At 40.3% G+C, this 1,153,433-nt stretch overlaps 1 protein-coding gene and 2 long non-coding RNA genes across 6 annotated transcripts; 1 reads left to right on the top strand and 2 right to left on the bottom strand.

The window, feature by feature from the left end:
- The first annotated feature begins 160,643 nt into the window (after positions 1–160,643).
- Positions 160,644–710,422, top strand: FSTL5 (follistatin like 5). Of its 2 annotated transcripts, XM_006121877.5 has the most exons (16): positions 160,644–161,063; positions 206,571–206,709; positions 248,595–248,628; positions 333,640–333,888; positions 449,328–449,524; positions 461,413–461,533; positions 532,262–532,428; positions 578,398–578,518; positions 589,928–590,089; positions 596,137–596,271; positions 622,450–622,476; positions 626,238–626,356; positions 644,291–644,440; positions 656,478–656,585; positions 664,556–664,680; positions 709,274–710,422. In XM_006121877.5, exons 1-16 carry the CDS (start codon positions 160,999–161,001, stop codon positions 709,974–709,976), a joined length of 2,622 nt encoding a protein of 873 aa, XP_006121939.4. In that variant the 5' UTR covers positions 160,644–160,998; the 3' UTR covers positions 709,977–710,422. The 2 variants fall into 2 exon arrangements, with proteins under 2 accessions (XP_006121939.4, XP_006121940.4); XM_006121878.5 differs by lacking the exon at positions 622,450–622,476 and having other exon boundaries at positions 160,645–161,063.
- Positions 540,487–615,247, bottom strand: LOC142829617 (uncharacterized). Of its 2 annotated transcripts, none has more exons than XR_016349444.1 (4): positions 614,183–615,247; positions 561,660–561,777; positions 560,912–560,979; positions 540,487–544,355 (listed from the first exon to the last, which is right to left on the bottom strand). It is a non-coding gene; the product is annotated as an uncharacterized LOC142829617 (long non-coding RNA). The 2 variants fall into 2 exon arrangements; XR_016349443.1 differs by lacking the exon at positions 540,487–544,355 and adding an exon at positions 549,228–554,606 and having other exon boundaries at positions 614,183–615,246.
- A 96,205-nt stretch (positions 710,423–806,627) lies between the features above and the next one.
- LOC142829615 (uncharacterized) lies at positions 806,628–935,757 on the bottom strand. Of its 2 annotated transcripts, XR_016349445.1 has the most exons (4): positions 933,254–935,757; positions 930,049–930,127; positions 809,945–810,068; positions 806,628–806,724 (listed from the first exon to the last, which is right to left on the bottom strand). It is a non-coding gene; the product is annotated as an uncharacterized LOC142829615 (long non-coding RNA). The 2 variants fall into 2 exon arrangements; XR_012904199.2 differs by lacking the exons at positions 806,628–806,724; positions 809,945–810,068 and adding an exon at positions 894,876–897,831.
- Between the last annotated feature and the right edge of the window lie 217,676 nt (positions 935,758–1,153,433).

The following is a 1,153,433-nucleotide window of genomic DNA, read 5'->3' on the forward strand; positions in this document are numbered from 1 at the left end:
TAGTGTGGAGATCATGGATGTTGGGGACATCCCTCCCGAACCTGAATAAGGTCCATGATCTCCACCCTGGACCGGGAAAGCGTCTGCCTTCTCCGGGCCCTGTCAGGCTCCTGGGAGCTGGCAGACTGCTCCTGAGGAGTGATGGAGTGCTGGCTGCCAGTGGCTTGCTGGTTCATGTTTTGGGGCCACTGGGTCAGGGGCAGTGACTGCTGGCTCTGGGCTGGCAGGCTTGGAGCTGGTACAGGCACTGTGGCTAGAGTCTACCCCTTTAAGGGCTCTGGGGGGGGGGGAGGAAGAGGAGTGTTCTTGGTTGAGGCTAGAGTGGCCACCAAGACACCCTGGGAAGGCTGGAGGCCCCCTATTTCGAAATAAGTGTCTACACAGCACTTATTTTGAAATAGCTATTCTGAATTTGGCATTATTCCTCATAGAATGAGGTTTACCAAATTTGAAATAAGTGCTCCGCTATTTTGAATTTATTTCAAAATAGTGGTTTGGCTGTGTAGATGCTTGGAAAGTTATTTCTAAATAAGGGCTGTTATTTTGAAATAACTTTGCAGTATAGACATACCCATAGAATGCAAGGACAGAAGGGACTATTATGATCATTTAATCTTACTTTCTGTGTAGGTCTCTAACATAATTCCTAGGAGGAGATCTCTCAGAAAAACAACTAATGTTGATTTGAAAATGGTTAATTATAGAGACTCCACAACAACACATAGTAAATTCTTCTAGTCATCAGTTAATCACTATTAAAAATGCACACCTTATTTTCAGTTTGAAATTGTCTAGCTTCAGTTTCCAGCCATTGGCTTTTGTTATCCTGTTACTGCTAGACTGAAGACCACATTATTAAAGATTTGTTCTATATCCAAGTATTCATAGACTGTAACAAAGAAGGTTAAGCTAAATAGTGTGAGCTTGTTGATTCTCAATATAAAACATGTTTTCTAATCCTTTAATCTGTTTTGTGGCTCTTCTCTGGACAGAGTCTAATTTGTCCACGCCCTTTTTGAATTGTGGACATTAGAACTTGACACAGTATTCCAAATGGTAACACCAATACCAAATAGAGAGGTAAATTAACCTCTCTGTGCCTCCCTGGGTCGCATTATGTCTTTTGGACACCATGTTGCACTTGGACTTCATGCACAGCTGATTATCCACCACAGCCTCCAATCTTTTTACTGGGTGTGTGTGTATTAAAAAAATAAAATATGGGTTGAAACTCTCTAGCCTGGCATTCTCAGGACCTGACTGATATGGGACCAGAGAATTTGCTGTACATCAGGACATCAATGTTGTCTAGCAGCATTACCAACACTTGGCTCTTAGAAGACATTTAGGTGTAAATTAGAGCTAAACAGCACAGAACACTGAGAACCAGGACTGATGGTTGTAAGAAAACTTTATGGGACCATAGGGAACTTTGCCATGCCCATTATAAGTACACATCCAGCTAACTAAAATCATGCCAGACTATGGTTACTGCTGGACAAGAGTGCCAGAGATCCAACCTGTATCTACATGTAACTGACATAGTAAATGCACAGTGCTTTCTTCCAGATTTCTAAGAATTCCCAGACACTTAGTCAGTGACCTATCCTCTTCATTATTTACCATTCCCCAATTCTTATATGTAAAGTTTTAGTGATTTTTCTCAGGTTATTAATAAAAATGGTAAATTAAGTAGGACCCAGAGCTGATCCCACAAGAATAGAAACACATCACACTTTCAAGTTATATTTTGAAACCTATCAGTTTGCCAGCTTTTAATCCAAATAGCATGTATGATGTACATTTGATATTCTAATTTTTGTTAGTTAAAATGATGTAGCCCATCAAACAGCTTTTAGAAATCTAAATATATTATGTCAATAATCTTACCTTTACCAATGAAATTTGTAATTTCAGTTAAAAAAATGAGAGAGGTAGTCCAGGATTTATTTTCCATGAATCCATGATGAATGGCATTGTATTGCCCTCTTTCAGGGTATGTCTCACTGGGGAGTTATTTTGAAATAACTCCCCTAATTTCAAAATAACAAGCGAAGTATCCATACCATTCCTGCTTGTGAAAAGGAATAAGTTAATTTGAAATAGTTATTTCAGGAGTTATTATTTAGAAATAACATATTTCAAAATAATCTGGCAGTGTAGACATAACCATAATGTTTTAATAAATCCCTGGCTCTATTAACTTACTAGTGTTTCATTTCAGACTGGCAGGCCTATAACTACCCAGATAATAACCAAAAGAGAACTTTGGCCACTGTAGCTGATACCAGTATAACAAGCAAAATAACTTCTACCAGAAAAACATTTTTTTCTCCTTCTCTGGCTTCTGTTGCAACTGTATCCACAGGAGGCCTTTGTCTGGTAGTGAACTGTCATAAGAAAAATCAGATCTCTAACTGATACTGCTATATTGGCAAAAGACCTGATTTAAGGCACTGTTTACTTCTGAATTATTTTTGAAGACTCGATGGTTAATCATCTACACATCAGAGGTTCATAATTAATGCAGGCAGATGCTGTCTTCAAATAGATGGATGTATCCAGTGCAAAGAGTGATTGTGTTGTTAATAGGTATCATTACACTATTTATGCATTAGAAATATGTTTGGTTATTCAAAATGGGAATAATGGGAAATCTCTACGAACATAATTTTGAATATGGTAGGCCAAACTCACCACTGAATAAACTGCATTTTCTTTCTCCCAGGAAATGTTTCACATATATATATATATATATATATATATATATATATATATATATATATGCTTCTGACTTATGTTCACACCTATTAGGTCATATACACACACACACACACACACACACACACACACACACATACACACACACACACAGACTCCTTACCCATCTCTGAGTGTGGACTATTGAGTCTTGAGCATAAGGGAATCTTAGCTGATGTAACAAGCATTACAGCTAGAAGAGAGAGATTAGTGAAGAATGCAACTCACGGGAGGGTATATGTTGATATGTTAAAATTGCCTGCACAGATTTAAGTTAAAATTTCTTTGGGCCATTCAATTTGTAACTTACTCCAACTTCAATTTCCTTGCATTCATTCAGGGGAGTCTAAAATCCATGCATTGAACCACGAGAGTGAGTGCTTCTGTTTTAATGGTTGACTTTATTATCCTATATTTGTTGTGGAGTATGCTTTTTGTCATTTTTGCTGGGCTTACATATCTATGTATGTATGTGTGTATATGAATATAAAACAATTTATAAGTCTTTTTATCTTTTGCTGCCTCCCTGTGGCTTGTTGTGATAATATCATCCACTCTTTATTACTGCTAAGAAAACCCTGTGTCAGTGAATGGTTTCAGAGAGGTAGTAGTGTGAGTCTGTTTCAGCAAAAACACTACAGAGTCTGGTGGTACTTTAAAGACTGATAAATTATTATGGAATTTGGGCATAAGCTTTTGTGAACTATAGCTCACTTCCTCAGATACTAAAGAGAAAAAGAAAGGGGGGGAAAAAAGGATACAGAGATTGGAGTGTGAGATCAGTGCTAATTAAATCAGAATGGATGTGGATAACCTCCAACAGTGGTGAGAAGTTGAGACTACCTGAATGAGAAATTAGCTCTTGTAATATGGGAACCATTCCATGTGTTTTATGTATACCTTAATTCAGGGTGTCAAACTTGCATATGAATTCCAACTCACTACTTTCTCTCTGCAATTTGCTTTTGAAGTTTTTCTGTCTGAGAATGGCAACATGCAAGTCCAAAACTGTGTGTCCAGGGAGGTTAGAATGCTCCCCCACTGACTTTTGAATATTGTCATTTTTAATGTCTGATCTGTGTCCATTTATTCTTTTGTGTAGAGAGAGTCTGGTTTATTCAGTGTACATGGCAGAGGGTCACTGATGGCACATGAAGGCATTTATCCCATTCAGTGTTCCGTCTAAGCTGCATGTCAGTACTGCTTCACAGATGCTTAATCAGCCCTGTCCAGTCAGTCAGCTCCCTGCACTGAGCCCTGAGCCTCTGCTTAGAGGGAACACTAATCATATTGGTAGATGTACACATGAATGAGCCTTTGATGGTACAGTTGACGTGGTTATGTCCTGTGATGTTATCACTAGGGCTATAACTACACTGTGGGGCTTTATTGGAAAAAGATATGCAAATTGTGCTTTGCAATTTGCTTACCTTTTTTCCAATAGTTTTTTCAGAAGAGGGTTTTCCAAAATTTGTCCCATCTACACTGGGCCAAATTTCAGAACCCCCCCCTCTTTTGGATGAGCCCTTCTTCCTCATGGGAGGAGGAAGACAGGGCTTCCGAAAGAGCACATCTGTTCTTCTGCAAAAAACAAACAAACAAACAAACAAAAACAGAAGAGCAAAAGCATTCCCTGGACACGACAGAGGTTTTCCAGGTATCCCAGAAACCCCCCGTAGTCTAGACATAGTCTAGGATATGTGAGTGAACTGAGTTGGTAATGGGGTTGGTTGTGGGGATAGGTTCCTTGATTAACGTTTGTTGTAGGGCTAGGTTCCTTGATTAGACCCCACACTTTCAATTAATGTTTCTGTTGTGGCGTGTGAAGTTGGTGGTGAGTATTTGCCTCAGCTTGTGGGGCTGTCTGTGAGGACTGGCTTGCCTCCCAAGGTCTATGAGAGTGAGGGATAATCATCTAGGATAAGTTGTTGATCCTTGATGATGCGCAGGAGAGGTTTTAGCTAGGGGCTGTAGGTAAAGGCTAGTGACATTCTGTTGCTTTCTTTGTTGGGCCTGTCTACATTAGGTGAGTTCTGGTTACCCACCTGAATTCATCAATCTGTTTCTTCACTTCACCAGCGGTGTACTGTAGTTTTAAGAATTCTTGATAAAGATCCTGTAGGAGTTTGCCTCAGTATGAGGGACTGGAGCAAATGCAGCAGTATCTTAGTGTTCAGTTGCAGACAATAGATTGTGTGATGTGCTTGGATGAAAACTGCAGGCATGTAGTGAATGTTTTTAAACAGTGATTATCATAAAGGGATGGCAATTCCTCTGTCGTACAGTCAGGGTCAGAGTTTGTCCCGATGGGTCCTCTACTCTGTCTGATGAAGACAAACTTTTGGCTGTGTGCATGCATGCGTTTGCTCCCCTGTCTTGTGCATTAACCATGTGCAATTAGTTAACATGACAGACTCCCGAGAGAGCCCCCAGAGAACACAAATCAGATAAGGATTGAAATCACCAGAGCAGGTTTATTGCCAAATGACATAGACTAATAGCTGTCTGCGAACAGACTTGCTCTGCACCACTATGCCTGATGTAAGCTGCAACAATGTGCTAATACCCATTAAGTGCCATATAGTTCCCCCCATGGTCAGCAGGTGATCACCCTTAGGAGGTGCACTTTTATATGTAGATACAAACAAGCCACACATCACTGACGTATCAGGTTGCCACCCTCTGTTACTTGGGGGGCTTACTTACTATTCTTCATGCTGTCAACTTCGACCTGGTCCTGAACCTAGATCAGTGTGTGCATTATTTATGTAGAGGTGGTTGGTACCAAGACATTCCTTATTGAGATGTCTTGTTACCGCTCCTCTGGAATGTGCTTACCACCTGTCCTTTGTAATTTTTTCTGTTCTTTATGCTTGAGCTGGCTTATACTATTTCTCTTTAGCCAAGCCTCTTTCCTGCCTGCAGCTTCACTGAGCCAAAGTCTTGCTCACTAGATTTAAGGCCTGCTGTTTTTATGTTACTGATTCTAAACTTACTACATCCCCAATGTAGAAGGGGCCCCAAGAAGACTCTATGCTGCACTTCAGTTTTTTTTAGTTCTTGACACCGTTGAGTAGGTAGAACATAGTATCTTGTATATGCCTTCATAAAGGTTGTATTCAGTGTAGTAATAGCCATGTTACTCACTGGATATTGGAGAGACAAAGTGGGTGAAGTAATATTGCCTATAAAATTCCAATTTCTCTGACACATGAAAGAACGGAAACAATGCTTGTCCATGTGTAGACCCCCACAGTTAAGATTTAGTTCTGATATGGCCGGTAGCATGGCAAGATATCAACTTGAAAATGAGAAGACAAATTTACAGAAGAGCAAACTAGGGTGCATCTATACGACTTTTTTTTTTTTAAACGGCCATTTTTTCTGAAAAAAAAACTTCACCTGTGTCCACATTGCAATCGTGTTCTTTCAAAATAAAATCAAAAGAACACAGGAGTTTTTCCGACATTGATAAACCTCATTCTACGAGGAAGAAGTCTTTTCTGAAAGAGCTCTTTTGGAAAAAGGCATGTGTGGACATGGAAGAGGGAGTTTTTTTGAAAAGAGGGAAGAAGAAAAAGCACGGGTGCCCTGGTGGTCATTCTGTCCATAGCAATCACGGCATACATGCGAGATAGCATCCAGAGAGGCTAGATGCTATCTTTCAAAAAAGTGCATCACTTTTTCAATGCACTTTTGCAGTATGGACGCTGTCTTTTGAAAGAAGATCTCTTCCAAACTTCTTTCAAAAGAAGCTTGCAGTCTAGGCGTTCCCTGAGTCTGAAGTGGAAATGGACATAAAGCTTATGTAGAAATCCAGAGGGTCTATAAGTGTGTGGAGTTGCTGAAAGAATCTGTTTATCTAAGTCCTCTATTTGCACTTTACTGGAGCTGGTGTGAAACTTAAAAAAAATTTTTTTTTACCAAGCAGCCAACTGTCACAGTTCAGGGTAACTGCACCTGCATTCTATTTCCACTCTTTGGTCCAGCAAGGGCACCCATCTGAAGCTTCAGACTCCCTGGCCATCACATCACTTGAGCAGAGACTTGCATCTCTTTCTTCCGACCAGGCTATTGCTGTGTGGCTTCCTGACTATACAGTGATAAAACCAGCAAGAATCTCTGCCTGAGCAGGACTACTTAAGTTCTCTTCGGTGAATAGTTGCCAGGTATTATAATATACCAAAGCACTTCAATGCTCAGGATATTATTAGTCTGTCTCACCAGCACCAATTGGGTGTCATCCAATTCTTGCATCATGTGGCTCTTCAGTCAAGATTGTGGTGGATGTTAGGATAATTAATTTAGGACCAGATGCTGCTACTTCTACACTAGCTGAGGAGTATTGTTCTCCCCGAGCAGTAAGCATCAGGACCTTGACTAAAAATTTATCAAACCAATGTAATGATGTTAGTGTAGGCAGCATTCACCATGTCAGTGTCTGTAACTGTTCCTTTCTCTGTAGCCTTTTTATAGCAGTTTTTTTAACATCAGTGTAGCATTGAAAACCACAGTGTGCATGGCTCTGTCAGCCATTTTCAATACCAAGAATATTAGTCTTATTCTGAGAGCTTTAACTGAACAGTACTGAATACAACTTCTGGGGCCAGAGAGCTATCTGTTGTAGGACTTCTGAGTGCATCTGAAACTTAGCAAAAATAACAAAATTGCTTCAATGGGTCAAGTGGGATTTGATAACAGCATGCAGGTTGTGTGGCAACTTTAAATGTCTTAAAGATGAAGTCTTTATTATACATTCTAGGTCTATTTCTGTGTTTTCCTTATTTTTTCACCAGAAAATTAAAAACCTAGAAACTTTTTCTCTGAAATATTTCTGACTATTGACCAAAAGGCTAATTTCCACACAAATATATAACTTGCCAATCAGCTGTAGTATACACAAGTTTTGTGTATCAGATTACAGCAGCCTCAGGACAACAGATTTATACTAGCTTTACCTAGGCGTACAGTCAGAAATAGTGCAATGTAATCCTTTATCAACTAGGTTCCTTTTTGGCTCCAAGAACTTCCCATTTGGATAAGGACTGAACAGAACAACTAATCTATGATTGCTATCATCAAATGTCCTCAGAAGCACAGAGAATATTATAGTCCACCAGTGATAAATTGCATATCTATCCTACTCCAACTTTATACGGGTACAACTGCCCATAAGAAGAGAAACCACAGAACACAGGAACAAAAAGAGAAACAGGAAAAAGGTCGCTCCTAGATGAGTCATGTATCTCTGAAATTTTTAATGATATAGAGCAGTGATCCAGATGTTAAATTTAGTCAAACAGTTATTGTAATAAGGTTATTCTTGTGTAAAATTAACTTGATTTTTTACTAAAAGGTTAATGTATGCAGTATGTCAAAAATGTACATAGTTCTGTTACGAGTGCTGAATAAATGGGATATTGGTTTTGTGCTTCAACAACTGGATAGTTAGTTTAAAAATACAAACTTGTGCATGATTGTGGTGCTCTTTAATAGCCCTGATAACTGTCAAGGTCCATGCTCAGGGGAGCTGACAGCCTTGCTGGGCCCTGGGGAAGGTGTGGGGGTGCTGGTCCCACACTTCAGGAAAAGGTGGGGCCTTGGGCAGAAAGGACAAAGCTGAAGCAGCCTGTCCTCTTTGCCGCTTGGGCTGTGAATCACCCCCTGCAACTTTCAGCACTGCCAGTTGCCCCCTTTGCTCCCCCTCTATTGGTAGGCCTATCTATTCTCAGCCATCTGTGAGCTTAACTCTGTTAGCAATAAATCCCACTTACGTATTTGAACGAATAAAGGCTGAAGTAATTACAGCCCATTGTACATCTTTAATAAAGCCATTGCATTACATTAATTCTATTACCTCTTGACTAATAAGGTACTTAGGGTACATCTATGCTGCCTGCTTTCAATGGCATGCAGAGTACCTACCCGTGTATTCCCCTCCAAGAAGTATAAATAATGGTGTTGGCAGCAAGGCACAGCTTCAGCAGGTGGATGTTGCAAGACTGGATGTGTACACAAGCTCGTACCCTCACTTGGCCACGCCAGGCCTAGCCATCTCAAGCCCTAAAGTGTCTTGCTGAAGGAGCCTTTTCCCTCCAGAAAGGAAGGGCTCCGGCAGTGAGAAGGGAGCTGCTGAAGCTTTTCCTTGTCGCCCCTCTACCAGACCCTTTCACAGATGTGTAGCTGTACACTGCAGAGTAGGGTTGCAGGGCCTGGTCAAAAAGCAGCTCTGGTGGCTCTGGTCAGCAGTGCTGACCTGGTTATTAAAAGTCTGTTTGATGGTGTAGTGGGCCAAAGGAATGCTCCCTGCCTGCCCTGACTCTGCACAACTCCCACAAGTCATGCGCTGACCCTACCCTGAGTGCTGGCTCTACAGCTTCCATTGGCTGGGAAGTGAAGGGGTGGCATATGTAGGCATGTGCAGTGTGCAGAGTTCTCTCACTGCTCCTGTGCCTAGGGACTGGAGGAAGGACATGTTGCAGCTTCCAGGAGCCATGCAATGCCAGTGCCTTAGCCCTGCTGTGCTCTAGAACAGGAGTCACCTAAGGTAAGGTAAACCTGCACCTCAAGCCCCCTCCCACACTCTAAACTCCTGCCCCAGGTTGGAACACCCTCTGACTCCAAACTCCTTCCCAGACCCTGCATCCCAAACCCCTGGCCCAGCCCTGAGCCCCCTCCTGCTCTCTGAAACCCCTGACTCCAGCCCAAAGACCCCTCCTGCATCCCTGTCCTCTCATTCCCAGGCCCACTCCTGAAGCTTAGCCCCATTCCAGAGAACGTACCCCCTGCTGCACTCCTAGACCCTACCCACCCAAGAGCTTTCTTCTGTAACCCAAAGCCCTCATTTCTGGCCCTGCCTCAGAGCTTGTACCCACCCCGGGAGCCCACACTCCCCCCTGTACTGCAACCCCCTGTCCCAGCCTAGTGAATGTGAGTGAGGTTGGGGGAGAGTGAGTGACAGAGGGAGGGGGAATGGAGTGAGCAAGGGGTAGGGAATATAGCCTCGGAGAAGGGGACGAGGTAAGGGTTTTCAGTTTTGTGAAATTACAAAATTGGCAACCCTACTTCAGTATGGAATCAGTCTTGTTTTCATTGTGGCATTTAGTAATGCATTCCAACTATGCTACCAAAAGTGGTATAGTGTTAGACTCCTACAGTTGCTGGAGAAATGGTGATGAATAAGCCTCTTTCTTGGCACAGGATCCGAGGTTATGCTGTATGGATTGCAAAAAGAGGCACCAGCCTCAATGGTGTGGGCCAAGTCTCCCAAGAGGCATAGAGGCTACTTGGATACAACACAGTCCTTTCTCAGCTCTAGAGTTTTTGTGAAGATAGTGTATATTCTGCCTAATTTGAATGGTGGATGTTTTGATACTTGGGCTCAGATGTATGTACACCAACTGGAAACCAGATATACAAGGATCAGGACATTCTGACACAACTGCCTCTATGTGCTACCTGCCCTTGGAATCAGCCAAGGAATAAGCCCAGACAGAGTGAACTAGAGTAGCACTAAAGATTCTTTAATAGTACGGCAGTACTCACAAACACTTCACATTCATGCTGGCAGTTTGGAGGCAGGCTGCAAGTGCAGCAAGAGTTAGTTTTAATTTCACAAGTGGATGAGGCTGGCCAGGCTACAGCTTCCGAGAGATAAGCCACGAGGCGATGAGAGTCCTCAGAGTTCCTTCAGATCTGTGGGAGTGCTCTACTGCTTCTGGTCCAGTCCCGAGTTTGGTGTGCTGTTAAATCTTTTCTGAGGAGAACCCCCACCTGGCCGCCCATCACATCAATGTATGCACTTTGCAGGATCCTTCCTCATAGCAATAAAAAGTATAAATAAAATGTAAGAACGGCCATACTGGGTCAGACCAAAGGTCCATCTAGCCAAGTATCCTGTCTGCTGAGAGTGGCCAATGTAAGATGCCCCAGAGGGAGTGAACACAACAGAGAATCATCACATGATCGCTCTCCTGTCATTAATTTCCAGACAAACAGAGGCTAGGAACACCATTCCTACCATCTTGGCTAATAGCCATTGATGGACCTAACCTCTGAGAATATATCTAGCTCTTTTTTTAACCCTGTTAAAGTCCTAATCTTCACAGTATCCTCTGGTAAGGAGTTCCACATGTTGACTGTGTGCCGTGTGAAGAAAAACTTCCTTTTGCTTGTTTTAAATCTGCTACCTATTAATTTCATTTGGTGACCCCTAGTTCTTCTGTTATGGGAACAAGTAAATAACTTTTCCTTATTCATTTTTTCAATACCAGTTATGATTATAGATTTGTAGACCTCTTACATATCCTCCCACCCCCTAGTCTCCTCTTTTCTAAGCTGAAAAGTCCAAGAGGTTTTAATCTCTTTTCATATGGGACCGGTTCCAAACCTATAATAATTTTTTTGCCTTTTTCTAAACCTTTTCCAATGCTATTATATCTTTCCTGAGATGAGGTGAATACATCTATACACAGTATTCAAGATGTGAGAGTACCATGGTTTTATATAGAGGCAATAAGATATTCTCTGTCTTATTCTCTATCCCTTTACTAATTGTAGCTAAATTAGTCCCCATCATATTGTATGTATAGTTGGAGATTGTTTTCCAATGTACATTACTTTACATTTATCAACATTAAATTTCATTTGCCATTTTCTTGCCCAATCACTTAATTCGGTGAGATCTTTTTGAAGCTCTTCATAGTCTGCTTTGGTCTTAACTATCTTGAGCAGTTTAGTATCATCTGCAAATTTTGCTATCTGGTTTACTCCTTTCTCCAGATGATTTATAAATAAATTGTATAGGATTGGTCCCAGGACAGACCCTTTGGAGATACCACTAGTTACCTCCCTCCATTCTGAAAACTTGCCATTTATTCCTACCCTTTGTTTCCTGTCTTTTAGCCTGTCTTTATCAGTCCATGAGGGGACTTTCCCTCTTATCCCATAACTTACTTTCTTTAAAAGTCTTTGGTGAGGGACCTTGTCAAAGGCTTTCTGAAAGTCTAAGTAAACTATATTCACTGGATCCCCCTTGTCCACATGTTTGTTGACCCCCCTCAAAGAATTCTAGTAAGGAATGATTTTCCTTTACAGAAACCATGTTAACTTTCCCCAACAAATTATATTCATCTATGTGTTTGAGAATTGTATTATTTACTATAGTTTCAACTATTTTGCCTGATACTGACATTAGACCTACCAGTCTGTAATTGCAGGGCCAGCTTTAGGAAGTGCGGGGCCCAATTCGAACCAAATTTTGGTTGAGCAAAAAAACCAAAACAAAAACCAAAAAACCCAGCACACAAACAAACTACTCACAGCCCCTTTAACTCCCCAGCTACAGGGCAGATTCCTGCCTTCTAGGTTTAGGGCGCAGGGACCTCTGGCTTTAAAGCACGAGGCCCTTTTAGGTGCGGGGCCCGATTCCGGGGAATCAGACGAATCGGCCTAAAGCCGGCCCTGTGTAATTGCTAGTATTATGTCTAGAGCCCTTATTAAATATTGGTGTTATGTTAGCTACCTTCCAGTCATTAGGTATAGAAGCTGATTAAAGGATAGGTTACAAACCACAGTTAATAGTTTATATGTTGTACTGTCTTATGATTAGCGGTTTCTCATTCACACTTCCTCTTGCACTTCATACATTGATAAGCTACATATTCATAAGCATGAATATAATTGATTCTATTAAAGCAATGTGGTTTTAACAGGCATCTAACATGGGGCTTTTCTGTTACTCAGCATAATAAGAAACTGTTTAGACCACAGCTACCGAGCATAACATAGCAAATAAAACTGCAGCAGAAAGGGCAAATGCGGGATTGCAGGGGGTGGTGTCCGACTACACTATGGACATACTGGCCTTAAATGGAGTAAGATGTAGGCAGAAAGAAGAGTCTGATCAATAGTCTCATAGCCTCTGACATTGACTCGGAGGAGTTTTGCATCATGTCCTTAGTGCATTAACTGTACATTAAGAGAAATGTTGTGTAAAACCCATAAGTAGCCTGCATTAAAAAAACAAAAGCAAAAACTAGCCAACAGTGTGCAAGATGATCTCATTAGGATGTTTTCAGATAGTATATAGTGAAATCCACGTTTTTGTCTGGTGAGTTTTTTTGTATGGGAATGTGCATCAGTTTGTGTGTGTGTTTCTTTTTTTAAACACCCCCTCAAAACAATAAATCAAGACTCAAAGCTGATTGAGAGAGTCTATGACAGAAGTATACTAAACAAGGTTTCACTGGAGGACAGATGTTATAGGAGCTGAACATCAGATTATATGCATAAATATTGTCAAATTTATAAATGAAGTTGTCAAATGACTGAAGGATGGCTGTGAACTCCTTACAAACTGGAAATCGAGCTATGAAACTGTCAGTAAGCCATTTATCCATAAAAATTATCAAGTGGAAGCAGAGATTTTATGTAGAGATTTAAAACTAATTGTTACTATGAGGGTTTTTTATAATAATTGTTTATCTACATTTAAAAATAAGCTATGATTCTACAACTAATTGCTTCAGAAAGCCATTACTATGACCACTACTGCTAGCACAATTTTTCTTGGGTTTCAAGAGTCTAATACACTATGAAAATTGAAATGAATTATCTTTTGTGTTTGAAAAATACTACCTCTGCCATTAGAGTTATTCTGAATAGTGAACTTATCAGACTGTATAGCCTAAACAGACTGCAGAAGCTCTTAGATATAAAGGTATCTGACCTCTAAATAAAAGGACCTGGGGGTTACAGTGGAGAAGCTGGATATGAGTCAACAGTGTGCCCTTGTAGCCAAGAAGGCTAATGGCATATTAAGGTGCATTAGGAGGAGCATTGTCAGCAGATCCAGAGAAGTGATTATTCCCTTTTATTCAGCTCTGGTGAGGCCACATCTGGAGTATTGTGTCCCGTTCTGGGCCCACCCGCTACAAAAAGGATGTGGATGCATTGGAGAGGGTCCAGCAGAGGGCAAACAAAATGATTAGGGGCCTGGAGCATATGACCTATGAGGAGAGGCTAAGGGAGTTGGGTCTGTTTAATCTACAGAAGCAAAGAGTGAGGGGGAATTTGATAGAAGCCTTCAACTTCCTGAAGGGAGGTTCCAAAGAGGATGGAGAAAGGCTGTTCTCAGTAGTGACAGATGGCAGAACAAGGAGCAATGGTCTCAAGTTGTGGTGGGAGAGGTCCAGGTTGGATATTAGGAAAAACAATTTCACTAGGAGAGTGGTGAAGCACTGGAATGGGTTACCTAGCGAAGTAGTGGAGTCTCCATCCCTAGAAGTGTTTAAGTCTCGGCTTGACAAATCCCTGATTGGGTTGATTTAGTTGGGATTGGTCCTGCCTAGAGCAGGGGGCTGGACTTGATGACCTTCCAAGGTCTTTTCCAGCTCTATGGTTCTATGATTCTATGATTCTCTCCTTATCCCTATAGATCCTTTAGGGAAGGTCCTTTCTTGGATTGAAAACTTGTTAAAAGAAAGAAACAAAGGATAGGAATAAATGGTAAATATTCAAAATGGAGAGGGCTAACTAGTGGTGTCCCCCAAGGGTCAGTCCTAGGAACAATTCTGTTCAACTTATTCATAAATGATCTGGAGAAAGGGGTAAGCAGTGAGGTAGTAAAGTTTGCAGATGATATTAACTGTTTAAGATAGTCAAGACAGAAGTAGACTGTGAAGATTTTCAAAAAGATCTCACCAAACTGAGTGAGTGAGCAACAAAATGGCAAATGAAATTTAATGTGGATAAGTGTAAAGTAAAGCACGTTGGAAAAAATAACCCCAACAACATGTACAGAATGATGGGGGCTAATTTGGCTACGACAAATCAGGAAAGAGATCTTGGAGTTATCATGGATAGTTCTCTGAAAACTTCCACACAGTGTGCAGCGGTGGTCAAAAAGGCAAATAGGATGTTAGGAATTATTAGGAAAGGGATAGAAAATAAGACCCAGAATATCTTACTGCCCCTGTATAAAACTATGGCATGCCCACATCTTGAATATTGTGTACAGATGTGGTCTCCTCACCTCAAAAAAGATATTTTGGCCTTAAAAAGGGTTCAGAAAAGGGCAATTAAAATGATTAGGGGTTTGGAACAGGTCCCATATGAAGAGAGGTTAAAGTGACTGGGACTTTTCAGTTTAGAAAAGAGGAGACCAAGGGCAGATATGATAGAGGTATATACATTCATGAGTGGTGTGGAGACGGTTAATAAAGAAAAGTTATTTATTAGTTCCCATAATAGAAGTACTAGAGGACACCAAATGAAGTTAATGGATAGCAGGTTTAAAACTAATAAAAGAAAGTTCTTCACACAGCGTGTAGTCAACCTGTGGAACTCCTTGCCAGAGGAGGCTGTGAAGGCTAAGAGTTTAAAGAGAAGCTAGATAATTTCATGGAGGTTAGGTCCATAAAAGGCTATTAGCCAGGGGATAGAAATGGTGTCCCTGGCCTCTGTTTGTCAGAGGCTGGAGAAGGATGGCAGGAGAGAAATCACTTGATCATTGTCTTCGGTCCACCCCCTCTGGGGCACCTGGTGCTGGCCACTGTCGGCAGACAGGCTACTGGGCTAGATGGACCTTTGGTCTGACCCAGGATGGCCGTTCTTATGATCAGTCAGTCAAGGGTATGCTACAAATAGAGTCTAGACACCTATTTTATCTGCATTTGGGCATTAAGCCATATTCTTGATAGTGGGACAAGGAGCATAAGTGGTAATGGGACAACAACTACTCTAAAAAGAACCTCTAGTTTCTATCAATCCACTCTTCTTTTTTATGCTGTTTAACCCATTTTCTCTCAATGTACATAAGATAAAATTCTTATTATTACAAAGTAAGGCTTGGGAGGGTATCTGTCTGTTCTGACAAATATAAGTCATTATCTGGCTAATATTCTACAATATCATGGTCTGAATGATTTTAGGCATGTTCCTTCTCCCATGCAGTATTTGACAATCTATGGACTATACCTTAAACATCTTAAGACCAACTCAAGACCTACCATTTTTCAACCACTGATAGTTTATGATTTTTTCCCCTGAAATTGTGATCTTATTTAAACTCATATAGCTAAAGGAGCTATTTTCCTTTTCCATTGACTGACGTAGCCTCTGTGGTTTTTTTCAGTTTGGATTCTTTCCTTTTTAAAGTATTTTCTTGCTTGATTTACCTCTTGGTCCTTTCATCCAAGAAGCTCCACACTAGCACAGATCATTCACTAGAACAGCTTCATCTTAGTGCATATTAGATTCTTGGTTTCTCATTTCAAATACTGTTACACGTTGAGTAGTCTGTGTTAAGATGTATTAATTGCTGCACAGTACAGAAATCGGTTTGCAATAAATAAGACTCTTCTCCATTTCATAAGGGATGCTATAAAGATATGGACAACAAAGCAGTTGCTGGACATTTCCAAGGCCCTCAGACAAAATTTCTTTATATATATCAGCAGTGTTCTTAATGGCAAAAATACTGAGACTAGGTAGTCTATTTATAACCACTTTCCCTTATGAATATTGTTCACATTAGCAAGTCACGTTTTACTTCTATGATGTTTTGTATTGTCTCCCTGATTTACCAAGCACAGTAGGATTTAATATGCTTTTCAAAGGATTATTGGGTTAGTTGGCCTAGAAGAAGGAAACTATTTTATATTGGGAGAATGCAAATAATTCAACTTTCTATGTCATGGCACATCGTGTAATTGTTATTAGTTTCATCATTGTGTTAAAGTTGAAATCTGTAGGGCTGAATAATTTCCAGGAATGTTTGTACATGGAAACTTTAAGAAACTGAACTATTACTTCTGATATTCAAAAAAGTTTTGTTTTAACTATGCAACTGTGAACATAGTTAAGCAATACTTGATGTAGGAAGTCAGCATTGAAAATGAACGATTCCTGACCATTTCAGTTACGGGAACTAACACCTGCCAAAGAGTATAGGCAAGCATCAATCCAAGCAATTTTCTTCATAGTCTAGTGTCATAAAATAAACAGTCCATCAAACTACCCAGAAACATTTACTTAACCCAACTAGAATAATTTATAAATATCAACAAGGCACCTATAGATGATTTGCAGATTTAGTATCTGCAAGTGTAGAAAAAGCCATCAAGAGAAGCAACCTATCAATTACATCCCCTAAGATTCAGCCGCCAATAATTCCTTTTTGATGACTTTTTGTTTGAATTCTCACCTCACAGTATGATGTTTGTAACAGATATATTTAAAATCAACCTATCATCATCAATGCAGCCTGCCTGTATTTCAAGTAAGGAAGGGAAATCCATTAACTGTGATATCTTTGAAAACAAACAAACCAGCATTTGAAAACAAGTGATTAGGAAACCCTGCAGGCTTATCTTATAAGAAAACCAATCCCCCTTGTAAAAGAGTGCCTTCCTGTCATCTTCTCTGTAGGGGGTAGGAGATTAGATTTTTGTACTGCAGATGCAAGAGCAACCCTGCTTAGTGACTATCCAAAGTAAAGCAACATGTTAGAACTAGACTGAGCCAATGAGCCCTGCAAAGACCCTAAAATTTTGTGCAATTCTCCCCCCCTTGTTAATTTGCTGTTTCTAATGGGCTGGCATGTTGAGAAGAGATAAGCATCTCAGCACTCCCACCATGCTCGGTGAGCACCCAAGCACTGCATCCTCCACTGCATAGTGTACCACCAATCCTCCTCCCCTTCCTTGCCATCACATCCCCAGCTAACATGCCATGTGGGCAATGTGCAGCTATAGTACTTTTGCCAATATGTTTTTTTCCCAATTCCCCTGATACCTGACATACAATTGCTTCTGCTCTCCCAACCACCTAGATCATTGTCCTAAATGGTGCCCTGAAATCATTGTGTTGTCTGCCTGAACCTACTTATTGATACAGTCTGGTCAGCAGTGTTTACAGTATGCCTCAGTCTGTGACTAGGCCAAATTGAAAAGCATGTGTTACAATGGCTACAGTATTACATGCGGGTAGGATACTTTTGTCACTAATTTGCCACCAATGTTTCAGGACCTGTAGGTGAAGGAGACTTACCAAGAGTTTCATGCAAAATACCTACCACTTTGATGTAACTCTTAGTATAATGACATACAACATTTTATTTATCATGTTTAAATTAACGTTGTCTAAGGAAAGAAAAATAAAGGGGCCTTCCGCAGTTATGAAACAAACACAAGAAAAAATATCACCAGATAAATCTTTTCAGAATAACTATGTAAAGCCTTTAGTTTGAGAGAAAAAGGGACATTAAAACACAAATTTTGCAAGGAAGGACAGAACAAACCATAAACACAGTGATAATATTAGCCCAGAACACTGCCCCCCTGCAGAAATTCCTGTGGATGGAAAACTACATACTGAAGAGTCCCTCAAGGAGTTCTAGAAAATCATTATGAGGACAGTCATTCCTTGCAATTTCTGACCTCAAAACCCTCCTTAAAGGCTCAGAGATGTTCAGGAGAAAAGCATACAGCAGAGCAGAATTTCTTTTTCCAGGTATACCTGAAAGTGCTGGGAAGAAACTATCTTTATTACAGTGATCATGCTGTTAGGCCCATTGCATGGTATCTGTATCCTGTCAATAATAACTAATTATGCCATCTGGTCAAATCACCTTTTACTTACTCTTGCTGATAGTGGGATGTCATGTTGTGCATGTATTTTTGGCAGCATACTTGGGACTGTGTGAATGTAATGTATTGCATCCTTACTGAATCTGTCCACTGAGCACCTCATTATATCTTTTAGGAATATAGGCTGTGACCTTTTCAGTAGACAAGTTATATACTTGTTAGATGTCTGCCTCTGAATGTGATCAGTTTAATCCAAGCACAGATAGATACCTGTTCTTATGCAGATTTTGAGCATGTATTTCCTGTGGCAGCTACTTTCTTGAAAAGAAAAAAAGTGATTGATTTTCCCCACTTGGCAGTTTTATGTGGATCAAATTGTTGAATTACTTTGTCTAGCAATGTGCAGCCTACTTTATGCCCCAGTGGAATATATTGTGGTTGTCAAATGCCTCAAGGCCTACTTTGTGAAACAGTGTGGAGATTTCACCTTTCTGTTTTTTCCTGTGTGATTGAATGCTGGTCAAAAGCAGCTGTACCAGCACTCTGATCACTGGATTACCAATTAAAGTGCCTTGGAATAAATCTGAGAGGCTAAATTGATTGGGGTGGGAGAGCTCCAAGTCCTATTGACCCATTAGTCTAAAAGCAGAAAAGTCACAAGAAGGAAGCTCCAGGGTGGGGGCTGAGAGTGATTGTCTGGCTTTTGAGAGCCAGAGCCAATATTAGGGGGAAGTTACCATCTATCTCCCCTTTCTTTGGTGAGTGAGTTGTGTAGCTCAGTAATTATAAGCATACTTAAGTCAGTAAAGGTGGTGGGAAATACATATTTTGTAAATAAATTGCAAAAGGTGTTTGACCAGAAAGAAGATCTCCACCTGGTTTGTGGCTAGAAAAGAATCAGGAGCATGATGGTGCTTGGTCATGTTCTGCTCCTGTCAAAGAATATTTAGCAATGGTAGAGCCTGCCCATCCAACTCTTCCCTTACAGATTGAGAGATCTGCCCCATTTTTGAAACAAGGTGGGTTTTTTTTTAACAATGTACAGAAGGTGCGAGACTCAGAAGTGCATTCTTTAGTAGCTATTCTTATATTCACTGCTTTTTGAGTCACTGCATGTCTGAAAACTGAGAGGATATTCTATGCTTATGGAACTCAGACCATGATCTGAACTTTTAGTTAGTTATGCATTGTCAGAAGGATGAATGGAGACTGGCAGAGAAAATGAAAGGTCTCTACCACAGCAGTTAATCTAAAAAAGACAATGCCAAGTCACACAGGACACTAGGTGCTAATTATTACAAAGGAAAACTAGTGTCAAATGTTTTAATTTGATTATAAAATTTCCCAACTATTTTTAATGAACATTTGTAGTTATGTTGCAAATTTTAAGTTATTGACAATCAAATATATATTGTGTCTGTGTGCACACATGAACAAACTTGCACACTAGACCAAGGAGGGTTTAATGATCTGGCCTGTAGACGAGGGCTGCAGTGAACTCTTCTTGTGGCTCTTTACAGAAATGTAATGTATGGAGGCAGGTCTTTCAAGCTAGATGGAATAAACAGCTTAAAGGGAAGAAAGTGGGTTCAAGGAGTTTCTTTCTTCTTCCAGAGTTAAAGAGCTCTTCCATGGAAGAAAATGTAGCCCAGGGCATGAGAAACATAAAATACCTGCTCATCCCTTATTTTAAGAGACCATCTCTTATTTCATTGATTTGCCCCTTGCGGTAATCACCCATCCCTTATTTTCAGATATACTGAAATGTATTAAAAGTAGTAATAAGTACCACTTTAAGCATTACATTGAAGTAGGACAATTTCTGTAACAGTCTATTGCTTGTTTTGAGGGGTGATGAAAGCTGGGCACCTCAATAAGAGAAATATACATGACTCTCAAATCTGGCCATTCAAAAAGCCATATTTTAATACATCTCTGATTACTATAGCCTCTTGCTGAGCTGTCCTTATTGCCCTGGGGTATGGCTGTTCATAATTTGTGGCTAGGGACTTTGCCTCAACTTCCCACCCTGAAACAAACTTCCCCCTTGCTCTCAGAAATGTTATAGAGCACATAGCAGGTTGATACTTCAATGGGAATGTTGCTTTCACTAAGCTTTAACCTAGTCAGTAGATTGCGGAAACTTTTCTTTAAACATCCACAAACCCATTTTACTGCCATTTTACACTTGCTCAGCCTATAGTTGAACTACGCCTTGCTGTGGTCCAGGATGCCAGTGTGTACGGCTTCATGAGCCATGGGAACAAGGGATAGGATGGGTCTCCCATGATCATTGTTGGTATTTCAATGCCCCTGATGTTAATTTTCTGGTCTGGGGATACAGTTCCAGCTTGCAGGCGAACACATAAGAGTTCCTAAAGATGCCCACATGTTGTGCCCTTTTTCCGACCATTCCATGTTGATCCCTGTAATCCATCAGGGCCTGCAGCACTGTTGAAGAATGCTTTGTGGTTTACGTACTCCTTGGTAAGGTAGTTGGGGGCCAATATATAGATGGGCATTCTCTATCACTCCACCATAGTTGGGGAAGCCCAATTTGGCAAAGCCCTGCACTATGTCCTTCATGTTTCTAAGAGTAACTACCCTTCACAGCAGGAGGGTATTGATTGCCATGGCCACTTGGATCTCAACAGTCTCCATTGTAGATTTCCCCACTCCAAATTGATTCCCAAGTGACCAGTAGCTGTCTGGTGTTGCAAGCTTCCAGAGGGCAACTGCCACATGCTTCTCCACTGTCAGAGCTGGTCTCATTCTGGTTTTCTTGTGCTTCAGTGTGGGGGAAAGGTATTTGCAAAGTCCCATCATAGTGGACATTGTGTGTGAAGAAATTTTGTGGACATTGCTGATTACAATGCACGTATGGGACAATATGGTCCCACCAGTCTGTGCTTGTCTTCTGGAACTGGAACCGGCATTCAACTATGTCCATAGGATTGAACACCAGTGGCACTTGCGAGTTGCTCAACTCATGTGCTTTACATAGGAGCATGTTCTTGGCCTCCCATGATTCATCCTCATTCCAGCGGGCCCTTCATGCTCGCTAGATAAACTACAGCATAAGGCGCACGATGCTTTGCTGATCAGTACACTCCACCAGAGATCTATGCATGCATTTCTAAGGTATCTGCATGGAGAGGCAGGTAAAGAAAGGGTATGAGAAGAATGTTTGCCATTATAATAAAGCACACATGTAGTGAAAGGATGAGTTCATTATGGGATGCTGACAACATGCACCTAGAACTAACAACTGCATGGTTTTGGTCCCAGCAACCACTGGGAGCTTAATCCAGACTGCAAAGAGGCATAGGCACTGTGGGATAGCTTTCCACAATGCATTGCTCTTATAGTCCATGGTAGCCTCCCAACCGGTGATGCACTGCTTTGAATAGTATTGAATTCTCTTGCAAAGTGGGAACACAGAACTTTGACTTAATAAATTTAGATGGCAAGACGTCAACCTTAATAAATGTGATCTACTATCGTAGATGTGGCCTTAGTAAATGGGGGTATGTCTACACTACAAAGTTAATTCGAACTAACAGGCGTTAGTTCATACACACGTGTACAGTCAGTATAAAGTATAATCCAAAAGCAGGACATCTGAGAGTCCTAGAAGTGTAATTAGAAGGAATTTTTATTTGTTTCTAAGGTGCTACAGAACTATTTTTTGTTTTTCAAAGTTTTTAAAAGGAACTTTGTTTTTCAACTACCCCTAGATGGCAGTACTGACTTTGAAACAGGATAGACATAAGCAATATCACAGTCCATTTTCCTATTATTGTAGAGCAACACAAAAAAGCAGCATTTCAGATTGTTTGATTGCAAATTAAATGCATGTTCTCTATCCAACCACTATGTAAAATATTGTAGGAAAAGAGTAGGCAAAGAGTGAGTATTTTTAATATTCAAAATCAAATTACTCATGTTTTAGAATCATTTGAGCAAAATAATTAAGAATGCATTTCCTACTCCATTCCTAGCTTATACTGACACATCTTTAGAATGCCTCCTGCCTGAAGCATGTGCATTAGTAAAGATGAAAATAGTGCATATCTCCCATTTCATAGTCCAGAGGTATAAAGGATGACACTCATCTTCCATGGATCATCTTAGCAGGCTGCAAAACAATTTTCAGGAAAATAATGTATGCAATAGTTCTCTTCAAGAGCATGTTATTGCCTATTTCTTGGAATATCTGTGATACTATGTAATGGATCCTGTGCCGCAGATTAAAATCTGGGCATTTAGCATCTGAGAGGGGATGCATCTTCATAGTGATCCATTATTTATTTCAGGTAGATTGTGTGTGTGTGTGTGTGTGTGTGTGTGTGTGTGTGTGTGTGTGTGTGTGTGCTCCAATTCAGCAAAGAATTTGAATGTGCCCTTAACTCTAAGTTTTCGGTTAAGTGCTTTGCTGAATTGGAGACCCCAAAAGCTAAGTGCATGCTCAAGTGCTTATGCTAAATCAGATCCTAATTAAGGGTATGTCTAGACTACATTGGGTTTTTTTCGAAAAAAACTGCCCCTTTTTCAAAAAACTTCACCTGCATCCACACTGCGATCGCGTTCTTTCAAAATGTAATCGAAAGAATGCAGGTTTTTTTTGACATTGGTAAACCACAAATTATGAGGAAGAATGCCTTTCTCGAAAGAGCTCTTTCGAACAGGGACATTTTTGAACAGGGATATTTTTCAAAAGAAGAGGCAATCGAAAAAAGCTCAGGTGCCCTGGTGGCCATTCCATGAATAGCAATCAGGGCTTTCTTTCGAGAGAGTGTCCATGCAGTCTGGATGCTCTCTTTTGAAAAAGCAAAAGATCACTTTTTCGATCCGGTTTTGAGGTATGGATGCTCTTTCTCAAAAGAAGCTTTTTCAAAAGAGCTTCTTTCGAAAGAAGCTTGCAGTCTAGACGTACCCTTCTTCCAAGTACTGTTGGATCTCTCTGATCCAGCACCCTCAGGACCTGACCAGTACTGAATGAAGGAGTTTGCTAGACTAGGGTAGGTTCATGCTCCTCCTGACTGCTGGCCCCTGCTCCTAGGCTCCCTTCCTGGCCACCGATTCTGCTGCCGGTCTCAGCCACTAAGCTATGCTGCCATCCCCCACCAGGGTACCTGCTGACAGCTCAACAGTCTGGCTTTGCTTACGGCCCAGGTGTGCTCCCAGCCCCAGCCAGTCTCCTGGAAGCTGGCCTCTCTGCTGCCAGACTCCCAGCCATCACCCTCTTCCAGCCACTGGGATTCTCTGCTAGGACCACAGATGTTGCCAGACCAAAGAGTCCCAGACCGGAGCTGTTCAAGTTGCATCTTTCAATGAGTTCTCCCATTTACATTTTCCTACATTCATGAAGTGAAATCCTAGTCCTATTGCAATTAATGACAAATCTCCTATTGACTTCAACAGAGCCAGGATTTCACCCATGGATTTTAACCTTCTCTCTGTTCTGGAAAAATGTCCAGTGCCACAGGGTAAGTAACATTAATTTACTGTTTAAAAAAATCACTTCTCTTCCACAGGACAGATGGAATTGTGTATGTATTCACAATGAATTTTTATAAGACTAGTATACTTATACTAATATTTAGCAAGTGGAATTATTTATGCTAATAATAGGCTCAATCCTAAACTGATAGACTGCACTGATGTCTCTTTTTCCAGACAGCATATTAGATAAGATATACAGATCTGCCTTTGACAGAAGATTCTCCAAAGAGGCATAGTTTACTGTAAATCCGAGACTTTTAGCAATGTGCATAAGTTATTTATATTCCACCTTCTAAACAGAAGTAACTGAGATGGCATATCCATCTGTGATGGATATCATTTTGCTTAGTTGAAGAAAACTGTTCCATTTTTTTTCAGTTTAGCAGATTGCTCTGCTGCCATTTCCAGACCCAGTGAAATTCAAAGTGAAATTGTGTTCAAAGCCATTGAGGGAAAACCATAAGTCAGCTCAAGTTTGCTCAAACATCAGTTTCCATTTACCTACAAGTTAAGAAATTATGCAAAAATGATCTAAGTTTCCACCTTGTACCCAAAGTTTCACACTCAGCACTATCCTGCACCAATAATTTCTTTGTGACAGCTTTGCAGGTAATAAATTTCAAACCAGAGTGCCTAAAGTTAACTTAGTGAGAGTTATGTGTATCCACATTACCCAAATTAGATGAACACCAGCATGCCAATTCAGGGGCAAATCTTGTGACCATTGATTGCAATATGTAACTTTGTTGGCCAAGATGTCGTATGCTCAGCTGGCACCTCAGGAAAAGGAAATCCCCTGCCACCTGTCTGGAGTGAACACACACACATCCTGGAAGAGTATAATAAATATAGGAAAGGAGCATGTTTATTCACAGAGGGTTGAATGCGGAAAAACAGGACGACTTTCAACACAGACCCAGTGGTACCGTGGTCTGAAGAGGGACATGCTGAGCAATGCATCTGCACTCAGAGTTCAAGATTCCTGGGCAAAATTCCAGTCCATCAGTGAGTCTTGCATGCCCCAGTAAACACTTTGAAGCCAGTAAACATTCCCCAACAAACCCCTCCAGCACTGCCTTCTGCTGCCATCTGCAAAATCCAGATAAACAACAATCTCACCACTGGTCTACATTATGAATTTACTAAAACAAAAAAAAAGGAGGAGCTTTCATGGGCTCATCACCTAATAAACCATCTTGTTAGTCTTTAAGTGCTACATGACTGCTTTTTTTGTTTTACCAAGATCAGACTAGCACGGCTACCTCTCTGTTACTATGAATTTAGGTTGAACTTAAGTGCATTAGGTCATTTTTCTAATGTAAACAATGAGTCCACACCACCAAGCCAGTTCCAGAGACTTTAAAGTCTATTTCAATACTCCTGCATTTCACAAGGAGTAGCGATAAATTTTATCAAGCACGCTCAACTTTAGGGGAGAACAAACATGATGCTGTGAAAGTCGATGTTCTTGGCTTTCGGGAGGTGTCCCATGGTGCCCCTCTGTGAGTGCTCTGTCCAGGACTTTCAGCTTTGCTGCTCTCCAGGTGCACAGGAAAAGCCACAGGAAAATTTTAATTTCATTTCCTGTATGTCCAGTATGGCAAGCAGACCTCAGACCAAGCTGGCAAAACACCTCAGTAGTACACATGACCATGAATGCCCAGGATTGCAAATGAGCACCACCATAGAGTATGTGGGAGATCATGGATCTAATTATAATGTAGGGAAAGGAATCAGTTCAGGAAGAACTATGAAGCAGCAAAAGAAATGCTGATATCTATGCCAAGATTGCACAGAGGATGGTGGAGAAAGGACATGCCAGGGTTGCTCAGCAATGCTGCATGAAAATAAAGGAGCTCAGGCAGGAATACCAGAGGAAGAAAAGGAGGTAAACGGATGGTCTGGGTTAGCACCACATACATGTGGCTGCTATTAGCAGCTGCATGAGATTCTAGGGATGGACCTGACCAGTTTCCCACGCCAGTCCATGGATTCCTCTCACGATGCTCCTCTGGCAGCCTCAGGCAGCAGAATAGACAGTGTGGATGAGGAAGAAGAAAAGAATAGTCAGCAGGTAAGCGGAACATTCAACCTCACCAGCACCTAGTAAGTCTCGTTGCTGGGCTTTGATGGCAGGCAGGGCACTTCTGGTGAGTTCACATTTGTAATCAAGCTACAAGGGGGTTAAGGTAGTTGAATGTGATTGGTGGCGGCCATTCTGCCTACACAGTGGGGGCTCCATAGGAACAACTTGTTTACATGACTGGAGATAGAGCAGGAATCCTGCCTACACATCTCCATAAAGCTCTTATAGAGGAATTCTTTCATCCTTCTTACAAGATTTCTGGGGAGGCTTGCCTTATTTCGTCCTCCATGGCAGAATAACTTTCCATGCCAAGCCAGCAGTAAGTGGTCTAGCATCATTGCAGCACAACTCATTGTAGCATAAGGTCCAGGTCTGTAGCCATGTTCAGTCAGCAACTGCTCCTTATCGCTCTGTGGCTACGTCTACATTGGCCCCTTTTCTGGAAGGGGCATGCTAATTTTTCAGATCGTAATAGGGAAATCCGCGGGGGATTTAAATATCCCCCGCGGCATTTAAATAAAAATGTCCGCCACTTTTTTCCGGCTTTTAGAAAAGCCGGAAAAGAGCGTCTACACTGGCCCCGATCCGGCCCGATCCTCCGGAAAAAAGCCCTTTTCCGGAGGATCTCTTATTCCTACTTCAAAAGCTTTTTTCCGGAGGACCGGGCCGGATCGGGGCCAGTATAGACGCTCTTTTCCGGCTTTTCTAAAAGCCGGAAAAAAGCGGTGGACATTTTTATTTAAATGCCGCGGGGGATATTTAAATCCCCCGCGGATTTCCCTATTACGATCTGAAAAATTAGCATGCCCCTTCCGGAAAAGGGGCCAATGTAGATGTAGCCTGTGTGATTCAGAGAAGACTGATATCAAGTGTGGCAACCTAGATGAAGCAGGAGAAGTTTCTGTAACCGATAGTACAGCAGTGTTTATAGGGTTTACAGGCAAGCACAATTAATGCCAGAATCACCTCATTAAGAGCAACATGCATGACCGTCATATCACTGTCTGGGCATTCACAAAGTGTTTATTCAAAGTCTCTTTGATTTACAGTGCCCCTCTCTAGTGTCTGACTGCTCATAATTAGTGGCTAGGTCTTATACCTCTCCTCCTTCCCCAGCATAAAACTTTTCTCCTTACTTTCTCAGATATTATGGAATACACAGCAGGCTCCTATAACATTGGGAATGTTGCTTTCACTTAGATCTAACCTAGTCAATGAACTGCAAAACCTTCCCTTTAAATGTCCAAAGACACATTCTACCACAATTCTGCACTTGCTCATCCTTTTGTTGAACTGCTATTTGCTGCAGTCCAGGCTGCCTGTGTATGGCTTCATGAGTCATGGAAGGAAGCAGTAGGCTGGATCTCCAAGAATCACTATTGGCATTTCAATGCCTTCGATGTTAAGTTTATGGTCTGGGAAGTAAGTTCCAGCTTCCAGTTTTCTGAAGAGATGGGAGTCCCTAAAGATGCATCTATCATGCACCTTTCCTGACCATCCCATATTTATATCAGTGAAACAGCCCTTGTGATCCACCAGCATCTGCAATACTATTGTAAAATACCCCTTGTGGTTTATGTACTCTATCACCCTACCACAGTTAGAGAACCCCATCACAGTAAGGCCCTCCACTATGTCCCACACATTTGCCAGAGTAACTATCCTTGTCTTGGTTTGGTATTCCTTGTCTTGGTTACTTGGATCATGACAGCCCTCACTGGAGATTTATCCCCTCTGAACTGATTCCTAGCTGACTAGTAGCTGTCTGGCACTGCAAGCTTCCACAGGGCTATTGCCACTCATTTTTCATATTTGTATTGCTGAACTTCAGGATTCAGGGGAGGAAGCAATTTGCAAACTTCTGTGATGTTATTGGATTTTAATATGAACTTGCAGAGGTCTAGGTTGAGTATTAGGAAAAACGGTTTCACTAGGAGAATGATGAAATACTGGAATGGTTTACCTAGGGAGGTGGTAGAATCTCCATCCCTAGTGGTGTTTAAGTCCTGGCTTGACAAAGCCCTGGCTGAGATGATTTAGTTAGGGTTAGTCCTGCTTCAGGCTTGATGGCCTCCTGAAGTCTCTTCCAGCCCTAGGATTCTATGATTCTATGATCTGACTCCTGCAGCTGTTTTGATTGGGCTGCTCTTACCCAGGAAGAAAGGGAGTGAGAAGGTAGCTACTGAGAGGAAGTTTTCCCCTTGGAAAATCGTGTGAAGACTAGATATTTTCCTGTCATTGCAAACTGGCTCTATATGAGGGTATTACTGAGTTTCTGACTTTTGAATTGCAAGTAGTAGAAATGCTGATAAGTAAAGAACAATACCTGAAAAGAAGGTTGCACAGCTTATTCACCATGAGATGTACTTTTAACCTAATTAGTTATCAGGGAGGCTGCCTGAGCACAAAAATGTTTCATTTCTGATCACGACAGAACTGTCAGTGCTGATCCAACTAAATGATGAAGTACAGTATTAACACATCTTAGTAGCCAATATGCTTTTGAACTTCAGGAATAAAAGTATCTGTAATGAGGATTATGAAAGACACTGTTCTCACAACCCCCCTTGATATATCCAAAGTCTATACAAGTCAAACAAAGTCACATGATCTGTTAGGGGGGAAGGAGGGCTTGGGAAAGGAGAAAATGCCCCAGAACTTTTTATTAAAAACAGTGCAAAATGGTCAGGAGTATCAGTCCATTTTCACTTTGACTAAAGGCACAACTTCAAATCATTCAACCTTTGAAATTAATGTGCCTAACTCCAGGAGAAGGTTCCTGGATGTAAATCCAAAACATCTGGAGAGGTGGAGCTTGAGACGTTCTTCTTTCCTTTGTATTTCATGTTGTCTGATTTAGGTGCTGAGTCTGTCTCTTTTGTGGATCTAGCTGTAATAGTGTTGCCTAAGCCTTAGTTTACATGTTCACCTCTTAAGTACAATTTTACTTTGTCATTTTTCAGAACTAAACGACACATTAATGTAAAAAGCAATAGTTTGCATGCTTATTTTTCACATCAGAATTTCGCTGTAAATGTTTACAGATGCTTGGCCTACTCAGAATTCAGATTCAGACCTGTTTAACCTCTTTTTATCCTAATATTAATTCCTTACTGCATTCTAAATCTCAGGTGAAAGTTGTATCCCCGAAACAATTTCTGTTGCAAATTGGAACAGCCTTTGACTGCTGAAGCTTGCAGAAGAAAAGCCTGGGCTTCTTACGAGAGGTCAAAAAGTCCTTAATGGCTCAAAACATATTTTGTCCCCTAATAAATCTTATAATAAACCTATAGTGAATGTTTTTGAAAGGTTAGGAGCCTTAGTCACTTCTATAAAACTATAAATGTCTTTAAAGAGGAGAAGGTGTCCTACAATGCTGACATTTCTCCCTGTCCCAGGTGTGTGTTCTCTAATAAGTAATTATTCTGAGCTCAGAGTAATGAAATCAGTTTGGAAGAGCCCAGATTTTCAATCAACATCCAGAAACTTATATTTTTTGTAAGTGCCATTTCTTACAATTGGCTGGGCAAAGAATTATTATTTTTTGTTACTGCTTTGTGAGGAAACCACAAGTCTGAAACAAGTTTGTCAGGATTGCTGACCTGCTGGAAAATAGCACTTGGAGTAAAAAATAATCTAATATTGTGCATTAGTAAATTGTTCACAAACTGTGAGACTCCACATTATTTGTACCAAAATAGGCTTATTTTCACTTTAATTATATTTCATGCCTGGCATTGCTGCAACTGGAGAGAGATCCCAAGTCAATTATTCATTTTACCTGCTGAAGGAATAGATGAGTTTTCACCCTCTAATTGGCATTTTCGCTTTTGACATAATATTCAGTAGTACTTGAGTGAGCCAAGCAAATGTGATGATTATATTCCTTGGTCCCTGGAAGATATCTCCTAAAAGATGGAAAGAAGTTATAAGAATCCACTGCCAAATGCATGCTTTATTTGTAATGGTTTGTGGCATCCATTTTTACTCTATTCTATAGTGTTCACTTTGGAGGGGTTAACATACATGCAAGAATTCTTCATGTGACTATCTGAAGTGCTCTCAAAGTTGTTCTGAAAGGGTGAAATTACCCTAGGTACAAAGAGATAGTACAAGGCTCAGTGCATGTTGCTATTGCGTGGCAGAGCAGTTAAATAGTGGTGCCTCTCTACCCTATGTACCATGAGGGAGGTCAATGTGCTGGCCTGACACAGGACAGTATGAAGAGTAGCTTGAGGAAGGGTGGGAGGGTCAGGAAATGAGTTTAGGGATTGTATCCCTGACACACTGCAAGTGAGGCACAAGAGTAGCAGCTATTATGTAGACTTAATGCTGGGGAAATTCACCATATGGACCATGTAATTGGTACTTTCTGCAGTCCTTCTGGATCAATGAATGTCAACCAAGAACAGTAAAATATATTGTTAACTTTACTGATTAGAAAGATTGAGAACTGGGATTATTTGCTTTTGTTGTAAGGGAAGAACATAAAGACTTTGGTAATAGAGAAAATAGGTAAGTCATTAATAGGAAAAGACAAGTTTCCCATAATGTTTTAAAAATGCTTTTCTGTGAACGTTGTAAAACATTCTAAGTAGAGTTCACTTTTCTTCTTGCTTCTATTATTTATTTAGAAGATATCAGCAAAAGAGAGAGAGAGTTCTTGTCAGACGAGATTGGAAAGAGATGGAGAGTTGTCATGGGAGAGGGGAATTGGAGGCCTATTACCAGATGGCAGGAAATTTTAGAGAAGAATGTTTCAGACTGGTGCTGAATAAATGAGAAATAGTGTTGTTATAGGCTTTGCTGGTAGTATTGCCAAGTATTCAAAACATCATGAGATTTTACAATAATAAATTTTGGATCTTTATTTATTCACCTTCTGGTTTATGAGCCATCAGGGCTCGTGGTTTGAAGGTTTTCTGCACTCATGAGGGATAGAAACTTCATTATTTTAAATGGTAAGTTGAGATCACCTGGTTTAGGGGGCTGGGGATTTAAGAAATTCCAAATATCACCATAGTCATAGTGGTTCCCACTCTTCTGAATTTATTGTCTTTGTATCATTTTTTCCCTTCTACACATATAAATATTAATTGCTTTTCAAAGCATCTATTTACATGTTCACCTTTTCAGTACAATTTTACTTTTTTTTAAACCAAACCACAGCTTAATGTAAAAAACATTTTGCATACTTACTTTTCAAACAAATATGGCATGCTGCATTAATACACAGATTGCAAAGAAAAATAAAAGTAAGCAAGTGATGTATGTTGCAAATTAGGATGCCATGATGCTCAACATGTTAAAACTTGCTTTATGCCCTACATTTGCATAGTAATAGAGAAGTGACTGATGGCTACTGTTATATACAGACTGCTTGTGACACTTTGACCCAGATATTGGGTGAGAATTAGAGCAATGTAACTTATGTACAATCACATCCTGTTTTGGTTCAGACATGCCTACTTTGCAGCTGAATAAAGTGATGATAACTAGGTCACTGTGGTCTTGTCTACACTGCAATAAATGCCCATGTCAGCTGATGTTGGCTTAAGCTGCTGTGATACAAAGGGTTTTGAGCTGTTCTATTTTCATTCTTAAAGCACAGTGAGAATGTTTCTTTGCCACCATTAACTGAAAATGGGGAGCGGGATGGAATGAACTGAATAAAATTAACCAGATAGATAAGAAATGCGGTTGCAATGATGGACCATAATATTAAGATACACAAGATAACAGTTAAGCCTATAGCAAAGAAATAAGACAATGGTTTATAGTTTCAAACACTGGCAATTCAAGTGTACATTGTGACTAGGTGAGGCTAGAGGGTTAGATTAGAAGGGGGAGAAAAGCAGAAAAACCCTCTCCACAGGGTAGCAGCAACAGCAGTAATAATGCTGTTGAGACAGTGTAGAGGGAGAGAAACCTGTGGAGAATAAGAATGCCCGCTATAGTATATAGAATGGAAATAGGGTTAATGAATGTGTGTGGCTGGGATAATAAAGATGAGTGCCTGTGGTGTATTTTTGTTGCTAGGTATAATTTGTTGGGTTTATTAAGATTTCTATCAGTGTCCTGCATGTGACTGATCACCATGTGCAAAACATAATTACTTATGCCATTTCTAACTGTATGACATTATGGTCTTGGATACTTTACTTTATAAAGATTTATGTTTTAATTTAGGTTTAGATTATAGATTAATTGTATTAAGAAAAGTTGGTTATACTAAACCGAAAATACTTTGTTTTGTAAAGTTCTGCCTGGTTGTCAGTCCTTTGAGGGAGGGGTTGTATCACTGTCTTTCTGGGGTAAACCAATCTAGTCTGTTCTAGGGAGTTTCTGAAGGAGACACAAGGAGATCTTTGGTAAACCCTGGCAATTCTATTAGGGTTTAGGAGCAGATTAATAGGTCAACATCTTGGGAATCTGTAAGAAAGCAATAGGAGAGCTAATCTTGCATCTCTTGGTTTGTTCTTGGGGTAACAGTGGACTATAAAATTTCAGTGTAGACTTTTGGGCTCTGGGCTGAGGCTGAATGTCTACACTGCAGTGTTATAATCCACCAGTCCAAGATCCGTGAGCCCATGTCTGCTAACACAGGTGAGCTGTGGGTATTCTCTTGCACTTTGGACATACACTGTATCTCCGTGTGCACAAACTTTAGACAAGTGAATATGCCCTACCTGATGTATCTTGGACCTTAACTCAGATTCTGATTAGTGGTGTCAGGCTCACTTTGCATCTGTGTAAAAGGCCTGTGCAAGGCACTAATGAATCGGACCCACAGGATTTCCTTGTTCCAACACAATTTCACTAAGTGCGTGCTCATAAAACCTGCTGGAAGGGAGCTGGATCCTGCAGATCTTGGATCTCATCAGTAGAATGAGGAGAGAGAATCTATAGCCAGACCTAAAAGATCACGTGGCCTTCTTTATGAGCCTTAGGATGTTCATCAGGGAACTCCTCGTACTTTCTATGCCAATCATTCTTGGAAGTCTGACTATTCATGATCATGTTAGTGTTCATCTGGGGGTGGTCTGAACCAGAGGAGGACTGTGGGAGCTGAAAGCCCTAGTGCTCAAGGAATATGGAAGCCATGAGCTTCTAAGGGGCAAGAAGAGGTAGAGACTAGAGGCTATCAGTCATCTTAAAATTCCTGACAAGTGATGGGATCAGGGATAATCCACAAAGGAACACTGGGTAGAACCCAGAGATCGGTAGGCCACAGGGGAAGCAGGGAGGGGTTTCATAATCCATGTGTTTCCTTTTGTGTAGGATGGGAGCAACAAGAAAAGTAAGGATAGTTTCCTTGCCCCTTCCTCCCACCCTCAGTCCATGCACAGCCCCAAATTCTCTGGTTCCCAAGCTTGCTGGCAGCCACATTTCCTTGAGGCCCTTTCTATGGACCTCAAGACGTACCTTCAACTTTAGGAAATCAAGAAGAAGAGACACTATCATACAAGAAGTATCCCATAAGATAGTGTTCTTTTAAGTATAGGGAATTATTCCCAACCTAGTAGTATCTTTCAAAACGGAAAAATAATCATAATTATTGTAAGCTTTTTCTAGGCTCTTCAGAAAGCACTTTTGAAGATCTCTGTCTCCCTTCCTAGGGTTACGGCTGTGATTGGCAGGAGACTTAGGGCTTGTCAATATACCTTTAACTATGCTGGCATAGTTAAGGCAGCATTCTTCAATATAGTGTGCAGTTATGTTGGTATAAAATGCTTAGATAATAATATTTTATTCCTGTATGAGAAGGGAAATACACCCAGAGCGTGGCACACTACAGAGGATTCCTGACTGTCACAACTGCACCAGTGAAGACGTCATCTTGATACCTATAACATCTAACTTCTTCCCCTTACTCATGTGTCTGTTTTCATCACCCACTATCTTTCTACTGTCTCCCCTCTTTCTTGACTCTCTACCTGATCCTGAGATCAACTAGAATCATAGAATCCTAGGGCTGGAAGAGACCTCTGGCACTCCACTTGAAACCAACCACCAGCCAGACTTCGAGCCATTGATCACAACCCATTGGGCCCAACAATCGAGCCAGATTTCTATTCATCTTCCAGTCCATTTATCCATTCCATACTTCCTTAATTTGCTGGTAAGAATATTGTCGGAGACTGTATAAAAAGGTTTACTAAAGTCAAGGTATATATCATCCACTGACTTCCCCATGTCCACAGAGCCAGTTACCTCATCATAGAAGCTAATCAGATTGGTTAGGCATGACTTATCCTTTGTGAAAATTGTTTAATATTGTGTTTAATAATAGTATAATATATTATATATTAGTACATAATATTATAATAAGATTGTGTTTGTTTATTGTGTTTAATAAAAATTAACCTTGCTTAAAATGGTTTAATATTGTGATGTCAAGCATATTAACACCTAGAATTCTCTGTGCCCATTTATTTTATTGAAAATAACTATACCACAGGATAGCAAAATGAGATAGCCCATTCAGCTCTGTCCAGCCTGAGAAGGATCACTAAGGTATAGGTATAGAAAACCACTCAGGTGACATGTTTGAAGAGGAGCTTCAATCTGCTGCCCAAAGGATCCATCCTTGACTGCCTAGCTGACCCATGGCCTGAGATCATCAGTAAAAAGCCATATTTTCCCCATCTGTTACCATTCTATCCTCTTTGAGTCTATTTTGCCAAAAGCAGGAAGTGCTTATTATTTATGACTCAGAATTGAAAGTCACCAATCCTTTCCTCCCCACTGAGAAGGACTGTTTGACAGACTAAGAAGCTAACAATATCCTTGTTGTCTGAAAAGAGGACTTAGATAATTGATTGCTTCTACTCTAAGTTCAGTTTCAGTGCTTTTTGCATTCTTTTTCTTTTGTGTATGCTAAATAATACATTTCTGAACTTTTGTATGAATTTTTGACATGTTTGAGATGATAGAAAGCATGCTGTGGTTTCTGTACTCAGAACCCTGAACCTTGCTTAAAATTGTTTAATATTGTGATGTCAGGCGTATTAACACCTATAATTTTCTGTGCCCATTTATTCAATTGAAAATAACACAGCAGAGCTTTGTTTGAGATGCTCATTTGCCAGGTTACTAACATTTCATCTGTAATAGTTTTGAGTGGCAATGTGCACTCATCAGCATGCAACCTTAACTTTAGAACAATAAAGACTTTTGTGTGGGAAACATTAAATACATATTATTTTCCTTAGAATATTATCTTGCCTTCTATGTGCTTTTTTCATAAACTCTCGGTATTTATTTTTATTTCTGCATGATGTATGACCCATTTATACCATATTTTTTACACTGAATTTTTTCCCCTCCTTTCCCCCAGAGTTTCTCTTAAATAGAGCAGGAACCTAATGATATTTGGGTTGAACGTTTAATCATATGATATGTGAATATATAAAAAATTAGACAAAAATAAATTTGCTCATCTCCTAATTGTATTAAAGGTTTATATGATTAATACTGTCATGCAGTCTTCTCACATAAAAACTATGGCATGTAACTATGATCTTATTAACATACCTTATTATGTCTGTTGTTTTCCTTTTGAAGACTTGGTAAACAGAAATGTTTCTGGTAATATCAAAATGCATTATCTGTGGCCCTAAAACATTCAGGTCTGATTTGTTGCACCCTGTGTAATTATTTACATGTGGGTGTAAAACACTTGAAAACTGAATGCAAATTTGCCCAAATGTAAGTTATTACACTCTGGCTATGTCTATATTGGCAAGATTTTGCTTTGCTTTTGCGCAAAATCTTGCCACCTGTCTACACTGGCCGTGAGTACTTACGCAAGAACACTGATGTTCTAATGTATAAAATCAGTGCTTCTTGTGCAAATACTCTGATGCTCCCACTCAGGGATAAGCCCTCTTGCGTAACTGTTCTTGCGCAAGAGGCCAGTGTAGACAGGCAACACCAATTTCTTGCACAAGAAAGCCTGATGTTTAAAATGGCCATCGGAGCTTTCTTGCGCAAAAGAGCATCTACACTGGCACGGATGCTCTTGCGCAAAAGTACATCTTTTGCGCAAAGGCACATGCCAGTGTAGACGCTCTCTTACTCAAATACTCTAATGCAAAAACTCTTGCGTTAAAGAGGATTTGTGCAAAATCTTGCCAATATAGATGTAGCCTGAGTGCATAGCAGTAGAGAATCAGGTCTGGCATTTCTTTTTAGGTATAACTGTTTTGTTAGTTCTCGCTATTAATAACTCTGATTTCTGATTACAGCTGTTTCTAAAGCAAAGGTTAAAAATAAAATGGTCTTTATAGTCACTAGCCACTTCTATATTCTCTTGAATAGCTTCAGAACAGTAGGTCTCTGATTTGTAGTTGTTTATCTTAAACACAAAGGGTCCACCGCTCTCCAGAGTCTAGCCTTCTAAACTGGTCTAGAGGATCATTGGAAAACATGAACTGCTTGAATCAAACTATAAAAATGCTATTAAAAGTGAAAAATCTAGTAAGCATTCTGGCCCCCTTCAAATCACCTTTCTCAATTTGGCATCACAGATTTCTTGTTACACAAGTCTATTCCTACTTATCTGATTTGTCTCTATTCAGGCTATGCTGAGGTTCATGGTGCTTACTCTGTGACTAGAAAACTTATTAGGGAAAAAGAAATCTAAGACCAAGTACTAAATGCTATAAGACACAATTACTACAATTTCTGTTACTTCCTTTTTCTTATTTATAGACAAAAGCCAGAATTATTTCTCATTGCAGCTGTTGTGAGTTCTTCCTCTGGCTAATTTGGTTTAATCCCATCTTTCTTGTATGCAAGTAGATTTAGATAGTCATTGTTCCATCTGCATTTAAAATTGCATTAATTTAGTTTGTTAGTTTCCACGGGTCCTCTTGTTATTGTCAAATGTTGGCATTTTCTTTGTTATACTACAAGAGACAAAGCTTTGGACATACCCTGGATATGTAGGGAGGGCAAGGAGAAGTTACAGTGGGGTCTATATACTGTGTTCTACTAACCAGTAAAATGGTTACTCATTGGCTGTGTCTAGACTGGCCAGTTTTTCCGGAAAATCAGCTGCTTTTCCGGAAGAACTTGCCAGCTGTCTACACTGGCCGCTTGAATTTCCGCAAAAGCACCGACTTCCTACTGTAAGAAATGAGTGCTTTTTGCGGAAATACTATGCTGCTCCCGTTCGGGCAAAAGTCTCTTTTGCGCAAAACTTTTGCGCAAAACGGCCAGTGTAGACAGCTGAGATTTGTTTTGCGTAAAAAAGCCCCGATCACGAAAATGGTGATCGGGGCTTTTTGCGCAAAAGCGCGTCTAGATTGGCCACAGACGCTTCTCCGCAAAAAGTGCTTTTGCGGAAAAGTGTCTGTGCCAATCTAGACGCTCTTTTCCTAAAATGCTTTTAACGGAAAACTTTTCCTTTAAAAGCATTTCCAGAAAATCATGCCAGTCTAGACATAGCCATTGTGTTATCTGAACCCCACACTGGGAAAAGGAAAAGCATTGTAGGAGTGTGGTCAGTCAGATAGGAAGAGCATCACCCCATTACCATTACAAAAGCTTTTATGTGGTTCAGAATTCAGATAGTGAAAAATATGATAGTGGATAAAGTTGAAGATTAATGAAGTATTCGCAACATTGCAACATCTTTGTCTGTTAGCATGTCTACAACTAACAGTCTGTCACTTGTAAAGATTGTTATAACTATCGGTGCTGAAACATAATCATGCCTAATTAAAAAACACAGAGCAGACAAATAGGCTTAAGCAGTGCTCATTAGTAAATTAGTGTGCTCACACACACACACACACACACACACACAAAAATCAAGCTAGCTATAAAAATTTCTGCAATTTTCTGCTGTGGTAAAATACCAGGTTTTGGGTCTTTCTTCTGTGCATAGATCCATGGAGATCTTAAATTCCCTGAGATGCTATTTCTCTTGTTTCAAACTTCACAATATACAATGAGTTATCTGAATCTTGCCCACGCAGTAATTATTCAGGGAAGCTAAAAAGGAACATTTGGGGTAACTCATTATTGATGTATAATAAACAAAGAAAGCTCACTGCTCATTAACTTTCTTCTCCATCATCTACAGAAAGCATGTGCAACTAAATCTCAGAGAAAATAGCATTGTTGTCTAACAGCTTCTTAAAGCTACTTGAGACAAAACCAGGAGTGATTTTTCTTCATCAGAATTGAGAATAGGATGTATGGTCAGTGACAGTGGAGCTTTTCTGGAGAAGTTCATGAGGAATGTTTCACACAGTCTTTGTAGTCATTTTCTCAAAGTTGTGAATATTCTATTTAATATACAAGCCAGAACAAAGTAAACTGGTAAGATAAGGATGCAAAATCCCACTATCAGTTGAATTTTACTATGTATATGTTACAGTATTTTCATGAACAGAAAATAGCTGTTCATGAATACTGTATGGACTAAGGATTAATGTAATATCTGCATTTGGCATGAAGTAGCCTCTTTTTCTGTGTTGATCTTCAGGGAACACCGTATAAGGTGCATCTATTTACATACACTGCTGCAAAAGGGTGCAATTTGATGCAGATTAGATATGAAAGGGGGGGATGATATTTTGTGTTTTTATAAGGTCAAAGTCAGTTGACTGTCTGAGAAGAGTGTTTCAATTTTCCAGTGTTCTTATATCAAGAATCACTTGATATTACTTGATGGCTAGAGCTTTGGAGAGGGAACAATTTTTACTTACTTACTTACTGCCCGTTACGCCAATGGTGCATAGGGCAGCAACAAAGTCCTTCCACTTCTGTCGGTCACAGGTCAAAGCGCCTATTGTTCCCCAAGTGTTATGATGGTCTTTTAATTCTTGTTCTACCGTTCGGCGCCAGGTTGTTTTTGGTCTTCCTCTCTTTCTCTTCCCATCTGGTTTCCAGTGGAGTGCAATTTTCGTAATAGATCCGTCCTCTCTTCGTAACACATGACCTATCCATCGCCAGCGTCTTTTCATAATTATAGTGGCCATGTCTTCTTGTTTACACTGAGACAGTAGATCTTCATTGGAAATTTTATTTGGCCAAAATATCCTGATTATTCTTCTAAGATTCTTGGTATGGAATGTAGACAATTTAGTAAGGTCTCGTTGTATCATGCGCCAACATTCTGCTCCATAGAGAAGCACTGGAAGAACACAGCTGTTGTATAGTTTCAGCTTAGTGCGCACGCTGTACTTTGAGGATTTCCAGATGTTATTCATACTGATAAAGGCATTTCGTGCTTTACTCAGTCTATTCTGAATGTCTTGCTTACTTCCACCATCTGGGGTGATGATACTACCCAAATATACAAATCTATCAGTAAAGGGAAGATCGTTGTTATTGATCTTGATGGGGGTTTGTGTTATAGTGTTCAGAGTCATGACTTCTGACTTCTTCTGGTTTATCTTAAGGGCAACTTGTGAGCTATATTTATTTAATTTAACTGTTTTATCTTGCATATATAATTTCTTCTTTGGTAGGTAGATCGATGTTAATATCTAAATCTGTCTCCCTTCCACATATATTAACACCTTCTTCCGGTGATTCTCTGTTAAGTATTTCTTTGAAATGTTCAGCCCAGCATGCGACTTGTTCCGCTTGTGTTGTGAGCAACTTTCCTTGCTTATCCTTAATGGGTGGGCTGACTATGGAATGGTACTTTCCACACACTTGCTTAGTAATTCTATACAGTTGTCCTTGTTCTCCTCGAGCCGCAGCACTTTCTGCCTCTTTTGCGAGGTCGTCGACAAAAGCACGGCGATCAGCACGTACCATTCTCTTAACTATCTTATTGGCCTCACTGTACTGTTGTTTATAACGTTCTTGTAATCTTGCTGATCGAGTGCTAATCATCTGACTCTTCAATTTACGTCTCTCCTCTATAACTTTCCAAGTGTCTGGTTGGATCCATTGCTTAGATTTTCTCTTCTCCTTATAGCCCAAGCATTCTTCAGCACTCTGATGGTATGCAGTCTTTATATTATTATAGACTGTATTGATGTTACCAACATTACTTTCTGTAACTAAATCCTGCAGCACTTGAAATTTATTTTTTACTTGTGTGACAAAACTGTATTTTATGCATGGATCCTGTAATTTTTGGATATCAAATCTTGGTTGTATATGAGATTTGTTCTGTGCCTTCCGGAGTTTGTCGCACCATTGCAATTACCAATTGATGGTCACTTCCAGCATCAGCCCCACGTTTCACTCTCACATCCAGCAATGATCTCCTCCACATTCCATTAATGAGCAGATGATCTATCTGGTTTTTGTCTCTATCATTGGGCGAATACCATGTCAATTTATGGATATCACGGTGCGGGAACAAAGTACCTCCAACAACCAAGTTGTTGGTGTCACAGAACTCAACCAGCCTTTCTCCATTCTCATTCTTTATCCCGCATCCATGTATTCCCATTGCACGCTTGTTGTTGGTGTTGTCGCTCCCAACTTTTGCATTTAAATCACCCATGATAATCATCACGTCATGTCGAGGTGATGACTTGACTTCTACCTCTAGCTGCTCATAAGAGAGGTCTTTCACTTCATCATCGCTGTCGTTGGTTGGCCTATAGCATTGGATGATGGTCATATTTACATACTTTCCCTTCATTCTCACTTCAATCAATCTGCTGTTGACAGGTTTCCATTCTATCAGACACTTTTCAATTCCTTTTCTCAAAATGATGGCTACTCCTTCTTCATGCTGATTGTCCTCTCTTCCTGAATATAGAACTGTCTCCCCGGTTAATGTTGTCATTCTGCCAGATCCAGTCCATCTGCTCTCACTAATGCCCAAAATATGCAGGCTGTAACGACGCATCTCTGCTGTTACTTGCGCCAGCTTGCTTATCTGGTACATCGTACGAACATTCCAAAATCCTAACTTTGTCTTTGTTTTGGTGTTCAAAACCTCTATCATCCTGTCAGTGGCTTCCACAAAGTGGCTTCACCACTGACATTCACCCCTTGAGGAGACCCTAAAGGTCCATCACACCTGTTCGTGAAAGTTTTCTTTGTTGCTGTTTCCGTAACCCCAAATGTTTCCTAGGACAGGGTGGTTAGCCCTGTGCCAAACCCCCAACCTGGAGGACCAGGGACCACACTTCGTCTGGTCTCTACCCTTCGACCTGTCTGGCATGGGAAACCCTACCAGGAGCACAAAGCTCCAGCCAGCATAGTTCTAGGGGTCCTTGAGACACGCAAGCCCTCCAACCACGACAAGGTGGCGGTCCATCCTAGAGGGGAACAATTTTTAAGTGCACATAAATATAGCTTTTTTCAATGGATAGTTTCAATGGAGTTCTGTTTGAGTCCATTTTACATAGTTTGCTCCACATACTAGTGCCTTTATCTGCTTAGATGCTAAAGTGTGGAGTTGAGTAACAGAAATCCACTGAATGCCAATGGTGAGTCATAAGAATTACTAGTATTGGCTTATGCCTGCACTTATCTTACTCAAGGCTATAAGCAGCAGTGCCTGGCTTACATCTGCATGAAAGGGTTGTAAAGAATCATACTTATATGGTCTTGGAATGAAGTTGTTGCTTCTTGATTTAAAGAGGAAAATAAGTTTTGGATGGAGAGGTTAGATTGCATGTATGCTGCCACCAGTGCTATTCATCATTATCTCTGCTCTACATGAAGAATTCCTTTTATAACTTTAAATTCTTAGGGTATGTATACACAGCAAAGTTATTTTGGAATAAAGGGCGGCTTATTCTGAAATTTGTAAACCTCATTCTGTGAGAAATAACATGTCTTCTGAAACAGTTATTTTGTAATAAGGGCTATGGAGACCAGCTGCAATTATTTTGAAATAAGTAGCCTCCTGCCCTTCCCAAGGTGCCCTGCTGCCGGCTCTGTCTGCACTCAGCCAAACTCTATATTCCCCCCCCTTTCCACTGGAGCCCTTAAAGTTGCAGCCTCAGCAAAAAGGGCTTATGGCTATCAGGAGCCCTTGATAGTCCTGAGCCACCCTGCAGCTGCCACTGACTAATTTTTTTCAAAAAATGAGGGACTCCTTTGCTCCCAGCCAGCCCTCCGCTATTCCTAGGGAGCAGCAAGACAGCTTCCAGGAGCCTGCCAGAGGCCGAAAGAGGTGTGCACCTTCCTGGTCTGGTGCGGAGTTCCTGGACCTTATTGAGGTTTGGAGTGATGAGACCAACCTCCATGATCTCTCACCAGATACAGGAATGCGGTCATCTATAGCTACACGGCTGAGAGCCTGGCCAACAAAGGGCACGTCCACACTCAGGAGCAGGTGTGGATGAAGGTTAAAGAGCTCCTCCAGGCATATGCCAGGGATAGGGAGGGCAGATCTTGCTCTGGGGGCAGAACCCCAAACCTGCCCTTACTTCAAAGACCTGGACCGCATCCTGAGGGGCAGGGCAGTCTCTTTACCCAGCACCAGTTGTGGACTGTGGGCTCGAGACACCTGTTGTCATCCTCGCAGGGGAGAGACAAGAAGGAGGAGGGGGAGGAAGAAGGGGAGCAGAACGCGGACAGCACCATCACCCTGTTGACCCTGGAGCTTGTACCACTCCCCATGGACATGTCACAGGTGTCATCTGAGACCGGGGAAGTAACATAATGTAAGTGCCATCATGTTCCCTTCATATAGCAGGTAAAGGGCAGCAAGGGGTAGCTGGGAGCTCCTCACTCAGCCTTTGCAGCCTGGGGATCGTGCAGCAACCTATGCATGTGGGAGCACATGCCATGCCGTTCTTGGCTACACAACACCAAGGTGCCGGCACAGAGGCCCCTGTACTATTGGCCATAGGGTGTCTGGAGAGGCCTGCCATGCTCCTAACCCCAGGATGGGATACCCTCCCTCCACAAGCCTCCTTTCACAAGCCACTTCTAGAAGGAGGCTGGGGACACACAAACACACTCTCAGCAGCCCCCCACATGGCACACCAGTATGCCCACACTCTTGGGGGCAGCACCCACTCCTGGGGACATCTGGGCCCCTATAGGAATGGGCCTATTGGCCAGAGCACACATGGTCTTGCTCCAAGCATGTCGCTTTTGACTGTGATGAGAACTGTCGCTCTAAGCTCACAGATAAGGGCTAGGCTTCAAGTACAGTGTCCACTGGGATGACTGATCATCTCTCTTTATTCTTCACAGCTAGACCATCTGCAAGAGGTGGGAGGTCAACACCACCTGGAACAGCCTCCCAAACCTGAGGGACCTGTACGCACTGGAGACACATGGATGAATACCAAAGGGAGCACCTCATGACACTCTGATCCCTGGAGCAGAAAATTGACCGCAGGCTGCTGGAAGATATCCAGCTGTATTGAGACACCTGGAGGGAGCTGCTGGAACAGGGCCTCACCATGTGTGTGTCCATGCAGTCCCTAATGGCCAGCCTGATGCCTGCTTCTGCTCCCACTCCTGCTCTCACTGTAGCCCCTATTCCTTCTCCTGCTCTTGCTCTGCCTTCCACTCCTTGTGTTCCCCCACTTCTCCTCCAACACTCCCCACCTCCTCCACACCCAGGGTGGTGGGATCACCATAGCAAAGCACTACTCCCAGCCCCAGTTCTGAGCCTCTCCTTACCCCTGCTCCCTCTTCCAGCTCCCTCCTCCTTCCCCTCTCCCCTCCAAAGTTCTTATCCTTCTGCTTCCCCGTTCTCTCCTCCCTTCTCCCAGATTCTTTCCCCAGTCTCTCCCCAGTTTCTTTAACCCCAAATAAAAAGAAACAGAGATTTTATTTTTCCAAAACAAAATTTGTTTTTATTGTCACAACAGGGAAATGGGGAAGGGAGAGATGGAGGAGGAAAGGTTAAGAGGGAGATGCACAGGCCTCTGGTGGGAAAAACTGGGCCTCCAGGGAAAAACTCTCACTTAGGGACTCCTATATGCTCACAACCCCCTGATGAGCCTGCAGGATGGCATCTGTCCATGGCTGTTTAAAGGCCCTGATGATGCAGCCAGCCCCCCCCCCCCTCCACCTGGCAGGAATGCTTCCTCCTTCTTTTCACAAATATTGTGGAGCACTCAACATACAGCCACCACGTGAGGGATGTTGCACTCCCCAAGGTCCCACCAGGTGAAAAGGAATCTGAACTGTGCCTTTAAATGTCTGAAAGCATCCTCCATGACCATGCATGCCCTGCTGAGCCTAGCATTATAGCTTTCCCAAGAGGGGTCAAGGTAGCCGGTGTATCGCTTCATGAACTAAGGCAAGAGAGGGTAGGCCACACTCCACATGCCCCACTATGCAGATGGGCATGTCCATCTCCCCGCCCCTGGTGGGATGGCATAACGTCACCTATTTTCCCAGACCACAGAAAAGGAATGGGATTTTTTTTGCTCAACAAATTTGCCCCAGAGTACCAGCACCTTTTTTCTTTTAAAAAAAAAAAAAAAAAAAAAAGCACTGGGAAGGCCCATGAGACAGCTTTATAATAGTTTGAATTTGATAGTCCTCTGGTGTGTGTGCCTGTATGTTGCTGCTGTTCTTCAGGAGCATCTCAAAGCTAACTACAATATTTGTCTTTTCAAGTAAGCATCTGCATGAATCACAAATGTGACCCCTATTGGAGTATGTTTTCATCTCAATGTCAGAGGACTTAGTTCAGAATACTTGTAATTCTGCTGTGCACTGTCTTCTGTTTGTTTGCTCTGTTCTCTCACTTATGATGCCAAGCAAACCGCACTCTAGCTTCATTGTCTCTTTTGTAGCATCTGCTTTGTTGTCTTGGCATGTAAGTGTGTTTCTGCTTCATAAGCCTTGATTGTTGTGTTGAAATCTTTCTACTTAAACAGAAGTGAGCTTTCTTGCTCTCTGGTTCATCATGCTAAAGATTTGCAAACTACCTCAATTTGGAATAATTTATGGTTGTAGTTACATAATTTGTAATTTGGGATTAATTAGCCCTGAAAGATAAATAAATTCTGGTTCCTTCCTTTCCATAGTGATGTTGTCTTATGTTTCACTGGTGCATGTGATAGTCTGTTCTGGACACAGTAACCATCTGGGTGGATAGCTTCCTGCCTATATTGGGTTCTCTTATATTGGGCAACAATCCTCCAGGACCAGAAGGGATTAAGAAAACTGGGCTTTTGTTAATTCCTACACTATGTCTAGACTACAGGATTGTTGTTTTTTCAAAAAAAGTGGCCTTTTTTCAAAAAAACTTCACCTGTGTCTAAACTGCCGCCACGTTCTTTCAAAATTAAATCAAAAGAACATGGCGTTTTTTTCAACAGCAGTAAACCTCATTTTACGAGGAAGAATGCCTTTTTTTCAAAGGAGTTCTTTCAAAAAAAGGCCTTATTGACCACAAACAGAGCTTTTTTGAAAGAGAGCGTCCACTATAGAGGCTGCTGATTTCTTTGAGCTTTCTGTCCAGGACAATCCAAGCAAAAAGATAAAATGCTAGATTATATCTGCAGTTGGTCACAGCCTTATTAAAATTGCTAACCATCACATGATCCATATGACGGTTTGATTTAATTTTCCCATGCTGTAAAATTGTCTTTTCCTTATATATGTAATCCCTCTCAAGTGCACTTGGTAAAATGACAGTGAGGGCCCTCAGCTGCCTAATAAACCAGAGGTGGAAAGAAAACTTCAGAGAGCTATTGCTGCCTAGAACCTCTTTCCCCCTGATTTTAAATATATTTGCCCTTTCCTGGTTAGTCTGGAAGTTACACAAGATCAGTCATACTGAGTCATACTGGGTAGCCCAACATACTGTCCTCCAACAGTGGCCAATGCCAGGTGCTTCTGAGGAAATGAACAGAAGAGATAATCCACCCCTATAACACATTTCCAGCTTCTGACAAAAGGAAGCTAAGGACACCATTCCTACCCATCCTAGCTGATAGCCACTGAAGGATCTAACTTCCATGAATTTATCTAGTTTCTTGAACCTTGTTAAAGTCATGGTCTTCACAACATCCTCTGGCAGACTGACTGTGCATTACATGAAGAAAAACTTCCTTTTGTTTGTTTTAAACCTGCTACCTATTAATTTCATTTGGTGGCCCCCTAGTTCTTGTATTATGGGAACAAGTAAATAACTTTTCCTCATTTATTTTCTCCACACAAGTCATAATTTTATAGACCTCCATCTTATCTCTCCTTAGTCGCCTCTTTTCTAAGCTCAAAAGTCCCAGTTTTATTAATCTATGCTCACATGGCAGCCTTTCCAAACTCCTAAACATTTCTGTTACCCTTTTCTGAAATGAACTAATGGGAAGATATCTTTTTTTTTTTAAGATGAGGTGACCACATCTTCAAATAGTATTCAAGCTGTGGGCATACCATGGATTTATATAGAGGCAATAAGATACTATCTTATTCTCTATCCCTTTAAAAATCACTCCTAACATTCTGTGCTTTTTTTTACTGCTTCTGAATATTGAGTGAAAGCTAGTATCCTGTTCACTATTTGTGGTTAGGAACAGTAATGCAGACTTTCTTTTCATGCAGTTTGTTGTCAAGATTGCCTCATTTTCCTTCTCAGATGGATGCATAATGAGGGTGAAGCAGTCATCTGTGGCACTCTGAAGTCCAGCAGTAAGTAAATCAGAGGTACATTTCAGTTTTCTCAGTGTACTGATTTTTAATAGCATGCAACTTTACATCCCACATGCACAAGTTTTAAGAACTTGGTGTAACGAATTCAAGGTCTATATAATTACATTTTTATTAGGCATGAATGATCTCTGCATGTCCCCTATATTAGATCCTGTAATATTGATGCTTTTCACTATCCATGTATAATACTTTTGCCAGTATGGGTAATAAATTAATTCTTGTAAAGAGCCTTGAGATCCTCAAATTGAAGATATAATAGAAATGAAAAGACCCATTTAATTATTTTCGCTAGGTTCTTGCTTTGTCACACTTCAATGCTGGAAGTCCTACTACTTCTGTAGTACGTTTCTACTCTTATAATACCGACCTCGCTGTCGCTCTCTGTCTCTTTCTCTCTCTCTCTCCCTCTCCCTGCCATCTGACCCTGCTGGTTGTAACACAATACAACATAATCCTACATCCCAAAGAGGCGAAAAGGAAATAAGGGGGAGAAAATAGAGAAGACTTTCAGTGATACAAAGTCTAATCTGTAGGTAAGTCAGCTCCCAAGTCATTTGGGCTTCAACAGGATATTGAAACTGAACTTAAACAGGAAAATAAATTTGAAAATTTATAGTCTCTTTAAGTGAATGGGAGTGTAAAAATGTCAGGAACAATTCCAGGTTTAAAATTAGTAGTCACTGGATTAAAATGGTCATCACTCACATTCACTTTCATCTCCCCACAGCAGACATACCTAGAAATTGAATGCAGATGATTGACAGTTCTAATTTGCATATTTGATACATATGCATTGTGTCATTTGCATAAATGACAGGAAGTGTCCAAATTATCCAGAGCCAAGATGCACATTTTTCTAGCATCAAATTTAGAGGTTAAGATTTTCCTCAAAGAGATATGTCATTATGAATGTGTCATTAACATTAGTATGCACACACATGTATATATTGCCAGCAATGTGCACGGTAACTTGAAGATAAATAATTTTTACAATAATTAATTTCTTTTTGCTTATTGGCAAACTTCCTTTCAACTCCTAAGGGCATTTCTTTAACACATAAGGGGGCTAGAACAACAACAGGAAACCTAGACTAGTGAGTGGGCTGAATGAGAGGCCCGCCTTCATCTCAGTGGGCCGCAAGATTTCATTAACAAATCTAGCTTTCCTGGGATAGGGTAGTTTTGCTAACTGCGCTTGTGTATCTAGAATTTTGGGGGTTTGCCTGTTGAGCCAATCATCTAATTTTGCTGTATCATTTGTCCTCTAAATTGCTTGTTTGTCTTGTGTGAGTTTCTCATGACATAGTTCATGATGAGTGCAAAGAACAGTGGGGACATAAATACATTCTTGCCTCTCTCTAGCTGTCACTTCAGATCACTAACTGATGTCACAATCTCTGACTGCACATTAGGGATTATTACACAAATCCCTATTCTGTAGCATGCCATCATTTTCCAAAGACCATCTCCGTATATATTATCAAAATTCTTCAGGAAAGCTATACAGCGTATTATGAAGTCTTTGCCAGCTCATATGTTGTTCTGTGTCTGAGAACAACAATATGGTCTATATACTCTCTCAGTAGTAAAATGTCTGTTTGTTCTTCCCTAGTTAAAAGTATATTTCTTTTGTGTTCCAGGATGATGTTGCATATGATTACTTTCAGTGCTTCAAAAAATGTGATTTCTCTCCAGTTACTGTAGCTGGTAATGCCGTTCCTTCTTGGTAACTTTACTAGAAGGCCTTCTGCTATAGCTATTGAGAAATGACCAGGCGTTTTCCTCACCATTATGCTGAGACACCAACTTCCACTTTACTCCAATATATTTAAAAGCTAGAGCAGAGTGACCAGGGAGCGAAAGCAGAGAGGGGGCTGCAGACAGGGGAGTTTGAGAGGGAGTTTGATAGAGGAAGGTCTACCATGGTCAGGAAGACCAGCAACACCTGTGCCAGCACTGCTTCTGTCTCCTCCACCAGCGCCTGTAGCAAGACAGAGCACCTGAGCATGGATGCCTCTACCCGGTGTGGTTTTGCAGGTACTGTGGCTTGCAATTCCCACTTACTGATATCCAGGCTGGGGAGATCATCGAATGCGAAAGATGCCTGCTGCTGGAATCTCTCAGGCAGCAGGTGGGAGAGCTACAGGAGGAGGTGGCTAGGTTGAGGAACACCCGAATCCGTGAGCAATTCCTGGACCGTGTTCATGAGGAGACAGCTTAGGTAGCTGTCCCAGTACACAGGACTGCGGACACACCACTGATGGACGAGGAGACGGCTCAGGGTGGACACTGGCAGCTGGTTACTTCTGGTAGCAGGCACTACTCCACCCCTGCTCTGAACCCACCCGCCATGGTACTAGGAAACCGTTATGCTCTTCTTTATACAGGAGATAAGGAATCACTCTCTACAACAGAGGAGGAGAAGCCTCATACCCCCAAAGCTGGGAGGTCTGCTGCCACTACTGCGAATAGGAAATGTAGGGTAGTGGTGGTCAGAGACTCTCTTCTGAGGGGGACGGAGGAGCCCATCTGTCGCCCTGACATTTCATCTTGGGAGGTATGCTGTCTGCCGGAGGCCCATATCCGAGAAGTTGCTGAGGATTATCTGGCCCTCTGACTATGACCCCATGTAACTGATCCATGTGGGCACAAATGATACTGCGAGGTGTGACACTGAGCTGATCAAGAGTGACTACAGGGCTCTGGGAGTACGGGTGAAGGAGTTTGGAGAGCAGGTGGTATTCTCTTCAATCCTTCCTGTAGAAGGTAGGAGCCCGGGCAGAGACAGGTGCATCCTGGAGGTGAATGCCTGGCTGCGAAGATGGTGTCATCAGGAGGGTTTTGGCTTCCTCGACCATGGGATGCTATTCCAGGAAGGAGTGCTAGGCAGAGATGGCGTTCACCTTTCGAGGAAGGGGAAGACCCTATTTGGACACAGACTGGCTAACCTAGTCAGGAGGGCTTAAAGGCTGTGTCCAGACTACATGCCTCTGTCGGCAGAGGCATGTAGATTAGACAGATCAGCAAAGGCAAATGAAGCCGCGATTTAAATGATCGCGGCTTCATTTACATTTACATGGCTGCCGCGCTGAGCCGCTAGTCTGGACGTTCCCCCTGTCGACATCAAAGCCCTTTGTCGGCAACCCCGTTATTCCTCGTGGAATGAGGTTTACCGGGGCTGCCGACAAAGGGCTTTGATGTCAACAGGAGGAACGTCCAGACTAGCGGCGAGCCGACAAACAGCTAATCAGCTGTTTGTCGGCTCAGCGCGGCAGCCATGTAAATGTAAATGAAGCCACGATCATTTAAATCGCGGCTTCATTTACCTTTGCTGAACAAACAAATCTACATGCCTCTGCCGACAGAGGTCAAATCAGTATCTTGATGGGAAGCGACTGTCTAGGAAGGAGTACAGCAGAAAGGGATCTAGGGGTTATAGTGGACAAGAAGCTGAATATGAGTCAGCAGTGTGATGCTGTTGCAAAAAAAGCAAACATGATTCTGGGATGCATTAACAGGTGTGTTGTGATCAAGACACGAGAAGTCATTCTTCTGCTCTACTGCACTGGTTGAGCCTCAGTTGGAGTATTGTGTGCAGTTCTGGGCACCGCAATTCAAGAAGGATGTGGAGAAATTGGAGAGGGTCCAGAGAAGAACAACAAGAATGATTAAAGGTCTAGAGCCGTGGTCCCCAACACGGTGCCCGCGGGCGCCATGGTGCCTGCGGGGGCATTTCCATGCGCCCGCCAGGTGCTCAGGGCTGGCCTGGCACTGGGCGCATGGCGGGGGGAGCGCCGGCCCCGGGCGTGCGGCGCTGGGCGGGGAGAGCGCCGGCCCCGGGCGCGCGGCGCTGGGCAGGGAGAGCGCCGGCCCCGGACGCGCGGCGCTGTGTGGGGAGAGCGCCGGCCCTGGGTGCGCGGCGCTTGGCAGGGAGACACGGAGCGGCTTTTCTCATCGCGGAGGACGCAGGTCTGCTGGGGGGAACAAGACACCAGCCAAAAGGGGGCACCCCAGAGCGGAAAAATTAATTTCCTAGGGAACAGCAGGAGCAGCAGGCAGTGAGACCCATTGTGTTACAGTCCCCACCTTGGGAGCAACAGCTCTTTCCCTCTTCAGCACTAGAGCTGCAAGTATCTTGTTAGTGTCACATGAAATTAACAAGTCCCTTCCAGCCTGGCAGAGGTGAAGCTGAAAAATTACCCAGTGGTGTGGGTGGGCAAAAATGGGGAGGAGCAGAACAGAAGGGAAGAGGGGATAAGCCCCAACCCACACCCTGGCTGGAGCGGAGCAGGGTAAGCCCCAAGGGGATGGGTCTGGTTGCAAAGTGGGTGAGTGGACAATGAGGACCCACCTGTGGCTAAACTCCTGTTCCCAAAACACAGAATTTTTCTTTAAAATTAATCCTGTGGATAAATTCACTCACACACTTCACAGGAAGGAATTTCCATTTTCTGCTCAGCAGAATACAACAACAGCTTTGATTGTATCAATATTTCACTGTGCTCTCCAATGACTATTGATTACACTTAATACCCATTTCACTCAACCATCTGTAGCAAATTCTATTTGGAACAGTAATATGCATTGAATAAACTTTTTTTAGTTATAAAAAACAATGATTCTGACTATTAAATGAATAACTGGGATCTTTCAGGTACCCCAAAAGGAAGATTTGGATATAGCATGAAACACTGAAACTTATGATCAATTTTTAATTAAAATATCAACCAAAAAAACCTTTATATCAAAACAGTATGTGTTTTTCTTAGAATAAGGAAGTTGTATGAGAATCAGGGTCTTTTCACCTAACTCTAGCTCCCCGTCCCCCCCCCCCCAAAATATGTACCAGTTCCGACTTACATACAAATTCAACTTAAGAACAAACCTACAGTCCCTATCTTGTACGTAACCCGGGGACTGCCTGTATTTAAGAGTAGGTTAGATAAATGTCTATCAGGGATGTTCTAGATCAGTGGTCCCCAACCTTTTGAGGTTGTCGGGTGCCAGGGGGCGTGGCCGTTTGCCCGCCGGGCGCCGGGGGTGTGGCCGTTCGCCCGCCGGGCGCCAGGGGGTGGGGACACTTGCGCGCCCTGGTGCGGCCCCCCCCATAGCCGCGCGTCCGGGGGCGGCCCCCCCCATAGCCGCGCGCCCGGGGCCGTCGCTCCCCCTCCCCGCAAGCGCCGCGCGCCTGGGGCCAGGGCCAGGGCCAGCGCTTCACCCCCTCCCCCCACAAGTGCCGCGCGTCCGGGGCTGGCGCTTCCCCCCCCTCCCCGCAAGCGCCGTGCACCAGGGGCCGGCGCTTCCACCCCCCCGCGGGCACCGTGTTGGGGACCACGGTTCTAGACAGTATTTGGTCCTGCCATGAGAGCAGGGGACTGGACTCGATGACCTTTCGAGGTCCCTTCCAGTCCTAGTATTCTATGATTCTGTTGCAGGATGGCCTACACAATACACAGTGTGGAAACAAGATCAAGTTAGAATTCATAATGTCTGAACAGTTCAAACCTCTTTGTTTAACAGTTCTAGATTGGTCTCTTCAGCTCCTGGGTCCCAAACAGATGATGAATGAAAGAAACCTGATGGACTTGGCTCCATTTGTTGTATTTTTTCAAGACTATAGACACCATCCAACTCATTGGCCTTAGAGGGTTGGGAATATTCATCTGCTATTTCTGAAGATGATAGCTCTGAATAATTTTGCTAATGATAAATTAAATATTACAGAAAACACAGGCCATGCTTAGATAGTTAATAGACAGAGATCGCTTCTGGTGAGATGAAGAGTTGAAACATCCCAGTTCCCATCTGTCATTTCATTTTCTAGAGGATGATGTAGACCTGCTCTGTCAAGTACAGAATTGAGTGAAAGAGTCCAATTTCAATCTGAATGGAGCTGTTTTTTGTTATTCTTGTTCTCTTTATTGTTATTATTGTTAGTAAGAGAGTGGAGATTTAGACAGACAGGTTAACAGAACCATTTTGAATCTCATGTTGACTGTCAGTTAAAAAAAAGCAAAGGGCTATGATCCTGGAGTTTTCTGTCCTGCCTATCAAAAGCATGTGACTTGAAGATCATTCTAGAGGCAATAGCAGGGTGGTCCAAAATGCTGCATCAGATAAAAAGCATTGAAGTGTTACTCTGTAACCAGATAATTCTGAAAACAAAGATCATTTTTAATTGTTGTTGTACAGTATGTTAAGTATACTTGAAACCAAGAAGCCTCCTGTATCATGCCTTTTATGACTTAGTGCATGTTGCTATGATACAACAGGAATAGATTTAAAGTCAATGAGCTCAGAGCTAGAGGATGTAAAATGCTGCTTCAGCTTTGGGGGCTGTCTTTGTACAGTAACTTTTATTGGTGTTGCTTATTAAAGTAGGGACTAAGTAAGTGCTGCAGCAATGATGCAGGGTATTAACGACTGAATACAATTACATTAAATCTTTACTAAATACAAAATTCAGGGAATGGGCCCAGTGAATGTTTGGAAATTTAAAAAAAGGATAGAGTCTAAGGCCAGAGGGGATCATTATGACCACCTAGCCTGTCCTTTTATTTAAAACAAGGCATCAAGCTTCCCTGAAATAATTCCTTTTCTTCCTAGAGCATATCTCTAGGGGAAAAAATACCTCGATTTAAATATTTCCAGCGATTGAGAATCTACCACTCTTAGTTAATTGCACCAGAGTTAACTAAGTGCAATGTCTCCTCTAGAAAATATAATGTCTTACTGGCAGTCTGACTTTGGCTAGCTCTTACTCTGAGTGACATTTACATTTTGTTGGCTAAATCGAAGAGCCTGGGTTGGAAGGTGGGAGGTTACACATTCACCTACCCAGTTCCCCCTCCTCCCTGTCATGAGAGAATCCTTGAAAGAGGGATGAAGAGGCATGCAGGAAAGACTATGGCCTATTGTATATATGACCAGTCAGGGCCTCCTCCAGGACACCCAGATTGAAATGAACTCTGAAGCCTTTTCCTAAGCACTAGGTCAGCTGGCTATTGAATTGACCTACTACTCCCATATAGGTATAGAGCCATATAGATTCTGCTCAAGCCTCAGCTGAACTCTTTAGTAACTTGACCAACTATTTTAAGAAGAGAATCCTTTGGAGCTGGGTTTAGTAATCCATCGTCAGGATGGTGACCTCAAAAGGTGAAGGTGAAAAAGGTTCATCTGTTGCTTGTAGCATATCCCTTCTTTTTTGCACAGCTGTAAGGTACCACACAGTACTGTTTAATCAATAAAGCCCTTGTAAAACTGTAACACTTGCACTCCTGCTTTTTAACAGCTAATCCACTGCATCTGAGTCCTAATCACTAAGCCTGGCAGTTGTAATCACTCCACCTCTTCAGTTCTTTCAGTCCCATTAAACAGAACAGTTCTCCCTAGGATTCAAGATTCTTACCTGCTTTTAAATGTGAAGCACGATGTTGTAAAAAATAGTACCTCTGCTCTGAATCAAACCACTCTGCCAATATCTTAATACTCATCTGTGTGAGTACCATGATTGAATTCTGAGTTATTACCAGTAAAGTTTTCTGTCTATTGGTAAGTATATTCTGTTGTCTGCAAGGTCTAGAGCAGTTTTTTATCAGAGAGGAGGAAGAATGGAGAGTAAGCAAAAGTGTGTTAAAGAAATTCTGTTGTTCTATAAAGCAAATTAAATTACCCAGATTCTACCCTGACTTCCATATTGCACCTTCCTACTCACTTTCTCTACAAGCTGATTCATGTCTCCCCTGACTTCCATATTGCACCTTCCTACTCATTTTCTCTACAAGCTGATTCATATCCTTACCCAAGGTCTTTTGTCAGTCATGAATCTGAAAGCATATACAAGGTATTTGTCACCTTAGTGACCTGCATACCGCTGTGTAAACATAGAGGATTCAGCTTAGTGGTTCTGCTTTATTCAACATCTTCCCTTTATCATTTGAGTAAGAGTTGCTGTCCTCTGTTCCCCATATTGGTGTGTTTGCTTTCCCTCCTTCCTTTTTCCTAGCAGGGGAGTCTTTTCATATCCTTAGTCCTGGACAAAGGTTCTAAGGATGAGTATGTATGTTTTCCTTGCACAACTTCTCTCCCTTTCAATAAAGGCTGACTTTACCAATCAATATCTACTCAAATATTACTTGTTTCCAGAAGTTCTCTCTAGAGTCCACTAGGACATTTCCCTGAACTACAAGCATTTCAGAGAGACTATAGGTTTTAATTACAGGCAGTCCCCGAGTTACGCGGTGCACTAGCTGTGCCCCCCCAGCAGACCCGGTTTTTCTCGCGGATGCCTGTGGTAGAGCAGCTGGGGCGTTGCCGGGTTGGTCCCACAGCGCCACTCCTTGGCGCTACTGCACCAACCCGGCAGCACCCCAGCTGCTCTGCCCCAGGCGTCCTCAAGTCAGCCGCTGCTGGTCAGTTTCAGCAGTGGCTGAATCAGGACGCCTGGGGCAGAGCAGCTGGGGTGCTGCTGGATTGGTCCAGGAGCAGCACTACTGGACCAACCCAGCAGCACCCCAGCTGCTCTGCCCCAGGCATCCCCAAGTCAGCCGTTGCTGAAACTGACCAGCGGCTGACTACAGAAAGCCGGAGGCAGAGTTGCTCTGCCTCGGGCTTCGTGTAGTCAGCCGCTGGTCAGTTTCAGCAGCGGCTGACTTGGGGATGCCAGTTCCGACTTACGTACAAATTCAACTTAAGAACAAACCTACAGTCCCTATCTTGTACGTAACCCGGGGACTGCCTGTCTAGAAGCCAAGATTTCTAATTACCTTCTTAGAAGATGCAACATAGGAAAGTTCTCCCATGATGGTATTTAGAGGCAGATAGAATCAGTATTTGTAATAAGAGTGACAGGTTTTTCTGTAAGTCCAGGAAAATGTGGGCAAACTAGAGAAGAAGTCACAGATGGTGACTGTTAATGACTCTCACCTTGTAGTTAAACAGAGGGTCTAAATTCTTTCTTTCTCTATAGAATTATCCATTCCTTTCCAATTAGATGTTAGTTATGCTACTAGAGTAGAGTGGTGCATGTCAATATGTGCGCACAATAGTCATGCAGGTATTCAAACATTCACACAGAAAACACACTATGATTTTCAGATAGCTTGTTTGAAATGGCATTTGTAAAGTTTTCCTCTACTCCTGTATCCTGCTAATGGTCTGATCCATGAACAACTGCTTGCATTACTTTAAAAGCATTTCAGTATATCTGTGAACACCTGTCTCTGACAGTTGCATTTTGACAGAAAACCCATGAATTTAGCAAAATCTTCTGTCCCTAATATTGTGTGGCTTATGGAAGTAGTAGTACCTAATGCTCATGAAAACAATTGAATCCAATGAATTCATACCATAGAGAATACACTAGTTTAAGAGCCAATCCCAGGGCTTAATGAGTTTCTTTCTGTACCTTTATTGAGCTAAAGGTACATGAGTTCTGGCAGCCATATTTCCAGTGAGATGACGTTTTGAAGTTCATATCCCTTCTGTGAGAAAGTGGCCATTTTGGCATTCTACTGTCTTGATTTTTTTTTTTCATTTCTTTTAAGAAACACAAACATATTTTTCCAGGAACTATGTTGTGTCACGAAATGAATTCTCTGTTCTCCTCTCTGCTTGTAATCCTTTCACTGAGGTAATCTCATAGTGGTGTTATTCTGTCTGTTGAGTTCCACTGCATCTGTTGCAAGGTGATACTTCCTCCCATATTGCTGTGATTTTTTTAGCTGACTTCTGGACACTCTATGCCAAAGTTCCTGTCTGCTAGATAGTGTTTCCATTCTGGACTCCTCAGCTTTATCAATTAAGCCTTTTCCCCCATGCTGTGGATCCATATTTTTGTGAGGATGGACATCTTTGAACATGATTGGAAGGCTAGAAGTGGTGTGTGTGAATGTTTTATGTGGGTTTGTTGTTGTTGTTGTTGTTTTCCCCTTATAAGTGTTTGATAGGAGGATGGGGCTCAGAGAACTTTCTAACTTTAATATGACACATTCTCTCGTTCTATATTTTGTTGCCAGCAATGTGCTGCTGGTTAGGAAGTTTAATCTCCTGGTGTTAAAAGGATAATGATTTGGGTATCTTTTTGTAAAGGCCCTTGGATTTAGTTTTATGACATTTTTATTTTTACAAAAGCTTTTATTTTTTTTACTGTTTTTACCTGAATTTTGGACTGCTCAAATATATGAAAGTACTGATTATGTTCAGAAACTTCCAGTACATTACGCAGATGTCTATTATAAATCATAGAAGTGTAAATGTGAGGCATCTGTTGAAGTAAGGTAATGTAGTTGAAGATTAACACAGACACATGCATACACACACCATATTGATAATGTACAGTACATTAAACAAACCACAGCATTAATAGTCTTACTTTCTCTTCCTTTTCTTTTGTTTCCTTTTTTTCTTCCTTTCCTCTTATCTTTATTCCTGAGAATGTAAGTAAAACTTTGAATGCATTGATCATTGTGTTTAGAAACTGGTTCCAGCGATACACAAATCTTCTTCACTGTCAAGTGTCCCTTTCCTTTTATGTGCATGATATAAACTTGGACAGGTCACACAGGAGAATGTTATAAATTTCATAATGTTATAAATTGTAGACTGACAATTCAGTACCTTTTGTACTTTTTGTTATAAAAGTCTCCCTATTTCCACCTCTGTGGCACTTAGATGAGATACTTAGAAACATATACTGACCCAGGTATCAAATATGACACATCTAAGCCAACTGCTACTTTTTCTGGACACAGATAGCATTTGTGAAAACTGCTACTTTTTCTGCCTTCTTGGGGTTAATTTATTTAACATGCATGTACCATTTCAGTATCACAATATAGATCTATAGAACTCAAGAGATTTATACAATATACAAGCTTTACACTTTAGGTTTTCTGTTAAATTCTTGCCCATCTCATTACTAAAAGACCTTTTCTGCTGATTGAATGCCTTTTTGTGGCCCATAGGAAGTGAGTTGTTTATTATATTTCATTTCCTACTGGTCTCATATCCAGATCAGATGTTAGCATTAATCTCATCTGAGAGACCAAAGTATGAATGGTCATAAAGACTGAACTACTCTTTATGCTCTAAAGTTAGTCCCTCTAGTTGAGGACTAAAACCTATTTTGTGGGTGGTTTGGGGAAGCTTTCACTGCCATTTACCATCCTACTCTTGCTCTCTAAAGACCCAGTTCTGCAGCTGTTATTGTTGATACTGTTTATTTACCTGAATAATTCTTTGAAGCCATGAGGAAGTATTTCTCACTATGAGACGGAGCTGCAAAATCTGACCTTGAACAAACAGAAGACTTTGTATATCAGTACCGTCAATGTGGCACTTTTAGCTGGCACAAGATACACTTGAAATAGAAGAGAAGAAAACTCTTTGACTCAAGATGAATACTGTGGGAATACAGGATTCTACATATATATATATATATATATTGAAAATATATAAATGAGTTCTGAGGAACCCATGTGCCATGAGCTTTGACTCAATAAGAAATAAAAATGACTGGTGTTCTGTGGGTGATTCAGTCACTGACCTTGTAACTTCTGAGTTACAAAAAATCTGAACTACACTTGCAGATAAATAGGGCTTAACTAATTAAAAGGAATTAATGCATCATATTAAAATCTCCTTGAACTATTGTTTAAATAAACAACAGTGTAGCAGTCATGAAGGAGGAGGAGTGCTTAGAATGAGCAACAGATCAAACATTTCTGAATAAATTCATCATCAAAGTTAATGGGAAGGTTAAATGAATCTTTTATCTAGTGGCAGTGATTGACTCAATAATTAAAATTACGGTAACCCTCCGATCTTTATATTTCCTGGCCATAGTCACATCACCTGGGTCAGATTCAGGAGATTGCTAGAATCTGTCCCTGGTTCTAGTGGCTATTGTTACAAAGTTCATAAAATACCATAGAGTAGATGGGTTAATTTTGGAGTTAGAATGATGAAATTAACTATTGGATGGAAAGGCTGGCCACAACCCGTAGAAAAAGAAACAGATACTTCTCTCCAGTTTGTCGGTGAGACATCTTTGCTCTATTGCCATACACAGTCAGCTCTGCCATATTGGGCTACAGAAGCTACTAAGTGTACTGGAGTGATGAGATTTAATACTTTGGCCAGAATTTCTTGTAAAATCACACATTAAATCTTAATTGATCTAAACCTAAAGTGACAAGGTGAGATGCCTTTTAGCTTTAATCTTTTCTGGAAGAATGGCTTTTAGTTTAACTTAACTGAAAATAAATAGAATTTTTAACAAATAATGCCTTTAACAGAAGCTCTAAAAGAGGAGACATATCTGAGAGGTAAAAGAACACCGCAGAGCTGAATCAGTGTACTTTTGATTTGTAGTTTTGGGTTAGCTAATTTACAAGGCTTAAGATTTGAGCTTTAAAACTTTCAATATGTATTACACTCTTCAATAAAAATACTCCACACTTACCCATTTTTCAATGGCAAGATTGTAGAGCAGACAAAAGCTTAATTGTGCCAATAGCTCTCTTATTTACAATATTATATGTATAAACTTATTACAGTAATTTATGAACCATTCATGTGAGGAAACTAGTACATCTATTTTCTCTTTATACTTTGTCAAAAAAGGGGAAAACCCTTATCTCTACACAAGATAGATGGTAAAATAATTGCACATTGAAATTATTATGATTAACTACAGAGTTACAAAATCAGCAGTTGTAAAAACTGAACTCATGGCCAGCCTGATCTTTGTTGTAAATCCTGTACACTGCGTTGAAAAGGTCTATTTTTCTATCATTGCTTATATTGTAGTCATAGAGCTATTTCTCACTTCTTTGACTTACATTCTTTTTATAATTAATAGAAAATTGAGTTAGACAATATGGGGCTTCTTAATATAATGATTTGCCATAAAGGCTTGCCCAGTGGTACTGTAATTAGCCCTATGAAATCTGACATTTGGTTCTTTTGTTGTTCCTTTTTAACCTTTCCAATTCTATAGTCAGCCTGAGGAGTGTACTGTCCTGGCACTTCTATATAACCACAAAACCTCACCTAGCATTGCACCTAAATACAACAAACCTATATTAAGGTGCAGTGGTTCTGCATGGATTTCTTTTAAATGTGGATCCTGCATTTTTTCTGGTTTGTATTTGGACTTCTGAAAATATTGATACTGGATATTTAATCTCCTATAAAATGTAATAGACATAATTGATTCCACCCTTTCAAAATGATTTAGGGTTTGCTTATAGCATGAGAAGCAAAATGCACTGTTTGTCACATGTCTAATTATGCCGTGATGCTGCAGTCAATAAATCTACTCCTAATGCAGTGCCTTCAAGAATTTTGCCCATCCTGTTGGCTTGGTGAAGAGTCACTCAAGGCCAGATTTTTGAAGTATTTAGGCACCTTAAGATGAACATAGATATTTTGAAAATTCCTGCAGAGGACTAATTTCCACTCAAATGGGAGTTAGGCCCTTAGGTGATTTTGAATATACATCTTTAGGTACCTAAATATTTTTTTTAAAATAAAGCTTTCAAATAATTGAGAATTATTAATGTGTGTGCTTTGAGGGAGATATTAATTATTTAAGGTATAACTGTGCTATAACAACTGATTCCTTCTGAGCCTCAAAAATTTGAAAAGCTACCCACCTATATTTGTCTCCAAATATAATCCAATAGAAATAAAGACAATTATACAATGGCTCAGAACATGTGAGACATTTTGTCCAAGGACCCACAGGTCAGCTAAACTTGGGAGTTGCTCTCTCCAAGAATAGAAACTACAACGGCTAAATGTGAGTATTGTGAATAACATGTCATAACCCTTTTCCTCATCCCAGGTAAGCTAAACATAAATTCAAGTTTTCTAGTAAAGGCGACACCATGATTTCTTATGAAAAGTGATCCATTGCAGGGGAATGTCGGCTTAAGGGACACAATTCCAGCTATGTAAAATGTATAGCTGGAGTCGGCTTACTTTAAACCGACCCTTGGTGGCATCCACACTGCAGGAGGCTGACGGGAGCCAGAGGTACAGCTGTGGACTTGGACCGTAGCAGGTGTGGTTTGAGTCTGCCCTGGTGCTTGTGCCTGCTCCTGTTCTATAACAATCCTGGGCTTGCTCCTCTCTTGTCTGTGGAATCTGCTGTCCTTGAGTTAAATGTGCTTTGGGTCAGGTTCACAGATACCCTCACTCTCTAGTCCATTTCATATGCATTTCAGTGAGTGATGGGCATTTTTGATGGTTTGAATTTTATCAGTAATAGGGATGTATTACTGAGAACTGGCCTTGAGAGAATTGATGTTCTCATTGGTCACTGCCAGCTGGAACTCATATCACCTGCAACAGAGATAAAGTCCCTTCACACTGAACCCTGAAGATTGGATTTAAGGTCAGGAGGAGACGGTGCCCAGCCATTGACAAGTGGCAGCCTTGTGGTCATCCATGATAAATTTAGCTGTACCAGATCAGTAATAACTTTGTGGCACTTTTAAATGCCTGGAACAAAGCCATACAGTGTGGCCAAGGACATTCAGCGCTATGGACCCATGCTGCCAAGCATGATGTTGTTGGTATGAAAGAGCCCCAAGGTACACTTAAATCTTCATAGAACATTTAAGCAAGCCTGAGTCGTTTTAAGGTTTTTCATGAGAACCCAGCAAAATCCCCCATTTCCAGGCAGTTTCAAAATGTCATCTGTTTTGGTTTGATATTGTGGAATCATTCTAATGTGAAATGTAAGGAAATATGTGTGTGTGTGTGTGTGTGTGTGTATGAGTGTGCATGCGTACTTCTTTCCATACTGAGCAAGTATTGGCTGTAGTTTTGGCCTGTTTTGAAGGCTCTTATACAATGAGATCAAAGAGCACTATGGCAGTTTCTATGTGTGCTTATCCAACCTTTAACCTTTTTTATATAGGCTGAAAAATCTCTCCTTAAATGCATGCTGTGATGCTGGCAGACTCATCACCAGCTCATGCCAAGGTCTCTGTGTCCCAGCAGGACACTAACAGATGAATAACTGGAATCTGTCTGACTCATTTATGGTTTAATACATTATTGATAGAACAGCATGGGCTCTGGGTATTGCAGGCAGGGGGAGGCTGTGCATCCCCAAACAGCCTATTGTGGCTAGTGTACTTTCCATGGGGAGTTGGGTTTGGATGTGATGCTTGTCCAGTGCTCTGGGGTCTAGAGCCCAGGGGCTGTGAGTGCTGTGGGCGCTGAATCTGCAGGACATCGGGGTGGGCCCTTGCCTTCCTGCCCACAGATGAGCAGTGTTGGTGTCATCAGCTGCGATGGGTGTGCTTTGGGGTCCTGTGAGAGTGTGAAGAGCACAGGGGAAGGGACCGGGGCTAGCCTCCCTGGGCAGCCAGGGGACTGGCCACCCATGATACCTCCAGATTAAGACTTTTGGCACCATGCAAAGTGAAGCATCAGACACCACTGACACCTGCTTCTGCATGATAGCAATCTACAGCAATCTGCATGATAGCAATCTATTCGTCAAAAAGGCAAATAGGATGCTAGGAATTATTAAGAAAGGGATAGAAAATAAGACCCAGAATATCTTACTGCCCCTGTATAAAACTATGGTACGCCCACATCTTGAATACTGCGTACAGATGTGGTCTCCTCACCTCAAAAAAGATATTTTGGCCTTAAAAAGGGTTCAGAAAAGGGCAACTAAAATGATTAGGGGTTTGGAACGGGTCCCATATGAGGAGAGGTTAAAGAGACTGGGACTTTTCAGTTTAGAAAAGAGGAGACTGAGGGGGGATATGATAGAGGTCTATAAAATCATGAGTGGTGTGGAGAGGGCCGATAAAGAAAAGTTATTTATTAGTTCCCTAAATAGAAGAACTAGAGGACACCTAATGAAATTAATGGGTAACAGGTTTAAAACTAATAAAAGAAAGTTCTTCTTCACACAGCGTGTAGTCAACCTGTGGAACTCCTTGCCAGAGGAGGCTGTGAAGGCTAGGACTATAATAGAGTTTAAAGAGAAGTTGGATAATTTCATGGAGGCTAGGTCCATAAAAGGCTATTAGCAAGGGAATAAAATGGTGTCCTTGGCCTTTGTTTGTCAGAGGCTGGAGAGGGATGGCAGGAGACAAATCGCTTGATCATTGTCTTCGGTCCACCCTCTCTGAGGCACCTGGTGCTGGCCACTGTCGGCAGACAGGATACTGGGCTAGATGGGCCTTTGGTCTGACCCAGTACGGCCGTTCTTATGTACAGATTTGTTTACTTTAATCACCAAGCACATTGGTAACAGTCTTCCACTCAATTCTGCAAGAATTCAAATACTCAGACTTCTTAGTGTCAGATGAATCAGAATCTCTACTGCTCATGAATATTAAATGATTTTTTTACATGGTGACCCCATCACTCTCCAGCACTACTGGACTTTCACTCTTTTCTGCTGATGACCTCCCATGCCCCTCTTGCCATTGGACAGATATAAGACAGAAGGGACATCTCTTTCACTGCAGGGTTTTTCTACCCATCCACAAGGAAACCACTCTTTGACACGTATATAGAAGACCTTTGTGCTGAATAGTTGGTGGTGAGGGGGACCAAACCTGGATCCCCCCAATGGCCCTACTGGGATCCCTGGTTGCTTTGTACTAACAGCAATTTGCTAGACCATCAGCTCTGACACATGGGGGTTAGAGATATTCAACCGTTTCCTCTCCAAATGGGCCCATGACAGGAGGAGACATTTGATGAACAGGGGGTTAGAGCAGATAAAAAAGTCTCCCTTCAAACTTCTATTTTTTTAAATTTCCACATGAGTCAGTCAGTTCACCACCATCCATGGCTGATTTCTGGCAATGTCGAGACCTTTTAAAAACAGATAACTGACACTACTGAAATACCACTTGAAGAGATCAAGGATTGACAATACAGATTGCCTGACATTTTGCAATCCTCAACTCCCACTAGATTATCACTATCCATTAACAAGACACTCCTGGGCCTAGCAAAGACAGTTCAGCAAATGCTTACTACTATTCCACAAATTCACAAATGGCAGATAGAAAGTATTTTATTTTCCCACTTAAGGACTTAGAGGTTTTATTTTCCCACTTAATTCTCTAGTGGTAGATGTGGTGAACAAGCAAGATAAGCAACACTAATCCAAGTGTACCCTGTATGACAATAACCAAAAGTGTTTAGAAGTTTTTGTACGGGAGACCTATTCTTCCACGATCCTGCAAATTAGATTTACAACTTATCAGGTGATGATGGCCAAATATTTCAGAAACTATAAATAATTTATGGCCTTTATTGACCATCTTCAACCGGAACAGGGAACTATTTCAGGCCAATATCACAAGGGTAAATCAGCAAGCACATCTCTTCAAGCATGGACGCTACAGATAATGCAGACAGGTCCATTATTCCAGTGGTAGTTATGCATAGGTGTCATTGCTCCAACTGTTAGGCCTCATGAGATAGTTTCAGAACACAGCAAGAGACTTTCCTTTTGTTATCAAAAGCTGTTCTCAGAAATCACAAATAAATGTCCCCACACTGAAAGTTTCCTGGTGTATGTCAAGATCACTGGGTATAAATATAGAACTATAAATAAAAAGATCAAGTAGATCACAAACTGCCCAGAGATCTCATATGGCTCTTTCTGGTTTCACAGATTCTACTGTCCAATACTTCCTTCTGCCTGAAGAGAGATAAATGCCAGAGGAAGAGTACCTAGTGATAATTGGAACAATTCTTTTGCCAGGCCAGTCAGGGGTATGAATTCTCCCACATCTTTAGTTCAATAGTTCCCTTTGCTCCCTTTCTCTCTTTTGGAGACTGCTTTTACCTTTTCTAACATGCATGGGGGCAGATCACTACAGATGGGTACGTCCTCGAGGTCATAACACTGGGCTCCACCACTTTGTCCCATCCTCCCTTCCAGACCCCTTCCCCATCCATCTTAGAGGAATCTGCTGAGTTTTTAATGAGACAAGGAATAGACTCACTCCTTTGATCAGGAGCTATCTAGCTGGTTCCAGCTTCTCACAAAGGGGATTCTATTCAAGGTATTTCTTTGTGCTAAAGAAGATGGTGAAGACTGATTTTGGATCAAAGACTTCTAAACACATTTGCGAAGTCTCAGAAGTTCAGGATGTTGACTCTGGCAGCTATAATCTATCAATAGAAGAAGGAGATTGGTTTTCAGTCCTCAATTTTCAAGACTCCTATTTCCACATAATAATACACCCATCATGTAGAAAATAGCTATGATTTACTATAGGCCAGGAATATTTTCAAGAGATTATTTCTCTTTGGTCTTTCCTTAGCCAAAGGGTCTTCCTAAAAATCCTAGTGCTGTATTTATATATACTGACAGACAGAGCATAGTTTCCAGAGACAGATCGTTAACTTTATCAGATCTAGTTAGGATCATTCAAGGGAGTCCTCAAACCACAATAAGTAATACTTTACAATTCTTGGGCCATATGGCAGATTGTACCTTTGTGACGAGCCAGGCAAGATTATGCCTCTGATTCTTCCAGGACTGGCTCAAAATGATCCGTTCACTGATCAAAGAGTTTGGACAAACATCTCATAGTCCCTTTTCATGTAAAAAACTCCATATAATGGTAAAAAAGATCAACTCATTATCAACACAGGCATTCCTTTCATCCTCCTAACTCCAACCAATAACCATGCAAGAGATGCATCCTGAAAACCTTATGACTCAGGACAATCCCACCATCTTGGAGTTGATTCCAACAGTTTATGTCTGAGTCCTCATCACTCTCTGCTATTCTAAATTACCTGTTGGACCCAAAGATATTGGTTAACAGCTTAATGAAGGTTCACTTGACTGCAGTATCAGCTTTTCATTCTCCAGTAGCAGGATTTTCTAAATTTGTTCACCGTAAACTCTTGGGATTTATTAAGGGGTTTGGCAGCCTCTTACAAGTGAGGGACCCCACTCCAACTTATATTTCTCTTAAAACCTGCATTCAAACCAATGAGAGTCTGTGCTTCGCTTAGCTTCTATAAAGGTCACCTTCATTGATATCACATTAGCCCAAAGAGTAGGAGAAACTGGGATCTTGTTAACAGAGTACCCCCTCGAGGTGTTCTTTAAAGACAAAGTTTCTTTTCATCCACTGCCCTACATCTTTCTTATGGTACTATTGGATTTTCATCTGAACATATCAGAACATCTGTTGGTGTGTTTTTTTATACCGTTAGATGTTAGATGGGCACTAGACTTCCATCTATATAAGACCAAGCAGTTTTGGAAGTCACCTGGACTATTAACTTTCCATCACAGATAGATCCAGGAGATCCACAGCTTCTGCTCACAGATAATTGAAGAGGATTGTTGGATGCATTTTTGCTTGTTTTGATGCACCTGGTACTCAGCCACTCAATGCCTACAAAGTATGACAACACATTGTGTCTGATCACAAGCAACAAAATGTTTGTGTCTGAAACACAAAAGGCCACAACCTAGGCTTCAATACATACATTTTTGAAATACTATGCATTGATCCATGCTGCCATTTCAGATGTGGCACTTGCTAATTCAGTCTCCTCTTTACACTTATCTTTTTCCAGTTACCCTTTGTCCACTGTTTTCTCTTTCCCTCCTATAATTTCTTGGTCTCATTGCATGTCACTTCACTTTAGATTGTAAGCTCTTTGAGACTGGGATATTTGCTGCATGTATGAAATATTGCTTGTCATGAAGAGTATAGCCCAATGATACAATGATTCTGATTTGAGACTTTGGGGTACGTCTGAAATAAGCCACCCAGCCCCACTGGAGATTCCCAGCCAAAGTGCCCCTGTTGCCACCTAGCCCTGCTGAAGCTAGGGGTTCTCTGGCTGGGGCTGCCTGGCCACCCCAACCCCACTGCCACTGAGGATTCCCCGTTCCTGACTGGGGCTCCCTGCTCACTTGGCCCTAATAATTCTGAGGAGTTCAGAGGTCAGGATTGTCCAGAGCAATACTGTCAGCGGTTTCCTGGGGCTCCCTTGGTGGAGTCACAGCTACAGCCAGTCCTGCCTCTGCTGGGAGTTCCTGACCCTGGGCCCTGCTGCTACAGGGGATTCCCCAACCAATGCAGGGGCTCCTCACCCCCACCTGGCCCTGCTGATACCTGGGGTTCCCCAGCTGCCACCTGGCCCAGCTACTCCTGGCCCAACCAGGGTTCCAAGCCCTGCGTTCTCCCAGCTGGATCCCACTGTCCTTCTCTGGGCTCTTTGGTCCAGCAACATCCGCGGCTCTGCCTGACCATAGATGTTGCTCAACCAGTGAGTCCTGGATTTGGGAGGTTCATCTTATAGTTGAGAATCTCAGCTGATGTAAATTGGTGTCGCTCTTTTTAAGTCTATGGAACTATGCTATTTATACCAGCTGAGCATCAGGCTCAACATTATTGAATTATCTGAAATATACCTGATGTGAAACTGAGAGGATTGAAAGTGCAAGGGCCCAGCCAACGGATAACTTAGAGCTTATGAACAGTAGCTAAGGAGCAAATAGGTGAAAATCATTCATTTAGCTAGAAGCTGAGACGTGTGTAAGAGGGAGAAATGTACCTGTTTACTGTGCCAATTTAAATCCTTGGCAGCAGCAGTTCTTTCATCATCCAGCATTGCAGTAATTTGCAGAGAATGACTGCACTTGCAGTAAATTCTCCTGTAAGTATTATAATCCAAGCTCTCATTTCTTTAAAATTATTTTCTTCCATGATCAATGAACAGTGCACTCGGACATGAGAAAGTGATGTCAGCTTGTTTTTACTGCAAGTCTTCTTTTTCTCCCTCGGGCTTTAAAAAAGCCAGTCAAACCCCCACAAATTCTCATTCAACACAAATACTTGAAGCACAGTTTTGCCTCACTAACTTTTTTTACTGATTTTATTGCTTATGAAAGTGAGAGCACTAGAAATTGGAAGTGTTGTGTTTAACTATAGAATAGGTAAAACAGATGGTAGCAGCCACACTTTCCCATTCCTATTTATTTGGGATTTTTTTACTCTGACATGGAAGGCAACCTCTTAATATCTTGTAGGATTTAGCTGTGAAAAAAATGCTCCTTTTTCAATATATAAATTATGCTCTGCATTTTTTAATCTGTGTAGAAAAAGATGCAGGACAAGGCATAGGACATATAATGTTACGAGGAAAGACTAATCCCTATGACAGCTGATTTTCTGTCAGGATATTCTTATTCTTAGGTAAAGGAAATGAAGGTGAAATAGAAACAATAGTCTTTTTGAAAGAGAGAAAAAACCATACTACTGCTATTCAAATATAACTGATATCATAGACCGAGATTTGAAAATGGGAACAATGTAAGCAACTTAGCATCCACTGAAATAACTATGGCAACCATCTTCAGTGCTATAAACAGAATTTTGCTAAATTGATTTTTGAAGTTATTCAAGATGCATAGCCGAGTGTCTGGAATTCAACAACGTGGAACTGTACTGGATTTGTGGTCTAACTGGAAAACATAGTAGTAGTCAGAGCAATGCATATGTATGTAACTGCGCCGCTCCCATTAATGTTAAGGAGAGTTGCATGGCTATGCATGTGGCTACTTTTAGAACATGATGTCTCATGAACAAAATCTTTAGAAGTGACTTGGTAATTTTGGTTTCTTCACTCTTTTTTGGGTACTTAACTTCAGATGCCTTAAATTTCCACCTTCAAAAAAATCTGTCTCCTTCAAGTCATCTTAGCTTGGGTAAACAAAATCACTAATCACTTTTGAAATATCTTGACCCACCTCTTTATTTAATCTTCCCATTAACTATAACAGTTTGGAATCCCATATATTTATTTCCTGAGTGGAATGCCTCCGCTGCCAAACCAAACAGAGAAGATGACTTGATCACTGTAGTGAGAAAGAATATATGATCTCTACTTTGGAGAAAATGTACACTCTTGAAGTCAGCTAAGTAGGTAGCACCTAGTTACCACTGTCATAGCTGAATTCTCAGTGTCTGCACACCAAAACAGGTACTAAAACATAGAAGGAAAATCTTAGAATGCCATGGTCTGGCTATGTGGTGTTTTCATTAACATCAATATCTTAGAAAAAGGAAAGATGTATTAACAAAGGAACAAAACCAGTCAGTCTAATCTTTGTCAAATGATGAATGAAAAATTTAGCAGAAAATGGAGGGATAGGTTATCAAACAGCTCATGGAATCTTATGCAGGGAAAATATGCTGATTAAGAGTTTGTGATCTAAATTTATGCCATGTGCTTCTTTACTTGTCATAGTAAAGTAATAGATAGTGCAAGGTCCTGGATAAACCTTTTCGAAATAAGTTTCTATATCTTAGGTGTTCATTGTATTAAAATGCAAACCTGCATGTATTAGGGATGTAAAATCCTATTTAATTGGCTAACCAGTTAAACATGCTTCAGCCTCCAACTGGTTAACAGATTAAACATTCACATCCCTACTTTATATTATTGTGGAATTATATCCCTATGGGGAGAGCTGGCTAATATAAGTCAAGCAAGTGTTATGAGCTAAAATTGGCTCTTTCAAACAGTAAGCTAGACAATCAAATTTAAGTGTGATTTCCAGGAAATATTTAGGAGGACGGAAAAGCTACTTTTCACTTCCAGAGCCAATCTGTTGCAGCCCCCCCCGCCCGCCGAAGAGAATTCCACAACAGCATGATTTTTTCACCAAACTGGATAAAACTCACCAGTTCCTGAGTATGCTTGTTCTGAACTAACAGCAGCTATGAACTTGTGTCCACATAAAAGCTTCATAGTGGGGGTTGAAGGACTGTCTGCCTTCCAGAGCCCTTGTTGGAATTGGGGTGATCTCCATTACATTTATTAACTTGGATAGGCTAGCTTATTGTTTGTCATGTTTTCTTTGTAATGCTTTTACCTTCAGTATAAATGTGCTTGCTTTGAAAGAGCTGGGTGGTAACTTAACTGTGGCTATTTAGCTTGTTTATACCTTCTGAGGAAGGAAATGCAGGTACAGTTGCTCTGAATTGTAAGACGGACACTTTTGTTGCTGTATTTACTAGCATAGGTACTCTATTACTTTCAAAATATCTGATATTCATGCAATTATATTTATATGTGAGGACTGTCAAATACTTGCTTATTTGCTATGATTAGTCTCCTAAACAGATTCATATTCTGTACCATGTGCAGTTTCATTTCATGAAATTTATGTTTCTAGTACTTAGCTTCACAACAGTAACCTTCTGAATATGAAATGCTATATAACTATATTTGATAACTCTGAGCAGTGTAAGCTGTTCCCCGTCATTCTAGTGGGATGTTAACTCTAAAAACTGATATCGGTAGTTTGATGGACAGATTTTCAAATTAGGCTCTAACCCTACAAACACTTATGAAGTACTGATAATCTCAAGCATACAAGAATCATGAGTCAGTTCCAAAATATCAAGAAATTGACATGTCATGCAATTTTTTAAAATAATAAATGTTGAGTGCTTCATAATTGCCTCCTATTTTAGAGCTTTTATGGTATGCTTGAGTCACCTTTTCAAGCTTTGTCCCACAACAAAGGGATAGATTATTACAATCATGTGAATCAATGAGCTTAGGCTTTAAGAAAAATGCCAAATAGGGGAGATTCATGATAAAACCATGAGAGTTGACAGGCCTTCTGATGCATAAGTTTAACTTCACTCATGTGAGTTTAGATGTGTCCTAAATGGCCTGATTTGGCCCTGCTGGGGATAAGCATTGTTGATAGACCAGGCTCCAGTACCCAGTGCAAATGTGAGAGAATTTCAGGATTCAGTCCCACAAGAGGTAAAGGATCAAGGCATCAAACCTTAAGGAATGTACTGAGACCAGAGATGAGGTCTGAGGTCAGCTGGCTCCAAAACCATGGCAGGTGCCACTTTTAAATTGTATATTAATCTAGCTATGTAAATATTAATGTAAAGTTTTAAAGGAGGAGCTATTTGAAAATAGCAATTCTCCAGCTCTTAAGTGTACACATTTCACTCTGCTTCTTGCATAATCTATTTTAAACTTTTAATTTTTTTCCCCACAGCCTCTCTTGCAATACTGATTTTTATATGTTTGGATTCACTTATATGTCTGAGAGAATTTCAAATTCCTTCAGAAATGGAAATAGTTTTCAGAATGGTAAAGCTGCTCTGCTTTGGATGTGGTTCTTTAATGGCACATCTCAGCTGCAGGAGTTGAACAGCTGGAAACTACCAAATTAGAAGAGTCAGAAAAAATTGGATGTTTGAGATGAATAATAATCCCATCCATCACTCTTGCATTTTCTTCTTGCTTATTTAGTACGCACCTGTAGCTTATTGTCAGTATATCTGCTTGCAAAATGAAAGACTCAGAGCTGGCTCATCTCCCCTTCTGTGATCTTTAAATAACTTATGCATGTTCTTTTAATTACTGTATATTGGTAGAAACTATTTACTTTACCTGGCAAGTTAAAACTCATTCTGTGCCAACAGTTAGATAACACTTTTAATTATGATTTCTGGGAATGAGTAATATTTATTTGCTACCTTGTTCTACTGCAGACCTTTCACAGATGATAATGGGCAGGGAGGTGGAAAAGCATGTTGTAAGAAGACTATGGTAGAATATGGTCCTTTAATAGTAAATAAGGTTTTATGTAGATGAACAGTTAGTGTGTAGCAGGCTGGACAAAATCTACAATTTGATTGTGCGCTGTAGACTAGTTGCCTGTAGACTAGTGGTGTGAACCCCGCTACTGCACACTAAACACTTTCTCAGGAACTTTGATCTACACAACTTTGTAACAGGAGTACATCAAAAATAACACTAGGGAGCTTTCAATGTATGGTAGTGAGATCCACAGGGACATTTAGGGCATGTTTACACTAACAAATTATTTTGAAATAACTCCCAAAATAATAATTTCAAAATAGCATGTCCACGCTACAGGAAAGCTTCAAAATTAATCTGAGGCAGGCTCCATTAATGTGACTACGCTACTTTGACTTAGAGACCCAGGAAACACTGGGGAGTAATTAATTTGAATTACTCTGGGAAGTAGTTATTACAAAATAGTGGCACTGGAGTGTCCACACTATTACTATTTTGAAGTAACTATTTCAAAATAAGTATTATTCCTTATGGAAAGCAGGAGTTATTATTTTAAAATAACCAGCCTATTATTTGGAAATAACAAGCTTGGTAGTGTGGATACTCCACTTGTTGTTTTGAAATAAGGGGATTTATTTAAAAATAATTCCCTAGTGTAGACCAGCTCTAAGTATCCCCAAACTTGCCATTTTGCCTTTGTCATCACGATTCATAGCTGGCCATGCCTCATTAGGCAATAGCTTGAGATAAGAAAACTGTGGATTGTGTCTTGTCATATACATCTGCTGTACACTGGTGTAATACCAGTGTTCTCAATGCAGTTAGTCCTAATTGACAACTTTGTAACTTTTTGGAGAATCAGGATAAATAAATAAAAATTTCAAATTTGAAAGGTGGATTCAGATGATATTCTAACCAGCACTTGGGTAAATCCACAACAGTTGTTAATTTATACTATGGATCTATGATTGGAGCATGACTCTTTGGATCACATTTTGAGGGGAAGTTTTATATTTGCATCACTATTGAACATATTGAAAATCCTGGGCTTCAAGGTTCAAATGATAGTGAAGCTAAAACGTAAGTTGCTGCTTCTACAGATTGTTCCACTGGGGCAGACTCAGGGGCACCATTTCAGATTTTTTTTGGGGGGGGAAGGGTGCGGGGCAGCTTTAAGCATAATTCCAGAGGCTGCAGAGGCTGCTTAGGCACCTGAAAACTCCTGGGTTTTTTGCAGGTGATAACTTAAAAATTAACTGATAAGGACAGTATTCCTAATTCTTCTTTAAAGAAAAAAAATAAATTCCAATTAAAGCTATATTTTAAGTTTATTTGCAACTTTAGAACAATCAACAGAAAGATATTTCCAATCCCAAATCTTGAGGTGTCAGTTTTGGAACCTTAACACAAGTTTGATATTCTATATACCACCTTTAATAGAGATAAAAAAACATCTGCTTAAAATCTGCTTAGACTTGCAAATATTGTTATTTTTAAATGTCTTGTGGTCTGAACTGTGAAGACAAGAATGAGATAGATAGTTAATTTCATCCAGGAATATTTAGAATAGAGTACTGAAAAACAAACACTCCAGATATGATCTAAAGCAATGGGTAACACTGTGGCCTCATCTGGACTGGAAAAAAATCAGCAATTGACATCCTGCTGAGAAATCAAAATTTGTGTGTAATAGTCTTTTGGCCCTACTTGGTGTAGCCAGACAGGAACCCCCCTTGTAACATCCATTTTTGCTTGCCTGGAGCATGCAGGGCACACAGAGCAGAAGGCCCAGGCTGTGTGACCGCAAATGGCTGTAAACAGAGATACACCAATTGCTGACCAAGAGGCTGCCAAGGAGCGTCCTTGACTTAACCCATATTGATACGAACACACATCTGTCCGCGGGGGGGAGGAATCTCTCACCCAGTAAAAAAAAGTCTAGTACTCACAATTTAGTTCTCTCTTGCAAGTGTAAATTAACTTGAAACTTGCTTGTAAGAACTGGCGCCACAAAATGGACCAGTACAATTCGGCATCTTAGATAAGAAAGAGGATACGGGCCCCCAGGGGTATATAGATGGGTCCAGCAGCGCATTTTCTCTGAGTGTCAATCTATCTATCTATCTGCTGGTCGGGTTAGGTGTTTGATCTCCCGAGGTTCCAGAGGGGACGCCCACCTCGTATTTGTCTTTCCTAGAAATTGAGAGACCGGCCCTGGCCTGACACGCTGTAGTCGAGAGGCACAGAAAGGGGTAAAAATTGTACCTGGATGTGGTCCTTTGTTTAAGTATATATATATATACATAGTGTTAGAGCTCTTTAAAGATTAAGCTGTCACTTGGTACCATTATTTCTATTTTCTATCTTTACCTTTTTCCTGTGATCATTTTTAAGATCTATATATATATTTGATAGCATTTAAGAAATAGAGCAATAGCCATTGTAACCATATGCTTTTATAAGTCTTTTAATAAACCTGTAACTGTTTAAGCTTTAACCTGACTCCTTCAGTTGCTGTAACAGAACCAAGCACAATTTAAAAGAACTTCAGCCAGTCATAAAGGGATAAACATAGGGAGAGCTTGGGCGTTTGGATCTGTGTCACTCCCAGGTGACAAGATCCGTTGGGGCACTTTTCAGCCTTCCCTAGGCTGCCCGCTGTGAAGGAAACCCTGTGTTCTAGCAGCTAAAATCTAAGGTGTAATAAGCTCTTCCTATATAACGGGGCATCTGTTGGCCTGCTGGCCACCTTCTGCGACGGGACCCCGGTCCTAGCAGTAAAGACACGGACGTTAAACCTTTTCTCGGAAGCATACACACACACACTGCCCTGACCATCGGCTGACACTTGGTAACCTTGCCCACGCTCATTGTAGTCAAAGGAAAGACTTTCAGAGTCAAGAGTAAATGGCCACCCTGGGGTATTGCCATTCCCCTCCTCCCGCCCAAGATTGGAGAGCTGGAAAAAAAATGGGAAATTTTTAAGCAGTGTTTGTGGTATGACACCATGTTTGTTCCTTGTCAGCAGGAAAGATCACAGCTTTAGCTCAGCTACTCTTTCAGTGAAGCACTGAAACATCCAAAGCTGGGCTTATTTGAATGTGCATGCAATAGCAGCCCTCTCCTCTGCCTGAGCTGCTCTATATCTAGTGCAGTCAGAAGGGGCTTGTTCCTCCAAGCCTTTGTAACACAGCAACCTGTGAGAAAGAGGGCAAATCATGATGAAATAGGCAACAATCATCTTCTGAGCTTCTTTCCCCAACTACTACTCCCTGAGCCTGCTTGTCTCAATGAATTTGAAAAAAAAAAGATGCAGAAACTCCCAGCCCCGACATTGGATATTCCAGAAACACTTCTGTATTCCTGTTGGTAGAACAAAGAGTAGCTAGTCTGGAAAGGGGGGAGGGAGAGTGAACTTCCTTTTTAATCAGTGTGGCTGAGCCTGGTTGCAGGGAGAAGCCTGAAGAGGAATAGCAGCATAGATAGTTTTTGGCTGGCTGGTGAGGGGAGAAGAGTAAGCCAAGGAAAGTGACTGCTCACCTTTGTGTTTTACATTTGCTGCTGCAGTTCTGTTCTTGCCATATTGGAACCAGTATCTCAGGAGCTCTGATTCTAACCCATCTGCTCCAGATTTCAGCCAAGCAGCAGTTTGCATTGATGTGGTCTTTTGTTCTGGTTAAGTCTACAGGTGAAGGGGAGGGGGGAGGAATAAATAGAGAGCTCACTCCTGAGGTATGGGAGGCAGGAGATAGTGGAAGGAATCTTAGGGGGGACTGTAGTCCCCTTGGGAAGACCATGTAACATGGAACAGTTTGTAGGATTGGGGTTGACGGAGCAGACTTGTAGTCCCTTTTAAAAGCTTGGTCCTATTCCCTAACATCTTTCTGGCTGGTCTCTCTGGCATTCATTGCAGGGTGCAAAAATAATGCAGCCTGGCACACAATAGGTAGTGATAAGCACCATTCAATAAACCTGTTTTCCCCTTGAGAAGTCCCATTAGCACCCAAGAGTGGGGTAATGGAACCCTCAGGATGAAGGAAATGTCTCCAGAAAAGTGGATAAGCCAGAATCCTATTGGCCAAGGGTACTTACACTACTGAATCATACTCATTTAGAAAAGGTACAGTTGTGTATGCAATAAGGTGGGTGCTTCCTTCAACTCAGAGCAGGTATATTCCAATAGTTTTGCCATTGGATTTTTATAGTCCCTGCTGAGACAGAAGGCAGCTGACTTATGGCAACTTCTTTCTTTGTTTACATTAAAGGTCTGTTCTTGATGGTTGCTTGTTCAGGGTGGGAAGGTGGCTGGGGAGACCCAGACATTCAGTAGTGACTCAGATGTCCAAGCAGCACTTTGATGAGGATGACTTGCATGTCTCACTTCCAGGAAGGCCCGAGAAAAGAAAGGAAGGTTAAAAAAGCTCCCTTTCAACTTCTTCTGTTCTGCTCTAATCTAATTATTGCTTGTAGGAATTTTCACACTGTTATCTGGACTTGAACTGAAAGACCATTAACTTGGAAAATAACAGCCATAACCGCTCAAGAACTACATCAACTGTAGATATTGCAGTTATCAGTGAAATGAAACTTTTGGAAACTGGATCACTAGTTGAAGTAAACTACCACTTCTGCTGATCTGGGAAACCTAAAAATGAACCCAAGATATATCGTGTTGGATTTGTTGTCAAGAAGTCTATCTTCAATGCATATATACCTCTCTGGTCTTTATTAATGAGAGGATCATGAGGATGGATGTGAATATGAACTTGGGAACTTTGACTCTTCTGTCCATCTTGGACCAACACTTGACTACTCCAAACAGAAAAAAAAAAGTTCTAGTCTCAATTGGAACAAATAATCAAGAATATGCGTGGAAGAAACAGACTCAATGCCTGTGTCAATAAGGACCAGAAGCATTGTAGGGGGGAGGGGGGAGAGCACATCATTGCCACCTGGCACAGGTAGCTTCTGCAAAAAATGCCATCATGTCTTTGTGGAAGGAAGGTCATACTGAGATATCCCTACTCAGAACCTTGGCATTTGCTAGACCTCATTCTGATCTATCACTGAAACATTTGTGTTATATGGCATGATTGATCAATGCATAATGCTAATTCTCACATTGACCAATACCATACCCTTGTCTGGGCAATGCTCCAAACACACCCTAAAAGATCCATTCTGAGAAGTCAAAGGGAAACCTCACATCAATATCACTAACCTGAAGAGTGCTGACACTTTTGTACAAAGTTTCAATGTATGTTTGAGCTTGTTTCTGATAAGTTATTCTCCTGATTCCAACACGTGGGAAAAATTCAAAAATAATACCTGGCTACTGCCAAGAATGTCTTTGGAACAAAAAAGAAAAAAAAAACAGTCTGACTGGTTTGCAGCTGCTGAATGTCTTCTGCTCCCACTCATAAAAAAGAAATTCAAGCTCACCCAACTTCACTTCAACAACTGAATCCCGAGCTCTTAATTTCAGAGACTAAAGCTGCACTCCAGAAATCCAGCAGAGAATGTGCCCAGAAATATTGGTAAAACCTAAACTAAAAGAGTTAGGTCTGTTTTGAAAGAGTGGACGTGTCATGGAATCAAAGATGCAGTTGGTCTAATTTATAAAGAACAACTTGACCTACCAACTGAACATTACAGTACATAGAATTCTGCTCAAAAGATGACATTACCTATGATGCTGCACTTCCCCAGCTTCCAATGGTTTAGGACCAAACAAACAAGTCTGGAAGATGTAGAGAACACTATTTTTTTAGGATTTGTTTCAGTTGGTTCTTGTTTGATTTGCTGTTTTTATTTTGTCCAAGGTAACCAGTTGCAGCTGAGCCTAATTAGTTTCAGAGTCTTGAAAGAGGACTGGATTCTTGTTTTCATGGTGAGGAAGGTTGTTGGTGAGATACTAGGATAAGTTATATAGCGTAATGGAGTTTGTTGATTGAGGGACTGTGCTAAATATTCTGTTGGGTGGTTATTTTGGCTTCAGCAGAAATAAATGACCTTTTATAAGAAACTATTCATCCTCTTCACCCAAGGCCTCCTCCCGACCCCCTCTCCCCACTACATTTAAAGGCTCTGAATTTGGGGAGGGAGAGTGATAGCGTCTATGAAGAAATGTCATATAATAAATGTTACAGCTCTGTCTCTGCTTGTCAGATACATGTCGCTCACAGATTTCTATACCCTATTGCCCTAAATGTGTGTGTGTGAGAGAGAGACAGGGTTGTACACATAGAAACAGGGAGAAAACTGGGTAGAGTGAAAGATGATTAGCTACACTTTATTAACTCCCGAAATACTCAGCTAAGTTTTCTGAGGATTCTCAGAACAATTAGTAAACACTACTCATTCCCTGATTCATAACTCAGGTGAAACCATAATGCTACCAGACTTGAAACCTGATATCTAGCCTTATAGGCTCTCTTGCTCTTCCTCAGGGGAAATCAGTTTCACTCCCTACACACACCACTGTATCTCATACCTCAGCACATGCCTAAAGAATCAACATTTCCCTCCCCAAAGATGTTTTTCTTCAAAGCTTTTTAGGGCTGCATTATTTTCTCTCAGTGAATCACAATTGTGCTCTTCCTGCATAGATGCAGCTATTTGCTTTCTATATCCTCGCTGTTTTAAAAATAGTTGATAAACATGTTTTTAAAAAAAGGTTTTTCAGGTAACATTGAAGACTCCTCTATTACATAGGTCAGTAAACTAATTCAAATGATAAGATATCTAGCTGTTTTCTGCAATCAGATGAAAAAGGTATTACAGACAGCATTTTTAAAAGAAAGTCTGCTGGAGAAAAGTTTAAAGCTTTACAGTCAAAGAACAGAAAAATGTATCTTTACTTAAAATTATCAAATAAACAGCATGTCCAAAGGAGATGCAAGGAAAAAGATTAAAGTGGTTGCTTTTGCCTAGAATATGTTTTTATATTTTGGAATGTTTTAATATCAAATGCTGTTAGCTTTAACATTGTTTTTATCTTAATTAACAGTAGTAGTTTTGTTAGTTTATCATATATTATCAAATGTTATCATTAATAATGAAAGTGAGATAGTATTTGTTTACCTTACTGTTTTGTAATTGATTTTTTAAAACATTTTATTCTATTTACTAACTTTATGAACTTGCTATTTTCAAATCTTATTTCTTCAGGTAAATGACTTTGATACAAAATGAAGTATATTAACTATGAAAAGAGCATATCTCATATATAAATATAGTACAACTCTGCTTGATGAAGAAAATGAAAATAAATAAAACCTCCCACCTCTCCCGCAGAAGATATGAATGAGTACAAAAAGGATGGGGGAAATATTCTTTTGAAATCAGTTCCTATTTTTTTCAACATTTGAAATTTGATGAAACATTTTGACTTGATCTATGACTGGTTTAAAATATTGAGTGGGGTGAAGAGGGGCACTGTAAATATTCAAAATATTCCTGTTTATTTCTGAATTTTTTTGACATTCAAAAGTTTTCAATGAGCTGTAAGAATGACAGTGAAACAACAAACCTACCGGAGAAAGCTCCACTAAATGTATTAACATGGATAGGCTAACTTATTGTTTGTAATGTTTTCTTTGTAATTCTTTTACCGTCAGGATAAATGTGCTTTCTATGAAAGAGCAGTGTGGTAACTTAACTATGGCTAATTCTATTGTTTTTATGTTCTGAGGAAGGAAATGCAGATACAGTTGCCTTGAATTGTAAGACCTGTAACTTTTGTTGTTGTACTTACTAGAATGTGCTCTAGTGCTTTCAGAATAACTGATATTTGTGCAATTATATCTACAACATATGCTAAAAGTAGAGCAAGGCATCTTATATTAAAAAGTTGCAAAATATAGATAGCTCCAACCTCTCTCACCCTTAGAATCCCAGAATTTCTCTGACACAGGGTTTTTGTTTGTGTCTAATTCATTTTTTTTAAATCCTTACCCTGCCTATCTTGATGCAGCCAACCTCTGTCTCCAGTGGTTTGGGCTACATGAGCAATTACATTCCTTGTTATCAGTGTCTGAAGGCTATGCCATTCAGTATATTAATATATACATAGAGGACATGGCCCAACCTGTGGGGATTGCTATCTCTATTAAATTAGTAGTTTTCATGGACTCTAATGGGGTTCAAAATACAGTATATAGGAGGAGTTTAAAAAGATGACGAAGAAAGAAACAGAAGAAGCATCAATTCCTTAACAAACCAGTAGCAAGTGAATTTCATTCCCTGATCAGTGCCATCCAGGATGCTAGAGTTCAGTCTCAAGCATCATGACATCAGAAGTTAGATTTATCAAGAATAAGAATGTGCACTACTTAAAATACAGAGATTTAAGCATAGATAATGAAATGGGCATGAAAAAGAGAAATGAAAAATGAGGAGAAATGAATGCTAGTGCAGGTCAAGAAGTTTTAATTAAGCCATATAGACTAAAGTCTATGCTGATTTCACTTCATCTAGTTATAACTATTTTTAGCTCAAAGCCTTTGCCCTGAGCAGAATAAGGGAACAAAACTATGAAAATGAAGAAGCTCTGAAGTTTAGAAAGCATTATTAGAGTGCCTGTATAAAGACATGCTTGCTAGGCTATTTCATTTAATTGTTTTTTATGTTTTCTGTAATAGTCATTGATCTATCTGGCACTGAGTTATTAGCCAGAAAACTAATGATTTTAAACTAAGCTGGCCTTCAGGCCCGTCCCCAAACCCACATCTACTGTTGGGAGTTATTAGGACTTCCCCAAGGACTAGGACGGACAGATAAAGGTGAAATAACAACGGATTTATTAAACAGTAAACAAGGTAAGTATAAACAGGGACCCCACACAGGAAACAGAAATAAACAAGCTTGACTGTGACTTAAGGTGACTATTAGGGTGTGTCTAGACTAAATGCCTCCGTCGACGGAGGCATGTAGATTAGACAGATCGGCAGAGGGAAATGAAGCCGCGATTTAAATAATCGCGGCTTCATTTAAATTTAAATGGCTGCCCCACTCTGCCGATCAGCTGTTTGTCCACTCCTCTTCAGCCTCTTGGTCAGCGATTAGTTCGACCACCTTCTTATCTCTGCTTACTGTTGTCCAGGGTCACTGGGTGAGCTGGCATATCTGGGCCTCCTGTCAAGGCTTCAGAGACTATGCTGATTTTACTACTCTGTGTGCCCTGTATGCTTCCAGGCAAGCAAAGATGGATGTTACAGGGAGGGTTCATGTCTGGCTATACCCTAGCAGCCAGGGATACAAGTTCTCTTCCCTTGGAATGCTCCCACTGCCAGACCCGGCGTATGCATTGCAACAAGGTCAGCCCAAAGCCCCCTTCCCACCCATAGGATCCCAGTGTGGCTGGCAAATTCCCATGTTTGCTTGTCCTCGGGATGTGTGTGTAAGAGGGAGCAAGGGGAGGGACCAAGCTCCTCTGGGGACATCTGAGCCTCTGAAAGAAAGGGCCTGCTGTCCAGGCCACACGTGGCCTTGCTCTCATGACATCACCTTCATCTGACCTAAGAACTGTTGGTCTCGGCTCACAGATGAGTACAAGGCTTCAGGGACAGTGTCTTCAGGGATGACTGACTGTATTTCTTTATTCTCCCCAGCCAGACAAGTTGTGAGAGGGAAGCAGGCAACAACACCTGAGGCAGCCACCTGGCACTGGGGGAGCCACAGGTGCCGGAGAACACAGGAAGAACTGATGCAGGAGCACATCTCTGCACTCCAAGTCTTGAACAAGACACTGGACCAGAGGCTCCGGGAGGACACAGTGGTGGAGACAGACCTGGACGAATGCAGGCTCTCCTTGCCCACACAGAGCTAGCTCCTGCTCTTGCTGCCACTCCTGCCCCAGTTCCTAGTCCTGCCCCTCTTTGCATGCCAGCCCCTCCTCCCATGCAAGACCCTGGTCCATCCCCCTCCATTGCTTCTCCCTCCTAACCCTCCCCATGATCACAGAGGTCCCTGGATATGAGGCGGAGGAAGCATCCGAGCCACATGCCACTCCCAGCCCCAGCCCTGACCCTTTCCCCTTTCAGCTCCCTCCTCCTTCCAAAGTTCTCATCCCATCTCCTCCTCCTCCCATCTTCCAGGTTCTTTCCCTCCCCCATTACTTCTACTCCAAATAAATAACCAGGTTTTTTTTCAAAACCGAAATGTTTGTTTTGTTGTCTTTGCAAGGGAGATGAGTGAAGGGGGGAAAGCAGAGAGGGGCAAGGCACAGACCCCTAGTGGGGAGACTCTGTCATTGGGGTCCTTGTGAGAAACTCTCGCTCAGGGCCTCCCAGATGTGCATCCCCACCTGTTGGGCCTGCTGGATGGCAGCTGTGCATGGCTGTTCAAAAACCCTGCCCCCTGTCTGGCCTCTACCCCTCACCCAGGGGGGAACACCTCCACCTTCCTCTCACAGAGGTTGTGGAGCACACAACACACAGACACCACCTGGAGGATGTTCTGCTCCCTTACATCGAGGAAGGTCAGAAGGCATTGGAAACAGGCCTGGAGACAGCTGAAGGTGCAGTCCGCCTGCATGTGGGCCCTGCCCAGCCATGCATTAAAGCAGTCCTTGCTGGGGTCAAGGTGTTTGGTGTATGGCTTCATGAACCACGGCATGAGAGGGTGGGCCACATCCCCCATGATACACAGTGGCATGTTCATGTCAAAGTCAGACAGGACTCACAGATTTGTCAGACCGCTCAGTTTATTTCAGCAAAGCTCTGCTAAAATGCATCCAGAAAATGTGAGTGTGACGGGGTTTTCTGGGTGCGAGCACCTCGCCCCTTCTCCCCCAGCCGATCCTGGCCCTAGTCTGGGGAGGGGGCGGGGCCCAGCGTACCCACCGTCTGAATTAGACTCGTTGGTCGTCCCACCCGGGGTCTTGGTAGTAGTCTCTAGTTGCGGGGGCGATCACCCCTCAGCCCCCAAGGGACTGGGGGGGCTCTGCGACCCCTTCGCCGGTCTTTCCTGCTCCTCGACTTGGCGGAGTAGGAGAGGGTTGTGGCGTGGAAGGGGAAGGGGAGTGGGGGACCCGGGCCCTCCCTCACCTCCGGGTCCCAGCCCGAGGCCCTAAGCGGAGGTCAGCGACCGGTTGTCGCCCTCCGCGGCAGACGGGGCTGCGGCCCTCAACTCGTCTGCCCACGGGCGCCAAAAGGGTCCCGCCTCGGGCTCCTTCCACTCCCCGCTGACTTGTCCCGCTGGCGGAACAAGTTCAGGGTCACTCACCACGTCGGAGTCATCGGGCCCGTCCCAGGGCGAGCTGCCAGCTGCCGAGTCCTTCCCTCCGGGTTGCCCCGAGGGATGGGGGTTTGGTGCTCCTGGACGCCAGGGCGCCCGCCGCTGCACTCTCCCCCCTCTTGCCGGGCCGCTCCCGGCTGTTATGGTCGCCAGGGGATGACGTCGGGGTGGTAAGCTCCGCCCCTCCGGCGCTGCCCCTTTCACGGGCATCCCGGCGTGCTCCCAGGTGTTCTGCTGGAGTGTCAGTCGGGGCGGCAGGGGCGGGCGCTTCCTGGCCGCTCGTGCTCGGCCCCGCCTCCCGCTACCTGCTCCTGTCGGGTCCGTCACAGTGAGCCCTGTACAAGGTTCAAACCCCTTGATTTATACAGTCAAAAGGCCAAGTTAACAAGATCAAAGGGTGTGGCAAAACTTCACATTATTAGTGTGGTTAAGTATCTTCATTTCAATATCAAGCACACAGTAATATCCTGGCTATATCTCCCTGATTATCTGGAATTGCTTTCTGTCTAACACCTAATGTTCCTTTTCCTGTTAAACTCAGGCCCAAATTGGCTAGCACCTTGATCTGCATACCTACAATCAACATTAACATACTTTTCTTCTTCCTCTTAAAAAGACAAACAGAATTCCTTCAACTTATTCAATTATTACAGCACAATTCATCTTTTTCTTACAGTATAATTCTTTCTGCTTTCACATTCACATCCCCAACCCTAATGGTGCTCTTGAGGACGAAAGTGCCAGCCTCCAGCTTCTGAAATAGGATGGAGTTTCTGAAGATGTGGACATTGTGTGCCTTCTCTAACCACCCAGTGTAGATGTCAGTAAACTGCCGGTAGTGGTCAACCATGGCCTGAAAGACCATGGAAAATTATACCTTCCTGTTTATGTAGAGAGATGCCCGGTGGTCAGGGAACCAGATGGAGACTTAAGTACCATCAATAGCCCCCCACACACATACACACAGTTAGAGGCACCCATGACAGCAAAGCTGGCAACAGTTGGGTCCATGTCACTGAGGTGGATGACCCTGCACAGCAGCAGTATGGTGTTGATGGCCCTCAAAACCTGCAGAGGGAGACAAATAAACAAACCATAGAATCACAGGGGTGCCAGAGCCCTTGGGAGGACCACTGAGTCCTCCTTCCTTCCCCCACACAACCATACCAAGAGACACTCCCTATGTAGCATGCTCCTCCGGCAGGGTTGTGTGAATGCAGTACTGGAGAGCTGCTCAAGGAAGGGGGCGTCCCTCTATCCCCATCCCCACTTTCCCTTTACCTAGGATTCCCCTTTCCAGTACTTCACCCTGTGACAAACTGGGCCGGGTCTGGGCACAGCTGAGGGTGTCCGCTCAGGGCGAATTGCTCAAATTCGGGGCTCTTTGGAGACCTTCCCAAACAGGCCATAAACCAGTCCCACAGAGTGCTTCAGCTGCCTGCCTGAAGCCTCACGAGCAAAACCCCTCCAGCACCCCAGCAATATCTGTGCCCCAGATGGCCCCGGGCCTCATATACAGGTGGGGGGGTCTTAGAACCCAATCCCACCTACCCCGAACAAGTTCTGTCCGGTACCAGCCACAGATCCCCGGTCAATTTACCCTCTGGATCTTACCCACAAATCACGCTGAGCCACTCCTTTAGCATCGAACATCTAAAGGTTTATTACTACAATAAAGAAAAGCATGGGAGTAAGGTTGCTAAAGAATCATACATTACATGCATTGAATCTCCCAGTTCTCGATGCAGGCTCTAGCAGAGGTGTTACAGCTGCTGGCTTAAAAGTCCTTGTTGTGCATCCTAGATCAGAATGGGTCTACAGTTCTTTCCAGCCCTTCGATCCCTGCACTGCTGCCTCTGGGAAGAAGTGCTGAGCTGAGTACCAAGATGGAGTCAGCCACATGGCCTATTTATCCCTCTTTCTTGGTCTCTTCTTGGCTACAGCAGGTCACCTGGCCCGTGGCCTATCCCTGTGTTCCCTGCTGGTAGCCCCTAGGTATGAGTCACCACTCTTGAGGTGTGTCCTTGGCCTATAGAGGGCTATTGTTCCAGAGCTTTGCTCGTTAGCATGTCCATAGGCTGAGCTGCTTTGTCCATAGTTCAACCACATATAGAGAAACATTTGGTATTCACACAAAATACATGTTTATAACTTCACATACCAACATTATATAATCACATGAATAGCATATATGGAATCAGAAGAACGTAGGCTTCTATTTGACACCCCCATGGTGTGCCTCCTGGGATGAGGTTTACCTGGGTGATCGACAAATACTTTTGATGTCGCCACCCGCGTGTCCAGACTATCGTGCTGAGCCGACAAACAGCTGATCAGCTGTTTGTCTGCTCAGTGCGGCAGCCATGTAAATTTAAATGAAGCAGTGATTATTTAAATCGCCGCTTCATTTTCCTATGTCTGGTAGCCTAATCTACTAGATGTACCCTGAGTCACAGGAGTTGTACAGAGGCAATAAAAGGAGAGAGCACGTGGCAGTAGCACTCTTTCTAAGAAGCTCCTCTTTCTGCAGCCAGTTTTTCCTGACCACTCCCCAGCCATGATTAGCAGACAGACTCTCTAGAATCTACATGCCTTGGTTCCTTCTTCAACCCATATGCCTGGGTAAGTGTGTGAGTGTCTGAGGACAGGAATGAATGTGTGCAAATGAATGAAGGTGCGTGTGTGTGAGAGAGAAAGAGAGAGAGATAGCTGGTTCCTCTTTAGTTTAAATCTTTAGTGGGCTGCTCTCTATCCTCCTTAGTTTAACCATATAGTGGAGTGTTAATTCCTCCATCAATAAATCCATACTAGTGTAACCCTGGGTGGTCTCCTGTGGGAAATGTTTGGGTAACAATTCTGATTTTGATTTTTTGCTATCTAAGAGGTCACACTTGCAATTAAGAAACTGGGGTAGGATTCCTGGCCCCATGAGACTAAATGGGAATTTTGTCATGAACTTCAGTGGAACTAAGACTCACCCAAAGGTGTTTCCAGTTCTTTTCATTGGTTCAACATGTATTTTTGGCAGGTCACTTAGCCATTCTTTGCCCTCATACTCTTGATCTGTAAAATAGAGATGTTTCTCTCCCACTTTGAAAGGGTTTGAGGAAAAATACTATGTACTCCAAGTTTTATTCTTTTAGGATTTGGTATTTACTTGTGTGTGACCTTGTGGTCTTCTTATTGGTGGATTATCTTAAGCAGGCACCATCTCGGTAATGATGACATGGGTTTGTAAAAGGAACTTTAATGTTATCATTGGAAGATGTGACAGAGGAGTCTTTTCTCTGCTAATGCAAAACAGATTTTTGCCTTCCTCTCAGGCAGAAGGCAAACTCCCACCCTAGAATTCCTCTCGGTTATTTTCAGATTTCAGGGGTCCTTCCCTTTTGGCCTCCCATGCTCCTTAGAAACTGGCTATAGATATGGCATACAGAAACCTAGCCAGTAGAATAACAGTCCTAGTATTTGAAGGCTTGATTTTCAAAGGTGATAAGCATCCACATTTCTCACTGACTACAGTTGGATCTCCCCACCTCTGAAGATTATGGGTGAAAGAGGTAGCTCCCTTCCTTCCTAGAGCATTAATCAATTTTTAGAATTAATATGGAAAAAATTGTTCTATCCTCTGCATTATAGTTCTTTGAAATGTGTTGCCCATATGCATATTTTACTCTGTGTGCATGTGTCCCACGTGTTGGAGATCAGAATTTGTTAGGGCTACATTTGTGGCCTCCTGAATAACCTTTTACCTCTCCACTTAAGAGCTAAAAGGTTGAGGTGAGCTAACCATCTATCATTTCCTTCATCAACACAGGAAATAGTGTTTTATAAATGTACCAATTCCTAAGTTGCTGGGGGAATATTTTGAAAGTGGGAACACTTCTGAAAGATGCTGCTTGAACTCTGGTCAGATAAACTCTGACCTGATCCTGTTAGATCACTGAGAATCATGACTCTTAGACCTGGGAAATTGTAGCATGAATGAGAATTTAGAAACTATGGTCACTGATGACAACATCATCAGTTCAGAGAGAGTTGATAACAGGATTGCCAGCCCTGAAGTTGAAACTGTAGTCAGAGCCAGATACTGCATGAAAATCTTTTTTTAGATGGTTCCATATCATAGAAACTGGAAGATTTTTGTGTGGAGAGGAGGAGAGGAGCCAAGGTTAACCATTTCAGATCTCAGATTTTGTGTTTCCACGAGGAGTACAGCTAGTTTGGATTAGAAGCCTAATCCGAACTAGCTACTCCATGCCGCGTGTAGCCGCGCGGCACGGGGTTCAAACTGCCGGCATTTAAAAATGGCGCCGGCCGGCTTTATGCAAATGAAGCCCGGGAAATTCAAATCCCGGGCTTCATTTGCAATTGCGGTATGCCTACATTACCCTCCTATTTCGAATTAGGAGGGTAGTGTAGACATACCCTGAGATGAGAAAGTGAGTCAATCTATGCCTCTCTTTCTTACTAGATACCTCAGAGAGTGAGCTGTACTTATTTTTTATACTTTTTAGAAAGCAATGCTATGTTCTACTCCTCTCAGTCAATGATGAGAAGTTGAGTACAGGAACAGCATTTAGGGGGCGGGTATGGCCCAGCAGATGCTATTGGTCAAAAGATTCTGAACTCAAGATCCTGGGGTACATATGCGCCAAGTGTGATACACATAGACAATCATACAAAGAAGAGCTAAATCTTCTATGACACATTGAAATATTCTGATATTTGGCTGGTTCTAGATCTGGTTATATATATATATATATATATATATATATATATATATATATATATATATATATATATATATATATATATAAAATAAAAACCAAAGAGAAGTTGTTCTGAATACATTTTGGGGATAGAAATAAACCTTTTATTAAACTTGCAGCCCATTTTTATTACACAACAGCGCCTTGATTAGTTTGAATAAGCAACACAATTTTTGAAATTGGACTCTGAATATTTGTTCTTACACCAATTTCCAGGTATTTGCAAGCTTCAGCTTTGCTTAGGAGGTAGTTGGAATAATTAGTGGGAGCAGAAAGGTTGTATCTGAAGGTGAAGAAACTTGCAGTGAATACAAAAAAGCAATGTTGACAATTAATTAAATGTGAGTGTTTTTTATTATATTTGTTATGCCTGCTGTTTTTTATGGAAGATAAGAGGCACTTACTATTTTAGTGGGGAATATATGTATCAAACTAAACTACTAGCAAGTATATCACATATTCTGTTTTAGAAAGATATTCTGAGAAAATGTGTTCCCATATAGAACCTCAACAAACAGTTATAAACTGGATAAGCAAAACTGAAAGCAAATGAAATAGATTTAAATAATTTGCTATACCATGTTTCATATAGAAATTAATTTCATAAATACATACGCATCACTATGCCTCAGTGGGTCACAAATGAGAATACCATATTCAGGACAAACTTTTGAGAAATAGGATAGAGTAAACTCAAGTTTCGGATCTATCATTAAATTATACCAAACCAGTAACAAAAGAGAACTTCTATTTCACCACATTAACAAAAAGTAAAAAAATGCAATTTCCTTATATATTCCAGACTTGTATGGCCATCCAGACCTTGTACTATGATGGGTGCTTACACCAATTTAAGCCTTTTTTTAACAACTACACTCACATTTCCTTAGTCCAGGCGTCTGCAATCCAGGAAAACCCATGGTTTGGACCCCCACATGGTTAAAGCACCATAATATGGTAATAAAAAGAAGTAAGTTTAAATACAGCGCAACAAAACAAAAAGTATGTTTTATGATATATTGTACTGTCTAGCACACATTTAACTTCTAACATGAGAAATGGGAGAGCACTAAAGTGTACAATTAGTGATTTTCTCTTAATTACCTACCTATGATAAAACCAAAATACAGTGTACTAAGGATTTATTTTATGACATGTTATAAATGGACAGTATTCTATAATGTCTTGTACTCTATTTATCCCAAGAGATCAACTGCAGAGCCAGGTCAATATATAACCCTGATCCTACCCAATAACCACGCTGGTGCCAATCCTTTAGTAACTATAAAGTTTAATCATAAAAGAAGCAATAAGAGGGCTGATAACGGTTAATAGATCATACACATATAAATAATTGCAAAATCCCCATGTCATGTGTTTAACAGTGAGGGTATAGATTGCCAGATTGTAAAATTTTTCTGGTAACTTTAAAATTGGCTGTGCTGCTGGCTGAGGCTGTGCTTTCCAGTGCCAGTCTCAGACAGACTGCAGTATGGATGTTGCTAGATCAATGAATCCTGGATTTTAGAGGTTCAACCTGCATGTTTTTATAGTAAAATAAATATTTTGTTCCCTAGATACAGAAAATATTTGATATTTTTAATTACTCATACAACAATTTATGAAATAGTTCTTTCCAAATAGATATATATTTTGCTTAGTAAATCTGAAATTTTTATTCTAGTCAGTGTTGGAATACAGGTAGTCCCCGAGTTACGCGGATCCGACTTATGTCGGATCCGCAGTTACGAACAGGGATTTTCTCGCCCCGGAGGACTCGAGCGGCGGGACGCCTGGTCCCGCTGCCCACCTCCTCCGGGGCAAGAAGAGCTGCTCCCCGTCTCCCTGGTCTGTTGCGGAAGCCAGCAGACCAGGGAGACGCTGAGCAAAGCCGCGCAGGACCCGGCCTGACCCGCGGCGCTTCCAGCTGATCTGGAAGCACCGCGGGTCCGGCCCCGGGTCCTCCACCACTTTGCTCAGCATCTCCCTGGTCTGCAGACCAGGGAGACGCTGAGCAAAGCCGTGGAGGACCCGGGCCGGACCGCGGTGCTGATCTGGAAGCGCCGCGGTCCGGCCCGGATCCTCTGCCGCTTTGCTCTGCATCTCCCTGGTATGCTGGGGGGGGACACAGCTAGTGCCCCCCCCAGCAGACCAGAGAGATGTGGAGCAAAGCCCGGGGCCTGTGGTAGAGCAGGTGGGGCGGTGCCGGTTGGTCCCGCAGCACCGCCCCTTGGCGCTACTGGACCAACCCAGAAGCACCCCAGCTGCTCAGCCCCAGGAGTCCTGATTCAGCCACTGCTGATCAGTTTCAGCAGTGGCTGAATCAGGACGCCTGGGGCAGAACAGCTGGGGTGCTGCTGGGTTGGTCCAGTAGCGCCGAGGAGCGGCCGCGCTACTGGACCAACCCAGCAGCACCCGAGCTGCTCTACCCCGGGCATCCCCAAGTTAGCCGCTGCTGAAACTGACCAGAGGCTGACTACAGGAAGCCCGAGGCAGAGTTGCTCTGCCCCAGGCTTCCTGGAATCAGCTGCTGATCAGTTTCAGCAGCAGCTGACTTGGGGACGCCTGGGGTTCTTAAGTTGAATCTGTATGTAAGTCAGAACTGGTGTCCAGATTCAGTGGCTGAATCTGGATGCCAGTTCCGACTTACATACAGATTCAACTTAAGAACAAACCTACAGTCCCTATCTTGTACGTAACCCGGGGACTGCCTGTACTTTAAATGCTCCAATGATCAATTTTCTTGCTTTTTATGTGCCTTTTAGACTGCAGGTATTTCCTAGACTCATTTTTGTCCTGTTTCTAAATAAGTGTATTAGCACTTTCTGATATCTGACCAGTTCTACAGTGAGGTGTTCATAAATTGTTCATTTTACCATTTTCCAGGAGCATTCTTAAAATTCATAAACTAATTCATTAAGGACTGTGACTGTTAAATAGGATATTTTATATACATAAAGGTACATGAACCTTTAAAAAGTAACTAGGAATTTTCATTAATGGTGAAGAATAAGTTCATGAATGTAACGCTATGATAAATGTACTTGAACTTTTCTGCAGAGTTCCTGACCATTTCATTGATCATGAATAATTTAATAGTTTTTAATTAAATTTTCATGTACTGTTGGCGAACAAGTTAGTCTTAGCCCTAACATGTACCTAGAATTTTATAAAATGTTGTGAGATTTATTGCAGTCTTCAAGCATTAATTCCAATCCAAGAAATATCATTAAAATTAAAATAGGAAAAATAATGTATTTGAAGTATCTTTATCGGTTTAAATGACAACATACTAGAAAGTCTGAATACCAACTATAATAAACTTATCTAGGACCTTTATAAGTCATCTGTGCCCTAAGGTCTTTTATTATGTGATATTATGAATAATTCTTTCATAACAACTAAGGTTTTACAAGAACAAATAGTTTTTTTCTACTTGTTCTAGGTGCTAAAACAGAGGAAGTGTTACATCTTGCAAATGACTTTCACTACACTATTTTTAATATTACTAATTTAACATTGAGATGAGGAAGTTTTTTATGTATATAGTTTGCTTGCTTGAATAAATATATAAACCTTTTTATTCACACAAACTATATTCCCATCTCCAGTCCATCTTCAACATTATGATGCAGACTGATAATAATTTGGTATTCCCATATAAATGGGATAATTTCCATTTTGTCTGATTTCATGTGGATTTTAAGTTTATTAAAAGGGGAAAATACAGATTACTCCTTTCATCATTCAAACTTTCTTAAAGGAGCTCTTAAGTTTTTGCAGGGTCCATAAAGCATCTCTTATTAAACAAGTTGCTTTTTTTTCTTTCAAACTGTGCTCCATCACTGCAAGCTCATACAGGTCAGAAGGATCATGCTGTTTCTTTATACCTTTGCACACCACTGTCACTTCTGATCTCATCTGTGTTATCGGTAGTTGTGAAGAGTCTCAATGTCAGATTTTTTTCTAATAGTTCTATAAACTAATGGCTGGAGGTGAATGAATTTCTATATCAAAGTACAAAATGCCATTTCTTTCATCTTGTTCTCTCACAGGAGAACTTATGGGAGTTGGGTACGCTGTAGGGATTCATTTGTTTATTTCAATATTATGTGTTAACAGAGATTTCTGACTCCATAGAAGTATTTTTTCAGATAGCCAAAGGTAGCTACAAATATTTAAAATATGCATGCTGCTTTCCTAAAAAAAACAATCGTTTACAAAATTCATCATTAATTTTCCTTAGCCAGTACAGTATTCAGCAAAACAACTTAAACATGCCTGAAGATCACCACTATCTAGCCTATGTAGGATAGTGCCTTTAATATTAGTTTAATGGAGCTCTTTGCAGAAGGCAACTCAATATCTACAATAAATTAATATTCATTATGCTGTTAATTGTACCCATCTATTGTAGCTTGCTATAGTGGCTAGTCCCATCACATGATTATCAAGTGGAGTGGGCACACCATTTATTATTGTTAGTCATATCTGTGTCACCCCTGGATCTTTCAACATTTGCTGCATTCAGAATATACCGTGAGTGCTACTTTACCTTTGCCAGCCTAATACAGGGAATTCTCATTTTCCAAATGAGGATGCAGTGACTAATATGATTTATTAGTGACTTTTGCAGCAGAGTTGGAAACTGAACTAAATTCTAGACCAATGTATTAATCCCAGGATCATCTTTCCTCTCCCCACATAACTAGCTGACAGGATTGTTGACAGGATAGTCAACTAGTCTCTCCCTCACTCCTTGCTGCCTCTATCAAAGAGAGGCAGCAAGGGGGAAACATGGGGGTACTTCAAAGCAACAGTGCCACAAGGAACCTGAGCTCTGTGCTGTGCTGTCACTTTGAAATGCCGCAGCAGCATTTCAAAGGGGCAATGCCGCACAACTGATTCTGGGCTCAGTGCAGCGCTGCCCCTTTGAAACGCTGCTGCAGCATTTCAAAGGGGCAGCGCAGCAGGGAGCCTGGGGTCAGCTGGAGTCCCCAGCTGACCCTGGACTCCAAGTGGCACTAAGCCCAGGATCAGCTGTGCAGCGTTTCCCCTTTGAAACACCGTGGCAGTGTTTCAAAGGGGCAGCATCGGACTATTGACTAAAATGCATTGACTATTTGATTAGTGCAATAACCTATACTTAACATCCTTAATTCGTAGCAGAGCTAAATATTAGTGGGTGAGAGTCTGTCCTCACTTGTGTTGGTGTGAATCAGAATATTATGAAGTTACATTAGTGTAAAATTGATATAAAATCAGTACCAATGTATTTACTATAGCAACTAACTTTTCAAACAATTCTAATTGTACAGCATCCTGGAGGAAAGGTTCTGAAGGCTAACAGCATATATAAAACCTGTTATGTAACAATAATAGATTTTAAGAGCATAAATCTTTAGCTGTGATCTTATTCCAAGTACACAGAGTATATACTTAGAAGCGCAAATAACAGCTCAGGAAGGCTTGACTGAATATACCATGTGAAGGCTCTGACAAAGTGTTAATTAAACTGCAAATGATGCAGTTAGTCAAATCTTCAGCTTTTCTTTAAGGAGCTTGGAATATTACTTTCATAAAAAATAATGTTTGCTAAAATAAACCAGATATAGGTGCTTCCTAAAATGCAGGATTGAACTTGATGTTTAAAGAGTTTAAAAATGATGTATGCAGCTAGACAGTGTAATCAGACTACCAGTGAAATGAAACACTGGACAGTCATCGCAGTACAGATCTTATTTGGAAGATCCAGGATATGTGTGAGAGATAAGGTAGCTGGATGATACACAGGAGATTGCAATTTCAACAGCAATTTACCAGAAACCTAAAAATAAAGAGACCTTCCTTTCCCAGAAGAATGTGATTCTGCAGGAGAAAAATCATAGTTTTATTTATCTAAAAAAATTAAAGAATTTGCTTCTAATTTACAACGAAAATGTAGGGACTGGAATGTAAGTTGTCTCCTAGGGTATTTCAAAAAATATCTGCAGAAATTTGATACAACCCTTACATATTTTTTAAAGTGTAACATAATTGTTGTCAAGTTTAAGTCATGTATTTTTTTTCATTAAAATCTTCCTGTCAAGAGAAAAGTTGTTTTATCCTAGTAATCAGTACACAAGTCATGTCCATCATGCTGAGTGGCAAAAATGTGGGCTAGGTATAAGGACAAAGATTGAGTGAGAAAAGCATTATGAAAAAAATCAAACAAGTAAAATACGTGTGAAATTAGTGGAAAGTTTGCATTCTTCTGATAGTGTCAGTGTCTTAATTCCTATTTTAAAACATTCAGTAACCATTTAGATCAGTAAAATATTTATTTTCATAAAGGGATATAACTGGAAATGATCCTTTTGGGTTTTGAGAACAGATAGTATGTTGTCAATTTTCTGCCAAGTTCAGCTTGCTGCAACAACAGGGCACTTTCCAATGAATTTCATTATCATACCTATAACAAGTTGCAGAGTTAATATTGAACATCATTTAATACAAAGAAAGAAGGAAATGTCATTTGGCCAGCAAGCTCTACAGATGCCTTTCATAACCCAGTAATACCACACTGGCAGCTAAGAGTGGAATGAAATCCAAACAGGAATTAAAGACACCGTGAAAGGAGTTCACACCAAATTCAAATGTTACTGCTTAAATGATATTTCATGGAGCCTGATGCTTACCATTAAATGTTTATTTGAAAGCTTAGTGAAGTACTGAAAGAAGATGGAAGAACACAGCATGAAGTGCCATCACTATTCAGGAAAGTAGCAATTGAGGGAATTTTCATTTCTATAGTGTTTCCAGTGTGTACATACATCTTTTCAATTTCTTATATACTAACATTAAATCTATCTTTATTCAAAGCTGTTAACAAGGACTATAGGTTATGTAAAAAAACAATAAATCTTGTATAGTGTTGAATGATAAAACATGTTTAGTGGTTAGCATAATATTTTCAGTAGTTTACACATCTTAGAATTAATACTGGATTCTTTATTACATTTATTACTCCATGGTTACTTATGGAATAAAATATAATTGACACAGGGAAGAGAACTCACAGATATGTCCGTAACAGCCACTGCAATATATGTTGGGTGAGCTAATGCGGAGTATAGATTTGCTTCAACTTTGATGGACTAACAACACTTGAGTTCTACAGTTTGAGGGGAATGTCTGAGTTCAGGGCACCCCCTTTAAGTTTTGAAAAGGGTTAAGGAAAAAGTTTAACCCAGATTTAAAAAACATTTTTGCTCCAAAACTAGGTTATGATTACTTCAAAATAAACATCAAATATAAGGGAAAAATAAATTGCTCTGATCACAGGATGACTGTGCTAGCAGATTTTGACAGCAATGACTATATACTAAGGTATGTGCTCAGTCAGCTTACCTTGTACATTAAATATTTGCACACGAGTGGTTAGATAGGTACAAAACAAATTATTTCCTCATTTAAAAGTTTCCAGTAGCAACTGTGATTTGATTGCATACACAACATTCAACTTTACATTCATCACCAAGAACTGGCTGTGTGACTGTTAAGTGAGCTGTGCTGACGCTGACCCAGCAATTTTTTAATTTATGTGCAGGGTCTCTAGGTGCCATGATAAGAAATAGATGAGAAATGCATCAATCCCAAAGTTTGGTAGATTGGATAGATTGGTGGATTTGCTTGGTTAGAAATATATAAATTCTTTTCATTCCCTCACTAAAATACTCAAAACTAAATTCCTTTAGAGCAGAGGTGTGGAACCTAAGGTCTCGGGGCTGGATGCAGCCCCCACGTTGCCTGGATCCAGCCCCTGAAGCTCAGGGCTCCCCTCCAGCATTGGGGAGTCCCTCTGCCATCCTCCTGAGGAGCTAGAGGACAAAACATCTACTAGCCCAGACCTCCCCACCCCCAGGCTCTGGTATGTGTGGGAATGTTGGGAGTGTCTGTCTGCTTCTCATGTCAGTGAGGGTTAGTTATTTTTCTTCTTGCTTCTCATGTGTGTGCAGTCCATGACCGATTTTTCTGTGGGTCAGTGACCCCCACCCAAGAAACGTTCCCCATCCCTGCTTTAGAGAATGCCAGTGGACATGTTGAATAGAAGATAATAATTGGAAATAATTGGGGGGTTGCATTCAGTTGTCTCTTGTGAGATTAAATAGTTTTTCTGTTTTTCTCTACTGGATTCAGAAGATACTGGGGATATTTATTAATTCAGTGGTCTCTGGAAATTGTTCAATGAATTCTTATGAGCACTGAGAAATTAAGTAATTTTTTAAAAAGGCAATAAAGATAACATGAATCACTGAATGTTATAAGAAACTTTATTATTCCTAAGTATGGATAGGTCTAAAGGAGAAAAGATTTTTGTTCTCTGGGTGAAGTCTTTGAAAACTCATTAAAACACATACACGTTCCACTACTTAGACACATTTCAGACAGCTGATCTACACAACTGGTGATTTTCATATTCTGTCTCTAAAATAAACCATTTTATTTAATGAGATAATTCTCTCATTTGATAGCCAATGTGGATGTTATTTAGGCCTATGTGGCACCTGAAGTATTGAGTTCACAAACAGAACCTCATGTTTCGTTTGCTTGGGTCAGCAGAGATGTGTCATCATCCAGGTCGGCTAACAGAGTTGTGAAGAAGATGAATGAGTCCTACCTCAGTGCAGAGGGCTTGACTAGATGACCTACTGAGATCTCTTCCAGTCCCTCATTTCTTTGAATCTATTACTACTTCCCCATGGGGGCTCAGTTTTGTTGAGCTGAAACCTCTAACTGCAGGTACACGCCATTCTGTCAGCTTTAGCTTTTTTGTGTTTGGATGGTGGAAGTATAGATGGCGAGCTGTATGGGCCCAACTCCACCAGTGTCAGGATGGTCTGTCCCTTTGCCCTTCGTGTCAGTCCCCATGCATCTCCCCCAAACATCCCTGCTAGCTGCCTGCCCTCAGAGACCTCACCTGCAGCCTGCAACAAACACCTACTCTCTGAGTGCTTTCTTTTACTGCCTGCTGCTGAAGCCTGGCTGTAGGGAGAAGCCCATAGTAGCTGGCTGTCTGCTGCCTCTGCTGAGAGAAGAGGGGATAAGGCGCTTGGCATCCCCCCCAGGCAACTCCTGGTGGAGTCCTTCCTGCTTAGGACTTGGGTGAGTGTTAAGTGCTGAGAATGGGGAGGGGGGGGAGAGGTAGGAGAAAAGAGGAAGAAAAGGAGAGGAGGGGGCCCTAGCTCCAGAGCCTCCCACCCACCCCAAAACTTTTTCCTTCTTTCCAGGGGACTCCAATAAGGAACACTGCCTTCTGCAGTGCTTAGATTTCCAATAACTGAATACTTGTCCCTTTCTCCCATACCCAGTGTATGTTCTTTGGAATAGAGAAAATACAGATATGCCATCTTTTTTTTCAACTATGTCCTACAGTGGTGGCACTTGGAAATCTTCATTTTCAGATACACAGGCTTCTATCACTTTAGCTAAACGAAGAACTGCATTACACAGTAATTGATTAACAGAGAAGATATGCTCTAGTAAACCTCCAGTAAGCCAGCAAATGCATGAGCAGATTTAATGTTCTATCTAATATAGCACAGTACATTATATCCCAGTTAGGCAAAGCAGACCTTTCAGTGTCTGATATGGTTGAAGGAAGATACCAGATAAATTTGAGTGACTTGCTTTAGCATTCACTGTTAAAGTCCATTAGAATTGTGCCTGAGATCTGCTGAACTGGACTCTTACTATTCTAATGTGAGTACATGTTTATGTAGTCCATCTTTGCATCACAGACTCTGATTCCAATTCCCATATTTTGTCCATCTTCCAGATGAGTGGAATGAGAGCACTTCTGAATTCTAGTCTCCAGTGGCATAGCATACCAACCCTCCTGATGCCACAAGCCTCTTCTTCCTAATTTATCTAATTCTAAAGGAATGAAGGCCATATTTAAAGTGATTGAGTGTTCACAGAACAAATCACATAGCATAAGTATAAATAAAGGAATGCTCCATACTTTCTTTAATCAGATTTAATAAACCCTACATTGCACTTACACATTTATTGTGTTTCCTCATTGCCAATAAATAAACCCTTAGGCTATGTCTACACTGTAGGCTTTTTGCGCAAGAACGTTTTTGCGCAAGAGCATGTCCACACTGCCATGTGCTTTTGCGCAGGGGATGAGCTTTCGCACAAGAGCATCCATTGCAATGTGGATGCTCTCTTATGCAAGAAAGTTCTGATGGCCATTTTACCCATACGGGTTTCTTGCACAAGAAACCTCTGTTGCCTGTCCACACTGCCTTCTTGAGCAAAAAGGCTTATTCCTCATGGGGAAAGGAATAACTCTTGCACAAGAAGCACTCAGTTCTGACGCTTTACTGTAAATTTACTTGTGCAAGAACGCACGTGCAGCGTAGGCTTGCACAAAAAACCTGCAGTGTAAACGTAGCCTAAGGTTCTTAATACTGATGAGTATTGCAAATTTTTAAAGGCTGTGAGGTGTAATATGTCCAGGCAATAAACCCCCTTATAATTATTGAGTGTAACTGAGCCTTCTGTTAGAATGACACCTGGTGTAGTCAGCAGGATACACTCAGTGACACCCTGGGTGTGTGGGGGTTATAGATAAATGTGGGGCATGTGGGGATGTGGGGTTGTGGCCACCGACAAAATAGTGGGCTGGAGTGGTACGTCATGTTGGGTACCGGGGGCCAAGTTCTTGGGCCGGTTAGCTCCCCCGGTTGGATGGGACAGGAACAAAGTTCCCTTCACCCCAGCCGCTTTGGCTGAGCAGATGGAGAAAGCAGTGGAGCTATATGCTTGCAATAAGCTTTATAAAAATTGGAGGTGGGGATGGTGGTTCCTGTCTGTAATAAAAAAGTTAACAGCAGATGTTGAGCAGTTAAAACAGTGTGGGTATGTCTACACTACAAAGTTAATTCGAACTAACAGACGTAAGTTCGAATTAACTTTGATAGGCACTACACTAGCAAACCGCTAGTTCAAACTTAATTCAAATTAGCGGAGTGCTTAATTCGAAATAGGTAAACCTCATTCCACAAGGACTAATGCCTAGTTCGAATTAAGTAGTTCGAATTAAGGGCTGTGTAGCCACTTAATTCAAACTAGTGGGAGGCTAGCCCTCCACAGCTTTCCCTGGTGGCCACTCTGGGCACCACCAGGGAAACTCTTCTGCCCCCCTCCCGGCCCTGGAGCCCTTAAAGGGGCATGGTCTGGCTACGGTGCCCGTGCCAGGGGCAAGCCTGCCAGCACCCAGCCAGGAGACCCTGCACCTGGCACAGCATGAGCCAGCCACCCGCTGCCACCCAGCCCTCTGCCTCTTCCCGGGACCAGGCTGGCGGCTCCCGGGAGCCTGCCCGGGGCCACAAGAGGCGGGCGCCCGCTTGGTCTAGTGCAGACATCGTGGACCTCATCCATGACATCTGCACTAGGCACAGGAAAGTGGCCGTCTAGGGCAAGATAGCTGCCAGCCTGACCACCCAGGAGCAGATTTGCATGAAAATCAAGGGGGTCCAGTGAGAGCCCCGGCCCTGAGCTTAGAATGGCCGAACTGGGTCAGACCAAAGGTCCATCTAGCCCAGTAGCCTGTCTGTCAACAGCGGCCAACACTAGGTACACTGGAGGGGATGGACTGAAGGCAATGACCAAGCCATTTGTCTCGTGCCATCCATCTCCAGCCTTCCATGAACAGAGGCCAGGACACCATTTCTACCCCCTGGCTAATAGCACTCCATGGACCCAACCTCCATGACTTTATCTCACTTCTCTTTAAACTCTGTTCTAGTTCTAGCCTTCACAGCCTCCTGCAGCAAGGAGTTCCACAAGTTGACTAATTGCTTTGTGAAGAAGAACTTTCTGTTATTAGTTTGAAGCCTGCTACCCATTCATTTCATTTGGTGTCCTCTAGTCCTTCTATTATGGGAACTAATGAAGAACTTTTCTTTATGCACCCTCTCCACACCACTCATGTTTTTATAGACCTCTATCATATCCCCCCTCAGTCTCCTCTTTTCTAAGGTGAGAAGTCCCAGTCTCTTTAGCCTCTCTTCATATGGGACCTGTTCCAAACCCCTGATCATTTTAGTTGCCCTCCCCTCTCCCACCCTCTCTCTTCCCCTCTCCCACCTCCTTTTCCCAGTCTCCCCAAGTTTTGTTCAATAAAGAGAGTTTCTGTTTTTGAACACACATGTCCTTTATTTTGTACATCAGGAAGGGGGGCTAGGGAGGGCTAAGTGGAAGGAGGTGAGGGAGGAATGGCATACGAGTCCCTGATGGGGAGGACTGGGGTGGCTCTGCGGGCTCCTCGGGGTGGAAGCTCTCCTGCAGCCCCCTGATTGACCCCCCCCCGGATGGCAGCCTGCAGCAAGTGCAGCCGGGCTGATGGCCGAATGCTGTGATGTGCCGAGTGTGGGCACTCAGGGCACTCCAAGCCAGGACTGCTTTGCTGTCTCTCATCGAGTTAGACAAACGAGCAGGGAACCCCTGAGAACTGTCTGTCCGGGGTGGGGGTCGGGTCCCTTTAAGCACAGCCCTCGGCTAGCCTGAGACAGCAGCTCCACACTCTAAGTCCTAACCTGATGCCCTGCCGGCACTGCTTCTGGCCATCCTTAACCTCGGTTCAGGGTCCACTCAATGTGGACATGCTAGTTCGAATTAGCAAAATGCTAATTCGAACTAGTTTTTAGGTCTAGATGCACTAGTTCGAATTAGCTTAGTTTGAATTAACTAATTCGAATTAAGTTAGTTCGAATTAGTGCTGTAGTGTAGACATACCCTGTGGGAACATCCTGAGGGATGGCAATCGGGATCTCATGGATAAGAGCAAAATTTTGACTGAGGCTCTTGAAGCAGCTCAGCAGAGGGCCCACAAGCAGCAGGAAGTGGCTCAGGCTTTGGTGATCTGCTACACCCGAGGTTGCCACTGCCGCCTCTTGCAAAACCCCTACCCCACATGTCCCAGTCTAAAGTCTGGGCCCTTATGGCATCTGACTGGAACCCTGAAACTTGGGATGGGGACATAAGAGACTCCAGCAAGGAGGAGAAGGGGTAGGAGGTAAAGCATAAGACTAAGGCAAGTAAGGCTAACACCGAGGAAGTCTGATCTCTGGTCACAAACCAGGCTAAGGGACCTCCAGGGGTGCCACCTAGCAGACCCGAGTTGTTCAGAATTATACCCAGACGAAGCTCCAGGGGATTCATGCCCAGTATAAGCAGCAGTCAAATAAAAGCGTAAAATCCTCGCTGCTCCATTGCTGAATTCAGGGTGCGCTATCCCAGGCGATGCCTCCAGTCAGGGAGAATCATCACCCAAGGGTCTCAAAATACATATTGGGTCAGCATTAACGGGGGTAAGAATCTTGTCTGTCTTAATAGAGGCAAACTACTCCAAAAATGAAGTGCTTGTGTATCCTTTGGGGACTTTGGGCCTCTGTGTTCAGTGAACAAATGTGACCTTTGTTGCACCACGGATATTTCCACTAGAATGCCTTCCTCAAAAACTGAACCATTGGCAACTTCACCTGCCCTGCATATCAGAGCTGCCTCGTTATGTCGGTTGTGGTCAGCTGCATTGGTATGTGCACTCTTCAACTTCCAGGCCACCGACCAGCCACCCTCTTGGTATATGCTGATCCTTTGGTCAATGTGACCCTTCGCCTGCTGAATGCTGACTCCTACTGTGGTCAAGTAACACCGTAAATCCCGTTCTCCAATAAGACTGCCTTGAGGGAACTACTTGACTGTACTAGAAATGGTACCCATTTTTCTGTAACCCACGAAACTACGTGGAACTTTACCAATAAAACTCGCATAATGGGGCAAGGCCCCTTTTTGGTATTATTATATGTGTTTCCAACTTCTGCCCCAATAAATCGGAACAAACCCCACCTGATAATTTTACCCAATTCATGTAGCCCTGTGGTTTTGGGGCCACAAATTGATGCGATTAATGTAAATATTAATATTAGTACAGTCTGTGTTGGTTGTATAATGCAAGCTGCTGGCCCTGAACAAATGGTTTGTGGGAGCAATGGTGGGCCTCACTTATCCCCCTTGTGAAGAGGGGAGGCAAGAACCAAGGCCTCATGAAAACGGTATTGGAGGAAGTAAAAACTGATACCAGAATATTAAATTCCTTTAACATAAAAATGCTGCAAAACAAACTTGCTACTTTGGGTGCCTTTAATTCAGAAGTGATTAAGTTGCTGGCCAACTGGCTCCTGCTATTATTAAAAGTGTCATTCCAAAGTTGGAAAGGGCAGTGGTAAATGTGGAAGGTTTTAAACCATACCAATTGGAAGACAGCTCGCATTGCTGCCAATATTGCATGAAATAGTAGTTTAATGATGTCATGTGAGATAAAACAAGTTGCAGCTTTAATGCAGGTAAAAATGTTATGGCTAACCTTTTACAGGAAAAACTGGATGGATTGGAATGGGTACTTCCCCCATCTTTTGGCGGGCGTTGCAGGGCTGGGTTTGTGTCAGTGCCGGCCCATCCTTTGTTGGAAAGCACCTGCGTGTCCAATTCAAGGCTGTCCAATTCCAGGCCAGAGCCCCTCAATGTGGTCCAACTACATGGCATTGCCATGAATTATTGGCACCAGATTGTGGGCCCCCGAGTTCCATGAAAACAAAGTAATACTTGGCAGCAATAACACTGACACAAATCCATCCCTGCAACGCCTGTGAAAAGATGGGGGAAGTACCCATTGAGTGCCAATGCTGGAAGACTGCTTGGGTGTGCCCCCAGAGTTCCCCCACTTGGGTGTGCTCCCAGATTCCCCCTGCTCCAGAGCCCTGCAGCCTCCAGCATGTTGCGGCCACATATGTATGGCAGCCGCTTGCTGCCAGTGACACGCAGGTCTACAACAGTGGCCAGGGTTGTCTATGTGTGCTGTCACTCCACAATGTCATCTGGAAGGACAGGAAATATAGTAAGCCCCCCGTGGAGCATTGCTGTTGCAACATCACCCATATAGTTGATCGCATGGTGGGCATGGTGTATTGGGCCACCACAAAATATACCTTTGAGCAGTGGCTTAACTTCAGGCCTTCAAACGTTTCCCTGAAGCTTGCGATAACCTTTAATGAATTGGAATATTTTTTGCAGCAGCACTCTATGGTCACTCGGGTGCTGATGGAGCAGGGCTCGGCACTCACGCAAACCCAGGTAAAAATGTTGTATGATCACAACTCCTTTCTCCAAATGGCCAGGGCTGAGTCAAAGCTGATTGTTCATCATTGGTGGAATATATGTTATGGGTGGTCTCCAAAGGCCACAACTGTTTTAAAATTAATGCTGCATCCAATTGTTGTTGTTTTTTGTAGTAATGGGGGGCTGCTTTGTTTTGTGCTGTTGCACCAAGCAAATGGCCCAGCATGTGCAAATACTTACTCTCATGGGCCCTCCACAGGCATAATTCTACCAGAAAACCAGGGGTGGAGTGTCAGGGCTGACCACCAGTTACCCCTGCACCTTATCGTAAACAGCCTGGGTAGAGCCAGCGGTGAGCCGGTTTTAAGGCCTCCTTAGTTGCATCACCAAGTTGAGAGATAATTAGGCCCAAGGACATGAGGTATGAGAATTAGATAGCGGTGGTGTTTCCTGACAGAATCTGCTTGTGGGTGTTTATGCCCCTAAAAAAGGAATAACTATAAGATGGCTGAAAGGCATCGATCGGGTGAACTAGGCCGTGTGGGTGCCCAGGAACTCCCCACGCTGAAGCAGCACCTGCTATTAGTCCTTGAGAGCACAGACAGAGGGTTCAGGACTGTTGGTATCAGAAGGGGCATAAGCATTGGATTCTTGCTTGCCTGCTGGCCTGTTTGCTTCTCTGCAGTGAGAAGCACACATTTAGTAATGCACGAAGGGTGTGAGGCATAATATGCCCTGGCAATAAAACCCCTTATATTTATGCACCTGGTGTGGCTTCATTAAGTGTATCCGAGCCTTCTGCAAGAGCGACAGTATGCACATCCTTACCTTATTTATTACAGTAACCAAAACATTCCATTATCTTAGATCAAATATTTGTGCATGCCCCTACCTACTTTAGTAGATCAAAAGTGAAACCTTTTATTTGGGTAAGGTGAAAGAACCACTGAGTGAAGCTGAATGTTGTAGCTGTGTAACTATAAGGATGTGGGAGGGGACAATCAATCTTCAATCAATATGAAAAAGTGTCTACACATTTCATAAGTCTTTAGGATAGTAAAATTTTGGATACACTTCATTACATTTTTTGTATTTTTTTCAGGGCATATCATAGAAACAATGATTAGTCTATTTAGAATGATTCACAAGCAGTTTAAGGTTTATTAAATGTCTCTCATTTTCACAAAGACATTCTAAATGCTAACTAAAAATATAGTGTAATGGACTTTTTTTTTCTAATAAAATGTTGCTGGTAATATTTAAAGGTGTCATAACCAAGTATTATTTACACTGTAGTATAAAATTCCCATTAAGCATGCAAATAAAAGATAAATAGTTCTATAAACAACAATACTTAGGGTATATTTTCTTCTGAGTTCTTTAGCTGTAGCTATCGTATTGTTAACATTAAAGATTTTCTGTCTATTTCCAGCCACTATTGTAGATAAACTTGCTTATCCTTTTGACAATTTAGCGCATTCTCGGGATAAGATAAATGAATATAGGTGTACTGAGTTTATAAAGCAGGTAGAGCAATATTCAGTTCAGAGCTATATCATTTACTCAGACACAAGTATGCCTGATCAGTTCTTCTTGGGTGCATTTGTTCTGTAAACCATGTTAGGAATTTGGGAGAAGTGACAAAGTTAGGTTTACGGAAATCTGATGCCCAAAACTAACTCCCATTAGGCTCAGTTTGCCCTGGGCTTTCTCACTCCCAGTTTAACTCAGTTTAGAAAAGAAAACCATTTCTTTGTCCCTCTGTAAGCAAGGTAGAATGAGCTGTTTGACAGGCTTCTGGACCTGTCATTGCCAGGAGGCAGATCCTCAGCTGATGTAAATTATAAATAACTCCATTGACATCGGTGTTTTTTCCTATTTTAATTTTCAAAGTAAGGTAGTTCGTGTCTATGGAACTATAAAGTTTACACCAGTTGAATACCTTACTCCTGGGTTTTTGATAAACAAGCCACGTGTTAAGATAATTAGCAAAAAATATGCATTGCCATCCAGTCCCATATGAGTATATATTGGGTAAAATTGCAGATGTGGAAGAGCTGCAATTCTCTTAGGGATGCAGTGGGAGAATTGTGGCTTATTAAGAAAGGAAGACTATTCTTCAATGGGCTTGGAATATCAACTTAGTGTTGGGTATCCTTAATATGAGTAGAGATCCAGTAATCAGCCTAGTTGGCCATCACTAGGTCATATACCCAGGCCACTGGTATGGGGGCAAAGGAGGCAACTACCCCAGGACGTGGAGATTCAAAAGGACCCAGGCCTCCCAGCCACTGCTATTGCTCTTTACTCACCACTGGAGCATAGCGTGGCACTGAAGGGGCCCCAAGCCCCGCCCTGACACATCCACCAAAGGCTTTGCCCCTTCTAGATTCATGGGACTGGCCCCTCCACCTTGTCCAGAGGCCCAGAAATTTTGTCAGCCCCCCTGCATATTATAATACATATTAATACTAAACCTAGTATTATTGTTTCATATAACAATTTCCATATCTGCTGCATTATTATTCTCATATTTGGAGCCTATAAAGAGGCTCCTATTCTACCACTCTCCTCCTCTTTTTTTTTGGGGGCCTTTTTTTCCTTATTATGAAAATTAAACTTTGAAAGACAAAAAGACTAGCTAAAAAATGTGCAAAAAAATAAAAGCCGTGAACAGCTTTTCTAAAGTGTTTTATTTCATATAGTTAAATCATAGAAAACATGAATGTAGTTTGCATAATATAAGCTTTAATTACTAGAAATTCCTTTCCTCGTTTACTCACTTAAACTACTTTAGAAGTTACATGTAATTTGAAGGTCAGGTAAAAGAGTCTGGAATAATTTTTACATGATGCTATAGTAATTACTGTGCTTTCCTTTTCCACGCTGAAGAATTCACATTAAATAAGTGGGTTGAAAGGTCTAAATAGTGAGATGAAGGAAGTAAGAGACAACACGAAGTTACAGAACTTCCAAAAGGAGACTTTGGCTTTCTAGGAATCTCAGGGGAACCAAGTTTTAGAGGCAAATAAAAATAAGCTAGCTGTTTAGGCCCAGAGTCAGCAAAGCACTTAAGCACATTTATCTTCAATAACATAAGAAAATGGATCTCAATTAAATAAAGCACTTAAGCACATACATAAATCCCTTATGCTTTGTCTACACTGTTAGTTTTTTTGGCAGAAAAAATGCTAATAAGAGACTCATTAGCATAAGTCATGATCTCATTAGCATATTGTCTGCCATTTCTTTTTGCGCAAAAAAAAAAAAGCTATGTGGATGGGGTTTTTGCACAAGCCCCCCCATCCACACAGCTTTGTGTGCAAAAACCCCTTGTGCAAAAAGAAACGGCAGAAAATATACTACTGAGATTGTGGCTTATGCTAATGAGTCCCTCCTTAGCATATTTTCTGCCAAAAAAACTGGCAGTGTAGACCAAGCCTTATAGTTCAATGAGACTTCAGTATATGACAAAAGTTAAGCATGTACTTGAGTGCTTTGCTGAATCGGTTCTGAAATTCCTTGATTGTTCAACATGTGATAAATCTCAATTTTTTAAATATAGAAAAAAAATTACTCTGCCATAATTATCTCCATAGGTGCCAGTTTTCTGCACATATAGACAAGCTACTGGGTAATTATTACTAGGAGCACTTTTTGAAGTTCAGGTATAAATATAACATATAGGAATGCCATTTACTATGGAAATTTCACACAAAAAATAGCTGTTCACTTTCCTTATCACTAATCTACTCCAATGTCTTTATCTACTTAATAAAATATAAAAAATATAATATTTACATTTTTCTTAAGATTAATGCTACTATTTAAAACATTTTATAATGATATGAATAGGAGAAACATTTTAGTGAGAGGAACTTTAAAATATCAGATCATTGTTCAACAATGCTATTATTAAAATGATTGAGTCAAACTAGTATATAATCAATTTTTGAAATGAATTTGACTATAAGAGTCTCAGAAAAAACTATTCGGTTTAAAGATCATTTCTCTCTTTGGGTAGTACTCAAAGATGGGAAAAGATTAGCCCTTTGCTTGTTCTTCACCTCATTTTATAAAATATAAATAATGAAAACAGAGCTCAACATAAAATTAAAATCTTACAACTCTTCAATCCCCTGTGAATATACTGTAAAATGAATGGTATCCTAAAAATATTAGAGAACAGCCCTTTGTAACTTGTTCATTAGCAAGAAGCTGCTGTACATCAAAGAGAAAATGAAAAAATTCTATACGTGTAAACTGAAATGGAGTTTTTATAGATCACATGTGTAGTACTCCATAGTAGATGAAAAACTATATTTATTATACATTTTTAACACAGGGATAATTTTTTTATTTGAGTGATCCCCATTCACTGGAGTGAATGGAATAGTTTGGAGATAAATAGGAACAGGATTTGACCTTTATTCATTATTTTGTACCTGCATATACCAATCTAAGTTTTTCCTCAAACATGCACCAAAAACCAAGATGAAAAGTTTCTTTCTGTTCTCAGAGTATTGTAACTCTGAAAGAGTATACATCAGATTTCCAGTGCAAACATTTATCATTATGATTTCAGAATTAGCTGTCCACTAGAATTCACTAATATTCTTTCCATAAACTTTTCTTCTAGCATATTGTGGAAACAACTGTACCAACCATAAAATGAGAAGAAGGGACTTCTCAAAAGCTTATCTTTCTCTCAAACTGAATATGAGCCAAAAAAAAGAGAGATTATTTGACCCATGTTGTCTCCCTAATGAGAGAACTTGAACATAAGTGTAACTTACTTAAAATTTAAACAAATATTCACAAAAATGGTATTGGTATGTGCACCTCCACACACAATATGTCTATGTTGCAATTAAAATCCCATGGCTACTCCATGCCAGATGACTCAGATTTGTGGGGCTCCGGCTAACATGCTATTCATTGGTAATTTAGATGTTCTCATTCAAGCTGGAAATTGAGCTTTAGGACCTTGCAGAGTGGGAGGGTTTCAGATCTTGGGCTGCAGCCTGGGCCTGAACATCTACACTGCAATTAAATAGCTTGTTAGCCGGAGTCCAAGTCAGCCGTATGGGTCAGCCATAAATGTTTAATGATTGTAGGGTTAATGTGAGCCTTTTAAAGCCAATCATGCTACCTGGCTTCACTTGAAGGGTGGACCAAGCTTAATTAATGAAATGCAGCTGGGGAGTAAACAGCAAATAAAGAGAAAAGTGTGTTGTAGGGGAATTGTATAGTCCCTGGGAAAAGAGAGTTAGAGAGTGGTTGGTTAAAAAGGTGGTCTGGTAGGAGGGAAAGTGTGTGGTTTCTGTCTTGAATAAATAAGTCTGGCTTGGAGAAGGAATACCTCAGGAGTAAAGCAATGCAAATTCTGCTGGGAATCCCTGAATCAGGGGGTAAGAAGTGGACTTCTAGAGAGAGACTCCTGAGTAATATTTAGGGGACAGTGTCCAGAGAAAGCTGAGAGGTATGTAAGGGGAAGTTCAAGGAGGGTGAAAATGGGTTTGTTTGTGTTCTGTTGTTTGGTAGTTTAAATGATACCTGGTCTCCTTAGAAGAGAAAGCTAGAGAAACTGTGGGGAAGGTAGCCTGAGTGAGGCTGGGCAGGAAGAATTTTAGAAATGAAGTAGCTAGGAGTTAGCAGCCAAGATCTGCTTTGCATGATTATGAGGTTCCTAGGCTGGAACCTGGTATAAAGGAATGACTTTGGTTTCCCCCACCAGCCAGTAGATATGTTTGTATGGCTGGCCTCTCCCCACCCTGTATAGGGAGAAGGACATTCAGAGCCCTGGACTATAGCTGCAATGGCTTTGGAGGTTGAGGTGCAATCTCTCTTTTGTCAGAACAGACTCTCTTCTGTTATCCTGGAAGGAGTGGTCTAAATCATGACTATGCTTAGTCATGGGAAGAGTTACCTTCCCATGACTAAGAGGAATTGTTAAAGATTTGGGGTACATAACCTTAACCCACGAACTTAGTGTTGAATTGTAACACTCAACTGAGGTTTTTTTTTTTTTTTTCACTATTATGTATGTTGAACAACTTTTTCCTTGAGAAAATTCCTTGCCTTCATCAAAGCAAAATAAGCTAAATACTACAGTTTGCAAACTCTAATTCTGTCAAAGGTTAGTGGATCAGAACTAAATTAAATGGTTTTATATTGACAATATTTGTTTTCAAAACAACTGAAATACCCTTCTGATCTCCCCTTATCCTACTTATTTATCAGTCTATTTAGGTTATGGATGCGGAAAGGATTGAAAGTTATCTTGTTCTAAATTAATCTTAATAAATTACTTGGATAATTTTATTCAAGATATTGAAACCACAAATATAAACTTGTGAATACTTAAATTGCTAGCTAGAATTAGTACAAGGAAATGCAGCCCAGGCAAGGCCTATAGAAAACCTGGAATTCAGTGGAATTGGTGTAGTTCAACAGCTTAGGGTCACTACTTCAGTGTTCTGGCATGGTTTTTCAGATGATCCCTGTCCCGCTCAGTACAGAGACATGTTTTGGGGGCTCGCAGGTAGATTCATAATTACGCATAGGATAGGTGTATACTTGTACACATACTTCGGTTGCTGGATACCACAGTGTTCTTGAGTGTCCCATATCCATGCCTGAGAGCCTTCCTGTGCTATATATGGGTGTAATTCTATGTAGAGGCACATGTCCCCACTACCACTGTAAGTATGATATTAGTGCTATCATTTTAGGGCTGGTATCCAAGGGTTGTGTGTGCCACAGGGAAACCCTCTAGCAACTGCCATGAGGTGTGTGGTACTGTCTCCCATCTCTTATTTGTTGGTGGCTTTTCCTGATTTGCAAGGAATATGATGGAGGAGCAGCATAAACTGGAATGGAGGGGGGTTACGACATGGAACATTTTTTTCCATCGGATTTTGATCCTTGTTGTATGATGCGGCTATGCAGGGGCCCTGGGTTCTTGATGGGATGTTTGGTGGAAGGATTTTGGGTGGAAGAATTTTGGGTATTTTCTGATGCATTGGCAAGCTGGCCTAGAGAGTCAATGACCATTCAGCTCACTTCACTAATATACATGAGTGCCATATTGTCACAGTTTGCCCTTTTTCTGACTCTTTCTGTTGCTGTTAGAATGAATGTGGTGTGGTGGGATCATGTTTTGGAAAGCGGGGATGGCCCGGAAGTGGCTTCAGACCAAGAAAACCTGACTTCATGGCACTGTGAGGCCCTTTATCAACCTTCCAATGCTAGAAAACCTAATTTGCTATCCCTTCCCTAACTTAAAAGTGGGCTGTATAGGTCTGTTGCAAACTACTTTCTGGCTGAAAAGCTGACTGATGACTGTGTAGGTTTGAGGTAATTAATACTGCAGTTTTAACCACAGAAAGCTGCTATAAGAAAAGCTCAAAAAATAGCAACTGGATTTTAGGGAATGGGGTTTCCAAGTTGTGCAGGAACATTTCAAAACATTAAGTTTTGAAAATAGCACTTCAGTTTTAAAAAAACAAATCCAACAAAGGAAACACACTTTCAGGTCAAACAAAATACTTTATTTAACTTCAGATCATTCATTTTGGTGAGCAACTGAAACTGCAAGTCAGTGCACACTTACCCATGTACACACATTGTTTTTCCCCCTCTAGCCCATTTCTGTCGAGTGGAGCAAAGATCTATTGTTCTGGATTTGGGAGCATTAGACTTTTTTTTTTTTTTTTTTTTTTTTTTTTAAATCCAGTCAGGTCTTATTCTTAAATGTCCCACTGAATACAAAAGAAGTTGAAGTATGTGCTATTTCTGGAATTCTTCGCCACTTTTATGGCAATGACTGAGGACAAGCATCTACAAGTAAGTGTGTAATTCAGAGGGACAACTTGGTACATGTATTCAATATCCAGTCCTCCCCCAGATCTCTCAGGATTGTGAAGTCATTAACTCTGCAGTAGTTAACATGTTTACTGTGACAGCTTAATGATTACAGTTGAGCAGAATGAGACTTGGTGCCAGGAGTGAATTACCAGCCCAATAGGTAGTGGTGGTCATTTGAAACAATAACTCATGGTTGCTTTTGTTTCTAATGGTCTCTTCACTAGCCCATCTAGGATTATGATGATGGGAAAGGAGGTGAAAGGCATTAATGCAGTTTCATATGAGGATGGCTTTGTCTGATAGGTTATCTCAGTATCTGGTGTTACTGATGAACCAGAAGCTGTCATCAACCACAATCCATAGACATTTATCAGACATCCCTTTTTATAGTAGGCTAAAAGTTATCCAGATCCTTTTGGTAGGATTTTTAGATTGGCAAGAGACCATCCACCAGACTCCAAAGACCTTGAAGGAAAATTCTCCTCCCCTCTCCCCTCCCCCCCCCCCCCCCATACATGACTATTAAAATCCTTAAGAATTGTATGCAAGTTCTTGGCCAAATAGCCAATGTGACCAGTAGGGAACCTCTTACAAGGCTTCATTTTGGTGACTGTGGGGAGGGCAGAGGGCACCTTCTAAGGTCAGTGAACTAACTGATGCCTAGGTAAGTGGCAGGCAAGTCTTTGGGATTTAGGAGTGAAGTGAGTCCATAGAGCTACAGAAAGTTAGGTTTTTTGGGGGGAGGGTGGTTGTTTTTTGTTCCCAGACAGGTCATTAAAGACTCTCGTATACTAGTGAGACTGTCTGGAGATGGTCTCTGTCTTCATGGTGGTGAGTCCCATAAACTCAGATTGCCTCAATTTTAGAAGAGGGACTCATCACTGGAATCAGTGACTTTGCTACTCCAATTTTTTTGAGTGACCAAACAGAAGCTAGTATGTGGATCTGTACATAGAGTATTGTCCACAGGTAAGCAGTCAGTTGCCCCAAGGACTTGGAACTGGTCCTCAATGATGAAGCCAACCTGAATTAGCCTACAAGGAGGTGTGTGGTGTGAGACCAGTTGCTACCACACGATAGCTTGGTTGAGTAAAATTGACTTGGGATTTTAACTGGGTTGATTTGATAAAAGGGAAAATCATGGGCAGGCTCATAACTTTGCAAAAGGAGAACCCAGATCCACAGGCTTCTGGGTAACTAATGCTTCCAGGCCACCATCTGGTATCTATGATTGAGCCAAAATCAATGTATTAGAAACCCTAGCAAGTCAAGCGTAGCAAGAAATTCTACCTCTGACCTGTGGTCCAGGCATATAATTTAAGCATGAAGGGAGTTTCCCACTGCTACTGGCCCACTGCTACTGAAGTGGCCCACTGCTACTGAAGATTCTTATCCTGGGGTTGATTCCCAATACCCGAAGCCAAGCTTATAGCTGGATTCAGGGTTCTGACTCTGACCCATGTTTCCCTGCTCCTGCTGTCACCCTTGTACTTATTCCTGATCCTATCATTAGCACAGACTGCCCACATCGCAGTTGACATATGCGGGTAAACCAATCCAAAAAGGATGTGGGAGGGAGCTATTAAGAGTCCTTGAGAACTGAATTGGGAAGAAGCTAAACTGTCACACAGAGGCTTGGTAATTACCCACATTAGGGGTATACTTCAACTGAGACATTGGTTAACACTTCCCTCCATGCTCATCAGAGACCCTGGTTGCCACCCCACATGCCCAAAAGGCTCCCAATCACCTAATGACTGTCTCCTCCTTGGGGCAGGTACTTGTTTCTTATGACCACTGGTTCCCTGAAACCAGCATTGAAAATGGATTTAGGGGATGGCTTCTCCTGAGAGAGGTGGGATTTTAGTTTTTAATGTCTCCTACAGGAAAAGGCTGCCTCCCTTTAGCCCTCATATGGGTGAGGTCTCCCATCAGTGGGCTGGGACCAGAAAGAGAGGGCTGGGGGCCTGATAAGTGGAAATAATGATGACCTGGACTGTACAAGTCACTGCAAGTTAATTGCTAGGCACTTTAAAGATGCAGACTAAACCACATCCTCCTTATCTCATTCTGTCTGAACACTGTCTATTATGGCTTGACTGAAGGAAGAAAATTCTTAATCCCTCCCAAGAAGTTAGTGCTAGCCTAAACAACTTAGAAAAGTACATAGTCTAATAGCATTTGGAGGAAGAGCCAATTGCATTGAGTGATTACTCTAAAATTGACTTAGTTCCAAAAATAACTAAGTAGAGACAACTAAAACACCTATTGATAAAAGAAATTGGGAAGCTTGAATATATACAATGATATACATGCAATTATCATTCACAGCTAATTGAGAACAGCAGTGATACCGGCAGACTGCAGAAAAGCAACTGTGGCTGCAATTTCCAAAAAAAGATAGGAGTGATTGTAGCAATTAATGCTCGGTGTGTAAAGCATTCTCACTTGGAATGTAAACTATGGAACAATAGACTTTAAAGTCTGTTAATCCAAGATGGTGTCACAAGCAATGTCAATATAGGGCTTGTTTTGGAAGGAGTTGACTAGCATTTTGTTTTCAAAAGAAATCAGAGCTATTGGATGAACACAGTACTACAAATGTAATGCATTAGGATAAACTTTGAGTGTCTTAGTCACGAAATCAATTCTAAATCATAGCTCTTTCATGCCAGAAAATAGGCTGTACAGTAGCAAAAATAGAATTGTGAATGTCTTACTGCCATATTTGTGTTGTAGAGCAAAGAAATCACTTGCTGGCCTTCTTTTGAGAAGATACCATAACTTTAAAATAAAAAATACCATAGCCTGCTGAGATTTAAATTGGTGTGAGAATGAGAAGACTACATGTTTGTCAATGACTCGGTGATATGCAATGAAAGAAACAGCAGAAATGTGACCTTGCATTTGAATTTTTCAACAATACTGTGTAAATCGCCATGTTATCTAAACATAGCTAGGCTATTTGTCACTTTCAGAATGGGAAAGTGCTTACTACACTGGATTAGAAACTTAAAGGAGAAAATACAGTAAAATTTGCATTAGCAGATACACACATAAGACACTAAACAAAATCAGTCAATTTGGTAAATGACTCCATTTTAAAAAAGTCATCTTGGATGATATAGATAAGAGATCTGAGGTGACTCAGTAGGCTTTACTTTACCATCACAGTTCTCTATATGTGTCTCATCCAAATGTTACCTAACCTACTTTATACATATTAAAAAAATCTGCATACTTAACTATATCAGATTCTTCCATTGTGTTCACTAATGATGTATACATCAATGATGTGTGTGTGAGAAGTTCAATGTGTGCCCCAAATTTCCACAACTCCCTTCTTTAATATAGAAGAATTTTTAAAGATGTGAATTAGCAAGTGGCTACTTGTTGCCTTACAGGTCACTTACAAATTCCACAGCATTCCTCTTAGTGCTAATAGCACCTCTAATAGCACCTCTACTCAGGGCTAGCTTAAGAGAAAAGATTGAAATAGTTCTTGGGGTTGAGGTGGGGAGGGGTGGCCCAAAATAAAACCATGACTGTAACAGTTTCATACTCTGCCATGGTTCTTCTGACTCTGTGCTTCACCTAGCCTAGTGTGCTAAGCCCTCTGGCCCTGACTTCCTTCTCTATCACCTGCACTCTGTGTAGCTTCCTGATTTTATTTATTACTTTTTAAAGGTCAGGAATCTCTTGATCCTGCCCAGGAGTCTCTTGAGTCCTCAGAATTGGCTAGCCTCAGTACTTTGGGAGGGGAGGGTGAAAACTAACCTCTTACACAGCACCCTATGAATTGGGAAGGATTGGTGCCCTTTAGTGAGTATTGGATCCAGTCCTGAATGAATATTTGATACTGTTCCCATTGAAGTCAAGAGAAGAAAGCCTTAACTGACGTATTCAATAAACCTGAATAATGGCACTAAAATAGCATTTTACTCATATTGTGACAACTGAGTTTTAACAAATCTTGTATAATTTTTTTAAAGTTGTTAAGCTTCAACAGCTACCATTAATTTCACTTGGATTTCTGTTTGACATGCCTGAAAATCCTACCACTTTTTTGAGGTAGCCCAAACTATATTTTGGTATCTGTGCCCAGTCTAAAGATTTCTAGGGGGACTGCTACACTGCAATACTATTTTGAAATAACTAGTGCTATTTCAAAACACCTTGGTCTATGTCCACACAGACAGCTTTTTCAAAATAGCATCAAAATACCATCAAACAGGAGGACTTTTCTTTTTAAGAGTAATAAGTTGGAGGAAGAGAGATTATTTCAAAATAAGATACACCGTTGATGTAGCTCAATTTGCGTAGCTTATTTTGAGTTAAGCCCTGCAGTGTAGACATATCTTTAGTGTTCTAGAGGCTTGGGTTATTTTCCTTTTTCTTAAATGACAGGTGTGAGAGCATGTAGAAATGTTGTTGTAGGCAATGCAAAACATAGGCATAAATTGCCTTTTTTCTCCTGCATTTCAATGTGATCTCTTCAATTCTTTCTCCAGTTGTCCATTGCATTGTTTTTGCTGCTTTGTTTTTTTTTCTGCATACACAGCCACTCTACCCTAGTCACTTCAGACAAGAAGCACAGGGCTGCTGTGACACAAATGAACAAAACCATGTCCTTGCAAGAAGCAGCAAGGGACTTCAAACAATCTTTGTACTTCCATACTGTCATGTGAAGTATCAGTAATACAACACACCTTAGCTTTTTCTTGACTGTTGAATTTCTTTGCTTGAAAAGATGAATTTTTCTGCATAAAGGGGTAAACTGTGGCAGTTTTTTTAAAAAGTCAACACCACTACAAAATTATAAATATACAGCAGACAATAGAACCATGATCCCACTGCATTCAGAAAGAACACAGAATGTGAAGTAGCTTTCTTTTTTTCCATAGGTTGGCTTAAACAGTGTAAAGAAACGTTATTCTATATTAAGATCTCTAGGACTCTTACTCTTGCAGAAAACATACTGAAGTACACACTGAAGTGTTCAGTGTTTGTTTGTTTGACCTTGTTAAATTTTAATCAAAAGTATCACTTTTTTCAACTTCTTTAAACAAATTATTCAGGTAGACCTTCAGTATTCTGAGGACCAATTGTAATTTTTGTGTGCTTTAACAATGTTAGGCAATGAAGCAGACAAATACATTCACAGCTCAGTAAATGTCACCTACTACAGTTGAGTCACTGTCTATACTGTGGCACTATTTTGGGAAACTTCTGGAATCTGGCAATAGCTCATCTGTGTCTTGACAGCGTGACTGTATCCAAATCATTTGAAATAACAGACACGCTATTCCAACATCCTTGTAAACCTTATTCCACGAGGATTAAGGGACATTTCAGAATAGCAGTATTTCACAATTTTTGGTGCTGTGTACGCAGCACCAAATTACAAAATAAGCTATTTCAAAATACACTAGAAATTAGCTACACAATCTGCATAACTCAAATTGTGTAGGTTATTTCGTGCTAAGGGTGTTGTGTACATGCACCTCCCCTCCCCACACTGGTGTGCTTGGGCTAGCCCTGGTCTCGGTGAAGACTGTGGCAAAGCTGTCAGGGTATGTCTACACTTCCCCGCTAGTTCAAACTAGCGGGGTAATGTAGGCATACCGCACTTGCAAATGAAGCCCGGGATTTGAATTTCCCAGGCTTAATTTTCATAAGCCAGGTGCCGCCATTTTTAAATTCCGGCTGGTTCGAACCACGTACCGCGCGGCTACCCGTGGCACGAACTAGGTAGTTCGAACTAGGCTTCCTAGTTCGAACTACCGTTACTCCTCTCCACCCCTTTAAGCACTGCAGCAGCTTGGTGAGTCAGTATGTAACCCTTCCACTTTCTTCTGAATACCCAACTGTGAATACCTACAAGAGAGCCTCCTCTGTTTATAGGGGAGAACAAACCGTGGAAGTAGCTTTGCAAAGTTCACTGCTTCATGGTTTTGGAAGCACACATCTAGTATGAGGTGACCGAAACAGTGACTTTACCAGGAGATGCTTAAGAAGCTGTCAGCTTTGTAAAGTGATGCTGCCAGTCCAGGGAACAGATTAAGTAGCTCAAGACTGAGTTACAGGAAAAGGAGGAAGCAGAACTGCAGCTCTGGCAACTTGCAGATATCATGCCTGTTGTGTGACGAACTGGCCCAAGTATGGGGCACTGCACCTAGCCCAGGGCCAGTGGCGGTGCACGAAGTTCTCTTCAGCCAGGATGGCACCCTATAGGCACCACACCTCAGCATGGTGACTGAAGGGAGTAACAGTTGCTGAATAAAGGCATTTAGTGGTGTGTTTTAATCCCTGTTTAAATAAAACATTATCAAAGAAACTTTTCTGCTGACCTTAAATCATGTTTCACTACTTAAAAGTAAAAACATCAGGACCATCTATTTGTATTTCAGTCACTTCCTTACATTTGTCCATTCTGTGAATCAAATGCCCCCCACTTCCCTCATTGTGTAAGGGGAATATCATTCATAAATTTACAGTGTTATGCTGTCAATGAGCTGAGTGCTAGCTTCTCCTTGTCTTCCCACCAAAAAACATTGAGGCATGCTACTTTCCCTCATGAGGGAGCACAAAGCAGTCCTGACTTACGGTGTCTATGTCCATCTAGATGCAGTTTCTGGCAGAGCATACTGACCCAGTGTGCCCTTCATGGTATAGGTCCATTCACCTTTGGCTTCACACAGTCTGAGCACAGCATGTCACGGCCACACAGACAGCACCTCTCCAAGGGCATTTCAATTTGCCAAAAGCACATTCACCAGCTGCTGAGTGTAATTAAGCCATATTTTGCCAAAGCCCACTATGGTTTCATAACCAAACAAGGGGTTGAACAGTCTTCCAAAATAATGGTCGGGACAGTTTAAAGTCTTGGGCTGGTATAAGTGTCCCAGCTTACTGAGACTATAGACTTTCAAACAATGGAAAGCCTTGGCATTTTGAACTTTCCCACTGCATCCCCCTTTCTATTAGTTTATCCTCTATGATCCCCCAGGGCCTGTATAACAATGGTGTAGTGCCCTTTGCAATTTATGTATGCTGCTGTCTGGGAAGAGGGCAAACTATGGGCATATGAATCCTATCCAGAGTCCCAACATGGTTTAAAAAAATTTCATTTTCTCAAAGCCAGCAATTACTTCAGGAATATATTGTATGCCCCCTCCATCTTAGCTCTGGCTGTTCTAACCCTGGATCAGATGACTTGTATCCCACTAACCCTGGTCTTGTATTGCATTTTAATAGTTTAGATGCACCCTGCAATTTAACTCTTGTGACTGACCTATGTCACTTATTTGAACATGAAGGGCTCGGGCTACTGTTTAATGGTGTTGTAGATGCCCAGGCTCCAACCTGAGTCTGAGTGGCCACATGTCAATTAAACAGCTCCTGAGTCTGAGTCATTTCGTATGGGCAAGCTGTAGGTGTTTATTTGCAGTGTAGACATACCCATAAACCCTCAGTTTCAAGCTTCTCTTTCCATGAGGGTTGAGGTTCTTCCATAACATGATTCAAGGAGCTAGATCTTTCACAAAAGCAAATTGCAAAAGTTTTGATAAAATCATAAAAGTTGGTAACATTGTATATTGGAGGCTCCCCCTTTTTTTTCTTATTGTATTTGGGAATGAATCTGATACTTGAATTCATTTCTGCTTTCCATCCATGTACAGTCAAACCATGCTAATATTAGTTATGTGAATAAAGTTGTGATGGTTCTGGCAATACTGATAACTTGTTGCAATTGGAAGGAAAGGCAGTCTGGTATCCCTCATCTTAACAAGACAGGACTCTTTTTTTTTATAACAAATATTTGTGGTGGTTTGCAGCTGGTACTGTTACTTCTACTCAAAGTTTTGTTTTCTTAGTATGCCAGCAAATATTTAGTCTTGGGAAGAAATTATTGTAATGTTTTTCATGTATGCAAGGGTTTTTATGAGAAGAAGTTAGGGGTGTTCTTAAGCCAACTCTTGAGGTAGAACATGGTACCTGATTACTATAAAGTTTCTGAAGGGCCACTTATGGGGGCATCCTTAGAAGGGGGATCCTTTACTCAGGAGACTGGACATAGACTGCTGTTCTTGCTGACTAATGTAAAGACAAACTAGACCTGTAAGGCCTAACATCACCATGTGCAATATCCAAAAATTCTCCCCTGAATTAAGCATTTATAGGTAGGGCCCTACCAAATTCATGGTCCACTATTGTCAATTTCACAGTTATAGGATTTGAAAATTAGCCATTTAAACCTGAAATTTCACAGTGTTATAACCATGGGGTCCTGACCCAAAAGGAGGCTTGTGGTGAGGGGGAGGCCACAAACCAATTTTAGAGGGGTCATGGAATTGCCACCCTCACTTCTAGATTCTGAAGACCATAACCACAGAGCTTCCTGCAGCCACAAGAAGATTCAAAAGGGTAGAGGTGGATCTGGTCTGGTCCCCACCCCCAACCACTGCCAAAGTAGTTTGCAGGGGAGGAGTGGCTCCTTTAATTGGGCAGGGGACAAACAGGATTAGGCCCCCTTTGATGGGCTGCTCCTAGGAACAAGGAGACATCAGATTTCATGGAGAAGGTCTTATTTCATGGTGTGTGTTTTTCATAGCTGTGAAATTGATACGGCTCTATAGGGGAATCTGAGAGAGTACATGTTCTACGTCTTGGTGGGCCCCTGCCTCTATATTTACTTGCACCTTCACAGATATGGGTGATCATAGCATCCACTAGCCATGGATTGCCCTTCCTGGCCAATGGTAGCTCTGGACAGTGGTGTTCCAGTCTCAGTGCTTCCTGCTGCTCCCATTGGCTGGAAATGGTGATCCATGGCCAATGGAAGCTGCGAATGCTGGTATCTCAGATAAATATAGTGGCAGCGGCTGGCCTGCGGCTAACCCTTGCAAATGCTGCTGTTTTATTGTAGGTGCTCAACATCTCTGAAAATAAAGCCATTTCTTTAGGTTCCCAAATATGAATTTAAGATTTAGTTGCTAGCTTCAGGTCTCCAATTAAGAAATATTGGACCTTCCACCTTGCTTTCAGATTTTTATTGTGTGGTACATTATGCATGTGGCTATCTGCTCCTAATTCAATTTCAACTTTATAAACTGACTGCTAAAATGTCCCTAGGACTCCAAACCACATGACTGACTTGCGTCTAAATTGGTGTTTTCTTTATTTTATTTTCTGCCTTCTGCATGTAATTACTGCACTGCAGGTCAGGCATTATTTATTCCTTAATGTGAAATGGAGTGATTTTTTTTTCTTGTGAAAATAAGGTATAACTTTTTCACCTCTAATTGGAGAAGAGAAAGGTTGTTAACATTGTAACAGTATGACATTTTCTGTTATTTCTCAGTATGTCACAAGTTTTTTTTTTTAATATTTTTTTTTATTTTTATTTTTAGTTTGTCCTCTTTGGAGTTGAACACTTCCTTACTTTTGTAACAGGGTTAGTAAGAGGCTAAGAACTATTAAAAAATGTCATTCTTAAATTAAATCACCAAAATCCCATGAAATTAAGTTAAGATTTAATGTGTACTGTAATGGAATCTTGTAATCATTCCCACAAAAGAAATAAACCTAAACATTTTATTAAAGTATTTTAATCAATTAAACAAAATAACGAAAACATTAGATATCTGTAAATGCACGGATGGAAAGCAGTCATAAATAAAATCCTTGTGAATGGAGAACACTGAGTTTTTTGGCCTGATCTGGAGCTCCATTTTAGGGAATAATTGTATAGTAGGGGTACTGAGAGCCATTGAACCAAACTAAACCTGGCATATAATAGAAATCCCTTCATGCCACTACAGCATCCCCCACACCTAGTTCCAGCACTTATGTCTTTTGGAAGCCTCTGAAACTTCCCAAATTGGTAATAGTCCCTTGAAATAATGTTTTCAGGACTGTCTTCCTGTTCTGAATTCAGAAGCCAAGCTACTGGTTGAGTTTGAGGACCTAGTACCATAAGGCTTCAGCATCCTTGCAGGGTGCCTGGAAACTTGCCATGGCAACGCTGTTATAGAGCCTCAGCTACCGCTTGGGTCCTGAATTCTGGGGTGGGGATCTGGGCTCCTTGAGCAACAAGAACCCTGGCTTCAGAGGTTGGCAGGTTGTCTACCACGGAGATGTGACCCAGGAAACTCTGCTAGTATTTCACTGAATATTTAGTTGACAGTGTAAAAGTCACCAAAACATTCTGCTTGCTTTGGATGGGTATGTTTTGACTAATTTCACAGCAAAACTTCTAACCACTTCGACAGATAATATACCTGACTGGGTAGGAACAACTGGGGACCATGACCTATAAGTTACTCCATGCCCAAAGAGTTCACTATTTGTAACTATGACTGCTACCATGCCTGACTAACTACATGTAACACTGTCATATCTATTTTAAGGCATCTTAAAAATAAACTGGTGACACTCTGGTCATTAACATTATTGCAAAACATATACTAACATGTAAATAGTTATGCAAGTGCTCTAGAAATGTTTGTTTATACAAAGCAATCCAAGTAGAGTTGATGAACAGGTTTCTTAGCCAGTATTCCTGTGTGTTGGGGGTGCGGAAAGGGAGATGGCATGGGAGCGGGTGGAACCTCCTGGAACTTCTCCACCCATTGTCTGGTGATAGTGGGGTATAATCACTAGGGCTTCTCATCCTGGGGGGCAGGATACAGTCATCCAGCTTTCCAGGAATGCCAGGGGAGCTGACTTCTATGGCTTTTCTCTGGAGCCATGAAATTGGCAAGATGGCTAACAGCCAATGTAAATAACACAGTGTCTGCGTTGCCCTAACCACACCAATATAAGCCCTATGCCTCTTGTGGTGGAGTTATGTTGGTGGAATTGGACTTACATGACAATGAAAATAATTAGATGACATAAGCTGCTTAATATTGATCTGTGTAGTCTAGACCAGGCTCTAGCCAAGGAGTGTATATCTTCCAATCTACTAGCATCAAGCTCTGAAAGACCGAGAAAATGGATAAACTATTATTTGTATGAATGGTAAAAAGAATGATCAAGCTAACAGGGGACAGAGGAAACAGTATGGCTTAATTACTCCACTCCAGCTCATCTGATGAAGTGGGCCTTACTCACAAAAGCTCATGATACTATATATATTTTATTCTTTAAGGTGCCACAAGTCTACTCATTTGTCTTTAATGACAAGCCAAACACAGTGAACATAACCATGATCAAACCAGCAGGAAAAGAGTCCCAGCTTACTGGAAAGCATCCCAACAGGACCTGAGCTTAAACCCCAGGAGGTCAGCCTGACTCTGCGGAGAAAACCCATGTCTTTTATGAAGAAAGGAGAGCCTTTTTTGCAACCCTTGATTCAGGAGACAATGAGGTCAGCTAGAACCCTCTGTTTCTGTGAATTATGGTTCCTCCTGCCCCAAGGGACTGGAAGTATTGATAATTTGATTAGTCAAACTTCAGCTTGCTAAAGTTAAACTTTAGTGACTAAAATACATTTTGTTTATAATCATACATGCTTTCTCTCTTGCTTAGTATTACTTAAATTTCTGTTCTTTGTTAATAAACTTACACTTAGCTTATCCATCTCAAATCTATGTATTAAGATAGAGTGAGTTCTCAGCCAAGGACAAAGTGATTGTGCATACTGTTTCTTTGAAGACAACATACTTAATTTAAGACTGTGGTTCCCAACTGCTGCTCCACAGATCAGTGCCAGGCCACAAACCACTGTTTTTCAGGTGTTTGGTTAGCACCATTTTCTTCTTTATTTAGTATTGCTTAAAGCCTGGGGATGGGGAAACTAGTCCAATAAGAGTACATATCACCCTGAAGGCTATTTATAAGCACAAATAAAAGAGAAAAATCAAAATAAAAGTCCCTGTGGATCTTAGAAGTCATTATTGCTAGTGAAAGCATAAACACTCTTTAGTTTACTGAATAAACAGAGTCATACAAAGAAAGTGCTGAAAAGGCCAATATGAGCATTTGTTAGCCTCGAAAGTGTGTGACTAACAACATAAAACATTCAGAAAGAGTGAAAGGAAACAAAGAAAGAACAAAACCACATTCAGCACAGATGCCGTATGCATGTCACTTCAAGCATAATCATGGTTTGAAGGAATAAATAAGAAAGCCAATATGAAATGTCAATTTAAGCCCCTAAATTAAGCCTGGTTATATGATACCACCATCATCTTAGTGACACACAAAACAAGGGAGAAAGAAGAGCAGTATTTTTTCCATCAATAAGAACAAATATATTTGTCTGAATTATCTGTATAGTAAGACCGGAACAAGCAAAGAACACCAGAGAATACCTTGCATCACAAGGAGGAACACAACTTAATAGTGACACAATTTATATGTGCTTTAATGCACATGCTGGAAGTCTGAATTATAAAATGAATGAACTTGAGTGCCTAGTTTTAAATGAGGATATTGATCTTGCACATTTACTGCTTAGGGGAATTTTGTAAATCAATGAAACCCTAAAACCAGGCTACGAAACATATTAAAATGACCTAGTAATTCATGCTGGGGGAGTGGCACTATGAGAAACATTTATTAATTTTTTAAATAAGACTGTACCATAGAATTTCTATGAATTGAAATTCCATGCTTGAATAATGAGTACAGTAGGAATATAGTGCTGATGACCTGACCTGGTTGGTGATTGTGAAATGCTCAGGAAAGTTAGAGAGGCTATAAAAATAGAAAATTCAATATTACTGCGGGATTTTGACTATCCTTGTTGACTGACCATGACTATGTATGTTTCTCAGCATCCGATTGTGAGGAGTTTTTCATCGCCATTTAATGGATGCTCTTCTCAGAGTAGCTAATCCTGGAATCCACAAAGTGGAGGAGCTATTCTTGTTTGTTGTTTGTTTGTTTTTTAAGTCCTAAATGGAGCAGAGGATCTGGTCTAAGAAGTGAAAATAGCTGAACACGCAATAAGGGAAATACAAAAAAAGAGGGACTTCATAAATGGAAATTAAAAGAAACAGTCACAAGAGTGAAATGCCTGCAAGCTGCATGGAAACTTTTAAAAAACACCACAAGAGAGGCTCAAATCTAAATATATGCCCCCAAATTTGGGGGGAAAAATTGTAAAACTGAAAAAATGGCTAAACATTGAAAATTGATTAGAAGCAAGAAAGAATCATTTAATAATTGGAAATCAAAATCTACTGAGGAAAATAGAAAGAAACATAAGCCCTGGCAAACTGAAGTGTACAAGTAAGCCAAAAAAGAATTTTAAGAGGAAGTACTAGAAGACTCAAACAACAAAAATCTAAGTATGTCTAAAGCAGTGGGTCAACTAGATGACTAAGCTGCATTCAGTGGGACTGTTGAAAAACTAAGGAACTAAAGGACTGGTTAAAGAAGACAAGGCCGTTGCAGAGAAACTAAATTAATGCTATGCTATTATCATCCCTGCAGAGGATGTAAGGGGGTGTTGACCAGAAGTAACCTGCCTGCTGGCCCCACTGCTCTGCTGACCCCACTGGGGAGCCATTGCTGTGCTGGGGCTCCAGGAACCATTGGGCAGCCATGCGCTGTGGATACCTATCCCATTGAACTACTGCACCAGCCACGGCCCTGCTGGTCCCACAGGGATCCTTGCCACTGGCCCTCCACCAGGAATCTGTGGTTGATGGATGTTGCTGGACCAAAGAATCCTCGTAAAAGAGTATTTAAACCTGTACCTGATAGATATCTTGATCTGTTCAGTGATGATAACAGTTTGACTGCATGCATGCCCCCTCTATGTGTTGTACTTGTACTTGTTCTGAGCAATTAGTCCATACAGAAGACTCCAAGAAGGGGCCCCCTAAAGACCACAAAATCAGATGATTGAAGGCAACAGGCTGGGTTTACTGTCATCAAATCACAGTCCTTGTAGCCAGAGGACTCTCCTAGACCACTACCACATGTATATTAATTGCAATGGACTGAGCTAAGTCATTGTCACGGGATTTGTCACTGTCCCCCTGGCTGGAGAAGAACAGCCCCTCTAAGACGCATTTCTTTTCATATACAGGTATAAACAGAGCTCGCCGAGCAGTGGCAATCCTCACTTGCCAGCCATGCAGTTCTGCGCTCTGATCATGCACAGATCGCTTTGCGCCGGCTCTTCCGGGGTGTAATCTACTTGCCATGGGCAAGTAGATTACATTATTTGTCGAGCCCTGGGTATAAACAAACACAAGTATATGGTGGTTCAATCAAAATGCTGCTGTTCATGTTGGACCTTGTCCTGAACCAGGGTCAGTATGTTCCTGTTACCTGTGGGGAGTGTTGGTACCATGATGTCTCCTAATGAGGTGTTCTGTTACCATCCCTCTGGAATGTGTTTACTGCCTGTGCATAGTACCTATTAGGCACAAGTGTTTCTATAATATTAGCCCTGCTCTTTCCAAGTTCTGAGAGCAGGGCCTTCTTCTTGTTAACAGCTTATCTGTGTTGTATATTCGCAAAGTCTTGACTATTGTTGCCTATGTCTCAGGCCTGTGCTTATGTTATGCATGGGCTTATGTTTTAGGCCCTCATCTTACTACAAAGGGGAGTCTCACATTTGGACCATAATTTTTAGATGACAAATCTGAGGAGCTGTCCCCAAATGAGACATCAATTGAGAAACAAATTGATATATTTAACAGTAATAATCACCAGCACCAGATACTATTTACCCAAAAGTTATGTAGGAATTAGATATGGAATTTCAGATTTACAAATAACTAGTGGCTTATTGAAATCAGACTAGAGGACAACTGACATGACACCAGTCTTTCAAAAAGTCTACAGAGCAGTCCAGGCCAGTAAGCCTATCTTTAATACTGGGAAAACCTTAACTGTAGCAAATAGAATTCAGACATGCAGATGAACATGATTTGTTAGGAAACAGTCAACACATCTTTCATACAGACAAGTCATGACTCAGCAGTTTATTAAAATTCTGTTTTGTGCGGGGTCAACAATATGGTATTCCAGTGAATATATTGTACTTGGACATTCAGAAATCCTTTGAGAAGATTCCTCACCAAAAGTTCTGAAGCAAAGTAAGTGTTCATGGGATAAGAGGAAAGGTCCTATTGTGGATTAGTAACTGATGGATAGAAAGGGTAGGAATAAATAGTTCTGGAAAGATATAAATAGTAAGTTTCAACAAGGACCTGTACTGGAGCCAATATTATTCAACATATTCATACCTTTGAGAAGGGTTGAACAGTGAATTGGCAAAGTTTACAGAAACTTGTGAAACTTGGGGGGTTGTGGGCCACTGATGCATCTGTACCACAAAGAGAAGCTGACCTTGCATTTCTGTTGGATGATGCTGTGGAATTAGGGCCTGCTGGGCAGTGCTTCCTAAACAGTTTAAGTGGAGGCACCTCCTAGTCTACTGTTTTTAGTATTTAAATAAGGAAGGCATGGTGGGGAGCTTTTTGAGCAACAATGCAGCATGCCTTCCTGCATTAGTTCCAGATCCTATTTGCTGTAGATGCTCTGGCTTTTCACCCTGGTTCATCCTTGACTTGCTATTTGCTTGCTGACTATACATGGTGCCTGACCCTGATATTCTTATCCTGCTGGACTCTGAATCCGCTAGTCATCTGAAGTCTGCAACTTGGTGCCTGACCCTGACTTTCTGGCATTCTGAACCAGATTGATCATAGCACCACTGCTCATCTCCTAGCTACAACTTAGTAGTTGACTAGTCCTCCTAGGCAATGTATTGTACTTTACCAACCCACAACTGCACATCTTGGGGTATTTTAAATTAGACACACTGTACAATGGTAGCATGTTATCTTCCCAATTGCTGTGATAGGATGTGTGAATTTGTACACCTAGAAATATGTTCTTTTTAATGTGTGCACAGATCATCCTGCCCTTAATGTTGCTGGTATTTAGATATGATTTCAGTGTGAATGGCTAGCAACTAGCATGGAACATTCTTCATTTTGTAGAAATCTTGCATGTCAGCATTATGTTACTAATGAGTCAGAAAATGTTAACTTCTATATTATTAGTTGATGTTAAGCTATGTTATAATGTGGAATAAAACAACAAACACAATTTAGAATGTAGCTAATCCATAAATAAAAGAGTGAGTTACTTTTGAAACTTTAAGGCTATTCTATTTCTTGATATCATGTGTATCCATACAATAGATGTGTAAAATACTGACCGAAGGATTCAGTGTCCATCCAGCCCTCAGGGCTGGCCTTACCATGAGGTGAACTGAGGCGGGTGCCTCAGGTGCCAGACTGTGGAGGGAAGCGGGGGGGAAGCCACTAAGACCCAGAGTGTAGAAAATTGTGCCTGCTCCTGGTGCAAATGTATTCTTTCTGCTCTAGATGCAAAGAGATGGTGGAGTGCCATGAGAGGAATAGAACAGGAAGAAGGCAGAATTGAGACCTTTCAGAGTTTTGGCCCAAGCAAGGGGGCATTGGGGCATCATTTGAGCTTCCCGCCTCAGGTGCCAAAATGTTGTAGGCCAGCTCTGCCAGCCCCCACTCAATGTATATAACCAAGGCTCTGTTGAGGATTTACGGTGACTGCCAGAGAGTAACAATAGGGCTACGTCTAGACTGGCAAGATTTGGCGCAAAAGCGTCTGCTTTTGTGCCAAATCTTGCCATCTGTCTACACTGGCCACGAGAATTTGTGCAAGAACACTGACTTTGTACTGTACAAAATCAGTGGTGGTTGCGCAAATACTCGGATGTTCCTGCTCAGGGATAAGCCCTCTTGGGCAAGTATTCTTGCGCAAGAGGGCCAGTGTAGACAGCTAAGTTAATTTCTTGCGCAAGAAAGCCCGAAGGCTAAAATGGCCATCGAAGCTTTCTTGCACAAGAGAGCATCTACACTGGCACGGATGCTTTTGTGCAAAAGCATCCATGTCAGTATAGATGCTCTCTTGCGCAAATACTTTTAAGGGAAAAGTTTTTCTGTTAAAAGTATTTGCGCAAAATCTTAGTCCCTCTAGGCTGCATCTAGACTGGTAAGCTAGTCCCATCAGATACCAGAGCTAAAGGACAGCTCCAGACTGGAACTTTCAGCCTAGCGTATTGGGAAGGAAGGGTCCCCTTTCCTCCCCCTGCTGAGAGACTGAACCTAGAGAAAGCAGCAGAAACTGCTATGACACCTTAATACTCTGTCCAGTTTTTGTGAAACTTGGAATATGCCCTTGGGTATCTGCGTTTATCTGGAAATCACTACATGGAAGCTATACTAGGATACTAGTAGCTTCTACCTCTCCATATCAAACTAGGTTTTTGCGCATGTGTCCAAAGCCTGTAGGTAAGTGCAAAACATGGGGATCTGGGACATGGGTCAGATATGAGAGAGACTATTATAGTAGAGGTAAAGGAGGAATAAGGCACACCTGGGAGGCAAAATCAAATCAGTGACTTAGATATCTGTATACAAATGCAAGGAGTATGGGAAATAACCAGGAAGAACTTGAAGTGCTAATAAATAAACATGACTATGTCATAGTCAGTATCACAGAGACGTGGTGGAATAATATTAATATTATTGGAATGTTGGAATAGAAAGGCATAGCTTGCACAGGAACAATAGGCAGGGGAAATAAGGGAGAAGGTGTTGCCTTCTATTAAAAATGTATACACTTGGACTGAGGTGAAGATGGACATAGGAGACAGACTTGTTGAGAGTCTCTGGCTTAGGTTAAAAGGGGCAAAAATAAGGGTGATGTCATGCCGGAAGTCTACCGCAGGCCACCTATCCAGGCGCAAGAGGTGAATGAGGCTTTTTTTAAACAACAAAATGATCCAAAGCACAAGATTTGGTGGTGATGAGGGACTTCAACTATCCAGACATATACTAGGAAACTAACACAGAAGGGCACAGATTATCCAGTAAATTATTAGATTGCATTGGAGATAACTTTCTAAAATAAAAAGTTGAGAGAGTTACTGGAGGGAAGCTGTTCTAGATTTGATTGTAACAAATAGGGAGGAACTGGTTGAAAATTTGAAAGTGGAAGGCAGCTTGGGTGAAAATGACCATGAAATCACAGAGTTAATGATTTTAAAGAATGGTAGAGGGGAGAAGAACAAAATAGAGAAAATGGATTTCAGGAAGGCAAATTTTAGTAAACTTAGAGGCTATGTCTACACTATGGCTGTTGCCGGAAGAGACAATGCAAATGAAGCATGGATTAGCATTTTCTCATGCTTCATTTGCATAATCTCTTCCCATCTGTTTTTGTGCAAGGCGTTTTTGCGCAAAAACCAGCAGTGTGGCTGTGGCTGTTTTGTGACGGGAATTTGCCAGAGCAGGGGAGGTCTCCTGCTACAGGCCTCCCAGCCTGCCTCCTCTCTCTGTTGCCAGACTGCTGAATCCCCAGCCCTGCTACCACAGCTGCCGTACCTCAGCCATGCTACTGTGGCTGCTGGCCCCTGGCCCCACTTCCGCTTCTGGGGCTGCCATGTCTGCTGCATCTCCAGCCCCGCTATTGGGGCTTCCATGGCCCCAGCTATGCTACCAGGACTCTGGCCCAAGACCCTGCCCCAGTCCTAGCCCCTACGGGCCATCAGCCCTCTTGCCACTGGGGCTCCCAGCCAGGACTCCCTGGTCCAGGAAGATCCATGGTCCTGCTGGACTGCAGAGGTTGCTGGATGAAGGAATCTCAGTTTTTGGAGTTCTTCCCTATTTATACAAGTTTGATTGTAACAAGCAAGCAACACAGGTATGTAGGGACAAGATTAGAAAGACAAAACCAGCTCAATTTAGCTAAGACATAATGGGTAACAAGACCTTCTGCAAATCTATTAGAAGAAAGAGGAAGACCAAGGAGGGGGTAGGCTCTTACTCAGTGAAAAGGGAGAAAAAATAACACAAAATTTGGAAATGGAAGAGGCACCTAATGACTTCTTTGTTTTGGTGGGGTAGATTTAGAAGTTAAACTAAAAAAACAAGTTAAAATTACTAGGTTAGATGTCTTCAAGTCACCAGGGCCTGATTAAATGCATCCTGGAATATTCAAGGTGTTGATTGAGGACGTATCTGAGCCTTTAGCTATCATCTTCAAAAAATCACAGAAGTCGGGAGAGATTCCAGAAAACTGGAAAAGGGGCAAATATAGTGCCCATCTATTTAAAAAAAAAAAAGGGAAATAAGAACAACCCAGGAAACTCTAGACCAGTCAGTTTAACTTCTGTGCCAGGGAAGATAATGGAGCAAGTAATTAAGGAATTCATCTGGAAGATAATAAGCTAATAGGTAATAGCCAGCATGGATTTGTAAAGAACAAATCATGTCAAACCAATCTGATAGTTTTCTTTGATAGGATAATGAGTCCTGTGGGTAAGGGGAAGACAGTGGATGTGGTATACTTAGTTTTTAGTAAAGCATTTTATATGGTCTTGCATGACCTTAACAATAAACTAGGGAAATACAACCTAAATGGGGCTACTGTAAGGTGGGTGCACAACTGGCTGGATAAATGTTCTCAGAGTAGTTATTACTACTGCTGGAAGGGTATAAAAAGTGGGGTTCTTCAGGCGTCTGTTATGGGACTAGTTACGTTCAATAGCTTCATCAACTATTTAGATAATGGCATAGACAGTATGCTTCTTAAGTTTGCAGATTATACTAAGCTGGGAGGGGTTGCAAGTGCTTTAGAGGAAAGGGTCTTAATTCAAAATGATCTGGAGAAACTAGAGAAATGGCCTGAGGTAAATAGGATGAAGTTTAATAAGGACAAATGCAAAGTACTCCACTTAGAAAGGAACAATCAATTCCACACATACAGAATGGGAAGCGACAGTCTAAGGAGTACTGCAGAAAGGGATTTAGGAGTCATAGTGGACCCCAAGCTAAATATGCACCAACAGTGTGGCACCTGCAAAAAACAAAAAAACTCACAAATATTTCTGGGATGCATTAACAGGAGTTTTGTGAGCAAGACACGAAAAGTCATTCTTCTGCTCTGCACTGATAAGGCCTCAGTTGGAGTACTGTGTCCTGTTCTAGGCACTATATTTCGAGAAAGATGTGGAGAAATTGGAGAAGGTCCAAAGAAGAGCAATAAAAAGGACTAGAAGACATCATGTATAAGGCAAGGCTGAAGGAATTGGGCTTGTTTTGTTTGGAAAGGAGAAACCTGAAAACCATTATGTCCCTTTTCAGTCATCTAAAAGGATGTCAGTCAGTCCATAGGTTTTGGATCTGATCCACAACTGATGTCAACCAGCATTGCTTTTTTGAAGTCAATTAGGAAACTCTGATTTATACCAAGTGAGGATCTAACCTAACAGTCTCATGGTTGTAATTACTCCCACTATCCGTGAACTGGATAGTACACAACAATTTCTGAGAGTCACCACTTGACTTTGTAAAGTGAATTCATTTTGGCCTTATATGCTGGCCCATGCCATGCCTCTTGTGTGTTTTCACTCTGTGAGTATTGAGATAACATACTTACCCTGATTTCAGTCTCTCGAGTAACCACATGATAAATTTGCATGTGCATGCGTCTATTTGCTTTTATGCACATCCAGAGGAGAGGGGAAAATTGTCCTTGTTGGCCTCTGATGATAGAAAAAAGAAGCAATGGTCTTAAATTGCAGCAAGGGAGGTTTAGGTTGGACATTAGGAAAAGGGGAATAAAAACAACCCAGGAAACTACAGACCGGTCAGTTTAACGTCTGTCCCAGGGAAGATAATGGAGCAGGTAATTAAGGAAATCATATGCAAACACTTGGAAGGTAATAAAGTGATAGGGAATAGCCAGCATGGGTTTGTGAAGAACAAGTCATGCCAAACTAATCTGATAGCTTTCTTTGATAGGATAATGAGCCTTGTGGATAAGGGAGAAGCGATGGATGTCATATACCTAGACTTTAGTAAGGCATTTGATACGGTCTCGCATGATATTCTTATTGATAAACTAGGCAAATATAACTTAGATAGGGCCACGATAAGGTGGGTGCATAATTGGCTGGATAACCGTAGTCAGAGAGTTGTTGTTAACGGTGCTAAATCCTGCTGGAAAGGGATAACTAGTGGAGTTCCTCAAGAGTCCGTTTTGGGACCCGTACTGTTCAATATCTTCATCAATGATGGAGATATTGGGATAGAGAGTACGCTTATTAAGTTTGCAGATGATACCAAACTGGGTGGGGTTGCAACTTCTTTGGAGGATAGGGACATAATTCAAAATGACCTTAGCAAGTTAGAGAAATGGTCAGAGGTAAACAGGATGAGGTTTAATAAAGAGAAATGCAAAGTGCTCCACTTAGGAAGGAACAATCAGTTCCATACATACAAGATGGGAAGCGACTGTCTAGGAAGGAGCATGGCGGAAAGGGATCTAGGGGTCATAGTGGATCACAAGTTGAATATGAGTCAACAGTGTGATGCTGTTGCAAAAAAAGCAAATATGATTCCAGGTTGTATCAATAGGTGTGTTGTAAGCAAAACTCGTGAAGTCATTCTGCCGCTCTACTCTGCACTAGTTAGGCGTCAGCTGGAGTACTGTGTCCAGTTCTGGGCACCACATTTCAAGAAAGATGTGGAGAAATTGGAAAGGGTACAGAGAAGAGCGACAAGAATGATTAAAGGTTTAGAGAACATGACCTATGAAGCCAGGCTTCATGAACTGGGCTTGTTTAGTTTGGAAAAAAGAAGATTAAGGGGGGACATGATAGCGGTTTTCAAATATCTAAAAGGGTGTCACAAGGAGGAAGAAGAAAATTTGTTCCTCTTGGTTTCTGAGGACAGGACAAGGAGTAATGGGCTTAAAGTGCAGCAAGGGAGGTTTAGATTGGACACTAGGAAAAAATTCCTTACTGTCAGGGTGGTCAAATATTGGAATAAATTGCCAAGGGAGGTGGTGGAATCTCCTTCTCTGGAGATATTTAAGAACAGGTTAGATAGGCATCTCTCAGGGATGGTGTAGACGGAGCTTGGTTCTGCCTTGAGGGCGGGGGGCTGGACTCGATGACCTCTTGAGGTCCCTTCCAGTCCTATTATTCTATGATTCTTAACTATTATTCTATGATTCTTAACTATGAGGTTGGTTAAACGCTGGAATAACTTGCCTAGGGAGGTTGCGGAGTCTTCATCACTAGAAATATTTAACAGCAGGTAGGATAGACATCTATCTGGGATGATCTAGAAAGATGTTGCTTGGTCCTGCTGTGAGGGCAGGGGACTGGACCTGATCTCTCAAGATCCCTTCCTAGTACTCTATGATTCTAAGAGCCATAGAATACAATGAGACCTGGTGGGGAGTTAATTGATCTGAGCTCCCTGTGCCCTTTCTTATATTCAGGGAAGTAGCTATAAGGAAGCTGCTTCATACTAAACCCCACCTTTCCCGTTGAGTCAGTGTAAGTATTCTCAGAATCCATTTGTCTAGTATTATGCCAGTAACTGTTCTTATTCCTCTTCCAACCCACCATCCAAAAAATGCATCTTGTAGAAAGACTGCAATTAACCCTAAAGTGTATTTGAGGACCAATATACACTGGCCACCCAATATCCCTGCCTCATTCAAGTTCATATCCCACATTCCACTCATATTCTTGATGGTGTGCCAGTGGTTCTCACTGTGGAGAGCTGTGCACATTTCCCAGTGTGATGTGGTAGTCCCTCAGCATTCATCAGTACCTGTGCAAAATGCTGTGAGCTGACATTTTGCTTCTCAACACTTCTTTCAGCAGCATGAAAGATCAAATCCCAACTGACTGTTCACATAAAAATCCCCAGGGAAATACACTGTAAGCTTCCTATTGATTTCTGTGGGAGCAGGACTGGGCTGAGTGATAAATCAAACCATATTCTGGTCCAATAAATTTTCCCGTCAAACAGTCCAAACAACTTTACTGCAACCAATAACCCTTATGTCTCTTTTCCCCCTCCCACCTCCTTCCCCCACATCTCCCTTTGCATACACATTGAAGACTGGTTTATCTGTCTGTAATATTAGTATTGCGACTTGATACTTTCACTTTGATCCTGATGCATTCTTCAGTTTCTCTAGAATCTAGTAAATCAGCAGCAATAGATTCAAAAATGTCACCTTTTACAGGCAGTTCAGTTGTATCATTTGCTTTTGATTTCAACAATAAAACCTACTCAGATAATGTGAAAACTTTCTACTTTGTAGTAAACAGTGGCTTCAGAATACTATCTTTCTGTTCTGTTTTCCGGTGAATTTTGTGGGTTGCCACCTCTTGCCAATTAAATTATTATTATTGTGCCAGTTTTACCCTCCCTTTTAAGTACTAACTTGTAGTATTTTACTGGTCCTGTTTTTCACTGGCCAATTTGAAACAAAATAAACACTATGCTATAACCCATGTAGCAGTTTATATTCCACTGCTCTTCACCTCTACACCAATTTACCTTCTTTAAATTTTTTTTAAGTATAATTATATGACCCCAGTTTTTCTTGTATGACTCTGAAATAAATGTAGTTACATACAGTATTCATTAGATGAGAGGAAATAAAACAGCATTTTTATGTAAAAGTGCAATAGCTATAGTGATGTTTTTTAACAAAAATCCTCGATGCATGCTAGTTACTTGTTTTTCAACCTAGGGTTCCCTTTCAGTACTAACATGGCTTAATATAAGCAAGTGGCACAGCAAAACTTTTTAAAACCACTCTCTGTACAATAGTCTGATGAATTTGAAGCATTTTAACAGACAATTCATGTACAGTATTGCAAGTTAATATGACTCAAAACATCTGATCTATTACACCTTTGAAAAATGAACTTCACTGTATAAATGTTAAATGATTCCTTAACTACTGAGGGTAAAATGAGCACTACTGTACTTCAGTAATTGAGCAATGCACAATGATGGCCACTTCAATTGATACTACAGTCATATAACATTTGTTTCAATAATACATAGTATTAGATCTCTGGTTTCCATATGAAAATCTCCCTTTTTAAAATTGTAACTGAAATATTAAGGCTTGTAAATATTCCAGCAATAAATCTGGAGGAAAATTATAGATCCCTTATGTGTATTCATGAAAGCAGACTTCTACCACTAATGAACTTCTGAAGAAGTAGGTTTTGCTAGTAGGAGACTAACATGATATTACTATCTATATCTACTATAACTATATATTTATAAAAGATATAGATAGTAATATCATGTTAGTCTCTAAGGTGCCACAGGACTGCTCATAGTTTTTAATAGATTTATAGTTTGGGATCGATATTTTGGGGCGTGTGTGTGTGTGGGGGGGGGGAACCCTTGATCATATTTATAATTTTTTCATCTTAATGAATATTTATCCAGAGATTAAAATAGGAGGAAGTGATGAGGAGCCTCTTCTGGCATGTCACTTCCCCTATTTTCACTACGCTTATTAGGTCAGCAGCTCTCCCCACAAAAGATTTATTTTCTTGGGCTCATTCAGCGACATCTTTCTCCTATTTCAGTTTACTTTAACCAACTTTACTAGTTTTTAAAAAATGGAATGATTGAGATGTGTTCCTATGTTAATGGGTATAACTTGTCTGCTGACCTATATTTAAATATTTATCTCTCAGGTAGCTAACTTCATTTCATAGGGGCAGCGGGTTCTATGTTGCTATTCTTTGATGGAGGGTGCTATAGAAATGCAAAAAATACTAATTGTACATAGGATGCTGAAAAGAAATTGCTAATACAAAAATATTAACCCCCCAATCATTACATTAAATATAATGGGCATTCTGTATGCAGACTTAAAACTCGTTCTCTTCGGGCTTGTTACTGACTAAAAAATAAGTACATTTTGATGGAGGAAGGGAAAAGGTCTTCTCCCCCCAATCTGGATTATTATTCGAACATGAAGCTTATCCTCGAAAGGAGTAATCCATATACAAGGAAGAAAACATGGAACCAATTCCATAGTAATACATAGAAGTGGATGATTAAACACATTGGCTACGTCTAGACTGGCATGATTTTCCGCAAATGCTTTTAATGGAAAAGTGAAATAGAATCTTTATACAGGAAACCAGTAGAAAATTATATCCTGTTTAGATTGTCAAGATTTGGCATCACATGTACATATTGATCAAACTCTTATTGGTTTCAATGGGAATCCTGCATGTGGAATAATGGCAGAATCAGAAATAATAAAAGCAGTTCCTACCTACTCTCAAACAGGAAGAGGAAAATGACTGATGAGCGTTTAGGAAATACAGACAACTGATGAAGAGTGTTAGTACAGGAAAGGAAACTACTAAAGTCCCTTCATACTGAAAAGATTATTTTTACATCGAAGTAGCAAAGAGAGCCACCTCTTCCTCAAGATGTCATACTTATTAGCCATGATCTGCATCTGAAAGATGAGAGGACAGTCACTTGCCTGAGAGATACACATGGAATGTGAAGAATAACAGGAGTGCAAGAAGGGAATAGCAATTTGACTTCAGACTTCTTGGATGGTTTGGTTGAATGGATTTTACATTCCGAGATGAGGACTCTCAGGTGAGGACTGGTTTGTAAATACAGACTGGTACATTTTAATAGTTTAATGCCTGGCTGTAATGAGTTGTTCCAGATATCATCAGTTTAAAAAAACCCACCTGTCGAGGGGGAGGAAAAACAGACGCTAGGAGAACGTTAAAAATTCTAGAGAACTAAATAGTCTGAAAGCCTTTGATCAAACACTCTTTTAGTTTTGAAGGGAAAAGTGAGGTGAAGGGGTGGGGTATTTGTGTGTGTTAGAATATGACTGTTCAGTTATGTCTTCCCTGGTCCAAATAGCAAGTACTCCGTCCTTACTTGCATCCCTCCTCAGCACTCACTGTTAATATGATATCTATGATAAATTGTCAATATACAATGGTTAGGTAGATGTTCACTAGGGAATTTCAGATACTTAACTCACTGATTTGTTTTCTCAACTTTAAAAAATGAATTAGATTAAAAACACCTAGCACATCTTCATTATTTACAGTTGTGCTCCTTCCCTTGTCCAATTGTTTCACATCTGCTTATTGCATCTTGCCTTAAATTAGACTTAAATCTTTTTATGGAGAGGCTAGCAAAACAGCTAAACTTGTTCTTTGCCATGGGACAGCTACTTTGTTGAATGATACCAAGGATCTTTATTTAGTTTTATAGGCTCTAATGCTTAAGCCTTAAACGGCACAGCCAGAGGGGGCTCCAGCCAGTATAAGAGCTGCAGGATTAAAGTAAAATTTAAGATGCCTCCCTCCAGGTGCAAATCCTGAGGAACATTGATCTTATAACACAGCACACTTGCAGCAGGGTTCACAGAATAAACCGGTTTATAAACACCCTGTGTAATCAGTTTGGTTTTTTGGCCTATCCAGGATTAGATATTTAAGTTTGATTCTTGCTGTTTATGTACAGCTGTCAACTGAACACTAACTTTAGGTGAAGGAAAGAACTAGGGCATACTGACAAAAACCATATCTCTTTTGTTTGGTTGTTCTTTGCCACAGAATATTGAGTGAAGAATTAGCAAATAGAATTCGGTAACAGTGCGCCACATGGTTTGTTTCTTTCCAATAAAGCAATAGGAGCAGAAAAGCAAACATTGACCTTTGTATCTTTTTTCTGCATTCCATTGATATGTGGTATGTTCACTTTAATTAGAAAAATTGTGTGCCTGGAGGCTGAGACACAATTGTCAGCTGTAGTTCAATCATACAGGCATGAATCAGGCAAAACCTCAAAAGAAGTCATGCTTTGCTGCATGAAAATCAATGGGCACTCAGCCTGAAAAAAGACTGCAGGATTTGGACCTATAGTTTTCAGGAGATCCAGATAGATTACAAAATAATACATACTATAATTTCTTTGTTTCTATCTATTTTTTCAAAATATATTGCCTTGAATATAATGAAATTAAAACTTTATTGCCAAAAGGACATCAGAGTTAATAGGGTTTTGTTTTTAATTTTTTTACAATTGTTTAACATTGCTGACATACTGAATTAAACATATCTTGCTAAATTCTTTATATAACTACTGCTCATAAATGTTCAGAAAAATGAATTCATTTTGGAGAATGAGTTATTTGTAGTAGCTGATGTGTTATAAGTACATTTCAATATCCTTACTTAAAAAAAAAATTGTGGTCCAGAGTGTACTGATGGAGTAAAATCACCCATCTCAGGATGATATTTGCTCTATTAACAAACCAGTTTTTTAATTGCAAAATTACTTGGTACAATTCCAAGAAGGATACTGTTTGCATGCTTCTCATATTTTGAGCTATGTGTCAGTGAACTCCCACAACATAGCATAATGAACATTTTGTAGATTGCTCAATTAATTTTTAACATTTCATTTTTGTAGGCCACTAAATGACAGATGGATTACAACATACAGCTTTAGTTTTCCCCTATTTCATATTTTGTGCAAAAATTTTATATAAAAGGTAGTAGAAAAACTCAAATTAGAAGAAAAAAGCTCAGATGTGATATATCTAGAATTTAACAACACTTTTGATAGTCTCACAGGACCTCTCCTTTAAACTAGGGAAATACAACCTAAATGGAGTCACTATATGGTGGATACATATCTACTCTCTGAGAATGGTTATCCAACCAGTTTTCAATGGATCAGTCATGCTGGAAGGGTATAATGACTGGAATTCCACAGGGATCGGTTTTGGGACCAGTTCTATTTAATATCTTCACCCATAATGTAGGTAATGGTGTTCAGATTATGCTAGTAAGGATCATGGATTATAACAAACTGCGATGGGTAGCAAGTGCTTTAGAGGATAAAATTGTAATTCAAAATATTCTGGACAAACTGGAGTAATGATCTGAGGTAAACAGGGTAATTTTAAAAAAGTAGAAATGCAAAATACTCCACTTAAGAAGGAACCATCAATTGCACATCTACAAAATGGGACATGACTACCTACAAAGGACTACCATGAAGAGGATCTAGGAGTCATAGTAGACCACAAGCTAAATATAAGTCAACAGTATGACACTGTTTCAAATATGATTTTTGAAAATATTAACAGGGGTATTTTATGCAAGACACGAGAAGTAATTCATTTGCTCTGCTCTGTAAAGATTAGGCCTCAACTAGAATTTTGTGGCCAGTTCTGGGTGATATGTTTCAAGAAATATATGGACAAATTGGAGAAGGTCCAAAGAAGAGCAACAAAAAAGATTAACGGTCTAGAAAACATCACCAAGAGGAATGATTGAAAGTATTGGGACTATTTAGTCAGGAAAAGAGAAGTCTGAGGGGTGACTTAAATATCAAAAATGTTGCAAGGAGGAGAGTGAAAATTACCTCTAATAGGGCAAGAACCAAGGGGATTAAACTGCAGCAAGTAAGATTTTAGGTTGGATTTTAGGACAGACTTCCTAACTGTCAGCATGGTTAAGCACTGAATGAGTTGCCTTGGAAGGTTTTGAAATGTCCATCATTGGAGGCTCTTAAGAGCAGGTCAGACAAACAACTGTCAGGAATGACGTTATTCCAAAATAACATAGTGCATGTCTACACTACAAGCATTTATTTTGAAATAATGTCGAGCTGGAAGACTTCTTACTCCAATAAGGTAGCCCTTATTTTACAAGGAGTAAGAGAGGTCGGAGTAAGAGAGGTCGAAGGAAGAGTGTTGTTCCTTAGACTTCCTGTTGTGTAGACCATGAAAAAGCTGAAATAAGCAATTTTGACATAGCTGAAGCTGCATAGTTTATTCTAACTTTAGCTCTGCTGTGTAAACGTACCCTTGGGCTGCGTCTAGACTGGCATGATTTTGCGCAAAAGCAGATGATTTTGTGCAAAATCTTGCCGCCTGTCTACGCTGGCCACGAGTATTTGTGCAAGAACACTGACTTTGTAATATACAATATCAGTGGTTCTTGCACAAATGCTCCTGCTCAGGGAAAAGCCCTCTTGGACAAGTATTCTTAATAGCCACATTAATTTCTTGCGCAAGAAAGCCCGATGGCTAAAATGGCCATCGGAGCTTTCTTGTGCAAGAGAGTGTCTATGCTGGCACGGATGCTTTTACGCAAAAGCATATCTTTTGCACAAAGGCACATGCCAGTATAGATGCTCTCTTGCGCAAATACTTTTAATGGAAAAGTTTTTCCGTTAAGTATTTGCGCAAAATCATGCCAGTCGAGACACAGTCATAGAGTGAGCCCTTCCATGAAAGATAGTACCAGATAAGTGTAGGAATCTTGTGTGAATAAAGCTGATTCATAGAAAAATGTTTCGTCGCTAAAGGGACAACCAGAGGAATGTAAGGATTTGACCTGGGTGCACATTTCCGTAAGAAGGCTCATGCTAGACCATGTAGAATAATATACAGTACTTGATAGATAAAGTAAAAAGATGTTTCAGCACACTAACCTTCAACGTGATCAAAGCACAGAGGAAATATGATTAGCAAATTCAACTTGCGTGGAAAACTGTGCAGATGTAAAACAAACAGAAAGGCCAGCAAAAATAACTGCACTAGACAAATCTACATAGTATAAAATCTTGAAGACTGTGTCAGCACAGAATGTGAATGAGTTATCCTCACTGTATTTTTTTCAAATGAAGACAGCTCGGTTTAAGAGCATAGTCATATGTTCAGATAAAGTCTTGAATTTCAAATCATCCAAAGCTTTTTACAAAATCAGCAGTTAGATCTCTCTCAAAGAGCAAGTTATGGAAGCTCACCTTTATTCTTCATGTCTGGTATCAATGGCAATTCAGCTCTCTCTCTCTCTATATTGAGGTAAATCCAGTTGACCATATAAGGGCAAAACAAGTAATTTCACAAACCTCTATCAAGCCAAGGATTGCCTTGTTGATTCATAGGACTATAAATCAGGATATCTGGTTCTATTGCCAGCTCTGTCACCAACTTTCTGGGTATCACTGAACATATAACAATCTCTCACTCTGCTTCCATTTTCCTATCTGTAAAATCTATAATAATCATTTGAGTTCTCTACTTTGCTACTGTGACTGTGTGGATCATTGTTCTGACTGTTGTTGTTGGAGTCCATTCCATTGACCTCAATGGAAGCTGGGTGAGGTCAATACTGAATACTTTTGAAAATCCCATCCCAAATTATAAATCCCATAAAATGCCTGCAGCTAACCGAGTAAAATAGAAGTCAAGTTTTGAAAAGAATAAATGGACCCACTTTTCAAAGCATCAGTCAGAAACCGATCAAGTGCAAAAATACACTTCTTCTGTGAAGGAGCTATTATGATCATATAATTGGCACTCTAGAAATGAGACAACTTGAAAAGTCCTCTTAGCCATAGGAAAAGAGGATTTAAGTTGGACACAAGGAAAAAGTTAGGCCCACTTTTAATTGAGGGAGGTGGTGGAAATTCAGAATTCTGATGTTTCAAGTTGAAAAGCTCATGAAATGAATTTTTGGAAAAAGTTTGGGGTCAATTAAAATTTTTTCCTCTAGAAAATGGTAAACATGTTTTGATTTTTTGATGTAAATATTTAACTTTTTATAAAAGCAATTTGAAACGAGAGAAAGCAAAATGCTATGTTGTAATAATTCATGACTGAAATATTTTGACCTTATCAGAATGCTTTTTTTATTCTATGACAAATTGTTGTCAAAACTGATTTGCGACCAGAAAAAACTTTTGATTTCAGCAAAACAGCAATTTCTTATGAAAACACTTTTCTGTGGAAAATTTTCCACCATCTCTAATAAATGACTGAGGGTTTTGCAAGTCAAGCACTATGACCTGGAAAAATTGGCAAGCAATTGTCTGGAAAATTATCTCAGTATTCATAGGTTGAGGTTCAAGAATTTCCTTGAGAGGGTTAAGTGTCTGGAAAAGGACTGCTATCTTAGCATGAAAGATCACTGCTCGTCATAGCTTTATTAGTGAGGTAAAAGCATAGATAATCCAATTACTTGGTCCCAATTCAGGAACCTATTCCTATTCAGGAAAACATTTCAGCATATGCTAACTTTAAATGTGTGCTTAATTCTCAGTGAAATAAAATCCTGAATGGTGATTGATGTAGACTTCTTGCTTTAGGGCTACTAACATGTTTTGAATCCTTCCACTCCCTGGGTGTAATCATTCCAGGTGGCAGACTTCTAGCCTTCATCTCCCTGGCATGAAATGTTGTGACTCTCTCTCACTGGGATACTAAGCTACGGTACTCTGTGTACCACTTGTCATTGCTCAGCAGGCTTGATAGGATTCAGATGCTCTGCAAGACCTCCCTTCAGAACCTGTGTCCAATTAAAAAAAAAAATGTAAAAATGTAAAATGTAAAAATACAGCCACACACAACAAAGGATTGTTTGTTCTAAACAAAGTTCATAGTTTAAAGAGAGAAGGAATATTAACATAATGAAGTCTCTCTACCATCTTCTCTCTCTCCCTTGCTTTTCTAAGTTCCTTTCCTAGGACACTCCTAGTAGCTTCACTGTTCTTGGAAATATCACAAGTGTACAAAATGGACATAAATACCCCAAAACACTGAGTATTCTAGTAGCAAATAAGCAAAATTCTAGTTAGTCAGATTATTCATTGTGAATAATATTAGTTGCATATTTTAATTGATATTTGTATTCCATTATATATTTAATATTATAAATTATGTGATTGAAACAAGTAAATATCTTAAAATCAAAACATTGCATTCTGAAACCATAGGAACATTTCAACCTGATCAAAGAATTTGGATTTTTTTCTTAAAATGCTGAAATTAAAACTCCCATGGAACACTTACCTCAGTTAATTGGCATTAACCAAAGGAAAAACACTTAGGCTTTGTATACAGTGTTTTGTTCAAGAAGCCTTTTGTGGAAGAGCTCTTGCGCAAAAGTGATGTGCTTTTATGCAAGAGAGCGTCCACACTGCACGGACACTTTTGTGCAAGAAAGCTCTGATGGCCATTCACAGAATGGCCATCAGAGCACCTGTGCTTTTTTCCGATAGGGGTTTCTTGCGCAAAAACCCCTCAGGAGCATCCATACCTACCTTTTTGCACAAGAGCTGTAGTGCAAAAAGGAGATATTCCTTATGGGGAGAAGAATAACTCTACCAGCAAAAGCCCTCTGTTCTGTCCATTTTCTTGTGTAGACATAGCCTTAGTGAGACTTTTTTAGCTCTAACACAGATTTCTGTGAAGCATAATACTTAGTGAGCTATTATCAACTTATAATAGACTTTTTTAAATTAATTTATTTAGAAAGTGAAGGACTAACAGATTACAAAAATTGTAAATATGTTTATTTCTAATGGGGTCCTACAACTTCTTGATCCAGTGCTAGTCACTATCTTTATCAATGATCAAGAAGAAAATATTAAATTTCTGGTGAACTGTGTACAAGACACCAAAATTAGTAAAGTTTTATATGAACTGCCTTGGATGGCTTGATAAAGCAGTCTCATATGAATGAGTTTGTAAAAATGACCAGTGTATGTTAGTATGCCTTGGATCGAAGACTCTGGTCAGATTTATAAGGTGAGACACTGTAGCTTGGAAACCAAGGATTTTAAAGGGTTCATGATAGAAAATCAATTGAATAGAAGCAGTGATAATGCATCTTAAAGGGTGCAGTCAATGGCAAAATTCCTACTGAACTTTTTAAAAATCATGAAAAGCAAAAAGACCCTAAGAGAACTAGTCTCGACAAAGTCAATATTGCATAATTATTTCCAAAGAAGAAACAGTGTAGAACTTGTATGTAAGAGAACAACTTACAAATTAAGTCTTATGTCAATTTAAATATTCAGATTTGTAAATTCAAAATCATAAAATAAGTATTACCCATACAAAACCTACCTTTCTAGGGATTTCTTTGCATGGAATTGATAAATAAATGGAAATGTAACAATAGTTAGGAAATACTCTTCTACCAAGGCTCACTTGACAATCTTATGTTTGATCTATCAAATTTAGTAATGGATTCAATACTTCAGAATTCCAAGAACTACCAATGAAGAGTGTAAGATTAATATGTTGTCTCTGGTGATTTTAGGCGGTATGGATACAAGGCCAATTCCTGTTAATCTAATTAATGCAAAATTTTGGACTGCAGATAGTACATCCAAAGTGGAAAAAGTAAATGTTTAGGTTGTTAGAATAGTTAGCTATTAGAACAATTTAGCAAGGAAGTAGTAGATTCTCTACATCTGGCAACTTTATTTCAGGATTGGATTTTTTTCCCTGTGAGAGATGTTCTCGGTTTTATTTTGGGGGAGTTCTATATATTCTGTTTATATAGGAGATGAAACTAGATGATCACAATAGCTGCATCTGGCTTCAAAGTTTAGAAATCTATGGATTTCAGCTGGGATGTTTTGAGAGACTAGTTTGAACAGGATTTGATTAGTAGTGGACTAGCAATACAACCAGCAGTGATGCTAGCTTACACATATGATTTCTGGCTTGTGAGAAATGCTGGCATTTCAAAGTTTGGTTTCCTTCCAAGTTGATTCCGTTCCAGTGTCTTCAAAACTCTTTCATAAACCAGTAACTATAGAAAAATTAATTTTGGAAACACTGATTGCATTTCCAAAACAATATTTGCTCCTGGGGACTGAGAGCTGCTGACGGACATGTTGCTAATGCAGTGGAAAAGCTGGCAGTACCAATTTCACTCTGCAGCTGTTGGGCTACCAGTGTTTGCAGCTTTGGGGAGAACCTTGCCATGAAGATTGCCCCAGAACTGCAAACTATAGAATTCATCTCAAAGGTTATGTCTACACTGTGTGGTTGTGTGGGTTGTGTGGTATGTTGGGGTTTTTTTCCAGCAGAAGATATGCAAATGGAGTGTTCATTTGCATATCTCGCTCATTTGCATATCCTCTTCTGAGCCTTTTTGCAGAAGAGGTTTTTGCAATAAAAAGCCCTGTGTAGATGGGGCCATTTGTCAAGAAAAAACCCTTTTGCGCAAGAGCCCCCATTCCTCAAAAAATGAGTTTTACAGGCTCCCTGTAGCAGGAAACCTGGAATCAAGGAGAGACCTAGGGATTTGCAATCTCTCTACTGCAGAGCCAAGACCTGAATTTCAATTAGTCCAATTAGCTTCCTAGCTCCACAGGAAGGAGTCTGGGAAGCCTTGCATAGTAAAGCTATGAACCTTAAAGCCTGGAGTCTCCAACTCTAGTTGCCAGAGTTCCCTCAACCCTTACCTGGAGTTCAGTGAAAGTTCACCAAACCTGAGGAACTTTTTGTGAGGAACTTCAGGTTAATTGTTGGAACATGATTCAGTCCTAACCAATCAGTCTTACAGTTTTGTGCAGGCTGCCTGAAGAGCAGGCATGATTTGAGGAAAAATTGTGTCCCTCTGTAATGAATGATCCCAAGTATTCCAAATTACACCTGCTCTGGTTTGAGTATTGATTAACTGTTAAAAAAAATAATGAAACAAGGGAGTTGACAGTATTAATTGAACTCTTAGCTAGGATCACTGAGGACCAGAGCTGAGTGAACGGATATTCTTGAAGTATGTGTAATGGCCAGTTCAAGCCTATTATGGAGATGCCAGCCTGTGAAATGGTGCCTGATGAGCTGACTGGCTGGGAGTTGAAATTAAATCATGCGTCTAAATTACTGTAAGCTGTTTTCTCTGTTTTCCCTTTTATACAGTAATACAATGTTCTTTTTCACTTAAGGCCTAATAATGCGACCTTTACTCATGCACACTTAGTCCTATTGACTACAGATTCATGTCATTGTTTGTTTGTTCTAATATTGTTTTAATGTTTGAACAGTAAATGTAGTAAATGAGTTCCATTAATCTCATTTTAAAACTGATCTTTTCTATGCATTCTCTGCCTCCACTTAACTCCTTTTTTTATTGGTTTTGTGAGTGAATGTTTTAATTTATTCACAACACAATGTACTAGAGTCTACCCTCATCTATGCTGGTTTAAATCCAGAGTAGTTTTAGTAACTAGAAAATGATTCCTGATTTACCCATGTGAGAGCAAAGTCCAGCCTAATGCCCCTCTACTAGTATTGTCTGTAATATATACTGTGCATTGTCTTCGTAGAAAGGATTTTGAAATACAGGTCTAAAGAAAAGTGGTGTGTAAATAAAGCCGAATTGTGGTGGTTATTTGGAGTTCAAAATCCTGTTTGGTGTCTTAAGTGTTGTACCTAACTTCTGACACACAAAGTCTGAGTTCAGTTTCCAATGGAATTTGGTTTCTGTTACCACTGTGGGTTTGTGCTAGATGGAAAGATTACTCTCTGGGCTTTGGTAAAGGGTGAAAGTGCAGGAGCAGTCCTCAAAATAAATGGTTGTAGTCACTTTTCTTAGCTGTTCCCCACTTGTTTTAGGGAAAAAGTAACGTATTGTAGCCTGGGAAAGAAGGAGTAAGAATCCCTATCTTGTCACATGAGCTCTATAGGCTCTTATGTGGGAGAGGGATGGAGGCAGGGGCTGAAGACAAAGCCAAGTTTCAATTACTCCCTCCCTCTCCCCCGCACCTCCAAATTCTTTCCATCTACTTTGTTCATGGGTGGAGTCAGCCTTTCATGGAGCTTGCTGCCCTATACAAATTGGGTAAGTCCTGTACAAAGGGGAAGGACATAGGGAGATCTTACAGCATTAATTCCTCTGCATGGCCACAGAGGGCTGTATCTCAGTCTAGCCTTAAGTAAAGAGCAGATGTTAAAACTATGGTTGGTTTAATATAGAAGGATTTACTTCTTGTTCCTTAGTCAGCTTTTGATTTGATTGTCTTAGATCAGATTTGACTTGTAACTTTGATCCTGCATCTGGGTATTTTTTGGATAAAATTTACACAACCATCATATTGCTGGACAAATACCAAAGAAGCATACCTATGTCTAGAATCTGTGTGCTCGTGCTTAATATTGTAATGTGACTAAATCACATGTTGTCTGATATTATTGTTTTCCATTCTTTTTTTAAAGTGATTGTTTCATAGAACTGAGCAAATATTCATAGTGAATAATTCATTCATCTTGCCTCTCTGTTTACTAAATTTCCTTTTCAATGGTTCTTAAATTAATTCATTATTCAAATTTACATGTGAATTTCTTCAGTGAATAAGTCTTAAACTGCAGATAATTTTTAGTTTATGAATATTCACAATATTGTTGCTTATGTTCCTTGATTGAATGACTAATAGAAATAGTAGCATGTGAATTGCAAATTGTTACTATTGCAGTCTAACAGAGCTGATCAAATAGATCACGGTCTAATAGATGGCCAAATAACCTAACTAGTTTGAAAATGGAGTTTGATAATTTTCTGGATGGGATTATATGATGTGATACTGCGAGTAACAGAGGCTTGATGACCAAGATTACAAAAGGGCATGGAATTGGAAGCAAATACTCAATCAAACTTTCATAGTTTTGTGATTTTTAGAAATAAGGCTGTTTTTGTGTGCCCTAACTCTCACTTCCATATCATAGGGTGTGTCTAGACTACATGCCTCCGTCGATGGAGGCATGTAGATTAGACAGATAGGCAAAGGGAAATGAAGCCGCGATTTAAATAATCGCGGCTTCATTTAAATTTACATGGCTGCCGTGCTGAGCCGACAAACCGCCGACCTGAAAGCCTTTTATTGACATCCCCCTTAAGGCTTTGTAGGATGAGTTTTACAGCGGATGTCAATAAAAGGCTTTCATTTCGACAGGGGAGTGTCCAGACTAGCGCCCGGAGCTGACAAACAGCTGATCAGCTGTTTGTCGGCTCAGCGCGGCAGCCATGTAAATTTAAATGAAGCTGCGATTATTTAAATCGCGGCTTCATTTCCCTTTTTCGAATACACAAATCTACATACCTCCGTCGACGGAGGCATGTAATTTAGACGTACCCATAGTGATAGAAATGTAGTCGTGTTAGTCTGGTGTAGCTGAAGCAAAATACAGGACTCTGTAGCACTTTAAAGACTAACAAGATGGTTTATTAGATGAGCTTTCGATTTGATCTGAGGAAGTGGGTCTGGCCCACGAAAGCTCATCATCTAATAAACCATCTTGTTAGTCTTTAAAGTGCTACATAGTCCTGTATTTTATTCCATATCATAGTATGTTTGGATACTGTTAGTGTAACCGTAACTTGTTAGTGAATTCTTTTGAAATCATCCTTGAATAAATTAACCTTCTCTATGAAGGTAGTTTGCGCAAAACTACTCATCTGTTCTGTCAATGCTGGTTTCATTGTAATGTAGTTTTTTCTCTGGGAAAGTAGAAAATGGTAGTCAAAAGCATGAATATAGCATACAGAGCACCATAAAGAAGGATCAGAGGACCAAAATGGGTGATAAACAGAACAAGTGTCTACACTGAATTGTGATTAGGCTTCAAAAATATAAGTTGCTGAACTGGGCATATTGTTCAGATATGTTCTATGGAAAGCAAGCAAGCATCCCTCAGTACAGTTTATAGCTTGATGATAATAGTCTTGTGACAAATCTCGAGCTCCTATTTATCCTCTCAGCAGAGCAGAAGAGGGGACATCTGATAAAAGTCAAAGGCAACAAGTTAAAAATAATAGTTATGCATTGTGCAAAAATATACATTTTTAGCATGTGGAACCTACTGCCAAAATGTCATTGAGGTCAAGAGCTGAGTAGAGCTCAAATAACTATTAGGCACTTACATTTTATTCTATTAAATGTAAATTTATAAGGGATATGCACTCTTTTATACAACTAGATGACTTATTTCCTGAAGCATATGATGAACAGGTAGCTATAAGGATGTGAAATTGCAGTTATCTGGCTAATCATGTAGTCAATACAAATCGGATCAACTACACGATTAGTTGATAAGTGCTGCTCTGAAAAGTTACAATGGGGGTAGCTCCAGGAGCTGGCTTAAGCCAGCAGTCCTGGCTCCTCCTGGCTCTGGGAGCCACCCATGCTGTGGCTGGCTCCCCCAGCCACATTTTAAGATGGCTCCCCCAGCACTTGCTCTTGTCCTCTGCCCTCCCTTTGCTGCCTCTCATGGGTGGGGGGGAAGCGAGTAATCAATTCTCCAATTAACTATGCGCTAATATCCCTAGGTAGCTAACAATATGGGCATGGGATTCAGTTAAGTAACAAGAAATGTTTCCCATGGGTGGGTTATTCCTTAACTGAATGTAGCAGAATGACAGGTCCTGTAGGAACACCTGGAATAGTTGAGGCTTCTTTGAACTTACAGGGGATAGTAAGGCTTATGAAAGATAAGCATGTATAAAGACTGCTAATTTTAAGATCTATTGTCTCTGAAATGCTTTGGCCCTAAATTAACAATATTTTGCCATAAGAAATCTGCATGGAAAGTGCATGCCACTGGAGCTGCTAAGGAGCAAAACTGGACCCAAATCAGGCTTGCTGAGGTAAATGCTGCATCAGAGAACTGCCACTTAAAGACCTGTCTGAGAGGGAACAGAGGTACAACTAGCTTGATAATTGTGACAATTGCCCCATGCTTTGCTCTCCTCCTGCTTTAATTTTTTTGCCTCCTGTCCCCTCACAAACTTAGCTCACTCCAACTTCCTTTTCCTCTGCCTCTGTTTTCATGCTGCAGAGTATGTTTGGAAATACTTCGACCAGGCTGACTTCCTCTACAGGTTGAACCCTTCTAGTCCACCACTCTCTGGTCTGGCAACATCTGTGGCCCAGAATGGTTTTAGTTAACCAGATGTCTACTTATCATGGGTGTGCCAAGTTTCCCATGGTCTTAGAAAGTTTCTCAGCCCCCCAGTCCTGTGCTGTTATTTAGCTCTTACCAAACCCTAAAATATCTTCTTGGAGCCCGTAAGCAATGGAAGTGTTGGTAATGCTGCTAGATAACATTAATCTCTGATGATTCAGAAAATTCTCTGGTTTGGCACTGATAAGGTCTCAAGGGTGTTGGACTAGAGCGGTTCAACCTGTACAATAAATTTATTCTCTCTTCCTAGGTTCTGCTATCTTTGTAACTAAGCAGTTCTTCTTCTCCAACTTAATTTAATTCAATGCCTGCAAATATAAGTACTATCTTTGATTCATCCCTTTAAATCCTCCCCACCATCATCTGCCTTCACTATTCTCTCCACACAGGATCTCAGATTTCTTTATAAGGGGAAAAAAAAAGTATTACATGACCATTCCTCTCCTAAAACTCCCACCCCTTCCAGCCTCTCAGATACTGAAGTTTGTATGCTGTCCTCCTCTAGCCATACCAGTAAGTATAGCCACCATTTTGAAATCGGTATACTGATCTGGAAGGAAGGATTGCCTTTTGTAGTTAACACAGTCAGGACCATCCATAGGATTTATGGGACTCTATGCAGTATTATTAAACTAGTTCCCTAGTCCCAATGACAGAGACTGGAGGGGGTGACTTTTTAGAGGTATAATTTTATAATCTTCAGCAATACACTAATGAAATAATCTACAGGACCGTGCTTTAAAAATAACACAATAAATTCAAGGAGAAGTCCTGTGGCACCTTAGAGACTAACAGAATAATTAGGGCTAATAAATTGATTAGTCTCTAAGGTGCCGCCTCATTTTGCAGATACAGACTAGAATTGTTAAAAAGCGTGAAATTTGATAATTGCATAGCTGACAAATTTTGTCGGTTACTTGAGTAACCGATAAGCAGCTCTGCATTTAAAGGAGCTTGAAAGCCAATGGGCAGGCATGCTGACTTGCTCCAGGTCCCAACAGTTACCCCACTGCAGCTCTGCATTTAAAGGAGCTTGAGAGCTGGCGTGGTCCTTTAAATGCAGAGATGCAGCAAGGGTAGCAGCTGGGACCCAGCATGAGCTGGGACTGAGCCAGCATGCCTGAGTGCTGGTTCTCAAAACACTTTAAATGTGTAGCCGATAGCATTAACTGATAAGTGTCTTTATTAGGGATGTAATAATATAGATGGTTAAACAAGGAACCTCTTATTGGTTCATCGTTTAACCATCTACACTGTTACATCCCTAATACAGACGAACATGTCTACCCGTCTGAGATCATAAATTCAGAAACTCCTAGTATATACCAGGGGTTGGTAAGTGCCTATTAAATAGCTTTGTTACCATTTGAATGGCCCTTTCACAGGTTCGTGTTCTGCTGATAGGTCTGGCAAGTGTTTTCACTTTTAATTTAACTAAATCCTCTCCAGAGAAAGCAGAGCCACAGAACAGGGATAGGGAGATTCTACCCATCTGCCATTAAGACATAGAGGTGCTGTATGTGGTTGCATATTTTGTGTATGGGTAAAGATGGTCCTGAACATAGACTAGGAATTATGAAAATCTGGGCTTCAGCTCCACCTCAGATTTCCCATAAGACCTTGGGCAAATCTCTTAGGCTACATCTACACTGCAGGCTTCTTCTGCAAGAAGCCTTTTGCACAAGAGTTTTTGTGCAGAAATTTCTTGCGCAAGAAAGCGTCCACACTTCACATCACTTTTGCGATGCGCTTTGCTTTTGCGCAAGACAGTGTCCACATGGATGCTCTTGTCAAGAAGGCCATTCTGTGAATGGCCATCAGAGCTATCAGAGCACCTGTGCTTTTTCCCGTAGTGGGTTTCTTGCACAAGAAACCCCTCTGAAATGTTCACACTTGCCTTTTTGCCAATAGCTGTAGCGCAACAGGGAATTATGCCTCATAGAAGGAGGTTTACGTACACCAGCAAAAGTCCTCTGTTCTGCTGTTTTACTGCTGATTTACTTTCGCAAATGCACATTTGAGGTGTGGATATGCTGCAGGTTTTTGCACAAAAATGGCCTTTTTTTGCAAAATTGGCTGGTAAGAAATTGACATTAGATTTGACCTAATCTCGTAGTGTAGCTGTGCCCATACAGATTGCCTTTCCTTTCTGCTTTTCTGTGAAAGTGGGTTTTTAGTACTTCATTTTATAAAGCAGATGTCTCTTTCCATTTAAAATGTTGAATAACATTGGGTTACAGTGTAGCATATTGTGTTTAGTACTCTTCACCCCTTCCCTTCCGTTTTCATAAAATATATTCAGTTTAATTCCAGATAAGTTTTTAGCCTTTCATCATGATAGCATACTAAATATCAGTTGCTCTACAATTTCCTATACAGCTCAAGGTGTCATGGGCCTATAGTTGGTTAAGAAGATATGTGGTTACTGACTTCATAGCTAGCTGCTGTAATCCAAAAGAGTTGATTTGCTGAGGGGAAAAAGTGGGGGTGGGAAATAGCCCAGTTCAATTCAGGATGCACAGGATTTTACCTGAGAAGAGGGAGGGAGAAGCATTCAAATTAGAAACCGGGCGCCCTATTTTCTCTCCCCACCCCAAGATACTGGAAATTCCTTTTATCCTGCAAGGGAAGGAAAGAGTAGGATCAGGGCCCCATCTTTTGTTTTACATAGCTCTGTACTTTTTTGTGCTCTGCCACTTTATCCAACACAGGAAGTTAACTAACACTTTATCCAACACAGGAATGCTAACTCCTCTGTCATCTCAAAAGGAGACCAGGGGCATCTGGCAAAGCAAAAAGTGTTTTTAAAAAACTACTTGCAAAGAGGTAACAAAGTTCCAAGAAATTCTCCTCTGTAAATGAGTCAATAATGCTAGCTTTTGCTTGGAAAAAGGCTTTAAAATCATCTTTCTGAGGTCTTGTGTGCCAACCTACAGAGACCCTGGTATTCTGACTAGAAAAAAATCACAAGTTATACATAGATCATCCTACAATGATGCTGGCCAGAATTTCCCTCCCTGTTAATGAAGGGTTCCTGGAATTAGCTAAAGGGCTGTGACACACTCAAGACCATCTTCACCCTCATCCCCATCTCTAAGGGGGCTTGCAGTGCCCAATAAATCTTTGAACAATTCTTTAAATGCCTGCCCACAATCCTGATCCTTTGTCATCTGTAGTGCAAGAAAAATTTAAGTTGACTAACAGCACTCTTGGAATCTTTGTCCTTAGAATTTAGAAATGTCTGGGTGAAAGGCTTATTCATTAGCTCCTGGTGGCAATCTACCTGGCATTGTTTGCCAAGTAGAACATGGGAAATAAGTATTGCTCTTCCTTTTGAAAAGTCCTGCAGGGTTGCAGAGATGACATGAAAGATCAAGTAGGAGACAGAATATCACTGCTCCCATACAGCTGCAAAGTCCATAGTCATATACTGAACTATATGAGACAAGTTTATTGGCTCCAGTTATTTAGCATATTACATGTTATACTAGCCACAAACCTCTCAAGAAAATGGATTATTCAGCCAAAGAGCAGAAAGAACTCCATTGCCTTAATGACGATTTTATGTTATCTTAAACTTCATCTGCCTCCCTAAAGAAAGTCCTATAAATATCAACCCAAACAAAGAGAACCCCTTCCTACTTCCAGTACAGTCTTTGTGAGAGTGATGGACAATCCATTTGAACCTCTCCCACAATACTTCTCACTCTGAAACAAGAGTACATGAGACACTCATGGATAGACTCCTCTATATGATATTCCATAGGAATAAGGTGAAGCTATGCTTTACTTAAAATTTATTTCAAAGGTGTCCTTAGAATTTCATCTGAAAAGGGTCAGCCCAAATGCCTGTCTGCTTCCTGAAGCTTTATTCTGCAATGAAGAAATGGCACACTTGATTGACAGGACCAAACCTTTTAGGCTATTGCCCCATCAATTTAAAACCATAGCCAGGTGTGCTAAATGTTAGTTTATCTCCTTAGAGAATATAAACCTGAGCAACACAATATATCGCATGAAGTTGTCACTGAATATACAGGTTCATTTCACCACAGCTAAAACAACATCCTTCACCGTTTTCAGGAAAGTGCCGGTTTCAGAAATCCTTATGATATCAATGTGACATTGAATTTTTAGACTTAATTGCTGAATAACATACCAATTTCCCTGAAGCACCTTCTTTGCTATGGGCTTTAAATGGTGAGGAAACTGAGAGAGAGTCATGACCATTCCACCTTTTTATTGTCTCTGAGGGGAGAAAAAGCTTCTATGGTCCTGACAAACACTTTAACAGGAATCTAACATGTACAAGGCACATTCACACCTACAGTGTCACCTGCACTGACAATACTGAAGAATCAGAGTTTCTGTGAGGTCAATACCCTTCTCTGTTTTACCATTTGAGAGATTAAAGTTTAATTCCCTAGTCAGGCACCTTTCTCTTTAGGTTTTCAAAGCAATTCCTCAGCCATTTATCAGAGGAAGGAAATATCCTCTGTTGAGAAGGACATAAATGAAATTTAGAATTGGAGACCAAGCTGAGGAGACTGTTATGGGTTTGAGTCTCAAGAATAAAGAGTTTGGTATTACTGTAATGGAGAAATCAGAGTAATGTGTAAAGAACATATGGAATAATCATAAACCCTTTTAGTAAGACTTCCATTTCAAAATCAAATGTTTAGTCCTTACCTGTGACTTTCATTCTTATGTGGTGATTTGGTGTTTTTCATAAAAACATATTATTTGTTTATCTAATCATGAACAGTGCACAGTAACTGGTTTTTACATAGAGTATTGATCTGATCATATTTAAGTGCTCAAGATTAGATTACTTTGTAAATTACAAATTACCGTCACTACTTGCACAGTAGCTGAGAAGTGCAAGATCAGCACTTATACACTATTTGCTTTTCATATTTTTGCTTGTCTTTCTTAAAACCCCTTTCATTTCTTAAATGCTTTTCTTAAATCTTAAATGTAAGTCAACATTACAAATTTTATACTCATTCTTCATTAAAATGTACATTTATTATTAGGTTGTGGAAATATAGAATAAGTTAATTATTACATCTTGATTAGTTCCACCAGCCCTTTTTCTTTCACATGCAATACTAAGGTTTTCCAATAGATGCCCTAAGAGATCTCTTGTAAACATGGCCACTTCTTATTGAATATCTTCAGCATTGTGTTTGCTTGCCTATAAACACTGCTTCTCCCTACATATTGAGTGTTTTCTGACTTCAAAGCTATATTGAATAATTAAACTAGTAGATCCTCGAGCCAACTCCAAAAAGACTGGCTGTTAAGAAATTAAATATTTAGCAGTTTTTAAAGATTGGCTTTAAATAGTAATTTTAAATGTCATATAGATTGTCTTTTTGTATTACTGTGTAACTGTTGCTTTATTTCATTATAATTCAACATTACTATAAACACCAATAAGAACTTATTTGATTAAAATGGGAAAAGTTACCAGTCTAACATCATTTCCAAGTTATCTTGACTGAATTTATTTTGAAGTTGATGTATTGATAGCTTTATGATAAATTTCTTATAGTGGATGTGCTCTCTATCATAAATGTAGGTTTTAAGTGCATTTCCACCTTGCTTTTTTAGGACTTGAGTCCCATGTTAGGAAGTTGTCTTGTCTTGTGTAACCATCATTCTTTGTTTAATTGGCTCCCACATGCTTTGTACACACTTTCTTGAGGCGCTCATCTGAATAACTATCTTCTATACCATTGTCAATGTCTACCGTCCTGGGGCTCAATGTCCCACTTTTAAGCCAGATCATAAAATATAAAGTCTCATTGCATTGTGCTTACTTTGCAAATATAACCACAGTCTATAATATCATTCAACATCATTTTATAGATTCAAATTTATTAAAATAGACAGCCAGAGAATGTGTCCACTGAATGATGTGGGGAAGAAAGTCCGGCTTCCAAGCTTGATGCTATATGAGATTAGTTGTACTTGGAACACAATTCATTCTGTCTCCTGTTCGATACAGAGGAGGTTAGCTAACCTCTTCTGCAACCCTTTTATTTCTGTCTAATCAATGTGCTCCAGTAGCATCCGCTGCATTACAGAGGCCACCACCCTCTAATGAGTCTTTCCTTCCTTTACTGGAATGAAAGTAGGCATATGGAGGTAAAGAGAAAATAAACCTTGAGAGAGAGCTCATTTTGGCCTTGTGTTTAGGGGCATAATCAATCAAGTAGTAAACTCTTTTTATTTCAGTGGTACCCTTTGTGAAGTCAGATATTACTCAATGGGCCAGTTTCTCATCATTATCTCTACTCTTCTTGGATGCAGTGATGGAAGGGAGAGGAGACAATTGGGAACCAGCTGTAACTCTGTAATCTGACATAGGTGCAAGAGCCACTCTAAATTACACTATTAGTATTAAGCAAGTGCCTTTACAAGTTTATACCAATGAAGAATTAAGCATAGCAAAACTTTGCTCCACCATGCCTTTGAGATGGTGCCTTCCTATGCAAGGGGAAAGGCAAGGCAGCTGGCTCAGCTGGCAGTCTGGTCACCTCCAGCACCATTATACCAGTAAAATTCTCCTGTGCTGGCAATTTGTGTCTTGTCCCAATTACTTTGTGCCACTTCAGCAGCACAAAGTGACTAGAGCAGAATGGAGGGTGAGTTTGGATATAATTTAGCCCTTTAAGGTATCTCTTTAACATTAGTTCCTGAGACAATTAATATGAGAAATCAATATGTAAAAGTGACTAGAAATTAGGGCATATGAAGTATGTGTTTAAAATCATTGTATTGACTTGATTTAAAGAATGTTTGGATTCGTCTTGTAAGTATCATTCAGGTTTTTTTCTTGTATGTTACAAAGTAGCAAATAAGAGGGGGTAAACTTTATTGATCTTGAGAAAAATACAAATTTAACGTTCTCTGAATCTAAGGTGACTTGATAAAACTATTAAATACTTATTAAAATAAAGGTATACTGCAGATTAAAAGTTTATTTCAATTGAGCATTTTGTAACTAGACTATAAAAAGTACAGAGAAAATTGGCACTCTTAAATGGTACTACATTTAAGGCTTGAAGCAAACAGAAAATTCAAGGAGATTGTCCATTGACTTCTATGAACTTTCAATAAGAAACTCACTTGTACCTAAGAAACATTGGATGATCATTTGACCCATTATTGTGTCCTAGCTACTCCTGTTGTAGTATTACCTTGACCCATTTAAGTCATTGAGATGACTTGTGGAGTTAAGTGCAACTCTATATGAGTAATGATGACAAAATCTGTCCCTCCGAAACTCTCTTGTGGCTGCATGCTGATATACTATAGCAAAATGGAGGCAAAATACAAGCCCCAACTATAGAGAATTGACTAAAGAGGACATAAGTACTAAAAAAAGGAAAAGATAACCAAAGCAAAAACAAAACTACCTTTAGTGTTCTTGAACTTTCATGTTCTAATTCTGCATTCCTGTTGCATTTAAAATTTCTAATGCAAAGAATTCAGAAGAGGCCCTTAACATTTGTGGATAACAAAACAGACACAAATCTGTCAGACTAAAATGGACCAGTTGTTCAACATATCGTAAGTGTGATATAAGTTGGTGCGTAATAAATGAAAGCAATATGTTGGACAAATAGTCTCTGATGTTTGAACAACTTTAATCAAGAATTATCTTGCATTGTTTTCCTTTTTTTATGTACTGAATCTTTGATGTCCATCCTACAGGTGGTGTACTAGTATGCTGAAGCCTTAAAAAAACCTCACAAAACATTAAAAACACAACAACAAAGAACAACGCTATCTTTCAAGTAGACTTAAATTAGTAAGGCAACTTTGCAGTGAATTTCAATGCATCACAGAATCTTCCAAGAAAATCAAAAGAAATGGAAATTGTAAATGCTTTGATCAAAACAGTTAAGATTACCAAATGGAAACAAAAGGTAAATCCATGCATTTAGGACTGTTAAACAGAACAATAAAGAACATGGTTGTGATGTATTTACACTGCACCTAGCAAGACTAAATTAAACATCCCTGTAAAGGAGAAACATGAAACTGAGCATCAGCAATTCCTTCTACTTAATAAATAATTGCTAAATAGTACAGAACACATTCTCCATAATGTGTTATGTGTTAGAGCAAGGTACAAGTCATCAAGTGTATGTTTTTACTGTAACATAGTTGAAACTCAGTGGACTTTCCAGCAGTGAGTAGGGATAGTGAAATCTATTGCTTGCTTAAAATAATTAAGAAAGTCTTAGTTAATTTACCCACAAAGCAAAATGTTTATATGGCCTACTTTTCTGGCATGAAAAAATAGGAAACCTCATCTGTCCATTGGAAGATGCAAAGCTCAGGTTTTCAAAATAAGCATATATTTAATTAGCAACAAATATTGCCATGATAACTGATGCAAGAAGGGGGAAAACAATATATGTACTGCAACCATTAAAAATATAATTAAATGGGAGTTTGCAAAATGAGATGTCACAGCAGGTGCCTCAAAAAGAAAGAAACAAGAACATGAAGAGAAAGTCAATTCGTTAAAAATATAGGGCAGCATTGGGATAGCTGAGGTGTTAGGAGTGAAAGCTTACTGGACATTTCAATGCTTCTCTACCATGTGCTCCAGAAAGAGAAGATTCAACAATGCAATAGTGCTCAACAATCTCCCATTCTCTATCTATTCTGTAAGTCACAAGAGGGCTGCAGTAGTGCCAGCTTTTGTTGGCCCTCTGAGGATGATCTAGAATCCTCTAAGTCAGTTAATCTTGCTTTTATGACACGATTGATGTCCCTACAAGGGGGATGTATCAAGGCTGAAGATATGTCCCTTTGCAGGGCCATGTATATGACTACGTATATGGTTAATGAGACTAGTCTTATGAGTAATGTTCCTGTTTACAGTAACTTTACCTGACTGCGTATGCATATAAAAGCCCCGCCACCAAAATAAACACAATCATAATGTGAAATTGTATTTTTTCCCACTTTTGAATGGTTGAATTCTTAAAGCTAAATGCTGTGTTTACCTAGTTCTGTGCCAAATCAGATATACTGAAAAATAAATTAATCACTTAGAATATCCAAATATTTACCTTATTGTTTGCTGCTACGTATGTTGATTCTACATATAGCAGCAAGGCTAATTCACTCATCTGGCATGCTACCATAGATCACTGCAGCTGACCTGAGTCTGTCTCAACCTAGTCATGGATGATGTAAAGAGAGTTTAATACTTTAATCTGGAACATGCATTAGCCCCCAAAGCCAGAAGTATGTACAGGCAGTCCCCGACTTACGCGGATCTGACTTATGTCGGATCCGCACTTACAAACGGGGCTTTCTCGCCCCGGAGGTCGAGGTAGAGGATTGCTACCTGCGAGCTCTGGGGCGAGAGAGCCCCGTTCGTAAGCTGCTCTAGTGCCCGTCTCCAGCAGACCAGGGGCACCGGGCGGGTTCCCGCGCTTCTGAGGCTTTGCTAGAGCAAAGCCTCAGAAGCGCGGGAACCCGCCCGCTGCTGCTGCTCCAGTCCGGGTGTCTGTGGTCTGCTGGGGACCGTCCCCAGCAGACCACAGGCACCCGGACTGAAGCGGCAGCAGCGGGCGGGTTCCCACGCCTCTGAGACTTTGCCAGAGCAAAGCCTCAGTGGCGCGGTACCCCGCTGCCGCTGCGGCTCTGCTCCCCGTGTCCCTGGTCTGCTGGGGGGGGGGAGGCGCGGCTAGTGTGCCCCTCCCCCAGCACACCAGGCTTTTGTTTTGGACCCTGGAGCAGAGCAGCTGGGGTGCTGCTGGGTTGGTCCAGTAGCGCCGAGGAGCGGTGCTACTGGAGCAACCCAGCAGCACCCCAGCTGCTCTGCCCCAGGCGTCCCCAAGTCAGCCGCTGCTGAAACTGACCAGTGCTGACTACAGGAAGCCCGAGGCAGAGTTGCTCTGCCCCAGGCTTCCTGGAATCAGCGCTGATCAGTTTCAGCAGCAGCTGACTTGGGGAAGCTTGGGGTTCTTAAGTTGAATCTGTATGTAAGTCAGAACTGGCGGTCAGTTTCAGCAGCGGCTGAATCTGGACACCAGTTCCGACTTACATACAGATTCAACTTAAGAACAAACCTACAGTCCCTATCTTGTACGTAACGCGGGGACTGCCTGTAATCTATAGTTTTAACACCAGTAACCCTTTCAAGAAAAAAAGATTAATATCTACTATCATTAATTTAAAGCATATCAAACTGTTAAACTTCTCTCTAATAAAATGTATTTTTGTGACTATCTCAATTTTTTTTAACTTTAGCATAAGTCCTTGATCTCTCTGACAATATTAACGTTTTAGATAATCTATTGCTGTAAAGTACTTTGTTTCTGCCCCTTTTTTAAAAGGACCAACTTCATTTTACAAGAGCTCAGTATCCTAATGGATTCAGAGAGGGTAGCTGAGTTAGTTTGTAACTGGAAATACTTAAAAAAAACAATGAATTGTTAATATGTTATGCCCATGAAATCTCATACCACCATCTATATGTTTTGTTAGTCTTTAAGGTGCTACTAGATTGTTTAAATTTATCCTAATGGATTTGGTCATGTTTTTCCTTATGTGCATTAACTAAAAAAAACAAATCCTACCTGTGATTACAGCCTCAGATGCTAGCATTCTTACCATAGTGAAAACTCGAGCTCACAATTGGACCACTAAAACATGATTCTCTCTCTCTCTCTCTCTCTCTCTCTCTGTGTGTGTGTGTGTGTGTGTGTGTGTGTGTGTGTGTGTGTGTGTGTGTGTGTGTAGAGTAGGGATTACTGCTACAGGCTGTGCAAGGACTTCCACCATACTTAGTCTTTCTAGGTAGTCTACACTTGAAAACTTGAATTAAGCTATGTGAGGTCAGCTACAGCAATTGTGTAGCTGAAGTAGAAATTGCTTAATTCAGCTTTTGATGCTGGCTACACAGCAGGAAGTGGAAGGAAGAACACTCTTCTTTCCACTTCCCTTACTCCTGGTGAAATGAGGGTTATGGAAGTAGGAGTAAAAAGACCTCCCACTCAATGTTGTTTTGAAATAATGGCTTGCGGTGTAGACATGCTTTGTTATTTCAGATTCAGGTCAATTATTGCGAAACAAGCTGGTGTGTAGACATAATCTCAATTAGCCATCTGACCTGTTCCATCTAATACATATTGCATAGCATACATGCTGCCTTTAGAATGGAAGCAGTTCAAGATGAACCTGTTTGCTAGGTTGTGTTGATTGTACTTGTTCCTTCCTTCCCCACGCTGGAAAATCTCTCACGTACATACACTAATCTCTCTCCCCTCGCCCCTGCAGACGATCAGCGCCTGGTTTGGCTGCCTCGGAGACTCAACGGAGGGGGCTGGATGGTGGGTGCAGTATTGTAACACCTCAGCTAGGCTGCTGAAGCGCTAGTTACTTATTAGGGGTCCAAAGTAAGGGAAGGGGGTCCTGTCTCTCACCCCATTCTACAACCCCAAACAGTTCTCAGCACGTGCACACGACGAGGCAATTGGACGTGCAGAGGGAGCCAGGCTCCCGCAGCTCTGTGAGGCTGCTGATCCCTGAGTCCTGGGCGCACACAAGCGACCATCCGAATGCGAAGAGAAGGAGCAGCCTGCTGAGCGGAGGCTGCTCGTGGGCTGGGCTGGAGCTTTGCAGTGGGAGGGCTACGGCTGGCCAGGCAGGGCGGTCAGCTTCTGGCTGTCCCCGCTATGGCCGGCTGCTCCTGATGCCCGCGCCTGCCCCCTCCTCCTCGGCGTCCGTGCAAATGAGAGAAGAGCCAGGGCTGACGTGCGGCTGGGGAGGGGGAAGGCGGGACACGCCGGGGCTGAGTGGCAGCGCCGGGGAGAGAGGAGGCGGGAGAGCCAGGCGGGTTCAGTGCCTGAAACAAACTGGAGGTGAGCAGAGCTGGGTGCTGTCCACGGCGCTGCTGGTGCTGAACCTGGGAGCGCACGCCGGCCCCTCTCCTCGCCCTCCTCAAAGGCTCCACCGCCTCCACCCCTTCCCGCTCCACCCACACCCACTTAGGAGCAACTTGGCAAAGGAGCTAATCGGCCCTGGAAGAGATCCCCCCGTTGTGCTGCTCCAGGGCGCCCTGCTAGACGAGTTCCTGGAGATTGCTTCAGAGTTTTACCCGAAGTGTTTTCCCAAAGGCTTCCTTTTCGGGATCTCAGTTTGGACGTGGGGGGAAAAATATTTCTGCATGCACCGCTCTTGCAAAAGGACACATCGTGTTCTCCTTGGTGACTTTTGTGACTCTTCGACCAGGTAAGGAGGAAGCTCAGTTGGAATGGAAACGGTCGTCTAATTGTTGGGGAGGGGGACTGGCCGGAAAAAAGAAGGTGCAAAGTTGTGGGCTTCTTAGCCCCCACCTCCACCCAGTCAGTGCAAAGGAGACACTTAGGAAAGATTTCAGCAGCTTTCCGGATCAAAATGGGCTCTGCACGCAAGAGACGAATGCAGAATAAGAAGTTGGGGGCTGCTTGTTGTTGCAAAGTTTCTATAGGCTTGGGGGTTTCAAATATTTTCTCAAATATTTCCAAGTGTGTAAAATCGGGCATTGTGTTTTTTCATGCATTTTAATGGACAGGATTTAGAGAAGATGTCAGTTTTGGGGGCTCATAAATCTCTAACAGATTTCGCCTGGGACCGAGGGGATGTAAGGTCAGCCTGGGAAGTAGTGAGCAAAGTAGGAATTAGAGAGGATTTGCAAAAGACATGCCTGATGTTTGCCTTGGTGTCTGTATGTGTGGCTGAAAAGAGGAGTGGAGCCCTAGGGTGATTCATAAGAACAAACTTGTAAAATTGAAATCTTTCTGAGGGCTCCTCCTCGCTTCTTCCTCAAGGTAGATAGGGGAAACGGTGGGTGTTTGGGAAGTTATGGTTGGTTTGCTCGAATATTGACTGGTGAATTCAGGCCCTCCTCTAGGCTAGAAGTGGATGTAAATGTAAATTTCTGATTCAATAGTAGGGTGTTATATTGTATTACGGGGCTGCTGCTGTTTGGTAATTGAATGGAACTGGGAAGCGTAGGCAGATGAAATGTAGCTGTTTCAGCAGCGTTTAACCTTTGGCATGTTTAGCAGAGTGCTCTGCTCCGTTTAAGGATTTGCTATTGAAGATGCGTTGCTTGCTTCTGTGAATTCTCAGCGTCCGGAGAAGAGTAGGGATTTGTGTGTGTGGAGCTAAATGCTGATTCTAAAATGCATTGACTGGTGCTGCTTGTGGCCAGTGCCAGTGAGATGACTGGGTGAAATAGGGAGACAAATTAAGTCCCCATCCTGCATTTTGTGACCTTATTACTCTGACCACTGCAATTAATTTTCTTCAGAGTCAAAATCTAAAAGTCATGTGCTGCATAACATTATTCCAAATGTACAAATACCTTGAATAGCTATAAACATTAAGTAATCTCCATTTATCTGCTTCATTCCAGAAGCAGAAAAAGTAGCGTACCACATTATTACAGCAGCATTTTTGCTTGTACTATTTATTTAAAGTTGAAGTGTGATAGTGCATATAAGCTACAACATAAGTAAGGCTACTTGGCAGCAATGCAGGCATGCTGAAATGTAATGTTTAAAAAGCTGATAAACTCAGAAAAATAATTTTTAATGCTGATATTCTAATTGAATTTAGTGGTGTTGAACCCCATTACTGACACATAAGAAATTATATTTTCCCTTTCACTATTTATAAAGAGGCACTTCCTCTCTTCCCACAGAAAAGAAAAGGGGGGGAGGAGGAGTTTATATGCAGCATTCAAATAGACTATTAACCTTTATGATCCTAGAAAAAGCCTGTATCTCTTAACTCCTTTAACTCATACATATATTTGTTTATAAATCTGTTCGGGTTTTTCATAAAGTAAAAACACTTTCATCCTTTATTTATTTATTTTTACTGCCTGTCCTTTTTAGAAGTGTGAAATTTCAGGAAGTTTGCTTTTAAAAGAAAAATTGCATTATTATTATGAAAACTGTATTTTGAAACATGTTACATGAACAAGTCTTAATATTTTTAAAATAAAATGAAGTAAACCACCACATTTTGTAATATTGAAATATACATGTAAAAGGCCTAAGCCTTTCACTTGACTTGTCCCTGTTCACACACAGAAAGTCATATTAACATGAGTGTTACTGCTGCAAGATTAAGAACTACTCACATGAGGAATGATGAATTGAATTCACTGGCATCACAAGTGGTGTTAGGGTTAATCATATGATAACTTATGTACTTAGAATTTACAACATGTAAATTCTTATTGTACCTCTTGTAAATCCTCATTATATGTCTGTGTGGTTTACATTATGGTGCTTTTTTTAAGAGCTATGAATCAGAGTTAAAAATAACAGTTATCTTTTACCTAGTAGGAAGAGAATTTCGAAGTAGTAAAATGGTATTGCTATCTTCAGACAGATATTTTTAACATATAATGTAAGCATAATTTAGTGGTGACCATAAATATTTCTTTTGTGCACCTTGTGTAATTAGGCAACAGTCATTTTTCATCTTTCCGAAAGATACACACACACACACACACACATATATACTTGTAACAATGTGATTTGTTAGAGTTTTTGCAACTTTAAATTAAATTACAAAATTATGTCTTGATAGCCAATGAAAACTATACTTACACAGCAAAATCTCTGGTATATTTTATTCCCAAACTAACACAGTTGCACTGTTGCCCATTTTAAGTCCTTACAATAAAGTAATTATTTCAGCAAAACCTCCTATTTACTAAAGGCTGCAGTGTGAGCCTTGCCATCACTGCCCCAATATGTGAATGTATTTGTAAATCATGTGCAAGGATTATATCAGTGTCAATATATAGTCTTACAGTAATTTTTACCATATCTTTGCGAGCCATGCAATTATTTTGCTGAGTTACACAATGGCAACTAAAAGTTATTGATTGGGTTTCAAGTGAATGTTGTCTGTCTTACTCTGAAAGATTTTTTTTCTGTTGTGATCTAATTATAATGAACTGTCATTCTGTACTTTTTTTTGTAATTGTCTAGCCTTCAGTATGTCTTTAAAACACAAATATTTCGCCTAAGACCCATAAACAATACATTAATCACAAATTTCCATCTGCAGCAACCACTATTCTTAATTTCTATACAAAGTAAAAGATGTACATTTTCTATTAACTTCTCTAGCTTCTTCTGACGACAGTGCTATGCTTTAGATCCTGTCACCTTTTTCCATGATAATGCCCATCCTTAAAATTCATTCCTGAAATAAAGGGGAAGAACTTCATTGTATTCAGTTACACTAGTTCTGAGTATGGCCTAAATTTAAAGATTCAAAACTTCCATGCAAAAATTGTCCATGAGCAAAAAGAAAAAAAAATCAATTTTCAGTTTGCAATATTACATCATTATTGCCGGATGTTGCAGTGATCTCAGAATAGAACATGCTAAATCTCTCAAGGGTGATTTATGGGTCTTTTTATTTTTTTTTAGATTAAACTAGGCAATCAATATATTATTTACTATAACTTGTCCAATGACATTATGTAATTCTAAAGCAAAATAGATGGCTTACTATATTCACTTGCTCATCTAGTCTGCAGCCATTTCAAAGCATTGGTGTATCTGATAACAAATCAAAAGTTTGGGAATTGTTGTCATGATATTGATCCAACAGGATTTTTTTCTTCCTGAAAGAAAGAAAAGACCATCAGATCTCTTGTGTGCTTTACTGAAAGTTTCAACTTTCATTAAACACATTATACTGGATAATAAAAAGACCAGGTTTCAGAAGTGTAAGGCATCCAGAGCACTGGAGAGTTGTGGGTGTCCAATTTTCTAAAAACAGTGATGATTAAACACATTCAATTCCTTTATAGTCTCTAACATTATTAAGGTCAAAGTTACTATTACTGCCTAGTCTTCAGGGAAATCAGCCCTATCCACCAAAATTCCCTGATTTTGTTCTCTGCCCACAGGAAGACTTAACCAACTCTCAATGGTTCTTTGGATCTCTTCTCCATAATCTAGGACAGAAATGTGCAAATTCTGGCCCACGGGCTGGATCTTGTCCACCAGGCAAGGTTCCCCCTAAACTGTGTGGCATCACAGCTCCATAGCTGCTTAATCAGCCCCACCAAGTCGGGGCTCAGGGCTCCCTGCACAAAGTTGCTTGACTGGTCATGGCTGTTTAAGTAGCTGCAGAGCTGTGCTGCTGCACAGCTTAGAGGGAAGCCTACCACCAGAGATAGCCGCTGCTATAATTACCTGTGCCTCCACAGGCATGGGAGATGTCAGTTTCCATTCACTGTGGATTGCTGTTCCCAGCCAAACAGAGCTGTGGGAAGCAGTGTCTCGCTCCGCGTCACTTCCCGCTGCTACCATTGTCTAGGAATGGCTATCTGTGGCCAATGGGAGCTGCAATTGTTGATGCCTATGTAGGCTCAGGTACATATAGAGACAGCAGCCTGCTAGAGGGTAACCGCCATTTCATTACCCACCCCGATTCAGGCTGACTGTATTTCTCAAAGGGAAAATGGGACATCATAACTGGCTAGTCTGAGCCACAGCAGCTTCTCACTTACATTCAGTGTACCCCCATGCAGAGCTGGAGATGTCGCTTGGCATGCTGGACTGAGTCTGGCATTGCTTCTCACCTGAGCCTTAGCTGCCCCTTACCTGAGCCCTGCTTCCCTCACCCTTGCATAGGGTTGGCATCCTGTTACCCCCAGTCCTCTACTCCCCATTTTTGGGGGTTAATTCCTATTTTTTGCAAAAAAAAAAAAAAAAAGTCAGCATAGCAGAAACAGGGTTTTTAAAAATCCTGACTGTCCCAGCCAAAATAGGAGATATTATCACAATACCATAATTAGACTTTTCCCTATGGCTACACTGTGGTGTTCACTTTCCAAATTCTATGCCCAAGCTTTGTGTTACTGACACACTATCCAATTTCTCCTGCACTTCTTGCTGACAGATACTGTAGCTATGAGTTTGCACTAAAAGTATAAGTGGCAAAAATGCACTGAATGAAGTAACAGGCATGTTATCATTAATTCTGATCGGCCTTTGCCTGAACAACAAAGGGTGAGAAATCTGGATAAGAACAATGCTTCACTGTTCACGTGGCAGAGAATACCTCCATCCCATTGGCAACATCTTCCATCCACTGTTATCTGTATTATGGGGGATGTAAGGTGAGTAGTTGGTGTTGTTCAAATTAATCAGTACTACTGGATCCAGAAAACTATGATTCTCAGGTGATTTGAGCGTATGTTGAATTATACATTTATTATTCTGTGTCATATAAAGATAATTTTCACTGAGAGATTTCCCTTTGCTATTCCAGAAATAAACCATGAAGTAGGCATAACTGCTTGATTTAATTAATTACCCTTTTGACATATGTGAAGTGAAGTTAGTGGCACTTTATTTGGATTGTACAGGGTATTAACAGATTATCCAAGCCACGAGGTGCTAAAAGAATATGAAGAGTTAAATCTGAGGACCAGTTCTCTGTCACTTATTACTTGAAGTAGGTTGAAGTTCACAGTTTATTTGCATTGGAATTAATTGAGATTGGTGTCCAACAGAGCTTTATAGAACAGGCTTCAGAAAAACTTAAAGTACTCAATGAATAATGTTAGAGGGAAGACATAAAATATATTTTCAATATATTTTTATTTCATAACTTTTTGTGCTTAAATAGATTTTATTAAAGCAAGTTTTGTAATAACTTTCAAATATTTATACCACTAAGTATGCAATTTTGTATTACACTGTAATAAGGACAAATCTTCAAACCTGTTTGTCTAAAGTTAAGCTTTTCTAAAGGCATATTTAGCTATATAAAATAGTTTTATATTCAGTAGTGCTGAATATTTGTGTTCTCAATTATATAATATGTATGGTTTATCTTGTAGCAAAATGCAGGATATTCTATTACTATAAAAGTTTAATAAAAAGATAGAAACTAATTTATTATCTATCATGCAATTCTTTTGAAAATACATAGAATTCTGAAGTAATTCAACACATTAATTACCTGGACAAATCTTCTAGGTCTGATTGTGCTCGCAGTTACACCAAAACAAATCTAGTATGAAGGAATGGAAAATTAAATAGAAGAGAAAATTGGTGCTCTTAATTTGTAGCAGGAAATAAATAATTTGCCTTTCACGCTTCTTGAGTAGCTTCAAGGTATAATATTTTGTGTTCTGTTACACTATACATTTGATTTAGTACAATGTTGTATAGCCAGGTTACAGTGTCACTTTCAGGACTTAAATTAACAGTTACTGCTCAGGAAAAAAGATTTGGCATCATTGAACAGCTCAGTGGAATCCTCTTCTCAGCATGAAACAGCAGCCAAAAAAGTTCTGTAAGCAAAATATTAAGTAGTACAAAGAATGCGAGAGAAAATAGATAATATGGTAAATATTGTGTTCAGTGATGCTCTCATCTCAGGAAGCCTCTAAAAGAGCAGAGATATGTGGGGTTCAGAAATGGGCCACAACATTATTGGATGTGGATGTAAACTACTATAATAGGAAAAAAAGATGAAAAAGAGGACATGATAAAGGACTATAAAATAATGAATGACAGAGAGATGATAATTCAGGTAACTTTCAATTTGCCCTTTGTCATACCATGGGAACAAAGGGACATTCAGTTAAATTGTGTGGAAACTAATTTAAAAGTTATTAAATGATATTTTTACATGGTACATAGTTGATCTTTGAAGTTTGTCACAAGTTATCAGTGAAGCCAAGTGATAACAAGATTTAAAAAAAAGATATGGACACATATAGTAAGAACATACACAAATACAGTACATATAAATGGAACACTTTATCAAGAGATGCACATAATCATTGTCCAGGCATAAACCAACCACTGATTTTGGTTAGGAAAAAATCGTCACCCATGGATTTCCCCCCCTCCCCCCACTATAGTATTTTTTGTTTGCTCCTCTAAAATTTCCTATATTGCTCATTGTCAGACATAGGATACCAAGCAAGATGGATCTTTGGCTTGATCTAGAATGGCAGTTCTTATGTGTAAGAAATCATGCTGATTTGCCAGCTTGCTTTATTTATTTAATTATATATGCTCACGATAAAAGTTCCCCACATTTTTCAAAATAGTTCTCAAAAAGGGTTTGTTCAGAAATTGAAATCTCTTCATGAAATTCCCCCCCCCCCCCCAATAAAAATAAGATATCATTTAAATGATACCATGTTGTTTTTCTAAATAGACTATCAGATAAACTATATCTTTTGGAAAACACAGGCCTGATTCTTCTCTCTCTCTCTTTTGTGTGTGTCTGTGCCACCAATGCCATATGTATGGGTGATACACTTGAACTTTTAAAATAAAAGTTAATGCATAAATACAAATACTAGCATCTGCTCTTTTAATGCTTGAGTGCTGAATTCTAGTGAATGTTACTGAGAGATAAGTATGCACATGAACAAGAGAACAAACCCTTTAATGATTATTCCTCCACCCATCGATATAGGAGTTTAATCTCTTATTGATGCAGTAGGGAGGGTTTTATGCAAATAACTCCCATATGTATCTATGTGAGAACAGTTCTTTAATATTCATGTTGAGAGAGATCATATTTTCCTACAAGCACGGAGTCTCACCCTTAAGTTTTATTTTTAATTCTCTTTTCAACTTCTGCATGCAACAGTTTTGTTTTTTCTTTCCTTTTTCTCAGAAGTGACTATTTTTTCTTCTCTCCCATACTAAGGTCCTGTTCCACAGCATATCCAAGTCAATAAACTGCCTCCTTGATCTTCCTGAACTTTTCATCAGAACCTTAATTATTTTATGAAAGGTGATGAATTGTCAACCCTGGAGAATGAAGCTATGAGACTAAATACCTCATGGTGAAAAGCAGGCTTTCTCTCAGACTACGTCTACTTTATCAGTTTTGCCAGAAGAGGCAATGCAAATGGGCTGTGTTTAGACTGCATCCCTTTTCCGTAGAGGGGATGCAAATTAGACACATCGCAATTGCAAATGAAGCGGGGATTTAAATCCCCCCGTTTCATTTGCATAAACATGGCTGCCGCTTTTTTCCGGCTCGGAGCTTTCCGGAAAAAAGCGCCAGTCTAGATGGGGATCTTTCGGAAAATAAAGCCTTTTCTGAAAGATCCCTTATTCCTTTTTTTCAGAGGAAATCCCTGCTTCATTTGCAGTTTAAATCCCTGCTTCATTTGCAATTGCGATGTGTCTAATTTGCATCCCTTTTACGGAAAAGGGATGCAGTCTAGACACAGCGATGGAGCATAGATTAGCATTTTCTCACACTTCATTTGCATACTCTCTTCTGATCCATTTTTGCACTAGGGTTTTTTGAGCAAAAACAAGACGTGTGCAAAAACCCCTATTTGTGCAAGATCCTTATCCTTCAAAAAATGAGGTATAGCAATCTTGTGCAAAAAAGGGGGTTTTGTGCAAAAAAAGGAACGTCCACACTACTTCTTTTTTGCACAAAAACCCCTACTGCAAAAATGGATCAGAAGAGAGTATGCAAATGAAGCACAAGAAAATGCTAATCCAGACTTGATTTGCATTGCCTTTTCTGGCAAAACTCATAGTGTAGACGTAGCCTCACTGTTTTCAGTGGTCCTTGTAGTCCTGACTAGGAGGGAACAGATAGTTGCTGAAGCCTAATCTACACTTGGAACTTCATCTGAAATTCAAATCAAGGTTGATTTTGTAAGTGATACATCCATGCTACCAAGCCCGTTGTTTTGGAATAAGGGGCCATGGAATCAGAACTCTGTAGTCCTGCTTTTCATGAGAAATAATGATATTCCTGAACTTGTACGTCCAAAATAATGTTAGTGTGAATGCTCTGGTGCTTCTAATTTAAACTAATTGGCCTTTGGGAGGCTTTCCACAGCTCCACAGAGTGTTTCCTGAGGCTCTAAGACTGAAGTATTATGTCTACATTAATGGATCCTTCCCGAACTACATTCAATACTTTCCCGTAGTAAGGACACAGAACTTTGAGTTTGTAAAATTGGGTGCCCAGAAGTCAAACTTAAAGTGAATTCGAAATAATTTTCTAGTGTAGACATGGCCTTGGAGAGCAATATAGTCCCTATACTTTCACTGACTATGTAGTCCACAGAGGTACAGTGGCTACCAGAATGGTGATGCATCTTGTTCCTCATGATGTGTCCTTCCCAAACCAAAGCAATTTTTTTAGGTGAGAAATCTGAGGAATTGTCCCAGATTGAGGTGTCATTAGAGGAGGTTTTGGAACAAATTGATAAACTTAACAGTAACAAGTCACTGGGATCAGATGACATTCACCCAAGAGTTTTGAAAGAACTCAAATGGAAAATTACACAACTATTAACTGTGGTTTGTAACCTATCCTTTAAATTGGCTTCTGTACCAAATGATTGGAAGATAGCTAATGTGACGACAATATTTAAAAAGGGCTCTTGGGGTGATCCTGGCAATTATAGGCCGGTAAGTCTAATATCAGTACTGGGCAACTTAGTTGAAACTATAGTAAAGAATAAAATGTTCAGACACATGGATGAATTCGTTAGGGAAAAGTCAAATGGTTTCTGTAAAGGGAAATCATGCCTTACTAATCTGCTAGAGTTTTTGAGGGAGTCAACAAATATGTGGACAAGAGGGATTCAGTGAATGTAGTAAACTTAGATATCCAAAAAGCCTTTGATAAGGTCCCTCACCAAAAGCTCTTAACTAAAGTCATGGGATAAGAGGGAAGGTTCTTTCGAGGATTGATAACTGGTTAAAAGACAGGAAACAATGGTATGAATGGCATGAATAAATGGTAAGTTTTCCGAATGGAGACAGGTAACTAGTGGAGTCCCCCAAGGGTCTGTCCTAGGACCCATCCTATTAAACTTATTTATAAATGATCTAGAGAAAGGGGTAAACAGTGAGGCTGCAAAATTTCCAGATGATACCAAAATGCTCAAGATAGTTAAGACCAAAGAAGACTGTGAAGGGTTTCAAAAAAATCTCTCCAAACTAAGTGATTGGGCAACAAAATGGCAAATGAAATTTAATGTTGATAAATGTAAAGTAATGCACATTGGGGGAAAAAAATCCCAACTATATATACAATATGATGGGGACTAATTTGGCTACAACTTCTCAAGAGATAGATTTTGGAGTCATTGTGGATAGTTCTCTGGAAACATCCACTCAGTGGGCAGTGGCAGTCAAAGAAGGAAATGGAATGTTAGGAATAATTAAAAAAGAGATAGAGAATAAGACAGAAAATATCTTATTGCCTGTATATAAAACCATGGTGTGCCCATATATTGAATACTGTGTACAGATGTGGTCTCTTCATCTCAAAAAAGATATACTGGTATTAGAACAGGTTCAAAGAAGGGCAATTAAAATGATTAGGGGTTTGGAACAGGTCCCATATGAAGTGAGATTAAAGAGACTGGGACTTTTCAGCTTAGAAAAGAGGAGAATCAGGAGGGATATGATAGAGTCTTATAAAATAATGACTGGTGAGAAAAAAGTGAATAAGGAAAAGTTATTTACTTATTCCCACAATATAAGAACGAGGGGTCACCAAATGAAATTAATAGTCAGCAGGTTTAAAACAAACAAAAGGAAGATTATCTGTACACAACAAACAAAAGGAAGATTATCTGTTCCATTCAACGTGTGGAACTCCTTGCCAGAGGATGCGGTGAAGGCTAGAACATTAAACAGGGTTCAAATAAGAGCTAGATTCATGGGGGTGAGGTCTATCAATGTCTATTAGCCAGGATGGGTAGGAATGGTGTCCTTAGCCTCTGTTTCTCTGGAAGTGGGTGACTGGGGAGGAATCACATGAGAATTACCTGTTTTGATCCCTCCCTCTGGAACATCTGGTATTGGCCACTGTTGGCAGAAAGGATACTGGGCTAGATGGACCTTTGGTCTAACCCAGTATGGCCATTCTTATGTACTACTACTCTGCAGGCTGATGCAGGGATATAGCCATGTGTCTTGGCCTCTTCCCTTGTTCCTGCGGGTACACAGAAAAACAGCAGTCCCTGTGTGCACTTTTATCTAGCCCTTATTGGTTATATGTAAGGGTGGAAAATAGCTCCTTGCCTACTTGTCACACTATGCAAATGATAACATGATCCTTAATGACAAACCACTGCTAGTTTGGGAAGTATGCTGGCTTGTTTTTCCAAACATAACTGCCATAGACCAAATTGTGACAAATAATCTATAAGTGAAAGACACTAAAACATTACCAGTCTCTCAAGCAGTCATGTTCCTAAACAAATATAATATCCGATATATAACCATCCATCAGACATTTTTCACCACATTATCATGATGTGAATGAAGATAATATTTTCAATGGAGCATTCTACATTTAAGAAGAAAGAACGTCAGCTACTACAATGGAGATCTAAAATATTAATTCCAAGACTGTTATTCCTTCAATGCACCTGCTGTGCTTCTCTCACCACTAATATTCCATTAAAATTCTTGGACCATTCAGATACTGAGCAGCTGTCTGGTGGTTATAAATAAAAAGAGAGAGATTCCTATCTTAATTTTTATAGTTTTGCTCTGAGTAGTTTTTGGCCAACAGTAAGTTTTAGTAAAAGGTATATTGCATTTTAATGCCTGACTAGTTTAGTTATTTTCTTTGGATACTAGAAACTGAACAGTGTTTTTCCTGAGGTTTAATTATGGTATTATTCTAATTAAAGCACTGAATTGGTGACAGAATATCAGATTACTTTAGATGGTGTTGTTTAGCTATATTACATTTTTGTCTGTTATCACATAATGGAATGATTTTGTTATTTAATACTTAGAGAGTTAATGCCACAAACATACTGCAATAACTTTCATTTTCATGTTCTTGTTGCATTCAATAGGGAAGGTAGGATGCACCTGAGGCTTTTCATCTGAGGCATAATCAGAACGCTGTAGGGGTCATAAATTAAACAAAGCTGCCTCAATAGGGCAAGAATCTAATATTTTAATATATTTATGTTCTTCACATCTTTTAATTGTGATAATCTCATTCACCGAGTGATCCAGGCTTTCAGTAATTTTCTCTTATAGTTTTATTTTTTCAAAGGGTGTGTATTTGTCTTTGTGAATAAATTTTATTTTCACTCACAATAATGCTAAAACAATAGTAAATATCCGATTTATATCCACATGCATGGAAATTCAATATTAAGACTGGCAAACTCTTTTCCTATTATTGAAATATTCCTGGTTATTGCAGCTCATATGATACATTGTAGTATATATGTTTAAATGTACCCTATCATCCACAACATATGGATATAAAGACATGAGTTGAAATTTCATATGCAATTTCGAATAGCCTGCCTATTGTGAGTCAATCTGTTTTATTCAGATTCATATACCACACTCATAACTGTAGTACCTGATCACCTTCCAGCATTGCACAAGGGAACATAACTAACATCAAGGATGCGTGTATCCTTCTCCATTCATCTCCCTGGGGAGAGGAGAGGGAGCCAAATTTGCATCCACCAGACCTGTATTTGAGTGATAAAATAGGTATTTGTTCATGAAGTGAGTATAAATGTTGAAAGTAACTTGAAATATTTGAAAGTGCAGCTCTTAATGTGATTTAAATGTGAGTGGGGGACTATGTCTGCAATTATGTTTCTTTTTAAAGAGGAAAAAGAACAATAGATTGTACTTAAGGAAGCTCAGTTTTTTTTTTAAAAAAGCAATTATTTATGTAACAGTCTCTCTCTCTTTTTTTTTTTTTTTTTTTTTTAAGATACTGCAGTATGAATACTTAGGGACTTAAAAAATCAGACTGATTTAATGGCTCAAAAGCAAGATTCATGTAAAGCTTCAAATGTATCCGAAAAAATAGTGATGCTGGGTTTCTATTAGATTTTGGGGTACGTCTAGACTACAGGCTATTGTCGACAGAAGTTTTGTCGACAGATACTGTTGACAAAGCTTCTGTCAACAAAGAGTGTCTAGACTACATCCAGTTCTGTTGACAAAGCAAGCCGCTTTGTCGACATGACAAAGTAGACAAAAAGGACAGTGTAGATGCAATAACACCTTCTGTCACCAGAACTCTGTCGACAAAAGGTGTTGTATCTCGTAGAATGAGGTTTACAGCTGTCAACAAAACTGCTGAGTACTGTCGACGTTATGTCGACAGAATTCAGCAGCAGTGTAGACGCAGGTATAGTTTTGTCGACAAAAGTCCACTTTTGTTGCCGAACCTTGTAGTCTAGACACACCTTTGACCATCAGATTAGATTTGTCCACAAACAGAAGTCTAATGAAGCTGGATGTTGAGAGACCTGCCAGGAATTCCTTTACTGGTAAAGAACTCTATTAAGCAGCATAATCCCAACATTTATCTTAATTTCATTTTCAGGAGGGGGAGAGCACAGAGGCTAGACTTCATAACCTCTTAGCCTGATGGTATCTTAAGTGTCTGGGAGGCACCACTTGGCCAGGCCCACTGAAATTGGGTCTTTGAGGAGGCCAGCAGAGAAGGGCCACTGCCCCACAAACCCTGAGTCTTTGAGGGAGCAAGATATAATTGAAAAGATATAATTCAGTGCAGTCTGTCATGTCAGTAAGTATTTAGGAGCAATTAATTCCTGGGGTTATTTGCCTGATTTGAATGTAGATTAAGCCGATGTGGTGTTTTCAAGTTTGAGGGATCAGTTCTCTCACAATCTTATACCTACTCTAACTCTGCTTTGTGTCTTAGTTGAATATAATATCTGTCCCGGGCATCATTTTCCTCTTTCTTGGCACATATGTTCAGCAGCTTTTATGCTGCTATTTTTTCCATTGCATTTTAATCTTCTTGCGAGTCATTTTTCTGAATTCTTCTCTTTGCCACAGAATATTTGGATACAACCAAACATAAATACATCTTATGTGTTTACTACTTTAGTTTATACATATGCAAATCATAATCTCTGTGGGCATAGAATACATGAGTTTTAAAATCACAAGTTACAGCATTAACTAAACTAAGGAAAAAGTGATTTCAAAGATACCCAAAGAGCCACATCAGAAAGTCAACCTCTTCAAGTCAACTCCTTATCCAGAAGTCTTAAGACAGGCTTTGCAGTGTGTAGTGAAGATTAATTAGTTTAGGCTCTGTGGGATCAATCACAGAAATGAGCTCTGCAGTTAGAGATTCTCAACTACAAAGGATGTCACTAGAGTGGACAAAAGCATTCCAGTCTGGGAGTTATTGGGAAGCGCAAACAAACATTGTTTTATTTAAAGTCATCACAGATCTATCTGCAGACTTCTACATTTCTCTGTATAGGCCCCGAAAGAGCATAATAATTAAAAAATACTTAAAAATTGATATATCTTGGGGGCATTATTCAACAATCCATTTTTCTGAACAAGCAATCTAAAACACTTGCTGTCCACACACATGAACACCAGTAAGTTAATGACATATGACGTATTTCAACTTATTCTACACTTTGTGCGTACTGATTTATTGTTGTGGTCCTTTTTGAGGGGGCAGTTAGAGATCCCTCACTCATGTTGGTGAGTAGACATTCAAATACCTCACTCAACTAAAGCCAGGTAACTATTCACCACTGTGAGTAAAGGGATCACACCCAAGAATTGAAAAAAAAATATTATAAGAAAAGGTAAAATAAAACAAAATTAATGCTGATGTTTCTGGAAGCTTCTGTAGGTGTTCTTAAATGTCAAAAGGAATAATGTTAACATGAATGTGAGGGTAAGAGGTACATGTCCCTCAGCCCATAGTGGGACACACTGCCACTTTTTTATTCAGGAGGAAATAGTTACGCACTGCAAAATGTTATCTAGGGAAGTTGTGGAATCCCAGTCACTAGATGTTTTTTAAGAACAATTTAGACAAACAGATGTAGGGATTCACAGATTCCTAGATTTTTGAAACCATTATGATCCTCTAGTCTGAGATCCTGTGTAACTCAGACCAGAGAACTTCCTCAAAATTATTTATAGAATGGATCTTTGAGAAAAGCAACCAATTTTTATTCAAAAATTGTCTGTGATGGAGAATCTATCACAACTCATTGGAAATTTGTTTCAATGGTTAATTACTCTCAGTATTGAAAACTGATACATTTTTGCCAGTATGCATTTGCTTAGTTTCAAATTCCAGACATTGGCAATATTATACTTTTCTCTGCCAGACTGAAGAGCTCATTATTTATCATTTGTTCCCCATGGCAGCACTTACACACTGTAATCAAGTTAGTCCTTACTGTTCTCTTTGTTAACTTAAGCAGCTCACTTTATTTAGTTTATTGCTATAAGGCATGTTTTCTAATCCTCTAATCGTTTTCATGGCTCTTCTCTGAGCCCTCTCCAATTTATCAACATCCTTCTTGATTTGTGGGCACCAAAACTAGATGAAGTATTTCATTAGCAGTCACACCAGTGCCAATTACAAAGGAAAACAACCTCTGTACTTATACTTGAATTTCCCTTGTTTGTGCATCTCACAATCACATTAGTTCCTTTGGCCACAGCATCTCACATTAGCTACTAGGACCACCAAATCTTTTCTAGAGTCACTGCATTCCAGGATAGTGCTCCCTTGTGTAAATATGGCCTATAATTCATTCTTCTTGTATATTAATGGTTAGCTATATTAAAACAGTGTTTGCTTGAGCCCAGTTTACCAAGCAATACAGATCACTCTGTATCATGATATGTTCTCTTCTTTTATTTACTACTTTTGTGTAGTCTTCAAATTTTATTAGGAATGATTGTTCTGTTTTAGGTCATTGATAAACTGGTTAAATGGGTCTGAGAGAAGAACCAATGGTTTAGGTATACCTGAACAAGGAATGGGAAGGTCTGGACAAGGTAGTCTTTTGAAGTCCCTTCTACATTTTCATTATTGATATATTTCACTAGCACAAATCTTGACCCAGCAAAGTCATGGGCAGCTATTATTTTAATTCAAAATAAGCGAACACAGTTCCAGATCTTGAAAAGAAATACATATGGTTGAAGAGTTCCTATGTTAAGAAATAATGAATTGACACACTTCTCCACTTCACAACTTGCTAGAAAATGTACAGATTTTAGATCAGTCTCTAATTTCTAAACTAAATTAATACGTTGGCATACTGGTCATATTGCTGATTCCAGGTTTCCAGTGGAAATTTTGAAACAAAACCAGGATCCTAGTTTCCTTTTACAGTAATTTAAATTGATATAGTTTGAAGGGAAGTATATACCCCACACAGGTAAGGAAAAGATTAACTGCAACTGGAAAGATCAATTAAGGCAGCTGGGTGTACCTGGAGGGTGAGTCAGGCATTGTTAAAGGTGGATGTAAGCTGAAGTGGAACAAGGTGGTTATAAAGAAAGGAGGGAGAGGAATTGAACTGTGCAAACTTTTTTGCATCATTAATAGAGACACTGTCAGGGTTAAGGAGGAAGCTCAAGAAAAGAGTTGCCCCTGGCATCCACTGAGAAGAGAAGTGTGACAAGAGGCCAAGTGAAACATAACGCAAGCTTACTTACCGAGAGATGTTCAACAAAGAGAGCAGAGGAAACCTAAGTGGAAAGAAAGGCCAATCCTGAGGAGGGCAATAGTTGTTTACATTTATACTTTGTTTGGAATGTGTTTGGTAACTCACGAGGGCAAGAATTATGAGCCCCATCCTTGAAAAAAGAATGAACCTAGAGAGAGGCCTTGATGATAACCTGATAGGAAGAATCCCAGAAAGGTAGTGTGGGGTGGGTCTGAATAAATGGACTTCGTGAGGTCATTAATGGGTCCTTCTACTGGAACTCAGGAAGGTTCCGCTATCTACCAACGAGGAAGCATAAAGGGCCTTTTGATATATTTGGGTGAGGACATTTGAAAACCTTGATATGAGAAGAACCACAGAAGGACATTGATATTTTGTTATCTTGGCAAGAGTGAGATTAAATGTGACCTAACCAAAGGGCTGTGTCACAGCAGGAGGCTAAACATCTCAAGGCTGGGGTGATTGGTTGTAAGTAGGGGGCACTTGATGAGAGTTGGCTATGAGGGGACATGCAAGTGGTGAGATGATTCTCACTCATAATTCTGTTGATATTAATAGGATCTCACCCTATGTGCATCAGTTAAAGAGAAAGTACAATCAGGCCTGGCATGTTTCTATTGAAGGTATAACCGCTGAAGGGACATTATAAGTACAGGTTGGACCTCTCTGGTCCGACACCATCAGGACCTGATTGGTCAATGAGAGAATTTGCCAGATGAGGAGAGGTCTCCTGCTACCTGCTGGCAAGCTGTCCTAGTAGGCACTCAGCCTCACCCTCCCACAAACCCAACCAGGCTGGGATCCTTGTCCAGTTGCTGCCAGTTTCCTGGGCAGCACAAACTCCATCCCCCGCTGTAGGGCCCTGCACACTCTGGCCCCAGCCCTGTGCTACAGTGGGTTGCTGTGGGTCTTTAGCCTGTGCTACTGTTGGGCTTAAATCCAGCTCCACATTCCTAGGGGCTGCTGTGGTGTCCCAGCCCTATGCTCATGGGGGTTGCCAGGAGACTCGGGTCATATGCTGCCATGGGTCTCTGGCCTCAGTCCTGATCTCCTGGAGGCTGCGGTGGGGCTCTAGGATTGCCCCTGCCCCAGTTGGCCCTTTTGCCCATAGTCTCCTGGGCTTTCTGGTCCAGGAGCATCCATAGTCCTACTGGACAACGGATGCTGCTGTACCAGAGAGTGCTGATTTTTGGAAGTATAACCTGTAATGTGCATAATAAGCATCATGCTACATCACCGTTTGAAATTTTCCACTTTCTTATTTTCTATGTATTCATATAACTTTGAGTGTCTTCATGAAGTATTATCAAATCCAAGTCCGTGCTTTACAACAATGAAAGCACATTCATGGTGATGGATATGTAGTATCAGAAAAAGTCTACATTAATTTGATTTGTGTAAAGGTAGCTGTGGTGAGTCATTCTAAATGTTGGGTTGGGGGGGGGTCAGCTTCTGAACAACATCTCCCACACTGGAATAATACATGCATTACAAACACTGTCTCCATCTTCAGTGCTAAATTAATGATTTGCTAGTGTTCTTCTCTCCTCCAGATAGCATATGTAAAGGGTCGGTAAGATGCTGAGGTAATATTACATATAACTCTCTCACATTCTCTTCTTCCTGCATCTCAGCTTAACTTTGAAAGTGTCTAAATGAGTTATTGCTCAGCAAGTTGGCATATATATCCACCTGCTCCAGTATACTGTACTCCATACTAACTGTCCATACTGACCCTGCTGCCATACACTAAAAGTTGCCTAGTGTATTTTGCATTGTTCATTGTGCACTAGGAAACATATAGTGAGGAGCAGGTGGGTCCATATGCACACTGGAGCACGGTAGATTGACACTCCATTTTATTGCAGACTAGTGCATTTTTTAGGCAGTCTCTCTTTCTCAGGCCAGAGTTGTCTATTTCCAGACTTCTCAGAAAGTCTTACACAGTGATAAATCTCTGGGTTATTGTATGTAATATCCTAAGAAGCACCTGTTAATAGTACCTAGTCACCTATGAAGAGTTATCTATAAAAAAAAATTGTATATAATTTGTGGAATACTATAACTTTTAAACAAAGCTATCAGATAATAAATCTACTGATGTGTCTCAAAGACTTCCCTTCTTTCTTCTCACTCCTGCCATCCTTTTTCTTTTTCTTTTACATATTTAAATACAATTTTAACAAGTACCAGTGAACTCACTTCCCCCTGATCTTTTTTTATTGAGATGATTTATGAGTCCCTTTAATTTGACAGCAATAAGTAGCATGTCACTTGGATTCTTCAGAATTTGGGAAGAGTGAGAGCATCTCAGTCCATGCAAATACTTTGGAATACCAACAGCACACTGAGGATTTATGCGGCTATCAGCATTTGAGCCCTTGGATTAATAGTTGATTGGTCTCCTCAATTGCTAGTAAAGCAGAAATATATGGTCTGCATCCAGAGTGGGACAGGGACTGGCATATAACATATCCATTCCCTAGATTTCTATAAAGGTCACACCATGTAGGGCACTATCTCCCTCCCCCCCCCCCCCCCCCAAAAAAAAGGGGTCATTTACATAAGAATTTACAAACCTTCACATCTCTCAACTTAATCCCTGTGAGTATGTCAACACTATAGGACAAAATTGAATTAAGATATGCAATTTCACCTATATCAATTGTGTAGATGAAGTTGAAGTAGCTTAACTCGGCTTTTGGCACTGTCTACATGCAGGAAATCGAAGAAAGAACACTCTTCCTTCGACTTTCCTTACTCCTCATGAAAGCTGGGTTACTGGCATTGACCAGAGTGCCCCTCTCACTTCTAATTAGCTGTCCTTATGAGACTGCTAATTTGAGCCCAGGCAGATCGACAGATGCAGTGTTAGTCTCCCTCTTGTAGTATAGACATACCCTAAGAGAGTCCCACTTAACTAATAGCTGCATAGTCTCTAGGCATATTAAATGCTCCCCATCAACTCTCCTTCGAGTTCCATTTGCCATTGTGGATCAAAAATGCTAATAGAGAATTTCCCTCATAAGTAAAGCTGACATATCGCTTATCTGTGTCCAGAGTGCATCTGGTATCGGAACCCACCCTCTCAGCAGACACATTTCCCCCAGTCTTGCATCAGTCAGGGCTGTCTTTAACCCATAAGTATATATCTTTTCCTTTCTCTTACCAGCCCCTTCATGCTGACTGGCTCAGTTCCTAGGTTAGTAAATAAGGTGTGACCTACAAGGTGTGTCACACAAAACAAAACTAAAAAATACCTATAAAGCTACTGAGCATATTTAGTTAACCACCACATCCTATTTCTGGATGTTTCTGTACCTCTCTAGCTGAGCTGACCTGCACAGCATTCTGCAAGTATACAAAGACTCCAAATATTTCAGTTGAAATACCTATGTCCTCTCCACTGCTTATCTCCCTTTCTTTGGGCCAAAGAAGTCCAAATGCTTCAATAAAGAGGATGTGAGTTTCTCACGCATTTCTGGAAACAAATCTTCCACATTAACAGAGGGAGGCTTAGCAAGCAGAGACATAACTTAGAAATTAGTAGAACTAACAGTTACTACAAGATATCAGAGGAGTAGCCATGTTAGTCTGGATCTGCAAAAGCGACAAGGACTCCTGTGGCACCTTATAGACTAACAGATGTATTGGAGCATAAGCTTTCGTGGGCGAAGACCCACTTCATCAGATGCATCTTTAATGAATGCATCTGACGAAGTGGGTCTTCCAAATGCATCTGATGAAGTGGGTCTTTGCCCACGAAAGCTTATGCTCCAATACATGTGTTAGTCTATAAGGTGCCACAGGACTCCTTGTTGCAGTTACTACAAGAGTAAATTGCAGCTTATCCTTGTTGAAGGATCAGTTTCAGTTTCACCTATTGTTAACTGACAACTGCAAATAATTCTTGCTAACATACCTAATGGGAAAAACAATTTTTTATGTCTATTTTAGCTTCATTATTTATATAATGTCTTAATATTTTATAAATATATTATTTTATGTAGAAAATCTTTTTAGGATAGCTTTTGGATAAGTGTAATAATGTTAAAATAATCAAACTCCAAAACATTCTTAAGGGGCTGTAGAAGTTGTAATAGAGGTATAGTTTTCATTTTGGCTCTGCATATATCACTCCTAAGAGATTTTGAGTGTTCAAATACAAAATGGAACCACAGAGCTCTGTGTCTACAATTCTTAAGGAATGCTGAATAGTAGTTTTGAGCCTTGTAGTTGTGGTTCTACAGATCCACTTTTGCAGTATATTTTTGGTTTATATATATGAAGAACTTTCCTGAGATTACGTCTCTTGAATCTCAAAAGAGTTCACAGAGGCATCTGAGTTGTTTTCTGTTACCTTATCTTTAGCAACATTCTACAAATACTGATGAAATAAGAAACCTGTCAAATGAAATTAGTGGTCAGCTAATGGGGGAAAAAAGTAAAATTAGCCAGGTTGAATATATGAAAAACCAGGTCAAAGCCACATAATAAAATATAAGGATGGAAGAAAAACAGCCAGGTATACCTAACTAAACATTATAAAATATACAAAGGTATAAAAGCATGATCCAAAAACTGTGTGACATGAAAACATAAATCTTATCACAAAATAATCATGAGTGAAGGTAAAACTTAGGAATAAATTATACAAAGTGATTGAAGAAGCATCTCATAAAATTGACAAAGTTAATGAGGAAACAAATCAAGGGCTAACTTTTGTTCAAAAGAAATTTAGAACTTTTTTGGACCAGCACACAATGAATTAGAAAGTCTATGGAAAGGAGACGTAGGTTATAATTCAGACAGATTCTTCTTCAGAAATTCACAGAAGTCCCACAGAGGAAAGTCACACACTTTTTTTTTATGCTATGGAATCCAAAGACAAGTTCATAGCCCCAGGAAACTGTGAGAAGTGATCATGTAGACAGCTTGGTTAATCAATCAATTCATAAACCAGTCAACTTTGAAGTAAAACAATCTTTTTAAGCTTATTATTCTCATTTTGAGATAATAGGGCAAATGAACCAATGGACCAAGAAACAAAAAGTTATATTTCTTGCTCTGCTTCTAAAGAATATGCCCGTATTATTCTAAGATTTCTATCAGAAAAAAGACAGGAACAAATTTTAAGCTACATTTATCCACGAGTTGTAAGTAGGGTGCCAGACAGCATTTGCCACAATTATTCAAGAACTGTATTAGACTAGATGACATAAAGACTCTTTACTAGAACTATCTGATAAATTTGAGAGATTAGGGCACACAACTACTAGATAACCTGAGGAGCTACAAGATGTCTTAGTCCAATCTAAAGACAGTTTTCTTGTAATTAACTGGAAACTGAAAGTAAAACAAAATACCATTAAAATTGTAGGACAAACTTTAGATTATGTTCTGGAAGTACGAAGTGGCTATATTGCAAATCTTTCCTAAAGAATGAATGGAGGACATGCTGCTTGATTTTGAATTACTGTCAAACAACTGAGCATCACCAGAACTTACACAAAAGGCATTAAAACTAAGTGTTAGCATTAGAATAGTTGTGGCCTCCTAGGCTCCTTCCCTTGGCATGTCCCTGACATTCACAGGACAATATGATGGGTTGTAAGGATGTTCTGTAGGCTTGGCTGTGCAAGCTCTGGGTCTCTCATAGAGGGGAAATATTTAGAGATGCCCTCCTAGGCCTTTTTGTGCCATAAGGCATATCTGAGCTATATCTTCCAGGATGATGTTTAAAAACTGCCAGATTTCTGATTTGAGAGAGAGTGAGAGAGAGAATGCACCACATTTTTTAATAGTAGTCCTGTCCTTCCCTGATAAATATTGCATACTATTTTTCCTTGAAAAATGAGGGAAAAGGTCATTGTGTTGCATATACATTTTTAACTAGAGGTAATTTTGTTGCTCAGTAAGGAATGCTTGCAACCATTGAACATGTTGAGTGTTCTACATCCCTTAACATTACAAATTAATATTCCTTGATCTCCTCTTTCAAACTCATTAGGAGAGTTAACATGTGAAGGTTGAGGCATGAAATTAAACTACCTGTACAGTAGTGAGGATTAAGAAACAGCTGATTTGTACTCTTCAAGAATGGGTAGGAAAGCCAAAAGTGCAGTTCATGGAGATCAGCAGTGTGTTCTGTGCATGGAGGTCAATTTCATTGTGTATAATGAATCCGAGGATATCATACGATTTTACAAACTGCCCTGAGTAAGGAACAACATGTAGTTGCGCTATCCCTGGAGCAGCCTAAATCATCAGTATGTATATATAATATGACTATTATCAATTCAGGTAGTTTTAACTTATTTAATTTATTTACAACACAGACACATACTAGGATTTCACACTAAAGTATTAACACTCAAGACAGCAATACATAAATTCTGGTACCATCAATGTCCTTGCAACAGAAAAACTGAAGTGAGATTATATCAGTACAATAAAATGCAAATATATTTTGCATTAATACACTATATGTCTACCAATAGTACAATTTCTCTGCTCAGGCAACATTTACAATTATGGTATATGTGTTTGATGAAGCATGGTAGTCTGTGGATTAGAACAGTTGCTACTGCTGCTGCTTTGTTCTTCTTTAAACCCTTGGTAATATATATATATTTTATATTCCACTCAGTTCCATTTAATCTTCACCAAACTGTCCAAGTGAAGCAGCCGGGCTAGTAGGCATGACAAATGCACTCGTATTTGGGTTCAAAGATGTGTTTTCCAACTTGTTCTCCTACTGTTCCCAAAGCACTGTCAGGTTCTGGAAGCTTCCTCAGTTGACAGATCTAAGAAAGATGTTGAATGCATTACATTACCCTAGCAACTCAAACTTCTTTCATGACTGACAGAACAAGTACAATTTTCTGCACTTATTTCTGACTATGCTGTATTCAAGCTCATCAAGAAAGTTGACCCTGATAGCTTCAAAATAGAACCAAAACTAGCTTCCTACAAAGTAGTCAGGGGAAAAACCAAAGCAATGAAACAAGGAAGAAAAAAAATTACAGAAGTATATTTACCTTCAGCATAAAACATGGTTAATTATTTTGTATTATTTCAGGGCCTGTTTGATTTTATAGGATAGTCTTTTAATTATTTAAGAGTTCATTTCTTTTTTAAAAGCTTGGCGAGGAAGGAAAAATGTCAGCTTTCATATCAAAGATCTTTTTTGTTCCATTTGTTTCTCTATGCACTGGCACCATCAATTATACCAACACAGTTCTAGAAACAGGGTAGCATCCGGGACCCATATAAGTCAATGGAAGTTTTGCCATTGATTTTCAGTAAGGACCTGATTTCATTCACAGTCTGATGGGGTACATCTACACAATTTCAGCTTTGTCAATTGCATAGCTGAAGTTGAAATAGCTTAATTCAGCTTTTGGCGCTGTCTACACAGCAGAAAGAACACTTTCTTCAACTTCCCTTACTTCTCATGAAATGAGGGTTACCATGAGTTGGAGTAAGAAGTCCTCCAGCTCTTCATTGTTTTGAAATGAAGGCTTGTACTGTAGATGCGCATTATGTTGTTCTGGGATAACCTCAGTTATTCTGAAATAATGCTGCTGTGTAGACTTACCTTTAGAGAATTAATGTAAGTTAATCAGTGGGGGAAAATATAATTTGGACCCACTTATGATAGTTGTTGAATGCTCTGTTACCCTGGTTGTCAATCACTCTTAAGGGTGCTCATCGCCTCATGATACGTACATCTTGATCCAAAGTCCATTGAGATCTTTCTATTAACTGATTGGGGAAATATCCATTGAATTTTAGGACAACTTAGAATAAGTTTCAGTGATTTAATTGTTGTTTATTATTTTAGATTAAGCCTAATAGTTAAGGACATTGTAGTGACTCCTGTTTTTCATCTTACCCTTATTTTTTAGTTTTAGTATCTTCTATAGCCAGAAAATAGAACAAAAAACAATCAGTACCTCAATAAGAGTGGTATTTTAAAATTATTTCAAGGTTATATTGGAAAATTAAATGAAAACACATCTTTCCCATTGTGCACAGAGAACATAGAAGGGTATGTCTACACTTGCACCCTATTTCAGACTAGGGATGAAAATGTAGGCATTCAAAATAGTAAATGAAGCCGGGATTTAAATATCCCACACTTCATCAGCATAATCTCGGCCACGCGCTGTTTCGGTACCCACCTGTCTCAAAAGTGAAAATGCACTCTGGACTGCATTAGTTTGAATCAAACCCCTTGGTTCGAACTAACGTTAATCCTCAAAAAATGCAGTAATGAGTAACGTTACTCAAATCAAGGGGTTTGATTCAAATTTACAGGGCCTGGAGTGCACTTTCATCTTTTAAACAGCTGTGTTCCGAAACAGCACGCGGTCGAGATTATGCTGATGAAGCACGGGATATTTAAATTCCAGCTTCATTTACTATTTCGAATGACTACATTTGCATCCCTAGTTCAAAGTAGGGTGCAACTCTAGACATACTCGAAGTTAGTAAACTAAGAAGTTAAACTGTTCATGGTAAAAGAAACAAGCACTTGCAGTTTTTCAAACCAGTTCTACACCACTCCTGGAAACTGTCCTAAATCCATGCTATGAAAACAGTTCCAAAATATTAAAATTATTGGAAACATAGAACACAGTTTACATCCGTTTTACATCAGTTTTAAGCTGACAGTTCTAATATTCATGATTTCATAATAGACACCAGCTGTAATTCCCACCAGTCCGGCAGCTGATATAATCATGTGTGTGAATCCCACAAGATATTGGGGAAGTAGTAACAATAAGACTGGTTAGCAAGGGAAGAAAGGGGCTGCTTAGCTTACTCCGCATGTTCCATATACTAAGTACAAATAGCAAGGCTATTAAATATAGCAGTTCCATGAGAATGAGCTTTGAAGGTTTATGAGAAAATGAAATTAACAGGCACAGCTCAATTCTGTTAAAAAAGCTCCTCTGAGCTCTGTGAAGGACAATCCCTTTATCATGTCTCTTTCCTGACTGCAACAGTGGGCAACAATTTGTGATTGGAGGGAGGGGAACTCCAAGAATTTAGTAAGTGGTCAAGGGCCACATTCTTCCAAGATATTAATGTAGATCTGAAATGGAGAGTGGGTCAGAAGGCAGCTTGGAGTTGGGGAGTGGAGTACATGAAGGGTTGTGGGATCTGGAAGAGAGTTTGGATGAAAGGGGGGTTGTAAACTGTGGCAGGAGATTGGAGTGTAAAGTTTGGGAGAGGGTATGGGTATAGGAGAGGATTCTGACCTGCAGGAGGGATGCAGGATATGGGAGGGATTTTTGACCTGAGACAGGAGTCCTAGGGTTTGGGTTGTGACCTGGAGCACAGTGGATTGCAGTTCAGGGTCTGGAAGGGGTGTATGGATGCAAAAGATTAGGATTGTGACCTGGCATGGAGGCTCAGGAGAGGCTGGGGCGCCAGGTGTGGGCTCTGGCCAGGAGGTACTTATCTACATGGCTGCTGGCCAGCAGCCCAATGAGACCCTCAGGCAGACTTCCTGCCTTCCTCATTCCCATATGCCATTCAAAGTGATCAAGCTGCAGGTAGGGGATTTGTCATTCCCTGAGTTCTGTGAACTTCAGGGGGGAGGGCTTCCATGTGCTGCATGCAGTGCAAGCATGGTAAGGAAGCTCCCATTGGCCAGCTTCTGATGAATGGGGACCTGTGATCCTGTGCTAGGGAAGGGGCAGTGAAGCATTCTTCCCCAGGGCTCTAAGTACTCAGAGAAGCACATGGCCGCTGCAGACAGCTGCATTGAGCAGCATGTGGGGATGCAGAAGATAGGGAGCCTGCCAAAGGCTCCTGCTGGGCCACTGCACAGTGGTGGATTGGATCTGGTGGTTTGGCAGGCCAGATTCAGCCCACAGGCTGTATTTTGCTCACCCCTTTCCTATACCATTCAAGAGAGACTACAATATTAGAGTCTCAAGGATGAAATTAGATGGGGTAAGTCTGTAGTGTTTCCCATTTTATTAAATTTAATGTAAATATGTGTAAAAGAACCTCTGGTGTTATTTTGGGTTTTTTTGTTTTATTTATTGCAAAAAATTAATATGAAATTCAAATTAAAATGAATCCCAAATAATTTACTATGGCTTCTCTTTTCTATCACATAACATAATAATCCAATAATTTTACTCATGTTCGTGTAGTACCTTTTCTGGAGTCCATTGACTTTGACTCTATTGATTTTACTTGGACTTCTCAGAATAAGATACTATCTAGCATGCTCCTATTTGGAAGATCATAAGGTGATAGGTAACTGCCAACATGGATTGGTAAAGAACAAATCATGTCAAACCAACCTGATACTTTCTTTGATGGGATATCAAGCATTGTGTATAAAGAAGAAGCAGTGGATGCAGTATACCTAGACTTTAATAAGGCATTTGACACGTTCCTGCATGACCTTCTTATCAATAAGCAAGGGAAATGTAACCTAGATGGGGCTACTAAAAGGTAGGTGCATAACTGACTGGTTAACTGTTCTTAGAGAGTATTTATTAATGGTTCACAATCATGCTGGAAGGACATAATAAATGGGGTTCTGCAGGGATCTGTTTTGGGACCGGTTCTGTTCAATATCTTCATCAATTATTTAGATGATGGCATAGTGAGTACAATTATTCAGTTTGCAGATGATACCAAGATGGGAGGACTTGCAAGCGCTTTGGAGGATAGGGTCAAAATTAAAAATTGTCTGAGGCAAATGGGATGTAATATAATAAGGACAAACGCAAAGTACTCCACTAAGGAAGGAACAATCAGTTTCACACATACAGAATGGTAAGTGACTGTCTAGGAAGTAGTACTGCTGAAAGGGATTTAGTGTTCATAGAGGACTACAAGCTAAATATGAGTCAGTGTGATGCTGTTGCAAAAAAAGCAAACATGATTCTGGGATGAATTAACAGGAGTGTTGTGAACAAGACATAAGTCATTCTTCCACTCTGCTCTGAACTGATTAGTCCTCAATTGGAGTATTGTGCCCAATTCTGGGCACCACGTTTCAAGAAAGATGTTGAAAAATTGGAGAAGGTCCAGAGAAGAGCAACAAAAAATATTAAAGGTCTAGAAAACATGAGCTATGAGGGAAGACTGAAAGAATTGGGCTTGTTTAGTTTAGAAAAGAAGACTGAGGGGGACATGATAGTGGTTTTCAAGTATCTAAAAGAGTGTCACAAGGAGGAAGGGGAAAAATTGTTCTCCTTGGCCTCTGAGAATAGGACAAGAAGCAATGGGTTTAAATTGCAGGAGGGAAGGTTTAGGTTGGATATTAGGAAAATCTTCCTGTAATGATTGGTTAAACACTGGAATAAATTAGCTAGGGAAGTTGTGGAATCTCCATCACTGGAGATATTTAAGAACAGGTTAGACAGACACCTGTCAGAGATGATCTAAACAGTGCTTGATCCTGCCATGTGGGCAGGGGACTTGACTCGATGACCTTTTGATGTCCCTTCCAGTACTGATTCTATGAATGAAGAAATTTTCCCAAAATCTACTTATTTAATATTTTCCCCTAAGAGATTCTCTTTAAAAAAAAATCTATACATTGTTTGTGAACTATTAAATCCTTTGTTGTACATTAGGGAATGGAATTATGTTAGTTGTGATTAGACATCATAAGTCATTGTTTCTAGTTTTTGAGAGCATGAGATGCAAGGACAAGTTCAGGGAGACACTGGGAATAAGAATCTTCCAGGGTGAATGCGTACTTCAGGGAGAAACATTATTGTGGAAATTTATCAATTGTTAAACTTTTTCCAGTCATTATTTCTAGGAAAATTGTCTATTGTAACAATATTTGGCTCAAGGGGTGGTTTTCCACTACAGATCCTTGGGATTATGGCAGACAGCATAAAGTACAACTGTCTTCTGTCTATCTGTAGAGCCCCAGGATTAAGTTGTTTCATGGTGATTTATGGCCACAATTATATCTCTCTTGATCTGCAGTTCATGCACCTCAGCCCCAAACTCTGGCCCCAAATATGTAAAATATATGTAAAATCCATATAGTGAATTCCATTGTTCAGTTCTTTTACTGAATGTAAATATGATTGGCTTTCTTGTTTACTGTACATGGTTTACTTCCATGGCTTGTGGAAGCTGTTCTAGACACTCTTAAAGTCTATTTTTGAACAATCTCTAGTTTATGTAATGGAACATTCTCCATGAACATTCTCCATGATTCCTATAAAAGCAGTCTTGTTTGTGAAGGTGCCATCATGCCATGAAAAATGTAATGTGTACAAACAACCATTTTTAGGAAAATGTAATGCGTATACTCTTCAATGACAGGAATTTATTTGCATCAGCATTTACAGTGTAGTGTCCAAATCATAAACAGTGAAGCATAGCTTATACTTACCATTATACCGATATTATAAACCTATTAATAACACCACATATAATGATTAAATGTATAGCCTATGCCTGATATGTGGTAAATAATTACATTCTCTTTTCCAGATTAGCAGTTTGGGTAAAACAATTGTGAAGGCCTGAGAGTCTATAGAACTACTCCTTGATATTTTTAAGATACCTCATTTGTTTTTAGAAGAAATGTTATCAGTGTACTATCTGACAAGTTCTCTGTCTTGGGGGTGGTCTCTCTTCTCAACTGGAGAACAAATTCAATAATCCGAACAGTATTTAAATTCCATTATTATTTTTGTAATTGGATTATTTAAAATCAATATCTTTAGTTAGGGCAGTCATATTTTCAGATCCATTATAGTGAGGTTTTTAATGTTACCCTCTAGTAGTGCAGCCTAATAGTATAATATGTGAAAATTTCCAGTAGTAGTTTCTTCGAAATTGGAAAACTTGATCATTAAGAAATAAATACATTCATATTCAAACAGGATATTCACCTCATTAGATGTGGATTCTTTCTTTGTATTTAAGATATTTCAAAAGGGGAAATTAACTTCTATTTATTTAGGAATTTGATATATCCAACTATACATAGCTTCAACTTTATAATGTAATTCATTTGTAAGGGTTGTCCAAAAATATAATATTTTTTTCATATCTGAAAATGTATTGTTTTGTATATGCCTAGTATATGGCTTCATTTATAATAAGTGGCAAAATTAACCATGATATTAAAGAAAAAAGCCAAGAAAAATATGTACCACATTGGGGAAAGAAGCAGCAACTCACAGGATGATATTTTGCTTATACTGTATATGATATTAATTAGGGATGTAAAAAGACATTTTTAAAAGATAACTGTATAACAGCTAAAAATCAAGTTACATGATTACATGTGCTGTGGGCTCTTCAGAATAAAGCTTAACTTTATCCTGCAGATCCTGCAGCAAAGCCCCCCCAGGAACGGGGCTGCCAACCCTTGCCAGCCCCATTCCCAGGGAGGTAGTTTTGCTGCCACAGTGAAGTCGCCTCTCTGAAAGCAGGTCCAGCAGGAGCTGCTGTCTCCACCTCTGGGGCAGGCTTTGCTGCTGCAGTGGGGCTGGCAAGGACAGGTGGGAATCTGCTCCAGTTCTTAACAGTTAACTGAAACCCATTAATATTAATACAGACAGAATAGACAAAATAAATGGTTTATATAGCTCAGACTACCGTCAGATGCAAAGAGAAGACAGCAACACAAAAACAAACAGGAAATGGAATGCCAAATAGATAATGAGACATCAGTTAATACACTAGGCTACCAAAAAAAAAAAAAAAAAAAAAAAATCAGAGCACTATTCAGGTGTAGAAAGTGAATTAAATCCAATCAAATTCTAATTAAAAGTTATACTAAGGAATGGACATACAGCCACTAAGAAAATATAAATTATGAGCAGCATTCCAATGAAACTTACACAGGCTGAAATTTTAGTTATTACACAGAAGACACTTTTTTCAGTTAAAACAAGTGCATACATGAACCTAGTGGCACTAAGCCTGGGACCTGTGATTTCTACAGTAGACACAAGCTGAACAAAACCAACAAAACCCAAAACAAACAAAACTGTGGCATCCCTGCAGAAAAGTAGGGAAAAGATTAACAAGATATTTTTGAAGGACTGAGATGTCCTCTGGGTATGCTATAGCTGGAAATAAAATAATTCCGCAAGTACAGTTCTTGAGGTTTATAATGCATTTATTTTAGCTATTTTGGCTGTATTAGTGTAAAATTTCAGCCTGTGTAGATTTTCTTGGTTTTCTCATCATCATTTACAATTTTCTAATGGTACTCATTGCATTAAGAGAAAGAATATTGGTAATTATAAAGTAAGTAGCAATGTTTCCTTATTTTAAAGTTACAGATCCCACAGGTTGAATAAGAGGCATGATATCTATTAAGAAGCTGGGCAAATTGTGCATTTGCATAGATCCCAACAACTTATGCAAAGCAATAAAAAAGCCTCATTACCAAATGTTTACAACTGAAAAAATATTACCTGCTTCACAAAGCACAAACTGTTCTCAGTACTTGATGTCAAAGGTAGTTGTTAAAAAATGCTACAGAGTAAGGAAAGCAGCTACTTCATCACATTTCAGATTTCACAGTTAGGTAGGGATGGTTGAGAATTTAATTTGGGAGCAAAGATGCAGTGAAAGAATATCCAGCGTTACCAGCAAGACATGCTGATGGGACTCACAGGTATGATAGCCATAAGTGACAACATTCTGGTGAATGGCTGCACAGACAATGTGGTGGAAGGTATGACAGATCATAAGCATGAACTCATCTGCCTGCTAGAAATAGCCAGGAAAGATGAGTCTAAAGTAGAATAAAATCAAGATTAAACTGTGCGTGTCCATAATACCATACATGGGACAATTGCTAACCTCTAAAAGGGTGCAACTTAACTATGGAAAGGTGAAAGGAATGAAAGAGATGCCTACAACTAAAGAACATCAGTTCAGAAACTATTAGGATTTGTAAACTATCTGACAAGATAACTTCCAAACCTGTCAGATGTGTGTGAGCTCCTGAGGTGACAATTGGACAAAGGTGCAGAATGGATGTGGTTACCTCAATATAACATAGCTGTCTTGTATCAAGCAGCTGTTGACTAACTATCCTGTCCTGAAATGCTATGGGGAGAGTGATGAGCAGCCATACAACGTAATGCCAGTAAGAAAGGGCTTGGAGCATCACTTAAGGTTATGATTCTCACAGAAGTCATGGATTTTGTGACCTCCATGACTTTTGCAGAGGCTGGTGTGGCTGACACCATGGCTGCCGGAACAGCTAGCCACGGAGCCAGTTGCTTGGGAGCCCTATGGCCAGCTATACCAACTGTGGCTATAGTGATGTGAGGCCAATTTCTTGGGTAGTACACTGGGACCACTACAGTGGCTGCTGCTCAGGAGGCAACTGGCTCCAGGGGCTGCCTGAATAGCTGCTGGTCCCATAGACTGCTTGAACATTGGTCCTGGGGATAGCACTGGTGAGCATATAAGCAGCAGTCTCAGGTGGCCCCCAAAGCCAGCTGCACCAGTTACTGCTTAGGCAGCTCTGGGCAGCTGGTTCCAGGTACTTCTTAAGCAGTAGCTAGTGCAGATGGCTCTGGGAGGTGCCGAAGCAGCAGTCTTAGCAACACCCTGAGCATCAACGGTTCGGGGTGGGGGTGGGGAATAGTAGTCCCAAGCCATGAAGAGTTCCTTGGGAGCAGCATCCAGGGCTATGTCTAGACTGCAAGCCTCTTTCGAAAGAGAGCGTCTAGACTGCATGTTGAACTTTCGAAAAAGCGGCTTGCTTTTTCGAAAGAAACCATCCAGTGAGTCTGGATGCTCTCTTTCGAAGAAGCCCTATTTACATTGAAGAACGCCTTCTTTCGAAAGAGGAACTTTCGAAAGAAGGCGTTCTTCCTCATGAAATGAGGTTTACCGCCATCGAAAGAAAAGCCGCGTTCTTTCGATTTAATTTCGAAAGAACGCGGCTTGAGTCTGGACGCAGGGGAAGTTTTTTCACAAAAAAGGCTACTTTTCCCGAAAAAAACCCTGAGTCTGGACACAGCCCAGGGGTAGTGAACTACCAGTACTGGGACAGAGACCCCAGAAGTAAAAAGGCCCCAGAAGCAGAGATTTAATTAGGGGTACTTTTGGTAAAAAGTCATGGACAGGTCATGGGCCATGAATTTTTATTCATTGCCTGTAAACGGTCCATGACATTTACCAAAAAATCCTATGGTTAAATCTTAGTCTTAAGCATCACTGCCAGAAAAGGAACTGCTAGTAGTCTTCATAAAAAGGTTACAGTGGAACAATGAGAGGGAAAGAAACAGGAATGTCTTTCACAGTTTTAGAGAAACAAAGCGAGTAAGCTATTATCTTTTATTGGACCAACTTCTTTTGGTGAGAGGAAACAAGTTTTAGAGCTACCCAGAGGCTCTGGTCTGGGAAAGGAACACAGAGTGCTAGTACTCTCCAGAATCCTGGGACAGACATGCATAGTGTTCACTTGTGAAAAGTTCAACCGGTAAGTTCAAGAATGGGAAATTTTTCAATAGAATGTGACCATAAATCAGAAAGGAACAGTTTTTTAAAAATGACAGCTCATGGCCCCGAAAGAACTTCGGTGTATGCTATGGAAAACAAAGTGCTGCAAGTTAGATGTACATTTCAAGAAAGAGACAGAGATGTGCATAACTGACTTTTTATTCAGAGCAGCCTTGCATCATGAAAATAAAGAGCCTGGAGAAGAATATGATGGCCACACTCTGGTAGAAATATAGAAAATCAGAACGACATACACAGAAAAATCAACTAAACCAGTTATGTGCCAGTTTCAAGGCAAGCGCTAGAAAAAAAAATCTGCTGAGGTATATATTTAAGTGCAAAAATTCATCATTCTGTCAGGATAGCTAGAAACTCATGGAGATGCTGCAGTTGCCTCCCAAGAATATTGGAACTATCTAGAGAGTGTGAACATCCAAAATAGCTTCATATATAAAGGTAAATAAATTATAATATCTAGATTATTCAGAACAGAAATTCTCTTGAATATATCAGAACCATTATTGAATAGAAACATGTATCTAGAAAGTCAGAGATGCATTATACTGGTCAAATATGATCATTGATACCTGAAACTAGTTATGATACACGTGGGGAATGCAAGCAGCAGAAAGAGACAGGGATATTGTCCATTTTCACTATCAGACCTTGAAGCAAAGAGGGAACAGACCTTTTCACTGCAGACCACACAAACTACCTCATTATTGCAGGCTACTATTCAGACTTCTGGGAATGAGGCCAACTGTCAGGCACTACTACTAGTCACATCACAGACAAAGCGGTGAAACATTTCATCATGCATGGCATCCTAAACAGTGTAGTTTCAGAGAACAGACCCCAATTCACTTACACTGAGTTTGTGCAATTTACCTGGTCATGGGAATTTAGTCCTATCACATCATCCTACCAAAGAGAGTCAATCCAAACTGGTAGCTTAAAGTTTCCTAGGGTCTATTAAAGCTGTAAAAAGCATCACAAATATATGAGTGGACATCCTTGAGTAGATAAGCACTCCCACACAAAGCATTAATTATCAGCCCAGAACAATACTTCATGTTTTCCTGCAGTCTAAGAACCTATAGCTCAGCATACTGACAGTGGTGGAAGAAGTAATAGATAAAAAGGAAGAAAGACCCAGGAAGAAAGACCTGCAAAGACTAATTAGAGTTTACTACACCTGACAAAAAAATACCTCCCAGAGCTACAAATAGGAGAAGCTATCAGCTTCAGACTATTTTCTCATGGTAAGTCATGTACTTGGAGGCAAGCAGTATGTATCAGACAGATAGACCCTGCTTCATATAAGTTATGTAACAATAAATGGGTGTGTATTCACCAAAACTATAAATGAACTCACCTGTAAGAACACAGAAAACCCCCCCAAGAATGTGTAAGATGACAAAATCTGCATTTTACTGAGACTTGATCAGGAAGACACAGAAGGAGGAGAGTTGCAAAAATACCACACAAGTAGAACCAAGTGCAAGGTAGTCTCCTGTTGCTATAAAACAAACTCACATTCTTTCCAAGATCAAACCATCTTCAAGGTTATACAAGACTTTGGAAAATACTAATACATTAAGTAACACTTTTCTCAAACACATAGGAAAATACCTTGGTTGCCAAGCAAGTAAGGAGTTGATTATCTTAAAGTTCTTGCAAGTTTTAGATGTGTGATGTTGTGGCCTTTATGTAGGTATTCTAGGAATGTTAAATATATTATGGTATTTAGAGTTAATCTTGTTATTTCTAACCAATATGACAAAATAAGATTAAGAAAAATAACTTCTCTCCCTATAAGGTGCTATTGTATGATTGCGTATAGGAACTTGGAGAACTCTACCTTTAGGAAGTGCTTGATGAGAGACTACAACTTCTGTGGGGAAGAGAATAAAGCCTGAACATTGCACTATTTTGCTTTATTTCTTTTTATGCTTAAACACTGAAAAACAACTTGTATCAGTTCTCTCATTGTGATATTTACAATAGTACCATAATATTTAATAAGTGTTGATAGGAAGAGTATCTCTAATCCCTCTTCTGTTGACTACTACTCTAGCTATAACCAAGGGGTATGTGTGTCTACTAGGCCAAATTATGAGAGGCATTGAACACCTACAACTCCTTGAGACAGACATAAATAAGAGTTGTAATTGCTCAGCACTTCTTAGGAATTATGTCATTGGTTAGAAGAAGTGTTACTGAAGTTTAAATTACTGGGGTTATGGTCAAACTTCAAAATATATGGAGGTTCAGTTCATATAATCCTATCTGGTTCAAAAGTTCATATACTTATAGAATTATTATTCAAATTATCCTGACCGTGAGTCTTGGATATATATCAAGGGTAAAAGACACTAATACATACAATATTATGGAATAATATTGGGCAATAAGAATCTATCAGGAGGTGCAGGATAGAGAACCAGGTTTGCTAAATTATGGAGATGAATAGCTTAACAGCTCTACAGTGGTGGAAAACAAATTGATGCAAGATGCACAACTCCAGTTATATGAATTATGCAGCTGGAGTCGATGTACCTTGCATTGATTTTGGGGGGTTGCCCCATAGTCGGCGTCAACTGGAGAAACTCTCTCATCAACTTCCTTTACTCCTGCATCTGCAAGGCCTTCCAGAAGTGACAATTTCCCCCACTTCACCTTGACCAATCTGGCCATGAAGGGAAACATTTCTTCCCAGCTCCCTGAGAGAGAAATTACTTGTACAATGACCACACTAGATCCCAATAACCTGCTATTTTGCCATTTTCATGGGTGGGAGAGGCAAGCTGCTCTGCCTGGGTCATGTAAAAGAGGATTTCTCTTGCCTGGCATCAACCTATATAGTATCCATTACTTCTGGTTAATCAGCAACAGGGCTAGGTAAGCATCCCTATAGCTGCCGTAAAATTAGCTCTCTGACTCTCTAATAATTTAAAGAGGTACAAGCCTTTCTCCACCTCTTGCTTAATGTGTGATGTGGTCATTATTATGACATATGAGGTGGTAAATAAATTCCTCAAGGTTTTGGAAAGTATGGCATTAAAAACCGACAGCCACAAACTCTATCAGCTGATAAAGCTGTTATAGGCTACCAGGAATGAATATCTGACAATCTGATTAATTACTTTCACAATATGAACAAATGATTTATTCATTGGCTCTGAACTACCCCTTCCTATATACTGTGCTTCACTGGCACTCTAGCCTTAAGCAGTGTTGAAGAGAATCAACCAACAGTCCATGATATAATTTGTTGTAGCTGAATCATGGCAGATATTCTACAAGTATAACATAAAATAGTAACATTTTCTAAGCTGTTTTTATGATATTTTTCCTGATGGCTACATTCTCAAAATAAATTTATTTATGCTGTGGTAGTGCCAACAGGAATTAGAGTTCCCTTTCACTAGATATTATATATGTGCAAAGGGCCAAATCATGTCTTTTGATTTCCATGTATGTAGGATAGTAAAGGGATAGTATGGATTTTCAATGAAGTTTTATTCTCTCCTCTTATTTAATATAGTCAGGTTTTTCTCCTTATTTAGTCCTCAGAATTAAATAGTATTAACATGTAATTCATGTTACTCTTATTATGAAGATGTAATAAAAAGAAGACATTATTTTATGGAAGAGTTGTACCCTTTGCAATGGATTGTAAAGATAGAAATATGCATTGTGGCAATCACATTATGCAATAAGTTTAAGAGAAATGTTGTCTGACTTCGACAAAAATGAACTGAGTAGCAAATAAGAACTGCAGACATTATACCTCTGGGATTTTAGGCAAAGCATGTCCTAAAAGCTGCATTTCTTCTTCAATTTACATTTTAAGTGCTCATCAAGGTAAGCAGCAATGAAGTCAGAAGACTGAACATGTAATAATTTTCTCTTCTTTTGAACCAGTACAAAGAGAAAACCCTTCAAGGTCAGATAATTTTTTAAAATTGTAAGGGTTCTATTCTGTCACCCCACATGAGGCCAAAATTTATACAGTTTAGATGGAAGAGTGGTGGAATGTGACTTTCCTCTCTGTCTAATTTGAAATTACTATTTTGTAACCTACATTTTCATTGTATGATAGGACTTTCCTTCAGTGCACAAGGGAGGCACAGGTCTGAAAATGCATGTCCAGTTTTAGCATGTATAGCTGTTAATTTCAAGGTCAGTATCAGCTATAAGTCAGCTACTAACTACTGTATATTTTCAGACATTTTCACCATTTATACTGAATACCAATAAGCTTTAGAAGTCAAGTTTCCTTGTCTTAACATATTCTTTTCTAAATGTTCTAACTATTTTTCTCCACCATTGTTACTGGACATAATGGAAGGAAAACACCATTCTTTCTGTATACTTGAACGGAAAAATTTTAAAGAAGTGTTAGCCAATATTCCATACTCCAGGGTCCTTTCAACTTTTCAGCACCAAAAATCCACAGGGAATATTTGGTTTTCCTCTGCATTCGCATGGTATAGTAGCATTCATACTCAACTTTGAATTACTATGTATGTTCTATTACAGAACACAGAGACAAAATTATTGTGCCTGTTTACTTATGCAAGAGCATCCCTCAGTAATCTAATGCTGGTCTTTAAAGGGTGGGCAAGGGTCTCAGCTGTAGTCTCCAAATGGGTCACATGACTGCAAACTGGAAGCATGAACTGCTGAAATTATAGGATGGGCAACATTCCTCCAGGAAGAGGAGCGGGGATAATTGTGTTAGGAAATTTTAAAGGAGCTGTTGTAGTGGCTTGCTGGTGGGAGCTCTCTATGGAAACATCTTTTGAACTAAGACCAGTGAGGTGGGGACTGTGCTAAGAGGAAATGAAAGGGAGGGGTTTGGTGAAGGTCATTTTTTATATATATATATATATATATATATATATATATATATATATATATATATATATATATATAGTAACCCATTGTCTGTGAGTCTGTAATGCTGATGTACACGGCCACACCCCCTGGCCGTGTACGTCAGCGCCCCACCCGCCTTCCCCTCCCTCCCTGGCAGTTCGGCCAAGCGCTGCACCACTCAGCTGGGCCTTGGCGGGGGAGCAAGCGGCGGCAAGCGTCCGTTTGGGGTCTGTACTCCACACACGTGGGGAGCGCAGACCCCAAACGGCCGCTTGCTACCCAAGGCCCAGCTGAGCGGCCCCCTTCCCCTCCCTGTGTGGCACCCTACCCCCCCTTCCCCTCCATCCGCTGCTCAGCTGGGCCCCAGCGTGGGAGCAAGTGGCAGCAAGCGGCCTTTTGGGGTCCGCGCTCCTCACGTGTGGGGCAGTGCCCTACGGAGGGAGAGGAATGGGGGGTCAGAGCTGGCCGGAAGGGGGGCAGGAAGCAGAGCTGGGGGGGGGATCGGTGGCTGTGGGGCTGGAGGGAGGAATGGGGGGACCCGGAGGAAGGGGGGAGGGAAGCAGCACTGGTGGGGGGGCCCTGGGGCTGGCCAGCGGGAAGCAGAGCTGGGGGGGCGGGAAGCAGACCTGGTGGGGAGGGGGGTGCAGCTGCTGGCCACAGCTGGACCCCAAATGGGTGCTTGCTGCCGCTTGCTCCCCAACTGCGGCCCAGCTGAGTGGCGCTGGCGCTGCACTGCTCTGCTCAGCCGAGCCCTGGTGGGAAAGGAAGGGGGGCAGGGAGGTGATGTACATGGCCAGGGGGCAGGGGCTGTTTAGGCTCCTCTGGGGTGGGAGAGAAAGAGAGGGTGGTGACATACACGGCCCCACACCCTGGATGTGTACATCACTGCCCTGCCCCCTCCCTCACGGCAGCCCAGCTGAGCAGGCAGCACTCAGCCAAGCGCCACGGCGGGAGGGAAGGGGGATGGGGAGAGACGGACGGGAGAGAGAGGCAGGAGGAGGAGGAGAAGAGAAAGGGAGAGTGAGAGGCAGAAGGGGGAGAAGAGAAAGAAAAAGGAGAGAGATGCAGAAGCTGGAGGAGAGCTGCGAGAGAGGGGGGGAGGCCGTAGGAGGAGAGAGAGAGAGAGAAAGAGACAGAGCGAGAGCGCTCAGGAGAGAAGACCTGAAAATCCCGTCTTATGACGGGCTAATTGACTAGTAAATAAAAAGTAGCAAGCAGATATAAAGAGGAACAGCTTGTACTTTGGGGAAAACAATTGTTTCACTACATATAGTCCCAGGACTGGAACCTCAGTGAGGGGCAGACTTGAGTTCCTGGAAAATCATGCTAGTCAATGCTTCTAGAGGAAACAGTCCTTGCTTTCATGACTTGAAGTAGTATAGCTGAAAGTAGAATAATACAGTCATCAGCATAGAGGAGTAGCAATATTGCCAATAGCATGGACATAAGTTGGGGGATAGCAGTTATCCTACATAATTGTTTACATTTTAAGCTTAGTTGAGTTCCTATATAATGAGTAAAAGGAAAATGCTAGTCCGGACTTTCTAAATATGGTAAATTTTTTTAGACTTAGGGCACTCTTCTGCCTCTGTGAAATTACTCATGTAATTTTGTTCTTTCCACACAGCTACACATTGGCAGCATAGGTATATGAGCTGCATGATGCTAAGAGATAAAGTGAATAGTAAGTCAGCTTGCATATAAAGATCAATTTTATAAATAGAAGACTTGCATAGATCTCAGCCCTCTGTTGTGGTGGTGTGTGGTTTTTTTTTTTTACTGTCATCTGTGGTGATGGTAGTTTCAGTATATAGCATAGCTCTGAAATGCACGGTCCTATAAGAAACATGGTCCTATAAGAAACACTATGCATTCTTATAAGAACTGTAAGTGTGGTTTTATAGATCCTTTCTGGATAAATCTTATCTTGTTCTTACGAAGTTATAAGTTCCTTGTAATTAAACCTTGATTGTTTATAAGCAGTTTTATTTTCCTCTTCCTATATGCCATCATTTAATATCACTGGGAATTACTCATGTATAGGAGGAGGAGCAGGGGTCCCAGAACATTCCTGATGACCAATAACAAGCACTCATAGATGAAGGTATCTGATGCACAAATGCTTTTCCCCACTGTTCATCTTAGATAGTGTCATGGGGTGGGAAGCCCAGTCCCATGGGAGGCAGGGCAGGGAGCCTTTTAGGTCCTGTCTGGGTTGCTCCACCCCATAATTGGTCCATAGGGCTACTGTCGGAGGCCCAGCCAGTAATGACCCTAGTCAGTGGTGCAGTAAGGCCCAGTAGCCAAGTCAGTGTAGTTGAGGCAACCCCCCTTTTGGGAGTCAGTGGGAGTAGGGGAAGGGGGACCTGAGCTCTCCCTCTCCACCAGGTCCTATCTCAGGACCCTGTCAGTGGTGTGTGTGTCCCACCACTGACTCAATGGGAAATCCACCTGAAACATGCTGAGCTCCTGGGGCCCTTCTTGCTCTCTGTCCTGGGTTACTTCCTACCCTGTCCAATGGCCGGCATCTTCCCCACCTGCATCCTCTCGACTAGTCGCTCCCCCCGTCAGTCCTGTTGGCGGGCCTCCATCCCAACGTCTGCCTACTGCAGTAGCTGCTGCCATGTCTGTTGCTGCTATGGTTACAGCTGTGGCGGTGGCAGTGGCTGTGGCTCTTGGGCTCTGGCTGGAGCTCCTTCCTCTTCCATGGTTATCCCTGACTGAGCTCCTCCCCTTTCTTTTATACTAAGCCTGCAGATGGAGCATGCCCAGCAAGGCTGTGGGGAGAGGCCTGCTCAGCTAAGCAGGCCTGGTTAACATCTCCCGGGCCAGTGCAGGGTTGGTTCACCCCATCACAGGTAGCTGGACTGGGAGGTGGAGAGTTCCAGATGATAAAGAGGGGGAGAATACAGTCCCACTCAGCAGATGCAGTAGCTGCTGTACTGAGTAGTGGTGGATCCTCTAATCTTACCTGCTCCTCACTGATCTCTGCTATATAAGAAACTAGAGTTCAGTGAAGTTTATCTTCAGAAAAGAGAGGAGTAGCTCTCCCTGCATGGTAAACCCATTCTGTCTTTCTCTTTGTGCAGTGAAACAATCCCTGTTCCTAAACTATTTTGCAAAAGTTAGATAGTTGAGCATTTGCTTTGGAAGAAACAATAATTAATAAATGGCTGATTGACAGAGTTTCTCAATCAGATGTAATTTTGGTATGTCAATGGATGATTTTTAGTATCTTATAGAGGAATACTACATGAGATGTATGCATCGGATGTCAATAGACACTTACAAATGTTGCAGACTGCTCTATAGAAGACATTTAAAAAAATATAATACATGATGTAGGCTGCCAATACCATTGGGAGCTACGTGAACCCTAAAATGTACCAATTCCAGTGACAGATGTATTGATTTTCTCTTGATTGCTATGGAATATCATGTTAAATAAGAAGATTGGTGTTGTGTATATGAGGTGCTTGATCAATACAGGTTGAACATAAAAAGTACCTACATAGAATTTTCTGGAAACCTTATATAAATTCTCTTTCCAGCTATATTTTTGCTTCCATAAGTAGCAAGAAACAAGAGAGATGTTGATTACTGTAGCTGGAGCAATATGAATTGAATGCATGGCATTTGCTTCAGTTGCTCACTAGGTCAAATAAATTAGTTTAAAAAAAGGTGTAAAACACTAATGTTGGCGTTCTACCAAATACATGAGTTCTCAGGCTTACAACTATCAATGGAAAGTGAGGAAAACTGAATTAGCAGAGAATGTTAATTTTCTTCTTAAGAAAAGACTTCAATTTTCTTAGAAGCAGTTGTGACATAAACTTTCTATGACTTGCCAGTAACTCCTGGAAGTCTCTTTTGTGTAAATCTGATACTTCTAGCTCTGGAATGTCCTTCTGTAAGTGCATTAGCTTGGATTCTCCCTTTTTCCATGAATATAAAGTTCTTATTTTAATCCTAATGAATCACAAGATTTCAAAAATCTGTCACTGATATGGGACAGAGGCTATGTCTACACTCCATTCTTTTTTGGAAAAAGGTACGCAAATTTTGCTCTGCAGTTTGCATCCTTTTTTCTGGTTGTTTTTTCAGAAGAGACTTTTCTGAAATTTGGCCCATCTATACTGGGCCAAATTTTGGAAAAAACTCCTCTTTAGGAAGAGCCCTTCTTCCTTGTGAAACAAGGTTTACAGGGCTTCCGAAAGAGCACGTCTGCTCTTCTGCAAAAAATGTCAGAAGAGCAGACGTGTTCCCTGACAAGTTTCCATCAATCTCTGTATTGTAGACATAGCCTGATTTATATGAGTTTGACCTCCAAAAACAGTACAGTTTTGATAGGCAAATGCTATATTGGTATGAGGACCAGAAGCAAACGTTGGTGTAATATGTTGATTTAAAAAAATGAAAGAGTGCTTTGTAGCTGCTCAGAGATTTGTAATGTTAGAATGAGTCCAGAGTGTTGGAGTAATGTGTAGAATTCAGGTAAGGCCATCAATCTATGCATAATCTATGAAATTTAGAGTATTGATCTCACTATCCCATATATTTATTTTTATTTTTAAATTTAACAGTCTGTTTAGTATCCTTAAAGAGCAAACTTCATCTGCCTGAATATGGGCATAAATAGCCTGAAATTGGGTAACTGATGGTGTAGTTCCATCAGTCAGCTCTCCTAACCCTAGAATAGCAGGTTGCTACATCAATGAAGGATTGTCTATTAAGTATCTAAAGAGGAGATGTCATCCCCTTACTATTTCTGCATAATCCAAAGCAATGTCCATGAACTGGGCTTTGAACAAAGAGAAGATCTGGATTTAAACTTTAACTCTCTCAAGTTTAAGTGTATCGTAAAAAGTTACATTGGGTTTGTCAAATGATTGCATTTGCACTGAGCTGTTGACAAATTTACCATTACCTGTGCAAACAAGAATAGCTATTGAGCGATTTCAGCACCTGACGTTAGAGATGCTACTTCAAAATACTGTGAAATAAATTATCACTGTGTTATTAACTGTCTTTCAAAGTGTCCTCTATGATGTTCACACTTTTAAATGTTATTTATGATAACAAATGGCTGAATATAAAGTTAAAAAGAAATCTCGATATTTTAAAATTATTTCTAAAGGTGAAATGAAGTAAATAAATACCATAAGATTTGATAGAAATGTATTAAGTACAGGTCCTTGAACATCAAGTTTTTAACTCATGAAATTCACCTTACTAAATTTTAGTTAGCTTTTTGTATTTCTTTCTAAAGAGGCTCAAGACTGATTTTAAATCTTTAGAAACTTTATTCTTGAACCACCCCTTTTGTGAGTTAGTTATTACTCAAAACAAGTTGAACCTCTGTAGTCATGGATTCTCTGGACCAGCAACATTCATGAACCATGAATGTTGCTGGACCAGAGAGCCTCAACTGCAGAGCTTGCCAGTAGCTGGGAACACAGCTGCTCTAGCAGGCAGGCAGCTCACAAGGTCAACAGCCAGGAGCGCAGCCCAGCAGGTGGGCTGGTAGCCCAAGTGGAACCTGCAGCTGGGGCAGAAAGCACCTGCAGTTGGACTGGAGCCAGCAGCAGGGGGTTGGGGCGGGAAGGAAGAATCAGCTGAGGGAGGAAGAGGAGCAGAGATCCTCCAGCCAGAGCAGGACCAGCAGTCAGGAGCAGAGGAACCTGGCAGGCAGGTTGGGGGCAATATGCTGGTCAGGGCCATCAGCTAGGAAAGCAGCCCCAAGGAGCCTGCAGGCCTGATCCAGCAAACTCCCTTGTTTGGGACTGCTCAAGTCCCAAGAATGCCAGACTAGTGAAGTCCTACCTTTATTTAGATGGCAGCAGTTTTCAAAATGTTTTTAGTGTTTTCTAAACACTAAGCAAGATGATTTGTTTTAATTGCAGAAACAAACCCAGAATGGAAATTGCAAGGTTTTTTTAGTTATTTGGAATACTTTTGAAATCTGTAGTTTCAGCAGTGGGCTTTCCATCCTTTTCAGCAGATCAATGTTGTATTATTTATTATAATTTCTATTGTAGTATATACATAGTGCATGATATAGCTTTTATAGGTAACTGATAATAGAGACTTTCAGACTGAAATCCTTGTTCCTGTACCAAGCCCCAGCAACTAGACTTGGCAAAGGAGAGTTCCTGAAAGGCTGAAATTGCTTAAATCCTTTCCCCCAGATTGAAGCAATTTAAGCAAACTACTGTTTGTTTTCAAATCAAAATTGTTCATTTCTTTTTTTGTTTGTTTTCCAATTCTTACAGCCAAAAGCATTAGCTAAATTCTATCCAAATTTGTTATGAATCTTGGTGCCCCAAAAATGCATTTTTCAGCAAATTTCCTATTCACAAAATAAGGTGGTTGTATCTGGGTCTACACAATTCGGACAAAGGCTATATGAAAGGAAGCATTATCTTAATTATATCAATGGGGAACTGAGGCACACAGAAAGATGAATTGAGTTGCCCATGGAACACACAAACTGAATCTGAATCTCTTGAGCCCTGGTTTAACCCTCCTAATCAATGAATCATCCTTCATGTGTGTGTTCCAAAACAAAACAAAAACCCTTCCTTCCTCTACAGATGTACACAAAGTAGCAGCACTGCATTTGCAAACACAAAACAATTGAAAGGTTTAGTTTTTCTGACATATTTCTCACCTTAAGCTAATGGATTATGTCTGAGCTGAAGGGCAGTGGTTAAGGAGTATGTCTTAGCTTATAGGTGTTGCAGGATCTACACCAGCCTAACCAAGATCAAGTTTTGTATTCTTATAGATACACAGTAGAACAAGACAAAGTTACAAACAATATCTGTGTATGCTTGTGCGCATCCCCTTTAATTCTGGGTGATGCCTAGGGAAGTACCTGTTCACAGGATATTTTGTATATTTAAAGTTATATTTTCACCATCTCATACTTTAGGGAAAATACACATATAAAAGGAAAAGTTTTAACAACATTAAGCAAACAGTTAAATAAACACATAAACCCTTCTTAATCTATAATCTTCCTGTGTGCGATGTCTTGAAGATAGACTGTCCAGGTTTCTGACTGAGGCCCTAATTCTGTGTTTTATTATGGCTTGTTTATGCCTCCTCTGCTATGCCACAAAGTCAGTAGAATTAGCGATTAGAGAATATCAGCCTGGAGAATTCTTCTGGTGGGCTAGCGCTAGTAGAATAATAGCCCTGTAACACTATTTACAGTGCCAAGGAACATGTGTTGGGAATCAGAAGGTGTATGGAGTATTATGCTATATGTGGTCAGACTAGATGATCTATCAAGATCCTCATTATGATACTATTTTTTTGGCTGTTGTTGCTTACCACCAGCTTTAGAATAGCTCCTATGGCTGGACTCTGACAGGTCCCACAAACTTTGTTTCCTCACACCCTTCCTAAGTTATGCTAACTGAGTATACCCACAGCTCACCTGGGTTTTTAATCAAAGAAGAGTTCTCTTGCAAAGTCTCCAATCCAGTTTTCACACATTCCAGAACATACTGGAACAGGAGGTTGGGATTTTAGTCAGTGGAAAAGAAATACACATTGAGTGCAGACATCTTTAATAAAACTCATAAAATGTGTGCTTCAGTATCTCGATTTAAGAAGTCTTCAGCATTTTGGGGCATAAATAGGGTATTAGGTCACATGCCTTGCGTACACCTTATGTTTGCATATCCTGTATGATAACTAGAGTAATAAATATGTACTGAGATGGTATCCTGTTAACATCTATTCTAATTTACTAATGGAATTTGAGAGTTTTAGGTCTATTAGATTATTTTTAACTAAATGATTTATTAAGATCTGTCATTAATCTTTTACTTTTTTTATTTTGACAGGCACAAGCCAGTAAGGATGTTTATGTGGTGGTCAGCTGTTTTATTTCTTGGATGCATTTTGTTGGGAGCAGAAGGGAGGCCAGCCAAGGAAGGATATGACTTTAAACCCTATCAGCCTCTAGTAAGATTACGCCACAAGGTACTGATTTTCTAACGTTCCTTGCTTTTTCACAGATAAAGAATAACTTACTCATTAGATTTTTATTTTATCAAAGTAACCATTTAGAAAGAAACCTTCCAATAATAAAATCTGCAGAATATTGCTGATTGAACAGTGTAAAGAGATGCTTTGCAACTCTCCAAAACAGCCTTAAATCTAGTTTCCATAGTCACAAGATAACTCCCCTTGCATAGGGTGATTCTGTAGTGATAGAGAATAATCACAGCATCTCCTAAACTGCTCCTCACTGGGCTGCCAGTGTAGGTGGATGATCATAGCAAGATGTATCTGGCTGCTATAAAGGCCTCTGGCATAGACTAAAACAGCGATTAAATTGCTTTAAATTATGTCAGAGACAGAAGCAGCACCTTGGAGAGTCTTAGAATCTGGGGATGAGGCCACAACAATGACTTAAAACTTTTCCACATACTTGTGAACTTATGGCAGGTGCACTTTAGCTGGAGAATCAGGACCATTATCTGTATTAAATATCTTTAAGTATTTTGAAACCATCAAAGTAGGTTGATGTTAACATTTCAAGGTGTTTTAGTTTAATTTCTTTCTATAGTTTACAACATATCAAAACTGTTTCCAAATAGTCGTAAGTTTGTAAAGACGAGCCCAAATCCTGAAGTTCTCGCTCGGTCTATGTTCAAGTGAAACCACTGAATTTTTGCCTAATTAAATTCTGAGATTTGTCTATGAATGTACATTATTTATGTAAGTACAGTAAATTTCTTACAGCTGGAATATAAAATATATAAAAACTTTATTTTAGTATAATTACGAAGAAATGCTACAGTATGAATCCTCACTGTATTAACCAATGTTGGCATGAGCCAATCATGTCTTGGATCCTTGAGACCCCAGTCCTGTAAACACTCTTACAAGAGCTTAATTTTAAGTGGGTAAGTAGACTAGTTGGAAGGATAAGGGTATTAGACTTTACCTGTTAGTTCAGTTCTAGTTATGCAACTTTAGAGCAGCATATCCTACCATAGTAGCAAGGAGAAAAAAGGAAACTGAGAAAACAGTATACTGAAACTGAGAAGAAACAAAAACAGACAGGAAGGGTGACCATGAAAACACTGAAAATACAGACATTTTTGTATTTGGAGGAGGGAGAAGAAGGAAAGAGATGAAAGCAGAGAAAAACAGAAGCAGGAGATAAGAAACAGCTAAGAATATATTTTTTAATATACATGATCTCTAGTTAATACATCTTAGGTTACGATGAGGCTGTTTGTAGTAGTGTTGGTGGAGCAGTGTTGCTATTTCCCTTCTAGTTCTTAGATAGCTATTTTAAGCTAGGAACAGAATATGATACAGATTACAAATGTAGATTTTGAAGATTAATATAGATTAAAAATAGATTATTTTTCTCTTGTCTCTAAACCATCATTGTTTTATTTTATTTATTCAATTCTAGTAAAAGGCCTCTGATATTATACCCAGGGTTTTTTTGCAATTACTGTAGTTGTAAGAATATATCAGGCTGCTGGTGGTTTCCTAAACATGTTCCCTCTGCTAACGGTTGGTACTTCTGGGAAAGGTTTAAATGAGTCCTGTTGACTCACTGAGTGAGATGACTTGCCATCACCATCTGGCTACAAAGGAAATAGGATTCTCTCTCGGAGAGAAGAAAGATATAGACTGTGGCCTGAACATTTCTAAGAGGAAAAAATTCTCTTAGAAATCAAACATTGTAGAAGTTGTGAGCTAGTGTGTTTTAGTTTATTGTTGTAAAGCCAAACCCCTGGAATTAAAGCATGTGGACTTCTTTTATAAGGCATGTTGCTAAAGACTCCTGCTTACAGAGTGCTATCAATGATTGCTAGTTCGGAAATGATTTTCCTGTACCATGAACACTTACAAGATTTCAAAAAAAAATTCCATTCCATGTTGGTGAGAAACTACATTTGTTCAAAAGTTTTTGATAAACTCCCAGAGAAAGAGAGCTCAGAATTGCCTGTTGGTTAGGTAACTCATGGTAATATGGAAGAAGCTTCCTGATCTAGATCCAAGACATGAATCTGAATGTTCCACATTTCAGGTGCTCTGGGTTGCCACTCTTTCTTTCTCTCTTTGGTTTTGACCAAAATTCTATCCTTGACTTTTCTTACAAAAGACTCATCAAAATTGGTACATTACCATGAAAAGCTTTGATTTGATAAATTGGCATTTCCCAGAAAACAAAAACAAAAGCACCACAAACATCTCCTCTCCCCGCTTTGCAAAATGTTTTCTGTTCAACTGTAATGATGGAATTGAATGATTAACTTCTGATTTATTCAAGTGGAGTAACTCCTGAGTTACCCTAGTTCAAGGGAATCAGAATCAGATACACTATTCTTGAAAATAACTGTTAAAAAGTAGGTCAGGAATGTTATGTTTTACAGCAGAAGTGATGGCACCTTCTGTTAGCATGTCTTGACATTTTTGTCTCTTTGGAAAAGATAAAATTACAAATTTTAAAAGATAAAATAAGAATAGGCGGCTGGTGAAAATGAAGAGAACATAGGAGTGGAAGAAGAGTGTATGCAACTGAGAACTAACCAACAAAATCTGTGTGGATTATTTTTTTGATGATAAAAATTACCTAGCTTCTAATCTACTACAGGTTGGACCTCCCTGGTCCAGCACCTTCAGGACCCAACTGGTCCCAAATGAGGATTTTTTCTGGACCAGGGTAGGTCATTGCAGGCTCTCTACTGCCAGCCACCTTCTCACTGCCCTCTCTACTGGGCTTTTTGGTTCCTTCTACAACCCAGCTGAGCCCCAAGCACCAGCTCCTGGCACCCCCCTCTCCACAGCTCAGCTGAGCCATGAGCCAGCTCTGCAGCCCAGCTGAGCTGCGCACCTACTCCCTACCCCTGCATCCCAGATGATCTGCATGCCAGCTCGTGGCCCTCCACCCACAGGAAGTGCACTGGGACTCTCTGATTCTGGAACATCAATGGTCATGCCGGACCATGGATGTTGTTGGACCAGAGAATCCTGGATTTTAGAGGTACAACCTGTACATATTTGAGAGAAACTTAAACAAATAGTCTAATAGCACCTTAAAGACTAACAAAACATGTAGATGGTATCACAAGCTTTTGAGGGCAAAACCCACTTCAGATGAAGACGTGGAATCTGAAGAAGTGGGTTTTGCTCACAAAAGCTCATGATACCATCTACATGTTTTGTTAATCTTGAAGACACTACTAGACTATTGGTTGTTTAAGTTTTTCCAATTACAGACTAACTTGGCTACCCCTATGAAATATTTGAGAGTGTTTGAGTGTCTGTCTATCTGTCCATCTGTCTGAATCTGTTCATTCAAGAACTTCTTCTAAATGATAAGGGCTAGCTCCACCAAATTTGGTATGCAGCTTCCTCTTATCACTCTTATAACTTACAGAAAAGTGTGGGTTTGGTTGTGCCAGGACAATGGGATGTGCCTGTAATATGATTGTTTCTCATACAATGGAAAGGGAGAGGTCTACTAGTAGGCACAGTTATACTGTATAATGACCATTGAGGAGCAGCCAGGGGTCAGAGATGGGGACCAGGACAACTATAACCCCATTGGGGCAGCAGGGGATGGGGTGGATAAAGGGACAACTATCTACCATATAATTAAGTTTGTCATTTTGTTTGTATGCCTGTCTGTGTGTGTGTCTTTCCCCCAGATAGGGGGAACATGCACCCTTCCCGCCAGCTGTGCCTGCTACAGCAGCCATAGAGAGGCACTTCCCACCTGACCCCAAGCTACTACAGTGCCAGAGGGCTGAGGCTGTCCTCTCTCTCCATTGTCACCTGTAAACCAGGCCCCCTCATCCCTACAGCAATGCTTTAAATGAAGAAAAACAAAAAATAATTTCAGTTAAGGACTCTGAGTGATACTAATACTTTACTATTAGTATGAAAGAAACAAACAAAAAAAAAGATATAAAATATGTCCTGAAGTCAGTGTATTGTAGTCAGTCCTAGCATAGATATGCATTTATAATACCTAATAAGTAATAATATTTTATATTAGATATACACTACAGGAATCTGAGCATTTTTCTGTCTTCAACAAGCATTTTATATTTTAAAAGTTAAAATAAATAGATTCGATTATGTAATATTGTTTATTTCAAGTAGAAGATGTGTACAAGTACAGGAAAGTGTTGCTTATAGTTGAGTAAGTAATATTTCTGAAGCTTTATGGCTGCATAGAGTGAAAACAAATGAGAATTCAAAGTTGCTGCAGTTCTGTACTAGGAAGTGTAAGCAATTATTAGAGTCCAAGTCAGAGCAGTTTTAACTCTCAGGTGGAAATAAAAGTATCCCATTTCTTCTTTGTTAACTTGAAATTATTAGCTTATCTGTGCGAGAAAATAATTATTATTTCTACAGTTAGCAATTTCAGATATTCACAAAGGTTTTATGTATTTACATTTAAAAATGGATTATATACCACTTTTATGCAGGATTTTTTTTTCTGAATTACACATAAGTATTGGAAAACTCAGGCAATTTCAAGGTTAATTTAAACTATATTTTGTGTGTGTGTGTGTGTGTGTGTGTGTGTGTGTGTGTGTGTGTGTATAGAGAGATAAAGATATAGATATAAACAGTGACTCACTTCTCTCTCTCTCTCTCTCTCTCTCTTCTCCCATAAATATATATGGCCAAAATCTGATATTTGTGTGGTTTTGTGTGTATGAAATTTTGCCTATTGATTTCTGAAGGGAGATGACAGATAATTACAATGTCACAATGATACACACAAACACGGAGTAGTTAACCTGGAATGTTACAAGGGGAAAGCTATAGTTGCCTCTGAAAGCAGCAACATTCTTGCTAAAGATAATAAAGAGAGGATTCCCTACTCTACTCATTTAGTAGGCTGAGTAAAAAAAAGAATTATAAACTAAATCAATAAGTTTTTCAGATATCACTAGATAATGCTCAGTGTGTGGATTTTCTAGAAATGTCATGAAAATTAGCCAACTGAAACCACATTACCCAGAAAAACAAATATAAACATGTAAAATATACTGCACTCTGGCTTCTCTATGTGGATCCTGTAGTACTGTGGAAACAGTGGAACAGAAAACTAAATCAACACTGTTTTTCTTACTATGAGGACATTATAATTAGGAAGTGGGTCATTGTCAGCTTTTCTAGAAACACAAAGTGAATTCTGATGCCTCTTTTTTCATCTGTCTTTTTCTCCTGCTCCAAAGAACCTCTTTCTCTGACAAGGAAATAAACATACCACTTTCTCTCTTCCCCCCCCCCCGAAAAAACTTTCTCCTCCCCCCTCCCCCGTGTGAAAAAGTGAAGCAATGCTACCCTAAACAGTGTGAGAGAGGCCTGGGGGTAGGGAATCAATGGTGAGCACTTGGGTTCTTTGATCTCTGTGGTAGCTGACAAAGGAAGTCAAGGCAAAAAGAAATCTACAGTGAAAACTAGAATTGAGATGTTTAACATTACTCCACCCGGTATTGCTGGTCATTAACTCACACTGTGATGTTGTTAAACAAAAATGCCAGTTTTAGATTTGTGATGCTAAGTCTATGATTAATGAATAATATAATTTTAGGTGTCCATAATTTCATAGAAATCATTTTCACTGAATTACTGAAAGCTGGCTGGGTGATAATGATAGACTGTTTTTGATACAGTTAATTCTGGTCAGCTCAATCTGAATTAAGGAGGAACCAGGAATAGAGGAGCTTTTTGTATCCAATCTGTAATTTAAGAAGTGCCTTCCACCATAACTGGATGGAATGCATTGTATCTTCTGTGGGAGTCATGTGGGAGAGTTAAATTGGGAGAGTTAAATTGGGACTGGGTCTACTGTACCAATAATTTATTAGGTAGCAAAGTCCCTGCATGGGTTTATGGGTTTCCTCCCCATGGTGGCATTGGAGCTTTTGTGGCTACCAATGATTTTAGAACTTAATAGATATCTGATGACATCTTTTGAATCAGGTCAAGATTATTTCCTTACCATAATGACCATGGAACTATCACAGGTAGTAACTGTCTCATTTCACATAATTTGCCACACTCTTAATTTCATTTCTGAATTGGGATGGTAGATTAGATAGCATTTTTAAATGTGTCAGGGTCTGAATCATTGCCTTCATCTGAAAAGGACAGACTGATTGTGATAAGGAAATTGCGTTGATGGTCTATCCCAATGGTTATGGGAATTGGAGCTCTTTCAGAAGGCTACAAGGATCTATATTGTTTCTTCCAAGAGATATTTATTTGGATATTTTAACTTCTATCTTCAGTCCTCAAAAGTGTAGTGTATGTTCTCTGGGTTTGTCTTCTCAGGTCACCTGGGTTTACACATATAAACCCAGCACTAGATAAAATATGAGGGAAGATGCTTTTGACAACAGATGCTTTAGACTGACTGGAGGATAGCATTTATAAATATATATGTTGAGTCTGTAGATAATTTATTTCTTCATGACTGATGCAGGCCTGCACAGACCAGTTGGTTTCATCATTGATGAAGACTGGTAATATTTACTTTAGACTATAGGTATGGGACTTTTTCTTAGAGACAACTATGCTGTGTTTTGCTCAAGATATCACAAGACATTGATAATCTTGCAAACTAGCTTTCAGTACCTAATCTTTCATTTTGGGATAACATTATACAGAAAGATATGGCAATGCAAGACTGAGAACTTAGATACCTCAGTTCTGGGCCTGGGCTGGAATGGCCCTGGCCAAACCCAGACTAATCTAGGGGTAGGGGTGATCACACTGGCAGTTAATGAATATTTAGATCCAGTGCCATTGAACTACTATTTTCCCATTCGCATGGTTTCTTAAAATACCATTACATATTATTGTCTTGATCGGAGGTCTTGATCAAATGGACACACAGACAGATGCAGAAACTCACTCAAATATATAAAGATAGAAATATATTGAATGTTATTTTAACAGGTTTCACTTTAAGAAATATCCCATTTGCGCTTATCAATTCACTTGGCAGTATTTCAGTAAAAAGTTCTCAAAATGGAAAGTCTAGTTTTATCAGGTATTAATTGAAACTATGAAAAGTTTCATTTATGATATTTTAATATCCAGTGTAGAAAATGACCAGCTGGTATCCAAGCATTATGCCTCGTCCTACGTTCTGGAAATTTTGTAAAAGGAGTAAAATTCATTTTTCTGTAACTGGTCAGCTCTGTGCATGTAAATTGACAATAGTTCAGACTTTACCGTAATAACATGTCAATTAAGTTCAAATGTTTGAGTGTATGAATTAAACTTAAACTAATGGATGACTAGACAATTAGGAAGTTTCTGATTGTGAAGCAAATGTTCTTGTCATTATGTCACTTTGGCTCTGCAACTGCCTATCGTATCTGGTCACAGAGTTTTAATCACTGTTCGGTACAATTGATTTGTGGTCCTAAATGTGACTTCTTAAAGAGGATATTTCCTTAAGAAAGATTTTCCTTCATTAAATTTAGAGTAGTAATCCATATTTATAATTTAAATGTGTAGTACTATTCATTGTCTCATCTTGCTTAAGTGGTTTATCACCATTGGTTTTATTGAAAAGTACGTTGTCAAAATTGTGCCATGCAAGAAAAGAAAAAGAACAAAAACCTTTATGGTGGACACAAAAACTGACCAACAGATAGAAGAGTTAATTGCTAATCCTTGAGAATTCAGTAAAGTTGCTCAGTCATGATGCTGGAATGAGCACAGTATTGAGTATTGTCTTTGTGTTACTGATCTCGGAAGATAGCATACAGCTAAGGTATGCCTACACTACGGGATAAGGTTGAATTAAGATATGCAACTTCAGCTACATTAATTACATAGCTGAAGTCGAAGTAGCTTAACTCGACTTTTGGTGCTGTCCTCACTGAAGGAAGCTTGAGAACATTCTCCCTTTGACTTCTTACTCTTCATTGACCCTGAACTATCGGCATCAACCAGAGTGCCCCTCTGTTTGTATTAGTGTGTCTTCACTAGACCCACTAATTTGAACCATGAAAGATCAGCAGTGGCAGCTTTGATCTTCTCTACCCTAGTATGACCTATATTTGTCATATAAACACCAGCTTTTTAAAAATAGTGTTCTATAATTATTATATTTTCACCTCAGTATAACAACATCTTGATTTATACCAGTGTGAGAAAATCCACAACAGTCAACGTTTCCTAAACGTTTTTTACAAGCCAAAATATATCCATTTTTGCCTTCCTATGAAAAATCTACATTTCAAGGCGAAACAAAGAAAGGATATAAAAGAGAATTTTGTAGACAAAAATAGATGCCTTCCAATTAGTATAATAAACTGGAATAAAACATTTTCATTAAAATATGAAATGCAAAGTACAGTAAAACTCCATTAGTCCGGCATCCAATGCTCCGGGACTCCTGATGGTCCGGCACCATCAGGAACCTCCTATTTGCTGAAGTACACTGTATAACATACTACTTTGCATTTCATATTTTAATGAAAATGTTTAATATATATACACACACACTGTGTATATTGGTTGAGTTTTCTAAAGTTACACTTACATGCTCATTTGGGGCATTTTATCCAGGAAAGATCACATGCAAAATAACGCTATTCAAAGATTCAGAGAGGGGTCAAGCAGGCAAAGCCCAGATTATCAAGGCTCAAAACAATCACAAGTTTAAAAGTTCACAGTGTTTATCTAGAAGTACTGCCTGCCTGAAGGCTCTAAGAATTCATATGATTTCATCCCCTTAAATCCTCTCTGCTGTGGAAAAAAAATAGCTTTTTATTGCTGTAAAATGCAATAGTGCATGCTACAGATTCAGAGTATAGTTACTTCAGAACATGTCTGTGCTGCTGTCAGTAGTTATTTTCTTGTTGAAGAACCATATGCTTTGCACTCAGTGCCTTTTAATGTACAGGGATGGAAATACAAATTCCAGGTTTCCACTAACCTACATAGCAGCATTAAAAAAAAACAACAAAACCCCCCTATAATCCGGTAGTTTTGTAAACAATATTTTTTGTTTTCTTCCAGATATACATGAATAGAATTTATCAGTCTGATATATTATTTCTTTCCTATGTCCATTAATGTTTTCAAGACATGACTTTTTAAGAAAAAACATATGGCAGCTGATTCTAGCTAAAAATCTAGAACATGGATAGCCTTTAGAAGGAGTCTGAGACTGAGGTTACCTTTACAAAGTCTTCTGTGCATTGTTTCTCACCTCCATTAACTTGTGGAAGAAGCAGTATTTTTGTCCAGAAAAACTACATGTTGGAAAAGGCCAGGATTATAGCTACAGAAGTCCCAGCTTAGCTCCTATTGTTGGTTATTGGCAACATCTAGCTCAATTAAACTTCACCTGAGAAATTATCTGAAGCTAATGAGGAGAGAAGTAGGAATTTTAGCATCATCCCAGTCTTCTACTCTCATGCAACTCCTGACACCGGAAGTGGCTGATCTCACCCAATTCTTCTTTAAATGAATGAGGTCGATATTCACAGGGCCCTTTCTATCTAGAGCTGGGATGGCAGCCATACTATGCCAACCATTAATAAAATGTCAAATTGTACAGTCCATATTCTGAAGAGCTTGTTTAATTACCCTGTAAATCATGGCTACTCAACCTGGAGGTCATAATTCGAAGTGCTAGGAGATATAACCCCCCTGCCCTCCCTATATTAACTAAGAGGAAGGTCCTATTTAGCTAGATGGAAGAAGGCTGGACATTTGTGGTACAGATGAGGTTAAAAATCACTACTTCTACATTTTTTCTGTATGCTATAATTTAATAATGAATAAATGTGTTGAATCACAAATGGCCTTGGTTTAGGAATGTGATCAGTACCTACATTGCAATATTTTAATGTACAAAGGAAGTTGATTTGCTCCTTGATTAGTATTCACTCAATTCTGCTCGGAATAAATAAAGGATAGCTAAAATGGCTGTTTCCATGTAACAAGTTAGCAAGGTTCAGATTCCTCTCCTCTAGACATTCTGTCAGTTAGCTTCCCAAACCCAAAAACCTGTTCCCTATTCATTTCCACCTGTGAATCAGCCCAGCATTACATGAGTTCTTTCTATTCCGCTGTCTGGCTTCATCTACTAATCCCAGTATCTTTTTTGTTATCAATAGAATGATGATATGCACAACCCAGTCTCTGATGAATGAATGAAAAGATTGATTTGTATATTCTTTATTCTGACTCCATTACTCAAGTAATTCCTTCATCCTCTCTCGAGTGTAAGGGTTGGGGCAGCATTAAAGCAAAGTACATACATGGGTTAAGTGAATTAAAGTGTATTGGTAAAGTGTGATCTGCACGTATTATGACTTGACTCATAAGTCCAGAGCATACATATTAAACAAAATTGTAATGTGAAATATAAAATTAAAAATCAATAGGAAAGTCTTATAGAATGTTATGTAATTCTAACAGGAAAATTATCAGTCTAATTCTTAGTAATTGCATGTTGACAAACTGACATGCACCGCTGCTCCACTGTTTAATTTCTATTCTGATTCCAATAAGCAAACTGTTGTATTATAAATCAGAGGAAATATGTACTATAATTACTGGTTTTGAAACACCATCATACCATATATATTGTATAGAAATGTACTCTTATTTGGAATACAGATAATGCTAATATGGAGCAGCATTGAATACATAAAGGTAGAGTGAACTGTAGAAGTTATTTTGTAGTTGCTTATGGCATTCAAGCACTACATTTGTGTGGAATTGGATTAGGAATTTAGATCTGATCCCTAGTCTGCTGGGGGGAAGCAGCTAGTGCGGGGTTGCCTCACCCCATTTGTAGGTAGGGATCCGATGTAAGTCGGATCCATGTAACCCGGGGACTGCCTGTATATAGGAAATATTACCAAATGCAAGCTGCAGGGCAAAGTTAGTATTTACAGTGTTGTTTTGTTGCATAACCAGTTGTTTCTATAATTTTCTCTCACTTTTAGTTAGGTTTTTATTCTTTTATAAAAAACCTACTTTTATCATACATGCTCACAAGTGCTCTGTGGTTTATAGGTGCAGGGATTTAAGATAAAACTGGACTACACTGGACAATCTGGAATTTCCTTGAGTAGCCAGTGTCAGGAACTGTATCTGAAAGGAGAACAATCCTGCAAGCAGACATGAGGGTTGAGATAGACAAGAGGAGAGTGCTTGAGAGATTGGTGGTGGTAATGAATTGACTCCCAGCCACCAAAAGCCACCATTTCAGTGGATGCAAGCATCATAAGATACCCCCCACCCAAATCCTGTTTACCCCTAAGAGGCCATAATTCTCAGCACCGTGCAGTAAATTCCTCAGTACTGTAGGACTGTTCTGTAAGGTATTCTATTTTCATTGTGTTTTTCTTCTCCAACTGTAAATGTCTCCAATAGTGAATTTCCACCACAATGTTGGCAATTATTCAATTGTCCAATATCTCGCTTTCTGAAAAAAAAATCTTGAAATCCAACCTACATTTTACGTGTATTTTCATATTGGAACATTTTGTAGCTATCAATCTAAATCCTTTTGACGCATCACTGGCAATTTAATTTTATAGGACATTAATTTTCATGGTTCAGCAGATTTTAACCCCCCTATATATTTAGTGAGGTCCAAGTGTATTTGAACAAGTTCTACCCCTCTTCTGCCAAATATTTTGTCACTTGCTAAATCTTGTGTATCAGCAAATACTGTACCAGGACTTGCTTAATTCATTTCAATTAGTGCATTCCATTTAGAGGAGCATTTACATAAGACTATATAAATGCTGATTAATCTGTAAATCTGAAGACCAGTTTATTCATAAAAATCCACTTGATTTTTAAAGACAGCAAGCTGGCAATTTTCTCTCTTTCAATAAGGGTTGCAACAGAGTTTCATAATTGCTACAATATTCAACACTTTTATTAATGGTAGCCAGATTGCCAGATAAATCATTATTTTTTTCTGACTTACCCTTAAAAGTCTGTCATTTGCTTAAACATTTAAATATTTCTGGCTTTTAACTGGGGAAAAAACTAGTATATATAATCATATCCTATCTGAATATGAAACTTTCTTGCAATACCAGACATAATTTACATCTCTACCATCCCGATCTCTTCTGAGATGTTCTTTGCATATCCTTTTTATTGCTGAGTTTTACAGGTTTTTCCTCTCTTTGTTTGATGGAGAGATTTTTTTTTGTGCATCCCCTTTTATTTGTTCCAAAAAACATGCTATGTCTAGTACTCATTTGCAATCTCCTGAGTGCACTCTTTGTTGTGATTCAACTGGAAGCCCAGACCTATCAAAAGGAATCCTGTGATTACCTCTCTAGCTGGGTCACTGTTTCTTACCAATGCTCATTCAACAGGGTTAATTTGCCTGGGTTCCCTGTAAGTGTCTTCTGCCTTGAGGGGTTTATAACTAGAAAGTGTATGTATGTTGACCGAAACATGCCCTAACTAGCCCAGTAGACTTAAGTCTTAGGATGGGAAAACAAGTAACCTACAGTAACCAAAAATTATGTTAAACAGCAGTAACTTTAATTACACTACTTTAAGTCAGCAGCTCTGGATAACTTATATTAAGGAATTCTAAAAGAGATGACTGAGGCACTCTTGTGACCCTCTATGTTGCTTTGGGAAGTTTTGGAACACTGGAGAAGTTCCAGAGAACTTAAAGAAAGCTATTGTTTTGCCAATATATAATAAAGATAAACAGGATGACCAGAGAAACTATAGGCCTGTTAGATTGATTTCAATTTCAGAAAAAAAAATGGAATTGCAGATACAAAGAATTAAATAGATTATAATTTATGTACCTCGTTTTGAGGTTATGCAACATACATCTTATCACATTAGCTTCACATCATGTTTGGGTGAGACTAGAAGTGTTTATTAAAAATGATTAAAAATTCTGTACAATATTTTTGTAATGGATTTTTGTTAGTTCACAGATCTTAATAAAGAAACTAGAATGATACAAAATCAGCACAATACATATTGAATGAATTAAAAGCTAGCTAGCAGATAAGTCTCAAAATTAATAATGAACAAGGAATCATGAAGCAGATATATTCGTGGTGAGGTCCTGAAAAGATGGGTTGTTGGCCTTATTTAACCGTTTTTATCTATACTAATAAGAAAACATGAAATCACTGATAACGCTTGAAGCCAATACAAAGACTGAGGGAGTGCTATATATTGAATAGGGCATTTAACTATTACAGAGAAATTTGAATTGCTTGGTCAATTTAGAGTAAGCAAATGGGTTTCAATAGAACCAAAGTAAGCTTATAAACCTACAAACAAAGAATATAGTGTCATGACTGGGACTACGTCTACACTGCGGCTTTTTTGCGGAAAAGGAAATGCATATCATTTTCTGATCCTTTGCATATCATCTTCTGATCCTTTTTGCGGCAGAGGTTTTTGTGATTAAAAAGCCCTGTGTAGATGGGGCCGTTTGTTAGAAAAAAAAACTCCTTTTGCGCAAGATCCCTTATTCCTCAAAGAATGAGGTTTACAGGTTCTTGCGCAAAAGCGTTTTGTTTTCCAACAAATGGCCCCGTCTACACAGGGCTTTTTATCACAAAAACCTCTTCCACAAAAAGGATCGGAAGAAGCTATATAAATGAGTGAGATATGCAAATGAACGCTCTATTTGCATTTCCTCTTCCGCAAAAAATCCGCAGTGTAGATGTAACCTAGGTTTGGATGGTCTAACTTACTGGTCAAAGCAGGAGTCAGTGTCAAGCTAAGGGTTGTATTTGGTATTTGAAACAAGGGCCAAAGCTGGAGAGGTCAGAGACCAGAGGCAGGGATGAACAGATTAGGAAAGCAGGAACCAGGGACACAGTGGGAAAACAGGGTTCAAAAAGAGGAAAAATTCTATTCATTAAAGTAGTCACTCTGAAGAAGACGTGGAATCCATGGTGGATAATCAGTTGGCTAAGAGCTTCCAGGAAACTCTGTTGCTAAAAGGATTAATGGCATCTTTGGACATATTAATAGGGATGTACTGAGTAGGAAGGTTATAATATTCTTGTAATGGGAATTTGTGCACCTGGAATAACATGTCCAGATTCTGGTGTCCACATTTCTAGGAGGGAATGGAAAATTAGACTGGGTTTACAGACAGTGTGTCAAGAACCTCGGTCTATTAATTTTTCATCTGTTTTTTAAAGGGTTGTTTAATGGTTGATTTAATCAGTCGGCGTGGGGGACATAAATTTGGAAAGCGAAGATGCTTCAATCTAGCAGACAAAACTCTATAGCAAGAGTTATTGGCTGGAAGTTAAAGCTAAACAAATTCAAACTAGAAATAAGGTGCAAGTTTTTAGAAATGAGAGTAAATACTCTCAGAATAATTTGTCAAGGGTTTTGTTGAATATTTCTATCACTTGTAACTTTTCAATCAAAACTGGATGTTTTCCACCCATCCCCCTTAAAAGATATTGTCTAGTATAACTGCAGCTATTGGAGTTGAAGCAGAAATTAGCTGAGGGAAGAGCTCTGACCTGTGTTGTGAAGTGCATCAGACTATATGGTTGCATAGATCCATATAATCTATAAATTAATCAATTACAATATGTTTCAGTTACTCTACAAAGTGAAACACACATAGCTATTGTTTTGTCAAACATGCAATAGATATACAGGCATTTCACTAATGTTTCTTGAAAGTATCTTTTTTAAATGGCTACATGAGTAGAAGTGTACTTGTCTTACTGTAAAGTGTAATATTCCTAAAATGAGAGGGGAAATATTACATGTATGGAAAAGTGAACTTTGCAATAACAGCTTTTATGGCTCCTCAGTCATATTTTTCACTTACAGGCAGTCCCCGGGTTACATACAAGATAGGGACTGTAGGTTTGTTCTTAAGTTGAATTTGTATGTAAATCGGAACTGGCGTCCAGATTCAGCCGCTGTTGAAACTGACCAGCGGCTGACTACAGGAAGCCCGAGGCAGAGCTCCTCTGCCCCGGGCTTCCTGGAATCAGCCGCTGATCAGTTTCAACAGCTGCTGAATCTGGACGCCTGGGACAGAGCAGCTGGGGCGCTGCTGGGTAGGTCCCCGCAGCGCCGCACCTCAGCACTGCGGGAACCAACCTGGCAGCACACCAGCTGCTCTACCCCAGGTGTTCCCAAGTCACCCACTGCTGAAACTGATCAGCGGCTGATTCCAGGAAGCCCGGGGCAGAGCAGCTCTGCTTCGGGCTTCCTGTAGTCAGCCGCTGGTCAGTTTCAACAGCGGCTGATTTGGGAACACCTGGGGTAGAGCAGCTCTACCCCAGGCGTTGGCAAGAAAAGCCTGGTCTGCTGGGGGGGGGGAGCACTAGCTGCGCCCCCCCACCCAGCAGACCAGGGAGACGCAGAGAAAAGCTGCGGAGGACACGGGTGGTGGGAACATGCCGCATCTCGGCGGTCCCGCTGCCCGCATCTCCCTGGTTTGCTGGGGCGGTCCCGCCGCCTGCATCCTCCGTGGCTTTGCTCCGCATCTCCCTGGTCTGCTGGGGGGTCCCCCCAGCAGACCAGGGAGATGCGGAGCAGCTTTTCTCGCCATGGAGGACGTGGGCGGTGGGACCGCGGCGCGTCTGGGCAGTCCTGCCACCTGAGTCCTCCGTGGCAAGAAAAGCCCCGTTCGTATGTAGGGATCCGACATAAGTCGGATCAACGTAACTCGGGGACTGCCTGTATTCCTTTTGGGTTTTGTTTAAGTTTTGAGATTTTGACATTTATGTTGTCACTATGGCATCACTGTTGATAGAGCTTTGGATTGATACATGAAACTACACTAATAAGTATAAATAAATGTGTATCACTACTCTTCCATAAAGATTCTCTGACTAGATTATTATATATTAAATATTAATACCTAATTTATTCCCTATTGCAGATAGTGATTTAATTTGTCTATTCTTTCTGAGAATAGAAGGAAAGTACCAGTTTTTGATTGTAAGTGCATATGCATTTGGTATTGTTAAATATAGTAATTCAAAATGGCTATGTAGAGCATAGGTAGGGAGGCTGCAAAATTTGCAGATGATACTAAACTGCTCAAGGTAGTTAAGACCAACGCAGACTGTGATGAACTTCAAAAAGATCTCACAAAACTAAGTGATGGGGCAACAAAATGGCAAATAAAATTTAATGTGGATAAATGTAAAGTAATGCACATTGGAAAAAATAACCCCAACTATACATATAATATGATGGGGGCTAATTTAGCTACAACTAATCAGGAAAGGAATCTTGAAGTCATCATGGATAGTTCTCTGAAGACATCCACGCAGTGTGCAGCGGCAGTCAAAAAAGCAAACAGGATGTTAGGAATCATTAAAAAAGGGATAGAGAATAAGATGGAGAATATTTTATTGCTCTTATATAAATCCATGGTACGCTCACATCTTGAATACTGTGTACAGATGTGGTTTCTTCATCTCAAAAAAAGATATACTGGCATTAGAAAAGGTTCAGAGAAGGTCAACTAAAATTATTAGGGGGTTTGAACGGGTCCCTTTTATGAAGTGAGATTAAAGAGACTGGGACTTCTCAGTTTGGAAAAGAGGAGACTAAGGGGGGATATGATAGAGGTATATAAAATCATGAGTTGTGTGGAGAAAGTGAATAAGGAAAAGCTATTTAATTGTTCCCATAGTATAAGAACTAGGGGCCACCAAATGAAACTAATGGGCAGCAGGTTTAAAACAAATAAAGGAAGTTCTTCACATAGTGAATAGTCAATCTGTAGAACTCCTTGCCTGAGGAGGTTGTGAAGGCTAGGACTATAACAGGGTTTAAAAGAAAACTAGATAAATTCATGGAGATTAAGTCCATTAATGGCTGTAAGCTAGTACGGGTAAGGAATGGTGTCCCTAACCTCTATTTGTCAGAGGGTGGAGACAGATGGCAGGAGAGAGATCGCTTGATCATTACCTGTTCAATTCACTCCCACTGGGACACCTGGCATTGGCCACTATTGGCAGACAGGGTACTGGGCTGGATAGACCTTTGGTCTAACCCAGTATGGCTGTTCTTATGTTCTTATGTAAATATAAATATCTGTTTTTTTCTAAATAAGATGTAATGTAGATTGTAATGTCAACTGTATCTGGTATTTTTGTTGAAACCACCTGGCAACCCTAGCAAAAAGTATTTATTGAAACTATCAACACTTCATTGTATTTGTATTCTTTCTGTAATTCTTTGTAACAGTGAGAGGTCCTGGTCCTGCAAGAACTCACTCATGTGTTTAACTATAAGCATATGTGAGTAGTCCAATTGTCTTCACTGTGTGAAGTTGGATAAGTTGGAGGTGTATTATCTCTCTCAATGTATCCTGGATTTTTCATGTATTTATCTAAGGAGCCTTAAGAATTAATTGAAGAAATGCAATTATGTACTCAGTTTCAGTGCCTTTTGGGACCTCCGTCAGACATACATTTTTACTGCATGCCCATTTTGCCATTGGCTCAATCTTAATACTCAATGCTTTGTGTTCTTCAGTCATTTCTAGGAGTAATATGATACGTTTAACTATTTCCATTCCATGTTCTCTTTCAACTAGCACTGATACCTTATTCTTTATATGCGTATATACTCACACATTAGCCTTGCCAGATTTTTATTCACAGCTGCCATAGGAGTTTATAAAGAGGCATTTCTATTGCTATATTTTTTTAGGGTAATTTTGCAGTGGCATAAGTGAAAAATTTTAAAAAACTGTTTATCAAAAAAAATTTTCAGCAAGATCTGGAAACATCTGTTTCCTACCAGCTTTAATTACGAGACTTTGTCCAGTTCAGGGTATGTCTAAACTACATCCCTCTTTTGAAAGAGGGATATAAATTAGATATATTGAAATCGCAAATGAAGCCAGGATTTGAATTTCCCATGCTTCATTTGCATAATCACGTCATGGCGTTTTTTTGAAACGCTGTTTTGAAAGTGAAACCGCAGTCTAGACGCGGTTCTTTCAAGAAGAAAAGCCCATTTATAAGATCCCGTACTCCACAAAAAATGAGATTTATAGGATGTTTTGAAATAGCGTTTTTCAAAAAAAACACCATGACGCTTTTATGCAAATGAAGTGTAGGAAATTTAAAACCCAGCTTCATTTGCAATTTTGATATGTCTAATTTACGTCTAAAGAGGGATGTGGTCAAGACATAGCCTCACAGAGCACTAAGGGTTGTAGGCATCTGAATCAGTGATATAAAATGGATCTGCCATCTTGTAGCTGTTCTGAAGATATAAAAAAAAAAATCTTACACCAGTGGATATTTTTGTCTTTCTTTATTCTTAGTTTGACTGTGGGCTCCACAAAGATCTTAAAGGAGGAAATGAAAGCTCATGATAGTTCTCATCATGGCTGAAACACCAGAAAGGGGTGATGTTCTAATGACATTTTGATTGGAATTGTTGATCTATTTTTTTGTTCTTTGCATTGTCCTTTTTGGTTATGCAGCCCTTATAATGGTATCTAAAGTTTAAAAGGAGACACGGGTCTCTCTTTAGAGCTTTCCTTATGAACAATCCCAGATGTTAAAATCAAAACAGACATAGAGCTTCAGAAATGGTCAATATTTGAATTCAGTTCTAAATATAGGTGAGGAATTAAGGAGATGATTCTTATATCTGAACCACATTGCTCTTTCTTGTCTGAATTCATCATAGCTTCTTCAGTGTTTCTGCGGAGAACCTATACTTCCCAAATCAGTTATAAATATTTGTTAGATCATTAAGCAGTCATGCTTTAATAAAAACTGTTAGTTAATTCGATTTTAATTATTTTTTACTTGGATTCACATACTCTGTACAAAATCTGAAAATAAAATTCTAACAAGCCCTTTCTCTTTCATTTCCCCCAAACATCAAACATTTATGGCATGATAAAGTAAGCACCTTGGGAAAAGCAACCAATAATTCAGGCTGTAATTTTTATAAATAAATCGGGCATTTCATCAATGCCTTAAATGTACTCTATAAATCTGTGTTACAATGCTATAATGCTACTATTGTAAAACAGTGCAAGTTTAGTCCCACCATCCTAAAACTGAGTCGTAAAAATACTGCAATTCATGCACTCTGAAGATCTTTAGTCCAGTTTAATATAATTGTGTGTATATGCTAAAGGAGCCAGTTAAATTGTTTGCATTTTTAAGCAAATATATTAAGGCAGAATCTCTCATTCAATTTAATAAAAAGGTTATCAGTTGTGTGTAACATAAGGGGTTAACTAGATCAGTAAATAAGGAAATGAGCACAGAGGATCACTCAAAATTTAGCACAGGACAGATTTCCTAAGAAGAAATGTGGTTTAGGACTGTGATGACATGGGCAAACAAAGAGAAAAGGAGCGGAACATGTCCAGATATCAGATTAGAAGCTTCTAGACAAAAATCTTACCTGTCTCATTTAAATCTTTTCCAAAAATAAAATTCCCCCCTGTAGGGTACCAGCAATTTTTTTAATGGTGTCCTCCCACATTCTTAAAATATGGCAGTGATAAAATAACATTTGTTTTAATAATGGACTCCCTCAAAACTTGTTTTAGCAACAGAATGTGATATTTATGTGGTAAAATGTCAATTCCCTTACTCTTCTCCTCTCACCTAAGCCTCTGCCCCAAATCATACATCACTGTTCCCACAGGACATGCATCTATTTCTTGACATTCTGTGTTAGCATATGTGGTCATAAGAAACCACCCTGTGTATTTTAAAAGGGACTCCATTTAAAAAAAAAAGGCTTATTGCTTGTGTGAAACATGAAACGAGTTCAGCAAATAAGGGAATGAGCACAGGGAGTAGTTAATTAGAAGAGGAACTTGTATCCTCTCATTAAGGGCTGCGTAGTTGATTGGGGAAGAGATTTTTTTTTTAGGGTACATTGCGGAGCTACTTTGGGGTACTGCAAGTATCCTGGAATAGCTATTCCGTGTCTATTGAAGAAGTCCATTATTTCAAAATAGATTTTGAAATAATGGGCAACTTATTATGACATCCCGGTAACCCTCATTCCATGAAGGTTAAGGGCAATTTTGGAATGAGCTATTTCAAAATTTGGCACTTTACGATATGTGCTATTTCAAAATACACTCAAAATAATCTACACAAATTGAGTAACTTATTTTGAGCTAAGAGTGCTGTGTAGACGTACCTTTAGTGTTTGAAACAGGTGGCTCCTGTGTAGTAATGGGTTTCCCTGGGCTATTGGAGGGAATGGGATTCCCCTGGGATGGATGTGGGAACAGGGTTCCATGTTCCTCCCTAATATGGATTGTTCAAACTCTAGGTTAGGGTAGGAAGGGTAAAAGATGGTCTGCAGCTGCTGAAGGACTTGCATTCAATGGAGTAGCAGGTGCGTTCAGGCTCCCCTTCTCCTCCTGTGCAGAGACAGGTCTATCTATGCTATCGTGGGTGATAGGGTATCCCAGTGGTGCTAAAGGAGGGATGCAGGAGGGGGAGGCGATTTTCTTTAAAGCAGTAGACATTAGTATGTGAATGACGATCACACCTTTTGCCAGAACAGCTGTGTAAGCAAACAGCAGTCAGATTAGTCATTGAGAGAGCTAGCCAAGCCAAAAGTTTTCAGGGAGTCTGCAAAACCATTTTTGTTGTCTTCCCTCCCAGCCATACATAATTCCTATCTGCTCTGACAGTAGCTATCCCTGGAGACACCAGAGCACCAGCAGCGTCTCTTGACTAAAGCTGGACCTATGAGTGGCTAGAACATCTGAAAATCAGGCCCAAGGTTTTTCAAGTTATGCCTACCTCAAAAAATGAAGAATCCACTTCTTCATTTTCAAAAAGTCCACTTCTGAAAACGTTGCCCTTACTTTTTTTTTTCTTCACAAAAGCCACATTTTTCATTCATGGTGTCCAGAAGCCTACCTCTGTTTAAAAAGGCCCTGCAAACTTTTCTGAGCTCAAAATTGAATCATAGCTATCAAATTATCACGATAACAATCTGTTTAATATATTCTTAAACTAGTTGGTCTGTCTAATTTTAAGAGTAAACTCTGCATGACAGGGTCCATGCCTCCCTCTAGGCATTTTTCAATCTAAACATCTTTTTATTATTATTTTCTGTAAGAGATTAAAAAAGGATGAATCTTTCTAAGAGAGTGACTTGTAACTGACTGCTACTCTTTCAGATCTGTAGAGAAAGAATAGAATTGTCTGTTTTATTATTGCTGGGGAAAAAATCTCTAAGAGAAGCAAAGGGACTCTGGGATAGTGAGGAGCCAGACAAAAACATTCAGAGAGCCGTATGCCAGAAGTGACATTTAGGTGATCCTAATGAGAAAGAAGAGCTTTCATATCTAGGAATTGTTTTCTAAGGTGAGGACTTGCAAAGCACCACTGGGATATCCAACACAGCAGAATAGACAGACAAAATGCCTCAAGGAAATGGAATTTATTTTCTGGAGTGCGAGAGGGGGAAATGGGGTTAGGGCTTTCCTCTGAGATAGGAGTGGAACTTGTTGATAGATATCGATAAATGCTGTCATGTATCATGGGGGTTACATTGTTATTCCTCTTAGGGCTCATCTAGACTACATCCCTCTTTCGAAAGAAGGATGTAACTGAAGCACTTCAAAAGTGCAAATGAAGCCGGGATTTCAAAGTACTTCAAAGTAGGAATAAGAGATGCTCCGGAAAAGGGCTTTTTTCCGAAGGATCTGGCCAGTGTAGACGGTCTTTTCCGGCTTTTCTAAAAGCCAGAAAAAAGCGGCAGACATTTTTATTTAAATGCCGGGGAGGATATTTAAATCCCCCGCGGATTTCCCTTTTACGATCTCAAAAATTACCATGCCCCTTTCGGAAAAGGGGCCAATGTAGACGAGCCCATGTGTCTTCACTAGTTGAACTGGTGTCAATGTGAGACTGTTAATTAAAGTCCAACTTAAATGAATGATCATTACACATTAGTACAAGAAAATATTAGACTAAAATGGATCGTGCTTTTTAAATGAATCACATAATCATGTATTTTTAAGTCTGAAAGAGATAATTAGCTCTTCTAGTATAATCCCGTAAAACATGGACAATAGACTTTCACACAGTTATCCCTCTATTGAATCAGTAACTTGCACTTTACAAAAGCATGTGCTCTATAAAGGTATCCAGATTTGATCTGAAGACATGAAGAGTTAGAGAATCTACCAGCTTTTTGGTAGTTTGTTCCAATGTTTTTTGCATGCCTTTCTCCACTGGATGAAAGAGACTTTATTTTTCAATGTTTACTCGTTATGTCATTGTCACGTCTTGATCTTTTGATAAACTAGACCAATTGAGCTCTTTGTGTGTCTCACTATATTGCATTCCTTCCAACCCTTGAATCATTTTTGTGACTATTTTGCCCCCCTCTTATTTTTCAAAATTATTTTCTTTCAAAAATATGGACACCAAAATGTACACAGTATTCTAGTATTAATCTCTCTAATGCTGTGTAAGGAGGCAAAATAAGCTCTCTACATCTCCTCAGACATATTCAGCAACAAATAAAAACATTTAGAATGTAGTATGACAGAAATGACTTTTAGGTTTCTACTTCCAAGGATTGCATTAGCCCTTCTTGTTATTGCATTGCACTTGGAGCTCATGTATAGTCATTTGTCCACTATAGACCATAAATCCTTTTCAGAAACATTGTTTCCTGGAGACCTTAATGTATTCTCTAGTTATGACCAGCATTTTTTATTCTGAGATGTATGACCTGGAATAAAAATGTATTTGCATTTAGCTATATTAAAATTTTTGTTTGAATCACCCACTTTACTAACTAATCCAATGTTGTATAAATATTGACGTTAGTGGCTGTAGGATTAGGGTGAGCAGCAAATGCCCCCATTCAGCAAAGTGTCTATGCACATGTGGAGGACATTTGGTTTGAATGAAAGTCAGCTTTCCGGAAATAGCATACAATGACCTAGGAATGATGAAACCAGTGTCAAAAAGGATAAGGGGGAGGCTTGGTGGTGAAATCCTCAAGTTTAAGATGCCACAGAGTGGAAGAAAAGGGTAACCTTCAAGGAAATGGCAGCAGAGTGATTTGAGCATTGATAAGATGGCATGTGTGGAGGTAAAACAGCCAGAAGAATTGTGACAGCTAATAGTATCCCATGTGATGAGCTATGTAACTGATATATAGCTGCCTGTGAGGACATCAGGGACAGAAGGCCATCTATAAACTTGCTAAGGCAAGAGAGAAAATGATGAGAGATGTGAACAAGTTTGCTTACATTAGAAATGAATAGTATTATTTTATAAGTGAACGGTGAATCAATAAACAAAGTTTGGAGTTATTATTTTGATAAAGTGACAAATGAGGATAACTCTAATCTCAAATTGAGAACATGTAAGCCAAACTGGGTATAATAGATTGTAGACAGGTAGAAGAGTCTGCACAAGTACTTAGGAAAATGAAACAGAAGAAAGAACCCACCTGAATCAAGCTCTGGTGACTCTGATGAAGTTATTGGAAAGGGAAAACATTAAATGCTTAAAAGTTTCTTCAATTATATTCTTAAAAAAGGAAAAATTTCAGATTAATGGCATAAAACTTTGTGGTTCCTATCTTTAAATATAAAGGAGAAATAGAAAAATAAAAGATTAGGATTGAAAGAAAGCTCAGGAGGTCATCTAATCCAGCCCCTTGTTCAAAGTAGGACCAACCCCAACTATATCATATCAGTCAGGATTTTGTCAAATCCTGGCTTCACTATTTGGCTGTAAGTTTTTGACAGAAAAAAACATTTAAAGATCATTTGGGATTACACTTTCTACAGTTCTACAACTTCAACAGTTAATGGAGTTAAGCCTTGTTTTTTATAAATTGAATTCAAACCAATACTCTGTACACTGCCTGTCAACCTAATACAATTTGAAATGGCTGAGATGTTATAAGATTATTTGCTACATTTACACATTCTTGTATTCAATCAGCCTGGCTGAAGAATGACTTCCTTTGTTTCAGTTAACAGTAAAGCTTCTTTATGGTTAAACTGTTGGAAGATACTCAGAGAGATTGTGACTGACTTGGATCTGATTGGTTAGGAGTGCAAACTTTGAGTTCTGCATCCCCCTAGCCAGAAAACTTGGCACTACTGTTGAGCTAAAGTTAAGTCTTGGAGAGGTGATATCAAATCACTACATTAGCCTTTATTGTAAAGAAATGCTGTCTTTTTAAAAAAAATCATATTATTCTCTGCCATCATATAATTTAAAGTAAGGATATTGGAAAGTAAAGCAAGAAGCTGATCATGTTTTATGAGAACTGATTAAAACAAAAGTTATAATACTGACTATACACTAAAGTAAAGATAAATTTCCAACGTAGTAGTTCCCCAACCACAAATTAAGGAATGGAAAAAAAGATAACAAAAAGCCAGTTCTCTCTCCCCCCCCCCCCCCCAAAAAAAAAGACCTTATCATAGAAACAAGAAGATTATGAAAGGAACCAATACAGGGATGACACAGAAAAACAGATGTCTATGCTCTGAAAAAAAAAAAGTGTACATACTTTAGCAATTTCTACTGCATTAAGATTTAATGTGATGTGTTCAGGAAAATAAGATTAAACACTTATGGCTATTAAAAACAGATATGCTAGATCTTCTAAAAACATGGTGAATATTTGCTATAACACTTAATAACTTTAGAACAATTAAAAATGATTTTTGGTTATATTATTAAAGTATTAGTGCCTTTGCTTTAAAAAATAAGAAGCTTCCTGCCTTTAACATAAACACTGAAGGAAAATAACCAAAAGCTTTAAATTAATTACCTATTTCACAGTAGGGAGATTTCAGTCAATTGCCAGTACCTCTGTAGTCTATAGAGCTTTGCTTTCTAGTTCATAGTGAAAAGTTAATTGATATGCAGCTATCATAACCTGATGTAATCTGGAATTTTCTAAGATTTAATACAAAATTACCATCTTAATTTTACTCTAGTTTCCTAAAGGTCACACAGTATGCAATGTAATATTATCTTTCATCAAATCTGAAGTTAGAATGAGTGTATCCCTCAAATATTTAGTTGAGCACTTTACCAAAGGGCAGATACATTGATTAATATTCACACCACCCACTTCTGTTTTTCTTTGCAACACTATCTTATCTTGCTTTTTAAAAGAATGGTAAAAGCAGCATATAATTCATAGAAAATTCCTCAGAATCTGGCTTCTAATCAACACCAATGTGTATGGTAAAGTCCCAGAAATGATTATGTCCTCAAGCAGCCTAAAAATTACTTGAATTGTTGGTGTGTGTGAAGATGACTTACAACAAAGCTGTCCGTTTTCTAATTTTCCTTCTCTCAGTTTTTTCTCCTTTCCCACCAAATTTTTGCAATGAGTAAGGAGTGTGAAGTTCATTTTTCTTGATAAGATCAGAATGTGCAGGATTAAAAATGGAATGCAACACAAATTATATGTTAATTAAGCCCCTCCCCCAAAATTTTCAGAGGAGAATGAGATTTTATTCAAATTACTTCACATTAATGCAAAGGGGAGTGTAACTAAAATCCATTTGTGATATGTTTTAAAAATACACTGTTCTTTAGGAGAAAAATACTTTTTAAATATTGTGTGACTACCAAGAGTTTTAGGAACTTACAGGCTGGAGGTAATTGGATACCTGTTAAATCAGTCCCCTTCCACGCTGAATTATAATTTGTGGTTTTGAAACCACATTTCTCAAAATCCTTTCAGCTTTTTAACATGATACCCAAATCTAGAGAATGTCATTGGTTACTCTTTTGAAGATATTTACTGCATAATCACCCACTTTTTTTTTTAGGTATTTAGTATTATGCATTGTAAGAGTACAGCATATTTCCCTTCCTCTAGTACATTATTTCTTTCCCAGGAATGTGTTTAAAAAAAAAAATCCCCATACTGCTTGGCTGTGTCTACACTGGGCCACTTATTCCGGAAAAGCAGTCGCTTTTCCGGAATAAGCTGCGAGCTGTCTACACTGGCCCCTTGAATTTCCGGAAAAGCAGTGACGATTTACTGTAAGAAATCAGCTGTTTTTCCGGAAAAACTATGCTGCTCCCACTCGGGCAAAAGTCCTTTTTCCGGAAAACTGTTCCGGAAAAGGGCCAGTGTAGACAGCACAGTAGTCTTTTCCGGAAAAAAGCCCCGATCGCGAAAATGACAATCGGGGCTTTTTTCTGGAAAAGCGCATCTACATTGGCCACAGATGCTTTTCCGGAAAAGGGGCTTTTCCGGAAAAGCAGCCTGCTAGTGTAGACGCTCTTTTTCCAGAAATACTTAAAACGGAAAACTGTTCCGTTTTAAGCATTTCCGGAAAAAGGTGACAGTGTAGAAGTAGCCCTTATGTACAGAAAGGTATTTCCATGCTGAAAATGTGTATTTAGTGCTTCAGCAATTAAATATTAGGGCAACAACAAACATTAATAGTAATAATTCAGCTCTTTCTGATCACTTTGCACATAAGTTCTGCTTCAGGGCTATAACCAAGCTGCTCCTGCTCTGTTAAAGAGATTTCCCATCTTCAACTAGGAAAGGTCAATTCAACTGGTTATAGAAATCATGCAGTGGTAGTGGTCATATTTTATATATTTCCAAAGGGTAATATATTTTTCAGTCTACACCACTTAATCCTCATGTTAAGGTCTGAAAAGAGGCTTAGAATGCAGGTTTTGTACTGATCATCTCCAATGAAGAGAATTCAGGGTGACCAGATAGCAAAGGTGAAAAATCAGGATATGGGTAGGGGGATAATACATGCCTACATAAAACCAAGTATATCGAGACTGTTCGTATAAAATCTGGACAACTGGTCTCCCAAAGTGAATTCCAGCTGCAGTGAAAAAGGAAGAGCTGCTTATGGTCTGTTGTTTGGTGGTCAGATTGCTCCTGTAGGCAGAACCATTGAGAACTGTACTGTAGTTTTCTGTAAAACTGCACTGGCTTAAGGTTTACTCAGGCAGGGCCATATTAACTCTTCTGGGGGCCCCATAGGCTCCAGCATGGGGCCAAAATGTGGGGTTCAGTTTCCAGGAGATAGGATAGAGATTCGAGAGTTGAGTAGGACTTAGGGTGCAGGAGTGGGTTCAGAGTTGGGGTGCAAGGTCTAGGAGGGTGCAAGGGTACTAGAGTGGAGCTCTGAGTTTGGGTGAGAGGTCTGGGAGGGACTTAATGTGTGGACTGGGGCATGGAGTGGGGTTTTGGTGTCTGGGTGGGAGTTAGGGTGCTAGAGTGGGCTCAGTGTTGGGGTGTAGGGTCTAGGAGAATAGAGACTTAGGGCATGGGAGGGGGCTCAAGGCTGGGGCATGGGGTGGGGATGTAGGGTCGGAGAGGGAGCTGGATTTAGGAGGGGACTCAAAGCTGAGGCAGGGGTTGGGGTGCAGGATGCTTACCTGGGGCAGCTCCCACTTGGTGTATGTGAGGGAGAAGAGTAGTTCTGTGCAGCCTGCTCTGCCCTGTGCTCCTCTACAGGCACCACCCCCCATAGCTCCCATTGACAGTAATTCCCAGCCAATGGGCACTGCGGGAATAGAGCCTCTAGGTGAAGGCACAATGTGGATAGAGCTTTCTGGTGCTTGTGGCGATTCATCTCCAGCACAAATGAAGGGTAAGGAACACAGAGCTACCTCCCTCCCTAGGAAGGGCTGGCCCAGAACACATGGGTGTAGTGGTTGTAGTCAATGGCCCCAGGCTAAAGGGGTCATCTTTAGGTTGGTACACTGGGCTGCAGCCCCTTAATCTGGCCCTGTACCTCGGGTAAGTCTTTATGTATTAGTAATCATTTTCTTCCCTTCAGTACAATTAGCAGCTGTGAAACAGCATTTTGTTAAAAAGTATACTTTACCCGTTAAAGATGGAACCCTGCAGCCTGGGTATCAAGGAGATGCGGCTCTGAACCACTGAACCATATAAACAACAGGAGGTTGGGCAGGGAAGATGGATGAAATAATAGAAGCTAAGTACAGTAGATTGCAGTGGGTGACAACTGATCTCTCAGACACTAAGAAGCAAGCATATCTCACAGATTTGGGTATGGACTGTAAGTCTGAGAACCCTAATGAAGTGTTTGTGACAATAAGGTTTAGTCTGAGGTCTGAATAAAAAGAGGTCATGTTATTATGTTGACATATGTTGGCTTCTCCTTAACTTGGGAGTTTTAAACTGAATCCATTGTGATTCTACTTGGAGAAATTAAGTTGGAGCAAAATTGCAATAGCATACAGGGCTGCCCAGAGACCTTTCCCCTGCCTCCATTTTTGCAGGGATCAATCCTATAAGGAAAGATGAACCCAAAATTTGTATTGAAATTAAGTAGAGGGAGTAGTGAGGAAGATTGCATTGCAGAATCAGGCCTTACAGTCTGCTTGAAGATTTTAGACTGATGAATATCATGCTATCATTTGGTGTAACTTTAAATAAGTCTATAAATAGCATGATCTGAAGTTCTAAAAAATAAACAGGTTATTTTATAAGTTGTGGTAAATGCAAAGGTTGCAGAAATTGCCAGAGTAATAGTGTTTTGCTTTCCTATGTGCATTTCTGTGTAGTGCAAAATATCCTCAGCATGCTTTTCTGTATGCTAATAAGTTTGAGGATTTTTTTAAAGCAGTGACAAAGGCTGAGTAGGAGTGATCAGGATAGTAGCCATCTTAGAGGAATACTTTTGAGCTGGTAGATCTAGATTTAAAATGAATAAGCAGCAAGAGAGAGCTGTACAATCTGACTAGAAAGAGATGATTTACTGAAATGAGGTTCCTGGAATCTAAAGGTAAGTTAAAAATAGAAGCTCCTTGTCAGCTTCTTTCAACCACAACTGCTAATTGGGACAGATGGACTGATCTGTAACTGGTGGTGCTTAAATCCCTTTCGGTCTATTTGCAACCTGCTGCATATAGGTGTTTTTATATTGGGCAGCAGTTTTAAGTAAACATTTCTCACATGTCATCAATGATTTTGCAGGTGCAAGCTTACCAGCTAAGTGCTTGTAAAAGAGATTTCTTTCTCATTACCTCTTTCGTGAAAGAATTGTTAGTCAGGATAATGTAATTGGGTTTGCAGAAATCTACATGATTTATATAATATTACTGTGATATTAATGCTCATTTTGTAGTGAGCTAATTTAACCAATAACAAAAAGTTGTAACAGGAAAAAAAAATCATGTGCTAGATTGTGCCTTTAGGCACATTCTTGATTAAGGATTGGTGCTTTAGACCTGAAGGCATTATAACTCAGAAACACACCTGTATGTCACGTTTCCTCCTTGCTCTGGTGCAGTAGTAATTTGTTGTGGACTCTAACAGCAGTGCAGGAGGATTACTGTTATATTCCATACCCATCTGGGTGAGCCACCATGTTCACATTTTCCACTCTTCAATGATTCAGCTCAGTGAAACTTAAACACAAGTTATGTTTCACAACAGTTGTCCCTACTGGAGTTTAATTTATTATTAAACAAAATTCTTCACTCTGGACCTCCCCAATCCTTTTCTGAGGTTTTACAAGTTATCCTGAAATCAAGGCTTCACCACTTTGTCACTCAGGAAGAACTCCCATTAGTTGTGGTATTAAGTTTGTGTCCCAGCTCCCTCTATGCAGGCAATTATTCTGGACCCTTGGCACTGATTTACTAAGTAAATGTTACCTTTCCATTCTCTGTGGTGAGAATGTTACCTTTCCATTCTCTTTTTCCAATCTTCTGTCCCTGTCTGAGCAGCAGACTAAGAATTTTTTCTTCGCACTTCTTCACATTACATGTAATATGACCCCAAGGCTACAATCTCATCAGTCACTACAGACCATCAGGATTTCTGGTTATATGGACCATGCTTGCATTTTCAGCACCACCGCCAAGTTGCAAACAGCCAATTTCAACACTCCTTCTGATGCTCTGCCCAGTGAATAGTAGGGCTGTAGCCCAAGCTTGACATTTAGAGTTCTGAAGAGATAATGGCTGTGTAGTCTGTCTTTAGTATTGTGTGTCAGAATGGCTATGCAAGAGGGGGTCATGCCATAGATGCTTAGCATATGCCACAATTTAGTCCTGTGTGTATAATCTGTACAAATCCAGGTTACCCTGTTATTGTATGACCCTTGTTGAGAGCTTCTGCTGAAAAGCCATCCATGAATTCTTTTTGTAAGAATGTGTCTGTCCATGACATTTGTGACTGAATTTTACTTTTTCCCCCAACTTCTTGTGGTTTTTGCTTTAGTTGTCTACCTGTCCTACTGCAGTTAGATATTTCTGAGGGTATATAGACCATAAAAATACAATATAAGCTCTAAATACATTGTTGTTAAAATACTTGGACATGTTGTCTTTTCTTAAATCATGGGGAAAATTACAGGCAGTCCCCGAGTTACGTGGATCCGACTTATGTCGGATCCGCAGTTACGAACGGGGTTTGCTGCCCGTCTCCCTGGTCTGCTGGTTTCCAGCAGACCAGGGAGATGGGCAGCAAAGCCGCGGAGCACATGGGCAGCGAACAGCCCAGACGCGCTGCAGCTGTCCCGCTGCCGGCGTGCTCCGCGGCTTTGCTCCGGACGCCTGTGGTACAGCAGCTGGGACGCTGCCGGTTGGTCCCGTAGCGCCGCTCTGGGCACTACTGGACCAACCCGGCATCACCCCATCTGCTCTGCCCCAGGCGTCCTGATTCAGCCACTGCTGGTCAGTTTCAGCAGCGGCTGAATCAGGACGCCTGGGGCAGAACAGCTTGGATGCTGCTGGGTTGGTCCAGTAGCGCCGAGGAGCTGCGCTACTGGAGCAACCCAGCAGCACCCAAGCTTCTCTGCCTCAGGGGTCCCCAAGTCAGCCGCTGCTGAAACTGACCAGCGCTGACTACAGGAAGTCCGAAGCAGAGTTGCTGTGCCCCGGGCTTCCTGGAATCAGCCGCTGATTAGTTTCAGCAGCAGCTGACTTGGGGATGCTTGGGGTTCTTAATTTGAATCTGTATGTAAGAACTGGCGTCCAGATTCAGCCTGCTGAAACTGATCAGCGGCTGATTCCAGGAAGCCCGGGGCAGAGCAACTCTGCCTCGGGCTTCCTGTAGTCAGCTGCTGGTCAGTTTCAGCAGCGGCTGAATCTGGATGGCAGTTCCGACTTACTTACAGATTCAACTTAAGAACAAACCTACAGTCCCTATCTTGTACGTAACCCGGGGACTGCCTGTATCTCCAATGTTCTCCCATAACCATATTGTATTCTATAGCAAATCTTCCTTATGGTTCATTACAAAAAGTTGTTGGTAATGAAATTATGTTTTTAGTAATGCAATGCTAACAGAGAAGAAATACAGAATTAAATGAGCACCATATTTTGCATGATAACTACATTCTATGATATGACTAATGATGAATTTTCATTATCAAAAATATGTTAATCAAGTAAGGAAGTCTGTATTCTCTCTTCCTTCCCAATTTTGTTAATTAGTAATTTATGTTAGCAAAATTTTAATCATTCATTCACATGCTAAGGATAACCTGCCATATCTTGGACTAATTCATATTTTGTGTTTGAGTTTTATGGATTCAACCTTTCCACTTTTAATACAACAAATATTTTTTTTAAATCTGTTTACCCTTGATAGAATTTGTGAAAGGCTTTTGGCTTGAAGAAATGATGCTTCTCTCATTCTTCTTGCCCTGACTCCAGAAGGCATATATGTAATACAGTGCTCATCTATGAGTAGTGACGATGTATATTTATCTAGGAAGAGATTTTTAAACGTGTCTAAAGATTTTAGGAGCACAAGACTAATTGAAACTCAGTGGAACCTATGCTCCTGCACTTTTTGAAAATTTGCCCCCTGTTGATCAACTTTGCTTGAGCCAGCTATGCATGAATAACAAAACAAAACAGATATCAGAATGTATAGATTTAAAAAGGCTCTGACTAAGATGCTACATTCCTTCTTCATATAATAATCTGATGGCTTTAGTTTAAATATATACCAAATCTATCACTTTTCATATATTTTTGAATAATGGTGTATTACTTTCTTTAGCCGCTATGTTAGGTTATGTCTAGACTGCATCTCACTGTCGACAGAGGGATGCAGATTAGGAAGGTTGACATTGCAAATGAGGCAGGAATTTAAATATCCCGTGCCTAATTTGCATAAAAAGAGCTGCCACATTTTGCTGACTCAACACTTTGTCAGCAAAAAGCGGCAGTCTAGAGGGGGATCGGTCGAGAAAGAAAGCCTTTTTCGACAGATCCCTTATGCCTCCTGCAAGGAGGTTTACAGGATCTGTCAAAAAAGGCTTTCTTTTTCAACAGATCCCCCTCTAGACTGACATTTTTTGCTGACAAAATGCTAAGTCAGCAAAACGTGGTGGTCATTTTTATGCAAATTAGGCACGGGATATTTAAATCCCTGCCTCATTTGCAATGTCAACCCACATAATCTGCATCCCTCTGTCGACAGAGGGATGCAGTCTAGACATACCCTTAGAGTCCTCGTCACCTCCCTGTCTGCTACTCAGTGACAGTAAAGAAACAGAAAAGTTAATGATAGAGATGTAGCCGTGTTAGTCTGATGTAGCTGAAACAAAAAACAGGACTATGTAGCACTTTAAAGACTAACAAGATGGTTTATTAGGTGATGAGCTTTCATGGGCCAGACCCACTTCCTCAGATCAAATAGTGGAAGAAAATTGTCACAACCATATATACCAAAGGATACAATTAAAAAAAAAGAGAACACACATGAAAAGGACAAATCAAATTTCAGAACAGAAGGGCAGGGGAGGGAGGTAAATTTCTGTGAGCTAATGATGTTAGAGGTGATAATTGGGGAAGCTATCTTTGTAATGAGTGAGATAATTAAAGTCTTTATTCAAACTTAGGCGTAAAGTGTCGAATTTAAGCATGAATGACAGTTCAGAGGATTCTCTTTCAAGTGTAGTCTTAAAAGGCCTTTGAAGCGCAGGATGCAGGTAATCAAGTTGTTGAGACAATGTCCTTTCTGGTTGAAATGGCAAGAAACTGTTTTTTCTTTGTGGTCCTGTCTAATATCTGTTTTGTGGGCATTGATCCTTTGGCGAAGTGTCTGAGATGTTTGTCCAATGTACATATCAGATGGACACTTTTGGCACATGATAGCATAAATTATATTTCTGGATGCACAGGAATATGTGTTCCTGATCTTATAATTCACTTGGTTAGGTCCAATAATGGTATCAGCAGAGTGAATATGTGGACAAAGCTGGCACTGGGGTTTGTTGCAAGGGAAGGTACCAGGGTTGGTATTAGTGTGGTATGTCCTGTGGTTGTTGGTAAGAATCATCCTGAGGTTAGGTGGTTGTCTATAGGAGACTATGGGTCTGTCTCCCAGAGCCTCTTGGAGTTTAGTATCCTGTTCCAGTATAGGCTGTAGTTTATTGATAATGTGTTGGACAGGTTTAAGTTGGGGGCTGCAGGTGATGACAAGTCGTGTTCTATTGTTGGTTTTCTTAGGTCTGTCTAGAAGTAGATGGTTTCTAGGTATTCGTCTGGCTCTTTCAATCTGCTTTTTTATTTCTCCGAGTGGGTAGTTGCGGTATATAAATGCTTGGTAGAGATCCTGAAGTTTCTGGTCTCTGTCAGTGGGATTAGAGCAGATATGGTTGTATCGTAGGGCTTGGCTATAAATGATGGATCGTACGGTGTGTTCTGGATGGGAGCTGGAAGCATGTAGGTAACTGTATGAGTCAGTGGGTTTTCTGTAGAGAGTGGTGTCTAATTTTCCATTGCTGATTTGTACTGTGGTGTCAAATGGATCTCTCATGTAGAATGGTCCAGGCTGAGATTGATGGTGGGGTGTAGGTTGTTAAAATCTCTGTGGAATGTCTCCAGTGTTTCTTGGCCATGCGTCCAGATAATAAAGATGTCATCGCTGTAGCATAAGTAGAGAAGGGGCAAAAGGGGACGGGAGTTGAGGAAACATTGTTCTAGGTCAGTCATAAAGATATTAGCATAAAAATATCTGTTAGGAAAATTAGACACCGCTCTCCACAGAAAACCCACTGACTCATACAAATACCGACATTGTCTCAACGACTTGATACCTGCATCCTGCTTCAAAGGCCTTTTAAGACTATACTTGAAAGAGAATCCTCTGAACTGTCATTCCTTTTAAATTTGACACTTTACTCCTAAGTTTGAAGAAAGACTTTAATTCTTACTCATTACAAAGATAGCTTCCCCTATTATCACCTCTAATATCATTAGCTCACCGACATTTACCCCTCCCACCACACTCCCTTCCTGTTCTGAAATTTGATTTGTCCTTTTCATATGTGTTCATTTTTTTAATTGTATCCTTTGGTATATATGGTTGTGACAATTTTCTTCCACTATTTGATCTGAGGAAGTGGGTCTGGCCCATGAAAACTCATCACATAATAAACCATCTTGTTAGTTTTTAAAGTGCTACATAGTCCTAGTTTTTTTGTTTCAGAAAAGTTAATGTTACTGAGAAGTTAAAGCTTCCTTGACAAATACAAATTTCAAACTACACCCATGCTGTTTACCCAGTCATAGCTGAACAATAATAATGTCAGAATTCTCTAAGAAAGATTGAGTGTATTTGTGTATTATGACTTAGATGATATAGCAGTTGTCATAAAGGAAGATTTTACTCCTGCAAGAGCATTTCAGTATATTTAAATCAGTTCTTTTACATCCCCTGGGTTAAGATATACTGCAAGTAGCTTAAAACTCATGATGTCCTAGAGTTGCAATTTGTGTGGTCAGCCATCCATGATCTTTTCTAATTCACAAATAAAGTGGAAAAATTGACATTTTCAGCACTTTCATCTACTGTGCTTTGAAAAGTTAAGATTGAATAGAGCCTGTCTAGCACAATAGACTAGCTTCTTTCCACTTCTGATGTATTCTACATACCACATTTCTCTAGACTAGGCTGACACAACATGATGCAACATAATATGATGCAATGCCATGCAACTCATCTGATAAAGTTGGCTAGAGCATATTGGATTGAAAACTTGGTACATTGTAGCAGATGAGAAACCCTTGGGAAACTGGATAATTTGTGCTGGTTGCAAATTATCTGTGACAGTGGATATTGTTGTATGTTTTTATTCACATAATCAGTTTTATTTTTATTTGAATAGATCTCATTTCTGTGAATGTAAAACCTTCAGAAAATGATTTGCTTTAAGGTTAAAGTGCAGAGGAGAGATTAATGTTATAACATATGTAATAATATATAGAGTTACACTGACTTTTTTGTATATACAAGTGTCTGTTTTAATTACAGCACAACAGCAGTTGAATATTTACATGTAATGACTGCTAAAAAGATGTATTATTAGTTTGATGTATTATTTTCTTAAAGTGGAACTCCAAAAGCCAATTTAGGATTAGAGATCTATTGTGCTGTACAAACGAGGAAAAAAATAGAAATAATCTTCCAAAGTTAAAATAATAACTTGCTGACCTTACCGGTGCATATGGATCGTGATAACTGTGGCTGCTGCTGACTCCTGCCAAGCGATGGGAGACGGAATTTTCTCTGTCTCTGAAGGCCGGTTTTACCTCTCAACAGGGCTGTTCTAAGGAGACAAAGAATGCAACCTCAGTATGGTTAAAGTTTAGCTTTTTAAATCCATTATTAACTTATTTCTAATCTACACTGGATTCATCACTAACCTGTGCTGTTTTTATTTGGTATAGTTCACAATTTAACCTACAAAGTGATGGCACCCTAGTGGTACCCAGGATTTAGGTAGTGAGGAATGTGAATTTATGTACTTTCACTTAAAGCTGGCTTTCTCTACATTTTTAGCTTTCTTTTTTTCTGGTCAAAGGCATCAATATGCAGCAAATTCCCTCTAGCCAGAAGGAATAGAGAGGATTTATTCCATAGCTCATTAGCATTGCATCTAGTCTGATAACCCTTTCTGGGTCAACATCACTTCTACAAGTTCTGGTCTGGCAACTCAAACTGCACTCACACGAGGATGCTAGATGGCAGAAAGTCAAAGTTTACAAGGCTGCAGTCTCTTGTCAGCGAACTGAAATTGAGACTCAGGTCCTTGCCCAGGGCTGGTTGAAAATTTTCCAGCTGAATGCTTTTTCCAACTGAAAATTGGATTTTCACAAAATGAAAAAATTTGCAGATAACTTTCCAGAAAACCAGATGTTTTCATTTTTAGCAGAACTGCAAAAAATGAAAACTTTTTAGTTTTTTTTGTTGAAAACTTTAATTAAAACAGTTTTCTTCATCAACATCTTTCCACATTTTCTAAACAATTTTATTCCTGCTCTTTCTCTGCAGAGAGAGGCTATGAGCACCACATAGATCATGCTCAATGAGCAGAAGCCCTTCATACACCTGCATAGTAATCCCCTTCCCATGCCTTTCTAAATGTTTTTGGTCTGCAGAAAATTCATTTTTTTTTAGTAATATAATCACCTTCTTTTTTGCTTTTCTGCAAGGAACCCTCTGATTTTACAGTCAATTCCACTGAATTACTGGTTGGACCTCCTTGGTCTTGAAGCCTCAGGACATGACTGGTCCTGGATTGGGGATTTTGCCAGTTTCTTGTCCTCCTGCCACAGCTTCCCCAGTCCTGGCCTAGCTGCCTCCTTGCTTGTTGCTAGCCTCTCTATCCACCTCACCCCCACTGTCCTGTCTTCCTGGGCATCCCCGCCGCCCCTGTGCACCAGACTTCTGCTGCCACCCCGGGCAGCCTCATCGCTTCTGCATGCCACAGTCCCACTGCCCTACCTGAAAGCCCCTCTACTGTATGCAAGGCTCCTGCTTCCCTTCTGGTAAACCCTTCTGCCACAGGGCTCCCAAACACCAGCCCTTCTCTAGGACTCTAGTCCTAGAACATCCCAATTTAGAGAGTTTCAACCTTTAGATCTAAATTTACACTAGCGGAATGAGAGCAGATTGTATCCTTAATAGGGTGGAAGGAAGTGTAATTTACACAAATTTAGAGTCCCATAAGCAACATTATGATTTCATTTATACTGATACCAAAGGAGTTTACTACAATGTGCCTCTATAATTTCCAATCCAACACATCTGATAACACGGGGCTTACTCATGAAAGCTTATGTCCTAATAAAACTGTTGGTCTCCAATGTGCTACAGGACTCTTCATTGTTTTAACAATAAAACTAGTACTGGTATAAGATTAGAACTAGGCCCAAATATTTACCTTGAATTTGACTTACCTGGTCTGCTGAAAATGTCAGCAAATACAATCTCATTGTATAAGGAATCATTTAGCCATGTAATCTAAAACAGTTTAAGATCCAGTAGATCAGTCTATTATCTTGCAATTAAGAGTTAAGTATGTCTTCTAACTAGTTTTTAATTGGGCTTTTTTTACACTGTGGCAAGAAGGGTGTTAAGGAAATGGGTCTGGATTCAGATTGCCCCACTCAGCCAGATGTGCAAAGCCTGCACAAGCTTGAGGCAGGGCTTTAAAAAGAGGAGCAGAGCAGGTCAGCGGCAGGCAGTGAAAGGAAGGAAGAGGTTGCTCTGAGGAACAAGTACCACCCAAGAGCTCATGGCCCTACTTCTGGCCATGGCTCAGTCCCTAGCTGTGGCTCTGACCTGTGCCCCTGGCTATAGCTTCACACCCATCCATGGCCCCAGCTGTAGCCCAGCTCTGGCTCCGTACCTGGTCCTGGCCACAGCTCCCTTCTCCCACACCTACCCTCAGCTGCAACTCCAGCTCTATTTCCCACAATGGCGCCACTTATTGTCCTGTACTGAGAGGCAGGATGTAAAAATTTGGGGACCACTGCTCTATATCGATGCAGCATGGACACAATTCTTGTTACCATTGAAATCATTAGCAAAACATTCACTGGAGCAGTATCTAGCCCATAAGGAAAAACATACAAGGATTGATTTGTATCCAGCTGCCAGTAGGAGGTTATCTGATATAAAGAGAAAGTTTTAAAGTTCAAATAATAAATATGTTTGGCATCACATAGGTGAGAGAGTTAGTTTCACAGTGGTTTTAACAGTAGGTAAAAGTTTGTGTCTATAGTAGAATAATCAAATACTCTCTCAGTACTGTGATAATTTTCTTCCCTACAGTTATGAGATACCCAGTAGCTTTTTAAATAAGTGTGTAGGAGCATAAAATTAGCTTCAGGCAGTGAAGTTTTGCTATTGCCAATAAGCAGAAGCTGGTGTTAAGTCACAGTGTACAATCATTTGTTGGCTTCTGTGAAAAAGTAATGTTTGAAGGGGACTCTGTTCTCTGTAATCTAGAGAAAAGCATATATTGCTAGGAGAATCTATTTCTAATTTCCCTCCCTCTGACATGGCATTTACATTGTTTGCAATGTTTACCTTGTTCATGACTGATACAAATGAATTGTAAATGCATATCACAAAATATTAAGAATCTTATAAATCCTTTAGATATGGTTTGGTAAATGTTACAAATAGTTTAGACAGGATAATGCAACTGGACATTAAATGTAATCAGTCTGGTTTATTTTTGTAGGGAACACAAAATCTCCAGTGTAGTAGTTATATTTAGTCTCTCATTATTAGTTGTATATAAATTTGCAACAAAACCAAAACCAAAAGTATCATAGTTACTTTGCAAGTATTGTAAAATATTCATATGTTTCAGTAAAAATATATTCTTGATGAGGTATTTTGTGTTAACGTATTCTCAACACACTTTGTTGGTATAATAATAACTGATAGAGACCAAACAAAAAAAAATGCTCCATGGTAAACAAATCAGAGACTGACTGTGACAGTCATTGCATATAATAAACATGCTTGACATTTTGGGGTCAGATCCTTATTGGGTCATAGTTCCACTGAAGGCAATTTACACTTGAGCATATACCTTATTTTTAAACTCTGTTTCACTGTAAGTTTTCTTTATTAGGTGCCTACTTTAGATGGAGTTATTAGGGTATTTAGTGACTGTATGAAATTCTCTGTGTGTATTTATCAGGTATTTTCTTTGAGTTATGTACATCTAAATTCTTGTTACATGGACTTCAGCACTTCTAGAGAAACAACTTGTCAATCAGAAAGTAAAATATGCTTAAAATTAAATTAGAAGAATATGGTATGATATCACTTAATGCTTGAATGAGAAATAATACTTCCTTAGTTGCCAGGCAACCAACAAGATGTGTGTCAAATAGAGAGACAGATCAAATGAATAAACAGAAGAGTTGTCTACATTAGCTTTTGTTTCAGATAAATGAGAGAGGGCCTTTTGGTAAGTTAAGTTCCAGGATTGCTTAAGGTTCTTTGTATCCTGATGCAGAATTCCACAACTTGCCTGACTCTTTTCTTTGTTTATTATTAATTAAGTACAATTCAAACTATTTAGTAAGTAATATTCCTCATGGGGAAAAAAGGGCTTTTAAAATGCATGCTGCTTAACACCTGTGTTTCTGTATTAATATGCCACCTTAAACTTCAAACTGATTTTTTTCACTGAGGATCTTTCTTTTTTATATAAGAACATAAAACATAAATGGGAAAATTCTTCAGAAAAATTTAAAAATCTCTATTCAAATCATATAAACAAACCATGAATTCACTTCAACTGAATTCACAGCTCTCCATTCATTCTTCACAAATATTTGTATAACAGATGAGCATTTGTATGTAAAAATGTTTGTGGCAAGTGAACGCCACTTTGAATACATGGTTGCAGGAAGGTTGAGACTGGAAGTGCTTGTGAAGAACTCTTTAAATCTCTTTTGATTTCCTTCATCTTTTTTATAGATGTTTCTCTAATGAAATTGACAGACACAAACATTTAAAACTTCATTAAAGGAAATAGTTTTCTTGGTTCTAAAATAATGAATGGTCCAATCTACTCCCATACAAGATATGGAAAAGAGCTTTGCAGGCTTAAATACAATTGTAGATATGAATATGGACAATGAGAGAAGATAGTAAATACAGTGGGCTGTGAAATGATCTTTACTGTCTTCCCAGCAGAAGACTGAGTTACTGCAGTTTTTGGCTGATCACAGACTGATACTTAGCTAGATAGGTGAGTCCCAGCGCAAGAAAATGAATTTGGGGCTGGATTTCATGTCAGGAGATACTGTGGAAATAAAAAAGATAAAATAGTTTGTGTCTGGTGTCCACAAGTACAGAGGATACATTTATAACTCTCTGAGGAGAGGAAAGGAGACTCCAGAGATACAGCCTCAGGATAGTTATGTGTTGCTTCTGAGAGAGAGCACTGTTCCTGGATGAATCCACCCATATTTGTCTGAGAGTTTACCTACAGCATTGTGATGTGGTTGTCACAGCTACCATCACTAACCAATTAATTTTCATCTCTGTTTACACAAGTTCAGGCCTGTTTGGATCCATGAGGAAACAGTACTTACGACATCTATAAGGACTATAAATTAACCACCTCAAAAAAGATATTTTGGCCTTGGAAAGGGTTCAGAAAAGGGCAACTAAAATGATTAGGGTTTTGGAACGGGTCCCATATGAGGAGAGGTTAAAGCAACTGGGACTTTTCAGTTTAGAAATGAGGAGACTGAGGGGGGATATGATAGAGGTCAATAAAATCATGAGTGGTGTGGAGAGGGCCGATAAAGAAAAGTTATTTATTAGTTCCCTAAATAGAAGAACTAGAGGACACCAAATGAAATTAATGGGTAGCAGGTTTAAAACTAATAAAAGAAAGTTCTTCTTCACACAGCATGTAGTCAACCTGTGGAACTCCTTGCCAGAGGAGGCTGTGAAGGCTAGGACTATAATAGAGTTTAAAGAGAAGCTAGATAATTTCATGGAGGTTAGGTCCATAAAAGGCTATTAGCCAGGGGATAAAATGGTGTCCTTGGCCTCTGTTTGTCAGAGGCTGGAGAGGGATGGCAGGAGACAAATCGCTTGATCATTGTCTTCGGTCCACCCTCTCTGGGGCACCTAGTGCTGGCCACTGTCGGCAGACAGGATACTGGGCTAGAAGGACCTTTGGTCTGACCCAGTACGGCCGTTCTTATGTTCTAACTAATTACTTGGAATGATGAGAAAACATCACTTGAGGGCAAATTATTGTATAATTGCCCATACTGGGTTGTTTTGCACCTTTCAGAAGTTCATCAAGTATTGGCTGCTGTCAGAGACATGATATTGGACTAGTGTGATCCCTACATTTCTGTTTGATCAGGCAATAGAAACAATATTATCTGATATAGGAGATCAGCTCCATAATACAGAGAATGAATGGTAGTACTCAGGGCCGACCCACAACATTTTGGCACCTGAGGCGGGGAGCTCAAATGATGCCCCCATGCCACCTTTTCTCATGCCTGCTTGTTATGTCTCTTGTGCCCTCCAGCACAGCACTCCACCATCTCTGTGCATCTAGAGCAGAGAGAATACATATGCACCAGCAGCAGACACAATTTTCTACACTCTGGGTCCTAGTGGCACCCCCCCACAATCTGGCACCTGAGGTGGCCGCCTCAGTTTGCCTCATGGTAAAGCCAGCCCTGGTAGTACTAGAAGAAACAGTGGAGGCATATAGTTGGAAGTATATATATTTCACAGTCTGAAATTATGTATAAAGTATTTAGCAGACAATAGTTAATAACAAGAAGAACAATAAAATTACAATATATTCCTCTGCATACAGTACATCCAGATTTAAAGTCTTCTGAGTATGTCTACCTTAACTCATGTCCTCTGCTTATATTTTTTAAAGGATTTCAGCACTCCTACATGGTTTTTTTTAGTCGATTGAGTTTTATAAACACACCAACTGATGTTGTTACTTAAATGGTTCAGTTCTCAGTGTGATAAATCTTTTTTCTTGTTAATTTGCTAATATAACTAATGCAGTTAATGACACATTTTTCTTTCTTTTTTAATTCCAGCAAGAAAAGAGTCAAGAAAGTTCAAGAAATAAAGGTAAGTATTAGCCATGTTTTAAAATGTAGAACTAATTTTAGTGCCATTATCAAAAGCCTAATTCTCATGTATGTTTAAAATAATCTGCAGATTGAGTGTTTCACTGTGATGTAAAATCAAAGCAAAGGAATTTAATAGAACAAATCTACTTAGAAAAATATATGTAAAAGCTCCCTGCAGTTCGCAATTACCTCATTTCCAATCCACTCATAGAACTGATCCCAATTATATTTACAAATTAATCAAAGTCTCAATAAACCTCCTTAGGAAATGACAATATTCTGCATTTTAGGCAGGCAAGCACTGCTTTATATTCATTAATTGAAGTTTTGCTACATTTCAGTGATTATATGCTAGAAAAAATGTCAGAGTAAAACATCGTGAGAGATGGATATTGAAGGGCCTGGACCAAAAATTAATCAGTTTGGCTGTGGAATGTGGAGCACAACTGGCTGCAAAACATGGTTTTCCTAACCCATCCATTCTGAGAGACCTGTACATCCAGATCATTGTGAAGAGGCAGAGAAGTGGCCATATTTCACCAGATTCTCCTGCCATTCAAATTCAGGGAGCAAGCTCAAGTGTTACTTCAGTTAGGCTGCATTTAGACTGGCATGATTTTGCCGCCTGTCTACACTGGCTGCGAGTATTTGCGTAAGATCACTGACTTCCTAATGTACAAAATCAGTGGTTCTTAGGCAAATACTCCGACGCTCCTGCTCAGGGATAAGCCCTCTTGTGCAAGAGGGCCAGTGTAGACAGCCATGTTAATTTCTTGTGCAAGAAAGCCCGATGGCTAAAATGGCCATCAGAGCTTTCTTGCGCAAGACAGCGTCTACACTTGCATGGATGCTTTTGCACAAAAGCAAATCTTTTGCGCAAAGGCACATGCCAGTATAGATGCTCTCTTGCGCAAATATTTTTAATGGAAAAACTTTTTCGTTAAAAGTATTTGCACAAAATCATGCCAGTCTAGATGCAGTCCTAGTGTCTAGCTTCTGCAGAGTAAGGGGCTCCAAGTGGATTCATCTTGCTTCTCAGAGGTCTCAGAATATCAGTGCACTTTTGGGATTTGAACCCTTTGCCATTTCCACATGAAGAAGCAGACTCCACCCGTCTGGCACAAGAAGTATAAAGAAATTCTGTGTCTGAGAAACTTGAGTTGCCAAAACTTGTTTACAATATAGGCTATTTTCACATATTATATATACTGTAGTAGTAAGATCCCCATTGAGCTAGACACTGACCAAGTATATAACAATAAGAAAGTTCCTGCCTTGAACAGTTCACAGTGCAAATATAAGACAAAAGACAAGTGGTGCATACCACGCAGACATGGTGGTGCAAGTAACAGTCAGATCTTTCAAAGTAGTGTGATATGCAGTGGTCATAGAACACCAGCTGCCTAATCACTATCAAGTTTTTTGAAGCCATTATAGCAGAGTTGCTGTTTAAGGATGAATTTGAAGGAAGACCTATTTTTCAGGGAACTGTTTCCAGGAATAAGGGATGTCAAGAGTAAGAACACAACAGTTCTTGTTGTAAGGCTTGCCACTTGGTTAACACAGTCTGGCATCACTTAGAGAGGTAGGTATCAATGCAACAAGGGTGTGGCAATAAATCTATTTGTTATGTATTTGATTTTCTAAATAGTAATGCTTTCCACTATATTATCATAATAATATTTTTGTTGCAGTATCTGTATTGCCCTTACTATTACATTTTTATCCCATTTGAGATAATTTTGCTGTGGTACAAAGAAAAAGTATGAGACAGTGAATAGAAGGGGAAAACACTAAGCAATCAATATAAGTTAAGGCTCAAGAGAATAAAATCATATTTATGTATTGTGTGTGCAGTTTTTTATGACAACCCAAACAACAAAAAGACCTTTTAGTAGAAATTGCACACACACATATATATGCCCACTCTTCAGCTGCTCTTGCATTCAGTTGTTCTCCAATGCTTTCTTGGCAAAGCAAAGTCTGATCTTCCTTCTAAATGATAGGTAGATATACTGCAGTTTGTATCTTTATTAATGTGAAATTGTATTTCTATTTTCTAATTGCACAGCTGAGACAGGTGCTACTTACTTATTCATTAATATCCTATTGAAGTGCTTAATTGTATAGTCTGAACTAGGTGTTAATATGTACAATAAATAAAACGATAATTAGTATGTATATAAATATAAAAAGCACTTTTGCTAATCATGATTTGGGTCCCATTGCACTAGAGCAGTGGTCCAGGTCTAGTGTAAATTGTCATAGCTCTGTTAACAGTAATGGACCTATGACATTTTGCACCAGTTAAGTAACTATCCGCTAGTCTTTAGTCTGAAGCATTTACATTCTAAGACACTTCACTACTGCCCAGGTGTGTTTGTTTTCTCAGTATAATCTATAGCTGAACCCTTCAGAATTCTCATTGATATGCTACAATACATTGTTGAAAACATTGACTTTCCTAATGACAGCTAGAATTTTTAGATGTAAATAGATTAGACGTTTGTTGATCATAAGTACATATACCTTGTATGCCCATGGGAGCCGTCTCAGCCTGCTTAGCCAAGTCTTACAGTATTAAATCATCTGGAAGGTATGTTATAGGCTATGCTGATGGGTAACTTCGATTTTTATTTCTGGGTGTGTTACTTCCATACAGCGAAGAACATATTCAGATAGGGAACCTATTTCCTGCCAGTTGGTAGGGCTCACCATGTTCAGGATTGCATTAGGCTATCAGTTGAGCAGACTAAATACAAAAATAATTCTCAGGGGCTTATAAAATGTTGCCCTCAACTACATCCATTGAAATATGCCAAGCACTAGTTTCAGGGACAAACCATGATCTCCAGCAGTCAGTTAAATTGGTGTTCAGCTGCAGACTCTTCATGGTTGTGACTTTGACATCTTGAATGAAATTTTTAATCGATTGATTTTTCTTGCACGTTGTGCATGTTTCCGCTTAAGCTGACAATTCAGCTTTGAAGATTCCACTGATTTGAAAGAACTCAGAGTAGGGATGTAAAAATCACATTTAATTGGCCAAATGTATTGTTTAACCTGAAGCTGAGGCTGTTCCAGCTCAGCCAGAGCAGCCCCTGCCTGCAGCCCACCACCCCTTTGCTCTCCACAGGCACCACTGATACAGAGGCAACAAGGGAGGAGTGCATGTAGTCAATAGGATTAATTGATAAGCCCAGGCTTATTGGTTAATTGTGTAGTTGACTACACATTAATATCCCTAGTTTACATAGTGCTTAGTGGCTTTATCATGCTTTTTGTTACATTTTTCATTGTTTTTTCTCCATGTCATTTGAAGTTTCAGAATATTATCCTTACTTTACTTATAGAGGAAGGCATATTACAATATCAGTGGTGTTTTTACAGTTTGGTCAACATTGTAATTAATGTAAAGCTACATTCAATTTTAGTGTATAGAAACTTCTTTCCTGGCAACAGGGAGTCACATTTCATCTGTCATTCACTTCCAAAATCAACTGTACTACACCTATTTTTATGATAAACTTAAAGTAATTTTATGTTTCTAAAACAGAATTTAATTATGTTTTCTACATCCAATGCACAGATATCTACTGTGTACATTATGGAATATTGTTTTGAGATACAGCTGGTCCCTGAGTTGTGAACGGTCAACTTATAACCGTTCGCAGTTACGACTGAAACTGTCGTAAATAGCAGACCCCGTAGAGTTACACTCAACTGTGCTGTTCGTAAGTGCGAATTGCGTTCGTAACTTGGGGTCCGACTTACGAACAAACCGAGTTACAACCAATTGCTTGGTCCATAACTGGTTTGTAAGTCAGAGAGAGGCTGTAATGCCCTTCTAATTGCCTGGTACTAACAAGAAGTAAGACTCCAATAGTATGAGTCTTTAATTAGGAGTGGACAAAACTAATAAAGGTCTGAGGTTCTTGAAATATTTTGAACCTTTCAGGACCTCTATCTTGTTATAACTTGGATGGTAAATGAAGATCATGCCGAAAAGCTTTCCCAAAATAGAAATCAAAATGTTTATTTTCTTCCTATTTTTATGATTTGCAGTACCTCATAACTCCTTGCTGCCAGTTATATTCCAATACCTTCTCCTTACTCTGCCATTCCCTTGAGTTTTTACTTTATAGGATAACTATCCAGTTAAGGTTTGATTTAGCTCCCTTGAAGTCAATAGGACTTCTTCTGTTGATGGTGGTGTGAGTAAAATATATTTCTTACCGCTGGCAAGGCAGCACCAGCTAAAGGGGGAGCATGTGACTTCCCCATATGACCCTCTACATGACTCTTCCTCTCCACCTCACTCAGTGGCCACACATCAACAGGTCCTCCAATGTGACTATATCATCCCTGACCCTGCTCCCACCCTTCCACACAGCTGTGTCTGTCTGGGGTTGTGCAACACTTCAGCAAGAGAACAGGTCTTGGTGGGAGGGACAGGGCTGGGGGCAGTATAACACTCCTGGAGGAGCCATTGGCATTTTGCAGCCGTTAGCATTTCCGCTGCAGTGCCCAAGGGAGCCCTGAACCTCAGGCGCTGCTGGGTGGCTCCACACCGGTAGCTCATCTTGTGGCTTCCCATCTATAAATATCTTGCTGGTATGGTGTACTGCACTGTACTGCTGTTCTCCATGTCTGTCTGTATGATTTGATTCAGAGTAGTATCAAACTTTTAGTATCTAATCGTGATTCTATAATTTTCAATTCTGTGATAAATTTGTAGTGATTCTTTGTGTTCCATCATTTACAAAGCCAGAGTTTTATATTTTGGTATGTTTCCTTCTTTGCTCCTCTGTCCTAGCTGTTAACTTCTGCTACCATTCTCAAGTTACTCAGACCAAAACAGAAATAAATAATCAAACTAGTCATTTTCTGTCTGCAATATTCTCTTCCTTGTTCCATAACATATATCTCAGAACTTTATGGTACTTAGTTTGTCAGAAGATCTGCTTTTGTTTACAAAGTTAAAGCATTTTAAAATGTTCCAATCACAGCTTTAGAATGGGCTCTTATCCTTCATTGTGTTACCAGAATATTTTTGAAATGACTATGATTACATCCGCATCAAAGAGAATATAAATTGTGCATAAAGCAAATAAGAATATAAGAACATAAGAATGGCCATACTGGGTCAGACCAAAGGTCCATCCAGTCCAGTATCCTGTCTGCCAACAGTGGCCAATGTCAGATGTCCCAGAGGGAGTGAACAGAATAGGTAATGATCAAGCTATCTCTCTCTTGCCATCCATCTCCACCCTCTGACAAACAGAGGCTAGGGACACCATTCCTTAGCCATCCTGGCTAATAGCCATTAATGGACTTAATATCCATGAATTTATCTAGTTCTTTTTTAAACCCTATTATAGTCCTATCCTTCACAACCTCCTCAAGCAAGGAGTTCCACAGGTTGACTATGTGCTGTGTGAAGAAGAACTTCTTTTTATTTGTTTTAAACCTGCTGCCCATTAGTTTCATTTCGTGGCCGCTAGTTCTTCTATTATCGGAATAAGTAAATAACTTTTCCTTATTCACTTTCTCCATACCACTCATGATGTTATATACCTTTATCATATCTCCCCTTAGTCTCCTCTTTTTCAAGCTGAAAAGTCCTAGTCTCTAATCTCTCCTCATATGGGACCCATTCCAAACCCCTACTCATTTTAGGTGCCCTTCTCTGAACCTTTTAAAATGCCAGTGTAGCTTTTTTGAGATGAGGAAACTACATCTGTACACAGTATTCAAGATGTTGGCATACCATGGATTTATATAAGGGCAATAAGATATTCTCTCTCTTTTTTTAAGCATTCCTAACATCCTGTTTGCTTTTTTGACTGCTGCTGCACACTGAATGGTCGTCTTCAGAGAACTATCTACGATGACTCCAAGATTTCTTTCCTGATTAGTTGTAGCTAATGAGGGAATATCTTACCTAACTCAAGCCTCTTATTTAACTATGCACACATTTAAACATAGCATGTGATTGGTGGTAAATATAGCCTTAAGGAACAAAGTAATGCACATAATCTTAGATAAGTCTCCTTTCTAATTTTTTTTCCTGTTAGAAACTTAGAATACTCATGTAAAAACAGTATACTTGATCTGTTTTAATGGGATTCCTCTAAATAAAAAGATAATTAAATTCCCACTAGGATTCTTCACACGTATATGCCAGCAACACAATTTTGTCAATCCTTTGCAACCTGTAACTAAAATTCAGTTCAATATTTACCACATCCAGACAAAATGAGCAGTCTTTTAACTGATCCATGTGGTTCTGAGAAATAAATGGTTTTTTAAAAATATTAATAGGTCCTTGAAATAACTGAGTTGATTTTGATTGGATAATAAAGTATCTAGTATATATGATGTAAAGCATTGCAGAGAGTTTTTCATGTAAGTCTGTTAAATTAGTTGATGGAATAAACTGATTTTATTTTAAAATGGAAACTGTTTTAATAGTAATTCCTATTAATGTTGGAAATTGTTTGAAATAAATCAGAAATTGGGTAGTAGCTTCATGATGTAATTTTATTTACCAGACCATCAAAATATTCCTTGATTAGCTGCCTCTACAAATTTGTGGACAGTCAGATCAAAAAGCGGAGTTTGAAAAAAAGTATTAAGGTACCATTTGTATAGGCACAGATAATCCAATAAGCTACATGTGGTTCATGGTCAAAAGTTAAACTCATATCAAAGCTGTTTTGAGATGTTCCTACAGTTGAAGACAAATAATCATATTTTTATTATATCTAATAGGATTGCTTTTGTGTTGATAATGACCACATTGCACCTTTAAGTGTGCATGCATAATTTGTCTGATTCATTTAAGAGAACAGTACTTTATGGCTTGGGGGTGAGAAAAGGGAGGTATAATTGCTTCAAAAGGGGACAAAAGGCCAGCACAGCAACACTGGAACTAGATGAGTAGAAGGGTTTAAAAGGCCAGTCCTATGTGTGAAATCACTGCTTACATGGAGCAGGCTATGGACATTGTGCTAGCCCCCTTTCCTAGGGGAACTAGCACAATGTCCATAGCCTGCTCTATGTAAACGGGGATTTCACCCGTAGGACTGGCCTTTTCTAGAGGGACTGGGAAAGAGTTTTTTCCATTACCACTAGATTGACCTAGGTGGACTTGGGATTTTTTTCATTTTCCCTGAGTGAGTTCCTGAAGGGTAGTAATCTGTACATTGGAACTCATTAAATAAGTTTGGGGTGAATGTCCAGTGCAGGTATTCCATAGGAAAGGTATAGAGTGATCAGTTAAATAGATCGGAAAAGGATTTAAAAAGGAAGTATTAATGAAAGGGATGGTATAGCATGTGAGATTTGGGGCTACTATGACTGGTACTCCCCCTCCCTCTTCCTTATAGCAAACCTGAACCTTCCTATGAAGAAGGTAGAAGGTAAGATCCCAGCAATGGCTGAAGAACCTGGGTGGGAAAAAGTGGGGAAGCCCTTGGGTAAATATCGAATGAATATGGGGGTCACCTGCACTGTTCCTCTTTATCTCCCGGGTAGTCCCAGACATCTTATAACAAAATTGCAACCATATCAAATGTCTCTTTTCCTTCCTTTAGTATAGTTGGACAATAGAAACTAATTTACACTAAATGACCAAGAACCCCTTTTGCCAATTATCAACAGAAAAAAAAGAGGGGGGGAGGGCTAAAATCTGAAGGTGTAGCTTGCTGCAGTCACTGACTTAAAGTCATGCTGGGCAGATCCTAATGTGAGTTTGCCTTTGTCATAATAACTTATGAGAGAGAAAATTAAAAAAATAGAAAGAGGCCAAATGGATATTGGCAAAAGACAAGATTTTTCACACAGTTTGTAAGCAATGGCATATGTGCTTAGTTGATTTGAATGGTGTTAACATTTACAGAATAACTGTTTTTCATTTATTTAAATGGCATTTTAGAAACTGACAATTTTTTCAGGTTTTTGTGAGCTGCTATTGATCAGCTGAATATAGTGTCATCAACACATGCAACTAAAGACAAGAGTATTGATTGACATCTCTTTAATTACAGTGTTAGTTTCTCAAAATGTTCAACCCTTTTCATTTTACGCTTACCTTAACAATCTGAATGCAAAATGACTGTTGACTTACAGATCAATTTCAAAAAATGTAATTCTCTATTATTATGAACATATTGCCATCCTTTTCTAATTTCATTAACAAACATCTGTCCCTTTTATCATACTTAGCTATCAGGAATAAAGAAAATACCATATGGGAGTCACTTGCATATCTTACTTGCATTTAACACTTGGAAAAAGACAGCACACCTGCACAATACCAATGCTCAGTACAAATCCTGCTTGGAATGCCAAACTGGTACTGTAGCTGGTTTCATAAAATCATAAAGGCTTAAGCTTTTCTATGCTCAAACAAAAGTAAAAGGGATGAGGAAGGAGGAACCGGAGACACCATTGGACATTAAAATAATATATGAATGGAGTCCAACAGGGGCCTTTATCTACTTGCTAAAAAATCACCAGACTATCCTCCAATACTTTCAGGGGCTGGAGAGTGAGGAGTACTTGACAGAAAATATTTCAAACACCTTGTTGTAGGGCAATCATTTATAAGTCTTTAAATGAAGAAAGCAAACTATATTGAAATTTAGGATATACTGTATCTAGTCCTTATATTACATCATATTAGAACACTGAATTATAGCCACTGTATATTTTGCTCCATGTCTGGCATATGTCATTTGATACGTGGCTGCAATTCTGCTTTCTTACACTGTTCTATATTCAGATAACTCCAGAAGTGTGCTCAGAATCAGTCCCAGAATATTTTGATACATTCAGATATGGACAGAAATTATTTATATTGAAAGTGATTGAAAAAAAAATCTGTTTTAAACTCATGACTTTTTAATCCAAAATGTCCTTCATGCTGGAATATAATTGTAAACAGATTTGGTTGATTACATTTATCCTACATTGAAATGGACAGTTTAACTATGCGTTTAAAAAAAAGTTAAAGATCTCTTTTGGTCTGTGTCCTTTTGTTGGTAATGCTCTAATTTGTCACAACTAACAGCCTCCAAAAGGCTGATGTGCTGATATACAGTTCCCATTGAGCAAGACACTTCACTACATTCACACCAACCTTTGGCAAATCCTGTGAGTGTCATCACTAAAGAGTTAGCTTGATGACACTTGAAAATTCCCCAGTGCAAAGACACCCCATAACCAAGCTGTTTTTTTCTAGTGCGGTTCTCCATCCCTTTTTCGCCATAAAAGCAGTACAGGAGGGACAGAGGATGTGGCCCCAGAGGTCAATTTAAGAGTAATTGCTGGTGACCTGACTACCGCAATCAGTCCCAGATTTCAATCACCAATAGAATATTTTCATCTAATAGTTTGGAATGGTTTTGAAAAGTTACATGTTGTTTAACTTTCTTCAGTTTGTGAACCAGTACAGAATCAAATGATTATAACTTGAAACTCTGAAACAAATCAGAATGTTTTCCACACATACAGACTCTTCATTGAATGTAATTCCATTTGAAAAGATAATTGATGTTGGTGGTGAAACCAGTTTTAGAGGAGAAAATAAAATATGTGGGTTTGATTCACCAAGATGTCTTTCCTGTTTTGTGCCATTTTATTTCTATTGGCTTCACTAAAACTACATTAGCATAAATTGAGATGAAGAAATGATGAATTAATCCCTATTTTAAACATGAATTTTCAAATTATTGTGGCCTGATTCTTTTCTTATCTAACTCAATGTAAATCAGCAGTGACACCAATGATCTTAAAGGAATTACACAGGTATAAAACCGACATAAGAGAAGAATAAATACTGTATTGTATAAAGAGAGAAACTTATTTCAATGCTATCTTTATATACAGTAACAATTGACCAGTTAAAGAGAATTGACCAATTTAAAAAAAAACCTAGATTTTAGTTAAAAGTAAGTCAGCTCTTTCTTTGGTGTATTTGTGGTCTAGTGACAGTGGGACAAATTTATCATTGGTGTAAGCCTAATGAAGACTCTAAAATTGCATCAAAGGATGCAGATTTGAGGTTGCTAATCTGGTTCAACTGAAATTACTTGTGAATGGAGAAAATCATAATTCTTCATGGAGTAAAAAGTAAATAGTGGAAAAACTTTAAACAATCTTAAAAAAACCCAACAAATAATCTTGCAGCACCTTAGAAACTAACAAAAGTAGATGGTATTATGAATTTCTGGCACAACCTGCTTCTTCAGATGAATGGATATAAGGGATCCAGTTTTCAAATAAATAGCACAGAGAGGGGATGAGGGGAAGAGAAGGAAAAAGAAGGAAAAAAGGGGAAAGAAATTGTCAGAGTGTCCATGCTGAATGAAGCTGATAAGAATACTTAGCACCCACTCCAAGGACCCTTTTTTTGGATGTTTTTGTTATTAGGATGTGGAATTTAGTGGGCCATCCAGCCAACATCTTAGTTTAGACTTCTGTTGTAGGTATAAAAGGTTCTGTAGATTTCCTGTTGAGCTGAGTTTTGAAGTTGGTTTGAAATAATACAGTGGCTTTGAGATCCATTAATGCAAGTTAAAATGGTCCCCGACAGGTTTTTCACTGATCAGTGTGTGTTATGAGACATCCTTTATCATCTTTATACCTGATGTAGCATACATCCTTCACTATGCTACAGCAGCTATATTGCCTTGGCTTCTTCCACGCTTCATGTCCAAACAGTACCTTCTTGCCCACTTGGGTCAAGACAGAGTACTCTGTTTCCCTTCAACTTCCGTCAGAAAGAGTGTTAAACAAGCCCAGAATAAGTAAATGAGATTCTGGAAATTCGATAACATAATAAAGTAAAGATCGAGTAAGTCGACATGACAGGAAAGTGTGCCTGCTAAAAAGCTTTTGGAAGATGTGCAGTATCTCTCTACATGTACTTTGAGGGACCTTGGAATCTAGGGGTTGCTAGGAATGAGTGGTCCTGACATGTGTCAGTATTCTGGTTGGACCTGGCTGGTATACAGAGCAGCAAGGAGGATGACAGTATTTCTTGCATCATCCATTCACCCTCCAGGAACAGACATGCATATTCTGCTCTTAAGTTATTTGAGGCCTCATTTTCTACACTTCAAAGCCAAAAAAGAAATATGCCAATTGGTTTGATAGGATTAGTATCAGACACTTTGAGTACCTTTGTACCTTGAAGCCCCAGAAGGAAGTAGGGATTTTAATCATGCAGTACTACCTACAAATAGTGTCTGGTAGTGGATATTCTGGGCCAAATTGAAATCTCATTCGCAGTGATGTTAATCTGTGATAATTCTGTTGGGTTTTTATGAATTTACACTAGAGTTACATCAGGTAACAGGTGAGAATCTGTACCTCACCATTCCCTCTCTATCTCTGATCTTAGAGAAACAAGAATTTTTAGGTTTTAGCCAAGTAAATTCTGTATCTCTTTTATTTGCATGGTTCAACTGATTTGTTACTATGAAATGTAAAACTAAATGTACTGGTCATTTATCTTTCTTTGGATTAATTTTGTTAATATAATTTATTTAAAAGTATAGTTGCTTGATTAATGTCAAATTGCCTTTGACAGCAAAAATAACCACTAATATGATTTTCTGCACATAATAGTGATCCGTTTGCTCTCACTGGCAATGTGGCTTTTTTATGCTATTTAATGTGTTGCTTAGAGTCATTTCAGCAGTCCTGTTTCTTCCTGAATAACTCATGTGACTGATGGAGGCATCTTAGGATATTTCTAGGGTTAAATACTATTCAGTTCAGTAACGATTGCGGATTATGAGAGACAGAAAACATATTCAAACTTATATATAATTCTTTCAAATAGCACAGAATATACACCCAACGTTCAAGACTTGTTACTAGTAGCATTAAAATAATTGGCATGTTATTGTATAATGGGAAAATATATGTAGCTAAATTGTATTTCACGCTGCAGTTTTACTCTGTTGCATTGTAAACAGAGTTCAGGTGGAATTTATGTAGAATACTTATCCCATGTTTCCGTTGCATAAGCAGCTTTAGAATTACACAAAAATATCATTATTTATTTTCCTGCTTATAGTAGTTGCAAGCTAGATTGTCATTTAGATTGCTCTTTGCTCCACTGTGACCTCTCTGTCATTCAAAAAGCTACAGAGAAAATGACCCAAATTACTTCCTTATTACAAAATTATCTAACTTTATTAACAGTTGCTAATGTATGTGGGGATGTTGTAGAAAGGCTGTACAGCTAATACCGTAGACTTTTATTGCTGGCTTCTTCTTTTTAAAATTGTGGCTACGTGTTTAAAGAAAAAAGACTGTTATTCTGTTAAAACCTTGAAACAAAGATTATAAAATATACTGGAGAGAGCTATTTCTATACAATATATTATTAATTTCCTGTCTCTTTAGGGGACATAACATTTCAAGTTGCATAGATACAAAGAATACAAAGTTCAATACCATGAAGGAAAAGAAGGGCTTACTGGGGCCAAATTCACCTCTGATGTGACTCCACTGACTTCAGTGAATTCACCCTAGGGATGAGTTTAGCCATTTTTGCTTAATTTGTTTTAATAGATTGAAAGTTAGTGATGTGTGAACCTCCAATTATTTAGAATTCAGGTGGATTTTGAATCATCTTCCTAATGTAACTTCTGCAGCCTCAAAGGGAAGTGCGTAAAAACAAAAGGAAAAACTGTGTAGCACTTTAAAGACTAACAAGATGGTTTAATAGGTGATGAGCTTTCGTGGGCCAGAAGGGAGGTTGTCTAGTCAGGCAGGGAGAAAGGAGTTGTTGTTCTTCTAAAGGTTCTGTCTCTCCTGCATGTTGAATGAGGGTTAGAGAGCATCATCTGAGCTACAGATTGGCCAGAGGAGCTCAGGTAAACTATTGGCCTGTTGACATTAGGGAAAGGTATATAATGAAACATTGCCCTGACAGAGTCTCTCTCATTCCTGGGCTAGCAATCCTCACCCTCCCACCCATGGAAGCAGAGTAGCACTGGGTGTTATAAAGGATTAGGGACTAAATAACTTCAATTTTCTGTAGACTATTATTATTTAGAAAGTGTATCAGTATGCAAAAATGTTGTAGGGGAAAAATCCCTTTCAAAACCATCACTAAAGTAAGATTCAGGTTGTTCAAATGTATTTTAATTCCACCAAACATTAAACACATATATCAATATTATGTATCAGCTCAATAATGTTATGGTACTTAGGCACCCATACAGGCTCTGGGAGACAGACCCATAGTCTCCTATAGACAACCACCTAACCTCAAGATGATTCTTAACAACCACCACAAGACTTCCCTCACTAATACCAACCCTGGTACCTTCCCTTGCAACAAACCCTGTTGCCAGCTTTGTCCACATATTCACTCTGCTGATACCATTATTGGACCCAACCAAGTGAGTTAGAAGATCAAGAACACATATTCCTGCGCATCCAGAAATATAATTTATGCTATCATGTGCCAAAAGTGTCCCTCTGATATGTACATTGGACAAACGTCTCAGACACTTCGCAAGGATCAATGCCCACAAAACAGATATCAGACAGGATCACAAAGAAAAAACAGTTTCTTGCCATTTCAGCCAGAAAGGACATTGTCTCAATGACTTGATTACCTGCATCCTGCTTCAAAGACCTTTTAAGACTTCACTTCAAAGAGAATCCTCTGAACTGTCATTCATGCTTAAATTCGACACTTTACACTCAAATTTGAATAAAGACGCTAATTATCTTACCCATTACAAAGATAGCTTCCCCAATTATCACCTCTAATATCATTAGCTCACAGACATTTACCTCCCTTCCTTCCCCTCCTCCATCCCCCTTCTGTTCTGAAATTTGATTTGTCCTTTTCATATGTATTCATTTTTTTAATTTGTATCCTTTGGTATATAGGGTTGTGACAATTTTCTTCCACTATTTGATCTGAGGAAGTGGATCTGGCCCACGAAAGCTCATCACCTATTAAGCCATCTTGTTAGTCTTTAAAGTGCTACACAGTCCTGTTTTTTGTTCTAATGTACTCATTGTCAGTTTAATATTATCACCCTCAATACATACATCAAGAATTGAAAAATCACACCGAATGCACAGCTTTAGCGCCCTATTTCTAGTGATACGTTCTGCAATATTTTAATGACGGTTTTAATCTTAAAATTACAGTTTTAATCCTAAAATATTGGGTTTCATTTGTATACCATATCACATATGCACAGTGGCCCTAAACCTGATGTGTCAGGCCTTGAGAACAGACGTGGCTGAAATATGACAGTTCCATTTTGAGGTTTTGACATTTGTTTTTGTTTCACAATTGAAATGAAAACACCATTAGATTGAGATTTTTCTTATCAGATAAAAATGTGAGTTTTATTTGTGTATGTGTGCCTATACTTGTGGATAGGGCAACTGACCCTTGATGGAGAAAACAGCGATTCAAGTATTTAGTCTGCCTAACAGCAGAGTTTGTCACACTGGGTCAGAGACCTATGTTTGGCACATCCTCACGTCTGTGTCCTAGCCACTAGGCATAGAGTCTGAGAGGTCTGTCTCTCTATCTCCTACTCCTCTCCTCAATACCATTCTTCATGAAAACTCCATTAAAACCAACACATCTTCACAAAACTTTTTGGCTTTGACAACATTTAATTGAGTTAAAATTGTTCTGACCATCTCTAGTTGGGAGTACCTCATCTGCATAAAGTATGGTCATATTGCACAAGGGGTGAAGCGGGAGCTCCTCTTTGTCCTAGCAAACTGCAGCTGTAGTAGTGGCCAATGGGATATTGGCAGCTAGAGGAAGTGGGACCAGTTAATATGTGATGGCAGATTGAACCTGGACAAAGCCATCCTAAGATTAAGAAGGGCAAAGGACATCTTTGCACCCCCCTCAGTGCTACTGTGAATTCCTTAGACTTGGCCATCAGCATCTTCATATGCCTTACATCACACAGATAAAAAATCAGCTATAAATCACACCACATCAAATTGTATATACCTCATATTTACATTTAGACATGCACACTGTACCATGTGCATATTCAAAAGTATGTGTATATTTATAAGATTTAATAACTGAATAGATCAGAATTTTCAGGGGATAACCAAATTAGTCTGTACAGGAAAAAACAACAAATGGTCTAGTAGCACGTTTTAGACTAACAAAACATGTAGATGGTATCATGAGCTTTCGTGGGCACAGCCCACTTCTTCAGATGACCAGAGTTTCATCTGAAGAAGTGGGCTGTGCCCACGAAAGCTCATGATACCATCTACATGTTTTGTTAGTCTATAAAGTTCTACCAGACGATTTGTTGTTAGATCAGAATTGTTTGTTTGTTGCAGTGTGATTTCCTATTATATGAATGAGGCGATATAGGTCTCTTAAAGCTAGCATTTTACTTTATCAGAAGATTCTGGAACATCTATTTGACAACAGATGTTAAGTAAAAATAATATTAGTTACAATGTCTATCAAAGGAAGTTTTAATAGACATAGAGTTAATTTTGTTTTAGAGGGCATACAGAAGCAGTTGTCTTACTCATGCCATCCAAGACACATTAGTTTCCTATGTTGATTCTGAATTCTTTAGAGTGCTATTAATTATAGATTGGGACCATATTATTTTCTTATATCTCTTACAAGCAATTTAAAAGACAATAAAAACTTACGTAACCTTGAAATATGAATCCAATGAGTGTGCTTTTTTCTTCGTGCATATTCTGTAATTGCAGCACTGTACATTATGCAGGTGCCTGTTGAAACAATTACTGTACTTGTTTTGTGCTCTAGTCTTCGCATACAAGGGTTGACATATTTCATTATCTATTAAGGTCATGTCCTAGTTTACTCCAAGAACACTCTTTTGCTACTGATCCAGACACTAGAATGCTATTAATAGTGTCAGATTCTGTTAACATTTACATCATAACTGGGAGCAGATATTAAAGTGAAGTTCAAATTAAAGACTGCTAAAATGCCTGCCACTAACAATTATGGTGGGGCAGTATTAAATTTCTCATTTATTTCCAAAGGTCAGATTAATAAAGCTGCATAGCACATTATCATAAAGGGTGGGCCTAGCTGTCTGTTTTGATTATGCTTAGAATCTAGTGTTTCTAGGGAGACTTTCAAAGGAATGAATGCATCCATTCTTAACTAGCAGTTTAAATGTGGGTAATTATTAGATCTTCTTTTTAGAAAGGATCCAACCCAGAGGCTGCTGTCAATCAAATGTCTTTCTGCTTTTCAGTTTAGAAGTACAAAAAAACTCAGTTTCTTCTCTAAAAGAATAGAAAATTCGTAATCCTCCTATTTAAATAGCTCCTTGAGTAGCTGAGGTCATCCAGTTGGAAGTGTCAGCTGCAAACTAGTATTGCACAAACTATTAAAGAGAGGATGGTTTAAATCCATTCAGGCAAGAATCATGAGAAATTTATTGTGATTTTATTTCTTCCTCTTTGCTTTTGCTGAGGATGTCTGTCAGGGACCCAATTAACACACTTCTTGGGCTTCTTTCCCAAAACAGAAACACAGGAGCTCTGGTGATAGTTTTTTGCCACAGTTTCTGCTTAACAGAAAAAAGAAATATGAAATGCTGTTGTCTGCCAAGGATCTTCCACTCTGAATAACTCAGGAGCAGTGCAACTCAAATAAATAAACCTGAGTGTAATACCTCAGCAGGTTCCACATGCAATAATCAAACTAATTCATTTAGAAATGTTGGAGAGTGAAATCCTGTGACTGGAGAGAGAACAATGGATCTATTCTATTTCTCAAGATGTACACATCAGGCCTGATTCTGATGTTACACTAAGGTGCCTTCATCTCACTCTGGCATGGTAAAATGGCCTTAAAATGACTCATAAATGTTTATGAATGAGCATCAATGTTATGAAGTATAATTATTCAAAATGGAAGCTCATACCAATTATAGTCCATGGGACTTTGGCTTTCCATGGCAAGATGGCTCCCACCTCCCATTGTTCCAATGTGGCTAATGCCAGATTACCCTTAGTGAAAATTATGTTCTCTCAGTCACTATATGAGGGCTGACAGACAGCACAAAAACGTGGAGGGACGTAGTATGAAATTTCATGGGTAAGAGGAAGGGGGAATCTGGATATCTTCTTGTGTGTAGATATCATGGATTGCATAATACAGAGAGGAAATAGGGCAAGACTGTGTAAGGAATCAAAAAATGAGAGAAGTAAGGGTGTGTCTACACAGCATCGTAACTCAAAATAAGATATGCAAATTGCATATCTATCTTTGATGCTTTTTTGAAATAGCTTACTTCATCATTGGTGCTGTCTACACAGTGCCAAATTTCAAAATAAAGTGCTTTTCCAAAATGTGTCTTATTCCTTGTAGAATGAGGTTTACAGAGATGTCGGTAATGGGCTTGCTGTAAAGACACGGGATACTTTGTTTCCTGAAATAGCATTGCAGTGTAGATGTACCCTAAGAGCAGATGGAGGGCTATTTTGGGAGCAAGAGACAGACTGAAGTGGGTAGAGGTTGAGGGCAAAATGTAAACTGAGGGGAGATTCTGGGAAATGTGGAGAGCTGAGTGCAGAATTAAGAGGGTTCAGGGAATGCCATATGTCAGAGAGAAAATATGCAATATTTAGGAGACTGAAGAGGAATGGAGAGAAATATGGATGGAAATGAATGTAGAGGAGAAGTTAGGGAGAGGATATTGTACAAGAATTTGATGAGAGAAAGTGGGGGGAACACTCTTTCCTGTCTAATTAGAGATGGAAAGATTGGCTGAAATTATTTTTTTACATTTTCTAAAATGTCATTGTTTTTCGGTCAACCATTGAATATTTTTGGATGTGACTCAGGATTTCTGTGTGCTTGGACATTATTGCTGCACAGGCCAATAATATTTTTGTTTTAAAAAAAGTAAATGAGGTAGAAAGTGTTTGACACAGGCAGCCTTACTCCATTATCTCACAAGGTGCTGAGGTTTAATTAGTATTGAAATGAGTATTGAGATCTACAGATATAAATATAAGTATACTATATTTATACAAATTATCATTACAAGTATCCTCATTCTTATTCATGCAGTATTTGTGGCATTCCACCAGATTTTTCTATATATGCAGGTTTCTGTACGGACATTCATCTCCTCAGTATCCTCATCCCCCGCAAAATATTGAAATGTTAAGCCTCTGAAATGGAGGAATTTTTCAGTCAATTTCTATATTAATTTTTTTTAAAAGGGCAGGTCTTATATTGGATATTCTGATTAGTTAAATGTAAACTGAGTGTCAGCCAATGGTCAGGGCAGTGTGTGTGTGTATGTTACACCCGAGTCTTCAACTGCTGGGACACAATGTCCCATTGCAGCGGGCGGCCTTAGGGAAGACTGATGGGTGCCTAGAGAAGTTTAACGTCTGTGTCTTTGATCGCTAGGACCAGGTCCCTTCATGGTGGGCAGCCAACAGGCTGACAGACGCCCCAGAGTTTACAGGGAGAGCTTATTACACCTCAGATTTTGACTGCTAGGATACATGATTCCTTCACAGTGGGCAGCCTAGGGAAGGCTGAGAGATGCCCCTACGGATCTGTCCCCTGGAAGCGACACGATCCAAATGCCTAGCTCTGCCTGTATCTGTCCCTTATGACCGGCTGGAGTTCTTTTAAATTGTGCTTGGTTCTGTTACAGCAACTGAAGGAGTCAGGTTAAAGCTTAAACAGTTACAGATTTATTAAAGAAGCTTATAAATCATATGGTTACAATGGTTATTGCTCTATTTCTTAACTGCTAGCAAATATAGATCTTAAAATGGTTACAAAGAAAATAAAGATAGAAAATAGAAATAATGGTACCAAGTGACAGCTTAATCTTTAAAGAGCTCTAAGTCTATGTGTACACTTAAGACAAAGGACCACATCCAGGTACAATTTTTACCCCCTTCTGTGCCTCTCGACTCCAGCGTATCAGGCCAGGGCCGGTCCCTCAATTCCTAGGAAAGACGAATACGAGGTGCGCATCCCCATGGAACTCGGGAAGCCAATCACCTAACCCGACCAGCAGATAGATGGTAGATTGACACTCAGAGTAAGTGTGCTACTGGACCCATCTTTATACCCCTGGGGCTCGTATCCTCTTTCTTATCTAAGATGCCAAATTGTGTTTGTCCATCTTTGTGATGCCAGTTCTTATAAGGGAGTTTCAACTTAATTTACACTTGCAAGAGAGATAACTAAATTGTGAGTACTGGACATTTTTTTACTGGGTGGGAGATTCCTACCCCCGGACAGCGTGTGTTCGTATCAATATAGGTTTCAGTCAAGGGCAGTCTTTGGCAGCCTCTTGGTCAGCAATTAGTTCAACCACCCTCTTATCTCTGCTTACAGTTGTCCAGGGTCACTGAGCTGGCATATCTGGGCCTCCTGTCAAGGCTTCAAAGACTATGCTGATTTTACTGCTCTGTGTGCCCTGTATGCTTCCAGGCAAGCTAAGATGGATGTTATGGGGGAGGGAGGGGGGTTCCCTGTCTGTCTACACTGAGGTACCAATGGTCCATTTGAATTGACTTTTTCAAACCTGAAATCTATGTAATAGATATTTATTAGTTCAGCTTTATAAATACAATTCATAATATCTACATACCACAAAGAAAAGTGGGAAATAAATGCCTTATTGCCCCATCACTACATGGCGATAATTGTCAATTACTTCTTTATACTTCATCTTTATTGATGTTCTTTGGGACATGCTACCTTTTCCAAGCATGGCAGAATCTGGAAATGAAGCACACTTGCACCCTACCTGAAGTAGGAAATGTAACTGTATACGTATATGCAGTCCTGTATATATGTATATATCTTATTCCTGTTGCATGTTCCATGGAGGCACTTGTCTGCACAAATACATCTAAAAATATTACACATGCAAAGTCAAGTGCTCAACAATTAGAAAATGTCAGAATTAAAGCATATTTGTTTGACCTTAATTCACACCTCTTGTGCATATATGTTTTGATACAATCTTTAATTACATGAGCACATAGTAATTTTTGATACAGTCCATGCCTCTTTCAGTCCATGGGATGGATGGTGCTCACTGAATGACTAGCACCATTCAGTGAGCTATTCAGTGCTTTGTTTTGTCCCCATTGTTCAGTGTAGCCTGGCCCTTATTTATTGCATACTATTCATATTCTTTTCTGAAGACAGAATTATTAATTTCCACACAGATTTTCCAATGGTGCTCATAACTATCATACATGAGTGCTTCAAAAACTTTCAATTAATTAATTTTCACAATGCTCTTGTGAGATAATGGGGTAGTATCATCCCCATTTTCTAAAGGAGAGCTCAGATGCAGAGCGACTAAGCACTGGTGGCAGGTGCCATATGTGGGCACAGACAGAATAAGCACAGAAGCATCCATTAATTTTGGGTGTCCAATTTGTTCTAATTTTTCACATTATATAAAGCACTTTCAGTGTTCTGAGCACAGCTCCTGTTGACTTTAGCCACAACTGTGCGTGTACCAGTTCTCATTGGAAAATTTTTGACAGAATATTTTTTCATTGAAATTTATGGATTTGTCAGAATCTAAACATTTGTTGAAATGATTCAGTTTCACAAAGCTTTGATGGAATCTAGGCAGGGTTCTGCTGTAAACCTGCCTGGCTCCTGCCAGATTGCTTACTGCACTGCTTTTCAATGCTTACCTAGCATGGGACTGCTGAGTCCCAGGTTCCTGTGCTCTGCAGTTCTAGGGCAGCCCTTCAGGCAGACCTGTTTGGAGTTGGAGACCCCACCATTTCTAGACTACTTGTGCAGCTGGCTCCCCCAAGCCATATATATCCCAAGATTTAGGAAGCCCAGATTCAAGTGATCAGTAAGTCAGGGCACAGGCAAACTGGCTTCCTGGCTCTCTGAGGTACGTTTGTACAGCAAATTAAAACACACATATGGCTCTTGCCTCCAACTCAGGCTCCTGGAGCTCAGATTGTGGCACTGTTTCATTGCTGTATAGACCTCTAGGCTGGAGCCTGTGCTCTCTATCCTACCACCTCACAATTTCCTAGATTCTGGGCTCTAGCCCAAGCCTGGAAGTCTGCACACTGGTGAAATAACCCTGAAGCTTCTCTGTCATTCAATGCACTGTCTGGAGTTCTCTCTGAGCATAGCATTGTATAACTGTGCTTCAGAGGTCCCTAGGCATTCATTGCTTACAGTTCATGTTAATTTGCTTCCAATTCAGAGCTTATTAGAAGAAACCAGATATCACTTTGAATGATCACTTCAATGATAATTGGCCAAATCCTTATCTCTTTACTCAGTTAAAACTCCCTTAAAAATCAATAGGAAGTTTGATTTAAGACTAAAGAAAATGCTTGATTTAAGACTAAAGAAAAATTGAATAAGCACATCATTATTTATATCCAAAATAATATCTTAGAACTACAAAAAATATTTCTTACCTGTAGAACATTCAGCATAGAATTCTGAGGTGGAACACAGAATAAAGAATTTTAACAAATCAAAAAGACACACAAAAATCCTATTCCTGTTACATGTTCCATGGAGGCTCTAATTAGCACACACATTGATTCTCCCCTGTAAAATGTAAGAATTGTGATGTAATAGCTGTAAGGATAATTGCCCACTAAAATGTGCTGCAAATGTAGAAAGCCCCTATAAAATATTATTCTGTTATCATAATTTCTATCCCTAGAGCATCATTTGTGCATCTTGCAATATAGTCTAATTAATAAAAAGTTGACCCTCCACCCTTGCCCCAAACACTGAGGAATCCTGTTACTGTTTATAAGGAAGTCATCAGACACTTCCAAATAGAAGGAGTTATGCAGAGTTACAGGAAAGTAAATAAAATTGGCATAGCTGGTAGAGCAGCACAAAAATCTGGAGGGAATATGTTTAAGTGTCTCTCATAAAATCCTTTTTTAAACACAATCTCCAGAGTTCTTCAGTGCACATTTCCTCTACAAAAGGAATAACACCACTAATAGATGTTTTTTTTTTACAGATTGAAAAGATAATAAATTGTCTTCATTGTTAGCATAGGTTCCCTTTTGTTCATGGCAAATAGTGGTACAGTTAGTATGCCTTATAAGATTCCAATGAAAATGCAACTTATCTTTCTTTTCTTCATTATAACTAGAGGAATATTAAAAGCTGTGACAATAAGTATCGTAGATTATTTCTTCTGTTGTAGACTTACATTTAAGCTTCTGTTGTCTAAACATCTGGAGATCAAAGGTTGTCAACATAATAGTGCGCAATTTGTTTGGATCCCGAAACACCAAGAAAAGGGATGAAAGAAATTTCAGTTTTATAATGGAAAAACATACAAGACTTGATAATGAAGCTGAGTTCAAAAATTCAAACCTAACAGTTAGTACTACATTGCAGAGCAGCTGCATTGTGGGCTTGTACCTAGTGGCCTACTTGTACAAGTACTTCTGTGTCCACCAGGCTTTGTCAGTAAAAACACATTGGGAGATGGTTTAAGTTGATTGGAGAACCAGTTTAAGTTTACCTGAGAAAGCTGAGGAATTTTTGACAGAACGCAAAATTGAGTATGGGTGAGGTGGGACGGTGCAGACAGAAAACAAGGTTTGTTTGTTTGTTCCAGTAATACTTTGCAACCTTAGCCAAGCCTTTATTCTTTTTTCAGTGATAACCAATGAAAGAGCTATTGTTACCCAATGTGTATAACTTTGTAGTTTGCACAAGAAAAATCCAGAATTTACACAATAGATGTATGAATATTAACCCCTTATACTCAGTACCCTCTTATGAAAACTGTGGTATGCCAAAACCTTGTGGGTACCCCTGTATGCCCACAGAGCGCCAATGACTGGTTTTGCGGAAATATGCAAGTTGCTTGAAAGACTGGGCACAACTTACAGGCTAAAGAGTCAAAAAAAAAAATCTCACAAAGTGCAAATTTTAATTTGCTATCTATTTTAATTTACTATCTTCTTCTAGCTTCTCAGCTACATTCAGTTGGACCTCCTTTCACATAAGTAGATAAGGTGTATGTTAGCCTAAAGGAATCTCTGTGTAAGGAGGGTCTGATTTGCACAATCACTTCTGAATTGTCTGGCTGATGAGTCTTGCCCACATGCTCAGAGTTTAGCTGATCGCCATATTTGGGGTCGGGAAGGAATTTTCCTCCAGGGTAGATTGGCAGAAGACCTTCCTCTGTAGCATGGGGTACAGATCACAGCTGGAGGATTCTCTGCATCTTGGGGTCTTCAAAGTATTTGAAGGCTTCAATAACTGAGGTTATGTCTAGACTGCAGGCTTCTTTCGAAAGAGGCTCTTTCAAAAGCATCTTTCGAAAGAGCCTCTTTCGAAAGATCGCGTCTAGACTGCAGGCGGATCTTTCGAAAGAGAAATCTGCTTTTTCGAAAGAGAGCACCCAGCGAGTCTGGATGCTCTCTTTCGAAGACGGCCTCTTTACATTGAAGAACGCCTTCTTTCGAAAGAGGAACTTTTGAAAGAAGGCATTCTTCCTCGTGAAATGAGGTTTACCGCCATCGAAAGAAAAGCCGCATTCTTTCGAAATAATTTCGAAAGAACGCGGCTTGAGTCTGGACACAGGGGAAGTTTTTTCGGGAAAAGGCTACTTTTCCCGAAAAAAACCCTGAGTCTGGACACGGCCTGAGATATAGGCAAGAGGATTATTCTAGGAGGGGTGGGTGAGATTCTGTGGCCTGCAGTGTGCAGGGGTCAGACTAGATGATCTTAATGGTCCCTTCTGACCTTAAAGTCTATGAGTCTATGAATTCAGTTTACAAATCACCATGATTCATAAGGATAAATTTCTTGAATGACTTTATAATATTCTTCCTTTAATTGTTTTAGACCATTTATTATTATGTTTTCAGAATTTTATACAAAATTTGAAATGGATGGGACAAATTGAGTCTTGTATTTAAATTAGAAAAACATAACCAGAATCTTAACTTGGATAGCAGTATTAATTTGAACATGTAGTCTGGGATTTTGCAAAGAGAAGTTACATACCCAACTCTACCTGAATGCTAATGGCAAATGGTACCTAACATCCTTATATCTCTTTAAAATCTCAGCCTTTAATTAAGAGTATAAACATTCTTTTTTTTCAAAATTAATACAGTTTTTCCATAGTATTGAAAATACATTTTATTTTGCCCAGGAAAATGGTCAGGTTGCTTTACATTATTAGATACAAACAATAAGTTGTGCTGTGTAACTATGATAAGCTGTGTAAAGTATCAGGTTTTTTTGACTAAATAATACCTGTATAGGGGAGAACAGATGGTTGTGCTACCCCAGGAAAGGCCAGGAACTAGATTATGATTCAGTTTTGCAATGGAAAGTCATGCAAGACTTGAAAATGAAGCTTTAGTCCTTCTTAGAGCTGGTTTCTCCTTGTGTTGGTGGGGAGCAGGGAACAGGATCTGCACTGCTGCAGAATACTTCCTCTGTTGTGTCTGCTCAGTAACCAATGCAATGCATATGAGGAGGTGGAGTGGAATCAAGGCTCTTCTACTCCAGGCATCTACCTATGTTGGAGGGTTAATGTGATTAGTTCAGAGGATATTCTCCCCCCTTCCTGCAGAGCTGCCCACAAAAATAGCAGCAATCACTTAAGGGGTAAGGCAATTCTTTATGCCTGCTTACTCCCCTCTTTGGGTATGTCTAAACTACACCTCTCTGTCGACAGAGAGATGTAGATTAGGCACGTCAAAATTGCTAATGAAGCAGCAATTTAAATATTTGGCACTTCATTAGCATAAACATGGCCGCCACTTTTTTAAACTGAGCTTTTTCAAAAAACATGGCAGTCTAGATGTTGAAAAATAAACCCTTTTTTGAAAGAACCTGTATTCCTCAAAAAATGAGGTTTATAGGATTTTTCAAAAAAGGGTTTATTTTTGACAGATCCACATCTAGAGTGCTGTTTTTTTTTTTCAAAAAAGTTTCATTTCGAAAAAAAGTGGTGGCCATGTTTATGCTAATGAAGTGCCAGATATTTAAATCCCTGCTTCATTAGGAATTTTGACGTGCCTAATCTACCTCTCTCTGTCAACAGAGAGGTGTAGTCTATACACAGCCATAGTGTCTGTAGCAAGATTCACAAAATAGCCTTTAAATTGAGAAGCTAGTCTGAAAAGCAGTGTTATAAAACCTGTACATTACCATTCACAGGTTTTAGTTTGTTTTGGTTTTGTATTTATATTTGTAAATGTTCAATTATTGTAACAATCCAGATGTGTTTGATATCAATGTAAACAATTTATTTTGGTATAGTGACTTGTGTGGAACAATGTAATAAAAATTAAAGTGTTAAAAGCTGTATTGGTAACTGGAAATTAATCATATGTTTGTGGTTGGCAAATTCAGAATATATGGTACAAGGGGGAAACAATTTGGTTTAGAGGAGGGGAAAGATCCAGCCTCCTTCTAATCCTTTCCCTTGTTGATATAAATTAGGACTCTGCCTCTCTTCTGCTATCCAATACTCCCCATAATTTCTTGTTACTGTGGGAAATTGTGTGACTTCCATTGTCTATTGTCTGACATGGCTCTCACTGTTGGACTGACTATTATGTTATGGGTGCTGGCAGAATCATATATTACATTTGGTTGCTTTTGTGGTGTCAAATGTAGAGAATGAGAAGTCCACGTTTGGGAATCAGTAAAGGACACAGGGACATTGGTGTTCATTATTTGGCTAGAAATAAAGATACGGCACAATGAAGATAAAAAGTGGCTTGAAACAAGATGTAGGATAGAAATAAAAAGACCTTGATGGTTTTGATAAGCTTTTGGGGATTTACATTAATGAAAACTTTTAACCGGAGTCTATTTTAGGGAGAATTGGGCAAATAATAGTTTTTTTGATTTACTGACAGTTCCCCCCCCTCCCCATTCCCTGCAAAATAAAGAAGGGGACAGAGAATGACATTTCAGTATGTCAAAAAGTAAAAAAGAATTCATTTTGGAACAAACTGAAAAATTTCAGTAGTGTCAAAACAAAATGCTTCATATTGACCTCAGAAATGTTAGTTGTTGGTGTGTTGTTTTTTTTTCAGGCATTTTAATAAAAGTGAAATGAAGGCTTCACAAAATGTTTGCAGGAAGAGGTGTTGGTGCCTATTAACTTTTGCCTACAGTTTACGGTGTTCACCTAGGAAGTGAAAGAGACAGACTCAATTTACCCTTTTTAATAGAGAGAAGAGATTTGAACTTGTCACCCACATTGCAACTTAGATACTGTTGTGGGATATTCTATGGTGTCTTTTTCAGTCTTTCCCCTTAGAGATGTTCCATTTTTATAAATAAATGGTCACTGTGGCATGTATTTGAACTTGAGACTTTTACAACCTAGTGTAGAGGCAAAGGACAGTGTAGATGCAATAACGCCTTCTGTAGACAGAACTCTGTCGATAAAAGGCATTATTCCTCGTAGAATGAGGTTTACCACCGTCGACAAAACTGCCAAGTTAATCATGAGAGGTGTGGAGAGGGCGAATAAAGAAAAGTTATTTATTAGTTCCCATAATAGAAGAACTAGAGGACACCAAATGAAGTTAATGGTTATTAGTTATTAAAACTAATAAAAGAAAGTTATTTTTCACACAGCGTGTAGTCAACCTGTGGAACTCCTTGCCAGAGGAGGCTGTGAAGGTTAGGACTATAACAGAGTTTAAAGAGAAGCTAGTTAATTTCATGGAGGTTAGGTCCATAAAAGGCTATTAGCCAGGGGATAAAAATGGTGTCCCTGGCCTCTGTTTGTCAGAGGCTGGAGAGGGATGTCAGGAGACAAATCGCTTCATCGTTGTCTTTGGTCCACCCTCTCTGGGGTACCTGGTGCTGGCCACTGTCAGCAGACAGATGGACCTTTGGTCTGACCCAGTACGGTTGTTCTTATGTTCTAACTCGATGGTAGTGTAGACGCAGGTATAGTTTTGTCAACAAAAGGCCACTTTCGTCGACAAAACCCTGTAGTCTAGACACACCTTCCATGACCTCTCAAGGTCCCTTCCAGTCCTAGTATTCTATGATTAGGCTACAACTCTATTCATTTAAAATATGTGGGAGCACCCAGAAATTATTTGTACAGGGCAGGTCATCAGCATTTCCTTAATTCCTTACATGTAATCCCCATCCTGGCCTCACCCATCCCACTGCTGGCACCCTACAACAGTGGGTAGGTATCATGAGTGTTAAAGAGAGTCAGAAAAGGAGTGGTGGATTGTCTGCCTTCTGTATACTACCTTGAAGCTGCAATTTTCCACCCCTTACTCAGCTCCCTGAAGGGATGATTTTCTTCAAATCCTTTTCCAGTCCATTTTATCCAATAACCAAATCCCTTCTATCTCAAGTACCTACACTGGCTATCTTCCACAAGGAGATCCCTACAGTTATACTTGGTTCCTCTCCTCCCCCATTCCTGCTGAGTTCCCAAATATTCACTGATTCATGCCTTAATGTCAGACAAAATTATATCTTCTCCCCACTCAGAAAGGTGTACCCTATCCTTATTGAATAAACTCAGGTGCCTGTAAGATGTTGAAATGTAACTACCAACCCCACTTTGTTCCATATGAATCCAGGTACATTCTTGTTCATATACCTCCTTAACTTATCTACCCAGGGTGGCCTCACTGCTTCTTGACACCCCCTGCACTGCAACATGGAAGCCCAAATAATCATCATTCTGGGAAAATATCCCAAATCTTCACCAAATCCCTTAGGGTACATCTACAGTGCATAGCTATCCCAAAATAGCTCCCCCCACATCTTAACAAGCCTCCCATTTTTTCAAAATATTTTTCAAAATAACAGGTGTACTATTTTGGCATCTCTGTAACCCTTGTTTCAAAATTTGGTACTGTGTAAATGCATCAAATTTTGAAAAGCTATTTTGAAATACAATTGAAATAAGATGCACACGTGTACCTTATTTCTAGTTTAGGGTGCTGTATAGATGCACCCTTAAATCTGTTTATCAAGTTGACTCTCTTAACTCTTCTCTAATCATTTTCATTCATATGAACAATAATCATAGCCGTTTTCTGCTCCTAGGCTGCCAGAGAGTGTACAAGGGGCATCAGCTGATCACAGAATATGCCCCTCCTTGACTTGTTCCTTCTAGAAAATGTTGTTCCACACATGCTGACTCAAAACTGCTCAGGCCAACCAGTGAACCTCTGGGCCAAATGTACAAGATTAAGCCCATGCATCCCTGTTACTAGCACCTACATCCATTCACATGATCCTGAAATAAGGAATAAACACAAAGGCTACGTCTACACTACCAGGTTTTTGCGCAAAACAGCTGTTTTTGTGCAAAAACCTGGGGAGTGTCCACACCTCAAATGAGCTGTTGCACAATTAAATGGGCAGTTAAATGGCAAAACAGATGGCTTTTTCCTCCCTTGGTAAACCTCCTTTTCTGAGGCATAACTGCATTTAGCTCTACAGCTATTGCACAAGAAAGGCAAGTGTGGATGCTCCAGAGGGGTTTTTCTGCAACAGTTGGCCTCCAGGGGAAAAAAATGGTGGCCGCTGGACCACTCCAGCCAACTCAATCAGAACTCTATTGTTCCTGTCTGCTGGTACCCTTTAAAGCTACAGGCACCCTGCACAAACATTGTGGCTGCAAGTTTGCAGGTGCCTTCAGCACGCCGCTCTGCTGCAGCCACATATGACCTCCCACCAAGCTCCCCAAGATTCCCCTGGCCCTTCCAGGGACCAGCCACAGGGATCACAGGACCCCCCCCCAAGGGGGACCAAGAGGCATGCCCTCACCTGTAGCAGGCTAGAACAGGTGCCTGCTGCCACTGCCCCCTCTCCTATCCCCATGGCCCACCCATCTGCCCACCCTGACAAGCCTCTTCTCCCTCCCCATGCCATGCCTCTGCTCCCTCCCTTCCCAATGGCCATGGCTTCACCCCCAGTCATGCCTATGGTCCCTCCTAAGGCTCCTCCTCCTTCCCCTCCTGCCAACCCTGGCCCCACTCCAGCTGCACCCCCTGCCCAGCACATTGGGGCCCCAGAATTGGGACCCCAGTACATTGGGGCCCAACCCCGACAATGTACCCGCACACAAGGGGGCTCAGCTATCCGCCCCAGTACTCCTCCCAGTCCTCACCCTCCCTCCCAGTGATGATCCCCCTCCTATTTCACACAGCCCTTCCCCCCCCCCCCCCGACCACCCTCTTTTTTGTTAATTAAAAAGACTAATTTTGACTGAAAACCAAAGAGGTATGTTTATTGGGAGGTTGGGGTAAGATCAAGTGGAGGGGGTGAGAGGGGGAAGGGAGAAAGAAGGAAGGGTAGAGGCTCTGTGGGACCCAAAGAGCAAAGGGCAAACACAGCAGGCACTGCTGAGGCTTGGCTTTGCCAAATAGGCTAGCAAGCAGGCAGCAGAGACAGAGAAGCAGCTGTCCAGGTGGTCCCTTTAAGTGCATGTCTCTGGAGGCCTCTGGCAACAGTACTCAACAACAACTGATGACCTCGAGCCCAGCTACAAGTGGTTCCAGGTGGCTTTTATATGCGGGAGAGCATCCAATAGCGTGGATGCTCTCTTGCACAAAAGAGCCTTGCAAATGTGAGGTGTTTTGATGTGTGGACGTGGTCTTGCGTAAGAAGCCTTTTCACCAAAAAACTAGCGCTACGGACTTCATGCGCAAGGACACTGTAGTAAAGACGTAGCCAAAGAGTTTAGCACATAAATTACTCTCGATAACCCAGCTCCTATTTGAAGTGTCACCTGCAGTAAGTAAGTCTATATATCTTCGTGAAATTTCAGCCTCCTCCATCCTCTGGTAGTAGTATGACTCTTCCTGTGGCCCAGAATTGGTTTCTTGACATTCTGAAAGTCAGGCTGCCAGGTCACTCCCACCTCCCTGAATTTCAAAGCCCAATCTATAACTTTCCTTGCTTAAGGTCTCCCTAACACTGATAAAGACTGTCACTACAACTGATCTGAGCCTTCCTCATGGACATGTTGCATTACAGCCTGCTTTGCCATCTCTTATAGGCTTCTTGACACTCAAAGTTGAGAAGTCAGGTCCCCAAACCCTTAATAAATACTGGAACTGGGGGTGGTGCAAAACCCCCTCGCTTGAAGCAGTTTCCAGTTAAATGCAGGATTTACAGTTTGGTTCAATGGCTCTGTGCCTTCACTATAAACATTGTTCCAACACTTCAGCTCTTATTTAAATCCAACAGCTATTACATCTAATAACCAAGTGAAGTAAATTCTCCCACACCCAGTGGTGGAAGTAAAATTTTCTTCTCAGTTTGGGCACTGGAGGGCACATGACCTCCTCACATACCTCTTTCCACGACTCCATCAAAGCCTGGGTCCCCCATGCTCTTCCTGGGGGAAAGGGTCACTGGGGAGATAAAACAGACAGAGAAACGGCCAATGTCCTGCTCCATTCTCCATTTCCACTCCCAGCTGCTGGACTAGAAGCTTCTTTCTGAGAGACGTAGAGTAAGGAAAGGAGCTCCTCTGGCTGCCATACTGCTCCTAGCCCCACCCTCCTGCAGGGGCTGCTGCTGTATGGTGCTGGAGGACCTGAATGATGCACTTTCTCATACTGTCCTGACCAGAACCAAGGAAAGAAATAATGAAAGAAACAATTCTCACTGTAGCTCCAATCTAGCCAGAACATGAAATTAATGGGTAGCAGGTTTAAAACTAATAAGCGAAAGTTCTTCTTCACACAGCACATAGTCAACCTGTGGAACTCCTTGCCAGAGGAGGCTGTGAAGGCTAAAACTATAACAGAGTTTAAAGAGAAGCTAGATAAATTCATGGAGGTTAGGTCCATAAAAGGCTATTATCAAGGGGGTAGGAATGGTGTCTCTGGCCTGTGTTTGTCAGAGGCTGGAGATGGATGGCACGAGACAAATCACTTGATTATTGTCTTCAGTCCTCTCCCTCTGGGGCACCTGGCACTGGCCACTGTCAGCAGACAGGCTACTGGGCTAGATGGACCTTTGGTCTGACCCAGTACGGCCATTTTTATGTTCTTATGTTCTAACATAAAGTACTGGAAATCCCAGAAGAAAGACTTCTCTTATGTTTTACAGACAAAGGAGGCTTAGGTAAACTCTTGCATGCTTTTTTTTATGTGTACTTTTTGAAGTTATCCTCTCACCACTGTCAATACCTACTGCAACTATAACAAGAACATTGGAAAACACTGAGACCCTTTCATTCCATTTCTTACCTTGCACTTTGTACAGAAATGCCAGATTAACCATTTGGAAAAGTATCTGGAAGTGTACATTAAATGCAACTTCTCACTAAAACCTAGTCCTGAATCTACTATGGAGAGCTACTATTGTGGCACAATTTGTCAAATGTAGGAGAGGAAATTGTCTGACTGGATCCTTGCTTGATCAATTACTGTTCAAAATATTAAATATTGAATAGTTTTACATGTACAGGGTACTAATGTATTTCCTGGCAATACTGATCAGTGGCCACACTATTATTTGACCTTTTTATCATCACCTTTGCTGCTTATTCTGAAAGAAGACCCTTTTATGCACCTGACTTGTTTTTATAAGAAGTATCTTGCAACCTGCAATTCTAACTTGCCTTGCATCTCTGGAGAAACATTATGAGACATGAAGTCTGTTTATTTTCTTTCAAACCTTTTTGTACTGACAGAGACTGCCCTTTTCCAGATGTCTATTTTATTCTTCCAACTGTGGCAAATGTTTAAAGGTTAGGAGAATCATAAATGCAAGTAGACTACACGCTAGCCATACAGGGCATGAAGGTCAGTACACTTCTCACAATGGGATTGCAATTTTCCATCAGACACTTTAGAAATCTGATCTGGTTGCTATCAGAAAAGTCAATATTTGCATTCTGTTGAATATGCATGCCCACCACTGTTTGGAAAAGGAATGCTTGATATCTGCAATTGTATGATTATCTTGTTTGCATTCAGAAGATACTATCTACAAATCCTCAAATGATTCAAAGACAACACCATAAGGAGTTATATCATTATTAGAAGTAACTCTTTTTTTTTTTTTTTTTGCTATTCCAAATAAACCAGCTTAAGCATTTTATTTCTTAATATCAACTAGATTACTAAAAAAATAACTTGAAGAGAAACACAAAATAGTACTGTGTGAACAAACAATGTTAAGTTTACATACAACAAGGTAGCAGCTATTATTGGTATGTTATGTTATTGGTTTAATGTTATGTCAGTATGTAACTTCATTGGGGCCTTTGAACCAGACTGACCACCCAGACACAGTAGGTTATAGATAATGCAGCCATCCCAGAGGACTACTCATGTTTTTGAATTACTAACTATTTCTTTCAATTTTAAGCCTCTGTTTGGTTGTGATTATTATTATTTATTGACATTTCTGTACTTCCAATGGTCTTTGACCAGGAACTCCCTATGTGAGACACTGTATAAACACTGAACAAAAATTATGGCCCATGTCCCAGAGAGCTTACAAGCTGAATATAAACAAGAGACAAAGATGGATACAGAGAAAAAATAGAGGAATAATAACAAAATGGGCAGCATGATTGGAAATGGTCTCAGTAAAACGGCCTCACAGCAAAGAAGAGTTTTAAGGAGTATAATGAGGTAATTTCATGATTTTTTTTTTATGAAGTGCAAGGGGCAGCATTGCAGATATCACAAAGGTGCTAGTTTGCAAATTTAACAGGGTGAGTAGTAGAGGTGAACATCTGGGGTTGATCAGAGATAGGAGTTGCCTTTTTGATGCTGATTGAGAAATGATCGGTAGGATGAGAGAGCCTTAAAAGTAACGAAAAGTAGTGTATGCTTGATACAATAGAGAAAAGAGGCTAGTGAAAGGATGCAAAGAAAGCAGTGACAAGATCAAAAGACTAGGGGGCAACGATCTTTGCCGCAGCATTCTGAAAGGATGTAAATAGGGCAGAATTGCACTTGTCAAGGCAGAAAAAAGGATGTTGCCATAATCAAGATGTGAGAGGATAAGATTAGCTTTGTAACATTTATCTCTTTCTAATCAGAACATTTTTTGCCAAAACTGATATAGCAAAATAATGAATATGTACTCTTGATATGCAGTCATGATTTTCAGACAATAAAGCTGTTTGGAGTCACATTTACTTCAGTGGGTGTCTACAAGGTTGAGGGGATCTGCCTACATAGATAAGGGCTTAACTCAAGAAAACTCAACCCAGATCACATCACCATTTGCAAAACTGAGTTTTCTGAGTAAGCTAAATTATCCTCTTTTATGGTAAATGGCCCTCATTACTTCAGCTTTCATCCCAGAATCTTTTGACAGATCTGTCTAAAACAAAAAAGATCATCCTGCAATTATCATTTCACTTTTTCTAAAGAATTCATGAACATTCAGAAGAAATAGAGTACATGCATTTGCCAAATAGTTCACATATAATTTGGACACTAATGAATGGGAATCAGTCATTTAAAAGCTTTTCAGTCTGCTTTTACTGCTTCAGCTCACAAATATACTGTTGCTTTCCAAATAACCTGATGCATCCAGTCATATGACATTATGAAGCCACATGCCAACAATACATTTTTTGTTTGACAGTTTCTAAATCACTTGCCAGGCTGAGGTTGAGAGTGTTCTCACAAGAACTATTAGATAATAACATCTTCATAAGGCAAACGGAAATAGGAATTGTAGCACCTTCTCTAATTATTAAACAGGCTTTCATATGTTCTTCTCCAGGAAATTTTTACTTCACTTCAAAGTAATCAACATTTTTTTTTTGTAAACTGTAATTTTAAATAAATGAAGTCCAGTTTGTGGCTTATTAGCTCACTCTCAATAATGATTATGCAAAAGAGTCATGAAGAACTCGGACTAACTGGGGATCCAGGGAATGCTGAGGTTCTGCTGTTCTGTGAGAGGGTGCCCCAGCATTTACTTTTTTCTCCCGCTACCACAATGGCAGTAAGGAAAGTCTTGGAATGATGTACCATCTTCATTGGCCTTTCTCTTTCCCTTTTTGTACAGGCTATAAATATCAGTGGCTCCAGCCTTACATACTCCTGCGTTTCCCAGCCACATTGTAGCCAGCAATGTACGGTTCCTTTCCTACATTATGTGTAACAAAGACAGCTATAATCTATCACTATATTGGAAAGCAGGAGAGAAAATTCTAAGAGAGCAGCTATATTAGAAAGATTAAAAATAAGAGCTCAGTTCTCTTCCCATTTTGATATAAAAAACCCTTCCATCAGTATGAAGAGAAGCAGGATTGGGCTTCTTAATGCACTTAATGGACTAGACCCTGAGAGATTCTGAATGCCAACAACTCATGTAATTACCTGTATAATATTTTTTGATTATTTTCTACATAGAGAATGGATAGCTAATAAACATCTCCCTCAGCTCGTTGAAACCATAAATCTAGTGCAACTCCAAATTATATAAAGCAATGTGAATTTAAACGTAAAATAAAAAATTGACCAAAAGTGCCCGCTTAAATTCTGAAGATGAATCTTAAAGGGCTTTGATTTCTCCATTCTCTGGTGTCAACCAGGTATTTCTTTCCATGTTGTTCCCCCTCCTACCTCCTTAATTTTTGTGTGTGTGTCCTTTTAGTGTAAAACAAATGGCCTGAATCCTCTGACCAGCAGACAATTAGGGTAATGTCTACACTGCCACCCTAGTTCAAACTAGGGTGGCTAATGTAGTCATTCGAACTTGCAAATGAAGCCTGGGATTTAAATATCCTGGGCTTTATTTGCATATTCCTTGACGCCGCCATTTTTAAATGCCCGGTAGTTCGAACTACCTGCCAGTGGCTACACGTGGCACGGGCTAGGTAGTTCGAATTAAAGCTCCTAATTCGTACTACCTAGCCCGTGCTGCGTGTATCCACGGGCAGCTAGTTCGAACTACGGGGCATTTAAAAATGGCGATGCCCAGGAACATGCAAATAAAGCCCAGGACATCTAAATCCCGGGCCTCATTTGCAAGTTCGAATGACTACATTAGCCACCCTAGTTCGAACTAGGGTGGCAGTGTAGACATACCCTTAGATATTACCAGTTTCCTAACTCCTAATAACTCTTAATAACAACAAAAGATGGAAAAAACCCCAAATCAACTATTTTGAAATTTCACCTTTCAATTTAATGAGAAGCTGCAATACAGCATTTCTGCTGCCAAAGTGGAACAATATGAAACTATACATTGGCACCACTGCCTTAATTCCTAGATGGCATCTCCCAATAGTGAGCAAGCATTGCTAGTTTCAACTGGACTTCAGAACACCTAGAGAAGCATTTCCTGAAAGTAAGATTGTGCACGTATCTCTATAATATCGATGACTAAAATAAGGGAGAAAATCAGTTTGAAATTATGCACCTAGCAGTTAGTCTCCTCAGTTTTTTCTTGGAATTTCACAGTATACTTTGGAGAAGAATTTTAGTATAATTAGAATGTCCTTCTGGTGTAACTGTTCACTGGCTGTAGCTTCAGACTGTTTCATTCTCAGTGTAGGATTGGTACTTAAAGATGAGTGCCAAACTACTACCTGTCCAGCTTATTAAGTAGAGCCAGTCTCCAAAGCTTCATAGTGAGCATGAGGGATTTCATTGATTTGCATGGAAAAGGGGAAACAGGACCAGGCTGCTGCCTCATCCAATATAAATATATTCAGAATTTGTGAATATATATAGGAATTAGGGAAATAGTGGATGGAGATTTCCAGTTAAAGAGCTGGAAGGGAAACCTTTGATTTGAAAGGCAATGATAGGGAAAAAAAATCTACTTTCTCAGAGGAGGCCGAATTAACATCACCATAGAGTTCTTGGTCAAGAAGCAATAGCTAATACTTCACAACATGTGCACTTGTACCCCACGGTGGAAGGATCACATCAATGTTTCACTCTATCCTGGGATTGGGAGCCCTATAACATGGGGACTGGCTGATGCTACAATTGGCCATCTGAAACAGTTTTGAATACACTTGATCGTCCAATAGTCCCTTGGGAGAATACTCCAGTGGCAGGAAGTATTTTCCCAGAATCTATACTTTATTTCTTTTTCATGGCATCTAGCTATGCACCCCCTGTAACATCATGTTTTACCCACTCAATAAAATGCTTCATACGTAATCTATCCTGAAACTCTTATTGTGTGTGTTGCCATATTGCCTGAATTCTTGATAATCATTAATGGATTTTAGCCTAATAACACCTATGTGAGCAGGGAAGGATTGGTCTTCTTTTACAGAGAGGGAACTGAGGCAGATTATATGAAATCTAAGACAAAGTAAAAGTTACACTAAAGTCTTCTGAGACCCAGTCTGGTACCCTCTCCACTTTACCATCTTTCCTACTTAAGCAGGTGATGTCGGCAAGAGTAAGTCTCAGGTCTGACACTGGGTTCTCAAAGTACAAAGGATGCTACACAGGTATCTGTCAAACACAAGTAGTTTATTTCTTGACAGCTAACAGCTGCACCCCTTAACTAGAAGGGCAACATAACAAAGAAGCGGCATATCTTACGTCCCTTCCTGCTAACCGGGGATCCCGAGTCAGCTGTGGACAAAGTGGGAAGTTGTCTCAGCTTCTGAGGTGCCGGTAACCAAAGCCCATCAGTGAGGTCCAAATTGCTGTGCTTTGGTGCAGCCTTAAATACAGTTCTCTTGCCTTGTTTTGCAGTTTGGAAATTTCCTGGGGTTACTCATTACGTGCTGATGTAGGGCTTAGCTGTTAGTTATCGATCTGGTTCTGATCTAGTTCTACTTGTTCTTTGGCCTTGTTTACATGATCAGTATATTATGGTAAACAGAATTGTTTATGCGTTCTTGCCCTTTACCCTTATCTTATACTTGTTCTTGCTATATTGGCAACAGTGCTTAATCTTAAATGACGTTTGTTCCCAAAGACTTGCTTCTGGCTCATCAGATATAGGGGAAAGGGGGGAAAGAATGCAGGCCTCACCACCCCTAATCTTGCACGTACTAAGTACTTCCACAAATAACCCCTATAGCAGGGTCATCCTTATTATCCAGGTATTTAATCAAGTACCTGAACAAGTCAATGTGCATTTAGGTGCCATGGCCCTGCTTGTCATACGTGTTTACATGGTCTTCTAATGCTTGGCAAAATAGTGCTGAAGGTTTGAGGGGGGAGAAGGGTGTAAAAGAGAGGGGAGATTGAGGCTCGATACTTTCTAAAAAGTAAAATTAGAACTATTTTACATGTGTAGGGTTGTTTCTTTTATCCATTAAAACATATATAGGGTAAAAAAGCATTTTAGATGTTAGGTGTGATTCCTGTTTCCTGTCTTCAGCAGATCATGCTTTTCTTCTGTTGCTTCGGTGTTTGGTTTTTGGAGTTTTTTTAGTTTCCTGGTCTTTTACCTCACCTCCGGTTACATTTTAGTGTTAGTTCTTTGGAAATAAAGAAACATGTCTGTGAGGCTTTTGGGGCCCAAATGTTCAGCGAGCCCAGCACAAAATAAATAAGCAGCAAGTGATAAATAATTAAACCGTTCATGTTCCTCTACTAAATAATGAAATCCATATAATGAAAAATAAACTATTTCATTTTATGTTGTTTGAAAAATTGATAATGAACTAGTTTGTGGATTTTATGTTAGTCAAATAAATGAAAATTCATATTAGTCAAATAAATGATCTTATCTCCTTTTCAACCATTACAACCCACTGTGATTATAAGAATCTGCATCTTATCTCAGCCTTAACAACCAGAAACATTTTATACACAGTATATTCCATTTAAACCTATTACAAAAACTATAACTTAAAAAGAAAGTGGGTGAATGTAATTGCATCTGTCTTTTCTTTTTTAAAATAGGTTTTCTCACTTTTTCTTTTGTTTAATGAATAAGAGTAAGAATGAAAACTTGAAAAAAGTAGAATCATAGAATACTAGACCTGGAAGGACCCTCAAGAGGTCATCCAGTCTAGTCTCCTGCCCTCGTGGCAGAACCAAGCACCATCTAAATCATCCCTGATAGAGGTCTGTCTAACTTGTTCTTAAATATCTCCAATGATGGAGATTTCAGAACCTCCCTAGGCAATTTATTCCAGTGTTTAACCTCCTGGCAGCAGGAAGTTTTTCCTAATGTCCAACCAAAACCTCCCTTGCTACAGTTTAAACCCATTGCTTCTTGTCCTATCACAGAGGTCAAGGAGAACAATTTTGCTCTCTCCGTCTTGTGATATCCTTTTAGATACTTGAGAGTGCATAGAGGTGAATGTGGTTCCTAATTAGCAGCAGATGAGTTTTTTTTTCTTTTGCTACTTTCCTAAATATAAATCTTGGTTTTTTTCTTTGTTTTGTTTTATTTTTGTAAATATCTCTGGATAGTTCATAGATTAGAATTTTATATTTACAAATGTTGGGTTGATGTGGCCTAGGCATAGAGAGCCCCTATAGGGCTCACCCATCCCAGAAAATAAGCAGCAGAACTAAGTCTTCAAAGCAGCCAAGAAAGATTGTGCCTGAGGCAATCAATCAGGGAAAGCTGCAGGGCTAGCCAATAAGAGAGGCTGCAGACAAGGCCGGCTTTAGGAAGTGCGGGGCACAATTCAAACAATTTTGACGGGGCCCTGCGGCAATTTTGGTTGAGGGAAAAAAAAAAAGCACACAAAAGTTTCAAAGGGGGACCCAAAAAATCACCAGCTACCTCCCCTGCAAAGCCTCAGAGGTAGCTAACACCCTCCCCCCTCCCGCAGCGCAGGGAAACCCTGCGCTTTACTCACACCTCCTGCAGCGCAGGCAGCTGCCGCACTCCTCTTCCGGGGCCGATGCCCCCTCCCGCAGTGCGCCCGGCACACTTCCGGCTTCAGGGCACGGGGCCCCTTTAGGCGTGGGGCCCAATTCAGGGGAATCGGACTAATCGGCCTAAGGCCAGCCCTGGCTGCAGAGAGCAGCGAATGAAGGCCAAGGAGGCCCATATAAAAAAGGAGCTGCAGATCCAGAGTCAGTCAGTTCATTGCAGGTGTCAGAGGAGTTTTGTGTGTTGTGCTGATATAGGGACCGGGGGAGCAAGAATGAGCTCTTGGCTGTTTGCTGGACCTGAACACAAATCAGTTTAACAGAACAGAATTTCAAAAGGACAAAAGAACAGCCATACTGAGGAGACCTCAGGTCTGATTTGCCCACTAGCCTATCTTCCAATAGAGGCCAATACCATGTGCCCCAGAGTCTATGAACAGAACAGTGATCCATCCCCATACAGTTTTAGGTCCTTAGTCTGCAAAGGTTAAAGGATTGTGTTCATTTTCATAGATTTGGGAAGGACAAGAATTACAAGAGGACAAGAGTTATACTCAGATTGAAACCAATGCTATTTTTCTATGCATAAGTTTATGTGGGAATGGAACCAAAATTCTTGCTGCTACTAACAATATGCAGCTTGATTTTTGAAAGGAGCTGGATGGGTAAAATCCAGTTAAGCCAGTGGAATATGCAAAACTCACAACCTCATAAAATTAATCTTCTTGTGTCCTGATGCTGGCAATAAGATCTAGGAAGAAAATCCATTTCTTAACACTTAGAGGCTAGTAGTCAGAAAACTTTAAAAACACATAACACCTACTTTTTGTTATGGGGTTTGCTCTAATTCTTCTCAAGTTCCCCTCTTCTGATATTGTTTGATATTGGTAGATAATATTAAATGGAACACTGACCCCTACATTGACAGTTCTTCAACTGGAGAGGACTTGCATTATATATTTTTTTCTTATAGTACATACTTGTGGATGGTTGTTAAAACCAAGCTAGGAAAAAATGTGTACTGTGTAAGTGTATTTGCTTACTATTATGCTTTTTAATTTACCTTAATTTTCCCTTTTTATCTAACAGTAAGGCATATATTTTAAGTTGTCATTCGAGTAATCTAATAATATAAATAAAACCTAATGGAGGATTTCTTAAGCATTATATTAAAAGAAGGGCAATACTTTGACCTATCACTCTAGATGAAGTCTCTTAAATAGATTCTATTAATTACCCCCCCCCCCAAAAAAACCTCATAGTAGTGCCCATGCTTAGAAAAAAATACTGTACTTTTATCGTTGTAACTCTTGTCCTTCCCTATTACTTTATACCCAGGCATTGTCTACATAAAAATGAGATTATAAATTCTTAGGGTGGGATCCATATAATTGTTTATCTTTTAAAGTGGTTAGCACACTCTTTTGGATCTATTGTTAAAGACACCCCCACGCCACCCGCTCTCAACAGAATTTATTAGAGATGCTTCCCAAAGACGTGAATGTCATAACTTTTTGCTTGGTAATAAATCCACATTTCCTTTTATTCATTGTTCACAACAGATCTGCTGTTTATTGTTAATTTATAGAATAATATTGCCTTCATTTTCTGTAATAATTAATGACTATGAAATGAGTGTTACCTTGATTGCAGTATGCAAATATCACCAACAGAGTGACATGTGCTAAACACACAAATTCATATGGAGATGTCTTGAGGGGCTGTTAAATGTTAGAGGTTCTGTTTCTGGTAATTGTGATCTAGGTAATTGTGTTCATAGAGTGTGCATTTTAATTGCTAACTTAAATATTGAAACTTCATTTAAGCTAATGCAATATGTTACCATACTAAGCAGCTTTGTCAAAAAACATGCAATACAGCCTTCATCAAGAAGACACATTAACAATATGTGGTTTTGTTCACACTTTGTAATTGTTTTATAGATTCTGAAGTCGGTGTGTTGCCAAAATTGTTTAAAGCTGGACTAAGTTCTGAATAAACTTGTATACTAAAGGTTCTAACCCATTTATTATTTTGGCAGATTTGGGTCATCTTTTTTCTTAGGAAGGAAATAATAAAATTAATATTGTAAAGCTAAAATCTAGGCAACATGAATATAAAATAGTGTGCTGTCATGAAGCTCTTATCATATAGGAGGTATGATCATTTAGGAATACAGGGGTGTAGTAAGTTGAGGGTCAGTAACATGGAGTCAGCAGGCCTAAATAGAGGCCTATAACATGAAAACAGCAACAGGCCTGCAATCTAGTGAGCAAGACTTTGGTTTAGTAACAGGAGCCAAGAAAGAGGCCCTATTGATAATTGTGTGATTGTGTAAGTTAGGTCGAGCATGGAAGGACACAGGGAGGCACTGGGTACAGACTGTAAGCCAAAGGGGAGTATTGGAACATCTTAATAAGAAATGTCTTGGTACAAAAACTCCCTAAAAACTAATGCACATACCGACCTAGGTTCAGGACCAGGTCGAAATTGACAGCATGAAGGATAGTAAGTAAGCCCCCCTTCCATAAGGTGAGGGGTGGTAACTAGGCAACAGAGGGTGGTAACCTGGTACGTAAAGAAATGATGTAAGTTGTTTGTACCTGTCTATAAAAGGACACCGCAGAGGGTGCTCTCTGGCCGACCTTGGGGGGGGGGGGGGCGCACTAGGCGCCTGAATGGCAGGTGTCATTGCCTAAACTTACAGAGTGCACAGTAGCTTAACTTTGACTAACTGCTGTTAATATCTGTTATATGGCAATAGGCCTGCCCGGTGTTGGTACCTTGTCAATGCAGGCCATAGTGCCCAGTGGTGTAACATTGTACTGATCTCTGTTACCAACTGGTAGAGCTTCGCATTTGACAATAAACCTGCTCGATTGATTTCAAACCTTGCCTGCATCTGTCGTTTCCGAGGCCTCTCAGAGATCTCTTGTGTTGACCCAAGTGCACGGGGTCTAACACTCTAGATAAATGGAGTACCGATTGTTACGCACGCAGCCGAAAGTTTTTAACAACGGAGTAGAGGTCCTGTCAGGAGCGCACCAGGACAACCCTGACCAGACGACGCTGACACTGACAGTCCAGACAACCGAAGGTACCGAGGTATGAAAACACTGAGGTACGACAAGGGGTAATAACTATCTTTTTTTAGGAATTTTTTCTAAGTGTGCAAGACTATTAAAACTGTGGCTTCAGACCAACTGAACCTTTATTTCCCATCAATAGATCAGCAAGGACACAAGCCCTCAGGCTTCCAGCTCCTCAGCTTTTACTTCCCTTGGGTGGAGACCTGCGTCTCAGTCCTTTTGTGATGAGGGTATATACACGCTTGCACAGTGGCCTGCATTCACTCTTTATTTTCTGACAAAGATGGTCTGCCTAAACAGACCTGCCTTCTTATCAGAATCTGAAAACAAAGTTATTTGTTAAAGAGTCAAGTTACCACATGGTACTAGCTATGAAAATCTTCTTTATTCTTGAAGTAAAAAGCATGATGGGGAAAAATAAAAAATAGAAAAGAACTTGCACGTATGCTACCGTGTTTACTGGGCATCACCCCACTGCTAAAGATTAAATCCCTCATGAAATCAGCCTACCACTTGTAGACAGACAGACAAGGGAAGTAGTTCAGTGGAACTCTGAAGGCTATGCTGAGGAAATTTGTGTGGCCTATTCCTATAGTCTCTATCGTTTGCTGTGTGGAAAGTCCCTCAAGCGTCCCGAAATTTTTCATCAATTGAATTGCTGTATAGGAAACAGCCCAGTAAGATTTTAGATCTCCTCCAGGAAACATGGCAGAATCAGGAATCTAAGGTTATGGGTTTGGTTTCAGGAGAGACTAAAATCACTAACTGGTTAAGAAAATTGAAATCTCACCAAAGCCCAGCAGTGCTGGGGATGCACCTACAGCCTAGGAACCTGGTTACCAGTCTGAACACAGTGATAGGGTACTGTTGTTACTCATGGGCTCTGAATCAAAACTTTTGGCCAGATGGCAAAAACTGCCTCTGGTACACAGTGTGATGGGCTCAATCCCAGCTAGGCAGCCAACACAGGCTGCCCCAGAGATGGAGCTGGCTCCCGCATTAGGAAAGCAGGGTAAGGACCCTCTGAAGGTAGGCGGAGGGTGGGCTCTGGAGTGTCTTAGGGGAGAGGGCATTTGCCTGAGGAGCACACTGCTCAGTTTGAGTCCTGCCTCTGCCCCCCCCCAGCAGTCCAAGCCCCATCCCTACTCCACCAATTAACAGATTTGTCAATCAGGAAAACAAAAAGAGGCAGAGATACACCATCCAAACCCATATAAACTTCTGGAAAGATCAGGAGGGCTAGCTCATATCACCATATCTGCCTGCACTGGAACTTGCGCTTCAAGTCCTGATATTTCCAGACCCACTGCCAATGCAAATGGAGGAAGAGCTCTGACCTGAACAATGGTCACAAATGCTATGACTGGTCCAGGCATGGGGTGTTATTAACCAACTCAAGACAGATGCAGTTGATCTACCACGATATTACGACTGAACAAGTGCAGAAAATCTTTTCAGGAGACTAGCTGCTGTCTCCTGGAAAGAAGGAGGTGGGAGGTGATTCACTAATGACTGCAGACCATGCTAACCTTAGGAGTCATTGAGGAGTTCCACATCAAATGGAGGAGTCCTATCATATTGGTGCCAAAAACATATGGGCTAATATGATTCTGCATAGATTTTAGGAAAGTTTTCAGATTTGAAGTGTACCTAGAGCCCTGGGTAGATGAACTGCTTCAGAGGCTGTTGGATGGTGAATATAGCTCTGCATTAGACCTTACAAATGTACTACCACCTTCATCCTGAACCAATTTGTAACCAAGCCACTTGACCTTCATAGAGTTGCAGCCATCTTTCAGCAGCTCATGGACGATATGGTGCAAACATACCTATAATGTGTGGGGCAAGAATAAAAGATAACAGCCAGGTACAAACATACGGAGAGGTCATGAAATCCATCTGGAATTCATAAGTTCCCTTAGACAAATTCAAAATATTTTTGCACAGATGTGTAACCATGAACAAAAAGTCAAAAGTTGGTCTTGAAAATATCTGTAGTGGATATAACTTAATCAAATAAGGCTGAATTATTGATCTAGCCATAACTTACATTTCCATGTCATAGTGTACAATGAATGTCTATAGGGATGATAAAATATTTGGCAAAATTCCTTCCAACTCTTTTTATGGGTCATTAAGCACTTAAGAGAATTATCAGAAAATGGCATTGCCTGGCATTTGCATGAGAGACCAATAGACATTTGAGCAATTAAAATACTAATAAATAATCCAATGCCTCCCCCAGAGAAGAGGCCAGAAACCCTGGCCCACCTCTTCTCCCCAAGGAAAGACATCTCTTGCCACCCTGATGAGACATCAGGGCCAGAACCAGCAGCCCATCTTTGGGCCACCTGCAGGCCAGAGGGTGGCAGCTGCAAACTGTGGCCAGCCCATGGAGACCCCACCCTGACCAAGCTGAAGTGAGGGGGGTGGCTGGAGACCAGAGCTAGTCTGCCCTCTCCCTGCCCTCTCTCCTCTACTGGGCCAGCTGCATGGTGGTAAGGCAGCTGGAGGCTATGGCCAGGTCCGGAAGCCCTTCCCCGACCCTGAACCAGCTACATGCCCCTGCCCTGAGTCCCCCACCCTCAGTCGTGCACACCCATCCCTGATCTGAACCCCGCACCAAACCCTGTGCTCTGAGGCCCCTCTCCATGCCCTCACTCCAGCACTGACACCCTCCCCAACTCTCCCCTTGCCTGAGTCCCCCACACTTCCCAGACCCGTGCCCTGAGCCTCTCCTACAACCTACCCCCTGCCTTGACTTCCCCGCTCCCTTCTATGAGCCCCACCCCGCCTACCCTGAATCCTGCACACTCTGCCTGGAGCTCCAACCCTTGTGCTGACTCCTGCACCTGCACCTGCACTCCCTGCTCTGAGATCACCATATCGAATTCCTAGCCCTAAGCCCTTATACTTACCAGCTTCTTGCCATGACTCTTACACCTCTACTCCCTGCCCTAAGCTCCCCCAACCAACCCCTTGTCCTGACTCCTGCACCCACCCTCCCCTACCCTGAACCCTCGTATCCAACTCCCTGCTCTAAACAACCAGCTCCCTGCCCTATACAATCATTTAAACATTATTACAATTAAGGACCCAAGCAATGCCAGGCACATCTGCTAGTTTTAAATAAGCCAGCTGGATTATCTGCAGATTCATGTTCCAGAGAACTAAGCTCATGCCATATGCAGGAAGTTCAGCCAGTTTTATTTGCATAAAGATCCCTAAACAAGCCAGGCAGAAAGTACAAATAGATTGTAAAAGTGATGCTGATGTTTATTTAGTTCCTTCAAATTCCATCTGTAGAGACAGATCGCTTGGAATTTAGGAAAGCTTTGTATCTAGCTCTACTTGGAATTCAGCATGCTGGATATGAGGCTTCATGAAGGAAGCCTGATACCAGCCTCCCAGATCAAATATTAGGAATATTCAGATATTAGGAATGGCAGATATTAGGAATGGCAACATAAAAAAACCTGTAGGGGAACACTTCAATCTCTCTGGACACACAATTGCAGATCTAAAGGTAGCCATCCTGCAGCAAAAAAACTTCAGGACCAGACTTCAAAGAGAAACTGCTGAGCTACAGTTCATCTTCAAGTTTGACACAATCAGCTCAGGATTAAACAAAGACTGTGAATGGCTACCTAACTACAAAAGCAGCTTCTCCTCTCTTGGAATTCACACCTCTAGATCAGCTACTAGAAGTGGGCCTCATCCTCACTGATTGGATCCACCATGTCATCTCCAGCCTGATTCTGGCCTGCATATTTATACCTGCCTCTGGAAATTTCCACTACATGCATCTGACGAAGTGGGTCTTTGCTCATGAAAGCTTATGCTCCAACACTTAGGTTAGTCTATAAGGTGCCACAGGCCTCCTCGCCGCTTTTCCAGATCAAAGCTGTTCTAAAGCTGGTGATCCAGTTAGTGAAAGATTTCCCTACAGAAGGGCATCCCCTATTGCTGTAGAACAGAGGTCTCCGATTCAATGCTGCAACTCCTCTCTGCTCTGGCACAGAGAGCAAGGCTAAGACCATTTTTATGCATCCACTGCAGTTGGAAGGGAAATGGAATGAGTTTGAACAATAACTCAGGGCTTTGGGGCTGCTGTGGAGAAGCTAGGGGTTCACTACATTCAAAGCATAGAAACAAGAAAATTTCTTCACAGATCTCAAGCCTAAACACATATCAGGGTTATGGCATATCTATCCAGATAGATAACTAGGAAGTGTGAAAATAGAATATAATTAAAGAATCAGAAATGTAGCACTGGAATGGGACCTTGATAGGTCAGGACAGTCCCCTCAACTGAGGCAGAGCTTAGTGTTTTCTAGAAGACTATCCCTACCATGTGTTTGCCGAGCCTGTTCTTAAACTTCAATTGATGGAAATTCTATAGCCTCCTTATGTAATTTGTTCCAATGTTTTAACTATCTTTAAAGGAAACTTCTCCTACTATCTAACCTAAATGGGCATTGCTAAAATTTAAACCCATTACTTCTTGCCCTGTCATCTTTGGATAAGCAGCACATCTTATCCTCTTCTTTATAACAACCTATTACATACTTGCAAACCTATCATATCCCTCTCATTCTTCTCCAAACTGGACCCTCCCCCCGCAATCTTTCCTTGTAGATCATGTTTTCTAGAGCTTTAATTTCTGTTGCTCTCCTTTGGAATGTCTCCATCTGTCTATATCTTTCCAAAAATGTGATGCCCAGTATTGAACATGGTACTCTAGTTCATACCTTATAAGTCCTGAGTAGAACAGAAGAATGTCTTCTCGTATCTTGCTTACAACACTCCTGTTAATACATCCCAGAATGTTTGCTTTTTTTGAAACCATATTACGCTATTGAATCGTATTAAGTTTGTGATGCACTATAAATCTCAGATCCCTTTCTGCACTACTCCTTTCTAGGCAATCATTGCCCATTTTGCATTTGTGCAACTGATTAATTACTTCCTCAGTACAGTAATTTTCAATTATCCATATTGAATTTCATTCTGTTTATTTCAAATCACTTCTTCAGTTTGACAAGAAGATTTTGTATCTTAATCCTGTCCTTCAAAGTGCTTAGGACCCCTTTCAGATTGGTATTGCCCACAAATGTTACAAGTACATTTTCTATATCATTATCCAAATCATGGATGAAGTTATTAAATAGAATTGGATTCAGAACACGTTTCTTCAGGACCCCACCCAATATGCCCTTTCAGCTTGACTGTAAATAATTCTCAGAATACAGTTGTCCAACCAGTTGGGCACCCATAATCTATTACATTTGTCTAGGGCCTAAGCCATATTTCTCTAGTTGTTTATGAGAAGGTTTATATGAAACATATCAAAAGTTTTATTAAAGTCAAGATATTTCCTATCTACAAGGCTTGTTACCCTGCCAAAGAAGGCTATGAGATTGGATTGTCATCATTTGTTTTTGACAAATGAATGTTGGCTGTTACGTATCACCTTGTTATTTTAGGTGCTCACAAATTGATTATTTGATTATTTGCTCCATTATCTTTCCAGGTACCTATGACTGCTTTAATATACCCTGAGTTGTCTGTATTCCTCTTTTATTAGGAAGGTACTACATTTGCCCTTCTCCAGTCCTCTGGGATCTGTCCTGTTTTCACAAGCTTTCAGAGATAATTACTAATGTCTCAAAACTCCCTGACCGGTTCCTTAAATATTTCAGTATGTATTTCTTCAGGCCCTGCCAATATGAAGAGATCTAACATGTCCAAGTAATTTTCAAGTTATTCTTTCCCTATTTTAGAATCAGATCCTATGTCATTTAAACTGATGTTCATATACTACATTATGAAAATTATCTGAGCACTGCTAACCTTTTTGGTGAACACTAAAGCAAAGACATTTAATACTTTTTAACAAATGAATTTCAAGGCAAAAATATATAAAGCCCTGTATGGATAAAATGTTCTATGCATTGATGAGGATATCCATGTGTAACCCTTCCGCCGGGTAGGCCTGGCAGTAACCAGGGCTGGGTTCAATATCTTGGGGTCCATCTCACACAGAACCGGCTCGAGCCCCCACCCAGTAATCTGGGAAATTCACACACCCCTGGGTGCCTCTGAGGGCAATGCTTCCCCACTCACAAGCACTGAGTCTGAGTGTAGGAAAGAAACATTTAATGAAACAGAGAGAGAGAAGTCATACGGCATTAACTTGGGGGAAACACCACAAACAGAGTTCATAACCCAAACATGAGCCAAGCCCCTCTCCCAGCCAAGAATCGCCCAAAGTCCAAAGAGTCCGACACCCCAGAAGTCTTTGTCCCTGGTCCGTGCCACCCAGAGTCCCAAAGTTTCTGGGTAGAAATGGAGGTGGCGGGATAGGTAGGGGGCCCATTACGACACTCCACCACGCTCCACCAGCTGTCTTGTCCCATGCCACCAGGCGCTCCGCTGGTCACCTGCCACCACTCCTCGCCTGCTGCTGCCGGTCACTGCTCCTCGTCTGCTGCTGCTCCGCACCACATCGCTGGTCACTGCTCCTTGCCTGCCACTGCTCCACGCCATGCCACTGGTCGCCGCCCCACGCTGCTGGTTGTCGCTCCTCACCTGCCGCCGCTCTACGCCACGTTACGCCACCAGCCACTCTGCTGGTTGCCGCCACTCCACTGGCTGCAATAGGTCTGGCTCTCAGCCAAACCAGTGATTTCAGCTCTCCGTGATTTCAACTCTTTTGCCACCAGCTGGACTGGCAAAGGAATCTACCTTCCACTAGACTAGCAAAAGAAAAGACTCCTCAGGGAGTCTGCTTTAGGTCTGTCCTTAAAACAAAGGGAGAAAGGGGCAGGTTGGGCCAGCCTTATAGCTCACACCTGGCAGGTGTGAAACAGGCTCACTCAAGCCCTTTAACCCTTCCCCCCAGCTCAGTTCACTCAACTCTGGAAGGGGAGAGGCTTGTTCCTCTGAGACCTCTTACCATGACGGTGGTGTCTCTCCTGCAAGCACTGGTGGCATGTTTTACAGTTCCCACATTTAGGGGTAGCATGATTAGTGACCCACACAACAGTCCCAAATTATATGCAATTCTCCGCATTCCATTCCAACACTGACCCTCCATCAGCCCTGGCTGAATGGGATTTACATAGTCACACCTCGTATTCTCTCCTGAGCTGTATTTAGATATCAACAGTTTACAGTTAATTACCTTGCAGAGCTAAACAATTGTAGTGGGTATACCCACTCCTCCTTTTTGCTGGCTGATAGCAAGCAGCAGTTCAGCCTCTGTTTACACATGGATAGAAATCAGTATCCACTGATCTGCAGAGCTCTTCTCCCTGGAGATGCAGAGGCCAAAGGAGAATATAGTACTGCTGCTCCCAGAAGTCAGCACCGTGCTCCAGCAGCTCCTTCCAGTTATGTGGCTGTACTGCCCACAGCCATGTCTCACAAGGGCCAAGACTGGTGGTGGTACTGCTGAATGGCCAGGAGGAGCCATGATTCCTGCGAATGATGGCACCACATTCTTCTTCTTTGGCTGCTGCATGTCCTGGGAGTAGAAACATGTGGATCAACAAATACCAATTTCTGTTCACACATCTACATCTGCAGATAGAAATTTGTATCCATGCAGGGCTCTACCTATACACTAGGCCATGTTGCCCCCCAAAATATAGTGTGTATAATTCTAAGATTTTAAACTGTTAATCAGAGCAGTTAAAAAGTAGATGATGTGAATATTATGCTTTCAAATAGAAGGAAAATATAATGTCCAGCGAATCCACAGATTAGACTTTTAAGTACATAAAAATAACCTCTGCAATTGGACTAGTGTACGTGTGTCTCTGTGTAAAATTTATAATAAGCTATTAACCTCATGTTACTTGGGCTGGATGGATCATCTGTTAGAGTTGGAAAGACATTTTCCGCCACAGCATTTTGCAATTAGCTCTATTCTATTTCTGTCTCTGAAGTAATCAGCATTGTCCATGACTGAATATATCTAGACCAGAATCCTATTTTCATTTTATTCTGGAATGGCTGTTACTATGTTTTTTTTTATCAAGGCTTTCCTGCTTTTTAATTGAAATGTTGGTGAAAATCCAAGTGAGCTGTCTCAGGAAAATGTGTACAAATATTCAAACTTAAATAGGATAAAGGCACAGAAAGCAGATGAGTTTGTATTTTTATGTTATCTTTATAGTGCAGAATAATTTGAACCTTGTATGAAATCCAGGGAAACTTGATAACTGAAGGTTGCCTCCAGCTCATATGGAATTTTTCTTTCTTGAAATGAGTTTAATTTCAGTGCTAGACCAATGCTCCTGAAATAGACATTTTTTCCATGTGAAAGTGCTTCCCTAATCAAGAACTGTTGCATCTAATGTTTTGTGGTACAAAATTCAATGTCATACACTGTAGGGTCATTTGGTTATTAAGTTCTAACAATTATTGTTCTGGTAATCCTGAACAATACTGCCACAGCTGTTAGCTGCAATGTAGTATAGATACTGTGTTGTGAAGCTGAGACACTGTATGGTGCTATACATTCTGTACCATTGGGCAGATTCCTGGTGGAAATGAAAATATTCTGTGCTTGGCAACTGCAGTACATCTGGGTACCTCCAAGTTCTGGTGGTCACACAGCATACAGTATGGAAGCTGCAAAAGGAAGAAATAAAAAATAGAGGATACAGGCTTAGCTAGGGATCATTCTTGTCATGCTGTCTGGGCTAGAGCATATGGCTGAAATTCCCATTTTCTGCTGCCTCCAGGGTGAATTGATTTTAAATGAAGGTGATTTAAATCATTAATTTAAATGACAATTTAAATCACCAAAAATCATTGAATTAAATCAAGTCATCAACAAAGCTAAGACTGACTATGCTTACAGTGCCTTTAATTTGGAGTAAGCCCCATTGAACTCACTGGCACTCTTGGTTTTTGAGTAAGCAAGTATTTAATGGGGTTCCCTTGGAAAAGCTGAGTTATGCTGAAATAAAAAAGGGAATAGATTTATGACATCATCATTGTGGTCTGTGTCCAGAGTGTTCCAAAATAAGGGGCATGTGTTATGTAATATAAATTTAGAAAATAACACCGTGGCAACTGGCAATTCTAGTTTTTTCTTACTGCCACTTTTTATATTGTACACTTGAGTGACAGATTCTAAACCTACTTAATTAATTAAACAAACCATAAGAATTAGATGAGCTAAATATTTTTTTCTAGCAATGTCCAACATAGAAAACTGCTTAGGAATCTACTTGTTTAATCACACTTATACTAAAAGGCATAGAGAGTCTTAAAGAATGATGCATTGCAAAGTGCATTATTTAAGTTACTAAACAATTGATCCACATCAGCCATATCCACATCTTCATCCACATCATTTTCTCCCAATAAGCAGTTTTCCTTATGATGTTTCGTTCTTGTGATTAGGCCCTGCATCTTCAGTACATTAAGAGTTTTCAAAAAAGAACTAGATAAGTTCATGGAGCTCAAGTCCATCAATGGCTATTACCCAAGATGTGCAGGAATGTTGTCGCTAGTCTCCGTTTATCAGAAGCTGGGAATGGGTGACGGGGATGGATCATTTAATGATTATCTGTTCTGTTCATTCCTTCTGGTGCATCTGGCACTGGCTACTGTTGGCAAACAGGATACTGGGCTAGATGATCCTTTGGTCTGACCCAGTATGCGCGTTCTTATGTTCTTCTTGCACTGCTTACAATATAATGAATCGTACAATTTACCTACAGCTCAGTCTATGCCAGGGCTAAAACTGCTATCAAATAGGGCTGTTTTTAAATGTAGTTTAAAATTAAGATGGCTCCAGCACACAAATGATCAATTTGCACCTGTCTTGTTTAAGTTGGTCTAACATGGACAAGTCCTAGTTGTTTTGAAATTGAAATTGTATTCTGGACACTAGAATTTAACTCTGTTGAAGCCAGAACTGAATTTACTATATGCAGTTTACCGATTGTAGACTTCTGAAATAAACAAATAAAAATACATTTCCAAATTGGTTATATCAATTAATTGTGTCAATTGGTTTTGTGCAGTGACCAAATAATCATGCTAATTATGTTTATTTTCATTGGTTTAAACCATTTCAGATGCTGTTTAAGATAGAGATTTACTGTAGTATAATAGGCACCACATCAGTCTTATTTGTACATGAATGGTCCTTTCATTATATTAAAGCAAATATTATCATTACTAGACACAGAGGCCATCTTTGATTCAAAAGCAAGCTACTGATAAGAGTGAATTTTCAAAGAATTGCATGTGATTGTAGCTGAGACTCACATTATTTTTTAATGCATCATGTGACAAAAGACCTTGCACAGATTTTTGAAAGTTTAAGAGCTGGTTTTTTAAATGTAACGAGGGTCTAATTAAAAGACCAATCGAGGTGATAAATCTTTAAAGGCGGTTATTAGAAAACTTATCTTTTGGTGAGCATATGTAGCAATAAAATCAAACACATTTTGTGATAGTTCTAAAAGAAACTTGAATTAACAGTCTGCCATCACACAAAGGTGACTGACACTTGTGAGCACAGTGCTATCTTTTGCTGCTTTCAGGGATTTATTTTCATAAAGCAGGTGTTCCAAACCTAACACATGTGGGATCAGTATTTACCTGGACTTTCTGTGTTCAGTATATAATATTTGTGAGATACTTTAACACCTCTAGTAAAGTTCAGGTAGCCTACCTCATAGAAAAATGTTAATTTTGTAGAAGACTATCTCTAAAAGCAAATTGGATATTTCCTAGCCAGTGCACTGTTAATTATATGAACAGAGATGATCATTTTTCCTCTTTTTCATTTATTTTTAATTTTTAATGGACAAAGCAGAATGAGAAGCAGAATGAGTAAGAAAAATGATCTGAAATCCTTGCAATTAGAGATGGAAAAATCCTGTTATAAATCATAAACTGCACTTTCCTGGAAGGACAAAAAAGAGCCCCTAAACAGAGGCATTTCAGATTCTACAGTGAAAGCTTTGTTATCCGGCACTCATGGAGAATGGGGGTTGCTGGTTAATTGAATGTGCCAGATAACAAAGTGATAGAGATGCAGCCGTGTTAGTCCGGTCTAGCTGAAACAAAAGACAGAACTATGGAGCACTTTAAAGACTTAACAAGATGGTTTATTAGATGATGAGCTTTTGCGGGCAAGACCCACTTCCTCAAATCAATATGTGGAAGAAAATCAGCACAACCATATATACCAAAGTGATACAATCAAAAAAATGAACGCATGTGAAATTGACAAATCAAATTTTAGAACAGAGTGGGGGTGAGGGAAGAAGGTTAGTGTCTGTGAGGTAATGACATAGGGGTGATAATGGGGAAAGTTTCTGTTAGGTAATGACATTAGAGGTGATAATTGGGGAAGCTATCTTTGTAATGGGTGAGATAATTAGAGTCTTTGTTTAAACCCATACATAAAGTGTCAAATTTAAGCATGAATGACAATTCTGAAGCTTCTCGTTGAAGTCTGGAGTTAAAGTCTCTTTGAAGCAATATGCATGTTTTAAGGTCATTGAGGGAATGGTCAGTCTGGCTGAAATGGCAAGCAACAGCTTTCTCTCTGTGAGAGAGTCTTATGTCTGTTTTGTGTGCATTGATTCTTTGGCGAAGTGTCTGAGACGTTTGTCCAATGTACACAGCAGACGGACACTGTAGGCACATGATGGAATAAATTATATTTCTGGATGAACAGGAATATGTGTTCTTGATCTTGTAACTGGCAAGGTTAGGTCCAATAATGGTGTCAGCAGAGTAAATATGTGGACAAAGCTGGCACTGGGGTTTGTTTCAAGGGAAAGTTCCAGGGTTGGTATTAGTGTGATATGTCCTGTGGTTGTTGGTAAGAATCATCCTGAGGTTAGGTGGTTGTCTATAGGAGACTATGGGTCTGTCTCCCAGAGCCTCTCAGAGTATAATATCCTGTTCCAGTGTAGGTTGTTGTTTATTGATAATGCGTTGGACGGGTTTAAGTTGGGGGCTATAGGTGATGACAAGTTGTGTTCTATTGTTGGTTTTCCTGGGTCTGTCTAGAAGTAGATGGTTTCTGGGTATTGGTCTGGCTCTTTCAATTTGTTTTTTTATTTCTCCGGGTGGGTAATTGAGGTTTATAAATGCTTGGTAGAGATCCTGAAGTTTCTGGTCTCTGTCAGTGGGATTAGAGCAGATGTGATTGTATCTAAGGGCTTGGCTATAGACGATGGATCTTATGGTGTGTCCTGGATGGAAGCTGGAGGCATGCAGGTAACTGTAGGAGTCAGTGGATTTTCTGTAGAGAGTGGTGTCTAATTTACTATTGGTGATTTGTACTGTGGTGTCCAGGAAATGGATCTCTCGTGTAGAATGGTCCAGGCTGAGATTGATGGTGGGATGTAGGTTGTTAAAGTCTCTGTGTAATGTATCCAGTGTTTCTTGGCCATGGGTCGAGATCATAAAGATGTCATCGATGTAGAATAAGTAGAGAAGGAGTAAAAGGGGATGGGATCTGAGGAAACATTGTTCTAAGTCAGCCATAAAGATGTTAACGTACTGTGGGGCCATGCGTGTACCCATGGCTGTGCCGCTGATCTAGAGGTATAAGTTGTCCCCAAATTGGAAATAATTGTGGGTGAGAACAAAGTTACACAGGTCTGCTACCAGATTGGCAGTGGTATCCTCTGGGATAGTGTTTCTAATTGCTTGTAATCCGTCTTCATGTGGGATGTTGGTGTAAATAGCTTCTACATCCATGGATGGCGTTATCAGGGAGGTTATCGATGTTTTGTAGTTTTCTCAGGAAGTCAGTAGTATCTTGGAGATAGCTGGGAGTATATCTGATATGCCTCTGTTTAGGGGCTGCCCTTATGCCTCCACTAGCTACCAACAGATTTGGCTCCCTCCAGCTCCAGAAAGGCTGAGAAGGAAGGGTGCCTGTTTGATGACAATACTGGCTGTCACAATCCCCACAATACATGGCTGGACTGGCAGGAGTCATGTGCTTATGCCTGAAGATGCAGCAGTTTCGTGGTGGGGGCAATGCTGATGAACAAAGTTTTCTGGTTACCAGAGTGTTGGATAACAAAGCCGTCACTGTATTCTGAATGTTAGCAAAAATGTTATGTGGATGTTCTAATCCTAGTTAAGAGAGAACATAGTTTTATACAGCAAGATAAGTAGAATATAGCAAGGCATGTTAGCTGTATACATTTATACAAAATCAGGATTGAATTTTTTGATCCTTTAAGATTATTCTGAGTCCTTTCCAGCCAGCAGAGATTTTTTTGTATACCATGTCCCTCCTGTCTCTCTATTCCCAGCTACTTCCCAGATGACCAAATGGCCTATACAGATCATTGGCAGTTGCAATAGAGTAGAGAAAACTTCTCTGCTTTACAACATGGACCTGGATGCTGCTCAGTGGTTGCAGAACTAGAGGAATGTAAAAGTGGCTTAAGGACACTTTTGCGCCCTATCCCCATCACCTGACTAGTACCAAGAGCACTTCAGCTGGCCTAGAGAATCCAGTTCCCAAATCGTAATAAAATTCCTTTTTCCCAAGTCTAGTCCATGTAAAAATGTTACGCTGGAAATAACTTGTTATTTTTATAACTAAATACTTAACCTGCTATTTACTGAAACATCCTAATACAATAGACAATCTGATGTGATTTTTATGAAGCAATAGCTTATTAAATGTGGTACTTCTTGTTTTTAGAAATTCAATTAATCCCCCTTCAATTTACTAAAACTCAACCAATACATATGGAAGTTCTTGTGTTTTCTTCTCTTCCAATGGAAAAAAAAAAGTTTTTTATAAAGCTTGGTCTGGATTGAATTGTACATGGCATTTAATAATCTCCAATAATTTAAATGTGGAGGTATTTCACCATTATACTTTTATTCTCAAATATCCTATCTAAATTGTCTGGCTGTACAGCAATGAGGCTGTACAGTAATATGCCAGACACAAGGGTCATGCATAAGGATATAGAATGCCTAGTTTGCATATCTCAATCATGCATGTGGATACAGTATATAATTATTACTAAATGATATACTACTAAGTAGATTATATAATTCTTAACTGGGATATGAAGAGGGATTGGGACCTCTTTTAAGAACAGAAGAAACTAGAGCTTTTCCTGCAGGAAAAAACAGAGGTACAGCCAAGCCCAGACAAATTTGTAGGCTGAAGTTTCTGTGGTGTTTTTGTTTTAGGTTAGCAAAAAAACCAAAATCCCAGGATGAGCATAAATCTTGGACTTTTTACAGTGTGCTCATACATTGTTCAGAGCAAAGTAATCACATGCCTACAGCAATATACTTCAAATTTATTTTTCTTGTTTGGCCTTAATCACCACCGGTGTGTCTAACATTGTAGGAAATTTTAGGGAGGATTTTTAAATTACCCATTTCATATTTGCCAAACCTAAAATGACTGTGTGTGGTCTGATTCCAACAGTATTGTACTGACATTAGGATGAATTGAGATAGCTAGGCTAACCTCTGTAGGTTGTATATAGGAAGAGATACTGAGGAAAAATGGACACATAAATAGAGCAACAGGCTCACCCAGGGCCTCCTGATTTCTATTGCTGGTTTGGCCACTCTGTGTGACCTTGCCTCTCCCATACATAACACATTCTACACAATAAGAAATTTGCTTTGTATCTACCAGTAGGTGTAAGGGTAGATGTAATATTTTTCATTTTCCAGATTGGAAAATTGAAGTTCTTAGAGGTTATTTGCTTAAGACCATTCAGAGAGTCCGAGCTAGATTGGGTTGCGAGAGAACAAACTTCTAAAGATTTGTATAATCCTGTAGATTTTTATTACGTATCTCTGCATTTTAAAGGATAAAGAGAACAGCATTACACAGTGCAAAAGAATTACTGCTTCCTGCATGTCAATATTGCTCGATTCCACATTGTCCAGAACATACACAGACAACTGGTATGGCTTGACAAAGGATGGCACTTGCAGAGATATGGGGATGTTGTTTACTTCAGTTTTTGCCTGACTGAAAGCTGGTAAAGTATAGATACTGATGTGACATTCGGGGCCTGGATCTGCTCTTTTGAAGGCGTAGAATATGTAGTGGTCTTATTCTCAACTCAACTCAATAGAGTAAATGTCATGCTTGACATATCCCCAGGTTACCTTCTTTGAAAGATGCAATGGAATAATGTTATGCAAGAACCATGTTTCCCTGCCAAACTCATTCAAACTTTATGGACTCTTGCTATTAGTTCACTCTTCTTAGCATCAAAATACATTCTACACACTTGTGTGACCCTGAAATGTGTTTAATAAGTAAAGTAGCTGAATTTGAGAAGGCTTTTATTGTACTCTGGTGAGTGTCTCGGGGATTTTATTACAGACTGACAACCATGTGATGTGAATTGAAAACCTAGAGTTAGAGCTCTTCCTTAGTAGAAAACAGTATCTGCACAAATTTGCTCACTGACATCCTTTATTCTTTTTATTCCTTAATTAATACATAATTTATCAGGCTTTCACTTTGATTTCAGACTGCAAAATATGCAAGACTGTAGCGATAACATTTCTCTAATAAAATATAGAGGGTTATGACAGTCCTTCTCTGAAGACATTTTCTAGCAGAATCATACATGAGGAAGATTTCTGTTGGATTTGTGCAATGCAAACTTACGGCTTTTTTTTCTGTATGCTTAAAGTGCATCAAATATCTTTTTAATCTAAGAATGTTTCTGGTTCCATAAAATAATGGTCTATATTTGATCTATATTAGAGCTGTCCAGTGTCATAACGAAAGTACACCAGGATCACTGTTAGCAGAATAGAATATTATTGTATTTATATAAGGGTGCTTGTGTATTAGATAATATTAATGGCCAAATATTTTAAAGTTCTAATTTACTCTTTCTATCAAATCCTTTCTCAACTTTTAAGGTCTGGTTTCCCGTCTGCAGAAAGGCCACACTTAACATTAAGTACTTATTTTTCAAGCAGTCCTATTGAAATCAGTCTTTTTTGTACACCATAGGATAACTTGTAGAAGTGGCAGCTGATTGATATGAGTAAGTGAACAGGATCTATCAACATGAAAACAGTCTCTGCAGGTTTTACCTCCTTTAACCGGGACACACTGTTCCAGCTCACAGATGTTCCTGGACCACAGAGCCCAAGTATGAGAAGTCTGTGCCACAGGGCGGGAGATGGGGGGAAGGAAGGGAGCAACTGAGCCGGGAGCCCTGTGTCCAGGCAAGGGCGGGAGGTGCAGCAGGGCATTCTGGCCCCTGCGTCCGGGTGGTAGTGGGAGCCAGCAGCGGCTGCAGAGCTCTGGCCCCGGCTGCAGAGCTTGAGGGCTGACCATGGCAGCCATGGAGCTCTTGCCCCAGCTGGAGAACTCCAGTTCTGGCAGAGTGGCCTTGGAGCTCTGGTCCTGCAGCTGCGGCCATGGAGCTCCGGCCTAGGGAGTATGAGGGCTGGGCTGGAATCCTAGCCAGGGGCAGCACAGGCCATATTAGGAGGGACCGCCCCTCATTTGGCAAATCCGGGACCAGTCAGGTCCTGAGGGTGCTGGATGAGGGTGGTCCAACCTGCACTTAATTTATAACATTTATTTTATTCCAGCCTCTTAATATTAGTATCTTTCTATGGCTCAGCATGCCAAGTAATAACAATTGGTGAAATAAAATACTTTTTTTTTCTATTCTGTTTGAAACAATAGCATATCAGAACCTGACATTTCAAGCATTTCCAAACACATACAGTGATCTGTAGTGGAAGGCAGACACTATTGTATGAAAAAAAGGAATCAGTCTCTTTAAAATTCCACGAGGAGTCTCTTTAAAATTCCTCATTCCACGAGGAGTAACGGTAGTTCGAACTAGGAAGCCTAGTTCGAACTACCTAGTTCGTGCCCCGTGTAGCCGTGCTGCTCGGGGTTCGAACGAGCTGGGATTTAAAAATGGCAGCGCCCCGCTTATGCAAATGAAGCCCGGGAAATTCAAATCCCGGGCTTCATTTGCAATTGTGGTATGCCTACATTACCCCGCTAGTTCGAACTAGCGGGGTAGTGTAGACATACCCTTAGAGTGTGGCTTTAACTTGATTGAAAGGTTGCAGGAGTGCACTATTTACAGTACAACCTCAGAGGTATGAACACCAGAGTGACAAACTGAATGGTCAACCACACACCTCATTTGGAATAGCAAGGATGCAATAAGGCCACAGAAGATTAAACCCCATTCCTCCTCCCTTCTCTCCCGCAGAAAAGAAAATACAGTACAGTACTATGTTATCTATAAACTACTAAAAAGATTGAAAGTTTTAAAAAGATTTGATAAGATAAGGAAAACTTCTGTGCTTGTTTCATTTAAGTTAAGATAGTTTAAAAACAGCATTTTTCTTCTTCATAGTAAAGTTTCAAAGCTGCATTAAATCAATGTTCACTTGTAAACATTTTAGAGAATAACCATAAAGTTTTGTTCAGAATTACAAGCAACCTCCATTCCTAAGGCTTCTTAACTGAGTTTCTACCATATCAACAATCTCCTCAATACACCCATATAATGCTCATTGATGTTAGTGATAATGTATTGTAACGTTGTGGGGGCTGGAGTCTGTCAAGCAATGATAACGTAGCTGAGACTGTCTCTTTATCGAAATCCAAAGTTCTGAGCTGGGAAGTAGCTGGTCCGGGACCAATATTAGGTAATGGTCTTCAGTAGTCAGGTCATGGTCTTCAGATTGTGGCATTCCTCATTTAATCCTGGATTCTTTTCACTATGAAGAGGTATTTTTGAGGAATACTGTCAATTGCCTTATCCCCTTAGGCTAGATCTACACTAGTTCGAATTGAGATATGCAATTTCATTTACGTTTATTGTGTAGCTTGAGTCAAAATATCTTAAATTCAATATTGGCACAGTCCACACTGTGGGAAGTTGAAGGGAGCATACTCTCCCTTCGACTTCCCTTACTCCTCATAGGAGCAAAACTACCAGTGTCAATGGAAGCACCCTCTCAGTTCGAATTAGCAGATTTTCACTAGACTCACTAACTCTAACCCTGGAAGAAGATAGCTTCCATCTTCTCTGTAGTGGAGACGTGGCCTTACTGACTTAGATTGGAATGTATGACCAAAAGTCACATCCTTTTACTGTTGTGTCAGACACTCAGTAGCTGGGAACAGCACTCGACTGGGATAGTCACATGTGATATTCGAAAGAACTCTTATGCACTACGCTTTTTACAGGTATTGGTTATTTTTTAAGAATTTAGACAAACTTGCAGCACACAATTAAACCAGGGCAAATGTATTCTGGGTATACAGAGTCCACATCAATCTGGGCTTCTGAACATAGCTTATTTTAAAGTTTTGTATTATTCCCTTATGACCATATTAAAAACACTCTTTAGAAAGACAGAAAAATATATTATGAGTTATAACATGACAATGTTAATGTAAAATGTTACAGTACAGTTTAAAAGCTAGTATTAGTATTACTTATCATAAGGTTTTAAAAAATGTTTCTGTCTTTTGTCAACACAAGAGAAAACAGCCTTCAAATAACTTTTACAAAGCTTTGATGTGCCTTTTCATTGTGTCCATGATTGTAGCAGAATCCAGCTGTGCAAAAAAAAAAAAAAAAATTGCTATCTGTGCATACTGTTGAATCAGTTTTGTTGGTATCCATTAGGGATTTATATGTTCTGTACAAGAAATGTAATTAACACTGAAATTCCTGCTGTGTAAACCCGGTTCTTTCGTTTCAGAACAATTAGTATCTTACAGTTTCAGAGCTATAGCAGAAAAACTTCTGAAAGTTATTATGTGTGTTTTTATGCAGCATAACTGCTAAATTCTGAAAGAATTTAATCTGTATTTAGGAAGCTTCAAGATATTGATTTGGAATTCAGTTTTTCTCAAGTGAGATCCAGTGCAAATGTCAGTGCATGTTGCAGAGATTCCAAGTCCATATACAGTGAACTCAGTCTATGAATAAACTGTTTCTATCCATTACTTCAGAATCTATTTCATGGATTTGACTTCAGATTGGTACAGAAATAGTTTCAAGTAAAAATATGTAACTTTCCCCCCCTAAATCAAAGTAGATTGCTTTCCTTTTAATATGGCATTTCCAAACAGTTCATTAGCAAAATAGTATTTTGTTAAAAGCAGTTATATTGTTTTACATATAATATATTAATATAGGACTTTTCCTATTGCTGTGCCATTCAAGACTGATTATAGATATGTAGTGAATGAAGGTTCTCTAAAGACTGATGTGTATATTGTGTAGTATTCAGAGAATATCTAATGGCAAAGGTATTTATAATTTTAGAAGTCTGCATTGCTCAAGACTGTCTAAATTACAAGCAGAGGCTGGAATAGATCCAAATAGAATGGTGTTCTGACCAGTTATGGTGACTACCATCACAACTCTCAATACTGTCTGATGAGACATTACATAATTATATAGTGATGGGATGCAGAAGAGGAGGAGAATAAAAACCAAAGAAGAAATGGAAATGGACATCTTTCGCAGCACCCAGAAAGTGCACAGTAGCTAAATAAAATTGTGCACATTTGTGCATTAGGTGGAAATCCAGGGGACAAAGTAGTATTCTTTCTCCTCTTCTCTCCCTTGGAAGAGAAGAAGGGGAAGAGGAAAGAAATGTTTAGGGCTCAAGAAGTGAACAGCAGACTCCTGCCTGGAACATTTATATTCCACCATTCGTTGCTGTTACTTTTGTTTTAATTCTCTTCCTAAGTATCCCCTCTTAGCATTACATGTTATTGTTAAAAAAGAAAACCCAATGATGTCACTAGTATACTCAGAACACAGTGGTGCCCACAAATATAGTATAAAGTCAGTTTTGCATACTAAATTGAAACTTATACTTTTGTTTAAGAAATATAATATAAGAGGATATATTGTTATGTATACTGTGTGCCTTGTGTTCACACTCCTGTTGCTAAACAAGTACTATGGATCTCAACTCAATTTAGCCTCAGATTATACGAAAGCTTATTTAGAAGATTTTTATTTGCCCTCCAAAATCAAATGTTTGTTTTTAAATTTTTTGCCTTTGGTTAATTTTAGGAACTTCTCTTGAAATAACTTATCCTATGCATCATTTAGAGAGAAATGGTTTCAAGAATGCAACTAATTTTTGCAGTAATTGTGAATTGTTATTAATAAACATTAAACAGGGGGTTTGTTTTTGGTAAAACATTCCACAACAGTACAACACATCTTAGAGTATGTAGATTATTTTTCCTATCAATTAGTTTTTCTTCTTTGATCCTGAATCCCCTTTGCATCAAAGGTAGCGTATTTTCCATTATGTGGTTTATAAAGCTAGCTCCACAAAGAAAGCATAAGACCAAAGACAAGACTTATTTAGATGCATGTTTATCTTCTAACCCTCTTCTGTTGTCTAAGACGACTGCAGAAATGTTGACGTTTTTGCTGACATTCTAGCCCTTGTCACTAGGCCTTTTAACAACTGTCATGCTGGAGAGAATTAATCTTGGTGACAACTTCATAATTTCAAGAACCAAATTCTGTTGCTTCCCGTAAGACTCTCAAGATTACTTTTTATACCTGGAGGAAACTTTCATTCCATTCAAAAGTTATAATCTAAATTTGAGAAAATAAATGCAAAAATGGATTCTCTGGTAAAATTTTGTAGAAGGTAGGATTGACTTGATAGAAATAGACATAAAGGAGATGACATAAAAGGTTTATTTGGAGAAACAAGAAAGCAACTACAGTACATTTACCAGCAGATGGAGTGATTAATATTCTTAATGTTTTTAGGCCTCTAAAATCAATATACTAGATTGGCCTCAGCTATGCAATGGTGATAAAGGTTTGTAGTTCTCTTTTTAATTTTTTTTAATAATTCATGTGACAATTTTAATCTCTCTGGGAGGCAGTCCAAGTTACTTGCATTCAGAAGCTTTGCGTTTCTCTACATTGGTATTCTGGGTATCTTCTGATGGTCACATTGCTGGCCCCCTTCATATCTTCTCCCTGCTGCCTCAAGTGTTGTTGGCCTTCATTTTCTGATTTTGTAAGTGATACATTATATAACATAACCATGGACCCATCATCCGGGTCTGTGCAAATATTCTGACATACTGAATTCCTTGTTCTCTGTCTGTTTCTGCCAACCCAACTCTGCAGTCCACTGCTCAAGCCAGGCTTTCCCTAATCTTGGCTCTGCTGCTACTCATTGGTACCCCTGTCTTCTTTCAGTCCCCACCAGATGGCAATGTTCTTTTCTTTTCTGTCCTGCTTCAGGCCAGCTTCTTCCCCCAATAATTCTATGCTTGATCTGCAGCTTCTGATCAGATCCTGCTGTCTGGTTTTCCAAACCAAGTTTTGCCTTCAGTCTCATGACCCCATCTTCCAGTTTCCATCCCCCTTTGTCCTCATTTTCTGTTCTGGGTAACAAAAGAGTACATAGTACCCTGTACTAGTTAGATCATGGGTGCGGGAACCTCAGGCCCAGGGATTGGATGTGGCCTACAGCTTGCCTGGATCTGGCCCCCGAGGCTCAGGGTCCTCCTCCCAGCACTGGGGAGCCTTTGCTGGCACTTCAGCCCCCCACTTCCTTTCTGTGAGGCTGCAGCACACAAAATCTACTGGACTGGGCCCCTTTATGCTCTGGTGCACAAGGAGAATGTGGGAAGTATCTTTCTCCTTCTCAGTTGGTGGCTACATCAGTGAGGGTGGGGATTTTATTTCTTTTTGCTTCCCACCTGTGTGTGGCCCCTGACTGCTTTTTCTGTGTGTCAGTGGCCTCTAACCCAAAAAAGGTTCCCTACCCCTGAGTTAGAGGAATATCTGGATTTCTCAGCCATCTACCCACCAGGGTGACCTGTGACCAAGTCCTTTCTCTCATGGTTTTGTCTAGCTTCAACTTCCAGCAACTGGATCAGATTATATCTTTCTTTGCTAGACTGAAGCATCTCTTATTAAATATTTGTACTCAGTGGTAATTAGTTTGACATTAATCAAGTCTCTCCTTAGCCTTCTCTTTGTTAAACTAATTACGCTGATCTCTTTCAGTCTGTATCTCCAAGGAATGGATTCTAGTGCTTTAATCATTCTCATGTCTCTTCTTTGAACCTTTCTCCAGTTTATCAATATTCTTCTGAAACAGTGGACAGAAGGAAGAGACACAGTATTGCATCAATGTTTACACTAGGCCTAATACAGAAGAAAAATAGCTTCTCTATGACCATTTGAGGTTCCCCTGTTTATGCTTCCAAGTCTCACCTGAGCTTTTTTGCCTACAGCGAACACACTGACCACATGTACAGCTGATTATGTACCATGGATCCAAAACTTTTTCCCAGTAACTTCTTTTTCAGAAAAGAGTTCCCCATCCTGTAATTATTGTCTATGTTCTTTGTTCCTAGATGTGTATAACTACATTTAGTTGTATTCATATGCAAATTGTTTGCTTGTGTTCATCTTAGCAACCAAGCAAATCACCAGCCCCGCCTATGAGGTTGTAGGGGGAACACGACAATTGCCCAGGGGCCCAAGGGCCCTTTTAAATCACCTGGGCAGACTGCAGGGCTTCTAGTGATGTATAGGGTGGTATTGGCGGCAGCAAAGGCAACCAAGCAGGCATGTGGAAGCCCGAGTTGTCTAATTGTGCATGAAGTGTGTGACCAGAAGTCCACTGGCACAGCACCACCAACATATCAGGTGGACTAGTTCCATGTGCATGACATGGGGCCCATTGACTGTTTTGTCTTGGTACCTGCTTTGTCTTGGTACCGGCTTTGCATGGGCCTTCAGATTATTCGCTGTATCAATGACCTGTTCTCTTCAATATTTTTCATTATTTCCCACTTCCCCAATCTTTCACTCACCTGCAAACTTTCAGTGATGATATTGTTTTCTTACAAATCATTAATAAAAATGTTAAATGGTATGGGGCCAAGAAATGGATTTAGAACCCAGGTAGAAACATATCTCTTCAGTTATGATTCCCCACTAAGAGACCAAGCCGTTAGCCAATTTTTAATTGATTTAAAATATACAATATTAATTTCATATCACTCTGGTTTTGTTTTGTAATTAAATACCAAGACAATTGTCTTACAGGAGTCTTAATAAATTGCATCAAACTATCATCTTTATCAACAACAACAACAAAAGTATCAAGTAAGTTTGAGAGGATCAAGTAATTTTGAGAGGATCTATTTTCCATGAATAGATGTAACCACAGGGCTTTGCCATTTCTGTGGCTGTGTCTTAAGCAGTCCTTGGAATGTGAACTTAGGTTCCTACTAGAATGCCATTTTTTTCACCTTTTATTCCTCTTCCTTGCTATCCTTTTGTCTTCTCTGTAACAGAAATCCAACTGAGACCATCCTAACTGTCCAGAACTTACTGTGACCAGCTTGTCAGCTAAAGTCAATTCTTAAGCAGCCTGACCTGAATGGAAGCTTTAACTTTCACCGAGTGTCAGAGGACACTCAGGAAAAGGTAGCCACAGGTCTTTTAAAGGCAAAGAAGGGATCCAGAAATGGCTCAGTAGGTCCTGTGCCATCTGAGCCTGAAGTCTTCCATTAACTGTTGCAAGCTACACATACAAGGATGTATCTCCCTATTTTCCCCATGTTTAGTTGTTCTTTTTACTTTACCCCCCTTTGTGTGTGTGTGTGCTTCTTGTTTTGTATTAAGAAATGACTGAATCCATCAACTCTGTAAATAAGGATATTTAATGCTATCTGAGAGATGTCAAGTGTAACCCTTCTGCCGGGTAGGGCTGGCAGCAACCAGGGCCGGGTTCAATATCTAGGGGTCCATCTCACACAGAACTGGCTCGATCCCCTACCCAGTAGCCTGGGAAATTCACACACCTCTGGGCGCCTCTGAAAAGCAATGCTTCTCCACTCGCAAGTAGAGAGTCTGAGTGTAGAAAATAAACTTTTAATTAAAGTGAGAGAGAGAGAGAAGTGATATGGTATTAACTTGGGAAAATACCATGAACAGAGTTCATAACTCCCCACAAGTAACCGTCCCAGCTCAAATGGATTGAGCAATGTCTTTTGCCTCTCAGGCTCACTGGTCCTACAAGGTAAGGGTTCCATTCACTTACCCAAACTTTCCCCATACTCCACTTCAAACACCCCACTTACAGTTCTGTCCAATCAGTGCAGACTCAGACACATCACCCTGATGACTTATTTCATAGAGCCTGATGTGATGCCACCTGTGTGCTGCCCCTGCTGCATGCCAGTCATTCCTACCAGCTGCTCTACTGGCCACCTGCCTTCCGCCGGTCATTCCCGCCAGCCACTTCTCTGGCTTCCTGCCATTGCTCCTACTGGCCTCCCGTTGGTCATTCCCACCAGGCCAAACCAGTGACTTCAGCTTTGAGTGATTTCAACTCTTTAGCCATCATCTGGCTGGCAAAAGATTCCAGCTTCCACTGGAATAGTAAAAGGACACTTAATGGAGTCTGCTTTAAGTCTATCCTTAAAACAGGGAGAAAAGAGGCAGATTGAACTAGTTTTACAGCTGGCAGGCATGATGCAAGCTGGCTCAAGCCCTTCCCCTCAAGTTCAGTACACCCAACTCTGGAAGGGGGAGGCTTGTTCATCTGAGACCTCTTACAATGATGGTGTCTCTCCTGCAAGCACTGGTGTCATATTTTACAGTTCCCACATTTAGGGATTGCATGATTTGTGATCCCCACAACAGCCCAAATTAGTTACAATACATCACATTCCATTCCAACAATGATCCTCCATCAGCCCTGGCTGAATTGGATTTACATAACCACACCTCAGATTCCTTCCCCATCCTGGCAAGAGCTGTATTTACATATCAACAGTTAACAGTTAATTATTTTGCAGTGCTAAACAATTGGAGTGAGCACCCCCACCCCCAGAGCAGCTCCCTTCTTTTAGCTGGCTGATAGCAAGCAGTAGTTTAGCCCCTGCTTACATCAAGCATAGGTGTTTCACTTATACAAAAGGTCCCCAACAAATGTAGAGTAGAGTAATAAGGCAATTTGTTAAAATGAAGATATAATATTAAAATACCAAATACATTTTAACAGGTTTTTTTTTACTTTTGTAGGACAGAAAGGACAATGGTCTCAACTTGATTTTTTGACTAATTTTAAAAATATATATATTTTTTCAGATTCACTTAAATTAATTTTACACCAGCATAACTCTGTCAGTGGAGTTGCTCCGAATTTTCACCATATAGGAGAGATTCGAATTCAGGACTTCTGGAGGGGAAAGCCGAGGATATCTATTGTTGAATAGCTATTACTCACTATCTCTCACTTTATTCTGCACTAAAAGTGCCTTTGTGTGCTTTAGGTTAATTGACTTTGGAAGTACAGAATATCTATTGCACTTTGGTTTTGGAAGTGGATTAAGCTAAATCCTACAAAGTCACTTTAATGCAGAATAAGAATGTCTACACGAGAATTTAGTGAGAGCTTTTGCAATTTAGATTAACACCTTAACTATTTTGCACTAATTTCCCCATACATTTGGCATATAGACACACCCTAACACAATATCAATGTGCTTGTATTTGATTGTATTGCTTGACTTGAATATTTGCAAGTATTTACTTGACTTCAAGAAACCAAATAATCCTGGAGGCTGCTCACAAAATGCACAGCTTGACTATTCATTTAATACATATACAGTTAAGCAAACAAACACCAAGTGATAAACAGTCCACCTACAAAAAACAACAGTTTGAAGACCTGCTTAATCTAATTATTACCACATGGATTGCATTCTGTGTGGATCATGGAAGTCACACAGTATAATTACAACTTCAGATGGTTTCTTTAATACTCTGTTCAGTTACTTTGAGAGCTTTGGCCTCAGCTTGTTTTTTTCCTCTGCTTTATGAATATTTTGATTAGTAATATATGCAAAATATTCTTCTTATAGCTGGAGTTATTCCAAGGAAGCCTAACCTTTCAAACAAGCAGATTTGCAGATTTTTTAAAGTGTATCATGGGCATATACTAGCTTGGATATCACGGATAAGGTTAGGTTTATGCATTCAACAAGTAGGAAAGTATGTAGGTTTAATACAGGGGTTAAACAGTTAAAAATGTGCCAAAGTTTTCTGTCAAGTTCTTGTTGACTTACTCCACTGTAACAACCGTCTTTAAAAATCTATTAATTTCCCTAATTTATTGATTTCCTAACTCCTGTTATCTTTGGTAGTTGGAGTCATTTATAGGGGAAAATGTCTGATTGATTCTTGTTTTAAAGATGGTGTTAAAGATGGTAATAATTGTTCTTTTGAGGGTAAAAGAAAGTTAGTTTAGATGGTGGGGTGTTGCTGAGTCTGATCTTCTAAAAACAAAATGAGATAAACTCATGCAAAAAGAGGGAGAGAGAAAAGAATGACATTGATAGAAAGCACAGCTTCTGCCTTAGGGGCTGACTTGTACTTGCAACCAAGATTCTGGGGAAACATGCTACTATGAGCTACTCTGAGATACCTAGCAAACTTTTAGCACTTTCAGGCTGTTCAGGGCATTGGTTTTAGTTTGTCTTTCATGTCACAGGCTCACCACAGAGTTGAAAAATGTGGAGTTGTCTTAATCAGATGTCAGACTCTCACTCTCTTGAGAGAAAAGGTAAAAAGAGATTGACAGGAAAGAGGAGATATAAGGCAGGGAAGAGGAAAATGACAAAAAGGACAGACTGACAGCAGGAACTGAAGTCTCATATCTTAGGTGCTGTTTGCCACATTTACTCGCTTCAGCTATATTGTAATGTCATATGGTTTCCTCGCTCCGACTTGTCTGATCAGGATGGCTTTCAGGATGGGAATCAAGGATCCGGCTCTTATAACAAGAATCCCAAAGCCTCTATTTCCCCTCTGCACAGAAGCATGATCTGTTCATACACTCAACCACCCAAATGATACACTGCGATAAGAATCTCCAGGGCAGACCAAAAAAAGCCATTCAGTAACAAAGCTTTAATTAAATGAATATATCTTTTGTCATTTCATTTTATTTTCATGTATACATAAAATAAGATACAATTATAGTACAGTATGAGAGAAATATATGCCTTCTGGAACACACTAGCATACTGACATCTTGAAGATTGGTCCAGTAAATTGAGTTAATAAGTCCATACATACAATTTGCTTCAGTTTACCAGATTTTGAACTATTGAGAGAGAAGAAAGCTCCTCTGGTAGTAATTAAGCTTAGAAAAAATACTGTGCATTATAATTTCATCCACTTAATTTTCACTTAAAATTTTGTGTTAAAATTTCTATCTTTGTCAAAACAGATTAACAATGCATAGCTGGAATGTGAAAAACAGATTGGTTGAACTTCTAGAAGCTTTCCTTTGGGTGGGATTCATGTGAAATTTAGACACATTGCTTCATGTTGTGTAAATGGTTATTCAGTGTGCAATGTATGAAGCAATTTTTAAAATTATATATTTTTTCTTTTTAATAAAAATGTTTTATAGAAGTCAAGATATAAGATCTGTGTCCCTGGCTCAGTAATTTTTAAGTAAAGACATAGGATTATTTCTTTTGCATTAGTACCGTTTTTTCTTTATTTTCCTAAACATTCAACTAGAATATAGAATGTCTAGGTCCAGGTACTGGAACATGAATAATCCTTTCTATTGTCATCTAAAATACATTTCCCTTGCATTTTCCATACAAAGCACTTTCAAAAGTGTTCATCTTTCAGCATGAAGGACATGGGACTTATTTTATTTGTGCTTTAAGGATCTCGGATATATTGTACACAAGAATAAAGGGAATAGAAATAATTGTCTCTACAATGAAAGGCTTCTAACCAAGAATTTTGATCATTTTTATATACTTAAAATCTGTTAATGTGGTTTCACATCAAATGTATTCTGTAACTTTCTTCATCAAGTTTATATTTATGAAAGCATCATTGTATTATTTGATGCAGTGTATTGTCATTAGTAAATGGAAAACATAATCTTCAACTGTTCTGTTGTTTGGGTCATCTTGTTATGGTTAGCAGAGGATGTCATTCTTGGAAATAGTTTCTTACTTTTGCAATATTTTACAAGTAGCATTTAAATTGCAGAAAATGTAGAGCTTTTTTGATAGACCTTTTATTATGTGAACTTCTTCAATGTCATTGGTTTATTTTTAAAAGCAGTGTCCTTGCAAATCAGCAGTCCCTACAATGCATAAAAATTAAATATTTCTATTATTTCACTCTGCATTATACATGCCATTTTAATTAGCCACTATTCACTCCAAATAGAGAGGAAAAATCTTTTTTTTTCTTACTTTCTCTCTATCTTAATGAAGTCTGTCACATCACAGTTTATTAATGAATATAGAAGTTTGACAACAACTGAAATCATCAAAAGAAATTCTTTGTTTTCAATGCTGAGTAAAGCAGTGCCTGTTGAAATGTGTAGACTATAGAGAGAAAAGAGACACAAGTTATGCATCTTATGGATTCTTAACTGTTTTGACAACTAATTTTGAGGTGAAAACGTACACAAAAGAACAGAATTGAGCCATGCAAATATAATTACCTGTACCTACAAAATTAGTGTCACATGCTCCATTATTTGTCCATAGGAGTAAAAGCAAAATGCTTTATTGTGTAGTCATTTTTAGAAGCACCAGGGCTTTGAAGAGTCTGTCTTACTGCCTCTGAAGCATCATCTTCAGAAATGCCATTGATTGTACCTTTAGAAATGACATTTAGGTTTAGAGGGTCTTTATCCAGAAATCCAAACACACATGAGCATGCTACTGGTGTCAAAGTTTGTTATTTGAGTTAGGTGTCTTTGGGGAGTATATGCTCTTGTTATGAAAAATTCAAAGTAGGTCAGTTCTGCTGAGTATATCTAAGCACATATTTTCTTTTTTCTTCCCATGAAGAGCCTGACTTTTAGAAACAAGATTTGATATTGAACAATAAACAATAAATCAATTTTTTATTATTTTAGCTGAGAGTTTGTGGAGCATTCTTTTTCTCCCAGAATTTAAAAGGAACAGACATATTTAAGTTCAGTGAGCAGGAAAACCATACATTGTATGCACAGGATTTCAAATTCTGCAACACTTTTCATAAATAACTAGAAATGCCAGTAAAAACTTCACATTGCTCTTTTACATTCACATTTACATGATGTGTGAGAAACGTTAATGGACTTCTGTAATAAAATGAATAATTCATGGCAGCTTATACACAGGCACATAATATGGATTTGTGCATGTACAGAACATGGTGTGGATTTCTGATACCCTGCCCTTAACCTGTAGACATGAATGAGTGTCTGAGTATTTATTATCCACAGCCTTGACTACCTGAAGCAAGATTCTTTACTATGCTTCATGCCAGCTCCTGAGTGCATGCTAGATGATACAGGAAGCATGAAGAGTAATTAACTTTTGCTAGAGCTGCTTCCAGCAGGTTTCCAACTTCTTATTTAAGCAAGTTCTCTTCTACTAGTATCCATATACCTCTCCAGGCATAATGATGCACTTCTATTGATGATGATGCAGCCTGAATTTGTTGGAAAGATCCTGCCCTACTCTCAGAAAGGAGGGAAGTGACCTATAAGCTCACAAAGGGTGTGTGTACATGTTGCTGCTCTTTCCAGATCATGATAGAAATGTAGCCGTGTTAGTCTGATGTATCTGAAACAAAAAACAGGACTATGTAGCACTTTAAAGACTAACAAGATGGTTTATTAGGTGATGAGCTTTCGTGGGCCAGACCCACTTCCTCAGATCAAATAGTGGAAGAAAATTGTCATGACCCCATATACCAAAGGATACAATCAAAAAAAGAACACATATGAAAAGGACAAATCAAATTTCAGAACAGAAGGGTGATGGAGGGGAGGAGGTAAATGTCTGTGAGCTAATGATATTAGAGGTGATAACTGGGGAAGCTATCTTTGTAATGGGTAAGATAATTAATCAAGTCGTTGAGACAATTCCCTTTCTGGTTTTAATAACAAGAAACTGTTTTTTCTTTGTGATCCTGTCTAATATCTATTTTGTGGGCATTGTTTCTTTGGCGAAGTTTCTTGCCATTTCAACCAGAAAGGGCATTTACTCAACAACTTGATTAACTGCATCCTGCTTCAAAGACATTTTAACACCAGACTTGAAAGAGAATCCTCTTAACTGTCATTCATGCTTAAATTTGACACTTTACACCTAGGTCTTAACAAAGACATTAATTATCTTACCCATTACAAAGATAGCTTCCCCAATTATCACCTCTAATATCATTAGCTCACATTTACTTCCCCCTCATCTCCCTTCTGTTATGAAATTTGATTTGTCCTTTTCATATGTGTTCATTTTTTTGATTGTATCCTTTGGTATATATGGTCATGCCAATTTTCTTCCACTATTTGATCTGAGGAAGTGGGTCTGGCCCACGAAAGCTCATCACCTAGTAAACCATCTTGTTAGTCTTTAAAGTGCTACATAGTCCTGTTTTTTTCCCAGAGTATGTTACTGTAGGGCTCACTTCCTCTTTTTAATATTCCCAAAAGAATATTAAATTATTTCAAACTTCTTATGCAGTTCACTATATACAGTCCTTTCTGCTAACAGAGACTTGTAGGAACTTAGCTTGAATGCTGCTGCAAACTTTCTTCTACTGGGGAGAACCTTAATTAAAAGATGACAGCTTTGCCAAAGTTTAAACTATTATTTTAATTCTAGTAATCTATTCATTATTTTATGTAGTGTATTTTGTACTATATAGGTAGCATTGGCTATAGAACTAATTATTTGGGTATAGAATTAATCCAGGCCTCTGAGATTTTCTTAAGCAATATTTTAAATGAATATTGTTCATAGTATGACTTTATTCAAAAGTATGATGATTGTGATGCATGTTTCCTTCTGTTACTTGGTTACAGTAGGTAAAACAAAGTTGGCATACTAAAGGCTTGTGTGCTGTGCTGTTAATGGAAAAACATTCAAGCTATTTGAATTCTGGTCCCTGTATCTATGCTGAGAGGAGTGTGTCCCTTCTAAGAACAAAATGAAATGTCCATTGCTTATCCCAGGTTTCACATAATTGAAAAATAAACATTTTAAAAGCTAACCTGCAGGAGAAGAAACACAGTAAATGTTAGCGGCAACCAAGCATTTAATGATATTTAATAAATTATTGTCTTGAAACTGAAGGACATCAGTCTACATTTATATATGAGTGCAGTGGTGCTCTTTTCTAAAGGTATGTTTACAGTACAGAGTTTTTTCATCAAAATGGCTATTTTTCCAAAAAAACTTCTATTACGTCCACACTGCAATTGCGTTCTTCCAAAAGAAAATTGAAAGAACAGAGGGGTTTTCCAACATTGGTAATCCTCATTCTATGAAGAAGAAGCCTTTTTCAGAAAGAGCTCTTTTGGAAAAAGGCATGTGTGGACAGGGCAAAGGGAGTTCTTTCGAAAGAAGAGGAAAAAGCACAGGTGCCCTGGTGGCCACTCCATCCATAGTAATCACATCTTACACGCGAGACCGTGTCCATTCAGTGTGGACGCTATCTTTTGGAAAAATAGATCACTTTTTTGATGCGCTTTTGCAGAAGACACTCTCTTTCAGAAGAAGTTTTTCGAAAGATCTCTTCCGGAAAAGCTTTTTCCGAAAGAAGCCTGCAGTCTAGACATAGCCTTAGTCTTCTCATCTGGTTCTTTCTTTCCATTTCCACAATTTAAAGCAGTTAGCTTGCCTACATGGAAGTTTTACAGATGTCAACGGGCAAATGAAATGGAGAATTCTTACAGGTAGGCTTTGTCGTGGTGCAGGTGGTGTTGCTCTGACCAGTGAGAGGAATAGTTGTGAACAGAAAAGGGTAGGAAATGATTTCCCCATCCTGTAAGTACTTTTGACATAAAAATGTATCCTTCCTGATTAGGATGAAATGTGAGACTAACCCCAGAATAGCAACTTTAATGCCCTCACCTCATCTAAGTGATACAGGTACAATTCCCTTCTTTTCTCGATTCAGATGGGCTTGAACCTGGAACATATGGGGGTGTATGTTCTACCCACAGTATTCTACCCACAGCAATTCCTCTTAGTTTGAGCTAATGACTATGTAAGTATTTATACAAAGTTGAACAGCTTCTGAAAGAGACTGAAAGATACCCACCTCAGAATAGCCAATAGCACGGTGGTAAAAGCAATCATTTAGGATGCACGAAATCCAAGCTTCAGATTCCTCAGAATCAAGTTTTGTCAAAAACGGTATGTTCCTACAAAAAAGTTTCTGTTTTGATCAATCATTTTCCAATGAATGCAGAGTTTCCTCCCTAGCTTTAGTTGTGAGCAGCTGGAGATCAGACCATGGTTGCCAATGCTCACAGTTCTATCATGTAGAATAGTGATAGAAATGTAGCCGTGTTAGTCTGGGGTAGTTGAAGCAAAATGCAGGACAATGTAGCACTTTAAAGACTAACAAGATGGTTTATTAGATGATGAGCTTTCGTGGGCCAGACCCACTTCCTCAGATCAAAAGCTATCTATCATGGTTTACAATTCCGGGATGACTTTTTTGTTTGTTTGTTTTTGCTCATGAAGAATGATGACAGTTCAAGAATTTTCCCTGGGACTCCTGCAGTTCCCTCTTTGTCAATTAGATCACACCATTTGTGTAAAGGACAGGAGGGGTGGCTGCCTCCAGAACTAGGGCTCACCCATGGAGTAGAGCCTTAGAGCAAGTGCATCTCCTTGGACCATCTCCTTTTCCTTCTATCCAGCCTAGTGTGATGCTGATAATGGACATAGGAGCTGAAGGAAAGCCTTTTCCCTACAGGCTGCAGGCCAGGGAGAAAAGCTGCTGAACCCTGATGTTGAGGGATTCTGGGAGCAGTAGGGAGAGTGAGGTTGTGTAAGTGGCAGAGCCTGCAAATATCCCAGCGGGTAGCAGGTTCATCAGGGAATTGCAGAGGGCAAAGGGCAAGACAGGAGTGGAGGGATGATAGGTCAGGTAGATGGAGAAGGCTGAGGCCAATAAGAGAGGGAGTGGGTGGTTTTGGGAAGAAGGCATATAAGGGAATCAGGAAGGGGATCTAGGGCATTTGAAAAGGGAAAATTGGTATCAGGTGCATGGGAGAAAGCACGGAGTGTAGATGTTGAGCACATTGTAGAAGGAGAGGGCATTAGCAAATAGATGCATAGGGAAACAGGAGGGTTCTGGGGTGTTGTGGTGATTTTCACCAGTTATTTTCTTTGCTGCAAGTTGGGACCAGTACTGTGGGGTGTGTGATAGCTTTCTTTTCCCTTTTCTTCCTCAAGCTGAAATTGACCCATATGATCTTATTCCTGCCTACTTCATACCTTCAGTGAGTAATGTATGATTTTTTCCTGTGCTTCAAGTCCAGGGAGAAAATTCAGAAAAGCCTATTGGGGACAGCTGCAAAGAACTTAGCTGGCATGGAGGGAAGGGGACTGAGATGGAGAGATAAAAGTAGCAGCTGATCAGATTGTTTCTTAACAAACCCATCAAAATGTTTAACTTACTGTAGAACCTCTTTTAGTAACTGGAGATAGAGGATAGAGGGCTTAAGACATCCACCCTTTACTAAACAACAAACCACACAGTCTTGTTAGATCACCTTCTTCTTTCTCTCTCTCCTCCTCCTCCTCCTCCTCCTTAGTCTGTCTATGGCCCTCTCATGATGGGTTTAGATTGTAAGGCACCATGTCTTTTTATATGATTTGTCAGTAACTAGCACCGATTGAGCTCTGAAAATGTCATAAAATATTACTGACAGAATAACACAGAGACTACTATAATCACTCCCTAATGATACCATATCAAATTAATCCTCTCTGCCTTTTCTCCAGTCCCCTATCTTGCCATTCAAAGCACTATCCCTGTTTCTGCCTAGTCATGCATATTTGACTTCTTTAGGTCTCATTTATATCCCAGAGTGCCATCTGTTTCTGCAGATGGCCCTTGTTGGCTCCCACTTAAATAAAGAAATGACAGAAGAAAATGGAAAGGTAGAAGGTGAAAGATATAGGAAATGATTTTCTGGGCTGTATGGAGTTCCAAATTTTTTCTTTATATAGGGCATGAATGCCCCCAAAAGTGGTGCAATAGTCAAAGATGAAGTTAGGAGGATTCATATATTCATGTGATTGATAAATCTCTAGTAAATAGCCATGCTTTTATTGATCACAAATGAAAATGGAAAAATGCATATTTGATGCAGAAGAATAGAAAAAACTGTCCAACAATGAATGATGCTAACAAAAAAACTGGCTACTTGGCATCTTTATATTGCCATTTTCCAGAGTCAGAAGAAATTCTGATAGCAAGCATAGCTGGGCATTTAGAACCTATTCAGAGATTGCTGAAAACTCAGTAAACAGAACGAACAATCAACCAGTAACATGAAATAGAACCTTTAAATTTTTCCTTAAAAAATCTACACTTACTTTTGAAAAGCATCTTTGGTTAACACTCTTTGTGGAATAAAAGGCACATTGTACTAGCTAGTGATTGTGATATTTAAAGTAATGATTGTTCCAAAAAGTTCTTTTAGGTTATTAATAGATCCAAGTTTCAATGTTTGGTTGAGTAGCTGAACATCCTTTAAGCTTGAGGTTGAGGGGGACATAGGTGAAATGTTGTTGTTGTTGTTGTTTTGTTTTAGTCTCATGACAGAAGCCTCCTGAATGTAAAGGGGGTAGTGGTATAAAATGATTTAATAAAGAAACTTTTCTGTAACTTCTAAAGATACATATCAGTTGCAAAAAAATTAAAGTATTCATCTAGCATAAGTCAATGTTCTGCGTCACTTTATCATTTGAAAAAATACCTATAATACTTCCTGCTTGCCTGTGTATTATTTACAACAAAAACATGTCAATCAAAAATTATTTTGGATCAATAGCCAAGAATCCAGCCACAAAGCAATTCTCCTCCTTCAGTCTGTTAAAACATTATTCAATGTACCGCTTCAGAAAAAATGCTGATAAAAAAGAGAGCTACAACAAGATGCCCAGATGGTCACCAAATCCAGATTCAAGTTTAGAATCCAATTATTCCAGCGTATAGAAGTTGAATTGAAACATGCTAAACAAAGCAGGCACACTTTTTTAAATCTAATCTGAGAAATTCAAAAGTTAATCAGAAAAAGTTCTAATTCACAAATACGTTACTGGAGTTTATGCTGCTATAGCTATTGACATCAAAGGATTCATGCTGAGTAAAATATGAGTAAGAGTGTCCTAGTAAACATAATGACAAAGAGAGAGTTTGAAAAAGCAATTTCATTTCTGACTACCTAAATTGTTGATAGCAATACAGGTAAATATTTTTTTTTATTCAGAACATAATACTTTTAGTTTGACAACATCCATTTCATTTTCAATTATTGTAAATATCTCAATTATTAGCTCACTTTTTCTTTAGTATTTTTCATACCACAAAAGCATTTTGTGAACAGCAAGATTACTTGATGATTGTGGTAGCAGTTTTGCTTTGTTCTCTCAGTATAATTATTCCTTTTAAGAAGCCTTTAGTTTCATTAATCTCTGAATTCTTATGTTTGGTTATTAAAATTATGAAAACTGATGTTCTAATAGTTGAACTTTTGCAATAAGATTCTCCAGAATGCCTACAAATAAATGCTGTTTTGTAATTCATTTTTATGTGTACAAGTGGTGGGCAGGTAAACTTTATCATAAATCTTTGCTTCAGGATATTTCCAGATGGGACCTGTGAGATCTCTAGTAAGACAATAAATCATGTTTGGGACAAGAGGCCATCTTTCAATGTTTATACAGCACCTAGCACCTCATTTGCATATTTTCTTGTGCAAGAGAGGGCAGTGTAGATGTAGCCAACTTCTGATTACATTCTTACATAGAATAATGCCTGTTGTAATAGTCTGGAGAACTTTTTTGCTTCTTCAGGTGTTCCACTTCTTATTTCTCCTAAATAATGTCACCCCTCCATGATTTAGTGACATTAGATATATGCATTGCAGGTTTTTTCTGAAATTCTCCATTGTTGCAGCACTATCAAAATTGCCCTGATAGAGTATCAGTGGTGGCTTCCTGAAAATTATGAGTAGAGAGACAGCCTTTTTGGAAATGGCCCACAATTCCATCTTTATCTTGGTTATGGATGGCTAGTCATATGCTAACAAAATTAGTTTGTGACTAGGCTTCTAAACAGAAGGAGCTACTATAGCTTCCCTAGAATTAAAAATAGTAGGGGAAAATCAAGGTAAATCACTCAGGTTGTAACACTTCCAGAGTCATACCACAAAGCAGTCAAAAGCCATGGTAAGGAGAGCTACTGGTCCTTCCATTTCAACTCTGTCTAAAGGAGGCAACTGGTCTGGGATTCTCAGTCCTTCCAAGAAACTTACAATTTTTTCCATGAGAAAACTATGAGGATATGAGTTTGACCTATTGCATTTCAACCGTTCTGTTCTTTCCTATTTATTTGTGTTCTGTGAAAATAATATAAATCATTTCTAACTTCTATGAGGTAGTTAAATTGAATTGCGCTTGAACGGCTTGTTAAATAAAGACTAGTATCAATATTATATCTGTTTCTGATGTCAGCTATTATGTATCTTAAAGTATATTGTATTCATTTGATTTTATGGACCCACAACCTTCTGGACACTGTTTGAAATCCATGTAATATATCTTATTTATAACTGACTTAGTTTAAAGGTCACATGAAAGCAGACAAAACTATTGACCAGATAGCTCTAGAGTCTCCTGTGGGTTGTTTAGTCCAGCAATTACATGAAATCTTGTGTTCATGAAACATGAACATAAGCTACACTTAGATAAGACGTTGATGTGTAAGGCTTTAATCTACTGCTCCTTATGAATGCTGCCTCTTCAGGGGAGAAATTATAGCTTAGGTCCTTTAGACATTTATAACTAACCCAACTTTACTTTTGAAACCCACATTCTGTGATGCATCTATCTATCTGAATTTAGAATGCAGTCAGCCCCTCAAATTCACATTTTGGGGCTACTTTCATTCAGTGTTCAGCTTTCGGGATCAAATATTCACTCAGTTACAGCAGAACACTCACTATAATTAGTGAGCAGAATTTAGCCTAAAGGACATTTGACTGCTTTCCTATGTCTAAATGTTGAAGGGAATCTTTTCAAATGGTGCATGATAGACATTAAAATCCCATTGTGCTGTTCTACGTAGGTGAATTGGATTAATGAAGAATGTACTTTGTCTTTCTGGGTTTAAGTTATAATCTAACATAGTTTATAAATCTATTTATGGTAGGTGTGAGGAAATAATATTTTATCTAGCAGAAGTTAACAAAAATTCTTCAGTGTAAATAGATTGTGTGGTTAAAAGTTGGCTAGTTGCTTGCTTAACAGGTATATTTTTCCCTCTCTCCTCCCCAAATATATTTCTTGGAGGCTTACTGTGATAGCAGGTTAAAAATATAGATTATATACATAGATAGATGGAAGGGTCATTGATCAACATACACATCTCTTTACCATCAATTTTGGGTCATATATATTTGAAATTGTCTGTTCTTGATATAAAAATGTTGGTGTTTTCATCTGTAGCTAAAAGGGCCCTACTGAAGCAATTCAAAACATCTGGGCTCTTTTATATCTGTTTATTTGCGGCTTAGAGGTCTAATTCTTCCCTTTGCTGCACATGTCTGTCTCACTGGATTCAATCAGAGAGACGTGAGCATGCATCTGGAAGAACAATTGTCACGGTAATTCTTTAAAACAGTGCTTCACACCATTTTTTCTTTCTCTTCTTGATGCATTATTCAGAGATAGCACTTATTGATATACTGGTTTTCCCCTTTCTTTTGATCTTCTCAGAGAAAGAATGTTCTAAGAAGGTTTCAAGAGCCTTACACCTTTCATTGATTTGGGGTTTGATCCTGTACACACTAAGGCTCCCATTGACTTCAGTGCTCAGGGCCAAGTCTTTATTTTTATAGATGACCTTAATTCATTTTTATTTTACCACAATTCTTTTCAATTTTTCATATCGCAATTCTTTTAAAATATTTTTTTCTTTGTCTGATTATTTATTATTTCAGGTTTTGTACATATGAGACCGTATTCTTCCCCTCCTTCATTTCTGCAGTATTTTGCACTTTTGGTCAATGTGACTTTGTTTATATTTAGAGTTGAATTATTTTGAGCCTCATATCACTTATCTGAAAAATATGGTTTTCTTTTCTTCAATTTTTTCCAAACATGACGAGTAAATGACTAAAATACTATGCACTGTTACTGCTTTTATGAATGTCATTAGAAAATACACTGTCATCTTCTAAATTCATATTGAAACCTACACAAATATTTCCTGTACTCTTTTTGAATATACTCAGGCCATTCAATAACCAATGAATTCCAGATCAAGATTGTGGGTGAAATTCTGGCCATATTGAAGTAAAGTAAATGAGAGTATTATTCCATTGACTTCAGCAGGACCAAGATTGTCTATGCAATGGTGTGTGTGTGTGTGTGTGTGTGTGTGTGTGTGTGTGTGTGTGTGTGTGTGTGTGTGTAAAATATTAGAGTAATTCTAGCTAGTGGTATAAAGCAAAAAGGTGGTAAAAGATCTGTCCAAGAAAATTAGTAAAACCGTTAGGAGAAAAAGCTTTTCTTTTTAACATTGGCTATAAATGCTACCTCTGGCATATAGAGCATATCAGATATTCTCTGTATTATTTTCCTTTGTCCTGAAGAAGCTATTTGGTTGGCCTTTTGCTTTCAGGTATCAGAGTCAATTACAGTGCTAACATCAAATCCCAAGTGAAGTCTCACTTCAGTCTCTACTGGCACAGCAGTATGCAGCACTATACATCGTTAAGTCTCGACACATACTGCAATAATTCAGAACAGTTGTCAGTCTCTGATCTTTATCTTCTAATTCAGAAAGCAGAAATAATGATTTATAGACTTTGGCTTCAAACTACAACAATTCTATCCCTTCCTGAGAGGGAGTCTCATAATTTTGTAATGTGTGTTCATGACCTAGTCCGTAAAGTAGTCTCATATCCTGAAAAATGTTATATAGTTTGAGGTTAGTGGTTAAATAAGGAATTTGGATTTGCATTAACTATATCAGTTACTGCCTAATGCCCATCTATAGAAATAACTTCTTGGAATATTGGGTAAAATTTTCATAAGCACCCAAGTGTTTTAGGAGCCTAAATCTAATGGCACCAAACTTTCAAAGTTCCTTAGGTACTTTTGAAAATCATACTCATTAAACCCAGTTTGACTAGTCATTTTCTCCCATGTATTTTCAACACCAGTGGATTGTAGAGGTATATTAGATGTATTAAACATTAAAGACCACATACAAACTTCATTTTTATCCCTAAATTGATGCAACATAATGCAGCAAAAAGAATCTGTCACACCAGTGCTAGTTTCCATGGTTGCATGCTTTCTGTTGTATGTTAGGTCTCCAGAATGAAAATGCAGCTGCTTTCATTGATTTTACTTTAGATAACTGACTTCATATTATGTGAACCTTCTCCATTCACTGGAACAATTTTCCACTTTACAAATTCTCCTAGATTTGATGTCATACTACCATACACCTTTAATGCTGCCCTGATTTCTAATATTTTGGAGCATCTTTTGAAGTTCTTGGGTTTTTTTTTAAAGAAAAGAATGCAACATTGTTCACAGTAGGGAAATGAGGGAATGATGTTTGGACAACAGAACTGAACAGCTAGTTGGAATAAATATTTTGTGAAGCTCCATATGAAGAAAATAACTAAAGCTATAGAAAAGAGAACAACACTACAAAAATTTTGAAGTGGGAAGCTGATGGAGTGTATAGTACTCTGAAGGTACGTCTACACTAGCCCCCTAGATCAATCTAGGGAGGCTAATGAGGGCAACCAGAATTGCAAATTAAGCTCGGGATTTTAAATATCCCGTGCTTGATTTGCATGTTCCCGGCCGGTCACCATTTTAGAAATTGACTAGCCCGAAATAAACTGCCTGAGTCTACACATGGCAGTGAAACGGGATTCCGATTTAAAGCCCCTAATTTGAATTAGCTGGTAAACCTCATTGCAGGAGAAATACCAGCTAATTCGAGTTAGGGCTTTAAATCGGAATCCCGTTTCACTGCCGCGTGTAGATGCAGGCAGTTACTTTGATCTAGTCAATTTCTAAAATGGCAACTGGCCGGGAACATGCAAATCAAGCACGGGATATTTAAATCCTGAGCTTGATTTGCAATTCCAGTTGCCCTCATTAGCCTCCCTAGATCGATCTGGGGGCTAGTGTAGACGTTTTTCCAATATAGAAAGGAGTTTTTTTCTGTTTAATATTATTAATATAATGGGGCAGAGATGGCCATATTGTATATTCTACGTTATTCACATACCACAGAAGGAATTAGCATGACTGGCAATTAATTTTGTTTTTATGTTAGTGTCGATTTTATTTTCCTATAAGCCTTTTTTGATACAGTTGTTTGTGGGTTTTTAATATCTATATACCAAACCATTCTAATGATATGAAGTATTTTAGCATATTTTTTAAAAAAGAAGGCTGGTAAGAGTTGATATGATTTAGTTTGAAAACATATCTTTTACGATGAGTTAATTATGCAAAATTATCAGTTGGTGCTGATTGCAATTCATTTAATGTATAATGACAACTGAATGTATACCTAGTCATGATAATCATATTAAATTGATTTAATCTCAGGCTGAACTATGTTTCACATTAGTCATGGATAATTACAGTCAAAAGGCCATGTTCTCACCATTCATTTACATAATACAAGCATCCTTTTGGATCTCATATGGATTAATTACATTTTGTTTAATTGTATTGAAGCTGCTTTGAATCTGTACATTTGCATGTGGTGTAAAACAGGTCATTAACTCTGAGAAAATGGCTAATTTTCTAATGCAACAAGTTTATCTGAATTGCTAGTTTTAGCAATACCAGATTTGATGATGTAAATGCTCAGTATATCCACATATTTTTTTACATCGTCCTTACTCATTTTGAAGCCTACTTGAAATATTAGGTTCCTACACTTCTCTTTTGTGGGATACATAGATGCCATTGATCAGGTTGCTTTCTGTGTGTGAGGAAAAGCAATAGCCCCTTCCACTACTCTTTCAGGACTTGTAAAGAGTAAAGTGAGCTCTCAAGCTTACTACTAGACATAAGTATCTAAACAGTCAGCATAAGCAATAGTGGAACAGAAAATAAAGGCCTTGTTCATAGACAAAAGAGGAATACTGTTGTTTCGTAACACCATTGCCCCAGAAATACCATAGTAAAATCTGCACCAAAATGTCCTTTTCTGCTCTATTTAGCGCTTTTGGCCAGTTAGCCAACATATGAATATAGTTGTTTTGAAGGCCTGATTTTATAAATGGCTAATGGGGACATTCACATCAGTGGAGTATAGTTCCTCAAATAGGAAAGTATTTTCAAAGTTGAACATCATGCATGCACTTGTGAAGCAGATGGGAGAGAAGGGGCAGATGATAGAACACAAGACAGTGGAGAATAAGGAAGGGAAAATCAGAACAGGGTCATTGGGGCAAAGCATGTGAGCAGTAAGGAAGGCAAACTGATTGGAGACCAAAGGCGGGGCAAAAAGAGGAGCAAATGAAGTGGAGAGACGAGAAATGGGGTGGTCTGAGAACAAAGCAAAGAATGAATACGGGAATAATATTGCTATCCTAGTCTGGTGGCAGAGGTGGTTATTTTTTAATATAGGAAGATATGTGAGACAAGGAAAAGAACCAATGAGAATGGAATTCTTTGCTCTTTTACTTGAAATATTTAGATGTCAATATTTTTATGAACAAACATCCCTGTTCATTCCCCAAGTTTGAAATATTTCCTTGGTTCATAGGTGCCATTCAAAATCAAGTTCCCACAAAAGTAAAGTGAGCTCCTCCAAAATTAAGCTGGGAGTTACAGTATTCAAATCTCCTACTGAGGCTCAGAGTTAAAAGAAGAAAGAGGAGACCCTCAGTTATGGATGACTGAGGACTGGCATAAATGTAGAAACTTTAAGTAAACTAAGTGCATACTGCATACAATCAATATTTCTTACAGGCTATGAGATAAATAGAGTGCTTTTAAGCTTCTTGAAATAACAGTGAGAACAGTAAATTATTGTAAACTGTTCTGGTGATTACAATTTAACAAACGAAATTCAGACTATTTGCAATATAATATCACTGTGTCATCTTATGCTATCATTGTTTCATCATCAGCCAGAATTTACATTGCCTCATTTTCTAAACAGTGGTATTCCATCATCTCCCTCTTTCAGAAACTTTAAACTTATTTGGCTGCAGGACAGTATTGGTGTTCTCCCATTGCATTATAACTGGATTCTCACTTCTTACACAAAATAGGCAAAAACTTGAAAAACAACACATAGAATGGTAGCACTTTAAAGACTAACAAAACATGTAGATGGTATCATGAGCTTTTGTGGGCACAGCCCACTTCTTCAGATAACCGGAGTGTTGGAAGTCCAGAACCAAGAATAAAGAAGGGAAGGAGGAGCGGAGGAGGAAAAAAATGGGGGTGGGGGAGGAAGAGTCATTGGGTAGATAAGTTTCAAAGGGATAGCCGAGCCAATCTGAAACAGGAAAAACTTTAAAAACAACAAATAGTCTATTAGCACCTTAAAGACTAAATAGTTAAAAGAGGCTGATAAGAACCATTAGTTTGCACTAGGAAAGGAAGAATACTAACACCAGATTCCAAACAGACTTCAAGAACCATTGGCACCTTCATACAACCTTAAAAGATGCAGAGGATACTGACTTGCTAAAATCAGGGGATTTAAAATAAAACAATGCCCCATTCATAGTAATACTTATAACTTGCTCTATAGATTACAGAACTATGCTTTCTCACAACACAATACTCACACATCACCAGGCATTTTTTGCTATGCAGTATGTAACAATATATATGAGATTCACATGGCTCCAATTTATGCTTTCAAAGATAACCTGCAGGCCAGATATTTTATATTATTTCGGTTGTCAGATGTTTGCATGTAAATTTATAGCTTCTTTTCTTTTTCTCTTTTCTTCAGGGCATGTTGATCAGGATGGCCCCTTTGGATCTTGTGAAAATAAGTACTGTGGTCTAGGTAGGCACTGTGTTGTTAACAGAGAGATTGGCCAAGCTGAATGTGCATGCATGGAACACTGCAAATCTCACTACAAGCCTGTATGTGGTTCTGATGGAGAATTCTATAAAAACCATTGTGAAGTGCACAGGGCTGCCTGCCTGAAAAAGCAAAAGATTACCATCGTTCACAATGAAGACTGCTTCTTCAAAGGTAAGTGGTTGGACAAAGTCTGGAATACTTTCATCAGGTACATATGTTGAAGCAATTCAATTAAAGCACCAGTGAGACTACACTGGGTATATTGTGAAGAAGTGATGCAAAAAGTTGATTTGACAAGTATCTCCCTCTAGAGATTTCTTGCAGCTATTTTTTTCATTTTACTCAGCATCTCTGAAAACAGTTTGTATAAACCTGGGGAAGTCAAAGTGTGGCTCTGGGACCAATATACGCAAAGAGGTATACAAAGGTAGCTGATGAACGTATTCATCTTAACATAGGATGGTCATCGCGACATGTAATATAAATTCGTATCAGTAACACAAGTATACAGTCAAAGAGTTCCATAGGGTTCCATGTGCTTTCAGGGTTCCCACTGTTTATTGCTTGTTGTAAATGCCACACTAAACGCTGAGATAGCAGTTGGCACAAGCTACATTTATCATATTAAAGATGAGAGTAATCATAGCCTGCTCAATTTTATGCAACTGAAGTGTAGCTCTGAGGCTCCTAGAACACTGCCAGTACAGTCCTTGAATTAAACAATGTTTGTATGCACTGGTGTAAATGATGGAATTATTTTAATGGTATTTTTCTGAATTATGCATTGTGTTTAATGCGGAGAGAAGCAGATGGCTATTCTAGAAAAGCTATTTTTTTTCAACTGAGATGCTCTTAATGACATGATTAGGTTGAATGACTTTCTGTTCTCTTTAGACAGACATTATCTTTTTAACATTTTTTGTGATAAGTTATATCTATAAATACTTGCCCTGTATAAGCAAGTGTATACTGCTCTGTGCTCCAACAGTATATATAAAAAACCACTAAAAACTCAGAGAATTCCATTCATATAAAACAATACAATTAAGCCACATTTGTCAAATATAAATGAAATAATAATTGTAAGTCATCAAAATTAAGAGACTCAAAATTAAGAGACTCAAAGATCATTAAGAGAATGTGTGTATGTATTTTAAATCAGTAAATTATTTTAATTGTGGTGTAAATTTATGCAAATATTATGAGCTAAAATTTTCACCCTTGAGTTTTAGAAGATGTATTTAGAGTTTTAATAGAGATGTAGCCGTGTTAGTCTAGTCTAGGTGAAACAAAAAACAGGACTATGTAGCACTTTAAAGACTAACAAGATGGTTTATTAGGTGATGAGCTTTCATGGGCCAGACCCACTTCAGATCAAATTGTGGAAGAAAATAGACATACCACAATTTGATCTGAGGAAGTGGGTCTGGCCCACGAAAGCTCATCACCTAATAAACCATCTTGGTATTCTCTAAAGTGCCACATAATCCTGTTTTTTATTTAGAGTTTCACCCTTTACAGTTAAGAAAGATGAATCAAAGAACTGAAATTTGCCCTATAACTTTAGCTTGTTTGTAGTAATAAGTTTGTAATAATGCACTGTATCATCTATAATATAAAAAGCCATCATATTTGTTATCGACCTGAGGAAAAAAATTGGTTTCTAAATTATTTAAAAAAAAAAAGAGATTGTGATCTCTTGGAGATATGGATCTATTATCTATACTTTGTCACCACCAGATGAATTATTTCTACACACCCTCCATGGGGTATCTTTGACGATCACTTAGATATTTCACCTAGTTTAGAATGTGTCAACTAATCTAAGTTAATGCAGGTATGTTTTTCCCATGCAGAATGTGATACCAGCAACTGGAGTGCTAGAAAAATGCTGTCAGGGAGAATACAGAATGCATAATTTCTGAAAGAGTGAACTTATGGGGACTAGATTCTGACCCACCCTTCACATGCTTCTGCGGAACAAGAGAGAGAAGGGGTTTCTTCTACCTCCCACACAAATTGAATGAAGTAGTTCTGCTTCTTCAACCATATAATCTTACAGAATTCCTAGTATGTGCTCAGTAGGGTTATGCCATTGAGTCATTTAGGCAAAATCTTAAGAGCTAAGGAAGTTTTCTTGCATGGAAGTCAGAACCTGACTTGATGGTGTCTTTAGAGAATACTTCGATAACCATCAGCTGCCTTCATCAGAGGTGTGTGACAAGCCCTCTGCAATGGCAAAGCCTTCATATTCATGCACAGAGGTTCTGGTCTTAATCTATCACTGATTGTAACTCATATTTAATGATTTTTAAACTAAAAGCAGATAACAGTTATGCACACTGCGTTACCACAGACAGCATTTACTCATAGAGAATATTCTTTTTAGTAGGAAATAACCTTTTTTAACTATTTCCATTCAAGATGCAAATAGCACCATCTGTTATTGCCTGCATTATAAATGCATTTCAAATTATGCTTTAATATAAATATTTCAATGTCTGTGTCATGCCTGGCCAGTCAGATTTCAGACTAGGCAGGCATTTACTTAGTCATTTTTCCTATAACTTTTCAACTAATCTAATCCATACAGTTATTTCTAATAAGCACAATTTCTTCAACCCTTACACGGGATCAGTCTGTTAGAAAACATAATTTACTTACACAAGATTTAAATTTAAAACTTCAGATAGAAAGTGAATATGAATCCTAAGACAAAATAATTGAGAATTACCCCTTTAATAAGGAATATAGGAACATGGAAAACAACTTGCCATCCACCAACTAGAGAAAGAAAATCACAGAAGCAAATGCTCTGTGAGTATCTGAATAATTTTTAAATTGATCTTGAAGAACTTTAGAGCTTCAGCTTAGTGGTATGAAAATACCCTTTGAATAGAGTGGTGCATTATATGTATAATTGAGGGAGTGACATTAAACAAACAAAAGCTGTTGATGTATATTTGGAAACTTCCATTGACATTACAGAGAACTGCTTGTCTGGACTGAGGTCAATATGTGGCCTTATAGACAGAAGGAATATAACTTTATATTGATATCGGAAATACCTTTTGAAATATGCAGGTAGAGACCAGGAGCTTTTGAGGGCATACAATCAGTACCCTTGCTTATGTTAGGATACCAAATAGATCTTCAGATATACACATACTTTATACTATAAACAGGAAATATTTGTCTCTAAAACGGACAATTTTTTGCATTGGCCCCAGTGACAGTGGGTATGCTGAGCGAATTGATAGCAGTGATAGCAACAGATCAGTTATTCTCCCCTTTCTAGTGTCTTTCTGTTCTCCTCTGGGAAGACTCATTGGACCACTATCCTCTGCCATCTTCCTTTCCAACCGTAAATGAAGTCTTGTGTGTCTACTGTACAGTGCACTACATCAAATAACAACCAAAGCCGAAGGGATACATTTTTTTCTCTTCTTTCTCTTCTGATTGAGTTCTTAGGCAAACAGCACACATTAATCAGAAGTATCAACATAATAGAAATTATAATCCAAAAAGGGATTTTCTTTCCCTTTGCATAATATTTTTCTCATCAGTCTTTTATTGACATTTCTGTAGAGTCATTGAACACACAACAAGTATTCAACAGCATGGCACTACACTGAGGGTTATGACCTGTATGCCTTCTGAAGACAAATGTACTCTGCTGGGAAACTAACCTCTACCTGCAGTTCTCAGATTTATGATATAACTGGTTGCTGAAAATAGCAGCATAAATCAAAATGTCATAACTCAGAACCGTAATCCATTCCATTGCAGGACTGTGTGTCATAACGTCATAACCAATATTGTATGTTGAATCAGGTTGTCAATTAAAAAAAGTCATAAGTTCCATTTGTTCTAAGTTGAACGTCATAAAGTCAAAGCCAGTCTATATATGAATCACCAAGAAAGTAAGTTCATATATTCATCAGTATCTTCTGAGCCAGATTGATTCTCAGCTTCAGAGTCAAGTGTTCCCAGTCAATGAATGCATTATACAGCTACCTCTGTCAGAAATTGGATCAATTTTTACCATTTATGGTTATTAAAACTGGCCGTTTATTATATCAGACCTAAAATACACTGCACAATTAGCGGAATGTTTGAAAGACCTGGCCTGCACCCCAAAGATCTTACACTTTAAGAATTTACCAAGAAGTGATTACGGTCAGTAGGAAGGTAAAGAGATGGAGGATGAGGGTTATATAAATTAGATCATAGGCTTGATTTGATTATTTTTGCATACTTCATGGTTATTATACGTGATAACATTTTAGTTTGTAGTTTTTGAACAATTACATTAAGTTTTTGAAGGAGTGGAAAAAGTAAGATGGAGCTGGGAAGAGGAGGAACGAAAAGAGAGGTTGATGAGAGGCATAAAGAACTGGGTTAGATTAGGGAAGGGCATATACTTGGTGAAATGAAGTGAAATTTAAAATAATCAGTTTCTGATGTTAGTTGAGCTTGTGAGCTCTGTTTTGCTCATGTTGGCTATTTAGCTGGTTGAAGGGAGTTTGTGGGTGTAGAGAACACATAAAGGTGTTACCAAATTTGCTCATTACTCTGGGGTATGCTCCTTTATTAGGGTTACTCTTATGGGGCTGGAGGAAGGTTAATAATTCTATCCATGTGCTGCTTGTGCTACTTGTGCTCTCATAAGGTACATCTAGACTACAAGCTTCTTTTGAAAGAGCATCATTAGCTCTTCATTAGCATCTGGAGCAGAGATTTCGCATCAGGCAGTGCTCCTCTGTTTTCGGTATCCCATAGTTCAGTGCGATTCCTGCTTTGGAAGAGCTGGTCTCCATTCTGTATTCTAATGGAGAGGTCTCTCTGTTTTATCTTCAATGCAGATGAGGCTGGGGTGTTTCCTTAATTCTATCACCCTTGTCTGGAGGAATTTAAGTGTGTCTTCCACCGCCTTTTCCTTGCTTTGTCTGTGATTCAAGCAGAGGCCTGGGGGAGAGAGGTTGTTTTCCATGGGTATCACTCCTTGGCTCCCCAAGAGCATGAGGCTGACAGGTCGCCATGCTCTTGTCCCCCAAGAACAGATAACTGGTATGTAAAAAGGCCAAACTTGATGTTCCTAGACTTGGGCCACATGCTTTGTGCCACGGAACTGCTTTTGACTGGTGTACTGGGAGAACTGAGAAATGACTGGCTGACTCTGCCCTTGTTGAGGAAGGGGTGGAGGAGGAGGATAATAAATAACTCCCTGCTATCTGTTGGCACCCTACCATTAACAACTCACAGTGGGTGGTGATTGCAATTGATCAGAGCTTCTCTACTCTGCGCTTCTGCCAGCATCTTTGCTGCATGTATTCTCAGCTAGAGCTAATAGCTGTCTGGCAAGATTAGCAAAGCTAGAATTGTTCTTTCACTTGGGAATTGGACTTCTTTTATGCATGGGACAATGAACCGTGTGATTTAGCAGTTACGTCATCAAATACTACAGACAATATGTAATGCACAGTAAATGGCAGGTGTCCAATACTGACATCAAAGAGACTTTAGTTAGAATTTTTCCTCTTTAGACATATGCATGCATTAGGTGTTGGCCTCACTAATTGCATGCCAATAACTTTATAAAGTTTTATTTAAATGCTAGACTGAAACTCCCCTTTAACACTTAGGACTTCTTTTTGCACTTGTGCTACTCCACATGCTACAGTTCTCATATAAAATGGGTTTCAGTACAAAATGCCAGCAGTTATGTAAAACACTTAAGACAAAAAATCTGTTGGGCCAATATCTCTATAAACCCCCTTTGTCTATCAAAATAAATCTCTGTGTTTGCTCCATTTAACATTCCCATAACTTCTGCACCCACCACCAGTATGATTTATCATCCACAATCCTGCTCAGTTCACTCCCTCACAGAGACTGGAAAATAGGCCTTCCAACATACTCTGAAGGCAATTTTGACAGGGCGAGGCAGCCCCGCACTGAACCTGAAGGGCCCAGCCTGGGTTACCTGGCTGCAGAGGCCCCTTCCCCACAGCCCTACTGAGCATGCCCAGGCTGTAGCTCCACTATGAAAGCCTGGGGAAGGACTCAATCTGGGAGGTCAGCCGGAGGAGAAGGACCTGCAAAGGGAGCTCCTGCTCAGCTGTTGCCTGAGACTCCAGGAGAGGCTGGAGGGGGCGCAGAGGCAAACGGGTGCAACCCAGGGACTGCCTGCCAGGAGACCCGGCCCAGAGGTCGCAGCAAGCTGCACGACTACAGGGGAAGGAACCCCAGGGAACCAGGTAGGAAGTGGCCCAGGGCAGGAGTGGGAGCCTTCTCTCCCACCCAGAGAACCTCAGCACATTTTGGCCGGATTGCCCCGTCGAGGGAGTGACCCACTACTTGGTTGCTCACAGGGCCCTGGGCTGGGACCCGGTGGGGTAGGATGGGCCCAGGTCCCCCTACCTGGGGTGCATCCCGGCTACAACACTAAACGGTGTTATGTACTCAGGCCGGAGGGCCTTGGACTTGCCTTAAAGGGCCAGCTTTAATCTGTGTTCTGGACTCAAGCCGGAGGGCCTTGGACTTGAGAGGGAAGGCAGGAGGGGCCCGTCACAGCAATACATCTGGACACTCTTGAACCACATATCAGAATTAAAAAATTCTCTGCTACCAATTCTGTCACATTTAAACCAGAGGGCAGTTGTCAGGAATGACTTCATGGGTAGTGGCAGCAGGGGGGTGCAAGTAGAGAACGTTCAGCTCTGCCCCTGTGCAAACTCACACAGGACTGGGTGAGTGATTGAAACGGGAGGGTGGAGATGAGAGTGAGATCGAGTGTGTTGAAGCTGCCACTGCAGGCTGTGGGATTAGGCCAAAGAGCAGGAGCTAGAACGGGTCTGGGAGGAGGTAGGAAACTCCAGGCCTCCACACCCCCACTAACTGTCACTACATTCTGTCACTCCCTCTTGTAATCCTCCTCACTGCCCCTGTTTACAGAGAACTTCTATCTCTTCTGAATTCACCAATGGCACCTGCCACACTATCACTAGAAAAGAGGCAGTCTCGAATATAGACCTGGCTCAAACCACTGAGAGCTTTGTAAGTCAACAATACCTTGGCTCAGAAATAGACTGGAAGCCGGTGTGTGATAGTGAGTACATTATACTTGTGCTCTGTGGGTATGTCTAGACTACATGGCTCCATTGACGGAGCCATGTAGATGAGATTTCTAGACATAGGGAAATGAAGTGGTGTTTTAAATAATCGCCGCTTCATTTACATCATAATGGCAGCCTCGCTGTGCCGATCAGCTGTTTGGCGGCACAGCACAGTAGTCTGCACGCTCTGCTGTCGACAAGGGAAGCCCTTGTCAATCTCCCCATAATGCCTCGTGGAATGAGGCATATTTAAATTACCACTTCAATTCCCTTTTTTGTGTACACTAATCTACATGGCTCCGTCGATGGCTCCGTCGATGGAGCCATGTTGTTTAGACGTACCCTGTATGTAAAATTCTCTTAATAAGTAGACATTTGCATTATGCCTTATTTTATGTTTTGGAACACTCCTAGCTGTTGTAGAGCACATTGAAGCAACCCATTTGCAATCTGACAAAGCTATGGATAAATAAAGTTTACCTCCTTGTAAAATTATTTAGTAAGTTTCATGAGCTGTATCACTTGTGGGCTTAATTGCCAGTGGCGATATGATATCTGCATGAATAGTTCCATTAATGCTTAAAAACACCTACATACCTGTCAAGTCAATACAGTAATTCTGTAAAATTAGTATAATTTGACTTCACTAACATTTTGTGAACAAATGAGATTTTTGTTTGTAAAAAGAGATGCACTTCTTGTTCATGCTGTTCTAAAGATCATATAATATTTGCATAATATTATATATAAATTGGTCTACAAGATACCAGATTTTTCATAAAGGGTGACATTCCTCTTTCCCTGTTTTCTTTCCATCCCAAATACAACACAAGTATTCAAACCCCATCCAGAGAGTTCTGGGTGAGTTAGAATCCAGCTTCCTTCCCTGCACCAGCACCAATCATGTGTTTCAACTGATAGGCAGCTCTACTCTGTTCCTTGTGAAGGGAAATTGGGACACAGCATTTATGATAGTGGAGATCCAGGAGACTCGTCCTTAGCTCTCCATATATATTAGCCAATTCAGGGTCATAGTAGAGTTCCCTTTGACAGTACCAGAGCCTGCCTCTCCCCTTCTGCAATCTACTTGGCAGGGCAGGGCTGATATAGTACATGGGGCTTTAACACCTGGGTAAACGTCATCTAATACATAATTAAAATGTGAAAACAAACTCTTCATTTAATGTATTAAAATAAATATCAGCACTCTTTACACTGGGGAAGTTTCTCCTAACACAGGAAAAAAAAGCATAGAAACAATGATCAATAATGTATCAACATTCTGCCTACTCTGTCAACTTCCACACTCTGTCAGGTATAACTCCTTGTACATGTTTTTATCAAAACTGTTACTTTTATTAGAGACAATGTGTGGTAATGAAAAGGGACAGGAGACAGTAAAGCTAATTGAAATCGAACTATCCAATCATGAATTTAAATGAAATAGAGGAAATATATTCTTCATACAGACATTTACATAAAATGTAGTTTTTAGAGATCAGAATAAAAACAAAGCATGTAACTGATGTACATCAGCTAATACAATTCACACAACATGGTTTCTTTAGTTTTAATTAAATCTGTGTCAGAATTATCATTAAATGTGGGGAAATATGATTAATGTAACACATTTTTGGCCTTTTGAGATCTTAATAGTTGGATACATTTCCACATTTACATGACATATTGGTGTAATAGCTGTAACTCAGAGATAGCTGGTAAATGACATAGCAATAGATAAAGCAACAGCTTCTATCATTAATAATAGAGTAAATAGGCATATAAACACACACACAAATTGTCAATGCTGAGTAAGAGATATTTAAAATTTACTTTCCCAACAGTTATTAATTGGTAGAGCCTTTAAGTTACAAACATGTCTTGTGCTATTTTACATGGTCTTCCCATTCATAGGCTATCATGACAGCCCTAATTTTCTCACTACATCCAGTTTAAGCTTTCAGAGCAGAGCCACATAGCCTTTTCCTTATTTTTCTTGTTTTACGTATTTGAAGGTTCTTAGAAGATTTTTTGATGAAAAGTGGACCCTTGAAAAATAACCTCCTCTACCTGCTTATTTATTCCCTCTCCCATCCTTAGACCCCACTTTTGAAGTTTAAAATGCCTGAGAAGGCTGTATGGAATTGGCTCTGAAAGTTGGCACTGCTATTCAGAATATTGATCAGTTTGGGCTTTTCTCTCTTTGCTTTTTGCCAAGGATGGAAATGTTTTCTTGGGGGTAATTTTTTGAGAAAATTCAGGGAGAAAAAAAGCGAGAGAGAAGAAAATGTCTGTCTTTTTTTCAAATTAGAGAATATTTTGATTTCAGAAATGTAGTAATAGGACTTAGAAGGTGTGATATTATCAGGAGTAATTCAGTCTGGTTACTATACAGTTGACAGTAATGAATGTGCATACTGCCATTTTATTGGTTAACATGCTATAAGTTGAATGTGGTTTTACTTGTGGTTTTTGAGAGCAACTAGAAAGCTCAAGAGTTTTAATAATCTGATATAAAAGTCATGTATTTCTCATTTCAAATGGTTAACATCCACTGACAGTGATGTGATGGCTGATTAGTGGCCTGACACCTTCCTCTTCTCCCTCCTCAGCACCATTGCTTGCCACATAGGCTGGAGATAAGGCTTCAGCTGCTACCCACCCTTTTCTTTCCACTCTTTGCCTACTTGCACAAAGTGAAGATGATCAGATGTGAAGTCCCAGAGTCAATTTCCTGTCCCAGAGCTATGATCCAGACAATTCAAATATGGTCACACAGGAAGCAAGACTTGATGAGCTGCTGTGACCAGGGTTTAGAGTAACCCTATGTTAACAGCTTCATGATCAAAGATGTCATTATTTGCTTCCATGTATAACAAGTATGTAGACACATATTGAAACCAAATGTAGCTGTTGGTGATCATCTTTGAGAAATCATGGAGAGTGGGTGAAGTCCCAGAAGACCGTAGAAGAGAACATTGTACCTATCTTTAAAAAAGGGAAACAGAGAGGATATGGGGAGTTATAGATTAGTCAGCCTAACTTCAAAAAATTATTAAGTAATCAATCGGTAAGCACCTCGAGGATAATAAGGAATTGCAAGTAGGGATTGTCTAGAACATATTAGGCAAAATCAACCTCATTTCCTTCTTTTATAGAGCTAATGGGTGGGGCGAAGTGACGGATGTGATATATTTTGGTTGTAGTAAGGCTTTGTCGCAGTCCCACATTACATCATAAGAAAGCTAATGAAAAGTGATATACATTAAATTACTATAAGACAAATGCATACCTGTACTGAGAGTAGCTATGACTAGTTTACTGTCAAACTGAGATGATGTATCTACTGGAGTCCTGCTCGGTGGGGTGGCTGGGGAGTCTGTCTTGGATATAGTAATATTCAACATTTATTTGAATGGTTTGGATAGTGAGGAAGATATGAAGAGACCACACTTATAGTGATGGTCCATTAGTGATGATTCTGAACTGAGAGGAGATTCAAAATCACCTTGAGAAATTGAAAAATTGTTCTGAAGTAAACAAGATAAAACACATCAGTGCACATAGTGAACTTTTTGTTTTCATCAGCAGGTTTTACATGGGACAGTTAATCCATGATACATTAACATATGGGTAGAAATCACACCTCTATGATGTCCATTGGTGCTCAGAGTAGACAAGCCTTAAATGTTAAAATCGTTATATACTGGAATAGGCTATCATGGGAGGTTATAAAATTCCCATCACTGGAAGTTTTTAAGAACATGTTACACAAACATCTGTGAGAGATGGTTTCTCTATTTGATGATGCCTCAATGTGGGGGCTGGATTTGATGACATGTGGAGTCCCTCTAGCCCTATGTTTCTTTGATTCTGACACCTCACCAATATCAGTTTTTTTGTTTTTTTTAAGATGGCGGTACATATATTGAATTGAATGCTCTTGCAGTTAGAAAGCAGTACAGGGCATCAGCATTTCTAACACTTGTTGCTTTAGACTTTCTCAATAGTCTTCTAATATCCATTCTCAATGTGCTGGGAATTGCAAATGTACTGATTACAGACATTATGAAATGTTCTTCAATCTATACATCTAAATTATATGTGGTTATTTTTTTAATCAGTTAACATTCCTCATTTCACAGGTTAATTTGATACAAAGTTAGTGGACACATGCTGCAATCACACTTGAGGGTGTTGGTGGATTTCTCCCTTCCCAGCATAGTCCTCTCTGATTATGACACATTACTCATTTTTTTCCCCATTGCACAGCTATTGTTTACCCCTACTGCAGATCCTGTTTTCCCTCTACCAGATAATTGGCACAGCAGCTTCTCAGAGATGAAAGGGAACTACCATGGCCTTTCTTGTAAGATTGGCATCAATTCCACCCATGTAAATTGGTCAGATGTAAGAGTCTGTAAGACTATTAAGACATATGTTCTGTCCTGTTAGATAAACCGAGCAATTCGATGTATGTCTAGGTGCTAATAGATCTGCAAAAAACCTCCTTAAGATAGCTAAAGGCTCCCCAGGATATAGGAAAAGGCACAAGAGAGACCATAACAGGACAGTGGTACAGCTAATCTTGAAATAATGACAAAGGTTCTGAGTGAGGCAAGGATGATGATAGGGAAAGTAGATCCAGGGAAGATATTCAAATTTAATACTTTAAAGAAAATCTTCTTTATAAAACTGTCTCTCTTCATTTTACTTTCCTTACTACAATCTAGAATCCAAAGAATTTACACTACTGATGGACTAAAATGCTATCTATACATGGTTTCTACTGAGTTGGCAACAAGGCTCTGTTGACAGGAATTGTTTTTAAGAAATTCTTTCCAGAATCAACACAACACATTTGTTAGCCTCAATATTTAATTTAGTTCTTACTTGCTGAGATTTGAATCTGCTTCCATTTAAATCAATTTCAAAATGCCTCTTTACTTCAGTGGAAGCAGAACTAGGACACAAACAGAGAGAAGGAGATATTGATTTTCGTACTTTATAAAGAAACTCATTTTCCAGAAATGTGGTTATTTGAGATTGAAAAACTTCTATGGCCAATTGTCCTAGAAAATGTGCTTTCTTTATACTTGAAGTGAATATTAAATGAAACTCAAAACAAATTGGGCAAACACAAATTAATTAGATTCACTGGTTTTCTGTCTGCCTGTAATGATAACACTGATGTAATCTGAAGCTGTCAAAAGCAAATAAAAGAAACAAATGAAAACATTTTACAACAAAAACAGGTTAAAATATCACCCCACAACATAAACTAAAGAACAAACATACAAATACTTTCTTTCATAAGGGATAATGTTTGGAATTTTTGCTTTTATCTTTATTTAGTTGTGTTACAATTAAATTCTGAACTGTACACTGACAGAAAAGTTTTTCTCCCTGAGGCCTAGAGCAGATGGCTGAAATATTTAGAGACCGGGAGTGCTGAATCTGTAGGAGAAGAAAAAAAAATGCATTCACTGTGAAAATCTGCTGATGTCAAACTAAAGCAATAGGGTTCTTAGTTGTGCTGTCTACGGGATTATTGCTGAGGCTGCCAATAACCATATACTATACTGAAGGCTTTGGGTTTTTTGTTTTGTTTTAATAGTAATTTTGTAGTCATTAAATAATGCTATTAATGTGTAGACTAAAAAAAGCAAAGGTTTTAGTATCTGTGAATAAGAAATTAAAGCATTTTTACTCTCCATGTTCTAGTAAATTTCATTGTGCAAGGAAGGCACAATTAACTTGGATAAGTTTAAAATGAAATCCTTTAAACACACAGAGAGCTCCAATTGCATTGCTGTTAAGAATCTGGAATTTGCTTCTGCTCATATAATAGTTCCTCAAGAAAAGCGAGACAAAAACATTCAGGGTTATACATGTAAAATGGCAGGTTTGAAATATTGATAGCAATATATGAAAGTGTTTAAATACCTTTACAATATTAAATACAAATTAAGGTTAAGAAGTTTGTTTCATTTGTACTCCTAAATTTAAAATAACTGGGTCATTTCTTTGTTTGCCCATTTCAGTTTCTATTTGATAAAGGTCCTTGCCTTTCAAATGGAACATAAAGATTTTATTAGCCCCTAATGATGTAAACTACAGCTGTACAATCATCATTTCAAAAACTGAGCTCTGTGTGCTCTTAGATCTGCTGTCACTTTATCACAATTGTAGAAGCATCTTTAAGTGTATTTGCTTAAACAGATGGTGAATGGCCAAGCTGGGAATACATCCATCTTTTTTACTGTATGATGAAGTTTTAAAGCAGAAATTTTGGCTATGGAGTAGGAAAACACAGACTTGTATAATCTATCGATCGATCGACCGTGAGGCCCAAAAGCTTACTAAAAGAGTGCAGAAAATTGGTATAGATAGGGTGGTGAAGCACTGGAATGGGTTACCTAGGGAAGTGATAGAATCTCCATTCCTGGAGGTTTCAAGTCCAGGCTTGACAAAGCCCTGGTTGGGATGATTTAGTTAGGTTGGTCCTGCTTTGGGCAGGGGACTGGACTCAATAACTCCTGAGGTGTCTTCCAGCCCTAGGATTCTAGGAGTCTATGATCTCATAAATCAGAATTTGTGACCTAATTGTTTTTCATTTACATTGTGGATTTAAGGAATCTAATGATTCTTCCTTAATATTTTGGTAACTATTTAAGAATACATCTCTGATTTAAAAAAATCACACCCATGCATTCTTCCAGAATGTTAACTAAAACAACACAGACGGTAAGGATTTCTGGTAAAAGGCTTAAGGTGAGGAAAGAACCAGGCAATGGCACCACAATGGAACTAGTTAGTAGAAAGGCCTGATTTTAGGTCTCATACTAATCCCAGTAAATTAATGAACTTTAGATTGGGCCCTTGAGGAGAAAAGCATAAGGAATGTTATGCGGATACAAAAGCAAGAGCTAGGAAAAAATCCAAAGTTCATTACATAAAAGGCTTTGAGCGGTGTGTGGGTGTGTGTATTGGTAAGGAAAGACTAGAGCTGGATGAAAATGTATTGGCACCTTTTTCTATCAGACCAAAACATTTTCATGAAAATGTGCCAATATAATTAACTTTCTGATGAGAAGATTATTCCAGTGCAGGATAGAATCACAGGGAAAGCCAGGGCCATCCTTATGTTGCATAGGGAACCATTAACTTTGGGCCACTAGTGATGCTCCAAATTTAGTAATGCCCTATGTTGCATATATTTAGGGCTGGCACTGTGGGTGGCAGGTAATGTAGGCAAGGGAAGGCATTGCCTTTCCAAAACTGCCTACACTGCCCAGACACCTGGGAGAAGCTGGGGATGTGCCGCCCGGCAGCCAGGAAAGACTGGGGCCCCGCTGCACAGCAGCCCCAGTCCTTAGCAGGGTTTAGCTGCTGGGGGGAAAGTTGTGAAGAGGCATGGTCTTGGGGGAAGGGCTGTGGCTTTGGATGGAAGGGGCAAGGCTTTGGCTGCTTTCCCCACCTGGGCTTTCACCCAACACCCAACACCCAACAGCATGAGCCCCAGGCGTCTCAGCTGCTCTGCCCCAGGCGTCCCCAAGTCAGCCGCTGCTGAAACTGACCAGCGCTGACTACAGCGCTTCCTGGGCTTCCTGGAATCAGCCGCTGATCAGTTTCAGCAGCAGCTGACTTGGGGACGCCTGGGGTTCTTAAGTTGAATCTGTATGTAAGAACTGGTGTCCAGATTCAGCCTGTTGAAACTGATCAGCTGGCTGATTCCAGGAAGCCTGGGGCAGAGCAACTCTGCCTCGGGCTTCCTGTAGTCAGCCACTGGTCAGTTTCAGCAGCGGCTGAATCTGGATGCCTGTTCCAACTTACATACAGATTCAACTTAAGAACAAACCTACAGTCCCTATCTTGTACGTAACCCGGGGACTGCCTGTATCTTTTTTACTAGTTTCATTGTTTCTCACATATATGCATATGTGATATAGTAGTACACAAGTAAATTAGTAAAAAAAAACCCACAAAATCTCTTCTATAGCTGTGAGTCAGTAGCTAGACAGTATATGCAAAGGTAGATCTATTTAACAGCAGGGGCAGCAGACAGTAAAGGCAATGCATAGTAAACTATTTTAATGCCTGAAATCACAGCAGTTCTTGAGGCCTCGGATATGATAAGTTTCACAGCACTAGAAGTTGATATGATAGGCTTGTAATAAACACTAGAAATTCTGATGGAATTTACTTTTAAACTATAACAAACACCCCGAGTGGTTACAACTAATATAGAAGAAATGGATTAATAAATGTGGTAATTTCTAAAGATGATGTTTAGTGATATTTAGCTGAGTGGAAGTCACATCTATATTATTTTCCTAAACACTTCCCTCTACAACTTCTGGCTTTCTGATAACTTTGCCAAATGTTATCCATTAGTGCTGAAATATTCTGTGTTTAGTCTGTGCAGCTATATCAGCAGCTCACATGATTGTATCATGAGTCTTTACAATATTTGGTGTTTTTTCCCCTAAAACACAGCTCCTAATGTCATGTTTGTGGACATCTTAATTGTCATTAAAACCAAAATAAGTTTCTAGCTATATAGTTTCAGAGACGAGGTTGGAAATTTACCCCAGAATGCTCAAAGATAGGTAGGCAAATAAATACTTTTTAAAGTTTGAGCAAAGTGGCATTTTGGGGTACATCTTCACTGCACACTTATTTTGAAATAAGCTATTCCGGAAGAAATACTCCAGAATAGCTTATTTCAAAATAGCATGTTTATGCTATAGGGAAGCCTCAGAATTAGTCTGAGGCTGACTTCTCTAATGTGGATGTGCTACCTCGATTTAGAGCCCAATGAGGCATTGGAGAGTAACTAGTTTGAATGGCCGTGGGGAAGAATGGCCCTGGGGAAGAGCTATTTCAAAATAGCAGCAATGGAGCATCTATACTAGAGCTATTTCAAAATAGCTATTTCGGAATAAGCGTTATTCCTCTTTAAAAATTCAGATTGATTGATCTACTAGAGATGGATAATTCCCATTTAGACTTTTACTATGGAACACTGACCTAGTTGATTCTCCTCCAATTTCTGCTCATTAAAATAAGGTTTGTTCTAAGGGAGGGTGAACTGCACTAGAATCCAGGAAACTTAATTCTAGTCCCACCTCCTCTATTGATTGAAGTTAATTCTGTGTACATTGCAATCTCATTTTTGAGACAAATCTCATATGCCATCCCTAGGTAGTTGGAAAGTATCAGCTTCGTCTTTTTCATTTAACAGAATGAGTAACTGAGAGGTTGTAGAGGTTACTGACAGTACAAATAGGTTTCTAAGATGGCAGACTCAAGTGTCATCCACTCTTTTCTATGCACTTGACTATACTATATAAATTGGACTACTTGACCCTATGTAACTTACTTGTCCAGTGCATTACATGTCCTTTCTTGTAGTTAGTCTGTAGACCTGCTCCTGCTGCCAATTAATGAAATTATTAGATAATTAAACTAATTTAGTAGAGATCTCTATAGCAGTTGTGAAATTCAGAAGTTGCTGGTGAGTTATGCACAGAAGTTATAACTGATGTAATTTCTTTTCTTGTTGGTTTTTTTTCTGCTTAGGATTTATTTCCAAGAACTAAGAAAGTAAAAATAAAAAAAGTCTTTATTAAGGTTTCATGTGAAACTTTAAGTATTCAGTAATAATGGGGATTTCAACTATCCCTATATGTCATCTCAGAATGAGATGCAGAGATAATTTCTTGGCTCCTTAAATGACTATTTCTTGGACCAGCCACTGATGGAACCTACAAGAGGAGATGCAGTTCCTGATTTACTCCTCAGTGGAGCACAGGATTTGCTTAAATAGGTGAATATAGCTGGATTGCTTGGTAATGGTGACCATAATATAATTTGATTTAAAATCCTTATGGTAGGAAACACACTACAGCATCCCAACATTGTATCATTTAATTTCAGAAAGTGGGATTATAAAAAATGAGAAAGTTAGTTAAACTGAAATCAAAATGCATAGTACCAAAAGTGAAATCCCCTGAAAGTTGCATGGAAACATTTTAAAGACACCATAATAGGAGCCCTACTTAAATATACACCCCAAGCTACAAAACATAGCAAAAGAACAAAAAAATCTCCACTCTGGTTAAACATCAAAGTAAATGAAGCAAAAAACCCATAATTTAAAAAGTGAAAGTTAAATCCTAGTGAGAAAGGAACATATACTCTGCAAATGAAGTGTTAAAATAAAATTAGGAAGGCCAAAAAAACTGAAAAACAGCTAGCCAAAAACTCAAAGTAATAGCAATTTTTAAAAGTATATCAGAAGTATATCAGAAGTAGGAAGTCAGTCAGGCCACTGGATGATTGGATGATTGGAGGGCTCCAAATTGTATCTGACAATTAAAGGCCAATAATTCTAACTTCAGTACCAGGCAAACTTGTTGAAACTATATTAAAGAACAATGTTGTCAAACCCATTGAGGAATATAATTTGTTGGGGAAGAGCTAACATGTTGTTTGTTAAGGGAAATCATGCCTCAACAGTCTACTACAACTCTCTGAGAGGGCCAACAAGCTTGTGGACAAGGAGGAGCCGGTGGATATAGTGTACTTAGAGGCTTTGCCAATGGTTTTCTGAAAATCTGTCGACAAAAGCCTGTAGTCTAGACATACCCTAGGGTTCACAATACTGGGTGAATGGGCAACAAAATGGCAGATGAAATTTGATAAATGAAATGTAAGAAATATTGGAAAACACAATCCCAACCATACATATAAAATGATGGGGTCTAAATTAGCTTTAGGACTCAAGAAAGAAATGTTGGGGTTGTTGTGGATAGTTCTGTGAATATATACACTTTATGTGCAGCAGCAATCAAAAAAGCAAACAAAATGTTGGGAATCATTAAGATAAGGATACATAATAAGACACAAATATTTTAATGAATGTATAAATACATGTTATACCCACATCTTGAGTACTTTGTGCAGATGTGGTCACCTCATCATAAAAAAAAGATATTGGGATTGGGAAAGGCTCAGAAAAGGGCAACAAAAATGATTAGGAGTATAGAACAACTGCCATAGCAAGGGAGGTTAATACGACTAGGATTTTTCAATTTAGAAATGAGATGACTAAGGGGTGATATTGTAGAGTTCTATAAAATCATGACTGATGTAGAGAAAGTAAATAAGAAAAAGTATTTGACCCTTTCACACAACACACAGTCAACATGTGGAATGCCTTTCCAGAGGATGTTGTGAAGGCCAAGATTTGACCAGGGTTAAAAAATTAGTTGCATTCATGTAGGCTAGGTCCATCAATGCTTATTAAGCAGAATGTACTGGAATAGTGTCTGTTGCTCTGTTTATCAGGGCTGGAAATGGGTAATGGGATGAATATCTGGATGATTTCCTATTCTTTTCATTCCATCTGGGGCACTTGCCATTGTTGGAATACAGGTTACTATCTTTGGCCTGTTCCAGTATGGCTGTTTTTATGTTCTTCCTGATGCAATTGTATTATGATATAACCTTTTGTTATACATGCCTGCTTACAGATTTTCCCCAAGTCCCACCCCAGAACCTTTCAGTGTGAAAGCATAGTGCTTAGTAAATGATTTAGGATTTTACTATGAACAAAGTTGTCTATAGTTTCCCAACCTCATTTACTCTGAAATTGGAAGGTGTGCAAAGGATCAGAGGTGTAATAGTGGGTGGTGGAAGAGAAAGGATGGTCTTGTATTTAAGATACTTGTGACTGAAACTGGATTCTGTATCTGACTTTGTCATAACATTCCTGTGGGATTCCACCAATTATTTAAACTAAATTTTTTAGAGGTGGGTATAACTTTATGGACTTCATTTTCTGAGTAACTAACCGGAGACACCTAGAAACTGATTTTCAAAAGAGCTGAGCACTTGTAACTCCATTTTAAGTGAATGCTCACTATCTCTAAAAATAAGGCCAAAGACATTTCAAGTTGAGCACCCAATCACTGACACACTGAAAATGTAGGGATGATGATGTACGTTTTGGCCCTAATCATGTTATGGCTTAGTTACACATCTATAAATCTGAAATAATAGCAGTGGAACTGTAAAGGTACATTTGTTTATGTTTGAGAGCCACTAGGATACCAAACATCATATAGTTTATATAATTTAAAATAATTTCATCAGACTCACACACATGCAGTCCTCATTTTGGCATTTCCTAATCTTTAAATGTTTGACCTAGCTACCATATTTTTAACACAACATTTTTTCTTTGCATTTGTATGGAGTTAGGATATGTGGTGTGCTTGGGAAGCTCACAGTTTAATAGTACTTCAGTAGCTGTAAAACATTTTGATCCAGCGATGGGACTCATGTACTTAATAACAGTCTCGGTACCAGGGTCATGTTAGTTAATGCCTAAACTAGCAAGTATAAAAGTTTCAATCAGGGAGAAAAATCATAGTCCTTTTTTTCAAAATGATCAGGCTGACATTTTAGACAAGTCATTCAAAATGGCTATTGCAGGCATTTTACTTTCCTCCCTGGCAAAGGATACCTGGCTATTTGGTGAATTGACTGGCTGACAGCTGCTCTTCACATCTTCTAATCTCTGTGGTAATTACAGAATCTGGCAATATTGAACTGTGCAGAAAAATAGCCTAGGATGGGCCACTAATAAGATTAAAGGGATCTTTTCTTAACACCTGACTGATTCATAATTTCTGTACTATAGGTTCTCAATATAATTTGTCTCCTCTTTCCCTTTTGGGCTGGTAGGAAGATTATTTCTTGTGTATATGGCTTCACATAGATGTCTAGATGGTAATCTTATCTGACCTTCCTATGTGTGTATCACTGGCTATTACTTCTGGTTGAATGACAACATATCTTTTAGAAAGAAGCCTTAATTTAAAGGCTGAGAGTGATGGAAAATCAACCACATGGAACATGTTTTTTAGTACTTTGTCCACATTTGACTACTCTCAGCGTTAAAATCTTGTGCTTTTTTTCTACTTTGAATTTGTCTAGTTCTAGCCATTGGATTTTGTTATTCCTTTTTCTATTAGTTTAAAGAGTCCTCTAGCATCAGAAGTCTTCTCCCCATGTAAGTGCTTGTAGACTGTGATCTTGTTAACCTTTTCAATCTGTTTTAAGTCTTTCTCATCCAAGCATAGTCCCTGAAGATTAGAAAAAGGGATGTTAAAATTGTGTAATGGGGTCACTGTGTAACCGCTGAAAATCTCAGCAGTTACATGGTTATCCATGTTGCAGGCTCTGCAGTATAAAACTTAGCTTTATACTGCAGAGCCCATAGCAAAACCTCCGCAGAAGCAGGTCCACCATCCCCTGCCATCCTGGCTCCAAGGGAGGAGGCTTTGCTCCTTGCAACAGAGTGGGAGTCCTTGCCCACCTGGCTCCCAGGAAGATGGCATCGCTATGTATAACTGACACCATTAACTGATAAACATCCACTTATTGGTTAAACGGTGAGTTGTTTACACTCAAGCATCCCTAGTTAGAAATGTGCAAATATTATTGTAGTATTGTAGTATCACGTTACAGGTAGAATAGTGACCTCATGGATGGATGAAGGCGTAAATTGTTCTTCCAAATGTACTTATAGTAAGAAGTAAAATAGTCTCCTCTAGCTTAGGAGAAAACAACAGAAATATTTCTTTGAGATAATTCACCACCCTGCATCTTAAGATGCAGATTGTTTTGCCTGGCTGGTCAGAAAAAAAGATAGTGATTTCTGCTGGTTGAGGAGGAGAGGGAAGACGTAACATTGCTGGAAAAGAGGCCAGTATGGTGGCTCTCATATCACCCAGGAATAAGGGGTTTTGAAAGGTCAGACTATGCTGCGACCCTCCTCTCTTATTCAAAGAACTGGATTGGCAGTACCCTTCCTCATATTCTGGTAGTAAATATGATTCATTATTGGCTATATTTGCCGTGGGCATTACACTAGCTGCCCCATTGAAGGGGGCAAAGGATTTTTCCCTTTCCACAAGGTTGGCCCAGGTACATTTGGGGGTTGTTTTTGCCTTCCTTGCAGGATGTTCAAGTGGGCCCTGTCCATGCAGGACATGACGGGTGGTAGGCCATACATTGCAACTCTAGTGCATGTTCAGTGTAAGTACTCCATAAAAGAAGACATACAATAATGAATAAATGTTTTGGGGGAGAGGACTTAATAAAGAGGTGCTCCATAATTAAGCAACTTGGGGATAGTTGGGAACTTCTGTGATGGGTACAGGATGCAGCCAACCCCTCATTATAGAACACTATAACTCTCATTCTGGGGGCGATTTGTAAGGTACCAGCAATGGAATTGCTGGATGGATCTGGATAGAATGGAGGGAAGATGGATAAGAACTATTTTGAAGATCTAGACATACATCCATGTGTCCAGATTTAACATATCCAAGAGTACTGAGGGAGTTGGCAAATGTCATTGCAGAGCCTTTGGCCATTATCTTTGAAAACTCATGGAGATTGGGATAGATCCTGGATAATTGGAAAAAGGCAAATTTAGTGCTCATCTTTAAAATAGGGAAAAAGGACAATCCAGGGAACTATAGAACAGTCAGCCTTACCTCAGTCCCGGAAAAATCATGGAGGGGATCCTCAAGGAATTCATTTTGAAGCACTTGGAAGAGGGGAATGTGCTCAGAAATAGTCAACATGGATTCACCAAGGGCAAGTCATGTGTGATCAATCTGATTAGCTTCCATGATGAGGTAACTGGCTCTATGGACATGGGCAAGTCAGTGGATGTGATATACTTTGACTTTAGCAAAGCTTTTGTTACGGTCTCCCACAATATTCTTGCCAGCAAGTTAAGGAAGTATGGACTGGATAAATGGACTGTAAAAGATGGCTAGATTGTCAGGCTCAATGGGTAGTGATCAACAGCTCAATGTCAGGTTGGTGGTTGGTTTCTAGTGGAGTGCCCCAAGGATCAGTTCTAGGGCCGGTTTTGTTCAACATTTTTATTAATGACCTTGATGAAAGGATGGATTGGTCCCTCAACAAGTTTGCGGATGACACTAAGCTAGGGGGAAAGGTAGATATGTTGGAGGGCAGGGATGGGATCCAGAGTGATCTAGACAGATTAAAAGGATGAGCCAAAAGAAATCTGATGAGGTTCAACAAGAACAAGTGTAGAGTCCTGCCCTTGGAACAGAAGTATCCCAAGCATTGTTACAGTCTGGGAACCAAATGGCTAAGTAGCAGTTCGGCAGAAAAGGACTTGGGGATTACAGTGGATGAGAAGCTGGATATAAGTCAACAGTGTGCCCTTATAGCCAAGAACAAGAATGGAGTATTAGGTTTCATTAGGAGCAGCATTGCCAGCAGATCTAGATAAGTTGTTATTCCCCTTTCTGGTAAGGCCACATCTGGAGTATTGCATCCAGTTCTGGACCTCCACTACAGAAAGGATGTGGATGCATTGGAGTGGGTCCAGTGGAGGGCAACCAAAATGATTAGGGGGCGAGAGCACATGACCTACGAAGAGAAGCTGAGGGTTTTGGTCTTATTTAGTCTGCAGAAGAGAAGAGTGGGGGAGGGGAGAATTTGATAGCAGCCTTCAACTTCCTGAATGGAAGTTCCAGAGAGGATAGAGAGAGGCTGTTCTCAGTAGTGACGGATGGCAGAACAAGGAGCAATGTTATCTGCTGGGTAGTCCCAGACATCTAATTATATTTCAGCCTGATTAAACCCACATTGAATGTCTCCTCTCCTTCTTTTGACATAGCCAGATAATACTACTTTACTCACATATATTGCACCTACATTTTCCCCAATATAAGCGGTGGGGATATGAAATTCTGACTTGGAGATGTAACATCATCCAAGGACATTTAATAGTTGGGTTTTTTTTATCAGTTTCAGAAACAACTGGCCATAGAGTGTTCTCTTGACAATGAAGATTTTTGCATACTGAGAGGATAATATATACCCGTAGGCAGTTTGCTTGTTTATGTCAAAACATAAATTTAAAGCTCAAATTTAAAATTATTATATTAAAAACTTGAGTCAAACGATCAACAGTTGGCTACTTGCACAAACTTACTGTTATTTTTTAGACTGAAACTCACTGACACAGATCTCTTAGTTGTACGCTATTCTGAAAATCCCACTGTATGCAGGTTATTAAAGTAGAAAAACTGAACTATCTGCACATTAAAAAAATCAATATTTTCCCTCCTCTGTAGAAATCAAGTGTGTGATTTTGTCTTAGTCCTTGTTGTACTGTTGTATATTCAAGGACATTCAGGAGCTCTGAACTAGTAATGTAAGAGTATGATATGTTTTCTAATCCAGATATGACTTCCACTTATGATCACAGAGAGTATGGTTTAAGGACTGAACTTGGACTGAGGAAATCCTGAGTTGTAATCCACGGTTTTGTTTGGGCATTGATAATGACTTTACCTGTTGCAATGGACTATTTACTTTGTTTCTGGTTCAATTTGTATATCTCTGAAATGAGGGTCATTCCTACCTTGTTGACCTAATGAGGATTAATTAGTATTATTATCATCATTACCTTAATGAACCTGTAAACCGACCTAGAGTAAGTACTTAGTAATTTTGAAACATGGCAAGGTGTGAGAAAGGAATCTCTGTTTGCCTGATGGTAGTATTTTTGCTTAATTTGCAGTTGATTTCTTGAGTCCATAAGCAAATTTCAGTGAAATCTAGAGAATATAAAAAATGATGTTTTTTCATTCAGTGATCAGGAATTATGACGTCTGAGCACAGGCCACTTCAGTTAAATTCAGAAAGAAATATTTTCAAGCAATTTGATTAAGGCAATTAGTCTGAACTATAGAACCAACAATTACAAGCAAGCATTAATATTAAAACATAATAATTTGTAACTGTCCTTTATCTATGCCAAAATATTCCACTAAATATACTGATCATAAGTCCTGGGGACAATTTCTGAATTGTAATCTAAAATATTTAGAACATTTGTTTAATCAAATTAAATTAATTTGTGTTGTGAAAAATATACAGTAGGTATCACTGAGTTAATCTGCTCATGTATATGGCTCATTCGTCTCGAGAGATGGTGGTAAGCAGTGGCAGTGACAATCTGTGAGTTGTGCCTGGATCTGCCACTTCTTTCATGGCTTGTGTGTCCAATATTGGATTTGCACAGTCGATTACAATAGCTACATGCCAGTCTACTTTCGTTTTCATGAGTCTGAGAATTTTTCCTTCTGAGGCGGAGTTCTTTTGCATGACTTGCACAGGTCCTATCAAAAAATGATGTGCCCTGTTGTAATAATTGTCGTCATGTGTTGTGATCTGATGATGTAGATTCCCAAGAGCTTGGATTGATTTTCATAGTGTTTTTACATATATCCTTGAATCTTAACTTTGGCCTTCCTCTTGCCCTTGCTCCACTTGTTAGTTCACCAAAGAGGATTTCTTTGGGGAGGCGTTTATCACTCATTCTCCTCACATGGCCAAGACACTGGAGTCTTCTGTTGTTAAGGATCACTATGAGAGTTAAGGATCACTATGAGAGTGGGTATGCCAGCTCTTGATAGGACATCTACATTTGAAACTTTATCTTGCCACTTAATATTCATGATTCTGTGAAGGCAGCGAAGGTGGAAACTGCTCGATTTTTTTCTCTTGGCACGAGTAGGTAGTCTAGGTCTCAGATCCATAAAGCAAGATACTTAATATGCACTCTTGGTATATCAGTATCTTTGTTTTCAATGTCAGTTTGGGATTGTTCCATGCTCGTATAGTAAGTCTGCCAAATGTTGTGGCTGCCTTCCCAATTCTGATGTTCAGTTCTTCTTTGTCCATGGAGAGATTTGTGGTGACAGTAGACCCAAAGTAACATGTAGATATTTAAAAAAATCATCTTATGATAGATACTGATTTTGTTGAGGCTGGTGTAAAATGAGTAACAAGATTAAAATATTATCAATCCTTGTCTTCTAATTTAAATCAGTATTTGCTCGCATTAATATTTCTGAAAAAGATTGTCACAGTTATCATGCAAGATGTGCTTTGTAGAACCCTTTTAATCTCTCTCTTGAGTACATCCCTTGTATGACAGATCTGATCTCACACACATCAGTATGGGTGGAAGCACATAGTCCAACAACTCCTAGACTATGTATTATGTAGACCACAACCCTCAAACCCATTCACTTCTCAACCACTTAAATCAAGAGTCCTATGTTTGGTGCCTGTAGGAACTTTTCTCTGTGCACCTGTGACAGCAGTCTGATAAAAGTGATTCAAAAACAGCATCTTCAAATCAAATTGTCAGAAGGATCACAGCATATAGAAAATGAGTTAACACAAAAAAGAGTCCGACATACATTTCTTACCTAAGCTTTCATTCTCTATCATAGCTCTAGTCAGCCCAGCTCATTCGCATCTCTGGCTTGGAGAAGCAGACATTCCTACTTACAGCATGTTCTCTGTCTCCATCTGCCTCTCCTTGTATAGCTGTCAGCTCTCACTAGTCTTTCCTACTTCCTCAAACCAGCACTTTTAAGGTTAAGAATTTCCTTTAATACCAGTTGGTAGCCCTTCAATTGTTTTCTTAACTCCTCTGAAGCTGTTTAATCCAGGATTTTTGTCTGTGCCTTTGTTTCATTTGTGTTTGATCCTGGTTTAGCTCTTTGCATGATGGAAGTTTAATATCAAGCATATAACCTGGGGAGACATGTAATATTTTAAAAAATACAACATAAAGCTCTCTCATTCTTTACACAGGAACAAGATTTCTATCCATTTTAAGGTCTCAACCCATATGAACATGTTTGCCATCTTTCAGACCCCTCAAGCATAGTAATATTGCAGCAGTTGTTTGTGTAGCAGGCCATGCTATTGAAAGTTGCTATGGTAGGGTCCAGCCAGACTCACCAACTTGAATTTCATAAGAGTGTAAGAAGGTCCAGAGTGGGTCAGACCAAAGGTCCATCTAGCCTAGTACCCTGTCTTCCAATAGTGGCCAATGTCAGATGCCCCAGAGGGAATGAACAGAACAGATAATTATCAAGCTGCCCATTCCCCATTCTGACAATCAGAGGCTAGGAACAGTGCCCCTGCCCATCGATTGATGAACCTATCCTCTGTTAATGTATCTAGTTTTTTTCTTAGCTCTGTTAAAGTCTTAGTCTTCACAACATCTTTTGGCAGAAAGTTCCTCATATTGACTGTGCATTGTGTGATGAAATATTTCCTTTTTTTTAAAACTTGCCACCTATTAATTTAATTTGGTGACCCCTAATTCTTGTGTTATGGGAATGAGTAAATAATTCTTCCTTATCCATTTTTTTCTACATCAGTCATGATTTTGCAAACTTCTATCATGTCCCCGTTAGTCATCACTTTTCTTAAAAGTTGTAGTCTTATTAATAATCTCTACTCTTATTGCAGCCATTCCATATTACTGATCATTTTTGTTGCCATTTTCTGAACCTTTTCCAATTTCAATATATATTCCTTCTCTCCAAAAATGCATCTCAAGGAAGTTGCAATGTGTTAATAAAACAGAAATATATATGCCCCCAAGAAGTGGAAATGCACATATCCTGGTGTGCCTCTAACAAACCAACCAGCCCCAAAACAGTATTATAATCATAAACCCATAGAAAAGTGATGGGGTTTTTACTTATTCCTAACTGTTGGAGAGAAATAGAAGCTTATAGGTAAATTTACTACTTATAATAACTGATTATTCTCTGATTCAGGTTTCCTCAAACATAATATCAAATTGTGTATGGGGAAAATTCCCTCTGCATATTGGGTTTCCTCCCCTTCGCCCCAGATCTTACCGTAAGAGCTTTGTCAGCCAAAGAGAAAGCTTGTTTGGACATACAGATATTGAAATTTGTTTGACTGATCGGTTGTAATCAAAGATGGGGGAAGACCATCTAGAAATGCACTCAGTATACATATGTACATAGAAAAAGAATCCTCACCAATATAGAATAGAAACAGTAGGAAAAGGAAGTCACAATATTTAGCTAATACTTAATATGATACAGTAGATTATGCTTATTTAAATAGATTAAAAGATAATTGGGAATGTAAAAGTATTAAACTGAGTCTAAAACTTGTTGCTAGAAGTCTAGGGACTTCTATTCAGATTAGAAACCAGTCATAAATTGTATTTGTTTGACTTGGAGTCAAAAAGAGAAATTAATATAAAAAGATATTTGGATGTGCAGAAATGCAACTGAGGAGTGAGTGCTAAAATCAAGACTGAACAGAAGATAAGCTTTTTTTTTTTAACAGCATGAACTTAAATGACGAGTCTAAACTCATGTATAAAGAAATGTTCCTTAATTACCTGGTCATCATCTTTTCTAAGAAAAAAACATTCTTCTGCAGGTAACACGCCTGAATCTTTAAGATATGTGAATTTTCCTGAGCATGCTGATAAGATGCATAAAGGCCCATCAAATAGCTTTGGGCTATGTTTCAAAGTACAAGCATTTAATAGTATTTTAAACTCAGTTTTCAGGCAATTGCACCATTTCCTTTTTTAATAGAGTAGAAACCTCTTAAAGGTAAAAAACCATCAATTGCACTGTTTTCAATTTCCTCAGCTGACATGCAGTATCATTTCTCAAATACATCCCATCCTGTTATGACAGCAGAATCATGTCACAGCAATTGAGTCAGCCTAACAAATCCAGAACCATCTCTTTAATTCAAAATTGGAAAACTATAACTTTAAACAATCCTGCAAACATATTTTGTCACTAGTTTGTTTTTTTTTGTGTTTCAATTTTAAAACTATTGTTTCATCTACAAATATTTAAACCTCTCACTTAGCACAAACATCTAAAATTAGATTAGGGTTTGTGATACTAAAATATTTTTCTTTCAGGTAGGATCATATGTTAACAAAACTGAGGAGGAAGAGAATTAAGATCAGTTTGCCCAAAGTTTTAGGGTAATACTAACATGAGGGTCTGTGTGGAGTTTGGCCGGGGCTTACTATAAAAGTCAATGGGACTCTTTCTAGTGGATATTTGATCAAGCCATCAGATGGCTGTAGTGGATATTGGATCAAGCCATCAGATGGCTTTTTTAAGGTCATCAGATGGAATCCACCTGAGATCTATAGTAACTGAAAATTAATATCCCTGATAGAAATATTTTGAAGTAAATTTAATGATCTTACTTTCAACTGAATAGGTGACTACATCCAGAACAACACTACGACACAGTCTAATGGGAGAGGTAATAAAAGCATTTTTGTAAAATAGTATTTAGGTATCGCATGAAGGTGTGGGTGTTTCCCTGGCCCCTTCTGCAGCTGGTCTGGAGTACAGTTATCACATGATAACTTTCACTTTCAGAATACATCATGTTGTAGTGTCTTAACTATTTTGAAGAATTAATTGCATTAAGAAACACGCACTAAATTAAAAAAACGGTCGTACTTACTTTACAGTTTCTTTTTTCCTGATTCAGTATATTGTTTACATCAGTGTTTTAAAAGAAGACCCATAAAGAGAACTATCACAGATTACTGTGATACTTTTATCTTCCCCAGACCTTCAAAATCACCTTGAGAGGATAGGAAGGGGAAGCAACACCTTGCTTTAAACTTTGACATGTTGCTCTTTGAAAGTGTGTTCATCACATGGAATCTTTCAAGGCTGTATTTTTCAAAATGTGCATCCTTTTCATGAAGGGGACCTTTAATAAGATGATTATCTGTCGTTAGATTTTTTTTTAAACTGCTACCAAGTTTTGTGCAGTTCCATGCATAACTTTTTATGTAAATTATTTAATCAGCTTATTTTTATGTAACCATACACTTCATTTTAAAATAACAAAAAATGTGGCTTTATAGCTGGTGAAAGGTATTGGCTTGACAGCCCAGGGGAATTAATCCCTCTATTTAACTCCAAGGCAGCAGCATGGCAAGCTTCCCATTCACACTCTCTGCCGGCATCTCTCAACTTTCGTTTGAAGCAACTTGGAAGGATAATGTATATAGTACAGTGGCCAATGCATTTCTTGGCTTGTTAGACGTCTCAGTTAATAAAAAAAGCATGGTGATGATATTTTGATGTGGGAAATGCTACTAAAAACCAACAAACTCATCTTCTATAAGGGCCTCCAAACATGCAATTATTAGAGCAAGTTTTGATTCTCACTAAGATGTGCTAGTTACAAACTATTGAACTAGCTCATTAATAATGACTTAAGTGTCTAAGCCCCAAATATGTCCTATTGTTATACCCACTAGAATGAGATTTATATTATTGAATGTCAATTAAATCAAGTTGTGACCTTTTTAAAGCATCAGGATCTTCCATTCTCTGAATACATGGGCAAACATTGGCCACACGTTCTTTTTTGTCTTGTAAACATACTTCACAATCAAATGTTCTATCTAGTTTTTCAAGGGTGAACTGCATTAGCCAAAAATTGAGCAATAAAATTCAATATTAAAAAAATACTACTGTAGCCACATTTGCTTCTAAATAAAGAGTATAACATAATTATAACAATTGTAAAATACACCACAATTATCCCCAAATCCTGAAACTAATTTTAAAAGAATCTATTTTCTCTCTTTCTCTGCCTCTGCTAAGATTGTTCAGGGTGCAAAATCATCTCTTAAAAGTTGGGACACACCAATATTCAACTTGTATTGCTATTCAGCAGAATTGAAACCAGACTCGTTAGATATATAGGATATGCCACTTCCATATGGCCCAAAGTAGCAACTGGTAGCTTTTCTTGTGTCTGTCAGGACCGGCTTCAAAATGGAGACACTACATACATTGTGGCATAGGTTGTATGGCTTTTTGTGGCTCACAGTATGTTGGTTATATGGATTTCTCGAGTTCTACTGCCAGCTTTTGGAGCAGATTTTTTGAGCTAGTGGTTACAGACAGAACGACCCAAACACACAGATTTGTGTATGTTTGCCTGAAACTGTGTAGCTCACAGGATTAGAGCCATGCCTGTAAGATTAGAGATGTAGGTTTTGTTCAAAGCTCTGCCTGAAGTGACATTGTACTCTCAAGATTCTTCATTGACTTATTTTAGAGAATAGAAAAAATGATGGTTGCTTGCCACTTGCAACAGGTATATGCCATCAGTAGAAGAAGTGAGACCAGGACCTGTGCTAACCTGTCTTATGTAGTAGTGCACTTTCCTGTAGGCCATAGCGTATTTTGTGGTGATAGTTTCTGTCTGTCTGACTGTCTCTCTGACTATATCTAGACTGTAGGCTTCTTCTGGAAGAAGCTTTTCTGGAAGAGATCTTCTGAAAAAAATTTGTCCAAAAGAGAGCGTCCACACTGCTGAACACATCAAAAAAGTGATCTGCTTTTTTGAAAGATAGCGTCCACACTAATTGAACGCTATCTTGCATAAAAGGTCACCTGGAATACTTCAGCCAGGGCTTTAGGTCACCAGTTGCTTCTGAGTGCTAGTACCAGACCCTTGTGTACACTTAAAGGGACCCCTCGGACATCCATTTCTCTGCCTCTGCTGCATGCTTGTGTACCTCTGAGCAACAGCAAAGCTCTTGCAGTGCGTTCTGTGGTTGCCCTGCTTTTTTGGATGCCACAGCTTTTTCCTTTGTGCCATGGAGCCGGAGCCCTATGTGGCCATGCTGCAGTTTCTGTAGCACTTCGTGCCAGCTGCCTTCCTGGTCCTGCACAAGCCCAACCCTGAGAGAATTTTTGGGACCCTCTCCCTAGGTGGGGAGCTACACTCTTGTAACCACACCCCACAGTGGAAAGGTGTTTTTGGAGGCTCGACACCAGTTCCGACTGGTGGGACTGGCTGGTCATGGAGCAATGAGATGACCAGCAGTGGCTCCAAAACTTCCTCTTGTGGAAGGCAAACCTTTTGGACCTATGTGCCTGGCTTGCCCCCACCCTCCTATGATGCAACACCTACCTGTGGCCCGCTGTCCCCCTGGAGAAGCAGGTCACAATTGCTATCTGGAAGTTCGCCACCCCTGAAAGCTACCAATCAGTAAGCAACCAGTTCGGCATGGGGAATATCCACTGTTAGGGCCCTGTTCATGGAGGTAAGGCACTCGTGGGCTGCAGTCCCTGCATGGGGGATGGAGGAAGAGGAGTCATGGAAAAGGGGGAACCTCGGTAAAGGTGAGATCATTATTAGTAAAGATGACATTAAAATGTAACTTTTAATTCTTAATGTTATTCTTTGATTACATAAAAAAGCTGAGAGAAGGGCTTCAAGGTGTTAGCTCAAATCATAGAATAGAATCAAAGAATCATAGAACTGGAAGGCATGTCAAAAGGTCATCTAGTCCAGTTCCCTGCCCTCATTGCAGGACCAAGCATCATCTAGATCATCTTTGACAGGTGTCTGTCTAATCTGCTCTTAAATATCTCCAGTGATGGAAATTCCACAACCTCTCTAGGCAATTTATTCCAGTGTTTAACAACCCTGACTGTTAGGAACTTTTTCCTAATATCCAACCTAAATCTCCTTTGCTGCAATCTAAGCCCATTGCTTCTTTTCCAATCCTCAGAGGCCAAGAAGAACAATTTTTCACCTTCCTCCTTGTAGCAATTTTTTAGATACTTGAAAACTGCTATTATGTCCAATCTCTGCCATCTCTTTTCTAAACTAAACATGCCCATTTCTTTTAGTCTTGTCTCACAGGTCATGTTCTCCAGACCTTTAATCATTTTTGTTGCTCTTCTCTGGACCTTCTCGAATTTTTCTACATATTTCTTGAAATGTGGTGCCCAGAACTGGACACACTCCAACTGAGGTCTAATCAGTACTGAGTAGAGCAGAAGAATGACTTCTCATGTCTTGCTCATAACACTCCTGTTAATGAATCCCAGAATCATATTTGCTTTTTTTGCAACAGTGTCACACTGTTGACTCATGTTTAACTTGACATCCACTATGACTCCAAAATCCCTTTCAGCAGTACTCCTTCCTAGATAATCATTCTGCATATGTGAAATTGATTGTTCCTTCCTAAGTAGAGTACTTTGCATTTGTCCGTATTAAACTTCCCCCTGTTTACCTCAGACCATTTCTCTAGTTTGTCCTGATCATTTTGAATTTTGACCCTATTCTCCTAAGCACTTGCAACCCCTCTCAGCTTGGTATCATCTGCATACTTAATAAGCATACTCTCTATGCCAACATCTAAATCATTGATGAAAATATTAAACAGAACTTGTCCCAAAACAGACCCCTGTAAAATCCCAGGATGATTGTGAACCATTGATAACTACTCTCTGAGAATGGTTGTCCAAAGATAAGAATAATCTGAAAATGAATACAACACAACAAAATAAACAGAACACAACATAATACTGACCTCAAAGCATCTTGCCATTTTTCAGCATGAAAAATATTATTTTGACAGATTAGTTTAAATTGTTAGACTATGCAGAACTATGAACACTAGCTAGCCTAAAACAAGCTGGAAGAATAACACTTAGAAACGCCTGATGTTTTTCACAAAAAGCATTTTACAATGCTCATTGATGAACTGCATGAAAATGTTAATCTCAGCATTATTTCAAACTGGAATTGCCTTGTAGAGTGTATTATTATTATTATTTTATTATATTATAGGCCTAATATTAAAAGTAACAACATAATTCCAACAGAAGGTTCTGGTCATATGCTGTTATTAAATATTTATTGGAATAGGGACTTAAACCTGACTCTCCAACAACTTAGGGTATGTCTACATTGCATTCCTCCTTTGAGAGAGGAATGCAAATGCAGATAAACAAAATTGCAATGAAGTATTTGAATAATCATGTTATGGCACTCTATCGAAAAACACTATTTCGAAAGTGAAACCATGGTCTAGACATGGTTATTTAGAAAACAGCAAGCTTTTTCAAAAGAGTCTACTCATTTTTTGAGGAGTACAAGATCTTTCGAAAAAGCCTGCTGTTTTCAAAATAACCGCGTCTAGACCACGGTTTTACTTTTGAAATGGCGCTTTTTCGAAAGCGCTATAACATGATTATGCAAATGAAGCACGGAAAATTCAAATCCACACTTCATTAGCAATTTCATTTGTCTGCATTTGCATTCCTCTCACGAAGGAGGAATGCAATGTAGACATACCCTTAGGGAATGCCCTCACTAAGGCTACGTCTAGTCTACATCCCTTTTTCATGAAAGGGATGTAAATTAGACGTATCGCAATTGCTAATGAAGCGGGGATTTAAATCTCCCCCACTTCATTAGCATAAAAATGGCTGCCGCTTTTTTTCCACACGGAGCTTTGTGGAAAAAAGCGCCAGTCTAGACGCTGATCTTTCGGAAAATAAAGCCTTTTCCAAAAGATCCCTTATCCCTCTTGAAATAAGGGATAAGAGATTTTTCGGAAAAGGCTTAATTTTCTGCCTTGTAGTACAGTGTTTCTTAAACTTTTTAAGACCAAGGAACACCAATAATATTTTTTTATGAGGAACACCAAGGATTATTTATTGAAGGGAAAAAAAGAGGGGGTGGGGAAAGTTATTGGCCCCCAAAAAAGGTTCGGGGAGAGTTATTGAGCAAAAAAAATAAAATAAAATAAAAAGGTCACCTGCCCCTTTAAAGGCATCCTTTTTTAACTCTGTTGTTCTCCATGGCACACCCCCAACTGCCTCATGGCATACCGGTGTGCCGCGAAACACAGTTCAAGAAACACTGTTGTAGTAGGTATCAGTACTACCACATAGCATAGAAAAAAAACCAGACTCTCCAGAACTGCTACATTCATACACAAGCAGATGCATAGAACAGACATTCAATGGTGTCACAATATCAGGAATTTTTCTTTAATTGAAAGGACAAAGCCATGTCACATTTTATCTTCACTGAAAGGAATTGTACAAGAGGTTCATACTTTCACAGAAGAAAGAATTGCAAACGAGACTCATGTAAATATTTGACACACACTAAGTCAGCAATGAGCAATTAAGGCTAGTGAGTAGGCCCCATGAGTGGCCTTCCTTCATGTCAGTGAGACACAATATTGTAGTAACCAAGACAGTCTCCTGGAATAGGATAGTTTTGCTAACTGCGCTTGTGTACCTAGAATTTGCAGAGAGTGCCAACTGAACCACTGTGGATGCAGATGGAGCACACAGCTCTCATAGTCAGTGTTGTGTGCAGTCCACATGCACTTCACTTCATGTGCCTTTGGTTTACTTGATTGTCACTTTAGTAAGACTAGTGATGGGGAGGAAAAAAACCCCATGAACATGGAAAACATAGTGGAATATGTCAGCCCTTTGTATTGGCAAATATAAAGAACATTTTTCACCACCCATAGAACCCCAATGGAGCTCATGTGGCACACAGGCAAACACTGCACACTAAGGACATGTCTAGACTGCACCCCTCTGCTGGTAGAGGGATGCAGATTAGGCTGGGTGAAATTGCTGATGAAGCAGGGATTTAAATATCCCGTGCTTCATTAGCATAAAAATGGCCACCACTTTTTTCTGGCACGGAGCTTTGTCGGAGAAAAGTGGCAATCTAGAGGCTGATCTATTGCTAAAGAAAGCCTTTTCCAATAGATCCCTTATGCCTTGTATACTATGTGACAGGCGAGGGGAGAACTATTGGATATGATATTGAAGAGGAAACAGTTTTCTGGAAAATTAACTGAAGAAATAAACATTTTCTATAAAATGTATCTGCACGGTTTATATGTCTGTCAATTTAAATATTTATTGTAAAACTGCCCAGTTTTTAAAGCAACATTATTTTGGAACACACAATATAAAATATTAGCTATTTCTGAAAATGAGGAATATAACTAGATAAAGCTTGAAGAAAAATCTCTTGTTTTCCCATTGTAGCAATGATTGATTTCCTTAACATATATGGGTTCAGAAATAATTTATGACTTTACCTCGGGTGAAAGCTCTGTGTAGTACATAAATTGAGATACCTTGGTGGATGTTATTCAATTAAAGTGGTCAGATAGAGATGCCTGTTTGATTTGTTCGTTTGTTTTTATCATTTGGAAAATATAAAGTCATGTAAGTGAGAGACCAAGAACACTAGCCAAAAACCTGTGGGAACAGGTGGTACTCAAGTTTGTAGCTCAGCTAATTTTATACATCACTTGCTTTTGCAGTCATTCCTACCTTCTGGTCAATTGTTTTATTTTAGAAACAGGCTTTAGGGATAGAGCTGAAATCAGCAAACTTGTTTCAAGTAGAGCCTTAATATGATGCAAATTGAAAGCCTTTAGTATAAAAAGGAAAGTCAGACTTTGTTACTCCACTCATTTTCTAACACTGAACATTTGGGCACAAGTTTTATTCCGTGCATAAGTGGCCAGAGATGGAAAGTACATATCAGAATATTATCTGCTGTTTTGCTCCAAGGAACTCAAACAGTTTAATTTAGACAAAATTAAGGAAAGGTAGAATGTAATTAATTAATGGTGAGAAGTAGTAGCTGAAGAAGGATTCCTGGTAGCAGTGATTTTTAAGGAGGGATTTAAAAATGAGAGAAGGATGGGGTGCACCTAATGGACAAAAAGGAGGCAGCCTAGAAGACAGCACATGAAGCCAAACTTGGGAGACAACAAGACCAGAGGAATGGAAGGAGAAGCATGTAAGTCTGTGCTTAAATCATCCCTATTCAGTAAAACATGTAAACCCATGAAGTCAGTGAAATAGATAATTTAGCATGTACCTAAGTGCTTTGTTGAAATTGGGGCCTGCAAGCACTGATATTAGCACGGACTAGTATAATCAGTCCCATGAAAGTGAGAACAGGAAGCTTGGATTTTATGTTGGATTTGATGTTATAGGTGTCAGAAAGTGAATCAAAGTAGTTGATATCTTAGGGTATGTCTACAGAGCAAAGTTATTTCAAAATAACAGCCGTTATTTTGACATAACTTTACCAGCATCTACACAGCCAGACTGCTATTTCGAAATTAAATCAAAATAGCGGAGGGCTTATTTTGAAATTGGTAAACCTCATTCCATGAGAAATAGTGCCAATTTCAAAACAGGGGGCCTCCAGAGCTTCCCAGGTGCCCTGGTGGCCACCTGGGCACAACCAAGAAAACTCCTCTCTTCCCTACCCTCCCCGGAGCCCTTAAAGGGGTAGACTCTGGCCACAGTGCCTGTGGCAGTTCCAAGCCTGCCAGCCCAAAGCCAGCAGTCACTGCACCTGACCCAGTGCCCAGCATGAGCCAGGCAGCCAGTGCCAGCCAGTCCTCCACCGTTCCCCAGGACCAGTCTGCCAGCTCCCATGAGCCTTCTAGGGGCTGGAAAAGGTGGGCTCCTTCCTGGTCTAGTGTGGAGATCAGGGACCTAATTCAGGTTTGGGGGGGATGCCTCCAATGTCCATGATCTCCACACTAAATGGAGGAACACAACCATCTACATGCAGATGGCTGCCAGCCTGGCCACCAAATGCCACATGCAAACTCAGGAGCAGGTTCACATGAAAATAAAGGAGCTGTGGCAGGTGTATGCCAGGGCCACAGGGGGCAGCTCCCAATCAGGGGCAGACCCAGACCTCTGCCCCTATTTTGATGCCATGGACTGCATCCTGGGGGACAGAATGGTCCGTGTCCCCCAGGTGGTCACTGACTCTGGGACAGAACTTGCTGCCTCCTGCTGCTCCAGCCCCTGCTGTCTCCCCAGCTAACGCTCGTCCTCCCACTCCTTCTTCCTCTCCCACTTCTTCCTTTCCACCATCCCCATAGCCCCAGGGAACCTGAGGCCCTTGCACACGCGGTGCTGGGAGACAGTTGGGCTGACAAGACCCCCAACCCTGAGCCCTGAGCTTCTCCTCCCCCTTCCTCCTGTTGCCTCCCCCTGCCAGCTCCCTCCTCCCAGGTTTCCCCCTCCCCTCTCCCACCCTCCTTCCTTCTTTCCCCAGTCTCACCTCAGTTTCATTCCCCCCCCCCGACCCCAGTTTTGTTCAACCAAGAGTCTTTGTTGTAATGAACACGTCTTTTGTTATACAGCAGGAAGGAGGGTTAGGGAGGGGTAAGTGGAAAGACATGAGGGAGGAATGAGGCACAAGCCCCCAGTGGGGCACATTAGGGAGACTGTTACTGCCTGCAGAACGTGCTGCCAGGCTCGCAGCAACATGTCCAGGAGAAGCACCAGAGTGCCCAGGAGCGGCTCCGGCTCCATGCTGCAGAGTATTGAGGTGTCCTCAGTAATGGAAACTAGAGAACGCAGAGGAAAAAAAATGTGTTGTCCCTCAGCGAGATAGGCAAGCAGGGAAACCGGCTGTCTGGGGGGGTCCCTTTAAGCACAGATCTCAGATAGCCTGAGGCAGTAGCCACACAAGGTAGCTCCTGACCTGATGCCCTGCCAGAACCAGTTCCGATCAGCCTTAAATGCGATTCAGTGTCCTATCAGTGTGAATAGTAAATAGTAAATAGTAAAAAGCTATTTCGAAATGCATTTTGTGTCTAGACACATTATTTCAAAATAAGCTATTTTGAAATAACGCTGTAGTGTAGACATACCCTTAGATAGACTAAATGTGGGGACATGATTCAGAAAGGCCATAGAAGGTGTAGTTGTTGAGATGATGAATTTCAAAAGCAAAAGAAAAGAAAGAGTGCCGTGAAAGGCATTTTGATCATAGAAAATATGCACAAATTAGTGTCACTCATATTGATTTTTTTACATTATGTTTTACTGGAAATTAAAATGTACCTAATAGTTCCACAGGCAGAATTATTAGCATAAAAAACAAATTCAGTTCTTACAATATTTAATTCAAAGGGTCTTGTTTTGCAGAAGCTCAGTGTATTTTTGTTCAATTCAGTATGACATGTGCAGTCTAATTTGATGGCAAAACAGCTTCTAAATGAAGAATTGTCCCCATACTTAGAGGTATTTTAAATAAAATGGTAGGTCTTTTAAGCTTTCTAATAGCTTTTTAAACAAGTGGAATAAAGTTACCATCGTATTCAACCTCATGCATCCTACTAAATAGTACTTATTATGTACAGAAAATATTGCTCAAATGAAAACAGAAAATGGCAGGTTTCCCTTACAAGCTAAATATCATGATCTTTATATACGAAAATCATCAGTAGTTATTGTTTGATCAGAAAATGGGTTTTAGAAGAACACATTTATGACAAATATTTCTTAGTAATAGCAATAAGATATGCAAAGCGTGTTTTGCCAAGATCTACTCCATGTTTAATGTTCATTTTGTAAGGTTAAACTGTATTAGCCTCTGGAGAATGTGATAATGAATACCATTATTTTTAAACTGTTTACAAGGTCCAGTATCTATAATGAATTGACTGAAGGTTTTGTATTGTAAATTGGACTGTAATGCATTAGTTGACTGAAACAATGATCATATATTTGGACCACATTTACCTAGAGTTTCATAACCTGAAAAATATTCGGTTAATGATCTTTGCACAGAAGATGTACTTATTAGTCATAATTGATCTGTTGAAAAGGAAATACCCACTGAAAATTAACTACTTTATGAACTATTTCTCAAAGAAAAAAAAATAATCATGAGTAACGCAACCCCTCTGAGACTTTTAAAAAATAATCAGATCATTACTGATATCTTTAAACTGTAATATTTGTACATGTATGTGCAATATTAACAACTGTCACCTTTGTGCTAGAATTTACTGCTTTGTATTTAACAGAGAAAGTTTAGTATTTTTTATGGAAGGGTCATTTTTTTTCTTCCTTACAAAAAGTCTGCAATATGAAAGTAGAAACCACTAAAACACAAGCACATCTTGCAAATTTATTTGTGAGGCCTAATATTGTAGAAGAGAAAAGCAGTAATGCTTTATTCAGTTTAGAGTCTAGATGAATTGTGATAAATATGTACTAAGGCAAAGACATTGAATAATGAAGATATAGAACCATAGACCTAGAAGTACTGCAAGACATCATCTAGTCCAGTTTCCTGTACTCATGATTATACTAGATTTGCCTATACCATCCATGGCAGGTGTTTGTGTAACCTGCTTTTAAACATCTCCAATGATGGAGATTCCATAACCCTTCCTAGGAAATGAATTCCAGGTCTTAACCACACTGACAGGAAAATTGTCCTAATGTCTCACCTAAACCACTTTGTTATAATATGAGCCTTTTTTTTCTCCTCAGAGGATAATGAGAATATTTGTTCTCCCTCCTTCTTGTAAAGATCTTTTACATACTTGACAATTGTTATTTCTCAGTCTTCCTCTACAGAGTATACAAACCCATTTTTAATCGTCTCTCATAAGTCATGTTTTCTAGACCTTTAACCATTTCAGTTGCTCTTCTCTGAACTTTCTCCAACTTGTTCTCATCTTTCCTGAAATGTGACACTCCAAACTTGACACAATATTCTAGTCCATCTAGGCTGTACTTCCCTAAGTATGTTTAATAGAAACTGAAACAAAAAGCTATTTAGTACTTTTGTCATTTCCACATTCTATGTTATTGTTCCTTCCCCACCACATCCACACCCATCCAGGGCCTACCCTGTCCTTATTCTTCATCTTGCTTCTAATATGTTCATAGAATATTTTCTGGTTACTCTTGGTCTCTCACTAGTTTAATTTTGTTTTGTACCTTGGCCCTTCTAATTTTATCCCTACATAATTTTGTTATTTGGTTACAGTAATCCTTTGCAATGTGACCTACTTTCCACTTTTCTGAGCTTCGGATGTTTGAAGATCTAGTTAAGATCTTGTAGTATCTTGCCATACTTCCTATCTTTCTTAAACAGTGAGATAGTTTACTCTCGTGCCCTTCATGCTTTGAAAATTAATTGAAAAAATTGTGAACTCTCTTGAGTTGATTTTCCCTGTGATTTGCTTCTTATGGAATCTTGCCTGATTGTTCTCCCTTTATTTGCTAAAATCTATTTCTTGAAACCCATTAGGGTTAATTTGCTGTTCTCCCTCCATTCCTTAGAATCATGAATACTTCCATTTCATGGTCACAATGACTCACCTAAGCTACCCTTCACTTTCAAATTCTCAATCCGTTCCTCCCTATCTGTCAAAATCAAATCTAGAACAACCTCTCCCCTAGTAGCTTCCTCCATCTTCTGAAATAACAATTGTCTCCAATACATTCCAAGAATTTGCTGGATAATCTGTGCCCTGGTATTTTCCCAAAAGCTGTCTGGCTAGTTGAAGTCCCCCATTACTACCAAGCCCTGTGCAGTCACTGATGGCAACTGGTATCATAGCTGTGCTTATTACTTAGCATTTCAAGTTTGAAGAAAGATGGAACAGCTACCCATTCAATAAGCACTGTAAATAAACAAGCCAAGAAAAATAATGCATGGTAATATAATTGCCCAAGGGGATGAATTAAGATTGCACATGAAACCTTAAACTCTGGCATTTCTTAAAAGTTCACTTCTTAACTTTGCAAAGACATATTTTTGTATATTCTAGTCACAATTAAGAATCATTTATGAAGAGTTACTAAATAGGACATCATGGTTATTTTTATTATGTAATAATTGCTGGGCAAAACTCAATTTTAATAGCAACTTACTCTGAACGTGTAATATATTTATGTCTGTGTCCTTTGGCAGTGAACTCATACAATTTTCTGCTCAGATGGACTTCATAGCAAAATGACATTTAATCTAGTTCAAAAATCTAATCAAAGTTCTATGTTTGAACAACTTAAACTCATTCAGAAACTTTATTCTGATTGTATTTTAGGATATAATCTTCAGTCACTTTATGTTCTACTCTGTAAAATTTATAAGGTGCAGACATTTATGTCATGAAGCAGCTATATAAAGGTTAGGATTACCTGTGGGGAATCTTCCTTGTGAAGGTTTTCATTGCTTTAACTTCAAAAAGTAATATTTTATTGTAATATAAAATCAAACTTCATATTCCCTTGGTTGGGAATGGCATACTGCACACAAAAAAGTTTTTTTTTAAATTTCACTAGGATGGTGTAACAGCAACACACGGAAATGCCAAGTTCTGGAGGGTCTTGATTTGTGGTATTTTGACCTGTTCTGCACAGTCTTGATGCTTCTTATTATATAAATGTTCTTGAGTGGTGAGAATTTTTCCATCTCTTTTATTAGGTCTTTCCTTCCCTACAGCACAGTCATTAGAAGTAGGATTTAATGGGACTTCTTGTGGGGACTAGGAGCGAAATCCTGACTATATTAAAGTTAATTGGAGCTTTGTCATTACTTCACTGTGGCCAGAATTTCAATAGAGGGGACAAGAGCAATAAGGAGACAAAACATAGTATTATTCTAAAATATACATACATAGATATAGATATGTAACAAACATTTGTTTGAATATTATATTATATTCAAATATATGGCTAATATAATTTTGTAGTACGCACATATATACTGTAACTTCATTTTGTATTACAATAAAATAACTTTAACCTAAACTGTCAGGGGAAGTGCACTGCAAATTACTGATATATTTTTTGGAAGTAGTATTTATAAGTGGAGGTACAATGTGATAAGCCTGCTGTAGCCAAGTATGCCACAAATGGACGATAGAGAATCACTAACATATGGAGAGGTAATAAAGATGGACTCTTGGAATATCAGTGATAAGTCCCCTCGTCCTTTGCTTCATGAAGTCATTGAATAGGAGCCAAGAAGTGACATGGTCCTTCTCAGCTGAGTATGGCCTGCCAACACACTATCCCACCTCCTAATTACCTAGTGAACCTGTTTAACTCACCGCGGAATCAAAACAAAGAAGCAGCAGAATATGATTAGCAATAAGAATGGGCTGTGTGGATGGCTTGGGATTATTATTTCTGTTTCTTTGTTTGTTCTTGTGCTTTGTTTTAGTTTTGTAGACAAAAGAAACTGGAACTTCTGAATATTATCTGCTGATACAATCAATTTTTTTTCATGTACTTGCTCTTCTCTGGTCCCTTCTTTTTTCATCTCTGACAATTTTATTCCCTGCCATCTGTATCTTTTTCTTTACCTCCAACTGCAGTGAATGCTGCCTAAAGAGAAGATGGGAAGTGGTGAATGATTTCTGAGTGTTACGTCAGAGTAATAGAAGTCAGATTCAGACCCTATAGGGTGTTCACATGTAAGTGAAATTCATCTGATTATCTATTGCTTTAGAAGGTTGTTATATACATTGGGTTGATCAATTTAATTTTTAGATTTTGTCTATTAGTCCTTAAAGTTAGCAAACTGTCTAATAGTCATTAGCAGAAACATATTCCTTAAACATTTTGGTGCTCATCTTTATAACTTCTTAACTTGTAAGGTGCTACCAATAGAAGTTTTCAGTTGCCCTTTGTTAAAAATCCATCCATATAGGTTTTTAAGTCCCAGTTTGACAAAGCCCTAGCTAAGTTGTGATTAGTCCTGCTTTGGGTAGGGGGCTGGACTCAATGACCTCCTGAGGTCTCTTCCAGCCCTAGGATTCTATGATTCTATGAAAAATCTGATCCTAGACTAAAGGGAGAAATATAGTAATTTCTGTTGCATAAAAAAAGCCTCCGCCTGAGCTTACTTGATTTTACACATGCATTTTCTGAAAATACACTAACTGTAAGGTCTAAGGTTTTAAACTGCAACTCGTAATCTTTTCAAACCTTGCAACTTTTTGTAACTCTCAGAAACTTACTGTAAGCTGCAACTTTATAATCTTTGGAACTCTCAGCCATCTTGCTTTTAACTTCTCCCTGAGTGAATGGAGAGAGAATGTGAGTATGTTTTTGAAGTTGTAATGCAAGGCTGGAGCACATAGTGATGAATCATCACAGACTGCTGCTTTTCTGGATAAAGGGAAGTCTGGGCTTGCTTCCTGATGAGGAGTTGAATGAGTCACAGGAGCCATTCAGACACTATATAAGGAGAGGGAGCACATGTGAGACTCTCTCTCTCTTTCTTCCCCTGCTCCTGAGAAACTCCTCTCTACAGCCAGTGTCTCTCCTCCTGACTAGCTTCCCCAGCCATGATGAGCAGATAGACCCTCCAGGATGTACATGCCTTGGTTCCTTCTGCAACCCATATGGCTGTGTAAGTGTGTGAGTGCCTGAGGGCAGGAATAAATGTGTAAGAATGAGTGAATGAATGGAGGGGTGTGTGTGTATGAGTGAGAGAGCTCTGTATCATCTTTAGTTTAAACCTTTGGTGGCAGCTCTATCTTCTTTGGTTTAACCTTGTTGTGCAAATAGTGGTGTTTTAATTCCTCAAACAATAAACACATGCTAATATAACCCTGGGTAGTCTCCAGTGAGAATATTTTTGGAGTAACAATTTCTATTACTTTGATCCTACTTCTGTATTTCACCAGGTCCTTTCTTAAAGAGATGGTTTCTCCTTAAATTTATAAGTAACTTCTGTAGTCCTTGTAGCTTTTGGCATAGATATATGCCTTTTAGAGTAGACGTTGGGGAAGTAAATGTCTTCACCAAAATTCAGGAACATACCAGTAACCAAAAGGTACACCACAAAAACATGGGACTAATGGTGGGCCAAAGATGTCAAGAATGAGCATTAATATGTATTGCATTAATATGCATGATATGCTATTAATGCATTTGAATATGCGAACCTACAGAGTAAGGGTAACCTAAGGTTTATGCGGGTGAGAAAATGGACCTGGGAGGCTGGGGATAGACATTAATATTGTTCCATGTACCTCAGATGGATCATGTTAGGAAATATTCATGGTATTCTAGTATGTCTTGTGAGACCTAAACTATTAAATATTAACTGAAGATAAAGTAGCTACTTCTTCTCTAGACACAGCTCATCTTAGCCTCCCTGAGCTGCTTAGTCCTATATATTTCCTTTCCTTTTCCTTTCAACTTTTACTGCTATTTAATTATTCAGAAAGTGGAGTAAGGAGGTAGCTTTCCCAGCCCCTGTTTAAATCAGTAATTATGTCCCCCCACATGAATCCTCTTGTATCTCTAAGCCCAAGCCAGAGTTCATCCTGAATTAGCCTACAGATATTGACCTTGCAGATTCATGGAATAGCATATTTGAAAGCAAAGCTTCAGTACCAAAATAGCTGCCTTGTTAACTTGAAGAAAATGTCAGAACTACCATTTGTTGAATTATGTTTAATATTATGAGCTTCTCAAATCAGTACTGAAATGAGAAGGAAGATGTGCTATGGCAAAAACATGCATCATCATTCCCTATGTGAAGGAGTCCTTCAAGTCCCCTGTGTGTTCAGTATACCACGCCCCAACATCACCAATATAGCCACAAAATGCCTTAACTTAAAACAAGCATTCTTAATATTGGGGAAAGGCATACGTAGAAAATATATTGACTATTTGTAATGGGGTTTACACACCCTATATTCAGAGTAGCCAGGGAAAGGAGATTCTTCCTTGCTTACCGGTGATCAGACTTCCCTATCACACTGTGATGCTCTGACAAGCTGCAGTGCTCTCCCAGTCCTGCACTTACACAGCCATTCACAGGCAGAGACAGACCAGCTGAGTCACATGAAGGCTTCTCCTAGCCACTTATGAACAAAGTATAGAGAGGCTCCGGCCAATTCTCTGAGTTCTTGAGCCTAGGGTCCCAGAGCTGTATCATCTCACCTTGCAGAAAAGCCTGACTAGTGTAAGTTTATTACACAGTTGGCCACTTCTGTAAAGGAAAATGAATGTGCATCACTGTCCAGCTGCCCCATTGTTGTACCTGAAAGGATGGTTGTGAGTGTTTCCAATTTCACAACATATTTCAGCAACACACACGTAGCAAAACTTCATAACTTTACATACAATAATAGCACATATAATCCAACAGAATATTAATGTTCAATAGATAAAGAATTTAGAAGATGCCTAACAAGGCATACTTTGTACAAAGCACAGCCACTCTCCGAGTTATGAACAAGTTACGGACCAACACTTGGTCCGTAACTTGAACTGTTCGTAACTCGGACCCCATTGAGTTACATGTGACCACGCTGTTCGTAAGCGCGGGTCGCGTTCATAACTTGGGGACCGCCTTTTCGGCCGCTCCATGGGAGCTTTGGTCGTAAGTGCAAACGGTCATAACTCGACCGTTTGCAACTCGGGGAGCGGCAGTATATCATTATATGACCATGGTAAATCTGGGGGAGCCAGGGTGTTGCTTTGGGGTATAGCATGTTACAGTCATTGCTATAGATCTTTCACAGAAGGAAACACATAAGACTCTGAGCGGTAGTGAAGGGCAGTTCCTTAACATATGATAGTCAATATTAATGATCCCAGAATAGAATTAGAGGGAGGCAGACAGAATTACTTTTTGGTTTTGTAAAAACAACATAGATTCTTATTTTAGAGGCGACTCCCAGCTCAAGGTTGTTGCAGTTTTGTTTTGTTTGGCTGTTGTTGCTAGGACCATCATCTAAAGTTGCAACTGTTGACAGTGATTATCAGTATTATTTAATCATGTGCTCTAGGGAAGGGAAGGAATGTTCTGCTAAGGAAAAATTGATTTAACTTTAGAACAGCCTTTTCGGTTTCTGTTGGCCATGTTTTATTCCTGTGATTAACACTGTACATAAATTGCCATACAGTATTATGTGCTGAAATTTGTAAAAATGATATTTTAAACTGTAGTCACCCCAAGTTTTCTGTTGAATGTAGATCTCAGAGGATATTTATTTCCTATTAGTGTCAGAAGGGGTATTCTTCTTAAACATATAATTTGTTTCAGTATTTAGTGTGGATTTATTCCTGTTACATTAAACCATCTGCTTAAACATGAAAGCTGGATGATGTAACTGAAAATCTAGAAACATGAGCTCATCTCCTCATATTGACAGTTTGTAAACAGGATAGCTCTTGGGACTTTTTCCCACAGATGTATTCTGACTGTTTCTAACTTTCATAAAATTATTCTCAGGAGAATTCAAGAAACAAAGAGCCACTTCGCAAAATGTACATTTAAATTAATATTTGGTAAATAGGATTTGTAACACTCAGCAAAAATAAACATGACATCTGAATTTTTATATTGGATCATTTTTCAATTAGATGTATTATAAAAATAAACTATTAGTTTCAGCATCATGATCTTTTGAGTTTCTGAAGTCATGCATGTGCCACTGTTGTCTAATGGATATATTTAGATTGTAAACTCTGTTGAGCAGGGACCATTTTCTGGTTCTGTGTTTCTACATTTAGTACAGTGACTGGGGTTCCTCAGCAAACATAATGAAAATAATAGTTAATATATAACCCCCATTAGTCCCATTACATTTGGTTTTCATTCATGTATTTATTTTCTTTGAAGCAGAAGAAAGCACAAGTCAGAGAATTATAACACACTCCAAGGAAATAATAATAAATATGCATTCAGATCAGGTAGAGGAGAGTTAAAAAGTTATCATAATAATTTAGAAGCTTTGGGATAGCCGAGTTAGTCTGTACAGGATAAACTTTAAAAACAGCAAATAGTCTGGTAGGACTTTAAAGACTAACAAAACATGCAGATGGTATCATGAGCTTTTGTCTGAAGAAGTGGGCTGTGCCCACAAAAGCTCATGATACCATAATAATTTAGGCAGTCCTCAAAAGAAATACATCTTCTCTTTGGTAAAATGAGCTTAGCTTGTTTTGGGAAACAAACTTTAAATTCAGCTGAACTATTGGGCTACGTCTACATTGGCAAGATTTTGTGCAAATACTTTAACGCAAGAGTTTTTGCATTAAAGTATTTGCACAAGAGAACGTCTACACTGGCATGTGCTTTTGCGCAAGAGATGTGCTTTTGCGCAAAAGCATCCATGGCAGTGTAGATGCTCTCTTTCGCAAGAAAGCTCCGATGGCCATTTTAGCTATCGGGCTTTCTTGCGCAAGAAATTCATGTTGCTTGTCTACACTGGCCTCTTGCGCAAGAACAAGAGTGGGAGCATATTCCTGAGTGGGAGCATCATAGTTCTTGCGCAAAAAGCACTGATTTCTTACATTAGAACATCAGTGTTCTTGCACAAGAACTCGCGGCCAGTATAGACAGGCAGCAAGTTTTTGCGCAAAAGCGGCCACTTTTGCGCAAAATCTTGCCAATGTAGACACAGCCTTGTGGTCTGCTTTGCGATATAGTTTATTTGACTACAATGAACAAAGCAGATGAGACGTTCAATATGGGTTTAAAGAGGTTGCAACTTTGTCTGGGACTACTCCACAGAAAACATGTACAGTGCAGGGAACCCTCCCTTGTTTTCTCCCATAATTAACCAGCAGGGGTTAGGGGAGTGCCTTTACTAGCTCCCCCAGCTCCTTTTTCCATGTCCCTTCAGCAAATCCATTGATGTGACTTTACAATCCTCCATCAAAGGGCGGAGGAGGGCTTGAATCAACACCCTCCACCTACTATCCAGATCTCACCCATTGCTGGGACCTTATCAAACCAACCCCCTTATAGGAGAGGTAAGGGAATTGGTTCTATGTCGTATCAAACATAGAAGTCCCCAAATATCCCTAGCTCGCTCAGTTACTAAGTACCTCTCCATTAAAACCTTTCCCCAAGCCACTTATCCATTATTGTATGTCATCTTTTATGTAGTACCTGCACTGAACATGTGCTATACTCTTAAATAATGAGTTATGACATATGACCTACCACCTGTCATGTTCTGCACAAACAGGTCCCATTTGAACCTGATACGATGAAGGTGAAAAAAAAAAAACATTGCACATGGGCCATCTTTTTTGGTCTCCCTCAGCCAGGTAGCTAGTGTTATACCTACAGCTGGTATAGCTAATGATATGGTATAGTTACTACCAGAATAGGGAGAAAGGATGGGTGCTGCTCCATGAATACGTGGGGAGGATCACGGTACGGGCTGACCTTTTAAAACCCCTCATTTCTGGGTGATGAGTCAGCCACCATGCTCTTCTCTTTTCCTGCAGTTTTATGTCTCCCCCCCTACAAACACCTTCCCTCCAAGCCAGCAAGTATCACTCTCCTCCAGCCAGCCTGACAAACAACCCCCTAGTTTAAGATGCAGGATGGTGACTTTTACAAATAAATATGAGCCTATATGGATATCTCAGGTATTTAGACATTATAAAAGGGTCTTCTGAAAAGAGATACACATGTGAAGCCTTGTTCTAGACTAAATATATTCCTATTCTCTTATCCATTGATATCATCCAATATAAATCTGCTATAATTCAAATAGGACCTCCACATAGACAATATTTTTCCATTCAGTTTGTGCTCATTGGATTTTTCGTTTCTGTGGAGCCCACTTTGCATTGTTTTGTATCTCATTTTAACAATTTAATGTCTTGTATAAAGACTCCACTGTATTTTTATTCATCTACCAAAAGAAATTGGCAGTTCCCGTTCAATGTCATCTGTGAATTTGATTAGTGTGCTTTACACTCTATCCTACAAATGTTTAACTGTAACACTAAATATTCGCTACAAATCCCTATAGCGTCTCACTCAATTCCTCCTCCCTACCTGATACTGAAACACTAACAAATTGATAGTGATTTCTGACAAGTACAGATTACCATCTAATCACTTTATTTTCTTCTTGTTGCTTACAAAATGATTATTTTATTATAGTAACAATTTGCCTCTTGTTGAAATTATGCTTGCTGCTCTGTATTTCCCTTCCCAAAAATACCTGTGATGTCTTCTGTATTAAAATTCACAGACTAGCTCCAATTCCATTGGAATTTATTTAACCAACAATGGCTAGGTTTAATTAAAGAAAAGGTTTCTAATGTATGATACAAATTAAAACATTCAGTTAAGCATTTTTAGAAGCTAGCTCTTTTTCTCGTCTGCTATCAAACTGCTCTTCTGCAACCTTTCTGAAGATTCAAAATACATGAAAGCTAGAACATAGTTGCAAAAATATATTTCTATCTGTCACCAGGCTCTGCTAGTTAATGAGAGCATGACAACAATTGTATTCTAATTTAACCATATTCAATAAATTTAGTGATAATTATCAACTTTGTTGCTGGATTAACACCATATCTAGAAGTGTTAATTAATCCTTTAGAATAATTAGAATAATCCATTAGAATAATCCTTTTCCTATCCTTTACAAATTCTCAAATGATTGTCTTTGATTCTTACTCTTCTGTGAATTTCTTTAGTACACTGTTAGTATGAATTTCATTAGGCTGTGCTAATGTGAAGTCATTCAAATTGACCATTTATTTCTAATATGTTACTTTCATATTCTCTCTTGACTTTCTCTTTCCTCTTACTATTATTTCATTAAACATCTTATTCTATTCTATTACTTATGGATTGAATCATAAGATAGCAACTATATATATCAGATTTCCCTTTTTTATTTTAAAGGGATAAAATTATCCTTTTGCTACTTAGGCACTTTAAATCTTTTTTCTTTATTTCTTGTTCTCCTTTATAACTTTCCTAATAGTATTTCCATAGTCTTTACTGTTCTGATTTTGCTCCCTATATGGCTTCAGCATCCCCAAATATTTCAGTCTTTTTTGTTCCTTGTTAGTGATTCTCTCCATTTTCCTTGAAAATGGTCTGTTTCCCCTCATACATGTATTTTTTATTATTTCCATAAATATTTGGTCCTTTAGATGCTTGTCCCTATCTTGAACCTTTTCCTCTAAGTTAATTTTTTCATCCATGAGAATGTGCATGATTTTTTAATTAAGAGCCATTTTTGTAAATCTACTAATATAGAGCCAAATTCCACAGTTTTTACTGAATATGTCCATAAGTCAAATTTTCATGCCAGTTTAGCCTGAATAAAGACAATACAAATAGCTCTGTATTAAAATTCACAGAGCTATAATATTAAGGGATAATTATTTTAAAACCTATTCTTTGGACTGCTTTTGTATAAAATTCTTTTTCTGAATAATTAAGATTCATTATATTGATTATTAGGTATCTCTAGGAATCATGCAGATTCTTTAAGGACAGCAATCTGTAAGAGCAGATATCAATAGAGATGCAGCCGTGTTAGTCTGGTCTTGCTGAAACAAAAGACAGGACTATGTAGCACTTTAAAGACTAACAAGATAGCTTATTAGGTGATGAGCTTTCGTGGGCAAGACCAACTTCCTCAAATCGATCTGAGGAAGTGGGTCTGGCTCATGAAAGCTCATCACCTAATAAACCACCTTGTTAGTCTTTAAAGTGCTGTATGGTAATGTCTTTTGTTTCAGAGTACAGTATATATTATCAATATATTTGAACAAATGCTCAAAAAAAGAGAGGAACCCATCGCCTGTGAGGAATAAGTAGGCTGAATTATTATTATTTGTGTTTCTGATTAGCTTTTTGTTCTAATCTTTATATATATAGATATAACATTTGTTATATCCAATAAACCTATTGGATGCATGGGAACCTTTATTCAGATAACTGAAAGAATTTTCCTCCCCTAGTGCTTGCTGTAGGAGATTGCAGTTTGGGCATGGAAACTCTCATCTCTCTGTTACTATCATAGTACTATGTTCAAGTATTTCTAGGAACTAGTATCGCTTTCTGCGTACACACTCAATATGCTTAAGAGAACATCAGAACAGGGTTGGGAAAGTGATCACACAGTGGACACAAGTCAAAAGGTGAACATTCAATTTTTAATGTTTGCAGATAAAATAGAAATTGTAAGTATTTTTTTCATACTGGCTTTTGAAACCACATCTGCTAGAAACGAAGATGCACTCTTACAAGTGTCCTAAATTAGTGAACTTTCTAGTCATGTTGCTGCTGTTCATCTGGTTTAGTAGTCACCAACCAGTAGACTGGGATCTACTGGTAGATATTGGAGCTTCTGACAGGTGTTCCTGACTGGTTTGGCCAAGATGCTATCTAGCAAAGCATTTCATCTGCCCCTTCTCCCACTGCTGCTCATATCCTGCCCTTTGCCTTGGAGCGGCCCTTTCCCCGGGGAGCCTCCTGCTTTAAGTGCAGGACAGGGAAGGAAGAAGTGGGGTGCTGATGTCAAGGTGTCCCTCCCACTCTGTATCTTTTCTCCACAAAGCAGAGAGGGGGCACAACAGGATTTAGGATGAAGTTTGCTAACTGCTTTAGGGAATAGTCCAGGACCAGGGCTGGGGTGAGACTGCCTTAGCTCCACTGCACCATCAACCAGGAGCTATCTGAGGCAAGCAGTGCCCAGCTGGAGCCCACATCCCAAACTCCTAACCCAGTAATGAACTTCCTCTTGCACCCACGCCCCTAGCACCTCTGCATCAAAATGCCATCCCAGGGCCTGCACCTGGAAGCCCCTCCAATATCTCAACTGCCTGCCCCAAGAGCACCTCAGATTCACATTCCAGATCCTTTAATCCAAGACCAGAGCCTGCACCCCAACCCTCTGCCCCAGCCTGTTGATAGGGAGTGAGAATGGGTGAGAAAGGGAGGGGTGGAGCCTCAGAGAAGAGGAGGGAGGTGGGGTAAGGGTATTTATATTTGAGGTAGATCTTGGATTGCACTTAAATTCAAAAAGTAATCTCATGTTTAAAAATGTTGGAGACCTCGGATCTAGTTCAACATATAGCTAGAGGGGAGAAAGGCTCCTCCTAAGGCCACAAATCCCTCTGGGAAGCTTTAAAATTAATCCCCAGGGTTAAGGTATACCTGGCAAACTTCAGAGTTATGGTAAATGAAACTGCAGTAAAGAAATTACACTGATTTTTTTTCTTCTGATCAAGTAGATGTTCAGTTTCCATCTATAATTCTTTTTCATTTTGTGAGAATGGGGCAAATAGTCTCCAGTCTGATCACAAAGGACTCCAAAAAGAACTGCCTCTTGGAGTAGCAGAATATCTGGCCTTTTTAAAAAGCTTTTTTACTAAAATAACTTAAAAGGTTCACTAGTCCAGTCCCTTGCATTCGTGGCAGGACCAAAAACCATCTAGCCCATCCTTGATAGGTGTTTGTCTAACCTGATCTTAAAAATTTCCAATGATGAAGATTCCACAGCCACCCTAGGCAATTTATTCCAGTGCTTAACAACCCTGACAGGAATTTTTTTTGCTTGTTTCCAATCGTTTCTTTTTTCTGTTTTGTTTTTCCCTAGTGTTTTTTTTTTTTTTTTTGTCTAATTTGTTTCTAAATGTGTCATACCTCCCACCATTTCCATAGAGTGGTTATTCCACAAGCTCATTGATCTTGCAATTAGAAAGTTATTCTTGATATTGATCCTAAATGTTCCATTTATTAATGTCATACTGTTATTTCCATTTATGCTTCATGTGCTAATTAATCTCTCTCCAGTCTTGGTTTCTACTACCTCTTTCAAATTCTTGGAGACTTCTACCTTTCAGTTCTCACATAGGGAAGCTATTATATGTTGCTCATGTGAATCTTAGCTTGTAAGTTTGTCAATAATTTTCGGGCAAGGTGCCCAGAACAGAGCACACTCTTCCAGATGCAGCTCTAAAAAGCAACATTAGAGCATTCTGACATTGCTTCGGTGTATGGTACCTTCTTATATATAGCCCAACATTGCACTATTTTTTCCTGTGAATTCACACTGAAAACACATACAAATTTGCTTTTAAGTATCACCTATCAATAACTGTGGGTTTGTCTATACAGTGAAGTAATGAGCACTAGAATGATATAACTTCTAGAGAGCACATATATATTGAGTACTGTCTATTCTGTATAGATTTTGCTGGTGGACACTAAAATAGTGATGATCAGGGAAGCTCTGCAAGCTACCCTCCACCACACCCAGGGCCAGTGTCGCATCTCTCATTGGTTGGTAACTGAGGCAAATGGGAGCTGTAGTGGGTGGCTCCTCTAAGCATGGGCAATGTCAAAAGCCCCATGTCTCTTCTGCCTAGGAGCTGGGTATGCAGGTTGCTTCTGAGCCAGGAGAGGTAGGGTGCCTGCCTTACCACAGACCAGGCACTGCTTGAATTAAGTGCCACTTGGCTGGATCCTGTGCCTTGAACCCCCTCCTGCTCCCCAACCCTCTGACCCAGCCCTGAGGCTCTTCCCAATGCCAGCATCCTGCATCCCAACCCCCTTGAAACTCTCCTAGAGCTATCACCTCACATTCCAACTCCTTGCCCCTACCACAAGTCACCTCCTAAGATCTGCATCTCAAAATCCTCATCCCTGGACCCAGCCTGGAGCCCTCATACCCCATTGTACCTCACATCCTTGCCTCACCCTGTGAGTGTAAGTGAGGGTGGAGCAGAGTGAGTGATGATGAGAGTGGGGATGGAGTAAGTGGGGGGTGCCTCATACAAGGAGCAGTGCAGGGAAAGAGCCTACAGGAAGCGGTGAGGTAAGAATGTTTAGTTTTGAACAATTAGAAAGTTGGCAACCCTACATAAAAGTCAATGATAAAGACAAGAAACTAAAAGGTAAGAATGTAATTTAAATCTTAAACCTTATTACACTAAACAATATTCGGATCAAGTAATGTTTATCACCCCACGGGATGTTGCAGATAGATTACAGGTCTCAATATACAGGCTTCCCTTCTGAGCCTGTTTTCCTTGAACTCTCCTCAGTTCAAGTCTTTGTCTTTCCAGAGTTCTAGTTGCCATCAGCACAGGTGGGGGAAGAAAAAGGCAATTGTATAATGCTACTCAATGTGTCTTATTTTATACATTCTGTCTAAGTGCCTGGAAAATATAAGCCCAGACATGCTAAGCCTTGCTGAGTTATAGAGTTGAATCACACTTTAGCAACTCTTACAGAATTGTAAACCTTTGTTTATAACACCCCTTGTAATTAATGGTTGTTTAATGCCTTCCTGGGTATTAGTAACCTCCTTTGTTGCCATGGGGTAATGCTCAAAGTTGTAGCATATTTCAGTAACAATCATACAGCAAAATCTCATAACTTCATACGATCTATCAATATGCATATTTTGACAGCACAATGAATTTTAGAAGATATCTGACTCGGCAAGCTTTGTATGAACTATCCAATCATATATGATTGGTGAATATAGATGTTACAGAGTGCTACTTTGAGGTGCAGTGTGTGACAGAGCATTTTACAAGTAACATCATGCCCTGGTTAAATTTCAGTACCTGATCCAAGAAAGCAGCAGAGCTTCTCAATGACTCAGTTGTAAGAAAATGGTCATGTTTGAAAATAATGTATTTCCTCTATTCTCTGCTTGGAAACAGGTGAACTTTTTTTGCTGAATCTTAAAAAAAAATTGTTCTGAGTTAAATACCTTGCAAAGAAAATTACAGACCACATGGTTAAATTTTGGCTGTGTTAAAAATAACTGAAAACTTTATAAAAAGTTAGAGAACCATAACCATAGACGTTTCAGGCATGTGTCATATCTGTTAGTTTAGTTTAAAAATTAAAATTGAACAAAGGAATAATTTAACAGTAGCCATGCTTTTGATGTGTAATAACAATATTTAGCTTTTATATAGCACTTTGTTTTTTAAAAGCACTGTATAAACATTACTAGGAATTATGTAAGATAAGGTGAATCTTTCCTATCTGATGTGCTCCTGTTACTGTATTCCCTTCTCATAGAAGTGAGTGAGGAATCCTTCACTAAGGAAAATAGCTTAAGATAACTGCAGTCACAGATTGTTGTACTCCTGTAGAGGGAGTTGAGAATACTGACTGATCTCTCAGTGTGGATTCTTAATATAAGAAAGAAGAGGGTCAAAAATGAAAGATGCTAGAATGGGGGCAAGCTGACAAGTATAGAAGCCTCCTACCAGTATCTTTCTTTAATATTAACTATAGACTTTTGCAATACAGAATATTTGAAGCTCTATGCATTGCTTTCTGAGACTAAAGGTAATGTGAATTTCCATCTCCTTTGACAGCACAGAGCAGTTTGTCTTGAAGATAATAAAACTTATCTGTCCTCTGAAACCCTTGATGGTCTTAAGTTCTATATAATTTTATATTGGTTGTGGTGGTTTGATTTTTGGTCACCAGCCTAACCTCTATTCATATGACAGAAGAGTAGGGAAAAGCAGCATGGTCAGCTTCCTGTATAACTTCTTTGAGAGAGATACAACTGAAGGGTCAGTATTTTTGCTCCTTATTTTTTAGTTATGGGCAACTAACAATAATTTTTTGTAAGCTTTCTATCGTCTGATCAAGGATTTTTTTTTCATGTGCACATAGGGAACAAATGAGACTCAATGAAATGCAACAACAAAAGCATAAGCTTTTTAAAAATTAAGTACAATAATGTCCATTCAGAGGACAGTCTACTACAGTATAGTATAGACTATTGCATAGTCTGAATACACTTGTCAGAATATACATTGCAGAAGTAGGAAGTGTAACCTGTAACTACATGGAAATAGAAATCATTAATAGGATGCTTCCCAACCTGCATTCAATTTTATTTTATTGAGCTAGTCTCAGTATATATAAAGCCAAGTCACCAGATGATATAAGTCAATAGAACCACATTGTTATTGAAGTCATGCTGATTAGTGCTGGGAAGGGGGTTCTAACCTCGAGAATTTTGAATACATTTTCAATGGGAACTATTACATTATGGAAATATGTGCTCCTGTTTTAATGTGAAATATTTTTTAGAAATGTTCACACATGAAAAGGTTGAGATTCTTTTAATAATTGTGCAGAATTCAGAAGCTTATATAAATTATTCAAGCATAATTTCAGTCACACACAAAATTCCAGCCAAATCAACAAAGTACTGTAGTGCTGGAAATTTTATGAAGATAAGTTCTTCCACAATTTCTTGATAACCTTTGCTTCTGGTAAAATCAAAATACTAGAACAGTTAGGAGTTTGTGGACTAAACTATTGTTTCAATCAGAAAATGCTCATTTGTTGAGATATAACCACAAAAGTTTTAGTATTCACATTTTCATGCCCAGAATGGGCTTGGAAGAGAGGAATACCAACTCCCAATCATAGGACCAGGCTCAAACCCCTACTATGCCTGATGATAGAAACCCAGGTTTGTCTCATCCCAGATGGATGCCTTGACTATTCTGGCACAGGCATCTCTCTTGTTTTTTCATGAATTTTTTTTTAAATCTTGTGTTTGTTCTGATGCAGAATGAAAATAAACGTCAAAACCATGAAATGGTTTGGAAAAGAAAATTCTTGTTTTCTGGCCAGCTCTACGAAGTACACTTTCTTGCAGTACATTGGTACTTCTCCATGGGAACAGAAGAAGAAGACATTTTTAGCATGTGAAAACTTATCTTTCCAAATCTTGAGAAAGGATTGGATTGAATTTTTGCACAGAGATTCTGTTTGGTTCTTTACCTATACTAGTAGACTTGAGGTTAGGCACGTAGTTCCCACTTTTGCTTTTTTTTCTAATCTTTTATTTAAAAATTTGATCAGAGCTTAATGTGAGAAACCAAAAAGCACTTTGGGCTCTCTATTTTCAAACTTTAATAGCAAGAGAGTTTTGCTTAATGTGTAAAAAAACGACAGCCCTTTTTTCCCCTAACATAAATTGTGTGATTTCCGAAAGAAAAAAATGCCATGATTCTTGAATGGGGGTGAAAATGTAAAGGACTCTAGTAAGCTATATAAGCATGAAAATGTGTAAATTATAGTTCTCTTTCCCTTCTAATGGCATGAAGCAATAAGATTGCCATCAATCACTTTTATGCATCTTTTGAATTTTATCTTGTTCTCAAAAATAAAGACATTGAGGATAAGTTGGCCAACACCAGCAAACGGGAAATCTCATATTAAAATGTAAATGAAGCTAAAGTTAAAATAAATAATTCCCAGAAAAGGGAAGCTCTGAGGTTTGATAAGGAATTTTCCAACTAATGACTTCCACAGTTTGTATGGATAAAACTTCATATCACAGTTCTGGGCAACTCCACCTATATTTTCTCTCAGTGGTCCTTCTAGGGCACCCATTCCCAAGCTTTCATCTCCCCAGGTATTACCTTTTTTGATGGAAACCAATGTTCCCTCTATTTTTTCCATCCATGTCCAGAATGAATTTTTTATATGTGCTGAGGCATTTGTAGATGTGCACCACCAATAGATATATGTGCTGCACAAAGTCACCATATTGTTTCAGGACAATTTCACAAGCCAACTCCACAGGGAAGCCTTAGAACATAACAAGTTTGATTCCTATAACATAGGTATGAATAAAGACATTGGCTGGATGCCCACTACATTCCACACCCTAATGACATAAAAACAAGCAATAGGTACTTAAGAATAATTAGTACCTTCTCTATCAGCTTCTCATACACTCTAATTGACCTATTTCTTTCCTCTTTTTTTCTTTTTTTCCCTTCTTTTTAATTCTCTCCCCCCACCCCATCTCCTATTCATTTAGAAATTGGTCCTTTAATAACTCCATTCATCTGAAGAAGTGTGCTGTCCCCAAAAAAGCGCATGATACCATCTACATGTTTTGTTAGTTTTTAAGGTGCTGTAAGACTATTCATTGTTTTTAAGTTTTTTAAAGCCCTACCTGGCAGACTTTATAAATATATGTTTGTACGTTAATTCTGAATTTGTCCTTCATACAAGCACCATCTAATAATATTATTGATCAATATATTCACTTTCTACTGATATCTTACCTGGTACCTTTTAGAAAGACACAGTGAACAAAGTAATATATTTTTATTGGACCAACTTCTGTTGATTGTGTAAGCTTGAAAGCTAGTCTCTGAGCTTTGCTTCACAGGGACTAGTTTATAGATACAGGTTATGATGTTAGTGAATCACGGATATGTTCAACTTATCAAGCCAGCTGAAACTCACTACTAGATACCTGTAAGCCCCTTACCCCTTTCACCTGGAACACTGTTAAACTGTCAGCACAACAAGAGGTGGGTTGATGCGGGGAAAGAAATGCTGAAAGTTATAAGCACTAGCCAAGATATAACTTTGGAAAACTATAAGAAATAGCTTTAAAAAAGTGATCCCAGTTGATAGGGCTATTACTGAAGTGCATTACATAAAATAAATGAAACTCTCTGACTACAGGCAGTCCCCGGGTTACGTACAAGATAGGGACTGTAGGTTTGTTCTTAAGTTGAATCTGTATGTAAGTCGGAACTGGCCAGTTAGTAACTTCAGTTGACTGAAGTTAGTTCGAGCTAGCGCTGTAGTGTAGACATACCCTAAGAGCTTAAAGCTGAGCCATTTGGCACATGATCTTATCAGAAGATGAAATAAGCTTTGGCATCAGGATCTATGAAACTGAGATCAGCATATGATCCCATGTATTACTGGACCTCTGTGTGACCTCATCCAGGGTCACAGGACTATGAACAGTTAGCTGAACCTCTGTGGACACCATCATTCCACCAAGGACATAGGACCAGCAAGAGTTGACTAAACCCATAAAGAAACTGCAGAATCTCCAAAGTGTCTTAGAGATCTGGAACGAGCCCCATATGAAGAGAGATTAAAAAGACTTGGATTTTCATTTTAGAAAAGAGGAGACTAGGGGGAATATGATAGAGGTCTAAAAAACCATGCATGGTATGGAAAAGTGATTAAGGAAAAGTTATTTATTTGTTAGCATAAGAACTAACGGTCACAAAATGGAATTAATAGGTAGATGGTTTAAAACCAACTAAAGGAAGTTTTGTTTTTTTTGGTCACGCAGCACACTGTCAACCTTTGGAACTCATTGCCAGAGAATGTTGTGAAGAGTAGGACTTTAACACAGTTGAAAAAAGCTTGATAAATTCATGGAGGTTAGGTCCATCAATGGCTATTAGCCAGGATGAGTGAAAATGGTGTCATTAGCCTTTGTTTGTCTGGAAATGGATGACAGAAGAGGGACCTGTTGTGTTCACTCCATCTGAGGCATCTGACATTGGCCCCTGTCAGCAGACAGGATACTGGGCTAGATGGACACACTCTGGTGAGATTTTAAGTAACCATATTTTAGAAGTAACTATTGTTCAATATGTGCCTTCCCTTAATAATCCAAGTAAATTGGCCCAATGTAATTGAACAATAACTTGAGGCAATTGTTTTTGATATTGTAAACTTGTCCTTTCAGTTTAAAACTTTTAAATAACAAGGACCTCAGTCTTAAAGTGCATCCTTACTTCTTGGAGAAATGCTGGGAGTGTGATAAATGTTAAGTACTAAAGAATTGATGATCATAAGTAAATTGATTTGCAATTTTCCTTAGTATAAATACTGAGCATCAAGTCTAGTATATGAAAATTGCTTTCATGACTGAATTGGTGAGTTCAATAAATGCCTATAGCAATCGTTGCATTTATACCTGCTTGAGGAACAGATGTGGTTCTGGATGACTTGACTTAGATAATTAGTTAATAACAGATTTCCCTTATTGAGAAATACTGTGAAAGACGAAAGAAGATTTGACACAGTTATAACTATTGTTTAGTAAGCTAATGCATGTTCCCGGCTGGTCGCCATTTTAGAAATTCACTAGTTCGGAGCAACTGCCCGCGTCTACACGCGGCACTGAAATAGGAGTCCTATTAAAAGTCATAACTCGAATTAGCTGGTATTCCTCTTGCAATGAGGCTTACCAGCCTATTTGAATTAGGGGCTTTAAATCAGACTCCCATTTCACTGCCGCGTGTAGACGCGGGCAGTTTCTTTGAGCTAGTGAATTTCTAAAATGGCAACTTGCAAATCAAGCGCAGGATATTTAAATCCCAGGCTTGATTTGCAACTTTGGTATGCTTCATTTGCCTCCCTACTTCGAAGTAGGGGGCAAGTGTAGACATATCCAGAGACATGAGCATTTTTTTTATTGTATCTGTGAGCCCGTGCCAGAGAAAGTAAAGATTTTCTGTTCTTCAGATAAGAGCTGCTCTTCCCCTTATATTTCCCAGGTTTTTACAACCATCTTTTCCTTTTCCCAAAATGACCGTGAAGTACACAAAGATACATTTTTAAATGGCTGAATTTGTATCTAGTACTGTGCTATCTGTCTTTCAAAACATTGTGGGACACTGTTGCTTTCCTTCCCTCCCCACCTACAAACTGAAGATCTATTTTTGTTTCTTGCTTAAGTAAATTCTCTTAAGCCCCTTTAGTATATCCTGATGCAATAGTCACTCTGAAATAGCCTTTCTCTGCATGATAACTTAATGATCAGAGCTGATGAAATTGAAATGATGTTCTTGCAGCACACCTGCCAAAATATAGGACATTGCTCATATAGGCTCTGAAGTGCCAGCTATGTTTTGAGAATTCCTATGCTAGCTTAGTGGGAGAACATCAGATTGACAGATTTATTGATGAACTTATTCTATAGCCTCTTTGTTTTGGTTTCTTTTAATGAAGTACAGTATATTAAAATATTAAAAGTAATTATGATAATCCTGTTGCTAAATATATAATACACATCTCAAACTCTTATTTGAAGACCTTAAAGAAGAGGTGAATGGAAACACTGCACAATATGCATAAATGTGGAAAACAAAATTCAATGAATCGGCCAACAGTGCTTTGTGGTATCTGATGGTGGCAGAGGGGTGGGGGGAACCTTTGGCCTGCTTCTGGAGAAGTCAGAATAGCAATTGTGCCTGAGAGGCACATTATTTGTCTTGATTATCCCACAGTTTTGGGGAAGAAGTAAACTGTGCTAGGTCTATTACCTGTGCACTATATTCTCTCTGAAACACCAGTAAAACTTTGCCATGTATCTGTAAAAGCTATGCCTATGCCTTCTTCCCTTACCTGCTTGTGTGGGTGGAAGGCATAGATTTGATGCCTAAGCAAGTGGGCTGTGAGATCCATCAACATCTAAGAAGAAATGTCATGTGATTTGCTGTTTGTGATTGATCTGGATTCCAGTGCTAATGTTATTTTAGTACAACCACAATTCATGGATGGGAGAGTCCCCTTTTGCATTATGCGCAATAGAAGTGGATTCAGAAGGCCCATGATCTCTGGGGGAGCTATTACTGCCCTGCTACGAATAAGAGGAGACCTGCTGCAGCCAGAAGGATGGGGCAATCAGATATCTAACAATCAGAGAAAGCATGCATAAGAGTAGGACAGATCAGCTAAGGATTGGCTGATCTTGGAGAACTCTGATGAGGATCCAGATTTTAGAGAGACAGCAGAAGGACCGGAGTGAGAGTCATGAGCTTGCAGTGGCAGCCAGCTCATACAAGAGACCCAGCAACAGGTGCAAGTTAGTCAAAGGATAAGGAAATTCTTACAAGCCAACTGACACTATACTCAAAACTTATAAATATTGAAGTAATCACAGGGAAGGAACCATCCTGAGGACAAACCCACAGTGAGGAAGGGGTTTGTCCTAATGTGCTGTTGAGGAGACCAAACTGTCTCAAAGACTATATAACCAGCTAAGTCTGTGATAATGGGACACAGGATGAGATTCTGGCAATCAATTATTTGTTTCTAACATATAATGTTTGTAAAAATAGGGAAAATGTTCCCTGGTGGAGTTGCTATTAATGGGATGCCAATTGACCAGGGAACATGAGGAGTTAATTTGGAAGCAACTCAGTTATATTGACAGAACAGTCTAGAAGGTGTAATACAATTTATTTTGTTCAACATAACTTCAACTTTGAAAATGAATCACCTTGTCGTCAGCTGAGATTTTAATATCCAAATTCTGGAGGACAGTCTGATACTGCCATAACGTCATTACATTCTCAAATCATTCCATAATGTATTTGCCAGCACACTGTGAAGAATTAATATTAAAAATATCTGTAAACAGGATTTCCCAAAGTAGTATATTGTATTATGATTTGCAGTGTTATTGCTTTGTATTGTGTTTGCTTATTCACGAGGGCCCCAATTCAGCAAAAGAGTTAAGCAAGTGTTTAAATTCATCCCTATTCAGCAAAGAACTTCAATGTTTTTAACTTCAGCGGGCATTTTCAGGGGACGGTTGTGGGCACTGTCAGAGTTAGAATCGACAGTTATGAAATAATTATTGGCTGGGTCAGGATAGTAGCAGGTCAGAAGCAAGAGACAAACTGGAAATCAGAATCATGAGTCATATGCCAGAAATTCAACTAGGAGAGCAGGAAACACAAGGCACGCAGTCAACAACAGGATGAAGGGCAGTTGAACAGAAAATTTCCCATTCTTGCTGATGATTTATGTAGAGCTAGTGGGCTCAATGGCTGCTCCCAGAACATCATGGGTGAAGCCTCAAATTAGAGCTGGGTGCCAGATAAGCAATTGTCAGCAGGCTGCCAGATGGCAGTTTGGAGCATGGCCACTCCTATGAACCGTGCAGTTCTGGATTAAGATTCAGAGACCATGATAAGAATTAAGCATGTGATTAAATGCTTTCCTGAATTGAGGACTGGCTTACAACATTGTGTATGTGATGGATGGGTTACAGATGTCAATTAGCAAGGTCGTGGTATATGAATATTATATTGCAGTCTACTCTAGAGACTATGACAACAACTTCAAATTTTGTAACTTGGAGAGTGAGAGTTTGTGCAAGTGCAGAGACATTGATTTAAGTGGTGGTACATGTGGCATTATGCAACATTCAGTAAAGTCAATGGAAACACTTCCATCCCCCAATCTATTAATTGACCCATGTAATTAGCAAAATTTAAATAAAAGTTACAATTTTGAGAATTATTTAACTGTATCATGTATAAGGCTGTACTTTCTGATAGTGTTACCAAGGGGAAAAAACACAATACCTTACGGGGACTTGTCTGATCTTATTAGTGAAACAGACAGAATGCTAGAGCCGAACTCTCAGTGTTTTGTGAAAGCTCAGCTTGGCATGAGGCCAAGCCAGTAGAATTCACAGAGGTGTGACCAAAGTGTCTCATTAATGCAGGCTGCATTGTTGTATATTGTTGATGATGATGATGATGTCTGAGGGTGAGAGGGCTGTGACATTGAAAGAAAAAGAAAAAAAATATTGAATAGCACACATAGGCAAATGAACTCCTTAGGAGTTCTTGTGTAAGTACTTAGTGAGAATAGGGGTGGTAAATAATAAATGCAAATAAAATCATAGAATTTTTCAATGGCTTGTTTTCTAAAAGAGGATTAAACTGAATTTATTGAATTGTTCAGCTATGCTACAAGGAGAGGAGGCACTGGATATGGTTAACTTAAGCTAGAAGTTTATTCCTAAATATCAGTGAAAACACAATAAATACAATTGTACAGAACATGTAATTCCTTAATCATTTAGGGTATGTCTAGATTACATGCCTTTGCCAACGGACGCATGTAAAATAGGCTACCCGACAGTCAATGAAACGGGGATTTAAATATCCCTGGCTTCATTGAAATAAAAATGGCTGCCACGCTGTGCTGGCTCAGCTGATCAGTCAAGATGTGGATCGGTCGACAGGGGAAGTCTTTGTCGACTGCTCCCTTATGCCTCGTGGACCACGGGGGAGGGGGAGGGGAAGGGGAAGGAGGGAGGAGACTGATATTTAGGGTACCTCTAAACAACATCCCTCTTTCAAAAGAGGGATGTAAATTAGACATATCAAAATTGAAAATGAAGCCAGGATTTGAATTTCCAGTGCTTCATTTGCATAATTGCATCATGGCATTTTTTTGAAAAACGCTATTTCAAAAGTAAAACTGCAGTCTCGACACGGTTCTTTCTAAAAGAAAAGCCTTTTTCGAAAGTACCTGTAAACCTAATTTTTTGGGGAGTACAGGATCTTTCAAAAAATACTTTTCTTTTCGTAAGAACTGCATCTAACCACGGTTTCACTGTCAAAATAGCATTTTTTGAAAAAATGCCATGACACAATTATGCAGATGCAGCCCAGGAAATTCAAATCCCAGCTTCATTTGCAATTTTGATATGTCTAAATTTATATCCCTCTTTGAAAAGAGGGATGTATTCTAGACATAGCCTTAGATACTTCTTGGGTTGGTGAAAAGAAGTGTGGTATTATGCCTGATTTAAGTAAGAGGACTTTCATGCATTGGCGTGAACCTAATAAGAGTCTCTTCCTTCTTCTGGTCACCTGTGGTGTTGGATCAGCACCCCTACACTGACCTGGCTTGAAGCAGCCACAGCAAGTAATTGTCCAGCTATCTAGCCCCCAAAGGGACCTAAGCCATACAATAGCTTTCCTACAAGCCATACAATAGCTTCCACTGCTTAAATGCACAATGAAGTCATTACTTCTTGAATCTAATCTTTTCACTGAGTTTGTATGTGGAGCACTAAATCATGGTTCTAAATGTTTTGATTTGTCAATTAGTGAAACCATTTGTTAATCTTCTGATTTGATTTTTATATATGAATTTTGCAGTACACAAAGGAGAATTGCCGTAGGAGACATATGGCAAATTCTGTTCCGGTACTGTGATGGGACATCGTAGGGGTTGAGCATCTGTTCAGGAATATTGCTTAGTAATTTTACATTCAAGTGGATCATATATCTCAGTACATTTATTGACCTTTCTGGTAAAATGTTTTCAATAAACCCCTAAAACAGATTATAAAGAACAATCTGAAAAATAAGCTTTGCTGTTTGTAATTCATGAAAATGCTCAATGCTTTCCATAAACTGAGTAGGAAAGAAGTGAGGAAACGGAATAATTTCACTTTACTTCAAAATTTGGCATGTAGCTTAACCATGAACAATACAGAAGATGGTGCTATTTTGAAATGGAAGATAAATAATAATAGAATTAATGTATTTACCTTAAATGTACAAAGTGAAAATGGAAAAACGAGATAAACATGATGTAGGGAAATACCAGTAGCTATAACTGAAAGGCACTATGTTGTTTCTCATAGCTGCAATGTCACCTTTCACTGGTACAATCATGCATACATATGTGAGAAAGGGGGAGGGGAAATCTTTGGAAAGATGGCCTTATATCACTAAACCATTGAGGTAGTCTGATAAATAAGGCTGTGATGTTGCAAACATATATGTGCCTCGTCTTGGGCACACAAATGGTCTCACTGAAATCAGTGGAACTAGTGAAACACATACAATAATGAATATATGTGAGGGCCCATGTATACTTACAAGAAACCAATGTTCTGGAGGGCAATCTTCTTGCATTTAATTTAAAAGGTGTAATATAGACATGTAAAATGAATGCTGAGGGAAGTCCCTGATAGCATCCAGAAGTTTTTCTTCTGTGACGAATAAAGGAAGCCAATGGGATTGTTTGCTCCCTTTGGCTTCCTGCTGTGTGGACACTCCCACAGCGTGGCTTAAGGTAAGCCAACTCCAGCTATGGATACCTGGAGTTATGTACGTTAAACCAATCTTCCTCATCTAGAATAAACCATGCCTAACTGTTTGTGCAATTTGGGCCCAAGAAGACGATATTGCTAATACTTTGTGTTCATCTATCACACCATCAAGGGTTAATTCCATAAACATATGTTAATAAAGAGAGGAGTTATTTGTATAGTGATTTTAAGCGAGCAAAAAATAACAACTAGACATCTGAACATGATTTTTGATGGGTATGAGGTCACCAAGTTTCTCCATCAGAAGTGATACTAGAAACTCAAATTTGTGTCCAAAAGCCCATGTTCAGATTGTGAGCTAAAATAGAACCTCTTTTAGTAGTAGGCAGTATTAGGATTCTTGACACTTGAGTAGGTCTGGCATTCCACTTTACACATGCACTGGCCAGTGTGTTACAAACCTCAGCATTAGATAAGTATCAAAACAAAAAATACCTTGCCCAACTCCTGAGATCAGAAACACTATGGCTGTGTCTACACTGGCACCCCTTTCCAGAAAAGGGATGCTAATGAGAAACTTCGGAATTGCAAATGCCATGGGGGATTTAAATATCCCCCGCAGCAATTGCATGAACATGGCTGCCGCTTTTTTCCAGCTCGGGGTTTTGCCGGAGAAAAGCGCCAGTCTAGACGGGATCTTGCGAAAAATAAGCCCTTTTCCGGAAGATCCCTTATTCCTACTTGAAAGGGATCTTTCAAAACCCCGAGCCGGAAAAAAGCGGCAGCCATGTTCATGCAATTGCCGCGGGGATATTTAAATCCCCCACAGCATTTGCAATTCTGAAGTGTCTCATTAGCATCTCTCTTACGGAAAAGTGTAGACACAGCCCATTATCCTGTGTGACTTTACACAAATACCCACAAATGACAAATACACTTACACTTCGAAAAGCACAAATACAACTAAATCTATATTACCAAAAAGTTTCCTAATGTATTGCTGTCATATTCTCTCCATGTCAGGGTTACTGTCCCTCTATAACATTTAAGTTCAAAAGAGATAATGTTCCTTCCTTGGTTGACAGCCTCATTGCTGCGGAGGCAAATTGAAAATGTCAATACATAAATTTGCTGTCATAAACAAACAGGCAGAATACACAGGATCCACTTGGCCAAACAGAATTTTTCAATTTAACATTGACAGATCTGTAGATACCAACTCAATCACACAGCATTCAACCCATTCCATTAGTACCTTTTGATAGTTGACAGTGAGGAAACTCTTATGTTATATTAAAATATCAAGGCCGGTTCTCTGTTATGGTAACAGCATAGAGCAAAGTTATATATAATACTCTTTGTGGCAGTTTCCACTGTAACACTACATTATTTATTTTTTTTAAATCCAGAACCTTAGCATGTAAGACAGAAAAGGAGAAAGCCAGAGAGCAGGCTGCTTCCTAAAGTAGATAGGAGCATCGCACCCTATCTTGCTTTATGCTGGCTCATTACAGGCTGGTTTCTGAAGATGCAGATTGCACACTTTCCTACAAATCTTATAATTATAAGCACTGTTTTCTATATACCATAGCTTTATTCCCAGCAACTCCTACTCACTCACTGTAGAGACTATTGACTACGTCCTCGACTTCCCAGTGTGTCCGTACAGTCTGGCAATAAGTATTAAGTGTGGTAACATACTGTATTGGAGTGTTCCAGTACACAGTATTGTATTTAAATCAATTACTGCATTCCAAAAAACCTATACACTTTCTCTCTTATTGATCATTACATGCTCTTAACTGAGAATTATTTCCTCCATTTTTAAAAAATATCAATTTTTTTCTAAAAAAAATAAAATAAAACAGTACCAGGGGTTTTGCTTGTTTGGTTTGGTTTTATTTTAAAGAGAAACAGTGAGGTCAGACAGAATCATTAGTCTAAATGCTCTGCCCTTTAATCATATTACTAGAATGCCAACATTATTACATAAAACATAAATAAACAACTAGCAACATAAATAATGCACATAGGTTTCCGGCTCTTTTAGTGTCTTTCATTAGTTAACACTTAACAGTTTATCTTGAGCATGATAGAACATAATATTAACTAATCAGAAACAATCATAGTTGACACATTTTAGATTTCCTCAGGGTCAAGTCTGTTGGTTATCTCCTACCCTAACTGAATGAGAATTTATTTGCTTTTTGTGCTCACAGATCTCTCTTGAATTCAATCAAATTAAATAGAGTATCCATAAAGTTTACAAAATTCACTTAGGAAAGTATTTCTTTTGTTAGTTACATTAAATTTATTCCTGAATGAACAGAAGTAATATTTTAAAATACCAGACGTATTGCTGAAAGATATAATCCTGAGATTTAATTGTCTTGATAATGAAAAGATGCAGATGTGAGCACATATAATGTGCATATAATGTTTTCAAATCAACTTTTTTCCAATATACGATGTAAGTAGTTTTAAAATATTTTTCACAACAGTTCTGATCAAAATTGGCAAGTTTGAGTCCACAAATTGAAGAGCTGAGCAACAAGACAGCTTCAGTTACTACTCCCAATATATTTTCAAGTTGTGAGCAGTCATACAAACATTTAGTGTGGCATATAATAAAAGCAACAGATTACAGATTGGCCCTGAAAACTAATTTAAACTCCCATGTTGGGGTATGTGGTGTGGGTTTTGAGCAGGTGACAATGGAAGGGTGAAAGTGGTTTGAGAACTTCTGACTGAGAAGGAATTGTTTTAGTGGAGTTGGCAGGGTTAAGTGCTGCAGGCATGGGGTCAGCTTGATGGTGTGCTTGCATGTATGGAGGAAAGAGTCTGATAAGGTACCAGAAAAATTGTAGTGAAGAGGTGGAGCTTGGGACTGGGAGTAAACAGTGAAGGAGTAACTGAGTGGTAAACACACTTCTTTTCCCATCTTCCTTTTGTTATGAAATATTCAATATTTTAATTTTGAAAGGGAAAGGAAGACAATCTTTCTTCCTATTTCCCCACCAAAAAGTTTCTCTGTAGGCTTCTCAGCCATAGTGTCCTAGGGTTTTTTGTTTTGTTTTGGAGGTGGGTGTTTATTTTTGGTTTTTTTTTTTTTAACTTAAGATATAATTAAGTTGCTGGCTGCAAAGATGGAGAGGGCTAAAAGTTGCCATCACCAGCCCCCTCACTTTATTTGAGCCCTACTCATTAATATTATGGTCTGTGCTGAGGTTATAATTAATTTTTTAAACCTATTCATTTTAAAACCTGTTCACTTAACCTGGTTTATAAAAGTTCCAGACATTCTTTTATGCTTGCTGCTTCAAGTAAGTATATAATGGAGATTGTTCTGGTATTACCTCTGATTTCACTGCATAATTTGAACTGCAGAATGATTAGATGTAGACAGTGATTGTTGGCCTTGTCAAAGTCAATTTTTTCTGCCATTTGCTAAGCATTGATTATCCTGGGTTTTGTGTTATTACAGTTGATGTTCTTGAGAATTTTGTGTTCTTTAAATAAACCTTTTTGGTGTGTTAGATGTCTCAATATAAACATGTTCAAGAGAAGCTAGAAGAATGGAATTAGGTTTTTGTTGGCTTTTGTTGGCTTTTGTAGTTTGATTACACTGAGTATATTGCCATGCAAAAACAGGTGGCAAAATGTGAATCCAAGGCAATAACCATTATGTTCATTTACTTTACCATTTAGGAAGCACAGATGTTAACTATATAACAACAAGGTTGTTCGTATTGTGAGCACCTGCTGTTAGGTTCTTCTGCTGTCATAGTAGCCAGCTAGATTGTTGCTGTGGCACGTATAATACACTTGTTATTTGGTTATTAACACAACTGTGACACCTGTTTTTCATCAATATGTTTATATAACCTGCTAATACATTCTGAAGAAAAGCAATGGCATTAGTCTTATGTATTCTCCAGATTTTTGTTTGTGTTTCCTTTTCTCCCTTCGTTGTCTCCAAATAACTCCTTCCCTGGCTGCCCCCACCATATGTCTGGAGAAAGAGATGAAAAATATTTTTCAGTGTCTTATCCTTTATGTATATTAATGAGCTATCAGGAGGATTTCTCTGAAGTGCAGCAGCTGCTCAAAAGGTCTAAGTTCACGTCTTCGCTCTGCGGAAGATTGACACTACCATGATCAGTCTTCTGGAGTTTCATTTAGTGAGTCTAGTTAAGACTTGCTAAATTAAACTCAGAGTGCATCCCATCTGGTTTCCAGTACTCCTGTTCTTGCTGTCAAGTTTGACTCAAGGTAAGATGACTCTAACTATGTATTCTCCATAGCTGGAGATGTGTACCTTAAACTGAGCTGCTGGGTCTAGTGTAGCAAGGGTGAGGGGAAAATACTTGGATTCTGTGGTTTCCCTCTCTTCATCAGCCAGAAGTGAGAGGCATGCACAGAAACAAAGTACTTTCCCCTTTCTCCTTATCGTCAGTGGAATGGGAAGGAAGAGCAAGCTGTTTCCAGGGGCACATGGCTGCTGCCTCCACAGCTCTCTCGAAACTCCGCCCTTGTAGTGAAGACCTGACCTAAGACCTTGTTCTTCCTATGACATACTCAGCTGTGAACTACTATATGTTCTCTTGATTAATGTACAAAATGTACAAAACTATCCAGTCAACAATGCATTTTTGAGCCCACAGCCTTAAGTGGCAGAAGTATGTGGGAGGAAAGAACCCTGATTCTGCAAATCCTTCAGATGTGAATGCAATCATCCATTATCCCAGTAATTAAGAGATGTCTTCCCCTGCATGATAAGCAGGTGGCTGAAGCTGAATTGTGTGAAACATAGAAATCTTCTGTAGAGCTCTCCGCTATGATACTGTGTCCGTCCATCAAAAGTGTCCTCAAATCATTGTGATTTTGAGTGAGTACTCACTGTTACTGGGCATCTATGTAGCCATGTCTATTTTTTAAGACCATTTTCCATCAACTATTGGACAGAAGATTGGGTATCTTGTTTATAGTTGTGTTGGGCTCCCCCCCCCCCCGACAGGGGTTGCCACCCTCCTCCGGGGCATCATTCAACAAGCTTGGGCCTCGGCCCGAAGCGTGGTGCCCCTTTTTAGGGGAAATACGGCCTCCCAGCCTAGTCCACAGTTCACTGTGCCCGCAGTAGGGGAAATACGGCCTCCCGGCCTAGTCCAAAGTTCACTGCCCCTGCAATAGGGGAAATACGGCCTCCCGGCCTAGTCCACAGTTCACAGGCCCAGAGGCCTAGTCCAAAGTTCTTTATCCCAGCCCCCACTCGCCGGGGTCTTGGGCAGCAGGGGTAGGGGGGCCCGGGCCCTCCCTCTCCACCGGGCCCCTACCCAGGGCCCTAGTAGTGGCGGGTGGTTCCCACCACTGGCTCGGCAGGGGCTCCTCCCCGCAACGCCCCGAGCCCTCAGGGGCTTTTACAGCTCCCTGCCCTGGGTCACTTCCTACCCCCAGCCCCCGGCCCGGCGCGGTCCCACCTGTCGGCGTTGGTCAGGTGGCTGTACTGGTACTTCCCCCAGCCACGTCGGAGTTAGAAGGGTCTGGTCCGGTGCTCGGGTCATGGGGGGTCGGTCGGCAGCTCCGGCGTTGGGGCCAAGCCCAGCTGAGGCCCGTCAGCGACGCGTTCAGCCCTCTTGGCGACTCCTTCTCCGGCCGGTGGGCGCTAGCTCCAGCTTGGGCTGCAGTCTGCCCCTTCTGAGCAGGCCAGCAGCCTTTTGTACCTGTGCTCCCCTTGGAGCATGCCCTGTAGGGCTGTGTGGGTGCGGCCCTCTCCGCCCCCGGCCCCAGGTGGTTTCCCTGGGCTTGCGTGCGGGGCGGGGCTGCCCCGTCACAAGTTGAATGATTCAGGTTAAATTATTGGAAGCTGTACTTAATACTGAAAGCATCTGGAAAAAGCTCCCATTTGGATTGTAACTGCCAGCTTCCTTAGCAATACTGGGATGAAGTGCATAATACCGCTGTTTTGCTCACTTCATCAAATGAAAGTCAAAGTCTTAGATATAAATTTCAAAACAATTCACAAGGGTTGCCTAAGTTATCTGAGAACATCTCCTTCCCACTCTCTCTCTCTTTCTCTCTCTGACCATGATTGCTCATCTTACAGATGAGCTTCCGAAGTACAGGTTCTTGGCCCACAAATATGGAATTCACTCTTTTGGGAAGATTAGAAAGAATGTGGATTTCAGGAAAAAATGCAAAACCTGTTGTTCTCACAGCTTTCTACAAAAATAATTGAAGAAAAAAAGGAAAATATTTTCTGCTTGTAAGGCATCAAATACCATGATATTTCCGTGGTGTAAATACAGGAATAAATTTAATTTTAAAACGTTTTTTAAGTAATTTTTCCCTCAATCTTGTTGTAGAAGTATTGGTATTCTCCATTTCCACTATAGAAGAAAGTGGCTGTTTGTATCAGCTTTTCATGTACTGATCCTTCCAAAAATTTGCAGTAGCCTGAGAACACTTTTTCCAAGTAACATTGTTATTGTTTATGCATATAAGCAAGTACAGTAAAGGTTAACAGTAAGGGAGGAGGTCTGTAAAGTAGCAGTTCTAAAACTCATAGACTCATAGACTTTAAGGTCAGAAGGGACCATTATGATCATCTGCACAATGTAGGCCACAGAATCTCAACCATCCACTCCTGGAATGATCCTTTCACCTGTATCTCAGATATTGAAGTCCTCACATGTTTTAAAGACCCCAAGATACAGAGAATCCTCCAGCAAGTGATCTGTGCCCCATGCTACAGAGGCCTCTGCCAATCTACCCTGGAGGAAAATTCCTTCCCGACCCCAAATATGTCAATCAGCTGAACCCTGAGCATGTGGGCAAGACTCACCTGCCAGACACCCAGAAAAAAGTTCTCTATAGTAACTCCTATCATCCCTCCATTGGCCTATTTACCACTGATAGTGAAAGGTCAATTAGTTACCAAGATCATATTCTCTCATCAAACCATCCCCTTCATAAACCCATCTAGCTTAATCTTGAAGCCAGATAGCTCTTTTGCCCCCAGTACTTTCCTTGGAAGGCTGTTCCAGAACTTCACTCCTCTAAATGGTTAGAAACGTTCGTCTAACTTCAAGTCTAAACTTCCTAATAGCCAGTTTATATCCATTTGTTCTTGTGTCCACATTGATATTAAGCTTAAATAATTCCTTTCCGTCCCTGGTATTTATCCCTCTAATATATTTAAAGAGAGCAATCATGTCTCCCCTCAGCCTTCTTTTGGTTAAGGTAAACAAGCCAAGCTCCTTGAGTCTCCTTTCATAAGGCAGGTTTTCCATTCCTCGGATCATCCTAGTGGCCCTTCTTTGTGCCTGTTCCAGTTTGAATTCATCCTTCTTAAACATGGGAGACCAGAACTGTACACTGTACTCCAAATAGGGTCTCACCAATGCCTTGTTTAACGGCACTAACACCTGCTTATCCCTACTGGAAATACCTTGCCTAATGCATCCCAAGACCATATTAGCCTTTTTCACGGCCATGTCACAATGGCGGCTCATAGTCATCCTGTGATCAACCAGGACTCCAAGGTCCTTCTCCTCTTCCATTACTTCCAACTGATGTGTCCCCAGCTTACAACTAAAATTCTTGTTATTAATCCCTAAATGCATAGTTATGTGTCTTGGGTAAATGACTGGTAGTCCCAGATAATGAGCTACCCACACTGTACAGACTCTTCTTGTCTTTGTTTCTAGCTGCTGAACTGCTTAAAAAAGGTAAAGGGACATTAAGTACTTTACATGGAAAATTAGATTTAAGAAGCAACCGTAGTTGTCATAAGATTATTCCATATCAGCAAATTAGAGGGAAGATGGTCTGCATTAGTATGAGTGGTAAGTGAGATATTCCACAAGATAATATAGGTACATTAATTAGGCAGTCCACATTACTGTTCTGAAAAACATCCTCCCTTTGTCGTACATTTACTGCATGCCCTGAGAAAGAGAAACCCACTGACCAAGAATGGATGGGACTAGCTGGTCTGTAAATACAGAATAAGAGGTGTGAGGGGGAAGCATTTTCAATGTTCTCATCACAAAAGGGAGTACTGCAAAATGAAATCCTCCTTTGTCATCAGCCTGCATTCAGAGAGAAATGTTAGGGCAATGAAAAGGGTTAAAATATGCTGAGTAGAATATGATGGGTAATAAAAATTTTATGGAGTATAACACACTGCACTTTCCATCATGAACCTTGTTATTGTTGGAATTTGGTAAAAACAGATCAGAATAGAGTAAGGTCTTCTCTGAATTTATAGTAGGACTTCAGATGCATGTTTAGTAGTGGCAATTTTGTTGAAGTGGGACAGTCAGATGTAATGATCTGAACGAAAATTAAAGTGTATCAGATTCAGCAACTACTGCTAAAATGGCAGTCTTATCAAAATGCAAATGATGCATTTTCTAAATGTATGATATATGAAAAACCATGATGTAGTGAAAGGTATACTAGAAGCAGAAGATTAATCCTACGAAATTGTAAACTCTGCTCATTTTGTTAGCAATAAAAACTAAAATCCTGAAGTATTTTTAAGATTATTCACTGAGCTTGATCCTCCTATTTTTAGGACATAAATTGCTAGTTATGTGCTGAGTAAGTTTTGTCACAAAAAAAGTGAGAAACTCTTAACTGTTGCTTTGACATGTGCAAGGTACTGGACTACTCTTTCGCTGTGTCTAGACTGGCAAGTTTTTCCACAAAAGCATTTGCTTTTGTGGAAAAACTTGCCAGCTGTCTATGCTGGCTGCTTTGAATTTGTGCAAGAACACTGACGATCTAATGTAAGACTGTCAGTGTTCTTCTGCAAATACAATGACTCTCCCGTTCGGGAAAAAGCCCTCTTGCGCAAATGCTTTTGCGCAAGAGAGCCAGTGTAGACAACTGAGAACCGTTTTGCGCAAAAAAGCCCCGATGGCGAAAATGGTGATCAGGGCTTTCTTGCGCAAAACTGCATCTAGATTGGCAAGGACGCTTTTCCACAAAAAGTGCTTTTGCGCAAAAGCATCCGAGCCAATCTAGACACTCTTTTCCACAAATGCTTTTAACGGAAAAACTTTTCTGTTAAAAGCATTTGCGGAAAATCATGCCAGTCTAGATATAGCCTTTTAGTTTTAAGAGAAAGAGACTGAAGAAGGTTTTATGACCATAATATTTGTAGTAGTCTGATGAACTATAGTTCTATATGCCCCACTCAACTCACAGGGGGATTACCGGTATGTGGAAGTAAATGATGACAGTATTTTGGGTCAGTAAGTTGGAAAGTAAATATATAGTTCTATCCTATTTGGTTTTGCACAAAAAAGGAAAAGTAATGGCTGCTATATAACTCTACTTTTAGAGAACAAGTCATTACATGAATAATGGGAAATACACGAGTCATTGTTTTATGTCATCTAGATAAAAAAATCCAGTTGAACATCAGTTCAGTTCACCAGTGGCCTCTTCCATTGTGCATTTACCTCAGTGGGCATTGGGTCAGACTTTAAAACCTCCTAGTACTGACTAAATGCCAACAAAATTGTAGATAGAAGATTAAAACATCCAGAGCCAGTTTTTCCAAAGCTTCTATTGAAGTTGTCACAATTTGCTTGTTTGCTTATTACACACAAACATTTTACATTTGCTTATGCTAATTAGTGTTCATGGGTCAGATCATTCCCTTCTCTCAGGACCAAGTTCAAGCTGTAACGTATACCATAGGTGTCCCAACATTTTTGTGGCTGCCACTTGATGTCCATTTAAAAAAAAAACAGTGTTCGGATGTAAATTTACAGACATTAGCTGAGAACAAACCATATAAGAGAGGTACAAAAGGAAAACAGGAAGACATTTGAGAAAGCCAAAGTGAGTAAGAAAAAGAAATAGCAATATACAGAATTGACATTAGCTCTCCCAAACCAAATACTGAAATTAAAACCATCTAACCTTTGGAGAAAGACATTAGGTTTTGAAATCTTTATCTTGATCCACTGGAACTTTTCTCCTGCCCTCTTGATCTTTTTGCTTAAATCTTTATTTAATTAGAAATAAATGAAATATAAAATATTTAATAAATGAATTTTGCAAATGGTACAATAAAATACTTAAATTTGATTTTTTACAACATAGATATACTGTCCACTGGTAATGTTAAATAAGAGAATCACAAAACTTTAAAAATGTAATAGTAAGCAGAAGAAAACCGAAGAAAAAGAGTATTGAAAGAGTAAGTAAAAAAAAGAGTGAAGAGAATGGGGGGAAAAAAAGGGAAGTAGAAAATAAAGGTGGAGGAGGTGAGTGGTTTAAGAATATGGGTCAGAGAAATTCAACAGTATATCAGTTGTCTACATTGGTAAACAACATTTATTCAATAATAATTTATAGGAAGTCAAATGTAATATAAAAGATGGCCAGCATTCTTTTGGTTATTATGATTTTTTTTCTTATTTCTAATCATTTATAGTTAATGTTTCTTACTCAGAAGGCTTGTCTATACTTACAACACTGCACTCAAGATATAATGCTAAATATATTTTTGTGTGTGTATGTGAAACCTAGAACAGAAATCCGAACTGTGGGTGAACATCTGGTAGTAACTGACTTTAGGGCACACACTATAAAGAAGACGGTGCTTTCAGGAATTTTTGCTATCACCTTGTATATTTGAAATGCTTAAACAGTACTTATATTATAAACATCAATATCCTTGAAAGGAAGCCAAGATTCCATGAAAGAAATCCTAGTAAAGGAAATGTATAATATGTACAATAATATTAACCTCCTACTGTAATAATTTAAACCACTTTACACACTATGTGATTCATTCATGAATACACGTTTACTTATTTAGTCATCATTCCAATGTAATATGGTTGCAATTAGTTCCAGCTGCACTCATGATTTCTTATCTCTTTTCTGGCAGACTTGCTGAAAAATGAATAGGTAGAAAAGCCATCAGTTTCAGCCCATAGTCTGAAAGTGTAAGAATACAAGCAATTTAAATGACTGAGACTTAACACAGTAATATGTTTTTAATGTGTACTTAGTAATGTTTTGTAAATAACTTCCATTAATTCATACTCTACACCACAGTTTCCTTCTTTCCGCTATACGTTAAATAGAGAGAATTACTGGGTTATCTAATAACATCCACAATCAATTTTTCTTGTCTGTATTCAGTTCCTTCTTGTACGTTATAGCTGCTATAATTATTTTTGGTCCCTCAACTCATTATTTTGCACTGTTTTTTATTGAACTTCATGAGCTTATTAGTGGCTCATGAACCTAATCTGTTCAAAATAATTTAAATGTCTTTACTATGTTCATTTATTTTTGCACCTTTTCTCAATTGTTTGTCAGACACAAGCTTATACATTTTCTCAAAGAGTTATTTCTATACACATAAAACAAACTGACCCTTAAAGTATGGATTGATTTGTTTCTTCAGATACATAGGCTTCGAAAGAAAGTACAATATTAGCAAAAACAGAGACTGACCACTATTCAGCAACAGAGTGCTTCTGGAAGTTAGTCTAATACACGTGTGCCTGGGGAGAAATATAGCTTTATGAAAAGAAGCAAAATTATATGAGGCAATAACTTAGCAACATAAATATAGTAAAAGACTTAATTTTTTTATAAAAACAAAAACCCCATAAATTATCTGTTTTATTATTTCTGTGCAAGTATCTTATCTTAAAACACTAAAACTCACTTAAAAATTTAATAAAGGAACTCTCTCAGGCTATGTCTAGACTACATCCCTCTGTCGGCAGAGGGATGTAAATGAAGCACTTCGAAAGTGCAAATGAAGCCGGGATTTAAATATCCCTCACTTCATTTGCCTAATCACGTAATGGCGCTCTTTTGAAAAAGCGCTATTTCGAAATTGAAACCGCAGTCTAGATGTGGTTCTTTCGAAAATGGAGTGCTTTTTTGAAAGATCCTGTAAAGCACATTTTTTGCAATACATTATGGCTACGTCTACACTGGCCCCTTTTCCGGAAGGGGCATGTAAATTTCAGGAGTCGTCGTAGGGAAATCCGCGGGGGATTTAAATATCCCCCGCGGCATTTAAATAAAAATGTCCGCCGCTTTTTTCCGGCTTTTAAAAAAGCCGGAAAAGAGCGTCTAGACTGGCCCCGATCCTCCGGAAAAAGTGCCCTTTTCCGGAGGCTCTTATTCTTACTTCAAAGATATTTAAATCCCCCGCGGATTTCCCTACGACGACTCCTGAAATTTACATGCCCCTTCCGGAAAAGGGGCCAGTGTAGACGTAGCCTATGTGGATAGATTTTGTACCGATGTAATGGGGAGAATTTAGACCTCGATTTACTCAGGTACCTAGTTTAAAGCATGACCAATTTAGCTGAAATCAACTTTAATCCAGTTTGAGCAGTCTACATTAGGGAGTTATTTCAAAATAACGTGCAGAGTGTCCATACTAATAAGCCTATTATTTTGAAATAGGGGGCTAGTTATTTTGAAATAATAACTCTGGCTTTCCTTGAGGAATAAACTTATGTTAAAATAGTTATTTTGGAAATTATTTTGAAATAAGTTATGTCAAAATAATTTCCAAGTGTAGACATGCCCTTACACATTTGAATCTTTGCCTTACTATCCATGTGCTATTTTTTTAAAAACATTGTGTTCCTTAATAAGGAAAAAACAGCTAATGCTGATTCATTTTAGTAGTTAATGAAATGTTGAAATACAGTCTAGTATTTTTCAAACTTGTATTATAAAATGGTGTAAGACTCTATTTATTTAATACCCAGCATATGAATTAGAAAAAAATAATTATGTTACAGAAACCACAATTAGAATTTCTCTAATTACAGGTTTGTTTACAAATGCATTCAACAAATTGCTTTTCAATATTACATTAAATTTTTTCACTGAGTAGACTAAGAACAGAACATGGGATATGTTTTGTTTGAAAACTACCTGTGAAAAATGCATTACTGGAACAGATGGTACATTTTTAGATGCATTTATTGATTTTTTTCAACAACAGAAGCCATTAAGAGCAAAAAGTAATTCTGTTAACTGAATTTGCACTGGCTTTACTATGGAAATTTGTAAAGAAGCTTTAAAAAGCATATACAAGTAGACTATTTGTTGCAAAGAGTCTCTGGGATTATTGTGTATGTTTTGTTTATATGTTTCATGAAACCAAGGTCCCCACTACATTTTGGAAATTACTGTCCCCACTACATTTTGGAAATTACTGTCCCCACTACATTTTGGAAATTTTATTCTTTTGTATTCTTTTCAAGAACTCTTTCAGAAATAATATTGCAGAAGCCCAGATAATAGGCATTTTTTATTCAGTAGAAATTCTGTGGCTTTTTGAAAAAAAAATTGTTCTTAACCAATTGTATGAAAAGTAGTTGTGCCATGTTGATCCCAGAATATTAGAAAGACGGGTAAGATAATGTCTTTTAATGGGCCAACTTGTGCTGGTAAAAGAGGACAGCTGAGGAAGAATTCTTTGTAAACTTTCAAGTTTACATAGACTACTTCTTCAGCTCTCCTCTTTCAACAACATTAGTTGGTTCATTAAAAGGTACTACCTCACTCACCATAACCCTCTAATTTTTGTGAAAATATTTCAATGAAAAATCATAATGAGGTTGGATCTTTTTTTGGACTCCAGAGGAAAACACATTCTGATTCAACTTAGCTTACATTTATCACACTCTTCTGTGACAGTAATACCATGGTGGTCAGGATACACAAGAGAATTTTTAAATAGAGCTGGCCTCAATTTGACAATGAGAAATATTGTCCATCTCCCTTGAAATGTACAAAGCTGAGTTTGCCAGAAAAATGTTTTATTGTAGCATATAGAAAGGGACACTATACCATTGTGAGAAAGTAGATGGTATTTTTTGCTATTTTTGAACTTTTTTCCCCTATATTTTCACTTTTGGTAGGGTTCTTTTTTTTTTTTTTAACTTTCAGGTAATTGAGTCCCAGTGGAAGCAGATTGGCCTCCTATTTTTTCTATCTTACTTCACATCAGTAGTTGTACCTTTTATAATTGTTGTCTTGAGAAACTACCAGCTCTCCTAAACTCTTATCTCTTAGATTTTCTTTCCATTGAATCTTATCTACTAGTTCTTTCAGTTTAACATCTAATTTTTTTTAAGTTCATTGTTCTCATTCTTCCATTTTCTCTTCTTCCTTTCCTTTGAATCAAGAATTCTATTATCTCAAGGTCACTTTCACCAGAAATACCTTCCATTTCTAACTTTGCCACCAATTCTGCTGTGTTGTTCAGAATCAAGTCTAAAAAATGCTTCCATCACTTTCTGAAACAAAATACTGTCCCCACTACATTTTGAAAATTTTAGTTTTGCCATATTTCTTTTCCAACAGATGACTAGCTAGTTAAAGTCTTCTTATTACCAGGCCTTGTACGGTGGATATTTATCTTATTTGTTATGGAAATGCTTCAACCTCCACCTTTCACTGATTAAGTGGTCAATAGTAGTTTCCTATTAGGTAGACATTCCTTCTTCCACCTTCACTTTTACTTAGAGCAGGGATGGCCAACCCATTCCAGATGAAGAGCCAAGATCCACCTGGATCCTGCATGAAGAACCAGGGAAAAAAGTTGTAGAGAAAAAAAAAAGGACTGGCCTTTTAAGAAGGCTTTTTGGCTTCAGCAGGCTCTCAGTGGTGGCTGCAGCTGATCCGCTATTTTGATCCGGACGGCTCCCCTGCCCCGGTGAGCACAGGGTAGCCAGGAGGTATGGGCCGTGTTCAGGGGGTGCAGGAGTGGCTTCGTGAGCTGCATTGATGCGGGGGCTGGTGAGCCACAGGTTGGCTACTCCTGACTTAGAAACTTTCATCTAGTCTCACTTCCTGAACCTATAATATCTTCTTAATGTATAATGTGACATTTCCTCCCATCTGTTCTTTCTGAATAAGCTATGCCCTCCTTACCAATATCCCAAAGATTTAATTGATAAGATTAAAACAGCACTGTTACTTTTGTAAAATCTGTTGACATCGTTCAATGGAAGATGCCATAGAAGTGCAAATAATTAGTACTATTCTGGAGTCTATTCTGCCACCATACTTCACCACACACATTGATATTGATACAATTGTTAACCAATTTCTAAATGTGTTGTTGAATTTCTCCATCCATTTTTAAGTAAAGAAAAACCATGATGCATGTATTGCAGCAGAATCACAGTACTACATGTGTATCCATACAGTGGATTTACTGATGCTTGTTTCTGTGCTTCCCAGCTGGTTAGCAGTGAGCAATGTCTAATATTCAATTAATGGTAGAAGGGCGTACTCCTGTTTTTAAATTACCTGCATTATTATCTAGTAAATAATGAAATGCAATCTTAATGGGGGAGGAAGGAGTACAAAAAATCATGACTTTTCATTCATAGACATCTGAAAGTTGATGGGGAATGAATTACATCCTAAGGATTCTGCAGAGACAATGTGCTGTCCAGTCCTGGCTTATCAATTAAATCTTTGTGTGACCTCAGCAGCTCTTCAGTCCCACAAAACATATGTGTGCATGTGTGTAATTAAATACCTTGGCAGTTTTATAGTGGGGATAGCACCTGGAAAAAAAAAGATAATTTAGGGATAGGTTGTGGAATTTACATCAAGTAATGAGTAAGTGGCAGCACCAAAATACACACTCCTAGGAGCACACTAGGTACCAGATTGTGTGTCAGTCACAATTCAGCCTCCACTTGCATTAGGTAAATGGCAAGCAGCTTCCTTCCTCTTTTCTCCCAGTCAGCCATACTGGCTAACAAGTTTGGAAGAGCAGAGAAAACAGCATCAAGACTTTGCCCAGTCCTGAGCACACAAGTGGACAGGAAGGGGGAGTAATAGCCTCAAGGGGACAGTTCAAGCACATGCACTTTGAACAGTGATGAACTGTATAGTTGAAGCTTTCTGGATGACAGGGGTAAAGGGACGTCCTACTCCCCTATGTGGGTGCATGCCATATGTTGCGGTTTGTATTGTAGTAAACATAATAAATATACAGGTTTGTGTTGCTTCTCATGCTTTCATGATGGAAAATTACTATCTTAATTTGTGTTTTAAAAACACAGTGCTGCAGGGTGTGTGAGAAACATCTCAAATGGCTATGCACTTGTAATTTATAGACATATGTTACCTCTGCAAAGAACGCTCCAGAGGATAATTTGATACTTTATGTGAGGGGTTCACAAGATATTCTGTGTCTTTGCTATTCTTGAAAGCTCAACATATAGTATTGAAATAAATGTATTACTGAATATGATTTCCAGTTACTACAAAAATTACAGAGAAAGAGAAATATTTTTATTTAACTATAATATGCAGTGTGTGGATTTAAGGATCTATACACCAATGATACAGTGAAATAAACTATATTTCCCAGGAAAGCCTACTGGCTTAAATTTCAATTAATGTAGTACTTTTCTGTTGGTACAGAGTGATGACAACAAATGCCTTGAAAAAACATGAAAACAGCAGATTATATAGACCAGATTCTGACCTTGTTTACTATTTTTTTAGTATCCATAACTGAAGTACATAAACATTGTCCAGGCAAATTAGGTCTGAAAGGCAAGGTTCCTAGTGAACTTCATGAAATCTCCTACTTTTGCTCCTTCTTGAAAGAAAACTGTTTATTCCTGTGTGCATGCATATTATGTGAAATATAGTCAGTTTGGTTATGATGAGAGAGATTAATCATGGAAAGGATATTTGCTATATGAATTAAATATGGTCAGAATCTGAATTAATTTGATCTCCTTCAGTAGCTGAAGCCCTTCAACAAAACATGCTTATCTCCTGCATTCATTGACTTTATCGTATACTGTCTGTCTGCTGCATTTTCCCAGAGTAGGTTAGGTGTCTTGACTAATCACAGAAAGAGATTCAGTTGCATCTGTTGTTGGCTTTAAGTATTACAAGCAGGGCCAAGTACTGGAAAATGAAGCACTTTAAGACCCACTGAAGCTATGGAGGTAAGCAACAGTGTACTGCAGTTCTTAGTAATTTTAGTCACAGATACCCTTAATTGCCATCTTGGCTGGAGATGACAATACATGGATCAGGGTGGCCAGGAGCAAAGTTTTATCACAAGTAGATGTGACTCTAGTCATTAATGTTCCCTTCTCATGAAGGCCTAGTAATAAGCCAAGAGCCATCTCAGTGTTTGAATAAATCTTATAGAGGTAACCGTGATGGAAGAGGAAGCCAATGTCTGCTCTGTTACCGTCTTCCAGCCAACATCACTGAAATCTTGCTTACCTATCATTTGAGCCAGCTGCCCTTCATGCAGTGGTTGATTTCCTGTAGGCCAATAACAACCTTGTGATGGCTTAAGAGATTTAGAGTATATTTACACTGTAATTGAAAGTGTGATTTCAGCTCATGGAAACATACCCATACTAACTTTGCACTGAATACGTAGTAGCATGGATCTTAGTTTAGGCTGGCACTGTATCTATCCTATGTCTGGGGGTAGAGAGGCTTGCACTGTTGCCTGCACTCTTGACTCTTCACTGATACATTTAGTTGCTCTATCTAGATTAAAGCTAGCTGAGAAAATACTATTGTAACTGCCACAGGAAAAATTTGAATCTGGGATCTCTGGAGCTTAGTGTAGGAGCTGCTACAGCTTGAGCTATAAAGCCATTTTAGTCTGTAGAGTTCCCTTGTTCCTATCTCTTGCTCTGTCAAGGCTGGGCAATAATTTTTGATGGGGGGCCTCAGGTGGAAGGGGAGGCGGGACCAGGACTCTTCTGTGCTTCCCACCCACAGACACTGATTAGTCTGGGGATGGGGGAGCGGCAAAGTCCTTGCCCCCCTCCGTCCAGAGAGAACTGCCAACTGTTCTGAACAGCTGGTGATTCCCTCTAGATACCCATGCCGCTGCTCCCCACTGCTGCACCCAGGTCAATCAGGGACTGGGGAGTGGGAGCACGTGAACTCTTGTTCCTTGCCAGCACCCTGCAAGGAAGCACTGTGCTTAGAGTCAACTGCTAGCTAAGCAGCAGCTGGTGGTTGGTTTTTAGAGTTGAGCTCCATGCAGGGTAGGGGAAGACTTCACATGCTCCCTCTGCTCCCAAATCCTGATTGGCTTATGGGTAGGGAGAATGCACATAGTCTCCGCCCACCCTTCCCCCAGTCTTGCAAGGAGTGTGTGGTGTTTAGAAGCACCACACCCCTCGCTGGGTGGGAGGAGACTTCACGTGCTCCCCTCCACCCACAGGCTAATCCTGGGGTGGTGGGAATCAGGGCCTCCACGGGCTGGATCATCTTGCTTGCTGGGCTGGATCCAGCTTGCAGAGGCCTTTTTGGGTCACACTATCACATCTTCAATTTCAGTGCAAACATTCTCTTTGTTGTGCTTGGATGAATTTGGAAACCTAGTGTTTTTTCAGTCTGCTTTATTTTAAACAAAAACCTTGTTACAGCTTTATTTTTTGAATGGTTTGATGTGGTAGGTTGGTTTTGTGTGTATATATGTGTGTTCGTGTGTGTGTGAGAGAGAGGGTACATCTAAACTATGGGGTGGGGGGTTTCGAAAGAGGATATGCACATTCCTCAGGTATTTGCATATCTTCTACCGATCTCTCTTTCGAAAGCAGGGCTTTCAAAAGTGAAAGTAGTCTGGATGCGGGTTTTTTTTTGAAAAATCCCCTTTTTCAAAAAACTGCGTATACCTCCTTTTTAAGGAAGAGCGATTTTTTGAAAAAGGGCTTTAAAAAAAAAAACCCCGCATTCAGACTACTTTCACTTTTGAAATACTCACTTTCGAAAGAGCGATCAGAAGAAGATATGCACATTCTTGTGAAATGTGCATATCCCCTTTCGAAAACCCCCTGTAGTTTAGACATGCCTAGAGAGAGAGAGAGAGACAGAGAACACTACTCTGTGAATTTGGCTTGTACTTCGTGTAGTGCAAATTCATTAGAAAGTAGGTTTTGGTTTTTTCCTTTTTCTGGGCAACAGTGAACTGGGCATTTAACAAATGATGTGAAGGGGGGAGAAACAAACCATGGTCTAAATATTTGCAATATAATCACACAGAAAAAAAACGAGTTAAAATAAAATATAATTGAGAAGTCAATCACTTGAAATTTAGGAAATGCCAGATTTATGGTTGCTCGTGAAATCTTAAATCTTTCCCCTTTGCGTGTCAAACTGTGTGTTGAAAAAGTAGAAAAAATAGATTATATATCTAACGTCTGTTTCTAATGCATATGCACAAAAAGGTCAAAATTATAGTTTGAGACAACTAAATCTGGTTTCCCTAATGTTTGAGGGTTTGCCTTCTTAATCTAAATAATGTTGTTGTCTAGTTTCTGTATAATTTTGTATGAAAAGATTTAAAAAAGCTCCATTATATTCTACTACACTAAACACTGACAGCCATAAGGAATGATTGGCATGGTTTGAACCACATGTAGAGCACTACAAGATACATAGCTAATCCTTGAGCTTCAGGAGTAACAACTATTAGCCAGCAGCAGCAAGAAGCTTGGTTTTCCTGTGTAAGTGAGGAAGTGTTGATTCCATAAATTGTCTAGAAGGAAGACCAACCTAACCTGGAGAGAGGGGTCTCTTCTCTGCCTTCACATTTAGGGCGGATCTCCTCCCAATGATGCTAAGGTTGTTATTGGTACCATTTGCTTAATCTCTGACATAGTGGGTAGATCCCAAATTGGCCTAATACACCTTGCTCAGGAGTGTCCCTGGTAAGCAGAACATATAGGGATATTGAGGTCATAATTAACAGTGAGGGTTATGGAAAAAACACAGACATGCAAATAACCAAGCTTCAAGAACAGTAGTCCAACAAAAAAATCAAAATTTCCCAGCAGTACTCTGAGGACTCAATCAGAGGCTTGACAGAGATTTATACCTTGCTGAAGGTAATGTGGAATTTAAATTTTCATCTGGTTTCCCCCACCCCCAGGATTCATTTCCCTATAAGCTTGGCAATTTGGAGGCATACAACACTCCAATCTATGCCTCTGCCTCAGTCCACGCACTTGTGTTTCAGTCCTACCAGACTCAATGTTACTTACAAAACCAGAGCAAAGAATCCAGTGCTGATCAGGAGAATGTGTAAATGTTAGAGAGTAACAAGCTTGATTGTGTGCTTGGGGTATGTTTCCAAAGCAAGGCAAATAGATCAATGGACTGAGATAGGAGAACAGAATGGAAGCTGAGCGAAGAAATGGAGAGAGGGTGTGGTTTGTGAGTCCAGAAGATAAGTTAAAAATATAAAACATTCCTGCTCTACTAAACTCTTAGACAGGCCTGATCCTAGAGACTGTGAAATGTGAGAGTTGTGCAGTACTAATTCCCAAAAATCTAAATAGGCCTGCTGTTAGTTATTTATCATGATCAAGGGATTGCATGGATCTTACATACTGAAATCTGACAAGGTAGAACAAAACTGTTGTTTTCTTCTTAACATTTAATCAAGCAGAACATTCCTAATTTAATGCAGAACTAACCTTTTGTCCACAGCAAGAGGTTGAGTTTACTGTTGCTGTAGTTTACACGCGACGCACCTCCACAAAATCCTCCAGCCATCTGCCATCAGTCAATAAATCCTTTTTTAATTTCCATTAATTCTTATTAGAAAGATTGAGGAATATCCACCCATCTGCTTGACAGAAACATCTTTTCCATGGGAATAGCATGTCAAGGCTTTTATCACCATTCTTTTCTATTTGCAGGGGAAAGGAACAATGACAAAGAACATCTTTAATAATGTATGAAAATCAGCAGATATTAACAGGAATCTGTATGTGTTATTTCATAGGTAGACTCAGGCAGAAGACATTGATACTTTGATAGTTAAGTAACACAGTATTAATAGATTGGCATACAGAGCTTTTTTTTCAATATTACAGATTCCATTGGTGTCAAGGGGACAATTTGAGTTTATAAGTGCTCACCGGTGAATAGAGGGTTCAAAATCTGTGCCTAAAGGAAAATTCAGAAGACAGAGAAAGACACAGAATGAAAAAAAAAAATCCTCTCTCAAAATATTCTTTTGTTCTTCCATGCTTCTGTCTTTTTAGAATGTAGTCCCTTCTCTGATGAGCACAACTCTATTTGAATTTTCTACAGCAGCCAGAACATCAGTTGTTTGTTCAGAAACAACCAATCTAAATAAAATAGGCCTGATTAACTTCAGATGACAAAAAAAAAAAAAAAAATTGGAAGCTAAACTCTTTCTTTAGAAACCTGCTACTTAGAATTCTGGAAACAACACAGGTCTTGTCATTGACTAAAAATTCTGTTTGACAAGTATCAAGATACAGAAATAAAGGCTGACTAGTGAAAGGCATAGAGGAGAAAGTCTAGTTCCACCTTTTGTGGCTGAGAAATAACCGTTGGCAGCAGAATCAATGTTATTCTGCAGTGCCACAGGGCCAGGATTTAAAAGAATAAACAGGGATTGTGCATGGTGTTGTGAGAGAGGTTATCGGTGTGGTACCATGTATCTGAAAGGGCTGGGGACAAGCCACAGAATACTTCAGTTCTTGCACCCACTGGGCACATTAGGGTTGCTTCAACATTTTGACTGATGAAGCTTCTACAGAGTGGAATTCCTTGCCCTCACCTTCCTGCTAAAATACCCCTTGCACAGTCATCTGCCTGAGCAGGACTCAATTATTATCCCTGAGCTTGATTACTTGCAATAATATAAAGATTATACTTAGTATGGACTTGCATATTTCTTAATCAACATAAATAATTCTTACGAAACACCAAAATGTCACCTTTTGAATCTTGGGGATAAAACTTGCTTCCCCCTTCCATCACTAAAACTTTTCTATATGTCTAATATTAAGGTATCTAGTGAGAAATTACTACACTTTTAGGAAGTAATCAGGTGTATACTGATCTTTGATTTTAAAGAGAATAATCAATTAAATACAAAGGAACAGAGAAGTGGTATGGGGTGTCTTTGGACAACTTTGATTCAGCTGCTAGATTCAGTTTTGTTTATGAAACACCGCAATTTTTGGTTGAAAGTACTTTTTTTTTCTTTTGCCCAATGAGAGCACAAAAAGCAGAACAGTGATTGAACTTCATTTTCAAAGCCCCAGTTGCCATGAAACTACACCCTATACCGTATTTGGTAACCCAGTGGATATGCAGGATAATATTTAATTTTCAACAACTGTGTCAATTGTATAATACAGGGGCTGCAATTGACTTATGAAAAACTTTAATCTTTCCAGGCAAACCCACAGAGTATTTTAATACAGCTCTTTCTCTAGAAGAAATGATAAAGGCTTCATAGCTGCCTGTCTTCTGATATATGAATGAAGATGTTACCCCTGTCAATACATGAAAGTAAATGGAGCCTCTGGGATGGATGACTGAGTAGGGGCTGGTGACCCATCAATGACAGGAAGCCTTGAAAAGTTAAAAAAAAAATACACACACACACACACACACACACACACACACACACACACACACACACACACACACACCCTGGAAAATATTTAGGAAAAAGCCTCAGGGGATCACAAGCTCTTTCCACTTCTATGCTGAAAATGAAGATGCAAAGTTAATTGAGAGAAGAACACACCTATTTATTAGGACCATTCCTGACCGTATAAATTCAGATGTCTCCATATAAGGGGGTGGACTGAGCCCAAAGGCCCCTTGCACAAGACCTCAGGACTCTGCCACACCCATCCCAGGAAGGCAGCAGTGGAGATGTCTTCCAAGCAGGCCAGAGTGGCTGCATGGAAAACAATCAGTCAGGGCCCAGGAGGGCCATATTAAAAGGAGTGGCAGAACAATGCTGGAGAGAGTCGACGAGTTGTTTGACTGAGCTGCTACTAAGCACTGAAGAAGGATAACTGTATGCCCAGCTGCCTGAAGGAACTGTAGCACAACAAAAACTAAGTTGTAGGCAGGCACTGGAGAGGGGAAAGAGAAAGGCCCCTGGCTGACTGCTCAGACTGAACTAAGAAAAATTTTCAATTAGGGACTAGGGAGCATTGAGGGAGCTCCTGGCTGGCTGCAGGGATTGGGTGAGGACTGAGCCTGAGGAAGGCCCCAGGAGAATAATGTTTCCAAAGGGGAAGCCCCATATCAGGGCTGAGACAGAACTTTAGATAGGACTGGAGAAACTGCCTGAGAACCAGAGGGCAAAGCATGCAGACTCCTGAAGCCAGTGGGGAGTATCTCAAATAGCTATTCCGCATCTAAAGAGCAAGCATGTTATATTGAAATATAACGGGCTTTCTATTCTGACATCCCAGTAAACTTCATTACATGAGGGATAAAGAATTTTTTCAGGAATAGCGCTTTATTTTGAACTTTGGTGCTGTGTAGACAGCGCCAAATTTCAAAATAAACTACTTTGAAATAAGATTGAATTGTGTAGCTTATTTTGAGGCAAGGCTGCTTTTAGACACACCCTCACAGTGCAGTGGGTTGCATTAGTCAGTATTATCAATCTGCTTTCAAATACATTCCTTTATTAGACTTAAGGGTATAAAATGAAAGTGGAGGCCAATCATATAGTAGAACTAGAAAGCCTACAGATCAATAATACTAAATACCTGTTCCCTGTTCCTGCACATATTTTAAATATTTTACACAGTGAAATTCACCATTTTAATTTAATAATCGGTTCATTATTTTGGTAAGTGAGCAGCTTTGAACAAATATTTGAGACCTTCCATCACATAATGGTAAAATGTGATGCATAATTTATCTCACTTTCATGACCCATATAATTTTTTCAGTTATATCTGTGGTACTTCTTAGAAAGAGGCACTCAAAGGGGTAGCTTAATGGTAAATTTCAGGGACAACACTGAATTTGTTCTAAACTTACAGGCTTAGTAGACTGACAGACCAAGTAATACATTAACTTCCAAAGTACTTTTTTGAGGAGGGTTAGATTCTTCTTTTTACTCAGGAGGTTGTTATTGAATAATTGGATAAAGGGTGACACTCCACAGATTCACCTGTAGAAGATATCTTTTTAGTAATCAAGTTAATTATGTATTTTTGTTCCTCTGATACAGCATTACTAATTAGTAACCAGATGATTGTTCCAAATTTAATGGCTCATTGAATTTGGAAGTTATACCTTACCAATTTGCTTTAATGGTTTCTTCTGAGTAGCTCTAATATTAAAATTAGAGTACACTGAAAAACATCAGCGTAGCAAGGCACCTTTCTATGCTAGAATATGGAGAATTAAGTGTACAATTCCTGTGAGGAGTGAATTATTGTAGTACCTTGCTGTGACATATCTAGGGTACAATCTAGACCAACATGTATGTGAGTCACCTCTGCCATTTAACCCAGTGCACACTTTGGCTATGTCTAGACTGCAGGCTTCTTTCGAAAGAGGTTCTTTCGAAAGCATCTTTCGAAAGAGCCTCTTTCGAAAGATCGCGTCTAGACTGCAGGCGGATCTTTCGATAGAGGAAATCCGCTTTTTCGAAAGAGAGCACCCAGCGAGTCTGGATGCTCTCTTTCGAAGACGGCCTCTTTACATTGTAGAACGCCTTCTTTCGAAAGAGGAACTTCCGAAAGAAGGCGTTCTTCCTCGTGAAACGAGGTTTACCGCCATCGAAAGAAAAGCCGCGTTCTTTCAAAATAATTTCGAAAGAACGCAGCTTGAGTCTGGACGCAGGGGAAGTTTTTTCGGGAAAAGGCTACTTTTCCCGAAAAAAACCCTGAGTCTGGACACGGCCTTTGAAATGCTTTGCTGCTCTAGCTTCCAGCCAGGATTGCTCCTGGATTTCAGCAATCAGATCACTTTTGGCTATGTCTGCATGTTCTGTACCCACCCAGCCACCATTGATTGTTACCAGGTTTGGCTATACTACTTGGTGACCCTAATATATTCTCAGTGTTCAGTTTTTCCATAGAAATGTATGCCCTGTATTGCCCAACCCTCGCCTGGGCTATACAAGTTTTGGTTTATAGAGTCTACTAGTGCTTTAATAGAATTAATATGCACATAAACTGCCACCCCAAATAGAGTTTCCCTAACATTTCAATTTAAACATGATGGACTAGATAAAACAATAAAACAAGTCTATTAACTACAGAGAACACAGTTTAAGAAGCACTGCTGTAGAGAGTCTTTAGAGAAGGGCTAAAACAGGACAACCACATGCATGGTATTAAGGATGGTAGTGATAACTGTCATTTTTTGAGAAACTAAAATAAATTAATTGTTGAGCTGGAACTCTTGTTAAATTTTCATTCCATTTCCTAAAACACTCAACAATATGAACACACATAAAAAGGTAAACAAAAGATCAGCAAAGAGAGAAAATGCTGCTTTTGTTTCTCGTATTGATTCTTACTTGCACCCTCATTTCTGGAAAAACACAGGCGTGGCACACTGTCTTATCAGCCACTCTGAGAATAGGCAAACTGGTAAAAGCATTGGGCTAGTTAGGGCTTTGCTTTGAGCTAATTATTTCAGTTAACAGGCTACATTACTGTTGCAAAATGTAGGTTGAACCTCTCTAGTCTGGTACCTTTGGAACCTGATTGGTGCCAAACCAGAGAATTTTCAGAACCACAGAAGGTCGATATTGTCTTGCAGCATTAGCAACACTTTCACTGCTTACTGGATTCTGGGAAGACAGTTGGGGTAAAAGAGAGATAACTAACATTACAGAACACTGAGAGCCAGGACTGGTGACTGTAAATAAGCTTTCAGGAACCACAGGAAATTTATTCATATCTATGATAAGTGGACATCCAGCTATCTAAAATCATGCCAGACCTACAGATGTTGTTGGACTGGAGATTGCCAGACTAGAGAGCTTCCACCTATATGCAGTCTTGACCAGCTAAGCCAGATACTTATTAGACAAGAGGAGAGGTATAAGGAGGAGAGCAGAGAAGATGGACACAAAGGAATGGGTCTACAAGTTATATTATGTGACTTCTTCCCTGGAACAGTGTGGTCAGGACATTTATTAGGATTTGGATAAAGATCTGGGATCCAAGAAGATCATATTTGTATTATCCAGGTTGATGATGCTTACTGATTCCCTGTCTTTCAGTCAACCAGCATCGGGGCAGCCAGATTTATCTCCTCAATTATTTTAGAGGACTCCAAAAAGGACTAATGGGACAAACAGCCAATTTTCCACAAAGTAGACCTAATTTTCACAAAAACGTTCCATTCATTAATTTCTGGGTCTTCTCTCTCTCTCTTTAATGGTGTAACTTCAGGACTTTTTGTTTGGACTAATTCACTCTGTCTAGCTTTTTTCATCTTTTCCCATTAACATTTGTTATAGAAGTTAATGGAGTCATTTTATAGACTTCTCACTTTCCCCAGTTTAGATTCACAATAAGATTATGTCTACTACACCCCAATTATTACAGTAGAGTTAGTTATATTCCCAGCTTGGCCACTGGTCTGCTTGTTGACTTTGGGCAACTCATGTCACTTCTTTCTGCCTTAATTTCTCCATCTGTAAAATGAAGATAATGACAATTGCCTCCAATTTGTAATGCGCATTGGGAATCTACTGATAAAAAGCTTAAGGTATTATTTTCTTATGGGGAGAGTTTATAGGTTTTTGTCTAATTTTATCATGTTTGCCTTTGATCTGAGTCCCTTTTTTAGTTAAAGGTTCCATTGTCTAATATTTCCAGAACTCTAAGGTAAAGAAAAAAATTCATTTGTCTTCAAGGATTGTTTTGAAATCATATGTTTTAGTTCAGTGCGTGAAAGGAAGAACACCAGCAGCAAGTCTTACCGGGTGGCCCTTTTTAACACAAATCATCTGGAATATGAACAACTTGATGAACACAATGTAGTACCTTTGTATAGTGTACAGAAATATTTTATCTCAATGTGGTTTTAAAAGGAGATTGTTATTTGAGGCATCACACAGTCTGTAAATAAATATATTTTGTGAAAAGTTCAAATAAACAAAAAGATCACTTTTTTTTTCAAGAGAAAAGAGTGCTTGTATTCTCCGGTAGTCTTGATAGCTAGTGAAACCTAAGTTAGCTGGAGGACTCCAGAGATAACTGAAATCTTCAAATAGTGAGAGGACCTGAATAGACGCCCATCTCTGAACACAAATTTCAGAGTCTGCTCAACAGGTTATCCAGTTATATAAACTATTTTGAGAGAAACAATCCCCCATTTAAAGTAATATCAGTTCCTCTAATGGAACTCTAAGGATGAATGGAAGAATGGCTTTGGGCAAACAGGACAATCCTCTCCTATCTCTCTTATAAGTTTCTAGGGCAGAGGTGGGCAATCATTTTTTCCCGGGCTTCACCAGAAGGGGTGGGGCCAAGATGCTTCAGGCTTCCCCACCCCCAGACCATGATTAGTCCGGGGGTGGGGAAGCCCCTTTGCCTCCCCCTTCCCACAAAGCACCCATGCCTCTGGTGGTGGGAAGATACTGCCTGTGCTCCCCCACCCCAAAGCCAATCAGGGCCCAGGGACGGGGAAGCATGAAAAGCATCCTCCTGCCCTGCCAGGAGTGCAAGGCAGTTGTAAGTGCCACACACTCCTCGCAGGGCAAGGGCAGGGGAAGGGTGGAGGAAACTGCATATGCTCCCACCCTGCCAGGAGTGTGCAGCATTTCAAATTGCCATGTGCTCCTGTCAGAGTGGAGGAATCTTTGTGCACTTCCCCTACCCCAAGGCCCTAACTGGCCTTGGGTAATGGGGAGTGGCACGGCCTCCATATGCTGGATCAACCCACTTGGTGGGCCGGATCCAGCCCATGGAGGCCCTTTTGCCCACCCTCTTCTAGAGCTACATCTAGACTGCATTGTGTGGACTGGAGCTTTTTCAAAAAAATATTCAAAATCACAGATGTGCTTTCACCATTCCTGTAAACCCCATTCTATGAGGAATATGGTATGACTCAAAAGAGCACTTTTTCCCAAAATTTGGAATCATGTAAACACACCAAATTTTGAAAAAGCCTGTTTCAAAAGTAAATCATAAAAAGATAAGTAATTTGCATACCGTGGATTGCGTATCTTTTCCCAGTTTAACAGTGCAGTATAGACGTAGCCCAGGAGCCAGGGCAGCCCATGAGCATAGGCCAACTCAGCGGTTGCCTAGGATGCCTCCTTCAAACAGGGCGCCCGGGATGCCTGGTGATGTCATAGGGCACCCGGGGCACCCGATGACGTCACGCCTTTGACGGCCATGCAGGTGGGGGTGCCAACTGTGTGTTCCACTTGGGGCACCAGCTGCCGCAGCCGGGGCCAAGATGCCACTCTTGGGCCACTCTTGCCTAGGAGAAAATTGAATTTCAAACAAGGCAGAATTATGGTTCAAACTTATGGTTACTTACTCCTATGGAAAATTCCATGAAACGTTACCATGCTTCTCTTCTGACTACACTTTATCAGCGAGGGAGCAAGGGGAGAGGGTGTTGTTTGGTGTACTTACTTTATATACTTAGCCTCAAATTACCATAAAGGTGCAGTTTTCTGAGATACTATCATATGACATAACATTTTGTTATTTAGATTTTGTAATTGACTGGTTGATATACAGTCAAATTAAATCCAGAAGCAAGCAAATGTGTTGCTCTAGTTAAAATATTTTATAACTTATTCTGCCCAAATACTGCATTTTCTTTTCTGCTCCCTTCTTAAATGTGTCTCAACAATAGAGTAGAAGAATGTAAAAACTGAAGTTAAAATGTCATGAAAATATGAGTAGTTTAAGAATATTCTCATGTAACTGTTCTATTGAGGGATATTTCTAGTATCTGTACCTGAATTTCTGCTTTTTTACTGAGTGATTTATTATTCCTTTTAAAAACATATTACTATAGGACAGGCTGGTAGCATCGTCTAATGTAGGCTGGAGTTTCCCATTATCAGAACCTGTACTGCTTAAAATGTTGTCAGATTTTAACCATTCAGGTTGATGGTTTCAATGCTCAGTATCAGCACTAGGCTGTATACTGTAGAAAATTTCATCCAGAATGTGTCTGCCATATCTGAGAAAGAGAGTGCTGAATTATTATTATTTTCTAGTGTAAAAAAAATCAAATTACATTTACTTTGAAAAGCTGTAGTACTGCAATCTTTGGAGTAGGAACCTATAATTTGGCAAGTATATAATGTTTTTATCAGGGTTAGGCCTATGGCTGTCACTGTGAAAATCCATCTAAATGTGGCCAAGTTATAAGCCTTGAAAAAAATCACAACTTGTGCATGCAGAGTTAGATACAGATTCACATCTAAAATATTTCAATATTGCATCTGGGCTGCTGAGGGTCATGTTGGGGCTGGATACAAAAAATTGGAGCACAGGGGTATTTCTCCTGTGTTATTAATGGCTTCTGTGCTGTTGCCCAGACAGTGTGGAGGAGGAAACTGCCTGATATGAAGTGGGGAGCAGTGCTGGTCCAGGAGTAGAGTGGCATTTGCTTCCTCCAATTCACTGCTCTTGGGACAGGGTTTCTCAAAGAGTTTTGCTGTCTTAAACTAAAAAAAATATAGTAAGGTTGCAACCATATAACCAAATATCTAGCTCTAGTCACCTGAGAGAGTGGAGCTAAACCAAGATTATGTCATACATTTGTGTTGTTTTAATTATGTTTACCTAAAGGCTCCTTAGTCATGGAGCCTCATTGTTCCCTTTGCCTGGAAATAGCAAACCTGAACCAGTGGGAGCCATGAGGCTCTGTGGCTATGGAGACTTTATGTAAACAAAGTCACTGAAGGTTGAACCTCTCTTGTCTGGGACACTCTGGTCCAGCAGCATCTATGGTCTAGCATAATCATTGATATTTCTGGACCAGAGAGCCCCTGGATGAGAGGGCTGAGTGGTCATGGGGTTGGCCATAGCAGCCTTGGAATAGTAGAGCCACGGCAGCCTTCACAACCCAGAGGAATGAAGCCCTGGTGTCTCTAAAGCAGCGGATCCAAGGCGGCTCCAGTGTGCAGAAGCCCTAGTAGCCCCAAGGAGCAGAGCCCTAGTGGTTCTGGGGAGTGTAGCCACATCTGCTGTGATAGCCCTAATGTCCCAAGCTCTGGCAGTGCTGGCGTTGGGAAGCCACAGTGGTCTCGGGATAACGGAGTCCAGCAGCCCCAAGGAGGGGAGCCCTGTCAGCTCCAGAGCCATAGCAGCCCCGACAACCCAGAGTTATGGCAGTGCTGGTGCCTGAGAGCCATGGCAACCCTGGGACAGTGGAGTCTTGGTAGTCCCTGGGCATTGGAGCTGTGGCAGCCCTAGCCTGATGGTCCTAGGGCAGAAGAGCCGCAGCGGTGGGGACTGGCCAGTGGAGCTGGAAGCTGGTGGCCTGGGGGCAAGAGAGCTCCACGAGGTCTGCTGATGGACCCTAGGAGAGCCCAGAATCCCATCAGCAGAGGGATGGAATTGACCTCCCCTGATCTGGCAAACTCCCTCATACGGGACCAGTCAGGTCCCCAGGGTGCTGGACCAGGGAAGTCCAACCTGTAGTGGCTTTTCTGAAGTGGGCCTGCAGAACAGTTTGAGAACCACTGTGCTAGATAATGTAATATCTCTAAATTACTGAGACAGAAAAGTGTGTGTATTCAAAATAGGGTGATATAACAAAATACCATATTCTTAGGTCAGGCCCTTACCTAATTATGCCATTTCCAGATTATGACTAATGGAAAAAAGAGATGAAATTTACATATCCAAACTGATATTTGTGGAACTGAATTTAAATAAATGCTTTCCATTGAGACAGAAACCTTTCATCACTTGTTTGCACAGACTTTCAACATTTTCATGTGTCTATAAAATAGAGGCAGAATCATATTAATAATATGGGTTAGAATAAAAACTACATACCTTTGTTCTTAAAAGGACTTATATATGAATGAGGACTTTCTTCTGAAGGCCAAAAAGTGAAATAAAAACAAAAAGGAAAGTCAAGTTTCACTATGAAATAAAAGATTCAAATTCTTTTTAATCACTCACTTCTGCATCAAACCACAAAGGAAGGATGATGATATGAAGACAGCATGTAACACCTTAAACTTAGGTCAATAGCCTCTTTTGTAGTTATACAGAGATACCTAGAGCTGAAACATTTACTACTTTCTAGGAAAGCTAGAATAAAATGATAACTTTTATGTCATCTTTTGCAAAAGGAAATCATGATCTTATTCTAAATGCTGCTTAGAAATGACTTATCACAACACACCTACATGTGTCATTCAATAACTCATGAGACAAATCATACATCAGAAAGTAAACTACGGTAAACATATCTGGTACTGACTTTTTTCACAGTGATTTATGCAGGAATGACTCCAGTGACTGGTGTGAGAGAAGAAGTGGACTTATTATATTTCATGCAGTGCAAAATATTAATGGACATAATAGTAGATTTTTATTTTTATCTACCAAATTAGAAATTAGATTTGACACTTTTAATTTTACCTTTTGTATCAATGGCAGATATGTTCATGTCTTCTATTACATGATCAAATAACATTAAAGAATCTGACATATTTTTCTCTGTATACTGTAGCTCTTTATTTTTTTAAAAAAAAATCTATCATTGCAGTAATGGTTAACATTGCAGTTGTATTATATTACACCATTAGATGTAATAATTGAATTTTATTTTAGTGATTCTGAATTTGTTTTGTAGATATAATTCCTACCAACTGATATCTGAGGCCAAATTATTGTACCATTTTGCTTGGTAGTGAACGCTACAGCTATGTTTTTTTTTTACTTGGATAGTTTTCCAAAATATTTTCAATTTGGGTTAATGGCCTATTTGTTTGTAAAAGCCAAATATTTCAGGTTTTTTAATTTGGTTTTGAAGTCTGAAGAAAAAATACTAATTTATTTCTGAAAGCAAAGACCATACTGGGTCATACTAATGCTTTATCTAGCTCAGCATCCTATTTCTGGTACCACCTGCTTCACAGGGAGTGAGCAGAACTGGTCAGTTTTGAGTGATCCATTCCCTGTTGTCCAGTCCAAGCTTCCAGTACTGAAAGGTTTAAGGACACCAAGAGCATCAGATTGCATTCCTGATCATTTTGCCTAATAGCCATGAATGGACCCATAGTTCATAACATATATAATTTTTTTCTCCACTTATAATTTTGGCCTTCACAACATCGTATGGCAATAAATTCCACAGGTTGACTGCATTGTGTGAAGAACTTTTTTATGATTGTTTAAAACCTGCTACATATTAATTCCATTACATAACCCCTAGTTTATGTGTTATGTGATGAAATAAATAATGCTTCCCTATTCACTTTATCTGTACCATTCATAATTTTATAGACCTCTATCATAGTCTAAACTGAACAGTTCCAGTCTTTTTAATCTCTTCTCATGTGAAAGTTGTTTTATATAGCTCATCATTTTTGCCTTGTGACTGTACCTTTTCCATTTCATTCATATATTTTTTGAAATGTTGTGACAGGAACATTGCACATTATTCAAGAAGTAGATGTAGGTTGGATTTCTATAGTCTCCGTATGATATTTACTAACTTATTGTCACTCCCTTTTCTAATGGTTCCCAACATTTTGTTAGCATTTTTTGTTTTTTTGTTTTTGGGGGGAGGGGGGATTGGACTGACACTGCATATAGAGTGGATATTTCTAGAAAATTAACCACACTGATTTCTAGATATTTATTGGGTGGCAACAGCTAAATAAAATCTCATTTTATATGAATACTTGGAATTATGATATCTTACATGCATTGCACATATCAACACATTTTGTTGCCATATCACCCAGTTTAATGAGATCCCTTTGTAACTCATCTTTGGATTTAACTATCTTGAATAATGTTGTATATCAGTAAATTTTGATACCTCACTGTGTTGACACCATTTTCCAGATCTTTTATGGAGATGTTGAATAGCAAAGGTTCCAATGCAGATCATTGGGGGTCCTACTATTTATCTTCCAGTGATGTCTCCATGGGTGCTCTACTCTAACTACTGGTGCATCCTCATGCTAGTGAGCAGAGATCTTTTCTAGCAATACCCTATCACACCGCACATGTGCCGCAGTGTCTCTTTGTGTCATTAGTGTCCATTAGTTGCATGCGTGGTGCCTCAGATTTTTCTCCACCATCCACAGCAGCATACGGAATTCCTTTAACAGTCACCCTCCTCAGGCCTAAAATGATAGAGTTGAAAAAGTTCCTCAGTTTTTATCCTTCTCCAAATTTTTGGACCCTTCTTTCTGTGTTTTCTTAACAAAAAAAAAAAAAAAACACTTTTAAAAAAAGTTAGTTTCCTGTGTTCTCCCCAGTTCAAAATGCCTGGTTCACCAGGATTCAAGAGATGCAACTAGTGTACAGATGCCACGTCAACCTCTGATGGGCACTCCTCTTGTATAAGATGCCTGGGAGAAGTCCTCGTTTCTCCAAACTCATGGTGAGAGCAAGACGGGACTGAATGCTTCAAGACTTTTCTCTACAAGAAATCCCTCCAGCCAACTCGAGACAACTTTCCCGCTTTAGTGAGGATTCAAAAGGGAAAGCATTTCAATGTCTAATAAAAAATGTTCCTCCTCATCCTCTGAAAGGGCAAAGACAAAGGCCAGGACATCTCCATCCACATCCCTGCCCTTAGCACTGAGCTCCTCTAGAGCTAGCATTGCCAATAAGCCCAGCACCTCAGGCACAGTGCTGACAAAACAGAGTATATGAAACAAACATGAACATTTCTAACCTAGACACAAGTTCTCAGCACTGGCATCAATATTGGCACCACTGTCACCTGACACAGCACCTAAGACCATGCTGAAACCAGCATAAACGATGGAGTCAAAGCTACCTGTGCAAACATGCTGCCTCCCAAGGCACTGACGCCAACGCTGCCTCTGGCACTGACAGTACCATCAGCGGCACCTACCAAGATGGCACCACACAAGGGTGCACCAAGACATACTTCGGCACCGAGTGAGCATACTCAGATGGATGTCCAATCAGCACCGTATTCACCAGCATTACCAGCCTATTTATACTCCTCTTGATCTCCTGCACCATCAGTATCACTGAGTGAGGCCTATATGGGACCACAAAACAGGTTCTTATCCCAACACTCCTCACCCTCCCTGGGAGTCACGTTTATCCAGGTCCACCCATGTACCACCCTCTCCACGTTGGTATAGCCATACTCCTACTTCCATATACGGGACAATGGCCCCCATGGTATTCATGGTTGGCCTATAGGAGTCACCACACTGCACCCTAAACAGGTGAATGCCCTATCCCCTAGGCCATGCCAGAACCTGCCCCACCACCTTACTCTCAGGACGCCCTTTATTCCACATGCCCCTGGCGGGGGGAGCCCAGGACTCATGACAATGCACCCAATTCTACTGGACAACTGCAGTCTGAGGAAGAAGAGCCTTTGTTCGAGGAGGATGACAGATCCTCTTCTCACAACTTGCCTTTTTCTCCTGATGAAGCAAATATTCCTCGGACCCCAACTCTGAAGGATGACCTAAGCAGTTTCAGGAGTTATTCAAATGAGTGGCCAATGCACAGGTGATAGACCTACAAGAAGTGCAGGAAAAGCAAGAGAGGCTTCTTCACATCCTGCAACCTTCCTCACCCTCCAGGATAGCTCTCCCTATGGATGAATCCATTCTTGACTTGGCTGACACCATTTAGCAGCCATCCGCCTCAATTACACTCACAAATAGGAGGGCTGATAGAAAATATTTTGTCCCTGCCAAGGGTATGGACTTTTTTTTTCCCATCCACCCCCAAACTCCTTGGTGGTAGACTCTGTTCATCACAGAGCCAAATATCCCCTATTCTGGTCTATCTCCCCCAGGACAAAGACCATAAGTGGTTTGATATACTGGGCAGAAATGTTTACTATTCAGACATTTTACAATTGTGTGTAGCTAATTATTCAGCACTCCTCAATTATTATGACCACACTGATTATTCAGAACTGTAGACCTCATCCAGTTCCTCACAGAACAGAAGTGTACTCGGCTTCAAGCCATAATGCAAGTGGGCCACACTATCACCCACATGGCACATAAGGCATCCTTGGATGTGAAAGATACCATGCTATGCAGCACTCCTACAGAAATTGTTATGTGCAGGGCCTCTTGGCTCCAAGCCTCAGGAATACCGAGCTCAAAGTAGAGGACCACCCTTTCAATAAAACCCACTTATTTCCTAGTAAAACTGACCAGGTTTTACACTCTATGAAAGACTAAGCACTACCCTTAGAATACTAGGGATGTATATGTCGCCTAATAAGCGTCAGAGATACAAATCCTACTCGAGATGAAAGGAGTCATACAGGCAGTCTCACAGACCCTACAATTTCAAATAAAGACACAGACAACAAAAACGCAGACCACAGCATCAACAACAATCCAGAATGAACCAGCCGTCCACATCCAAGCAGAAAATTTTAAGGTTTGGTTGAGGGCTCGAGCAACATCTCTATTATATCACCTTCTATGCCATCCAATCTTCAGTTTACCCACTGGCTGCAGTTCTTTTTCTAATAATGGACCAAGATAGTATCCAACTGGTGGGTTCTAGAGATCATCAGTTTATGCTACTCCATACCTTTCACATCTATTCCTCCTACCCACCCCCAACTCTCCTACCCGCCCCACCTCCTCGTCCCTCTCCAGAGAGCCTTCTCACAAAAACTTGCTATAGCTAGAAGTTCAACATCTCCTACAAATCAGGGCCATAGGACCAGCCACATTGGTTTACCACAGAAGAGGGTTTTACTCAAATACTTCCTTATGCAGAAGACGACAGTGGGGTGGAGACCCCTTCTAGATCTCAGAAAACTCAACAAATACGTAACATATTGAAGGATTAAGATGGTCACGCTAGCAATCATCATACCAACATTAGAGAGTGGAGATTGGTTCTCAGCCCTTGATCTCCAACTCACCTATTTTCATATAACTATTCACCCAGCTCACAGACAGTTTTTGAAGAGCAACTAGCTAAGGACAAAACATAACAAAAGTAACAGCTTTTTTTCTTTGTTTTAAAATATCTCAAAAGCTGGAAGCCTGCCCAACCAGTGACAGTACTGGAGGAGCACTCACTGAACACATTTGCATTGGTCTTGACTGCAGAGAATAAGGGGGAAATCCCAGACCTGAGCTATTCTTTATAGGTGACACAGTCTGAAGAACTGCTCCAGACTATGTTAACAATAGAGGCTTTGGAACAAATTGATAACTTAAATGATAAATCACAAAGGATGTACCACACATGTAATTGCAGAACTACTACTACTAGTTGCTCTTCAAAAACGGTTGGCCTGCCTTATTCTATTTTTGCACTTGACTTGTAGAGTTTATTTTCCATTATATTAGAATTTGACTTCTAGTTTTTAAAAGATGTCTTTTTGCCAATGACCATTTTTATTCTGCTACATTTATTGGGCAGGGTGGCCTCTTATGCTCCTCTTACTGGTGTGTGTGTGTTGTTTGTCATGCTCATTTAGTATGAGCCTCTGGTATGGTCTTCTTAAATAGCATCTATGTAGTTTGTAGGCATTTCATGGTTGTGAGTTCCATTTAACTACTTCCTCATTTTTGGTAGTTCCACTTTTTAAAGTTAATTGCAATTGCAGTGGGTTTCTTTAGTATTTTCCCTCCTACGTGGGTTATAATACCCTTTAATTATGTTATTGTCATTGAGGAATGGTTGGCCTGTTTTCACCTTTTGTCCTTGTGAGCCACTAAGGACAAAAACCAAGAATTGTTTCTCCCCTTCTGGGCTCCAAGAAGCAGTCATTTATAGATATCTGGAAACTTTATCTCTGCATACCTTCCTGAGGTAACAAATAATACAAGGATAGTTGAGATTCCCCATTATTATGGCTTTTCTGCCTCTGTTAACCCCTGTTTTCTCCCAGAGCATTTCCTTGTCACTGTCACCCCCTCACACTTTGGATAGTCAGTTGTATATTCTTGCTGCTATACTCTGATTTTTTTTTCAAGCATTAATATTCAAGTTAAAATAAAATGATGAATATTAATAATATTGTGATTCATACTTCTGATAACTGATCCTCTTTCATGAAAATGAAACCAATAGCCACCTTCCTCCAATGTACTCTGCCATGTGCTGTTAATGACCTACACATCTTCATTTATACATCTTCCATGACCCAATAGCAATTTAGGGATTTCATAGTGTGGTCTATTACTGTAAACTCTGATTCCTTATACATACCCTCAAGGAAAATGCTGGTGTAAACCTTCATATTATAAGTGCTTGTTTTAATATAAGTATTCAGATACTGAAGCTTTTTAAAATAACGGGACTGATTAGCAGAATGTAAAGTAGGAAAAAAACTAAATAATTGCTTTGGCCTTGTTTTTAATTAGATTAAATAAGCAAGCAGGAGAATACTACTGTTTAGTTTTTACCCTATTAATTTTACATTCTCCTAACAGGACTGAACAGACACCAAAAAGAATGGGGAAGTTCACACTTCAGATTTCTCTGCAAATTCATTGGCTTCACTGACTTCAATTTTTTTTTTAAATGAAAGCAGAGTCTTGCTAGAGAATAATTGATTGGATGAGTATATAGTTAACATTTGGGAAACATTGAAGATAGTGGCATAATATAACCTACATTTTCCTTTTCCAGGTGGTATCTGAAAGGATAGTGATATAGTATAGAGGTTACAAGAACCAAAAGAAAGCTGCAGATTTGACCAAGTCAAACATTACCTTAGAAACATAGAACTATAGAGCTATAGAAGGGACAACAAAGGTAGTCTAGTCTAACCCCTTGCCAAGTGGCAGGATTTGTTTGTCCAAAGCATGTAAGACAAGTGGCTATACAGCTTCTTTCTGGAAACTTCAGGGAAGGCGCTTCCACAACATTCCCGGACTGTCTATTTCATTGTCCTATTCTTTTTACTACTAGCCAATTGCCCTTCATAAGACAAGATTTTCAGGTCTCTCCTCCATGTCAGTCTCCTCTCCTGAGCCTCTGGTCTCTCGCTGCATCTCTCACTCTCTCTCTCTCTCCTCCTCCTACTGCCTCCCCCTTTCTCTCTCAGCTCTCCTCCGCCTTCTGCCTCTCTCTCCATCTCTTTCTTTCTCTTCTCCCCCTCCTGCCTCTCACTCTCCCCTTCTCTTCTCCTCTTCCTGCCTCTCTCTCTCTGCTCTCCTCTGTCACCATCAGGGATGCATGCTCATCCAGGCCCTGTGCCCTGGGCATGTATGTCACTGCCCCACCACCCTTCACCTCCCACCGTGGCGCTCAGCTGGGCTGCTGTGGGGGAGCAAGTGGCTGTACAATGTCCGGTATTTTCTGGTTCTCCCTCTGGGCACCAGACGGAAACCTGGCAGGGGCGGGGGGGTGGCTGAGAGGCGGGGCGTGATTGGCGCTGGGAACCTCTAGTTGCCTCTGGGAAGCAGGGGAAGCTCTGTCCCTGCTCCTGAGTGCTGTTCCAGTGCATGCTGGAGCCGCAGCTGGTCTTGCTTTGCTGGGACCATGAGCAGGGCGGACAGCACCCTGGGATCTGCACGTGCCCGGGTAAGTCCGGCTCCCCACCGGCCAATTCCCTCTCCCCGTCCCCCACCAGCCAGTTACTCCTCCCAATTTCCCACAGCCAGCCTCGCTGCCCCTGACTGCCGCTCCCGACCAGCTTTGCTTCCCGCCAGCCAGCCCCGTGGCCTCCAACCCCCACCCCCGACCAGCTTTGCTTCCCACTGGCTGCCCATCCCCCATTCTCCCTGGCCAGCTATGCTGCCTCTGACCCCCCCCCCCCAGCTTTGCTTCCCGCCCCCCTCCTCCTTCCAGCCAGCCTCACTCCTTTCCTGGCCAGTCCTTCCCCTGTCCTGCCCCTGATCAAGTGTGTTCTTTTTTTTTTTTTACCCTACCCTAGTGACGTACATGGCCAGAGGGCAGTCCGTGTGCATCACCACTCCATCCCCCTTCCCCTCCTTGGGAGCAAGTGGCCATTTGCGCCCCTTGGCTGCATGGGGACCGTGGGGCCCAAACGACTGCTTGCGCCGCTTGCTCCCCCACAGCGGCCAGGCAGAGTGGTGCAGAACTCAGCCGAGTGTCATGGCGCGAGGCAACAGTGCCCCCCAGAGGCAACTTGTAATGCTACAGTGTTACAGGGTCACAGACATTGGGCTACTATATATATGATTAGAATGTTTTTCCTGAGATTTAATCTAAATATGCTGTGCTGTAGTTTGAAGCCATTGCCTCTTGTCTTGTTAGCATCTAGACCTTTTCTCTAATCTTTGTTATGACCATCTTTCAGGTCCTAAAGCTTTTTCCATCTAGATTTGGGCTTTCTTATTCCCTTTAATATTTATTTTAACACATTAAATTGAGCTATTTTGTTCCTTCTTAGTATTATCCTGAATAAATATTGAAAGGCAAAACATTTCCAGGCCCTATGAGAGATTGTGTGACAGCAACAGTTGGGCTAAATTCACTAGAGAAGAAAATAAAGCTCCTTTTTCAACTCCTGTCTTGGCTTTCACTTTCAACGTCTTCCTTTGGGACAGGGTACTTTTGTTTTTATTGCTCTTACTTTTTTTCATTCATAAATTGAGTGAATGGAAAGTATAGAGAACTCCAGGGTTAAAATTTTGTTATATTTACATATAAAGGTGTTTGGTATTGTTGAAATTGCAAGTTCAAGGGGGCAAGTGGAAAAATAAAATAAATCTTGATGGTGAAGATAAAATAGCATTGAAAAATAATAAAAGGAATTGAATGGAGCATTTGATTAAGTATTTTCTTTAACAAAGTCACACACAGATATATTATTTCCTGCAGCAATCTGTTTCTTGTCTTATAACTTAGCTTACCAATAATGATTGGGGACACTTATTCTGTGCAAAGAATATTGAACAAATTAAAAAACAAGTAATAAATATCTTCAAAGGATCAAAAAGGCTAGCCTGGTAGTAGTTGATTACAGTGAGTTAGTAAATAGTCAATGAAAACAAAGCTTCAAGACACTTGATCTGATTTAAAGGTTCGATTATGTAGATCTGTGGTATTTACTAAGTGGTATCTAAAGTCTTTAAATGTAATACTTTTGCAGTAAGGAAAAAACATAGATTAGACTCTATTAGTCATGCAGAGTCATCAGTAATTACTAAAATGAATATAATCAGTCTCAAGCTATTTCTTCCTTTGTGCAACTCTCTGTGATTATTATGTAACTGAGGTCAGAATTTAGCAAATTATGACAAATTATGTAAAGTAACTTTTGACATACTACATAATTTAATTCATCCTTTAATAGTGTTTGCCTTAACTAGGACATTATCTCTTGGATGAGATTGAATAATTTATCTGCATACCGTAAGTTATTTCTTAAGTACTGAAAATTTATCTGTGCCTGTAGACAAGACATGATACAAATACATGTCAGCTTGATCCTTTAATTAAGGAAAACAGTGTAAGATTTTCAAAAACTTGCATTTTATACCAAGAATGTAATAAAATTACAAATTCCAGATGGCATGTTTTCAAGTTCTACATTTGAAATCCTTTCATATTGACAGTCAGAAAACATAGCTGGCAAAGATGTCATTACTAGACATACGATCGACTTGAAACCTATTTTTACTTCAGTATCTTATGATTCAAATTTTGGAGATGTCAGCATGATTGCTCTAACAGCTCTAAAAATAAGAAACATATTCTAGCCATAATTTCATAACTTGTATAAAAATGATGAAAGAGTAGAGTTATTCAAAATTTAAATGGTGAGATTGAGATTAGAATATAATTTCAAGCCTGTTGTAGAGGCAAGATGATAATGAACTGAAAATATTTGTAATGGTACCCAAATACCTATAGGAGACACAATGTACATAAATTCATTGTATGTGATGATATTGCTTACTACATATGGATATACTGTAGCAAGTGTCATGATAACTTACTGGATGTATCAGATATATTTTCACGGATGTCATATGCACTTAACATTTCACACTGAAAAAGGAGATAAAATTCAGACTCTGCTCTCCTAAAATGTTTTAGGAATCTATTACCTGGAGATTAAAAAGAATTTCCTTTATATTTTTTAACAAATAGGTGAGTAATCCTGATGATATGCTCAGGGCAGTTATGATAGATGTGAGAATTTGTATTCATGTGCCCAAACATATATACCCTTACATCTTTCCATTGAAGTAAATACCTGAAAAGTGATATAAACTCAAGTCAAAACTCCAGTTTTTGAATTAATATGGCTTGAAGTAATTCCCCAATTTTCACAAAGTTGTTTATTGATGTCAAAGATCCTACATGATACATGATTCAGAGCTAGCACAAAATCTTTTAAAGTGCAACTTTTAGCCATCTAAAAACTCTAATTTATTTCAGCAGAACACACAAGTTGGTTTTGGAAGCTTAACATGGCTACAATTGGCCATATATTATTAATATTATGCCAAATACTTCCTGTGACCTTAACACATCTGCTTTACATTTAAAAACCAGGCAACTGGCCCATGCCAGCTGACTTGGGCTAATGAAGCTCAAGCTAATGGGCTGTTTAACTGGCAATGTAGATGTTAGGGCTCAGGCTGTAGTCTGGGCTCTAGGACCCTACAATGGGAGTTAAATAGTCCTTTCTTATTTTAACCATGAGAGAATGGTTTTAACCCAACAAACCTGACATACACAATATTTTATAATTTGAGATGTTAAAAAAAATTTCCTACGACACCCTTACTTAGATCAATCAGAATTATTTCTTCACACAAATTTGTAACACTAGCATAGTATTTCCTTTCGCAGCCAACTTTTCATATGTATAATCTAATTAATTTTCAATATTTCTGCTCCCTTTACAAAATGAATATAGCTTAAATTGTCAAATATTTACTTTGCTATATGCATAGTAGGCAAACATCTATTCAAAACTCTGCCTGTGAGGACAATAGCACTTAGAAATTCTACTTTACAGCTGTTTCCTAGGTAACTAACACACAGCTAAAAGAATGAATTGCACAGAGGAGAAGGAAACAAATAGTCAAATCTTACCACTTTATACTAAATTTTAACTCATATGAACAATCCCCTACCCAAACCTATCAATGTTTCAAAAATATACACTAGGGGAGAGGGGAATGAAACTTATTTTACTCCTGTTAGTTCACTTGTTTAATATTTAATTTTCTGCATTCATTTCACAACAAAAAACACAGCTAAGCTACAATATCTAAAATCCAATATGAAGCCAATACAAAAAGAATAGAATAAATCATGTGTATTGGAGAAAAAATGCTGTGCATGCAAGAATGTAAAAACATCATAGCTGGAATACTTCCTCCCATTCAAGCAAATATTAGAGAGAAAAAAAGAAAACCACAGAACATGATTAGTAGTTACCAACAGTCTTTCCTGTTAACCATTATAATCTTGAAATAAACTTATGGGAAACATTTAAAAGCAAGATAATACCCAGATCCTTTATACATGTTGCAAAAAGGGAGATGAAAAAAGCTAGCCACAAATGGCTTTGATCCAGAAAAACATGGAAGCATCAGTTTATTCTTAAGCACATGAGTAATCTTGTGAATTCTAGCTGTGACTTTAAGATCAGTGTGACTTAGCCTGAGCTATTAATCTTTCCTACACCCTTTTCTTTTCTCTCCTTTCTTTGAGTATGTCTACACTTCAAGCTGCATGCATACATTCCAGTTTGAGGATATATATCCATGTTAGCTGTGACTGAGTTAGTGCACTAAAAACAGCTGAGGAGGTAGCCACTCTGAGGCCAAATTGCTAAATGTGTACTCAAGATGGCCAGCCCATCACACTGTTTCAACTACTGCCGGTACCCCTTTATTTCTATCATGGTACATGATCAGAGCTAGCACAGTTATGTCTCTTCAAGCTGGAATTTACACCTCCATTTCAAAGTATGGATATACCCTCAGACCCCATGAACAATGTTACCATCCTGTCTATAAACTCAGGTGCATAACCTGAGAGTCATCTTGTACTTTGATCTTTCCCTTTATCCTCAGATCTTGGCTGTTTTAAATGTTGCTGGGACTTTCTTCATAATATGTTAAGATTCAGGTTTTCTTCTCCATCCACAAAGCTGAAATGCTTGTATCTTGGTTGCTGTAACATCTTCTCTGCTCTTGACAAATTGATTAACTTGTAACTTTTCAAAATGCTGCTGCAGAGATTATTGTTGTGGCTCCTCATTTTAGCCATGTCACTCTCCTGCTGGCTTCCCTACCTCCCCTATTTTTTCATGGCATTAAAGACTGATTACTTGTCTTCACTTTCCAAGCCTTCATGTCCTATCTCCACTCTTCTTACCATCTGTCATATGCTATTGGGATGTCAACTTGTACCTCCACTCTGCCAAAAATGCCAGCTTTCTTCATCTACTTGTTACATTTTCAAACAAGCATCCTTTTTTTCTTTTCCCTGTGCTGTTTCTTACCCATAAATATATATAAATCCACCTCATTGCTCTCACTTTAAATGTCTCCACTTAAAACCCTTTGCCATGTGTCCAAAGAACAAACTGGAAAATAATATTCAATAGATTGCTAAGACTTTTGGCTAATATACTGCAGCACTATCTAATTTCTTGTGCTCTTTCGTTCCATCTGTTATAGCCACTTTTATTGTGTGTAGATTGTACGCTCATTGATTTTGTTATGTCTTAGTATATTATTTAAGAAAATGAGGAGCTAGTCCATGACTTGGGCTCCGAGTAGCAATCAATCAATCAATACTTCCAAAAAACAGTTCCTTTAAATTCAGCAGGACTACATGTGTACTTAGAGTTCAGCATGTGATGCCACCCGCTGTCCCGGCATGCACTAATTCATCTGTTTCTAACATTCTGAATCTATGAGTAGTTTTGAAGAGATACTATTTTAAAAATCATATATTTAAAATGACAAAAGATTTTCTTTTCCTTTCCTTTGAAATGTGTGTCTTTTTTTGTTGAGGCCCAGGAATGGGAATATTCAGTACTGAATCATAGCTGATAGTTTTTATGATCTGTTATTTAGCAGCACAGTTAGGAATAGGAGCTTTATGTTTTTGGAAAGGAAAGATTCATAGCTTCACATCTGGATACCTATCACTGCTTTCTGGCTCTTGACATCTCAAAAAATGTTAAAGTCATGACACATTGAAATACAGAAAATACTTTCAATCACTTTTACAGATGTGTAAAATTTTGATTGATTTTTCTTTCCCTATTATTCTTATACAATTGGAATCATGATGACCAAAGCATTGAGCTCTATAGGGAGAAGCATGCAAAAAGTGGTCCACATTTTCAAAAGAATGAAACATGATTTTTCCATAGCATCTAGGGCCAGTTGAGCATATAGGCTAGTATAGAATATGACTTTTACTAGAGGATTTACTTGGCTTTGCTCAGGTCCTTAACTGAATTTGTTCCTTCATTTAAATCATTGTTCCAGACTGGGGCTGGGAATGGTGATGGGGGTTCAGTACTCAGGCTGCCCCAGAGAGAGAGACAGGAGAGCCCTAGCCCTCTGTCACTGCTTGGGGCCAGGTGAGACACATCTGTCCATGACTGCTGCAGCAGGCACAGCTGGCAGGAGGGATGCATGTTCCCCAGCTGGGGGACAGACAACACACAAACAGATAAACTCTCTCAATAAATATTAGATTGGTACTCATTTGGAATGACATAGCTTTATCATTTTAAAGTAATTTGGCCATGCTGATACAAGCTTTATACTATGCCACAAAAATTTTTTTATTTATGTGTATTAGAAGGAATATAGGAATGTATTAGAAGAGAGGAAGTCAAGATAGCAGTTCTAAATTAAATTTCAAGGAGCTTAGAGGTGAAAAGAAAGTAGATGGGATAGTAATTGGAGAGGCAGGTCAAATGCACAGAGAATTGTCTGTTATGCATATATTACTAAAACCAAATTATTTTAACTCAGTGTTCTAATATAAGCCTGGTATATCACAAATGTGGTAACTTTCAACTGTTGCTAAAGGTTAAACTGCTGCTAACATAAAAAAAATACTCTGCAGGAACACCTAATAATGCTGGGAGTGGCACATTATACCAAAATTTCCAGAATCTTCACAGCAACTTTGATACAAGGTACCAAAGTTCAAGATAAGCTAAATTCTGTCTGTCAAGTATAATGGAAAAGGGAGCATGCTAAGTAAAGTTAGACATAACACTCTTTCTTTTAGAACTGACACAGTTTGGGCAGGATTTCAATTCATTATTAGTCCTAAAAAATGTAAATAGTACTTTGTACTTTTCTATCCACCCTCATTTCTTTGACTTGTTATAATGCCAAGAGAAAATTGTGTGGAGGAAACAAAGGCAAAAGATTTTGAGCATGTGTTGAAAAGTAGTTATTTTTATTTACGTTTTGATTTAAAATATTTAAGCATGTACATCTATATAACCTCTAAGTGATATAACAATCAAAACTTAAAATGTATAGGGGTGTCATTCAGCAATATAATACAATAAAATAAGTTGGTGGACTAGCCAGTTACTACAGCAGTAAATGATGCATAATTCTTCCCCACCAAAACACCATGGCTTCAGCCCTCCTCTGAAATATTGTCAAATTGATGGCTTTTGCAGCATGCCTAAAGGTCAACACATTCAGGTTTGTTTTGCGTCATTTACTTGTAGCTGTCCTGAATAATTGGAAAGAAAACAACAGTAACAGAAAACTTATTTCATGTGTTGTGGGTTGTTATATTTTTATAATTTCGTAGGAGGAAGAGACTAACATAATAAATATATTGGCAATATTTTCATATAGTACTTTATACACATTAACTGCAAAGTATTTCACGAAAATTGAATGTTCTTCCTGTGAGTTTGGGGACTATTATCTTCATTCTGTAGATGGGAAATGAGGCACAGAGAAATTCAGTAGCTGGCCAAGATCACAAGCAACACAACTAACTGGGAAAGAACCTATACAACTAAAGCATTTACACTTATCACTCTATTTGATTTTTATTGTTTGTGAGAAGTACAATGGTATCTGTTAAATCCTAATTGATTCAGACAAAGACGATTTTCCCAGTGCAATAAATTATGATTATTGTATGTTTTGAGGAAAAAAATGATTGTCTTTCAAGCAAGACAGTTAAATATTGACTTTTTTGTATCTCTGTTGGAGATGGAGATGATGTTGGATGGTAGCTTGCTACTGTAGCTGGAATTGTAATTCAGAATCGGGTTGATCTGTGGAGTGAACAGGTACACAGTGCAAGGAAATTACAGCTATTATCTTACAGCAACACCACCATGAAAGAATAGGCTTACATACAGAAGCATGTCTAAAATGATCTGTAGGAGATGGGCTATAGACAGATAAAATTGCTTTGCGGATTATATTTACTTCATTTATTGCTGGCTTTCCATAGGCAAGACTTTATATTAAAGTTTCAGAATCTAAACAATAATTAGTAACCCATTTTTGTCTCAAATTAACTACAAGCAGTTTCTTCCCTAAATCTATTCTTATATTAAAGTTGTTTATGTTAACAATTAGTAATGGTGCACAAGAACAATAATAATTTTACTTTTATAACCCAGAAAGTTGCAATAATGGTTTTGATTTTTCCCTTAGATTTTTTTTAATTTTGCAAGAGAAACTGGAGATATAGGGACCACAAATGGCTTTGAGTGTAGAAAATCCATGACAGACTTTTAGTTATGGCTGATATTTTCTATTCCTACAGTAGTATTTTGTCCATGAAGACTTGATTTATCTATGTGGTAAGTTTAAACCATTTTAACAAATGGTAGGGGGTAATTTAAGGTATTTAGTTGGTAGTGACACTATTATAATATAATTAGTAGAGTGACTGCAGGCAAGAGTTTCATAATGCTTATAGATTAAGGGAAAGATGCAGTTAATCACCTAAAAGACAGTATCTAAATTATTATGCCAATAGTAAATGCTCTCTATGTGCAGGCCTTTAAGTAGTCAGTTAATGCAGATCTGAAACAATAGTTTCCCTATCATTGTCAAATCTAAATGTAGTCCATTTTGTGTAACTGAATATTTTAGTCAATTTGAGATAAGTAAACTATGTAAATAAAAATTGCAGAAAAAATTCTGTATTCTTCCCCTGCCTGTCCATAGTAAGTGTAATTAGTTTAAGTAACTGACCTCTTCTTCAAGCTTGAGAATTGTAATGATTTTCATTAAGGCATGAAAAAGTCTTAATTAGTAAGTGATTGAATTCTTTCAATAAAATTCACTTGCATAATTATTACCTCAGTATAAGTGAAGTAAAAATATTGAACTTTATAGTTTATGATTTTTCTCTCAAATTAATGTCAAAGTTTAAGGAATCTTGTGTCTACAAGAAAATGTGATGTTTTACAGCTTTAATATTTGTTTGTATTTAGACATGTTATCTCAACTGTAAAAATGGGAAAGCATAGAGTCCTCTTGTAAAAAAAACATATTGACCTATATTTACACTAAAAGATTCTGGTTTCTTTAGTTAATGTTATTCTCTTTCCCAAAACTAAACCAGCCCTAAATGACTTGCTTAAGGTCACATAAGCTGTCTGTGTCAGAAATAGGACCTGAATTGAGATCTGCTGAGCCTCAGTACAGTGATTTAACCAGTAGCAGTAAATGTAATGCATCTTGACTCTAACAAGGCTTTTGACATAGTCCCAGATGATATTCTCGTAAGCAAACTAGAAAAATATGATCTTAGTGAAATTACTATAAGGTGGATGCACAACTGGTTATCTTCTCTTTTAATATAGCCTATCAGAAGTTTTGCTGTCAGATTGGGAAGATATATCAAATGGTTTCATGCAAAGGTCTGTCCAGGGTGTGCTACAACTCAGTATTTTCATTACTGGGATAATGAAGTAGAAAGTACATTTTTGAAATTTGCAGATGAGATGGGAGGGGCTGCCAGCACTTTGTGATAGGATTAGGATTCAAAATGACTTCACCATTGTAAGAGCTGCTCTGAATGAATAACATATAAATCAATAAAGCACAAGGTACTATAAATAGGATGAAAATTCCAATTGCACAAATACAAAAAGGGGAATAACTGACTAGGCAGTACTATGTCTAAAAAGTACAAGAGGTCATTGTGGATCACACCCTCCCCTCATGGCAGGATATCTTGAATATTGCATGCAGATATGGTCACCCCATCTCAAAAAAGTACATATTGGAAAATATGCAGTAAAAGGCAGCAAAAATACTTTCAAATGCAAATTAATTAATAAGACTGGAACTTTTCAGCCTGGAAAAGATTACTAAGAGGGGATATGATAGAGGTCTATAAAGCACAAGTAGTGTAGAGACGGTAAATAAGGAAGTGTTTACTCTATCTCATAACACAAGAACTAGAGGACACCAAATAAAATTAATAGGCATCAGGTTTAAAAGAACAAAAGGAATTATTTCTTCTCACACCTGACAGCCATCCTGTGGAACTCTTTGCCAGAGGATGTTTTGAAGTCTAAGACTATAACAAGGTTCAAAAATAAACTATATACTTCTTAGATGATAGATCCATCAGCGGCTATTAGCCAGGATGGGCAGGAATCATGTCCCTAGCCTTTGTTTGCTAGAAGTTGGGAATAGAAAATGGGGTGGATCAGCTGATTGCCTGTTCTGTTCATTCCTGCTTGGGCATCTGATATTGAACACTGTCCGAACAGAGGATATTGGACTTAATGGCCCTTCAGTCTGATCCAAGTTGGCGGTTCTTATGTGTGGTGATGTTGTAGATAGAGGCAAGCATGAAATGTGTGGGGAGGAGATATTAATAGGAGTGACATATGTCAGACCTAAGATAAAATTATTCTGACCTCCTCTCAACCAGTACTCCACAGATGGAGTACAGTGTCCAGTATTGGTCATTGTGCTTTTAAAAAAATGTGATTAAACCTGGAGAGAGACCAGAGGAGAGCAAAAAAATGGTGAGAGGTTTAGAAAACATGACCTATGAGGAAAGAGGAAGACTGAAAGGGATGTAACAGCTTTCAACTTTGTAAAAGTTTGTTACAAAGAGGACAGCAATCATTTGTTCTCCATGTCCATGGATAGGATAAGAATAAAATTGGCTTCGTTTGCAGAAAGGGATATTTAAGTTTAACTATTCTTACAGTTAGGAAGATAGATTTAGCATTGGAATAGGCTATATAGGGTGGTTGTAGATTCCCCAGCACTGGAAGATTTTAAGAACAGATTAGACTGAGCATTGCCTTAACAGTGCTGTCACTGTATTGATCCCAGAATAGGAGACACACAAAACAGGGGAGTGTAATGGGTCCACCTGCTGGTGAGCACCCCACTACTCACCAAGCCCAAGTGGTGCTGTGCAGGGTCCTTGCCCGGTTGTCCAGTCACCCTCAAAGTCCTGGAACCAGGGCCTGACGAACCCTGTCCATGGTGCTTGTAAGTCTTTGCTTGTGGCTGGTCTTTGGCCACTGGGTCTGGGTCTTACCCAGATTTAGGTTCAGCTCACACTGGGAGCTAGCCATAATGCTGATCTCCCAGTCAGGGTATAGACCTGGCTGGGTCAAGCTCCTGAAGGGAACTTCCAGGCCCCAGCCCTGCAGCTTCTTTTATACCCCTCTGCTGGGTCCTGATTGGCTGCCGCAGAGACAGTCACTCTGTAGTACCTGGAGGATCTCTTCTCTACTTCTTCTGCTGGGATGGGCAAGGCTGCTAGCCTCCTATACGGGGCATTAGAGCCTAGTGCAGCCCATCACAGGGAGGTAATATCTTTGAGTGGACTAACAGAAGCTGGTCCAATAAAAGATACAAACTCACCCACTTTGTTTCTCTACTAGATCTTATGTCATATATATTCTTATTCCCTCTCCCCCGCCCACCCCTATTAAATTTAAGTTAATATTAGAGGTGGATAAAGAGGTTGAGTTGGTTTATGAATACTCAAAACTGTAATTCCATTTTTAAGTGAAATCCTTTTATGAACTCTGCTTTTTTGTAATACATCATTTTACATCGTGTTTACTGTTGTTACTACATATATTGCAGTGCAATACACTTTTTTGTCATGTTCATACAACAAAGTATTTTCTTAAAATTTTATTCATCTTCAAAAAGTCTTGCTCTAAAATGATGTGCAATGTGAAGGACAGCAGGATGTTGGACACTGTTTATGTTTTTGGAAAATATTTGAATGGAAAGTCTTGTGAGACAGAAAACTGAGCCACCATATAGGATTATAAAAGTGTTTCAGTCTGATTTGTCCTAATCCAAAGCACATGTAAGCAAATGGAAAGCCTCTAGCTGATTTGGAGTCAGCCCTTATAGAACAGATCTCTAGCTCAATAGATGTACAAATGAAAACAGCAATGCACCCACATACATGTGTCAACCCTGTTGGTAAGCGTTAGTAGTAGAAGATATCACTGTCTTCTGTATTTGCATATTTTTATGCTTGTAAACAATTTAAAAAACTGCCTCAAAAATATCTTGCACATTTCCTTTCCAGGAGACAAGTGCAAATCCACTGAATACAGCAAAGTGAAAAGTATGTTGTTGGATATACAAAAGCAGAGAGACATTGCACAAGCAAAAGAAAACAGCACTGAAGATAAAATGGTTTTAAAGAAATGGCTGGTGGATCAAATGTTTAAATATTTTGATTCTGACAACAATGGATTTGTGGACAGCAACGAACTCTCTCAGGTAAGATCTGTATTTTACTTTTCATCAGCACAATATCTCTTCAATTTGCCTGTGGCCAAGTTTGCAAAATCTCTAGTGCTGTGTAGATATATGGTGTCCTTTGATTGCACTCCTTTTCCTTTATTTGATACTTACATGGGGGCTTATTGGATGTGAGACTTTATTCAGGGATTTGAGGCTTCTTGAAGTGGATGATGATTATCCTGAGGCATTAACACTATGTTAAGATTAAAATAACTCTGCAAATGCAAATTCTGTAAAAATGTTGACCACTGCTGTTGTGCACTACTTAACATCGTATCCCAATATAATCTTCATCTGACCCCTTTGCGTATAACACCAAAGGGTGTACGTACCCCACGTCAGTCCAGGAACCAAAGCTGGCCACCACTTGTTGGTAGCTTCACAGAAACTAAGAGGATAAAAAAGCTGGGAAGCTGAGGACCAGGGTGGCAACCAGAAGAATGTATTGGCTGGAGGAGGAAACTCCTGAAGCAAGCTGCTGAAGAGTTACTCGGGCATAATAAGCTAGAAAGACAACCACCAAAATGCTGAAGAGCCTGCAGAAACCCTATAGAAGGTAGAAAGGAGCTCAGAGCCTTCAAATAGACTTAAGAGCAGAGAAGCTTTCTGGATTAATGGATACCAGCTCTAGAATATTGCGTGAGCTCAGGTGCTATGCCCCAATTGTCTAGAAAGTGTGCTATTGTGCTGACACTCCAACTTACATTTCTCATTTTACAGGGGAAAACAGAAGTGTTAAAATATTGGTAATGTTTGTTTAGACACAAAATACTGTTTTGAGGTATTCTGAAGGCAAGTTAGACATAGTTCTAGGAGACATGTATGTGCACATGTGCATGTGATTGGAATAAAAATTCATAAGCTCCAGATACAAAGAATAAACATAATATTGACTCTTGAAACAAAAGGTGAAATGAATTAATGGACTTGACTTGCACTAAGGGGAAGCTGAATTTTAAGCCTTCAATTCATTACTGCAAATTAGCTTCATAGTTTCATTTGTTTATACTACACATCAGTCATAAAATTTTGAATGACTGGCAGCCTTTACATGAGAAGACAAGACTAAATAGTATTGTTGAATGTCAGTATCAAGAAGCATTTACATAATGTATGGGTAAATCTCCTCTTGCCTAAGTGAAAGTATTTTTGAATTGGCCTCTGCTCCTTCCATCCCCACCCAATACTTTCATAAACTGCTGCAAGATCCTCCCATCTGGCCAATTCATGGCTGTGAAATCTCATTAATTTGTTGTAATTATTGTCATATTTGTGTTTTTATATATGACCAACTCCTGAAATAATCAAAATACGTTATGATCTCAAATTCCATTAAAAAACAAACAAACAAAAAACAAAGTTTCCAGTCCTCATCTGTGGAAGAAAACCTTGAAAATATTCTCATAGACTCATGGACTCCAAGGTCAGAAGGGACCATTATGATCATCTAGTCTGACCCCCTGCACAGTGCAGGCCACAAAATCTCACCCACCCCTCCTAGAATTATCCTCTCACCTATAGCTCAGATATTGAAGCCTTCAAATACTTTGAAGATCCCAAGATGCAGAGATCCTCTAGCTGTGATCTGTACCCCATGCTACAGAGGAAGGCGAAAAACCTCCAGGGCCTCTGCCAATCTACCCTGGAGGAAAATTTCTTCCCGACCCCAAATATGGCGATCAGCTAAACCCTGAGCATGTGGGCAAGACTCATCAGCCAGACACCCAGAAAGTTCTCTATAGTAACTCCTATCATCCCTCCATTGACCTATTTCCCACTGATAATGAATGGTCAACTAGATACCAAGATCCTGTTATCTCATCAAACCATCCCCTTCATAAACCCATCTAGTTTAATCTTGAAACCAGATAGATCTTTTGCCCCCACTACTTCCCTTGGAAGGCCGTTCCAGAACTTCACTCCTCTAATGGTTAGAAACCTTCGTCTAATCTCAAGTCTAAACTTCCTACTAGCCAGCTTATATCCATTTGTTCTTGTGTCCACATTGGTATTAAACTTAAATAATTCCTCTCCCTCCCTGGTATTTATCCCTCTAATATATTTAAAAAGTGCAATCATGTACCCCCTCAGCCTTCTTTTGACTTGAGTTCACCCTGTTGGCTCAAAAACCAGAAAGCAAATAAAAAATCCATAATTAATTATTTTTAAGACAATATCATGATTTAGGGGTGAGGCACTTGATTCCTAATATTTTGAATCCTGGGAGACTGGCAGTATTCCAACTGTGAGAATATTAATTTACTAACCCATTATAGGAAAACTGGAGTGATTTATTCCCCCCTTCTCTACTTTAATAGCTAAATATTTCAGAGTTTTTGTGCAGCCTGTTTCCACAGATGTTCTAATTTGCAGCACTGAAGTACAGTAGCAACCAAAAAGTTTTGCTGCATTATTGAACAGCAGGATTTGGTGAACCAAAATACTCCATTCAGAAACCAATCATGAAATTTCTTCTCTCAATGTGAGATGAAAATAAATTTCCAAACAAAGGGATTATAGCTTTTGCAGTGGTGAAAGTGTCTTTTGTTGATTGTTTGTTTAAACTGATATATTCAAGAGTGAGAACTTTTCCAGAAAGCTAGTTTGTATCATTACAGTATCTCAAGTTGGCCAATGATTATTCTTTTCCCTTTTTCATTAGGATTACAGTTGTTCAGGTGTGATTTGTCACTAACAAGTGATTATGTGATTTACTATAATTTATTACAGTATTATAGCTCAAGAATATTTTACCTCTTCTATCCAGTGTAAATGCATGACAAATTCTGGAGTCTTTACATTTGATAGTGAATACTTAGGGTATGTCTAGACTGCTGAGTTTTTTCGGAATACCAGACATCCTGGAAAAACTCTGCTGCATCCAGGGAATGCGTCTGCTCTTCCATTTTTTATGTGGAAGAGCAGATGTGCTCTTTCAGAAGCACCATCTTCCTCGTTCCATGAGGAAGAAGGGATATTCCGAAAGAGTTTTTTTCTGAAATTTGGCCCAGTGTAGATGGGCCAAATTTCGGAAAAGCTTCTTCCAAAACAAAAAAAGAAGTAGAAAAAGGTACACAAATTATAGAGTGCATTTTGTGTACCTTTTTCCGAAAAAAAGTTGTAGTCTAGACATAGCCAATTACTCATGCAACTATTTCATGATCAGTAATGGGACTACTCATGTGGGATAGGGCTAAATCAGAATAGGTAAAGTTTGCACAAGATCATATTGATTTAAGATATAATCTTTCCCCTTCTCTCAGAAATAATAATTCAAAATATCTAAATCTGTAACAACAGGAAAATACAGTAATGGCTGAAGGCATTTGATATCTTAAAGGATAAGTCATTAAGTTAATCAGAATCAGAAAAGATAATATGTTGGGCCTGTTCATGGTTAACCATGAATAAAATCAAGTTTGTTACAGGTTTTGGGCAATAAACAAAAATTCACACAATCCTACTATCCGTTCATGACTTTTACTAAAAATATGCTGGATAGAGGAGAGTCTTAGCATTTTGAGCACTGCCAGAGGTTCACGTTCAGCAGCTGCTCTAGTCATGCTTCTGCTCCTGCTTTGGAGGCTGACCGAATCTCAGCTGCTGCTGCAGCAGCCCTAAGGACTGCTTCTGTGGCCAACTGTTCCAGCTACAGTAAGGCTCCTGCCACAGAGGATGACCATCACTTTTCCAGCCCTAGGAGGGCCTCACCTAAGCCCTGCTACTGTTTTGGGGCTGACAGCTGCTTCACTGCAGAAGTAATGGAGGTTTCAGAAAATCACTGGATCTGTGATGGAATCACATCTTTAGCTATGAATCTGATAAACTGGCTTTCTAGCTATCTGTTCTCTAATACATAAAAAAACTCTAGCATTTAATATATTCTTTAAACTCTGCTTGTGTGTGTGTGAGAGAGAAAGAGAGAAAACAAGGAGGATTCAGTTATTGTGGGGAGACATGAGAATAAAATTGGGGTTTTCCAGTAGATAATGAAATAGCTCCCATATAGTGGGATGGGCCTTTTACAAAAAGTAAACCTTTGTTATTTACTATAAGTGTTCACTGAAAGGTGTTTGGCCTCTTAAGAAGCTTCATTCCATTCAACCAGACCTATTGAAGTGCATTTTTGCAGTAATGTAACAAAAAAGATGACGAAACAATGTTATACAAGCAGTCCCCGGGTTATGTACAAGATAGGGACTGTAGGTTTGTTCTTAAGTTGAATTTGTATGTAAGTCGGAACTGGTACATATTGTAGGGGAAACTCTAGGCAAACATTTCTCCAGAGCTCAGTTTTATTCTCCCACACCTCACTTCCCTCAGTCCTTTATTCTCAAGCTGAGGTGTCTGCTGAGAAAAACCACTCCGTGTCTCCCAGGTCTGCTGGGGGGGCGCTAGCTTAGCATCTCCCTGGTCTGCTGGGGGGAAGCAGCTAGTGCGGGGTTGCCTCACCCCGTTTGTAAGTAGGGATCTGATGTAAGTCGGATCCATGTAACCCGGGGACTGCCTGTACTTTATTAAGTCCCCAGAAGCTGTTTTGTTTTGCAGCTGTATTTGCTTATTATCTTTGTGGGTCATCCAAAACAAGGCATATAGATGAAAAAAGGGAAATATCCTAAAATGAATTAATCCAAAATCAAATTATACATGTCAGAGGGAATAATGAAGAAGAATGAAGTCTGCTGCTTATTTATGATTTACTGCGTAGAGGAGGAGTAGGTTCACCAAGGTTAGCCAACATTTTACTTACCTGCACATCTGCAAGTATGGCTACTTGCAGCCCTTATTGGCCAGGGATCACTATTCCTGACCAAAGGGAGCTGCAGGAAGTGGTGTCCCAATCCACAGCCAATGGGAGCTGCAAGTAGCAGTACCTGTGGATGCACAGGTAAATAAAGCACTGGAAGCCTTCCAGGGGCTAACCCTGGCAAATCACCTCTAGCTTATTACTCCAAAACCAGGTTGGACAGCAAAATATACCTATATCTGCATTTGTTTTCTGTATTTACTATTTTAAAAGAGAAAAAATAAAAACAGTTGGTAAGATATTTTTTAATAATCAGATGAAGATTCTTACACTGCGGGCACAAGTGGGAGCATAGTTACCAATTTCTAATGAAGCACAGCAGTGTGAACAAGACTCAAGCCTTCCTTTCAGGAGCTGTGGCCAGGAGTGAATTCCATGATCTAAAGGAAGTATTATATAAGATCAATAGTAAAGAACAAAAAGGAAAAAAAAAGTTAAGGTCTATCCACATATGTAACACTTAGGTAGGTCTTAAGCATTGTGGATTGCATTTCTGCTCTCCAGCTGTTTCCTCTCTCACTCACTTTCACACACCTACACCCCTCTGGTTTTTCAGAGGCTATCTCACTGCAAAGTTCGCTCTTCCATTTTCTTGCCTCACATTTTACATAAACACACAAACATTCCATGTTTTAGAATTCATGTGGTGCCTACATGGATAATATATTCAATTAATTCTTTGTTCACAAATGAAATGAAAGGTAATATCCAGGAACAACATAGTTGTTGCATGTTAGTTCATTCAAAAAAGCTCTAACTTTAGTGTCATTTTATTTTATTATAGTATTAGCATTTTCTACTTCCAAAAGATACAGGCAAGAAGTAGATATTTTTATCAAATTTTCCAAGTAACTGATTAATCTTTAAGACTCCCATCAATCAACTTCCCTTATTCCTTGTGACAGCAAGGAGGCTTGGTGCCGATGCTGAGGTGCCCTCAGCATTCAAGCTAGACCCACTAAATCAAACCGAAGAAGATCGATTGCTAATTGGAGATGTGGCTTCAGAAGTGAAAGTTTCCTGAGATCTAAAAGGAATGGCATTTTATGCTTTCTTTTATGGTAATACCAATATTTCTTCTTACTATCTTCAGTATCTTCTATCTATATTTACACAGCCAGGACTCCTATCTTTAATCACACCATTGCCCTCTCCATCCAAATAGCTTCCTGGAAGAATACTGCATTCAGGGTATATCACCTCACTTTCATTTTGAAATCCAGCATTGAGATGAAATCTAGGATTGCCACACTCCCTCTCATTTGTTATTACTCCCTCATCTTTGCCTTTACCTGTTTCTTCCATTAAGTTGAGTTTCCTTCCCAAACTTTGGTGCATTCTCAAGCCTGTGGTACAAGTTGGATCAGGCAATTGCTGCACCTACTTGACTTTTTCTTGAGCCTTATTTACTAATAATAGTGTCCAAAATGTTTTACATGTTGTTCAGAAATATAAAAATGTATAGTTTCTGCACCAAATATCTTATAATTAAAAATATAAGGAAAAGGGTAATTGGCGCTCCTCTTGCCATGGTTGATTGGTTTGTTAATGTTAGAAAAAAACTTCTCTGATGTTTTATCTACCATAGGGAACACATTCAGTTATCTTTGATGGAACCAAATTAATTGTTTCCACTATTCAAATCACATCACAGGACCTGTTATGTCCTTCCTAATTATATGTTAGTGAAGCCCTAATGTGCATGCTTTGCTTTAGAGAACAGATAAAAGAAGAAGTTGCTGCCCTGAGGAGTTTACTATCTAATTTAGACAAAACAACTGAGGCTAATAAACAATAGATGTAAGGGAAAAGAGGTTATAATAAGATCATGGTTATTCATCTCTTTTTTGTTTGTTTTGTAAATGTTCACATTTTATTAATTCCTTGACATACAAGGCCATGACCTCCTGATCTGCTGCAGGAGGATGTGGAACAGGAAATGTATCTCTCTCTGGAAGGAAAGAGCTGCAGACTTCTTGGTTCACATTGTCAGTAGAAACTCGGGGCCCAAAAGAGCTATTTGCTTTGCTTGTGTCTAAGTCAAGCCCTGGTTAATGCTTTTCTTGAGGGATTGTTTTGTTCTTTCTATGTGCTAATTAAATCCTTGGCCTCTGACTTTTAAATAAAGGCTTTTTCATGCTGGTTGTGGTGGTGGTATTTTGTGTGGCATATACCCTTCTTTTAGGACTTAAACAAGCTAACAAAGAACTCATTAGGTAGTAAACCTTTTCTGTGCCTTTAGCTAAAAGCCTGATTTATGAACGTATTTAAGCATGTGCTTAAATCCATTCCTAGAAAGGAAAGCACATGAGAATTTGAAGTCATCTAGGCTGATGAAGGAAACTATTTCACTGCTAGTCTAAACTCTCCAAATACCGCAGGATTTAACTGTGAATGTCTTGTCTCCAATATAGTTAAAATCAAACAAGCAGCTATTGATAATCTTAATTTATAATGAAAATGAGTGTCAGTTTCACCAAGACCTCCCCTCCTGTTTCCCCAGTATTTTAATTAAGTTCCTCAGAGGTTCTGAAGTAAAACAGGAGGATATTGCTGTGAGTTGAAGCAGTGTTGTAAAACACAGTAAATCTCACATTCTTACTGTTTCAAATGGTGTCAGTTCTCGCTCCAAAAAAAATGAAAATGTCTCAGTGACACATGATATGGCTTCTTAATGATTCTCTATTACGTGTAAAAGTCAGAAACGTCTCTAAATTTTAACCCCATGCATCTGTCTCTCACGTTCTCTTTCCTGTTGGAACCACATTCACATGGGCAGAGAGAAAGAGAGATTATGTCTGTACTGTACCTGGAAGATGTAATTGCCAGTGGAGATGGAAATTCTCAGGCTAATCCAAATTGACACAAACAAAGGTTTCATGATTAAATTTCAAAGCAGGTGTGTGAACATGTGTCTGCTACAATTGAATTGCAGCAAGGGATGTTCAGGTTGGACATTAGGAAAAACTTCATAATAGGGTGGTTAATAAATTGTCTAGGGAGGCTGTGTAATCTTCACTATTGGAGATGTTTATGAGGTTAGGCAAACACCTATCAAATGTTCTAGATGATGCTTAGTCCTGTCATGAGTGCAGCAGAGTGGAATTGATGACTTCTCAAAGTTCCTGCCAGTCCTATGATTCTGTCTCAGATGAGTGCCCTGACCATGAGCTGCAGCTTGTTCTCTGAAATGAGCAGTGTGGGCACCGTAATCTGGCCAGTGGTGTGGGAGCCTCAGGACTGCCAGGGCTCTCCGCTGCCAGCGCCAGCCAGGACTGTGCTCCTGACTGCTGACCCTGCACAACCCTGGCTGGGGCTGTGCTCCCCATCGCCAACCCAACTTGGGCTGTGCTTCTGAACCTGGCCAGCCAGGGCTCTCTGGTCCAGCAATTGCTTTCTGTTGCTGGGTTAGACAGTCCCAGATTTTAGAAGTTTAACCTGTAGTATATATTGGAACTCTGTGGCAGAGGTAAGGATGAGAGACAGCTCTCCCAAGTAGTATTCAACTTCCTTAGCCGTAAGATCATTCTTTCTCTTCCTTCAACCACCTATCTCATTCAGTACACACCTTTCTGCATCTGCAACAAATACGACAGAGGTTCTGACAGACAACAACTGCATTTACTATAAGATCCTAATTTAGGACTGGCCTACTCTATGATTTTACTTCAGTCTAGTTATGTCTCTCAGCTGTATGGAAGAAATACATATCCCTGAGAGACATAGCTATATTAATCTCACCTACGGTGACCAAATAGCAAGTGTGAAAAATTGAGACACTTTTTTTTTATGAGACATCTGGTCATCCTACCCTAACCCCCAGTGTGGCTAGCACAAGGTTGAAGGAAGAATACTTCTATTGACCTAGCTACTGCCTCTTAGGGACATGGGTTACCTATGCTGATGGGAGGAGCTCTTCCATAGGGTTTAATTAAGTAGCATCTATGCTGAAGTGTTACATACCCTCATTCCCAGAGCACCACCCACTCTGTGCACTGAACAAAGTGGAATATATGAGAGTGGGTTACATTTTTTTGAATTGGTGACCCCTTTCACACTACAATTCTCTTATAAGTTAAAAACACTATTATAAATGCTGGAGGTGAAGCAGAGCTTGGGTATGGAGGCTGACAGCTCATGACCCCTGAAAGGTCATAACCTCCAGTTAGCTCCTCATTTCAGTTCCATTCTTGCATTACTAGTGCCAGTCTCCACTTCTTACATTTTTCATCCCAGTCTCTCCTTACCCATTCATTCTTAGTTTCCTCACTCTCTGCCTCCTGTTTCCTTGTCCTTCCTCTTGCACCATGGCTCTTTCTTTCCCCACCTCACTCTGTTTTATAGTACCAGTATCCTTGCTGGAGCACCCACAGAGAAAAATGAACAGGTTTTCTGCATTACTGGCACTCAAGTTCCTTCTCTACCTCCCCTTCCCCAGTGCCTCCCACCACCAGCGGCTCCAATCTAAATTCTCTTTGTTTGCCCACTCTCTGCCCACCACTGCCATACTCCCGTTCTGGCCTTCCTCTTTCCAGGTTCTCATCCAAATATATTCCCCACCACACACATTCAACACCTGAACTTTTGTTCCAGTTGCATTTGAGTCAAGGAAGGCTCAGCAATGATTAGGAGCACAGGAGAGAGAGGCTCATTGCTGCCAGTACAGATGTCTGGTCCAAAGAAGTCATTGTGGGGAAGAGTGGCTTTGCCCTTGTAGCCCTTGCCTGGACAATGCAGGCTCTGAGCGATTCCGTGTACACAAAGTTGTGTTTTTATGATCCATCTGTGAAATATAACATCCACAAGCATCTTGAATTTAGAAGTTAATTAGCTGAAACTTGTAGGACTTCTGGAACAGCGAGACTTCCGAATGCTGTAAGCACAGTATTTAACTTGGAGCATAAGGTATGTATGTTTGTTAATTATCCTTGGCAGCATTTCTTTCTTTTATCAGCCAGCTAAGGAGATGTTTGGGTGGCTAAGGACCTGTTACATTTTATAGAGCCCATATAGCATCTCCCCCCCCCCCCCCCGCATTCTGGTGGCATTAAACAAGCTAGATAAATAATGCATAATAGAACTAATTTGCTTCAAATAACATCTTATTAAATAACTAAAGTATGCATATGGTAGTTTTTATGGGTTTTGTGTTTGTACTTCATTATCATTTGAAAGTTACTAACAAGTTATACAATTTTTACAGAAATTTGTACAGATGGATGAGAGTCATCCTGTTTGTTGGGGAAAAATAAGTTTTCACTTTCTACCTCTGATTTATTGGTCCTTTTTGTTTTATGCTGTTTGTATGTTTGGAACTTTTTTGTATCTGCCATAAAGAGAGCTATGAAATCAGTTATCAGCATTGCTCTTTTGGGTAGAGCAATTGGAATATCATAATTATGTATTTTGTGAAACTGTCTGGTTCCTTTGTTTTGATTATGGGAAAACTTATAGTCTTTTTTTATATTGAATTAAACTGTGTTCATTGCAAATTGAGCTTCTTTCAGCATTTCAACAGTTGGCTGTGTTCTTCGATTTCTAAGGATATATAATTAAGTCTCCTTTTTAAAGCATTTGTTGTTATAAAGGATCTTAGACACTTTTAAGATATTAAATGAGTCAGTGGGATTTGCAGACCAGCAAATCTAGAACAGGATTGGGCAATTATTTTTCATGCGGAGACTGGTGCATTCTAAGAATTTAGTAAGTGAACAAGGATGGCATTCTTCCATGATATTAAAGGAGGAGGTTTGGGATCTCGGGTTGAAGTTAGGTACAGAAGGGATTTGGGGTGAAAAGGGGGTCTTGTGACCCAGGGCAGGGGATTGGGGTGTAGGGTTTGGGAGTGGTACAGGTGCAGAGTTTTGTGTTGTGTGACCTAGGTCAAGGGATCAGGGTACAAGGTCTATGAGAGTTTACAGGTGCAGGAGTGGGGATGCAGAGGGCTGAGAGAAGGAGGGGCAAGAGTTCCAAGGGCAGGCTTAGTCCAGAGGGTACTTACCTTAAGTGGATCACAGCCAGCAGCCTAGTGGGAACCTTCAGGCAGGCTCCTTGCCTACTGCACCCCCACATGCTGCTCAAAGTGGCTAGCTGTTGGGGCCATGTGCATCCCTGTGTGCTGCATGTCCCTCGAGGGGAGGGGCATTCTGCGCACTACCTGTGATTCAAGCACGGCCAGTGGGAGCTATGAGAATTGTGCTGAGGGTGGGGAGAGCAGCCTGCCACTGCCACCAGGGTGTGCAGTGTGCAGAGACGCACAACCCCTGTAGCTGGCTGCTTTGAGCAGCATGCAGGGGTACAGCAGGCAGGGAGCATGCCTGATGCTTCCGTTGGGCCGCGGGACAGTTTGGTGGGATAGATCCAGCCCACAGGCCATATTTTGCTCACCCCAATCTCAAGACTGAACATAAACATTGTATAAATTATAAGAATGGTCATTCAGCAGAGGTTCATTAGTGTAAAAATCTAAAAAACATAAACTGTATCCTTACATAGTGGATATTCCCCCCTGTGGAAACAATTATAACAAATTCTTAAGAACTATAATAGGTTTGTCAAATGTGTATAAGAACTTAGTGCAGTTGCAGGTGTAGTAAGAATTGGAACCTAGAAAAAATAAAACATTCTGATTTGGGATAGGATATGGGAGGATAATGGGATAGATAGACTTGCTTCTAATCCCTGTTATATACAGGGCAATGTCTTTGTTGATACAGCTCATTTTTGTTAATGGCTGTATCACTGAATTTCAACAGAGAAATCTTTCTTGCAAACCAAAATATTTATATTGTGCTGTTACATATTGTTTCATTCTATATATTCCAAATATTTCAGAAACTTTTGTATAAACTCATTGCCACTGTTTAAATTGTATTAATTTTATACGTCATAGTAAGTAATTATAAAGCAAATGGAAATCCCCAACTTTGCACTGTTTCAGTTCCTTACCCCAAAGAAGCCTTACAATGATTTATTTCATGATTATTAGAAACAATTAATTATACCAAAAAATTCTGAGAGCTCAAATGTAATTTCATGGTTATAATTTTCTTGTCAGGTAATAAAACAGGATGAGCTTGGCAAGGATTTGTCTGACTGCTCTCTGTTCGATCTGCTGAAATATGATGATTATAACAGTGACAAGCACCTAGTTCTGGAAGAATTCTACAGAGCATTTGGTCAGTACAAGGTTTTTTTCCCTTTCTATTTGTACAATTTGCCTTTGTCTCACTTTCTTTAAAAAAATAAAATTCTCTAATTTAAAGTTCTATAAAACAGTGTTTTGACAGTGAGCTCAGTTTGACTGTTATGCTGTAGAGGAACATGCTGAAGCAGGAATCAATAGGAGAAGCATTTGTGTCCAGATTTCTCAAGACAATGATTTTGATAAAGGGACATTTGTAAAAGACATGCTTTTTCTGTCACAAATGAATGTACAACTGCACCAGTGAAAAGCTACTCTGTTCAAGCTCAGGTTATAATCTGTAAAATTGGTCAAACTGCATCACTTTTCTGTATTCAGATTCACACATGCCTAACAGACAAGTATTTTTTTTCATGCTGATCTTCGTCTGCTGTGCTTTCCAACAAAATTTGTCAAAGATCACTCTGTAGAAGATTCATGAAACCATGTGACTTTTCAGGTGGTTGGTTGACAACCTCTTTATTGGATGTCCTAGATGTCTGGGAACCAATATTTGTATGTTATTGTTGCCTCTGCAGACACTGTAGTTCTCCCTGTTTCTGTTACAAGACCCCATTTTTTTGGTTACTACTTAAGTCAAAAGGGATAACAATATTACACTAAAGTTTTTTGTTTGTAGGTGGTTAGAGCAGACCATATTTAAAATTAGGAAGCTATTGGAAAACATATGTGAGGCAATGGATAATAGAAGTATTGCTTCACAACCTTTGTAGATTTTTCTGTTAGGAAATGAAGAGCCCAATTTACTTTATTGTTTTCCTACTGATGTAACTGCACTGATTTTAAGAGTCATATAATTTCCTTTTATATATGTGAAAGCAGAGTGGTCTGAGAATGTAAGGTGTGTTTGGGTGTTAATTATCACTGAGATGACAAGTGGAAATTAATTTGGTGTTTTCTTCCCACTTGCTGTATACAGGGAAAAACTAAAAACATTTTATAATTTGTCATATTCTGACATACTCAACAGTGAAACCCTGGAGTGTTGAAGGTTAGTCTTAAGGTTCAGTGACAGAGCTATGTGGAGAACATGCACGGATATTCTAACTCTGGTGCTTGTTATTAGTTGCTGTTGGTCCTTCCTATACATGAGCAGCAAAATTCACCCTCTAAACAAAAAGGAAATAATTTAGCATATCCAGAAATACCACAGTCCTGCTCTTTGAAATGTGCAAACATGATGGTCATTTATAAATGATTTCATATGAATTATTCTGTATGGTTTTAAAAATTCTGAGGAAAGGCCCACAGAGAAATGATTGTTCTGCTTACACTGTGCATATTCAAGCTTTTGTGAAAACAACAAAAAGTACTAGTCTCTTTGTATATGCAAGGTCTGCTGGAGAGATCTTGTATGGCATAAGATATTCCTACATAATACTTTTTATTATGAAAGATTAAAAAATGAAAATGGATACAGTATTACATAATCAATATCACATACTTTATGTATTGTGGCATTAAACTTTTGTCATCATAAGAACTTGGACATTTTTAAATAATAAATTGAATATGATGGTTAGGGAGTAAAAAGCATTTAAATAAAATGTGGCCTATTTAAACTATTTCTGGGGCAGATTTTTAAAAAAATGTTCTGATTGTGAAGGTTCAGTTCTGTTTATGCATTATGAGTACCACATTTAAGAAGTCTTACTACTTGAGTTATGGGTCAGATAGATAAAATAAGTGAGAGAATCATTTATTGGACTGATTTTTGTTGGTGAGAGGGGGTAAGAATTTGAGCTTACACAAAGGTCTAGGGAAGATTATTTTTTTCAAGATGGGGTTCTCAATGAGTATGGGTTGTGGTTATTTGGTGATAGCCCATATGGGTCCTAGTTTTGAATGGTAGAGGTCAACTAGTCATATACAGTTTTAGAAGATTTTATTTCTGTATTGACTCAGGTTTGCTCAAGTATTTGGGTAGCCCATTCCATGATGCAAGCTACTTCTGTGGTGGAGTGTTCTTGTTCAGTGACAGCAGTTTTGAGTGTGTTAAGGTATACATCCTGGACTTTCTCCCTGAAACATACTCTATTGTATCTTACTAAGATGTTTGGGTGTAGACAAGATTTCTTTGTGTTTTGGGGTGACTATTGGACCTATACAGGTAGGTGTGATGATCCCTGAGTTTTTTATATATTGTTATCTGTAGGATTAAATACTGACACTAATCATGGTATCCAGAACATTGATGATGGTGTGTGGGTGTTCCAGAGAGAGTGTAATAGATAAGTGGTGTTGAAATCATGGTGGAAATGTTTAAGAGGGTTGGCTGAACAAGTCAGTTGTGTCCAGGAGGAAGCTGGCCCTTTGCATAGTGATTAGTTTGAGGATGGATTTTGAGTCTTGATACTCCTTCAGTGAAAGTGCAATGGCTAGATATGATGGGTCTGCCTGTGTTCCCTTGCTCATTTATCTTAAGAATGTAGAATGTCCCTGGGGGAGGTTTGTGGGGATGATTTTATAGAGCAGGGATGGGGAACCTCAGGCCTTGGGTCCTGGATCTGACCCCTATGGCTCAGGCACTCCCCTTCTAGCATTGGGGACCCTACACTGATTTTCCAACCCCCCACCCCACCTCCTGCTGCCACCCTGGGGCTGGAGCGCATAAAATCGACTTGGCTAGGCCCACCTAAGCTCTGGTGTGGTGAGGGGAATGTGGGGAGTATCTTTCTTCTTCTCAGTCGAGGGCCAGGGTGAGGGGATATTCCCCCCACTTCTCACTTATGTGTGGCCTCCAATTGATTTTTCTGTGGGTCATAGGCCTCCTGTCCAAAAAAGGTTCCCCACCCCTTGTTATAGAGTTTACTCTTGGAGTTGTTTTGGAATTATTTGATATCCATACATTTTGGGGTAAATTTTTGCATGTTACTTACTGTGCTTCAAGAAAACCAAATTTAGATTGCTATCTTTTGTATCCATCAATTGGTGGTACATATGGAACAGTATTAGATGACTTTCACAAACAATGCCTTTATTTTAATAGTTACACTATTTAGAAATTCTGGTTCTTAGGTACCACATTGTCTCCCTGCTTCAGGGTGGTCCCCATGTATAACTTCTCTCAACTCTTGTCCCACAATAGTTTAATGTATTTTCCCTATAGTATATGGTTACAGCACACACAAGTATCCATATGAGGAAGGACTTCAAGATTGTAAACAAGTATGAGAGATGGCCTTTAGCACATTTTAATTAGCTGCTTGGGAGTAAAGAGAGGAGTCTAGTAACTAAGTATGAGATCATTGAGATCATTTTTATCCGTGACTTAGAATTATATTTGAACCCAAATCTTTGGGGTTGAAAACCTATTTTCCTAATCTTCTATACGATCTATATCCCTTAAAGATTTAAGCCAGTAGTTTTCAACCTTTTTTTTTCATTTGTGGATCCCTGAAAATGTCAAATGGTGGTAAGGAACCCTTTGGAAAATGTAGACATAAGTCTGCAGACCCTCAGTCTGTGGACTCCCAAGTTGAAAATCATTTTTCTATAGTAACTTCAATATTTTCAGACCCCTACTTGAAAACCACTGATTTAGGCAATTAAATTTCATTTTAATATATGGACAGGGACAGGAGTGTGATATGTTTCAACTAATTATCCCTTTTGTTTCATTAGCATCTCCTAATAGATTTTTTTGGGGTAATGTAGTTGATTATAGCTTTGACTGTCATATAAAGATTATAAATTCAGAATCAAATATGACCATAAATTACATTGTGAGTTTTATGGTAAGTCTCCAGTCAGGCAATAGGAACTTTTATTTTTCTTCTGTTAATAAATTACCTTCAAGATGAAGAGATTTTCCATTTTTAAGTTTATAATACACACATTAGATTAAAACTGGTTTTCTTGATGATAATCTGGTAACTGTTTAGTGTAAAGCTAATATATTATACTCACATCCACTTACTGAATTATTTAGACACTCTCTCTTCATCTGATAAAATGCATTTCAGATAAATATAGTTTTTCATTTTTCCAATGCAAGTAATGTGTGAAATGAGCAAATATCACCAGCTCATTTAAATGTGCAAGTTTTTAATTAATTGACTGGGATATTCTCCTAGAACTTCAGAGGTCCTATGAACCTCAGGCATCTTTAAACACTGTGCCTATGCAGAGATAGAACACAAGTGTAATTTATTAGCCATGTGAGCCTTAGGGTAAATCTGTACTACACTACAGTTGCAGCATGTCTGGTAAAAACGCAGTATGGCAACGGGAGAGCACTCTCCAATTGGCATAATTATCCCATGAGAAACAGAAGCTACATCAGTGGATGACATAGCACCAGTGTGGACAGAGCTAAATATGCGCCAGAGGGTAGGGATTCTACACCATTGAGTTTGATTGATTGAAACACAATGTTTGATTGAAATGGTAGTGTAGGCCTACCCTTAATATTGACAGAATGACTCACTGAAGAAGTAAACTCTCTTTCAAATAATGTTTTAATTTGATTTCCCTGAAAGGCTAATGGGTGGCTTGCATTCTATTGTGGTAATCCCTGAGCTTTGAACTCTGATGCGATGATCTCCATCCTGTAGCTCTGTCTGGAAATCCCATGATCACATTGTCCCAAATTTGGATCACTGACCACATCCTGTGCCCCCACGAGGTACACCAGGATATCCAATTGACCATATGGATTTTAGAGCACTTTGAACAGTCTAACTTGAAACAGAAATGCTGGCATTAATCTTTAGCTATGGTATGCTCTGTTTCTTATGGTAGTGGGTAATTCTATATGAACTAGAAACACTATCTGTTGTCTTGGTCCTTACAATTTTTATTCAATTTCTGAAACCAATAATTGTATATTAGTAAGTTATGCTTTTTAATTTTTAAAATGAAAATTTCTGTAGCATAATTCCTCAGGGGGCTTTTACAATGGTTCATAAAATCTCATAGCTTTGCTACAAACAAGTAAAAAGTAATATTCTGTTTGATCATTTAGTAGATATGGATATATTTCCATTTATGATAGTGTTAGAAAAAAATGATAGTAAGGTAAAATTTCTGAATAGAATGCACAGAATACAATGATGATTAATATTGAGTTTTATAATAAATAACTAAACAAAGTTAAAGGGGACATGTATCTGACGAAGTGGGTCTTTGCCCATGAAAGCTTATGCTCCAACACTTCAGTTAGTCTATAAGGTGCCACAGGACTCCTTTCCGCTTTTGCAGATTCAGACTAACACGACTACCCCTCTGATACTAAACAAAGTAATGTTCCAGTAGAAACTGGCATCCTCTGTGAAGTGGAGAAAAGTTATTATAATGCCTTCTGCAATGAGTTAACCTGGCTGGTGTAGAACTATTTCTAAGGTAGTTCAAATTATGCTAAAGAAAAGGGCATGGAAACAATTATTGTGGCATTTGGGATTTTTTTAAATGTATGGAATATGCCAGGAGCAAAATGAATAATTAGCTGCACAAAACAATATAGGGGCCAGTTTTGATACCGTTATTCTCAGTGAATAATACTTTACTACTTTTGGTATAAAGTGCTGCTCATCAGGAAAAAGGATATCCCAATCCAGCCTATAGTGAATACCATATCCTGGTAATCTACATATTGCAGAACAGTATAATTCAGATATTGGAATGTGCTTTATTTTAAGATACAGATAGGGTTCAGGTCAGAAAATTCAGATCTGACTTGAAAACATCTCAAAGTTTCAGGGTGCTGTCAGTGACAATACCATCTTCAAAACTTGAATTCGCCATCCCCAACAAAGATTTTTTCAGACTCGTGCCTTATTTTTACTTATATTTCATTTTAACTAATTTTATTTGGCTGCAGATTTATCAAATACTGATATTCCATAGAATTTTTGCAAAATCCTATTACTGTATATCCTAGTGAGCAAAGGTATAGCCAATGATAGAACCCACCAGTACTGATAGGAGGGAGACAGAAAATATGGGTTCTTTAAATATGATGTTTCCATATGGCTGAAATTATTTATTTCATTAATTGTCATTCATAATTAGTCACATTAGGATGCCAAGTGGTTCCCAGATATGGGAGGATACCATAGTATGTATGTAATTGCTGAAACTCATGTCAAGCACTTGATTACCTAGGGGTATGTCTGCACTACAGCGTTAATTCGCGTTAACTTAATTCGAATTAACTAACTTATCTACACAGAAAATGCATTTCAAAATAGCATTTTCCTACTTCGAAATAGCACGTCCACACTGAGTGGATTCTGAATCGGAGTTAAGGCTGGCCGGAACCAGTTCCGGCAGGGCACCAGCTCAGAACCTCCTGTGTGGGGCTGCTGCCTGCGGCTATCTGAGGTCCATGCTTAAAGGGACCCTACCCCCGCATCCTGGACAGCCAGTTCTCAGGTGTCTCTGCTTGTTTGTCTATCTTGATGAGGGACAGCAAAGCATTTGTGTCTCGGAGCGCTCTGGTTTCCCTGACTCAGGACGCTCTACCACTCTGTAACATGGAGACAGAGCTGCCCCTGGGCACTCTGGTGCATCTTGTGGATGCGTTGCCATCAGCCTGGCTGCACTTTCTGCAGACTGCCATCCGGAAGGTCCATCAGGGGATTGTCAGTATCCAGGGGGCCCTGCTGGACAGCTTCTGTCCCGAGGAGCACTAACAGTCTCCGTGGTCTGCCTCACTGGGGGCTTGTGCCTCATTCCTCCCTCACGTCTTTCCACGTACCCCTCCCTAACCCCCCTTCCTAATGTCAAATAAAATACACTTATTTTGAAAAATATAAACTCTCTTTATTTAACACAACTAGGAGGGGATGAACTTCTGGGAAGACTGGGGAAAGGAGGTAGGAGAGGGCAGGAGAGAAGGTGGGAGGGGGGAAACCGGGAGGAGGGAGCTGGAAGGGGGAAGCAATGGGAAAAAGGGGGAGGGGAAACTCAGGGCTCAGGGATGGGGGTCTCGCTGGGCCACATGTCTCCCAGCACAGCAGGTGCGGGGGATTCGGCATCCATGGGAGGATGGGGAGGAGAGTGTGGAGGTTGCGGAGGAAGAGGTGGGAGGGGGAGAAGGAGTGGGAGGAGAAACAGTAGCTGGGAGGGGGCAGCAGGCACGGGAGCAGCATGCTCTGCACCAGGTCCTGTAGATGGGCGTAGATGGCATGACCCTGGGCAAGCAGCTGCTGCCGGAACTCCCGTTTTTCCTGCACCTGCTGCTCCATGATGCGGGTCTGGGCTCGCAGGGCCCCCAGGTGCTGCTTGTGGTACCCCTGCAGTGTTGTGGTGGTCCTGCGGAGCCCTCGAATGCGGGAGCATGTCTCGGGTGGGGTGGTGCGCCCTGCATCTGCTGGTGTGGCTGTGGAGAAAGAAGAGAAGTGGTCAGTTCTCCCTGGGGACACAGTGGGTGAAGCCCAACACCCCCTCTGCAACGTGAGGATGACCATGTCCTGCACTCAGAGCCATTGTGCTTGCACAGAGGCCATGTTTGGAATGTCCAGCTATCCTCGGGAGTGGGAGGTGCCCTAGGACTGCACCCATGCCCCTGTGCCATTTATAGTGCGGCTGAGGTGGGAGGAGATGTCCCTTGCCTCTGTGTAGAGGGTGTGTGTGAAGGGAGGGCATCCTGCTGTGTCCCACCCCGGGGTCAGGAGCATGTCAGGTCTCTCCACACACGTGTATGCCTATCAGGCCACGGCCTCTGGGTAGCACACAGCTGGAGCCACCCGCCCCAGCGTGGCATGGCACATGTTCGCACCTGCACAGGTTGCTTTGTGATGTGTGGTAGGCAAGGCCCACGCGCATGGTCCTTGGTCTCCCTTTCCACCCCTTCCTCCCCCCCCCCCGAGTAGGGGACAGTGATGGTGTGGACTTACCTGGTGTGGCCTTCCCGGACAACCCTGCTGACTCCAGTGCTGGGAAACCTTGGGGGTCCTGCTGGCGTGGCACCCTCCACAATGGCCCCTCTACCGTGCCCAAGTCAGGGCCCTCCAGTCCTGGCTCGCTGCCCCCAGTGTGGTGTGGACTGTCCCACTCCCCAGGATGTGGTCGAGGGCGGGGAAGTAGGGGCAGGTGTTAGCCCCTGCTGTGGCACTGCCCCGGTGCCCCTGGCGTATGCCTGCCACAGCTCCTTTACTTTGAGGCTCACCTGCTCCTAGGTGCACCTGTGGCCCTTTCTGGCCATGGTGGGCACTATGCGGCCGTAGATGGCTGCGTTCTTCCACCTAGTGTGGAGATCATAGACATTGGGGGCCTCCTCCCAAACCTCAAGGAGGTCCATGATCTCCGCACTAGGGCGCACGCCATCTACGGCCCCTAGCTGGCCCCTGGGTTCTGGTGGACTGGGCAGGGGATGGCTGGCTACCACTGTATGTCATTGTGCGGCCACTGAGTGAGGGGCTGTGGCTTCTGGCATTCCTGGGTCTGGTACATGGTGTGAGGCCAAAGTCTACCCCTTTAAGGGTTCTGGGCCAGGGGAGAGGAGAAGAGTTTTCCTGGTTTGGCCCAGAGTGGCCACCAGGGGAAACTGGGAAGGGTTGGAGGCCAGCTAATTCGAATTAAGTGTCTACACTGCACTTATTTCAAATTAGCTATTTTGAATTTGGCATTACTCCTCGTAGAATGAAGTTTACCAAATTCGAATTAAATGCACCGCTATTTCAAATTTAATTCGAAATAGTGGTTTGCATGTATAGACGCTATTGAAGTTAATTTGAAATAACTGCTGTTATTTCAAATTAACTTTGCAGTGTAGACAGACCCTAAGAGAAAAAAGCTCTATGTATTGAAATATTGGCTATTTTACTAAAATCCCTTGTATAGATGTGCATTAAGGCTCTTTTTTCTTTACAGTAATTATTCTTGATTACAGGCAGTCCCCAAGTTACGCGCATCCGACTTATGTCGGATCCGCAGTTACAAACGGGGCTTTTCTCGCCCCGGAGGACTGGAGCGGCGGGATGCCCAGATGCGCTGCAGTCCCGCCGCCACCGTCCTTCAGGGCGAGAAAAGCTGCTCCCCGTCTCTCTGGTCTGCAGGGAGACTGGGAGCAAAGCCGCGGAGCATGCCCGCAGCGGGACAGCCCAGGCGTACCTGGGCTGTCCCGCTGAGGGCGTGCTCCTCAGCTTTGTTCCCCGTCTCCCTGGTCAGCAGACCAGGGAGACGGAGCAAAGCCATGGAGGACGCGGGTGGTCCCGCCACCCACGTCTCCCTGGTCTGCTGGAGGGGGGGGGTTCAGCTAGTGCCCCCCTCTCCCCGCAGCAGACCAGGCTTTTCTTGCCTATGCCTGTGGTAGAGCAGCTGGGGCGCTGCCAGGTTGGTCCCGCAGCGCCGCTCCTCGGCGCTACTGTACCAACCGGGCAGCACCCCAGCTGCTCTGCCCCAGGTGTCCTGATTCAGCTGCTGCTGGTCAGTTTCAGCAGTGGCTGAATCAGGACGCCTGGGGCAGAGCAACTGGGGTGCTGCTGGGTTGCTCCAGTAGCGCCGAGGAACGCTCTGCCCCGGGCTTCCTGGAATCCGCAGATCAGTTTCAGCAGCAGGTGACTTGGGGACGCCTGGGTTTCTTAAGTTGAATCCGTCTGTAAGTCAGAACTGGCGTCCAGATTCAGCAGCTGTTGAAACTGATCAGTTTCAGCAGCGGCTGACGCCAGTTCCGACTTACATACAGATTCAACTTAAGAACAAACCTACAATCCCTATCTTGTATGTAACCCGGGGACTGCCTGTACTTGTATTTACTTTTGTGTATTTTCAACACATTTGTGAAGCTCCAAACATTTCCGGAAGGTGAGGCAGTCCTTATTCAACTTTACAATTTTTGCCCATCTGTAAGTAAATTTCTTTTACTCTTCCACATCATGCCCACAGAGTATGAGGCAAAGCTCATGGGGAAGTCTTGCTTCAAGACGCTCATGGACTTCAGGTGGCCTCAGAGTATTGTGGATGATTGGTTATGGCGTTGAATGTAAACCTCAATATGTAATGTGCCCAATTCTGCCTTCATATTATGCAGGTACTGCTGTGGTTTACTTCAATTGGAATTGCAGAGATTTATATATGGTAAAATTGGGTTATTTTACACAAGATGTCATATACAATAGTGTGTGGTAGGGTTACTATCAGGATTTAAAATGGTAGTTTTACTGTTAAAATACCAATTTTTCTCTTCTAATTTTGCTTTCTACTACAGATCTCCTTAAGCACATTTTTAAATCTAAAATGCTGACATTGTCGTTAGCAGTTTGTGTGTCTGTAGGTTACTTCTTGGAGATATTATGACCACGGTATATTTTATCTAGTCAGATCAGCATAATAAACAACGAAACTGGTTTTGACCACACTTGTCATCGTTGATTTTTAATAAGGTCATTTTACTAAATATTTTTTCACTTTTAAAACTTTGAATAGTGTTCTGTTCATATAGAAGAAAGCAGGATTAATATTTGTCCTGAGTTAGGTACAGTACAAACAGATGCTGTGTATGCCTTTCACATATCAGCGACAAGGAATCTTGATGTTAACAAGATGAATAGCTGCTACATCGGTCCTAGGCCACTCTTGCACGAAAAGTATTTGTGTCAAATAGCTGACTTGTGACATGAACAAATAAGAGTGCAGCAATCACATTTTACTGTGACTAAGCCAATATTTATTAAGCACAGGTGTCTAGATATAAAAGACTAGTGCACTTGTTTCTGGTTCTGCTTTGATATTTAAATAAATATAAGGCAGGGTCTTATGAATTCTGCAGTTGCACAGAATTTTCCTGTAGAACTGAGCACTTGATGGCTTTTTTTCTCTTTATAGTAATGGTTAAATGATTAATACGCGCTCTCAGTAAGCTGCCTATAAACATCTAAAGAGCAAGTTTTGAAACTTCTTCTGCTATCAGATGATATGTTATGGGTCAGGAGCTCTTGCTCGTTTATAGGAGCATTATGTGAGTGATAGTACTTTTCCATGGAAGCAGATAGTGGATAAGGGTGTGGAACTCACACTTAGGACCTGGATCTTCAGTCCATCTGTTTCACTCTATTTCTCTACTACCCACCCCCTTTCTTTCCAGATAGTCCAGGGTTGTGACTGATGCCCTTTGTCACATAAGGCATTTTAAAAATCCTACCCAATAATGAAAAATATTCAGACACAAATGAACAGGGAGCAATTTTAATTATTTTGACTATATCATGGATTATGCAGTCTATTCTGAGAATATTCACTTCTTTGCAAGACAAAGTAACATACATTAAAAGACTTGAACTGATATTCTGAGGAAAGCCTCTTCAAATTTCAGTCATACTGTTTGTAAGGCTAATATAAGAAACCAATTTCAAGCACCTTTGAAAATACATCCTCTGTCACAATGACCTTTGTTAGTATTTTAATTAAGCTGTTTTCCTTACCAATACCAGGAAGGAAAAAATATTTACAGAATCTGAGGATAAAAAAACTGCCATAAAAGCAACAATGCTTGTGCATGAAGTTGAACTAAGCATTCCAAAGCTGTTGTATGCCCCTTGAATATAAGCAGTTCTTCATCTAAAAGGATCTGCACAGCAATACATCACTGCAAAACTATAACCATTTTTTTTGGTATGGTGGACAGCATGTCAGGCTAGAAATTGAATTGGACTTCCTGGCTGAAAATCCCCTGAAAAGCCAAATTGTGTGTTATTCTGCATAGAATTTAATCAGATATCCTTGTTGCTGCTAAAATCATAGATAATCCATCTACCCATAGTTTATTGAAGAAATCTAAAAGCACAAAAGGAAATTATAGTTTTTCAGAGTTGTTGTAGTTTCTTTGTATGCTCAAGGAGAATTTTGTAGAAGTAGATGAGAAAAAGAATAAATGTTTGTAGATTGTAAAGAAGGATCCCAGTTTGTGAAAGAAATAAGATTGTTTGACCCTTCAAAGATCATTTTCCTTCCACAAAGTAAGAAAAGCATTGAAATTCATATGCCGTCCACTGTTTGGTCTCTTCACAAATATCCTAGTATCAAACAGTGTGGCTGAAAAGAAACAATCTGATAAACATTGCTGTATTGTGGAAAAAACACTTGTGACAATCTCAAATCTGACTGAGGCAGTGCAAATTTTCATGTTAACGCAGTCTTTAACTGTGCTAATGCAACAGTGGCATACCATCCGAGCTTTCTTCAGGTGTTGTTAGTACAGTATATACGATGCAACATTCTTTTGCTACAATGCAAAGAAATAGTCGTATCAGTTGCATTTTAAATGGTGGATGAGATTTTTCAAAAAGAGTGTCTGAAGCTAGGTTCTGAAATCCATGTTCAGGTGCCCAAACCATTGTCTTTAGAAAATTAAGTGCTGAACAGCAGTGAAGTCAGATGATTTTTAGTCAACCATTTAAAATCCCTTTAATTAAAAATAAATCACTATTGCTTGTTACCAAAATAAGGAAGGGATTGAAAAAAGCACCTAAGTAGCTGAGGAACATAAGCTCCTTTGAAGACGAATGGGACTTATGTTCCTAAGTCACCTAGCCTCTTTTCAACATACATTACCTACAAATTAAAATTAGGATGCTCTGCTAAAGAAATTGAGTTAATTGTGCTACAGAATACACGGGCACTTCTGAAATATAATTGCTGAAAGAATATTTGTCATTTTATATACTCATTATGATTAAAAAACAATTATTTCCCCTCCAAAAATGAAATCATTTTTTTCATCAACAATCTTACAAATTAATTCAGTAAGTTACTTAGAATATACTGTTTTCCAGTTCTGTGTTAAACTCTGATGTACAAATCATCAACAAGATATAAAAATACTTGAGAAACTCCATGAGTCAATGCAAGAAGCTAGAGCTATAGCCAAGTTCTGGACTCATTGTTTTTGGGCATCCATCTGTAAATGGGCCAGTATGCAGGGCTTCTTTCAATTGGCCATTCTCTCAGAAGATAGATGAGAGCATCTGGTTTACTAAATCAAATAAGGGAGAAAGGTGCCTTCCCCATCAGAGCTCCCAGAATATGTAAATTTATCACAAAGGCTCATTCATCTGTTTTGGTTTATTTTTAGTTATTTTTTTATTCATTTGCTTCTTTCATTGCCTGTGAATGCTTTCCTTGTGCTGCCACCTTGATGTGATGAACAAGCTCACATGCACAGGTTGAACTTCTCTAGTCCAGCACCCTCAGGACCTGACTGGTGCCAAACCAGAGAATTTGCCACACCACAGGTGGTCAATATTGTCTAGCAGCATTACCAACACTTCCACTGCTTACTGAGCTTTTAGAAGACATTTAGGGGTAAATTAGAGATAAATAATGGAACAGAACAGTGAAAGCCAGGTCTGGTGCCTATAAACAAACTTTGTGGGACCACAGAAAACTTGACAACCCCTGTGGTACGTGGACACCTGACTAACTAAAATCATGCCAGACCACGGATGTTGCTGAAAAAAAGAGTGCTGGACTAGAGAGGTTCAACCTTTACTTAAGACCCTAAGAGCAATGCCATTTATGTCAGTAAGGTCAATCACAAGGTCCAGACAAAGTGTAGTCCAACGCAAGCCAATATAAGACCTCAGTAGTAAAATAGGTGGATGATGCAGGATCACCTCTCATCAGTTACCAAGGCAGATGAAGACTACAACAGAAAAGAAACCCCATTATCATCTTGGACCCCCTTGGCACCTGACATGCATGCCTATTCTGTCAAGATTTGTGTGGCTGCTCTTTGCAACAGCTCTCTCACATTAAACTACTCACATGCAGGCTTCTTTCACAGGAAAACAGTTTTTCTCACCTGATCCATAAAATCCTTTCGGTGCTATCTACATAGCAAGTCCAATGTAGAGCACTCTTCCTCCAACTTCTCTTACTTCTTATAAAATGAGGGTTACTGGAGTCAGGGTACGGCTAGACACTTTTTAAAAGGGCTCAATTATATCCGTTGGTTTCCTGCTTGGATCGGACATCCAGACATGAATCATGGGCCCTTTCATATGGAAGAAGGGAGATCACCATTGTACACCTTCCACGGTGGCACTAAATGAGCTAGAGGTTGGGATTTCATGTTCTTACAGGCTGCTTGAATGCTATTGGAGACGAGGACTTAGTATAGAGTTCGTTCAGTGAGCTGTTTCCTTAGCTTCCAGCAATGTGCATGTCCATTTCACCTGTCATTTCCATTAGTGATGTAAGAACAGGACCAAAGGTCCAGCTAGTCCAGTATCCTGTCTGCTGACAGTGGTCAATGCCAGATGCCTCATAGGGAATGAACTCAACAGGTAAACATCAAATGATCCCTGCCCTGTCATCCATTTCCTGCCTCTGACACCTTTGCTATCCATTCTGACTAATCAGTATTGATGGACCTAACCTCCATGTTTTTATCTAGTTCTTTTTTGAACTCTATTAAAGTGCTGGTCTTCACAATATCATCTGGTAAGGAGTTCCACAGGTTGATTGTGTGCTGTGTGAAGAAAAAAGATTGTTTGTTTTAAACCTGCTACCTATTAATTTCATTTTGTACCCCCTAGTTCTTATGTTATGGGAACAAGTAAATAACTTTTCCTTATTCACTTTCTCCATCCCTGTCATGATTTTATAGACCTCTACCCTGCTTTAGTCTCTTCATTTCTAAACTAAAAATCTCACTCTTTTTAATCTCTCTTCTTATGGGACCTGTTCCAAACCCCTAATCATTTGTGTTGCTGTTTACTGTATATTTTCCAATGCCAATATATCTTTTTTGAGATAAGTCAGGTTTGTACTCAGTGTTCAACATATGGGCATACCAGGGATTTATACAGAGGCAATAAGATATTCTCTGTCTTATTCTCTATCACTTTTTTAATGATTCCTAAGATTTTAATGATTACTATTTTTTACTTTACTTTTTTACTTTTACTTTAACTTATTTTAACTTATTTTAAAGTGACAACATACTGATGGCTTCAGTATTTCTGGTTTTCAATATACTAAATTAGTGGAAAAACTGCATTACACAGTGGTTTGTGGTAGCTCAAACCAGCTTTACAAAAAAAAAAGTGGAAAAAACCCCCAAAACAAACAATAAAAAATTATGGTAGCTCGTTCATATAACCAGATGTACATGACCTCTCCCCTCCATTGGCATCTAGCTGAATGAACATACCCATTTACTTTTTCCCTTCCCTTGGCCCTAGCTTTCTTAGTTACAATTTATGTAAAGCTTATGAATACGTATGTAATCTATGGAATGAGTGTGGCAGTATGAATGAGGAATACCCAGTCAAAGGCACTTTAGGATCTGTAGCCTTTTAAGGCAAATGAGGACCCTGCAAAGTGTATAAATCAGCTGACGAGTGGCCAGGAAAATCTCTCTCAGACAAGATGTAGCAGCACAGCGGAAACCTGTGGCATGTTTCTGTTCCCACCTGAGGTTTGAGATGGGGCCAGCCTCCTCCTGGTGTACGTATATCTCATACCCACTGGATCTGCCACAAATTGTAGGTGTTTTTAAATATGGATGTATTACCGTGGACTGAAAAGTTTATTTCAGAGCTAAGGTGTAGTACTAGTATTTTAACAAGGTGTGTGACAAATAGTTCTCTCACTCCCTGATCCACATTTAAGACTGCCGTTGAATTATTCATTTGCTCAAATATTTGCTGGGATTGGGGCCAAAGCAACAAGCAGAATCCAGCTCTTGGACTGTGATTTTGCAAACACATATAAACATGCTTGAATTTAAACACATGAATAGTCACATTTATTTAAGTGGGTATTTACAGGATTAGGGATTTATTCTGTGATAGTGATCCTGGGCTGGAATCCTCTTCAGTTTCAGAGAGGTACAGTGAAATGACTTCCCGTCTTCAGAAAATGTCTCTACCTTTAATCCAGGGATGGGGAACCCAAATTAAAATTAAATGGCTGTTGCACACAAGTGAGAAGCAAAAAAGGAAAAACAAACCGTCACTAGCATGGCCCCCAGTTGAGTAGGAGGAAGACAATTCCCACATATCCCTTGCACATCAGAGCCTGGGGGGCCCAGTCTAGTAGATTTTGTATATTCCAGACCCATGGTGGGATGGCAGGGGGGTGCTGAAGCACCAGTGCAGGCTCCCCTACACTGGACAGGAGCCTCAAGCCTTAGCAGCTGGATCCAGACAATCCGGGAACTGCATCCAACTCCACCGGCCTTAGGTGCCCCATCCCTCTTCTAACCAGTGAGCAGTAGCAAAAGAGAAGAAATGGTTCACTTCTGAAATGTTTTATCTTCTTCTAAAAACTCCAACTTTCTAAAGAGCAGGTTAAGGCAGATCTCTGACCTAGAATACTTGTAACAATAAAGCCCTTACATTTTGTAGATTTTTTAAATCTATTTATTTTCCTGGTGAAGAAAAAGGGGGTGTGTAGGAGAAGTTATTGATTGTGAACTGACAAAACTTGTTCACATTAGTATGATAGTGCTACTGGACTAAGGATGTTAAATTGCGGTTATCTGACTAATTGTACAGTCGATACAATTTGTGCCAGCTCTGGGAACCACCCACGCTGTGTCTCCGCATTTTAAATGTAGTATGAGCCACCGGGCTCTTAACACATTTAAAATGCAGTGGCACAGCTGCCCAGAACAGCATGATCTGGAACTGTTTAGTCCTGGCTTCCACTGAGTCCAGAAACCCCTGTTCGTGGCAGCCAGTTCTGCACATGGCCAGCCCAGACCACCATGAACAGGGACTGCTTTGCAGCAGCAGCTCCTGCCCATTAGGGAGGCAGATCCCTGCTGAGACCTCCACAGACAAGGGCTGCTGCCAGAGCTTTGCAGCTGCCTCTTCCGTCCTCCCCACCCCAGTGCCTCTGATAGAGGCAGCGGTGGGGAGCAGGTGGCACTGCGGAGAAGGTGCTGAGGGGGAACTGGCTTTTACGCTAGCTGTCCCCAGCACCAGCTCCTGTCCTCCCCCCTCAGAGAGGCGGCAAGCGGGGAGGGAAGTGAGTAATTAATACTCCATTGATCTACGTGATAAGCTTATGCTTATTTGGTAGTTGACTGCTCACTAAAATCTCTATATTGGACTGTTACGGACACATATTTGGCTTTATCTTTGACATATAGAAAACATAAAACACTGAAGATGGATGTCTACTGATATATCTAATATGGAACTACTACTAAAGTGTTTTCATCTTTAGTTGTTGAAAGCAAGAAATGGAATTAAACATGCATGATGTGGTTCGTAAACTTAGTATAACATCTAATGAAAGCTATACTACAAAAACCTTTCTGTTTATGACATTGGCTACCTTCAATAACACCTATAAATTCAATAAGCTCTTGGTACTAAGACTATTTTCCAGGCAGCTAATCTTTGTTTAATTTAAGAAGTTCACAACCAAAAATGGAAACTGTCCTTGTTGGTTTTGGGTTATTTTTCTGTTCAAGGTTACTTATTTTGCATCCATATGTAGCCTGAGTCTGCTCTTGGTAATATCACTTACATTAGTTGCATCTTACACATAAACCATAAGGACAGGATCCTAATGGGCAATGATCCCAAAACTGTACTGAACTGTTTATTTCATATTCTGTTTATAACTGTTTATTTCATATTCTGTTTATAGCACAATAACTAGGCTAACGTTATAAAAGAAAATTTTATTTAGTAAGCTTTTAAGAGGAAAGAGGGGTGCTTTCAATGTTTCTTTTTTCTGTGCTTATAGTTTAACATTTTATTTGATCAACTTTTACATATTTATTTGTATGGACTAATTTGAGAATGCTCAATAGTCTTGCAATTCTATCCTGCAATTGGATCCAATAATATGTATATTCCTGACCCCCTGTTCAAGACAGGTTCTATATGGGTGTACAGCTACATGCTAATGGATCAAATTTCAGGTGAGGGCAAAAGTTTGGATGCTTCTATGAATTCTCAGAACATTTTAAGCCTGCAAAACTGGATTGAATTTTTTTACAAGACTGGGCTCATTTATAAGTTTTCTGATATGCAATTACACTAAAAATATCACAAGAACCACCTTTTTTTGCACTCTTTCACCATTCTGTTTCAGGTTCATTCTGGCATTCAACACTATAAAGGTATATGAAAATTAAATTTATATTTAGAAGTTATCCAGTCTGTATCAAATAAAAATAAATTTATCTCCACATTAAGTTGGGTGGAGCACTGCATTGATTTTTATGTTCTCTGAATCATCTGACTTGTAAAGAGTTACTACAGGATGGACCTCCCTGCATATTCAGGATAAGACCAGCTCCAAAAGAAAGAATTTCCCACACCAGAGGAGGCTTCCTGCCACTGGCTCCCAAGGTCAACACCTGCTGCCAGCTGACTACCACTCTAGCAGGCACCATGCCTCTGCCATTCCCTTCCCATGGCTAGCCCAGCTAAACTGCCCCCCCAGCTGCCACAGACTCCCTGGCCTCACTGGACTGCCACAGATTCTGGCTCCTGCCTCGCTCTGCCAAATGCTGACGTGGGCTCTAGCTCCAGCCCTGCGCTGCCAGGAGCTGCTGGCCCTGGCTGGGCTTCCTGCCATTAGTCTCCTGGACTCTCTGGTCTAGGAGCATCTGTGGTCCTCCCAAACCAAGGATGTTTCCAGACAATAACGTGTTGGTTTTAGGAAGTGAAACCTGTATATGTGAAATGTCAAATCATGAAAGTGAGATATTTTGCCTCAACTCAGGGCTCTGGCTAGAGTAGTGTAAATGAGTTCTGTAAACCCACATATTAGGTTTGGGAAGAATTTCTCCCACACAAGACCAAAAAAAAAAATAGCAAGGCTGCCTTCCAAAGACCCATCATACCCCATCTTGTGTTTGGGGGGAGGAGGGGGGAAGGAGGGTTAGTTTGTGAAGGGAAGGAAAAATCCAGATTGTTTCAAACTTTTTGTAGATTTTTGTCAATTTTGCTCAATTGGTTTCGTTTAACAAAAAAGTCCACAAAATGAAATAATATTCTGTTGAAATTATTTTTTTAAGATTTTCTAATGGAAACTTGTTGATTTAAAAAAAATATAAACTACTTTTCATGGAAAAATGGTTAAAATACTTAATTTTGAAATTAAACATTTTGGTTTGGTTAACACAACTTTGTATTCAATACAAAACATGTTTTGGTTTAATTTTCAGCAAAAAGAAAAGTAAAAAAAAAGTCTGTTCAACCTGAAACATTTGCTTTCCAGAATTGCCAGTAATCATAAGAACGTAAGAATGGCCGTACTGGGTCAGACCAAAGGTCCATCTAGCCCAGTAGCCTGTCTGCCAACAGAGGCCAGCACCAGGTGCCCCAGAGAGGGTGGACCGAAGACAATGATCAAGCAATTTGTCTCTTGCCATCTTTCTCCAGCCTCTGACAAACAGAAGCCAGGGACGCCATTTCTATCCCCTGGCTAATAGCCTTTATGGGCCTAACCTCCATGAAATTAGCTAGCTTCTCTTTAAACTCTGTTATAGTTCTAGCCTTCACAGCCTCCTCTGGCAAGGAGTTCCACAGGTTGACTACACGCTGTGTGAAGAAGAACTTTCTTTTATTAGTTTTAAACCTGGTACCCGTTAACTTCATTTGGTGTCTTCTACTTCTTCTATCATGGGAACTAATAAATAACTTTTCTTTATTCGCCCTCTCCACACAACTCATGATTTTATATACCTCTATCATATCCCCCCTCAGTCTCCTCTTTTCTAAACTGAAAAGTCCCATTTGTTTTAACCTCTCTTCATATGGGATCTGTTCCAAACCCCTAATCATTTTAGTTGCCCTTTTCTGAATCCTTTCCAAGGCCAAAATATCTTTTTCAGGTGAGGAGACCACATCTGTACACAGTTTTCAAGATGTGGGCATACCATAGTTTTATACAGGGGCAGTAAGATATTCTGTGTCTTATTTTCTATCCTTTTCTTAATAATTCCTAGCATCCTATTTGCCTTTTTGACCGCTGCTGCATACTGTGTAGAAGTTTTCAGGAACTATCCACGATAACTCCAAGATCTCTTTCCTGATTTGTCATAACCAAATTAGCCCCCATCATACTGTACGTATAGTTGGGGTTATTTTTCCCGATGTGCATTACTTTACAAACAAACCAAAAGTCTGTTACTTGCTACAATATTTTACTGAGCCTCTCTGAATATTAACATCACAATAATAGGTCGGATTACAACCTGGTTGCCATGTTTCTGATTGCAGAGAATTGAACACCTTTGCTGTGCCCCTGTCCAGCAACTTCTCTGAGGCCCTACTCCCTGCTCATTTCATCTCCCTCCCTCCTTTGTTCACTTTCCTCCACCCTCATTCACTTTCTCATATTCACCCATCTGAGGCAGGAGGGTTTGGTTTGGAAGAGGGTGCAGACACTAGGGCAGAACTGGGGATGATAGATTTGGGTCACAGAAAAGGGCACTAGGCTGGGAGGTTGGGGTGGGAAGGTACTCTGGGCTGGTCAGGGCATGGGAGGGGGTGAAGGCTACAGCAGGGGATGTGAGCTGTGTGTTGGAACCAGAAATGAAGGGATTCAGAGTCTAGGAGGGAGCTCCAGGCTGAGAGAAGGGGTTAAATTGTAGGGGTAAGGTCTCTGGTTTGGAGTGCAGGCTCTGAGAATGGGGACAGGAAAGAGAGGCTTGGAGAGAGGAGGCGGCTCTGAGCGAGTGTTGTGGGATGTGCAGTACAAGTTGAGGTACAGGCTATGGGAAGAAGTTTGGGTACAAGAGCATGCTCAGGGATGATGTGTGGGGCTAGGGTGCAGGAAAGGGAACAGAGTGTGGGCTCCAGGAGGGAGTTTGGATTCAGGATGGGGTTCAGGGCTGCAGAAGGGCATTGGGGTATGGGAGGGGATGCAGTGTGCAGGCTTGGGAGGGAAAAGGCCCCTGAGAGCCATGTAGAGACAGGACATGAACAGAGCTTGCCTTAACTGTGCTGCACTGTCAACTGGACTTTGCTGACCAGAGCCACTAGGATCCCATTTTGACCAGTCTTTGAGAGAGAAAATCTGGCTCCTCGGTGAAGCTCAAACATTTTATGGAAATTAATATTTGTGGGATACAGAAACTACCATCAATCAGGGGCCAAAATGAATGGTATCTGAATAGCTGGATTGCAGCCAGTGTCTTCCCTCTCCATCCTGTACTCTTTCCCTTTCTCCTTGCCTGTGAATAATTGTCCAGTTCACAGAATGATTTTGCAGAGTCACTTGATACACCACTGCCACTTCAGCCTGCCCTATTTCAACATTTCAGACTCCTGTTGAGAGCTTTTGTACAGCTTGACTCTTCAGTACACAGAGAACCCTACAGTTCTTACATAGCCTCTTGCCTTCTGATCCAGCAGAACTGCTGCACTTGTTATGTTTCAGGATGTTTGAAGTCCTTCTTCAGTTAGAGCAATACATCTAATACAGTCATCAAGAGTAAATCTTCCTATCACTTTGCTGATAGAACTAGAAATAAAGACAGTAGTTACAAAAGTCTGATTATTGTGACATTGTAGATCATTTCAAAGATTGTAAATATTTAGTCCTTCTACTATGGTTCTGAAAAAGCAATATTGGAATTCAAAATATAAATCAAGCTATACATTTACCCATTTTATTTAGTGTGTTTTATTTTTTTTAAATAAGCCTTCATATATATCCCCATAAGTTATTGAGGATGACAACTCTTCTCTTAAAATTCCCAGTTTGTTATTGATTAGTCCCAGAAATGAATTGCTTCATTCTAAATGTTTAATCTGAAATAACTGCAAGTACTTCAGCATCTATATTTGCAATAAACATAAGAAATATTAAATTGGGATCTTTAACAGTAAAATTGATTGAAAATATTTGCTAAACTTTTAACATATAAGTAAAATATATTTGCTCGAGCTAATCATGTGAAAACACAACAGATGTTGACTGAAACTGATTTTTCAATAAATTCACTTTTCCAGTTAGACAAGTTCTCCAAGCTATTCTACATATATTAAGTCAAAGATTATCTTTGGAGATGGGGGGAGGGAGGGAAGCTAAGTATATCACTATCACCATAGTGAACTGGAAGATATATTTGGTGTAAGGACTAAACTGTATTTATATAAAACTGTTTTATATATGTTTTCAGAAAAAAGGGTAAATGGACTTATTAAAAGCAATGAAGATGTCAGGGTTATCATTTGTGTATGTTTGTAGTTACTAGACATTGTTGGTCAAATTCTGTCCTCATTTATAGGCATAAACCCCACTCACTGTAATAGCTCTATGGAAGTGTTGCTATCAGCATAATTTGATTCTCTCTTGACATAATTGAATTCAGTATTTCTTTCCATCAGCAAGAAGAAAATAAGTGGCCCAGATTTGTCAGGTTACCTTCCACAGATATAATTTTGAAAGTAATTAATTTATCAATTCATTTATAGTGAACAACTGGAAAACTCTGAAAAGCATAACATTAATGACTCAGTTTTCTCTTATGTGCTTCACACTATTTCTTAGTGACTAGAATGTTCAATCAAATTTTATCCCTGAGGAAGCCCGTTCTATTTCACATCACTATATTGATTACAAATTATACTGTATTTCAACTTTTAGTATTGCATGATGGGTTTTATTGGCTAGCATTTTGAAATCATACCCCACAGACATTACAGAATAGAGAATCAGCATCTCATTTGAAGTTGTAAATGAAACACTGGAATAATCCTTTCATTGTTGCAGAAAGAATTTAACAAATTTATTTTGAGACCCATGAACATTTTTTTTCTCCACTCTGCCACCCAATCAAGTGCTTAGGATGTTGCTCCATTTTTAAAAGCATTGAGTAAAGTAAATTCAGACAAGTCTTCAGCTGAAGTTTAATAACATCCTTAGTACATCTGAACCGAGTTCCTATTTTGTCCCTCAGGCTACTGGTTTTAGATGCAATGTGTAGAGATACACGTCACTTATGAAAACAACAATTTATATTCTACTTGAGAACTTATTTGTTGTGCTTCCTAATGGTTTGATGGGCACTGAAGAAAATTCCAGTGCATTCTGGAAAGTTCTTGCATCAATAGAAAACAAACTTCAGGGGGAGCTGATCATAAACTTGAGCCAAAGGTAAGGCTTCTATTGATCAAATTTTATCTGATGATATATACAGCTTTACTAGAATTCAGAAAGATGAGGAAGTAGAGAGGGAGGAGGTTCAAAGATACAGAATGGGAGAAGAAGCAGTGGATGTGAGCAGTGAGGGAGACTGGGTTTATAACCACTATGACAACTTTCCTATAGAACCTGCTATTGAACCAAGTTTCTGCAGTCTTTGCTGACAGAAAATAACCTATGAAACCCACTGGTAAAGTGCATCTTTTCCAATGACTAGTCAATATTGAGGATGCAAACCTGTTCCTATGACTAGTTACGTTGTTAACTCACTTGGTAGAGGTCTGAGCTATGGATCTAAAGGCCTGAAATCTGATGAGGAGCTAAGCTGGGGGTCAATATGATTTCCCATGACAGATTTTTAAAGATTGTTTAAACAAATTAATTAATTTTTAAAAGCTAGAAAGCACTTAAAATAGCATGGTGAACATTAAATAGTAAGGCTGAAGAGTATAGAAATGCCTTAATAATAAGTTTTACTTAAATAATTTCATATATGTATTCCAAAGGAGCCTGTAACTTTCAATGCACAGGATGGATGTTGTTCTTAGAATGACTCAGGGTTGTATAGTGACCTAAGTTGTTATCTGTAGGATCCATTTGTTGAAGAAACTGGACAGGGTCAAGTGAGGGAGACAGAGAATTTCTGGAAAAGAAAGAATGGTCTTATGTTCAGATAGCTGAATGTCACCCTGGACAACTGGATTCTATCCCTGTATCTATCTATCCCTGTATGCTTTTCATCTTACATAAAATGTTTTTCTGTTCCTCATTCTCTGGATGTCCAGGGGTCTTTTATTTGTTGAAGAACTGAGCAGTCATGATTGCAAAGGAAGTTTGTGTGTCCTGTGCTTTGAACATTATGAGTACGTTTAGACTACAGTCTTTTGTCAACAGAGGTTTTGTTGATAGATATTGTCGTCAAAGCCTCTGTTGACATAGAGCGCCTAGACTACAGCCAATTCTTTTGATAAAGCAAGCCGCTTTGTCGACAGAAAGTCTAGACTCTCTCTTTTGAAAAAGCAGTGTGGATGCAATAGCGCCTTTTGTCAACAGAACTCTGTCGACAAAAGGTGTTATTTCTCGTAGAATGAGGTTTACCGCCATCGACAAAACTGCCATGTTCTGTCGATTTACTGTTGACAGAACTCGGCGGTAATGTAGACGCAGGTATAGTTTTGTCAACAAAAGTGAACATTTGTCGACAAAACCCTGTGTACTAGACATACCCATAAAGTGCTACATAATGCCAAGTACTCTGAAAAATCAGTTACTAAATAACATAAATTGGGCATCCAAAATTAATGGACACTGATTGGCCTTCATCTCTTTATGCCTTGGTTCTCATCTGTAATGAAGAAAAAAATAATACCACTTATTCTCACGTTGTTGTTGTGAAGAAAACTTCATTAATATATGCAACACATTTGCATATCATGGTGAGAGCACCACAAAAAGCCAAAGAAGAAATTAATTTGAGTGTAGGACTGAATGATATATACTTTGATCAATGCAAAGTAATGCACACTGGAAAACATTATCCTAACTATATATATAAAATGAGGGGTTTAAATTAATTGTTACCATTCAAGAAAGAGATAATTGTGGGTAGTTCTCTGAAAACAGCCACAAAAAAGAGAAGAGAGTGTTGGGAATCATTAAGAAAGAAATAAAAGGACAGAAAATACCATCTTGCCTCTACATAAATCTATGGTTCACCTACAACTTGAGTACATAAATCGATGGTTCGCCCACACCTTGAGTACTGTGTCAAGATGTGGTTGGCCCATCTCAAAAAAGATATATTGGATAAGGTGCAGAAATATGTGTGTGTAGGGGGAAATGATAAGACGTATGGAATAGCTTCTGTGACTGCGTCTACACAGCACCCGAAACTCAAAATAAGATACGCAATTTGTGCTACACAGCACCAAATTTTGAAATGCAATGCTCTTACAAGCCATCCCTTCCTCTTTGTACAATGAGGTTTATGGGGATGGTGAAATAGCGTGTCTGCTATATTTTGAAATAGCGGACATATTCAAAAGCCAAGGGGTAGCTATTTCGGGATGCCTCTGAGGGAGGAGAGATTACTAAAACTGGGACTTTTCAGCTTGGAAAAGAGATAACAAAGGGAAAATATGATTGATGCCTATAAAATCATGAATGGTGCAGAGCAAGTAGATAAAGAAGTGTCATTACTCCTCATAACACACAAGAACTAAGGGTCACCAAAGGAAATTAATAGACATCGGGTTTAAAACAATAACACAAAGTATTTCTTCATGCAATAGACAGTAAACCTGTGAAATTTCTTGCCACTGGATGTTGTGAAGGCCAAGACTATAATAGGTTCAAAAAAAGAACTAGATAAATTCTTAGAGAATAGGTTCATCAATGGCTATGAGCCAGGAGAGGCAGGGATAGTGTTCCTAGTCCCTTGCTAGAAGCTCGCAATTGATCACTTGATGATTATTTATTCTCTGGGGAATCTGGCACTGGTCACTGTTAGAGACAGGATAGGTGGACCTTTGACCATAAGTAGAATGGCCATTCTTATGGTTGTGAACCACCTACTTAATGTGGAGGATAAAAAAAATGCTGAATGGGGATGAGAACTTGTGAAAAGCTAGCATGTGTTTGAGTATATAAACTTCATGTATCTCTGTGTTATTGAGCAGGATAAAAGTCTCAGGGAAGGAGAACTTCAAACTGGAACAGAAGGAAAAAATCCCGTAGTCGGGCTCCAACATCCAGATGACATGATATCCTCTTGAGGCTGCCTCTCTAGAGGAGGGAACTCGAGGTATATTATGAAGAGACAGGTAATAGTAATGAGGGATTTGATCATTAGAACTATAAAAAGCTGGGTTTGTGATGATCAGGAGAACTGCATGGTGACTTACCTGCTTTGTGCAAATGTTACAGATATCTCAACACACGTAGACAGACTAATGGGTAGTGCTGGGGAGAAGTACATTTGGTATCGATGATACAGGGAAGATAAGAGAGAAGTCATGGAGAACAAATTTAGACTGCTAGGTAAAAGACTGAAACCAAGACCTCCAGGGTACATTCTCTGCTCTGTGCTTCCAATTCCACACAGAGGGACAGTTAAATCAGCAGAACTGCATGACCTAAATGTGTGGATAAGATGGCAGTAAAGAAAGAAGGGGTGCAGAGTTATTAGGAATTGGGGCACCTTTTAGGAAATTGGCAACCTGTGCAGGAAGAATGGTCTCCACCTATACCAAAATAGAACTGGATTACTGGCACTTAAACTTAAAAACATTGTGGAACAGTTTATAAACAAAGGACTGAGGGAAGACTAACAGACATGGAAGAGCGTGTGGTTCAGACAAAAACTCCCTAAGAAGAGGATTTATTAATAGAGATTCTTTATATCCTAGTAAGGAAAGATGATAAAATGCAGGTAGGATCTGATTAAAAACAGTCATATGAAAAGAGTCCCATTCAATTATATCACATAATGGCCGAGCTAAAAAGGGATTATTTTAAGTTCTTATATATAAATGTCAGTTGTCTAAATAGTAAGATAGGTGAACTTGAGTGCCTCATATTAAACAAGAATATTGATTCAAGGGGCATCACAAAAACTTGATGGAATGAGGATAGAGTAGTACAGGTTGTGCCTCTCTTAATGGCCCCAGTGTGGAGCTCTGTTCTTGGCAGCAGCAGCCATGCAGCTCTAGCCCCGGTGCTCTGGCTCCAGCAGTGGCAGCTGCAGAGCTCCAGCCTGGAGAGCTACAGCTATGTAAGCAGCGGCGGAGCTGGGCTAGAGTCCTAGCGAGAAGCAGCACAGGCCATTTTGGTCACATCCCCTTGTTTGGCACCAGTCAGATCCTTAGGGTGCCAAACAAGGAAGGTCTAACCTGTACCAGGGTACTAAATATATCAGAAGGACAGAATGTCTTGGTGGTAGAGGAGTAGCATTACATGTGAAACAAAGTATGGACTCATATTTTAAAAATCTTAAATGAACCCACCTGTATCATAGAATCTTTATGGATCATAATTCCATGGTTGAAGAATAGAGCATTAGGACTATACAACTGATCTCCTGGCCAGGATGGCGATAGTGACTGTAAAATGTTCACGAAGATTAAGCAAGCTATAAAAACAACTCCTCCTCAATAATAATGGGGGATTTCCACCATGCTCACATTGTGTATGCTTAGTTCACCTCGTGATGGGATGCAAGACAGTTTGTTGATATCCCAAATTAAAAAAAAAAACCATAAGGGGACCCCAGAAGTGCCACAATGGCTAAAAAATACAGTAAAAGAGGTGGTTAGAAAAAAGGCACCCTTTAAAAATGGAAGTAAATTTCTACAGAGGAAAATGAAAATGGACATACATTTCAATATGTCAAGAGAAGAAGTATAATTAAGCAGGCAGAAAAAAATAATTTGAAGAGCACCTAGAAAGACACACCAAAACTATTTTTAAAGTACATCAGAAAGAAAAAGCTTAACAAATATTCAGTGGGGTTACTGGGTGATTAAGATGCTAAAGGAATACTCAAGGAAATGAATGCCATTGCGGAGAAACTAGATTGTTTGCATCATTCTTCACAGCTGAGGAAGTGAGGGAGATTTCCATACCCGAGCCATTTATTTAGATGACAAATCTGTGGAACTGTCCCAAATTGTGGTGTCAATAGAGAAAGTTTTGGAACACAATGATAAATTAAACAGTAATAAGTCACCAGGACCAAATGGTATTCATCCAAGAATTCTGAAGGAACTCAAATGTGAAATTGCAGAACTGCTAACTGTGGTATATAACCTATTTAAATCAGCCTCTCTACCAGATGACTGAAGATTAGCTAGTGTGATGCCAATTTTTAAAAGGGCTCCTGAAATGATCCTAGCAATTAGAGGTTAGAAATCCTAACTTCAATACCAGAGAAATTGGTTGAAACAATAATAAAGAACAGAATTGTCAGACACATAGAAAACCATGATTTGTTGGGGAAGAATCAAAATGTTTTGAGGGAAAGTATTCTCAAAGATCAATAATTATTTAAAAGATGGGAAACAAAGGGTAGAAATAAATAGTTTTAAGAATGGAGAGAAGTAAATAGTGGTGTTCCCTAGGGGTCTGTACTTTGATCAGTAAAGTTCAATATATTCACAGATGATGTTGAAAAGAGGGTAAACAATGAAGTAGCAAAATTTGCAGTTGACACAAAACTACTCAAGATAAACCCAAACCACAGTGAAAAGGGATCTCACCAAACTGGGTGAGAAAATGGCAGGTAAAACTCAATTATGAAAAATGAGAAGTAATACACATTGGAAAATGTATTCCCAACTATCCAAACAAAGCAAAAGGAGGGAATAGGGAGAGAGGACAAGAGAGAAAAAGTGATAAGAATATGCTTGTCTGTGTTGAAAACTTTTCTAATGTTTGTTTGTCTCTCTGTCCATGATCTCCTAATCTTCTGCTTGCATTGTTTTTATAAACAATTACATAACTTTATCAATGATCTCCTCATAACTAAAAGCTATATTTTGATTTTGCCATCATTCACAATGTATATAATTTGAAATAATTTATTTAAAGAACCAAAAATTATCATTCAGTTCTTGCTCCTCATATCCCATCAATCATGCATGTTGTAACTTTTCAGCTTGATGGCATTCAGTTTTCTGTAAAGATCTATTGTATGCCAACCTTTTGTATATTATAGAAGTTGGGAAGTTCTAGTTCAAATATTGTTGAAAAGTAGCCAGGAGAGATACAGTTTGGAGATAAACCAGGAGGAGGGAACTGTGACTGGCTAGAAGACAGAGGACAAAAACTGGAACAAAAGAGGGAGAGCTAAGATGGAATGGGCAAGGAGAATGGGACTGGGACAAAGACAAAGGAGTGTGAAAGACAGAGGATTCAGACAGGTAAAGGGGCAGATGAGGTCATCCTTAGGGAAAGAGAGAAGAATCCATGACTGCTCAAGCACACTCCTTTCCACAGCCTGTAATGGAACTCAGAATTCCTGAGCTTTCTCATTCCTCTGTTTGGCAAGGTATGTGCTTCATCCCCATTTTGTTTGAACTGAGCATGGAAGATGTTGCAATGAGTACTACCTTGTATATAGTGCATTTGTATTCAAGATGTAAGAGGTCAGGTTACTGGAGTTGCCTGATAAGTTGCCTTAGTCTTCACATAGCAAACACATTTATTTATTGTTGAACAGAAGAGCGCTAATTAATTTGGACATTTTATAGTCAAGATCCCCCTGCCACTGTGCCCCTTAACATATATTGACAGTGCAGCAGATCTTGTAATAGTAGATCATAGGAAGCAGTTAAATTAATTATTTGAGCTGTGAAGTGGATGGAAGATCAATTTCTCAAAGAATTTTAATATTCTGAAATTCATATGAGTTATAAATTGGAACAAAATCTGAAAACTTCAATATTTTTAATGAAAGAAAATTGTGAAAAACATTTTTCAGATTAATCAATATTTTGTTTCTATGGAGACTTAAAATTTTTATATTACATAATGAAACATTAAAAGAACTGAGAAAAATCAATATTTTTATAACTCCAGACATATCAAAACTTTCTATTTCAGTATCACCAGAACGTCTTCCTGTTTTCTTTTTAAATTGCAGTCCAATAAAATCAGACTTTGCAAAGAATGTTGATAACGAAAATATATTCTGACAGAATATGATTCTGTTGAAGTTCCTCTAGCCAAATAGAATGAATTATCCTAGTAGTGTTTCACATTCAGGGCCATGCAATCCTTTTTTTGTTCGTTTGTTTGTTTTTATTTCAGTCATATTTTCCATTCCAGCTATTTGTAAATGAAGTATCAACTTTTAATTGGATGAGTGGCTTGATATGCCCTAAGGTTTTTCTCTTGATAACTTACTCATTTTATCATTTAAATGAATCAGTTGTTTCCGTACAAAGGCCTGTTTTTTTCTAACGATATAGTATTTCCAGTTATATAGATCCGTGTTGTTATAAACTCTCTAGACTTTGTGATTTCCTTTTGGGTCATGATTTGCTATAGGAAGAGTCCGTCAAGGAGAATATTTGTGTGTTTGGGGGAGGAATGTTAGTGTGTGTGGGGGGGGGGGGGGAAGGATCTTAGATTTAGCTAAACATTGATAAAGTACACAAAGGTGGCTTCAAGATTTTTTCCCTCCATTAACTAACTAAACAAAAATAACATACTTTTGCTATATTAATTTTTTTAAAGCATCTTTTTTTACACATGCAGGAACAGGGGCTTAACTTTATTTTTACTTCAGGGAGGAATTAAACGTCCTCCCTCTTCCAGAAGAAAGAATTCTAATGTGTTAAGGCAGTAGTGTGAAAAATTTATTTCTGAGTGTCAGCCACAGTCCAATTAGCCTCAGCACTTTTTCTCTGCTCCCTCCACCCCACCCCACCCCACCCCGCCCCTGTTTAACTCCCTCTTTTCTGTTACCCCATGAACCACTATTATGTTTCTAGGGATTCCTTTTGTGTGCATTCTTCCCTTCCATGTTTGTTTTTTGTAAGATATGAAAAAATGTAGGATCCTCATATTTCATTCAATGAGAGTTATTTCTATTCTGTGCTTGGAGAATATGGTTCAAAGATGTTAAACTATGCTTGTTTAGTGTATAGGTATGACATTTGCCTTAAAAGACAGCATCAGTAGAGATACTCTATTCTATCAAGTATTTGGATGTACAAACAGAAACAAGATAGGCCATTCCTGTGCGACTAGAAATATTATATCCTATTGAAGCAAGAATCTGTGGCTTTAAAACTGCAGAATTATATATTTCTTTCTCAGATGAAGAGTTATACTTGATCCTTGTATGTACATTTACTTGCTATTGTGAAATTGAATTCCAGTGCATTAGTTCCCCTTAAGAGGCAGTTTCAAGTGTAACAGTCTAACTTTGTGTGTGTGTGCGCGCGCGTGTGTGCACATATCTAAAAGGAAGTGCTATGACTTTGTCTCAGCAAAAGGATTTGTTAGCAGGAGTGCAAGATAATCCTTGCCATCTTATCCATAGAACTATGTGGAATCTTCATAAGAAAATAAAAACAGGAGGAAAACTGACCTGTATACAGTGGAACAAAAGCTATGACGAAATCACAGATCACTAGAAGCAATGGCGAAAAGAACAATAAAGTTTATTATAGGAAAAAGTGAAGACTTTTAAAAAATCTGCAATAGATAGTCAGAATGTTACTACTAAATACACAAATACTGTTGTAGATTCTATAAATGTGACGTGAGCATTCTTTGAACTGAATATAGGATTACAAGGGGCCCCTGACCTTGGTGCATTTCATCCTTATTTCTTAATACCTTTAAATCATCCTCGTCATGCATGGGTTTTTCTTAAGATATATCCTTTGAAGATGCTTTTGAAGAACAATGCTTTTGTCCTTTGAATAGTTTGCATCAAATTACAGGTAATTTTCAAAATATCCCCCTCGGGAGAATGCTCCTAGCTTTTTACAAAGATTTTGTTCCTTCTGTCTAATGATGTCTTGGATGAGCTGTTGGAAGATGTTTCTTGGGCTGTTCATAGCAGCTAGTTGAGTTCTGCTCTAAGAGTTTGTTCCCCTTTCAATCTACAAACTGCCTCTGTCACTATAATGTGAGGCTTTAATAGCCTTTGACAGCTTTTTTTTCCTTACCTGCTTTATTGAGGAAATGGGAAAAAATACACTAACAAATTCTATCGCACCAGAGATGTAATTCTTCAGATCCCTTCTTACATATCAACTTTTTGTCTGAATCCTTCCTCTTTGAAACTAGCACATAGGCAATTAAGCTTATTATCATCAGTTTGTGAGCTAATAAATACAGCAACCTTTCTTCTTTTTCTTTCCCTTATTTCACTAAGTTTTACTCAAGGGAGTAACCTGACAAGTAGGAAGGCTATATAGTGGTTGACCAGCCTCTGAAAAGTAAGCAAAGAAACCAAGGCCATTTACTCACGTAAGCAATTCCTTCTAGCTAATTTGTAAAACTAGCCAACTCTTAAGAAGAGAATGGCAACTATGTAAGCATATCCTTTTCCATGATTACATCCCTTTATTTCCAGAGGCACCATCAGAGAGAATGCTCTCCCGATTCTCCTATAGTGGCTTCCCTCTGAGGAATAATCTGGGTTGTATAGTAATCCTAGAACCTGTGAATATTTTAAGTGTTTTCTTGGGAATTCTCTATAAAGCTCCAATATCCATTTAGCCATCAAGCTACATACATTTTCTGTTTTTACACTTTATCTATGGATGGTCTATAATATGTTATTGTGTATTTGTTTATAACACTGAGTATCAGAACATCAGCTCTTGAAAATCTTAATGGCCCCATCAAGGTTGGTAAAGCAACATCATCTATACTGTTATCAAGTACTATAAGTGTGAATAGATTCCAGGAAAACTGATTACAAGGCACTTAGTTTTACTCACCTTTGCTGATCATGGTGAGCTACAAACTGTGTATATCTGTGCACCATTGGAATTCACTCCCGAGGCACCTCTAAGGATTTCAGCTTTAACTTCTGGTTGGGCTCTAAGGGAGCCCCATCAGCAAAGCTTACCTGGGAGATGTACTGAAAAGTACATCCTAGTACTCCCCAGATGGTGTCACCCATTTTTGGGGAAGCTATGGCTGATGGGAGCCTATTGGCAAAATACCTGTTTTTACCTGATACTTTGTGTCACTTCAACTCCATCCAGGTTGACCTTCTTCCATGAAAGTCAGCATGACCCATTTGGAAATTTCCTTTGAAAGCTTTGTGTTCAGGCAGAACAGTGGCTGATCACTAGATGCTTAATTGCAGAGGTTTTTCCCCCGCATAGTTTAGACAAGGACAGAGATAAAGGGATCAGTTTGAAGACAGAATATGAATATGGGATGAGGTTATGTTCTTGAAGTGACAGAAAAATGCAAATATAATATAGAATTCTAGATTCTTCCTTCTCAGATTTGTGTCTGTTCTTAACTAATCTATATTTAGCCAAAATATATGTAGGTGAGCATGATTCCTTTAGGCTTAGGCCACGGCTAATTGCTGAAGTGTTTTTCATGGTAATAAAAGGGTCTTTCCTGTACTACCTTAATCTTTTATTTCCTTGTTTTTTCCATCCTGATTGGTCCTTTTCTGCTCCAGCCCATCTTTTTAGTTCGTCCTCTCTACCTTTTGCTTTCTGTCCTTTTCTGTACTCTTACTCCCTTATGTGATGGGCCCATCGGAACCCGCACTGCCCCGGGGGGAACCTGACCAGCTCTCCTGGCAGCCGGGTGGGGCGGGGCAGGGTGGGGTGGCACAGTGAGGGGCGACGGTGTTCACTGCACCCGACCCACCACGTCTGTGCCTGAGGGTGGCGAGACACCACGCACTCTGCCAGGGAAGAGGTGTAGCAGAACGCCATCGGCACACACCAGCTGGCCGCTGCATAACCCGGGGGCACGGGAAGGCCCTGGGGGCAGGGCTCTGGGCTTCCAGACCAGTGTCTCAGCGCGTGAGGATGCCCAGGCTTCGCCCAGGCCATTTGAAAAGAGGCCTGGCCAGAGGCAGCAGGGCTGCTCACGGGGAAGGAGTTGCCACCGGTCACTCCCTAAGGGAGGGGATGTTTCCTTGCGCTGGAGAAAGTGGCAGGCGGGTGACAGGATGCTGCGGAGCCCTACTGAGCCCGAGAACGACGGCAGATGGGTAAGCCCCTGAGAGTCACTGGCAGGGATGGAAGCTGGGTGGGAGAATAGGACACAGTCCGGGGCAAAGTGTTTCTGGCGCCCGTGGGCTGACGAGCTTCAGGGTGGAATCCCGTCAGCCAGGGAAGGGATTTGATTCCCCGACCCTTAGGGCCCCGGACTGGGACCTGGCAGAGAGGGTAGGCCCAGGTCCCTCTAAACCTCTCTCCCCCAGCACTTCATCCTCATCTGCACGACACTAGACACTGACTTCAGGCAAACCCAGGACTGTGGGTCGCCAGAACACGGATCCCAGGGAGGGGCCAAGAAAAGGGGCTAGGGACCCCATGACTGGACCAGAGACCAGACGGCGGGTTTGCTGGGCCCCTCTCTCACGGCTGGGAGGTAGCGCTCACACCTGGTAAACCTGTCACCATCTCAGACCCCTGACTAGGGTTAGACCGTTGGTCCGCTGGGCCCCTCTCTCGTGGTCAGGAGTGGGCGCTCGCACCCGGTAAACCTGTCACACCTTATGTTTCTTTTCTTCTCCCTATTTTGCTCAGGTGTATTTCTTTCCTTATTATAATTGTGCTTTCCTTCAGGTCCTCTTAATTACTATTCCTCATCACCATAATTATTAAAAAAAATTAAAACTTTGGTTGCACATACTAATTTGCCCCAAACTAAAGAGAGAATTCATCAAAAGGCACTGAAGCTAAATTTGATATGACTATTCATTTTTATTGCTTTTGGTTTGGGAGGTGAGGGTGGAACACCAGCCACCTGCTGCTGCTATTCTTTACCTGCTAAATGCCCACAATGACATATTGACATTAAAGTTAAAAAAAGTTCCTGTATTTATTAGCACAGACCTAATTGAAGTCTAGCATGCTCAGTGTTCTCCTTCATTAACAAAGGAAGAAGTATTCATGTAGTAAGATCTATTGCCCTAAACATTTATCTAACGTATTCTTTGCTGAACGTTAAAAATAGCACAGAAATATGATGTATTAAATGCCACAGGGAATTCAAATCTAAGTTATCCCAAATGCACCTTACCTTTTAGATATGTATGTTAATTAGTCAAATACATTGCTACATTCCCACCTTTCGCCTCTTTGTTTCACAAAAGTGAATTTAGGAAAGGCCAGATTGAACTCAGTTTTATTTTCCCTGCAGCTCTTAAATACTTGAGATTGTATTTTTTGCAATTATTTTTTTGAGCAACTATTACCACTGTAGTGGCAATTTTTAAGTAATCGTCACCAGATAATAACTGCAAGAATGCACTCAGATCAATGAATTGTATATGAGTGGGTGAATAAGGGTAACTGGGTGGGACAGAAATTCTTGCTGCTGCTGCTGTCATCATGTATAACAGCCAAAAACATTGAAGATCATTACATAGCCTCAGTGAAGTGGCTTTTCCCCCATACAATGATGTAGCCCCAAGGTGTAAGGACTAAACTTTTTTTCAGACATTTGTGTGTTTGGTTTCTGCACAGAGTATGTTTAGTGTGCAGTTATTTTAACAGTTCCCAACTATTAAAGGAAATATTTGGTAAAATATGGGCAAGGGAAAAAATTACAGATGACTAGAAGGTTTTATATCTGTTGTTCTTTTTTGAGATCAACTTCTAACTATGCTTTAATGTTAATAATTACTATACATTTATTCCTACAAAAATGCTATTAGTTGTAGAATTTTAGAATACAGTATTTATTATATGAAAATTTGAAAATTCTGCATGCCTTTAACAAATTTGCAAACCATACATTGAGAATATAGATTCCATCATTTATAAAGACATTCTTTGATCCAATTCCTCATGCTAAGAGACAAGGGATAGAATGATGGCACGTCTTGATATATCCTGATGCTATATTCAATTTGAAATCTTTACTAAACACAAAATCAGTTATGGAACAAATCATGGGGAAAAGTGAAGCTTAAGTGGGTTGTGTAAATCTGATACTTCCTACTGCCTATCACAATCACTAACTGAGTTCCTTAACTTCCCATTTGTATACTTTCATTGTTTGTTTGACAAAGTTAGTAAAGGTTTTGTAAAGGAAGTTTAAACTTTGAGGAGTGATAGTTGGCATACGTCAAAACACACTTTTCACCCTGAGTTGCTTTTATATTGTTTTGGGAATAAATATTTTAATCCTAGTCAGAGACAAATATAGAAGAATTTCATTGCAGTAACCATCCTTAAAATCTTTCTAATTTCCTTAGGTGTCATCAGCAATGGTGAATTCCATGGGATTATTTGAGTCCTTAAAGTTAAGAATATTTGAAAATCTTGGTAGGATCAGGGTCCATATGTCCTACTTGACAACTGAATGAAAACCAATAGATTACTTTTGCATAAAAATTAAATAATTTTGCAGCAATATAGAGATTAAAAATGATATAGAGCTAGGGAAGAGGGGAGTCAGAGAAAAGGCATCATTGGTTCATTCTCATCAAACAACGTCAACTTTGTATTCCAAAATTTCCTTCTCCCCATACAAACCAATTTTATTTTTAAAAAGCCATCCCCGAATTTCATTCTGAAACCCAAACACATACTTGCCATTTTTGAACCTTACTCCCCTACATCTTTATCAGCCTAGGTGTTGCAGGACAGGGAATCTCCTCAGCATCTCTTCCCAGGCCTTAAAGGAGGACTGGCTTGGAGGATCTTTCACTTTGGTTCTCTAGGTGTGGAGAAAATGGGATATAGCCTTGTCTTCTCCAAGGTTTGTGCTAGGATCACTACTGGAAGTCATACTCGGGCTGCAAGAGCTGCACACCAGCCAGTAGCAGCATACAGAACCATGCCCAACTTCTTTCAGTGAAGGCAAAAGGAGCATTAGCTGCTGCACCCAGTGAGTTGGTCCTTCAGCATGTACAGGTACTCAGGAAGTGGGAGAGGACATGATGGAAAATAAAGTGGGGATTTCCCCATAGGCTAGAATTTCTTCTGCAATACGAGGGTGTGAAACCCTCAGAGAATTGGCAAGTCTGAAACATTTCCACTGAACCTACAATGAACTTCAGCAAGTCAACTCCATGAGTGGCAGGAAGCCCTACTGACTTCAGAAGAGGTTGCAGCACTGTCAGTTGCAGTGTTGAAGCTTATGTTTAAAGTATTCTAAGTATTCCTCTAGTAAGCATCAGTAAGTGTAAATTATACTGAAAATACTCATCTAAAGCATTTGTTGTACCTGAGCAACAGTTAGCAGTTTTTAATGTTTTACTTTAGTTGCCTCTTCAATTATTTTGACTTATTAAATTGTAAATACAGATGGTAGGTGATTTTAGATCATAGTTTTAAAATAGTTGACATGTTGTCCTTATTAATCTTTTTAATTTCTTCAATGCAGTGAATTGGCAAAATTCACTGACAAAAATCTCAATTTGTCCAGTGAAATACACAATGGGCCACTGTTAAAATGGACATTTGTTGGTACACCAGTGTGAAATTCAGATTTCACCTAATGTGTTGACAAATGGAGAAAAAGGAATCCAATAGAATGCTTATTTTCCACAAACCTCTACAAATAACATACAGTGAGTTATTTTCACCATTCAATGATTATTTAAACTGCAAACACATGCCATAATTATAATAATTTAAAAGGTTTAATCCTACAAGATGCTTAATACTTTCTGCCTCCATTGGCTTCAGTGGATGATGAGGGAGATCTAGACCTTGCAGCACTGGCTCTTTGTTTTGTCTGTTGTGTGCATTTGAACAGCATCTGGAATTTCTTACTTCACAAAGTAAGAGGATTAAAGTATTAATGTCTCAGTTACAACCTCTCCCCTCCTTCAACCTTGCTTTTTCTATTAACCTGTTAGTCCTGAAAAATATCGGACCTGGTGAAGCTGTAAGAACATAAGAATGGCCATATTGGGTCAGACCAAAGGTTTATTTAGCCCAGTATCCTGTCTTCTGATAGTGACCAATGCCAGATGCTCCAGAGGGAGTAAACAGAACAGGAAATCATGAAGCAATCCCTCTCCCATCACACATTCCCAACCTCTGACAGAGGCTAGGGACACCATTTCTACCCATCCTGGCTAATAGTGCAAGTCCATACATAAATATATCAACTAACCCAATTCTATATGTTTAGAATTCCCTTCCAGTCATCTATTTCAGTTGCTCAAGAAGGCTTATAGATACATCAGAAGAAATAATACAAGGCTATCTCTGAGCATTTTGTTTCAAGATGAATTTTCTCAGTCACTAAAGAGTGGGGGGGGAGGGGAGCCTAAACTGTTGATTTAAGAGATTATCCATAAAGGTTCTGTAAAGTTGTGCAAAAATACACAGTAGTAATGCCAACACAAATGACTTAAGTAGCATCACCAAATTTTCTTTATGCAGTATATCTTCCATTTGATAAAAGTGATATTTTTATGATTGAAAATTGCTGTTCAAAAGATGTTATATTTATTTATAATACAGTACCACTAAGAGGATCCAATCAAGATTGTAGCCCCATTGAACTAGACATTTTATAAATCCACAGTAAGAGAGAAGCCCTTCCCTTCTTCCCTACACAGATATCCTGAAGCCCCATCTCAAGCACCTTGAATTGTAAGTCCAAATCTGAAATGAATGAAAAAGAAAATAATACTCTGAATTTCCTATTTGATGATGAAGTTATAGCCATTCTCTCTTTTTCACCTTCTGCGCATATCTAGCCTATATAAAAATGCAGTTAAGTAGACCATGTGATGGGGTGAGACTGCAATGTCTCCTGCTTGTTCCAGGGATTAGCCCTGCTAGCCTCAGTCACAAATGAAGAGATTGGGCTACTCACCCTCTATTCTAGGTCCTGGCCCAGGGATCCTGTATGGCTGACAGTCCTCTCCAACTCTTTGGTCCATTTCACCGAGTCACTTCCTTGCAGCTCTAGCACCCTTTTTGCTCTTGCCTCAGGGCCTCAGCTTGCAGATCACCAGGAGCTACCTTTACCTTTACCTCAGGGTCTCAGACTGCAGCACTGATTAGTCCAGAGTAGTTAGTGTATTCAGCTTGCAAGGCAGCCAGCCTTCCTTCCTCTTGAAGCTCCAGGAAGTGACTGAAGCTGCTCTGTTCTTCAGCCCTTACCATATGGGTCAGCCTTGTCCTGACTGACTGTTCCTTGCAGCCCCTCTAATAAACTGCCTCCTATGCAGCATCCATAGGGGCTCTATTAATCCTTTATATGCCCAGTATGGGAGACAGGCACTCCATTACAGGTAAGAAAAAATGTCTTTAGCCATTTGAGTCTTCCATTCTCAGTAAACCAAACAAGTACATTTTGAAACACTAAGCAACAGACAACCAAAGAGATTTTCAGAGAGAGAGAGAGAGAGAGAGAGAGAAGAAAAGGCAAAATAAGTAGTATAATAGCTAGCAGCTTCTTTTTAAAGGCAACATTTAGTTAATCATTTAGGATAATGTGTCAAACTCTCTCAGGAAACCATTACTGTGTGCTAAGTTAATATTAGTAATTTAGCACATAGGGCCAGATTTTTTGGAGGACATATAATTTTCTTCTTTCATTCTAAGATTTAAAAATGTAACACTGTAATAAAATATATTAATTCTGAAACTTGTTAACTGACAGTAGTGCCTTCCAACATACATGATTAGTTTTATTAGTACATTTATTTCAGAGAACATAATATAAGGTTAACCTATTTTGTCTAATAGGACAATTTTTGGAAAAAGATTAATATCTTGAAGAAATCAGTTCACAGAAATGATTAAAAATCAAAAGACTACAAAACAAACCTACCCCAAAGCTATGAATAAACTCTCTTCTGCCACCCCCGACTATGAAGAAACTGTTTCAATCTATAAGTCCATGGAACATTCCACCTTGTTTATCAGGTCAAAGTGGGTCTTTCAGATCAATTGAGCCAGTTGATTCATTTCCATTCTTAGATATAAGGCAGATGAGAACAGCTGTCTGGAAGACTGAATGTCTAGGTTGTGGGTTAGACAGTCATGAGGAGGAATATTAAGAATAATTAAATCTGAAAACAATCTCTGGAACATATTTAAGACTTTCACAAAATCTTCGGAACCCAGAAGAAAGTATCTATGATGTTCTATTAAATATTGATGTGACTGAATGGTGTTTGTGTGTATATGCTTGTTACATTTTATAAAGTAGTAATTTTCTTACATCTTCAGATTTTTGAGTAGCATATCAGTCCATGAACAGTTGCAAAATCCCCTAGTTCATAATAATTTTCTGGTAAATGTTCATGAATCATAGAATTGCATTGACCTCTAGCAGCTAAAGTAATTTGCATTACTGTACCTATAGAGAATCTATAGGGTAATTCCTTTGCTTAAGGCATACAATTGTAGAAGTTATTTTCCTATGCACGTTTTTTATTAGTGAAGGCAATTATTCCTTCACAGGGCTGCTTCTTGGAGACATTTTTTACAAACCAACTCATTTCATTCCAAAGTGGAATATATGGAAATGAGCTAAGGATTATCACTAATCTTCTTGTGCTGATTATGTTTCTGTCTGACTTTTTTAACATGGTTGCATTTCAAGTCTTCTAACCAGAAGCACTGGTAGTTTTAAATACAAAAATATTATAATATTAATGATTTTAAATATTTCCATGTATTCAGTATCTTAATTTGTTTTCTAAGTATTTTAGAGATATGTAAGGAAAGGCATATGCATAATTATGTATTACTTTATATAAATCATCCCCAACACTGTAGCAAGAGGACCCATTCATAAATGGAATCCCATTGTGGTATACTCTGAGCAAACAGAAAATAAGGGATGTTCTTTGAAAAAAAAATTGCTTCTAATCTAATTTAAATCAAAACATGAGTGAGTGTAACAAATGAATGCTATAGGGTAATAATGGGAAATCGCATAAGAATTTAGTGCACAATCAGCTGGCTATGGGTAATAGTAGGATTTTTGAACTTTCAGAATAGAAGCAAATGATAATTATTAATGGTACTAATAACCCCCACTGGTATCATTTTTTAAAAAAATTCCATCCTAAAGCTAATATATTTTGAAGCTTGTTTGACCTTTCAAATGTAGTCTAGTTAAGAGCAATTTAAAATATATCAGATATTATATTATTTAAATAATCCATGATAATACAGTTGAAGTTCAGAAGATAGACCACTGTATCATTATATCTATCATTTATATCTAAATTGCTCTATAATTATAATACTTGAAAGAGTAATACAAAATATTTGCCCTACTGGAGTCAGTGAAGTTGTACTAAAGGTGGCTTTATTCCCAGACACTAAATCTCTGGGAGGAGAAACTACGAACTGGGTTTATTAGATAAGTGCCATAAATGAACATGAGTGTCTTTGCTTTTATTTTCTAGGATGGACACACTGAGCCATATAAAATTGCTATAAATCAGCAAGGTAGTGAGTTCAGTGGAACAATATTGTTTTACACCAGCTGAAGGTCTGGCTCTTTTTTTACGTTAGGTGGTGTCAAATTTCCCAACCCTCTTTAAAGTGCAAAATAGAACAAATAAAAATATTACAACTCCTAACCCATGTTAGGTGAAGCAATCTCTTACTAGTATTTTTGTGAGACATATTAGTTACATTTTTGAATTGATAAAGCATTAAGTCTCACTTTTATTCATGTGGAAGCAGCAAGCAATTCACTAACGATCATGAACCTCCACAATGGATGCTGTGCAGCTTTCCTAGGCTCCCTACCAATGTGATTCCAGCATTCAGTCTGTCTTGTAACTCTGAGAGATAGTATCGATGGGAAAGTTTTCTGTAAGACAATTATTTCCCAAACAAAGTATGTTAAAAACCAATAATTCATGGAATCCAGCTACCTGCTTCCTCCCTCTCCTCTCCAACATTCCTTGAAAATGCCTCTATAAAATAAAAATACACATCACAAAGGTTTCCACCACGGCACTTATATCAATGCACAAAGCCATTCCTGTACATTTGTTCAAGTTATTCAATAAAGTTTTACTCCCAGTGACTCCTTTGCATCTCTGACAGAACCTGGAGATGATGTCCCAACTTTAACCCCCTTCCGGTTTTGCTGAAAGCCCTGCAGGATTAGCATCCTCCTTTTATCTGAAGATGACTGTCTAGACAGGTCTGCCTTAAAAGCCCATCTGTTGCTCCATGATCAGTCAGAGGTCACTGTTAACTGACAGGAGGCCATTATTCCCCTCCCATCAAGGGCACACTGTCTTTCTGATGTTTCCAGCTCCCATACTGTCTCTCTGATGTTTCCAGCTCCTGTCAGCCCAAGAAACAAGAACCCTGGGTCTGGTAACTAATCATGACAGTCTTCAATAACATACTAGAGAATATCACAACATGTAGCCAAGCTCTTGCTATTCTGCCAACAAAACAGTTTGCTTATAATTCCCTTAATGTTATTAAAATGCTAAGGAAGAAATCAAAATAAAATCAAATCCTTTCATTTACTCTGTAAAGTACTTAGGGATGCATCACCAACCAGAGCTTATCAAACTGAATATTTCCAGCCCTGTCATTCTGCATAGGGATTAGCTTTCTACATGCTGTAGAATTAACCTCTACTATTTATTTTAACTATTGTTCTTCATTTCAAGATTAAAATGTGAATAATAAAGCTAACTTTAATAAGACAAATGTGTACTATTTTGTTATTGCTATGGGAGTTGGGCTGCTTAGGGGGTTTATTAATTGTTTTATTATTATTCTCTTTCTTGCCATCCGTCCTTAAGCCACAACTCCCCTCTCAAAAAATGCCTGTGATAGATGCCTGGTGTTCTAGAGCCAGTTTAGAGGTATAAGACTTTTGTGGTTTTGATTTTTTGCTTCTAGCATATCATCTGGCTAAATCTGTGGATTTGGGGAATGAAATCTCCTGCCCAAACTCCCTCCTCCCAAGGAAACAATCATTAGTAAACGACTTGAGGGTCAGTACATGAAGGACTTGTTAACAGGAGAATGATGAATAGGAGTAGGGAGTCTTAGTATGTCCTTTGTGAGATGAATACTGTGCATAGTTCTAGTGTCTAAATTTTTAAAGGCTATAGGAATATTGTAAATGGTTCAGAAACAATCTAGAAACATTTTGGGGGCTGGAGAAATACTTTACATCTCTAATTGCATGGTATATCTTCAATTCAATTAATTACATGTGGCAGATCCCTGGGAACTGGACGGTGTAGACTTTTGAGCTCAGGCTGGAGCCCAAGCCCAAGACATTTTCTTCCTTTCCCATTTTTTATTGTAGCTGAAGTCTGTCTTATCTATAATGCATCTCACATGTGGTAGAATGATGTACAAGGCAGACAAAGCATAACTCGTTTTTTTTTAATAAGGTCATATACAGAATCAGGTTAGAGACACTCTAATGCAGTGGTTCCCAAACTTCTGGGCATCACCCCCCCCCCTTTTTGGTTTTTGAAAAACCCTCATGCCCCCACACCCCAAATAGCAGCAAAACTTGAGCGAAAAAGAAAAGAAAAAAGGAACTGAACAGGGCAGCAAAACTTGATAGGGGGAGGCTGGGTCACCTCATGCCCCCCCTGGAATTTCTTCACACACACTGGGGGGGACACGCCCCCCAGTTTGGAAACCCATGCTCTAATGGGTTTTTGTGGAAAAACATGCTGCCTGTATACACTGGCAGGGAGTTCTTGTGCAAGAACACTGACGTTCTAATGTGTGAAATCAGTGCTTCTTGCACAAGAACTATGATGCTCCAGCTCAGGAATAAGCCCTCTTGCGCAACTGTTCTTGCGCAAGAGGCCAGTGTAGACAGGCAACATGAATTCCTTGTGCAAGAAAGCCTGATGGTTAAAGAGATGTGCTTTTGCGCAAAAGCATCCGTGCCAGTGTAGACGCTCTCTTGCGCAAATACTTTAACGCAAAAACTCTTGCGTTACAGAGTATTTGTGCAAGATCATGCCAATGTAGACACAGACGAACAATTTGTTGATATGTTGGGAGCCACATACCCACAACCACTCCTCTTTGGGGAAATTGAGCCTCCTTTGTGCCCTCAGGGAGGCATGCTACAGCCAATAATGAGGTGACAGCAACAAATAGTCCCTCACCTTCCGCTGAGGTAGTGTCTGGAGAATTAACAACTTGCTATGGTGAGTGGGATGGTTCAGGCTTTCTGCAGACTCAGAAGGATGTCACTGTATGGATTTTACTCAATGTTTTCATCACTGCCATAAGGGCTGGAAATATATTTTGTTCTCCCTCCCCCACTAAATATTAAAAGCAATGAAAATTAAGATTCAGGTGTCATCTTCCAATTCCAGAAGCTGGGACACTGTGCACTTGCTTATTAACTATAAATATCATTTACTCTGGGGAGAAGAGGTAAGCTTTAACTCAGGAAGCTGCAAAAGGACTGAGTTAAAAGGACTGACACAAACGTTTAAATAAGCCAGGAAGTCTCTTTATATTGTGCCCACATTAGGAAATACTGACAGATTTTACCAAGCACAATTACTGATGAAAAGCTAAATGTAAAATTAACCTTCACTCTAAATCCCTGAATGTTATTAGCTATGAAATTAAGTACACTTATATTCAAGTTATTGGTAAATATAAGATGTTTAGTAGTAGGTTGGCATTATAGAAACTATTGTCTCCTTGCCTACCTGCATCTAGTTCATTTATATATTTCAGTGTTGATATGTCTCATTTGGACATCTGTTTCTACTTAATATCTTGACCCTAACCTAATCAGAAGATGAAAAATATTTCATCAGTTCCAGTTAATGTAAGTATCAAATAGTGATTTGACTAAATCAGGATGTTAATAGAGGTATTTCACCTTATCAGAAACGCTAATTTTAAAAGCTGAAGCATTCTTTTGATTTTCCAAACAATAAGATAAAAATGTATTCTGCGTGTATTAAAAATGCATGTATTTTAGCTCTGTTGCATATTTTCCTTCCGCTTTGAAGTAAATGTTGACTAATATGACCTGTAAATAACCATTTATTAGTACCCATTGCTCCAACATAAAAATGTTTAGATTTTCTTTAAAGTTTGAATTGATTTTCTTTATGGAATCAGCTTGTGCAAGATATCTTATAAACCTAAGAAGCTCCAGCATTTGATTTACATACCAACAGAGAAGTGACTTTCAATTCACTTGGTAACAGAGTAGAAATGTTTCAATTACAGCAGTATTTTTTATTTATTAGGACTTTTTGGATGACATGTTACTGTGTTAGCTAGTGTTCTGTTGGACTATAAGGCTGGAAACCAAATAAATGCCAAAGAAGTTCAGCACAATATCATGTAACTTCCAGGAAGGGTAACCATACAAAAATAAGGAAGCTAAACAAACAAAAATTACAAGGAAGAGTCCCAAGGGTGAAATAACTGCAAGCTTCATGGAAACATTTTTAAAAACACCATAGTAAAAGCTTCTCTTAAATTAATATACCTAATAAAAATATAGTAAGAGGACAAAAATGCCATAATTGCTGAATAACAGAGAATAAGACATAGCTAGGGAAAAAGGATCCTTTAAAAATTAGAAGTCAAATGTTACTGAGGAAAGTAAGAAGAAGCATAAACTCTGACAAGTCAAGAATGAAGATATAATTAGGCAGGCAAGAAAAGAATCTGAAGAATAACTACCGAAACACAAAAACTAACAGCAATTTTTTTTTAAGTACATGAGAAGCAGGACGTCTGCCAAACTATCAGTTGGGCCACAGGAGGAACAAGATGCTAAAGAAGTACTCAAGGAAGTACAATTTCAATGAAGCTAAATTATTTCTTTTCATCAGTCTTCACTGCAGAGGGCATGAGGGAAATTCTCACACCTGAGCCATTTTTAGATGAGGAATCTGAGGAATTGTCCCAAAATGAGGTGTCAACAGAGGAGATTTTGGGGAGAAAAGTGATGTCACAGTTATGTCACCAGGAGAAGGAATTTGCAGAACTACTGTCATATATAACCAGTATCTTAAATCAGCTTCTGCATCAAATGACTAGAGAGCAGCTAATATTGTGCCAAATTTTAAAAGGGCTCAAGAGGTTATACTGGGAATTACAGGACAATAAGCTAAATTTCAACACCAGGCAAATAGGTTGAAAACTATAGTCAAGAAGAGTATTATAAGACTCATAAATGATTAGAATTTGTTGGGGAAGACTTAATATGGCTTTTGCAAAGGGAAATGCCTCACCAATCTATTAGAATTTATTGAGGTAGTCAACAAAAATGTGGACAAAGGTAATCCAGTACACATAGTGTATTTAAATTTTTCAGAAAGGATTTGAGAAGATCCTTCACCAAAGACTCATGAGCAAACTAAGCAGTCATGGGGAATGTCCTCTCATGGGCCAGTAAGTGGTTAAAAGACAGGGAATAGACAGGTAGGCATAAATGGTCAGTTTTCAGAGTGGAGACAGTTAAATAGTGGTGTTACCTAAAGATCAGTATTGGAACTAGAATGGTTCAACATATTAATCAAAAAAGTAAGTGGTAAAGTGTCAGAGTTTGCAGGTGATACAAAATTATTCAAAATAATTAAATCCAAAGCAGACCACAAAGAATTCCAAAGTGATCTTACAAAACAGGGTAACTGGACAAGAAAATGGCAGATGAAATTAAATGTTGTTAAAAACTAAAGTAATGGAATTGGGAAACATAATCCTAACTATACATACAGAATGGTAGAGTCTAAATGAGAGGTTACCACTCAAAAAAGAGATCCTGGAGTTATCACGGATGGTTCTCTGAAAACATCCACTCATGCAACAGCAGTCCAAAAAAAAAAAAAAAGACCCAAATAGATGTAAGGAACAATTAGAAAAGATACAATATAACAATAAATATAATAATGTCACTGTATTAATCATGACACACCTCAAATACTGCCTGAAGTTGAAAAAATACAGAGAAGTTCAACAAATACGATTAGGTGTATGGAACAGCTTCCATATGAGGAGAAATTAAAGAAGACTGGGATAGTTCATCTTTGATGTCTAGAAAATAATGATGGAAAAAAGTGTGGGAAAGTAAATAAGGAAATGTTGTTTGTTCCTTCTTATTACACAAGAATTAGGGTAGTCCCTGAAGGAAATTAATAGGCAGCAGGTTTAAAACAAACAAAAGGAAGCATTATTCATATAATGCATGTGCACTGAACCTATGGAACTTGTTGTCAGGGGCTTTAGTGAAGGCCAAATTTATAATTGCATTAAAAATGAATTAGATACATTCATAGAAGATAGGTCCATCAATGGCTATTAGCCAAGATGGTCAGGGGCACAACCCACTCCTCTGGATCTCCCTATGTCTGACTGACAGGTGCTGTGACTGGATGACAAGGAGCATCATATAGTAATTGCCCTATTCTGTTTGTTCCTTCCAAAGCACCTGGAAATGGTTACTGTTGGGAGACAGGATAGTGAGCTATATGGACCATGGATCTAATACAGTATGACTATCCTTATAGTCTTCTTATTAAATCTGGGACTCCAGAGTTCTAAACCCAGCTCTGACACTGACACACTATATGACAGTGAGAAAGTTGCTTAAACATACTCTTTCTGTTAAATGGAGATCACAAAATGCAAATCTCTCTCACATACAAGTTGTGAAGATTAGTTGCTATATTACAATGTTTTACATTTAGGGTACATATACTCTGCACCCAGAACTTGAAATAAGCTATGCAATTTGAGATACACAAATTTGAAGTGAATTTCGAAACAGCTTATTTTGAAATTTAATTTAAAAATAAACAACTATTCTGAAATGTTCCTTAATTCTCACAGAATGAGGTTTACAGGGACATTGGAATAGTGAGCCCATTATTTCGAAAACTATTCTGAAATAATGAGCTTGTTTAAAAGATGTGAAATAGTGCCGCTATCTAGACACACCCTCAGAAAGTGCTTGACTATTGTCTATATTTCTCTCCTGTTTTTAAGCCATTTAGCATTACTCCCATTGCAATGAAGGAAACAGCTCCACTATCTAGCTTCACAATTAATGCTAGTACTTCTTTTTTCAGACAGCTAGTGTGGTACTGCCTACTGAGTTTAACTTTTAAAAAGTCTAATTGTTGGCACAATGCCTAAATAACAACAACCAGTCAAAAAACAGGTTTCATGCAGAGAGATTTTGTCGAGTGTAGGAATAATTTGTTTATGCCATAACCAAGAGCAAAAGAAGGCACATCTGCTGCCTTGGTTTTCTTCATAAACAGATTGTTTCCTATTTTTTCTGTCTCCTATAATATTTTATTTTGGGTAACTACCTTCATATCCTGTACCTTCAGGCCTGACTCAGGTCTAGTGAGTACTGTAGATGTTCAGCAAATACTGACTCGGTTTTCCCAATGATAACAAAATTAAGTATTTTGTTATTTTTATATTTATTAACAAATTAATATTAATGTATTTAAATAAGCTTCATGTTGCAAAAATACTTCTTAATGATTACATAAACAACTACGTTCTGCTATCAGATTTGTTGGTGTTGATCTTCAGTAAGAAGATATAAATTTGTGCTACTTAAATAACAATTCTTGGTGATAATATTCCAAATAGCATTTTATGCTGCCTCTGTACTGCCTTGCTATGGTGAATGGAATCACAATAAATGTTTGTGATTTGGAAATAAAGGTGCATTTTTAGCAGAATAATTACCACAAATTTAATTTGTCTATCCCATCCAGTGGTTTAAATTAAGTCCAATTCAGATGTAAAAGTGACTGACTCTATATTCCTTGTGATAGAGTAGCTGTCTACATTTGCAATTGATAGACAAAACTTTTGTCATTCACTGGTGCTTAACCTTCCCCCACTGAATGACAATAGCTTTGCTGCTGCAACTGCTAATGTGAATGCTGCTTAGTTGGTGCTATCCTGCCAACAAAGCAAAATGTGCTTGTAAGGGCTAGATGTATTTTCTCAACACAATCTTGTTCCTAAAATTGCATAGTGTAGATATGTTCATAGCAGCTGTTGAGATATAGGGTTACAAATTAGATATCTTTCTAGTACTTGGACTCCTATATCTGCTTAATCTGAAAGTTCCCATATAAACATTAACACTCCAGACCAGAGATACTGACTCTGGTGTATTTTAGTTTTATAGAATAAAATCCACATGAAAGAGATTTCCTGTTCCTGGTTAGGATGATAAATTTGCATATTAAATCTTGGGAAGAGCTAGAGGGCTTTTTTTTTATTGGTAACAGAAACTGAATGTAGGTGTACATTGAAGTGGGACACTAGCAGCAAGCAGGGATTGGGCTAGAGAATGGACTCTGGAGCCATTGGCCCTTGTAGGGCACCAGAGCTGGGGCTCCAGTCTGAGTCCGAACAGCAACAATAAATTGTTATAATACCACAGCCCGAGACCTGAGAATCAAAGTGCATTGACCTGTATCAGCCAATGCAGACATGTTCAAAGACATATTATGAAATCCCTCTTTAGGAGTGAGGCAAGTAGCGACTGAAAATTCATCCTGTTTCTCTGCAAACCCCTCTCAAAACTGTATTGCAGATGAGGAAAGCTTTATATTGACTTCTAGCACTCCACATACCTGCACAGAGATGCAGGTCATGCATTGCCATTCTCCCCAGCAGAAATATTTAAACTTGTATTTTGTTACCAAAGGAAATTGCTCTAAATTCTAGATGGATAAAGCAGTCCATGGAGAAAAAAAGCAATCTAATGATCAGGAATACTGCACTAATTGGCATTTTCACAATTCTATCTGGTTTCATAGTTTAGATAGCTTGATACATAGCAGAATAACATCAAGTATTTTTTAACAAGTGTGGTGTATAACATTTTGAAGATTGAATAAGTTTCATTTAATTATCATGTTGATGTACATTTCTATTTAACTCATCAATTCAAACTGTTTAAAAGTAGCTAAGCTTGGAAGGAAACCAGGCTTTCTTTTAAACATGAGACATTTTTTAAATGAGCTGAAAACACAGGTAACATTTTGTACCTTGGTGAGGAAAGAGTAAAAGAAAGTATCTTATGCAATAGCACTAAACTTTTTTTTAAAAGACACTAAAACTATACAAAAATGAAATGCAGAAGCTATGCTATTGCCACACCCACCTTGATGTTTTAATTTTAGATTTCATACATTACATAAACTTGAAGCACATTACATTTTGAAATACTCTGTAGTCTATAGACAAAAGGCTTCTTTGTATGGCTTAAAAAAGATGTTTGCTCTTAAATTAAATTCTAAATAGGCAAACAAAGTGAATATGGGCTTAATGCCGCTTTATTCATGATAGTGAGCATCAGCCTGCATAATGTTCATTAGTTTAGATTCCAATGGATGTTTTGTGGCTGCTGTAAATATATAAAACTAACGTAAGTAAATGAGAAGGCTCAAATTATACAACTGTTAATGGAATATATAATTGCAGCCTATTTTGGCTAATTAAATGGATTCTTGCCATAATATTTAGCAATCAAAATATGGTATATAAAGTTTGGAATATAACATTTTCAAAAGTTCCATTTCCAGCTTTCCATATTCACATTCTGGGCTTAATTATGGCTTTTTCACCCTTGACTCTGGCCTGGGTTTGGCAACCCATCCCAGAAGAAGCTCCCTTATCCTTTCCCCTACTCAGGTGTGGCTTGTTGTTCCCTAGAGGTATTAATAGTATCTGTGTTTGTGTCCAATCCTTGAAAACTGCCTCTGCCTCCTGAAAATCGGTGTAAAAGTAGATGAAGGTGTGATTTCTCTGTGGTACGGAAGGACTTTCTGCTTGATTTATCTCTTTTTTACAATCCAAAAAGCATAAGGAGTTGTGTGACAAGAGAACTTTATTCCCCAGTCAATGTAATACCTCTTGCAGGAGGAAGATGAATCTTCTCAGCAAAGTTTAAGTTAGAACATCCCAAAGGCTACTCTAATATATGATGGAGACCACAACTGCCACTAACTATCTCAGGAATTAGGGAAGTGCAAAGAACATTTAAATGGAAGCTCAGTGATACCTGAATATTATTTGCCCCATCTCAAACAATTTCTTACTACAAGTTGAACCTCTCTAATCCAGAACTCTCTCATCCGTTGTCAATAATGATTTTAGTTAGCTACATGTCCACTTTTCATGGGGGTGGCCAAGTTTCCTGTGGTCCCATAAAGTTTGTTTACAGCCACCAGTCTTAGCTCTCAGTGTCCTGTGCTGTTATTTAGCTCTTATTTACCCCTAAATGTCCTCTAACAGCACAGTAAGCATTGGAAGTGTTGGTAATGCTGCTAGATAATATTGATCTCCCATGGTCCAGAAAATTCTCTTATTCAGAACCGGTCACGTCCTGAGGGTTCGAGATGAGAGAGGTTTAACCTGTATATTTTTAAAAAGTATCAGAGGTATAGCCGTGTTAGTCTCTAACTTGGGGTACATCTACACTGCATACTTATTTCAGAATAAGCTATTCCAGAAATACTCTGAAACAGTGCATCTACACTACAGGGAAACCTCAAAATTAGTCCAAGGCAGGCCTCCCTAACGTGGACATGCTATCTCAATTTAGAGCCCCAGGAAACACTAGGGAGTAATTACTTTGAATGGCTCTGGGGAGGAGCTATTTTGTTGTCAGAGGCTTTAGTGAAGGCCAATTTTATAATTGCATTAAAAAAGAATTAGATACATTCATAGAAGATAGGTCCAGCTACGGCTATTTCGAAATAGCTATTATTACTTGTGGAATGAGGTTTACAGATGGTGGAATAAGACATCCATTATTTCAATTTTATTTTGAATTGCTGTGTAGATACTCATATTGTTATTTTTCGCTAAGTGTGCATCTACACAGCTGGGCTTAACTCAAAATAAGCTATGAAAATTGAGCTACGTCAATTACATAGCTTATTTCAAAATAGCTTATTTTGAAATAAGGAGCATCTACACAACACCTATTTTGAACGAGAGCACTCTTCTTCTGGCTTCCCTTACTCCTTGTACAATGAGGGTTACAGGAGTCAAAGTAAGAAGTTCTCCAGCTTGACAGTATTTCAGCATTATTTCGAAATAAATGCCTGCTGTGTAGACGCAGACTAAATAATTTGCTGTGTAGATGTACCCTTATAGAGAATAACAAAAATCTATAATATCATGAAGCAAAATGCAGGACAATGTAGCACTTTAAAGACTAACAAGATGGTTTATTAGATGATGAGCTTTCGTGGGCCAGACCCACTTCCTCAGATCAAATAGTGGAAGAAAGTAGTCACAACCATATATACCAAAGGATACAATTTAAAAAAAATGAACAAATATGAAAAGGACAAATCACATTGCAGAACAGAAGGAGGATGCGGGGGGGTGGGAAGGGGGAGGAAGGAAGGTAAGTGTCTGTGAATTGCTGATATTAAAGGTAGGGAGAGTGGGATGTTTGTGAGTTAATGGTATTACAGGTGATAATTGGGGAAACTGTCTTGATAATGGGTGAGAAAGTTCAAAGACTTGTTAAGTCCTTGTTGGTAAGTGTCGAATTTTAACATGAATGACAGTTCAGAGGATTCCCTTTCAAGTGCAGATGTAAAAGGTCTTTGTAGCAGAATGCAGGTGGCTAAGTCATTTAGAGAGTGTCCTTTCTGGTTAAAGTGGCAAGAAACTGTTTTCTCTTTGTGATCTTGTCTAATATCTGTTTTGTGGGCATTAATCCTTTGGCGAAGTGTCTGAGATGTTTGTCCAATGTACATAGCAGACGGACACTTTCGGCACATGATAGCGTAGATTATATTTCTGGATGCGCAGGAATATGTGTTCTTGATCTTATAACTCACTTGGTTAGGTCCAATAATGGTATCAGCAGAATGAATATGTGGACAAAGCTGGCAACGGGGTTTGTTGCAAGGGAAGGTACCAGGGTTGGTATTAGTGTGGTATGTCCTGTGGTGGTTGGTAAGAATCATCTTGAGGTTAGGTGGTTGTCTATAGGAGACTATGGGTCTGTCTCCCAGAGCCTCTTTGAGTATGGTATCCTGTTCCAATATAGGCTGTAGTTTCTTGATAATGTGTTGGACAGGTTTAAGTTGGGGGTTGTAGGTGATGACAAGTGGTGTTCTATTGTTGGTTTTCTTGGGTCTGTCTTGAAGTAGATGGTTTCTAGGTATTCGTCTGGCTCTTTCAATTTGCTTTTTTGTTTCTCTGGGTGGGTAGTTGAGATTTATAAATGCTTGGTAGAGATCCTGAAGCTTCTGGTCTCTGTCAGTGGGGTTAGAGCAGATGCGGTTGTATCGAAGGGCTTGGCTATAGACGATGGATCGTGTGGTGTGTTCTGGATGGGAGCTGGATGCATGTAGGTAACTGTATGAGTCAGTGGGTTTTCTGTAGAGAGTGGTGTCTAATTTTCCATTGTTGATTTGTACGGTGGTGTCCAGGAAGTGGATCTCTCGTGTAGAATGGTCCAGGCTGAGGTTGATGGTGGGGTGTAGGTTGTTGAAATCTCTGTGGAATATCTCCAGTGTTTCTTGGCCATGTGTCCAGATCATAAAGATGTCATCGATGTACCGTAGGTAGAGGAGGGGTGAAAGGGGACGGGAGTTGAGGAAACGTTGTTCTAGGTCAGCCATAAAGATGTTAGCATACTGTGGGGCCATGCGTGTACCCATGGCTGTGCCGCTGATCTGGAGGTATAAGTTGTTCTCAAACCGGAAATAATTGTGGGTGAGAACAAAGTTACATAGGTCTGCTATCAGGTTGGCAGTAGTGTCCTCTGGGATAGTGTTTCTAATTGCTTGTAATCCGTCTTCATGTGGGATGTTGGTATATAGAGCTTCTACATCCATGGTGGCAAGGATGGTATTATTGGGGAGGTTATCGATGTTTTGTAATTTCCTTAGGAAGTCAGTAGTGTCTCGGAGATAGCTGGGGGTATTGGTTACGAAGGGTTTGAGAAGAGTGTCTACATAGCTGGATAGACCAGTAGTGAGCGTGCCAATACCAGAGATGATGGGACGTCCGGGGTGCCCAGGTTTATGGATCTTGGGAAGTAGATAGAACAATCCTGGTCGGGGGTCAGAAGGTGATTCTGTGAGGATTTGTTCCCGAGTAGCTGTGGGGAGGCTTTTAAGGAGACAGTGTAGTTTCTTTTGGTAGTCCAAGGTGGGATCAGAGGGGAGAGGTTTGTAAAATGTGGTGTTCGAGAGTTGTCTGGTTGCCTCCTGGTTATAGTCGGCCTTATTCATAATGACCACAGCACCCCCTTTGTCAGCTGGTTTGATTACAATGTCCAGGTTGTTTTTGAGACTCTGGATGGCATGGTGTTCAGCGCGGCTAAGATTGTGTGTCGCTTGTTGTCGTTTGTGAATAATGTCAGTCTGTGCGTTGTTGCGGAAGCTGTGTATATAGAAATCCAGATTGTAATTCCGACCGTCAGGGGGAGTCCATATAGAATTATTTTTCCTTTGGTGTTGGTAGGGGGGATCTGGTAGGTCAGATTGATGTTCAGTGGTGGTTTGGAACAAACCCCTTGCAACAAACCCCGTTGCCAGCTTTGTCCACATATTCATTCTGCTGATACCATTATTGGACCTAACCAAGTGAGTTATAAGATCAAGAACACATATTCCTGCGCATCCAGAAATATAATCTACGCTATCATGTGCCGAAAGTGTCCGTCTGCTATGTACATTGGACAAACATCTCAGACACTTCGCCAAAGGATTAATGCCCACAAAACAGATATTAGACAAGATCACAAAGAGAAAACAGTTTCTTGCCACTTTAACCAGAAAGGACACTCTCTAAATGACTTAGCCACCTGCATTCTGCTACAAAGACCTTTTACATCTGCACTTGAAAGGGAATCCTCTGAACTGTCATTCATGTTAAAATTCGACACTTACCAACAAGGACTTAACAAGTCTTTGAACTTTCTCACCCATTATCAAGACAGTTTCCCCAATTATCACCTGTAATACCATTAACTCACAAACATCCCACTCTCCCTACCTTTAATATCAGCAATTCACAGACACTTACCTTCCTTCCTCCCCCTTCCCACCCCCCCGCATCCTCCTTCTGTTCTGCAATGTGATTTGTCCTTTTCATATTTGTTCATTTTTTTTAAATTGTATCCTTTGGTATATATGGTTGTGACTACTTTCTTCCACTATTTGATCTGAGGAAGTGGGTCTGGCCCACGAAAGCTCATCATCTAATAAACCATCTTGTTAGTCTTTAAAGTGCTACATTGTCCTGCATTTTGCTTCAACTACCCCAGACTAACACGGCTACATTTCTATCACTATAATATCATGGACTTTCATGGGCAAAACCCACATCAGATGAGTATGCAATTACCGGCCAACTTGTAATGTTATTATGACAGCCAGTGAGGCTTAGGGAGATGAGAGGTATGAAGTTTGCATCCTTACTTGAAGGAATATGTTATCTTGTCTAACAAAATTTACTTTTTTTGTGAGCCTTAGATACCTATCTGGTAAATTGAGAGGTTTCCTGTTACATACCTATTAATTGATTCCTTTTTCAATGGTTTGGCATTTGTGTCTACTTCCCCAGAAATCTCAGCTGATCTATTTTCCTACGCTTTGGCTCCAGAAACCTTAAACCTGCCTAATGTGATTCCAGTTGTGTCCAGTGCAATGAACTCCAACCATGAATGGAGAAGTAATGCGGGAGCCAACTCCATCCCTGGAGCAGCCTGTGTTGGCTGTCCCACCGCTCCCAGCGTGGGCAGGACTTGAACCCATACCCTGTGCCTAATATCAGTAGCAGGAATTCACAGTTTTTAGATAGTAAATATTGGAGGCAATAGTTGTCTTTTTTAAGTTCTGCCATATCACTAATAAAGAAGCACACAATGATAGAAGTGTAGAGTTTGAAGGAACCTCAAGAGGTCATCTTGTCCAACCTCATCACCCCCATTCCTAAGGTGAGGAAGGATAATAATAATAATAAGAAGAACTATTATTATTATTAAATAATGATGGTTAATAATAATAATTAATTAATTAATGTTTGCCCACACAGAACAGGGAAGTCAAAAGTGAGAGGGATGTAAATTACCTCCTGGGTCTTGCTTATGTTACATGATTGGATGGCTGCTGTTAATTATTTATAAAATGGAAGAATTTTTAAACATGTAATTGGCTCATGAAAGGGCTATTGTCTATTGCAAATTGTTTTTAATCCTGTTCTGTCTATTGTGCAAGAAATTGTTGTTTTGTATTTATTTTGAAATTTTCTCCTCATTGTTCAAATATTTACCCAGTGTCAGTCATTAATTTTTTGGATTTCCATTTTTACTTATCTTAAAGTTTCTGATAACTTTGCCCTCAATTAGCTGTTTAAAATTATGACTAGTTATTTTTTAATCAATCCTCATGCTTCAGTTTACAGTGCGGAAGGAAGAAATGTGTAAGGATAAAATAGACCTCTATTGCAAAACAATATTGTGGAGTGTATTTATAGTGTATATTATTTTATACCTTCCAATGTGGAATCTGACAGTGATTATTGTTGAAGTTGGAAACAGTACATGAGACCATTTGTCTGTTTCTATGTACCTACTTCTTAAAACTTACTGAAGTACAAATACACACATAAAAGTCTGTATATTCATAAGTCTTTTGTGAATTTAATTCAACCAAAAAATTGCTTTTTCTTTTGTTTAAACTTTTAATGGTATAATGGGTTAAATTCTACTAAATAAGTATAACTGATTTTTTAAAAAAAAGTACAATATGAATTTTGAGCAAATTACAAATTTTCACTGTTAAAATATAGCTTTTTTATGGAAAATGAGTATTACAATATATATTTTGACTCTTTTGCAGAATATCAGAAAAAAAGTGAGATTAGTTTCATTTCAGCAAGATATTTTTGCACAAAATTAGCTGTAAAATATATATCAGTTACAGCCGGTCCCCAAGTTATGAATGCATCAATTTACGATCATTCATATTTACGACCAACCTCCTATACAGCCGGAACCCGAGTTACAAATGAAACCTGCGTTTATGAACAGCGTGTCCGTACGTCAGTGAATGTAATCCGATTTACGAACACATCAAGTTATGACCAAGTGCTTGGAACGTAACTTGTTCATAAGTTGGGGACCGGCTGTATTTTTCATTGCACATGACAGGGCCGGCTCAAGCCATTCCTGCGCCCCGGGCAGCAGGCGCTCGATGCATGTGCAGCTCTGCCCCCGGGTGCATGGCGTATACGCAGCCCCTGGCCCCTGGCGCACGGGGCCCCTTATAGCTGCCATCCAGCCGCCCCCCATAGGTTGGCACCGCGGCTACTCCCTCCCCTTAATCTGGCCCTGCACACGTAACACACATATGGTGTTTTGCAAAAACATAGATACATAAAGGGCTTGCAAATAGACTTTACACTGCTTGATTTCTTATTTAACCCAGATAAATATTTATTTACAAGTTGAGTACATTGACTAGTTCTAACCTGGCATGACTCAGTTATTTCATAAAAATATTATATACGATCATTTAGCCCTTAATCACAGTTCAAAAATATATATGAATGTATAATATATAGAAGACTTGAGTATTATTAAATAATTATAAATAATTCTATCAATATCAGTACTATATTTTACTTTGATTTGCAGCTCTTTATTATTTTCTGTTTCATTAATAGTGCACAGGGTTATCCTTAGCAGTAGATAGCAGAGTAGTAGAAAGGTATGTCTTGCACATGGATTATTTATCATCTCAATCAAGCAACAGAGCTAGAATCTCTCTTTAATTGGTCATCCAATCTTCAATAATGTGGTAAATGTTGCTTTTTTTGCTAGTGAAAAAGTATACCTTTCTCAAAATATACAAAATCTGACAGTTCTGCTATATGAAACATGACTCATTGTCTTTGTACATCTCTATATATAATTATTTAGCGTACTTAATTAAAAATAATATTCATAATACATCTTACAATCTCCTTGTCAAGTAGCAAGCTATATATGAAATCTACCCTTGGTCATTTTTGGCAGTTTTAAATTTCTGAAATGAACACAGAAAATAGGTTGTGCCTGACACAGTTCAGTTCAGTGATGAGACAATAGCAAATTCCTATTGTTTAAAGGATGTCCACCATTACGTAATAATGGATTGGACAAAACAGTAATACTTCTGAATAGATAGAGATTAGTCATCAAACCAATTTAAACACAGTGAAAACCAGAATGTTCATAAAATCCATTGTGTCAGAACTTTACAAGTGAAGATAGGTCTCTAAAATAGATGGAGAAACTGAAAATATGAAAGCTGTGATATTATAGCTCTTCTCCTAATTTCTACCTCTTATATTATATCATAAATTATAGCTACTTGGATTACTCAAAGCAAGATGGCTCACAAACTATTTGCTACAATAATTTCCCCATTGTTTCTCATTTGTTCTTCATATGGCATGACAGGCCATTTACATTTCATTGTATATGTTGTGTTCACAGATTAAATGGCTAATTAGGAAGACGATTGGAAAAGTAACTTATGGCTCAAATAGAAAAGAGAATAACATTCTTGCAAGTGCTATTGGTATGATTATTGTGCAAATAATCATTTGTTCTTCCTTCTGCGTCCATTACAAGGATTCAGAAAAACTGTCCTACAAATATGCATGTGACATTCATAAAAAGTATTGCAGGTACCATCAAAGCTAATTTAAGATTTTTGTTTGAATTAATGTCCATAAATATTTTTGGTCATCTTTTAGTACCTGTTGTCATGTCAAGAACCATCATCATTGTATAGAATTGTCTTGTAAAAATACATATTTGTACATTTATTTAAGCATATTTCTAGATACAAGCAGACTAAGGGTACATCTAAACTGTAAGTTTCTTTCAAAAGAAGCTTTTTCAAAAAAGAGCATCCACACCTCAAAACAGGATTCTCTCTTGAAAGAAAGCCCTGATTGCTATTCACAAAATGGCCACTAGGGCACCTATGCTTCTTTCGATTGCCTCTTCTTTTGAAAAATGTCCCTGTTCTGCATCCACACATGCCTATTTTTGAAAGAGCTCTTTCGAAAAAGGTGTTCTTCCTCGTAATTTTAGGTTTACCAATGTCGAGAAAATCCCTGTGTTCTTTTGATTTAATTTAGAAAGAACACGATTTCAGTGCAAACTCAGGTGAAGTTTTTTCAAAAAAGGGCAGTTTTTTTCAAAAAAATGTAGTTTCAACATACTGTAAGAGAGATAAGTAATTCTCTCTGTTCTGGCACCCTTGAGATCTGACCAGTCCTGATTGAGGGATTTTGCCAGACCAGGGAAGGACATTTTTTGGTCCCTCATACCTGGCCTAGCCTCCAGTCTCTCATCCCCCTGCCCGTTTCCCCCTCCTGCCAATCCTGGAGGGTAGCCACACCGCTGGACTCCAAGCCCTGTCAGACTCCTAGCTGCCAGCCCTATATCAACTCTTTCTGTTCCTGGATCATTAATGGTTCTACCAGACTACAGATGTTGCTGAACCGGAGAGTCTTGATTTAGAAAAGTTCAACCTGTAGTTAGACAAAACACCTATTAGCCCTGAATTGTAAGAACATTACTCATTTTATTTTGTCTTTTTGATAAATTCCCATTGATTTCATAATTTTAAAACATGTTAAACTTTGCACAATTTGACACTGTGATTTCAATGAAAATTTTGATCTTATGTGAATGTGTGAAATGTTAGAATATGTCGACTCTGCTGTTATATCTCACTGATCTCCTCCCCACCTTCCCCCCCCATATAAATTGTTCACTGCAGTTAGAAAACTATTATTTGGTATGCTTATTTGCAGGGCTCAACAAATAATACAATCTACTCACCACAGGAGAGTAGATTGTAACCCGGAAGAGCTGGGTTCGGGCGAACTGCGCATGCCGGACAGTGCGGCTGGCGAGCGGGGCTCACCGCGGTTTGGCGAGCCCTTCTAATTTCTTTCCTTGAATCTTGTACAGAGAAGAACTCCAAGTGACATACACATTCTGGATATGAGAGGGAGTGAGAATACACAAGGGCTACGTCTACACTGGCATCCCTTCTGGAAAAGGGATGCTAATGTAGCACATCGGAATAGCAAAATCCGTGGGGGATTTAAATATCCCCCATGGTATTTGCATTAACATGGCTGCCGCTTTTTTCCGGCTTGGAGATAAGCCGGAGAAAAGCGCGAGTCTAGACGTGATTCTCCGGAAAATAAGCCCTTTTCCGGAGTATCTCTTCTTCCTACTTTGAAGAGATCCTCCGGAAAAGGGCTTATTTTCCGGAGAATCACGTCTAGACTGGCGCTTTTCTCCGGTTTATCTCAAAGCAGGAAAAAAGCGGCAGCCATGTTGATGCAAATACCGCGGGGGATATTTAAATCCCCAGCGGATTTTGCAATTCCGATGTACTACATTAGCATCCCTTTTCCGGAAGGGATGCCAGTGTAGACACAGCCAAGCTGTAAAAGAAAGGGAGGGAGAATATACTTCAATTCGAGAAGGGTTTCTGACCACTCATAACACTAGCCTCATAGTGATGTTCACAGGGATGTAAAATAAGAGCATTTGTAAATAGTTTTCTTTCTTTGTTTTCTCATCGCCCCCAGAGAAACACAAACTAGGCCTGTATTTTTTGTGTAAGTAGTGCAGCAGTTATCGTAATGCCTAATACTAAAAGTGTATCTGCCATTGGCCTAGGTTGTTGTACTATGTATATCATTGTGCATGCTGTCAGTGGCTATGCTGAAAAATCAAGGAATCCAAACTTCTATCTTTTTTAGTAGTTCCTTGGAATCAGTGAATACCCATAGGGCCATAATTCAGCAGGCCATTCCTATTAAACAAAGCATTTAAGCACATGAATAAATCCCACACACTCTGCAAATTAAGTATTTTGCTGAATAGATATTAACGTAGATATGTAAAACTATTTGTTGAACTAGGGCCAGGCTAAAGTACTACTGAATATTATTAAATATAAAAGAAGCAGGCCCCAGCTTTTCATGCAATTTTCAACACAGAGCTAGATTCTATATTTCATTAAAGATAAAGATATTAACAAAGTTTGTTGGTGACCTAGGGCAAGAAGAAACATAATCTTTCTCACCGTGAACTAGTATGAAAGGCAGACTTCCTGAGTAGCTAAAGAAAATAAGAAGATAAACATAAGGTTGATGTTTTCCACCCTTGGAGATACCATGGCTAGAAAGGCTCTATCAAAAAAAATTTGCTAATCCCTGCTCCACTGAACACTTCAATTGTAGTGTTTCTAGTTCTGCAAGGAATTGTAAAAAAGAAAAATATTAAAACAAGTGGGACTTTTGTATTTTATTTTTTAAAGTTAATACTGTGTAAATAAACTTGGCATTGTTGCATGGTCTAGAGATTAAGGCACAGGGCTGGGCATTTTGAAGACTAGCCCCAGCTGTGGCTTCCTGTGTAATCTTGCACAATTCAGTTAATCCCTTTATTCCTTTATTTCCCCATAATTAGGATTAATAGAGTCAAGGCCAGAAGGAACAGCAAGATCTTCTTGTTTGATCTCCTTCATACTGTAGGTCGCTAACACCATCAATAACAATTTGTGAAATCCTTTGAGATCATTGGATGAAAAGCACTGTAATTGAACAAAGTATGTCTTTGCCTCCTAAAAGTAATTATCTGTTTTATATCTGTCAGTGGCTAGACAAATAGTTTCAGGAAGTCTATTCCATATGTATTGCTAATAATGTGGCAGGGGAAGTGATTGAAACATTCAAGATGGATATGTCTAACTTTAGAAACTTAAGTACATGACCACAGATATTCTACTTGATCCTCACAAAGTTTCTATCTTAAAAAAAAAAAAAAAAAAAGATTTTCTAGATGGTGACATTCATAATTGCATGTCACATGATGAATCCTATAAAACTAGGTGGAAATCACATTCACATGTCTCTGCTGGGCAATATATTAAGCTCTGACTTATGGAGCATGCCTTTTAGACAAGAACAAATTGATGTAATTTTTCTTCATGTCTAAATAGATTATTAATATTTATATTCAAGAGAAAAATGAAATATTGAGTTTATGATCTAATGATGAAATAACAAAGCTTTGCTTCCAAAAGCTATTGAAACACTTCTTTGATGCCTACTTCTTGAAACACATTAGACAAAATATACTATCTTTTTAATTATGCTAGTGCTAATCACCAAGTGTTGTTTTTGTGCTTAAAAAAGAGCCAGTTAAGGATCTCAGCATGTGCATAGGTTGCTGTTGTGCTATAATCTAGAGATGAATATCTGTTTTATATTAACGTAATTTGCTAATTAAAGAATGGAGAAAAGTGAAGCCTTTAGGAGTCACTCCAGTTATTTGCAAAAGCGGAAAGGAGTCCTGTGGCACCTTATAAACTAACCTAAGTGTTGGAGCAAAAGCTTTCGTGGGCAAAGACCCACTTCATCAGATGCATGTAGTGGAAATTTCCAGAGGCAGGAATAAATGTGCAGCCAGAATCAGGCTAGAGATGATGAGGTGGATCCAATCAGGGAGCCTGAAGCCCACTTCTAGCTGATCTGAAGGTGTGAATACCAAGAGAGGAGAAGCTGCTTTTTAGTTAGCGAGCCATTCACAGTCTTTGTTTAATCCTGAGTTGATTGTGTCAAACTTGAAGATGAACTGTAGCTCAGCAGTTTCTCTTTGAAGTCTGGTCCTGATGTTTTTTTGCTACAGGTTGGCTACCTTTAGATCTGAAATTGTGTGTCCAGGGAGATTGAAGTGTTCCTCTACAGGTTTTTGTATGTTGCCATTCCTAATATCTGATTTGTGTCCATTTATTCTTTTATGTAGGGACTGTCCAGTTTGGCCGATGTATATAGCAGAGGGGCATTGTTGGCACATGATGGCATATATTACGTTAGTAGATGTGCAGGAGAATGAAACAGTAATGGTATGGCTGAGCTGGTTAGGTCCTGTGATGGTGTTGCTGGTGTATTTATGTGGGCAGAGTTGACACCGAGGTTTGTTGCATGGATTGGTTCCTGAGTTAGAGTTATTATGGTGCGGTGTATAGTTACTGGTGAGAATATGCTTCAGGTTGGCAGGTTGTCTGTGGGTGAGGACTGGCCTGCCTCCCAAGGCCTGTGAGAGTGAGGGATCATTGTCCAGGATGGGTTGTAGATCACTAATGATGCGTTGGAGAGGTTTTAGCTGAGGACTGTAGGTGATGGCCAGTGGTGTTCTGTTGGTTTCTTTCTTGGGCTTGTCCCATAGCAGGAGGCTTCTGAGTACACATCTGGCTCTATTAATCTGTCTCCTCACTTCCTTGTGTGGGTATCATAGTTTACAGAATGCTTGTTGAAGATCTTGTAGGTGTAGGTCTCTGTCTGAGGGGTTGGAGCATATGCGGTTGTACCTCAGTGCTTGGCTGTAAACAATGGATCGTGTGGTGTGTCCAGGATGGAAACTGGAGGCATGCAGGTAAGCATAGCGGTCGGTAGGCTTATGGTATAGGGTGGTGTTTATGTGGCCATCACTTATTTGCACTGTAGTGTCCAGAAAATGGAACTCCCATGTAGACAACTTCCATGCTGATGTTGATGGTGGGGTGGAAGCTGTTGAAATTGTGGTGAAATTCTTCCAGAGTCTCCTTCCAATGGGTCCAGATGATGAAGATGTTATCGATGTAGTGTAGGTACAGAAGGGGCGTAAGTGAACGAGAGCTGAGAAAGCTTTGTTCCAGGTCAGCCATAAAAATGTTGGCGTATTGTGGGGCCATGCGGGTGCCCATAGCAGTGCCACTGGTCTGGAGGTATATATTGTCACCAAATCTGGAATAGTTGTGTGTAAGGATAAAGTCGCAGAGCTCAGCCACCAGTTGTGCTGTGGCATCACCAGGGATACTGTTCCTGACAGCTTGTATTCCATCTACATGTGGGATGTTCGTGTAGAGAGTCTCTACATCCATGGTGGCTAGGATGGTGTTTTCTGGAAGATCACCAATACATTGTAGTTTTCTCAGGAAATCAGTAGTATCATGGAGGTAACTGGGAGTGCTGGTGGCATAGGGTCTGAGCAGATGCATCTGACGAAGTGGGTCTTTGCCCACAAAAGCTTATGCTCCAACGCTTTGGTTAGTCTATAAGGTACCACAGGACTCCTCGCTGCTTTTGCAGATTCAGACTAACACGGCTATCCCTCTGGTTCCAGTTATTTGAATACTGAAATATAAAATAACTAAAGGTCTAGCACTTGGCAGCAAAATGGTTAGCCTTGGATGAGCTCTGAAAGGTTGTCAAGATTCAGTAAAATGTATGAAAGGTAACACACTAAACTTATTGGCTACGTCTACACTGGCCCCTTCTTCGGAACGGGCATGCTAATTTTGAAAGTGGGAATAGGGAAATCCGCGGGGGATTTAAATATCCCCCGCGGGATTTAAATAAACATAGCCGCTGCTTTTTTTCCGGCTTTGGGAAAAGCCGGAAAAAAGCGTCTAGACTGGCCCGATCCTCCGGAATAAAGTCCTATTCTGGAGGATCTCTTCAAAGTAGGAATAAGAGAACCTCCAGAATAGGGCTTTATTCCGGAGGATCGGGCCAGTCTAGATGCTTTTTTCCGGCTTTTCCCAAGCCCGGAAAAAAAGCGGCGGCCATGTTTATTTAAATCCCATGGTGGATATTTAAATCTCCCGCGGATTTCCCTATTTCCACTTTCAAAATTAGCATGCCCCTTCCGAAGAAGGGGTCAGTGTAGACGTAGCCATTCAGACTATCCAAAATTTCTCCCCCTTATTTCCTGAGAGGATGAAACCCTTATAAAGTTAAGATTTTCACATTTCAAATTTCAGCAGTTACATGTCTAAGATGTGAAAGGGAGATTAAGAATGTGTTGTAAACTGAGTTTCATTATACTCTATGAAAATTTCTGAATGACTAAAGTAATTCTACTGGCAATAGAAGACTGAATTACACAATTTCCACAACAAAGAAACCAAGACATCTTCCTAAGAGCAAAATGTGCACTGTAGAAGAAAGCATAATGTGGCAAGAAAGCCTTCAAATAACTTCCAGGCAGTCCACAGTTTGCTCCATTTCAGCTCTAAATCCCATGAAAAGTATTCACTTATTCTTCTAGCTAAATTCTTTTCATGCTTTTTGCCTTTTTGAGTGAGTCAGCCTGGCTGTTGGTAGGAGAGAACAGATTAAGGATATGTCTAGAGTACACGCTTCCTTCAAAAGAGATCATCTAGTCAGCCACAATATTTTTGAAAAAGCAATCCGCTTTTTCTAAAGAGAGCACCCAAGCAATCTGGATACTTTCTTTTGAAAAAGCCCTGTTTGCGTTCAAGAACACCTTGTTTTGAAAGAGTTCTTTCGAAAAAAGGTGTTCTTCCTCGTAAAATTAGGTTTACCACTGACAAAAAAGCCCCGCCACGTTCTTTCTATTTATTTTCAAAAGAACGCAGCAACAGTCCAGGTGCAGGTGAAGTTTTTTCTAAAAAAGGGCACTTTTTCCGAAAAAACCCTGTAGTGTAGACATAGCCTAAGAGAGACAGTCATGCTGTCATTGTTGCCATGAAAATCTGTCCAGTGGATACTACTGGTGGAAACAGCAGGAATTCCTCATTAGCACCTCCTTACTGACCCCTTGAAATTCCATGAATGTTCCTAAATATGCTGGTTTTTTTAATTATGCCACTTTTAGATTATTTTGGTTTAGACTAATCCAGTAGCCAGAACTTTCAACATTCCAGTTCTCAGAACACCCATCTCCTTTCCTTAAAATGAAAAGCTATAGACAACACTTAAGTGAAAATGTTTTAACAAAAATAAAAAGGAGTCCAGTGGCACCTTAGAGACAAACAGATTTAATAGGGCATAAGCCTTGTGGAGGAAACCCACTTTTTTACAGAATCAGGAGTATATATATATAAGTAAGAAATTGTGTTCATGAAGCTAATCATGTCTGGATGGAAGTAGGTCATTCACAGCAATTAATGTGGGGATGTGAATATCTAGAGTGGGGAAATTGCCTTTGTAATGTGTTAATCAGTTGAGATTCTTAGTCAGTCCTAAATTGATAGTTTTTAATTTGCAAATGAATTCCAGTTCAGCTATCTCCCTTTGTAACTGGGGTTTGAAATTCTTTGGTAGAAAGATGGCTACTTTCAAATCCATTGCTGAATGTCCAGAGAGCTTAAAGTGTTCCCCTGCAGCTTTATGTGCATTATTATTCCTGCTTTGCCTGCTGTGTGCCTACTTGTTGAAGTTTGTGGCTGGCTTCTCTCTGCAAACCACATGGCAGAAGGCAGGCTGGACAGAAGGGAGGCATCGCCTGGTTCCTTATGCCTCCAGTATGTTGCCTAGTGTCCTGAGAATAGCCTATGATTAAGGCTAACCAACTTCACATCCATGAAAAACATGTCACATCCATGAAAAACATGTCATCTCATGGACCATGAAATATAATCTCCCCATGCTGCTGCTCCACCCACGGGCTCCTATCTTTGAGTCGCAGCAGACCTGGGGAGGGACAAGACTTGTCTTTCTCCTGCACAATTGCTCTCAGGGGGAGTTCAGATCTTCTTCTGGGTGCTTCGTCCTGCTGCAGGAAATTTTAGGGCTGTGCAACAGCCTCAAAGGTTCCGGAAGCTGGTGGAAGCTTCCAAAGGTGAAAGTGCCTCAACCAGGGAGTCTTAGTGATGAGTTCTGGCCAGGCTGGGAATGGACAAGATTTGTTCTTTCCTTAAATAGTTATTCTTGGGAGGGAGGAAGACAAAACTTACCTTTGAGTGCCTCCTACTAGAACAGGGAGCTCTGGAGTAGGTCTGATCTCTCTCTGCTCTTGGCAGTGCTCCTAGCTGTGCATCCTGGCCAGCATGGGGAGGGACAAGACTTTTCTTTGAGGGGGAGGGAGGATAATCTTACCCACATCCAGGTATACCATGTACTTTTTGGACTGGGACACCCAATTACAGTTAGAACACTATGAAATTTCCAATGAAAATATTTGAAAACATGAAATTGGCTAACATCTCTGGCCATAAAATTGATCAAAATGGAGTGCAAATTTGGTAGAGCCATGCCTATGATGTACCAGTTCCCTGATAATTGTATAGTTTGGATGATGGGATTCAATTTGTTTGCAGGGAAAAATCTACTGAGATTTGTAATTAGATGACATATTGACAGAAGGTAGAAACCCATTCTAATTCAGGGTACATCTACACTGCAATGATATTTTGGGATACAGGAGTATCCTAAAATACCTATCCCGTGTCTTCACAGCAAGCCTGTTATTTCAGGCTTGCTGTTCCTATGTCCCTGTAAACCTCATTCTACAAGGAGTAAAAGACATTTCAGAATAGCACTTTATTTTCAAATGTAGTGCTATGTAGACAGTGCCAAATGACAAAATAAGCAATTTTAAAATAAAACATAGGTCTATGCAGCACTTTAAAGACTAACAATATGGTTTATTAGGTGATGAGCTTTAGTGGGCCAGACCCACTTCCTCAGATCAAATTGTGGAAGAAAATTGGCATGACAATATATGCCAAAGGGATACAATCAAAAAAAGTGAACATGTATAAAATTGACAAATTGCATATCTTATTTCCACTTACGGTGATGTGTAGATGCACTTAGGGTGAGCTCTGTTTGTGTGTTTAAAATTCAGTCTGGAGAAAGTTAGGATTGTTGATGCTTTTTTAAAAAAATCTTCTTGTAGTGAGTGTAACAGGACCTCTTCCTTTCTTCTTCCAATTATCTGTGTTTACAGGGAAGATTAGTGTATTTATATATGCACCATTAAAAAAGGAAATAGGTTGAAAAATAGCATTGTTTTCTGTCAGTCCCCACTACATTATACAGATTTAGGTTTATTGGCTCTGGTTCTGGCAGAGAAAATCCTCCTGGCTCTGTGTGATGTGATGCAGTTATTAAAAAGCATGCTTTTCCAACATAAGAAGCATTTAGTGGGTCACACATCAAGTGTGTTGTTTACAGCAAACTGGCCTGTTTAAATTGCCAAGACTGCCCTTAGCTAAATGGCAAGCTCCAAAATATAGTACAACAGAAGTACAGCTGAATAAGACTGTTTTATCCATGTTTGGTTCAAGGATTCTTAAATATTGTTTGTCTAAACTTGTATTTATTTAGAATAAAAAAGGGGACATTTCAAGCTTTAGGCACTTTGCACTAAAGATAAATGAATACACAGATACAATACACAAACACTGTTAGTATTCGTTAGTAAACAGATAAGAACCAGCTCTTGTAATTCCAATAACAAAATGTAATACATGTAATTCTCTTTCCAGACTGTAAATACAGTAGTCATATTTTAGAACTTCTATTTTTTCTTAGATTACTAAATACCACTGTAATCTGGAATATCCTCTAGGTTTTCTCCATGCTACGTATAAAGAAGACAATGAAAAATGCAGAGACAGAATCAGCCTATTTTAAGTACACTGACTGTATTGAATATTTGTATTTATATGATTCTGCTGCAGTGCAACATTTTGTGGTTTTAGTAAGAACTGTTCCATATAATGTTGTTTGTTTAGCACCAACACAGTGCTTAATTTTTCTTAGGTGTTGAACATGAGCAACTCTCATAAATTTCAACAGGACTTTTGTATGATCAGCACTTCTGAAAACCAGATGCACATAAAACAGAAAACCTTGGAAAATCCAGATGTGTTGACAATTTAGTTGGGTACTTGCTTTTTAAATATGGCACACTTGCATCTTGTAAGCAGAATAAGAGAGTGAAATTCCTGGAGGTTGGCATACTGAGGAACCATTTCATGTACTACAGTAATCCAAGAGAAATTAACTTACTTCTGGGTTTTAGAGGAAATAATTTGAAATCCCATTATGCCCAATGGATAATAAAGTTCTTTTTAAAGCTAGAAAGCAGGAACATTCCCACCTTCATTAGCAGTGCTAGCCTGATCAATAAACAATGATTTTATTAACAGATAGAAGAAAAGCAGAAGCACAATAGAGAAACTGCAACAAATTCCTTCCTCTCATTTTCAAAACATGGAGACTCATCAGGTGTGCAAATAAATATTCTAATGAAAGGGTAAATGGGCCAGATTTAAGTCAGAAGTGTCATGTTTTATTGGGTCTCTGAGGTCAGGGTGGATTAATTCAAATCAAAGCAAATTAAACCAACTATTTCAATCATTATTTAAATCAGCAAGCAGGAAATGATTTAAATAATTTATTTTAATCTTGTTTTGCATTTGCACTTTTTAATTATATTGCTAAAGACAGGTTGATTCTCATTGGTTGGTAAGTATTAAAACATGTTGATTTTGAACTAAACATAGACTTTACGCTAAATTTGTTTTTTCTTCTTTCAAACCAAGAGGCAATGCTATATCTACACACCCAATTAAGTACTGTAATGACATATCTTAACACACATTCCATTTCTTAAAGTATATATTTTATATATGTTATTAAATGTTGAATGATGCATTTCTTATTTACTAGATGATTTATTTATACTTTCTGGCAAATTCTATTTAGATAGGAATTGGAATTCTATTAAAATGAACAAAAACAGTTTATACATGCATGTGTATGCTGTAAGTAGTATGTAAATTAAGTTGTTTTTTTTCTGTTTACCGTGTCTTTCAAAAGAATAGAACTTGTAAATTTTAGAAATTTCTAAGTTGTTTTTATTCTTGGATTAATAGAAGAAAACAAATTTTCCTGCTTTTTTTCATCTCCCAATCAGTTTCTTAACTTTAGATGAACTAGTCATTGAACTAAATTGGTTGTGAAAAATGAAAAAAATATTCTCTATGGCTGCAGAAGGCTATTGCTGTCAAAAGCTACTTTAAAATTACAGTTAAATGGTTTCAGGTGTATAGCTAGCGGCTTCCATTGGTACAGTGATTTGACTTTCTTTACAACTTCAGCGCCAAACATGCACTGCCTAATCTTATTTTCCGTTACCTTAACATATAGTAAATTTAAGCTTTAACACAGGTTGTCATAATTTTAATTTTGAATAGTTTTATGTTTAAAAGAAAATGTATGTAATTCAAATTAAAAGTCCATTTTAAACTTAAATATCTGATTTTTTTAGAAAACTAATTAGTGATTTGGATCCACCTTGTATTTGGTCAGTGTAACATTAAAATTGTATCTTACTGTGATATATTATTTGTAGGTTTTTATAAATACTAAAAATTTAATTTTTTCTCTGTGTTTTAGAAATTTTTCCTTTTTCTTTTCGGGTTATAATGTTCAGTTTCACCTCTTCCTGGGAAAATGGTAGGTTAAGTAGGAAAAGTCATCTTTTGGATATTCACATTCCTTGGAAAGGGTTTCCGATACAGTCCTGAGGTCGTTTGTTATTTATTGAACTGGTTTAAACTGGGATTTTGTCTACTTTGTCTGCCACATGTCCCAGTAAATTAAGCGTTTGCAAATTGGATCTAAGCAGTGGGTTTTTTTTCCATATAGTCTCATCAAAATATATTTTTTCTTTTATATGTATGCAAAATATTTATACAAATGTTTTTGCCCTCAACAATAAATCTATTTGTCAGCTTTATCAATTGACTGCTGTAACCTTATTTGCTTGTGTTAAACTGGCTCCAAGCAATTTATTGATGAATAAATTGATCTGTTTTGGTGCAATTGCAGATCCTGGCTTTGCAATTACATAACTTTGTATGTCTACCTTTAGATCTTGTCTGCCATATTTATTATAACTTTATCTCTGAAATTTATTTCATGTTAAACGCTTCTGTTCTAAGTGATGTTTGTCAGTCAATTTAATTGAAATGTCATGCTGACCTTTTATTTGGAACAGTTTAAACTTCTAAGAGTTCCTTGAAAGTTCCTTTTCCTTTGATTCAATTTAGACTCCTTAAATTACCAGGGTACGGAAATTGCATGCCAATTAACCTTATGAAATGGCATGCTAATTAACTTTCCAAACAATATATCTTTTACAGAGATTGTTCAGCTGAGTCTGCCAGATGATCAGAAAATAAGTGTCACTACAGCAACAGTAGGACAAAGTGCTGTCCTAAGCTGTGCCATTCAGGGAGCTCTGAGACCTCCTATCATCTGGAAGAGAAACAATGTCGTTCTGAATAACTTAGATTTGGAAGACATCAATGTAAGTAATAAAGGGCTACAAAATGATTTAATGGCCTCATTGTAAAATCTTTGCCACACAAAATTAGCAGAGTGTTATTTGAGAAGCTGAGAACTGCCTCTGCTGGTATATTACTTAAAGTGTTATGACAGGTATTTGCTAATAACATAGAAAAGAGGAAATTAAAAGTGAATATACATATTTTTATTTTATTGGCTATATATATATATATATATATATATATTTTTGCAGTATAAACCAAATGAAAATTGAATTGTTTTCAGATCTTTACTGATCTATTGTTTTGAAATAATTATGCATTGTTATAATATGACCACATAACCAAGTTTGTGAAGTATATGCAATCTGGTATAACGTATTTGTCTGCTTACCTTCGTGATCTGAGTTTAGCTCATCTTTGCAGATAAATGTAGATCTATATAAGATTTAGATTTGTATATAATATTTGTTCATAAAATGAAGCTACTAAGAAAATACCATTAAATGTAACACTTTAATATCTGGTCTTTTAGTGCCAATGTATATCAGTTTCTCCATGGTTACTTGTTTATCAGCAACTTTTGTTATAGCTTTTATGATGGCCAATAGTTACTTCAATGTCTAGTTGTGCTCCCATTGAAGTCAACGTTAAAACACCCACTGCAGTATAGGACTCAATAGCAAGAATCACACACAGAGAAAATAAAATGTACCGGGTCACTATTTCAGAGAAAGGATACAGCAATGTAAGAACAATGAGTCAAGATCACCTGTTAAAATATAATCTGTGTAGTACCACATATCACACCAAATTCTTGTCCATGAAAATGAATCATGGTGCAAATAGATCATAATTAGAAGAATAAATACTGACTTTGTTCTTTAAAAAGGGAAACTAATGCAATAAGGAACTTGCTGTTCTTTAATAAAGGGGCTGTATTGTATATTATATATCTTAATGTAATGATAAATATCACTAAACCAATTTTTTTAGGATTATATTTTTTGCCACGCACAAACACACAAATACCACTAGATGAAACTTGCCATAAAAATGTATCAATACATATTTATATCACTGTACAAATACCAATCAAAGAAAAATGTTTAACTCAATAATATTTGAAATTTAGAGATAAGCAAAGTAAAAAAAAATCCTGCATGAGAATTTGTGTTTAAGGCTATTTTCTTTTTGATACATGGGCTGTGTCTAGACTGCAGGGTTTTTTCAAAAAAAGTAGCCTTTTTTCGAAAAAACTTCACCTGCGTCTAGACTACAGCCACGTTCTTTCGAAATTAAATTGAAAGAACGCGGCTTTTCTTTTGATGATGGTACTCCTCATTTCATGAGGAAGAACGCCTTTTTTGAAAGTGCTCTTTCGAAAAAAGGCGTTCTTGAGTGCAAACAGGGCTTTTTCGAAAGAGAGCATCCAGACTGCCTGGGTGCTCTCTTTTGAAAAAGTGGCTTGCTTTTTCGAAAGTACTGCTTGCAGTCTAGACGCTCTTTTTCAAAAAAGGCTTTTTCGAAAGTATCTTTCAAAAAAGCCTCTTTCGAAAGAGGCTTGCAGTCTAGACGTAGCCATGGTGTTGATCATTTGTGTTAATGGTTATAAGGCTTTAATTTGAATCTCAACATCTACTGCCATTAAATAATTACAAACTAGCCCTCATATGACCCTTCTATAATTTCCCACAACTGTAAAAACTGAAATCACTAAAAATGGGGTGGGGCTTAGTAGCCATAATTTTGCACAACATAAACATTTACATAAATAAAAATTGAATAAATGCTTAACAATAAACAATGATACTGTCTCTCAAAATTGTATTAAAATAATCAAATTCTGCCAAGGCTATTCATAGGCACTGTGAGTTTACATAGAACTTTATGGTAAACTGGAAAAGTCCTACCCCATAAAGTTTGCGATTTGATTTAGTCATGGAACAGTATGACATTACAAACAGAAGCAGATCACTGTTATTGGAATAGTAAACTATCAACAACACAATTTGTATTGCATGAAACATACATGCTGCCATGCATGTAAGAATAGGTCAAGATTTGTTTCCATTTGCAGTTCTGTGTCCCGTTTTCAGGCTTAGATAAATAGAGGTGTATAAATTAGCAAGCATTCTAATTTTCAATTGTTGTACTGGTGTGCCCACCATCATCTAATATTTCTGATTTGCACTTTATTCGGTAGCCTCTTTGCTCATCCTACAACTAGTCCAATCAAGTTTAATTTACTTCTGAAGCTAACTCATCACAAGCATAGATGGCATAAATGAATCAACTTAAAGGGAGCTGCAGCAAATTACTCCAGCATTGAACTGATATTCCTTAAGTTCTTGCTAGTCCATGAGAATTATTTTTCACTATGAGCTATTTTACATTATACTGATCTACTTTTTTGTTTTAATTTTCTGGTTTTCCTCATGGATTTTGGAAAATTTCTTTGGTTATCTCATCCTACCCCCCATGTAATTTGATAGTCTCCATCTATTTAGTCATTTCTAGACTCATGTTCACTTTTAGTTGTGATGCAGTCATCATATGATATCCGTTTTGGCTAAGTAGCAAAAACAAAAACCTGGGAGAAAGAAGAAGAATAGTTGAATAGCTCCACAGAGGAGAGCTGCATTTTAAACCTTTCACATAAAGTAAATGTAGCACTCAGTCACATGAATCTTAAAACAAAAACATAAAACGAGATCAATAAGGTGTTACTGCCTAAGTCACACTTTAATTGGCAACTCATTTGTTGTACTTGTTGGCAATTTTAACATTCAAAGCACTTTTATAATTTCAAGTATCTCCCAAGAGGGTATGTGTTTTGTACTCATTAGTAGCACACTTGGTGAAATGACGTGACAACAGATTCTGTTCTGGAAAAACTGCTGAATACTTTGTCAGCAAAATTCCCCAGAGATTAGCTTCACTGGTAATTCTGCATCAGTCTAAGCAGCATGGCTGCAAGTATGAAGAGAATTTTTGCATTTTGGCAAATGCACCTGAACACACTTGGGATGTAGAAATGGCATCCTTCTTCCTATATGCAGTTTTTCACACACCAGTCTTCAGTGAAATCCTGGACACACTGGGTCAGGGAGTTTCAGAATGGGGGTCAGGATTTCATTCCATGTACCTAAATCTCCCACAATAACTTCCAGTTTGGGGCCATAATACATAAATGGAAATGGGGAATCAGAAATAGTCTAGAGCCTCCTTACATCCATTCTTGAAGGTTTAGACTAGGGATTGAATATAAGTTTGCCCCATTTCTGAAAACTACAGGATATATATGTGAGGCAGCCAATGGTGAGAGATACTGCTATGTGACCTGGTGTCCATTGGTGTTATATTCTTTAAACTCTGAGGACATAAAATATAGAGAAATGTTGTCTATCAAAAAATGATCATTTGAATTTGTGTAACTACTAATTTTCTGTTTTCCCAGAATGCAGTTTAAACAGGTAAAATTTTATTCCAGGTATATTGACATGGTGAATACTAAATAGTTTTATTGATTGCAAAAAAGTAGTAAGTCTGAGACAGCTTACTGCTCTTTAGATTTTCTTATGGTTCAGATGATTACTTTTGGTGCAAATAATCCATTTTGCTCTGATATTTCTCCCATTTTAAGCTCATGTGGCTTGTGGATAATCAGCACTTGTCAGAATGTGACTTTAAAAATTAATTTCATCTGTGCAGACTCAACATGACTCATAATTTAATATATTTGTGCCATGACCCATTTAAGAATTGATGTGTCTGGGCATTTTATCAATGTGTTAATACACATTTGAGTGTTTTAATGCTTTTACCCTATATTTTACTAAATTCTGGTTTGTCTGTTTACCTATAATACTAGCCAATTAGCCCGTCATAAGATGGGATTTTCAGGTCTCTCTTCCATGTCCCTCTTCTTTCCTGAGCCTCCGGTCTTTCTCTCTCCTCCTCCTCCTACTGCTTCCCCCTCTGTCTCTCAGCTCTCCGTCTTTCTCTTTCTCTTCTCCCCATCCTGACTCTCACTCTCCCTTTCTCTTTTCCTCCTCTTCCTGCCTCTCACTCTCCCTCTGCTCCGTCTCTCTCTTTCTTTTCTCCTACTCCTGCCTCTCACTCTTTCTCCACTCTCCTCTGTCTCCGTCAGGGATGCATGCTCATCCAAGCCCCGCCCCCTGGGCATGTACGTTACCGCCTCGCCACTCTTTGCCTCTCGCCGTGGCACTCAGCAAGGGAGGTGGAGCAGTGACGTTCACGGCCAGGGGGCGGGGCCTGGAGCCACTGTCACACGTCACCGCCCCCCCTTTGCCTTCCGCTGTGGCACTCGGCTGAGTTCTGTGCCGCTCAGCTGGGTCGCCACAGGCAAGCAAGCGGAGTAAGCGGCTGTTTGGGCTCCCCCATGGCGGCCCAGCTGAGCGGTGCAGAACTCAGCCGAGCACCACAGCGGGAGGTGAAGGGGGCAGGGTGGTGATATATATGATTGCCAGGTGTCCAGTTTTTTACTGGACAGTCCGGTTTTGGGGCTCCCTGTCCGGTAAAAAAAACCAGAAAATACTGGACATGTACAATGTCCAGTATTTTCTGGCTCTCCACCTGGGCGCCCCATGGAAGCCTGGCAGGGACGGGGGAGTGGCTGGGAGGTGGGGCATGATCGGCGCTGAAAGCCTCTAGTTGCTACTGGGAAGCAGGAGAAGCTCTGTCCCTGCTCCTGAGTGCTGTTCCAGTGTGTGTTGGAGCCACAGCTGGACTTGCTTCACTGGGACTATGAGAGGGGTGGGCAGCACCCTGGAATCTGCACGTGCCCTGGTGAGTTCAGCTCCCTGCCGGCTGATTCCCTCACCCTACCCCCCAGCAGCCAGTTCCTCCTCCTGATCTTCCACTGCCAGCCCCACGACCTCTGACCCCCACCCCTTCCTGTTTTCCCCTGGCCAGCTACGCTGCCTCTGACCCCCCCACCCCAGCTCTGCTTCCCGCCCCCCCTTCCTCCCAGCCAGCCCCGCTCCTCTCCCAGACAGTCTCTTCCCCCTCTGACCCCATTTTGTTTTTTTACCCTACCTAGTAACACTAGTGATGTACACGGCCAGGGGGCAGGACCATGTATGTCACCACCCTGCCCACCTTTCCCTTCCGCCATGGCACTTGGCTGAGTTCTGTGCCGCTCAGCTGGGTCACCGTGGGGGAGCAAGCGGCCGTTTGGGCTCCCCCACGGCGGCCCAGCTGAGCGGCGCAGAACTCAGCTGAGCACCACAGCGGGACACGAAGGGGGGAGGCGCGGGGACGTGCCCAGCTGAGCGGCGCAGAACTCAGCTGAGCACCACAGCGGGACGCGAAGGGGGGAGGCGCCCACCCCCTGGCCGTGTACATCACTGCTCCACCCCCCTTCTACTCGCACCGGGGCGGGTGACATACATGGCCAGGCCCCACGCCCCCTTCGCCTCCTACCATGGCGCTTGGCTGAGTTCTGTACTGCTCAGCCAGGCCACTGTGGGGGAGCAAGTGGTCGTTTGGGCTCCCCCCCGGTGGCCCAGCTGAGCAGCACAGAAGTCAGCCGAGTGCCATGGCGGGAGGTGAAGGGGGGCGGGGTGGTGACGTACACGGCCAGGCCCTGCCCCCTGGCTGTGTACATCACTGCCCTGCCCCCCTTCCCCTCCTGCCGTGGTGCTCAGCTGACTTCTGCGCTGCTCAGCTGGGCCACCGCGGGAGAGCAAGTGGCGCAAGCAGCCGTTTGGGCTCCAGAGTCCCCAGGCAGTACTCCATGAGAAGGGTGGCACAAGAAGCACTGAAGTAGAACTGGGCTTCCACGGAGATGGCCTTCTTGAGGTATCTTAGGATTCATGGACTATGGGAGCAGAGTCTCCTGTAAGAGTAACAAAGGAGAAACCTGCCCTTACACTACTGAATGATTTGGAGAAAGCTCTTAAGATGATCTTACGGAATGCTCCTTGTCCTTGAACCTCTCCCATAGGAAGAAGTAATTAGGCTCTTGTTTTATCATATTGTCTGTATGGGCATGTCTGAACTACATTCCTCTTTCAAAAGAGGGATGTCAATTAGGCAGATCAAAAATGCAAATGAAGCAGGGATTTAAATATCCCATTCTTCATTTGTATAATCACGTCACAGCATTCTTTCAAAAAAGGGTATTTTGAAAGTGAAACCGCCATCTAGATGTGGTTCTTTTGAAGAAAAGAAAACTTTTTCGAAAGATCCTGTACTCCTCAAACTGAGAAGCACAGGATCCTTCGAAAAAGGGGGCTGTAGCCAGCCAGAGTAAGTCTAAGGTCCAACACTGGGTTCTGAAAGTACGCCACACAGGTATCTATCAAACACAAGTAGTTTATTTCCTGACAGCTAACAGCTGTGACCCTTAAATGGAAGAACAACATAAAAAAGAAGCAGCATATCTTATTTCCATTCTTATAAGCCTGGTAGGCTACGGATGAAGTGGGAGGTTGTCTCAGCTTCCGAGGTACCGGTACCCGAGGCCCATCAATGAGGTCTGATTTGCTAGGCTCTAAGGCAGCCTTAAATACAGTTTTCCTGCCTTGTTTGGCAGTTTGGAATTTTCCAGGGGTTACTCATTACGTGTTGATGTAGGGCTTAGCTGTTAGTCATTGATCTGGTTCTGATCTAGTTCTGCTTGTTCTTTGGCCCTGTTTACGTGATCAGTACGTTAGGGTAAACAGAATTGTTTATGCATTCTTTCCCATTCCTGCTATACTGGCAACAATGCTTATCTTAAATGGCGTATGTTCCCAAAGACTTGCTTCTGGCTCATCAGATATAGGGAAAAGGGGGGAAAGAATGCAGGCTTCGCCACCCCTAAATTAGCACTTCCAAAGTTCTTCTGCAATTGACCACTAGGAGTTTTTTTTCCTCTTTTTTTGAGGCATAATGTTAGTTCGAACCAAGGGGTTTGATTTGAACTCACGTGGCCTAGAGCATACTTCCTGGTTTGAATCAGCTGGCAAACAGAATAGCGCACAGGTGAAATTTGCTAATGAAGTATGGGATATTTAAATCCCCGCTTCATTAGCAATTTCGGTTGGCTACATTTGCATCCCATGGGTTGTGCCCATGAAAGCTCATGATGCCATCTACATTTTTTGTTAGTCTCTATGGTGCTGCAAGACTATTCGTTGTTTTTTAAGTTTTTCTAGATGAAATACAGTATTGTTTCAAAGGTAAACTGGCTTTTGGCTAGGTACTTTTAAAATAAATTATTTACATTTTTCCTCAATAAATAATGGTCAGTCAATGAACAATTTATATACAAATTCTTCTTGGTGTTTAATCTTCAGTATTTGTTCCCAACAGGTTATATGAAGTTCATTTTAACAAACTAGCTGTCATTTTTTCTTATACATTTCTCTTATTGATAAACTCAAACTTGTCTCCTGCCTAGCTCTTATATTTTTTATCGATTATATTTTCTGGAGTAGACAGATTTGATTAATAATAGTTCATCAAAGCTGGCACATTACTATTTTTATAGCTCCTTTATCTCTTAGGCATTACTTTTCTAAGTCTTGAGTATTATTTGGGGATTTTGTTCTTTGCTGGATCAAATAATAATACCGTTGGCTCTGTTAGGCTTTTATAATTAAACATCAAAACAATTACGTTTGTTTTAAATTCTCACTGATAAGATTGCCTATTATTGCCTATACAAGATATTTTATATTTTTCTTTGTTTAAATTTTTATGTGAAATGTATTTTGTTTTGACCACAGTTGTACTAGTTCTTTTTCACAATCACTTTTCCCCATATCTTCTTGGGACACTTATTTACAACCAGCAATATTTAAAGAAAAAGCGATAATATTTAAATGCTAGTCGCTTTTTCTAAAAAACTTCTTGTTGTCTAGACGCTCCTTCGAAAGAGGCTTGCAGTCTAGATGTAGCCTGGGATTCCAATCTGATTCATACCTCTAGGCAGAACTGCAATATAAATAAATGTTAAATGAAACTGGCCTATACAAAGTGCTATGCAATGCCCATAATAAACAGAAATAGAAAGATCTTTCTCTTCCCAGTCTCTTTGAATTTTATTAATCCAAGAATTTTTCTGGCAATAACAGGTACAAGATTTCAAAACAAATGTATGATTTTCAATGTTATGTTCCTTGAAAAAATAATATTTTAAAAGCATTGATTTTCTAATTATACGTTACACCTTCACAATCTGAAATATTTTAGCGGCATTAATTAGGAAAATTTGACAGTTTCATTTTGTCATTTGTATATAATCAGCCCCGTACATTCTAATCTTATGCATTATTGCCTCCTCCTTAATGCATTATATACTAATTCTAGTATTTTAACAAAATACCCATATTATAATGTATTATTAACAGTTTTCTACTCAAAATAGCTGAATCTCTTAGCTTAGGGATTTGTCTCAAGTGCTCTGTGGATCATAACTTTTTAAAATGGATGTTTAACAATCAGTGCAATACATATACATACATACAACCATTGGGGCAAGCTAATTTACCTACTGTTTCAATTTGACTTTACATCTAAGGGGATGCAAAACTTAACTAGTAGAGGTTCAAAACTTCTTCCATAAAGAGAGAATTATAAAGAATTATATAGATGGCTTAAATATGTTCCTTCCACACCATTCATATCTCCAACATGAATTATAATGAAGCCAAACACTATCAAAACTGTCTATAATATAGATTAAAAAAACCTCCAAAATGCAGTGTCTTCTATATTGTAGATATTTAATACTGTTATTCTGTTTCTAAGAAATACTAAGCCCTGCATTGCCCATTGAACAAACTGAATGCTGTTTTCCTAACTTTGATTAATCTTTATACACTGGTGATGGTGGCATGATTAATTCTCACAATATTTATTTTATCACTTTGTTGTATAACTTGGTAGATGACACTTAACCTAGAAGTTTCATGTGTCATTTGAAACTTAGTTTGGATATCAATAGAATACATTGTTTTTAGGTGCACTCTTTATCTCTGAACTTAAACATGGTGGATAAAGATCCAGGGCCCAGAAATTTTGGCTATAGAACTTTTCTGTAGTAAAAATCTAAATGCTTCCAGTCCTGGCAGACTCCAAAGTTGTGGCTAGGACAAGATGGAGTGTAGTCAGTTAGGCCTATATCCCATTGTTACTGTTCCTATAAGAGCCATTGCAAAAAGGGTATAATTTAGGTCTTCCCTTCATCATTTCCTGAATAACGGAGGCACCTTATCCATATGACACAGATATGAATCTGTCCCTAAGCTTGTGTTTCTGTGGCTTGGTCTGTTAAAGTAGGTTGTTTTGCACATGCTGTATGATTTGCTTCAGTGTTTTCAATGTTTAATTTGTGGCATCTATGATAGCAATATCCTATAAGAAATGTAAAGTGCTACACTGTATTTTCTGCTGTGTGCTTTTTTTAAGACTGTGACAGGACTGTGATCAAATTAGGAAGAATGTGGTTTTGTAATTGGAGTAGAGATCATGGAGTCTGTTATGACACTGATATTGTGTGACAACTTCTTTGTTAATCTGCTTCACCTCTAAGTATCTCATTTTAACCCTGAGCAAACTATTCATGATGATATTTACTTATCTTTCAGGAATGTAGTGAAGTTTAATTTTTTTGTTGCAAAAGTGTTATGACTATCGAATAAAAGTAATCATACCAGTATCTTTACCTGGTAATATGAAATACTAAATAAAGATTGCAGATCAAATAAAAATAGATAATTACTGGGGGGAGGTAGCTAAAATAGTTTCTATGTATTACTGCTTAATTAGTAATTCCTCTAAACATATCAATTTAGGTTTCATTGCACTTCCAAGGCACAGCTCTCTACATGGAGCCTGATATGAAGTTGCTCTCTAGTTGCACTAAGAGCTTGTTATCTGATTTAGACATAGAGTATGAAGATAGTATACCAAGGAATAGGCAGGGAATAGAGGAATAAGGTTTTAAACAAACAAAAATAATGTCAATCAACAGTTGAGTGTAAAGGAAGGGTTTGAAGAAAGAGAGCAAGGACATTTAGCACATAGAAAGAAGGAATGTTGTCTTGGGGCGAGTCTACACTGCAGGGTTTAACTCGAAATAAGCTACACAAATTGAGCTACGTCATTTGCGTATCTTACTTTGAAATAGCTTATTTCAAAATAGGGAGTGTCTAGCCAGCAATTATTTTGAAATAGAGCACTCTTCTTCTGACTTCCCTTACTCCTTGTACAATGGGGGTTACAGGAGTCAGAGTAAGAAGTCCTCCAGCTTGACAGTATTTTGACACTATTTCGAAATAACTGCCTGCTATGTAGACAAGGACTAAGTTATTTTGAAATAGTGTTGCAGAATAGACATACCCTTTAGTCATATGGAACAGTGCTGGAAAATATATAAAGTTGACAATGAAAGGAGTCAAGGCTGGGCTATAGTCACTACACTGGAAGGCACGTTGGAGTAAATTGTCCAAAAGTGATGTTGATTGACATTGGATTTCACATATGGGTTCATTAGTAAGACTCATTCTTCTTTTGTAGCCATATGTTTCTCTGTGCTCCTTGAACCTTTCTCCTGGCTCCAGCATGCTCAGCATGCTTTCCTACAATTCAGTCTGTCTGCCAGATCACTCATTGCTAGCAAAACATGGCAGCAGTGATTTGTCTCTGAGAGTGTCTAAAGTGAAGCATTGTGCAGTCCAAAACATCCAAGAAACCATGTAATTTGCAGAGAAGAATCTAGCCAAGGTTTGGATCGGCCTGAATCAGAAATTATAGGAGAAAGGAGGAAAGTTTAAAAGGAAAGCTTTTATTTTATTTCATTATGGAACAGGGCAGAGAAGTGGATGCTGGACTGAATCTCACAACTTCCTCAACTTGACCACTTGTTTGGGGACCACTAAGGACTTATTGCTCTCCAAAGTACAATTAAACTTTGGAGTAGTACAAGTTTTCACAAAGAAACAAGTGGTAGACCCAAAGGGACTATGCCAACACTGCAATTTAAGTCCAGGGTTGAACTCAGGCTCAAGTCTAACCTCTCCACTGTCTATACACATATTGTGCTGACTCAGTCTCCCAGCACCCCATAGAGTGGGAGGGGAGGGGGAAAAGGAGGCAAGCTGAACATGGTTCAAACCCCATTTATATGCAGTGTAGATGTAGTATCACTGGACTCATTCTGTTGGTATTCACCAAAAGCATTCCACGATCCCATGTGTCAACTTTATTTGTGCTCTGAACAGTCACATTTTCTCACACAATATCACAAAGAGCTAGAGAGGCCACTTTCTGGATGGTACTAGGAAAGCAGGGATATAGGGGGTTGATTTAGGTCCACAAAATACAGCGTAGAAGCAGAAGCACCGGATTGAGCTCTTGGGTTCAGCAATTCCTAACCAAGGGTTACAAATAAGTGTAAATGCGCAAACCCTGGTTATAAACTCAGGGTCTTGAGTTCTGCTACTGATGGGCTTACATTACAGCATAGACAACCTGAAGTGAAAACGTTACGGACATGATGGGCATTCTGAGTTCAAAGACTTGTGTCTGAATATCAACATAATTGTATGTAATAATATTGATGCAGAGTCACTCAATTATATAAAACTGAACGTTATGGCCTCATGCAAAGTGATCCTCAGAGTTGTTTTTAGACTTTCCTTGAAGTCAGAGTAGGGGCTTTTAAGATACAGAACAATGAGAGCACAATATAGCCAGTAGGAAAATGAATCTCAGATTAACAAACCAGAAAAAAATATTACTTGAAATTTGTGGTAATAGATAAATACTGTCAGACATTCCAGATTATGAGACCAGGGATCAGATCAGGTACAGCATAGTCTCCGATGGACTGTGGAGATGTTTTGAAAGAATTGGTGATAACTAGTCTCTTTTGAAAATCTTGACTTGAACATTCAGCATAAGTAAGCAGCAATCTGTCATTCATGAGAACATCCTGGAGAGACAAAGAAAACACATGAAAGATTAAGACATCATCTTTAAGCCTTTTCTAGTCACGTGGACCTACATGTTACTTGTCCCTCACTTTCTTATGCATCATTTAATGGAGTTTATCATTCAAAGAAGGAATCTTCTACTACATTCTCCCTATAGTCAGCATTTTGATCAGACACAAATGTAACTCTTCTGCCATGTAGCACCAGCAGCAGCCAGGGCTGGGTTCAATATCTAGGGGTTCCTCTCCATCCATACAATACAGAACTGGCTCAAGCCCCCATCTAGGGTATGTCTAGACTACACCTTTCTGTCGACAAAGAGATGAAGATTAGGCATGTCGAAATTGCTAATGAAGCAGGGATTTAAATACCCCACGCTTCAATAGCATAAACACGGCCACCACTTTTTTTTCAAATGGAGCTTTTTTGAAAAAACACCCCCTCCCCCGGCAGTCTAGATGCGGATCTGTCGAAAATAAACCCTTTTTTGACAGATCCTGTAAACCTCATTTTTTGAGGAATACAGGATGTGTTCAGCTCTTGGCCCAAAGCACAGTCCAGCCACCAGAGATTCCAGCATTCACTGAAGTAAGTTTGCAGACAAAAGGGACTCCTCATGGAGCTTTTCTTTAACTCTATCATTGAAACAGTGAGGAGAAACAGGTTGAGATAGTCTTTCTGCTCATGCCTGGAGGGCATGCAGCCTGCAGACTCACCTCCCTCCCCAGCTCAGTCCATAGGTCTCAGAAAAAGCAGCTCTGTACATAGAAGTGTATTTACACTGACAGGGTCTCTTCTTTTAACTGAATTAAACACAGTCTGACTTTTCTGCATTGTGCATTCACACAATAACTGCAAGCATTGATGGTCGTATCTTACAATTCCTCCATTTAATTTTAACAGTTTGTGACACACACAACAAACAAATTGGTTACAATGGGCAAAGCACCTTCTAACAGTTGGACATCTAGCAGGCCTGAGCAATTTGCTTGAAGTGGATTTACATAACCACAGCCATCATTCCTTTCCCATTCCAGCTGGCTGTAATGGAAACATTGATTCAGACCCTCCTTATACGTAGATTTTCTAAATTTAAACTAATATTAATTTCTAGGTGTTTAAAGCCTTTATCTCAAAGCTAATTACCATTTTATGAAAACTAAAGTGTCCTGATATGATCACTACCTTTTTTATGTCCAATTAAGAGAAAAGTAATTTTCCAAAATATAAACCCCTTCTGATGTTGTTCTGGAAGCTTCTATCAGGGTACAGCTGGGTATCCCCAATGTCTCGCTACACTATAGAACACAACATATTACATTGTTCATATTTTACACACACTGAAAACAAATGGAAAAGGACATATGCATATTTGCTATCTTACATATTAAATGAATGTCCAGTTTGTATAAGATATTTATAAGGTTTTTTTTATGAGAGAATCCTCATTTATTTGTAAACATTCTTTTTTTTTTTTGTTTTCCACTGATGCAGGGTTTTTTTATTTAAAAAAGTTTCTTCTACTATAGGAATTACAGAGCTAATTTTATCTTGTGAAAGAAAGCAAAAATTTTTCTTCTAATTTGTATCATTGTTAGTATTGTCCTCCACATTTGTGCCTTGCTTATGATATCTGTTCTACTTTTTAGTTGTATGAAGTGAATATTAATTAGCTGCTCATGATTCTTTAGAAATGTGGGACACTGCAAGAAAAAAAGGGTGAGGAACCCCTTCCAGACTTGTTTCTTCCCTTTAGCAGGTGGTCTTTATATTCAGTATTGCATTTCTCTGAATTTATGTTTTCAAAAACTATTCTTTATTTCTATGACTACAGTAGCTTATAATATTTTTCCAAGAGATACCATCCAATTTAGCATCAGTCCTGACTTTAAGTTCACGCCTCATCTTTCTTGCATTTGACTGTTGCACAGAAAACACTTCTTAACATCTCAACTCACCTCAGAATTTGTTATTTTAGTATGGTTTCCTTTTCATATGCTCTAAGATTTTTTTTTTAGGTCCTCTATCTCTAACCTTTTCTCTGATTGTGTGTATCATTGTTGTCTCTGATTCTATTTCTAAAAAAATATAGATGGAGTGGTTCTCAATCTTTTTTTTCACATTGTGGTCTCAGACACCTGGTATCTTAATTGAAAAAATATAGTTCTTGTTTAAATATTTAAAAAAAATACTAAATCCATATTTAAATGACTGATGTGAACATACTCATGTTGTGCAGTTATTTATTTATGATCCTCACCATTTTGTATGTGTGCTGTTGGTCAATGCAGAAAGAAAGACAGAGGCTGTGTTATTATGGAAGAAGCAATTCTGTGGACCATCAGTGGTTTGTGATCCTAGATTTAGAATGAGTGTTATAGTATATTTAATAGGAATCTATTCATTACTAAAATGCTTCTATCTCGGATCAACTATTTGACTGAGTACAAGAGTAGTTTAGGCATCTGAGGAAAGAGAATTTAGATAAGCAGAATGGAGTTGTCCTGCTTGGAATTTGACTGGAGCTCATATCCATAATGTGCTCCAAAATGCCATGCAATCCTACTACGACAAGAGGACTGAACAACAAGTGTTTCATCACAGAGCTGTGGCATTGATTCAGTACTAACTCAAAAAACAAATTTCCACCCACCTATAAAATCACCAGCATCATTCTCGGCAGAACTGAGATGCAGCAAATTGCTTATCCAGATTACCCCTACTTAATATGTGAGCTCCGACAGGATTACAACATAAGTGTCTGACATACTTCTCAAGTGATGGCACTTAACATTTCTCTAAATTAAACTGCTCGGTGATCTATCTAGCCATGTTCCTAGTACCTTGAATCCATTTACTTCTACATCGATGAGCTACCTTACTACTGACTGAAGTATCTTTTCATGTTACAAGTTCTATACCATGTGTAAACCGTATCACCTTCCAGTGTATTCCTTGTTTTTTATACTAAGTTAAAACCCATTTAGATTGTGTAACAATGATTTTTCACACCTTTTCATCTGCAACTCTTTCCATTTTCCAGATGTATGTAAGTAGCCTTTGTTTTCATTGTAAGGATTTTATATGTACAAACAGCCCTGCACTTATTGAGTATTATATTATTTTTTTCACATTTCTACTGTGAAATATTGAACAACACTATACAAATCAAAGTGATCTTAAGCTCATGACAATGAATTCCCCATATAAAACTTGAAATACTTCCTACATATTTTACTTGATTTGTCTGTCATAATTTCTCTCTTTTGAACCCATGTCTATCATGCTAAATTGTGAAGTTTTGAAAGCATCATATGTCATAAATTATTTTGAATTTAATTTTTCAAATGGTTTATTACTTCTGAAATTCTTGAGCCACAAAACAAGCTCAGTAAATCAAGGACATTTTTTCTCTTTACCCTTTCCTGGTTTTGTACCTTAACAGTAACTTAGAAGGGTCACCCCAAGGAGGTAGATGATATTGCAGTGTCCATGGTCATTCCTGTCTTGGCCTTCCTCTCCCAACAAAGCCTATTAATTAGATGTTGCTTTTATTTGACACCATTCTATTGGGCATGAGAGAGATGCTATCAATGCCACTTGTCTTACTTAGCTTGACTACCAAATCTGTTTAGTATCTTCATCAATAATTTAGATAATGGCATAGAGACTTATACTTGTAAAGTTTGTAGATGACTCCAGCCTGGGAGGGGTTGCAAGTGCTTTGGTGGATAGAATTATAATTTCAAAATGATCTTGACAAACGGTCTGTGGTAAATAGAATGAAGTTCAACAAGAACTATCAGTTGCACACATACAACTGAGTATCTAGAAAGGAGAACTGTGAAAGGGGATCTAGAAATTATAGTCATCACAAGCTAAATATGAGTCAACAGTGTGACATTATTGGGGAAAAAAAGCAAACATCATTCCGGGATATATTAACAAGAATATTATAAGCAAGACACAAGGAAGTGATTCTTCCACTGTCCTCTGTGCTTATTAAGCCTCAGCTGGAGTATTGTGTCCAGTTCTGGGCTCCACACTTCAAGAACGATGTGGACAAACTGGAAAAGGTCCAGAGAAGATCTAGAAAAAATGAGCTATGAGGCAAGATTGAAAGAATTGTGATTTAGTCTGGTAAAGAGAAGACTGAGGAGGGAACATAAAAGCTTTCAAGTATACAAAAGGTGGTTACAAAAAGGAGGAAGAAAAACTGTCCTATTTAACCTCTGATGATAGGACAAGAAGCAATGTCCCTAAATTGCAGCAATGGAGGTTTATTTTGGTCATTAGGAAAAACTTCCAAACTGATAGGGGGGGCTGAGGACTGGAATAAATTGCCTGGGGATGTTGTGGAATGTCCATCATCAAAGATTTTTAAGAGCAGATTGGACACACACACCTGTCAGGAATGCTCTCTCAAAGTGCTTGGTCATGCAATAAGGGTCTGGATTTGATGACTTCTTAAGGTTCCTTCCAGTTCTGTTATTTTATGATTATATGACTTGAACAGACAATCTGATGGTGAAAAACTGTATTTCCTATACTTTAATTAATTAATTAAAATATTTTTACCCCACCTTTCTATTTAAAATATTCAAGGTGGCTACAAGAACAAACAAACAAACAAAAGTTTTGTTCCCTGAAACTTTCAGATCCTTCTTCATATTGAAAACTGATAGCACTTGGATTCAAAGGCACAATTATTCATGGTGCTATTGGAGAGCCAGTTGCTGAGACTTCTGTTTGTCTTTACACAACTCATTCAATGTATTTCTTAATGCTATGTGTTATTTAATAGAAAATGAATAGAAACATCATAAACTTCCTTAAATGATAGTGCTACTTCTGGTACACAAATACTCCCTCTTGCTGGTTTAATTTTTGATTCCTGTTAGCTGATAACATATTTTTTGGAAAATTAATGATCTTGACATTGCTATTCAGTAATCATCATCCTTTGTAAGTCTTTTTGATTCTCCTTTTTGTTTTAGTTGTGCTACTTCTGCTTTCATCTTGTATTGCTTCTGTCTATTTGATTCTGAGTGTGGTAAGGCTCAGGAGTATATATCTGCTTTAGTGATTTCTCTTTTCAGTTATAGGAAGACTTGTGTTGATTCTAGAAAAACCTGCACTTTAGTTTGATAACAATCTTATACAATAGAGGATACAGCTAGTGGACATCCAGATTCTGCCTTCCTCTCTTGTTAACTTCTTTTGAGAGCTCAATTTTGCATTCCCTGTGCATATAAAACTCCTTAAAATATGAAACTCCTGAATTTTTATTCTTATATATTGAGTGATATAATTGCCTGCAATTGAGATTCCCAGTGCTGTGGCTTACTCATCCTGTTGCTTTTGGTGCTGCCATGGATGCCCTTTCTCTTGTTTCTTGTCTCTTGCACTACTTGGTTAATGAAGCATGCTCTTTAGAATCATGTGTTCCATTTTCCCTTTCTCTTTGCAACTATATTTCTTGAAAGTCTGTGTAACATTGTTCCACTCTCCTACCATAAAGTCTATCCTGTCAACCCTGGTCTATTCCCATCATCTGCTTTGACATCTCTCAATATGTGTGCAAAAGGCTGACTGGCCCACCTACACTTCAGAAACAGAATCTCAGATCCTATGGCTTAAACCAGCAGCTAGAAACGTCATCGTTTTACAAACATCCTAAAATCAACTGTTAAGAAGTACATTTCATGTGGTTACTGCAAGGCATTCACCCATTGTTGGACAAAAGAAACTGAGTCTTTCCTGCGGGAATATGAAAAAATTGGTATTCCAGATGGTAAAGCTGCTGCGCTGCTTAAGTCCTTGAATTTGACACACCTGGAAAGGTGGAAAGAGACCACTGAAAGTCTCAATTTCGCCCATTTGAGCCATAAGGAATGGACTTTTTTGAGGCAATTTGGAAGATCCAAGTCAGTAATGCAGTGCTCAGCAAAGGTCAGAGGAAATGCTCCTTCCTCTCTCTCTCTCTCTCTTTTTTTTTTTTCCTAATAGCAAGGTGCTGACAGACAGGAGAGGTCCAGTGGGAACTTTTCAGAAATCTTCAGCAAAGCCTGGAGCTAACCCCGCACCCTTCCCCATATTCAGTCAAGGAACTCCATTTGTTCTGTTGGAAACCAAAGCCAGAGAGCTGCAGCAGTTGGTGACAAGAATGTGGGAAGACAGGGACAGGAATGGATAGCAGCACTTTTTACTTCCACACATAACACATGATATTGCAATAGTTGTTCAGCATAAAAGCCTTCAGACCATCATTTGCACCCTGACTTGAGATTTTAGCAAAATGGCTGATTATTTCTAATGCTGGAAATGTAGGCCTAATCTAAGAAAACACACGGTAACTGCTTTCCTTCTGAACAATAACACGGTTAATACCAAACCTCATGTGCAGTTCTTCAGTGAGAGCATTAATCATGAAACTAATACAAAATATCACGGCATGGCACTGGTTTGGGGTTTAACTTTTTGACAACCTTTGCGAAATGCCCATGAGAAGGTCAGGTCTTGTGTTTCCCTTATCAGATAATTGGACAGAACATCATGGGGCTGTAGTTCATGGACCTTATGAACCACAATTCCCTTGATATATTCTGCAGCTGCATATTGCACAGCTGAGTGGATCCACAGCAGTCACACTAACATTCAGCTCAACAATGTTAAACACATAATGTTAGGGATGCTCAAATCTGTTTTAGTTGACTGGCACCCAGTTCTATAGCACATCCAGCATTCACAGATTAGAAGAGTCACTCAGACATGTCACTTTCTCAATAATATGACAGCAAGTACAAGGATCCCACTGCACCATGACCTGAAGAACTTGCCAAAGGTGACATTAAAATCTCACAACCCTCTAGGGAACCAGATCAAGATCCTTACACCCAACTTTGATGCTGAAGCTGAATGGAGATTTACATGGAACACTTTGCCTGCTCAAACAAACAAATAATCATTAATGCTATTGAGGGAACACTGGGTTTTGTTGAAAAGACTGATATATACTGAATGACATCAGACATCTCATGGGAGATGTGGACAAACACTCTTTAAATGGAAAATAAAACAAACATGTGTAGGTGACTGTTGTCCCCAGGCACAAATGATAGAGTACATCATATCTGAACATTCCCTTTGTTCTTTTGCTGGGGGCCTGAAAAATATTCACCATGAACTTCACCAGGAATGTGCTGGTTATCAAACTTAGATAAGATATGTCTGCTCTACAGCATTATTTTGAAATATCTTATTTTGAAATAGTTAATTTGAAATAAGTTATTTCAAAATAACGCATCTACAAACAGAGTGCATTTCGAAATAGCTTTTTGCTATTTTGTAATAGCACGTCCACACTGAGTGGACTCTAAATAGCATTTAAGGCTGGCTGGAACCAGTTCCGGCAGGGCACTAGGTCAGGACTTACTGTGTGGGGCTGCTGCCTGAGGCTAACTGAGGTCTGTGCTTAAAGGGCCTCCCCCACACCTGAAACAGCCGGTTCTCAGGTTTCCCTGTTTGCTTGTCTATCTTGATGAGGGACAACAAAGCATTTTTGTCTCAATGTGCTCTAGTTGCACTCACTCAGGACATCATAGCACTCTGCAACATGGAGCCAGAGCTGACCCTGGGTGCTCTGGTGCTTCTCTTGGACATGTTGCTGCAAGCCTGGCTGCAGGCTGCCATCCGAGAGGTCCACTGGGGGGGCTGTCAGCATCCAGGAGGCTCTGCGGGAGAGCTTCCACCCTGAGGAGCACTAACAGTCTCCCTGGTGTGTCCCACTGGGGACTTGTGCCTCATTCCTACCTCATGTCCTTCCACGTACCCCTCCCTAACCCCCTTCCTGGTGTAAAATAAAGTACACATATTTTCCTAACTATTTTAATCTCTTTCATAAATATTTTCATCTCTTTATTTAACAAAATGGGGAGTGGAGAATGAAATTCTGGTGAGACTGGGGAAAGGAGGGAGAAGGGAGATAGAGGGTAGGAAAGGGGAGGGAGAAACCTGGGAGGAGGGAGCTGGAAGGGGGAAGCAAGGGGAAGAAGGGGGAGGGGAAGCTCAGGGCTCACAGTTGGGGGTCTCGCCAAGCCAACTGTCTCAAGTGTGGGGAGGGGATAGAGGGTGGGAAGGGTGTGGAGGAGGTGGAGGGATAAGCGGGAGGAAGAGAAGGAGTGGAAGGAGGAGCGGTAACTGGGAATGCAGGAGGCACTGGAGCAGCAGGAGGCAACACACCCTGCACCAGGGTCTGCAGGTGCTGGCAAATGGCACAGCCCTGGGCAAGCTGCTCCCACCAGAGTTGCAGATCTTCTTTCAGCCAGTGCTGCAGGGTGCGGTGCACGGCTTGCAGTGTCCCCAGGTGCTGCTGTTGGCATCTCTCCACTGCACAGGTGGGCCTGCAGAGCCCTCGGGTGTGGGAGCATGTCCCGGATGGGGTGGTGCGCCCTGCATGTACAGCTGGTGTGGCTGTGGACAAACAAGAGAAGTGAACACAGTGGGTGAAGCCCAGCCCCCCTCTGCAAGGTGAGAAGGACCATTCCCTGCACCATCAGAGCCAATGTTCGGAATGTCCTGCTATCCCCAGGAGTGGGAGCTGCCTTGAGACCATACCCATGCCCCTGTGGTGTATATAGTGTGGGTGGGTGAGGGGGAGATGTCCCCTGCCTCTGTGTAGAGTGGCCTTGTGAAGGGAGGGCGTCCTACTGTGTCCCACCCCGGAGTCAGGAGAATGTCATGCCTACTCATATACACGTGTGACTAACAGGATAAGGCCTCTGTGTGGCATCCAGCTGGGGCCACATGCCCAGGGGTGGCATGGCACATGCTCACACATGGCTGCATGATCCATGAACAGCAAGGCCCACACACGCAGTCCCTGATTTCCATCGCCCCCGCTCCCTGGCCACATAAGAGGACACTGAGTGTCCTCACCTGGCACTCACTTGTTGTTGCCTCTCTGGCCTGAGATGACACTGGCAACAGGTCTGCTGGGGCAGCTCGGGGGCCCTGGCTCATCAAGGCAGTGATGATGGCCTCCTCTGGCTCCTGGCTCTCCTCCTTCTCCTCCTTGATGCCCTGGTCAGAGCCCTCTGCCCCAGGGTTGATGACCACCTGGTGGGGGGGGAAGCAGGGACCGTCCCACCCTCCGCCCCCAGGATGCGGTCCAGGGCGTCAAAATGGGGGCAGGTGTGTGGGTCTGCCATTGGTTGGGAGCTGCCCCCTGTGGCCCTGGCATAGGCCTGCCACAGCTCTTTGATTTTCATGAGCACTTGCTCCTGGGTGCGCATGTAGCCTTTAGTGGCCAGCCATCCTCCTGTAGACGGACACGTTGCTGTGTCTAGTGTGGAGATTATGGACATTGGCGGCCTCCCCCCAGATCTCAATCAGGTCCATGATCTCCGCATTCGACCAGGAAGGCGCCTGCTTTTGCGGCCGCTGGCAGGCTCCTGGGAGCTGGGAGACTGGTCCTGGGGAGCGGTGGAAGGCTGGGTGCTGGTGGCTTGCTGGCTCATGTTGTGGGGTCCTGGGTCGGGGCAGTGACTACTGGCTCTGGGCTGGCAGGCACAGGCACTGTGGCCAAACTCTACCCCTTTAAGGACTCCAAGATGGGAGGGAGAGGAGTTTTCCTGGTTGTGCCCAGAGTGGCCACCAGGGCACCCTGGGAAGGGCTGGAGGTCCCCTATTTCGAAATAAGTGTCTACACAGTGTTTATTTCAATTTAGCTATTTCAAATTTGGCGTTATTCCTCATGGAATGAGGTTTACCAAATTCGAAATAAGTGCTCTGCTATTTCAAATTAATTTTGAAATAGCAGTTTGGCTGTGTATACACTAGGAAAGTTATTTCAAAATAACTTTGCTATGTAGACATACCCATATACATTTGTGGTTGTTGCTACCTATTCTAGCCACATGAAAGAAGATGACTTGCTGTACCTTGTTTCAAATTTGATTACCATTTCTTTAAATCAAAGATTATATCTTCCTGTCCATACAAACCTTAGCTCTATTTATCAGTTCTATGAAGTAGACTCATCACTTGTGAGGAAATGTAAATGCTTTGCCATGAGTGCATATTTTGAACACAAAACACACATTATTCTTTATTCTAAAAAATCATGATTGAAAGCAGTGCAGATATAATTTAAAAACTGACATTTTAAATTGAAGTAAAAAAATACATATCCTTTGTTGGTTTTTGTCTCCATGTATGATGTCATTTTACTGAAGATCTTTTTTTTCCCCCTGGAATGAGTAACATAACCTGTCAGCAATTGTTGATGATAGGGTAATAAATAGAGTAAAATATAATTGAAACTCAGGGTTAGCAAATGGCATCAGCAATTGAAAGCGACCTTCTGTGCATTTCAGCCTACTAGGCTCAGTCTGAACTGTTCATAGAAAAAATTATTTTACTGCTGTATTCGTAACCAAATTACATATACTGACATTAACATTCATGCTTTACAATAATAGTGCCTCTGCATTGTCTAGAATGGAAATGTATGACAAAGCAGCAAAAAGCAACTATTTTCTAGGTATGTGGTTTCATGGTACAAAAAACAATGTGCTATCTAAATGAAGTTCTGAATGATGCTTAATTTAGATAACTATGTGAGTGAACTAAAACAGACTAAACAAACACAATAAAATCCACTAGCTCTTTTGATTATTTTTATTTTTAAGGAAAGTGCATTACATTTCTAACAATAATTTACTAAAGTCAAAGTACCTCAAAAGTTGCCTTGTATTTCTGATTATGTATTACTGGGAGTTAAATAAAAATTGGTTGAAAAATCAAAATGTTCTTCAAGTAATGTCCTTATGGATGCTCCACTGTAGATGCAGCAGTACCTTGTACAGTTGAGATTCGAGATCTCCAGTAGCAGAGCCCTTTGGACCATACATGCACACCTCCCCATTTTATACCATGAGTGGCATTTATATATAGCTGTAATCAGGAAGACAAGAAATATTATGTCTGGCTTATGACATGGAGTTCCTTTTTTTCCCCATCCCACTCCAAACTTCCTAGTTGTCAGTGTCATGCAAGAAAATGGGCTCTAATACCACTGAAGCTGCACCCATTTTGACAGGGATTGAAAGCAAATGGACCTCTTCCATCTTAAGATTTATTACAAAGCTCTCAAAGAACAATCTCAACTATTCCAAGATACAGGAATTCTGCCATGGCCTTTCCGATCACAAAAAGTAGCAGCTTCAGGCACTCAGATCTGAAGGACATCTCTTGGCCTCCTTGGATTCTGTAACAGAGCTGTCTGTTGCATTTTGACAGCCATAGTCATGACACGTGTATAATGGCAACACCTCTTCAATCTCCCTAAGGAGGTACAAACCACTTTTGAGGACCTACCCTTTGAAGGCCCTAAATTAAAAAAAAACCTGATAAGTACCTACACTTCCTCAAGGACTCATGAGTGATTCTGCATTCCCTCAGCATTTATATGCCACCCTTGAAGAGACTGCCTGGGAAATACCAACTTCCCCAAAGATCCCGACCTCTATCTTTTACTCCTCATTGGTCATATGCCAAAAACAGAAACTTCATTCGAAGCACAGGCACTCAGCTCCGCAAAGGGTTACTTCCTCTATGCCATCAGACAAATAACTTTGCGTCTGAGAAGCTTCCTGAGAGACAGATCCGATTAGTTTGCCAAGCATTCAGCCCCTTTCTATTCATCATGGTGGCTAACTACCTTGGACAAATAGGCCCTGAAGGTCTTCAAAGGAGGATACTTCATCCCAGTCCTATGTATGCCACCAACCCACCCTTCCTCTCTCTCTCTCTCTCTCTCTCTCTCTCTTTTTTCAGATACCCTTCTCTTCAACACATATTATGAGAAGAAATAAACTAACTTCTGTAGTAGATCTCTTCACCACATTGGAGAATATTCATTGTTTTCAATTTTGCTTTGAAGTGGGCCTAAGCCACAGATCCTTAGAAAACACTTTCCTCCTCACATGGGATGCCCTGATACTGTACCATCCCTTCCTTTTCCCTCTTGTAGCTTCATTATGGCCATGGCAGATCTGATATCTTTATCTTATACCACAAATGCAGCTCAAATATTCCATCCCAATGCACAGCCACTCCATATGAAGCTGTGGCTCCTTCATGATTTTGTGGTTCAGAGATAACCAGTTCAGAGGCAGTAAAAGAGATGACCTTGAATCGGATGCAACTGAACACCACTTATTTCCAAATATGGACAAGATTCCAATCCTGGTGCACCACCAATCGTGTCAACGCAATGAACATTACCACTCATCATAGATTGTGTTTTACATTTTAAAGAATCAGGATTATCCACCAGCCCCATTTACATACACTTAACCACCATTGTTGCGTTTCACCCTGGTAGGGAGGGTCACTCCATTTTTAACCATGAAAAGATTCTAAAAATAACTCCAAAATCTTTACCTTCATATATAGGATCACACTCCAGCTTGGGAATATGGCCTTCTGCTCCATTCCCTTACTTGATCACTGTTCAAACCAATGGCAACATGCTTTTATATTCATTAATATTCACTTTTCCGTCAAAACAGTATTTCTTTTTGTTACCATCTATGCCCGTCATGTGTAAGAAATTGGCATGCTCATGGCATGCCACGCATACCTCGTAATTCATTAGATAAGGTTACCTTATGTCCAATGTTTCCTCTAGTTTTTTCCATCCATGTGTGGAATGACTTTTATGTGCACCAAGACAAAGCCTTGCTGTGGGTGCTCTGCTAATCAAGTGGGCAGCATTTGCATCTTTCCTGCACAATTGCTTACAGGGAATACTGCTTACATCCACATCAAGTTCTATCATCCTCTTTTTATTTAAATCAGTAAATCTGTCTTCCCAGCCTTTTACTCGGACAGAACTAGACGCAGTGTTACTCCTATCAGTGGTGAAAAGGTTGAAAGGCATGGCCATTTATAAACAATGTCTTTTCACGTGGATCTACCTGTTCTACCTACTACACAATCAACAACATCCTCCAGAAACTTGAGTACATTCCCTTGCTGTTTTAATGTCAGGTGCCTTCCCAACAATGTCCCAACTGCTAACATTTGCAACATGGCCATGTGGGCATATCCAGACATGTTTAGCTGTTCTATCATCCACATTAAATGCCATTCCAAAGCCCATCCTTCCAACTACGGGAACTGCTTTATCATGACTTACAGTGAAGCAGCATAGACAGTTCACCTGAAGAAGAGAAGGTTACTTGCCCTGTGCAATAACTAAGGTCATTTGAGATATGTCCCCCTGTGGGTGCTCCATTACCAGCTCTCTTCTCCTCTGCTTTGGAAAGTTTCTTCTGTGATAGAGAAGGGACTAGGAGCAATTAGACCAGATGGTGCTATATCTAAATGTTACTCATGGCGCAAGATGGGGAGTGTCTCATATATGGTCCAGTGGGCACTTCTACTGGGGAATCTCTGATCCCAGCTGTAGGTAAGAGGGTGGCTGTACCTATGTTGGAGCACTCATAAGGAGACACATCTAAAAGAACGTCATTTTCCACCCAGATTGAGCAACCTTCCCTTTCTCAAGATATAGAAATCTGAGAGTAAGAGTATGTCTACACTACAGCGCTAATTCGAACTAACTTAGTTCAAATTAGTTAATTCGAACTAAGCTAATTCGAACTAACGCATCGAGACTAAAAAACTAGTTCGAATTAGCATTTTCCTAATTCGAACTAGCATGTCCACACAGAGTGGACCCTGAACTGGGGTTAAGGATGGCTGGAAGCAATGCCGGCAGGGCATCAGATGAGGACTTAGAGCGTGGAGCTGCTGTCTCAGGCTAGCCGAGGGCTGTGCTTAAAGGGACCCGACCCCCACCCCAGACAGACAGTTCTCAGAGGTGCCCCGCTTGCAAAGCTGTCCTGGCTTGGATTGCCCGGAGTACCCACACTGGGCACATCACAGCACTCAGCCATCAGACCGGCTGCACTTGCCACAGGCTGCCATCTGGGGAAAGAGGGCAATTGGGGGGCTGCAGGAGAGCTTCCACCCCCAGAATCCCACAGAGCCAGCCCAGTCCTCCCCATCGGGGGCTAGTACCCCATTCCTCCCTCACCTCCTTCCACTTACCCTTCCTTAGCCCCCCTTCCTTATGTACAAAATAAAGGACAATTGTGTTCAAAAATAGAATCTCTCTTTATTGAACAAAACTGCGGGAGACTGGGAAAAGGAGGTGGGAGAGGGGAAGAGAGAGGGTGGGAGAGGGGAGGGCAACTACAATGATGAGGGGTTTGGAACAGGTCCCATATGAAGAGAGGCTAAAGAGACTGGCACTTTTCAACTTAGAAAAGGAGAGATGGAGGGGGGATATGATAGAGGTCTATAAAAGCACGAGTGGGGTGGAGAGGGTGCATACAGAAAAGTTCTTCATTAGTTCCCATAATAGAAGGACTAGAGGACACCAAACGAAAGGAATGGGTAGCAGGTTTCAAACTAATAACAGAAAGTTCTTCTTCACAAAGCAAATAGTCCTGTGGAACTCCTTGCTGCAGGAGGCTGTGAAGGCTAGAACTAGAACAGAGTTTAAAGAGAAGTGAGATCAATTCATGGAGGTTGGGTCCATGGAGTGGTATTTGCTAGGGTGTAGGAGTGGTGTCCCTGCCCGAAGTTTGTGGAAGGCTGGAGAGGGATGGCACGAGACAAATGGCTTGGTCGCTGTCTTTGGTCCATCCCCTCCAGGGCCCCTAGGGTTGGCCACTGTCGGCAAACAGGCTACTGGGATAGATAGACCTTTGGTCTGACCCAGTACGGCCATTCTAAGCTCAGGGCTCAGGGTCAGGGGTCTCAGTGCACCACCTCGATTTTCATGCAAACCTGCTCCTGGGTGGCCAGGCTGGCAGCTCTCCTGCCCTAGACGGCCACTTTCCTGTGCCTAGTGAGGAGGTCATGGATGAGGTCCACGATGTCTGCACTGGTCCAGGTGGGTGCCTGCCTCTTGCGGTCCCGGGTAAGCTCCCGGGAGCTGCCAGCCTGGTCCCGGGAAGAGGGGGAGGCCTGGGGGCATCAGGTGGCTGGCTCGAGCCGTGCCAGGTGCAGGGTCTGCTGGCTGGGTGCTGGCAGGCTTGCACCTGGCACGGGCACCGTAGCCAGTCCGTGTCCCTTTAAGGGCTCCGGGGCCCGGAGGGGGGCAATAGAGTTTCCCTGGTGTTGGCCAGAGTGGCCACCAGGGAAAGCTGGGGAGGGCTAGCCTCCCACTAGTTCGAATTAAGTGGCACACAGCCCTTAATTCGAACTAGTAAGTTCGAACTAGGCTTAGTCCTCGTAGAATGAGGTTTACCTAGTTCGTACTAAACGTTCTGCTAGTTCGAATTAAGTTCGAACTAGCGGAGCGCTAGTGTAGCGCCTATCAAAGTTAATTCGAACGAACGGACGATAGTTCAAATTAACTTTGTAGTGTAGACATACCCTAAGAAATTAGTTAATAGCATGTACAATCATAAAGAATCAAAGAGTTGAATTGTCACTGCTATAAAATTGCAATATTTAATTTCTCACAAAAGATATAGGTAATTTGGGCCCTAATCCCACAAAACATACAAGCATGTGTATGACTCCAGTGTAACTCCTTATGCTTAAATTTAAACTGTACTTACATATTTTGCTGGAGCAGGGCCTCAGAGTTTAATTTTTCTGTTGTGTGAGTAACACACCGAAACTAAGTGGCATTTTTCTTAATGCTACTATGCTTTGAAATAAAATACAAGTACTTTGCATTATGTTTTGCAGTTTACTCTGTAGGGCTTACGTCTACACTGGCACATTCTCACGCAAAAACTCTTTTGCGGAAGAGTTCTTCTGAAAAAACTCTTCCAGAAGAGAGCATCTACACTGCCATGTGCTTTTGTGCAAGAGATGTGCTTATGCACAAAAGCATCCTTGCCAGTGTAGATGCTCTCTTACACAAGAAAGCTCTGATGGCCATTTTAACCATAGGGCTTTCTTGCGCAAGAAATTCATGTTGCCTGTCTACACTGGCCTCTTGCACAAGAACAGTTGTGCAAAAGGGCTTATTCCTGAATGGGAGTGTCAGAGTTCTTGTGCAAGAAGCCCTGATTTAATACATTAGAACGTCAGTATATTTGATCAAGAACTCGTGGCCAGGGTAGACAGGCAGCAAGTTTTTGCACAAGAGTGGCCGCTTTGGTGCAAGATCACACTAATGTAGACATAGCCTATCAGTCTATAGTTATCCAAACATTTTCCAGGAGTGATTCAGTAAAGCACTCAATATCTGCAGGATTTTTCTAACAGTAGCCGGAAAGTGTGGTACGCTAGCACATGGGTAATTTTCCTACAGATTTCCATCTGTAGGATCAGGCAAAATAAAAGGCAGTGTGTGAGAAAAGGAACACAAATATTTTATTGGCCATAAGCTGTAGAGACGGCCAGGTCTTTGTTACTTTAGAGTCACACTACTGCAATTAGATATTTCATAAGGCTACACCTGAAGTCTATTTGGAAGCTATACCTGATGTGAAATGAAGCGCCTATCATTTATATGTACCTTCATGGGATTCTTCCTGGCAGTACCTGGCAGCAGATTTCTCTGATCATCACTGGATAAGTTGCCTTCTGGGTAAAGAATAAGGTAATGATGTTAACAGTTTAGCTGTAAATGTACTAGGACCTGCCTATTTGAGAGAAAGTTTGCATTCCCACTCCCTGTGCAATGTTGTCATAAAATAGCTGAGGTGCTTGAGCTGGTGATCACTGGTGATGAGTAAAACTGTTAGCATGTCATTTCCTGGGATTTTGGAATTCACCTTTCCTTTGTTCCAAACTGGTCAAAATCTGTTGTGTTGTGCCCTGAAGATTTTTTTAGGCAGAGAGGATGGTTAATTTTGTACTTTTGCAGAAGATGGGAATACAAATGCAACTGGGAAAGGTGAAGTATAATAGATTATTGGTAGAATTATTTAATTTCTTGATAACATCTTGGATTTATATAATTTGTAAAGGAAAAGATGTCACTAGTTTAGAGGAATACTTATGCAGCTGGAACCAATAACTTCTGTGAATGGCATGTAGCTGCTCAATCCTTTTGGTGAAGATAAATTGTCCAACACAGTAACCAACAGTGTCCCTCCCCCCGCCCCACTAGCTCTGCCCTCATTTAATAGCCTATGCCTTGCCTGTTCAGAACACAATATCAAAGTGAAATACAAAAGCCATTTTAAGGAGGCCACCTTTTTGACCCTTTCTGGTAGAAGAAAAATTTGAGTCATTCCTACGTAATTGGTTTCAATACTTACAATAGAAGTGTTGAAGTTGCTGCCAATGGAACTGAAAGGTCTTTTCTTCCACTTGGGTAATAGAAGTGATCTTGCACAGGAACAGGGTTTTTTTCCCCCCTCGTGCTATAAAATTAATCTGACAAGGATGTTACATTGTGCTAGAGATCTGTGAAAGGCAATATCTAGGCATGCTGTTTGCACCTAAAACTGACATTCAACATATATGCTTTGCTTCTTTAAACTTCCAGTTTTAAATGAGTGTAATTTATCATTTTCTATGTATTTGTTTACAAATTCATTCTACTTGCTGTTCTCAGGCTAATACTAAATTCTTAGTTCAGACTCACTGGTGTTAAACTGTGTTCACAAATAAGTCATTTAACAAAAAAGATACAATCGGTGTAAAGTATGTAAAAATGGGATAAGGCTAAGCTCTTGCTAAAATTAAGCAACTAGAACAAATGTGCTATCTTTCACCACTCTCCTTTCTTCATCAGTTGGGAACTAAGGAAGATAATGGGAGTAATATGACACCTCTCTCTCTCTTTCTCTCTCTCACTTTTTTTCGTGTGTGTGTGTGTGTGTGTGTGTGTGTGTGTGTGTGTGTGTGTATTAGTCTATATTCTTTCCCTAACCTTCATATAGGATCTTTCTCAAAAGCAAGTGGCCTTCAAATCTTCTTATACATGTCTGTGTCATTTTGTTCTTTCTGTAACATATTGTATAATGAACTGCCAAAAATGGCAGGCTGTTATTAATCCCAATGAAAAATACAACCGTTACTGCTATCAATATGCTGTTGTTAGGGGATTATGTGTGGACTTTTGCATATGAATATGAGAGTTAGGAATAGACAAATATGTTCAAATAAGAGTTTTCTTTTTTCAGTGTTTCCCAAAATTAAAAAGCTGAATCATTTTTAAGGCGAATAGCTATAATTATTTGTTTTTCAAATCTTTATTTTCCCGTTGGGACATTAAGCAAAAGACGTGGACTACAAAAGGAGAAGCTGTTTTTTCTGAGATTTCCTTGCCTAATTCTGTTGACCTGCAAGTTGCATAGTATCCCATCTTGTATCCAAATCACCTGGTAATTCACAATTCTTTTTTGCTATTTTCTAAGCATCAGGTATTTTCTTATTGTCAGACCCTCAACTATTTTGAGAGGGAAGGTGTGCAGTGACTAAATGAATGACAGATACATCTTCTGTGGTTTAGTTCAGATAAGTACCCAAAAGTATGTAAGCAGCTTATTTAATTTTCCTGAATACAAAACTAGGTGAGGTCATATTTCAAGTGACTCATCCAAAAGCACCACAATAATATCTGTGTGTCTGTTTGCCTCTTTGTCTGTCTTTTCTCCATCTGCACTCAGACGGAACCACTCAGGGCACACTGGTCAGCAGCCTCCATTTCCCTAGTCCTTTCATATAAGTCATTTATAAGAACATAAGAATAGCTATACTGGGTAAGACCTAAGGTCCATCTAGTCCAGTGTCCTGTCTGCCAACAGTGGCCAATACCAGATGCCTCAAGTGATCCCTCTCTTGTTACCAATTTCCAGCCTCTGACAGAGGCTAGGGACACCATTCCTACCAGTCCTGGCTAACAGCATTTGAAGGACCTAATCTCCATGAATGTATCTAGTTTTTTCTTGAACTCTGTTAAAATCCTGGTCTTCAAAACATCCTCTGGCAAGGAGTTCCACAGGCTGACTGTTTGTTTTAAACCTGGTGCCTATTAACTTCTCCTTATTCACTTTTTCCACTCCAGTCATGATTTTATGGATCAAATCATATCCCCCCCTTAATCCTATTTTCTAAATTGAAAAGTCCAAGTCTTTTTAATCTCTCTTCATATGGGACCCATTCCAAACCCTCATCTTTTTTGTTGCCCTTTTCTGAACCATTTCAAATGCCAATATATCTTTTTTTAAGATTATGCAATCACCTCTGTATACAGTATTCAGGATGTGGGCATACCATGGTTTTATACAGAGGCAACAAGATATTCTTGGTCTGATTTTCTATCCCTTTTTTAATGATTCCAACATTTGGACCTCCGCTGACACTGAGTGGATGTTTTCAGAGAACTATCTGCAATGACTCCAAGGTCTCTCTCTTGAGTAGTTGTAGCTAAATTAGTATGTATAGTTGGAATTATTTTTTCCTATGTACATTACTTTGCATTTACCAACATTAAATTTCATTTTCTATTTTGTTGCCAGTCACTTAGTTAGATCTTTTTGAAGCTCTTCACAGTCTGCTTTGGTCTTAACTGTCTTGAGCAGTTTGGTATCATCTGAATATTTTGTCACCTCACTGTTTAGCCTTTTCTCTAGATCATTTATAAATATGTTGCATAAGATGGGTCCCAGGACAGACCCTTAGGGGACCCCACTAGTTACCTCCCTCCACTCGGAAAACTTACCATTTATTCCTACCCTTTGTTTCCTGTCTCTTAACCAGTTATCAATCCATGAAAAGACCTTCCCTCTTATCTTTTTTAAATTTGCTAATTCTGTTGTGGTGAAACCAAAGTTCCTCTCTAGAATTTTTAGGAATATTGTAGACTTTGAATTCAAGTAAAACAGATATGAAAACACAACACTGATTTTGACCCACTGTAACACATGAAATTCTGTTTTAACAAAGGGCAAAGGAATCATCAGAATTTCTGAAACTTTCCAATGTATAAATATAATATTGTTTAAAAAAAGAAACCAAACGAAGAAAGAGTAGCCATTCTTAAGGATTTTAGATGCAAGCAGAATTATATAGCAAGGCAAAGATTTGAGGTGGCTCTCAAATATCTGCATTGATTGTAACATACTTGAAGAAAAGATATATGTTTGACAAGTATTTTATCCTTTTGGTCTTTATAATATCAGTGCAAGATAGTGTTGTTCCCCAGTTGTAAAATGCAGATTTAGCTCTCAGAGCTTTTTTTGCCTGTGTGCAAAAAAAGATGCATATCTGTGTATACAAATATTGTTTCTGACAGTTTTGGAAATGTGGGTGGATGAAGATTTCAATAACATATAGGTTATGAGATTCATTTTTGTATTCTAGGTTGAATTTTATAAGATTCTAAATATGCAAGCAGAGAAATTTGGTATAATAAAAAAAGAAGAAAAAGAAAGATAGCTGTTACCTACAATATTTTAAAGGAACAAAAATATACTTTCAACTCTTCACTCTAACATTGTAAATTACATCTATCATAAGTCAAAGGTTTGCATAGATGGAATTCAATCTGACCACAAATAATGTTTCCTATAATATTCAGAAGAAATATGCTTAAACAGCTATAACAAGCTCTCTGTTCTAAGAGCTGCATTCTCTTAAAGTGGTTGGAATTGAAGTAATATTAAAGTCACCCCTAATAGATGACAACAAACTACTTGTAATGCAATGATATTAAAGATATTATCAGTAAAATAGCAGCATACATGCAGCAAAGCTAAAGGAAAAAAGAATGCTTTTAAAGATTCATTTGCAACATCAATGAAAGGTGAATTCATTTTCATCAAGACAATTTGAACTTCTACAGTTGTGGTTTTGGTATACAGTCATATGTTATTGAGTATGAAAAGTTAGGATACTAAAATTATAGCTATTGGATCAGATTATGCAGTGTATGTGTATTCTTTGTGCCATTCTGCTTACCATGTCTGGTTTTAAATATGTGATTGAAGGGAAATTACTTCAAAAATTGGACTTTTATACCATTCACTCTCCTTGTCCTGTTACTGTTGTAGCAAGTAGGGAAAGAATGTGACTGAAGGATAGAGCACAGTGTTATAATGCCCATGTGCCATGCCAGGGTTTCTGCATAAGTTATATCAGTTCACAGATATAACATTATTATGCAGAGATATAAAATACTAATTAGATATAGCCTGTGTACAAACTATTGATTAGTGTGCCTCCAAAATAGCTCATTATTTACAAATGAAAATTGATAGAACATTTTTGGTGAAGATAAGATCTGGAAGCAACCCCAGGTACAGATTGTTTTATTTAGAAATGTGTGGAATTAAATAGTTAACTGAAAATGGAAGAATGAACTCCAATAGCAAATAGTCTCAGCCGCACCTATGTCAAAAAACAAAACAAAAAACAATGTAATCTGGTTGGCTAGTGAAATGGTAAATTGACAGAATTATGTGCCCAGAAGAGAGATCACTTGACATGTAATGTTTTTTTAAGATATGGTCTCTCTGAAGTTAATTAATTAAGTTAATTAATTGATTCCATACAATTAGAACAGAAAGATCACTTTCGGAGAGTAATGGTTGACATATTCAGAAGGAAGAAAGTGGCACTTGTTTCAGGCTTAATTGGCTTTAAAGTACCATGCTAGTTAGTTTTGGCTTCTAGCTTGTTGTTTGTTTTGGTTTATTGCATCTTTTTTTATTTGGTCCCAAAAAGGAGGGAGAAGGAAGCTAGGGGAAGATAGTTCAGGGTTGCACAGCAGGCCCACCACAGTCCCAGACCCAGATTGCATGTTGAGGAGATGTAGTCACAGGCATTTTTGGGATTATTTTACAGATTGGCTTATTTTGAAATGGAATTAGCTTGATTTCTGGTTTATTGTGAAATTCGGGTACTTATTTATAGCACGTGAAAGTTGTTAACCTTCAAATTATATAAATCGGTACAGTTTCATTGATTTGAATACAGCAATATTGATTTTCTTCAGCTGAGGATTAAGTCCCAAATGTTCTTCTAAACAGTTTCAGTTAAACAGAATTTGATAGCCACTCCTGAAACCTTTTCTGGGGGGAGAGGAGGGTGACAGCTGTTTGGGTTTTTTGAGGTTGTCTTTTTTTTTTTGTTTTTTTTTGAGAAAGTAAACATTGAGCCATGGCTATAAGACAAAATGTCTTGAGCCTATTGCAATAGGTAGCTTGCTGAGGATGAAAATGATGGGACAGTTAGTTCAGGATTTCACTCAGGGTCATATATTTTTTTCCAGAATTTATATGGAACGTGCAGTGTTAAATTCATTCTAGCTTAATTTATCTTTTATGATTATGAAAATGGAGTAATTATTACAGAGGAATGTCATAACAGTGCATGAAAAGTTGTTAAATCTTTCATGGGAATAACATGCTGAAAGTATATTGGGGAAATGCTAGATAGCTTTATCTAAATAAACTGAAATATATAACAACATTAAAATAATGCTAAAATCATGCTACTCACAGTGCAAAATTGTCTTTGTTGTGTCTTTGATTTTACCAGTACTACTTATGTTCATATTAGGGGAATGTTGTTTTCCAAAATACTTTTCTCATTGTTTTTGAAAAATGAAATAGGTTGAATTTTCACTAAATAATGCAAGACAACATTCCCCTAATATGAATGTAAGTAGTACCAGCAAAATCAAAGACACAACCAGAGTAAACAAAACAAGGGGAAAAAACAAGATAGGAAAAATCCCACCTTCAATGGAAAAGAAAAGTCCACCAGTAGGTGGAAAAGTGGATTATGGAGATGTCACATTAGTTTTTAATTTGTGAAACTTGATCAATGCACAAGGATATTATATAAATATTTGTAAGATATCAGACTATGGATAGGATTTTCAAAAGTTCCTAAGTGATTCTGTGTAAAGTGAATATATTTTGTACTCCTAAAAGTCCGAGGAACTTTTGAAAATCTCACCAATAGTAAACCATCTCAAAGGGAGCCCCTCGGTCAGAACACTCAAACATTTCAGTAAAAAAAAGCCATTTCTGGTCATAAAATTGAGATTTTATTGTCCTCAAAACATTATTTTGTCTCCCTTCATGATGGATCAAGCCAATACACATTCCAGTAGATGGCCTTCAAGAATTCTAAATTGAGATTCAAATTTCATAACCATGTCACCCAATATATACTATCCGGCTATTATCTTCATGTCTGCTTTCATCATTGATTCAGAAGGCATTGACCTTAGCACACGTCAGCAAGAAGTGTAACAAGAAAGAGAGTCGCTTTCTCTGTTAATGAGAAGGGGCTGACTATTCTGTCTTCTTTCACTTCTGGTGATATGCTACAAGATCTACTAGATTCATCATTACTTTCTTAGAAGGGGATAGATAGTTACCTCCTATTCTTCATTCCTGAACAAGTGACACTTTCCTCTGGCCAATCACAGCCAAAAAGCAGCCCTCACTCTGGCTGCAGAGTTTGGAGAGTACAGGGTTGGTGGATATTTACAGCATAAAAAGGCAGCAGATAATAGCTGCTGCCATTTATTTATCACTTGTGTAAAACTTCAATCTTTATTGTATACTCAGAATTATGGAGAGGGAGGCAGGCGTTAAGGCCAAATCATCTGCTGGTATAAACAGACTCAAGATCAATCAATTTAAATGGATTTCAATCATTTAGAGTAACAGAAAGTTTGCCTGCCAAATCTCAGACTTGCTGAACCTTTTCAGATCCCATTGATTTCAGCTGGAGTTATATATGTTCAGAAAGTGCTCTTTGAGAGATAGCAATTCCCTAGCATTTTATAGCTAGGTTTGCTTTCTTGTAGGTTTAGGCCAAGATTTGTAAAGGTATTTAGGCATTACTTTGTTATGCCTCATTGCCTTAGAAGCATAAGTTTCATTTTTAAATGTAATTTAAGTTCCTAGGTTCCTAAATCCCAGAATCATGAAAATGAGACCTGAACATTACACACAGTGTGGAAATGTCAAAACATTTTTTAAGAATTTGAACCTTAGCATGGATTTCTGATTTTTTTTCTTGTTGTGTCTGTAAAATCCCAGACTAGACAAAAGCTAGATCAAAACTTGAATATGTAGGAAACTTTTTTATTTCAATCTCCTTTCTGTACTTTAAAGAAAATGTTAAAGAATCCTGGATTAGCACTCAGTGTACCTTTTCCCAGATTTTGTATAGAAATTCAATACCTTTCTGACATGTAGTAGTAAGCCTAATAATTATACTACACTGCTAGTGTGAACAACAGAAAAACTGATTATTACCAAAATATATCAATTGTGAAATTGACATTAACACTAAATATGTGAGCAGTATTTATCTGACAAGCTGAGAACACATCAAAGAATATTTGTAAATTCTGACAGTTAAATCTCATAAGGTTGTCTTCTCTCTTGGTTTTCTCTAAAACTTAGATTACTGTTATTCAAATAAAAATACACAATATGCAAAGAAAATAATGACTTATTTCTGAAATACACAGGTATCAAAATCAGATGTAAACAGCATATTGAAAGATCAGTTTAAACACACACACTCTCTTTTGCAAGCAAACAAAGGCAAATCATCATAGCAGTGACTGATGCAGGTTTTCCCATAATATAAATTAGAAAGTAAAAACTTATCATCTTGAATTTATTGAGTTTGTGTTTTTTCCATTTTCTTCAATGAGACGAGGATTTTACCAAAAAGAAGGGGGTGGAAAATACCTCACAACTTGTTGTTCCAATATACCAGAGGTCTTACTGGGTTGTGTTTTGGCTGCATTTTGTTTGGTACCTCACCTTTGACCTTACCATCATACGTGATCCTTTCAGGAGCACAGGATTTCAGATGGCATTGCTCTTATGGTCTTATGTATATGCAAGGTTTTCAACCGCATCAAGGTGTCAGCACAAGGAGAAGACCATCTATTATCGTGTCATTGTGTACTGAGTGATGTATTGCAGTAAGAAAGACAATTTCTATAGCACGGTATCACTACAGAAATAATTTTTGTGTTTTTTTCTGCTAGTATCTCATAATCAACTTAAATTTTCTGTTTCAAAATAAAGTCAGACTCTATGTCCTACGAGCCATCTTTTTTTTCTCTCACAAGAAAAAGAGTTGCTCTTTGAAAAGATATGGAAGGAGATGCGGAGATTTTCAGGTCTTAATCCATCAGATTGAGAGAAATAAAGTGCCAAACCAAGAATACTCCAAAATATTGCACCAAGTCAGGCCTTCAACAGACTATATGTTAAATCCTGCTTTTCTGAAATCCTTTATGACTGCAGGAGATTATTTCCAAAAGAGTGAGGTGTGCCACCTTTGCAAAAATTCTAGAATATTGTGTATTGTGTGTGGAAATATCGGAAAACATTTTGTGTGTGTTGCATGCATTATTTTTGCAGGGAGAGGTGTGGCAGGATGGGAAAATTTCTTCTTTTTTTTGTTTTTAAAGTAGGTGGTATTTTGTAACTGAAGAAATGGATCAGAGTTTTTTTAAGTCAAATAAAAATATATAGAAACCAAAAAAAAAAACCCTTTAAGAAAGTTATATTAGTTTGATAAAATAATGAAATTTATATATAAATTTACACATAGATTGGAGTTAAATTACTTTCTTTTCATGCACTTCCTCTTTCTTATACAAGGTGAAAGCTTCTAGAGTCACACATAATCAAAAATTAGAAAGTGTTCTCAAATGCTTTCCATTTGCATAGGGATTAGCACATGAAAACAAATTGAAATTCTAAGGGAGATAAAACAACCAATTTAAGATAAAACAACCAATTTTAAAATTCTTTAGGTTTCTATTGTCAATAACAAAAAAGTGAAAATTGATTGTAAACATATTTTTAGTTTAACAGGGTCTCTTTAATTGATACTCATCACACACATGCTTAAATTCCATGTCCTTTAGCTGTATACAATGTCTTTTAAGAATCATTTCCAAAATAATAGTTTAATTTCATAGTTTACCTGTATGATGAAAATAATGAAAGACTATACATTAAATTTTATAAATTGTAATAGTGTGTATTTCAGAAGTAGTTGCCATACACTTTATGCTTAAAATGACCATATATTCAAATTCAAAAACTGGGAAACTTTTTTTCAGGTCACAGCCTTAAAATCATTTTAGAAGATAACAGAATGTCCCCTGCTCCCCAACACCTATGGGTGATAAGGTTACTTTACTCAACAACAATTTCTCTTTGTTTTCTGAGATCCAATAATATGTTTTCTGGTAACACAGGGAAAATCCTGTTTGGTGTAATAATGTGCCATTAACATTTATTCTGTACTTGTAAAAAACACCAAACATTTTGATTCAGGAAATGAAAAAATAAAAAACACTGGAATATTTCATATATCCCATAAGAAGTTCCTGGGACCGCATGTGGAAAAACAGCACAGTCCCAGTAAGACCAAGTCATGTGATTGATTTATTCATAGTGTATTTGCAGTAAGAAAGAGCAGCCTGTTTACTATTCTTCTCCCTCTGTTTTGGCTTTTTTGAAGAGAGCAATGCTACTGCCTCCAGTTAGCTAAACAGACACCCCTTGAAAATATGTAGCAAGCTAGTGAGGAGAAAATATCAAAGGGGTTTATTACTTCACAGAGCCATGCAAGAGATAAAGAATGTCAGTATCTAACCTCAAAGTTTGGAGAGATTTTCTGCTGACAAGCCAAGTTTTAACTTCTTGAATAATCCACCTGAATGTTAAATTCTGAAATGTCTCTTCTTCGTAAACAAAATGTTATCCCTCATAAAATAGTAGTGAAAAAGCCTACTAACTGAGTCACATACTGAAGAAATAAGGCAATGTGTACAATTAAAACTAATCAGTGATCATTACATAAAGCTGTGTCCTTTCTTCAGTGTTGCTTCGTACTACTTCTTGAATATACTCTCTTACTCACTATGAAATATTAAATACATAAATACAGAATATGACAAATGAGAGTAGAATTTTCTGTCATCTCCATGTTTAAAACAGAAGTCCTATTTTTATGGAACCATGGGGATAAGAATGGGAGATGTGATACATGTGAACTTCCTGATATTGCTTCATGTAATTAAATACACTGAAGGGTAGAGTTTAACTGATCAGCACAGCAGGCACATTTTTGAGGAGTTCCATTATTTGAGTTTAATATAGGAATTTTCTTCCTTTGGAAATAGATATCATGTTAGTAAAAATCATTCTAAGTTCTACAAAAGTTATAGTGGCCAATTAAACAGTAGCTTAAGGCAACTGCTAACCAGAGAATATAGAATTGCTTACACTATATGTTCTTGCTCGAACTCATGCAGGTGCTCTAGCCTATTTTGGATGGCAGCAGCCCGAATCATATTATTGTAATGTACAAATTCCACTCCAGTGATCTCTCTCTATAATCTACTTTAGAGCTAGAGACTGTAGTCCAGTGAACTGCATAATACATTGCAGAATTTCAAAAGCAACTAGAGCTGATCAAAATTTTTCAGTTTTTTTTCCTATTTAAATCTACCATACTGTTGAAACTGATATGTTTCACAGATATGCATTGGTTTCAATGAAATGTTTATTAGGATGATTTCTCAAATATAGGATGAAATTTTGAGTGAGAAACACATCACAGAATAGTCAGGTGCTTAGCCTTTGCAACACTAGTTTCAAGTCCTTGTTTTGCCTGATACCTCAGGTGTATGCTTTAGACCAGTGGTTTCCAAACTTTTCGGCATCACCCCCCCATTTCTTGATTTTTGAAAAAACCCTCACGCCCTGCCAAAAAAAAAAAAAAAAGCAGCAAAACTTGTTGAGAAAAAAAAAAGGAACTGAGCAGGGCAGCAAAACTTGATGGGGGGGGGGGGAAGCTGGGTCGCCTTGCACCCCTCCTGGAATTTCTTCAGGCTCCCCATGCTCTAGACCATAGAGTATTGGTTGTTCTGGGTGGTTCTCTTGTGATTTTTTTCCCCAAAATATTTTTGAATGGTCCTGCTTACATTCTGTATTGGAATGAAAACTAATTTCAAACTACAGGATTCTTGTTTTCCTGAGAGCCCTACTAGCAACCTTTGACTGTGAATGTGCAGAGAATTTACTGTATTTAATGAAGAAATGAGCTCTTATGGAAAGGTCTTGCTCAAAGGACATGTTGCAGATTTAAATACTTCTAGTGTTATTTTCTTTTATTCACGACAGAAACAAACAAACAAAAAAAACCCAAACCATATTTGGAAACAAGGATCGGATGACTCTAAATAACTGTGTGCTGAATTTCTGTGCATGAAATCGCTAATGCATGAAAACCAAACACAGAACTCTCAGTTCTAAGTGAATCTCTGAAGCACTACTTAACTCAAAGGACCAGGATTGCGACAGATGATGCAAAAAGATGGCCTATATTTTAACAGAAAGCTGCAGTCCCCGAAACTGAAATGAAAAAAAAAATTAGATAGAACAGCAATTGAAGTAAAGTGCACAACACAGCAAAATATGTAGTAAATTTTAAAAAAGCCAAATGTTATTAATCAGATAAAAGAACAGAGTTGAGAGCACAGGAAGCAGACACAGAAGCAGAAAAAGTTTGTTTTTACACTAGTTTTGACTGTATTAGAGTCCTTTTTTTTTCTAATTTCATGTATGTGTATCATTACATATGTACAGTTAACCCACACACAAAAAATATTTTTCCCTGATTATCAGCTCTACAAACTCACTTGGGCTCTGAAAGGCATACTGGGCTCTGAAAGGCATCTTTACTTCTCTTGGATTATCCTTAAAACCAAAGATTCTACAAGTCATATGATAGATGCTTATTCATATTTTCCAATTGTGTCTTCATCAAACCCATCTGGAATTTCGAAAGTGTAACCGCGGGCATACTCTATGACTGTGTGGGGATTATTCATGAGAAGCAAACATCCCATATTTACGTGCAGATCCAAAATGGAGTTTGTTGTACCAGTTGGAACCTTCTAGTCCAACATACTCTGGTCCAGCAACATCCGTGGTCCAGCATGATTTTAGTTTGCCAGGTGTCCACTTATGATGGGTGTGGCCAAGTTTCCCATGGTCTCATAAAGTTTGCTTACAGCCACCAGACTTGACCGCCACTGTTCTGTGCTGTTACTTAGCTCTAATATACCCATAAATGTCTTCTAAGAACCTAATGAGCTATGGAAGAGTTGGTAGTGCTGCTAGACAATATTGATTTCCTGTGGTGCGACAAATTCTCTAGTTCAGTATTGGTCAGGTCCCAAGGGTGCTGGTCTAGAGAAGTTCAATCAGCATTATTACTGAGGGTAAAATGACAATCATTCTGATTTCCCCCTTCCTTCCTGTTTCTGTGGGACTAGAATTCAGAATTTGAGGTTAGGTGAGATTAGGAAGTGAGGGTCTCTTCACCTAAGTAGACATTTTCTGACTGTGAAGGTGAAAGGTTTCTGAGCTTGAGGTAGGAGTATGTGAAAGCAAGGGGTTTCTGAGCTGTAAGAAGTAATGTAGGGTTTATACTGCGATTTGGGCAGCTGGGTAGAAAGTGTGGGTGTGGATGTGAAATGAGGAGTAACGGTAGTTCGGAATAGGAAGCCTAGTCTGAATTACCTAGTCCGTGCTGCGTGTAGCCGCGCGGCACAGAGTCCGCACTAGCAGACATTTAAAAATGGCGCCGCCCGGCAAGATACAAATGAAACCCGGGAAATTCAAATCCCAGGCTTCATTTGCAACTCTGGTTGCCTATATTACCACCCTAGTTCGAACTAGGGTGGTAGTGTAGACATACCCTCACTGATGTCTGTGTATCTACCATGTGGGAATCTTGGTATGTCTGGTGGTGCAGCTGCCTTTTTATATTCTCTGCCATGTGGCTTGAATGTAACTTTGTCCCAAACCTCCTTGGTCCAGTCACCTCGTGACCTGAGTGGTCCCAAACCAGGACCAGAGTTTCAACCAGTATAGCTCTTTGTCCTTGATGTGCCGTTGATCAGGTTAGATAGTGCTGATGCCAGTCTGTCGGGGGGTGTCATCCAGATGCACAGCACAAGTTTGAAATATTAATATACCACACATGTTTATAACTCATGATATAAAGATGTTTATATGTATATAATTAAGCTTGTTATATTTAGCAAATTATGGTGATATTTTACATGGTATATATTGTATTAGATTAATTGCAATTTTGTAATATTGGTATCAATAATATTATAAATGGCCACCCCTATACCATATAGTTTGCCCCAGTGTCATAACCTCCACCTGGAAATCAACAAGCAGCCAATGCAGATTACTGTATATTGATGTCATGTACTCATAGCAAGATACATTAAGTGACAAGTGAGACACTGTCTTCTACACCAATTTCAGTTTTCAAATTGAAGTAAATTATAGCCTTCTACAGAATATCAAGCAATAATCTAATCTTCAAATACAAAGACATAAATGATAATGTGGGTCACATCCAAGAAAAATAATTGCATGTCATGACTAGCTGTAGTTTAGAAAAATCACCCTGGTCTTTGGACCTATATGATAGATTCACGGGTTTTGCTAGATAAATAAAACCCCAAGAGAGAATTCAAAATGTTAATACTTCTCATAATTACTGTAATAGATGCTTCTGATAATGGGTAATTTGGACTCTCATTGTACTCTACATACAATGACTAATAGTGCCTCCATTACATAATTGTACATCTTTGATCAGCTGCTTGTACTAGTCAATAATTGTCACAGGTTGATTGTACTAGAACTTGCTCTTGTTCTGGTATTATTTGATTTTGATTTCTCTCGGGGTTGCACATAATGTATTTGTATTTTAATTGCATTTTTATGTTCTGTTTCTAATGTCCTATCATCTGAACTGAATTTTTGAGAGAACAATCATGGTGTCAGTATTTACCTGTCATTAATGAGGATGAAGACTCAGTCTCAATCAACAGTAAACAAAATAGTTGTTCTGATACTCAGTAAACTATTCTTCTCCATCTTTCTTAAAATGTTACCTGCCCCCTTACATACACATACAATGCCAAAAATCCAGTAAAAAAGATGAGCTAGAGATTCTCTCTAGCACTGAAATACACTTAGTATGAACAGAGATGAAGGTCCATCAGGTTACTGCTTCCTCCTTCCCAAGGGTCTTACCCAGCCCTGATGTAAGTGGGTCCTATGCCAACTGAGTATTGGAAGAGTAGAATGGAAACTCATACTTTTCCTATGCTAGTAAGTGGGGGACAACTGATATTGGGTTCACCCTAACTGGATTTACTTAGGTGAGAATTACCCAGCATCATTAGCCTGTTGCAGCCCAGATATGTCTGCTTTGCCCCCACTGAAGTGATGCACAGCATAGAAAAATAATATGGCACAATAACTCTTCCTGGTTTGAAAATCAGTGTTTACAAATTTATTGAGTTTGTGACAGTCCTTGACCTTAATAAGGCATACAAGTTCATTTGTCACAGGCTGCTTGGTGTTAGTACAGCTATAGTCCATCAAAGGCCTATTTCATATTTGGTTTTCTATATATGTACAGGCAACCTTTTCAACTGTTGATTGCTTTAGGAAAGACTGCTGTTGTCCCACTGACCTGTATTCTCTTCTTTTCTTGCTTGTTTGAAATTCTTTGTTGTATTTGGGAAAGTGGAAGGAATACAAAATTTTCAAAATGTTCTTTACTCATTTAATTTCATTAGGCTGGCCGGAAGCAGTGCCGGCAGGGCATCAGATTAGGACTTAGAGCATGGAGGGCTGTGCTTAAAGGGACCCGACCCCCACCCCGGACAGTTCTCAGGGGTTTCCCGCTCGCTTGTCTAACTTGATGGAGGACAGCAAAGCAGTCCTGGCTTGGAGTGCCCTGAGTGCCCACACTTGGCACATCACAGCACTTGGCCATCAGCCCGGCTACACTTGCTGCAGGCGGCCATCTGGGGGAGGGGTCAATCGGGGGGCTGCAGGAGAGCTTCCACCCCGAGGAGCCCGCAGAGCCACCCCAGTCCTCCCCATTGGGGGCTCGTACCCCATTCCTCCTTCACCTCCTTCCACTTACCCCTCCCTAGCCCCCCTTCCTCATGTACAAAATAAAGGACACGTGTGTTCAAAAATAGAAACTCTCTTTATTTAACAAAATGGGGGGGGGGGTTAACCTCTGGGGAGACTGGGAAAAGGAGGTGGGAGAGGGGAAGAGAGAGGGTGGGAGAGGGGAAGGCAACTAAAATGATCAGGGGTTTGGAACAGGTCCCATATGAAGAGAGGCTAAAGAGACTGCGACTTTTCAGCTTAGAAAAGAGGAGACTGAGGGGGGATATGATAGAGATCTATAAAAGCATGAGTTGTGTGGAGAGGGTGCATCAAGAAAAGTTCTTCATTAGTTCCCATAATAGAAGCACTAGAGGACACCAAATGAAATGAATGGGTAGCAGGCTTCAACTAATAAAAGAAAGTTCTTCTTCACAAAGCAGATAGTCAACCTGTGGAACTCCTTGCTGCAGGAGGCTGTGAAGGCTAGAACTAGAACAGAGTTTAAAGAGAATTTAGATAAATTAATGGAGGCTGGGTCAATGGAATGGTATTAGCCAGGGGGTAGAAATGGTGTCCCTGGCCTCTGTTTGCGGAAGGCAGGAGATGGATGGCACGAGACAAATGGCTTGGTCATTGTTTCGGTCCATCCCCTCCAGGGTCCCTAGTGTTGGCCGCTGTCGGCAGACAGGCTACTGGGCTAGATGGACCTTTGGTCTGATCCAGTATGGCCATTCTAAGCTCAGGGCTCAGGGTCAGGGGTCCCACTGGACCACCCTGATTTTCATGCAAACCTGCTCCTGGTTGGCCAGGCTGGCAGCTCTCCTGCCCTATATGGCCACTTTCCTGTGTCTAGTGCGGAGGTTGTGGATGAGGTCCACGATGTCCGCACTAGACCAGGTGGGCACCCACCTCTTGTGGACCTGGGCAGGCTCCCGGGAGCCGCCAGCCTGGTCCCGGGAAGAGGCAGAGGGCTGGGTGGCAGTGGATGGCTGGCTCGAGCCGTGACAGGTGCAGGGTCTGCTGGCTAGGTGCTGGCAGGCTTGCAACTGGCACGGGCACCGTAGCCAGCCTGGGCCCCGTTAAGGGCTCCGGGGCCGGGAGGGGGGCAGAAGAGTTTCCCTGGTGCCCAGAGTGGCTACACAGCCCTTAATTCAAACTAGTGAATTCGAACTAGGCGTTAGTCCTCGTACAATGAGGTTTTCCTTGTTCAAATTAAGTACTCCGCTAGGTTGAATTAAGTTATAACTAGCGGTTTGTATGTGTAGCGCCTTTCAAAGTTAATTCGAACTAATGTCTGTTAGTTCGAATTAACTTTGTAGTGTAGACATACCCATAGAGAGGAATATGAATTTTATGTTAAAGTTACCAGACTGCAATCTTTGAAGACATGAAATAAAACAAGGAAACACTGAATAAGCTTCAACAGCTACATTTCTATAAATCTGCCAAATAAATGTCATAACTGTTAAACTTTTACTGTAAATTTGAGGTTGTATCTTGTTACTAAAGATAATGCTTTAAACTTGGTTCTTTCATTCCAAACATTTCACAACCTTGTTGTACATTGTTTTCACCATTTTGCAGATGGAAAAACTACAGAATAGAAAGTAGTGACTCATGTATGATGAATAGGTAGAGACTAAATTAAACTAAACTTTTCCCTATAGCTACCATAATTAAATAAATAAAAATGTTAGATGCAATAATAAGTACTAATATGAACTGAGGTTTAATGAGTTGCAAAAAAATCCCTGGTATTTCCTTTTAATTAAGATAAGCAGAGGGGTAGAGAAGGCGCGCGCGCGCGCACACACACCCACCCCCCCACCCACCCACCCCCTATCTATAAAATGTGAAGACAAAGTCTGTTCTAATTCCAGTGCATATCTGGAGTTTCTTCATTGTCTTCAGCATATTTTGGTTTGAAATGTAGATGTCTGACAGTTGCATCACAGCTCTGTTGCCAAGGTGAAGAACAAAATTACTGTACTGTTGCTGAAATTATTTTGATCACCTTGTTTTTAATCTTTCTCTGTAGGATTTTGGAGATGATGGGTCCTTGTACATTACTAAGATTACCACAACTCACATGGGAAATTACAGCTGCAATGCTGATGGCTATGACAATCTCTATCAGACTCATATCGTTCAAGTAAATGGTAAGGAAAGATGTCCTAACTGCCTAGTCATAGGACTGTCTCTGGATTTTATTCACTAGATTTTTTTAGTTATTTAACATTATATTACAGCTGAATACAATAGTAGATATAGGCAATATGTTTTTATTCATATCTTTCCTTCTGTATATATTGTTGCAAGAAAACAAAGTCTAATCACAGTATTTAATGATCCTATATAAATAATACTTATTAAATAGAATAATACAGAACCAAACAGTTTTTCTCTGTTTCTCAATTCCCAAGGCTTTAATATTGTTACTGAACATTATTACATACTATTGTATAATAAATATTTATAAAAATAATTTTTAATGGCAACTTGATCATTGAAAGAGTGTTTGCAGTTCTATTACCTTGCAAAAAATATTATGTACAATACAAATTTCAAAAAATCCATAATTGATTTTAAAAATAGAAGCCTAAAGTGTTGCGCTCCAATGAGAGCTCTAATTTTTAAAAACTGAAACCATTTTTTTAGGTATTTTGTAGTCCAAATTCAGGGTCCTGCTTTTGACAGTCTACGCTAAAAAGTTCACAGTCCTTGTCACTATATAAAATGTCAATCTTCTATTCCTTACTTAAGCAAAACCTCAACTATATTCTTCATTCAATCCAATATTTTTGGTTAGGATTAAAGATTTTAAAGTCTGTTTCTCTGAAATCTGCTCAAGTCTACTCCATTCTTCCAGACTTTTTTTTTTTTTACTGTGGATACCACTGCTGTTCTCCTTATTAGCTAAGCTCAAATTCTTGTCACTTTGGACTCTCCCTGTCAGTTTAGATCAATTAAACATGTGTCCACTCCCTGCCACTTCTTCTATCCACTCTATAGTGCGTCCTTTTGCTTTGTCCAGACATCAGTTAATCTCTTCCGTGCTCTGATTATTTCCTTCTTTGATAACTCAAATCTTCTCACTAGCTTCCCTGATATTCACATCTGTCCATTCTATTCATACAAAAGGTACCATTTCCTAGTCCTTCAATCTGACTAAATCTTCCATTTCCACCTTTGAATTTTCCTGGTACCTGCACATTCTCCATCACATCAAATTCAGAAACCTTGTTATTGCCTCAACTTTGTCCTTTCATCATCATTCACTGTCACATTGTGTTCCTACTCCCTTTGTTCTTTCAGCCTTGAATGTCTGTTTGTTCATATCTCCAGCAAGTGTCTCTGCATTTTATTCCATATTGCCTGGTGTCAGTTGAATGCCCTTGCAGAAGAAATGCATAAAGTCACTACCCTTCCTTCTTCAAATATCTCCTCAAGACTTGAAACCAACAAGAAGTCAGCCAATTAATTATGACTAAACCAATGAGAAAATTGAGCCAGAAGATATTCATTTAAAGACAAATATTAAACATAAAATGTAATCACAATAGCAAGGTCAAATAATATTATGGATATATTACTATTTCCTTTATCATCATCCTCTTCTTCCACCACTTCTTATGTCTTGTTTTCCATGATGAATAATTGTATGTGTTCTCCCCAGGATATGTTTGGGTTGGGTGTAAGCTATGGAGATTAACTGGCCCATTGTCTTCAAGTCCCTTTTAACCTGAAAAACATTTTGCCTCCAAGACAGATATTTCTCCTTAATTCTCAAAGAAGAAATGATTCTTTAGAGTATTTGTAGTGTCTGGATCATTAGGGATTTTTTTTTCTTTTTTGCTAAGTGGATTTCATCTAATTTATAGTGGTTATTTTTCTTTGGGCTCTAAGGAACTACAATTCTTGACTCAGACATTCCTAGAAAAATCATGATACTGTAAGATTTATTAGCTGGATATAGATTTCCTCCTGCATAACATTCAAATCAAGTAATTTCATGTACAGGTTCTACTTCCCTGGTCCGACACCCATGGGACCTGGCTGGTCCCAGATGAGGGATTTTGTCGGACCAGGGGAGATGGTTTCTGGCCTCCCTGCTGCTGGCCCACCCTCTGCCATGCCACCCCACCGGCTCCTCTGTGCAGCCCAGCCCATTTGCGCTGCACACTAGCTCCCAACCCCCCACAACCAGCTGAATTGCACCCTGTCTACTGTCTCTCCTCACTCCCAACCCAGCTAAGCCACGTGCTGGGTTTCCGAGCTTAACCCTTGCCCCCCACAGTGTGGCAGCTTCTCAGCTCTCAGCCCCCCAAGTAGCCCAGCTGGGCCACATGACATGTTCCTGCTCCACACACACCCTGCCTGAACAATGCCAAGCTTCCTGCCACCCCTGCATTGCACCAGGCAACCAGCACGGCCATCCAGTGCAGCACGCTACACTCTCACTCCCCACAGCACACCGGGACTCTGATCTTGGACCATCCATGGTTCTGTTGTACCACAAATGTTTCAAGACCAAAGAGTCCCAGTTTATAGAGGTGTAACATGTAGATTGTTGATCTTGATTGCAAATAGTGTAGGTCAGAACCTTCTTTGATTCATTTAATTTGGAGTAGCTCTGAGGAGGAGACCTAAGAACCCCATACCCACTGTTTGGTCATAAGATTCTCTGTCCATTATAAAATATATTACTTTGAGTGCAATTATTCAAGAATTTGCATTTTAAATATACCAGTAATGAGTGCTTTAGCATGCATGTTTAACATTTTCTTTCCATGAGCATCCAGGCAAGTAGAACTCAGTTGTGCAACAGTTTAGATGGAGAACACAAAGGGCACACAACTATGGCTGTACCAAATTAGCTTTACAATTTGAGCAAGTATTTTTAGTGTGAAGCACATTCTTAGGCTGTATCACAATCTGGAAAAAAAAAAGTACTATGAGGCTGTGTAATAAAAGGATGTATTATAATGTATACAAACTAGGGACATGGTTTAGTTTGTATGAATAGCCTTAATTCTGGCATTTCTTATCCTCTGAGTCCTTGACTTTGCAACTTAATAACTTTCCTTTGATGTCATGTTTTTGTTGTTCAGAGTTTTTGTTTTTTTAAAAATTTTCTAGGGTTTATTAAAAAGAAAATAGAACATATTATATTATGAATGCAACTATGTTTACCTTCCACATATCATCTGCAAAAAATGAATGTTGGAGTCTCAGCACTGCAACACAAACCACATACGCTAAATGACTAAGAAGCAGTTATGAACACTGTGACAGGGCGATATGGCCCCAGACTTGTGCCCAGAATGGTGCAGACATAAAGCCGGGACTGCAACCAGCAGGGCTCAGACGTAGGGTGGGGGGCACGCTGGACGGTGCAACGCACACCGAGGCCGGGGTTAAGAGGGCATGCCGGGCATGAGAGAACGTCCCGATGCCGCCACAGGGGGAGGGGCCCGGGAGGAATGGGCCTTTCAAGAGGTCACCCGCAGAATGCCGAGGGGGACCAGAGGAGAAGGGGAGATCGCTCTGAGATGTGGAATGAAACCCCAAGGGGGGAGGAAAGGAGGAGGAATGGGAGAAAGGATGAGATGGACATTGGACCGGGTGAGGGTGATTCCAACGTCATTATCCCTGGAGGAGATGGCTGGGAGGACTCAGCGATAGGACACCAGGAAAGGGGAACAAGGGGAAAGGAAGTAGCCCAGGATGGGTGCAGGAGTTGCAAGCCAGTGGGCTGGAGAGTTGAGGGCATCAGCCTCTCCAGTCAAGACAGGGACAGAGGGTCCTTGTGTCCTTAGGGTCCTGGGCTGAGACTCAGAGAGTGGGAGGGCCCGAGTCTCCCTTTACCACCTGAACCCTTCCCATTAGGTCTGGATCTTAATTACGGCAGCTGAAAGTGGTAGATAGCACCAGGAGTGGCAAGAAGCCCATATGGGGGCCTCTTTCCTGCAGGGGTAGGCTTGGGTGGGAGCCCCGGATAGGGCAAGAGCAAATAGGTGATTGAATAGAAATCCCAAGTAGGGGCTTGGACCCCGCAACTCCCTAACAATCACTCACCAAAGGAAGAGGTATAATTAATGGAAGTAGTGCATTACGTAAACACTACTAATCCCATTTTACAGACAGTGAAGCTCAGTCCATATATCTGGCAGTTACTACCCAAGAAGCAAAATGGATAAGATTTAGATTCTCACCTAGTTTAACCTCTGTGTGGGGTATGAAGCTTGTTCAGTACTAAATTTTGAGAGAACCACAGTATTATTAATCATTTACCAAAAGTGGTAAACTTAGAATTCATGATCTCCTGGTTCCTTGCCCCATGCAGCTTTCCTAAGCTAAAGTGTATTTTAAGAAGATGGAGGAGGAAGAGGTTCAGCTCTGTCCAGTGCTGGGAATACTCTCAGATTAAACAGTGATTTTTAGCCGCAGGCCTGAAATAAGCACTACTAATCTTAGTGAAAACAACAAATGGCAATTTTTGATAACTTAAAAGTCAGCTGACTCTGAATAGTGTTTCATGAGGAAAAGTAAAGGACTCTCCCTATTGTTAGGCTGGCTCCTTTCCAGATGTAAAGATTTACAGGGAAACAGTGTTGTTTAGTGTTCAGAGCACTAAATTGATATTCAAATGTCCTGGGTTCTATTCCTGGCTGTCTTGCTGACCTTGGGCAACTCTTCACCTCTGTCTGCTTTAGTTTCCTCATATATAAAATAGGGATAAAGAAAACTAAACTCATTTGTAAAGCACTTGAGATAGCTGGATGGAAAAAAGCTGGATAGAAAAGCACTGTATAAGGGCTAGATATTATTTTCAAGTCCTACTGAAAGCCATTATAGTATTAGTTTTTTAAGTAATCAAGATAATTTATTTTGAGAAGCACTGGGAAATTATGTACATAGCACTGCCAGTTTCATATATGTATTACAGGCAGGGCAGCTAGGAATGCCCATGGTTTAGATTGTAGGACTCAGGAAAGTGCTTTTGTCACAACCCCATGTCTATTTTCTCAAGTTTGGTCAAGTTATAAACTTCTGTAAAATCTCACTTTATATCTATTTGATAGAGACTTATTATAAAAGGGTGCTAACTTCTCTGAAAATACCTCCCCCCCTCCCCGCCCCAGAGCAAATGAGTATGTTCTATTCCAGGTTGGAACAATAGCGTTTCTTGCTGGGATCTTCTGTGATGTCAGACATCAGGATTTACAAGAAGGAGACTTCCTCTCCTGCACTGTCAATACTGTCACTGTTTATGTCCAGCCAGCATAAAGAAAGAAGCCTCTGGGGAGTCTGGCATAGATTAGGACTGTCAATTGGGGGTGACACACAAACTGGGCATGGGAGATTGGGTAGGTGGAGATAGGAGAAACAGCAATGTGAGAAAATGGTGGTGAGGGGCAGACTGGAAGCCAATGGGTGGGGGAACACTGATATTTGAAAAGAAGCATGTGAGAGAAGTCTGAGAATGTAACCCAGAGTTGTCTCAAAATCAAATTAGTCAACTGGAAGCTGGGACTGGGATTGCGTGGGTGAGAAAACGGAGAGAAATAGCCAGTGTGGGGAACTGGGAAGAGTGGCATTAAGATCTAATACAGAGACCAGGGTAGAATAGTCTGGACCTTCTGAGGCAAGAAGCAGGAATAGGGAAATTAGAATAAGAAGCCCAGCGAGGCAAACTGGCATCTGTGTTTCAGAAAAAAATCAGAGTTGGATATGGAGCCTCAAGAGGGAGCCTAGCACTAGCATAAGGAAAGAGAGTGGGGGTAGGATGAGGAGCCTGCAGTGGAGACTGGGTTTGGGTTTGGCATGAGGAGCTGTAGTGGGGAGAAAGGACTGGGACAGGTTATACATGGGGCACAAGGAGTCAGTAATGACAGGAACAGCAATAGAGGAATCTGTGATCAGTAGAAAACATTCTTCTCCAGAAATTGGAATGGAAGCCAAGATTCCTGAACTTCACCATTCCTATGTTATCCACAAATAGCTGTGGAACCCCTAGACAGATTTAACTCTGGCATTAACTTCCTTCACATAGTTGTGTGTGTGTGTCATACATATATATTTTTTTAATTGTAGTAATTACTAAAACTTACTCTTACTAGTAACATTGCAGTTACTTTATCGACTGCAGTGGTTTCAGGGCAAAATAGAGTCTGTCTACTCTGTCATTCTCATAGACTAAGCCCACATTATCTGACCAGACACAGGAGCTTTCAGTGTAGAAATAAACATAATAATGAGAACTGGGAGGGCACAAGACAAAAATAAATTGAGTAACATTTATTTATTATATTATTTGGTTATTACTCAGCTAGGTATAAAAATAGTTGAATGATGGAAGAAGTAGTTCACTAATTTTTTGGTAGAGTGATGTCATCTTGCAGCTTATTCACAAGTGATAGGATTCAACCAGAATTGGCCCTAATCTGGTTATAACATAAAGAGCTCCAGCTGCTCTCCAGTGTCAACCTGCCTGGCAGAAAATCCTCTCACCTCCATTGACTGCTTTCCTCACTTGTGTGCCCTCCTGAGGAAGAACAACTAGTCAAGGCTTCTGTGCAAAGCCAGCAGAGTTCTTTCCCTCACTTCAGGAGTTGGCAGTATTTTTGTAAAATGGGAGGGCCCAGGTATTCCCTCGCCCTTCTGCGAGCTATGGGATGGCTTCTCTACTCCATCCCCACCGAAAACATCTAGCTGTAGAAGACGACCCTGGTCTTCACTATCCAGGCCTAGGAAATGGGTGAAGAACCCCCGCCCCGCCCCACACACACACACACTCCCCAAGATGCATCACAACTGAGGGGAAGCTGGAGGGAAAAAACTGATGTGGGGACAGAAATCTTTCAAATTCCTTGCCCCAGAATGAGATCATATTTACTCTGATGTAGTTCCTCCAAAAATAAGGAGTACAGGAGCTGCTGAAAAAGCTCCCTGTTGTCGTCAGAGCCGCGGCTAAACTTTACTTTCACTTTCGACACTGAGCTTGATCGGCACAGTGTCGGAATGTGAGCAAATGAAGCCCGGGATATTTAAATTCCAGGCTCATTTGCACTTCCAAAGTGCTTGATTTGCATCCCTCTCTCAGCAGAGGGATGCAATCTAGACACAGCCTATAGGTGTTCGAAGACACGTGAAGGCAGTAACAGATATAGATTCTAAATATATTGAGAAAAGTGTGTTTTAGTATTCCATCTCTAAATGTTTAGAAGCCTTTTATCTGTAATTCTATGTGTTTAGAACATTCTTACTACCGCTAATTTTACACATTCTTTCTGAGGTACAATACCTAAGCATTTGTGTACTTCTTAGTAGGAAGAAAGCTGAGGCATATATTTATTAACAGGACCCTAATGGAACAACATACTGGAGCATTTCTTGTAAAGAGTTGAATAAAACTTGAAAATATTTAACTATGTTGGAATGGGATCTTCATTGTCTCTCCGACTGGGGTTTGTGTTACAAGTTAAGTACTCCCAATTCTATTTAATTTGGAGATAAATAGATAAACAGGAAATAAAACATTGGGGATTGGAAGGTATGTTTCTTTAACCTTCTTTACAACTCATTTCTCTTTAACAAAGAGCTCAAAGTTCCTGCTGTTTGGTGTAGAAAGATAAGATCCCCAATTAGTTTTGCTTAAACATTTTCATTAGCAGACTTTACAAATCTTACTTAATCAATGGTATCTAATAGGAAAATGTCACTGTGATATCACATCCTTTTCCTGCCAAAGGTGATGTGTTACATATCAGATTTTTCACTGATAAGCATAAATTATAGTGTATTTACAAGACGTAGGTAAGTGCTTTTGGACTGTAATTATATTTTGTTAAGAAAAGTGTTAGAAACAACAGAGTAATTTTTGAGTACCACTGGAGCTTATTTAAATAGGTGGTTTGGATCTGGGATTTTAGTACAATTATTTAGATAGCCTAAGGTCAATTATTTTGAAATAATCTATAATAGAACACACACACATACATTCATATATTAAGCACATACTGTAACCAACAATGTAAACCTGTAGAATAGCTAGCTATGCTTTATTTATATGTTTGACTGCTAATTTGTATAAATAGATTCTACTTCTCATTTAGTTCAACTGCCTAAGGTTAAGTAATGTAATATCAGGTAAGCTGTACAGCAATATAAATTTAACCATAATGAGGTTGTATTAGGGTGGGCTTTTAATGAGCTTCCCTTCATGGCCAGAGATCACTCTGCAGTGACCTGCTACCACATTCTCCTTGGTCATGGCTCCTTAGGAGTTCAACAATCAGCAGGAAATTAACGTATTTCTCTGCTGGGACCCCATTTATTAACACCTTTCTGACTGGGCCTCCAGATCCCAACCCTAGTTCATTCACTCTCTTCTGTTAATTAGGGGTTGGGGACTGCCTTCTTCCCAAAGCTAGGTCCCAATACAGGCTAGATCACAGGGTATGTCTACACTGCAACAAGAGACCTGCAGTACTGGCACGGCTCGCCTACGTCATATGACTTAAATTTGCATGAGGGTGTCTCTCAGAGTCTCTGCTCTAAACATCTACACTACAGTTTTTAGCCCCAAGCTGTTCAAGCCCAAGTCAACTGACCCAGTTTCCAAGAGTCAGTGCCAGTATTTTAGTGTAACATCAGGTTGTACCTGGCTTCTGAGGCCTCTGGCTTCCAGATCACCAGACTGTTCACCATATCAGGGTCTCTAGCATAGCTGGGCTGAAAACTCCCAGGCTTTATCTGGCAAAGCTCAGCTTTCCTCAGCCTTTTAGTTCTGGCTTGCAGGTCCAAACTCTTTTCTCAGTCAAGATCTTCCTGCATGGGTCATTGACACTTTTTATGATTTCCGAAGCTTTTGGGCATCTACTGCTCTTTATAGGGCAAGCACCTTATCTCTACAAGGTGGGGCTCATTCTGTAATCAGTGTTGGCTAGCTCCAGCCCTTAAGAGGATCTACTATGCAGCCTATTGGGCTAGCCTGTTTGCTTGCGTATATATCTTTTCTCATAGGTTTCTAAGTTTATGATAGGTTTGATTATTTGGTTTATTAGAATACTTTTATTTTAAAGTATTTTGGCATAAGGAACCTATTGGCCACATCTTGTATGTTGACCGAAGGCAAAGTTATCAAACATATGTCTGAGACCTTTCTCCCAGGTAGAAAAGTTAGCATGCATATATATCATAGAATCATACAACATTAGAACTGGAAAGGACCTCGAGAGGTCATCAGGTCTAGTCCCCTGCCCTCACGGCAGGACTTTCACCTAGATAGACAGTGAAGCATTAAAACATGAGGTCCATATATGGCTACAACCTTTAAAAGACATAGATAAGGATGTGTTGAATGAGGTTAGCATAGGGACTTCCTAAATGCATACCCTCTGTAATGTTAATGACTATATCATAAGGAAAGACCTGAAATAACTGGGAGGACAAAAATAACAAAGGTGTATGTATATTTCATCAATACATACAAATATACCAGCCTATAGATTAGGTATACCCCATCATTTTGGTGGGAAACTAAGTTCAGACATAGAGGGAAGGCTCAAGTATCCACGCCCTATGAAAACGGTGCCCTCCTTATTTTACAAGCTCTAAACTTCTTTGTTCTTAGTTTTTTGTTTTACAAATCTATTAGTCTATCCGTTCTTAATTTTAAATTTTAAATCAGTTAATTAAGTAAAATATAATGAGATTAATTAATGTTAAAAAGTGCAAGCATTTTGCCTCGACAGCTCATTAAACGTGAACTCTGGTGGACCTTTGGTGTGAGCCAATTCTACAGGTGCTCTGAACAACTGCTGTTGTATTAGGCATCCAAAAAGACACATTAAAATGATACCTACACTGTGGATTGTGTTGGTAAAGGGAAGAACACAAGACATGCACACAAATTTAGTCCTTACCAATCTAGAATACTTCAATTTTATCCAGACTGAGCATCTGTCATTATTCTGTTATCCATTTCACAACCTCCATCATTCACTCAAACCCTTAATTTGGCAACCTGGGGAAAAGGGTATGCCAGAATAAAGATTTTGCTGGGCCAGAGAGGGCGCTGTGGGGCCTGGGCATGAATGGGATGAGAGTGGGATGCTTATCTCAGACACACACGTGGTTCCACATCCTGCACTATTCCCAGGCACCACTCTCTGCTGCTCCCATAGCTGTGCGGAAAGCTGAAGGGGAAGTCTGTTGCTATGCTGCTGTTCTCCCAGCTGTGGGGCCAAGGGGAGTACATGGATGTTCCCAGATGAGGGACTTTCGGAGTACATCAATTCAAGTGTAATAAATATAAGCACATGATTCAGTTTTTATATGGTTTTATCTTGTAAGTTCAGTTTTTTATAGCTCTGTATTGTAAATTGTATATGTAGTTCAGAAGAGCTGATTGGAATTAATTTTTCTCGTGTGGGAAAATGCAGATTTGTTGAAATTGAAACTTTTTGTGCAACAGTTATTTTGATGATGCTTTCATTGGGAAGGTGTCTTGGGTCCAGGAAGGAGTATAGGAAGGAAAAGAAAGTAAAGAGCTTCTGCTAATGATCCTAATGATTTGCATGCATACCACTAGTATAGAAGACTGTCTTCAAATCCTTGCTCTGAATCAAAAAGCAGGGAGTTGAAACTGAATTTGACTCTCTTCCTTTGTTTTTTTCAGTAAACATTTCCAAAGACATCTGTATTCTTCCAACACACAATGGAAACAGAAATTGAAACCTGAAAGTTATTCACAAAACTAAAGTATTTTTATCCAGCAAGCCCTATTTGCCCATTAAAATAATTAGAACTGTGGGAATTTTTTTATTGGATCAGACCCAAGTTGCATCTCATCCAATATACTATGTTTGACACTGGCCAGCACTACATGCTTCAGAGGACAGGAAACCCTGCACTAGGCAGATGTGGGCCAATCTTACCTTCTTGAAGGTCTCTTTCTAATTCCTAAGAATTCAATATTGACTTAAGCCCTGTATCATGAATTTTCCATCATTAAAATATTGTTAGCATTAACTGTTATAAATATAGAAATTTTTATTCATTTAAAATGGATTATTCCTTGTTGCTTGGAAAAAATGTTCTCTAAGGTGATGGGGTAAATGCAGAGAAAGGAAGATGCATGGACACACAGCAAAAAAGGCAGAAGAATAAACCAACCAAAAATCTCAATTCTCAACTGTGAAGTGTAGCTAAAATATTATCTAAACATTATATATAAAACCTGAAAGATGCTGATAGATTGTAAATGATTCATATAAGCCCCTGTTCTTCAAATATAGATAATAATCAAACCCTAAGAACAATTGAATTAAAATTCAGAGTTGATGATGGAAATAGGGATTTCTCAGAAGAACATTCCTTCTCTTTCATAAATTTAATTGTTATAGAGCTCAATGCCAGATGCTGTTAAATATGCGGGTAATACTACATATTTCATTATATGTGGCTTCAGGATTATGAGCATCAGTTGCTTGGAGACCTGGGGTTTTTTTAATTTCATATTTTTGCTTTTAATTTGACTGATGATTGTTTTCTGTATTCAGTTCCACCAGTCATTCGAGTCTATCCAGAGAGCCAGGCGAGGGAACCTGGTGTGACAGCCAGCCTCCGATGCCACGCTGAAGGTATCCCCAACCCACAGCTTGGTTGGTTGAAGAATGGAATTGACATTACTCCAAAGTTATCCAAACAGTTAACTCTTCAAGGTAATGAGTTATACTTTCCACTGCCAAGGGCATAGATATGATTTTTTTAAAGGACTGAGGAGTCTCTGCAGTGGAATCTGACCTTTTATGCTGCTTTCATTGATCTGTTTAGAGAAAGATTATGCCTCTAAATACAATGTTGCTAATCTGCTAATCCTCCAGGATTGACCTAGAGTCTCCTGGAATTATCATCACTCTCCTGCATCATTAATTTTTCTCCTGATGATTTTGAAAGCAATCATGGGGATTTTAATAGGATATTTAAAGAAAAATTCATTATGCCATGTTGGGGAGGAAAAAATGTCTCAGTCCTGAACCAAGCAGTGAAGTGTGAACTGCACCACCTCAGGAGAAACTGAGCAGTAGAGCTGTGTTTCTTAAAGTTGGCAAACCACAGCCAATGGGAAGTATCCCGAAATAGCTACCACCAGTCTACACAAGCCTCCTGTTATTTTGAAATATTTTTCAAAATAACGGGTGCACTATTTTGCCATCCCAGTAAACCTTGTTGCACAAGGAATAAGGGATGGCTCGAAATAGCGTGTTATTTTGAAATTTGGCACTGTATAGACATGCCAAATTTCAAAATAAGCGATTTCAAAATAGTTTCAAACTAAGATACGCAATTTGCATAGCACAAATTGTGTATCTTATTTTGAGTTTAGGGTGCTGTGTAGACACCCCCTCAGATTTAAAAATCATCCTCGGCTGTTGGACAGGAATTGGCAATATCGGAAGGACTAATAGAATTGTCCAGCAATAGTAGCAGTTTCCTTTGTAGGCTGAGTAGAAGCCCTTAGTGTGCATGGGGAGGCATGCTAGCACATGCCTCAACCCTGCTATTTTCTGTGCATAGGCTTAAGCAGATCTATTTACCCACACTGGGAAGACAGCTTCCAGCTGCAAAGTACACTTGCCTTGAGTGAGTGGAGAAAATCCTCCCCTCTGAGAAATATATATGTGTGAGATAACAACAGCTGTATATCACATTTTAAAATGTGTACTTTATCTTTTTTATAGAAGAATTTCATGACAAAGTATGTCATGGTTTTTATTTTGAGAACATGGGTCACTGCTACATTCTGGCACCCTTATACACGATGAATATTATTAATGTGAGTAGTTCTTCTAATACTACTGAGTCTATTTAAGAAGTAAGTTACAACTCAGTAATAAGAAAGGCTGTCTTAATATAGAGAAAACCCTCAAAGTTGATTTTAGACAGCACTGACAATGTGGATGTCACTTTTGTCTGGAAATTGGACAGAAGGCAGGCTCCTTCATGAGATTTCTAAATGTAATGAATCTGATCAGGTCAGAAATATCACAAGCATAGCCCTTTACTGAATTTCAGTGCTTCCTGTCGCAGCCAAAGTTGAGCAAAAATGAAAGAAAAAGAAAACTAAAAAACTATTTCAAACTCCTAACAAAATTAGCTTCTGGTTCATTTCAAGTTTGGATAAACAGTCAAGTGAGTTCTTACTTATATTGAAACTGCCTCCATACTCCCATATGTCAGGATAGCTTTTTGGAATGCAGTCTCACATAATGCTACGCATCTTTATTTTGTGTAGGACTTTCCACACATATGTCATCCCCAAATATTTTAAAAAGTTGAATAATGGATTAAAAAAGAGAAGGATATTAGCTCCCACTTGTTATCTTTAAAAAAAAATTAATACAGACTTTGGAAAAAATGGCAATCTAATTCTCTGATATGAGAGAAGAATCCCAAGCCACTAAGTCTAGTTCTGGATCTAATTTTTTTTCCCAAAGTTTGGAGTGGGATCTAATTTAGGAGTTAGTTTTGTCCTTAACTCTAAAACATATAGGAAAGAGTACCTCAATGTTGAGAGTTACTATGTTGTCAGCAAAGAGGGACACTTAACTGCAATACTACCCTGAGCTTTGCTCAAATGTTGGTATGTGGGGATTGAAGCAAAATGCAGGACAATGTAGCACTTTAAAGACTAACAAGATGGTTTATTAGATGATGAGCTTTCGTGGGCCAGACCCACTTCCTCAGATCAAATAGTGGAAGAAAGTAGTCACAACCATATATACCAAAGGATACAATTAAAAAAGTGAACAAATATGAAAAGGACAAATCACATTGCAGAACAGAAGGGGGATGCGGGGGGGGGGGGGGAAGGGGGAGGAAGGAAGGTAAGTGTCTGTGAATTGCTGATATTAAAGGTAGGGAGAGTGGGATGTTTGTGAGTTAATGGTATTACAGGTGATTTGTGAGTTAATGGTATTACAGGTATGTGGGGAGGAACACTTGACTCTCTAATAAGGAACCCAGTAGCAGACAGCGCCAGAGAAGCACCCAAAAGATGCACAGTGGATGGGGATGCCACAAGGATTCTCTAAATGGGATGTGTGGGGAGTACTCCTGCAAACAAAAGTATCTAAAGGAATGTGCTTTTGTGAAATAATAATGGGAAGATAAAGGGGAGTGATCCTGTGAATCTCAGGTGTGTCTGAATGCAAGGGATGACCAAATGCAGAGCTACTTGCTGTCCTTCACCTCCATCCTTCTCTTGGATTATCTGTCATTGTTGATGTCATTATCCCTCCACAATTCCATTATTTTCAACAACAAAGGTAAGCCATGGGGAAGTGATTCCTTTAGACAGAAGGGTGTCTGGAGAATGAGACAGTGTTGAGTAACTCCCAACAATATACCAGAGTACATCAGGGAAAATAGTATGAATGAGTGGGTAGCAGATAAGTGCAATTCTGTCTGCATGGAACTACCCTTATAGGTGATAAGAATACTGAGTTTCCAGATGGTACTCTCCTAACAACTCCTGCTCCCCCACTTTCTCTTGAAGGAGTACTTCATACCATGGAACTATTTCCTTTTGCATGACCGCTGTCCATGGGAAAGTGCTCTCTGGACTCTGACAGCTGCCTGTGCTTTCAGGAGGGTTCTATGAAAAGGTTTTCTTTGGGTCTTAAGACTGGATGTCTAAAGATGAATAAAAATGAAGAGAATTATCTTTGTTAAAGGAAAATATATTCCATGCCCTCTTGCTTACTACACTTCATTAAAAATTAAATTATGGATAATCTCAATACAATACATTTTTCCTATAACTTCCTATCTTTACTGCTCAAGTCAGCAGTAAAAAAAAAGTAAAGGATGGAACAAAGGAAATGTGCTCTTAGACCAGCAAGAAGCCACATCCTTGGGTCACATTTTGTCCATATACATTTTCAAAAACCAGAGTCTGAATCACAGATTCTGAAGTTGATCAGGCATATTTTGCACGTACAGCAATGTAGCACTTCTATTACAAAAAGGCATTTGTATATGAAAATCAGATCATTGTACCTATTTACCCAAGTCCACATACAGGGAAATTCTATATGGACAAATACAGGTTTCTCATGTAGAAGCTTCTGCACAAAACTCTATTTGTGTATACAGGCTGAACCTCTCTCAACCAGGACTCTAGCAGGACTACAGCTGTTTCTGGACCAGAGAAACATGGTGAAGGGCAGAGGCAAGAGCCCTGTGGGGGCCGGGAACCCAGTCAGGCTGGATGCAGGGTGACCAGCAGCTGAGATCCCTGCTATGGGAGTCCAGCTGAGCCGGTGGCAGGGCAGCCAGAATATTAGCAGGCTTCAGTGGGGCAGCAGTCTTCTGTGGTGGGGCCAGGAGAGCCAGCAGCAGGGCTGGTGCTTCCCCAGTAGGGCTGGCAGGATTGGGAATCCTGGTAGCTGAGCAGCAGTCTGCCATGGAATGAGGGGGGGCAGGAGTCCCGGCGGCAGGATTGTGGGCTGGCACGGCCAGTTCTGTCCTGGCAGGCCTGGTAGCAAACAGTGGCATCATGGCAGTGGTTTTCCACGTCAAAGCTGAGAGCCCCAGCAGTGGGACTGTGGGCTGCGGTGACAGGGCAGCAGGGCTGCTCGCACATGAGGAGCCTGCCAGGAGGCTAGACCAGGCGCAGAACCAGGCTTGGGGGCTCGTGGCAGGGGGTCAGAAATGAGCTCCCCTGTTCCAGCAAAATCCCTCCTTTGGGACCACTCAGGTTCTGAGGGTGCCAAACCAGGGAGGTCCAACCTATACTATTTTAGATGCATATTTATTATATAGCTCTGAAATTGATACAGAGGCAGGTTTCTACAGAATACTACTATAAAATCCTGTATAAACTTGTCAACTACTCTTCTGTATTCAATTTCAGCTGTAGTAATTGCTATGCTGCTTTTTTAAAGCAGAATTATCAATTGAAATGTGTATTAGAGCAACACTGCATATTTGTGACATGTTTTAGAAAGGTGGGTTTGCTCAGAGTGATATTTCAAAGGACCTTCTTCCTAGCCTCTGTGAGTAGCATTGCATAACCTAGGTGCTATCTTTATATTTCAGCATGTGATGCAGTAGTTCTTTTGAATGCATTCATTAGACTTTTATGGCTGAAAAGACATGGGAGTGAATTTTAATGGGCTAAAAAAATCCATTTTTCCATGTTTTTTTACATATAAATTGTCACCTGAGTGTGAAGTGGCACTCTGATTAATTTGTGAGCAGGAATATACACATGAAAAAGAGGCTGGGTTATGCAAATGTGACCATTCATTTTTCTAACTCAATTATGCTACATTATAAAGAAGTTCAATTAATGTAGCATCCTATACATTAGGAGCTATATCTCATTCAACAAGAATTGTTGCTGAAAATTTACTACATTACATTCTCTGTAAGATATGTTATTTTGTGTTAAATCAGCAATACAAGACACCGGAATCATAGAATCATAGGATCATAGGACTGGAAGGGACCTCGAGAGGTCATCAAGTCCAGCCCCCCGCCCTCAAGGCAGGACTAAGCTCCGTCTATACCATCCCTGACAGATGTCTATCTAACCTGTTCTTAAATATCTCCAGAGAGGGAGATTCCACCACCTCCCTTGGCAATTTATTCCAATATTTGACCACCCTGACAGTTAGGAATTTTTTCCTAATGTCCAATCTAAACCTCCCTTGCTGCACTTTAAGCCCATTACTCCTTGTCCTGTCCTCAGAAACCAAGAGGAACAAATTTTCTCCTTCCTCCTTGTGACACCCTTTTAGATATTTGAAAACCGCTATCATGTCCCCCCTTAATCTTCTTTTTTCCAAACTAAACAAGCCCAGCTCATGAAGCCTGGCTTCATAGGTCATGATCTCTAGACCTTTAATCATTGTTGTCGCTCTTCTCTGTACCCTTTCCAATTTCTCCACATCTTTCTTGAAATGTGACGCCCAGAACTGGACACAGTACTCCAGCTGAGGCCTAACTAGTGCAGAGTAGAGCGGCAGAATGACTTCACGAGTTTTGCTTACAACACACCTGTTGATACAACTTAGAATCATATTTGCTTTTTTTGCAACAGCATCACACTGTTGACTCATATTCAACTTGTGGTCCACTATGACCCCTAGATCCCTTTCCGCCATGCTCCTTCCTAGACAGTCGCTTCCCATCTTGTATGTATGGAACTGATTGGTCCTTCCTCAGTGGAGCACTTTGCATTTCTCTTTATTAAACTTCATCCTGTTTACCTCTGACCATTTCTCTAACTTGCTATGGTCATTTTGAATTATGTCCCTATCCTCCAAAGAAGTTGCAACCCCACCCAGTTTGGTATCATCTGCAAACTTAATAAGCGTACTCTCTATCCCAATATCTACATCACTGATGAAGATATTGAACAGTACGGGTCCCAAAACAGACCCTTGATTTTATATAGAGTTAGTACAACTGCAGCCAAAATCTATAGAAAAAAGCATGTCAACATTCAAGCAGATATATAATCTGAGACTGACATCCAGATCCAAGCAGCATGTAGAAGTGATATTTCTACTCTCTGTGAAATGGATGATAGCACAGATCACTAACCAACTGAATACTTTTGGAGTTTGGCCTTGTGCCAGTACATGAGCTCAGGAAGGGAAGCAGTTTAATTAGAGTGAACTGAGAAAACTGACTGAGTATATAATCTGAAAACACTGTAGCAAAACTGAAATTGTGTGTATTTTCCCTCTGTTTTCAGCAAATGGCAGTGAGGTGCACATTAGCAATGTGCGCTATGAAGATACAGGTGCATATACTTGTATTGCAAAGAATGAAGCAGGAGTGGATGAAGACATTTCTTCTCTCTTTGTGGAAGATTCTGCTCGAAAGACCCGTATGTATTGAGGAAAAAAATCTATTACTTATGTTAGCCCTCAGCTATATGTTAAGAAAATTGATATTGAAAAGCACTGTGAAGTACCGAATAAATTACAGTTTCTATGTCTAGATAGTTAGAAACTTAAAAAAAAGTTGTAACAATAATTATAGCCATTGCAAAGTGCAATTTTAAATATTAAATTTAAGCAGACGTAACATGAAATGTTTGATTAATTCTGTGAATTGACGCCTCCTTGCACCAGCATTATTATTCAGATAGTTCTCTGAGTATCATTTTATCAGATGGTAATGGCTTCCTAGGTTTGTCTATGATGTATTTCCCTAGGTATGCCAGAGCAGCACAGTGGAGGAAGACAAAATGTAGGTAACTTTCTGCCACCTTTTTGTTCCTGTGACATTGGAGTCTTTTGTTCCTTTAACATTGGAAGGTGAAATATGGCTCTAGTTCACATCGGAGTAGCAACAGGACAGCTTTGATTGCCCTAGGATATTATAGAGTCCAGTGAGTCTAATGAACTCTAGTCTTGCTTTGCAATCTTGTGCTCTCGTAATTTTCCCTGCATACCCCAATCCTCCTCTAAGCACCTGGTTGCCTGGGGCAATGTGAAACAGGGAATGATGCTAGTCCTATGCCAGCACAGGATTCCACTATGCTAGAAAAATCATTAGCTGTTACCTTAAGGCAGTTTTAACTGCCCTTTGCAGAACTAGAGTTGATACTGAAGAAATTTAGATGCCAAGGATTGGTCTTTATATCAACTGAAAGAGAGACACCCTGCAAAAATCCCCACCAGGTTCTACACTAAGCTTTGTCAGTGGTGGAATAAATCTTCAAGATATATTTAATATCATGCAGATGCCCACCTATTGCATATACACCCAGTAAACTAATAGCAGAATAAGAAGTCTTGTTGTATTAATTCAGGGAATCCCTAGGTTATTATATATACTTGTGTGTCTCCCCCCCTTCCCGCCCCCAGCCAGAGTGAGGAATGCATCACACTGTGCATTTTCCTCTTGCTTCAACCTCTCCCTTCCCCCAACCGTCCTAAAGGGCACCTTGGGGTAAGAGACTCACGGCTGGGTAGCCCCAGATGGAGGGTGTGTATGTCCCCTCCAGCTCTTTTCAGCTCTTTTCCCTGGTGATTCTGTCTCTTTTCTGTATGGTTTTATGAGAAGCAATCCCTTTCCAGCCACATCCCATGTTACTTGCACAACCAGACCCTTATCTTGCTTTACATTATGATAAGAGGGAACTGTATACCAGATTTGGTGTTCCTTGCTTTTATCATTTAGGAGTCAATCTTGAACAGACAGACATACAGACTCACAGACAGACAAACTCTTATATGTAGTAGATATATAATTGTATTACTAGTAAGATTGCCTGACGCTTCTCATTATAAGACATTGTTCCCAGTTGCATATCATTTTACTAAAATTTAAGCATTTGACTGAAATTATGAATGCTGGGTGTCTACCATGGATTTTGTAGAGGTTTTGTTTTTGTTGTTTTTGGTTTTTAAACTTCAACCAAAAGGGTTAATCCATTTCTGAGACCGAGTCTCAGGAAAACTATTTGTATGTACGTATTAAAACATTCTGGCCACCTTTACTTTTAGATGCTCTAATTTTCCATAGTTGAGTAGGGACTTGAAATTTGGCACTAGCAGGCTATTATGTAAAAAAAAAAATGTCTTTTGGTGTTCTCATGCAAATTCACCCAAGTTCGATTATGTTATAAGCCTTTGAAAAATTACAGTTTGCATATTTTGTGACAAGACTTACTAGCGCTTAATCATTAAAATCTCTGAAGAGTCTGTCTGTCCTGTGCCTGTTCCAGCAGGTGCAAAGCAATTGCTACCTCTTGTCCATGCTAGTACCAAGGTACCAAAACTGAGGCAGGGAAGCCTGTGTCTCCTGAGCTCAACATGCTGGGACCATGAGTTGTGGAGGAGGAAGCTCCATGAATCAAACACAGAGGGGATGGATGCTGGGTGGAGATTGAGAGTGAATAATTTGGGGGAAGAGACTGCAGATGGAATCTGTGCCCACTATAGCACACTTTCCTCTGGAATATATAATGGAACCCAAGATTATTAAGTCTGACAGCAAATCTCTGACAAAATGTCTTATCCCTCTAGTAGAGTGTCCTCACTTCCAGAATGCTGCCTTGTCTCTGGTCACTATATTTCATAGGGTCCTTGTTTCTGGAATCCCCCTACTGGGCTCTCCTTGGACCTGGCAATATTCTTTCCCAGTTTGCATATTCTTCTGCTATTTCTATCAGTTGCTCCTTTCGCTCAAGTGGCATGAATCTAAATGTTTCAAAGCGAATAATGACACAATGCATGTCATTATGATGCCATGTGATAGACTTTTTATTTTTGCAGGTTTTTTATTTTTAAATCTGGGAAGTTGTACAGAAAGAACTAAATTGAAAGGACATTATTAGGATTGCAAAGTCTAGCACTTAGAAGTTAGGAAATGAAGAAAAAGTAATCTTAATTGTGCTAACTTTATCCCAAACCTCATATGCGCCTGTATGCTGATGCAAGTTTTAATTACAAAATCACATACTATTTTTTCACAGAATTTCTGCTTCATTCAGTACTCAGCAACTAAATGAATGAAACTAAATTAGCATGCAACTTTCAATACAGTTGGCCCATGGGTGTGGCCAAGTTCCCGAGGTCCTATAAAGTTTGTTTACAGCAATAGGTCCTAGCTCTCAATGTTCTCTGCTGTTATTTCGCTCTAACTTACCCCTAAATGTCCTCTAACAGCCTAGAAAGCAGAGGAAGTGAGGCAATGTTGCTAGATAATATTCTATGGTCCAGAAAATTCTCTGGTTCAGAATCAGTCAGGTCCTTAAGGTGCTAGACTAGAGAGGATCAACCTGTAGTATCTGTGTATATCACAAACATGAATTGAGATATTGGGGTGTTAGAAATCATGTATTAGGGTATTTGTGTAAGTGCTGAAAATCTTAGCACTTACATGGTTACCCACACTGTGGGCTCTGCAGTATAAAGCTTAGCTTAGCTTTATGCTGCTGAACTTTCTGCAGTGCCTTCCAGAGAGTGGGACCACCAGCCCCTGCCAGCCCGACTCGGCACCTGAGGAGGAGACTTCGCTGTGGCAGCGAGGCCACTCCCTGGAAGCAGAGCCAATAGCCCTTGTCCACCAAGGTCCCAGGGGAGCAGCTTCAATGAGTATAACCAACACCATTAACCGATAAGCATCTGCTTAGTGGTGCTAATGAGACAAGGGAATATAAAATAAAATCTTCATGACATTAGAAATGGGCCAAAGATTATAAAAAACAATTTAAAACTCACTTGAACATCCATAATCATTAAGGAATCTTACACATAAGTTTTGCTGTTCTAGGATTACAAAACAGGTACTGTCATTTTCAGTTTGATAAATGGTTAGATTTTTCAGGATCAGGAGGTCATGTTTTAAAGTGATATATGTGTTTTAAGTAGCATTTTGGGAATTCAATTTTGATATCTTTTTTTAGTTTTTTTTAGCTTAATATCTAGGTTTTTTATTTTTGATACCTCTATTGAAAGCAAATTATTAATAATAGTATTTTATGCCTAGCCATGTTTATTCTTAATTTATAAAACTAATAATTAATGTAAGGCTGAGAAAATTCATTCCACATTATGATTTGTATGAAGTCAAAACTCAGAAAAGAGTCCCTTAAATTTAAAATATTATTTTCATTAATTATAAAATGATGACTTCACAGCAGCTAACTTTATAGGACTTACAAAAATTATATAATAGGTGGTAAATAATGCATGTTGTGAATGCATTCAGGTCTGGTAGCAACATGTCTGGTGCATTTAGGGGAGACATTTGGGTTTAAATGAAATTTGTAAGAGGAGAAAAACGGAATATAAACCTAAATGTTTCTACAAGAATTCATCCAAGCAAACCATACTGCTTTCTTTGAGTATCCTAGTCACACTGTATACGTTCAGGAGAGGGAGTGTAATTGATCTATTCTTAAAAATCTCTTAACATGTTTTCCTACAAACCTGTGACCATAGATCTGGACTTGTCCTCAATATTTCATGATGCCACTAGACTTTGAGTTGCCATGCTTAAATAAGGGTGTAATAGGAGCTTCTGCAAGACACATATACATTCAAAACAGATATTTACATGTGCAGATCAGACATGGGCATATACATTCAAATAGATAGTTACTATCAGTATCCAATTATTGTTTTTACCGATACAAATGTAAGCCTGCCTGTACAAGTGATGATCTTTCTAGACACCAAGGTGCACACTTTTTTTGCTATCTCTTCTCCTGTGTTCTTATTGAAAAAGATACTGTTTACAGAATACTTAATTAATGATATTTCAAGTTAGAGGAAGAGGGCTTTGTCATTAACCTCAGTCTGCTTTTATTCAGACCCTTCCAAGTATGGCATTTTGGAAAAAAAAATTGCTTTACCCCTAACAAGGAGGAGACTGATCTATCTAGAACCATCTGGTTAGTTATTTATTACTTAAATACAAAGTTATTTTTTTCAACTATAATCTAATTCCTGCTCTTGAAGCCACAGCTTCTGATCTAAGACTGTCCTCTGGTGAGTGGTGTAAATGTGATTTTGTATGATCCCACATACGCTGTAGCCCTTATATATCACATTCATTATAAATGATTTCACTTTTATTCTCCATTAAGGGAATAAAAGCGGACATGTTTATATTTTAAATCTAGGCTCTTTTTTCTTTCTCACTGAAGCGAAAAAACCTCCCTATTGGGAATGTTATAATGGAACGCTGCACGAAGAGGGGTCTGCCTAAAAGCACAAGCAAGATAGATCCTCTCCAGCTCATCAGCTAGCCTGAACGTCCCAGCTTTCCGAGTACAATGGTATATCAGAATTTTGGGGAATTCAGAATGCTGATTGGCTGTTAAGGTGGTAATGATTTATAATGAGACATTCGAGTGGAATATAAAGAATTTATAATTGCATTGCATTGCACTTAACAGTACTAACATAATTCATCTAACCAAAAAACAAAAAAAGGCAAAACCTACATGGGGTGAGGGCCTTGCTGGTGTAAGCATTTCATTTCCTGGGTATGATGGATTGCTTTTCTTCACTGATTCCACCTACTATTTTTGAATGCATATAATACTTTTGGTCAATAGATATCGAATCAGTGTTGCATAATATTATATTTGGCTATTTATCTCTGGGATCTCATTTTTCAGCCCAACCAAAATGAGTTGCTCAATTTGTGTATTAAAGAGTATACGTATAGAGTGAACATAAATAGAAGTGCTATCTTCTTGCAAGAGCCCTAGAATTATGTAATGTAGATAATGAACCTCTTCTTGTCCTACAAAAGCTCCTGGAAAGAACTAGATCTTATAGACTATGATAAAAAGTCTTACATTTTCCCATGCCTCTGTCTTAATATCACTTCTTAAATTTTGTTAATTAAACTTACATGCTGAAATTTGATTTTCTGAAACAAAAAGCATTGTGTTTCATTTATTGATATATTTTAAATTTGAGATTAGGCTGCTCAGATTTAATAGTTTTTGGCAGAGGTTTTCCAATAAGCTTTGGGATGCCGAGGTTACTAATAGGGGATCGCAAGCTGTCAGCCCCCATTCCCCGCCAGTGCTGCTTTGCATATAGCATTGATAATGATGTTGAATATCTAAAGTGTTTTAATTTATAAGGTGAGAGGGAGGATTGCACTCATAGGCTTGCTATATGAAAGGGGTCACTAGCACAAAAGTTTGAGAACCACTGCTTTATGGTGTGGTATGTTAGAGATGAATAGCCTGTGGTTTGTAACAGAACGATAGATAGAGTGATGGATAGACCCTAGAGTGGATTGTGTGGTACCTGGTGCTAGAAGCAAGAATAAAAGGAAATAAATAGTATGAAGTATTGCTTAGGTAGATCAGTAAGGAAGTTATTTATTTTAAAGTTCCTAGCAGGTAGCACAGATATTTGAAACATTCTCAGGAGAAATCAGTATGCGTAGATGGTAATGATTCATCATCAAGATGGAAATTCAGGATTAAAGTAAATGAAAAAAATTGTGAAGATGCTTTGTCATCTAGAGCTGCTAAATTTATGTTCACATTAAACAATGAGCTGATGTTATGTTATATATTGGTAAGAGTTTAACAAATGACAGTAATCTCAAGAAAAGTCCAGCCTCTGGTTAGCCTTTGTGCATTTTACAGTGTGTGTTTTTTAAAATAAAACAAAAACCAAACTTTTAAATACATGTTTTCATGTTTGGATTGTCCCAGAAGCATAATAGTAGAATATGCAAGATCATTTTCTTTCAAATGATGAACTTTCAGGGGATTACTATGTCAGCATAAAACTCCCTTTTCAATTGAAACTTGATATATTTTATATCTGAGGCCAAGAATTCATACCTTTTCCTCAACAGACCTGAAAAAAGCTATGGAAAAATTTAAAGTTACATACTATTCCCCAAAATATTTATGTTGTATGCAGAAGTTGCCTGATACTTCTCATGATTAGACACTATTTTCAGTTACTGAACCTTAATTATTTAGGCTGAAACTTTCCATTTTCATTTTGTGTCTCGTGTTTTTTGTTTGTTTGCTCCTACTAATAGTGTGACGTTCTATATCTTGGAGAGTGTCTGTTATCCCCATATTTCTTATTTGTATATAATTATACTATTGCACATAGAGCATGACATGTGAGGTATTGTGGGAAAAGTTATGATTTGCTGAAACTCACTGTGCCATGTACATATGTATATCATTAATGCATATACAATTATAAGAATTGTGTTGCATAATTTTAACTAACATATATGCTACAAGAATAAGGGAGCTAACCAATGCCCAGGTGGGTATCAAACAACCATTAACAGTCATTGTCCAGCAAAGGAACTACTATTCAATGACTCACCTGCATAAGGCCACACCAGAAGAATTGTTCAACCTTGCCTGGGGAATCAGAAATGTCCACTAGACATGCCTGGATTTGTGTTCTTCAAGCATATGGGATTAAGAGTATAAAAGAGGACTCAGTAGCCACATGATTGGCCTTTCTCCTCCACCTATTGTGCAATCAACAAGGACATTCAGAACACGGAAGATTCCAACAGAGGGGATTGGCCAAAGTTTCAAGGGTGAAATGCTTTCTATAAATTGAAATATCAAATGAGATGAGAAAAACTGCTTAATCGAGATGTTGCCTCATCTAATAGGTTTGAGAGTTTAGACGGTTTTTATGTTTTATTTTCTTTTGGTAACTTACTGACTTTTTGCCTCTCACTTACAATCTGTCTTTTGTAGTCAGTAAATTAACTTGTTGCTGGAAGAGTTTGGTAAATCTGCCCAAGTTTATGAAGGCTGGCGTATGTCCACTTTCCATTGATGAAGTAGTGAACCAATAAATATATATGCATTGTTTATCTTCAGCAGCATAAGATGGTATATTCCTGAGGTACAGACTTGGGAGCTGGTGCCTTTCTGTTTTATTCATGAATAGCTCTGGGAGTATATGTACATTCTAGCTGAGTGTGGAGCTCCTCGTATTGTTGTGCTGAGTAAGAAGAGAGCCAGGAGGGTTTTGATGCTTATTACGAGCAAAGCTTTGTGAGAGACAGCTTAGGCTGGAGAGTTAAGGTAGCACTGCAGTCCCATAGTCTGAGGCTAAGAGAGCCCATCACAAATAGGTTCAACCATTTCTGAGAAAAAAATTAAGGGGAGAATACATTGTTTTTGTTTATGATTAAAAATTAGTTTTGTTGAGAAACTTTATTTTATTAATAACCGATGGAAAGAGTATTTCAGTCAGCTCCTGAAACGTCCATCATCAATCGATCAGTCAGCACTGGAACAGATTGCTCAGAAGCCAACGCTTGAAGACCTGGGAGATCCTCTATTTATGGACGAAGTTAGAAAGGCCATCAGGCAGATGAGTTGTGGCAAGGCATCCGGCAAGGATGGAATTCCTGCAGAACTGTAACAAGGCATTTAATGAGGAGTCACTTAAGGTTTTTCATAATATCTTGACCAGTATTTGGGAAGAGGAAGAAATGCCATCTGACCTCCATGATGCCGTGATAGTTGCTCTGTACAAGAATAAGGGTGCAAGATCCGATTGCGGGATCTACAGAGGTATCTTGCTGCTCTCCGTTGCTGGGAATATCTTTGCCTGCATCATCCTGAACAGGCTGATTTTGACAGTTTCAGAAGTGAGTCTCCCCGCGTCACAATGTCACTTCTGCCCTAATCACAGTACTGTTGATATGATCTTTGTAATGAGACAGGTGCAAGAGAAGTGCCTTGAGCAGAATAGGAACCTCTGCTCTGTCTTCATTGATCTGACGAAGGCATTCAACACAGTTAACAGAGATGCATTGTGGATCATCCTCAGGAAGCCGGGTTGCCCACCAAAGTTCATTTCGCTCATCAAGCTATTTCACGACGACATGACAGGAGAGGTACTCTCGGATGGTGTGCCAGCTGAGAAATTCAACATCTCCAATGGCGTGAAGCAGGGTTGCGTACTCGCCCCAGTGCTTTTTAACCTGTTCTTCGCTCAAATCCTCATGCATGCTGTCAGAGACTTAGATCTTGGTATTTACATCAGATACCGTTTGGATGGTTCACTGTTTGATTTGAGATGCCTTACTGCAAAGACCGAGACACTAGAGAGGCTTATCACCAAAGTGCTGTTTGCTGATGACTGCATCCTTATGGCACACCAAGAGAACCACCTGCAGACCATCATTGACAGATTTTCTGAAGCATCTAAACTGTTCAGTCTCACAATTAGGCTTAGAAAGACAGAAGCCCTCTTACAGCCTTCACCAAACAGTGCTCTTCCACAGCCATGTATCACTATTGATGGTACACAACTGAAGGTAGTGGATAGCTTTAAGTACCTGGGCTGCACAATATCAAGTGATGGATCCCTTGACAAAGAGATTATAGCAAGGATTCAGAAAGCCAGTCAGGCACTTGGGAGATTGCGTATTAAAGCTCTCCAGCACAAAGATATTCGCCTGTCAACTAAACTCAAGGTATATAATGCCGTGGTCCTCACCTCTCTCCTGCATGGCTGTGAAACATGGACCCTATACCGTAGGCACATCAAGCAAATGGATCATTTCCACATGCGCTCCTTACAATCAATCATGTGAGTATGCTGGCAGGACCGAATTATTAACCAAGAAGTGCGAGATAGAGTTATTTCCACAAGCATCGAAGCTAAGATCCTCCAGATCCAGCTTCAATGGTCTGGTCATGTTCTCTGCATGGACAAAAGCAGGATCCTGAGGCAGCTGTTCTAGGGAAAGCTGGTACGTGGTAGTCACAAACAGGGACGCCCAAGGAAGAGGTATAAGGATAACCTGAAGACCAACTTGCAGTGGACAGGCCGTCAGCCTCGACAGTTTGAACTGACTGCTGCAGACAAGATTAATTAGTGTTCTCTTACGAGGAAAGCAGTGACAAAGTTTGAGGACAACCACCGCCAATGCCTCACAGCTGCACGTGAAAGACGACATACAGCTGTGTTCTCTCCTGTACTGACAATTGGCGTCCTGTGCCCTATTTGCAGCCGCATGTGTGCTTTGACCTTTGGGCTCCAGAGCCTCATGCGTTTCCACAAATGAAATGCATAACATGTCTTCCTCGGCACCTGAGAGACAACCAACAACAACATCTCCTTTACATCACAGGCAATCAAATTTCACGCAGTCATGACTATATTGAGCCCAATAACTTCTGTTTAGCTAAAGTACATCCTTTAGAATGTCTTCAGGTCCTTATCTGAAGATATTAATAGATGGAGAATCTGCCACTTCCCTTAGTAAGTGTTCCAAAGATTAACCAACCTGGATATAATATAAGGATTAGAGGACACCAAATGAAATTAATGGGTAGCAGGTTTAAAACTAATAAAAGAAAGTTCTTCTTCAAACAGCACGAAGTCAACCTGTGGAACTCCTTGCCAGAGGAGGCTGTGAAGGCTAGAACCATAACAGAGTTTAAAGAGAAGCTAGATAAATTCATGGAGGTTAGGTCCATAAAAGGCTATTAGCCAGGGGGTAGGAATGGTGTTCCTGGCCTCTGTTTGCTAGAGGCTGGAGATGGATGGCCCAAGACAAATCGCTCGATCATTGTCTTCGGCCCTCCCCCTCCGGGGCACCTGGTGTTGGCGACTGTCGGCAGACAGGCTACTGGGCTAGATGGATCTTTGGTCTGACCCAGTATGGCCGTTCTTATGTTCTTATGGATGTTAAAAAACAAAAATGCCTGTTTTCTCATTAAAATTTCTCTGGCTTTATAGTCTGTCTATTTGTACCTGTTATGCCTTTCTCTACTAGTTCAAAAAGACTTTTAGCTACTGGCATTTTCTCCCCAATGTACTCAAGTCATCTCTTTTCTGTGATAAGCTATGTGAAGAAAATTCTGCAAGTCTTTCACAGTAGGGCATTTTCTCTAGCCCTCAAATGTTTGTTCTGCATTTTTTTGTACCTTCTCCAGTTTTTCAACATCATTTCTAAACAGTGGACACCAATAAGGTACACAGTATTTCAGGATAAGTCTCTATTGCAGAATACAGAGGTAAAATCACTGTATTATCCCTACTCATTGCTCCCTTATTTATGATACCCAGGATCACATTAGTCATTTTTGCTACAGCATCACATTGGGAGCTGATATTGGGTTGCTTGCCTGTTGCGACCTCTTAAATCCTGTTCAGAATTCTTGCTTTCCAGGATACAGTTCCCTCTTCTTCATTATACATTTCTAGATGTATAATTTTGCATTTGTCTACATTAGAACACTTTTTTAAAATGTGCACAGTTTACCAAGCAATCAAGATTTGTGCAGTGTTATTGCTTTGTTTTTATCATTATTTATCACTTTACCAATCTTTGTCACCTGTACATTTTATCAGCAGCAATTTAATATTGAATTCCATATTATTGATGAAAATGTTGACTAGTATTAGGCTTATAAGCAGTCTCTAGAGAACACCCCTAGAAACGCTTCCATTTGATGATGATTTCCCATCATCAAGTACTTTACTACTTCCTGAGATCTGTCTGTTTTCTAGTGCATATTCCATTTAACTTATGCTTTTTAATATATTGTATAATGGTAATATTTTAATCAGAATTTTGTGCAATATTAAGTCAATGTGTTATAACATTGTAGTTGCCTTTACCAGCCAAGCTCACAATTTCCTTGAAGAATGAAATAAAGTTCCTTCGATTAAAACCAATTTGCCTTAAAATCTATATTGACTGGCATGAATTATAGTGCTATTCTTTATCAATTGGATAGCCTACCAGTGTTTACATTATTTTGCCTAGAATTATATCAGACTGACTGAAATCTTGTTACTTAGGTCATCTCTCTTGCTCTTTTTTAATATTATCACAAAATTACAACTTTTTCAGTATTCTGGAATTTCCCTGGTGTTTCAAGGTTTAAAAATTAACATGATGAGCCATTGATTTTTCTTAGTTAACCTTTTTGAGACTCTTTAATGAAAAATATCATCTGGTAAATATGTATGATCCTACTTATTTCTAAATAAGGAATAGAACTATTTATTTAACAATTAAACATACTATAAAGTTTGCCAACATCTATGTAAACCAAACCAAACGTGCCAGGTTTTTAGTAGCTCTAAAAGGGAATGTTTTTCCTTCTTCTCTTACAGCTTTTTTCACGTGATTTAGTGTTTGGATTAATAATCTTTGTAAGGCGTCATCTGGCCATAATTTTTTCTCCTCAATAACTCATGTCTTTGATTGAATCATTGAAATATAGGGCCCTGGCCTAACACACTGAGGTAGGACCAAGTGTACCTAGACCATCACTTACAGGCCAGACTGTCTACTCTATCCTTTTCTGTCAAGCCTTCAATAATGGGGATTCTGCATCCTCCCTTCATAACTTATTCCAGTATTTTGCTATCATCTAGTTCGAAACTTTTTCCTAAATGCCCCTTGAAGCAGATTAATTCAATTATTTCTTCTCCTAACTTCATTGGACAGGGAGAAGAACTGATCAAGGATGTCTCTCTATAACATCCCTTATCATAGCTGAAGACTATTATTAGGTCTCCTTTTCACAAAACTAAATATGTCTTTTAAAAAATTCCTTGTGTTCTAAACCTCTTATCAATTTTGTTGCTTTCCAGTATGTCCACGTTGTTTTTGAAAGCATGGTGCCAATCTCTGGGCATAATATTCATCCTACGGCTTCACCAATGTTGGGTAGAGTGGAACAGCTACCGCTCATGTTTTACATATGACAATCTTGTTAATACAATCTAGAATTATGTTTGCTTTTTTGTTTCTGCATCACACTATTCTCATATCTGACACGTTGCTGTAATGTTGCCACATTATGGTCTTGTTGCTAAAGGGTGAAGAGGAGAATTAAATGTCATCGAATGAATATCAAGCTAGAAATAATTCTTTCAGTTTAAAAGAAAGGTATTAAGTGTAGCTGAAGTTACATCATCTTCTAAGAGAAACATGAACATGATTCTCATTTCAGTAGTCCATCATCTCCAGCAACAGCTGATAAGACAGCTGTTTCTTTTCATAAATCTGCAGTACATGCAGCTGCATTTCAAGAAGCTCTCCACTCTCTCATTAAAGTCATTGACATGAGCAGCTTCTCCATCCATCATAATGAGTGTATCATTGATTATATTATGTGAATGCCAGCCTGCAGCAGGCCCTGTGCTGACTCAGTTTAACATAGGTGTTCTTGCCAGGAGAATTACAGTCTGGTCAGCCGGGGCTCTGAAAGCCACAAGTTAAAGCCAGGTGCTCTGGCTGAGGCACCGGAATTCATTAAATATTAATGAATGTTAGTTAACTGGTGCTGACAACATGCAAGTGACAATGCAGAGAATGATCATTTTAGTACGGTTTTCATTCACTATGACACAATGAAACACTAATCATGGACTGAGGAGGCAGAGGTGGTGTTGTCTTACAAAAATTACTTTTATTAACATTAACTTACAGATTTTTCCGTGTAGTAATAGTGTTGGTAGTATATATCTCAAGCTTTAATTAACCAATATGAATTTGAATAAGAGCAACAGTGAATTTTGCATTCTAAGAGAACTAAAATGTTGGGAAGCATAGTGAAATCTGTCTTATGTGGAACCTCAAATCAGGTTAGAAAGATAAAGGAAAGCTATAGAACTAAACTAGTATTTATCACGTTTAGTAGTGTGGACTAGATTAGATAGGCAGAGAATTATATGGCAAGGGAAAAGATAACCAGAAAGAAAACTATAGAAAGAGGAAAAGAATGAGCATGAAAAAGAGAAGAAAATGTATGCAAAAGGGAAACTTTCAGTACTAATTGCTATGCAAAAAACCAGCCAACCAACCAACCAAAAAACCCTAGCTTGATAATAAATTATTAACAATATTTTAAATAAAACTTGTTTTTTTTTTACTTTTTTCTAATTTTTGCTGTTCGCTCAGTTTTGACAGTGCAACTAGATTAATTTCATTTGTTTATAGTCAGTTTCACTGTTGAGTCATTTCACACTCACTGAATATTATAGTATTGGGATGGAAAATGAAAATACATGTGCTCATAAAATCAACTGGTACAGCTGATTTTTTTGTTTTTGTTTGTAAATAGAGGAAACATTTCTATTGCTTTCAGGCTTTTCAGAAGCTTGTTTTACAAAATAAATGTCTTGCCTAAATTGAAAAGTGTCTCTCTTACTTTTTTTAACTAATTTACTGCCTAGACCTAAATGTTCAGGTTAGAGGTATATCCAATTATTTAATGAAATAGAAATTTGTCACATAATGTCATTATGGTATTTTTTGAGCAGTTTAACAATATTTGATGACCTTTTGAAATTTTATCAACCATTTTTTATTCTTTAACCTCAATTACAGCTTCCCATGTATTCACTATAGCCACTGTGACACTGTCACATTCCATGACTTTTTCTATAAATCCTTTTATCTGTTCACCCAGAGCAAGCTGCAAATTATCTGCCACATGCATTCTGTGTCTTGGGGCTGTATTTAAAAAATAATATGCCTTTTCCATGCCATTAAATACACTGTTTCTAACACAGTGCCTTTTTGGAGGTAATGTCACAGTCTTATCACCTAACAAGAGGTTGTGTGATTTGAATACTACTGATTTGACAGGTTTATGGCCATCATAAGCAACCGGGCATCTCCACTGCCTACGCTTTGGAATAAGACTAAAAGCTTTTTGACTATGATCTATTGCCTAAAGTTTCCCTGCAAGACTTTATTCACCTTTAATGGAATCTTCCTGTCGCATCACATACTCAGTGATAACTATTTACCTAATTTCTATGGAGATAATTTATGCTGGCATTTCATTTTATGGTTAGGTATTCAGTGCTTAGAAGACTAAGCTTTCAGGTTATATTTGTGTATATTATTTTGTGTAAATGTGCTACAGGAAAGGAATTCAGGATGGATCACTACCAGAACTTATAGAAAATAAATAAGAGAGCAGCTCACTAACATTCATGATGAACTCCAGAATGATCATACCCATGAAAAGTTAGTTTCACTGAAATGTGTGAATATTTAATCTTTCATAACAAAATTACTGGTATCATAATATGCACACCTTTCACTGAGATGTTGTCTTTGTTACGCTATCTCAAGATATAATTATGAAAAATTAAAATCAAACAACCTTCTGCTCTGAGCAATATAATCAGAGGAAGTAATGTGGAAGTTGTGACATTTTAACTGATAAGTAAAAGCTTAATAATTAGTCAGGACAATAGATGTTAGATAATTGGTTTTAATATACCTCAAGATGAGATCAAATCATGTAGCACATGCAGGCAGAGCACCTATTTTTTTTCTTAACTCTGAGATGATGCTCAGAGAACAAAAGCGTCAGGCTTACTTTGTTAGATATATTCCATCATATGAATACCAGCTGAAATAAGCTATGGGATTTTTTAAGCGCATTCTTTTATTCTTGTACCAAGAAGTGGTAATGACACAACATTGTCCCTATCACCTAGGAATATAATTTTTATGCTTTAGAACAGGCATGTCAAACTAGAAGCCTACTGAGGGCCGCACAAATGAAAACTGATAGCTTTCAGGGCCCCCCAAGAAAATGTACTTCTATTGGAAAGTTGTAATTATTTATTATTATAGATTATGTTTTAGGTACATTTTATAATATTTTTTCAGGTTTTGTTTTAATATAATACAGTAATTTCATGTGTAAAACGGTTGTTAGCTCATATATAATCATTTTAATTTAAATATATATGTAAGGTACTTTTAAATGATTTTTATATGATACATATTTTGTTGAAATAAAAACAAGTATAGACAGTGGTTAATCAAATAGAACAGGCTTCTGTGAAAATTTGAGATACTTTGTAAGTTTGAGATTTTGCATAAACATATAATTATTTGTGTATTTGAGAGAAATCCAAGCATTGTAATGCCATTACAAAGATCAATGGTGCAACCTCACCTGGCTTCATTGAATATCTTTTTACATTTACTTAAATGACAACAAATTAAATATTGATAAAAGAAAATCTTTTTTTTACCCAATTCATTTGTGGAACTCACTGCCATTAAATAGCAGTAAGGTCAAAAGTTTGTAAGATTTTTTTAAAAGATGAAGGCTTATTGATAATGAAAACATCTAAAATACCATAGGTAGGATAAAAAACAGATTAAAACCCACTCGTGTTTCAGGTCATAGGCCAGCTAAAAACTGATGAGTGAAGAAAAATATTCCCTATCCGGGAATAACTGTCCACTATAGTTTCTTGTGGACATATATGAACGCACTCTCAAACCCTCCCTCTCACATACCTCCCTCCCCCGCTGTAACCTAATGCCTGTGTCCTGGAACCACCTCTGCCACATGCTTTTCCGTCCAGGCACTGGGATGCTCACAGCAGGTGCTGGGGCACATGTACCAAGCAGATGGTGGGATGCACTTAGATCTTTTGTAAAAGTGTAGTTGTGGGCCGCTAAAAAAATGATCGGGCTGCAAGACATGACTGCTTTAAAAGTACAAGAACAAGCAATACCATTAGGAATATAATCTCATCTTGATGCATGCATTTGTATGTACAGCTGTTGCCGATGAGATTTATCACCATATAAATCAAGCAAAGACTATATCTCCCCAAAAGTGAAATAATTTCTCAATAATTACATCATACCAATAACTGCAGTAAAAGTGGGTTGCACCTCTCTTCCCACAATTCACTAATGCTGTCTGCACTCATTTATACAGTACTATGGAGACAGGCCTGACACTTACCTAGAAATGAATTTTTAGAACTGTACATTGCTCTGAGTCCATACATGAACATTTCATTCATGTTGTTAAGAGTTTCACCATGGATGAAGAATTGTATTTGAACATGACATTGGTAGAAAATGAGCCAGATAATCTAAATTAGGATCTGATATCATTAAATGTACTCAAACTTGTAATAAAGGGAAACTAAATGGTAATGAAGAAATTCTGAAACACATAATTTAAGAAAGTATTATGGAAAATGTGTACCACAGAATAAGAAACTTACCTAGTCTCCCACAGAAAGTCTGTGACAGAATTATGAACAGAAACCAGGATTCCTGATTCATGACATAAGGGAGAGCTCATCTTCTGTTAAAGTGAGTTTTGCCCACAAAAGCTTATGATACTACATATTTTTGTTAGTCTCCAAGGGTATGTCTAGACTACATGCCTCTGCCTACAGAGGCATGTAAATTAGACTACCCGGCATAGTCAATGAAGCGGGGATTTAAATATCCCCCGCTTCATTAAAATAAAAATGGCCACTGTGCTGAAATGAGCTTTACAGGAGCAGTCAACAAAGGCATTCCCTGTTGACCGATCCGCATTTTGACTGCCGCGCTGTGCCGATGATCAGCTGAGCCAGCACAGCACAGTGGCCATTTTTATTTTAATGACGTGGCAGATATTTAAATCCCCACTTCATTGACTATGTCGGGTAGTCTAATTTACATACCTCTATCACCAGAGGCATGTAGTCTAGACATACCCTAAGGTGCCACAGGACTACTCATTGACATAAGGAGAACTATTCATATTTTTCAGAAGAAAATAGGCAGAAAAGGCTAGTCTTAGCCACAGTCTCTGCAGTCATTGCTGTTTTAGTGTTGCATTGCAGTGACTAAGGCTCTTAACAAAATTATAAATATTCTATTTAATGTGTAACTTATAACCATAAACTAGAAGCTGTCGCAACTTGGTTCGGTGATGTGATGGGAGCCCCCAGGGGTTAAAGCCGACTACCCAGTGAAAACTACTGGATAATGGTGAAACAAATGATTTTTTATTAAACAGAATGATTCTTTTATCAAAAATCAAGTGACTTTTAAATGAATTTTAAAACATGCAATTGCCTAATGCTTTTACAGGAGGGAAAACTGAACCAAACTGCATTTAACTGATTACAAACTTTGTGATTATAATTCGATTATATTAAACCACTATCTCTAATTCGCTTAAGGCAGCGCAGCATGCAAGCAAAAAATACAAAAACAAAGACAATATAATGATAATAAAAAACTCTGTCCACAGCTAGCCCCTCTATGGTTATTTTAGGGCAGCTGGTGGAGTTAGTCATTAATCTACCTTTACAACTTAACAACTTCTGGGTTTCTATTTCTAACACTTATACTTGGCCTAAATACAACACCACTACACAACACAAGATTATACAATTTACACAGTGTGGTTAATAGAGCTCAGTTACACTCTACAGAATTACACAATGAAATTAACACGATTCAAATATTAACTAAACCAATAACTAATATATTTAAGCAATACTTACAAATCCAGCAACGATAACAGCATAAAGACACACTCGAACTCGGAGCATGCTCAGAACTCATGCACCCCTATCTTTGACTCGAAGGGTGGGGAGGCAGCCTCAGGGTGATCAGTCCTTCAGCCGGGCAAAAAGGATATGTGCCCTCAACACACGGAACCTCTCTGAATGAAGGGGTCGAGGGTCTTTTATAACATAACCTGATATCCGGTACCTTATTAGGATTTGTTCCCTGGCCGGGCCTGATAGGCTGGTAATGAGGTAATGTGCAATATTGCCCTATAGGATTTTTCATGATGCCTGCCTGATGGCCCCGTGAACAGTGCCGGGTGTGGGCATGGTCAGTGTGCATGGCAGTTGCGTCTAATCTCCCTTTGCCTACCTCCCTACCTTCAAGGACCGGTCAAGAGAGTCTTATTTATCTCTTGCAGCTGTGCTCTATCTTTTCATGCTCACCTCCCTGTTCTTAGATGCCTGCAAGGTTAAATTCTGTTCACAGAAAGCTTCATTGTGCGCTTACAAGTTATGCTTTTTCAGAGTGTGTCAGTGGCCTACATTTTCTGTGAGGGTCCTTTGTGTGGCAGAATGGGCAATGCGCGTGCGAGGACATGGTCAAAAGGACCTGCTCTGCAACACAAGCCATGTGGAGCAACTAATAGCACTTTATAGAAAGTAAAAGAGAGCAGTGTATAGCTGACTAATATCAATGATGAGCACCAGACCTACTCTGCTTCTGAAAAGCCAGGTTCACTAAAAGGAGTGAAATATTTAATCTCTTGACAGCAAGATTATGTGTCATAATATGCATTGAAATGATATCTTTCTTATATTTGGTTACACTAGCTAAAGATAACACACACATCCCCCCCCCAAACACACGTAAAAAATTTTGCTTGGTTTCTGGTTTCATGACGAAGCAAAAACTCCGATTGGATTCATTTAGAAACATTGAAAATTCTGTGGGTTTCAATGGTGAGCAGAAAACCAAATGAAACCTGATGGTTTTCAATGCAACATTTAAAATTGAAATTCATGTGGTATGAAGTAATGATGATCACAACTAATGAAAACATTGGAAAGTTACTTTGGGGAGTCAGAGATCTAGAAATCAGAGTTTGAGTTTAATATCATAAGGTGTTAGGAAAGATCATCATTTTTTCTCCACTTGCCAGGTGTCCAGTGTGAAATTATGTTAATTTAATATAATACATTGCAATGTTGAACAATTAATTTCTTACAAGATATGTATAGAAACTGAGAAGAGAATTTGGTATCTTTATGATTAAGATTTTCTTTTTTCCTTCTATGGGTTTTTTAAATCAAAGTGTTCAGCCAGTATAGTCATTCTGCAAACTTTTCTAAAGTTAATATTTCAGTTGATTTTAACTTAGACTACATTCAAATCAGAACAACATAAATGTCTTTGAAAATGTTTTGTTTAGTCTGCAATTTGAAATACAAAAAGGGGGTGGTGGTGCTTATTTAAGTATAAGCTGTATACTATAGGTACAGAAAAATGATAGTATTTTAGTGAGGGTAATAGATCTTAAAAGTCATCAGTCATTTTAAAATGATAGCCATTGAAGAATGTGCATCAAGACATAAAACTGTTCTATGGAAAAAATGAAACATCATTTTTAATACAAAACAAGTGACTTTTCAGATTCTCAGTGGCCTCATCTTGTGTTTTAACTGGAAATATAGTGTTGATTATTGATATTTGGCAATATGAAGATCCAGTTATATTGCCAAAGAAAGTTGTTAATTTAACTGTAGAATAATTGAATTTAAAGTAACATGAAAACCAACAAGGAGTATCCCACACTTTATTTCTATCCTCTGTGAATTCAATATAAATTAATATAATCTCATATGATGAGTCAAAAAATTCCCAACTGTTAGGGAGAGATTTAAGGAAGCTGTCAAGGTCTCCACTGATTATTTAAAGCATTGGGAAAAAACTGAGAATCCATGGCCATGTTTACACTACAAATAAGATCAAAGCAGCTGCAGTCCATCTTCTAAGGTTCGAATTAGTAGATCTAGTGAAGACACACTAATTCCCATCAATGCCAGTAGTCCTCCTTCTACAAAGAATAAGGGAAGTCAAATGAAGAGTGTGCTCCCTTTGACTTCCCACAGTGTGGATGTTGCCAAAATTTGAGTTAAGATACCTCGACTTAAGCTACACAATTAACGTAGTTGTGTATCTTAATTTGAACTAACCCCCATATGACCTATAGCCAATCTTAAACATGAAAAAAGTAGAGCAGAGGTGAACTAGCCTAATTCACTGTTGATGAAGAAGGAGGATAAGCCCGTCTAAATAGCAGATAAGCCTGGGTTCAGCCTTGAAAGAGAGTTCACATGGTAGGCAGATCTGCTCTCCTTAAAAGGGTCAACCAGATCCAATGGAGTGATGGAAGGAAGGGGAAAGGGAATTGGCAGAACAGACTGTTTGAGAAACTAGTCCTAAATGGAAAGATGGGACCCACCAATGGTATGTTGGATGACCCTGTTTTGAACTGAGTGTGTTTTCCTGATTCCCTACATAGTTGTAGGACTGAGGGGTACGTTGGCCAGCAAGCCACAGCACCACTACTCTGGATTGTATCAAGATAGAAACCTACCAGCACAGCTACCTCAGACTAACACGGCTACATTTCTATCACTATTCAGCACAGTAGGAGTGACTTGTGTGGAGGGACCACCAGAGGGTGCCTCTTTGAGAATGTGGCACATCATTTGAAGATTGTGTTTTGGTTGTCTTAAGGAGGTCTTATGACAGAGTGAAAATAATGGCAATAGCTTGGTGCTAGCACAATATAGCAGGAAACTTCATCTTTGGAACAATGTTCTAGCACTCTCTCCCAGGAGTAAGTAGCATTTTGTTTTTCTTGTACAAAGGGTACACGCAGTTGCATTTTATAAGAAGATTAATCTTGGACAATCTGCAAGATGCTAATGATCTATATATAGGTAACTGTACAGCTGCCTTCCAGATAGAGAGAGAGAGAGAGAGAGAGAGAGAGAGAGAAGTGACCACTAAAGATGGAAGATTAATAAAAGGCTGAATTATTGGAAAAAAAAGGTTTTCAAAATGCAGTGTAGAAATATATTGCCAGAATATGTGTTGGGAAAATGGTGCTCATGACAAAAGCACAGAAATAAATTTATAATTTATACTTGCATCATATTTTATTTACTTATGTCATCTTTTGTAAAAGCTGATTGTGTAAGTTTTGCTAGCCATTCAGAGTTTCTCTGCCTGCATATAAACATCTTTGGAAACACTGCAAACTGATTTACACTGCATTCTGATTATGTTAAGAACACTTCTTATCCAAAATTCTGGATGTTGATCAGTATTATTATTTATGTAACTGTACCCTACACACCTTCTGGGTGTGGTGTACTGTCCCATCTACTGGCACTGAGCCCACATAATGAGAGAATAATGAATCTGCTCTAAAGCCTTATCTAAGTCTTATCTTTCCTGAAGTTATAGAGGTCATGCTCTAAGTTCCAGCTATCCCAGATCTGATTTTGCCTGCAGATGATTGGGGTCTGTTGGTGTTACATAACTGTTTAATAAGTCATTTTAATGCATTAAACACTGCATTTCCTGTCACAAAAAATACATGCCTGGAAAATGGAAACTTTCCATTTTAACATATGGGAAGAATTTTCATCCACGAATATTTATGATAATCATGCAATGTGCTATCTTGAGCCCAATAAAAATGCAAGAGTTGTGTGTTGGGGTCTGGATCAATGATTAGTTTTCATTAAACTGAAGAACATGTTCCTTGTAGTGTCTTCCATCTGTAATGCAGATGTGGAGGATCCTCCATAATTGGAATCCTCATATCAGGAATATCTTAAAAATATGCTATAGCTCAGATATAAGTTGTGGATTTAATGCATAAATTATTGGGTCAGATTCTTTGTCCTGTGCTATCCGAGAGGTCAGATTAGATGCTGATAATGATCCACTCTTAAAATGTATGAAATCTGCATTTAATATCACAATGCACCTTTAAAAAAGCAATGTTAAATCTTCTTCCTACTACAGTTTATCAGGCTTAAGGTTATTTTCAAACTAGCAAATCAGTTTTTCTAAAGCTGAGATATTTTTCCTTTATTCATTTTTGTCCTGTTTTAACAAATATAGAGACCATGTGTGTCAGTTTGCATTAACTAGATTCTTTATATTCTGTACAGAATGTCTTACTTGCTGTGCATTTGTTAATGTCATGTCCTTACCAGTAGTAGAAATCATTGGGGAAATGGTTTTAATTTTCCCTCCCCCATGTTGCGCTTCCCTAAAATTTATTGTTCAAATGCAGGAGTTAGAGCTCAGTGCAGGAGGCCTTGAATACATTTGAATCACATGCTGTCCTTCCTTAAGAACATCTTTGGAGAGGAAAACTAATTTTAAAAAAATCCTCCAATTTGCTCTAGAGAGACAGTTTTTCAGTCGTGCAGAGAAATGCTGCATAACATAACATAGGCAAATTGAGCCCACAAATGTTGCAGATTCTGAATGTTCATGCATAATAATCTCCACCCATAAAATCCTGGTGTATCTTCAAGAAAACCCTGCTCATCAGTGTTCCTCTCTGGAACCCTTTTTGTGCCCTACTCCCCTTCAAATGTACAAAGGGATTGTTAAATGTTTGGGTGTTAACTAATATGTATTTTTTTTCTTGGAAAGATTGAGTTACTGGGGTAAATGAAATGTAGAGGCTACGCCTACATTGTGCTTTCTTGCACAAGAACATATGCAAATGAGGCATGGTGATTAATACTTAATGAGCTGCCATTTTGCACAGTGTAGACTGCTCTTGTGCAAAAGCCCTTTGCGCAAAATGGCGGTTCATTAAGAATGCAAATGAGGTGTAATGATAGTCATTGCTGCACCTCCTTTGCATATGTTCTTGCAGAAGAAAGCACAATGTAGATGTAGCCAGAGTGTTTTTCCTTATTTTGTCTCTTCTGCCTGCTCACCTTCATGCTTGCATCTCCTTCACCTGATGAAGCTCCATTGTAGGTTGTTAGAGGAGAGGAACTTTTAAGGAGTTAAGAGAAGGACAATGCTTTATTGATTGTATGGGTCAAACCTCCCTTGTCTATCACCCTTGGGACCTGAGTGGTCCCAAACTGTGGAGTTTGCTGGACAAGGGGAGGTCAAGGCTCCATACCCATATGTAGGCTCTGCTCCTGGCTGGGACTGCGCTTCTTGCCACTGCCTCCAGTTCCTTACTATGCCAGCCCTGCTCGGGGCTGCAAGCCATACTGTGCCAGCCCCACTGACTCCAGCCCTGGCTAGGGATGTGCTCTCTGCCACCAGTGCTAGCCAGGATTGCATTCCTGACTGCCAACTGTGCTGTGTTCACCCCACCCACTCCCATCTCATTAGCCTTGACCAAGGCTGTGTTTCCCACAGCACCAGTGTCAGGTGGGGCTGTGCTCCTCACCTCAACAACCTCAGCCGCAGCTGTGCCCCTGACTGCTGGCCCTGAGCCTCCAACCCTGGCTGGGGATGCACTCCCCACTGCTAGCCCATCCTGGGATGCTCTTCTGAACCTGACCAACCAGGGATATCTGGTCTGGCAATATCCATGGTCCTGCCAGACCATGGATGTTGCTGGATCAGAGTCCAGAATTTTAGAGGTTCAACCTGTACTCCTTTTCTTTAGGGACGTACACCAGTCCTCACCTTCCTGGGCAGCAGAACTATGTTTATCTCACTGAAAATATTCTTTAAGTAGAAAAAAAACACCCCCAAACCAACCTTTTTCTCTCCATTATCTGCAGTAATACAATTTTAAAAATATATTTTATACCATCACCATTTTTTTTTCTATTTGCTCTCATGGTGTCAAGTTGGTTTCTTATTTCACAAAGAGAATCAGTCAATAAGACATCAAGCTAATATCCCCTCCTTACATTAATGCAGCTTTATAGCAAAAGGACTAGATCTGCAGCAAACTGTTAAACTGTTTTATACAAGGACAAAAGAAATATCATTTAGCAGAACAGCCAAATAGCTTCCACATGAGTAGCCAAGTAAAAAATATTGTACCTTATTCTAACAGAGGCACATTAACTACTGTGTTCATGGTTGGCAATCTAATATCACACTGCAAGCCAAGCTCATTTTGAGCTGTAAACATAGAGCCTGGTTCTGCCCTTCTCCCAGTTGCTGGATAGTAATTCACTCTGCACATAGTCCCAGTGAAAGCAGCAGGATACGTGGGAACAGATCGTGAGCTGGTGTAAATTGTCATATCTCCCCTGAATTCAATCTCTTTTTGAAATAAGCAGCCAACCTCGGATAAAAAAAAACAAATATAAAAAATAATTATTGAGGGAATATGTATAATTGTCTTGACTCTACTTTGGCTTGATTTATAGTTTAAACCAATTAAGAGGATTTGCCCCCTTTTACAGAAAGGTCATAGTGCGAATAAAAGGTGGAAGACTCAGGACCATAATTAGTATTTGAAGTGTATAGCACATTAATAGGTCACATATTGAAGATAATACAGTGTTGAAAGTTTGAAGTTGCTGTGCACTCCAGGGGCATTTAACAAAGACAGAAAAATTAAGAACATTTAAACCTAGTAAAGTTTATATACATACCTACAGTGATATGTTAATAATGTATACATCTCCGATGTGCTCATATAGAAGTGGGAAGCTTTGATTCCAAAATTCAATAAGGCTACACTGCAATATTGCTAGCAGTAATTCACACTTACATAAAAAACTTCATCCATACACCTGAAAGTGCTGAATTAGGACAAATGTTATTCTCCGGTGAGGATGGGGAAATGGAGTGTTTAAGTACTATGGCTAAGGTCATACCACAAGTCATTACTACTAAGCGAGGCAGTTTGTGAAATAAAATGAGGAGACAATAACATAATATGGAAAACCCAATAGCCATATTTTCTGGAGCCTCTGAATGGTGAACTTAGAAGTCTAATGGCATTTTCCACAAGCTTACAAGCCCTTTTGATTTCTGATTTTTCTGTCCCATTTTTTTTAAATTTGTATTTATTTGTGAGGACAATTATTTTTCAAGGATTTTTGTGTGTTTGATCAGTTTCTTCCACTGAAGGCAGAGTTTTAACTATTTAGAATGTATACAATTATGTTAGATATATTCCGTTCCATCAGGAAGAAGGGGTACCAGTGTTTGTATAATTAATATGGATCCATCCAAGTGTAAAATCACTTAAAGGAAGAATTTCAAATATGGCTAATGATGCCATGTAAATGTAACTCTCAATTCATGAATGTTTGCCCCACAAAGTTATTGTCTCTTTGTCCTGGTCTACACTACGGAGTTATTTCAAAATTACAAGTGGAACATCCACCTTACCAGGCTCATTATTTTGAAATAACAGGCCTATTATTTCAAAATAATAACTGCTTTCCACAAGGAATACTGCTTATTTCAAAATAGTTATTTCAAGATAGCAGTTGTGTATATACTCCATTGTTGCTATTTTGAAATACAGTGTAACTACTCCCCACAGTCATTAAAAGTAATTACTCCCTGGTTCTTCTTGGGGCTCTAAGTCAAGGTAGGGAGTCCACATTAAAGGAGTCTGCCTAGGACTAATTTCGAGGCTTCCCTGTAGTGTGGGCATGCTATTTCAAAATAGTTATTTTGGGAGTTATTATTTTGAAATAAGTTATGCCCTTTCTTACTTCTCTTGACATCAATGGCAAACATACCATTCACTTTGCAGAATCAGGATTCATGTTTTGACAGTATAAAAGTAAGGATGATTTTAAGTGCCTCTTATAAATATATTATTAAGTGTGTATCAGCACTTTTTTCTCAAAGAATTAGTTCTTCAAAATTCACTATTTGCACTATAAACATTGGATTCAAATTGGCTTCAGCTATAATCGTATTAATATTTCTAAGAACACAAACTTGAGATTTGTTGTTAGTAATGGAATATTAAACACACGCTGCATTAAAAGACTAGAAACATTGATTGTGAAAAACATCTTATAACATCAACAAAAACTTGTATAAGTCATAGCTTTTCCCATTTTGAAGTACAATAGTTGCATTTGAATCTTTTGTTCAATTATTCAAATCACTGTTATTTTATATATACATAAGTTCTTTAGTTTATGCCCCAGAAAATGTAGCATCTTAATTATTTCAGGGACTGATTTACCATTTCATGGTTTTTTTTTGTTGTTCATTTGTCTCTTCTGTTCTTTCTTACATGCTGCAGTTGCAAACATATTGTGGCGAGAGGAAGGTACTAATACATTATTTTTTCTGTAGTATGATATTTTTTCATTTGTGCTTATTCCATTTCTTGTTGGTACTTCTTTTCATTTTTGGAACTTTTTTTGTAAAATATCATGTTATTTTAATCCCTTTATATAAGCATGTCATTGTCAACTGTTTTTCATTATTTGAATCAAATTAATAATTAACAACAACTTATTTTTATTGTTTGTATTTAACTTACATTTGTGTAATGCTAAGGCTTAAATGTGTAGGAATAAGGAAACTCAGAGTTAAAACTGAAAATCCAAGTTGCTTTGCCGTTAAATTGTCCTGTTGATGTTATAAATCTTTCAGCCATTCACCTTGTCTGTAGTTAGAATTTTGGCCACATGGTGTGACTCATTTGTCAAGAGTGTCATCTTGTGCAGCTCCCAGAATAATAGAGAATTCTGTTTGGTTAATTAGTTAATGAAACAAAGCAGCTTCTTGCTATAACATTGTGACTCTGGGGTGAAATTTCATGACCTTTTGGAACCTACTCTGAGGGATACATATTATAGTATGAAAATATAAAGTATTTACTTTAGAACATTATTGTCTTCTGAAGCTTACTTTTAGGTATTTTTCAGGTTCTGAGTTCACTGCTTTGATATGACAAACCGTAGCAATATCTAGGCACAAGGGAAAATGTTGATGCTGAAGTGTTAGTTTGAACCTTTATTCTTAACCCCTAGTAGCCATATATTCAATTAAAGTTACAGGGAAATTTTCAAATATTTTCATAAATGTAAAGGGTTTTTTTAGTTACTTTCTATGAAATATTTTTGGTAGCTTAGATTCTCACACAGTTTGCTCTGTGCTACCATGCTCTTTTGCCACCATAGATGTTGAAGGATGGCTCTCAAAAACATTTTTGTGACTGAATTTTCTATTCCATAGAAACCAAAGTTCAAAATATAATATTTGTTTTGGAAATGGCCTAATTACAAAATAGTTCTTAGTACATAATTCTTTATATTGCCGAAGTGCTTTAAAGATATTAACTAGTTCTTTCAACACCCCTATTTGATAGGCTCTAGCATAAACTCAGTCTGTCCATTGATTTATGTGGAGCCAGTGTATGCCAATTGGGAATCTAGCAACAAGAGTTCAAGTGACTTTTTCAAGACCATAATAATAGTCATATGTTAGGGTTCTTGGTTCAGTTGGCTGGGACTAATCACCCTCTTAGCATTCTTTGCAACTTTAGCAAAGAAGTTCTCTCATTTCTTGTCTTCTACAGAACTGAGCATATTGCTGTCCCTATTTGACTGCTGAGTATAAGCTTAGTGTAAGTTTTTAAAGACAGATCCTCTGTCATCTTCTATGATTAGAGAGTATCAACCACATTTGAATTCTTCTATAATAATAGTTATTAATAATAAATAATGTGCCACTATGTGGACTGGTGAACACAGGGTAAATATGTCCCACTGACTTTAGAGCATCATGAGTGCTATTTGTGGACTGAAAAGGTATAGTGACATTGCTGTACCCAAATACATACTTATTGTCTCCTATTGTTTACAGTCTCTGTGCCTTTAAGAAGTGTTAGGTTGGCAGGAAGGTGCGAGCAGAAACCCAATAATGGCAACACCAGGAGGAAGTGAAATTTTGACTGCTCCCTTCCCATTCTGTTGCAACACTCCCGCATCCTTTCCTTTTCCTTTAAGCCTGATCTTTACGTTATACTCTGCCTTAATTGCGTTGTGTGCTGACAGATTAATACAGGTTCTCATGTTTGTAGTTATTGGTCAGCATAGATACATCTTGAGCTTGCAGCAATTATATGGTATGGTCCCTGACAACTGGAGAGGGGCAAGCATTGTTCCTATGTTTAAACAGGGAAATAAACAGGATATGGGAAAGTATAAGCTTATTGGTCTATCTCTGATACCTGGAAAGATAGTGGAGCTAATTATTAAACAATCATGTTGTAACCTCCTACAGTGTAGTTACATAGGATTATACGAAATAGCCAGAGTGCATTAGTCAAGCCCAAATCATGGCAGACCTAATTAATGGTCTTTTTTGATGGGATTAATGTCTTAGTGGAGAGGAGAGAGCAATAGACGATTAGTTTAAAGCTTTTGCCTCAATCCCACATGACATTTTCATAAAAAACCTAGGAAAATGTGGTCTACTTGACATTAATATATGGTGGATAAACAACTGGTTGAAAGGCCAAACTTAAGAAGTAGTTATCAGTGGTTCACCTTCAAACTGAAGTGTAGGAGCATAAGCTTTCGTGGGCAAAGACCCACTTTGTCAGATGCATGCAAAGGTGCCACAGGACTCCTCGCTGCCTTTTCAGATTCATACTAACATGGCTACCCCTCTGATACTTCACATCAAACTGAGAGAATGTATCCAGTCCACATGGTCCCATATGGGTGTGTTCAGGGTCCAATACAATTCCATACTTTTATTAATGACTTGGACAAAGGAATAGAGAGCTTATAAAATGTGTGGGATGACGAGTTGGGAGAAGCTGGAAGTGTTTTGGAAGATAGGAATAGAAATCTAAGTTATCTAGACAAATTAAAGACATGGTCTGAAATAAACAAAATGAAGTTCAATTAAGACAAGTACTACAGAACAGGGAATAACTGTGTAGGCAGTAGTACTACTGAAAAAGATCCAGGGGTCATCGTGGATTACAACTTGAATATAAGACAGCTGTGTGAAGCAATTGTGAAAAATGTGACTATAATTCAGGAGGGATTGGGTGTTGTTTTTAATACACATGGGTTTTACGTGGCACTGGTGAAGCCTCATCTGGAGTCGTGTGTTCAGTTCTGAGTGCCAAAGTTTAGAAAAGATGTAGAGAAATTGGAGAGATTTTAGTTTATGGAGCAGAATGGAAAAAAAAAGGCTTAGGAGAAGGTAAAAATGAGCAGTTAGCCTTGAGGAAAGAAGACTAGAGGAGAGGAGAGACTTAATAACAGCCTTCTTATATATTTATAAAGATGGGGATGATGAGTTGTTCTCCATTTCACTGAAGGTCAAACAAAAATATGCATCAGGGCACATTTAGGTCAGATATCAGGAAAAACTTACTAACTGTAAAAATAATTAAGCACTAGAATAAGCTTTCAAGGAAGATTGCTGAATCCCTGTTATTGGAGATTTTTAAGAACAAGTTAGACATACGTTTGCCAGGAATAGTCCTGTCCTATACCTGGTCTTGCCTCAGAACAGAGTGCTGGACTGGAAGACTTCTCATGGTGCCATCCAGACCTACATTAAATTAGCATTGAAGTGGGTCCCCTCTTCTTCCACCATGACTTTCCAATAAAATATAACAGAGGTTATCTTCTTCAGAGTACTGAAAGAATTGTGGTATATAATAATGAATTACTAAAAGTCAGGAAGTTTCATTAATGTATTATAGAAAAGGAAAAGTGAAAAAATTAATGGAATTTATTTTCATTTGAACCAATGCAAAAAAACCACACAATCATTTTAATTAATGAAGCTGTTAAAATGGTATATATTTCTAGGTCTGTGTTAATTAAGTCAACTTCAGGGGAAAATGTGAAACCCTGAATAATATCACAGCTTTTTCATGTTTGTTTTAACTAACCAATTGAAGATGTATCGGATTAGCTTTATTAACATCATGCATATGAATAAACTGATCTCACATCAGTGATATTGTATAGTGATATGGTGAGGGCGGAATTGAGGAGGAATTCAATTTCTAATGGTCTAATTTTTTCATTTGGATGTGTTTGTGTTCCTAAGGTCTGGGAATTGGCAATATGTTCTATGTTTTTTATGAAGATGGAATCAAAGTGATACAACCTGTAGAATGTGAATTTCAGAGACATATTAAGCCCAGTGAAAAACTTCTTGGGTTTCAGGCAAGTAATTTATAAATTTATTTATAGCATTTTTTCCCTCACTGATTCTTTTCTTTTAAAAGAGAATTTTCAATTTAATGCTGGTCAGGGTGCCAGCATGATAACCATGGAAAGTGAAGTCTTCTATATATTCCTTGATCAGGTAATTGCTACAAACCAATGTACCTCAATGCTGAAGTGATCATTGTTATTGGGGGAGACTAATCCTTCTGCTGTGTCTAATTCAAACTTCTCATTTTATCCTCTCTTTCAGATCTTCTGTTCCAGTTCAGCATTTTCACCTTTTATTTCTTGGACCCTCCTTCTCTTTCCTCCCACTCCTTTCATCTATCCACTCCCCCTGTCTTCTTCCACTTTCAACCTCATATCTTTCTTCATGTCATCCTTTGTTATTGGCAGGACCCTGATGCAGCTTTGTCGAGCAACCTCCCTATCTTCCTTCTTTAAGGCGACTCTCTAGAAATTTTTTGCAATGTTAATCTTCAAATATGTAATGTCCCTTCTGCATATTCTGTTTCTATTGCTCTCCATTTTATTTATCACAATTAGATTTTTAACTGTGTAGATCCATGACCACTGCTGATGTAAATTTTCATAGCTCCTGAAAGTTGAATGACATGGTTAACACCAGAAGATCTCTCACTGTGGATCGCAATTAGAGTTGACATCACCAGTCAGCAATTATCTTTGCAAATAATTGAGTTCCCAGTTTCATCCATTTTTCTGTGTTCATTTTTTGTGTATGTTTGTAAAGTATTGTGTGCATGTGGCACTATGTAAACAGTAGTCTAATCTCCACATCCACTCATTCACTGAGAAGATGAACACTTTTGATAGAAACCTTTGTGTGCTTGTATCTAAATTAACTCATTTTGTATAGTACTTTATGGAGGCTTCAAATGGTAATAACTCTCACTGCAGATCTGGATTTGACTGATGACCTGTAGATGAAAAATTCAGTCTAACAATCTATGAGCAATCCTATGCAGCATTTTCCAATTAGCAAAAGTACATTCAAGTAAAAACAAAACAGTCTCTATGGAATGTGCCTCTTCAGCTGTCATTACAGAAGTCAAAATATGCAATATGCAACAGCAAGCTATATATTTTACTGTGAATAATTATACTTTCAGCAGCTAATCATGCCTTGATTTGTGCTGCTTAAGTTTAAATTAGGTTAACACTGCCAAAAATAAGCCAAAGACCTGTCTTCATGGATGGTTAATTCAAAGGCTGATTATTTAAGAAGTCTCTGAAAATGTTATTGAGTTAAAATGAAAATGAGAATAGCGTATTTTAAATGTAATTCATGTTTTATTTAAGAATTTAATGATTTTCAGAATGGTTAATGTTATAGATAAGTAAGTTTAATGAAAGAAAATCTTATTTCTTTTTGTATCTTTCCATTTCCAAAATAACATTCTAATTAAGCCAAGAAAGTGTTAGAATGACTTTCCTTTAAATAGCAACCAACTTGGTCTGTTTGTAGAATGTATCTTGATTAGGTATACAATTATGAGGTACTACATGCATATATAATTTAAAAAGTGGGGACTGTAGATTTTGCCCTTAAATGTGTGGGTCAACTCCATTAACTTCATGATAGTGCTACATGTTCATCGGAAGATTGACTTTTCTTTCCTTGAATAGGCAGGTTAATGGGGACTTTTTGTTGCAGAAGGAAACACAGGAGTATTCAAACAATCGCCCTATGGTTGTTTTTTTTTCAGATACTTGTAAAACCACTTTTTACTTCCCTGTCTTAAAAAAAGTTTGTTTTCAATGAAAGAGTCTGCAATGAAAAAGGAGAAATAGAAGTCCATTGAGAATATTTTCTTCCAATAAAAAGGATTGAAGCGTGGATTTAACAGAATTCCCTTAATATCAAGACAGCAGCTGTGTCCTACTCAAAATAACTTATTGAGCAGGAACTTTAGATAACAACTGACTCCTTTGCAGAGTATATCTTTCCCATGCCTCTTTAGAAAAAGCTCTGAGTTTGCTCTAAATAAAAATTCAATTTTGGTTCAGTGTCAGATTTCATCAACTTTCAGCTTGTGCTCATTGCCTGGTGAGAATTCATGTGATGCATTCTCAGTTATTCTTTCTTCATGTTTCCTTTGTCTGAGAGCTTTCTTGGGCAGAATTTTAGTTACATCTACTCGCTATAGTTATATCTATGCATATATTTTCTCCCATCACTTAATATATCTACCATGGCTAAAATATTTCCATTCTTTAATTCTTTGATATGTCTACAAAAACATGCTGTGATTTTTACTTAGCTTCCTAAATATGAGCCTTTCAGAGGAGGAAGAAGAAAGCAAAGTGTATTCACAGTTCTTTCAGTTACTTTTTAAATACCTTTCTAATGTAATTCTTCATATATTCCTTAAATTTATGTTTAGGGCTATTTGGTAATTATGAGTATATTCTGTTCAGTAAATTAGATGTCTACATTTTGATGATGGGGAAATGTAGTTTTCTACCATGGATAAACTAAGATTTTATAGGCACTCATTCTGTTGAGCCTAAATCGAGCAAAGCATTTACACAGGTGCTTAACATTTAAATTTTTCCCATTCAGAATTAAATATGTGTTGGAGTACTTTGCTGGATTGAAACCTGGTTTGTTTGCATGCATCCAGACTTGGTTCAATGGCATCCCAAATATGATCAGGGTATTTTTTCCCCAGAAAAAATAAAAGCCTTCATTCTCTTAAGGAGTTTCTGAGGGTGCATCTAAACTGCACCATTATTCCAGAATAATGGCTGTTATTCCAGAAAAACAATCCACACAGCAATTGTGTTATTTTGAAAGAAAATCAAAATAAAGGAGGGCATTTTCCAGTGTTGGTAAACCTAATTCCATGAAGAATAATGCCTCTTCTGAAAAAGCTCTTTTGATGAAGGTTTGTGTGGATGATCCACTGCTGCTTTGTCAAAATAGGTCTTCACTAGGGCCAATCTAAGTTATTCCTCCCCAGTGCCTCCTGGGGATCCAAATCAAGATAGCACATCCACAATAGGGAGCCTGCCTCAGACTAATTTTGAATCTTCCCTATAGTGTGGATGCTCTATTTCAAAATAAACTATGCAGGAAGATATCATCCAGAAGAACTTTTTCCAAAATAAGTTTGCAGTGTAGACATACCCTGAATGTACTGATTCCTTTCATTACATTTCTGTAGGCACAAAGTGTACCTCTCTTTAAAATAAAAAAATACTTAAAAATATTTCAGATTGGTTTTATTGACCTTGAAAAGTTCACGCTAGTTATGTAGTTTGTTGCTTGTGATATAGTCCTGAAGCCCTAAAATTCCAACTGTCATGCAGGGGATTTTCTGTCTGAAAGAGTGATTTTTAATGAAAATCATTGAGTTACAAACAAAATCAAAATCCACTCCCTTCCCTTGAGGCTGATGAAAATCCGGCCTCACTGAAGTCAATAAGGGTTTATCCACACTCGGAAATTATTTCAAAATAACTTATTTCAAAATAATAACTCCCAAAATAACTATTTTGAAATAGCATATATACACTACAGGGAAGCCTAGAAATTAGTCTGAGGCAGATTCCCCAATGTGGATGTGATATGTTGACTTACAGCCCCAGAAGCAGAAGATCGGCCATTCTGGGTCAGACCAAAGGTCCATGTACCCCAGAATTCTGTCTTCTGACAGTAGCCAATGCCAGATGCCCCAGAGAGAGTGCACAGAACAGGGAATCCTCAAGTGATCCTTCTCCTGTCATCCATTCCCAGACTCTGATAGATGCTAGGGACACCATTCCTATCAGTCCTGGCTAACGGCCATTGATGGACCTAACCTCCATGAATGAATCTACTTCTTTTTTGAGCCCTGTTAAAATCCTTGTCTTCACACCCTCCTCTGGCAAGGAGTTCCATAAGCTGACCATGCGCTGTGTGAAGAAAAAACTTCCTTTTATTTATTTTAGACCTGCTACCTATTAATTTTGTTTTGTGACCCCCTAGTTCTTATGTTATGGGAACAAATGAATAACTTTTCCTTATTCACTTTTCTACACCAGTCATGATTTTATAGACCATATCAGATCCTCCTCCCCTTAGTCTCATCTTTTCTAAACTGAAAAGTCCCAGTCTTTTTAATTTCTCTTCATATGGGATCCATTCCAAACCCCTAATCATATTCGCTGCCCTTTTCCAAACCTTTTCCGATGCCAATATATCTTTTTTGAGATGAGGCAACTACAAATGTACATAATATTCAAGATGTGGACGTACATAATATTCAAGATGTAGATGCAACAACATATTCCCTGTTTTTTCTCTCTCCTTTTTTAATGATTCCTAACATTCTGTTGTTGTTTTTTTTTTTGACTGCTGCTGCACACTGATTAGATGTTTTCAGAGAACTATCCACAATGACAAGATCTCTCTCTTGAGTGTCATGGCTTGGCTTCATGAACGAAGATCTAGGAAGGAAATCCACGTCTTCTGCAGGCACGCTGGTGGCTGACGAGGCCTATGCGGGACAGGCAGGTCCTGCCACAATGGCTGCAAATATAGGTCTGATCCGGGATAGGTGCTGAGGGGTCACAGTTCTTCTTCCTTCTCCTTTTGTCCTCCATACAGGCCCTGCGGGTATCTTCGTGGTGCCCCTATGTCGCGGTAGCCAGAGGACAGTTCCCCATACAGCACGATCTTGGGTAGGCAGTGGTTCTTCATCCTGGTGATGTGCCCTGCCCAGCGAAGCTGTATCTTGAGGACCATGGCCTCGATGCTGGTGACCTCCGCTAACTCGAGGACTTCGGTGTTGGCGACGAAGTCACTACAATTAATATTGAGGATTGTGCGGAGGCAGCGCTGATGGAAACGCTCGAGGAGACTCAGGTGACAACGGTACATGACCCAGGATTCAGCACCATACAAGAGAGTGGTCAGCACAACAGCTTTGTAGATGCTGACCTTCGTTCTCTTTTGAGGTTGCTGTTGTTCCAGACTCGTTTGTATAGTCTGCCGAATGCACTGTTTGCCTTGGCCAGCCTGTTATCAACTTCTTTGTCGATCTTGGCGTCAGACGAGATCACGCACCCCAAGTAGCTGAACTGGTGGACAACTTTCAGTTCTGTTTGTTCGATGAAGACGCTTGGTGGATGGTGCTCCTCGTGGGGTGCGGGCTGATGAAGAACTTCAGTCTTCTTCAAGCTGACTTCAAGACTGAAGATCTGAGCAGTTTTTGCGAAACAAGACGTAATTCACTGCATAGCTGCCTCTGTGTGAGCAAGGAGGGCAGCATCGTCAGAAAACAACAGTTCCCTGATCAGTTTCTCCATGGTCTTTGTGTGGGCCTGCAAACGCCTCAGGTTGAACACGCTCCCATCGAGACGAAAGCGGATATATATGCCATCAGCGTCATCAAGGTCCTCTGTGACCTGCTGGAGCATCATGCTGAACAAAATGGTGAACAGTGTGGGAGCAAGAACACAGCCCTGTTTCACGCCGTTTGCAATAGGGAAAGGCTGCAAGAGGTCGCTGCTATGTCTGACTTGTCCAAGCTGGTCTTCATGAAGCTGGATGATCATGGTGAGGAACTTCAGTGGGCAGCCTAGTTTTTCCAGGATTTTCCAAAGTCCCTGCCTGCTCACGGTGTCAAACGCTTTTGTCAGGTCCACAAAGGTGATGTACAACGCTTTGTTTTGCTCCCGGCACTTCTCCTGGATCTGCCTCAGGACAAACACCATGTCTGTGGTTCCCCGGTTGGCTCTGAAGCCATACTGTGTCTCTGGGAGGTGATCTTCTGCTATCGCGGGTACCAGTCTATTCAGCAGTACTCTTGCGAGGATTTTGCCAGCGACGGACAGAAGTGTTATGCCGCAATAATTGGAACAGTCTGACTTTACCCCTTTGTTCTTGTACAGGGTGATGATGACTGCATCCTTGAGGTCATGAGGGAGTTTACCCTTCTCCCAGCAGCAGACGAAGAATTCATGGAGTTTGGTATACAGTGCTGGGCCTCCGTTCTTCCATACCTCAGGAGGGATGCCATCAACTCCTGCAGCTTTACCACTCTTCAGCTGTTCAATGGCTTCCTCAGTCTCTTGTAATGTTGGTGCCACATCCAGTTCAGTTTTCACTGGTTGTTGTGGGATGCGGTCAATCGCTGGTTCCTGGACTGAGCGGCTAGCATTGAAGAGGGTGTAAAAGTGCTCAGACCAGCGGTTCAGGATAGAGTCCTTTTCGGTGAGCAGTTCTTTCCCGTCTGCAGTCCGCAAGGGGCTCAGGATTTGGTTCGAAGGGCCATATACTGCTTTGAGAGCTTCGTAGAATCTCCTGTAGTCGCCAGTATCAGCGCAAAACTGAGTTATTACTGCAAGGTTTTGAATCTCTCAAAGCTTGCGCTGGAAAGTGCTGCATTCCAGGCGGAAGGCTGTTTTTTTTGTGCGGGCAGGATGGTTGGGCTAGATGGGCCTGGTGTGCTGACCTCTTCTTTGACAGCAGTTCTTGGACTTCTAAGTTGTTCTCATCGAACCAATCCCTGTTCTTCTTCGTGGAGAATCCGAGGATATCTTCAGATGTTTGCAGAACAACGGTTTTGATATGATCCCACAGCACTTCTGGAGCTGGAGGCGAGTCTGCTAAGCAGATCGGTTCCTCTAGCCTGGATCGTAGGCTCTCCTGGAAAACTGCCTTGAGCGCGGCAGACTGAAAGCTGCAGACTTTGAGCTTCTTCCTTGGGGCGCCACCTTTCCTTGGTTTGGGCTCAAAGTGGAAGCTGAGTTTGCAGCAGACAAGGCAATGGTCTGTGTGACACTCGGCACTGGGCATTACCGTGGTGTGAAAGACATCTTTTAGATCACGCTGGTGCACTAGGATGTAGTCTATGAGATGCCAGTGTTTTGACCGAGGGTGCATCCAGGTTGTCTTCAGACTGTCTTTCTGCTGGAAGATAGTGTTGGTAATGGAAAGCTGCTGTTCCATGCAGAGTTCAAGTAACAAGCATCCATTACCGTTGCAGCTGCCCACACCATGCCTTCCAAGTACACCTTTCCAGGTTTCTGAGTCTCTGCCCACTCTGGCGTTGAAGTCACCCAGGATGACAATCTTGTCATCAGCTGTAACATCCTGCAGAAGGCTGCGTAGGTTGGAATAAAACTTGTCTTTTTCAGCCTGGAGAGTTGGAGCATACACACTAAACAGTGTGGTGTGTTGCTGGTCACGAAGTGGTAGACGAATTGAGATGATGCGGTCAGAGTGGCCGGTTGGCAGGCTTGCAAGCTTTATAGCGATGGAGTCCCTGATCATGAAGCCGACACCTGAAAGACGTCTCTCTGTCACTGGTTTGCCTGACCAGTAGAGGGTGTAACCTGCGCCATGCTCTCTTAGACTGCCTTCTTCTGAAAAGCGGATTTCGCTGAGTGCGGCGATGTCAACATCCAGCCTAGTGAGTTCATGTGCAATTAAAGTGGATCGTCGCTCAGGTCGAGTGCTGTCGGCTGAGTCTAACATGGTTCTGATGTTCTAGCAGGCGAGTTTAAGTCCTTTCCCACCTTTCAAGGCGAGTGGGATGTGCCGTTGATTCTTTGATATATTTCGACTGCATATGGAGATGCCCGTTGACCGCGGGTAAGCCAACTGGGGGAAAAGGAGACGAGCTTTGTTTAGGCCACCTTTTCTAGGCCCCTCTCCGTGTGGAGCAAGCAGTGCTGTCCCTAAAAAAGGCTGCTTGGTTGCTCAGGGTGCTGCCGAATGATGATGTCGTCTCCAGGTCATCATCAGACGACCACTAGCACCTGAGCCGCCTGCATGCAGGATTGAGACTGCGGCTGCCAGTGTCATCTTACACCTGCTGAGTTCACCTCTTTCCCATCGCTACAGGACTTAGTGAGACTGGGGGAAGTTGACGTGGGTATTTCCTTCTTGCCTGCACAAAGGAGTTTTCAAGTGGAGTACAGTGTGCGCGGAACTGGCTCCACCCTTTAAACCCGGGGTTCAGCTGCCATGGCCTAGCAAGCTGGGACGGTGACAGCAAGGTCCTTGGGCCGTAGGTTTTACATCAGAGTTTCCTTCTCCTAGGCAGACGGCCTTCCAGGGCTGAAGAGATCCACCTTCCCTGCTATTTCAAACCATAGCTGGTAGGCCACAGCCACAATCCACAATAACGAAGTGGCGCGTCTTGGTCCCGAACACTTAGCTGTTGGGTCCTAATGAGACCCTTCCGCCCTGGCTGGTGACTCCATCGTGGGAGTTCATTCGCCCAGTGATGCAGTGTAAACATCACCCCCTCACGTCGTTTAGCCCGCCAGCTGAAGTGGTTTACCGGGGTGTGGCACTAGGAGCCAGATGTGAGAGATTTAGGAGATGGATGAGGACCAGTGCTTCTGTCCACTCAAAAATTGAGTGCAGCTAAAGAGAACAAAGGTACTACCTCTACCCAGAGCTCCCTACATCCTCTCTTGAGTACTTATAGCTAAATTAGTCTCCATCATATTTTACGTATATTTGGGATTATTTTTTCCTATGTGCATTACTTTATATTTATCAACATTAAATTTCATTTGCCATTTTGTTACCCAATCACTTAGTTTTGTCAAAAGCAGCGAGGAGTCTTGTGGCACCTTATAGACTAACAGATTTATTGGAGCATAAGCTTTCGTGGGCAGAGACCCACTATGTCAGATGCATCCAAGTTAGTGTATAACACAAAAAACTTAAAAAATAGTCTGGTAGTACTTTAAAGACTAACAAAACAAAAAAATGTGAATGAGGCCAAACAGCAAAAATTAAGATGTTTGTACACCAATGCAAGGAGCCTAGGTAACAAAAAGGAGGAACTAGAGCTATTGGTCCAGGAAGTGAAACCAGATATTATAGGAATAACAGAAACATGGTGGAATACTAGGCATGACTGGAGTACAGGTATTGAAGGGTATGTGCTGTTTAGGAAAGACAGAAATAAGGGTAAAGGTTGTGGAGTCGCATTGTTTATTAAAGATGAGGTAGATTGTAAAGAAATAAAAAGTGATGGAATGGAGAAGACAGTCTGTTTGGGCAAAAATCACATTGGGGAAGAAAACTATCAGATCCTCCCCGGGATAGTGCTTGGGGTGTGTTATAGACCACCAGGATCCAATTTGGATATGGATAGAGACCTCTTTAATGTTTTTAATGAAGTAAATACTCATGGAAACTGCGTAATCATGGGAGATTTCAACTTTCCAGATATAGACTGGAGAACAAGTGCTAGTAATAATAATAGGACTCAGATTTTCCTAGATGTGATAGCTGATGAATTCCTTCATCAAGTAGTTGCTGAACCAACAAGGGGGGATGCTATTTTAGATTTGGTTTTGGTGAGTAGCGAGGACCTCATAGATGAAATGGTTGTAGGAGACAACCTTGGCTCGAGTGATCATGAGCTAATTCAGTTCAAATTAAATGGAAGGATAAACAAAACTAAATCTGAGACTAGGGTTTTTGATTTCAAAAGGGCTAACTTTAGTAAATTAAGGAAATTAGTTAGGGAAGTTGATTGGACTAAAGAAATTATGGATCTTAAAGTGGAGGAGGCCTGGAATTATTTTAAGTTAAAGTTGCAGAAGCTGTCAGAAGCCTGTATCCCTAGAAAAGGGAAAAAATTTATAGGCAGGTGTGTTAGACCAAGTTGGAGAGGTGATTAAGAAAAAGCAGAAAGCATATAAGGAGTGGAAAATGGGAGGAATCAGTAAAGAAAGGTACCTTATTGATGTTAGAGCATGTAGGGACAAAGTGAGACAGGCTAAAAGTCAGGTAGAGTTGGACCTTGCAAAGGGAATTAAAACCAATAGTAAAAGGTTTTATAGCCATATAAATAGGAAAAAAAAACAAAAAAGAAGAAGTAGGACCGCTAATTACTAAGGATGGAGTGGAGGTTAAGGATAATCTAGGAATGGCCCAATATTTAAACAAATACTTTGCTTCAGTCTTTAATGAGGCTAATGAAGAGCTTAGGGTATGTCTACACTACCCTCCTAGTTCGAACTAGGAGGGTAATGTAGGCATACCGCACTTGCAAATGAAGCCCAGGATTTGAATTTCCCGGGCTTCATTTGCATAAGCGGGGCTACGCCATTTTTAAATCCCCGCTCGTTCGAACCCTGTGCCCTCATTCCACGAGGAGTAACGGTAGTTCAAACTAGGAAGCCTAGTTCGAACTACCTAGTTCGTGCCGCGTGTAGCCGCGCGGCACAGGGTTCGAACGAGCGGGGATTTAAAAATGGCGGAGCCCCGCTTATGCAAATGAAGCCCGGGAAATTCAAATCCCGGGCTTCATTTGCAAGTGCGGTATGCCTACATTACCCCGCTAGTTCTAACTAGCGGGGTAGTGTAGACATACCCTTAGGGATAATGGTAACTTAACAAATGGGACTAAAGATATGGAGGTAGATATTACCATATCCGAGGTAAAAGCCAAACTTGAACAGCATAATGGGAGTAAATTGGAGGCCCAGATAATCTTCATCCAAGAATATTGAAGGAACTGGCACATGAACTTGCAAGTCCATTAGCAAAAATTTTTAATAAATCTCTAAACTCAGGGGTTGTAACATTTGACTAGAGAATTGCTAATATAATTCCGATTTTTAAGAAAGGGAAAAATAGCGACCCGGGTAACTATAGGCCTGTTAGTTTGACATCTGTAGTATGTAAAATCCTGGAAAAAATTTTGAAGGAGAAAGTAGTTAGAGACATTGAGGCTAATGGCAATTGGAACAAATTACAACATGGTTTTACAAAAGGTAGATCATGCCAAACCAACCTGATCTCCTTTTCTGAGAAATTAACAGATTTTTTAGATGAAGGAAATGCAGTGGATCTAATCTACCTTGACTTTGGTAAGGCATTTGATACAGTACCACATCGGGAATTATTTGTTAAATTGGAAATGATAGGGATTAATATGAAAGTTGAGAGGTGGATAAGCAACTGGTTAAAGGGGAGACTACAGCGGGTCATATTGAAAGGTAAACTGTCGGGTTGGAGGAAGGTTACTAGCAGAGTTCCTCAGGGATCAGTTTTGGGGCCAATGTTATATAATCTTTTTATTGCTGATCTTGGCACCAAAAGTGGAAGTGTCCTAATATAATTTGCGGATGACACAAGTTGAGAGCTATTGCCAATTCAGAAAAGGATCGGGATATCATACAGGAAGATCTGGATGATCTTGTAAATTGGAGTGATAGCAATAGGATGAAATTTAATAGTGCGAAGTGTAAGGTTATGCATTTAGGGATTAATAACAAGAATTTTACTTATAAGCTGGGGACACATCAGTTGGAAGTAACGGAGGAGGAGAAGGACCTCGGAGTCCTGGTTGATTATAAAATGACTATGAGCCGCCATTGTGACATGGCCGTGAAAAAGGCTAATACGATCTTGGGATGTATTAGGCGAGGTATTTCCAGTAGGGATAAGGAGGTGTTAGTGCCATTGTACAAGGCATTGGTGAGACCCCATTTGGAATACTGTGTGCAGTTCTGGTCTCCCATGTTTAAGAAGGATGAATTCAAACTGGAACAGGTACAAAGAAGGGCCACTAGGATGATCCGAGGAATGGAAAACCTGTCTTATGAAAGGAGACTCAAGGAGCTTGGCTTGTTTACCTTAACTAAAAGAAGGCTGAGGGGGGACATGATTGTACTTTTTAAGTATATTAGAGGGATAAATACCAGGGAGGGAGAGGAATTATTTAAGCTTAATACAAATGTGGACACAAGAACAAATGGATATAACCTGGCTAGTAGGAAGTTTAGGCTTGAGATTAGACGAAGGTTTCTAACCATTAGAGGAGTGAGGTTCTGGAACGGCCTTCCAAGGGAAGTAGTGGGGGCAAAAGATCTATCTGGTTTCAAGATTAAACTAGATGGGTTTATGAAGGGGATGGTTTGATGAGATAACGTGATCTTGGTAACTAATTGTCCATTCATTATCAGTGGGAATAGGGCAATGGAGGGATGATAGGAGTTACTATAGAGAACTTTCTGGGTGTCTGGCTGATGAGTCTTGCCCACATGCTCAGGGTTTAGCTGATCGCCATATTTGGGGTCAGGAAGGAATTTTCCTCCAGGGTAGATTGGCAGAGGCCCTGGAGGTTTTTCGCCTTCCTCTGTAGCATGGGGTACAGATCACAGCTGGAGGATTCTCTGCATCTTGGGATCTTCAAAGTATTTGAAGGCTTCAATATCTGAGATATAGGTGAGAGGATTATTCTAGGAGGGGTGGGTGAGATTCTATGGCCTGCACTGTGCAGGGGGTCAGACTAGATGATCATAATGGTCCCTTCTGACCTTAAAGTCTCTGAGTCTATAAGTTCAGAAGGGATGTTGTTATGGTGCATCGGGAAGGCAAGTAGGCTTCAATGTTGCAACTCGTGATGCAAGTATGGGGAAGATATTTAGTGCAGGTTCTCCATAGGGGAGTGCTACAGTGATCAGATAAATGGCTTGGTAAATTTTAAAACGGATAGTATGGGACTCCTATGTTCATCAGGGAGCTGTCCCCCTTTCCTATATTCCACCTTAATCCTTATTTGATGAGGGGTATGGTAATGTTCCATCCATGGGTTGGCTGGAGAATCTGAATGGAAAAAGGAGAGGGTGAACCCTCCCCCCCCCCATAGATATTGAATGAACATGGCAGTACCTGCTCTGTACACTTTTAGTAATACAATTGAAGCAATTAAATTGTATCCAATATCTCCTATTCTACTTTCAGTATAATAGAATGGACAATGTATTGACAGTAGTGGCTTTGTATGAAAGTAAAATGTATTCACAAATATATTCTCTTTAGACTGTATTGTTGACCATGCCTTTCACAAACTTTATTTGCAATATTCCCAAGGATTTATTTTCCTTTGTCCCTTGATTTCATTTAGAATGAGTCGTTTTCTTATTAAGGAAGTGTGGTGAAAAGAATTGAAATAAATTAAGTTTTTCCATTGCCATTTTATCAGATGTTTGCTTGTCTTGTACAAAACTAAATTAGAAAAAGGTAAATTGCTTGCCTCTTAATTAAAAAAGAGAAAATAATGCACTTGTACCTATATTTTAAGGGAAAATTATTTTATCCAATTACTTAATTACTAGAGAAATTAATAGGGAATCTTAATTGTAGAGAGCATAGTTTAAAAGAGAACTCCAGCTCAGCCTCCTCAGATAATTTTTTACCTATTCAGAAAGCAAGATTTTAGTTCCATTTATCAAAAAAATATTTCTTGGACCTCTAGAAGTGTCACATAACGTGTGTTTGTATAAATGGGGAAGCAAGTGAGGAAATAATTCATATGGGAAAATAAAACCATATTTTAGATAAGAGAGTTCTATACAGGCAGTCCCCGGGTTACGTACAAGATAGGGACTGTAGGTTTGTTCTTAAGTTGAATCTGTATGTAAGTCGGAACTGGCGTCCAGATTCAGCCGCTGCTGAAACTGATCAGTTTCAACAGTGGCTGAATCTGGACGCCAGTTCTGACTTACATACAGATTCAACTTAAGAACCCCAGGCATCCCCAAGTCAGCTGCTGCTGAAACTGATCAGCGGCTGATTCCAGGAAGCCCGGGGCAGGGGCTTCCTGTAGTCAGCCACTGGTCATTTTCAGCAGCTGCTGACTAGGGGACACATGGGGCAGAGCAGCTGGAGTGCTGCTGGGTTGGTCCAGTGGCACCCAGAGCGGCGCTACGGGACCAACCGGCAGCGCCCCAGCTGCTGTACCACAGGCGTCCGGAGCAAAGTCGCGGAGCACGGGGGCAGCGGGACAGCCCAGACGCGCCGTGGCTATCCTGCTGCCCTCGGGCTCCGTGGCTTTGCTCTGCTTTGCTCCCCGTCCCCCTGGTCTGCTGACCAGGGGGACGGAGCAAAGCCGCGGAGCACGGGGGCAGCGGGACAGCCCAGACGCGCCGTGGCTATCCTGCTGCCCTCGGGCTCCGCGGCTTTGCTCTGCTCTGCTCCCCGTCCCCCAGGTCTGCAGACCAGGGGGAGGGGGAGCAGAGTAGAGCAGAGCGGCGGAACGCGCGGCCAGCTGACAGCCCAGACGCATCTGGGCTGTCAGCTGGCCGTGTGCTCCACTCTGCTTTCCCCCCCCCCCCATGGTTTGCAGACCAGGGGGAGGGGGAGCAGAGCGGAGCAGAGCAGAGCGGCAGAACGCGCGGCCAGCTGACAGCCCAGACGCATCTGGGCTGTCAGCTGGCCGCGTGCTCCGCTCTGCTCCCCCCCCCCCTGCAGATCAGGGGGAGGGGGAGCAGAGCGGAGCACAGCAGAGCGGCGGAACGCGCGGCCAGCTGACAGCCCAGACGCGTCTGGGCTGTCAGCTGGCGGCGCGTTCCGCCGCCGCTTTGCTTCCTCTCCCTGGTCTGCTCGAGACCAGGGAGAGGAAGTGCCCCGTTCGTAACTGCGGATCCGACGTAAGTCGGATCCGCGTAACTCGGGGACTGCCTGTACTATTGATTTGAAATTTTCTATATATCTTTATGAAAGATGTTTTAGGCATTACAAGGGCCAGCTTATGTATTGTGGAATTCTAACAAAAACATCATAAAGCCACTATTGGGACTCTATAATGGCATTTGCATTAGAAGTATAATTATAAACTTTAATTTGACCACCTTTTAATGTATAATCTGAAGCTTGCAGATTAGGAAAGAAATAACTGAATATTCCCTATGTTCAGGTCAGTTTCACATATTGCTAATTAAAAAAAAAAAGAAAATTTGAAATTTGTCTGATGGGTCTCATAGTTTTTTACTTCATTTTCCCATGGACATACATTCTTAAATTTCTCAATGTACTCACACATTGGATACTCTATGAAGTTATAGAGGAAAAAAAATCAAACCATTTGGGAACCAATATTCAAATCATATAACTGAGATTACCAGTATGTAGATTGAGGTAGGCAATAATTTTTGACTGAGGGACACTTCAGAAATTTTTGAAGTGGCACCAGGACTGCTTTTCTGACTCTGTTCCCTAGCTTGCTTCATTCCATGCGATTCCTGTCCCCCCCCCCCACCCTCCTGCCACCTCTTCCTACCAGCTCCTCCCTGATTTGTTCCATTCAGTCTCCAAACCCCCTTCTCTTTCATAAAAACTTCACAAGACAGCCCTAACCAACCCTATTCCATCAATTTACAGAACCTTTTGCTAGCAAACACAAGTTTTTATGTGGAACACAAGGAACAATGAGAATTCTTTTAAGGTCCCGTTTCAGAAAATCTGTTATGTTTTAGATAGCACTTAAGCATTTGCCAACTAGAGAGACTAACTTGGGAAGCTGTGATATCAGTGGATTCACTTAAGCATATTCCTAAGAGATTTCTTGAATCAGGGCCTACATTGTTAATTTAGTATTATTTTCCAATATGTCCATATGAATATATTTTAAATTAAAAAATCCTTTGCATTTTGTGAAAATTGTAAAAATAATATAGTAATAATATGGTAATAAAATAAATAGGTATCAAATTGGGATGAGAAACTTTGTATGCCATAGTACTGAGAGAGGCTTTTGACTGTGGTGGATATTTGATAAGACACAAGCTGAAAATGCCAAATGGCAGCCAAAAAGCTAAGATCGTTCTAGACTTAATGTACAGAAATACACGAGGAAGATTATGGTCACTCTATACTTTCAATACTTCTGAGACCTTGGCTGTAATACCACATACAGCTGTAGGATTTTCAGTGCCAAAAACATGCTGAAAACTTGGAGGCTACGTCTACACTGGCCCCTTCTCCGGAAGAGGCATGCTAATTTAGAACTTTGGAATAGGGAAATCCGCGGGGGATTTAAATAAACATGGCTGACTCTTTTTTCCCGGCTTGGGGAAAAGCCGGAAAAAAGCGTCTAGACTGGCACGATCCTCCAGAATAAAGGGCAAGTAGGAATAAGAGATCCTCCGGAAAAGGGCTTTATTCCGGAGGATCGCGCCAGTCTAGACGCTTTTTTCCGGCTTTTCCCCAAGCCAGAAAAAAAGTGTCGGCCATGTTTATTTAAATCCCGCAGGGGATTTCCCGATTCCAAAGTTCTAAATTAGCATGCCTCTTCCGGAGAAGGGGCCAGTGTAGACGTAGCCGGAGTGATTTTGTAGAAGAGCATGCTTGATTTAGATGGAAATGTGAAGGAAAGAAGAAAGCTGTTTAGGGTGATTCAAAAGGTTATATGTTTGGTTAATTACATAAAATTGGGAAGATGAAAATTAGGCTGAGGATCAGAAATAATTTCCCTGTTGAGAAACCTGGATCCTATAAGAGGACTTCAGAGGTGTAAGAGGCCATCAGCACTGAACCTTCTGAAGGATTGAACCCAGGTGATCTACAGGATAGCATTTCAGAGGACATGATAAAAACCCCAACACTTGGAAATCTGGCAATCATATACCATATTACATTTTGCTTGCTCAAACTAGAAGCCTTCTATGTATGCTCTCTTCGCAACAAAGAGCTTTCATAAATAGTATTTTAATAATTATGTAAGATTTTCCCTCATATATGTTCCTGCTACAATGATGACAGGTAGCATGTTCCTTGAACTAGTGCAATTTTATAGCCTGCACCAAGTGAATCTTATTCTACCTTCATGTTCCTCTAAAGAACATGCTTTTATGTACCGTCTCATGGTACTGAATGCAGGCACTTTGCCTTATCAACATGATTTCCTAGGATCCTACTCCAATTCAGATTTAAAAACTGTGGGCTGCGTCTATGCTGGCATGATTTTGTGCAAATACTTTTAACGGAAAATTTTTTTCCATTAAAAGTATTTGCACAAGAGAGCGTCTACACTGGCACGGATGCTTTTGCGCAAAAGCATCCATGCCAGTGTAGACGCTCCCTTGAGCAAGAAAGCTCCGATGGTCATTTTAACCATCAGGCTTCTTGCGCAAGATATTGTTGTTACCTGGCTACACTGGCCTCTTGCGCAAGAGGACTTATCCCTGAGCGGGAGCATTAGAATATTTGCACAAGAAGCACTGATTTCATACAGTAGAACATCAGTGTTCTTGCACAAATACTCGTGGCCAGTGTAGACAGGCGTCAAGATTTTGCACAAAAGCGTCTGCCATAGAGTAATCATTGGTTGTTAGTTTCTATACAAGTAGGTCTGCCTCTTGAAATTTGCAATTCATTAATTTTTCACTTTGACCTGTTAAGGTCTAGTCTGTGTCGACCAGAGGGACAATTATTTAAAATGTTGATGCTATAGAAAAGTTAGCTTTAAAACATATCTCATATCATGATAAACATATTATTTAGTACCAGTTCTACTGGCATGGCATCATATTGTTTTTTCCCTTTATTCTTTTCAAAAGAGTCCTATGTTTGGAAACAATTTTTTTGTTTAAGAGATCATTGATTCTTATTGCTCATTTTCCTCTTGAAATAATCCTCTTCTGACACATGATAATAATTTCTACAGCAACTAGTTATCATATATACAACAGAGAACTGTAGATTAAAAATGAATAAGCAGCACATGAATGCTAAGCAAACAAAAATGTAACTTTGCTGAAACTGTCCATGATAGTATAAAGATGGGAAATGTAATAAATAACTTGATATTTACCAGACATTCCTAAACAGAATATTTTTCATTTTTTTTTCCTGATGCTTTAAATTCAGTGGAAACTTTTGCCATCAACTTTAAGGTTTCAGTATTTCATGCATGAGATTTTGAAAAAAAAATCTGACTTAAACATGTTTGTCCACATTGATTTTAACACTAAGATGATAAATTCCTGGAATAGTCTAAACCCTAACCTTTTTTCTGTCCCATTGATGAAATGGAATACCCCTTATATTTGATCTAGGAAGAAACATGGTTATAAAAAAAGTAATTGTAACTAATTCTTTGCATTGCTTGAGTTTATTGTTTTGATTTTTAATTTTCTTTCCTGTTGGTTCCTCTTGCATTATAGGATGAAGTTTGTCCCAAAGCTGAAAGAGATACTCTTCAGAGGTGTGTGTGGGCATCTGCTGTCAATATCAAAGACAAGTTCATTTACGTAACCCAGCCTACTTTGGATAGAGTGCTAATTGTTGATGTACAATCCCAAAAAGTTGTGCAGGTACTTATTTCTAATTTTAAAATTAATGACAATCTAGTTGCAACATTTTTAGCTCTGCATCTCTACATGAATTAAACCTGACAATTACATCTTGTATCCGAAAACAATTTAACATATTATCACAATTCACACCAAACATTATTTACTTCAAAAGAAATTAATGAACGCTTTTGCTCTTTAAGCCACCTTTCTGTTCTTTCAGTCTGGGCTGCTATGGAGATAGGGAAGCCTCAAACATGGCTTTAAGAACCCTGACAGGCTTCTTAAGTTATGGCAACCTGTCTTCTCCATTTGGATCTGGAGCCCCTTGGGCTGTTTTATGATGCCAGAGAAATGTTCTAAAAGAGGTGAGAATCCCTCCCAATTGCTCAATGGTGTACAGTTTTGATTTGTTAACGAGGTGGCGTAAAATCTAGCTATAGGCTCACTTGTGGTGACATTACTCATGTGCACTGTCATACTGATGTCAATAACTCAATAGTACTTACTCGTGAATCCTCCCATTTAAGTCAATCAAGAGAAGGATTCATTTCAGTAAGGACTAAAGGACTCAAAACTGAGCAATGTGGACCTAATCTTGCCCCCATTTGAACTCAGTGGAAACTTTGTCATTAATGCTAATGGCATAAGGATCCGTCCCTTCATTACCAGCTACATGGGATGCTCAAATATAAAAATATGCTTGGAGAATAACAGAATAAGCTTTAAAATGTTTAAAGTATATTGCCAAAATATGAGGAGGGCACTTAAGTTATAAACTCTCATGTGTTTACAGTTTATAACAATACAGGTAAAATTTTCAAAAGGCACAATTGTAATAGAACTCTTTTTACTGTTCAGTCTGTCTAATACCCCATAAAGGTATTATACTCAATGTTTCATTTTTAATACTGATGCTATACAGTGGAATATTGTACATACAATTTTTAGTCTTTCTGACTGTTGGCATCTGACCAAGAAAACTAGCTTTGCTTTTTTTTCCCAGCTGCAACACAGGTCAACTAATTACAGGCATTCCATTTGGAACTGTCAACTGTCTTTTTGCCAGCAAAGAAGTTTTCTAATTATAGTCCATTTCAGAACATGTAGAACAATCTTATAACTTTTAAAAAAGTAGAGCTCTACACTTTCTAAAATAAATTTAACTCTATTGCAAGCAACTATGAAGCCATTTCATGAATAAGCCTAATATCTTGTTAACAATTGTACTGTCATACTCAGAAAAAAAAGAGAACTATTTCAATGTGAGCATTTCTAACATGATACTCCATGTTCTCATTCAAATTGCCATCACACAAGTCTACGAGATTTTTTTGTGACATATAATGCTTATGAATAACAAATGCTTTTTAGCAATATATACATTTGATTTTAAAACATTTTCGGATTCTAACACAAATATTCAAATACATCTCAAGTTTGTAATTTGAGATATAACTCATTCCAAATGCTTGTTTTTAAGATTGTTCAAGTCTGCCGGGGGCCATGCTGACTCACGGCAAGCCCCTAGTCCGGAGCCTCAATGGCCGGATGGCCACTAATTAGCAGTTCTAGTGGCCTGCCCTGGTTTGGGGTCAGGCAAAAGATCAACAGTGGTCCTAAGGGCTACCTCACAGTTCAGGAGCCCAGACCCTGAGTCAGGGCAAAACAATAAATAAACACTTGTACAGTAGTCTTAGGGGCTTCACAACAGTTTGTGAGCCCAGGTCCAGGGTCAAGGCAAGGGAGTAAGTACATAGGTAAACAGTAGGGTGGTTCCTCAGCACAGGCCTGTTCGCAGACTGAGCCAGGGGTCAGTACTCATCGCTGGCAGAGAGCTGACAAGCACAGGGGTTTTTGCCCACAGGGGAAACGTATCACCGAGGGGAGGGAGTGGCAGGGGGCACGCATGCCCTCCCTACTGCACTGTATCCCAGCCCAAGGCTCTAACAGTGGAAGTGCTATAGCCACTGGACCAGCAGGGCTCCAGGCCATAATGTGCTGTCCAGGTCGATGGGTCAGCGGGGGTCCGAGCCACAGCACGCTGCCCACCCAACCTCCATTTGTTCAGCTGCCCCAAGGCCAGCTGTCCCCAGGCCACTTCCCTGCTCCCCCTGGGGGCCTAGCTGGACTGGTTGCCAGTCCTTGTCTGCTAAGAACGGGGGTTCTGGCAGGGTGTCCGTCGGCTCGGGGTCTGAGGTAAGCAAGGGTCCAGGTGGTCCAGCCCACTCGTCTGGGACTTGCACAAGTCCTGAGAATTCAGGTAGATGGGTGGGCCTGTGTGGTGGCCTCCGCAGGGGTGGCCCAGGATCCAGGAGTGATCTAGTCCTGGCCTCAGGGCCTGGTAGCAGCCTGGGAGATCCTACCCAGTCACCCACTGGAGCGCAGTGCGGCAGAGCCTTCCGACACTGCGGCTGGGGAAGAGCCTCTGCCTTGCTCAGCATCTGGGCTCTGATTGAGCTGGGAACTTCCTTTCTTATACCCCTAGCTCTCACTTCTTCTTTCCTGTGGGCAGGGCTGGGTGATTCTGGCACCGCCCACCAAGGGGTTTCTGTGGGAGCTTCTTCCTCTGAGTCAGCGGGGGCCATGCTGACTCACTACAAAGATTTACTTTTTGTGATCATAACACTGAATGGAATACATCATTATATTATTCTAAATTTAAAACAAGAGCAAAGGTCTTCTGAAGCCAACTCTTTGTTTCCCTGCAAAAGTCCCCTGTGCTGTGTAAAGAAATGGATCCTGGATGTGGAACAGAGCTATGCTAGTCTGCACCAGGAACTAAGCTATTCCCTTAATCTGAGAAGTGCAAATTATCAGAAACCTTAGTTTCTGCATAAGAAAAATTTGAATATCAAGGACAATTCCAACTGTAAAACTAAAGTCTATTTGTATCAAGCAAAACATTGAATGATACTACTGCTGGACACCAGCTTGTGAAACTATGGAAGTGACACTGTTATGTCTGTTGGTCCCAGAATACAAGGAAACATATATTAGTGGGAAAATATTTCATTTTTACCAAGTAAACTTGAAAATACTGAATTCAGACACACACAAATATAAGATAGTGTTATAAGAAGTCAGATAGTACGACTAGAATAACCGTTGGACTAGAGAAATGAATGGAAAAATAGTCACTCTTCTCTACTAAAGTGGCTGAGTACGGTTTCTTCTGAATTCAACTGGCAATCAGTGATAGTACAAAAATACCTTGGGACTTACCTCATATGACTAGTTGCTATTAATTCTTAAATTTAATAGCTTAATGACAACCTAAAATGTCTGTGAGTGTTTCAAGTAGAGAAGAGGGGAAAAGCCCATAAAGCTTCTGCACATAGCACAAGAAATACTTTGCTCAGCATCACTGGTATTATTGTGGAAACAGCCCTGTGTGTCCTATCTTTTAATAAGACATCTACTTTCACCCCTCCACCACTACCTTTTTTTCCTCCACACACCAATATTTTTTTTTCTTTCCCTTTAAGTTAGGTCTGTAAATGTATACTATAAAATGTAAAAAAGGGAGTTTAACTTCTTACTCATGTAAGTTGTTTGAAAAAATATGTATTTCTGTAATGAATACAGTTTTCTAGTACAGGAAACTGAAAAAATGTCAAGGTGTCTTGGAAAATACAATAGCTCTTTGTTAAACTGCTTCCGCTTCCTTAGAATCATAGAATACTAGGACTGGAAGGGACCTCGAGAGGTCATTGAGTCCAGTCCCCTGCTCTCATGGCAGGACCAAATAATGTCTAGACCATCTCTGATAGACATTTATCTAACCTACTCTTAAATATCTCCACAGATGGAGATTCCACAACCTCCCTGGGCAATTTATTCCAGTGTTTGACTACCCTGACAGTTAGGAACTTTTTCCTAATGTCCAACCTAAACCTCCCTTGCTGCAGTTTAAGCCCATTGCTTCTTGTTCTATCCCCAGAGGCCAAGATGAACAAGTTTTCTCCCTCCTCCTTATGATACCCTTTTAGATACCTGAAAACTGCTATCATGTCCCCCCTCAATCTTCTCTTTTCTAAACTAAACAAACCCAATTCTTTCAGCCTTCCTTCATAGGTTATGTTCACTAGATCTTTAATCATTCTTGTTGCTCTTTTCTGGACCCTCTCCAATTTCTCCACATCTTTCTTGAAATGTGGTGCCCAGAACTGAACACAATACTCCAACTGAGGCCTAACCAGTGCAGAGTATAGCAGAAGAATGACTTCTCGTGTCTTGCTCAAAACACACCTGTAAATGTATCCCAGAATCATGTTAGCTTTTTTTGCCATAGAATCACACTGCTAACTCATATTCAGCTTGTAGTCCACTATAACCCCTACATCCCTTTCTGCCATACTCCTTCCTAGGCAGTCGCTTCCCATTCTGTAGGTGTGAAACTGATTGTTCCTTCCTAAGTGGAGCACTTTGCATTTATCTTTATTAAACTTCATCCTGTTTATGTCAGACCATTTCTCCAATTTGTCTAGATCATTTTGAATTATGACCCTATGCTCCAGAGCAGTTGAAACCCCTCCCGGCTTGGTTTCGTCTGCAAACTTAATAAGCATACTTTCTATGCCAATATCTAAATCGTTGATGAAGATATTGAAGAGAGCCATTCCCAAAACAGACCCCTGTGGAATCCCACTTGTTATGCCTTTCCAACAGGATTATGAACCGTTAATAACTACTTTCTGAGTACGGTTATCCAGCCAGTTACGTACCCACCTTATAGTAGCCTCATACAAGTTGTATTTGCCTAGTTTATTGGTAAGAATATCATGTGAGATTGTATCAAACACCTTACTAAAGTCTAGGTATACCGCATCCACCGCTTCTCCCTTATCCACAAGACTAGTTATCCTATCAAAGAAAGCTATCAGATTGGTTTGACATGATATGTTCTTTACTAATCCATGCTGGCTGTTCCATATCACCTTGCCACCTTCCAAGTGTTTGCAGATGATTTCCTTAATTACTTGCTCCATTATCTTTCCTGTCACAGAAGTTAAACTAAGTGCTCTCTAGTTTCCTGGTTTGTTTTTATTTCCCTTTTTATAGATGGGCACTATATTTGCCCTTTTCCAGTCTTCTGGAATCTCTCCTGTCTTCCGTGATTTTCCAAAGATGATAGCTAAAGGCTCAGATACCTCCTCTACCAGCTCCTTGAGTATTCTAGGATGCATTTCATCAGGCCCTGATGACTTGCAGACATCTTAATTTTCTAAGTGATTTGTTACTTGTTCTTTTTTAATTTTATCTTCTAAACCTACCCTCTTCCCACTAGCATTCACTATGTTAGGCATTCCTTCAGCCTTCTTGGTGAAGACCGAAACAAAGAAGTCATTAAGCATCTCTGCCGTTTCCAAGTTTCCTGTTACTGTTTCTCCTTCCTCACTGACCAGTGGGCCTACCCTGTCCTTGGTCTTCCTCTTGCTTCTAATGTATTTATAAAAAGTCTTCTTGTTTCCCTTTATTCCCGTAGCTAGTTTGAGTTCATTTTGTGCCTTTGCCTTTCTAATCTTGCCCCTGCATTCCTGTGTTGTTTGCCTATATTCATCCTTTGTAATTTGTCCTACTTTCCATTTTTTATAGGACTCCTCTTTTATTTTTAGATCATGCAAGATCTCATGGTTAAGCCAACACGGTCTTTTGCCATATTTCCTATCTTTCCGACACAGTGGAATAGCTTCCTTTTGGGCCCTTAACAATGTCCCTTTGAAAAACTTCCAACTCTCCTCAGTTGTTTTTCCCCTCAGTCTTGAGTCCCATGGGACCTTACCTATCAGCTCTCTGAGCTTACCAAAATCCTCCTTCCTGAAATCCATTGTCTCTATTTTGCTTTTCTCCCTTCTACCCTTCCTTAGAATTGTGAACTCTATGATTTCATGATCACTTTCACCTAGGCTGCCTTCCACTTTCAAATTCTCAAGCAGTTCCTCCTTATTTGTTAGGATCAAATCTAGAACAGCTTCCTCCCTGGTAGCTTTTTCAACCTTCTGAAATAAAAAGTTGTCTCCAATGCAGTCCAAGAATTTAGTCTGTGCCCCGCTGTGTTATTTTCCCAACATATATTTGGATAGTTGAAGTCCCTTACCACCACCAAATCTTGGGCTTTAGATGTTCTTGTTACTTGTTTAAAAAAAAGCCTCATCCACTTCTTCCACCTGGGTAGGTGGCCTGTAGTAGACTCCTAGCATGACATCACCCTTGTTTTTAACCCCTTTTAGCCTAACCCAGAGACTCTCAACACTTCTATTTCTTATGTCCATCTCTACCTCATTACAAGGGCATGTCTACACTTGCCCCTACTTCGTAGTAGGGAGGCAAATGAAGCATACCGAAGTTGCAAATCAAGCCCGGAATTTAAATATCTTACGCTTGAGTTGCATGTTCCCGGCCAGTCGCCATTTTAGAAATTCACTGGCCCGGAGTAACTGCCCATGTCTACACGCTGCAGTGAAACTGTGTACTGTGTACTGTGTACTGTGTCCAGTTCTGGGCGCCAAGAAAGATGTGGAGAAATTGGAAAGGGTACACAGAAGAACGACAAGAATGATTAAAGGTTTAGAGAACATGACCTAAGAAGCCAGGCTTCACGAACTGGGCATGTTTAGTTTGGAAAAAAGAAGATTAAGGGGGGACATGATAGCGGTTTTCAAATATCTAAAAGGGTGTCACAAGGAGGAAGGAGAAAATTTGTTCCTCTTGGTTTCTGAGGACAGGACAAGGAGTAATGGGCTTAAAGTGCAGCAGGGGAGGTTTAGATTGGACATTAGGAAAAAAATTCCTAACTGTCAGGGAATAAATTGCCAAGGGAGGTGGTGGAATCTCCCTCTCTGGAGATATTTAAGAACAGGTTAGATAGACATCTGTCAGGGATGGTGTAGACGGAGCTTGGTCCTGCCTTGAGGGCGGGGGGCCGGACTCGATGACCTCTCGAGGTCCCTTCCAGTCCTATTATTCTATGATTCTATGATTCTATGAAACGGGAGTCTGATTTAAAGCCCTAACTCAAATTAGCTGGTAAACTTCATTGCAGGAGGAGTAACGGTAGTTCGAATTAGGAACTTTAGTTTGAACTACCTAGCCCATGCCACATGTAGCCATGGGCAAGTAGTTCGAACTACCGGGCATTTAAAAATGGCGGTGCCCGGGAACATGCAAATGAGGCCCGGGATATTTAAATCCTAGGCTTCATTTGCAAATTCAAATGACTACATTAGCCACCCTAGTTTAGACTAGGGTGGCAGCGAAGACATACCCTAAGGCAACACTTCCTCTCTTTTTTTCCCTGTCTATCCTTCCTGAGCAATCTGTACCCTTCCATACAAACATTCCAATCGTGTGTATTATCCCACCAAGTTTCTGTGATGCCAACAATGTCATAATTGTACTTATGTATTAGCACTTCCAGTTCTTCCTGCTTATTACCCATAGTTCTCTCATTTGTATATAGGCATCTAAGATACTGATTTGACCTTGCCTCCCAGCTTTGCCCTGACCCTCCTTTCTCTCTGCCATTATAGCCCACACTCCCTCCCATTTCCGACCCATCTCCCAGGTCTCCGTGTTCTCCACTTACTCATGGGCTTTGCTCACCTGTCCCCGTCAAACCTAGTTTAAAGCTCTCCTCGCTAGGTTAGCCAGTCTGTGTCCAGACTGAGTTTTGAGACCTGCTAAAAGATGTTCTGGTCATGATCAAAAGTGAGGACAACAGAGAGAGGCCTGAATTCAATCATGAAAAAAAAATCTACCAAGTTTCTAAAGTGAGGAAAAGCTAAGTCACTAAACTCAATTTTTCATATTTTGTACAGATTTTTATGTTGCAGAATTCTGGATTTTCCAATCTAAATATTATCTCTTATTTTCTTCATTTATTGTCCTTTGAATATGTGAGAGCTTGGTTCTAGGATGGTGTATTTTTAGGGATATACACATAAATAATCAAGGTCCTTAACTCAAATAAGTTTCGTTTTTCTTTATTGCTCTGGGGTGGGACTAGGGTTGAGGAGTTCAGTATGCAGGATGTCCCAGAGAGATATGAGAACCTGAGACCTCTCTCACTACGGCACCTGGGGCTAGGTGAGAAGCACCTGTTTGAGATGACTGATCCTATATTGAAAGTTCTGAATTACAAATGTTTGCTGCAAACAAGCCCATGTTTAACTTTTAACAGGAATGAGCCCCTTGACTTTAGTTGAACTATTCACATGCATAACATTAAATATCTCTAACATAAGGACCTTAAATTCCTTTTGCAATTGCCTTTGGTGTTTGAGCTGTGTCTGGCACTATGGGCCCTCAGTCATGATTGGGAACTTAGAGCATTACCAGGAGGGAAAAAATGGAATCGTTCACATATAACCATTTTTGTCATTCAGACTTCCTTTGAAGTAGCTAACTGGAAATTCCAGGCAAATTAAACAGTACAGCACTTTAGCTATTGTTTCAGATAGTAACTTAACTCAACAGAACTATAAATGTTTTGTAAAGTGTGAATGATGTTTTACAGGGGTTATCTTGCTGCTTTAAAAAGAGAGCTGGTAAACAACAGGCTTTGTTTAGTATGTTCAGAAGGAAAACCAAGGTTCTGCTTAGATATAGCAGAGGCTTGTTCTGACACCTCAGGAGTACAGTTAAGTATCATCTGCAGTCTCATCCAGCCATTAGTGCATTATCTTGAGGATCGACATCATTAGTTTAAATTAGGTTCACTTAATTAGCCAGCTGGTACTCTCCTTGACAAACTGATAAACAAGCTGTGCTTTACAGTTCTATAATGGCAAAATGAAAAAAACCCCACAGAGTGCCACATGTGATTTTTTTCTACTGTAATGACCAAAACAGAAAAATTATCTCCACAGTTGTTTTACCTCACTCATAAAATGATGTGTCACTTAATCACATGTTCTGTTGTCCCCCTCCCTGCCACTTATAAAACCCTTCAGATATATTTTTTCATCTGCGTGATTTTTGTTAACAAGCCATTTCCAAGGAAGGAAAGAAGGACATTGCAAATGCCTACAGGAATTAGTTGGTCTGAAGAGAAGTCATATTATTTATATCCTGAATTATGATTGTGACATTGAACTGTGTGACCTACTAAGACTTGATCACAAGGTTTCAAAATGCAGGAAATGTTATTGGAACCACAATTATGGTCTCACACTGGTATAACTGTGTTGATTCCAACAGAATTACTCCAGATGGGTTGATGTGAGACCAGGTTAAAAAAAAAAGCAGTGGTATGGGACACGGGCAATTGAGACGAGGTTTTATGAATTCTACTATGACCTGATTCTGGTATTTAGTCCCCGGAAGTGGCCTAAAATGGACCTAAGATCTTCTGTGAATCTTGCCTTTGGTGGATTATTGCACTTACTGAGAGGAAAAAAATCTATCTCTATTCTCAGTTTCTCTAGTTTTGTAATCTCTCTCTTTCTGTATAAAAACAATTTCCTGTGGGATGACAGAATGATGTCATCATATCAGCATCAACAGGCAGGGAATGGGTAGGCGAGAATGAGAGAGTTCCCCCAGTGATGCAGCAATGCCAGGTGAGGAGGTGGCAGCAAGTTGGGCCCCTAGCTCAGATTGGGATGGCCTGTTACAGTGAGTGCTGGCTGGAGTGCATGGTACCCCACTGCTGCAGGAGCTGAGATGAACTCGGAGCACTGCAGAGAGTAGGGGAAAGTCTACCTGGCCACAGCCCATGCTGTCAGTGGGTGCAGCATGGAGAAGACCTGGATACGGGGCAGTGGCCATACCACAAAGGGCTCTTTGTGTGTCACCTGCCTCCCTCGCAGGTGAAACAGAAGTGGAGGGAGCCCCATGGGCAGCATGTTTCCGAGACTCCCCTCACGCTGTCGCTTCCCTTTCCCTTTCCCCAATTGGGGAAACAGCAGCACAGGGAGGTGGTTCAAGAAGACTTTTCCCACTGCTTAGCAGGTGGTAAGTGTGTGCGTATGTGGGGGGGGGGAATGTGGGGTCTCAGCTTGGGCGGGGAGAAGGCTGGAGCACCAGCATTGGCTCACTACGCAGCCACAACCCACTCAGTCACCACCCTGCTGAGACCCCCCAACCTCCTCGCTCCTCACCATACCAAGACCCCACACCCCAGCCACGTTACTCACCACCCTGCTGAAACCTCGCACTCCAGCCCCCATACTACACCCTTCCAATGAAACCCTGCACCCCCAGCCAGGTGGCCAGAAACTATCCCCATTGCTCTTGCACCCTCCCCTGCTCCTGTCCCTGCCCCTCCAGCCAGACAGCCTTCCCCCAACCCACTCCTGCACTTCCTCCCTCCTCCCCCCTCCAGACAGACACCTACCCCCAGAGAGAGGGTAGTTGGAGAGCATAGCTCTCATGCTCTCTGGCCGTGAAAGCCACCAGAGAGAGGGGGGTTGGTGAGCAGGCGGCACAGCCCCCTAGTGAATTTAAATATGTAAATATTTAGTATTTTATTAAGATTATATGAACAGTTCTAATGGAATTCTCAACTGCCCAGAATATATTTTATTTAAGTGAATACACTTTTCTATGTTTTCCACAGCTTTGAAAGGACATTGCATCCTATTAGCATCCTGACACACATATTTTCCAATTTAGTGAGTTTTCTGTTGAATTATCCTAATGAACAGCTCACACTATATTCTTGTCCTCGCTGCAATTAAAGATTAACTGAAGTGTAGGAGCATAAGCTTTTGTGGGCAAAGACCCACTTCGTCAGATGCATGTAGTGGAAATTTCCAGAGGCAGGAATAAATATGCAGGCCAGGATCAGGCTGGAGATGACGAGGTGGATCCAATCAAGGAGGATGAGGCCCACTTCTAGCAGCTGATCTGGAGGTGTGAATTCCAAGAGAGCAGAAGCTGCTTTTGTAGTTAGCGAGCCAGTCACAGTCTGACTGTGAATGGCTCGCTATCTACAAAAGCAGCTTCTGCTCTCTTGGAATTCACACCTCCAGATCAGCTGCTAGAAGTGGGCCTCATCCTCCTTGATTGGATCCACCTCGTCATCTCCAGCCTGATCCTGGCCTGCATATTTATTCCTGCCTCTGGAAATTTCCACTACATGCATCTGACGAAGTGGGTCTTTGCCCACGAAAGCTTATGCTCCTACACTTCAGTTAGTCTATAAGGTGCCACAGGACTCCTCGTCGCTTTTGCAGATTCAAACTAACACGGCTACCCCTCTGATACTTGGCAATAAAGATGTGACTGTAGCTTCGGTAGTCATAGCTACACAAGCTTTAATCTAGCTAGCATGGTTAAAATGTGAAGTTGTGCAACAGAGGCCTTAAGACAAACTGTTCAGTCACACGTGAAACCGTGGCCTGTTTCAAAGTTCATCTAGAGTGGAAGCACCAGACGTACCAGATTAAATAAAATAAGACTGTTCTTTTGGCAGTCATTTCTTTCACGTTTTGTAAATTGAATACTAATCATTAATAAAGGTTGACTAATACCAATATTAATTTATACACAACACGATACAAACTGTTTCCTTATGGCTTTGTCATTTAAGTAATTCATCTTGGAGATGCACGTGTTGCACAAATGTACTTGCAGATTTAAGCTATGAAATGTATAAGGGAATTTTTCAAACTTTGATTAACCACTCAAGAGGAATTCAGAACTTTTAGCAAAATAAATAATCAAAATGCCCTTCCCTTTTCAGTGAATTTCTAGTAAAAAGTTTTACCCATATTCGTTAAGGGTTGTACAATGAGTATAAACCTTTGGCTGACCTACCTCTTTTTGTCTTGAGCGTCTTTGTAGCTGCAGTATGGTTTACAGTCAGATGCTGAGTGAACATATATCTATGCCATATGTTCATACATAATGAACAAAGATTATCATTTAAGCAGAAGTACAGTAGCTTCAAATTAGTCAGACACCTGCTTCAACAATTGCCAGCCTTTTTTTATATGTGGTCTTATAGCATTTGAAGGGCTCATACAGTTATAATTTCTAACTCAGTCTTATAGTATTTTTCTTTTCTGAAATAAAAAAGAAATTGATTATTTCTACTTGTCTTCCATTGCAGGCAGTAAGCACAGACCCTGTTCCAGTGAAACTACACTATGACAAATCACATGATCAGGTTTGGGTGCTCAGCTGGGGAAACATGGAGAAGAATTTACCAACGCTGCAGGTCAGTATATTTATGTGAATTATTGCAGTAACGGTCATAACCATGGTTAAAAAATACCGGTGAGTTATGCAAGGCCTTCCTGGAGCCCTAGGCACAGATTTCAGTATGAAGTAAACAAATTGAATCAAAGTAGACTTTGTCAGAATTACATATACATTATTATAGCTGGTATTGATGGAAGAGAGATCCAGTGGTTCATTTAGTAGGTCTAGTGAAGACCTGCCCAACTGGCCACAGATAGCTCTCCAGTTGACCCTGGTACTCTACTCCAGATGAGAAGAGTAAGGCAAGTCAACAGGAGAGTGTCTTCCATCAACCTTGCATGGTATAGGCATTGCAGGTATTCAACCTAAGGTACATCAACTCTAGATACGTTATTCATATAGCTGAAATTGAGTACCTTAGGTCAACTTACTGCGGTAGGATAGATATAAGCATGTCCTTGACCCGAGAAAATGGAGACACATAGTTCTCAACTAACCATGTAAACCAGTTCTTAAGGTGGTACACAAGCACACAGATTTGTTCTAAAAATAAGGCTGAGATAGCAGAGATAATCACTGTTTGTCAGCTCTTTGACTCAAAAAATACGTCTATTCCCAATATGTGGTATTCACATTGCCAACAAGAGTGCACTCTTCCTGACAATGTGCTGTTAATACTGGCACTTGCTGTGGAAAAACTTCTGTCTTTTGGCAGGTGAGGGCTTAGTTGTCATTCAATTGCCTCTGTATATATAGCCTGACCTGAGAGAACAGGAATAATGGATGAGGATGTTTTGTTCGTGGTAACAACATATGAAATGTTGTATACATAGATAGAAACACGTTATGTGAAGAGAGTGGAAGGAAGGATATATTTGTAATGGCCTAAGTAATAACACTATAGTGATTCAGCCAGTACCTTGTCATAGGCATACATGTGTTAGTGAACCTGTGACCCATTGGATAAGGTACTAGTTCAGTACTTTCCTGAAAAAAATCCTGACCACACCTTCACCTCCAAACTGAGTCTATGGTTGTGAGAAACAGTAAGGTATGCCGATCAACAACATGCACTCACTGCTGGTGCAAAATACACAGGAGCTCCAAAACACAGCAGTAGCAACACTAACAACAGGGAGGTAGCAGATATATGTCCTGGCATTTTACCTTCTAGAAACCTGGCTTTAAAATTTTGAGCACAGAAGCTTGGGACCTGATTCAGCTAAACACATAAACTCTTTTAAAAGTGCATACTTATTCAGGACAGCATTTAAAGAAATGCTTAATTTCCTAAATAAGGATGCTTTCCTAAATCAGAGCCAGGAATGATAGTGAAGGAGGAGGGCTCAGCAGATCTGAGGATCATTCTTGTTTGCATGATGCAACAGGAAATATTGAGTTTGATCATGGAAGGTGCTGAAGACCTTGCATAGTCACTGGCATCGCTGGGAGTCTAGAAGATTCATCACATCTCAAAAACAACTTACCATCTCTCAAAACTGAGCACAAAGAATTAAAAGCACAAGAAAAGAAAACATAGAACTAAAATATTTAGTTTGTGCTTTTTTATATATTGAAACTAAGCCACTTAAAGAGAATGGTGTTGAGGAAAACAGTTTTCATTGTTTACCCAGATTAGTTTTTCATGAGGGAAAATACTTTTTGTTCAGCAAATAAAGAATGATTTAAAATTACATGGAAACACTATCTAGTTCCAAAATTATTAAATTATATGGAAATCTGACAATCTGCTTAATCATAACATTTTGTGTGTGTTCCTTTACACATAACATTAATAATCTTAACAATGGCGATAAAGTGAACTGGAATATAATTCAGATAACTAGAGAATTTGCTTCCTAAAGTTGGTTGCTTTCATTATATTCATTTCAAAAGGGGGATTCTATTGAATAGATAATGACAGTGGGATACATGTTACAAGAATAGCATGTTTTATAGCTGTGTTTCTTTTGGATGTAGGCAGTATCTGTTGCTACTGACTATGACTGTATGTCTGGTTGGAGCCATCAGTGCATTTTAAGCATGTTGTTCTGCTACCCAGATATACCATTTTTAAACTGCATTTCAGTAAAATTAGGTGGGCTTTCTGGAGATATAGGCAAGCTAAGAAAAATCCATCACCTGAACTGTTTTGGAAATAAAAGTATAAAAAGCTTCACTTTGACAATGTTTGTGAAAGCATGAGCAAATCTAAATCACTGGAGAGCAATTTAAAGAACACATTCCAACAGTTGCACTCCAATTTTTTAAATAGTATTTTCTACCTCTGTTTAAAACAACATCATGACAAAGTGGTACTCTCCTGAAATTTTTCTACCGTAATTTCAGAGTACCTGACTATTTCCTTTTATTTTGCTTCTCAGAATCTTCCCCCATACTTTCCTTTTTTGTTGTATATTAAGGACAATATTTTTGTAAAGTGCATACTTGAACAGATGTTTCTAAACTGAGTGTAGGTACGTAAGCAGGTAGCGGTTTTCACAGTGGGAACTACTGGTTACACATTTTGAAAATTTGGCCCTTTAATGTAAATGCCTTATTGTGGATTCAGCAGCCTGATTTTAGGCACTCATTAAATAATATCTTGGTCTTGACTTTGGCTTAAGAAAACTGTATTAGAATAAAAAAGTAAGCATGACAGCTGAGGTGCCAATTTAGATGCAATATATGGGCTTGTGAGAGAGTAAGAATAGCCTTAGGCCGACTCATCAAACTGGGCATTTGCTAAACATCCCCACATGGGGCAAATTAGGGAGATATTTAGTTAAAGATTGAATGATTAAAAAGTTAACAGTGTGGGTCATCTCATCAACTGATAGCTAAAAGTAAGAAAAAGGAAGGAAAGGAGGGAAAGAGGGAGAGAGGGAGGACCCTAGGATCTCAGGCTAGAAGACTGCAGGTTTCTTTCAGAAGAATCTTTTCCAGAAGAGATCTTCTGGAAAAACTTCTTCTGAAAGAAAGCGCTTTCACTGCAAAAGTGCATAAAAAAGTGATCTATTTTTTCAAAAGAATGGATGCTATCTTGCATGTAAGCTGTGATTACTATGGATGGAGTGGCCACCAGGGCACCTGTGCTTTTTTCTCTTTCCTCTTCGTTCAAAAGAACTCCCATTTTCCCGTCCACACAAACCTTTTTCTGAAAGAGCTCTTTTGGAAAAAGGCTTCTTCCTCATAGAAAGAGGTTTATCAATGCCAGAAAAAACCCCTCTGCTCCTTCCATTTTCTTTTGGAAGAATGCGATCACAGTGTGGACATAATTGAAGTTTTTTCAGAAAAATGGCTGTTTTTCCAAAACAACTCTGTGGTGTAGACATACCCTCAGAGAGGTGCAATCTCTCAAACTTTGCCTAGGGTGAATGTAAGAACATTAGGGCACTTGTTCTGTTGTATTCACCCTATAAATAAAGCACTGGATGTTAGACTTGCCTTAAGCCCATGGTCACCAACAGGTCGATTGCGATTGACTGGTCGATCGCAAGGCCTCGACCAGTCGATCGCGAGGCATCCTGTCCACCCTGCCCCCATTTCCCTCCCACCCCCGAGAAGCCCCACTACCTACCTCAAGTGAAAATGGAGGTAGTGTAGGCTTCCCGGGGATGGACAGAAGTTCCGCAGCTTAGCACCACTTCTGGCGATTCCGGAAGTAGCACTAGCTGCTCTGCCGGGTGTACTGCGGGAGGGAGCATTGGCTCCCTGCACCGCAAAGGAGGGGTGAATCAGCCCTGGGGGAGGCATGCACGTGGGGCGGTCGGCCCTGGAGCAGGCACGCGGGGGGCTTTCCTGAGTGGGGTCGGCCTCGGGGCAGGCATGCATGCGTGGAGCTTCCTTGCACTGGGGGGCAAGAGGGGTCAGCCCCGGGGCAGGCGTGTGTGCGCGGGGCTTCCCTGCGCCATGGGGGGGTCGGCCCCGGGGCAGGCACTTGCTGGTTTCCCTCGGGAGGGGGGTGAATCCTGGGAGGAGGCAGATAAAGGGAATCTCTGTCTCCACTGGCACCCCACTCCCCAGCTCCCCTGTCCCCAGCTACAGAACTCTGTCCCCAGTCTCCTGTCCCCAGCCACAGAATTCTGTTCCCCTCTCCCCAAACTCTGTCCCCACTGCCCTGTCCCCAGCCACAGAATTCTGTTACCACTCCCCTGTTCCCAGCTACAGAACTGTCCCTATTCCTGTCCCCACTGGCACTCTGTCCCCTGCTGCAGAACCCTGTCCTCTGCCCTCCCAGCACCCTGTTCCCTCTTCCCTACCCCCCGCCACAGAACTCTGTCCCCACAAAATGTATAATTATAAATGCTTCATTTTAGATTTAAAAAGCATGAATAAAAAACAGACCATTTATTTCATAGCTATAAATATGTGATTTTAATTTTATACATCGCATAATTTAAAAATAAACTGTTTATCAGAGTGTGTAAGTAAGGGTTGGGGATAGTAAGTGATGGACAGGAGGAGAATAGAGAGGGCGGGGCTTCAAGGAAGGGGCGGGGTGGTAGATCTTTGCCTGTTCGGAGATTTAAAAAGTGATCTTGGGTGTAAAAAGGTTGGAGACCACTGCCTTTAGCTCTGTGTTCATGAAGACTGTTTGCAGTAAGGACAGAGCAAGGAAAGCCTGCCCTGTGACAGGGGTCCAAAATATGAAACGTGTTACACAACCGTGTCAGCATGCAACATGAAATGGTGTTAAAGACAGTTGGGTGCCATGCTGCTTAGTATGGCAAATACAACAGTTAACATCTTTAACCTTTTATTATTTATACAGAAAAAACAGTGAAAGTGTTTGCGATGTAAAATATTAATTGAGACTGTGACAGACTGCTGGCTAAGCCAGAGCTCTGCCACTGTAGCCTGGCTAAAGAGGCTGATGTATAGACATGCCCCAAGAGACTATCAAGCAAGATGTTTCCCCTCGTCTCAAACGCTCTTCTGTTAATGGGAAAAAGATAAAAGTCTTTGTGGTGGAGTCCCCACTCAGGACACTTGGTCTGGGACACCTTCTGGTCCACGAATCAGCCAGAGACGCTTCTAGTGCAATCACCCATGCTTTTATTGTCAGTTCCCACCATCTTCTATGTACAAAGCTTACAGTCAATTCAGCCAGCTCCTCCGTCTGCCTGGGAGCACACTCAGCCACACCCTGGCTTCTTGCTCCTCCTTGCCCCCTCCTGGCAAACAGTTGAGCAAGCCCAGGCCTAAAGGGCTATTAGAAACAGCTGTGGGCTTCACGAAAGGAGGGCTATATAAGGCAGAGGATGGAAGCTTTGACTGTAAGCTTTGTACATAGAAGGTGATGGGAATTGACAATAAAAGCATGGGTGACTGCACCAGAAGCATCTCTGGCTGATTCGTGGACAAGAAGGTGTCCCAGACCAAGTGTCCTGAGTGGGGACTCCACCACAAAGACTTTTATCTTTTTCCCATTAACTGGAGAGAGCTTGAGATGAGGGGAAACACCTTGCTTGATAGTCTCTTGGGGCATGTCTATACAGCAGGGCAAAAGTCAAACTAAGATAATGCAACTTCGGCTATGTCAATTGAGTAGCTGAAAGTTGAAAAAGCTTAATTCGACTTTTGGTGTGAAGTCGAAGGAGAAACACTCTTTCTTTGACTTGCATTACTCCTCGTGAAATGAGGGTTACAAAGTTGTAGTAAGAAGTCCTCCAGCTCAACATTATTTCAAAATAGTGGCTTGCTGTGTAGACACTCTTTGTTATTCTGAAAAAACAGTGCTGTGTAGATGTACCCTTGGATGGTACTGGAGGTGATAGTAACTGTCCTTTTGGGGAAAAAGAAGAAATGAATTGAGATGGGTTTGGGACCTTAATGGCTGTTGTGTTAAAGATTAATTCTGTTTCCTAACAAGATAAAGCAAGGGAAACACACACAGAGGGGAGAAAAAAAGAAAGAAAATGCAGTTTGTCTTTGATGTTAGCTTTCACTTGGAATTTTACTGTTGAAAACCACAGGCACAGCACACGGTCTTATTAAAAAATTCAGACATGGTAAACTATGTCATGCTTGTACTAACATCAGGCTCTAGGGCAGGGGTGGGCAAAATATGACCAGTGGGGTAATCTAGCCCAACAAAAAAATTCCTCAAGGCTTGGACTGGAGGATAATATCCCAGGGCCAAGCAGTGCTCAGGCAGTTTGCCTGCCTACTATATCTCCAGCATTGGAAATGCAACATCCAAAGCTGCTGGCAAGCATGTCTTTGTACATCACTTGGCAGAAGGGCCCAGCAGATCTCCATGGCCTGTCCCTGCCTAAGCACCATCCTCACTGCTCTGGCCAGCCATGGAGAGCTATGAGGAAGGTGGTGGAATAGGGGCAGCACATGGGGGTGCACAGACATGCTTGCCAGCAGCAGCAGCCTATTGCTTTCAGCAGTGTGGAGCCACCATGGCAAACAGGCAGCCTGTCTGCCTGGGTGTCCTGCTGCACCACCGGTAAGAGCTGCCTATGGTTAGCTCCTCCTCGCCAGGGCCAAAGCTTGCACTTGGCACCCCCTTCTACATTTTCTCCCAGACCCTGCACCCCCCTGCCACTCTCCTCCCCCAGGTCAGAACTCCCTCCTACACTCAAACTCCATACCCCACACACCCTCCATTAATATAGTAAAAAAATGTGACTCATGACCACCTACTCAAATTCTTGAAGTCATCCCCTGCAACAATTAGTGCCCACTCCTGCACGTCATTGCTTTCAGGTCATATTCCCAGAGCAAGGAAATAAGGTTGTGAAGAAAAACAACACGTGTGTGTGAGTAAGAAAGACAAAGTCTCACTTTCCAGAACTAGTGAAGGTGGTAGTATCATCTGGGACCCTTTCTGGCCTGGTATGATCAGGCTGTCTCTCCAGTATGAGGATGAAGATGGCCCAGGTCCCAGGATTTGGTAGAAGTGGCAGCCATTATGATGAAGTAGCTGTTTAATTTCCAAAGACTCTATATAGGCTACGTCTACACTGGCATGATTTTCCGAAAATGCTTTTAAGGGAAAAGTTTTCCGTTAAAAGCATTTTCGGAAAAGCACGTCTAGATTGGCAGGATGCTTTTCCACAAAAGCCCTTTTTGCGGAAAAGCATCCGTGGCCAATCTAGATGCAGTTTTCCATTTTCGCGATTGGGGCTTTTTTGCGGAAAACAGTACTGTGCTGTTTACACTGGCCCTCTTGCCCGAACGGGAGCAGCACAGTATTTCTGCAAGAACACTGATGATCTTACATGAGATCGTCAGTGTTCTTGCGGAAATTCAAACGGCCAGTGTAGACAGCTGGCAAGTTTTTCCGCAAAATCATCTGATTTTGCGGAAAAACTTGCCAGTCTAGACACAGCCACTAAGTACCCCAAAAGGAAGTGATGGGTGATATAGTATTCATTATCATTGTGCACCTGTTTATTATTTTGAATCAAATCCCATTATTTCAGATTAATGATAGAAGTCTTTTTAAAGCATGAAATACTATCATTCTTTATTATTGTCCACAACTGTGGTCGGTTCTTAAATTATATTAGTAAGACTTTTTGTTTATATTATGTCTTTCTGTCTTACTTTTGTGCCTTTTCCCAACAACATTAGTTGTTGGTGGTTACAGTAATATTCTATAATTTGATGCACTTTTTTACAGTTCCGTTCACAATTAAGATAAATGTGTAAGCTCAAACATTGCAAGAAGGTTAACCTTGGACACACACAATCTGTAATACCAGTCAGTTTTATTCCATTATCCTTTGAACTGCTCTTTGTCATCATAGACAAAGAATAATGCAAACACAGGTGAAATACAAATTCAGTTGATGAGGGACTATTACCATTTATTAAATTTGACTTGCATACCATATTCCTGTGCAGACAATGGTGGAGTTGAGGGAGGAGGTTGTCTTTAACCCTGCTTATTATTTTGAATCAAAGCCTATTAATTTACTTATTTTAGAAGTATTTTTAAAGTATGTAATACTATCATTATTGCTCTAGGTTATAACACAAGCCAGTGGAAGTGTTTCTCACCACACAATTCATACTCAGCCAGTGGGGAAACAGTTTGACAGAGTGGATGACTTTTTCATTCCAACTACAACACTAATCATCACCCACATTAGGTAAGTTCCACATGAATCATAATATTTTGTAATTAACTTTCAAATGAACCATGACATGACATCTCTTGTAAAGAAAGGACTTGCATTGTTTGAAAAAAAAAAAAGAGTAACGATAACATTTATTGCTGCATTATGAAGTTATTCTCTAAGGGCCCATTTCACTGGGACTTTTGCTGAGTGTGAACTAAATATGTTAGACCTTGGCTGTGTACCAGCATATGTCTTCCTGATCCTGGCATATCTTGGAAACTTCCACTGATGTCAATAAGGGCTCCACAAATGGAATAATTGAGTATTTTCTGGTTATTTGAAGGGTTGATTTATTTGTGGAGTTTGGATGCTTCCTTGACTGAAGGTCACACATACCAGTTTGTTAGTATTGCTCATGCATTGTGCATGCACTTGAAAGTCCCATTGACAATGCAGTATTGATTCCTGGTGGCAGGAGAGGGTGTCTTGAAAGCCAACAAGCATTTTTTCTGACAGTGACTATATTAGATGTAACCCATGGCTTTCTTGATTGTGCCCTCACAAATCAATGCACATGTATTCTAGTATAATGAGTTTCATGTCATTTCTTCATGGAAAAAATATACATCTTAAATATTTTAGTGGTGTTTGTATTGGAAGAGATTGCAAGTTCCATGGACTCTAGCTGTTTCCCTTTAGGAGAGAAACAATCCACCAGTTGAATCATAGAAGCCTATGAATTCCATGAGCTGTGCTAATTTGACCCACAGACTATATAAACTCTGTAATATGAAAATACCAGGCGTGGGAGAAAAGTGGAAAACTGGGGTGGGGTGCAGAGAGGAAAGATAAATGATGAAGAGATGAGAGAAGGAGGGAAATATTTGAAATGAGACATAAGAGGAAAGAAATCGCATGTTTCCACCCACACCCCAAGTTCTCCCTCTCCCGGACTTCAAGGCAGAAGAGCTGGAAGTCCCCATACCATCAACAAGTGCTGTAACCAATGTAAATGTATGCTCATTGTATGCTCAGATATGTTGACAGATATATTATATGGATTTTACTGCTTTTTCACTTCACAGCAGATATAGAATTCAGGCACTAAAGGTTCCCTCCACTCTTGTAAAAACCTCTATTAAATCTCTTTGGGAACTTCGTGTCCTCATGGAATACAAGGGCACCCAAAGAATAACCTAGTCCTGCTTTTACTTCAGATTGTATTCAAATAATTGAGCTGTTTGTTTAGTACTCTCAGTTTTAAAGGTTTTCTCTACTTGTAAAAACAACTTTAATTTGATATACTTCCACTATATATGAACAAGTAATCATTTGCCCTGATGGAGAATTAGCCAAATTTTCAAATAATTTATATACATTTAGAAGTTTGGCATTGGCTCTCAGATCTGTAATTCAGAAATATATCATTAGAAATATTTGTCAATGTCAGTTTCTAAACTCAAATGAATAGGGAAAAGACTGAGCTATTGAAATTCATAAAACTAAATATATTCCCTATTCCTTTTATGAATCTTGTCCTTTGTATCAGAAAACATCTTCGTAGTTCTCATGAAGATGCTGTCACATTAAAAGGCAAAATGTCTAATTTTCCACATAATTCCTGGATAAGAAGTAGATGATCATCCAGTCATATGTCAATAAAAATATATAGTAAATATAAATTAATATATTTGAATAATAAATTGATTCCAAATACCATTGCTGTGCACATATTTCTTTAATTTAGTAGATTTAAACATGATAACATGCAATTTCTGTGTACCAACAGTCCTTGTCTTCACACTTAGAAAATCATTAAACCATGTCTGCTATATTTTGGAGTAGCATTACTTTACATAAATAGTGGTCATTGCCTTTAAAGTAGCAATCAAGGAAGGAAGCACTTCTCCTAACATTAATGGAATATAGTTTATTTCTGTATTAATGCCCTGGGGACACTGTGTTTCTATTGAATTCTGTCATTAATAGCATGCAGTGGAGGTGGATCTGACATGGATAGGTGCCCACAAACCCTTAATCCATAATCAAGAGGAACATTGAAAGGGAAGAGTTGGCACTGATCTGCCCTGAAGTGCTTAACTGAATGATTTAACTGTCTTCCTGAGCAATATTTTAACTAGTGGATCCTGTGAGCACTTCATGTTTCAAATTGTATTCAATTTAAGCAGTATATCTTCCGCGTAATAGTAAGGCTATACTAGACTTCAAGCCTCTTTCGAGGCTATATCTAGACTATAAGCAGATTTTTCAAAAAAGCGAGCCGCTTTTTCAAAAGAGAGTCTAGATGCTCTCTTTCGAAAAAGCACAGTTTGCATTCAATAGCGCCTTTTTTTGAAAGAATGAGGTTTACCACAATCGAAAAAAATGCTGTGTTCTTTCGATTTATTTTTTAAAGAACTCGGCTGCAGTCTAGATGCAGGTAAAGTTTTTCCCCAAAAAAGCTACTTTTTTCAAAGAAATACTGTAGTCTAGACATACCCTAAAAGACTGTGTTTGACAAATCATGACAAAGCTACCAGTAATAAGCATATTTATTTTATTTCATGAAAAAGCAATAGTCTCCCTTTCTCCAATTCTCTGGTCTTTCAATACAGCTTCAAACTCCACACCTCTTTCCTTCCTCTCCCTGCCCCCTCTGCCAAAGTACAAGGCAGGGGGTGTATTAGGTTCCTGACAGTCTTAATTGACGACAGGTGCTTCAATTAGCTTGTAGAAGCCTTCCCTAGTCTACAGGGAATCACACCTTAATTAGCCTAGTGTTTATATATCTCCCCTCAAGCACTCTCCCACTCAATATCTGTTGGTTACCTCTCTACTCAAGTTTCATCTTCTGGTTCTCTTGTTTTGCCCCTTTGACCTTCACACCTGCCCCTGTTTTTTTCTTTTTAGTTGTCCAAAGTAGTTAGTTGGTTTCCAGGGTTCAGTGGATCCTCCCTCCCAGATCCTAATAGCACTTTCCCACTGTTTGCTGGGCCTGTTGTGTTACAGTCTTATGAAACATTAATTGTGCAGGTTTTTATAGAAAAAAAACTACAGTGGAACAAGGATGACATTTCAGTTGATTACATTAATTTGTGTACAGTCAGAACAGGAAACAGAAATGAATATCACTTCATGGATTATAAGATCAGAAGGGCCTTCTGTGGCCATTGTTTCAAAAGGGCCTGTAATATTTTTCCAATGCTGACATAAATTATTTCTATATTATAAGTAGGGCTGTCAAGTGATTAAAAAAATTAATGGCGATTAATAGCGTGCACTGCCCCTTTGAAATGATGCAGCAGCGCTGCGGAAGCGTGGTATCAGCTGAAGTCCTCAGCTGACCCCAGCCTCAGTGCAGCTGCCCCTTGGAAAGGCCGCCCTGGCCTTTCTAAGGGGACAGCACTGCGGGAGCCCCGGATTAGCTGAAGTCCCCAAGTGTAGCAGCGCTTCAAAGGGGCAGAGCAAGTCAGAGCTCGGGATCAGCTGTGCACTCCAAAGGGGAAGCACAACACAGAGCCAGGAATCAGCTGGAGTGCCCAGCTGATGTAGAGCTCCACCTTGTGCTGCCCCTTTGAAGTGCCAGAGTGGTGCTTCAAAGGGGCAGTGCTGCATGGAGCCCAGGGTCAGCTGGGTACTCCAGCTGATCCCAGGCTCCTAATGCGCTGCTCCTTTGAAGCACCAGAGCGGCGTTTCAAAGGGGTAGCGCAGCATTAATGCCTATGATTAATGCATTAAAAAAATGATGCATTGATCCTTCCCTGCATTAATCACAGGCATTAATGCACATCAATTTGCAGCCCTATATATAAGCAATGAAATTTATTCCAGAGTTTGATTGCTTTCTGCTGTATTGTAATGCCCCACAAGATTTTCTCAAAAACATATGCTTAGAAAAATCTCTGGTAAGGACATTCCATTATCAAATATTTAAAGGCACAACTAGTGCCTTACTTTTTTAAGCAATTCTGTTTAAAATCAAAATAAAAAATTGTTTTTTTGCAAATAGTTTGATAAATGTTATTTTTATAGTATCATTAAAGCCTCTGATCCTGAGTAGCACGGAAAAGGGATGCAGTCTAGACACAGCCATGGATTCCATGGATTCATCTATTTATTTTTGAACCCTTTTAAAGTCCTGGTCTTCACAGCACCCTGTGGCAAGGAGTTCCACAGGTTGACTGTGTTATGTGAAAAAAATACTTCCTTTTGTTTGTTTTACATCTGCTACCTATTAAATTAATTTTATGACCCCTGCTTCTTGTGTTCTGGGAGCAAGCAGATGATTTTTCCTTTTCCACACTGGTCATGATTTTGTAGACCTCTATCATATCTCTCCTTAGTCACCTCTTTTCTAAGATGAAACGTCCCAGTTTTATTAATCTCTCCCTATTCCCCTAAACATTTTTGTTGTCCTTTTCTAAACTTTTTCCAATCTCAAGATATATTGCCACTGAAAAAAGTTCAGAAAATGTCAAAAAAGTATTAAAAAAGCAATAATGTAGACAGATGTCATTTGTATACTTTCTTTTACAAATATGGAGTAATCCTATTTAAATTTGGTACTGCTTAAGAAATTCACCTTCCATCTTGTATGGCATTCACTTACTGAGGTTTTGTTTAAATAAAAATGAACTATGTGAGCAGCTTGTCAGGGAAGATTTTATATTAACTGCACCAGAGGCATCCATTAAATTAGTAGTGGTAAGGAAAAAACTGCCTAAATCTAACCTGTCATTGGTGAACAGTTAAAATACGCAATAACAGTATAATTAAGTTAAGGATGTTAGGCAACAAAAATCAGTTTTGCTGCTTATCCTTTTGTATAAACTCACTAGGAGAACACATCATGAACTCAAATAGCAAGAGACAGCTACAGGGGAAATTACTGCACTGGATGAGTGAGATGATATAGTTAATTGTTCAAGACCTCCTCTTTGCTTGGTTAGAATTTCAGTCCTGACTGACTATGCAAGAGTAGCATTTGCCATCATAATGAAAACCTTCTGTACTTATGCTCATTTGTCACTTGTAAGCTAAATTCTGTGACTGATGAGGCAGAGTTTTGAGTATGTGTGAAAGACTAGGACCTGAGGCAGACTGAGTTACCCCAATGCTTCCTTGGGCCCTCCAATGGCTTCCAGTACCACTGCTGCTCCCAGTGCCTCCACTGCCCACAAATGCAGGAGAGCTCCAGCCTGGACAGGTGCAGAAATGCTGGGCCTCATTGAGGTGTGGAGGGAGGAGTCCAACCTCCAGGATCTCTGCACCACGAAAAGGAAAGCAGTTCTCTAGGGCTGGATCACTGCCAGCCTTTCTGAGAAAGGGTACACCAGCACACTTGGCCAGTGCCACATTAAAATTCAAGAGCTGCAGCAGGCCTACCACAAGGCCAGGGAGCAGAGTGGATGCTCTAGGATGGCACTGTTCACCTGCTGCTACTATGAGCAGCTCAATCCCATCCGGGGGACAGAGGGGGGCGGGCTGGTCACCTCCCCTGCCATCATCAAGTCTAGCCTGGACATTCCCAGTGTCAGCCTGCAGGAGGGTATGGTGATGGAGGAGGATGATGAGGAGGAGGCAGCCAGCCCTCATACCCACTGGCTAGGAGCTGCTCTTCACTTTAGAGCTGGTTCCTGCCCCCAGGATGTCTTCTAGGATTCCACGGAACCCAGGAAGGGCACTTCAGGTGAGTTCTCTAACTTTCCTTATTTACAAGCGGTGGCAGATGATGGACTGTGGGGGGCTGCATGTTCCTTTCTCAGCCTAATTGGCCCGCAGGTCGCACAACATGTGTGTATATGGAGTGCTTGTCCAAGCACTCAGCTCTATGACGCTTTCACACATAAATCCCTCAATCCTTCTCACAAGGTTCCTGGAGAGGCCTGCCTTATTCCAACATCCAGGGTGGGACATCTTCCCATGCCATACTGCCACTAAGTAGGTTGGAGTCATGGAACCATACAGCCATGCCACACATGGCCCAGGGTCATACCCACACTCAGTCAGCATTCACTCCTGATCAAGTACAGTAATCCAGAGGAGACTCTTCTTGTGCCTGGGAACCTGCTGTGGAGAGAGAAAGAGAGAGAACGCATTAGACTCTCTCGAGTCAGTGGGTCCTGCCACTCTCACGCATCTCCCCTAATTCCCTCTCCCTGTCAGCAGGCAGGTATACAAGTTCTCTCTCTGTGGGATGCCACCACTCCTGAACCCAGTGTGTGTGGGACACAGTGTACACTCCCCCTTTTCCCAAAAGTTTCCCCCATTCTTAATAAATCTAAACCCCTCCTCTCTACCATATAGTCTCATCCGCACATTGAGAACACATTTCAAAGAACGCTACCATAGAGGTCCTGGAGTTCAGACTCTTTCCTAGAAGCCTAAATTTAACCTCCAGAATCTCTCTCCTACCCTTTTCACACAGGTGGTAGAGCACACAACATGCCACCAACACAAAGGGGATGTTGTCCTCACTGAGGTCCAGATGGGTGAGGAGACTCCTGAACTTCCCCTGTAAATGGCCGAATGCACATTCCTCAAACATTCTGCATCTGTTCAGCCTGGTGTTAAACTCCTCCTTGCTGGGGTCCAGGCTGTCCATGTAGGGCTTCATGAGCCATGGAAGTAAGGAGTAGGCTTTGTCATCCAGAATTACAATGGGCATGTCCACTTCTATGACTCTGATGATGTGGTGAGGGGAAAAAAGTGCCAGTGTGCATCTTTTGGAAGAGGGAGGAGTTCCGGAAGATGTGGGTATAATGCGCCTTTCCCAACCATTCAGCGTTGATGTTGGTGAAGTGTCCTTGTCATCCACAAGGGCCTGCAGCAAAATGGAGAAGTACCCTTTCTTGTTGAAGAACTCCGAGGCATGGTGGTCGGGGTCCAGAATGGGGACATACTGACGTTGGGGAAGACGATGGAGGCAAAGCCATCCACAATGGTATCTTCGTTTCCCAGAGTGATAACCCTCCGTAACAGCACATGGTGGATGGCCTTGGCTACCTGCACGAGCATGGCCCTGACTGCAGATTTCCTCACACCAAATTAGTTCCCGACTGAGTGGTAGCTGTCTGACATGGCGAGCTTCCACAGAGCGATGGCCATGCACTTCCGCATGAAATGTCAGGTCTCATGCAGGTGTCCTGTCTCCTGAGGTTAGTGGTGAGCCACTCTCAGAGCTCCAGGAAGGTGGCCTTCTGCATGTAGAAGTTCTGCAGCCATTGCTGATTATCCTATCCCTGCAGGACGATGCAATCCCAGCAGTCTGAGCTCATCTTCCTCTGCCAGAAGTGGTGTTCCACTATGTCCAGGGGACTGAGGGGAATACACAGCAGTCGGACTTGGGTGAACAGGGCCTGTGGGCTATGCTGGGGTTTGTCCTCCTCGTCCTCATCCTCACCCTGCTGGGGCAACATGCAGGAAGTTTGAAAGTACTGAGTCATGAGGCACAGCACGAAGCCCATAAGCCTGGCACTGCTTTGCAGCAGCTCTGGCTCCATGGTTTCATTGCTGTGGCATTCATACAAGCAACCAGAACATAAGAAGCCATGTGCCTACTGTGTCCCTTTTCTGTCCTTTAAGGGGGGAGGCAGTGGAGGAGTGGCTTGTGAGATGCGGCCGTAGAGAGAAGCCCCTAGAAGCATGTGTTGCAGCTTGTTCCAGAAAGCCACCACAGGAAGTATCCACTCTCCTGGTACCCTCCCCAGAGTGCTACGAGAGGCTCTAAGTCCAAGGCAGTTTCCGTTCAATGTAGACTCGCTATTTTGGACTAATACAAACTAATTTTGATGCTTCTCCGTAGTGAGGATACGCTAGTTCAAATTTGTTAAATCAGGAGTTAAGTTGAATTTGCTAATTTCAAAATAATTTCCTAGTTAGACATGCCCTGAGAAATATAAAGCTACAGCGGACTACTGGTTCTTTCTCATTTTTATCTTTAACACAACGACGTACATATTTACATGTTATATAATACAAGTGAGTTTCATATTTTAATTTGAGTGAAAATCATGCCTAGGCAAACCAAGTAGTTTGCTATTTTTAATGTTATGTTTAAAAAAGAAAATTGCTTCTAAGTTATTTAAAAAATCTGTCATATAAAATTGGTTGTCACATTTACCCATTTACCACCTTTGTCATTTAAAAGGTCCTTTCACCTTATCAGCATGAACAGAAGTGAATTATGCAAGACTTGTTCACTGAGTACTGTACTTCAGCCATTCACTTAATGGAGTATTAGCCTATAGTTTTTAAAGCTCTAAGGATTTACAGGAGTCCCAAGAGATATAGACTTACTACATTAGAGCAAATAATTTTTGAAACAATGGATTGGAGTTCCTCTTTAAATGTTGTGTCTATTTGACTAAATAGTTCAATTAAACTGGGTGCTGCTGATTGTTCTCTGAAAATAATACTGGAAATAGGACTGGGATAGTCGCTGTCTGGAGAGTATTTTAATGTGTTCCCTACAGCTAATCCAAATCTGGCATTTATTTTCAGCATTTTTGACCCAGCTACTAAGATGAATTCAGAAACAACACACAGCAGATATGTTTAAGCAGCAGACCATAACTTTTTTATTGATTTGAAATAATGGGTTTGGCAAACTCTACCAGTCAAAAGAGTGGTCCAGTAGAGGTAAATATGGCTTTGAGCAACAACAAGGGCTCAATCTAGAGGTCTAACATCCACAAAGATTCCCCCTATAAATCCTGTTCTTGTAAGGAAATGAAAGTGAAGGAAAATTGCCATGACCCATGCTAAATCAAAGATAGCTCCTCTTGCATCACTGAAGTTTGGCAAATGCTTTTAATACTGTACTGAAGTTTATTCCAGGAGCTGAATCAACTGACAGCTACACTGATCCCATACAAAACACCAGCTAAAAATTGTGTCAACTCCCTAAGCCCAACATACCCTACAAGACTTCCCAGGTATTGTGACTTAGTGAAAAGCATAACAACAAAACCCAAAAGCCCTCAAAGCCCTGACCAATAGTGTCCTGAGAGAAAATTTCATCCCAACTTACCCATAGGACTGAGAAGTGATCTGGCTAAGCTGACAACATACTTCTGCCATGTTCAGGACCATTACCTACCAGGAAGGATGAGAAGGAGCAACTTGGACATCATGAGTTAGAGCTGACCAATCCTGGTTGATTCCTTCCCTCAAGCTAGCTGAATGAGTGCAGAGAGGAGATGGCGCATGTGACCTTTTCCATCTCTGATGCCATCCCCAGATCCCTCTCCTCTCTAAGATGAATACATCATCATTCAGATGAGACAGAAGAGGAGGGCCACCAGCATTGGGAGGTGAAGCAGTGAGTGCCCCCACCTTGCACTCTATTTTGCAACATGACGAAGAACACAGTGTGCACCTTTCTATCCGCTGATCTGGTCAAACTGCCTCTGCCCTGCCAAAATACTGTTAAGCTATCAGAGTTTCTGGCCTCATTGCCTTCTTGTCACTTAAACCCTATAGCAAGCCATTTAATAACAATAAGGCTGTTGTTAAAGGTAGTACTCATACTTTCAGAGTTCCTTGTCCTTGTTTTTAGATACCAAACCCTTGCCTGATTATGTCAAATTCAGGCAGGAAGCCTAAAATGTTTTCAGTTACTCTCAGATCACTGAAGCCACTCCCTGGTGAGACAAATCTTGTGGATTTAACCCCATAATTCCCATGTCACTATTTGGCTTGGCGGTTTTCCTTGCTAGTTACACTAGGATGGGTCACATCATGCATGTGGGAGTTCCTCCAAGGGACAGCAAAAGGCTTCTTCCCCTTAACACATGCTTCAGTTGGTTACTCAAGTCATTGATTTCAGCAGGACTATACTATTTACCAAGACTCCGGTATTCATTAGTTGAGTCCAGTACACTAAAATTCTATCTTAGGCAGATCAGACGCTCAAACGACACTGTAGTACAACCAACTAAGGCACCAGTGATTCCAAACCTATATAAATGTGGAGTCGGTGTTAGGAGTTTATGGTCCTCAATAGAGGTTTTTTTCTCTTTTGCAAATCTTTAAATAAGTATAGACATTATCTACTGATATTTTGTTAGTTTCTGTACCACACTGAACCATTGATGGTTTCAATTTAATCATATCAGAGCACACGCTGTGTATATGTGAATGTGAGTGAATATGTGTAAAAATGCAGTTTCTTCTATCTACACTTCCAGTATAGACAGCCTGAAAGTAGGTCCTACTTGTTGTAGGTACAGGTTGTTGTTGTAGGTACAGGTATTCAGATACCATAGTCATACAAGTAGACCATTAGTTAAGATGGAACATGTTATTAGCAGACCAATCACAAGGTCCTAATTCTGTTTTACTTAGTTTTTACTCAGACAGACCTACAAACAATTTATTCCCTTGGGAGATTTGTCTGTAAAATTGAGTTTGGGTTTCAGTCTTTGGCCTCATATATTTATCTCAGAGAAAACTTCATTCAATGAACCTCCCTTCCTCTCCAGAGAGATCAATACAACCAATCACGTTGTCCTTAAATATCGAATAATACCTATTCCTTGTAATAAAAATACAGGCAGTCCCCGGGTTACGTACAAGACAGGGGCTATAGGTTTGTTCTTAAGTTAAATTTGTATGTAAGTCGGAACTGGCTCCAGATTCAGCCGCTGCTGCTGAAACTGACCAGGGGCTGACTACAGGAAGCTGGAGGCAGAATTGCTCTGCCCCCAGCTTCCTGGAATCAGACACTGATCAGTTTCAACAGCGGCTGAATCTCGAGCCTGGGACAGAACAGCTGGGTTGCCAGGTAGGTCCCTGCAGGACCAACCCGGCAGCACCCCAGCTGCTCTACCCCAGGGTCCACAACAAAAGCCTGGTCTCCTGGAGAAGGGGCGCACTAGCTGAGCCCCCCCCCCCCCCCAGCAGACCAAGGACACAGGGAGCAAAGCCGAAGCGGCGGCGGGGTGCCCCACCTCTGAGGCTTTGCTCTTGCAAAGCCTCAGAGGCGGGGGCCCCTGCCGCTGCTGCGGCTTTGCTCCCGGTGCCTCTGGTCTGCTGGGGACCGTCTCCAGCAGACCAGGGACACCGGGAGCAAAGCCTCAGTGGCAGCGGAGTCCCGCGCCTCCCCGGCTTTGCTCCAGGTGTCCCTGGTCTGCTGGAGACGGTCCCCAGCAGACCAGGGGCACCCGGAGCAGCTTTTCTCTCCCCTGAGGTCGAGGTGGCGGGACCACTGTGCTCTGGGCGGTCCCGCTGCCTGCGAGCTCCGGGGCAAAAAAGCCCCATTCGTAAGTGCGGATCCGACGTAAGTTGGATCCACGTAACTCGGGGACTGCCTGTAGAGATTTTTATAGAGAATTAGTGTGGAGGATGGCTACACAAACCTGATTTTTGTAATGCCCACCAAAATATGTTCTTAGAAGTCTAAGAAACACAAGGGATGATTATTTCAACTCTCCACTTCATAAGTCTAATTGAACAAAAGATAACTGAAATAAATTAAAATTTATCATTACACTGTTTCAAAGCAGTATTAAATGAACTCACTGTAATGGATGTTTCCTTACTCTTTAGCTGTTATAATCTTTTTAGTGAGCATTGTGAACATCATACAGATACGTGCCTCAATATGTGAAAGAATGAACTATCAACCTATTGATGGAGAATGTCTTGGGATCTGAGTAAAATTAAATATTTGTTGTTTTTAATATTTCATTCTTCTCTCTCTCTCTCTCTCTCTCTCTCTCTGTTGTGCAGATGATAATAGGAGAAATATCTACTCTGAAATTATACTGATTTGCTCACATCAAGCTTTGTGAAAACTGAGCCACTTTTAAAAAGTGATTGGAAATAAATCTCTGTGAGAGTTCCTACACGTTAACCACTTGGGAAGAATGAATGCATTCACAAAACTTACAAATTTTCCAACCTAATTCTAAAGCATAGACTTGCACACAGCTGTGGAATACTTACAGAACTGAAAAGAACACTTTTTAATTAAATGCAACTCAGCACTTTTAAAAAAAATCTCACTTTGCATCAAAAATCCTGTAAGATTAGAAATCATGACATTTTTCTTTGATTTGCATATCAAATGATACAAGCAGTAAATTCTGTATCTAGCCTTATCAAAACAAAAACAAAGAGATAGATACATTTGGGAATGTATATCCAATTAGCTAATGAGATCGAATACAAAGTAAATAGACTTAGTCACAGAAGTTAAACTAAGTGATCTGTAGTTTCCTGGTTTGTTTTTATTTCCCTTTTTTATAGATGGGCACTATATTTGCCTTTTTCCAGTCTTCTGGAATCTCTCCTGTCTTCCATGATTTTCCAAAGATGATAGCTAAAGGCTCAGATACCTCCTTTACCAGCTCCTTGAGTATTCTACGATGCATTTCATCAGGCCCTGATGACTTGCAGACATCTTAATTTTCTAAGTGATTTGTTACTTGTTCTTTTTTAATTTTATCTTCTAAACCTACCCCCCTCCCACTAGCATTCACTATATTAGGCATTCCTTCATCAGACTTCTCAGTGAAGACTGAAACAAAGAAGTCATTAAGCATCTCTGCCATTTCCAAGTTTCCTGTTACTGTTTCTCCCTCCTCACTGAGCAATGGGCCTCCCCTGTTCTTGGTCTTCCTCTTGCTTCTAACATATTTATAAAATGTCTTCTTGTTTCCCTTCATGCCTGTAGCTACTTTGAGCTCGTTTTGTGCCTTTGCCTTTCTAATCTTGCCCCTGCATTCCTGTATTGTTTGCCTATATTCATCCTTTGTAATTTGTCCTAGTTTCCATTTTTTACAGGACTTCTTTTTTATTTTTAGATCATGCAAGATCTCCTGGGTGATCCAAGGTGATCTTTTGCCATATTTTCTATCTTTCCTATGCAGTGGAATAGCTTGCATTTAGGCCTTTAATAATGTCCCTTGAAACAGTGCCAACTCTTTCCAGTTGTTTTTCCCCTCAGTCTAGCTTCCTATGGGACCTTACCTACCAGCTCTCTGAGCTTACCAAAATCTGCCTTCTTTAAATCCATTGTCTCTAATTTGCTGTTTTCCCTACTACCATTCATTAGAATCATGAACGCTATGATTTCTTGATCACTTTCACCCAAGCTGCCTTTCACTTTCAAAATCTCAACCAGTTCATCAATCTAGAACAGCTTCCCCCCAGTATCTTTTTCAACCTTCTGAAATAAAAAGTTGTCTTCAATGCAGTCCAAGAACTTATGGAATAGTCTGTGCCCCACTGTGTTAGTTTCTTAACATATATCTGGATAGTTGAAGTCCCCCTTCACCATTAAATCCTGCGCTTTGGATGATTTTGTTAGTTTTTTTAAAAAAGTCTCATCCACCTCTTCCGCCTGTGAAGGTGGCCTGTAGTAGACTCCTAGCATGACATTATCCTTGTTTTTTACTCCTTTTAGCCTAACCCAGAGACTCTCAACACGTCCATCTCCTATGTCCATCTCTACTTCAGTCTAAGTGTGTACATTTTTAGTATATAAGGCAACACCTCTTCCCTTTTCCCCTTACATGTTCTTCCTGAGTAAGCTGTTCCCTTCTATACCAGTATTACAATCGTGTGTATTATCCCACCAAGTCTCTGTGATACCACCGATGTCATAGTTGTACTTATTTATTAGCACTTCCAGTTCTTCCATACTTCTTGCATCTGTATATAGGCATCTAAGATACTGATTTGATCTTGCCTCCCAGTTCTGCCTTGCCCCTCCTTTCTCCCTGCTAGCATAGTCCACACTCCCTCCCATTTCTGACCCATCTCCCAGGTCTCCATGTTTGTCACTCACCTGTGAGCTTTGGTCACCTGTCCCCGTAGAACCTAGTTTGAAGCTCTCCTCACTAGGTTAGCCCATCTGTATCCGAATACGGTCTTCCCCTTCCTTGAAAGGTGAATGCCATCCCGTCTTAGCAGTCTTTCCTGGAATAGCATCCCATGGTCGAGGAAGCCAAAGCCCTCCTGGTGACACCATCTTCGCAGCCAGGCAATCACCTCCAGGATGCACCAGTCTCTGCCGGTCCCCTACCTTTGACAGAAAGGATAGAAGAGAATACCACCTGTGCTCCAAACTCCTTCACCCTTACTCCCAGAGCCCTGAAGTTACTCTTGATCCGCTCAGTGTCACACCTCACAGTATCATTAGTGCCCACATAGATGAGTAGCATGGGGTAGTAGTCAGAGGGCTGGATAATCCTTGACAATGCCTCCATAAGGTCTCAGATACGGGCCCCTGGCAGGCAGCATACCTCCCGAGATGACATGTCAGGGTGACAGATGGGTGCCTTTATCCCCCTCAGAAGAGAGTCTCCAACCACCACTACCCTATGTTTCCTCCTCGCGTTGGTGGCAGCAGACCTCCCAGCTTTGGGAATAGTAGGCTTCTCCTCCTCTGTTGTAGGGGGTGATTCCTTATCTCCTGTATCAAGAAGAGCATAATGGTTTCCTAGTACCATGGGGGGAAAGTTGGAGGCAGGGGTGGAGCACAGCCTGTTGCCAGAAGTAACCAGCTGCCAGTGTCCACCCTGAGCCATCTCCTCCTCCACCAGTGGTGTGTCAGCAGTCTTGTGTACTGAGACAGCTACCTCCAGTGTCTCCTCATGAATACTGTCCAGAAATTGCCCGTGGATTCGGATGCTCCTCAACCTAGCCACCTTCTCCTGTAGCTCTCCCACCTGCTGCCTGAGAGATTCCACCAGCAGGCACCTTTCACATTGGATGGTCCCCCCAGCATGGATATCAGTAAGTGAGAATTGCCAGCCACAGTCCCTGCAAAACCACACAGGATCTGGGTAGAGTCCTTCATGCTCAGGTGGTCTGTATGGCTACAGGCGCAGGTGTAGGAGACAGAAGCAGTGCTGGCATAGGTGTTGCAGGTCTTCCTGACCATTGTAGGCTTCCCTCTGTCAAACTCCCTTTTAAACTCCCCTGTATGCAGCCCCTGTCCATTCTGCCTCTGGCTTTTAAAGCCTGCCTAGGTCAGGCCTACCCTTCATGAGTCACATAGGGGAAGGCTGATCAATGGCAATCAAGGGAACAAAGGTCAGGCACTCAGTCCCAATTGCCACAGCAACTGAAACTGCAATCACTTGAAATCAGAATCAAAATTCAAACAGTTGAGTTAACTTGCTCACATCAAAAGCTAGTATTCTTACCTGGTAGCCTGTACAGCGGTGGGATCTCTTGCTCTCCCTCTTACACCCACCCGTCTGCAGCCCCCGGTTGCTCTGACTCTGTCCTTTAAAGCCTGCTCCCCTGGATCAGGCCTACCCCTTAGTGTCCTTTGTCTTCCTTTTACTTCTAATATATCTGTGGAATGTTTTCTTGTTATCCCCTTTTCTTGTTATGCCCCTGGCTATTTTGAGTTTGTTCTTTGCCTTCACTTTTCTAATTTTGCCCCTACATACATGTATTATTTGTTTATATTCATCCTTCATGATTAGATCAGGTTTCCACTTTTTGTAGGACTTCTTTTGATTTTAGGTCATTCAAGATCTGCTGGTTCAGCCTGATGGTCTCTTGATATACTTCCTATCTTTTCTATGCAGTGGAACAGTTTGCTTTTTCACCCTTAATAATGGGACCATACCTGTCAACTCCTTGAATTTGCTATAGTCTGCCTTCTTGAAATCCATTGTCTTTATTTTCCTCCAAACATTCCTTAGAACAGTTAATTCTGTCATATTAGTGACATGTTTATAATATAGGGAGCAATGCTCGTCTGTGGTACTCGAAGAAAAGGGAAAGCCATTTCAAGTGGTGCTTAAAGATGCAGACTTGTGAGGCTCAGCAACACCACAGCACAGCAAAAATAGACTGTATGGCCCCATTCTGGGAGCAAGACTTTCAAGCGTAGAGGCCTTCTCAGATGGGGAGCACAGAGAATCTGAGGAGCAGCTGCAATTGATAGTAACTGTAGATCCAGTTGATACATACTCTGTTCAGCCAATGGTGGCACATCTTCAGTAGGAGCTGCATTTTCTCCAGTTTGGAGGCCTACTCTCACTCAAACTCTCTAAATCCCAGAATGGCAAGGAGAGCATTAGGTGGTGTGACAAAATTCCCATTCAAACTTGGTGGGTCCTACACTTTCACATAGATTGCTTGCCTCGGAGACTCACAGCAGCTCTCAATTTAGGCACCAAACCTGGGGGTATCAGCTTGCTATATGTTGAGCTACTCTCATCATTGGCCAACATGCGGTATAGAGGGAAACCAAACTCCACAGTCTCAGTGGAACCCCTAATGATACAGGGCTGGGTAAATCCCTTTCCTTTTTCCAGCCAGTCTTTTCCCCAAGTGGAAATGGGGAAGTGGGTGTTTGGGAGAACCTGGACCCACCCTTTACTCTGGATTCCAGCCCAGGGCCCTGCAATAGCAGCTGCCTATAAAAGTCTCTAACACCAGCTGCAAGACAGCTATCTTCCTACTAGAATCTGTTGGTGCCTGAGTCTCCTAGACTCTCTGTAATGCTCCCTCCATCCTCTCACCTCCTAACACATCAACTAACTGCAGAGAAATATCAACTGGTTCTTTAATTGGCCCCAGGTGCTCTAACTAGGCATGGCTCACTTGACTTTGTAAGCCCACTTAATTAGCTTAAGGTTCTCAATTGCCCTGATTGATTCTGGTAGGTTCTCGCTGGTTCTGGATTAGCCCCTGCCAGTTTATGCTGGAAACAGAGATTTACTCAATCTAAGATTAATATACCTCTCTTCTGTTACTGTCTTGTATTTCTCTGGCTGGACCCTTTCACACTAGAAACTGGAGGGCAGTGAGGAAACTTGCAGAATTTGTCAACCCTCTTTCCCATTCTTATATCCTTCCTCTTGCTGCTCCCAAAGGGGGAAATGGTGCATTTTAGTGCATAAATAAGTTTTACAGGAAGAACATGGAACTGATAGAAACCTTCCTTAAGACTTTACCTACCTCTAGTTCTAAACTGTGGCTTTCCAGGATCTGTACTTTAAAAGAAATACAAAGAATGAACCAAAAGAAGAGATTTAGTTTGAATAGGTCATTTGGCATTTATGGAAGAAATGAACTGGTATAACAGTTCAAATTAAGTTTGTGGCTTCATTTTACCATTGTTTGCAAATTAAATTGATAAAGATAATAAATATTATTTTGCAATGTGTTCTAGATTACGATTCATTTCTAAATTCACCTTGTGATCTTGTGATCTTTTTTGCTCCTATTTAAAAGTCATCAATTTATAGAGGCAACAGCTATTCCAATATAGCTAATCAGTAACAATACATTTAATAAATCAGCCTTAACAACTATTATGAAAATTGACCAGCATTTCAGGCATGAAATTTACTTGCCTCGTTACACCATGAAAAAAAGAATATTTGATTTAATGCACACCCACAAACCCCCAAAAATGTATTCTGAGTGGGTGGGGAAGAATTTTCCAAGAGCTGCAGAAGTGTAGCTGTTAATTGAGTAAAGATTATAGTAAATATAATAACTGTCAGCACATTATTTATCAGAATTAATGCTTAAACTCTATCAGAAACATATGGTATTCTGACCAGACATGTGCTGCTGCACAAGGATAGTGGTAAAAGGAAATGTCTTGTGCCTTCCCCTTTCACAGCTATTCAGACACTGACTAGAACATGATTATAAATAAGTTGTGTACATGAAATCTTGTCTCCAGAGAAGTCAATGGAAGTTTTACCATTGACTTCAGTGAGATAAAAATGTCATCCTATATGTTTCTTCTTTCTTAGTGCTTGTGCAAATATATTAAAGGGTGGATGTCCATTAGAAGTTGCCAAATAAACCACACTTTAATAATTGTCACACTTTAATTTCCCCAACTGTTCTGGGAAAAGCATTATATAGCACTATGTAATATATTCTAAAACATATTCAAGTATAGTATAAAACTATCCCCCAGAGTCACAGATTGTTACCCTAGATATTCAAAGAACAGACGGTAACTTCCCTTCTATGCTTTCCTAATTAATTATGAATATTTCAGATAAATCAAATTGTAAAAATTCAGTTGGCATATGAAGGGATCCTGAAATTCAACAGTTACCCATTTTGCCAACCTCCAGAGTATGATTGTTAAACTAAATTCAGCACAAAACACCTAAATATGTACTAAGGGACTGGGGGGGGGGGGTTTGTTTTTTATTGTTTACACTGAGTTAATGCAAGTTAATTAATCTTATTTTGGTGCCTATTCCATCTACGAGTTAATAGGAAATGATGAAGTGCCTTGTAATTCTGAAATATTTATCAGATGTATACTCATGTGTCTGAATTAGAAGAACAAAAAATGTAGGCTATAAACCAAGGTCCATCAGAGATATACAGAAGCTGTTGTTCAGTCAATTTTTTTTTTTTTTTTTGGCCTAAAAGAGTTTGGATTTCTTCACATTTATTATTAATTTTTTTTCACTGATGCAGCTTCACTAATGTCAGAGGAATTACTCATGATTTATACTTCCATGAATTAGTCAGAGCCAAGTTTTTCCGCATGTCAATATTGCCAGCCTCCTGGTTTCAAAAATTAGTGTGTCAGGCTTCTGAAAAATAGTAAATTGGTTTAAATAGAATGGGATTTAACAAAATAGGGTTTTTATTTGCTTTTTTTAGTTTTGTCCCTTTAAAACATACTAAGTTCACATTTTCAAGCTTTTCTTTGTGATCACAAGTTCTAGAAACATATTTTTTTTACTTTTGTCATGAATTCCTGGATTCTCGTGTAATGGCATGACTCAAAGATTTAAGTCTTTCCCTTCAAAAGTTATTCTTATGAAAGGGAAACAGAGTCCTAAATATGCAAATTCAGCTTAATCTCTGATTCTTCCATTCGCCAGAACTCTATTGGTGATCTGAAGGGTGCACTGCAAAATGCATTTATGCTATCTGTCTTTTTCTTCATTTGGGTTGATAGAGGAGTGTAGTGGCAGAGGCTATATGGTGAGTTTGATTATGTCAATTAATTCATTTTTTTTGCAATGTCCCCAGCTATCATGATGATTGGCACAGTTTTAAATAAGAATAAATAAATATTTTGAGACTCTTTGTTCTGCTGAATTATACAAGTACAGGCAGTCCCCGAGTTACGCGGATCCGACTTATGTCGGATCCGCAGTTACGAACAAGGCTTTTCTCGCCCCAGAGGGCGCAAGCGGCGGGTCGCCCAGATGCGCCGCGGTCCCGCCGCCCGCGTCCTCCAGGGTGAAAAAAGCTGCTCCGCGTGTCCCTGGTCTGCTGGGGGGAAGGGCCCCAGCAGACTAGGGAGACGCGGAGCAAAGCCGTGGAGGACGCAGGCAGCAGGACAGCACAGACGCGCCGTGGCTGTCCCGCTGCCGGCATCCTCCGGGGCTTTGCTCCCCGTCTCCCTGGTGTGCTGGGGGGAGCTCCCCCCAGCAGACCAGAGAGACGCGGAGCAAAGCCACGGAGGATGCGGGCGGGACGGGGTGCATCTCCGCGGTCCCGCCACCCGCGTCTCCCTGGTCTGCTGGGGGGGGCGCAGCTAGTGCGCCCCACCCCCCCAGCAGACCAGCCTTTTCTCGCCGACAATGCCTGGGGTAGAGCAGCTGGGGCACGGCCGGGTTGGTCCCACAGCACCGCTCCTCGGCGCTACTGGACCAACCCGGCAGCACCTCAGCTGCTCTGCCCCAGGCGTCCCCAAGTCAGCCGCTGCTGAAACTGACCAGCGGCTGACTACAGGAAGCCCGAGGCAGAGTTGCTCTGCCCCGGGCTTCCTGGAATCAGCCGCTGATCAGTTTCAGAAGCGGCTGACTTGGGGACACCTGGGGTAGAGCTGCTGGGGTGCTGCCGGGTTAGTCTCTGCAGCGCTGAGGTGCAGCGCTGCGGGGACCTACCTGACAGCACCCCAGCTGCTCTGTCCCAGGCATCCAGATTCAGCCGCTGTTGAAACTGATCAGCGGCTGATTCCAGGAAGCCCAGGGCAGAGCAATTCTGCCTCGGGCTTCCTGTAGTCAGCCGCTGGTCAGTTTCAGCAGCGGCTGAATCTGGATGCCAGTTCTGACTTACATACAAATTCAATTTAAGAACAAACCTACAGTCCCTATCTTTTACGTAACCCGGGGACTGCCTGTAATTCAAAACCTTTGGCAATTTGATCTTTACCTCTTGATTCCTTCCTTCCTCTGTACACTCACTCTTTTCTGACTTGTACATATTCCTCTGCACATTCATCATGACATCACCACACCTTGATGTTACCATGTTTTTCTAAATCCAAAATCTTCTTAATTCTGACCTTCCTCATATTGAATAGTAATAGAAATGTAGCCGTGTTAGTCTGGTGTAGCTGAAGCAAAATGCAGGACTATGTAGCACTTTAAAGACTAACAAGATGGTTTATTAAATGATGAGCTTTCGTGGGCCAGACCCACTTCCTCAGATCAAATAGTGTCTGAGGAAGTGGGTCTGGCCCACGAAAGCTCATCATCTAATAAACCATCTTGTTAGTCTTTAAAGTGCTACATAGTCCTGCATCTTCCTCATATTGACTTTGAATACTGTTTTTAGTAGTGCCTCATGTTCAATTTTTCATTAACTATCAGAATCTTTATTGTGGTCTGAAAATGTTTTTTAAAAAAATCATTATCTTTGGTTGGTAATCTTGCCAAAAAAGAAAAAAAAATTAAAAACATACTGAAATTTACACACACACACACACACACACACACACACACACACACAAGCACTCTCCTGAGATATTAACAAATCTGGAAAACTTTTACTGCCATGATCTAAAATAAATATGTCTTCCTTCTCTTTGTACTTGGGACATTGTCCTCCTGAAGACAATGTAAAAAATTGCTGTTGACTTCATTGCTGCAGCATCAGCCTATAAAGAAATTCCTCGTTAATGGTATCCTGAAGTGTCTGGTGGTTGTATTTCTTCCTTGTACAAACATATTTTAAATATTAAAAGCATGAAGCAGTGACAATTACCATAATTATATTAATTTGATACCATATACTCCTTTAGCATTTAAATACATCTAATGTGCAAATGTTGTCCATGATCATGCAAACCCTTCTATATATATAATCCTGGTTAACTGGAGATGATAGGTCACTTGTTTACATGTTTGGAATGTTGTAGTGTTTCTCTGTCTGACTGAACAACATCATAACAACAATGATCATTGTTATTCCTTTTGTTTCTGGAATATATGATGTAACTCATATTGGAGAACAACCAAAGTGGAGCTTTAAATATTGATGGAAAAATACAGTAACATTTTATTATTCATTAAGAACAGCAGGAAAGGAAAATTAAGGAAATGAACTTTAAAGGTCAGACAGTAATAGCACCCAAAAGAAAAAAAAAACAACTTTTTTATTCTGATGAGCAATAGCCACTGGGCAATAGTCACTTAGCCTTTCGTTATCATCAAACAACAATTTTTGAGTTACAGAAATTAAACAAAGGATTGTTCTTGGCATCTGTCGGAAATGTACTGTCCTAGACAGCAATTCTTTTCTAAGACCTGAGGGGATGTTTGCAGTGCACTTGCTGACAGTTTTTCACATCAGAAACAGTTTAGTCTAAAATGTCTGTGGGCATATTATCTATAGATAAATATATGTATGTGTAATACATAATAGGATATATGTAATATAAAATGGCTTTAAAGAAGTATAGCCTGGTTAAAAACATTTTAGCTGGAGAAAGTTATCCATGTGGTACTTTAAAATTTCTGAATGCAAAGCTTCCAGATCAAATAAATGATCTGTGCAACCGGTCAATCCCACTTTCACATCCATCTTTGTGTAGCTATACACAGGAAAATAACAGAATAAATTAATAGCTAGTGCTTGGGATACTATATATCAGATTCTTAGAGGATTAAATATTTAGAGTGAAAAACATAATGATTTGGATATTTTATCACAAAAATTAAATGGGCCCTGAAAGGAATTGATCTGAAGAATCAGGTAAAACACACAAAACGATGTTTCTTTTAGGTATTTTAGGGGGTGGGGATTTCAAAAGAATACTTTCCTTACTGGGGCTTTGGGGAATATTATACAATTTAATCAGATAAATACAAGTTGGACCTCCCTGGTCTGATACCTTCAGGATCTGAAGGGTCCTGAGCCAGGGAGTTTGCCAGACATGGGGAGGTCAATACTCCCTGTTAGCTGTCACACTCCCGGGCTCCCAAGGCTGGGGCTCCCACCCTGCTGCCCGCTTGCTGCCATCAGAGTTCCCTGGGTTCTGACCAGGACCACCTGGTTGCTGCCGGTCTCACTGCCATTGGGGTTCTCCTGTCTGGGCCACCCAGCCGCCACCAGCCCCACTCAGAAGCCACAGGTCCTGCTGCTGCTGGGGATTCCCTGTGGTTCCCTGACCAAAGCGCTCCTGCTGCCATCTGGCCCCATTGACGCCAAGGGTACCCTGGCCCTTCCTGGCCAAGATAAGGCCGGGGCATTCCCCTGCCGAGACCCCTCTGGCCCTGCTATTGTGGGGAGTTCCCCAGCCAGGGTAGGGGCTCCTCATTAGCTGCCTAGCCTGACTTACACTAGAAGTTCCCTGACCAGGGTAGGGGCTCCTCTCCACTGCCTGGCCCCGCTGATGCTGGAGTTCCCTCACCAGGGCTCCCCAACCCTGTGTTCTATGGCTGGCTCTCACTTGCACCTGCCGGGCTCTTTGGTCCAGCAACATCCGTGGCCTAGTGGACCACAGATGAGCCGAACCAGAGTGTCTCAGATTTGGGAGGTTAAACCTATAGATAATATTTTGCTTTTTTGGAATTTTGTTAGTGTTAATTAGTAGTTTTCCATGTGGCTATACTTCTTTTGAGCCATTTTGTATTGCATATATCCTAGTATGTTTTACATGTACATTCACGATGTTAACCCCCAGCCCTACCAAAAAATAATTCATGGATAGACAAATACATCATTATGGAGTCCCATAGAAGTCCTGGGTACTGCTAAAACTTCTGTTGCTCTTTGCTAGTTTCCAGGATAAATTCTTGTTCTTTAATTAGTCCACACCTATTGTTTCCCATTTTGTTTTCCTTTTGCTGTTTTTTCCCCTATATTATTATTTTGAGAGAAATTTCTCTTAACTGCTCAGTTTCCTTCCTTACGATAAATTCTTGGAGTCCTCATTCGCTCTATTCTTGATTCCAAAAATATGCCTGTTTACTTCAGTGGGTACATTGTGAGAGCAGGGACTGAGATAACAATTTAAAATGACTTTATCCACGGCATGCTCCGTTCAACCCATTTCCCCACTCATTTCATTAGACAGATATTTACAAATAAATATAACATTTACATTTAAAAGAAAATAATGAGAGAGGATGATAATTTTTGCCACTTAAGTGAATGTTTCCTTAATTCTTTTTCATGACCTGTATGGCCGTCTTACTTTACCATGATATTCCTGTGTAATGGTGATCACAGTTTCTTCTAATTAACATTTAGAATAGATCAGATTAACTCCTTCACTAGTGTTTGTAACTGCGTTTGAAACTATTTTCAATCTAACAGGAGAGCTGTGTTTAAAGTTATACATGTGAGATTTCAGATGATATTACTCTTCACAATAGAAGTTAACTACATTAGATGTCATCATGGCAATAGTGTATTTGGGAATGCAGTGTTACTGGCGTAGATACAAAGCTGCTGGATACTAAGTTTGGTCAAATCAGAATCACCTGAACTCCTGACATGGGCTCAGAAATGAAGGGAAACAGCTATCACATGTTTCCTGTTCTCCAACAATCAGTTCTCAGAAGAAGCAGTTCTGATTGCCCATGCATCTGATTCTCTAGTGACATTTCAATTAATATGATACGATGCAGTAATTAAATGGTTAATTGGGTAAGCTTAATTGGGCTAACCCTAAGGTGAAGCAGGAGCTCAAATGTAACTGTTTTATGTGGGATTGAATTTATTTCTGATCTATCCACCTAGTACTAATGTGTTGTATAGAAATTGGATATGATCACACAGTTCACACAGCTATCTCCTATGCTAAATAGTGAGAAATTGATGACAATTGTCTAATGGTGGCCACTCTGTTCTGTACATACATATGTAAAGAAATAATATATAGCAGTATACCCATATCACCTAAATGAGATATTGTTTCTTAGTTCATGAAAACTGGATATCCGATTTCCTTATTAGCTATGACAATATCTGCCTGTGTGTACATACAAAGGCACACTAAAAATATATTTTTAAAGAAAGGAATAACTTTAAAAATTAATCACGCTAATAAAAATATTTCTTTTAATTTCAGCCACAATATTATAAATCATCAATGTGACTCAAGTGCTTTGCTACTGCTGTATTTGATAGAATTTAAAAAAATCAACTGAGTAATTTAGCAGTCATCAATAAAATATTAAAGCAATGCTTTAAATAAAATATCTAGGCTTTCCTGGGGAAAATATTAATGTTTTCTTCAGAGTTCAATCTTCCTCTCTAAGCATTTTCCAACATTTGTAAATGGAATATCTAAAGAAATCTAGTAGAAATCATATCACTGGCTGCTATCACAGTAATGCCAGCATAGTATGTCAAATCTTTTAGTTAAATAGTCACAACAGCTTGCACATTTAGATTTGTAGTAAGCACAATTACCATTGGAAAACTTATTGGTAAATGTCATGTGCAGTTCTTTGAACCGTGTGGACTCTGAGCTGATAGACATATCAGCATATGTCAGTCAGTGATTCATTAGGGAGGAGAAAGATTCTAACAGAGATGACCTATGGACCTCATGCTATGGGCCTCCCTTAGTGTAAGGAGCCTAGAAATGCAAGGGAGAATCACACATTTCTTTCTTTTTCATTCTTTTGTTCTTTTCTTTTTTATCTCCTTTTTCTTTTTATCTTTTCCCCTTTTTTTCTTTCAAGTGTCTAGTTCTTTCCCTCGGGAAGATCTCTTTGAAAATTTACAAGTATAAATTACTCACTAGTGTTTCAAAACTATTTTTTCCCTAAAATACACTGCTTTTTTATGGCCAGGATTACATATACCCAGGATTGACTTTTGAAGCCCTTTTTAATGTTCAGCATTCAAAAACATCACCAACAGTTAAGGTTAAAATATGCATTAGTTACAGAATTTGGATCTAGATGGTGTATCACCCAAACTTCAGGATTTGCTGGATTCATCACAAGCAGCATGCGTTATATGATAGTGAAGTATAAATTTGAGCATCCATTTCACAAAATGAAGAACTAGACTGAATTTATAAGCAGAGGCAGTATGCTCATCTCTTTAGGGAGCAGAAAAGGTCTTTGTGTTACATTCAAGAGGCCCCACCAATTAACTCAGAAGCAACATTTGTGTACTAACACTATCCATGGGCTTTTGAGAGGAGAATAGAGAAAATAAGTCATGTGACCATCTTACCTTGACACCAAAATTCTTTTCTTTCTTTCCTTTAAAAAAAATAGATCAGAAGAAAAACTATTTACTGCCCTCATTACAAGGAAAACTCAGAAACTTGTAGAATGCTTCAAGAAATAACTGCATTGGAAAGGTGTAAAAGAAGGCCCTTATATAGTATGAAATATATTTGCATTACTGCAGCTAATCAACAAGAAATCAAATGACAATAGAGTTTAAGTGATTTATTATGACAAAAATAATAATAAACTGTCAGGGAAAGGTGCCATTTTGAAAGCTGAATGATTCAGAATACACCATAGAGAGGGATAGTGTCTGATCTCCAGTTCGAGGGTGGTGCATCACAGGGACATTGGGCGGCAAAGCTAATTTTCCTGCCACACTTGCACCCACTGGGTTCTGAGCTGCTGAGGAGCACAGAACAGACTCCAGCAGAGGTCTGCTTTAACATGTAGTGACCTACCCAGGATCCAGCTATTCAGATTTATGGCAGCAGCATATAATTTCCCATAGTCGTCAGTTGTCTTCTGGCCCCCAAATGGAAATTTCAAGGAAAGGAGGGCAGAGCTGCATAGGGGCATGAGCTGGCCCTATGTAGCTTCTTCATCAGGGCATTCCCTAGCTATATATAATTCTGTTGCAACTTTTATATCCAGTCTGGCTGGCATATAGGGACTTCAGCCTAAGTGAATGAAGATGCCAGATGAAAGCATTAAAAGATCATAGTAAATGTAATACGTTAAAAAGAGGCTACAAAATTCATACTTAAGTATGACCAGCAACCTCTGCTGTCATGTGTGTCCTCTTGCTCTATATCCTCTCTGAACAACATTTATCCTGCTTGCTTAACAGCCATGGACATTGGTTTGGGCGAATAAGATATATGATTCCTATGCAGAGATAGAAGTGCTGAAATGAAGTCCAGAGGAAGCTCTGTGGGAGTTTAGAAGATGGCTCCCTAGCTCTTCTCAGTGCTAGAAGACAGGAGAAAAAGTACCCAGGCAACTCCTGGAACCTATTGATTGTAAGAACTATTAATTTTGCTGGGAGCAAGGAGGGTATTAGATGGGAAAACTTCCAAAATACTTGGTAGTTTTTATAAGATTTAAAATAAGCATCTGAATTGGAGAGGCATCTATCCACAGAGGCACCTAGGCACACTTTAAACTGTGCTAATACATTTATAAAGTAGTGGTGGAAATAAAGATGCATATAATGAGGAAGAAGAGAATAATCAAGCTGAGGACACGTCTTCCATTGATAAAAGAGAATCTTTACTCCTGTTGATCTACAACATCAGGGGGACTGCTCCAGTTCAAATGTCTGAAATGGATATTGCTAGATACTGAGTTCTTTTTCTGCTGTAGCAGCATATTTGTAGCAGCTGTGAAAATAACTAATGCACTAAAAGACAATGACAAATCTCCCTTGTGTAAGTGTTACAGGCAATGAAAAGAAGGTAGATATATAAATCCCAAGGTGGCAACAGAACATGAAAACTGCATTCTCACACAATATTTTCTCATACACTTTTGAGGATATACATTGCAACCTAATAAATTTGTATAATGTATAACTCATTCTCACATTTCACAGTAGTTAATATGAAACAATATTGAAAACAGGTAAAGCTAACATGAGGAGGCAGGTAAAACTTGACAAACCATTAGAGTCATGTTAATATGGGCAACATGAACATCCAGAATTACCATTATTAGGATTTAAAAATAAGTATATTTTAAAACCAGAATTAAACCCTAACTTAAGAGTATAAGTTAATTGTAAATTAAAAGACCCGTGAAGACACGTTTCCTTGGAGCATGACATATCACAGTTGCTTACTGCAGGGTTTCTTAATCAGATAGGCTGCTGGACTAGACCACTAGTCTAGCCTGCCATGGGAATTCTGTTGATTCTATGAAATTTTGTGGAAAATTGATCATACCTAAAACATGCAGGTACTCACTAGTTAAAGACAATGGAAATAAAATGTTTCAAGTAGGTAATGAAGTAAGGGAAACTCAGAAGTGGAAGAAGAGGCTGCTATTGGCAGAACAGAGAAAGGAATTTTGAGAATTGCATGGCCTTGAAGAGTGTTCAGTATAAGGGAACTAGTTTTGCAACAGCTGCCAGTGGCTGTAGGGAATTAGTGGAAATCTTTCATGATGGGGGATTTGTGTGAGAAAACAAGCTCTATGCTGATAAGTGTTTACCATGGTCTGTTTCTGCCTTTATAGTGGTTGGTTATTGGTTCCATAGATCTAGGATTCAGAATAGCTCATCCATTTCTCAGCTATGTCCCAGGATTTGAGATATGCAATACTCATTCTAGCTCTAGCTTTAGAGCTATAATAAATGTACTCATTTGTAGCTATCTGCATTTTTTCTTACTATTAATGTACCTACTATTTAACAACTGATATATTTCACCTCTGCTTTCATATGAAGTTCGGCTAGAAAACTGTTTCTTTTGTACTTTGTGTAGAATATCACTCAATCTTTCCTTTATAGGAGGCAACAATAATTAATATAAGCATAGCTAAGTATTAAGGAACATATAGTAAACAAAAAAAGTCTCATGTCATATGTAGATTTTGAGATAGTACAGATTGTCAGCTGGAACATAGATATGTCTACACAGCAAAGTTATTTAGAAATAACAGCCATTATTTCTAAATAACTTTACTAGCGTCTACACAGCCAAACTGCTATTTTGAAATTAATTCGAAATAGCGGAGCTCTTATTTAGAATTTGGTAAACCTCATTCCATGAGGAAAAACACCAAATTCAAAATAGCTATTTCAAAATAAGTGCTGTGTAGACACTTATATCGAAATCATAGAATCATAGGACTAGAAGGGGTCCCCAAGAGGTCATCGAGTGCAGGACCAAGCTCTGTCTACACCATCCCTGACAGATGTCTATCTAACCTGTTCTTAAATATCTCCAGAGAGGGAGATTCCACCACCTCCCTTGGCAATTTATTCCAATATTTGACCACCCTGACAGTTAGGAATTTTTTCCTAATGTCCAATCTAAACCTCCCCTGCTGCACTTTAAGCCCATTACTCCTTGTCCTGTCCTCAGAAACCAAGAGGAACAAATTTTCTCCTTCCTCCTTGTGACACCCTTTTAGATATTTGAAAACCGCTATCATGTCCCCCCTTAATCTTCTTTTTTCCAAACTAAACAAGCCCAGTTCATGAAGCCTGGCTTCATAGGTCATATCTCTAGACCTTTAATCATTCTTGTTGCTCTTCTCTGTACCCTTTCCAATTTCTCCACATCTTTCTTGAAATGTGGTGCCCAGAACTAGACACAGTACTCCAGCTGAGGCCTAACTAGTGCAGGGTAGAGCGGCAGAATGACTTCACGACTTTTGCTTACAACACACCTGTGGATACAACCTAGAATCATATTTGCTTTTTTTGCAGCAGCATCACACTGTTGACTCATATTCAACTTGTGGTCCACTATGACCCCTAGATCCCTTTCTACCATGCTCCTTCCTAGACAGTCGCTTCCCATCTTGTATGTATGGAACTGATTGTTCCTTCCTAAGTGGAGCACTTTGCATTTCTCTTTATTAAACTTCATCCTGTTTACCTCTGACCATTTCTCTAACTTGCCAAGGTCATTTTGAATTATGTCCCTATCCTCCAAAGAAGTTGCAACCCCACCCAGTTTGGTATCATCTGCAAACTTAATAAGCGTACTCTCTATCCCAATATCTACATCATTGATGAAGATATTGAACAGTACGGGTCCCAAAACAGACCCCTGCGGAACTCCACTTGTTATCCTTTTCCAGCAGGATTTAGCACCATTAACAACAACTCTCTGACTACAGTTATCCAGCCAATTATGCACTCACCTTATCTCGGCCCTATCTAAGTTATATTTGCCTAGTTTATCAATAAGAATATCATGCGAGACTGTATCAAATGCCACTGCTTCTCCCTTATCCACAAGGCTCGTTATCCTATCAAAGAAAGCTATCAGATTAGTTTGGCATGACTTGTTCTTCACAAACCCATGCTGGCTATTCCCTGTCACTTTATTACCTTCCAAGTGTTTGCATATGATTTCCTTAATTACCTGCTCCATTATCTTCCCTGGGACAGACGTTAAACTGACCGGTCTGTAGTTTCCTGGGTTGTTCTTATTAATAGGGGGCTTCTACTTCAGCGTCAACCAAGAACACTCCTCTCTCTCCCCCCTCCCTGGAGCCCTTAAAGGGGTTGACTCTGGCCACAGTGCCTGTGCCAGCTCCAATCTGCCAGCCCAGAGCCAGCAGTCACTGCCCCTAACCCAGCAGCCCCAAAACATGAGCCAGCAAGCTACTGGCACCCAGCCCTCCACCGCTCCCCACGAGCAGTCTGCCAGGGCCCAGAGAAGGTGGGCACCTTCCTGATCTAGGATGGAGATCATTGTCCTTATTCAGGTTTGGGGGGGATGCCCCAATGTCCATGATCTCTGCACTAGATGGGGGAACACGGCCATCTATGGCAGGATAGCTACCAGCCTGGCCACCAAAGGCCACATGTGAACCCAGGAGCAGGTTTGCATGAAAATCAAGTTGGTCGTGCAAGACCCCCAACCCTGAGCCCTGCGTTTCCCCTCCTCCCTTCTTCCCTTTGCTTCCCCCTCCCAACTCCCTCCTCCCAGGTTTCCCCCTCTCCTCTCCCATCTTCTCTCTTCCCCTCTCCCACCTCCTTTCCTCAGTCTCACCAGAATTTCATTCCCCCCCCCCCAGTTTTGTTAAATAAAGAGAGTTTGCGTTCTTAAAAATATATGTATTTTACTTGACATCATGAAGAGGGATTAAGGAGGAGTAAGTGTAAGGACATGAGGGAGGAATGAGGCAGCAGCCCCCAGTAGGGCAGAACAGGGAAGCTCTTAATGCTCCTCAGGATGGAAGCTCTCCTGCAGGGCCTCCTGGATACTGACAGCCCCTCCGATGGACCTCCCAGATGGCAGCTGCAGAAAGTGCAGCCAGGATCACAGCAACGCATCCACAAGAAGTACTAGAGTGCCCAGGGGCAGCTCTGGCTCCATGTTGCAGAGTCCTGTGGTGTCCCGAGTGAGGGCAATCAGAGCACGCAGAGACAAAATGCTTTACTGTCCCTCATCGAGGTATGCAAGCAAGCAGGGAAAGCTGAGAACCAGCTGTCCGGTGGGTGGGGGTGGAGGTCCCTTTAAGAACAGGCCTCAGATAGCCTCAGGCAGCAGCCACACAAAGCAACGCCTGACCTGATGCCCTACCAGACCTGGTTCTGTCCAGCCATAAATGCGATTCAGCGTCCACTCAGTGTGGATGCGCTATTTTGAAATAGCAAAAAACTATTTTGAAATGCATTTTTTGTGTAGACGCATTATTTTGAAATAAGCTATTTCGAATTAACTATTTCGAAATAAAATATTTTGCAATAACGCTGTAGTGTAAACATACCCATAGTGTTAAGTTATTACAGATACTGCGCTTCATTTGCATTATCGCGTAATGGCGCTTTATCAGAAAAGTGCCATTTTGAAAGTAAAATCACAGTCTAGACGCATTTTTTTCAAAAACACAGGTATTTTCAAAAACTCCTGGTTTACAGGATCTTTCCAAAAAGCCTTCCATTTTCGAAAGAACTGCGTCTAGACTGTGGTTTTACTTTCAAAATGGCACTTTTTTGAAAGAACGCCATTACGCGATTATGCAAATGAAGCACGGAATATTTAAATCCCCATTTCATTTGCAATTCCGACATGTCTAATTTACATCCCTCTGTCAAAAGAGGGATGTAGTCTAGACACAGACTATGTTTTAATACAGCTACTTTTGTTTGAATGAGGAAAAAAAACAAAGAACTATCTGTATAGAACATGCTTTACTTCTGGGAAAGTGCAGTCTAATGACACTCCTGGATTGAATTTTCACTTGTACTATATGATTTTGGAGAGGGCATTTAACTTCTCTTTTGCCTCCCTTTACCCAGATTGGTACAATAGTAATAGTACTTATCCAAACACTTAATCTATGTCTAGACTACAGGCTTTTGTCGACAGAAGTTTTGTCGACAGAATCTGTCAACAAAGCTTCTGTTGACAAAGAGCATCAAGACTACATCCAGTTCTGTTGACAAAGCAAGCCGCTTTGTCGACATGACAGTGTAGACGCAAAGGACAGTGTAGATGCAATAACGCCTTCTATCTACAGAACTCTGTTGACAAAAGGCATTATTCCTTGTAGAATGAAATTTACAGCCATCGACAAAACTGCTGAGTTCTGTCGACGTTATGTCGATAGAACTCAGCGGCAATGTAGACACAGGTATAGTTTTTGTCGACGAAAGTCCACTTTTGTCAACAAAACCCTGTAGTCTAGACACACCCTTAATGTGTTTATAATTAGCTTAGTTCATATATGGTTGTAAAGTTCTTCTAGACCACCATCTAAGAAGTGGTACACAAGTGCAAAATATTATTTCTTCCGATTTCCTCTATTGACTATTAGTCAAAAATACAATTTAATTACTTTTTCTTTACCTCTGAAAAGATTGGATTCAAATCAGACAGTCAGATGGAATAAATTGAGAAAAAACATAGCCGACTACAGATTTTGTTACTCTGACAAATACTCTAAATGCAGTGATATGTCTACAGGCTACAGCTTCCCACTTTCATTAATTATGAAATAAATGGTTGAAAAAAATGAGTTTTATCTACTGAATCTTGCAGACTTTACTTGTTTGAGCTCCCATTTTGTGCTCTGACAAATGCCATATAGGCTGCCTCATACTGTGCATAATTTTATTACATGAAGACATGAGGGTTGAACTCATAAATATTAATCAGGGATTAATGAACAGTGGGAGGACTTTGCATATCAATTTTTATGAGAGGAAACTTTGCATTAAACACACCACTTCCTACATATTAATCATTTGTGAAAACTGAAGGCCCTGTGAAATATCTCTTATTGTTCTATTGGAGGCCTAGTCATAAAGCAGACTTAAGCGCATTAGCCACGGGCATCATGTCATGATATGATTATGTGTGTCTATATTTTTTAAAAAACAAAAACATTTTAAAATTAAGCACTTTTGAAATGTGCCCTGCAGATTGAATTCCTGCATCCACAGAGCAGGTGAAGCGTACCAACACAGACTTCCCACACAGATCAGAAAAAACCTCATATAAAGCTATAAAGTGAAATCGCTGCCCAGTCAATTACTAACCAACCTGCTACGACTGTCAACAGTGGGTTCTCTTTAAAGCCAGTTTTGTGAAGTGGACATCATTCTACTAGGATTTAGATGACAACCCATTCATTCCATATAGGACATTGAGAAGAGATAAAATAGCAAAAATAAGCATTTGTTAATACTCAAGGCCAAATCCCAACCAGGAACACCCCTGCCTCCAAAGCCCTCAACAGCCATTTATCTTGGCGCCCTAGGTGACTGCCTAGTTCGCCTGTATTGACAGGCTACCACTGATCCCAACTGCCAATCTTATAGAGACAATGTTGGTGGCATAGTATTTTTTATTGTAAAACCTCCATTAGTGAGAGAGACAAGCATTAGAGGTTATACAACTCTTCTTTAGGTCTGGGAAATGTACTCAGAATGTCACAGCTAAATATAAGACTTAAAAGACTGTTTAGCAAAAGTAATTAATACATCTTTGGAGGGGCCTTTCAAGGTAAATTGGCCTGTTAATGCCTGTCCCGTCACTGGAGGAGGAAAAGAAGGGCATGAGGGGTTTTGGTGGGTTATATGTTGTAGATGATTTTTAGTGTCCAGCAATGTTAAGAATTCAATCCCTCAGGCTCATCTATTGAAAGTTCATTTGCAGGTTTCCTTTGAGGATGAGAAATGAGAGGTCAGGTGCAGAGTGATCATTTTGAATAAGGATGCTGGATTTATGGTTTATTACAACAATCTGTAACCCACTAGCAACTCCCTCATTCCTTCTTTCCACCCCAATGATTGAAGAGATATTAATGGGACACTTCACCTTGGACGTTGCCTCAGAATCTGTGTTAACTCCTTATGCAAAACCATCTTTTAGCTGTGACAATCTGAGTGTGTTTTCCAGACCTGAAGCACAACTCTGTGTAAACTTGAAAGGCTGGGTTTCACCAGCACAAGCTGGTCCCATAAAAGGCATTATCTCATTCACCTTGTCTCTCTGGATGCATCTACAGAGCAGGGCTTAACTCAAAGTAAGCTACGCAAATTGAGCTATGTCAATTGTGTAGCTTATTTCAAAATAGTGTATTTCAAAATTGGGAGCATCCTCACAGCACATATTTTCCTTCAACTTCCCTTACTCCTCGTACAATGAGGGTTACAGGAGTCAGAGTAAGAAGTCCTCCAGCTAGATGGTATTTCAACATTATTTCAAAATAACTGCCTGTTGTGTAGATGCGGACTAAGTTATTTTGAAATAATGTTGCTGTGTAGATGTACCCTCTTATTCTGGGATTGACCCAGCTGCAATATTGCATACAACCAGCAATGTTGTGAGAAAAGATTCTGTATCTCTTCCAGCACTAACCCCCTAAGCCATCTACTGCTACTTGAGCTTCCATTGTACTGCTGATTAACATGAAAACCATCTGTTAGCAACAATGCATTTTTATTAATTAATATTTTATTTATTTAGATTTTTACCCTTAAAAGAGTTGCCTGCCCAGGCTTGGTCCCCTTTTTGACAATTTTTAAAATATAAAATTATGAACACCAATAAACTCTTCCAGTTACTAAATCAGTGTCTCACAAGAAGACATGTATTTATGTGGAAGGGGACATTTATTGAAAAATGTGTATGATCAACTGGTCATTCAGTCCTTTTCATTCAGAGAAAGTTAAGTAAAATGCCCTTGTGTGAAATCAGCAGAGTGTGGAAATGATAAAAGTTCTAAACAAAAAGTGGTGTGAAGTTAAATTTAAAACCTAAACTCTTCCTTTTTAAAATGGTCCAAATGTAATATGAAAGGTCTATATGAACACAGAAGCCTCTACATGCTATTTTATGACATGTTTATAAGATTCAATTTTCAAAGGAATAGAAGTGAGTTAGATGCCCAACTGTTTTGAAAATCCCAGCCATAAGTGTTTTAATAGAGTGCTCTGGAATCAGACACCCAGGCTATGTCTTGACTACAGGCTTCTTTCGGAAGAAGCTTTTTTCAGAAGAGATTTTTCTGAAAAAACTTCTTCCAAAAGAGAGCATCAACACTGCCAAAATGCATAGAAAAAGTTATCTGCTTTTTCAAAAGAGAGCATCCACACTAAATGGATGCTCTCTTACATGTAAGCTGTGATTGCTACAGACAGAATGACCACCAGGGCACCTGTGCTTTTTCCTTTTTGCTCTTCTTCCACAAGAACTCCCTCCTCCCCGTCTACACACATCTTTTTTCGAAAGAGCTTTTTTGTGAAAAGGCTTCTTCCTCATAGAATGAGGATTACCAATGCCAGAAAAAAACCTCTGTTCTTTTGATTTTCTTGTAGAAGAATGCAATTGCAGTGTGGATGTTCCTCAATTTTTGACAGAAAAATGGCTGTTTTAGGTGTATGCTGGTGCAGTGTCTATGCTGGTGCAGACCATGACTGTGGCCTTTGGAAGAGAAAAGGCTACTGGTGAGAAGTTGTAATAGAAAGAAGCTGCAATGTTCCCTCACTGAAGGCTTTTAGGGAATCAGCACAGTCAACATGAGTGCAGATCTGGCCAAAAATAAATTGAAAGGCCAAACTGAGATGCACTGATATAATGTATCTGCATACAACTTGGCTGATGGGATAACTTAATTCTGCTTCCTCCTACTAGACTCAAGGAAGAGCAGTAGCAATACAATCCATTCCCAGCCAGAGGCGGATACAGTTCTGTGGAGCCCTGGGCCAGAGTAAGTGGGGGCCCCTCCCCACCGCTTCTATCTGTAACCCCCTCTGTTGCTCCTCTCCCCCATGTTCCTGCTAGGGAAATGAGCACTTCTGGCAGAAGTGCCAGGTAGAGTGGATAGGGGCAAGGGGGCAACCATTTTTCCTGAGGGCCCTCAGGCACAATCCCTGTTGGCCCAGTGGTTAATCTGCCACCGCTTCCAGCACAGGGAGGTGCATATCATTTTTCCTTTTTATTATTTTTATTACAGTAGCATCTGGAGACCCCAACAAAGATGATCACCTTGTCATACTCTATGTACACAGAGAGTCCCTGCATCCAAAAGTGTGCAATCTAAGATGATGACCAAGGGTGTCAGAAAGAAACTAGTAGAATTTTGGTTTTAAAGATGGAAAATAAGATAGAGAGAAATTAAGTAATTTCTTCAAGATCCTACATACAGTCTGTGTCAGATCCAGATATCTGAATCCCAGTCCAATGTCTTAATTACCAGATTCTCTTTGCTTAGGCACAGATGTACACACACAGACCTGTCGCCCCCACGCATATGTACCCATCCCAATTTCAGTGATGCTCTCTAAAAGCACAGATATTAGTACAAAAGCAGCATTTATAAAGCTCTTTACAAGCACTCTCTTCTCACTTTTCTACATTGATACTTTTTAAATTGATGATTTTAAGGCTTTGGGATAAATGAATTAAATTACAAGCTTTTAGCTGCTAGATAAACTGGTTTGCCACCAGCATATTTGGTGTTACTTGAGCCTTTGACTCCACAGGAAAATGGCATCAATTTAACTAAATTGGTTCAGAAACAGATTTAGTTAAATCAGTCCAACCTCCTCCACTTTTACACCAAAATAAAGTGTGTCTAAATAAGGAGGTTGTATTGATTCAACTGAATCAGTTTCTAAACCAATTAAGTTAAAATGACACAATATCCTTGTGTAGACAAAATATTTGAGTAGGACTAACAGTGTGTTTCAATTTTAAGGACAGAAAAAACATTAAACTCTCTATGCAGTCTTATCATAAACATTGATTCCAAGGTATCAGAGAAGCAAGGTGAGTGAGGTAATATCTCTTATTGTATTAACTTCTATTGATGAGGGAGAGAAGCTTTCTAGATTGCACAGAGCTCTTCTTCAGGTACTCTCAGTATCCCAACTAAATGCACTGAAGAGAAAGAGATTGGTTAGCATAAGTAGTTATCCCATATTTTAAGGGCTCATTAAAAATGAAGTGTCCCATTAACTCCTCTCAAGTCTAAGGGGTATGAGAGAAAAAAATAAAGTGGGGCAAGGAGAGGGAGTGAGTTATAAATTATTGTAATAATCCATAAATCCAGGATCTCTCTTCAGTTTGTGATTTTAGTATCTAGCCAAGTTGTAAATTTAAACTGTCAACTTAGATCATCCGGATTGTCCTTGTATAAATTAGAGCCAATGGATTTCAGGAAGGCAGATTTTGGTAAGCTCAGAGAGCTCGTGGTAAGGTCCATGGGAGGCAAGATTGAGGGGAAAAGCACTGATATAATGTATCTGCATACAACTTGGCTGATGGGATAACTTAATTCTGCTTGGCAGTTTTTCAAAGGGACATTATTAAGAGGCCAAAAGAAAGCTATTCCGCTGCATAGGAAAGAGAGAAAATATGGCAAAAGACCACCTTTGGTTAACCAGGACATCTTGCATGATTTAAAAATAAAAAAAGAGTCCTATTAAAAAAGAAAATGGACAAATTACAAAGGATGAATATAGGCAAACAATGCAGGAAGGCAGGGGCAAGATTAGAAAGGCAAAGGCACAAAACAAGCTCAAACTAGCTATAGGCATATAGGGAACAAGAAGACATTCTATAAATATATTAGAAGCAAGAGGAAGACCAAGGACAGGGGAGGCCCATTGTTCAGTGAGGAGGGAGAAACAGTAACAGGAAACTTGGAAATGGCAGAGATGCTTAATGACTTCTTTGTTTCAGTCTTCACTGAGAAGTCTGATGAAGGAATGCCTAACATAGTGAATGCTAGTGGAAAGGGGGTAGGTTTAGAAGATTAAATTAAAAAAGAACAAGTAACAAATCACACAGAAAAGTTAGATGTCTGCAAGTCACCAGGGCCTGATGAAATGCATCCCAGAATACTCAAGGAGCTGATAGAGGAGGTATCTGAGCCTTTAGCTATCATCTTTGGAAAATCATGGAAGACAGGAGAGATTCCAGAAGACTGGAAAAGGGCAAATATAGTGCCCATTTATAAAAAAGGGAAATAAGATCAACCCAGGAAACTACAGACCAGTCAGTTTAACTTCTGTGCCAGGAAAGATAATGGAGCAAGTAATTAAGGAAATCATCTGCAAACACTTGGAGAATAACAAGGTGATAGGGAACAGCCAGCATGGATTTGTAAAGAACAAATCATGTCAAACCAATCTGATAGCTTTCTTTGATAGGATAACGAGTCTTGTGGATAAGGGAGACGCGGTGGCTGTGGTATAACTAGACTTTAATAAGGCATTTGATACAGTCTCACATAATATTCTTATCAATAAACTAGGCAAATACAACTTAGATGGGGCTACTCTAAAGTGGGTGCATAACTGGATGGATAACCATTCTCGAAGAGTAGTTATTAAAGGTTCATAATCCTGCTGGAAAGGTATAACAAGTGGGGTTCCACAGGGGTCAGTTTTGGGACTGGTTGTGTTCAATATGTTCTTCAACGATTTAGATATCGGCATAGAGAGTACCTTTTTAAAGTTTGCAGATGATACTAAGCTGGGAGGGGTTGCAACTGCTTTGGAGGATAGGGTCATCATTCAAAATGATCTGGACAAATTGGGGAAATGGTCTGAGGTAAACAGGATGAAGTTTAATAAGGACAAATGCAAAGTTCTATGTTTAGGAAGGAACAGTCAGTTTCACACATACAGAATGGGAAGCGACTGTCTAGGAAGGAGTACAGCAGAAAGGGATTTAGGGGCTATAGTGGACCACAAGCTAAATGAGAGTCAACAATGTGATGCTGTTGCAAAAAAAGCAAACATGATTCTGGGATGCATTAACAGGTGTGTTGTGAGCAAGACCAAGAAGTCATTCTTCCACTCTACTCTGTGCTGATTAGGCTCAGTTGGAATATTGTTTCAAGTTCTGGGCACCACATTTCAAGAAAGATGTGGAGAAATTGGAGAAGATCCAGAGAAGAGCAACAAGAATGATTAAAGGTCTGGAGAACATGATCTATAAAAAAGACTGAAAGAATTGGGCTTGTTTAGTTTGGAAAAGAGATGATTGAGAGGGGATATGATAGTGGTTTTCAGGTATCTAAAAGGGAGTCACAAGGAGGAGGGAGAAAAATTGTTCTTTCTGGGCTCTGAGGATAGAACAAGAAGCAATGGGCTTAAACTGCAGCAAGGGATGTTTAGGTTGGACATTAGGAAAAAGTTCTTAACTGTCAGGGTTGTTAAACACTGGAATAAATTGCCGACGGATGTTGTGGAATCTCCATCTCTGGAGATATTTAAGAGTAGGTTAGATAAATGTCTATCAGTGATGTTCTAGACAGTACTGGGTCCTGCCATGAGGGAAGGGGACTGGTCTTGATGACCTCTCCAGGTCCCTTCCAGTCTTAGTATTCTATGGTCAATGCCCATTACATTTCACCCACTTAATCTAGTGTAGAGTCTTCTAATACCTTTTGTTTGACCAAGGCATAACATGTTTGACTAAAGCTCTGCTCTTACAGAAAGATATCTAAATGGTTTGAAGATGATAATCCACCTCTGTCCTTTATAGATGGTTTCAGTGGTTAGTCACTCCCTCACTGTTTAAATATATATCATTTATTTAAGTTCTAATTTAAATTTGTCTAACTTGTATCCAATCATTGGTTTATTTATTATATATTTTTCACTATATTAAAGAACCCTTCAATGCCCAGTATTTTCTCCATGTGAAAGTACTTATACATTTTAATCAAGTTACTTACTTCGAAGTAAGAATAAGAGCCTCCGGAAAAGGGCACTTTTTCCGGAGGATCGGGGCCAGTCTAGACGCTCTTTTCCGGCTTTTTTAAAAGCCGGAAAAAAGCGGCGGACATTTTTATTTAAATGCCGCGGGGGATATTTAAATCCCCCGCGGATTTCCCTACGACGACTCGTGAAATTTACATGCCCCTTCCGGAAGAGGGGCCAGTGTAGACGTAGCCTAAGGCTCATCCTGTATGGCATTTTGTTCAGCCATCAAGCTATTTTTGTTGTGTTTTTTCCACTTCTCTAATTTTTCAGAATCTTTTTTTAAAATGTGGCCACTGGTGTTGTACACAGAATTTGAGTATCAGTCTCACCAAAGCCACACAGAGAGGCAAAATCACCTCCCCATGCCTACTCCCTTTTCCACTGTTATTCATCCAAGGAACAAACTAGGGTTTTTGTTTGTTTTTGTTTCATTTTTCCATAGCTTTGCACTAAAAGGTGATGTTGAATTGCTTGTACACTATGACCCCTATATCTCTTCTCAGGATACAGTTGCTTGTTCTGTGGGTGTGGCCTTCGTTCTCTATTCCTACATGTATAATTTTTCATTTGATAGTACTAAAAAGCATTTTGCACCAATGGACCCTGCTTGCCAAGCAATCTAGACCATTCCGTATGATTCTCTGTCGTCATATACTAGTAGATGCTGATCAATATCCTTCTTCGTTACAAATTAACTAGAAAATACTTCATCATGCTCATATATTATTACCAGGGCTCAACAAATAATGTAATCTACTTGCCCGTGTGAGTAGCTTACAACCTGGAAGGGCTGGCGCAGAGCGCAGAACTGTGCAGCTGATGAGCAGGGCTCGCCACCACTTGGCAAGCCCTGATTATTACAACCTCTACTTCTTTCCAGATACAGAACAGAATCATTTGTTGAGCACGTCAGCTTTTTAAATCATTATAGTACTTTTATCATCTCTTCTAGTAATGAGCCTACAGATTTGCCAGGATGTTTGTGTTACTAATGTACTTAAAAAGGATTCCTCTTTGTTTCTTTAGCCAAGCCTTTAGCCTCCCTTATCAAGTTTCTATATGTTATAACTTCTAATTTATATCACTTGAATGTATCCTTGTTTCCCATTTATCTGTTTATATTTTTATTTCCACTGAACAAAGGTGGGCATTTAGCCAATGTTGTCTTCTTTCTTAATTTTTGGAAGCTTCTCTTTTTGGCTGTCTAATACATTCTTAAAGAATTTCCATTTTCCGCTCAATTTTTTTGTCTCTTTTTTCTGTCAAACAATTTTCTTTAGAATTTGCCTCATATTGGGGAAATTAACTCTTTTGAAGTACCATATAATACTATCTGAGACTATCCTCTGGTTGCCCATATTAAATTGAATCAGGTCAAGAATCACTCGGCCTCTAGACAGTCACAACTTTCATTTCAGTGCTTAATGATCATTATAATGAGGTCCAAAATAGTTATTTGTTATGGATACAATACTTTTTATATTATTAAATTATTGTCTATAACCTTTAGGTATTTATTGATATTTGTACTACTGGCTGTAGTTTGGGTGTTTGGGTGAAGGAGGCAGTTGTGATGTAGGGCAGGGAACTGGGATGCAGGATTTGGGAATGTAATTTAGGGTAGGAGGGGATTGTTTTCTGGGGCAGGAGATTGGCCAGATCTGGGAGGGGGTATGGGTGCAGGAGGGACACAGGGTTTGGGTATGTGGAGGGGATGCAGAGGTTTAGGTTGGGGAGGGGCTGGAGTGTCAGAAGCAGGCTCTGGATGGAAGGCTCTTATAAGCATAAACCTGAGGCAGACTGTCTGCTGCAGTCTGCTCTAGGTGGCTCCGCTCGAGGCATGAGAGGGAGGGATTGGGGAAGGGGCTCTAGGAGGAAGGAAGAAGGCTTCCTTCACTTTCCCTGCTCCCAGCAAAAATTCTCAGCTCCTATTGGCCAAAAACTAGGAAATTGTCCAATGGGAGCTATCTAGAATGGAGAACAGCTGGCTTTTTAAAGTATGAGCTGTTCTCTGTCCAAGGGTTCTGGCGAGGCAGCCGTGGGCCGGTTCTGGTGGCTTGGCAAGCCGGATCCACCTGCTGGCAGTCTCTTGCCCACCCCAACCTAGATACTACTCATTACCCTGCAACTAGTGATTCAATCCAAACATCTTTATACCTCATGCTGTCATTTTAAACCCTTTTCTGAACCTGGGTCAGTATTTCCCTGTTATCTGTGGAGAATGTATGGGTTCCAAGGTCCTTTTTAGTGTAGTGTTGTGATCATCCTTCTGGAATGGGCTTTCAACCTGTGCCCAGTACCAATTGCTGTTTTACAGCTGGTACCTAGCACCAATTACTGTTCTACACATGAGCCTCTTACCAATTGGTGTTTTATACTATCAACCCTATTTGTAGGGTTGCCAGATACTTTCACAAAAAATCCCGACTATGGCAGACCTTTAAATTCCCACGCTTCCTGCCCCTGCACCAGACATGGCAGAGGAAAAATGTCCCTGCTGGCCTTCCATCCAAGGAAAACAGAAAATACCAGACATTTTATATGTCCAGTATTTTCTGGTTGTTTTTTTTACCTGACAGGGTCCACAAATACTGGACTGTCCGGATGAAAACCGGACAGACACCTGGCAACACTACCTATTTGTTCCGGGAGCCTGCCTCTTTCTCACAACCTAGCTTTGCTTTATATTAGCAAAGTCTTGACCATTATTAGGTTTCAGGCCTCACACCAGGCCTGTGATACGTGGGCTTCCATTTCAGGCCCACTTCTCACTGCACTGGCTGTATGACAGCTTGAGCATGTGTATTCCAAACTGACATAACTCATTTTTTTTCTTTCCACTCATTACAGGCAGGTATTTAAGGAGTTATTTATTCTGTTCTCAGGTGTGATTTGGTGGTATATAACAGACCTTCATGAGTACCCACACCTAGGCACTGATAGTTAACACATTGATATATACATTCAAGATCCATTAACTGTAAAATAGGCACTGGTGTCTTTAATAGTGTTATCACATCTTTGTCCAGCTCTTTATATCCTAAACAGATTCTAACCAGTGATTTTAATATTCCAATTATGTGTATTTTCCCATCAAGTTGAAGTAACGTCAGTTATATCTTCACATTGTGTGTCACATTGTTTCAGTGTGATAACTATATACTGAGTTTGATATTGTACTAAATTTGCCTCCATGTCTCTTTTCCCTTGCATTGTTATTTTAATGCATTCCTGGTACTCTTCTTGAAAAGATTAGCCTCCAGTATTTAAAAGGATTTATTTAAAAAAAAATGCATTTATTAAAATCATATAAATTGTATTCACTCATCAAGAAATGCCAAAGATTATAATTCTCCTCCCACAATGTTAACTCAGGTGTTTTGCAAATACAAGATGATTTCAAATCCTATTTTACTTGTGAAATGTAATTTTTGTTTTTATTAATGCACACCATAAAGTAGAAGGTTATGTTGTTTATTTGAGCTAATGATGTTGGACAAATACTTTTTTAAATTTTTTTATTTACTTACTTTTGAATGCTTGATTTAGCAATCTTAATGTTACAAAAAATTTTTTGAGGGGAGAGGGAGGAATGTGGTATCAAAAGTGAAGTCCAAGGGAGTTTTGCTTCAGAATTGAAGATATTATGTGTCACGTCATCATTTATCCAGAAAAAATCCAGTTGAATTGTTTGAATAGGGAATTACTGAGTAATTGGTAACTATAAACTATGGTTTTACAACTTGATTCATAGAGATTCTAAGTCCACTATAGCTACCAATTAATGCTTCTTTACATTTAGCACTGGAGGTGCAAGGATCAGTCTCCAAAGATAACTTGGTTGAACCATTAAATAAAAGCATCAGGATTTAATTATTATTTGCTCTTTTCTAGTCACCTTTATTAAATCATGCTATCTCTTTGCATTTGTATGCAGTATGTTGATATGTGCATAGAGGTTTCATAGTTTTACGAATTATGTTGTTGCTTGATAAATGACCTTGTGTTACAAATGGTAATTTCATGCATAATACTGCCCAATATTGTTTTAGAAGTCTGACAAATGTTTGCATTTGGTATTTCATGATGTGTATATCATAAGCCCATTGTGTTTTTCATACTGACAAAATGTGAACACTGTATTTTGCATCTTCTGCAATACAACATCATACATCTTGAGTCTCAGCAGGCTTCATGAAAAGAGTGTCGGACAGTATTTTTAGTCAAGGTCAAAGCTAAAAGAAAAAGAATCCAAAATCTGACTCTCCCAAAACACATCATCGCCTAATCTTATTCAGTCAATCCATTCCAATTTCCTGTCCCAGCATCACTGTTGTCCGTGTTTGTTGTTAATCCTATTAACCGGTTAGCTTGGATTGTCAGGCTTGCCACATGTATTATCACATAGCAGCAAGAAAGCCTGGCTCTCAGGCTCGAAGGGTCAGTCATGGTTTGAGATGTGTGTTGAGATGAAGCACCTATTAAGGTTAAAAAATGCTGCTGATGCTACTTGTCTTGAAGGGAAGAATACCATGCACTTTCTAAGCTTTAGAAAATGTTTTAAGGTTTTTTTGTGGGGCAATGCAATAAATATTGGCACCAGAAATGCTCTTTTGTGGTAGAGTGTGCGGACACACTAGGGTTTATGTTGAATTTTTTATCAATATCAAACTTCAGGATTTTAAGTTTTAATTGTACAACTCATTTTCAGTTGAAATTGTGTTATTTATGGTGGGATATTTAAAAATTTAACAAATGAGGTCCCTGTGGCTGGAAGACATAAGACTAAATCCTTATGTGATATATATATCAGCTGAATTAAATTAGAAGGATTTGGATTATTATCTGAATAGCAATTGAGAAGAATTGAGCTGATGTTCTCAAAAAAATAGAACTACATGAAGTGAATTAAAATATATAGGACATATTATATCTTGATATTCAAGCTTTTTATCCCTTCTGATTTTGGTAAAAGTTACTTGATTTTATAACCAAATATACAACATTTCAATAGATTTAGACACATTCAAAATAATATTTATCTTTTACCCTTCGAAAAAAAATTCCTAATTATGTTCTTCCAGATAACTAGATCTATGGTTTTAAAATTTTTGCTTTACAAATTCTGAATTATAATTGCAAAGAAGCCAAGCAAACATAGATATTTATAAGCAGCTTACTGTTGGAAACGTTTGGAGCTGAGGATGTGCAGGAGCATATTGTTATACATCTTAACTCCTCTGCTTTACTTGCATAGGTTGCACGTTTAAGCATAATTAGACTTTGGACTTTCTGTCTTTGATCTTGTGCTTTTTCCTCTCAGGTTTGGATTTATTCTTCACAAAGATGAGCCTGTGCTCCAGAAAATTGATCTTGAAACTATGTCATACATCAAGACAATTAGTTTAAAGGATTATAATTGCATCCCTCAGTCTCTGGCTTATACACACCTTGGAGGATACTATTTTATCTGCTGCAAGCCTGATACAACGGGGGCTATTCCACCACAGCTCATAGTGGACAGTGTCACTGATTCTGTGATTGGATACAATGATGATGTGACGGGCACACCATATATCTCTCCAGATGGGCACTATCTTATCAGCATTGATGATGTGAAAGGTCTCATGAGGGTCCAGTCCATTACCATCAGAGGAGAAATACAGGATGCATTTGATATTCATACTAACTTGCACATATCTGATGTTGCTTTTCAGCCATCATTTACTGAAGCCCACCAATACAACATCTATGCTAGTTCCAGCACACAAACTGATGTGCTCTTTGTAGAGCTCTCCTCTGGCAAAGTTAAAATGGTGAAGAGCCTTAAAGAGCCTGTCAAGAGAGAAGAATGGCCATGGAACAGTAAGAACCGGCTAATCAAGGACAGTGGTCTCTTTGGCCAATACCTTATGACACCTTCCAAGGAATCCCTGTTTATCCTGGATGGAAGACTCAATAAGTTAAATTGTGAAATCACTGAAGTTGAGAGAGGCAACACAGTAATTTGGGTTGGAGAAGCATAAGGAATTGCGTTAGATAATTATTGAATGAATAGTTCTACAGTACATTGCACTTAACTTCATTATTTAAATTTACACCGTTTTCCTTTGAAATTTAGACCCTTATGCATCTGTCATTTGTTTGGTTCAGATACAATTTGATATTAACTTTGACATAGAAAATAATTAAAACTGTGATTACTCATCAAAGGGACTTATTACTAATGACATCTAAGGTTGTATTGATTGACTAGAATCAATATTGAAATTTATGATGCATTCCTTAATAATGAAAGCAATTCTAAAGATTAATTGTGAACTAGTGATACAATATTTTAAAGTAGTAAAAAATCAAACAAACCTAAGCTTCAGGGAATTTCAAATGACTTAATATGATCCATTGCATTTGTAAGTGGCATACTGAAATGTATTTAAATTTTGGTTTGCTTTCCTTCTAAAAAAAATAAGAAGTGTTGTACAACCTTAGACTTCTTAAACTGAAATGTTTTGTCCTGTCCTGTCCACTGTTTAATCTTTTTGTGCCTTGAAGGGAATGTCTCATAAAAAAAAAAAAAGAAAGAGTAGAAATTATATAATTTTCCCCGTGTTGCTACAGGATTGATTGTCATTGAAAAGAAACATTTAGTGTCACAGGTTTGTAGTTTCTATCAGATTGTGGAGCACATAATGGAAAAAAATGGCAAATTATATTTACAATGTTTTCCATGTTCTGTTTTGTTTTTTTTATCATTGCAATTTGAGAATCTTATTTTTATTGTGTGTTTTAGTTGAGATAATTTCAACTGATAACAGAAATTTTACCTTTCTTGTAACAAATCTAAGTGTCAGGTTATTTTGCCATCACAGGATTGCATCAACAGGGAGTTTCAGTTCTACTAAAGAGAAAAATCATGTGTATCTGCTTAGAATAAATCACACTTTGTCAAACTGATATGAAATGTACTGGCAAGAAAACTGTTATTTTTGAAAATAATTTTGAGACATGCATTTTGAAGAACTTGTAATAAAACTCTGTACGGGATTTAAGACTACATCCAGTGTATAGAGTTCTTGCTTGTGCATTATGTCATGTACAAGTATTTTGTAACCTTTTTGATTTGCTCAGTAGATTTTTCCACTCCAAATCTTCAATTGGATTATTGAAAAAAAAATCCCTTGTGGTTTTTTTTTTAGTTTAACTAACTGTTACTCTAAAATTAGACAGAGCTGTCACATTTAAATCAGAATGATAAGATTCTCAAATTTAGAACAATGTTAGCACATAGAATCAGAAAAAAATGAGACTAATCGAAACCAGCAGTAAAACTTCTATATAGACTTATAGTAATGATAGAAATACTTTGAGATAACTTTTTTTTATTTTTTATTTTCCTAGTGAATGCTTATGAGCTCTTAAACTATCCTCTATTTACTAAAGGCAATTAGGAAAATAAATCTTTTCTAAATAAAATTTTGCTCCAGTTTAGATTGTATAAAATCACTTAGAAACCTGCAATTTTCTAGCATTGTAATTGTGTGTGTATTTAGCATCCTGTGCTCTGTAATACAGTAGATCTCTCTTTAGCTTGAGGAAACTTCCTGGCAGGTAGATTTAATTAAAATAAAAATCTGCTTACATTTCTAACTACTCAATCTGTTTTCCTTTTTAACAATTTTCCCCATTGTGAATGAGATCCATGTAAACTGTTTCTCAATTATTTACAGTAGTCTGTCTCATGCATTTTTCTTCTGTAACTTACACCATGTGGATGTTCTGTATGTAGAAAATGCTTGACAAAAGGAGAATAAATCCCTTACATTTTGAACACTCTTGACTTCAGTGATGTTGCAATACAGCCATTACATTTTATTGTAGTTACATGAGAAACAAATAGCACTGCTTTTATGTGAAGGCCAAGGGAGAAGAGGCTCATCTGCCTTTCATCACCTACTGCATATCAGGAATGATATGTGTAGCATATGTTTTTTGTCTGGAGAAATTTTACCAACTGGGAAGCTTTTCATGTGATGTTACACAGAAAAAATAGAGATATCTATTTATCTATAAAGCATAGTGACATTATGCTACCAATAGTAAAAGATACTTCTGAGAAACTGTTTTTATTGTGTGTTAGGCCCATTGTCTCTTTAAAGTAGAAGTGCAATAGCCAATTACCAGTTAGGTCAAAGTAATTTTTTTAAATAGTCAAAAATATTTGGAAATAGTTAGCATCTTCAGTTATAAATTAAACATGTTAAGCTTCAATTAATATAGTGGGACAAAATTCTTCTCATGTAAACAGGAAGAGCTCAAGTGGCTTCAAGGAAACTACATTAATTTATACAAACATAAATTCTAGCCCAGTAACTTGCTAAATTCTAGTTAAAATCCATTATTGTAAGTATACTTGGGAAAGATAGTTACTTAGAGCCTTTCTTTATTGATAGTTATAAACAAAGCCCCAAACAATCCTCTCTCTTAAAATATAGCCTAATAATGTTCTGTGACAATATTTTAGCAAGAGCCTTCCACAAAAATGGAAAAAGTCCTGTGGTAAAAGTCTTTATTTTCTTCCATAATCTGTGGTAAAAGTTTAGGGTCTGCTCATAGATACAGATTGAGAAACTTAGTCCAATACAAAGTGGAGTCAAAACTATGTGGCAAATAAATTTGCAATAAGTATAATTTTCTGGAAAAGTTTGCTTCTCAAAACTGAGTATATTGAGAGGACAGCACAGCATTAAAATGTGTAATTTGGAAAATGGGGGGGGAGGGAGGCAGAATGGATTCCTCCTCCTGGGAATTGCTTTGAAAACTATTAGCTTCCCATTTAGTCCATCCTGAACTATTCCAAAAGATTGCTATACTTTTATGAGACAAAGTTGATTTAGCCATATCCAGACACAAGAATGAACTCCACCTGAGACAAAGAAATCATGTTAAATTTTCCATCAGTTTGATAGGAGAAGGGAGAATAGCAGAGGGGCACCTTGGAGCGCTGACTTTTTAATAATTTCTTTCATCCCAATAATCAGTTGAAATATGATCTACCTGTCTTGTGTTGAGTATTTATACCAGTACATGCAGGGAAAGGAAGGTGGGAGACCACTGCAGTTTCCTTCTATAAACTAGTGGAGGTATTTACTCTAAAATCTGATGGGTGTGCTCATGATCCATAGTGTCGGCACCTTCCTTCAGTTACAGTCTTTCAATAGACTCTTTAGTTTCCTCAGTGTCAATTAATTCTCTCACAGAAATAGGTAAACTAAGCTCAAAATACCTACTTTAACACATTTAATTATATCTGCTTCAAACAAATTATTTCCAGTAAGAGGACATATAGCACAAGAGAGTACATGGGCCCCAAAACACCTTTGCAAACAAATATCTGATATTTGAAACACCCAATCCCATCAAAAATGAAAGCATACTTGTTCACACATTTACAGACACATTTAAAAAACACCAGTGCTCATAGTGCTTTAAAAAGTGCAGGCTGAAAATTATAATCATTGGGATTTGCCTCTAGCAATGCCATCTCAGCTCTCATTTTGTCAGCTGCGAATGCAAATATTAAGAATCATCCAATTTAACAAGTTTTTATATAGGAGACTTCTAAACAAGAGACTTATTGCTATTGTAAATAGCGTGGATGGCAGTGGAATTAACATGGTGCTTTTATTGGAGGGGTTATTTGCTGGGTGAGAGCTAGGTGAGCTGTTCAGTATTTTGAGTTTTTAAAAATCTCATACCACTATTTGGTTTTTCAGTCTCGAGTCTTGGCTGTACTCCAGATAGGGTAATTACATTCCACCTTGCTATATATTACCCTGCAGTTTAATTTAGATGTAGATTTTTTTCTTCATTTAAATGGGTGTCGTTTACAGTGCGCTGTTAAGCAGCTGTTATGTTCCACCCAGGCATTTCAGTGATGAATGAAATTATTCTTAAATATAGTTTGCAAAGTTATTCAGGAGACTTATAAATGTAGAATGTTGTATAAATGTCAAAGTATCGTTATTAAATCCTCTCACTCGCTTAGCACAAAATACTTGAGCACCCTGACTAGACTTGTAACTAAGTTAGCAATGCCAGCTTAATTTGGGCCATTTATTTTAATTGGCAGGACAGGTGTATTTTAATGGGAAGGAGCTAATACCAAAAAAAGGCTGTAAATTATTATGTATACATCCTACAACATTTGCCACTGTTAGCCATTCCATCCTGCATTCCGACTTGTGATGTTTAGCCTTTTACCTTTCATGGTATTTCAGGTAAGGATACCTGCATCAATATTTCAGAAGCTCCTAAAATATACCTATTGTAAATTAGCCATAGATTTGTACCAATTCCAACATCCAGGAACAGTTCCACTAATTCCCTTTTGCCTTGCATTTGTTCAGCCCATTCCTCGGGGGGGGGGGGGGGGAGTGTGAGAACAGCTAAGCTTTATTGCATGTTCTGACAGTCTCAACAGACTGTGGTCTTGCTCAGCCATATTTTGAAAAGTAAATTCCTTGTGTGCCTCAGCTACTCTCGGCTACTGATGCATTACACAAAGAAAAAAATACTGTCTTATGTGACCAGCACCAACCTTCTGAGAATTTATGTATCAAAACCAAGAGCTTGAATTGCACCCTGAAATATACTGGAAGTCAGAGCATATATTGAACAGTTGTCTGAAGAAGCACAGCTATGTGAGTAGTCTTCAAGTATGAAGAATACACTGGGGTAACACAATTTGAAGAGAACAAAAATAATTAAATCCAATGAGAATTGTGACCTCCCAACACCATTATCATTCTGGCTAAGCACAGATAAAAAATTGACTCTGAGCCAAGGCCACTTCCACTATTTCCCTACCTGCAACTGCCAAGGATCCATCAAGACCTTTAGGTTGTGAACGTGAGTAACAAAGGCTATGATGGAGGTTTATAATAGGGTTCAAAAAGAGCTAGATACACTCATGGATGATAGATTCTTCAAAGGCTATTAGCCAGGATTGATGGGATAGGTGTCCCTACCCTCTGTTTCTCAGAATCTGGGAACAGGTAACAGGATGGATCACTTGATTACCTGTTTCGTTCATTTCCTCTGAGGCAATTAGCATTAGCTACTCTTGGAAAACAGGATAATGGGCTAGATGGACCTTTGGTCTGACCCAGTATGGCCATTTTTATGTTCTTATGGCTTCCTCTTTTGGTTTGTTTAGCAAATGTCTGATTCTCTTCTCACCTACAATTTTGCTCCAGTGAATTAACTGACTTAAAGGCACTGACTCTTGATATAAATGAGATGCAAGTAGGATCCTAAAACTTTATTATAGAAAAGAGAGTTTAAATGATACTTTGTTTAAAAAAAACCAAACAAACCAATGAACCATATTTACTGTCTATAGAAAAGCAACACAGAGAGCATGCTATGATGTTTCTTAAAAGTATTAGGAGGCTTTAGTCATCCTGGCTGTATTCATTTCATGACTGAATGAGTATCTGAAATTTGTTCCAAGTGAATTGATAAAGTGTGTATGATAGATTAGTTTTCTACAGGTCAAATCTTCCTTGTCTGGGGACCTGAGTAGTCCTGAGCCATGGAGTTTGCGAGACCATGGGAGGTAAAGGTTCTCAACCCAGCTTTAGGCTCAGCTCCCAACTGGGGCTGCACTCTGTGCTACCTGCCTTGCTGCCGCCAGTCCCACACCATGCCAGCCCTAGCTGGGGATGCATCCCCCATCGTGCCAGCCCAATAGGAGCTAGAACTGCTGCCTCCAGCCTCTGCTAGGGCTGCATATCCAGCTGCTGGCCCCACTGACACTGCTGGCCCCCCCAGTTCTGGCTGGGGCTACACTCCCCCTTCTTGCCCACCACACCAGCCCTAACCAAAGTTGTGTTTTCCTCCGCACCAGCCTTTGCCAGGGCTGCTCTCCCCACCACACTGGCACTCCCTACCACTAGCCCAGTCTGGTCTGTGCTTCTGAATATGGCCAACCCAGGCTCTCTGGGATAGCAATATCTGTGGTCCTGCTGGACCATCGATGTTGCCAGACCAAAGAGTCCCGAATTTTAGAGGCTGACCAGTAGTAGTTCTTGAATATTTGTTTAAGGGGAGACACACTGCATAAAAGGTCAACATGAAGAAAAGATGGAAGAGGGGAGATGTGTTAGCATAATCATGAAGGGCAAGATTCAGAAATTCCAGCTTCCATTTTTGCTCATGAAACCTCTGCTTGGAAATAATTACAGACATAATTTAAGTGTTCCAAATGTCAAACTACTTGATTGCACTTGCATCTCAGGTACTTAACGCTAAATTACCTAATTTGCAAGCATAAAGCCCAGAGACACAGCTAGGGTGGAGATAAATATATGGTTTACAGTGGCCCAAGATACAGTCAGAAATGTATGTTGATATTTGGCTAATCTAGAGCCTTGAAAATTTTATCTTGAGCCAGGAACATTCTCATGCTGATGCCTAGAATGAAGTCTCTTGGGTGTCAAATAAGCCCCAGGTTTGTAAAGGGCATTTATACACTTAAGTATTCCTTTATAAATGGTGGAAGAACAGCTATAGCACAACTGAAATGGGACTCAACTTCTGCACTGGATATGAAACCTCTAACACATTGGGATAGAGCATCATCTAAATCTTAAAGTCAAAGCTTGCCCCTCTCAGATTGCCTAATAGCCCAGTTGTGGCAGACCTCCTAATGGCCCAGGCCTGCCACAGCTCTGTGTACAGCACTTGTGTGTGTTTTATTCTCTGGACAACCATTTAAAATTTGAGACCTATTATATTCATAATGGGGGCAGGAGACAATGGTAAAGTAGAAGAGGAGCTGACTTGTTAATTGGCTTGAGACAGGAGAAAGCATAACAAGTATATGATATGACTGACTTCAAAGGGAGCTCTTTGCACATAAAGAAAATAGTGATAGCCTCCTGGAGAAAGCCAAAATTGGCCATATCTTTGATCTGTAGACTCTTGCTTGAGAATGTTTATTGATTTTCATTTGAATCAGGTTCTTAGAAAGCTACTGATTATGTCATTCTGTCTGTGATTAACAGAAAACTAGTGTTATAGAAGAACAAAAGGAAAGTAAGGAGTATGCAGTTGAAACCTGATAATAAAGTGAAATTAGATGATCAATGAGTACTGCAGCCAAGACGAGATTAAATTTCTAAACTCAAATTTGGGTTTTACAATTTTCATCCTCCCAAATTAAGATATAACTAAAACTAGATACACTATACAATCCAGAAAAAGTAGTAACTTTGTAGTTCCTCCGCTCTTCCTCTCTCCTATCTCCTGTCACCTAACAGTGGGGTGCAGAAAGCATTTGAATGAAGGCAGCTAGTGCCTGGGGGACTAATGGACAATGGAGATCTTTGCAGAAATTGGAATCTGAAGTGAGTAAAACACTGATATGCTGGAATTGGGAGTCCTTTTCATGTACAGAGGGCAGCAAAGAAAGGAGGGAATTGGAGCAGAAAATAAAGACAGTGAGCAAATTTATTTCACTAGTTTTCTGGTGAAAGCAAACATTCTGGAAGTGCTGGCATGCAGTAGCTTTTTCTAATATCTTCAGTGTGCATTAGAGACCTCTCTATTCTCCATTGCATATAAATACAAAATAACTGTTAATAGAAGCAGCGCGCCTGTGTAGCAGGACAAGAGTATAATCCTTGTTTTAAGACTAGCCATGTGAAAAACACTCTTTAATAATTGCAGTGACAAAAGTATTAGTAAAAGTCTGGCATTGACATGGCATTCTTAATCATAATTTTTTAACAAAACCCCTTTTCCATGTATCTATAATCTCTCTTTTAATAGTCAAATTGCATTGACTGAATGTGTCAGTGTGTTTGGCTAGCCAAGTACAAAAGCAGTTTCTCCTCTCTTAGTGTTCACACCTCCACATCAGCTGCTAGAAGTGGGCCTCACCCTCCCTGACTGAATTAACTTCGTTATCTCTATCCTGCATATTTATACTTGCCTCTGGAAATTTCCACTACATGCATCTGAGGAAGTGGGTCTTTGCCCACAAAAGCTTATGCTCCTATACATCTATAAGGTGCCACAGGACTCCCTGAGGGCTTATGGTGAAAGGTTGAGCAGGGGCAGAGCTAAAAGATACCCTGCAACATCTTTCCCGATTCTAAGTTCCAACAAAGTCAGCATGGTATCACCTGTGCTCAGAACAGTAATTTCCCAATTTGCTCCCAAACATGACTTCCACCTGAAGGTGGTAGGGACATTTTCCTGAAGCCCCAGATAATCATCAGGCCCCATTCCTTTCACACAGAAAGGCCCAGTATGTCCAGTGGAGCTGTCCCATGCTCACACCACGAGAACAAATTCTTCTTTGCTCTTCTACTACCCTCATTTATTTATGTTTATGATCTAAATAAGACAGCTTTTCTTTGATTCACCAGAGGGATGCCTCGGCCTCTTTTTCCTTAATCTGGTTGCTGACTCTGAGCGGCAAGAGTATTATTCTTGCATAACTAGTGTTTTATATTCTCTAGAAGAAGAACTCTCCTTTGTGTCCTTTCAGGAGGAAATCTCTAATAAAGAGACACCACTATATTAGTCAAGATCTCCACTGAGGAAAACAATGAGCACTATAGGACCGTCATCCCATGCTAGACCCATGGAGTCATATAAAAAATGGAAACTAGGACAAATAACAAAGGATGAATATAGGCAAGCAACACGGGAATGCAGGGGCAAGATTAGAAAGGCAAAGGCACAAAATGAGATCAAACTAGCTACAGGCATAAAGGGAAACAAGAAGACCTTTTATAAATACATTAAAAGCAAGAGGAAGACCAAGGACAGGGTAGGCCCACTGCTCAATGAGGAGGGAGAAGCAGTAACAGGAAACTAGGAAATGGCAGAGATGCTCAATGACTTCTTAGTTTCAGTCTTCACCGAGAAGTCTGAAGGTGTGCCTAACGTAGTGAATACAATCAGAGAGAGGGTAAGCTTAGAAGATAGGATACACAACGAACAAATTAAAAACCACTTAGGAAAGTTAGATGTCAGCAAGTCACTAGGTCCTGATGAAATGCATCCCAGGATACTCAAGGAGCTGATAGAGGAGGTATCTGAGCCTTTAGCTATGATATTTGAAAAATCTTGGAAGACAGGGGAGATTCCAGAAGACTGGAAAAGGGCAAATATTGTGCCCATCTATAAAAAGGGGAATAAGAACAACCCAGGAAACTACAGACCGGTCAGTTTAACGTCTGTCCCAGGGAAAATAATGGAGCAGGTAATTAAGGAAATCATATGCAAACACTTGGAAGGTAATAAAGTGATAGGGAATAGCCAGCATGGGTTTGTGAAGAACAAGTCATGCCAAACTAATCTGATAGCTTTCTTTGATAGGATAACGAGCCTTGTGGATAAGGGAGAAGTGGTGGATGTCATATACCTAACTTTAGTAAGGCATTTGATACGGTCTCGTATGATATTCTTATTGATAAACTAGGCAAATATAACTTAGATAGGGCCACGATAAGGTGGGTGCATAATTGGCTGCATAACTGTAGTCAGAGAGTTGTTGTTAACGGTGCTAAATCCTGTTGGAAAGAGATAACTAGTGGAGTTCCGCAAAGGTCTGTTTTGGGACCCGTACTGTTCAATATCTTCATCAATGATGTATATATTGGGATAGAAAGTACACTTATTAAGTTTGCAGATGATACCAAACTGGGTGGGGTTGCAACTTCTTTGGAGGATAGGGACATAATTCAAAATGACCTTAGCAAGTTAGAGAAATGGTCAGAGGTAAACAGGATGAAGTTTAATAAAGAGAAATGCAAAGTGTTCCACTTAGGAAGGAACAATTAGTTCCATACATACAAGATGGGAAACGACTGTCTAGGAAGGAGCATGGCAGAAAGGGATCTAGGGGTTATAGTGGACCACAAGTTGAATATGAGTCAACAGTGTGATGCTGTTGCAAAAAAAGCAAATATGATTCTAGGTTGTATCAACAGGTGTGTTGTAAGCAAAAGTCGTGAAGTCATTCTGCCGCTCTACTCTGCACTAGTTAGGCCTCAGCTGGAATACTGTGTCCAGTTCTGGGCGCCACATTTCAAGAAAGATGTGGAGAAATTGGAAAGGGTACAGAGAAGAGCAACAAGAATGATTAAAGGTCTAGAGAACATGACCTATGAAGCCAGGCTTCATGAACTGGGCTTGTTTAGTTTGGAAAAAAGAAGATTAAGGGGGGACATGATAGCGGTTTTCAAATATCTAAAAGGGTGTCACAAGGAGGAAGGAGAAAATTTGTTCCTCTTGGTTTCTGAGGACAGGACAAGGAGTAATGGGCTTAAAGTGCAGCAGGGGAGGTTTAGATTGGACATTAGGAAAAAATTCCTAACTGTCAGGGTGGTCAAATATTGGAATAAATTGCCTAGGGAGGTGGTGGAATCTCCCTCTCTGGCGATATTTAAGAACAGGTTAGATAGACATCTGTCAGGGATGGTGTAGACGGAGCTTGGTCCTGCCTTGAGGGCGGGGGGCTGGACTCGATGACCTCTCGAGGTCCCTTCCAGTCCTATGATTCTATGCTGTTTCCCACTCTGGTATCAATGAAGCTTCTACGTAAGTAGAACAATCAGTATATGTCATTATGTCATGAAAGTGGTTAAAGACAAGCACTAGCAAGCAAATAAGGTAGACATTCTCAATATTTATCAGAGCCTAAGCAAGCAAAAGTCCAACTATGGTATCCAGATTACAAAGTACCATTCCAGACAGCTGTGTAAAACAGGAAATCTGATAAAATACCTATCAGGAGTTTTTGCACTAACTTTCAGGGGATCTAAAATTAGCAAAAGGGTCCGACTTGAGTGTCAGCCACTTAGAAAATATATCTAGGAATGGTTTCCCGATCCAATAATATGGTAGCGGGCCATTATGTGCTTTTGGTGTATTTATACAGAAGTTTGACATAACTCTAAGAAAAAATAGCTATTATTCCGTAGCATGCTTCTTAATTATATGAATATTTATGTTTGGCAAACACTAAACATCTTTGGTTCAGTAAATGTGAATACTTTACAAGGATTATTTTTTGAAAAACTAATATTGTTATTTCTTAATCCTCAAGAAAGAGTTTTTGGAATCAGATCAATCTTTTTCTTTAATTAGGAAGCTACTTTGTTCTGTAGACTACTGATTTAAAACAAAACAGACCAAAAAACAAAAACAAAAAAAAAACCCCACCGCTACAACATTGTATTTAGAGCTTCATTTCCTGAACGCAGGTTTTCATGTAAAGAGATTGATTGTGATTTTCATACCTAGCAGACAGTTTGTTAATTCAGTAGTCTATAAAATTGGGGAATTACAGTTTCCAGATTGTTTCTCTAAAGTTATTTTCAGCAATCATTTAGCTAGAGCCTTCAGGCCTGTTACATATAGAATAGTGCTTTCCATCCATCCTTGTATTGTTTGGTATCAGTATTCTCATGATCATGCAGTATTTATTTCAATAGAATCCTGAAAAAATAGATTTGTACTTTTCTCTGATACAAGGAGAAGGAGAAAACTAGAGATGATTTTCCACTGCTACCTGTTGCAATAATTTTGAGGTTTCCCGATTATCCATTATGAATTCCATTGCAGTTTCTTTGCATGGTCAAGGTTAAGCAGCTCTAGTGTTCTTTTAATGCCATGCTATAAGTGAACATTGTAGCATCCTATTAAATCAACAGACTAAATCCACCTGAAACATGTTGTACATTCGCTAAGACGATGAGCATTTGTCTTTGATATCTTGTTTCCAAGAAATATGCAAGACAACATCCACACTACCATGGATGCTCTTGTGTGAAAGCACATGACAGTGTGGGCGCGCTCTTGTGCAAGACCTTTTGCATAAGCACTCTTGCGCAAAACAGTTCTTGTGCAAGAAGTCTGCAGTGTAGACGTAGCCAAACTGTCTTGTCAAAAATCAAGTTTGAATGAGAATGGAAAGAATCTTCTGGGCCTTTCATAAAGGCTTCAAATGCCATCATGGACTCATCTCTTTCTGCTGTCAGTATTATTTTCATTAATGCTAACTTGGGCCATAACAATAATTCTTATATTTGCCAGGCATTGGGGTACTTTCCACTCATTAGAACTCTCAAGGCTACAGGTAGTGCAAGGGAAACCCCTTTGAAGGCAGATGAAGAAAGATGGAACTTAGGAACAGGGGGTATGTCTACACTACAAAGTTAATTCGAACTAACAGCTGTTAGTTCGAATTAACTTTAATAGCGGCTATACATGCAAACTACTATTTTAAATTTAATTCAAAATAGAGGAGTGCTTAATTCGAACTAGGTAAACCTCATTCTACTAGGAGTAATGCCTAGTTCGAATAAAGTAGTTCGAATTAAGGGCTGTGTAGCCACTTAATTCAAACTATCTAGAGGCTAGCCCACCCCAGGTTGCCGTGGTGGCCACTCTGGGCCAAACCAGGAAAACTCTTCTGCCCCCCTTCCCAGCCCCGGAGCCCTTAAAGGGGCATGGTCTGCCCACGGACCTGGCACAGGGTGAGCCAGCCACCCGCTGCCACCCAGTCCTCCACCTCTTCCCAGGACCACACTGGAGGTTCCCAGGAGCCTGCCCGGGGCTGAAAAAGACGGGCGCCTCCTGGTCTAGTGCAGAGAGTGTGGACCTCATCGAGGTTTGGGGGGAGGCCTCCAATGTCCGCGATCTCCGCACTAGGCACAGGAATGCGGCCGTCTACAGCCATATGGCTTCCAGCCTGGCCACCAAAGGCCACATGGGGACCCAGGAGCAGGTCCGCTACAAAATTAAGGACCTGTGGCAGGCCTACATCAGGGCCTCTCAACCAGGGGCCGACCCAGAGGGGCGTGCCCTCACTTTGAGGCCCTGGACCGTATCATGGGGGCTCACGCAGTCCATTTCCCCGAGGTGGTGGTCAACCCCGGGGCAGAAACGGAGGAAAAGGAGGACACTGAGAGCCAGGAGCCGCAGGAGCCTGCAGGGTACCTGCCCAGGACCTAGGACCCCCGAGTCATCCCACAGAACACATCTGTCATCTGAGGCCAGGGAGAGCTCCACATGTGAGTGCCATCATGATTCCCTTATGTGTATTGCGGGGGGTGGAGAGGGAGCCCAGGGACTGTGTGTCTGGGCCTTGCCCACCATGGAGCAGCAGCTTGCTGTCATGCAGGGGCTCTGGCCCATTCCCCACATGCTGACTTCGCCTTTCAGAGGGGGGCTGGGTTTCACCCACTGTGTCCCCAGGAAGAACTGACCACTGCTCTTGTTTCACCACAGCTGCAGCACCTGGGCCTGCAGGGCGCACCATCCTGCCTGTAACAGCCACCCACACCCGGGCCAACAGGTGCACCGGCAACCAGGAGGAGTACCAGTGGCAGCACCTGTGGCTACTGGGGCAGCAGCTCCGCACCCAAGAGCACTGGGTCCTGGAGGACCTGCAGCTGCGGCAGTGGAGCTTGGAGGCACTAGAGGATCAGGGCTGTGCCCTCCGAGGTCACCTCCAGACCATGGTGGACAGGTTCCTGCCTCCTTCTGCTCCAGCCCCTGCGGCCGCCCCAGCTCTTGCTCCTCCTCCTACCCCAGGTCTCCCTTCCGCTTCCTCCCCCCCCCCATACTGAGTCACCTTTAAGAAATCATTTTTAAAAAAGCCATTTTGTTCTATTTTAGATAGGGCCCTACCAAATTTACAGCTATGAAAAATGCATCGTGGACTGTGAAATCTGGTCTCCCAACATCAAATCTGGACCTTTGAATGATTTTACCCTATACTATACAAATTTCACAGTGGGAGATCAGTGTTTCTGTAATCAGGGGTCCTTGTTCAAAAGGGCATTGTAATATTATGTCCATTTAATTGGCCCATAATATTAAAAGCACATCTGAAGAAAAAAAGACATATCTAGAGAAATGTCTAGATTAGACAGTTATGGTGAAATATCTATTTCCACCCCACAGGAGCTATTTCACTTTTTGTTTTCCTTTTTTTCAGAGTTTAAAGTACTGGAAATGTGTGAGAGAGTGAAAAGAAAGAGAGAGCCTTATGCTAGTTCAGCTACACAAAGAAATGGCAGCTGCATGTTTTCTCTCCACCTGTGGATTATTAGGAAATGCCAGCAAATATTATTATACTGGACTGCTGAGAATTGCTTCCCATGAAGTAACTATAGATAGTTAACTCTCATCTCTGGAAAGAACAGGCAAACAAGGCCCTGCAGGCAGGAAAATAGATCTTTCCAAGTTTTGTTATATTCATGCTGCTAGGTTCCCATTAAAAATCCAATATGAGCTACAAACAAAAAATCCAGGTTGTTAAAGGGGAGACCTCAAATTGCACAATGGTTATGCACTCTCTGTTCGTATTACTTTGTTATGTAGAAGATGTGAGATTTCATGCAGGTGTTTTTCAATCCCCTAATGTGATCATTGTACTGAATGGAAAACTGCAATTAGATGGTTATCTCTGTGAGGTTGTATGTCTCTGCAAGGCATCTGAGTAAGGTGGACACCTGTTCCTATTCTTATGCTTACTATACAACCCAAATTTTGAGCAAAATCCAACTTCACCAATTGTGTAATGTTTGGGACTTGGAACCAGTCACCTGCAGGAAGTCTGTGAATAATGCACTCACTGTATCACTCTCTGGAGATATTTAAGAACAGGTTAGATAGACATCTGTCAGGGATGGTGTAGACGGAGCTTGGTCCTGCCATGGGGGCAGAGGACTGGACTCGATGACCTCTTGAGGTCCCTTCCAGTCCTATTATTCTATGATTCTATGGTAGGATGGCTCAAAGGGGAGTCTGTCCAAGGATATTTTCTTATTCGTGGGATAATTGAAGCTGTTTTCTGAGTACTGTATTTTAATGCTTGAACTTTTTCTCTGTAACGCTAAACTCCTTCAGTTCTATACTACCTTTATGTTTTAGGCTTCCAAGAAGCTAGTGACCATGATATTTGAAATAAATGACTGTTGAGTTCATATGGCAAAACTTTAAAATATTAATCTTTTGTGTTAGAACAGACATTTTTAAAAAATCCAAGTGTGATGGGACGGCAGGGGCTGAAAGGTTAAGCCCCACACCCTGTACCCGAGCGGTGTGCGGCCCCAGCGCCGCAGCACACAAGAGGCTCTGCAGAGCCTGCTCAGCGGTGGCTGCCTGCGCAGGCACGGGGGGTTCCCCGGTGGGCACACCGGGGGGATGGGAGAGGGGCCATGGAGTGAATGCACTGGCATCACGGGAAATGGATGCCGGCTTTAAAAGGGAAGGGTGATCACCCCGATAGGGGGGAGCCCAGATGGAGGTCAGTGGGACGCCGGGGATCGGCGGCGCCAACCAGCTCGGGCTGACCACCAGAGGGGCTGTGAGACCTGGGGATGATGAGGCTGAGACTGGGGAACGGCGCTGGGGAACAACAGTGCAGACCCACTCAGACCACACTGGTGCAGCTGCGGGACCCGGGGACAATGAAGCCCGGACGGAGGATGACCCAAGGGAAGGAAGAAGCCCAGGACAGGGTCAGGGAGGACCTGAGGGCTGGTGAGTTGTGGCATTCGCCCCACCAGATCGAACAAGGCATCAGTCATGCCTGTTCTTAGGGTCCTGCGCTGGGACCTGGTGAGAGGGAGGGCCCAGGTCCCCCTTCTCTCCCAGCGGTCACCAGGACTTCCCACACTACCTAACAGTGGACAAAGAACTTACAGGCACGAAAAGGGGGAAAACAGGGAGGGTCAACCCCAGGTAGGGGGTAGGCCCCGTAACACCCCATGGCAGGTGGTGGAGAATGCAGGCATCATTCCAAGGACCCTAGACTCAAAGGGGCACCCACAAGAAAAAAAAAAGAGAGAGAGAGAGAGAGATGGGGAAGTAGAGCCATGGACCCCGCTCAGATATTTGAATGGTTTTTGGAACACCAAAAGCAGCAGCAACAACAGCAAGTACAGCTGCTGCAGCAGTTAGCCGCTCAAAGCCAGGAACAACAGCGGCAGCTGGTTAGAGAATTGGCAGGGCAACAGGAAAGATGGGTGCAGCAAGGGGACAATTTAGGAAGGGCCAGTGGCATGCCCTTGGGAGAGGGGAACGAGGGGCTGGCGGGGACGGCCCAATTGCCAATAAGTTTAATGAAGATGGGGCCGTTAGATGGTACCCGGAGGCCTACCTCATAACTTTCGAGGGTAGCACAAGCGGCCCGTTGGCCCAAAGAACACTGCGTCACTCTCTTAGCCCCATACCTCACATGGCCGGCGCAACTGGATTATAGGAGCCTAGCAGCCCAGGATGCGTTGAGGTATTATAAAGTGAAGGCTTCTTATGGGTGCGAGCGCCCCTTACTGGCTGGGCAGGGGGATTCAGCGGACCCGCCATCTAGGGTTACCCGTTACTGTCCCAGGTTCGAGTGCGATCACCCGGCCGGAGACCTGGACAGGGGCTCGGTGAACTCACTGCCCTGGCCCTCCTGGGGAGGGGGGGGGGGGGGAGAGGGGTCCCTGGGTTCAGTCAAACAGTAAAACAAAGTGGGGAAGGGAGGGAACTCCCGGCGGCCTGTCCGGAGGCAAGGTCCATGCTGGGAGTGGGTTACGGAGTATTGAGCGTCTTACTGCGCAGTTTCAGTTGCCCGTCGTCTGCCGAGCCGCGGGTGGCTCTGATGGGACTTGTGGGGCGGGTCGAGACTATGCGTGGAGGGGCGGGGTGTGGGGGACCCGGGCCCACCCTCTCCACCGGGTCCCTGCCCGGGGCCCTAAGTGGGGGAACAATGGAGGCGTTCCTCCCATGACAGGTGGGGACTATCCCCGTAACACACCTGTCCATGGGTGCCAGAAGGGCCCTGCCCCGGGCTCCATCCACTCCCCGCTCCCGTCCGCTCTGCCAGCGTGGCTGCTAGAGGCACTTACCCAGCCCGAAGCGTCAGCCCCGTCCAGCTGCCGTCCTGGGGGTTCCAGCGTTGGCCTTCTGGTCCTCCAATGGGGGGGTCTCTGCCTGGTTGCGGGGTCCCTGGCGGCTCCTCCTGGTTCCGCCTCTAGCTGCTCTGCCCAGCCGCTTTTCAAGCAGCCCGGGCAAGGACGCTGGGGACGTTGGCTCCGCCCCCCGGGCGTCCTCACGTTCCGTGATGTGGGGGGCGGGGCTTGCTGCCCTGCCCCTAGCCCTGTGCGGTCCCGTATGGCCGGCGCGCCGCAGCCGCTCCTGGCCCCGCCTCCCCTGGTACGGGGCAGAGCACTTCTCCCCGTGTTGGGTTTCCGCCTGAGCGGGGTTGCCCCAGTCTCCCAGGCTGCCTGCCCACTCGTCTGGCACTGGGGGGGGGGCACTCCCCACCCCAGGGTGTGCCGGGTCCGTCACAAGGCCATACTTGACCAAGTTGGGGTCACCCCGGAGACCTTTAGGCAAAGGTTTTGGCACAAGAAATACCCTAGTGGGGCTTGGCCATGGGCAGTGGCACAGAAATTGAGAGAATTGGCCTGGCGGTGGCTGGAGCTGACAAGAGGGACAACACCCAATTGTTGGACATGGTGGTGTTAGAGAAATTCCTCCAGATTCTATCCCCGGGGGCACAGCAATGGGTGCATAGGCACTTTTCCCAGACATTAGTCGATGCTGTCTTCCTAATGGAAAATTATCTGGCCGCCGAACACCCGGGAGTACCAGGAAAAGGGGAAAAAGATATCCAGGGAGAACGAGGGGATAGTGGGGGGGGGGGGAGGAAAGGAATGGAGGCCTGGTGGGGTTTGGGCCGGGGAATAATAAGGCGACCCCCCGAGGACTTAAAAGAGGGGCCCGATGAGAGCCCAGGAACAAGTGGGCCACAGGCCGGAGAAACAGGGGAGGCAACTTGGGAGGAAAGGACCCCCCGGAACCACTGTTACAAGTGCGGTCAGGAAGGGCACTTCAAACAGGATTGTCCCTTCATGGATTGCTCCTTCGAGCAAGGGGTACGCCCACCCCCCGACCAAGGAGCTATAGTAACCACTCTGGTAATGGTAGAGGGAGTACTGGTTCAGTCCTTGGTGGACTCGGGGTGCGAACAAACTATGGTCTGAGCTGAGTTGGTCCTGAGTTCTGAGCCTGCCGGTTCCACACTTCAGGTGCGGCGATGTCCAGCCTTACCACATGGCCTGGGTGCGGATTGAAAGTGAAGCGGATGAAGGCGTATGCCAAGTGGCCTTAGCCCCAAAGCTGGCATACCCCGTGGTCCTAGGGAGAGATTGGCCAGGGTTCCAATGGATCTTACAGACATGGAACCAACTGCGACGCCCAGAGGACCGAGAAGAGGTGTTAGTGTCGGCTGGAGTATCCTACACGCCAAAGGGAGGAGTATCCTACACGCCAAAGGGAGGAGTATCCTACACGCTGAAGGGAGGAGAACAAACCAGACTGGGTAGCGGAATGAGACTTCCTGCAGGAACAAAGGGATGACCCGTCCCTCGTACGAGCCTGGGAGCAAGCCAGCGGGAATGAGGAAGATGGGCCCCTGGACAAGATGGGACCATATTTCGAAGTATGAGGGACCGCCTATACTGGGTGACGCGAGAAATAGAGGGACGGGGGGTGGTCCGGCAACTAATGGTACCAGCTCGCTAGGAAGGGAACCTAGGCACCAAGGCACCTAGGAAGGGAAAAGACCCTACAACAACTCACACGGCGGTTTCTTTGGCCAGGGATATACAAAGCCGTTCAAGACTTTTGTGAATCATGCCCCACCTGCCAACATAACCAATTACAGCTAAGTCCTAAGGCCCCTCTTGTTCCCCTCCCGGTCGTGGGTGTCCCTTTTGATTGAGTCACTTTGGACCTCATGGGACCGGTGGAGAAATCCAAAACTGGGTTCCAGTATATTATGGTCCTGGTAGATTATGCGACCCGTTACCCAGAGGCAGTCCCGCTAAGAAATACCACAGCAACAATGATAGTGGGGGAACTGGTCAAGATATTTGCCTGGATAGGGATCCCCAAAGAGATCTTAATGGACCAAGGGACCAATGTGACCTCTAAATTAATACAAGAATTGTGTAAGTTAAAAATAAAGACCCTTCGAATTTCAGTCTACCACCCACAAACGGATGGGTTAGTAGAAAGATTCAACCGCACTTTGAAGGATATGTTAAAGCGGTTCTCGGAGGAGGACCCCTGAGACTGGATAAGGCCCTGCCAGCCCTGCTTTTCACTGAAAGGGAGGTTCCTCAGGCCTCGACTGGGTTCTGTCCCTTTGAGTTGTTGTATGGGAGACAACCCCGTGGCATCCTAGCTCTTATTAAGGAAACCTGGGAGGAGCAAGAGACCCACGTACAGGGGACAGTAAACTATGTCCTAAAGTTGCTGGAACAGTTACAACAGCTAGGGGAGTTTGCAAAGTAGAATTTGCAGCAGGCCCAAGACCGGCAGGCCTTGTACTATAACTGGGGTGCTAAATTAAGGGAATTTGAAGCCAGAGATAGGGTGATCCTCTTATCACCGATAAGGGAGTCGAAATTGTTGGCGAGGTGGCAGGGCCCCTTTGAAGTAATACGGAGGGGCCAGTAGATTACGAGGTGCGGCTAGAAGGGAAGAAAGTAGGCTCCCAAATATACCAAGTAAACTTACTAAAAAAATGGAAACCCCGCGAGGCCCTCATGATAGTTCCTGAGCTGGAAGAACCCGAAGTCAGACCGTGGACTGAGGAAATGGGGAGCCTGACACCTCTGGCAATGGGAGCAGAACTGACAACAGTGCAACGCAAAGAAGTGGGAAGGATCACCCGAGACCATGCCTCCACCCTCTCCAAGTCACCAGGAGGGACCCAAGCCATATACCACCACATTGCCACAACCCGCGGTAAGACCCCTGCCAAAAAAGATATGGGACACCGTGAGGAGAGAGGTGCAGGAAATGTTATGCCTGGGGGTGATCGAGGAATCCCGTAGTGGGTGGAGGAGCTCAATTGTCCTAGTGCCAAAACCAGATGGGTCACTCCAGTTTTGTGTGGATTTCCGGTAAGTAAAAGCGATCTCTTGATTTGACGCTTACCCAATGCCTCAGATGAATGAACTTTTAGAAAGGTTGAGACAAGCCCAATACATATCAACTTAACAAATCCCCCTGATACCAGCTTCCAAAGAAAAGACTGCCTTCTCCACCCCGTTTGGTTTGTTCCAATTTAAGACAATGCTGTTTGGTCTGCATAGGGCTGCTGCGACCTTCCAAAGGTTGATGGACCAGGTCCACCGAAGATTACACAGCAGCCTACATTGACGACATTGTCATCTACAGCCAAGACTGGAAGGAACACATACATTACCTACGAGCCATATTAGAGGCCCCATAACACCCCGTGACACAAAGTAATCCACAAAGTCAGTATTGTACGCACATCTGAGATGCCAGTAAAATATGACTTCATACTTCACCAGTCTGTGTTGCTTGAAATACGTTGTTTACATGAAAATACAGGCAACCTAAAATTATCTCATAGCAAAGTGTAGGATCATGCATGTGATTTCTTGGTACTATCAGCACCATCCATTATACAGTATATATAGATATATGGGGAATGTAGAATGAAAATATGATTTGCATTAGAAAAGCTTGAAATCAGTCAATGTAGGTCCAGATGTTCACATGAACTTTTGCATGAAATTAATATTTTTGATCTCTCAATACATTTTTATTTTGTTTGTAATATCATTTTATTGTTGTTTTCAATTGACCCTGTGAGAAATAATAGCTATTTTTTTTAAATAAAAAGGATATATTCAAATGCATTCAAGCCTTCATTTCTATATTATTTGTTGATTTTTCTTAACCAATAGCTCTTGCTACTAGATGTAGCTGAATTTTTTGTTTTCAGTTAATAGTAAATGTAAATGAATAATTAAATATTTAAATTTGAAAAAAATATCTTATTGTGATAAACCCTATATAGCTTAACAAAGAGAAGGTACACAGATAACTTTTGTTAAGTACTGTATTGGGGACAATTATTGGTAATGGACTCTTTAATCTAGGAGACCACAATATAATAAGGTACAATGGCGGTTGGAAGTTGAAACTCGATATAGGGTTACTAGAATAAAATGTACATTTTTATCAGCAAGGGTAAATAATAATTGATACAATTTATCAAAAGTGATGGTAGATTTTTTATCACTGGCAATTTTAAAATCAAGATCGGATATTTTTCTAAGGGTATGTCTACACAGCAACATTATTTCAAAATAACTTAGTCCACCTCTACACAGCAGGCAGTTATTTTGAAATAATGTTGAAATACTGTCAATCTGGAGGATTTCTTACACCAACTCCTATAACCCTCATTGTACGAGGAGTAAGGAAATTCAGAGGAAGAGTGCTCTGTTTTGAAATAAGTGCTGTGTAGATATAGCTTCAAAATAAACTATTCAATTGACGTAGCTCAATTTGCATAGTGTATTTCAAGTTAAGCCCTGCTGGTGGATGCACTCTAAATGATCTAAGTTTGAACAGAAATTATTCTGGGTAGTTCTAAAACCTGTGCTATGCAGGAGGTCAGACCAGATGGTCACAGTAGTCCCTTCTGGCCTTAGAATCTACAAATCTATATCATTGGACCTCAGGATTTACCTGCACAGATCAGATCATGTTTTCATTTGTGTGTGATGTTAATGTTAGAAATAAGCACCAGCCACATGATCATTTAGGGCATGTCTAAATGAAATAATAGCTCCTGAAATAACTATTTCAAAATAGCGTGTCCACACTACAGGGAAGCCCATAATGTGGATGTGCTATCTCGACTTAGTGCCCCAGGAAGCACTGGGGAGTAATTACTTTAAATAAAGCTGGGGAGTAGATACTTTAAAATACCTATTTTGAAATAAGCACTATTGCTCTTGGGAAGCAGGAGTTATTATTTCAAAATTATCAGCCCCTTATTTTGAAATAATGGGCTTGGTAGTGTGGATGCTCCACTTGTTATTTCAAAATAGGAGGTGTTATTTTGAAATAACTCCCTAGTGTAGACCAGGGCTTACTGAACAGACAGAAAAATATTTTTTTTCTTTCCTCTAGAGGGACTGCTTCTCAGACATTTGAAGGATACAGAATAGTGATTGCATTAAATAATACATCTACTGGTGCTATTGTAATTCACAATTTCTGTAGTGTTATCTACTATCTGAACATTCAAATCCATTACATCTGTTTGTAATCTAGACATCCTGGGCAGTAGCCAATTAGAGATTATTCAGAGGATGCGGGGGGATGGGGGTGGCTATTCTTCCCATAAGGTAGGCTGAGATTTTTGAGTCAGTTTTTTTTTAGTAAAAATTACAGACAAGTCAAGAGCTATAAAGAAAAATTCACAGAAGCCCAGGAATTGTTCTTGACTTTTACTAAAAATATCCTTGACAAAATGGGTAACACTGGGCAGCTGCAGGCTGATGGAAAGCTTCAGGGTCACCCTCCTCTACCTGCAGCTGGGAGCTGTGGGGTTCCCACTGCCAACTGTGGCAGTCTGGGGCTGTGGGGATCCTTCTGCCACCTTCAGTAGTGGAGGACTATGAGGATCCCTCCACTGCCTGCAGTGCCTAGAAATAGTGGCATACCCTTTGCCACGATAGCTTAGGGTGGCAAGAAAACTGTGGCAACCCCCCTGCTGCCCATGGTGGTATGGCAAGAAAACTGTGGCAACCCCCCTGCCACCCACAGCAGCCCCACTGCTATACACAGAGGGTCAGAACTGCCTCAGACAGCGAGGGGGTATCCCCTAGCTCCCATCTATTCTGCAACTCTGAGCCATCACAAGCTAAGCTCCAGGTGGTCTTTGGAAGTCACTGGGATTCTGGGGCATCCATGGCATAATCATAGACTTACCCATAATTCACCAAACCACTGGTATGATGATCTATGTATATGGAAAAAATTCCTTTCTGGCTCCCTTGATACAAGCAACATACACCCAAAATTTGAAATCCAATTTCCTGGCTAAATAAATGTATGGTAAGTTTGCAATATCTAATATTTCCAAATGCCAGCTGCAAAATGCTTCCAATAAGATAATATTATTCATTTGCCTCTGAATATATTAAAAGTTTAAAAGTCCTTTTATTGGCTTCTGATTGTCTAACACATCATGTTAAAACTGCTTAGCCTCACCAGAACCTTTCATGCTCCGATTCACTCTATAGCTGTAAATACGTCTCCCCTTTGCTTCCCCCAAAGGCCTACATCACACATCTCCCTATCCTTTTCCTATACTCATCCCTTCATTTTCTCCTTCCTGGCACTGTCTAGCTGCACTAGGAATTTCATCTGCTCCCTAAGGCAGCAAACCTTTACACACCCCTCCCTTTTAACCCCTCCTATAAGCACAGTTCTTCAGCAAGGCCAGTCAGTGTTAATCTCCAAACAGTTATAATTAATTAAACAAAACATTGATAGGATAGGCAAGAAGGTTAGCAGAAGATTTTAAGACATTGTCATCTCAGATTTGTAAACTCCTTGGGGTGGGATTTCTACCATCCTTCCTGATATTTACAGTGCTCATCTCTGTCTCTAATTTGGTGTGAGTTTCACCAGCAGGCATAATTTTACTTGCTCAGTGGAGGGCATAAATAGCAGCAATTATTTGCACTTGAAAATCAGGTAGTGATTTATCTGAATTCTGTCCTTTGTTTCTGAAGTATAATTCTCCACACAAATGTGCTCCTACAGTTGATTGTTGGCATAAAATAGTGATTACCTTAGAAACTGTTTTTGACAATTTGCTCTTTAGTGTGCAAATTAACACTAAGGAAAGGAGCATGATATGCAAGTAGAGACAGCTGCAGTGTCCTTACTGTAAAATCTTTTCAGCATAAAGGGGCAAGAAAGTGGCTTTAGGTGCAAGCTGAGAATTCCCCAGATGTAGAGGAATAGCCAACTGGTGAAAAACTAGCAAAAATGGCTCATATACCATCAAACCTCCTTGAGTTAGGGGATGTGATGTTTCATATTCTTTATGCAAATATGTTTATAAATATGAATATGCCTAACTCAAATATACTTTATATAAATGAATCTATCATTGGAGAGCTTGTAATCCCCAGAATGTCTCTGTTCTATTTTTTGTGCATGTATCATTCCTGTACTTGAACTTAGATATATAAAGCATAAACTTGTTTACTGATGTAGACCGGGGGCAAGGAAACTTTTTTGGGGTTGTGGGCCATTAACCCACAGAAAAATCAGTTGGAGGCTGAACACAAGTGAGAAACAAAAAAACAAAAAAGCAAACAACCCCTCACTGACATGGCACCCCTAATGAGAAGGAGAAAGACACTCCCCACCTTACCCTTGCACACCAGAGTCTAGGCAGGGACAGCCAGTAGATGATGTGTTTTCTAGCTCCATGGTGGAGCAGCAGGGACTTTGGAGAGCCAGAATGGGCTCCCCAATGCAGAGAGGGCTGTGAGCCTCGAGGGCCATATCCAGTCCCCAGGCCTGAGGTTCTTCACCCCTGATCTAGACATACTAAGTGAGGGCCAGTAGTTGTACTTAGGGTATTTGCGACAAGTATCTGTGAATAGTGTTGCTTTTGCTGTAAGCCTGGACTATGGTTGGTCCTACAAAGACATGTGACCTTGTCACCTGATGCTGGAATCCATCTTGAATTTTGTCCTTTGCCACAGGAGTGCATGGAACTGAACAAAGATTTCTCATTCTATGTTAAGGGAAGTAAACAACAATTGTCTTCAGCTGGCTTTAGAGACTGCTCCCTACCCTGAGAGGATACATTACATTACAACACCAAGGGTACGTCTAAACTACATGGCTCCATCGACGGAGCCATGTAGATTTGCTGTTTTGGCAAGGGAAAATGAAGCCGCGATTTAAATGATCGCGGATTCATTTACATTTACATGGCTGCCGCACTGAGCCAACAAACAGCTGATCAGCTGTTTGTCCACTCAGTGCGCTAGTCTGGACACTCCCCTGCCGACATCAAAGCCCTTTGTCGGCAGCCCCGGTAAACCTCATCCCACGAGGAAACCAGGAAAACTCCTCTCCTCTGCCCCAGCCCTGGAGCCCTTAAAAGGATAGACTCTGGCCATAGTGCATGTGCCAGCTACAGGCCTGCCAGCACAGAGCCAGCAGTCACTGACCCTCACCCAGTGGCCCCAGTATGAGCCAGGCAGCCAGTGCCAGCCAGCTGTCCCCCACCCAGTCCCCCAGCAGCCAGCCAGGGGCCAGAGACGGCGGACACCCTCCTGGACTACTGCGGAGAACATGGATCTCATTGAGGGTTGGGGGGAGGCCTCCAATGTCCATGATCTCTGCACTAGATGGAGGATTGTCACCATGTACGGCCGCATAGCTGCCACCATGGCCACCAAAGGCAGGTGCGCATGAAGATTTAGGAGCTGCAGAAGGCATACACCAGGGCCACTTGGGGCAGCTCCTCAACAGGGGCAGACACCTTACCCTATTTTGACATCCTAGACCGCATCATGGGGGGCGGGATGGTCCGTGCCACCCCGGATGGCTCTGATCTGGGAGCGGAGGGCCCTGACCAGGGCGTGGAGGAGGAGCCGCAGGAGCCACCACAAAGGGTGCCACGCCGACAGCACCACTGAGCTGTCCCAGCAGCGGTGTCACCAGGGTCATCTGGGGAGGCCACACCAGGTGAGTGCCATCACTGTCCCCTTCCCGGGGTGGGGGGGGGGGGGGAGGACCAGGGACCGCGCGAGTGGGCTTTGCATACCATGGATCACACAGGAACCTATGCACATGTGAACACGTGTGGTGCCACCCCTGGGCAGATTGCTCCAGCTGCCTGCCACACAGGGGCCATCGCTCGATAGACACACACGTGTGTGAAGAGATATGACATGCTCCTGACCCCAGGGTGGGAAACAGCAGGATACCCTCCCTTCACAAGCCCCTTCTACACAGAGGCAGGGGATATCTCCCCTCCCGCCCGGCCTTGGCTGCACTATACACAGAACAGGGGCATGGGTGCAGTCTCGGGGCCACTCCAAGGGATAGCCAGACATTCCGATCATGGCCTCTGTGTCCCCAGGGAGAACTGACCACTTCTCTTGTTTCTCCACAGCTGCACCAGCTGCGGGTGCAGGGCACACCACCCCTCCCGGGACATGCTCCCACACCCGAGGGCTCGGCAGGTCCACTCGAACACTGCAGGGGTACCAACAGCAGCACCTGGGAGCCCTGCAAGCCCTGCACCACACTTTGGAGCACTGGGTGCAGGACGACCGGGAGTTCCGGTGGGAGCTGCTTGCCCCGGGTCGTGCCATCTGTGAATTCCTGCAGACCTTGGTGCAGAGCTTGCTGCCTCGTGCCGTTCCAGGTCTGCTGCCTCCCCAGCTACCGCTCCTCCCACTCCTTCTCTCCCTCCCACCTCTCCCTCCTCAACCTCCACACCCTCCTCCCCATCCCCCTGGGGACGCCGAGGCCCCCACACCCGCTGTGCTGGGAGACAGTTGGCCCAGCAAGATCCCCACCCCATAACTTTCCCCCCTTCTTCACCTTGCTTCCCCCTTCCATCTCCCTCCTCCCAGTTTTCCCCCTCCCCTCTCTCACCCTGTCTCTTACCCTCTCCCTCCTCCTTTCCCCAGTCTCCCCATAGTTTCATTCTCCCCCCCCTGCCCCAGTTTTCTTAAATAAAGAGTTTATCTTTTTGAAAATACATGACATTGGGAAGGGGGTCTAGGAAGGGATAAGTGGAAGGACGTGAGGGAGGAATGAGGCACAAGCCCCCAGTGGGGCAGACCAGGGAGACTCTGAATGCCCCTCAGGGTAGATGCTCTCCTGCAGAGCCTCCTGGATACTGACAGCCCCCTGCTGGACCTCCTGGATGGCAGCCTGCAGCAAGTGCAGCCAGGCTGATAGCAACGCATCCACGAGATGCACTGGAGTGCCCAGGGGCAGCTCTGGCTCTATCTTGCAGACTGCTATGGTGTCCCTCGTGAGGGCAATCAGAGCACTCCAAGACACAAATGCTTTGCTGTCCCTCATCGAGGCAGGCAAGCAAGCAAGCAGGGACCCCTGAGAACCGGCTGCCTGGGGGGGGGGGTGTTGTCCCTTTAAGCGCAGGCCTCAGATAGCCTCAGGCAACAGCCGTACACAGACACTCCTGAGCTGATGCCCTGCCTGACCTGGTTCCAGCCGGCTTTAAATCCAAATCAGGGTCCATTCAGTGTGGACACAGTATTTCAAAATAGAAAAAGGTTATTTTGAAATGCATTTTGTGTATAGACGCATTATTTCAAACTAACTTATTTTGAATTAACTATTTCAAAATAAGATATTTCAAATTAATGCTATTGTGTAGACCTACCCGTACTTTGATCTGTCTGCTATAACTTACTACCACTTAAATCCTATCTTCTATACTGAATAAAATCACTTTTGTTTATTAATAACCCCAATGTAAATAATTGCTACCTGGAGGACAACAGCTGGGCATATCTCTTTTTCATTTCTAAAGAGGGGGCAAATAACTTATCAGCTCATTCTGTATAAGCCTCACTTTATCTGAGATTCTGGCCCCATGGAGCTATGCACCTGGGTGCTGTGATGGTCCCTTTGACTGAAGCTTCCCAAAGCTAAGTGGATCTCAATGTCTGTGTTGCTCTGCTGTGGGCTATGAACCCAACAACTCTGTGCCATTGCTGGGGAACATCAGAGGTTCCAGCTCAGCAAGACAGGGTGGTGGAGCACCCAAGAGGGCAGCTAAGCAGTCTCCGAGGAATTTTCAGCACATCAAATGACTCAAGGGAATCTCTGAAATCAAATCTGTCATAGCAGACAAGGGTGAGGCAAGGGAAACTAAAATTCTGTGTCAACCCATAGCTGGTATATGGTCCCTTAGGGTCCAGAACCAGGTGTCCTAAATTAGACTAGCCCATATAGTGCTCCTATCTCTCTACTACTGAATCAGGGCTGAAACAGCTTGAATCTAGGGAGAGGCAACTAGCCCTCTCATGGCACCTTCATGGTCTCCAGCACCAACAGAATAGAAAGATTCCTGCCCATCTGTGTATGCAAAACATAAGATCCAAAAGGACAATTATTTATAGCTATATGGTAAAATTTTTAAACATGTGTGCCCAAAGTTCGACCCCTGAATCAAAATGTAGCAAAAAAAAGTGTGTGCTCAGCTCTATTGACAATCAAGCCACTTTTTAGGTGTCTAATTGTAAGCACTGTGGATTGAAAATGAACACTGTGGTTGTGGGTTTTTTCATATCAGTAGTTAGGATGCATTCAAATCTGTATATTTAAATAAGATGGAACTAAATTACATTGTTAAGCATTAGATTAAATGTCTTTGAATCTGGGGCAAGCAGTATAATCACCACTCTTCATTTAAGATAATTGTAGAAGCTAATGAGCTCTTTTATACAGGTGAAAATAGTAATGGCCTCGACCTCAAACATGGGCACATATTACCTACCATCCAAAGCAAAGGCACATGTTGGTGGAAGAGTTTTGTTGACTTTTATTATGTGTTTGGGAGAAACCGAAGCAATCTTTACCCAGGTTCTTTGAACCTAATGCTGAATAAGTGCCCAGTACATGGTGTATAGTGTAGTATATTAACATTTAATTGTAACTTTGCTTCAATAAAAAGATTTAAAAAAACCCCAGAGAAGCCACCAGGTAGAATGACCAAAGCATTGGCAGCACTGCCTAAAAAAAAGAGAGCTTTGGAGTTAAATGCTGGCTGGAAAGATGCTTAGAGCAGTAATCAAGAAAACTAAGTCCTGTTGTTTGATTTCTCCTGTGTTCAGGAAAACAGGACTTGGTAATTTCTTTGTAAAGAAACAAGATTGCATGAAAGTTACCTGATTACATCATCAATTTCACCTCTTAACAGAAACAGTCCTCAGGACCCTGAACATTAGCTAACTACTTAGATCAAAAAAGGTTACTAATCTGATTGACTGTACAGAATATGTTATTCCTTTTATGATTTGGAAATAGATTCAGAACTCTTTCTGGCATCTGCAAATGCTGTCATAATATAACTAGTCATTTGGGTTTTTTTAAACAATGCATGTTGTCAGGACCTATTGTTTCTGAAAATTCTTGCCTTTTAGTGCATCCCACAAACGGAAAGGTAATAAAACTGAATGACTACATAATAAAGAGCCCACTATGATGATATATAGATAGAATCTGTTAGCAGTAGAGGACATTTTTAATTTTTATGATAACATCCTTTACTTTTATATGTTCTACCCTTTCTTAAATTGATAGATTTGGGTTTGTTAAAAACAAAGCAAACACTCTCCTCTTATCCTTGTTACATACATGTAGCTTTCTCATTTTTTTAGGGAAACAAATGCACGAAAGTGTCTGCACATTCATGAATATAAGGATGTAATTAAATTATCAGAACTATGTTATATAATTCTCCCCAATGGCAAAGCCAATGAAGCAATATAGAGTCAAAATATGGAAGACATTTAGACTTGGATGGTATCTCTAGCTCTCTGCACTGAGTTCATGAGTTTCTATAACAGCAATATACTTTTTTGGTTTTTGCCTCTAATTTGGGGGTAGAAGAGAATGAAGATTTTTCCCATCAGAAACTAATTGTGCTACTTGGTGGTATGTTTGCAGTTGTATTTCTGATTTAATTTTTTGAGATTGCCCCATTGTGAAACTGAATATCATGATTTTGTTCACAAAATAAATTCACCTATTTTCTAAAAAGCTATATGTATAATCTCTCCTATTAAAAGTGCACGTACTCTGTTTCCAAGAGTAGCCATGTTTGCATGTGAATGATGTCCTATTGGTAAATGTTCACTGCTCTGTTATTTAAAATTCTGTGCTACTTGAAATGATATTTGTTCCAAAGTAACCTTTTGTGCTTGGTGCTAGAATACAAATTGACAAAGTTAAAATGTAAAGCTGATCTTTCAAAGGTACCTATTCCTTCAGCCATCAGGCTTCACTTTTGTTTGAAGAAAAGACCTCTAATGGGGTTTATCAGAAATATGTTATTCAGAAAAGACCTGCAGGACAGGTAGAATTTTTAAGGTTCCACAATCATAAGAAAATTGAAAGGGACAATTATCCTATGATTCTATTGCTGATTGAGGTGGATTTTCTTCCTACTAATACAGTGTTAGCAGCTACTGCCTCTTAAGGGAAGAAACATATTCAGGCTTGGGAGAAAGAAATCACAGAGAAAATTGGACAATTGACAAGTGGGAAATCAGTTGAGTAGAAGCTGCCAAAGAGTTCTAAAAAACCTTCAGGAGCTTTCAGATGTCAGAAAGAATGAACAAGGCAGAGTGTTCAAAGGATGAAACATTCTGGAGGAGCCTGTGGCAATGACAACCTGCAAAACTATCCCTCAGATTGCTCTTGTATCTTGAAGGCAAAAGTGTATTACATTGACATTTGTAGCAGTGTCTCCTTCTTACTTGCAATCATATATTTAGTCGCATCTTCTAAGCACTCTACTTTCAGTCTCCCTGGGTATGTCTACACTACAGCACTAATTCGAACTAACTTAATTCGAATTAGTTAATTCGAACTAAGCTAATTCGAACTAGTGCATCTAGACCTAAAAACTAGTTTGAATTAGCATTTTGCTAATTCGAACTAGCATGTCCACATTGAGGGGACCCTGAACCGGGGTTAAGGATGGCCGGAAGCAGTGCCGGCAGGGCATCAGATGAGGACTTAGAGCGTGGAGCTGCTGCCTCAGGCTAGCCGAGGGCTGTGCTTAAAGGGACCCAACCCTCACCCCAGACAGTCAGTTCTCAGGGGTTCCCCGCTCACTTGTCTAACTCGTTGAGGGACAGTAAAACAGTCCTGGCTTGGAGTGCCCTGAGTGCCCACACTTGGCACATCACAACACTCGGTCATCAGCCCAGCTGCACTTGCCGCAGGCTGCCATCTGGGGGAGTGAACTCGGGGGGCTGCAGGAGAGCTTCCACCCCGAGGAGCCTGCAGAGCCACCCCAGTGCTCCCCATCGGGGGCTCGTCCCCCATTCCTCCCTCACCTCCTTCCACTGACTCCTCTCTAGCCCCCCTTCCTGATGTACAAAATAAAGGACACGTGTGTTCAAAAATAGAAACTCTCTTTATTGAACAAAACTCGGGGAAACTGGGAAAAGGAGGTGGGAGAGGGGAAGAGAGAGGCTGGGAGAAGGGAGGGCAACTAAAATGATCAGGGGTTTGGAACAGGTCCAATATGAAGAGAGGCTAAAAAGACTGGGACTTTTCAGCTTAGAAAAGAGGAGACGGAGGGGGCATATGATAGAGGTCTATTAAAGCATGAGTGGTGTAGAGAGGGTGCATAAAGAAAAGTTCTTCATTAGTTCCCATAATAGAAGGACTAGAGGACACCAAATGAAATGAATAGGTAGCAGTCTTCAAACTAACAACAGAAAGTTCTTCTTCACAAAGCAAAGAGTCAACCTGTGGAACTCCTTGCTGCAGGAGACTGCGAAGGCTAGAACTATAACAGAGTTTAAAGAGAAGTGAGATAAAGTCATGGAGGTTGGGTCCATGGAGTGGTATTAGCCAGGGGGTAGAAATGGTGTCCCTGGCCTCTGTTTGTGGAAGGCTGGAGATGGATGGCACGAGACAAATGGCTTGGTCATTGTCTTCGGTCCATCCCCTCCAGGGTACCTAAGTGTTGGCCGCTGTCAGCAGACAGGCTACTGATGGACCTTTGGTCTGACCCAGTACGGCTGTTCTAAGCTCAGGGCTCAGAGTCGGGGGTCTCACTGGACCACCTTGATTTTCATGCACACCTGCTTCTGGGTGGCCAGGCTGGCAGCTATTCTGCCCTAGACAGCCACTTTCCTGTGCCTAGTGCGGAGGTCGTGGATGAGGTCCACGATGTCTGCAGTAGACCAGGCGGGCGCCCACCTCTTGCGGACCTGGCCAGGCTCCCGGGAGCCGCCAGCCTGGTCCCGGGAAGAGGCGAAGGGCTGGGTGGCAGCGGGTGGCCGGCTCAAGCTGTGCCAGGTACAGGGTCTGCTGGCTGGGTCCTGGCAGGCTTGCACCTGGCATGGGCACCGTAGCCAGCCCGTGCCCCTTTAAGGGCTCCAGGGCTGGGAGGGGGGCAGAAGAGTTTCCCTGGTGGTGCCCAGAGTGGCCACCAGGGAAAGCTACACACCCCTTAATTCGAACTACTTAATTCGAACTAGGCGTTAGTCCTCTTGGAATGAAGTTTACCTAGTTCGAATGAAGCGCTCCACTAGTTCGAATTAAGTTCAAACTAGCGGTTTGCTAGTGTAGCACCTATCAAAGTTAATTCGAACTAAGGTCTGTTAGTTCGAATTAACTTTGTAGTGTAGACATACCCCCTGTTCCTAAGTTCCAGCTTTCTTCATCTGCCTTCAAATGGGTTTCCCTTGCACTACCTGTAGCCTTGAGAGTTCTAATGAGTGGAAAGTACCCCAATGCCTGGCAAATATAAGAATTATTGTTATGGCCCAAGTTAGCATTAATGAAAATAATACTGACAGCAGAAAGAGATGAGTGCATGATGGCATTTGAAGCCTTTATGACAGGCCCATAAGATTCTTTCCAATCTCATTCAAACTTGATTTTTGACAAGACAGTTTGGCTACGTCTACACTGCAGACATCTTGCACAAGAACTATTTTGCGCAAGAGTGCTTATGCAAAAGGTCTTGCACAAGAGCGCGCCCACACTGCCATGTGTTTTCGCACAAGAGCATCCATGGCAGTGTGGATGTTGTCTTGCACAAGAAAGCTCTGATGGCCATTTTAGCCTGTTGCTCATCCACACTGACTTCTTGTGCAAGAGCTCTTGCGCAAGAGGGTTTATTCCTCGTGGGACGAGGAATAACTATTGCAGAAGAAGCCCTCTGTTCCAACTCTTTACTGTAAATTTACTTGCGCAAGAACAGGCGTTCAGTATAGTCGCGCCACAAGTTTTTGCACAAGAACACCTGTTCTTGCGCAAGAAGCCTGCAGTATAGATTTAGCCTTTGTGTTTTAAGTATGTTATTACACTGGGACTAAATCTTAAGGTCAGAGTATGTAGCAGTATGAAGCATGCGAACCCCACCACCACATAAAAACTGACAATAATAATTTTGGGGCAAGCTTTTCCTATGGAAGGTCAGGAATTTCTGCATGACAAGGGCAGGGAATTCCTATCTGCTGTGCACATTGCAATCAGAGTAACCCTATGTTAGAAATGGTAGAAACATTGGATTTTCAATTTTTTATTTTTTTTTGGTGAGAGATTTTGTTATTTATATTACTGGTTGAGAAAGTGGACAACATTTTTTAACCTTTTCTTTCTGCATATTTTGACCAACTCAACGCTGCATATTACCTGAATCATCCTCTCTCCCCCCCTTCCCCCCCCCCCCCCCCGCCCCAGCTTGGTCATTAGTTGTTACTTGAGCTCTAGGATTATAGCAATTGAAATGTGGGAAGGATTCCTTCTCTTTCGGTGCCTATGGTCCCCATATCTTCTTAAGGCTGTCAGCAAAAAAAAATATTTTCAAGAACTGTGGCCCATTTTAGGCCCAGATCCTACCAGAGCTTTGTCACTGACTTCCACAAAGCCAAAGCAGGGCATTATGCTATCCCTCACTGTCAGCAGTGGAGAAACTCATTTCCATGTTGGGATGACAGGGAGACAACACACATGCCCACACACATACTTCTCCTAATACCACTTCCAGCACTTTATTACCATATAGCAGCTGGCTAGAGAGAAGTTTGTAAATCTGCTCTTCCCTGAGGTCCATGTAAATGATATTACAGCTTTTTCAAGGTCAATTCTCCTATAGTTCATGCTTGTTAGAACTGCATAGGAAGCAGTTTTCCTATCCCACCAAAATTTCAACATTATTACTTGTTCAACCTCAGGATGAAACTGAGACCTCTTGAAAAAAAAGAATTAGAGAGGCACTGCTATCTCTCTAACTCGTCTTGTGGTCGTGATAAGGGTACCTAGCTAACATGTGGGAGATATAGATTGAAGTTCTTAAACTGTGTAATATGAAGCAGAGACATGAAACTACATTTTCTACATCCTAACACAGTGACTTAATCAGCTCTGTTATCAAAACCAATTCATTTCTACAAGAAGTTTGGATTTTGATTAATTTGCATTTTCCAGCAGAAGTTTGTTCCTTTGAAAAATTCCCAACCAGCCATGGTACCCAGATGTTACAAAAAGCCCTTTTGACCTTCACACATTGGACATGGATCCCAGTCTTATATTTGGTTCTTTCTTTTACATTTTGTTTCGTCTTTATGAATGGAGTTAACATTTACGTATGGAGTAAGAATCAAAAAAGTTTTGTAGCAATGGGTGTGAATGGGTGAACCCTCCACTGTCTAGGAAAAGGTTAAGACATCTCTGTGAGCTTAATCAGCCCTTGCCTGCTATACCTGCATGAGATGCTAGGCTTGAAAGGAACAGTTAAAAGGTGAGAGCCCAGCTCAGCTCTAGGCTGGTTGGGAAGGGGCACAGACTTCTAGCTTTCACTCTGAGAAAGTAAGTGGTGTGTTTGGAGTCAGTAGCTGCTTGAGAAGACACTGCTTGTCAGACCCTTTGGAAGGGAAGGTAGGCCTGAAGTGAGGTTATTGTAATTAAGTGCTAGACAGCTTTCATTGTTGCTGGGTAAAAATGGTGCAGCTGTTGCTTTGTCTAAATGGGGAGACAGCCACATAAAAATATTTTCCTTGTGTACTTGACTACTGAACTTGTAATGGCTGTCTGTGATCCTGTCACACTGAGCTAATGAGATCAATAAATATCTTGAAGTAAAATCCCCTTTGAGCCTGGTCTGAAATGTAAAATGTACTTATTTTTTAAAGTGACACTGTTATATTGGCATTTTCTTTCTCAAGGGATCTGTAAATTTTGTTAATTCAAGCTCATTTATGCGTTATGGTCCCTATTATCATAGGATCTAAGCACCATCCATGAATTGTTAAAACTTATTTCTATTTAAAAAAAATTTTTTTATTTCCATCTTGTAAAAGAAATAGCTTGTTAGTTTTCTGTGTTAGTGACTAACTTACCGAGGAAAAGTTAAAGAGATGAGTTGTGATTTTTAGTGGGTCAGGGGATCTCTTGGGTGCTAGTGGCAAGCTGAGAGCTTTGCATCTCAGTGTAGACAGAGTAAACTGGACTATGTATCCATTGGAGAATTCGTATCGCGAGTGAAGCTTCAGGGTGCTGTTTGTGTCAACTTGTGTTGCTAAGCAGAGAGATTGCTATGACTTGCATAAGTAGGAGATTTTCAAGGCATGCGGTTTCATTCCTAGCAATAAAATGTTGCAATAAGGAAGCCTGGAACCTCTCTCCCCCAGATCTGTCCCAGAGCACAGGCTTTTAGCCTGTCATGGATGGATGCTTATTGGACATCATAGCCCTCAGGAGACAACTTTTCTTACATGAATTTCCCTTCACACTATTCTCAGCCTAGTCTTCAGTGATAGCTATACTTATAGCTGCTTGGTATAGCTGTCTGACTACACAGAGCTAAAGGAGCTCTTAGGAATAGCAAAAAGGAAACAAAACAGGGGTCAGATAAAACATCTGCATTCAACAACTGCAATGATTAGGCTACTAATTTGAAAGATTCTATTTTCTGGTGTCACCTGTTTTGTTGATCCAAAGTCTAGGTAAGAACCCGCCCCCTCCCCCCAAGAGAGGCAGAGTGGAGGTGAGTGGGAAGCAGTTAGTTGGGCAAAACAGAGAGGAAGAATGCTGCAGGGCTGTCATGTCTGTCTCCTACCCAGCAATGGATGGGCTAAATGGAGCTTATGAAAATTAGAAAAATAAAAGTACTGGATAAACGTCTGGGCTGTGTCTAGACTGCATCCCTTTTCCGTAAAAGGGATGCAAATTAGACACATCGCAATTGCAAATGAAGTGGGGATTTAAAACCCCCCCGCTTCATTTGCATAAAAATGGCTGTCGCTTTTTTCCGGCTCGGAGCTTTGCCGGAAAAAAGCGCCAGTATAGATGCGGATCTTTCGGAAAATAAAGCCTTTTCCAAAAGATCCCTTATCCCTTTTAAAATAATCTTAAAATAAGGGATAAGGGATCTTTTGGAAAAGGCTTTATTTTCGGAAAGATCCGCGTCTAGACTGGTGCTCTTTTTCAGCAAAGCTTTGAGCTGGAAAAAAGTGGCAGCCATTTTTATGCAAATGAAGTGGGGGGGATTTAAATCCCCGCTTCATTTGCAATTGCGATGTGTCTTATTTGCATCCCTTTTACGGAAAAGGGATGCAGTCTAGACACAGCCCTGCCGCTTTAACTCATTTCTCTGAAAATAATAGTTTATTTTGAAGGACCCATTTTAAGTCACTTTACTTAAATGGGTCCTGAAGGAAAATTCTAGAAGATGTCAAATACCGTTAGGCTTATTTATTGATTATTATGAGTGATAAATGGGGACTTCAGGCCACAGACTCAGTGACAGAGTGGTAGTTTCGCCCAGAAAGAGGTGAAGGTAGTGGAGCACATTCAAGAGGGACAGCTGAATGAAGCTTGTCCTGTAATCATGACATGCCGCATGAGTCCACAGGTGCAGGTCTTGGAGGTGGAGAAATAGTTGCCTGTAAGGAACCTGTGATTCAGAGTGTGAAGAACCTCAGCCATTTCAGTGCATTTCAATGCACCTATCTTGGGATAGGGAAAAAGGCAATAGTCATGAATAAAATGATGCACTGAGACCCAGGAGGATGAGTATGGCTAGGAGGTGGTCATCCAGAGGTGGTGCAACTACTATCTCCATATCTTGTGTTAGCCTGAAGTTTGATAGACATCAGCCTACTTGTGTTTAGTGTGTGCTATTAGAAACAAAACACATAGTTTCCATCTTCTTGACTCTTGCTTAGAAATGGGAGGTTAAAAATTGAGCAATAATTAGTTCAGCTCATGCATCATGAATACAAATTTTAATTGTTAACCATTACTTTTATATTGAGTTGTATATAAAGGAACTTGGCAGTTGCACTTTACTGACTCCAATAATGTACCTTTTTTGAGTCAGGAGGGCATACAATTCACAAATTATTTTGGTTTATGTCAGAGTAATGAACCAGGCCATTTTTTGTCACTCATCCTTTTTATTTTACTTCCATGCTTCTTGATGATTCCTTGGCTACTACTTAACATCTGTTTTGTGTTGTCCTTATCTTCATGGGGTAAACAGAAGGAGAATGATTTTGCTGTTTGAACCCTCTGGGTTGTCTGTTTACCACCCTCACAACACAGAAGCAGCAAGCATTTCTGTGTTCCTAAGAGAGAGCATTAGTCAGAGGCAGCAGCAATGCTACCCTCACAATGTGCTTTAGCAAGATATGAACATTTCAACTACAGGGAACCAACCACCCCATCAATCACAAGGGGACAAATAGATCCTTCTGAGAAAACAACTGAGCCCAGAATGATCTCTCAGCCTCAGAGGGTAAGTAAAGTCTCATTGAATCAGTGACTCACCCTAGCTGATGTCAGAGGAGAATTCAAACTCCACCATAGGCAATCTACATTGCATAAGGTTGAAGGCATAGATGTCTATCTCATTTTGATGTCTATTTTGATCAGGTTGTTTCAAGTCTTGAATACTTCACCAGAAAGAACTCAGCTTGACTTTTAAATCCCTAACTCAGTTTTGAAGAGCTGACTGTTGAACAAAAATCTTCACACTTCTATACATATGAAACAAAATTGTAAACATGGAGCCCCATAATGACACTCTCATAGTCACATTTCTCAGGGCAATCTCATTTTAATAAGATTTATAGACTAATTGGCTTCTTCAAGAACTTGCTGAGACAAGAACTTTTCCTATTTCTAGCAGTCTTGGATTTTGAAAGGTATTATTGACGTCTGATGGTTTTGTTCTCAAGATGGAAAGTGTGGGGTTATTTCCTCCTAAATGATGTATAAAAACCCTTTCTGTATCTCCTGCCTTCCAACATGATTGAGGGGGGGAAAAAGAGCTGAGTTCCTTTTCATTGTGCTTCTTTCCTCAAGACTCTGAAGAGGTAGCATTGAAATATGTTCTATTGAAAACATTTAGGTTTTCTTATTGGGAGCACTCTCCTTTACAGAATATTGATATTCTTCTTTTTTTGTGAGAGCAGTCTGCACCATTTCTCATGTCTAAAGAATGTATTTCAATTTCACAGATGGAATGCATAATTCCAAATGACTTCTTGCAGCATTTTTCAATACATATAGAGCTTTAAAAAAATTTCTGATTAAGGGGCACATCTTTAACAGCAGGGGTTGCTAAATGGACAGTCAAGAAACCTCTTTATAAATTGCATGAGCACAAAAAGCCAGATATGAAAATGAATTGTGGAACCTCTAAATGCTAATATATTTTATGCAGGAGTGCAATCCAGAGTTGCCTTAAGAAAAGAAACAACTGTTTTGGATAATATAATCACTTATGAGGCAAACAGTGTTGTCCAAATAGTTCCATTAAAATGTTTGAAATTCATTCAATATGTTAATGTTGACGAGCACCTATCCAATGTACCAATTCACTCATAATTTCCCATGCATATCTTGAAATATTTTACAGAAGAGCACATAAGGAGGTGAAAAAAGAAAATGTCAATGTCATATTATGCACAAAGCAAGAGTAAGCAGACAGGCCTAGGATTTTGCTACACAGGAAGACATTTTAACAACATTAGATGGAAAAACCTTTAACTGTGATTTAAAGCATGAAAAGATATCAGACCTAATGGTGTTGAGCCAAAATGTTCTAAGGAATAAATCCACTTGCAGTTTTTAAGGACTAGGTCACTATCTATAAATGAACGGGGGCTTGTTTGCATTGCAATTAAAAACCCTATGACCCATTCCAGCTGATTTGGGCTCAGCATGGTGTTTGGGCTAAGGGACTGTTTCATTTCACTCTAGCTGTTCGGGCTCATGCTGGCACTTGGACTCCAGGACACTGCGAAGTGGGGGAGTCCCAGAACTTGGACTACAGCCCAAGCCAGAATGTCTACACCAGAATTAAATAGCTCGATATCCCAAGCCCTCTACGCCAGAATCAGCTGGCAGAGGACAATTGTCTCATTGCAGCGTGGCCATATCCTGGATGTTTCTTTAATGGGAGGTATATACTGATATGGAGGGGGGAAAGCACTTAAAATTAGGACTGAGACCTCATTTGGAAAGGCAAGATTTTTAGATACAGTCAACTGCTTTCATGACAAGTAAGGAACAAAGCTGGGTGTCAATGCTCTGTGGCAGACTTACCTGATAGAAGCTTTCAGTATCAGATAAAACCACCACAATGATGATATTGGAATTCCAAATTAAAAGGATTTGCGGTGGTTTAAACTTTGTAGCGGCCTCAGAGATGGAGACTAAGGAGTCTTAGTAAATAATCTACTTTATTAACTATATTAAATTTCTATATTGCCTCTCAGTGTGAATGAACCTAAATGACATTAAATTTGGCAACACTTCCCCACCACTGAAATGCAGAGATTTGATGTGAAAGACAGAAAGTTAGAAGAAGTGAGGGGGAGGGTGTGTGTGTGAAAAAAAAATCTGTTAAAACAATTATTTCTATTTAATGTTTTCTCTCTGTCAATTTTTCCTTCAGACTTAGTCATGTTCTTTATGACAAATTTGATGTGTGAGAGAGTTGCTAGTATATATTTAACACTCTTTTGTCAGCCACTAGGGAACTTGGTAATTTTGTTCTATGTAAAGAAACATATTGTAATGAAAGTATAGACTCTATTATACAGAAGATTTTTGTAAAAGGTGATTTATATGTAAATGTCATTAGCTTGTTTTCTGCAATTTTCTGAATGTCTATTTAGCTTTCACAAATCTATGAAGTAATTATAACCGGATTGTACATACTAAGCACATTTCATACTAATATCATTACATAATGATACTGAATTACTTTAATGAACAAAGCACCTGTGTGAACAAAAATTGGAGTTTAGCTTGGAAAGTCATTCCTTCACGGATCACAGGCCTCTTACAATTAAAAAAGGATCCTTCTCTTGGCCTATTTCTATCTCAGCACCTTTGAAGCCCTGCTTCGCAGCCTCATGGAGAAGGATGGGGGAAGAATGGGTGAGTTTCCAATTGCAGGCAATCTTTCTTAACCCGACAGAAAGCTTGGTTTTAAGTTACTTGAGGCAAAAGGTAGTGTCTCTCCCTGTGAAATTAAGTGAGCTGTCAATCTCAACACCTGCAAACTCTGGAAAGTGGGACCAAGATCCTACAAGAAAGCTTTATTTCTTATAAATGCAATGCCAGAAAGATTTATTGAACCTCATTAGCTCTGTCTTCAGTATAGCAGATACGTTTGTTCCCTAGCTCACAGTTACTTTTACTCTCCCTTGATACCATTAGCCTGCATGTCCAACATGTGAAAATGTTTAGCTTTATTATACAGGCTAGAGACTTCAGGCTAGATATTAATGGGAGGAACAATAGAATCTATTGCACCTCTGTGTTTGATTGAACTTGGAATTAGGTGCTGGCACCATTCCAAGGCTGGTTATTTTTTATGGCCTGAGTGATTGCCAAACAAACGGATTTGTTTTTATTTTTAGGTAACTGAATTAGAAGTAAACCTGGATCTTCATCAGGTGTTTCATTTATTTACTTATTGCTATTTTAGTGGATTTTTTTCCAACACAGCAATGAAACTCACAAACCATAATCAAGCCACTTAAAAATACAATAAATGAAAGTTAAACTGACTCAGTGGTATAGTTCAGTGGAAATAAAACTAAAATTGAGTCACTTAATACCCTAAAGAGCAGTCTGATGTGTGCTTAAGCTTAGCAGAGGAAAATGAGGGAAGAGCAATGATAAGGTTTAAAAATAACAAAAAACAAATAAAGCAGGGAAGGAGAACGCTAACTATGAGGAATGAGGCTTGGAAAAAAACCCACTAATGGAACTGGTTCACCCCTGTCATGCCAGTTTTGTAACACAAAGATTAGTCAGGCTCAATGTATCAAAACTAAATGATAAAGCAAAGATCAGGCTTGCGCTATCGGTAGGATTTGCCAACACAGATCAGGTAACCAGGAGTTACCAAGTCCAGAAATCTCCGGCTGACAGGTGATAGAGTCAGGCAATTCCTAGGAATGTGCAAGAAATACAATGCAAATTAGGCAGATATGGAACAGTCAGTCTTTCATGAAGGTCTCAACTTAATCTGTAACTTTTGGAGATAGATTGAAATGCTGACGGACGGGGTTTTGTTCGCCTTCAAATAATTTTGTTAGTATTAACTATTACAATGAGGGATACTCTTGCTCACATGTCCAAGCTCTTCTTGAATCTTGTTAAATTTTTGGCCTCAGTGCCATTCTGTGGCAATGAGTTCCAGAATCTAATTACATTTTGCTTGAAAAACTCATTTCCTTTATCAGTTTTGAATTTGACACCATTTGTTTTAGTTGAATGTCAAACTTCACTAGACCGTTCATTCTTCTATCATGTCAACTCTCACTCATTTCCTTTGTAAGCTAAACAATCTCAATCATTTCCATCTTGCCATGTGAGAGTTTCAGCCCTTACTTGCTCTCATTGTGCTTCCCTCAATATCCTTTTTGAGATGGGATCACCAGTATTGCACACACTGGTTCAGGGAGAGTTTATACCATTGATTGATATAATAAAATTATACTTTCCACATTTTCTATCCAATTTATATGCATCTCTGTCCACAATCTGTGAAGCATGCAGAGGAATGTTTGGAGAAGCCTGGCTGAGGCTGGGGCCAGTCCTCTCAAGAAGCAGGAAGGGAGTGCCAACCAGTTCCTTTCCTGGCCCCAGGGGCCCCATGCTGCTGGCTCCACTCCTGCCCCCCTCAGCTATGGCCCCAGCCTTGGCTCTCTCCAGAGGGCTGGAGGTGGTGTGGACATGGGTAAGGGAGATCTATGAGGTTAAAAACTTTGGGGAGCACACATTCTAATATCTTGTTGGCTTTTTGGACCACAGCTACACATCAAACATAGAACTTTCCACAATGATGCTCAGGTTCTTTTCCTGAATTAATATGGTTAATTTGGAGCCCTGTAAGATTTGGAACCTCAGATCTTTCCCTCCTGTATGCATTACTTTGCACTTATCAGCTTTAAAATTCATCTGCACTTGTTGTCCAATCACCTAACTTGGATGCATCTTCTGAAGTTGCTCAATCTTCTCTGGATTTGATTAACTTTAGTAGAGACTCACTTTTAGAGGGGCAATATATATGGTTGCTGCTATCTCTTCTTAGAGGAGCAGCTTATCAAAATTTTTATCCTTTAGTAGTGATTTAGCAGAGAGCTAAGTGAAAAAATAAAAAATAAAACACACAGGGTTTGCCTTACCATGAGGAGAACTCAGGCAGCCGCCTCAGGTGCCAGACTGTGGAGGGGTGCCACTAGTACCCATAGTGTAAAAAATTGTTTCTGCTGCTGGTGCATATGTATCCTCTCTGCTCTAGATGCACAGAGATGGTGGAGTGATGTGCTGGAGGAAGGCAGGCCCAAAGTTTTGGCCCAAGCGAGCAGGCATGGGGTCGTCATTTGAGCTCCCCACCTCAGGTGACAAAATGTTGTGGGCCGACCCTGGATACACATATTCATTTCATACATTAAAATACATAATGTTTTAATGGGCCTCAATCTGACCTCTAATTGAAGTGGGGTGCAAAATTACTGGTATGATGAATAGTGAGTACAAAATTGCACCCATAAAATTAGATGCCAACCTGGTTCCTGCCTGTGTTCAGATAGTTCTGTACTGCTCTGCTGATGGAAAACTTCCTTAAATCTGGCAGATGAGGATCCTAGAGAAATACTCCTAGGCAGAGGATTCCTCAGTTGGTTTGGAGTCACTGTGGAGCCATGAGTATGGCTGGATTTCTCCTTGACTCTGTCCCAAAACAGACCTGTATGTGGACCAATGCTTTGGGGCACCAGGAGCAGGGGAACACTTATGCAATTACATCTGTGTCAATATATAATTAACAAGATATGTGAAGCTGGCAGGAGTAGCTGTGTGGGACGCTTCTAGTCTGTTATAAGTGGGTGTGGACTTTTTGTCTAGCTGATTTTTGAGTGTCTGACCTTCTGAAGTGCAAGCCAGATCAGTAAGGGGTTGCCACCATCTGATCTGAAACCTGGGTGCCACAGAAGATTTTTCTACTTTAGTTCTCAACCTGGACTCCTACCAAAACTGCATGCAGGTTACACGCCAAGGCTGTGTCTAGACTGCATCCCTCTATACTATAAATACAGGAATAGTTTTAATTCAAGAATAAAACAAATTTACTGAACTACCATAACTCTCTTTTATTTAAGTGAGTACAAGGCACTGAAGTCAGAAATGGTTACAAGAGCAATGAAGATAAAACACTTTCTAGTAACAAAACTTAAACAAGTTATTCTGGTTCCAAGTATAATACTTCCCATCAACAGCGATCATCACATTCTTAGGCCGGAACCCTGTCCAGAATGCATTATTTTTGTCATCTTTGGTGTGAATATAAGGGAAGAAAATATTAATTTAATATCCGGGGTGCTTTTTCTGTCACTTGATCCCCTTTTGTAATGGATTCGTCTGAGGTCATCCCCTCACAGCAAAGTTTAGTCAAACATTAAAGGAGGAGGTGGGAGTCTGCGGTTTCTCCCTCTTTTTGCCTCAAGGACCTCCTTTACAGCTTACATGTAGGTTAAGGTAGACACCCATTCTTTTAAAATAGACCTGCTTGACCATTACTACTAACTGGGACTATGAACAGGTATGGGGTTTGAACAGGTGCCACCAACAGCATTCATGGCAATGGATAAATTTAAATATAAGGTGGCTACATGTATTTCACCATGATAGTACTGATGATTGAGTTCTTAGATTTCAAATGATACCTCATAAAGCTCACCTAGCATAAATATTATTATAATGGTGTGTAGTACACAAATATAGGGGGACACTCAGGCTATACCTACACTACAGGGTTTTTGGCGCAAAAACCTGCAGAGCATCTACACCTCAACCATGTTTTTGCTTAAGTAGATTTAAAGCAAATCAAAAGAACAGAGGGGTTTTTGAAGTTTAGGTATTCCTCTTTCTGTGAGGAATAACTCCTTTTTGCACAAGAGTTCTTTCATAAAAAAGTGTGTGGGGACAGGCAACAGGGTTTTTTTTTTTGCGCAAAAAGACCCAATCAAAAAAAGCATAGGTGCTCTGGTGGCTATTCTGTGACACTCTCTAATTCTGTGGCACTCTGGACACTCTCTTGTGCAAAAGCACATTGCTTTTGCAATGTGATTTTGTAGTATAGACGCACTCTTGCACAAGAAGTTTTTGTGGAAGATCTCTTCCACAAAAAGCTTCTTGCGCAAGAAGCCTGCAGTGTAGATGTATCCTCAGAGTGGGCATTGACTAAGGTTTTGGCTGTGACCTGAGCAAATTCCCATCAACTGCAAGCTATTGGTTTTGGTGCAAACCCTTATTGGCTATGAAAGCAGGGGTAAGCCAGTGATTAACCTAGTTATTAGGAGACATGTGTTCAAGACCTCACTGCTACAGAGTTGATGCGTAACCCTGAATAAGTCACTTTGTCTGACAAATGAGAATAATAGCACTTATTTACTTGGAGCAGTGACGTGAAGCTAAATATGTTAGAGGAGCTGGGGGTGCATAGGTGTTTTATGTAGTTGGACCAAATAAAACGGACAGAGAGATGGTGTGCGTACATGAGTTTATGCCTGCTGATATGCACACCACACCACAACAATAAATAATTCTACACAAGGCTGCAAGTAAAAGTCTTTATTTGAGTGAAAAAGTGAAGCAGACATACAGCAGTTTTGGGACTAGTGTCTTGGGAGACGCAGGAGGAAAAGAAACTGTTGTTGGATAGCTTAAGTTGTTCAAACAGAGCTGCCTTTGCTGGAGTTCTGAAAACAGAGCTACACCTGTGAACTGTAAGATTTGCTGACAATTTTACCATCAAAAACACCTGTTCAGGCATATAAATAAGCGTGAATAAAATAAACTGGGACTTCACTATACTCTCTTGGCATCCACTTATTCCTTTCCCAATGAAGTAACTACCACACCTGGAATCAGTTGTTTCCAAATTGTTTGGAAATTGTAGCAGTGTCATCTTCCCCTATAGTTGAAAGTGGTTTTGAGCTTTTATAAAAAGCACCATGTTTTCCTTTTCTGTTAGTGTGACTGTGGTTATCCCCTACACTTTTAAATCCAGTGATCTTCTGAATTCTTCTCTTCCTTCAATAAGAGCAGGAGAACTTATATGCACCACTCACATAAAATACTTTGAGCAGTTAGGTCCTGGGAGTTCCCACACAAAATAAAGCCTCTTAAGAAAAGAAAGCTGTCTGACAGATTCAAGGCTCTAGTTGTTGTTTTTATCTTAAACTATTTGAAAGGTTTTCTTTCTGTGTTTCAGGGTTTGTTTTTTTTCTGTGCTTATGTGCAACACTTAAAGTAGACAATCTCAAATACTCTATGGACCCAGCTACTTGAACTTCATTTTATTATGGTCATCTTTTATTTAGGCCCCACAATCATAAAAGACATAGGTTTTTTTTTTTCCATTTAAAAGATATAGATGTGGCTTCTTGTTACTGCTACAGTTCACTAGGCAAACAGAAGATTTCCGCCCTTACTGAATTGCTCTGGGATAGATTGCAGATAATACTGTTCCTTTCTTTACACTATTAAAATCTTGAATTGTCTCTGTTAATAAAATACATCTCAGGATATGTCTACACTGCATTCCTCTTTCGAGAGAGGAATGCAAATTCAGCTGAGTGAAACTGCAAATGAAGCACGGATTTGAATTTCCTGCACTCCATTTGCATAATCGCGTCCGAGCGCTATTTCAAAATAGCCTATTTAGAAAAAAGAAATGCTGTCTAGATGAGGTTATGTCAAAAGAAAACCCTTCTTTTGAAATTACCCTTAAACCTCATTTCATAAGGACGCAATTATGCAAATGGAGTGCGGGAAATTCAAATCCACGCTTCATTTGCAATTTCGTTCGTCTGCATTTGCATACCTCTCGCGAAAGAGGAATGCAGTGTAGACATACCCTTAGACTCAGAATAGAGAAAATCATTTCAAATAAAATTAAGAGAACGCAGACCTTCACCAAACGGTTGAACCAAACTCAAATCTGCTCTCTGCTCAAAATTTTGATTACATTTAATTTTTCATCCAGGTCCATGGTAGGTACATTGAGGTAATACTGTTTTAGGACTTCTTCTACGATGCTGTGTAATAACAAAAAGGAAGCAGCTCCAAATCTATTTCAGTATACATGTGTTAATCATTACAATGTGCTATCAGTCATGGAAACTTTATGTCCACTAGATTTCTCTAATCATAAAAACATGTATGCCTGGAATAAACCTCAAGAGCTCATCTGATGCATTATCCTGCACAGTCTGATGCATTATTCTGAGGCAGGATTAAGTATACCTGACAGGAGCGTATCTACCCTGTTCTTCAAAACCTGCAATGACAAGGATTCCATAGCATCCCTAAGTAGCTGTGGAAAAGTTAAACTTTAAAAAGCTTTTTTCTTAATGTCTAATCTAAATTTTCCTTTCTAGAAACTAAGCACATTATTGCTTGACTTACTTCTCAGTGAGCATGCAGAAAATTGATCACCATCCTTTTTATAACAACTCTTAGTATTATTGAGTTATCAAGTCCCCTTCTATCTTCTTCTCAGTTCTTTCAGCCTTGTCTGATAGGTTGGGTTTTCTAAACCTCTTCTTGCTGTCACTCTGCTCTGGACGCCTTTCAGTTTGTTCACATCTTTGTTCAAAGTGTGGGGCCTAAAACTGGACACATCACCAGTGAAAGGCTCACCATTTCAGAGTAGAAGAAACCAACTTACTCTTGTGGCTTCCTTAAACACTTGTATTCAGGAAATATAGAACATGAGAACATAAGAATGGCCATACTGGGTCAGACCAAAGGTCCATCTAGCCCAGTAGCTTAGTCTGCCAACAGTAGCCAGCACCAGGTGCCCCAGAGGGGGTGGACCGAAGACAATGATCAAGCAATTTGTCTCATGCCATCCATCTCCAGCCTCTGACAAACAGAGGCCAGGGACACCATCTTTGGTAAATGTTCATCCTGAAAATCTAATATGTATATATAATGGGAAAGTAGCAGGCTGACATTTAGGATAACCAAAGATTTTGAGTGTTTAGATTTTTGGGGTCTCAAAAGTTATGAAAACCTAAATGTATCTGACTTTCAGAAAGTGCTGAGTGACTTGGCCCCCTGAGATCCCTTTAAGCTGTTTTAATTTGACATCCAGAAATCTAGACACCCAGAATCACTGGTCAAATGACAACACAAAAGGGTCTGTGTATAATAGGAAATTTCTTATCCATGTGTATCAACAAGTGTACCGCTCTGGAACTACTGTTGTGTAAATTAAGTTCAAGCATTTTTACTACTTTGTTACTGTAACCTCATACGTGCAGGAAGTAGATATGGAGGAGGTGCTACAGCACCCCCAGTTTTTGTGCCCCAGCTGCCAGCTCTGGCTGTCCTACTTCCCAGCTGCTGGCCCCACATGTCTAGCTGTAGCCACAGCCTCTGGTGCCTTACCCCTGTCCATGTCCAGCCCTCCCTCCCTATTATGAAATAACAAGGCGAGTGTCCACACTACTAACTCCAGCTTGTGAAGAGGAATAGACTTATTTTGAAATAGTTATTTTGAAATAACCTGGTAGTGTAGACATAGCCTGAGCCACAGCCGTGCTACTGGACTTAGCTCCAAGGGGAAGGAGGACCATGAACAAGAGAAGGGCAAGGTTACACTCCAAAAACTGTTCCAATGCCTCTGTTAATCTCCGCAAAACTCTTAGGGTACGTCTAAACTGCGGAACTATTTTGGGATACCAGAAGTATCCTGAAATAGCTATTCCACGTCTTTTGAGCAAACTCGGTATTTCAAAATATAATGGGCTTACTATTCTGACGTCCCTGAACACCTCATCCACAAAGAGTAAGGGTTGTTTTGGAATAGCACTCTATTTCTAAACTAACTCAAAATAAGCTACTCAATTTGCGTAGCTTATTTCAAGCTACATTTGCACTGCACCCTTACCCTTCTCAAAGGCTGTGACTACCCTGGCATGATCTTGTGAAAAAGCAGCTGCTCTTGCGCAAAAACTTGCTGCCTGTCTACATTGGCTGCGTGTTCTTGCGCAAGTAAGCTGACATTCCAATGTATGAAATCAGGGCTTCTTGCACCAGAACTCTGATGCTCCCACTCAGGAATAAGCCCTTTTGTGCAACTGTTCTTGCACAAGAGGCCAGTGTAGACAGGCAACATGAATTTCTCGCACAAGAAAGCCCCAAGGTTAAAATGGCCATCAGAGCTTTCTTGCGCAAGAGAGCGTCTACACTGGCATGGATGCTCTTGCGCAAAAGCACATCTCTTGGGCAAAAGTACGTGCCAGTGTAGACGCTCTCTTCTAGTAGAGTTTTTGCAGAAGAACTCTTCTGCAAAAGAGTTTTTGCATGAGAATGCGCCAGTGTAGACGTAGCCAAACAGACTGAGCAGGCGTAGGAATAACTGAATAATTAAAGACTTCTTATATATGGGTACCAATGAGTGGTCTTAGTTAGAGGTTCTGGCCGTAACATTCCTTACTACTGAAATAACTACACTCCTTTGTTTTCAACAGGTAGAATGAATCTATAAACCATATACATAAAGTATGTGTGACAAACCTGTGAAGCCAAGACTAGAACCTGATATTTCACATTAAAAAATACATTTTCATTAGAGGAGGTATTTTGTAGCTCTAATAGGACTATAACCCTTTATTTTAACCAGCCACTAAAGGACAATATTATGACAACTGGTTAATGGAATAGTACCCATAATGTGTGAGATGCTGTCCAAAATGATATAAAATGTTCTCTGCCCAAAAAACATTAAAACATGAAAGACAAAAACCTAGCAAAAAGTGTGTGAGAGAGATGAAATAACTGAGGTAAGTGAACTGACACTTGTGCATTTTGTGTTTGTGCTCACATGCACACTGAGAATAGTCCTATTGCCTTTCTATTTAGAACTATTACCTGGCTGATTTTGTAGGCATAACAGACAAAGTTAGCATTGGAGAGGGTCTCAAACAATGAGAAGCTAGTTGTCTGTCCTTTGTATCAGTTTGAGAAGTATCTTCTATATGCAAGAATAGCATGGAAGAAGTGCAAATGTAATTAGGGTAGAGTTGTTAGATTATGTGACTATGTTGTTCAGACTCCAACTCAGTAAGTTACTTTATCAACACCTCCCTGTAAGATATAATGCTTGTCATGTTATCTGAGGTCCATGCTTCAAGTCCAACATCTGAGAGAGAACCTGCAGTAAAAGCTACAAACACACACAAGTCGTGTCTACGTACTGCTTTAGTTTTCAATATATATTCTAATGTTCATGACCATACTGTCCACTAACTGGCCTGTATGGACCTTATTTGGAATATAGTGGAGGTTCCCTAGTGCATGTTAATATAGTCTTATAGTACTACATTAGGTGCTCTTAAGGCACTTTTTAGTGTGTAGACAAACCCACCATTGCTGTATAAATCACACATAATGTATACTTTCATACAGGGAGCTCAGAATAAGACCCTTAGAATCAGCAGTGAATTCTTTCTTCCAGTACTTGAACTAGATGAACACTGTAGTAGAAAGAAAGCCTAAAACATAAGCCCTTGTACAAGAGTCCTGATAAGAAGCCTCAGGCTGAATTAAAATAGTGGCCAAGTGTTGCTGATATTAAGCAAAACCAGGCTGAGAGCAGAAGTCAGGCTCTGTCTGGCTGCATCTAGACTGCAACCCTTGGTCCATTTGCAGAGGGATGCAAATCAAGCACATCAAAATTGCTAATGAAGCAGGGATTTAAATATCCTGTGCCTCATTAGCATAAACATGGCCTCTGCTTTTTTTCAAAATGGAGTTTAAAAAACCCTGACAGTCTTCCTGCTGATCTGTAGAAAATAAAACCTTTTTTTACAGATCCTGATTCCTCAAAAAATGAGGTTTACAGGATCTGTCGAAAAAGGCTTTATTTTCGACAGATCCACGTCTAGACTGCCGGTTTTTTTTAAAAACTCCATTTCGAAAAAAGCATCGGCCATGTTTATGCTAATGAGGCACAGGATATTTAAATCCCAGCTTCATTAGCAATTTTGATGTGCCTCATCTACATCTCTCTGTTGACAGAGAGGTATAGTCTATAAACACCCTCTGTGTGCATGCTCACAGAATCTGGCATTAACAGGGCTGGTATTGCAAAAACACACATTTCTGTGAAGTGCTAGGCACAGAACATTCACACAAACTCATTCCAGAATGGCATTACCCAAACCCCCGGATACCAAGAATGGAACAAACATGCTCCCCAAAGATATGATCATGCTGACAATATGATGGAGAGAGGTGTTTAGACTGAACCAACATGTACATGCAGGGGATTGGACTTGATGACCTCTCAAGGTCCCTTCCAGTTCTAGTACTCTGAGTCTGTGTTTCTACAAGGTCATGGGTGGTAGCTAGTCACGTCAGAGGGTGACATGGCAACTAACCACATCAGAGCGGCAGTACATAACTTGTTTATTTTTGTATATAAAATGGAGTCCGAGGGAGTATCTTTGTCTGGCTTGGGAGGAGTGGAAATACCTGTCATTCACTGAGCTGGTCAACTGTAATAGACATACATGCATTACTGGTCATGTAAAGTCTGGTGGCCACTAGGGCCATACTTCATCGACAATAAACCTGGCCCTATACTTTCACTATAAAAGAAGTCTGTGGATTTATTATTCAATGGAAGTCTGCTATTTCCGCTATCTGCACAGAGCTGGGACAGAGTGCTGAAAATCCACACACAGACAAATATCTGATGACAAACACTGTAGTAGGTGGTAATAATAGTGACAGGTAATTATCAGGCCAAGCAATAGAGAACAATATGCACAAAGCCAATACATTACAATGTGTGAGAGGTCACAGCTACAGCAAGTTGCTGATTCTGCAGTCTGGTGTCTGCTAGAATGAATTAATTTTGAATTTGAATTGGTTGAGCAATGCTTTGTGACTTAATAGCTTTCAGGTTTCATTGCTCATGGATTCACCAAGAATGCGCCATTCCATTTGGGCCTGGTAGGTGGAAGGTTGATCATCAGTTTCCATTTAACCTGGAAATGCAAACTATCACCTATGGAAATAAAGACAACAAGACATTCCTGAAGCAACCAATAGTCACTCAAAAGAATAATCATTTACTAGGAGAGATAGTCTCCTAAAAATGGTGCCGCAGAATTGGGCTTGCTATCTCTGAAGTATTTGGAAGGTCTTATACTGTAAATGCTGCTTAATTAAGATGGTCTCTTCTGCTGCTTTCATTGTACTTATGTGTGAAGGTGAAAATTTTAGGGTTGCCTCGGGCTTTTATAGTAGCTTCCATCTTAAGGAACAAAAGGTGAGGATATATTTAGTTTTGACATAGGATTTCTACAGTAACTGTGTAATGGAAAAAAACACTCTTTCAAAAGGAAGTATAGGCAGTCCCCGACTTACGCGGATCTGACTTATGTCAGATCCGCACTTACGAACAGGGCTTTTCTCGCCCCGGAGCTCACGGGCGGCGGGTCGCCACCTGTGTCCTCCGGGGCGAGAAAAGCTTCTCCTGGTCTCCCTGGTCTGCTGGGGGGGGGTCCAGCAAAGCCACTGGACCCCCCCCAGCAGACTAGGGACACCAGAGCAAAGCCGCCGCCTGGGCGGATTTGCTCATTTGCCCGGGAGCAAAGCCACCGCCTCTTTGCTCTGGTGTCCCTGGTCTGCTGGGGGGGGGGGGGCCAGCAGCTTTGCTGGACCCCCCCAGCAGACCAGGGGGACAGGAGCAAAGCCGCCCAGACGGAGGGGGTCCCACCTCCTGGGAGGCTTTGCGCCCAGGCGGCAGCTTTGCTCGGGTGTCCCTGGTCTGCTGGGGGGGGTCCAGCGTCTTTGCTGGACCCCCTCAGCAGACCAGGGGGACAGGAGCAAAGCCGCGGAGCACGCCCGCAGCGGGACAGCTCAAGCGTGCCCGGGCTGTCCCGCTGCGGGCGTGCTCCACGGCTTTGCTCCCCGTCTCCTTGGTCTGACCAGCAGACCGGGGAGCAAAGCCTCGGAGCATGCCAGCAGTGGGACAGCCGCGGCGTGCCTGGACTGTCCCACTGCCCACGTGCTCTGCGGCTTTGCTCCGCGTCTCCCAGGTCAGCAGACCAGGGAGACGGAGCAAAGCCGTGGAGGACTTGGGCGGTCCTGCCACCCCTGTCTCCCTGGTCTGCTGGGGGGGGGGTACAGATAGTGCCCCCCCCAAGCAGACCAGGCTTTTCTTGCCTAACCCTGCGGTAGAGCAGCTGGGGGCTGCCAGGTTGGTCCCGCAGCGCCGCTCCGGACCAACCCAGCAGCACCCCAGCTGCTCTGCACCAGGTGTCCTGATTCAGCCACTGCTGGTCAGTTTCAGCAGTGGCTGAATCAGGACGCCTGGGGCAGAGCAGCTGGGTGCTTCTGGGTTGCTCCAGTAGCGCCGAGAAGCCGCGCTACTGGAGCAACCCAGCAGCACCCCAGCTGCTCTGCCCCAGGCGTCCTCAAGTCAGCCGCTGCTGAAACTGACCAGCGGCTGACTACAGGAAGCCCAAGGCAGAGTTACTCTGCCCCAGGCTTCCTGGAATCAGCTGCTGATCAGTTTCAGCAGCAGCTGACTTGGGGATGTCTGGGTTTCTTAAGTTGAATCTGTATGTAAGTCAGAACTGGCGTCCAGATTCAGCCGCGGTTGACACTGATCAGTTTCAGCAGCGGCTGACGCCAGTTCCGACTTACATACAGATTCAACTTAAGAACAAACCTACAGTCCCTATCTTGTATGTAACCCAGGGGCTGCCTGTAATGTAGACTTACTTGCCTTATTCTTGAACTTAGATAATACACAGATGGCTTATATGGTAATAACTGAATACTTTTATATGTTGAAAGTATACTTGGAAAAATATGAAATAAAAGAAATATTTCCTTTGATTCGTAAATAACCAGTGTCCTTAATAACACTGGTTAAATAGTAAATTCCAAGAATTAACTGCTTTCATCATAATTATAAGGATATATATCTTAAAAAAATAAAATATGATTAAGTTAGAGTTCTGTTAGTGATTGAGTTCACTAATAAAGTCAAAGGGTACGTCTAGACTACCGCGTTTTGTCGACGGAAGTTTTGTCGACAGATACTGTCGACAAAACTTCCGTAGACAAAGAGCGTCCAGACACATTGAGTTCTGTCGACAAAGCAAGCTGCTTTGTCGACAGAACTCCGTAGTCTGGACGCAGTGTTACAGGCAATAACACCTTCTGTTGACAGAGTTCTGTCGATAGAAGGTGTTATGCCTCGTAAAATGAGGTATACCAGTGTCGACAAGACTGCTGAGTTCTGTCGATGTTATGTCGACAGAACTCAGCGGTAGTGTAGACGCTGGTATAGTTTTGTCGACAAAAGTCCACTTGTGTCGACAAAACTAGGTAGTCTAGACACACCCAAAGGTTAAAAAACAACAAGTAGTCTAGCGGCACCTTAAAGACTAACAAAACATGTTGATGGTATCATGAGCTTTTGTGGGCACAACCCACATGGTTAATCCCCTAAAGTCAAAGCTTCCAAGCATTATGCCTGTATAATGAATGTAGCCAGCCTTTATGGCAGTGTTTTTTTTTTCATTCTTATTCTGCAGATTTTATCAAATAATTACTTGATTAGCTAGAGCTGTAGGTAAGGTCCATGATTGTAAACATTCAGAAAATATCCTCTAACAAAGAGAGGAATTATTTGTAGTTTTGACGTATATAATGCTATATCAAATATACAAAGTTGAAAATTAATATACTATTTCTTGTTAGTTACACTGCATTAGAAATCAAAGGATAAATTGTTAATATTGCAGTCATGCACAAGCACCCATTAGAACAACAGCACATTATTACCAATTACTCAAGAATAATGGAAGCTTTACAAGGCTTTTAACTATGGTAACGGAAAGTTTAATCAATTATGACAGTTATGGATTTCTAAAAATACTTGCAAATTGGAAACCCAAGGTCATGCCAATTGTTTAATAGTGGTTACAAATGATCTGCATCTTTATAAAAGGTATTGTTTTACAGTGAGCATCACTTCAATTTCACTAGAAATGTTCTTTGATTCCATTAGCTCAGTCTTTCAGAGTAGCTGTGCTAGTTCACTATTGACAGAGATTCCCACAGAGCCCCAGAACAGTCACACTCCTTCATGGATGAGGCTATTCATGCCATCTGTCTGCAGTATCATATAATCATACAGGTAAGATTGATTACAAGCATTCTGTGGGCTTTATTTCATCAGCTCGTTGAGCTTTTCATACTGAAGAGACTAGCTTGCCGACAATTATAAACCTATAAGCATGATTAAACAATTGAAACTTCAACTCTGATTCACCTATCTCAATTTTTATTGCAGGTTTTAATTTTTTACTTGAGTAAAGATAATGCTCCATTCTTGTTTGAAACAGAGATTCACCATCAACATAGGCAGGTCAAGCAATTATACATTTCAGTGTATATTTAACTACAGCAGGTCTATGCATTTTTCTATGTCCTTTTTAAGACATGGTTCTCCAAACCAGCTTCAAGTTCAGGAGAAATAGATAAAACTCCCTTTGGAGCCAAACACACGTTTCTAAATCTACCTGCAAACTTTTCAACAGACTGTTGTGAGAGATTTCTCACTGACTTGTATATCTCCTGACTACTTTTGGACCAAGTAGTGAATACCAAGTCAGGTAATTATCCTCAGTTCTCTCATATGGCTGTAAATGTGCTACCATCAGAAGAATCAAGTTAGTAGAAAGGGAAGCGCAACTGCTTTATCTAAAATTGAGGTTGTGTTAAGGATTGATTGCTAAGGGATATTGAGCCTTTCACTGCAATATCTCTGGCTTTGTATTCCAGGTTTCAAATACTACAGTGATGAGTGATATAGAAAATCCTAATGAAGTTTAGATAGTTAAGCTCGATTCTCAGCTTTAGAATTCTGTTGACTTTAGTGAGTCCTATTGATGCATCAGTAACAAACACGGACTATTTCCATTAACCAGTTAATTATTTCCCTAAATAAGTTTTTGTGGATTTGGTTCAGTTCTTAATGGGGAAATGTCAGCCACACAGTCCATATTTGTATCTCTGTTGTAGTTTTAGCAAATGGACCAAGAAATTGAATCTGCATGCATTACTTTCTTAGAATGTAAGGTTATCCCATTAGGTTAGCATTGGTATGGTGGAGGGACTAGTATTTCAACTGATACTGCTTGATTTCAGTTAAGCTATATGCTGATTTACATTAATGGATTTCTCATTGGCCAGGTCCTTATCTAAAGTAGCCAGTTGATGTAAGGAGAAAAAAATAAGCCCTTAAACAAGAAGAGAGAATTGTGCAATGATAGACGTGAGCATGACTGAGGAGGGCCCTCCCAACCAGAAAAGCTAGAGGAATCACTTATCACATTCTTTTGTGTCTTCAGGATCTTGAACTTGTAGTTCTTTAGCACAGGTTGAACTTCTCTGCTCTATGACTCTCTGGTCCAGTAACATCCATGGTCCAGCAAGACCATGGATGTTGCTGGAGAAGAGAGCCCCTGGACCTGAGAGCCCTAGGAGCCTAGTGGCAGGAAGGAGAGCTAGAAAACCAGTCTGGCCATGGAACAACAGAGCCACAGTGGCCCCAGAGCCCTGGCAACCCTGGCGAGTCACAGCAGCCCAGGACAGTGGCAACACCAAGGTAGTAGAGCCCTGTCAACCCTGGGGCTGTGGCAGCTCAGCAACCCAGCCAGCCACCTGTCCCCCATCCCCTCTGCTCTGGGTTCTATTAGACACTGGATCTTGGGTGGAAAACTGTCCAATTCTGGGCATAACTGAACTCAAAACCAAAAGAATGTAAAACTTCAGACCCTCACAACTCCACTCAGTCCTCCTATTGTTCGGTCTATTGATCAAACAAACAATTTGTAGGAGCTAATGTTGCCTGTTCCTTTTTAAATCTTACTAGAAAGTCAGAAGGGGAAGGAAATATTGCAAGATATTCATGTGCCAGATGTGCTAAAGATTCATACATCAGTTCATGCTATTCATCACCACTCCAACCCAGTTGAGACCATAACATATCATAAGCTTAAGGACATTCGGCACTTATCCAATTATAAATTATGGTTGACCAAAGCAAGTTTCAAGACTTCATACACCTCTCAGATGTTAATTTACTGTAGTATTAATAGAAATAAATAACTCAATGAGAGTAAGAGGGGGATAGTTGACAAAAAATTTTAAAGCAAAGTAATGCACATTGCCTTTTGTCCTTTCCCCCTCACATTATGATACAGAAAAACTTCTAATAAAAAAATTCAATGAACATTTTACTGTTTTTCTCCCCATTTTCAGAGCATTTTACAGATTCCCTATTTTTTGTGGATAGTGTGATCCAGGGGCAAGGCTGCTGTTGCTGCTACTACAATGGTGGTGGCCCCTCAGTGATGGTAACCAGAACCCATGGTCCTTTACATTGCCACTTGAAGTGTCACACCCCAGCGTGTGGAATGCAGCAAGAGCAGGAGTACTGGATGCCAACAGGTGCACCCTCTGAGTTTGATTTATCGAGTCCTAACTAAAATCACTAAATCAAACTCCAGAAGATCGATTACGGCAGCGTCGATCTTCTACAGAGTGAAGACATGGCCTAAAGCTCTCAGACTTTGCACTCTTTCCTCTGGCATGTGACTATTTCCTCTCTAGTCTTTCAGTCTACATTTTAAAAGTTGTCCTCTAATTTAGGTGCCCCAATTGAGGGAATAGATTTTTTTTACAGGTAGATAAAGGGCAAAAAAAAACCTATATTGACCACCAAAAAGCTGTTTCTTATAAGCTGCCAAAAGCTTTTTTAATCAGTTTTTTAGCTTCATCTTGCTTTAATTATTCATGTAACATCAAAGTAGGAGGAGCAGATGGGCTACAAGAGAGAGAAGTCCTTTGGGTAAACAATAAAACCATTTTATAATTAGTAAAAGTGGCAAGGGAAATTATTAACACAGGAAAAGCAAATCGGTCTGAGTTTTAAACAAGATTTGTTTGCAAGATTATCCCAGAGTGACACCTATTTTAAATTCAATTTCATGATTTTCATGATCAATAAAACAAAATTTTAAATAACACAAGGTAACAAATCATATTAAACAGAAGCTAAATAAAATATCTTCAAGCCCTACTTTTCAAATGATTTAAATGAATTGTATGAGCCCATGTTTAAGGGCGTAATTTTTATGTTCTGCATTTTTATAGTCATCATCATGATAACTGAGGACAAAATTAAACAAAAACCACCACCACTGTTCCTTCAAAATCTTATTCCCATGTGTAATTTTCTCACCTATGTAGTCACCTATTGACCTCAGTGAGACTACCCATGTGAATAAAGTTAAGCAAGTTTATGTATGTTTGTTGCTCAAGGGCTAAAGGTAGCATTAATTCAGTTCAAAAGCATGTAAGTAGTAGTACCCAAACATCTAAAGGCACCTGTCATAGACCAGAAGCCCATTTTGCTAAGTGCAGTACAAAAAGACCAACCCTGCCCCAAGGTGCTTACAGTGTAATCATAAGATGAGAAACATCAGATAGATATGGAGAGATGGGGGAATACAAGGAAACAACAAGAAAACGTTGGTCATCCTGATAGACATTGGTTTCTGCACTCCACCAATCCTACCTTGAAGCTGTTACAGTAGTTAGTTTCTATTTATATTCCCCCACAAAGATTATTAAAGAGAGGCCCAATCTGGTATGGCACGTGACACCTGTTCATTTTTTGATGAACTGGGAAGGAGTCTATTCAATTGCAGTATAACTGTCCCACAAGCTACTTGGAGCGGATGCCTGCATTTTTCCTCTACTGCAGATGATCAACTTGACCCACTGGGGAATGAGTAGGAGAGCGAGAAGAGGAGCTGCCCCTGACAGCCAGGATCTCTTTGGGATTCAGGACCCCAATGACAGCCAGCAGGAAAGCCAGCTTCAGTTCCATCCTGCCACAATGGATCTTGAGTGCTACTCTGAATTGGTCAAGCTTGAGTCTCAACAAGAAATCCAGGCCAAGACTGAAGAATCAGATCTCTTGACAAAAACTGTAGCATGTAAGTACATAGCTTTACAACTTGTTAGAAGCTGTGACCCAGGAGTTGCCACCTCCTCCCTATCTTTGCTGTTTCAAAATGGCACATGCTAGCATGACACAGTTGCAGTCTGTACCTCTGCGTTCTCCTGGCATGCCTCCCACAGCATATGTGAATACTGAAAGCATTCATTTGCGCAAAGGTCAATAGTTCACTGAGACAATGCTTGTAAGAAAACACATTTGGTTAGCGTTCAGAGTTGACATGACGTATGAGTGCACATTGCATAACTTGTTAAGGGCACAGACAATTCTGTTCCTTGCTGAGATACAAATACCCTGTAACGTGTCTTCTAGCTGGCACTGATTGCAGGATCCTATCTATTTTTCTTTACACTTTCTCCATGTCTGCAGGGGAGATATAGCAGAACTTGATTGAGATTGCTCAATTTTGGCTTCTGCTTTATACGGAACAGCTATAAGCCCAGACCCCCTGGTACAGCTTGCAAGCTCCTTCTGCTTCTGTCACACTTCTTGAGAATAGGGGGGAGGGGACTTGTCCTGATACATAGTTTCATAGCATATCTCACTGCTCTGCTCTTTGCCTTACGAAACTATTTTCAGTCTCTTAGGGTACGTCTAGACTACAGAGTTTTGTCGACAGAATCTGTTGACAAAACTTCTGTAGACAAAGCACGTCTAGACTACTGAAGCAATAGACAAAACTATAGACAGAACTTTTTGCTTTGTCGACAGAGAGCGTCCAGACTGCAGGACGCTCTGTCGACAGAAGAAAGTACCCGGAACTGCTTTGCCAGGTCACAGGGGTAGCATGTACTTCCTTGTTCTGCTGCCTGCACTTTGCAGAGATACATGCTAAAAGGGGCATCCCCCCCCCCCCCCGACTAGCCATTGCTCTGCTGCTGCAGCTGCCTAGAGGGATAGCAAAGGTTCTGCAGTGCCTGTTTGGAGTGCCCTGCTTCCTGGCACGGCACAGCACAGCAGTGTGGGGGGGTTTTTTTTGAAGGTTTTCCCTAACCTTTGTTTACCATGGAGTGAGAGCTTCCCCTGGCCAGGCACTGGCCCCACTCCACGGTGCTTCAAATGCTGCTGCAACTGCATGAGACTATCATGCTGTTAATGCCTGGTCCGGAACCTGAGCCCAGACTGGAGCCCCTCCTTCAGGATGCAGCAGCACTGTTCCTGCCTCCAAACTTTTTCCCGGACAGGCGATGTTGGAGGAGGGAAACAAGTACGGACTGGTGGGACCGGCTCATAATGGAGCAGTGGGATGATCAGGCTTGGCTCCAAAACTTTAGGATGCGGAAGTCCACCTTCCTGGAGCTTTGCAACTGGCTTGCCCCCATGCTGCAACGACAGGACACCCACCTGCGCCCTGCCATCCCGCTGGAGAAGAGGGTAGCTATTGCCCTCTGGAAGCTGGCCACTCCTGATAGCTACCGGTCAATGGGACACCAGTTTGGTGTGGGGAGATCAAGTGTTGGTGCTGTGTTGATGGAGGTAAGTCCCTTGGGGATGGGGAGAGGGCAGTCCGTAAGGGGACTGTAACCAAAAAAGGGTAGGTGGGGGGCAATGGAGGGGAGGTGGTGGCGGGCTCCTGTGCCTTACACCATCATACTACTGGGAGCAAGCACTGGGGGGGGGGGGGTAGCCAAAGGACTTAGGCAACCCCTCTTACTTCATAATCTGTGTGTGTTTGTATGTGTCTATTTTTGCAGGTGGTGAGGGCCATCAACTCAGAGCTGCTGAATCGGATTGTCCACCTCGGAGACCTAGACACGATCATGGCTGGTTTTGCAGGGCTGGAATTCCCAAACTGCGGAGGAGCGCTCGATGGAGCACACATTCCCATCTGTGCACCACCCCATCGAGCCGCCCAGTATATCAACAGGAAAGGGTACTTTTCCATTGTGCTGCAGGCCCTGGTTGACCACCGTGGACTATTTATAGACCTGTGTGTGGGGTGGTCGGGCCGGGCACATGATGCTCGGATCTTCCGCAATTCACTCCTGTACGAAAGGCTGCAGACAGAAACCTTCTTCCCCCAGCGAACCTCTGCTATCGGGGACGTAGAGATGCCGGTCTGCATTGTGGCCGATGTGGCATACCTCCTCATGCCCTGGCTTATGAACCCATACACAGGGCATCTGACCCTGAGCAAGGAAGTGTTTAATGTGCACGTGACACGTGCCCGTTTACAGGTAGAATGCACATTTGGCCGGTTGAAGGGAAGGTTTAGGTGTCTGCTAACTCGCCTTGACATGGGGAAACACAATATCCCAGAAGTGGTGGCAGCATGTTACATCCTCCACAACCTGGTGGAGAGCAAAGGGGAGGCCTTCCTTCCAGGTTCGGGGCCAATGGCTGAAGTGGAGGGCAGGCGGTTTGCGCAGCCTCAGACAGCTGCCATTCGCCAAGCCCATCAGGTGGGGGTTCGCATCCGGGAGGCTCTGTGTGAGCGCTTCTCAGCTGGAGCCCTATGACTCCCCAAGGTATCCCCAATGGGGTCTGTGGGCCTTCCCCCCCATCCCAAAACCTTCCCTCCCACAATCCATCCCTGCATCAGTCTCCGAACAGTTAAGGCGCACACACCATGTTAAACTTGAAAAATATATTTATAAAGGAGTAATGTAAGAAATTAGATCTGTTATACAAAATAGAATTGTTCAACAACAGTGAAAAATAAAGTTCTTTTTTTAACTAATAACCTGTATTTATAACTGTGGTAGGAGGAGGGATTTCAACCTGGAGGGAGGGAGGGAGGAGGGATTTCCAACATGGAGTGAGGGAAGGAGGGAGGGAGGGCAGACACCTTAAGGGTAATGGCGGCCTCGCATAGGCCACAAGGCTTTGCCACCCCTGGTCCGTGGACCCAGCCGTCCTCGGTCTCGAGTGGGGGCTGACAATGACTCTGCCCTAGCAGGGGGGGAGGGGCAGGGCTTGAGGGGTGGCAGGGGCTGAGGGAGAGGAAGGGGTGGCAGGGGTGGAGGGAGAAGAAGGAGGATCAGAGGGGGCTGAGGGGAAGGACGGGGGAACAGAGGGGGCTGGAGCTGGATGGGCAGGAGGAGTCCCCAGGGGGAGAGGGCCTGACACAGCCAGGGAATCCCGGACGGTGGCACACATACTGCTCCACTCTGGGAGGAAGTCCTGCAGCAGGCGACTATGCCACCGAGCCTTCTCCCTCGCTCTTTCAGCCATGGTCTCTTGCATTTTGGCCATGGTCCTCTCCATTTTCTCCATGGCCTCCACATGCCACTTTAGGAGGTCATTATAGGTCCTCCAATGCCTGCGGGTGCTGTGGGACCGGGTGGGTGGTGGCACAGGAGTTGCGCGGCGGACAGCTGCAGCAGGTCCGGCTGTGGAGAAGAAGATGGAGAACCGATCAGTGTTAGCAATTCACACACAAGTCCATACAACAAGGGATGGGAATGTTGTTACTGGTAGGCCACGTCTGGCCTTGCCAGCTGCCTCGGCTGCACAGGGGACCCGTTGTGGCTAGGACAATGTCCACCTCCACCCCCTAGATCCTCCCGCCCTCCACTGTGGCCATCCAGGCCAGATCAGTGTGCAGGCACAGTAGGACAGGCGCCTGCTGCACCTTGGGTCTCCCATGCCCCCCACCCACATACCCACCACCTGCCCGCCTGCTTGTACATGCACAGAGAGATGCAAGATGTCCAGGAGGGAGGACCAAGATGTGAACACTGCTCTGCATCCTCTCTGCTCCCACCTCCCCTGTTCTGTGTCTGTGACCCTGCCTGCACTCACCTGATGTTCCTTCTCCAGTGTCAGACGGTACCTGCGAGGCTTCCTCTGTCTCTGGAACAGGCTGTAGAGTCAGGGTCAGGGTGTCCTCCATCTGCTCCTCTGCCTCCTCTTCCTCCTCCTCCTCGACATTGTCCCTGGGGACCTCCTGCCGGCTATGCTGCACCGGTGTGTGCAAGCCTGTCTGCACGAGCACCGGTGCAGACATTGGTTCCTGGCCTCCCAGGATGCGGTCCAGTTCCTGATCGTAGCTGCAGTGCACTGGGGCTGCACCTGAGGCTGAGCTCTGCTCTCGGGCCTTCATGTACCCCTGGCGAAGTTCTTTTACTTTGGCCCAGACCTGTTGGAGTGTCCTGGGATGGTGCCCTTTATTGGCCAGCCCCTGAGCCATGCGGCCATAGATATTTGCATTCCTGCGCCAGGTGTGCAGGGCCTGGACTGCTTCCTCCTCTCCCCACAGTTCTAACAGTGTCAGGACCTCTGTCCCTGACCAAGCTGGGGCTCTCTTTTTTTCAGCAGAGGGCACTCGAGATGGCTCCCTCGAAGGTCCTTGGGGGCCTCGTGGCGCTGGAGCTGCACACATGGCCACGTGCAGGTTACGCTGGGAGAGCTCTGGGCTTACAGGATCTCTCTGTGGCCAGCTTCCTGTCACAATGCCTGCCAGGGATGTCTGTGCCTTTAAAACATGGCTACAGACAGGACCAAGAAGAGGTTTTTCCTAAAGAAGGACTCTCCAGCAGGGGGCTTCCCTGGAGGTCTCCTTCTGTGGACAAAAGAAACCCCTGCGTCCAGACTGCCCTTTTTGTCGACAGAACTCTGTCGACAAAGATGTTATGCCTCATAAAATGAGGTTTACCAGCGTCGACAAAACTGCTGAGTTCTGTCAACGTTATGTCGACAGAACTCAGCGGTAGTCTAGACGTACCCTTAGTCACACATCTCAGCATAAAGTAATCACGAGTCAGGATGGCATAAAGGGAAGGTAGCGGTCATTACTATACAACTTGCCCCCAATATCACTGCAGGCAACTCGTTACACTCCAATGCCATATGAGAGCCTTCAGTGCAATCGCACACACACAAATATTTTTAAAAAAGGAGCATAGCTCCAACCACCTATCTTGTCCCAGTCGTGGCAGTATGAGAGCAATTATAATAGACAGAAATCCAAGTGCACCCAGCATTCTCTATACATGCAGACCACTTACCACATTTGAGCTTGCCCACAATATTGGGAGGGAGGGAGGTAAAGCCACAGATTAATTGGTTATTTTTTTAGATACGATTGTCTGGAATGTGAACAGTAAGTGACTCTGATTTGGGTTTTTTTTCTACTACTACTACATACACAGCACTTGCAACAATTATACCATAAAGGACGGAGCCTCCATACACTGAAGACAGGCTGGCCAACTTCAGGGAGAAAAATAGGGAGGCTTGCAGTAACATGTATGTAGAACTCATGGCTGAGTCACACAGAAAAACTGGCTGGTTAAAAGGTAGAGACCACAGATAAGGCTGTAGAAGGAGAAAGAAAAGCAGCTTTCACAGGACTACAGTGGTAGCCAATGACACTTTCCAAATTACCAGGGAAAGTGTAGCTGTGTCTAAGATCAGCATCACCATGCTGAAGGAGAACATAGAAAAAAGACAGATGCAGAGGCAGCACATGAACGCAATCTTGAGCCAGAATGCCCTGATGGAAACCATTTTCCTGCTAGTCCAGGAGTCCTGTCATTTGGACACAACCATGCCCTTCCTTTGGACAATGCTAGCTACCAGGACTGGCAGCAACCCCTAATCATTGCATCCCTGAGCATTGCTTTTTATGTTTTCCTGTTTACCACTCAGTTCCAGCTTCTGGGCACAGAACAACTGCACCTGGGAATCCTGCTATTTCGAGTCCTGTAATTCCATTGAAATGTTGAGCTTATGGCACTCAGCCTCAGCGGCCTGATGTATAATTGCCTATAACTTTATGCCTTTTCTAACCCATACATTTGTTGATTTTGATGCATTCTTTCTGTTGCATTTAGAATTCTATGTTCACTATGGCATTCATTAAAGGTTTGTGTATACTCGGTTATTTTATAGATTGATTAATTTATATATATTTCCAAAAACAAAGATATTTTCCCATTGGTTTCATTTAAACTTTATTTTCCATTGTCTCATAATAAAGCCATTTACACCCACCCACAATGAGTCATTTGTGCACTGTAAACAGAAAATTATTTAAAAGATTAAATAATATATCTTTTAGAAAAGCACATAGGAAGCACAGCACTTGAATAAGCCAAATCCAATATCACAGCACAACACCTATGGGATAACATGTTCCACAATGAGACTCAAATTATAGATAGGCATTCCCCCCAGCTGTTTGTATTCTCATGGGACTCCTTGTTGTTGGCTGTTAGAGCCTGGGTGCTTCAAACCCTTACTTAGCTGTAAGGCTTTTTTCTCTTTCAAATGTTTTTGTGAAACACAACATGGAGTTAGAGCAGCTGGAACACTTTTTCCCCTACTTGTTCCAACATATTCCATAAGCAGTGCCATATCTGGATTCCAAATGGCCAAATACATATTCAACTACCATTCCTCAACTACTGAAGTGATACAGGTTGGGCTCCCCTTGTCCAGTACCATGGTCCCGAGCAAGGGAATTTACCAAATGAAGAGAGGTCCCTCCCAACATGGCCCCATGCTACCCCTGGCTAGGACCCAGCCCCACTGCTGCCTACCCAGGGCTATGTCTAGACTGCAAGCCTCTTTTGAAAGAGGCTTTTTCGAAAGATACTTTCGAAAAAGAGCGTCTAGACTGCAAGCAGTACTTTTGAAAAAGCAAGCCGCTTTTTCGAAAGAAAGCACCCAGGCAGTGTGGATGCTCTCTTTCGAAAAAGCCCTGTTTGCATTCAAGAACGCCTTTTTTCGAAAGAGCACTTTCTTCCTCGTGAAATGAGGTTTTCCGCTGTCGAAAGAAAAGCCGCGTTCTTTCGATTTAATTTCGAAAGAACGCGGCTGTAGTCGAGACGCAGGTGACGTTTTTTCGAAAAAACCCTTGAGTCTGGACACAGCCCAGCTGTGGCTTCCAATGCTGGAGCTCCGTGGCCGCTGCTGCCAGAACCAGAGCTCTGTGGCTGGGGCTGGAGCTCCATGGCTGCTGCAGCTCTGTGGATGCTGCTGCAGCTGGCCCTCGAGCTCTGTGACTGGGGCCGGAGCTCCACAACAGCAGCAGGCCCCCCTCTGCTACCACCCAGCTGCAGGGGTCAGAACGCTCTGCTGTACCGCCCACCCCTCCCTCAACACAGGGCTCCTGGCTGAGTTGCCACCTCATCCTGCCCCACTAGTGCTCTGAGGCCCGACCTGGGCTCTGTGGTCCACGTATGCTGCCAAATCAGAGAGTACCAGTTAAGGTACAACCTGTAATTACATTACTCCTTTCTGCTGCCCAACCAGTCTGTGTGCCTTCATTAGCCAGCACACCAGAGGCTATTCTAAGCTTCCCAGAATACCCACACTAATATCCACTCTGTTAATGAGCACAGCGCTCCTTTCAACAAAATTACTATTAATTTAAACAGTACCGAGTTCTGAAAGCATTATGGCCATCCCTTGCCTTTATGTCAGTAAAACTGATGCTAGGCTCATAGGTTCTTGGAGCAATAAAGAAAAAAACCACCCTTTTCTATTTAGAAATGCTATGCTTTGCATAGAGAAAGAGGTAAACAATAAGTTCCATCAGTTGCACCTGCAATTTGGGGACCTCACAAGTACAAAGCTAACATTAATCTCTTCAACATTACCCAATTTCATGATCTAGAAAGACAGCATGTTATCAATAGCAGAGCAGATCTGCATGAAAATTGCACCAACAGTTAATCTCCCCATGTTGAAATTGGCTCTTGATAAGTAACATTCCAGCATGGCTGGTTTTCAGCTGGCAACCCATTTCTCCATAGGCATAGGACACAGCATGTTGATACACTCTCACTGAAGATCTAGCTCAGGGATGGGCAATAAGATGGAGACAGTTTACGAGGTGATTGCAGGTCCTGTTGGCCATGGATCACTGTTCCCAGCCAATGGGAGCTGCAGAAAGCAGAGCGGACCAGAATGCCACTTCCTGCAACTTCCATTGGCTGGGAATGGTGATCTGTGGCCAACGAGCGCTACAAGTGCCCCCATACCTGTGGAGGCTCAGGTAAATAAAGTGGCAGCAGCTTTCCAGGAGCTAATCCTGGAGAACTGCATCCGGCTCACAGGTCAGTTATTGCCCCCTGCTGCTCTAGTGTCAGTTTTCTGCAGAGCTCAAAAAATTGTAGCCACGCCCCATCCTGAAGTTCTTTTGTTAAATCTGATTATCCCATGTTTGCAAAATGATCCTCCAACCAACCCATGTTGGTTTCCCAGGCCCAAAATTGGCACTGAATGATGCACAGGTGAGCTAGGAACTTATTTTCTTTGTTCCAATAGTTCATTGTTGTTATGGTCTTCTGTCCCCTGCTGCCAGAGGCGGACAGAATGTTTTCTTGATTCATATGCTCAATAGTGTGAGGGTGAAGGCCAATTCTACTGAATTTATCTAGCTCTGTAATATGGTCCACACAGCCTGTGCATACTCATCCTTGTCACCACAGAAGGGAAGAGCTTTGTTTGGTCCTTGCTGGTCAATAACCATTTGAAAATGATGTGAGACATCCCATCAAAGAAGCATGGGGCAGAGACAGAGGAATCTGGATGAAAACAATCCGGCTACATCTAGACTGGCAAGATTTAGCGCAAATACTCTAAGCGCAAGAGTTTTTGCGATAGAGTATTTGAGTAAGAGAGTGTCTATACTGGCATGTGCCTTTGCGCAAAAGATTTGCTTTTGCGCAAAAGCATCCGTGCCAGTGTAGATGCTCTCTTACACAAGAAAGCTCCAATGGCCATTTTAGACATCGGGCTTTCTTGCGCAAGAAATTGAGGTTACCTGTCTGCACTGGCCTCTTGCGCAAGAGGACTTATCCCTGAGTGGGAGCATCAGAGTATTTGCACAAGAACCACTGATTTCATACAGTAGCACGTCAGTGTTCTTGCGCAAATACTCGCGGTCAGTGTAGATAGGCGGTAAGATTTTGTGCAAAAGTGGCTGCTTTTGCGCTAAATCTTGCCAATGTAGACACAGCCTCCCAGAATGGATGCTGCACAGAAGCAACACAAAGTACCATGGACTACGCCTTCTTTCAAAGCAAACTGCTGTATGTGTTCACATGATTTGAACTGAAAACAAAACTGGCATTCTGTGTGTGCATTATTTGCTGTGACATATATACTGTGATTAACCTGATATGTGTAAGGAAGCTTCAGATTACCATCCCGCACCCCCTCTCCCTCCGTAGACACCCCTAAATCAGTGTTAATGTTCCCAACCACATTCATAGCAGCAGAATTAGGTCAATGCTGAGTGTTTTTGAAAGTCCCCCTTTCCCCTCCCCAGTAAAAGTGTTAGGGTAATCTGGTAGTTTGTGCACTGTCCTGGGGTCTTGGCTAAATTCCTTGCTCCGTCAGAGACCAGCTGTGACCTTGGGCAAGTCACTTAGGACTGGTTTAGAGAGGGAAGTTAGCATGCTGCAAAAGAGAGTGTGAATTTAAATTGCACAAACTGTGTGTGAACTAAAAGTACCTTTGTGCATATTTTACTGAGCACTGTCTTCCCCTAAGGACCTTAATATTTCAATTTCCCATGTATGAAATGATGTTAGCACTTCTTTATAACAGGAGCATTTGTGAGGATAAATACATGAAAGATTGAGGTACTCAGGTATTATGGCAATTGAAGTAAGGAGGGTGGAGAGGTTAATTTCTAAACAGATTTTCCATGGAGTATTACTGACCAGAACCTTTTTTCTCTTATGTGATATCAGGGGCCTACTGAGATGTCTCTTGAAGGCTATGGAGCAAGCTGCTGTACACTGCACAAACAAGAAGAAAGAAAGATGCAGTAGAGATAATAGAAAGCTGTTAGTTATACCCCTTTGTCATAAGATAATTAAGGTGCTATCAAATTCATGGCCATGAAAAACATGTCATGGACAGTGAAATCTGGCTCTGTGTGCTTTTCACTCTATATTCTCCAGATGGGAGACCAGTGTTTCTCAAATTTGGAGTTCTGACCCAAAACATAGTTGCAGGGATGGACCAATAGGTTATTTTAGGGTGCTGGTTAAAATACTTCCCCCCTTCCTTCTGTGCTGCTTTCAATGCTGCAAGCTGAAGAGGGGTGCTAGAGTCACCACCAGCAGCAGTACAGAAATAAGGGTAGCAGTACTGCAATCACCCACAATAATTTTGTGACCACTCCTCAACATCTTTTAGGGTCAGGATCCCTACAATGACAACACTGAAATTTCAGATTTAAACAGCTGTAATCATGATATTTATAACTTTTAAAGTCCTTGACTGTGAAATTAGCCATAATTGACAATGAATTTGGTAGGGCACTAAAGCTAATAGCGCAGTGAACTAGGGCTGTTCTGTAGTGACAGTCATGTGGGCATTGGACAGAGAATTTCCTAAATAAAGAGAGACTGAAAAATTCATATCTTGTACATAAGGTACATAGATGCCTATCTGAACCAAAACAGAACTCTAAACTTTCTGAATTAAAAACCCTTTCTGTGTCAAACCAACTGTCAAGAACATGCACATATAACCTTGCTTCTTCGGTGAAATTTAATTCATATAATTATGCCCTGAGCATTGTAAGTTGCCTTGTAAGTGTGAGTTTAGAGGAGCTTTGCATTTATGTTCCACACATGAGTTAAAATGAAGAGCCTTTAATATAGCCAGTTAAAAAACCAGGGCCATTTTAAGAAAAAAGGGGAACATGTTCAACCTGATGTTGAATGTCAAGTCAGTGCTCTGTTCAAAGTAATCTCAGATAAAGACTGAGCTTTTATTGTTATTACAAATGTTACACTAGTCTTATGCTGACTGACAAATATCATGGATGTCTTGTTTTTCCCCCCATCTGTTTGGAAAGTCTAGTAAAAACTCAATTAATATGGCTTCTGTGAGCCAAGACTTTTGCCTGAAAAATGGTAGGAAGTGGAGTTTTAAAAAAAGTCCTGTGAGGGCACTGTGAAAGATTCATTTTTGAAATAAGCACAAGTTGTTCCTTTATTATAAAATATGGTTTCTGTTTAGAGTTTCTTGGCACAGGGTAAAGAGAAATGTTCTTTTCATATCACTTTAGGGCATGTATGACACAAGAAATAACTATTGTCCTTAACGTCTTTGTATGATTCATATTTTATGAAAGCTTACTAGTATTCCCAAATGTTTTAACTAGAGAAGATATATTCATCAAAATGGCATTAAGTGACAATCAGTATCAATTACAAATGTACTCTTCTATCATTAAGAGTAGAATAAACCCGAGCAACAACTGAGGGAAAAAATGAGCAAGAGAGAGACTAATCATGGGGAAGTACTTTCTTACTGATAGATTTTTCTACCCTTGATCTGAATGTACGCTGAAAGACAAAGGCAGGTGTAATAGGGTGTTCACTCTCTCACTTGCCCTGGCAGGATTAATGAAGCCTAAGAATTGAGCTAATTAACACAACAGGCCACATCTGAGAGGAACCAGGTGGCTAAGTAATCCTAGGATTGAATGAGGGAGCACAGTTGGGGAGGAAAGAGCTGAACTGGATTTACAAAGACAGGAAATTGAGAGTAGAAAGTGGGTGGGATGGTGATTGGGAAAGGCTCCCTGGGAAGAGGGAGTGGTAATGTTAATAGCTCTAGAGGAGAAAGGGAGGGCCAGAAGGTTAGGAAAGGATTTAGGGAAATGTAACAATTTCTGGGGTGAAACTCACCTTGACAGCTGCCTAGAGGGTTCTTGATATGGAAGCTGGAGTAGAAGGTGGGCCTGGGTTCATCTGCAGACCACGGAGGGAATGTCACTGTTTGGCATAGATGGCAAGATTGCCTTAGCCTGTTTGTAGGAAGAATCTGTCCAATCCTGGAAGAGGAAATCATTTGGTGACTTGGCCAGAGGGTTAAGTAACAAACATGAAGCAGAAGTTTGTGGGATAAGAGAAGGGTCTGCAGGCCCAAAGACAGACACATATGCAAAAGATGGGGTGTAACTATGGGAAAGGCAGCACTCATGAAAGCTATTTCCCCAGTGTGACCAGGAGGTGATGCCATTCTAGCAGTGAGTGTAGCACCCTATCACAGGAAGAAGAAATTAGAGAGAGGGACTAAAATCAGAGTGTATGGTAATGATGTGCAGGAATATCCACCATATGATAGACTAGCTCTTTCATCATACATTTTTCCTCCAAAGAATGTGCATTTTAAAAGTATGTAGATAGCTGAAGGGTTGGAGAAAGGGCTTTAACATATAAGCAGAGTGATCTGTGTGATGACATAACAGCCACTGTAGTTGCTGTGGGAGAGGTGAAGGTGGGGGCTGTAATTTAAGAACAATACATTCCTTTACCTTTTCTACCCTTTTCCCATAACTCAGTGTTTCATGCCTTTTTGCTTCTAGTATTCTGTGCCCCTTCTGTGCTCTTGCCTTTCACTTACCCTTCCTTCATATACCTCTGACCAGCATTTATTCATGAGATAAACAAATGGGTATAATAGCCTGATGAAAACCCCTTCAGTGGGACTCCTTCCATTGCTTTTTTTTTTTTTTTTTTAATGGATTTTGAATCAAACTCATGGCCAGCTAGTTTTGGGAGGTGCTCCAAAGTGAGTGAGTTTTTGGGTGAGCTATAAATGAGAAAGATGGCTTTGTGGGCAATGTCTTGTGATGTAAGAAAGGGTTGGTAAGTTTATGCAAATGCCTCCCACTTTAATCAAAAGAATAGTTTCTGGATAAGTTATCATATGGGCACTAATTATGATGAGTGTTATAGAATTGCTACCTGATGGGGAATTTATTAATTTCTGTAATGGATAATGCCGACATTATAGATAAGCTTGACCTAGAACCATGAATCCAGAATTAGCTCCTGCACCCAAATTTGAAAGTAGTTTGGATCTATATCTGAAGTTTGAGGCTTATGATGGTTCTTAATAACCATTCCATCAAATTAACATGAACACCTAGGCTTTGGAAAACCTGGGTCTGGATTTAAATTTTATAGCTTAGATCTTACTTTTTACTGAATGATTATGCAGCGGGGGAAATTTTACCTAGTATATCTATATAAGAGAAGTGTGAAAATGATTGGACTTAATGTAACAATTTCAGAAAGAAATGTATGTAATGTGCAGAGCCTAAATTACTACTTTCTGTAATTAGCTCTTTGTGGAAATTTTTCCTGTCCCATTTTATCTATTTATTCATAGAATCCTAGGGCTGGAAGAGACCTCAGGAAGTCATTGAGTCCAATCCCCTTCCCAAAGCAGGACCAACCGTAACTAAATCATGCCAGCCAGGACTTTGTCAAGCTGGGACTTGAAAACCTCTAGGGATGGAGATTTTACCACCTCTCTAGTTAATCCATTCCAGTGCTTCACCACCTTCCTGGTGAAATAATTTTTCCTAATAGCCGACCTAGACATCTCCCACTCCAACTTGGGACCATTGCTCCTCATTCTGCCATATGTCTACTGAGAACAGCCTCTCTCCATCCTCTTGCAAACCTCCCTTCAGGAAGTTAAAGGCTGCTATCAAATACTTCCTCACTGTACTCTTCTGCAGACTAAACAAACCCAGACCCCTCAGCCTCTCTTTGTAGGTCATGTGCTCCAGCCCCATACTCATTTTCATTGTCCTTTGCTGGACCCTCTCCAATGCGTCCACATCCTTTCTGTAATGGAGGGCCCAGAATTAGACACAATACTCCAGATATGGGCTAACCAGGGCCAAAGAAAGGGCAATAACTTCTCTAGATTTGCTGGCAATGCTCCTCCTAAGGCATCTTAATATGCTATTAGCCTTCTTGATTACAAGGGCACACTGTTGACTCATATCCAGCTCCTCGTCCACTATAATCTCCTGGTCCTTTTCTGCTGAATTGCTGCTCATTCAGTTGGTCCCCAGCCTGCAACGGTACTTGGGATTCTTCCATCCCAAGTCCAGGACTCTGCACTTGTCCTTGTTGAACCTCATAAGATTTCTTTTGACCCAATCTTCCAATTTGTCTAGGTTACTCTGTACCCTATCCCTGCCCTCCAACATATCTACCTCTCCCATCCTGAATAGTTTATACCCTTTCATGACCGTGCTCCAATCATGTGAGTCATCCCAAGTCCCCGTTATTCCAATCAAATCATAGAAGTCCTGGCACAGTCAAACTAATTCTTCCTGCTTGTTTCCCAGGCTTCTTACATTTGTGTACATACACTTTAGATAACTAGCTGATTGCCCTACCTTCTCCATACCAATCAGGGGTCCTCTTCTGTTGAATCTTCCTCCTTGTGTTTTCTCCCAGTATCATATTTCCCCATTTATCTCAGGGCTTAGGTCACAGTCCCCTGACCAACTTAGGTTAAAACCCTTCTGACTAGTTTTGGAAGCTTCCCTAAGAAGATGCTCTTCCCCTCTCTTCATTAGGTGGATCCCATCTCTTCCTAGCAGCAACCCTGGTCAAAGGGAACAGAATCCCACAGTCAAAGAAACCAAAGCCCTCCCTCTGAAACCACCTGTGTAATCACACATTTACTTCCAAAATTCAGTGATCCCTACTTGGACCTTTTCCTTCAACAGGGAAGATGGACAAGAACACTACTTGTGCCTCTAACGTCTTGATCCTCCTTCCCAGTACTATCTATCTGCAGTTATCCACTCAAGATCAATCTTGGAAGTATCATTAGTTGCTACATGGGTAAGTAGGAAGAGGTAGTGGTCCAAAGTTTTGATCAGTCTCAGAAGACTGTCACATCCTAAATTCTAGCTCCAAGTAAGCAGCACATTTGTCGAGATTCCTGTTCTGGAGGGCAGTTGGATGACTCCATCCCTCTTAGGAGGGAGTCCCTGATCATCACCACCCATCTCCTTTTCTTGAGGAGGTGGTTGTGGAACCCCCATCTCTAAGGCTATGCATCCCATGTCTTCTGGTCGATGGAGTCTCATTCTGATCCCTTCCCTCAGAGATCTCTGCCAAAAAATTCTCCATCATAGTACCTGTGCAGAGAGCCTGAAAGCAGTTACTTACCTCTTTTGGGATATGGGTTACCTTCATGCTGTGGATTTTGAAAAATATTAAGGTTAACTTTCATGTTTTTGCTCAATATAATGTGAAGAAAATGTGTGTTTCTCATTGACTCTCACTTCCAGTCCTAAGAGTTAAGAATTCCTGTTTAACACAAATTAGTTCTTATCGTTGGTTAACAAATTGCACAGTTGCCTCTCTTTTTTTTTTTTTTTTTTTTTTTTTGTTCCCTCTCCTGTGGGATTAGAAAATCTTTTCCTTCCCCTCCCTGTTTAAGACATGTTAAAGGTTTTATTTCACATGCATTTTGTTGCCAGGCACAAAAGGTTTTAATTAAGCAATGACTGATAACCATGGTTAAACAGTATACTAACTGATGTACCTAAGTAAACAATTATGCTATAAGTGGGAGGAGGGAACGGTTTCTTAAGAAGGAAGCAAAGTTTCCTTGTTGTAAATGATATATGGTTCAGCACTGTCTAGAAATGTGTCCTCCCAGATTAATCTTATCCTGATAGACCACAAATTGAAACACAATCCATTTGACCTCTGATTTCCCACTGCTGGTAATAGCCATATCTTGACTCTTCAAAGATCTGAAGGAATGTTCAATGGCTCAAGTTGTCCCAGAAAGGGCAGGAGCAGGTAAGCTCCATGTTAATGGGAGGTTAAAATTTGAAATGTTCCAGAAAGTTAGTATAATTCCAGATGTGATTTTACAGAGAAATATTCATTAAGAATGTGAAAGATATAGTTGCATCTTTAAAAATGTTCAGATGTCTTGAAAGTCACTTTATCTTTAGCAGACTGAATCCTGATTAGTTTTCTTCAGAGAATCAATGACACAAATCTGCAAACAGAGAGTCTGAGTAAGGTTTCCACAGAGAGCAATGGTAGAACAATAGCTCTGCTTGGGTAATTGACTCAATTTATTTGTCATGATCCTATCTGTGGACCTCTGAGTTGTATTCCTACTTCTACTGCTAGTTTCTGAATATCTTCCATTTCAATTATGCTGATTTCAGCACATTGGCCAGGTAGGTAATTCAATCCTAAATGTTCTTTTATATAAGCCTGCCTTTCTATCAGATCTAACTAAATGACTTGTGGATTTTGAGCTAAGTTTACCCTGAAGGAAGATGTGTTCTATGACAGATGACTTAGCAAAGGATTTCCTGTTCTTTGCAAAGAACTCTCACCTCAGACATGACAAGTTCACTACAGGTAAATCAAACATATCTTACAGATATATACCAAAGAGTAACATTTATCTACAGAAATCTCATTAATTATAAAGACTCTCAATCATTCTAACAGGTATGAACAGGCACTGTTTAGGGTATAAAGAGCTTATCCCTGGTGACTAATGAAGCATATTTTCAGTATATGTCTCACTGATTCCATTCAGTCCTGTTTAGCTGGGGGGTAATGTAAAGCACTGTTGTTTAGCCTTGCTCATATCAGTGCTGTGAATGGAAAAGCATCAGAGGCAACTGCAAACAACCGAAACCCCTTCAGGGTATAAAAGGAACATTACAACAGAACAGAGGTTTACCCTGTCTATGGATAGAAAATGAATTAAGACTGGTTCTATATAATACATATAGAGGAGGGGAAAGGTTCTTTAACTCTATTCACTAAAGAAACCTCTTGTGAAGTGTCTTCATAAATATTTGGATCCTTGTCCTAATGCAACAAGGAAGTTCTACAACAGACTGAATTTTGTGGGAAAAATTCACTTTTATTAAATTATATTTGTGTTGTACAATTTCATTTACAATTGTAACTCTTTGTTTTAGTAACTTGCTCTCATTTCTAGTCAAATCTTCATTCTTTCTTAAATAAACCAGCTCTTTACAAAAAAAAGGGGGGGTATGATCTGGAATTTCTGAGGATAGCTAGTGTCAAGTGGATAATAGAAAAGAAAAGGTTTCACCTCTTAATCCGCAAGTGTGATGAACTGGCATCACCCAGAGAGGATGCTTAAGTGTCTGAAAGTCTGATGGTGTAAAGGAGCTAATCACCAAAGCACAAGAAAGATTCCCTCACATTGAAGGCAGGGGGTAACACAGTGGTTCAGTCTTAGTTGCCCCATGTGCGCTTTGTTGTATGAAAGATTTAACATGAAAATTGCCTTGTTTGCTTGTGTTTGGGATAAATAAGGCTTAGCAAATTATGTAAGATTGGATGTGGAGTTTGCAGTAAAAATGGGAATGCTTTGATCATGTCTCCCCGAGTACAGCCTCACTTTATGTAGCATTGATAAGTAAAAAATGAGTTACCTGCTTAGTGTATTGTCACAAAAAGCATAGATAATAGTTTGACAGATGAGATCATATTACACACCTTTCAAATGATTAATATTTGCTTTTGAGATTTTGCTCACATTGCTTTTGAGATTTTGTCCAATTATGCCATGAATACCTGAATTCCTGTCAATCCTGAACATCCATCACAGCAGTCATCAACTATTTTGTCCAAAATTCCCAACTGTTGCTATTTTATTGGTTATGGCACCATCACTCAGTCTAAAACAGTGATACAAAACCCAAAAATTGCTCTATCGTGAAGGCACCTCTATGCTTTAATTCAAAACTGCTTTCCCTCAAAAAAAGCTACTCAAACCAAACACTTACTCTGTTCTGTAGCCACTGCTGGTCTCTGAAATATTCTTATTATTGGTTTGTTGTCCCAATCCCTACAGCCCCTGCCACCTTTGAGGTTTCAGATTTGAAATAGCAGCTTAGTATACCATGTTATCCACATAACAAAGTGCAGCTAGAAGGAGTACAGAGATGGGTACCCACTGACAAGTCAATGGAATACCTGTAGGAGATACAATTGTGGTCATATATTTCCTGCACTCCCCCACCCCCGGAGGCTTCCATGTATGAAAGACTGAGGGAAAAATTTTTGTTAAATAGAGAACTAGTGATGTGTCTGAATTGGGGAAAGGCAAACATAATTTCACCTACACAAATGTCTAGTCAATAGCCAGACTACACTAGTAAGTTACAAGTCACTTTACCTTTCTGTGCCTCAATTGCCTCCTCTATAAAATAACCTGCTTTGTAGTGCACTTTAAGAGCTATGGATGGAAAGAACTAACTAGAGTAGTCATAGTACTGGCAGTAACAAAATTTGTGTATGAAGTATGTTTGTGATATTAGTGAATAGTAATATCATTATTTGTTTCTAAATGTCAAGATGCTTCATAGGAACATAAGAACGGCCTTACAGGGTCAGACCAAAGGTCCATCTAGCCCAATATCCTGTCTGCCAACAGTGGCCAATGCCAGATGCCCCAGAGGAAGGGAACACAACAGGTAATCCTCAAATGATCCCTTTCCTGTCATCCATTTCCAGACAAAAGGATTCTGAGAGCAGGGACACCTGCATCCCCTTTTAAATTGAGGCACAGGATTAGGACTTGGAGAAAAGTGGTTTATAAACAATCTGACCTTTTACTCCAAAGGAATTCTTCTTAAAGGTTCTAACCTAGACTTGAAAGATCTAGACAGAATGGGAGAAGATTCCAGCTAATCCCTTTAAAAAACCAGTTCCAATCACTGCAATACCAAAAGGTTATCACAATTTGACTGGATTTCACCACTCTTCTCTGGCCTCATTCTTCCTGGCCCCTCTTTAAAAGGTTTAATTTTGCAGTTGTTCTGTGGAAAGGTGTAAAAATTGAATGTGACTTTGGAAGACAGAATTATTTCTAGAATATCCTTGATGACTCTTAAGGGGAGCAAGGTAGGAGTTTTGAAGCTTCTGGGAAAGATTTTCAAAGCCTAATTTGGATTCAAGCATTGCAAAGCAAACTCAACTCTATATTTCATCTCCCTCGTGTGTCCCTGCCCTCCCCCCACCACCAAGTATATTTCCTCCCTTCAGACAGATGATAAAATTGCTATCACAGATACTTTTGTTACTTATAAATGGTATTAGATTGAGATGTATTTCTCAGTGGACATCCTAATTGCAAAACTGTTCTCTAGTCTCAAACAATAACTAATAGGATCTATTTTATTCTTAATTGAAGACTTCAGGCAACCTATGTTCATCATGCAGTTGTTGAAGCTGTATGCTCAGCTGACTGTGGTCATTATCTTATGAATACTAAATATTTTCATTTCTTGTTTACCATGCAGTAAATTTGCATTTGATGTGCAGAAAAGTGTATTATATTCTAATGCGTCTTTTTTAAAATTGCATTCCTTTCCATTAGAAAATGTCATGAGAATTTATCATTACAAGTTACTGTATCCTGGAAATGCTTTTATTTCAACTTTTCAGAGTAAAATGAACAGAATCTGTATAAGGACACACTTGTACTATATTCTCTTTTTTGCTTAACCATGTCTGGTATACTGTGTCATATTTCATGCTGAAGGTCTACCTCATGAACTTCTAATACAGGAAACAGCAGATGTAGCAAACTTAAAAAAAATCCTCAGCCACTTCTAAGATGCAAAATGCACAGTAAACACAGTAGCAACATGAATATGAGGAATCTTGGGTAAAAAAGATGGCATGGACTGCTGGAGAAAAGGAGAAGATCTGGTGGAGAGTGAAAGTAGTGGACTTTGAAGCAATAAACAGAGGCATTATAAGGGGAGGTGCATTATGATGGAAGGGGTAATGAGACAATGTCAGAGAGGGAAGACTTAAGACTGGCCTACACTAAAGGAGAAAGTAGACTTAAGATAATTTGACTCCAGCTATGTAATTAAGGTAGCTACAACTGTGTATGTTAAATCACATTTTGTTGCTGTCTGCACAGTGGGAGGTTGACAGAAGCATTTGCTTCTTCAACTTCCCTTATTTCTTGTAAGAAACAGTACTACCAGCGCCAACTTGAGCATCCTCTCAGTTCAAATTAGTGGGTCTTCAAGAAGAATTTTTGGTGTATAAATAAGGCATTCCAAATTTCATCTCTTATAGCTTGTTAGCTGTGAGATTCCTTTTTTTAAAGGAAAAACAAATTCAAGCTTGACCGGTAATCAAGGAGGGAGGCATTGATGGAGCAATGGGAAGATACAGCTGTAGGGATGGAAGAAAACTGGTGATAATGACATGAAAAAGTCAAAGGGAGATAATAAAATGGTACTAAGGAAGGCTACATTGATGATGGCTCTGGTCCTTTCTACTTGAGACTGCCCAGGGATCTCTAAAGTCAGAATTTCAGAAACTCTGCTGACATAAACCTCTTCTACTAACACAAGTTTACAGCAGCTGAGGCCAATTTAAATAGGAATAAATGATCCATATCATAACATTTCTCTTCCTCTCAAGATACCTTCAAGGTAGGATGGGTGATCTAGACTATTGAGCAGTAGCCTGGGACTCAAGAGACTTGGATTCAATTACAGGTTCAGCCACCAGCTTCCTGTGTAAACATGAGCAAATCACTTAATCTGTGCCATCTCTTAGTTCCCCATCTGTAAACATGGGATAACGTTGAGCTCACAGAAGTGATAAGATGGTAAAAATCCACAATAACAATTGCAAGGTATTCAGAGACTATAGAGCAGAGAACAAAATAAGTATTTGGATGATGTATTTAATTGGGGGGAAATGTATTTTCAATTGGAAACTTTAAAAATATTTGTATAGAGCATATTTTAGATCACTAGAGAAAATCAGGTTTTAATGTTCTTTTCTCAGAACAATAATTTTCAGATTCTAAGAAAGTTAGAGACATTCTCCCTTATGAGTCTTTGTCTTCTCTTATGTATGTCAGTTCGATAACCTTTAACAAATTATTTCACTATCATTATTCTCACTTCACTTCCAGTGAAGTTGGAAGTTAATCAAGAGACCAGTTTTAACAAGGGAAATTCAATCTGTAGTTAAACCTATCATAAAACGTATATACTACTTACATATTTATCTGTTGTATTTTTTCTCTACCTTGGTGCCTGAAAGAATTTTACTAAGAGTGATTCCCTTCCCAGATTTTATAAGTAGAAGTTAAGAAATCCAGGTGGGAACATTTCCCCCCTTAAGTTTAATGGAAGGTAATTAGTCTCAGACAAGTGGCCATATCCTCAGTAGGTATAAATCAGTGTAGTCCCACTGCCTTCAGTAGAGCACAGCTTACTGTCACCAGTTGAGCAGCTGGCCCTGGATTTTTTTTTTTTGCAGAAAACAGAATTCTAACCTGAAGAGAGGCCTTCATTAAGAGAGAGACATTCAGTTTCCAGACCAATCATTCTTTGGCCTCTGCTGAATCTGGATCTGATCTAAAGCCCGCTGAAGATGATGGGAATCCAGCCTTCCAGTGGGTAAGTATCCTAATTAGTTCTGTGTGTGGTGGTAGGTTTTTCTTGCTTCAAATATGTCTATTAAGTTCTGGTCTGAGTCCACAGATTGAATTAGCATAAGCTATTAAACAGGGTTAAGAGAGTATAAAGTTTGACACGCTCTGTAGAACAGTTTTCCATGATCTTGTCAGTGATGAAGTAGCAGCAGCTGTCTATTAGTTTTAAACAAATATTGTGGCAAGTTGTTTTAAAAGGCACAAAGAATCAGCTGTAGCATATTTAGCACATTATTTATGTATTTAGCACAGAATATTTAGCACAGAATTGATGTTCTAATTCTTCGGTTGGTTGGATGTTCTATTGGGCTGAATCAAATGGAAAGCAAACATTCAAAAAGATTCTGACAAATAAAAAAAAAAGTTTAAAAAATCATTTTAGTTGCTCAAGATTTTTAATCCAGCCTGGGATAACTTACCTGTTTGCTGAAAGGGTTTCATTGAGGCAGAGTATTAGAATGATTCTTTAGCTCAGATTAGAGCATACGTCTCGACATAAGGGGCCTGGGATCTATGACTGTGTATACAGATTGGAATAGCTTCAGAAGGAGATGCTGATAGCTTCCTCGGAATTTTTCAAAGCCTAGTGGTTAAGATGCTCCCCTGGGAGGTCAGACCCTTTTCCAAGCCCCTTCTCTACATCTGTCAGGAAGGAGAATTAAAGCTGGATTGCCTTCATCCCAGGTGAATGTGTTGGCCAGAGGGTTATAAAGGCTTCATAACTGGGAAATAACAATTTTGTCTGCAATATTTTTCCCAACTCTAATAGCCTCTTTTGTTGTCTTTTTATATCATATACAGTATTAGTAGATATGAAAAAAATCACTTTCCAATTTGATTAAAACATAAATAAAGCATCACTACTTACACATAAGTAAAGGTAACAGACAGTTTGCTTTTCTTGGCATGTTTTAAATATGCTCTTTTGTTGAACACTGAAAATAAAGGCTTAATATTTAATCTCATTGTAAATGTTATCATTTTAACTCATGCTCTGAGTTTATTTGAATTCATATATGGCAGTATAACTGAGAACACATTTATGCTTTGTCTATGCAAAAGTACTTTTGTACCTATTTACCAGTTATAGCGAACAGTTCATTCGTCATATAAATTAAGAACCTGTTCATCTATATAAGTCAATGCAACTAACATAAAGAAGAAAAAATGGTCACCATCTGCCCTTAAACGAGCTTCCCAAAATATAAAAGCTACAGATCCTAAGCAGCTGTGAACTGACATAAATAGATCTTGGTTGATTTATAACAACTGAGGACCCATTCCAAATGACTTAGGAATTATATATACAATAAATGCCCATCTCTTCTATAGCTCTTTTCAACAGCACGTCTCTAAGTGCTTTGCAAAAAAATTAGTATCACTATTTCCAATTTACAGATGGCACATATGTAAAGTGACTTGCCTAAAGTCAACCAACAGGCTAGTGGCAGAGACAGGAATAGAATACAAGTCTACTGTATCTCTGTCCACTGTTCTATGTACTCTCTATAGAAAGAATCTAAAAAGTCAAATGTATTAATGTGGGGGGGGGGATTAAATTTTAACACCAGTACAACCTTTGTTGTGCTCACATGCATGGGAGTAAAATCAATAAAGCACTCCCTTACTCCCTTATATAGGCTACATTTATAATAAAGTTGCAGTATGAGCTGCCTGTATTTGTAGGATGCAGATTAATAGTTTCTTCAGGGTCACTATTCCTACTCCAGTGCAGATATTGGGGGAGTGGGCAGACCAGTTGGACCAGTTCTACTTATGTGCAATTATGCACTATTCCTAACTCCATTATTGTAGCAAAAGTCACAAGCCAGCCCTTAGAAACTAAAACAATAATGTGGTACTAGGTATTTTCAATATGAAGTGAGATAACAGGTCAAAGTAACAGTACTTACTATTTATGTGTGCTTTCTCTATATCAATTATGCATGACTAATCTGATTTTTAAATAAATCAATGTAGTAGGCAGCAACCCCCCCCCCCCTCCCACCACCACAGAATACATTGTTTCACTTTCCTTACTCAATTCATTCCCACTTCCAATCCAGTCCCTTGCTTAGCTGGAAGCTCATTATGATACTTTTGCTGAGCTGAAGCAAAAATTTGTTCCCAGTACACAGGGTTTAAATTCTCAAAGGTTATTTTGAGAAGCAAACCTCTTCCCCATTTGGTGCTCTGGGTTTTAGCCCTAGTGGGGGAGTTAGAGATCAGTGCACACATGCTGAGGATGGGGGGCTTCCAGGTTGGAAAATATTTATCACAGTTCCACTTCAGTGGGTTCTGGCTGAATTTAAGTCTTGCCAGTATATATTGACTAGATTAGCACAGAAATTGAGTAAATATTTAATTATGAGCTATGATTATTTCAACATATCATAATTAAACCTTTATTTGCACTGTTCAATGAAAAAAAGCTACCCTAAAATCTGGATAATGAAACTGAGAATCAGGCATAAGCTGAAGGAGAGTCTCCCGGGGCAATGTCTGATTTGCAGTTTGTGCAATAGGTATCTGGTTTCAGTTCTGACAGGATATACAGACTGTACTCCTATGCTATCTATAGGATGGTTACAAAAACAAATTAACTTTGACCCAACTATATGCAAGATGAATATAATTTGAACGCTAACCATGTGTATAGAAATGTTAGAGTAAATAATAATGCAACTCCAGTGAGCATGATTATATTAATAATAGCATATTGATACCACATTTTTCTATCTAAAATTTGCCAAACACTCAAACAGAATTTAATGTATTCTTGAAGGGAAAATGAAAGAAAAATATAGGTCAAGACACCAAACTAGAAAAGTGAGGGAATATTTGTCTCAGTACTAAAATTCTATCTGCTGATACCAGTAATAACAAGATTTAAAATATTGCCTCAAATGTAACAATAGATTTTTTTCTTTCTAATTTTAGAGAATTCCAAGTACTATGTCACATTAAGTAGGTACATTTTTACACTTAATATGGGAGTTCCTATAAACTCAATTCTTTTCCAGTAATATCACACAATATAACAAGGTCTATATATACCTAGGAGGTATATATTGAAGATGGTAGGGATATAATACTAGTAAGATAAATTCTAAGGGTAAATTCCTGACTCCATTAAAGTCAATGGGAGTTTTGCCTTCAACTTAATTAGGACCAGAGTTTTACCTTATTTTTTTCTCCATCATTTGTCTCAATTGTTCAGCATAAAATTACGGAAAGAGAAAATCAGCTCTTTGTATTAAGCCTCAATTCCTTCACCCAGTGGAAGTTAGCACACACAGAAACCATCTCCAAGAAATGCTACAAAATAGGAATGAAATTTTCACCCTTAGCAAATCTAAAATGGCATAGCAACTGATTAGCCCACTATTCGGTGTTGTATGTCTGGCTACAAGTCCAGCTCACTGTGGATATGCATATTTCTGCTCTTAGCTTGACCTCATGGTCTTAGCAGGTCCTTGGTTCAAGTTCTATGGCTGGCTAAAAAGGTATCTGTCACAACTTCAGTATTGTAAAATCTTTTATTTCAGACAGAAGTACTGTCACTCTTTACTCCTTCTTTGTGAACTAAGCTTCAAATTAGATATATCAAACTTGCAAATCAAATAGCATGAATCAATATAAACATTAAATTACATTTAATTTTCAAAGATTTTTTTAATATAATTTTAGACCGAGTGCTTAACCAATATTCAGGGCCTCGAGGGTTGCTTTTATTAAGAGGAGAAACCAGTGATTTTTTTTGGGTGATACTTTGATGCGATCCTACTTCTTTACAATGAATATATGCAAAGTTTTTCTTCCCTGAAGATAAGTAAGAATTAAACAGGACTGTATTCTTGCTCAGAATTCCAGGGCTCTTTCCAGACAGCATTCTACCCAAAAAGCTCTCTTAACTTTCCCTTTAGGCTATTTTTGTCAGCACCTGACTTTTGTCTCCTGGCTTTCTGCTTGTTTCTGTCTGCTTCTTATTTAGAGACATATATAGCTCCACCAAAAAATACTCAGCCCCCATTCAGACTCCCTTGAAAACCTGTGAGTTGAGTGGTGGCTTTTATTTTTATTTTTTTCAGCTAGAGGTCATCTAAGGGGATTTAACTGATTGCTCATTTAACCTAATTGGAAGGTGGCTATCACATCCACTAATTTTTGCAAGTCTAGTGATTTCCCACAATTAGAAGAGGCACTTACTGTGAACCACGCACCTTCCAGCATATCAATATTAAGATGCCTTATCACTAGCCAATGTCATATTGGCATGAAGTTTGATTTTTTTTTAAACTCCTTACTGTAAACATCAAACGCTACGTCTACATTGGCCCCTTTTCCGGAAGGGGCATGCTAATTTTTCAGATCGTAATAGGGAAATCCGCGGGGGATTTAAATATCCCCCGCGGCATTTAAATAAAAATGTCCACCGCTTTTTTCCGGCTTTTAGAAAAGCAGGAAAAGAGCGTCTACACTGGCCCCGATCCGGCCCGATCCTCTGGAAAAAAGCCCTTTTCCGGAGGATCTCTTATTCCTACTTCATGCCCCTTCCAGAAAAGGGGCCAATGTAGACGAACCCCAATAGAAAACTGAAAGAAGAGTGCATGTGGTCAGGTAATAATGCCTTGAAAGAGACTTGGTTTCCATATTTAGTACTGTGCTACTGTTGATACATTTTGTATGCACTAAACATGCATTCCCCGAGGAAAGGCACATCTTGTATTGCTCAAAAAATTCCTCCAGAAGACTATCAACTCTGTGTATGGTATAGTGTTGTTGACCTGGCCTATCTATATCCAGGTGAACTACCCTGTGCCTTGTCTCCCCTAAGATTTTACAGAGAGGGGTAATTTGCATTTATCTCACTGCTATTAAAAACATACACCTTATCTGGAGGAAAAGACCTGGCCCCATCAGTTCCCTATTCATTGCACAAGCAAAGGGTTATGTCTTACAAGACGTGCTGTTGCAAATAGCTTCAGCAATTAATAGCATACCGAAGGAGAGTAATTTTATTGGTTGAGTCACTCAAGCTGAATCACTCACAAAAGGCAATGTGCACTACCAGGCATCCAAAAACATGAACCCTCCGACCTACCTGAAATCATGTTTTCAGGTAATCCTAGGAAAGAAAGAACAAAATAAAAGGAAACATTAATTTCATTTTAGAGTATTACAATGCACATAGTCCTACACTCAGGGTATGTCTTCCTTTCAGGATATGAGAGGAATCCCAAAATAGCTACCCCAGGTCTACACAAAATATTTTTCGAAATAATGGGAGAGCTATTTTGCCATCCTGGTATCCCTCATTGCACAAGGGATAAGGGATGGCTCGAAATAGCATGTTATTTCAAAATTTGGCACTGTGTAAATGCGCCAAATTTTAAAATAAACTATTTTGAAATAGATTCAACATAAGATATACAATTCGCGTAGCTCAAATTGCGTATCTTATTTTGAGTTTCAGGTGCTGTGTAAAAGTGACAAGGAGTCCTGTAGCACCTTACAGACTAACAGATGTATTGGAGCATAAGCTTTCGTGGGCAAAGACCCACTTGGTCAGACGAATGTAGAGGAAATTTCCAGAGTCAGGTATAAATATGCAGGCAAGACTCAGGCTAGAGATACCAAGGTAAATTCAATCAGGGAGGATGAAGCCTACTTCTAGCAGCTGATCTGGAGGTGTGAACACCAAGAAAGGAGAAACTGCTTTTGTAATTGGCTAGCCATTCACAGTCTTTGTTTAATCCTGAGCTGATGGTGTCAAATTTGCAGATGAACTGCAACTGAGCAGTTTCTCTCAAGTCTGGTCCTGAAGTTTTTTTGCTGCAGGATGGCTACCTTTAAATCTGCTATTTTGTGTCCAAGGAGACTGAAGTGTTCTACAGGTTTTTTTTATATTGCCATTCCTGATATCTGATTTGTGTCCATTTATTCTTTTGTGTGGCACTGTCCAGTTTGGCCAATGTATATAGCAGAGGGGCATTGCTGGCACATGATGGCGTATATTACATTGGTAGATGTGCAGGTGAATGAGCCAGTGGTGGTGTGGCTGATCTGATTAGGTCCTGTGATGGTGTCGCCGGTGTAGATATGTGGGCAGAGTTGGCACCGTCGTTTGTTGCAGGGTTTGGTTCCTGAGTTAGTTACTGTGGTGTGATGTACAGTTGCTGGTGAGAATTTGCTTCAGGTTGGCGGGTTGTCTGTGGGCGAGGACTGGCCTGCCTCCCAAGGCCTGTGAAATTGAGGTATTGTTGTCCAGGATGGGTTGTAGATCACTGATGATGCATTGGAGAGGTTTTAGCTGAGGACTGTAGGTGATGGCCACTGATGTTCTGTTGGTTTCTTTTTTGGGCTTGTCCCAGAGCAGGAGGCTTCTGGGTACACATCTGGCTCTGTTGATCTTTTTCCTTACTTCCTCATGTGGGTATCGAAGTTTCAAGAATGCTTGTTGAAGATCTTGTAGGTGTTGGTCTCTGTCTGAGGGGCTGGAGCAAATGCGGTTGTACCTCAGTGCTTGGCTGTAGACAATGGATCATGTGGTGTGTCCAGGATGGAAGCTGGAGGCATGAAGGTAGGCATAGCGGTCGGTAGGTTTTTGGGATAGGGTGGTGGTTATGTGACCGTCACTTATTTGTACTGTGGTATCCTGGAAGTGGACCTCCCGTGTAGACTGGCCCAGGCTGAGGTAGATGGTGGGGTGGAAGTTGTTGAAATCGTGGTGGAATTCTTCCCAAGTTCCTTCCCATGGGTTCAGGTGATGAAGATGTCATCAATGTAGCTACGTGAGTGGACAAGAGCTGAGGAAGTGTTGTTCTAGGTCAGCCATAAAAATGTTGGCATATTGTGGGGCCATGCGGGTGCCCATAGCGGTGCCACTGGTCTAGAGGTATATATTATCACCAAATTTGAAATAATTGTGTGTGTATGAGGATAGTCACAGAGCTCAGCCACCAGTTGTGCTGTGGCATCATCAGGGATACTGTTCCTCATAGCTTGTATTCCATCTGTGTGGGGGATGTTTATGTAGAGAGCCTCTACGTGCGTGGTGGCTAGAATGGTGTTTTCATTAATATAAGGTGGGGGAATTGATTACAACAGACTTTTTTTTCAATGTGGGCAGATATTGGGTCCATTTCTAATTTTTTTATGAAGCTCCCTTTTATTTTACTCTGCCGGTGCCAAGGTGCCCTGAGGTGGTAGCATGCTACATTTACACAGCTACTATGACCATTTCTTACTGCCCAACTGGTATGAAGAGGCTTTAGTATAAATGTGATTCATGCCCTGAAAGTCCCATTATATTTATGCTCCATTTTGGAAGATGAGACAGCCACAGCCCATTTAACTTTGATACACCTTATTAATTTGTGTGTAGATCATATGGAAGGCTAATATCCACCTTCCAAAACAAGATAAGTGGGAAATTGTTGGCAGGAGAGTGGAGGAGAAGAGCATCTTACAGGAGGGTAATTGGAATGGAGATGCACAAAGAGGATGTGATCTTGGAGCCATTAATGAAGAATCCAACAGATATGGTAGTACAATGATACTAACAGTCAGAGCTAGTACTGTAGTCCTACCATAACAGACACATCTGAAATATATTAACATTGCTTTCTATATTCAAATTCCTCCACCATTTTGGAGTCAGACTCAATGAAAATTAACAGATAGTGTAGAGTAGAAATATCACTTTTCCTTTAGTTACTGTGAATTGAAATTCAGAACCCAAATTATGGAGCTGTGTATGCATGATCAGAGAATGTTAAACGTACAACTTCAGAAATTCATTCTGTTCAAAGAATTAAAGGAGCAATGCAGTGACACTTGCAGACACTAAATTGCCGTCAATGAGTAAAATTAATTCATTATCTGACTACAAAATATCAAGATTTTTTCCCCAAATATATTTCTCGCTTCTATTTAAAAAACTAGAAAAATAATTGAAGTATTTAATAATCCAACTGAATAGCAGCCTTCTCAAAGAATGTACTTTATTGTAATGTTTGTTGTTGTTTTAACTTGTATAATGTTTCTAGACCACTCATTGTGTAAAGAAAACACTTGTTTGTTCCAACTAGTCTTTGGCTCTTTTGGCAAGAAAGCAAAGTTCTGAGGCTGAAACATCAATACCCCAATTTTTGCAACTTGCAAACAGGGGTTCAGGAAGAATATGATGAAATGGCTGAGCAAAGATTCAATAGCAAGCATTTGGTACCTAGGTTAAATGAAAAGTTCACTTGTTTCCAATAATGTGAAGAAGACATAGGAGGCTAAAGGCTATAAATTATATGTATTAACTGACATCTGTTAAAAATGCAAGTTATCACAAACTTTAAATTTGTTTGACAAGATCTTTCTTTGCTTTTCAAACTTGAACAAATATGAACCTCAATAAAATTCACTGAAGTAGAATTTAATAAACTAAATCCCACAAACAATGACTATCTCCCTCATTGTTGTCTAACCTATTTACATTCCCATTCTATAATCTTATTTTACATCTGTTTGTCTCATTATATCTGGAGTCTACTCTGGGGGTATCATAAGCTACATTTTGCAATATACATTTTGAGACCTAGCCAGAAAAGCAAGATTTTTCTGTGAAGATTTCTCTAGGTCTCTTTTCTGTTGGGAAATTTTGGTTTTTCCATTGGGAAATCTTGAAATGGTGGAAAAGTAAATAATTCCCTGCCCTTCTTACTGTTTCCAAACAATTTTCAAGTTTTGCTAAAACTCTATTTTCTGATTTGAAGTTTTCCATGGCAAATCTTTGACCACTTTTATAAACTTTGTAACAGTACACTTTTTTCATAGACTATTAACTTAGAATAGAAATGTTTCCCAAAAGTATTTTCAGGATACATCATATATTTGCTTTTTTTTTTCCTTATAAAATCCCTTTGGGCTTGTGAAAGCAGATAAGCTTCAAACTCATCACCACAGTTCAGGCAACAAAGGCAGCATGTTGTGTTGGTTGCATTTTCAGGTAGGTATTCCTCTGTCATTCCTGTGCAAGGTTCTATCTAATAATTTTATGACCTATGCTGTTAGCTATTGCTGTTAGCTATGCTACATGCTCACTCATCTTGAAATGTAGATACATGAATAATTTACCAAACGGCCATAACAGCTCATTCAGTTTATAGGGCATTGTTCCAGAAAGTGTATTTCCAGTCTCTAATTAAAGCCTTGCTTACACTAAAATTTATTTTTTATGTTTGGAATGAAAGTGTATGACTCTTCTATTGAAAACCATTGCTATAAAAGAAGAAATGTTCTATAAGGGACATCTACACTTCAAAGCAAATGGCTGTTGAAATTATCTCATGGAAAGGTAGTTATTGAGCTGAGCAAGATCTGCTAAATGAGTGGCTCTACAGCAATTGATGTAAAAAAGTGTACAACATGGAACAAACATTCATTGAAGCCTTGGCAAGGTGCTTGTTAGAAATTTTATGGTCACTTAAATCTTAACAGCTCTTCTATGGTGTTTTTGTAAGACAGATACCTTGACAAGGTATGGGAGGGCCACAGATGTTCCAGGATCAGAGTCCCAGTGCACTGCAAAGGGTGGGAGTGGGAGCCTCATGTGGCCCTGAGGGAAGCCCAGCACATGGCTCAGTTGGGCTGCCAGGGGAGTTAAGGGGACAGGAGAAATGACTTTGCCAGATCAGGCAAGATCCTTCATCTGGGACCAGTCAGGTCCTGAGGATGCCAGGCCAGGGAAATCCAACCTGCATAGAGTAAGAAATATCATAGTCGCTCTATGCTGTTAGGGGAAAGTGTTTCCATTGACATAATAATACCGACTTAATGAATGGCAGTAGCTATGTTGACAGAAGCTCTCTCAACAGCATAGTGCTGTGCACACTACTTCTTAAGTTTTGGTAGTGTAGACATGGCCTGAGTCTCACTGCTCCCTGTGAAGAACTAAATCTACCACAGATTGCATCAGTATACTCAGGAACAAAGAACCCTAGTATGATGCAAATGAGTTGAACAGCTGCTGAGCATTGAATTACAACAATGGTATAAGCAGCTGAATAGATTGTTCTCCTCTGAGAGAAGAGTATGTAAACTGCAACTAAAATTCCATAATATTCCCTATGGGAAAAAACCCTGATGATGGCAAGTTTGGTACTTAACCTGTAAGTGACAATTCAAAATTACTGAATTTTTTTTCTAATCGTACTTTTTATGAAAAACAAAAAACAACAAGTAGACTAGTAGCACCTTAAAGATTAACAAAACATGTAGCTGGTATCATGAGCTTTCATGGGTGCAACCCGCTTCTTCAGATGACTGGATTATCAGAAGTCCAGATCCAAGAATAAATAAGCGGGGAGGCGGGGAAGGAGTAAATAAAGAGGAAAAAAGGAGGGGGAAAGAAAAAAATAGAGAGAGAGAGAGAGACAGTGAGTAGAAGGTTAAAATAGTTACAAGAAGCTGATAAGAACAATTAGCACCTCCATTGGTTGGTTGATTAAGTCATTAGGATGTAGAAGGTAATGTGTGAGCCAGCGGATGTCCCTGTTCATACTATTTGCATAAGAATTAAACACGCTGATCTTACTCCTTCCCCCACCAAAGAGGAAGGCTTCTATGTGGACCCCTGCTAACGGTCGTAATGAGTCTTGGCTTCTATATGGACTGCTTCCGCAAATATACTCGAGCTGATATTGTCAGCAAACAACATCATATAAGTTACAATCTCAGTCAGCCAGAATGCAATACTACAAAAGCCTCAAAAACAATTCTAACATCATCTACATGTTGTATTTACAGACTAACTTGGCTACCCCCTCAAGATTACTTTTTATGGTATGTGCTGAAGACTCAGCTATCTCTAATCAAATGACAACACTTAAAGATGTAAAGGACCATAATGAAACTTATCACCAAAGCATAATACAAGTATATTTTTGTCCCTAAATAACAATATTTTTCACAGTGTTTTGCAAAAATTTGCAAAATTGACAAATTTTTATTTATGGAATCCAGTCCATAGTAAATAACTAAACACACTGAATAATTTTAAGCATATGAGTAGTCCCTTTACCTTTACAGGTGGGAACTAAGACTTTCTCTTCAGTCTATTTGATATGTTAAATGCTATGTATAGTACAATGAGTGGTTTTATAAAGACTGCATTTTCCTAATAAATGCCATGTAGTTATGGGTTCCTGTGATGGGTTATATAAAACCATGCACTGGTAAAGAAGAAGCAGCTGCTCTGGATCTAGGCAGACCCCACTACTCCACAGCTAAAAGGCATGTATAAATTGAAGGAGAAGCTCAAAAGGAAAGCAGGCCAGCTCAGTTACGTAACAGAAGTGGGCATGGGTCTGCCTCTCAAAAAGGATGGGGGAGGTGGAAGACCCAGGTCAGTGATGGGGGTAGATCCATGTTGGAGGGGGAGGATTAAAGCAATTAAGATGCATCTGAAATCCATGCCCCACATGCTCAATTTCAATGGAATCTGGGTGCCTACTGCCTTACTTTCTTATGATCTTTGGAAATACTAACCATACTGCCTTAAAGTGTACTACAGTTATTCAGATCAGTGCTCCAACGGACAATTTAGAATACCCTGATCAACTCCGTGGAAAACAAGATTGGGCCATAAATATATGCCATGAAAACAAATGAGTGCAAATAGGACTTTTTCTCATAAGTGGAAGCCATGAGATTTACATAAAGATTACTTGTATGAATTAAGGCTGCAGAATTAGACTCATTTGATGAAATCCTGACACCAGTAGTATCAACCAGAGCTTTTACAATTGACTTTAATGGTAACAGGATTTTACTCAAAGGCTACGTCTGCGCTGGCACCCTTTTCTGGAAATGCTTAAAATGGAACAGTTTTCCGTTATAAGTATTTCCGGAAAAAGCGCGTCTATATTGGCAGGATGCTTTTCTGGAAAAGCACTTTTTCCGGAAAAGCGTCCATGGCCAATGTATACGCGCTTTTCCGCAAAAAAGCCGCAATCGTCATTTTCGTGATCGGGGCTTTTTTGCAGAAAAGACTACTGTGCTGTCTATACTGGCCCTTTTCCGGAACAGTTTTTCTGGAAAAGGACTTTTGCCCGAACGAGAGCAGCATAGTTTTTCCGGAAAAACACTGACAATTTTACAGTAGATCGTCATTGCTTTTCCGGAAAAGCAAGCGGCCAGTGTAGACAGCTGGCAAGTTATTCCGGAAAAGCAGATGCTTTTCCGGAATAAGTGGCCCAGTGTAGACACAGCCATAGTATTTACAGCAAATCATATGGAATATACAGATATTTTGTTTGTATTTGCATTAAATGATGTGTGCAATAGCTTTAATAAAGTTAAATGGAAGGAAATACATATAGGAACTAAGACGGTACCTAAAGGATGGAACAAGGTCTTAGAAAGTAAAAACTCAAAGGCTATATCTACGCTACAAAGAAAAGCGGAAAAAGATACACAAATTGCAGTTCATAATTTGCGTATTCTTTTTCTGCTTTTCTTTCCAAAGAGGGTTTTCCAACATTTGGCCCCTCTACACGGGGCCAAATGTTGGGAAAAACCCTCTTTTGGAACAGCTCTTCTTTTTCATAAAACGAGGTTTATGGGGATGCCAAAAAAAAAATCTGCTTTTCCAAAAAAAATTTCAGAAAAGCAAATGCATTCCTTGGTCACGGCAGAGCTTTTCCAGGATACCTAGCAGAGAGGGATTTAGAGCTCTTCCTAGATAGTCATCTCAATATGAGCAATAAGTGCCAGGCTATGGTAAAAATGCTGGCTATGAGCTTGAATGTATGCAAAGGGAGGTCAGTTTATCTCCGTTACACCATACTAATAAGACAGCTAACAAGCTGTGTCTGCTTATGATGTCCTCACTTCAAAAAAGAAATATGAAAGGAGCCTCCCCTCAAAATAACCCAGGGAATGGAAAACAAGTCTTACCATGTGTAAAATGTCTCCACCTTTTTGATCAGTAGGAGAAGAAACGACTGTTGACTATGTATTCATTCTTACAGATGGGAAGCAGGAAAAGCTATAATGAGGGGCATTTCAATCCTGTTGCCAAAGGCAAAACAAGTTCCAGGATCTAAATGTTGAAGTTGGGTAAACTGAACCTTGATTTAAGACACAATTTCCTAGCTGTTTGGATGATTGAACATTGGAACACCACACCCAAGAGATGGTGGATTCATGATTGCTTGGGCTCTTAAAAGATATCTAACCTTGTTTTCAAAATATATATTTTCAATCATCTTCTGAATTAAACTTTGTGGCTGCTGTGTGCAGGAGATTTATCTGGTTGATCATGGTAACCGTGTTTGGTTTTGGAGTCTGTTAATCTGCAAATCACCTGTTCAGTGCCACCTGCCCCTCTTTATGAGCCGTCATGAGAACTGGACTGCGTGTTTGGCTGGCGACATTGTTGTAACACGTGCACATCTGCTTTAAACCAATTATTCCAGTTAAGCTTCTGGCTTCATGTTTTCAGCCTGCTGCTTGCCTGAGTTTGGGAGGGGGGGGGGGGGAGGCACCCTGCCGAAGCACAGTTCACTAGATCTGTATTGTCTGGAGTTTGTTAGGTGGCAGGTGGTGGTTAGCTACCAATCTCTGATGCTTCAGAGCAAGGCTGCTGCTGGAGGTGAACCACTGCTCTGAGCTGATACTGAGAATCCTTCCTATTTGCCTGGCTGGTGTCTTGCTCACAAGCTCAGGGGCATATTAATCTCTGGATTCTTGGTTGGGAAAGAATTTTTCCCTCAGGTCAGAATTAAAGGGATCTTTAGGGTGGTGGTTTTTTGCTGCCCTTTGTGGCCTGTGGTAGGCGTGTGCTGGGCTCACCTAATCATTTCTCCCACATTATAGGCTCCTGAACATCGGTGCCAACTTGGTTTCTGGTTTTCTATCCATGGTGCACTGTTCACTTTTCTGAGGACTGAAATGTTTTATTTTAAAGTCTTTGGGCTTAACATAGGAATATGTGGGTGAAATTTAATGGACTGTGATACACAGGTCAGACTAGTTGATCTAATGGTCCCTTCTGACGTTAAACTGAGACACTGCTAAGAAATAAATAATGAATGGTGTGGCTTATACTGACAATAATGGAGTCTTTACTTTGATATCAGAACTGAAAATGTATACTTTGATAATATGAGGAAAAAAGACAGATTATAGTCAAGACTGATTCAGCACACACATAACAATGTTTGTATAGTGCTTTGAAGATGAGAAGACTTGAACAAGGGTTAAGCATTATCAAGTATTAAAGTTCAAATAAGGTATTTTCTAATGTGATTCCTGAATGAATCTCTTTAGTAAATTTCCATAATAATTGGCATGATGACTAAGGGAATGTCCACTAGACAGTGATATTTTCAGTTTCTTTGTGAAATGGTTGGCTTACCTTTTCTTAAATAAACTAGACAATTAGGCCATCATAAGATGGGATTTTCAGGTCTCTCTTCCACGTTGGTCTTCTCTCCTGAGCCTCCGGTCTCTCTCCTCCTACTGCTTCCCCGTCTCTCTCTCAGCTCTCCTCCACCTCCTACCTTTCTCGCCTTCTGTCTCTCTCTCCGTCTCTTTCTTTCTCTTCTCCTCCTCCTGCCTCTCTCCCCCCTCCGTCTGTCCCCACCCTCTCCTCCTACCCCTCCCGCCATGGCGCTCAGATGAGTGCTGTCGCGGGGGAGGAGGAGTGGGGCAGTGACATACACGGCCAGGGGGCAGGGCCATGTATGTCACCGCCCCGCCCCCCTTCCCTTCCTGCCGCGGGGGAGCCCAAACAGCCACTTGTCGCCACTTGCTCCCCTGCCGCAGCCCAGCTGAGCGGCGCAACAGTCAGCCGAGCTGCCACGGAGGGAGGGGAAGGGGATGGGACGCTGACATACATGGCCAGGGGGTGGGGCCATGTATGTCAGCATTACAGACTCATAGACATTGGGCTACTATATATATGATACTCGCATTGTATGTAACACTTAGGGTACGTCTAGATTACATGCCTCTGGCAACAGAGGCATGTAGATTAGGCTACCCAGTATAGGAAAATGAAGCGGCGATTTAAATAATTGCCGCTTCATTTAAATTTAAATGGCTGCCGCGCTGAGCCGATCAGCTGTTTGTCAGCTCAGCACGGTAGTCTGGACGCTCCACAGTTGACCTCCCAGGAATGCCTCCTGGGATGAGGTTTACCTGGGAGATCGACAAATGCCTTTGATGTCGACCAGAGTGTCCAGACTACCGTGCTGAGCCGGCCAACAGCTGATTGGCTCAGTGCGGCAGCCATTTAAATTTAAATGAAGCATCGATTATTTAAATCGCTGCTTCATTTTCCTATGCCGGGTAGCCTAATCTACATGCCTCTGTCGCCAGAGGCATGTAGTCTAGACGTACCCTTAGAGCCTGTTTTTCAGGGTTAGCTGGTAACTGATCAGCTTTTTTTCTGTATAGTTCTTCATTGTAGAGAAACATCTATTATATGATGGGGAGAGGGGAAGGAGGAAATAATGAAGCAGATGTTTATGGAGGAAAATAATGGAAGTTTAAAGCTCCTTTATGAAGCCAGATCTAATTAAACCTATCAATGTTTGTGCAGGCCCTATGGCTGTTCATATTTATGGTCATTTGCAATTAAATATAGACTTGCTTAGCTGATCTTTTTTTCTTGGCAGCAAAAACATAAAATTATGTCTTGCCATTAAGAAGACTGTATATTCCTAAGGCTAGCATGGACCTTTTAAATATTTTGTTTCATTAGAAGTAGGAATCTGTTTGAACTTTTAACAATTTAAATTCTAATGAAAAGTAAATGCTATAGGCTACAAAGTTACTGAAATTTAGGTAAAACCAAAACAGTGTCCTTTGATTATGGGTAAGAGTGAGTTCTACTAGTCTAATGATCCAAAACCAGGTCTAGGATTTCTTTAGAAAGTGAAAAGCCTGAGGTTTCTGTCAGTTCAAGGATAGGCAGAAAATCCAGGGGGCCAACCCCTTCTCTGCTCTACTTGCTCCTGTAGACATTGTACCACTTCTCAGAATGTTCAGAAGGATTCTGTTTCCTTTGGGCACAATGTCTTTTGAAGCTGCCATTGCATAGCATGAGGAGATGCTATCCATTTTTGTTGGAAAAGTTCAGTTAAACCTGTAAGTACTATATATTTTAATTAAATCTGGCTAGCTGGTGGGGTTCGGCATTTGTCCTATTTGGCTGTGTCCAGACTCAGGGGTTTTTTCGAAAAAAGTAGCCTTTTTTCGAAAAAACTTCACCTGCGTCTAGACTGCAGCCGCGTTCTTTCGAAATTAAATCGAAAGAATGCGGCTTTTCTTTCGACGGTGGTAAACCTAATTCCACGAGGAAGAACGCCTTCTTTCGAAAGAGCACTTTCGAAAGAAGGCGTTCTTCCTCGTGGAATTAGGTTTACCACCGTCGAAAGAAAAGCCGCAAACAGGCTTTTTAGAAAGAGAGCATCCAGACTCACTGGGTGCTTTCTTTCGAAAAAGCAAGCCGCTTTTTCGAAATTCTGCATGCAGTCTAGATGCGCTCTTTCAAAAGAGGCTCTTTCAAAAGTATCTTTCGAAATATCCTCTTTTGAAAGAGGCTTGCAGTCTAGACATAGCCTTTGTGACCTGTTGGAAGAAGAGAACTCATCTCTATTCTGCTTTCTCTTATTCAAATCCCCTTGTCACTGTCCCTCGGGGCATTATCCCCATTTGTTTTCTTTAACATGACACAAGAAAGTTGGAGAGTACAAGATTTATTTCTTGGGTCTTTTAAAAGGCTGTTAAAATGTATGTTTATTTTTGTTCTTTTTACATGGGTCCTTTTGAAATCTGACAATCATTTCATGGACTACAAATGCTTGTAGTTTATTGTACAAGGCAGATGTCTTTCATAGAATGGAAATGTTATATGCCTGGTCTAAAGTTCAATGAAAGCTACTCAGTGACTTTCATTAGGGCGGGGATAAGAAGGTATATTTATAACTGAAGTAGGATGGTTATTTATTCAAAATAAATTGTATTAAAAATCTTAGTTTAATCAGTCTCATTTTTTTAGTAATTTATAGTAAAGTAAACAAGTGCAAACAGATAAATGAGTTAGCACCAGATATTCTCACCGCTCTTTCCCTTCCCCTGCCCCCCCCCCGCCCATCAGCTCCCTGAGAGTCACTTGCCATCACAGCCTTTGCCAACTTACTCATGTCTCTTCATTTCCATATGAACGGCGATTGCTATATGTAGGAGAAGACAGGATTCTGAAAGTAAAGCAAATGTATTTTTTATGATTTAAAGAACAGGAAGTATATGAAAACCAAATATATTTACTAAGTGAATTGCACTTTTCTTCAACCAATTTTTTTAGTGCCTGCATCCCTCCAGTGTCCACCAGCTCTTCAACTTTTTCCTTTTCCTGAAGCAAATTTGTGCCTCCCTTCCTATTTAGGAATACTCAAGCTTCTTCCCATCCTGGGTCTCCATTTCAATGATAACTAGGCTATCCTTTAATCATAGAAATACTTTTCTTTGCTCTCTTTCTCTTTTTGACACACCTGGCATTTTATTACCTGCGTATGTTCTATCTGTATACAGTCTTTCCTCTTTGTCTCTTTGCTTCTATTACTCAGTCCATCTTTGAGCCACCATTGGCTAGGTGACACTGCCTAGTATAAGCAAAACTTCTTGCTTAATACCTCTCTCTTCTCCATTGATACTGCTTCAGTATACTGAACCTCCTGTAAAACTGGACAGCTGTAATGCACTACCCCAGCACATACGGGAATGAGCTTTATGTAAGGTTGTAGTAGAGAGCATACTGTGTGGAGAAAACGTACAATAGCAACTCACTTGTGATGTTTATCTCCTCCCTCCACAGGTGTACCATGTACTATGTAGTGATATCACAGTATATTGTGAAGATTCATTATGTCAGCATTCCCCACAGCTGCATGGAAATGCATAGAAAGTGCAGACAACACCCCAGGAAGCCAGGAGCGTGCTGCTATCTATTAGGTTAAAAGAAATGCCCCAAAGCCAAATGTTAGGCAGATCTGCTCTTGAATTTTGACCCCAGTATTTTTGTGGCCTTGTGTAAGTCATTTAACTATGGTCTACACTACAAACAACCTTAAATCAACATCCCTAAGCAATGTACGTATTCCAACCTAAGTCCCACTGTAGAGAATGCTATATTAGTAGGAGAGTTTACCTGTCAGTATATCTTCTGCCTCTTGGGGAGGTGGATTAATTATGCCAGGAGATAGAAGCTAAAATGCTGCTTGGCATTTAACTTCCACACAGACTACTCAGCTGAAAATAGTCCAAGCTCACAGGTATTAGGATAGGCAGCGCTCAGAAGAAGTTCTGTATAGAGTATGCTGCTAGCTGGCTAGAGGAACATCGCAGGATTCTACTTAGTTTATGGCATGATGCAAGCAAGACATTTGACTTCAGTTCTTGTGCTCTTGTCCCCACTAGCTATAAAACTATATGTGAGCAGCTGGAAACATTGACTGGACAGAAGAACAAGTCCTAATGAATCAAGCAGCTAAAGACAGAATATTGCAATATCAAGTATGATAATGGTGCCTCTGGAACTCCCCATCTTCATGTCTCTTCTATGAAGCATTAAACTGGGGAACTATATTAAGCACTGAGCCTACAAAGTGCATGAAGAGCTGTGGAGTGGAGATGGAACCCTTATAATTCAGTGATCCCAGGCATTTCCAGAGGAGAACCAGCCACTTGATGAAAAATAAGTGACCTGGCTAGAATGTAACCAAAGAAATTATGCCAAAGGTGGGCAATAATTTTTGACGGCGTCACTCCAAGATTTTGGAAAGTGGTCGAGGGCCGCACTCTTCCATGATATTAATGGAGATGCGGGGTCTGGGATGGAGGTTGGGTGAAGAAGGGAGTTTGGGGTAAGGGACTGGGGTGCAGGAAGGAGATTGGTATCTGGGAGGGAGTTGGGATGAAGCAGGCGGTTGTGACCTAGGGCAGGGGACTAGACCGTAGGGGTTTGGGATGTGACCTATGGTAGGAGGGAACTGTGATCTTGGAGGGGGGAAGTATGGGTGTAGGAGGGGGACAGAGGGTTTGGGTATGTTGATTGGGTGCATTGAGTTGGGGCAGGAAAGGGCTGTGGTGCCAGAAGCAGGCTGTGGCTAAGAGACTCACTTATCAGCTGCCAATTTAGCCTGCCTGACTGCAGAGCTTAAAATGTTTCCCTGCCTGGCTGGCCATGTGCTTCATGAATAACTGAGCCCAGGAGAGGAGGTGTGATTCTTCTTAGATTGCTGTTATTCCAACAAGCAGCTCCCATTGGCTGGTTTCTGCCACAAACCGACTAATGCGAATGTGCTAGGGGCAGAGCGGCTCCTAAAACTTTCCCCCTCCCCTCCAGTTTTAAAACAGAAATGGAGCCCTGCAGCTGCATTTCTGCATGGCGCGCAGGACTGCGGGGAACACTGAGGAGCCTGCCTGGGGCTCCCCACTGTCTCCATGGGCCAGATCTGGTGGTTTGGAGGGCTGGATTTGGCCCGTGGGCCATATTTTGCCCATGCTTGGATTATGATAATGTATCAGAAATACCACATCTTCAGTCTGTACTTGGAGGAGTTGTTTGGGGATGTCTCTGGAGAGCAGTCTGCTTGGGAATCTGCATCAGAGCAAGTGTTGGAGACTGGGTAAGTTTTTGCTGTGGTGTGTGTTTGTTATCAATATATGGATGGAAGGGGTTCCATCTTAGCGTATGAAGTTAAAACAAGTTATGGACTTGATGTGCTTCCATTCAGGGAAGAAACCATGCCATTTCCCTAATACTTCCTTGCATTGATATACTTCTTAGCATACATAGATGGCTATCCTTCACTGACTTGAATTGACATTCATGCTTCTACTTGGGAGCTTCCTGACCAGCTTGAAAAGCCATAGCTAATAACTAGACCACTCATAAGCCCCCAGAGAATGCAGGGGATATAGAAATAATATCAACTGAATTGTAGATGTATATCTTAAAATGATATATGCGGTGGTCCTGAATTGATATAGTGATGTATGAATAGAATATGGCCCATTGATTTGAAAAGTATCATTTTCGAGTTTGAATTACTGCAACATCTTTTGTGGAGTGGGGATTATCCTTTGTCGCATGATGATGATGTGCTGCTTCTTTCCCATTTCAAGGTCCTTTCACTTCCCCAGGGCAAATAGCTGGCAGCAGGAGCTGTTGGGAATAGGGATCAAATTTTTGGAAGCAAGGACCCATGAACTGATGGGAGATTTGCTAGAATAAAAGTTGGCAGAGTTCCAGAAGAACCAGAGGAAGTAAGAAAAGGCAAAGATGCAATAAAAATGGAAAGAGAAGACCGGCTGCTCAGAGTAAGGAGAAATAGGTGAACATGTTCATAGAGTGTTGCTGCAGATTAGGGGGAGAGACAGAGCACAACAAAAGGAAAATTTTGACTAATTACTTACACTTATGGCTATGAGATTGCAGGTTTGAGTGCCTCCATTAGCACCTGTTCCTGTCCCACACAGAATCCCCTCTGCACTAATATGCCCTGCAGATTGTCCAGACGCCTTCTGGATTGTTCAAAGGCTGCATAATGACAGAGGCAATGATCTGACAAATGAATTCTGATACAGACAAATGTATTCTGTGCACGTGATACAGACAAATGTATTCCGATACAGCATGATACAGACGCTGTATTGACACACAATACAGACAAATGTATTCTGTGCGGCTACATCTACACTGGCCCCTTCTCCGGAAGGGGCATGCTAATTTCCAACTTTGGAATAGGGAAATCTGCGGGGGATTTAAATATCCCCCGCGGGATTTAAATAAACATGGCCGCCGCTTTTTTTCCGGCTTGGGGAAAAGCCGGAAAAAAGCGTCTAGACTGGCACGATCCTCCGGAATAAAGCCCTTTTCCGGAGGATCTCTTATTCCTACTTCAAAGGGTGATAAAGACACTGTATTGACACACGATACAGAAAAATGTATTCTGTGCACTCCTCTAATCTAAGGATTAGATTCAAAATGCACCAAAAAGGCCAGAGAAAAAGGAATCAGGAAACCAGGAAATAACTGAATATGCCATTAGGGAACATGGATTTTAAATGGTTTGGCACTGGGTGTAGCCAGACAGGAACCCCCCTGTAACATCCATCTTTGCTTTCCTGGAGCATGCAGGGCACACAGAGCAGTAAAAACCTTGGAGCAGGAGGCTCAGGATATGCATGCTGCTGTGACCATGAATGGCTGTAAACAGAGATACGCCAATTGCTGACCAAGAGGCTGCCAAGGAGTGCCCTTGACTAAAACCCATATTGATACGAACACACAGCCGTCCGCAGGGGGAGGAATCTCTCACCCAGTAAAAAAATGTCTAGTACTCACAATTTAGTTCTCTCTCTTGCAAGTGTAAATTAAGTTAAAACTTTCTTGTAAGAACTGGTGCCACAGAAATGGACCAGTACAATTTGGCATCTTAGATAAGAAAGAGGATACGGGCCCCTATGGGTATAAAGATGGGTCCAGCAGCACATTTACTCTGAGCGTCAATCTACCATCTATCTGCTGGTTGGGTTAGGTGTTTGACCTCCCGAGGTTCCACGGGGACGCCCACCTCATATTCGTCTTTCCTAGGAATTGAGGGACCGGCCCAGGCTTGACCCGCTGGAGTCGAGAGGCACAGAAGGGGGTAAAAATTGTACCTGGATGTGGTCCTTTGTCTTAAGTGTACACATAGACTTAGAGCTCTTTAAAGATTAAGCTGTCACTTGGTACCATTATTTCTATATTCTATCTTTATTTTCTTTGTAACCATTTAAGATCTATATTTGCTAGCAGCTAAGAAATAGAGCAATCGCCATTTTAACCATATGATTTATAAGCTGCTTTAATAAACCTGTAACTGTTTAAGTTTTAACCTGACTCCTTCAGTTGCTGTAACAGAACCAAGCACAATTTAAAAGAACTTCAGCCGGTCATAAGGGACAGGTATAGGAAGAGCTTGGGCGTTTGGATCGTGTCACTCCCAGGTGACTGATCCGTTGGGGCATCTCTCAGTCTTCCCTAGACTGCCCACTGAGAAGGGATCCTGTATCCTAGCAGCTGAAATCTGAGATGTAATAAGCTCTTCCTATAGACTCTAGGGAGTCTGTCAGCATGTTGGCTGCCCTCCGCGACGGGACCCCAGTCCTAGCGGTAAAGGCACAGATGTTAAAGTCTCGCACACACACACACACACACACACACACACACACACACACACTGCCCTGACCGTCAGCTGACACTGGGTTTGTTTGTTGTGCAGAATGTTTTGATGTTATGTAGTCTGCCTCTTTAGAGCTAGCATTAGTATGGAAATAGGAGTGTAAAATCAAGTGTTTGAATTTGGACACAGGGTTATAATAGTCTTATTACATGTTACATTGTGGCTATGTCTACACTGTAGGCTTCTTGTGCAAGAACTGTTTTGTGCAAGAGTTCTTGCGCAAAAGGTCTTGCGTAAGAGTGCGGCCACACTGCCATATGCTTTTGCGCAACAGAGGTGCTTTTGTGCAGGAGCGTCCATGGCAGTGTGGACCTTCTCTTGCACAAGAAAGCTCTGATGGCCATTTTAGCCATAGGGTTTTCTTGCTCAAGAAACCCCTGTTGCCCATCCACACTGTCTTCCTGCTCAAGAACTTGTGCTCAAGAGGGCTTATTCCTCGTGGGGAGAGGAATAACTCTTGCACAAAAAGCACTCTGTTCCGATGCTTTACTGTAAATTTACTTGTGCAAGAACACACGTGCGGCGTAGACTCAATATAAACAGCTGTTCTTGTGCAAAAAGCCTGCAGGGTAGACATAGCCTATGTGCCACAGATTTTAATGAATGTCATAGCTATTCTCATAGCTTTCCTACTGTGCCAGTGGCCTCCTCTGCCATGGGCCCCTCGACACACTCCTGGCCTTGCCACCAGACCTTCTTTGCCATGCGCTCCCCCTGCCGTGCTCCCAGCCTTGCAGCCAGAAACTCCCTATCCCTGCACTCTGTGGTCCAACATCCAAAGTACATAAGCAGTATTAATAAAATGTGTAACAAACCTGCATACATTTCATGGGTTTAAAGCACTGTGTTGGCAAACCCAGAAATGCTTATTGGTACAGGCCAGTTAAATATTTCTTTAAATTAGTTTTACGTCTCTTTCTTTTATGACAAAATATGCTGTCAAGTGATTTCCTAACAATGGAAATACCTCTGGTGTCATACTTGACATTCCTGCTTTATCATGATATCATGGCGTATTAATTGCCTCCTGTGTAAATGTGTATGATTGTAGACAAGATGCTACAGAAGTCGTGTGTGACTATTATCACTTCAGTGCAGCTGTGTAATTCATTCTTTCAGCAGATCCCATGGTGCTAGAACATAACTCAACATAATCAATAGCAAGTTGTCACTTTGCTAGGAAAAGCTCTTCATGGCCCAATTTTAGTGACTATTTCATCAAGCTACCTTTCACATGCAATGGCCTACAACAGATTGGGAAAGTCCCTCTTATACCATCATTTCAGACACTGTAATTTGAATTCCCCCATAGATTCTATAATTACTCAAATACAGAGATTGATTGGTCAATAATTTAAGGAGAAAATAGATTTTGTATTACCTGCGGACATTTTCCACAATCTATACGAACGTTCAACAAGGCAACGAATGTGTTCTATTGTAAAAGATTTCTTGAACTTAGAAGCATTTGAATAAAAAAATCTCTCTAAGTGATTAATGTTATTGCAGTGTGTATCTAAAAGGCAGCAGCACTGGCAATCCATTTACCATTAATTTCCATACAATTTGTAAAGTTATTACCTATTTGGAATATTACCCACTTTTTTCATGTACACCATAAAAATTTATGATGTATTCCCTTCAAACGCTTGTATAAAAAGCATGAATAACAATAAAATGTGATTTGTGTGGAGAATAGGAGGTACATCTTCATTTTTAATTACCTTTTTCTTGTCAATGAACACTATAAAATACTGAGGTAAAATATCCACTGCAGTTTAAGGATAGACATGCTGATATCTAACATTCTATCCCTGTAACAGGGCAACGAATGAATCACAGCAGCGATACAATCAAGACATTACACTGCCGTATAAAGTGTGAAATGAAAGCTTAGATAGAACCCACAGCCATTGCCAATGAATTATGTTGTTTAGACATATAAACTGGGTTTGGTGTGTGGGAGGGGAGGAAGTGCCATATCAGCAAGTTTGCTACAAGGCAAAATATAGGAGACCAAAAATAAAATCCCTCCTAGGGAGGACAATGAGAAGTTTAGCAGTACTTTCTTTTTACTACATTAGTCTTAGTTCATTCTTGACACCACAGAAAATTCAGAGAAATTAGACATGGATAGTATCAAAGAAATTTAACAGCAGAAATATTTGAGCACTTTCAATCCACCAGGCTTTAAAGGTAATACCAAAAGGACTCTTCCCATCCCTCCACTGGATAGTGGCTCTGTTTATGGAATTTTTCTTTTATTTTAATTTCATAAACCCAGAAAAAGAATGTAAATATTTCACTGCTGGAGCAGTTTTTGAACTGTGTTTGCTAAAATCCTGATCTTGTGATGTCTGAATGCAAATAAGATTATGACGTGGCTGTGCACAAACAAAATTAAAGTCCAAAGTAGTAAAGATGGAATAAATACCTCAGGATTTCTCTTGTGTTCTTAATACACCAAATACCTTGCAACCATAAAAAAAAAAAATGGGTGAACTGAAGGAATCAGTTTTATTGACTCTGAATTCTCTGTGTGATAGTGCATAAAGATATCTTGTAATACAATTATTATGATTATTACAAATACAATCAGCTTGGCACTTATGTCTATTTTACTTGTCTTTTCCATCACAGCTGTACTCATGTATTTTGTTCCTGTTGTTTTTTGTTTTCTTTAACCACAGAGATACTTTGATGAAGAGACTGATGGAAAGATTGTATAGAAGGTAGAATTTGCTGCCATCATCTTTACAGAAAATACTCAAACTAAAAATTATTCTTGCACATCTACAAACTGGCAATAGATTTTAAATTGTCTAGCATATATTATTTCAACACAGATGTTGTAATTAGTGATCAAAGTTAATAATTGTTGTTCATGCTGCATTTTGGATGAGTGTGTTCTTTTAAAATGAAAGGTAAACAAGAAGTCTTAACTGCCACAGTGAACAAAGAGAAAAGATTGTCTCGGTTTTCTAAAAGCCAACACACTGTTTCATACTATAAAAGCATTTCAGTGACAGAGCTGACTTAATAATATAGATGTAGCCATGTTAGTCTGGTCTTGCTGAAACAAAAGACAGGACTATGTAGCACTTTAAAGACTAACAAGATAGTTTATTAGGTGATGAGCTTTCGTGGGTCAGACCCACTTGCTCAGATCAAATTGGAATTTGATCAAGACTGGATTGTGACTTGCTGTGTACATAAATTACCCCTGCTTCTCCTTATTTGAGCCACATACAGTACAGCACAATGGATAAGGTATACTGTCAGGCTGTGTCTAGACTGGCAACTTGCCAGCTGTTTACACTGGCTGCTTGAATTTCCGCAAGAACACTGACTTCCTACTGTCTGAAATCAGTGCTTCTTGTGGAAATACTATGCTGCTCCCGTTCGAGCAAAAGTCCTTTTGCGCAAAAGTTTTTGCATAAAAGGGCCAATGTAGACAGCTCAGATTTGTTTTGCGCAAAAAAACCCCGATCGCAAAAATGGCGATTGGGGCTTTTTTGCACAAAAGCGCATCTCAATTGGCACGGACGCTTTTCTGCAAAAAGTGCTTTTGTGGAAAAGCATCCGTGCCAATCTAGATGCTCTTTTCCGCAAATGCTTTTAACAGAAATAAAAAGGCACAGTGACAGAGCCAAATCCCTGAAAGCTGCATGGAAACTTTTTAAAGACACCATAATAGAGGCCCAACTTAAATGTATACCCCAAATTAAAAAACATAGCAAGATACAAGCAATAAGAAAAGCAAAAAAAGATTTTGAGGAACAGCTAGCCAAAAACTCAAAAAGAAATAACAATGTTTTTTAAGTACATTAGAAGCAGGAAGCCTGCTAAAAAACCTATGCATCCCCTAGATGATCGAGCTACAAAAGGAGCAATCAAGAATGATAAAGCTATTGCGGAGAAACTAAATGATTTCTTTGGTTCAGTCTTCACGGCTGAGGATGTTGGGGAGATTCTTGAATCTGCACCGTCCTTTTTGGGTGATGAATCTGAGGAACTGTCCCGGATTGAAGTGTCATTAGAGGAGGTTTTTGGAACCAATAGAAAAACTTAATGTTAACAAATCTCCGGGACCGGATGGCATTCATCCAAGGGTTCTAAAAGAAGTCAAATGGGAAATTGCTGAGCTATTATCTGTGGTTTGTAACCTATCCTTTAAATCGGCTTCCGTACCTGGTGACTGGAAGGTAGCCAACATGACACCAATATTTAAAAAGGGCTCCAGAGGCGATCCTGGCAATTACAGACCGGTCAGTCTAACTTCAGTACCAGGCAAATTAGTCGAAACAATAGTAAAGAATAAAATTGTGAAGCATGTAGAAGAACATAATTTTTTGGACGAAAGTCAACATGGTTTCTGTAAAGGGAAATCCTGTCTTACTAATCTATTAGTTCTTTGAAGGGGTTAACAAACATGCGGACAAGGGAGATCCAGTAGATATAGTATACTTGGATTTTCAGAAAGCCTTTGACAAGGTCCCTTACCAAAGGCTCTTGTGTAAATTACATGGCCATGGGATAAAAGGGAAGGTTCTTTCTTGGATTGAGAACTGGTTAAAAGACAGGAAACAAAGGGTAGGAATAAATGGTAAATTTTCAGATTGGAGAGGGGTAACTAGTGGTGTACCCCAAAGGTCAGTCCTGGGACCAATCCTTTTCAACTTATTCATAAATGATCTGGAGAAAGGGGTAAGCAGTGAGGTAGTAAAGTTTGCAGATGATACAAAACTGTTCAGGATAGTCAAGACAGAAGCAGACTGTGACGGTCTCCAAGAAGATCTCACCAAACTGAGTGATTGGGCAACAAAATGGCAAATGAAATTTAATGTGGATAAGTGTAAAGTAATGCACATCGGGAAAAATAACCCCAACTATACATACAGTATCATGGGGGCTAATTTGGCTATGACAAATAAGGAAAGAGATCTTGGAGTTATCGTGGACAGTTCTCTGAAAACTTCCACACAGTGTGCAGCGTCGGTCAAAAAGGCAAATAGGATGCTAGGAATTATTAGGGAAGGGATAGAAAATAAGGCCCAGAATATCTTACTGCCCCTGTATAAAACTATGGTATGCCCACATCTTGAATACTGTGTACAGATGTGGTCTCCTCACCTCAAAAAAGATATTTTGGCCTTGGAAAGGGTTCAGAAAAGGGAAACTAAAATGATTAGGGGTTTGGAACGGCTCCCATATGAGGAGAGGTTAAAGCGACTGGGACTTTTCAGTTTAGAAAAGAGGAGACTGAGGGGGGATATGATAGAGGTATATAAAATCATGAGTAGTGTGGAGAGGGCCAATAAAGAAAAGTTATTTATTAGTTCCCTAAATAGAAGAACTAGAGGACACCAAATAAAATTAATGGGAAGCAGGTTTAAAACTAATAAAAGAAAGTTCTTCTTCACACAGTGTTTAGTCAACCTGTGGAACTCCTTGCCAGAGGAGGCTGTGAAGGCTAGGACTATAATAGAGTTTAAAGAGAAGCTACATAATTTCATGGAGGTTAGGTCCATTAAAGGCTACTAGCCAGGGGATAAAATGGTGTCCTTGGCCTCTGTTTGTCAGAGGCTGGAGAGGGATGGCAGGAGACAAATCGCTTGATGATTGTCTTTGGTCCACCCTCTCTGGGGCACCTGGTGCTGGCCACAGTTGGTAGACAGAATACTGGTCTAGATGGACCTTTGGTCTGACCCAGTACGGCCGTTCTTATGAAACTTTTCCGTTAAAAGCATTTGCAGAAAATCATGCCAGTCCAGATGTAGCCTCAGAACTGCAAAATTCTGGCACAAGTAAGAGGGGCATGGGTAGTCAGGGCCAGGGACTCAGATTTCTTAAGTGTACCAGCCAGCCCAACCACTGATGGAGCCGGGGGGGGTGAGGGGCGGGAGGGGAACCAGACTGCTTCTCTCTGAGTTCCAATTGAATCTCTTGCCTCCCCCTATGCAATGCAACCTGATATTCAGGACTTGTAGCAAAGTCATAACCCAGATCTTGACAGTAAAGGATCTGGCCCTGAACGTTATACCTTAAACTGACCCCAGTAATTAACCAGAAGTCAGTGATTTAAATGAAGAAAAATTAATTGAGTTAAGGACTCGAGCAATACTGGGTGTATCTTCTAGTGTTGATTATAATAGTCTCAAGTTCATCCATCTTTTTTTTTTTTACTGAATAACTCACCAAGAATCATGGGGGGAAAATTTTTTGTTACAATTTTTATTAAAAAAAGTCAAGACATTTTTAAAGTCAACTTTTTGTGTAAACGGTTACTTGTTCAAAAAGTTTATTTGTAAATGAAAGGATCTTAATTCAAAACTTTTTGCTGAGTTCTTATTTTCTTTATCTGAGGAGGTAAACTGTATTTTGTGTATTCTCTATACCAACCAAAACAAAAAATCTGGCTAGTTGTAGCGTCAAGGTTATAAATACTTTGGACTGAACATTCTACCCCTCAAACCTCGGAGGAGAAATCTTTTGTGGAAAAGGCCGAGAGAACAGAAACCTGTGGTGATCATCTTGCTGACTCTTCCAGGGTCACATTCTTATAACAAAGCCTCCAAACTTATATATCCTCAGTATTCATGAGCAGGTTTTCAAGGAATCAATTTTCAAACACTTGGAGGAGAGGCAGGTGATCAAGTACAGTCAACAGGAATTCACCAATAGCGAGTTATGCCTGACCAACCTGATTTGCCTTCTGTGATGAGATAACTAGCTCTATAGATATAGGGAAAGTGGTGAATGTGATTTACCTTAACATTTAGTAAAGTTTTTTTGATGTGATCTCCCAGGCTACGTCTACACTGGCATGATTTTCCAGAAATGCTTTTCCGTTAAAAGCATTTTCAGAAAAGAGCGTCTAGATTTGCAGGACGCTTTTCCGCAAAAGCACTTTTTGTGGAAAAGTGTCTGTGGCCAATCTAGACATGCTTTTGTGCAAAAAAGCCCCAATCGCCATTTTCACGATCGGGGCTTTTTTGCGGAAAAGAAATCTCTGCTGTCTACACTGGCCCTTTTGCGCAAAAGTCTTTCGGAAAAAGACTTTTGCCCAAACGGAAGCAGCATAGTATTTCCGCAAAAAGCACTGATTTCTTACAGTTAGAAGTCAGTGCTTTTGCAGAAATTCAAGCGGCCAGTGTATACAGCTGGCAAGTTTTTCCGGAAAAGCTGCTGATTTTCCGGAAAAACTGGCCAGTCTAGACACGGCCCCATAGTTTTCTTGCTGGCAAGTTAAGTAGTATAGCCTGCCAGCAGATCCAGCCTGCCAGCAAATAAGTGATTATTCCCCTTTATTTGGCACCGGTGAGGCCACATATGGAGTATTGCATCCAATTTTGGGCCCCCCACTGCAGAAAGGCTGTGGACAAATTGGAGAGAGACCAGTGGAGGGCAATGAAAACTATTAGAGGGCTGGGGCACATGACTTTGGAGAGGCTGAGAGAACAGGACTTATTTAGTCTTCAGAAGAGAAGAATGAGGGGGAATTTTGTAGAAGCTTTTAACTACTTGAAAGCGGGGAGGAGGGATCCAAAGAGGATGGAGCCAGGCTATTCTCAGTAGTGGCAGATGACAGAACAAGAAACAATGGTCTCAAGTTGCAATAAGGGAGATCTATTTCCTCTATAGTGAAAAATTATTTCACTAGGAGAGTGGTGAAATTCTGGAATATGTTGCTGAGGGAGGTGGTAGAATCTCCATCCTTAGAGGTTTTTACGGTAAGGCTTGACAAAGTCCTGGCTGGAATAATTTAATTGTGATTGGTCCTGATTTTGAGAGGGAGGGGTTGGACTCAATGATCTCTGAGGTCTTTTCCAACCCTCGTCTTCTACGATTCTATGGGAAAGGAAACCCTAAGACTATAGAGTCAGAGGAGTTGTCAGGGAAGGGATGTTTTTGGTTTGGGTTCTTTTTTCCCGACATATGGCCCTCTTCACAAGGTAGCATTCTATGAAGGAGCCATATTGCCACTGGTTAACTTCCATTTGACTACATAGCATTTGTCATGTATCACATCTGTAAGGCACCCATTTTGCTGGCTCTATGCTGCTGGTGATTTTGCTTTGTCCTACCAGAGTAATGGGAAGAAAACTTACTGGTGTTAAGGATCTGGCCCAATATTTCACATTGTAAAATACCCCAAAATTAATGTAAAATACGTATAAGCAAGTACCAGAGAAACTAGAAAAAAATCAACTAAAAAGCTGAAACCATCAAACTAATTTTTAATATGGATAGAAATCTATGAAGACTCAAATTACAGATTTCAACTACATGCCAGAAAAAATGCACCCATGCCTGCTAATTTGTAAACACGTAAAAATGATTAATCGTTGTGTATTATTCTGCCATTTTACAATGATTGAGAGAAATTTCACATCTTGAAGTAAATCACATCACAAAAAGACAAAAATTAAAATTAATAAATAATTTTAGATAATATTCCTTTAGTCATTCAAATAATGCACAATTGTATCCTAAATGTAGCAAGCAGAGAGAGCCAGAGTACATGATAAACGTGTTAGTCTATTGTTGTGACCAGTTGTCAATAGAGTTTACCATATAACAAAAGCTACAGTTCACAAGAAATTTCTAAACATTCACAATCAATCAATCATTCCAAGCTTGGCTCTATTCTGTTATGTTCAATTTGAACTTCATTTTCTGGAATGGCATAATAAATGCAGCATTTCAGCTCCTACACCATTTTTCCCCTAAATTTGTTCTGTTTGCTCCATCAATCTATTATCATGACTACACCCCCTTACTTTCCATTATTGCAGTTTTGAATAGAGCTTTAATTTTGATTTTATTTGTCCCAATTACGCTGAACATTTTAATGAATTATTTCCCCATATATGATAGGAAAAATCAGAGGAGCTTGGATTATTTTTTCATATGTCTGTAATTGAAGAAAGCTCTACCTCCTTATGAAAAATTAATTTAGGGCAAGGTTCTTCCTTTCTTATACTGATCAGTACTTACTCAATGAGTAATCTCTTTGAGGTAAACTATATGTTTTTATTTCCTGATGTTGAGGTCAGTGAGACTACTTGTGGACTAAAATATTACTCAGGGTGAGTAGAGGTGTTAAAATGTGACCTTTTATGTATGTAAGTAGTTATTTCTTAGGCAGAACTCCCACTCAGTTTAGCAGATTTTTGCCTGAATAAGAACTATAGGATTTTCTTTGAACCCTTGTTCTCACAGCATTTAAATTCTTACATGAAGTAGAAGTATGGTTTCTGGAGCTGAGCACACAACAATACAATGTACCAAAATGGAAGCTGGTGATGGTGACATGCTCATGTTCCATATAAATACAGAGTAGTCTAAAAAATAAACTGAATGCAAAAATAAGTTAAATCTATTTGGATTGGTAAAGTGATTTAGAAAAGGCATTTGCTATATTAAGAAAAATGAGAATTAATTGTATTCTAGGAAAGTGGCCAATTTAAAACAAAATACATTAATGAGAACAACTCAAGCATTTTTGTTTTTAAAGCCTTCTGATAATGGGCACATTTGAAGTAAGTATTGTGGTCTGTGCTGCTGAGCACTGTGCAGATAACAGCATAAATGAAAACCTCTCTTTGGCACAATTGTCCATTTTTGCTTAGATGAGTGTAGAACTCAATTACTTTGTTTTCCCTCAGAAATATTGTCTTTTCAGGTCAGGTTTGAAGAGCAAAATTGCAGTGCCAAGCATAGTTACTAGTAGAATAATAACAGGCTTTTTGCCCCAGTATCTGCCTACTAAAGGAAAATTATTGTGCAATTTTCAAAACCGTCATCATTAACAAGAAAAGAGATATAAATGGAATGAACAGAAGCCCATTGTTGCGTAGGCATACAGAATACTTTCCTTCAAATATATAGATGTTTACAAACTAATTTTTTATCCTTTCCTGCATCTGTTTGAAATTGGCAGTGTGGGTTCAAGTGGCAGTTTAGATGTCTAGGCTGGTTAGAAAATCTCAGCTGAAGGTCTGTTTTTGTCTACATAATTTGTCATTTTTAGCTTACATGCACTATCCCATTGTACTCTTCCCTTTAGGTAATTAAACTCAATTTTAGATAGCATTAGAGCTAAATTATGTTAGTAATTATAGTACAATGATAAAACCCCAGGCTATTGATTCTGGTGATATTTGTACTTATCTTTTATTCACTGGACTGTTTGAAAATGATTTATTGCTGCCTCAGGCCGTAGTTAGTAAAATGAAAGCTCTGAACTGAGAATATCCATTAATACCCTCTGGGGATTCAAAAGTCTCTGTCTTCTGTCTTTGTCCAAAGATCACAAGTTACATGTGTGTGTGAATGTAATAGGGAAGGCTTTTAAACTTCATTTTTAATAGCTTAGGTGTCATGAAATACTTTTCAGACCCCATCTGTGCAAAACCAAAATCAGAGTGCAGGATTAAACAACAGAAGAGCTATACTGAATGATCAGCTGAATTTCTTAAAATTGTATTCTTTTTGTACAAGCAAGGCCATAGTTTCTTGTGTTCCTTACACTGATTTGTTTGTTTTTCCAGGTCATGGCAAATATGCATGTCCAATAAGGTTCATCCCATCAAAAACTGTCAGGTATTTTAACACTCATGTTAAGAACATCAGTCTGAGACGTGTGTTCGCTATAGTATCATCTTCTGCTTACATTAGGAAATATATTATACTGAAACAGTGTTTTGTTTAGTAAAATAAGTAACAGAACAGGTAAATAGGTATTAATGTGCAAGTAGGGACACATATTGCTAAAACTAAACACATTAAGCTTCAATAAAACTCATTATCTCTACACAGAAATATTCTTTTACAGTAGCAGAAGAAGGTAGAAAAAGTAAATTTCAATAAATACTTAGTCGAGATCAAATCAGGGGGTTTGTTCAACCCAAATTGAAATATAAACGCCTTGATCTCTCACATAGCCTGTATATTCAAATCAAACATTATCTTTCTCAGGAGAAAAATAAAAATGCACTGACTAGAGAAATGTCAATAATAGAAACCTTTATTAAAAATAACTGGAGTGCAAAGGGATTCAATCTGCTATTTACAGAGCACCGAACAGCAGGGCTATAGAAAATAAAATAAATGAAAACATGAAGAAGTCCTAGATAAACAGATTGAAATAGAAGCCTAAAGACATGTGGAAAACCAATAGAAACCCATTTTACTCGGGGCTGAGCATATACATGGAGATGGGAGCCAAGCACCTCAAAGCAACAGAGTACTTGAAGTTATGGTGCCACTGGTTCTTACTGATTATTTTATCAATCTAATCAATATAAAAAGAAAAACATGCAAAGTTGTCTTCTAAGTGCCTCAAAAGACAGTAACTTGTCAACAAAGAGCTTACAATCAAAAAAAGAAGACAGACACACACAGTGGATGGTGTTAGAAAAATTAAACAAATAATTTAACTTTCTGGAGGCATGGGAGGAAACTAAAAGAATTTGAAGGAGAAAAATGAAGAGAGTGATTAATGGAAAGGAAGAAATAAAGGAGGGAAGAAGGATATTGGAAGGAAGGAAGAAAACCTCAAGCAGAAAGAGGTGGCAGTTGCAGCCAAGGACAAATAACCAGTCAGCATAATTGAAGAGTGACAGGAATTTGAATGCAATGGTTCTAATTGCATCTGGAGCTCTGAAGGCCCTGCAGATGCTGTTCCTGGACCATCACGAATTGAAAAGTGAGAGGAGGCCATTGCATTTAGCACCCGTGGTCTTGTTTGGGGTCACTGGCAGAGATGCCAATTCCAAAGGGAATGTGCAGAAAGAGAGAAGAGATCTCCCTAAAGTCTTAAAAGGGAATTCAAGAATTCCCATTGACTTTAAGGGTAAAATATTAAGATGCTTACTGGTACAAAACATGTCTGCATATATGTAAATACAGGCAGTCCCCAAATTACGCGGATCCGACTTATGTCTGCAGACCAGGGAGACGCTGAGCAAAGTGGCGGAGGACCCGGGCCAGACCCGCGGCGCTTCCAGCTGATCTGGAAGCGCCGCGGATCCGGCCCGGGTCCTCCGTGGCTTTGCTCTGCGTCTCCCTGGTCTGCTGGGGGGGGGGACGCAGCTAGTGCCCCCCCTCAGCAGACCAGGGAGACGTGGAGCAAAGCCCGGGGCCTGTGGTAGAGCAGGTGGGGCGCTGCCGGTTGGTCCCGCAGCACCGCTCCTTGGCACTACTGGACCAACCCGGCAGCACCCCAGCTGCTCTGCCCCAGGAGTCCTGATTCAGCCGCTGGTCCTGATTCAGCAGTCCTGAATCAGGATGCCGAGGAGCGGCCGCGCTACTGGACCAACCCAGCAGCACCCGAGCTGCTCTGCCCCAGGCGTCCCCAAGTCAGCCGCTGCTGAAACTGACCAGCAGCTGACTACAGGAAGCCTGAGGCAGAGTTGCTCTGCCCCGGGCTTCCTGGAATCAGCTGCTGATCAGTTTCAGCAGCGGCTGACTTGGGGACGCCTGGGGTTCTTAAGTTGAATCTGTATGTAAGTCGGAACTGGCGTCCAGATTCAGCAGCTGAATCTGGACGCCGGTTCCGACTTACATACAGATTCAACTTAAGAACAAACCTACAGTCCCTATCTTGTACGTAACCCGGGGACTGCCTGTAGTTCTTTTTGTGTTTCTCCTGCGTAGTCCTTTACAGAGAACTCTTAGTGTTAATCAGTTTACTTCAGGCAGAGAAGATTAGAGGCCTTAAAGCCTGGGACATTCATATTCATAATTAAAAATGTTCAATTTTCAAATTTGTGCCCAGTCAGCCTGTGGAACTCCTTGCCAGAGGATATGGTGAAGGCTAGGACTTTAGCAGGGTTCAAAAAGAGCTAGATATATTCATGGAGGTTAGGTCTATCAATGGCTATTAGCCAGGAGGGATAAGAATGGTGCCCCTGGCCTCTGTTTCTCTGGCGGTGGGTGACAGGGGAGGGATCATGTGAGGATTACCTGTTGTATCCCCTCCCTCTGGGGCATCTGGTATTGGCCACTGTCAGCAGACAGGGTACTGTGATAGATGGACCTTTGGTCTGACCCCGTATGGCTGTTCGTATGTTCTTATTAGTCAATTTGGTATGAAGCCACACGTAAAAAATTGTGAAAGATAGAAAAAGATTAAAAATAGTGATTATAATGGAGTGGCAAGGGTAACCTTTTACAATGATAGTAATTAACAATTGGAGCAATTTTCAAAGTGTCATTCTGCACTCTCCGCCAGAGGTCATGAAGCATTCTGCTCTAGGAATTTAGAGGAAGATGTTTTGTGGCCTTCATTGTATAGTAGGTCAGTAAAGATGATCCCAATGGTGCCTCCTGGTCTTGGAGTATATGGCACTACAACGTAGCTATGATAATTATATTGATATGGTACAGATGTACCAGAGAAGTTAACATATGCTACTGGAAGCAAAAAGGGGATACCACAATGATGTAAAGTTGTTAGAATACAAATAAGAATTAGGCTTCTATTATTTTGTTATATTTTGTTGTGAAATTCAGACTCTGCTTATTTTTTCGGCTTCTTAACCGAACACAAGTTCAAAAATCTGTTTGGGTCCAATTTTTAAATGTCTCTAATATGTGATATGCAAAGACATTCTAATATTCTGATTTCAATTCTTTGCAATAAATATGTGTAAGAGGGTGACTGAATTACTGCAATGAATAAAATTAAGTGATGTCAGTTGAGAATGAGAAAAAATGCTACTGCCAACTCAATCAATCTATTGAAAAACTATTGAAACTAGGGCTCTGACATAATTATATAAAGCCGTGGGCAGAGTTGCTCTCAGTTAATAGAAACTTCTTGTTGCACCAGAAGAATAGTGCAATATGAGTTCCTTTTGTAAAATGTACAACAGTTCTTTAAACTACATCGGTGAAATGTGTTTGACTTTTCCCTCATTTAAAAAGTTACTTTATCAAACATTTTTAATTAAGTCTGCTATATATCTTTTGTCAAGCATTAATTCTAAGCTGCTCAGTATCTTTTTCCATCACAATGCAGTTATAGAGTGCATTAGGTTTCATATTTTAGCAATGGTTTACTAGACAATATTTTTTGTTGCTGTTGAATGTGAGACAGAAACCACAGGTATCTCGTGAAGCTCTCCTATGCACACAAGTTTATTTCTTTCAGAAACTCCTAATCTCCTGATACAGTTGTAACCCCAGGAACCCTACAGTTCCAACTGGCAGAAGAGCACCATCGTGATGTAAATCACATTAGGATTGACACACTCGTTGCCTCAGCATACTGATAATAAGTATTGTAGAAGTGTCATATAAGGTACCAGACGTAAACTGGTGACACTAGTCTTAACAAAATCATTTTGTGATATACATATAGGTTGAATCTAAAAAGTTATAGATGGGTGTTGGAAATATGTACAGGCAGTCCCCGGGTTACGTACAAGATAGGGACTGTAGGTTTGTTCTTAAGTTGAATTTGTATGCAAGTCGGAACTGGTACATATTGTAGGGGAAACTCTAGCCAAACATTTCTCCAGACCTCAGTTTTATTCTCCCACACCTCACTTCCCTCAGTCCTTTATTCTCAAGCTGAGGTGTCTGCTGAGAAAAGCCACTCCACGTCTCCCTGGTCTGCTGGGGGCGGCTCTCGCTTCGCGTCTCCCTAGTCTGCTGGGGGGAAGCAGCTAGTGCGGGGTTGCCTCACCCCGTTTGTAAGTAGGGATCCGATGCAAGTCGGATCCATGTAACCCGGGGACTGCCTGTACTTAAAATGTGCGGGAAGCACAGCTTAATACTTTGCATGCATTAGAAAAAAAATTGTATTTTCTTATCTGGGTCAAACTTTGTAAGCCAGAAGACAATGCAAATATATTTACATATAAGATAAAGAAAGCCATAAAGCTAAACAAGTAAAGAAGAATCTGTATCCTGGAGAACAGAATCTTCCTGGTGCTTGAGGCAGAGGCAACATACTTTAAGCAATAATGGGGAACACAAAGATCTTGCATGTATCCTTTGCTGAGGAAACATAAGGTACAACATTTCCCCTTCAAGGTGGCTCCCCAGTTTGAAAGACTGAGGATGCTGATAACTTACTGTAACTAAGAAAACTACTTAGGCAAAGCTTGAAATTTATAAGATTAAGTTTTAATCTCTAAAAATCACCTTTGCTTTATTTTATTTCTAGCTAGATTTGCCTCGTTTTCTCTTGCTTAGTATCATTTAAATCTCTGGACTTCATTATTGTCTGGCTATACTGAAACAAGGGCAAAAGACATTTGACATGGGTTTAATCAGGCTGCAACTTCTTTATTAGATGTCTGGGACTACCTGGCAGATAAAAGTGTACAGTGCAGGTAACCTCATGTTTATTCCATAGTTATCAGCTCCCCCTCTTTTTCCATCCAGGTCTCTCTAGTAAAGTTATGCCAGACCCATACCATACCCAGAAGGCAGGGGGCTTCCACCAGCTCCTATTCTTTTTCCATTCAGCACCCTCTAACAAATGTATTGCGAGGGCCTGTTTTTCCATCCAAGTCCCCACAGAAAATTTCTGGAAACTTACCTTACCAGGGAGCTCTCACCAGCTCCCCATCTTTCCCAGCCAGCCTCCTCCAAAAAATTGCCAGGGCTTTACCATTCACCCTCCTGATAGCATGGTTAGGTGAACTACTAGAATGGGGGTTGGCTCCCTGCCATAGCAGTCCCCAATCACCCTGCATTTGTTCCTTTAACAAACACCTATTTTTGAATCCTTTTGCCAATCCATTTTTGCAGTCACAGTATACCTTCCCTCTGGAGTACAGGTGAACCTGTCTAGTCCTGTACTCTCTGGTCTGACAACCATCATGATTTAGTTAGCCAGATGTCTACATATCATGGGTGTGGCCAAGTTTCCCATAGTAGCAGAAAGCTTGTGTCTCTCTGTGCTGCAGTGTTATTTAGCTCTAATTAACAGCAGTTTTCATCTCTCCCTTCCTTCAGCCATAAAGCACCATTCCTTTCATTTGGCTAGCCATCCAAATACCATAAAGCCATTTCAGTGTATTAAAGGGAAGCATGAGTGTTTCACAGACCTAACCAGTTGACACATGCTCTTTTACTTTGGAGAAGGCAAAATTAATTTCTGAGATTGTCCAGTGAAAGGGTTCACAGCCATTAACTGCAAGGCAAGATTTAGACTGGCAGAGTCATGAAGACTTGCTGGCAAGGAATTGACACATAGCTTAGCAGCACCAAAGCTCTCGCTCTTGCTAAAGCAGAGCAGTACCACATTGGCTCACAACTGTGGGTGTCCTTAGCAAAATGTCATGACAGGGCCCAAGCCAGTGCATAAGCAGATGTGGGTGGAGGTTAGGCTCATACCGGAGATATCTTCATCAGACAGGTGCGGATGTTCCTCAAATTTTGTCGGAAAATAAGGCCATTTTTCTGACAAAACTCTGTAGTGTAGACAAGTAGGCCTCATAAATACAGGATCCCTTCAAAATAGTTTACCAAAAGAAAGCTGGGTGCTCTCATACATTTAATGAGTATAATTGTGCATTTGCTCTTTGCTTCCTTCTTGTGCTAGATAAAGATCAGAGTTGTTGTATGCTGTCAATGCATTTAAGGTCCCAGAAACTATAACACCACCAAAAAAAAAAAAAAAAAAGAATCAAAGAGTAAACAAAAGTATTTTTTCACAGAAACTTATGCATTAGTTTTTAACTTTTAGATTGAAATTGATTCTTTTTAGTTTTAGTTTAGTTTTGGTTTTGTTATTTTGGGAGGTGATAAGCCAGACTATATATTACTATGGTTATTTTTGAGGCCTGTGCTACATATGAGCAGACTAAAGTATATGCACGAGTTGTAATGAAGCCTGATAGGAGCAATATATTCTTATAACAAACCTTTCCTACAGCTAAAAGTTGGCTTACATCTAGCTATATTGAGACTTTTAATTCGTTGTTCTCTCTTGTTGAATTATTTAGGTTTGATACAATAGCTATGCAGAGATTAATTTTACTAAATGAACTGTTAAATGTAGCATGTGCTTAAGTGCTTTTTCAGGGCCTTAGACTTAATCCAAATTGAACAAATGATTTTATTTGCTCCTTTAAAAAGCAAAGTATGATAATCCAATTACAAATCTGTGGTGGGCAGATGGAGATCAGATGTTTTCAGTATTTGATTCCAACAAGACACACTGTGCACTTTCACATTTTTAATTATTTTTTTTCGAAAATGTTTGTTGCTAAGTCTACCAGAACACTCATTTATTACCCCTCATATAGCGACTCTGGGTACAAAGCTTTATTTCACCAAAAATAAATGTGAACATTTATTACTGATAATTCCTATAGCTGATTTAACCAATGAACATATTTTTTATGAACATTCCCAATGATTTATTCTTGCTAAGCCTGTTGCAGGGTTGTCTTGTGTGGTTTGTGTGTGTGAGAGAGAGGAGTGTGTGTGTATATAGTGGAGACACCAAAATTCTGTGTTTTAACTTCACTGTGAGCCACAGGCTATGACTAAACTGCCCTACAGCTAGACTTCAAGCTTCTTTTGAAAAAAGCTTTTCTGGAAGAGATCTTCTGTAAAAAGTTTTTTTGAAAGAGAGCTGCCACTCAGAAAAAGTGATCTGCTTTTTCGAAAGAGAGCGTCCACATTGATTAGATGCTATCTCACTTATAAGGCTACCTGGAACATGTTCAGGCAGGGCATTAGGTCACCAGTTGCTTCCAAGTGCTGCTGCCTAAGTCTAGCTGAGACGTGCTTAAAGGGACCACCTGGACAGCCATTTCTCTGCTTCTGCTGCATGCTTGCCTACCTCTCCGAGGGACAGCAAAGCTTTAGCAGTGTGGCCTCTGGTTGCCCAGCTTTTGGATGCCACAGCATTATTCATTGTGCTACAGACGCGGAGCTGCCTCTGGGCATGTGATAGCCCCACATAGCCATGCTGCAGTTTCTGCAGCAATTTGTGCAAGCTACCTTCATGGCTCTTCATGAGCTTAACACTGAGCTCATTCTGGGAACCCTCTGGCAGCCATACTGCACTGTGGAGAGGCATTTTTGGAGGCTCAATACCAGTTTGGACTGGTGGGACAGGCTGGTCCTGGAGCAGAGGGATGACCAGCAGTGGCTCCAAAATTTCTACATGAAAGGGCCACCTTTTTGAAGCATGGCTCAGCCCCTGCCATCCAACTAGGTGATACCCACCTGTGGCCCTCCATCCGCCTGGAGAAGCAGGTTGCCATAGCCAGCTGGAACTCACCACACAAGACAGCTTCTGGTCGGTGGGCAACCACTTTGGTGTGGGGAAGTCCACTGTCAGGGCCCTCCTCATGGAGGTAAGGCACATGCGGGCTACAGTCCGAGTGGGGGGAGGAAGGGGAGTCCTGGAAAGGGGAACTGTAGGGAAAAGGAGGTTGGGGATGGGGGGACTGAGAGGGGCAGCCCTGTCCCCGGGGCAGTTGTGCCATCCAGCCCTCAAACAGTCCTGGTGCTGGGGGGACAGCCTCATAAAGGGTGGCTCCTGGGGTGCTTGGGGGGGGGGAGCAAGCACCCCCCAAGGGCTCTGGAACTCCCTCTCTCGTTCTCTGTTTTGTGTGTGTTTGTCATCTTCTGCAGGTTTGTGAGGGCCATCAACTCCATCCTGCTGCACAGGGTCATCCATCTGGGAGACCTGGACCCGATCATCACTGGAGTTGCCGTCCTTGGCAATAACTACAGTGGAGCCATAAGTGGACCCCCACATCCCAATCGGTGCACTAAGTCATTGAATGGCCCAATAAAAGGGCTACTTCTCAATGGTGCTATAGGCCCTGGTCAACTCCTGTGGACAGTTCACAGACATTTTTGATGGGTGGTCGGGCGGGGCACACAACACCAGTGTATTTAGAAGTCACATTCTTCCCCCTGCATGACATTGCACTTGGGGATGTGCAGATGCTACTGTGCATTATGGCCTATCCTCTCATGCCATGGCTGATGAAGCCATAAACTGGCCACCTGGACCTCAGCAGGGACTAATTCAATTCCCACCTCAGCTGGCCAAGGATTCAGGTGGAATGCACCTTTGGGCATCTCAAGACACAGTTCCCGTGCCTCCTGGCCCACCTGGACATGGGGAAGAACAACATCCCCAAGGTGGTATCAGCGTGTAGTGTCCTCCACAACATTGTAGAGAGGAAGGGGGAAGCCTTCCTACCAGGGTGGGGGACAGAGGTCAGACTGGAGGCAAGGGTCTTTTAGCAGCCATGGATAGCTACTATACACCAGGCCCATCAGGTGGGGGTGCGCATCTGAGAGGCCCTGAGGGAGAGTCTCTCTCAAGCACCCCAGTAACTCTCCCCAGAGTCTCCCCACTAGGGGGCCTGTGCCTTGCTCCACTACCGATTTCCCACCCTTTTCCCCTTCCCTGAATGAATGCTGAATAAACACATGAACTTTGTATTTTTCTTTGAATAAATGTGGTTTAGGCAGTTCCTATTATGGACAAGACCCATGTTAGTAGCCTGCCTGAAAAATCTACATCATTGTAATATAATTAATTGTATTCCTGCTTATGAATATGTAAGTGTGCATGAGAAACACCCAATCATAAAACAGTCCAGCATTTGTAACCTTTTAAGGCAAGAAAGGATCCTGCAAAATGCTTAAATTAACATGACTGGCTGCTAGGTCTCTCTCCCCAATAAGATGTAACAGTATGACATGCTTAGGACTTGATTGGAAGCAATAGATACTCTCCCAGGATCCAAAGGGACTCTAGGGAACTCTCATCACCTCATAGCCGAATTTCCAGGGGACTGTTGCCTGGCCAGCCAAATTGAAAGCAATCTATACTGCACCTGCAGCCAGCCTCCTAACTGACAGTATGAATGTGATGTGTGTGTGAGTACCACCATGCCCTTAAGAATGAGTACTAAAAACATGCTTCAGTTCACCCTTTGCATGGGCTTTATTTCTTGACTGAGTCCAAGGACAGGTAACACCTGAATCAGGGAATTTACTGGACCATGGGAGGCAATGATGTAGGGACTCCACTCTTCCTCCTGTCCATCCTGCTGCTGCCAGGGGTTGTCCTATCCCCACAGTGGAGAGGAACTCTGCTTATTGGATAGTTGACTTGTCCCTTGACTTGTTGCTTTCCCTCTGGAGCAGGAGCCAGTTCTGGGGGGAGCCTGCTTAAATGCCTGCTGGCTCTTAAAAATCAGAAGCACAGCAGGGGGGACCTGTCACAAGATGGGATAGCTGATTCCTGGCTTGCGCTAAATCCCCCTGCTGTGTGCCAGACTGTTTACATTTAAGGCTGGTGTGCCATTGGGGGGAACCCATTGAGAGCCAGGAATCAGATGTCCTGGCTCGTGCCAGGTCCCCCTCTCTATGCACATCTGAGTTTTAAATGTATTAAGAGCCTGCTGCCAGGGCTGCGCCTCCCCCACTTATCAACTAATCAACTAGTGGTGTAGTTGATTAAACAGTATGCCTAAGAAGTTGCAGCTGGCAGTGACTATTGACAACACCAATCCTCTTAAGTCCAGTTCTCAAGAGCATATCCTGATTATTGATAAAAAACAAACTGTCATAAATGCCTATCAGTTCACAATGCATATGAACTGCTTCCAGCCTCCTGCTGTCTTGTTTAAGCCACTGCCTCAAGCAGAGCAGCTTCAATAGACAAGAGAGCAGCAAGTCCAAGCTTATTACAGGACAGACACAACCAAAAGTACTAGAACAGACTCAACACCTGCTAACAACTCCAAGCCCACAGCCAAACCTCCAGGCTACAGGGGAAGGCAGCACTAGCACCTGGTCTAACCAACATTTAAACAAACAGCTTCCACAAGCAAGAGGGAAGCAAGCCCCATATCCCCCAGGGCACATGCAGCACAACTGTGTTGGAAACCCTTCCAAAGCCCTTCTTAAAGCAGGCAGACGGAGGTTTCACAGCACCACTAAACAAGCTAAGTAGTCTCACCACTGGACTACACAATGCAGAGTTGCTGCTCTCCAAATAATATTTAACTAAAGTATCTGTGTCAACAGGAAAGCGCAAAGGATCCCCAGCCTCCATCACCAGAGGTAGCTGCATAAACCAGGTGCCATAGCATGTTCCTCCTTCCCCACACACCCTTTTTAGGGAGCAGAAAGGGGATATGATCCAGTTGCTCCCATACTACACCAGAGAAGCCCCACTTCTGGCCCATAGAGTGGGACCCTCATACACTATGAGGGAAATTAACATGGTACGAATGGCCAGAGTGGGTGAGACCATTGATCCTGCTAGTCCAGTCACCCGTCTTCCAACAGTGGCTGATGCCAGATGCTTCAAAGGCAATGGACAGCAGAAGACAATTAGCAAGCAAACCGTCCTCTGTTGGCAGCTCCAGGCAGTCTGAGGTTTAGGGATGCCTGGAGGATGGGACTGTGTCTCAGATTTATCTAATAGCCCTTGGTGGAGCCATTCTCCATGTAATTGCTCACTTTTTTATTGAACTCGCTTTGATGTTGACCTTCACAGTGTCCAATAGCAAGGAGTGCCACATGCTGATGGTGCCTTGCAGGAAGAAGTTCCACCTTTGGTTTGTTTTTTAAACCTGCTGCCTGTTCAAGTCCACCGTTAGCATGTTAAGCTGCAGGTAATTCACTAATTGTGTAGTCGATAGAATTTTATCAACTACACAATTAGTCTATAAGGGAAGAATCACTCAGTTTCAGCTCATGCTGAGTCCATGTGCTATGGCCTCTGCTGTGGCTCTGCTGTTTAAATGTAGCAGCCAAGCTGGCTTTCATGACATTTAAACTGCAGAGTTTCAGCATGGGTAGGTCCCAGACGTGGCGCAAGCCCGTGGGTCCCCTCAGACAGGGGCTGCTGCTGGCCACATACTGATAGAGGCACAGCATGGGGCGGGGAGGGGAAGTGGCACAGTGGAGATGATGCTGGGGAGAACCAGATTTTAAGCCATCTCCCCCCAGCACCTGCTCGTCCTTTCCCCCTGTGTCAGAGGCAGCAAGGGGCGGGGGGGAAGGGGGCGTGAGTAGTCGACTCAACTAACTGATAAGCCTAGGCATATCAGCAAGTCGACTAGCTGACTACTTGCTTACATCTCCAGTCCTCAGGTCACCCTAGCTCTTGTGTCATGTGAAAGAGTGAATAAAACTTTCTTATTTACTTCACCTGGTTTACAGAGCATTAGCATATCTCACCTTTGTAATGGTTTTTCTATGCTGAAATGGGAGCTGCCATCCACGCCTTTCCCAGCAGTCACAATAGAGGTTCAACAAGGACAAGTGCAGTGTCTTGCACTTGGGATGGAAGAATCCCAAGCATTGTTACAGGCTGGGGACCAACCAGCTAAGTAGTAGTTCTGCAGAAAAGGACCTGGGGGTTACAGTGGATGAGAAGCTGGATATGCATCAACAGTGTGGCCTTGTAGCCAAGAAGGCTAATGACAGGTTGCATTAAGAGGAGCATTGCCAGTTGATCCAGGGAAGTGATTATTTCCCTTTATTCAGCTCTGGTGAGGCCACATCTGGAATATTGTGTCCAGTTCTGGGCCCCCCAATACAAAAAAGGATGTGGACGCATTAGAGGAGGTCCAGTGGAGGGCCACCAAAATGATTAGGAGGCTGGAGCATATGACTTATGAGGAGAGGCTGAGGGAGTTGAGTCGGTTTAGTCTGCAGAAGCAAAGAATGAGGGGGGGGGGAGGAATTTGATAGCAGCCTTCAACTTCCTGAAGGAAGGTTCCAAAGGGCATAGAGAACGGCTGTTTTCAGTAGTGACAGTTGGCAGAAAAAGGAGCAATGGTCTCAAGTTCCAGGGGGAGAGGTCTAGGTTGTATATTAGGAAAAACTATTTCACTAGGCCTCCTAGAAGCATTGGAATGGGTTACCTAGGGAAATAGTGGAGTCTCCATCCCTAGAGGTGTTTAAGTCTCAGCTTGACAAAGCCCTGGCCAGGTTGATTTAGTTGGGATTGGTCCTGCCTAGAGCAGGGGGCTGGAATTGATGACCTTCTGAGGTCTCTTCCAGCTCTCTGATTCTACATTCTCTAACCACTAGGCTAAAGGTTACATGGTAGGCCTCGGCCTCCTTTCCCCTTGTTTGCTGGGGCATTCAATAAATGATTTTGAACTGGTGTCTAACCCTCTCACAACTTATGATACCACTAACAGCATTTCAAAAGAAAGTTCTTTATTTTAATGATTCCAGAATTTTTAGTCATGGCTTTGGAGGGTTGTATGGTTTCTAATATACAACAACAGAAATATAGGGCTGGAAGAACTCAGCAAGTCTGGACTTACACATCTATCCACTGTATAGCATCTTACATGACAGGAAAGGTTTGCAAGGCTGCTTATGTTGACTGTGTAGTAGCAAAGGTTCAACTGCCGCATAAGAACCAAAAATAGAAAAAATAGCTTGTCATGTGCAAGCTGTAGAGTTATCCTGGTACTGGGCAGCATCAACCACCATGTTACAGATCCTCCATTTCCCTTCTCCCCCTCTACGTCAGCTTTAGGGTTGCAGTAACAACTGTGGCAGTCCCTACCGCAGTAAACTGTTTTCTAAGAAAGTGATAAAACGACAGCTACACTGAGCTTTTCTATTACTGTAAAAGTAATACGGTTACTTGTATAATTAAATGCTGATATTAGCTGGCTTTTGACTACAGCAAAGTTTAAGCGTTCTAAAAAAACTCCATTAATTTTTGGAATAATATTATCACTTAAGTACAACAGTGCTAAAATGATACTTAAAATCAGAATATGAATACGAAGTCATGCTACAGGTTAGCACCTGTTCCTATTAGCAGAATTTCTAACCCTCAATCTAAAAACAATTTTGTTTGTTTCATCTTTCATCAAACCTAACACTTTTTTTCCCAATTTCCCTTTATTCTTTTGTAATACAGGAAAAATGAAATTAGTATGAAAAATGGAAGCTTACATTCATGCACTTGTTCCCAGTTAATTCCATAATAAGAAAATGACATGAGGAAAGAATATGACAAAGAAAACCATATAATAAAAAGGTGTGTTTTTAGAAATGCAAATAGTTTTAAAAGTAGTGTCAGCCTCTGAGGAATAAGAATAGGAAAATAAACATACAAGGGAAAGGAGGAGATAAATAAAACACAAATATTGAGCAGAAAGTTCACTATAGCACCCTTTTTTTACACTAAGGAGACATATCTAAGCAGTCACAGAAGCATGTGACTATGAATCATGAGGCTATTTACAGGGAAGGGTTTTATAGACCTATGGGGGTTAAGCAGCTTTTAAAATCTATAAATCACATTCATTTATATACGTCCATATATGTCCATATACGTCCATATACATAATGCTGTGTTGGTTTGAAAGTGCCCCAAAGGAATCATCTGAGGACAAATTATCTTACTTTCAAGCCCGTTGTAAGGGCAGCACTATAATTGTTCTTTTCAGGGTAGTGAGATTTTAACAGGTAAAATTAACTCCTTAGTACCCCACCTGCTTCATGGCAAAAATAATCTACTACTAGCTTATACCAGTAGTGAGTTCTTCCCCCACCAATCCAAATGGTCAAAGCCTGCCTATTTCTTGACCATTTAAATGGAGGTGGAAGAAATTGTCCCATGGCATTTTTTTCAGTCTTCTGCACAGATTTAGGCAACCCAAGAAAAAGGAATAACACTACCTACTTTTATATGGGCATGTATGACAAGATGCCATCTGCCCCCATTTTATCTTTGTATTCTATATAACTAGAAACATTTTCTGATGTAATGCTGGCAAACCATGAAAAAGAATGGCTATATATACACACTACCCTACATTTTACAATAATAATTTAAATTACATATTTTTGCATAAGTATATTTGTATAAGCAGTTCTTTGTCTTTTGCTACTTTTAGTAATTCATCTAAAATAATTAATGAATTTTATAATTAAAAATGTGTATAATTTAGAAACAGTCCAAAACATCCTTATGCCCTCAGACATACACTTCATCACCAGTAATCATAATTTTATGCACACTGCCAAGACTTAAACCCTATTTCTGCAAAAGTTGGAGGTATAATCCATTTTCTATATTAGCCTCCATGATAGCACACATTCTCATTAAGGCAGCACATTATTCATTTATTCATTCACTCATTCATACATATTAATAATTTCTTAGTGAGTGAAATCCCTTTACAAGGAATCAAGCATTTTTAAACAGTTTTAAAAACCCACAATAGTTATTAATGGGTGCTTTAGGGCTATTACTTTCTTCAAATACATATTTTTCCAAATATTTACTTGGTGATTTACCCATGGCGTTATAAAGAGTGAGAGCTGTTCCACTTTTCCCAGAAGAGATACTGAGTCCAGTCCCTACAATGGCCTGGAGAAGATTTCCCCTGGCATAAGGACAGACTAATGTCTATGCATGTGACCCTGTGTTATTTCTCCTCCCATTAGGGGAGTATTGCCATCATGTCAAGGCTGTTCCTTATGCTGACACTTCAAGGAGGTCGGGCCCTGTAAGAGACTTTAAAAATACCTTGCCCCTAGAGAATTCTGCTTAAAAACTCCCCAAGGTCACAGATTCCCTGCCACCACCAAAGTGAAAAAAAAAACCCACTTTCTTCTTGAACCCAGGAAGAAATCACTTTAGGTAAAAGAGCTTGGGGTACTCCGCTGGAAGAAGTGCCAAAAACAAAAATCAAAACAAAGTAATTAGACTTCTTATAAGAGTCTTTGCTTCTTAATCCACAGAAAAGTCGAGTGTGTGTTCTGAGCTGTAACCGAACATCACTGTCAATACATGTTTATTCTATGGAATGCTGTAAAATATGAAAGGAATTTGATGTCTGAAACAATTAATCAAAATACATGGTACAGTATTTAATCATTGCAAAAACATATATATCCTGAATAAAATGGGAAACTTTGTGAGCTTCTGATGATAAAGTGGATATATAGTCCTGTCCTAGATGAGGAGGTGGGGGCTCTATAATCTGGCTAACTAATATTATTGTGACTGGCTTCCAATTGTCATGTGCAATTTCTCCTCTTTCCCTCATCTTGCGGTCATCTTCCCTCTCACAGTCAGTCTGAAATTCAAGCTACGAATTTTTTGATTTTCTCAAAAAAATGCATTTTCTGTAGTAAGATCTCATGGGTTTAAACATTTTGTATTACTCACGCAATATTTTTCAAAATTCCTGGAATGATATCAGAACACACCCTTTGCTACCTGCACAAAAGCCCAAAAATGCTAATGTGAAATACCATACCAGGAATCCTGTCTGTGTGGACATCGAAGGACTTTGGGAGAAGCATCTTCCTTTCTTCTGAAGAAGCTTTCTATTTACTGTTACAGTTTTCATAACAGACATTAACCAAATGTAACAAGGAAATTTGTCCTTGTGTATTTAGATGCTTTAATACATTAGTTATTCTGCCATCATATTTAACTTTTGTTTTCTTATTTAATATTGCAAGTATGAGTTAAATCTTTCTACATTCCTTTCAAGAAGTGCTTACTATCATGTTTCAGTGTCTGTTAAATTTCTCCCTTTCTGGATTAAAGAACAAGAGAGGCCAGATCCTCTACTGGTGTGCATTGATCCAGCCAAGGAAGCAGAAAATCATCACACCTATCCAGCTGAGGATTGCTTTGATATAGGTGGAGTCTCGGGCTCTGAATTGGCTCTTTCACTATGCTCCTTGTAGTTCCAGCACATAAGATACTTTCAGGATCAGGTAAGGTGCGGAAAAGTATAGAAAACACATACTGTGCTCTGGCAATCCCCAGCTAGTGAAGAGCCTCTTGCATAAAATTGGCATAGCAGAAAGTGTGGACCTTTTTTCTAACTAAGATGATTATTATATTGAGAGTCTTATTACAACTAATTTCATACTGGTAATATACCTGAACAAAACTTTAACTTTGCTTTCTCTCTTTGGCTAAAATGATCATCTGGATCTTCAGCCCTTAAACCCAATTTTCAATCATTTCACCTGTAATATTGGGAAAGTCACTTTCCCTCAAGGCACATTCTAGTCACAAGAAAGGATTTGTCAGTTGAGTCTGAACCACATTAAAGGCTACTCTTAAAGTCAGCAGCAAAATGCATAATTCAATAAGAGCAAGAACAGACCCGATTAATCATTCAAGGGGTTTGTCGATGAAATGTTACTTCTTGGATATCATGGCAGTAATTTACTCCCAACTATATTATATGGAATTCTTTATTTTTCTCGGTTATGGCCCTATTTATGGATCCCAATGTCCAAAACCATTACTACTTTGTAGACTCCACATCCTAAGCACTACATTTTCGGATATACAATATACCTCATTTGAGTGTTAAAATGGCACTAGTGTCCTCATTACTTCCCATCCATTTATAGCATTAGGCTAAAGAACTGAGAGTCATGAGATGCATTACTTGTAGCTTCTGAATGTGGTGTATTGAGAATCATATTAAAAATGACCGTTATCACTTTAAATTTCTGAGAGCTTTCCTGATCCTTCTTGCAGGCCAAGATTTTCTATGGGGCAGTGAGTGAGTTAGGCTTAGAGACAGTCAGTCTGCAGTCATTCCTGAGCTAAATTCTACAAACAACTACTTTAAAGACTGTGGAAATCCAAGCTCATATAATGCTTATGTAACATGGAGCATGGTGCTGAAGTAATATCATACTTACCTGCATTACATGTATCTTTTTCCTACATCTCAGCTTAACTCTTTTCTGTAGAATAGACGAGAATTCTGACATGTCAGGACTTTTCAGAAAAAATTACACAGAGCTAAACCTCAGTGCTAATATATATAAAACCTTGACTCATTGTTTTTAAGGGGATTTTTTTTGAAGATGTAATAGTAATAGTTCCCAGTTAGCTTGAAAGACAGGGTGCCATATAGTTTTTTAACAAACAAATATTTAATGCAAAAACATTGTAAATATTTGGAATACTGATGAATAATTTTTAAACAAAGCTGTGAGGTTGTAAATCTAGTAGTTCTTATACAAAATTACCCACTTTGTTGCTGTTACATATATATAAATGCAGTGCTTCAACGTAACATCTACACTTCTGCATTTTAGCACAGATTGCATCTCCCTTAACTGGGACTCTATTGTCTCGCAAAATCCATGGTCCAGCATGACCATGGATGTTCTTGGATGAGAGAATCCTGGAGCAGGAGAGCCAGCAACTGGGAACCCCATGAGTCTGGTGGTTGCGGGACTGTAGCAGCCAGGACAGCGGTGGTACCGAGGCAGCCTGGGCAGTGGTGGAGAGTTATCTGGGCTGCCTGCTGCCCAGCAGTGAAACCAGGACCATGATGCCCAGGAGGGAAAGCCTGGCTGGAGCTGCATCAGACCAGGCCGTAATGGGGGCCGTAATGTCCTGGGCAGCAACAGCTGGTCCAGAACTGCTGCGGCGGTGGTGGCAGCATAGTTAGGGTTGCCCAGGAGATGAAGCCGGGCCAGGCCATGCAAAGTGACAGAAGCAGCACAGCTGGGACCATGTGACATCTGGCAGCGGGGTCGGAGATGTGGATGCAGCAGCCCAGAAGGGAATGTGCTACCCAGCAGGTATTGGAGCTGGGATGGGGCTGGCCAACAGGAAGCCTGGCTGGACCAAAGGAACCAGCAGTGGGGAGAGCCAGTGGGCTGAAGGCGTGATCTCAGGGGACCTCCCATTGTCCAGCAAATTCCCTCATTTGGGACCAGTCAGGTCCCGACAGTGCAAGACCAGGCAGGTCCAATCTGTACATCCATTCACCTCTGATTATCTTTTAGAGAAGATTTCTCAGTGTCTGTACTGTGGCTACAATATGTGGCAAGTCTCACCTCATTTTTTTCAGTGTTTCCCCCACCCCACAAAGCCTTGTCTGCACACAAAAATCTAGGGAACCTTACAGCTAGCAACATTCCTGTCTTTCAGTTCTTAGGGGACTTGTCTGCTCAGTTGGTGATAAGAAAGAAAACCTGTAACTGGTAAGATATAAAATCAAAAGTGTACAAGTATGGGAATCGGTATATAAAACATCCTTCCTTGGATTTCCATAATTATCTCACTCTGTAGGACACTATCTTTCCACATGAGCTCAGCTAAGTCAGGCAAACATTTACAAATCTTCACCTCACTGAGCTCTAACAGGAATAAAATCCCAGTTTAAAAGTAGCTAACTAAACATAGGCTGTTCTAGCTACAGCTGCCTAGGCTGGCAGATTTGGCCCTGCCATCTCTGTCATAATGGACCCATGGGCTTATTGTGACCCAAAACACTAGGTTGCAATTCTACTCACTTAAATTTGGTCAGGTCACCCCTCCATTATGATAGCTCCATGAGACAGGGGATAGAAGGTACTCTAAAATGTCACCTAACATGGCAGATAGTATTAAGTAACTAGGCTTCTGTAACTAATAATTAACTGCAAGTCCTGTAACCTGCGTAGCCTCCTGTGGCGTAGCTATCCCTCTAGCTCTATAACACATTGATATGGCTCAAACATTATCCTAATGGAGAGCTTACTGAATAAGTAAATCTGGAATAGCACTGGCCTGTATCCCAAGTAGTACAAACATTGAGATCCAACTCTAAAAGGAGATATGTGCACCAGTCTTCTGTCAGTCCACTGCTGAGCCCATAGGGCTGCCTTTAGCTCCTATATGTATACTATACTCCCCTCAACCTTCCCCCCCCCCCCCCAAGACTCTGGCTGGTTCAGCTCTCAAAGGATCCGTCTACACTGCGGTGCTATTTTGGAATACTTCTGGTATCCTGAAATAACTATTCCGTGTCTTGACAGTGTACCTGTTATTTTGAAATATCTTTTGAAATAACGGGCATGCTGTTCCAACCTCCCTGTAAATCTTGTTCCAGGAGGATTAAAGGACATTTCAAAATAGTGGTTTATTTCAAAATTTGGTGTTGTGTAGACATCTCCAAATTATTAAATAAGCTATTTCAAAATACACTGCAAATAAGCTACACAATTTGTGTAGCTCAAACCATGTAGCTCATTTTGAGATAAGGATTCTGTGAAGATGCACCCAGCTAGTGCATATGCATACAGCTACAGGAATAGCTACTGAGAATGTGGTCACACCCTATTTCCTAATGTTTCTTGGCCAATCTAGCTGAGCTGTCCAGTCCTGCACCCACATATAACCTTCCATTCCCCTCCAGAAATGGGTCACCATTGCTATTTGGAAGATCGCCATGCTGGACAGCTATTGCTCCATCGGGAACCCGTTTGGCATGGAGAAATAGACCATTGGAGCCATGCTCAAGCAAGTTTGACTCTTACTATTGTCCTAGGAGGGAGATGAACTACTGAAATGGGGTTCCCTAGGGAATGGGGAACTTTCGAGGTTTGGCAGTCCTGCCTTCACAAAGCCCTGCCAGGATGGGGTAAGTTGGGGTTGATCCTGCTGTGGGAAGGGGCTTGGGCTCGTGGAATTCCTGAGGGCTCTGGCAACCCTGTGATTCTCTGTTTGAATCCTTCTATAGGTGGCGAGGGCCATCAACACCATCCTGCGTGATGTAGCCCCATTACCACTAACTTGGATGCCATGAACTTCCCCATCTGTGTGGGGGGGTGTCATTGACAGCACCCATATCCCAACCAGTCCCTCATCCACTAGGCCTCCGATTATATCAACCAGAAGGGGTACTTTTCAATGGCCCTGCAGGCCCTCATGGGAAGGTGCCAGCCAGGCCAGGCCAGGATGTGGACAGAGTGGCCACCAGGAAGCCCTGGAGACCAATTATTTCAAAATTAACCACAGCTGCATGGTCTACGGATTGGCCTGGTGCAGAATGAGGAGCGCACATAGTCTCCTCCCACCACCATTGGCACCTAGGCATGGTCTGTGGGTGGGGAAGCAGGAAAGTATACTGGCCATGCCCCTTCCTTTTGAGGCCTCACCCCTTCTGGAGCAGTCTGAGGCCACTTTAAAAATTTCTGAAGTTGCCCCAGGTAAAAAATGATTGGCCACCCCTACCTAAGAGAATAGTATGATTACACAGAGCTACATTGTGAAACTAGAGAAGAGCCTATTGAGAGTCACTAGTAAGAGTAACGAGAGTGATGGAGGACGAAGCAGACAAGGCTTTCTTTAGACAACTAACAGAAGTTTCCAGATCATAGGCCTCATGCTCATAGGGGAATGGCTGGTAGGTGAAACTGCTATTTGAGACCTGCTATTTGTGGCTCCACCCATACTCTACCCCATTCCCACTGTCTCCCTCTTCTCTTTGCTCACCCATTCCAGCCAAATCCCAAATGTAACAAATAACATGCTCTGTTTTCTTTAAAAAGACATTTTACAAGAGTGTTATTTTCCTAATGTTTTTCACTGCATGCCAGATTGTGAAGACTGGACATTTTATTTACTTATTTAAATATTTTTACCCCACCTTTCTATTTAAAATATTCAAGGCGGCTTACAAACAATAAAAATACAAATATATATAACAATTTTAAAAAATTAAAATATGAGACCTCAGAGGGACATAAATGGCTAAAAACATATAGAGAGGAGGAACACACACATACAGACTCAAACATTAATAAAAGCATGAGTAAAAAGGGTGGCTTTAGCCTGACGCTGGAACAATGCTAGCGTTGGCGCCATGCGAATATCCCAAGGAAGAGAATCCCACAGCATAGGAGCAAGAGCTGAGAATGCTCTGTTCCGCATAGATGTTAATCTTATCTCCACAAGTGGGGAACACGAAGGAAAGCCTTCCTTGCTGACCTCAATCCCTGGGCAGGTTCATATGGGAGAAGACGGTCCTTCAGATACCCTGGACCCAACTCATTTAAGGCTTTATAGGTCATAACTAAAACCTTAAATTGTGCCCGGAAACATACCGGAAGCCAGTGCAGCTACCGAAGCACTGGCATAACGTGCTCCGCATAACTACTGTTGGTTAAAACTTGAGCAGCTGCATTCTGGACCAGTTGAAGTTTCCAAAGGCTCTTTAGAGGCAACCCTACATAAAGTGCATTACAGTAATCCATTCAGGATGAAACAAGAGCATGGATCACTGTGGCCAAGTCATGTTTGTTCAGTAAGGGTCGCAGCTGGCGGATTAAACGAAGTTGCCCAAAGGCACACCTTGCTACCGAAGAAATCTGATTTTCAAATGTTAAAAAAGTGTCCCGGAGGACTCCCAAGCTACTCTCAGGAGGAGAGTAACCCCGTCTAGAACAGGTGCCATGCCACATTCACGCACAGATGGTCTCCTGATCAACAGGACCTCAGTCTTATCTGGGTTCAACTTCAGCTTATTTGACTTCATCCAAACCATCACTGCCTCCAGACACCAATTTAGATCAGTCACTGCCACACCTGGTTCTAATGTCAGAGGGAAATAGAGTTGGGTGTCATCTGCATATTGATGGCACCGTCCTCCAAAACTCCTTATGACCTCTCCCAGATGCTTCATGTAGATATTAAACAGCATAGGGGACAAGATGGAACCTTGCGAGACCCCATAGCACAATCACCACGGGGTCGAATAGCAGCCCCCTAGCTCCACCTTCTGAAAGCGTCCTGACAGGTAGGACCAGAACCATTGCAAAACAGTGCCACCAATTCCCAACTCCACCAGGCATCCCAGAAAGATATCATGGTCAACTATATCAAAAACTGCTGAGAGGTCTAGGAGAATCAACAGGGATGCACTCCCCTTGTCTATCTCCCGGCATAAATCTTCTCCCAGGGTGACGAAGGCTGTTTCAGTTCCAAAACCAGGCCTAAAGCCAAACTGAAATGGATCCAACTAGTCTGTTTCTTCCAAGAAAGCTTGGAGTTGCAGCGCCACTGCCCTCTCAAGTACCTTGCCCAAGAAGGGAATATTAGCAATTGGGCGATAGTTATTTAAGTCATGTGGGTCCAGGGAGGTCTTCTTGAGTAATGGTTTTATCACTGCCTCTTTCAAGGCAGCAGGAACCATACCAGATCTACAAGGCGCATTAATAATCCCCTGGACCCAGCCAGTTATCCCTTCCCGGCTAGATTTAATAAGCCATGAAGGGCAGGGGTCAAGTGAGCATGTGGTTGGTCGCACTCCTCCAAGCACCCTGTCCACATCCTCGGTCTGCAATAGCTGAAACTGATCCAGAGAAAAAAGACTGGGTGGTGCACTCAATACATTCTGTGCCCCACTTACACAGCAACTAGAGTCTAAATCCAACCGGATACCGGTGATCTTATTAGCAAAATGCTTTGCAAACAGATTGCAGTCGGGGGCCAAAGGCTCTTCTATTGCGTCATGAGTGCCAGACTGCAACAGGCCCCGCACTACTCGAAACAATTCCGCTGGACGGCATTGTACGGACGCGACATGGGTGGAGAAGTAGTTTTTCTTCACTGTCAGCACCGCCACAGAGTAAGCTCGCAGTTCAGGTCTAACCCACAGTTGATCAGACTCAACTCTAGTTCTCCTCCAGTGGCATTCTATCTGTCGCACAGACTGTTTTGCTGCCATCAGCTCCCTAGAAAACCAGGGAGCAAACTTGGCTTGACTGGTCCAAAAAGGGCGCTTAGGAGCAATCATATCAACTGCCCAGGCTACCTCGGTATTCCATATATCAACTAGGGTATCTACAGGACTATTTGCCATAATGGCTGAACAATCCCTCAGGGACCTCAGAAAACCCTCCGGATCCATCAGCCTCCAAGGGTGGATCATCTTAATTGGTCCTCCACCTCTGTGGAGGGGAAGAGCAGCAGATAGTCTACACTTGACCAGGTAGTGATCAGTCCATGACAAAGGGACTGTAGCCACATCCCTTATCCCAAGAACTCTATCACCTTTAGTCCAAAAAACCAAATCGAGCGTATGACCTGCAACATGTGTTGGGTCAGTTATTTCTTGGGATAATCCTAGGGTGGTCATGGTATCCATAAAATCTTGGGCCGGACCAGACAGAACAGCCTCGGCATGGATATAAAAGTCCCCCAAGACCAAAAGTTTCGGTGTCCTCAATGCCACATCTGAGACCATGTCGGCCAGCTCGAGCAGAGCATCTGCCATAGAACGAGGTGGGTGGTACACAAGCAGCATACCCAACGTATCCTGGCCACCCAACGTCAAGTACAACTCAAATTTGACACTTTGTTGGACCACAACCCTAGCCAGTGAGATAGTATCTTGATAGACAATTGCCACCCCACCTCACCGACCATTAAGCCACGGCTGATGCTGTACCAAGAACCCATCCAGGCACAATTGGGAAAGGCTGACATCTCCCTCCACTCTCAGCTAGGTCTCAGTGATATAAGCCAGGTCAGCCCCTTCATTCAGAATTAAATTGTGGGTGACAGCTGACTTCTGGGATACTGACCTGGCATTCAGCAACAGCACCCTCAGGGCTGAAGGCCAGGTATTAAAGTTCCCAAAATTTTTAAGGCTGGGAATAGGACCGGAAAAAGGAATAGTACATAACTGTCTAAACCTCATTCCCCTTGGCTGGCCAGTCCGGATCTTACTTCCATATCTTCCCCTACCTGTCATTAATGCCACGATGCCATCTGAGCCCTCCTCCTTAGGCACCCCATCTGTGCCAAACCACATATTGACGGTGGGGGGCGGGTAGGTAGCAGAACAAACACACACTTTCATTTTGGGAAGCTAAAGGGAACTTGCAGACATGCAGAAATTACCTAATTAAAAGCACTAAATCTGGGAATAAAATATGAGACCCACAAGTTTTGATATACCCTGAAGTTTGCCATAGAATTATTTGCAAACATTTTGTAGTAAGGACAAGTCATTTGTCCTGCTGAATACAACATTAACTGTTATGGAATACATGACATAGACCTTCTCTGTTTTACATTTTCTTCTCCAGCACCCCCTCCCCTTTTGTATGGGAACACTGCTGGCTTGGCTGCTCCCCCTAGTCAGGGAGCAAGGGAAAAGTGCACAGTTTGCTTCATTCTTCAATCTGCCTTGGGAGCGCAGGAGGCCGATGAACCTGGACCTACTTCAATTGGGAGACATGCACCCCTTCCCTGGCTGTGCCTGCTGGCCCTGCAGCCACCAAGCAGAGGTGCTTCACACATGGCCCCAAACTGCTGCAGTAAGCGAAGGCTGGAGTAGTCCGCTTGTCACGGGGTGCAGCCCCAGTCCGCCGCCCCCACCGCTTGGCTTACAGACAGGTAGTGCCCAATGCACCGCTTGCTCGCGTACCTCCTTGGCGGAGTGGGGGTCCGGGCCCGCCCTCACTCTGGACCCCGACCCAGGGCCCTGACACCGAGAGCGTGCCTCTCGGTGGTAGCAGGGGGGTAGTACCCCAAACACACCTGCTCCCGGGATACACGACCCGCCCTGGGTCCTCCTCCACTCCGCTGGGCCGCTCGGCCTACGTGGTCACCCTGACCGGCCCCTTCTGCTCCGGGGCTACTCCCTCTATCGCCTCCCGCTCGCCGTCCTCTCTTCGCTTGCCCTCTCCTTCCCCCCTGTCGCAGCCGTGACGTCCTCGGCCGCGTCCCTGGGCGCGCCGTGATGACGCGTCACGGCCTCCCCGGCCCCGCTCTCCCGATCGCCGGGCCCTGCCGCGGCCGCGTCTAACTCCCCGGGGGTCCCCGTTAGCGCCCGCGAGTGGCGGGGCGGTCCTGCCCCGTCACACACCTCCCCCCTTCCTTCAGTCGGCCTGCCCTCCGGTTGCTCGTCCCCCGGCAACCGCGAGAGACAGTCTGCGTTCACGTTATCTTTACCAGGTCTGTGTTTAATGTCAAAACGAAAAGGTTGCAAGCTCAGGTACCACCGCATTATCCGCGCGTTGTTATCCTTCATGGACTGCATCCATTTCAGCGGTGCGTGGTCCGTCACCAGCGTGAAGGTATTGCCTGTAAGAAAGTAGCGTAAAGAGTCTATGGCCCATTTGATGGCCAACGCTTCCTTCTCTATTACGGCATAGTTCCTTTCCCTAGGGAATAATTTCCGGCTTAGGTAGGCTACGGGGTACTCTGCGCCCTCCTCCTCCTGTGCGAGGACTGCCCCGAGCCCTACCTCGGAGGCGTCAGTCTGCAAGAGGAACGGCTTCTCGAAATCGGGGGACCGTAGTACTGGGCTCGACACCAGGCACTGCCGTAGTGTCTCAAACGCCCTCACCCCTTGGGGCGTCCACACCACCCTCTGGGGTTTCTCTTTCTTTGTCAAGTCTGTTAAAGGGGCCGCCAGGGAGGCAAAATGCTTTATAAACCGTCTATAGTACCCCGCAAGGCCCAGGAACTGGCGTACCTGTCGTTTGGTGTGGGGCCGGGGGTAATCCTTAATGGCGCATACCTTGTCTAGCAGTGGTTTTAGCCGGCCCCTCCCCACCGTGTACCCGAGGTAGGATACCTCCCTCTTCCCGAACTGGCACTTCTTGGGGTTAGCCGTGAGCCCGGCCCGTTGGAGCGCTCGCAGGACGGCTCCCAGCTGCTGCAAATGCTCCTCCCACGTCCTACTGAAGACGACGATGTCATCTATGTATGCTGTGGCGTAGTCGCGGTGGTCCTCCAAGATCTCGTCCATCAACCTCTGGAATGTGGCTGCTGCGCCGTGTAACCCGAACGGCATGGTGACGAACTGGAATAGACCGAACGGGGTAGCGAATGCTGTCTTCTCTCTGGCCGCCGGCGCCAGGGGTATTTGCCAGTACCCTTTTGTAAGGTCGATCGTTGATAGGTATTCCGCCCGCCCCAGGCGCTCCAGTAGCTCGTCCACCCTGGGCATGGGGTATGCGTCGAACTTCGATACCGCGTTTAACTTACGGAAGTCTATGCAGAACCGTATGGCTCCATCCTTCTTCGGGACCAGTACGATGGGGCTACGCCACTCGCTCCGTGACTTCTCCACCACTCCCCACCGCAACATGTCCTGCAGCTCTTTTTGGACCGTGTCCCACAACTTCCGGGGGATGGGACGTACCTGATCCCTCACTCGACTCCCCGGTTCCGTCGTGATCTCGTGGTACGCCCGGGTCGTCCTCCCTGGTCGGCTCGTCAGGCTGGCGGCCGCCTGTTGTAGTACCGCCCGCAGTTGTGCCTGTTGAGTAAGGTTTAGCTCCCTCCCCATGGGGCTGGCCGCCCAAGTGACCTCTTCCTCGCCCCAGGGTCCGAACTCGATCTCCGTACTAAGGGCTTCCGATGGGGGCTCCTCCCGGGGTACCCATCGTTTTAACAGGTTGATGTGGTACACTTGGCTCTGCCGGTGCTTTCCCCCTACCTGGACTTCATAGTCCACCTCCCCAATCCTCTTGGTCACCCGGTAAGGTCCCTGCCACTTGGCCAATAACTTGGACTCCCCTGCCGGCAGCAGGACCAGCACTGGGTCGCCCGGGTTAAAGACCCTTAGCCGCGTCCCTGCGTTGTAATGGCGGGCCTGGGTTTCTTGGGCTTTCTTCAGGTTTTCTTGCGCCCACCTGCCTATAGTTCGCATGCGGTCCCGCAACTTGATTACGTATTGGACCGCCCCTAGGGCAGTGGATGCCTGCTCTTCCCATCCCTCCCGCACCAAGTCTAGTATGCCCCGCGGGCGTCGGCCGTACAATAGTTCGAACGGAGAAAACCCTACCGAGGACTGCGGTACCTCTCGTATTGCGAAGAGCAGGGGTGGCAGCAGCTTGTCCCAGTCTCGTGGGTCGTCTTGGACCAGCCTCCGCAACATGGCTTTTAGGGTTTTGTTGAAGCGTTCTACCAGCCCGTCCGTCTGAGGGTGGTAGGCTGCGGTGCGAATCTTCTTTATCTGCAGCCATCTGCACAGTTCTTTCATTAGGCGCGATACCAGGTTCGTCCCCTGGTCCGTCAGGATCTCTTTCGGGAGCCCGACGCGGGCGAACATTTTCACCAGCTCATCGGCTATCGTAGCCGCGTTGGTCTTGCGCAGGGGGACAGCCTCCGGGTAGCGGGTGGCGTAATCCACCACCACTAGTATATACTGGTGCCCTCTCCGAGTCCGCTCCAAAGGCCCCACGAGGTCCAAACCTATCCTCTCGAAGGGTTCGGTCACTAGCGGCATGGGTACGAGGGCAGCCCGTGGGACCCGTGCCTCCGCTGTCCGTTGGCACTGGGGGCATGATCTGCAAAAGTTCTTAACATCCTGGTATACCCCTGGCCAATAAAACCGCTGGATCACCCGTTGTTGCGTCTTCTCGGTTCCCAAGTGCCCGGCCCAGGGATTGTCATGGGCCATCTCCATCACCCTCCACCGGTATGCTTTTGGGACGAGTAGCTGGGTCTCTCCGCCTGCCGCCCCCGGGACCCGGTACAGCCGGTCCCCTTGGATCTCGAAGTGGGGTCCCTGCTCGCTTCGTTGTGGGGTCCCCTCGCCTTCCACCCGGGGCTCTAGCGCGTTTTCCCAGGCGTGCTGTAATGACGGGTCCTCCCGCTGCAAGGCTAGGAAGTCGCCTGTGTCGACCTCTAGGGTCACCTGCGCCTCCTCCCCGCCTGGCCCTTGTGGGGGTATCATCTCCTCCTCCTCCTCCTGGGTAGCCCACGCCTCCCGCGTGTCCTTTACACCGGGGGGGCCCCGTTCGCCTAGCAACCGCCGCAATCCGGGCCAATCCCGGCCTAGTAACACGGGGTAGGGTAGTCGGTGAGTCACTGCTACTCGTAATTCCCCGCCCTGGCTCCCATCGTGTAGCCTCACCCGGGTCGTCGGGTACGGCCGGGTGTCCCCGTGTACGCACTTGATCCAGACTTGTGCCCCCGTGTGTCTTAATCTTCCTAACGCGTCTCTCCGCACTAGCGTCTGTCCGCACCCTGAGTCTAGAACGGCCTCTACTACCTCCCCGTTCAAGCGTATCCGCTTTATCATGCGGGCCCGGCTTACCTCCTGCCGCGGGCCTTTCCGGGGTCTAGGTTGGCCGTAGGTGCAGTCCATCATGGGGCAGTCCCAGCGGATGTGGCCCTCCTGGCCGCACTGGTAGCACGTCGGTTTTGGTTGGATCCTCTGCGCATCTTCCGCCCTCTTTCCGACTTCGGCCCGGGGTTCCCCTTTTCCGTGGTCCTCGGTACCGCGCCATACCGGGGCCAACCGTCGCTCCGGTCCTCGGACTGGGGGGCTTCCAGCCCTAGGCCCCGTGTTGTCCCGCCCTTCCTTCCCTTTGGGGCTAGGGCCTCCCCGACCCACCGGGTTGGTCGTTGTGCCTACCTTGCCATGTCCTTCCGGCGTCTCAGCTGCCAGGAAGTGTTCCATGAGCGTGACCGCTTCCTCTAGGGTCCCGGGCAGGTGTCGCCGTACCCATTGTTGGCCCTCCGCGGGGAGCACTTGTAAGTACTGCTCGAGTACGACCAGGTCGGCCACCTGCGTTGCGGTCTTGGTGGGCGGTTCCAGCCACCGAAACCCGGCTTCCCGGATCCGCTGCGCGACTGCCCGCGGCCGTTCCCCCGTTGCATATCTGGCCGCCCGGAACCTCTGCCTATAGGTCTCGGGCGAAATACCAAGTTGGTCGAGGATCGCCTCCTTGACCTTGTAGTAGCACAACGAGTCCCGGTCGGACAAACTCCGGTAGGCGAGCTGGGCCGGACCGGACAGGTAAGGGGCGAGTATAGTAGCCCAGTGCTCTTGGGACCAACGGGCCGCCGTGGCCACACGTTCGAAAGTTACCAGGAATGCCTCGGCGTCGTCCTCGGCCCCCAATTTAGTGAGCCTGATGGGGAGTCGCGCTGGGCCCGCCGCCTCCTCTTCCTCGTCGTTGGTGGGTCCGATCAGGCCCGCCCCATCCTTCAGCTCCCTTACCAGCTGCTTCTGCTGTTCTCTAAACTCGGAGGTTAGTTGTCGCAACGCCTCCGTTTGTTGCTTCTGGAGCTGGCGTTGGCTATCCACCAGCCATTCTACAATTTTGTCGGCATCCATGGTGCCGTGTCCTATTTGAAATGGTAGTTAGGATAGAGTGGCCACCAGCCAGCGAGAACGGAAAATAAAACAAACCACCACCCTCGCACCCTCGGTTTCAGGGGTGCAAAAGCACCCACATTCTCCACCACGTGTCACGGGGTGCAGCCCCAGTCCGCCGCCCCCACCGCTTGGCTTACAGACAGGTAGTGCCCAATGCACCGCTTGCTCGCGTACCTCCTTGGCGGAGTGGGGGGTCCGGGCCCGCCCTCACTCTGGACCCCGTCCCAGGGCCCTGACACCGAGAGCGTGCCTCTCGGTGGTAGCAGGGGGGTAGTACCCCAAACACACCTGCTCCCGGGATACACGACCCGCCCTGGGTCCTCCTCCACTCCGCTGGGCCGCTCGGCCTACGTGGTCACCCTGACCGGCCCCTTCTGCTCCGGGGCTACTCCCTCTATCGCCTCCCGCTCGCCGTCCTCTCTTCGCTTGCCCTCTCCTTCCCCCCTGTCGCAGCCGTGACGTCCTCGGCCGCGTCCCTGGGCGCGCCGTGATGACGCGTCACGGCCTCCCCGGCCCCGCTCTCCCGATCGCCGGGCCCTGCCGCGGCCGCGTCTAACTCCCCGGGGGTCCCCGTTAGCGCCCGCGAGTGGCGGGGCGGTCCTGCCCCGTCACACCGCTCTACTGAAGACAGCCTGCATACTGAATCCTCATCCCCAGCCCCACCCCAGAACAATGATTCAAATGAAGAAAAACAAAAATGTATTGAGTTAAGGACCTGAGCAATGTCAGGTAAACCTTCTAGTATTCTATAAAATTCACTTCAATTATGCTGTTCTTGCTAGTGATCTCATTTTTTAAACTATTTGCTATAGGGGAAAGAGGTCACTTGAAAAGAAATTTAAACAAAGTCTTAATACATTTTTGATAAGTTTTATTAGAAGGCTAGCATTTTATGATAAAGTCCAAATTAATTGGTATCCCCATGTAATAATTTAAGACAGAGGACTCTAGGCATCACACATACAGTAATTTAGATTCCATTTTTTATTACTATTCATTAGACAGCAAGAAATTAATATGGTATATCACCTTGGAATATAATTCAGACAGTTTCTACATTGCTTTGCAAAATCAACCTGACTTCAGGTTCTGGATTGTGTTACATTTTTATTTCAATAGCTGCATTTTACAGTATGGAGTTAATAGACAATTAGAAAAGAGTTTTGCCTGACCCAAATAACCTGTTAAAATGTAACTTAGGTGTTCCACCAATTACATTTTCCTTGCAGGGTAATTGTTAACTTATTTGCATTCTCTGTCCTTCCCCATTCCTGCACACGCTCACCACACCTCACCTCACACACTGCAGTGGTGTAAATTACTGTAGAAGAGCCTGTATATTTTTACTAAAAGCGATAATATTTTTTATCTCCTAATAATAATTAGGATCATAGATGTTCAATCATTTTCACACAAATTCTTTAGAATGTTTGCGCACTTTTCACTCAGCAATATTCATGACACCATTTCATACGACATATAAACCAATACTGTAGAAAAAAGTGCATTGTTTAAATGAATAGTGAGTTAGAGTAGGACGTAAGCATATTGTTAGCACTGCTGTTGATATGAAACTTGTGGTGTGATATCCTAGTGCCATTACAGTAAGACAATGGCCAGCTGGGGTAAGTAGCTCCCTCTGCACCGCAGTTTCCCTAACCTCCTCCGGACCTTAGCTGCAGTGCCAGATTGGGGCAGGGGAGTGAGAGCCACCTAGATGTCATCGGGAGGGGGTGAAAACCATGGCCATGGCCCAGCCCCAATGCCCTGCCTCCACCTATCCACTTCCCCACAAATAGAAACGGGGTGAGAGGGCAGAAATTATGACCTGATCCTGCTCCCCCACCTCTCACCCCATGAGTAGAGTCTGGAGGGGGAGCGGGAAATGCAGACCTTCTCCCCCCCCACCCTCAACAAGAAGAGGCTAGGTGGAGTGGTATCTGTGGTCCAGCGCTCCCCAAACAAGTAGAGGCTGGGGGGGGGGGGGGGGAGAACAGGCCGCCCAGCACTTTTCCCTCTCAAAAGACCCACTAGGCATACAGGCCAGCCAGCACCCCTATCCAGGAACCACCCGCTGGAGGGGACTGGGAAGTGTAACCCTGGTCCCCACTGCATCCCCCACCTCAAGAGGAGCTGCCAGGGGAGCACAACCCCCATCTCTCCCAGGGGAGCTGCAGATGGAGCAACACCACCCTCACTGCCACAGGTAGCCCTGAGAAGTTCCCCCGTTCCCAGTTCTTGCACACCACCCTGCCTTAAACCTTCCTATCCTGCGTGCCTCAGTCCCAAGACCACCTCTCACTTCCCAGATCCCTGCCCTGACTGCTTCACCACCCACCTCCTACCCTGAGTGCCCACAAGGGCCCAGACAACACCAGGTAAATCTTTTAGTCCACATTATATTTGTGTATAGCATTGATGACCATAGGGACAATTGTTCAGAAGGAATGGAATCAGTGATTTCCATGTAACATGCATTTGAAATCTAAATCAGCAAGGTAAAGATTGGCCATTATGAAATGATCTAGTCACATGAACTCACTAGATATGCACGTGCTTGCTTCAAAACATAAGAGACATATCTCAGCTTCTTTTATATTCATTTACTGGTTAACTAAGTAAAGATAAAAATAAATGTTTTTCATATTTTTAATGGATCAGTCTTTTGTGTTCAGAGAGAATTCTGCTAGGAGAAAGTTTGAAAGAATAACACAGAATTGTGGGAGGGAGATTTAAAACTAACCGAGAAACAGAGGTTTGTTTGAAAAAGCATGCTATCAAAACAAGACATTCCACTTCACACAATTCTCCCTCTGGGGAAAGAATCAGAGAACAAGTGACATGCGACAGCTATGTAGGCACATTGCTCAATGCACTAGCAGAAGATACTCAGATACTAAATTAATGAGTGCTGTATAACCTACACAGAATAGCATGCTGGGTCAGATTGTCAAAGAAACTCACAATGACTTGCGTTTAGACACCTACATCAGTGGGCAGATTTTCAAAATTGCTCAGCACCCAATATCTCTAATTCTACTTAGCTGGAGCTCAGCACTTTTGCAAATGTAGCCAGTTCACATAGTGACTGAAAAACCTGGTCTAATTTTATTTTCCTTCTGTTTACATGGTGGGCCTCAGGCTAAGCCCAAGAATTTTTCTTAAGCAAAACAGCCTCCTACCCTTGACCAAAAAACAAACAAACAAAAAATCCTCTCATAGTATAATACAAATAAATACTGATCCCTCTTCACAGTGTTCTTATCACATTGGCTTTTAGCTGCCAGTCCTTTCCCAAGTAGATGCTAACTTAGTTTCTTTTCCTAAAAGGGAGGCAAAACAGTTTTCCACCTAGAAAGCTGCTGCAGTTTCTGTCTCATCTCTCCCCTCCTTTCTTTAACCAGAAGAAGAGTTTTTAAAAGTCACTGGTAGCCCTTACTTGGCCTCAGGTATTGCAAAGTTAACCTGAGATAGCCTTTTTTTCAGTTCATAGGGAACAGGACCTTCACGATACTAGGGCTCAAATACCTGCCCTGCACCACACTTTATCAACAGTGACTTTCCCATACCACGTTACTTCCTCAGGCCTGCCACTCTCGCTTATTCTGCCTCTTTCTTTGAAACACTGCCTTGGGATATATAATATGTCAACTTGGTCTTGGACTATTTTCTCCTATTTTATGTCATACATTTCAGGAATTCTTATTAGTGGTTTCTCTCAGTAAACTATGCTCATCTGCTCGGAAAAATCCATAGTGGAAAGGATTTGGAAGGTGAAACTGGCCTGGCGCCCAGTAAGAGAGACTGGAGATTGGCAGGGCCCTATCCTGGCATCAACAATTGCATTGTGTGGTGGTATCAGGGCAATATAGAGAATTGTGGGAGACTGACAGAACTTGCAGAGACATTGTGTGGAAGTAATAGTCGATTGCAGTCTTGATTAAATATCTAATGAGAAGATACTGTTTGATTAGAGAATGGTGTCTCCTTCAAAACCTTCTCAGATTTCTCAGTTTCTGGATGGTGAAAGGTTACTGTTTATCATGGCTTTTGTTTCTGACGACACCGTTAACACATCCCTAGATAATATTTGGTCTTTTATGGACTATTTTTCTGTTTTCTTAAGTATGTTGTGAGGTGTATAAACATATTATGGGGTACTAGTCAGCCTTTAGGTTAACCAGCGCATATCTACCACACCAGGTCTTCAAAGGTCATGGAACAGACATTGCTTATTGAACAAAATGATCTGTTTCAAAATTCAACATGGTTCCTCTTTAACAACTGGTTATGCAACAACTATCTGTCAGTACTTCAGACCTGTATTAGGTAGGCAACAGAGTTGCCTTTTGTATTTATCTTTAGGCTCCTCACAACTGAACTATGGAGCTCTGGGGAAAACACAGTCAAACCACACAGGTTGCCAGTTTTATACATTTTGTTAACTAAACTAAGTAATTCAGCAAAAGCATAAGAAAATATTAAATATAAAATTAACTAACCAAAATTGTTTTTCCTTTTACTAAAAGGAAATGAGAGATTATTTATAATCAAATTAATCTAATTACTAGGATGATTAAACTGTATAAATTAGACCTTATACGGTGGATAGTAATTTGTTAAGGAAGAAATCCTCTTCAGTAATCCGTCTCAAAGTAAAAGGGCATTCTCAGTTTCAAGACCAATTGATACATTTATGCTCTAACCAAATAGCTGTTGCAGGGAGAGTCAAATCACTCCCAGGCTGAAGCTAATGTTTTGGGCAACATCTTTGATGCCAATTAAGGCAACTTGAACAAATTATTGATGATTAATCAATGGACAGTCTTGTTACTCCTGCTCCAACATGAACAGGTGTTATGTAAAACATTACAATACAATCCAAGATTGCACTCTTTTTTACATGTAAAATTCAAATCATAAATGTAAGTGAAAAATCACATTTTTTTCAAGATTAAACATACAACTACTATCTCACAAAATGCATGTGTGCGCACCACATTTTAGACAGGAAAGTTGTTTAATCTAGCACTGTTTTAGGAATTCTATAGGTGGCATTTTCAAACATATTCTTTGGATTCTATGCACATGCACACATGCTCACTACCACCATCTGCTGGAGTATAAAACAATCCCAAGAATGCTGAAGTAGAGGCATCCCTATATAATAAAATTTGGAAAAGAAAACAAAACCAAAGCAGCAGATACTTGTCAGAATGGTTGTCAAAACCCTTGTGGTTTCATTTAGATTCAGGAAGCTGGCATATGGCTGAAAAGATTAGTTGGTAGTCTTATCAGAGCAGATGTTTTAGTGCTGGTGGGTGTGTTGGCTTGCTAAAAATTTCCTGCTTGCAGACAATAAAACTTAGCTGTTGCATACTGATGGATTCCCATCCCTTGGTGTCCAGAAGGGTGGAGAAAGTACTGGCCCTTTTTGTCAGACATCATGTGCCTGGAGACTGGAAGGCAATGGCTATAGCAACAGCTAATAGAGGCAAGGAAGCCAAATACAATGACAATGCAATCCAACGGGCAATTTTTGTAAATAAAGCACATGCTTTGATTTTAGATTTAAAAAAAAAACAACTCAAGTCATATGGCCTTATATAAAAAGATCACTTTGATATCAAATGAGAGACTGTCTGCAGCAGTTTCCACTAACTCTTTAAAAATCTCTCATCAGTGCTAGTACAACTAAAAACAGAGAAACATGAACTGATAATGAGTGTGGTCCACTTACCATTTTTCCTCTTTCTGTCTATGAATACAAAATGAGTTCAAAGTAATCTCATGTTTATCAGAGACTATCCAGCCTTGACTCATATTTCAGTCACACACTCACTCGCTAGCTGAATTAATACAACAGAATCCTGTTAAATGGATGTTTCTTTATATGGCTTCCCATTTAATAGAAGACACCATTTAAACAGTAATGCTGTTATCTGGGGAGCCACAGTGTTGCAATGAAAGTACATCATGATAATGGACAGTCCGCTGAGGTTGGAGGGAGGCACTATTTGCACTGGTATAATAAATGAGTTTACAGTCCATATTGTATCTTTGGCAAGGGCAGCTGTAAAATGCCCAGCATGTGGTATGCCCAGGTGTTGTGATCAAAGCCAAATAATTACAAGGAATAGGCAGTAGAGGAGACCTGTTTTTTCTATGGTTATATTTACACTTGCAGAGTTTGTGTGTTGTCAATTGCAGTGGTGATACTGAACCAGTGAAAGAAAAGTGCTGGTTTGTGTACTCACTTATTTACACAAGTGTTAGAGAGTGTTGACATTTGACAGCAGTGTTCTGAGGGCAGCTATCCCACAGTGCAGCTTTCTCCATTTTTACAACAAGTCTTATGAGATACACAGGGGTAATCATGGGGCAACCTGGGTCCCTGCACAGCTTCCCCTTACCAAACACTGATCAGTTCCAGTAGCTCGTTATTGTCCTATGCAGGGGATTGTTTACTTGATAGAGCAGTATAATGAAGTGAACTAGGCACTGAAGCCAGATAAGGTCTATAGAAAAGTCCTCCAAGGAGACTACCATGGCTGCAGAGAAACCAGCCTATCTGGAGCCGAAAAGGTCTATAAGAAGAAGCTGCAGGACCTGAGTAAGCTCAGTGTCCCTGGAGCCTTGAAGAGGCCTCAATTATGGCTGGCTGAGGGAGCAGCAGCACCATGGAGGACAGCTATTGTGGACAATGGGACTTGAGATACAAGCCCTGAGGTAATGATGTGGTCCTGTCTCCATGAGGTATCATTCTCTCTGAGTGGAAAAACAAATAGAGATGGAAACAGAGGGAGACCAGAAGAGGGCAGTGGGATAGGCCCCTATTAGATGTGTACCTTGGAAGGGATTGTGATTCACACAGAACGTGACTTAGCTGGAAGGCTGAGTAGTCAAAAAGGGTATTATACTACGACAGTGCAGGAACATGCACTTGACCAGAGACGATGCTCACCGGAGGCAAAGTGCCACCCTGTTTCAAGCAGATATTGTCACCTGGCCAGATAAGTGAGTACTTGCCAAGAAATGTTTTCAAAGTTCCCAGAGCTTTACAGGAAGAATGTGGATGCCTGTTTACCTGGTATCAGAGCAGTGGAGCTGCTGCTTAGAGCAGTCACCTAGACACTGTGGTATACCCTGCAGATGCTAAAAGATTTATAAACAGGAAAAATGTGTATTCACTTGTACATCACAATTCTAGCATCACTAGTAAGAGCTGCATGCATCTCGTGGAGGTGGTTTTCTTTCTGAGTGAAATTTCTGAATTTCACCACAAAAAGTAATTGGCAAAGGTAAACACTCCCATGGTTTTGTGAGAAAAAAAAATCAGAAAGATGGAAACAAATGCTTAAACAATACAGCACATCTTTAGTGCCTAATTCTGCTCCTAGTGAAGACAATGACAGTACTCAGACTGATACTAACAAGACCTTGCTTAGGTCCATAATTATGTGTGTGTATATGAGAAAAGTAAACAAACAATTAGAAATGAACTACTTCAAGACAGGCCCAAAAGAGAAAACAAAAGAATTCCACTTGTCATCACCTACTGCCCACAACTTAAACCCCTCCAATATATTATCAATGATCTACAACCTATCCTGGAAAATGACCTTTCACTCTCATTGGCCTTGGAGGAAAGGCCAATTCTCGCTTACAAACAATCCCCTAACCTCAAACAAATTCTTTCCAGTAACCTCACCACACACCTCCATCATAATCATTCAGGAACCCACCCCGCCATCAGCCCCAGTGCCAACTCTGCCCACACATCTACACAAGCGATTTCATCGCTGGACCCAGCCACATCTGCCACCAAATCAGAGGCTCATTTAACTGCACATCCACTAATGTGATCTATGCCATCAAATGCCAGCAATGCCCCTCTACAATGTACATTGGCCAAACTGGACAGTCTCTATGGGAAAGAATTAATGGAAACAAATCAGATATCCAAACAGACAATACACAAAAACCTGTTGGAGAACTCTTTAATCTTACTGGACACTCATTAATGGATCTCCAAGTCAATGTTTTGTTTCAAACCAATTCCACAAGCCAAATACCCAGAGAAAGGTTGTAACTTAACTTCATTCACAAGTGTAATTATTATGCAAACAGTATGAACCGGGATATCGGATTGCTCTCACATTATCTTCCCCATCTTAATGACTTAACCAACCAAACAAACAATGAAGGTGCTAATGGTTCTTGATGTCTGTGTAGAATCTGGTGTTGGTCATCCTCCTTTCCAAGTGCAAACTACTGGTTCTTATCAGCCTCTTGTAACTATTTAGTCTTTATGGTGCTACTACACTATTTGTTGGTTTTTAAGTTTTTCCTGTTACAGTCTAACTTGGCTACCCCTATGGAGAATTAGAAATGTGTCAGCTGTGAACTAAGGTATTTGTTACTCACCATTTCCTATATCTGTGTCATTGACATAGAATATTTTAAAGATTTATTTGAATAGCATTGACTTTGAATTTCATGTCCTTGACCCAAAATTAAACCTGGACATGTGAATGTGATACAGCCCATCCAAATTAGAAACTTGGTATTATCTCCTATAGTTCACAGCAGGTGGCTAATTTCCTTTGATGCAGAATGTTGATTTCAGTGAAATTGCATGTATATTATGTTTAGTCACTTTAAACAGTGTACTTAATTTCTCTTCAAACACCTGTTATTGTAGTACACTGCTGTAATTTTTTTCCCTCTTTTTAACTGGTAAGTGCACAAAACTAAATTGTCTAAAGCCCTGATCCTGCAAAGACTTATGCTTGTGCTTAATGTTACATAATTAGTAGTCCACTGAGTTACTCACAGGATCAAATCCTGGCTCTTCTTAAGTTAGTTGCAAAACTCCCATTGACTTCACAGGCCCAGGATATTACTCTTAGGCTACGTCTACATTGCACTCTCTTGTGCAAGAACATATGCAAATGGGGAGTAGCAATGAATATCACCGTGCCTCATATGCATACTTAATGAGCTGGCCATTTTTGCACAAGGGGCTTTTGTGCAAGAAGGAACAGTCTGCAAAAACCCCCTCCTGTGCAAGAGCCATTCTGATGTTTATTTTCAGACAGAATGGCACTTGCACAAAAATAGTGGCTCATTAAGTATGCAAATGAGGCATGGCAATATTCATGGCCGCACCTCATTTGCATATGTTCTTGTGCAAGAGAGTGCGATATAGCCATAGCATTTCATGTGCTTTTGTACCCCAGGTTATCTAATTAAAATGTGAGTTCTAGTTAGTTATTCTTTAATCATTTTGCATAAAATATCTCAAAACAGTGTTTTTCACCAATGCTAACTTATTATGAAATAATTCTTTAATCATAGCCCAACACCTTAGTTGACTCAAATTTTGAAAAATTCTCTCTCTGGCTATGTCTAGACTGCAAGCCTCTTTGAAAGAGGCTCTTTCGAAAGAGAGCATCTAGACTGCACGTTGAACTTTCGAAAAAGCGGCTTGCTTTTTCGAAAGAAAGCATCCAGTGAGTCTGGATGCTCTCTTTCGAAGAAGCCCTATTTACATTGAAGAACGCCTTCTTTCGAAAGAGGAACTTTCGAAAGAAGGCGTTCTTCCTCATGAAATGAGGTTTACCGCCATCGAAAGAAAAGCCGCGTTCTTTCGATTTAATTTCGAAAGAACGCGGCTTGAGTCTGGACGCAGGTGAAGTTTTTTCGAAAAAAGGCTACTTTTTTCGAAAAAAACCCTAAGTCTGGACACAGCCTCTGATTCTTTAATTATCTGTCTCAGAGACCTGAGGCAGATCATACAGATAAACAACCAAAAGTAGGGATCCTAAAGTCAAAACCAGGTAGAAGTACAGATATCTCAATCACAACTGTAAAGTGGCTTCCTACCACACAGAATGTTATCAAAATTTTCTTCAAACATATTAAAACATACTTCATTTTTATTTGGTAATGGTGGGTACTGTTAGAACAGGAGTGTTTTCTTAACAGACTGAGATTACATTGTTTTGGTGCAACAGATGGAATGTAAGCATATGATTTTCACCAGTGCAGCTCATGGCTGCTGTTTCCCAGTGTGGTGGATGCTTCTACTACAGAAAGAGGCCTCAGACCTTACATAAGGAATAAACTTAGAATAGAAATGGAGAAACAGAGTAAAAGTTGCAAACACAATGGGAAAAGCAACAAAGCATGCAGGATCTCCTTAATGCACTGCTCTTCCATGCCCCAGAAAATGTAGTTTTGTCAAAGCTAACAAAGTGGAAATCTACTTAAGAGACAATGCTGAACACACCTCTTTCAAAGTCCTTGGAAAACATTGTGATGCTAGTAAACCAGGTACCAACATGTAGGTATCAGGTGAGCACTGACAAATTCATAGCTGGAAATCAGGCCAGCTCACCTGCATGCTAATATTGTTCAAGATGGCTGTTGAACTTCTGTTTAAGGCATGCATTTTATAGAATGTAGACACTAATTTTATTTCTAATGTCTGTATCCTGTGCTAGATGGCAATATGTAAGTTTGCTTTGTAATTGTTAAAATGCCTACTCTGTACTTATGAACCCACTCAAGAAAAGTAGTTCTCTCACCTATCCCAAAGAATTAACACAACTAAATGGTCCATTGTGGTGTTAATGGCCCTCTTCTGCTCACAAATGTGCCCCATGTGACAAAGTATATCCCATAAGCTTCAAGCCTGGAGGAGATAAAAGGAGATAGCTGGCATGAAAATTTGTCATCTCTTTGCTCTTTGGACTCTTACAAGTGCTGGAAGTAAGAAGCAAAAAGAAGAAATCCCTAGGGCAGTGGTTCCCAACCTGTGGTCTGTGGCCTCCTGGGGGTCCACGGCAAAACTGTAGGGGGTCTGCATGGAGCCTTTTGCAACCAGCATGTCCTTTAACCCACATTGTTCCCTGAGGCTCAGGAAGCAATACAAACTGAAGGACTTGCTGGCTGCCAGCATTGAGCCTCTCAGCCATGATAGAAGCTAGCACACCCTGCAGTCTGTGCTGCTTCCCCAGCGGGAGGAGGGATACCGCTCAGGAAGCGGCATGGGCTGAGGGATGTGCAGGATAAAGGCACAGCTATGTTGTTTGGGGTGGGGGCGGCGGGGACATAAAATTTTAATAGATTGAAAAGAGGGCCATATCTTTGAAATAGTTGAGAGCCACTGCCCTAGGATCAGCCTGGGTTAGCTCTTAAAAGATGTTCAGTGCTGAGAGATTACTACATCTGTCACTGTTTGGAACCATAAACTGAACTCGTGTGTGTATATAAGTTGCCTGCTTTAACCTGTAAATAACTCTCATTTCTTTGTCCTTGTTAATAAATCTTTAATTAGTTGAGTATAGGATTGGTTAATATTATATTAACAGTATTGTATGAATTAGAAACTGGGGACAATATTTTCAGAATTGGTTACATAAATAGCATATTCAATCTCTCATTTGTTTACTCAAACAGGTGGTTATGCACACAGACATTGCTTTCAACAACCTAATAATTCCTCCAATCTTTAGGAGGGAGGAAAAAAAAGGATTAGCTTTAATAATTGTAGAATACACAACTTAAGCGTACTAGCATTTTGCATTAGCTTGTTTTATGATGATATTTTATAACTTCATTACTAAAATGTTTTCTAATGTTAATGCTATCTAACTCTTCCTTCACTAGCAACATAGTGAAACAGGAGCTTGTGCACACAGGCATTATCTCCTAACATCAAACAACACTTCCAGTCTTCAGGGATCAGTTTCCATAGCTCCATATCTTTCATGTATACTGCTCTTTTCCATTTATCAAAATCCAGGTGCTTATTATTTCTGCTAACCTTATCAGGATCCTTCTGGTACTTGAAATGGCATTCTATGTAAAACAACTGCTATTGGAGTAGTGGAATAAAAATGTCTTCTAATGGACATTGTAAAGTAAATCGAGTGTTGTGCATACAAATTCAGTTCCATCAATGACTATTAGCCAGGATAGGTAGGAATGGTGTCCCTAGCCTCTGTTTGTCTGGAAATGGATGACAGGAGAAGGATCCTGTGATGATTACCTGTTTTGTTTCCTCCCTTTGGCCACTGTCAGCAGACAGGATACTGGGCTAGAGGGACCTTTGGTTTGCCCTAGTATGGAAGTTCTCATGTTCTTAGGTTAGAAGTATTCATTCTATGGTAATGTCAGGTCAACAAACAATAGTAAGAATATCAAACAATAACAAAAAATAGTAAGAGTAAGAGTAATCTAATATATAGACATGTACCCATTCTTACTCCCTAAATGGCAGAAAGAGTCTAAGCCTCTAAAAAAATCGTCCTTGCATTACTATGTTTGACATCAATTTTATATGCACCATCATTCGTTGTGTACAGAAAATTAGAAACCATGCTGGGAACTTTTTCATAAAGATAATTCAAAAATGAGTGTTTTATTACCCACTGAATTAATCACTTATTCAATGTTTAAAGAATTAGAGAAATTGAAATAAGAAAAGGCTGTGACAATTCATGGAAAATGTTTGATTACCTTGACCAAATGACCTTTACTTTAAATCCTTCATTTTTTGTTGAAGATTGCCTTAATCTTAGTGTGACACAAATAAATGTGTGTCTCATGCAGAGTATTTTTTAAAAAGCCACTTGACGGTCTTGTGTCAAGCATGGAGGTCTTCTGACCAGAACAGGCATTGCTCTCCCTTTATATTTCAAGTTTGAAATATAGCATCTTTAACCAGACTATCTAATTCTCTGATCTGTGAACCTGGAAAGGTCAAGTAAGATGAAGGGTGCATCTACACTGCTACATTATTCCTGAAAAACAGTACTAGCATCCACATAGCAATTTCATTATTTCAAAAGAAAGTGAAGTAATGGAAGGCTTTTTCCGACATTGATAAACCTCATTCCACAAGGAATAACACCTCTTCGGAAAAGGCTCTTTCGGAAGAGGATGTGTGTGGATGCTTCTACTGCTGTTTTGTCTGAAATAGCTCCTCCCCAGAGCCTCTTGGAGCTCTAAATCAAGATACCATGTCCACATTAGGGGAGCCTGCCTCGGACTAATTTTGAGTGTTCCCTGTAGTATGGATGATCTACGTTGAAATAAGCTATTCCAGAACATATCTTCTGGAATAGCTTTTTCTGAAATAAGCATGCAGCATAGATGTACCCTAAGATGTTGATAGTACTTCTGAGATCTTTATAATAAGGAAAGAATTTGCTATTTGATTTCACTGAAAACCCTGATCTTCAAGAGACTTACAACCCAAACATAGATATGTATACATACATTTCTATTATTTACCTCTTTCCAAAAGAATGGTGCTACTTTCTTATTACAGCAAGAAAAAATGTTATAAATCTGTCTCTATAAATCTACAGGAGAAGGTTATTTTTTCCCTTTGCCTGACCCGTGACAGTCCTTGTTCTCACCTTAGATCTGTAAAGGAAAGCTCCTTGGCAAGTTATAGCCACATTACAATGGATTGATGGTAACCCTGCTCATTGTCTAGCCTTCATATCAGGTTGGTTGTGGGCTTTGTAGTAAATGAGACACACAAGAATGCTGGTAAGAGATGTCTCTTTATTTTTGGCTTTAATCATCTGGTGATGGTCAACTACCACCCGGTTGTATCAAATATTCCACTCAAATGGGAACTGCAAGGACCAAAGTAGGTAAAGTTGTATGTATGCTAAAATTTAAACTTTCCTTGTACAAATATAATATACTGACTCTATTTTGTCAAGCATTGTTAATAAGACACTTCCTTAACATTACTTCTAACTGATAGCTTATCAAAAAGTGGCCAGTACTATTTTGTCCCCCATAGTTAACGTAATGTACTTTAATGCAATGTAAACATAGTGCAAATGACATGTATCTACATTAAACTAGTTTGAGAATGGAGAAAGGAATAGGCACCCATCAAAACAAAAATGTGGTTTTAAGTGTGGCACAATCAAAATCCCTGCATTGCGACACAACACAAATGATTAAGCCAGAATTAAACAAAGACTCACTGTACTGTATATTGTATTGCAGACCTCTAGGACAGAAATTAACAACTTAATAACTTGTTAATGAGGTGCATTCAGCCATACAATATGAAAATAGAGAAAATGATTATAGAGCGTTTAATACACTGCAGAATTTTCTATCAGGTAAGTGAGAAAGTACAGAATAATACAATACAAAATAAGTAGATCTGGTGCCTTTTATATCCGTCATTTAGTAGACACCAGTTTAAGATGATGTAGTAGAAAAACCAAAATGTGAGTGAATATATTTCATTTTTGTTTAACTATGTACGTTAATAAAAATTTAAAATCAATGTGTTTTGTATTTATCTATTTTGTAAGCCATGTCTCCTATAGGAAGTTCTTACAGGATTTTTTGTTAGCATTTAACATTTTACTTACACAGTAGGGATAAAATACTTTGTAGATTGGTTTAAAAATTCTGTAGAAAGATATGAAACTCTACACCATTGTAGAGTTATTTCAGTAGATTTTCATTTCCAGGGGCTCCATAAGCAGAAGTTTTTCAAAGGTTTCAGAATTTAGTTTTCCATAGTGTACTCCTAAAACAGAATTCCTACAAGTTTTTAATCGGTTTTGTAATGCTTTGTATTGTTCATAACAGTCTTTTTAGGAGCAGGATGGAGGACAGAGGACTGAGGTTTGAGAATGTGAGGGCTACAATAACTAATATGCTGTTTTTATGTGCCATTCTTATGTTCTTATTACCTGTTCTGTTCACTCCCTCTGGGGCATCTGGCATTGGCCACTGTTGGAAGACAAGTATCAGAGGGGTAGCCGTGTTAGTCTGAATCTGAAAAAGCAGCAAGAAGTCCTGTGGCACCTTATAGACTAACTGAAGTGTTGGAGCATAAGCTTTCATGGGCAAAGACCCACTTCATCAGACATGCATCTGATGAAGTGGGTCTTTGCCCACGAAAGCTTATACTCCAATACTTCAGTTAATCTATAAGGTGCCACAGGACTCCTCGCTGCTGTTGGAAGACAGGATACTGGGTCATTTAATTAAAGATTAGAAGCTGAATTAAGATTGCATTGCTCACTGTAAATCTGGCTTTATCCTAACTTCCAGAAGTTTGTTTGCATTTATAACATCTTATTAACATAGAATCATAGAATACTAGGACTGGAAGGGACCTTGAGAAGTCATTGAGTCCAGTGCCCTGCCCTCATGGCAGGACCAAATACTGTCTAGACCATCCCTAGTATTCTGTATTTATATTAAAATACAGTGAACACCCCTCCTTAAGCTATCCCTTATTAGGGGACAAGATGCTTCAGGACACTGTTAAAGAATGACAGTCACTGATTTCTAGATCACCAGTTTGAATATAGATACCTTAAAAGAGAGCAACTCAACTTTGAAAGCTCTGGGGGCCACAGTGATACTCACAGCATGTGCTAAGGGCTGCAACTCAAGAGTGGTTGCATATACATGTGAATATATATGCAAATATATGCAAATAGCATTTTTCATATTGACTGGCATGAATACAAAGATTAAGGCAAGACTATACAACATGCAGGCCCTATTTAAGTCAGTTCTGCTAGTGTTAATAAAATGCAATATTTACCTGATTTCTACCCATATGACAGCACTTTTAATGAGCAATGACAGTTCAGGAATTTAATTACTAAAACACATATCAACATAAGACCATTATATTGACTTGCCATTATGGAGCATGTTCCAAGTGGAGGCCATATTCAAAGGATCTCACCTGCAGACTGCATGTTGAGACCCACGTAAACCCAAACCGCACCATGGGCTGCAAACAAACAGGTCATGGGCCATATGCAGCTCACAGGTTGCATGTTGAGTAGCCCTACCTTAGAAGGTATTAAAGGTCCCATACAATTACTTTTTGGCATCCCCTTTATCAGATGAATTTCATAGGTCTTAATTGCAGCTTCTGCATCTAAAACTGATGAGCATGCTAAACAGCAGTTGGAAGACTCATTACAGGGATCAAGAGCAGCATGATCTGTGGAGACTAAACTAATAAAGTTCCTGGAGCAGGGTTGAAGCACACTGAAAAGGCAGTGTCTGTGGGAAATTTATATGGTTTCCTCTTGTAACATGACAAAAAATTAAAAATGGCAAAATCATCATCAGGAACTGCATGAAACTTGGCAGCTGTGCCTCACATTTCTTTATCTTGTAGCAATGGCAGGTAGAATATTTTCAGATGGGAACAATATTCAAGTTAATAATGGTCTTTTAATTTCTATAAAACATTATCAGTTTCATTCCTATTGTATTTTGTAGGAGTTTAAATCTAATCTCATAAGGATGATATTTTTTAGTCTCCAATCTGGTCTCTTATATTGCAGGTAAAATTTGACTGGTCCCTATTACCTTCCCACGTCCTATTTATATCTGGTCTCTTTTTGCTTCTGTTTTCCCTTCTAATTTTCCTTCTGTACCCTTAAACATCACTGTGCTCCTGAGCCTCTTATCTCTGCAGTTATCACATCTCTTTTCCATTTTGTTCAGGTTTTTTGTTTGTTATTGTTCCTAACCCCTTGCTTCTCCCTATCTCTTATCTCTTGATGCAATATAAATGGCTAATCTCAAGCCCAAAGCCTGATCTCATTGAAGTCAGTTAAATTTCTCCTATGGACATCAGTAGAAATGAGATTTCGCCTTTCTGATTTTGGCTACTCTACATATTCTAACTAAAGTTAGACAACTTGCAAAATTCAGATCTAGGTCCTGGTTTCTAAAAACCCACAATTCAGGGATGTACAAACCTGACCTTTTTAACTCATTATAAAGAGAAGAATTGTTTTTCAAAAAAAAATTGATCCAGATCTAAATTGGTTATACACAAACTACAAACTGAATTTGAAAACTGCTTGATGTATTCTAGGGCTTTTATGCAACAACAATAAAATAAACCTACCTGGAACTTCCCAACCTCTGATGATAGACAATGTTTCCTTGCTGTACCCCAGAGCCACCTGGATTCAGGCCAGTTTGAATGGAGGGCTACTTGAAAGAACGTATTGAACTGAAAAATTGACATGTCCTTTTTAAGACAATGGCCTTCCTTGCCTTTTATATTGTTTGCTTTTAGGTGTCTCGATAGGCCTATTATTGATTTTAACCTATTGGAAGACAGTTAATTTTTATACTTTCTCAATATAGAAATTTTAAACTTAGGTTTTAAATTTTCTTCTTTCCTTTTTTCCTCTAACAGTTTTATTGGAATCAGTGTGGAGAATGAAGTTCCATCACACCATTTAAAAAAATCAATTTGAAGGTTCTGCAAACATAACATTAAAGTTATCCCCATCAGTAGTAGCCTATTGTATGCAACATACTACTACATACATTCCATCACTTGGCTCAGAATCCTCCAATACCTCAGTATAAGGAGCAAAAATGTATGCTTTGTATTTAAATAAAAAGAGTAATATTATTTTGATGTACTTTGATGCTAATATTTTACTGATTAGTCACTCAAGGGCATGTGTCATGTTTTCTTCATTTGATCTGCTTTATTATACTTCAATAAAACTCATTTTGACAGTCTCTAGTTACATGTTCCTAGACTGATGATATGATTAAATAGAAATTGGGATGTTTACTTTCACTTTCAAAAGACTGTGCTATATGGAACAGTATTAATGTCAGATATTGCTCAAATACACAAAAAAATTGCAGAGACTAAATCTTTTTTCAATCCGTATTATTTGCCTGGAAGGTTTTTTATTACAGAGAATAGACTGTTGGGGAATATTTTAATTTGTTCAGGTCTTGTTGGAGTGTAGGATCTCTTATATCCTGAAATGTATTATTATTATTAGTTGTTCTTTTTTCTCCTGTGGGTTACGTCCTAATCTGTGATGTGAATCATAGAAAACAAGTATGCAAACACTGTATGTAAAAAAGAAAAAACAAACTCTGTATAACAAAGATAAAGATCGATACTACATCTTCTGTGTCCATTATGGTGTTCAGTATGTACACTAAAATTCCTGTTTATCTTCCTAATCACAAATATAATTGGAGGTTTAACAAGAAATGGTGATTTTTGGTATATCTAGTGTTTCTTTACACAATGGAACTCCCTTGAAGGGTGAAATTCAGTCTTATTCAAAAGGCCAGCACAAAGCTTGGCTGTGTTACACTTAAGTCCAATTTAAGTTCTCAAATAGGGTGTCCTGTTATTGGCCGTCTGCACATATGTGAATGCAATCCTTTGTACAAGAGATAAATACGAGGTTTCAGTGGGATGAAATCCAATAGTTCAACCAAAAACTCACCAGAGAACTATAAAGAGGGTCCCATAAAAGACCTAACTACTCTACAGGTAAAAATAGTGACTGCAACTCTTCCCTACTACTATTTGTGGTGAGATGTCTGGACCCTGGTTTGATAGATCTGTAAAATCAATGACTCTCTCCACTACTGGGCTCCAAGTACTTTGATCTATCCTGAAATTCAAAAAGCAATTTTGGGGTGAAATATAGAGAGGGTAATTATGAGCTATAAATATTAGGAAAAAATGCCTTAATTCCATGGGATAACATTTTCAGAGGAATGGTGAAAATCTGTTCCTTATACAAATTAAAAAATATATTGAACAGACATAGGAAAAGCTATATAAAAGAAATAATTTTAAGCTGGCTAGGAGATACATGAAATGTACTCATAATTATGTTCCACCTGTAACTATTAATGGTTTCATTAAAATTATATAATGGGCCCAGTTCCTGTTCCACTATTGCCCCTTTACAGGTGCATGACACCAAATGGCCTTCCCAAATTCAATGGCAGAGAACCAACAGAATAACCCTAAACAAGGAAGAGTACAGAAGAATAAATAACTCATTACATTTAATTTATTCAAATCTGCAGCATCCAATGAAATTCATCTTAGGGTATTTAAAGAACTAGTTAACAATTACCTTTGAGAATTCATAGAAGACAAATGAAGTTCTAGAGAAAGGCAAGCACAGTACCTGTCTTTAAATGGTGGAACAAAGACCAATTAGGAAATTATAGACCAATTAGCCCAACTTCAAAACTTTTGATATACATCAACACATGAGTGTTATTTCAGAATAACGGACACTATTCCAAAATGAACTTGAAAAAATAGATAATTGGTCTGAATTCCAAAAGATGAAATTCAATAATCAAGTACAAGGAACTACATGGAAGATGGAAAAATCAAATGCATGACTAGCAAAATTGGGAATATTTGTGTTGGTGGACTACTACTGAAAAGAATCTGCTAAGGTTTATAGCATATCAAAATCTGAGTATGAGTAAAAAATGTGGTGCAGTTATAAAAATATCATTCAGGATTATATTAAGAGGAGTGCTTATATAAGGCTCAGGATCCCTACTTGGCACTAGTGAGGCCTCAACTTGAGTACTGTGTGCAATTCTTGGTGCCATATTTTACGAAAGTATAGAGACTAGAGAGAGGCCAGAGAAGAGCAATAAAAATAATACAAGGTTTAGAAAAGCTGATTTATGAGGAAAGGTTAAAAAAAAAGTGAGCAGGATTTGTATTGAGAAAAGAAGATTGAGGAGCACTGGATATTCTTAATAAATGTGAAGGGCTGTTATAAAGGGGGCAGTATCAAATGTTGTCAGCTGAAGGTAGGACAAGACGTAGCGGGTTTAATCTGCATCGAGGGCGATTTAAGAAAGATATTAAGAAACAATTCTAAAGTGAAAAGATGGTTAAGAACTGGATTAAGTTATCGAGGACGGTTGTGGAATCTCCATCTTTGAAGGGCATTTTAGAGAACAGATGGTATAAAAGGATGGCCTAAATCTTCCATCAGCTCAAGGGATGAATCAGAACAACCCTGAACTCGCAGCAAGGAAAAAGAATTCAGAAGGCACAAGATTGCCAACAGTCAATTTGTCTTTCAGCCCACCCTTTCCTTCCATTATTCCAAGTACAGAATGGCCAAACTAGAGAGTCTAGCCCACAAAATACATTTCAACTGAAGAATGCATAAATTAGACTATTAGGGTACTTCTACACAGTAGCGCATACCTCAAAATAAGCTACACAATTTGAGCTATGCACATTGCATAGCTTATTTTGAAATAGCACCAAATTTTGAAATAAGCTGTCTACACAGCACTAATTTTTAAATGAATTCCTATTCCAGCATCTTCCTTAACTCTTTGCAAAAAGATTTAGAGGAAACCAGATTAAGAAGCCCATTATTTTGAATGTATTTTGAAATAATGGGCATGCAGTTAAGATGCTCATAACACTATTTCAGGATAAATGGACATTGTACCAAAATAGCACCACTGCATAGACGTACTCTTAGGCTTCATCTATATTGCCAGGTTTTTTTCAGCAGAAAATAGGCTAATGAAGGACTCATTAGCATAAGTCGTGATTTCATTAACCTATTTTCTGTCATTTCTTTTAGCGCAAGGGGTTTTTGCGCAAAAAGAAGCAGTACGGATGGTTTTTTTGCATAAAAACCCTGTTTTGTGCAAGATCCTTATGCCTGTCCCAGAGAAGCATAAGGATCTTGTGCCACACATGGTTTTTGAGCAAGAAAACCCCATCTACACTACATCTTTTTGTGTAAAAACTCCTTGCAAAAAAAGAAATGGCAGAAAATATGCTAATGAAATCACAACTTATGCTAATGAGTCCCTCATAAGTATATTTTCTGCCAAAAAAACTGGTAGTGTTGACGAAGCCTTAGACACAAGGTGGTAAGCTCTTTTATTGGATCAACTTCTGTTGGTGGTAGGCAAGGATTTGTGTTTAAACAGCAAAGCTCTATGTAAACTTGAACATTTGTCTCTTTTACCAACAGAAGAAATGGGTCCAATAAAAGATATTATGTCACCCACCTTCTCTCTCTAATGTCCTGGGACCAACATGACAACAACATCACTGCAGACACAAGTTCGACAATATCATACAAATATCATGGAATAGATTGCATATAATTTTAAATTAAGTTGATAATGGTATAATGGTTAAAAAATAGAAAACCATCAGGGAGTGCTCATAGCAGAATAAGCCTATGCTCCAATAAATCCAGTTCTGGACAAAAAAAATATAAGCAATAAAATGGCACAATCCAATTAAAAGCATTTTTTGACATTTCTGAATGGCTATTATTTAATTAGTCTCAAGCTGCATTCTTTGCCAAAGGTTAATCCTTTTTTTTTTTCTTTTGAGACCAAGTTCTTACTTTGATATAAATAATTTTGAATGCAAAATTTGAGTAAACATGTTAATTACCACTGTTCTCTACAGGCTAACTTATCATTTGGCCTTTTAAATTGTATATGAGATGACAGAGTAAAGAAAAGAGAAAATAACTAATTGACTTAACTGTTGACTTTTGTCTTGATAATGTCAGTTTGAATATACAAAGTAGATGCTTTACTCACTTTATTTTCCGCAAATGTTTCTTTTCTAGGCAATATTTTGGAATAAATTTTACAGGTAAGTAAAAATTCCAAAGAAAGATGTTATTGGTGTTGTTTTTCCCATCAAGCTCCACTAAAAGTTGCCACAGAAAAGCCATGCAGTGGTAGCAACCAATCTGAGCTGGACTTGAACCAATCATCCAGTCTCTCTAAATGGGCCTTTTAGTAGAATTGTCATCCCATTGGTTGTCCAGGACTCTTTGCCTTGTTTCTGTGGGTTGGAAAATCTTCTACTCCTCCCCCCCCACTAAAATGCTATAAAATGTATATTATACATCACTTGAACAGAAGTATGTAATTTGAGAACTCAATGTCAATTGATTGTTCAAAACGGATTCCCTACTCTAGGCATCTCTCGACTAATGTTCAAAGCAGCTTTGTGCTGTGACCCTTTATAAAGTTTTATTTTACATACAGTGTTGTATTTCTCTTTTTTCTACTATAGCTGTTGTGGCACTGTGATATAGTCCATGCTGATTCCTATCTCTGAAATCCCTGTATTTCAGACTCCATATATTAAGAGGATACAAAAATGGAGTCAGATTGTCATCCCTTTTTCTTGTGGTTTTCCACATTTAAATTTGAAATAATTTTGCAGATTCACTTAATTGTATGCCAACTCTAATTGTATGTCTCTTCCTACTGGTGCTGCTGAAAACAGAATGTATATTGGGACTAATCCACATGGCAAAGGCAATAAACCACCTTCCTACCTCTGATTTTGCTGTACACTTCTTATTGGCTTCTCCAATCATTGCTCGAGGATGCTAGCCAGTGTTCCTGCCCAACTCCTTTGACACTTGACCATCTTCCCCTTCAATGAATCTTTGTATCACAAGGTATTAATTCACCCTTAAATCTGTGGATTTGACTGTTTTCTATTAACTTGATACTAACTGCGTTTTGAAATAAATAAATTCTGAGGCTGAAGATCAAGTTGCGTATTACCTGAATACAGTTAATATAAAATCAATAGGAAACAGCCTCAAGTTTTCATTGTAGAATGGCAGTAGGAAAACCTGCAGTCTAGGGCTATGTCTAGACTGCAAGCCTCTTTCGAAAGAGACTCTTTCGAAAGCATCTTTTGAAAGAGAGCGTGTAGACTGCACGGAGAAATTTCGAAAAAGCGGCTTGCTTTTTCGAAAGAAAGCATCCAGTGAGTCTGGATGCTCTCTTTCGAAGAAGCCCTATTTACATTGAAGAATGCCTTCTTTCGAAAGAGGAACTTTCGAAAAAAGGCGTTCTTCCTTGTAAATTGACGTTTACCGCCATCGAAAGAAAAGCCGCGTTCTTTCGAATTAATTTTGAAAGAACGCGGCTTGAGTCTGGACACAGGGGAAGTATTTTCGAAAAAAGGCTACTTTTTTCGAAAAAACCCCTGAGTTTGGACACAGCCTAATTGGGCAAACATCAGAAACCAAACCTATTTCTGTGGGGGAAGGTTCACTTTATATTAAGTCATTTTAAAATATCAGGACAGCACAGAAGAGGAAGAAACCAATCTACATGGAAACAAAATCAAAGAATTAGGTCTATTAGGGTGTCACGTTACTGGAATTTAAGGGAAGCAGACAGATCATAGCTGCACCCATAGGTGGGGGTGCTGGCCCCAACAATGGTATAAAAGGGGGCCATGTGGGGTATTGAATGGGAGCTTATTGTTTGCTGATCCTGTGTACGCTATTTATGTGAGTGTATAATGTCTGTGTGTATAGGTAGGAATCTGAAATCTGTGTGAAAGCTGAATATTTCTCTGAATGTGGTTGAGCATGGCTATGGACAGGCTGATTAGCGAGGCCCTGTGGGACAATGGCACTCGATGGGCCAAGGACACACCTAAAGCAGGAGGGCGGAGACCTAAGAGCTGCCAGCAGAGAGAGGCTGAGGGCCAGGTGACTGGCTGCATACAAGAAGAGGCCAGGAAGGAGGTATAAAGAGGCCACGTGGTCGATGCCATTTTGTACTCAGCTCAACACTTCATCCCAGAGGCAGCATTGCAGGGATCGAAGAGCCCGGAAGACCTGTGAACCCATCCTGATGCTAGGATGTGCAACAAGAACTTTTAAACCAGCAGCTGTAACATCTCTGCTAGAGCCTGCATCGAGGACTTGGAGATTCGGTGCATGTAACGTACTATTCTTTAACAAGCTTACTCTCATGCTTTTCTTTCTTGTGATAATAAACCTTTAGATATAGATTCTAAAGGATTGGCCCAGCGTGATTTGTGGGTAAGATCCAGAGGGTAAATTGACCAGGGATCTGTGGCTGGTTTCTTGGAACCGGACAGAACTTGTTCGGGGTAGGTGGGATTGGGTGCTAGGACCCCCACCCACCTGTGTATGAGGCCCGGGGCCATCTGAGGCATGGATATTGCTGGGGTGCCAGAGGGGTTTTGCTCGTGAGGCTTCAGGCAGGCTGCTGAAGCGCTCTGTGGGACTGGTTTGTGGCCTGTTTGGAAAGATCACCAGTCTGGGGGCTGTAAGGAGCCCTGGATTTGAGCAATTCGCCCTGAGCGGACGCCCTCAGCTGTGCCCAGACACGGCCCGGTCCGTCACATAGGGTACGTCTACACTAGCCCCCAGATCGATCTAGGGAGGCTAATGAGGGCGACCGGAATTACAAATCAAGACCGGGATTTAAATATCCGGTGCTTGATTTGCATGTCCCCAGCCGGTCGCCATTTTAGAATTGACTAGCCCTAAGTAACTGCCCATGTCTACACGCAGCAGTGAAACGGGCTTCCAATTTAAAGCCCCTAATTTGGTAAACCTCATTGCAGAAGGAATACCACCTAATTCAATTTAGGGCTTTAAATCAGAAGCCCGTTTCACTGCTGTGTGTAGATGCAGGCAGTTACTTCGGGCTAGTCAATTTCTAAAATGGTGACTGGCCAGGAACATGCAAATCAAGTGCGGGATATTTAAATCCCGGGCTTGATTTGCAATTCTGGTCACTCTCATTTGCCTCCCTAGATTGATCTAGGGGGCTAGTGTAGACGTACCCTTACATATGTATTTTTGGAAGTCTTAATTTTGCTAGTAGTCACCTAAGCTATTTCTACACATCTTACTATTCCGACATCTCTGTAAACCTCATTGCATGAGGAATAAGGGGCGTTTCAGAATAGCGCCTTATTTCAAAATTTAGCGCTGTGTGGAGAGTGCCAAATTTCAAAATAAGCTATTTTGAAATAACATTGCAAATTGCATAGCTTATATCATAGTACAAATTGCATAGCTTATTTCATGGTAAGGGTGCTGGGTAGATGCACCTTAGATAGCATAGTGATGAGTATGTTAAAAAGTCATATAGAGATTGGAACGACGCTAGTCCTTTCATAGTCAGACTTGAAGATAGAACATTATGTATGCTATCTGGGATAAAATTTCTCTGGGAATGTCAAGGCTGTTTTCCACTCTGACACTTTGAGTACAGAAAGTGGGGGCCCAAAAGAGATCTTTAAAATTCCTTGCCTCTAGGAGGCATCTGTTTTAAAAACACTCTAAGGTTACAAATTCCCAGACCTTGGGAGGTATGCTGCCATCACGCAAATAAAAAATATCCTTTCTTTTTGAACCCAAGAAAATTCACTTGGGAATTTCTTCTCGTAGGGTACCCCAAGCTCTGTTACCACAAGGAAGCTCAAGAAAAACCCCAAACTGTAATCTCAGGGTACGTCTAGACTACAGACTTTTGTCGACAGAAGTTGTCGACAGTATCTGTCGACAAAACTTCTGTCGACAAAGAGCGTCTAGACACATTTAGTTCTGTTGACAAAGCAAGCTGCTTTGTCAACAAAACCCTGTAGTCTAGACACAACCCTACATGCAATAACACCTTCTGTCGCCAGAACTCTGTTGACAGAAGGCATTATGCCTTGTAAAATGAGGTTTACCAGTGTCGACAAAACTGCTGAGTTCTGTCGACGTTATGTCGACAGAACTCAGTGGTAGTGTAGATGCAGGTATAGTTTTGTCAACAAAAGTACACTTTTGTCGACAAAACTCTGTAGTCTAGACACACCCTCAGATAGCTGAACTTTCAGTCTTAGGCATGAATACACAGACTTCCCATTACCTGCCAGGAGGAAAGAATCAGATCATAGTATTAAAATGGTGCTTTTAACAACAAAACAGAAAGATACACTTTGTAAAGCACACTTGGTTGCTAGGTGTTATAGAGCAATTGAGAAAAAAAAAGATTAAAGCACAGAGAGTTGCTTCCCTGGGATTCAGCTTCAGTTACAGTGTATGGGGGAGGGGGAGGGGGGCATAGACTCATCACAAAGGAATTTAACCAAACTACAAAACAAAGAAAATAACCTGATCACATCTAACTAAACATTCCCTATCACTTACATATCAATAGCTTCAAGGTCCAGTCCTTTTCTAGGCATTGAGTATCCCTCCTTAGTTCAAGCCAACAGCTGGGGGGAAAAGGTAAATTGAACTCACACAGCAGACAGATTTCCTTTCAATTCAAATCTCAACACTTTCTTCTCATTGGTTCTCCTGGCTCCTTGGCAACACTTCCTGGTTAGCCAGTGTTCTGGGTTTATCCCTTTAGTTACTGAATGTTGGAATGATTAGAAAACTGTAGTACTCCTCCCATCCATCACAGGGAAGTTTGACAAAAATCAGAAAAGGGGATTTAGAGGTTTGAGTGTTTGGTAAGAATAGGCATTTTACTAATTTTTGGAATATTTTTTCCTATTTGGAGGGTCTTCGCCACTCTAAGGGCGTGTGTGCACAGGAGGGCTAAAGCCGAGATAAGCTATGCAACTTAAGTTACTCAATTGGAGTAGCTGAAGTTGAAATAGCTTATCTTGGATTTTGGCATTGTCTATACAGCAGGAAGTCTGAGGAAGTGCACTCTTCCTCCAACTTCCCTTATGCCTCATAAAATGAGGGTTACAGGAGTCAGAGTAAGAAGTCCTCCAGCTCTTCATTATTTCAACATTATGTCAAAATAAACTGCTTGTAGTGTAGATGCGGACTATGTTATTTTGGAATAACGTTAGTTATTCTGAAATAACACTGTCATGTAGACGTACCAAAATAGGACTTTTTGTTTACATAGGTTAAACTTGGATTATCTTTGCTGTCCTTTAAGATGAAATAATTTTCAGTATCCTCAGTGGCCATTTTATGCCAAAATTTAGAAATAAAATTGTATAGTTACCTAAATATAAATGTGTCCTGGGTTTGTTTATATGACAGTCACATTGGGATGCCTGCAGTCAAAGTAATTAGGTAAGTGGCATTCATTGTATATCTATTGCACTGTTATTGAGTAGCGAACTCTATTCCCTTAATCCCAATGGGACTACTCTTCTACTTAAAATTAAGGTCATGCTTAAATGCTTTACTAGATCAAGTCCAGAATCCAGCATTTTACAGGATCATGTCTAAAATGAGTTGCTGTTTTGTCCAGTTTGTGCAATGTTCTACTTCACTAGGCAAATGGATTTTAATCTTTCTAGCACATGTAAGCCTCTGCCAATGTGACCAACATTTCATCACACACAAACTAGGAGCAGTTTGAGTTTTGAATAAGATTATTATTTTACAACAAATTATTTCTAATAAAAGGTTCTTCTCTGCTTGTAAATGTTAATATCCACTGAGTGACACATTTTCAACATGCCTCCTATATATAGTATTATGTTGTTCTTTTTACACATTTTTGTAGATGAAAAGATTATGAAAGCCATAGAGAATTATCTTAAAAACTTCAGCATCAAACCATAATGCTGTTATAAATGAATGTTACAACATTTAGTGGAAGCATATCTTGTTGATGCTTAAAAATAAACTGATATTTTCCTCTCATAGTTTTATGCTGCTTAGCTAAATTAATTCTCCTGCAGCAACAAAGTGATTTACATTATTTTTAAACTAGTATTATGTAATGATTAAACCTGGCTGGAAAATATCATGACTTTGAATTTAATTAATTAATTTATTTAAACTTCTAGCTAAGATTATAAGGCACCCAGATAAATTTTAAAATTACAGTGGTAGGCAGGTAGGCTATTTTTTTTTTTTTTTTAAGAAACACTCTTTCTTCAGATACATAAAACCATGCAGAAATAGTGAAGGGCATGTTGCAAAAGAAAAAAGGTCCTTAATGGGGCAATTATTTGCAGGATCAGGGACATAGATTATGTGTATCCAAGTTTTTGTGCTCTCTCGCTCTTGTCTCTCTTTCTGTATTTGTACTATACTGACATGGTCCTTTATGCCCTTTAGTCAGAATAGAATTTCAAAACAATCCCACTACCTAACTATTTTTGAACTATTCAAGTCAGAGTAAGAGTGTTTGATAGGAAATGTATACTAAGTAAATGTCATTCTTTGGTCAAGGATGAAATAACCATAGAAAGAAAAAAAGAAAAAAGACAAAACAAATATCAGATATGAAATGAAGTTCACTGAATAAACATAGTATAGCATGTGTCATGGACAGATTTTAGTCAATATGTGGAAATACCTCTATTTTTTGCCTTTGGTTCCACCACTTATGAATTATTGAATCTTTCTTCACTCGTGAGCTAAAAATCATTTATACGGTGACATTTTCTATACAAGTACAACTGGAGGCTGTCACATATCCCTGCTTAAACTTCTATACAAGAATGAATGTGCAATTAAAAATAATTTATATGGAAAATTCCTCTGTGGTGCTGGAAAAGAGGTCTTTCACTTCTCCAGCCAATCTTTTATTACTTGAACCAAAGGAAAAGCACTGCACAAGTACAGTCTGCAGGGAATCTATTACACATAATGTTCAATTCACTTCCTACCTTACTTTGTTCTGCTCTGAGTCTGTACTCAGTGCTTTTGATCCAATTTCAGTATATATTTACTCTTTTTGAATTCCTATGGATTCATGGGCAATGCACTGGGTAAAAATCTGTGCTGAAGTTGACCAGTAGTAGTCAATGGGACTTCCATATATGGGAGAGGCAACTTATGACCCTATTCTCTCTATGCATGTTCTAAAGTAGAACGCACAAGGATGTCAGTATACAGAACACTTGTCTGCATCTTATCCTTAAGAATGAAGAGTGACCTTTTCATCCCCATAAGGATATTACTTCACATCTCTTTCCACTGTGTATACTTTCCTTATTAGGAGAAAGAAATTAATCCCCTCCACACCTTCAAAACGTGAAAGAAAGACCCACTTCCTTGATTTTCATTTATTTTAAATGAGCTGCTTTAATTTGCTTTGACCCTCTTATGTAAAGCAAGTACAATTCTCAACCAAGATATTAAGTGTTTTTTCCACTGAGCAACTCTATAATAAGAAGCATCTAAACCAGTAATAACACTAGGCAGGCAAACACATAGGAATTTAACATGAGATAAGCTTTCCAGCCATTTTGGGAATTCTACCATTCACATATTAAAATGTAATCATTTTATGCCATTACTGTTCTTGATTTTGTGTTTTATTTCATTGGCTTCCATGATTTTCAAAGTTACTGTTGCCGGAGAAAGTGCTATTGAGGCTTGGTCTACACTAATACTGTAAGTCAATTTGTTACACTAATTAACACTCTTAACTTGATGTAGTTTAGATCAAATCCATAGCTGTGTTCACACTATGTTATACCAATGGGAGATGCATTCCTGGCAACCTAGCTTCTTCCTCTCGTTGAGGTGTATTACAGACTTCGACAGAAGAGTATTCTTGCATCAATTTAGCATGATTTCATTAAACACACGGAACTGATGTTGCCTGCTTTAATAGTAGTAATGCCAATTTAGATCAAAGAATGCCTCAGGATTTCAAGATAAGGAAAAAATGTGCCTCTCAACTGTATATAATTTTTTTGTTTACAATATTACTAGAATCCTTAAATGGAATTAAAACCTTAATGAATGGATATTTCTGATACTCCTTAAAATTATACATGGGTTGTATTAATTCCAATGAAGCAACTTAAACTCATAAAAGAAAAAAAAATCTGAAACAGTTGCTGAACAGTAGAGTTATTATCATTATTTCCTTCTATAAAAATCAGAACTTCATAATGGATCAAATTCATATCTTTGTACCTCTATTAAAAATCAATAGACACCAGGATACATTTTCCCCCAAGAAGTCTGTAAAAATAAACTTGTAAGTATCTCACATTTACATATATTAAGGATATTCTTGATTCATTTTTGTGGTTATTTACAGTACTGAGACAGGAAGTGCAATGGTTCCTGAAGCGCTGGTTTTGGAACAAGACACAAAATTCAGATCGTGGACACTTCTTATTGAATGTCACATGGGATTTTTTCCACAGGTATAAAACTGTTAGTCAGAATACAATTACAAGAATTGGAATTTACAAGGATACCCAGGCTATCTATAGCTCTCCCATGAAATTTCAATTGGATATAGTGGTACTCTATTTTCTGTGCTAAAATATACAGCATTCCATTGTGTTCCTGGTAAACATCTGATACTTTCCACCATAATGGTGGTGGCATTTCAGTGCTGGAAGAAATGTGTAAAGTAGTTTGGGCTGCTAGGAACTATGTAAATACAATATCTCACAGTTCTTCACAAAGTATTATTATTACCTCTTTGCAGGTAAAGCAATTGAGACACAAAGAAGTCATTAAAAACTCTGGCTGTTTCTTATACAGTCTATATGCCTTCATTAATCTCTTTGAAACATTCATGAAGGGAATAGGTTTTATATGTCTCTAGACTTTAAATTAGGAACTCTACATGCTATCAATAAACATATGATCAATAAACTGATTCAGACAGATACTGTGAGATGCTGTTTGAAATAAAGACAATTTATTTTATTATTGCACTAAATCGGACAAAATATTATGTAATATGTCAATGGAAATATTATAAACTAATAAATATGATGATCCTGTTGTTGTACACATATATTTGTATCTGATGTTATGAATGTGCTGTGTATTTATATCTCAAATATATTTTTTTCTTGGTGACACCCACAAAAGTAGTTTTACATTCAGTCCAGCCAGACCTGTTTGATGAAGCATTCGGTTGCTACTGGATTATTCAGATGGTGATAGGCAGTAAGAGGACTCAGCTCCTCAGTGCTCTCTTCAGACATGTCTACACTGTACACTTATTTCAGAATAAGTTATTTCAGAGGAAATATTTCAAAATAGTTTATTTTGAAGTGTGCATTTGCTGTGTAGACTCACTATCACAATAGCACTGAGCTATTTTGAAATAGGAAGTCCACGCTCATTGGACGCTGAATCGCATTTAAGGTTACCCAGAAGCACTTCAGGTAGGGTCTAACTCTTGTGTTATTGTACCAGAAGGGTGGAGAACTGAACTTCTGGAATGGGGTTCCCCAAGAAAAGGGTGGTGATGGAAGCCCCCTCCATGGGAGGTTTTTCAGTCCTACCTTCACAAAGCCCTGATAGGATGGGGCAAGTTGGGGTTCCTCCTGATGTATGTGGGGGAAGGGGCAGAAAGGAGGGGTGAGTTTGGGGGCTTCTTGAGGGCCCTGGAAACCCTGTGATTCTCTGTTTATCTTCTCCTGCAGCTGGTGTGGGCCATCAACACTGTCCTACTGCACAGAGTCATCAACCTGGGAGATGTAGACCTCATCATGGTTGCATTTACGGCCTTGGGATTCCCCAACTGCAGGGGGGCTTTTGACATCACCTACATCTCCATCTAGGCCCCCGACCACCAGGCATCTGAGAACATTAACCAGAAGGATTACTTTACTGCAAGCCCTCATTGACCACTGTGGCCAGTTTAGCAACATCTTCGCATGGGTGGTCAGGGAAGGTACATGGTGCACATGTCTTCTAAAATTCCAGCTGTTTCCAGAAGCTCCACGCCGGCACCTTTTTCGCCGACTACACCAGTTGGGAACACGAACTAACTTCTGCTCCCCTAGGTTATGAAGCCCTACACCGGACGCCTTGACCCCACCAAGGAATGTTTTAACACCAGGCTAAGCAGGGCCTGCATGGTATTGCAGGGTGCCTGTGTGGTTTTCCAGGGGAGGTTCCATTGTCTCCTCACTTGGCTGGACCTCAGCAAGTGGAACATTCCTGCGTGGTGGCAGTCTTTGTGAAAGCAAAGAGGAGACGTTCCTGCCAGAGTTGGGGGGGGGGGGGACGGGGTGCAGAGGCTGACCAGATCACTATGCTAAGTGGACAATCTAAGTGGAGCACTTACTGACAATAAAGTCATTGTGGAGAAAATAAATGAATTCTTTGCTTCAGTCTTCACAGCTGAGATTCCCAAACCTGACCCGTCCTTTGTAAGTGACAACTCTGAGGACTGGTCACAGATTGAAGTATCATTAGAGGAGGTTTTGGAATTAATTGATAAACTTTACAGTAACAAGTCACCGAGACCAGATGGCATTCACCCAAGAGTTCTGAAGGAACTCAAAGGTGAAATTGCGGAACTATTAACTATGGTTGGTAACCTATCCTTTAAATCAGCTTCTGTACCCAAGAACTGGAAGATAGCTAATGTAACGCCAATATTTAAAAAGGATTCTAGAGGCGATCCTGGCAATTACAGGCAGGTAAGTCAAATGTCAGTACCAGGCAAATTAGTTGAAACAATAGGAAAGAATAAAATTGTCAGACACATAGAAGAACATAATTTGTTGGGCGAAAGTCAACATGGTTTCTGTAAAGGGGAAGCATGTCTTCCTAATCTATTAGAGTTCTTTGAAGGGGTCAAACAAACATGCTGACAAGGAGGATCCAGTAGATACAGTGTACTTAGATTTTCAGAAAGCCTTCGACAATGTCCCTCACCAAAGGCTCTTACATAAATTAGTTGTCATGGGATAAGAGGGAAGATCCTTTCATGGACTGAGAACTGGTTAAAAGACAGGAAACAAAGGGTAGGAATAAATGGTAAATTTTCAGAATGGAGAGGGGTAACTAGTGGTGTTCCCCATGGGTCAGTTCTAGGACCAATCCTATTCAACTTGTTCATAAACAATCTGGAGGAAGGAGTAAACAGTGAGGTGGCAAAGTTTGCAGATGATACTAAACTGCTCAAGGTTGTTAAGACTAAAGCACACTATGAAGAGTTTCAAAAAGATCTCACAAAACTAAGTGACTAGACAACAAAATGGCAAATGAAATTTAATGTTTCTAAATGTAAAGTAATGCACATTGGAAAAAATAACCCCAACTATACCTACAATATGATGGGAGCTAATTTAGCTACAACTAATCAGGAAAGAGATCTTGGAGTCATCGTGGATAGCTCTGAAGATGTACATGCAGTGTGCAGCGGCAGTCAGAAAAGCAAACAGGAATCATTAAAAAAAAAAGATAGAGAATATCTTATTGCCCTTATATAAATGCATGGTATGCCCACATCTTGAATACTGCGTACAGATGTGGTCTCCTCATCTCAAAAAAGATATACTGGGATTAGAAAAGGTTCAGAGAAGGGCAACTAAAATGAGAAGGGGTTTGGAATGGGTCCCATATGAGGAGAGATTAGAGAGACTAGGATTCTAAGCTTGGAAAAGAGGAGATTAAGGGGGGATACGATAGAGGTATATAAAATCATGAGTGGTGTGGAGAAAGTGATTAAGGAAAAGCTATTGACTTGTTCCAATAATATAAGAACTGGGGGCCACCAAATGAAACTAATGGGCAGCAGTTTTAAAACAAATAAAAGGAAGTTCTTCTTCACATAGTACATATTCAATCTGTTGAACTCCTTGCCTGAGGAGGTTGTGAAGGCTAGGATTGTAACAGGGTTTAAAAGAGAATTAGATAAATTCATGGAGGTCCATTAATGGTTATTAACCAGTATGGGTAAGGAATGGTGTCCCTAGCCTCTGTTTGTCAGAGGGTGAAGATGGATGGCAGTAGAGAGATTGCTTGATTATTACCTGTTCAATTCATTCCCTCTGGGACACCTGGCATTGGCCACTGTCAGCAGACAGGGTACTGGACTAGATGGACCTTTGGTCTGACCCAGTATGGCCATTCTTATGTTCTTATATCCATTTTAAAACATATCATTCCTGTGTAATTATTTTTCAGTGTATCTTCATGAGACATATGGGCTATGTCTAGACTGGCATGATTTTCTACAAATGCTTTTAATGGAAAAACTTTTCCATTAAAAGCATTTGCGGAAAATCATGCCAGTCTAGACACAGCCATGGTGTTTCATTCTCCATGGAGGGTAAAAATAAAACCAACATGTTAATTGCAGATCATTTATCATGTTAGTTTTAAAAAGAAAAAAAAATAAATTGACTGACAGGTTTAAATATCAAGGTAAAAAACAAAGGGCTTTTTTTGTCCTCCCCCAGATAAATGAAATCATATTTACTTTTCTATCTCTCTTCAACAGTTTTGACACCAACAAGCTACTCAGTTGATTCCAAATCAGGAAACAGCCAATGTGACTATATATCAGTAAAATATAATGATGCAGTAAATTTTCTGCTGGAATTTGTTCTACATTGCAGCCAGAGTAAAACATTTGCCAAGAGAAGTGAATTAATACTCCTTTTTATAAAGAGGAACAATACACTTATAAAAAAATCCTAAGGGATAGTTTTACTGCTAAATTTCAATAGTATCTCTATTGGTAATTCAGTCAACTCCTGTACAGCATGGTATGGCAATCACTATAAATATCAGATGCAAGATCTCTTTGTATCAGAACTGCATTTAAAATTCATTCCCAAATATCAAGACAGATTTAAATATTTCACTAAAACCTTTTCTTTGGAGAATGAGAGGGAACATCATAGAAAGATTTAATAATTTTGGCTTATAACAATAAGCTCTTCATTGAAATGTAACATTCTGCCTTAAAGATGTTGAGGTGTTTTTCACAAAAAGGACATCTTTTTAGCCAAATTATCAACTCCTCATGAATTCACCACTGTTGGTTTCTCTATCGATGCAAAAATTAAAACAACAGAGTCAATGCCTCATACTAAAAAGGAGAGAAGCAAATAACACTTACATTCAACCATTGATCTACCCCAGCCTTCTTCAAACAATAATTAGGGAATGGATCAGAGAGGGAATTCAGCTAGTAAGTGGAATTTAAAGCTAATTGCTTTCTCTATTGTTATCTGTGAAAGTGTTAGAAATATCTGTTTTGTTGGTTTTTAATGATAATTCAGCATAAAATTTTCACAATAAAAGAGATATATGCTTTATATTTCCTAGAACTTCATGTATCCATTTCATTATAGTATTAACAAATTAGTAACGAGGGCTGAAAGATTTACATCACTCCTAACATAATTAATGCATAAGAAATGTATAATCTCATATTTCAAGCTACAGCAATTTTACTAATGTGACATCAATGTCAGATGAAGAACCTGAATAAGATAGACACAGACCATGCATACTTGTGATTTACACTCTGCAGTTAAGATAGAAAGATGTAATACACATGTTTGCATTGCACCATTTAATGGTTAACATAAGTCGAGAAATAGTGGGGGAGATACGTCATGCCTTGTTTTTAGATCTGGGGGCACACTGTATACTTGTAGACTTCCTGGATTGGGCAAGATGACTGCTGGATAGGCCAAAATTATCCAGCAATTGGGTGCAATGGGTACTGGATGATGTGCTCATTATCTATATAGCATCTAAGACCTAATTTCCTTTGGGGGCAAGCATTCTAGCAGGACATACCCACAGGTATGCACTAAGAGTGAAACCAATGGGAGCATAAAGGGAAGGGAAACAATTTATAAATAGGAGGCATGGGAGCCAAACTGAAAAACTCAGTGATGGATTAGTTCTAGCATCAGAAGAGTCAGCTGTAAGGGCTGTGCTCCAGAGTACTTGAGCCACTGTTAGCTTTAGATTGCAGGTTCCCTTACATCACTGGACAAGAAGAGAGGATAAAAATTGCTTCAGGCTATGCAAATTGCTCAGTGACATTGCAAATACTCAAGCAGAATTTGATAGAGACTGTGGAACAACCACACATTTCTCATACTAAGGATCTAGAAACAATGTGTAAGTGTATTCAGAAGAAAGGCCAGGCGAGTGAATGTGTGTGTGCATACATGACTATATCTTGTGTAACCCCCCTTTTCCTCCCCGGGTTACTCGGGAGCAGGTCACACTGACATGTGTGCCTGGGCACCTGATGTTTTTAACATAAAAGGATATCCCGAGTATCACAGTGATGATGTTGTTTAGTTGGGGATTCCCTATGCACCTCCTTGCTGCAATTCCTTACTCCTAAAGGATATACAATGGCAGTGCCTCCACCTGGATGGCCCTGTATGCACTTAATGGTGTGCTTTGGAAGCCTCCAGGAATAAAAATATTCCAGCAATAATCTGGCTCCAACTACAAGACAACAATTATAAATAACATACATCTAATTGATTAAATTAGAATTAACACTCCTTTACTTAAACAAATAGGCTGGGTGTAGACTGGCATAATTTTGCAGAAATACTTTTAACAGAAAAGTTTTTCCGTTAAAAGTATTTCCGCAAAAGAGCGTCTAGATTGGCATGGATGCTTTTGTGCAAAAAGTGCTTTTGCGTAAAAGCATCTGTGCCCGGGATAGATGCGCTTTTGCGCAAGAAAGCTCCAATGGCCATTTTAGCCATCGGGCTTTCTTGCCCAAAAAATTAAGGTGCCTATCTACACTGGCTCTCTTGCGCAAGTTTTCTTGTGCAAGAGGGCTTATCCTTGAGTGGGAGCATCAAAGTATTTGAGCAAGAAGCAATGAATTCTTACATTAGAAAGTCGGTGCTCTTGCACAAATTCAAGTGGCCAGTGTAGACAGCTGGCAAGTTTTTGCACAAAAGCGGCCACTTTTGTGCAAAATCTTGCCAGTCTAGATGCACCCATAGGGTTTAACAGATTAAAAGCAAATAAAATAAATTAAAGTACACAGAAATAAAGGGAACTTATCTGGCATTTGCACTGCCGTCATTTATCCCTCCCCAGAGTGTGCACCCCTCTGGATTCAGAGTCCCAGATGCTTGCATGGGTGCGCTCAAAGGTCTGCAGCTGGAGTGGAAGCAGTCCTGTGCAGATCTTATGTGTGTGAATCCAAGATGAGTAGCCATCTGCAAAATCCCTCTGCCTTTGGACCATGCTCCACCAAATGCCAGCAGCTCTGGCTCACTGGGCTGGTCACTTTACCTCTCTTTGGACTCAGAATTAGTCTATATCTCAGAGGTCTGTCCCAGACAGCATTTTCCCAAAGAGCCCAGTTACTCACAGTTTCCTCCTGTGTGCAGGTTTTATGTAGCTCTTCTCAGCCACAGGCACAGCCAGAGTCTCTCCCCTCCAGGGACAATCAGCAGCCTGCTAGATCCAAGCCCCACAGGCTCTCAGTCCCAGGCATTTTCTTCAACACAACAGCTCCTGGACTGAGCAAAGGCTCCTCCACAGCAGCCTGGCTCCTCTCTCCAAAATGGTGAGAGTCTCTCTCTCTCTCTCTCTCCCAAAATGCCTGGACCAGCCCCTGTTTCTTCCTTTTTCTTCAAGGGTTCATGGGAGTTGTAGTCTCTAGGGCTAGATTGCAGCACAAAGGATCCTCCCATAAAAAAGTGAGAGGCCTCTTTAGTAAGGGGACTACACTTGTTACTACAGCAAGTTCAAATATAAGTACTAACATTTAGGGAAAAATCCTGAAGATGAGGGCAAAAAACAGAGTTAACAGTATTCACCATTTTTTTCAAGAGTTAACTTCAGTATGTATACTAAATCTAGATGATACAGATAAATACAAAATCATTAAAGGGAAACCATTACCTTAATTCTCAGACATTTAACTAGGTTTTTAATAGTTATATATCAAAGTCCTGAAAAGTCTAAACTCTGGTCTAAAGTTGAGTAGAGGGGTTAGCTGAGGCATAGGAATTGGGAAAGAAATATGATAAGGAATATTAGCATGGACTTTACACACTTGTCTTACAAGTGACAAATGTCTCTGTTTATTCTGAATGTAATTTATCATGTTTATTATGGTTGTGCCTAGGAATCCACCAAGAATGTCACTGTTATGTGAATAGCCAAGACAGATATAGTACATGCACGCTGAGGCAACATCTACACTACGAGTTCTCAGCAAAAAAATATGCTAATGAGGAACTCATTTGCATGACTCATGATCTCATTTGCATATTTTCTGCCGATCCATTTTTGCGCTGGGGGTTTGTGCACAAACCCCTTTTTCTGCAAGATCCTTATGCCCCCAAAAAGGAGGTATACTGATCTTGCAGGAAAAGGGGGGTTTGCGCAAAGAGAAAATATCCACACTGCTTGTTTTTGTACAAAAACCCCTAGAGCAAAAACGGATCAGCAGAAAATATACAAATGAGATTGTGACTCATGCAAATAAATACCTCATTAGCATATTCTTTGCTGAGAAAACTTGTAGTGTAGTTGTAGCCTGAGTGAACTGTGCACTGGTAGGAAATGTTATGTTTATTCTGCATTTTTTGCTTTATTTAAATCATTTCTGGGGGTTACATTAGAAGGGAAGCACCTAGATGGAAAGATAAGGAAAAAAAGGGGATGGAAAAACCAAACAAACAATCAGAGCAAAGAAGTAAAAGTTCCAAGTGCTGAAAGTGGTCTGACACCCTTGCTTTCTGCTGTCCTGCTAAAGTTGAGTGTTTTATTTATTTGCTTGCTTTTGAGGAATAACTTATTGGCCAAAAATGCAGTTTTCATCAACCCAAGCTAATTTGTGAAGTTCACCTGATTAGTTTCAGTAAGGACAAAGGTTTTCAGAGCCAGCTCTGGAAAACTGTGTGTGCTCCTTTAGCCAAGTGATTATGGTAGTTAACTGGGATGTGAGAGATCTATTTCTCTCCTCTCTGGCATAGATATTTGAACACAGATTTCGCTCCTCCCAGGTGAACAGCCTAACCTCCAGGCCATAGGCTGTTCTAGGATGAGTTGCTTTCAATCTTTCTTATTGAAGTTGTTCAATTTCATTGGACTAAAGAGAGTCAGAGGAGCTCTATAGTCTGGTGATTAAGACACTCATCTCAGAGGTAGAAGATGTGGATTAAATCCTTCCTCTGAAACTGGCTAAGAAAAGATTTGAATCCCCAACTCCTACCTTCCACATATGTTCCATAATCACCAGGATACAGTCACTCTCTCTTTGGCCTATTTAATATTTATGTACCTATAAAAAGTGGAACCATTTCAACAAGAAAGGTTGAGAGTAAACACCATCTTTGCACTCCAGAATAGCCAGATAGTTGGAATGCATAATTAGGCATGATGCAATTTGAGGTAAGTCCCTGCTCCATAGTAGAGATTCAACTGCAGTCACTCATATTCCATGCAGATACAAATCCCATCTTCAGGGTGAGTGCCTGCACATACTTTTCTCATTGGTTAATAAAATTGCCAGACTTTTTGGAACTGAACCAATATTTTTTTCTGGCCATATTGAAAAATCAGTTATTCACCCCCTTCTGCTCTGATTTGAATGTCTGGCTGGCTTCTCTCTGCAATTTCCTTCACAAAACCTACATGGTTGTGGAATGCACATTGCTCCTTGTGTTGCCAAAGAGGAAGAGGTTCTTTCCTGGACAGTTCTGGGCTTGAGGGATGTTGGAAGTGGTCCCAATTGGTCCCCCTTTTACAATCCCTCTTCTCTAGTGCAGCAATTCTCTAGTACAGCAATTCCTGTTTAATTATTTTCTGCAGGTACTCTGGATTTAGTCTATTTCTGCCCTACAGTTTTTCCCCAAAACTGCCCACTTATCAGGAAAGGTTAGGAAACCATATGGTTCCTAGTGCATACAGAGAATGGAGTATCTTTTATGCTGTTGTGGGAAGACTCAGATAGTGGTTAATATGCAGATGTCATCCCTGCATATTGTGTGTTTTTTTCCTCTCCTGTTTATCTTCTAACATATTAGAACTTCATTAAACTCCTTATAAGCAGAAAATCCAGGAACTCCCTTCTGCCCCTCCCCATACACATTCTTCTCTGTAAACCCTTCTGCCCACCATGTGCGTGAAAAGTATTGACAGCTGCTCTAAACTGGTTTCTTCCACAAACAGCTGTCAGCAGTGAATGCCTTCAGGCATGGATAAGGCAAAAAGAGGTTTTTGCTCTTGATGTGACACCGAGGCTATGTCTAGACTGCAGGCTTCTTTCAGAAGAAGCTTTTTTGGAAGAGATCTTCTGAAAAGACTTCTTCCAAAGAGTGTCTACACAGCAAAAGTGCATAGAAAAAGCGATCTGCTTTATTGAAAGATAGCGTCCATTCAGTGTGGAAACTATCTTGCATTCAAGCTGTGATTACTATGGACGGAGTGGCCTCCTGGACACCTCTGCTTTTTCCTCTTCTTTCAAAAGAGCCCTTCTTCCCCGTCCACACAGGCCTTTTTCTGAAAGAGCACTTTTGGAAATTGGTAAACCTCTTTCTAGAGGGAAGAAGCCTATGTTGGAAAACCCCCTCTGTTCTTTTGATTTTTTCCCCAAAAGAATGTGATTTCACTGTGGACATAAGTGCAGTGTAGACATACCCCTAGTGGGTGTAGTATTTATGGAACTAAACAAAGTGGAACTCTCCTCCATCTTGCTTATACAGTTTCATTTAAGCTCAGCTAACTATCCCTTAACATTCAGAACATCAATTCTCCAACTTGTTCCAGACTCTTATATCACTAATACTCCAAAAATAACATGCCCAACAGCCATAGCCTCTTTTATTTGATATCTAGTTACGAAGCCTAGCAGACTTCTGTTGGACACAATATTGGTTTATCATTTCAAAACCTACATGCTTCGGAATGCTATTGAATCCCTACATGCTTTTTATGGGAAAGCCCAAGAGAATATACATTCTGAAAAGCCAAAGCAGTCCCAGTCTCAGGGAAAAGCCAACACGGCTGTTTGTTATAGGATCAATATATTGGTGTTTTGTAAGAGGACATCACAGACTAGAGTTGATGGTAGGAAGTTACTGGAGAAACTGGGTAGATTTTGATAGAAAGAGGAGGAAGAGTTCATTATCCAACCCTGTAAAAAGAATGCACACTGGTTTAATATTTGGTAAAGTCTTATCTTCCAAGATTTGGGATTAAGGGCTAATTTTCAACGAAATAAATAGTGACAGAACACACTATGAGACTGTGATTTCTAAAATACCCCCCTGTATTGGGCACTAATTGGTTTGAGTAGACCCTGCTAGTGAACACTAAAAGTTCCCTAATCAGCTTCAATGTAGCACTATTTGAACAGTACTATTTTAGAACACCAGTACTGATTTAATCTCTTTTACATCTCACTTATCATGAAAAGAACATACACACAATAATCTTCTTGTATCCCCTAGTTATATTTAATTATCATTAATACTTTTTAGCCTAGTGAAAGATGCATGAGTATCACTATTTTTGATGGACAAAAGGACAGGCAGAGAATGACAGACAAAATAAGGAAGCAAACAACACAATGGGAGAGATACTGTTCATTTATACCTTGCTCCATGGGTAGCCTCTTTGACGGATTATTACTTTTACATGCCCCTGTGTCCAGGAGAGAGGATCTTGGAGAATAAAGAGCGATCACTGAGGGAGAGCGTGAGGGGGAGAGATGCTGCTCTATGTACTGTAAAAAGTTAAAACAGGTCTTTGGTCCTCTCCCAGTGCTGTAGTTTGCTTTCTGCATTCTGTTAGATTTCAGTTTGCTTTGCGGATGGCTTGCAGAGGCAGAAGGCACTAAAGAAAATGTTTTCAATAAAACATACCTTTCTAAGAAGGACTCTCTTTGCACTGAAATAAAAACTCTCTGCTTGAAGCATATAGAAAATAAATAAAACGAAACCAATATTAGAACAGGCTCTTCTCTGTGAAAATCTCTGTGTAATCTGCTGTTAAGACAGAACTGAATATGACATGTTAAAGTTATCTATTTACTACTTTTGCATTTCCAACAAACAGAGCAGTGCTCCTGCCTTTTTATTTTTTTAAAAAAAGATATATAAAGTATATATCAATATTAGAATTAGGTTGGGTCTAAAGTTTACCAGCCATCAGGCTGCATTAAATGACAGGGAAACTTTGTGGTGATCTAACTTTAGAAAATAAATGGCCTTATTTTATAAAACTGCTATATACTGAATGTTTACAGGTGGCCCACAACATGAGATGCAATTGGTTCCTGGGTAAGTGTTGCAAGTCAGGGGCGTCGTAACTCAAACCCTTATTTACAATATGCGCCGTGCGCCATCGTAAAGGTAGGCCAAGGATGAAAGTTGGGGGTTTTCACTCCCTTCTGCACTTACAAAAATGGTTATAAGTGCAAGGGGTCAGAACTCAGGTGGTCGCATGTCAGGGGTTTCTTGTATTTGAATCACATCTAATTAGTCAAACCTGTCCCATAAGCAAAATTCTTAGAACAGGCTCCCTACTTTTGAGTTTACTCAGACATTTCCTGCTAATGGATCATCTAAAACTAGAGATTCATGAACCTGAGAAATAATAGTAATTAATTGGGAAAAGTAAAACAGACAACCAGTTTTGAACCTGTTTTGAAGTTTGCTTTGGTATGTGGTTTGCATTTCTCCAGTTTGTCAGAATGTGTTTACCTATTTCAGGGGGAACCTCAAATTTGATTCAATAACTAGACATCACAGGGTTAACTTTTCAAAAGACCTAAGTCAGTGGTCTCCAACCTTTTTAAGCATGAGATCACTATTTGAATTGAAGTCACTCCAGGATCTAGCTCAGATCCAAAAACCCTTGTCCCACCTTTTCAAGGCCCAGTCCTATCCTACCCATTCTCCAAGGCTCTCTCCAGCTCAGTCTGTGGCGATGGGGTACGAGGGTGGGAGAAGGGCAACACCCTGATATTAGTGTCCCCCCTTTTCTGCCTCCTCACCCTGTAGAGCAAGCAGGAGGCTCCCAGGGGCAGCTCCAAGGTAGAGGGTGGGAGCAGCACAGCAGTGGGGATGAGGTGCAGCTGAAGTGCTGGTACTTGATATCCTCCCAGCCAAACCAGTCAGGTGCCTCTGTTAGAGACTCCAGATCCACCAATAGATTCCAATCTACTTGTTGGTGATTACTGGCCTAAGTGACATAAAAGAGCTTAAGTTTCATTCTTGGAAACATGAAAGCAATTTAGTCCTTATTGACTTAGTTTCTAGGACATATAGGCTATGTCTACACAGCAACATTTCAAAATAACAGTCTGCTTCTACACAGCCAGCAGTTATTTCAACATAATGTCAAAATACTGTCAAGCTGAAGGACTTCTTATCCCAACTCCTGTAATCCTCATTTTTGCTATGTCTACACCAGTGTTTCCTAAACTATGTTCCGTGGAACACTGGTGTGCCATGAACTTACAGGTGTGCCATGACCTCAACTTTGTTTGATTTCTTCTTTGTTTTTCTCTTTTTGTCTGACAACAATATTTTTAAAGAAAATTCATAGGTGTTCCGCATAAAAAAAATATTGTTTGATAGTCCGTGGTCTCAAAAAGTTTAAGAAACACTAGTCTAAACTATGAGCCTCTTCAAGAGAAAGTGCAAATGGAGCACTCATTTGCATATCCTCCTTGGATCCCTTTTGCACAAGGTTTTTGTGCAAAAAATGCTGTGTAGACAGCTCCTTTTTGCGCAAAAAACCTCTTTTGTGCAAGAGCCATTCTTGCTCAAAAATGAAGATGAATGGCTCTTGTGCAAAAGGGGGTTTTTGTGCAAAAAGGAGCCATCTACACAGCGCTTTTTTGCACAAAAACCTCTTGCACAAAAGGGATCCGAGGAGGAAATGCAAATGACAGTGTGACATATGCAGATGAGTGCTCCATTTGCATTTCCTTTTGCGGAAGAAGCTCATAATGTAGAAGGAGCTTTTATGAGGAGTGAGGGAGGTTGAAGGAAGAGTGCTCTATTTCAAAATAAGTGCTGTTTAGACTGCACCAAAACTTGCTATTTCAAAATAAGCTATGCAATTGACATAACTCAGTTTGTGCAGTTTATTTCTAAACATGCCCATAGATACTGTGAGCACATGAGCCTTCTTATCTATAGTATGTGCTTAATTTCAAACACTGAATTCAGGGGGATTTGAGCATGTACTTTAAATGCCTTGTTGAACAGGCTAGAATGAGAGCTATCCAGCTCTGCTTTATCGGCTACTGTATTTTTGTAAGCTTGTCTTGGCTCAGAATAATTTTTAAATGAATTAGGACAGTAACATGAAATAAGGACAAGGCAAGTGATGGAATGTTCTTGTCATCTCAAGATTTTCTTTTCCTCATCATTTCTTCATCCACATTTTTTCCTTCAACACCTTGTTGACAAGTTCATCAATAATAGCACACATTTTACAAGGTTTTCTAATTATGGAGGGGAGATCCATTAAATCAGCTTTTGATTTGGCTTGTGAACAGTCACTTAGAAATGGCATTAAATCAAATACCCTTCACCTCTCACAAATTCTGGGTATGTTTGGATACTGGTCAGAGCATTGCTTTTGAAGTCTATTTCTACAATCTGTTCCAAGTGGATCTCAAATTTAAACCTTCCCAAAACACATTTTAATTGGTTTCTGTATTTCTATCACATTTAGTGATGTTTACTTAGAGCATGGGCATTCAGAGTCTGATGCCAGTTAAGCATCAATGAGCTTAGGTGATTATACTAACATGAGATTTTTTTCCCTCCTATGCTTCACTGCAGCTCATCCTCCATCCTGCTCTTTCAGCTTTTCTTTCCTGCAACTCTAATACCTACCCCAAGAATCTAATTTCTCCAAGCTGCACTTGATGCCCATATGTATCTTCTAGACCCCTCTTTCTATAGTCCATAGACCCTAATCCCTGCAAATCTCTGTGTAAAACTTTCAGCGAACCCCTTTGCCCAACACATTTTAGTAGCTTAGCAAATCTAGCTAGTCACTTGGTATTTGCACTGGCTGTAATCAAGTCTTTCAATGTCTGCATTCTTTAGAATTTGTCAAGACTCTGATCCTGCGAAGATCCAGCCATCACAGACTCTGAATGCAGTAGACAAATCCAGCATAATCTACACAGGCCTGTACTCAGGTGAGGTGCGAAGGGTATGAACGCAAACCACCCAGTGTGATCCCCCAAGGGGCTGATTCTGTCTCACTCCTGTGGGAGAGTGGGGTGGAAATCAGACCCAGTCTTCCCCTGGACAGCTCAGGCAACACACACCATTCCTGCGTTCTCTTACCCAGCTAGAGTACACTTATGTGGGAGACCATAGGGGGTGCATTTTTACCCTTGCTGTTCACATTTAACACACACACACACACACACACACACACAGAGAAATTCCCATGTTCAGGCCTGCTACAAGACCAGCAACACCTCCCACCCTCGCCCGCATCATAAGATTACGGATAATCAACAGTAAGTAAAGAAGAACTGTTCAAGCAGAGCACTGGAAATAGATTTCAAATCAAAGCTTTAATGAACTGCTCCAAACTTTACAATCTAAGAGGGTTATAGGTCAAAATGTCTTTATGAACCAACCAAAATCTATACAGAAGTATATTGTTCCTTCTCCTTCCCACCCCCCCATCCCCGAACTTTTAAATGTTGAAGCATCCCAATATGTTTAGCTTAAAAAAAGGTTCTCTCTCGATGAAATAAAAGGAATACGGAGTGAACAGAAAAGGGTGGGGCAGATGTTTTCTTCAAATTTTAGCATGTTTCATGAGTATATAAATAATAATTGGCATTTTTTAAAAAATAACCTCTGTGTTCGATATTGTTCTAAATACTGCACCATATTCATATACATTCTTATTCCGGTCAGCCACTACTTAAGTTTAGAAGAAAATGACATATCACATTAGCTAGCCACACTTCTCTCATTCTATAGCTGCTTCTAGCTGACTGGCAGCCCTTGTTATGTTTTCATATTACACAGGAGACTGTTAGAAAAGACTCCATTATAATTATTTTTCAAATATTCTCTATTAAATCCAGGTAGAAAAGTATAAATTCACTGTATGCATGTTTTTAGTATTTCAGCGTGTTCTGCAAGTTGTAGGCGATGCTATGAAGATCAAAGTTGCTGCAGGCTACACAGGAGCCAAGATCTTACAGGCAGAAAAGTCATAATTCAGATTTCCTTCATGCCTTGTCATTTGGCATGACATTCTTGTTGAAGTTAACCATAGCAACAAGCTGCTGGTAGAAATCTCAACTGACATTATGTGTCAGTCACGGTGACTGGTTCTGTTAACAAATATTGCTGAAATTCAGGAAAGTGGAGTCATATGTGTATTAGCAGATAATTCTAAGCTAGAGGTACTGCATATGAACTTCCTCATGAGCAACTGAAAATTAAGATTCTCTTTACCTCCTCAAAAATCAGAAGCAACTTACCCAATTGCAAGCAAATTATCTTTAGAAAAAGCAGCAGCTTCTTTTCTACAAAGTTTTGGATATTCACCTAAGGAGAAACTTTTTTAAAAGTAAGAAGCCAGATTCTGTTTGTGCCCAGTACAGCCATTTTTTTGTGTGGCTCAGGCAAAAGAAAAAAGTACCTGAATCACATTAATAAGGCAGACAAGGATTCTTCTATTTTAGGGGAGTGTCCCTGTGTAGTGTCTTTGTCACAATTCCTGTGCCTAGATTAGGAATAGCAGAAGGTATGGATGAAGTACCTTGGACTCTGACAATCCCCACCAGGGACAGATGAGAGTTTTGCCGGGCTCAGGGCGGCACAATTTCTCTGGGCCCCCTTTGGAGAAAAAATAGAAAAAAAGGCGTCAAACATAAGGCATAAATTGCAGGCTATTTTCATATTAAATGTGAATTGGGTAAATTTGATAGAAACTTAATTTAGTTGGATAATTTTTATTCTAATTATATTGTAATTCATTTTTAAATGAAATCTGCATTAATAAAAAGGGGGGGATGTCCAAATGTTGAGCAAAAAAGCACCCTCCTCCCCCCCCAAAAAAACAATCATGGCACCTTTAAATCTCACACTCCCTATCCCCACCAGACATGGCAGGGGAAGAATGTCCCAAGAGCCTTTCCAGCTGAGAAAAACTGAAAATACCAGACATTTTACTGGTCCTCTATTTTCTGGGTTTCTTTTACCTGACAGAAGCCACAAATACTGGACTGTCAGTGCCAATACCAGACACCTGGCAACCCTAGTTGTAACTCGAGCCTGCATTTACAATAGGCCAAGGACGTAAGTCGGGGGATTTTGGCCCCTTCCCCACTTTGGAAAAAGGTCATAATGGTGGTGGGGGGAGGGTCATAAATCAGGCTGTTATAAAGCAGGGGCCTCCTCTATTTGTGGCAGGGGGTGGGAAACCTCTCTTGGGTTAGGGGATACTGACCCTACAGAAAAATCAGATGGGGAACACACAAGCGGGCCGGGGACCAGCAGGCCTGGAGCGGATCTGGCCGGGGGTTTGGACTGTGTCCCAGGGCAGGGGATTAGGGTGCAGGGTCTGGGATGAGGGTTATGTGGGTGAAGATATCAGAGTGGGAGTGACTGGGGGGCCGGACACTTACCTAAAAGCTCTGCTCGGCGTTTCTCCCACAGGAGTTGCCTGGCCATGTGCTGGGGGATTAAAAGCCTGAGGGGAGCGGTGATTGGTGGGTTCCCGCAGCTGCCATTGTCCAGGTCTGGCCAATGGGCTTGTGCGGGGGGCAGAAATAGCCATGAGGGACCCTCCCCTGCCGGTTCGCAACTCCTGCACCACAAAGGATCCTGCTGTTCTGTTCTGTGTGGGGCAGTTGTTGCCACGTGGCCGGACCCAACCAGCGCGGAGTTTGCTTCGGCCGCTATAGCGCCTGCGTGGTGGGGACAGGGCTCGAGCTTCTAAAGTGCCACGTCGGGCTCCCTCGCGGGCACCAGGCTGCTGACCCTGCTCTAAGCAGGGCAGATTGGAGTTTTAAAATGCTGGCGCGGGGCCTATTAAAGTGCGGGGCCCGGGGCAGCCACCCCTCTCACCCTGTCCTATATCCGCCGCTGATCCCCACCAACTGTGAGAACAGGCCCTGGAGGGATGTTCCTGTCAGTATATTTTTAGGACATTCTGATATTAAGCAGTCACATTAGAACATTTTGGCTCTCATGTCTTTGGTACATGTGATACCGTAATACTGGTATCTTGGCAATGGCATTAAGGGCATTCTTGATGCATACATGGATGGAAAAAAAGCAGAAAAAACTTCTATATATTGGTATACACAGGAAAAAAAGCAACACTTTAAAATTTGGATAATCCCTGGATATTAGGGGTTGGAGAAATCATAAAACACCCTTGTTTCCAACAGAATGCACAACATCCTTATGATTTATATTTTGCTTTTGATATTCCCCTCTTTATTTTTCTTTTCTATACATACACTTTGTAACTTTACATCATGTGGAGATAGGATGGTGCCTAATTTCTCTGGATTTTCAAAAGCACTAAGAAAATAGTTTTCCTTCACTGCATTGTTTTATGTGTAAATGCTGACTTTCCTAAACCAGAGTGGCAAACTGAGAAAGATTCATGAAATTAAAACTCTCTAATGTAAACAAAACAAACAAACAATCCCCCCCCCCACCCCCCACACACATACACAAACCCACAGCCAACAGAGTTTGGAACCCACTCATTTTCATTTGTGTCATAGTAGCTTTATGTGCATACAGACACACAAACACTATTCTGAAGATTTGTATCCAGCATTCCTTTCACACCCATAAACAACAAAACCAAACTAAGAAGGCACATACTGAGAAAGGGATGATGTGGCATTATCCTATCCTACTCCCAGTGGCTCTCCAGGAAGTAGCAGTTCCAGAGTTAACAGCATTAACCTCTCTGCTTACCTCTATGAGGCTACAACATGTGCTCTGCACTTCAGTTAGCTAATTCCGTCCATCTGTGCACTTTGCTGGCAGAACTAAGCACTACAGAGTGCCTGAAGTACTGGCCCTCAGCTCCACATAAAACAGCCCCAACCCATTTAATATCATTAACCAGCAAATAAATACCTTAAATTAAACTCAGCCAGTGCAGGTTAGGAAGCCCTTGATGAGAAAATTTGCTCAGTAACAGTTTACTGCCTTCTGCACTAATCTCTGCTTGTGAATGATTTCTGGGTGTAGGCCAACAAAGAACATATCACATCAGTCTATCACTGAGGTGCCAGACACATTGAGAATTATCAGGTGCAAATTGAAAAGAAATGTTCTTGGCCACAGCTGCTACCTGAACATTCAGTAGCTGACCAGTTTAAATCAGCCTCATGTGGTGTGTATCTGTGTTACAGAGACCACACTTTTGTTACCAGATTCCTCAGGTGGTTTTTCCAACCTACCAACCTTCTCTTTCTTATTCAGATAAAACTTTGAGCCCTCACTCTGCTGTATCAATGACTTGGTTATAATGGAGACACAAAACTGAGTTGCCTCAGAATAGTGAGCCCTGTGCAGACCATGGCCCCACACAAATCTTCTTAGCAACTCACAACCCAGATAGTCAAAGAGGCTCCTGGAGGAGAAATTATTAGCTGACAGCCAGAATGCTCTATCCTGGTTCCACTAGCATAAGCAATTTCCTTATTGAGAACCATCCTTTTGAAAGTACTTTATAGAATTTGAGTCAGCTTTAAAGAGAGCACTTCATTCTGACTTGGAAACGTATTTTGAATATTTCAGGTGCTTTCATTGTGCAGTGACACAGTAGTGTTTGTGACTTCAGAGGGGACTGCAGTATTGTTGTAAGCCATATTGATTCCAGGACATGAGAGAAAAGATGGGGGGAGATAATATGTTTAATTGGACCATCTTTTCATGAAAGAGACAAGGTTTTTAAATCCACACACAAAGAGAAAGAGCTTGAAGGCTTATTTCTTTCACTAATAGATGTTGGTCCAATAAAGATCTAATAAAACATATTACCTTACCCTCTTTTTCTCTCTGAGTAATTAACATTTGACAGTCATCACCTCTGAAAACCAGACTAATTTTATCTAGGTGGTGCACACAACCTTATTCCCAATCACAATATAAAACCACTCACACCAGCCTGTATGCAGTCTCATTATGTTGACTGTGTCCCTTAGATTCTAGCAATAGTTCACAAGGTCCCTGTATGGACACTGTCAAATTCTCTTTCAAAGTCAATAAAGTAGATTAAAATGTATTTTAAAGCTGAAACAACAATTTTCTCAATGACTGGTCAAAGAGTGAACATCTGTTCACAATGTGGACTACATAGATGGAACCCAACTTGTTGCTAATATTTCATATACCACCATCATTACATTCAGGATGAGGTAGCCAATATTTTCCTTGGGCTGACAGCAGCACAATACCTCGCACTCCAGACTGCCTACAATCATGCCATCTTTCTAGTTTTGTGGCACTTGTTCTTTTACATATATTTCATCTGAGTTTTGTTAGCAGCTCAGAGTTCCTGCCACTCCCTGTTATCTTGAATTCTGCCATCCTCTGGAGCTTTCTTGTGTTTGAGGCTTTTCATGGCTTCTTTAATTTCATTGGTTATTATTGGGCCTTCTTCTAGTTCTACATCAGTGTTTACATTTTTCTCGCATCTGTGAATGATTGTCAGCTCTGGACAGCTCTGGCTTGTTCATGTGTTTTCAAGAGCTATACAGGAGAGTCCCTGATGGACAGTATCTGTGGTGGTCTGGTTCCTCCTCAGTGGGTCATTGAAGAGGATGAAAGAAAGATGCATAGATTACATCTGGAACATGAGCATGATTGCTGAGCATAAAGCTCTGGAGACAAAAAAGGAAGAATACAAGTCACAGGCAGAACTCTTGAGCAGTATCAAAGACAAAGAGAAAAAAAAAAACAAAGAAACAGAGAAGCAACGCAGATAAGATATAAGTCAGGACACCGCTGCAAAGGCAGAAAAAGCAGCATACAAGAGATTTAAAGTACCCCTATGGGCTAGAGAAAGACCAGCCCAACATACATACAATTTGTTAGCTATACCATTGGCATGAAGCATTTTCTGAAAAGGAAAATGCCTTTGAAATATGAAGTGTTCATTACTTTAAAATTCAAATTATGGCTCTGATTTTCCAGGAATGATGACCCATAGTGCCCATGACTTCACAGGGAACTGAGTGCTCTGAAAATCAGAGTAACTTCATTGTGTTGCAGTCAAGTTTTTTGAGTAGAAAAAGACTTGGAAAGTGAAGGTGGAAGAGGCCTGTGTATTCCAGGATGCAAAAATAGCCATGCAGCTGGTGGTAGCATGAGCAGCAGCTTGGGCCAAGCTCCAGTGAGCAACCTTGCCTGGACTCGTGGGTACATAGTAAGGCAACTAGCCTGAGCTACCCTAAGCTATGCAGCTATTTTCAGCATGTTGGCTCAAGCAGAACTTCTGTGAGTGTCTGTTAACACATGCTGGGATGAATGCACACCTATCTGCAGTACACTTAGAGTCTTGTATTCTACATTGTGATGCCCAGACCATTTTATTTTATCTTTCAGAAAAGACACGTACTGTGAGATCAGTTATGGAAAATACAAAGCTATACCTTTAGCTGCTAATCATAAATTAGATAAATGTAGTGACTGAATTGCTCTCTAGAAGAGACAACTATAGTTAGATGGGGTGCTTTATAAATCACACACAGTGTATAGCTGTAATAGAACACAGGAAGGTCACAACAACAAGTATAGAGTCACTGTTTAGTTGTCAAATGCTTAGCAGTTAGCTAAGAACATAGATAAATAGCACCACAAATGCTGCACACACATAATCCACTATCCACAACGGGACAGTGCCCCTATATGAATAAATACGCAGATGGCTCATGTGTAAAATTATACAGACATAAAACATATGGAGAAATATGAGTGGACTAAGATTAACTAGTATGGTTTAAAATGAAGCAATCATGGTGTAAATCTTCTGTAATTCATAAGATTTGGGTACTGTTTAGAAGATCTGTGATGGGTTCACTCAGAGTCTCAGGCCAGTCACTTAATACTCCTGACTTAGTTTTAGGTAGAAAAATAAATTAACATTATCCTGTCTCCCAGAAGACTTCTGTGTTTATATTTGTAAAGTGCTTACAGATCTTCAGGTTAAAGCTTTATATAAGTACAAGGTATTCACATTTATTATAAATCTCATCTGACTAAGATGTTGGCATTTGTTTTTGAGAAAGTAATGTGGATATTCAAGTGTTGCAGTCATTTTTGTGTTCTAAAGAGATCTGACAAAGTATTGTACAATAGACACACATTACATAAGAGTAGTCAATATAATACAAAAGTCACCAGCATTGAAGAGATGAAAAGATTGTAACCAAGGTTGTGAAGGAAAATATGCATTGTTCATTGTGTAATATGAAGGAAGTTAAATGGATTATCATTGGGAAGTACTCTGACCCAGCACATTTCAATTTATGTACAGTAGTTATCAGAGAGAAGGTATTGTGTGTTGAAAATGGAAAATGACATCAAAGTCAACAGACTACCAAAGGAGTCAAAGAGCTACCACAGGCACAATGCCATTGTTTGAGCAAAGTTCATCAGGGATAGATAATATGACCTCCTGAGGTCTTTTCCAGCCCAAATTTCTATGAGTCTGAAAGTGATCTGAGGGGAGAAAATGCAAGTTTTTACAGTATCTACAGGCACGTTTGATACTGTCTGCTACTTCAGAAGCTATAATACTTTTACATTTTTAAAATTACAGCTACAAACAGGCTGGCAAGTCAACAGAATGAATCCCAAAGACTCAAGAACTTGCCAGAACTTCTAGTCTTTGATTATGAGAATTTACTACTTCTAAATTTAAATGATGCTAGAAGAGATACTGGGAGGAAGCATGTAATAAATAATCATTTATTCAAGACACACACATGCACAAAAAAGGAGTTATGGTAGACAGAGGCATGAAACAATAAATACTCCAGAAAAAGTTTGAAGAGCCAGCACAATAAGTCATATTTATCTGTGATGTAATGCTCTTAACATTATGGGAGGTAAAAGAGGGATTAAACCTAATAAGAGAAAGTATTTCATATAGGAACCTGAAATGGATATCCATTAGGTGCATGGATCAAAATATTCTGGTACTCTAGAAGGGGCTAGTTAGACCCTCTTTATAAAATTGTGTCCAAACATAGAGGCAGAAAAGACCAGATAAACAGGAATAAGATTAATACAAGGGTTTGGAGACTCATCATAGGCTATGTCTAGACTGCAGGCTTCTTTCGAAAGAGGCTCTTTCGAAAGCATCTTTCGAAAGAGCCTCTTTCGAAAGATCGCGTCTAGACTGCAGGCGGATCTTTCGAAAGAGCAATCCGTTTTTTCGAAAGAGAGCACCCAGCGAGTCTGGATGCTCTCTTTCAAGGAAGCCCTATTTACATTGAAGAACGCCTTCTTTCGAAAGAGGAACTTTCGAAAGAAGGCGTTCTTCCTCGTGAAACGAGGTTTACCGCCATCGAAAGAAAAGCCGCGTTGTTTCGAAATAATTTCGAAAGAACGCGGCTTGAGTCTGGACGAGGGGAAGTTTTTTCGGGAAAAGGCTACTTTTCCCGAAAACCCCCTGAGTCTGGACACAGCCATAGGGAAGGAGTTGGAAAAACTGGGATTTTACTTGCTGATTAAAACACCTTTAAAGGGAGGGGATGGTGACTGATGTTTCATGGATTCTAAGGAAAGTGGTGGTGGACATGCTGACTTAATATATTGTAGGACTTTAAAACACAGACTATGAATTATGAAAATAGAAGGGAAAAATCAATTCCAAACTGTTCCAAGTAGAGGTTGGCAAATGACAGAATAAAAACAACATATTTGGGGGGGTGGAGTAGGCACACAAAGTTATATACCTATAATTTTATTTCCATTTGTTAGTATACCAATTTCCTCCAAACAAGTGAGGGCTGTTCATGTTCCTCTCCTATGACAATGCAATACAATGCTGCCACTGCTTTTGGCTCAAGGCTCAGTCTGTGCTCTATAGACAAATTTTTCCATTCAGAACTGAGTCAGAATGCAGCAGGCTTGCCTGGCTGGCACCCTTGCTTGTGGAATAGAGAAGAATCCCCAGAAACGGTACCGCCAAAATTAGGATTTGGATGAAGAATGAGAAGCAATTTAGGAGATATAAAATGTCTGTAAAATATTTTTTTAATATTTAAAGATATAAGCATAGAGAGGTTTAGAGCCTAGGAAGATGGAAGAATTGAAGTGTGAGAAATGTATATTGCAGTATATTATTCAATTATCAGATGCCCCATGTGCTTTAAATGGCTCCAGGAAGGATGCAGAGACTGAACTAGAACACAGTCTGTGTGGAAGCTGTTTCTTTGTGTCTGTAATTGTAGCTACTTCATTGAATAAATACCTCCTGTTGAGGAAAATCCATAAGTTCAGAACAGAGAAAATGAAAGTCAGAGAATGAAAAAAAATAACAAAAATTAGATGGGAGGGAGAGTGGAGTGGGACAGAAGTTTAATGCAAAAGGAGATGAGAAAAAAGAACAGTGAAAATAATTAGTATGTTTACATTTTTCAGTGGTATATCCAGCAGTATCCTTAGTATGCAACAGAATAGTATTTAGATGCTGATTCTTGGAGAAATCTGGATGAAAGAGAAATCTGGCCCTTGAAGAAAGCTGGATGTTGCCAATACAAGAGCAGGGCTCTACTAATGCGGAAGGAAAAGGACACTTTCTTACTTAGATGGAGTTCAAAGTGTGTTTATCTTTCAGCAAAGTAAAAACCTAATCTGCTTCAGCCTTTCAGATCAAGAGACTGTTCAAAAGAGGATTTTATTCATAGTCAATTCAAAGTGCATTTATAGCCATATACAAACAGTTCAATCCAGTATTTGGATTAAGTGACCTTCTTTAGGGAATTAGGAGCATTCAGCAGCAGAAGCACAATTTAAAAAGATACTCCGTACCAATCAGAATTGTGCTTCTGTTTCAGAAGTGAGCCCTGATGGCAGCAAGATTCCCCACAGCTGAAGAAATACAGATGATATGAAATCAACTGGGAGGAATGCTGTTCATACTGAGACTTGCATCTATTTGATGTTGTGAATTTTTTAAATCTAGTTTCTTTTTGGTTCTTTTGAACAAGGCTAATAATTCTCTTAAGAAAGTCCAAATCTCTGATTTGGCTTTGCTGGTGGCTAAAAAATAAAGAGTCCTATTTTGAACGAGTGGTGAATACAACCTTTCCATAACAGAGGAGTAACGTTCATATGGAGGATACTGATAGCATTGTAACTAAAAAGCGAAATGGAGGAAAAGTGAAAGGTAATGCAGGAAATACAGTGAAAGAAAAATAAATATGGTGGAGAAAAAAGGAATAAGAGAGATAGTAGTATGTTGTATAAGGTGAATTCTTTCCTAAGTATTACTGAAAATACCTTAAAAGTCTCAGAATATGAAAAAGAGGCTTATAAAAGAATAAAAGGAGACGATAGTTAAATAGACCCTGCCCCTTGCGTCAGTGTCACCCTCGACCAAAACCCAGGCTCAGTGATTTAAAAGATTGACACAAAGTATTAATTTTTTTATTTGTAAGATGAATGTAAAATTATTTTTTATATTTATGATAGATATTTTCTTTTTCTAATGTTTTCTTGCTTTCATGTACTAAATACTTTTGTTTGAAACCAGATGGATCACTTACAAACTCCATGTACACAACTACAACTAACTACTAATAATATAGATGTGCCCATCAGCACCATTGGCACCAGTGCTTTGGAATCTAGAAGTAGGACGAGGCTTCAGTATTCCTGCAATAATTTTGCTCTTGTATCTATCAATCCCAGCTTCTCATGGCCACTCTTAGGAATAGATCCCTTTTAAAACTGTGCTATAATCAGAAGTGAAAGTGGCCAAGATAGTACATCAGCAAGAAAGAAGTTGCCATCAAGTACCAGCCTGCCCATTGCCATTGTTAAAGGGCTGATGTGGCAGTGCTTTAACATTATCACCCCTTTTGCTTCTGCTACTGGCAGCGCTGCTGGACCCTACCAGCAGGGCCATCAACAGCGGGGAGCTGCTCCCAGGCCCAGTGATTTAAAAGGCCCTGGGGCTGCCAGACCTGGGCTCATCAAATCATTGCTAGAGCCCCAGAGTTCCCAGCTGCCACCATCGCAGCAGCAGCCGTGAAGGGCTGGGGCAGTCTGATCCCCAGGCCTACACCTTCTGCCCAAGCCATCCCACCTATCTTTCCCAGGCTGCATACCAGTAAGTCCCAGCCTTTTCTTTCACCCCTGACTATAATGATACATTTGGTTCACAGAAGAATGAGACCTGTGTTAATAACTGTTGGAATTACAAAAGGTAATAAAGTACTGCCATACTGTGTGCCAGAGATGGACAGACGTGAACTGGGAAACTGCAAAAGGGGAGAGGGTGGGAGAGATATTCTCCTCTGTATCAGAGAGGTAAACAGAAGGGTATGTCTATTTCTCCCTTAGAAAACAAATGACAATTTTTGATCTGGGCTAAATCTCCTAATGACATGAGAGGGACTCACCCAGTGAGGGACAGAGGATAAAAAGTATTTGAACATTGTGATCTTTCCCAAAGATCCAGGCTAAAACTGAAGATATATTAGGAACAGCAACCTATTAACATCTTCATAATATATATATATATATATATATATATATATATATATATATATATATATATTAATAGAGCAGAAATGTTCAAAATAGTTTCTCCACATAGTTTGCACACATACCAAATTCAATCAGTCAGCTGCTTATTTAAGGATGCAGTTTGATTTTTGAACACGAGGTTAGTATTAGGCTACATAGCTGTACATTTGAGCACTTTTTTATCCCTGACATCAGTAAAGTTCTCAAAAATATTTTCACAGATCTGAGTAAAATTTTCTGCAATTTTAAGTCTCCATTCTTAAATTTCACATAGCACAGCACAGCACAATTATTTCTTTCAGCAACAATATACTAACATCAATTTTTCCATACAATGGGTTTGCCATCTGTTTTTTTCCTACAAGTTGTTTAGATGACATTTCATCAAGATAGGTCACCATCTTTATAAACTGACTCCAATCCAATGTTTTCCTCACTGATGTTATATACAATTTCAGTTTCCTGTTGTAATACTGCTTTGTTGCATTTCTTATTTGTATTGCTTCTATTTACTCACATTTATTTGGTCACATCTCATCTTTCTTCAGTCACTTCTTTTCTTTTAGCTTCTCTCATGTGTCTTTTTTGTTGTGTCTGTCCACAGTTTACATAATCTGCGCTTGGCTTCTTACCTACCTCCATCTTATTTACAGTCTCCAGCTGGAACCACTACTGTTGCATTTCATTTAGATTCAGCATCCTTCCTTCAATCTAACAAATCTCCTTTGTTGTTACCAAGCAGTTTCTGACTTGCAGCTGGTTCAGCAAAGAGTAAAATTTTTCATTTTATTTCTATATTGAATTGACACTTTTATCTTCTGGATTATTCTGAACATTATCACACCCACATGTGTGATCATTCCCCTCTTGTTCCTCTTGGCACTTCTACTTGTATCTTCAACTGGAAGGTAGATTTAATTCTGCTTTGTATATGTTTTCTTGTGTAGCATACTGATAAGGAGGGTGCATTATTCATTTTGCATTGACGTCATCTAGAAGAGTTTTTATTCATCTCTCATTTATTTTTCAGGATTTTCTTTGGTTTCTTCTTGAAGTAACATCCAAGTTCCGTTGTTCCATTCCACAACTTTAGCCACGTGTCAGAAACCCTGCTCTTCGGCCTCTTGTTTTCTGTTGCTCTGCACAGTCACATCCTTATGGCCTCTGCTGAGAGACTGGAGACTTCCTAAATAACAGTGACTGTGACCGGATGTAATCACAGAGGTCCCTTTGGGAAACCAACTTCCCAAAAAGGGAACAAACACCACATAAATCCATCTTTGTATAAAAGTTTTACATAGAGAAAGCTCATGAAGTAAGCTCTCTTTATCAATGAAAGGGAAGCAGTTGCTTCCCCTGAGGGAGCACATGAATACAGTCACATCAAAGTAAGTTACTAAATAAAATTAATAGAAAGTACACAGCTAAGTCTAATTCATGCTACATGCAAATTCTTACCCTAAACAGCTTTGTTTACTTCAGGTATAAGCTTCAAATCAGAGATTTGTTGTTGGTTTGGGTTTTTGTTTGTTTTTGTTTTTATTTTTAACTTTGACTTGGGTCTCCAGCCCTCAAAGTTCCTTTGCATCTTCTTAGATCAGGGCAGCATTTCTCTATTTAGAACTGTAAACAGAACTGTAAACAGATTTATACTTCATCTCTCTAACATCACATAAAAGAATGTCGTGTACACAAAAACAGAATATACAGATTCAGCATATTGTAATATTAAAATTGATAGTTTACATGAAGCATTTTGCATAAAGCATCTGATTTACACATATTCATATGCCAGTTTTCATAAGGCATGGGGAGGATTGCCATAACAATAGTGCCCATGGTTCTTGAAGTACAACCGAAAAACAATATTGTATGATTTCCATAACATTTGCTTAGTTTGTAACACAAACTATTTTGTTATTCTAATCTCCAGCACTGCCATCTTAGTCTGAGATTGGAAACACAAATTATATTCTGAAGGACAGATTCAGATCTAGGGTACACTATTGGATTCAACAGTTCAGCTTTATACTAGTGTGAGAGAAGAATCTAGATATGTATTTTGCATCAGTACCAGTAATGAAGATTTTTCAGTCGGCTTTTTGTTAATGCTTTTATTGATGAGCATGCTGCAGAATGACATCTAGCACAAACATCAACAGCTGTATTGTTTCTGTATTGCTATCCAGAATACAATCTGGCGCTGTTATGTCTGACATATAGGATATGTCCAGAATGAGCTCTAAAAATCAAAAAAAGATTGAGTATCTTTTTTTGATTTTATTTGGAAAGACTATTTTGAAATTTGTACATCTACATGGTACCAAATTTCAAAATAAAGTGCTCTTTTGAACCATCCCTTATTCCTCGTAGAATGAGGTTTACAGGGATGGCGAAAGAGTATGTCAATTATTTAAAAAAATTTCAAAATAGCTGATGCATTCCTTGGACACTGTTTTTATTTCAGGATACTTCCAGTATCCTGAAATAGCAATGCCGTCTAGACATACCCATATTCAGTTGGGGTTTTCCCCTTTTTTCCTTATTTGTATTTCCTTGCCTTGTTAATGTTGAAGCATTTGTCTCCTATAGCATAGTATATTAATGATCTCAAGTTATTACCATACACCTTTGTCACCATGGTCCTCTTGTATATTTATCTGCACACGTAGTTCATGTACTAGTCATATAAATCAATTCATTGTCATTACACCATTGTGGTGGGGTCATGTTCTTATAGTCAGAAATTCTTCTTAAACATTCTATTTTCGGCTCCCCAATACTTGAGGTTTTCTGATGGGCCATTTACCTGTTCAAATTTCTTAGGCCTCAAGCCTTATGGTAACCTGCTGAAGCTAGGATTTTACAGGAGACAAATCTGTAGGTTATTTGCATTACTGCTGGATATAATGCAAATCAGTGAATATAAGGCAAGCTAGCCCTAAATACTATATGTATGCACACCTCATTTCCGGCTCCCACATCACAAACTGCAAACAATTCAGTTATTTCCTTCAGAAGGATAAGAGGCTGAGTTAAACTGAGTGTTCTGTGAATCTTTTAATCCAAGCCTTAAAATAATAAAGATGAAATCCTGTGCACACTGAAGCCTCAGACATAAAGACCATCAGGAAAAAAGGGACAATCATGATAATACCGTAAGATCTTTTGCACATTGAAGGCCACAGAACCTCACCCATCCATTTCTATAATGTGCTAAAAACCTTTAGCTGAGTTACTAAATTTCTCAAATCTTGATTTAAAGTCAAGTTCCCATTGAAATCAGTAGGAAATAGAATTTTACTCTATGCTTTTCCCTCACTGGCAGTTATTTATAAGTGCCTCTATACAGAATCTTTGCCCTATCCAAAAATAATTCATTTCATGACTGTCAGATTAATCATGGAAAAAATGTAATGATTAAATACACAGAGACACATTTTGTATCCTCCCCATGCTTAGAAGAGGTAACATTTCTCAGCGTGTATTGTCTATCCCTTTTGTGCCAATCCCATCTGGCTGATGTATGAGCATGACCATGACCCCTTGTTGTGTTGCAGTGATATGAGTTAGCAAGCAGCTCGGTTCAGAAAGAGATGGAGAGAAACAAACTAATAGTACCTTTGTTTGGTGACATATGTTAATAAACAAAATAAATCAATTTTAAGGACACATTTTAAATCTATTATCACACATAGCCAGCTACTGATGGTTTGATATAGTGCTATTTAATTGTCTCCTCCCTATGCTTCCTTCAGTTTTCATATGAGAAATACATTACACAAAGCAATAGTAAAACAACATGTTCAATATCATGCACTGTTTTTCCATATCACGTGCAAATGAATCAGTTAACAAGTGGATTGCAATTTCTTTCAGCATGAGCCACCACAATCATCCAACAAAATTCAATATTTTAAAAAAGGAAAATGTTATTGAATTAATGCAATAAAGTAATCAACAAAATTAGGATAAATACTGTATTTGCTAAGTTTTGTGGGCCAAATTCTAGGGGGAGTTTAAGTTGGTTTATCAAGCTTTTCCAATGTCTGCATCCCAGTAGTCTAGCGGTGCCTACTCTGATAACCATGATTGTCTAATCATCAGTTGAGTGCAAGGACTGTGGCAGTGACTACCTTCTACATAAGGATTTTAGGTTTCTTGGCACAGATTCTCAAAGATATTTAGGTACCTACCTACCATTGAAGATCTGCGTCCTTGTGCCCTTTTTTCTTTGTGTGACTGCACAAGTGTTTGCCACCCTCTCTGCCCCATTAAACTTACACTAGCCTACAGATGTGTAACTTACACATAATTTTTGAATCTGGCTGTGACACTTTGCAAGTATAGAGTTCCTTAGCATGAAGAAGTCTTGGCTTTTCCTGTTAGAGACAGCTCCCCAACTCCACCATCCATGAGCAATAAAATTATCCCTTTATAAGCCTACTCAGACCCTGCTGTCTCTTTACCAGTTAATAATATGCATTCTCCAAGCCCTGAGACCCTTTGAAATGTCCACCCCTTGTTCCACTGAATGCACACTCTAGTCACAGATTAGCTACTTCCAAAGGAACAGTGCCACCAGTGCCTTAAGATGGCAACCCTATTTAAAAACACAGCACTTAGATCTGGCTATTTGCATAAAATCATAATTTATTTGAAGCTCTTACAGCAAGAGTATAGCTAGCTATAGCAAACAATAGTACATTACCTTGAATTAACTTCTTGTGATCGGAATATTTTTGTACAGCAACCTACATTTTCATAGGGTAACTCAGTCAGACCAGTCAACTTGGGGGAGGGACAATAGCCCCAGGGCCCAGCAGTTCAAAAGGGTCCAAAGATGCTGCCGTTGCTACTGCAGCAGCAGCACCACCACCACATGAAACTCCAGGCTCTTTAAATCGCCACTGGAGCACCCTATTGTGTGTTACTGGTGGCTTTGAGGGCTGGTTGGGGGCAGGATGCACCAGAGCCCAGGTGACACTGAGTGCTGGCTTTCCCTAGCCCATCCCCTTCTGCCCGAGGCTCTGCCCCTTCCAGGAACATGGTGCCATCCTCTCTTCTCCCATTGCATTGGGGTTTGGTGAGGCTGTCAGCTCTCCTGAGTTTGATAAAAGATTTGGGAGCAGAATTTCAAATGAGCATATGGGACTAACTGGTGTCTAACTCACACTGACTTTCAATGGATGTTTAGAATATGTTTACAAAGCAAAGAATTACCCATAGATGACACATGCCAGCTGACTCTGATTTAGACTGTGGGACTGCAAACATGAACTCTCAGAATCTCACAAGGTCCCAGAACCTGGGTTCCAGTTTAATCCCAGAAGTCTAGATTGAAAGAAACAGCCCTGAAAGTTTTAATTTGCTGTATATGTAACCACCCAGGAGCAGATTTGAATCCAGGACCTCAGTAAAGGAACCTCTACAGCTTGAGCTATAACACCAGCTGCTGCTTAGCTTAGGCTATAGAGCTCCCTTTTTCTTAGCTGTTGCTGTAAGTGGTCTAAGTGCCACTGCATGGGACAGTGACCATAGGTGTGTGAGTTACATATACACATAGTACATACTACTCCATGCACTCATCCTCTCATGAAAACTCCCTTCTTTAAATCTATATGAGATTGGATAGCTTATTTTATTACATTTTAAGGTTATAGTAAACAAAATGCATCCCTTTGACCTGGCAAATAAAAATATTGTCAGGCACAGGAGTTCAGATGAGCTTTCTTTCTACAGCAAGGCCATTGTATCTTGTAAAATAACATTAATCTACAAAACCCTAGTAAATAAAACAAAACTGAGTATAAATATTAGATGCATTCTGGCAATTTCAGAGGAACATGAATGTTAAGAATTCTGTGAATATAGAAATGACACTCTGGAAATACTGCAATTTCTTTCCTGGAATGGGAGACAAAAGTTATTTATTCTGATGTCCCAAACTTCATTTCATCATTAAAGCTTATTGTTTTCGCTACAGGAAGGGGAGGAAAAAAGGATTTGTTTTTAATATGTGTAATCATATGCATTTGCATCAAAGAATATTTTAGGTTTGTTGAGGTTTCTTTCCTTAAAGTCAGATAGTTTCTAGCTAAGGACTGCAAAAATGTGTAATTGGTCTAATAAACCTAATACAGATGGGTTACATTCCCTGCTTGCAGGAAAAGGTACAATTCTTGTGGAGTCAATGGTGTTTGTACCCTCTTGTATCAGCAGTGAATGTTGTCATAATACTTTGTTTCTCATTGCTCAAGAGCTACATAGTACAGACTTGCCCATGTCTTTGTCATCCTTGAGCCTTAACTACAAACCAGCTAATTTAAATTTTCCTTTCTTAATTATTCCAAACTCAAAATTTGATTCTATTGGCATTATGTCAACTGTTTGGTAACTGATGAAGCACAAATTCTTCGTTCTAAAAAATTCCCCCTTTCCCCCTCACAAATGTGCAAACATTACAAAAAGCTGGATTTTAGTGGTTTAGCTTTGTATGTACTATTTTTCCGTGTACAGCATTAGTGCTATGTGTAGAAAGTGTATGCATCAAATTTAAGGTAAGGACTGAATTAAAATATGAAATATTTAATTGTTCTTGATCTAAAAATCTTGGCACTCTATTTTCTTTATTCACTTCATTAGAGCTGGGTTAAAATTTTCAAGCAAGTACTGGATTTGCCAAATAACAAATTGGGGATGACAAACTATTCATGATTTAACCAAAACACCTTTGAGGGCAAAGAGACTGTAGGTGCATGGATGGAGAGCTACTTCCCCAGCTCCTACATACCCTGTGATTAGGGGACTCACCTGGGATGGGATAGCTGTTTTATTTCTTAGAGATCAACCTCTATCCCAGGTGAGTGCCTAATACTCTCTCAATATCTCCTGTTAAAGCTGTGAATACTGAAATAGTTAGCCAAAGAAAAAGCATGAGTCTGATTCCATAGACTGGTAATTAGGGTGAGTACCTAGGATGTGAGAGACTTAAGTTTAAGTTTCGTCTCCAATAACAATTCTTTACACAAAAATGGATCAGCTTCCACAGGAGAGATTGAGGGGGGCTGCAGTACCAACACCTGCCACCTCTTTCTGCAGTGACTTTGACACTCTAGCCTTTTGCTTTTATTATTAAAGGTCAAATACATCTAGAAATGAAACAAGATTTTATTTGAGCAAAAAATACAATTTTGCTGACTTTTCATTTCAACAAACATTTTTAAAAAATTGTTTTGCTTTAGATTAAATAATATTTTCTTCGTTTTCTATTTACCGAGGCCTGCATATTATAATAAAGAAATTACTTCAGCTAAAGGAAGCAACCATCCCACACTTGTCTACCAGTTTCCAAACACTTCCTGTTTTATGCAATTTTTTCTCTTCTTCAGATCTGCCTAAAGTTGAAACAGGAGAGAAACTATTATCTGGTCTATACTTCAAATGTTGCAGCTGTGCCACTGTAACACATCAGTGTAGACACTACCTATGCAGATGGGAGGGGATTTCCTGTTGGAATAGGCAGTTTGCCTCCCTGAGAGATGGTAGCTAGATCAACAGAAGGATTCCTCCATCAACTAGTGCTGCCTATCCAGGGGATTAGGTTGGCCCAACTTCGTTATTTGGGGCAGTGGTGAAAGTAACTTAAAATGTTACTACAAGTACTGTCCTATTGTAACCTGGGTCTCTGACAGCTCTTTAAATAGCTCCCTGATGGCTTTTGCTGCAGCTTAGCCAGCCCTTGCCAGAGCTGCGCATCAGGGCATGCCTGCTTACTTTCACATCTGCTCAGGGGTGCAGATTTTTCTAATCCCTATGTGACATAGGTGGACCCACCTAACATTTTAATACAGATGAGTTCTAAATCTCACTCAAAGAAGGTTGACAGCAGTTGGGGAATAACCTCTCCCACAGGGTCTTTACACTTGTCAGTTATATTTCATTTAGAGAAATATGGTGGTCCATTCTACCAGCTACCGCAATGGGTGTTTTTGGTATTCTTTCCAACCTAATTGGGGTATTGTCCATCACAATAAGTTAGACAGAGAGGCCCTCTGTATGTCTAAATGGGCACAAGTTCACTAGAGTCATGGAGCTACTCTGATTTATGACAGCTTTGAACCTGGCACCAAAACACCAGCACTGTCTCTGTAAAAAGCTAGTATCAAGCAAATGTAAAGATCTAAACTCTTCACTGCATCTTTATTACCATGTCTTAATATAAGCTGTGATTTTACACTGATATAGTTAAACCAGTACAAAATTGTGTAGACATGCTTATTTTATTTTCAACCAATCCTATTTTCAGTTAGTTTAAATTAATTAGAAACAGGTTAAAGTCCATCTTAAACTGAAGTGTGTGTTTATACAACAGTTTATATCAGTTTAATTAATCCTGTGCTAGTTTGTGTGGAGACAAAGCCTTATGCTTAAGGAAGAGCTGTGAGCCAAGATCTGTGATATAAATGAATAGAAGCATAAGAAATAGAGATGGTCCTGGGAGGCATTCATGGGGTCTAGCTTTCCATTCTCCTAAGAAAGAATGGAGGTCTTCAGAGCTGGATTTGATGAAAATTCATTTCTGAAAATAGGCTGGATATTGTGACACCAATGAGGAAATGTATGTTCTGCCTAATGCAGGGACTTAAGCAGGGTGTCCCCAAATCCAAGTGAGTTCCATGACCACTTAGCTATAGAGTCAGTGTTTTCATTGTTTCAGTCAGAAATTCCATCCTAAATGTGAGAAACCTTCATCATGACAGTCTCATCAAAACCACATATTTTATGGAAACATTCAGTTTGGATGAAATGTCATTTTTGAATGCAGAAATGTTTAGTCAAAAAAGTTTTGATGAGCTTCAGTGACTAGAGTGAGTAATGGAAACTGAGCAAACAGACACTCTCACTATTTTATATCATTCCAACAACAAAGGTTTTCCAATACTATATGATGGGGACCGTACAAGTTCCTAAATAGATAGAAACAAGGTTACAAAACTTTGTTCTCCAGCTTAATTATACCTCTCAGCTGCTGGCCCCCTTGCCGCTAAACCAGCTCTGTCCCCAGCCCCAGATAAGCTCCCAAACACTGGCCTCTCTGTTGACAGACTCCCATTCAGCCCCTGCTCCCAGCCAGCCCCAGTTCCCAGCTCATAAGTGTGTCTGCTCCAGGAGCTCTTTGGTCCAGCAACATCCATGGTCTTGCCAGAGCAGAGTGTCCTGGATCAGAGAGATTCAACCCGTACAATACCTAGTATGATGTTGCTTTGACTGAAGCTCATTGGTGCTGCTCCAATACAAAAATGATCAATTTTGAAATTAGAAGATGACAGCAATATTTCTTTTAAAAAATGCTAAATGATTAAACAAGTGTCTACTAAATCTGGATAAACAATGGACCATGTCTTCAACTGGTGTAAATCAACATAGTTGACTGACTTCACTCATTCACACCAGCTGAGATTCCAGCCCAATGTTTTGTTTCTGCAGAATATGGCTTATAACCTAGAGTTAAACTTCTCAAAAATGAGGATTAAAAAAGAAATGCTGACATAGCCTTACTTAAACAGACATTGAAAGATGCCCCTATAGTGGAACAGAAAATATCGTTAGCATTAATTTCCATGATGCATTCTCTTTCATTCTAAACACCTGCTCACAAGCCAACAAGATTAAACATACTCTCCTGCTATCTTTCTGTACCTCCATGACTACCCATATATAAAATTCACAAGTAGATTTAAAAGCCAAATGTTATTGGAGGTAGGTTGTGCCATAAAACCTGTGTTCAATAAATTAACCATAGAGGCATTTAAAGTGCCTTAGTTCAATTTCAAATGTTGTCTGAATAGCTTTGATTCAATAGTTCTTGCTGGGTCCTGTGTTTGTTAATTTCTTCCTCATTTGCTTTTTAGCAGGTTGAGAGCTATGTTTGAAAGGGAGAAATAACACATAAAACCAACCCTGCATCCTTCCATCTTTTACCAAACTATTGCTACTCAGCTTAAACAACTTTGGTTGTTTGTACTACTACAAGTGCTACACCAAAATGTATCATGTATTTTATACAAAAAATAAAAATTTTGTAAGGCTTTGACTGTGCAATTTAAATATTAGGCAACTGAGAAAAGGAAATTGAAATAAGAAATAAATTAAGGAAAACTTGATAAATGTGAATATGATCTGATACAAGAATGTTTCAGGCTAAGAGAGTAGAAATGGTAAATATAATTCTATACTATGTAAAAGTCTAAAATTAATGCAAAGGGTATATATTTGGTTTCGACTGAAAGTCTGAGTAGCCATTAGTTGTGTGTTTTTGTTTGGGGTAGTGAAATAATGTGTAGATATGCTAGGAGTCATTTTGATTTTGATGTTACTAAAACTCATTTTTGTGGTTTTACAAGCACAACCAAAACATGAAGATGTTTAGAGTTAAATTTTCTCTTATTAATCCCTTTCTGAGAAACTGATGTGAATAAATGACTCCAGTATTGCTCAGTCTCTGACACTGAGCTTCCTGTACTGCAAGAGTGGAATTTGCATCTAGTTTCTAATTTGGTTATAGCTTTTGTTCAGACTTTGGAACCTAAACCAACCAGATCAGTTGCCAACCTATGAAACTGTTTGCCAGAGGATGTGACAGCCAAGAGTATAACAGAGTCCAGAAAGATACATAAATAAAGGATAGGTCCATCCATAGCAGGGGAGCCAACAGAATTGCCAATGATGACGGTGGGGGCAGCTCTATGTTCCCAGATAGGATGGGGCCTCGGGCAGAAGTGGCAGGGTTGTGGGCTAGCCTCCCCCTGCTAGTCCTTCAGCACCACCCAGAACATGCCACATTTTTCAGATGTCTGAGGTACCATCGTCATTTAAGAATCCATTGGCGTGGTATCCTTGGCAATAGTTGGTACTTTTGCTTTTACTTTGTTGTGATCATTGCAGTAAGATAATACAGCAATTATATTACACTGATAGTCTGTATTGCATAATACTAGTTTTATAATGATGAAGTAAGCCAAACATACGAGCATAACTCTCAAGAATTATTTACTTTTAGGCTGTGTCAACACTGGTGCGATCTTGCACAAAAGCGGCCGCTCTTGCGGAAAAACTTGTTGCCTGTCTACACTGGCTGTGTGTTCTTGTGCAAGAAAACTGAAGTTCTACTGTATGAAATCAGGGCTTCTTGTGCCAGAACTCTGATGCTCCCACTCAGGAATAAGCCATTTTGCACAACTGTTCTTGCGCAAGAGGCCAGTGTAGACAGGCAACAAGAATTTCTTGTGCAAGAAAGCCCTATGGTTAAGCTTTCTATCAGAGCTTTTTTGCCCAAGAGAGCATCTACACTGGCATGGATGCTCTTGCGCAAAAGCACATCTCTTGTGCAAAAGCACATGCCAGTGTAGATGCTCTCTTCTGGAAGAGTTTTTGCAGAAGAACTCTTCTGCCAAAGAGTTCTTGTGCAAGAACCTGCCAGTGTAGACATAGCCTAATTACTGTCCAAAGATTATATCTGAATGTACTACATATACCTGTACTTCTGCTTTGTCTCATAGGAATGTACTGAAACTAATGTCTTTTTGTTGTTGTTTCTTTAACTTAAGCATTTAAAAGATTGTGTGATTAGAAATGGCAAAAAGTGAAACATTTATTACTGTAATGAAGGCACAATCCTGCTCTAGATGAAATCAATAGAAAACTCTCATTGGTTTTTGTGTTAAAGAATCAAACCTTAAGATCCCAGTGCTCATTAAAGCAGACTTCCATTCTCTTTTAGTACACATATTGTATGAGACTTACTGTAATTAAATTACTCCCACCCCCACAAAAATAGCAAAAAGCATCTTTCCAGTTTTGGAATACCTCAGAAGATTAAATACAAGTTTAATATCCAGATTCCCTTCATAGTCCCAATATAATATTTCAACTTCAGCTTTATCTTTATCTATCCACTGTTGGTTTTGTTGCACTCCTGTGTTAAAGCAAAATGCTATGCATTGCCTCTCAGAAGTGGCAGAGTTCCAAACAAATGTTATCTCAAAGGTGGCATACGCTTAAATGGGACTGAAGGTGTATTTTGCCTACATTTCTTTCTACTTTCTTACATAGTTCCCCCCCCTATAGCATCTGAGTATGTTAACAGGCACCAGTGGCAACAGTAAAGTAGTTAATGACTCATGATAGGTTTATTTTTACTTTGAAAGTCTTATTCTGGAGTTGAAAATTTAATTTATTGGTACTTTACTGTTTTGGAGCTCATATGAAGTAAAGCACTCACTTCTTGGAGAATCAGGACCTTCTAATTAATGCTTTTACCAAGGAAATGCACAGATTTTTGATAACCAGTTTCCCCTATGAACTTCACTCCCATACTGTTGATTAAGCAAGAATGTTTGAAATAGCACTGTCCCATGACCCAAAAGTGATTGGCCAATTCTCTTGTCAGGCAAATTACTTTATTAGGACAAAATAAAATAGATTCTATTGTACATAAAATATATTGCTGTTAATTATTTTTGAAGAGCTCATACCTATATATGTGATTGTGATCATAGGTGTATGAGATTCTAAATTACTAATGTAAATTTTAGCATATTTGATACCCTGAACCAGAAAGTAGAATAGTATTTAGAAAGTGTATGGTATGTAGTGTCCAGCCCCATCCAAACTCCTGAGAAGGATGATGGGGGCCAATTAACCTTACATGCGGCACCCAGTGGAGAACCAGACACTGAGACAGGATTATATCAGGGAGAAAGCCCACCCTCACTTTCTACAGAGAAAGGGATTTGGTCAGAGAGAAGGACTGGGGAATCTGGCAAGAGAGTGAGAAGACTGTTGTAGCTATGAGATACAGAGGAATCTCACTGGTAAACCAGAGATAGGCAATGAAAAATTAAGGTGGGTGTGGGAAGGATTCCAGGGAAACAGCAACAGGGTCTGAGGCAGAGCAGACCTGGATTGATAGTCATTGGGGTCCCTGAGCTGGAACCTGTCAATGCATGGTGTTGGGTTTCCCTACCAATTTCCAAGATCTGGAGAGATGGTACAGAGGACTCTGTGAAATGGCATTTAGACAGCTTCTCCAGTAGGATTTTGTACAGGGACTGGGATGGAGGGCCAAATCAAGATGATGTATCCTCCTGAGTCATAGAGAGGGGAAGGCCACAGCATGGGCAACCAATGGAAGTGGGTGCAAGATGAAGAAAGACTGTGTTCTAGACCTAACCATAAGGAGCATATGGTAAGAGTAACTCCTTCATAGGGTCTCTTTGTGGTAGCCCTTTCATGTGTTTTGTACTTTCTCATATAGGATTTGGCTGTGAGAAGAAGTCAGAGGGGAATCAGGAGACTAGGAGAATATAAATTGGTTCATTCTGTAACGCTTCTGCCGAGTAGGCCTGGCAACAACCAGGGCTGGGTTCAATATCTTGGGGTCCATCTCACATAGAACCAGCTCGAGTCCCCATCCAGTAAACTGGGAAATTCATACACCCCTGGGTGCCTCTGAGAGGGGAATGCTTCCCCATTCGCAAGCACAAAGTCTGAGTGTAGGAAAGAAATATTTAATGGAACAGAGAGAAGTCATATGGCATTAACTTGGGAAAACACCACAAACAGAGTTGATAACCCAAACATAAGCTAAGCTCCCCACCCCCAGCCAAGAATCACCTGAAGTCCCAAAGTCTGACACCCCAAAAGTCTCTGTCCCTGGTCAGTGACACCCAGAGTCCAAAAGTTCACCCGCAGGGTTTTACCTCCTAACCTGGGTAGAAATGGGGGTGAAGGGATAGATAGGGGGCACCTTACGAGTCACTCCATCACACTACACCAACTGTCTCATTTCACACCACCGGATGCTCTGCTGGTTTCCTGCCGCCGCTTCTACCAGCTGAGCTGCACTGCTAGTCGCCTGCCACTGCTCCTCACCTGCTGCCATTCCTACCATGCACGCCATGCCGCTGGACACTACTCCTCACCTGCTGCTGCTCCATGCCTGTTGCCACTCCACGCCGCTGGTCGCTGCTCCTCACCTGCCGCTGCTCCGTGCCACGCTGATGGTCACCACTTCTCACTGGCTGCAATGGGTCTGGCTCCCAGCCAAACCAATGATTTCAGCTCTTAGGGTACGTCTACACTACATGGCTCCGTTGACGGAGCCATGTAGATTAGGGTTGTAGGCAAAGGGAAATAAAGCGGCAATTTAAATAATCGCCGCTTCATTTAAATTTACATGGCTGCCGCACTGAGCCGACAAACAGCTGATCAAACAGGAGAAGGGGGGAGTCTTGTTCCTTGGAGACTTCTTACAATGATGGTGGTGTCTGTCCTGCAAGCACTGGTGGCATGTTTTACAGTTCCCACATTTAGGGGTAGCATGATTTGTGACCCCCACAATAGTCCCAAATTATTTACAATACACCACATTCCATTCCAACACTGATCATCCAACAGCCCTGGCTGAATTGGATTTACATAACCACACCTTGGATTCCCTCCCCATCCTGGCATGAGCTGTATTCACATATCAACAGTTAAATTATCTTGCACAGCTAAACATTTGTAGGGGGCACACCCACCCCAGGGCAGCTCTCTCCTTTTAGCTGGCTGGTAGCAAGCAGTAGTTCAACCCTTGCTTACAATTCTGTTCCAGTAATTTAAGATGCAATCCTCTCACACTTAGCTTGTAGCTAAGCATAATATAAGATGAGACTAAATATGCATGTAGATTATTCTCATAAAATCCAACCCTCCCACCCACCACCACCACATAATTTTGCTAAATAAATACTTTGTTTCAGGTAGGCTGTTGGTCAACATCACTGTTTTCAAAGAAAGCACAGCTGTCCCAAATCCAGCCAGACCTACAGGTTGTGATACAGGGCTGTTGTGGCTGTATCATGTCCTAGTCTAGAAGTGGAAGAATGAGACTCCACCTCGAGACAGGTGAGAGAAGGCATTCTGGAGGGAGGCATGACTGGAGCGATTTGGGGAAAGCCAAAACTTTAAATTGTGTCTCCCTCACCCCCCACACACAGTATCAGCTATGGGTTGTCTTTCTTTCTTCCTGTTTGTTTTCTTAATTTCTCTTAGGGATAATCCAGGGCCTATTTAAATTCAGTTAGTGTTATATACTAGTTAGATAAATGGTAAATATTCAGAGGACAGAGTAAAGTAGAAAGAAACATAGATGGGGCAAAATGATGTTGCAGTGTGTACTTTAGTTATAATGGCCCCTTTTGTCTTTAACACTTGGATATTGCACATGTGAGATAACATTGGATGCGACAACTTTTTTAATGGCTATAAACACCTATTCTGGACAAAAAAATTATTTCATTGACTGAAACAAAAGGCGTTTTCTTGTTGAACATGGCTAGTCACTCATTTTTTAATTCCTTTTGTTTTGATTGTACAGAGCCACTTTTTACTATGTTCTGTGATGCCTGTCTCCAGGCTGGATTAACAATTTGAGTAATCTTTCATTTGGGATTCCCAAATCTGCAGCTCAATACCAAAGCATTTGAGATCTCTCTTGAAGGTGTCTTGAAACTTAAGGTTTGGGCATCCTCTGTGTCTATGACTCTTAACACACTCTATAACACAATATTCCACTGATCTTTCAAGGCAAATACTAAGAGTACTTCACATACACTTAAACCTCCATAATCCAGGTATCCCTGATACGGGAACATCCATTGTTTGGATCCTGGCAGGAGGAAGAGGAAGCGGCTCTGCACGCTGCTGCTCCCTCCCTCCCTCCCCCTGCCCCACTCCAACCTGGGCAAAGCACTTCTCTAGAGACTTTTCCCCCACCGCTCCCATAGCAGCAGTGGCCAAAGCCTAGGAACAGCAGGTGGCATGGAGCCATATGTGCTCCCAGTAATGCACCATCATCCCCCTCACACCCAGACCCCACATGCCCATCCCTCCTCCTTCACCCTCCATCCCAGACCTTGCACCACACCCCGAGAAAACTCAGGCACCTTCCCTCCCTCCCAGCTCCCATACCCTTGCTGTTGTTTGGTATGCCTGGCCAAAACAGGTCTAAACAAACTAAGTATTTTTTCAACAGTTCCAAACAAGGCAAATGAAAGGTAAACCAAAGGATTAAGAATCTAGGTACAACAAGGAAGCACATAATTAACCGTAATTATGTAAGCAACAAGAAGTGGTGTGCTGACGGATAAAGGTGAGTTCCTTCCCCCAGATGGGGCCCAGGTAAGAGACTGAGGATTAGGGACTCTTTTCCATGTCCTGCAGCTTGAAGACCCTCATAGTGACGAAACAGCTGCCTATTCCATCTCATTAACCGGCAAGGAGAAGTTAGATGATCTTAGTTCTCCAGCAATGGTTGGTCCACTCTCCCTCCCTGCATCATCATGAGTGTGTTTGCCCTCAGTTAAAAGGGCAGAAGCTGGTAACCTACCCCTTGTGTGCAGGTAAACTCACCTTCCTGAAACCAGGTCTACACATGTGGTGCTGGCATGCACCTCTAAGCATCTCCAAACAATGCCACTCAAAAGGGCAGCCCCTTATAACTAGTGAGGCAGCCCTTAAGTAAGTGTTGTTACTGGGCAGAACCCAGGTCATGTGTCTATGCATTTTCCCACTAAAAGGTCAAAAGAGGAAGAAAGGACCTTCAGGGGAGGAAGGAGAAGAGAAACCAAGACGGAATCCAGGTTGTTGTTTAAACTTTTCAAGATGGTTTACCCATATAGTTAAACACCAGAACATTTCTCCTACATCACCCTCAGCATGCTCCTGCATATTCTCTCCCTCTGACACCCTGTAGAATAGCTGTCTATGTTATATGTGAAATAAAAATACAGTACTTTGGAAAATGCTTTCATTTTTACCTTTTCCAGAGTTACCAGATTAAAGACGTTCAAATATATTCTAAAAATATAAATGGTCAAGGTAGGGGGGTTGCCATAACTGACTACATCCCCAGAATGACTTGGGAACAGAGAGACAAATTATCTACAAGAATTGTCAGGACAAAAGCCTTATTTTAGAGCTCTGCAATCTTTAGATACTTCAGCCTCAAGAATAATGTGAATGGGTGCTTACTATTTTACACTCTTTCAGAACAGAGGATTCCTTAATGCAGGAGTTTTTTTTTCAAGAGGTCACATGTGAGATGCATTATTACTAACATCAGCTAGACCCTCCATCACATGCCATCTGGTTCAGCACTTTGAAACAGTGCTTGTCTATTCCAGGTGGCCTTTATGTAAGTGTGCTCTGGGCATAGACAGACTGCCAATTGCCCTTTTTTCTACATCGGCTCTCACATGGCTTGAGGAGCTCACAGTCTAAAACTTTGAAGGAAATGTTGTGGACATTATCATCATAAAAATACCAAATACACTCAACAAGGGATGTGTAATCATTATAGCTAACATAAGAACATAAGAACGGCCGTACTGGGTCAGACCAAAGGTCCATCTAGCCCAGTAGCCTGTCTACTGACAGTGGCCAGCACCAGGTGCCCCAGAGAGGGTGGACTGAAGACAATGATCAAGTGATTTGTCTCCTGCCATCCCTCTCCAGCCTCTGACAGACAGAGGCCAAGGACACCATTTTATCCCCTGGCTAATAGCCTTTTATGGACCTAACCTCCTCTGTCAAGGAGTTCCTCAGGTTGACTACACGCTGTGTGAAGAACTTTCTTTTATTAGTTTTAAACCTGCTACCCATTAATTTCATTTGGTGTCCTCTAGTTCTTCTATTTAGGGAATTAATAAATAACTTTTCTTTATCGGTCCTCTCCACACCACTCATGATTTTATAGACCTCTATCATATCCCCCCTCAGTCTCCTCTTTTCTAAACTGAAAAGTCCCAGTCACTTTAACCTCTCCTCACATGGGACCCGTTCCAAACCCCTAATAATTTTAGTTGCCCTTTTATGAACCCTTTCCAAGGCAAAAATATCTTTTTTGAGGTGAGGAGACCACATCTGTACACAGTATTCAAGATGTGGGTGTACCATAGTTTTATACAGGGGCAGTAAGATATTCTGGGTCTTATTTTCTATCCCTTTCCTAATAATTCCTAGCATCCTATTTGCCTTTTTGACCGACGCCGCACACTGTGTAGAAGTTTTCAGAGAACTGTCCACGATAACTCCAAGATCTCTTTCCTGATTTGTCGTAGCCAATTTAGGCCCTATCATACTGTACGTATAGTTGGGGTTATTTCTCCCAATGTGCATTACTTTACACTTATCCACATTAAATTTCATTTGCCATTTTGTTGCCCAATCACTCAGTTTGCTGAGATCTTCATGGATTCCCTTACAGTCTGCTTCTGTCTTGACTATCCTAAACAGTTTTGTATCATCTGCAAACTTTACTACCTCACTGCTTACCCCTTTCTCCAGATCATTTATGAATAAGTTGAAAAGGATTGGTCCCAGGACTGACCCTTGGGGTACACCACTAGTTACCCCTCTCCAATCTGAAAATTTACCATTTATTCCTACCCTTTGTTTCCTGTCTTTTAACTAGTTCTCAATCCAAGAAAGGACCTTTCCTCTTATCCCATGGCCATATAATTTACACAAGAGCCTTTGGTGAGGGACCTTGTCAAAGGCTTTCTGAAAATCCAAGTATAGTATATCTACTGGATCCCCCTTGTCCGCATGTTTGTTAACCCCTTCAAAGAACTCTAAGGGTATGTCTACACTACCCCGCTAGTTCGAACTAGCGGGGTAATGTATGCATACCGAACTTGCTAATGAAGCCCGGGATTTGAATTTCCCGGGCTTCATTAGCATAAAGACGGCGCCGCCATTTTTACAAGCCGGCTAGTGCGAACCCCGTGCCGCGCGGCTACACGCGGCACGGGCTAGATAGTTCGGAATGGTTACGTAGTTCGAACTATCTGTACTCCTCGTTCCTCGTTCCACGAGGAGTACAGATAGTTCGGAATGGCTACGTAGTTCGAACTATCTAGCCCGTGCCGCGTGTAGCCGCGCGGCACGGGGTTCACACTAGCTGGCTTGTAAAAATGGCGGCGCCGGCTTTATGCTAATGAAGCCCGGGAAATTCAAATCCCGGGCTTCATTAGCAAGTTCGGTATGCATACATTACCCCGCTAGTTCGAACTAGCGGGGTAGTGTAGACATACCCTAACAGATTAGTAAGACAGGATTTCCCTTTACAGAAACCATGTTGACTTTTTCCAACAAATTATGTTCTTCTACATGCTTCACAATTTTATTCTTTACTATTGTTTCGACTAATTTGCCCGGTACTAAAGTTAAACTTACAGGTTTGTAATTGCCAGGATCACCTCTAGAGCCCTTTTTAAATATTGGTGTCACGTTGGCTACCTTTCAGTCATCAGGTACGGAAGCGATTTAAAGGATAGGTTACAAACCACAGATAATAGCTCAGCAATTTCCCATTTGACTTTTTAGAACCCTTGGATGAATGCTATCCGGTCCCGGAGATTTGTTAACATTAAGTTTTTCTATTTGATCCAAAACCTCCTCTAATGACACTTCAATCCGGGACAGTTCCTCAGATTCATCACCCACAAAGGACGGTGCAGATTCAGGAATCTCCCCAACGTCCTCAGCCATGAAGACTGAAGCAAAGAAATCATTTAGTTTCTCCGCAATGGCTTTATCGTCCTTGATTGCTCCTTTTATAGCTCGATCATCTAGTGGACCCACAGGTTTTTTAGCAGGCTTCCTGCTTCTAATGTACTTAAAAAACATTGTTATTTCTTTTTGAGTTTTTGGCTAGCTGTTCCCCAAAATGTTTTTTTGCTTTTCTTATTACATTTTTACACTTGATTTGACAGTGTTTATGTTCCTTTCTATTTTTCTCACTAGGATTGGACTTCCACTTCTTAAAGGATACCTTTTTGTCCCTCACGGCTTCTTTTACATGGTGGTGAAGCCACGGTGACTCTTTTTTAGGTCTCTTGCTATGTTTTTAAATTTGGGGTATACATTTAAGTTGGGCCTCTATTATGGTGTCTTTAAAAAGTTTTCATGCATCTTTCAGGGATTTGGCTCTGGTCACTGTACCTTTTAATTTCTGTTTAACTAACCTCCTCATTTTTGTGTAATTCCTGTTTTTGAAATTAAATGCCAGGGTGCTGGACTGCTGAGGAGTTCTTCCCACCACAGGAATGTTGAATGTTATTATATTATGGTCACTATTCCCAAGCGGTCCTGTAATAGTTACCTCCTGGACCTGATCCTGCGCTCCACTCAGGACTAAATCAAGAATTGCCTCTCCCCTTGTGGGTTCCTGCACCTGCTGCTCCAAGAAGCAGTCATTTAAGCCATTGAGAAATTTTATCTCCGCTTCTCTTCCTGAGGTGACATGTATCCAGTCAATATGGGGGTAATTAAAATCCCCCATTATTATAGTTCTTTATTTTGGTAGCCTCTCTACTCTCCCTTAGCATTTCAATGTCAGTATCGCTGTCCTGGTCAGGTGGTCGGTAATACATCCCTACTGCTAATTTCTTATTATTGGAGCATGGAATTACTATCCATAGCGATTCTATGGAACATGTTGATTCACTCAATATTTTTATTTCATTTGATTCTACATTATCTTTCAGATACAGTGCCACTCCGCCACCCACCCGGCCTGCTCTATCCTTTCTATATATTTTATATCCCGGTATGATTGTGTCCCACAGATTTTCCTCATTCCACCAGGTTTCAGTGATGCCTATTATGTCTATCTCCTTATTTAATACGAGGTACTCTAGTTCACCTATCTTATTAGTCAAACTCCTAGCATGTGTGTACAAGCACTTTAAACATTTGCCACTGCTTATTTGTCTGCCCTTCCCTGGTGCATTGGATTCCTTTGTATGCGGTTGTTTGTCTGCTCTGGCCCATGGTTTGCCCTCTCCCCTCCTCTCTTTCTGACTACAGCTTAGAGAATCTCTATCAGTGGATTCTCCTCCAAGAGAAGTCTCCCTCCGATTTACGTGCATCTCCGTACCAATCGGCTTTCCCCCATCTCTTAGTTTAAAAACTGCTCTACGGCATTTTTAATGTTTAGTGCCAGCAGTCTGGTTCCACCCTGGTTCAGGTGGAGCCCATCCTTCTTATAGAGGCTCCCCCTTTCCCAAAAGTGTCCCCAGTTCCTAATAAATCTAAACCCCTCTTCCCTACACCATCGTCTCATCCACGCATTGAGACTCTGAAGCTCCGCCTGCGTACCTGGCCCTGCGCATGGAACTGAAGCATTTCCGAGAATGCCACTATAGAGGTCCTGGATTTCAATCTCTTTCCTAGCAGCCTAAATTTGGCCTCCAGGACATCTCTCCTACCCTTCTCTATGTCATTGGTACCTACATGTACCACGACCACCGGCTCCTCCCCAGCACTACACATAAGTCTGTCTAGATGCCTCGAGAGAGCCGCAACCTTTGCACCAGGCAGGCAAGTGACCATACGGTTCTCCCGGTCATCACAAACCCAACTATCTATGTTTCTAACAATCGAATCATCCACTACTAACACCTGCCTCTTCCTAACTGGCATTCCCTCCCCCTCAGAGGTATCCCCAGTGCGAGGGGATACCGCTACATCCTCTGGGAGGAGGGTCCCAACTACGGGATGGTTTCCCTCTGCTCCCATTGAATGCTCTGTTCCCTTGAGACTTTCATCCTCCTTAAGAGCACCGGGGCTCTCAAACTGGAGGTGGGACAGTACTACAGTGTCCTGGAAAGTCTCATCAACATAGCTCTCTACCTCCCTTAGCTCCTCCAGTTCCGCCACCCTGGCCTCCAAAGCCCTAACTTGGTCTCTGAAGGTCAGGAGCTCCTTGCAACGGGTGCACACATATGCCACCCACCCACAGAGCAGGTAATCATATGTGTTACACTCGACACAATAAACAGGATAGCCCCCACTCTGCTGCTGGGCTTCTGTCTGCATTTTTCTAATGAATAAGTTTAAGTGTAAACTTGGATTCTTTTTAAACCTCTGGAGTATAGATTATTCTAAGAGTTATGTTTTAAAGAAGGTCAGAAGTCACTAGTGCCCTCTAACCTCCCCCTATAACCTCCCTCTCCAAACTCTCCTGTTTGACTCAGCCACCAGGGAGACCGCGAACAGGAACAGCAAAGGCTTATATAGCTCTGGTAGCCCCTCCCCCTGACTGAGGCTCAGCCAATTAACAGAGGCTTCTAGATTTCAAACCTTTTAGAAGCTCCTTCAAACACACACATACACACACACGCTCAGCACACTGCAAATAACTCCCCCACACACAAACACACACTCCAGACAGCCACAAGGGTCCCGTTTTTACTCCTCTTTTACCTGGAGAACTCCATCTTCAAACTCTTCTGTTTGCGGTTCCTGTTCGCGCTAGAGCACTGTTGGTAGTTTTCAAGAATTCCTTCAATGAGAAGTTTTAAAAAGTGTATCATACCTTATTTTTATTCAAACGTACAAAACATTTCCATGAATACTCTATGAAATCTAGTGATATCAAACATTTATTGTGAGAATGACACTTACTGTGTCCTCAGTTTATCATATCATTATGTTGATTTCTTTGTGTAGGACTCAGTTGTATTCCAAATTAACCACTGTATTTGAAAGGTTTCAACTTTCCCTTTCATTGACTGGGTCTTTTGGGAATGTCTTTATCTTAAACTGTTACGGTTTCCTGGTTTTATTTTTATGGAAAACTGTTCTAAGTTCTTAAAAGTTTCAGTTTCAGATGGTTATGTTTGTTCATTAATGTTTTTAATGTCCCTTGCTGAATTGCTGTCACACTTTTACTGTCTCTCACATCAGGCTCACAGCTTGGAATTTGTCTCACTGTAATGAAAACTCGGGACTGTGACCTAAATTCTAATGGTATAAAACACTCAATCACTACATTGTACACATTGCAATTAATTGAGCATGTTTTTAGCACAGTGATTTTTTAAAATTTTTGCTGCTTGAGCTATGTACAGATTTCATAGAATAGCAAAAATAAATATGCCTATTAGGAGGCATCATTACAGAGAGTAAGGATAAAGGATGTTTTTGTGCTTATTTAGAACATAAGAATGGCAGTACTGGGTCAGACTAAAGGTCCGTCTAGCCCAGTAGCCGGTCTGCCGACAGTGGCCAGCACCAGGATCCCCAGAGGGGGTGGACCGAATACAATGATCAAGCGATTTGACTCGTGCCATCCATCTCCAGCCTCTGACAAACACAGGCCAGGGATACCATTTCTATTCCCTGGCTAATAGCCTTTTATGGACCTAACCTCCATGAAATTATCTAGCTTCTCTTTAAACTCTGTTATAGTCCTAGCCTTCACAGCCTCCTCTGGCAAGGAGTTTCACAGGCTGACTACACGCTGTGTGAAGAAGAACTTTCGCCTATTAGTTTTAAACCTGCTACCCATTAACTTTATTTGGTGTCCTCTAGTTCTTCTATTATGTGAACTAATATATAACTTCTCTTTATTTGTCCTCTCCACACCACTCATGATTTTATATACCTCTATCATATCCCTCCCTCAGTCTCCTCTTTTCTAAACTGAAAAGTCCCAGTCATTTTAGCCTCTCTTCATATGGGACCCATTCCAAACCCCTAATCATTTTTAGTTACCTTTTCTGAACCCTTTCAAGACCAGGAAATATCTTTTTTGAGGTGAGGAGACCACATCTGGACACAGTATTCGAGATGCGGGTGTACCATAGCTTTATACAGTGGCAGTAAGATATTCTTTGTCTTATTTTCTATTCCTTTCTTAATAATTCCTAACATCCTATTTGCCTTTTTGACTGCTGCTGCAAATGGTGTGGAAGTTTTCAGAGAACGATCCACGATAACTCCAAGATCTCTTTCCTGATTTGTAATAGCCATATTAGCCCCCATCATTCTGTACATATAGTTGGGGTTATTTTTTCCAACGTGCATTACTTTACACTTATCTACATTAAATTTCATTTGCCATTTTGTTGCCCAATCACTCAGTTTGGTGAGATCTTTTTGAAGTTCTTCACAGTCTGCTTCTGTCTTGACTATCTTAAACAGTTCAGTATCATCCGCAAACTTTACCACCTCACTGCTTATCCCGTTCTCCAGATCATTTATAAATAAGTTGAAAAGGATTAGTCCCAGGACTGACCCTTGGGGGACCCCACTAGTTACCCCTCTCTATTTTGAAAATTTACCGTTTATTCCTACCCTTTGTTTCCTGTCTTTTAACCAGTTCTCAGTCCATGAAAGGATCTTCCCTCTTATCCCATGACAATGTAATTTACACAAGAGCCTTTGGTGAGGGACCTTGTCAAAGGCTTTCTGAAAATCCAAGTATACTATATCTACTGGATCCCCCTTGTCTGCATGTTTGTTGACCCTTTCAAAAAACTCTAATAGATTATTAAGACATGATTTCCCTTTATAGAAACCATGTTGACTTTTGTCCAACAAATTATGTTCTTCTACATGCCTGACAATTTTATTCTTTACTATTGTTTTGACTAATTTGCCCGGTACTGAAGTTATACTTACCGGTCTATAATTGCCAGGATCGTCTAGAGCCCTTTTTAAATATTGGTGTCACGTTAGTTATCTTCCAGTCATTAGTTATGGAAGCCAATTTAAAGGATTTCCTATTTGAGTTCTTTTAGAACCCTTGGATGAATACCATCCAGTCCTAATGATTTGTTAACGGTAAGTTTTTCTATTGGTTCCAAAACCTTCAATTCAGGACAGCTCCTCAGATTCATCACCCACAAAGGATGGTGCAGATTTGGGAATCTCCCTAACATCCTCAGCCATGAAGACTGAAGCAAAGAAACCATTTAGTTTCTCCGCAATGGCTTTATTGTCCTTGATTGCTCCTTTTATATCTCGATCATCTAGAGGACCCACTGGTTTTTTAGCAGGTTTCCTGCTTCTAATGTACTTAAAAAATATTTTGCTATTTCTTTTTGAATTTTTGGCTAGCTATTCCTCAAAATCTTTTTTTGCTTTTCTTATTACATTTATACACTTGATTTGACAGTGTTTATATTTCTAAAGGAATAGGAGTCTATTACCTGCAACCAGTGTTGATGTTGGTAAATAGTTGTTAACAAGCCAAGTGTCTCATTATATTTAAAGCTATCAGGTTTAATGAAGTTTCTATTCTAAGTGATGAAAGGTTGAGTTTCTCCATCAATCTTATGAGGGCTAATGCATCTACGATTTATCTGTTTTGACGCATGCAATACATCTCTCTAAATACTCATCAATTCATTTAAAAGTACAAATGACAATAATCCATAGTCCAGAAATCTAAGAAGGAAAACAACTCTGTTTACAGTCCACTTTCAGAATAACCTATCTAAATAGATGGGATGTTACTGGCATCAAGTCAGTATTCAGGGTGGATAAGGAGGAAGGAGCTGAAGATGACAAAGTGGTCATTAGGTAGATGGAAAAAGAGATGAATGAAGGAGACAAAGATCAGAGATGTTAGGTCTTTATGATGTAAGGCTTTGAAAGCAAGGATATGGATAGTGAAAATTACCTTCTTTGGAGATGTTAAAGCATTGAACACTCTGACAAGACCCATGTCTGATGGGAAAGGCCATGGTCTTCTTAGCCCAGCACAGCTGTTGTTGATCATTGTTTCTATCTGGACATACAGAATCAGTTGTGAATCAAATAAACTCCTCGTGTAAACTTTGGTAATTAAACATGTCCGATCATGTTATCAAAGGCTATTGATAGATCTGAAAACATCCAATTGCACACCTGTCTTTTGTCCAATGGAAAAAGTTAATTGACCAATGCAGGTAATGCTACCTCTATTACATATTGCATATGAAGGGATTGGAGAAGTTAAGGTATTGCCAGAGTTGCTGCAATACAACCTTGTCAATAAATTTTCTCCCTGAAAGGAATACAAAAGACGAAACTGCTGTGATTCAGTGTCAAGAATGTCTGTTGCATGAGGAACCTAAAAATCACGCATTTGTGAATGAATATTGCCTTCTTCAAGAATGACATGAACAGTCTAGTAACAGAACTAATATTTGCTTGGCAAGTTTTGATCAAGACTACATTGTATGGATCCTACGTAATCCTGCAGCGTGATGGTTGATTTCTTTTAAGACTCCTATTCTGTTGTAAGATTTCCCTCTTCCCCCTCCCCACACCCCACTATTAATATTTTAATTTTGTGGGATTCAGAAAGAATACATCAGCAGGACAGATGCTTTAAATAAAACAAACAAACAAGCAAGCAAAGAAATAAATAAAGTAGTAAGGGATTTGATATTCCTTTCTGTTTCTACCACAAACCTTTCCCTGAAATAAATAAATAATTTCTATTTTGGCCAAAATTCCATCTCTTTAGCATGTTGATACTTGAAGCTTCTTTAAATTGATCTCTGATTCACACGGATGTCATATCTTCAGATTCAATTTTGAAACGAGTACCACATTGCTATCTGCTTGCTTTACATAGTACATTTTTGCAACAACGGGAAGCAAGTTGAATTCAGCATTCAGATAGCTTGTACTCTTATCAACAAAGCAGCCTTCATTATGAGACATCCCTGTTTATCTAACCTCTTTCTGTTCATACCGTCTGACTGCACTGTCAGCCTCCTCTGGGTTATTATGACTACAACAATGCCTGTGGAGAACAGCTCTCTGCAAGGAACATTTGTTTTTCAGATTAAGCTTCTAAACATCATCCCCTTTTCAGGGCTTTTAAAAGTAATACAAGGAAAAACTCACAAATGCTTAAAAAGGATTTGTGACATTGTATGAGGTTTTGGCCTACTGTCTTTTGCTAAAAGTTGAGTCATACTAAACAATGTTTCTGATTAAAAGCTAAATACCGTTTAAATCCACAGAAGGCTGCAAGGAAAAGATATTACCTTGGTTCCCAAACTATTGTCACTATCATTATTGTTCCACGTAGGTCTAGGGCCTAAAGAAGATTGGATATTGAAGGGGAAATGGCTTGACAATGTCATACAGAGACAGGGATTCACAGGGAAGAAACCCACAGAGAGCTATCCTACTGTATTATGCTCCACATTTCAACTTTGCCTCATCATAAGGCTGGGTGGTCCCCTCTGCACATGAAGATCACGGCAGAGAAAAGCAGTAAAAATGAAGGGTACTACTGTCTGATATATAGAAGTAATAAATAATGCTAAATGTATTTGAAGTCCTAAAGTCCTTCAAAAAGAATGTCTACACAATCTAAGTTCCCAAAATGTCTACTTTTACCTAGTCCTTCAATACAATCAACTATGCTGCAGCCATTGAAGAAAGCTAATTACACAATGGAGATTACTTTGTGTACTATTTCCTTTCTTTGACTCCTCTCCAAGATCTGTGAGCTATTCATCTCTCTTTGTACCATGCAAGCAGAAAGGAGCCTATCTGGGCATCTTGCCTTTTTTCAGAAGTGCCCATCACTATGGCACCTTGACATCTCTGGGTCTAAGTTATGCATTCCATTAACAAATATTATGACTGATACTTCTGAAAACATAATAGCAGTGGATTTACTGTTATGTTTATAAAAATGTGCCATTTTAATATTCTTTATGTAAATACGTTGATAGTTGGTCACCATTTCACTATATTGTTTAAAATGCAACAAAAACTCAACTTTAGACTGGTTTTGTTCCTTCTCCCTATTCTCATAAATGGGTGGGGACTCACACAGATACCTTAGGACTGTTTAGTTCTGTAGTAAGTGACAGAGCTCTCTGGGAAATGACTATCAGAGTCTGACTGTTAAAACCACTATAGTCATTATCACTAAAATCCAATATATTACTTTTCAGTGTGAGCCTCTCAGATATGATAAAATGTATTTCAGTTCTCAAAATCACGCAAACCAAAATTTGTTCTGTTGAAATATTCTACATTTGACTTAAAAAGCTATGTTAAGAGAAAATTATGTTGCACCATTAAGCACTAAGGCTGTGTCTAGACTACATGCCTCTGTCGGCAGAGGCATGTAGATTAGACAGATCGGCAGAGGGAAATGAAGCCGCGATTTAAATAATCGTGACTTCATTTAAATTTAAATGGCTGCCCCGCTCTGCCAATCAGCTGTTTGTCGGCAGAGTGGGGCAGTCTAGACGTTCCCCTGTCGACAGAAAACCCTTGTCGACCACCCCGGTAAACCTCATCCCACAAGGCATAACGGGGCAGTCGACAAAAGGGTTTTCTGTCGACAGGGGAACGTCTAGACTGCCCCACTCTTCCGACAAACAGCTGATCGACAGAGCGGGGCAGCCATTTAAATTTAAATGAAGTCGCGATTATTTAAATCGCGGCTTCATTTCCCCCTGCCGATCTGTCTAATCTACATGCCTCTGTCGGCAGAGGCATGTAGTCTAGACACAGCCTAAGTTATATAAATCCAAGGTGAACGATTGAATGCTTATGCATCTTCTGCCTATTGCTATAAGTAGCAGCACAAAGCTGATACCATTTTCCTCCTCCTTTGTCCGCTCAGTGAGAGAAGTCCCTGTGTGAAAAGAATTCAAAATGGCTTTTGCTAACCTTCCTGACCACAGAAGTGTAAACTAAATTATTCAAAGAATGTATCCTATTGAGAAAAATTATTTACATAACTTTCTTTTAAATAATTGTTGGGGTGGGAGGTTGTAGGGAAAATTGTCTCCCTGCTTTTAAATACAGGTATAATCTAATGGTAGAGAGAGGTGAGGATGGGGATGAAAGGCTAGAAAAATTTATATATTTTCCCAACATCTCCAATCAGGTTTTTAATCTCTAGTTCAGGAAAACAAGTGATATTTTTAGCATACTATGAAAGAATAAAGTTAATCCTCATTGTAATGAGTTCATGTAAACTGTTGAAAACCACTAGGTATTTGGAACTTGGTGGATTTTCCATCCTCAATTATTTAAGCCTCATAAATGACTTAGAATTGTAATTAAACTATGATTATGTGTAGGATAACCATTCCATTTATAAAACACAGTGCACCCTAATAACTGATATGTCATGTCAGGAAGAATAAGTATAATGTGTTGTAAATGAAATCATTTTGGAGCCAGGAATGGGATTTTGAAGTTGGATGTGGATGCTATCATGTGTTTCAGCAGGAATACCTCCACAAATATTTATTGTATTATACAAGAGGAGAGAAAGCTGTCTATTGTAGATGCACATTCTTCAGTGGAGAAGAGCTTAAAGCAGGCTACTTTTAAGTCATTAGGTAATAATGCAAACATGACCCTTTAAACAAAGGGCTTGATTGTGGAAGGTGCTGAATACCCTCACCTTTCTTTGAAAAAAAAAAAAAAAAAAAAGGGGGCATTCAGCATCTTAAACAATGGGGTTCATATTGAGGATGAAAGGAAGGGGCCAGCTTGGATTTACACAAGCTATAAAAAGAGCATATTGATTGTTACACTGTGCTTGAATTGAAAGAAAAGGAAAAAAGAATGGCGTTAATAGGCTTGACTTATCTCTAAGTGTGTGCCTACACAGCACCCTAAACTCGAAATAGGCTATGCAATTTGCTCCACACAAATTGCATATCTTATTTTAAAACTATTTCAAAATAGCTTATTTTGAAGTTTGGGCATCTACATAGTACCAAATTTTAAAATAACGCGCTATTTTGAGCCATCCCTTATCCCTCATGCAACGAGGTTTACCAGGATGATGAAATATCCTGCCCATAATTTCGAAAAATATTTTGAAGTAACGGGCAGTTTGTGTAGACACAAGGTAGCTATTTCCCTAACTGTCCCCCCCTTAAAAACAACTGTTTGAAAAGATTGTATGCCTTTCCTTCCTTTCACCCGTCCAACATTTTGTTTTCTTAGAATATAAACCCTCTAGGGCTGTGTTTAAACTACATCCCTTTCTTGAAAAAGGGATGTAAATTAGACACTTCAAAATTTCCAATGAAGCTGGGATTTAAATTTCCCATGCTATATTTGCATAAAGGCGGCTGTGGTGTTTTTCGAAAAGGGGCTTTTCGAAAGAAAAAACAGCTGTTTAGATGGGGATCATTCAAAAATAAAACCCTTTCTCGAAAGATCCTGTACTCCTGAAAAAATGAGGAGTACAGGATCTTTAGAAAAAGGAGTTTATTTTCTAATGATCCCCATCTAAACAGCCGTTTCTTTCGAAAAGCCCCTTTTTGAAAAAAACTGCAGCTGCCATTATGCAAATGAAATGAGGGAAATTTAAATCCCAGCTTCATTTGAAATTTTGAAGTATCTAATTTACATCCCTTTTTCAAGAAAGGGATGTAGTTTAGAGACAGCCCGAGGGTCAAAGACCAAGGTTGGTTTTGAACAGCATGTAGAACAGTAGGATCCCTAACTCTGTGTACTACTCTCTCTGTCTTTTAATATTACACACGTATGCTTTGATTGGAATTTGGTTTTTGACCATATAAATGATAGATTATTATTACTTACTAATGGAAAGACACTGAACTATGCAGTTCATATCCTGGAAGGTGGATATGTTATGCATGGTCCTTCTGTGCATATGGGTCATGGATTTTTGTTTGGTATTAAACTCAAGGTCAGGGGGCAGGAGGGGAAAATTAATCTGCACTAGAAACCTGTTTTGTTCTGGGTTTTATTCTTTGGAGAATCTCCCTCTTGTGTGGAATAATTCTGTGGAACTGGAACAGATGAGGGTAGTACAGAGCTGAATTTACAGTATGGTCTGAACAAACCCTTTTCTTGGACATATCAGTGATTAGGTACCACTCCAATGTTCCCTAGATGGAGAATGACCTCTTGGGTGACATCCAAGATAGAATAATTTATGGTATCTTTGAGGCACCTCTTACGCTGGAAGCCAAATTGTGATCCATGACAACCCAAGGGATAGAGGTAAGAACAAAGACAAGTTAATCGTCTTATTTTCTCTCATCTCCCAACCCTATTTTACTTGGACCATTGAGTAGAATTCTGAGGATCTGGGCTGCTGAGAAAATGGCAGAGAGAACAAAAAGTTGAGGGGAAAAATATCAAAAGTAAAAGTAGAAATAGCTTATTTAGCCAATTGAAGGAAGAGAGGATAAAAGAAAAAAATATTGGCACAGATAAGGTTGAAACAGGGATGATGATAAGAATAAAGGTAAAACTAAAAAAAAAAAAAAAAACTTTCAGGGAATACTTATAGCAAGGGGATGCAACTAAGATCAAACTATTGAAAAGATGCTTGTACCATCTGTGAGTACACCTTATCTTCCGTGTTATAGCAAAAAAGAGTATATTGCTTTTTAGACAGACATCAGCTTACTGGACATGATTTCATCCTGAATTAGGAAAAAAATCAAAAGGAAATGTGGTTTTTATATGTTTGATTACTTAAGGAGAGAAGAAATAGTCAATTTTCCCCACTATGCTGTGACAATATTGCAGTACCATGGAGTTAGAAGACATTTCAAATAGTCTCTCTCTCCAATCACTTCCGGAAGACATAATTCAAGAGTTGTGATGGCTTGTTTTCTTTATTAAAGCCATCACATCACTGGTAAATTACAGAATTTACCTAACTATATTAAAGATTTCTCTGAATGGGCGATGGAGAACTGCCGTCTGTCTCTCCCCAATGCATGGCTAAGACAAGAGTTATAGGTCAATGGGTTAAACATATCCTCAGGTTTAGGTGGGAGGGTTGTAATTTCTTTAGTTGGATAATGGCTTCGAAGAAGACTGTCTACCAGCCAGGACTTCAGTGAGTTATGACTCTGATTTATCTAATCCCTACCACTCTTCCATCCTGTGAAGCAAAAGAACAGATGAATTTGAGCTGTCTATGATGAGTGAATGCTCATGTTCTGCCTTCAGGCAGTTTTAAATTTCTCTTGCACCACTGGTGGAGCAAAAAAGGGAATTTAGGAGGAGACATTGAGACCTTCTCAGATCTAAAACTCTTCAGTTGGTGATGTAGATGATTTTAAAAGAATTGTGTAGAATAAAAGCAAGTGGGAAGAGGAGCTTCAGATAAAAGGAAACTGTTTCTTTTAAAATTAAGTTTTTAATACTATGTGACATTTGATAAGAACCTCCATAGTGGGTCAGACCAAGATCCATCTAGCCCAGTATCCTGTCTGCAAAGTGTGGCCAATACCAGATGCCCAAAAGGGAGGGAAAACAACAGGTAATCATCATGTGATTCCTCCACTATCATCCATTTCTAGACGAACAGAACCTAGGGACACCAGTCCTACCTATCCTGACTAATAGCCATTGACAGACCTAACCTCCATGAATCTATCTTGCTCTTTTTTTAACTCTGTTGAAGTCCTAGTCCTCACAACATCCTCCAGCAAGGAGTTCCACAGGTTGACTGTGCGCTGAATGAAGAAGAACATCCTTTTATTTGTTTAAAACCCACTGCCTATTAATTTCATTTGGTGACCCCCTAATTCTTATATTGTAGGAAGTAAATAACTTTTCCTTATTCACTTTTTCCACACCAGTTATGATTTTATAGACCTCTATCATATTCCCCTTTAGTCTCATCTTTTCTAAGCTGAAAAGTCCAAGTCTTTTTAAATCTCTCTTCATATGGGATCTTTTCCAAACCCCTAATCAGTTTTGTTGACCTTTTCTGAACCTTTTCCAAAGCCAATATATCTTTTTTGGAGAGGAGGTGACTACATCTGTATGCAGTGTTCAAGATGTGGATGTACCATAGTTTTCTATAGAGTAAATAAGATATCCTCTATCTTATTCTCTATCCCTTTGTAGCCCAAGGTCCAGTGTGTTTCAGCAGCAGCCCTGGGAACTACAAGTTGTGGACTACAAACTGCGGCATGTTGGGAGAACTTCCTGGTTCCTGCCAGGATGTGCCCTCTGCCCCCAGCAGGGTCTCAGCAAGGACTGTGCTAGAAGCAGCACACAGGCTGCATGCTGAGAGAAGGGGGCTGCTGAACGGTTTTCCTGTTCTATGTTTTTTACAGAATAAAGCCTGTTCCGGGTGATTTGTTGGAGTGGGGCTGGTCTGAGGTGCACTCACACATACACAACGCAGAGCACACCAAGCAGCCTCAGGCCTAGCCCTCCCCCCACAGTGGTGTAAGAAGTAACAAGCTTCCCCTATGCTGAATAACCTCACACTGGGCTAGTCAACAGGAGGGGTTACATTTTTTAGCTACTGGTGCCGTGACTCGGATAGGGGAAGCTTGATTAGTTTGCAGAGAGTTAGGAATCTGCCACACCAGGACAGCATGAACTCACAATTTAGAGCACAGGGGGGTTGGTATGACCCAGGGTTGGTGTCAGTGAAAGTAGAGACCCCTAATGGGTGTTATGGCCTAGAGATCCCTGTGGCTAAGGATATAGCTGTTGGAGGGGAAACCTTAGGGAAGAGCATAGCAGTGCCATATCTCCCTGCACAGCACCAAATCTGTGGGGTGCCTGTTTTCAGTGGTGGTACAGATTGCAGAGTAGACATTGAGGACTGGATAAAAGCTATAGAATATCTGCTAGCAGCCACTGGCATTCCTGAGCCTCTGAAGTTCCCCACCCTTGTCAGACACCTAAGTGGGGGGGCCCATAAATTAGTCCTTAATCTGACGCCTCAGGAGCAGTTTCCAGCCCGAGCTGTTGAAGAGCTTAGAGCAGAAAACAGTGACTGTCATTTATCATTGGACCCCTTGGCAGACTTTTATGAGAGATGCCAATGCCCTAGAGAAACAGCCTCAGCCTATGCCATCAAGTTAGAAGCCTTACTGCGGGTAGTAGAGGAGAAGCTCCAACGGGGCCGATCCTTCCCTGATCGGGACTATAAACTGACACAACAGTTCATGCGGGGCATCCGGGACCGAGAAGAGAAGTGCGGAACAGGTTGGCACCTATGCGGCCTCGCTACATGACATTCCAACAGTTGCAAGAAGAACTGCGTCAGTTGGCCCAGGAGAGGAATGTAGAGGGTAGAATGCATGGGCCAGCCCAGAGGATAAATAGCCTACAACAAGCTGCCCCGTCAGATGATGCTGTGCAGGCTGCCCCCGAGGTACCTCCACCCAGCAGTACCCCGCATCAGGCAATGCTGGAGACAGTGAAGGGCCTAACTGGACTAGTCCAGGAACTGACTGCCCTCCAGAAACAGAGCCATGTGAGAATGGGACAGCTGGAGGCACAGGTATTGCAGCAAAGTGTAGCAATGAGGGCAGCACCTCAAAATTCTAGATGGGAAAGTGGGGGAAGTACACCTGACAACAGTGCCCGTGTCACCAGAGGTCGTTTTGTATGCCACCGTTGTGGACAAGGCAGCCACATAGCCCGTGGCTGCCGTCAACTCTCTCGGGCTCCCTCCTCTTTAAACTGCTAAAGCCTGACACTGAGGGGCAAGTGAAGGGCACAGAGCTGGTGAGAAGTTCCCCAATAGCATCAGTGTGCACAATGTCCCAGTGTACCCGACCATCTGGCCTCCCAGCCTGGTGAGGCCCTTAACCGAGGAAATTGTGGAAGTGAATGGTATTCTGTGCAAGGCTCTAATTGATTCAGGGTCGCAGGTCACAACCATCACAGAGGATTTCTGGAGAAATCACCCTACCCTGGGCAAGTTGCATCCCACACCTGTAGATCTCCTGATAGAGGGTGCTGGTGGCCAAGCAGTCTCTTATCTAGGAGCTATCAAATTAGATTTATCTTTCCTTGGGCAAACCTACAAGGGAGTCCCTGCCCTTCTGGTGCCTGGAACGAAGTACCGACAGGGAGTCCCTGTGTTGTTGGGGACAAATGTCATATGTTCCAGCTGGCAGGATTTAGCCAACCAATTGGGCAACCAATTCCCAGATTGCCTGAAAGAGAAGTCACCAGTCTGGCATGCAGCCTATAAGCAAGTAATCTCTGGCCAAGAGAGACCATCCTTGAGATACACTGGCAAGCAACCCATCTTGTTGAGAGCTGGAGAAGGAAAAACTGTACCTGTGAAGGCCCCTTGGGGTGCAGGATGGGAGCCATATACTGTTCTGGTTGAACCTGATGCTAAGAGTCACTGGCCAGGGAATTTGAGGGTGGAGGAAGGTATAGTAGATGTTGAACATGGGAAGGCTTATGTTTATCTGCAGAATGTAGGACAAACAACAGCAATAATAGGGAGGAACCAGCATCTAGCTACAGCATCAGTAGTCTACAGCATGGCTAGCGTGAGCAGCAGCTTAAAATACTCTCCAGGGCAAGCACCGAGAGAAGAGGCACAGGCCAATGCCGAGGTGCCAGAAGTAGATCTGAGTCAGGTAGCTGTGCAGGACCCCGCTCAACTGAAGATGTTGGAAGAACTGTTGAAGCGGAACGCAGCTGTATTCTCTAAAAATGATCTTGACTTGGGGTGTACTTCCACAGTCAAGCATGGGATACCCCTGATCGACACTACTCCTGTTAGACAACCCTACCGGAGGATACCTCCAACATAGTACCAGGAGGTCCGCAAGCACTTGCAGGGTATGGCAGAGGTGGGAGCAATAAGACCAAGTCAAAGCCCATATGCTTCACCAATGGTGGTGGCAAGGAAGAAAGATGGCTCTATGAGAGTGTGCATTGACTACAGACAGCTGAATGCTAAAACCACTCGGGATGCATTTCCTCTGCCCTGTATGGAAGAAGCTCTGGATGCAGATATGGGACACATGGGCATTGACCGTACAGTGGACCTCATCCGCACTTGCTGTTATTGGCCAGGCATGCAATCCACCATCCAGATGTGGTGCCTTTCCTGCAAAAGGTGCTGCCTAAGGAAGAGAGGCATCTCTGGAAACAGAGTTCCACTTATCTCCATCCATACCAGTAGGCCCCGGGAGCTAGTATGTATTGACTCTCTCACCCTAGAACCATCCCGAGGGGGCATCGAGAATATCCTTGTGGTTACTGACCACTTTAGTCACTATGCTCAGGCATACCCTACTCGTGACCAATGGGCATCTACTGTGGCCAAGGTGATGTGGAAACACTTCATCTGCAACTATGGCATCCCTGAAAGGATACATACAGACCAGGGGAGGAATTTTGAAAGTAATCTCCTTGTCCAGCTTTGGAAACTGTTGGGGATCTCAAAAAGCAGAACCACGCCCTATCACCCCCAGAGGAACGGGACTGAGCGGTTCAACCGGACACTCATGAATATGCTGGGAACCCTGTGTCCAGAGCAAAAAGCAAATTGGAAGGACTATGTTGAGTCCATGACTCATGCCTACAACTGCACTCGTCATGAGTCCACTGGGTTTTCCCCATTCTTCTTAATGTTTGGCCGGCAGCCAGAAACAGGAGGGGGGAACTGGTGATACATCGTAACCGAATTACCCCATGCATGTTTCTACCTATTGGTGGAGTCAGTCAACCAGTTGGCAGGGAAGTAGACATGCAGGAAGCCATGCCAGAAAATGAGGGAAGCCTCCCGTTGGAGGCAGGGGCAGGAATAGAACTTACTAGAGGCCCTATAGATAGTCCAGGGGGCTATAGAGGAAAGAAAACCTGTAGGGGGATGACATACACAGGGGATACCCGGGACATGGGAGGGCCAGGATTACGCTGCAATGAGACCCCAGAGCCAGACAATTTTGACTCAGACTCTCAGTTCTCTGACCTGGAGGAGCCTAACCAGACCATGGGGGTAACAGAAGAGGCCGACCAAACTGAGGAGAGTCTGAATGAACTGAATTGGATCAGAGAAGGGCAGACTGACTGGGACCAGACCGAAGAGATGCCTAGAGAGAACCCACCAGCTCCACGGCGCTCAACAAGACAGCGCAGGGCACCTGTCTGGCTCGATTTGGAACAGATGGCTGCCTGATGAAAGAAGAGTAGAGACTGGGGGGTTAGCCAGAGCTGCTGTGGGACGTGCAGCAGGACGCTGAGAGGTTTTTGATTAAGGAAAGGGACTAGGTCGCCCTTTCAATAAGTGGGGGAAGGGTGTAGCCCAAGGTCCAGTGTGTTTCAGCAGCAACCCTGGGAACTACAAGTTGTGGACTACAAACTGCGGCATGTTGGGAGAACTTCCTGGTTCCTGCCAGGATGTGCCCTCTGCCCCCAGCAGGGTCTCAGCAAGGACTGTGCTAGAAGCAGCACACAGGCTGCATGCTGAGAGAAGGGGCTGCTGAACGGTTTTCCTGTTCTATGTTTTTTACAGAATAAAGCCTGTTCCTGGTGATTTGTCGGAATGGGTCTGGTCTGAGGTGCACTCACACATACACAACGCAGAGCACACCAAGCAGCCTCAGGCCTAGCCCTCCCCCCAGAGTGGTGTAAGAAGTCACAAGCTTCCCCTATGCTGAATAACCTCACACTGGGTTAGCCAACAGGAGGGGTTACAACATTTTTAATGATGCCTAACATTGTTTGCTTTTTTGACTACCACTGCCCACTGATTGGATGTTTTCAGAGAACTATCAACAATGCCTCCATGATCTCTCACACATGGTTGTAGCTATCAACATTACATTTCATTTGCCATTTTGTTGCCCATTCAGCTAGTAGAGACTTATTTTTATCACTGTACCTTTTAATTTCTGTTTAACCTCTTCATTTTCATGTAGTTCCCCTTTCTAAAATTAAATGACACAGTGCTGGGCTGCTGAGGTGTTTTCCCACCACAGGGATGTTACATTTTATTACATTATGGTCACTATTTCCAAGTGGTCCAGTTATATTTACCTCTTGGATCAGATCCTGCGCTCCACTTAGGACTAAATCAAGAATTGCCTCTCCCCTTGTGGATTCCAGAACCAACTGCAGATATTTAAAGTATTAGGAAATTTTATCTCTGCATCCCATCCTGAGGTGATGTGTACCCAGTCAATATAGTGATAGTTGAAATCCCCTACTACTGATTTTTTTATTTTTTATAACTTCTATAATTTCCCTTAGCATTTCGTTGTCACGATCACTGTCCTGATCAGGTGGTCGATAATATATCCCTACTGCTATAGTCTTATTATTGGAGCATGGAATTACTATCCATAGAGATTGTATGGAACATTTTGGCTCAGTTAAGATTTTTACTTCTTTTGTTTCTACATTTTCTTTCATGTATAGTGCCAAAATACCTCAAAATCTGCTAAAACAGTAAGCCCAAACGCATTTAAATCAATGGGAGATTTTTAGTGTGATGCCAAGCTTCTGTGTGAGTAAATTAGGATACACAATGGGGGATGAAGGAAAGATGTTCACAGACTCTGCATATAATGCTTATTGACAAAACAGTAACATGGTGGCATTATATGGGAGAAATTTAGTAAGTCCATAAAGGATGCATGAATCAGTGTTTGGTGACCTTGGAGAAACCTTGCTGTATTTCAGAAGCAGCAAGCCTACTGAAGGCAGAATTACTGTGTTTCTCTTTTAGATTAGATTGCATAAGATATATCTCTAGCTCCTTGGCCTGTACATCAGTTGTAGATATATCTGAGCCAATCACATTTTGGGGGCATGCATTGTGTTTATTTACAAACAGGTTTTTTGATTATATTACTTGGTTGGTAAAGAGATCGGACCTTTTCACTTAGTTTGTGATCCACTAGAAAAAATTCTGAATGGTGTATCCTTAAAATAGTAGCATAGCTAAGTCGTATTAAATATGAGCATTTTGACCATATAGAGTATTGATGTATGTCACAAAAAGTACTTTCTATGTTCCAATCAAAATTCACTCTGGCCTAGTGAAATAAAAATTTGGTCACTTCAACAGACAACCAATCTGAATCCATCATGCAACTGTGACCATATAGTGAAATTGTGCTCCAGCCTTGAAGTTATAAAACATTATGTAGCCACAGAGGAGAAAATTCTTGAGAACTGGTAAAGAGGGTTCTTATTGGAGATAATGTACCTCTTATTTGGTTCTGCTACTTTCTACATCTTGGTGCTACCTTAAAGATTTACATTACCGGGATTTCACAACAGATAGAACCTCTTCGTAATATTATGGCACCAAGACCTGCTATCTTCTGCAGCCTAGCGTATGTTGAATGCTGTATGCAGAAAGTGATAGATAAAATTGTTAGCCCACTAAACATCTTTTTTTTAAAAAAAACTTTGGATTTTCAGTGTATAATGTAAAATCACAGCATAAATTTATTCATTATGGGCGTATCTAGACTACGCTAAAGTGTCAAAAGAGGATATGCAAATTCAGTGGGAATTTGCATACCTTCTTCCGATCTCACTTTCGAAAGCAGATCAGAGCTTTAAAAAGTCAAAGCAATTTGGACACGGCTTTTTCGGCGAACTGCCCCCTTTTTTGAAAAACTGCGTAAACCTCATTTTTTGAGGAAGATCTTGCATAGTCTAGATAAGCCCTGTTTTGTTACTAGCTACCATAAATATATTGGACTAGATTCTTTGCCCTCTGAGACTCCTCTGCTCTGCTCTTATGTCAGTAGGCATATTGTTAGATGCATCACGGAAACTTTTACGTAATTTCTTTGTATTGAAAGAGAGTGGAGATCCATTGACTCGAGAAATCCCACAGCTTCCTTTTTGATTTCCTAAGCCTTTGTTCTGAATAAGCAAGTTACTCCGCCCTGCGGTGAATATGGCAGATACTGAGCATACTCAGTAAGAACCAAAATTGTACCTGGCTTTGGTGTAAATGAAGATAGGCACCATGTGCAAGATTGATGGCTACTGCGCATTATTATCTAGCAAGAGATGACAGAGAAGTCAGCTAAGCAGCTAGCTCATCAGTGCCAATTCATCCAAGTCACAACTTTTTTTAAAGGTCAGCACTGTCAATCAGAATTCTGAGATAATGGTCAAAATTGGGCATATGAGAGTAAGGTAATGCTTCTAAGAATAGAAAGGTATGTTACGAGAGAGCTACAATCTATCATAAAAAGCCAGCTGCAAGCAACAGTTTCAGAGTCCAGAGACCGAGCATGAGGAAGACACACATTTGGGAAAAGCCAGGAAGTCATCAAAAGAAGCCAAAAAATAACTTTTGCAGAGAAGAGCTCTCTGACCAGGAACTGAACAGCAGCAGCAGGGATTTTTAAAAGGAAACATCAGTGGATTTATAGAGGAAATTCAGTAGTCTATAACTTTTATTTAGTATAAGTATAGGCTAGCATATAGGGTTATAGTGTGTATGTGTGTTGTCTTGATAAGAGTGCATACAATTGTTAATTGCAATATCTGTGTAGCTTTTAAAGTAATTTAAGATCTGTGGTCAGCAATTTGTTGCAAACTGGCCACTTGCAACAAATTGTTTTACTTAGACTCATTTGAACTATTGTTGTCTGTGGTTGTCTTTAACTTACAAAAATTCCTGAGATAATTCCTTATTGTGTTTTGTTTAGGATGTTTAAGATACACTGTTTTAGGGATTACTGTTTTAGGGATTATTAGTTACATCAATTAAAATATTTGGTTTTGGAAAGAATATCCATATCCTTTTGTGTTCCCTGGAAATTTTTAAGTGGACAATAGGAGTGTTATTATAGCAGTGTCCCAAAAATCATTTTTGAGATAACAGAAGAAACTAGTTCCTAGCAAGAACATGTTACAATTATCGCTTCACTTAAACAACACTATACAATATCAATACAATCTGTCACCTATCCTTTTCTACACTATTTATAACTTTTAGGAATTAAATATAGTAAATCTTCTGTGTCCAGAGTTTTCTGCCCAAAGACACTTTCACTCCGAGGCTATGAAAAATATATCATTCATCTTTAATTGTTTTCTAATGAATATTAAGTGGGCTGAAACAAGAAAAATATTGTAGGCAAGGGTGTATTTACTAACTGAGCCAATATAAATTCCACCTCTTTTCTACGTAGGAAAAGGCAGTAATCATTAACAAGTCCAGTAAGAGTTACAGAATTAATTAAAAAGTATATTTTCTTCACTGGTGATCCCAGGGATTATTAAAAAAGTTGTATATTAAAAGGAATTAGATCTGTCTCATCTGTGGCTGCACTATAGAGACTAGGAATTGGAGTTTACTACCAAGTCAAGAAATCAATTAGAAGATAAAAACATCATTTTACTTTAGTAGAAATAGTGTGTCAAAATATATTTTGCATTTGGTAAATTGCTTCTTTCGCAGGCCTTTAAATACATAGCTATGAATTAACTACTGTTTTCCCTGGACCAATGGTTCTGTCCGCTGCAAAAGATTTATCCTTATCCCTTTTCATTTAAACTAATCTAGATGTAAAAGGAGTTCAATTACGGAAGGTAAAGTGATCTAATTTCAGCCTGAACTGCTTATTCCACTGATTTTATGCACAAAGAAAAATCCAAGGCAATATTACCGTAATAGAGACAGAAGTTGCATGCATACCCCAGTATAAGGGTACATCTAGACTACAGGCTTTTGTCGACAGAGGCTTTGTCGACAGACACTGTCGACAAAGCTTCTATTGACAAAGAGCGTCTAGACTACATCCAGTTCTGTTGACAAAGCAAGCCACTTTGTCGACATGGGAGTGTAGATGCAAAGAACAGTGTAGATGCAATAATGCCAGAGTTCTGTCGACAAAAGGTGTTATTCCTCGTAGAATGATGTTTGCCACCGTCAACAAAACTGCCAAGTTCTGTTGACGTTATGTCGACAGAACTCGGCACTAGTGTAGACGCAGGTATAGTTTTGTCGACAAAAGTCCACTTTTGTCGACAAAACCCTGTAGTCTAGACACAGCCTAATAGACTGGAGTTCTTGCATTTTATGGTTGGCAGTCAGAGAAAAAACAGAAACCTGCATGGTTGGAAATTACAGTGAGTCTAATTTATACCTTGAATAGTTCTGAATAATTTATAAAAGTAAACAGTGAAAGGAAGAGTAATGAACGGCAACCAACTAATCAATAGCAAATGCAGATAAGAAAAAAGTGCATGGTAGACAGCATCTAAAACTGTATCAGGGCTGCTTGGCTTTGCTTGTTTTGGTTTTATCATGCCACTGTGTTAATCTCTCTCAGTGTTTACAAGATGACTCAACTGCCTCAGAAATGTACTTTGTTTTTGGCTAGGGCATGGTGCCCTCTAATGTGTCCGACACTAACAACATTTGCCATAAATGTTAATAAAAATTAAGTGCTGTAAAGAACTTTGGGAGGAAGGTTAGATGCAATTTGACCAGTGTAATTATTCATTTTTAGTAACTTCTTTCTCTCTCATTGTCTTGGGTTGTTATTAATTTTTTACTGACTACAATTGTAAAACAGTGCATCAATTATTTAAATTACATTAGTGGCTTACTTTAAGATAGCTCACTTCTCAAAAAATTTTGGGAAAGGCAGTGACTACAAAAAAATAGTCACAACTCTTTACCTACGCAAAATTAGAAGCGATTTTGAAAAGTTTGTCCCTCAGTGGCTAGAGTATTCAGCATGCTAAATAGCCCATGAAATTTTCATAAGGATAATCTGTGTCTTGAAATATATTGCCCAAGTTTCTGCCTGGTAACCATGTTTTTTAATGGCTGAAGATACACATGATAATTGCTTTTCCTTTTAGTTCAAAGCCATTTAATTTTGGATCAATACTAACCACTTTCTGACAAAATAACTAAGCTTTACCTGAGCCTAACCAAGTTATTGCAGTATAATTAGCCTACTTAGAGCCAAGCTGCAGATTGTCTTCAGATGTCATTTTGAAATTTCCGTTGACCTTTTTATAAAATCTCAGTTTGAAGAGATTAACACAAAAGGATTCCAAACCACAGTTAATCAGATAAGTGTTGCTCACAACAAGTTATTTTAACAATAATCTGTTCAATCTTTAAAGCCTAATTCTTCTCTTTTTTCAGTAAACAATATTGCTGGGATTTTATGAATTGTGATAACTGATTATCTGTTTAAAAATTCATTTCAAAATTTAGCTGGACTCTTGGACAATCAGATTCAGTTTTGTTCTAGACTGCATCTTACTCCTGAATTATTTCTAGTAATTGGGAAAATAGAACTATGTAATAAAACATGAAAAAATTCAAAGACTATCATGCATATATTGTCTGTTTCCTTTTTAGTGATAGTACTTTACACACAAATACCATTCTGTTGAAGATCTGAAAGGGCCTGATTCTGGAACTCTTATTCACTGTGGTGAGCATTTACTCAGGTGAAAAGTTCCATAATAGTTTAAACACAAAAGACTAGATTTAGCCCACAATACTGCCAGCTTCCATAGAGACCCAATCTCTGAGCTTCCAGCAGCCAAAAGTCTAGTTAACAAAGACCTCAGAGAATCATAGGGTTGGAAGAGACCTCAGGAGGTCATCGAGACCAACCCCATTCTCAAAGCAGGAAAAATCCCATCTAAATCATCCCAGCCAGGGCTTTTTCAGGCTGGGATTTAACCTCTAGGGACATAAAAACCTCTTCCACCACCTCTCTAGGAGTACACCTAGACTACAGAGCTCTTCTGGGATATGTCTGGTATCCCAGAAAAGCTCTCCTGCATCCTAGGAATGTGTCTGATTTTCCAAAAAAGTATTTGGAAAAGTAGACACATTTTTTTGGTATCCCTGTAAACCTTGTTTTATGAGGATGAAGGGATATTCTCAAAGAGGGATTTTTCCAGACAGTTGGCCCCATGAAGATGGGCCAAATGTTGGAAAAGCCTCTTTCAGAAGAAAAGCAGAAAAAGATATTCAAATTTCGGTTCACAATTTGCATATCTTTTCCCGACTTTTCTTTGTAGTGTAGACATAGGCAAAGTTACCCATTCCAGTTCTTCACCACCCTCCTACTAAAGTAGTTTTCCTAATATCCAACTCAGACCTCCCCCACAGCCTCCATTACTTCCAACTGCATACATAATTGACGTGCAAATAGGGTTAGGGCGGGGTTTTAGTTCACAGGCAGTTCAAAAACAAATAGAAGAAAAATATATTTTGGTTCAACCTAATTTTTTTCAGAATTTGACAAATTGAACATTCTGAAAACATTTTGATCAGGCTGAACGATCAAATTTGTTTAAATTTTTGGCATTTCTAAGTATTTTTAATAAAAGAAATGAAAATGGAAAGCTTGAGCCACTAAATCCCATAGTACCCACTAGTTGGGGCACTACCATAGGATGTGAAAGATCCAGGTTTGAGTTGCTGATCCTTGTCATTGAAACCCAAGTTTTGCCCTATCCAGGTGAGTGTCCTAACCACTAAGCTATAGAGTCATTGTCATTCTCTGACCTGCTGCATATTTAAAATGATACAGGTTCAACAAGAGAGATTCTCCACATACATATATGCCCTCTAATCCAGTATTGAGAGCACCAATAATTTAAAAAAAATGTTTTGAAATGTTCTTTTCTGCCCATCCCAGGTGGGGAAAATAAAGCCCATAAATTATTAGATCTAACTGACCATTCGATAAACTAGAGGCATAGTGAGATTAAACTCATGATAAGTTACAATTTTAAATACAACCCAGCTGTCTTGATCACAACTCTGGAAGGTGAAAATAATCTCAGGGTCTCTGCCAGTCTAATCCAGGAGAAAACTCATTCCTGCCCCCAAACATGGTGATCAGTTAGAACATGGGCAAGACCCATCATCCAGACACCTGGGATAGAATTCCCTGTAGTAACTCAAAGTAGCCCACGTCTTATCTCCAGCTATTGAAGATTTTCACAACTAGCACTCTCTGATGGGCCACATGCAATTAAAGGCAGTACCATCATATTAGCTACTCCATATACTTATCAAGTTCCATTCTCAAGCCAGTTAGATATTTTGCACTCACTGGTTCTCTTGGAAGGCTGTCCAGGACTTCACTCCTCTGATGGTTGGAAACCTTTGCCTATTTTTGAGTCCCAACTTGTTGATGGCCAATTTATATCCATTTTTCTTGTGTCCACATTGGTGCTTCTCTATCACTGGTATTTATCCCTCTGTTGTGTGTGTATGTGTGTAGAGAGAGAGAGAGAGAGAGCGCGCACAAGCAATCATCATTCTTGTTTTAGATAGAGTAACAAACCTTGCTCTTTGAGTCTCGTAATATATGATCAAAGAAATAGAAAATACTAATAGTAGCCAAACTTGTTCCAGTTTGCATTCATCATTCTTAAACATAATAGAACAGCGTTGGACACAGTTTTCCAGATGAGTTCCCACTAGGGCCTTGTACAAGAGTACTAACACTTTCCTTTTTCTACTGGAAATACCTTATCTGATGCATCCTAGGACCAAGTTACCCTTTTCCAGTCACATCACTTTGACAGTCTTCAATTGGTCTGAAATAATCTACCTTTTCATAGTCTTCCTGTGATCAAACAATACATCCAGCTCTTTCTCCTTCTGTCACTTTCAACTGTTACATTCTACATTTATAGAGGAAATTCTTGGTTTTCGTCCCTAAATGCATAACTTTGCACTTTCATTATTAAATTTCATCCCATTTCTGGTTTATGAAGTCCTCCAGATTTTTTTTTATAGGATATCCCGATCCTCTTCTGCATTGGCATTTTTTCCTCAACTTTGTGTTACCTACTCATTTTATTATGAGTACACTCACTTTTTTGCCAAGATCAGTAATAAAAATATTCAATAAGATTGGGCCTAAAACCAATCCCTGAGGATCTTCACCACTAACCTCTCTTCAACCTAACAGTTCATCTTCTATTATCATTTATTGTAATCTCTCCTTTAATTAATCCCCATTTCAGTTTTCTATTAATCCCCATCTTCTCCAATTTAACTAATATTTTCCTATGTAGATATTAAATGCCTTACTGAAATTCACGTAGATTAGATCTACTACATTTCCTTTATCTAAAAACAGTTATTTTTCTCAAAGAAGGATCAGATTGGTCTGGTATGATCTACCTTTTCTAAACCCATGTTGCATTTCATCCTAATTACCGTTCAACAATATGTCCTTAATTACCTTCTCTCTCAAAATTTATTCCAAGATCATGCATACAGTTAAGGTCTAACAGGCCTGTAATTTCCTGCATAATTTTTATTCCCCCTCTTAAAAACAGGAATTCTATTAGCAATATTCTAGTAATAGGGTAGCACCCCCATGTTTACAGATTCACTAAAAATCCCTGCTATTGAGCTTGCAATTTTGTGTGCCAGTTCCTTCTTGGATGGAGATTCTCTGGGCCTGTCAGGGTGCAAGCCCCCACCGTGCCTCAGTGCTCCCTGACTGTCCTCATCTAGCCCCTCTCAAGGCAAGTTACAGTCTGTATGGGTTGCTCACCATTGGCATTTGTCTCAACGGCTCTGCTTACCTAGTCGGCCTTATGGCCCGCCCGCAAACCTGGGGCTTTGTCTCCAGCCCCTAGCCAGGGGGAGTCTTGGCTGACCCTCTTCCAGCCTTTGCTGGCTATCCCCAACTTGTCTCCCTCCAAGAAGCTCCTGCTTCCTCTGCAGTCAGTCCTCCACTGGCTCCCCCCTAAGCAAACTGTGCTTCTCTATATAGCTATCAGCTGGGCTCTCCCTAGCCCAAACAGCCTCAACTGTTCCTAGCCCTGGCTTGGGGCTTGAGTTCTGGTCTAAAAGGGCCAGTGCAGGGCAGGCGCCCTGGCACAGGGCCCTATAGTTTAGTACCATAAAGCTGTTTGAATTTGACTTTCACTTCAGATGTGGTAATTTCTACCTCCATATCCTTGTTGTTATTAGGCACCCTGCTACTACTCTTAAGATTTTTATTAGTTTAATTAAAAACTGAGGCAAAGTATTTGTTGAAGTGTTGGGTCAAAATTAAGTGAGCTCTTTTGAAATCAAGGATCATTGTTGAGATCAATTTTTGTGCCTCTTCCCATTTAATTATCTCAAGCTCATTCTCAAGTGTTGTCCTCTAAAACCAGTTATTCAACAAGTTCCTCACTACTCACCAATATCAAATCTAAAAATTGTACCCCCAACTTGCATTATCTATGTTTGCAGTTAAACAAAAACAAAACTCTCCCTGAGGTAAAGTTTTATAAGTACTGACTTTTAGTCTGTGGGCTAAATTTGACTTTCAGTTCTATAGTGTAAATTTGGGGTAATTTCACTGAAATCAAATAAAGAAAAGTGTCATATACATAAATGCCAAACTAGAGAGAGAACTAACTGATTGTAAATTTAAAAAAAAAGTCTCAACTTCTATAGCACATTCTGAGAATCTCAAACTCTTCACAAATATTTATAAAAATAGGTTTCACAGTATCCCTGTGAGATCATTTCCTTGTTTAAACACTAAGATAATGACTGACACACAGAACTTAGGTGAAAAAATTTGTCAAGCAACTTCTCCTTGTAGTCAGTATCATAATCACTATTAACTTGCATAATTCAAATGCTATCTACCAGGAGTCCCCATATTATTTTATTTTGTCATGCATTTCTTTCTTTTTTCTTTAGATTGTGAAGAAAAGAATTAGGTTGATGGAAGCACAGATGCTTAGGACAAACCCCTACTCCCTTAATACCTCCCACAGTAGGCAGCCAATCATCTGCCTCCCCGTGACTCCTGCCTGTTGCAATCAGCTCTTCTGTGGTATGCAGGAGGCACTGTGAGGGAGGAGGAGGAAGAGGAAGGGATGAGACATACTCCTGGGAGAGTGTGGGGAGGATGAAGCTGAGAAAAAAGAAGCAGGGCAAGAGGGGGGGGAGTTTGGGGGAAGAGGTGGTGTAGCCGGCCAGAGTAAGTCTCAGGTCCGACACTGGGTTCCCAAAGTACAAAGGACACCACACAGGTATCTGTCAAGCACAAACAGTTTATTTCTTGACAGCTAACAGCTGTGCCCCATAGATGGAAGAACAATATAACAAAGAAGCAGCATATCTTACTTCCCTTCTGCAAGCCTGGGACCCTGGGTAGGCTGCAGACAAAGTGGAAGGCTGTCTCAGTTTCCGAGGTGCTGGCATTCACAGCCCATCGGCGAAGTCTGATTTGCCAGGCTCTGAGGCAGCCTTAAATACAGTTTTCCTGCCTTGTTTGGCAGTTTGGAAATTTCCAGGGTTTACTCATTAGTGCTGATGTAAAGCTTAGCTGTTAGTTATCGATCTGGTTCTTCTTGTCCTTTGGCCCTGTTTACGTGATCAGTACTTTAGGGTAAACAGAGTTGTTTATGCATTCTTGTCCTATAACCTTATCTTATACTTGTTCTTGCTATGCTGGCAACAATGCTTATCTTAAATGGCGTATGTTCCCAAAGACTTGCTTCTGGCTCATCAGATATAGGGGAAAGGGAAAGGGGGGAAGGAATCCAGGCCTCATCCCCCCCTAGACTAACACGTACAAAGTTCTTCCGCAATTGACCACTACAGGTGGAGTGCAGGCAAGAGCAGAGCAGGGGTTGAGAACCTCCTGGGGCAAGAAAGAATTCAGCACCTGTGATAGGAAATCCTGCCCAAGTACCCTATATGTGATTTCTACATTAGGACTTGTCATACTGCCCATTAGCCTCTGGGCTATCACCTCAATTTTTCCATTGTCAGGCTATTGGCATTTAATTTATCTGAGTGTATAAGGATGTTTGTTTGCATTCTCATGGTCACTTATGTTTTAATAAACATTCTCCACAATCCTAGACAAAGGTCTGTGTCGACATAAGTTTTATTGTTTTGATTTTTTAAAAATAATTCCCTTAAACTTAATTCAAGATTGTAAGGAATTAATAATTCTTCACCAGTTGTATTTTTCACTTGGCTGCTGCTCCAAAAATCAGGCGGAGGGCATTAAAGTCTATGCCTACCTTTGGAAACCCTTCATTTCATATGGTGAAACATAGATCCCCTGCAGATCCATATTACTGTAGTACAAAGTTCTTGCAATTTCCCTTTTCATGGCAATACATTACTGCAACACTGTATGTGTTCCCTAAATCATTGCCTTCTGTGTTAACAGTCATGACTATAAGTTTACACTTCATTGGTTTCCTTTTGAGCTGGCAACAATGCTTTAAGTTAGTTATAATGGAAGAATTTTAAGTGTTGGCATGGATCCAAAGCAAACAAAAAAGGCATGTTCTTTTCAGTGATAGTAAAGGCAGACTATTCATAAATTATATATGAAAGTTATAGGTCAGATTTTAATATTTGGATTGGGGTAAATCTAGAGGAGCAAAACATCACCCAGTATTTGGAAGTAAAAAAAATTCTTTAAGATTTTCAAGAGAAAGATGTACTTGAAGTTCTTATTTATAACTTGAAGTTCAGACTCCTAACTTAAGTAGAAACTGAAACCACTCTCTCTCTCCTAGCTCCAATTCCTTCAACACAGTTGTTAGTTCTGCATCATCAAGAGAAAAAGTACATTAGTCTTGGAGATTCAATATCTCTTTCCAAGCAAAAGTAAGTTACTTTGTTAGGAAAGGTGAAAATCTCATAAGAAAAACTGATTTTTTTCTTTTATTTTTCAAAAACAGCTATTGAATCGGTGAGTAAAATAATTGGGAAATATTTGTAATTTTTTCTCAAGTAATTTCACGTTTGTGAAATTCTATCAAAAATATGTTATACATTTCATATATGCCATTTGGAAGTTTCTGCAACAGAAAGTGGAATACCTCAACAGCAACTAAAACTATTTCACCTAATTCTACAATTGGGACATCACAATATAAAGCCAGTAATCAACTCCCCCAAATAATATGAATGGGAATCACACAGTAATACTCAGGTCTAGTACATAGAATACTAAAAACACGTATGCATCTCTTTAAATTTACAGTAGATTGGGACAGTTTGTTTATTTTAAACCAGAGTAGAAATGTATGCATTACCAGTACATATGGGTTGGGCCCTCAGTAACTATTATGTTGCAGAATAATAGAAGTTTCTCGAACTCAGCCAACCGTCACCCAACTACAGCTTAAAATACTATTGTAAATGTAGTTTAAGACCATGTTCAGCAAAGTAATTCAGCACAAGCATAAATGTAAGCATATGAGCAGTCCTATAGAATTACTCAAATGTTTCAGGAGACAAGGCGGTGAGACAATCTCTTATTGGACCAACTTCTATTGAATGTTTACGTTAGCCATGTGGCATTTAATCTGAACTGGGACTACCAGAAGATGTAACTAGAGGTGGCAAAGGGCTTTTGTGGAGGAACAAAACTAAGCCAAAATAGATGTATTAGGCGAGTTATTTCCAGTAGGGATAAGGAGGTGTTAGTGCCATTATACAAGGCATTGGTGAGACCCCATTTGGAATACTGTGTGCAGTTCTGGTCTCCCATGTTTAAGAAGGATGAATTCAAACTGGAACAGGTACAAAGAAGGGCCACTAGGATGATCCGAGGAATGGAAAACCTGTCTTATGAAAGGAGACTCAAGGAGCTTGGCTTGTTTACTTTAACCAAAAGAAGGCTGAGGGGGGATTGCACTGTTTAAATATATTAGAGGGATAAATACCAGGGAGGGAGAGGAATTATTTAAGCTTAATACCAATGTGGACACAAGAACAAATGGATATAAGCTGACTAGTAGGAAGTTTAGACTTGAGATTAGACGAAGGTTTCTAACCATTAGAGGAGTGAAGTTCTGGAACGGCCTTCCAAGGGAAGTAGTGGGGGCAAAAGATCTATCTGGTTTCAAGATTAAACTAGATGGGTTTATGAAGGGGATGGTTTGATGAGATAACAGGATCTTGGTATCTAGATGACCATTCATTATCAGTGGGAAATAGGTTAATGGAGGGATGATAGGAGTTACTATAGAGAACTTTCTGGGTGTCTGGCTGATGAGTCTTGCCCACATGCTCAGGGTTTAGCTGATCGCCATATTTGGGGTCGGGAAAGAATTTTCCTCCAGGGTATATTGGCAGAGGCCCTGGAGGTTTTTCGCCTTCCTCTGTAGCATGGGGTTCAGATCACAGCTAGAGGATCTCTGCATCTTGGGGTCTTCAAAGTATTTGAAGGCTTCAATATCTGAAATATAGGTGAGAGGATTATTCTAGGAGGGGTGGGTGAGATTTTGTGGCCTGCACTGTGCAGGGGGTCAGACTAGATGATCATAATGGTCCCTTCTGACCTTGGAGTCTATGAGTCTATGAGATCATTAGAAAGTATGTTCTTAATATAGTGACCCAGTGTCTGAGAGTCTGTAACGCCGAAATGCTGGCAGTTCCCTCTGGGGGGCATTGTTGCCTGAAATACTGGCTGTTCCCTCTGGGCGGCACTGTTGCTGAAATGCTGGCTGTTCCCTCTGGGCGGCCCGTGCTGCATGGAGAGCATGGGGCCCAAACGGCTGCTTGTGCCACTTGCTCCCCTCTGGTGGCCCGGCTGAGCGGCGCAGGAGTCAGCTGAGTGCCACGGCTGAAGGGGAAAGGGGGCGGGGCAGAAACATACATGCCCAGGATGTGGGGCCTATACATCACCGCCTCGCCCCCTTCACCTCCTGCTGTGGCGCTTGGCTGACTTCTGCACTGCTCAGCTGGGAAGCAAGTGGCGCAAGCAGCCGTTTGGGCTCTGTGCTCCCCCAAGTGAGAGGCAGAAGTGGGAGGAGAAGAGAAAGAGAGAGGCAGGAGGAGGAGGAGAACTGAGGGGGGGGAGGCAGTAGGAGGAGGAAAGAAAAAGAGAGAGAGAGAGAGAGAGAGAGCGAGAAACTGGAGACTCAGGGGAGAAGACCGACATGGAGGAGAGACCTGAAAATCCTGTCTTATGATGGGCTAATTGTCTAGTGTTCTTAATAGGCTCCTGGAGCAGAAGTTCTGTTTCATGAAAGACTTCTACATTTTTGGATTTATTCTGAATCTGAAGCAAAAACCGCTAACTTCTATGTAAGGTAATTCTAAATATTTTTCAAGAAAAATATTTTGTTTTCCTTTTAACTTTTTAAAAATTGTGTCATATTATAGCATATAGTATACACGATAATTTTAAATAATCATTTAAAAAACAAAACTTTTTTTTGTCCTAAATGTATTGAAATGGATGTTTTGACAGTCAGAACTTTTTTTTTTTTGGCCTTTTTGTTTCATGGAAAATTTGGTCATGATCTAGTCTATTTACACATTTCAATGACTGCACCAGACTCAAAATGGGCAAACCTAGGGTGAGCTTACTGAGTGAGCTCTGCTTTATGACTGAGGTGGAGCACAAAGTCTAAGACTGCTTTAAAAGGTGGATGGTGATCAGTGGTGCAACACTGACTCACCTCCCAGGAGTATGAGGTCCAAATGGCAAACAGGTGCAAGCCCTGGTAGGGAAAGCCTGTTTAGTATATCAGGGAGCTAGTCTGACTACCCTGTTCTAATAGCTACTATGAGGATGGTAAGGTAAGCCATGGGTTGGGTGGGGAGTCCTAGATGGAAATGAAGGAGGCTAGTTGAAGCCTTGGGTAATGAGTAAAAAACAAACATGGATTTGCCTGAACAATGTACTTTATCTGACTAGTAGTCACAGACATCTATATAATAAAGTTGCAAGCTGATTAAAATCAATATTAAGTATCTCCTGTCCTTCTTTTAGTATATCCAGACAATGAAATGTGGTTCTGCCAACATTTTCTCCAAGAAGGTCTAGCTTTTAACCAGCCTGCTTTCCTCTTCCCACTATGAACTTTCCATGTTGATTTTAGGAAACTGCATTATCTGTTGAGATTTGATTTCAGCATTGAACCTTCAAACATTCTGACTCTGTGAAATCTTAACAAAAGAATACTCTAGCCCAGCTCCTTAGCTCTGTCTTTTCTCTGGGTTTTTAAGACCTTTCCCCAGAAAGAATTAGAGCCTTCTCCCCAAGGATGTCAGCCTCATAGTTATGTGACTTTGGCATAATAAAATGCATTACTTATAATTGGGCCAAATTGTGAAGTTCTTCATTTTTAACTTAGTAGAGACTTCAGTTTTGGCCCAGTGACATTAAAATATGCTATGTATTTCTCAGATTATTTCTTGACCAAATGCTACAGAAGGTAAATTGGTGAAAAATCTTTCACACACATAATTGGGACTGGGAGTAATTTTTTAAGTAGTCTTCCAGTGCTTCTATAAATAGTTGTTTTAATCCATTTTAATTTGGATATATTGAGGAAAATATTCAAAACATCACTTGTTGCCATTAACTAAAAAGCAAAAATCATTTGAAAAATAAGGGCCAATGTTTTAATAGAAGGCACAACAGGTGGATACATAAATGCATGCTACTGCAGGAGCTATGGGTACATAAACATTTAGGCTATGTCTACACCACAGAATTTTTCCGCAAGAACTTGCGGAGCGTCTGCACTGCATACGTGTTCTTGTGCAAGTAAATTTACAGTAAAACGTCAGAAAAGAGGGCTTCTTGTGCAAGAGCTATTCCTCTCCCCACAAGCTCTTGCGCAAGAAGGCAGTGTGAATGGGAGACAGGGGTTAAAAGGGCTATCAGAACTTTCTTGCGCAAGAGAGCATCTACACTGCCATGGACTCTCTTGCACAAAAGCACATAGCAGTGTGGACGCACTCTGGCGCAAGACCTTTGAGCAAGAACTCCTGTGCAAAACAATCCTTGCTTAAGAATCCTGCAGTGTAGACGTAGCCTTAGATTATGGTGCCTGTTGTGTCATCCTTTATTAGTTGTGCCCCAATGTTAAAAAACTGCCATGGGTGGATATATCCTTTTGTTTACAGCAAGATCACTCTCTTTTTTTAAAAAAAAGTCTGCTGCTTTAAAAAAAAAGAATGCTATCAAGTTTTATAAACATCTTAGAACCACACAGTAAATTGGTTCCTTCTATTTAGTGCCAGACCATCTGTTAGAAAATAATTCCATATCATATAGTGTAATACAGTTAGAAACTGCTGAAAATTACTATCACTGCACCACAGATCTGTTAATTAAATGTATTATTGCTTTCTTGCATGTTTCTAGAATCACTGCCAGCAGTGTCCACAGGACAGAAACAGTGGCATGAAACATTCTGTTATTGCTGCATTTTACATATTCACACTGCTTCAGTGGAGCAAAACTGTATCTGTTGCAGATATTAATGTAATTTATAATTTTGCATACATATTTATGCTTTTATGGAGCTTTTTCATTAGGCTGCATTACATTATATCGTTTTACTCAGTTATATTCCCTGTATTGAAAGGTAATAGAATATTGCACAAGACTGACTTAAATTTGCAATGGACTGATTTATATATGCAATATATTTAGATTCAGTGTAGCACTTGTAACTTTTCATGTACAGTTGTGGTTTTATTCTGTTTTCATTCATCTTTATTATATTACACCATTCCAGTTAGCAGTATAGCTAAGATTGTAAGGTATCAGACTACATACATAAGATAGATTTAGACCTGCATGGCTGTTTCTCCTCTTACACTTCTGAAAACTGGAGTAAAGTTGAGAAGATTCAGGCTTGCAATATATTAAAAGCCTGGCTTCACTTTTTCGCCAGTTCCCACAGATCGCATTGACACAAGAATAGGAATTAAATTTTTACTCTGCCATATGAAAATACTGAGCACCATTAAAATAATCCAGGAGAGGAAGAGTTCATCATTTCTATCTTCTTTAATTGCTGCTTCCAGGTCCATTACCCATACAAGTTACAAATTTTCCTTTCACCACTCCCAGGTGGTTTCTCCTGACTATTATGACCTACTGTTTCTGAATTAAAGCAAGAAATCTCTTTCTGTGAGGAAAGAACTTTGAAAATGGCATTATCACAATTTTGTACTCGGGTCTGGGTCTGATGTAGGATTAGCAATATCAAATGCTTCTATGTCAACCATTTCAGATTGTTCTTCAAGGACAGGCATTTTCTAGATTGCTGTTAAGGTAGGTATTTTAGTGAGAGAGGAAGAATGTCAAAAATTATCCAAAAGCTCGAATGTTTTCAGTTTATTTGAACTGTTCCATTCTTTTGGACATTCCTTTCTTTTCCTCTCACTATCCCCTTCCTGTTCAACAGCCATCTGACATTCCCTTCCTTTATATTGTCCACCAATGTTTTCCTGGTTCTCCCCACTCTTCTCCCAAATTTTCAATAAAAATCTCAGTTTCTTCTTTCTTCCTTGTCTTTTCTTGTTGATATTTATTGTTGGGGGATGGTGACCAAAACCCTGAGGGGAGTGGGAAAGATGGATACCAGGAAGAAATTCAGAGAGGAATGAGCAAAAAAGGAGGACTCCTGATTCAAACGGAGAAGATAGGGCGATCAACTGGTTACCTGAGGTGTTTGTACACTAATGAGAGAAGTCCGGGCAACAAACAGGAAGAACTGGAGGCCCTGGCCCAGTCCAAGAACTATGATTTAATTGGCATAACAGAGACTTGGTGGGATGACTCAGATGACTGGAGCGCTGTCATGGAAAGGTATAGATTGTTCAGGAAGAACAGGCAGGGGAGAAAAGGAGAAGGAGTTGCACTATATGTAAGAGAGCACTATGATTGCTCTGAACTCCAGTATAAAGAGAGAGAAAAACCTGTTGAGAGTCTATGGGTTAAGCTTAAAGGAGCAAACAACAGCAGTGATGTTGTGGTTGGTGTCTGCTACAGGCCACCAAATCAGGTGGAGGAGGTAGATGAGGCTTTCTTTGGACAACTGAGAGAAGCTTCCAGATCGCAGGCCCTGGTTCTTGTGGGGGACTTTAATCACCCTGACACCTGTTGGGAAACCAATATGGCAGTACACAGGCAATCCAGGAAGATTTTGGAGAATGTTGGGGATAACTTCTTGACACAAGTGCTGAAGGATCCAACCAGGGGCTGTGTGCAGCTTGACCTTCTGCTCACAAACTGGGAGGAACTAACAGGGGAAGTGGAGGTGGGTAACAACCTGGGAAGCAGTGATCATGAGATGGTAGATTTCAGGATCCTGACCAAAGGAAGAAAAAAAGAGTAGTAAAATACACACATTGGACTTCAAAAAATCAGATTTTGACTCCCTCAGAGACCTGATGGGCAGAATCCCCTGGGATGCTAACATGAAGGGGAAAGGAGTCCAGGACAGCTTGCAATATTTTAAAGAAGCCTTATTGAAGGCACAGACAGAAATCATCCCGACGCATAGCAAGAGAGGCAAACATGGTAGGAGACTGGATGGGCTTACAGGGGAAATCCTTGGTGAACTTAAGCACAGAAAGGAAGCTTACAAAAAGTGGAAACTTGGACAAGTGATCAGGGAGGGGTTTAAATGTATAGCTTGAGAATGCTGGGGGGTTATCAAGAAGGCAAAAGCGCAAATGGAATTGCGACTGGCTAAGGATGTGAAGGATAACAAGAAAGGTTTCTACAGACACGTTTACAAGAAGGTGATCAGAGAGGGTGTGCGGCCCCTACTGGATGAAGGAAGTAACCTAGTGACAGATGATATAGGGAAAGCTGAAGTACTCGATGCTTTCTTTCCCTCTGTATTCACGGACAAGGTCGGCTCCTGGACTAATGCGCTAAGTGACGCAAGATGGGATGAAGATGGACAGCCCTTGGTGGGTAAAGAACAGGTTAGGAACTATTTAGAAAAGCTAAACTTACACAAATCCATGGGTCCAGACTTAATACATCCAAGGGCACTGAGGGAGTTGGCAAATTTCATTGAGGAGCCTTTGGCCATTATCTTTGAAAAGTCGTGGAGATCGGGAGAAATCCCGGATGATTGGAAAAAGGCAAATGTAGTGCCCATCTTCAAGAAAGGGAAGAGGGACAATCCAGGGAACTATAGGCCGGTCAGTCTTACATTGGTTCCTGGAAAAATCATGGAAGGGATCCTTAAGGAATCCATTTTGAGGTACTTGGAAGAGAGGAAAATGATTAGGAATGGATTCATAAAAGGGCAAGTCGTGCCTGACCAATCAGATTAGCTTGTATGATGAGGTAACTGGCTCTGTGAACGTGGGAAAGTCAGTGGATGTGATATACCTTGACTTTAGCAAGGCTTTTGATACGGACTCACACAATATTCTTTCCAGCAAGTTAAGGGAATGTGGATTGGATAAATGGATGGTAAGATGGATAGAAAGCTGGCTAGAAGGCCGGGCCCAGAGGGTAGTGATCAACGGCTCAATGTCAGGATGGCGGTTGGTTTCTAGCAGAGTACCCCACGGTTTGGTTTTAGGACCGGTTTTGTTCAATATCTTTATTAATGACCTGGATGAGGGGATAGATTGCACCCTCAGCAAGTTTGCAGATGACACTAAGCTAGGGGGAGAGATAGATACGCTTGAAGGCAGAGATAGGGTCCAGAGTGACTTAGACAAATTGGAGGATTGGACCACAAGAAATCTGATGAGGTTCAACAAGGACAAGTGCAGAGTCCTGCAACTGAGACGGAAGAATCTCAAGCATAGTTACAATCCTGGGACCAACCAGTTAAGTAGTAGTTCTGCAGAAAAGGACCTGAGGGTTACAGTGGATGAGAAGCTGGATATGAGTCAACAGTGTGCCCTTGTAGCCAAGAAGGCTAATGACATATTAGGTTGCATTAAAAGGAGCATTGCCAGCATATCCAGAGATGTCATTATTCCCCTTTATTTGGCTCTGGTGAGGCCACATCTGGAGTATTGTGTCCAGTTCTGGGCCCCCCACTACAAAAAGGATGTGGACGCATTGGAGAGGGTCCAGTGGAGGCAACCAAAATGATTAGGGGGCTGGAGCATATGACTTATGAGGAGAGGCTGAGGGAGTTGGGTCTGTTTAGTCTGCAGATGCGAAGAGTGAGAGGGGATTTGATAGCAGCCTTCAACTTCCTGAAGGGAGGTTCCAAAGAGGATGGAGAGAGGCTGTTCTCAGTAGTGACAGATGGCAGAACAAGGAGCAATGGTCTCAGGTTCCAGTGGGATAGGTCCTGGTTGGATATTAGGAAAAACTATTTCACTAAGAGGGTAGTGAAACACTGGAATGGGTTACCTAGGGAAGTAGTGGAGTCTTCATCCCTAGAGGTGTTTAAGTCTCAGCTTGACAAAGGCCTTGGCCTGGCTGATTTAGTTAGGATTGGTCCTGCCTAGAGCAGGGGGCTGGACTTGATGACCTTCTGAGGTCTCTTCCAGCTCTATTGTTCTATGATTCTATGAGAACTTATATTTAAAATATGCACACTAGTAAAGTTTGAACACAAATACTTTCATAAAGTGAAATTGCTCAAATCAAAATTGATTGCCATACAGAATTGTGTGGTGGTATCAGAAACAGAGCACTAGGGTCATCTTAGTCTGGGTATTGTAGGATATGAGAGCAGGCTTGCATTTCATAATAATGGAAAGTATAAGCTTAGGTATTATTTTGTGTGTAAGGGATTGTAAGAGCATGTTAAATGGTTGTTACATTTTACAAGTGTCGTTTTTGGTCAGGGAGTAGGCCCAAGTCATGTCTTGACTACAGAATTATGGCGATATAACTGCAGTTATAAAAATCACTTGTGTGTGCGCACACTTGGCACCTTGTGTCAGCAGTGCACATCCTTCCCAGGAGCATTAGTATCAATTGTATTGTCAGTGTGTGGCATAGTGGGGAGACTCAGTTATCATCTATGTAAGCAAGATAGTGTCTATACTGATGCTGCATTGACCTAATTTCATCAACTTTGGCACTACACTGCTCAGAGAGGAAATATTACTAAATTCTTCTTGAGAGACACTTACAGTGGCAGGAACCAAATTGAATTGAAGAAGTTTCCACAACCAGGTTGATGCAAGGCAGTTTACGTGGATCTAACCCTGTAGCACAGAGCAGGGCTCAGTGCTTGAGCATAGGGAAGATACTTTACATTGTAATGGGCAAATGGGAGTTTTTTATGCTTATGCAAAGAATGATGGGTAAAAATTATATGAGCATGTACTTTATCTCAGTATGTACTCATCTTCAGACTTTTTTTGAAGGATTTCTTTTTGTTTATGTAATTTATATTTCCTAGTTTTAACTAGAAATGAAATCTTGTGGATAGGAGTAAATGGTCACATGGACAACTGTAATTATGAGGCAGGTGTGCTGTTCAGATACTCTGGTAACGAGAATACCTTGTGCTTTTCATTAGCAGATCTCAAAGTGGGGAACAGTATTACTTGCTATGTCGAGATGAGGAAACTAAGGTGCAGAGAAGTAAAGTGACTTGGCTGAAGTCACAAAAAGGCGAGTGGCAGTGCTGGGAATAGAGCCTAGGGATTTCTTCCCTAGCTCACACTGTTGCTATGCAATTCCTGACAATGCCCAGGTATGGTTTATTTTAGTGGAATGGCCACTCTTGGAAATGACTGGCGTGTGCAGTTGCTAACATCTCTAGCACCAGCTCTAGCTCCAAATTGGTCTGAGCCCCAAGAACTTTACATGGTGGTTGCTGTAACTACAATAGTATGAGAAGACAGGAGAACCTCTTCTCCTCTTCATCACACATATTCCTCACAAAATATAGTTTCCCCCCCTTTATTTCCAGTTCACCCACACCTTTCCATCCAAATGAACCAGTAGCATTTAGCATCAGGTGTGAACATTCCCCTCATTTGACCTGGAGAGTTTGCAATATGCATCCCATGTGCCCATTCTCAATTCTTCATCCCCATGTAAGCTATGTGTTCTTGGTGCTCATTCCCAGCATTCTTGTTCACAACTTCATAGAGAAAAGCAAGGCCTCCCCTAAGCCTGATATTCACATAAGGGTATGGAAAGGGGCTCATTCTATACAGAAAGAGAATACAGGGTTATTGTAGCGTCTTTCCCAGATATGAACCTGGGATGAATGCACTTCCTATACCTGACAACTCAAGCTCATGTTGGCTCCTACTTGATCTGAACTGCTTCTTTCCTTAACATCTTATCAGACTTACTTTGATAGGGAGTTATATTTATGTACTTATTTTTTTAGAGAAAATCCCTGTATCCATTGCAATCAGAGAGATTTTGCATTATTTGATATTACTGAACATTAATACTCATTTTGATTAACTTTATCTAAAGCATTACTTTTATGGAAGAAGGAATGTCCAATCTAACAAGTAGTCCCAGAAAACACATGAATTTTTACAGGGGCAATGTCTGGTCGAGCAGCTGGTGAAACAGCAACCTCCTGTGGTCAAAAAAAGCAGAAATAATGAGGAGAACTTTTCAGGAGGTGGCCAGGAAGTCTGGTTTACAGAGTAACACCAAACTTTACACGTGTTTTACATTGTAATTGTACTCAATTTTAACAAACGAATATATACACAAGTTGTCTAATAGCTTGCAAAGGGAATAAGATGTTTGTTCGAGGACTGAAAATACTTAATTCCCCATTGCTAATGACATAAAGGTTTCCTTGTTAAAGGAACAAAAACAAAATCCCACTGAAGATTATTAAATACAGTGCCCTAATGCTAAGGAGAAAAAAACAAAATAATTACATACATTTTAAATGTCATCTTAAACCACTGAGATCAGTTGGGGAGTCTGTTTTCTCAGATCTATCATATAGCAATAATAAGTTTATTTAAATTCCTTGTTCATCCCACTACAAATTAAATGCCATTTATAAAAGACTGATCTTCATGCCTAGTATGTCTATCCTATTCAAGGGTTCTTTGAGTTCTGGTAGGTTAGGATATATTTTTGTCTTCGACTGACGTTTTAGTTTTCATGAACAGTTTTAGTTACTTATATTTAAAAAGTAGTCAATTTAATAGGCAATATTAGATAGATGCAAAAAACCCATGACAAAAGTAAGATGTAGGATTCAGGTTACCTGGAGTCTCTCCTTCTCCATATAGCCTTGCAAAGCCCTGTCACAATCTGGCCCATAGTGTATGAGATAAGAGTTGGATTGATGTGCATCAGTCAATATACTAGCTAATATAGTACACAATTTAAACTAGTGACTAAGTTATGGCTATAAAAGGAACTGGGGCTATGTCTAATGAGGTTATGTACCCGCCTAGTACTGGTGGGAATGTGCTTCCCTGTGTAATGCTATAAATTATCTTTCCCCAGTATGTCTTAGTCCAGACAAACTTCACATACTTGAGTGCGTGTAAGGGTTCTGGCTATGTCCTCTTCCAAACAAATCATATCCCCTTTCATTGTGTGCAGTGCAAGCTGCCTGACCCCAAATTTGCTGTCAGTAAATACTGTTGGTAGAACTGTGATTGCCATCTGGATGGATGAACTAAAGGAAGAGACTCCAAGATAATCCACCTAAGGCAGTCCTGATTTGGCCATTTGCCACATTAGTAAAACACATGGGCCAGATCTATATAGGGATATAGTTTTTGCCTGTGTGAACATAGGCCTCATCAGTAGTATTTTCAAAGATCTAGCATGTTCCTCTCTAGCTCCTGGTTTGCAGTGAGATCCAGATCACTGAAACCCAACTAGCAAGACCTCACCATAACTGTATAGCTGTCAAGCATGACAGTAACGTAACTGTAGCATTGCACCTGTGCACTGTAGTGATTTGCTTATAGACATTCTGAGTGTGTTTGCACAGACGTTAGTAGTGTTACTCCTGATTTGCATTGCTATAGCCTTGATGAAAGCATGCATGTTTTTAAAATTAACTACATAATTAAGGATCTTGCTGGATTGGTACCTAAGTGAGATCAGATAAAGTCAGAAAATTTAATCACACTCTATTCTTCTAGAGAAACAAGCAGATGGACTAATATAAGAGGCTCTTCCCCTCCCATCATCAGTCCATTATACTGTCTTCTCTGATTATATTCTGTGCCATTTATTCCTCTGAGGCAGCACTATATGAGGAGAGGAAATTATGACTCCTTTGCTTGCAACATAAGCACTATTTCCTTCTAGCATTAAAATAATTAGGAAAAAAAAACTTGTTATATTTCCTGATGCCCATGGTAGCAGTAGAAGTTAGCAACTGTAATCCCTGAATCAGAAATTGTTTCCATACTGAGTCATCATGCTGCTAACTAAAATGCCTTAATCTTCTGTCACAGTGATTTCCTTCTTCTTCTTCTTCTTCTTCGGCATTTTCTTATTGTTGCCTAGTTTATAACTAAGATGCAGAGTTCTTTAATGATTGATAATATGTCCCTCTGTGGGACATAATTGACATTTCAAACCATTTTGAGTTTCAATCCAAGGAATGAAAAGCTTTTATTTCTTTTGAGTGGTTATTTCATGAGCTTTCGTCAGCCAAATGTTTAAAAAAAATACACAAGTAATAAGGGCAACAGGGAAGCCTGTAACATCATTTAACTTCTATTCAAAGGAAACCTGGCATATAGATAACTAAAAGGATAATGGGCTCATGTTCTTTACAGCCCAGATAGAGACTCAAATGGCTGCTTATTCAGAAAAACGGTTCTTCTCTGAACTCATTTAAACCTGTCAGAAGCCTCACAAATCTAGTATTGCTGTGGCTGCAGAACTTGCATGTGCAGCCTTCTAACATCGATGAGAGAATGATTATAAATATACAAATCAACAGGAACTTGGGGAAAGGATGAGTTGATCAAATCACTTGAGAGACCATTATCTGTCAACTCTCTCCCTCAGGAATTCACGGAATTACCATGGCTGTTGTTCTCAGGAAGACTCTGGAGATTTTCTTCCATCATTTAATAGCACTGGGTGCTCTTTGGAACAAATTATTATTGACACCACTGCAATACAGAAAGCTGGTTCTGGCATGTGTTAAGAACGCCAGCCCCCTTTTTGCATTAGATTACTACATTTATTACAGTACTTCTTTGGAAACTGGGATGATGGGCAATAAACCCTGTGTCAGTTTTAGGATTCTATACAAAATACAGCTGTTCTTAAACAAGCACTCTGTATTCGTATGATGTGACCATGAGCAAATAGTTATTTAAAGGTATCCCACTGCCTCTAGTGGTAATGCACATATATAAATGAGGGCAGAATTTGGCCTGTGGAGTGATCTATGACAAAGTTAAATAAATATAATACATTTCTTAGGCTTATCCTAGGGCAATAAAGGCAAGATATGTAATCTTATCTGTCCAAATTTTAAAGAGCAACTTAAAGCAGACTAATAGACATTGGAGAAGGCAAATACCTGGTAGATCATCTAGTTAATATCCTGTCAATGTGCTATTTTTCTCAACTATTGACTTTCTACTGTTTTGCCTAGATTGGTTCTAAAAGACTCAAATAACAAGGGTCCCACTTCATAGGCAGGATTAGAGTTTCCAGGCTAAACCATGTCACTGTCAGAATATCTTTTCTGTCCTTTTCATGATTTCATTCCAAAAGGTGTGATGCTATAGGCAGCTGGCTGCCCGTAAGCTTGCTAAGAGAAAGAACTATTCAGAGCAGGGCAACTCTCTGCCTCCTCTCAAGGCTTGAGGAACTCCTTCATACTGCCAATGCTGACAACAGAATCTTTCTTTCTTTCTTTCTTTCTTTCTTTCTTTCTTTCTTTCTTTCTTTCTTTCTTTCTTAGAATTCCACCTTCTCTGCAAACCTTCCCCACCAGCATAAACAACCTAGAGTGAATAATTAACCATTGGAACAATTTACCAAGGGTTGTGGTGGATTCTTCATTACGGAAAATTTTTAAATGAAAATTAGATTATTTTTCCCCTAACAGATATGCTCTAGGAATTATTTTGGGATACTTCTATTTAAGAAGTCAAACAATATGATCACAGTGGTACCTTCTAGACTCTGAATCTATACTTACCCAAAGATTGATGCTCCAGAGAGTGATCTTCCGAGATTCAATTCAGTGGATCTAGGAAAGACCCACTAAATCAACCACTGATGGTGCCCCTGTTGATCCCAGGATTACATGGGGTTGTGGCATAAGGGAATTTAGAGGGAGAGCTTCTCCTGTTGACCTCCTGTGGTGGGGACACCACAGTAAGCCAAACTGAAGTTCATGTGCATGATTTATGAAGCGGAATTTACATTAGTTAGCTCAACTTTCACCTCCCAATGTACACCCAGCCTCAGAATAAACTTCTCCCTCTACTATGTGTAGACTCAGATCAAGCTCCTATGCACTCCTACTCCTGTTTAGCTACTTGACTCTCTCCCTCTTTTTACCGCAATGGCTCACTCTCATAAATCTCTTCCTTTACCTTCTCCAAACTCTAGAGCCACCAAGAGCCCACTCCCTCTCCACACTTCCTCCTTGGTGTCCATTTCCCACTCACTCCTGCATCCCTCCTGACATTGTTCCCTAACCGCCTCTGCTTCTCACATTGCCTTCAGATTCTCCTTCCCGCTTCTTATGTACTCTGAAGTTGTGGCAAAGGGTCTTGAAAGGACAGAAATGAATTGGCTACAACAAAAGATATAAGAAATAATCTCAGTTGACCTTGGAAATTGCATGGAAAAAAATTAGTCACCTTTAAAAAAAACCCACCAGGCATAACTCTGCTCAGTTATGCAGGGTAAAATTGAAGCAGTTCAATTACTGCACAGGGTACAAGTTCACTCACTAGGTTTTACATTTTTTATATTTATTTAAAGTCAGGCTTATGGACAGGACCACCACAATTCAAAACTAAACTAAACCTAAAGAATGACATTTCAGCTTCACCAGTGCTTAGCTCAGGTAGACAAAATATGTTCAGCTGAACCTCTGTCTGAGAGATTATACATCCCTATTCATGATAGTGCTGTGCTCTTCAAATCCTACAGCTTTTAGTTCCTTTTTTTTTAAAGAAAATTTCCATCTTTAAACTTTCAAAAAGAGATAGTTTGGCAATCTCCCCAATGACTCTTGTTCTCTTGACACCTCTGGAGTTCTGCTGCTTTCTTTTTCACTCATCTTCACATGTGTCTTTCATCACAGCTCCTACATGCCTCAGAAATGTCATATTCTGTAGAGACATGCTCAATTCAGTCACCTCATGCTTCCACCTTCAACTCACATGCTCCTTTTATTTGGAGGTTCAGGTTTGTTTCATAACTGATATGATGATGATAGTGAATGCATGAACTATATTTATTCATTTTTATCACCTAGAAGTCCATGCTCGTATGTACTCAGGTGGCTTGCACTAGTCATCATGTACTCGGGTGGCTTGCACAAGCCACCATGACAACTCTGCCATAAGCGGAGCTAGCACAATGTCCATGCAAGATGGGAATTGAAAACCTGGATCCAAGGCTGAACAAAGCCTTAGTGTGAAACAAGAGTGTCCATGTAGGGAGCTAATGTGGTATAGCTTCATATTCATATTCTAGTTTATGCCACACTAACTTCTCTGTGTAAATATGACCTTAAAATAAATTGATCTGAAGAGCCTATAAGCCACACAGCTTTTAGTTTTGTAACACAGTGCTAAAACTAGCAGACTGATAAAAATGTTGATGCAAAGTATTTTCCATTACAAATGCAATTTGAAATTCAAAATGTTTTGCAGAAACATGCAATTTTGATTATTTTTGACAGGAAAGATAGAAATTAATCATTTTGAATTTCTCACTGTGTTTTCATAATCTCAAACATCTCATGTTTCATTTTGATTCATTTGTTTTGACAGATTAAAAGATTTGATAATGTTATGCATTATATTTTATATTAAAATGTTTTAATATTTGTTAAAACTTTGTACTGATTCTCAAACAATTTTTTTTCAATATTTCTCTTCCAATAGAACTTTTTGTTCTGGTTTAAAACAAAGATATTTCAAAATGCCAGAATTTCTCACAAAACAGGAAATCCATTTTCTGATTTGTTCTAATGCTGAGGGTCAGACAATAGCAGCATTTTTAGTTTTCTCCTGTTAGCTACAGCAAAATTGATCCCCATGAGAGGGCAGAGAAGTATGTGCATAGAAATAGGTTGCCACCACAGAGACAGAGATTATATAGCACACTTGTCTGTACTACAGCAGTAGTTGTGTTGCCATTGGTTACTCCATTTCACTTAGCTCTACAGGTAAAATGTTTAATGAGCAAGAAGACTTAAGCAAGGTTATTTCAATATTTACTGCTGTCAAACATTTGTCTGGTGTGCCGTTTGCTGTAAAAGATCATGGAGGATCAAGGTACATTCTCAAAGACACCAAATTTTGAGGTACTCCTTTTTGTGTCCACTGCTTAAAGAGAATCATGTACATATATGAAATGATGATTACAGTAGCTGGAAATTATTCAGGGAACTTTTGTCAAAGAAAAATGTCTTTGGTTACATGAAAATGCCATCTTCTCAAAAGTATTAAATTATTAAATAGCATCTGTTCTTTGTCTATGAAAATCTGAAGAGTTTTGCAAAGAACTTAAATGGAAATATTTTATTTTCTTTATCAATTATGGGGGAAAATAAGATACAATTGTAAGCCATCTCTAACTAAACATAACTGAAAAGGAAGCCCTTCCTTAATTATATTTTCAAATCAATTAATCGTAAATGACATTCAATCATTAAATTACTATGGGACACCTGGGCTATGTCTAGACTGCAGGCTTCTTTCGAAAGAGGCTCTTTCGAAAGCCTCTTTCGAAAGATCGCGTCTAGACTGCAGGTGGATCTTTCGAAAGAGCAATCCACTTTTTCGAAAGAGAGCACCCAGTGAGTCTGGATGCTCTCTTTCGAGGAAGCCCTATTTACATTGAAGAACGCCTTCTTTCGAAAGAGGAACTTTCGAAAGAAGGCGTTCTTCCTCATGAAACGAGGATTACCGCCATCGAAAGAAAAGCCGCGTTCTTTCGAAATTATTTTGAAAGAATGCGGCTTGAGTCTGGACGCAGGGAAAGTTTTTTCGGGAAAAGGCTACTTTTCCCAAAAAAAACCCTGAGTCTGGACACAGCCTTAGACATGTAGGAAGAATGCCATAAAGGCAAAATGTTCTCCTAAATAGAGAACCTGCATAAGGACTGGAAATTCAGCATGTTTTTTCTCCTTCTTTTATTGGGTATGAGGTGATGTTACCCTCCTGGGCTATGTCTAGACTGCAAGCCTCTTTCGAAAGAGCCTCTTTCGAAAGAGAGCGTCTAGACTGCACGGAGAAATTTCGAAAAAGTGGCTTGCTTTTTCGAAAGAAAGCATCCAGTGAGTCTGGATGCTCTCTTTCGAAGAAGCCCTATTTACATTGAAGAATGCCTTCTTTCGAAAGAGGAACTTTCGAAAGAAGCTGTTCTTCCTCGTAAATTGAGGTTTACCGCCATCGAAAGAAAAGCCGCGTTCTTTCGAATTAATTTCGAAAGAACGCGGCTTGAGTCTGGACTCAGGGGAAGGTTTTCGGGAAAAGACTACTTTTCCCGAAAATACCCCTGAGTCTGGACACAGCCCTGGAGAAGGCAGGACAAGATATATGAAAGTGAGAGCTCATTGGTATGAAATACTTTTCCCTCCAACAAAACCTGACACCTCTGCTCCTGAGAAAGCCAAGTGCTCACCTACCTGCTGCTGAACACTGCATCACAGAAGGAATAGGAAGGATCCAAAATTAATGTAGACTTGGCATTACTTTATACTGGGTTGCATTTTCAGATTGTGTGGTGAGAATGGCTAGACTCTCTCTGCAATGTGCATTTTTGCTCCTTTCCCCCATATATCTATTTATAGGGCCTAAATAACATAGAACATGCATGGAAAAGATTGTAGGATCAGAAGAACTTGGCACTTCAAGCTTCCGTGCTCTTGCAGTTGAACAGTGACATCGGCCTATATAAAAGCAGACATCAAATGTAAGGGAGAATCTGCCTCTATGTTACTCACTCAGTAAGTCATGGGTTTTACAAAAAACAGTGATCTAAACTTCCATTCCTGAGCAAGCTCATTGAGAAGCTTGCTAATGGTCACCTTCATCTAGATTTTCATACTGTTCTGAAACCTTCCTAATCATGCCATGAACACACTATGGAATAGGAACCATGCCAGTAATATTGATGGATAATCTGCTTGATATAAGAGCCATATAATCAGGCAGAATTTAATAAGGTTGATCATGGAATGATGTTAACATGTGACTGCTCAAACTTGGGCCAGTTGCTAATCCAACATCTTGTTATCCCCAGGATTGGACCAATTAAAAGAAAGTCATTTTCCAACTCACAACAGCTTGATGATGATGATGATGATGACGACAACGATGACGACATCTGGGTCAGGCCTGAGGATATGCCTGTGCCTTTATAATTATAATGCTGGGAGGTGCAGATACTATGGTAAAGGATACTGCATAGGAACTTAGATGATTAACCCAAAACATATGGCGACAAATTCTGTTCTTACTAGCATTTCTACAGTCAAAATAGAGCTGCACAGCCATAATTCAAGGCAGAAACCATTAATTATAGAGTTGTAAATGTGAGCAGAATTTGGCTGCAAAGACATAGTTAATAAGCTATCAGATCATCTCCTAAATTTATAACATGCCCAATAAATATATGTGTGTATGTGTGTGTGTGCACGTGCACTGTATATACTCATTCATAAGATGACTTTTTTTGGAAAAAAATCACACTATGAAGAGCGGGGGTTTGGCTTACAAAAGGGTTCTTCCCATGGCTCGGAAAGCAGCTTGGGCTGAAGGACTTGCTGGCTGCCAGCACAGAGCCCCTCAGCACAGAGCCTCTCAGCTCAGCCTGCTGTTTGAGGGTACGTCAATAACAGCAGCGTTATTCTGAAATAACAATGCAAGCATCTACACAACAATTCTGTTATTTTGAAATAAATTTTAAATAATGGACAGCTTATTCCGACTTCTGTAAACCTCATTCCACAAGGAACAACACCTACTCCAAAATAGCTATTTTGGAATAGTAGCAGTGTGGACTCTCTACTGCTGCTATTTTGAAATAGCTTCTCCCCAGATCCATTGAAACTAATTACTCCCCAGTGCCTCCTGGGGCTCGAAATCAAGGTAGCACATTCACATTAGGAAAGCCTGCCTCGGACTAATTTTGAGGCTTCTTTAGTGTAGACATACTATTTTGAAATAAGCTATTTCAGAGTATTTCTTCCAGAATAGCTTATTTAAAAATAAGCATGCAATATAATACACTACATACAGCTGATGATTAACTCAACATGGATGAAGAAGTCATCTGAGAGGCTCCATGCTGGCAGCCAGCAAGTCCTTCAGCCCGTGTTGCTTCCCACAGTTCGGGAAGCAGTTTGAGCTGAAATATTTGCTGGCTACTGACATGGAGCCTCTCAGCCCCCCATTGTCTGGGAACAGAGAACAGCAGCCAATGGGAGATGACAGGTGTCATGATTATGAGGGTTAGCCAGCAGCCTGGGGATTAAGGGGTTAACTACACCTAGCCAGGTGGAGTGACCAATAGGAATGTAGGTGGGATTTTTCAAACTGGGACAAAGGAATTTGGGTTTTTTTCTTTTCTCCTTTTGTCTCTCTGAGAGAGTTCTCTGCAGCTACAGAGAGGGACAAGCAAAATCCCACCTACATTCCTATTGGTCACTCCACCTGGCTAGGTGTAGTTAACCCCTTAATCCCCAGGCTGCTGGCTAACCCTCATAATCATGACAACAGGCTCCGTGTCTTCAGCCTGCACATCTCAGCTGGCACTGACACTGTCGAGATGGGAATGGAAGTTTGTACTTTGGAGTTGGCTGATAAACAGGTCAGTGACTTTTTACCATTTTTTCTCTATAGGGTTGGGGGATAGGAGTTGGCTTATAAATGAATGGGCTTATGTTTGAGTACATACAAATATATATATTCTACCTCCCTCCATCAGTAGTGACTGAAGAGTGTTTTTTGTATTGTTTCAGTGGAATGAACAGAAGGGCAGAATTTAGCTGAATATGCAATTTACAAAGCATGGAGGGGATGAAAAGGATGACACCCTGCTCATTGACTGTATAATACGCTACAGACAGCTACTGATTAACTCAATATGGTTGAGGAAGTCAGAGTTTGTAAGTTATCAGTTTACACATGCATATAAACAGTTCAGTCAGTCAGATGCGGGGGGACCTGATGCAATTCTACAATGTGTGTCAGTGTTAAATGCCTTCTCTCCTTACATTCTACAGCAAGATGCTTTTATTTTCTGCTGTAGCACAAATTATTCCAGCTACATAAGACACTGAAATTTTACTTCCAGTCAAATGAAAAGCCATTCTGAAGCACTGAATGAAGGGTTTTGGTTTGTTGGTTTGGCCCAACATTTTTGGTGAAGTATATCTATAGTTTATTCAGTCAGAATTCTTTCAAAGTGCAGGTTTTTTAAGATGTAGGGCAGCAAAAACCCTGATATAATGTAAGGTATATGTAGTACAGTTGCCAAAAATAGATCAAAGTTTCTAAGTATTAGTATAAAATCTCTGATCCTGAAATATCAGACAGCGCCCATGTTTTATGACTTCAGGCAGAAATCTTTGAAAATCTGCACCTAGCATAGTGTTATGTATGGCCTATATTGATGGACCAAGGAATTCAATTCCCTCGCTGACTTCCACTGTGAGAGAGTTCGAAAAATTCTACAGTCAAAACTGTAAAGCATTTAGGGTGCGTCTACACTACAGGGTTTTTTCGAAAAAACTTCCCCTGCTTCTAGACTGCTGCCAAGTTCTTTCAAAATTAAATCAAAAGAACACGGCAGGTTTTTTTCAAACACAGTAAACCTCATTTTACGAGGAAGAACACCTTTTTTTTACTGCACTGCCTGGGTGTTCTCTCTCAAAAAAAAGCGGCTCACTTTTTCAAAAGAAGTGGTAGCAATCTAGACTCTTTCTTTTGAAAGAGGCTTGTAGTCTAGACGTAGTCATATTTTTTTATTCTCCTGTTCTGAGTTTGTTTTGTACTAACAAACAGAAGCATAACTTATGAAAATGAAACAAAATATAAATCAGATACATACAATATTTAATCTCAGACTTAGCAAAAAACTTTTTCTGTCCCTCGTCAGCATATTCATCAGGGTTTAGCTACCCAGGAAATAGATACCCTCCATTGCACTCCCTCTTGGTTGACATAAGGAAAATAGCTTCTCCTTAACTCACTGTCTGACATGACAAATTCTTCTGAAGTCCAGCTAGGACATACAATGGATACTTATTTTTATGCCTACAAGATACTGAGTAGTCTCTTCACATACTGAGAGGACGACACAAGGAACAGAGATGACCTGAGCCTACTGATAGAGAGCAGGGCAGAATGTGGGTAGCAGTTTCAACAGATGTTACTGCACATGCTCAATTTTTTTTTTTTTGAGCATGCTCAGTACAAGATAACCAGAATAACTGATGGGGGGTACATAATCCCCACCCCATAGGATCCTGCAACAGGAAGTAGTTTGTAAAATAACTATTTACACAGTAGAGCATCAGTGTTGGGACAAGCTCAGTAACGATGCATGAAGCAACTGCTTCCTTACACTCGCTCAATCCTCCATTTCACCATCCATGAAGAAGTTTCATTACACACTTCAGAGTTGGAAGATCATGAACATTAAAATTGCCACCACTCTAGACTAATTTAGACTCCTTTACAAATTGGTAGTGGGTATAAATAATTCATGGGAATTCATAACTTCTGAATGTACCTCTTTGCAGAAAAAATGCTAAGATATCAGGTTCTATTGTGATTTGTGACTCAATTCATGCTATGAAAAAGGCTCTTAACTATTATTAGCCCACATTTATCCACACCACAACCACTTTCTGCAAGGAATGTACATCTTCAGCTTAATCAAGTCCTGCATCATCCTGGGAATAGCAACCTCCTCTGACTGCCCTGCCCATCGGAGGATGCTGGATAGATGCCCCCAATGAAAACAGAGTCATTTCCAGAGGTGACCCACTGCTACTTTTTGACATTTCTCCTAGAACCTAGTTTGGGACTTTTACAGACAAGCATAATCTCACAAAGGTACAATACAGCTTCAAAAAATTGGATCTCTGGCCTCTCTCTTGTATGGTTACCTCATTAAACTACAAGATAAGTAGTAATTTTAGAAAAGAAAAACCTCTTGAATGAATATATAAAGACTAAAGAGAAAATATGGATTTGAATACCATCCAAATAGCTGCATAATTGCTGTCAGTTTCTTTTTGTTTCCTGATTTTGTTTTGCATTGTAAAATCTGTTCTCTACTCTTTGAAACTGAAGAGAAACTATATTAGAATTCAGTGTTCAGTCTATCTCAATTATCTGTTCTTGCACATGTTTACACTTCAGGAATAAAGCTTAAATTCATGCCTTGATGCATTTCAGAACCTGGAGTGGTAAAAATAATCCTTCTTTTTCTAAACATTTTACAAAACAAGGAAAGAGTATCAGATTATCTTTGAGGATATCATGTATCATAAGAATTGGTGGGTTGGGTCATTTGGAACAGAATTACCCATTAAAAGAACTGTCAATCAAAACCGTAAGACTACTCCTCTTAAAGAGGCTATTCCTTCATTTAATTAATATATAGAATGTAAATAGCTTAAGTTTTAAAATGAACAATTTTAGTAACTGAGTTTGTCCTGTAAATCTACACACTGGAAATTCTACATAATTTGCTTGTTTGCCTATATATTATCTTTATTACTCTAAGGAGAATTTCATTTCATTCAAGTTGTAATTAAATGTGGAGACTTGAATGCAATTGTAGGTCATCTATCTATCCATATTTAGAGCACCAGTCATCAGTGTCTAGACACCAGATTTTAGATATTTCATATAATTAACTTTGTGTCACATTGTCTTCATTTGGTAAATGGGAATATTCACTTGCCAGACAGGGATATTGTGAGCTAATGTCTACATAGTGTTATTAATATAAAAAATTATATATGAATGCAAACATTAATGGTGAATTAGATCGCAAACAAGGAGACATGGGTGTTGTGACTCAAATTTCTAGGTAGCTTCCATGCAGTAAAATTCATAACTTAGAGTTACATGTCCAGGCTCCCCTCACACGTTGCATACTGAGTAGAGAACCACTTAAACAAGTCAGAACTGAATTTTAGAGGAAAAGGGCAAGCTTAGTGCCCAGATTCATGAGCCCAGCTTCCTATGATCTGGACCTCAGGCTTGTGATTGACAAGGAGGAAGGCAATTCCTCATGCCTGGCATTCCCAGCTTTGAATCTTTTCTTGGATTCAGGTGCCTAAGCCACATCAGTTCTCTGTCATGAAAGAATGACACGCACAGAACACCTGTGCCACTGACTAGGGCACTCACCTGAAACGTGGGACACTTGTTTGCAAATCAATGCCTTGATTTGTCAGAAACAAAATACAGGACTATGTAGCACTTTAAAGACTAACAAGATGGTTTATTAGATGATGAGCTTCGTGGGCCAGACCCACTTCCTCAGATCAAATAATGGAAAGTGGGTCTGGCCCACAAAAGCTCATCATCTAATAAACCATCTTGTTAGTCTTTAAAGTGCTACATAGTCCTGTATTTTGTTTCAGCTACACCAGACTAACACGGCTACATCTCTATCATTATTCTTGATTTGTCAGGGAACTGAATCCAGGCCTCCAGCTTTCCAGATGAGTGTTCTAACCACCGGGCTCTTGGGCATTCAGGTGTGGGTTTTCTCAAACTCTCCAGGTAAAGCTGTTTCACTGCTTAATCATGGATATTTGAGCTCCAGTATCTACTAGAAAAGATACTGTGTATTTATCATTTACAATTATTTGGATCCGGGGGTCGTTGTTAGGATCCTCCTCCCCTTTGAGCTCGTTTATGTGGAGGGGAGGCTGACCCCCGCCATCTAGTTTCCCTGATCATAACTATCAGGGGGAGACGGCAGCTCTTGTAACTGCTGCCGCAGTGGCGTGTAAAGGGTGTCCGTGCTAGGTGGAGCGCTAGAAATTACATCCTCCTTCTCCTTGTTAGCTTTCCTAAAGATAGTTAGGAGCTTTAAACTTTCAGTTGGCAATCCGTGAATTATATCTCTGGGGTAGCCTAAAGCCAAACACTTCTTCCAGAGTTTATTCCGGAGCTCTTTCTCTTCCAGGGTTATTTCACGCTTGGGCTTAGAGCCCTCTGATTTACCTTGGGGATTTCTTCTCAGGTTTCGCACCTTGGCTTTAGCCAGCGGAGCTTCATTTCCCCCAAACTCCCGGAAATATCATACCATAGCTGTTAATAGGCTCTCATAATTGTCCTCAGGACGATTCTGAGCAATGTCCCGAAGTTTCAGGGAGATAGCCTTATGGGCACCAGGTGCTCCCTTCATAAGAGGCCTGAGCTCATCTAGTTGAATTGCTTATTCCCATGGGCTTCCTTCCTCCCTTCCTGAAAAGGGGTTAACCTGGTTTAACAGGGTGATGGTAGCTGCTATTTGCAGGGCTCGTTTAACTTCATCTATGTTTGTCCATGGGCTAATAGTAGGTTCACCTCGGTCTGCCCGATGGATCTTTGCAGCCCACCTACAGGCTAGGGTCCAAAGGGTCTTTGGGCTCTCATCCTCTGGGAGGCTAAGAAATACTCCAGCACCCAGGTTAAGCCTGCTACACTCTAGGGTGGATAAAGGTGTAAGACCAGCTCCAGTATCCCATATACAAACTAACCAATCTATTATTCCTTCCTGGGGCTTTTTGGCAAAGTCTTCCTGTAATTTCCCGTAATTCTGTGGGCCTGTAGGACCGTGTAGTAACTTGGGTTGAGGATTTCTTTCTCTCTTCTGTCCTTCTAGTAGCTCTGCCTCTAGTCCTCCTGCCTCTCTGCGAGGGGCCATCCTCATCACTATCTGATTTCTCATTGCCTGATATTCGGTAAGTGATAACTGGTCTCATCTGGGCTGGGGGTACCTCCACCCGTTTGTCAGGTGAGTGGGAAGCTAAATCATCATTATCAGAGTTCCAAATGTCCCCATCCCAATCATCTGGGTCCAGCCACAGAGCAGTTTCCACTTTGGCTCTATTAATGCTCCGTGGTTTAGTTTCTAATTTCTCTCTGCGTTCAATTCCTTCCTTTTCTAACATTGGGAGGAGTCGCCCCTGTAAGTGCTCATTATCCTTAGATAATGTTCGCACCCGAGTATCTAAGTTCTGGCATTGCTTTTGAAGTTCGTCCTTCTTTTTCTGTACTCTGATAAGCTCTGTTTCTAAATTCCAGTAGCCTGTGCAAGCTGCTTGTAAGGCACCCTTTAATAGCCAGATGCAAGCGCTTTTCCCTTTTCCCTTCCTCATTTTGCAGGCGGTTCGCCAGTTACAGAACTCCTGCCAAATTTCCAATGTCCCCAATCTTTCTCTAACATCTCTTTATCCCACTTAGTGTTGTTCCATCCCTCTCGGGCAAACTCTTTCTCTATACAGCTAAAATCCATGTCAATCGTGACTGGCTTCATGCTGCTGTATTTGAACCAATAGCACAATCCTGCCGACTATGCCAATTCTGTCAGCCGACGGTCAGGGCAGTGTGTGTGGGTATGTCTCCTAAGTCTTCAACTGCTAAGACATGAAGTCTCGTCGCAGCGGGCAGCGGGAGCCCCGAGTGTTTAACGTCCGTGACTTTACTGCTAGGACCGAGGTCCCGTCGCAAAGGGTAGCCAAACAGGCTAACAGACGCCCCAGTGTGTAGGAAGAGCTTATTACACCTTAGATTTTAACTGCTAGAACACAAAGTTCCTTCGCAGCGGGCAGCCTGGGAAAGGCTGGAAAGGTGCCCCAACAGATCTTGTCACCTGGGAGTGACACAGATCCAAACGCCCAAGCTCTCCCTATATCTGTCCCTTTATGACCGGCTGAAGTTCTTTTAAATTGTGCTTGATTCTATTACAGCAACTGAAGGAGTCAGGTTTAAAACTTAAACAGTTACAGGTTTATTAAAGGAACTTATAAATCATATGGTTACAATGGCTATTGCTCTATTTCTTAATTATTAGCAAAATATAGATCTTAAAATGATTACAGGAAAAAGGTAAAGATAGAAATAGAAATAATGGTACCAAATGACAGCTTAATCTTTAAAGAGCTCTAACACTATGTATATATACATATACTTAACCAAAGGACCACATCGAGGTACAATTTTTACCCCCTTCTGTGCCTCTCGACTCCAGCGTGTCAGGCCAGGGCCGGTCTCTCAATTCCTCGGAAAGACGAATACAAGGTGGGCGTCCCCTCTGGAACCTGGGGAGGTCAAACAACAAACCCGACCAGCAGATAGATGGTAGATTGACACACAAAGCAAGTGTGCTGCTGGACTCATCTTTATACCCCTGAGGGCCCGTATTCTCTTTCTTATCTTAAGAGGCCAAATTTTACTGGTCCATTTTGTGATGCCAGTTCTTACAAGCAGGTTACAAGTTAATTTACACTTGTAAGAGAGGAAGATAACTAAATTAGGACTGCCGGATGTTCTTGTTGGGCGGGAGATTCCTTCCCCTGTGGACGGGTATGTGTTCGTATCAATATGGGTTAAGTCAAGGGTACGATGTATAGCCTCTTGGTCAACAATTAGTTTGACCACCCTCCTATCTCTGCTTACAGTTGGTCACGGTCACTGAGCCAGCATATCTAAACCTCCTGCTCCAAGGTTTTCAAAGAATATGCTGTTTTCCTGCTCTTATGTGCCCTTCATGGTTTTAAGCAGACAAAGATGGATGTTAAAATGGGGCTTCATGTCTGGCTACAGCCAGTGCACGTGGAGAGCCAGTCCGGAATACTCAGCCTCATGACACTCTCGCACAGGAACCCCTCGGTCCTTCTCACAAGGTTCCTGGAAAGGCTGCCTTACTCCAGCATCCGTGGTGAGGCACTTTCCCACAACAAGCCACAATTAAGGAGCCTGGGGTCATGGAACCACACAGTAGGACCACACAAGGCACAGGCTCAGTCATGCCTGCACTCAGGCAGCATCCACTCCTGGTCAAGCACGACAATGCAGAGGAGACTGATCTCATGCATGGGAGCCTTCTGGAGGGAAGGAAAAGGAGGGGACCCCAGTAGCACTCTCTCTGGCAAGCAGCCTCTGCTGCTTACACACACCTCCTCCAATACACTCCCTTCAGCAGATAGGGATAGAACCAAAGGAAGTTTTTCTTCACTTAGCACACAGTAAATCTGTGGAATTCCTTACTAGAGGAGGCTAGGACTTTAAGGGTATGCCTACACTGCCACCCTAGTTCAAACTATTGTGGCTAATGTAGGCATTTGAACTTGCAAATGAAGCCCGGGATTTAAATATCCCGGGCTTCATTTGCATGTTCCTGGATGCCGCCATTTTTAAATGCCCCGTAGTTCGAACTACCTGCCCGTGGCTACACGCGGCATGGACTAGGTAGTTCGAATTAAAGCTCCTAATTAGAACTACTGTTATTCCTCCTGCAAGGAGGAGCTTTAATTCGAATTACATAGTCTGTACCGCGTGTAGCCGCAGGCAGGTAGTTCGAACTACGGGACATTTAAAAATGGCGGCACCCAGGAACATACAAATGAAGCTCGGGATATTTAAATCCCGAGCTTCATTTGAAAGTTCAAATGCCTACATTAGCCACAATAGTTTGAACTAGGGTGGCAGTGTAGACATACCCTAACAGGGTTAAAAAAAGAGCTAGATATATTCATGGAGGTTAGGTCCATCAAAGGCTCAACCTAGTGGCGTCACAACAGCCTGTGCACGTGGGTGCATGTGGAGAGCCAGGATGGGTAGGAATGGTGTCCCTAGCCTCTGTTTCTCTGAAGGTGGGGGACAGGGGAGGGATCACATGAGGGCATCTGGTATTGGCTGCTCTTGGCAAGACAGGATACTGGGCTGGATGGACCATTTGTCTGACCCAATATGACCATACTTATGTTCTTAGAAGTTCTCTCTCTGCAGGACTCCGCCAGTGCTGGACTCAGCATGTGTGACACTGGAGAAAGCTGAGCCACCCTGTCTCACCCGCAGGCTCCTGGCCTGCATCTTCCCATGCCTGCTTGTCCCCAGGCTGTAGGTGTAGAGATGCTACCCTGGGATGTCCTTGCCCCTGCAGGAAAGTGTCAAGGCAATGTATGGCCTTGCTTGAAGCACATCACCATGGTCTGAACCAAGACCTTCATTATCAACTCAGATTAGGGCTAGGCTTTATGCAGTGTTATTGTGATGCCCTTGCATATCCCCCACATAAGCAGTCTTGGTTTTGTGGGGATTTTTTGTTTTAAATTGGCTATTTTTTGGGGGGGGGCAAGGGGGGAGGTAGGGAGGGGAAGGAGTGGGAAAGGCACATAGAGGGAATGCAAGGGCCTCTTGTGTAGAAGCACAGGGGAGTCTCACAGTTGGACTTGGCTTAAACTGTCCCTCAAGGTCTGTCTGATAAGCACAGCCTCTTTATGTGCTTGAATGGCACTAGGATCCAGCTGCTTGTATGCCCTGGCTACTCATTCAACCTCTGCCCCTCACCGTGGCAGGAAAGTCCCCCCTTTGCTCTCACAGAGGTTGAGGAGCACACAGCAGGCCACCACCATGAAGGGGATGTTGCACTTGCTGAGGTCCAGGCAGGTGAGGAGACTCCTGAACCTCTCCTTTAAGTGGCTGAATGCACACTCCACCACTTGCTGAGCCTGGCATTGAAGTGCTCCTTGGTGGGGTCCAGGCTGCCCATGTAGGGATTCATAAGCCAGGCGATCAAAGGGTAGGCTGCATCACCCATGATATGCATGGGCATGTCCACAACCCTTACTCTGATGATATGGTCAGGGAAAAAAGTGCTAGTATGCTTCTTTTAGAACAGGCATGAGTTCTGGAAGATGTGGGTGTTGTGAGTCTTCCCCAATGTTGATGACAATGAAACGTCCCTTGTAGTCCACGAGGGCTTCTAGCACCCTGGAAAAATACTCCTTCCTGTTGATGAGGTATGAGGCATGGTGGTCAGGGGCCAGAATGGGGATGTGAGTGCTGTCTATGTCCCCCCCACACACAAAATTGGAAAAGCTCATGGTAGCAAAGCCATCAACGATAGTGTCCACATTCCCCAGAGTGACATCCATCCCTATCAGTACCTGGTTGATGGCCTTGGCTATTTTCAAGAGCATGGTCCCAACTGTGAATTTCCCCACACTGAACTGGCTCCTAATGGAGTGGTAGCTGTCCAGTGTGATGAGTTTCCACAGAATGATGGCAATGCACTTCTGCATGGGGATGGTGGATCACAGTCAGGTGCCCTGTCAGCTGAGGACAGGGAGAGCAACTCAGAGCTCCAGGATGCAGAAGATGATGCAGTCCTACCAGTCCAAACTTGTCTCCCTCCAGCAGAAGCGGCACTTCAGAGAATCATAGAACACTAGAACTGAAAGGGACCTTGAGAGGTCATCAAGTCCAGTCCCCTGTCCTAATGGCAGGACCAAGCACCATCAAGGGGAAAAAGAGTGCATCTTTTGGAACAGGCATGAGTTCTGGGAGATGTGGTTGTTGTGAGCCTTCCGCAACATTGATGGCAGTGAAACATCCCTTGTAGTCCACAAAGGCCTGTAGCACGCTGATGGTGTCCAGGAGATTGAGGGGCATTTGCAGCAGCAGGAGTGCCAGGACCTGGGTGAAGAGGCCCTCCGGTCTGGGCTGGTCATCATCCTGCTGGAGCAGCATCCTGCTGGACAGTCTGGACAAACTGATCCATGTGGCACAGCATGAGGCCCGGGAGCATGGCATTGCTTTGCAGCAGCTTTGTCATCAGCAAGAACAATCACAGCCAATCACAGCACAAACTCCATCAAGAGGAGGGGAAGGGGGAGGGGGAGGGCAGAGGGGAGGTGGGGAAAAAAAAGCCTCACTCTCAAACACAGGGGAAAATAAATAAATAAATAAACAAAAAACAAAAAAGAACACACACCAACCCTCACTCACAAACACAAGCTCAGCAAACAGCAAGAAAGCCACAAACACAACACCCACTTCCCTCAAGACTCCTGTATCTGCTTCTCCTCTACCTGGAGAACTCCCTCTCTAAAGCCTCATTCAAACAGGGAAATAAATAAATAAATAAATAAAACCACCACCACCACACACCAAACAAACACAAGCTCAGCACATAGTAAAATAGTGATAGAGATGTAGCCATGTTAGTCTGGGGTAGTTGAAGCAAAATGCAGGATAATGTAGCACTTTAAAGACTAACAAGATGGTTTATTAGATGATGAGCTTTCGTGGGCCAGACCCACTTCCTTAGATCAAATAGTGGAAGAAAGTAGTCACAACCATATATACCAAAGGATACAATTAAAAAAATGAACAAATATGAAAAGGACAAATCACATTGCAGAACAGGAGGGGGATGCAGGGGGGGGAGGAAGGAAGGTAAGTGTCTGTGAATTGCTGATATTAGAGGTAGGGAGAGTGGGATGTTTGTGAGTTAATGGTATTAGAGGTGATAATTGGGGAAACTATCTTAGTAATGGGTGAGATAGTTCAAATGTTTGTTGAGTCCTTTTTGGAAAGTGTCGAATTTTAACATGAATGACAGTTCAGAGGATTCCTTTTCAAGTGCAGATGTAAAGTAAGAAAGCCAATAACAAAACACACTTCCCTGAAGAGTCCTGTATCTGCTACTCCTTCACCTGGAGAACTCCCTCTTAAAACTCCCTGTTCGCAAGTTCCTTGGTCGCTTGCCCACTGCCTTATAAAGCCCCTCCCCCTACCAAGGCTCAGCCAATCAGCAGAGGCTTCTAGAATTCAAACTTTAATTAGATTTATTTTATTTATTAATTTAACTAATATCATAATATGCCTATTCATAAATTATGAAGCAACTCTGATTTAGTGATGAGTAAAAGGATTCTGGAACCAAAAAGGAGACAAACAAAAAAGAGAGCTAGAAAACGCTCAGGCAATTTTCAAATAATGCAACTGAGCGAAGGAACTGAGCCAATCCCTTTCTTGAGATTCAGGAATTGGAGTGAGGACTGTATGTGTGACAAATATCTAGTTAGATTATTGTTAAGGATGCAGCTAAGGATTATATTACATCTTTCTAAGACCTAATGCTTATGTCAGAGTAAAAAAAATTACAGATATCTGCATCTGTAAATACACCTGATTATTCCTTAGTTTCAACTATTGTGTAGTGTCTCGTTCCTTATTTGCTTTTAATTAACAAAGAAAATGTGTCCTACTAGAATTTAAAACCTGAACCTACTACAAATATTGTATAACATATGTTTTGTCTAAAAACCTAAAGAAACGTAGATATTTAAGGTATGTAATGTTCTTCATATAAACTATTTGCACAAAACTGTGCAAAGATTAGTTAAATCAATTAAATATTGTGTCACAATGCAATGCATAGGTTTTAAAACTCCCTTAAATATAAAAACACAGTGAACATGTCAAGAATGTTGCTATACTTTAAAGAGAGAAAATATTACATTTTTCCCCCTTCTGTTAAGAATGTGACGCTATCATCATCACTACATGTTCAGGTACACTTAATATTAATCTATTTGTTATCTAATAATGTCTTTGTCAGTTTAAGCTAGCAATCAGCTCTTGATTATTGCAGTAATTTTTTCCAAGAGGTTTCAGCCATAATATGACAAGTTTTGCTTACACTTCTAAAATGTCTTTCACCTGTATCACTTCCAAATAAAAAGTCAGTAACCTGCAGAGCTCATTGATGAGACCACTGTTGTAATATACCCTAAAAGGCAAAAGTGATGAACTATTCGGCCATTATTTAATGGATTTGCACATTACTTTTACAGAACCATGATCTCTTTGCAATAAATTTCTCAAGTCTGAAGCTTCCTTCTGTCTTAATTTTAACAAATATACTTTACACTGTTAAATATCAACGAAATGGCTGTACAAATTAATACAAAGCTTTAGAAGAACATAATCTAAGTCATTTTAAAATAAATATGCATATGCTACTCTGCCTGAATACATTATAAAATATTCAGTATTAGACAAGAAATATTTCTAAAGGTAGATGGGCTGGCACTCCAATAATTGGGTTCATTAACTGGTTCATTCAGTGGAAATATGAAAGTTGCTTGTCCTTCCTCCATTTTCACTTGTGGGTAAGAACTTTATTTTTTTAAAGATGTTGTTTCTTTAAATTAGCTGCTCAAATATTAAATATTGTAATTTCTTTCAATTAGATTCTCAAAGATTAAATATTGAATTTTTGGGGTGAAAATTATGTGAGACAGGATAAAGCAAGTATTTTACAAAGCATATAGTTCATAAGACACTAATTGTGCAATACATATGCAGTACATTGGATTAAATCAGTATTGCTAACATTTTAAAAGGGAATTTCTGTAATAATTTCCTCTTTAATCTGTAGCATGAGGGGTATGTATACCCCCAAGACAGGAGGACTAGGAGACAAGAGAAAGTCTGCATTTGTTTTCTCAGTTAAACAGAAACATTTTATCCTCACCAAAGATGGAGCTAATATAACCCACACACCTACTAGGTGTGATTCACTGTCCCATGTAGTGGCACATAGATCACTTACAGAGGTCTACAGTTTTAATTGAGAGCCAGCTGGCTTCATAGCTAAAGCTGTTGTAGAAGGTCATGCCTGATCTACAAAATCTCAGGTTTGTTTCTGCCTGTCAGTGTTACAGTAGCACCATCTGATAAAACAAAATACAGGACTATGTAGCACTTTAAAGACTAACAAGATGGTTTATTAGATGATGAGCTTTCGTGGACCAGACCCACTTCCTCCGATCAAATAGTGGAAGAAAATAGTCACAACCATATATACCAAAGGATACAATTAAAAAAAAAAAAGGGAACACATATGAAAAGGACAAATCAAATTTCAGAACAGAACGGGGATGCGGGGGGGGGGAGGGAAAGGTAAATGTCTGTGAGCTAATGGTATTAGAGGTGATAACTGGGGCTTCAATCGCCTCTAGTACCATTAGCTCACAGACCTTTACCTCCCCTCCCCCGCATCCCTCTTCTGTTCTGAAATTTGATTTGTCCTTTTCATATGTGTTCTCTCTTTTTTTTTTAAATTGTATCCTTTGGTATATATGGTTGTGACTATTTTCTTCCACTATTTGATCTGAGGAAGTGGGTCTGGTCCACGAAAGCTCATCATCTAATAAACCATCTTGTTAGTCTTTAAAGTGCTACATAGTCCTGTATTTTGTTTCAGCTACACCAGACTAACACGGCTACATTTCTATCACCATTTGATAAACAAATTTATATTATGTTTGCTTTCTGAAAATGTTTATATTTAGTTCCTAAAAACTAAACCATAGAAAATAATAATCAAAGATGAGGCAATGTTGGAGATTGAAGTATCAACAGAGGAAGTGCTAAATCAAAATGGTAAATTAAAGAAAAAGTAGCTAGGAAATATCCTAAAGTTATAAAGGAATCTAAGTATAAAGTGGCTAAGCTGAAAACAAAATTAACAAGCTCATTAAAATCAGCTGTTCTCTCATAGGTCTTGAGGGTAGCACATATTGGACATAGAGGTGCTTAGAGGAGTCTGGATTACAGACCGTCAGTAATAGCTAAATTTAATAAAATGACAATTTGAAATAAAATTATAAAGCATCTAGATCTTTATATTCTAGTGTCATTGACTGCCACAAAGAAACATAGTATCTCTAAACTAATTGACTGGAATTCTTTGAGAACATCAGTAAAATGGTGAATAATAGTTAATGATATACAAAATGTATCTCGGCTTTCTAAAGCCTGTGTCAAAGTCCCTTGCAAAAGGCTATTAAAACTAAGGAAACATAGGGAGAAAGGTAAAATTCCTTCATAGGTGAAAAACTGGATAAAATAGAGAAAAGATAGAGCATGAATTTTCAACATAGCAAATGTTACCAGTGAGGTGTTGCGTGAATTGGACTTAGATCCACTGTGTTTAAATCCCAGCTTCATTTGCAATTTTGGAGTGTCTAATTTACATCCCTTTTTCGAAAAAAGGGATGTAGACTAGACACAGCCTAAGTGACAAAATTTATGATAAGAGTAGATGGCAGTTAAAATTCAAAACTGAAGGAGGAAAAAATTATGCTTACTGGAAAGAATAATTTGAACTACTCTTAGGTATTGCTGGAATCTCCACTAAATGTATCCATTCAGTAAAACTTTATGGGGCTTAATATGAACAGATCAGAGCAAATGATTGCTTATTGTGCAGCAATGCTTCAAAACAAACAATGGACGGACCAGAAAATACTGTAAATATTTTAATGCCAACATAAAATTGATGCTATGCCATCACCTTGATTCTTGTGTTCAGCACTGGCAACTGCTTCAAAAATAATACATTAGAGGGTCCAGGGATGGGAAACAATAATGGATAAAAGAAGTGGAAAGACTTCCAGACTTCTAGCTCAGTTGATTAAGGCTATTAAGTTTTAAGGGGGTGTGAATAACAAATAATGAATTAGGAGAAATATATTCAGAATATTAATGAATTCAACAATTTAGGCGGATTTAGAATAGGATTAGCCCCTTTACTCATGGATTTATCCATGTGTACATTTAAAAAAAATAAGGACATAAGGCATATAAACCCTGTTGCTTCAGAGCAGAAAAAAATTTGGGGCAGGTAATTTCACAATTTTCCCAATATAGGAAACCTTGCACTTTTCTCTGACTCTGAATCCCAGCTATTGTCAGAGACAGTGTGATAGACTACAAGGATCTCAGATTTAATCTGATGATAGTAATTTTTATGTACTACTATAACAAGTAATTCCTATTTACACTTCTATAACAATCTGCCTTTCTGGTAGGCATGGTTCTACAATTTGTAGCATGTAGCAAATTCATTAAGGTATGATTTTTTAATATTGTCACAATTTAGTTTTATCGGTTCAATCAAAAAGAACAGTCTTTGTTCAATAAAGAGATATTTTTATCTTAATCATGGAGGCCTTATTCGTACGTAAGTAGCTTTTCTGCCTCTTAGTAGTACTATGAATTCCTGACATATGGGAAAATTGAATCAAGTTCTTTCACTGTGTTGTCATACATATACGCACATTGTGGAAAAAATGGTTTACTTATTAAAACAAAATAGCTGTCATCAAATCATGGAGGATCAGCCTTGAAATCAAGAGGAGTGAGGGTTTGATTCAGTGAAGATCTGAGTACCTTCATTTCCCACTATGGGCATTTAGCAATTCAAAAAATTGGGTTCTTTGTTAAAATGCTAGCACTGGAACTTCTAGAGGTTTCTAATATGAACATGTTGTATACAGTGCCAAACTAATTTCCAGTCCATTGGAGAAATTTTTCAGGGTCTGAGAGATTAAAAAATAAAGTTTGTATGATATGTCCATGTTATACTCCAGGGGTGGGAAAGACGCAGCCCACCAAACCACTGGATCTAGCCCACAGGCCACCCAATCTAGCCCATGGGCTGCACCCATTCCTCCCCTCCTCTCCCCTCCAGCCAGGTTGCTCAGGCACAGAGCAGCCAGCAGCCTCAAAATATCCCCATGCCACTTTTAGCAGGTGGCTGCTCCCTGTGGCTCTGTGCTCCAGGGTGGGGCAGGCTTCATGAAAAACAGGCAATGGGAGCTGAGAGATTTGGGGCATGGGCATTGCATGAAGCCTCCTATCTCCCTGGTGCCCAAAGTGAGTGAAGAATTTAGCGAAGGAAAGCCAGTTTGGTTTTTTTAAAATGAGTTTTGCATTTAGTTGATGTTCAGGAACAATTTGTGTAGTGGGAAGTGCTGAACCAAACACTAAACCATATATTTGATGAAAACCACCTTAAGTCAGGGAATCCAGCTACACTCATGTATTAAGTTGATAAAATAGTCTATGGCTATCTTTTTCATGTGGGAGTAAAGTCTGTACTTTGAATCCATCTCCTCTGAAAATAGTGTCTTCCTCAATACCCTAGCTTCTAAATTTGGTACTTACAATCGCATGCTTGAAATTTATGTACATTTCTATTTGCAAATCAACAAGAGAAAACAGCATATTGGAATTCCCATTTGTATGCACAAATGGAAAGTACATACATTGTATGCGTAAGTGTGTAGCACATGCATGAAGGAGCAAATCCCATTCTTAGTGCTCAGCATGTGACTCTTGGGTAGAAAGTTCTTCAGGCGAGAGCAGCAAACTTTACACTAAATGACAGATTCTGTTGTCTCTTCCTACCCCTCAGTGGAGAGGGAGGAAGAAGCAGAGATGCACATTCCAACCATCTTGCCATTTACCTGCCTGCTGATACCCTCCCTGAAAATTTTCTTTTACCTTTTTCTGTGTGGAAAACTGACCCATGGATAGAGTCCATGCTCCAAAAAGGGTACACACTCTCAGCAGTACCACCATAGCTCATGTTCCCTTTGCACAACTGAATTATACTCCTGCCAAGGGATTTGCTTTACCTGTAGAGGTAAGGTCAGGATCTGCCCTAAAGCAGACCAGTTTGAGAGCCCTTTGAAAAATGTGTCATGGTAAATTTGTTCACAAAGAAGTTTCAATTTCTCTTCCTCTCATTCTATGTGCATGTAGCTGTGCCTGAGAGGAGGATTTCACGTGCTTCATTGAAATCTTGATCTCACCTATTATTTCAGATAAATATTTAATAATTTTAATTAATTTTACTTTTTGGCCACTACAATTTTTAATGGGACAAATCGCTATACAGGGCTAAATACAGTCTGACATGTTAAAGGGTTTCAAGTTGTTACTAAAATCCTTCATTTCAGTATTGACAAGTGTTAATCTGTGATGGGTATGTGAGCAACTCCTGTGCATACATTAAAAAAAAAGGATATAAATAAGTCTTAGTGCAGAGGTGTTGTCAGCAAAGCCCTAAAATTGCCACAGTATTACAGCTTTGGGATGAGAATTTTGCTCATGGCAAAAACTAAAATTAAAAAACAGTATTCACATAGTTACAAAGGCAAGCTATGATAATTATCCTTCCAGTTCCACACAAAAGGAAGAAGATGGCATTTAAGGCTTGTATATTTGATTATTTCCCTGACATCTGTTTCTAATGGCATTTGGGTAATGTCAGGGGTATAAGTAATGCCAAAAGTTAGAGGCCAATCAGCACATGTTATTAGTTAGGCTGATGATGCAAAGGAAAGGGAATAGAGTAACAAATGAAAGGGATCGCAAGTCAAACTGAATTGCTTATTTAACATTTCTCAAGCTGTTACCAAAGCAGTTAAACTGCTCCGATGACATTTCTCAAGCAGCCATCATTTGTCTCAAAACAAGCATTTACGTTTTGTCTCACTAGTTTAAGTGAGGGGAATTTGAGACCTCTGTTAAATTTAAATTTAAGTAAGTCTGATTCTCCACTACAATCCAACTTTCCTCAGAGAGGGGAGCTTCAGGAAGATGATTGTTCCTAAATGCTTGGCCATTTGGCAAGATGTGACAGAGCTCTGTTCTGCTCTGTCTCTCTCCATCCACATCACGTGCAATCTCAATTGATTCAGCATGCTCTCCCTTCATGTTTCACTGGAGATACTAGAGGGTGCTTGTGAAGGAGGTGGTAGCAGAGCTGCTTTTACCAAATTTCTTCCTGCAGAGAGTTCCCAACACAGGAGGAATATTCCCTCAGCCACCTCTGTCTATTACTGCTTCATAAAACCAAGAATCGGGTCAACCTTATCTCTGCATCTGATAATGAGCATTCCTTATACAAACATTGCAACCCACTTTAAAAAGGAAGCAGTAACTATTTACTGTACTCAGTTTCAAAATAATTTCAACCAAGAAAGAGATACAAATCAGCAATTCCTCACAGTTGCTGGTGGTGGGTGTTGTATAGACCTACCTAAACATTTCCTCGTGGAAAGAAAAACAGCAGTGTTTATTTTGTGTGTAAATGGCTCCAGTTCAGAAAATAAGGCAGACAATCAAAAGACATTTTCTTCTGCAAAACTAGGTTTTTGCTTCCTGAACTGAAATTAACTTATCTGACGGCAGTAGAAGAGAACGGTAAGAAGCAGCTTGCTGGGTCTATTGTTCTGGAGTACCTCTGTAATGCAGAGAAATCATTGAAGTGAATTCCTTATCTCCTGAAATCTGATGCTTTATTTTCAGTTATCTGTATTTTGCTTTTACTTCTGATCCTGAAAGTTGCCTTTCCAAAGGTTCTCTTCCCTTGTATTAATAATTACAAGTTAACAACAATATTCTACTCTAACATTCTACAATGTTTTAAATGATGATTCATAAAATCAAATAAGCAGCACTCTTCCCTCAGTAAATTACACTGTATTTCTTACACATTAATAGTTTTTCTTGTGATTAACTATTTTCCGACAAAACATCTGCCCTTTATTATAAACAAATTGTGTATTTCCAGTACAATTGAAAATGTAATTTAATGAAACTGGTTGGCACTTACTTGGCTCTTATCTTTTTGCATGGATAATACAGTTTGGCATAGGTATGTTCCTTATGGATTAGCGAGTAGAGAAATTATCTTTTTCCTGACCTCTGGTATCAGAAATCCTTTAGTATTCTCTGCTACTGTAGTACTCCTGCTTACTAGCTGTCAAATGACCAGAAAATTCATATTGTGGCTGACCCATTAGCCTGACCTCTTCCCTTGCCATGCCCAATTGCTTGGGGAAGTACAACAGACTGCAGTCTGTCACGCTCACATATAGCCCAAGAGTTAGATTTCACTGCAAACACCACCCTACTCTGCATTAATCACACTCAGCTGATTTCATCTGAGCAGCTCCTGATTCACACTGGCATAAGAAAAGAAGAGAATTGGGTATTCTATTCAAGTTCCCTCATCTTTTCGCTAACAGTTCTGCGGCCCTGCAGCTTCAGAGAAGAGAAACTTTCTTAGAAAGTTGTAAAGGTTGATATATCAACACAAACTGAAAGCAAATTTTTAGTTGCTTTATGCTAAGTATATCATGCAGTTCCCATTTTATCTTTCAGTAATTCCTGGGGCCTTATTTTCTATGCTTGCTGCTCAAAGCATGATCCTTAAAAGTTTAACATATTTGTGTACTTTTCCATGAGAAATTAGTGATCTTATAGAATGTAATAGAAAATTAAATTTCTTACTAGATGTGGTTCATAAAACCTATTCAACAAAGAGCATAATTCTCTGAGAAAAGAGTACAGTGTGTAATTTTTTTTAATGGAAGTTACCCTGTAATTCTTCTAGAAATCTTATTGATTCCCTACTATTAAATGCTGAAGACCTGCTTAAAATGAGCAATTATGTTCTAATTATTATTACTACAACAAGTATTGAGCGTGTAATTCTTCAAGAAATTACACACAAATTTCTACTGGAACTGAAGAAAACAACTATTTTGAATCTATTTAATTCATCTGTGGACTGCATGACAATTACTCTTATTGTTTTACCTGCCATAAAGTGTAACAAGCACCATCTTATCCAACTCCCTCTTCATTCAAGTTGAACCTCTCTAGTCTGGCACTCTGACCAGGCAACATCCAACATGATTTTAGTTAGCCTGATGTCGCCAAGATTTTCACAGTCCCATGACATTTCTTTATAGCCACCAGTCCTGACTCTCAATGTTCTGTGCTGTTATTTAGCTCTAACATACCCCTAAATGTCTTCTAAGAGCCCAGTAAACAGTGAAAGTGTTGGTAATGCTGCTAGGCAATATTGACCTCCCATGGATTGGCAAACTCTCTGGTTCGGAACTGGTCAGGTCCCAACCATACCAGATCAGAGGTTCAACCTATAATAAAACCAAGCTCCATCAACCATTACCTCGGATCCAAACATCATCACTGGTGATTTAGAAGGAACAAGCAGAAGTCACTCAACATATTCTGGTAGTACCATCTCAATGCAACAGAAATATCATGAACAATTTACCTCAGAATCATTAAAGCAAAAATTCACAAGTGCTATCTCCACACTAATATGAAGGTCCACCTGTGAGGGAGTTTCAAACATTAACATTATAGAAAGAGCAAAAACTACCAGCATTGAGGCAATAACCATCAAAGCTCATCTTAGAAGGACAGATCATGTTACCAGAATAGGATGACAGACTTCACAATACAATTTTCTATAACAAGCTCAATCTTGGAAAGTATAGGACAGGTGGTGAAAGACACTCACCTCAAGCAGGTGAAACATTGACAACTTTGAATACATATCCACAGATGGATTAGAATGGAGGTTGTAAATGCTTTGAGGAAGACAGATGCAAAAAACTGAATGAAAAAAGGTTCTGGCATCATACCAAGTCTTCATTGGGTGTCTGTACATTCCTGTATGTATAATAGAATACAGCGCCACACCTTCATTTACACTTGAAAATACTTTCTATTAAACACACACAGAGAGGGCTGTTAAGAATTGGCTTGTTTTTAATTGTGTATTGTTGTTTTTAGTACATCTAGAAAGGGAAAATATGAATACAGAATAAAGGCAAACAGATGGTTTAAGAGGAACTGAAAGACTGTTAACTCAAAAAAATCACACTTGTCTGAACTTTTCTTCACTCACAACTGTTACAATAACTATGAGAGATTAGAGAGAAAAACTATTTCTCTGTTTCTTCAGTTTGTGCTTTTCACAAGGATTTTGTAAAGACATTTTTCCTTATTTCTAAATACATTTACCATATTGCAAGCAGTTTTCTCGAGTTTTCACACTGCAACAGTTGAGAGGAAAAGCATTTATGCCCCCTCAAATATATCTGTCTCTACACACACATCTAAGAGATAAAATTTGTTTGCAAAATTGGCATTTAAAAAAAATATCAGTAAATTATAATTTGTCAACATGCCTTTAAACATGTGTAAGAAGGAAAAATCTTTCACTAGAGCACACTGATTTTATCTTCTGTCTCTTGAGCAGTCAAAGTAACACATAAAGGTTATCCCATGTTGAGAATATAGTATAGGTAAATTATCAGGGCTAGGGGACACAGAGCCATTAAACAATCTCAGAAAAAAAGGGGCAATGATATATTACACTCATTTATTCTATCAAAGTTGCTGCCAGCTAGCTTTACCTTTGAATCAAGTGGCAAATTCATTCTGTTCCTCAGGCAGCCAACACTCAATGTGGTGTTCAGAATCCAGAAAACACGTGTGTGCCGAGTGAAGAAATGATACAGACACTCAAAGTAACAATCATTTATAGTCATAGCCCAGATATACACCATTCAGTAAATATTCATACCAAACTAAAGTAACATACACTATACTTAATCATAGGGAAATAGATGACTGCCTAAATTCTTGCTCATAATTGATGTGAAATACCAAGTTATTAAAACTTTAATCATATATAGCTATTGTAGTTTATTCAAAAGATTACTTTTTTGCTTTATACATCATATGTAAGAGAAGTACCAATGACTTCTCTCTTTCTAAGTTTGAAGAAGTGAATTACATTTCCACATATTGATTTCATTTCCTTTTAAAAAAATACCAAGAGGGAGGATGAACTGGACTGCAATCTCTAACATTGAAATTATCTTCTATGGATATGGAGGAACAGATGCAACGGAATGATGATGCTTAAAGGAGTATTTAAACAAGTAGATATTTTGCCTTTTCATGTGACTACTCCAATAGAATGGTTTTTGGTGGAGGATGAGGAGGAGAAGCAGCAGCAGTAGTGTGGGTTTGTTTTGATTTTGTAGTTGCTCTCTGTAGCCAGACAGGAACCCCCCCACACACACCCCGCAACATCCATCTTGCTTGCCCCTTTTAGGTGCCTTGGTGCACACAGGGCACAGAGAGCAATAAAATTAGCATATTTGAAGGCTTGACAGAAGGCCCGGATATGCTGGCTCGGTGTTACCCTGAATGACTGTAAATATAGATAGAGAGGGCCATACACCAATTTTTGACCTGTAAGGGTGGCAGAAATTGCCCTTGGATAGCACTGATATTGATACAATCACACAACCATCCTCGGAGGGGGGGGGAATCTCCCGCTGAGAAAAGAATGCCCAGTACTCCCAATTTAGTTATCTCTCTTACAAGTGTAAACGATGTTCACAACTCCCTTGTAAGAACTGGCATCACAAACACGGACCAGCACAATTTGGCATCTTAGATAAGAAGGAGGATACGTGCCTCCATGGGTATAAAGATGGGCCCAGCAACCCACTTATTTGAGCTTCGATCCACCAACTACTTGATGGTTGGGTTATGTGATTGAATTCCCAAGGTCCACATGGGGACTCCCTGCCTCATATTCGTCTTTCCTAGGAACTGAGTGACCGATATTGGCCCAACACGCTGGAATCGAGAGACGCAGAAGGGGGTAAAAATTGTACCCGTATGTGTCCTTTTGTCTTAGTGCATGAATAGACAGAGCTCTTTAAAGATTAAGCTGTCATTTGGTACCATTATTTTATTATTATTATTATTCTTTCTTTTTTTCTCTCTTTTTCCTTTGTAACCATTTTTATGATCTGTATTTGCTAGTAGTTAAGAAATAGAGCAATAGCCACTGTAACCATATGTTTTAGAAGCCTCTTTAATAAACCTGTAACTGTTTAAGCTTTAACCTGACTCCTCCTGTTGCTGTAACAGAACTAAACACAATTAAAAGAACTCCAGAAGGTCAAAGGGGTAGACGCAGGCAGAGCTAGGCGTTTGGATCATGTCACCTTCACAGGACAGATCCCTGGGGCACTCGTCAGCCATTCCTAGACTGCCCGCTGCAAAGAGACCGTGTGTCCTAGCAGTTAAAGTCTTGGATGTAATAAGCTCTCCCTGCAAACTTTTGGGGCACCCATCAGCCTCTCTAGGCTGCCCGCTGTGAAGGGACCCTGCGTCCTAGCAGTTGAAGTCTGGGGTGTATAATAGAACTCTCACACACACCACTCACTACCCTGACCATCGGCTGACACTCTCGAAAAGACATTTCTTTGAAAGTTACATCAAAGAACATTTCTCAGTCAACATCTTCTGATTCTCTGATGTGGCAAAATTAACATAAGTGCCACTTTCTTAATTAAAAAAAAAATCAGACTATGCCATCACTTCAGGGGACTGCAGAAGTAAGAAGTCTTACCCATACAATCTAGGGTGCTTACCTTTACCCTTCTGTGACGGGGCGGCCCCGCCCCGCACTCAAGCCCAGGGCAGCCACCTGGTGCAGGGGGCAGAGAGGACGCCACCCACACAGCCCTACTGGGCATGCTTCCAGGGGGACCAGGGTATAAAGGACTGCCGGCCTGCTCCAAAAGGGGAGACTGCAGCCAGAGCTGGAGCTAGAGCCACATGGCCCGCGGCGCAGACTGGACGGATGGAGAGGGAGTCACCAGTCCCAAGCTGAGCTCAACCCCGACAACGGAACCGCCAGCCGCCCACCCTCGCTGTGACCCAGGCACCGGACCAGCCGCCCCCCAGCCCCGACACCGACGGGGGACGTGCCATGACTGCCACGCTACTCACGCCAATGGATGAGACCACTACGGGTCGGGGAGAGGGGGTAGGAAGTGACCCAGGGCAGGGAGCTGGAAAAGCCCCTGAGGGCACGTTGCAGGGAGGACCCCCCGCCGAGCCAGTGGTGGGAGCCACCTGCCGCTCATAGGGCCCTGGGTTGGTGCCCAGTGGAGAGGGAGGGCCCGGGCCCCCCTACCCCAGCTGCCCTGGACCCCAGCGAGTGGGGGCTGGGATAAAGGATTTTTGGACTAGGCCTCAGGGTCTGCGTATTGAGGACTAGGCCGGGAGGCCGTATTTCCCCTACTGCAGGGGCAGTGGATTTTGGGACTGGGCCTCAGGGCCTGCGCATTGAGGACTAGGCCAGGAGGCCGTATTTCCCCTACTGCAGGGGCAGTGGACTTTGAGACTAGGCCAGTGGGCCATATTTCCCCTAAATAAGGGGCATCACGCTTCGGGCCTAGGCCCAAGCAGGCTGAATTATGCCCTGAGCAAGGGCGGCAACCCCGAGCGTGAGGGGTGGCCCCGACACCTTCCGTGGGCTCAAGATATAACTCTGTTCATTTGGGCACCCCATAAACAGAAACAATCAAGGAGCCAGACAGAAACCATACAGGTAAACAGTACAGAAGTAGGGACTATGGGGGGGGGGGGGAAGATTAGCAGAGATTTCATAGCCACAACAGTTGAGTGTTTCCTTGCCAGATAGAATGCCACCAGATAACATTATTTTTAACTACCTTAAGAGATCCCTGGTTTATCTGGTGATGGTGGGGGCTATTAGGACAACTGCCCCCGTAACAGTCCAATATAGCATTGTTCTGATAGAATTTAGAAAGACCAACAATATGACTTTCTGGGTTATGCTTGCTACTCTTCTAATATGGCTGCAAAAAAGGCCTCAAACCTTATAATAGCAGTTCAAATGGCAATCATCAGTGGATATTTTAAACTTATACAAGCTCTGATGTAAATAATGCATGTCCCAGGGAGTGAAACTAAAGTGAACTGATCACAGGGGTAATGTATAAGAACAGCTGTTATTAAGATGGACTGAGATAAAATGTTGAAATGGCCATTTTCACCTATCCTAAGACAGTTGTAGTTCTAATGGCAAATTAACTCAGTGGCCAAAATTTGGGAAGTCAGGTAATATTCATCATGTCATTTCACCAGATGTACAACAGTAACTCTATTGATTTCTAATGTCACAGTAGTATAAAATTGGAGCAATATATTGAGAAATTAGTTTCTTAACACATTGTTACCACATTGCTGTTATAGCATATCCCTTCAACTATTGTAAGTCAATACTATGTTATGGTCATTGCTCACAGGTGTTGTATGTTTAAATGAGATGTATGGATTCTCATCTGGGGGATAATGACTCTCAGGAAGCTGTAGACAGATTTCAGGGTGCTGTGATCACTACACCTTTCTAGCTAGATGTGGAGAGGGTGCTAATATTTAATGGAGGAGAATTCTCAGGTTTTTTTCTCTAGTGTAATAAGGAGTAAGAGTATCAAGAGAAATTAACCACTGAGCTGCTAGAGGTATGAGATATAGGAAAAACGATGCAGCATAGAAAATGTGTAGTCTTCTGAACATGCATACTGCATTTATTTGTATTTCTCTCATATCTGGTAAAATTAATTATCCTGCACCTTTCCACAAGTTTCCTCCTTCCTGACAGTCACACTACCCAATTACTGTATTGTTCTAAATTCCCAGAATGGTAGCACAAGAGATCAGCCAGCTCTGTATTTCTCAAATACTTGAGCACGATTAGTAGTGGTTGCACTCAATATAAATATGCATAATTCTGACCTCTACAACAAGTATTTCTTAATTAACATACAATGGTTTCAATCCAAATTTAAGAAGAGTTTTTCCTAGGGTGACCATATTTCCTTACACTGAATACAGGATACCTTGTAACAGTATTTGTATTCAGGTGAGTTCAATTGCAATCATAACTGTACAGTGCAAATGTCCAAATTAACATCAAGTTGACTAAGTCCCTGTTAAACAAATACTGCATAGCTGGATTCTTTTTATTTATCTTCTCTTTAAGGTTTCAGAGCTCATATGGGAAAAGAGACACACAAACACACATAGTCTTCTCATACATAGTCTTCTCACACTGCTCACAGAGCACAGTCAGTGCCGTCTGGAAATAGGAAGGGGGCTGATGGACCAGCAGAGGGAGTGGTGGGCCCTGTACATTGCAATGTTGTCCCACCATCAGCTTTGCACACCCACTACTATTATTGGTAACTGGACTGCCATTCAACACTGGTGGGTCAGTGGCTGGCAAGCAGGTAGGAAGAAGAAAATATGGGACAATTTATCCTTTCCCCTTCTCTTTCTCTCCCTATCCCCTCTTTTTCTGATATGTATTCGTACGTCTGGACCCCTTGCTCCATTCATTTGAAGAAGTGGGTTGTGCCTATGAAATCTCATATCATCATCTACATTTTTTGTTAGTCTCTAAGGCTACGTCTAGACTGCAAGCCTCTTTCAAAAGAGGCTTTTTCGAAAGATACTTTCAAAAAAGCCTCTTTCAAAAAAGAGTGTCTAGACTACAACCAGTACTTTCGAAAAAGAGCACCAAGATAGTCTGGATGCTCTCTTTCAAAAAAAGCTCAGTTTGCATTACATAGTGCCTTTTTTCGAAAGAGCACTTTTGAAAAAAGGTGTTATTCCTCGTAAAACGAGGTTTTCCACGGTTGAAAAAACTGCCATGTTCTTTCAATTTACTTTCAAAAGAATGTGGCAGCAGTCTAGCCACAGAGGAAGTTTTTTCAAAAAAGGGTCACTTTTTAAAAAAAAAAACCCTATAGTCTAGATATACCCTAAAGTGCTGCAGGACCATTCGTTATTTTTTAAGTGTTCTCAAATGGTTAGAGCAAAGCAATTCCATTAGAAGGTGGTTGGTGAACCAGAGTCCTGGTTAATATAAGGTAAAGACCAGAGAAGACTAATTAATTGGTTTTCAATTTTTTTTTCCTCTTTAAAAATGGTCTTGTGAGGGAAATATATCTGAGATTTGTACAGAATTTAAGTGGTACAGATTAATTAAGATACATTAGGAGGGTTGCTTCATTTATATTAACATGGTAATAAGCCAGTGCCAAGTGATGAATACTGAAACAGAGGATAACAGTTTATTGCCAAGAAAAGCTTCCTGTATTATTATGCTAATCCTCTCTCTACCACAGTGTTTTCCTCCAGCCCTACTAAAGTTATGTCACACACCCAATTGCTAAAGCGTATGCAAGGCCTTCTCCACCCAGCAGAGAAGTTTTGATTTGGGTCTACAGGCCCTCCCTGAGGCCCTTAGTAGCCTGTAAGAGAGCTGGCCCTTTACTTTGTCACCATCCAAAGGGTATTTTTTTTTTGAATATATCATTTAAACCTGAAGTATCCTTCCCCACTCTGGCATGATAAATGCAGAAGTGGGGGCCAGCAACTGTACCCCAAAGCCTTATCTACCAGGCTTTGGTATAAAACTTCCCCCCAAGATCTTAAAAACCTAGATCTTGGGAATAAAACTTCCGCTGCCACCACCCAAATGTTGATAAAGAAATCAGGGGAAAGATCATTTGGGAAATCTCACCCCTAAAATAAAAATCAAGGCACACAATTAACCACTGCCAGGTTAATAAAAAGAAAAGAAAGAACTTTTATTATTACAACAATATTCCTGTTGCAACCATAATGACTAGATAGGGAGGTAACAAAATATACTCATGGAGAAACTCCATGGGCCTAGAACTTAGTTACAAAGAAAAGCCAAAACATCTTTTACACAGTGCCAGATCTCAGATCCCATACCCAATCCTTAAAACAATAAAACCTAACGAAACTGCCTAAACTTTACCCTACTTACAGAAAGTGAAGAATGGTGTCTTAGAGATGAGAGAGAGACATGCTTGTCCCTCTCTGTAGTTGCAGAGAGCTCTCTGAGAGACAAAAGGGAGAAAAGAGAGAAACCCAAATTCCTTTGTCCCAGTTTGAAAAATCCCACCTACATTCCTATTGGTCACTCCACCTGGCTAGGTGTAGTTAACCCCTTAATCCCCAGGCTGCTGGCTAACCTTCATAATCATGACACCTTAGTAGCCTGTAAGAGAGCTGTCCATTTACTTTGTCACCATCCAAAGGGTATTTTTTTTGAATATATCATTTAAACCTGAAAAGTCAATGAAGTAGAGTGTCCTATCATAAAAAATACATAGTTGCTATTATTTTCTGTTAAGACCTTCTTCAGATATTCCTTGATGCAAGGATGATGGCTAACAAGCGGGTTCACTGGTGTGTTTTTAAGTTGCTGAACAGCCCAATTCACGACCTGAAGATATTCCCACAGAAGTGACAAGTGTAATCTTGAGGAGACGGCATTATTGCCTTATTTCCTCCTTTGTCGCTTCTATGTCTTATGAGCAGGTCTATTCTCTTTAAATTGAGCTGTGGTCAGGTGTATTGAGTGGCTCCACTATATTCTGTTCTACACTGAGTCCTCTCAGTTTGTTGGGCTGATGCTTTCCTTTTAAAAGAATACTCTCAGTAAGTCTTTGAAGCACTTCCACTGACCTCAATGAACCCTTCTTCCCTGTCCTAACAGAGAAGAGCATGTGCTTCACAAGGCTAGTGTCAGGCATACATACACAGTGACCAGACCAGCGGAATTGGTGTTTTATGACCTGCACTTCTGTACTGCTGATGTTGGCTGCAGAAAGAACACCAATGTTAGCACATCTGTCTTCCCAGATGACCCACAGAATCCTCTGGAAGAAGTGTGGGAACCTCTCCAGCCACTTGAGATGTCATCTGTAGGTTACCCAGGTCTCATCCCCGTAGAAAAGGGGCGAAGGATAACAACTGCCTTGCAAACCAAGAGCGCGGTGCCTCTTTGCAGATCTCAAAGTCATTGAAGACTTAAATAGTCTTCCAAAGAATTTGCTGGCACAGTGGATCCTGTATTCAATTTCTGTGTCAGTGCTAGCTGTTTGATAGAGATGACTGCCAAGGTATGGAAAACGGTCTAAAGTTTCCAGGGGTTCTCTACTAATGGCAATTTATGGAATACAAAGAATAGTTGTGCAGGTGAGGGCTGGTAGAGTACCTTGGCTTTCCTCATGTTAAAAGACACATCTAGAATGTGATAGGCATCTGCAAAAAAGTATAGGGTACTTTTCTTCTATGTGTGCACAAGAATAATACACCCATCTGTATACTGAAACCAATGATGCAAATTCTACAAACTTAGATTTTGTTTAGAGATATCAGAGATTGAGGAGTTGACCATCTATATGATGCTCAATTCCCATTGCACCCAGAGCCAGGACAGTTTTCATAAAAGCAATGATGTCTAGCTATAGAGTGGTCATTGTGATCATCTATCCTGACCTACTTTTCTTTAACTTAGCTCACAAGGTATGTCTATGCTTTAGCTGGAGGAGAGATTCCCATCTCAAACTGCACCAACTCTCATCACACTAAAAACAGTGTAGCTGCCCTATGTACATACCCCTCCCAATGCACTAGGGCATATTCATGGCTGGCTAACCCCTTTTGCTCTTTCTGCCACCAGTTACACTGCTATTTTTTAGTGTGCTAGCAAACCTGGTATGTTTCAAGCTGAACATTGCACCCTCAACTTGAAGATGTAATATATTTCTCAGTTTTCAAAATGTGGGCAGTACTTCGTGCTTGCTCATAGTGGGAGATAACAACCAGTATGAGCCAAAGAAACAAACAATAAAACATAAGATGAATCTTTTGCATTCTGATGCATAGGTTTTCCACTATTACTCCTGATGAAACAACAGGTATTCGCTAGTATGTTCGTTCTTTTGAACACTCCTACATAGACATTGTATTTCCCATTTCAGCTAGCTGACTAATGTATTACACAGATCCAAGCCTGAACATAGCAATAGTTTAATTTAGCTGGCTAATCACCTCTCATATCATCTGGAATATAACAGATACATTTACAGAGCTATTTTTCTAACAAACAACCCACATTTTGAATGTATTGACATTTATTTACTGTGTGATTTTAGGGTGATCAAGCTCATCAATCAATTTCTCCATCTTGAGAATTCTACTCAAGTAAAGTACAAAAAGACCCCAAAATTGTAGTACCTGGAATGTGTGCTTTTGTAGTTGAGCTTCAGGTATTTGGTCAGAACAGGTTTCTTCTATTTGGTATCTATCTATCTATCAAAATTAGAAAGCTGTTGACTGTCTCTTTGTAAACTGTTCATGTAAGCTTCAGAAAACAAGACTAACCTGGTTACCTTACCCACAGTTTATTTTTAGCATATTTTTTAATTTAGCTGTTAGTTCATGCTATTAGCCATGGAGTTCTTTCTACTGTTCATTCTTTTCTTAAAATTGCTTCTCAATTAAATTTACAATGACCATTTCACAATCAGTCATATCTTTTTAGACTGATGGTTATGAAATTCTGAATCAGCACTTGTATAATTCTTTGATTATGGATTATCATAGATTATTAATGAAGCTGCAAAGATGTAAAATTTGACTTTTGATAGGGATAATGATCGCCTGTGGATCAGAGCATAATAGTGTAGTTTTAGCTTACTTTGATGCATAGATGTTACAAAATGAATGCATAGTATCAGCAGGCTATTACACTAATAAAAGGCCAAAGGGTCATCTTTCCTTTGATAGGAAAAATCTAGTGATATGTGCACTCAGGATTAGGAAATGCAAACCTAAACTTAACAGATCTTCTGACAATTTTCCCTATAGCTTAGGGAAAGTCACTTTTTCTCACAGTTTGTCTGCTTGTAAAATACTCAAAGTACTTTTTCATCTTTATGTATTAGGTAACACACTGATAATGGTGTTTTATATAGTTGCAGGATATTATTTGTCTTTGTTCTCCTCTTTTGTCATTAAATTAGCATGAGACTAGATTTTGGGGGATATTGTCCACTGACTAATTCATGGTCTTCCTTGTTTCAAATAATGTTTGAGATTTAACTATTTTCCTAAAAGACTTGTTATCTAATCAAAGAGCTATTGATTAATGACTGTTTTGGATTATTTTCTTCAATATTCAAGTATTTTAATATAGAATTCAGTTTACATTCTATATTGCATTTACTTTTTCCTCTCTCTGTATTGCTCTGCATGCAAAGAGTTGCTTCGTTTCAGAATGAAACACCATTTCAGTTAATAGCAACAGGGAGCAAGATTTTTATAAGTGACTGAATATAAACAGCAGGAAAAATGCATGCAACACCCATCCACCCCAGCTCCTATGTATTTAATCTAACTGTGTAAAGATGTATTATCAACAATTCAATGCAGGCAACCTATTAACATGCAATGAGGAAAAAAAGCAAAATTATAAATTGTATATACAAGACTGGCATTGTTTTGTAGATCAGACAGAATTTATATAGTGGTTTAGTCATTCTCCAAAAACCTGTTAGATATATGGCTAGAGAATATTTCATGTCCATTATGATCCAGAGTTTGGAGTCTGCTTCTTAACACTGAACAACACTTGTATTTGACTGTTGTAATCAGCAGTGCTGTTACCACTGACAGCTGTCTGAAATTTACTTTTTTTATAAGGACATCACTTCTCTCTTAGGCTGAACTTAAGTTATTTTTTGGCCTCCTCCATAAGTATGACATCAGAGTGGATGTCATCAAAAGCAAGCATCCAAGATCTGTTCTGTGATTGGGAACAAGAATTTTTTATTTCCTGAATCTACATTAGATTTATACATATCTCCTCTTAAAAACTTGGCACTTTTATTGAGACTCCAATTAAGCTCACCTTCACAGTGTGTGCATGTGCGGGAGAGAGTAGGTGGTGTCAACTGTAGACAAGTGGAGGAAATCATATAGTTTGAGCATATGAAAAGGACTAGAAGAATGTACAGGAAATAGAATGTTAGGCTTAGAAGCTCAGGGAAAGAGAAGGGTCAGAAAACCTGAATTAGATGAAGAGTGGTTATACAAAAAGATTTGGTTAGCAAAGGAGTTTCCTAGAACTGCTTCAAGACATGGTGGAATAGAGAAGGACTGAAAGAGCTGACCCCAAATATGTAGCACTAAAGCTAGAATCACAATCTTCTTCAAAATGGGAATTTTGTCATGGGATGGCCGCAGAATTGCCTACAGCAGCAGCTATGTCAATGCTTAATAGTTCATGAAAGTTCAGTCAATTTATTAATATTTATTTGTGTTACAATAGCAGCTAGAAACCTCCACTAGATCAGACTATACTCGGCTGGGTACTGTACAGAGATAGGAAAAAGGGGATCCCTGCCTCACAAGAACCTACAGTCCAAGTAATAAGTTTTTTTTTACTATTTTTAGATGTGAAAACAGCTTTTGATCTCAGACCAATATTTCTGACTATTTAAAAATGACATGAAATAATAATAGCTGCATCAGCAATCAGACCTTGGAAACCTACATTCCCTCCATAAGGACTCTGACACTCTAAGGCTCTCAAGGATTTTATTTTATTAAACAGGAAGAAGGACAATTATGTAAAATCTTCTTTATTAGAAGAATAAAATAATAAAAATCTGTTATATCACTGTCACATTACCGAATTGGAGGGAAGCAGCCAGATTGCTGCTGCACCCCTAGGTGGGGGTGTTGGCCCCAGAAATCTGTATGAAAGGGGTATTGAATGGGAGCTTGTTGTTTTCTGATCCTGTGTACACTGTTTATGTGAGTATATAATGTCTGTGTGTGTAGATCTGTAATCTGTGTGGAAACTGAAGATTTCCCTGCACGTGGTTAAGCATTGGGCATGGCCGAGCCTGTGGAGCCTGTGGACATGCTAATTACCTGTGGAACAATGGTTCTCAATGGGCCAAAGACACACCCAAAGAATGGGGGCTGTCCTGAGAGCAGCCAGCAAGGAACACAGAGAGGCTGAGGACCAGGTGACCTGCTACATACTAGAAGAGGCCAGGAAGGAGTATAAAGAGGCCATGTGGTCGATGCCATTTTGTTCTCAGTTCAGCACTTCATCCCAGAGACAGCACTGCAGGGATTGAAGAGCCCGGAAGACCTGTGAACCCATCCTGATCGTAGGATGTGCAATAAGAACTTTTAAACCAGCAGCTGCAACATCTCTGCTAGAGCCTGCATCGAGAACTGGGAGATTCGGTGTATGTAACGTACTGTACTTTAATAACCTTACTCTCAGGCTTTTCTTTCTTGTAATAATAAACCTTTAGATATAGATTCTAAAGGATTGGCCCAGTGTGATTTGTGGGTAAGATCCAGAGGGTAAATTGACCAGGGATCTGTGGCTGGTTTCTTGGAACCGGACAGAACTTGTTCGGGGTAGGTGGGATTGGGTGCTAGGACCCCCCACCTGTGTATGAGGCCCGGGGCCATCTGAGGCACGGATATTGCTGGGGTGTCGGAGGGGTTTTGCTCGGGAGGCTTCAGGCAGGCAGCTGAAGCGCTCTGTGAGACTGGTTCGTGGCCTATTTGGAGAGGTCACCAGTCGGGGGGGGCTGTAAGGAGCCCCGGATTCGAGCAATTCGCCCTGAGCGGACACCCTCAGCTGTGCCCAGACACGGCCCGGTCCGTCACAATCACATGGCCTAAGTATCTTATTTAGGTATTTACTTTCATATTATTTACTAGTAGCTGCAAGTCAACGCTGTTGCATAGGTTGATTTCTAAAACCATGTGTAAAAGAAGGGCTGAAAGTAACTGAGATTTTTAAAAATTGTATTTTAGGGGATAGTTTTTTAGAATATGCCAGGTTGGATAATGACTGGGATTCACACACAAACAAAAATGCTCTTAATCATTCTTGGAGCTGTTTCCATCACTGAAAATCTTTAAAGTGATAGTTGAGGTTATTGTGTGTGCAGATTGTGTTATGCGGATTTGTACAGATGTTTCCAGGTACAGCAGGAGACTACTGACCATGACTAGAAGCCAGTTTCCCCTTTCTCCTGCACCTCTTCTCTTACTCAGCTTGTCAGCGGACTAAAAATGCAGGTGAGCATTGTGTAGGACTTCTCTCCATTTTGAGAGATCCTGGTGCAGTGTCTCCTAAGTGTCAACATAAATGTTTCACTTCCTTTAGCAAGTCCTTATAACACTTCTGTGGTCCTCCCACTTTACGGTATCCTTCTTTTAGCTGAGAAACCAGGACCTGTTTTAGGAGGCAATGGTCTGGCATCCAAACAATGTGACCAATCCAGAGAAATTGCTGATGGATAATCATTGCCTTGATACGGGCGGTCTTTACCTCTTCCAGAGCATTAATGTCAGTGTACCTGTTTTCCTATATGATCTTCAAGATCTTGTGAAGCACTGATGATACCTCTCAAGGACTTTCAAGTGATGTCTGTAGATAGTCCACATTTCAGACCCATACAATAGTGTTGGGAGAATGATGGCTTCATAGACAAGAAGCTTGCTTTAATGAGAACTCTGCTATATGACTGCCTAGAGGTTTCAGAAGGGAGATATTTAAAACACACATTACCATATTTTCATAACACCTCTGCTATTCCAGACATGATGTTAATATAATCCTAAATATGATCCTGGAGGAGGATGTCAAATGCTGTCTACAGGGAGTAGAAAGTCAGAGGCAGCAGTAGAGCAAGCCCACCACACACTCTTCAACCACAGTAGCAGCTCCTGCAACTTCTCCCACACCAGGCTTGGCTCCTTATTCCAGGTGGTTTGATCTGTCTCCTGGCGCATAAGCATGTGGGCCTGATGGGCATGGTGACCAAGCCAAATTAGGGTAATTTTTCCTTCTCACTCAAATTTGTCCCACCAAATGAAGGTGGTTCTGCAATCCCATACAGCAGGGACCAGTTCACAATGCCCAGCATGGAGAGCTTGAGATCCTTCAATAAGAACAGCAGGATTTGCTAGATGTGCTGTTTCCTTCCCTCTTTCAATATCTTGCAACTCCCTGGCTCCCCTTTCATAATCCTCCCAGAGGTCAGGACCCAAAAATTGAGAAATACTGCAGGTCTGATAGTACACCTTTACAATATATATTCAGTTTCTATTAATCTGGGATGTCTAGTGCTTCTGTTGCCATAGTATCCCTAATAAAAGGTATTCATGATATCCACAGGGAGTTTTTTAGCTTTCTGCAATGATGTATACACTGTAAAATCATTGAGTTAAATTACATTTGGGGTGGGTTTTGGCACCTTTGACTTCTTCATCTGCACTCTTCCTACCAATCCACGGTTGCAGGGTGCACTCTGACATTCCAAATGGTTGCATGGGAGCATAATGAAGTTTGGATAGTACCCTAGCTATTGAATTCCCTTTGTATTCACATATCTTATTCCTAAAGGTTCTAAACTTCACTTGTACACCAGCTCTCTTCTCATTTTTCCTGTAGCCCTGTTTCTTTAGTCTTGTAGAAATTTGTTCTTTCCCTCATAAATTACTAAAATATTATTTCCTTCCCAAGAAAGAAAGGTTCCTGGAATGCTTTTATAGGTCAAAGTCTGACTGCAGTATTAAATATAATCACTCTGCATTCATAGAATGGAATATCTAAATGCAAATCTGTAGGACATCAAAATCTTTCCAGACCAAACAAAACAGATCTATGTATAAAGCACCATATGTACTGTGGGCACTGCAAATCATTCAAGTAAGTAATGACACCCAAAGGAAGAGTGCAGATGCAAACAAGAAAAGAACAGTTCTAAAACAAACACTTGAGGAATTTCAAAAGCAAAATTAAATTAACTTGAAATGTGGTCCTGGACCAGAACATGTAGGCTTAACAAAAAGGTTTATTTAAACCTTATAATAAAGCAGAAAAAAATGAAAAAAAATCCTAGCTAGTTTCTGGCCCAAATACACTTAAGTATTAACATTTTCCATGAGAAGGTGGGAGTGGCTGCAGAGGAAATAAATCAAAGAGCTTTTTTCTCCTGATTGAATCCACAATGAGAGATATAAATGACCACTTAAAGACCTAGTCACATCCAAACAATGTAGAAAATTCATTCAAGGCTAAAGCAGTTAAGTGTGCGTATATCATAGATCAGAGCTATGATTTTGGGGTTCCTCAGTGTATCTGTTCAATTTCAGAAAATAAAACTTTTACTGTTTCATATTTTTAAGAAAGGTTCAGAGGAATAATCATTCCTTCCTTCTCTTCCCTGGATTAGAAACTGTTTGCTTTCAAAGTTTGAAAGCTATAATTTAGAAGAAGTGCTTAGAATGTTAAGAGGACCTTTTGGCAAAAAATGTTTTACATCTTTTTAATCAAGCACACAAATACTCCAGGGCAGAAACAACATTTCCTCCCCATTAGAGGGTTTATTTTTGTTTATTTTATAGAATATATGTCATGAAAAGTGACATATCATCACAAGTTATCAACCTTGATGATTAAGTAAATTATTGTTACCGCCATTGAAGGTATTGGAGATAACCATCTTCTAGATATAGCAGTGTGGAGAGAAGATTTCTGATAGCAGAGGATTGTTTAACCAAACAGACAATGGCATGACATGATCCATTGCTTGGAAACTGAATCTAGATACATTCAAATTAGAAATAAGGAACAACATTTTAGTGAGGGTAGTTAATGAGAACAACCTCTATCAGCTGAAACCTTGTAAAACATATTCTGGCTTAACTGGAATGTATAAACTTGGTACAGGAAATTTGAGAGATTTTATGGCTTGAAGGAGGACAGGATAAATGATCCCTTTGAAACCCAATTTGGAATGTCCTCATTCAGTGATGATTACTCATTGACAACTACCATAAAAGACCTGTTATCCATAAACCTGTATTAACTAAAATATTTATATCCAAATCTTTATAAATTATATCTTAAAATCAGCCTTCCCATTTACTTTTGCCTATGGTTGATTTTAAGCTAATTGGCCTTCAGTTATCTAGGTCATTCTGTTTCCTCCCATGTCCCCTTCCCCCCCTTTTTAATAATGGCACAACATTTGCATGCTTCCAGTCTTCTAGAATTGTGTTACTGTTAGCCATACCATGATTCCATTCCACAACCTGAAGTGCACTAACATTTTTTAAAATATATATAGGTTTAGGAATTCTTACCAGGGAAGTACTATGGAGTCCTACATATTGAGTGTTACAATGGGTCTCTATGAATTATTTATACTGAATTCTGCTGTGGCATGTGTATTGTTATGCTGAAGTGTTTTGTATCTGTTCAATAACACTGGTTGTTTTGGAGAAAAACTACAGCCCACTTGCCCCAATCCTGAGAGGTATTGATGAACATCAAGACATTCAGTAGTTCTGTAACAAACAAACAATAAAGTGAACCATGGCAAATGATTTCCAGGGTTATTTCTCATAGAAAAGTAGTTTGCCAACAATAGTTTAAAATGTATTTAAAACATTCTAATTCTATATTGCCAGAGACTGTCAGATGAATCTCTCTGGTTAAAAAATTCTATTTTAGAAATTCTTCATTCCTAAACTGTGAATTAGGATGCATTTTCTGATGCTAGTTCCCTTAAATTTCCTTCATGACTGAAAATTATTGAATGTATTGCTGTTGTGGAAGTAATATGGCTAGTAAGGACTACTTCTGGTGATGTATGGAAATAATCAATTGCAGTAATAGTATAAAAGCAGTCTGTTAGCATGGTTTTAAAATGAATCACTCTTTACCTAACCAGAACAAACAAAGATAGCATTTGGATACAAAAGCATAAGGCACTATAGAAAACTAAAGTAAATAGTAGTTGAATCTGAATTCAACTGTATTCCTCCAAGTCATGAGACAATTTGGCTTTTTGTCCTTGTAACATTGTAAAGAGTCAGTTTAAGAAGAGATATTGTTTTTGCAGCTCCTGAGCCACATTTATCTCTGTTTGTGAGGCAAACAATGTCTAATGTATGGACTTCATATTATATTATGCAAAAATGCAGTGTGGCAAGGTCTTCGCTCAGGCCCCTTGATTTAGGACCCCTTCTTGGTCTACAAATCAACCAGACACCCTTTCTGGTACAGTCTCCTGTGCCTTTTAGTGTCAGTGCCAATTTCCCACCACCTTCTATTTACAGAGCTTTTGTTCACAGCCAACTCAGCCAGCCTCTCCTTCTGGCTTGAGAGCACACTCAGCCATACCCTGACTCCTCGCTCCTCCCTCTCCACTTCCCCTCTGGTTGCCTTATGTAGCCTTCTGGGTAATGAGGCCCACAGCTGCTTCCATTAGCCTCTCAGATGGCTTCCATTTGGCCTTTTCAGCCAGGCTGTAGTGGCAGAGCTGCGGCTTAGCCAGCAGTCTGTCACAGCAGTTACATTGTTCTGTGTGTGGGTATGCCTACACTTGCACCCTCTTTCAATACAGGAATGCAAATGAAGATATTCTAACTTTCAAATGAAGCCTGGATTTACATACGCTCATAAAACGAGGTTTAACAGTTATTTCAAGAGAAGGGTTTTTTCTTGAAATAACGCGTCTACACAGAGTGTTTTATTTCAAAATAGCGCTATTTCGAAATAGCGCCATAATGTGATTATGCAAATGAAGTGTGGAATATGTAAATCCCGGCTTCATTTGCAATTTCGAATGTCTTCATTTGCATCCCTCTATCAAAAGAGGGTGCACATGTGGACATATCCTGTTGGACTAGTTATAGCTTATTAGAGTGCAATCATGCATTTAGACGTAGTCATTCAGTACAATTGTAGATTAAACACATCCTTTAAATATTTGCATTTTTAAAATCCTAAAATGGTTCATTACGAAATTCTATCAGAACAAATGCTTCACCTATGAAGTCAATGAGCAGTTAGGCAATGAGCTTCAAGTAAGGCTTTGCCCATAAGTATGCAGCCAGAAACTAATACAGTTGAATGTGTGACATTATCCTCCAAAAGTATAAACAAATCAATGCAAGTATTCTTGTGATTGAAGCAGGAATAAAATACTGTATGCATGGCATAACTCTATAACCTAGTATAGAACCATCTCATTAGACAAAAGCTCTTATTGACATATTACACAAATCTTATGTAAGGTAGCAATGCAACAATCCTAGATTCACCCATTTATCTCTCTCAGGGTACGTCTAGACTACATGACTCTGGCGACAGAGGCATGTAGATTAGATTACCTGGCATAGGAAAATGAAGTGGTGATTTAAATAATCGCCGCTTCATTTAAATTTAAATGGCTGCCGCATTGAGCCGATCATCTGTTTGTCAGCTCAGAAGGTAGTCTGGTCACTCCACGGTCGACATCAAAGGCATTTGTCGACCTCCCAGGTAAATCTCATCCCAGGAGGCATTCCTGGGCCAAATTTTGGAAAAGCTTCCTCATTCAGAAGAGCCCTTCTTCCTCGTGGGAGAGGAAAACAGCGCTGCCGAAAGAGTGTGTCTGCTCTTCTGCAAAAAAAAAAAAAAAAGTGGAAAAGCAGACGCATTCCCTGGATGTAGAAGAGTTTTTCCGGAATACCTCTGGTGTACCCTGTGGGTGTACCCTAAGGGTGAGTGATGGGGAGGAAAGCAGAAGAGTGAGCAAGGGCTGGGACCATCGTTTGGGTGCTGGTGGTCCTCACCCCACACTTTTAAGGATCTTCTGCCACTCCTAACATGGAGTGATAAGAAAGAGGCAGCTGGTGACTCAGAAAGGGTAATTCAAGCACTCCAGGGTGCCAGACACTGCTACCTACTATGTAAAAAATTGCTAGAGTGGGAGGATCTACTAGGATCCCTACCAAATGCTCCTGCTGCAGGAGGGGCATAAGCCACATTACAATCCCATTCTCCCTCCAGTATGAAAGGGACAAAGTCATTGCTATCTGAGTTGAAAATAAACTTGCCCTCAGGTGAGGAACTAAACTGTGAAAGGCCTTCCTGCTGAGACATAGTACTGTGTGTGCTACTCACTAGACTCCCTGGCCCTCAAAGGTCTCTATTACTAGGCTCATAGCATATGTTCAGTCAATGTGGTACAGAGTTGTTCACCATAAACTGTGATAGCACCTCACATGCTAAAAGTATCACACAAAAAAGGGCTTATGTAAAAAAATTAAAATCTTGAGCTGGATTTGAATACTCAGATTTCAGTGGTGATTATACCTAGAACAGCAGGTTGGGACTATCTGTAATCAATAAGTGGTTTACATATTAGTAGGAGATTTTAAAAGGGCAGTAAGGATGTTAGCTTGTGAGATAACATGCCAAGATATCAAAGGTTTGTAGCAATCTTTCACTATTCTACTAACTATGGTTTCCTTCAGCTGCCCACTATTACAACCATCAGAACTGTTTTTAAAGAGCTAAAATAGTCTTGACTTTTTGTGACTGGATACCTGACTGTTTTAGTTAATTATCTTTCCATAAAACAAGAGTGAACAGAAATGAACTCAGCGAAAGTAGGCAGCAAGAGAAAACCTTAGGTCATCAACCAGAATGAATGAAAGCTCTTTCTACAGATTCATTCTATTCCACACTTCCTTTATCTAAAGGCTTAAATTTAGAGTTCACAGTCTGATTTATTCCTACATTAAAAAAAGAAAACTGACCTCTATTTCAGATTAACAACAGCAGCAATTGGAGTGCTGAGAACTATTGAACCAAACTACAGTACAAATGTGTCTAGCTCTGAGGATAGCAGACTTCTTTGTGCACTATTGGGGAGCAAGGGAGAGTTACAACAACTACACCTACCCCACAAGTAGGGACTTGTTTAAAAATCTGTAGTGTTAAAATCCATGGTTGAAGTAATATCCCGAGGCAGAAAAGTGTAAAGAATAAATAATCAGTCATAGAATCATAGAACACTAAAACTGGAAGAGACCTTGAGAGATCATCAAGTCCAGTCCCCTGCCATCACGTCAGGACCAAGCACCATCTAGATCACCCCGATAGATGTCTAAACAACTTGCTCTTAACTCCACAACATCCCTAGGCAATTTATTCCAGTATTTAACCACCATGACAGAAAGTTTTTCCTATTGTCCAACCTAAACCTCCCTTGCTGCAATTTAAGCCTATTGCTTCCTGTCCTATCATAAGAGGCCAAGAAGAACAATTTCTACCCCCCCTCCTTGTAACACCTTTTTAGATACTTGAAAACTGCTATCATATCCCCTTTTCAATCTTCTCCTTTCCAAACTAAACAACTAAATAGCACACACACACACACACACACAAAGAGGACAGGTGGGGGAGGGAAATCCCACTTTTTCAATTAAAGGGTCCATTCTCAATTAGGCTAATGGAGTGGGCTGTAAGTGCCCAATACTTAGCTTTTGATGTCATTTGGGTGTTGAATACTTCTCAGCTCTTGTGATGGACAATCTAAACAGTGTCTTGTGCTGAACATCATCATATAAGCAATTTCCTGAAGAGTGAGTCTGAGAATTATTTTAGTTGAACTCAGGTTAAATTACTTCAACTGAGACAAGATGAATGTTGATTAACAGAATCAAATGTCAGCTCAATTAAAGTAATTCAAGCTTAACAAGAAAACAGTTGTGACACATTTATTGACATGAAGCCTCAAAGTGGTATTAGTGAAGCTACTGTAGTTTAGGTACACAGAGTATACATTCAGACACCATAGTCTAAAATAGTGGAACATTTTCTAAATGTTTCAGACTTGGTTTCCCTGTAACCTGTGTAATCTGCACCTTCAGTTTTGATTCACAAAATGAAATTGAACCCAGAGACTTAATATCTACAGTGTCACGTGTCTTCAAAGACAAGTGCAAAACTGTAAGCTTGCAAAAGGAGGCTACTGTTTTGAACATTTGTCCCACAGGGTCACAATTAATCTGCTCTATTAAAAACACTTATTGTTTTTCTTTGTCCTTTTGTTTGGTGGGGAGGAGAGGGAAGGAAGCAAGCATTGCATCACATTGCTACACAGCCTTCATATTCTATAAGTACATTCCAACCCACAATAAAAATGCAGTTAATTTAATCTAACATAACAATGAGACATTTAGAATGAACATTGAAGTAATAGAAATGGTAAAAGGATTTTTTGTGTATCAAACCATAGAAAAGCATATACAATGTATTTGTAATGGAATCTTAATGAACTGCCCTGTGATTATCTTTCAAAGTACTAAAACATAAAATATATTCACTTGAACTCTAGTGCTATATTAAACAACTTAAATCTGTATACTGCAGTTTCTGTATAACAAAATGAAAATCACATTAAATCCGATTACATGTTTATTGGAATGGAACTGCTAATGAAATAAATATTTCAAGGGGAAGCTAATTACCACTAGTTTACCAATGCACTTAATTTTTAAAGGGAAAAAAAGTTCATGTTTCAGCACAATTTTGGGTTTGCTGGGTCTCACAGTATTGTGTGCTGGCATGACACCTTGGAATCATAAATTTGGTTTTAGTTCTTCCCAGTGGCTAGGGTTGGAACTCTGAGGGCATCATCCAATCATGGGAGAGAGAGTGTACATCCAGTTGTGTAGTGGTCTCTGTCCCTCCCCCCATTTATAAAATCGTGGTTATCATGTATTACATATTTCTCAAAGAGCACCAGTTGTTTTAGAGACAAAAGAACAACGTTTGACACATTTAGAAATTAGTGCTCAAATCCTGTAAAAACTCATGCATGGGACTAAGTTATAAATCAATTAAGCTAACCACAGGAGGAAAGTTATATGTGTGTAGAAATCTTTGGAGGACCTGTCCAATCTTGACTTTTGTAATAGTGCCTATTTCTATAACATATAGGCTTGTCATGGTGTGCTCTCCTCACCAGTGGGTGGCACCTCCTTCAGATGTTTCTGGGGATTAGCCTGCTATCTGACTGTCACTCTTGCAGTCTTCCTATTCACTGTGCCTCACAATACCATTCTGCAATAGATGGTAGGGAAACAATATATCCACACCAGCCTTAATTTACTTCCTCTCTTGCTTTTCCCTTACCTCAGGAAAAGGAAGTGCAGTCTCCCCACTGTTCCTAGTTTTCTGGCTTTACAGAAGCTCTTCATTTTCCTGTACAAGTGAGCTTCCTTGTAATTAGCTACTTCTACAGTGTCTAACCTTCTTCTCATTGCATCTAAATTGTCTGATTGAGCCCGCTTGGCTTAATTCAGCTCTTGCAGGACCACTGTGGGTAATGCATCCCATCACAAGGTCTGAGGAACAATATCTATTTGATCATCATACAAGCAAGTTAGTGAGTCATTGGTGTTTATAAAATAGTTTATCTGGATTAAAAATTACACTCATGTCAACGGGATGATACTTTGTGCAAAAGTGATGTAAAATCCCAATAACCAGCATCGTCAGAAATTGTGAAGCAGAAGCTAACTCATGCATTTTATCCAAATCAGCCATTATCATGCCCAATGTTATTTATTTTTTAAAGAATTTTAACAAAAGAAAAACTACAGTGGACTCCCATCCAAAAGAAGAAAGAGTTTTATTAAAGAACAAGAATTTGGATTAACTATGACAAGATATTAGTTACAAAGTTAGATAATTTCCCTGCAAGCTCTTTCTATGAAAGCCCTTTTGTCCTCTGCTTGTTTGTGAACTTCTGTAGTATCTAGAGGCTTCTCTTCATGGCCCAGACACTTCCATTGTCAATATTTATTTCTTTTTGTTTTCTCAGACTTCATGGCCCAGGCTAAATCATATGCCACAGGGCATAAGAATTCATAGCTCCTATCACAGAAGCTGCCGAACCTAGCATTCAGTTACAAGAGTGATAAAAACCATATAGATGCTTAACTAGCTATATGGTGTTTTGCTATACACCTAAAATGGAATGCTGGGGATGGGGAGAAGGGTAGAACAGAGGATAAATGTTTAGGGCATAAGAGTATGAAAAAACAAGCAACAAGCTATGGAGGAACATCATAAGTCAGAGGTGATAGTTATTAAAAGAAGAGCCAGTTTGCCTGCTCCTAATTTGAATATCTAACTTTACCACCTTCGATTAATGTACAAGTGTTGGGTATCTTTAAAATCAACTAAATTCAAGGCTCTAAAAGTTAGACACCCTCAAAATGCATTCATAAGAAACCTGATTAGAAATGTGCTTTGTTATGATTTTGGGCCCCAGGATAGATCAATCAATGGGCTCCCTGTTCCCCTCCCTTGACTGGATCCATAATCCTGCCACATCCAGAGAAGCCCTTGGCACCACCACTCCCCAGCTAGTCACAGCCCCATCCACCACCTCCCTGGAGGAGCCCTTTCCTCCCTTTCCTCCTCCCTGGAGGAGCCCCATCCACCACCTCCCTGGAAGAGACCTTTCCTCCCTTCCCCAGACTCAACCCAGCAGCATTTGCTACTCAGCTGCCCCTGAACCTGCATAGGGCATAGCAAAAGCATCCAAGATTTGTCAGTATTTCGAGCTTAAGCTCACCACATAAAAGCAGGCAGTGCAGGACACAGTTATGAGCTTGCCTGCTCGGAGCAGCACTCCACTCTTATATAGAGATTCTAATTCCTTTTGCCATGAGGTCCATCGAGATGCTCACCCCTGCCCCACCCATTCCCATGGTCATTCTTGCCCCACTGGGATTTTTTTTGCATGAGAGTGGATCAGCAGTTGATAGTCCTAAAGTACTATATCTTGATGGCTTCCATAGCAATGAGATTCTAAACAGCTTTCCAGCGCCAGTATGTGTTTGGAACGTATTACAATAACTTTCCTTGGACAAGGTTAGACATATAATTAGCACATATTACAAAGTGCTACATATACTTATCATAGGACTTATCTCAACTGTACATTTAAATCACTGCCTAATTTTAAATCCATCTTCTAAAGATTCAAACACCACCAGCATTAATTCCTCGGCTAAAGTTATCAAAGGTGCTTTACACAGAGAGGCAGAAGAGTTTTATTTTTGTTTGTTAGGTTCATCTTTAAAAAGTTAAATTATCCCTATATGAATCTGAAGGCATCATCTGATTTTATTTTGCCTATATCTGTGAAATGCTCATGCAGTGTTAGTGCACCAAACTGGTTTTTGAACAGTAAGGCTCTATAAGTTCTTCCTGAATATGCTACTGTCGGGGGGCTCGCCCCTGTCTTGGGGTTGCCACCCCCATCCGGGGCCTAACTCGGCCCATCTGGGCCTAGCCCTCAAAGTACACTGCCCCTCTCGTAGGGGAAATACGGCCCACCGGCCTAGTCCCAAAGTACAATGCCCCTGTGCTAGGGGAAATACGGCCTCCCGGCCTAGTTCACAGTTTGCAGGCCCGGAGGCCTAGTCCACAGTTTGCAGGCCCTGCTCCCACGTGCCAGGGTCTCAGGCAGCAGGGGTAGGGGGGTCCGGGCCCTCCCTCTCCACCGGACCCCGACCCAGGGCCCTAGTAGTTTCGGGTGGTTCCCACCACTGGCTTGGCGGGGGCTCCTCCCCGCAACGCCCCGAGCCCTCAGGGGCTTCTACAGCTCCCTGCCCTGGGTCGCTTCCTACCCCCTGCTCGCAGCCTGCCGCGGTCCCACCTGTCGGCGTCGGTCGACGGGCTGTAGTGGTCCTCCCCCTGGCAGCTGCAGAGTTGGCGGAGTCCGGTCCAGCACTCGGGTCGCGGGTGGTCGGTCGGCGGCTCCGGCGTTGGGGCCGAGCCCTGCAGAGGCCCGGCAGCAGCACGCTCAGCTCCCCCGGCGACTCCCTCTCTGTCCAGTGGCAGCTAGCTCCTGCTCGGGTCGTAGCCTGCCCTTTCTGAGCAGGCCAGCGGCCCTTTATACCTTGGCTCCCTTTGGAGCATGCCCAGTAGGGCTGTGTGGGTGGGGCCCTCTCCGCCCCCGGCCCCAGGTGGTTTCCCTGGGCTTGAGTGCGGGGCGGGGCCGCCCCGTCACACACCCCCCCCCTTAAGTGGGTACCTATCCCCTCGTCCGTTCCCGTCTCTTCTTCCCCCACTCTGGAAAGGAAATCAGCATTCGTGTGTGCCTTCCCTGGGCGATGGGTTATACTGAAATTGTACGGCTGTAAAGATAGATACCACCGCATTAAACGGGGGTTCGTCTCTTTCATGCTATTTAACCATTTCAGGGGGGCATGGTCTGTCACCACCTGAAACGCGTTGCCCAATAAATAATATCTTAGGGCGTCTATAGCCCACTTTATTGCCAGTGCCTCCTTTTCTATGGTAGCGTAGTTCTGTTCTCGTGGGAAGAGCTTGCGGCTCAAATAAACTATCGGGTGCTCCCCTCCCTCTGCCTGTTGGGACAGCACTGCCCCCAAGCCTCTTTCTGATGCATCCGTTTGCAGTAGGAAGGGCTTTGAAAAATCTGGGTGGAACAGGACTGGGGCTTTAGTAAGCTGGTCCTTCAGTGTCCTGAAAGCCACCTCACAGTCCGCTGACCATTGTACCTTGTTTGGCTGGGTACTTTTCGTGAGGTCAGATAGAGGGGCTGCAATGTCCGCAAAACCGGGGATAAACCGGCGGTAGTACCCCGCAAGCCCCAAGAACTGGCGTACCTGCTTTTTGGTTGCGGGTGTCTTGCACTCCTGCACGGCTTTCACTTTGTCCACCAGCGGTCGTACTGTCCCTTGCCCGACCGTGTACCCCAAGTAGGTTACTTCCCGGCGTCCCAGCTGGCATTTTCGCGGGTTGGCTGTGAGGCCGGCCTCCTTCAGGGACTTTAATACGGCTTCTAAGTGCTGCAGATGGGCCGTCCACGTTGGGCTATAGATCACCACGTCATCTATATATGCGGCTGCGTAGGCGTGATGGGGCTGTAACAATCGGTCCATTAATCGTTGGAACGTGGCCGCTGCCCCATGCAGTCCGAATGGCATGGTCACGAATTGAAACAGGCCCCATGGTGTAGGGAAGGCCGTCTTCTCCTTAGAGGCTGGTGTCAGTGGGATCTGCCAATACCCTTTCGTCATGTCCAGGATGGAGAAGTATTCCGCTTGGCCGAGCCGTTCCAAGAGCTCCTCGGTTCGGGGCATCGGGTAGGCATCGAACCGCGAGATGGCATTCACTTTCCGAAAATCGATGCAAAATCGCGTCGTGCCGTCTGGCTTCGGGACTAGAACTATGGGACTCTTCCACTCACTATGAGATTCCTCCACCACTCCCATCTCTAGCATGGTCTGGAGTTCCCGCTGGACTGTTTCCCACATCTTCCTAGGGAGGGGCCTGTGTTGGTCTCGCACCTTATGGCCTGGCCGGGTAGCGATGTGGTGATGCGTGGTGTGGACGCGGCCGGGTTGAGTGGAGAAAAATGGCGCGAACCTCTGGGCCACTCGCTGTAGTTCTCCCCGCTGTACTGGACTCAACTCGGGCCCCATCGTCACCTGAGCCTCCCCCTGGAGGTCCTCTACGGCTGGCCCGAGCTCTGGCTCCGGGGGATATGGGGTGACCAGTAGTCCTTCGGCGGTCTTCCACTCCTTCAAGAGGTTGATATGGTATAGTCGTACCTCTCTCCTCCTCCCCGGCAGCCTCACTTCGTAGTCCACCGTCCCTATTCGCCGGACCACCTCGAACGGGCCTTGCCATCGGGCCAGTAGCTTGGACTCTCGGGATGGCAGTAGGACGAGGACGTGGTCCCCCGGTTCAAAAGAGCGGAGTTTGGCCCCTCGGTTGTAATATCGGGCTTGGGCCTCCTGCGCCTGTAGGAGGTTAGCTCTGGCAAATTCCCCTACCTTCCGCAGGCGTTCCCGCAGCTGTAAGATGTAGGGTACTGTCCCTTGTACCCGCGATTCTTGTTCTTCCCAGCTTTCTCGTAAAAGGTCGAGTATTCCCCTCGGCTGTCGCCCATACAGGAGCTCGAATGGGGAGAAACCCGTCGACGCCTGGGGGACCTCCCGAATGGCAAATAACAAGGCTGGTAGGAGCTTGTCCCAGTGTCGAGGGTCCTCAGCCACGAACTTACGCAGCATCGTCTTTAGCGTTTGGTTAAAACGCTCCACCAGGCCGTCTGTCTGGGGATGGTAAACCGTCGTCCTCAGAGGGTGGATGTTCAGTAGCCGCGATAGTTCTGCCATCAGCCGGGACGACACATTGGTCCCCTGGTCGGTCAGGATCTCCTTCGGTATCCCTACTCGAGCAAACAGCTTAAAAAGTTCTTCGGCAAGAGTGCGGGCGGTGGTATTACGTAGGGGAACCGCTTCTGGGTAACGGGTGGCGTAGTCCACCACCACCATGATGTATTGACAGCCTGAGCTGGCCTTATCTAGGGGTCCCACCAGGTCCAACCCGATCCTTTCAAAGGGGACCCCTATCACGGGCAGGGCCACCAGGGGGGCTTTCGGCACCCCCTTTCTACTGGTGAGTTGGCACTCGGGGCAGGATTCACAGAAGGCCCTCACGGCGTGGTGTATGCCTGGCCAAAAAAACCTCATCCCTATCCGTTGCAGGGTCTTTTCTCGCCCGAGGTGGCCAGCCCAAGGCAGCCGGTGCGCCAGCCGGAGTACGGCATTCCTAAACCTGTGGGGGACCAGGAGCTGCCAGATGTCTTCCCCCGTCTGGGGTTCCCGGACCACCCTATATAGCCGATCTGCCTTCACACAGAACCGAGGGCCTTGGGGCTTACGGGGATCTTGGCTGGTCCCCTCCCCTGGGTCCTGTACCTGCTCCCAAGCTCGACTCAGGGTCTGGTCTTCCCTTTGCTCTCTCATAAAGTCGCCCTCTACTTCTAGGGTTTCGACTTCCTCCTCCCAGGCGGGGTGGTCTCCCTGGTTCGGTGGCAAGCCCGCCGCTGTTCCTGGGTTCGGCCTCTCCTCCCCCCTTAGACTCTTGCCTTGGGCGGCTTCCTCCAGGTCGTGTGGGGAGGTGCCCCGCCCTGGCACTGACTGCTGGCCCCACTCCCGCAACACCCGGCTTAGGCCTCTCCAATCGCGGCCTAATATCACGGGGTAGGCGAGCGTCGGGACCAACCCCACGCTGTAGACCCCCACCTCCTGGCCATCATCTAGCCGCACCCATGCTGTCGGGTACGCCCGTACGTCCCCGTGTACGCACAGCAACTGGATGGGGCCCCCGGCTGGCTCTGGCTCAGCTATTAGGTCGGCCCTAACTAGGGTCTGGCTGCACCCTGAGTCCACCAGTGCCACCGTGGGGTTCCCTTCTACTCTAAGTCTCACCACCATTTTAGCAGGGTCCGTTGGCCCCCTACCAGGCTCGGCAATCGGCGCTTGCCCAAAGGGGCAGACCCCGGGGGGCACCGCCCTTCCCTGGGCCCCCAACTGACTCGCGACCTCCCGCTCCCATCGGTCCTGTCGCTCTTGTAGGCCTTCCAACTGCCTCCGCAGTTCGGTCAGGTCCCCTTCATACCGCTGCCGCCAGGTCAGCAACCCCGGTTTCTGTCCCCGGGGTCCTCGCGGCCCGCATCTACCAATCCCCTTTACCAGCCCCCCTGTCCAGGGGCAGGGTCGCCTGCCCACATTCTCCACCATGTGTCGGGGGGCTCGCCCCTGTCTTGGGGTTGCCACCCCCATCCGGGGCCTAACTCGGCCCATCTGGGCCTAGCCCTCAAAGTACACTGCCCCTCTCGTAGGGGAAATACGGCCCACCGGCCTAGTCCCAAAGTACAATGCCCCTGTGCTAGGGGAAATACGGCCTCCCGGCCTAGTTCACAGTTTGCAGGCCCGGAGGCCTAGTCCACAGTTTGCAGGCCCAGGGGCCTAGTCCACAGTTTGCAGGCCCAGAGGCCTAGTCCACAGTTTGCAGGCCCTGCTCCCACGTGCCAGGGTCTCAGGCAGCAGGGGTAGGGGGGTCCGGGCCCTCCCTCTCCACCGGACCCCGACCCAGGGCCCTAGTAGTTTCGGGTGGTTCCCACCACTGGCTCGGCGGGGGCTCCTCCCCGCAACGCCCCGAGCCCTCAGGGGCTTCTACAGCTCCCTGCCCTGGGTCGCTTCCTACCCCCTGCTCGCAGCCTGCCGCGGTCCCACCTGTCGGCGTCGGTCGACGGGCTGTAGTGGTCCTCCCCCTGGCAGCTGCAGAGTTGGCGGAGTCCGGTCCAGCACTCGGGTCGCGGGTGGTCGGTCGGCGGCTCCGGCGTTGGGGCCGAGCCCTGCAGAGGCCCGGCAGCAGCACGCTCAGCTCCCCCGGCGACTCCCTCTCTGTCCAGTGGCAGCTAGCTCCTGCTCGGGTCGTAGTCTGCCCTTTCTGAGCAGGCCAGCGGCCCTTTATACCTTGGCTCCCTTTGGAGCATGCCCAGTAGGGCTGTGTGGGTGGGGCCCTCTCCGCCCCCGGCCCCAGGTGGTTTCCCTGGGCTTGAGTGCGGGGCGGGGCCGCCCCGTCACAGCTACCAAAATAGTAGTTGAAATCATGAAGAAACCATCAAACACGTTCAGGGATGTGAAAGGAGCTGATTGTATATTGAGACGTTCTACAAATCAGTGGAATATGAGAACCTGGGGACTCTTAGCATTCATCATAACAGAAGTATAGCCTTTTGGTACTCAAACACAGCAGGGTAAAAGACGTTGGAAAATGTTATCACCCTGTCAATATTCCTCAGACAATGGAAGATAATTTCTTTATGGTGCTGGCCAAAAATATGATAGTCCAGAGACCAAAGATAGGAAAATGATGAAAAAATAATGGAATTTTGAACATCATGCACAGAAGCATTATGATGCAGACTAGAGAAATTATAATCTCTGTTTAAACAATAGTGATGCAACATAATGACAATACAGGTTGAGCCTCTCTAGTCTGGCACACTCGGGACCTGACACAGGGCTGAACCAGAGAATTTGCCAAGCCATGGGAGGTGTCTAGCAACATTACCAATACTTCCACTACTTACTGGAATCTGAGAAGACATTTAGGGTTTGTCTAGACTATGCTGAAGTTCTGAAGTTCTCAGTGGTTTCTCTTTGAAGTCTGGTCTTGAAGTTTTTTTGCTGCAGGATGGCTACCTTTAGATCCCACTGAGGAATACACTAAGAAACTGCACCATCTGCTCAGGACACTCCTCACACAAGCACAGAAACAAATCAACACACCCTTAGAGTCCCGACCAGGGTTGTTCTATCTATTACCCAAGATCCACAAACCTGGAAAACCTCTACGCCCCATCATCTCAGGCATTGGCACTCTCACTGAAGGACTGTCTGGATATGTGGACTCTCTACTCAGATCCTACGCCACCAGCTGTCCCAGTTACCTCCATGACACTACTGATTTCCTGAGAAAACTACAAAGCATTGGTGATCTTCCAGAAAATCCAAGTTCTCATATAGTTATGGTGACCTAAGTGTGACACTAGAGGAACTTTGGGTAGGTAGCCTATGCAAATAAAGGTCTCTAGCAGCATTTTTCCTTTTTCGTCAATAGAAGGAGTAGATCGGGTTCTATTATTTAATTTAAAAAAATGCTTGTGCACTAAGCTTGAGTAATTCAGCAGTATCCTGGCAATATTTTCTATTTTTGTCCACATTGGCAGAAGCTATGAGAATGGCCATCTAATTAGGGCATTCAAAGGCTGCAGCATGTCTCAGGGACCTGAGGCTTGCAGGGCTCACACTAAAAACAGATCTGTAGATGTTGTGAGCTCTGAGGCTTAGTAAGGACTGCAAAGCCAGAGATCCAGCCCAAGCCTGAACCACTTGACAGCTGTTTTTAGTGCTGTATCATGATCCAGGACTTTGAGAATCTGCACCTTCAAAGGCTACAGTAATTAGCTGTAGCATATCATTCCACCATAGATTATAGTCATTCTAGCAAGCCCTATTAGCTTCTTGTTTAGGATATTTCCTGAAGACATGTAAGCAATATCTAGCTATGAAGATCTTTTACTGCTTTTCTTCTGCGGTCTGCATGCTTTATATCATCAAATAACATAAATTATTAAGAAGCTTGTTTCTGTGTCACTGCACACTTGTCCTGTCAGATTGTTGAAGGGAAACTCGTACAGGTACCAAAACTGAGTTGTACCAAAGTTCTTTACCAAGGCTAGGAACCAAAAGGCTGTGGTTGAGCAATCCAGTCTCAGAGTGAAATGCAGGAAGCCAGAACTGTCACCTGGTGTGTGATCTGAAGAGGTCTTTAAGGTATTGAAGACCTCTAATCATCACATTCAGCTTCGGAAAGGAAATGGAAGAGTAAACCATTCTAGGCTGGAAGGAACCAGATCCAGAGTATTTCCAATAAATAGCTTTTCCATTATTTCCTCCAGGACTTTTATGCATTGTTTCATTTTCTGTTAGTTTCTCCCTTGCCAACTTCCTTAGATGTAACTCCTGGAACTTAGACAAGTTACTGTAAACAATACTCTGAGGGCCACACAATAATTATTTTAAAAAGTAATATAAATAATATATGTAACATTCTTTCCCTATACAGAAGAAAGTCTTTAAGGGTATGTCTACACAGCAAAGTTATTTCGAAATAACAGCCCTTATTTTGAAATAACTTTCCTAGCATCTACACAGCCAAACCACTATTTTGAAATAAATTTGAAATAGCAGAGCGCTTATTTAGAATTTGGTAAACCTCATTCCATGAGTAATAATGCCAAATTCGAAATAGCTATTTCGAAATAAGTGCTATGTAGACACTTATTTCAAAATAGGGGGCCTCCAACCTTCCCATGGTGCCCTGGTGGTCACTTTAGCCTCAACCAAGAACACTCCTCTCCCTTCCCACCTCCCCAAGAGCCCTTAAAGGGATAGACTCTGGCCACAGTGCCTGTGCCAGCTCCAAGCCTGCCAGCCCAGAGCCAGCAGTCCCTGCCCCTGACCCAGTGGCCCCAAAACATAAGCCAGCAAGCCACTAGCAGCCAGCCCTCCACCACTTCCCAGGAGCAGTCTGCCAGCTCGCAGGAGCCTGCCAAGGCCCAGAGAAGGCAGGTGCCTTCCTGGTTCAGGATGGAGATCAAGGATCTTATTCACGTTTGGGGGGGATGCCCTCATTGTCCATGATCTCTACACTAGATGGAGGAACATGGCCATCTATGGCAGGATAGCTGCCAGCCTGATCATCAAAGGCCACATGCGAACCCAGGAGCAGGTTTGAATGAAAATTAAGTTGGTCCAGCGAGATCCCCAACCTTGAGCTTCCCCTCCCCCTTCTTCCCCTTGCTTCCCCCTTCCAGCTCCCTCCTCCCAGGTTTCTCCCTCCCCTCTCCCACCCTCTCTTCTCTCCTCTCCCGCTTCCCTTCCTACCAGAGTTTCATTCCCTCCCCACCAAGTTTTGTTAAATAAAGAGAATTTGTGTTCATGAAAATACATGTATTTTATTTGACATCGGGAAGGGGGTTAGGGAGGGGCAAGTGGAAAGATGTGAGGGAGGAATGAGGCATAAGACCCCAGTGGGGCAGACCAGAGAGGCTTTTAGCGCTCCTCAGGGTGGAAACTCTCCTGCACAGCCTCCTGGATTCTGACAGCCCCCCGATGGACCTCCCAGATGGCAGCCTGCAGAAAATGCAGCCAGGCTCACAGCAATGTGTCCAAGAGAAACACCAGAGTGCCCAGGGCAGCTCTGGCTCCATGTTGCTGAGTGCTGTGGTGACCCAAGTGAGGGCAACCAGAGCAAGCAGAGACAAAATGCTTTGCTGTCCCTCATCGAGGTAGCCAAGCAAGCAGGGAAACCTGAGAACTGGCTGGGCGGTGGGTGTGGATAGCGGTCCATTTAAGCACAGACCTCAGATAGCCTCAGGCAGCAGCCCCACACAGTCCTGACCTGGTGCCCTGTTGGAACTGGTTCCAGCCAGCCTTAAATGCGATTCAGAGTCCACTCAGTGTGGATGCGCTATTTCGAAATAGCAAAATGCTATTTCGAAATGCATTTTTGTGTAGACGTGTTATTTCGAAATAAGCTATTTCAAAATAACGATTTCAAAATAAGATATTTCAAAATAACACTGTAGTGTAGACGTACCCTAAAGTAGTCTATGTTTTTAATACAAAAAGATTGGTAAAGTTGAAACCCTGGAAATACAGCCAAAGTTACTGTAGTTGGTATATTTTATTGTAAACAATCAGCGAAGGCTCTAGTAACTCATGATAATTCATGCTATCACAATTTCAATATTTTTAATGGGAATGTAATAACTCCAGCCAGTGGTGTGGCTCAAAGCTGGAAAAGCTGCAAATACTAACTAAGTGAGAAAGAGAAGGCAATAATCTCCATAAACAGAGAATCCTACATTGCTATTAGCTGTGCAGCAGGCTTCATAGAGCTAAAATGAAATATAGGAAAAAGATCAATGAGCCACATTGCGTGGAAGTATCCTGACAGCTGGGCTATAACAATTGAATGACTGAAAAGTGAAGATTTTTTTAAAGAAGGTAAAATTGGCTTAATTCATCAAAATGAGATGATTGCTTTGGTGCTTTCCTCAGTCTGATGAACATATATAAGCTTTAAATCATTCCAAAGGAGACGTGAAAAAGAAAGACTGCATGTGTACAATTAAAAATGATAGCTGATAAAACATTCTGCAAATGAAAACAAGAGTACATGTAAGTTTAGCACTAACTTTTCTAAATACTTCCTCCTTGCATGCATTTTAATTATTAGATAATACATTTTCAAAGGCTGCATTTTTAAATATAATCAGAATAATACTCATTTACATCCATTTTCTGAGGCTGTCAAAATGCTTTGTGAACATTGAATAAAGCTTTCCAATATCCCTGTGAGGTAGGTAGATAACATTACCCTTACTTCACAGTGATGCAATTATAATATAGAGTGTTTAAGAGACATGTCCAGGATAACAGAAGCTGTTGTGACAGAGTAAAAAAAATAGATCCTAGAGCTCTTCTTCTCAATCCTGTGCCTTAGCATTAAGACTTTTCCTCCCTCCATTTCCACACCACCACTTTCTTCATGTCATCTCTGTGAGCAAACTGTTGATTGCTTAATTTAGGTGCCTAATGTTAGATATGAAAATCTATATTTAGGCTCCTAACTGGCAGAGGCTCTATGGTAGGTATTCATCTCAATGAGTAGTAGGATTACTCAGAACCCAGATCTGAAAATATAAATCTAAGATATAGTTTTAGGAGAATAACTTAAAAATATGGGGTTTTCTTTTTGATTTTTTTCATATTTAAATAAATATCCTCTCTAAACATGTCAGATATACCTGTAGTCCCTATGAAAAACACAGTAAATATAACCTTGGAGAATTAGGCATCCTGTTTAGAGAGCAGAGACACTATAGTGCATCTGAAAATCCATTTTTATTCATAAAGTTAAACACATATAACTTTAGCCATGTGCTGAAGTTCTAATGAGGTCAACAGGAATTAAGCGTGGGATTCAACAGAAGGATTGTGATCATGAAGTGTCTAGTCTCACCGCCTTTATAACAGAAGGAGCCAGAAGTTCTGGGGTGTGGAGAAGGCGGCTCCATTATCCTGGAAGAGAAGAGGTCTCAGGCGGAAAAGGCAGAGATGCCCCTTCCCCCCATCCCTTAGTGCTGCCCAGAGCACAGTGCTCCAGCAGCAATTTAAAGGGTGCAGTGCACCAAGCACCACCACTGTTACAGTAACAGTAGCAGTGGCCAGGAGCCTTGGGCCCCTTTGAATCATCAGATCCTGGGGCAACTGCTCCCTTTTTTTCCATTGGCAGGCCTGCCTAGGGCATAACTTTTAGGGAAAAAAATCCATTCTTGATATAAAATTTGTTAGATAGACAATATGCCACAATTCTGAATACATTATTCCAGGGGTTCCCAAACTTTTTGACATGGGGACCAGTAAATCCATTCACGAACTTTTGGAGGACCAGTAACATTCATTTGCATATTCATTAATCAAATGATGAATATTCAAATAAGTTGTTTCTGGTCCTCCCAAAACCCCCAGTGCCAGCTTTCGCAAAGCTTTTGATGTGGTCACTCACAATATTCTTGCCAGGAAGTTAAAGAATATGGATTGGATAAATGAAATATAAGACAGACTGAAAACTGGTTAGACCAGGGTTTCCAAACTTTTTACTTCAGTTGGAACCCCTTTTTTTCCAGTATTGTTTTTTGCAGCCCAAAAATATAAACACATAAAAAACAAACTGAGAAAATACCAGACATATAACATACCTGGTATTTTCTCATTAGGTACGTTTTATTATTACTAGATGTATCAGTTTGTAGTTTCGAACTGCCTGGTTGCTAAATGTGCTCAGGCTGCATGAGTGTGTCTACCAGCCAGCCAGTTCACAACTATTTAAGGGGGTGGGGGGCACAATAGAATCCCCAGGCCAGACTTGCTCGTGCTTTGCAGAGGAGTGAAGTGCCCTGAGATCTACATATGGCCGGGTCAGTCCCGCTCCCCCCATCCCCGCACCTCTGACCTGCCCCATTTTCCCCAACCCCCTCCCAGACAGCCAGTTCTCCCCCGCTTCTCCTCCCAATCTCCCTTGGCCAGCTCCGTTGCCCGCGTCCAGCCCTGCTTCCAGTGGCCGCTTCTCTTCCCCCCCACACACACATCTTCCCTGGCCAGCTCCCTACTCCCGACCTCGCGTCCCCCAGCAGCCCTGCTTCCACCGGCCCCCCAGTCTCTGCCAGGCAAGCCCTGCTTCCGGCAGCTGCTTCTCCCCTACTCCTCCTGATCTCTTGGCCAGTCCCCTGCCCCCTAGCCAGCTCTGCTTCTGTCAGCTGCTCTTCTGCCCCAAATCTCCAAAGCCCGCCCTGATTTCCCTATCCAGTGCTGCTTCCCGTGGCCGGCTTTCCCCTCCTCCTCCTCCTCCTCCTCCTCTCTTCCCCCCCCCCACCTCCCCTAGTTACGCCTCTGCCGGGAGCCGGAACATCAGGCTGTAGGTTATGCTCAGGCCAGCCAAGGGTTTGACGGACCTGGTTCTACACGGGCACTCAGAGAGCCCGGAACACGCTGAGGTCTGGTATTTTTTTCCTGTGGCCCGGTATCAGGCCGCAGCCCATAATTTGGGAAACGCTGCATTATTCCAATGGCTAATTATTCTCACTGTTCCAAAATTACACCTTAAGTTACTTCCAGACTGAATTTGTCTAGGTTCAACTTCAACAATGGGATTGTGTTATAATTTTCTGTGTTAGACTGAAGAGCCCATTATTAAATTTCTGTTCCCCATGTATATACTTAAAGACTGTAATCAAATCACCCCTTAACCTTCTCTTTTCTATACCTATTCCAGTTTAGAAATTACCAATTTATGTTGTCAGGTGCTCCATTACCTAGCCCATAACTGATGTGAAGCTGACAGGTCTATGATTATCTGGGTCATCCCATTCACCCTTTTTAAAAAATTGGTGTAAATTTATATTTCTTACAGTCTTATGGAACTTTTTCAGTGTTCCAAGACATATTAAAAATCAACATTAATGGTCCAACAAGCTCTTTTAAAATTCCTTGATGCCAGAGATTTGGACCTCCTAATTTTAAAATATCTAATTTTAGTAGTTTCCTTTTAAATCTTCCAGAAATACTAGTGGAATAAAAAGTGTGTGATGATCATCACCATATGATGAGATGATGTCATCTTTTTTCCACTCAAATACAGAAAAGAAATATTTATTTACTTCTGTGTAATTATTGATAATTCTACCTGATCTCAATAGGAATATTTTCCTGAACTGGCAGCTAAATTACACGAGTTATGATAATAAAAGGTGCACTCAGTGATTTCAGGATGAATCCCTGAGAGGGTTTGAAAGATTTGGTCCCTGGATGGGAGACCACTATTAAAAGTAATATAAAAGTAATGGTCTAATCAAACAAAAACAATGCATAGTTATAAAACATGCTTGAAAAGTAGACTGTTTATTTGTGCCAGTAATAAAACAAATGGGCTTGAATTATTATGTTAGTGAATAAATATAAAGAGGCTGGCTTACATACTGAGTTTGCAGGAATCTTCAACTTCTCTTGTTAGAAAGCAAGAGTAAATTGTCTATTTTGATTAGCAACACTAAAATGGAAATATTTCAAGTTATTCATGACTATGTAAGAATGGTTCAGGGAAAAAATCATAAAAAGAAGAAAGACAAACTAAAGGAAAAAAGGCTTCAAAGTGCAGTTTTGATTTTGCTTTTACAACTATTTTCTTTTTCATCTCACATAGTATACTTTGCCCTCAACATAAATCCTTAAAATAAAAAATATACCTCATTTGGGCTATTTATCCACATTTATCCCTTCAATAGTTTTGGCATCAATGTAAATGTTTTTCCTTAAGGGTGTGTCTGCGGAGCATCTACACAGCACTGTAACTCAAAATAAGATGCACAATTGGAGATACACAAATTGCGTATCTTCTTTTGATCCTATTTTGAAACAGATTATTTTCTCTTTTGGCACTGTTACACAGATTTCAAAGTGAAGTGCTATTCCAGAACATCCCTTACTCCTTGTAGAATGAGGTTTACAGGGATGTTGGAATAGTGAGCCTGAAACAACAGGCTTGCTGTGAAGACACGGGATAGCTATTTCAGGATACTCCAGTATCTCAAAATAGTGTTGCAGTGTAAACATACCCTAAGTTCCTATATGATGGCACTTATTTATAATTAGTAACAAAACAATGCCATTTTTTTCCTGTCATCATAAAATTGAAGATCACATTTTCTCATGAAGAGGTGTGACGTGCATAGTTAAAAAGATGTTAAAAGCTATACTATGGTGGAGGAGAGGAACGATCCTACTGAAATCAAAACATATGGTTCACTCTGCTGACTGCATTTCTTAAAAGGAACCAAATGCCTTGGCAGCTAATAGGATGGAAATATTAAATTTAGAGGTAGGTCAAATTTTACTTTACTTTCTGTGAGTTCCATGAAAAATCTTGTGTCTTGTAAAATCATTCCATTGGGCTCACCACCTTATTCCTATCAAGAGTAGTCAGTGGACCTGCACAACTTGTAGAAGAGTCTTAGACCTCCTCTATTTGCATAACATATTGATCATATAATTCCCATTGCTTTCAATATTGACAGGCTTATCTTTTTTTTTTAAGTAAATAACATGAAAAGTAAAGGACTACATGGCAAGTCATAGAAGACTGGCAGATGTCTGGGATATATGAATTCTGCTGGTTCATTCTTTCTTGCTTATGCAAAAAATTTTGCTTTTCTTGAAGACAATGTGACAATGTATCACTGATTTACAGATTATGGGAAAGTCTCTTTTAACTCCATTGAAGTCATTTTGCATTTTTTTTAAAACATATTGGCTGCGTCTAGACTGGCATGATTTTCCGCAAATGCTTTTAACGGAAAAGTTTTTCCAGTAAAAGCATTTGTGGAAAAGAGCGTCTAGATTGGCACGGACGCTTTTGCACAAAAGCACTTTTTGCAGAAAAGCGTCTGTGCCAATGTAGACGTGGTTTTGCGCAAGAAAGCCCCGATCGCCATTTTTGTCATTGGGGCTTTTGTGCACAAAACAGTTTTTAGCTGTCTATACTGGCCCTCTTGCACAAATACATTTGCGCAAGAGGGCTTTTTCCCGAACGGGAGCATCGTAGTATTTGCGCAAGAACACTGACAATCTTACATTAGATCGTCAGTGTTCTTGTGCAAATTCAAGTGGCCAGTGTAGACAGTTGCGGAAAAACTTGCCAGTCTAGATGCAGCCACTGTGTAAAAAATTTAGGAACTCCGTATAAAACAAATAATAAAATACAATGAAACAAAAATAAAAACCAAAACCAAAAGCGAACAAAAAGCCAAGTGAATTTACAATTCCCTTGTAGCTTTAAATCATAATTTTAAAACAATATGCAGTATTGATAGTTACACTTGTTTGCTGTTTAAAAAGTTCAACTATAAACTTCTTGTGACATCTGGAATCTATAGGGGAAAACAAATCTCTTCCATTTTTTGCCTGTAAGCACTGAAGAAACAGTATCTCTTTAATAAGGGTAGCCATGTGAGCAAAGGCTGCAGAATAGGGAACTAACATAATAGTCATACCATTGCAGTTACATAAATGTGAACCACAGGTCTCTCTCCAACTCACTGGTGTGATGGTGTAGGTAAATTACATGTTCCTGCACCAGTGGGATGTAGAGCGATTTAAAGGGGAAAGCAACAGTACAAAGTTGAATCCATATGAGCCCCTCTGGCAAAAGCTATCGTGGGATGTAATGAATCATATAATCACTTGGGAACACTTTCAGAAATAATACCCTTTAATAAAGGTTCTGCATCACAATTCCTTTACTTATTCAGTAACAGATGTTTTATGTATTATATTGTCATTTTTATAGCATGGACTTAAGCTGCAATTTTGGTGTCATGTAAAGTTGCAGATGAAATGCTTTCTTTCACAAGTATGATAAAAGAGAAATACTGCAGGGCAGGTTATCAAAGTAGTGAAGGGATTAAATGCAGTTAGAGAGATAGCTTTGGGGTTTGCCTTTATGTGTAGGGAGAAAAAGACTTGTAAGAAAATGGTCTAATAGCATCATCTGGAGGGCAGCACATTCAGTTTTTGGGTCCGTTAGGGTTATTGTGGAAACTGTTGGCTAGAACAAAACAATGAAATCTATTAAAAAAAACCCACTGTTCTGTTATTAGTGATTTTGATTTAAAGACACAACCTAAGATTGAAAATATGTTGCAAAGTATATTTTAAATTAATTAACATATGCATACATTCTAACACTAACACCTACTAACACCTACTGCAGCTCCTTAGGGTACGTCTAGACTACAAGCCTCTTTCAAAGAGGCTTTCTTGAAAGGCTCTTTCGTAAAAGCCACTTTCAAAAGAGAGCATCTAGACTACAGCCAGTACTTTCGAAAAAGCAAGCTGCTTTTTCAAAAGAGAGCACCCAGGCAGTCTGGATGCTCTCTTTCGAAAAAGCACAGTTCGCATTCAATAACGCCTTTTTTTGAAAGGGCACTTTCAAAAAAAGGCGTTATTCCTCGTAAAATGAGGTTTTCTGCGATAGAAAAAACTGATGCATTCTTTCAATTTACTTTCGAAAGAACGCAGCAGCAGTCTAGACGCAGGGGAAGCTTTTTCGAAAAAAGGCCACATTTTTCCTAAAAAACCCTGTAGTCTAGACACACCCTTAGACACTAACAAAAAATATAGATGGCATCATGAGATTTCATGAGCACAACCCACTTATTCAGATGAAACTGGTTGTGCCCATGAAAGTTCATGATACCATCTACATTTTTCGTTACTTTCTAAGGTGCTGCAAGACTATTCGTTGTTTTTAAAGTTTTTTCAATTACAGATTAACACAGTTACCCCTTTGAAACCTACATGTTATGAATTTTAATAATCTTGCTTACATTGTACTGGTATTATGTTAAAAACTAAGATTACAATGACCCATGCTGCTAAGGCTATGTCTAAACACTTTTGTCAGTATAATTTATGTCGCTCAGAGGGTGTAACAAAACACGCTTTACACAGTGCTATGTCAGCAGAAAATGCTCCCCACCAACACAGCTACAGCCACTATGTTTAACTCATGTGGTTTAATTATATTGATGAGAGAGCTCTCTCCCGTTGGCTATACAGGAGATCTTATAGCAATACAGGTGCATTTGTACACCTGTGTATCTGCAAGCTCTGTAGTGTAGTCATGGCCTACACCTTAAATATATTTAGCTAGGTGCCAGTGTAGATTTCAATACTTCTGATGGAAGATGTCTCACTCTTTCATACATGAAGCATTATATAATTGTTTTATTAATTGTTCAATCTGACTAAAGCTATGGCTAGACTGCAGGCTTTTTTCAGAAGAACCATTTTCCGGAAGAGATCTCCCAGAAAAACTTCTTCCGAAAGAGATTGTCCACACACAAAAGCGCATCGAAAAAGCAATCCACTTTTTCAAAAGAGAGCATCCACATTGAATGGATGCTATCTCACATTTAAGCTGTGACTACTATGGACGAGTGGCCACCAGGGCTCTTCTTCCTCTTTCCTCTTCTTGTGAAAGAACTCCCTCTTCCCCCATTCACAGATGCCTTTTTCTGAAGAGCTCTTTTGGAAAAAGGCTTCTTCCTCATAGAAAGAGGCTTACCAATGTCAGAAAATTCCCTCTGTTCTTTCGATTTACTTTCGGAAGAACATGATTGCAGTATGGACTTAACTTAGATTTTGTCAGAAAAATAGCAGTTTTTCCAACAAAACTCTGTAGTGTAGATATAAGTGACAAAGACAAATAATCTCATAGGGTAGCCATGTTAGTCTGTAACTTTAAAAATGAGTAGTCCTGTGGCTACTTACAAAAATCCCAAATAATATGAAATTAGCAAAGTCTATCAAAGAGGCAGCCTGTGAGAGAATTGGTAGGTTCAGTGGACCACTGTGTGAAGCAAACAAGAAAGATCAGGACATTGCAGAGAAGTTAAATTATTTTTTGTCATCAGTCTTCAACCAAGAATATCTGGGGGACAAGGAAGGGGAATTCTTCAAAGAATAGTACGAGTTCTGAATCAGCAAACACAACTTATATCACTGTAAAACGATGACATGGACCAAAGTGATATAGCTGTTCTCGCCAACCCGGCAACCTGAAGCAAATTCTCACCAGCAACTATACACCACACCACAGTAACACCCATTCTGGAACCAATCCCTGCAACAAACCTCAGTGCCAACTCTGCCCACATATCTACACCAACACCACCATCACAGGACCTAACCACATCATCCACACCATTATGGGCTCATTCACCTGCACATCTACCAATGTAATATATGCAATCATGTGCCAGCAATGCCCCTCTGCCATATACATCGGCCAAACTGGACAGTCCCTATGTAAAAGAATAAATGGACGCAAAGCAGATATCAGGAATGGCAATACACAAAACCTCTAGGGGAACACTTCAATCTCCCTGGACACTCAGTAGCAGATTTAAAAGTAGCCATGCTGCAACAAAAAAACTTCAAGAATAGACTTCATAGAAAAACTGCAGAGTTACAATTCATCTGCAAATTGATACTATCATCTTAGAAATAAACAAAGACTGTGAATGGCTAGCCAACTACAAAAGCAGTTTCTCCTCTCTTGGTGTTCACACCTCCACATCAGCTGCTAGAAGTGGGCCTCATCCTCCCTGACTGAATTGACCGCATTATCTCTAACCTTACTTTTGATTGGAACTCTTTTCTTATGCCTGTATATTTATACCTGCCTCTGGAATTTCCACTATATGCATCTGACGAAGTGGGTCTTTGCCCATGAAAGCTTATGCTCCAATAAATCTGTTAATCTATAAGGTTCCACAGGACTTCTCATTGTTCTTTCAAATTCAGACTAACATGATTACCCTTCTGATACTTGATATAGCAGTTGTAAATGTATTTGAAAAGCAAAATAAAAGAAATAAGCAATGGAAAATCGTTTTGGTTGAACAAGCAAAACCACACTGTGATCTAGTGGTCACGAACAATCTGAGCTGCTCTAGCTGGAAGGCCAATGGAGAGAGTTCTTTTCCAGGAATGCCTCACATTAAAGGCAGCCAAAGTACTTTTCTTATATTTTCCATATAAACAATTGCCGCGTATGTCCCTAAGAACTCTTCAGTGGTAAGCGACAAAGGGTTCAAAGTTATGAAACAGCAACCCCTAGTGGCCTCAGAAACTCACTACACCTAACATATTGTCACAGTATTGTCTGCAAAAAGGGTCTTGTAAAATATCAAATGAAAACCAATGATTCATCATCTATTAATACTGTGAAATGTATGTATCCTGACACTATTTAAGAAATTGTGTGTGCATAGTAAGATTACCTTTTAAAGTCTGAACCAGGTCTGAATGAATTAGTAGGTCTTCGGCCAGATGAAAACATGTCTGTTCAATGAAGAGATACCAGTCACTAATTTAAGTTAAGCACTGTAAATCTAACAGAAAGCTTCTTTTGTGAATGAAGACAAGACTGTTTCACACTAATGGCAAATAGTGGTGAGGTGGCTCACAATCTTGTGTACGCATGAGGAGCATCACACTATAATTGGTAATGGATGATGTGTGATGGTGAGTGGGAAGGAAAAGTCAATGAGACACTCTATTAAAATGTGGATCACATTATGAAAATGTTTGAAAATTCTTGCTCTTTGGAAACATCTTCAGAATGAAACTCAGAATTTTCTATTTAGCAGATAATTTACCTCACTTTCAAGTACACTGGTTCTTGTTCTTGCAGGGGTCACAGACTCACAGTTGATGGGCCCGAACATATTTATAATCTGACCTGGGAAACCTGGCAACCTGGGGAGTATGCCCATCCCCATCTCCCAAACCCTACCCTTTCACCACTGCCCCATCCTCTCCCACCATTGCACCACATACACTAAGGGACACAGCCTACGGGATCAACAAGGGGGTCTAGTGTGGGGCAGCAGCAGCAGTCAGAACTGCCCACCTACACTCCCTGTGGTGATGGGAGCAGCAGGAAAGTGGAGTGCACTCAGCACGAACATTAGCTCCGCTTTCTCTTGGGCTATGAGTTTGAGACTCCTGTATGAAATTTGCTTCACTTGCCATTTTTTCCTTTGGATATTTGATTAATATATTGAACATTCAATTTTGAGTCATTTCTGTTCAGTTTTAGTACACAGGCTGCAGTACAACATGGCTAGAGAGGAAAAAGGAAAAATATGTAGCTAGGCAATCAGCATATATTCATAGTGCTCAGTCACCACTGTATACTATTCACAGGAAAGATAATGCAGTACATTGGAGGAATTGCTTTTTTCTCTTTATAAATTCTCTATTGTCTTTTGATCACTGTAAATAATTTTTTAATCTGAATTGTAATACTAGAAAAATGTTGTCATTCCTTAAAACGTGCCTCTGGATGAATAGATGCCCAGAATGAGTAACTCTGAGGTGTGTATGTTACATTATCTTTTCTATGAATAGTACACAGTGTTGACTGAGTGCTATGAAGTATTTCTATCTACTGGGAGGTTTTGTTTGTTTGTTTGTTTTCTTTTAGGGTGGAGTGGATGTTTTGTTTTTTGCTATTGTAGAATTATAATTAGTGGAGAAGGAAATAGATCTATTATATCAGTCTCATAAGGATAGTCGTGCTAGTCTGTAACTTTAAAAATGAGTAGTCCTATGGCACCTTAGAGTCTAACAAAAATATATGTGATCATAAGCTTTCACGGATAAGACCCTCTTCATGAGATGAGTTGGAGTGGAAATAACATAATCTACATACCACACCACAGATACACTCTTCAAGGAATCTATCCCTGCAACAATTCCTATTGCTAACTCTGTCCACATATCTATAGGAGCAACACCATCATGGGACCTAACCACATCAGCAGCTTATACAACAGGGTATCCTGTAATGTTTTACAGGATGGACTTTCCTGATCCAGCGCCCTGGAGACCTGATGGGTACCTCATGAGGGATTTTGCAGGACCAGAGAAAGTCATATCTAGCCCCCTTTCTACTAGCATCCTTACCCACCCAGTACTGGACCAGCCCCAGCTGGGACATGACGGGCAGCATAGCTGAGCAGCCCTGCAGTGGCACACCCGGCAGCCCAGCTGCAGGGATCTTGGCTCCTGGCACCATTGACAAATCATTGCCAGCAGCCTGCAGCCCTGTCAGTCTGCATGACTCCTAGGCACCAGCTTCCCACCGGGATTCTCTGCTGGACCAGGAATGTTGCTGGACCACAAAATCCTGCTTTATAGAGGTTCAACCTGTATATTCCATCAACCACCAGCAATGCCCCTCTACCATGTATATCCGCCAAACCAGACAGTCTCTGCAACAAAAGACAAAGAGACATAAAACAGACATCAGAAATGGTAACACACATAAACCTATAGGGGAACATTTAACCTACCCAATTGTGGATTTAAAAGTAGCCATTCTTCTACAATGGCATTTCACCACCCAATTATAGAGAGAGAACTGGAATTTCTCTACATATTTGACACCATTACCATGGATTTAAATTAACGTTTTAACTGGTTGGCACATTAGAAAGCCAGATTCTCCTGCCTTTGGCATCTGCATTTTAATCCAAAGCTATGAATGGGACACATACAGCCCATTTCATTAGCCTCATTAACATGCATCCTACAACTGACATGTACTTTTTTTCTATTATACATGTCTTGGATTTGGTTATTTCCACTCCAACTCATCTGATGAAGTAGCTCTTAGCCAGGAAAGATCATGATAGTCCAGATATTCTATATTTGTTAGTCTCTCAGCTATTGTCTACAAAAAGTGGCGCATCCACACTACCAAGCCTGTTATTTTAAAATAATGAGCTAGTTATTTAGAAGTAATAACTTCTGCTTTCCAAGAAGAATAACTCTTATTTTGAAATAGTCAGTGCTTTTTTTTTTAAACAAAAGTGCCAGTATTCATTTCTTGAGGAAAGCAAATTTGAAAAATGCCTCTCCCATCTTTCTTCCTATATCATGTCAATATACCCACGCGCATAAGTGAAGAGAAATTTTTTCATCTTGCTGTTCCTGCAGGAGTCAATCAAGCAGGGGGCTGTGCCAAGGGAAAACAGGGTGGCGCGAGTGTTCTCAGGGCCAGCACGGGGCTGTAATGGAGGAAAGTGGTGTGGAGCGAGTGCTCCCGGGGCCGGCAGGAGGCAGTGCTGGGGGAAAGAGGTGCGGCGTGAGTGCTCCCTAAAAAAGGTGCCTGTACACCATACCAGTGCGTACTGTCACCAAAAAAGCACTGGAAATAGTTATTTCAAAATAACAGTAATGTGGATGCACTATTGCTGCTATTTGAAATAACTACTTTCCAGTGTTTCCTGGGCTCTAAATCCACATTAAGGGAGCCTGCATTGAATTAATTTCAAGGCTTCCCGGCCGGGCACACTATTTCAAAACAGTTCTTTCAGGAGTTCTTATTTTGAAATAATTTACTAGTGTAGACATGCCCTCAGATGCCGCAGGATTATTCATTGGTATTATATAAGGTGTTCTATTTACAAATTCAAGTTTGATCCCTACAATATATTTCTAGAGTTTTATTTTAAATGTTTCAGGTGATATGATTTCCACCTATTTTATTGGGAGATTATTTCACAGTTTAACAGGTTTCACTATTAGGAATTTTGTTTCAGTTTAGGTTTTCCTTGGCTAATGTTGGATTCATTATCCCTGCTCCCTTAGAACAATACTTCTATTTAATTGCTGTTTACGCCCTTCACATACTTGTTAGCATATCCCTGCCTTTCCACTCTCCCCCTTTGTGTTGTCGTTTAGTCAAGCTATACATATTTATCACATAATCTTTTTTTCCCTTGATGTGTTAATACCTTCTAGCACAGGGGTGGGCAATAATTTTTGATGAGAGGCTACTCCAAGATTTTAGAAAGTGGTTAAGGGCCACACTTGTGCATTTTATTAATGGAGGTGGTGTGGGGTCTGGGATGGAGATTGGGTGCAAAAGAGTGCTTGAGGTAAAGGATTGGGGTGTAGCAGGGTCTGGGGTACGTCTAGACTGCAAGCTTCTTTCAAAAGAAGTTTTTTTGAAAGAGCTCTTTCGAAAAAGCTTCTTTTGAAAGAGAGCATCCACATCTCAAAACTGGATCGGAAAAGTGATCTGCTTTTTCGAAAGAGAGCATCCAGACTATATGGATGCTCTCTCGAAAGAAAGCCCTGATTGCTATTCACAAAATGGCCAGCAGGGTACCTTTTCGATTGCCTCTTCTTTCGAAAAATGTCCCTGTTCTGTTGAAAGAGCTGAAAGAGCTCTTTCAAAAATGGTGTTCTTCCTTGTAATTTGAGATTTATGAATGTCAAAAAAACCCTGCGTTCTTTCTATTTAATTTTGAAGGAACTCAATTGCAGTGTGGATGCAGATGAAGTTTTTTTTTAAAAAAGGGCAGTTTTTTCAAAAAAACAATGTAGTCTAGACATAACCTGGGAGGTCTGAGAGAGAGTTTGGGTGAAGGAAGCAGTTGTGACCTAGAGCACGGGATTGGGATGCAGGGATCTGGGTTATGACCTAAGGCAGGAGGGGTTGTGACCTGGGACAAAGGAGTGGGAGAGCATAGCTTTAAACGCATGGATCAATTCTTTTCCCATTCTATATAAACAATTAATCGAGTAGTCACTTATTCAGGCTGTTCAAAAAGATGTGTTATTTAAAGAACATGTTAGTCACAGATCATTAAGGAAGTTTAGCCCCAATCTTTGCAAAGTTCCACCTCTGAATAATCTAATTTATAGACTTTCCTTTATAATACTTTACTGTCCATATAAATGCTCATACCCTCATCTGTGAATTATGTTTTCAAGTAAAAATTGTGCAGTACAGAATCAAATACTTTAATTTCCAGAGAACACACATACAAACCTACATTCTCTTCATCACATATGGCTACAATTCATCCTAAACAGTGATTAATAATTGTATTATTCATGTTTATGGTTACAATAACCTTTAGAAATCCAGATTTGTTTCTATTATTTAATGAAGGGTTTATATTACATAGACGATTATTTTCAGTATTCAGGGCTTTTTGAACATCATGATGTCGATTGATCAAGGTACTTACATATTTTTCCCCAATTTAAGCACTAGTACGTCCAATGACTTGAATAGGACTTTTACTAATTCTCAAAGTTAAGCAAATGCTTAATTACTTTGCTGAGAATCAAGAATTAGGACTGGAAAAAACCCAAATATGGCAGCCTTTCTTTAAATCTCAATGATTCTCCAGCCCTTTCCAGGAATAATGGCCTCTAGGTTCATCCATTACTTCATTTGTTTGCTTAAGATCCAGAAAAATACAGATGTCACAGAGAAAACTATGAATGCTTATCATAAGAATTTCTGTAAAAAGTGATTTAGAATTCCTTTATAATCTTCTTCAGCTTCTTGCACAGTCTTTAGCAATTTTCTTTCTTAAAACACTATACTTAATGGAGTACAGTACTTCAAAACAGATAATCATCTTTCAGAATCTGCAGTTTGCTAAAAATGTATCTCCAAACTTTTAATTTTAATGTAATGCAGTTTTTTATATATAATTCTTCCTGTTCCCACAAACATTTTTCTTCAAAAATATGCAATCTCCTTTTGTCTCTGCTAAATCTCTTAATTTTCATTTCAGACTGGATTTTCAATGCTTTAAAAAGATTCTTTACTCAAGTCCATCTATACTATTATAAATAAGAATAAATCTAATAGTTAGAGCTTGTTCCGGTGGCATGAATGTAAATTGGGATTTTTTTCCCCCCATTGACTTCAGTGGTCACCAGATCAGCCCCTTAGACCAAATTAGATTCCAGATTTTTTAAATAAAGATCTGAAATGTTTTGGTAGTGAATAGTGATGAGATTCCAACTAAAATCAAGGCTTTTGTTCATACGGAATTTAGTAAAAACTAAATATTCATTTACCAGTCAATAGAAATTAATCTGATCTCAGCAGTGTAAGAGAAAGTCCATTGAAGATACTGGAGCTAGATCAGTACAAGATTGGTATGAGAAAAAATCCCTAACATATACCTAAGAGGACCAACAGAATTGCCAGGCCCCTGGACAAGATGGGGGAGGGAGGTTCTGCACTCACGGTAGCCAGCCCTCAGTGCCACCCAGGGTTCTGGCAGCATTTTAAAGGGCCTGGGATTCCGGCCAGCACTGCTGCTACAAAAGCAGCAGCTGGGAACCTGGGGCCTTTTACAATTGCTGGGATCTGGCCGGAATCCCACTTGTTGGCAGGCCTGTATATACCTGTTATTTGTAGTGTATTCCTTCTTTGTCCTTTGTCCTTACTGAGCCATCCCTCTGCTGTCCAGACCTGGAATCTCGAGAGGTGTGCTGCTTACCGGGAGCTTGCATTCAGGATGTCACTGAGATGTTACCAAGTTGATCAAACCTTCGGATCGCTACCCCTTCCTGCTTCTTCACATGGGAACTAATGATACGGCCAAGAATGATCTTGAGCGTGTTACTGCAGATTATGTAGCGCTAGGAAGAAGGATCCAAGAATTTGGAGTGCAAGTGGTATTCTCCTCCATCCTCCCTGTTGAAGGGAAAGGACTGGGCAGGGATCGTGGAATTGAGGATGTGGTTGAGCCAATGGTGTCGAAGAGAGAGCTTTGGTTTCTTCGACCATGGGACTCTGTTCCAGGTGCAAGGATTGTTAGGAAGAGATGGGATCCACCTAACGAAGAGAGGAAGGAGCATTTTCCCAGGCAGGCTTGCAAACTTAGTGAGGAGGGCTTTAAACTAGGTTCGTCGGGGGACGGTGACCAAAACCTTGAGGGGAGTGGGAAAGTCGGATACCGGGAAGAAATGCAGAGAGGAAGTGGCAAGAAAGGATGACCCATGTTTTGAATGGAGAAGATAGGATGATCAACTGGTTACCTGAAGTGTTTGTACACTAATGCGAGAAGCCTGGGCAACAAACAGAAGAACTGGAGGCTCTGGCCCAGACCAAGAAATATGATTTAATTGGGATAACAGAGACTTGGTGGGATGACTCGCATGACTGGAGCGCTGTCATGGAAGGGTATAGACTGTCAGGAACAACAGGCAGGGGAGAAAAGGAGGAGGAGTTGCACTATATGTAAGAGAGCACTACGATTGCTCTGAACTCCAGTATAAAGAGGGAGAAAAACCTGTTGAGAGTCTATGGGTTAAGTTTAAAGGAGCAAACAACAGCATTGATATTGTGGTTGGTGTTTGCTACAGGCCACCGAATCAGCTGGATGAGGTAGATGAGGCTTTCTTCGGACAACTGAGCGAAGCTTCCAGATTGCAGGCCCTGGTTCTCCCTGGTGGGGGAATTTAATCACCCTGACATCTGCTCGGAAACCTATACGGCAGTACACAGGCAATCCAGGAAGTTTTTGGAGAATGTTGGGGATAACTTCTTGACACAAGTGCTGAAGGATCCGACCAGGGGCCATGAGCAGCTTGACCTTCTGCTCACAAACAGGGAGGAACTAATAGGGAAAGTGGAGGTGGGTGACAACGTGGGAAGCAGTGATCATGAGATGGTAGATTTCAGGATCCTGACCAAAGGAAGAAAAGAGAGTAGTAAAATACACACCTTGGACTTCAAAAAAGCAGATTTTGACTCCCTCCAAGATCTGATGGGCAGAATCCCCTGGGATGTTAACATGAAGGGGAAAGGAGTCCAGGACAGCTGGCAGTATTTTAAAGAAGCCTTATTGAAGGAACAGAAAGAAACCATCCCGACGCGTAGCAAGAGAGGCAAACATGGTAGGAGACCGGACTGGCTTACAGGGGAAATCCTCGGTGAACTTAAGCACAAAAAGGAAGCTTACAAAGAGTGGAAACTTGGACAAATGACCAGGGAGGAGTTTAAAGGTATAGCTCGAGAATGCCGGGGGGTTATCAGGAAGGCGAAAGCGCAAATGGAATTGCGACTGGCAAGGGATGTGAAGGATAAAAAGAAAGGTTTCTACAGGCATGTTAACAAGAAGAAGGTGATCAGAGAGGGTGTGCGGCCCCTAATGGATGAAGGAGGTAACCTAGTGACAGATGATGTGGGGAAAGCTGAAGTACTCAATGCTTTCTTTGCCTCTGTATTCACTGACAAGGTCGGCTCCTGGACTTCTGCGCCAAGTGACGCAAGATGGGATGAAGATGGACAGCCCGTGGTGGGTAAAGAACAGCTTAGGAACTATTTAGAAAAGCTAAACGTACATAAATCCATGGGTCCGAGGGTACTGAGGGAGTTGGCAAATGTCATTGTGGAGCCTTTGGCTATTATCTTTGAAAAGTCGTGGAGATCGGGAGAAATCCCGGATGACTGGAAAAAGGCAAATGTAGTGCCCACCTTCAAAAAAAGGAAGAAGGATGATCCAGGAACTATAGGCCGGTCAGTCTTACCTCGGTTCCTGGAAAAATCATGGAAGGGATCCTTAAGGAATCCATATTGAGGCACTTGGATGAGAGGAAAGTGATTAGGAATAGTCAGCATGGATTCACAAAGGGCAAGTCGTGCCTGACCAATCTGATTAGCTTCTATGATGAGGTAACTGGGTCGGTGGACATGGGGAAGTCAGTGGATGTTATATACCTTGACTTTAGCAAGGCTTTTGATACGGTCTCCCACAATATTCTTTCCAGCAAGTTAAGGGATTGTGGATTGGATAAACGGACGGTAAGATGGATAGAAAGATGGCTAGAAGGCCGGGCCCAGCGGGTAGTGATCAATGGCTCGATGTCAGGATGGTGGTCGGTTTCTAGCGGAGTGCCCCAAGGTTCGGTTCTAGGACCGGTTTTGTTCAATATCTTTATTAATGATCTGGATGAGGGGATGCATTGCACCCTCAGCAAGTTTGTGAATGACACTAAGCTGGGGGGAGAGGTAGAAACGCTTAAGGGCAGAGATAGGGTACAGAATGGCTTAGACAAATTGGAGGATTGGGCCACAAGAAATCTGATGAGGTTCAACAAGGACAAGTGTAGAGTCCTGCACTTGGGACGGAAGAATCCCAAGCATAGTTACAAGCTGGGGACCAACCGGTTAAGTAGTAGTTCTGCAGAAAAGGACCTGGGGGTTACAGTGGTTGAGAAGCTAGATATGAGTCAACATTGTACCCTTGTAGCCAAGAAGGCTAATGGCATATTAGGTTGCATTAAGAGGAGCATTGCCAGCAGATCCAGAGATGTCATCATTCCCCTTTATTCGGCTTTGGTGAGGTCGCATCTGGAGTATTGTGTCCAGTTCTGGGCCCCCCAATACAAAAAGGATGTGGACGCATTGGAGAGGGTCCAGCAGAGGGCAACCAAAATGATTAGGGGGCTGGAGCATATGACTTATGAGGAGAGGCTGAGGGACTTGGGTCTGTTTAGTCTGCAGAAGCGAAGAGTGAGGGGGATTTGATAGCAGCCTTCAACTTCCTGAAGGGAGGTTCCAAAGAGGATGGAGAGAGGCTGTTCTCAGTAGTGACAGATGGCAGAACAAGGAGCAATGGTCTCAAGCTGTGGTGGGAGAGGTCCAGGTTGGATATTAGGAAAAGCTATTTCATTAGGAGGGTGGTGAAGCACTGGAATGGGTTACCTAGGGAAGTAGTTGAGTCTCCATCCCTAGAGGTGTTTAAGTCTCGGCTTGACAAAGCCCTGGCCGGGTTGATTTAGTTGGAATTGGTCCTGCCTAGAGCAGGGGGCTGGACTTGATGACCTTCTGAGGTCTCTTCCAGTTCTATGATTCTATGATTCTATGAAAGAGTAGCACTAAAGTCAGTGGGCATTGGCTCATGTCACATGACAAAAGGTATTAACCTTTTGAAAGTTTTATCCATTTAATATGATAGGGCAGAACTTTATTTCTGAGTTTTACCATCACTCCTGTCTGTCTCATTTTACTTACTCCTATTGATTCTGCCATAGAACAGATACACCTGCTTTGAAAGGTGGAAATGAAATAACTTTATATTCACCAAGGAGCAAACTCTGCTCATCTCTACTCTTTGGTCATAATGGGTTGCTATACTCAAAAACTGTAAAATGTTACTAATTCTTTTTTCCTTTTCACTCCAGAAGCAATAGTGTTCCTTATCACTAAGAAAAATGACCTCTGTGATAACACAATATAAATTCCAAAATTCACTGTAGTCTTGAGCTTGAACACCCAATGGGATTTAAAGTTGTGGCAACAGAGACTGTAAAGGATCAGTGAACTAAGGCGGGAAGCATTAGTGTGTTAAGCAATCATTTCAACTTTTTCTTTCCATTTTTCATACTCAGACCTACATGAAAAAACATTTTGCACTCAACAGATGAGTTTGAATCATTTCTTCAGTGTACCAGCTGAGATTAAAAAAATCAATACAAAAATAACAGGAGTGCTTAAACTCCATGGGAAGATTTAAAAAATAAATGGAGGATGAAGGAAAACTACATTGGCAGAACACTCATACAAAGAAAATCTCAGATAGGCTGCATACTTACACTATTGTCTACAAAAAGCTTATCTGCATTTACCTGTTGTTTCTGTAGTTTAAAGAAGAAAGAGTGAGTGGGAGGTGAAAACATGTTCATTAAAAGGAATGTCTTAAATATTTCTCTTGTATTCAATATAAAACCTGATCATTATAGAGGGTATCAGAAGATAACCATATCACTGGCAAATTGTAAGATGGAGAGATTAGAGTTGTGGCGAAATCTCTTATCTTTTAGGGATGTGCAGTTGTTGTGATTCCCACTCACCCTTATACTGACTTCTTCTTGTGAAAAATGTTTATTTTTCTGAAGAAGAATTATTTTGTTGTTGCTGTTTTGCAAGATAATGAAGTTGCCATTTTAAACTGATAGAAAATCTTTGGTTCACAAACTCTTCCTCCTGCAGTGCTCATCAGTCAATCAAGTGCTTAGTCTAAGAAGTTTTACTATGCATCAGAAATGTAGCTTGCAAGAAAAAGCTAAATTTATACAGAAACATTCTTCAACTTGAAATAAACCTATTTTTTTGGGAGGGTCACTGTCAGTTTGGACATTGGTTAAATGTATTCAGTTTTCAGTGCAAAAAGCTCATGGAACCCTATTTTCTATTTCAGTAATTGTATTAATTAATTGTGGGATTGATAGCTATTGCTCACTTAAACAATAACGATCTTAGGTATGTGCGTGAATACACAGGGATTACTTCATCAAAAGATACAGTTAAGTATTGCTTTCCAATGCATCTAAATCATCTTGGAAGTGGACTTTAGAGGACTTTTATGGAGAGCATGACCAAGGATGCTGAATAGATATAATGTGGAAATCCTTATTCCTGACTTTGCTATATTTCATTTAGACTATCAAAGAACCACTTCGCAGTCCTCCCTGCATTCAGGTTATCAGACTATTGATTACTAATAATGCTCTTAGTCAAGGTGTGACAGGCAGCAAACAATATAATAGCTGAAATCCAGCTCTAACTCCATTGTACTGGTTGTCAATCAGATTCCATATTAAAGTCAAAGCACTCTTCTAACCTGTGCTATCAAGACCCTTCGGATTTTGACATTAACAGTTTCTCTGAATCTAGTTGCTCCTTTCAGCTGTCCATTCGATAAGTGAAGTTCTTTTTTAACATCGATACCAAAACACAATACAGAATCCCCTTGGTAGTGTAATGTATCACCCTCTTTCTAAAACTCTACACTCAGAAAAGCTTATGGGTTGTCTTTTTAAATAAGAATTGGAAACTCTTCCCTTTTGCTAATTTGTTAGTTTATGGTACTGCAGATAATTTTGGAAATTTAAGGAATCTTATAACTTGAAGTTGTTGTTTACCAAATGGGGACATACCAGGATACCAAAACAGTGTGGAACCACGTCACCCTGCCCTGTAACCTTGGGTGATTCACAATGCCTTGCTGAAGTAATTCCCACCTTGGCACCTCACAGTCTTCCAGCCTGTAAGTCACATCCTGAGTCTCTGTGGATAACTGCAGGCTGGCTTGTACCAGCCTTGGTTATTCTGCTGGGTGATCCCAATTCACAACCCAGTCTCAGATTTTCTTCCAGAAATGTATGAACTGGACTGTCCAGCTCTTTCCCAAACATAACTAGTGTGGTTCACTGTCCCATGCAGTGGTACTTAGACCACTTACAGTGAGACATAAGAACAAGGGAACTCTACAGCCGAGGCGCTCAAGCCATAGAAGCTACTACACTAAGCTCCAGAGGTTCCAGTTCAAATCTGCCCGATTGCAGTTACAAGTATAGATAATTAAGTGTTTTATTCCTTTAGAGGAATAGTATGCCAGGTTATTATTGCAAATAGTTATTCAGACTCATTAACTTAAAAACATAAACCAAGTTCATTAATTACAAATAGACTTTAAGTGAATGTAAGTAATGAGACGTAAAAGTAAAAAATGGCTACAGGAAAAATATGAGATATTTACTAATGCCTAACTGAATTACATTAAACTCAAGCAAAGTTTCTCACTACATATTCTAGCAGATAACTCACCTATCTCTCAGGACAGGACCCCTCCTCCAGATTCCAACAGCTCCATTCCTTGTTACTTTAGGTACAGTAAAAACAATAGGAAAGGAAATAAAGAATGAGTTCCTTGAGGTATTTGTCCCTGCTTTTTATAGTTTCAGTTCTCGGGGGGGGAGACCAGTTGAGAACCAGCCACCAAAGACTCTATGTAGAAGAATATTCCCTGGTAATTTTTTCACCCATTTGAACATTCTTTGTCTTCCCTTCCTGTTTGATGACTGTTTATTGCTTAAATGCAAATTAGGCCAAGTATATATTCTTTTGTTTCAGACAGACTTGTCTGTCAAATTCTGTTTAGGAAAGTCTGTGAGGTTTGGAACATGTGTTAAAAATATATAGGAGAAGCTTATAACTTTACATACAATGTTGACTCACATATTTTACTAAGACAATACTGACCATCAAATTATGAATTTTCAAATGATACCTTACAAGTAATAATTTTTACAAAAATTATTATGATAGTGTAAAGGGTGCACATACAAGAGTATATTCTGCCACACAAGACACCTCAGAAAAAACGTTTAGGGATCTAGAGAATAAGTGAATGTTCATTAATATATCAGAATACACTTGGTATTTATAATTACGTGTGTTGTATAGGTCAGTGGGAACATTCTGAAGACCTGATACATCACTGCATCACTCTATTTTTACTCTGTTAACTTAGTGGTGTTATAGTAGCATAAAACTGCATTAATGAAGAGATGACTGACACTTTCAATAACTTACAAAGACACTTCGGGTACGTCTAGACTGAGAGGATCTATTGAAAAAGATACACAAAATATGCTCCACATTTTGCATATCTTTTTGCATATCCTGCCTATACTGGGCCAAATTTCAGAAAAAACCCTCTTTCAAAAGCCCTCTTCTTCCTCATGAAATGAGGAATACAGGGGCTTTTTCGCAAAAAAAAAAAAAAAAAAAAAAGCGGAAGAGCAAACGCATTCCCTGATGCGGCAGAGTTTTTTGGGATATAGGGTATCCTGAAAACACACCGAAGTCTAGCCATACCCTTTGTGATGTAGAGTCAAGAGACAGTGAAAGACTAGGTACTTCTGTCTTCATTTCTGCAGCGGTACAACTACTTAGTTACCCTTGAGTTTCCCTTAATGCACATTCACTTGAGATTCTTTAACTGTTCTCTTATTTATATCCCCAGGTAGGCTTTTCCTGTGTAAGTGTTAGAAATTTCCATGAATTCTTATTTTTTTAGTTTCCTTCTACATACGTTCATGGGGCAGAATTTCCACAGGGCGAATCCCTAAAGTGCCGGGAGGGGGAAGGGGTTCTGCCTTAGCTACTTCAAATTCTTTTGGTTCTCAACTCAGTCATTGCCAAAGCCCTCAGAGATCCTATTTCTCTATATCAGGGGCAGACAAGATATGTCACATAGGTCATATCTGGTCCACCAAGCCTTTTAATCTGGCCCACCCCACCAGGACCTTAGGGCATGGAGCAGCTCCATGCTGCTCAAAATGACTGGCTGCTCCATGTGTTTCTCTGCACTGCTCGTGGGAGGGCAGGGGGAAGAACCCACTAATGGGAGCTGAGAGACTGTGCAGGGGGCAGAGGAAGTGCATGGAACCTCCCCCACTCCCTGCTGGCCAGGAGCCACCTCCTAATCAAAGCTTGTCTCTGACACTCCACCGCCTCCTAAACCACAACTCCTTACCCCAGATGAACTCTGCCTCCTGTCCCAAGTTACCACCAAAACCCATTGCACCCCCTCCTGTCTCAGGTCACAGCTCCCTCTCAGACCCTGCACTTTTTCCTACAACTCTCCTGCAACTCAGAATCCTCTCCTGCAGCCATACCCCCTCTCAGTCACTGAACCTCAATCATCTGCTCCAGGTCATCACCCAAACCCTCTTCACCCTTCTCCCTCCACCTCAGGTCACAGTTCCCTCTCAGACCCTGCTCCCCCCTTCTATACTCCTCCCCCAGATCAGAATCCTTTCTTGCACTCATACCCCCTCTCAAATCCTGCACCCCAATCCTTAGCCCCAAGTCACAATCCCCTCCTTCATTCAAACTCCCTCTCAGATGCCTCACCTCTCCTGCACCCTACTTCCTTGCCCCAAGCTCCTTTCTGCACCCAACTTCCACTCCAGACCACACCCCCCATTGAAATGTATGGCCCTTGACTACTTACCAAAATCTCGAGTGACTCCCCAATCAAAAATTACTGCCCACCCCTGCTCTACATTGTCACTAGACCTCAGGGCCCTGGTCTACACTAGGGAGTTATTTCAAAATAACTCCCCTTATTTCAAAACAACATGCAGAACGTCCACACTATCTAGCATGTTATTTCAAAAGAAGGGGCTTGTTATTTCAAAATAACTCCTGCTTTCCACAAGAAAGAATGCGGCGGCCTGGCTGAGTGGCAAAAAAGTCAACCGAGTGCCACAGCGGGAGGCGAAGGGGCGCACGAAGGGGGACAGGGCGGTGATGTATATGGTCAGGCCCCGCCCCCTGGCCATGTACCTCACCAACCTGCTCCCCTTTGCCTCCTGCCATGGCACTCGGCTGACTTCTGCGCCGCTCAGACGGGCTGCGGCGGGGAAGCAAGCAGCCATTTGGGCCCCGCGCTCGCCATGCAGCATGGGGATGCTGCATGGGGAGTGTGGCGCCCAAATGGCTGCTTGTGCCACTTACTCCCCCGCCGCGGCCCAGCCGCGGCCCAGCTGAGCGGTGCAGAAGTCAGCTGAGCTCCATGTCGGGAGGCAAAGGACATGACTCAGGCAACAGCGTGACCAGAGGGAACAGCCAGGATGGCAACAGTGCTGCCCAGAGGGAACAGCCAGCATTTCAGGCAACAGCGTCACCCAGAGGGAACAGCCAGCATTTCAGGCAACAGTGCCCCCCAGAGGAAACAGCCAGCATTTCGGCGTTACAGACTCTCAGACACTGGGCTACTATATATATGATTAGTGCAAGTTAGTATTGATACAATCAATATACATTTGTATCAGATTGGATAGAGATCACCCAGGTCCCTCCTCCCGCCAATACAATTCAGTTCTGATTCTACTCATTTTAAACCTGTAATGGCCACATTCTGAGGAACATCCACAACAAGGTTTTCACAGATTTAGGGGAAGGAGAATCATGCCTTGAAACTGTTACTTCTTCTCATTGCTTCATAGCTGTACCCTTTCCTTCCTCAAAAGAGGGACACCAGAAAACAAAGGGTGCCATGAAACACATTAATGTTAGGCACATTCATGTGTTTGGAGAGAGAAAGTATAGATACAGAGGAATCTCAGAAACCTCTAGAAATTTAACAGACACTTTTCTTGACCAAGTATCTTGTTTAGAAAGACAAATGTTTGAGAATGAACTGACAGTTATAATTTAAAAGGCTGTTTCAAGATAAATGTTTGTGGTGTTATTAAAATGGTGTGGAAGAACTATGTAACGATAGAGCTTTTTCCTAAAACAGTATTTGTAACTTCTGAAGAGATGGGTTTAAAGGTGATGTAAAAGTTATTTTTGAGTTTGTTAATATCACTATTCATGAAGATAGCATACTGTTCTATTCATTAAAAACACTGTTTCTATTTTTAAACAAAATTGTGGATTTTCTTTAGAAATCCACTACTCTGATTTTTTAAGAAAAGCTCATTAAATATCCTTTGATATTGATCAGTTACATTAATATCTATATAACTATGATTTATGTGCCAGTATTTCCCACTAATGTGTGTCATTGTATCTGTTATAATTATAAAATAAATGTTTTTACAAATAGTGTGGCAGAACATTGTTCTGATGCGAAAAAAATCCTTAATGAGAGTCTGCCTCCTAGTGAAATCACTGCAATTTGCATGCCTGCAAGAGTCAGTTATATAAACAGTGAGGTCACAGCAAAAACCAGCTGAGTACAAGGAAGTAGCTGAATAGTGGAGAAAGCACAAGCAGAAGCAGAAGCAGTAAATCTTCTCCACTATAAAGGAAGATCCTACTCTCCTGAATACTATTGAAGCTCCTGCCCACTAGGATTTTGCTTCTTAGCTGGTAACCTGTAAGAACAGGAGTAAAAAATAATAAATGTGCTCTTTTCTGTCCATGTAATAGAAACAAGGGAGGCAGTGCTAGAAAACGTGACCGAACACAGCTGTTTGGCAGCTACAACAGAGGCATGTCCCCTATCAGAGGACTGTTGTCTTTAGCTTTTCTTCTTTACCCTAAATTACTGAACATTCCTCTTTTTCTGCCCCCCAAATCCCTTGTGTTTTTGCCTTGCTTATATTGATTCCTTGAGCTTTCCCTTGCACCTCTGCCAATTGCCTTTGGCAAGATCACCTCCAGCTTTCATCTCCCAAGTGCTGACCTCACGTCTCCCTGCCTTTTTGACCAAAAGACTCTGTGTTTCATTACTCCGAACTTTGATAACCAGCCCCCCTCCCCACCCACCCTGCAGTAATGCCTTTCTGCTTTTTCCCCATCATGTATCTCTGCTTGATGGCTTCACAATTAATATCTTTCTGATACCTGCTCTCTACTAATACCTAGAGATCTGGCTGAGGTGTTTCTCTCTTTCAGTTTGGTTTATAAATTCCTACCTTGATAGTCTCACAGCATGGAGGGTAGGGAAAGGAATAAATTTGTCTTTAAGTGGTACCTCAAATTAGAGTCCAGTGATTTACATATCAATTACATTAGTGAAGTCACTTTCCATTAAATGGGATTTTCAATGATGCTGAGGGAGAGTTTTTTTCAAAGAGAAAAAAACTGTTTAATGTGTTAACAAGATTTAAAAAAAAATACTAACATTTTTCTTTGTGTTCACCTTTAAGTTGTTGGCTGGATATGTTCTATATTATTGATTAACGAGTAAATGCAACATCAGGTAGTTTAGCTCACCCACTGTTCATTAGTCAAAGACAGATTGAGGCTATGCAGAAATGGTTGAGACATTTCCTAATCTGCATAGCAGGCTTGCATCTTACTCTTTCATTGCTCCAAAGAACATGAACTCACTTTTAAGTATATTTATGCACTCCTTGTTTACAAGAAACAGAAAAGACTCCAGTTATCACACACTTTTCTTTTCCTCTCTTACCCAGTTTATACATATCCCCATTATTTTTAGCATCTTATTTAATTAAAGGCACCTGTGCCAATTATCCTAGCACACTGTTTATATTTGACATTAGTCTGGAAAGGTTTAACAAATATACAAGCAAGAGAGGTTACACAGAGTTTCTGCAGTGGAGCTCTTCAAAAGTGAACAGCATGCTGGAAGTCTAATTCATAATTAGCATTAGTGCACAAGCCTCTTAGAAATATATGTTAGCTAACAAAATTATAGTTTTCAAGAATATTAACTCTACCTGTCTTCTGCAGAAACTACTGCAAATTAGATGGACTAAGTTAATTAATGTACTCACTCACTTATCTCCACAAAAAGAAATCATCAACTTCATGAGCTATATTTTCTTCCCAATTATTGCACATCAGTTCAAACACAAAATATCTTTGTTAAAATTCAGTAGAATTACTCTAGATTTTATATCAATGTAAAATCTGGAGCAATCAAAAGCTCCCACTTAACATGGAAATAAAAATCTATCATGCATAATTGGATAAACCTAGGCAAACAAATTTGCAAATAAATCTAAACATGGAAGTAAAACAAATAAGGCAAAATGTCATCAGAATCAACAGATTACATTGGATGACCAGATCAACTTTGTGAGAGATGGTGTCAGGACATAAATCAAGGAAGACTTGGCAATGTGATGATAGTTGGCTGGCACAAACAGGACAACACACGAGTGCTTTCACTTAACGTTAAAGTTTGCTTAGTCTCACAAACTTACACCAGTGTGCAACAGGTCAGTAAAACAGTCCCAATCTCAATAATTACCAAAGTTGGGTGTGGCTCTAGAGTGACACAGAAGCAGTCTTCCAAAGAGCAAGCTTCCTTCTGCTGGTGGGAACCACAAAATGTGTCCAGAGGGAGAGTCCCTGAAAATCCAGCTACCTAAAATTTTTCTTCCTTACTTATTAATTAATATTACACTGACATGTCTAGAGATGGATACATTAATGAAAAATAGGCCTAAAAATGGCCATTTGCTGGGATGGGCAGGTATGGTGTGACTAACCTGTTTTTCAGAAGCTGGGAATGGGCAACAGGGGATGGATCAGTTACGGATTACTTATTCTGTTGATCCTCTCTGGGGCAGCTGGCATTGGTCACTACCAGATGACAGAATACTGGACTAGATGGACCTTTAGTCTGACCCTGTTTTGGCCATTCTACTGTTCCTATATCTCTCAAAGCAAACTTGTTAACCAAGCAATTTTAAAGGATAGGCAAGAGGTTGATCTCTGATAGTCAATTTGCCTGATGTGGGTTTTTTTCAAAGTTTGTACACCTTGAGATCCTGACAGACACATCCCTGAGGTCACAAGTAGTAGCTTCCTGTTTTTTAAATTCTCAACAATTTCAACAGAAATCTCATCAGGAAGCCTTTTCTCCGCCCCTCTTCACTTGGTCATGCTCAGTCTGCTGAATACACCCATTTACTGCCTGCTAGCTTGGCTATTTTAGCAATAACGAGTGGTGGTTCAGGCACTTAACTATTTTGCCAAAACCTTCCCATACAAGGCAGGGGCTGTTTTTTTGTTCGGTGATTGTACAGCATCTTGCATAATGGGGTGTTGGTCCATGACAGGAGCTCCTTGGCATACAAGTACTTAAATAATTAAAGTTCTAAATGGAACAATAATCTAATTTTTCTAAATTGGGAGTTATTGTGGAGGAATCATTGAAAAGATCAAGGTAGTCCATACCTGCAGGAAAAAGCTTAAAGAGACAGTAGGTTATATTAACAGAAAAACTGAATGCAAACAAATATTATTGGTCACTTATTAAAGGCTGGAAAGGTTCGATCAGCAAACATCAGAAAGTTTTAATTTCCTTTGATATGATGTAATGTGCAGCAACAAAATGGCACCAATTCTTATAATCTAATAGGGAAAGACTCAACTTTGAGGTTCCCTAGGATACTTGTTTCAAAATTGTAAAGGAAATAATGAAGTAAACCACTCTTGAGACTGGTCAGGAGTTCAGAAACAAAAAGTCTTCATCTAAAATGAGAAAAATGGGAACCAGACCATTGGGGTGACAAACAAAAAGCTAGCAAGCACTTCATATGAGTTCCCTGAGATCTCGGCTGATTTGCAAATCTGGTTTTAAACAAATTATTTTTGGAAAAAGGACTACGGAGATGTATGAAATGAAAAAAGGAATATCAAATTTTCAAATCAAGATCAATTAAGTGCATTGATTTGGGTGGTCTTTTTCCTAAAATCTGTTGTGTATGTGCCTTTCAACAAGACATTAAACTAAATCAGTATGATTTGCATATTTTTTTGTGTTGAGAAAGGAAGTTAAGGTAACTTTTTTCTACACATGTACATATACATCAAGCCAATATTGTGCATGTGTTGGGGGGAGGGACATGTAAGGGGGAATAAAAGATTAAATGGCTTTTACTATGGAGAAAAACAATGAACATAAAACTGGTGTGATCAGGGCTAACAACTTCACTGAACATGAAATGGAGTTGTTAGAAGAAGATGAAAAAGAAAATAATAAAAAGCAGGAGACGAAGCTGGTGAGGTTAACAAGCCGGAAAATAACATCAAAAGCATAAAAAATATAAAGGAGATGTCTGTTCCAGAAGCTGAAATCCATAAGTAAGATATTAGTGAAGCTAATATTGTAGGTTTTAAAGTAATTTCACTTTCAAGATAATGAAAGAATTTCAAGTACTATTTCCAGTATAACTATTAGGAAAACATCAAGAGATTTTTCCCTTGGATATGCTGCAATGTGTATTAATTTCAGTTAATCTGGAAAGAACTAGGTGGGTAATGATTTGGATCAGTATGGAAAACATCTCAAAGGACTGTGCTGGGTGTGTCAAGCATATGACTATGACCTTGCTCCTGTGCTTCAGGCTGAGAATCAAGGAGATTTCATTTCTGTATGAACACTCTTTCATGAGCTTTCTCATCACCTACAAAGTCATTCTTCTCATTTTGGCCCTTCAAATGCAGAATTTCTCCAGCCACTGCAGCTTGCGTATTGCCTCTTCATATTGTCCCTAATATGATACCTACTGTTAAAACCAATAAAGTTCTTTCCCCTTCGATTATCTTAATATTTCAGAACACTAAATATCAGCTCCCATTCCTTCACAGAATAGTCTTCTGTAAACAGTTACATTTTTTATACAGATCATGGCTCCTTCTCTCTTCTATTTGTGCTGCTCTTGAGGTATAAAGAAACTTTATCACTTTCCCTGTGTGTCCTCGGTGCTGAAGATGTCAGACATCAAGAAGATATAGAATGAGAGCAATGCACTCAAGCTATCTCCAGCAGGCAGATGGCTCCATAATAGCAGTTACCAGCTGTTGTAGGTTAAGGGGAATCCCTAGGTAACTAGGTAATATAGAACCAATCTGAGGATCAGAGACCTTCTTTCTTCCCTCTTATGTGAAGACTAAAGTTATCACCTGTAAGATCATTGTCCTTGACATAGTGTTCTACCTGTCTGTACATAAGTATCCTCTCTATATATTATAAAACATTTCTAGTTTCCAACAGACATTTACTACCTTTACCCATACCTTTGCTGTGATAGCTCCTTTTTTAAGAATAAGAAATAAATCTTTTATTCTGACTATCAGAATAATCAAATTAATGCTAACTAGTGTCACCAATATTAGACAATATTCTCCAAGTATCCCACTTCCACCAGTTCCTTATAGATAAACATGTTTCTCAATTAAACATCACCGATGTACCATTGCCTATGATTTAGTCATTCTTTCGTTGCTTTAAAATGATCCTGTCACTTGGTTAAAAGCTAGACATTTTGGAGGTTATGCACTAGTAGCTAAAATGTAGTCATCTAAAACATACCACCCGAAATTCATTGCAGCTGAAAATGGGCTTATACCATCAATGAGTGAGGACTACTCTATAAAAATTAGATAGAGAAAAGACAAAATTAAAAACCAGACAAGTTGAACCTGCTTTTTTAACTGTTGTTTGTATACATTCCCTTGTTTCCCTTGCTCATTCCTACCTTTGTACAGTACTTTATTTTCTAATGCTGCCTGCTTTGTGTCTCAAACACAATTTGAGTTATCTCTTTTCAGTTCAGGTTGGCCCCTCCCTCCCCCCTGGTCCAGCACCCTGGGGACCTGACTGATTCTGGATGAGGGATTTTGCCAGACCAGAGGAGGTCATTTCTACCCCACTTGCTACTGCCCCCCTTAGCCTTGGACTGGCCATTGGCCAACTGCTCCCCACCTTTGTCCTGAAGATCCCTGCCTTCTCTTGCCTGCCACACTGGGCAGCCCAGTTTCAGCCCAGCTCCCCATGCGCCGAACTCCCAGCTCCACTGGGCAACCCAGCTATATGGAGCAAGGCTCCAAGCCCTGCTGGCAGCTCACAGCCGGCAGCCCTCTGCCCTGCCAGACTGCTGGGCTCTTAAACACCAGCTCTCCCCTGGGACTCTCTTCCTGCCAGACCACAGATGTTGCTGGACCAGAAAGTCCCAGTTTACAAAGGTTCAATCTGTACTTCTAGTTTAGCTTGTTCTGTTTGTTTTGCATCCTTAGAATCTAAATCAGCTGTGCATAGTTAATCAATAATAATTTAACATCTATTAATCTTAGGAGCTCTCATAAAAATGCATTTTCTAAAGCTTAGTTAAGAGTTTAATTTAAAATATTGTAGAACAAAGCCTGTCAATATGAGTAATAACAGTTTCTGTACAGAGCTTGCTTTACTGCAACGAATATAAAAACACCAACTATATTTTATATAGTTTTTCTCTAACTTTCTCTGACTTCCAAACTCATTTCCCTGCAGAAACCTCCTGAACTGTGGACCTGTAGTGAATTACTCTATGTCACATGGCAATGTAATGGGAAAATTTAAATGATGAAAGCTTGATTTTTTTTTCAGCTGATGTTCAAAACAATTTCACCAAAATGGACAAAAGTTTGTAGAAGCCCAGCAATGGAGAAAGGAAAATAACTATCTTGCACTGCATTACTCTTCTTAAGTCTGGTACAGAGAACATATGAAAAGTTCTGACTATTAAAATTAATGATCATATTTCCCTGTATATTAGATAGAAATCAATGATGCGATAAAAGATACCAGAAATATGCATTACATTTTCTATTTTGAAGGATGGATTAATACTGTAAAAAGTGATAGAAATTATAAATATATCTTAGCAGTATGCTTCTTATCCATAAATACAGGGTTAGACAACTTAAGAACAATATAAGCTATACATTACCAAATAAAAGTAATAGAATGAGGGAGAGACAGAAACTAAAACATAGGGCTGCATCATCACTTTTCCTGTATCCCCGAATAAGGGATGGTGAATAGCTAGGAGTCAAGAATTGTTCCCTGGAAATTACTTTCCCTCGGCTGTGGGTCAGCTGTGTGAACTGCTGGGATGGAGAGCAAGAGGAGGTGAAGCCAAGGCTCTGTCCTCCTTTTAACTACTTTTCATACACATACCTGAGAGAGCAGCAAGTAAGTAACACTCTTTATCCTTTTCCATTTGCACCAAAGCTCAGGAAATCTGGGCAAGGAGATTCTTGCTTCCTTTATGCCTCTGAATAGATGTAAGAATTGGGCCCAATTTTACCCATAAGTAGTATTCATTTTCTATAGAGATAATTAAACATAAAAAATAAATTATGCAGTCTCAAAAAAAAAAAAGATGTCAAAAAGGTAATGAATAACATTTAAACAATTGCTCTTTCTATATGGAGAAGATAAAACTCTCAGGTCAGACAATGAAATGGGGCTGGTTGGCTATGCCTTAGGCATTTTCTGCACATCTCTAGAAACGACATACCCTGAACATTTGGAAGATTTAATGAAATTTAAAACTAGGATATGTTAACATCTTCAGGACCTGATTCAGCAAAAAGAATCTTGTGGCTTCTCACTGTTGGCTTAAGGCCATGAACACTGTAATAAATATATTTTCACCTACCTACCAGATTCAACATCATGTGTAGGTGTTTGGCTTGCTTATAGTTTTGTTCTCTTCCCTCAGAAAAAGTTTAAATATTTATAAATGGACGAGATGGAGACGGAGTTCTTTCAAAATGTGCCCCACATCACGCACTGTGTTCCCCACATCATGCCTACATCAATTCTCCAACTTTGAGCCACAGTATGGCTCTCAGAGCTAACCCATTCTGAGGATGGTGCATAGCCACATTACCAAAGAGGAGCTTTGTAGTCTCACCCAGCACCTCATGCTTTCTTTGGTTATATGAAAAAGCAAGTAGTCTGTGTGTTCCCCCCACCATGAGTGCTTTTGTGTCTGATTTGTGGGGCAAATGATCTGAAAGATTTAACTTCCAAAGGTGATATTACAATATTGTACTTGCTAAATACATTCAGATGTAATTGTCCTTTTAAAATACCATTTAATATTGCAATTTTTCCTCAAAAATCAGTCTCTCTAGTAGATCAGCGCATGTTCTTGCTGGTATCTGAGGAGAAAGTATTTTTGTTATCTTATCCTATGTGTCCAGTACAATGGGATGACACCAATCAGGACTCCAGGCACTTACACAGAATACTTCTACTAATGAAGCTATTTAATACTTATGCAGCTAATGGACTCCAGGAGACCTTACTGTGACAGTATTCCTGTTAAAACATTTGTGTACAATGTAAATAATCAAACAGGAATTGAAGTAACTGGGGATCTTATCTGAATAAAGATTGCAGGATTAAGAGGTTCCTTACTATTATTCAGTGGCATAAAGTGAGATTCTGTGTAAAATGAAGACCAAGTTGTTTTATAGATTAGAATACAAATCTATCAGGAGGCATTATAAAATACTGTAACTACATTTTACCCAGAAAAGTTAATAAGAGGAATTTTAGAATATAAATTGTACGACAGAGAAACAAATGATTTTTCAAACAGCATAATTTATTTTCCCCTAAATAGAAAAAACTGGATATTGTTTAATAGGTTGCTAATGTATAACCTGGATTTTTAGTGTGAAAACATACTGAAATATAAAATAATCTACCTCTAACAAAAAATCTGACTTTTAAATGTTGTGTATAATAAGCTGGGGACACAGATTGTTTTTCAATTTTATCTGATACTATTTAGCACAAACATTTACAATAGCATAAGAGAGAAGCACAGTCTCCAGACAGCAGAGTCCCACCCCACTTTGCTGCTGCTTTCTTAGAAGGATGAAACTGAGGAGAAAAAAGCATTATTGTGAACAGAAAAGGCAATATAATTCACTTCCACCTAAAAGTCAGCTATCCTTTTCAACTTTCTTTACTTCAACATTTACTCATCCTCCTCTCTAAGTAGTGTTCATTGCACAGCCAACATATTTTTCTAAAGTAAATACTTCTCCACTGAACACAATCTCAGCATGAATATTAAATTTTGTAATTTTCCCTAAGACTGAGGTACATTGGCCACAAAATACAGAGCCTTGTTCAATATTACCGAACTAGCCAATTAGCCCATCATAAGACGGGATTTTCAGGTCTCTCCTCCACGTCGGTCTTCTCTTGTGAGCCTCTGGTCTCTCGCTCCGTCTCCCTCTCTCTTTCTTTCTTTCTTCTCCTCCTATTGCCTCCCCCACTCTCTCTCTCAGCTCTCCTCCCCCTCCTGCCTCTCACTCGGGGGACCTTTTGGGCTCCACACACCCCGTGCTTCATGGGGAGTGCGGAGCCCAAACGGTCACTTGTGCCACTTGCTCCCACGCAGCGGCCTTGCTGAGCGGCACAGAAGTCAGTCAAGCACCACGGTGGGAGGCAAAGGGGGGTGGGGTGGTGACATTCATGGCCAGGGGGTGGGGCCTGGAGCTGTTATCTCTCCGCACATCACCATCCCACCCCCCAGCCGCCACTCAGCCGGTCCACCGTGGGGGAGCAAGCGTTCATTTGGGCTCCCCCCGGTGGCCCAGCTGAGCAGCGCAGAAGTCAGCCGAATGCTACGGTGGGAGGTGAAGGGGGATGGGGCGGTGATGTACACGGCCAAGCCCTGCCGCCTGGCCATGTACGTCACTGCCCCGCCCCTCTTCCCCTCCTGCCGTGGCACTCGGCTGACTTCTGCGCCGCTCAGCCAGGCCATCAGGGGGGAGCAAGCAGTGCAAGCAGCGATTTGGGCCCACACTCCCCATGCAGCACAGGCCACCCAGGGGGAACAGCCAGCATTTCAGCAACAGTGCCACTCAGAGGGAACAGCCAGCATTTCGGCGTTACAGACTCTCAGACACTGGGCTACTATATATATATATGATACCTTCACTTGAACATTTACTGAACCTGAACAATTCTTGACATCAAGTGCAAAAATTCTCCATTGATTTCAGTAATATTTCCACATAGTAAATAATGGCTGGAACAGGAAGTGCATGTTTTAGAAGTACATATAGCAAAAATATCCAATCAGCTACATACACAATCCAGTTTTAGTAAACTTTATTTTTAAAAATAGAAATGAGAGGTTCATTAACAAAAAAGGATTTAAAAGAAAAGTCTCCTCAACAGAGAAAAAAGAGATGGACATTTGGAAAGATACTAGGAGAATGATAAAAGACATTTAGAAATGTAAGGCTAGATTTTGGACAAAATTTAATTTGGTTACAAAGCCATCTAGCTGTAGTTCTTGGGTTGATGTAGCAAACCAGTATCCATTGGCTGCCTAAACTCAATCAACCATTCAAGACAACATAGGAAATTTGAGACATAGCCAAGTATTAAACCCAGATCTCCTTAGTAAGCCCAGGGAATTTAATCACAAAAGTATACTTCCTGTTTGCAAGAGATGATTGCTGAAAAGTGTTCCTTATTGAAATCGTGGCACTATTGTTCAATACAATGCAGAATACAAAGGTTCAGGTGGGAAGAGTGTTAACACAAAAGTGGTATGGATTGTGTGTCACACAGAAAGAAAAAATGTTATAGAGGGTAGAATACATTGCAACATGTGGCAGCAGTTAAGAGCTTCCAAACCCATGTGTTCACCAATTCCCTCCTTCCCCCAAAACACATACACACACATACACACACACACAGGGTATGTCTCGAGGCATAAGGGATCGGTCGGCAAAGGCTTCCCCAGACGACAGATCCGCGTCCAGACTGCCGCGCTGTGCCAGATCAGCTGATTGTCAGCACAGCGTGGCAGCCATGTTTATTTTAACGAAGCAGAGATTATTTAAATCCCCACTTCTTTGACTATGACAAATAAACTAATTTACATGGCTCTGTTGACGGAACCATGTAGTCTAGACATACCCACACACACACACAACACACAAATGCTTCAAAAATTATTATTCTTAAGTGGCAAAAACTGAACATTCTGAATGCTTAACAGAATTTGCAACAATAAAAAAGTTTCAAGTTGAAGAAAGGATCAGCTACAGATTTAAACATCTAGTACACGAAGGATGACACATAATTCAATCACTTTCCAAAAACCTTGTAGCTATGACACTATAGCAAAATTATTAGTTTGTTTTTATCCAAAGAGTAGCACATCTGCATTACAGTATTTCCGCAGGCTTAAACACACTTTGCTCCAACTACAATTACACAGAACCTCTCATCCTATGACATACATTCCACTTTCATTTTATTTTTGTCTTACAGGGTTTTTTTCATACTAGGGATTTTTTGTACTCATATTTGCATTTCAAATGTTTATTGCTGTACTGCTTTTTTTTAAATATCATGTTTCCATCAAAAAGATATGCAATTCTTCTGTGCTAAAACTGTATCTTACTTGGTAATATGACTTTCTGTAGAACTGAAATGTTCCTTGTTTAGATCACATATCTCTAGCCTTTCTATATGCCTTCATTGTGTTTTATACATGTCATTTAAAAAGATTACTTTCAGGATGAGAACATGGTACTTTATGGCTTTAAGCAATAATTTTTAGGATCTCCAAAACCAATATATGGGAGGATGTGCTTGAAATATCGTTGACAATATACAGTTAGAAATGTTTGTGAAGGTTTAGGGTACGTTTGAGCCTGGACATACTTATTAATAATGCATACAGAGCATTGTACATTTGATATTAATAATTTATTGTACAGGTATGTGCTTGCAGGTAACACTTTCAGAAGTACTCCTCTGGAAAAAGATACTTCCAAGAATTATCAGTACCCATTTACTGAGACTGTGGATTTGTCAATTGGACAAACTACAGGGACTGTATCTAGTACCTACAAAGAGTAGGCATTTGTTTCTTTTACAAGAGAAGAAACAAATACTCTTGGAACATTTACACAATTTATTTTGGAGAAAATGATAGTAATTCTTGTTAGAACGCACAAACCTTCAATGAAAGTTTCCATATGACAATATGTTGCTAATTTTGGCTAAAGCATACATTTATCCTCATATTCTCAAAATGCCATTGACACAAAACACGTTTTTCAGAAATCAATACTCCTGAGCATTGCTTACTGCCAAACCTAGACTTCATTTCATAACTGAAATGCAAAATTAAGCTGTTTGGTTTCATTGTAAAGATCTTATTTTCATTACAGTATTTGCTAATCACTAGACTCAGGTAAATCAGAGATAGCTGAGGGGAGTTACATTTATATAGTCCATCATCTGCCAGTGCCAAGTTATTACTTATAGAATGGGTAATGCATATTTATGAAAAGCAATCTATGATCACCTTGCAAATTTGTAGCAATTTTCAGATGACTTCTCTAGTAGTCAGAAGTCACCGGCATCCTGACAGATCTCTTGCTCTGTCAATTATGATAAAAATTTGGCTGTGTGCATATACTCCTTCTGTATACTATACCAGCTCTGCACAGACAGCTAGCAAAGTAGACTTCAAGAGAGCCCCCAAGGACTACAGAATCAGATAAGGTATGAGGGCACCCCAGTTTTTTTGTAAATGAAGCACAGTCCTAGCTTCCCTGGTTCAGGTGTCTATAGTTAGGCTAACACATGTATGCTCAAAAGCTTCAGGGGGTAGCTGAGTTAGTCTGTACAGGATAAACTTAAAAAACAACAAATAGTCTGGGAGCACTTTAAAGACTAACAAAATATGTAGATGGTATAATGAGCTTTTGTGGGCACAGCCCACTTCTTCAGATGACCAGAGTGTTGGATGTCCAGAACTAAAATAAATAGAGGAAAAGGGGGGACATGGAGAAGGGAAACAAATGGAAGTGGGAGAACAAGAAGAGGCAGAGGGTATCCCTCTGGAGCGTCCACACTTGCCTTTTTGCACAATAGCTGTAGCACGAAAGGAAGTTATGTCTCGTAGAAGGCAGTTTACCTACACTGGCAAAAGCTGTTCTGCCATTTTACTGCTGATTTACTAGCACAAAAGCACATTTGAGGTGTGGACACCATGCAGATTTTGTGCAAAAACACTCGTTTTTGCACAAAAACCTTGCAATGTAGACATAGCCTAGAGGTCTCACTGCCACCTAGACTGGACAAAGAGTTAATTAAGTCAAGGCACCCCAACATTTATAGACTGAGATAAACAATCTATGATATGCACCTTACATATCGTCTTATACATTAATGACATCTTTGTTACGTCTCCTTGTGCTTTCCGCCTGACATTTCAGACAAAGCATTCCTTTTCACCATTTCTTATTGTGCTTTCACTCTTGATATTTCAGACAAAATATTACGATTCATCACTTTTTGTCAAACTATTTTATCATGTGCTAGTTTGGGGCGTCTTTGTACTGTTCTGGTGGAATGTACTTACATGTTCCATGTCTTTTAGCAGTGCTATGAGTATTGGTGCCGAGCTGTTCTCCTGGACATTGACTTACAGGCAAACATCTGCTTTTGACATGGCCTTCCTGTTACTCCTAGTACACCGCTTGTTAACTTTGGTCCAGTCCTCAGGCCTTACACCAAGCCCATGCTTCAGGCTCTTTGTTCTACTGCTTTCAATTTGTTTATAATAAAAATCAGCACCTTGAATTGCATGAAAAGCTCATAAAGATGTAGATCCTTTCTTGTTACCCTAGAGAGAACTAATCTCCTCTTGTAATGATCAGCTGACCATTCCTAAATATGTTCATCATCTGGAGGCACTTTAAAGCAGAAATAAGAGCAAGTATTAGCTCAAGAGCATGAAAACATAACTCCAATGTTTCACAGCAGAGGGAAAAGCCTAGACAAATACCTTTCACTATACTCCTTGCCATTAAGCCAATATATGGCTGGTGAAAATATTGTTTAATAGTGGGCTGCACTAATATATAACACAAGGGAAAGGTTCTCAATCCCTGCCTACCCAAAGAACATGGCATTGATCAATTGTATGCCTTTTTATTTCATTTCTTCCTCCTGTTTTACAAATTGCTATCATTTTGCTCTCTTGTTCATCCTCATTCCCTGAGAAGTGGCAGATATCTTTACTCCACTCGCAGCTCCCGTTCCTCCTTTCCTTATCCTTCCCTCCCATAGCAACCGCATATTCCCTTCTCTTTATTCTTTTTACCTCCATCCCTCCTCCCCTCCCCCACACCCACCCAGTCCATATTTCTACATTCTTCTGACTCCTTTTTACTGTATTCCTTTAGTAATCCCCAATTTGCTCATTTTCCTCAGGAATCACTGTTTTTCCCTTAATGAAGCCCTGGTTCTGGTGGATATGCAAGTGAGATATTCACATAAGCTCTCTCTCCTGGGAAAAATGTTACTTTGCCTATATGTTGCCCTTATATCTAATAAATAAGAGCTCTTCTCTTAAATGAATTGGCAAGGGATGGGAGCATAGTGCAATTACTTTTGGTATTTATTTTTTAAAGAAAAATTAACCTGAAGTTTATCATAAGGTTTATGTATTTGGCTGCTGCAGCTGTACAACACATTTTGTAGAATGGTTACACAGTATTTCACTTCATTTTGTATATTATACATCTAGATACGGATAAAACGTAAAGCTATGCTATATCTTTAGGTTACTTGGCCAAGAGTGCCGTAGCAGGAAAACAGAGGTCTCATTCACTTTCTTTCCTGCAACTTTATTGTTTACAGGTTGGACCTCTCTGGTCCATCCCTCTCAGGACATGAGCTGTTACGAATGACAGAAATTGCTGGACTAGGAGAGGTGCTCTGCTCCCAGGCCCCCACTCTTCTCGGCTGCCAGCCCCAGCCACCCCCCTGCTGGGCTGTAGGGCTGTTGTGGCCCCAGCAACCTGGCCTGCAGTGTCCACAGCTCCACTACTGCAGCTGCTGCATCTCCAGTCCCATTACTGGGGCTGCCAAAGACCTGGCTCACTACTGGGACTCCAGCCCTGGTCCCAGCCCCTTTGGACTCTGAGCTACCAGCCCTCTTGCCACTGGGACTCCAACCAGGACTCCCTGGTCCAGGAATGATCATGATCCGGAAGGATCATGAATGTTGCCAGATCAGAAAGTCCTAGTTTTGGGAGGTCCAACCTATAGTACAACATCTGTTCTAAACATTGCTCTTCCTACCCACTTGCTAATAGGGGCAAAGGGAAAGTTAGAACTCTGCAATTAAGGTACAGAGACTGTGAGGCCAACCAACAAAGGAAGATGTATCATTTATCATGTGTATTATACACAAATTACAGCATTATGTACAGATCCAAGAAACCATTTCATTCAAGAATTATTTTTCTAATTTGTTACACAAATAATCAATGCCCACAAAACAGATATTAGACAGGATCACAAAGAAAAAACACTTTCTTGCCATTTCAACCAGAAAGGACTCTGTCTCAACGACTTAATTACCTGCATCCTGCTTCAGAAGCCTTTTAAATCTGCACTTGAAAGGGAATCCTCTGAACTGTCATTCATGCTAAAATTCGACACTCTACGTGGGCGGCTCAACAAAGACTCTGGCTATCTTACCCATTACAAAGATAGCCTCCCCAATTATCACCTCTAACACCATTAGCTCACAGACATTTACCTTTCCTTCCCCCCGCCCCGCATCTCCCTTCTGTTCTGAAATTTGATTTGTCCTTTTCATTTGTGTTCATTTTTTTAAATTGTATCCTTTAGTATATGTGGTTGTGACTATTTTCTTCCACTAATTTTATCTGAGGAAGTGTGCCTGGCCCTCGAAATCTCATCATCTAATAAACCATCTTGTTAGTCTTTAAAGTGCTACATAGTCCTGTATTTTGTTTCAGCTACCCCAGACTAACACGGCTACATTTCTATCACTATTTTACACAAATAATGTTTTTATACGAGTTAAATATGTAAAATCTGTCTGTCTTACCAGCCTGTTAGTCAACAGTGCGTAAGAAAGAAAGTTGCAAATCCTAGAAGTGGAAGTATTGTGTGCCAAACTTCAATCAAGCATTTTATGCTAGACTTCAACTGTCTTACGGCAAACCTTCATTCCAAGCTTAATCTGAATCCAAACTCTTATTTATTAAAAATAAGAAATTAGTTAAGTGAACATTTTTTCTATTTTTTCCTTTTCCACATACCTATTCCTTCTTTGGTTCCAGTCATGAGAGGAGCATGGACGTTCTGAACAATCGCAAGAAACTCTGTTCGCATAGTATTGGAAGAAAAAATGAATGGAAGAAAAAAAATAGAAGTTCTTTGAAAGTTTCCTGGAAAACTTCTTCTCACAGGGGTTTCATTCAAATTTTTCAGCCTCATTACAATCATTTCAGATTCAGATAAGTGCCTCCAAAATACATGTGAGCTGAAGCAAACTGAACCTGTAGAATTTTTGAGGTTAGTCCTGAAACATTTAGTATATTAATTAAATATCCTGTCCTGTCTATCACTTCTGCAGTATCTAGAACTTACTATCTACTGTATTTTCCCTGCTGATAGACGAAAGCTCAAGAGTGCAAAATGTAACATATAAGAATACGAAATTAAAAAAAAAAGACCTGGGTAAAATAACAAATTAAGGGAACAGAATTTTCCCCTAGATTCCTGCTTGGAAAATTTTATTGCATTATGATAAGTAGTTTGCAGACTTTAATAATGTCTCCCTCTGCTAATTCAAGTGCTATATTCTCTCTATGATGCTACAGTACCTGGAATAGAATACATTTTAAAGGACTGAAATTAATTCAGGTCTCAAACTTTCATGACTAAGCCAAGGGAAAAATATAACAAAGAAAAATGAGTTTTAAGTAGAAAGAATGCAGATGGAATCGGAGAAATGCTAACGATTTATAGAGCATACCAACAATAAAAAAAATTACTGAGATGGGAACAAGCAGAATTTGCTCATATTTTTTGCTTAGACAAATGGTCATGCATAAAAAGCAGTTAATTCTTGTATTGTGAGAGTGAGACTATACGTACTTATTTGCTATCCAATATCCTACACAAGCTTTAGTAGAACTCTACTTTGATACTATAGACAATAAAAATATTTTAAGTGATTACTATAGTAAACACATTCTAACCTGTTTTTGTTATTGTTTGTTTTTGGTTGTTTGTTGTTGTTGTGGGTTTTTTGATGGGAGGGGGTTGTTTTTGGTTGTTGTTTTTTTTTTTTTTTTGTTTTTTTGCAGAGTGGCCTCATTCATTTCAATATGAATTCTTTGAATGAAACATCAGTAAACTAAAGGGATTTAGGTGTCAAAGTGCCAATTAAGGTGCTTAAATTTATATGATCAAAACTCCTGTTCAACTGCTGCCTCAGGCTGTAGGCCCCTCATTTCCTAGGCATCTAAGTTTCTGGTATAGACTCCTCATGGCACCTAAAATCTAGCATTGGCATGTGAACAGCCTCCTAAATCCTGATGCCCAGTATATATTTCATGCATAAGACCACAAATAAGACATTTCTCTGATTCTCTCCCCCATAGAGCCCAATCCAGTAGACAAGCTCAGAAGCTGTTTTAGAGCATCCCTATGGGTTCCAACCTCTCAACCAAAGGAACATCTATCATTGGTAGTAGTGATACCACCACCCTTTCCCCTAGTGGTTAGGGTGCTCACCCAAAATATGAGATCTCCACTTCCTCTGAGTTGAAGGAAGGACTTGAAGCAGGGTTTCTCAATTCCCAACCTGAGTGCTGTAACCACTAGGCTATGAGGTATTTTGGTGTGGGTCTTCATCTTTCCTGTCAAAGAAAATACTTAAATATTGTTTTTTGTACTGAACAGCTAAATATTCATTGTGGCAGGGAAATAATTCATTCTATAACCTAATGGAAGAGAATTGCCTGGCACTGGGGGAGAACCAAATTGAAGTTGCTGATCTAATCACTATTTAAGTATTTTATACACCATCGAATGGCTCTTACCAGGAAAGATTGTGACAGCCACATTGCAGAAAACACTATAGACCAGTTGTGAGGACACTCTCCTGAGAGATGGGTGACTTTGGACAATTCCTAGCTTTTTTTCAGGCAGAGTGGGGCTTTGAATCTATATGAGTTGTCTAACCAGTGAGCTATTAGGCATAAGGGAAGCTATTCAGATTTTGGTGAGACAGGACTGACCTAGTTTAGGTACCCATTTCCATTGCTGTGAAATCCTAGTGATGATAAGTGCCTCCCTACAGCCCAGAATTAGGCACTTATGCATGTGACTGGGATGGAGCTTAGACCACACCAGTTTCCTTGGCATTTCCTACTGGTTATTTTAGGCAACTAATTGCTCATCTTGCTGGATTCCTTTCTTGGGCACCTAACCACTTTGTGCACTGCATAGGGAGCCCAAACACCTAATGGGATGGTGAATTTCACAGGATGGCAGGGCACCTACAATTAATCATTGAAGCACAAAACCTAAATTATCTGTGTGGATGTAGCCTCTAGGCTGATGGTAACTTTAAATCGAGAGAAACTTTAGGATCTATGTAACCCAGAAAAACTACCTGAGACTAGTTGCTTTAAAATTAAAAGCAATTGTCTCTGTGAGGAACCTCACTGAAGTCAAAGAGGCTCCTTCCATATGCAACAGTGCACCTGCACAAAGCCAGTTGCGGGACTGGGAGCCATAGCTTGTCAGACTGTGAAGGTCTTTAAGACTTGTGAAAGGTGCTAGATAAGCCAATGTTGGGAATAATAAGGAGGATAAAAGATGCTCAATACTATTAGTGTTCCTTTATCCATCAGTATGAAGACTTGGTGACCTTCAAAAATTCTGCAAGGCCATTTCTTAGGGTACATTTGTTGGGAATGGACTAACTAATATGTTAGTGAGTTGGGAAGTATAGCTATCAATCCACTACAATACATATGGATTTTATTGAAAATAGTGTAGAGATGGCTAGAGCATGGGATAAGAGTTTTCTACTACTTTGACTATTCATAATTTGGGAGGAAAGCTTTGTGACACCAATTTACACAGGCTAGTCAGATATCAAAAACCATGTAAGTCACTGTTTGATGAATTAGCTGCCTTGTTATCAATCTGGAAATGGTGCACATTACTGTTAGCTTCTGTATTAAGTCTCCCCACATAGCTGCTCCGTGTGACAGGCTTCATGTCACTACAGAAGTCCTCACTTACATGTCAGACTTAGATAAACCTACCAAAAGCCCAGTAAAAACTAAGAATAAAACTAACGAGTGATATTGTTTTATGTCTGTCTGTGAGAGACTAGAGCAGCAACAGTATTGGGAGTCTAAGTGTGACAGCTGGCATAGGGACTTTGGAGAGGAATTTTCTTTTCCATCTTCAAAGGTAGAAATCCTCAACCCAGAGATTTGACATTTTCCTAAAGTATAGGTTGATCAAGGATTCAGCCAAGAGCTTTACCATGGCAACTGCTATACTTCAAAAAGCCAAATGATGTAAACTGAGAGATTAGAATAGAGCTGTGTAATTTAACTCTTTCCCCCAGCAGCAGTGCATCTGATTACCACAAAGTGGGTGTGCTTTTTGTTCAATCCCAACCCTCCCCTTTCAAAAGTTGTCTGAAGGCCATACCACAGAAAGGAGGAGGAAGTATATGTTACAACTATCTTATCAAAATGCAAGAGATCACAATAAAAAAGAATTTGTTAGCTATTAGCAATACAATAATATCTGGAAGCAGTTTTCCCTTATGCTTGGAAAAGGAAATAACTTTGATATCTCCAACTATAACTTTGATAGTTAGTGATGGCCACTATGTGCTAGGAGTGTCCTAACTGAGGTTTGCCATTGCAAACCGCTTCAGCAACTTAACCAGGAGCTTGACGGCCACAATTAATGTTAATAAAATGGAGTAGATTGAAACAAATTCATCTTTAATGCTGATGTGGATTGCAGGTCCCAGATGTTTCATCCAAGCTGCCTGGTTGTATTTCATGGTGTGGTCATGAGCCACCTTTGGCTACTCCTAATGCATATCTTCAACCACAATACTGGGCTTTCTATTTGCTTTTAAATTAGTATGCCAATGACTGCTTTAAAACCTATGTTTACCATCTAAGAGTAAAATATTAATGCAAAAAACACAACATATATAATAGCAAGTAAAGATGCACACTAACACAGGAATAACTGTATGCAACTGATGAAGACAAATATAACTGATTTTTCCTGGCTCTTCATTCATTGGAATGATGTTCTATTAATATAGTTGCTTAGATAGATTCCCGTTCTCAAAAAGCAGTTTAACAGTGAAAGGAGTTCCTTGATCAGTGCCACTAACTGCTTCTAAATGATAGTTTTATCTTAAACAATTATATCTTATGACATGACAAATGCTGAATGTATTTAGAAATTATGCTGGCTGTAGCTGTGTTGAAGGAAGAAATCCTTGGTTAGGTTGATATAACTGTGTTGATTTTTCTCATCTCTGAGTGATGTACTTATAGTGATGTATGTTTATAGTATAGATCTGGCCATAATGTGCAGCATGCTGGGATGCAAGTCTGTATGCAGTGTATCATCTGTATTTGTGGACCCTGATATCATATATTATGTCCCCTAGTGCACACTGATGTACTGCTCAATGGGAATATCTGAAAAAATTAAATGGCTTTGTCTCAGTAAATATCTTAGGCCTTTGTGAATAAAGAGCCAAGTTCAACTCTGGCATCCTTCCCAACAAAAGCTATTGGTGTGCTGGGAGTTGTATGAAGCTTGTGGGTATAGCAGCCATCCTTCTTTCATGACAAACATGCCTAGAAAAGGGGCAGAAAACTAATGACAAGAAGAGGGGGACTTGTAGCAAGACCCTGAGAAAAAGCTGGAAAAAGATCCAAGTCTGCAAACATTGACTAATTTAAAAAGGGGGTGCACTATTGTAACACAGTATAATCTGCTTTTACATGCTAGCATCTGGCATATACAATGTATTCCAAGATGCTTCATAATCCATACATGGGACCAATTGAAACAAACCTGTCTGGGTATGTCTACACTTGCACCCAAGTTCGAACTAGGGATGCAAATGCAGGCATTCGAAATTGTCAATGAAGCGGGGATTTAAATATCCTGCGCTTTATTAACATGATTTCGTCGGTGCGCTAGTTTGAATCACAGCTGACTTGAACCAGGAAGTGAACGCCGCTATGAGTTAATTTGAACCAAACCCGTTGGTTCGAACTAACATTACTCCTCATTTTTTTAGGAGTAATGTTAGTTCGAACCAAGAGGAGCACCCCAGCTGCTCTGCCCAGGCTTCCCAGAGTCAGCTGCTGGTCAGTTTCAGCAGCGGCTGACTTGGGGATGCCTGGGGCAGAGCAGCTACGGTGCTATCGAGTTGATCCCGTAGCACCGCCCCCCATACCCATCCCCTCCACCCCACCCCAGACCCCTCATAGCCCCCCCCCTTCTGATAGTCTGGCATATTTGATAATCTGGCACCCCCTGGGTCCTAAAGATGCCAGATTATTGGAAGTTTACTGTAGTCTATTCAGGTCAGAGGTACAACTACCTGCTTTCATCTCAGACTCTACAGCATGTGTGTTTTTTCCTGAACTCTTGTCTATCTTGAGTGCCTCTGCCCTACCTCCTCTTCTCAGAGCAGAAAGTAATTCCTTACAGAAAGAATTACAGAAAGACATCAGCTGTACCAGTGTATGGGACAGAATGTAAATTATAGAAAGCAGTGTTCCCACAGCACCTGCACAAAAAGGACTGATGATTTTCCATTCCTAGAAATCAATAACAAGAATGGTAGAAAATTACTGAACCCAAAGCAAGGTCTGAAAACTAAAAATGTGTAGGAGATTAGATTTTAAAAGTCTCTGTAATCTTTACGAACAACAATTGGATCTGGGCTACTGCTAGTAGATGGAGAGAGAAAAGAAATGTAAGGGCAGACAAACACAGTCACAATGATCTACCTGTGTGACTCCAGTTAATAGGATTGAGACAGTAAGTTTTATGACTCAAGAATGGTTTCCCACAACTGGAACGTAGACAAGACATACTGTGATTTTCAAAAAGGAGTTTCTACTCAATCAAAGGGCCTTTCAAAGTTTTAGGGTTTTGAGTTAGGCCTTTAAAGAACTACTCATCTGTGAATGCTTTGCTAGATATATGTACAAAGTATGAGAATATTATCAAGTCCTACCAAAGTGCTATCTCCTCAGTCCTGGTTTTCCCTGAATGCTCAAACAAACTCATTAATGCATCTCTTTTTAGACATAGAAGCAAGATTTTTTTAAATTAAGTGTCTCAAATCTAACCTAAATAAGTGGTCAGGTTTGAAAACACTGGGCATCCAGCTGCTTAAGACAGCACCCATTTCTAAAAATCTTAGCCAGGATAACACAGACTTAATTTGATAAATTATATGGAAACTTAATTTTGGACTAACAATTCCAATTAAAAAGAAGTACAAGGTCAGTGAAGATCACAAATTGATATCAAACAGGTTATTATCTGAACAATGTGAGATCAGCAGACCACTGTATAAACCCGTGGTCCCCAACACGGTGCCCGCGGGTGCTATGGCATTTGCATGCGCCCACCAAGTGCTCAGGGCTGGCCTGGCCCCGGGCACATGGCGCGGCGCTTGTGAGGGGGGAGCGCCGGCCCCGGGCGCGCGGCACTTGTAGGAGGGAGGGGGAAGCTTGCAGGGGGGAGGGGGAAGCGCCGGCCCCGGGCGCGCGGCACTTGCGGGGTGCTTGGGGGGGGGGGCCTGGCCCCGGGCACGTGGCTATGGGGGGGCCCGGCCCCCCAGGCGCGTGGCTATCGGGTGGCCCTGGCCCTGGGCAAGCGGCTATGGGGGGGCCGCCCCCGGGCATGCAGCTACGGGGGGGGCCGCCCCTGGGCGCGCAAGTGTCCCCGCCCCCTGGCGCCCGGCGGGTGAACGGACACACCCCCTGGCGCCCGACAACCTCAAAAGGTTGGGGACCACTGGTATAAACTATGTTGACAGCTTTAAAAAAAACACTTTAAGAGCCAGAATCTGTGTATTATATATAAATTGTATAAATTATAGAGTATATTGAATATACCTGCAGAACACTTGAAGAGATTAAAATTCAAAACCTGATATCATCTTTATGCACATTTACCCATTACAACACATTTCTGTTTGATTGTGAACCCTTAATTATATGTAGAATGTCTGTTTGGACTGATAATTTGAAGCCGAGAAGAGTTAATTTACACCTTAACAATTTTATTATTGAGGAAATAATAGAGCAGCAAGAGATGGTGTCTGAGCTCTATGGTTTTATGAACTCAAAGATACAAGTGTTTGATTTGCAGTGAACTAAACTTTCAAGCTTCACTTGGAATTTCATATTCAAACACTGTAACTTTTTATTGTTATCTTTAAAGGAGTTCATGATAATTACAATAGTGGGCAGACATGAGGGAGGGTAGCTAGCTATTTTAGAGACTTATGCACACACATCCCCTACCAAAATATCAGAGCACCTCACAAAGTTTAATGTATTTGTTCTCACAACACCTGTAAGGTAAAGAAGTGCTGTTATCTCTATCTTACAGATGGGGAAACTGAGGCATATAATGGCTAAATGATGTCCATGTCAGACAGGAAGTTTCTGAGAGAACAGGGTCTTGAATTCAGGTCACCCAAGGCCAAGGATAATGTTGTAACTACTAGAAAATCCTTCCTCTAGCTGAAGGAAGGAAAGTTCGCTGACTTTCCACCCTAAAGATTAATCTTAAAACATGTTTTGCTGAATTCTCATTTGCAAAGCCTAATGTTCCCAAATACAGTTCAGATTTGAAACCAGGGTAATTTGGGTACTTATATGGCTAAAATGGAAGATATCACACAGCTGTGTCAAAGGTTTGAGTACATTTAAGGTAAAAGAGTCAACTTTGAACTCCAGGGTCCCATCTCTGCTTAGTTGAAAGATGGACAAAGGAAAGTAATTCTCTTTTTGTGCTGTTAAAAATACTCTATGGACAATCCAAACAAAGCTCAAAGTTTTGGCAGAGGAAAAGGCGAGAACAAAGATAAATCAACCTTTCCTATTCTTATGCTTTACCCAGTCTTTGACTGCCAGGCTGCAACATGTTTAGACTTTCACTGAGTTTAAGTTCAGTGGCAGCAGAGATTGAAAATGGTCTCATTTCATAGCTATTTCACTCAGCAGTCATGGACACCTGCCGAGAACAAGGAGGTGTATAGAAAAGCCAAGTGTTTTCATAGTCTGAAAAAGATGCAGACATTCTGTGATTATGCTGGGAACATTTTCAGCAAAGTGGTAGCAAAATATATCACATTTCTCATGATATACATACTCTTGAGATGTTCATAATCAGTCAACTGATGGGGCCATTGTCAGTCAACTTCAGGTGCTTAATTGATATGGTTAACTTTCAAAGTAAAATTATATGAATTTAATTGAGTACCTGACATATGTTTATCTGTTTTAGGGCATAGCATTAACTTACTGAAAATTTATTTATTAGTGCCAGATGGCATTTCCCCAAATGATAGCCTAATTAGGCTTAATGAATCTCCTAAAAACAAATTTTAAAGAGGGCTTTAGGAATTTCAGAACTCCACCTATGGAGAGTTCTAAAGTTGTTTGGAGCATAATTCAAGCTGAATATTCTGTCCACTAAGAAACAGAATTATACACAAGAATTTGTGTTGCAATTACATGTACACGCAAAAGTCACCCACTGGCATTACTTAAAAAGTCCCTCGACTGCAGTCCAGCACTAGGTTCCAAGAGCGTACATGGTGTATGTATGTGAGGTGCCCATTATAGAATGTTAGTTGCCTAGAGCATACCAAATCCCTCCCCTTGATCTCGTACAGGGCTGGGCAAATACCAGCCTGTGGGCTGGATCCGGTTCACCAGTGTTGGCCCGTTGGAGGCCGTCACCCACTATATTTACCTGCACCTCCACAGGCATGCGTGATTGCAGCCCCCATTGGCCATGGATCGCCAGCCCTAGTCAATGGGAGCTGCAGGAAGTAGTGTCTCAGTCTGTGCCACTTCCTGAAGCTCCCAATGGCTAAGAACATCCACAACCAACGGGAGCTGCAAATCACCCTGACCTGTGGAGATACAGGTAAATATAATCACTGGTAAATATAACCACATCAGGGGCTTACCCTGCTGAACTGCTGCTGTTTTTATTGCCCATCCCTGATCTACCAAGTGCCTCTTCAGAATGTCACAGCTAGAATTTAGGATAAACATTTGTGTTAAAAGAATGTTATATCTATAATATAAAGTAAAAATAAAAAAGAGAATGTGTTTGGAGTGATGACCGAAGACAGGAACTAAAATTAAGTAGAAAAAGATTATTTAATATTAAACCACCTATTCTGTAAACACACTAGGGTATGTCTACACTACCACCCTAGTTCGAACTAGGGTGTTAATGTAGGCAACCAGAGTTGCAAATGAAGCCCGGGATTTGAATTTCCCGGGCTTCATTTGCATATAGCCGGGCGCCGCCATTTTTAAATGTCCGCTAGTGCGGACTCTGTGCCCCGCGGCTACACGCGGCATGCCCTAGGTAGTTCGGAGTGGAACAAGGAGTAACGGTAGTTCGGAATAGGAAGCCTAATCCGAACTACCTAGTTCGTGCCACGTGTAGCCGTGGGGCACGGAGTCCGCACTAGCGGACATTTAAAAATGGCGGTGCCCAGCTATATGCAAATGAAGCCTGGGAAATTCAAATCCCGGGCTTCATTTGCAACTCCGGTTGCCTACATTACCACCCTAGTTCGAACTAGGGTGGTAGTGTAGACATACCCCTAGATATTCAGGCAGAAGAAAAAAAGAACTTCAAGTGCTATGTTAATTTCTTTCTCTGTATTTGTTCTGTCCAAAAATTTGAAGTACATTTGTCATGTGACCAGATTTTGTCTTTTGGTTAATTATGGTTAATCAACACAGAAGTTCAGTTTGAAACTTTCATGTACAATTGCTGTTTATTTTTCTGGTAAGGAAAACCTTGCTAACACTCGCCCCCCCCCACCCCCCCGCCCACACATACCTCCATGCTGGATTTCAGCTCTGGTAGATTTCCTAAGCTGTGAGCCTTCTTGGAGCCACACATTGTCTCCCTTTACTTATATGGATTTGATAACTACTGACCAAAAATCCAGTTAGACACATAAAAGTTTTGTAACCTTTTATACGAAATAATATTAGGCCAGGACATAAATTCCCATCCCTTTCAGTCTGTACTAAGGAAATACAATTTCCACAGTGAAACACTAGCACTAGCCCTTTCACTACCTTGGGAGATGTCCAAAGTCTTAGACCTCTAACCCGATCTATGATGTACATAGAGGTAGGATACACTAGCCTGGTGATATAGCAAAATTTATTGTGGCTGAACTTTCTAGATCTCCAGCCTATAGGAAAAAAGGTTGGTGTTTCTCTGTGAACCCCTCCTTCAGCCTTTACCTTCTCTTGTGACATAAGTGAGCCTGAGTCCAAAGTGTTCACCACAGCTTAAGTCAAGCAGAATCCACCCCAATCCTTTCCCCATGTTAACAAAGCCACACAAAGAGCACCACAGTACTCCTTGCTTCTGCTGAGGGTCTCACATATTGAAGCCAAGATGGCACCCTTACCCTCCAATTCCTCCCAACTGTTATATAGTCCTTCAGTTTTGCCTCTCAGCCACTGAGCTTTCAAGATTTAGCCACTCATGCTTAGTGCCACCTGCTGGCTTATTGTAACCATATATTTGTTCACATACTTCTGCCCAAGTGTTGTCTACTCTCACAATCTTATTGCAATTTTGGTAATATGTGGTAATATTCTTAAAACCCCCAACTTCAAGATTCATGTGATTGTAAGAATCAGCTCTTAGTTTCTCTCTCTTAAAAGATAAATTTCCAGATTTAAATACTGCAGAGTAAAAAAATCAGATACTGCCTCAGTGAACCATGAAGTGTCAGAAACCAAAAAAGGAAAACAAAAACAACATTTATTGGTATTTTTAAAAATCTCATGAATTTTAAACCTATCGGGATTTTTTTTTTATCCGGACTAATTTGTTTTTAGCATATGGTTGGCAATCCCGTTACTAACTACAATTCCAGGTACTAAAATAATCTTCAAAACATGTAAGCAAAAGTGTAGTCAAGAGATTCAGTTTCTAAATTAAATACCTGTAAAACTCCCTGTGAAATTGGGAAAAAAATTTCTGTTAATATTCTGGATTTTGGAATCATGCAGATACTATAGCAGAAAAATAAAATGGTAATATTTGAAAGAAGACAAAAGTATGTTAAAGATACTATCCACAGAATTATGAGAGGTTAGAAATTTCACGTAGGGCTTGTGATACATACACAGTAATAAGAAACTCAAATGAAGGAACAAAGATATAAGATTTACTTTGAACTTGGGCATTTTCTCTCCTGGAACAAGCTGCAGGGGTACATTGTACTTCTACCTGACATGAATGTGTTTGTGGGTTGCATGATGCGTTTGTCCATTATACAGCTCAAGGATAGTGCATGTGCACATCTGTTATCCACATGAGGTTTATTAGGTGATTTCTCCAGGCTGTAAATTAGTATAATCTATATCACAATGTCTGACAGTCCAGTAGCATACAGCAACAGCATTCTCATTCCAAAATGACTATGGGTTAAAAGAATATAGTTATATGCAAATAATGTGTAATGTTAGCCTTTTCATGGATTGATAACAACCAGGTGGCAAGTATCAGAGGGGTAGCTGTGTTAGTCTGGGATCTGCAAAAGTGACTAGGAGTCCTGTGGCACCTTATAGACTAACAGATGTATCGGAGCATAAGCTTTCGTGGGCAAAGACCCACTTCATCAGATGCATCTGATGAAGTGGGTCTTTGCCCACGAAAGCTTATGCTCCGATACATCTGTTAGTCTATAAGGTGCCACAGGACTCCTAGTCACTTTTGCAGATCCAGACTTACATGGATACCCCTCTGAATCAGGTGGCAGTTTTCTAAGATTAATTTATTACTTTCATTGTTTAATTTTTTCCAATTAGTATTCTGGTGACTGTTTGTCTAGTGTACTCACCAACTGTTCAATGTGAGTATTCAAGTTTGAGAAAAGAAATGTAGGATATTTAATTACTTGTTGATTGTTCACATAGATCACATATTATTTCTGTTACTTAACTGGATGAGTATAATGTGACCAGCAGGTTTTCATAAAGGCTGACTCTCTCAGGGAAAGGTAGAGAATGAGGTGTGACAAATAACCCATTAAGGAGAAGTCCCAAAACCAATTTTAGCCTGCTCTGACCCAGAGCAGTAAGACCAACTCTTGCCAGGGAGTTGTCCTTCCCAGAGGGACCTGGGAACAGTACTCTGGTAGCAAAGCATGCTGAGAAGAGGGGCGGTACACAAATTTCTCACTTTGCTCAGTAAAGTGAGAGACTTAGAAGGTAGAGAATTAGCAATTAAATTTCTCTGGTCAAAACACTCATGATGTTGCTGTAGAAGAGCTCAAGAGACATTAGGTAGGAGATAAGGCTAAAAATAATTCCTGGATAGACCTGAAAGATCATAGGGCAGGATAAGGATCCTTAGAGATGGAAGGGTCTAGAAAGAAGCCTGATCAGTTATGACTACAATGAGAAAAGGCAAGCAGAATAAAAGCAAGAGGCTGACGAAAAAGGAAATAAAAAATGGTAGGAATGAGAACTGCATACAAGTTTCCTGTTTCTGACTGAAAGGACAATACTTCCGTGAGAGGTTGAGAGGAAGCCATCCTTTCTCTCATTTGCATTACCTAAAAACGAAAAATTTTCAGAAGTAGAAAAGTTGACTATGTCCCAAGGAGAGCAAACTACTACTAGGGACCCTTGGATATGAGAAGAAACTGTCAGACAGCCACAAAAGAGGGGGCTGTGGCCCAGAAAGAGGCAAAGAACTATTTATAATTGTTGTGTTTTTATCTATTGGGTTTCTTTGAGGTTTGAGGATTAAATTTTGCATTGTTCAGGAAATGAACACTTTTTAGTTTGGTCAGAGTGACACTGAGTTTTGGTGAGAAGAAACTGAAGCAGTGACTACAACCAATGTTGAGAGGTAATTCACCTCTTTAGAGAGGTATTCAGAGACTTCCCCTTTGGCAACCTAAGAAATTTCTTTCTTCCAAGAAATCATTTATAATAAAATTAGGTTATTGTAGGACTTACACATAAGACCCAACTACTCAAAATACCAGGGTGCAATTGGGGCAGAGTAGAATATTCCTTCCAATACTTTACTTAGGACAGGACCAGATCTATGGATCACTTTTTCCTTTCAATTCTGGGGGAGTGAAACATTCAGGAACAAGAAATATTTCTTCTGATGCTTGAAATTGTTCAGATACATGCTGCCCAGTAGCCAGTGAAGTCAAACAGTAACATTTCCATTACATTAAGCAAACTAAAAGCTTATTTACAAAACATGAAATTCAAATGGATGTTTTCTACCTAAAACCTATTTTACAGTAAATGCTTTGTAGAGAAAAGTTCAGCAATGATGCAAAGTTTTAGACACATCACACTTAGAGAATAAAAAGATATTAATAAGAAATCAAGTACTGACATAGTTCAAGAACTCTTACTATAGAGATTTGGAGAGCTGTAAGAGAGAGTTTTGAAGGAAAGAAAGGGAATGCTAGCAGGAATTAGGAAAAGGTTGAGAGTATTAAAATGGGGAAAAAATCTTGATATAGGCAGAACTTGAAAGACAAAAGATAGATCCAAAGAGAAATGAAATGAGAAGTCTAAGTACTAGTAATTGCAAGGTATATATGTGAAAATATGAACCTCTTCATGCTGTTCACTAAGAAAGATTTAGGTACAATTCTTCATCTACACCCAAGGCTAGTAGAATGTAATTTATTAGGTGACATTAGATTAAAGCCCTAGGGGTCTAAAAAAGATGCATTTGATATATAAAGAGCAACCCAGGAACATTTCTGATTATACATATAATGGGAAAGTGATTTAAAAGGCCAAGAATCTTAATTTTCTAGGGATAAGTGGAAGCTAGGTATAGAAGGAGAATGGGTGCGGTGTTCTTTTAAAAGCAAATTTTCAACAGATATGTTGGAAGCAATCTAAATGGTACTTTTTCACTTGTTGCATTTTTTCAAATGACAAATATATATTTCATTGTTGTAAACATATTATCAGTTGTTAATGAAATTCCTGAATACATAAAATCTAGTTTAATGTGGGATTCTTTCCAGCATTTGGTTTTTGAGATAAATCTTATATCAATCTGACTATAATGGAACACCCTATTTAATTCCCAAACAAGCAAGGATAATCAAAGGAAGGTTAACACTTAAAAGTCTAGATATACAGCCAAAACTCTCTCAACTTGCAGCACCTATTGGCTATATTCTTTAGTTGTTGAAAAATTAGAAAAGATGTAAAATTAAGTCAACAACATTACATGAATTATTTCCTAAAGTAAAGGAAATTAGCAAGTGTTTGAAAATAAATTGTGGCCTCAGTTGCTGTCCCAATATGCTAATTATTATTTCTCTACAAAAAGTTTTTAGTGTGCGCCACACAGATGCAGCTGGCAGCCCCTGAGCACAGGTGGGGTCCTACTGCCAGGCTTAGGGGAGGCCACACACGTCCAGCCAGCACCTGCCATGGCTGGAGGCAAACTGGAAGGGATAGGGCTGCAAGCCAGAGGTTCCTAGTGGGGAGGCCCTGGGGAGAGTTACTGGGGTACTTGAGAGAAACTCTCCCTCAAGGAATCCCAGATGTATACCCCAGCCTGATGGGCCTGTAGGATGGCAGCTTGCTTTGGCTGCTGGTATGCTCCTTCCTTGTGGCCGGTGTCTCTCTCTCATGCCGGCAGGCACCTGAAATGCGCCTTGAGGTGGCCGAAGGCACACTCCACCTGGATCTGGGCCTGGTGCAGGCGGGCATTAAATTGGTCCCTGCTGGGGTCCAGATGGCCAGAGTAGGGTTTCATAAGCCATGGTATGAGGGGATAGGCCACATCCCCCCTGATGCACAGTGGCATATGCACGTCCCCAATAGCAAGTTTACGGAGGGGGAAGAATGTGCCTTCCTCCATAGGGTTTCTAAAGACACGGGCATCATGTGCCCTGCCCAACCACCAGACAAAAATATCCATGGAGTGTCCATGGTGGTCGACCAGGGCCTGTAGCACCATCGAGAAGTAGCCCTTCCTATTAATATGTTGGGTCACTCGATGTTCTGGTGTTTGGATCAGGATGTGGGTCCCATCTATGGCTCCAGCATGGTTTAGGAACCCCAGCATGGGAAATCTGGCCATGATCGGGTCCAGGTCTCCAGGTGGATGACCCTCTGCAGCAGGATTGAGTTGATGGCCCTCACAACCTGCAGCAGGAAACAATGGGAGATGGAGTGCTTGAGCCATTGGGAGGTGTCCACCCCCCTCCCATGCCCTCACTTCCCCCAAAAAGCTCAGGAGCCACCCCCTATGAGACTGCCCCCACAGCAGCAGGGCTGTTTGATGGTGGGACGACACAACACCCTGGAGATAGGGCTTCCTCCACCCACACTCTACCCCCCACCCCCAATAAGCCCCTCTCCCTAGAGTCCCCCTTTTCCAGGATTCTCTACCACTGTGCAGGAACTGTACCCCAGAGTGCCTTACCTCCATGAGGAGGGCTCCAATGGTGGACTTCCCCACGCCGAACTGCTTGCCTACCAACCAGTAGCTATCAGGCAAGCTTCCAGAGGGCAATTGTGACCCGCTTTTCCATGGGGATGGCAGGCTGAAGGTGGTTGTCATGTCTCCAGAGGGAGGGGGCATGCCAGGAACATAGCTCCAAAAAAGATGGCCTTCCGCATGCGGAAGTTTTGGAATGACTGCTGGTCATCCCACTGCTCCACGACTAGCCAGTCCTACCAGTCTAAACTGGTGTCCAGCTTCCAGAAATGCCTCTCCCCAGTGGGTTGTAGTTGCCAGAGTGTAGCTCCCACAGCCAGGGAAAGGGTCCCCAGAATGAGCTCAGGGTCGAGGTCAGTCAGGACCAGGAAGGTAGATGGCACAAAGTGCTGCAGAAACTGCAGCATGACCGCGTGGGGCCATCGCATGCAAAGGGGCAGCTCCAGCTCCATGGCACCAAGAGAAAAGGTGTGGCATCCAAAAAAGCAGATTAACAACAGCAGGCACTGTGAGAGCTTTGCTGTCCCTCAAAGAGGTAGGCAAGTATGTAGCAGAAGCAGAGAAATGGCTGTCTCTGCAAGACTCTGGCACCAATATTCAGAGGCAACTGGTGACCTAAAGCCCTGCCTGAAATGGTTCTGGGTGACCTTTTATGTGAGAAAGCATTCAATCAGTCTGGACACTTTCTTTCAAAAAAGCACATTGCTTTTTTGATGAGCTTTTGTGTGTGGACGCTTTCTTTCTCAAGAAGTTTTTTTGGAAGATCTCTTCCAAAACAGCTTTTTCTGAAAGAAGCCTGCAGTCTAGACATAGCCTCTGTCACTCATGAAGAGAAGATCTAGGTGCTCTTCACAGAGGGTATGTCTCGATTACATGCCTCTGCTGACAGAGGCATGTAAATTGGCTACTCGACATAGTCAAGGAAGCCGGGAGTGTCGACCACTCTTGTAAACCTCGTTTTACGAGGCATAAGGGAGCGATTGAGAAAGGGTTCCCTTGTGGACTGAGCCGCATCTTGACTCGTGTGCTGTGCCGATGATCAGCTGAGCTGGCACAGCGCAGCGGCCATTTTTATTTTAATGAATCCAGGGATATTTAAATCCTGTTTTCATTGACTATGTCGGCTAGCTTATTTTACATGCCTCTGTTGGCAGAGACATGTAATCTAGATGTACCCAGAGAGATTTAACTTGTGTCATGCAAAGCATAGCAGAGCGAGTTCAGAATGTTTTATAAGCTACAAAGGAGTATTTTGGTTTGATTTTCCCATTGGCACTGCAGTCATGCCTTGAAGTGGGGGTAGAGTTGCCAACTTTCTACTTGCACAAAATTGAGCACTCCTGCCTAGCCTCCTGCCCTACCCCTCCTCCAAGGCTCTACCCTTGTCCTGCCCTTTCTCTGAGTGTCCACCCCCACTCACTCCATCTCCCCCCACCCTCAGTCACTTGCTGTCCCCACTCTCAGTCCCTCACTCATTTTCACCAGGCTGGATCAGGTACTGGAGTATGGGAGGGGGTGAGGGCTCCAAGGTGGGACCAGAAATTTGGAATTCAGAGTACAGGAGGTGGTTCCAGCCCAATGCAGTGGCTTGGGATGTGAGAAGGGATGATGTCTGTGGCTGGGGATACAGGCTCTGTTATGGGAGATTTGGAGTGCATGAAGGGGCTCCAGTCTGAGGGGTGGATCCAAGGCATTTGGAGCATGAGATAAGGCAGGGTTTGGGAGGAGGTACAGGCTCTGAGCTGGGAGGTGTAGGATCCAGGGTGGGTTCAGCAATGATGCATCTAGGGTGTGGAATAGGGTCCCGGGCTGGATATTCAGAATCAGAGATGTGAGAGCTCCAGCTAGGAGTGTGGGATCTGACGTGAGATCAGGAAGAGGGATTTGGGGTACAGGAGGGGCTTCTAGGTTGGAGGATTCAGAATGTAGGTGGGGGATCTGATCTAAATCAAGGGCTAGGATGTGGTGGTTGAGGACTCTCGCTGCAGGTACAGAATCTAGAGGGTTTTGGGGTGTTGGGATCCAGAAGTTTGAAGAGCAGAAGGGGGAAATCAAGGCTCAGGCACTGGGTTGAGGCCTGGAAGTGTGAGGAGGGGTTCAGGCTCTGGGGATGCTTACCTCAAGCAGCTCCCAGAAGCAGCAGTGTATTCCTCCTCCAGCCCCTACACTGCAGTGTGGTCAGAGGACTCCATGCACCGCCCAGTCTGTAAGCACTGTTCCTACAGCTCCTATGGTTCTCAGCCTATGGGAGTTGTGTGGCTGGTCCTTGGGGCAGTGGCAATGCACATAGAAGCCAGAAGGGGCCAGCTGACTTTCTCTCATTATACATGTTCAAAGAGTATTGTTAATGATCAATGTTTTGGCTGTATTTACCCATTTGACTGCAGCAATGTCATGAACAACACAGAAGATGTTCTGCAGGTAATGCACTACTTTGTAGATAACCCTAAAAACAATATTAATATCTGTGTTGAAATAATGTACCAGTATCCACACCCTGCATACTATTGTAATAATCTCTGCATAAAGTATGCCTGCTGAGGTATAATTTGAAACCTTATAATTTGCTGGCCACTATTACCCTGATGAAATATGAAGTTATAATATTCTGTTGTTGTATGGTGTTCTTACCACATGTTTCAAACTGATATTGACAAACAGGTTTGTCTCAAAGGAATCCGGGCTTCTCTTAATTTTCATTTAAGAAATTATGACAGTCATCCAATAGGTGAGGAAAACCAGCTGGGAAATCTATCTCTATAGACTGCCTCCCTCTCATTTGAAAAAGGGAGGACTAGCACTAAAAAGGAAGTTTAAACACCCCACTGCCAGGCCCAAGTTTCATTTACACCATGAGAAGCTACAAAGGAAGAATTCACTGGACTGGAAAAGGGATCAGTAAAACAATTAAAAGCATATGGTGAGACACTTTGCTTGAATCTAACATAGTTTAAGTTGGGCACTAGAAGCAATGTACTTTTGTTTTCTTGTACAGGTTGAATCTCCCAAATCTGGGACTCTGGTCCAGCAACATCTGTACTCTGGAAGGAAGGACAACAGATGTTGCCGGACAAGAGAACCCCAGAGACAAGGAGTATGAATCAGCTGGCATTCCCACGGATGGTGGGAAGCCCCAGGTGGGCTGGAAGGGGCTGGTCCTGTGGTGGAGCATCAGGCTGGGCAGTGCCTGTGGCAGCTGAAAGGAATCCCCAGTTCCTGCTGGGAACCCCAGCGGCAGTGGGGCTGGTGGTGAGTATAGGGAATCCCCAGCCAGAAAGCCTTGCGGGAGCAGGGCCAGTGGTGGCAGGGGGACGGGAGGGAGAGATCCCTGGCCCCGTTCTGGAACCCCAGTGGAAGCAGGGCCAGCAGGAAGTCCTGGCCTGGCTGGGATCCCCAACAGAGAGGGACTAGTGGGAGCTGGGTGGAATCCCAACCTGAGGAGGCTGGCCCTGAGAGCCCTGGCATGGGTCGAGCCGCAGGGAGACCATAGCCCAGAGAATAGCTTTGACCTCCCCCAGTCCGGCAAACTCTGCGGTTCAGGACCACCCAGGTCCCGACAGTGCCAGACCAGGGAGGTCCAATGTAACATTTTCCGACTTTGATGCCTCATTACTTGTATACACTTGAATCTCTGTGTAGTTAATAGACTTGTTTTATTGTTTTATCTAATCCAATGTGTTTAAATTGAAGTGTCTTCAGTATAACCAAGGGTGGTCAGAGCCAAGGAGTAATTGACTGGCTGCAGCAGACATAGCTGGGAGTGACTTCCAAGCTGGAAGCGATTTGTCAGCAATTCAGGCTAGATGCTATAGCTTCAAAGCATTGTAAAGGGCACAGGTTAGAGGGCAGGCACAATAGCTACTCATTAGTCTGGATTGTATCCTGGTATATGTCACTGTGGTAGTAGCGTGCTATGTGTTTGTGGGTTTTTGTTTAAAGGCAAGTTGAAGGTTCATGTCCTTCTACAACTTGGTAATCGCATTCCTGTGGCTGTGGTCAATATTCTCCTCAGATTATTTTCTCATTTCTCTGCACATTTGACATGCCTGAGTCTGAGTTTAGTAACTAAATGTTGCTTGCGGCAGTAAGAGTTGAGATGACACTTCAAGATATACAGCAGAACATTAAAAGAAACTGAACTGAGAAATAGATATGTCTGTTTGTTTTATTGTAATGGTACACATAACATCACATATTTTCTATTTATGGTAGTAATGCACAATAAATACTTAACATTATTCCCTTGTCCTCCCCCACCTTCAGCCTCATATTGTTTAAATAAGTTTTTTTAAATAGGTAGGCTTTTCCATTCAGATCCTAGATCTTGATTTCATTATCCACTTAGGATTTTCTGTATAAACAACAAGTAACACATGTTTGTTTCTCTCATTCTGTTATGATAGTTATGAATGAGAACCACACCAGCTAGGCACCATAAAAAAAATTCAAAACAAAAAGATTCTCTGTGTTTCAAAGAGCTTACTATTGAAATATTAGAAAGGAAAAGACAACCAGTAAATACAGGAAAACAGAGGATACAAAGGAAATAATAAGGCAATACTAATCAGCACAAAGTATCAGACATAGCACACTAACTGCCTAGTCACTATTATGATTTTAGTAGGGTTCACAGTATAGAGAAAATTCCTAATGATGGACAGGAAGAACAATAGAGTGGCTTTGCAGTTTATGGACAACTCCCATGTATAAGAGGTGGCATGGGAGAAAGTGCTTCTTCAAAAGGTGATATGACTGGAAATGAGATGGGTCAGCGAGTGTTGATTATTTATTATAGTAATATAAATTATAATGCACTCTATTCAATGTGTAGCATTTGCAATGATTATATACGCATTTAAACTCAGGAATTACCAGAAATTACTACATTTTTTAAAGGTTACTGACAAAATAAAGTACTAAGACCCTGAGATAAACGCACTGAACAAAGTTGGACAGGCATATTCTCTTTTCCTTTCTTAAAAGATTTTACTTCCCTCACAGGTGTGTTGTGAGGATTGGTTGTGTAACGCTTGTGCAGCTTTTTGAAAATTTGAAGTGCTATTTCAGTGCTGTTGTAGTAGAAGTTTTCCGAGTAGACACTGATAGATGTGACAGAACACTTGAACTACAACATGAAGTTTAAGTACACCATATGACCACATTTCTTTTACCAGCCCAGTATCTCTGCTATTCCTCTGATCACCTGCTAATAGTCTAAAGAGTAAACAGCAGCCATTCCACTGTTTTCTCCGTATTTTCAGTTAGTTCTTTGAGTCAAGGGTCTTCATTGAAGAGAAGAGCCTTTGTGCCTCTTATAGCTACTAGAAGCAAGGAGGAAGAATTGTGATGCCTTCATCCTTTAAGCACAGCTGCTATGTAAGTAAAGGAGATGTGGAAACATCAGTACTGGAGCTTCCAGCAGCACAGGATCCAGGAAATACCAACAAAGCTAGAACTACCAGTGAGAGAAGAAAACAAGGAGGACCAGGTATCAGATGCAGGTACTGGGAAATGGAAGTGGCAGAAAGGCAGAAACAGAATGGATGTTACAATACTTTTTTCAACAAGTTCAAACCTTGTTGCATTAAAGGCCATAAACAGTGGTGTAGCTATCTTTTTCTAGTATTTTTTTCTTATACACAATTGCTGTACCTGTTATAGAGATGTTATGTGGGCCATTTCTCCTTCCACTCACATAGTTGTGTACAGAAAGGCTGATGATTCACAAGAGGCTCTCTACCAAGATATGGTCCTTGCGATGAAATATTTGTAATTCATTTACTAGAAAAACATTTGCTCTCCCATTATTATAAAAATATCCCTCCATTGAAAGTTTAGTTATTTCTTCTCTAAGACAACAGTTCAAGTCTGCTATCAGGGAGGCCAAAAAGTGCACCATAAGTACAAGGTGGATAAGGATTTCAGAGTTCAGGTGTTCCTCACTCAGACTGAGGATAGGAAGGAGAGAGGACAAGAGGACAAAGAGAGCCAAAAGGCTCTTTAGCATATTTTGCAAATCCTGCTACAGGCTAAAACCAGGAACCAGGACAACACCCAGAAAGAGAAAATGGAAATAAAACATCTCCAGGCTCACAATGTCATTTATAGCGCAGGATCAAATGAAGATTTTGTAGAGTCAACTGGAACACAGTCTAGTCCAAATGGATGCTGTAGTCTATGGTTAGATGTCAGTTATGTATGTTTATTGTGTGTGCTGTTCCACTCTGTGCACGTAGTGGAGATAGCAGACCTCAGTTAAACTGCCCAATTTTTTAGTGAAGGCATCCAGTTTTTAGTGAAGGCACCCAGCCAGGTTTCTGGTTAACAAAGCACAGTAAGAGCGCCTGGCAGACTCAAGGATACTAAAACACATATGCACATGACAATGAATGCAACTCAGTCAGTGGTGGGTCTTTCCACTGATTCCTAAGCTAACCAAAGACATTGTCCCTAAAATACATTTTTATACACAATTACAAACAAGGTTCTGTATTACTCCTGATATGCCAAGGTGCCACCCTCTGAAATATTGGGATGCCATCCATTGATGTATCCAGGAGCTGGCCATCACTCTGTACATGTTGGCTAGCTTAAAATATCTCTGTCCATCATGGTGTTGTATGAATAATTTCAAAACAATAGGTCAGTGTGTTTCTGTTATTTTGGGGGATATGTGTTTGGTATTGGGGTGTTTTAGTGCAGGTTGGACATCTCTTATGTGGCACTCTCAGGACCCAACCAATCCCAAAGCGGGGAATTTGCGGGACTAGAGATGGTTCCCTGCCAGAGCCTCCAGGTTCGGACTCTGCCAGCTGGAGACTTTCTCCAGTCCCTGCCAGGCTGCCTGCTGGTTCACTGACCCTGCTGCTGCTCTCCCAGCTGGACTGCCTGCCGAGCTCCAGCAGCCCATGCTGCCATAGGCTCACAGGGGCTGGCTCTGGCCCTGGCCCTGGTCAGGCTGCAAGGGGGTTGGAATCTGGTCCCAGCCCCATGACAACCTACGGGCTCTGTCCCCACTTCTGCAGGCTGTCTGGGCTCCAGCCCCATGCAGCCATGGACTGCTGGGGCTTTCTCCAGCCCTGGAAATGGTCCCTTTGCCACAGGCTGCCAAGAGAATGGGGTCCTGCCCCACAGCAGCCCACAGGCTCTTGCCTCATTTTCACGGGCTGCCTGAGGCTCCAGCCCCACACTGCTAGGGGCTGCTGCCAGCCCCAGCCTTAGTCCCAGTTCAACAGGCTGTCTGGGGCTTTGGCCCCAGCCCTGCGCTGCCAGAGGCTGTCGCCCACACAATCCTGCACTGCCGGGGCTGCCTTATCCTGCTGCTTCAACCCATTCCCTCCTGGATTGCCCTCCTGCCACTGGGCTACCTGGGTTCTCTGATCAAGAAACATCCATGGTCCAGACCAGAGAATTCTGGTTTGGGGAGGTATAAACTATCACCTTTTTGGAATGTGTTTGCGTAGATACATTTTTTTTATGCTTAGCACTAGTTGGGAATGTGTGTTTTAATATTAGCCTTGTTTTTTGCCAGATTTGATGTGCCAGGTCTGCCTTTTATTTACAACTTAACTTTGCTTTACAGCAGCAAGTTTTGACCATTACTTCAATTCAGGCCTCAAGCTTCACACCTGGCCTCTCATACAAGGATTTATGTTTCAGGCCCTCTTCCTACTTCATTGTCTAATGGGCTAATAATGTATGAGTCATTTGGTTGAACATTTTGTGTTCTCATTATGAAGTGTTCTGGGGCAGATTGTGATTTTTCCATACTCTTCAAAATTTGCTAGCTCTCTTGTATAGACAATTCTCAGGTTTACAAATAGTTTACAAATAGTTTCTTGCATTTAATATTTAAAACATGAACTGTTCTCAATGTTACATGCTTTCTTGAATTTCCTGATTGGATAAGAGAATACTGAGAATCATATTTCAGGTAGTTAAAATCATGATTAAGAATACAAAATGCATTTTCTACATTTTTCATTTAATATTTTGTTTTTCTTCCAGTAAATTAGTTTGCTAGATTATTAATGGAAAACCACCACAAATGGGATTTTAAAACAAATAAAGTGAATCAGTTAACTAACTTGAAACAAGTAAGTATTGAATGTATTTTGCAAGATTCTCTTAGTTCATTTCCAGACAAATCTCTATAACAGAGAGATTAGTTGCAAAATGCGTCAGAGTTGAAAGCCACATTTGAACCATTAGTGATAGCTCATAACATATTTGTAAGACATTATTAAAACCTTAGAGGATACAACTGCTAGACTACCATAACATCAAAAAGCATCACATGATGTTATGTATCACATATAGGTGCCTATTGGAAACAATCTTCTCTCACTTGCTGTGCTAACTGCAAATATGTATAGTAATGTTGTTGCTAGAGAAATGCAACAATAATCAAATCAACAGCAGGACTAAATTTGCAAGTGTCCACTTCATAATTTGTCTTTTTTTACTAACTCAGAGGTACTATGAGTCTTTGTTCTCAGTGTAAACCTTCCCAGCTACATTTGCTTTTGCTTCACTTTTGGTTAAGGATTTGTGGGATTACTGTAGCAGGTTGTAAATGCAAAAAATGAAAAATATTTGCCCAGAACACATGGATATTAAAGCCAGTGGTGTATCAAAGTTAAGCTATTTTTTCCAGTATTAACTGAGATAGGGTTGAATCTATCAACTATTTTTCACCTGCAGAGACACTTGGCAGTCAGATAGTTCATGTGTAGAAGTACTAAGGGCATGGATATGCTATAAACTCCCCAGTAATTACTGAGGTGGTTCATGCCCACATGACCCTCCTGCTGTTGGCAGTGCACATCCTCACTCGGAACTCTTCCACTGACTAAAGAGGGGCAGCGAAGGGGGCATTGAGCCAGGGATCAGCTCCTGCTGATAGCCTGGCTCCCCCCTCCTCCACTCCAAGTTCCAAGAAAGGCAATAATACTTGTCTTCTCACTCCCTGAAAAGTCTTCCTGCTAGGTGTGAAGAAACTAGAGAACAGCTGGGCACCTGGCAGGGAGCTCTGTATCTGGAGTTTGGTCAGCTGTAGTGCTCCGGGCAGAGAGTAGTAAGTTGAGAGTCCAGGCTGAACCATGGTTCCCACAGTAGCCTGGCTTGGAGTGAGCCAAGTTTCTTGTCAATGTCTTGGCTCCAGCCATTTCCTTTTCTCAGTGCCATGCAGATTAAAGGAGCTACATGCCTTATGTTTCTACACACTGACCTTGACTTAATGCTCCATGACTTAGTCAAATACAAACAAACCTAAAGTCACTGGAACCCTAAGGATTCATGAAATGATTTCTCAGCCTTCACCAACCACACCTTGTACTCAGTTTCTCTAGAGTCAGTTTGGGCAATGCTGAAATCTGAACTACTTAACACTCACTGATGAAGAGGAGAGGAAGGGCTTTAAGCTACCTTTTGTGCTTCTCATATTCAGGACTTTTCAACATTCTGTGTAGATGAAAATTAGTACAACTGAAATATTATTTTAGTTTAGCTTACTAGAGTCTTCACTATTAAAGACCCAATCAAGCTGGTGACATTCATAAAACAAGCAGATTCTATAAAAAAGAAAGGGAGACTGTGACATGTTTGGGGAAAACCATGCCCAGTGTGTGGTGAGTGTTCCCATCTCTCTTGTGGATTCCTGGCTTTACTGTCCCCAAACCATGCCTATAGCCCCTCTCCAGTTGTTCAGTTAGGTGTTCCACTTGTCCAAAGTCAGCAAACTCACCCCAGTATGTAGGGCAGCATGGCCCAATGGACAGAGTCAGTACACTCACCCTGATCGGCAGGGTAATTTAGCTCCCTGGTTAAAGACAGGAAAAGAGTTACATCCCCTAGTAGGGGGGGTCTAGGCCCTCCCTCTCCACTGGGACCCAGTCCAGGGCCCTATTAGTGACTGTAGCTCCAGCCACTGAGTCAGCAGGAAAAAGCTCCAACTGAAATACACTGACTCCTTGTATCAGCTCACTCACCATGTAGTTGCCTCCCACTGGGCTACTTATTGTTGCAGTCCTCTCAACTTCAGTGTGGATCTTCATCTCACCTCTCTGGCTTGGGTTTGTCCACTCCTACTTGCCTCTAGACTTCGTAAGGCCTCTATGAGGTTTTGGCCTTCAGCTTGGGTTAAATACCTTTTCCTTGGGTTTTTACTATGTCTTGCCTGGAGTAGGCATTGCATATCCTCTCCCTCCAATCATCATCAGCTGATGCAAGGAGTCAGTGTATTTCAGTTGGAGCTTTTCCCTGCTGACTCAGTGGCTGGAGCTACAGTCACTAATAGGGCCCTGGACTGGATCCCAGTGGAGAGGGAGGGCCTAGACCCCCCCTACTAGGGGATGTAACTCTTTTCCTGTCTTTAACCAGGGAGCTAAATTACCCTGCCGATCAGGGTGAGTGTACTGACTCTGTCCATTGGGCCATGCTGCCCTACATACTGGGGTGAGTTTGCTGACTTTGGACAAGTGGAACACCTAACTGAACAACTGGGGAGGGGCTATAGGCATGGTTTGGGGACAGTAGAGCCAGGAATCCACAAGAGAGACGGGAACACTCACTGAACTGAACAGTTCTCTTTAATGTCTGTGCAACTGGAGAATGCCCAGTAAGGTGGAAGGGGTGTGGCTCTCTCAGCTCTCCAAGCAGAGTTAACCCTCCCCCGCCCAGTGGCAGTGAGTGCACATGGTTTTGAATGGCATTTTATGTTTCAGTTAGAAAGAATTTTAAACTCTCCTGGCATTTAAGCAGGCTTTGTGCAGGGGAGTTGTGCAGGATGACAGAAAATGTAATGGAATCCTCTTAATCAAGTAAAAGGTAGGTGATGAGATGTTCTGTGATGAGATGTACAAATCTTCCTTTACCCCTCTGCAGCCCTGCCAAACTCTCTTAGGAAGAGGCCTTGACATGTCCGACTGCAGCCTGGGATTTGGTCTCTTAATGCCAGATTTTTAGAGCTATTTGGGCATTTCTTCCCTCAGCATTGCAAGGCCTAAGTAATTCAGTCACTAAGGGCAGTTCTACATAGCAGGGCTAAAGCCAAAATAAGCAACGTAACTTGAGCTATGTTAATTGCGTAGCTTATGTCAAAATAGCTTATTTTGGTGTTTGGTGCTGTCTACACACCAGCAAGTCAAAGGAAGAGCAGTCTTCTTTTGACTTTCCTTACTCCTCATGAAATGAGGGTTACAGAAGTCAGAGAAGAAGTCCTCCAGCTCAACATTATTTTGACCTTATGTCGAAATAACAGCTTATAGTGTAGATGTAGACTATGTTATTTTGAAATAAAGTCATTTATTCCGAAATAACACTACAGTGTAGACATGCCCTAAGTTACTCAGGCCTTGCAACCCTGAATGGAGTCACACCTGAATGCCTGCACAAATCTGAGCTCTAGTTCCCCAAAACAGTTCAAGATTAATTCGGGAAGATACTACAGATTATAATAATCTTTCAAGCTAAATACACAGTTTGGGTCTTTCAAACAACCAGACAAAATGTATTTTAAATGTGTAAGCTTATTTGCCTCCCATGAATTGTATTTATCAGATAAATAGAATATTGATTTTATATACAATACTTTCTATAATGAATATGATTAAAATGAATTGATCAGTTGGGCTCTTTCAATATGATTCTGATACATAAGCCGTATAAAATATTTTTAAGCAAGTAATAAAAAAGGATTTGTGTTGACTCAAATTCCCTACCCAGAGAAGGTAATTTAAAGAATCTGAGATTTAGACACCCATCCTGCAACGATTAGTACACATGTGTAATGGTCCTCACTCTGGGGTTGGTCGGGAAGTATAGCAACAAAACCCATGACAAACTAGGGGTTGTTGGTAAAGAATTCTGGGCCTTCCCACTCCACCAGGTTCTGAGGACCCTTTGGTGCTATCAGTGATCTAGCAACTGAGACTGACCTCCCTGAGCTACTTCACATCTGCTTCCCTTAGGGCACCATAGTCCAAGGTATTCCTCTGCTGGAGAAGTATGAATCTAGAAAATAAAAAGGGATTACCTATGACCAGGGTCCGTATGCAGGGGAAATGGAAATAATTCTCTCTGTTTGTCCCAAAAGGTCCTCCCTGACCAAAGGAAGGACCCACCCCAGAAACAGTTAATTTGGAGATTTTCAGTCCTGTCGCTGTTGGACATGTGGGCTGCAGGTCTTCTCTCTTCCAGGTCTGCTGCCAAATGGTCTTGGAATGGGTATGATTGGGCCCAAAATAATTCCTTAGCCCTTTGTAACCCAGTGGGGGATTTGTACACCCCATCATAGAATATTACAATAAAATTGTTCAATGAGGTAAGTCACATGAGTCCAGTGACAAGTTCGTAGCTCTTTGCAGAAAAATGCTATAGCTTAAGAATCTTATGCTTATACCTTTGCATGTACCTCACTAAAGTCCATGGGATTTGTGTGTGACTATCTACAAGCATAATTTGACTCTAAAAGGATGTAGACTTCCATTCAATTTACAACTTTGTCTCTGAAGAGTTTTCTAGACTTGCTTTGAATATTTAAGTTAAAAAAAAACACCCACCATCTCCTTCCACTCCATCTAAATCTTCAGTTTTATAGAATCATAGAATACAAGGACTGGAAGGGACCTCGGGCTCATGATACTATCTACATGTTTTGTTAGTCTATAAAGTGCTAGCAGACCATTTGTTGTTTTTTTCCCTTCACCATGATCAGCCTTTCTGACGGAACACAAACTGCCAGGAAATGCCTAAAACGGGTAATTTAAAATTAATTAATAAAGGAAGTCTTTGTTCACTTATTATTCCTACTAATTATTTAGATTATTGTAGGACCTATGAGCCCCAGTCATAGTCCAGGATTCCTTTGTGCTAGGTGCAGTTCAGACACAGGAAGAAAAAAAAAGATTCTCTTCTGCATGGATTTCACAGTCAAAGTATAAGACAAGAGTCAACAGATAGATATAGATGGAAGGGGGAAAATAAGTAAGCAATGATAATATTAGTCATCACAGTAGTCAGGGGTCTCCTCACATTAACCCCCTCCCTCCCGCACCCCCCCCCCCCACAAAACTGGTGAAGTCTCACAGAAGAGGAGCATTCTAAGGAGGACTCTGAAGCTAGATAAGAATAAGGCTACATTATGTCCATGTAGGTCATGGAAGTCACAGAATCCATTACTTCTATTGACCTGCATGGTATTTTCTGCCATTGAACTGGAGTTTCCACCTAACCCCTCCCTGTCACCCAGTTTGACAATTCCAGGGTGCCTCCATAGCTCCCAGACCGAGCACTCGTGGGGGGCACCCTGTTGCTGTCCAGTTGTAGTGAGCAGCAGGCAAAGCCTGCAGCTGCCCAGTCACTTTGGGCAGCAGGACCTCTCTCCCCCAAAGGCCTCCAGCTGCAGCAGCATCTAGGAGCAAGGGGGACTTGTGGGACATCCTGTAACTTTCCAGATGGATGTGCAGGAATGCCTTGAAGCTGCTCATTGGCAGTGGGAAGCAGGCAGATCTTGCAGCTGCCCAGCTGCTAAGGGCAGCGGGGATCCCACAAAGCTCCCCAGCTTTGGTGGGAGGAACCCCGTGAGCAAGCCTGCCAACAGAGGGAGGGGAAAGGGAGGAAATTGCCCTGGGGCTTGAAGATTCAAAGGGGCCCGAACCTCCCAACCATTGAGCCCCAAGCCTTTTGAATTGCCACCAGAGTACCATTCCATGCATCTTTGAGAGCTGGGAGGGGCATGCTATGGTCTGGGTGATGCTTAGGGCTGACTGCCCTAGGCCCTGCCACTTCTGGGGACACAGAAGTGTCCTGCTTCTCTCCTCACCCACCCGTACACACGCACCTTGCCCCAGGAACAACAGTGGCTGTGGCCCTGATACCCATGAGCACCCAGCCCATCCGGGGGCAAGTGGACCTGCAGCTGCTGACATCCTGGGCTCATCAGATGTGAGCATCAACACCTCAGTAGCAAAAGACTGAGCACAAAAGAGAATTTTCTGTTCCTCTTGCTAAATAAGCTAGGACATTAAACTGTTCCATTAATTCCTATATAAGGCGCCCAATACACTTACATTGAAAGGCAAGTTAGATCAGACCCATGGTGAGTAGTAAAGGCTTCCATTTATTCTCATATTTGTGATTTAATGAAAGTTTCAGACAGTTTGAAAAGGAAGTGATGAGAGAGAAGAGCTAAAAACAAAGTTCAGGTGTTGCTTTTATGATTCAAGATGCAAATCAAGAAATATTAAAAGGGAAAAAGGAACTGATTTTAGTTTTAAATACACTTCATGAATTTGAAAAGTATAAGATTCTCAATAATGGTATTCACTAGGAATTCAAATCCAAAGCTTGCAAAAAAACAACACAAAAAACAAAAACCCAAGTCATGGCAACTGAGATTTTGCCAAAACTGAAGTACCTCCTTTGTCATGTCTATGCTCAGGGGACCTGAAGAAGAGTTCTGTGTAGCTTGGAAACTTGCTTCTTTCACCAATTGAAATTGATGTAATAAAAGATATTGCCTCACTAACCTTGTACGTACAGAACTTTTTATATTATCAGGAAAATGCAGCCACCTCTGATCATCCCAAATGTAGAATCAAAAACTGTATTTCTATTTCATCAGTGTAAAGATTAAGCAGATGGCTTAATATAGAAGAAAAAAAACAACAGAATTGATTGGGTCCTGTGAACAGCTTAGTTAAATAAAACAAAGGAATGTGCAAAACATAATAGCTGTCATCCATCTGGTCAAAGCTAAATTTAATTTATTCCAAACTACAGATTTAAAAATTGTTATTCCTATTTGTATTTAGAATATTTAGAGACTTAATTAGGAAGAGATATTTGCAAGGGTGTTGACTGGTATTTCAATTTAAATTTATAATTTATCTATAATGACATTTTACGTTAGAGAAGAAGAAAACAATCCATTAAAAATAAAAACACCAAAAAAATCTGATTAACATTTCATTCTGTTCTACACATTGATATAACTTTTTTTTCCAAGGAGAAAAAAGTCTCAAAGAAGTTTAGGAACTCTGGTAAATCCCAGATGAATCTGACAATCTGTTTTATTTAAATAAATGAGGAATTCTGTACTTTCAGATATGATTCTTCCAACACTTGCTCACACTTGATAGTAGCTTAATCTGCAAGTAATTCCTCTCAGTTCAGAGATGGGACTGTTCCCAAAGTATGATTTAACATGAGGGAGAGTGGCAGAATCAGAAACTTTGACTTCTTTCATTCTCTTTAAAGTCTATCTCATAAGTCATCTGACTATTCAATGCTGCCTGAGAAAAATTATAATACAAACTCAGCACACAATTTTAAATCAACCATCAATCAGACATTTTATTCCATAAGCCCCACTGCCAGAACCAACTCAAAAATGGAGAAAAAAATGAAACCCTCTTTTCATTATACCCCTTTTGATTTTGGGCAATTTGTTTAGCCTCCCTTGCACCCATGTTCAGAGCTCCATACTTTGTTGTGCTGATTCTTTTCTTCTTTCCTCATCCTTCACCCACAAATCCTACTAGTTCTACCTCTGTAATATCTTTGAAATCTATCTTTTCCTCTCCATTTGTAACTTTCAAAACCATATCAATGCAAGATGAATCATTCCCCTGTTTGTATCTATTGACTACCCTCTCTTTGGCTTCAAAGTCAGGATCAAACTTCCATGCTTCACATACATCTTGATTTCCATGTATTTCAGACCTAGTATTTCCAAACTGGGCATTCAGTGGTAAAACACATTTTTTAACTGAATAGGCATGTTTTATTTTTAACAAGTGATTTTTTCCTAATAGACACCTTGCAGGAGACTGTATGTTGCAGGACATAGTTGGGTTTGCCACTCAGCACTGTTGCAGAACAGAATGATGTATTATCCCTAACATAGAGGTAGAACATCCAGAAATAGCTGGTTGTGTTTTATCTGTTCTGTTGACAGACAGAAAATTTAAAATACGTGTAATGTTAATCTACTCATGTTTCCTGAATGCTGCATTCACTGTGCCTCCTACCTAGTCACTAGACAAAATCCAAAGAAAAAGATGCACCCTTATTCAATATGTAGCTGGGTTACATATCTGAAGAAAAAAAGATATAATCTCAAATTTATTTGAAAAAAAAAATGTCTATATCTCAGGAAGACGTGATGAAGAAATCCCTGGTAGATTCCCCCATATCCCTTTGCTTCTCTCACAATATGTGCATACAAGCATGTTGTGGGGATAGAAACTTACATCAAAGTTCATTCTAAAATCAAGAGTAACATTATTGGACATTGGAAATGTCAGTTCAATTTTCTGTTTGCTTCTAGATTATAATGGTTAGTGCCCCACATGCACTCATTTATAAACTTATTAGGTGTATATTTTATCTGTTCTGAACATTTGCAAATCATGTAGCCTTAACAGAATTAATTTGCTGAAAAAGAATGTGTGCCAATGTAATAATAGAAAGAGCCCAATTTAGGATTATGATAATTTTCTATGGGGGTTTTTTTAGGTGAGAAAATGACACAGATGGCAGCTCATGTCTAACATGTCAATGTTGCCAGGTAACTGATTTGAACTATGTGTGTCAGTGAGACTCATTCAAATACAGTAGATTCTGTAGAAGTAATACTGAGTTGGTTTGGCTTCTATTTATTTTTCTTTAAAAATTAAAAATTAAAATGTATATTTTTCTTTGCATTCTAGCACAATAGGAATAATGAGCATGTAGCTAGGGTGTTGAGGAAGATATTTTGAACATGGTAGAAGTTCTTCAGGTAATTGATAGGTATCCCTCATTATTAAAGAAAGTAGGAGAATTAGCAGAACCCACCCTTATTCAAAGATATTCACAGATTAGGCCCTGATATAACAAAATATGTAAGCATCAGCTTAGCTTAAACAAGTACTCTTTGTGATGTCCATGGGACTAATTATATGCAAAAATTAAGCATGAACTACTGGATCAGGATCTAAAAAAGCAGAATTTATTTAAAACATATGAATGGCCAAACTAGGTCAGACAATGGTCTATTTAACCTACTATCCTTTCTTCAAATAGTAGTCAACATCTGTTTATTCCCTCTTAGCCACCTATACAGTCAGGCAATGTCTACAATACAAGGTTTTTGCACAAAAACCAACAGCGTGTCCACAACTCAAGCATGTTTTTGCACCAAAAAAAGTATAGTAAATCAACAGGACAGAGGGCTTTTGCCGGTAGAGTTATTCCTTGCCCCACGAGGAATAATTCTTTTTTGTGCTACAGCTCTTGCACAAAAAGGCATGTGTGGATGCTCTGCATGGGTTTCTTGCACAAAAAGAGTCTATCAGAAAAAGCACAGGTGCTCTGATGGCCATTCTGTGAATGGCCATCAGAGCTTTCTTCTGCAAGAGTGTCCACGCAGCATGGATGCTGTCTTGTGCCAAGGCACATTGCTTTTGCGATGTGCTTTTGAGGTGTGGACATGCTTTTGCACAATACGTTTTTGCAGAAGATCTCTTCTGCAAAAGGCTTCTTTCACAAAAACACTGCAGTGTAGACAAAGCCTCAGACAACTATTAAATAATATATCCTATCATCCCCTCCCAGCTTCTGGCACTCGAAGGCTAGGAACACCCTGAGCATGGGGCTGTATCCTAGACCATCTTGGCTATTAGCAATTGATGGCCTTATCCTCTATCAACTTATCAAATTATTTTTTCAACTTTGTTTGTCCTTCATGACACTCCTTGGCAACGAGTTCCACAGATGAGCAAGCATGGCAGGAAGTTCTTTCTTTCTTTTGTTTTAAAGCTATTACCTGTTCATTTCATTTGGATGGCCCCTGATTCTTGCATCACATGGATGCATAAACACTTCTTTATTTACTGCATGGAAAATCTTATAGACCTCTGTCATATCACCTCTTAGAGGTCTCCTTTCAAAGCTGCAAAGTCCCAGTCTTTTTAATCTCTCTTCGTACAGAAGCCTTTCCATGCCCTTAATCATTTTTGTTGCCCTTTCCCTGTACCATTTCTAATGTCAATATATTTTTTGTGATGCTGTGACCAGAACTGTATGCAGTATTCAGTGTAGATATATCATAGGTTTATGCAATGGCATGATATTTATTGTATCTGTCCCTTTCCTAACAGTTCCAAAAATTCTGATAATTTTTGACTGCTGTTACATGTAGAACAGATGTTTTCAGAGAACTATCCATGATGCTAAGCTCTCTTTCTTGAGTACTAACAGCTAATGTAGATTCCATGATTTGGTTAGGATTCATTTAGTTGCTTTATTTACTATTAAAAAGTTTTCATATATTTTTAATAAAGGCAAAAGCCTGATATACTCAAATTTTAGTATGGCTGTGTATTCATTTGAAACTCAAATTGGTAGGCCGCATATCCGTTGGAAAAAAAAGTCAGTCATCCAGTCAGAGAAGAGAAATCTTGGCATATGACTTTGGCTATCTAAAGAGGGAACATTTAAGGAGCTAGATAGAATATTCAACAGAGAAAAGCAGAAGAAATAATAAATAAAAAGGAGTAGGAAGGACTAATTTATAACTATGGTTATGGCATGTAACGTAATGAATTCTGAATGTGACAGAACATAATGCAAACCATACAATTTAGGGCACCCTGTATATACCCTACTGAGGACCCAAGGCATAACCCAAATCAATTTAGGCATTCCCACCCTTTTCCTTGGCTTGAGGTGGTAAAGCACCTTACTCTTTCCCATAGGGCTCAGGGGAAAATCAACTTATTTTAAGTACCTATCCATGGTGCTTAGGGCTTTAGTGTGCTGCATGACCTTTTCCTAGTGAAAAAGCATTACAGGGCTGTGCTCTAAACATCTCCTTATTAGCAACATAGAATATATACACAAAGTAAATCTCTTATGCTCACTACTCCCAATATACAAATTTCACCCCATGACCCTTCAGGATCCACTCATCTGGAGGTTATCAGAAATGTCTCTGCACAACAGTCATGCAGGGGACAGAATTTCAACAACTTGTTCCCAAAGAGTATGTCTTTTTTCTGCTTACATTTGCTAGTTTTACTTCTCTCTCTCCTTCAAATTTACTAAACCCATCACATTATCTCACACTTCTAAACAAAAATTTAAACCAATTACAATTATGGAAACTAGAATGTCCTCCTTCCTGCCCAAGATTTTTTGCATTTAATCTTTTATGTCATAATTGTAACTTAGTTGTCACCTTCTCTACTTGTACAGATGGTCAGCATGCAATGCTGGTCAGATCATATTGTGCCATTTGCTGAATCTTTTTTCTATCCTCCCTAAGGTCCCAGCACCTTTATAACCTTGGAGATTTATAACTCATTAAGCATGCCAGTGCATTCCTGAGGTAATGGTACTTTATTAGCAGCAGAACACACTAAAATTGGAAAACCAACAAAACAAAAAACTCCCTGAGTTTAACATCAACGCTAGTTTAATATGGGACAAAGGCACAGATTAATCGGGTCTTAGACCTATAAAGTCTCCATAGAAAACATTAAAGATCCAGGGCTATATCTCTAGACTGTAAAGAAAAGTCAGAAAAAGATACGCAAATTGCAAACCGCAATTTGCATATCTTTTTCCATTTTTCTTTCTAAAGAGGCTTTTCCAAAATTTGTCCCGTCTACATGGCACATCCCTTCTTCCTCTTACAATGAGGATTACGGGGATGGTGAAAGAATACGTCCACTTTTTTGGAAATTTTTCCTTGGAAATGGCATAGCTTTTCTGGGATACCTCGTATATCCCAGAAAAGATCTGCAGTCTAGACATAGCCTTTGTCCATTGGATCCACATGTAATCACATTCAGCTGGTCATTCACTGACTGTAAACAGCAGAATCAGCTAGTTTTACCTATGGACTTCTCAGTTCACTGGCAATTCCAACCTATTGAACAAACCATTGTTTTATGTCGAACAAAATGTTTCAAACAGAAACAACATTTAACACCTTTAAAGTTTTGATTTTTTTCAATTAAAATGTCCAAATAGGTTTCAAATTGAAAAATCAAAATTGAGATTGAAATAATGTTTAAAACATATTATAAAACAAATTTGGTATTTCAGAGAGTCATCAAAAGTGCACTTTTCAACTAAAAATATTTCACTTGAAAACATTTCAACTCCACTGCAAAGCCCATACTCTGCCTCCATTTAACAAAGAGCAATACTGTCTTGTTTGATTTCCATGCTACAACAGCCTTTTTTCTCCCACACAAGCATATAAGCAACATTCATGCTGACCTTCACCTTATACCTCTCTAACCATGCTACCTCTGAATTTGGCTTGTGTTTTTCAACCATAGTAAGGGTTAAGAACAATTTTGACATGGCGGGGCTGAATTTTTATAGGGTGGAGTTCCATTGCTGTTATAGCATGGACATGAAGACACCAATCCTGCCTGCAAATTTTATATAAACTGAGTGTGGGAAAAGTATGTATGCACTTGTGCATTTTGTGCCAATGCAAATTAGGTGTCAGCATTTCAGTATTTGAGTACAGGCAGTCCCCGACTTCCCTGGATCCGACTTATGTCGGATCCGCACTTACGAACGGGGCTTTTCTCACCCCGGAGCTCACGGGCGGCATGTCGCCGCCCGTGTCCTCCGGGGCGAGAAAAGCTTCTCCCTGTCTCCCTGGTCTGCTGGGGGGGGGGTCCAGAAAAGCCGCTGGACCCCCCAGCAGACCAGGGACACCCGAGCAAAGCTGCCGCCTGGGCCGCTTTGCTCGTTTGCCCGGGAGCAAAGCCGCCCAGGGAGCGGGACCCCTTCCCCCAGCAGACCAGGGAGACAGGAGCAAAGCCACACGGGCGGCGGGGTCCCTCCGGCTGTGCGGGTTTGCTCAGGTCTCCCTGGTGTGCTGGGGGGAACTCCCCCCAGCACCCCAGGGAGACAGGAGCAAAGCCGCCCAGGCGGCGGGGTCCCTCCGCCTGTGCGGCTTTGATTGGGTCTCACTGGTCTGCTGGGGGGGGGGACACCCCAGGGAGACAGGAACAAAGCCGCACGGGCAGTGGGGTCTCTCCGCCTGTGTGGCTTTGCTCGGGTCTCCCTGGTCTGCTGGGGGGAAGGGGGCGCAGCTAGTGCGCCCCCCCCCAGCAGGCCAGGCTTTTGTTGCGGGACGCCTCGGGTAGAGCAGCTGGGGTGCTGCCGGGTTGGTCCTGTGGGAACTTACCGGGCAGCGCCCCAGCTGTTCTGTCCCAGGCTCCAGATTCAGCAGCTGTTGAAACTGATCAGGCTGATTCCAGGAAGCTGGGGACAGAGCAACTCTGCCTCCGGCTTCCTGTAGTCAGTGCCTGGTCAATTTCAGTGGCAGCAGCTGAATCTGGAGCCAGTTCTGACTTGCATACAAATTCAACTTAAAACAAACCTATAGTCCCTATCTTGTACGTAACCCGGGGACCGCCTGTACTCTTGCAAGTTTTTATTGTTAGTGAAATCTCACAAATAAAACTTTGGTAAGAAATGTGCCTTAGGGAAATATTTTCAACTAAAAAAAATTAAGAAAATAGTTTTACACTATTGTTTGACAATGGGCACCCTTTCTTTTACTCCCATCCACATTCCCTTTATTAGAGGGGACATTTGAATAGTGGATGGAAGGTAGCATAAAGCTTATGCCAATACTTCCCAAGATGTTAAGAAGTGTTTGGCTGCACAGTGCAGCAAGTTCTGCTATCAAATACTAATAAGCACCGGAAATATACCCAGCCCTTGCATAAGCATATGAACAAGGGAAGTGGCTTTTTGCATCTTTCAGTACAAACATGATGGGTAGGCATAATACACCATTTGGCATATAGAAGCATTCTAATTATTTGAGTTGCAATCAGTTATGATACTACACAGCACAATCCACAACATTGCAATGCTCCCAATTAGAAGTGCGCTCTATCTGTGAAATGTTCACTCTGGATCCAAATCTGAACTTTTCCAAATACAGAATGGTTATATACATCTTTGCTTATAATGTGTTCACCTGTGGTATTCCCTTCCATATAAAATTGTAGAAATACTGCATTCACTTGAAATTTCATGGATATGGAATTTTGAGCAGAAGCAGAAATGGCTATAGAAGTGCTTTTTAACCTTATTATTAACCCTTTTTATTTTTGAGACACTAGATGCTGCTGTTCAAATAATATCAAACAAGACAAAAGCTGCCTGTAAACTATCCTAACATTATTAAATAAGCTTTCAGAAGAATCCTGCAGCTATCAAGAATATAGATGCTTTAGGGGGTAGCTGAGTTAGTCTATATAGGATAAACTTAAAAAACAACAAATGGTCTGGTAGCACTTTATAGACCAGTGGTCCCCAACCTTTTGGTGCTGCCAGGTGCCCGGGGGCGGGACCGCTCGTGCGCCATGCTCCCAGAGGTGGGGCCACGCATGCTTCACACGGCCGGGGGCAGGGCCGCTCATGTTCCTGGAAGTGGGGCCACGTACGTGCCACGCAGCTAGGAGTGGGGCCGCACATGTGCCACTCGCCCAGTGGCAGGGCCGCTCATGCACCATGTGCCCAGGGGCGGGGGCCGCACATGCTTCACAAGAATGGCTTGGGCCATCCCTGGTCACTGTGCAGGTGCACATAAATGCCCAGGCGGGCGCCATGGCGCCTACTGGCACCACGTTGGGAACCACTGTTATAGACTAACAAAACATATAGATGGTATCATGAGCTTTCATGGGCACAGCCTACTTCTTCAGATGACCCGAGTTTTGAGTTTAGGATGTGCAGACCCCAAATAAATAGGGGAGAAGGGAGGGGGGAGGAGGAGAAGGAAAAAAAAGGATGGGAGCTAGGAAACAAGGAACAGAGGATATGGAAATATCAAAGGGGAAAACAGGAAGGCAGAACTGGTAATCAGTAAGCACCTGAAGATTGGATAGTTAAAACAAAGAAGATAAGGATCAATGGCAATAGATAGGAAGGGCACTAATGCCAGAATCTACACAAAGAGATGTTTGCACCTTCATTGAATGTTAGGTTGGTAATGTCCCAACCATCCCTCATCGCTATAGAAGCCATTGGTATGAGAACTGAACTTGCGGATGAATTGTAATTCCAACACCTCTCTGTATATTTGACTTTGTTTGTGGCAAGACTGCCACCTGGAGAAATTTTAAAGAGTGATTAGGTAGATTGAAGTGCTGTCCAACAGGTTTCTGTATGTTCTCTGACATATATTTGATTTGTGTCCATTGATTCTTTCTTGTAGGAACTATCCAGTTCGTCCAATATATATATATCAGTGGGGCATTGCTGGCATATATCAAATTACTGGATGTGCAGTTGAATGATCCTTTGATTTGGCAGCTTGTGTTGTTGGCTCCAGTAATGAATTCACTTGTATAGATATGTGGGTAGTGTAGGCACCTCGGCTGATTGCAGGTCTGGGTTCCTGGATGCTTATGATGTGGTTGTGTAGCATAGTTACCAGAAAGAATTCGTTTCAGGTTGGGGGTATTGTCTGTAAGCGAGAATAGGCTTTCAGAGGAATATAGATGAGAGCTTTGTTGGCCTATCCGAATGCAAATATCAAACTACTTGTTCTTTAAAGTGACTACAGAAGCTCCAGTACCTGAGAGAACTTTTTTTCTGTATTCAGGACAATCTATTCTGCAAAAGAATGTTCCACATAATGGACTGTGTGGTAATAATACAGATCTGGAAGAGTCTGACAAAGGATTGCCTGAAGGAAATTCTACTTTTCCACATATTCCTCAATGTAAATGGCTCTCCAGTCATTCAATTCAAATGCAAAACCCAATTTACTTTCTCTCAAGAGCATCACTGTATACAGGCTAAAGCAAACAAAGCAATCTGTTCACAAATAGGGTCATGCTCTGTATCACCCACGCTGGCATAACAGTTTCCTATTTGGAATGTGCATTTCTCATAAGAAATCATTCCCAAGAACTATCTTCCATTTTAACATCTTCTCCATACCACAGCCCCACAAAATGGTAAATGGAGTCACCTGTTTGAACTGGAAAATGGAACTTTGATATCATTCTTTTTACAGTTATTTCATATGCTTCATAAAGAGCAGCTCTAAGATTAGTCATGAGACATTGACAGTGACACTGATAGTTTTTACCTTTATTACCAGGGTGTAAAGAAACAAACTAATGGGAGGTAGTGTAGAAATTTAAAAATGCTACCTATGTCACTGAATACAGGCTTTGACAAAGATTGAGGTTAAGTTGAATTCATTAGTCTGCGACATTTCAAACCTTGTTAGCATTCATTTGCATTTTTCAAATATTGCTTCAAGCTGACTAAAGGCAATGCCTTCCAGATACCAGAGTGTTCATTAGTTGGTTCTTAAAAAAACAAATGTTCCTTGTGGACACCCATCCGCTGATTCCATTAGAACTATTTATGTGCTAGATTCTGACAGCCTTACAATTTAATATGAGTATCAAATCTGGTCCTCAAGTTAGTGGGTCTATTCATGAACAAGATCACAAGGGCTCTGAGCCTTTGAATTATTTTTGAGAAGTGAAATATTCACCTTCAATGAATTCCATTATTTATTTGAACTGCATTTTTATCTATAATGCTGATGCTGTTCATTGTTTATGCTCTCACAGTTCCATTTGTTTAGAGCTGGTTTTCATATCTTGTTCTAATTGGATTTTTTGTTTATTTCATGGAAAAGTCCCGTTGCATTCTTGGCTATATTTTTTAATTAGTGTCAACTCTTGTACCTTAAATGTGCTATTCTCCATTACATCAAATGAACAGGCATGTCAACATTAATACCAGTGGATTAGTAAAACATATTTTCTGGAATTTATCCTGATTTATCATGGATCCAGTCATGGGAATTGCTGAGGACCTTCTGACAAGAACTACATTCTCTTCTTACCTGGATCTTGAGGGAAGTTGTGAGTTCTTGACACCTAACAAATGGTTCCCTGTATATCTTCAGTCAATTTAGAGACTGTAGGGACTGATCCTGGGAGTTAAGGGAATTTAGTGCCACCTGGGGATATTGGTACCTTTTAGCATTAGGTCCTTGGTTGTTAAAACAGTCTATTGATTTTAATCATAACTTTACCATGTTAGGGTACCAGAATATTGATAATATCATGGCTTTTATGTTCCTTGTCACATTCTAAATGTTAGGTATATTCATGTAATATAGTTGGCTTATACATAAATGGGACTGTTGTTGTCATGAGTTCTAAGTTTAATGAGGTCTATAGAGACAGAAGCAAATCTTCCAGTAGTGTAAACTGATATTGAATCATTGACTTCAGTGATGCCACAGTGACCACAGATAGACATTTATGCTTGGCTAGTCATTCACTATTGTTCACAAATCTAGTAAACTTGGTTTTAATTTTTTTTGTTAAAAACATTTAATTTGAGCATGAACACATTCAATAAATGTTATTTCTTCAATAAAATAGAAAGGATTGTTCATTCTGAGTGTTTTACAGGTGTAAAACAAGTTGTGAAAACAAGTGATGAAAAAATTCTATTAGTTAAATTCATAAAAGGGGCTTTAGATAAACCCCTTTGTTTTATATTCATATTCTAATACAAATAGGACCCCAAAATATATTGTCCCTTAATATTTGTCAGGAAAAAAATTGTTTTCCTGGTGAAACAACTCTGATTACTTCAGTAAATCTGGATATTTGGATTTAGATTTTAAATTCAGCTCCTTGGAATAGAACTCAATAGTTGGATTTTGCCCTTCTACTCTGTACTTTCCTATAACTGTGGACCAGACAGACCCAGCTAAAGAGGATGCAAGCAGCCCGGAGCAGGCCCCTACTGACAGCCCACAAAGCCAGAAGCCATGAGAGTAGCACAGCCTGGGGGCTGGCAGCTGGAGCAGAGCCCCATGGGGATAAATAGCCCACAGAGCTATCAGGCAGGGTTGGAGCCCTGCCAATGTGCCAGGGGCAACAGTGCTGGCTGTAGCCAGTAGGCTGGGAGGGGAACCTCGGAGGCCTATTATTTTTTAAAAGTCATGGAAGAGAGGAGGTATTCCAGAAGACTGGAAAAGGGCAAGAATAGTATCCATCTATGAATAAGGAAACAAGGACAACCCAGGGAATTAGACAAGTCAGTTTACCTTTTATACCAAGAAAAATAATGGATCAAATAATTAAGGAATCAATTTGCATGCAAATATCTAGACAATAAGGAGGAAATAAGAAATAGCATGTATTTGTCCAGAACAAATTATTTAACTCTCCTGATAGTTTTATTTGACAGGATAGCAAGCCTAGATGGAGATGTTATGTCTGCATAATTGGTTGAATAACCATTCCCAGACAGCAGTTACCAATAGTTCACAGTCATGCTGGTAGGACATAATGAGAGGGGTTCTGTAGAGATCCGTTCTGGGACAGGTTCTGTTAAATATTTTAATCAATCATTTAGATAATAGCATAAGGTACACTTCTTTCGAAAGAAGAAGGCAGCCACTTTTTTCATCTAGATAGCCACAACTTTTTTCAAAAAGTTATTCACTTTTTCAAAAGAGAGCACCTGGGCAATCTGGATGCTCTGTTTCAAAAAAGCCCTGTTTGCAGTCAAGAACACCTTTTTTCAAGAGAACTCTTTCAAAAAAAGGCATTCTTTCTCATAAAATGAGGTTTACCGCCGTCAAAAAACCACTGCGGTCTTTCGATTTAATTTGGAAAGAATGTGGCAGCCCTCTAGATGCGGGTGAAGTTTTTTTAGAAAAAAGGCCCCTTTTTTAAAAAAAAAAAAAAAACCTGTAGTCTAGAAATAGCTTTATAAAGTTTGTGACTGATACCAAGCTGAGAGGCACTTTGGAGAATAAGATTATAATTCAAAAAGTTCTAGAGAAACTGGAGAAATCATCTGAAGAGAATAGAATGAAGTTCAATAAAGTCAAATCCTAAGTACTCCACTTAGGAAGGAATCATTTGCCCACATACAAAATGGGAAATAGCAGACTAGTAAAGAAAACTGTGCATGGGGCTGGGGGAAGAGGGACGTGCATAGTGGGCCAAAGCTAAATATGAATCAACTTCTGTGCTTTGTGCTGATTAGGCGTCAGCTGGAGTATTGTGTTCAGTTCTGGTTTCTACATTTCAGGAAAGATGTGGACAAACTGGAAAAGTCCAAAGAGGAGCATGACAAATTATCAAGTTCTAGAAAACATGATCTATGTGGAAAGTTTGAGAAAATTGGATTTGTTTAGTCTAGAAAAGACTGAGAGGAGACATCATAGCTTTCACATATCTAGAAGTTTTGCTACAAATAGGTGGGAGAAAAAATATTATTCTTAACCTCTGATGTTAGGACAAGAAAAAATGGTCTAAAATTGTAGCAAGAGAGGTTTCAGTTGGACATTAGGAAAAACTTCCTAATTGGATAACCACTGCAATAAATTGCCAAGGGAGGTTGTGGAATCTGTCATGGGAGATTTTTAAGAGCAGGTTAAATAAACACTTCTTAATGAATTTATAGAATCCTAGAATACTAGTACTGGAAGGGACTTCAAGAGGTCATCAGGTACAGTCCTCTGCCCTCACAGTAGGACCAAGCACTATCTAGGTAATCCCTGATAGATGTCTGTCCAACCTGCTCTTAAATATCTCCAATGATGAAAATTCTACAACCTCCCTAGGCAATTTATTCCAGTGTTTAACCACCCTGACAGTTAGGAATGTTTTCCTAATGTTCAACCTAAACCTCTCTTGCTGCAATTTAAACCCATTGCTTCTTGTTCGACCATCAGAGACCAAGAAGAACAATTTTTCTCCTTAGATACTTCAAAACAGTTACCAGTTCCCCTCTCAGTCTTTTCTTTTCTAAATTAAACAAGCCCAGTTCTTTCAGTCTTCCCTCATAGGTCATGTGTTCTAGACCTTTAATCAATTTTGTTGCTCTTCTCAGGACTTTCGCCAATTTTTCCACATCTTTCTTGAAATGCGGTGCCCAGAACTGGACACAATACTCCAACTGAGGCCTAACCAGTGCAAAGTAGAGCAGAAGAATGACTTCTCATGTCTTGCTCACAACACTCCGGTTTATGCATCCAAGAATCATGTTTGCTTGTTTTGCAACAGTATCACACTGTTGACTCATATTTAGCTCATGGTCCACTATTGACCCCTAGGTCCCTTTCTGCAGTACTCCTTCCTAGACAGTCACTTCGCGTTCTGTATGTGTGAAACTGATTGTTCCTTCCTAAGCGGAGGTCTTTGCATTTGTCCTTATTAAACTTCATCCTATGTACCTCAGACAATTTCTCTAGTTTGTCCAGATCATTTTGAATTATTACCCAATTCTCCAAAGCAGTTGCAAACCCTCCCAGCTTGGTATCATGTGTAAACTTAATAAGCATACTCTCTATGCTAATATCTAAATCATTGCAGAAGATATTGAACAGAACCAGTCCCCAAATAGACTTCTGTGGAACGCCATTTGTTATGTCCTTCCAGCCCAATTGTGAACCATTAATAGCTACTCTCCGAGAACAGTTATCCAGCAATTTATGCACCCATCTTACAGTAGCCCCATATATGTTGTATTTCCCTACTTTATTGATAAGAAGGTCATGTTAGAGCATATCAAATGCTTTATTAAAATATAGGTATACCATGTCCACCACTTCTCCCTTATGCACAAATCTTGTTATCCTATCAAAGAAAGCTATCAGATTGGTTTGACATATGTCCTTTAAAAATCCATGCTGGCTGTTACATATCACCTTATTATCATCCAAGTGTTTGCATATGCATTCCTTAATTATTTGCTCCATTATCTTCCCTGGAACAGAAGTTAAACTGACTGGTCAGTAGTTTCCTGGGTTGTTCTTATTCCCCTTTTTATAAATGGGCACTATATTTGCCCTTTTCCAGTCTTCTGGAATCAATCCTGACTTTCATAATTTTTCAAAGATGATAGCTAATGGCTCAGATACCTCCTCTATCAGCTTTGAGTATTAAAGGATACATTTCATCAGGCTCAGGTGACTTGAAAACATCTAACTTTTATAAGGAATTTTTAACTTGTTCTTAACTTCTAAACCTACCGCATTTCCACTAGCATTCACTATGATGGTGACAGGATGTCTAACAATCTTCTTTACAAAAATTGAAACATGGAAGTCATTCAGCACCTCTGTCATTTCCAAGTTTCCTGTTATTGTTTTTTCTTCTTCATTAGGCAATGGGCATACCCTGTCCTTGGCTTTCTTCTTGCTTCTATTATATTTGTGGATGTCATCTTGATATGCTTTATGTCTCTAGCTATTTTGAGCTTATTTTGTGCTTTTACCTTTTCTGATCTTGCCTCTGCATACTTGTGATATTTGCTTATATTCATCCTTTGTAATTTGACCTAGTTTCCACTTTTTATACAATTCCTTTTTTATTTTTAGATCATGGTAAGATCTCCTGGTTAAACCCAGCTGGTCTCTTCCCATACTTTGTATCTTTCCTATGCAGTGGAATAGTTTGCTTTTGGGCCCTTAATAATGTCCCATTGAAAACCTGCCAACTTTCTTCAGTTGTTTTTCCTCTTAGCCATGGGACCTTACCTACATGCTATGAGTTTACTGAAATCTGTCTTCCTGAGATCCATTGTCTCTGTTTTGCTGTTCTCCCTTCTACCATTCCTTAGAGTCATGACCTCTATGATTTCATGCTCACTTTCACCCAAGCTGCCTTACACTATCACATTTTCAACGAGTGTGTCCCTATTTGTTAAAATCAAATCTAGAACAGCTTCCCGCCTAGTAACTTTCTCTATTTTCTGAAATAATAAATTGTCTCCAATGCAGTCCAAGAACTTATTGGATAATCTGTGTCCTGCTGTGTTAGCTTCCCAACATATGCCTGGATAGTACCCCATTGCCACCAAATCCTGTGCTTTGGATGATTTTGTTAGTTGTTAGAACCTCATCTAACTCTTCTGCCTGGGTGGATGGTCTGTAGAAGATTCCTAGCATGACATCCCCTTTGCTTTTTTACCCCTTTTTAACCAAACTCAGAGACTTTCAACAAGTCTGCTCACAGCCCTGATGTGGCATGGGTTCACATTAAGACTTAAGACATTTCTTAAGTCTTTTTCCTTTTTGCTAAGGACCTGACATGTAATTATAATTTATTCATTTTTTTACTTAGAAAAAGTCCCTTGAGATATAATCATCTAATTTCCTGAGAGCAGCATGACTCTTGGCAATAGCACAACAAATAGCACCTCTAATTTATTAAGTTAGCATTTACCAGAAACTGTTAATTTCTCTCAGCATTCCAAAAACATGCAAATAAATGAATGTCTGCACGGACCCAATACTTGTTTACCTGCACAATTACTGTGTTGTGAATGTCAATTTATATTTTTTTTGCCCTAGAAATAATTATGGATCCATCCATTTCATTTTCTGTTAGGAAATCATACAATTGTTGACTGTATTCAGTTGGATATAGACACCACATGAGAGAGTTATTTGATACAAGTCCTCTAATTCAGGTTAAATTTCTCACCCTCGCTGCTTATCAATTCTTGTTGTGCATAAATATCCTATATTAATTTACTGGTTTAACTGTATTCTGCTTGTTAAATATCAATTAATTTATATTTGGGTGTCATGCAAGGAACATACAGCCTTGTATTCTGCTAACTATACATCTATTATTTGTATGAATGTGCAAGCCTATTGAATAAGTGTACCCAAAGATTTATGTGGGTGAGGAAATAAAAATTGGACATGGAAGGTTGGGTGCTGACATGAATATTCATGAGAGTGCCAAGACCCTCCAAGGCTGCATCTAAGTTACATCCCTCTATCAGCAGAGGTATGTAAATGAAGCACTTCAAAAGTGCAAATGAAGCAGGGATTTAAATATCCCACGCTTCATTTGCATAATTGCATCATGGCGCTGTTTCAAACAAGCGCCATTTTGAAACTGAAACCGCAGTGTAGACGCGTTCTTTTTGACAACAGAGCACTTTTTCAAAAGATCTTGTACTCCTCAAAGAATGCCAAAAGGGGTATAGTTTAGACGTAGCCCAAGAGGGCAAGCCACCCACTGGAAACAGTTCATTAGGTCTGTCAGATAATTAATTCCTCTTTTGTTTAATATTACAAAAACTAACTGGTAGATACTTAACTATTCTACATTGACACTTCTCTCCTCCATCTCTGCCTTGAGGAACCTAGACCATTAAACTCATTTGGCATGCCAGAGATGAGATTGGTCCGTTGTTTCCCATCACTAGGACCCTCCAGGAAGGATGTAACCGTGCTGGTATAAGTAGCTTTAATAAGGAATGATACCACAGGTGCCTAAAGAACTGTGTTTCTGTGATTTGGAGCTTTGACTTTTTTCTTTTTGGCTTCAGTATGAGTGTTCTCGGACACTACAAGAGTCCTTAGAAAGTATTCAGTGCTTTACATTCTCTCATTCTGTGGCTTTATTTCAGGTTCTTGATCTGAATTTATCTTCTGGTTAGATCACTGGTGAGCCTATGATATACCAGTCATTTATCAATCATGTTGACATTGTCTCTTATGTTATACTCTGACCCTTCTGCTTTGTCAGGCTTGATGCCTCTTTCTCCAACAAACATTTGTTCTTTCTTCCATATAGGGGCTACCTGCCTCCATAAACCCAGTGTCCTCGCTTCTTCCTTCAAGACTCATTTCTGCTAAAAGCATAGCTCCCTTAAGAAATCTGAGGATAAGTGGGCCAGATTTTTTTTTTAAAGTATTTAGATACCTTAAGATGAAGACAGGTGCCTTTTGGGATTTTCAAGAGTGTTTGGCTTTCCTATTGTACTTGGAATCAAGAAATTTGAAAAGTAGATATGAAGTGAAGCTGTTACCACCTTGTAAATGGGACAATTAGAGCAAGTATAGAAGGAGTCATTTGAGTTACCGTATTTAGTGAATTTCAAGAGGTTTTCCTGTGCATTTTAAAACAAAATAAAATGACTGGGAACAGATTGCCTCAGATTTGTATTAACTTTACCTCTCAGACATGAAGCTGAATTAGAATATGTGTGCTTACTGCAGTTCTGTAGTTTATTTTTAAATGTGTGAATTAGGACACTCTTGAAAGAGACATATTAGTTGTTCTGTAAGCCAGGTAGAGGACAGATACCAATCAAACTTGTAATACAATTTCTTCACAGTTTGATCCTGCTCTAATGAAATCAATACCAACAATCCCATTCATTTTGTGGGAAACTGCAGTGGGTCCTTAATTTGCACAATGTTTTCATATACATCCAAATTCCTTATCTACACAGAGATTTGAGTTCTTTGTTGCAAATGTTCACAACAAATTTAGTCCATTTTTTGTGTGAAAAAATCATTCATTAACCAGTCTTGATTTCTGAAAATGTATTCATTATCCATACAGTATTTGCTTATTCTTTTTTTAGGAAATACAGTTTGTTTTGTTTCACTGATGGTTCCAAGTCTTCACTCTTTGTGATTCATTGGTCCCCTGAATCACACAATATTGTTTCTCTTTGAATGAAAACTTCTATAAAACAAGAAAATAAAACAGCAATCCATGTCTAATATGCTTTATCTATGTTAAAATTCATCAAACATATAATATTTGCAAAAATGTCTACAAATATCCAACAAATGACAACCGATAAAAAAGCAAATAACTAACAAATAATTGGAGGGAAAAAAGCAACAAAAGAACCAGACTCTCTCTCCTTATTCACAAATCACTTTTCTATTATTCAGCCTGTACTATGAAACTAAGAGAAACTGATTCATTACTCTAACTTTGTAATAGCAGGAGATAGAAATTATAAAGTGTGTACTGTGACCTTGAACAAGTCATTTAACTTATCTGGCTCAGTTTCCAATCTGTCAAATGTGGAGGTAGGGTTATCCCCAGGTATGTTATGAGGATAAAAGATTATAAAGCACTTTGATTTCAACTTTGAAATGCCATAAGAGCTAGTCAGTGAAGAAAAGGTGTACATTTATGTGAGATATCTAAATTCAAGCGTATCCCATTTGTCTTGAGTTGGCCAAACATTCCTGATTGAGACCTGATACACAGGGTTGCAGAACCAATGACTAGACCAGGGAGGCAGGTCCAACTCTGTAGAACAGGAGCCATTGCAGTGAGTTGGTCTTGTTCTCCAGCTAACATCTCACCCTCTGGAGCCTCTCCCAGCCCACAGCAGAGGGTTAGAGTTACTAGGCTAAGGCAAAAAGGTAATGCTCTGGGCAGTGGGTGACCATTCAATGGTGTGAAAAGTAATTGACGGAGATGGATGCAGCTTTCTGCTCCCAGATTTGGACCCTGGGTGAGTCACAAAAGAGAAAATGCAGTTGATGGACACTGTAGTAGAAATTGGTAAACACTGTCTAACTGTGGCATTTTAGTTCTTTTATAGACAGAAGAAAATATCTGAGGCCCATCCTTCCTATCCATCATGTTTCTATAGATTACATACTTTCCCAAATCAAAGCCTTTCATTGCACCTCCCAACTCCTGTTATTTCTTCTTTTGTTTTCATTTTAGCACTTCAACTGTTTTATAATTCTTTTCCATTTTGTAATATGCTTCTAAGCATGATGGTAGTCTCTTTATTGCTAAATGGCCACTGTAGCAAATAGTTCAAACTTCCTCTCAAAATATAAAACAAAGTTGATAAACTCAGCAGGTAGCTGAGTTTTACAGTTAAGGCAGCAACTCTGCCAACTTTTCTATACAACGCTGTACCTAATTTGATTTGTTTGGAGAGTTTCAAGTGTTTGTTTTCCCCTCCCTCTGTGATATCAAAATAAAGTGTTTATATGGAAAGCTGAATGAGTGAATGATCTTATTCTATGTTTTTCTCAGCCATTGAACTGTGATCATGTTCAGAATGCCAACCTTTAACCTTCCCATTAACATTAAATGCTTATATAATCAGCATGTTGTATTTTATCACACTATTAGTGTTTCTGTAACTGGCTGTTGGTCTCTTCAATTTCATCATCTGCTGGTGCTCTAGTTAATGCCTGTGCTTAAAGGATTGTCAAACGGATTGCTCTTCTCTGGTGGCAGATTAAAATACATTTGTTTTTTCCCCTCCTATCCTCTTCTTCCTCCCTCTATGCTCACCCTCCCCTGTTGATTTAGCTTCAGAAATAGCATTGACTAGTCCATTGAGTTTTAGAAAGTGAATACCAATGTTTACCTAATATTGTATAATCTTCTTGGGAAGTTGCATTTGGAGATCCAAAGTAACAAAAGGCAGAAATTCCTAATATCATAAACTATCATTTTCCTTCATGACATTATGCGGATGGTCAAACTCTATCATTCTAGCAACTGAAATAAGGAGTCTTGATAATTAAGGAGCTCCATTCTAACCCTCCTGACTTGACTTAACACTGGATTGTACACTTTCACAGGTGAAATATTGACGTCTTACTTGCACTTATTCAGTTTTATGAGCAAACTTTCAAATTGTGGTCTTTGCATTCAAATTTGAATGTTTTCAGCGTCCATGTACTGTTACTTTGCTAAACTTTATATTTTTGCACACATGGAAAATTGATTTTGTCCAGGCAAATCAAGTATATAATTTTTAATATAGATATAATTTTTGCTTAAGTATATTCTATGGTGTGAGCACAAGCATTGATATGCAAAGGCTAGTTTTTGCATAGCATTTGTACAAGTAAAAAGAGGGATGTAAGCTGTGTAAATCTACTGTAACTCTACTGTAGTTTATTTTGGTTTAGGAAAACTGATCTAGCCAAGAGTCTGGCCCTCTTGAAAATTTAGCCTGATGTACTGATGTGCCCTTTGTGCTGAATAAATATTGAACACATCCCAATATGGCAAGTATACTCACCTGCAGAAACTTGATCTTTTTTTTTCTTGTTACGTAAAACTATTTTTGAGCTTCAAGACCATTTATAATAAATTCAGAAAACTGGGAGGTAAGGTTGACTCAGACTTGTTTCTATCACCATTAATTTTATTTAAGGGATGTTTGAGTCAGCTCTGCGTTGTGTAATTTTAAATGTATGCCAATCCATTTTCTTCAGTGACTTTGTTCCTGATTAATACAAAAACACAGCAGTGTTAGGGGATTATTATTATTGAAACCTCAACTTCAGATTATAGGATTTCCAAATGATCTTAATCCAAATAAATGAAAGTGTTTTCTATCTTCTGGCCAGACTACACTTGGCCCTTATGCGGACATATATTGGGGAGTAGGATCCTTGCATTACTCTGAATGTAGGGTTTAATGCTTTTCACTTTCCTCTGGAGCTGCACAGTCTCAAATGCAGTAGGGAGGGAGGTGGACTATGGTTAGAGGATAATAGAGTCTTGCTGTGGGTAGTATCCCTCACTCACATGTGTGTGGAGCAGTAGGTAATCTCTTTCAGTAAACTGGGGAGTTATCTTGCCCCCAGTGTAAAGCTGTGCCTTAAAAGCTAAAATCACAGCTGAGTCTTTAATCATCATGACCAAAATGCTCTCCAAATAATATAATTTTCAGATTGTGGCTGACTGATATCATTCTGACTTATTTGGTACAAAGAGCTGTTAGGCGCTCATCAAGAATGCGGTTGTTGCCTCCAAATCAAACTCTCAGTAAAAAAGTGTGACACAAAAAAGCAGCTATAAATCTTCAGCACAAGATCTGCCATCAATATTTTGTTCACTTGACGAGTTACATGACTAGAAAGGCAAGGTGCTGTAAATAAGTTTATGGGTAATCTTAAACTTTGCATCATCATTAGAGCTGACATTATTTGTCAGGTTTTGGAGGAAATGATTTGTTCTGTCTCACTGTAGGACATGATGCGGATATATTTATGAGCGATCTGTGAAATCCACTAAACTCTCCTGCTGGCAAATTCAGAAAGCTTGTTTGGTTCATGTCAAACAGATTTATCAGGCCCCTTATTATTTTTAAAAAAGGGAAAGGAAGCCAGAAGATTTGTTTGGAAATGTATCACTAGAAGATGCAAGCAGACATGAAGTGAAGAGAGAGACACATTCTAAACTGTCTGGATAAGTCCCTTTTTAATGCACCAATGCCCTGTTCTGTTTGTTTCTCATAGTTTTTAATAAGCACATTTTCTAAATATGATTTTTTTAACCTTGTTTAAAAGGACTGAAACAAAAGGCTGTTTTCAGCTCCTCTGTGAAAGACTACAAATCAGACCTTCCTTGTCCAGCACCCTCGAGACCCAGGTGGTCCCAAACAATGCACTTTGCTGGACGAGGAGAGGGCAAAGCTCCCTACCTGTCTCTAAGCTCTGCTCCCAGCTGGGGCTGTGTTCCCTGCCACCTGCTGCTGCCTCCAGTCCCACACTAGGCCAGGCCTGGCCGGAGCTGCTTTCCTCACTGTGTCAGCCCCAGATAAGGACAAGCACCACTGCCTCCAGCTCCGGCAGTGGCTGTGCCCCCCATGGTACCAGTCTGGGCTTCATGCCCAGCTGACTCCAGCCCCAACTGAGTCTGTGCTGCCCACAGTACCACCCCCAGTCAGGACTGCGCTCCTTGCTAACAGCCCGGGCTAGGGCTGTGCTCACCCCTGTGCTGGCCCTGCTGGGACTGAGCTCCCCAGCACCAGCCCAGGCTGGGCTATGATTCTGAACCTGGCCAGCCAGGGCTCTCTGGTCCAGCAATATCCATGCCCCGGCTGTTGCTGGAGAAGAGTCCTAGATTGTAGAGATTCAACCTGTAGTTTCGTGACATTGGTCATACCGTCATGATTGCTTGCCTATGATTCCCCAAGGCTCTATGAGGAATGATGAGGAAATGGTGCAAGTAAGATATAGAGTTTTGATAGCTAGATTCCACTGCGGGGTGAAATTTATCATAAGTTCTCCTGACTATTAGCCCTGTCTTCTGACGATGAACAAGGTATTGAAGATCAATCCAAATCTTTACAGTGAGGGAATGATTACAAGGAAATTCCCACTGTACCTATGCTACTCAAGTAAAATTGTTGATATCCAACCAATAGCCGATTCAAAATATTACACTTACACATGAATTTGTGCCTTATCTAAGTTGCTAATCATGGAGCAAGTTCTTTAGCAGTTTTCTAAGTCTGAGGATGGAAAACTCTGGTCCATTGATATTTTGGTGGTCTGCAGAATAGTTTTATGTGGAAAGCAATTTAATTCACAACAATGAAGGATCTGTAGGACTTAAATGAGTGATGCTGATTGTAACTCAGTCCATCATTCTTTTGAAAACTTGTGCTGGTGTTTGATAATCTTTTCCTAAGGCAGACCACTCTACATCCTTCATGACTGTTTCTTGTCTATCATTATCTGGAATTTCTTTTGTACAAGTTGAAATATAGCACAGTTTGGGGATAAGAACAAAATGGGAACACATACATTGGGTAAAACTACAGTGCAAAGTGATTTACTCTATAGAAGATCATTTAAAACATTTCTCAAATATTAGCCCAGGCTCACCAAATATCTCTATGTAATTAATTTCCAATATAAAGCTTTAACAACTTCCCTACACACTCTCATGATCATACCATGCTTTTTCATGTCCATTTTGGCTCTACTCTACTGCCCTTCAGATATACTGCTTTAAAATAGAATTGTTTTTGAGTGATAAACTCTACAATGGCTCAAAAGCTCACTGTTTGGTCAGAGGTTAGCCTTTATCAAAGGATTTATTTTCAATAATGCAGAGCCATATCACATAAAACTTGTGTCAATGGACTAAATCTAAACTAAGTCAGATCCAGTCCAGCTGAGTTTTTTCATGATGTGCCTGGCTATCTGCCATTCCAAAGCTACCTGTCACTCCACAGTCCTCCACAGCATACTCAAGCAATTCTGGCAAGGGGCCCACCCTTCAATTCCATGTGTTGACTCCCCAGTCCCCATCCCAATCCAGGCCTATGATCCATGGATTCAGAGTCTTTCCTTAATCCATCCAAACACATATAGCCAAATATTCAAATTATATATTATCCATTCATCTGTATGCCATTCATCTGGATCAGAAAATGAATCCAATCAAAGGGTTTGGTCCAAAGAGCAGAAACTGTTACCCATGTAAGTGAGAGTCATGGTCACAATGAATGTTGTCCTGTGACTGTACCATATATGGAGCCAGCATTAGAAAGGAGTAAATGTAATATTTTAATTTTTCAAATCCATGGCCAATCTGGAAATATTAATAAAAAAACCCAATGCAAAACTTAAACTTTTTCAGTTTGTCTTGACAAAATGAAAAACCAAAAAGTCATCATGGGTTGAATTTCATGTTTCAGTCAACTCAAAACAAAGTTGTGATTCATTTCTGGTTGACTAAAATGTGTGTCTCAGTCCCCAAAGATTTTCCATGCCTTATTTTGGGGAGTTTACATCCTTTATTAAAAAATAAAATCTAGCTAAGCTTCAAAGAAAGTATAGTTTTCAAAATGAAAAGTTGAAATGTTTTATTTTGGAATATTGAAATGAACTGATTTGTCTAATTTTTTTCTTTTCTTAAACATTTAATTGAACCCTACCTGAATAGTTTTGATTTGAACCATAACTGCATTTGCCTACACATAATCTATTCATCTGAAAAAAATGTCACCCCGTCCTAGTCAGCATGCCTTACTGCAAGGGTATGGTACATGCTGTGCTCCCTGCTACCATTATATAGTCATATTCCCTGTTCTGCATTATACATTTTTTTCTTTACAACTCAGGAACAGAACCTACATCTTTTATTGTACCCAAGAGTCTTTCATCTTTGTTCATATCTTTAAACTCAAAATGGAAAACAACTATAGGATATGAATGAGTTTTACAGGCAATAAATGTGCTTTCCGCTCTGTCAAGGAATGTTTTAAACATTTTAAAATTAACAATGCCTTCTCAGACACAGATCTCCCTCTGGAACAAAAACAAAAACAAATCTTCTCCCACTCCCTCTTTCCAGACTTCTTGTTCTCCTTTTTCCTCACTATTTGTTTCTTTACCCTTCAAAACACAATCACTGTTTTATCGTTGAAATAAATCTCTGATACTTGGAGTAGCTAAACCAAGACAGAAAACAGTGGACATATGCAAGTAAATCAAAGTTGCTTACTTGCCCGAGGTGGGGAGGGAGGGAGGGAGGAAGGGAGGAGCACAGAAAAAAAAGAAAACTGCAATTTTCTTTTTTCTTCTTCCTCCCCTTCCCCCCACTCTTTTTTTTTCCTCCCCCTCTCCCCCCCTCAGTATTTATTCTTGGATCTGGAATTCTAATACTCTGGTCATCTGAAGAAGTGGGTTGAGCCCACGAAAGTTCACGATATCATCTACATGTTTTGTTAGTCTTTAAGGTGATACTAGTCTATTTATTATTTGTGCTTCTGTGAGCCATGTCTGTTACCTTGAGAGTGAAGTATTACAATGCAACCTGTGTTGGGCTGCAACAAAAATAAGCTCAGAAACTGAAGCTGATGTAGGAAATGGCATTGCATTCCCATGGACAGATACAGACCCACACTTTCATACTCAAACACGTAGAAGTACTCTACCAATCATTCTTTCCCCCACCCCACACAAAATGCCCATACTTTAAGTAATGAAGAGAACAAAAGGTTTCATATTAAATTAAAATAGAAAGTGGAGAAGCAAGAAGTAACACTTGTTTCACATATAAATTGTTAAAATATAACTGCAAAGGTGTACTCGTTCCAACTATTTGTTCATGAACATTTTCACTTTACAGCATCATCACTTTCAAATTTAAGTACTAAAAAAAAGCATTAATTCATGGAAATGAACTGCACATTTAACATGGGAGATTGTATTTCAAAATATTAGACTTGAAGTCTGATTAAAATTTGAGTCTCATGACCTCTATTAGCAAAGCACTCACATACAAGCTTAAAATTAGGCATAATCTGAAGTGCTCACTGTTTAAACAACTATTTGTTTTTTGAAGAGAGGTTTGTTCTCCAAGACTTCCTTCCCTGGCATAATTGGAAAGGGCATAAGAGGGTTCAGGAGTGAGATGTTAATCAATTCAAAATAGAATACAATGAATGTGACATAAGCAGAACTTTGAGACTGCTACATTTTGGTGCAAGTTGTCACTTTTCAAATGCCTCAAGCGATCTACAGAAACCTTAGTATCTCTTGAGGAAATAAGATCACAGAAGAATAATGAAAGAAAATGAAGTTGCTACAAGAATGGTAAAGCAGAGGCACGTTGCATGTGTGTTTTTAAAAAGGGACACTGTTCCAGACCTCTCATTTTGCAATGTAGACTCTTGAGTTTTTAGTTATGGCATTGTCCCATGGTTATTTTTAGCCATTTATTTTTCTGCACAAGGGCATTATATGGCTCTCAGTCTGCAAAGAATTATGATTCAAAATCTAACTGACTACACAACACTCTAGCCCATACTATGGGCACTTTGTAATCCGCAACTTCTGCAAGCTGTAGCAATATCAAAATTTGCAACAGGTTGAACCTCTAAAAACCAGGACTCTCTGGTTTGGCAACATCTTTGATCTGCCAGGACTATGGATGCTCCTGTGCCAGAGAGCCCCAGTGGCTGGGAGAAGGGCACAGGAGGGCTTATGGCTGGAATCCATGCCATGGTGACATTGCCAAGACTGGGAATCCATCTGTCCAGGGATGACAGCACCAGCGGGACCAGTAACATCCCAGCCATGGTTGGCAGCCCTGTTAGGGAAGTGGCACCTAGGCCAGGTAGGGATAACAGATCCAATAAGGAGAATGCCCCCCCCCCCCTCCAGACTGGAAGCAGCCCCAGTGAGGCCAGCGGCAACCTGGGTGGGCCAGGAGTCCTGCTGGGGTCAACAGCCTTGCCAGCATGGCAGCACCAGGATTGGGAGTCCTAACAGGGACAGAAGCCTGGCTGAGGATGGCAGATGCAATGGGGCCAATGGCTAAGCAGCTGGGAGTCCAGCTGGGAGTGGCAGTCCAACTGGGGTGGTGGTGCCAGCACTGGGAGTCCAGCTGGGGACAGTAGCCTGGCCGGGGCGGGGTATGATGTCCAAACAGCACCAGGAGCCCTGAATAGGACAGGTGGCAGAGCCTGGGTTGGGAGCAGGGAAGCTAGAACAGAACTCTCTTGATCTGGCAAATTCCCTCACTCAGGACCAGTCATGACCTCAGAGTGCCAGACCAAGGAGGTCCAACCTGTAATATTGGGTGTTTGAAATGATTAAAATATTGGTGCTTCCTTTCCCCTTGCAATAACATGTCAGCATACATATTTATTTTGGGCTTTTTACCATGCTTTTAGCTTTTGAAGTTTCTTATTTATTCTGCATGAATGCACATGAACTCAATATACTTTGCAAACACTCATCTTGGCTAATTTAAACATTCAGAAAAATATATTTTTTGTATGCAAGGATATTTTAAAATGCTATTGGAGTATTATGAATGGACAGGACAATTTGTGTCGGGGGCAACCTTTTGGAGATTAAAAAAAATTGTTTAGCTACTTCAGTGACATTGCTCACAAACCAGTTCTAGCTCTGCTGATATACAATTAACTATCTCAGGGGAAAGGTATAAGTTCAGTTTCAAAGGAATGCTAAATAGGTGTTCCTTTTTTTCTTGGAGACTTTGGAAACTGTGTCCTCTAAACATTTATGTGTAACTATGTCACCCCCTCCACCCAGACATACCAGAATATTATAAAATAGTTAAAATACAATACTTCTAAAACAAAATGGCTACAGAATGGATATTTTGTGACCAGATCTCATTGATCACCTTTAGATATCTAGATCCAGCCAGAATCCTAGAGTCCTGGGCCCCAGCCTTATCCCAAACATCTGCACTGCAATTAAACTACCTCTTTATCCAAGCTTCCTGCCCTCCAGACCTGAGTCAGCTGGCAGAGACAAGCTGCTGGTGTCTTACTGCAGTGCATTCATATACAGCTTTGCCTATTGGAACAGTTTTAGGCAGAGTTCACCTAGAGGTTTGAAATGAACTAAATTGGAAATTGATCTTGAGTTGGCAGCAACTGAGCATGATTAGTTTCTACTCAGACTAACAATTTGGGATTTTGTAAGCGTGTTGACTTGGTCATCAGGACAGAGAGATTTTGGACAGATCCAGGACCTTTTCCCTTGGGGGATAGGCAAAAAGGGCAGTTGCCCTGGAGCCTGCTGATTCAAAAGGACCCAGCACGCTCTGCTGCTGCTACTGCGGCAGCACCCAAAGCTCAGACCATTTAACTTGCTGCCATGACACAGCTTCATGGTTTGTATTGCTCTGAGGACTGGCAGGGGAAGGAGGGGGAGGTGTGGTATACTCTGGGTGGTTCTGAATGTACCCACTCCTTCCACCAGAGGCTCCGCCCCTTCTGAGTCAGTCTCCCCCTTCATCTTGCCCAGAGGCACGGCATGGCTGTCAGCTCCCTTGCAGGGTGACCATCTGTGCCGTTTTTACTGGGACAGTCCCTTATTTAAGACCTCTTCCCGGCATCTCAACTTTTTTTTTTTTTAAATGGGCACATTGTCCTGTATTTTCCCTGCAGGGGATAGGGAGCAGCTGCCAACACTCAGGGTTTTAGTCACGGAAGCCCCAAGCACTGGCGGCTCCCCTCCCCACTCTGCATGCTGCAGGGGTGAACATCATCCCTGAAGTGGGGCAGGGTGTGGAGGGAGCCACTGGCACTTGAAGCTTCAGCCACTGGAGCCCTGATTGCCATCGGCTCCTCCCTCTGCCCCCTGGGCTGAATCCCTGAGAGCCAGCCATTTCCTATCCTGCCCTCTTTTCTCCCTCTCGGGTCTACTGTCCACCCCGCGTGCTCTACCCTGGGCTGTAGCCTGTCCCCAACCTTAGGGCCTGATGGGCTGCACAACTAGAACTTGTCAAATAGACAGGCTCACTGGCCCTTTAAAGCAGGGCTTGCCAGCCCACTGGCTGGAGTCAATACCCAAAGTCAGTAGCTGGCCCCTTAAGGGTGAACTGGCCCACTGGCCAGAGTCAATACACAAAGTCACGGGAAGGGGCTACACCCCAAGAAGGGGGATACGGACCCATGCGACTCCACCAGGTACCGGCTCAGGACTCTGAGTGGCAGGAGGCCTCACCATTCGCTCAGCAGGGAATCCATCCGAAACACACCGAGGATTCTGGGGGAAGATATGCGGCTCCTGTCCCCTCCCTGGGCCACTTCCTACCTGGTCCAGTGGGATGGAGTCCCAGGTACTCACTGGGTCCACTACTTCCCTGGGGACTGCTTCTCCCTCGTCAATGGCTGGGGAGACATCCCAATGGATCCTCTGGTCTCTGCCATCTTCCCTCCAATCAGCTGGCTGGTGCGGGTCCGGAGCTCCCTTCTGAGGTCCTTCCTCTCCAGCAGTCAGCACAGACTGAGCCTTTCTCCAAGCTTTTATACCTGGGATGCAGTCTGAGCATGTGCAGCAGAGTCATGGGGGCAGGGCTTCTTCAGCCAGGTGGACCTGATTAGGCTCAGCCTTCACTAAAGAAGCTGGTGAATCGCATTGGGTAAGAACGCTTTTTTTCAGGAAGAGCAGCTCTTGCGTAAGAGGGGGGTTTTGTGCAAAAAGGAGCTGTGTAGATGGCTCCTTTTTTGCACAAAAGCCTCTTGTGCAAAAACGAGGCCTCATTAATCATGCAAATGAGGCACAGCAATATCCCACGCTTTGCCTTATTTGCATTTTTTTTGTGAAAGAGAGCACAGTGTAGATGTATAATTAGGGTATGTCTAAACACAGCGTTATTCCAGAATAACTGACGTTATTTTAAAATAACAGTGCATGTCTACACAATGGGTGTATCCAGACTACACAGGTTTTTTTTTAAAAACTGGCCTTTTTTTGAAAAAACTGTACCCACATCTAGACTGCTGTCACATTATTTCAAAATTAAATGGAAAGAATGTGGTGGTTTTTTTGACAGCGGTAAACCTGCTTTTACGAGGAAGAATGCCTGTTTTTGAAAGAGCTCTTTTGAAAAAAGGCACGTGTGGATGCGGGGGAGCCAGTTCTATAAAAAAAAAAAGGCCTCCAGGAAAAACCCTGGTGGACAATCTTTCCCCAGTAAGCAGAACTCTGTAGTTCCTGTCTCCAGCTAGGACTTAAAGGCACAGGAACCCAGTTAAGCCAGTGTGCCAGGAAGCCGGCTGCAGAATAGCACAAGTGGCCACACATCTCACCCTGTCAGAACTGGTACCAAAAATGGCACAGCCACAAGGCTCAGGAGGCACCCCTTCTCCTTCCCAGGTACCACCCAGGGGGAATAAACGCTGTGCACCTGCGTGGTCAGGGGCTGATATCCAGTCCCTGTTGGAGCTGTGGGCAGAAGAAGAGTCACTTTAAACCCTGCACTCATGTCAGCAGAAAGTTGACGTCCATGGCAGGATGGCCACTGCCCTGTCCCAAAAGACAGGCCACCAACCTCGCACCCTTGATCAAGTGAGGGCCAAGGAGAAGGAGCTAAGTCAAGGGTATGCTCGGGCCTATGACACCAGCTCTCACTCCAGGGCAGCACCTGAATCCTGCCCATACTATAGGGAGCTCCACCAGATAATGGGTTGTGGGGACGCACAGTCTCCGAGGCACCTGGTGGAGTCAGGACTTGAGATACCTACAGTCACCCAGCCAGAGCAGCAGGATGACGAGGATAACCAGCTGGTCTAGGAGAAGGAGGAGGAGGACACCATCACCCTCACCCTAGATCCAGTTCCCCAGTCCCAGGACTCCTCCAAGGCATCATCTGACACCGGGGAGGGAACATCAGGTGAGTGCTGTCAGGTTGGCGCATGGACAGGGTGGGGGAGGCTGGTTCACAGGGGATGGGGCATGATAATCACATGTAATGCTCCACCTGCACTGTGTGCAACTGGCCAGTCAAGCATGTACAGTGGCAGTATGCGACATGGTCACAGGTGCCAGTCCCAGAGCACGCATGCACCAGGTGCAGCTGTGTGGTTGGGCAGGGGGCAGAGATGGGTAGGCTGCTCCACACCTGTGAACCCACTCTGGATGGACACTTCCCTGGACTGCTTATCCATGGGGAAGAGGAGGAGGCATTCAGGATGGCCCCCTGGGCACATCAGCGACTCTGTAAGGCCAGGGCTGCTGGACAGGCTGCACAGGGTGTCATAACCATGAGGGTAGGCCAGTAGCCTGGAGACTAAGGGGTTAACAATGTCCCTATAACTAGCCAGGTAGCAGTCAGTCATAAGAAATGCAGGTAGGGATTTCAAACTGAGACAAGGAAGTTTTGTGTTTTCCCTCCTTTGTCAGAAGACAGGTTTCTCTCCAAGAAAAAACTCTTCACCATCCAAATCCATAAGGTTTTATTGTTTTATGGCTTGGGAATTTGGATCTCAAGTCTGTGCTGTTAGAAATGGGATTTCCTCTCTTTTGTAACTAAGTCCTTGGCCCATGGGAGTCCCCCCATGAGTATATTAATTGGTAACTTTTTCCATTACGTCATTATGCTTGCAACAGGAATATTGTTTGATAATAAATGGGTTTTTTTGTTAAAAATAAACTGGCATTGTTTCATTTCAGTGTCCTGGGAAATCTGTCTGTGGGATCTGCATGCCTCTGACTAGGGGATAGCAACCACAGACTGCAATTTGTATTTTCTCTGTCTTTTTCAAGCACTTTAGAGAAAAGTGCTTAGGGTGCCCCTGGGATTGGATTCAAGTCACTCTTGTTTGAGGTTTCAAAAGCACTTGATAGTGAAAGCAGAATCCACAAGTCCAGGTGTTAGGATTTTGGGGGGAAGTTTTGTACACAAGCCTGTGAAGATCAGGTTTTGGGCTGCTTTTGTGGACCCCTGCTTCTTCATTCATCGTGCCAGAGTGGGGAATCAGCTTTGGCATGGGATCTGGGTCTCATGACATGAGCGTCCCCTCTAATAAGGCTGTGTGTTCAGGGATGACTGATCACCTCCCCTCTTGTCTTCCACAGCCGCAATGGCCATGAATGATGGGCGAGCCACACCAGCCCAGCTGGCCAGCCGAAGCTGAAGGAGCCACAGGCACTGGCGGAACCACAAAGATATGATGTGCCAGCATATAACAGTTCTATGGGACATGCATCGTACCTTCATACAGAAGTTCCGGGAGGAGGCCAATTGGCACGAGCGCATGCTTGCAGAACTGGTGCGGCAGGGAGACAACACCTGTGCCACAATTTGGGAGGTCATGGCCTACCCAGGTCCTGACCCCATGGCCTCTTTTGCCGCTCTCCCTGCTCCTTCCCCCCGTGTCTCTCCCTGTTCCCCCTTCCTCCCCTGTCCTCCCTGCCATTCCTGATTCAGCTGCAGCACCCCCCTCCTGCACAGCCCCCTGTTCTCCCAGGCCCCACCCAACCTCGATCATGTAGAGGACCCCGGACCTGAGGTGGCAGGTGCAGGCACTCCCACTCCTGTGCTCCCTTCCTAGTTCCCTGCCTCCCTACAGCTTCTGACCTTCCCTCTCCTCACGCTTCCCTCCTCCAGGTTTTGCACTCCCCCTGCACCCCAGTATTTTAAAATGTATTGTAAAAAGTTAAAACACGTTTATAAGAAAGTTTAAAAAATATTTAAAATTGTTAACAGTTTATTTTAAAGTTCCAACAAAGTTTTCCTTCAACTCAAAAACAGCGTCTGTCTTGATTTTTCTGGGGAATGGAGAAAGGGCTAGTGTTATGTTCGGAAAAGTGTTGGGATGTGGGCAAGACACAAGCCCCCATTGGGATGCCCTGAGGAGAGTTAGTGGGCTCCTTCAGAGAACATCTCCCTCAAGGCTTCACGGATGCTCACCCACAACTGATGTGCTTGGCAGATGGCAGCTGTCTGGGCTGCTCAAAAAGCCTCCCATCACCACCAGCCTCTGGCTCCCACCCTGGGAGGAAGACCTCCCCTTTGCTCTCCACCAGGTTGTGGAGCATGCAACACACAGCCACCACCTCGGGGATGTTGCACTCCCCCATGTCGAGGTGGGTCCGTAGGCACCCGAACCTCCCCTTCAGATGCCCGAAGGTGCATTCCACCTGCATCTGAGCCCAGATTAGATGTGTGTTAAATTGTTCTTTCCTTGGGTCAAGGTGGCCAGTATACGGTCCCACTGAGCAGTAGCTGTCGGGGTTGGCAAGCTTCCACAGGGCAATAGCGACCCTCTTTTCCAGGGGGATGGCAGGCCGCAAGTAGGTATTCTGTCATTGGAGGGCAGAGGTGAGCCAGATACACAGCTCGAGGAAGGTGGCCTTATGAGCCACTGCTGGTCATCCCACAGCTCCAACACAAGGCGATCCCATAAGTCAGAGCTAGTGTCCAGCCTCCAAAAACGCCTCTCCAACATGAGGTTTGGGGGGGCAAGGCCAGTACTCCTGAATCTGAGGTGAGGGTTTCAAGGCCAAGGTCTGACTGGTGCTGGGCCAGGACTGTCCAGGCGGTCCGCTGAAACTGCTGCAGAAGTGCAGGACCATCAGATGCCTAGAGGCAGCTGCTGTTCCATGCCCCCCGCCAAAAAAAACCCCAAACAAAACCAAACCTGTGGCATCCAATAAAGAAAGCTGGGCACAGCAAGCACTGCTAGACCTTTGCTGCCCGCAAAGAAGCTTGCAAGCCAGCCTGCTCAGAAGCACAGGAACGGCTGTCCAGGGGGGTACCTTTCAGCATGTGTCTCTGCAGCAAAGGGCATGCCACAGCACCAGGAAGTAAATGCTGCCCCCCACATCCTGACAGAAGTGGTTCCAGGCACTCTTTCTGTCGACAGAGCGTTCAGGCAGTCAGGATGTTCTCTCTTGAAAAAACGGATCGCTTTTTCGATCCATGTTTGCAGTATGCATGCTCTCTTTTGAAAGAAGTTTTTTCAAAAAAGCATGTAGTCTACATGTATCCATTATTAGTCCTTATATTGAAATAATGTCAATCTGGAGGACTTCCTACTCTGACTCATGGTAACCCTCATTTCACGAGGAGTAAGGGAAGTCGAAGGAAGAAGTTGCGAAGCTTATTTTGACTTTAGCCCTACTTTGTAGACTTACCCCAAGTCTGCATAATATGAACAGAAAGGCAAGTTTTGAGGTAAAAAAGCAAGAAGAAAAACGATATTTATTTCTACCCAATGGTTTTGTATATTTTATATAAATATTCAATATAATCCTAGAACAGACCATAAATCAACTATCTCCTTTTGCTGAAATGTCATAGTAAAAATACAAAACACAAAATATTTGTTAGTGAGCTAATATTACATATTCCTAGGATGTAATGTTTATATTACTTTAATATTCTGATATGTTAAAAAATGGCCATTCATCAAGTATTTTTGACATTTTTCCCCTCTGATTAAATCAATAGAATTCAATCTGGGATGAATTTTATGGGATAAACTTTTTATTTTTAGAGATGTCATGTTTATTGTTAGTTTTTTTTCCTCAGGTAGAACTTATGTATTTGTTTGCTAGTAGTGTCATTTTAGACATGTAATTCTCTTTGTTTGCTTTCAAGCTATCTGGGTATTTTCTGTTACCTAGACTGTATTTTTTTCCTCTGAAGTGACAATACAAAATAGTAGAAAACAGTAGGTGTTACAAGCTCTAATAAACTACTTACCTCTAGAGCTGTGAAAAGTGATTTCAGCTTCCAGCGATTCACAAACTTTTTTTGCATTTTGGGGTTTTCAGCTTTAATACCTCCCCCCGTCTCCACACTGGTTTTATATTATGTTTTGGCTTCAATAAACCCATCAATTTGAAAATAAACCCATAATTTTATCTAGATTCACTTAACATTCAGCATGAGTTCTTTTGAAGCTTAATTTTCATTCTCCAAAAACTTGTGACCCAAAATAATAAATCTGGGGAAATTTATCCACATCTTTGGTATTTGAGCTGGTGTGAAGTCTTGTTTCTATTAAACTTTGTCACTGACTTGAATGGGCACAAGATTATACCCAGAATTTGTAAAAAAAAACCAAACAGAAATCAGGCAAATACCCCTGGTTGTTCTGTAAAAATCTCATGCAACTTTGCTTCCTCTTCCCATATTTAGCTCACATAAAGATAGAACAACAACATAGAGATTTTTCAACAGAATAGGTTTGTCAATTCTGGTTCATCAAACCTGTAATTCCTTGTGAAAAAGTGTGTAGGATTTGACAAATGCTGCTGAATCATACAGATACTGTCGACAAAGCTTCTGTCGACAAAGAGCGTCTAGACTACATTCAGTTCTGTCAACAAAGCAAGCTGCTTTGTCGACAAAACCCTGTAGTCTAGACACAACCCTAGATGCAATAACACCTTCTGTTGACAGAACTCTGTCGACAGAAGGCGTTATGCCTCGTAAAATGAGGTTTACCAGCGTCGACAAAACTGCTGAGTTCTGTCGACGTTATGTCGACAGAACTCAGTGGTAGTGTAGACGCAGGTATAGTTTTGTCGACAAAAGTCCACTTTTGTCGACAAAACTCTGTAGTCTAGACACACCCATGGGCAGGGTAGTGATGGACTGCCCTGGGTTTCCAGGGATCTGCTACTATGGGCCATATCTGCTATGCAAGAGCTGTGGTGAAACTGACACAAGTATTAACTTCACTCAACAGCTCTAAGTCCTATTTAAATGGGAGAGGATAAGAATATGACTTCCATTTAGCTTCTTCAAAGTATGTATTCCTTCCTAGTTGTTTTGCTCAGCTTTGGAATAGCTATAGTAAATAAGAACACAGAATAGCTCTTTGATCTCCGAGGTGCTATGAAAATAGTGCATGGGAGTAAAGTATTGTTACTTTCAATAGTTTTGTGAGTGCCATGAGAAAACTCTCAAAAGATTATGAGACACCACCTTATTCCTTTAGACTCTAATGAATTTTCAACACTAATAATTCAGTCATGCAATGTTGCGATCATCAGGCCCTCATGTGAACCCAAATGCATATGCATTGTCCCTGTTGAAAGGCATTGGCCTTTTGTTTCATCATATAACTAAATATACAAGGGCAACAGGATGGACAACTTGTAACCTTACATTTTCCTACCCTACACGTCTTGGTTCTTTTAGTTGTATGCTATTAAAAATGGGGTCTGTATTAGCTTTAGGGGACATTACTGCTGGATTATTTCTTCTGTATTCTTAGCAGATCACTGTACTTCTAAACTGTCAAATCACCCTTATAAAAATTAGTCTGTTCTTCTGTGGCCATTTTTTGTTAAATAATTGCTGCTAATCTTTTTTTTAAAAATATATATATATATATATATATATATATATATATATATATATATATATATATATATCAAAACACTAGTAAAATTGATTTGCATTACAAATTCCTGAAATTTGAGCAAAGCAGTTTGTGAAGTTAAATACAATAAATCATGAAAGGTAGTTTAACAAAACAAATACTTTTGAACACCTGAAATGAATAAAATGCCTAAATAATAATATTACATTAAATTTAAACTTGTTGTTCTTACTGTGAAGCTTACCAACAATAAGGAAAAAGTGGAACAGAGACTGTTTTTGTAAAAACAAGAAAGAGGGAATTCAAAGCAAGTGATAAGGCAAGGTGAAACAGTATGAAGAGACTGAGTTGGCAAGAGGAAAATGATTGGTTCAAGTTACATACGATTCATAAAAAATTCACTTAAGTGCAACAGTGTAATTACTGGTTTTTTAAAATACAAAATGAAGTTATGAAACAATGTGGTGATTACAAGCAATTTGTGAGAAGAAAAGAGAAAAGTGATTAATAGCAGTTGAGAGAGAAGATGATAAAAACTAATAAAGGAGCTAAAATAGAACAGCTAAAAAATGGAAATGCACATCAAGATAATATGAAGACAACCGATTAAAGATAGCTCTCTTGTTTAATCTAGAGGGACATCAGCAAATAAATTCTTCTGCTGTAGAAGTCTCAAAATCCCTTCTGGAGGTTAGTTATCCTAATTGTGGTAAAACATTAACTATTAATTGAAATAGGAAACAACCCCTCTGTTTTACTACAGTCCTGAGATGCGGGCTGTTGTTTTATCCCTACTGTCATTCTTCCCGAATTATAATGCCTCATAACAGGCTACAAGGCATATTCCTAAAACACAGTGTAGAGCAGAACAGTATATTAACCTTTGTTTCTTACAGAGATATGCATGTTTCTGTTTTCTCTTTCCCCATCTTCTCTGGTAGGTACGTGATTCTCACTCTCCTGGTGATGTGATACTAGTAGCAACCAGCTTTTGAAAGTGAACACCTCTATTTTCAGTATCATGAGCTGTCTCGACAATTTGTATTTTTATCTTCCTAGTTTATACAAAATGTTGTTTGATGTAAGATTACTAAGAACATTAAGAAATTGCTGAAAGGAAAGCTAAGCTATCCCCCAAACTGCACAGCCATTTTGGCCAATAGCTGAGCTTGCCTTTGCTCAGTAGAAATTGCTGCATCTCTAGATCTTTAGAACCATGAGGCAGGACTGAAAAGTGAACATTCCCTGAATGTACACTAAAAATCTATGCTTAATAATACCACAACTGAACCCAGACATATGGCTTCTGCTGAAGTGTATTTATATATATCTAAATACAGGAAAATAGTATAATGTCTAAAATGTGTCTAAAGGCATAACTGGTATCGGGCGATTTTGTAATAACAGACTTCAATGTCCAGCTGTGAAAGGGAACAATTATGATACAATTAGTTGACTAGGAACATTCTAGTGTAAAAAAGTACCAACGTGTTTTCCTCCTCATGTTTTTTTAAACTGTTAGCATTCAAGTATTATGAAGAGGAGCTGTTGACATGGATAAATACTGTTTTATCTACTATGTGTATCAAAAGGAAAAGCCCCCTTTTTACAAGGGACATGTACACAATATGGAAGGATGGAGCAACATGGCTGTCGATCTTTTGCACTCAGAGGCTAACAAGATGTAGTTTCTTTAGAGAAGAGTAACTTATCTGGATTAGGCTTGTATAATATCATGGGTTACAAGGTCTTTTGAAAAGAATTTTTTTAAAAGTGACTCTGGAAAGAAAACAAATGTTCAGTATAGCTTATGCTCATTATCTTGCTATCTGGTGTGTGAGGTCTGAATTTTCCATGGGCATTAAATTGAAAAGTTTGGTGTCTTTCAATCATATTACCTTAGAGATAACTAAAAAACTATTATTTTTTGGAAGGCGGGGGAAGAGGGGAGAGACGGACTAGATCTGATAATTGTTTCTAAGTTTTTGATGAGTACAAGTTATAAATTGCTTTTAATTAGGAAATTCAAATGTTTTTGTGGTTGGCACAGTGTATGAATCCCTCTCGGATTAAAATTTATGTTGACAGGTTGGAATGAGGTGTCCACATCACCATTTTCAAAAGTGGTTTACATTTTGAAAAGTGCCTCTCTGCACAAACTGCAACATCAGATGTTTTTAATTTTGTAAATAACAAGGCTGGAAAAGAGGGAAGAGAATGAGGGTAGAAATAGAGTACATAGCCTAAAAATCACTCTAACTTCTTCATTATCATTAGTAATAAAAATTCTATAATGAGAACTAGTTTTAGATTCTGTTGCTGGGGAATTCCTCTTCCTTTCCCCATAGATTTGTCAGTTCTTCAGTGACAACCCAAGTGAAAGGTAGTGGAAGCTAAACTGAGCAGGTGTGGGTCTGAATACACTCGGGGAACAAATCTGTTGAGTGACATTTTTAAATACTCATTTTCTGGTGATAAACACATTTTAGACAGCTTCCAGCTTTCACCTAAAGATGTTGATATTGCAGCTGACATTTAGAAATCCTGGCAGCTGATCAAACAGGAGTAGCAACAGGAAGAACATGGCCTCTTTTGAAGAGACCACACTTAAAAAGTCAGGGCTAATTCTCTTTCCCTATTACTTCTTTGCCTGGTGTATTTAAAGTGACACCAGTGAAGTAATCCCTGTTTTACCCATGTGCAAGTGAAGCTGGTTCTCAGACTGAAGTGAGTATGTTTGTTGAGCTGCTGTCCTCTTTACTTCAGTTTAATGAAGTACTTTTCCCTTCAAAACAAGGAAAAATGAGTGAGGCTTGTTTTTTGAGGAATTCTTGTTTTTAAGTAGCTTTCTCATTGTCTGGCATACTAATGCTAAATTGTATTTCCACAATGGCAAGGTCTGACTATCAGCTTTAATGGAACTTAAAGAGAAATTGCGGTAATTACTTCAAACATGAGAAGGTCTGCTCCCATTGAACTGAGTGACAAAATCCCCATTGACTCTAGTGGCCTGATCCTGTTGTAATCAATCAGCTAAGAATTTACGAAAGAAGACTTGAGCATTTAAAAATGCAATTTCAAAACAGTTTCTATGAGAGCTGTTTTAGTGATATTTCCCAGAAGGAAATGGTTTGATACTACGATTGGATACATATGAAGTGCTAGTCCGCATATTACTGATTCAGGAAGGCAGGAGAGACTCTGAGTTAAGGAACAGTAGTTCATTTAAAAAAAATTGAATCATGAAACTGGGTTTAGTACATAATTCTCAAAGAATCTGGACAAATTACCTGTGTGTCAATAACTATAAAACTCCTGTTTTTAATCACACTTTAATGGAGCAACATTTTGTCGTCTTAAACTGCATTTAGAGGGTCAAAATGAAAGCTTTCACGTTACTTATTTGCTCCTTTAAAATATATAAAACTGGAAGATTTGCCTGGCATTAGCTGGGTCCTTCTGGGGACTCAGGGTAAGGGGTGGGCATGCAGCAGTCAGGACCAGGGCTGAGAGTTGTGGTGAAGGGAGGCTAAGGGCAAGGGGTGGGTGGTTAAAGGCAGGGGTTTGGATGTGTGGGGAGAATTGTGGCAAGGGATTCGGTGTGTGCAGAAGGCTCAGGGCAGGGGATGGAGGTGCAGGAGTCAAGCTCGGAGGCAGGAGGCTTAGGACAGGGTGTGTACAGGATTCAGGCCAGGGGGCTCAGGGTAGGGGGCTGGGAGGTCAGGGGAGGGGGAGGGGGAGGGAGCTTACCAGGCTACCTGTGGGGGTGAAACAGCACTCCTCTGGTGGAGTTGCCCAGAGTCTGGGGCTGAACTACCCCAGGCCCTCAACTGGTGGCTCCTGGTGGGGGGGGTAGGGTTGGGGGTCAGGATGGGGCTACAGTTCCTGGTCCCTCCCAGCATCTCCTTGTGGCAGTGGGGGCCGGGCAGCATCTCTTTGTGGTGAGAGGGTGGAGGCCAAGCATTGTGGGGTGGGGCGGGAGAGCAGTATTGGTAGAAAAGAGCTGTGCTTTCCAGCCCTGGGTTGGCCTTGGTGGGGTCATGGCATTTGGGTTGATGGCCAGTGGAGTTTCCATCCCCATACGCTATCTGGTGCTGTGGATATGGGTTGGGTGGGAAGGGTTTGGGGCAGGGGATCTACTTGTGGCTGCTAAAGCAGGCAGTCCTGGCTCCAGCTGGCCACTCTGTTCCTGATGCAGCCACCCCCTGTGATCATGCTGCAGTGTAACTGCCCCCCCTGTGCTTGCTGCTCCCAGTGGTCACTTTACAGTATGACTACACCACCTATCAGGCCCCTCTCTTTCCATTTTATGGAAAACAATTGGATTTCTGGCACATTCCATTTTCCTGACGCAATCAAACCTTGACCTTGCTTTAAGTTAGGATAAGAAGAAGATGAATACTAAATTTGGTAGTCTTAGCTATTATCAATTAAGAGGAATTCTTGAACAAATAGACTCATGGAAAGACAGACAGAGATGTATATGTCTAAAATATATAGATATTCTTCACAAATAGATGTATTTTATTTTACACTGAAGTTTTGATGTTAAGCTGGAAAATTGTAACTTTAATGAATAAGGAAGAGAAGTGATTATAGAGGCATTGACAATAATAATTTTTCTGAGCTGCTTGGACTGCACAAATGCATGTCATTTAATATATTCCTATAGAGCCACCTGTACTATTACTTATTTGTGGCTTTGATTGCTGTCTTGCATCCTTCAGGTCAATTCAGTTTGTAATACTTGTGGCACTAAAATCCCCTTTAATACTCTGGGCTGAGGCTTACTGAGACTGACAGAAGCTGATCAATATGACTCACCTAAGTAAGCTGAAGAGATAGTAAGTCAATAACAACTTGATGAATGATAATGGTGACTATGACCTTTCTGTCTTTTACTCCATATCGAAGCAGGGCTATCTCTGTGCTTTTCCATCATAAAACAGCACATGAGCTCAAATGGAAGACTGAAGTAAACGATCTAGTTTCTTCAAAGTTGTTAGACCACTTTAATTATTTAATGTAGATTATTAAATTAACTTTCTTCTTTTTTTTAATTTATATTCTGTAGTCTAAAACAAACTACAACATAGCACACTCAAATAACAAGGTGTTTCTATTATCCTGTTTACATCTGATGGGAAGATGTGTTTCAATGCAATTTTAGGATTTGAGAATTGTTGATCACTTGCATTGAAGTCAGTGGGCAATCATTTTCATTACTGTACAAAATCAGATATCAGTATGTAAACTCTAACCCTTTCCCACAAAAATAGTCAGATGTTACTTTTCCTGGTTCAAATCAAGTAAAAGGCAAATAAACCAGGAATTCTAATTCCCAAATCAGGAAATCCTTTTTATTTTGCTAGGATTTATGAACACTGGTATTCCAGCATGCTCTTTCAATTGATCCTTGAAAAAAAGATTACTGACAGTTGACTTTTTGTTGTAACATTATGAGTGCAGTGTATTTCAAGAAGTTAGGTGAAGAGTCTACACACACAATCATTAGTTTTTCAGAATCCCAAAAGAATTCAGTGTGCAAATAAATGTCCACCCAAACAGACCTTTGTGATAGAGATGGAAAAATATCAAAATTATCAGAAAACTTTGATCTTGGCTGTCTTTAATTGTATATTCATGCCTATAGATTGGATTTAATTTTATTTGCATAACCTACAGAAAGCCTCTTCCTAGCATTATGTATCTGTGTCTGTAGACTATGTAGAATACCATTCATTATTCATGAGGAGCAGCTGAAAACATGAATAAATTATGAATTACAGATTCATCCCTAAGAGCCACTGAAGATAACAGTGCTATTTCTCAAAAGAATACAAACACCTCTTTTACTTAGCCACTGGGTTAAAGATTGTAAAACAAGTGCTGCATATTTAATAACATACCCATCTGGCTCCATAAGTAAAATGATTTTGCTGTATTAGACTTTATTAGGTTTTTTTTGGTCATTTAATTGAATTCCATCAGTTCATCCTGTGCATTTAAGGTGAGTACTCCCAGGTATTATAAGTGAATAAAGTTGTGAAATAATTAAACATCATCTGTCTTTCAGTGTGGATAGAAAATAGTAACTTCCTAAAAGTTAACATGCATGTGTTTGCAATTTTTCCCTTCCATTCTAAAAATGAATTTTAAAATAACTTTTAAGGATCTATAGAAATAGAAACACTCCATTAAAAATATTTTCATCAGATTTGCAGCCTAAAACTTCTGGACAAAAACTTTTAAATGTGTGGTGGGCAAGAAAATGATGCCTATTGAGCTTTTCCTTTAATTCCATTGAAACTATTTCTCCTCTTTTTGCCACTTTCATTACTTTACTTTGATTATGCTTTCTACAATAGAAATTAGATATACAGACCTGCAATTTGATCCTGCTTGTAGCCAATCTGCCAAGATACAGTCTCCTATTGTCTGTTTATAGGCACCACTTTTGGGGAATATGTAGGAAATCTATAAATGTTTTAATGCCACTTGAATACAAATTAAATTAAATCTGCTGCAGATTGTAGTCTACATATGTCATCTTACAGTGTACCTTTTCAGACAGATACACCTTTAGACATCTTATTCTGCTATTGATTGAAGTAATGCAATTAATTTCATGTGCAGCATATGGAAAATTTAACCTGTAGGTCTCTACATCCTGAAACATTCTTACTTTAGATACTCAATTTACTGTCACTTAAAAAACTGTACAGGCAGTCCCCGGGTTACGTACAAGATAGGGACTATAGGTTTGTTCTTAAGTTGAATTTGTATGTAAGTCGGAACTGGCTCCAGATTCAGCTGCTGCCACTGAAACTGACCAGGGGCTGACTACAGGAAGCTGGAGGCAGAGTTGCTCTGCCCCCAGATTCCTGGAATCAGTCTGATCAGTTTCAACAGCTGCTGAATCTGGAGCCTGGGACAGAACAGCTGGGGCGCTGCCCAGTAGGTTCCCACAGGACCAACCTGGCAGCACCCCAGCTGCTCTACCCGAGGCGTCCCGCAACAAAAGCCTGGTCTGCTGGGGGCGGGGGCGCACTAGCTGTGCCCCCTCCCCCCCCAGCAGACCAGGGAGACCCGAGCAAAGCCGCACAGGTGGAGGGACCCCGCTGCCCGTGCGGCTTTGCTCCTGTCTCCCTGGGGTGCTGGGGGGAGTCCCCACCAGCACACCAGGGAGACCCGAGCAAAGCCACACAGGCAGAGGGACCCCGCCACCCGTGTGGCTTTGCTCCTGTCTCCCTGGTCTGCTGGGGGGGGTCCAGCAAAGCCGCTGGACACCCCCAGCAGACCAGGGGGACAGGAGCAAAGCCGCCCAGGTGACGGGAGTCCTGCTGCCTGGGCGGCTTTGCTCCCGGGCAAACGAGCAAAGCCGCCCAGGCAGCGGCTTTGCTTGGGTGTCCCTGGTCTGCTCAGGGGGTCCAGCGGCTTTCCTGGACCCCATCCCCAGTAGACCAGGGAGACTGGGAGAAGCTTCTCACCCCGGAGGACACGGGCGGCGACGCGCCGCCCGTGAGCTCTGGGGCGAGAAAAGCCCCATTCTTAAGTGCGTATCCGACATAAGTCAGATCCGCGTAAGTCGGGGACTGCCTGTACTGGCAAATGTTGCTGTCCAGTAATCCATTTTTAGCATTTTTACTGTCAGTCATCATGGTATTGCAAACAGTGTAGTAATAAGCACTGAAGTGAAAAGCTAACTTTAACTGGAGAGGAGTGTGAGCCAATACAATGTTGATCCAGATTTGGATTCTGGATGTCACCGAGACTACATGCTAAATGTCATGACTATTAACAGGGTCTATACAATCATTAATGTTGGGGGAGGGAGTTGTATTTACTCCTTCCACATAGCACAAGAATCAGAGGCAATTAAATGAAATTAATGGACAACAGCTTTTAAACATAAAAAAATATTTCTTCATACAATTCACTGTCAATCTGGGAACCTCATTGTTAGGGAATGTTGTGGTGGCTAAAACTGTAAAAAGTTCCAAACTACTCAAATAAGTTCCTTGAGGAAAGGGTGATTAATGGCAATTGAGACTGTTGGAGATGCAACTCACATTCTGAGTGTCTCTATACTGCTGACTGCCAGAAAGTGGAAATGGATGACAGGAAACTGATAACTTGATAATGGCCCCGTTCTGTTTATTCCCTTGGCAGCACCTGGCACTGGCCCCTGGGCTGGTTCAGACCAATGGTCCCTGTGGCGATTCTGATGATGTTTTGGGTCATCCCCTCGTAGATGTAGGAGGTAAATGTAAATCAGATTCTGGATCTGAAATCTGGGCCCCATCTCACTTTTAACATCTCAAAACCATGTCAGGATATGTTGCACACAAATGTAAATGGCCTCAATATTTTCTTAAACTTTATTCAGATATAAATAGTTATCAGATTGAAAAGAAACTGGCATTCTTTGAAAATATGTATTTCGTTCACTTAAAAGTTTCAGTAAAAAAAAAAAGTTATGGAAACTTGCATTGCCTCCTACCTATTTGTAGTTCATGTTCCAAGAGCTAACATCATGCACTGTGAGTTATCCGAAGAGTAATCAGAGCAACTGCCCCCTTTGCCCTACCCTGTCAGTTGGCCTCACCACCTAGTAGAAAACCCCCCACTAAAAGCAATCTACACCCTTCCAAATAACTAATAGAGGAGTTATTTGTGTCCATGGATACCAGTCTTTTTGAACAGCATCCATTTCAGTGCTGTGAACAATTTTGGGCCTAAAACATCACTACTTAAATTTCCCATGTCAGATTTTAGTGATAAACCACACATGGATACAATTAAGAGATGAAACCCAGCAGTTATTCTAATCTTAACTCTGGAAAAAAGATATATGAAATTTATTTGACACAGCACTTAGCAGCAGGGACTCTACTTCTGCTCATGCCACTATTAGCTGCTGATGCTGAAGAATTGAATTAATTTTATTTTAAAGCAATATATTTAAAGCAGTTTCCATGATGCAGAAGAGGGCACTTCAGATATTTATTCTACATTTACTCTGAGGCATCAGACCATGTAGCTGCCCTCAGCAATGCTCAGAACAGTAGGGAACATCATTGGCAGCATAGTTGTTTTTCATTCCTTTTCTAAACTATGCTGCAATCAGAATCTGTCTTAATGTGCCTTGGTACTAATGGAATGGGAAAATTACTTACCATTTCTAGAAATTGTGTTTGTCAGAATTTCCTTTTCCATCTCAAATGTTAAGGAAGAAAGCTAGCCAAAAAGATGTAAATTAAGATTCGGATATTTAGCTCTATCTGCCCATTATTTCAGTGTTTCTCTCCTCTGTTTTTCCATCTTTTAGAAAAATACATGTTGTTCAAGATTTGAGGATATGGTCTGATTTAAATATTCTCCATTATCACTTTGAGGTTGACAGGTTCTAGTCCTAAGATCAGGCTCAGTCAGATTATTATTATGATTATTTTATGGTTGGGAACCCCCATATGCACAGTTACAACACTTACATTATAGGAACTTGTTTATATTTACAAATAAATAATGTATTAAAACATTTAGAAAAATCACATACACTGGCTCAGGGTACATCTAGTCCTCAGAGTTTTTCCTGGGATACCAGAGGTATCCCAGAAAAACTCTGCCTCATCCAAGCGATGCGTCTGCTTTTCTGATTTTTTTTTCGGAAGAGTAGACACGTTTTTTCGGCATCCCTGTAAACCTCGTTTTACGAGGAAGAAGGGATGTTCCAGAAAAGGGGTTTTTTAAAAGACATTTGGCCCAGTGTAGATAAGCCAAATGTTGGAAAAGCCTTTTCCAAAAAAAGTGGAAAAAGTTACGCAAATTGTGGTTTGCAATTTGCGTATCTTTTTCCAGAAGAACCGTGCAGTCTAGACACAGCCTCTGATAGGCAGATAGCGATGATGCAGAAAGTATATCAGGAACAATAATGGAAAGGGGGGAGTCAAATTCAATATAGCATATGGTCAGAAACTGGTTGGTTTTGGAAAGAGAAAGTGACAGTTCTGTACAAGCCTGTGGAAATGTTGTTAGGCCCAATCTGTTAAAGTTTTCACCCATCTCGACACTAGAACTAAGCCCACTTCTGCACTCAGGTGTACCATCATCATTATGGAGGGGTGTGTGTATGTGTTTAAGCACAAAAGGAACTCCTCTCCTATAAACCCTCAACAGCACTGCAAGAAGTGCATGGAGAATTTTAACCAAAGAATCTTTAAGCATGTGCACACACCATTCCTGCAGAGCACGAGAAGGCAATGAGCAGTGTAGCTCAAGATGCTACTGCAATCTATGGGCATCTTACAGAACCTGAATCATATTTTTCTTCCCACCTGCATAGCCAAAACCCCAGCCAGAATTCACAGTCTATACTGGGAAGGAATCTAGAGTTTTGTTCTCCTGACCATTACTAAAGGGAGATTCATTTCTCCACCTTCCTCAACACACTACCTTCCAGTAAATAGACCCACTAACTTCAAGAACCATAGAGGAAGTATGTCATAACTAACCCCATAGGGTGATTCATTTACCACTGTAAGTGTTGCAAGGAATATCTGTCAGGAAGGGCAAAGTTTCAGAAGAGAAATTATAGTCCTATCAGTCCCAGGAAAGATAACATTCTAATTATTTGCTTGTCCCCAGGTCATTGTAATTGTTTTAATATGTCTAAATGTAAATTCATACATCTAGGAACAAAGAAGGTTGTCTATATTTATACATATATTCAAACTCTATCCCAGTTTGATCCCATAACCCAGAGGGCGAATGTGAACCTCGGCTGCATGAACAGAATCTCAAGTAGAAATACAGAAATAAAACTTATTGACACACAACCACTTCTAAAATACTGCATGTGGTTTTAACCTCCATAGTTAAAGGTGTAGCCCAAGATGCTACTGGTAGACTGTAGAGTGTTCAGAGAAGAACTATGATAGTAGCTGAAGGATTCGAATACATGCATTGTAGCATCAGAGTTTATTCACTTTGTTAAACTAAAGTGGAAAATCCCAGTTTATAAGTACCTACATGGGCACAAATATTTGGCAAAGGGCTCTTGAACCTAGCAGAGAAAGGTATAAAATGATCCATTGGGTGGATATGTGTTGCTTCAATGTTCAAGGGTGATGGTGGACTATAAGCGAATGGAAAATACTGCAACTGAGCTGTCTTGTGTTCAGAAAGTAAGAATGAAATATTCTGTGTGTATATTTATTTATTTAAGCGGCAAGGAGTCCTGTGGCACCTTATAGACTAACCGAAGTGTTGGAGCATAAGCTTTCATGAGAAAAAACCCACTTCGTCAGATGCATCTGACGAAGTGGGTCTTTGCCCATGAAAGCTTATGCTCCAACACTTCGGTTAGTCTATAAGGTGCCACAGGACTCCTTGCCACTTTTGCGGATTCAGACTAATATGGCTACCCCTCTGATGTACTTATATTTTGGTAGTGGCGTACTAGGTACTTCTAATATTACCAATGCTGAGATTTGTGTTTCTTACTGAAAAAATGAAAAATATAGAAGTAGAAACCAGCTGATTTTTGCAGATATTTATATTCTCTCTAAAGCCACTATTTATATTACAGTAGGGAAATAATGTAGTGGAGTAGATTTTTAATTAATATAAAAATGACATTTCTAGCATTCTATGATTGTATATGCTCTAAAGCAGCTACGACTGAGAAGGTTGCATAGATATCTATCAGGACAGTGCTTGGTCCTACTGGGAGGGTAGGGGACTGGACTTGACTTCTTGAGGGCCCTTCTAGTTCTAATATTCTATGACTGTATATGCTTTATGATTCTGTTTATACATTAGTGTCTTAAATGCAACATGGAAGATTTTTCCTATAATGTTGATTTTGTATTGAAACAACCATTTAATTCTTCTCAATATTATCTCTTAATTCAGACCCATTCTTACCACTTATTTTTCCATAGGAAATGTTTATTACCATTGCCCAGCAACTGCAACTATTTCATACCAAATCAGGGCATATGCTAGCTATCAGAAAACTGGTATCTTAAACACTGCTTTGTGATAATTATGATTAAATGTTAACATTTTTATAACTTTGTTTCCTCCATTTATCTTGTTTGCTCTCTGATTGGACAGATATGTGCATAGGATAAATAAATTGTTTCAGCGGGGTAGCCAAGTTAGTCTGTAACAGGAAAAACTTAAAAACAATAGACTAGCAGCACATTAAAGATTAACAAAATGTAGATGATATCATGAGCTTTCGTGGGTCATGGTCACAAAAGACACTGGCTATAGCAAATAGTTTCTCATGAGCAGGGGAAGGAAGAGAGTCTCACATGTGCTCCCTCTCCTTTCAATTGTGTCTGTATGGCCCCTGTGATTCTTCCACCTCGTCATGAGGGAGCATGCCCAGACTTCTCTTTATCCAGCAAAGCAGCAGTCTCTAATGACTCATCACAATGTGCTCCAACCTTAGCCTTGCAGCTTCAAACACACACACATATATATCACTCAGGCAAAAGTGTAGTTTAGAGCAAGTTACAAACAAAGTGGCTGAGAGTTATAAAGATTACAACGTTTTATAAAGATTACAGCAAGTTGCAAGGTTTCACAAAGGTTACAATGAGCTGCAGTTTAAAACCTTAGACCTTACAGTTTAGTGTATTTCTAGAAAATGTACATGTAAAATTAAGTAAGCTCAGGAGGAAGCACCATCTACATGTTTTGTTAGTCTTTAAGGTGCTACTAGTCTATTTGTTGTTTTTTAAATTTATTGAAATATGTATATTTGGGTAAGTACTTGAGTATCTTGTAACTGGTCATCCATATTACAGACCTATGCAAGAGTTTCAAGGTCAATCCTCATGTGAACACAAGATACTACTAGGCCCAGGATTATTAAACTACCCAGTTTAGACAGAGATGGGTGTAATTAATTTACTTTAAAATGTCCTAAAACTGAATAGTGCATAATGAAGTCACATAGCACTAAATGTGTAAATTGCAATTAATTCCATCAGCTGATGGGACAGAGGTTGTGAGGAGTATTAATAGATTTCATGACACATTCCAGACAAAATATTTTATTAGTCCAACTGCTTTAGGATATTTAAGACTTAATATTTCTTTGGAAAGTATATATTGTTCATATTCATCAGCCAAATAAACAATTTAAAAAGTCCATTCAAAGATCATACAGAAATGTATAGGGATACATGCTTTCTTGATAAAAGAAAGCAACTGTCCAATAGATCATGAGCTCAATTCTTCAAAACCTCTCTGTGAAGAACACAGTATTTGACTATCCACTCAGAAATACTACACAATATGGATCCTTTGAATTAGTTGGTAAGATGAGTTTGAAAATTGGACAGAAATATAGGGCTGTTAAATTAATATACTTTCTAGAACTTTAAAAAAAGCTATATTTTAAGATTATTATGGAAAGTCATACATTTAGAAATTCCTCAATGATGGATTTATGGTTTCCCATGCAACCTCAATTCTCTCTCTCTTGGTGTATTCATCCTTTGCATAACCAAGTCTCGGGTCTTCTGGGAAACTAGAATATGATCATGTAATAACCAATTGTAGCATAATGCATATTAATGGAGTAGGCATACAACGTATGATATTTACTTCTATTAAAGCAAAGGATGAGGTGTTGTACATAAACAAGTAGCAGCATTGTATTCCCTGATTCTCACCATGTTGCAAGATTGAGGCCAACATATGTCAGAGTTTGGCAGCTTACTAAGAAATCCTCATTGCCCTCACCCCAAATCCTAATGAAGTTTCTGTATCAGTGGTACAGTTACAATGAAACAGTTGGTTATGCCTGTGGCGAGAAGGACACTAGAAAAACTATATTGGAAATATATGTGAAAATGAAAAACCTCTCTGGGCCTGCTTAAGAATTATAAATGATAATCTTGTTATATCAGCTTATCTGAGATGACTAGCAATATGGAGCAACAAAATTAAAGAAAATTGAAACTGTGTATATCTATATTCTGAGTTGTGACCATTTAGCTCCTGTCACCAAACAAGTGTTTTAACTTAAGATCTGCAATAGTGTGGTAAAGACTCAAGTACATTGAAAGTATGAATCCTTTATTAAAATTTAAGTTTAAGAAGTGATTATCTTGTACAGTCAAAGATTGGCTTAGTCTAAGTGCAGTGGGGAAAAGATATACTGTTAGCCAGCATAACAGAAAACATTTTTCTAAATAAGCTGTGGAGTTTTACTATTGACAGTTTACTGCCATTCATTCATGCAAGGCAGTGACGGAAGCACTAACAAATATGCAGAGCATTCAGGATAAAGATTAGATATATATTTTTCAAGTAAAATGCTACATGGCAGCTTAACACATTTATTTTAATTTACTTCTCATAAACACCCCTTTTCAATTTATCACTTTTCCAAACTGACCATTCAGGCTCAATTTTCCCACTGCATGGTATTAGCTCAGGCTAATTTTTAATGAAAAATGTCAGCCAAAATGGTTCAGCCATTTCTGAAGGCCAGGCGAAGGAAATGCTTTGTTTAGCCCATGTTATCAAATGTTTAAGCATATTTCAAAGTAAAACTCTGTCCCCTATGACCAGTCCTGTGATGCTGTTACCTGTTTGTAGCACACCAGAAATTTGTCGGGAGCAGAGGGAGCTCTTTATATCAGGGATGTGCTTTATGTTGTCCCCATGAAAATTTACCAAAGCCTGGCTAATGTATAAGCTTTTTGAAATCACAGCCCACATATGCTCAGTCCAAACTTTAGTGGTTAAAATAGCTGAGGAGTTCATACTTCTTAGCATATATTAAATCCTTTTTCAGTTCCCTGTGCTGACCAGACTGAATATGTACCATACCCACAGAGCAACTGACTGTGACTGGATTGCATAGGTGTCACCCCTACAGAAAGGCTGAGCATAGCCCATCCAGAAATGCCAGGGCACAGGACTTTTTCTGTGATGGCTATTCCTGACTTCTCTCACTTAGGATGGTTCCAGGCACTGCAACTTAGAAAAAGGAGACTCCTGCTCTTGCTATTCAGACTGAATGCCTTTGGCAGACTCCCTGAACTAAATTGCATCTTGTTTTACACACCAGAGGACTTACATGGAGTTGTATTGAAAGGGTTAACAAACATGCAGACAAGGGGGAATCCAGTAGATATAGTATATTTAGATTTTTCAGAAAGCCTTTGACAAGGTTCCTCACCAAACGCTCTTGTGTAAATTACATTGCCATGGGATAAGAGGGAAGATCCTTTCATGGATTGAGAACTGGTTAAAAGATAGGAAACAAAGGATAGGAATAAATGGTAAATTTTCAGAATGGAGAGGGTAACTAGTGGTGTCCCCCAAGGGTCAGTCCTGGGATCAATCCTGTTCAACTTATTCATAAAGGATCTGGAGAAAGGAGTAAACAGTGAGGAGGTAAAGTTTGCAGATAATACCAAACTGTTTAGGATAGTCAAGACAGAAGCAGACTGTGAGGGACTCCATGAAGATCTCACCAAACTGTGTGATTGGGCAACAAAATGGCAAATGAAATTTAATGTGGCTAAGTGTAAAGTAATGCACATCGGGAAGAATAACCCCAACTATAGGTGCAGTAGGATGGGGGCTAATTTGGCAATGACAAATCAGGAAAGATCTTGGAGTTATTGTGGATAGTTCCCTGAAAACTTCCACACAGTGTGCAGCGGCAGTCAAAAAGGCAA

This window comes from Pelodiscus sinensis, chromosome 4, assembly GCF_052426305.1.
Source record: "Pelodiscus sinensis isolate ZL-2025 chromosome 4, ASM5242630v1, whole genome shotgun sequence".
Classification (NCBI taxonomy): Eukaryota; Metazoa; Chordata; order Testudines; family Trionychidae; genus Pelodiscus; species Pelodiscus sinensis.

Coding starts and splice junctions, on each gene's coding strand:
- FSTL5 (XM_006121877.5), top strand. CDS start 160,999: ATGCACCGCTCTTGCAAAAGGACACATCGTGTTCTCCTTGGTGACTTT. Junction 161,064..206,570: donor TTTTGTGACTCTTCGACCAG/GTAAGGAGGAAG, acceptor TTATTTTGACAG/GCACAAGCCAGTAAGGATGT. Junction 449,525..461,412: donor ACAGCAACGAACTCTCTCAG/GTAAGATCTGTA, acceptor TTTTCTTGTCAG/GTAATAAAACAGGATGAGCT.